At 43.1% G+C, this 878,123-nt stretch overlaps 4 protein-coding genes across 5 annotated transcripts; 1 reads left to right on the forward strand and 3 right to left on the reverse strand.

The window, feature by feature from the left end:
• Nucleotides 1-1,798: 1,798 nt before the first annotated feature.
• Nucleotides 1,799-594,667, reverse strand: RIMBP2 (RIMS binding protein 2). Its single transcript, XM_030219259.1, has 30 exons — nucleotides 594,598-594,667; nucleotides 551,815-551,925; nucleotides 526,921-527,025; nucleotides 510,476-510,664; nucleotides 503,211-503,345; nucleotides 399,328-399,459; nucleotides 254,516-254,605; nucleotides 220,730-220,852; nucleotides 198,404-198,508; nucleotides 179,655-179,705; nucleotides 173,382-173,402; nucleotides 160,231-160,429; nucleotides 152,474-152,619; nucleotides 134,454-134,530; nucleotides 130,914-131,023; nucleotides 123,419-124,231; nucleotides 117,197-117,348; nucleotides 111,657-112,112; nucleotides 108,521-108,670; nucleotides 96,741-96,899; nucleotides 93,872-94,612; nucleotides 82,655-82,772; nucleotides 71,024-71,176; nucleotides 69,143-69,327; nucleotides 59,765-59,933; nucleotides 44,401-44,466; nucleotides 29,129-29,232; nucleotides 24,852-24,923; nucleotides 5,239-5,373; nucleotides 1,799-3,116 (listed from the first exon to the last, which is right to left on the reverse strand). The coding sequence occupies exons 1-30, from the start codon at nucleotides 594,598-594,600 to the stop codon at nucleotides 2,928-2,930; spliced, it is 5,259 nt and encodes a 1,752-aa protein (XP_030075119.1). The 5' UTR covers nucleotides 594,601-594,667; the 3' UTR covers nucleotides 1,799-2,927.
• A 7,548-nt stretch (nucleotides 594,668-602,215) lies between these two features.
• Nucleotides 602,216-714,129, reverse strand: STX2 (syntaxin 2). 2 transcript variants are annotated; one of them, XM_030218191.1, is made up of 11 exons: nucleotides 713,832-714,129; nucleotides 692,827-692,904; nucleotides 675,342-675,441; nucleotides 651,689-651,763; nucleotides 651,274-651,347; nucleotides 648,960-649,068; nucleotides 637,187-637,260; nucleotides 636,920-637,057; nucleotides 628,705-628,815; nucleotides 608,519-608,647; nucleotides 605,572-605,635 (listed from the first exon to the last, which is right to left on the reverse strand). In XM_030218191.1, exons 1-10 carry the CDS (start codon nucleotides 713,859-713,861, stop codon nucleotides 608,564-608,566), a joined length of 873 nt encoding a protein of 290 aa, XP_030074051.1. In that variant the 5' UTR covers nucleotides 713,862-714,129; the 3' UTR covers nucleotides 605,572-605,635; nucleotides 608,519-608,563. The 2 variants fall into 2 exon arrangements, with proteins under 2 accessions (XP_030074052.1, XP_030074051.1); XM_030218192.1 differs by lacking the exon at nucleotides 608,519-608,647 and having other exon boundaries at nucleotides 602,216-605,635; nucleotides 713,832-714,127.
• Nucleotides 714,130-763,862: 49,733 nt separating this feature from the next.
• On the reverse strand, nucleotides 763,863-793,652 carry LOC115480456 (GTP-binding nuclear protein Ran). The gene is made up of 6 exons (XM_030219143.1): nucleotides 793,550-793,652; nucleotides 792,660-792,744; nucleotides 791,122-791,247; nucleotides 779,899-780,086; nucleotides 764,417-764,587; nucleotides 763,863-764,269 (listed from the first exon to the last, which is right to left on the reverse strand). The coding sequence occupies exons 1-6, from the start codon at nucleotides 793,583-793,585 to the stop codon at nucleotides 764,225-764,227; spliced, it is 651 nt and encodes a 216-aa protein (XP_030075003.1). The 5' UTR covers nucleotides 793,586-793,652; the 3' UTR covers nucleotides 763,863-764,224.
• Nucleotides 793,653-795,057: 1,405 nt separating this feature from the next.
• On the forward strand, nucleotides 795,058-820,499 carry LOC115480305 (GTP-binding nuclear protein Ran). The gene is made up of 7 exons (XM_030218890.1): nucleotides 795,058-795,122; nucleotides 796,569-796,614; nucleotides 797,422-797,506; nucleotides 798,922-799,047; nucleotides 810,067-810,254; nucleotides 819,776-819,946; nucleotides 820,094-820,499. Exons 2-7 carry the CDS (start codon nucleotides 796,579-796,581, stop codon nucleotides 820,136-820,138), a joined length of 651 nt encoding a protein of 216 aa, XP_030074750.1. The 5' UTR covers nucleotides 795,058-795,122; nucleotides 796,569-796,578; the 3' UTR covers nucleotides 820,139-820,499.
• The last annotated feature ends 57,624 nt before the right edge of the window (nucleotides 820,500-878,123 follow it).

Here is an 878,123-nt window from a genome sequence, read left to right on the forward strand (position 1 = left end):
ACTTGTAAAAGGATGAACATAAAATACTGGACAGTACTGATCTCTTTTAAAGACTTCTGCTGCTTTCTAGGGTTAAAGTCATCAGTCTTCCATCAGAAATTTTGTTCACAGAACCTTTCAACCCTTATTGGAGACGGGCAATTGGGTATTAACCTGGCAAGAAATATAGTTGATGGTAGGATGAGCTTTCACAGATGGGTGATTTTAACAGGCCTAGAGGGATGTGCAGCTCACAGGTTCACTGAGCACTACTTGCAAATGGCGGTAATTGGGAAAGAACTTAGGGCCCTTTTTGCCAAGCTGCGGAGGCATTGGCATGCTGATTTTCCACGTGCACTTTTAATTTTACTGCAGCTCTCTCTCCAGTTTCTACACCTCAGTTCTTTCCCTCTCTAACCATCATCTGATAACTTTCACACTTAAAACACCCTCCCCACCAGTCCTGTCCAATCTCCACCAATACGTTTAGGAATCTTCAGACTATTGACTCTTGCACTCTCTCCACCAGTTTCAGCCCTCTTCTCAACCACTATGTTATCCAGGTCTGTCAATGAGGCTGTCTCTTCCTATAATACTACTCGTCTGGTCTCGCTTCTCCCATTCTGTATGGCGTACCAAATCCCAGCCTTGGCTGACCTCTAGAATCTGCTACCTATGTTCCTGTGTCCCATCTGCCAAATACCTTTGACTGAAATCCTGTGCCCATGCTGACTTCATACATTTCAAATTCTTGCTGGCCTCCTTCCAGTCTGCTCTTGTACTTGCCAAACAGGACTACTACATCCACTTGACAAACTCTCATGGCTCAAACCCCCAACATCTCTTTGCCACACATAACTCTCTCCTCAAAATTAGGGTTACCATATGGCTCCAGAAAAAGGAGGACGGATTGAGCCAGCCGGGCTTTACTTCCATTGAAGCAATGGAAGTAAAACCCGGCTGGCTCAATTACTTCCATTGAAAGCAATTGCTTTCCATTGAAAGCAATGGAAGTAAAACCCGGCTGGCTCAATCCGTCCTCCTTTTTCTGGAGCCATATGGTAACCCTACTCAAATGCCTTCACCTCCAACCCCCCCCCCCCCCCCTTCACTTTCTCCCCAGACTCTGGCTAAATATTTTCACAATAAGGTTCACAAGAACCTAATCACGAAAGTACTTATTTAGGAGGTGGTAAGGGTGCTTGTGCTAACCCAGCAGTAACCAGGTGGTGCACAGTGCTGCCCAGGTACCACCAGAAATAGTGCATGGCACACACTAGCACAAGCTCTGGCAGTAAGGCCAATTTGGTGCTCTAGCTCTACCGTGGCTTAGTAAAAGGGCCCCTTAGTTTTGCCACACTGACCTTGTGCCTGAGTTTTTAATGGTTGTAGTGCAGTGAGCATCTGGTCAGTGGTAGATCAATCTACCTAGCCTCAAACTTATGGTCCCTCAGACTCTCCAATTGATACAATTGTCCTATGCAAGATGCAAGAAATAACTTTTTCCTAGTGGATCTAATGGGGGGGGGGGGGGGGTGGAGATGGGGAGAAGGGAAGTAAGAAGGTCTTACACTCTGGTAGTTGCTAAGTCTATTATACTATTGTGAACACACATCCTTGCTGATCCTGAGTGGGGTTTATGGTGTTAATTGGCAGGTAAGAAGAATCTTGTAACATCTTATAGCTGGGTAAAATGATGCCTTTTTAAAGATGAAAATTTTTGGGAGTGTCATTTTTAAAGCACAATGATATACAGCAAGGAAACAGGTTAAATATTTCTGCAAAATATCATTTATTTATATAAAATATACACAACAACTGTACACATGCACACTCTCACACATTACTTTACCACAAATTTAAGCAAATGATTTGCATTAATTTATTAAATCTAGCACACAATAATATTTTACAATTATATACATTTTAAAGATTTTTAAAACATTTTGAAGACATGATGGGGAGACTTTTAATCATTCTTTTATAAACCACCTGTAACATACAAAATAAAGGCAGCTTGAAAATTATGTATAAACAGTAAAAACAACTTACAAATGGGCAGGAAATACAAAATTGTAGCCAAATGTTTGTCACTAATCTATGATATTTTGAATAAAGATATGCCAGTAGTGAATTGTGTTTTCTGAAGAATATTTAACTAATTTAGCTTTTTATATAGTGTAGGTGTCAGTTTTTTACATCTGACAGCAAAAGTAGGGTCTAGAGAAGCATTAATTATTAACACTTTGGCAGTTGGACTATTGAAACATTGTACTACTGGACAAAACTGGATTTTTGAAGTAACAGTAATATACAGTCGCCCAGTGCAGTATGTTTAATATGTTTACAGCCAATTAGTCCAACAGAAGTGTTTTGCATGACATTTTTAGATTCAGAATTAATGTTAAATGAATCTCAGCACTCTATATGATAGGAGCCTTATTCTACAATGTTGTGGAAATGACTGTTGAATGCACATTACAAAGTATACATTGTACATTTATTTGACAGTACAAATTATTGTGCATTTATAAGGCATAAACATCAAGGCTGGATAAACTAGGAGTTTCAAGACCATTTAAATAAGAAAGATAAATATCCTGGGTAGGACAAAACATTTTGAAAAAAGGTCTGAACGTGGTGGTTTTTGCCCTTCCTAGCTTTGGGTGCTGAACAGGTTTTTCAAAAATGGCATGAGTTCACATCAGGCAAAGTTTTATTATTCAGATTTCTGAACATTTTATAGGAAACAGCATCAGTTGAACTTTAGGCAGTAAGAAGCCCTTTTTGTTATACCGCATAAACTTTGATAAACTGTCAGAGGAAAAAGTTATCTTTCTGTTAGAAATATTTCTATGATTACCAAGTTGTGCATAGTCATGAAATCCCCAGTTTGTTTTAAATAAAATTAGATTGGGAGCATTATAAGTTGTCTAGAAGAATATGAATCATTTCACTGCACCAAGCTTTTTCAGGAGTTTCTTGCCTTTGGAAAGCAGCCCCTTTTTCTTTTTCGAGGACATTTCCCTGCCTCTCACAGGACTACCAGCACCCAGAGATGACGGAGGTGACCCAGAATGAAGATGGACTGTGGGGGATGGTGCTCTTCGTGAAGTACCTGTATTCTCAGGAGGAACCTATTTAGGTACATTAGTATTTATTGAATGTTTGAAAACCAACAGTATCAAAATGGTAACATTTTTTTTTCTCTTCTACCAGAGAGCAAGTCCTAAAAGTTGGCCTACGTTGTCCATTGTTTTCTATTAAGCATGCCATAAAGTAAAATTACACCTGAATTTGTTGACATAGACAGAAATGCTTGGTGATCATTAAGGGGCCCTTTTACAAAGCTGCGGGGAAAAGGGCCCTGTGGTAGCAGCGGGGGCTGTTTTTCCTGCATGCCAGGGCCCTTTTTACCGCAGCGGGTAAAATGGCCACATGCTAAGATAATCCTTACCGTGTGGCCATGCAATGAGGAGCACTTACCTCCACCCATTGAGGTGGCAGTAAGGGTTCCTGTGGTAACCAGGCAGCATGCAGCAATGCCCAATTACCACTGGGTTATTACCATGTTATAGAAAAAATTCTGGAGCACTGGAAATAGCACACGCTGCAGCCGGAACTACCGCCAGTGGCCGCATTGGGCCAGCAATAGTTCTGAATTAGCAAGCGATAAGCCCGCGTTGGGCTTACCATCACTTTGTAAAAGACCCCCAAAGTTCCTTAAGCATTCTGTTTTTGCTACAGGTTACAGAAAGTATGTGATCTAATGATAGTTGACACTAAGAATTTAAAGATTTGGATTCATAACATTAAGTAAAATGAGAGTACACTGTTTCTAAAGCTAAAGTTCCCCCAATACTATGTAAAAACTAAATTTATTCTTAGTCTTTCAATGAAATTTTTACTGATCTACTATGTATATATAATTGAGAGAATGACACACACTGTTCTAAAATAATCAGATGAACCTGAATTGCAATCAAAGCTTTAAAACCCCTGATTGTTACATGTGTGCTGTACAACAACTTTGACACTGACACTTCAATATGAAATCTGAGCTGTTTAGCAAGCACCTAAAGCGTGATTTTAAAGATGATTATTTTATTTGTGGTACACTTTATATTGCCACTGCTACAATATTTTATATGTTGCAGTATGCCAGTTTTATAGTTTAGTTTCACAGTACAGCAACTAGCACCAAATTTTTCTCAGGGGGTTCAAAGCTAATAATTGACAAACAAATTCTAAATAATAGTGAAAATTCTGTAAAGCACCCCAAAGTACACCTGAAGATACCACATTTTGCGTCTAATGCATTCATTGATTTGAGCCTTATGTTTCTTTTAATATTGTTTGCAGTAATACTTTTCAGTATTTTTGGTTCTTGTTATACTTTGAACTGCATTCAGAATGCTAATAATGCAATACAAATATACAATGTAAGGTGTTAAGACACCTGAAAAACCTTTTGTGCAGAAACATTCAGCTCTTGAAGAAATATACTCCAAATACTGACCTTCACTTTCAATTTATTGATAGATGTTTGGAGATAACCAAGTAATCGTTTTTTTTATGGCCTTCTAGTTTTACATCTAAAAAATCTTATTGATATTTTGAAAATATGCATAGTTTTGGTCAATGATTTTGGAGACATACTTCTTTCTTTTTATTTTCCCATTCTAAAGATCAGGAAGACATTTGCATTAGATATTTTGTATGCACTTTTGATTACTAACTTTATGGGTATCTTCAGTTGCTCACTTACGTGAAGGCTACTCTGCCTTTATTAAGGTGTGAAATGAACACTCTTCTTCTGTTTCCAAGCAGATGAGCAAAGAAATAAAACAGAAAATATTGCAATGATGAAACAAAATGAAAATGAAATAAGTGTAACATGGATATAATCCATTTCACAAAAGGAATAAATTTTGTGGCAGTCTACTGTGAATACTAATATGTGACATAAGCAGAAGATAACTTATTTGTGATCTTTGATGTAAGGAGACTTCATTTAACTACCTTCCCTCCCCAGTATTCTTGCAGGGACCTTGTACATTAGGATACAGATATGGATAGATATATATACATACATATACACATTGTTATGTCAATGGTAAGAAAAAGCTGATCTGAAGATAAGACACCAACGTTATCTCAACCTCAGAATCCACACTTATTAGCATTTTGCTTCAAATGGCAAAAATAAGTTAGATTGCAAGAGTAGGAGGATTAGAAACTATTTTAATTGTTGCTTACCCTTTTTGTTTTTGTACGTATTGGAGTATCTTGAGTGTATCGAGATGGTACATCAGAAAGATAGACTTCAACATCATCAGGCACTTCTTCCAAAAAATTTGAAGGCACCAACCCTTTCTGTCCATTCAGTTCTCCCTGAAATATAAGAGGATTGAAATGATTTGTATAATTTGAATTGCAGTAAAAAGCTATATGTCCATAGTATTTTCTTTTGTACTAAGCAAATAAAATTACATATCTTGTAAAAGAAGTTAGCAAGAGAATGTCGAAAGCTGGAATTCTGTGTAAACATGAAGAAAATAACCTTGCTTTAAGACTGATGTAATAAAGTGCAAATTTGTGTGCCCTTTGTGGTTTGTTTGTTTTTTTTGGGTACGTAATTCCAAGTTTGTAAAGCAGTGCAAAATTACTGATGAATCGTGAAAATTGTCACAGTAGCAAATTAAACACAGAAAATTGTGCAGTGATGTTGTTCTGCAGAACTAGTCTTTAACATTTCCAGTTTTGTGCTGACTTTAATGACTTGTGGGGGTGGGGGTTGTCTGGAATAATGTGGATGCTTTGCCTACAGCATGCGCTGTTCAGCCCGATCCAAAAACTTGAATAATTGTGTGTTAATAATGGTGATATATGAGAGTTTCTTTGGCATTGGAAGCGAGCAGCTCATACCAAAACATTAGGGGTCAATATTCAACATGATTTAACCGGCCAGAACAGCTCCTGGCCAGTACAATCGCTGATATTCAGTGGCACTTAACCAGTTAGCACCACTGAATAATCACCACAAACCACTGAAATAGCTGGCTATTTTGTGGTAAGCCCAGGAGTGGAGTCGGCACATATGCAGGTGACAATATTCAGCACTTAACTGCCTAAGTTTAACACTTAAATCAGATTGCATAAGTCAGTTCTATCTCTATGCAGTGTTGCTTATGCAATTAAGTGCTGAATATCACCAACTAAGAGAGTTGACTGCATAAACCTACATTTTCATTGCCAGTGCCCAGACATGGGCTGGAATTGAATATCTAGGAATAATGCTGCCGGCACTTAAATGCCAACTGCTATCAACTATTGATCCCATTTTTTAAAAAACTTTGCAGTCATGATTGTGTTGGTGTGATGCATGAAGATTCTGGACAGCGCTGTTTAAAATGATTATTAAATGATCATGTTTCCTTTTATATTGTGGAAGATTCATATAACATGTAGAGGGGCATTTTCAAACAGGGCGCCCAACTCTAAGGACAGTGCCGCGAAGGGGCGGGGCAATGCATATTATCGAAACAAGATGGACGTCCATCTTTCGTTTTGATAATACGGTGGGGGACGCCCAAATCTTGACATTTAGGTCGACCTTAGAGATGGACGTCCTCGGTTTTCGGCGATAATGGAAACCAAAGACGTCTATCTTAAAAACGTCCAAATCCAAGCCCTTTGGTCATGGGAGGAGCCAGCATTTGTAGTGCACTGGTCCTCCTCACATGCCAGGGCACCATAGGGGGCACTGCAATGGACTTCACAAATTGCTCCCAGGTGCATAGCTCCCTTACCTTGGGTGCCGAGCCTCCCAACCCCCCCCCCCCCCCCCCCCAGGTCTGCCTGCCTGAAGTACACTTGCACCCACTACAACTGCTCCAGGGACCTGAGTATGGCATTTGAGGCTGGCAAAATATTTTAAAACTTGTTTAATATGGTGGGAAGGGGTTAGTGACCACTCCGGTGGTCATCTGGTCAGTTTGGGCACCTTTTTGAGGCTTGGGCATGAAAAAAAATGGACCAAATAAAGTCGGCCAAGTGCTTGTCACAGACACCCTTTTTTCTATTATCGGCTGAGGATGACCATCTCCTCATCACGTCCCAGTCCCGCCTTCGCTACCCTGCCAACTCGCCCCGTGAACTTTAGTCGTCCACGTGACGGAAAGCAGTTGAGGATGTCAAAAAATAGACATTTTCGATTATGCCGATTTGGACGACTTTGTGAGAAGGACGCTCATCTCCCAATTTGTGTCGAAAGATGGGCGTACATTTCTTTCAAAAATAAGCGTGATAATGATTTTAAAAATTGTCCGTATTTATTGTGGTGAAGCAGGATTTTCATGTTTATTGTTACTCTTATGTATTTCCCTTGTTTGGCCAGCAGGTGGTATCTGTCCTCTGCTTTAAAGCTGTTGCAGAGGTGACTGTTTTCCTTTCAGGTTAATTTAGTTTCCAATGTTCCCGTAATAAGCCATATGGAAACAGATTGATGGGAACATTGGACACTTAAGGGTTAAGCCCTGAGAGAAAGTAACCTACACTGCTATTGACCAAATACCCCTCAGTGCTAATGCTCTTGGCTCTAATTGGCCCTGAAGTTCAAAATTCTTCATTCATAATGTGCTGGATTCCCCCAATCTCAGAGAGGGAGTGTGGAGAGTAAAGATCTCTATACTAAGACCTAGTTTAAAAACCTGTGAGCAGTTACCTTCCTGACCTACCCCAGGTACTACTCAGGTAGTAAGACAATGTTTAGTTACCAGTTATTTTACTTGTTAGTGTTTACTAATTTTATTTCACCATTCACTGTTTCACTTTTCTGATAATAAACCTATTAGGTTATTAGCTCTGTTGTCCTGAACTGACATAATCCTGGTGGTTTGTATTTTGGGTCTGCAAGTGTTTTCTAAGAGCTGTGGGACCTCTGTGATTGTGGCCCCAGTGTCCTTAGAAACCACTGGGGAAATAACTTGCAGATGGGAGACAAGGCCAGAGAAACCCAGTGGGGTGTAGAGCACAGGTGTAGGTGGACCTGAGCAGTGCTGGGGCAGACCCTTTAGGTGACTGCAGGGTTAACTTCCGCTGAGTGATAGGCATTTTGTGACATATTTTGTAAAAATGTATTATGCGCATGAAAAATGGGCAAATGATTTGAATTTATACTGTGAAGTTTAGACTTATTGGTGAGTTTCTTCCCACAATAACTTTCTATTTTGAATCTATAAGTTCCAATATCCTTTGACACATAATTCTTTGGTTTGATATAACCAGTAATTTAGAGGCCAACAGTTTTGGTTACAGTTCCGAAAACAGCCCGTGTTCAGTTTCTGCTGAAATTTTGCTTCATCCCATTTGTCTCCATCCCTACCACCCCCCTCCCCTAAAAAAAACCCCCAAAACATATAGTCCCTCTTGGGCTTATTTTACAATCACTGGTGGTCTAGGAGTGTAATTGAGGCTGGAGTGACCCCCAGTTACTCCTGCCCATTCCAGTTCTGCTCTCAAAATGGCTGCCTTGACTGGGGAATTGCTCCTGCCCTGACAACACCACTAGACCACCAGCACTTTTAAGATAGTCCGGGGGGGGGGGGGGGGGGGGGCCACTCTTTGTATTATTTTTGTACGGTGATTGAAAGTAATGCAGTTATGATCTTGCACAATAGTTTATATGGTAATAAAGTTCTCAGAAATGCTTTTGATAAATTTTTAGTAGGCATTTGTCAAAATTTGGGATAGGCTCTTTAGGAATTAGCTTCTTTGCGGAGTTACGTCAACTGTGACTCAAGTGTGATGCAAAGTTAGCCACTAAAAGCACCATGGATTTTAGTTTCATTAGCTGCAGTCCATGTGGGTGGAGGCTGTTTTGCTCAGAAGTAAAAGAAAACAAAATAAAATTTAATTTATAAATTATATTCTGGTTTGGATACTATGGGTTTAACAGAGGGATGCAGACTACAAACTGACAGTCTCCAGTGGCCCTCACTGGTTCATATTCTCACATCCAACCTTGAGGTTTCAGTTTGAGCTTCAGCCAAAACAGAAACAAGCAGTTTCGTGTAGCCTCTATATTAATTTAACATGACAGAACTATGTCTCAGTTTCTGGATTCAACAACTATGGAACGCACTCCCCAAAACTGTGAAAACAATCCATGACCAACTAAACGTCAGGAAATCACTAAAAACCAATCTCTTCAAAAAAAGACTTACCCCACCAACACAACGTAAACCCCCTACACCAGGCAACACAGCAATACCAATGATCGTACTGGACAATATATAATCTCCACTCCCCTCGATTCATGATATCTGATACACATCTTCCTCATTCGACCACAACATAAGCTTGTATTTGTTTCTCAACCAGACTTGGTGAATGCCTTTACGGTACTATGTAAGCCACATGAGCCTGCAAATAGGTGGGAAAATGTGGGGTACAAATGTAACAAATAAATACTGTGAGATTAGTAGTTTTCCTCATTTTCCCTTTTTGCTTTAAAGAATATTTAAATGAGCCAATTCCAGTGTCTGTGCGCGCAATCTGCTTACGTTTGAACCCATTTGATAATCAATACATCGGCCTTTGTATGAGATTCACCCACCATAGTACTTTGTACCACAGCTATATTTTTGTAAATGTATAAAGTATTTTGGTTCCCTGCCTTTTAATGCTACAGTCCAAATGTTCAGTGATGTATGCTTGTTCTGTGGAAAAGGATGAGTGTTAATTTGCATGAGATAACTTGCTTTTAGATCTGAAAGGCTTGAAGTTTTGAATTTATCTACATATTGTACAGTCTTTAAAATACCATACTAAATGTCTACAGTAGGCTTGATATCTAGCTTCAGCAGTAATGTAAAATGCTAGCCACCGAGGCTAAAGTGAAACCGGATATTCTGTGCTGGTGCCCAGCTAACTTGGAAGTGCTATTCAGTTAGTGATGATATTCAGATAGGCTTTTTGCTGTCCTAACGTCATCTCGTCAGTGCTCTGAATATGGCCACTAATGGAATAACCTCCTGGCTCTATCCAAGCTCCTCTGGCCATGGTCTGCCCTGGCACTGTCAGTACAGAGCTCCTGCTAACCATATAAATGCCTTTGAATATTGACCACAGTGTGCTAATTTCTTGAGTAATTAATCGTAAGAAAAGGATGACCTAATGGTTAGTCATAATGGTGTGAACACTAGCATTCAAATCTCCTAATTCAGGGCTTCCAAAACTTCTACTGGAAATTCCATGGCTATTCAAGCTATACACAGTGAACATGTATGAGTAAGATCTGTATGCATGGCCTCAGTTATGTGCAAATTCATTGTGAGTATCCTGAAAATATGATTTGGCTGTGAGGCCTCCAGGACAGGTTTGAGAGGCCCTGCCCTAAGTGTGACTCTCTATAAGTCATATTATTCATTTCAGGTACATGCCTAGCCTTCATTTAAAGAATGCCATAACATTTTATTGATCTTCAGTCAGATTTTCTTTCCGTTGCAGTATCTATGTAGCTTAATCACATTGGTTGCATCTTATAGTTTACTATTCCTTAAACATTAGCTTCATATTGCAGCTGCTATATGATATAATAGTTTGCAACATTCTGAATAACACTTTCCCAGTCCGCAACTGGGTCCTTCAGGTTTTCCTTGTGATAATTTCTCCTAGAAAAAGCAGGATATAATAGCTTTACATGTTGTTAACATAATTCAAGTGTGCTCATGTATGAACACTATCGAGCTGGTTTATAATATTTTAGAATGTTGCACTCTCTTCCTGTCTGCCGCTGTTGCGAGGCCCTAGCCAGTTGCACGTTTTTGAGCTCCCCTCAGATCACGTGGAAAAATTGGTTTCAGTGATTTTTGCAGTTTTTCTAACATCTGCTGCATAAGTCCTGTCATCTTTGCCATTCAGGGACAGTTTACAAACCTCCTTTTTACTTTCCCTAGGGCCTAGAAAGATTTGAAAGCCATTCTAAGTGGGCCTTAAGGATCAAGTCATTTTATTTTGCTGCAGCTATTTTTCTGTATTTCCCAGAAAAAAAGTACCCAGTGACTTTAAGAAGTCATGGATACACATAATTGATGGCTGCAATGCCTGGAACCAATCATGATTTTTTTTTTTTATCTCATGTTTACATTTGTCAAAAAACATCAGGAAAAGGATAGGGCATACTAATATTGGTCCCCTTTGAAGCATGGTGCTGAGACCATCAAGTCATTGAGGTTGCTCATGAAACACACTACAAGAGGACTCCTCATTTTGAACATCAGAGGGAGAGCGACAACCTCCAAGGATCTGAGAGTTTCTGATACACTCCCAAGTGTCTCAGAGGAACATGGCTACTCCAACTGTATTGTCCCCAGTCTTTGTTAATGGCAGCTTTTGAGGAGCAGCTCATGAAGTCTGAAGATCATATGTATAGAGCAATTCTTTGCCCAGCATCGGTGGGTGAATTGATGCTAATAAAGTACAACCAAATTTTGAAACTCATTCACTTCCTGCAAGAGATGCATTAACAATAAGGCCTTGAATGGCATTGGGTTCTGTGCAGACTGGTTTATTGTCAATCTTCATCAGGGAAAAAAAATCCTTGATGCATCGGTACTACATGCCTAAGCATGATCCAGGTCATTTGCACAGCTTCCTCGCCATTCCACTGTGATTCAATCTGCTTGGAAACTTTTGGGAAAAACATTTTGCAAGAATGCTATGCTTACAGCCTGTATATCTTCTTTCCAGCTCTTCAAAAGCATGTGCTTGCTGAATATTTTGCACAGTATGGTGGAGTTTGCTCATACTGTTCCCTAAGACAGAGTTGATGAACTCCACCAGCTAGTAGTCAAATGGCATGAGTGTGGACAATAACATGGTCAGGGTAACTGTTGTTATTTAAAAAATAAAAATTTATAGTTTCTGTAATGGAGATTGGTATCTGCAGACTTGCATGACTGTGGGCTTCAGCTCTCAAGCCAGAAGTGCTAGAAAAGCTGGCGGGCATACCGTATCATGGAGAGAATCTCTTCAAAGAAAAGGTGCAAAAGGCTGCACTCAGATATGCACAAGACCCTTTTCAGGCCCACTCTTCCAGGAGATATTTTAGCAGAGATCCTACTTTTCTGTCATTTGGTATCCAAAACAACAGACAGCCCAAAAGTCCCAATAAGCTTCCCAGTGAAAACCAGGGACAAGATTCCTGCAGAGCATAACCTCAATCTCTGTAACCATCCCAGTGGTCCTTTTGGTCAGATATTGAGAATTCTAGGCCATATAGTTTCCACAGTTCATGTGATGTTTATGGCGTGCCTGAATTTTAGGCCCTATCAACCCAGTGGATACATGGCCACAGAGAATCTTCAGGACATCTCAGTCACACCTCTGCTCAAGGACTTCGTGTGCTAGTAGATGGTCCAATTCAGTTTGGGAAAAGGAGTTTCTTTCCAAATTCTTTCAATTCTACAAATATTCATGACTGATGTATCCAACCTGGGATCAGGAGCTCATGTAGATAAACGCTAATCTATCATTTATATTCCACCAACTCCCACACAGGCACATAGCAGAATACAGAATTATAATGAGGTAAAACCAGGATAGTTTCCTGGGAATGCAGAAAAAAATTTCACTCTAAAATTTCTTTAGATAAGCATGTTGTCAAGGAACACTGAAAATAAGAATAAAGAATTGGAATTTTCAAATCCCTAGGGAGCTCTAGACATAAACTGCTAAAAAATAGAACCAATAACTTTTTGTAACATGCACCCATTACTGAGGGGAAATGAATAATATAAGACTCATTAGCCCTTAAAGATACATACATTGGAAATGAAAATAGACCAGTTAAATATTCTGGATTGGTGCCCTCAACAATCTTATAAAATTGTGCAAGCCAATTTCAAGAACTCACAGGCTTGCACTGGTGACCAGTGTGAGTCAACAAAGGAGTGGCACGGTCATTTCTGCAGACAGAAAATTGATCTTTCAGTCTTATGTTGAAGTGTCTGAAGTTTTGACCTCAGTCTAACCAAAATGACAGATGCTGTTAACAATAGTCCATATGAGAGAATCAAAGGCTGGACCAATAAATTGGGAATTGTTCTTTCCAAAAATAACAAGTGTATTGTTCAAAGAACTCCACACTCCAAGTCCCCTGTTGTACTCGGGGGGGGGGGAGGGGGGGAACTTCATCAGATAAATATCCAGGAGCTAAAAGGGATCTGGAATTCTCTAAAGCAGTGTTTTTCAACCCCGTCCTCAGGGTCCACTTGCTCAGTTGGATTTTCAGGATATGCACAATGAATATGCATATGAGAGATTTGCATATCAAGAAGGCAGTGCATGTGAATCTCTCATGCATATTTATTGTGGATACCTTGACTAGCCAGCTGGCCAGGTTTTCAACCCTGAGGACTGGGTTGAAAACCACTGCTCTAAAGACTTTTGACTTTTTGATTTTTATTCAGACTAAAGCCAGGTTGCAATGTACTATATCAACAGGCGGAAAGCTATCTGGTGGACAGATAGAGTCGGATTCTGCAACCTCACAAGTGGTCTCTGGACAAGGGTGTAACCCATATGTTTTTGAGAGTGGGATGTCTCCTGCTAGATCTTTTTGCCACTTATTACAACAAAATCCCTCAGTTCTTCTCCAGACTAGGATTACAAAACAGACTAGCCTCAGATGCTGTCCTCCATTAGTTGGTGGGGGGGGGGGGGGGGGGAAATAAGTCTTCTGTAAGTGTATCCTCCAATCAGGATTGAAGAACCATGATCCTGACCACGCCTTACTGGCTACTGAAAACATCTGTTCAAGAAGGCATACCATAAACAACCATCCTAAATACTAAGACTATACATGACCCAGACACAACCGAAATATCACTTCTAATGTCGAACATGGTCTCTCCATAGTCGATGACCTAATGTATGTTCCATATCATCATGCTGATCAATCCATAGACTGGTGGGTTGTGTCCATCTACCAGCAGGTGGAGATAGAGAGCAATCCTTTTGCCTCCCTATATGTGGTCATGTGCTGCCGGAAACTCCTCAGTATGTTCTCTATCTCAGCAGGTGGTGGTCACACACAGCAGCAGCTCTGGCTAGGCCTCCAAGCCTAATTTTTAGGTTTTGTTGAGTGCCTGGGGTTGAGGGCTCTTCTTGAGCAAGTGCAAACCTGGTGGCGCCAGGTCCCTCCTTTTCTCCCCCCTCCCGCTGGCTCCGTTAAAAAAAAAAAAATTTTGGACGTCCTTAAAGGCGTTTATTTCGACGTTTATTTAAACGTTTATTGCAGCTACTCACTGGGACACCAGGTCGTTACAGCTCGGAGCGAGAAGCAGGTAATTTTTACCTTTTTTATAGCGGGCAGGGGGTTCCCCGATTGATCTCCACGTGGCCTATGGCGTCGGAGGGCGAGGGCGCAAAGAATCGCTCCCCGGACCGCGTGTGCGCTCCTAGCGGGGATATTAAAGTCTGATTCGCCCTTGTTGGGTGTCAGTTCGGAGGCCGGTCAGTGTCCCGGGTCTTCCTCCGGTGCGGCGGTTTTTTCCCGCCATAAACGCCCATCCCCCGCTGCTCGCCTCCGCCATTTTGGCCGGCCACTCTGCTCGGACGGCTTCTTCTTGGGCCGCCCTTGAGCTGGGAGACGTTCATGCCATGGCAGCCCTTGATTTGGGCGACGGCAAAAAAGCGGCTAAAGTTAAGCGCCGTGCTTCCCACGCGGCTCCTTCGCGGAGTGTTGCGCCAGACGCCATCTTGGATGCGCAGCATGTTTCTCCCCCGCTCTTACGAGCGCTGGTTGAGGGTGCGTCTAGGGCTGTGGCCCAGGCTGCTGAAGTGCACAGTCTGGGGGGTTTCTCCCTCGAGTTTATTTTGCTGCTGCATCAGGCCTTCCTTATGCAGAACGCTGCCCCTTCTCCCTTGTCTGATAAAGGGGTTGAGGCCCCCGGAAGTAAACGCCCTCGGGTGGATTCCCAGGCCTTAGAGGACGCTGTTTCCTCTGATGTAGATGAGGGCAGTGTATCTGAGTTCTCCCAACGGTCCTTTGGGGATTCCTTGGAGGAGACGGATTCCCGCTTGGATGGAGCGGATGACCCCTCTGCAGCACGGATCTTTCGCTCAGAGGATTTGCCCAACCTGTTAATGCAGGCCATGAGCATTTTAAAGATTTCCTCTCCGGAGGACGTCTCTCCCTCAGCCCCTGTTGGCTCCGCCATTATGCTGGGGACGAAGCGCCCGCCTAGAACCTTCCACGTGCATGATGCCATGCACACCTTAATTTCGGCTCAATGGGATGTCCCGGAAGCGAGCCTCAAAGTGGCTAGGGCTATGTCCCGCCTCTATCCTTTGCCTGAAAGTGAACGTGAGGCCTTTCTTTGGCCTACCGTGGATTCTTTAATCACTGCGGTGACTAAGAAAACGGCGTTGCTGGTGGAAGGTGGCACGGCCCTAAAGGACGCCCAAGACAGAAGATTGGAGGCGGCCTTAAGGTCGTCCTTCGAGGCGGCTGCCTTAAGTTTGCAGGCCTCAGTTTGTGGCTCCTACGTGGCCAGGGCGTGCCTGACGATTGTGCAGCGGGCTTCCCCCTCGGATCCTTCCTTGAGGGCGGATTGGCCGGCCCTGGAATCGGGCTTGGCTTATTTGGCAGACTTGCTGTATGATGTCTTGAGAGCCTCGGCTAAAGGTATGGCTCAGACAGTCTCTGCGCGGCGGTGGCTTTGGCTGAAACATTGGTCTGCGGACCACGCCTCTAAGTCCCGCCTGGCTAAGTTGCCTTTTAAAGGCAAGCTGCTCTTTGGGGTCGAGCTGGACAAAATTGTGACCGATCTCGGCACGTCTAAGGGCAAGAGGTTACCAGAGGTCAGGGCTCGGGCCAGTGCTCGCCCCGGTATCTCCAGAGGATGGTTTCAGGAAGCCCGTCGGTACCACCCGGGCAAGTCGGGCTCCTCTGCCCCCTCTTCCTTCAAGAGGAACTTCTCCCCCAAGCAGCATTCCTTTCGCAGAGACCGCCGTCCCGGAGGTGCGCCCTCCGGTCCTCCCCCAGGGTCTCGTACCCAATGACGGGGTCCTGGTCCATGGCCCAGTGCAAATTGGAGGACGCCTGTCCTCGTTTCTGGGCGAGTGGACCAGGGTAACTTCAGACGCTTGGGTGCTGGAAGTCATCAGAGACGGCTACAAGCTAGAGTTCTGCCGACCCTTAAGAGACGGGTTTGTACTCTCTCCCTGCAAGTCTCCGGTCAAAGCTGTGGCAGTGCAGCAGAACTTGGACAATCTGATCCGCCTGGGTGTGGTCGTTCCGGTGCCAGAAAATCAGCTTGGCAAGGGACGTTACTCCATTTACTTTGTGGTACCAAAGAAAGGAGGTTCTGTACAGCCTATCCTCGACCTCAAAGGGGTCAATCGGTCCTTGAAAGTTCGGCACTTTCGCATGGAGACCCTCCGCTCTGTTATAGCGGCAGTGAAGGCAGGGGAGTTCCTGGCATCCTTGGACATCAAGGAAGCGTACTTGCATATTCCCATCTGGCCTCCTCATCAACGCTTTCTGCGTTTTGCAGTCCTGGGCCGACACTTCCAGTTCAGAGCCCTCCCGTTCGGGTTGGCTACTGCTCTGCGGACCTTCTCCAAAGTAATGGTGGTCATCGCGGCCTTCCTGAGAAAGGAAGGAGTACAAGTCCATCCTTATCTGGACGACTGGTTGATCCGAGCCCCCTCTTATGCAGAGTGCGGCAAAGCTGTGGACCGGGTGATTGCTCTTTTGAGCTCCCTGGGGTGGATCATCAACTGGGAGAAAAGCCAGCTGCGCCCGACTCAGTCCCTGGAGTATCTGGGAGTTCGATTCGACACCCAATTAGGCAGAGTGTTCCTGCCGGACAATCGGATTGTCAAACTTCAGGCTCAGGTGGACCAGTTCCTAGTAGCCTCTCCGCTCTGGGCTTGGGACTATGTGCAGCTGTTGGGCTCTATGACGGCCACGATGGAAGTAGTGCCCTGGGCCAGGGCTCATATGAGACCACTACAACACTCTCTGCTGCAGCGCTGGACTCCGGTGTCGGAGGATTATGCTGTGCGCCTTCCCTTGGACCCAGCAGTGCGCAAGGCGCTGAGCTGGTGGCTGCAGACAGACAAGTTGTCTGCAGGGATGCCTCTTGTGACCCCGGAGTGGATTGTCGTCACGACGGACGCCTCTTTGATGGGCTGGGGAGCCCACTGCTTGGGAAGGGCAGCGCAGGGGCTCTGGTCTCCTGCAGAGGCAAAGTGGTCTATCAACCTCCTGGAACTCAGAGCCATTCGGTTGGCGCTTTTGGAGTTCCTCCCGGTACTGGCGTTGAAGCCAGTACGGGTCCTGTCGGACAATGCCACGGCTGTGGCCTATGTCAACCGCCAGGGAGGTACCAAGAGCGCCCCTCTAGCCAAGGAGGCCATGAATCTATGCCAGTGGGCGGAAGCGAACCTGGAACAGCTGTCAGCGGCCCACATTGCCGGAGTCATGAATGTCAAGGCGGACTTTCTCAGTCGCCATACCTTGGATCCCGGAGAGTGGCAGCTATCTGCTCAGGCGTTCTTGGACATCACGAAGCGCTGGGGCCAGCCGATCCTAGATCTGATGGCGTCATCGGCCAATTGCCAAGTGCCACGCTTTTTCAGCAGAGGACGGGACCCTCGATCTCTGGGAGTAGATGCTCTTCTCCAACAGTGGCCGACACAGGAGCTTCTCTATGTGTTCCCGCCCTGGCCCATGTTGGGCAGGGTGCTAGACCGGGTGGCAAAGCATCCGGGCCGGATAATCCTGGTGGGTCCGGACTGGCCCAGACGTCCCTGGTATGCGGACTTGATCAGGCTCTCAGTGGACGATCCTCTGCGGCTGCCAGTGGAGCAGGGCCTGTTGCATCAGGGTCCCGTGGTGATGGAGGATCCCTCCCCCTTTGGTCTTACGGCCTGGCTATTGAGCGGCAGCGTCTGAGAAAGAAGGGCTTCTCAGACAAGGTCATCGCCACTATGCTAAGAGCGAGGAAGCGCTCTACTTCTACTGCTTACGCCAGGGTTTGGCGTACCTTTGCAGCATGGTGTGAAGCAGGCTCACTTTCTCCCTTCACTGCTCCAATTTCTTCAGTGTTGGCGTTCCTGCAAGAAGGTCTGGAGAAAGGCCTGTCGCTCAGTTCCCTTAAAGTCCAGGTAGCGGCTCTGGCTTGCTTCAGGGGCCGCCTGAAGGGTGCTTCCCTGGCTTCGCAGCCAGATGTGGTGCGCTTTCTCAAGGGAGTTAATCACCTGCGCCCTCCTCTGCACTCAGTGGTGCCTGCGTGGAATCTCAACCTGGTGCTAAGAGCCTTGCAGAAGCCGCCTTTTGAACCCTTGTCAAGGGCATCTCTGAAAGACCTGACGTTGAAAGCAGTCTTTTTGGTGGCTATCACTTCAGCCAGAAGAGTTTCCGAGCTCCAGGCACTCTCATGTCAAGAGCCCTTTCTGCAGTTCACTGAGGCAGGAGTGTCTATTCGCACAGTGCCTTCCTTCCTGCCCAAGGTTGTTTCTCGCTTCCATGTGAATCAGCAGCTCTGTCTCCCTTCCTTTCGTAGGGAGGACTACCCAGAGGAATACTCTGCTCTCAAATATCTGGATGTGAGACGAGTCACCATCAGATACTTGGAAGTGACCAATGATTTCCGGAAGTCGGATCATCTGTTTGTCCTGTTTGCAGGTCCTCGTAAGGGTCTGCAGGCTGCTAAGCCTACAGTGGCAAGATGGGTCAAGGAAGCCATTGCTGCGGCTTATGTGGCCGCGGGGAAGGTGCCGCCTATCCAGCTGAAGGCTCACTCCACTGGAGCTCAGGCGGCCTCAATGGCAGAGGCCGGGTCTGTCTCCTTGGAGGAGATTTGCAAGGCGGCAACTTGGGCATCGGCCCATGCCTTCTCCAGGCATTACCGCTTGACTGTGGCTGCTCGGGCGGAGGCCCGGTTTGGAGCTTCAGTGTTGCGGTCAGGGATTTCTATGTCCCGCCCTGGGTGAGTACTGCTTCGGTACATCCCACCAGTCTATGGATTGATCAGCATGATGATATGGAAGGTAAAATTATGTATCATACCTGATAATTTTCTTTCCATTAATCATAGCTGATCAATCCATAGCCCCTCCCAGATATCTGTATTGTTTATATTCTGGTTGCATTTCAGGTTCAAGTTTAGTCTTCAGTTCCTGTTCAGGAGGATTTCGTGTTCAAGTTTTTCAATGGATTCTTCAAGAGTTGAGACGAATTTGTGTTACAGTGAGCTGCTGCATTCCTCTCCCCTCCGTTTTACAGGGCTGGATTGAGACTTAAATTCTGCCGGCGCTCCCTCCCGCTTAGTGCGGCAGTAGGGCAGCTTTGTACCCCTCCCGCTTCGGCGGTGTTAGGGTCAGTCAGCTCCTCCCGCGGTTGCGGTTGCAGGATAAGCCAGATCCCCCCGCATCGGCGGGTGTGGTGTCCCTCCCCCGCTCCGCGGGGATGAGCTGGACGGATTCCCCTCCCCCACTTGTGTGGGGATGAGCTGGGTTAATTCCCCTCCCCCGTTTCGGCGGTGGTGAGCTGGGCAGAGTGTCCCTTTGTGGGTGTAATTCTCTAAGTGCTGAGTCCTGCTGATGGAGCTTGGATATCGACATACTGAGGAGTTTCCGGCAGCACATGACCACATATAGGGAGGCAAAAGGATTGCTCTCTATCTCCACCTGCTGGTAGATGGACACAACCCACCAGTCTATGGATTGATCAGCTATGATTAATGGAAAGAAAATTATCAGGTATGATACATAATTTTACCTTATATTTCCAATCATCACTCAAGAACCTCTTCACTATGTATGTATGCATGCACATGGTATATATATATATATATACACACACACACACCATGAACTGTTCCATGTATGATATATTTCATCGATGTTACCTTATATGTATGCACCTTAACGCAACTCCATTTGTAATTCTGTTACCTGGAAATGGCAACCGCCATGACGGCAAATGTAAGCCACATTGAACCTGCAAATTAGTGGGAAAATGTGGGATACAAATGCTACAAATAAATAAAAATGGTTCCCTCTTCTGGAACTTTGCTCTAGACAGCCATGAAAACTGGAAACTTTTCCAACACTCATAACTCAGGATTAGGGATTCCATCTTTGCATCTTGACTTCCACTCCCTAGCCCTCAAAGCTTGGGTGGTGGGAAGGGTAATTGTGGATTAACTGAATTTGACTGTCAGTGTCTCCCAGATCCTACTGGCTTCTAGAAAAGCTTCCACTTGAAAGTTCTATGGTTTTAAATGTCAGAGATTTGCCATTTGGTGTGAATTTAAGACATTGGATTAATTTTTCTGTCCTATGCAAATACTTGTTGAATTCCTTCTATGCTTGTCAGAGTTTTGTCTTCAGACCAACTCTTTGTGTTCATCTTTGTGAAGTTGACACATATCACTTAGTGGAAACTAAACCCATTTTAGTTGCTTTCTTTATATGGGACTTCCTTCTAACAAGCTTCTCATCAAGACTCCTGCAGTACCATGGATCCAAAACATCATCTTAACAATGCTGATGAATGCTCCTTATGAGACACTGGATACTTGTTATCTCCATTACCTGGCCTGGAAGATTCTATTTTAAGTGGCAATCACTTCAGCCCACAGGGTCTGTGAGCTGTTTTATAACGTGGTCCAGTGAACACATCCTATGTTTCTTCCTAAGGTAGTGATGTAATTCCATATTAATCAGTCAGTTCTAACAACATTTTTTCTAAGACATCATGCTCACAAAGCTGAAAGTGAACTGCACACTGGACTGCAAGAGAGCCTTGGCCTTCTATCTGGAGCAGACTAAAGTCCATAAAAATTCCACCCAGCTTTTAGTTTTCTTTTGACCCAAACAGGATAGGTCAAAAGAAAACTAAAAGTTGGGTGGCTGCATTATCTTCACTTTTGCCCAGTACTTTTTTTGTAGAAAAAAAAAGATGCCAGTACTCATTAGGGGCGGGGTCACCACATATGGCTCCACCCCTATGATAGCCACACCCATTATTAGCCACACCCCTTATGCCAGCTATGGTGCATATAAACAGACATCATTGAAAATATACTAGTATAGGAGAACAAAATAACATGGTTTTTTCATTATAAATAATTTCTAAGGTTATCAATAGAAATCAAACAAAATAAAACATGGAAAAGAAAATAAGATGATACCTTTTTATTGGACATAACTTAATACATTTCTTGATTAGCTTTCGAAGGTTGCCCTTCTTCGTCAGATCGGAAATAAGCAAATGTGCTAGCTGACAGTGTATATAAGTGAAAACATTCAAGCATTACTATGACAGGGTGGGAGGATGGGGGTGGGTAGAAGGTAAACCATTATAAACCATAAAGCTGTATTTCTCTGTTGATCACCCTCCCCTCACCTATCCTGTTAGAATATCAATGATATGCTTTGATGTCCCCATGCATACCTTCTACCCACCCCCATCCTCCCACCCTGCCAGACTGTCATAGTAATGCTTGAATGTTTTCACTTATATACATTGTCAGCTAGCACATTTGCTTATTTCCGATCTGAGGAAGAAGGGCAACCTTCGAAAGCTAATCAAGAAATGTATTAAGTTATGTCTAATAAAAAAGGTATCATCTTATTTTCTTTTCCATGTTTTATTTTGTTTGATTTCTATTGATAACCTTAAGAGTGGACTAACATGGCTACCACACTCCTCTAAATAATTTCTGTAAGCTGATACAGCTCCAGTATACCCAGTGCAAAATAAGACAGCAGATGTAAGTTCTCAAATTGGACATATTTCAAACACTAAAATGAAAAGAAAATGATTTTTTCTACCTTTGTTGTCTGGTGACTTTGTTTTTCTATCCATTGGTCCCAGTCTCTGATTCTGCTGCTCTCTATCTGTTCTCTTAACTCCGTTTCCAGGGCTTCCTTTCCATTTATTTATTTCTTTACTTACTCCTTTCTTCTTTATTTCTTGCCCTGCATCCATAAGTAAAAGCTGGGTCCTCCTCCGTGAAACTAACTGGAGGAGGTATAACATGGATCCAGTGTTTGCCTATTTTCTCCATCCATGTGCAGTTTTTCTCCCCTTTCCCTCATCTCCATCCATGTGCATCTTCTTCTTTTTTTCTTTCCTCCCCTCCATCCATGTCCAGCACTTCCCTCTCTCCTCCCCTCCATCCATGTCCAGCACTTCTCCTCTCTCTTCCCTCCCCTGTATCCATATAAAGCAACAATTCTCTCTCCTCCATCCGAGTCCAGCATTTCTCCTCTCTCTCCGCAAACCCCTCCATCCATGTCCAGCAATTCTCTATCTCCTGCTCTCCCTCTCCATGTCCAGCATGTCTCCTCTCTCCCCTGCCATCCATGTCCAGCAATTCTCCTCTGTCCCATCCTCCCCTGCCATCCATGTCCAGCGATTCTCCTCTTCCCCCTGCCATCCATGTCCAGTGATTCTCTCTTCCCTGCTCAAAATGTTTTAGTTTTAGTCCTGAACAGTTTTGTTTTCTTCCATTATGCCTGAAAAAGTCCAGTGTTAGGAACGCCCAGATCCTGTCCTTGAAACACCCCCTTGAACTTGAATGCACTTCTGACGGACTTTTGAAAATACTGGTTTGGCTGTTTTTGTGAGAAAAACGGCCAAATGCAGATTTACATCACTTTTTGGACATTTTTCTCTTTTGAAAATGAGCTCCACAGTGAATTAAAGTGATAGCCTACAATTCCAATGATATGTAAGAACTACATCATAATCTTGAGTTTTAGTCCAGAAAGGCCTGTGTCAAAAAAATAAAACAACAAATCCCATCTGCACACTCCTAATTGTATTAATCATTCTTCCTTCAAGAGAAAGGCCTTACTGTAGCTCAACAATCAGACTCCACAACATGCTTCCTCAAATGAATTTTAATATTTGTTCCTGAGGCTACTTTTTATGATAGTCTGCAATTTCTTACCACAATCTCGTTTTCAAAGTAATAGGCAAAACTGCACATTTAAATTATAAATCGTTATATTTAAATAACTTTGTCAAAACTATTTGGTACAGCATCTTATTAGTTATTGCCAGCTATAATGCCATAAATGATGTGACAAAAAGCATGAACCAATCTGATATGTGAGGTACTTCAGCATGGCTCTAAATATAGCTACTCTTTGCAGGCTTTGGAGGGCAAGAAACCATTAAAAACAAAAAAAGACCAGTCTAAACATCTTATCTACATTTTAGTTCTTTGGGAGGTCGAGGGAATTACCATCTATCTTATAAAATCCTGAAACATACAGTAGAGATTATGTATGATTCTCTTACAAAATTTAAGACATTGCAATTACACCCATCCACACCGTGTGCCCCAAGGATCCAACTCTGCTCCTCAAGACCTCCAACCCCATCACTTCCAGCTCTGTAGAGCGCGCGCACCAACTTTTGCCTTCCAGCTGCTGTCCTGCTGCACTTCGGTGAACCCGCCTTACCTATTTTAATCCTGACGCTCTGGAATACCCGTAGCCCCTCATCCTCCACCGCCATGCTGCTGCTACCAACCCCATCACTTCCAGCTCTGTAGAGCGCGTGCACCAACTTTTGCCTTCCAGCTGCTGTCCTGCTGCACTTCGGCGAACCCGCCTTACCTATTTTAATCCTGACGCTCTGGAATACCCGTAGCCCCTCATCCTCCACCGCCATGCTGCTGCTACAAGCGCCCAAGTCAGAGTTCCCGTCCGTAACCTGTCCGCCTAAGTCCTGGCCTAAGCGTGGCCAGCAAGCGCTGCCACCAACGGGGGTACCATGTGAGGTGCACTCAGCAGTGCGAACGATGCAGGCAGCAATTGAAAGAGGCTGTCTGCATCGCAGCTTCCCTCTGCGAGTCCCGCCTATGCGGAAACTTGAAGTTGTAACAACATAGGTGGGACTCACAGAGGGAAGCTCTGACGCAGGCAGCCTCTTTCAATCGCTGCCTGCATCGTTCGCGCTCGCGCCTCTGAGTCTTAAAAAAAAAAGTAAGTGCAGGACTCGCCGGGAGTGTTGCCAGGGGGCAAAAAAAAAGGTGCCGGTACGCTGTACCGTTGCGTACTGGCACAAAAAAAGCACTGCTTATGCCCAAGCAAGTAATTTTTAGATGGTCATTTTATGGCTCATTGTGTTGGAGCTATGGCTGTGTTGATAGTCCACCTATCAGCCTCAATAGAGGAAACTTGCAGAGCTGCAGCATAGTCTTCACTCCTCACATTCAGATCTCATTATTCTTTGGAACAAGACTCTAAATGTGACAGTTTGGCCAGTCATTCAGAATCTCTTTGAGAGTCTATCTTCCCCCCCCCCCCCCCCCCCCCCACACACACACACCATTTTTTTTCTCTTCCAGACTTCCTTTCTAAAAAAAAAAATTATTGTTTTGCTTATCACTGTTTGTTAGCCTTTGTCTTGGCAAAGGCATCTGCATATCCCCCCCCCCTTTTTTTTTTGCTGAAGGCAATTCCACATGTAAGAGTAATACATCCTTCTTGTCCTCAGAGAATACAATTACCTATGGCAGGTGTTCTCTAAGGCTAGCAGAAGAAAGAGCCTTTTCGCCCTGTTGGAGTTGAATTCTATCAGCTTAATATTTTGACAGGCTAAGTCCTGCGTGATGGCAGCAGGCATGAAGATGCATGCAGTGTAACGTTCTTAAAAAAAGTTGTAAATAAATTGGTGAACATTCCCCGTTTGGGCTTTGTTGGAGGTAGTCACCCAGATGTGAGAACATCTATCATGCTGTCCTTGGAGAAGAGTTGCCAGAGATAAGTAGCTTTGTTTTATAAGAACAATCAGTAGGTTGGGATTTGTGCTTAGTGCTTTAGAAACTTACATAGTAAAATCCATCTTCATCAATTTCACCCAAAACTGTAATGATGTCTCCTGTGCAGAAAGTTAACTCAGCCTGTGAGGGAGAAGATGGTGAAAATATTAGTTCTGTTGTCATTTATTTATGTGTCTTGTTGGATCTGTACAAGCTAGGCGAACTAGAACTTTTTCTGTTAATGCTGACTTTCCTTAGTAAAACGAGAAAAAATAAAACTAATGAAGTGATACATTTCAGTCATTTAAGTGTCTAGTAGGGCAAGGAGCTGATTTTAATAGCTGATATTTTAGAAGTACAATATTTTTGTCACTTTAACCTCCCAACAGTTCAAGTTCATATTTTCCTATTATTCATACACTGACAGGATGGAAGTCCAGATTACAAAGTTAAGCAGTGCTCTTTGTACTAAGCTTGTAGAAGTGGAGGAGTAGCCTAATGGTTTGGAAAGTGTGCTGAGAACAGAGGGGAGCCCTGTACAAATCCCACGGCAACTCTTTAGCAGCAGCTTAGAGTGTGAGCCCTGTATCTGAACGTACACCACTTTGATAGCCTTTGGGCTTGCAGGTGCTAGATAAATACAACAAAAAATAATTTTGATGAAGTCAAGGAAAGCTTGAGCAAGGTTGTAAGAATCATTTGAGAAGAATTGTTAGATAATTTTTCACAAAAGAAAAAGAAAGTATAGAACTACTCTGAAAGAAGAATACCATATATATCTGCTTATATATATATATATATATATATATATATATATATATATATATATATATATATATATATAATCACAGCTATTATGTAAAGATTTGCGTTCAAGCAAAGATTAAGATCTGAATTAATTTGATGGTGCTTTGGGGTTTTTTGATTTAAGATTTTAAGGGAAACACCAAATTCAAGATATTCATATTCCTTGCTCTGTGATTCTAACTTACAGTCTACTTTGTTTTGTAACCAGTAGGGCTGAACTTCAATCACAGTTAACTCTGTAATTAAGGCATTGTGAAGAAACTGTTTTAAGCCTGCAAAATGTATTGGATATTTTCCTGCATTATGTCCTGAGGTGTATTTCTATTTGACCAGCAGGTGGTGTTTCTTTAGTGTAAAGCTGTTACAGAGAATTGAATGTTATTTTTCTTTAGTTGTAGTACACAAACAGGAAGCAAGAAGCAGTATATGCTTGAATGTTTCTTGTTCTGGGCTCTGATTGACCCAGGAGCTCATTTTCATTTGAAGTGTACTGGCTCTTGTACTGGTCTTAGCTAGGAAGAAGAGAGAGACAGATCTCTTTGCAAAGGCCCAACAGTTATGTCTGATAACTTGCCTATATGTTCTGGGCTTCCCAGGTACTTTTCAGAAAGTATACAAATGTTTGGTGTTACAATTGATCTATATTTCAGTTACCTATTGTTTGCTGACTGCACTTTTTGTTCCACTGTTTTTAAGACAATAAACAATATTTAGTTTATTGCTTCTCTGTCTGAACTGATAAAAGAATCCTGGTGGTTTGTGTGTTGGGTCTGTGAGTGCTTTCTGGGAACTGGGGGACCACTGGGAGTGTGGCTTCAGTAACCTAGAAATCACTGGGGATAATTTGAGAGCAGGAGACTCACCCAGAGGCAGTGGTGACCCAGTCAGTGGGAGGAGGCTTCTAGTACAGAGCACATGTGGCAGGTGGACCTGAGCTGTGCTGGGGATAGACCCTCTAAGTGGCTGTGGAGTAAGCGCAGGCAGGGTGCCTCCTCCAAACATCTCTTCTGCTCTTTCACAATCCCTATCCTCGGTACAATCTGACATCTTCCTCCTCCCCCCATCTGCAATTCAGTATCACACACACCAGTCTACCTTCAATGTGGTCTTATGTTGATCCTCACTAGCAGCCGTGTTGCACATATGCTGCCAGATACAAAGCTTTCCCTCTGACCTGTCCTGCCCAGACAGAAATAGCAAGTGATGTCAGAGGAGGCGGGACAGGCCAGCGAGAAAGCTTTAGGACACAGGCAGCATATGTGTAATGCTGCCACTTCTAGACCAGCAGAAGATCATCTTTAAGGTATGCAAGTGGGGGGGGGGGGGGGGGGGTATTGAGAGGGGGACAGATGCTGAACCCTGGGTGGGAGAGAAGTGTGAACTGCAGACCTGGAGAAACTGTGACTGAGGCAGTGTGCTCCAGAAGCCACTAGAAAAGTGGTGCTGCTCACTACCAAGCTTGTTTTACTGCTCATGGGAGTAGAGACAAGGGAGCAAGAGGTGCTGGACAATGGGAGGAAGGAAGGAGAGAGAGAGAGATAATGGACCTGGGGGAGGAAAGGTTGAGAAAGGGAGAGAGATTGGATCTGGTGGTGCGGAAAGGGGGATGGGATTTAATATACCACCTTTCAGTGGTTACAATCAAAGCAGTTTACATATAAACAGGTACTTATTTTGTACCTGGGAAAGGGAAATGGGACTTGATATACTGCCTTTCTGAGGTTTTTGCAATTACATTCAAAGTGGTTTACATATATTCAGGTACTTATTTTGTACCAGGGGCAATGGAGAGTTAAGTGACTTGCCCAGGGTCACAAGGAGCTGTAGTGGGAATCGAACTCAGTTCCCCAGGATCAAAGTCCACTGCACTAACCACTAGGCTACTCCTCCACTAGCAACATTCCATGTAGAAGCCTGCCCTTGCAGATCAGCAATGCGGCTGTGCAGGCTTCTGTTTCTGTGAGTCTGACGTCCTGCATGTGCATTGCTGATCTGCAAGGGTAGGCTTCTACATGGAATGTTGCTAGTGGAATAGCATCATTCCATGTAGAATCTCAAATAGTAGCAACATAGTAACATAGTAAATGACGGCAGAAAAAGACCTGCATGGTCCATCCAGTCTGCCCAACAAGACAAACTCATATGTGCTACTTTTTGTGTATACCCTACTTTGATTTGTACCTGTCCTCTTCAGGGCACAGATCGTATAAGTCTGTCCAGCACTATCCCTGCCTCCCAACCACCAGCCCCGCCTCCCACCACAGGCTCTGGCACAGACCGTATAAGTGTGCCCAGCACTATCCTCGCCTCCCACCACCGGCTGGCTCTGCCACCCAATCTCGGCTAAGCTCCTTAGGATCCATTCCTTCTGAATAGGATTCCTTTATGTTTATCCCACGCGTGGGAATCTCAATAGTAGCAACATTCCAGAATCTCAAATAGTAGCAATAGCAACATTCCATGTAGAATCTCAAATAGGGAAAGGGAAATGGGACTTGATATACCGCCTTTCTGAGGTTCTTGCAACTACATTCAAAGCAGTTTACATATATTCAGGTACTTATTTTGTACCAGGGGCAATGGAGGGTTAAGTGACTTGCACAGAGTCACAAGGAGCTGCAGTGGGAATTGAACTCAGTTCCCCAGGATCAAAGTCCACTGACTGCTCTAACCACTAGGCTACTCCTCCACAATGGAGGGTGTGACTTGCCCAGAATCACAAGGAGCTGCAGCAGGAAATAAGTAAAATACCTTTTAATTGTACAATTAATTGAAATTCAGCCCTAGTGACTAGTCATTTAAAATAATGCAGCATTCCTAACCCATATTAAAGCCTAAAACCATGCATTGTATCTATTCATTTTAAGGGTTATGGCATCATTGTATTTTACAACACTGGTTTAATGAAATGTGAGGCTAGTTAGCAGTACTTCTGAAGGGAATATAAATTAAGACAAGTTTACATTTTTTTTGGGGGGGGGGGGGGTGGTGGGAATTGTGTAGTAGGTTGAAATGCTTCAATGCTAATTGTAGAAGAAAGTAGCTTTCTCACTAGATATTTGCCACATGTTGAACTCTTGTAGTATTTCAATTTGTTGTACTTGTCACTTTTCCTTAAACCAACATTCAACCTGAGTATTGTAGGTACAGTGGAAGCATTTGTTATCCTGACATCCTTAACGAGTTCATGGTGTGCTCATAGTAAGTGTGATGGTAGAGAGAAGCAAACAGAACAGCTGTATAAAGGCAACGCCAGTGTGTTTTAAAGTAACGTATGACAAGGGACACCTTACAAGATTCAAATATTTGTTTTTAGCCTTTTTAACCACGTTTCTCTACAGGTGGAAACAACTCTGACAGCATTTTAAAAATAGTATTTCTGATACCAGGTTGAATGATGGAGAATCATTGTCACAGTAGCAAAGCTCAGCTTAAATAAGTATCATTTTCAGTCCTTGACCAATCCTGGTCCAAAAAAAAAAAAAAGTAAAATACAGAAAAATTACTATATACTGTACTTGTGGTGGTGTGTTAAATACCTCCACATCTACGTTTGGAGAACTTTCCCTGGGATCATAATCATAGAGCGCCACCATTCTCCTTGTAGACATGGACTGTTGTCTGCCACTCCTCCTGTTTCGTTCTGTCACAAAGGGGAGAAAACCATCAGATTTTTCTGATAACTTATATACATGTTGTCAAGATGATGATTTATTGTATTCTGTAACTAGTATTTACATAAAATGACAACAATATGTTACTAATTGATTATCCTAGAAAGAAATTGATTTTGAGTGCCATTGGCTGGGTATTGTTGGCTTAGATTTTAGCTAATTATGATGCATTAGAAAGAAATTGAGCTCATTCTATGATCAATAAAAGAAATGCTTTAAGCTTTAATGATGGAAGAAATGATCAAATTGAAATAGGAGCTTGCAAGAGCTGAAGTATCTCCTCAGCTGTTAAAATTATTTCCCTTTAATGCAAAAATATCTAATGTATGTAGTGCTTTGTGAAAGTCTTCACACCCTTGCACATTTATCACATTCTGCAGTCTTAAACTATTGAATTAGAAACTTCACTGATTACACAGCATACTTTACATTTTTGTGCAGAGAGCTCCCCTTGGTCATGGGCAAAAAGGTTACCACTCTTCCGTGAATGAGTTCTCACAGCAGTTTAGTGCAGAAAGCAATAAGAAGAGAGAAAGGGTTCATAGAGTAGTGAAACACGTGTGTTTCTAGTCTTAAGCATTGAAGTAGAGAGGTGCAGAAGTCATCTTCCCCGCAGCACTGAGGAAAATGGCCCCAGAAAGCAGCACAAACCAGACAAAACCATATATAAAGTGCAGTGGACCCCAAATGGGACAAAGAGGTAGAGTCTTAAGTCAGAGGAATCAAATTTTATTTGAAGGAACTGAAACAGCCCATATTCCTTAGTAATTCACTATCAGAGACATTCCAAAACAAGATCATGCAACCATCTTATATGCTGTCATCACTACGGAAAAAGCCAATCTTGGAGCGTAAATGAACCCAAACATCACCATTCTAGAACAGTGTTTCCCAATTCAGTCCTGGAGTTACCCCCCTTTACAGTCAGGTTTTCAGAAAAAGCCATGCTTCTAAGCATGGCGATACTAAGGTAGATAGGCCCTCACTGAAAGCTTTTTCTCTGAGCAGAGTGGCGATTAGTTGGTTCTCTCCTTACCCAGGTTGGTATCTCTGTTAATCTCCCTTCTGGTGTTTCAGGAGGCTAGAAATTGCAAGGATTCAAAAGACTGCATTGTTTGAGCATGCTGTGGGCATTGTTCCTTGAAAAGAACCAAACATTTTTGTCATTTGTAGGGTGGCCATTTGATCATATTTGCATTCCTTTGGTATTACAGGTAGGAGTTGCAGGCCCTGCCATATGCAGCCATTGGGGCAAATATTTTTGAGGCAGGTTTGGTGGTTTTTGAAGACCTCATTTTTTGTAAAGTCCTTCCTGGAAGAATGAAGAGTATTGTAAGAATTGTTCTCTCTTTTCTGGGAAAATGTTATTGATTTTTGTCTTTTTATTGTTAATTATGTTTTATATTTTTATTGGAAATGACAAAACAAGCGGAAGATATCCAGAAGGACCAGACTGAAGCCACAGATGTTGGAAACCAGAATAATTTATTGGGTCGTAATAAATTATTCTGGTTTCCAACATCTGTGGCTTCAGTCTGGTCCTTCTGGATATCTTCCGCTTGTTTTGTCGTTTTCTTGTTTTTTTTTGCGGGAGATTTTGGACTCTCTTTGTTGTTTATATTTTTATTGATTAGGTATGTTGATTTGTGTTACCCGCTTTGGCAAAAAGGCAGAATACAAATAAAGCCAATAAATAAAAATGGTCCCTCCTATAGAAACCTTTGGTATATCCCACACATCTGGACTGGTCTGGAAAGATGATGGAGAAATTAAGTCTTACCTGCTAATTTTCTTTCATCGAGTCCCTCCAGACCAGAGCCTGCCCCTTGCAGTGTGTATCCTGCAAGTAAAACTGATTTCACCTTTTCAGTACTCCTGAGAAATATGTGCTTGATAATATAGGAAAGTGTATTTCACAGTTCCATACTCTATGCAAGAATAGCTGTTCACCATTTTATATGGTTCAATAGATCCACATCTGCCTAAATAAAAGCCAAAAAGCAATAGAGCCTGTTGGAAGGTGAAAAAAATCACTTGCTCATTTATTCTGACATTCTGGATGCAATCACAACTTGTAGATTAGCCTGGTTGAGATTGTCTTTAGGGAACATGTTCACCCTACGCCCCCCCCCCCCCCCCCGAAAGAAGACAGTGGACATCATCAAAGACCACTGTCACTGACTTAACAACTACCTACGATCTTCTGGCCTTCTCTAGGAGACCACAGCATAGGAGATATTCTTTCAGAAGAGGCAGTATCAACAATTTTCCAAATAAAGGCAGGAAGCACCTTAAAACTATTCAAAAGGCTGAAACAAAATGATAAAAAAACATGACAAGTTTCCAATATTGAGCCAAGCTAAACCACCGCTGTCTAATTTCAGAGCCCAAGCATAGACAATCTGCAACTTGACCTGCCTTGGAGTTAATGTTTAACATAAATCTTCAAGAAGTGGACCCGGATCTTGGTGAAAAATATTTTTTATTAAGTTAAAGGCATTTCATAGATTGAAGGAGTTGCTTTCTAGTGAAAATGTTAGAATACTATTGCAATTATTGGCAATTCCTTTATTAGACTACTGTAATTCATTGTTTTTAAGACTATTATATTTGTTGAGACCGTTGCAAACGGCCCAAAATGTTTCAGCCTGCCTTATTTATGGGGTTCTTAGGTTTGAATACATCTCTCCTGTGCGAAAACGTCATTGCCTACCTGTAAAGTGGAGAATACAGTTCAAGATATTGGATTTTCATTTATAAAGCTGTAAAGAGTGATAGTGATGTTCCTCTTCCTCTAGCTACTGTTTTTGAGTTTACTGTCCACCTCAGCAGTTAGGATCAGCGGACAAAATGTTAAGTATTCCTTCTTTTAAATAAATTAGCCTGGATTATATTAGGTTAAAACCTTTTCACACAGAAGGTGCACGATTGAGGAATGGGACTTCCTGATGAACTTAGAAAGATTAAGAACCATCTTCATTAAAATGCTAAAGGCATATTTTGTTTCCTTAGGCTTTGGCTAATTTTATTTTTTTGCTATTTTTATAGTTTTGTATTTAAATTTCTATTGTGAATGTTTTTGTAAAACACCTAGGATAGTGTGGTCTATAAATTGTTATAAATAACAAACATCTGGTTGACAGAAGGTAAATGGAATTTCTCAAGAGTAATGGAGTCCCTCAGGGATCAATACTGGAGCCAATTCTACTGATGAGTGACGTTGCGAAAGGGTTAGAAGGAAAAGTTTGCCTTTTTATGGATGACAAGAAGATTTGCAACAGAGTGGACACCTTTGAGGGAGTACAGTATGTGCTCAAATGTAAGCCCATCTGAATTTAAACTGAGGCACCTCCTCCCCCCCCAAAAAAAGGGGGGGGGATATAAGTCAAGGATAGAAATTTGGGAGATTGTGATGAGTCAATCTACAAAGACTACCAAGACTAGACATTCTTGCCATAATTTTTTTTAATTTTGCAATTTAGATTGTTACAATAGAAATAGGTTATACCGAATTCCAAAATTACCAGTACTCAAATAAATAAAGAGCAAAGAAGGCACATCAACCTAAATATTCACCATGAATACTTTTGAAAAACAGATCTGTTTGCAGCCCAGTGATAAGGGCATTGCTCCTATTCATTTTTGAACTGTGTTCCATTTAACCCTGCCTGATAGGAAATACTATATACACAGACCACTGGCAGCTTCAAATTAAGGTCCAACAGCATGATTTTTCAGGTTCACTTTCATTAAGGCTGCTACACAAAACTCCTATTTTCATCTTGCCCATGTCAGCAATTTGAGAGGAAGAAGTTCATGTTTTAAACATTTCCAGTAAATCATAAGTGCCTTTTTTTTAAATTTATGATGGTGCAGGGTATTAATGGATACCCTTGCTCCATCATACTTGTCAAGAGAGTGCAAGATTAGAGTGTTCATTCACGTTATTTCTAGGACAGATGAAACTTGAAGATTACACCACAGATCGGGAAGCTACCGTCAGGGCATGTTAACCAACACTTTCATAAAGGCATCCTTGGCTGCATCAAGCCTTTGGTTTTCACATTGTTCTGCATTCAAAACAAACACTGAAATGCATGGGAAATGCCATTTTAAATAATGCAGTGGATCGAACCTCCGTATCAAAGGACACAGCACTAGATACCGGCACATCACATCTTTCTCTCCCCCCCCCCCCCCCCCCCCCAATGACCACGATTCTTCTTACCGATACACCTGCACACTGCCTCCTGAAGCTACCGCTAACAAAAGTATGGTAGCTGGAAGCTGTGCTGGTGAGGAGCCTTGAGCATATGCGCATGCTCAAGGCCTGTCTGATCCTGCAGCCCTTGAGCATTCACAAATGCTCAAGGCCCCACACCAGCCCAGTATGCAGTTACCATACTTCTGTCTCAACAGTAGCTTCAGAGGCAGCTTACTTAAGCCCAAAATTCTTGGCTTAAATTTGAGTATATACTATAGATAATGAGAAGTGATATATAAAAATTAGAAAACAGAAATGTTTGGTAGTTAGAATTTAATGTGAAGAGGTGCAAGGTATAGGGGCTGAGAGGACTTTGGGGTTATTGTTTTGTCACTTGAAGCTGTTCAGAGGAAGGGGACAAAATAGATGTGGTTTGAGCCAAAAGAGACTTTAAGACCTAAATATGTATACTCTAGAGCAGTGATGGCGAACCTTTCAGAGACCGAGTGCCCAAACAGCAACCCAAAATCTAATTATTTATCGCAAAGTGCCGGTACTCATTATGGGCGAGGTCACCACATGACTCCACCCCTATGATAGCCACACCCCCTTACACCAGTCATGGCACATATAAACAAAATCATGTTATTTTTTTCTCCTATACTAGTATAATATTTTCAATGATGTCTATTTCATTATAAATCATTTCTGTAAGTTGTTACAGCTCCAGTATACCCAGTGCAAAATAAGACAGCAGATGTAAATTCTCAAATTGGACATATTCCAAACACTAAAATGAAAATAAAATGATTTTTTCTACCTTTGTTGTCTGGTGATTTTGTTTTTCTATCCATATTGGTCCTAGTCGTTGATTCTGCTGCTCTCTATCTGTTCTCTTAACTCCGTTTCCAGGGCTTCCTTTCCATTTATTTCTTTACTTTCCTCCTTTCTTCTTCATTTCTTGCCCTCCATCCATGTCCAGCAACCCTCCTCTGCCTTCCAGCCACAGATGTCCAGCCACCCTCCTCTCCCCTCCAGCTGCCCATGTCCAGCCACCCTCCTCTCTCCCCCCTGCCCTCCCCTCCAGCCACCCATGTCCAGCCACCCTCCTCTCCCCCCTGCCCTCCCAGTGGCAGGCCTCCCTCCCACCCAGCACCAGGCAGGCAGGCAGGCCACCCTCCCTCCCAGCACCAGGCCACCCAGCACCAGGCCTCCCACCCAGCACCAAGCCTCCCTACCTCCCACCCACCACCAGGCCACCCACCCAGGCCTCCCAGCACCAGGTCTGACACTCACCCAGCACCAGGCCTCCAACCCTGCAACAGGCACCCCTGCCTCCCACCCAGCACTCCCACCCAAGCACCAGGCCTGCCTGCCTCCCTCCCACCCAAGCACCAGGCCTCCCACCCAGCATCAGGCACCCCTGCCTCCCACCCAGCACCAGGCCAGCACCAGCCCATCCACCCACCCAGCACTCCCACCCAAGCACCAGGCCTGCCTGTCTCCCTCCCACCCAAGCACCAGGCCACCCGGCACCAGGCCTCCCACCCACCTGGCTTCAAGCATTCCTTCCTCCTTTCCACCCACCCGGCACCAGCCCGCCTGGCCTCCATCCCTCCCTCCGAGCAGGAAATTTAAAAGTCTTTCCTTGTTGGGGTTAAGGCAGCATCAGCAGTAACAGTGAAAAGCATGCTGTTGGTTCGGCGCGCCTTCAGCCTTCCATCTCTCAAACTCTGGTCCCGCCCTCATTTCCTGTTAGGGCGAGACCAGAGCTTGAGAGACGGAAGGCTGAAGGCGCGCCAAACCAGCAGCACGCTGTTCACTACTACTGCTGACGCGGCATTAACAGCGACAAGGGCAGACTTAAATTTCCTGCTCGGAGGGAGGGATGAAGGGCGGGCGGGCTGGTGCCGGGTGGGAGGGAGGGAGGAAAGAATGCTTGACGCCGGGTGGGTCGGAGGGAGGGCTGGAACAGGCTGAGGCGACGGGCAGCGCACGTGCCCTCTCTGGCACACGTGCCATAGGTTCGCCATCACTGCTCTAGAGGAAAGCGGGAACAGGGGAGATATGATGCAGATATTTAAATAACTGTCAATTATTAATATACAAGCAAATATTTTTCAGAGGCAGGGAAATAGTAGGTAGCAATATAGAATATGAATTGAGCTTGCAAGAAGATAGACTTAGGAGTAACATCAGGAAATACTTTTATAGAGAGTGTGGTGGATGCCTGGAATACCATTCTCAGCGCCTATCACATACAGCTCTTTTGGATTTTTATACTCAAGTACATTACTTTGCACCTCTTCATATTATCGAAAATTTCATCAATGGCTTAGACCCAACCTTAGGAGAATTCCCAGTGGATCGTATCTGGTCAAAATTTGCTCCCCTGACTACCGAAACAATGGCTCAGACGATTAACAGAGCCGCCAACATTCACTGCAAACTGGACACCTGCCCCAGTTACCTTTTAAAATCCATCCCCGCTCGCTTCATAACAGATATCACATAAGTACATAAGTACATAAGTACATAAGTAGTGCCATACTGGGAAAGACCAAAGGTCCATCTAGCCCAGCATCCTGTCACCGACAGTGGCCAATCCAGGTCAAGGGCACCTGGCACGCTCCCCAAAATCACATCCCACCTAAACTACATGCTCCAACAAGGCCTCTTCCCGAAGGAGAACGGCAACATTCTACTCACCCCCTTACCAAAAGAAACAAAAAAAAAAGCAAACGATATCTCCAACTACCGCCCAGTAGCATCTATCCCACTAGCAGTCAAGTTGATGGAAAGTATGGTAACCAAACAACTGACCGATTACATACACAATTTCTCAATACTACATGAATCACAATCAGGATTCCCGCCCCAGCACCGAAACAGTGCTAACCATCCTCCTGGCCAAATTCAAACAGGAAATAGCAACAGGCAAAAAGCATACTTCTCCAATTCGACATGTCTAGTGCATTCGACATGGTGAACCATAGTATACTAAAGACTCCTAGACTACTTCGGGATTGGCGGAACCATACTCAGTTGGATCAAGGGCTTCCTAACTACCAGAACATATCAAGTGAAAATGAACTCTACTATATCATCACCCTGGAAGGTAGATTGCGGAGTACCTCAAGGATCACCACTATCACCGATCCTTTTCAACCTAATGATGACCCCATTAGCCAAGTCCTTATCCACTCAAGTCTATCATCATGAAATCTATGCAGACAACGTCACAATATACATCCCTTTCAAACATGATCTGACAGAAATCACCAACGAAATCAACTTCGGCTTCCATATCATGAACTCACATCCAAACGCATTCCAACTAAAACTCAACACAGAAAAAACACACTGCCTTATCCTCTCATCCCAATACAACATGAATATACCCACAAACTTAGTCACCCCGGACTACGCCCGCCCCGTTTCAGATAGCCTGAAAATCCTTGGTGTCACAATCAACCGAAACCTTACACTCGAGACCCGTTAACTCTACAATCAAGAAAATGTTCCACTCAATGTGGAAACTTAAACGCATGAAACCATTCTTCCCGAGAGCAACTTTCTGCAACCTGATACAATCAATGGTGCTAAGCCATGCTGACTATTGCAATGGATGCAAAGAACTACTCATAAAGAAACTACAGACTGCTCAAAACACAGCAGCCAGGCTTATATTTGGAAAATCGCGATTCGACAGCGCCAAACCCGTACGAGAAAAACTGCATTGGCTCCCAATCAAAGAACGTATTACTTTCAAAATCTGCACCCTGGTCCACAAGATTATCTATGGCGAAGCCCCAACTTAAGTGCCTGAACTCAGCAACACAACGAAACCAAAACTTGCAATGAACATTATATAACTCTTCTTCTCTTGATTCTCTAAAGTGACTGTAACAACATCACTCTGTATTTGTTTTATCACTGGAGGTGGCTAACACCTCCCGGTACTATGTAAGCCACATTGAGCCTGCAAATAGGTGGGAAAATGTGGGGTACAAATGCAATATATAAATATTAAATTCTAATTGCCAAACATTAGACCTGTCTTCTAATTTTTGTATACCACTTCTCATTACCTATAGTATATACCTGACTATATCCCAAGATTTTGAGGCTTAAAAAAACAACTATACTAACTTAGGGGAAATAACACCTTCAACCGGAGTCAGCTAATACTTCCATAACAACAAAAGACTCCAGGATTATAAACCAATTTCTCTTTATTGACACATCAGTGTCACTCAACAACACTCAATAATGTTATAACATATACTCACTCACTCGCATGGACACGTCAGTCACCCTTCAAAGCTAATAATTGCGATACAACCAATACAGGTATAACATTGTTACACCGAATAACACAATACTGCCAAACAATACAGTGCATTCATTTAAGCCTAATATTATGATCTCGCATTGATCCAATGTGCAAAATAGAATAATGTCCGCCACTGAGGCCTTCTTTAGTGGCGTTCTAGATCATGCATATTCAGATAATACACCATATAGGTGTTTCTCCAGATGGTAACGTCCAATGTTATCATGATATACTCAAATCAGCAGTAGAACCAAGTTGTATTAGGGCACACGAAGAGACAGTTAAAGAATCGGTTGGCTAAGTATGTAAGTAATTTACGCCTCAATAAAAGGGATAATCCGTTGATGTCTCATTGGCAGGAGCGGAACCACACTATTGGTAGCTCCGCTGTGTTGTGCTATCACAAATTTTACCCACCAATCGAAGTGGGGACATTAGCGCTCGTTTACGGGTGATTGAGCAGCGGTATATCTACACATGGGCATGGTGGCTCCTTATGACCTCAATTTGGAAGTTGAATGGGTGTGATTATACCGCTGCTCATCACTAGAGGTGTGCTCATGTGTTGCTCAGTATTTAATTACGGAAGTGACGCTACGGGCGCATTGCAGATTCCGATGGAGCGATCCTCGGGCGGAAGCCTGGTTGGTTACCATGCAGGCGTGCAGTCCTGTATAGGATTATCAGTAAGTGGAAATTTCACGATGATAGATTGTAACTTTTGTTTAAATTATGAGTATTATAGTTGATTTAAAGTAATACTGTTACAGATTTGGTTCCTCCTGACGAAGGAGTACGAAATGCGGTCCAGCATTGGGGAACCGGTCATTTGAAGTGGCAATTGTTGTAGAAGCATTTCTTCAGCCACCCAACTTGGTTCTACTGCTGATTTGAGTATATCATGATAACATTGGACGTTACCATCTGGAGAAACACCTATATGGTGTATTATCTGAATATGTATGATCTAGAACGCCACTAAAGAAGGCCTCAGTGGCGGACATTATTCTATTTTGCACATTGGATCAATGCGAGATCATAATATTAGGCTTAAATGAATGCACTGTATTGTTTGGCAGTATTGGGTTATTCAATGTAACAATGTTATACCTGTATTGGTTGTATCGCAATTATTAGCTTTGAAGGGTGACTGACGTGTGCATGCGAGTGAGTGAGTGAGTATATGTTATAACATTATTGAGTGTTGTTGAGTGACACTGATGTGTCAATAAAGAGAAATTGGTTTATAATCCTGGAGTCTTTTGTTGTTATAGAAGCTTAAAAAAACACCCAAGAATTGGGATCTCGGCTTATAGTCAAGTTGGCACACAATTTCAGAAACAGTGATGGAATTCAAAAATGTGTGGCTTAAATTCAGATGATCCCTATCTAGAAAGAGGAGAGAATCAAAGTAAAATTTCAATGACTTTCACACTTAAGGTACATAGTGGTGTAACCTGCATGGAGTGACAGGTACAACCCTAACTATGGCATAGAGGGGTGTAACCTACATGGACAGGCATGTACAACTCTTACCTACCTTAATGGGACGGACCATATAGGTCTTTATCTGCTGTCATTTACCGTGTTAATATCATAAAAATGCTTGGACACGTGCCTACTATCGCCCATATCCCTTTTACCTATCTCCATATGAGGTAGCATCAGTGGAATCCAGATTTCTAGGGGAACCACTTTGCAGAACCTCTTTCATAAAAGATCAGTTTCCATAGAACTAATAGACATGCTCATTTGAAGGTGGGTCCCCAGTTCCGCATCCCTAACAGTGCACCTGAATACAGATGCATCCAGCACAAGATAGGGGAACACAGCATTACTCCAAACAAACGTAATGATGCTGGCTAAGTAAGGAGAAACTTCACATCAATTAGAGTTGAGATAAGGATACTGTGCATTAAGAACTTTTGAATGTCATCTTCAGAAGATGACTATTTTAGTACAGACAGCCAGTAAGGTGGTACAGGCTTATTCTCCCCTTGCTTGAATGTGAGCAGAAATTGAGATCTGGAGATAGCAATTAAAAACATTCATAGATGCTACATACTTGCCCAAAGAAAAGGCTGAATCCTTTGGTTAAGATTAGCAACTATGCAAATGTTTTCTGGATGTCATAGTAGTAAACTGAACTTGGGTAGATTTTTTTCATAAAAGGTCCTTATAGTTCTGTTCTAGAAGGCCAGCTAAGGAAATAGTAGTATTCAATGTACGTGTAATAATCTCTAGTTCCTCTAGTAACCAGAACCCTGTGTAGACTTGAGGAACAGCTGTGCCGTAGTATGCATAGCCCATAGTGGTAGCCAAGAAAGGTTTGGTTCCTGATTCTACTAGAACTATTGAAGGACTCCATAAAGCTAAACTTTTATCCAAATCTAATCTCCCAACATCAGGGAGCTCTACTACATTATTTCCAACCTGCAGTCTCTTTTGTTTGTCTTAGAAATTCCACTACAAGTATTAGTTATGAGAGAACCTTTCACCAGATCATCCTGTACATTTAGATGGAAAAAGTTCTAAGACTCATTCAAGTGTACTCCCACAATCCTCTTGAAGTACCTTTTTTTTCATCTGTCTCAAGAGTAAATACAGAAGTACCTTGGAGTCCTTAATTTGTCATGATATGATATGATATGATATGATAATTTCTCATATTTCTTTTGTCTTAAATGTTTGAAAGGGTGTTTCCTCAAAAACTACTGGTACCATGGAACCTAAACGTATTTATGGGTCAACTGATGAAACTGCAATTTCAACCAATGTACTTTCAGCTCCGTTCCTGGAAGTTTACCCTTAGTATTAACCAGGGTGTTAACTCAATTCTTTCCAAATAGTACTTAGAACATAACCCAAGTTAATATCAAAAGTCTTGCTCAGCTTTCAAAGTCAACCAATCGGGAGTGGAAAAGTACTCTAATGGTTAGTGCAGTAGACCGAGTACCTGGGAAACGTTTCAATTTCCACTGCAGCTCCCTGTGACTCTGGGCAAGTCACTACAGAGCGGCTGTAAGCCCAATGCGGGCTTACCGCTCGCTCTTTCAGGATTACTGCTGGCCCAATGCAGCCACCAGCAGTAGTCCTGCCCTGAGCCCGTGCCATTTCTGGGGGAAAAAGAAAATTCCTAGAAATGGCTAGCGTGGCAGTAAATAGGCAGCACCTCAGTGGATGGCAGGAAGGGGTCCCCCACCATTTTTTTTGTTACATTTGTACCCCGCGCTTTCCCACTCATGGCAGGCTCAATGCTGCAATGGAGGGTTAAGTGACTTGCCCAGAGTCACAAGGAGCTGCCTGTGCCAGGAATTGAACTCCGTTCCTCAGGACCAAAGTCCACCACCCTAACCACTAGGCCACTCCTCCACTCAAGGGGGGGGGGGAGGGTACTGGCTGCAGGAAAAGGGGCCCCTATCGCCAGCGCAGAGCCCTTTTTCCCACAGCTTAGTAAAAGGGACCCCTTAACCCTCCATTGCCCCAGGTACAAAAATTTAAGATTGTGAGTCCACAAAGTACCTGCATGTAATAAAAAAAATGTAAACCGCTGTGTGGTTGTACAATAGAAAGACAGTAAATCAAATCCATTTCCCAATATTGTTACCAGTGTTTTATTCTAGTCCCCATATTCACTCAGGAGAAAAACAGGAGATGGCATGTGTCCAAGCATCTTCACACCCTGGATAATAGAAGGGGACTTGCATTCTACTTGGATGGAACAAAAGAGCATCAAATCTATACCAATTTGTTATATATACATATATATTAGGGCTGGACATTTAGTGTGGTTTTTTAACACAATGTGTTAAAATTTTAACTTGCATTAATCACATTCTACCCTCCTCCCCTGGCATCCCTCTGAACTTGCCTGTAGAGGGCAGTGCTGAGCACACACTGCTGCTCTCTAACCGGAGCCCTCCCTCGCTGCTTCCTCTGAGAAAACTTTGCTTCCTGCGGGCAGAACACTAGAGAGGGAGGTCTCCAGCAAGAGAGAAGCAGTGCATGCTTAGCGCTGTCCTCTGTACAGGAAATTTGGAAGGGTCACCAGGGGGATAGGGAGAAAGAATGATATGCCAGCGAATGCAGGGGCGGCAGAAGGGGAAAAAAAGGTGCCGGAGCATGAGAGGGGAGGAGAGAGATATGCCAGAGCACCTGGAGGAGGGAAGGCAGAGAGAAAAATGGTGGGGGGGGGGGGGGGGGGGGGGGGGGGGAAGAGACCTGCACTAAAAAATCCTGTCTCAAATTGGGGTTTATATGTGAGATGGTGCCCATGGAGGGGAGGGGAGAGGAGACAGGAGGAGATGGAAACATGATAGACTGAGAAGTAGGAAGAAAAGTGGAAGAAAGTTGAATGTGAAAGATGGATATAGGGCAGGAAGTGAAGGAGGAGAAAAAAAATAGTGAATATAAAGGAGGCCCTGGAAACAGAGTTCAGAGCACAGGGAAGCAGAGACAGGGAAAGAGATGATTATAAAGGTAAAATCAGTAAGAAAAATGACTTATTTGTAAATTTAAATCTGCTACCTATATATTGCATTGTACAAGAGGCAATGTGAGGGGGGCACTTTATGCAATTAATTGAGCAACTAAAAGTTTTAATCGATGTACAGCCCTAACCATCTAGGGTTACCCTTGGCCTTTCCAAAAAAAGATAAAGGCCCATCAAATAAGTCAGATAGCAACCTTAGTAGCCTACTTAAAAGTATCACAAAAAAATATCTGCGGAGTACCAACATGGTTGTCTCTGCACACATTTACATCTGACTATTTCCTAGACTGCAGCCAAAATAGTCCTTTAATCAAGTAGTATTGAGGAGCCTGATTTCAACTCTTGCCAAAAAATTAAAAAGGGAACATTGAGTTACTCAGAGCTAATGTTACGAATCGTATATCAAACACAGATCCTTGTAAGGCAGTTAAGTTTACAGAATGTTCTTTTGAGATCTATAACCTCAGCAGGGAAAACTCCACAAGCTAATAAATCCTGCTTGTTGACAGAGAAAGCAAAACTGCTTACCTGTAATGGAAGTTCTCCATAGGGTAAACCACAATCCCACCCACTTCCCTGAAAGTTGATTCTATGCTGCATACGGTATAAACTGATTAACTAGTGCAAATATGGCTATGTGTAGTTTTATGTTTGGTTAGATTTCTTGATATACTGCCTTTCTGTGGTACAACCAAAGCAGTTTACATATTATATACAGGTACTTTCTCTGTTCCTAGTGCGCTCACAATCTAAGTTTTGTATCAGAGGCAATGAAGGGTTAAGTGACTTGCCCAGGGTCACAAGGAGACAAAATGGAAATCGAATCTAGTCCCCCCCCCCCCCCCCCCCTCCCCGTTCTTGGCTTACTGCACTAACCATTAGGCTACTCTTCTACATGCAGGAACAAGTGTGTATGTGCACGACCTTGAAAACTAAATTTGAGCTCCAAGAAAGTTACTTTCTCCACATCATCTGTGATCCACTTGTGTGTCTGATTTATCCTTCTGCCTACAGCAGACCTCTGCTACAGGTAAGCAACTTTGCTTTACTTTGTACTACCAACTAATTCTGATCAGACAACATACTTGGGTCAGGCAGTACTATACAAACTTTAATTCAAGGACAGCTGCCCCCTCTTCTCTCAGTGACTTAACAGGACAGAGGCAACCCTCAGCTTTGGGCACACAAATGTGGCTGATTCTCAGTAAACAAGCAGGATGAAGAGGTGTTTGACTGTAAGAGGGGTTCTCCATAGTTGATAATAAATATCATAAACAAACCCACTCTCCATATCAGGGTGTTAACTTTTAAGATCTAATATTAAATTGAGAAGCAAGAATGCAGCCACTATAACAGAACTTGTGTATATGTTCCAAGACCTGATAGGATCCAAGATGGTGTTGCTAAAGCCACCTACTACTGTCCAGTTGATTCTTCTATTTATGGAGAACCCCTGATGCAGGTAAAACTCCACTTTTAAAGCAATAATTCAGTGACATGTACTCTCTATCCCCTGTTTACTCTCTATAACTTTGTCTTAGCCAAGATCCATATGGTGTATATGATTCATTACTACATGAGTCTTAATTACATAGCATTTAAAAATGTTTGAAATGGACAGGCACAGTAACAGTACCGCGTTGCGTGACAGATGCATGAGAACGCACAGTTATAAAAAAGCCATTTTATAACTTGATAAAGTCTAAAGGGAATGGTCTTAACTTACAGTTCCACATAAGTTATTCATTAGTATGATAAGATGAATCGATGATTCCTGTTTTCAGCCTCATATTTCCTAACATCAGAAATTCAAATTCTATAAATGACTTTTATTTAAAAGTTACCTTCAAAGGTAGTTTATTCATGTATAGTAACTGTGCATAGCCCCAAAATTGTGTCCAAACAGATATCTGAAAAGATATTTCTGAAATGTATTATAGCTGTCTAATTTTTAAGGAACAACATGTGTCCTTGATAACAACAGTAATACAGAAAAACATGCTTTTGTAGTTTTACTTGCAAGAGATACTAAAAGTAGGCCTTTGACAACAAAACATTTCAGCTAGATTACAGCTTGAATCAAGTTGGTGTTTCACAGTACAGACCTCTCTTAGACTTTCTGGACCTGCGGTGCGCTGAGTGCGCGCTGTCTTTGAAACGATCACAGTTGACTTCGGGAAAGGAATGCATACAAATAAAAGAAGAGGCAAAGGTAGAAGCTGTTCAAAGATATGTTAAGGATTTCAGGTGGGCATAAGATGAAGCAAAACATATCCAGCATTGTTTTTAGTACAACAAGTAATATTTAAGAGATGGCGAAAAATTGTTTTTCAGAATGAAATTCAGAGATTTTCGAACGCCTGTTTAAGGATTGCCTCTACAGTGAAACTACAAAATTCTTTTGTACAAGGTAAAAAGCAGGACTAATGTTTATATATTTGCTTATAAAAATTGGACTGCCTTGCTGAATCAAAAGAATCACCTAGAGCATTATATAAATGTGTAAACTACACAGACAACGTAAGACAAAAAGTATTCCAAATCTTAATACCAACACAAAACCCAGTTAGCTCCTCAGCATAAGAACTGGGTAGCTAGCACAGATACGACCAAGCTACACACTTTTCCTATATTGTAAATAGTTTTATTTCAAACATAAGGAAACTGGAGTTTATACCATTGGAGAGATACCACCACTGACAATCCCCTTGCCTCTTGACAAGAGGACAGCTGTGACTAAGACCATTTACATGCTTTCAAAAGATGACCAGGCATATCTCTCGTAAATCTATTTAGGTATTGAGGGTATATACCTTTAAGGATCCCAAGAACTAAAACCAGCATCCTAATTGCAATATTTTGGGAGATAGGCAGTCAGTGAAGACGTTGCAGAGGTTCAAACCTTCAAACAGCCACTTACCAACACAGCGGCCAGATTTTGTAGAACCTGTAGCCTATGTATAAACCTCAGAGGGAGACCCATTTATAAGCTATTAAATAAACTATGGAGCTATCAAGGCCTGTATCACCAATACCTGTGCTACCAAATTTAAAGTCCAAACTTCCTCTTTCCCCTCCCCCTTTCAAAAATAAAATCCTCTAAAGTTCTCTTTGGGGATGCAAAATTGCCCATTTACTGTGGCCCATCCCTCACAGTAAATGGGCAATATTGCACTTTTGGAGCTGGCAATGAGTCCACTGGAGTTAGTGTGATAGCAAGTGAATGCGCCTGGACTGCTGAGATCTTATAATGATACGTTATTAAAGGAAGAAGAATTAAAAAAATATATTAACTTGTCTGATAAGAGTCAAGGTGTAGACTCCCCAGCTGTAGTTGTGTGCATATTCATGAAGTTTGCTGGTGGACATTTCCATCTTTTCTGTATATATTAATTGCACTTTTGGATCTGCCATTCTCCAAGGACCCCTCTGAAAAATGTGAGATTTGGTGTATTACATGACCTGTTGAATTTCTATTATATCTTAACGTGACTGAGAGACCATCAATGCTAGACTATATTGGCTGCACATATATGAAAATGCTGCTTATATGTCAGCAGCTATGCTATTTGCAAATGTTCTTTGCTGTGGCATTAATATCGGCTAAATATGTGTCTCTTCAATGTAAATAATCCATGTTCAAAGTCTATAACGTGCCTAACAAAATTAATGAAGCACATTCAAATAATTTCCATAAATCACTATAAATGTGATAAAAAGCTGTCACTTACCTGTTGGTAAACAAAACGCAGCTTGCTTCTGGCTCCTTCCTGTGGTCTAACAAGGCTCCCCGCTTTAATTCCTGCTTCAGAGACCTTCAAACTGCTCTGCTGGGCCACTCAAAAGTATCACATATTGTATCCAAAGGGCTTTGCAAAAGACAAAGGAGAGCTCCTTTTTAACCACGAACTCCTAAAAAACATGTAAAGTTTGTGTGAAACATTGTGACGTCACTCTCGCCAAACTTTGTCCACTGTGATATAAAAACAAGGACCTAGGTCCACATCCTATCAAGTTCAACATAATATTGTGGGTGTACACCAAATATGTGGTAATTGTGATTTTTTTTGTTCAAATTAATTTGACTATTAAGCATGGAAACATCCTCTTACAAGCTTCATCATACTACTTTGTGAGATTCAACTTTTGTTATGTATGTTATCAGCTGTCCTTCTGACAAAGTATATGTAGGACACAAATTAGAAAAACTTGGCTTATTGAAAACCAGAGCTGTTTACATACATAGATATTGACAGCCCCTTCAGTTTCCCTATTTTGTGGAGGGGGGGGGGGAAGCCTTTTCTCAGATTGATCACATTCCAGCTTCCCCAATAGGAGCTGATAAGAATACAGGCATTAATTTACAAAGAGCAATTTGGGATTTTCATTTAGGAGCAGTGGACCCACCTAACGTTCAATCTTATTCTTAAACCCTTGTTTTTGTATCACAGTTGACAAAGTTTGGTGAGAGTGACATCACAGTGTTTGACACAAACTTTACATATTTTCTTGGAGTTCAAAGTTAAAGTCCTTTGGATACATATGTGATATTTTTGAGCAGCCTGACAGAGCAGTTTGAAGGTCCTGAAGTAGGAATTGAAATGGAGAGCCTTATAAGTACATAAGTATTGCCACACTGGGACAGACCAAAGGTCCATCAAGCCCAGTATCCTGTTTCCAACAGTGGTCAATCCAGGTCACAAATACCTGGCAAGATCCCAGAAAAGCTCAACACATTTTATGATGCATATCCCAGGAATAAGCAGTGGATTTTCCCAAGTCAATTTAATAATGGTCTGTGGACTTTTCCTTTAGGAAGCCGACCAGACCCTTTTAAAATCCCGCTAAGCTAACCACCTTTACCACATTCTCTGGCCACGAATTCCAGAGTTTAATTACATGATGAGTGAAGAAAACATTTTCTCCAATTCGTATTAAATTTACTACTTTGTTGCTTCATCGCATGCTGAGATCCCTTTCTTGGTCAGTGACTCCTAACGTGGAACCTTGCATTACGTAGCTATAGTTCGGGTTCTTCTTTCCCACATGCACCACTTTGCACTTGCTCACATTAAACATCATCTGCCATTTAGACGCCCAGTCTCCCAGTCTCGTAAGTTCCTTTTGTAATTTTTCACAATCCTCTCGAGATTTAACAACTTTGAATAACTTTGTGTCGTCAGCAAATTTAATTACCTCACTAGTTACTCCCATCTCTAAATCATTTATAAATATGTTAAAAAACAGTGGTCCCAGCACAGACCCCTGAGGAACCCCACTATCTATCCTTCTCCATTGAAAATACTGACCATTTAACCCTACTCTGTTTTCTATCCTTTAACCAGTTTTTAATCCACAATAGGACACTACCTCCTATCCCATGACTCTCCAATTTCCTCTGCAGTCTTTCATGAGGTACTTTGTCAAACGCCTTTTGAAAATCCAGATACACAATATCAACCAGCTCGCTTTTATCCACGTTTGTTCACCACTTCAAAGAAATGTAATAGATTGGTGAGGCAAGATCCTTTCACTAAATCCATGCTGGCTTTGTCTCATTAATCTATGCTTTTGAATATGCTCTCTAATTTTGTTCTTTATAATAGACTCTACCATTTTGCCCGGCACCAATGTTGGTCCAAAGGAAGGAGCCAGGAGTGAGACACGTTTTGCTTACTAACAGATAAGTGACAGCGTTTTATCACATTTATAATGATTTATGGCAATATTTATTTATTTGTTGCATTTGTATCCCACATTTTCCCACCAATTTGCAGGCTCAATTTGGCTTACATTGTTCCATCAATGGCAGTCACTATTCCAAAGTAAAAGATACAATTAGTATTACATAAAGAACATGGGTGACATAATAGAATTAAGCAATCAGTATGAAGAGGTCACATTCGGAATAACAGATAAAGCACTACTGCGTTACAGTTCTTATGATGGATCGTTGTAGTATGCTTTGTTGAAGAGATAGGTCTTCAGTGATTTCCGAAAGTTGATTAGATCACGTATTGTTTTCACATCAAATGGTAGTGCATTCCACAACTGCGAACTCATGTAGGAAAAGCTGGACGCATGTGTTAATTTGCACTTTAGTCCTTTGCAGCTGGGGAAGTGGAGATTCAGGAATGTGCGTGCTGATCTTTTAGTGTTCCTGGGTGGTAGGTCTATGAGGTCTGACATGTAGGCCGGGACATCTCCATAAATGATTTTATGAACCAGGGTGCAGACCTTGAACGTAATACGTTCTTTGAGTGGAAGCCAATGCAGTTTGTTTCTTAGGGGTTTGGCACTTTCGTATTTTGTTTTACCAAATATGAGTCTGGCTGCAGTGTTTTGGGCTGTTTGAAGTTTTTTGATGATTTGTTCTTTACAACCAGCATAGAGTGTGTTGCAGTAGTCTAGGTGACTTAGCACCATTGATTGTACCAGGCTGCGAAAGATATCCATTGGGAAGAAAGGTTTTACTCTTTTGAGTTTCCACATTGAATAGAACATTTTTTTGTTGTTGTATTCTTCACATGGCTTTCAAGTGTGAGATTTTGGTCAATGGTAACTCCCAGAATTTTCAGGCTGTCTGAAACGGGAAGGGTAAAGTTTGGTGTGGTTATAGTGGTGGATTTACTCGTGTTATGTTGTGATGGGAGGATGAGACATTGTGTTTTTTCTGCATTACGTTTTAATTGAAATGCATCTGCCCATGAGTTCATGATTTGGAAGCTGTGGTTGATGTTGTTAGTAATTTCTTTTAGATCATGTTTGAACGGGATGTAAATCGTGACATCATCTGCATATATGTATGGATTAAGGCCTTGGTTGGATAGCGATTTGGCCAAAGGTATCATCATTAGGTTGAAGAGAGTCGGCGAGAGTGGTGATCCTTGGGGAACTCTGCATTCAGGTTTCCATGGAGCTGATGTATTCGAATTAGATTTCACTTGGTATGTTCTTGTGGTTAGGAAGCCTCTAAACCAGCTAAGAATGTTTCCTCCAACTCTAGGATGTTTAATAATATTTTATGGCTTACCATGTCAAATGCGCTGGACATGCCAAATTGTAGTAGAAGTATACTGTTGCCAAATGCAATTGCTTGTTTAAATTTATTTAGAAGAGTAATTAATACTGTTTCGGTGCTGTGGTTGGACCGAAATCCTGATTGAGAATCATGAAGAATTGAGAATTTGTTTAAGTAGTTGGTGAGTTGCTTGGTTACCATACCTTCCATTAGTTTGGTTACTAGAGGGATAGATGCTACTGGGTGGTAGTTGGATAAGTCACTTGTTTTTTTCTTTGAATCTTTAGAATATTTCCTTTATCCTTTGGGAAGAGTCCATGTTGTAACATATAATTCAAATGCATCGTGAGGTCTGTTATGAATCGTTGAGGGGGGAATTTTATAAGGTTGTTGGGGCATATGTCTAGTTTGCAGTGGGATTTGGCGAATCTGTTGATCGCTTGGGAAATGGTATCATCCAAGAGTGTGTCGAAGTTTGTCCAGGTTCGGTCTGCTGGGTGTTCACCGGGGGTTGGGTCTAGACAATCAAGGAATTTTACGTAGTCAGTGGTATTGGATGGTAATGTGAGTCGTAACTTTACAATTTTCTCATTGAAGTATTTTGCAAGATTGTCTGCTGAAGGGGTGTCAGTGATGTTAGAAGTAACTGGTGTAGTATCTAATAATTTGCTCACAAGTTGGAAAAGTTTAGGTGTATCTTTGTAGTCTAGCCCTATTTTAGTTTTGTAATATGATCTTTTGCTTTGTCTAATGGCATATTTGTATTTTCTTTGTAGATGTTTCCAAGCGTTGAGTGTGGAGTCGTCTTTCTTTTTATTCCATGCTTGTTCTAACCTTCTAACTTGTGTTTTTAGTTTTTTCAATTCTTCATTAAACCATGGTATTGAGTTCTGTATACATGAGGTTCTAGTTTGCAATGGAGCTATGTTGTCTAATATGCTTCTGCACCTATTGTCCCATTCTAGGAGAAAGTGTAATGAGTCTACTTGTGCTAACCATTCATTCTTGTAGATTTGTTGCCAAAATATTACCGGGTCAATTTGGCCTCTTGTGGTATATGTTAATCGTTCTGGATTATAGTGTGAGTCTCTTTTTCGCCATTGTAGGGAGAGGTTTAATTTGTAATGGTCAGACCATGGTACGTCTTAGTATCTGTTAGTACAAAATTTAAATCAGAGGAGAATTTCTATGTAAAGATGTCAAGAGTGTGTCCTTGGGTTTCATTGATTTTATTTTAGTGGAAACTTATAGATGGACTTAAATTTTTAAAACTAATTATTTACATCGAAGAGACTGATGGTGATGTTTGGCTGATATTACACCACAGTAAAAAAACATCTACAAATGGTTTAGTAGCTGACATAGGGCAGCATTTTCACATAAGTGCTGCCAATATAGTCTAGCACTGAGAATCTTTTAGTCACATTATTACCGTAAGACATAAAAATTCAACAAGTCATGTAATTGACTAAGTCTGACATATTTTCAGATGAGTCCCTTGATTTCTTTAAATGTTTTCTCATGAGAATTGTTTGTGATTTGGAGATTCTCTGAGGACCAGCAGGATAGAATAGTCTTACATGTGGGTAACTTAATCCTGATGGAGCCCACTTGGCAAGGCTTCCCAGCTTGTTTATACAAGTGTTTGAGAACGTTACACTACATATGTGCATGCATCTTCCGAGCCACCGTTTTTCCATGGAGCTGAACAGTAGAACTGTCCTAATGCTCCCCCTCAGTTCACATCAAAATTTTCTGTGATACAGCTTTTGCTGTTTTGTTTTTTTGTCCTAACAAGTGTGTAAGTGAAGTCATCATTGGTTCCTCTTAATTATCATAGTTTATTTTCTGCATCCCACTCTGGTCTCCTTAGGCCTTGAGCACATTTTTCATCATAGTCATTTGATTTCACTGTGATCATTTTCCTGGATATGTCCCAGAAAAAAAAAACTCCCAGTGGCTTGAAAAATGTTCCAGGACCATATACATACTTGGCTGGTGCCTGCAACCTAATCATGAGGAGAATCCATGTTAAAGAGAAGTAGTATAAATGTATTTTTGATGCAGATAAGTCTGTTCCATTGACATTCGCATTGGAAGCACTGGTCGAGATGGCTCCTGGAGCTGCATCAGGCATTGGAAGTGCATCGATCACCGTCGACATAGAGCATCAATAGACGCCATTGGCATCAATCATCCTCCGATCTCCTCCTGAGGAAGATAATTCATCTTTAGCCTCTTTGGCACCAAAGGACAAATGCTGGATGTTGGACATAAGCCAAGGCATGCCATCAAATGCTGGATGTTGTGCATAAGCCAAGGCACACCGTCAATCCCCATCGAAGCACAGCACCAAGAGTATTGAGATAGAGATTGCCAGTAATAATAATAATATTTATTCTTATATTACAAAGAAAATTAGTTCAATGTGGATCACATAAGTAATATAACTGGCACAGCCCAGGACTACAATAATAACAATCGTATATAAAGATAACGAAGTACAATATCATAGAGATACTCAGTTATAAAACAAATATATACAACTATTTGTCCTAACATGGCAACACACATTATTGATGTAGAACAAATCTTTCAAATAAGAATGTTTAAAAATTTTCTAAAAATTTTATCATCAATAACAGACCATAGATCATTGGGAAGAAACTCCCAAAGGGTAGCTTGCTTGATAGGAGAATAAAGTCTCAAACAGACAAGAATGCTTTAGCCCTTTAGGACTAGATTGTCTTAATGACCAGGATCTAGAAGCATATACAAAAGCGGACGAGGATACATATACTGAGGTGCTAATACATTTAAAATTTTAAATCAAGTGCAATAAAATTTAAAAATCACTCTTACCTCCATCAGGAGCCAATGGAGGTGAATATAATACTGAGAAATTAGATCAAATTCTGAAAGTGAAAAATTAGTCTAACAGTTCCCTCAAAGTACCTCAGTTGTGAGGACCACTCACTCACTCATCCTTGACACTGGGGTATAACCATCTTGAAGCAGAGACCTGGCTTCTAATACACCACAAGCATCACTCTGACTCTGATGCCCCAGTCTTAAGCAGCAGCTCATGAAAAAAGTTTGAAGATATCATGGAGCGCTTCTTTGCTCAGCGTAAAGCTATGGCTTCATGAGTGCTGATGCTGAGGCTCAAAGTGGTGGAGTCGATATGCAAAGATCATTCACTACCTATAGGGGAAGCATTGACACCAAGGCCTCACAGGGCATCATGGTCAGTGTAGACTGCACCGGTGTTAATCTGCAGCTCACCAGGAGAAGAAGCTTCCCTAATGCACTGGAGATCCCTGGTGCCTTTACACCATAGGCCCAGGCATAACAAAAGGGATCACTCACTTAGTGCAGGCAGAGACTTGGATGTCTCCTACCCTGTACTTCTTTGAGTCAGTCTGAACGCTCCTGAACATCAGAAGAAGATTCCCCTGGTCTTCACTGAGATTCCTCCCCACCACATAAAAGATGTAAATCTTCTCCAGAGAAACTCTCATTCATCATTTTTTTTTGTCAAGGAGATGACTAAGTTGATCCTATTTACTTTGGAGATGGAGGCCAAACTCAGGGCAGAAATATTGGACATCCAACTGTTTGATGCAACCCTCCCCCCGGAAGCTGTGATAATGCCTATTCATGGAATCCAGAAGCAGGTACAGATGAAGATCTAGGAGACCCCCCTCTGTTCAGCAAGTTAACAAGAAGGTTGACTCCATGTGTAGAGTTAAGTAGGGTCCAGGATTTGAGAAGATGGAGCTTCCTCATCTTTCCATGTTGGTGGAATCCACTCTCAGAAGAACCAAAGATTTGAATACTCACTTTTCAGTGCCCCTAGGGAGAAGCAGGAATCTTGGAGTCTGTTGGGAAGAAGGTTTACCAGAACTCTGTGCTTTCAACTTGCATTGCTTCGTAGTATCTTTTCATGGGCACACACTTACCAGAGTTTGCTGACACTGTCTATCAGGAGAGGGCTGATGAACTCCATCAATTAGTAGCCAAACAGAAAAAGTGTAGAAAATATATGATCTAAACAACTGATATTTTCAGTATGGCATCCAGACCCGTCACAATGGGGATTAACGTTCACAGAATTGCCAGGCTGCAGGCCTCAGACATCATGCCAGAAGTGCAGAAGAAACTTCCTGATACATGGTGCTGTGGAGAGAATCTCTCCAGAGAAAAGGTGCAGGATGCTGCTACCCTCATCAAGCAGTACTTGAGCACACTTCTGGCCTGACCTCTTCCAGGAGCTTTTTCAGAGGGCAACAAAGTTCCTACTATTCTCAAAGGCGTAAGTATTCTCTTCTCCCACTCCTCCCAAATAACTTGGGAACCTCGCTCTTATACAAAACAACAGAAGGCCCAAAAGTTCCAACCAGCTCCCCTGTCAGACCAGTGGACAAGCTTGACTGGCTCCAGCAGGGCATAACTTTAATCACTATAACATCCCAGATGGCCTTCCAGTAGAAGGAAGGCAGAATTTCTTTCTAAGCAAGGTGGCCCCTTACAACTTCAGATCAGTGGGTTCTAAAAATTGGGTTTATCATCATGTGCAGTTCTAAATTGCCCACGAAAACATCAGTTAAGCTCTCGGTATCAGGATTTGCTTACCAAGGAACTCTTCCCTCTTACAGACCTGAACCTATTCCACCAGAGGAAAGATGGAAGGGGTTTTATTCCAAGTACTTCCTGACCACAAAGAAGATGGGGGATTTCTTTACAGAAGTTCAGGATGGTTTCTTTGGGCACGCTAATACCTGTGCTACAAAAAAGGAGATTAGTTATGCTCAGTGGACTTAAACAGTACTTACACCCATACACAGATACATCCAAGTCACAGGAAATACCTTAAGATTCACAGTACGGAAATACCACTTCCATTATCATATATTGCTGTTGGTCTCACTCAGCACCAAGGGTGTTCACAAAGTGCCTAGCAGTCATCGCTGCCTCTCTATGCAGACTAGGGGTGCACTTTTTTTCTACGTAAAGATGATTGGCATCAGAGGAAGGTACAAAAGAGTTGATGCGCATGACCACTCAGATACTAGATCTCAGCTCAACACCGCTCAAAAACTGGAATTCAAAGGAGCCTTGTAAACATGACTCTGGCATTCATGTTTCTTCCACAACAGAGGATCATGACTTTCTTATCAGCAGTAGTAGAAGTGCACCAGAGTCTGCAGGTCAGATGTTGAGAATTCTAGGTCATATGTCCTCCACAGTGCATGTAAATCCCATGGCACACCAATTTGAGGCAAGTTGAATGGACCCTATCAACCCAGTGGACACAAACCACAGGGATGTTCAGGACATCACCTCTTTCATCACTCCAATCTGTGGCATGCTGTCCTGGTGGATGGTCCAAGCCAAGCTGGCAAAGAGCATCCCCCTTCCAAATTCCTCAGATACATCCAACCTGAGTTGGGAAGCTCATATAGATGGGCTTCACACTCAGGATCTATTGTCAGCTCACAAAGACCTTCATCAGATAAACATCTTGGAGTTAAGAACAGTCTGGAACACAAGGTGTTCAGAAATCAGTTATCCAACAAAGATAGTCTAATTAAGAAACAACCACATTGCAATGTATATTACATCAACAAGCATGGAGAAAAGGCTTGTACTTCTGTGTCTGGAAGCAGTCAAAATGTGGATATGGGCCATATCTCAAGGGATGTCCCTCAGAAAAGACAATTGTCTGCAGACAGGCTGAGTCAGATTCTGCAACCTTGATAATGATCCCTAGATGAGGATATAGCCCAGAAAAGCTTCCAAGAGTGGGGCACCCCCTTGATAGATCTTTGTCACTCATTACAACAACAAAGTCTCTCAGCTCTATTCCAGAATAGGATCATACTGCAAATTAGACTTGGATGCCTTCCTCATTGTGGGGAGGGGCTCTTCTGTGTGCATATCCTGCAATTCCTCTCATAGTGAAACTTATAAAACTCCAACAGGATTAAGGATCCATGATTCTAATCACCCCCTACTTGCTGAGACAGATGATTCTCTCCTCTTCTGGAGCTTTCCACCAAGGATCCATGATTGTTTTCCAGCACTAACTCAGGATTCTGGATCCCTATTGCATCTCTACTTTGAATGCTGATGGGGTAGTAATGGATTCCTTCAGTTTGCCTGATGGTTCGTCACAGGTTCTGTTGGCTTCCAGAAGTTTCACATGCTGTTTGAAGGCATGGCTCTCAATCCTTTTTCCTTCCTACACAAAAACTTTTAACAGTTGTCAGTCACTCCTCAAGACCAACTCTTTATTACTATTCACACGGGTCACCTCGAATAGCACAGACACCCCATCAGCCACCAACTTAGCGAACTATTTCAATGAAAAAATCACAAAGCTCCGACGCATGATACCAAGCAATACCATTGAGTATACAAGCATCCTGGAATGCCTAGACCCAAATCATGGGGAATACCCAGCCGATCGATCATGGACCAATTTTGACCTGATTTCAATAAATGAACTCACACACTAGCTCAATAAATATGCCAAATCTCAATGCAAACTTGACATTTGCCCTACCAGCCTAATAAGATCCGCACCTAAACAATTCAAACAAGACCTCACGAACCAAGTAAACTATAGACTCATAAATGGACTCTTCCCCACGGAAAATGGAAATATCCTACTCACTCCACTGCCTAAAGATGCCAAGAAAAGCACAATGGACTTAACCAACTACTGACCAGTCGCTTCTATCCCACTCACAACAAAATTGATGGAAGGCATAGTGATGAAACAACTCACGGAATACCTGACCAAACACTCAATTCTACATGAGTCTCAATCAGGATTTCGATCAAATCATAGTACTGAAACTGTACTAGTGTCGGCAATGAACACATTCAAAAAAACGATCGCAACCGGCAAGAACATACTCATACTACAATTCGACATGTCTAGTGCCTTCGACATGGTGGATCATGAAATACTATTACACCTACTAGAGTACTTCGGAATCGGAGGCCCAGTTCTCAAATGGTTTGAAGGATTCCTCACCACCAGATCCTACCAAGTAATAACGAGCACGGACAGATCGCCACCCTGGAGACCAGAATGCGGAGTTCCTCAAGGATCCCCCCTCTCACCAACTATCTTCAACCTAATGATGATACCATTAGCCAAACTCCTAGCCAATCAAAACCTCAACCGTTACATATATGCCGATGACGTTACAATCCATATCCTGTTCAAAAGTGACTTAAACAAAATAACCAACGAGATCAACCAGAGCTTCCAGACCATGCACTTTTGGGCGGACTCATTCAAGTTAAAACTCAACGCAGAAAAAACTCAGTGTCTAGTTCTCACCTCCCAATACAATACAAACAACTACCCCACAATAACCACACCCTACTGCACACTTCCTATCTCAGAAAATCTGAAAATCCTAGGCGTCACTATTGATCGAAACCTCACTCTCGACACCCACGTGAAGAATATTACGAAAAAAATGTTCCAATCGATGTGGAAACTCAAAAGAATAAAACCTTTTTTCCCAAGGAACATCTTCCGCACCCTAGTACAGTCATTGGTAATAAGCCACTTGGACTACTGTAATGCTCTGTACGCAGGTTGCAAAGAACAGACCATCAAAAAACTCCAAACAGCCCAGAACACCGCAGCCAGACTCATTTTTGGAACACCTAAATATGAAAGTGCGAAGCCCCTCAGAGAGAAACTGCACTGGCTCCCGCTCAAGGAACGAATTGAGTTCAAGATCTGCACGACTGTACACAAAATCATTCACGCAGAGGCCCCACTCTATATGTTAAACCTAGTGGACTTACCACCCAGGAATGCCAAAAGATCGGCCCGCAAATTCCTCAACCTGAATTTCCCCAGCTGTAAAGGAATGAAATACAAACAGGCTTATGCTACTACCTTTGTGTACAAAAGTACACAGTTTTGGAACGCACTACCCATGTCACTAAAAACCATGACCAATCTAACCAGCTTTCGCAAAGCTTTGAAAACACATCTCTTCAACAGAGCCTACAAAAGTCACCCTCAATGAAACAAATCATTCCTTAAACCACCCAAGTACACCAAAACACCTCTCACACGACCTTACCTAACACCTTCTACCTAAATTCCTCTCTCACCCAGCTTATGATCGACTGTTTTCTTAAATCATGTAATGACGTTCTCATTTCCATACTCTGTAAGCCACATTGAGCCTGCAAAAAGGTGGGAAAATGTGGGGTACAAATACAATAAATAATAATAATTAAGATAAAGGGATGTATATTTGATATGCTGTACCATGTAGAAGGTAACCCCATTTCTGTTCACTTTATGTGGGCCTTGCCTCTAATGAAGTCTCTCATCAAGCCTCTTGCAGTATCATTGGATCCCACCATCATTTTAACCAAGCTGCTGAAATCTCATTTTGAGCCACTAGATATCTGTCGCCTGAAGTAATTGACCTGGAAGATCCTATTTTTGGCAGCATTCAGTTTAGCTCACAGGGGCAGTGAGCTCCAGACTCCAGTAGCCGATCCACCTTAAGCAAAATTCTACAACAGTAGAATGGTCTTGCATACTCATCCTAAGTTTCTTCTTAAGGTAATGTTGGAATTCCATATTAACCAGTCAATTTTTCTATCGACATTTTCCCCAAAACCTCATGCCCACAAAGATGAAGGCTCACTGCACTCTTTGTACTACAAAAGAGACTTGGCCTTAGCTAGAACAGATTAAAGCCCATATAAAGTCCACCCAGCTTTTTGTTTCATTTGACTCAAACAAGAGAGGGGCTGCAATCAACAAACACACTCTAATTGGCTAGCAGACTGAATTTCCTTCACTTTTGCCTAGGTTGGACTGTCTCTGGAGCGTCTCTCATAATATTAGAGCTACAGCTGTGTTGGAAGCCCACTTTGACACCAGCCTCCATGGAAGAAATGTGTAGAGCTGTGAATGTGGTCTTTGGTCCACACATTCACATCTCGTTACTGTTTGCCAAACTGTCACTTTGGGAGTCCTGTTCCAGACAGTCCTTCAGTACCTATTTAGGGTCTATAATCCAATTCCATCCCCCTGAACCCATTTATTTTAGTTACAGGGTGCCATAAAGAAGAAAGAAAGAGAATGTCCAAATATTAATTCAATATTCTTGGCTGTTGCCATTGTAAGGCCAAACATTGTTCCCTATTTTATGATAGACAAGCTGTAGCTAGGGATTCCCATATGTAAGATTATTCTATCCTACTTGTCCTCGGAGAAGAGTTACTTACCTGTAGCAGGTGTTCTCTGAGGGCAGCAGGATACAGTCTTACATATCCTACTTTTATTTGGAGGTGTATTCTATCAGCTACATAATTCGACTGGCTAATTCCTGTACACAGCAGGCAGGAAGACACGTGCACATGCATCATGTAACGTTATCAAAAAGTCTGAATAAAACAACTGTGAAGCATTTCTGTGTGAGCTTGAATGGGTATGTCATCCACATGTAAAAGAATGGATCCTGCTTGTCCACAGAACACCTGCTATAGGTAAGTAACTTTGTTTTACCAAGTTATCAGTTGTGTGGGGATGTATGTGTGTGTGAAAAAACAATTTATTATCAACCAGACAGTGAGAAACTGAGTCAACCCCAAATTAAGATTAAATATCAAATGATTAGAAGACATGAGTTAAAATATAATGGAAGGTGATTTGTTAAAACATTTGAACACTGTAAAAAAAAAAAAGAACACGAGAAAGGCTTGAAAATTAAACATTTTTAAGTAGGGCATTGAAACTTCCTCAATCCAATGGAAAGAAAATTGCTGAATCATTTAGCATTGACCCAGTTTGAAAATGGATAGATGTATATTTCTTTGAAGATTACACCTATAGTCATCTGATCTGGGCAAAAAGACGAGCCGAGTAAATATAGATAATTCACCAGGACACATGAACAGCTTGTATTTAATTCAGGTTAGTACATGGCTCGTTCTTTTCTAGGTCCATGTCATAATCCAAACTGGTTAATCTGTTCCTTATTTTAAGATATTTCAATGTATTGTATTGCCGAATATTAAAAGCCACAACCATTGGTCATTATTCCTTTAACTGGCATGAGGAATAAGTGAATAAATAAGCAAGGAGTGATTATCACACACAACAACCATACATAATTTCTAAGCAAAATGATCTTTCTTTGTGTTGAGATAGATTGCAGAGCTCAGTTCTCTTTTTAGAATATAATATTCAAGAACAAATTAGCATCAGTTTTGAAATGTTTTGAAGATACATGACTTTTGGGTTTCCATTTTTGCTGATGAAAATTGCATATTAAAAAATGTATTCACCAGTTTTGCAGACTGTTTGATCAGATGGGCATATTTCTGCTTTAAATAAGCTAATGTGGATAATAGTTCAAAATGTTCATGTATTATAACTCTGTACTTACCTATTTTTTCTATAGGTGTATTCAAAGGAAGAAATCCTTGTTTCAGGAGCTGGTCCATCATTTCTTCATCATCTGCCTGGATTTCAGAGACCATGTTGCACGGGATAAGCCCTCTCCTTGCACATGTTGCCCCTCTATAAAATCCGTCTGTGTCTTTATCACCATAGACCTAATCAGTTGTCGAATAAAAAGATTAACCATCAATCGTGTGTTCTGCAACTTGATTAACAGAAACTCAGACCTTTAGGCAGACGGGAACAAAAATGTTTTTACAATGGCAAATCATAACAATGCATTACAAACTTATTTTGAAATATTGGTTTGTCAAGGCCATTGTGCTCTCAGTACAGTTCCTTATTATAATAAATCTTCCCAATGTTCTGGTCGAGCCCAAGGGTTAAAAATTTTTGGAAGGACCTGCTCAGACAGGTATCCTATATATGGAAGGTGAACTGGCATCTTGACCCAAAGTTACTGTTTGGACATCCAAGTTTGAGCTCCCCAGTGCCCCGGGGATATCGAGAGTTTGTAGCTCGCACCACAATTATGGCCAAAAAGACCATTTTACTGGCATGGCTTTCTGTCAGAAGTCCTTCTTGGTCTCAGTGGCGTACTCAAATGCTGATCATGATGAGATTAGAAAAAGTGGGAGTTGATAATATTTCATCAACCAAAGGTTTGAAATTCCAAAACAGATGGGCACCATTCTGGATGACCTTGACACCAGCTGCAAGAGGACACTTGTTGAATATATAACATTTTACTTTTCAGTGATTAGAGGAAACGAGATGTATCCGCAACTTGATACTGAGTTAAGGGGGCAGGGGGAGGGATATGTGGATTATTGTTGTTTTCACCTAAATGTGGTAATTACATAGCTTGTAACTTACTCTGTTTTATGTTTAATAAAAAAAGAAATTAACATAATAAATCTTCCCACCCTTGTATATTTTTCACATTATGCTTTCTAAATAATATAATTCAAAATGCATTAAAGTAGGAGTTTCATCTACACAACTAATACAACAAAAGGCTTTTGATTGCATAAACCTTAACATCCTGCCATAGTAAAGCGAAGTTACTCACTTGTAGCAAGTGTTGTCAGAGGACAGCATGATTGTGGGTGATGTCATCAGACAAAGCCCAGTGCAGCAAGCGCAACCCAGTGATTTTCCATATACCAAAGAGACCTTTTTTAAACTCAAAACAACTTCCCTTGACTTGTTCTTATTTTTCTGATGCTCAATTGGGTTGTCCAGCTACTGATTCTTTTGCAGCTGGACTATTGCTATTCTCTATATTCAGGTACCTCTCAAAAATTAGTTTAACAAAAATTCAATTAATACAAAGTACAGCTGCAGGATTGATATTTTTGGAAGTAAAAAATCAATCTATGTATTTAATTTCTTAGGTAGTCCAACCTACTGATAACGCCAAGAATGGATTACAGAAGCTCAAGCATAATAAAATAAAAAAATGGACAAAAATACAAAATAGCGAACATACTTACCTGTAACAGGTATTCTCCGAAGACAGCAGGCCATCAATTCTTACCTGTTTGGGCGATGTCATCCACGTTGCCCAGTGTAGAACACTTTTATAGCATAATATATCTTTTAAGAGCACACGACCGCTCCCCCATCACGCATGCACGAGTGCCTTCCCTCCTGCCACAAGAGCGTGAGACCATCAGTACAATATGAAACAACTCCAAGGGGAGATGGGAGGGTATGTGAGAATTGATGGCCTGCTTGTCCTCGGAGAACACTTGCTACAGGTAAGTATCTTCGCTTTCTCCAAGAATAAGCAGGCCAGACAATTCTCACATGTGGGAATGCTTAGCTACCAGGCTCACTGAAAACAGTAGAACAACTGGAACTCACAACGGTCAGTTCAAAATATTAATTAACCTGAAACTATATACAAACTGTGTGGGAGTGCAGCTTGGAACAGAGCAGAATGGGCCTAGACACTAAACAAATTCTGCAGAACTGTCTGTCCAAACAAGACTATTACGTCAGGTATCTTGCTTAAGCCAATAGTGAGATGTGAATGTGTGGACTGAGGACCACATTGCAGCTTTGCAAATATATTCTATAGAGACTGATCCCAAGTGGGCTACTGATGCCATCGTGATTCTGACATTATGAGCCTTGACATGACCCTCAAGGGCCAGCCCAGCCTGAGCATAAGTGAAATAAATGCAATCTGCCAGCCAGTTGGAGATTGTGTGTTTCCCGATGATGATCTCCATCCTGTTGGGATCAAAAGAAATGAAAAGCTGATGGACTGCCTCTAGGGCCTAGTCTGCTCCAGGTAAAAGGCTAATGCTCACTTGCAGTCCAAAGGGGCACTGAGGGGGTGCCCCACACATGAAATATCTCGCGGGCAGTGCCCATGCTGAGTGCCCACTCATGCGGTTGCATGACCCTAAGTCTATGAGCCAGGCTGTTGGATTTGCCTGCCAGTATGTGGCTCTGAGAACCATCCTGTTCTGGGCAGCCCACTGCCACATTCGGACAGCCTCCTGACACAGAGTGTATGATCCGGTACCACCCTCCCCCCGAATGTCCATCTGAATGAGTGCAATTTGGTTGTACAGCCTATCTCTGAAACCTTTTAGAGCATTCCTGATTGCCCATAGCTCCAGAAGGTTGATGTGAAGATCTGTCTTCTGAGCTGACCGAGCACCTTGAGCGTGAAGCCCATCCCAGTGAGCTTCCCACTCCAGGTGAGAAGCATCCATTGTCAGCACTTTCTGAGGCTGAGAAATTTGGAATGAAGTCCCATGGTCAAATTGCAATGAATTGCTCACCAGAGGAGGGACTGAACTAACTCTGGTGTTACTCGGATAATATCCTCCAGGTTCCCGGATGCCTGACACCACTGGGAAGCTAGGGTCCACTGAGCAGTTCTTATCAGTGGCATTCCTAGGGCGGCTGACACCCGGGGCGGATTGCTGATGTGGCCCCCCCCCAGGTGCAGCGCCCCCCCCCCCCCCCGGCGAAATGACACCTCCCCCCCCCCCCGGCAGAAGGACACCTCCCTCGGGGAAAGGACACCCCCCAGGTGCATTTTTACCTGCTGGGGGGGGGGGGGGGGTGCCGCGCGCCTGTTGGCTTCGCTCGTTCCATGCTCCCTCTGCCCCGGAACAGAAAGTAACCTGTTCCAGGGCAGAGGGAGCACGAAACGAGTGGAGCCGACAGGCGCGTGGCACCCCCCTAGCAGCGTGCACCCGGGGCGGACTGCACCCACCGCCCCCCCTAGGAACGCCACTGGTTCTTATAATAAGACATGTCAAGGGAGTGACATGCATAGTGGAAGCCATGTGGCCAAGTTACCTCAACATCTACTGAGCTGTAACCTGCTGGCTGGCTCAAAATCAAGTGGTGAGTACAACTAGAGTGTCCACCCTCAGCACAGGGAGAAAGGCACGTGCCTGCTGTGTGTGTAGCAAGGCTCCAATAAACTCCAATTGCTGAACCAGGAGCAGATGGGACGGGGTAATTTAAAACAAGCCCTAGTAGCTCTTTTTGAAAGAATTCACTCAAGGCGGTGTACAGTAAGAATAAATCAAACATAAGCAATAGATAATTACAGCAGTAAAAATATTCAAATAACTACAAAATAAGGCATAGTATGCTCATTATAGAAAGAGAAGGATGTCTATCTTTCGACATAAATCGGAAGATAGATGTCCTTCTCACAGAGACGTCCAAATCGGTATAATTGAAACTCCGTCTCAAGGATGGCCAAAGTTCAAGGGGGCATGTCGGAGGCGTAGTGAAGGCGGGACTTAGGTGTGCCTAACACTTGGATGTCCTTGACCCATAATCGAAAAAAACAAGGACGTCTCTGATGAACACTTGGACGTTTTCACCCGAACCTGTTTTTCTTATGACTAAGGCACAAAAAGGTGCCCAAAATGACCAGATGACCACCAGAGAGAATCGGGGTGACCTCCCGTTACTCCCCCCAGTGGTCACTAACCCTCTCCCACCCTCAAAAAACATCTTTAAAAATATGCCGTGCCAGCCTCTTATGCCAGCCTCAGATGTCATACTCAGGTCCATGACAGCGCATGCAGGTCCCAGGAGCAGTTTTAGTGGGTACTGCAGTGCACTTCAGACAGGCAGACCCAGGCCCATACCCCCCCTACCTGTTACATTTGTGGAGGAAACAGCGAGCCCTCCAAAACCCACCACAAACCCACTGTACCCACATCTAGGTGCCTCTCTTCACCCTTAAGGGCTATGGTAGTGGTGTACAGTTGTGGGTAGTGGGTTTTGGGGGAGGGTTTGGGGGGCTCAGCACACAAGGTAAGGGAGCTATGTACCTGGGAGCAATTTATGAAGTCCACTGCAGTGTCCCCTAGGGTGCCCGGTTGGTGTCCTGGCATGTCAGGGGGACCACTGCACTACAAATGCTGGCTCCTCCTACGCCCAAATGGCTTGCATTAGGACGTTTTGAAATGGATGTCTTCGGTTTCGAAAATCGCTGAAAGTCAGAAACGTCCATGTCTAGGGACGACCAAATCAAGGGACTTCCAAATTTAAGGATTTGGACATCTCTGACGGTATTTTCAAAACAAAAGATGGGTTTCCACGCCCCTGGATTTCGCCATTTTACAAGGACGTCCAAATCGCATCTTGGACGTCCCTTTCAAAAATGCCCCTCCACGTCAACACAATATGTAATAGAACATTTTAATAGACAGCTTAGGGTATAAGCAAAGATAGAACATATAGCGTAAGAGGAGTTAGAAAATAAGGTGCCTAATTTAAAGAAAGTTGCACATGCAGTCAAGATTTCTTTCAGCTTCTCCGCATCATCACCCTTGAAAACTATTTTGAAAAATTATTCTCTTAATAACTCTTTCAAATCCTAATAAATCATCTAATTATCTGATAGAAGAAGGTACTTTATTTTGTAACAGTAACATAGAGTAAGAATATGCAAGTGAGAGAGCGAGCTCAAGGCTCTGAAAATATGATCATGTGTCCCCTTTACTGTTGCAACTTCTTTGGTTGTCCTTGAAGGTTCATGTTTTCTTTAAGATCTGTTGTTTGGTTTTCAAGACTTTAAATGAATGCTCTTCTGAAGATTTACAGACTGGAAAGTCTACGCTCTATTTAAACAGCACCAGTGATCGTCTCATTTCGTGAGAACTTTTGGAGGAATATCCTTATATGCCAAATTGAAGACCCCTGAAGAAGGCCTTTTCGGCCGAAACACGGACCTTGTAGGGTCCTAATAAATCATTTTGGTGTTTTTAACATCTGTGACTTCAGTCTGGTCTTTCTGGATAGCATCCCCAGAGCAGCATCTTTCCCTCTCCTTGTTGCCCACCTTCACCTCAAGACCAGCATCTCTCCCCTGTTGCCCCCTTGGTCCACTCTCTTTCTCTCTTCCCCTTCCCCCCACCACCAGTGTCTCTACTTCTGCCCTACTCCTTGCTTCCTACCAAGGCCTTCTCTCTGCTACATTCTACCTCCTCTGACACAACTTTCTGTGGGCAAGACATGGATGTTGCCTAAGGAAGGCCCACGAGAAGCTGGCCTGAAGCAGCTTCTTTTTATTGGTGCTGCTGCCATTGACACATCTGAAGTATAGAGGACCACAAAGGGGATGGAATAGAGGAATAAATGCCGAACCTACAGGAGGAAGGGGGGAGGTAGTGTTGCCAGACCTGTAAGGATGGAGAGCAGGTAACTAATGCATTACAGGAGGGCTTTTTGAGTGTAGAGCCAAGAGCTTTTTGCTGCCTCTCTTAACAGTAGCTACCCCCATTCTTGAGGTATTTTATTGTGATGATATTCAGTTCTTCTAGTTGACTCGAGTGAATACAGTGGGGGAAATAAGTATTTGATCCCTTGCTGATTTTGTAAGTTTGCCCACTGAGAAAGACATGAGCAGCCCATAATTGAAGGGTAGGTTATTGGTAACAGTGAGAGATAGCACATCACAAATTAAATCCGGAAAATCACATTGTGGAAAGTATATGAATTTATTTGCATTCTGCAGAGGGAAATAAGTATTTGATCCCCCACCAACCAGTAAGAGATCTGGCCCCTACAGACCAGGTAGATGCTCCAAATCAACTCGTTACCTGCATGACAGCTGTCGGCAATGGTCACCTGTATGAAAGACACCTGTCCACAGACTCAGTGAATCAGTCAGACTCTAACCTCTACAAAATGGCCAAGAGCAAGGAGCTGTCTAAGGATGTCAGGGACAAGATCATACACCTGCACAAGGCTGGAATGGGCTACAAAACCATCAGTAAGACGCTGGGCGAGAAGGAGACAACTGTTGGTGCCATAGTAAGAAAATGGAAGAAGTACAAAATGACTGTCAATCGACAAAGATCTGGGGCTCCACGCAAAATCTCACCTCGTGGGGTATCCTTGATCATGAGGAAGGTTAGAAATCAGCCTACAACTACAAGGGGGGAACTTGTCAATGATCTCAAGGCAGCTGGGACCACTGTCACCACGAAAACCATTGGTAACACATTACGACATAACGGATTGCAATCCTGCAGTGCCCGCAAGGTCCCCCTGCTCCGGAAGGCACATGTGACGGCCCGTCTGAAGTTTGCCAGTGAACACCTGGATGATGCCGAGAGTGATTGGGAGAAGGTGCTGTGGTCAGATGAGACAAAAATTGAGCTCTTTGGCATGAACTCAACTCGCCGTGTTTGGAGGAAGAGAAATGCTGCTTATGACCCAAAGAACACCGTCCCCACTGTCAAGCATGGAGGTGGAAATGTTATGTTTTGGGGGTGTTTCTCTGCTAAGGGCACAGGACTACTTCACCGCATCAATGGGAGAATGGATGGGGCCATGTACCGTACAATTCTGAGTGACAACCTCCTTCCCTCCGCCAGGGCCTTAAAAATGGGTCGTGGCTGGGTCTTCCAGCACGACAATGACCCAAAACATACAGCCAAGGCAACAAAGGAGTGGCTCAGGAAGAAGCACATTAGGGTCATGGAGTGGCCTAGCCAGTCACCAGACCTTAATCCCATTGAAAACTTATGGAGGGAGCTGACGCTGCGAGTTGCCAAGCGACAGCCCAGAACTCTTAATAATTTAGAGATGATCTGCAAAGAGGAGTGGACCAAAATTCCTCCTGACATGTGTGCAAACCTCATCATCAACTACAGAAGACGTCTGACCGCTGTGCTTGCCAACAAGGGTTTTGCCACCAAGTATTAGGTCTTGTTTGCCAGAGGGATTAAATACTTATTTCCCTCTGCAGAATGCAAATAAATTCATATACTTTCCACAATGTGATTTTCCGGATTTAATTTGTGATGTGCTATCTCTCACTGTTACCAATAACCTACCCTTCAATTATGGGCTGCTCATGTCTTTGTCAGTGGGCAAACTTACAAAATCAGCAAGGGATCAAATACTTATTTCCCCCACTGTATACTTGCTACTGCTGCCAACTGCATTGAGACACTAACCTAAATAGATATTAAACCTTCAGAAAACTGAAGCAACCTTCCTATATCTAAAGTTTTGGAATAAATTTTCCTATATTCAATGTTTCTCTATTACTGAGAGTTATGAATTGTGATATTCACTTATCTTCTACATTTAGGAACCTTGGGGTTCAATTTGACAATCATATTTCTATGAAGACCCATATTAAAACATCTACAGAATTTGCTTGCTCTGGAGGTTGCAATTATTCTTTCAGGCATAAGAGTTTAGAACAGTCATTATTGTAATCTATTATTTTTTAGGCCTCCCAGCATGCTCTATTCAGGCCCTGCAAAACAAAAATGTCACTGCAAACATTGTGACAATTTGCAGTTATCAGGATATCAGATCCCTCTCTTGTCCAGTCTTCATTGGCTTCCTATAACTAGAGGTGTTTTGGCCCATTCTTCATACAAACCCGTTCAATGCTGATATTTGAATGCTTCCCTCCATGAGCAGCTTACTTCATATCTTTTTCAGTAATGTTTAGATTAGGACTTCTTCAACTATTCTGTACTAGGTTTACTTGAATATTTAGGGTTGTTTGTCTTACTGCATGACCCACATTAGGCTCATCTTAGCTCATGGGCTGATGATCTAACATTGTCCTCTAGAATTTCCTGATATAAAGTGGAATTAATGATGCTGTCACTGAGGACAAGTCATTCAAATCCTGATGCAGCAAAGCAACTTCATATCATAATACCTCCATCATTATACATGACAGTTGGGATGATGTTACTATTCATCTCATGTTTGTAAAGACCATCCGAATGACCCACAAGACTTCTGGAATGATGTTTTATGGAAAATTTAGCCAAAAATTGAACTTTTGGTTACAACAGATGTTTTGTTCTAATCCCACTGTTGCTCCTTGTGATCTTGGGCAAGTCGCTTAACCCTCCATTGCTTCAAATAAAAAGGAGTGTGAGCCCTCCAGAGACAGGGAAATGCCTGGTGTACCTGAGTGTACTCATCTTGAGCTACTACTGAAAAAGGTGTGAGCAAAATCCAAATAAATAAATATAAGGAAGCCCTCAAATATAGAGTTAAAGTAATTCTTTATAGAAAAATGACTCAAAATTCCTCAAGAGTGATGTGAGAGACTGATCAATAGTTACAAGAAACATTTAGTGGTGTTCAAGGAATACAACCAACTACGACACACCTTTTCACACAAGAATAACTATTTAACAAAAAAATTAAACAATAATCACAATATTTACTTTTGTCATTCAGTGGGGTGTTCTTTCTTCTTATCAGGGTTCAGACAGGGATCTAATCAAGTTTTGAGTATAAATTGTGTTAAACTACAGATGATCCTGTCAGAGTCAAAAAACATTTTCTCCACTGGAGCTGGGTTTTACAAAGGTTTGGACGTTGATTGCAGGTCCATTAGCCATTATCAAGTAGGAGCTTCCTGCCTACTACTTCTGGGATTGAGTAATAAGAACGGTATCTTCTCATTTGGACTGGCCATGTACTTCCAAGTGACTCAGACTGGCCACAGAATGTTGAACTTGATGGACTATGTTCTTTAAGGGCAGTGTTCTTCACTTCTTGTCCAGATAATTGTTTTTTTTTTAATAATTAATATTCTGATGGTTCGGTGACTTCTCAGATGTGTAAATGAAATCTAGGTATATCTAAATAAAGTGACTTTTGATATTCCTGCATTAACCAGAGCCCTTGACTGAATGTTTTTTTTTCAGGCACAGATTTCCCTCCATGAATGGACCACTCTTGTTGAGGACATTGGGTGTCCATTGTTTTAGAATAGGGGAACTGTGGTATATATCTGTTTTCCCAAAGGTGAAAAAGTCTAATAATGTTTTAAAATACTTGCTGAAAATTTGTAACATAATTTACAGTAATTAAATCTTACTTTAATGATTTGTCCTTCTTTAAATGGTAATTCCTCTTCAGCAGCATCAGGATTTGGAGACATAGTCAATGGATCATAGTCAAAAAGGGCCACAAATATTCTGACTGAATTATCTTCAATACCCATGTCGGTCTCCGATTCTTCATATACATCTGGGGAGAGACGGTCTCTGCTACTGTAATCATCTATAAAATAAGATGATTAGACACACGGTTAGTAAGTTTAATCACCCCATCAAAAAGGTTAAGTTCTGTTCACTTTCCATGATTACCATTAGTTGTGTCTGCTCTTCCCCCATCCGTATCCACACATTTTTGTCAGCCAACTACCCTTCGCCGATATTTGAGCTGGAAGGATGCCTCTAAAGTGTACCCTTAGTAGTGCTGATAAACCAGTAAGCACATCCATCCCTTACTGATCCTGAAAACACTAGCTCTCAGTGAAGTGGTGAGGGATTTTATTATCATTATTATTTTAATTTCCGCTTATCCAATCAAGAAGCAGGTTTGTAGGCATAGCTTGCTTGCTTAATTTGAGAGAGAAAAGGAACAGGGAAGTCCTGTTGGCACTGATGGGAGGAGTCAATTCAGCACCAACATCTAGGACTTTTGGAAGGCATTGCCCTCCACATCCACCCCCAAATTATGTCTGTCAGCAAGTTCTCCAAATAAAGTAGCAACATTCACAAGTATAATATAAGCTTGGAAGAGCTAAAAAAAAAAAATGAGAACAATACTTTTATATGTCTTCTGCATTTGCTATCTTTAAAATAGGCAAGTTGGAGAATCATTTTGTTTTGTTAAAAAACAATTATATTCATTTTCCACTAAAATTGACATATATAGCACAAAATGAAATATGCACAACCAAGATGGACACTAAGGGGTATGTTTACTAAGGTGCATTAGTGTTTTTAACGTGCCTGTAAATTTAAGGCGTGTTAAACACTAACGCGCCTATACATTTCTATGGGCGCATACGTGCGTTAAAAACACTAACACGCCCATAGCGCCGCTTAGTAAATCTAGCCCTAAATCTAAAACCGATTTGTTTAATTTCTTGCCTTCCTTATTCTGCTGTACTTGAAAGTTCAATATATGTATATATTTTCAATTCTGCTATTAAACAGCTCCGTTGAATAAGGAGGGGGGGGGGGGGAATCTAAATCCTTCTGTAATGAGCTGTGAAAAGCTTGGAATTTATATAATTATCCAATAACGCTCATCCCATCTGTGCTGATGAATCAATAAATAGTGACAGTGGCGACTATATGTGAAAGCTGTTTATTGCTTCTTAAATTTGAGACAGAAGTTGCTTTTTATTGTATCATGTGCTTGCCTTTACTAGCTTCCTAACCTAACTAAACCAGCATACACAATGTTAATGTGGCATTTGTGAGGGTGATGTATTAGCATTTTATATACCTACGTTGCAAGGCAGGGAGACACTGAAATTCCTGGTAGCAAATTTGTTAGAACTTCCGTGAGCCTAGATATAAGAACTTCAGTCAGAAATCTACAACAGTATCTGCTGTCAGAGTGATGAACAGTGAAATTAATTGGTGAGTGCACACATTCTCTGTGCTAAATGTTTCGTGGTGTTTTGTAGTGATGGGAGGAGGTGAATTAACAAAGGGTCATGCAATGCAGTGCACTTTGACTTGTTTATTATGAAAAGCTGGTTGTATGGCAGTTATTGGAAGGAGTGAATGAATTTCATGCTCTTCTACCTAACAACCAGCTGAGCTGAAGGAACTTACCTGCAGCATGGAACTCTGGGATAGCTGTCAGTTCTCCTCAAAGTCTGCGTTACATGCAATGCTGTCTCATTAGCACCCAGTTCTAAAAATGTCTGTCAAAGCATGAAGAAGTTTCGGCATACCGTATCTATGATCAGAGGCCCTGGTACGCTGTAGAGGCCATTTCCTGTGTCCACCAGTGCTGCGATAATAAGCCTCTTCTTTTACAGGTGAAATATTTCCCTCACTACCTGACCGAGACCGACCGCCTTCACTGTTACTGTCCATTGTAATTTCTATGGAGAAAAAGGGAATGTTCTATTAAACATACCTTAGAGCCTTCTGCAAGAGAGAGGACCTCTGTAAGCCCTTCTAAACTATCCTACACAAGTGTCTGGAGGGTAAAGGGCCTTTCTCCAGATTCCTGAACAACTATGGCAAATTTCTTTTAAGGATTTACGCTAGATAGAAAACTAAAGCAGCTGACTGAGGGGAATTTCTTGCCGGAATTCAAATGGTTGCATGTGCCAACCAATCTCATAGCCCTTACAGTACACAGTCTTCCAGCTGTAATCATTTCACTATATTTCTGTGCTCTGGCATTTACACACTAGCAATATTAATGAACAACAGCACTAGTGGATTTATTTTTAAGTACTGCTATACTTCTTATTTTTGGAGTGCTGTTGTAAGATAATGGATATCAACCTTTATTGTACGCTATCAACATTTCACTCATGCTTCATGACGAGGTCACATCATAATGTAGCTTTCTATTATCACCCTGAACAGCAAGGCTATTGCTTTAATAGAATGTTTAATAAAAACAACAGAGCCGACCCTGCACGGACCTGAACAAGAACATAGCTCTTGAAAACTAACTCAAATGTACTTTTAGTTCAGCAAAAAAGATATTGCCTATAGTTTGTTTATTTGACTTTTATTTTTACATTTCCAAGAGAACTTACAGAGCAATAATACGTGTTCAGCTTTGAAATAGTGTATCTTTAGTCCAAGGTCTGAATTTCCTACAACTTCAGAAGGGGTAAAAAATAAAATAAAAATTCTACAAAAAAAATATGTTCTGCTTTTGGCAGTCTGACCACAACAGGAGTGCCACAAGACTACTGCTTGGGATCAGTGGCACCAGTTTGAACCCATGCATGGAAGGAGCAGGAGCGCCTAGGGATTGCTCCTGTGCTTCCCCTTCCCCTCACTACCCAACAGGGAGACCCCATGCTAAGTATCAGGGGTGAGGAATATCCGAAGGGCCATCTGGCAGGGGTAAAGGGTCTCTGAAGGGGCATTTCAGGATGTGGAGATTATTTTTAGCTGGAACAGCCTTCAGTGCATTGTCAATAGCACAGATGCTACCATGTTATCCACTGTGCACTTAGCATGCTGTAAATGTCAGCACTGTGCAGTAACTAGGCTAGACCTGCTCCTATCCATACAAGTGTCAAAGAATATCGAGCCCTGAAACTATAGGACTCCCTAGATAATGATTTATATAAGTGCTGTCATGCTGTAGTGCTCCATTAATACAGAGAACTTGCCCGTGTTCATTACCTATAGTACTACTACATACAAAAAACTCTCAAGCACACAATCTGGCCTACATTTATTTATTAATATTTATTTTATATCTTTATACTGCCTCCAGACAAAGCTCTCCACAGCAGTTTGCAATAGGTAAGGCCACTTTTTACCACAGCTTAGTAAAAGGACCCCTAAAATATTTACAGAAAAATTAATAATAAAATACGCAGCCTCTTGCTTATATACTAAATGGATAATGAACAGGGTAGTGCGAGGGTGTTAGATATCCAGTATGTGATCTACCTCTCCCCCTGTTTTGTATATCAGGTCATGTAGTGCTAACAACTGAACTGAGTGAGAGAGATGCATATCCCTTTCACCTCCTGCATTGGGTTTCTCTGTAGCATCTATTCTGAGTTGTAAAGGTATCCTAGAAGGGACTGAGTAGTAACAAACTTCCAAAATGTACTGTACACTTTTATGTGTTTTTATTGTAATCTGCTTTGCCTTAAAGTGAAATATAATAAATAAGAAAAATACATAGATAAATAAATATAACAGGGGATTGCTTATCATGTAGTCAAGAGTTGTACCCCCACCCCCTTTAAACCCAATATAATGTGGATTCAGTTATGATGTGGTCAAATATCTTGGACTCCATTGTATGCATTATAAGAAGTCCAAGATGTTTCTACTTAACTTGCAGTCACTGAATATAAAGGGGCAAAGATATTTAAGCTTCTTTTTCTGGATTTCTGCATATATGACATGTAAGTATTGGCCAACTTTGCTCTAACTATGGCAGCATTCCCCCCCCCCCCCCCCCCCCCCCAGGAATAATTCCAATGTCCCTTTTATGTTTCCTTTCTCTGTGATTGAAACATGGGGAAACTTTTGGGGGAAGGGGGATGATTTGGCTTCTTGGCCCTTAGTTGGAACTCACATCACAATGTAAGCAGGCTCACCCCCTCCCTCCTTTTACAAAGCGGTAATACCGGAACAGCCCATTCAAAGTGCATGGGCTGTGTTGGCATTGCCGTGCAGCTTTGTAAAAGGAGGGTAAGTGGTTTTTTTTTCCTTCTCTCAGTTTCATAACTAGTGACACTGGAACAACTACAACTCAGGAAAGACATGCATTTTGTAATAAAGTTGATAATATATTACACAAGTCCAAACAGAGCAATGTAAAAGTGTGGATATTAAGCCCCTATTGTTTTAAAATGTAGGATATTTTTTTCCAGATCATTGCAACATGCACTGAACTCAGGTTCCAAAGTAGTGTGTACTTAAATAATTTATTGGTATCGTTAGCAAAAGCTGGAGATTAACTTTCTGCCAGAAATGTTTCCAAGTCCAGAATTTGGATGAATTGAATCATTAATAAAGAAATAAATACAGAGGGATAAGACTCAATAGGAGTCATGTTGGTTGAAAAGTTAAGGGACTATTTTCTGATAACTGACTGAGATTTTCTTGTAACCTACAAGTTTAAGTGGGTTACTTTAGCAGCCTTATTTACCATTTCCATGCGAAAATATTGTTGCATACATCTGTAAAAAATGATTTCAGTAAACTCCTATTTACCCATGGAAATCCACACTATGTAGAGATTTCAATGGCGGATAGTATGGGAAAGACTAAAATCTACATTTGTATTCCCCATTTCACAACCTGCTCACCAGCATGTATAAGCTTTTAAAAGTGCTCGTTTATGCTAGGGCTTTAAATGATGGATTAAGGGAGTCATTTTCCTTAATCCCATGTAGTGTATGAAACCACATTATAAACATCTGGAGAGGGCCACATATTTAAATACCATTTCAGAACAGGGACTATTCAGATGACGGAAAGCGGAGTATATCCAGAAGACAAGAGGGTGCGGGGAGGGCAGGAAGAGGAAGTAGTCTCAGCAAGACAACAATACAGGCATCCCTATTTATCAGAGGGAATCGACATCTGTATTGGTAAACTTGGATGCTGGAATTTATATCTGCTCCAAAACGTGCATCTAAGTGCCTGTTGTAGAGGCAGCAGTAAATTCAGATGTATCAGGTCCGCATGATGCCCTCCTGATCAAGACCTAAACTCGCTGCTCCTTCTGCAAAGTCCCGATCCCAGAATCACTGCTCCCCCCCTCCACTGACAGAACACCCAGTGCCACTCTGACAGCACCCAATTCCCCTCTCCATGCCAACACAGACAACCCCTTCAAGGGTACCTGTCCTCTCCCCTCACCACCATAATAAGCCCCTCCATACACCCACCTCCATAGGGGCAGAAGCCAGAAGTAGCAGCATCCTTCAGACTCACATTGGGAAGAATAACCCTAATCATAGTTACCTGATGCTAGGGTGCACTTGGGGTTCAGCACCCAAGAAAAAGATCTAGGTGTCGTTGTAGACAATATGCTGAAATCTTCTGCCCAGTGTGCTTCAGCAGCCAAAAAAGCGACCAGGATGCTAGGAATTATTAGGAAAGGAATGGTAAATAAGACCAAGATTATTATAATGTCTCTGTATCACTCCATGGTGTGACCTCATCTTGAGTATTGCACTCAATTCTGGTCGCCATATCTTAAAAAAGGTATAGCGGAATTAGAAAAGGTTAAAAAAAGAGCAACTAAAATGATAAAGGGGATGGAACTCCTCTCGTATGAGGAAAGGCTAAAGAGGTTAGGGCTCTTCAGCTTGGAAAAGAGACGGCTGAGGGAAGATATGATTGAGGTCTATAAAATCCTGAGTGGTGTAGAATAAGTAGAAGTGAATCGATTTTTTACTTTTTCAAAAAGTACAAAGACTAGTAGACACTCAATGAAGTTATATGGAAATACTTTTAAAACCAAATAGGAGGAAATATTTTTTCCCTGAATGAATATTTAAGCTCTGGAATTCGATGCCAGAGGATGTTACAGTGGTTATCGTATCTGGGTTTAAAAAAAGTTTGAACAAGTTCCTGGAGGAAAAGTGCATAGTTTGCTATTGAAGCAGACATGGGGAAGCCATTGCTCGCTCTGGGATTGATAGCATGGAATACTGCTACTATTTGGGTTTCTGCCAGGTACTTGTGACCTGGATTGGTAACTTCTGGAAACAGGATACTGGCTAGATGGAGCACTGGTCTAACCCAGTATGACTATTCTTATGTTCTTAACCTGGTGGGGCCCAAGGCCCTCTAAATTGGCCCTTGGACCACAAAACCCCCTACCTCTCAACCCCTAGTCCCCAGGTTTACCCCCTGGCGTTTAGTGGAGAGAGAGCAATGCCCACTCACTCTTCTGGCTGCCAGATCATTATAATGGCCACTGAGACCTCTAACAGTAATACTGCAGTACCATCACTATGGAAGCCTGACCCCTAGTGGTAATGCTGCAATATGACCCCTAGAGGTCTCAGTGAAAATTTGATGACCTGGCGCCCATGAGGCTGGCACAAATGGGCATTGTATTGCTCCCACCCTAGTAGACACCAGGGACCTCAGTAGGCCTCTGACTGGGTCAGAAGTTGGGGGTGGAGGGCCTTGGGCCTCGGAGGGATGGTTGAGTCTGGGGAAGGCTGCTACATGTCAGGCCCATACCCATACATGAGGGCATCCCGGGGGGGGGGGGGGGGGAGGATCCAGAAAGGGTTTCTGTGGTGGTGGAGGGGTTCTTGTGGCCTTGGAGGGGCTGTGGTGGTGGGGGGTCACATTGATGTCAGAGTGGCATCAAGTCTACTGCCAGGTTGGGGGGGGGGGGGAGCAGCCATCTGGAAGGGGATCACTGATTCTGGGATCAGGCCTTTGTTGAAGGAGCAGTGAGTTTAGAAAGCTGCTCCTATGTATATATGGTGGGAAGGAGTACATTTTTCCCTACATCCAGTTTTCTGGACATGGAGGGGCTTGGACATGTAGCCTTGCTCCTATTTTATTTGAAATGTTATGTTTGCAGAGCCTGTTGCAAATCCTAACTTGGACATTTGAAATTCTTCTCATCACATCCTTTCTAAAATCTGCCTACACATGTTCTGAAAATTCATATCTGACCAAATTCAATTAAAAGGATTTCAGTATTCTTGATTTCTACAATCCTAATAATAAATCTGTGAAATAAATGAACCTTATATACTAATATTTAGATAAATGGAGAAGTCTGCCTAGTACCAATGCATCTGAGACTTAAAAGGGAGAAGTAATTATCTGTACAAGAGCTTTAAGGTCAATATTCACAAAGTTTTCTTGTAATTTTATCCCTTTTTACCCTTGTTCTATATATAGCACAAATCCCAAACCTTATGCTCAGATGACTCAAATAACCTCACATGTCAGGAAGACTGAGACGTATCCTCAGTGCCAATCCTTTGGCCAACAGGAGTAATGGTGGCAGCTGTCTCCCTCCTACCCCCGGATCAAGTCTGTCACTTCCACAGTGTTTTCCAACCCCAGCTGAGCCTGTCAGATAAGGCATAAACATGAGTTTTCTGCAGTTCAGTGTGAAGGCCTATGCCACGAGGAAAGCCCAAGAAGGGTTCCCTTTAATTTACAACTATCTTTGTGAATGTTTCTGTATCTTAGATCAGGTAAACTGTGAATGAGAGGATTTCCAACATTGTATACATGGTAAATTGTGTACGTTATGGAAATAATTTGATAGCTGTAGGCATGAGTAGAAAAGTGCGTACATAGTTATCTCTGTGCAAATTTGACCAGAGTTTCAGAGTGAAAGCACAAGCATACTTACATTTTCAAAATTAGCCCAGGAAGTTACATACTAAAGTATAAATACTTGCTCTTTGGCAAGCAGAAATTTTCAGCATTAAATTTACCTGCAGATGCTTAAATATTCAAAAGTATGCATGTAAGTGAAAACATCTCCTCAATGTGTCCATGGAGGACTGGCTCGGTAGTTAGAGAAGCACGATGTAAATCTATTTATTTTTATTTTATTTATTTGTTACATTTGTACCCCACATTTTCCCACCTATTTGAAGGCTCAATGTGGCTTACATAATACTGCAAAGGCGTTCACCAGTCGGTAGACAACAAATATAGGTTGTACAGTGGTCGAATGAGGTAGGTGTGTATCAGGCACCTTGAAGGTCGAAAGGGGATGAAGACTGTATATTGTTCATTACGATCATTGGTTGTGCTGTGTTGCTGGGTGTTGGGAGTTATGTTGGATCGGTGGGGTAGGCCTTTTTGAAGAGATTGGTATTAAGTGATTTTCTAAAGTTTAGATGGTTGTGGATTGTTTTTACAGCTTTTGGGAGTCCATTCCATAGTTGTGCACTTACTTAGGAGAATCTATGAGGCCAAAGTTCAAATCCTACTTCTCCCACTGGAGCTCCTTGTAACCTTGGGCAAGGTACCTCACCCTCCGTCACCTCCAGTAGATTGTGACCCATTTTGGGCAGGAAAATAACTCACGGAACTGCACCTCAAAATATTGTGTGCAATTCTGGTCACTGCATTTCAAAAAAGATATAGCTGGATTAAAAAAGGTACAGAGAAGGGCAACCAAAATTATTAAGGGGATGAAACAACTCCCTTATGTGGAAAGGACAGAGAAGCTAGGGCTCTTCAGCTTGAAGAAGAAACAGCTGAGGGGAAATATGATAGAGGTCTATAAAATAATGAATGGACTGGGATAGACGTGAATTGCTTGTTTACTCTTTCCAAAAGTACAAGGCCTAGAGGGCAAACAATGAAGTTACTAGGTTGTACATTTAAAACAATTGGGAGAAAATACTTCTTCACTCAGCATAATTAAGCACTAGAATTCATTGCCAGAGAATGTGTTAAAAGCTGTTAACCTAAGCAAATTAAAAAAAAAAGGTTTGGACAGTTTCCTGGAAGAAACATTCATAAAACACTATTAAGTTGGACTTGGAGAAAATCCACTGCTTATTCCTAGGATATGTAATATGGAATCTATGTACTCGGCTAGGTACATGTAACCTGGATAGGCCAATATTGAAAACCGGATATTGGGCTTGATGGACCTTCAGTCTATCCTAGTATGGGAATACTTATGTACTTCTGCATCTAATATGTAACTTGCCTTGAACATGGATTTAGAAAAGGTGAGTAATAAATCTAAAATCCTATATGTGCTCATGCTTACTCTCATATTGAGTAGGCAATTGTGTAAGAGACTTTTAACCTATGGAAAAAGCTTTGAAAATTACCCTCCCTATATATATTTCATATCATAGCCAACAGTGGTTTGCCTTATCCAGGGATTAGTGAAACCACAGGGGTATAATCAATGAAAAAACTTTGTAACTAGAGGAAAAAATCACAAGATTGTTGTGACAGAAAATCCCCCAAACAAGTATTGAAGCAATCAAATACTGTGATTACTTACGTCAATAGTTAGCATGCTTGCGGCTACATGGCAAGGGGGGGGGGGGGGGCAAAATTCCCCGGGCCCGGCCTCCAAGGTGGAGCCGGGCCTGGAGCCGGCAATCTTCTTCCTGCCTGCCTGTTTTCAGGTCTATCCTCTTCCCTGCTCCTGCTTGCCACACAGAACATGGATGACTGCATGGACAGGAGCAGGAGAGGACAGACTGTGGGAGCAGGCAGGCAGAAAAAAGCTTGCTGGCATCGGGCCCCCCCCCCCCTTTGAAGGTAGAGACGGAAAGGTAAGGGGCAGGTGGGAGGGAGTGGCAGAGTTGGGGGGGGGCAGTCTGGTGCTACTCCAGGCTCAGCTTTGTCTCTCAGTGGCCCTGATACGCATATCCAGTAGAGCCGCCCATGTGAACACCCCTCTATCACATATGCACTAAACAGAATAAGCGCATATTTTATTGAATCGCGGCTTGCACAACCCATGTGGCTAAGTGTCAATGAATGATGCCTCTTCCCCACTTCTGTGCTAGTGTTCTGTAACATACTCAGGTATTTGTCCCCTACCCATAGGTGTGAATTTATAGAATTGCCTTTCACGACTTTGATTTAGAAAAAGAAAACTATAGGGCCCCTTTTACCAAGCTGCGGCAAAAGGGGGCCGGTGCTGGCATCGGCAGCTGGTAAAAGGGAAGTCTCGCTTTCCTACAGGAAATGGTCGTGCGGCAAGTAAAGCACTTGCCGCATGGCTATTTCTGGGGGTGCCCTTACTGTCTCCCATTGAGGTGGTGTTAAGGGCTCTCGCGTTAATCCAGCGGTAACCGGGCTGCGTACGCCTTGTAGCGCTATAGAAATGCTAAATAGTAGTAGTAGTAGTAGTAGTAGGGTACACTCTGGCACTACAAAAATAAGTAATATTTTGTAGTGCTGGAAATGACCTCACACTAGGGGTGAGAAGTACCGCCGGGCTGCTGAGGCAGCCGAGCGGTACTTCCTGTATGGTGAGCGGTAAGCCCGCATTGGGCTTACTGCCGCTTAGTAAAAGGAGCCCATAATGTTTTGGCTTATCCTTTTCTCAGATAACCAGGAATATAAGATTGTAAAATGAAGCTGAAAATGGGCTACCTGTGTCCAAACTATTCACAAAACCTTTAACATTAGACACTTCTGCTTTTAAACTTTATTACCTTCTAGTCAGATACTTTCTGAGGGAAGTGAAAGCCAAAAGGGTTTGCTTAAATTTCAACAGTGAGCCCATCTGTTTATTAATACTTTTCTTGACTAACATGTATTCATTATGGTTAAGAGTATTCCTTTTGGATTTGAGCCTCCCTTGGTGTAGTGCTGTTAAATATTTATTTGTAAGTATGTGTGTTAATTTCCTTCTATGGTAGCCGTCATATGGAATGACAGTTTAAGTACATATATAAAAATATTACCATGTTTGTCTGCATGCACGCACACACATATGCTATTTAATTAATATGTGTACTGTTTTTAACGAGTGGCAGGCCAGAGGTGCTGCTACATGCAAGACTCCATTCATGCATTATTAAAACTTGATAATATCTCTACGAACCGAACATGTGCCCTCAACCTTATACAAAATTAATTTAATGAAATTATTTTCCAGCCATTTAATTTAGAAAATATATACAAGGTGATAGATGTGATATTTATATACTAATATGATCGCTGTGATGTTCAAAGTTGAGGGATGAAATACCTTGACATATGCTTATAGATTACTTTCTCCAAATTTCCAATTTTTCTTACAATAACTTACCATGTAAGAAATCAGAGTCTGGGGTGGGAATTTGTGCTATACTATTTAATTATTTATTGCATTTGTATCCCACATTTCCCCCACCTCTTTGCAGGCTCAATGTGGCTTACATTACATCATGAATAGTGGAAATATATAAGAAAATAGACATTTAGTATTGCATAAGGATCTTGGGTAACATGATAATGATAAAGCATGATAGTAGTGTAACAAGCAAATATCGTAAGGCAATTCTGGATATATGTGTAGGAGTTCACGTTTGTTGATCTTTGTGGTATGCCTTGTTAAAGAGATGGGTCTTCAGTAGGTTGCGGAAGTTAGTTCATAGATCGCTTTCAAGAACAGTGGATGATATGGATGGGCAGACTGGATAGGCCATATGGCCTTTATCTGCTGTCATTTTCTATGTTTCTATTTGAAGCTATAAGTATCCAATAGGCCTTAATTAGCAGTCCTTATATTAACAGCAGATAAATTGAAATAATCTCATTACATATGATTTTGCGGTTTATATTCTCGAATGACACTCCCACTAGGTAATGGACCATCAGAGGTGAACTTCCACTGAGATAACTTTACTCAAATTTTGGAAGTAGGCATACACCTGTACAGTCTGAGGCACTAATCCCTATTGCAAGGGAAAAAGTTTAAGATAAGTACTTACATTTTTACAAATACAAAAGAAGCTAAAAAAATTATAAAAATTGAGGAAAAGTAGACAACATAAAAAATAGAGTAAAAACTTTTTTAAAAAATCCTCGATGACGATATAAGGTGTATACTTACTTCCAAATTTGAGAAAAGTTATCTCAGTGGAAGTTAACCTCTGATGGTCCGTTACTTAGTGACAGTGTCATTAGAAAATATAAACCGCACAATCATATGTAATGAGATTATTTGAAGCTAAACATGGGAAAGACTAATCTTTATTTACAGCCACGGCATGGCAACAAGTATGAGGAATCTGCACTACCATGGATCAGTCTTGTTAAAATTTGCATATCTTTGCTGCTGTATCATGGCAGCAATCCAAACAGAGGCATAATCCAGCAAGTTCCATTCTTCCCACCACCTTCTTCCTTTAGGACAGGCTTCAGCGCCCAACTTTGCTGTTACAGAATTCTTGCTTAGCGCTCAATTGTTTTGCACCTAACTTTTGTCATCCTTTCTTGAATCTACCCCCATATAACTACCATGTAACAGTGAAGTATGAATAGCCTTCCTTTCTGCATTTCTTTCATATTATACTAACCTGTTTGAACATGGTTGGCATGTTCAGTAGAAAATTAACCCCCTCATTTTCTGTCCTTTAGCTTCTAGCTGTAAACAAAGGTCCTGCCATGTCCATCTATGCACTTGGGTTTGTGAATGCACACTTCAGTAAAGTACAATTATTTTCATCACACCCCAACACATATACACACACATACACACGTACGTATATACAGTAGCTTTTATACCAGAGAAAAGTACAGTAAATCTGGCACTTTGTGTCATATTTTGTAGTTTTTTGGGTTTTTTTTTTTAGCTTTCTTGATTTGAGTAACTAAAGTTTGTCAGTATCGCATCTTTTAAATTCTATTCATGAAGATGATGAAATGAATGGAAAAGGACCAGCCCAGATTGTCTTCCAAGTAGCATCAGCCTGCATAAGTTTAAAATAAAAATAAAACAGAAGCAAAATGGAAGATAATGGAAGATGAGTGGATGAATGGAGGGGTGTTAATGTCTGTGTGCTTCCTGTAGTTTCCAAAGCAAGTCTCACAACTCCATAGCCAGTTGAAATTACAGGATATCCAAAGAGAATATACATGAGATCCTTCACATACTTTGGAGAACTCACATACACAAGTTCATCTCATGAATATTCGCTGTGGATATCTTCAACACTCAACTGGATAGGTTTGGGATCCACTGTGTTAAGCTATTTATTTGTCTGTTGTGAGCATTAAGACCTGGAACTAATCTGGAGACTAACCTTTCTGCAGCTATATTCCAACATCTACAAGTATTGTTTTTCATCTTACCTAGCAGGTGCAAAGTTAGTTTTGGTATCTTTTACTTTGAGGCAAGAATCACCAGCTCTGTGGTAGCAAAGAACAAAAATGCATCAATCACATCAACTAACCAATAGAAGGAACTGTGATTGGCCTGGGCCTCTGTGGTACTAAAGTGCCATGAGATACTCTTCGAGCTGGGTGATCCACCCTTTCAGTTCGTCCAGTAGCCGATGGATTTCCTAAAAGCTGAAAAGAAACAAGGCAAGAGTTAATAACTACTCTGCAAACAAATTCAAACGAGTAATGGTAAAATCCATTAAAGTCGGAAGCACAAGCTCTAAAGGAAACTAAACTTAGCTTTTAACTGAAAGGTTAGCTGAAAGGGATGGTGGATTACCATGAGTGCTGTTTTTCTTTTGAGCTACCAACTCTGTAAAATGAAGCTGCTCTATGCTTCCACCATACCACAGGCCATTGAAAGAAACAGTCTACCTTGTAAAATAAAAAAATAATAATAATAATAATGGCACAGCTTATTGCTCAACCTCAAACATCTTTGATATATGAATAAAACTTTTCATCCTTGGCCACTTATTTTCAGGAAGGATTGTAGTCCTCTCTGGTCCTTCTAATCAAACTTTTAATTGGAAGAAGTCAAATGCCTTAGAAGGGGAGACAGAAAAACCAGGACTGCACTATAATTAAACAGAGAACTTGAAAAAAGACTACACAACCTATCCAGTCTGCCCATCCACACTAATCGCTCAGCTCTACAATCCCTTCCTCTTCCTCAGAGATCTTCTGTGCCAAGTGTGCAGCTTTGGGTCTCATCAAAGGGATGTCTACTTGTAGAGCATGGAGCCATGAAATCTGGAAGATGCACATCCCAATCCCACTTCTCTCACTGGTATACCTTTGATCAAGGTACTTACACTCCTTGCTGTGCTCCCCTTCTTGCCCCCAACAGATGTGCCGGTAGCATCCTTTAAAAATTTTCTAGGACTAATAATATTGTTTGAGCAGTGGATCTTCAATAACCTGTAATAATATATCCCAGTGCTAAAGTACCAATCTATGTCTTATTACCTAATAGAATGGACCTTCAGAAGATGGTCGATTCACTGTAATTACTTCCAACAGTGAAGGTACATCAAAGTTCGTCATTGGTCCAATATCCATTATTTCAAGTGTAACTTATATATATATATATTTTATCTCAGCACTATTTAATGTATATTCTCAACAAAACATCTTTTCTTATTAAAAGGCACACTCATCTTAAAGTTGTCCTTCCTTAGCATTATTGTTAGGTAACCAGCTGCTGACATGAAACATGTATCATGTTTCGATTATCCTGCATCAGGGAGCTGGTCACCTTTTAGTCCAAAACCTGTTCATCTTCTCTCACAGCTTACAAATGGCGGTTGCATTTTTCATGCATTTATATCCTGTCAACTGACCTTCAGCAACCAATCAACAAGACCCTGTCTTTTAAGAAGGTTTTAAAATCAATATCATCCATTCTATCTCCACATTTAAGCCACATGGGGTCACAGAATTCAATGTATAAATCTACCACTGTTCCTTGTAGTTTAAAAAATACTAAAGAGTATTTTAGACAGTAAAATATTTTGTGACTTGAGAAGACTTGAAATAGTTTCCATGTAAACTTACAGCAGCTTTTAATTCTTAGACGTGTTTTGTTTGGAAGTTTTACTGTCCGTCAGGTTACCAAGTTTCTATTAAATTTTAATACTCTGTCCTAGCAGTGGGCTCATTAAATTATGTCATGTAAACCAAAGAAGGAAAGCAATTGGCAGCTGAAATTGCAGTTCACACCAGCCAGACCATTTTGTACAATTGGATAAAAAACGATACCATTTTATCAATAAAAGAGCAGAAGGCTGTTTTACCTAAAATGGATATTAAGCTGCAATAGGAATAAAAGTCTTCGGGGCCCTTTTTCTGAAGTGCAGCAAGTTTTTGCTCTTATTGCCCCAGATTCTATACATGGTGCTCAAAGTTGCGAACCTAACTTTGGGCGCTCTTCGAAGATGCGCACGTAAATAAATTGGATAATGAGCTCTGAAGTCTGAACCAACAATAACTGGGTGTGAACAACTAATTATTGATGTTGCTCTGCACTCATTAAAATTTTCATATGCATTAGGACGCACGCTATTCTATAAGAAATGGCACTTATCTCAAAAGGGGGTGTGGCCATGGGCATGTTGAGAGCATTCCAAAATGTTGCACGAGGAATTGCAGAATAATGCCTAACTTTGCCACTGGAATTTACACCAGGTTTCACCAGGCATAAGTCCGGTGCCCAGAAGTTAGGCGCGGGATTTGCACTAAATGCTAGGTGCGTGGCCTTGATAGAATAGCACTTAGCACTGAATTTTTTCAGCACTATTTATTGAATTCCCTCCACTGTGCTTTAACAGCAAAAATGAATGTGCGGTGAGCACTGCTCCCTCTAAGCTGAGCAAGTATCCTCCAACTGCATTACTACCAGTAGGGGGTGGTGCTTCAAGTTTCAAGTTTATTTCGATTTACTAATCTGCCAGTCAGAAATACCATCTAGGCGGCTTACAATGTTTTCAAAATATAAAGAAAGTGACTGTGTGTACACACAGACAGACAACACAGAGTGAGGTGCATGTGGTTAAGAAGGGAGGAATTCCATATATTTAAGAAAAAGAGAGGGAGGGACGAAACATTGGATACGCTCTAGTTCTTTTCGAAACACAACGGGTGCTCTACTAAGGAAAAACAAAATAACTAACTAAAGGCATCCTTAAATAGGTACGTCTTAATGTCAGATTTAAAAGTTGCTAAGGAGGTCTGACATACAGCGTGTGGCAGAGATAGGTGCAGTGACGCATCGCATACGATATCTCTGTTAACAATTAACGTAGAGAGTCATCTGATTTACAAGGTATTTTGCATGAAGAATTAATAGACCCCTGACGCAGGCCTTGTCGGCCGAAACACGTCACGTGTCGGGTTGTTTTATTGATTTGAATAAAGACCTTGTTTAGAAAGACACCAACTGTGAGAGGACTTTCATTGGATCCACTGTTTGTTCGTTTGTCTTTGGTTCTCCTGTGGAGAGATCACCTTCTGTAGGTGTTTGCTTAACAGGTAGAAGATTCCATAAATATGGTCCTTGTACTGAGGAAATGGAGGCACGAGTGTGTTCATGTTGAAGCTGTTTGTAGGTTGGAACAATGAGCAAATTTTGATCTGGAGCGTGCATGCAGCAGTATAGGGGAGCAGCAAACGATAGAGATAAAGGGGTTCTGTTGAGGCAAATGTTTTGTAAACCATGAGAAGTAGTTTATACGTGATACGGTGAGAAACTGGAAGCCAGTGGAAATTTTTCAAGAGGGGAGCGATATGATCAAATGACTTTGCACTGTGTATTAAACGAACAGCAGTATTTTGGACAATTTGTAGAAGACGTTGATCTCTGATTCGAAGACCTTTATAGAGACAGTTACAGTAATCGATTTGAGATATGACTAGCGAATGTACTAAGATAATCAAAGCAGAAGGATTTAAGAGTGATCGAACAGAGCGGATTAATCGTAGTCGAAATAGTGAGTGCTTCCTACCTGTCCTACTTGAGATCTGAATTCAAGTTTGGTATCTATAAGCACTCCTAGAATATGTGTGACCGACTCTTGTGATACTGGAGTATTACAAAGGGAAATTGATAGTTGAGGACTTGGAGTAATGTGGTTTGTAAACAGTAATAGCTTAGGCTTGTCAGGGTTTAGAATTAAAAAGTTTTCCTGGAGCCAAGTTGTTATTTTTAAAAGATTTTCATTGATATTAGTAATAACTGTGGGACTAAAGTGATCAATTGCATTTTCAATCTCTAGGAACAGGTAGGTTCCCTGGAGTCCTGCAGAGCTTGCCTGTCTCTCACTATTGATAGTGAAACAGCGCCCCTCACTGGCAGGACTGAAGGTGGAGGACTCCTGCTCAGCTTAGGAGGAACAGTGGTAATAAGTGCCAAGACTGCACGCTGTCATAGGCCTGTTCAGAATATTTGCTACAATTACCATACAGAAATGTTCTTCATTCCATGCTATTTGCAATTAGCACGGGTGCACTTACCAACTTCCCTGGAGATGGTTAAGTGCATCCTGCTAACTGCACAAGTGAAAGCAGTAGTGAATACTGTGCTCTAAGGCGGTTTAATTCTATAAGGAGCCACCTAAAGCTAGGTGTCAGCATTCTGGTTATTTACACATGCATGAGAATATACATGCATGCAAATGACAATGCGGCTTATGCACATTTCTGTAAGGGGTCTTTTACAAAGGTGTGGTAGCGTTTTTAGCGCACACTAAAAATTAGCATGAGCTAACCATGTAGATGCCCATAATATTCCTATGGGCATCTACATGGTTAGCGCTAGCAAATAGTGCATACTTTGCAAGTAAGTGTTCATATGGTTGGAGTGTGGACAGGGTGCACATTGCTGCACTTACCTCCAGATTCTATATATGGTGCCCAAATTTGGATGCACAGCTGAGATGTGCGTGCAAATTAATTGGTTAACGAACTAACCATCAATAATTGGGTGCCAACAACTAATTATTGATGAAAATTGGCATCCATTAAATTTTATGCGCATATTTTATCCCTCCTCTCCCCTGGTTTCCCTGTTCCTTTCGTTCCTTCCCCATCCTCTCCATTATTTACTAGTAAAAAAGCCCCGTTTCTGATGCAAATGAAACGGGGCTAGCAAGGTTTTCTTCAGAGTGTGCATGTGGGAGTGTGTGTCCCTGCCCTCTCTCCCTCCCCCTCCCAGTCCAGTCCTTCAGTGTTAAGTTTCCTGCTGTTCTGTGTTTTTGTTACAGAGAGAGTGAGGGCATCTCTCTCCCCTCCCCCCTCTTGAGTCCTTCACTGTGTGAGATTTCGTGCTGTGCTGTTTTCCTTCACTCATGGGGAAACCGGATATCTCTGGCGCTTCACACTTCCGGCTGGAGGCTTCATAGAACGTTGGTCTTGCCTTTTATATATATAGATTATGTAGGTTTAATGTTGTATTAGCTTAATTTACTGCATTGGCGTCCGCCTCTGCGGTGCGATGTAAGCCACATTGAGCCTGACACAGTTGGGAAAATGTGGGGTATAAATGAGATAATAAATAAATAAATAAATCTAGCTATGCGCTGTTCTATAAGGCAGGGTACCTAACTCCCATATTGGTATCCCAAAAGCGGGTGTGGCCATGGGCGTGGCATAGGCCTGTTCTGAAAAACTGCATGCATAGTTTTAGAAAACTGGCTCAGTGTGCCTAACTCGGGCACCAGCATTTACACCAGGATTCAGCAGGCATAAGTCTAGCACCCAAAGTTAGTCACGGGAATTAATGCTAAGCACTACTGTATAAAGAGTATGCACTTTTTATAGAATAGCACTTAGCACTGATTCTTTTTTCAGCTCCCGTTTTTGATTGCTATTTATAGAATCCCTCCCATACCCCGGATTCTATATAGCGCACCTAGCATTCTGCGCTGGAATTTAAGAATATTCCATAACAGCGTATGTAACTTAATTAGCTTAATAAGCTAATCAATGTTGATAACAGCAACTAACAAGCAATAATGAGCACTAATTGGGAATAATTAGAATTTATGAGCACAATTTGCTAAGAATATTCTGTAATGAACTACATCTAAATTTTAATGCACGCAGTTCAAAAGGGTCATGGTTATGGATGGGGAAATGGGCATTTCATGGGTATTCCAAAATTTACACATGTAGTTATAGAATATGGCCCAGTGAGCATAGTTTTATTTTTATTTGTTACATTTGTACCCCACATTTTCCCACCTATTTGCAGGCTCAATGTGGCTTACATAGTACCATAGAAGCGTTTGCCAATTCGGTTGATAGCAGATATAAAGTTATATTGTGGTCCGATGAGGTAGGTGTGGATCAGTCATCATGGGGTCGAAGGAAGTGAAGATTATAAATTGTCCAGTACGATCATTAGTTATGCTGTGTTGCTGGGTGCTGGGATTTATGTTGGATCGGTCGGATAGGCCTTTTTGAAGAGGTGAGTTTTGAGTGATTTCCTGAAGTTTAAGTGGTCATGGATTGTTCTCACAGCATTTGGGAGTCCATTCCATAGTTGTGCGCTTATGTAGGAGAAACTGGATGCGTAAATTGTTTTGTATCTTAGTCCTTTACAGTTTGGATAATGTAGGTTTAGGTATGATCGTGATGATCTGATTCTGTTTCTGGTTGGTAAATCTATTAGGTCTGTCATGTATCCTGGTACTACGCTGTAGATAATTTTGTGTACCAAAGTGTAGATTTTGAAGATGATCCTTTCTTTGATTGGGAGCCAATGGAACTTTTCTCGTAGGGGTTTAGCACTTTCGAATTGTGTTTTACCTTATATCAATCTTGCTGCTGTATTTTGGGCGGTCTGGAGTTTTTTTGTGAGTTGTACTTTACATCCCGCGTATATTCCGTTACAGTAATCTGCATGGCTTAGGACCATTGATTGTATTAGGTTTCGAAACGTTTCCCTCGGGAAGAAAGGTTTTATTCGTTTGAGCTTCCACATTGCATAGAAGCATATTCTACATACCGCATCTAAATCCAGGTGCCGCTTATAGAATATGTTTAGCCAGTAAAGTTTATCACACGGATTTTTAGGTGCCTTATATAGAATCTGGCCCATAACGTATAAAATAGTATAAGTTACACGCATATCTCCCAAAGCTAGGTGCAAACATTTTCAGCAGCTCTATGGCTGGCATAAGTGTTCAGACCTAAACATGTATCCACACATATACCAAGTTTTGCTAGTATTCTAGAAAGTAGGTGCCTATTTCCATTTATAGAATAGGCTTCAAATAGACATTCAAATAGAATTTTCTTCCACCTGCAAAGTGCAGTCAACACCCTTAACCTGCACAGTTCTCAGCCCCTAATACTGCATGCAGTTATCACAGGACTTAGTACTTGCTAATTGTCACACAAGCATGCATTAAGGACTAGATTCTATATACAGTGCCTAACAAATCAGTGCCAAAACCCCCTCTCTTAAGCGGTATTCTAAAAGCTGTGCCTAAAGTTCAGCATGGATAGAATTAACGCTTACGTGGAGAGGTTGCACAAAACTTTTGGCACTGCCAACTGTACCAATAAAAACGTGGTGCAAATATCCGCACCTAAATTTATGCGCAGAGCACTGTTATTCTATAATTACGTATGTAACTCAAAACCACGCCCAAATACACCCTGAAACACCCAAGGCCCTCCAATTTCCACGCCCCTTTTTTCAGGCAGCACCTAAATTTACACGTGTAAGTCCCAATTAAATCTAATTAGTGCCAATAATTCCTTGTTAAAAAGCCAATTATTGGCACTAATTGGCTCATTATTCTATTAAATTGTGCACACAAATTGGGAACGTGTCTAAATTTGAGTGTTCAATTTTTGGCAACTTTTATATAATCAGGGGGTAACTGCACATGTTAATTCACATTAACTGCTTAGTGCACGTTAGTAAAAGGGGCCCCTTAAACTCTTGAATTCTCTTACCAGCTAGAGCGCTGCTTATTTTTTAAATAGGGGAGAAGAGGGACATGCCCCTTTTTATCCCCTTACCAGCCCCTGCTACTTTTGCCCCGTCCTTAATTGACTTTGCTTCATTTGCTCATGTCATGTGACTGGTCTCAGGCTTGGAGGAGGACGTCCACAGAGGCGTACCCTCAGCAAATTGGCTGGCTAGTGGCGGCATTACTGTAGGAGTAGGTGGATACTTGCCACTCCAACCTGTGAACACCCGGAGACATCTCTTGTTTTGAAATGAGAAAAAATATGCAACTGTTCAGAATAAATACAGAAATATACCACTTTGGGAGAGATTTGATAGGTTTTCATTTTTAATAGATGTATGGGAAGGTAATGCTGTACAGGGAACTATAGACTAGTTAGTAAATTAATAGAAACACTATTAAAACAGAGGATATTTCAGGATCCAAGGCAGCATGGTTTTACAAGAAGTAAGCTCCTGTCAGACGAATCAGATCAACTTTGTTCACTGGGTGATCAGAGTTTTGTGTGGGGAGAATGCTGGATGTGGTGTACCTAGATTTCATCAAGGCTTTTGATACTGTTCCACATAGACAACTTATAAATAAACACCCTTGGTATGGACCCTAAAGAGACGGACTGGGTTAGAAACTGGTTGAGTAAGAAGCATCAAAGGGTATTGGTAAATGGAGTTTTATCCTGAGGAAATGAGCATCACTAGTGGTAAGCAACAAGGATCAGTCCTTGGGCCAGTTCTTGTCAACATTTTTGTAAGCAATATTGCAGAAAGGCTGTTGGGAACAACTTGCTTCTATGTGGATGATACCAAAATTTGCAATAGGGTTGACACTATGGAAGGTGTGGGTTATTTGAGGGAAGATCTAGCAAAACTAGAGGAATGGTCTAGAGTATAGCAGCTAAGATTTAAGTCTAAAAAATGCAGGGTCATGTATTTGGGCTGTAAAGACCCAAGGGAGCAGTACAAGAATAGTAGTTTCTGGGGTGATCGTATATGATGACCTGAAGGTGGCCAAACAGGTAGATGAAGTGATGGTAAAACTTAGAAGAATGCTTGAGTGCAATAAAGAGAGGACTGGCCATAAGAAAAAATGAGGTGATAGCATCTCTGTATGAGTCTGTAGTGAGACCTCATTTGGAGTACTTTGGGCAGTTTTGGAGCTCACACCCGCAAAATGATATAAACAGGATGGAGTCTTCATCATAAAGCATACAGGGACAAGAAGCGTAGACAGGTTCAAGGCGCCGAGGGAGCGGCGAGTGGACTTCCAATGGCGCCGGCACATGTTTTAAAAATGATGGATCGTGTAAATATTAGGCACTGGCACTATCGGAAGTCTGTTTGGGGGAGCGGCCACTCCCATGGTACCCCCCCCCCCCCCCCAGCTACGATACTGACAGGGACATATTCTGGAGGAAAGGTGGAAACGGAAACATATGACAGACATTTAAATACCTTCAAGCTATATTAATGGAATGGAGGCGGACCTCTTTCTATAGAAAGAAGCCTCTGGAACAAGAGGATCACAGAATGAGGTAGAGAATAGACTTAGGACCAATCTAAGGAAATATGACTTCATATAGTGGGTGATAAATGCATGGAAGCCTCCCAGTGGAAGTGATGGCGATGAGGACAGTATTTGAATTCAAGATAGTATGGGACAAGCAAAGAGGATCTCTAAGAGAGAGGAAAGTATTTTAAAGTTTCTTAGTTGGTATGGATTAACAGACTGGATAGGCTGTGTGGTTATCTGATGTCATTTTCTCTGTTTCTATGTACGACCCACTTCCTGGAGATATTCAACTGAATGTCATTTTCTTCTCATAATCCAACAGAAGTATTTGGCTAGATTCAGCATTTTTCTTGACTCTGTACATAATAGAAATTGGGAGGAGGGAAGGGACGTGCTTCATAAATCAGAAAACATTTCCTCTCTCTGAAGATATAAACCGCATGCACTTCCTCATGATAAAACTTAAAAAATGAACACCCAGCTCGTTCTTAAAGGAAAGATGGGCCACCAGATGTGATGCATGGAACTATTCTATATTTTATTTAATTATTAGCTTTATAAACCACCTTTATGAAGAAATTCACCCAAGGTGGTGTACAACAGGTATATGACTATTTCCCAATGAGAAAAGGCACCATCGGAATTCCTATCCAGGTACAGTGAGATCAACATAATGCAAGGAAGAAGTAGAAAGGAGATTATAATGCAATATTTTGGAACATCTACTTTCATCTGATTTAAAGCCCACATTTCTTATGTCTCCCACTCAGATTCCATAGTGTATTTGGCTTCTTGCTCAACAGAGACTTCTAGATTGCTTAAGGACGCAGGGCCACCAGCAACCTTTTTCTAATTTTCCATTCTGCCATTACCTGATTATTTCGGCATAGACACCCATGACAGCACGCAATATCATGAAATAATTACTTGTGCCAAGGGATATCACTACAATTATGACAAGGGCAATTACCTCACAGTCATTTTTTCTATAGCCTGCAAACTAATGTACAAAGAGGCACTCACAGCAAAGTTTCACTTTGAAAGCTTGGGCTAGAGCTCACACAGCAGGTATGATGTATGATCCCAAACATATGCATGGGGATTTCAAAATAAAATCCTCACCTATACCTGCCAACACCCCTCCTCAGCTCCGGCCACTTTTCAGTTTGTTTAGAAGTGCATATGGCACACGTACCTTTTAGATATCTTCAAGCGTGACCCAATCCAGCCTGCATCCTTTTAGCAGGGTATGGGAGGGAAATATTCAACACCATTTTTACACTCAGATCATTGAATAACCACTATTGAACTTTTTAGTCTCTATGCTAGGAAGATTCCAATAGGTTTTAATTGTCATCTCATGCTTGCTGAATCTGACCACTCAACTAGTAAAAACTTAACATTTTCCAATTGGTTATTTGGCCTACGAGAACAACCTGATTGACTAATTTTATTATGCTGTTAAAACTGTGATCAGTGACGTCAGCCAGATGAAAAATGTTTGAGTTAGGTCCTCATTGTGTTACTCCGGCTAAAATGGAACCAATTCAGGTGGGCTTCGTTTAATTTAGGAGAACTTTTTGGCTTCTGCTCACCAATTAAATCTGCTTCTAGAATGCTTGGGTCAGCTGCAAATGTTCCCTGGACAGATTTCCGATGTCTTGTTCAGCCCTGGTTTTTACTGGAGTGCATTAAAGAGTCACTTGATTTGGAGACTTTTAAGCTAATCCTTTGCCCTACATCTGAGGAGGTTAAACCAGCTGTGGGAATTTGTGCTTGATCCAAATCAGTCTATAAGAAAATAAACATTTCCAGCTAGAACGACTTTAATAAAAAAAGATGATCCAGGGGACTCTATGTTTTTTTTTACCTAATAAAACATTCTGAAATAAATTACACTCTTCAGAAGCACACTGCATGCAAAGAAAAACAAAATTTTAGGTAATTGTTCAGCTAACCCTTAATTAAAATTTAGATTCAGTTGTCCTTTAATGAAAGCAGCAGCTGTTGTATATTTTGGCTTTATTTTTCTGTGGGACATTCGTTACTACAACTAAAAGCAAATTAAAGTGATTTCAGCATGGTACAAAGCCTGTGATGCAACAGAGATTCATAAATCAAAAAGGAATGAGAGTATCAGCAGAGAGATCCCAAAGATGGACAGCCAAAAACAAAAGAAAGAAAGAAAATGGATTGATTTGGCAAGCAGATGGTAGAAGGAAGCTTTATTTCACACACCAAAGATTCTTCTGTGTCTCTGTGGGTTGACTTTGGAAGTGGAACAGATGCCCTACAGTCATTCACTTTTAAGTCTGTCTTCCAGCCAGCCTGAATTTCCTCATTATTTAAATGATCTTTTCTATGACATTTTTGGGCCTCTTGCTTCTCGTGTTTGGGGTTGGCATAGTTTCTGTTGTCTATGGTGTCAATGGACAAATCGCCAAAATCTTCTTCAACACTGCTTTGCCTGGTTAAGGTTCTCCTACGGCTCAGCAATTGTTTGGTGCTTTTCTTGCATGAGCAGCTACTGAACCCTGGGCAGCAGCTTTGTGCAGGCTTTGCGGAAACCAAGTTAGCAGTGTTTCTGAAATTGAGTCGAGACTCTTCTTCTTCACTCCCACAGTCTAAGCCACTGTCTGGACTTCTTGTGAGATTTCTACTTTGTTTGCTTCCTCTCTCTTCAGATGTAAAGTCCTCCAGACTTAGATCTGTTCCCCCCAACCTGTGCTTTGCGGAATACCAAGGACACTGGTGACGGCCATCTTGACTGTAGGTCCTGGGCACTCTAGTGTCTCTAGTTATTGTGCCTTTCATCTTAGAAGACACGCCTACACCCCCCTTTTGTAACAGTTCAGAGTATTCACCGTCTTCCTCGGCAACTTCGGGAATACTGAAAAGTTTTTTACTGTGATGCTGCTGTTGAGAAAATTCAGGCTGTTCCATAAAAGCCGCTTCAGTGGTTTTATTCTTACAGCACTCCTTAACAGTATGTGATGTTAATAACAGGCAGGGTTATAAAGAGTATGTGATAAAATAAAAATGGGGGGGAAGAGGGAAGGAAAGAAAAATAAAGACAGAATTAGTTTTAGAGGCAATGGCAAACTTAAGGCATGCAGTTTATTCCGTGAAGGGAAGATGTCATGCTCAGAATGGGAATCTGTGAAAATAAAGACATGATTAGGAAGTTGACAACGCGAGAGGTTCAATACAAACAAGAGTGAGCTTGGTATATTGATGCTCTAGTAAGATCCATGCAGTCAAAACAAAGAAAGAAATACTGCATCCACATACAGCCATGGTGAGAGTTGAGTTACAATTTGGGAGGACTGTTCTAGGATTCAACTTGAAGTCAATACTTTAGATCATCGGTTGCTAATTTTATTAATTTGAGTTTCTGTTCTACTGTGGAACACAGCTCGGATTTCCATTCATGTAATTTTCCTTGTTCTGACTTTAATAACATCTTACACATTCTAGCTGAGAAATCAACTTAACAGTGCTTAGCAAAATATTATAAGCTTTCATGTTCTAACCCAGCGATTCCCAATCTTTGTGTGCCCGTGAACCCATGACTGTGGCCAAATAAAATTGTGTAATCCCCTGGAGGTACAGAATAACGATGTACCTATAGAGAGTCCACATAGGTCAAGACGCTAAACTTAGGTTTTCTGACCCCTTTAGGGGTCCCGACTCATAGTTTGGGAAGCTCTGTTCCTACCATATCTGACATATAATATCGAATTAATAAATATCTGTCTAGCTATGTATCTGGAGCTGTGTCTGTTGGTATTGACAATCTGTAATTCATCCATATACAGCCATTCACATACATATGAGACTTGGGCATATAATTTTTCTTCTTAGCTAACCCCATTCCCCATCTCCCATCCCCCATCCATATCTATCATATATATACCAGAAACACTGTACAATTCCTCAGACTGATTTACTGCCATGACTTGCATAGAGGAAGAAAATGTGTTGCCAGAATAGTTTGACTTGCACCTCTCATAGATAATCCACTTGTGACTGATTTACAGATTACAACCCTGTAACAAAGAGGAAGGCTACAAGATTATGCAGCTCATGTTCTTATGTTGCATACCATCCAAGACTAACTTAGATATATATGTTCATTAGACAAGGGGATTTTGGATATAATATATCTTTTTTTAAAATTGCAGCTCAATGAAAGTTGTATTCAGGTAAATCAGTATTTTCCTGTCCCCAGAAGAGGGCTTACAATCTAAATTCATGCCAAAAATAATAGAAGGTGAAGTGACTTGCCAGGACTACAAAGAGCAGAAGTGGGATTTGAACTCTGGCTTCCTTGGTTCTCAATCCATTACTCTAACCATTAGACTACTCCTCCACTCCAAGTTGTCACCCCAATCCTTGTCAGCCTAATTAGTTTGTGTCTCTGGAAAAATCCAGCTTCTAATTATTGCTCTTCATTCTACTTACAATTGACAGTCCCCACTGTATTTGTTTTCTACCTATTTTTCAGTCTTTGTAACAATTTTCTCTAAAGTCTTATCCAGTTATGTTTCAGTAAGCAAAAGTGGAAGGATACACACACATTTGGGGTCGTATGAGTGTTCTGCAGCTGTATGTACCAGCTGATCATCAGCTGCTGATTTAGAGCTAACAAGATTACATCTAAACTGCAGTCTTTTTGAACTCGTGGTATCCTTCCTATTTTAACAATACGAAATAGTTTTGCTAAATTAACTTCACATATAGAACACCTGTAGAAGACTTACGCAAGACTGAGATTTCAGTTTGCTCTTGTGCTTTCTGCATGTTCTCAAAACATGTTTCTCTTTGAACCCCATTGTAGTGGGAGTTTATTTAGCAGATCGGAAGAGAAGTCTCCTTCTGATAAGAGATTGAGCACTGGGTAAGTGCATTGAAAAAGACTCTAAATTGTGGGAGTCCTTACAAAAATGGGAAGATGGCCTTACTCTGCTCCGCATCTATATATTTGAAAAGTTCTATTGATATAAGAAGCAAAAACAATTAACCAAAAACCCTGTACTCCATAAATAGGAGGAGGAACATGGCACCATTGTCTAAACCCTGCTGAGCCTGTTAGAGGTACTCTTACCTTAAGCGTGTTATGAGAAGTTACACTAACTCGCCTTCTTCCTGCATCCTCCAGCTGCATCTCTGAATACAGCTCTTCCTCATCTTCCTCCATGATGTCGGACAAGTCCGAGCCCCTACTGCTCTCTGTATGGTACTCCTCACCATGGCAGCAGTGTGACTGTTTACAACATAACACAACACAACTTTATGTACTGTCTTTCAGACAAACATATATCCCAAAACAATAGTCACAGAATCACAGATAAAAAAAATGTAGAACAGTAAAAATGTTATACAAAACACCAAGGGGACAATTCTATAACTTGGCAACAAGATGAAAGTGGGGCACACTTAGGGGTATATTCTATAGGTAGCTCCTAAAAATCAGCACCAAAAATTTAACGTGCTTACTGTGATTCAATAAAGAGTTTGCATCATTTATAGAATCACTCTAAGGCATAAACCGCGCCTAACTAAGTTGCCTGCAATTAGGCCTGCTTTGAGAAGGCTTAAATGCTGACGCCTACAGCTAGGTGCAGTTTGGCCATTTTCTATATCAACATGTATAACATTTGGGAATGTCCCCAGAAATGCCCCTAAATATGTATGCACGTTAGGATTTATACACATTTCGTTATAGAATACGACAAGCGCGTAAATCCTAATTATTGCCAATTAGTACTGATAATTGGTTGTTATCACCAATTATCAGCACTGATTGGCTCATTATTCAATTACGTTATGCACCTTAAATTGGGTGCAGGCCCAATTTAACCCATGTAATTCTTAGCACTATATATATAGGGAGAGAGAGAGAGAAATTGGCCCTTAATGCCAATTCTATAATGACTTCAAGCCTCACCTGAGCTGTTATAGAATACTAGCACAAAACCACATTGGTATGCCAAAATTTAGGTGTGCCCACTTATGACAGGCCCATGTACCACCCATGTGTACGCCCCTTTGCAGTTATGTGCTAAGCAAATTTGGCATGTACACAATAGAATAGCACCTAGCACTTACACTCATAATGGCACCTCTGACATGTGTAAGTGCTATTACTGTATAATATTTTAGGCACCAAGTTATAGAATGAGGGGGAAAGACACTTGAGCAATGAAATTACAATTAGGACTCATTGACAATGGGAAAGGGAGCTCTGGCAGACAGGGATTGCGCGCATGATCATTCCAAACATGGTATGAAAGGTCTTCTGCAAGAGTAGCAGAATAAGAAAGACAGAAAATCAGCAGAACGGCGGGATGGCTGGTCCTGGGTAGACACAATAGGATGACTGATGCAATGGAAAGGTTAAATAGCAGTCTAGATTTTCAGAATACTGATTTTTTTTTGTGGGGAGGGGGGGAGGAGTGATTCTGCATTAGCGAATCTCAGTAATATCTGGACTGAGAAATTTCACTACATTCTATTGTACATTTAACAAGCAGTTCAGGGATACCAATATTCACTCACATGCACACATCTTCAAGTGTGATTATAAGATGCTCTCTATTTTTGAAAAAAGTATATTTCCTCACTTTCGAGGGACAAATAAAGTATTTCACAGCTTTCTAGCTTGCTTCATTTTACAGTGTTGACTTGGCTGCATATTTAAATATGATGATGGTGGATTTTGCAATTCTTCGGTGAAGCTACCAAGTATAATCAAAAATTGCCAGAGTTCTCTGTCCTGTCCTTATGTAAATCACATTAATAACCTGCATCTTATTTTAGAATTAGTGATGGTCTTGACATCTTCTGGACTTAAAAAGTGTTGGTCATCCTACTTTCCGAAAAAGTCTGATATCTACAAAATGTTCACACTAAAAGTACTAAAACGATACAACCTTCTCAATATATTATTTAATGATTACTTAGAACAACCAACCAAGAGAAAACAAGTATGTTTAGGTGTCTGACATAATAGGGCACCTAGGAAAAGATGGGAAGCAGGCACCTACGTCAAGCCTATTCTATTGTATAAAAAGTAGGTGCAATACATTTATAGCACGATCGCTTACACCAGCCCTATAACTGGTATAAAATGCCTGCACCTATAAATGATGGAATACTATAATTTATCTATGTATATACATGCTCTGCCCATTTTCCCTCCAAGCACTGCAAATATTACATGCCATCAAAAATGGCACATACTTTTCTGCTAGTTGGGATTTATGAGAACACTTATGTGTGTACATGAGTGGTAGAGCTACAGGTGGGCCTGGATGACCAATGAGGCCCCCAGAGCACCTCAGTGGTGGCCACCTTGTTCCTCTATCTCCTTCTCCTCTGTCCCCTCCTGCCCATGGCCTGGCAACTCCCCCCTCTCTGAACCCCCTCTTCTCTACTCACTCTACCTGAGAACTTTTGGCAGCAGCAGCAGTTCACATCTGCTGTCTGCATTTGACATCAAGTTCTCCTTTAAACTTCAAATTGACTGTGTCCATCACCCCTCCTTCTTTGCATTACATTGCATTCAAGCGGTCTGCTCTCTCCACCCTCATTCCCTTGTTCGTTCTTTGCTTCTTGCCCCTCGTCATTCCTCATCTTGACTATTGTAACTTTCTCTCGACGATGGTATCCCTCTTTATCCCCTTCAGCATCTTTCAGCTTATTCAATCCACAGCAGTAAAGTTACTTCATCATGCCCATAGTTTTGATCACATCTCCCCTCTTCTTCATTCTGAACAGTTACCCGTCTCCACCCACATTAAGTTCAAAATACTCCCTTACGGCCACCTCCCTACTGCTCCCTCTTACATCAACAACATCCTTACTCCATATGTTCCTTCTCATGCACTCTTCGCTGCCCAGAACCTCTTTTCCCTCCCTTCCTCTTCTTCCCTCCAGTTGAATATATCATGTGAAATTACCTTCCGATACTTTGGCCCTAAGCTTTGGAATTTCTTTTCCCCTTATATCAGGATTGAAACCTCCCTCACTAAATTCAAATCTTTGCTCAAAACTCAGCTGTTTCATCATGCTTTCAACTTCTTGCCTCCTAACTCCGGTGCTTAAGACTTTGTACGTCCCCCCCCCCCCCCCCCCCCCCCGTCCACTTCACCCCACCATCATTCTTTTCTCTCCACCATATTTGTTCAGTACACCTCTTCCTTCCAATTTCCCTTCTTTGTCCACTTATTTTGGCCCTAGTCATATCTCACCTCGATTACTGTAACTCTGTTTATGCTGGCATCCCTTTTCAACTTTTGAAGCGCCTTCAGCTCATTCAATCTACATCAAGATGCTCTACAATGCACACCGTTTTGACGGCGTTACCTCTCTGCTTAAGCTTGAGCACTGGCTTCCAACTTCTCACTTTGGTTTACAAATTGCACTCGCCCTCTGCTCCTGCTTCCTCTGTTCTATTGATCACAATCGTCTCTAGCTGCCATCACCCTCAGAACTTCATCTCACCTCTTCGTGCTCTACTGCCTTCTGCTTAATTGGCCCCAAACTCTGGAATGACCTCTCACTTCACATCAGGAACCAATCAACTCTGTCAGCATTTAAGAGGTTGCTCAAATCCCATGTGTTTACTCAAGTTTTTGGCCCAGATAGCAGCTAGTTCTGCCTTTCCTCCCTTTTCTTTCTCTTCTCCTCCATTTCTCCTCTTTTCCTTTATTGCATTGTAAACCACTTTGAAGCCTAGTATAGACCATATGGCAGTATATCATGTGGAAATAAATAAAGTAAATAATTTTGTTCTCTTTTCTCTCCTTTAGTTATTTACTGCATAGATACCACATTTGGTCCCCTTGTGGTATCTATAAACAAAATAAATAAATATAAAGAAAGTCAAAGAGGGTGATGCTAAGCTTTCACTATGGCAATGGATCAACTTTCTTAATTAAGCTTTTGGACTTCCATAGCGGGCTGTAACCAAATGTACATGATGAGCCAATAAAAGGTATCCCACAACTGGTTTAACAGCATAATGTAAAGTTGCTCACCTGCAATAACTGTTCGCTGAAGACAACAGGCCATAAATGGGTCATGTGACCTTGAACACAGGCACAATTCCAGAGCTTTTTAGAAAAGACTTGAAGCCATTACTGCAAACTCATAGGGCTTCCAATTCTGAGGCTACTGTATAGTTTCTGTTACTGTCTTGCCAAAATATATTAGGAAGGGAACAACTCTCGTGGGTGGAAGGAGAATGTGCGTGACTGGAGAGCTAGTTTTCAGAGATTCCCTTAATGTTTTGCTATGGAAGGCAAACAGCATTACCATGTTGCAGAAGTGAGACTCCATAGCTAAGGGTTGCATTCAAAAGAAAAACAGACTGAAAAATAAAAAGAATCACCAACAGGTGGAAACGTTTTTGTTTGGAAAAATACTCTGTTTTCGTTTCATAATAGAGACCAGAATAATAGAGAGCAGAAATGGGTTCTAGGGGAATACCAAAGAGGATTAATTTAGATAATATTATGATGTGAACATGTGGACTGAACTCTATGACATTTATATCTCTCATTTTCCAGCACAATTTCGAGTTCAATGTGGCTAACAAGCTAAAAAGGAGTCATTACAAAATATGAAACACAATACTTAAACCCATCTTTCAAAAAATGGAAAAAGGATCCAAATTAAGAAACTAGAAGCAGCAAAAAAACACTGGCAAATGAGATTCAAGGCACTGATAAAGAAGGTTAAAAGAGAATTTGAAAAGAAGCCTGCCATAGAAGCAAAAATTCATAGCAAATGTTTTTTCAGGTATATCAGAAGCAGAAAGCCTGTGAGAAAGTCAGTTGGACTGATCAATCACCAAGGAGTTCAAGGAGCACTCAGGGAAGAAGGACAAAGCTATAGCAGAGAAACTAAATTAATACTTTGCTTCGGTCTTTACTGAGGAGAATGTAAGGGAACTACCTATGCTAGAAATGGTATTTAAGGGTGATGATATGGAGGAACTGAAAGAAATCTCAGTGAACCTGGAAACTGTAATAGCCGGGCAGGAACGATTCACAGTCATGCCTTCCAACTGATGCTCTATTTTATTTATTTACTTGTTACATTTGTATCCCACATTTTCCCACCTATTTACAGGCTCAATGTGGCTTACATAGTGCCGGAGAGGTGTTTACAGGTTCCGGGGTAAACAAATACAAGGAGATGTTCTGGTAGGATAGGTTCATGTGGTAGGACCACATAAAAGATTCGTTCAACGGAAGCTTTGGGTAGTGTCCATTTCGGTGTTTAGTGATGTTGTGTCGCAGGGCTCTCTGTCAATTATGTTGGATCGGTAGGCTACTTGTCTTTTTAAACAAGTGAGTTTTTAGTGTTTTTCTGAAGTTTAAGTGGTCGTAAGTAGTTTTCAGGGCTTTTGGCAGTGCGTTCCATAGTTGTGCGCTGATGTAAGAAAAGCTGGATGCGTATGTTGATGTATATTTGAGTCCGTTGCATCGTGGGTAGTGTAGATTTAGGTACGAATGTGTTGATTCGGAGGTATTTCTGATTGGTAGGTCGATTAAGTCTGTCATGTATCCCGGTGCATCACCGTAGATAATTTTGTGAACCATAGTGCAGATTTTGAAGGCTATGCGTTCTTTGATTGGAAGCCAGTGAAGTTTTTCGCGGAGGGGTTTTGCGTTTTCAAATCGCGTTTTTCCGTAGATGAGTCTTGCTCCTGTGTTTTGCACTGTCTGGAGTTTCTTTAAGGTGCTGAACTTAGGCTAGTGCCATTATCCAATCAGATTGTATTTAATTTATTTTTCTTTTTTTTATTTCATTTTGCTTTTCTCATTGTAAATAAGAGAAATAAAATTTAAAAAACCCAACCAAACAAAAAAGAAACGAAAATTTTCAAGTTCGCCATAACAGGTCTCTGTAAGCCACATTGAGCCTGCAAATAGGTAGGATAATGTGGGATACAAATGCAATAAATAAATAAAATAAATAAATTGATCACGGCCTGGGGGAAAAAAGCACAGGATGCTGAATTGAAAACCCTGGAACTTGCTGGAACACATACAACGAGGCCAGTGGAAACAGAACCTGGTTGGGGAGAGGGCATTGGTGCAGCATGGGAGGCCTTGTGCATGCACTGAAATATTTCTAGTCTTTTCCTGAAAACCTTGGAATTTCATTCCACTTGGTGTCCTATGACCCACTTGTTCGACATGTCTTGTTTTCAGAGAACAGGAAAGACACAAATTTATTGCTCAGCTGAGACTGGGAGTGATTTCAAGCATCTCAAATCACAATTTAATCCTGATTTAATAAGGCAAGCAAGCATCTGTTAAATATCAACTCATTAATAAAAACATTTTTGTTAGGTCTACTGGCTACAGCAGATGTGTCAGAATCAGCTCACAATTAGGTTAGTCACAAATATTTAATTAAATATATTTCCCATCCCCCCCTTAGATGGCCAAGTAGGACTTAACTTAAGATATTATAGTGGACATTGATAGATAGATAGACAGACAGGCAGACCGACAAATAGACAGACAGATACATAGACAGATCTAAATACATTTCCAACATTTTAACCAGAGATTAGTGAATCAAATTTGTTAGGGCTTTGATCCTGATGAACTGGGTTCGATTCTCAATGCAGCTCCTTGTGACTCTGGGCAAGTCACTTAACCTCCATTGCCTCAGGTACAAAATAAGTACCTGAATATAATATGTAAACTGCTTTGTAACCACATCTCCTTTCCCCCTTTCCATTTATAAACAGGAACAGAAGTTAGTTAATGGAAGGTGTGATGTTTGCAGCTAGCATAAACTCAGGGTAAGCCCTGAGTAATCTATGCTTACAAGAATTGACCCCAAAATAGTCAAAGCATAGAGCTCCAACTCTGCTTTAACAGCATGTATCCTGGAATAAATCACTTGGGGGCCCAAAGTGCGCCAAAATGGAGTTACTGCCCGACTACCACGTAGCTCTTGCGGTAATTTCATTTTTGGCATACATCCGATACTCATATCTGAAAAATATTTTTTATTTTCAGCCGCACGTAACAGATGCGCGGCAAGTGGCATTTGATGCGCGTAGGTGATTACTGCCCAGATTCTCTACCGCTAGGTCAATGGCTGGCCGTAAGGTCTCAGACCCAAAATGGATGCGCGGCAATTTTGATTTTGCTGTACGCCCATTTTGGGCGAAAAAAGGCCTTTTTTACAGGTGCTCTAAAAAATGGATCGGAGAGCGCCCAAAACCTGCGCCAACTCTACCGCAAGCCATTTTGTCAGCACGCCTTTGTAAAAGGACCCCTTGGAGTCCTATCTAAAAAGAACTACGACTGTTTGCAGAAATGATCCACAACTTTCTGCCAGAATTTTTTCTAAGAGCAGAATTTGAGAGACCTAAACTTGATCTGATTCCAACCAATATAGACTGCCTGCAATTAGAGATCACAAGTATCAGCAAGCAAAATAACACTTTTTAAAAAAGGAGGCTTGTAGAATGGCAAAAATGTAATATTTTCTCTTTATACACATGAAGTTATTATCTACATTGTCTGTCATAGATGCCAGAGCTAAAGGAGTAGAGGAATAGCCTAGTGGTTTGAGCAGTGGGTTGAGAACCAGGGAAGCCAGTTCAAATCCCACTACTGCTCCTTGTGAGCTTAGACAAGTCACTTAACCCTTCATTGCCTCAAGCCCTTTCTATTCACACAGGTCTGCCAGCTCCACTTCTGCCAATGGGGCCTGACCTCCCCGTCAGCAGCCCTCCAGTTCTGGAGATCCACTGGCTCCTCTTCTGCTGATGGGAAAGGAGAATTAAGGTGGCAGGGCTAGAAGAAAGGAGTTGCACAGGCCAGATGAAGCCCTTATGGGGCCTTGTTTGGCAAATACTACCTTACACGAAGGCAATACCTACAGCACCCAAAGAAATGATGTCATCCAAAATTATTTAACCCATCATTATCGACAAGACATAGTTACATTGCTATGGTTTCCCTGTATCACTGTGATTTGTATTTTATGAGATGTATTAATGCTTAGAGGTTTTGAAAGTACCTCCTTCCTACCCACACTCTGAATTATGAATCTAATTTAGTACAGGCGCTGATGGCCCTGCCTCATCGGTGCTCCTTGCTGGCATTGTTCTCCTACATGTAAAGTATGAAAAGCTGAAAAATGAGGTCTGGGAAGGAGGTGTTTTGTTTTGTTTCTGGGCCTGTAGTTTTCCCTTTCTCTATTCTTTTTTTATTAAGTGCAATTAGAAGCAGGCCTGGGATCTGGCACCATGCGCAGAAATGTTTCCTCTGCTTTCATAGACTCCCCACCCCCTCCACCCCATTCTCCATAATTTGGTCATTGCAGTAATAGCCTTAAGGCCAAGCAACGCACCAATTCACTTCTGGTTATGTTAGAAGCCCTACTCACAATTCAGATGTGTAAGTATCCACATTTATACTGGGAAAATTTGATTTTAGAAAGCCTGGATTTACACATGCAAACTTGGCAGGGCTTGGGCAGAATCAAAATCTGTGTGTGTGTTCCCCATTCCAGAAGGGGAATGAAGTATTTCCCCAAATAGATCAACAATGGGTTTTACGACGGCTCCCAGGCACGTATACATTTATTAAAAGTGCTCATTTTCAGCCTCTATACGTGATTAGGAGCCTTTACATGTGTTGGGTTTCTAAAATGGCAAACATATACATCTAAGTCTTGGCATATAGAGGTCATTTTATTAAGCTGCAGTAAAATCTGGGCTTCATGCGGGTTCACTTGGGACTTTCCTGTGTGCTAAGTCCAGATTGAATGTGGCATTTTTAAAGAGCTTCTTTTGTTTTAATTGCAGGTCATGTGCTAATGTTCCGCTTAGAAGAAAAGGAAGTAGGGAAGAACCAATGAAAAGAAGGAAAAAGAAACATTAGAGTCAAAGACTAATAGATTTAGCACGCGCTAGTGATTACTGTGCACTAAATGATAAGACATCCATTGGAATATAATGGGTGTCTTATCAATTAGCATGTACTAAATCTGTTACCATGCCTTAGTAAATGGACCCTGTCATGTAACGCCTGAGCGTTATCCATAGCACCCACCTGGAGTTAATCCTGTGGCCATCTGGAGGGTCTTATTCAGCACTGCCCAGGCCCACCTGCACCTGCGCAAGTGTGCCTACACTGGCATACCCTCCATCCACCAGTTAGGTCCCACTTGCCTCTGGATAAGTTCTCCCACCCGTAAGTTATTTCCTTGGTGGTTTCTAGGGACACTGGGAGCTGCAATCCTGGGGCCCCACAGTTCCTAGAAAACACTCACAGACCAAGAACCCAAACTGCAGGATTCTTAGTCAGTCCAGGACAACACAGTTAACAAACTAATAGGTTTATTATCAAAAAAAGTAGAACAGTGAATGGTAAAAGTTTTAAAACAGCAAGCAAGAACAGGTAAAACAACAAGGATTTAATGTTAAATCTAACTGAACACTTTTTACTACCTAAGCAGTACCTGGGGAGATCAGGAAAAGAACTGCTCACAGGAATTGAACAGAGTCTCAGTGCAGAGGTCTACTCCCTTCACACTCCCAACTGAGACTAGGGAATTCTAGCACATTCTGAGCTAGACCTTTGGCTTCAGGGCAAATCATGGCACAAAGCATTAGCTCTGAGGATATTTGGCCATTAGCACTGAGGATATTTGGCCAATGGCACTCTAGGTTACTTTTCTCATCAGAGGTTTTCCTCTTTTCTTTGGGGAGGGTAAGCTAAAAAGAAAACAGACCTCTGCTACAGCTATAATGTAGAGGTCAGACACCACCTGCTGGCCAATCAAGGGAAATACACTGAAGGGAAGAAAAGTGTCATAGGTCAGCATTACAAATCACAAAGCATGAAGGTCCCCAGTTTCACCACAGACCCCAAAGTTTATTATAATAAAAAAACTCGGCCAACAGGTCTATGTAAAACAAATCCCCCAAAACAGAAGTTCAGAAGGTTTTGTGTTTCAGTGCAACTGCCTGCACCAGGAGTCACAACAATCCTTTTGAGTATTATTTAACTACCAACAACATTCACTTGTGTTTAGAACCATTCAGTGTTGTGCCTCCAGATGTAGGTGTTTGCACTGAAACATGGCACCTTGTTGAGTACTTCTTCTGAATTCCTACTGTTTTGAGGGATTTGTTTTACCTATTGGCCTATTTTTTTAATTATTATTATAATTAACTTTGAGTTTGTCATTCTTTGACTCCAATGATTCCTTTTTCTACTTTTTGTTGGTCATCCTCTAGTTCCTTTTCTTCTGTATTTTCTCGTGGGAGACTTTTTTTTCTCCATTCTGTTGCTTGCTCTCAAATGTTCCCATTAGCACACCAGCAAAGAATTAGTGCAGGGGCACTTACTGACTCCTATTTAGGAGGCCGTAAGTGCTCCTGTGTTAAGTCTACATTATCCAGTTAGCACATGTTAATCATAAAGCGCTAGCTGGATAAGGCAGGAAAGCCCGCTCTCTTCCCAAGACATGCCCCCTGCAAAAACTAGTTCTAAAAGATTGGCGATGCTCAGATTAGCATGGGCAAACAGGCAAGATAGTGCAAAACACTTTAATGCATTTCTTTGGCAGTCTGTTAGCATGCGCTAACCACGTGTTAAGGGCCCCATAGACATGCTAATTCTGAAATACCTTTGTACACATGTAAGTGTCGACACTTACTCGTGTATGTTACAGAGTTGCTTCTGTTGATGTTTTCCATGGTTGACAAGTGTAAAATGGATTCTCCAGCCACATGCATGTAACAACTACATGTCCAAGTTCTACTTTCTGTCTAAAAAGGGGCTGCCCACCATGTGCCCTAAGTCTGGCCATCACTGTTAATGATGGCTAAGACGCCCTTCTTTCCCCAAGGGGCTGTAAACACTGCATCTGTAAACTCTCCAGTCCCAGCCGATCCAGGGTGCAGAAGACTCAATCCGAGAATTGAATCAGGGACTCTCCAAATGGCAGTGTACAGCACTGCCACTGAGCTAGTCCAGGAAAGGGTAGTTTTGCAAAGTGTAGGGTTAACATCATCTAAAGAAATGCCATTGTTTTATGTCAACAAGCTTAGAAAAAAAGAAGATCAAATATATTGGTGGAATAATAATGAAACAGTCCTTGGAATTGCAGGCTGATGGGTACATTGTACTCACCAGTCTGGAAGATAATTGTCAAGGGGACACTCCACATGAACTAGGGATGTGCCCAAAAATACGTTTTCAGTTCTTGATTAAAAAAAAAAAAATTCCCCAGTTTTTGGGTGGGTTTTTTTTGTTGAAATTAAAAAATATTTAAAAAAATGCACATTAGAACTTTGTAATGGATGCAGCTGATTCTAAGGATGTTAAGTCATAGGTTAACTTAACTTTATTTTACACATACTAAATTTAAGGTGCACTAACACACCAAATGCATGCTAATCAACGCACATCCCTACCATTGACAATCCCTTTGAAAATTCGAAACATGTTGGAAAGTGGCTATTTTGAACTGCAAACTTTTCTACAACTTTTTAGCAAGTGCACAAGCACCCATGGGACTTTCCAAATAAAATCTCCTTTTGTGCTCTCAATTCCCCAACCTAATCCTGTCCCATTTTGCAGTGGGTAAAAAGTATCTACATTATTTTTACTGCAATGAAGTGAGGGAGAGGAGAATTTTCAAACACCCCATTTGTGCGAGCAAAATGCTGGTTTACCTGTGGAAATGGCTTTGAAAGCTGTTCTCAGGAGAAAAAAGAAAGAAAACTTAGTAACAGCTCCAACATGAAAAACAGAAGCACCAGGGCCAAAGAAAACCTCCAAGCAAGTCGATACCTTGAGGATTCTAGTGCTGCTTTAGACTGTTAATTACCTGCTTTCCGAGCTCAGAGCCTTTCAGAAAGTCATCCACAGACGTTCCTCTCCTCTTAACATTTGGAGAATCGTAGCCATCCTCTTCATCATCAGAGTTCATATAGTGTACCGCATTGCTTCGGTCACTCAATGCGCTCCTCTTCTCCATCTGCTGAGGAAAGCAAGCAGAAGAAGGCTTTATCAGCACTCAAGCAAATTCTTCTTTACAAGGTTCTTGTCTCATTCTTTGCTCATCTAGCTTTTATCAGGGAGCAATCAAACTTGGCCTAAAATATTTTCCTTGATTTCCCAAATCACTGTCCTTGCCCCGCAATAGAACGTGTTAAGCCCAGATTTCACCACACCATAGTAGAAGGGCTCCATAATAAGTAAAATTAACATTTCCTCCCTACCACAGTACATCATCTCTTCCTTTATCAAAATGAAGACTATAATATGCATGATGTCTCCTTATTGAGGATCCACTGAATGCTGTGGAACATTTAGGGGGGAAGATATCAAGCCATGCTATGGTTTTAAGTTGCGTTATAAGACCCTTAACGTGACTTAAAGGGCCCTAATGAGACTCAACTTATTTTCCCACGGCAATATTTAAGTTACTAAGGGTTACACAGTATTCATTACTATGCAAATGCCATAACACAACTTTACAGTGAAACACTGCAAGTCATGTTAGGGCCGTAAAATTACAGTAAAATAAGTCCAGCTTTTTGCTGGGGTTATTTGACACCCAAAAGAATTGGGTGACAAAGCCACAGCACGATGCTCCCGTGCTGGTAGAGAGTAAGGCCGAATGGTTGGCCTCCCGTTGCTTGAGCCCTGCCAATCCCCTTGCCCCCCCCCCCCAAGATACCAGTTCCCACTTCCTCACCCTTCAGATGTGCAAGACTCCTAAAGGGGTTACCTGTAAAGTCACTGGTGTTCCAGTGGGTTCTTAGGCAGGAGCGATGCCCAGTGGCTCCTGCCCAGTCTGGTGTCTTCCCCCAAATGGTACCTCTAGCGGTTTCCTTATATCTTGGTAGGGGTTGGGGTGGGGGTGAGTGGGTGCTTGCATCTTGGGGGGGGGGGCAGGAGGTGGGCAGGACGTCAGCCAGGGGGCTTAAGCAGGAGGGCCCTGCTGTATTGGCCCAGGAACATCATACAATTTTCAAATAAAAGTAGAATTGTTTATCCATTGTCCATTGTGTGGTTCATTATGCCTTTTCATTGTTATTTGAATGTACTTTTATTTGTGGTTCTAGATTGTTGCGACTCCTGATAAAGGCAGTTGTGCCAAAACATGGCACCGTGTCAAGTCCTTCTGAACTTCCAATGTTGTGGGGAATTGTTTTTATACAGATCTGTTGGTCTAGTTTTTATTATCATAATAAAGGTTTTGTTTGTCATTCCTTGACTCCTAGGTTCCTTTTTATTTATATTTTACATTTTTTAAATTATTTATTGGTCACCCCCTACTTCTTTTCTCTTTGGCATGGCCCACAACATGGCTTAGAATGAAACCGACTGCCCTTGAATTCTTGAAGCAAAGCAGACCTGCACAATAGCAGTCAGCCTTGATACAGTATTTCCTCCCTGTTCTATGCATCTCAATGTAATGATGTGTTACTGAACCCCTCCCCCCCAATTAAATAAATAAATAAAATTAAAAAAAATATCCATGCCAGCTGTATTCCAAGACCATTATGAGACTGTATCATATCTATAGTGAAATTTGTTAACCTGAACTCATCTCTAATTTCCAGAAAGCTTATGGTTTACTAGAAACTTATGACCACCTTCCCCAGCAGGATATCTCTCAAGGCCATGCTGCTAGTAAGCTGAGACTCCCTACTTCCATCTCTCAGTATATTCCCACCAGTTACTCACTAACCTTTTTCCAAAGAAAGCTTCACAGTTATACAGCATTTCTATGAGTATGGCAGCCTATCACGTATTTGAAAAATCATCTTATTTACAAGTGAAAGAATGTAGATAGTTCTTTGACCAACCCCCCTCTTTGTCTTGTCTCAGATGGGTAGCCGAGCAGTTAAAGTGCAATGAGTTAAAGCGTAAGGAGTCTAACGTGCGTGCTAGTTGGAGGGTGGAGCACGAAACCCAGGCTCTAATCCCACCTCTCTGCCTTTCTGTGCCCAGACTTAACATGCAACAGCTTTTATCTTGATTACACTGACAGAGCTAAAAATTACTACTAACTATACATTTAAAAACCTTCTGGTCGATATTCTGCCTGTGGCGGTCAGCATTTTTTAAAAACCCTGACCACTATTGGCAGAATTAGCCCCAGGTATTCAATGCCGGCCCATGTCTGGGCACCAATGCTGAACATCTGTTTCCAATTCCTAGTGAGCTGGCTGCCGAAGCTTGTGTGGGTGCGGGCCAATATTCAGCCAGGAACCACATAAAACACTTACACAGGCCCCAGCTGATTATCCACTGTGACCTGCATAAGAGATGCAGGTGTCTTCTGCTCCTCCAATCCCTTCTCCCTCCTATCCCCAATATCAAGAAGGGCCTACCAAGCCCCCCTTCAGTACCCCACCCCCTTCTACCCCTGTAGGCCGCCCGGGCCTACTCTGCCATGGTACTAGTGAGGAGTGCGAGACTGCCAGTAGAGGTTGCGGCAGCCATTTTGTTGAAGGAGGCCATGATGGTTAAGAGAGCATGGGCATTTGCTCCTGTCCTTAAGACCCCACTAGACCACCAGGACTCAATAATCTAAACCAGGAGGAAGGGGGGGCCTTTGCTGCCCAGTTAAATCGCTTTGAATATTGGGCAGCTTATTTTTAGTGGTTACTTTCCTAATTTTCTGTTTTTTTTTTGTTTTTTTTTGTTACATTTGTACCCTGCGCTTTCCCACTCATGAAAGGCTCAATGCGGCTTACATGGGGCAATGGAGGGTTAAGTGACTTGCCCAGTGTCACAAGGAGCTGCCTGTGCCGGGAAACGAACTCAGTTCCTGAGTTCCCCAGGACCAAAGTCCACCACCCTAACTACTAGGCCACTCCTCCACTCCTTTATTATTCATAAAAAGAAATCGCTACATATCATTTCTATAACACTACTAAACATCTGCATTTGAAATTGGGTTAGAGACACTCTGCAAGTGATATAAAGGAGGCACACACCTGCATTACCCTGTTGCTCTCTGCTACTCTCTGAGCAGCTTCCCTTGCCATCGCCTTGGCAACGGTGTTGGAGACAGGCGTGCCCTGTGGCTGTGGAAGGATGCGCTGAGGTGATGGAGACCTCCTCCCATGAGCAGGACTGTGGAAGTTGGCTGTTGGAGGCTCCAGTGTATGTCCATGAATGGGAGTTTGCTCCCAGGACTCATCCATTTTCCGCTGTGGACCTAGATGTTCATCTTTGGTATCAGGGGCTCCGGCACTTGCTAGTGGTTTAGGTTTGGGAGAAGTTCTAGGGTGGGGGGTTGGAGGCATCAGAAGTTCGGGTGGAATGGCAGTAGGAACAGAGTCTTCAGATTCTCCTTGTGCTGACAGAGTTCTGATGGTAATTTCTTTAGCTTCTAAGTTCTGTATTCGCAGCAAATCCACCACTGTACTCTCCGCAGTCGAAAATACTACTTCTGCAACCTAAATGTAAATTTTTATAAATTAGATTATTTATTCACTTCCATTTGTAGATAGTCTGGCTACCTACATTAACACATACTTTCCTCTAAATTAGGGATCCTTTTATTAAGAGGCGCTACAAAATGGGCTTAGCGCATTCTAAGGAGGGGTTTCCCATGTGCTATATATAGCATGTTCCAAAAATAGGGGTCCTTTTACAAAGGTGCGCTGAAAAATGGCTTGCAGTAGTGTAGGCCCGGGTTTTGGGCGTGCGCCGATCCATTTTTTAGCGCGCCTGTAAAAAAGGCCTTCTTAAAATTTTTACCAAAAATGGACGTGCGGCAAAATGAAAATTGCCGCACGTCCATTTTGGGTCTGAGACCTTACCGCCAGCCATTGACCTAGAGGTAAAGACTCACGCGGTAACCGGGCGGTAATGACCTATGTGCGCCAAATGCAAATATGCTTCCGACATGGGCCAAAAATGCCACAAGAGCCACGCGATAGTCAGGTGGTAACTTCATTTTGGCATGCGTTGGGCACGCGTAGATGCTTATGCGGCTTAGTAAAAGGACACCATAGTTTTGTTTCTCTTTTTGCAGGTCTTGTGCTAATTTTTCCACTAGAGTGCGAGACCTGCTTCCTATTTAGGAGGTGCTAAATGCTCCCACATTAACTCCGCATACAGTAATATGAATGTGCTAGCTGGATAATGTTTCTACACCTATTCCCTGCCCATGACATTGCACCTCTCCCTCAAAAAAATAGCGTGTGAATAGCATGCACTGACAGGCAAATTACTGCAAAATGCTTTAGCATATTTTGTGGTAAGCCTTTTTCTGCATTAAGCTCAAGATAACACTTAAAGTTTAGCAAAAGAGCCCCTTAGACATAGGACTTTCCTCTGCCATCCTCTGCCAATGCAATTATTTATGAATTCAAATACAAATATGATTATTCTGACCTCATTCCAGTGACGTGATGAACTTTATTTCTAAAGTGAGGTCTATATCTGCAAACCGACCCCAGCCAGTGGTTTGACAAAATTTATGGGATCTGGTTTGAAAAATGAACTATTTTCCCATCCCAAGATGCCAATGTCCTAAACTGTGAAATAAAAATTTTGCCAAGAGGGCTTATGCCCTAACAAATGCAAACATGCCCTAATGTTGACATTTTCATGTTTTTGTGAACTAAACTGTTTGCACAATTTTTCACAAATCTTTGGCCTGCCGGTAGCAAGCTTTCATGCATAATTGGGCATGTATGAAATTTTACTTACATTCAACGCGAATAATTTGCTGAAGTGCAAAATCATGCAAAGCAGCTTGTTAGCTCTGGGGTCCTTTTACTAAAGTGCTTTGAAAAAATGGCTTGCGGTAGTGTAGGCGTGGGCTTTGGGTGCGCGCCGATCCATTTTTCAGGGCGCCTGTAAAAAATACCTTTTTTTTTTTTTTGCTGAAAATGGACGTGCAGCAAAATCAAAATTGCCGCGCGTCCATTTCGGGTCTGAGACTTTACCGCCAGCCATTGAGCTAGCGGTAAAGAATCCAGGCGGTAATGACTTACGCAGGTCAAATGCCACTCGGCGCGCGTCCATTAAGCGCACCCAAAATAAAAAATATTTTTCAGACACGCATACTGGACGCGCCAAAAATGAAATTACCGCAACAGCCACGTGGTAGTCGGGCAGTAACTCCATTTTGGCGCACATTGGGCGCTTGTAGATGCTTACGCAACTTAGTAAAAGGGCCCCTCTGAATTTAGTGAAAAGGGATGTGCAAATTCTCTGAAGGCTCATTTAAAAAAAATTAAATAAGTGCAACTTAGTGAGGAGTAGTTATTTTTTCCAGGCTAGCTCAGTAGGAATTTTTCATTTGCAATTTTGCTACCCAGCTCATTTGCATGTGCAGCAAAGTTATACATGAACAAGGCCACTAGGCCTTGGCAAATCCCTTGGCTTTATTACATCAGCCACTAAGAGGATAATTGTATTAACAGACCTAAAGTTAGGCACCTGGAGCGTGTGTGGTAGAAGTCAATATATAAGTCTACTTTCCTTTGTAGAATACTAGTGTAACCAGGTATTAACATACCTGATCTCTAGGTGTAAAGTTAAACACCAAGAAAACTAAGGGGTCTGCTTACTAAGCTGCTCTAGCAGCTTCCGCACGCACAGCCAGCCACACTAGCAGCTTAGTAAACCCCAGCGCAAATGCTTGCTTTTGGATTATAAACCAGACTCCATGGATGACTGTATTTCAGTTGGATGTGATCAGTATCCTCTGTAACCTTCTGTAAAATTATTGGGAGTATATATTGATCCGACGATCTTTGAATGTTCATCTTAATACTTTGATAAAGAGCTCATTTATATTACTGAGGAATCTCAGATGGGTAAGGAAATATTTTGAGACCGATCAATTTAAGTTGCTTGTGCAATCACTATTATTGTCTAAACTAGACTATTGCAACTATTATTTCTGGAATCTCCCAAACTTCAGTTACAGAAACTTCAATCGATGCAAAATACCGCAGTGAGACTAATTTATTTCCTTAGAGAAATATGACCGGATCTCTTCTTTCTATGTGGAATTACATTGGTTGTCTTTGGAGGCGAGGACTGTATTTAAATTTGCAAGTGTGCTATTTAAAGTTATAAACATCGAAAGACCAGAATATTTATTGTCTCGTGAAAGTTTCCACTTTTAATAGGTCTAGAAGATCAAACAACAGTTCTCCATTCACAGTCCCCTCGCTTAAGAAAGTAAAAACATTTAGCCTCTTTGAACTACTGGCCTTTCAAACACCCAAAATTTGGGAAAGTTTATTGTAAAGATTACACAATATGCAAAATTACGTCCTTTTCAGGAAATTTCTTAAGACTATTCTCTTTAGAAGATTTGTATGTTAAGTTTTAACTAAATCTTTTACAAATGATCATAACTTCTCTGTACTTCCTGAGTTTTTGTCTCAAGTTATCTTGATTTTGTAAACTGCTTTGAACCTCAGTGGCACAAGCAGTCGAGAAATTTATTGTAATGTGCAAGCACTTATGCCAGTCATGGAGCTGGTTATAAGTATTAGCACTTAAGTGCTGCAGGTACCTGTGTAACTTACAATATTCTGTAAGTTATAGGTATAACTGGGAGCCCCACTTATGTCCTGCCCATGCTCCTCCTCTTTTGCAAATATTCTCTCTGAAAGTTAAGCAGATATTTGCAGAATAGCACTTAGGTGGCATGCAAATACACTTATAAGTATATGCCAGTATTCTAAACATTTACATGTGTAAAAAGCATGTAAATTGTAGCACCTGGGGCTGGATTCTATAAATGGCACTCAAAAATGGGCACCGGAAAAGACTGGCGCTGTCCAATTCCATAAAGAGTGCATCCCCTTTATAGAATTGTGCTTACTGCCAGTTCAGTGCCCTAACTTTCGGCACCCGACTTACATCTGACAAAACCTGGTACAAATGATGGCACCCAAGTTGGGCGTGCTGACCCACTGCAATTTTTCGGAATGCCACAATACACCCAAGCTCCTCCTGTGGTCATGGTCACTTTTAAGCTGCATGCTATGGAATAGCGTGCAACCAGATGTGCATGCAAATCCTTATTTGTGCCAGTTAACATCAATAATTGATTGATAGCAGCCAAATACGGCTTGTTAATAGCTCATGAGACAATTAAGTTGCGCATGCGTCTCAAGATCACACCCAAAGTTAGGCACCCAAATCTGGGTGCTATATATAGAATCCAGAGGCTAGTGCTCTGCTAGGTTTTGCATGCCTTGCTGAGGAAACGGTTGAGCTCAAATTCTAAATCACTAAGGGGTCTGCTTAATACACTAGTGCAGGTGATAGCATTCGGTAACTATTAGAGCAGGTCTGCGTTAATGGCTATTGCATGCTGAAACCAGGCAGCATGAGGAAAATCCCATGCTAGTTCTTTAGCATGGGTAGGGGTGGGATTCAGTTGGGTTGTGAGCAGAGGTTGGACATGGCCCAGTAGTGCAGGGAGGAATTTCTCTAAGGGGGGGGGCAATGTAAGTGGAGGGGAATAGCAGCAGTGAGCGGTGAAGAAATCGGGGGGGGGGGGGGGAGGCAAATGCCCCATCTTGCCCTCCCCGTTCCTGCACCCATGGCACTGACAGCTAGTGCATGGAACTTTACCGCATTCTAAATGTCATGACTGCCAACAGTGCAGCTGCACTTAAATGCCACTTCAAGAGGTGGAGTTGTAGTTGTGCTATTAGAATAGCCGCAGCTCAGGAAAAAATATTCTCAGATCTCACCCACGCAATACTGCCCTGAACAGAAGATCCCATTCCCGGAACAGAACTCCCACTTACTAGGCACCCAAGCAGAACCTTCCTAATAGGACCAACCTATACCAACTGACTCTTTCCAAGAGCATCCCCTGACAAATCCCCCCCACAACCAAACCACTTCTCAATAGGAAGCACGAACCCTTTCCCACCCCACTCTCCAACATCCCCCCAGGGGTCTCCCTGGTAGTCTAGTGCATAGAGCAGTTCTCTCTCCATTTCTGTTCCATAGCTCTTCTGAATTGAAAATGGTAGCTATGACCCCTAACAGCAGTCTTGTGGTCTTACCACTAAGAGTCACAGCCACCATTTTGAACTGAGCAGCTACAGTGCAGGAGCAGAGAGTGACTTCTCTTGCCCCATCCAGTAGACTACCAGAGAGAAGGAAGGAGAGAGTAGGGGGAGGGCAGAACTTTCTACTGGGGAGGGGGCACTCTTGTTGAGGGAGTTCTGTTCAGTTTGGGGTCCTGGTAAGCTGGGTTCTATGCGGGGACTATGCTGTGTGGGAAGGTTTCAGGTTGATTCTATTCATTCATTTACACTAGGATCCATGTTATACGATTTAGCAAGGTATGTAAAGTGGGCCCATGCCGTAAGTGTCTGCTCTAGCTATGCCTTGTGCATTTACCACAGGAGTTTGCAATTTCTGCAACTTAAGTTTTGTGATTAAGAATGCAATAAGTACAAACAGCACTCAAACAGGTCCCTTAATACCTAAAATATTTCTTAGGTCTATGGAAGGCGTTTCCTCTCAATCACTGTCAAGTACCTACCTTTTGTCCCTTCGCATAGGCAACATATCCTGTTATATTTGTTCCATTTGAGGTTCCCGTTGGTGTAAGAGTTGGTGGCTTCCAGGTGACCAGTATGGTTGTTGGTGTAGGCCCAGCCTGAATCCTGATATCTTGAGGTGGAGCAGGGGGACCTAACAGAATAGCATTGCTTATTATTCACTGCTTTAAGGAAAGAGATTAGTTCAGATGAGGTCTGAAATGCTATCAGAACAATATTCAAATGCAGCTGTCAGCATTTTTTTAACCACTGGTTACAGTTTTAAAATATATTCCACATACTCACAGTTTGGAATATCAGTGGACAGCAGTGAGTGCTGCCAGCTCCACAGATAAAGGTGATACTCAGTTGCCATCCATTTGGCTGTGTGGTTTAGCTTTTTTCCAAGTGTTAATTAATCCTTATAACTATACAAAATCTATAGTGTCTGAAGATTACCAACTATCCAGAGAGTTAGACAGATGCTCTCACTCCATCCCAACACTACCCATATGGTGCCACTGAAAAAGGGATAAGACATTTATCCATAGAGTGGCTGCTGCGTTATGGATAAATGGTTATGAATATTGGGCTGTAGTATAAATGTGTAAACACTTTCCGGACGATATTCAGCCTGTAGTGGTGAACGTTTTTATGTCTACTGCTAACTGTATTCTTGGATATTCAATACCAGGCCATGCTCATGCACTGGCATTAAATATCTGGTTCTAGGTTGGCTGCTAAAGCTTATGCAGTTAAGTACAATATTCAGCCCTTGACTGTATAAGCTGAACCACTTAAAGTTAGGACTGCTATTCATGTGGCCTGATTTAAGTGGTATCTTATGCGGTTAAGAGCTGGATATTGGCACTTAACCACTTAAATGCCAATTCTACCCCTGGAATGCTCATAAGTTAGCCGGATTCAGAGCAGGTTAGAGTCAAATAGGCAAATCTACACAAAATCTGCCTGATATTCAACGCTATTTAACCTAGCCGGTTAAATAGCACTTAAGCAACTATCTGCGGATATTCAGTGCAGTGGCGTAGCCAGACTGCCAATTTTGGATGGGCCTGAACCCAAAGTGGGTGGGCACAAAATTTTCTCTCTACCCCCCTCCCCCAGCAAAATTTAGTCACGCTCAGATGCATTTGTCACACAGGGTAAAGTGCTGCTTTTCAGTGCATCAGATTTCAGAAAATTTATTTAATAGCCTAACACCCTTTTCAGTGAGCTTTCAGAGGCCAAAACCTCCTGCCTCAGGTCAGTATAATACTGTTACGGTATCCTCGCCTGACCTAAGGAAGGAAGTATTGGTCTCTGAAACTTCATTAACACAGGTACCATATTACTTTATCCTAAATTAAAAATAAAATTATTTTCTTTACCTTTCTTGTATGGCCATTTACTTTTTCACATTGTGTCGCTCCCAGTCTCTAGATTCTGCTTTCCTTCGTTTTCGCTTAACTCTTCTGCCACGGTTTCCTGGCCATTTCTCATTTTTCTCTCCTTTTTCTTTGCTTTCTTCAATATTTTTCTGCCTCTCTCTCTCTGTCCTGATTTAATTCATTCTTACTATCCATTCTTTAATTTCCTTCATCTACTTATGGCTTTTCATCTTTTTCTCACCCTTGTTCTCCCCATGCCCCTTCCTCTTATTCTCCAGTCTTTCACTACTCTCCTTTTCCATCCAGCAGCTCTCTTCTTTCTCTCCCCATCCTTCCAGTCTCCCCTCTCTCTCCCCATCCTTCCAGTAGTCTCCCCTCTTTCTTTCTGCATCCTTCCTTCCAGTGTCACCTCTTTCTCCCTACCCTTCCATCCAGCGTCTTCCCTCTTTCTCTCCCCATCCTTCCATCCATCTATCCTCTCTCCTGATCCTTCCATCTAATGTCTCTCTCTCCCTCTTTCTAACCAGTGTCTCTGTATCACTCTACCCTTTTCTGTTCAGTGTCCCTTCTCTCTCCACATCCTTCCAGTCTCTCACCTTTCTCTGCATCCTTCCAGTCTCTCCCCTTTCTCTCCCCATCCTTCCATCCAGAGTCTCTCTCCCCATCCATCCATTTTCCCTCTTTCTCTCCCCATCCTTCCATCTGTTTTCTATCTTTTCTCCCCATCCTTCCATGTTTTCCCTCTTTCTCCCCATCCTTCCATGTTTTCCCTCATTCTCTGCCATCCTTCCATCTGTTTTCCCTCTTTTCTCCCCATCCTTCCAAGTTTTTCCTCTTTCTCCCCATCCTTCCATGTTTTCCCTCATTCTCTGCCATCCTTCCATCTGTTTTCCCTCTTTTCTCCCCATCCTTCCAAGTTTTCCCTCTTTCTCCCCATCCTTCCAAGTTTTCCCTCTTTCTCCCCATCCTTCCATGTTTTCCCTCATTCTCCCCATCCTTCCATGTTTCCCTCTTTCTCCCCATCCTTCCATGTTTTCCCTCATTCTCTGCCATCCTTCCATCTGTTTTCCCTCTTTTCTCCCCATCCTTCCGTTTTCCCTCGTTCTCCCCATCCTTCCATGTTTCCCTCTTTCTCCCCATCCTTCCATGTTTTCCCTCATTCTCTGCCATCCTTCCATCTGTTTTCCCTCTTTTCTCCCCATCCTTCCAAGTTTTCCCTCTTTCTCCCCATCCTTCCATGTTTTCCCTCATTCTCTGCCATCCTTCCATCTGTTTTCCCTCTTTTCTCCCCATCCTTCCAAGTTTTCCCTCTTTCTCCCCATCCTTCCACGTTTTCCCTCTTTCTCCCCATCCTTCCATGTTTTCCCTCATTCTCCCCATCCTTCCATGTTTCCCTCTTTCTCCCCATCCTTCCATGTTTTCCCTCATTCTCTGCCATCCTTCCATCTGTTTTCCCTCTTTTCTCCCCATCCTTCCATGTTTTCCCTCTTTCTCCCCATCCTTCCATCTGTTTTCCCTCTTTTTCTCCCCATCCTTCCATGTTTTCCCTCTTTTCTTCGACGAGGCCCGCCCTGCATGCCAGCGCCAGCCCCCATTGCCGGCCACTGCTGCTTTTCCTGTTGAGCAGCAGGGCCGGCGCTACAAAAAAGAAGAAGCGCTAACGGCGCTAAGGACGAGAAATGTTTAAAAAAAAAAAAAGCGCGGCACCGGCAGGCACTGTCTCGGCAGCCTTGAGGCATTGGCTGCTAAGGCATTGGCTGCTGGCTTGCAGGCTCCTCCCGTCTGCGGGAGGAGCCTGCGAGCCAGCAGCCAATGCCTCAGCAGCCAATGCCTCAAGGCTGCCGAGACAGTGCCTGCCGGTGCCGCGCTTTTTTTTTTTTTTTTTAAACATTTCTCGTCCTTAGCGCCGTTAGCGCTTCTTCTTTTTTGTAGCGCCGGCCCTGCTGCTCAACAGGAAAAGCAGCAGTGGCCGGCAATGGGTGCTGGCGCTGGTGCTGGGCGGGCCTGGGCTGAAATTGGGTGCACCCGTAGCTACGCCCCTGATTCAGTGAGAGATAGCCTGCTGAATAATCACGGTCGGCGCTTAGCAGATAACCGGCTATTTCGCGAGATATAGCCGGATATCTGCTAACATTCAGTGCATCGCCGGCTAAGTTTGGCAGCAAAATTGGGCCACCAAAATAGCAGGCTTAACTTTAGCTGGTTTCAACTTAACCGGCTAGCTCTGAATATTGATTTGATTGGTTAAGTTGAAACTGGCCAAAAATAAACCAGATGTTCAATGTTGGTCATCGGAAACGGCCCAGCATTGAATATCCGGGCTGAGTGCCCAGTTGTGAAACAACCGAAAACTACTTTTGCTTTAGTAGTATATCTACTACTTGTATATCTCATGGGAAAAAAGTTTTAATCTTCAGGGGTTTTTTTTCCTGGTACAAATAGTGTTTTTAGTTAGGTGTCACTAAGGATGTGCATGCATTTGACATTTCCCATGCTGTTTTGCGTCATTTTCTGCTCATAATGACAGGAAATCCCCCCCCCCCCCCCCCCCCCGCTCCAAAAAAGTGTATATTTTTTCAAGGTCTATACTATTCATAAAGTGTGAACCATCTTTCCAGCAGAGGGCGCACTCTTTCTTGATCGTGTCTTGGATGTTGCAAATAAAGCTACAATAAACCGGACATTGCCTGTTCAATTATTTGTCATCCTCGCTGTGTTTGACTTGTGTGTGTGACTGCAAAGGTTGGTGTTCTTCTGTTTTATTGTCGTTTTTCTGTGCTAATGGCATCGTACTTAGCACGCAAGAAAATGCATCAGCCTCCAGAGTTGTCTGTGTACTGGAATGCTATGCTGTACATACAGTTTTTGCAATACTGCTGTTTATGCACAAAACGGCATTCCATCATGTGCAATTCCAGGTGCTGAAACAAATAGTTCGGCATTTCTTTTCTGCAGCACACCTTCCCCCTCATTTCCTCCTCTTGAGCAAAGAAAGAAAAGTTCTGTATGCATGTGGTAAAGAGAATATACAGGCTAACCTTTACTCCTCCTCAGACCTTATGTTAAAATCCCAGCAATAGAAAATCCTGTGCTAGGCTTTCTGGTATACTGTGTCTTTAAATATCATTGAATTGAAATGAGTGGCGCATTCAACTTCAGGAAGAGGCTAAAAACGTTTCACTTCCTAAAGACTGCTTAATGATAATCCATCATGACTTCTACTTCCTAGTATCATCCATGATCCTTTCCTTTGTTTTTAGTCTCATTCATTACACCAATGGTCTCTAATGTTTCTCATACCTCACACTAACATTATCTGCTTTTGTCTCACCTGGAATGTAAACCGCTCTGAACCCTGGACCAGGGATATTAGTGGTATACAAGAACTGAACTGAATTGAATTGTCTTCCCTAGGTTTTGCACAGTTAGCTCACGTGCAAAACTCATTTCTACATAAGGCACCCACAAAACTGCATTTATTTATTTATTTTACGTACATTTGATATACCACTAAAAGGCCTTCAGATAGGCAACTATGCAGTTTACAATAATCTAATAATAAGTGCAGATACCTAAGCTGTGTACATAATATCTACATAAGCAACTAAGTGGTTTACAAGCATATAGTAAGAGCAGATAATATTTACACACAAGAAAAACAGCAAAAGGAGGAATATTAAACTAACCAGGGGTAGGAAAACAGATAGAGAAGAGATGGGTTTTAAAAGCTTTCTTAAAGACAGGAAGAGAGGGTTGAGTCCTGATGTGATGTGTAGTGTGAAACATTTCAGAGCTTAGAGCCAACATAGCAGAATGCAGTGTGACGGGAGGTGGAGAAACTGAGTTGCTTTGGGGGGGGGGGCAGAACCAGGAGATATTATCAGCTGATCAGAGACACTGGAGAGGGGCGTAGGGGATGAGGTGGTTACTAAGATAGGCAGGAGCTGAGGGGTAGGTGGCAGGTATAAATGGGCAAACGGAGCGAACACGATGAAGAGTAAAGAATGAAGAGTGAAGAATGGAATCAATCTGGGGCTTGAAAGTAAGATGTGAATCAAAAGTAACACCAAGAATCTTGACAGAGTCCTTAAAAGGAAGTGGAGTGCCATTGAGTGAAGGAAATGGAGATAAAGCACTGTTGGAATATGGGAAGAAAATAGATTCATATTTGGCAGTGTTGAGGTAGAGAAGATTGTTTGTGAGCCAAGACGAGACCTGTGATAGACAGTTGTTTAGATGTGAGACGGAGGAGGTATTAGTGATTCTGCAAACTATCTGAATTTTGTCTACATAGCAGAAGGAGTGCAGGAGTGATCTTGTATAATAGTTAACAGTGGTGCAAGGAAAATGTTGAAGAGGGTTGGGGCGAGAATGGAACCTTGGGGACATCAGATCGAAGTGGGAGGGACCAGGTGGAGGAATGTTGAAAGCAAAGTTGAACGGAGCAGTCAGAGAAATAACTAGTAAACCATGAGAGAACTGTAACAGATATTCCAATTGAGCGAAGGCGATGCAGAAGAAGTGTGTGATCCACAAGATCAAAGTCAAAAGAGAGGTCAAGGGAGACTAGAATGACAGAGGAGTGTTGATCACAGGAAGCACGGCTTAGCTCATAAAATGTAGAAGTGTCTTAGTACTGTGATACGACCGAAAGTCTGACTAGTAAGGGTGAAGAATACTACTGCACTCAATATACACAAAAGTTGAGCTAACCTATATCACAGCCTAGTGCACTTTTAGTGTGTTAATATATATTTGTGATACTCCTTAAAAATCTGCTGCATTTATCTATGTGAACAAGATAACAAACAGCAAATAAGGGAAAAAAAACAGTACCTGCTGGCAATGTAGAGAATTCACCAAATGCTTCCTTCTTTTCCCGTTGCTCCAGTGGAAGCTGCCATGGCATCTGATGGGGCTTTGCTAGGAGCTTCACCTTGTAGGCCATGTTGGGTTTCAAGTTAAAAAACTGGTACTTGTAGCTAGCAGCTTTGACAATGTCAAACTCCTCCTCATTGAGAAAGATCACATGACTGTAATTGCTGTTGGTAGGAAGCCAGGATAACCCAGCAGATATCTGTGTAATGTTGTCCACCTTAAGTTGAGAAGGTGCCACAATTACATCCTTTCCAACTAACAGAGTGCACTGTAATTCATCTGAGTTACCTCGGTTTGTGACACTTTGAATGGATATTCGATATGTACATGTGGCAAGGTTAAGTTTTTCTATAAGAGCTTTAGTTCTGCTTCCAAAGTTCACACTTAGTCGAATTTCTTTGTCAACCAGGACATTGTAACTGTTAATGTTTCCCCATCCAGGTGGCACTACAGGAGGCTCCCAACCCACAATCACGCTTTTGGCTAGTTGTTTAATGAGGGTGATTTTTCTAGGATAAGGCACAATGTCTTCTCCAATTTCATCAATATTCACATCTAGAGTTCCCGTACCGTTTTTTAGTGCACTGGACTCTATATGACTCGGTGGGTTCAGCTCTAGAATGCCAACACCTTGTAAACTAAGATCAGACTCGTTGATGCAGTTCTCATTCTGCTCATTACCCAAATTACTAGATGAGTGGAAATCATCATTTTGGACAAATTCCACAAAGTTTGAAGGGACCAGTCCTCTCTGCCCATCTAGAAGTTCACCTGTGACAGAAAAATAACAAATGTTTTTTTTAATCAAATAAGAAATATATCAGAGCACTATAGACAGATGTGTTCAAGTCGTTCACAATGGCCAACCGTTGTAGTCATTTTCTACATAAAATAACCAAGTCCTGTGTTGCTTAAAACTACAGTGCCACACACTGGAGTCAATGTAACTGAATTCAAATGAGGTTTATCATTCTTATTAGGTGTATTTCATCAGTATAAATCACTAAAGCCATGACTTCAATTTGACAATTTCCAGGGAAAGGGCCAGCTTTGGTTTGGTAGATGCAGATGGGAATTGATGCTTAAAATCCAAGTTGACTATCATCTTTGTGTAATCTTCTGTAATTTGTTTATATGTGTTAAATACAGAAAAAGTTATACTATTAAACTTAGTTTAGAACTTTTTTCTTGATTAGATTATGTTATATCTATTTAGTTTATTTAGGGGTTCATTTTCAAAAGAGAAAACCAAAATGGTATAAAGTGGCGTTTGGAATTATTTTGAGATTATCAGGTTGCACTTCAGACTCTAGATTATTGTTCAAGTGGAGGTTAAGGAATGAGAAATGATTGACAAATCTAGTTGGTGCATGAGACATTTGGCTGTTTCCATTATTCTCTTGGCTCTTGATTAGTTCTTTCTTTCCTGGGGAGTTTCCCCTTTTCTTCTCATTACTATTTTTTATACGTATATATATTTTATCTCTTTTTATTAGTCTTGTATTGTAAACCACTCTATTGTATGAACCAAAGGGTGGTATAGAAAGACAATAAATAAACTAGCCTAAACAAATATCTATAACTATATAACTATCAAGCTTATTTTCAAAAGTGATCGCCGGCCATATATCGAGAGATAGCCAGCGATCTCGCAAAAGCAGCCAAATCGGTATAATCGAAAGCGGCTTTTTTGACAGCATTGCCGCTTTCCCGTTGCCTCGCTGGTGAAAGTTCAAGGGGGCGTGTCAGCGGCGGAGTGAAGATGGGACATGGGCGGGCATGGGCATGGCTACCAGATGGCCGGCTTTCGCGGATAATGGAAAAAAAAAGCGGCGTTCAGCAGTATTTCACTGGGTTTACTTGGTCCTTTAATTTTCATGACCAAGCCTCAAAAAGGTGCCCCAACTCACCAGATGACCACCGGAAGGAATTGGGGATGACCTCCCCGTACTCCCCCAGTGGTCACCAACCCCCTCCCACACTAAAACGATAAAACTAAAAACCTTTTTTGCCAGCCTGTATGCCAGCCTCAAATGCCGTACCCACCTCTATGACAGCAGAATGTGTCTATCCTCTGACAGCCTTTCCTTGGTTGTGATGTGGCTCTCGGGTGAGTGTGACACCTTTTCTGTTAGGTGCACTGCAGAGTCACCTCAGCAATGCATTGTGGTGGGTGTAGGGTAGTGGGCTCTACTCCCATGGTGCTTTTCCCCCTGCTAACTGGGTCAGAGTGTGTCCAGTTTTGTTTCCGGTAGTCCATGAGGTAGTGGCCATTTTTGTCAGCCACTTTTAGATCCCTTTCGTGTGTTACCCACGTTAGAGAACTTAGTTATTACCTTTAATGTTGATAAAAGAGGGCATTGTACACCATTCTGCCAGCTCTGACCTACTGCTAATCTCAGTACCAGGGAGACTCTTTGCCAGTGGGGCACAACCTCTGATCTGCAGTTAACTGTGAGTAAACGTGCTTTTTCAAATAAAGGACTTCTTCAAAGAGATTAGTCTTCAGGTGTCAACTGGTGTGCCAAGGTTATATAGCAGCAACAAGTCCTAGAGGCCTATGTGTATGCAGGTCCCTGGAGCACTTTTAGTGGGTACCGCAGTGCACTTAAGGCAGGCGGACCCAGGCCCATTCCCCCCCCCCACCTGTAACACTTGTGCTGGTAAATGGGAGCCCTCCAAAACCCACTGTACCCACATGTAGTTGCCCCCTTCACCCCTAAGAGCTACGGTAGTGTTGTACATTTGTGGGTAGTGGGTTGGGGGGGGGGTTGGGGGGCTCAGTACCCAAAGTAAGGGAGCTATGCATGTGGGAGCTTTTTCTGAAGTCCACCGCACTGACCCCTAGGGTGCCCAGTTGGTGTCCTGGCATGTCAGGGGGGCCAGTGCACTACGAATGCTGGCTCCTCCCATGACCAAATGCCTTGCATTTCACCGGGTTTGAGATGGCCGGCAGTTTTTTCCATTATCGCTGAAAAACAAAACCGGCGATCTCAACCCCGGCGAACTCTAGCATTTGGCCGGGCTAAACCGTGTTATCGAAAAAAAAAAGATGACCGGCCATCTTTTTTGAAAATACGGTTCCAGCCACCTGTTGTGCCGCCTCCAAAATAGATCGCCGGCGACGTTCGATTATGCCCCTCTATAGGGACCTCTGTTCTCCTCTGAAGCTCAGAAACTGACCATTATTTCCAGATTTAGATGTTTCCCATTGTTAATGGACTGGTGAGCTAGGGGCTCCGTGTCAAAGTACCTCCAGGGTATTATCTATCCGAAAGTGTCTCTACTCCTTATTGACCTAAATGACTATCCCAACCACGACTTCTTAAACATTTCTCAATCTTAAGTACCAAAGTGGAGCACTGGAAAAATACAAGGGCCCATTTACCACACAACAATAAAAAGTGACCATAGCATGTCCTTATGTGGGTCATTCCTGAGCACTAAGACCATTTTTACTGCTGGGGTAAAATGGCCGATTTTCCAATTTTCTGTATTAATGGCCATGAGCTAATTTTCCTGTTAGCGCATAGCCATTAGTGTGTGAGCCCTTACCGCCAGAGCTGCTGAGAGACTGAGCTGGGCCAGGAGCAAGGCCGCACCTCCCCAAGGATCACCGCGCCCCCCCCCCACCCCATCAATTGCTACTGCTGTCGCCTCCCTCTCCTGCTCTCAGGCTGCCGGCGCCACAGTTCCCAGTCTCCACCTACCTACCCCTCTGCTCCGTTCTGCCTGTCATCCGACCTCCTTCACTTAAATAAAAGAAAAAAATATATAAAGCAGCAGGCGCAGCGCCTTCTGTGCGAAAGCGTCAGATTGCCTCGGGCGGGCTCCCTCACTGTGTCCTGCCCTCGCGGAAATATGAAGTTACATCAGAGAAGGGCTGGACACAGTGAGGGAAGGCCCGCCTGAGGCGATCTGCCGCTTTCGCAGAGGAGCTGCGCTGCTGCGTTAGAGATTTTTTTTTAAATGCAGGGGGTCGGACAACAGACAGAAGGGAGCTGAGGGTAGGCAGGTGGAGACGGGACTGTGGTGCCAGCGGCCTGGGGGCAGGAGAGGCTGAGAGACTCCAGCGCCGGGCCCTCCATCGTGGCTCGGGTCCTGGGAATTTTGCCCTCCCCTCTCGGCGGCCCTGCTTACTGCCGCCTATTTTGTATGTGTTAGGAACTCAAGCACTAAACTTGTGGAAATTGGTTACTGCGTGGCAATGCCCATGTGCTAACCGATTAGCACAGAACATGCATACTCTCTACCCCAAGATCTTCCCCCAACGCTAAAAAATACATTCTCTTAAATTTTCCTATGATGCATTTATTATCTCCTCAAGAATGTTTTTAAAATTCACCTTAAGGAAATCTTTCAACTGACTCTGGTAGAGACTGATATTGTTAATGCTTATTATCTTCCTTCTGGTTCTAAAGTAGTTAATCAAGAGAGGGATATGGATCAATTAAATTCTCCTGATAGCCTTGATTTGTCAAAGTTTTTAGAGTCTTCTCAAGATCCTATAACTAAAAGAGCTACCGTGTTAGTTTCATTGCCATCTGTCGAGAAAAATTTGTTGATTTTGAAAACTTCCTTTAAAAACAAAAGTGTACCGTTTTATGGCCAAACAATTTTAATGCTCCCTGATGTGTCCACACAGACTCAAATGACACGTAAGACTTACCTTTCGCTGAAGCCTAAGGTTTTGCCACTGTGAGGTACTTTTTTCTTAAAATCTCCTTGTAAGGAGTGGAGGAGTGGCCTAGTGGTTAGGGTGGTGGACTTTGGTCCTGAGCAACTGAGTTCAATTCCCACTTCAGGCCAGGGGCGTATCTGGACTCTGGCGGAAGGGGGGGCCAGAGGGAGGGGGCACATTTTAGCCCCCCCCCCCGGCGCCACCGATCCCCCCCCGCCATTTCCGGACCCCCCCTCGCCACCAATGACACTCTTCCACCCCCTCCCGCCGCCGCCAACCCTCCCCCGCTGCTGTCACTTACCTTTGCTGGCGGGGGACCCCAACCCCCCGCCAGTCGAGTTCCTCTCTTCCATGCAGGCTGCGCCGCTGCAAGTTGCAATGCTTCCTGTTCTTCTGAGTCGTGCATCCTGCACGGAAGAGAGGACTTCGGCTGGCGGGGGCTTGGGGTCCCCCGCCAGCAAAGATCGGCGACGGGTTGGTGGCGGGCGGGACGGAGGGGGAGGTGGAGAGGGTCTGTGGTAGGGGGGTCCAGGGCGAAATCTGCGGGGGCCCAGGCCCCTGTGGCCCCACGCAGATACGCCCCTGCTTCAGGCACAGGCAGCTCCTTGTGACTCTGGGCAAGTCACTTAACCCTCCATTGCCCCAGGTACAAATAAGTACCTGTATATAATATGTAAGTCGCATTGAGCCTGCCATGAGTGGGAAAGCACAGGGTACAAATGTACAAAAATAAATAAAAATAAATGTCTGGTCACAAAGGGTAGCAACTCATATGTTTTTTTTTTGATTCTATGCGTTTAGGGGTCCTTTTACTAAGCCACAGCAAAAAGTGGCTTGCGGTACTGTGGACATTTCTTTTTGGCTTGCAAATGGCCAGATTTTACTGCATCTAGGAAAAAGGACTTTTTTCCCAAAAGGCCGGGAAAAGGTCCTATGGGAAAATTTAAACCAGCGCTTGCCTATTTACAGCCTGAGCCCTTAATGCCACCCATTGATCTAGCAGTAAAGGCTCACATGCTACATGCACGGTGACCGGTCGGCGCACGCCAACTGCTGATTAACACCAGAAACGTAACACCAGGGTGGGGTGCACGAGCCTGGCGGTAGTCTCATTTTGGTGTGCGCTGCATGCACGTAGAGCCTACCGCACCTTTGTAAAAGGGCTCCTTAGAACACTGTATTGCAGATAAGGAGGAAGCTTCTAACGCCTTTAATGGAAGAACTTGAAGTAACTAACTTTTTAGTCTCTCTCACACACACACAGTGACACAGGCTGCACATACTGCAGCAGGACATGTTTAACCACTCCTACCCTAGCTGAGATAACATTTAATCATCTCTCTGACCTCATGTGCAACTTTCTTAAATCAGTCACCTTATTGTCTAACTCCTCTTACTCTCTTACCTATCTATATGTTCCATCTTCGCTTATACCCTACGCTGCCTATTAAAATGTTCTACTACATATTGTGTTGACATTGTAAGTAGAGTACTATGCCATACTTTATATTGTTATGTGAATATTTTTACTGCTGTAATTGTCTATTGCTCATGTTTGATTTATTCTTACTGTGCATCACCTTGAGTGAATTCTTTCAAAAAGGTGGTAAATAAATCCTAATAAAAAAATAAATAAATATTAAGGTTGAATATGTAAGCAGGTGATAATTGGGGTCTTTGTAAGTATTTTTTTGCACTTACCCACTTATATAAATTTGGGTTTCTTTTCCTTTTTATTTGTTTCAGTTGGTTCCTCGTGATGTGGGCTAGTGGGGATTAATTTTTTCTTTTTTAGCACGTGGGGAGCATGCACACATGGCAAAATTACCATGGGATGCCTCAGCCCACCCCATTGTAAGCCATTTTTGCTGTGGTAATCATTTAGAGGCCGATATTTAAAGCGAATTAAGCAGGCAGGAGCCTGCTCAATATTGGGGGAATTGATTTTATTCCAATATTCAGAATGAATTCAGATGCCAGCTTCTAAAGCTGATGCATTGGACTGGTTTGGCTCTCAAGGTTTTTTTTTATTTTTATTTTTTTAAATGATTAAAAAAAAGAAACCCACAAACATTTCCACAGTTGTCATTACTGGAGACTTTCACAACATCAGGAACCTGGAGGCGTTATGAAAACAGACATGATGGCAAAGTTTTCTCTCTTTGTTCTGAAATGGATGTGTTGTCTCTCATCAACATTCTAATGCATTACAGAAGAAATGTGAATGATACAATAGATAGCGCGGGGCTTTGCCATCTGGCCAATTTCCAAAATATTTCTAATTTAGGACTGTTTGCATATGTTATTATACAACAAACATTTGACATAAATATTATGACTTCTGGATTCTAGAGTAACTTTTATACTTGATGTTCTGTTTGTATTTTTTTTTTTTACTCATTCTTAAGCAAGAATGGGTGAGATGTGGAAATACTAGGTTTTTATTAAAATCTGCATGCATTAAACTAATCAAATATTCACAACTTAGCAAGTATCATAAGCCTTATATGAAGCCAATCTAAGGGGGTTGTTTACTAAAGCTTAGCTCAAGTTATCTACAGCAGGGCATATTTTATTCTTATGGGCCCTGCTGCAGATAACTCGAGCTAAGCTTTAGTAAACAACCCCCTAAATATGCTTCCCATCAAAGGAAATCAAATCAATCAACTTTGCCTGAAATGTATAACTTTGTTAATGAAAAAAGACGAGAAAGCTTTGATGCTATCACATATTTTGTTCAGGATCAATAAACAATTAGACAGGATCAAAAACCTTCATAGAATCCATCTTCATCCATGTCACCATACACATAGAGGTATTTTCCCATTGTCAGGGGCAGCTCCGCTTCTGGATTCTCATTTGGTCCATCGAAAGGGTTATAACTACGATTAAACAATGTATACACATCATTAAAGTCCAGTTATCTCTGGCATTTGACAAATACCTTGCATATCAATGATCACAGTGTACTTGGAATCAGCATATTGGTAACATAGTAACATAGTAGATGACGGCAGAAAAAGACCTGCACGGTCCATCCAGTCCCCAACAAGATAACTCATATGTGCTAATTTTGTGTATACCCTACTTTGATTTGTACCTGTGTTCTTCAGGGCACAGACCGTATAAGTCTGCCCAGCACTATCCCCGCCTCCCAACTACCAGAGAAAAAAGCTTAATTATGTCTAGAGCAAGAACTCTTAAACCAAGTCCTCAGGACATGTCTAGCTAATTTGATTTACAGGATCCCCATAATGAACATGCAGATTTGGTTTTAACTTTATCTGCATGTGTTTGGTGCTAAACCAGCTAATTTTAAGGGGTCCTTTTACTAAGGTGCTCTGAAAAATGGCCTGCAGTAGTATAGACGCGTGTCTTGGGTGCACGCAGAATTATTTCTTTAGTGCACCTACAAAAAATGGCTTTTTTCCCCCCCAAAAAACGGACATGTGTCAAAATAAAAATTGTTGCATGTCCATTTTGGGTCTGAGACCTTACCGCAAGCCATTGACCTAGCGGTAAGGTCTCATGCGGTAACTGGGCGGTAATGGTTTACGCACGTCAAATGCCACTTGACATGCATAACTACCATGCCGAAATTGAAATTACCGCAAGGGCCATGCAGTAATCGGGCAGTAACTCCAATTTGGAGCACGTTGGGTGCACGTAGGCCCCTAAGTGACTATTTACTTTTTATATGTGGTAGCGCTATACAAATGTTAATAATAATAATGTGATCACTCTTTTTAATCTAGTGCTGTTTGACTTCTTTTAGTTGTTACCAGTGTTGGTGAAGTTTTAGGTCCTACACCAGCTGGGTAAGCCATTTTCTCTCTTTTATTGATTCCATATAATTGGACCATTTTATTTATGGGATATAATGTGGTTTAAAGGCAGTAGCAGTGGTTGTGAAGCTGCAGTAAATAGAAATATAGAAACAGAGAAAATGTAGGCAGATAAAGACCATATGGCCTATCCAGTTTGCCCATCCATGCTGTCTACTCTCCCTATCACTCCCTTAGAGATCCTATGTACTTATCCCAAGCTCTCTTGAATTCAGATACTGTTTTCGTCTCGACCACATCCACTGGAAGGCCGTTCCACGAATTCACCACCCTTTCTGTGAAGAAGTATTTCCTCTGGTTACTTTTGAGTCTACCCCTTTCATCTTCATCCTATGCCCCCTCGTTCCAGAGCTTCCTTTCAGTTGAAAGAGACTCACCTCCTGTGCATTTATGCTGCATAGGTATTTAAATGTCTCTGTTGTATCTCCCCTCTCCTGCTTTTCTTTCAAAGTATACATGAGGGGCTGTTTTACAAAGGCAAGCTGAAAAATGGCCTGCGGTAGTGTAGACACGTGTTTCGGGCACGGGCAGAATCATTTTTCAGCGCATCTGTAAAAAAAGCCTTTTCAAAATTTTAGCCGAAAATAGGTGTGCGGCAAAATGAAAACTGCCACGCATCCATTTTGGGTCTGAGACCTTACCGCCAGCCATTGACCTAGCAGTAAAGTCTCATGCGGTAACCATGCGGTAAGGACCTACACACGTCAAACGCCACTTGGTGCATGTCCAATACGTGTGTCTGAAAATATAAATTATTTTTACGATGTACGTATCGGACACGCACCAAAAATGAAATTACTGCAAGAGCCACATGGTAGCTAGGCAGTAACTCCATTTTGGTGCACGTTGGGCGCGTGTAGACGCTTACACGGCTTAGTAAAAGGGCCCCATAGTTTTTTTTTTTTTTTTTACAGGTCCTGTGCTAATTCCTATACGCTTTATGACAAAGACCACTGACAATTTTAGTTTGGTAAGTGGGCTTCTTTATAAAATGTATGGGGACAGATGGTCTCTTTTCCAATACTAGATATATTTAGGCATACTCAAGCCAATTTCAGCAGTGCTGTGCATCATCTTTGTTAGTTTGGTCTATATAATAAGGGAGTTTTATTACATAGTACAATTGTTCAAGATAATGGCTATTGTCATCTTCCCCAAAATATTATACTATGCCAATTTTTGTGTCTCCGATTTCCTGCAACTGTTGTAATCACATACATTATTTTGTACAGCTCTCTACAAACTCATGGCAATATACAATGCACACGTAATTCTTTTTATCTTTTAAGTCTTGCTCCTTAGATTAAGAAATGTAAAAATAGTCCAACTTTTTCAGCCAGATTCCTTCACAGTAGGATTGGTTGCAATTATTTCATTGAAAGCAAGATACGTCTATGTCGAGTTCATGCTGGCTTATGTACACCACTGTCATTTTAGTAATTATGGGTCTTTTCATGTTCTCCTCAATTAGGCTAATATTTTACTAAAGGAAAAGAATTTAATTTGGGCCCAGCAGGTGTTCTGTGCTGCTCTGGGTTTTACAAGGACACATCACAACACTAATGTCTGGAGCAGTAGAGAGGTTTAGCAGGCAGTGCGGTGGGCACACAGACTTTTTCTTATTTTTAGCTGGGTTATTCCTAGCACTGGGGAATCATTGCTGAATGACATGCTAAAGCAGGGCAGGCCTTAGCAATTGCAAGGCCCTGTATGGACCAGGCCCTCTCTCCTCACCCAGGGCTTATGATTTCAAATGGAATGTAAAGTCTGGCTTGCACTTCGGTAGGAGAAGAATGGAGCCTCAGTGCTGAGGAGCACAATTACCAAGGGGGAGGGAGAGAGAAGGAGACAGAGAAGGAGATGGGAGACAGCAAGGGAAAAGAAGCTTTAACTTTTGGTCAGCTGCCAGTTGCAAAGTGGACTCTGTGAAGTACGGGCACATTAGGAGTGCAGGGCTCTGTGTGGCTCTGCCCCTGTCGTCCCCGCTTAAAGCCAGACCTGCGCTTAACAGTATTTAAATTGTTGCCATGGATGGAGCTGACCCTTGGGATCTCGTCTTGGTAGCTCCCTGCCCCACGGAGGAGGACATGAAAATCTTTCTCGTGCTAGTCTTTGAAAACTCAGAATTTAGGGCTTGTTCAATTGCACATGTAAGCTTGATTACCAAGCCCATATTTTGATCCTTGAACCTACTGGATCTGACAAACTTCCTCTCTGTACCCCTACTCAACATTGGCCGAAATTGGGTTGCTTTCTTACTGGAATCCTGAACGAGATGGTCTGTGGCCTGTGGCTTATGATTGTTGCTGGGATGTCTAAGCTAGACAACAAGGGATTAAAAATGGTGTGAGTGAGGGCTGATGGCACCACAGCCGCAGTGAAGGCCAGTTCAAATTGTACTGGAAGGAAGCAAGAGAACACCATAGGTCAAATAAACAGTTCCAAGTTCTGTTTTGTTCTTTGCTACCTGTAGCGAGCAATGCAAAGATGGACTTTCCCAGAGTATCTCTGTTTTGAGGTATTCATATTCTGTTCATTATCCATCTGTAAAAAAAATAAAAAATAAAAATTTAAATACTTCTTTTCACACTGTTTCATTTGAACTTCGAAAACTATCTCCCAAATTGTGCCTGAGGGGAAAGGCAAGGGAATTTTGTGATCCAAAAACAGCAACTGGCCAACTAACCCTACAACAGCACTTCATCAAGCTACATCTGTTGTGCACTGCTTTGGTTAATTCTCTTCATAAAGGTGGTTAATAGATCCCAACAAATAAATACATTTCATGCTGAAAGCCTGTGGGCTTCAATCACAGTCTGTCTCCTGGGATCAGTGTGAGAGAGAGAGAGAGATGACATAAAATGCTGGAACCCACAGCCAGACCACTTCTACATTTTAAAATAATTATAATGTAGTACCTGGCAATAACAAATTATTCCTTGCAGAAACAATAACCCCAGATTCTCTATAGGTTGCCCAAATTTGGGCACTAAGGAGCACTAAGGGCTCCTTTTACAAAGCTGCGTTACCATTAGCGGCCTGCTGAATGCAAAGAAGCCTATGGGAATGGAATGGGCTTCTTCATATAGCTTTTTAAAAGGAGCCCAAATCAATTACTGCAGTTAATTAGCACTAATTAGGGGTTACATTGGCATCTGCTCTACACCCTATTCTATAACATGGGCTTCTAAATGTCAGAGCATGCAACTCAGAAGGGGGTGTGGCCATGGAAGGGGTATGGGCAGGTCAGGGGCGCTCCCAGAAATTAGGTGCGATGTTATAGAATACCTGAATTTGCACGCCTATTTGCCATCAGTTGGGTACAAGCATTTGCACCATTTTTTGGCTGGCATAAGACCTCATGCCCAAAATTAGGAGTAGGAAACACGCTACGCTAATATTCTGTAAAAGGCGCTCTTCACTTGGCAGCATACTACCTTGGCGAGGATCGTAATGGCGCCAAACTGTGGGTGCCATTTAGGAGTCCTTTTACCAAGGTGCGCCGAAGAATGGGCTGCGTTAGTGTAGGCACGTTGTTTGGGCATGCGCAGATCCATTTTTCAGCGCGCCTGTAAAAAAAAAAGGCCTTTTAAAAATTTTTGCCGAAAATGGAAGTGCGGCAAAATAAAAATTGGCACGCATCCATTTTGGGCCTGAGACCTTACCACCAGCCATTGACTTAGCGGTAAGGTCTCACATGGTAACCGTGCAGTAATCGTCTACGCACGTAGAATGACGATTACCTCCCGGTTTCCGCGCATGCAGGAAAATAGAAATTATTTTCTGGAATGTATAGCGGCTGCGCGTCAAAAATTAAATTACCACCTGGGCCTCACGGTAGTCGGGCGGTAATTCCAAATTGATGTGTGTTGGGCGCACATAGATGCCTATGTGGCTTAGTAAAAAGGCCCCTTACTGAATCCGGCCCATAATGTATATATGTGTACATGCCAACACATAGGTGCACATATCCTGTCAAAATTGTCCTCAATACATAGATGTGCATATGTTTTTCCATCAGAAAGAATGCAAATGAGAATATAATGTAAATACAGCTTAAAAGAAAAATGCTGAAACTGACAGCTAACAAGGCCATCCTTAGTGCCCAAAAGCAGACCCTGTCAATCATCTAAAGGCCCCATTTACTAAGCTGCAGTAAGTACGATGGTTTGACAAAAAAAGAGAGAAATGTTACATAGAACTGGGGGTTAGAGCACCAGTCTTGCAATCCAGAAGTGTCTGGTTCAAATCCCACTGCTGCTCCTTGTGGTCTTGGGCAAGTCACTTAACCCTCCATTGCTACAGGTACAAACTTAGATTGTGAGCCCTCCTGGGACAGAGAAATATCCAGAGTACCGGAATGTAACTCACCTTGAGCTACTACTGAAAAAGTTGTGAGCAAAATCTAAATAAATAAATATATGGAATGTTGCTGCTATTGAAGATTCTACATGGAATGTTGTCACTTTTTGAGATTCTGGAATGTTGCTACTATTTGAGATTCTAGATGGAATGTTGCTAGTGGAGGAGTGGCCTAGTGGTTAAAGAATCAGTCTTGTAATCCAGAGGTGGCCAGTTCAAATCCCACTGCTGCTCCTTGTGATCTTGGGCAAGTCACCCCCTCCATTGCCTCAGGTACAAACTTAGATTGTGAGCCCTCCTGGGACAGAGAAATATCCAGAGTACCGGAATGTAACTCAACTTGAGCTACTACTGAAAAAAGTGTGAGCAAAATCTAAATAAATATATGTTAATGTCCACATTAGCTGCTACATGCAGAATGTGGTGGGGAATAGATGGGGGCTGCAGTTTCTAATGCTATCTCAATATGTAGGATTAACTGCTTCCACTTTATCTGCAATGCAGATAAGGAGTAATTTTAGAACAGGTATCTAGGTTGAGTAAACAGGAAGGCACTTATTTTGGCACTACTTTATAAAGACAGATGGGCAGCTAAGTGACTTTATAAAATTCTACTGCAAATCCAGCAGCAGTAGTGCCTAGATTGGCAATGCAGACATTGTGGAGGAGTAACCAAATGGTTAATGCAGTGGCCTGATGTCATGACCCTGGGTCATGTACTATGATCTGACTCACCTGGGGGCCTTGTCACTTCAGGGTGTCACCTCTCTCTGGCTTCCTGCATCAACGACTGGCGGCATACTTAGTCGCGTGTGCACCAGTATGTCTTTTCTAACTGTTGCAGCGGGAGAATGGGTTAGGCATGCCTGGATAACGTCAGCCCTCCGAGCCCATTTTGGGTGATGGGATTTTTCCTCTCACTGCCTTCGCAACAGGTCTCTGCCTTCAGTCTGCCTAGTCTTTCTTCAAGCCAGCCTTGCCTTGTTGCCTTGCCTGCCCTGTCTCCAGCTCCAGCTGTGCCTGCTCTGTCTCCAGCTGCAATCTTGCCTGCCCTGCCTTCAGGAGGGCCGCCAAGTCACACAGCCGGCCCAGGGCAAGACCACTGCTGCAATGCGATGCAACGCACCTTCCTCACCCTTACCTTACCTTCCTGTGTCTCCTGCTCCTATGTGCCGGGACCTGGGTTATCGCATTAACACAATCATCTGGGTCCTGGCACAAAGGAACAGGAAGACAGAACCAGAAGCAGGCAGGCAAGAAGATTCTGCTCCCTCAAATCCTTGCTAGCACCGGGCCCCCCTTGAAGGCCAGGTCCTGGAAATCTTGTCCCCCTGCCCCCCCTCGGCGGCCCTGGCCTCCAGTCCAGCCTTTGTCTACCTTGTCTCCAGCCCAGTCTTGCCTACTTTTCAGCTGTTCTCCAGTTCCTGCTGAGTCTGGGCCTTGCCTGGGTGACTTGCCTGCCGTCAGTCAGGACCTGGCTAACCCGACTGCAGCCCAAGGGCTAACCTATCTAACTGTAACACCTGAGAACTAAGGGAACCGGATTCAATTCCCACCACAGCTCCTTGTGACTCTGGGAACATCACTTAACCCTCCATTGCCCCGGGTACAAAAAAATACCTGTATATACCATATTTTCTTTAATAATCGCCCGGGCTGTTATTAGAAACATTGGGTTCCCTGATGTCTAGGATGGGCTATTATTTTTTAGGAAGCCTGAAATTGGTGACACGAGACAAAAACAGCCAACAGACTGTTGAAGTGTTCAACAATTTTAATTATCAAAATAAATAAGTGAAAAAATAACTTATTTATTATATTCTAACCATGCTTTTTCAATATTTAAGCTAAATAACTGGAGAAAGAGGGGACTGAAGCTGAGACCAGACAGACTCATTTGTATTTGGGTTTGCTGTATGAGAACAGACTGTTACTGTGGAGATAGGGCAGTCTCTCAAGCTTTTAAAATTGCTGGGCTGTCTTGGACAAAGCACTTGAGGAGTTGTATTAAAGTTAAATTTGCATCACTTTGAGCAGGAACAACAGAAGTAAACTGCCCTGCTGGGCTAAGGAATGGCATGCTTGTATTGTTATCCTGACTGGATTTCTGCTATGTGGGAGGGGGAGTCCCTCCTAAAAGGGGGAGAGGGGAGAGTTTTGTGTTTCAAGGAAGCGTTAGAGGCTGACTTCACAGTAGCATTACTGACAGCAGGGTCACTGTGGGTTTGTTTACTTACAGCTGGCTGAGCAAACTTTGAAGAACAGTGCTTTTCTTTACCTTTTCTGTTTACCTGCACTGTATTTACTCATTAAAGGGCCTTTTTACTATGGTACACCGAAAAATGGCTTGCGCTGGTGTAGGCGCATGTTTTGTACACACACAGGTCCATTTTTCAGCGCGCCTGCAAAAAAGGCCTTTTTTTGGCTGAAAATGGACATATGGCAAAATAAAAAATAGCAAGCGTCCATTTTGGGCCTGAGACCTTACTTAGGTGAGGAGTGGCCTAGTGGTTAGGGTGGTGGACTTTGGTCCTGGAGAACTGAGGAACTGAGTTCGATTCCTGGCACAGGCAGCTCCTTGTGACTCTGGGCAAGTCACTTAACCCTCCATTGCCTGCCGCATTGAGCCTGCCATGAGTGGGAAAAAGTGCGGGGTACAAATGTAACAACAAAAACAAAAAACAAAACCTATTAACTTAGCGGTAAGGTCTCACTCATTAACTGGGTGGTAATTGTCAGTGCGCGCACACTGCCGATTACTGCCAGGTTAGCGCCACGTGGTAGAAAATAGAAATTAGAATTACCGCCCGGGGCAGGCGGTAGCTGGGTAGTAGTTCTAATTTGACGTGCGTTGTACACGCATAGGGGCCTACGCACCTTAGTAAAAGGGTCCCTGAATCACTGTTATCCTGTGGTTGTGGCAGGCAAAAGACGTCAAGCAGGATCAGAGGAGGTGGTGGAGGTGGAGCGATGGTCTTGATTTTGCAGGCCTTGCGTGCTAATTGGCAGTTATATTTGATTTAAACTTTCCTGCAATCTTCTTGCCTAGGGTTACCATATGTCCGGATTTACCCGGACATGTCCTCTAAAGGCCCCAGAAATCTGGACAAACGGGCAGATTTCTAGCCTCCCCTCCCCTTACTTACTAGTGCCCTGGTGGTCTAGTGACCTCTTCCGCCTTCAGGACAGGAAAGAGCCCCCTCTTTCCTGCCCGGAGCGCTGCCCTGCATGCATCCTTCCTGTTGCTGATCCTCGGAGCCGATTCAAAATGGCCGCTGAGAGTTGAAGTGACCTCGCGAGACTTCAACTCTTGGCGGCCATTTTGACTCGGCGCCGAGGATCAGCAACAGGAAGGATGCATGCAGGGCAGCGCTCCGGGCAGGAAAGAGGGGGCTCTTTCCTGCCCCAGTCACTAGACCACCAGGGCAGTAGTAAGGTAAGGGGAGGGGGTGACAGGGAGGGGGGCGACGGGGTGTGTGACGGGGGGAGGGGAAAATGTGACAGGGGGTGGAACGAGGGTGTGGCAGGGGCAGAGCAAGGGTGTGACAGGGGCGGAGTGGGTGTGTGGTGGGGGCGGGGCATGTGTCCTCTTTTTTGGGGGACAAAATATGGTAATCCTATTCTTGCCACAATGATAAAACCCCTTGCACTGTTCTAAACAGTGGTGGAAAATTAGTGCCAGAACAGCACAGGGGATTAAAGCCTCATGATAAAAAAATAATAGCATGCAAATTCATGCACGCTATTAAGTTTTGATCAATGAGGGTCATGCCCACAGAAGTTGTTTGACAGGTCTAGGCTGTCAAAACAAAAAAGCCCAGATCTGTCAAACAAGAGGTCTTCCCCCACCCTGCATGCAAGAGGCTGGAGGTCTAGTGGACCTTCAGCCCCCTACCTCCCCACAGTGGCCTTCTCCCTCCACCCCTCCCTGAAGCCTCACCCAGCGCATCCCAGGATGCACTGGGCAGGGCACTGCTATTTTGGAGGCAGCACTGGAAGGAGGAGGGAATGCTACCTCCTCCTCATCATTACAAGGTACGGAGAAGGGAGTGAGAGGGCTGCTTAACCACCAGCGCTGGTGGAAGGTAGGGGTATGTTACAGAATGCCCATTACTAAGAAAACCAAATTTAAACTAAGGACATATTTGCAGTTCTCTTCTATGCCATTAGAGGTCACTAGCACACAACTTGACATCAGAAAATAAGCTACAGAATATCCACTACTAAGAAAAATAGATTCTAGGAAGCTGTGCACTTCTATTTCACCAACTGTGAGCTCAGTTCTGCCCTGTAAATGGATCATCCTGGGACTCAACAGGCAAGGCCAGAATTTGCAATGCACATATTAAAAATATAGCACTGCTAGAAATTCTATAAATTAGGTTAAATAAATCTATATTTCCAAAAAATATTCTGCTGATTTGCACAGTTCACTGGTGTATTCTGTGCTGTAGTAATAAAATGTAAGAATTACTCATTCTGTATATTTTAGTGCCCAGTGCTATTTAACAAAATTGACAATGTTCCTGTCACTGTGGAATCTGCAGGTAAATGGCAATATTCTGGCATTTAAACTCTCCACTTATGCCAATGACAGCAAACCCTACACATTTCTGCTTTGTGTGGAGAAAGTTTTTGGAAGTGCAGCAATGACTTCTTTTTACAAAAGGATTTTTTGTTTTTACTAGTGTGTGCACATCAGAGAGATTTGATTCCACCAAGTACTTGTTACATGTTCCAAATTCATTTTTAAACAATGCAGTCAACAATCAGAGCAAGGAAAAACACAACAAAACTTTTTTTTTTCTGGTCTCAGCTTCTACTTAATTGGAGATCCAATAGGCACATGTGATACTGAAAGACTCAGATGCTCTGTCAGTGTGCTGTTCATCATCAGAGCCCTGATGCTACCTGCTCTATGAGCCAGCTTGTATATGAACACAGTTGGCAAAAGACATTTGCAATAAGAGTATTAAAGCTATTCCCTCCATTCCATATTTCTGGGGCCAGAGCAGAAAATTATGTGTTCAGCACAGTGGCGTTCCTAGGGGGGGCGGTGGGTGCGGTCCGCCCCGGGTGCACGACACTGGGGGGGGGGGGGGGTGCCGCGCGCGCCTGTCCTCCGTGAAGAAGCATGGAACGAACGGAGGACAGGCGCGCGCGGCACACACCCCCAGCGGCGTGCACCCGGGGGGGGGGGTTCTTTCGTGGGGGGTGTCGCGATGCATCCAGGGGGGTGCTGCACCCGGGGGGCGGGGCGCATCGGCGATCCGCCCTGGGTGTCAGCCCCCCTAGGAACGCCACTGGTTCAGCAGATGGTTTCCTAATGTATGTGTACAAAAAACCAATTTGCTTGCCAATTCAGTAAGCAAATAATAGAGTAATAGGTTGTGTGCAAAAAACGTACAAACATGCCAGATGTATACACACAAAAAATTGTATTGGTGCCCGGAGTTCCATGCATGTAATAGTTTTTGCAATATGAACATAAGAATATAAGCATTGCAATACTGGGACAGACCCCGAAGGTCCATCAAGCCCAGTATCCCGTTTCCAACAGTGGCAGGTCCAGGTCACAAGTACCTGGCAAGATCCCAGAACAGCAAAACAGATTTTATGCTTCTTATCCTAGAAACAAGCAGTGGATTTTCCCAAGTCCATTTTAATAATGGCTTATGGACTTTTCTTTTAGGAAATTAACCAAACCTTTTCAAAATCCTGCTACGCTAACTGCTTCTACCACATTTTCTGGCAACGAATTCCAGAGTTTAATTACTGGCTGAGTGAAGAAATATTTTCTCCGATTCGTTTTAAATTTGCTACTTAGTAGCTTCTTTATGTGCCCCCTAGTCCTAGTATTTTTGGAAAGAATATACAAGTGATTCACATCTACCTGTTCCACTCCACTCAGTATTTTATGTGCATGGATTTGTGAACATGTAACTCTGGAAGCAGACACACAACTGTGCAAGCATTTACCCGGAGGGCAGTTTTGGGACTAAAAATGGTCAAAAATATTGTGAAGAGATTCCCCTCCAGCCCTCCTTTTCTCTTTCCCCTAGTCCAACACCCCTCTCTCTCCCTTCCCCTCTGCCTCTAAATTCATCATATCCTTTCTCTTTCAAATCCCCCCCCCACCCGCCCACACACACATTCACCCCCAGGCTGCCTTAAAATGTCTTTCTCTCTCTCTTTAGAGGTTGCTGCCTTGATGGTATGCATTTCCTCTGATGTGTCCCGCCTCTGAGGCAACTTTCTGTTTTTGTGTCAGCAGGACAAATCAGATGAAAAGCTTTGGATCAGGCTGCAGGCAGCATATGTGTATCGCTGTTGCTTCCGGCAACATTTAAAGCAGGGGCAGACTGACAGTGATCTGGGCCCCTGAGCACCAAGAGTCATGGGCTCCTAACCACCTATCAAAAATAATTAAACTAGATGGAGGCTTGGGGAGAGTGGGCCCCCTACTGCTGTGGGCCTCTGAGCACTGCCCTATTGTCCCAATGGTCAGCCCACCTCTGCTCTAAAGACAGAGAGAAAGACATTTTAAGGTATACTAGGGTAGTGTGGGGGATGTGAGACCATAGCTTGGGGTGGGGGGGGGGAGGCTAAGGAAAGGGGGGATGCTGGACTGTGGGAGGAGTAGGGGTGGGGCGATGGGTGTAGAAGGAGAGATGACTGCCCATGAAAAATGACCCATGGATAAGACAACGCTGTTTTAATGAAGTAATTTTAAAGTCTAAATTTCTAATACAATCAATGGTACTAAGCCACGCAGACTATTGCAACGGAATCTATGCGGGATGCAAAGAGCAACTCACAAAGAAACTTCAGACCGCTCAAAACACAGCAGCCAGGCTGATATTTGGCAAATCGTGATTCGAAAGTGCCAAACCCCTCCGAGAAAAACTGCACTGGCTTCCAATCAGAGAGCGCATTACCTTCAAAATCTGCACCCTGGTCCGCAAAATTATCTACGGCCAAGTCCCAGGCTACATGACAGACCTCATAAACCTACCACTCAGAAACATAACCAGATCATCTCGAACATACCTAAACCTCCACTACCCAAACTGCAAAGGACTTAAATACAAAGCAGTCTATGCATCCAGCTTCTCCTACATAAGCACACAACTATGGAACGCATTGCCAAAAGCTGTGAAAACAACATACGATCATCTAAACTTCAGGAAATCATTAAAAACCAACCTGTTCTAAAAGGCATACCCCACTGACCCAACATAATCACCTACACACTGCAACACAGCAAAACCAAAGCTTGTAATGGACACTATACAACCTTCCTCTCCTCGACCCCCATTGTAATGGACACTATATAACCTTCCTCTCATTGATCCCCATTGTACCTGAAACACATGTACCTATATTCGACTATATCACCTTGTATTTGTTTCTCTACCGGACTTGGCGAATGCCTTTATGGTATTATGTAAGCCACATTGAGCCTGCAAATAGGTGGGAAAATGTGGGATACAAATGTAACAAATAAATAAATAAATAAACTTCTACATGAGTATATACAGATGCTGGTTGCAGCACACCTGCCCCCCACCCCCGCCCCCATCAACTCCTCTTCAAAGAAGCTAGAAAAAAAATTGCAGGAGTTGTATGCTCACAATAAAGAGAAGAAACAGGCATAAAGTCCTCATTAGCTCTGACCACTGAAGAATGAGCTAACCCCTTACTCATCCTCAAGCTTACATTAAAATCCTTGGCCCCGATATTCAGACCGTGGGAAATAGCTAGGCTGTCTCCCGCGGTAGGTACTAAACCCAGATATTCAATGCCGGTCCGTTTCCGGTGACTGGCACTGAAAAAACGGTTTAATTGTGGCCGCTCCAATTTTATCCAGCTATGCTGATATCCAGTTTTGTTGCTGCTGCACTAATTGGAAATCTAGGGGGGGGGGGGGGTCTTTTACTGAGGCGTGCTAGCATTTTTAGTGCACACTAAAAATAGGCACGTGCTAAATGCTAGAGACGCCAATGTATTCCTATAGGTATCTCTAGCATTTAATGCGCGCCTATTTTTAGTGCATGCTAAAAACACTAGCGCGCCTTAGTAAAAGACCCCCCCACAATCTTACCATTGAGAGGCCAGCCTTATCTAATATAATAATTTGCTCCTGCAACGTTACAATGTGTCTACCTGCATTCGTAGCCATCTCCTGACGTCACTCTCCTGCAGTAGAAGCCTGCTTGCCTGATGTCAGGAGATGGTTACGAACACAGTACATAAGTACATAAGTACATAAGTACATAAGTAGTGCCATACTGGGAAAGACCAAAGGTCCATCTAGCCCAGCATCCTGTCACCGACAGTGGCCAATCCAGGTCAAGGGCACCTGGCACGCTCCCCAAACGTAAAAACATTCCAGACAAGTTATACCTAAAAATGCGGAATTTTTCCAAGTCCATTTAATAGCGGTCTATGGACTTGTCCTTTAGGAATCTATCTAACCCCTTTTTAAACTCCATCAAGCTAACCGCCCGTACCACGTTCTCCGGCAACGAATTCCAGAGTCTAATTACACGTTGGGTGAAGAAAAATTTTCTCCGATTCGTTTTAAATTTACCACACTGTAGCTTCAACTCATGCCCTCTAGTCCTAGTATTTTTGGATAGCGTGAACAGTCACTTCACATCCACCCGATCCATTCCACTCATTATTTTATACACTTCTATCATATCTCCCCTCAGCCGTCTCTTCTCCAAGCTGAAAAGCCCTAGCCTTCTCAGCCTCTCTTCATAGGAAAGTCGTCCCATCCCCACTATCATTTTCGTCGCCCTTCGCTGTACCTTTTCCAATTCTACTATATCTTTTTTGAGATACGGAGACCAGTACTGAACACAATACTCCAGGTGCGGTCGCACCATGGAGCGATACAACGGCATTATAACATCCGCACACCTGGACTCCATACCCTTCCTAATAACACCCAACATTCTATTCGCTTTCCTAGCCGCAGCAGCACACTGAGCAGAAGGTTTCAGCGTATCATCGACGACGACACCCAGATCCCTTTCTTGATCCGTAACTCCTAACGCGGAACCTTGCAAGACGTAGCTATAATTCGGGTTCCTCTTACCCACATGCATCACTTTGCACTTGTCAACATTGAACTCATCTGCCACTTGCACGCCCATTCTCCCAGTCTCGCAAGGTCCTCCTGTAATCGTTCACATTCCTCCTGCGACTTGACGACCCTGAATAATTTTGTGTCATCGGCGAATTTAATTACCTCACTAGTTATTCCCATCTCTAGGTCATTTATAAATACATTAAAAAGCAACGGACCCAGCACAGACCCCTGCGGGACCCCACTAACTACCCTCCTCCACTGAGAATACTGGCCACGCAATCCTACTCTCTGCTTCCTATCTTTCAACCAGTTCTTAATCCATAATAATACCCTACCTCCGATTCCATGACTCTGCAATTTCTTCAGGAGTCTTTCGTGCGGCACTTTGTCAAACGCCTTCTGAAAATCCAGATATACAATATCAACCGGCTCCCCATTGTCCACATGTTTGCTTACCCCCTCAAAAAAATGCATTAGATTGGTGAGGCAAGACTTCCCTTCACTAAATCCGTGCTGACTTTGTCTCATCAGTCCATGTTTTGTATATGCTCTGCAATTTTATTCTTAATAATAGCCTCCACCATCTTGCCCGGCACCGACGTCAGACTCACCGGTCTATAATTTCCCGGATCTCCTCTGGAACCCTTCTTAAAAATCGGAGTAACATTGGCTACCCTCCAGTCTTCCGGTACTACACTCGATTTTAGGGACAGATTGCATATTTCTAACAGTAGCTCCGCAAGTTCATTTTTTAGTTCTATTAATACTCTGGGATGAATACCATCAGGTCCCGGTGATTTACTACTCTTCAGCTTGCTGAACTGACCCATTACATCCTCCAAGGTTACAGAGAATTTGTTTAGTTTCTCCGACTCCCCCGCTTCAAATATTCTTTCCGGCACCGGTGTCCCCCCCAAATCCTCCTCGGTGAAGACGAAGCAAAGAATTCATTTAATTTCTCCGCTACGGCTTTGTCCTCCTTGATCGCCCCTTTAACACCATTTTCGTCCAGCGGCCCAACCGACTCTTTGGCCGGTTTCCTGCTTTTAATGTATCTAAAAAAATTTTTACTATGTATTTTTGCTTCCAACGCTAATTTCTTCTCAAAGTCCTTTTTTGCCCTCCTTATCTCGCTTTGCATTTGGCTTGGCATTCCTTATGATCTATCCTGTTACTTTCAGTTGGTCTCTTCTCCACTTTCTGAAGGATTGTTTTTGGCTCTAATGATTTCCTTTATCTTACTGTTTAGCCACGCCGGCTGACGTTTAGTCTTTTTTCCCTTTTTTCTAATACGTGGAATATATTTGTCCTGAACCTCCAGGATGGTGTTTTTAAACAGCATCCACGCCTGATGCAAGTTTTTTACTCTGCGAGCTGCTCCTTTCAGTCTTTTTTTCACCATTTTTCTCATTTTGTCGTAATCACCTTTTCTATAGTTAAACGCTAGAGTACTTGATTTCCTAGTTTCACTTCCTTCAATGCCAATATCAAAACCGATCATATTATGATCACTGTTATCAAGCGGCCCTCATATCGTTACCCCCCTGCACTAGATCATGAGCACCACTAAGGACTAAGTCTAGTATTTTTCCTTCTCTTGTCGGCTCCTGAACTAGCTGTTCCATGAAGCTGTCCTTGATTTCATCAAGAAATCTTATGTCCCTTGCGTGTACAGATGTTACATTAACCCAGTCTATATGCGGGTAATTGAAATCCCCCATTATTATTGTGTTGCCCAGTTTGTTTGCGTCCCTGATTTCCTTTAACATTTCCGCATCCGTCTGTTCGTCCTGGCCAGGCGGACGGTAGTACACTCCTATCACTATCCTTTTCCCTTTGCACATGGAATTTCAATCCACAGTGATTCCAAGGAGTGTTTTGTTTCCTGCAGAATTTTCAATCTATTTGATTCAAGGCTCTCGTAATATACAATGCTACCCCCTCCACCAATCCGATTCACCCTATCACTACGATATAATTTGTACCCCGGTATGACAGTGTCCCACTGGTTATCCTCCTTCCACCAGGTCTCAGAGATGCCTATTATATCTAATTTTTCATTTAGTGCAATATATTCCAACTCCCCCATCTTATTTCTTAGGCTCCTGGCATTCGCATATAGACATTTCAAACTATGTTTGTTGTTCCTAAGTACATCATGCTTAGTACTTGACAGTATTAATTGGCAATCTTTTGTCTGATTTTTATTGTTATTTAAAGATACCCGATCTACTACAATCTCTTTGCAACCTCACTATCAGGATACTCTATCTTCCCTGTTATGGTGATATCTTTGAAAGATACCTTATCCGAACCATGCTCTTTGAGCGACTGTCGGCCTTCCCCCCATTTCTAGTTTAAAAGCTGCTCTATCTCCTTCTTAAACGCCGATGCCAGCAGCTGGTCCCACTCTGGTTAAGATGGAGCCCATCCTTTCGGAATAGGCTCCCCCTTCCCCAGAATGTTGCCCAGTTCCTAACAAATCTAAGCCCTCCTCCCTGCACCATCGTCTCATCCATGCATTGAGACTCTGGAGCTCTGCCTGTCTCTTGGGCCCTGCGCGTGGCACAGTAGCATTTCAGAAAATGCTACCCTGGAGGATCTGGATTTCAGCTTTCTACCTAAGAGCCTAAATTTTGCTTCCAGAACCTCTCTCCCACATTTTCCTATGTCATTAGTACCCACATGTACCAAGACAGCCGTCTCCTCCCCAGCACTATATAAAATCCTATCTAGGTGACGCGTGAGGTCCGCCACCTTCGCACCAGGCAGGCAAGTCACCAGGCGATCCTCACGTCCACCAGCCACCCAGCTATCTATATGCCTAATGATTGAATCACCCAGTACAACAGCTGTCCTAACCTTTCCCTCCCGGGCAACATTTGGAGATATATCCTCGGTGCGAAAGGATAATACATCCCCTGGTGGGCAGGTCCTGGCTACAGGAGTACTTCCTACTTCACCAGGGTGATGCTCTCCTTCTAGGAGACCTCCCTCCTCCAAGGTAGCACAGGGGCTACCTGACTGGAGGTGGGACTTCTCTACAACATCCCTGTAGGTCTCCTCTATGTACCTCTCTGTCTCCCTCAGCTCCATCAAGTCTGCTACTCTAGCCTCAAGAGAACGTACACGTTCTCTGAGAGCTAGGAGCTCTTTGCATCGGGCACACACATATGACACCTCACCAATTGGGAGATAATCATACATGTGACACTCAATGCAAAAGACTGGATAGCACCCCTCTCGCTGCTGGACTGCTGACTCCATCTTAGTGTTTTTTGAGTTTTTCCGTAATTTAAAACTTGCTAAAGTATTAAGGATATCAGCCTATCACTAACTTACAGTTCCTCCTTTAAACCCCAATCTTCAAGTTCCGAAAGCACAAGCAAAATTTGTTCACTTACCAGAGAAATATCCTCTTCTCCCAGAACTTATTAGAAGGAACGGCGAGCGGCACCTTGAGCAGAGGCCCCGAGTGGATCGGAACGGACCTGGGAGTCACTCCGGCGAAGGCTCCGAGGATATGCAGATGAGCTGCAAGTCCTCCACGGCACCTGAGAAGGCAACCGGTGGGAGAGCTGGGCACCTCTCAACCAAGAAAAGGCTTACCAGGGGTTAGGCCGAAGCCAGCATTCCTCCCCCTGAGGGTCACCTGATCCTGGCTAAGAAGTACCTGGTAGCTCTGGGTAGGTGGAGCGAAAGCCCTGGGTAACTGTGGCGAAGGCCCTGGGAAGGTCGGGGTGGATTTGGGAGTCACCCCGGATGCAGCTGAGAGACACTGGAACGCTGCAGGAGCAGCTTCAGCCCTTCCTCCACATGCACCACCATCTCCACCCAGGGCCACCGAGAGACTGGGCCGGGCCTGGGCCAAGGCCGCCCCCAGAGCCCCGCCCCTGCTGCCCTTGCTGCCACGCCCCCCTGAGGTCACCGCCACTGCTGCTCACCCCTCCATCTCCCCGAGGTCGCCACAGCCACTGCTCCCCCCTCCACCCCCCCGAGGTCGTGCCACTTCCCCCCTCCGTCCGCCACCGGGCTGGGCCCCCTGCATTGAAATCGCAGTCTCACCTCCGTGAAAGCAGCGCTGCAGGCAGCAGAACGCCTCCCTTCGGCCCTCCTTCCCTCCTTGCGTCCCGCCCTTGCGGAAGTTGCATCAGTCGAGGGAGGGACACAGGGAGGGAAGGAGGCCCGAAGGGAGGCTTTCAGGACGTCCAAAATTTGGACGTTTCTGTGACGGGGCAGTTGAGGACGTCCAAATTTTGGACGTTTCTGCAATGGGCTGTTAAGGACGTCCAAAACTGGATGTTTCTATGAGAAAGACGTCTTTCTCATAGAAACATCCAATTTTGGACGTCCTTAACTGCCCATTGCAGAAACGTTCAAAATTTGGACGCCCTCTACTGTCCCGTCATAGAAATGTCCAAATTTTGGACGTCCTCAACTGCCCCGTCGCTACACCTCTGACACCCCCTTGAAATTTGGCCGTCCCTGCAACTGATGGGAAAAGGGGGAATTGATGTGGAAGGGAGTGCCCACACACTGTCTCACACACACAATTATGTTGTTAACAGTACTTTAACAATAATCAGGGTAAATAATGATTATTGGTAAGGGTACTGTTAACAACATAATTGCAATTACATCATCATTATCCTAGCACTCATTTCATTTCTTTCAGAAACGGGCCTTTTTTTTTTACTAGTGTTTCACATAAAGAACATCTCTTTGTATCTGATCTAACCTGTCCTGATGCTGCCTAGCGAGTAATGTTGAAGATGACAGACGCTCATAAACCAGGCCCCTCTTTTCCCAATTTCTGCCATTTTAAGGCCTCATGCTTGTCAGAAGTGCAATGCTCCCTCTTTACCAAGGGCCGGAATTAACAGTCAGGAATTGCAATATCTACTATTGATAATGTATTACTGCAGTATATCAGGCACGAAAGATTGCAGAAGATTCCACGGCCAGTTATGGCAATATCAAATTATTGAACCAGAGGATCTGTGCATTAAAATGATCTCTTAACACTGTACCCAAAAGAAGTACATCTAAAACAAATCATAGAAAATAGTTTTATTTATTTATTTATGACATTTTTACCCCACATTAGCCCGAGCGAGACTTAGGTTCAATGTGGCTAACATAACAAACAATTAAATGACGATACATATTAAAAAGAAAAATGCTATAACATTGGCTTTGTAAAACAAATATAACATATGTGGTGAATTAACCTGCATGTAACTGTTCTTAAGGGTAGATGGATAGAGAAGAAGATTAAATCATAATTAAATTTGTAACCAAACTCTGTAAGCTACATTGAACCTGCAAATAGGTGGGAAAATGTGGGATACAAATGCATTAAAATAAATAAATAAATATGGGTACAATTAGGGCTACATAGGATTAGGAAGGAAAGAAGAAATGACATTAATTGTATGAATGTTCAAATAGAATTCTTTGTTTTCTGAAATGCTAAATTGAAAAAGATTGAGTTTTCAGTAGGTTTCTGAAGGACAGGTAATCATCTGTGCATTTAATTGTTTTTGGTGAAGAAATCCAAATTTTAGTACCTTGATGTGAGAAACTGGCATTGTGAATTGTTTTATAGATTACATTCCTACAAATAGGGAATTGCAGAATGAGATATTATCTGGATGATGATACGGCATTACACGGGGGTAATTCAATGAGATTGTTCATATATGATGAAGCAGAACCATGTAGAATTTGGTGACTAAAAACACAGAACTTGAAAGATATTCCATCTTTTATTGGTAACCAGTGTAAGTTATATAGAAGAGGAATTGCTTTGGTGAAGTGAGGTGATCTACATACAAGGTATGCAGCGGTATGGGCCCTTTTATTAAGGTGTGCCAAAAAATGGCCTGCGCTGGTGTAGGCGCGTGTTTTGGACAATCGCAGGTCCATTTTTCAGCGCGCCTGGAAAAAAGGCCTTTTTTTGTGGCCGAAAATGGATGTGCGGCAAACTTAAAGCTAGCACGTGTCCATTTTCGGCCTGGGACCTATCCGCCACCCATTGACTTAGTGATAAGGTCTCACACACTAAATAGACAGTACGCATCAGCGCACACAAACTGCCGATTACCACTTGTAAGCATAGAGAAAAAAGACATCAGTGAATCTTACAGTCAAAAACACCTCACCATCACCGGTCAAAAAAACCCCCCCAAAAAACTCCATGCATACCCCAATCTTATTTTCAATACTGTATCTAAATAAATGTTTTCAATCAATTTAAATATCCAAAAACAGTAAAAAAGAACAGTACTTATCTGAAGGAAGACTTTAATATTCATCGATACATTATCATTACATTTATAGATTGGGTTGTAATCTCCATTTGATTAATTTTTCCCTTCTGTTTCCTATATTTTTGTACATTTAAAAACATTAATATGGGAGCACTTATCACCTCCTATTTAGAAGGCACTATAGGCTCTCGTGTTATAGGTGCGCCAGTTAGCTCACCAAAAATGTCAGCACAATAGGGGGTCCTTCTACCAAGCTGCAGTAAAAAGGACCCTGTGGTAGCAATGGTGGCCGTTGTTGCCACATGCCAGGGCCCATTTTACTGCAGAGCGTTAAAAAAAAGGCTGAAAATCGACATGGTCATGCGGTAAAAATGCATTTACCGCATGGCCATGCAGGATAGGAGCACTTACTGGTAAGGGCTCCTGCGGTAACCGGGAAGCAGGCGGCGCTGCCCGATTACTGCTGCGCTGAAAAATAAATGACTGTAGCTTTAGCATATTCTGTGAATTAATGCTTAACGCAGCTTAATAAATGGGCCCTTAAGTTATTTGCACGCATAAATTGTAAAATTATTCTTAGCACATTGCTGTTGTTCGCATTCGTTATACGTACATTTACCCACACGGATGGCAATATTCTATAAATGGCGCTGCAATGAAAGGGAAAATGCAGACCCCGAGATTACAGAATTATTTCAGCATTTTTATCATATCATGATATCTCTTCCTTAACAAAGGGTTCTTATGACTTACTTCACACGGGTGCCTCAGGCTGCTGGTTCTGGACCTGGATAGAAAGGTGGGCTTCACAGGTGCTTGATCTGTATTTTCACCAGATGGCTGCAGGGGCCAGAGGAGCTCCGAAATCATACATCGGCTTCCAGGAGAACTTTCATGACCTGCTCAAAACAAACAAAAAATAAATAAATTGCTACCTGGTACTTATTTTTCATCAGCTCATACAAAAAAAAAAAAAGATTAATATGCGACTGTGGAATGGATTTTTTTTTATTTATTTATAGGATAGGCAGCAGCTTCAGTCAGAGGTGCTTCACTGTCACACTTATAAGCCTGACTGAGCTGGCTTCCTTTAAGCCTGCATGATAAAAACAAAAGAGATCTAACTATATGGCTCCCTGCACTGAAAAAAAAAAAAAGGACAAAAAGGCTTACAAGGAAAAATGTTAATTAATGGCTTTGAGGTTCCTGAATACCTTAATTACTGTCACCAAACCACTGGCCTCTTTTCACTAAAGACTCAAAGGTTGAACGTGTAATGGCATAAACATGTCCAGCAGCCTTATAGGTGGAAAAAAAAATTTTCTTTTAGCATTTTTTTTCTGTGGGGAGTGGAAGTTGAAGACATCTTCCAGATTCAGAGACTTCCAGCTGAGAGAGAGAGAGAGAGCTCCAAGCTCCTCATCTGCAAAGAGAGATTTCTGCAAGCAAAGTCAGCAATGTGCCACTGAGCATGAGGAAGAGCAGAAAAAAAAAGAAAAAAGAGAAAAGAAATAACCCTCTAATCTAAAGGGTGCTTTGAGATGCCTGTGCATTTTAATCGAATAAATAGCTAATTAGAACCAATAACTGGCTTTTAAAGCTATTATTGGTGCAATTAAGATGTACATGCATAAATTTAGATGCGTGATCCGCGCCTGCATTTTACGCGAGTCCTGAAAAAGGGGGTGTGGAAATAGGAGGGTCATGGGCGATTCAGGGTGGATCATTACATTAACATAGTAAATGACGACAGAAAAAGACCTGAACGGTCAATCCAGTCTGCCCAACAAGATAAAACTCGTTTTACATGGTATGTGATACTTTATACCTGAGTTTGATTTGTCCTTGCCATTCTCAGGGCACAGATCGTAGAAGTTTGCCCAGCACCGGTTTTGCCACCCAATTTCTGCTAAGATTCCGTGGATCCATTCCTTCTAAATAGGATTCTTTTGTGTCTATCCCACACATGTTTGAATTCCATTACCGTTTTCATCTCCACCACCTCCCGCAGGAGGGCATTCCATGTATCCACCACCCTTGCCATGAAAAAAATACTTCCTGACATTACTCCTGAGTCTGCCCCCCTTCAACCTCATTTCATGTCCTCTAGTTCTACCACCTTCAAGTCTCTGTAAAAGGTTCATTTGCGGATTAATACCTTTCAAATATTTGAACACCATTAAAGGCTTATATTCTGCAATAACCTGCACAGTTCCATGTGGATCACACAGTGCCAAGAGATACCAGAACAAACATCTGAGAATATACACAATAAAACTCAAATCTAAAAAAAGATTGTTTCAGATATTTCTTAAACAGAACGTCCATAAGCTGTTTACGAAAGGGTTGGATGCACAGATGAAGGCAAGGCATTCCAGATTGTCACGGCTTGATACTACTACTACTACTACTACTACTATTTAACATTTTTAAAGCGCTACCAGGGTTACGCAGCGCTGTACAATTCAAACATAGAAGGACAGTCCCTGCTCAAGGAGCTTACAATCTAAAAGAATAAACAGGGCCAGTGTTAGGCAGTGGCAAACAGGGAATTGCCCTGGGCTCCCATACTACAGGGAGCCCTCAAAACTGCCTCAAGCTGAAGGAGGCATAGACTGAAGACCAGCTTTGTGGCTCCCTTCCCAGTTTCTGCCCTGGGCCCCTGAATGTCTAACATCAACCCTGGGAATAGAGACCGATAGCTGTTTCAAATATTTAACTGACTTAACTGGGGGAAATAAAAGAGATATTTGCCCCTGCTGTAACTGTCTTCTTAACACAGAAAAAAATCCTACCCAATAGGAAGGCGTATTTCCTTATAAAGTCTGATGAACCATTGTCCACAGCTAAAAATAACATCTTGCTGAAACCGAGGGCCAGTATAGTTTATAATAATAAGGGGTAATAGGTACATCTATTCTTAAATAAAAAGTCACCCATACAGCTAGATTCTGGATTGTCTGCAATCTTTTCAATAGACAGTTGGTACATCCCACATATATCACATTGCAGTAGTCGATTTTTGACAACAGCAAGGATTGGACTTTAAGCCTAAAGGGAAACAATTCAAAGTTTCTATGGATCGATCTTAGTCTTCTTAATAATATAAAGGAATGCTTTAAGACCTTGTTAACTTGATTTTTCATGGTCAATTGGCTGTCAACTTCTATTCCTAAAATCCGGAAAGAAAATTCAAATTTAAATTGGGTATTATCAATAATGAAATCTTCTTTACCTTCAATCTCTTTTGGGGAGCCAAGGGGGTGGTTTTTGGTTACGCTTACAATTATAGAATAAGGGTGCTCCGTGTGGTGCACCACATTTTCTTTGGTGCAAATGGACACACCTAAATTTAAGTGCGACCTTGAGACATAAGCGCTATTCTATAAACAGTGCCTAACTTTAGGTGCAACTTATAGAATAGCTCTCAGTGTTTTGTTGCACCATTTATAGAACCTAGCCTTAAATGGCTTACAAAGGCGAAGACCAAGAGAAGATGGATATTCCAAGTTTTCTCAAATAATTAGCACAAATCATGACGAGGTACCATACCCTATGCATGGTAGAATCGCAGATACAACATTTTAAAGCTCTAGGTTTGAAAATGTAGTGAGAGAAAGTGGGAGAAGTCTTATCTGTGAAATGCCCTCAATTAAAAGGAAATTTCAAGAGGTTGACGTTGAGAAGCTACTAACATATTTGGACTTAAAGAGAAAAACCATCAGTGTTCCAAAAAAGGAAGAGTTGGCAGTTTTGATGCATTGACACCAGCATGAGCACAGCAAGACACAATGATAAAAACACTGCTAACCCTATGCCCACCTCATCATATTAGGCATGTCAACTATCAAACAAAACAGCATGCAAGCTGGGAACCCGCTCAAGTTGGCTCACAGTTGAATTCTGAGTTCCCTTTCCTTGGCATGCTGCACAATGCTCCACGTTGGGGCAGGCTTGGATGCCAATTGGCTATCCAAAGGAGCAGGTTTTGGCAAATGTGAACCAAGCAATGCTACTACTCAGTGCCTCACAATTTCCACATGACACAGTGAGTTTAGAAAGCCTGCAAATGCTTGCAGAATCCCAAAAGATCCATTTTTTTTTTCTTCCATTATGCACCTTACAGCCAAATCAGTTTTGACAACCCAGCAGGGCAAAAATTCTTTTATGGATTACAGTACATGTTGGTACAGTTGGCAAGTTGTCCGCAGACCAAGCTTCTGAAAAGATTTCTCCCAGGAAAGAGGCAAACATATTTGACATCTTAATTGATAGATCTGTTGCTAAAATTACAGTTGCTCGTACTTAAGGTGCATGGTCATAAGGCAAGATACTCTTGCCACTCCACTTAAAGTATTATTGATTTTTCAACTCTAGACAACCATCCACAAACACAGAAGACAGCTAAAATGTTCCTTTCAACTTATAAATTCAGATCTTGTCACTTTTTTATGTTCTGTTACATAATTGTGACTTTGGTTGCATTTCGTCTATTTATTTTTGTTACATTTGTACCCCGCACTTTCCCACTCATGGCAGGCTCAATGCGGCTTACATATTAAATACAGGTACTTATTTGTACCTGGGGCAATGGAGGGTTAAGTGACTTGCCCAGAGTCACAAGGAGCTGCCTGTGCCTGAAGTGGGAATCTTTTCTAAACCAGGAACACTGCTCATTTTTCTGATGATACCCATCCAAACATACTAAGAAAGATGACTGATTTCCTAATTCATAAACTGCTGTATCATATCAGAATCATGGGTGGAGGAATAGCCTAATGGTTAGAACAGTAGGCTAAGAACCAGGGAGCTGGGTTCAAATATCACTGGAGCTCCTTTTGATCTTGGGAAGACACTTAGGGGGTCCCTTTTACAAAGCCATAGTAAAACGTGGCCTGTGGTAGTGTGGGTGCGTCTTTTGGGCACACGCTGAGCTACTTTTTACTGTGGCTGGGGAAAAGGCCATTTTTTTTAATGGAATGGGAAATAGGCGTGCACAAAAATTAAAACTAGCGTATGCCTATTTACAGCCTGAGCCTTTACCACCAGCCGTTGACTTAGTGGTAAGGGCTCACACACTACCCATGCGGTAACCATGTAGCACATTCCAACATGGCTGCACTGACTATTGCCACCGGGGATGCCCCTGCAGTAGAAAACAGAAAAATATCTTCTACCATGGGATTCGGCGAGTGCCAAACTCAGAATTACTGCCAGGTGCATGCGCTATCCTGCAGTAGTGCTGATCTGGAGCTCATTACCCACACATTAGCCCTCCTGCGGCTTTGTAAAAAGGGCCCCTTAATTCTCCGCCGTCTCAGATACAAACTTAGGGAAGACACTTACCCCCAGAATCTATATAACGCGACTAAAGTTGTGCATACAAATTAGCAAGCATAGCCAATCTGTGTGCACAACTTAATTGATTAATGAGCCAATCAGTGCCAATAATTGGCTAACAACCAATTATTGGTGTTAACTGACATTAATTGGGAGTTACATGCACACTGTATTCTATAATGCTGTGCATGGAACTCCTATAGTGTGCAATTTCAAGGGGGCATGGACAGGGGCATTACGGGGGAGAGGGGAAATGTTCCCAGAATTTATGTGCTTGTTCAGTGCATTTTTACACCTGCTTTCAGCAGGCGTAACTGCCGGTGCCTAAAGTCAGGCATCATTTATGCGTTTACCCCAGGATTCTATATGCATAAATATGTTCTGTGCATAAATCTAGGCGTATTTTATAACTACAAGCATAGATTAATTGTTTTAACAAGCTGTTAAGCGTTGTTAACAGCTCTTAACAAGCAATAATGAGCACTAATTGACAAAAATTAGAATTTATCCGCATACATTGCTAAGCGTATTCTCCAATGTACTGCGCCTAAATTCTAACATGTGCAGGCTAAAAGGGACATGCTTGAGGGTGCGGAATGGGCATTTTGTGAGTGTTCCAAAATCTACACGCATTGTTATAAAATATAGGCCAGTGTGTGTAAATCTATGCACAGGGATTTACCCCTAGCTTTTCATTGGCGTAAATGAGTGTGCATAGATTCAGTTGCATGAACTATGCCACAGCGTATTCTAAATACCACACATAAATTTGCGTGTGGTATTTAGAATACATTTACGTGTAATTGCCCAGTGTGTGTTAATTTTAGGCGCCATATATAGAATCAGGCCCTTAGCGCTATTCTATAAAGGATGCGGATTCTTTATAGAATAGCACTCAGTGCGTAAATTTTTCAGTGCCATTTGTAAAATCTAGTCCTTAACTCTCCACTGTCTCAGGTACAAAATTAGGAGCCCTTTTACTAAAGTAAAGCATGCGCTAAGTGCCAGTGGCCCATACAGGGCCGCTGAGAGGGGGGCAGGGGGGACAAAATTCCCTGGGCCTCCAAGGGGGGTCTGGTGCCAGGCCGCCGGCGGTGCAATCCCTGGTCTCATCTACCTGCCCTCGGCTCAGTCAACAGCACCCCTCCGTCCGCCACCGGGCTCCCTGCATTCAAATCGGCAGCGCCTCACCTCCGTATGAAAGCAGCAGATCGCGTCCCTTCGGGCCCTCCCTGTGTCCCGCCCTCGCGGAAACCGGAAGTTACATCAGACGAGGGCGGGACACAGTGAGGGAAGGCCCAAAAGGAGGTGATCTGCCGTTTTCATACGGAGATGAGGCGCTGCCGATTTGAATGCAGGGGGCTCGGTTGTGGGTGAAGGGGGGCTGTCGACGGGGCTGGGGGTGGGCGGGTGGAGACTTGGGACTGCGGCAGCGCTGGCGGGGGGGGGGGGGGGGGCATGGCCTTACCCCAGGCCCAGCTTAGTCTGTTGGCAGCCCTTGGCTCATAGATACAAAATAGGACACATACTGCTGGATTCTATATAGCGTGCCTATAGATCAGCGCTGAAATCCAGGTGCATTCTATAATGATGCGCATAACTTAATTGGCTTAACAAGCTAATCAGAATTGATAACAGCACTTAACAAGCAATAATGAGCCCTAATTGGCAATAATTAGAACTTACGTGCACAACTCACTAAGGGGCCCTTTTACTAAGGTGCGTCGAAAAATGGCCTGCGCTGGTGTAGGCACGTGTATTGGACGCGCGCAGGTCCATTTTTCAGCGCATCTGCAAAAAAGGCCTTTTTTTGTCGAAAACGGACGTGTGGCAAAATAAAAATCAGTGCGTGTCCATTTTCTGCCCGAGACCTTACTGCCACCCATTGACTTAGCAGTAAGGTCTCACACAATAACTGGGCGGTAATCGTCAGTGTGTGTATTCTGCCGATTACCGCTTGGTTAGTGCCACACGGTAGAAAATAGAAATCATTTTCTGCCGCGTGTTTTGGATGCACGTGAAAATTAGAATTACCACCTAGGGCACGCAGTAGCCGGGTGGTAGTTCTAATTTGACGTGCGTTGTACGCACATAGGTGCCTATCACACGTCTTAGTAAAAGGGCTGCTTAGCATACTCTGCAATGAACTGCGCATAAATTCTAATGTGCGCAGTTCAAAAGGGGTGTGGCTATAGGCGAGGTAGTGGGCATTTTGTGGGCTTTCCAAAATTTATGGCCCAGTGCGCGTAGATCTACATGCAGGGACTTATACTACATTTTCATTGGTTTAAATGGAGGCACATAGTTTTAGGCAACAGAATATTGACTAAGCGTATTCTATATACCACCCCTAAATCTAGGTGCTGCTTATAGAATACGCTTTGGTGGAAATGTATACCACGTGGATTTTTTAGGTGCCTTATACAGAATCTGGTCCATAGTATTTAGGGCACACTTATGTCTAATAACATGCACTAGGCTTTAGTAAACGGGCCCCTTGGATTGTAAACCCTCCAGGGACAGGGAAATATCGATTGTACTTGAATGATTGTAACTCACCTTGAGCTACAATTGACAAAAAAAAAAAAAGCATCAGCTAGATCCAAATTAATGTTCTTGCCTCACTTGTGTTGATCTGCATTACTATATAAGAGTCACTATTCAGATATTTCTGAAAGTCTCTGAGATTTCTTGATGCACTAGCTTTTTATCTCCTATTTATCAAAGTATTTGAATAGGTAACAAAAATTTAAAAAAAGAAAGAAAGAAAAGAATAGCATAATATATGTCCTCGCATGCATACTTTTGAATGAAAGGCAAGTTTTCATAAAAATGCCAGCCTGCGATTTACCAGGTGAAATCCACAGCTATTCCATGCAAACCTGCTTGCCACCTGTCTCACTGTCTTTCCTGGAGGTCATCTAATCTGAATTACACTAATGGTCTCTAATTGTTCTCATACCTCACACTATGGGCTTTTGTCTCACCTACAAAGTAAACTGCACTGAACCCTGGAAAGGGGATATTAGTGGCATACAGTAATTGATTTGATTTGAAGAAATTCATTGGTAAAATTCACTGGTAGAAAGTGAATTGGGCAACTCTTATTTCTTCATGAAATTAAATGAATGAAATGTTTAGAAGGAAGGTTGTGTCCTTTTTAACTTTACCTATGGAGGTGGCTATTCCATTCATGAACTGGGAAAGTGACTTGCTAGGGGAGCCAATGATGTCAGAGGATGCCACTGAGGCACCACTCAAAAGGTCAATCTTGCCAGCTTGCTGCCGAAACCTCTCCAGTTCCTTGGAAAGGAGATTAAACTGTTCGCTCTGTATCCGGCATTTGTCTTCCAGTTCTCGAACCTTGGTCTAGATAACAAGAAAAAGAAAAAAAGCATCTAATTACGATCAAATCAGAACAGTTAAAACCAGCACAGCCAAAATCCTGACATACTTATGTTTAAAAGACATAGGCAATAGTTCATGCAATATATTGGGCGAGTTGTCAACAGGATTTTCTTCTGATGTCAACTCAAAAATTCTAACTGTTTTGGATCTAGCCAGCAGGTTATTTGCTCAAGATTTTGCAACTAACAAATGGGTACTTGACATGCACTTAACTTACCTCCTTAAATTAAACTGTCAGGCTACAATATAAGACTTGTAAGAGAATGTAGTATAACTTCAGTAAGCAGCAATCTTCTGACCAGATGTATAATTCTACATAACATTTTTCATAGTGTTTTCTTGGTTGTGGCTTTCCCCCCCAATTGCTTCTGGGGTGGTTTGTTTCATGTGGAGTAAGAGAGTAACAACTGTTGCTATTAAGAGTCATGAAAAAGAGAAAGGGACAGATTTTAGGGGGACTGGGGATGTAGCTGCACACTTCTTCAGAAGCTCTGTGAGGATACAAAGCCTCATGAAAGAACGAGATGATTGACTGGCAAGGTTAACGGCAAAGCTATATCCAATTCTCCAGCTAATTCAAGGTCCCAGAAATGGGAAATTAGTATTTGGTAAACACCTGGGGGGATGTTGTTACTGAAGCTCCAGATCATTTGCTGAATTGCTCATTGAACGACAATACCTATAATTCTGCTATAGCCCACTAAGCAGTGTAGAACCAGGAAAATACAAAGAATTGATGTTCAGAAACCTGTTATAAACCTCACCAGTGATACAAAATTGGTTATGAGTCTTATTCTCATTGGGACAACCAAAACGAGCTCAGTTTCCACGAGTACACAATGGAAGATATCCATATGACAATCTCACAGACTAAGATGTAAAACATTCGGTCTTATCTACTACTACTACTACTATTTAGCATTTCTATAGCGCTACAAAGCGTACGCAGCGCTGCACAAACATAGAAGAAAGACAGTCCCTGCTCAAAGAGCTTACAATCTAGTAGACAAAAAATACAGCAAACAAATCAATTAATGTGTAGAGGAAAGAGGAGTGGGGAGGGGAGGGGAGGTGGAAGGACAGTTCGCAACTCAATGGACTGGTTAAGATGGATGACAAAATCACCTTAGGTAAAAAAAAAAGCAAGTATCCCATCTTTGAAAATCTTAAGACAAAGCTCTCTATAGGATAAGGGCTGAAGCACAGACACTCTTCTTGCCTAGGTTACCATCTGGGTAAGAACCCTGAGGGTTGCCACCACTGCGATTCAAAGAGTTCTTGCACTAACCACATTTAGATCCCATGTTAATATCAACCTGCACACCAGAAAACTATTGTGACATGCCCCTCTCAAAAAAAAAATTTCACAGTATCATTTTGGGCCATCATAGACTCTCCCACTATCTGTTCTCTGTAATAGCACAACACCACACAACGCGATTTCAGGAAGTTGAGGAGTGCCCTGAATAAGGCAGGTACAAATCAAGGTATACAAATATGTTTGTCTTGTTGGGCAGACTCCAGTCATATGGAGATAGGCTGAATACTCATCCAGTGCTTTTACTGCCCAGTATGGCATTCTCTGTACAATAGAATGACCCTACAATAAAGGGGCTGTGCAATGGGAACCAGATAATTCTTACATCAGGGCAGCTTTTGAGCACTTCTGTCATTTAGCCAGTAAGCACATTTACAGGGGAAGGAGCAGCAGATTCCATATTTTTAAGTCTCCCAACGTAAAGAAGTCTGAGTGCTGTAGGTTTATTTTCCGAGGAGGGAAAAACTATAGTGGAGTGGAGGAGTGGCCTAGTGGTTAGAGCACCGGTCTTGCAATCCAGAGGTGGCCGCTTCAAATCCCACTGCTGCTCCTTGTGATCTTGGGCAAGTCACTTAACCCTCCATTGCCTCAGGTACAAACCAAGATTGTGAGCCCTCCTGGGACAGAGAAATATCTAGAGTACCTGAATGTAACTCACCTTGAGCTACTACTGAAAAAGGTGTGAGCAAAATCTAAATAAATCAATAATATAGTACCACAAATACTTTGGTTTGCTAGTTAAAACCCCTTTACCCCTTGACTAGCCAAGTTTATCCAGTTGTCAGAGGATCATCTGACTTTTTAAGAGAGGTATGGTGTATAATGGAAAAGTCTACTCTTGAGTAGCAAGGGCCTGTTAAATACAGACAGCAGTGCTGTTCCAGCAGTATTTGTGATAACCTATCCTGAGGCTCACAGTCTGAGGCATGTCTGGCTGTCTCCCTCTAGAGAATTAGTGGCTTATATGTTAGCTGAAGGAAATGAGTGCCGCCAAAACCAAAGCAAAAGCCAGGGCAATTCTGCCTGAAAATGAATTGCCTGTGACCTTCAAGACAAACAGTAAAATAATTGAGGCATCTTTTTTATATCACCTCAGTATATCTAATATCAGTCGCATTGGAAATACGGTGGTTTTAGGAGCTGAACTTGTTCAAATGCACACACTGCAGACAAGTGGCTTGAAAATAGAAAAAAATAAGGACTTGTTTGCAGGTCACTGTATTAAAGTATAATCTCGTTGCATCTAGCCATCTCACCTAAAATTCTCATTAATGTCCCTCTAAATATTTCATGTTATTCATACATTCTGGTGAGCATTATAACTTTAAATCAATGATCTCATTCAGTATCATTTCTTCTGATGAATAAACTCATACACTCTGGAATAATCTATTCAAACCAATTACATACTAGACCAGTGTTTCCCAAGTCCAGTCCTGGAGTACCCCTTGCCAGTCAGGTTTTCAGGATATCCAAAATGAATATGCATGACCTTGATTTGCATACACTGCCTCTATTATATGCAAATCTCTTTCATGCATTTTTACGGTGGATATCCTGAAAACCTGACTGGTAAGGGATACTCCAGGACCAGACTTTGAAAACACTGTACTAGACTATATTAGAAAATCAACTGCATTTGTCTGATAAGAAACTCTAAGTGGATAGATCTGGGTACATCATGATGAAATATTTTCTTTTATGAAAAGGGTGGTAGACTCCTGTAATACTCAGCCAGGTGTGGTGGAGACAAAAACAGTAATGGAATTTTTTTTTTAAATGTGGGGTAAAATACAGATGAGCCCTAGTGTCAAAAGGTTGGTAATACAACACTAAGTTAACCCAAAACAGCAGAGGTAGGACTTCATTGTTCTTAAAAGACAACAAAGGGGTAAGCTATACAAAATGGCAGTGACAGCTGTAAATAGTATTGGCCCATCTAAAAGGTTTGACGTAACCTACATGAAAAAATTTGAATTGACACCCAAACTTCCATGAACATGGGAAGAAAACATTTGTTACAAACTCCCTAACCTTAATAGTTTTGGGATTAAATGTATTAGGGGGCTTAGGTAATATAAGAGGTGCAGCTGAAGTGAGCAAAGACTGAAATGATCTTTTAGCTGGGGTGTAAAGATCTAACTCTGTAACAGATTTGGGGTATGATTGAGAAAGATATGGAGTATTGTCACAGTTGTGCCCAGGTCCCGGGCTCGCAGTCACCTCAGTTCCCGGGGTTTAGACCTGGGGAATGCTGCGAGGTGATGGTTTACCGTTTCCCGTGTTCCAGAAGATATGCTGGTCCGGTCCGGATCTTCCAGCTCTCCAGATTGTTTTGGGAGTTTTTTGGAACCAAGCAGCACCCATACCTGGTGAACTCCCTTGTGACCTGCCTTTATTAACCACCTGGTAAGGTTCTTAGTTGCCTTGCAACAGTGTTCTTCAGAGGCGTTCCTTTGGTGTGGAGTGTTGCAGTGCCTTTGTGCTGTTCATGTTGGTGACTTTTACTCTGCTTGTCTTTTGGACTATTCTTCTGCCTGCCGCCTGCCCAGACCCGGATTGTTTATTGGACTATTCTTCTGCCTGCCGCCTGCCCAGACCTGGATTGTTTATTGGACTATTCTTCTGTCTCCAGCCTGCCCTGACCCGGCTTGTTTCTGGATTGTTCGTTTGCCTGCTGTTTTTCCTGGAACCCAGCGTGTTTCTAGTGTTCCTGTTATTTGTCAGCCTGCTGCTGTGTCCTGCAAGTCCTACCGGCCGCCTGAAGCCCAGAGCTCAACTCTTGGTGAAAGGTGGCCAAGTGTAGGTGAAGCCTCACTCCAGTCCACCGTGTTCCAGTTCCGGTCTGCCTTATCTGGTATTGGGGTGATTCTCCTGCCACTGCTGCTCCTCGGCAGTGGCCCAAGGGCTCACAAACCCAGGTTCCTGCTGTGTGTACGTGACAAGTATGATGAGAAGGGGTCAAGTGGACAGGTAAAAGGCAATAGGAGGTGAGTTTGTACTGCACTGTACTTAGGACTTTATATGTACTTCTACACAAATTAAACAAATTCAACTGGATTGGTCATTCTAGGTTGGGGTTTTTTTTTGCCATCATGTACTATATTAGTACAGAAGAAAAATATTGCAAACTTTGGGGTAATTTTGTAAGAAAAAAACTACAACAAAGCAATTAAATATTAGCACACAAACTTCATGAAGGAAGTTAATTTTACAAACTTATATATCTATATCTATCTCTCTGTGTATGTGTGTATATATATCTGAATGAAGAAAGTTAATATGAGAAAATTAAAAAGCACGAAAGCTTGTGAATGTTATTCTAAAAGCGCAGATTTTGAGGAATACTGTAGGGGACTCTCTGTGCAAAAATGGACAAAATAATTTTTACCTATTTATTACAATACCAAGTGGCTTCCAGGGTTAATGCCTTGATTAAAGTATGTGATGTATTCTCATTATTGACTTTAAAAAGTGATCTGCCATCTGACAAATGTATAACTTCACATCTTTATCTTGATTAATTTTTAGACCAATTGTCCATTAGATGAATTAACTTTTAGATGACTTGTCTCCATGGACGAATTGTACTCTAGACAAATTGTATCCATAGATCAACTATCATTAGAACAATTGTCCATTAGATGAACTGTCATTAGACCAATTACCAACAAGTGTTAATAAATTAACACGCATTAGCACATATTAATTGATATTAATTTGAGTTAAGTGCATAGCTAATAAATAGATCTCAATGAGAATGAGACTTGCAATATTTAACATGTGTTACATTGCATTAACAGAAAATGATGGCAAATAAAGACTATATGACTCTGGTCATAAGTACATCAAGCCCAGCATCCTGTTTCCTACAGTGGCCAATCCAGGTCACAGATATCTGGCACGATCCCAAAAAAGTACAAAACATTTTATACTGCTTAGACCAGAAATAGTGGATTTTCCCCAAGTCCATTTAATAATGGTCTGTAGACGTTTCCTTTAGGAAGCCGTCCAAACCTTTTAAAAACGCTGCTTAGCTAACCGCCTTTACCGCATTCTCTGGCAATGAATTCCAGAGTTTAATTACACGTTGAGTGAAGAAAACTTTTCTCCGATTCGTTTTAAATTTACTACTTTGTAGCTTCATTGCATGCCTCCTAGTCCAAGTATTTTTGGAAAGCGTAAACAGACGCTTCACATCTACCCATTCAACTCCACTCATTATTTTATAGACCTCTATCATATCTCCCCTCAGCCGCCTTTTCTTCAAGCAGAAGAGCCCTAGCCACTTTAGCCTTTCCTCATAGGGAAGTCGTCCCATCCCTTATATCATTTTCGTCACCCTTCTCTGCACCTTTTCTAATTCCACTATGTCTTTTTTGAGATGCGGTGACCAGAATTGAACACAATATTCGAGGTGCGGTCGCACCATGGAGCAATACAAAGGCATTATAACATCCTCATTTTTGTTTTCCATTCCTTTCCTAATAATACCTAACATTCTATTTGCTTTCTTAGCTGCAGCAGCACACTGAGCAGAAGGTTTCAACATATCATCAATGACGACACCTAGATCCCTTTCTTGGTCTATGACTCCTAACGTGGAACCTTGCATGACGTAGTTAAAATTCGGGTTCCTCTTTCCCACATGCATCACTTTGTACTTGGTCACATTAAACGTCATCTGCCCTTTAGACGCCCAGTCTCCCAGTCTGGTAAGGTCCTCTTGTAATTTTTCACACCCCTCCCGCGATTTAACGACTTTGAATAACTTTGTGTCATCAGCAAATTTAATTACCTCACTAGTTACTCCCATCTCTAGGTCATTTATAAATATGTTAAGAAGCAGTGGTTCCAGCACAGACCCCTGGGGAACCCCACTAACTACCCTTCTCCATTGAGAATACTGACCATTTAACCCTACTCTCTGTTTTCTATATTTTAACCAGTTTTTAATCCAAAATAGAACACTACCTCCTATCCCATGACTCTTCAATTTCCTCTGGAGCCTTTCATATGGTACTTTGTCAAATGCCTTCTGAAAATCCCGATACACAATATCAACCGGCTCACCTTTATCCACATGTTTGTTCATCCCTTCAAAGAAATGTAATAGCTTGGTGAGGCAAGATTTCCCTTCACTAAATCCATGTTGGCTTTGTCTCATTAATCCGTGCTTTTGAATATGCTCTGTAATTTTGTTCTTTATAATGGTCTCTACCATTTTGCTTGGCACCAATGTCAGACTCACCGGCCTATAATTTCCCGGATCTCCTCTGGAACCTTTTTTTAAAAATCGGCGTTACATTGGCCACCCTCCAATCTTCCTGGTACCATGCTCGATTTTAAGGATAAATTACATATTATTAACAATAGCTCCGCAAGTTCATTTTTCAGTTCTATCAGTACTATGGGATGAATACCATCCGGTACAGGAGATTTGCTACTCTTCAATTTGTAGAACTGCTCCATTACATCCTCCAGGTTTATAGAGAATTCATCCAGTTTCGAATACCATTTCTGGCACCGGTATCTCTCCCAAATTTTCCTCAGTGAAGACTGAAGCAAAGAATTCATTTAATCTCTCTGCTATGGCTTTGTCTTTCCTGATTGCCCCTTTTACCCATCGGTCATCTAGTGGTCCAATCGATTCTTTTTGCCGGCTTCCTGCTTTTAATATACATAAAAATTTTTACTCTGTGTTTTTGCCTCCAATGCAATCTTTTTTTCGAAGTCCCTCTTAGCCTTCCTTATCAGTGCTTTGCATTTGACTTGACATTCCTTATGCAGTTCCTTCTTCCATTTTCTGAAGGATTTTCTTTTAGCTATAATAGCTTTCTTCACCTCACTTTTTAACCATGCCGGCTGTCGTTTGGTCTTCCGTTCTCCTTTTTTAATACATGGAATATATTTGGCCTGGGCTTCCAGGACAGTGTTTTTCAATAGCATCCACGCCTGATGTAAATTTTTGATCCTCGCAGCCACTCCTCTAAGTTTTTTTTCACCGTTCTTCTCATTTTGTCATACTCTCCATTTTTAAAGTTTAACGCTAACGTATTTGATTTCCTATGTATGCTTACTTCAAAGCTAATATCAAATCCGATCATATTATGATCACTGTTATTAAGCGGCCCCAGCACCATTACCTCCCGCACCAGTTCATGCACTCCACTAAGGACTAGGTCTAGAATTTTTCCTTCTCTCATCGGCTCCTGTACCAGCTGCTCCATAAAGCAGTCCTTGATTGATTTCGGCCATCTACTAAGTTCAACCATCCCTTTTTCTCTCTTAGACATCTTCTGTGCTTGTCCCAGGAATTCAGTCACCCATGTTGACTCCACCTCCACTACGAAATCTTTCCTTAGATTACTCCTGAGTCTATTCCCTTTCACCTCCATCCTATGCTACCTCATTCCAGAGCTTCCCTTCAATTAAAAGAGACTCACCTCCTGTTCCACTGTAAATGTTGTGGTATAGTAACTTAGTGGTTGGTGCAGCTGGGTTCAATTCCCACTGCAGCTCCTTGTGACTCTGGCCAACTCACTTAACCCTCCATTGCTCCAGGTACAAATTAGTACCTGTATATACTATGTAAGCAGATTTGAATGTAGTTGCAAAAACCACAGACAGTCCTATTCCCGTTCCCTTTCATGTATGCCATGGAGGTATTTAAGTGTCTCTATCATATCTTCCTTCTACCATCTTTCTTCCAAAGAAATCATATATAGATATTTAAGTTTGTTCCCACATGCATTATGATGAAGACCACTGACCATCCTGTTTATATCTTTTTGAAGACACGGTCTCCAGAATTGTTTACAGTACTCTAAGTGAGGTCTCAACTGAGACTTAAACAAAGAAACTATCACCTCCTTTTTCCTGCTGGCCATTCCCCTCTCTATGCACCCAAACAGTCTTCTGACTTTTGCTATCACTTTTTCCGCCTGCTTAGCCAATCCCCCAAGTCCTGCTCTTCTTTCATGCACAAAAGTACTTCACTCCTTATACCAGTGGTTCCCAAATCTGGTCTTGGAAGTACCCCAGCCAGTCAGGTTTTCAGGATACCCACAATGAATATTCATGAGAGATTTGCATGCTGTACCTCCACTGACATTATATATACTTTCTTCTTAACAATATCCAAGAGCTTAGGGTTAACACTGATACAGCCATCTGTCAGATGGAAGAGCCGATTTCAATTTTCAGTTTCTAAATATTTTAGAGGAATAAGGAATTGCCATTAAATATTCCCTTGTAGTTGGGTAAATGAAGGAACTGTGAATTGAAATAGCTTACCAAAGGTGAGATAAAGAGGAAATAGTAAAGCTGGAATTATAAACTCAGCTGTAAATATTCTCTCTGTATTGACCATTTAGCTCTTATCTCAAGGCATTTTCTGCTATGTTCTGTCTTATCTCACTTTCATTACTCAAATATAAGACCACAAAGCCAGAATGCCTTGGGATAATGGGAGACAGAGAACCAGGACAGGATGTACTATCCCTAGTGTGGATGGAGGCATCTCTCATAGCTTAATAATATACTGGAATCAGTCTCTACAGTGTGGTGCTTGATATTAGGTTATAGCTATATAAATGTTGTTTTGAATGAATTGTGTGATGTTTCTGTGAGGTGAGAATGCATATATTAATAATTTAAGGCTACAAGGCTCGAATTACTTTTCAACTAAACCAGAATACCATCCATGTGTTGTTGAAGCTATTGTGAACTGCTGTGACAGAAATCTCAGCAGGAATCCAGGCCAAAGTATCAGCCTGCCTGTCTGACATTGCTGCCTGGATGTCTCAGCGCCATCAGAAACTAAACATGACCAAACCGAGCTTCTTATCTTTCCCCATAATCCAACCTCTCCTCTTCCCCCATTCTCTATTTCTGTGGATAACACTCTCTCATCCTTCCTGTCTCATCAGCTCCTAACCTTGGGGTCATCTTCAACTCCTCCCTCTCCTTCTCTGCACATATTCAGCAGACTGCTAAACCTGTCGTTTCTTTCTCTCTAATATCACCAAAATTCGCCCTTTCCTTTCTGAGCACACTACCAGAACCCTCATTCATATTCTTATCACCTCTCACTTAGACTATTGCAACTTGCTTCTCATAGGTCTCCCACTTAGCCATCTCTCTCCTTTTCAATCTGTTCAAAATTCTGCTGCACGACTAATATTCCGCCAGTGTTGTTATGCTCATATTAGCCCTCTCCTCAAGTCATTTCACTGGCTTCCTATCCGTTTCCGCATACAGTTCAAACTCCTCTTATTGACGTATAAGTGCATTCACTCTGCAGCTCCTCAGTACCTCTCCACTCTCATCTCTCCCTACATTCCTCCCCGGGAACTCCGTTCACTGGGTAAATCTCTCTTATCTGCACCCTTCTCCTCCACCGCTAACTCCAGACTCCGTTCCTTTTATCTTGCTACACCATATACCTGGAATAGACTTCCTGAGCCGGTACGTCAAGCTCCATCTCTGGCCGTCTTCAAATCTAAGCTAAAAGCCCACCTTTTTGATGCTGCTTTTAACTCCTAACCTTATTCACTTGTTCAGAAACCCTTATTTTATCAACCTCACTTTAATATTCCCTTATCTCTTGTTTGTCCTGTTTGTCTGTCCTAATTAGATTGTAAGCTCTGTCGAGTAGGGACTGTCTCTTCATGTTCAACTGTACAGCGCTGCGTACGTCTAGTAGCGCTATAGAAATGATAAGTAGTAGTAGTAGTGATAGTTTCTACTGCGGTATATCAAATAAAGAAAACTTGAAACTTAAACCAATAGCACTAACCAGGTCTAACACTGTGATTCCAGTTTTATATGTGCTAATGTTTCTACAATCTACAAGAAAGCAAACATTTTTCATTTAGAAGAAGTTCAGTTTTGAGTTTTCACAGAACGATCCTAAAACTTGCTTTACAATTTTTCAAGCAAATAGGCTGAATTTAGATTTCTAGACTTTTTAAACTCACAATATTGAACTGATTAAAGTGAAGACAAAAGACCATAGGCGGAGAGCAGCTTGGAAACTCTAGGGATTTGCCACACTTGGGTAATATTTCAATAGGATTTTTTTTCATTCTGTGAGTACAGGAGAATGATTTGAAAATTAAACATATAATCCAGGCACAAAGTGATGTTCCTGAATACCAAGTTATGTTTTATTTATTTGGAAACTGGTCTCCAAGCTACCCCACCTATATATCAAGCAATGGTTGAAGGAATAGCCTCATGGTTAAAGCAGCAGGCTGAGAACCAGGGTTCAAACCCCACTGTGATCAAATTCCCATTGTGGTCTTGGGAAGTCACTTAACCCTCCAATGCCCCAGGCACAAACTTAGGACTGTGTTTACTAAAGGCCATTAACCTCCTGATTCTATAAGAGTCACCAAAAATTCAGCATGCAAATTTAGGTGCACTCCCGATTTGCACGTGCAATTTAACAGTGTAACAAGCCAATTACTGCCAATAATTGGCTTTTTAACAAGCAATTATTGGCATTAGATTTAATTGGGACTTATGAGAGTAAATTTATGCATGGCCTAAAAAAGGGGGCATGGAAATGAGAGGGTCATTGGCTTTCAGGGTGGATCAGGGGCATAATTATAGACTATGGGTGCTCCGCGTGTAAATTTAGGCACGGGTATTTGGCACCACATTTTCGTTGGTGTAAATGGCGCTGCCTAAATTTACATGCGACCTCTCTGCTTAAGCGTTATTCTATAAATGGAATTATGTATTTTTTTTATTTTTTAGAATTTGGAATTGTTTTAAATTAAAAAAACATCCTCAACATAAGTTATCCCCCCTCCCCCACCCTCCCAGTGTTATTTTCTTTCAGTAGTACTGGAAATCTGAATTCAACATACATTCACATAGACTGAGAATTTAAACACTGCAAAATAAAATGCTGAACCATTCTTAATGGGCATGTTCCTCAGGATTTAGTTTCCTCAGCCATCTCCTCCCATGCAACAACTCTGGAAAATATCCTTTGTGAATGGGCCTCTACATCTGGCAGAAGGACTGCTGGACTGTCATTTCATGGCCAGAATCCAAAGTTTTGTAGACTTTTGCAAATAGCTTTCAGCTATCAGAAAATATCAGTACTGTAGCTTTCAAGTGTCAGCAAAGCATTTCGACTTAGCTGCACTAAGGATTGCTCCTGCCTGGCGAACCACCAGACACTATGGACCCGTTCAGTTAGGCCCAGAGTGTCTGGGGGGTTCTTTTGGGGACTGGGGTGCTCATGGTGGGGGGGGGAGGTGTCAGATGCACAAGGGGTAGGATTGATAATGATGGGGGGAGTCGGGTCCTCAACTAGGGCTCAGGTGATGATCGTGTGGGGGAGCGGTTAGGTCCTCATCTGGAAGTCGTGACTATTGGGGGGTGTTCATGGGGGGGGGGGGGCTTTGACAGCTCTGACTGGCCCTTTAAGCTGAGGCCCAGGCGCATCGGGGCACAGCTTTGAGACCTGATGCTGCAGGGCCGATGGAATAATGCTGCTTGTGTGGTGGCTGCAAGCAGTGTTATTCATTTAGCACAAGAGCCAGCAACTTGTGATATTGAGATACTACAGGTTGGTGACTCCCATGGTAAATCAAGATGTGGCAAAAGTCCGCCTTTCACTGCACCTTCATGACTTCCCCCCTATACTGCTTATGCCTCCCAAGATATAACTTGATGCCATTTAGTCTGTGCTACTATTCCTGAACTGTTTCATTCTTAAGTGGTTTATATTCAAGCTCGTATCATAATCTGTGGATCTGGAATTAGGGTTACCGTATGTCCGGATTTACCCGGACATGTCCTCTTTTTGAGGACATGTCCGGGCAACCGGGTGGGTTTTGCCAATCTGCCCGTTTGTCTAGAAATCCAGACAAATGGGCAAATTGCTAGCCTCCCCTCCCCTTACTTACTACTGCCCTAGTGGTCTAGTGATCTCTTCTGCCTTCGGGGCAGGAAAGAGCCCCCTCTTTCCTGCCCGGAGCGCTGCCCTGCATGCATCCTTCTGTTCGTGATGTCGGCGCCGATTCAAAATAGCCACTGAGAGTTGAAGTGACCTTGCGAGACTTCAACTCTCGGCGGGCCATTTGAATTGGCACTGAGATCACGAACAGGAAGGATGCATGCAGGGCAGCGCTCCGGGCAGGAAAGAGGGGGCTCTTTCCTGCCACGAAGAGGTCATTAGACCACCAGGGCAGTAGTAAGGTAAGGGGAGGGGGTGACGGGGAGGGGGGAGTGACGGGGTGTGTGACAGGGGGGAGGGGAAAATGTGACGGGAGCGGAGCGAGGAGCGTGAAAGGGGATGGGGCATGTGCCCTCTTTTGGGGGACAAAATATGGTAACCCTGTATGGAATGGCATTAGGTTTGTCAAGGGCCCAATTTATAGAGTTTCTCCCCTCTTTCCCAACCCTCCTCTCAACAAGAATATTGATAAGTGATACCCCATGGTGTCCTTTTCCATCAAAACCAAGATGTGGAACTGGCTTATAAGAATGGTTCTTTCAAGCACTCCATGCAGGGGAGGACAAGGCTGACACACATACAGTTCATAGTGGGGGAAAGTAGATGCCCTAAAGTACCTGCATGCTGTCCAAGGTGTTCTGGGTGAAGAGCAAAGCCATTAAGTCCAACAAAGCACAACAACAAAGAGATGTAAAAAAAAAAAATCAAAATTAAACAAAAACAGTTCTGTTCATGTTTGCTTACATTATAAAATAAAACAAATGGCGAGACAAAAATCAACCAGAAAACAGAATATGTTAACATTATCACATGTACAGCAAGCAAGCCACACTGTCATGTTACAGAAATTGCTTCCAAACCCTGAACCTCAACAGGCCAATCAGCAAAAAGCAAAAGCTGCTAAAATAAACTGAAAGGACTGAGTGAAGCACAAAGAAATCACAAGCTGGCTGCTGTTTATTTTTCCCTTTCTAATGCTTGGCATTAGAGGCCTTTGGTTTCGGTCGAAAGGTTATGTTAATTTTTGGCCATGCTTTTAGTTTCGGCAAAAAGTGGCCACGTGTTTTTTGGTGGAAGCCAACATTTCTGTTTTGTCCCATTTGCCTCCCACCCCAAAAGGAGTTGACCCTCCTTCCGGATCCTCTCCAAGTACCCTGCTCCTCACCTATATTCTGAGCCTATCTTACAATCCCTGGTGGTTCTAGATGGGAAAGAAGTGATCCCCCAATTACTCCTGTCAATTCTGGCATTACTCTCAAAATGGCTGCCATGACTGGGGCATTGCTCCTGCCCTGACTATACCATTAGACCCCCAGGGAATGTAAAGTTGTCTTGAGCGGGGGGGGGGGGGGGGGGGGGGGGGGGGGGGGGGATCTTGCTCAATAGTTTATAGTTTTGCTCACACCTTTTTCAGTAGTAGCTCAAGGTGAGTTACATTCAGGTACACTGGATATTTCTCTGTCCCAGGAGGGCTCACAATCTAAGTTTGTACCTGTAGCAATGGAGGGTTAAGTGACTTGCCCAAGATCACAAGGAGCAGCAGTGGGATTTGAAGCGGCCACCTCTGGATTGCAAGACCGGTGCTCTAACCGCTAGGCCAGTCCTCTATAGTGCTCCAACCAAATAAATGCTTTGATACAAAATTTTAGCAGGAATTTCAAGGGCCCTTTTACCAAGCAGCGGCTAAAGGGGCCCTATGCTGGCATCAGCGTGTGTTTTCCACACAATGTTACACAATGGCTGAATGCATGTACAGAGAATAGGAACGATGATCCCGACCACTTCCCGCTTAGACCTGGGAGGAACACACAAAGAGGTAAATTCTATAACTGGCGCCTAAAAACAATCGGTGCTGAACCCCCCCGCCCCGCTTAAGCGGTTTTCTGTAAGCTGTGCCTAAAGTTTGGTTTAAGCAGAAATTTGCATGCAAATTTAGGCACGGCCATTTGCATTGACGAAAATGTGGTACAAATGCTCGCGCCTAAATTAACATGAAGAGCACCATTATTCTGAAATTACACGCATAATTTGAAGACACACCCCCTATTCTGCCTTGAAACACCCATGAACCCCCCCCCCCCCCCGCCATTTCCATGGCCCCTTTTTTTAGAATGCACGTAAATTTTAGGCATGGATCCTGCACCTGACTTTATGCACACTGCTCTCAATTAAATCTAATTGGTGCCAATAGTTGCTTGTTAAAAAGTCAATTATTGACACTAATTGGGTGGCCGCAGTGCCAGTCCAAGGCAAGATGCCACCTGAGGCGGAGCTAAGATGCCACCCCCCCAGACTGAGATGCCGCCCCCCAGGCCGAGATGCTGCCTCCCCCCCCCCCCCCCACGTTTGCAGCGTTTAGCTGTTTCATCACGTTCCAAACCCGGTAGGGGCAGCAATTTCCATACGCTGCCCTACCACAGGCACCCGCCTCTTCCCTTTACCTGCGGCTGCCGAGTCACTGACAAAACAGGAAATTACATCAGAGAGGTGGCCGCAGTAAAGGGAAGAGGCGGGTGCCAGCGGCAGGGCAGCGTATGAGAATTGCTGCCGCTGCCGGGTTTGGAACATGACAAAACAGGTAAACGCTGCTGCCTGACAAGAGATGCTGCCCCTGAAGACTGTCGCCTGAGGCCCCTGCCTCAGGCAGCCTAATGGTTAGGCCGCCCCTGGGTGGCTGGTTCAAATCCTGCTGCTGCTGCTTGTGATCTTGGGCAAGTCACTTAACCCTCCATTGCCTCAGGTACAAAATTAGATTGTGAGCCCTCCAGGGTCAGGGAAATACCCAGTGTACCTGAATGTAACGCAACCTTGAGCTACTACTGAAAAGGTGTGAGCAACATCTAAATAAATAAAATTAATTGGCTTTTTATTCAATTAAATTGCATGTACAAATCGAGAACGCACCTAAATTGCACGCTCAGTTTTTGGAAACCTTTACAGAATCGAGGGGAATCGTCTTTTCTCTGATTGGCTCTGTGCTTTTCCATTCTATGATATATCTTACAGTTGCCAGAATATTAAATCTATATGATAATCATGAAAGCATGTGACTCCATCCTGACCTGTATGAAGGCCTAAATGTTAAAAAATGTTTTTTCCATCTCAGCTCTACCAGGGTTTCTTTTTCCCTCCCACTATCCTCACTGAAAAGCAGAGTGTGACAACAGACAATCTTTTGTACTTGGTATTTGATCTTTGCTGACCTTATGCATTATTAAATTGTTATTAATTGGTACTTGCTTGTGTGACATTTACCTCAGTCAGGTTAAAAAAATTCTAATTGCTGCGACTGTGCTCATGAAGAGAAAGAAATTAGCAAAATTAAAGGAACTGGCATGAGGCTGCCAGATGAGAAATGTTGTTTACTTTTGTAGACTGGACATTTTGTTGATCTTTTTAACACAATCAGAGAAATTTAGAATAAACCATACAAGGCAAAATGAAAAGGGCCACTGAGAGAGGGGAGCAGGGGGAGGGGCAAGATTCCCCGGGCCTGGCCTTCAAGGGGGACCCGGAGCCAGCAAGGCTTCCAGAGGCAGGCAAAAGGTTCTGCTCCTTCGTTCTGTCTCTCTTCCTCTTCCTGTACGTCAGGACCCGGGTGATGCATTAACGCGATTAACTCGGGTCTCGGCACACAGGAGCAGACCGAGGAAGGAGCAGACACAGGAAGGTAAGGGGGTGGGGGGGCCAGCGGTATTTCTTAGTGGACCTAAAATGAATAAAGGCAAATGGTATGACCAGGGAATTTGTGCATATATAGATTTATATATAAAAAAATAAAAATAAAAGTCCCCGCCGCTTTTCTCAGTCATTATCCCTATTGTTATTTTTATGTACTATTTTATTAATCTTTTTCTTAATTTTAGTGTAATCTGCATCTAGCCATTATTTTTGGTTTAAGCAGAATAGAAATATATACTTAAATTTTACTAAGCTGCAGTAAGCGCTAGCGTATTTACTGTAGCTTTAAATGGCTTACCACGGGAGGTACTCAGGCGCGCTGTGATAACTTCCTAATCGGTGGGCGTTACCTGCGCACTAAAAATATTTTACAATTTTTATCGGAGAGGGCGTGTCAGGGGGTGGAGAGTGGGTGTTCCTGTGCTAATCAGTTATCGTATCCACATTACCTGGTGCTAACTGGTTAGCCCAGGATTACAGTGTGAGCCCTTACTACCTACAAAACAGGTGTTGGTAAGTGTTCCTCCAATAGTTTTTGTAAATGAATGTGTACTAATAGCAACATTAGCGCATGGCAATTAAATCAACAAAAGGAATATCAGCCACTTCACTGCTGCAGTAAAAATGGCTTTAGCAGACAGGAAAAAGTCATGCAAGGCCATGTCAAGGCCACTTTTTACTGTAGCTTAGTAAACGGACCCCTAAATTTGTTTACGACACCCAGTCACTGTTAAGAAAACCCTGCTCAGACAACAACTCTCAAAACAGTGGCTGGAAACCTGCACTGCTGTTGTTACTGCCTCCACACAGTACCGGGGCTGGCATTAGGGGGTGGCAAACAGGGGAATTGTCCTGGGCCCCCATACCATAAGGGGCCACAAATCTGCCTCAAGCTAAAGGAGTTATCAGCTGAAGGCCAGCTTTTGGGCCCCTTCCCCAGTTTCTGCCCTGGGCCCCTGAATGTCTAACACCAGCCCTGCACAGTACCGTGCCTTTAGCCCTATCTAGCAGATGTGCAGTTTGTGGCTCCTAAGGGACCAATTCTATTACGAGAAGCCACAAAAGGCACTGGATGTATGCGGGCTACGGTTATGCATGTAATTATCTGTGTAATTTCTGTTATATAATACTAGAGTAAGTCGGCAGTTATGGCATGAACACTCCTGCCATGTCAACAGTAGGCATAAATATGCATGACTAAAGATGACACTTTTTACACATAAGTGGGAGATGCACCCATGGCCCAACCATGCTCCTCCCCCTGTGAATGCCCCTTTGCATTTTCATGCTAAAGCAGGAGGGCCACCGAGACACAAAGCCAGGCCCAGGAGAAACAGTTTTAGGTGACGCCCCTCTCCACTGCACCATCAGTCACAGAGGAAAGCAGGGGCATAGCCAGCAGCCCATTTTCTTTTGGGGGGTGGGGACCACCCATCCCTTTCTGCTCTCTCCCCGACTCCCCCTCCATTAAAAATTTTATCTTTACTGGCTAGGATGCCCAAGCCCCACCAGCTGAAGAGCACCGTGGCCCGAACCTCCTCCAGTGTGAAGAAGTCAGTGGTGTGCTTTCCAGCCACCAATGCTGGCGCAAAATGAGCGTGAACAGAGTGCCGGCATTGGTTGCTAGAAAGCATGCTGCCAACTTCCTCACACCAGGGGAGGTTCAGGCCAGCGAGCTCTTTGGCTGGGGGGCTTGGGAATCCCCACCAGCCATTCAGGGTATTGCAGCTGCAGGGTCGAGCCCAAAGTGGAGGGGCCTAGCCCTGTCACTGGGTCCCCCTTGGAGGCTGGGCCCGATGGCATCTTTCCTCCTGTCCCCCGTCCTTGGCGAGTCTATAAGCAGTTGGGTGCTAAAGTTATAAAATACCACTAAGCATGTGCTTAGCAGTTACACATATAGCTGCCAGTATTCTACAACTTACATGTGCTATTGGCATCCAACCTTAGATGACCTGTTAAAGAATGAGGGGGGTGAATACTTTCATGCTATTTGTTGAACACTTCTAAAAGTGTCAGTCCAATAAAGAGTAGGAGTTCAGTTGCCAGGACAATAAACAAAATGGCCGCCTGAAGTGCATCAGGGCTGCAGACCTCCACATGGACATTGGCCTGCGTGGAATTAAACTTATTTGTAGATCTCGCAAACTGTCTTGAATGATATTTTTTCAGGTAAGTGGTATGTAAATTGCTTGCATAACTAAAATAAAATAAATATTTACAATGAAGTGCTGACTATAGTCATTTCTGGTGATAATGTTTTGAGGTGTAATACTGCCCAAAAATCACCATGTAACCACGTTCGCCATACTCTTACCACTAGATATCAGCATTGTACCCAAACATATAAGAGAAAGTCTCTGCTCAACAGAGCTTACAATCTATTCAAGACAAAAAAGGATAAATAAGCCACTAGGGAATTCATTTATTATGGGAACATTAAAACATGGGTATTGTAAGGTATCATAAACAATTTCCTTAGAAAGCACTCAAAGTGAATACGGAAGCACTGCTCATTGATATTGATCCAGCAGGATTCACCAAGAAATCCTGAAAAGGAGGCCTTGTTGGGAGGCTTCTAAGATATAATGAAAACTCATGAAGTCTGATGCCAAAATTATATCGCAGTCCAGCCATGCTCTATTTTCTTTCTTTTTCTAATTAGCAAAACAAGGGAGGGTATTGGCTCGCTGCTTTTTCAAACTATGGATATTCATGCCAGATAAGATATTTGTGCTGTGTTAATGAGAATGTGAAGTACACATCTTTTGATAAATGAGGCGGGTGGAAAAGGCAGATGAAAAAAGCATTCACTAATCAGACCAATACTGTAGCCATCTTTGATGAATACTCAGTATCAACAGGTCTACAGAACAAGCACAGGTCATGTAATGGTCTCAATTTTACTAATGTGGGTGGGCTGATTCAGTCTTGGTTTTGCCCTGTTATACTTAAAGACTTGTGGTCCAGCTTTTGTTACAGAAATCGAAACTTAGAGCACAGAGAAGTTAATGGGGCAAAACTTGGACCGGCTCAGTTTATCAAGGATAATCCAGGTCAGGTATCAACTCCAAATCATAGAAATGATGAAAGGGACATGGAAAAACTCTTCAGGCAGAGAGGAAGAGCACATGCTTCCCAATTCAGGTCAATGAAAGCAATTGCACCATGATTGAAATGTTTACGATGGAAAAGAAATGACAATTTATTACCTCTAGGAGTTGAACTGCACCTTCATGTTCTTTCTTGGCTTCAACTTGAGCCTTCGTTGAAAAGAAAAACAAATCTAGTTACTTCCAAGAATACTCAAGTCATGCCTTGTTGTTCTGTATTTAAAATATCACATCATGGGTTCAATAAAATGTGCGGTTTCTCTTTGGTTGGATGTTTACTGCCCTTTGGAGTATGGACACCACACTGAACTTGCAGTATGAGCAGACCCAGACCTAGTTAGAATGCAAAATGCAGAGCAAGGTTTCATTAGGGGTTCAGTTCACCCAAGTTGTCTTTGGAGAGAAGGTAAAGGAAAAGAAACAAAGCAAACAGTCTTCCTTACAAGTACACTGTAGTCCCCATATAACACAGACGTTGTGGTCCAAGATATTTGACCATATTATTAGTGAATCTGTGTTATATCAGGTCTACTGGGTAGATAGTTTCCTAGAAAAGCAAAGTATTTAATGCAATTTGAAAAAAAATATTTGGAGTATGCAGGAAGAGAGGCTGCCAATAATGGCCTACATTCCTATCCACAACATCTACAGGCATCCATTCAGCCAAGTGTACATGTGCCTTACATTTCCGCCAGAAGCTTTCAGCCAGGAATATTTGTATTCTTGTTTGAGGCTGACATAATTGCAGGGTTCCAAATGTGGAAATGTTTCTCAGATTAGGAGACTAGAACCCCATATCTGTTGCAAAATACAGTATGTAATGCGGAAGGTAGGATTTGAAACCCAAGATCTTTCCAATTCATTCAAGGATCTCCTGTATATTAATATGTGAACTACTGAGGCAAATTGCTAGTGATTTTATAAGGCTTTTTCCATGTGTAAAACCCTTTTTAACGTGGAGAAGGGCTTTTAAAAAATGAGGCAGTGTAGCGATTATATAAATTGGCACCATGATTTAGGAACTCCAGTGCCATAAGCATAGCACCAATTCTATAACAGCATCTTGGTGCCAATATTCCATTATAGAATACTAACGTAAGCCGGCATTGGTGCATCTAAAGTTAAGCACCAACAGTTATGTCAAGTCAATAGACGTTGGCGTCTAATTGGGCCCTGAATTGTGCTTAATTTGTAGTATTCTATAAGTTGAATGCATATCTCAGAGACACACTACACTCATGACCTGCCCATGTGTATGCCTCCCTCACATTTAAATGCTAAGCAATTTTGGCACAAATGTTATAGAATAGCATCTTGCCAATCATTCATGTAAGGACTATTATTCTATAGCTTACGTGCACACTTGACACCTGTCATTAGGAGCCAGTTTATAGAATTGCTCTTCAAATACACCTGCCAACAAGCACATGCATATGCATTCCCAGGCTGTCGATATCACTTATAAAATAAACCCATACATCATAACTCCACTTCCACCCTGTCCAACCTATGCCCCTGGGAATGTTTACACTTTGTGAAGTTCAACCAATCTTGCAGGAGCAATCAATAAGCAATAAAAAAGCTCAATGCTGCCAATACCACTTAGCAAGACTCATACATGGCAAAAACAAATTTGAAAGTGCACGGCCTTTACTCCAAAAGCTACACTGGCTACCTATCAAAACTTGCATATCCGTCAAGATCCAGTCGGTCCAGAGGGCGGCTACGAAATTAGTAAGCGGTCTTGAATGCAGAAATTATAGGGACAGGCTTATGAACCTCAACATGTATACACTGGAAGAAAGGAGGGAGAGAGGAGACATGATAGAAACGTTTAAATATCTCAAGGGCATTTATGTACAGGAAGAGAGCCTTTTTCAAATGAAGGCAAGCTCTGGAATGAAGGGGCATATGACAAAGTTAAGAGGGAATAGGCTTAGGAGTAACCTAAGGAAGTATTATTTCACAGAAAGGGTGGTGGAGGCGTGGAATGGCCTCCCGGTGGAGGTGGTGGAGTCTAGGACTGTTCCAGAATTTAAAAAGGCATGGGATAAGCATGTGGGATCGCTTAGGAACAGGTAGAAGTGGGGGTTACAGAGGATGGGCAGACTGGATTGGTTATATGGCCTTTATCTGCAGTCATGTTTCTATGTTTCTAACCTACAGATTAATTTTTGGCCTCTCCCCGGCTTACATGACAGACCTAATAATACTACCGCAACGCAACAAAAACAAGAACACAAGATCCTACCTCACTCTCCACTTCCCCAGATGCCAAGGCCTGAATATAAAACCACATACGAAGCAAGCTTTGCCTACATCTGCACCAAAACCTGGAACTCCCTTCCAAGAGACTTAAAACACATGAACTACCGACAATTCAGAAAACACCTGAAAGCCACTTCTACAAAACAACCTTCCCCTCCGATGACCTAACCACGTAAATAGTAGGACAATGCCCTTACAACCACAAATCTTCAACTGATCTGAACATGAACTGAATTGGACCTGGCTCACTCGCACTGCATGACTCCGAACATATAACCTTTTCCCCCTGGAACATGCAATCTATTAAGCTGAAAGGGTAAACTGTTCTTTCCTTCAGTAAACTGTAAGCCACACTGAACCTATCACTAGGAAGGAAAATATGGGGTACAAATGTAATAAATAAATAAATGTATAATGCAGCATAGTAACAGTACATCCAAAAAGCTTTAATCACTCCAATGGAACACTCACTGAAGACCTATAATGTTGATTCAGGGTTTGGTTCACTGTCAATGTCTCACAACAGTATATTGATGCAGCATGTTGGCTAATGGTCCCCACAATAGAAACATTCTAAACTAAGTGCTTTTTGTATTTTAGAATTATTGAAAATAAGAAAAAAAGTTTATACCTGTATTAAATCTGAAATGGAAAATGCTTGTTGATTAAAGATTAGCAAGGACCAAGTTGCTGCTGAGGTCTTGAATGTGTTGGTCTGACTGAGCCTGCTTATCAATAAGGAAGCATTTGAAAAAGTTTTTGGTGCTGGGTATTATAGCTATTGGAAGTTATATAAAACATTGGGCAGTGGGTTCTGTTTGTCCATGACTAACGGGGGCAAGCGTTTCTGTTTCTGTGGACCAGATGCATGAAGACAAGGAAGGGGATGGAATGTGACACTGAGACGAATCAATGGGAGAGCAAACCTGAAAAAGAATATAATGGTGGAAAGGACAGTATGGCAACTCAGCAAAGGAGATTGAACCTATGCTTGGGTCAGGCAAGAAGTTAGGAGAGTGCTGTTTGGTGGTCTAATACTAAGTGGTGAATCTTCTGACTCCTGGATTGTCTCATTTGTGTGGAACTATGGGGCCCCTTTCCTAAGCTGTGTAAGCGGCTACGCATGCCCAATGCGTGCCAAAGTGGAGTTACTGCCCAGCTACCGCATGGTTCTTGCGGTAATTTCATTTATGGCGTGCATCTGATATGCACGTCCAAAAAATAATTTTTATTATCAGACGCGCGACAAGTGGCATTTGACGTGTGTAGGCCATTACCACCCAGTTACCGCGTGAGACTTTACCGCTAGGTCAATGGCTGGCAGTAAGGTCTCAGACCCAATTTTGATTTTGCCGCATGTCATTTTCAGCAAAAATTTTAAAAAGGGCATTTTTTGTAGGCGCGATGAAAAATGGATCTGCGCACACCCAAAGCACGTGCCTACACTACCGCAGGCCATTTTTCAGCGCACCTTAGTAAAAGGAGCCCTTTGTGACTGAACAGACATATAACTTTAAACCTTCTGCCTAATGCATCCCAGCACACATGATGTTTAAACTCCCTATGCTCTACCCTAGTCCAAATTTCCTACCACTCATGCTTGGATCATTCAAGAAGTGCTCTCCTACACAACGTTCAATGACACTGTGCTACAACTTTTTCCACAAATCTCCCAAGTATTTTCCACCAATAATTGTGAAGCTAATAAGGAGAGATAAATCAATTATCCAAATTAATCATTAATATTGTGTCCCACAGGCTCCTTTGGCAAGTCCACCCATTGATATTTGTATGACAAAATAAATCTTCTTGTTATCACCTAATGAAAACTTATGCACACAAAGAGTTGGAAAACATTGTAAATGGGTAACTGAAGCTTCTGTGCTATTCTTCACCACAAGTTTAATAAAAATCTACCTGAATCCGAGTCTTTGATAAACGATGATGAAAAGACCAATGATGATCTTTCCCTGGAGTTGTCTGAGCTTATAAAATACATTTGGTCAGAAGCACTATCTCATGTGATCATTATCAGCTGCAGGGTTGGATATATTATACTGTAGATCTAAAGGACGAAATAAACTGAGCCTGGAGAACTATAGGAGTTTGAATTAATAGCTTCATGAGTGTGGTAATTACAATTCCGTTGAAGTCGCCTGGCAAACAAATTAGATCATTGTAAACATTATCGCTTCATGAGGGCAGCTACAGAATGTAGTTTCCAGTACAGGGTCTGCAACATGCTTTTGACTTATGTTAAATTTTTTTTTTTAAATCCGCATGACTCATTCCGAAACATTCTTCTTCCATAGAAGTTTCTTTTTATCAGATGTATCTATCACAATTTCCTGTTTGAAATCATTACTTTGGTTGTTATAGATACAACTAAAAATGGAACACTGCAGGGCTTTATTGTTAAGCAGCTCATTAGGTACCTCAACTGGTTTAAAATGCTTCAAAGCTTCTTTATTAGCCCCAGCTCCAGGCAGTGTTAAAAGTAGCATCTTAGAAAAGGTTCTGCTGACATTGATCCTCTTCTAAAACACATGCAGGAATGCATATGTATTTTACCAGTTAGGTGTGGTACAAGCATCCATTTTATAATTGCCAACATCTATAACATTGATAGAGGCAACTCGGCAACATACATCTATGTGTCGACACTTAACATGGGTAAGTTGGTATTTCAGAACCTAGAGGTGTATATATGGCTTTTTTGAAATCTATACATGTAAGATCAAATTTTACGTGGAAGTGTTTAGATTGCGCAAGCAATTGTGCTGTTGCATTATTGTAACATTACTTACCTAGGTTGTAATCATGTAGTTTTTGAAAAAACTTTGAACTGTATTAAATACCACTGCATGGTTAATATTTAGGGTTTCTAGATTTAACAGATTTTCCCCATTATTGATACAGTTCCACTGGTTGCCAATGCAAACGCAAGTTGTCTTTAAGCTTTGTTGCCTTGTTTTTCGAACTGTGAATGGTGACGTAGCAGAGTTTAGGGTAAGTCTGATACGATTATTGCATAGAAATATTACGCCTGGATCTAGATGTTTACAATATCCAGATCCATAACAGGTGATTTATAAACAGGTTTTCTCTGGCACATTTACTTATTTGGCAGCTAGCCACTGGAATGAATTACCTATTGATCTAAGAAGGCAATCTGATTAATTATTTTTTTGAAAAGTGTTGTAAACCTTCTTGTTTAAGAAATTTTTATTGTGACTGTGTTATTTTTCTTGACGGTTAGTTGACCATCATGTGTAATATTCCTGGAGTTGGTCCAATTTACTCTTTTGTGAGCCACACTGAACTTTTGTGGTAAGTGTGGGATACAAGCAGGGCTTTTTTTGTGCCAGTACACACTGGTACAGCGTACCGGCACCTTTTCTCCCCCCGGCGAGTCCTACACCATTCCTTTCACTCCCCTACTTACTACTACGTTGGACTTGGCAGCGCAAACGGTGCAGGCAGCGATTGAGAGAGGCTGGTAGTGTGGGAGCTTCCCTCTGCGAGTCTCGCCTATGTTGTTTCAACTTCCTGTTTCCACATAGGCGGGACTCGCAGAGGGAAGCTCTGTCACTGCCAGCCTCTCTGAATCGCTGCCTGCACCGTTTGCGCTACTGAGTCCGACGCTGGCAGGCAGCGGAGAAGGAGGATGTGCTGGGTGAAGAAGAATCGCTGGACATGGGAGGGGGGGCAGGGGAGAGAGGAGAATCGCTTGACATCGATGAGAGGGCAGGGCAGGGGAGAAAGGAGAATTGCTGGACATCATGGGAGGGGAGGGCAGGGAAGAGAGAATTGCTGGACATGGAGGGGAGAGAGAAGAATTGCTGGACATGGATGGGAGGGGAGGGCAGGGAAGAGAGAATTGCTGGACATGGATGGGAGGGGAAGGCAGGGGAGAGAGGAAAATTGCTAGACATGGATGGAGGGGAGGGCAGGGGAGAGAGAATTGCTGGACATGGATGGGAGGGGAAGGCAGGAGAGAGAGGAGAATCGCTGGACATGGATGGGAGGAGAGGGCAGGGAAGAGAGAATTGCTGGACATGGATGGGAGGGGAGGGAAGGGGCAGAGAAAAATCACTGGACATGGATGGGAGGGGAGAGCAGGGGAGAGAGGAGAATCGCTGGACATGGATGGGAGGAGAGGGCAGGGAAGAGAGATTCACTGGACATGGATGGAAGGGGAGGGCAGGGGAGAGAGGAGAATTGCTGGACATGGATGGGAGGGGAAGGCAGGGGAGAGAGGAGAATCGCTGGACATGGATGGGAGGAGAGGGCAGGGAAGAGAGAATTTCTGGACATGGATGGGAGGGGAGGGAAGGGGGCAGAGAAGAATCACTGGACATGGATGGGAGGGGAGGGGAGGGCAGGGGCAGAGAAGAATCACTGGACATGGATGGGAGGAGAGGGCAGGGGAGAGGGGAGAATCGCTGGACATGGATGGGAGGAGAGGGCAGGGAAGAGAGATTCACTGGACATGGATGGAAGGGGAGGGCAGGGGAGAGAGGAGAATTGTTGGATATGGATGAGAGGGGAGGTAAGGGGAGAGAGGCGAATTGCTCGACATAGATGGCAGGGGAGGATAGAGGACACAGGAGAATCGTTGGACATGGATCGGGAGGGCAGGGGAGAGAGGAGACATGCTGGACATGGATGGAGATGAGAGCAGGAGATAGAGGAGAATTGCTGGACATGGATGGATGGATGGAGGGTTGGTGGAGAGAGAGGAGAATGCTGGACTTGGATGGAGGAGAGGGGGGAGAGAATTATTGCTTTACTAGTAAAAAAGGCCCGTTTCTGACACAAATGAAACGGGCGCTAGCAAGGTTTTCCTCGGAGTGTGTATGTTTGGGAGTGTGTATGTTTGGGAGAGTGTATGTGAGAGTGACTGTTTGAGAGTCAGAGTGAAAGTGTGAGTGTGTGAGAGAGAGAGTGTGTTTGTGAGAGAGTGTGTGTGTGAGAATGAGAGTGTGTGCAAGTGTGTATGTGAGACACAGTGTGATAGAGAGTGTGTGTGTGTGCCCATCCATGCTCCTCTGTCCCCTGCCCCCTCCATTCATCCCTATCCAGCATTTTCCCTCTCTGCCTGAGGCCTGCCCTGCAATCCATATCCATCCATGCCCATCTGTCCCCTCCATTCATCCCTATTCAGCAATTCCCCTCTCCCTGAGTCCTGCCCTTCCAATCCATGCCCATCCATGCTCATCTGTCACCTGGCCCCTCCATTTTTCCCTATCCAGCATTTCCTCTCTGCCTGAGGCCTGCTCTGCAATCCATATCCATCCATGCCCATCTGTCCCCTCCATTCATCCCTATCCAGCAATTCCCCTCTCCCTGAGTCCTGCCCTTCCAATCCATGCCCATCCATGCTCCTCTGTCACCTGGCCCCTCCATTTTTCCCTATCCAGCATTTCCCCTCTCTGCCTGAGGCCTGCTCTGCAATCCATATCCATCCATGCCCATCTGTCCCCTCCATTCATCCCTATCCAGCAATTCCCTTCTCCCTGAGTCCTGCCCTTCCAATCCATGCCCATCCATGCTCATCTGTCACCTGGCCCCTCCATTTTTCCGTATCCAGCATTTCCCCTCTCTGCCTGAGGCCTGTCCTGCAATCCATATCCATCCATGGCCATCTGTCTCCTCCATTCATCCCTATCCAGCAATTCCCCTCTCCCTGAGTCCTGCCCTTCCAATCCATGCTCCTCTGTCACCTGGCCCCTCCATTCATCCCTATGCAGCAATTCCCCTCTCTGCCTGAGGCCTGCCCTGCAATCCATATGCATCCATGGCCATCTGTGCCCTCCATTCATCCCTATCCAGCAATTCCCCTCTCCCTGAGTCCTGCCCTTCCAATCCATGCCCATCCATGCTCATCTGTCACCTGGCCCCTCCATTTTTCCCTATCCAGCATTTCCCCTCTCTGCCTGAGGCCTGCCCTGCAATCTATATCCATCCATGGCCATCTGTCCCCTCCATTCATTCTTATCCAGCAATTCCCGTCTCCCTGAGTCCTGCCCTTCGAATCCATGCCCATCCATGCTCATCTGTCACCTGGCCCCTCCATTTTTCCTTATCCAGCAATTGCCCTCTCTCCCTGAGGCCTGCCCTGCAATCCATTTCCATCCATGCCCATCTGTCCCCTCTATTCATCCCTATCCAGCAATTTCCCTCTCTCCCTTCCAATCCATGCCCATCCATGCTCATCTGTCACCTGGCCCCTCCATTTTTCCCTATCCAGCATTTCCCCTCTCTGCCTGAGGCCTGCCCTGCAATCTATATCCATCCATGGCCATCTGTCCCCTCCATTCATTCTTATCCAGCAATTCCCGTCTCCCTGAGTCCTGCCCTTCGAATCCATGCCCATCCATGCTCATCTGTCACCTGGCCCTCCATTTTTCCCTATCCAGCAATTGCCCTCTCTCCCTGAGGCCTGCCCTGCAATCCATTTCCATCCATGCCCATCTGTCCCCTCTATTCATCCCTATCCAGCAATTTCCCTCTCTCCCTGAGTCCTGCCCTCCCAATCCATGGCCATCCATGCTCCTCTGTCCCCTGCCCCCTCATTCATCCCTTTCCAGCAATTGCCCTCTCTTCCTGAGCCCTGCCATCCCAATCCATGCCCATCCATGCTCCTCTGTCCCCTGCCGCCTCCATTCATCCTTTTGCAGCAAGTCCCCTGTCTCCCTTTCATGACCCCCCTTGCATCCATGCTCCTCTCTCTCCCATGTCCCAGCCTGGGCCGCCCTCTTCTCCCCCCCCCCCCTTCGCATCCATGCTGTCGTTTCTCCCCTGCCCTGCCGCTCCCATTGTTGTTCTTTAGTGGCCACCCTCTTCTCTCCCCCCAACATGGTTGTTTTGTTTTTTTTTTTCTTGTTTTTAAATTTACCTCCGTGCCGGTTCCGGCAGCGAAGCGTCAGGGAAGGAGGCGGCGCTCCCGACGTCTAGGTTTCCCTTCGCTGTGTTCCGCCTTCTTTTGACGTCATCCTTGACGTCAGAAGAAGGCGGAACACAGCGAAGGGAAGGCTAGACGTCGAGAGCGCCGCCTCCTTCCCTGACGCTTCGCTGCCGAGCGTTGCGATTGGTTGAGTGTCATTGCTCCGCCCTCGACGTCATCACGTTTGACGCGTGGGCGGGGCAGACACAATGCGATCTCACCCCCTTCACTTTAGAATGTTGGCTAACAGAGGCTTCATTAGAACGTTGGAGGTGCGTTTTATATAGAGAGATATGGATACAGGGGAGAGAAGAGAGGAGAAATGCTGGACATGGATGGAGGGGAGGAGAGAGGAGAAGTGGTGTACATGGATGGAGGGGAGGAAAGAAAAAAGAAGATGCACATGGATGGAGATGAGGGAAAGGGAAGAGAGGAGAAAAACTGCTCATGAATGGAGAAAATAGGCAAAAGCTGGATCCATGTTATACCTCCTCCAGTCAATTCCACGAAGGAGGACCCAGCTTTTACTTATGGATGTATGTCAAGAAATGAAGAAGAAAGGAGGAAAGTAAAGAAATAAATGGAAAGGAAGCCCTGGAAACAGAGTTAAGGGAACAGATAGAGAGCAGCAGAATCAGACACTGGGACCAATATGGATAGAAAAACAAAGTCACCAGACAACAAAGGTAGAAAAAATTATTTTATTTTCATTTTAGTGTTTGGAATAAGTGCAATTTGGGAATTTACATCTGCTGTCTTATTTTGCACTGGGTATACTGCAGCTGTAAAAGCTTACAGAAATTATTTATAATGAAAATATCACGTTATTGTTTTCTCCTATACTAGTATAATATTTTCAATGATGTCTGTTTATATGTGCCATGGCTGGTATAAGGGGTGCGGCTAATGCGGGTGTGGCTATCATAGCGGTGGAGCCATATGTGGCGACCCCGCCCATAATGAGTACTGGCACCTTTTTTTCTATAAAAAAGGACTGGATACAAGTGTCATGTATTATTATTATTTAAGGCTCCCAATAAAGAAGTGACCTTCCTTAATATCTCTTCTAGAGTGTTGCCCAAAACTAGCACTTACAAAAAATCTACATGTCCTAACAAGCAGCTGTAGATCCAAATGTTGATCTTGGTGATCATATATGTGCTTTCCTCTTCTGAAATGGTTCCACCCTAGTCCCACCCCAACCACACTCCCTTGCCATATGCTTGTACTGCAGATTAATATGTGTAAATCCTGGCTTTCAAAATTGGATTTTCAACATTTATTCAATATACAAATGTAAATGCTGATAATCACACATATAAATTGAGTATACGGCTTCAAAAATAATGGCTATTATCTATTATTGAATTAATATTCAACATTCTGAGGTCAAGGGAAGCAAAATGACACTACTCTTAGGTTATACCAAGTCAGTGGAAGATATCAAATTAGGACTATGAAATTTTGACTCAGGGCAGGGGGAGGGGGTGGATTGTAGTTATAAAACCATTTTCTTCAATAGTTACAGCTCATTGTTACTTATGTTACAGTTCATTGTTACTTATCTTCAACTTCTTCTAGACATATCACATTTTGAGAATTCATCTCTATATTGGGGCCAATATTCCTTTTACAATGCAGGTCTGTGATATCTCTGCCTTCCAAATGTTGGTCCTGATGCAGAGATGAACTCTCGAAACATGAAATCATATCCAGAAGATGTTAAAGATAAGTAACAATGAGCTATAATGTTATTGATTAAACTATTGAAGAAAATGGGAAGAATTGATAGACTATTGGGCTCATTTTCGAAAGAGAAGGACGCCCATCTTTCGACATAAATCGGAAGATGGGCATTCTTCTCACAGGGTCATCCAAATCGGTATAATTGAAAGCCAATTTTGGACATCTCCAACTGCACTCCGTCGCAGGTATGGCCAAAGTTCAAGGGGGCATGTTGGAGGCATAACGAAGGTGGGACTTGGGCGTGCCTAACAGTTGGACATCTTTGACCCATAATCGAAAAAAAACAAGGACATCCGTGACGAACACGGACATTTTCACTTGGACACTTGGATGTTTTCTTACAACTAAGGCACAAAAAGGTGCCCGAAATGACCAGATGACCACCGGAAAGAATCAGGGATAACCTCCCGTTACTCCTCCAGTGATCACTAACCCCCTCCCGCCATCAAAAAACATCTTTCAAAATATGTCGTGCCAGCCTCTATACCAGCCTCCGATGTCATACTCCGATCTGACAGCAGTATGCAGGTCCCTGGAGTAGTTTAGTGGGAGAGTGCACTTCAGATAGGTGGACCCAGCCCCATCCCCCCCCTACCTGTTACATTTGTGGAGGAAACAGCAAGCCCTCCAAAACCCACTAGAAACCCACTGTACCCACATCTAGGTGCCCCCTTCACCCGTAAGGGCTAAGGTAGTGGTGTACAGTTGTGGATAGGGGGGTTGGGGGTCTCAGCACACAAGGTAAGGGAGCTGTGTACCTGGAAGCAATTTATAAAGTCCGCTGCAGTGCCCCCTAGGGTGCCCGGTTGGTGTCCTGGCATGTCAGGGGGACCAATGCACTATAAATGCTGGCTCCTCTCATGACCAAATGGCTTGCATTTGGTCGTTTCTGAGATGGACGTCCTTGGTTTCAAAAATCGCCAAAAATCAGAAACGACCATATCTAGGGACGTTCATCTCTAAGGACGACCAAATTTAAGGATTTGGACATCCTTGGTGATATTTTCGAAATGAAAGATTGACATCCATCTTGTTTCGAAAATACGGGTTTCCACGCCCCTAGATCGGGACGTTTTGCAAGGCCGTCCAAATCGAAACGTGAATGTCCTTTTGAAAATGCCCCTTTATATCAATAATACACATTTGGGAGTTTATAGATATTTATTTTGAGTCATGGTTTTCATGAACGTTTATTACAGTTTGAGTAGATTGGATCAATGGTTATATCTTTCTAAAGGGGGGGAAATGCTGCCTTGTGGTGAAATTTGAGCCTGGTTTGTCTTTGTTTCAATAAACTGTTATAATTAACCCTTGTTTGACCTGCTGATGTCCTCCTTCACCTTTACGTTTTTGTTTATATCATTCTGAATACATATATAGAAATGATTGGCTCTTTCAGTGTGGTTCTAGATAAAACATTTAAAACATTTTTTAAGCCTGTTTGAATCCATGTTAAATTTCTTTGTATGGTTTATTTTTTTGAAGGCATGAACAAACATGTGGATAAAAGGTAGCCAGTTCATGTGAAGGGCAGTTCTATAACTGTGTATGTGCAATTATGCATTCCTTATGCGTGTAAGTGGCACATCACTTGGCGTTACGCATGGAAATGCACTAAACACAGTGTAATACCCCATGAGAATATCTACTACTAAAGTGATAGCTTTTTCCGAAGTCCTGGTGGGGGGGGGAGGGAGGTCCCTGCCAGAGGGCTGGAAGGTAGGATGTCCCTGGGTGGGAAGAAGCCCAGCCCATGGGGAGTAGTTTTGAAATAAAATGCAGAGAAATAGTGCCCTGGTACTGAAGAGTGACAGGGGAAGGAGTTTGGAAGGAGATAAAGCTAAAGTTATACCATTTAGGGTGGGGTCTTTGGTTGCCTGAGGTCTGGAGTTGCCTGTACATCACCTTCCATTGACCAGGAGGAGAGAGACAGAGGGGGGTCCTAAAAATTGGAGAGATCCACTGGCTGTGAGAGGCAGGTTGTGGCTCCAATAAGTGGCAACCGGGAGATAGTGTGCTATCTGGGTGGGTAGAGGAGGGCCCAACCCAGGAGCAGGGGACTGGAGCCAGGGAGAGCTTGTCTCAGAACCAGGGTGGACCAAAGGTGGGATCACCGCGGGAGGAGGGTTAGACCAAGGGGGGTTTGAGCCCACAAAAGTAAATCAGTGTAAAGAAGAGGAGCACGGCCTTTGGGGATAATATCTCTCTACAGGATAGGTATGGACAGGAGAAGCTGTAACTACCTGTAAATATACCATGAAGTATCCTGTAAATAAAATTTGGGGAAGAAGTGGAAAAGGAAGTTCCCCTTTGGGAATAACAACACGGAATAATTTGGATTGGTAATTTGCCAGTTGCCATTTGCCTATTGCAAGAGTTCAAATAAAGAGTTTGCATTTGTCTGAGACTTTTTGAGTACTGCCTGGTTTGTGGAAGGAGCTGAGGGAACTGATCAGCTCCACAGAGTAAAGCATAGCTTCTCAAATCCCTGGATCGCAATTCCAGACAATTGACCCACTCTCAAGTTCGTCTGCATGTGTGCTGGAACTGATGACTGAGGGGAGGTTGGTCCTGAATGTTAACTGAACTGAATATCTGTTTAGTGGCCTGGGGCCGGAGCTAGGGCACGGGTGAGACCCGGGTTACTATTTTATAAGGGAGTGTGCAAGTGCTGTAGCAAGAGGGTGTGCATTTCGGTGAAGCAAGGGAAGGACATAGGCATGTCCCCTACTTATACTTACATTTTGTAGAATACTATAACTTTACATTCCAACTTATAACCAAAATGCTGATGAAATTTAATGTGGACAAGTGTAAAGTGATGCACATAGAGAAGAATAACTCTAATTATATGTACATGATGCTTCATTCCAGATTAGGGGCCTCTCCGGAGGAAAAGGATTTGTGTCATCATGAACAACATGTTGAAATCTTCTCAGTGTGCAGTGGCAACCAAAAAAAAATAAGCATAATGTTCTGAATTATTACGAAAGAAAAGGAGAATAAAATAAAATTGTATCCAAGTGCTTCTGTATCACTTCTTGGTGTGACAAAACCTTGAGTATTATGTGCAATTCTAGTAGCTGGATTTTTAAAAAGACTGCAGAAATATAAAAGGCACAAATAAGGGCAACCAAAACAATAAAGGGGATGGAAAGACTTTTACTTGAGAAAAAGCTAAAGATTTTAAGGCTCTTTAGCTTCGAGTAGAGGTGGCTAAAGGGAGATATGATAGAGGTCTATAAAACTATGACAGCAGTGGATGGGGAAAAAGCCAAGTAGCTAAAGGATATTAAAATCTGTTTTTGTAGCTGGATTTAAAAGTTTAGTCAAGTTCCTGGAGGAAAAGTCCATAAACCCTTATTAAGGTGGACTTTGGGGAAAAGCAGCATGGAATCTTGATATTCTTTGGGATCCTGCAGGTACTTATTACCAGGTTTGGCCACGAATAGAAACAGGGTACTGGGTGAGACAGATCTTTGTTGCGACCCAGAATGGCAGTTCTTATGTTCTAGCAGGCTCAGCCCAGGTCAGGCTGGGTTATATGGATCATTTCATTCCCTTGCTCTGCATAGTCTTTATTTTTTGATCTGGTAGTTTCTTTTCCTCCTTTAGGTATGCAGTTTAACAGGCATCAGGTCAGGGGTCTGGCGGTTCATTCAGAACCTCTCACAGGGATTCTTGCTTCTATTTTATAACCCCTTTCTGAACTCACCAAGCCCAGCAAAGGTCATCAGTTGGAATCTATACGCCCAGGCTCCTTCCAGAACCCTGCATTTGTGGCCATAAAACCAGCCACTAGGTGTTGCTGTTGCATGGTGAGTGGGACATCCCACCCCTCCTTGAAGGAGCTGTAAAGAGTGTCCACATGTATCCTCAGTCTCAATCAACCTGGGGACTGGAAAATATGACCAGGGAATGAAACTTAGGTCTTTCATATGGTAGCTCACAACAAGCTGGCCCTTTTAGTTTGGTTTTGATAAATGGGCAAATTACCCTATCGAGTGATCAAAATTCAGAAGTAATTCCCCAAATGAAAAATCCTGAAGGAAGAGTGCTATATACCAAACTGTATACTCCCCAAACATATAGCACTGAATAAATATATGATCCGTTGAGCAAAAGGTACCAAAATTGGGGTATGTGATTTATTTATACCACAAGATACCAACTGCATAATCCTGCCAAATTTCAGCCTCAGGTATGGATTAATTACATCTTTAAAAAATGAGAAACGCTTATCAATATAAAAGTAATTAACCCCAGAAATCACATACCCCACTGCAGCTTTCAGGCTGTAGAACATGAAAAACATCAAAGTTGTGGAAAAAATGTGCATCGTCCCAGTCTATTGACTCTTACAGTACACAAAACTTTCAAAAATGAAAGTTGCCCAAATTTACCCCTCCAAACTTTTATAGCTTTTATCTCTGCTATTTGTAACCCCACATTTGGTACCTTTTCATTCAGCGGGTCGCATATACAGACCACTACTATGTATCTTATTCTTTCATTACAAGAGGGGAAAGACCACTGGTAGTATTGTGTCATAAAACAGTAACTGTCTGCTTAACATGCGTCACACTATTGCTTAAAGTGGAACACTCTATTTTCTACCGCAGGGGTGTTCCTGGCGGTAATCAGCAGTTGGTGCATGCTGGACGGTTACTGCGTGGGTAACATGTAAGCCCTTACCGCTAATTCGATGGGTGGCGTTAAGGGCTCAGGCCGTAAATAGACGCGCACTGGCTTTAATTTTGCCGCATGTCCATTTCACGACCACAAAACCCCCTGTTTTTTCCAGACTTGGTGGAGAAATGGTCCAGCGCATGTCCAATACATGCACCCACACTTACCGCAGGCCACGTTTTTGGCGTGCCTTTGTAAAAGGGCCCCTGAGCTCTTAACAATCAATAATTGGTGTTAATTGGGCTTTCATGGCGTCACTTGGGTTTACATAGGGATCTACTCTGCACCCTATTCTATAAAATGCACGCTTAAATTTTATAGCGCACAGCTCAAAATGGGGCATGGGACATTCCCAGAAATGAGACGTGATGTTATAGAATAGGGTCATTTATGTGCCCAACTGCCATTAAGTTGTACATCACCATTTACACCAGGTTTCAGAAGGTTTAAGTGCTGCACGGAGCTAGGGGTGAGATCTGCGCTAAACTAGTATTCTGTAAAGGGCGCTCTGCACAGATCAGCCTTTGCAGAATACAAGTTTTGTGCAGATCTCCCGGTTCCTAACTTTGGGTGCCATTTAAAGAATTCCATCCTTACCCCCTAATTCCATAAAAGTCACCAAAAATAGCGCATGCAAATTTGGACGCGAGTCCAATTTGCATGTGCAATTTAATTGAAAAACAAGCTAATTAGCACCAATAATTGGCTTAACAAGCAATTATTGGCACTAATTAGATTTAATTGGCATTTACTTGTGTAAATTTAGGCATGGGATTTGCACCTAAAATTATAAGTGATCTAAAAAGGGGGCATGGAAATGAGAGGGTCATGGGCATAATAGGGATGTTCCTAAAATTAATGCACATTGTTATAGAATAATGGGGATTAGGTGCGTAATGTTTTGATGTCTTAGCTAGCAGTTCTTTTAACAAATAATGGTTTTAGCACGTACATATAGGTTGATGACGTTACAGTTGTGATTTCTATTTCAAATTCCCTTTCAGAGATTAATAATAGGATTGAGCAAGGTTTCAAAATTTTAAATGAATGGACTTTACTGGTTCAATTAAAGTTAAACAATGAAAAAACAAAATATAGTTTTGGGAACTCAATATAAGCCTTGTGAAGAATCAACTCTTACTGCTAATAATATTTACCTTTCAATTGGAGAAAAAAAATAAAGATTTTACGGGTTGATCTTTGATGAATATCAATCTTTTGAATCTTATGTGAATCAAATGATGAAGAAAGGGTTTTATAATATGAAAAGATTGAGGAGTTTGAGATCTAAATTGAATTTGAATGCTTTTAGACTTTTGGCATAGTCTTCAATTTTACTACAAATAGATTACTGCAATGCAGTATTAGTAGGTTTATTTGAGGGTCATTGGAAAAAGCTTCAGACGTTTCAGAATACAGCAGCTAGACTGATTGTAGTTCTTCTTGGTATGAACTAGCGTCCCCATTTACACGTAAACTGCATTGGCTACCTGTGAAGGCACGAGTTGTGTTATATTGTGTACAATTATCTTTTCAATATTGAATGGTTTTGCTCCTGTTTATTTATTAGACATGTAGATGATGGAGGCTCATTTTCAAAGCACACACAGACTTACAAAGTTATATAGGTTACTATGAGGCTTATTTTCAAAGCACTTAGCCTCCCAAAGTTCCATAGAAACCTATGGAACTTAGCCTCCCAAAGTGCTTTGAAAATATGCCTCTATGGAACTTTTTAAGTCTAAGTGCTTTGAAAATGAGCCCTTTTAGTTACTATTTCACAACGTCATGGCTCTTTGTCTGACAGATTGGCTCTTCTTTTGCGGTATCCTAGCCTCAAAGGTGTTACTTACAGGTCTGTTTTTGATGGATTATTTCCTTTTCAATCTGTGAAATGATGGAATTCTTTACCTTTGAATATTAGAACAATAGGTCAGTCTAAATGGTTTAAGAAAGCTCTTAAAACATTTCTTTTTCAACTATTTAATAAGTATTGAATTCTATCTTTAAGCAAACTTGTAGCTCGCAGAGAATGCCTTGTTATTTTATCTCAATGTAAACCGCATGGAGCTCTTATGGGATCTTGCAGGGTAGAAGTGATTGATGTAAATGTAAATGTAAAATTAGGTGCAATTCCTGGGCATAAGCACTATTCTAACCAGGGGCATAGCCATACCTCGACGGGAGGGGGAGTGGGGGCACATTTTGACCCTCATCCCCACCGCCGCCCCCTGCCCCACCACTGATGCATGATGGTACTTTGGCTGGCAGGGGTCCCCAACCCCCACCAGCTGAAGTGTTTGTCCCGCGCTGGTCTCGCATTGCCTGCCTTGCTCTGTGCTCAGTCACACCATGCATGCTCGTTTTAATGAAACTGGGCATATGTGAAGTGTTGCGAAAGCTTGGTTTCACTAAAACGACTGTGCACGGCGCAACTGAGAAGAGCAGGGTAGGCAATGCGTCGAGATCAGCGCGGACAAACACTTCAGCTGGTGGAGGTTGGGGACCCCCGCCACCCAAACCGGGGGCCCCAGAGTCAATTAGGGGGCCCAGGCCCCTATGGCCCCTGTTCCTAAGCCGCTGCTCCTAAGTGCGGCTTATAGAACAGAGCGTTTTCGGCACCATATATAGAATCTAGCCCCTAGTATCCAATTAAATTGTATATGTTAATTTATTCAATGGTACTGTCCAAAATCAACGTACAAAAAAATAATCTTTAGAATGACACAAACGCCATTTCAGAGCAATTATACGGACAAAATATGGCAGTTCACTCTAGGCGAGTGTCTGACTTGTTTCAAAGATTACTCGCTTTAAAATCTTTGGCAAAGGTTGGAGGAAGTTTTGTCAGATTCATTTCATTCGGATAGTGGCAGGCAGGGGAGCTATGACTGGTCCTTGATGCAGTCTTCGTAATGGGGTACCTTGATGGAACCGAGCAGAGAGTGAACTGCCAAATATTGTTCAGATAAATGTTCTTAAACGGTATTTTTCTGTCATTGTAAAGATTAGATTTTGGGCAGCACCATTGAATAACTTTACATATTAATTGGACACTAGGCAGCAGGATGGCAGCATCAAAGTTAGGTGAGGAGGAGGGAGAGACACTGGGGTTAGAAGACAGGGCAGGATAGGATCCTCAGGCCTGGGCCAATTTTTGGTCGCAAGCCACCCTTGTTTTGATGGCTCCACATACCTTCTGCAGGAGATCAATCTCCTGCTGCTTTGCGGTGAGGACGGCCAAGGCTTGCTCATGCTCTAATTCCAGCTGCTGCCGTCGTTCAGCGGCCTCTCGCATATGCTGCGCAAAACAGACACAGAAGTATCACCAGAGATGAATTCAAATCAAAGGATTTTTATATTTTTATGACACAGTAAACAAAAGGAACAACTATATATTCAACAATTCAATATGATACAAGATTCAGCTCATGATAAATTCTTCTTTAAATGTAGCCTAAATTCCATCTGAAAATCTAATTGCAGAAACCTTCCACTGCAGGCCTTTTTATATTTATGAAATTCAGCAATATATGCCTGGTGCATCAAATTTCCATTTTAAATCTTTGATACTATGCACACACAAACTCGTCAAATGGAAAATGTGTTTCCTCACTGCAGAAATCGGATTCCATATTAAACACCATTTTTTTTCTTTTCATCATTAGCATTCAGCTATCGTTTGAGTAGAGATTCTCCATCGTTGAGTCCATGGGTATCACATACCACGGAACTGCCAAGAATCTAAAGCAGATCATAACATCAGGGGCCCTGATTAGTAAAAGTGCAACAAGGTTTGGGGCAGTTAGAGCCCCTTTTACCAGGCTGCAGGAAAAGGGGCCCTGCGGTAGTATCGGTGTATGGATTCACCTGTGACGAGGCCTTCTTTTACCGCCGCAGGTAAAAGGCATTTTTAAAAAAAGGGAAATGGCCCTGCGATAAGTGAACCACTTGCCACGCGGTCATTTCCTGGGGGAGCCCTTACCGCCACCCATTGAGGAGGCGGTAAGGACTTCCATGTTAGAAAAAAATAATGCATTTTATAGTGCTGGAGTTAGCAAACGGCAGAGGCCGGTTCTACCACTAGACCCCTTCGGTAGCCTTGTGGTAGGCCCAATTTGCCACACACCAATGTGGCGGTAGCCCCACTGCCCTTTAGTAAAAGGGTGCCTTTCTGTGGCTTAATGGCCAAAATTAATGTAAGATAACTGCAAAGCTCTCCATTAACTGTTGGAGGCATTTCTAGAATTCTGCTATTCAGTTAACACAGAAGAAATTTCTTTACTGTGCATTAATTGAACGGTAGATAATATGATGCAGTTATTTACACCTTTCTAGATGGCTTTAAGGGGCCCTTTTACTAAGCCGCATAAGAGTCTACACATGCCCAAAGTGCGCCAAAATGGAGTTACCGTCTGACTACGGCGTGGCTCTTGCAGTAATTTCATTTTTGGCGTGCGTCCAATACGTGCGTCCGAAAAATATTTTTATTTTCAGGCGCATGTAACGGATGCACGCCAAGTGGCATTTGACACGCGCAGGTCATTACCGCCCGGATTCTCTACCGCTAGGTCAATGGCTGGCGGTAAGGTCTCAGACCCAAAGTGGACGTGTGGCAATTTTGATTTTGCTGCATGTCCATTTTCAGAAAAAAAAGGCCTTTTTAACAGGCGCGCTAAAAAATAGATCGACGCAAGCCCAAAACCCGCGCCTACACTACTGCAAGCCAGTTTTCAGTGTACCTTTGTACAAGGACCCCTTAATGCTTAGGGGTAATTGTATAAAATAGCTGCTAATGTTTACACACCTATTACAAGTGAAAATGATTAGAATAATGGCATATATACACATACAAATGTACACTAGTTTTTGTACACCTTTTGGGATATTGTACACACAAATTGGATATTGAAGACTTTTCGCTAATAAACTGAGCCTTTTTGAAACATCCTGACATGTTGTTTGGCTCCTTCCGTTCCCTTTTTCTTTTTGTTTTTGCTTGAGGGGAATTTTCAGCCTTCTCACATAATTTGCAGGCTCATGAATACATGGTTTACCTGCAAGCCTGCAAATGGTTTCTGAAATTCCATGGGTTGTTTCCCTTTCAAAAAATAGTTTGGACACTGGCATCAAGGGGGGAAGATGGAAGAAAGCGGCATGGTGTTTCCAGGCAACTCACCCTGCCCACACCACCACTGTTCCCTCTAAGCTGAGCAGGAGTCCTCCAACTGCATTGCTGCCAGTAGGGGGTGGTGCTTCAACATTATGTTTTCAATCGCTAGGGACAGGCAGGTATCCTGGAGTCCTGCAGAGTTTGGCTGTCCCTCACTATTGAAAATGTGATAGTGAAACAGCACCCCACACTGGCAGGACTGTAGTTGGAGGACTCATTCTCAGATTAGAGGGAACAGTGCCCACCACCACTATCATTTTCCGGGGGTAATATCTCCAAATGGCTAATTTTGCATTTACCATAGTAATGAACCTCATTCCTAAGCCTGGTTCATGAGATCAGTCTCTCAAATTTACTGCTAATGTTCACTGTAGTACTAGCATTGGGCCAAACCAGTGGCGTTCCTAGGGTGGCTGACACTTGGGGTGGATCACCGATGCACCCCCCCCCCCGGCGAAAGGCCACCTCCCCCCCCCGGTGAAAGGACACCCCCCGGGTGCATTTTTACCTGCTTGGGGGGGGGGGGGGTGCCGCGTGCCTGTCTGCTTTGCTCATTCCATGCTCCCTCTACCCCGGAACAGGAAGTAACCTGTTCCGGGGCAGAGGGAGCATGAAACGAGCGGAACAGACAGGCACCCCCCCAGCGGCATGCACCCGGGCGGACCACACCCACCGCCCCCCCCCTAGGAACGCCACTGGGCCAAACAGAGGGGTCCTTTTACTAAGGTGCGCTGAAAAATGGCCTGTGGTAGTGTAGGCGTGTGTTTTTTTAACACACCTACAAAAAAATGCCTTTTCCCCCCCTAAAACGGATGTGCAGCAAAATGAAAATTGCAGCACGTCCATTTTGGTTCCGAGACCTTACCGCAAGCCATTGACCTAGCGGTAAGGTCTCACGAGGTAACCGGACGGTAATGGTCTACGTGCGTCAAATGCCACTTGACGCGCGTAGATGCCGCGTGCCAGAAAATAAAAAAAATATTTTTCAGACGCACGTAGTGGACGTGCGCCAAAATTGAAATTTACCGCAAGGGCCATGCGGTATCCGGGCGGTAACTCCAATTTGGCGCGCGTAGGCGCCTATGAGGCTTAGTAAAAGGGCCACAGAGCTTCCTTCTGGAGCTCAGAAGATGTAATACTTATAGGCAAGTTATTAAGGTGTGCTTGGAAACTGCTTTTAATCAAACCTGAGGCACCCAATAAAATAGGGAATATTTCTGTATCTTTGCCACATTTTCCTGATCTCTGTCTGCATTGCATAATGCTCAGGATCTTCAGTTTCTTCATACAATGCACAGAATAGTCACTCTGCATTAACATCTCTATTATGAATGCTGTTCTCGTGTTTCTCTCTGTGGGGAAAAAACACATACACTGTCGGAAGCTTTGCAGAGGACTGGAGGCAACTTCCAAAAATGGGGTTTCTAAATGAAAACAGTTACCTACAGAAATTTCTTTGAGAATTGGCCCTTTATTCAATGAAAATAATTACACGGTGATGAATTTTGGCACATTTATTTCATGAATTGTTGAACGCCCCATGAATGGATATTTATTAGATATGAGTCATTCTATTCCATTTTCTAAAATAAGACACTCTTTTTGTTCTTTCTTTGAGGGCGAGTCTGCTCCACACGCTCATAAAAGGAAATATGCTTTAAGAACCAGATCCAGCTACGGTTCATTTAGAGGCACTCTTAACAAACTGTGGATAGAAAGTGGCCTTATGTGGTTCCCGTGCCAAGGCCATTTTTATCCACGGGGGTAAAATGGATGATTTTTGTATTTTCCCCATTAAAGGCCATGCGTTAATTTTACAGAAAAACCAGAAGAGTACGGAAGGAATGATGGGCAAACAAAATAACAAATGTAGGGGTCTTTTTACTAAGCTGTGGGAAAAAGGGCCCTGCGCTGGCAGTGGGGGCCATTTTTCCCACATGCCAGGGCCCTTTCTCCCACAGCCAGAAGAAACCTGAAAAAAAATGGCCACGTGGCAACAGATCTACCAGAACGAATGGTCAACAAATGCTGACACCATCCAATTCCTCCAAGAATGGGACGATTTATGTACAACAACATTAGACAAAATCGCCCCAATCCAAATCAGAACATCACACAGGAAAAAATCAAACCCATGGTTCACCGAAGAGCTGAAAAAACTTAAAACACAAGTCAGGAAACTAGAACGCGTATGGAACAAAAAGAGAGATGAACAAACACTAAATGCCTGGAAAGTACTTCGGAGGAAATACAAATATACCATAAAACAGACTAAAAGACTACATTACAAAACAATAATAGGACCAAACTACAAAGACACACATAAACTCTTCTACCTTGTGAACAAACTGTTAGACACCACACCAGTTACAAACAACAGCAAAGACATACCAGATGTTGACAACCTTGCGAAATACTTCAAGGAGAAAATTATACAACTACGTCTTAAAATACCCGCCAGCCCTATTGAATACGCCACACTTCTAGATTGTCTAGACCCAGAAGACGGAACATACCCAGCAGACAGAACTTGGACCGAATTCGAACTACTATCAGAAGATCTCATCTCTGAAACACTTAAAAGATTTGCCAAATCCCACTGCAAACTAGACATATGCCCAAACAACCTCATGAAATCAGCTCCTCAACAATTCATAATAGACCTAACAAACCACGTAAACTTCATGCTACAAAACGGACTTTTCCCTAAAGAAAAAGGAAACATTTTACTCACCCCAATACCCAAAGATACAAAGAAAAGCGCAAGCAAAATAACCAATTACAGACCAGTAGCATCCATACCACTAATAACCAAAATAACCGAAGGAATGGTAACTAAACAACTCACAAACTATCTAAACAAACACTCAATACTGCATGATGCCCAATCAGGATTCCGGTCAAATCACAGCACAGAAACAGTATTAATTACCCTTATGACTAAATTTAAACAAATGATTGCAACCGGCAACAATATACTCCTCCTACAATTTGATATGTCAAGTGCCTTCGACATGGTTGACCACGAAATCCTATTACACACACTTGAATATTTTGGCATTGGAGGAAATGTCCTAAACTGGTTCAAGGGGTTCCTAACCCAGCGGTCATATCAAGTCACATCGAATTCAACCGCGTCTGCTGCATGGACACCTGAATGTGGAGTACCACAAGGATCACCCCTTTCATCAACCATTTTCAACCTAATGATGATCCCCTTGGCAAAACTCCTATCAAACCATAACCTCAACCCATATATATACGCCGATGATGTAACAATATACATCCCTTTCAAACAAGACATTAAAGAAATCTTCAATGAAATCAACCAAAGTCTACACATCATGAACACCTGGGCAGATGCATTTCGCTTGAAACTAAATGCAGAAAAAACTCAATGCCTGATACTCACTTCCCAGTACAATACGAATGAATTCACCGCTATAAACACACCAAAACTAAACCTTCCAATCTCAGAAACGTTAAAAATCCTTGGAGTCACTATCGACCGCCACCTAACACTCGAAATTCATGCAAACAACACAACCAAAAAGATGTTCTACTGCATGTGGAAACTGAAAAGAATAAGACCATTCTTCCCAAGATCCGTCTTTCGCAGCCTAGTGCAATCCCTCGTACTCAGCCATCTGGACTACTGCAACTCACTATACGCAGGTTGCAAAGAGCAAATACTGAAGAAACTTTAAACAGCCCAGAATACAGCAGCCAGACTCATCTTCGGAAAACCAAAATATGAAAGTGCAAAACCCTTACAAGAGAAGCTACACTGGCTCCCACTCAAGGAATGCATTACTTTTAAAGTATGCACATTAGTCTACAAAATCATTCACGGTGAAGCTCCAGCCTACATGTCTGATTTAATAGACTTACCACCCAGAAACGCTAAAAGATCATCCCAAACTTTCCTCAATCTCCACTTCCCTAATTGCAAGGGCTTGAAATACAAGGCGCTGCACGCGTCAACCTTTTCTAACATGAGCACTCAGTTCTGGAATACACTGCCGCGCAACCTGAAAATGATCTACGAGCAAGCCACCTTCCGCAAACTGTTGAACCCAGTTCCCCAGGTTCTCAAGCCACTGCCCTAACCACTAGGTTACTCCTCCAAACAGCAGGATGTGGAAAGCCACTTAAAGTCAGATTTTACGCAGGGAATGCAAAGTTACACCTAGAACCTACACAACCAGATGTGCATGAACTTTCTGCTTGCCACTTAGGTATGATGGCGCACACTACCCACTGCCCTTTAATGAACCTCCCATTCTGTAATGAAGAAATTAACATGGGCAAGTCACTTACCCTCCATCGCCTCCTTTGCCCAGCAGCTTAGTAAAAGGACCCCCAAGTTATAAATTACTGATAAAAGGCTGAATATCATCCTGTTTGTTCTGAAGAGTAGCCTAGTGGTTAGTGCAGTTGACTTTGATCCTGGGGAACTGAGTTCATTTCCCACTGCAGCTCCTTGTGACTCTGGGCAAGTCACTTAACCCTCCATTGCCCCTGGTACAAAATAAGTACCTGAATATATGTAAACTGCTTTGAATGTAGTTGCAAAAACCTCAGAAAGGTAGTATATCAAGTCCTATTTCTCTTATATCATTATCATTGAATTTTACTTGGCACATTACCAGTTTTAAATGTGTTTTATAGTCTACTGTGCTGCTGTCAGGATTATATTACATTATTGTTGGATAAATCTGTTCAGAAAGGTGCTTAAATATCAAAATTAAATAAATGCATAATCAACTTGTGGAAGTCGTCACAACAGGAACGGTAGCGGGAAACGGTGGATTAGTTTAATTAATGACTGTCACGTAGAAATCTATGGGCGTCTCTAATATTTAACGCATGCTTATTTTTATTTTTCAATTCCTATGGGCTTCCTCTCATTTGCTGCACGGGAATCGCTAGCGTGGCTTTGTAAAAGAAGCCCACGGTCTTTAAAGCCTTTAGAAATTGTTCTAAATTACGCATTAGATAATGAATTCCACATGCTGCATTTTGTTAAATCTTCCTTGAAGCATCCACTGTTTGCATTTTAGTTTGTTTTCAGGGGTTCCAATTTTTGGTTTCTTTTATTTTAAATTTTGGTTGCCATGTTTTTTTGGCATATGCTACTTTAAATAACACGTACTTCAAATAGCATGCGTGCGTCCCCTTTTTCAGATCGTGTATAAATTTTAGGTACAGATCCTGCGCCTAAATTTACATGCGTAAATCCCAATTAAATCTAATTAGTGCCAATAATTGCTTGTTAAAAAGCCAATTATTGGTGCTAATTAACTCATTATTCAATTAAATTGTGCAATCAAATTGGGCATATGCCCCAATCTGCACATGCAATTTTTAGCGACTTTTATATAATTAGGGGATAACTGCCAATTATTGGCGCCAATCAAGAGTGTACGCACGGCTATTCTATAAGCTAGGCACCAGCTCATAGAATTGCCTTTCACAGCTTCATCACCACACCTTCTCCAGTGTGGGACCATGACAATTAATAACGTCAAACATTTCCCCCTTAATATTCCTTCTGGCTTCTTCCAATGTCTTGTTTGCTACTGGCAATTTTGGACCATCCGTTTGCAAAGCACCAACTATTATGCAGGAATTGAAATGTTGAATATTAAGGCTGTGAGGTGTCATCTCATTCTGCATCATTGGGCAAATGAACTCTCAATTTACTAAATAACATATTTAGAAAATAAAAAGCAACAAAAATAATCCAAGACAAGGGGAATTTTTTTTAAATTTGTGATATTTACAGCTATAGTGCTAACAATAGCACAAGCTTTTTAACGACATGCAAAGCCTTTTTCTTGACGATAATTAGGATGTGACAACCTAAATGAAATGCAAATTTATTTCATGCCAAAATATAGTGATTAAAATAGGCCTCATAGTTTTGCATTTTGCTCCTGCATCTCTGTATGGACACAGGAATGGAATACAGAGAAAGAAGGAAAAGGGTAGAAACAGATGAAAGCAATATAATGGTGTGGAATTAGGTTTCATTAATTTTTTTTACACTTCTATATCATCTTCCTTCACAAATATGAACCAAAAACAGTTTATATCAAAGGTAAAAATACAGCAATTAATATAAAAATATTCCCTAGATTACAGCTCCATCCTCCACTCTTACTAATGAACAGACCAACCTGACAAATCAATAAAACATTACCAACAAACTATAAAATCCTATACTACATCTGTCTAACCAAACCCTATATATCACCAAAGCATTAAAATAACATAACAGCTCCAATATACTTCAGCCCTTCATCTCAAGGGCAGAGCACTAATACTTTCATATCTTCTAGTTCAAGGGTGGGCAATCTTGGTCCTTGAGGGCTGCCCATTCGGGTTTTCAGAATTTCCCCAATGAATATGCATGAGATTTATTTGCATACAATGGAGGCAGTGGATGCAAACAGATCTCATCCATATTCATTGGGGAAATCCTAAAAACCCGACTGGGTTGTGACCCTCGAGGACCGAGGCTGCCTACCGCTGATCTAGCTAATACCACTCCCATACCCTTGGTCATCCCTGAAGAACACTTCCAAAGGGCAAAACCCCTTTGGCAGTGAACCATCCCTTGCAGTGGACAACTTACTGCCATGGCTTATGTCAAAAGAACCATTAGCAAGGACCAGGACCTGAACAGGACAACTGATTATTAATATCAGCACTGGGTATTATGTAAGACACATTGTTGGTCTTTATGGAAAGGCATCCATACTGTGTTATGTAAATGTTATCCATGCTAATATACTTTCATAAGATCCCCACAACATATGTAATGTAATAAGTCATTTGTATTCCACCAACTCCCAACTAAGGTTCAAGAGAATCACAAAACTAGAGAACAACAACAAAAAATAATTCAGAATAAGATTAGGATAAGTATTGCCACAAAAGGTGAGTCTTCAAGGATTTCCGAAAAGAGTGGTAAGAAGGCATGATTGCTAATTCCTTAGGTACAGAGTTCCAAACTTGAACAGCAATATAACAAACTGAAGTTTCCAAACTTCTTTTATGACAAACGCCAGATACTGAAGGAACCCCCCCAACCCCCCCCCCCCCAAAGACGAGAATCATTTGCTCTACATGATTTAATGTTATTAGGAAAAGAATACACACCAATCAAATACTCCAGGCTGGTACCATTGAAGACTTTATATATCAGACATGACCATATGAAACAGATACGAGCCTGCATGAGCAGCCAATGCAAACAAGTTAAAGCTGGCATTGCCCTATCAAATTTCTTGAAATGAAAAATCAGTATTCTGAAGCAACTGCATCTCACAACAAAGTCTGAATGAAATAGTAGCGTACAAACTGTTGCAATAGTCCAGATGGAATGGAATAAGTGTTTGAACCATAAGAGAAAAAAAAAGCTGTTGAGTACATAAAGGATGAATTCTTGGAATGAACACACTAGAAATTTTAATACTTTACAACTTCCTACCTTGGAACTGACTTGGTGGTTTAACATGTAAGCATGTGTTAGTGTTATGCATTTACAAATTTCAAATTTACAAAGACTTTGTAGGGCAAGCAAGAGAGCCCTCTCCCCCTACCCTGCCCCAAATTCTTGGATTGCTCACACCATTGCACATCAATCCATATATGATCCTAAGGTGTGATTATTTGGTTCCATCTCCTACCTTTTTGGTATCCCCGCTGACATCACAAGGGATTAGAATTTTCCTCAGATCCAGCGGTAAACCTTTTAATCTACATAGAAAAGAATTCTCTTGGCATGCAGTTTCTTCAATTACCCACGTATTCGCTAATCTGAAAACTCTTGGCTAGAAACTTCAGTGGAATCTAGGCTAAACTTCACGTTTAGCATAGGTTTAAAACCATGGGAAGGGGCTCATTGCTTTTTAAAGCTAATATTTATAAACATAGCATCCTTTCAATGTTCTCCGTTTTGATCATTTCTGTATAACAGAATCTTAAAAAAAAAAAAAAAGAGAGAGAAACATGTAAAACATTTTCTACATAATAAGTATGTGAATGACCCAGAAACTGAAAATTACTTACAGCTCTGGGGATAGCGGCCCATCTGCTGTGACTGAAACTTGCCCATTAATAAAAGAAGTAGATACAGCCTCTTCTGCTTTAGTGAGATCTAAATTTAGACATTGATATATTAAAGCTTTATATCCACTCTGACTCTTTGGGTACGAAGCTTCATAAATCAGGCTCTTGGGCCTTTTTCTTTACCTTTGAAGGAGAAAGTTATCGACATGGGCTACCATTAAGATGGATTATTTTAATGTTAACCCCAGTTATTAGTAACTAGGTCTTATTGCATAAAATGGGATCTGTGCTAAAACAGCACAATAGTAAAATAAGCCATCTTAATGATACCCCACATTGATAAAGGATATACTGTATACATGCATCCCCACAGCTGTAAATGGAGGGTGTTGGGGAGGGCTACAGATACAGTAATACATGGGAAAAATCGTAGAGGACGAGAGCTCAGTGCCAGTGAGACCATCTCCAGTAAATGAGGCACTGCCAATTGCTTTAACATTCAAATATCAGCTGGCAGGATGCTAGAACTCCTCTTTAATATAAGGCTGCAGGGAATTATTCAGATGGAAAAGGAAGTGTGTTATTTACTGAGGGCTATTTAAGCCATCCAAAGTGGGAGATGGAGAGAAACTGGATAGTTTATAACTATCAATGTTTCTCTTCTACTGCGAAACCTAAGCAAAAGCAATGCCTGTTCTTTTGAAAAAATAATGGAAAGAGATTTGAAATAGGAGATTTCATTTATTTAGATTTTGCTCACACCTTTTTCAGCAGTAGCTCAAGGTGAGTTACATTCAGGTACACTGGATATTTCTCTGTCCCAGGAGGGCTCACAATCTAAGTTTGTACCTGAGGCAATGGAGGGTTAAGTGACTTGCCCAAGATCACAAGGAGCAACAGTGGGATTGGAACCAGCCACCTCTGGATTGCAAGACCAGGGCTCTAACCACTAGGCCACTCCTGCACTAGCAATAGGTTTTCCACAGATGGCTGTAACAGCTGTGCTAATAAAGCTAATTTATATCTATGTAACACGCCATCCAAACAATCAGCTCTACAGAAAAATATGACATTGCTAAGTCTGTCTGTCATATTATTAGAAGCACCAGCTGTGTTAGGTAAATCACTTTGCTTTCTTTTATAATGTTTCCAAGATCACACCAAAACAGTAAGGGCTGGGACTAGAACCCATAATTTCCTGACTCCTGCTGTTTTTTCCCCAACCTATAGATCTATGTGGCCTCCCTTGCAAACCAGTAGGAGCTAGGTGAAGTCTGGCCAGGGCTGCCGAGAGGGGAGGGAAGTGGGGGCAAAATTGCCCGGGCCTGGCCTCCAAGGGTGCCGGCAAGCCTCTTCCTGCCTGCCTGCTTCCGGGTCTGTTTTCTTCCCTGCTCCTGTGTGCTGCCCAGGACCTGGATGATTGCATTAGCGCGATATCGCGTTAATGCAATCATCTTGGTCCTGACTCCTGGCACAGACAGGAGCAGGAGAGGACAGATGGTGGGAGCAGGCAGGTAGAAAGAGGCTTGCTGGAACTGGGCCTGGGCCCCACCTTGGGAGGCAGAGACAGAAAGGAAAGGGACAGGTGGCACGAGTTGGGGGGGGGGGGCGGTGCGTGGGGCTATGGTTCTGCCCCGGGCGCGGTCTAATTTGGTCATATCGGTTGCCAATTATTTTAATCAGCAGTAATGCTGGTAATTCCTTAAAGACACTAAAATGCAGCATTTCTTAAGGATCAGATACTGATTGCCACACCATGTTTGCTGACAAGCCAATTTGCTTCAACTATTTGTCAAGAGGTTGATATGACCCTTGGCTAAGTGAGATTTTCAAGAGCAAGACTCTTGCATACTCCTTATATCAAGAGTTCATAAGCACGAATCTGAGAGCAGTGTTTTCAGCAATCCAATTAAAGGCATCCTGTACTGAAATTAAAAATGTCTAGAAGAGCCTTATGTATAGCTAATGGCAGCAGAAAAAATGTTCAGCTTATCTTTCCTATATGTGACCATGAAAAGGCGACTGACTACAGCAACAGATCCAAAATGGCTGATTTTTTTCATAAGCACTCTGTAAAAACTTAAACATTTGAATTTCTGTAATATTTTTATTTTTTTCACATTAAAGGTCTGTTCCATTACAAATTGTTTTCTCTAACAGAATTCATTAAAACCTTATTTTATTATTTCTGGAGAGCAACCTTTTCCCAGAGATGGTCATATGTTATACATACGGAAAAATCTCTTTAGATGTTAAAACTGTTCAAGAAAATTGAGAACAAGCACAGTTTCAAAGACCTTATTGGCATACACATAAATCTGGCAGTAATACATAAATCCATATTACTGCCAGAAAACCCCCCCCCCCCCCCCCCCACAACAAAAAAAAAACAACCCAGACCTTTGTGCAGTCGTTTGTTCCTTATGGAAAATCTGCAGTTCTATAACTGTTGTGCTGGTTTTATAAGAATCAAACTGAAAGCTGACATCAGAAGAACATTTAAAATACATTTTTCTCTACTAGGCCTTTTTAGTTACTGGAATAAAGCAGTCAATAGTTCACAGCTGCAATGGGGTAGGACCTGGCATGGAAGGCCTAAGCGTTATTTAGGTTCCAGTGGAAGTGCCTGGGAGAAAAAAAATGGGCTTTAAGGATAGCCTTAAATCAAAGAAATGAAGGTTCAGTTTGCAAATGAAGGGGAATAGGATTCCAGAGAGTAGGAGCAAGTACTGAAAAAGAGAATGTTCTAGCAAGTGTGAGTGAATTTGAAAGCATCACAAGAAAGGGTTGTTGGGAACAGTGTAGTGAGAGCTCCTAGCCACTACTCAATTGCCCTCGCCTTGTCCCTTCCTTCCTTCTCACCCATTACTTCCCTCACCTGTAACTGTCTTGTCTGTATTATTTAGATTGTAAGCTCTTTTGAGCAGGGACTGTCTCTTTGTATCAGGTGTTCAGCGCTGCGTGCGTCTGGTAGCGCTATACAAATGCTAATAATAATAATAATATTTGTCTGTGAATTAACTAGAAGGTTTTAGAGCTCTTGGTATGATCTTCAGAAAGTTACTTGTATCCCTCTTAGAAAATGAATAGCAATAACACAACAATAATGTGGATCATCTATTCAGGCATGCCACTGCACTCTCATATCCACTACTACTAATCATTTCTATAGCGCTACTAGACGTACGCAGCGCTGTACACTGAACATGTAAGAGACGGTCCATGCTCGACAGAGCTTACAATCTAATCATGACAGACAAACATGAATAAGGAATAAGATAATTACTAAGGTGGGAATTATAAAACAGATATGGGTACTGAACAAGTGAATAGGAGTTAGGAGTTAAAAGCAACATCAAAAAGGTGGGCTTTTAGCCTAGATTTGAAGATGGCCAGAGCTGGAGTTTGATGTACTGATTCAGTAAGTCTATTCCAAGCGTATGGTGCAGCAAGATAAAAGGAACAAAGTCTGGAGTTTGCAGTGGAGGAGAAGGGTGCAGATAAGAGAGATTTACCCGATGGAGTTCTATGGAAGGAGTATAGGGAGAGATAAGAGTGGACAGGTACTGAGGAGTAGCAGAGTGAATGCACTTGTAAGTCAATAAGAGGAGTTTGAATTGTATGTGGAAATGGATAGAAAGCCAATGAAGTGACTTAAGGAGAGGGCTAATATCAGTATAGCGACACTGGTGAAATATAAGTCATGCAGCAGAATTTTGAACAGATTGAAGGGGAGAGAGCTTAGTGGGAGACCTGTGAGAAGCAAATTGTAGTAGTCTAAGCAAGAGGTGATAAGAGTGTGAATAAGGGTTTTGGTAGTGTGTTCAGAAAGGAAATAATGAATTTTGGTGGTATTATAGCGAAACAGGTTTTAGCAGTCTGTTGGATATGTGCAGAGAAAGAGAGAGAGAGAGGAATAAAAAATGACTCCAAGATTACGAGCTGACGAGACAGGGAGGATGAGAGTATTCTCCACAGTGATAGAGAAAGTGGGAAGAGAAGTGTACTAGATGGTATAACAGAAGCATTGCATGTAATTGCATTCTTCTAGGCAATCAGCAATGCTCCCACTGAAACCCCCCAATAAATAACCTGATCATTTCCATAGATGAATCTTCAAGATTATAATTGCAACCTGCATTTCTCCATTGCAAAGAGAAATCAAATTATACACAATAAGCCATTTCACTTTAATACATTTATGCAGCACTACATGTGAATGAGCCACACTTTCACCCACCAATGGAATGATGCCATTGAACATCAAGTCAGACCAGCTCAGTTGTATCTGATGGTCTGGGGTGCAGCTGGGAGTTGCCCGGTTAGCAGCAATATCTGATTACATACCGGATATCAGTATAAATACCACCATTACCCAGAGAAGAAGCTCTAGCCAACCTATACCCAAATATTCAGCACTGGCCGGTACTGAATATATGGATATACAAATCCTGTGATGACAAAGGCTGATGGATCTTGGGATAAATATTGGGGGGAGGGGGGTACGTTTATTTTTTAAATTTTGACGTTGACATTTATACATGTTGTAAGGTATGCATGCCATCTACCTGCTCATTTGTGCCCGGGCTTCCACCACTGATTGAGTGGGCAATTACGCTTGCTCAGTGGTATCTAGCATCACCTGAAAATATTTTTAAAAAGAGACTTATTTCACTCAGGAGTGCAGTTATCACCATACAGGTGTATTTTGCTGTATCAGAACTTATAAATGCAAAACCTACTACTACTACTTAGCATTTCTATAGGGTTCAAGTGATGCTGCTGCTTTTTTGAATGCTTTTTGTAAAATCAATGTTCTGTTGAACGTGCCAGCCAATAACATGCACTTGCTGGAATCCTATATATGTATTTTGCAAAAGGCTTCATGTTTAGCAGAGCCTTTTGTAAAATACCTGAGTAACTGTGAACAGAACATCCCAACGTGGACATCCCAATTTCTACCTAGACATTCAATGTAAAATGAGGACTGTTAGACATACAAGATCTGACTGCAGATAATAGACAACCTCCTTCAGCCCAGGAGTTGGCTAATTACTTCAAAAAGAAAGTCATCACTATCAAAAGAGGCTTGCCCACACAGTTGAGGGACATGGGGGAATATCTTGATTTGGCAAGTAATATGGAGGATTCCCTATCAGCTGACAGATAACGGTCATCTTTCATGTCACCTTCTAACGACCTCGTTAGATACTTTGTGAATAGATACACTAAATACCACAGTTTACTACATACCTGTCCAAGCTTCTTACTGAACAATGCCCCCGATGTATTCATATACAGCCTGACCTTGTATATCACTTTTATGTTTTGCAAAGGCCAATTTCCAAAAACGAAGGGAGGCATTATCCTAACCCCTATTCCTAAAAACATGAAGATCATGTGGGATGTAGTATCCAACTATAGACCTGTGGCCTCCATCCCCTTAATCCCCTTATTTACTAAAGTGATAGAAGACGTCTAGTTGCCAAACAGCTCATAGAATATATGATGTATTTTTCAGTATTGCACACTTCTCAATCAGGCTTCTGCGCTAACTATATTACAGAAACTGTTCTAACCACCTTGGTGACAGAACTAAGAAAGGAGGTTAGCATAGGTAAGAGAGTCATGCTCCTCCAATTCAACATGTCCTCGGCATTCGCCTTGGTGAACCATGGGTTGTTGATGAACATGCTTGACAACATAGGAATAGGGGGCGAGGTACTATCTTGGTTTGAGGGATTCCTGAGACACAGATCATACAAAGTGAAGATGTCACAAATTCTATCATCAGAATGGATCCCAGAATGTGGAGTGCCTCAAGGCTCCCCCATTTCTCCATCATTATTCAATGTTTTGATGGCTCCATTAGGCCACAAATTGGAAGCGAGAAGTTTTAAAACATATATCTATGCAGATAATGTAACCATTTATATTCCTTTTCTTAATGACATTTTGGATGTGCTAGGAGACATCACGTGTGCTAGATCTGATGGAATCCTGGGCTATGGCTTTTAAGTTGAAATTTAACAGGGACAAGATGAAGTTCATGACGATAACCAGCCCATTCAAATCCATATTATGTAATACATTTTCTGTTGATCAAACAGAATACTTCCTAGACACAAACATTAATACTTCTTGACCAACACCTAACATTAGAACTGCAAATGTCTAACCTAACATCTAAAGTATTTAGATTGCTCTGGCGGCTGCAATGATTGAGAGCTTATTTTTCAAAAAACATCTTTCGTGTTCTGCCCCAGATAGACTATTGTAATGCTATCTATGCAGGATACAGGAAATTAATCTTCAAAAAGCTGCAAACAGTACAAAATATCTCTGTGCATTTGATCTGCGGTGTATCCAGATATGATCGTACCACACCACTGCTGCAATTTGCACTGGCTACCGGTAAGAGCAAGAGTGGTTTTCAAAATTTTTGTTTTGTATACCAGGCTGTTTATAGCACAGCTCCAAATTACATGATGTCACTGGTAGAGCTATTATTGTAGAATCTTAAGGAAAGGCTGAGAGACCATCTAATAATCCACATTCCTAGCTGTAAAGGAGTGGTCTATAAATCAGCCCATATCGTCGGCTTTCAATATAATGTGGTCAAATGGTGGAATGTATTGCACAAAGATATACGCCATGACCTATCTTATGAAAGATTTAATTAAAAACTGACAACATTTTTATACAAGAAATTTCTGCTGATAGATGTAACTTAAATCTGGGTTGTATAAGATATTCCTGATAGTTGCGACCTGAACATGTATATCTTCCCTCTCCTACCTAGGATCTGTTAATCCACCTTTGGGCTTCTCACTCCAACCATACATCCCTGAACTGTATTTATGTATCTGTATCTCTGCCTAATTTTACGTAACCTACAAAGAATCGAGTTCTTAACTCAGATCATTGTGGGATATAAATTCAATAAATTCTTGAATTATTATTAAGTTCCTGTATTTTTCTTAGTTTCTATTGTATCCTGGTACTGTGATACTATTTGGATATTGTATATTATTTTGAAAAATTATAAAAAAAAGAAAAGAAAAATGAAACGAAAAGGGGAACCATATCCACTGAAATTCTTGATCATTGTAGACGTGCAACTACAATTCTGTACCATGAGCAAGTTTCTGTCTTCCATTCTTTGTTGTCATACTAAACAGTATCAATAGAGGGAGATAGAGGACACAGAAAAGTTTGCAGCCACACTTGGCTAATTCAGATAAGCAACTAAGTTGAAATGATTGTTATAGGTTTATAGGGTTCACATGTAGCATAATAAACTCTCATAAGAAAAGAACTAATTTCAGTGAAAGCGTTTTTAATTACAACGCTCCAGGCTTAATGTAGGTCAGGATCTCCCCAATGGATCTCAAACTCCCAGCACACCTAAGCTCAGAGTCAATAAAGTAGGCACTTGCCAAGAGGTGTCAGCCTCGGTGTTGACCTGTGCCATGTACATGATTTTCATTCACAATTTTGTAAGGAGAAGGAGGTGAGCAGCACCGAACAACGGTTCACCTAAGCATCAATTTCTTTGAATAAATAAGTTCAGAGTATGATTTCAAATGTCTTTTAAGTTGCTCAGAACTCTATAACAAGAGTTATAACAGAGAGGTCACGTTTTGATCATATCACTCCCATTTTGAAGTCCCTGCATTGGCTTCCTATGAAGTTCCGTATTGAGCTTAAAATTTTGGTTTTCAAAATATTGAATGGTTGTGTTTCCCCATAACTCAGTTCCACTCTAAGATGTTATCAACCTTTATGCTTTCTGAGGTCTTCCCAAAAACAGCTGCTTGAATTTCCATCATTTCAGCAGGTTTATTTGGAAGAGTATAGATCTTCTATTTTTTTATGTTAAGGGCCCTAAGTTATGGAATGCTCTGCCTGTTGAGCTTCGCTCTATGCAGACTAACGCTTGGTTCAAGAAAGAACTAAATACTCATGTTTGTCCAAGCATATGGGTTATTAGATTAATGATGCTGCTTTGCTTTTTAGTAATGAATGACTCTGTATTAATGTTGAGTGATTTAATTTATTTTTTGCTGTTCGATTTGTATTGCTATATTTTACTTTGTATGTACCTTTGTTCCCCGCTTAGAATATTTCAGATATACCTATTCAGCAAAAAGCAGATGTAGGTATCCTGTTGATAGATACTGTTGGGACTTCATCTCAGGTCAGGAGCAGAATTTATTGCTTTTATTTAAGCAATATAGTGCTGCTTATCAGGGACGTAGCCAGACCTCGAGGTAGGAGGGGGCCAGAGCCCAAGGTGAGGGGGCACATTTTCGTCGCCACCCCCTTCTGCCGCCGCCCCCCTCTGCCGCTCACTGCTGCTGTACATCTTGGCTGGTGCGGATCCCCAACCCCCGCCAGCTGAAGCACCGCTGCCGCAAATACCTTGGCTGATGAGGGGTCCCCAACCCCCACCAGCTGAAGCACCGCTGCCGCAAATACCTTGGCTGATGGGGGTCCCCAACCCCTGCTAGCTGAAGACTTCATCCAGTGCTGGTCTCCGGCGCTGCCGCATTGCCTGCCCTGCTCTCTCTTTCCCTCACATCCGGAATGCTCCTTTTAGTGAAATTGACCATGCTCAGTTTCAATAAAAGGAGCGTGCCCGACATGAGGGGAAAAGAGAGCAGGGCAGGCAATGCGGCGGCGCTGCCGTAGACCAGCACTGGATGAAGTCTTCAGCTGGTGGGGGTTGGGGACCCTCGCCAGCCAACCAGGCGCCCAGAGCAAATTTGGGGGGGGGCAGGCCCCTGGGGCCCCACCTAGCTACGCCACTGCTGCTTATTGTGTACTAGATATGTGCTCCATCCTCTTTTCTAGTCTTACTGAAAAACTGGCTAACTTCCCAACTGGCTCAAGGCCTATATCCAACAGAGTTTGGAAAAGAGTACTAACATCTATCCCCCAAAATATTAAAACTAATTTAATGGATGTTACTAATTATCGGCCAGTGGCATAAATACCCTTATCTACTAAATTAATGGAAGGGATTGTGATTAAACAGTTAACTACATATTTGAATGAATTTGATTTATAGTATGACTCACAGTCGGGATTTCATGGGAACTATAGCACTGAAATAGTTTTAGCGGCATTACTGGCTGAAGGCAGGGCATTGTCGGGTAAAGGACAGACATCAATTGTGCTCCAATTTGATCTAATTTGGAATTGGGAACAATGTGCTCAACTGGTTTACTATGAGGTTTTTTAAAAACGATATAGAACATATAGAGCGAAGTTCAATGGTTCCTTCTCTGACATGTGGAAAATGAGATGTGGCGTTCCACGGGGTTTCCCGCTTTCCCCGATGCTGTTCAATGTTTTGATGTCTTCCTTGGAGTTAGCATTAGAAAATGTGGGATACAGAATTTTTAGTTATGCAGATAATATTACCATTTTGTTATCAATAAATCAGTCAGCTGAAGCAACCTTAATCCAAATAAGAGATGGAATCCTTCTAGTGGAAACAGGGTACAGAACCACCACTTAAAACTTCATAAAGAAAAAACTGAATTTCTTTTGCTAGGGAAAAGTGATAATGTTTGGAATGATAGTGTCCTAAAAGTGAGTGGTCAGAGTTTTACTTTTGAGACCAATATTAAGATTTGGGGGATAATTTTTATAGACTTTTGGGCTCCTTTTACAAAGAGGTGGTAAGCCCAACGCGGGCTTACCGCTCGCTAAAAAGGAAGTACTTCCCAGCCCCAGCACACCATCATATCTGGCGCTACAAAAAATATTTATTTTTATAGCACTGTATATCTGTATCTGGTGGTAATCTGGCAGTGCCGTATGATGCCCGGTTACTGCCGGGCAAGCACTGGAGCCCTTACCACCACCTCAATGGGTGGTGGTAAGGGCTCCCCCTCAAAATGGCCAAGCAGCAAGTGCTTCGCTTGCCGCACAGTCAGTTCTTTAAAAAAGACCTACCTTATTCTCTATTCATTTCCCAATAATTCCTAACTTTCTGTTTGCTTTTTTTGGCCGTCACCACACACCAAACAGATTTCAATGTAATGTCCACAATGACCCCTAGATTGTTTTCCTGGCTGGTGACTCCTAATGTGAAATCTAGCATCATGTAGGTATAACTTAGGTTATGCATCATCACCACATGCTACAATAATTGCATAACTATTCATCTTATAAGCTGGCTGAAAAATTCTAATGGGAAAAAATGACTATATAGAGAGATACAGTAGGGTGTCATATCTCATCTACTGGAAAATTTGTAAACTCTGTAACATCACTGTACCAGAAAAGTCCTAGGATCACAACTCTAAGAGAATTATGGCGAATGAAGAGATTGTGAACAACTGGGACATTTACTTTTCAACTGATAAGAAGCTCAATACTAGAAAAATGGACACCATAGCAAACGAGAAAAATATAAGAAAGACACTGAAAATAGAAGTGTTAGTGCCATTTGATAATTTTGTGCATCGTGTGGAGAGAGAAGCAATCCTCAAACAAGCAATGCAGTCAGAGACCATGAAAATGTGGCAGAAAGATTCTGAAATATTTATTATCATGCTGGGGGTCACAGACTTCATTAAAAGCAAATCTCCAAGCACACCTCGATAAGCTGCCTATACATATTACATTCTATGAACTCCAGAAAGAAACTCTGGGGTCCTTTTACTAAGGTGCACTGAAAAATGGCCTGTGGTAGTGTAGACATGTGTTTTGGACGCACACAGAATTATTTTTTAGCGCACCTACAAAAAATGACTTTTTTGGGGGGAGGGGGGCGAAAATGGATGTGCGGCAAAATAAAAATTGCCGTGCATCCATTTTAGGTCTGAGACCTTACCACAAGCCATTGACCTAGTGGTAAGGTCTCATGCGGTAACCAGGCGGTAATGGTCTACGCGCGTCAAATGCCACTTGACGCGCGTAGCTGCCGTGCATTAGAAAATAAAAAATATTTTTCAGATGCGCGTAGCAGACGCATGCCAAAATTGAAAATACCACAAGGGCCACATGGTAACCGGGCGGTAACTCCAATTTGGCGTGTGTTGGGCGCTCATAGGCACCTATCATGTACGTATAAAACTAAGCCATTTGGAGACATTGCCACAAAAAATAAACAATAATGAAACGTGGAAAAGAATAGATTTCATTTTTGAATCTCAGCACTCAATGATAAAAAGGTTTCTTCGTAGGATTTAGTGGAAGGACAACACTTTCAATCACCATCCCTGAGCATCATTGCTCACTTACCTTGTTCCTTCTTCAGACCTCATTTCCATTGTTCATACCACCTCCCAATTCCATTGTTAACTCTCATACCCTTCCCCAGCCCACTACTCATTTTGTTCCCCTTCACCAGCCCTCATTACTCATTCACACATCCTACACCACTTGCTTATACTCACTATTATGCCCAGCCCTCTGTTCTACTTCCTCATTTCTCATTACTCATTTGCAAACCCCCACCTCCATTGCTCATACTCATCACCATTCTGTAGTCCCCACCGTCTACTCTCATCCCTTTCCCCAGCTCCCACTGTTCACTCTCTTTCCATCTCCGATGTCCGTTTGACTCCTGGCTCCATGCAACTCTTAAGCATGTTAATACATGAGGCATTGTGTCTCATAATTCTGATTATGAGAACAGTGTGGAAGTATGGGTACTGTGGGGCTCAAACCTCTACTGTTCTATGCAGAGTTGAGTCAACTGAGGAATAGTGCTACATGCAGTGAGGATTTTCTAGCAAAAAAGGTGCAGGTACTCAAATGCCTGGCCACCCTTCAGGGATGGGGTAATCACTGAGGAACTCAACCCACAATAGCCAGGCCCCTTGCAACCAGTCACATAATCTATGACAAGGTAGAATTGGTGTGTAGAGCCTGAGCTCTTTCATTAAAACTTGGGGACCATGTGCCAATTTTAGCAGACAATGTAAAAGATGCCTGTACTCAGTACCCCCAAGTATCCTCTAAAAAAAAGCCCTGGTTACATGATACACATCCTCAGAACTCTGGAAAACAATCAGAGCGATAACAGAGACAGGAACAAGATTGTAACCCAGTCACTGGCATACTGTCACCTAGTATAGGGAGCCCTAATGAATAAAGGCTTTTGCATTACGCACAGGGAAAGACAAAACTTTTTTCTTGCAGAATTGGCTACTTATACGCTGATATCCTGCCTTAAACAAATGTCATTATACTCATTATTAATGCGTTGTTATAATTCAATAGATTGGTATAGTTAATGTTGTGATTTACCTTTAGGACCTGCTCTAGGTTCTCCAGTTTGGCTTGGAGCTGGTGTTTTCCCTTCAAAGCCAAATCTCGTTCTTTGATCACTTTGGTGAGTGTTTCTCTAAGCTGATCATAGTCTGATTTCACCTAAAAAAACAAACGAAACAAAGGAACAAATGATTCTATTAAGTGACATACATAAAAACTGAAATGAATGAAGATGATGACTATTTTGTCACTGTACAAAAGTGACTTCTAAGGACTTCTGTGCTGATGTCACAACAGATTCAGGACCCCTTTTACCAAGCTGTGGCAAAAGGGGGCCGGCGGTGGCGTTGGTGCTTGTTTTACATGTGCCCCAAGGCCCCCTTTTACCGCAGCTGGTAAAAAGGAAGTCTTGATTTCCTACAGGAATTGGCTGGGCGGCAAGTAAAGCACTTGCTGCGTGGCCATTTCGGGGGGAAGCCCTTACTGCCATCCATTGAGGTGGCGGTAAGGCTCCCGTGTTAACTCGGCGGTAACCAGACAGTGTGTGGCACTGCCTGATTACCACCGGGTACACTCCTGTGCTCCAAAAATAAATAAGGGCTTTTTTTACTAAGTGGTGGTAAGCCCAATGCGGTGTTTTCTTATGAGTCTGTTTTCCTACCTAGACCTCCGCAGAACCCCTTTCCATGGTGAGATGAATCGGGGTCCAAAGGAGTGCCTTCGGACACGGAGGTGTAGGGGGGGTGACAGAAGGCGCAATTCAAATCTAACTCCCATGACCTCGACTTTCTGTCTTCTAGGATCTAGGTGAATCTTTGGCCATTTATGTTCCCACATAAAGTCTACATGAGTGAAAGATAATTTACTCATGTGTATAGTATTTATGTGAAACAGTTTGAAGAGAAGGAAGAGATTGAAACTGAGACTAGAGAAGTTTAGTGATACAGATAGTCTTTTATTCTCACCAAATGAATCTGCCAGCTGTTACACACATCAGTCAAATTCTGGGTCCAACCGGCCAGAGCTTCGCCTTCTGAGATTCATTGGGGAAAGACTCCGACTCTAGCTCAGATGCACAGTCCTTATATAGCATTTGCAGTCCATACAACTCAATGCAGAAAGACTTTTTTCTTTCATCTATGAATCATACTTAACCGCAGGTCAGGTGCCCACCTGCCCCTCCTTTCTGAGATTACTTAATAACGCCAATTTCCGGACTTGTAAACATCTTTCCTAATATAGAGAGATCAGTTTCTTTGTATCTTGTGACTCTGGGAGCCATCTTATAAGGACAGACTCCATCTTATGAACCAAACATTTTACCATTTCTGCCATTTATTCCTTCATCTTAACTCTTACACTGAATTTGAAAGTTGTACCAGGTTTCAATAAGACTCACCAAGCAGTCCTGCTCTTGCAGGCTCTCAGCTATAAGGCCATCATCTGATTTTCAGGCCTAGTCAGTGCTTTTCAGCAGTTTAAGCTATGTAACTTGGCCCACCACTATTCCAGTGGATGGGTCTCAAGCTGGGACACATATTAACATTCCCCTCTTCACCCTATCTCATAGGGTGACACCAGGGTTATCTTACTATGGTACCATCCATTCCAGAAGGTATCCTGTAAAACTATCGGATTAGAGAGTCTAATTGAAAGCTGGTATGGCCAATATTTTGGAATTCAGGTCACAACATAGACACTGTTTCTGTTATTCTAACCCTTCTTGGGGCTTACCCATATCTGCGGTTAAGTAACATACTATGATTACTAAGATAATATCTTTCAACCTATTAATATGCAGGTTAAATCTTGCTTTTACATATGTATGTATATATATTGCTAACAATCATTAATTCTTTGGTTATATACTGATTATATGCTAAATATACATTTGCATTGATTACATAGTCATATTGATTATTGATCACATCATTTTATAAAGCCTTACATCATTATATTGCATCCCTATGTGCTCTTAATTGATTATACAGTTGCAGACATTTCTACAGTGTCTCTAACATTTGCATAGCGATTGGTCCATCTCATAGGGAGATAGTCCAATGTGTTGTACATATTGTCCTGTGGCTGCTTTCTCACCGTGGAAAGGGGTTCCGCGGAGGTCTAGGGAGGAGTGGATAAACAGACTCATAAGAAAACAGCGGGCTTACTGCTCGCTATACAGGAAGTACTGCTGGACTACCGCAGCAGCCCGGTGGTACTTCCCACCCCTAGCATGCTGTCATTTCCGGTGCTACAAAAGTGCATTAATTTTTGTACCCAGGAGTGTACCCGGCGGTAATTGTGCAGTGCCGCGTGCTGCCAAGTTACTGCCAGGTTAACATGGGAGCCCTTACCGCCATCTCAATGGGTGGCAGTAAGGGCTCCCCCCCCCCCCCCACCGAAATGGCCGAGCAGCAAGTCTGGCCATTTCCTGTAGAAAAGCAAGACTTCCTTTTTACCAGCTGCGGTAAAAGGAAGTCTCGGTGCGTGTGTAAAACACACGCCAATGCCAGTGCCGGTCCCCTTTTGCCACAGTTTGGTAAAAGGGGCCCTGAATTTTTGTAGCATCGGAAATGACAGCGTGCTATGGTTGGGAAGTACCGCAGGTAGCCCCGCGGTACTTCCTGTACAGCAAGCGGTAAGCCCGTGTTGGGCTTACTGCAGCTTAGTAAAAGGAGCCCCCCAGTGCCTTCCAAAACCGAGAATTTGGGGAAATGAATGAGCGCTTAAACAGATAGTCAGCTCTACATATATCTTATAATAAACTTCCTCTAAACACCCTCTGGTTGTCTGTTTGACTCTAACAAATGTTGGGATAGAGTTACTAAAAGGCACTACCCCATTACCACTTGCCAACATGCATTTGCTGCAAGTAGCATTTTATGCAGTGGGACCCATTTACTAATAAAGCACATTAATGATTCTTACTGGTATTGCAGGAATAGATTTACAAGTTATTGATGTATTGGGTTATTAGGATGATGTGTTTGGTTATTTATTGTCTGATGTAAACCGCGTTGGGTTGAACTTTGGTTCATGGAAGATGGCATACGGGTGTAACAAAACATCAACCACTGTCAGAGGAAAGACTTGGGCTAGATGGACTTTTCATCTGATCCAGTCTGGTGATTCTTTTGTTCTTGTGGTTTTCATGGAGATCTTTGAAGTTCTCGTGCTTCTGTACTATATTTGCATGAATCTACGTTGTCTCTTAATTACTGTACATGATCAGCTGCTTAGTACTTTAAACTAAAGTTAAAACATACAAATAAGAATAGGAAACGGTTAAGATTTTGAAAATGTTAATGGACCAGAAAAATTTGAATAAAATGAATATTGTTACAGATGATTAATATCGAGATTGTTGTTTTCCCAGAGTTCCGGGTATGACTCCTAAAGTTTTTTTTTCCTCTGAAATGATTCCTCTTAGTATATTAATTCAAAAGGAGTGAAGCCTGTGAAACTGGGATTACCTTAATCAGTGGGAATTGGATCAGAGATTCAAGTGTTTGTATTGTTAAATAATTTCTGGTTTTAAAAGGGGGAAAAATGAAATCAGGTGTATTGTTTCCACTAATATTGGACAATAAGTATGTTTCCAACAAAATTAATTGACTATACACCGTCTTGGGTTTGAGGAGGCCAACCAGATGATCAATGTGGAATAATGATTCAGATAAATAATAACTGGGGATAATCAGGTTAATACCACGTTTTCTTGGTTTACTGTTGTTTAATTGATCTCCTTGTCTTGTTTCACTCTCCCTATTTATTTTCTGGTCTAAGAAAGAGAAAGATTGTATATAATTCATTTATCTAGTTGAGATTGTTTTCTTCTAATATTGTATTAATGTACAGTCATCTCTGTATTACTATTTGCAAGTGACCCTTGTAAAATGAAAAATTATAAATAAATGATAAAAAAAAAACATACAACTAACACTTTCTTCAAGAAAAAAAGGTCAGTTATTTCCCATTATCAGTGCCTACACTGTCATGTTGAAGTGGTTGTTTTAATTACCTGAATACTCCTGTCATAACAGGAACAGAAAACTATTTCACAAGTTACCATTTCTTAAGCAGTTCAGATTAATACTTAAAAATCTTAGGCAGTCTAAGGGGCATCATCAGAAGGTAAAAGAGAAGCCACATTTATATCTGATTGGTGCATATGTGTTCTCCAGAAAACCGATCCATTAGTATTATAAAGGTGAGCAAAAATCTGAGAAATAGCATTTCCAGGACAGGCTTTGACTTCCCAGCTTGTCTCAGTTCCAACATGTGAGCACTTATCTTTTATCATGGTTCAGATTGAATCTAAATGGTTCCCAGAACCCTATCAATGTCTTTATTGAAGTTTGTTTGAACACATCAAGTCAGACAAGATAGGAAAAAGAAACAAAAGAAATCTTGTTTTCCAGAAGAAATAATGCAGTTACTGCCAACCTCTGAAATATTTTGCTCTGAAAATAGAATTCTCCACCCTTTTCCCTCTCAAGCTCATCATCATTATTAAAATGAAGACTATTAATAAACAGAAGAGCATTAAAAAATAATAGAGTTCAGACACCATCCAATTCTATCAAGCTTGTTATCATATCAACTGATGTACATTTTTCAAGGACAATGCAATGGAAAAAGTGTGATGAAACATTGTTTTCAAAGAATTACTATAGTCTCTGATTTTCAATTAGCATCTATTATGAAATGATTGATAAAAATCAAGACTGATGAAGTCAATATTATCTGACCATGTATCGACCTCTTTCATTGAATGTTGAAAACCCAATAAAGTAACAACCAATGGAAAAGCTGCCTGATATTTTGGGTTTTACTTTTTCAGCACTGCATTTTATAATTTCTTTAAATAAATTGTGTGTGTGGTGGTGGTGGTGGTGGTGGGGGGGGGGGGGGGGGGGGTGGTTGACCTGTGAATGAGAAAACCCAGTCCCAGTGATAGGCAAAATCGATTGCTGTTAGAAAGTTCGGAGGTCTTTTTCTCCTCCTTTTGAATTGTGATTTATTTGGATGAAATCCTAACTTTTATGATACCTTTGTATTTTTATTAGTGACATTGCCTATTTTATGGCAGATCCACCTTGACTATTATTTTTAAGGTTAAGTTACTGATGTTAGCAAACTGAACCTTCTGTACTCATCTTCTTGGGTACTTATCAGATTGGCTTATCCCTTAACCCCCTTCTCGATCATTACATTCTTCACAAGGGAACTATCTTTGTATCCCTCCTCCAACTATGATTCATTTTAAAAGTGCTTGGTATACATCTTTGCCAAGACTGGATTCTTTGCCTCTTAATCTTCTTCTGGAATTATCTTGGGCAAAATATAAGAAGGGCTTAAAGACCTGGTTGTTTGAACAGATCTTTGATGAGAGAAGGAAGGAGCCTTGACTTTTAGTTCGATTTATATTTTTCTTATCCTGTGTGTGTATATTTTTGTTCTTACTCTATTTTGAAATTATGAGTTTGGCTAATTGATATTTTAATCAGTTACAGAACACAAGACTCCAAGAGTAAAACACTTTGGTAGGTAGGGGAAGGATTCGTTAGACATGGAACAAGATATTCTGAATGGGTAAGGGCACAAATGTGGGTAATCCCAGAAAATAGGCCTCCCATAAGAAAGGACAGGGAACCCAAAATTAGGAAACCAGGAGAAACAATTAAGAAAAAAGAACTGAATAAAGTTAAAAAGAGACCAGCCCAGTGTATGGGTAACAAACCCAGGCTAAGAAGCCTGGAGAAGAAATTCAGCGAAGGGGCTTAGGAAAAATTAGAAAAAGGACAATGGGGAAAAATATGGCATGATACCTCCAGAGATTAGAACTATGAATAAAAAGACATGTAAACTTACCAGGTCTCAGTGAACTCGGTTACTTCTGATCCGTGGAATGCCTCTTGTGGGGTTCCGCAGGGCTCCCCGCTTTCACCTGCCTTATTCAATATTATGTTGATGCCTTTAGCTGCTGCTCTCGCAAAACTGGACCTTAACCCTTTCATCTATGCCGACGATATTACAGTCTACATTCCCTTTCGCTCCACCGTGTCGGAAATTGTTCACCTCATCGATGCCTGCTTCTCCACCTTAGAACATTGTGCTCAGGTCTTCCGTTTCAAATTAAACAAGGACAAAACACAGTGTATCATTCTCTCGTCCATCCACACGCCAGTAATTGACACGGTGCTCCCAGTATTGGGCTCTGTCCTTCCGATTGCCATAAGCCTGCGGCTTTTAGGAGTGCAACTGGACACACACCTCCAGCTGGACAATCATGTGCACTTGGTCACCAAAAAAATGTTTCACACCATGTGGAGGCTTCGGCGTATCAGATACTTCCTTACTAGAGATTTGTTCCGCACACTTGTCCACTGGCTTGTCCTCTCCCACTTGGACTATTGCAGCGGAATTTACGTGGGCTGCCAGGCCTCTCTGTTGAAAAAGTTCCAAACAGTTCAGAACACTGCTGCGAGACTCATCCTGAGAGAGCGACGTTTTGCACATGCCGAACCCTTACGGTTCAAATTACACTGGCTGCCTGTTCAGGAGCGCATTGCCTTTAAACTCTGCTTCTTGACCCATAAAATTATCTATGGGTTTGCCCCGGAGTATATGCACCCCTTGATCGACCTCCCGCCCAGGAATGCCAACCCTGCTGCTCGTTCCTTCCTCCACCTTCACTTCCCAAACTGTAAGGGTGTCAAGTACAAGAGGATCTTCGCCTCGTCTTTCCGCTATTGGAGTCCTAAGCACTGGAATGCTCTCCCGCAACACCTTAAAACTCAAGCGGACCACGCCCTCTCCAAGAAGTTGTTGAAGACCTACTTCTTTGCCAAGACCTACTCCTCACTTTATACCGCTGCTTGATGCACCCTCCCTGGCTCCTACCCTGCTAGTTCACCCTGTTAGATGCTTCTCCCCCTGCATACTCCTTGTATACTCTTCTAAGTTTTCCTATTCTGTATTTTATTTAATGTTTGTAAGCCACATTGTGCCTGCATGAGTGGGAAAATGTGGGATATAAGTGAACAATAAATAAATAAAGACCAGGAACCTTGATCCTGGGATTTGGTGCACAGATCAGGTGAAGGAGCCTGGGCAAAGTTCAGAAGAAACCAGAAGAGATTGGGGGTAATTCTGCACCCACAGAATTAAATCCCAAAAGAAAGGTAGAGGCTTTTGTTGTGAATTGCTAGCTCTGTAAAAGGGAATAAAATTGTTTTAGTAGCAATATCTAAGGGTGGAGGTATTATGACATGTAACAGAGCCAGGAACCAGTAAGAGTCCCATGTCCTACAGTTGAAATGGCTTAAACAGAGGTCTGGGGTGCCCATCTGACATTTACTTTGTCCTTTCCCTGTTGCATTGATCGTGATTGGCCTCAGGGTAGCGCTAGAACCTGAGAGAAGTTCCTATTTGAAGGAGGTATTGCAGGGAAGAGAGTACCTATATCCCTTTAAAGCAGAGATTCTCAACCCAGTCCTCAAGACGCACCTAGCCAATCAAGTTTTTAGGATACCCACAATGAATATGCATGAAATAAATTTGCATACAATAGAGGTAGTGCGTGCAAATTTATCTCATGCATAATTATTGTGGGTATTCTGAAAAACTGACTGGCTAGGTGTGCCCCAAGGACTGAACTGAGAACTTCTTTTTTAAAGGATGGGGGAGAGGATATTCCTAGGTAGATTCCCCAGCTCCTGTAGTGATGAGGTGGATTGGACTAATCACAGAGTGGAGGGAGGGGAGATCTTAGTTCCCTGAGCCCGTTTAAACCTCTCTGAGATGAAAGAGGAGGGGAGGAGAGGGGGAACAATGAAGCGTCCCGACCTGGGACTTGGGCAGACTGTGACTGGAGAAGCTCTGTGAGAGAAGCCTGTTGATCTAAGACCAAAGGGGTTCAGACATGAATGTAAGAATGGAAAAGAACAACACACTGTTTTTGTTTGAACCTGAAAACTGAACCGAATGTGAAAACCAGCAGAATGTGTTTTCTGGCATTTTTTATGTTGATAACAGCCGGGGATGGAGGATGATATTGGAGAATTCTTGAGTGCTGGGTATCATCCAGGGACAGTGTCTGTTAGCAGTGTTCAGAAAAGGAGCCAACCTTGCTATCTGTAAAAGATGTTGAAGAGAAAACCCCCAGGAGTTGCTACAGGGTTGATTATTAGTGCATGGTGAAAGCTTGGAAAGTCACTTTGCATAATGAAGAGACTCTAGTAATCTGTCGTTATACCTTGGTCTCCTTTGTGAGAGAAAGGGCCTGGAGATGATATAAAAGGTTATAAGTTGATTGATGATATGCTATTCTCTTGAAGAAGGTAAATGCTGATTTGCATAATGTTGGACTGCAGCCAGTAAAGGAAGTGAACTCACTCTCAGATTGCTGAGAACTTGTCTACATGTCCGTGTTATTATAGAGAATAAAGACATTAAGAAGTTAAGTTTAAGCAAAAGAACTGTTTGAGAGTACTTTAATGATTATTGTTTATCCATGAGAGCTTGCATTGAACTATCCGTTTAATTCAGCCCAAGTGTGGAAGGACCTGGAAGGAAGGACATGGCCAGCTTTAAGTGTCGCCTGAGATGGATTTTCACACTGGTAAAAGGTGTGGTGAAGTCTTCACTTGATCCTTATTGTTCATATTGGAAACTTCAACTTAACAAGGACATTTATGCTCAGCACTCTTGCTGGAGCCTTCAGCTTGTCACTGTCCATATCTCTATCATATATAAATCTTTGTAATGCATATCCTGAAAACCTGACCTGTTGCTAGCCCTGAAAGATTAGGAGAGAACAGGGATCTAAGGCATTCCCACTCTTCTCTTTACTAAATTCTGCAGCTAATTGTTCCTTGTGACTCTCTCACTTTCTTTCACCCTCTAATGGCACATTCCATGTGGATACTCACCTTAGGAGTTCACTGGAATGTAACATCTATCCCTTTGCAAACATAAATATATTACCAATGCAGCTAAGGTTCATATACATTACATTTAGCAAAATACAGGAGGATTCATTAAGCAAATAAGGGTCTTTTAATTCTTGTTGTATTTAGAGTGTATTGATGATTTCAACTTGTCTGTAAGCACCATATCCCACCCACTCCTTTGTGCCTGGCCGTGGTCTGAAATTAAATCTCTCTTGTATGAAGGAGGATCCGTGCAAGCCTTTGTATGCGTACAGATATTGTAGCTGTGTGCCGAGACAAGTCTTAAGTTCTTTTCATTTCCTGTGGTGTGAAGATGTATTCTCTACAGCCGATAGGCATCGCATGCACTGACTCCTGCACAAAGGAATCACAGGAGGATTTCGATGAGGTTCCCATACAGATTCCAGGCCATTAGTCTGACTGGCAAAAGCAAGAAAACCTTACGTCTGTGAACATTCACTGCGTGTCCTGTGTTGGGCGCACATATCTAAATCTAATTGGAATGTTTGTCAACCACACTGTGAAATAAGGAGTGTTACCAGTTTTATTACACAGAGCTATTAATTAATTGTTATGGGCATCTGCACCCCAGCAGTTTCTGTTAGCATGTTAACATAGATGCCTCAATGAAGCATGGCATGTGTACTTAAAAAAAATTGCAATATGTTAAATACCTCTCTTGACCCTTGACTTTCCCCATCCCCTATTCTCACTACAGAAACCAGCTAAAATTAGCACTCCTTTCCACCCCTCCACAGAATGTTCCATTCATCGCATTCATTATATAGGAAATCTACATTCTCTGATTCCATAACATGTTGTCTAAATTTATGCACTGATTGTGTGTGTAATTTATAGAATACCAGCACTTATTTGGGTAAGTGAATACTTACATGCTTAAGTGCTAGATGAGTGCTCAGTGCTATTTATTTATTTATTTGTTACATTTGTATCCCACATTTTCCCACCTATTTGTAGGCTCAATGTGGCTTACCTAGTACCGGAGAGGCGTTTGCAGACTCCGGTGTGAACAAATACAAAGTGATGTTGTGGTAAGATAAAGTTCATGTGGCACAGCCATACTAGGGAATCGAACAACGGAAGAGTTGTGTTATGTCCATTACGTGCTTTAGTTTGGTTGTGTTGCAGAGATCAGGCATTTATGTTGGATCGGTAGGGTATGCCTTTTTAAACAGGTTAGTTTTTAGTGTTTTCTGGAAGTTTAGGTGGTTGTGCGTGGTTTTCAAGGCTTTTGGTAATGTGTTCCACAGTTGTGTGCTTATGTAGGAGAAATTGGATGCGTAAGTTGATTTGTATTTGAGTCCTTTGCAGCTTGGGTAGTGCAGATTTGGGTATATTCGTGTTGATTCGGATGTGTTTCTAGTTGGTATAAATGAGGCGTGCTGCTCACTTACCCCCCTGTTTATAAAGCCGCGCTAGTGGCTGCCAGTGCACTAATGCCGACACAGCCTATTCACTTTGAATGGGCTGTGTCGGCATTGCTGCACAGCTTAGTAAACAGGGGGGGGGGGTTTAGTGAGTAAATATACTACTACTATTAAACATTTCTATAATGCTACTAGACTTACGCAGCGCTGTACAAATTAACATGAAAAGACAGTCCCTGCTCAACAGAGCTTACAATCTAAATTGGACAGGTGAACAGACAGCTAGGGGTGGGGAAATTGCAGTGGTAGGGGTGAGTAAGAGAGTCATGGTTAGGAGTCGAAAGCAGTAGCAAAGAGGTGGGCTTTAAGCCTAGACTTGAAGACAGCCAGAGACTGAGCCTGACGTACTGGCTCAGGAAGTCTATTCCAGGCATAGGGAGCAGCGAGATAGAAGGAACGGAGCCGGGAGTTAGCAGTGGGGGAGAAGGGGGACGACAGGAGACATTTACCCAGCGAACGGAGTTCACGGGGACGAGTGTAGGGAGAGATGAGAGCAGAAAGGTACTGAGGAGCTGCGGAGTGGATGCACTTGTAGGTCAAAAGGAGAAGTTTGAACCGTATGCGGAAGTGGATAGGGAGCCAGTGAAGCGACTTGAGGAGAGGGCTAACATGAGTATAGCGACTCTGGCGGAATATAAGACGCGCAGCAGAGTTTTGGACAGATTGAAGAGGAGATACAGTACTTGGTGGCAAAACCCTTGTTGGCAAGCACAGCGGTCAGACGTCTTCTGTAGTTGATGATGAGGTTTGCACACATGTCAGGAGGAATTTTGGTCCACTCCTCTTTGCAGATCATCTCTAAATCATTAAGAGTTCTGGGCTGTCGCTTGGCAACTCGCAGCTTCAGCTCCCTCCATAAGTTTTCAATGGGATTAAGGTCTGGTGACTGGCTAGGCCACTCCATGACCCTAATGTGCTTCTTCCTGAGCCACTCCTTTGTTGCCTTGGCTGTATGTTTTGGGTCATTGTCGTGCTGGAAGACCCAGCCACGACCCATTTTTAAGGCCCTGGCGGAGGGAAGGAGGTTGTCACTCAGAATTGTACGGTACATGGCCCCATCCATTCTCCCATTGATGCGGTGAAGTAGTCCTGTGCCCTTAGCAGAGAAACACCCCCAAAACATAACATTTCCACCTCCATGCTTGACAGTGGGGACGGTGTTCTTTGGGTCATAGGCAGCATTTCTCTTCCTCCAAACACGCCGAGTTGAGTTCATGCCAAAGAGCTCAATTTTTGTCTCATCTGACCACAGCACCTTCTCCCAATCACTCTCGGCATCATCCAGGTGTTCACTGGCAAACTTCAGACGGGCCGTCACATGTGCCTTCCGGAGCAGGGGGACCTTGCGGGCACTGCAGGATTGCAATCCGTTATGTCGTAATGTGTTACCAATGGTTTTCGTGGTGACAGTGGTCCCAGCTGCCTTGAGATCATTGACAAGTTCCCCCCTTGTAGTTGTAGGCTGATTTCTAACCTTCCTCATGATCAAGGATACCCCACGAGGTGAGATTTTGCGTGGAGCCCCAGATCTTTGTCGATTGACAGTCATTTTGTACTTCTTCCATTTTCTTACTATGGCACCAACAGTTGTCTCCTTCTCGCCCAGCGTCTTACTGATGGTTTTGTAGCCCATTCCAGCCTTGTGCAGGTGTATGATCTTGTCCCTGACATCCTTAGACAGCTCCTTGCTCTTGGCCATTTTGTAGAGGTTAGAGTCTGACTGATTCACTGAGTCTGTGGACAGGTGTCTTTCATACAGGTGACCATTGCCGACAGCTGTCTGTCATGCAGGTAACGAGTTGATTTGGAGCATCTACCTGGTCTGTAGGGGCCAGATCTCTTACTGGTTGGTGGGGGATCAAATACTTATTTCCCTCTGCAGAATGCAAATAAATTCATATACTTTCCACAATGTGATTTTCCGGATTTAATTTGTGATGTGCTATCTCTCACTGTTACCAATAACCTACCCTTCAATTATGGGCTGCTCATGTCTTTGTCAGTGGGCAAACTTACAAAATCAGCAAGGGATCAAATACTTATTTCCCCCACTGTAGATGGCTGAGCGGGAGACCAGCGAGAAGCAAATGGCAGTAGTCTAGGCGAGAGGTGATAAGGCTGTGGGTAAGGGTTTTGGTAGCGTCCTCGGAAAGGAAAGGGTGAATTTTGTTAATATTATAGAGAAAGAAACGACAGGTTTTGGCAATCTGCTGAATATGAGCAGAGAAGGAGAGAGCGGAGTCAAAGATGACTCCAAGGTTGCACGCAGACGGGACAGGGAGGATGAGAGTGTTATCTACCGAAATAGAGAACGGGGGGAGAGGAGAGGCAGGTTTAGGGGGAAAGAGGAGAAGCTCGGTTTTGGTCATGTTTAGTTTCAGGTGGCGGCGAGACATCCAGGCAGCGATGTCAGACAGGCAGGCCGATACTTTGGTCTGGATTTCAGGATAAGGGAAATTTACAGGGCAGGAGCATGGGCGAGATCTGGCAGGACCAACATTTCCAATGGTAACTTAGGGGCCCTTTTACAAAGGCTCAGTAGGCTCTATGTGTGTGCAGCATACTCCAAAATGAGTGTACCAAAGGCTAGCGTGTCCTCCTGGTGGTAATTTCAGATTTGGTGTGTGCCCATAACGCCGGGACAAATTATTATTTTTTATTTCCTGCCGCACGCATTTCTGGCGGTAATCGGCAGTCGACACAAGCTGACCGGTCACCGTGCGTGTAGCACTTACGCCCTTACCGCTAGATCAACGGGTGGCATTAAGGGCTCAGTCCACCAATAGGTGCATGCTGGTTTCAATTTTACCACAGGCTCTTTTCCTGGCCCCTTAAAAAAAGACCCTTTTTCCCAGGCGTGGTAAAAAAAATGGCCCAACGCGCAACCAAAAGACGCGATTGCCCTGCCGCAGGCTACTTTTTGCTACACCTTAGTAAAAAGACCCCTCGCCGAACACTGTAAGTTACATGCTAAATTGCCACATTTAGGAATGCCCACTTTATTGACATGGCATCAGTGAGCACGCCTGAAAGTAGATGCATTGATGCTGATTTACAATTAGTGCTCAGTGTGTTGCATTTAGTTGCCTATATTGTGGCACCTAGTCATAGGTGATGACAACCAATTATTGAGGTTAATTGGAGTTAACTTAATTGGCAATACTTTGGATTTACACATGCAACTTCCTATGCCCTATTGTATAATACTACTACATGCCCAAAGTGTCTTGTGTGCAACCCAAAAGGGGGTGTGGCCACGGGAGGATTAGGGTGTTCCAAATATTTAGGTGCAGTGTGACAGAATAGCAGGGTTATGCAAGTAACTCGTGCGCCAAGATTTACACCAGGTTTCAGATGAGCACGGGAATCCACTTCTAAGCGCTGTTCTATGAAGGGCACTCAGCCCGGAGCACCTTTATAGAACTGCGCTTAGCATGGATTTTTCCTGGTTCCTAAATTTGAGCACCGTTTACTGAATCTGGCCAGTTGTGTTGATACAATGTTCATACTATAGCTTGCATGAAAGGAAAGGAAAGCTCATGGAAATGACTGTATTGGTAATACTCAAAATTTGAAACACCTGCATGTACTTTCCTTCATCTGGCTGATTCACAGGTACTGAAGAACTCCTGATATTCCCTCATTCTGTTTGCCACAGAGCTCGGAGTGGTCTGACCATATGGGCAACCGGAGGGACCAGGGCTGTGGGGGGTTGAGGGGGCAGTGTTTTCCTTCCATGTGCCTGATGTGCGTTGTCCTTCTCTCTCCTCCGGAACCAGGATTGAGACGCTCCCATCCCCGAACCCCCCTTTACAGGTGGGAACACCAGTAGCTAAATCGGCCATCTGCTGCTGATGCCGAAACTTCTCTATACCGCAGCCCACCCCTTCTAACGTCACTTCCTTCTTCCACAAGTGCGGGCCGTGACAGAGGGACATTCCAGTGTCAGCAGCAGATGGCCGATTTAGCTGCAGGACTATAGGAAATGGTCAGGGGGAGAGGGAGGCAGCAGGACCTGGGGATGGGCAGCAGGACCAGAGGGGGGCTCAGTGGTCCTCATTGCCCGGGGGCCCAGACCACTCTCAGTCCACCCCTGATAGAGCTAGTTAATTACCAAAGAGGGCAATTCTACAACTAGAAGCCTCCAATTAGGCACCCAAAGGGAAGAAGGTAGGAGCCAGTTGTATAACAGAACCTAAGCACCTAGGTTCTATTACAGAAAGTTAGTTACACTAGTAATGACCACATCTAAAATCGAGGCACTCACACTAGTCAAGAGCTGGTGTTCTTATAAGGACATGTGCCTTAGTGCGACAGGAACATGTGTGACTTACAGCATTCTCTAAGTTCATGCATAAGTGGGAGCCTCATCTATGTGTCACCCATGCTCCACCTCATGGGCACCCCCTTGCAAATATGCACTATTCCCTGGATTCCATACATGGTGCCTAAAACTAGGTACCGATCCAAGGGGTGCACCCAACTAAATTAGCTAACAAGCCAATTAGTGCCAGTAATTGGGTGCTAATTTGCACCAATTTGAATTTGTGTGCACATCTTACCATACGCTATTCTATAACAATGTGTGCATATGCATTAACTGCAAAATTTTGCCTAACTTTAGTAAATAGGGCCCATAGTAAAACTGATTGCAACCAGGCAGTTCCAGAGGGTCCAGTACCTTCTCCCTACATGTCCGACATCTCTCCCCTCCATCCCCAGGTCCAACACACCCCTCTCTCACCCCCTCTGTTTGCCTCAAAAGTCCCTTTACAGGTCCCTGGCTGTCTGCCACTAACTGGAACCTTCTCTCTGCCACGACCCACCCCTTTCTGATATAATTTCCTTCTTCCACAAGGGTGGGCCACATCACAGAGATTCCGGTTGGCGGCAGAGAGCCAGGGCCCTGTACAGAGAAAGGGACTTTTGAGGTAAACACGAGGGGAGAGAGTCAGATTCCGAGATAGAGAGAAGAGAGGGGGAGATGTTGGACCTGGGGAAGGGAGGAAAGGGGCAGAGATGGTGCATCGAGGGGAAGGAAAACGAATGAGAGGGGAGAGGGAGGGGAGAACAATTTGGATATGGGGAGGGGGAGGAGAGATGTGGGACCCAGGGATGAGAGGGGGGCCTGGGTCCCTCTTATTACCGAGGGTCTCAGATCCATGTCAGTCCACCCCTGCTAATTGCTTTGGTATTTAGATAACTATTTTATTTATTCTTGCTTTTTCAAGAATCCACAGGTCTAATTTCTCTCTGAAAAATGAGACAAAAGCTTTAGTTTTTCTTTATTGAATCTGACATTTCAACAAATGTATTGTACAAGGTTCATGTATGGTGTGATATGGGTACTTCTTATTAAGAGGTCCTTTTAATAAGCTGTGGTCAAAAGTGGCCTTAGCTTGCTATTAGCACACGGCCATTACAGAATGTTACCGCATGAGAACTTATTGCAACCTATTTTCTAGACGATAAGGGCTCATGCAATATTCCTGCACTAACCAGTTAGCACATGGTAATGTAACTGCGCTAACTGATTAGCTCAGGAACGTCCACTCTCCACCCTCAGACACGCCCCCTCAACAATATTTTAAAAATTTGTAGCATGTGATTAGCACTCTCTAATTTTGAACCTGCTTCGAACTACTATTTAGCCAGTAGATTCATTTCGCTATTTAGGCATCCTTCTTGATTCTCAACTTTCTTTTGTTCCTCATATATCCAATGTGTGGAAGACTGGTTTCTTCATTCTTCATCAGCTACAGTCAGTTAGGCGGTACTTTGATCATGATACCCTACATTCCCTCATCCTCTCTTTGCTGATCACCAGATTAGACTACTGCAATATACCGTATTTTTCGGACTATAAGACGCACCGGACCATAAGACGCACCTAGGTTTTAGAGGAGGGAAATAGGAAAAAAAAATTTTCCTCTTTCCCTCCTCTAAAACCTAGGTGCTCCGGTGCGTCTTGTCCGGGTTTTGGACCTCTGTCCCGTACTTACAGGATTCCATGTTCCCTGGTGGTCTAGTGACGTCGGGGCAGGAAAGAGCCCCCTCTTTCCTGCCCATCGCGCTGCTCTCCGTGCTTCTCAATGCTTTCTGACGGTACCAACAGAAAGCATTGAGAAGCACGGAGAGCAGCGCGATGGGCAGGAAAGAGGGGGCTCTTTCCTGCCCCGACGTCACTAGACCACCAGGGAACATGGAATCCTGTAAGTACGGAACGGAGGTCCAAAAACGCTACCTTCGGACTATAAGACGCACCCCCCATTTTCCTCCCAAATTTTGGGGGAAAAAAGTGCGTCTTATAGTCCGAAAAATACGGTAGTTTATTTAGGTTGTCCTCACTCTCAGGTGAAGAAATTACAGTTGCTGCAAAATACAACTATCAGGCTCCTCTGCCATGCACGACCATATGATCATGTTACTCCCATGCTCCAAAGCCATTATTGGCTCCCTGTCGAACAGCGGATAATATTTAAAACTTTTATGCTCATATTTAAAGCAGTTGGGGTTGGGTCTGCCCCTTTATTTGTCCTCTCTCACAATTCTGTATTCCTTGGCTCATACACTTCATTCTATCAATGATCACTGACTAGTGCTGCCCAGTCCAAGACAAGTCCAATTTGAATCTACTAGACATCATGCTTTCTTTTTTGTTGTCCCCTTCCTGTGGAACTCTTTGCCTTTGTCTAGTTGAACTGAATTATCTTTAAGTTCACTTTATTTAAAATTTTAAAAGAAAACAAACCAAAAAGAGAACAGTCCATCAGTAATACAATGATAAGAAAAAGGCAAAAGGCAAATCAAGACATAAAATCCCCCCAAATAATCTAAAACATCAACATTCTCCCACCTACTTATATCCAACAGTCTATAAAAACACTATGGGGTCCTTTTACTAAGGTGCGCTGAAAAATGGATTGGCATGCACCCAAAACCCATGCCTACACTACCACAAGCCATTTTTCAGTGCACCTGTAAAAAAGGTCTTTTTCAAATTTTTGCCAAAAATGGATATATGGCAAAATCAAAATTGCAGCGTGTCCATTTTGGATCTGCGATCTTACCACCAGCCATTGACCTAGCGGTAAAGTTTCACATGGTAACTGGGCGGTAATGACCTATGCGCATCAAATGCCACTTGGAGCGCGTCCGATACGCGTGTCTGAAAATAAAAATGATTTTTTTTGGATGCGTGTATTGGACACACACCAAAAATGAAATCACCACAAGAGCCACGCGGTAGTCGGGCGGTAACTCCATTTTGGTGTGCGTTGGGCACGCATAGACGCTTACATGGCTAATATTTCAAGCAACAAGAGCATATGTAGCATATCAACCAATATATAATAACAAAAACATATAATACTGTATAACATGAACAACAATCATATCTGAGTGTAGCGTCGGACAGGCTCCAAAATGCCTCACTCTAATATGTTTTTCATAATTACATAATTTCATAATTACTGCTAAGACACACTGTATTCCACCACATATGCACATTAAACTGAGCAGGGTTTTCCAGTTTTGTAGTATAGTTTGAATCGCAATTGCAGACAAAATAGAAATAAGCATAATCTGATTATCAGCTCAACGACAACATCAAAAATTTGAAACAAAACTCCAGCATATGTCAAAGGAATGTGCATCCGAAGAATAGTTTGCAGAAATTTCCAGACTAGCATCCAAAGACTATGCACCAAAGGACATTAAAAAAGAAGATGATTTAGTGTTCCCGTGGTCTGGCTGTATGGCCAGCAAAGATTCGAAAGCTTTCCATCCACCACTGAAAACATTTAAATCAGCAACAAAACCCTGGTTTTTTCATCGTGTCTTTGACTATCTAGAATGGTTGCAATCTCTTATCACTGAGGGGGCCCTGTTTACAAAGGCGAGCTAACGTAGATACCCATAATATTCCTATAGGCGTCTTCATGGTTAGCGTGCGCTAAAAATAGGGCCCTGAGTTTGTAATTTTTGTGATTTTATTTTTTTCCCAACCCTTCTCCCTCCCTTCCTGCTGTTCTGTTCTCCCTATTGTCTGTTATGTCATTAAGCCTGTTTGGTTTCTGAGTGTAGGACTACTCTTTCCTGTCAGATTATGAAGTTCCTTTCCCTCTTTACTGATTTTAGATTGTAAACCGCTTTGATCTGTGAGTTAGCAAAAGCAGCATAGCAAATGCAAATAAATAAATAAATAAATAAATACCGCTGGATGCCTGAGCGCATCCCACGGCACACCATTTTAAGCTCCGTTAGACATGTATTAGCTCCTAATGCAGCTTAGTAAAAGGGCCCCTAAATTAATAATTTAAAGAAAAACACATATTTTAAAATATAGTACTTCATTTCTTCCCCCTCCAGTCTAAGAATATTTTTTCTACTGTAAGCAGCAATTGAAAGAAATCCTCTCAGAAAAGGATAAGTTTCAGTGCCACAAAGTTACCTTATCAACTGCACAAGATGTATTTGAAGTTATTTTTTACTATTGCGGGCCATTTGTCTTTTCCATTATCTGAGGCACTTAGATCTCTATCTCTGGAGTGCACACATGGTAATCTCTTTGCAGTTCTGTACAGTTCAGATCTCAAGAGCATAAGCCCCAAATCTGTGATATCTGTTCCTCATGAGAACTAAAACAGATAGGTTTTAGAATAAGAAAGCACCACTTGACTTGACTACGTAAATCTTCCAACATAAAGAAAAGGCAAATTCTTAAAAAGCTGTCATCCCTACAATTAATGCAGCTCATGAAATCACAAGGCTAAGGGCCCTGTTTACTAAGCGTGTTAGCGTCTTTAACGCACATTAACCATGTATGCTCGTTAACTGTGTACATGTCTACAATATCTCTATTGGCGCCTACACAGTTAGCATGCATGCTAATTGTTGGTGCATTAAAAACGCTAACGCGCCTTAGTAAACAGGGCCCTAAGTGGCCAATATAAAGAACATGGGAGCCAGCCCGGCTATGGTCGATGGTGAGCCCGGATAAGTGACCGGCATCAAATAACTAGTTTAATTTTTACTACTATCAACTTAGTTGGCTAATATTCACTGGTTTATATAAAAAAGGAGGCCCCTGTTCAAGTTGTTTAAAAAATTTTTTTTTTTTTGTTACATTTGTACCCGTGCTTTCCCACTCATGGCAGGCTCAATGCGGCTTACATGGGGCAATGGAGGGTTAAGTGACTTGCCCAGAGTCACAAGGAGCTGCCTGTGCCTGAAGTGGGAATTGAACTCAGTTCCTCAGGACCAAAGTCCACCACCCTAACCACTAGGCCACTCCTCCACGCCTGAATAAATTCATTTACTACCTTGTGATTTACAACACAGTTGAGAAAGATGCAGTTATTACATCCAAAAGTCATTAATGTAATATCAGTACATCAAGATACATTCATTTCCCCTTTTCTTCATAGTTTTCCTCTGTAGTAATACATCAACTGTTGGCAGGATAGGTTATTATAAAGAACAAAATTACAGAGCATATACATAAGCATGGATTAGTGAGACAACATGGATTTAGCCAAGGGAAATCTTGCCTCACCAATCTACTACATTTCTTTGAAGGGTTGAATAAACATGTGAATAAAGGTGAGCCGGTTGATATTGTGTATCTGGCATTTGAAAATCTAGATATATGATACAAAGTACCTCATGAAAGACTCCTGAGGAAATTAAAAAGTCGTGGGGTAGGAGGTAGTGTCCTATTGTGGATTAAAAATTGGTTAAAAGAAAACAGAGATAGTAGGGTTAAATGGTCAGCATTCTCAATGGAGAAGGATAGATAGTAGGGTTCACCAGGGGTCTGTGCTGGGGCCACAGCTTTTTAACATATTTATATATAATCTAGACATGGGATTAATTAGTACGCTAATAAAATTTGCTGATGACATTAAGTTATTCAAAGTTAATTCACAAGAAGATTGTGAAAAATTGCAAGATAACTTTATGAGACTGGGAGACTGGGCATCCAAATGGCAGATGACGTTTAATGTGAGCAAGTGCAAAGTGATGTATGTGGGAAAGAGGAACCCAAACTATAGCTACATGATGCAAGGTTCCACATTAGGAGTCACCATCCAGGAAAAAGGATCTAGGTGTCATCGTTGACTATACATTGAAACCCTCTGCTCAGTGTGCAGAGGTGGCTAAGAAAACAAAAAGAATGTTAGGACTTATTAGAAGAGGAATGGAAAACAAAAATGAGAATGTTATGTCTTTCTATTAGTCTATGGTGCGACTGCACCTTGAATACTGTGTGCAATTCTGGTCATCGCATCTTTAAAAAGATATAGAGGAATTAGAAAAGGTACAGAGAAGGGCGATGAAAATGATAAAGGGGGTGGGACGACTTCCTTATAAGGAAAGGCTAAAGTGACTGGGGCTCTTCAGCTTGGAGAAAAGACGGCTGAGGGGAGATATGATAGAGGTCTATAAAATACTGTGTGGAATGAGTAGATGTGAATCGCTTGTTTATTCTTTCCAAAAATACTAGGACTAGGGGGCATGCAATGAAGCTATTAAGTAGTAAGTTTAAAAGAAACTGGAAAAATATTTCTTCACTCAATGTGTAATTAAACTCTGGAATTTGTTGCTAGACTCTGGAATTTGTTGCTAGAGAATGTGGTAAATGCAGTTAGCTTAGCAGGGTTTTAAAAAAAGTTTGATTAATTTCCGAAAACAAAAATCCATAAGCCATTATTAAGATGAACTTGGGGAAAATCCACTGCTTATTTCTGGGATAAGCAGCATAAAATCTGTTTTATTGTTCTAGGATCTTGCCAAGTACTTGTGATCTGGATTGGCCACTGTTGGAAACAGGATACTGGGCTTGATGGATCTTCGGTCTGTCCAAGTATGGCAACACTTATGTTCTAAGGCTCTCATGATCAGAGCCAGCCCGAACACTGGGCAGAATATGCCTCCACCACAGGGAAGGAGGAGAGGGGGCATTAGCTCAGCAGAAATCAGCAGCTAAGCTGCACTAAACAAGAATTAGGCCAGCTGGTGGAGAAGTCTTGAGCTCATGTGTGGCTCGGGGCTGCCATATCCAGCTGCTCTATAACAGGAAGTTCCGAGATGAAGGGACAAAACATGCTTTGAACATACATGAATGCTCAGGGCCCTGCACTGGCCGTGTTGGCTCTGGAATAGAGCTGTGCAGGCCAGGGAGCACTTGGCAAAGTGATGCAGCAACAGGGACAGTGTGTGTGTATTTTGAAAGTGCAAATCCTGACCCAGCCTCACCCAAGGTAGGGCTCCGCCCAGGTCAGATATTTATATATCTGTTTAAGATGAAAAGGTGAATGCTAACAAATCTACAAATGAAAGTGGAAATAAATAATTAAGGCGTGTGTTTACTAAAGGGAGCTCAGCGGTTAGCACAGGATTCAGCATGTACTAATAGCTACTGTGCACTAGAACAGCCAGCATGCGAGAAACCCCAAGATAACTGCTTTGCACATGATGGGAGGACACTGGTGGGTATGAGTGGAGACAGAATAGAACTTAGCAAGATGCACACGTAAATCCATATCGTTGCCAATTAACGCTAATAATTGTGAGCGTCCAATTATTGGTGCTAATTGGCTCATTACACAATGAAATTTGCATGCAAATTGGAATTGAACCAGATTTACGCGTGTAATTTTTAGCACAATATACAGAATCGGGGGGGGGGGGGGGGGTAAATTATAAAATCCAGTAAAAGTCAGATTATGAATGATAGAGGAGATAAAAGTAATGGGTATAATCTAAAACTCTTGATTAGTGTCACGTCTGTGGCCGTGACAACCCTCAGACTTACCCTGTTTCTGGGAGTCAGTGGCTGTGCTGGCTTCTGCTTGTCTCTGTGTCTGTCTCTGTCTTAGTTTCTCTCTGGCTCTGTGTGCTGATTGCCCTACTGAACCTCACCTGTGTGGGCAATGCCTCTTCCAAGATGGCTGCCGCCGACTCCTCTATGCCAGTATCCAAGATGGCTCCCGCTGGGCTGACTTCTCTGTGTGTCAAACCTCTGTTTTGATGCAAGGTGATTGCTGCAGCTGTGCCTCTGGTGTGGAAGGGCTTTATTAATCACTTAGAGACTACAGCCCTTGCCTTTGCATCTCATCTAAGGGCCCTGGTGTATAGAGTGCTCTGTACACTGTTTCAGTGTTTGCTCTGTGTGAGTTTCTATGTCTGACTAGCTAGCTTAGGCACCGTGTGGCTTGTTAGCCTGTGTATAGCTTTGCTAGTTCTCTGTGTTTGTTCCTAGTGTTAGACTAGCCAGCTTAGGCACCGTGTGGCTTGTTAGCCTGTGTATAGCTTTGCTAGTTCTCTGTGTTTGTTCCTAGTGTTAGCCTAGCCAGCTTAGGCACCGTGTGGCTTGTTAGCCTGTGTATAGCTTTGCTAGTGCTCTGTGTTTGTTTCCAGTGTATGACTTGTTAGCTTGGGCACAGCTTTGTTGTTAGCTGGTGTATAGCTTTACTAGTCTCCTGAGTTTGCTCTGTGTATGTTTCCAGTGTATGACTTGTTAGCTTGGGCACAGCTTTGGTTGTTAGCTGGGGTATAGCTTTACTAGTCTCCTGAGTTTACTTCTTGTGTATGACTGGTTTGCCTGGGCATAGCCTTCCTATTAGCTTGGGCACAGTTTACTAGTCATTGTGTTTGTACCTGCCTTCTGCCAGAACCCGGACATTCCCTGCCTGTCTGCCTTGCCTTCGCCGAGGTGCCAGGGGGCACTCCTGGATCCTCATTCCTGCTGTTCCTGCTTGCAAGTTCCAGTTCCGGTTTTTCCTGTAAGCCCTGCCGGCCGCCCGAACCTGAGGGCTCAACCCTCGGGGAAAGGTGGTCAAGCGTAGGTGAAGCCTAGGTCCAGTGTGTTCCAGTCCAGCGGGTTCCGGTCCCGTGGGTTCCGCTCCAGTGTGTTCCAGTCCAGCGGGTTTCACCCCTGTATGTTCCAGTCCAGTGGGGCCCTCCAGTGTGTTCCAGTCCAGCGGGCTCCACTCCAGTGCGCACTCGTTCCGGTGCGTTCCAGTTCCATGTATTCCTGTGTGGAACTCCAGTCCGGGGTTCCGGTCCAGTTTTGTCTCATCTCTACCTTGGAGGTGATCTTGCCTGCCACTGCCGCTCCACGGTAGTGGCCCACGGACTCACAAACCCAGTGCTCCCGGGGAAGAAGCCTGACAGTGTGCCAAGGTCCTCGAGCACGCGACAATTAGGGATATTGATTTTTGTGGGTACGTATCTCTTATGCTTCTCTTTGAGCAGTGATGACTGATTTTCTTGTTCCCTGCATTTTAGGTTGTAGGGGAGAGTAAGGGGTTTGGACTGGGGTTTTGAGGAAAACTAAATTGGATGTACTATTGGGTTTTTGAAATGAGAGATTTTTATTGTTGAAAAATGAATGTAAATAAAGTTTAAAAAACAAGATGGCCATGATTCACAGTAAGGCTGCATGGGGGGAGGGGTTGATGTGGAAGGGCATAATCGAACGTTGCCGGTGAAATAGATCGCCGGCAATCTATTTTGGCGGTGGCACAACAGCTGGCTGGAACCGTATTATTGAAAAAAATGGCCGGCCATCTTTTTTTTTCGATAATACGGTTTAATTTAATTTTGTTAATTTTGTTACATTTGTACCCCGCGCTTTCCCACTCATGGCAGGCTCAATGCGGCTTACATGGGGCAATGGAGGGTTAAGTGACTTGCCCAGAGTCACAAGGAGCTGCCTGTGCCTGAAGTGGGAATCGAACTGAGTTCGCCGGGTTTGAGATCGCCGGTTTTGTTTTTCAGCGATAATGGAAAAAAATGCCGGCCATTTCAAACCCGGCGAAATCCAAGGCATTTGGTCGTGGGAGGAGCCAGCATTTGTAGTACACTGGTCCCCCTGACATGCCAGGACACCAACCAGGCACCCTAGGGGGCACTTCTAAAAATTTAAAAACAAAATACAAATAGCTCCCAGGTGCATAGCTCCCTTTCCTTGGGTGCTGAGCCCCCCCAAATCCCCCCAAACCCACTCCCCACAACTCTACACCATTACCATAGCCCTTATGGCTGAAGGGGGGCACGTACATGTGGGTACAGTGGGTTTGGGGGGGGGGTTGTAGGGCTCAACACTTAGCACCACAAGTGTAACAGGTAGGGGGGGGGGTGGACCTGGGTCTGCCTGCCTGGAGTGCACTGCACCCATTAAAAACTGCTCCAGGGACCTGCATACTGCTGTCAGGGAGCTGGGTATGACATTTCAGGTTGGCAAAAAAGTGTTTTATTTTTTATTTTTTTTTAGTGTGGGAGGGGGTTGGTGACCACTGGGGGACTACGGGGAGGTCATCCCCCATTCCCTCCGGTGGTCATCTGGTCAATTGGGCACCTTTTTGAGGCTCGGGCGTGAAAATTAAAGGACCAAGTAAACCCGGCGAAATACTGAACGCTGCTTTTTTTTCCATTATCCGTGAAAGCCGGCAATCTGGTAGCCATGCCCTTGCCCGTCCATGTCCCGCCTTCACTACACCGCCGACACGCCCCGTTGAACTTTCGCCGGCAAGGCGACGGGAAAGCAGCGATGCTGTCAAAAAAGCCGCTTTCCATTATACCGATTTCGCGCTTTTGAGAGATGGCCGGCCACCTCCCAATTTATGTCGGGAAATGGCCGGCGATCACTTTCGAAAATAAGCCTGATAGTTAAGCAAATTCACAGTAAATCAATAAATATCTCTAATAGCTGTAAGGAAATACGCTTGGACAGCCATTTGATGATGGAAATATAACACACTAGAAAAAAGTTTATGAAAGGATCAAAGGAAATGTATTTAATTGGCTGATGACTTATGACGCATTTGCAAGGATATCTTAAGAAAAAAATAGCACCAATCTGAAGTACCCCTGGTCTCCAAGTAGAAATCGCTTATGACACAACATATTAGTTTACTTATTCCTAACTACAGTTCTCCTTATTTTAATCTTGGATCTTTATGTTGTGGACGTGGGTGATTTATCGCTTTGCTTTTTTTAGGCTTGTTTTTGTTTTATTGAGATATTATTGTATTCTTACTTCTTATTGATCACTTTACTGTACAAGTATGTTGCTTGGTTATATTGTTAAAAGCCTATAAATTTATTTTTTTATTTTATTTATTATGACATTTTTACCCCACTTTTTCCCAAGAAAGCTCAGGTTCAATGCGGCTTACATAACAACTTAAGAAGAAGCATTGGAAGACAATATTAATATTAATACAAGAATACAACTTTTAAAAAAAGAAAAAAGCTTATCAAGAAACTCGCATCAAATCAGCATACAAGTGGTCTTTACCAGTGGTGACTGTCTCTTTCTGAATGGTAAAAAGGGAGTGTTCACAGTGGGGCAGTCCAAAGACATCCCAGAAAAGTAAGGGTAAGGGTCATGGATTTCATATACTGCCATTATGTGGTACAAGCAAAGAAGCTTATATTTATTATATGTAGGTACTTTCTTTGTCCCTAGTGAGCTCACAATCTGAGTATTGTAGCTGGGGCAATGGAGAGTTAAGTGACTTCCCAGAGTCATGAGGAACTGCAGTGGGAATTGAAACCAGTTCCCAAGTTCTCAGCCCACTGCACTAACCACTAGGCCTACTCCTCCACTAACCACTGGCTACTTCTCCACTCCATGTGTGTGGGATGTTCATTTGTTTTACATTCCACACCTACTTCCCACTGGAAAATTTGCACCTGAAAATTCTGTTCCCATAGTCCTGCTGGACAAGACATTTTCAAAGGAAAACTCCCCATGAAGTTTCTCATTGAAAATCAGCTTGCAGGCCTGCGTGAACAGAACACCCACAGGCCTGAAATCTCCACAGGTGGACTCAAAATTGTTCTCATTAAGTTTGTTTCCTGTTATGAAAAGAGCATCAACTCATGGGAGCCAAACAAAATTCTCCAATCGGTACACTATTACGCCTCTGTCTTTGAGTGCCAATTACCAAGCAAAGAAATATCTGTGCATTTGCAATTAAGGGCTTTGATAATGAATCTTACGCTTTTAATCACCACAGTGCGTGAGCTGGCTGCTAAGCACAATCAGAGCAAAAGTCTGAGAAAAGACACATGAATGGCTTTCCAGCGAAGTCAGTGGAAGCAAAACCGGTAACAGAATCAAATGAAACCTCAGGCTCCTATGTTGCAAAGCAGTAAAGGGAGAGCCACAGATCAGCTAGGATCTTTGCTTCATATCGGAAATGGAAGTGGACGGAACGTACTGGTCTTAAGGCCCACATCCAATGCTTGCAAAGCAGTAGTTATACTTGAGAAAGGTACTAGCTAGAGCAGAGATTATCAACCTTTTTCATCTCATGGTACACTTACATAGCGCTAAAATTGTCAAGGCACACCCCCACACATGGTCCAGCATTTTATCTTCTCCCCTCCCATCGCTACACCCACATATGGTCCAGCATTTTGCCTCCTTCCCCCCTCACCCCCACACCCACACATGGTTCAGCATTTTGCCTCCTTCCCCCCTCACTCCCACACCCACACATGGTCCAGCATTTTGCCTTCTTCCCCCCTCACCCCCACACATGGTCCAACATTTGACCTTCTTTCCCTTCCACCTCCACACATAGTCCAGAATTTTACCTTCTCTTCCCTCACCACCTTCACAATTAGTCCAGCATTTACCTTCTCCGCCCACATCACCCTCAGAAATAATCCAACATTTACCTTCTGTCCTCCACCACCCTCACAAGTAATCCAGCATTTACCTTCTCTTTCTCCTGTGTCCACAAAAAATAGTCCAGCATCTATCCCTCCTCCCTCCTGCCCCCTCTCCAGCTGGCGACCAGGCATCTCCCCTTGTCTCTCCTGACCCCTCCTCCCTCGGGTACCTTTTAAAAGTTTCCTTGTCTCTGACTCTTCCCGCCAATGTGGAAGCAGGAAGTTACATCAGAGAGAAGGCTCCGGGGTTGGCGCAAACAAGCTGTATGAATCGCTGCTCCCTGCCATGACCACTAGAGACAAGAAAACTTACTCCATTCTGGCACAAATTAAGCTGGCCCAACTCCCGTGGCACACCTGGGGAGCAGCTGTGGCACACTAATGTGCCACGGCACAGTGGTTGAAAAACGCTGAGATAGAGCATAGCATCATCATACCCTCTAAGCTGAGCAGGAGTCCTCCAATTGCATTGCTACCAGTAGGGGGTGGTGCTTCAATATTGTGTTTTCAAACACTAGGCACAGGTAGGTTCTCTGGCGTCCTGCAGAGGTTGCCTGTTCCTCACTATTGAAAATGTGATAGCAAAATAGCACCCCACCCCCACTGGCAAAAATGTAGGGTGGAGGACTCCTGCTCAGCTTAGAGGGAACAGTGCATAGCATATGACTTTCATAATGTTGCCCTTGCGGTGTGAAGGATATAAATGGTCACTACCTCCCTAATTCTACAAATTTGGATACACATTTTTATGCTTAGCCCACAAAGTAGTGCGTGCAAACTTACAGAATAGTGCCAGTTTTGCCTGCACCTCTGCAAACTCAGTAGAGGACTAGCCTCGTAGTGTAGCAGACTTTGATCCTGGGGACCTGGGTTCAATTCCCACTGCAGTTCCTTGTGACACTGGGTAAGTCACTTAACCCTCCATTGCCCCAGGTATAAAATAAGTACCAGTATATAATATGTAAACTGCTTTGATTGTAAGCACAAAAAAGCAGTATATTATGTCCCATTCCTTTCCCTATGGCTGGTATAACTGGGGGCATTTAAATGTTAGGCCCACCAATACCAGTTATAAATTTACCTCATAATAACATACCCTGTACTTGTTATTTGTGCAGACTGTTGGGAAAGGGGGTAAACTAGTGAATAAAGTTGAGAAAATTCTGAGGTTGATATTCAGCTGGCGGTGCTCAGCGTTTTGCCAATGGCCACTGGCTTATGCCCGTAAATTTACTGCTGTTCTCTTCTCCAGCGCGGCAGGACATCAGACTCACAGAAAGAGAACCTGCCCTTGCAGATCAGCAATGCGGCCACGCCGGAGAAGAGGACTTCGGCTGGCAGGGGTTGGGGACCCCCATCAGCAAAGGTACCCAACGGCGGGAGAGGGTTGGTGGTGGCGGGAAGAGGTGGGTCGAGAGGGTTGGCGTCAAAGGTGGTGGTGGGGGTGGGAAGGTAACAAATGTCGGGGGGGGGGGGGGGGGCTAAAATGTGCCCCCTCACCTCGGACTCTGGAGCCCCCTCCCGCCGAAGTCTGGCTACACCCCTGGGCTAAACCACAGCTGGATAACTGCGATATTCAGTATTTAACTAGCTATGGTGAACTGCATAGATAGGACTGACTTTTATGCGGTCCTATTTATGAGATTACCTTGGTCGGTTAAGTGCTGAATATTGGCAATTAACCGGCCCCAAAATGCCCCCCCAAATAACTGGTTTTGCGTTAGGAGCTAACTGGACATTTTCATCAGCACTAACTTGTTAAGTGCAACCGGTGCATTTTTTCTAGCAAAAAAGGTGCCAGTACTCAAATGCTAGGTCACTCTTCAGGGTGGGGTGATCACTGAGGGATTCATTCCACAATAGCCAGGCCCCCTGCGACCAGTCATAGAATCTATGACAAGGCAGAATTGGTTTGTAGAGCCTGAGCTCTTTCATTAAAACTTGGGTCAATTTTAGCAGACAATGGAAAAGGTGCCGGTACTCAGTACCCCCAAGTACCCCCTCAAAAAAAGCCCTGAGTGCAACCAAAAATGAGCAGTTAGTCCCAAACAAGTGATTTAACTAACCAGGGGCCGTTTTTGGCTGGTTAAATCACTTGAATATCGACCCTGTATGTACATATACCCCCGGATTCTATATAATGCGTAGCGAGCAGTGTGCATTAAATTGTGCATATGCCCAATTTATACGCGCCACTCAATTGAATAATGAGCCAGTGATGATAATTGGCAAATAACAATCAATTATCACTAACTGGGCAATAATTGGAATTTATGCGCTCTTCTTTTTAGGCGTATTGTAAAAGAGGCATGCTTAAATTCTAATGCATGTAGCTAAAAAGGGGGCGTGGCCATAGGAGGAGTGTGGGTGCATCATGGGCATTAGTCAAATTTACACGCGTTGTTACAGAATGTGGGGGAACGCACCTAAAGTTAGGCGCAGGTATTTGCACCAGATTTTCAGTGGTGTAAATGGCCACACCTAAATGTAAGTGTGTTCCCCGGTCCTATGCGCTATTCTATACACCGCGCCTAACTTTAGGAGTGTTGTATAGAATAGCGCTAGGTGCTTTAATCAGACACATCTAGATTTTAGATGCCGTTTACTGAATCTGGCCCTTGCTGGTTTTCTACCTAGACCTCAAGATACTTCCAGGTACGCCTGGCTAAAAGTCCACACGTTATGGCCACCCACATGAACTCTCAGCCGGACATTGGCGGGCAATTTTAGGATGGACCAATTTGCCAGGGAAAATAGAGATATTTAACCAGGTAAATGGCTTTGAAAATTGCTGGTTACCTGGAAGCACCATAAACAAAGCAGTCACTGAGATACTTCTACTAATCATTTCTATAGTGCTACTAGATGTATGCAACACTGTACAAATTATATACAGGTACGTTTTCTGTCCCTAGGGGGCTCACAATCTAAGATTTTTGTACCTAGGGCAAGGGAGGATTAAGTGACTTGCCCAAGGTCACAAGGAGCTGCAGTGGGAATCCAACCCAGGTTGCCAGGATCAAAGTTTGCTGCACTGACCATTAGGCTACTCCTCTACAAACAAAACTTTTCAGCAAAATTCTTTGACCAGAGAACTTTCAGATCAAGTATACATTTCCCGAACTACTATTTCCTTTCCACGAGATGAAGTGGAATAAAAATCTTCATTACAATGGAAAGAAACTCCGCTTATGATGAGAGCAGGTTAGTTCAACACAAACACTCTAACTGATATTCAGCTGCCAGCAGTCAGCAGTTTTTTTTAAATGTTGACCATCAATGGCTAATTTAGCCCCGGATATTCAGTGCTGGGTGATATGCGGCACTGACACTGAACATCCAGGGCTAAATTGTCCCTCAGTGCCTGCCAAGATCCGCATAAGACAGTTATGTGGCCCCAGCTGAATATCAGCCAGGACCTGCATAACTTTTTTTTGTTTGTAGTCCCTGCCCAGTCCCTGAAAAAAACCCCTCCTTCCCTCCCCCCAACCCATGCCAAATAGAATCCCCCCACCCCCCAAGAACATCGCCCCCATCCCACTCCATGGTCTAGGTAGCACCCCCTGTGCCTACTTTTGCTCTCTGGTGGTCCAGTGGGGTATTGGGGGCAGGAGTGAAGTCCCCTCGCTCCTGCCCCTTGTAGCTGGCTTGAAATAATTGTGGCAGCTCATGGTATCTAGACTTGGGGGGGGGGGGTAACATTCTGGGCAGGAGTAGGGGGTGGAGAGAGTGAAGGAAGCAGCTTTTTGTGGGGGCCGAGAGGGGGATTTTGGGAACTAGAAAGAAAAAAAACATTATGCAGGTGTCGGCACCCACATAACTATGTTGGCCACATTAAGACAGCTTTTGAGTTGTCCTAAATTCACCTGCTTAGCTATGCGGGTGCCAGCACTGAGTACTGCCTGCATTCACATAACTACCAGCTCCCCCACAATGCTGCCCCGACCTACCCATTCTTTTATGGGCAGTCAGAGCTGATATTCAGCTGCACTGCATGATTTAATGCCGCTGAACATCGGGGGTTGGACGCCACAGGTGATTTAAACGGGCAGAAGCCTCTCCTGCCCACTTAAATGGCTTTCGATGTCGGGCCCATTATTTTTAGCATTTATGCTGTCTGTCTCACAATCTTACTGTAAATAAAAGAATAACACAGCTCCAGACAATCCAGTGCCTGGAAAAAAGACCTCCAGTCAGTTTGGCTTACTGAACTTGCACCCCAGTGCATTCTGGTATTGAAGTGTGGCTTCTTGTTTGAAACCAACACTGCAGGTACAGTTACCAAAACTTATCAAATGGGAGTATGAAGAACACCAGGACTAGTGAAAGGTCTCCTCCTGAATCTGGGCTGTATTTTATCACTGTAAAAATACAATAAACATCTTTTAAATGCTCAGCTATATGCTGTATTCCATGTTATATGATTCTGGTATGTATTTTTGTGTTTCTCGCCTAAATTACCATTTCCTAATCCAGATACTCCAAATTTCCAGAGTCAGCAACTTGTTTCATGGATAAAAATTGTGCCTGCAACATCATTGGCTCCCTAGACATTACTGCATCCAATTTAAACTCCTTCCTACTTTCCACAAGGTTCTTCATTCTGGTTCTCCTACCTCTCTTTCATCACACTTCTGCATGGGCTCTTAGCTCGCTTCACAACAGGAATCACTTTATTTTCCCAGTTTTGCATGCCTACCTTGATTCTACACACCAGAGCGATTTCTACTTTGCAGGCCCTCTCTCCTCTGGAGCTCTCTCCCTATATCACTATGCGGTAAACTCTCCTTTTCTAAATGTAACCCTGGTCCCACAGCTCACTCCGATCTCTCTGGCTAGACTCCTCAGAAGCAAGGGGAACCAGGAACCAGGGAACACAAAACTGATCTTCTACCTCTATCGAGCTGGGTGTGGGCCGGGGCTGGATTATCTCCAGTAGACCGAAGGGTAGTTTTTCTTTGCGACAGGTCACAGTTCACTCTCACATAAATGACCAGGAGTCTTTAGGTAAACTTTTAACTTTCTTTACTGAGCAAAAACTTGTAAAACAGTTCAAGAAAAAACACAACTCAATATGTAAAGGCCAGGGCATTTGATGGCCACAGAACAGCTTCAGACATAATCTTCTATATCTCCAGGGTATGCAACAGTCTTAAATCAGCGTCATCATAATCTTATACAAATCTGACCCATCCCAGATCAAGAACCCTTTAAGTGCCAGCAAAAGTCACGCCAGAAGTGAGGGTCCTCTGCTCCCACTTCTCCCACCTGGGGTGTCCTTTTCCCCAGGCAACACCCTCCCTTAAGATTTCCCACTTTGAGAAACCAAATTGCGGGCACCCTCTACCCTGCAGCAGGTGCCTCATTCACTGTGCACTGCAAATTTCTCCTCTGCAATTCTGAGATTTCCTCCTTGGTGCTTGGGTCTTGGTGGGGGTGGGCAAGCAAAGACCACGTTTTCACAAAGTCAACCTCTTTTACTATCTCTTGGCCCTGCCCATGAGGGCTAGCCCCTCCCATGTCCACCCACCAGGCTGGCAATCCCAGCTCCTGTTGTCTTAATGACCTCCAGAAACTCCTCCCACCTTCTGCCTGCAGCAGAGGCACTTTTGTTTTTTTTTGGGGGGGGGGGGGAGAGGACACACATAAATTTAAGGTCCTTTTCAAAACTTACCTTTTCAGCTTAGCATTCAGTGAGCAGACATAGATCTGGGTGGCATGACTGCTTGAGACAGGAATCGAGAACCACGAGCAATCAGGAAAAAGCCCCCACGTAGAGAATCCAATCAAAAAGGAGTAGAGGATGGGTAATGGACACTCCAACACAGGAACTGCTGCTTAATAGATACCCGACACGGTCCGTGTTTCGGTGTGATGAAATGATATCATACTGACGCTTTCTGGCTGCGCTTTATGTCCACACATTTTTTGAACGGAGTGCTTTGGATAGTTCCATCTATTGACATCTGTTTGAATATCATTGTGACTCCTGTGGTAGGAATTTCATCAATGCTGAAACACAGACCGTGTTGGGTCCTACTGTACAAGTATTGAATAAAGCATCTTTTAAGCAACAGTTCCTGTGTTGGAGTGTCAATTACCCATCCTCTACTCCTTTTTGAATGACTGCTTGAGACCCATCTCTGCCCTCTACTACACTATTCTGTTTCCTCATCTGTCTCCGTTCTACACTTCTCTGTCCTATTTTTTATGTAGTTCCCTTCCAGACTCACTAATTTATTTTAATTTTGTAAACTGCCTTGGTGCTCTTGATGAAAGGTGCTATATCAAACCTAATAAATCAAAAAAACACTACAAATTCCTTGCACACCAATTTTCAGTTCTTATTTTCATCTCTACAACATGAGGTTGTAAAGGAATATCACACCCGAAGTGCACTAGTCTCACCCTGACCTTCCTCAGTTCTACTATCTCATTTTGTCCTGCAATCTCCGAGCCAGCTGAAAGATACGTTCAGCTGCCTTGAGATTTAAAGAGAAAGAAAGACAAATCTAAAGCGCTTAAGACACACACAAATAATGTTTCTTCCTCAACTGCTCAAGGAAAATCAAGAAGGATAATTTTTTTTCAACTTGCTACAGCCCTTATCAGTGCAAAGCAAATGTGAACAATGCTGTCTGTCAAGCTCCCTGCTTTTGTCAGCTTCGCAATGTGTTGGTCACAAGTGATAAGTGCTGCTCTCAGTGCTAGAACACTGACGTTACCTGGTCATGCTGTAGCGCCTTCTGGGAAAGACTTGCATAATGAAGGCTCAAGTGAGATTTTTCTTGCACAGCATCTTTCAGTTCATATTCCTGGAAGAGAAACAAGAGAGGTAAATGAGATTAGCGGACCTGCTCTATCGCACATTTTGGGTTCAGCACGGTCTGTCCTAATAATCGATGTTTTACGGCTTTCCTTACTGCAGTTATTTATTGCATTTATTCCTATTTATGTCTTTGGTATCATGCAGAAGAAGAGCCGTGAGGAAGGCTTCATTGCTGAAACAAGGCCTACGTTGGGTCCACAGAAGTTGTTTTACTCTGCACTTGTCATCCACTGTTATGAATAAAGGTTTTGGCTTTATCATCTTGGGCTATTTATTTTGTGGCCATTTACGCCCTTTGTGTTCTTTTTCAAGGCAAAGGATGAGCCATTTTTGGTAACCAGTAAGTTGGGTATCCAAGAGTGAGACTTACTGCCAACCTAAACTCTAGCAGAAGACCTAATCCATGCCTATGCTGGAAACATTGGGCCCAATATTAAAAAAAAAGCTTAGCTCCTAAATTTATGTTCCTAAATTAAACTCCTCCATTTCTGCCATATTTTTAGCCAAAATTATGAGCATAAATTTTCAACTGAAAATTCACCTTAATTTAGGAGCTTAAAGTTATGCTTATGAATTTACACCTCAGCCCAACTAGATTTATCTAGCCCAGGGGTGTCCAATCTTGGCTCTCGCCAGGTCAGGTTTTCAGGATTTCCCCAATGAATATGCATGGAGATCTATTTGCATACAATGGAGGCAGTGCATGCAAATAGATCTCAGGCATATTTATCTATTTAAGCACTGCAGAAATCTTGAAAACCCTACTGGATTGCAGCCCTCGAGGACTGAGTTTGGATAACCTTGACTAGCCATAATTGGGACATAGACAGCAGAAGTCTGCCTGGCACTAGCACTTCCCAACTACTGGACTTGCAACTTAAGCATGGCTAAATTGTTTTCATTCCATTCTCTCTCTCTCTTTTTTGTGCTTATCCTACACATTCTTGAATTCTTGTCACCATTTTTGTCTCCACAAACGTTAACAGAATTCAAGAATGCATCTTCAGTATGAGAAAGGCTAGATAATGAGAGTTTTGCCAAATGGTTATATAAGTTTTATTAATTATTAATACTTTTCTGAAGGCAGTAAACAAGGACCCTAATCAGAGACTTGAGGAAAGTAAAAAGCCACAGGATAAGAGGCAACACCCTATTTCAGATCACAAAAATATTTGAAGACATTAAGGGCTCCTTTTACTAAATGGTGGTAAGCCCAACACTAAGCTTTCAAGAATTAGGGCACTGATCTGTTGAAGGGATTGCAGCTCTCCAAAAATGTACTGTCAGTCCGATAAAAAGGAATCGCCTACAGAGTGTCTGCTGATCTTTACGGTTGCTTATTTAAGGGACTTAACATGGCAACACATTCTCCACTACTGAAGGACCAAGTCTATACTGTTTTTTTCTGGAAGCTCTAGAATTACAGAATGCCCCCCCTTCCAGTTTCCTCTCTCTTTCTCTCAAAGGTGATATGTGGGCAGTAGCATCTTATGTCCTTGACTCATTCACCATTGCTCTGAGAATGAAGGAACTCCGAGGACAGACATAACATTTCCCACCAGGGAAGGCAGATAACCTAGGCTGTAGCTGCTAATGGCACCAGATTGGCCCAAATGAAAAAAAAAGCTCTCTCTAATCTATTTGTTTTTGTTAAGTTTACTGCCCGACAGATTATAACATGAATACTGGTGAAAACTATTAAGCCTTCTGTTACTCCATGTTTTGTGCACATTTTTGCCAATTAGGCAATCCAGCTAATTCACAGCTTGCATCCGTGCTGATAATTTAATTATATCTAATACATCACAACACTATTACTGAGTCAAACTAGGTCTGCTGCCGGACCTACTCATATCAGTCTTCTCTAGCTGTTGATAATTAAACATCTCATTTAGCCAGCTAGAACATGATACAGAAACACATAACCCAATGACGTCTTATTAATTATAAACATTACAAGAAGCATTGACAGAGAATAATGCTATAGAGATTCAACTACTGTAGTAGCTTAAGTCTAATCATGTCTACGGTATAAGTCCAGGGATCACTCATGAAAAATGGTAATGTTCAAAACCTATAAATATTATGGACCTAATTACTTATGTGCACCTAATCCCCCAGATTTGCAACTAATCCCCCAGATTCTATATAGCGTGACTTAAGTTGCGAATGCAAATCCAGTCGTATTCTGTATTCTCCAAGGGGCTACAAAGGAAGTAGAGCAATGACGCAGACGATTCTGTATAACCAAGAGTCATAGCCATTTTATTCATTTGTTTTCTCTTTTTAGTTACCAAGGGCTCCTTTTACTAAGCAGCGGTATACAGGAGGTACCACCGGGTGGTACTTCTCACCCCTAGCATGCCGTCATTTCCAGCGCTACAAAAATGTATTTATTTTTGTAGCTCCAGAGTGTACCTAGCAGTAATTGGGCTGCGCGCTGCCCGGTTACCACCGGGTTAACACAGGAGCCTTTACCACCAACTCAATGGGTGGCTGTAATGGCTCCCCCCCAGAAACGGCCGTGTGACAAGTGCTTTACTTGTCCCCGACCATTTTCTGTAGGAAAGCGAGACTTCCCTTTTACCAGCTGTGGTAAAAGGGGGCCTCAGTGCGCATGTGAAACATGCGCCAATGCCAACGCCAGCACCCTTTTGCCACAGCTTGGTAAAAGGGGACCCAAGTGCTACTTAGACCTAACATACACACAAATGTAACAAAGTTGTCTTCTGTTTAATGTAACGATGTTTGTCCTCTTGTTTCAATCTAACAATTTTATTTTTAGAGTTTCTTTTTTCTCAGTTTCAGTGTTCAAGCTCTTCCCAATCTGGATTTGTTCTTCACCTAGAACTTAAAGGTTAAGTGGACTATAAATGCCAAAAATAAATTAAAATTTCCATGTGCAACTTGGTTAGTTAACAAGCCAATCAGTGCCAATAATTGCCAATTGTCTCACTTTCCTGAAGGAAATGGCCATGCAGCAAGTAAAGCACTTGCCGCGTGGCCATTTGGGGGGGGGCCCTTAACACCACCCACTGAGGTGGTGGTGAGGCTCCCGCGCTAACCCAGCAGTAACCGGGCAGCGCACGGTACTGCCAGATTATCGCCAGGTACACTCCGGAGCTACAAAAATAATTTTTATAGTGCCGGAAATGTCATCGCGCTAGGGGTGGGAAGTACTGCTGGGCTGCTGCTGTAGCCTGGCAGAACTTCTGGTATAGCAAGCGGAAAGCCCGCATTGGGCTTACCACCGCTTAATAAAAGGAGCCCTTGAAGAGTTTACTTTATACAGGACCCCTGAGTGAATTTTGGCAGTTTTTTTTTACAAACCTTACTTTTTAAGTTATGGTATGCTGCCTTGTTTCTCTCATTCTTTTGGTTGTTAAAACAAACACCTAAAATATACCCAAACCTAACTGTACCTTGTAACAGCTCTTTTTCAGGTGGTATTCAGCAGTACTGAGTATTGGTACCTTTTCCATTGTCTGCTATAGTTGACCCATGGTCCCCAAGTATTAGTGGAAAAAATAAACATTCCTTGACGCACCCAATTCAAAAGGATCATTGTGCCTGTTGTTTTCTTTTCGCTTTTTGTGCTTTGGATTCCCTCTGTTTTGTTGGTCCCAAGTATTAATCATTTATCGTTTATTAAAATTTAATATACCACCTTCCTTGCATGCAAATCAAAGCAGTTTACATAAAAATAATAAAACAGAAAATCAGAAAGGAACGCCCACAAGTTGATAGGAAAGACCTAACTATCGCAGACATCTAGCTAGAGTTCACCAAGATAAAACATTCATAACAGACATGTACAACCCCCCCCCCCCCCCCACACCTCTTGCTGCAGAAATCAACCTGGTCATGTGCTATAGACCTGCTGAAAAAGGTATGTTTTTAAAGATGTTTTAAATGAAGAATAGGAAGGCTCAAGGCTCTGTACACCCTAAATGCACACACACAGCATCCCCCACCCCTATGGTAGAAGCAGTGTCTTCAACTAATCCCCAAGGGCCAACAGATTGAGGAGCAGGCTACAGCCGGCACATGCTCAGACCCTGCAAAATGTGGAAGGCATGGAATGGACTCCGCAGCCTGCGCTGTCCAGACAATAAAGGGAGATAAAAATGTTTAATTTTGCTTTACTGGTCTGAACATTCCAGCTTTGGGAATCTGAAAGTGAAGCAGCAGCATCTCTGACATCTTTTCGGCCAACATTCAATGCTATTTACCCGGCCAGCGATGGCTTCTGGCCAGTTAAATCAGCCAGAAATAGCGATATAACCAGCTATCCGCAAATATTCAGCGCTGCACCAGCTAAGCGACCAAGTTGGGCCACTAACATAGCAGGCCTATCTTTGGCCACTATAAACTTAACCAACCAGAGCTAAATATTAACTTAGATGGTTAAGTTTACAGTGGCCAAGCCCCCCCCCCCCCCCCCCCAGATATTCAATGTCTGACAATGGAAACGGCCTGGCATTGAATATCTGGGCTCAGTGCCAACTGCGGGACTTAGCCGGCCTGCCTCCCACGTGCTGAATATCGGCCCCTTAATATTTTGCAGGAAGAAATGCTTTTTTGTTTCTAGCTCTTCACTGTTGCGCTACATGCAGAGTCCAGCTTCTTGGTGTTTCCAGCTCAGTTTTTGTCTTCACATTTCAGTTTCTAATATGTGGTCACTTATTGTGTGTATGGTAAGCCTCTAGCATATTTTGCATACGTGACCAATGTGAAGTATTTTTTATGAGCACGTAGTTCCTATGTAAGGACTTTTTAGCAGTCTGGCTTGTTCTCTTTTCTAATAGATGAATTCTAAGAACTTGACTCTAGGTCTGTTGCTGGGACTATGGTTATTATGAGGGCAGGTGGTCCGTGCCCCCCCTTCCGTTGAGAATGACCCTGCATTGACATGCTGGCACCTTTTTTTGTTAGAAAAACAAAGCTTCGCTTTGTAATATATCAACTGCTTTTTTTGTTAAGGAGGAACAGGAAAATCAAAATATATATAAAGAAAAGGGGATGTTTATGATGTTTGCAATAAGCCAGAAGTCAGAGATTCTAATAACCAGACACAGAAATGAATACAGGAAAGGCACTGTAAGAAGATAAGTCTGGTTGATAACACAATTTGACATTATTGTCTGGGTAACAAGGTTCCATGATGCCAGAGCAAGGCATCTGACCTCCTTTGTGCTAGTTGACTGTCACGATTGTATATCCCATGCCTACACTCATCTCGCGTCCTGGTAACCAGGCCCTATGGCTGCTGTGGACTGTCTTCTTCCTGTTTCCCAAACATGTTCCAGAGTTCATTCCAGTCCTATTCTGATGTTCCAGCATTCCAGACTTGCTTTGGGGTTCCTGCAGCCAAGCCTCACTATTACTAGTAACCTCATCTGTAATTGCCTTTATTAAGCACCTGGGAACTTTCAGGCTTGCCTTTGCAACACAGGTCTTCAGATGAGTTTTCATCTGTGTGTGTTTGTTGTAGTTCCAGCCCTGCTAGTTCTTGTCTTGCCAGTCTTCAACTTCTTCTCTAACCCTGCTTGATCCAGCCCTGCAAGCCTTCAGCTTCAGTTCTAATCCTGCTTGTGTCTGCCCTGTTTGTCTTCAGCTTCAGTTCCTCCACTGTTTGTTCCAACCCTGTCTGCTTTCAGCTTCCATTCCAGCCAAGCCTGTTTGAGAATCCTGAATCCTGTTTGAGAATCCTGAATCCTGTTTGAGAATGCAGAATCCGGTTCCAGGCAAGCCCGTTCCAGAATCCGGTTCCAGTCAAGCCAAGCCATGCCCGTTCCAGATTCCGGTTCCAGCCAAGCCTGTTCAAGAATCCGGTTCCAGCCAAGCCAAGTCCATTCCAGCATCCGGTTCCAGCCAAGCCAAGTCCGTTCCAGAATCCAGTTCCAGCCAAGCCAAGCCCGTTCCAGAATCTGGTTGTTGCAGTCCTGCTTATTCCAGCCCTGCTCATCTACCGCTTCAGTTCCCATCCTGTTAGTTCCTGTCCTGCTTGTACCAGCCTGTCTGTGTTCAGCCTCGCTTCCTGTTTGGGTGGGTCACCTGCTGCTGCCGGTCACTGGCAGTGGCCCAAGGGCTCACTACTCGGGACTCCTTGACAGTCCGTGACATTGATCATTACTTATTTCATATTGTTTAAAAGAACAATTCTCAACATTCACGTCTCTCATAGTTGGATGATTTTTCTAGACTTTCTGTGTTGTACCTCCAGTTACAAGGGAGATAAACAGATTCACAACAAATGCTGATAAACTAATTAATAATACAGAAACGCCTTATATAGATTTAATAGGTACATCAGATTTTTTTTTCTCACCTTCCCTGGAGTTGCAAATTATTCTGTGTAAAGCCAGTTTGGTTTTGTCCATAATTAGATGAAATTAAAATACATTTTAAGGAGCATGTGGTTTTCATGCACTTCTCTCCATTTCTTTACAGTTCAAAAGCATACCATGTTGCCTGTTGTGATCAGTTTTATTGCAGTCTAGCTTAATTTGGGTCAGGCTAACCTGACAGTCTAAGTTATAAGTGTCAACTTCAAAATCACAAATTAGAATATATCTAGAATTGGATTGGAGTTGTTACTTCTGAGTGTAGCACACTCCAAAATCCTGCCAGACCCAAGGATATAACAAAACAGCACAGAGAAGGTCCAAAGTACAGAAAAAAGTCCAAAATACAACAGAAAGCACCAACAGCCTTCAAAAATGGGACCCAACATGGGCCGTGTTTTGGTGTACAGCGCCTGCATCAGGAGTCAAATGTGTTTTTATATGAAGTAGGTGCCGTATGTGACAACAAGACTTCTTTCTTGTGAAATAAAATGGAGTTCCATTCACTTTATAAAGTGATCACTCGGCACATTGAAGAAAAAAAGGTCCCTTTGTTCTTTGATAAAAGGATAAAGAACAAAGGGACCTTTTTGTCTTCAATGTTCCGAGTGATCACTTTATGAAGTGAATGGAACTCCTTTTTATTTCACTAGGAAGAAGTCTTGTTGCCACATATGGCACCTAAGAACACATTTGACTCCTGACACAGGCACTGTGTCGGGTCCATATTGAAAGTCTCACAATTAAAGGAACTGTGTCCCGTTTTTGAAGGCTGTTGGTGCTTTTTGTTGGTCTGGATAATCGGAATCGTACTGTACTGCCTAACCAGGATGCCAGCATTTAGCAGGGTTTAAAGATTTGGATGGCTTCCTAAAGGAAAAGTCCATAGACCATTATTAAAAAGGAATTGGGGAAAATCCACTGCTTATTTCTAGGCTAAGCAGGATAAAATGTATTGTACTTTTTGGGGATCTTGCCAGGTACTTGTGACCTGGATTGGCCACTTTTGGAAACAGGATGCTGGGCTCGATGGACCTTCGGTCTGTCCCAGCATGGCAGCACTTATATAAACCATTGTAAATTAGTTTCCATAGGAGCAAATCATGACTTTATAAAATAGGAACAACATATGCGTCCTGTGCCTTGATAGCCTGGGCACCTTGTTATAAATTTACCCCCTCTATACTCACATATTCAGCTGCTAATTTTATGAAAGGTTGTACGTCATTACAACTTACCAGTTCTATTAAATGTATAAGCTTAAGAGCAGGAGAGAATTTCTTTTTAAAAAAAATTTTATTGAGTAATTTAAAGATATAGGGGTCGATATTCAGACTGTAGGAAGTAGCTGCACTGCCTCCCATGGTTGGTGCTGAGCCTGAATATTCAATGCCGGGCCATTTCTGGTAGCCAGCATTGAATATCCTGGTGTTTTTTTAACCTGTTTAAATTTAACCAGCCAATCCGATATTAAGCGCTGGACAGTTAAATTTAAACCAGCCAAAGATATTTCAGCTATTTTGGCAGCCTAATTTGGCTGCCAAACTTACCTGGCAATATGCTGAATATCGGTGGATAGCCAGTTATATCACGCGATATAACCAGCTATCTGCTGCTGAATACTGCCGGAGAGCCAGTTAAGTGCCATGTAAACAGCTGGGAGTCGTTCCTGGGCCGGTTAAATGATTTTAAATATTGGGCAGATAATCAATATACAAATGAACGATGCTTGGAAAAAGACCAAGCAGGCAACTACAATTTGAAAATATTTACATTCTATGCAAAAATTTACCACCAAAGGCCCTCAACTCCCCCACCCCGTTTCCATTATCTCCTAGATACCCACCCCTCCCCCACAAATAGGAAAACTATTATAAGAAAGAAAACAGTCTTAAAGCCAAATAATGCTATATAATATCCCACTGAGATTCAAAACTGTGTATCTTCTTGGGTTTCATAGCTCTTAATTTTTCCATTAGAAATAAATAGAACAGCCTATTTTGCCACATGTTTTGTTGGCATGGTACTAGACTTCCCAATGCAAGGCAATCTCACTTCTTTGTGCCAGTAAGCAATTGTCCAAACAGCATTTGAGTAAGCCAGGCCAATCTTGAAATCCAAAACTCAAAAGTCCCAAGTTTGGCATTAGAAGCAGGAAATAATTTCAACCATCTAAGATGAGCACTGTTTGAATGTCTGTTGCTGTTAAAGGACACAAATTTCCCAGGCTTTATTGCATAGTGCTATTTTTGTCTGTATGCTTTTTTTAAAACCCAATTTACAATGCAAAGTTAATCTGAACGTGCTAAGGCTTATAATACCAGATCCTGTGGCTAATTAACTACACTGGCGTTCTTATGATGACTATTATCGAATCAGATCACTTATGATTTGAGAAGTCCTTATGACAATGAATGTTTTAATCATTGTATTAACTAGTAGTTAAAAAAGCCTCTTAGAGCTGATTTGCTAAGACTTTTCTTCCTTTCTGTGTTGATGAGGAAAGCATTTTGTTAAATAAAGCTTGTGGGGGCCAGATATACCAAGCGTTTTCTCATGGACACATACTCTCTAATCCTATAAACTTGCACACCCAACTGAAGTCAGAGCCACACCTTCTTTGGTCCACTGGAGATCATTAATGATTACACAAGTTTCTATGAAGTGCTTTGAGTTTTCAGACATTAACTCAACTTAAGGAGTAAAATTTTGTGCCATTTGGGAGCTATTTTTGGTGTCATTGACTCTGGTGGTTCATAGCAGATTGTTAATTTAATTCCCTTTTTTAGGGTGGGGGGAGGTGAATGGGTTTATTATAGAAAGTGATGTTTTGCCACTTGTTTATTCTGTTACCTGTTGCTTTAATGGAATGGGTTTGTTCCATTGTTGGCTTATCACAATAAAAAAAAATTATTAAAAATAATACCAACTTGCACACCCTGTGAACACAAGTGAGTTACAGTAAGCTGCACATGTAACTTAATAATAATAATAATAATAATAATAATAATAATAATAATAATACTACTAGTGTGGGCATGTTTAGGATGCCCTACTGTGCCAGATGTGCAAATGCATTACAATATTAAATTTAAAATAAATGCTCACTAGTTAAATGAAAAATATTTTAGTCTCCTTTCTATTAAGGTTGACATTGAGTGTGAGAAGGGCCATTTCAAGGTGTACATGGATGGCAACTACCTGTTAATATACAGTTGTTGCAAACTCATGAGTGTACCTGGCAAGTATGTGATGATAAAGGGGGACATTATGGTCACTCATGTTTCTGCTACTCGATGGCTGTTATGAAAATGTATCAACAGAAAGACTGAATCATTTGTAACTGACCAAAGTTAATAGGCGCTGGTAAAGTATTCTTGCTTAGGGTGTTTACATTATTATTAACATGTTTAAAGCAAGTTTAAAATCCATCAGTTCAGTTAGTAAACTTTGTAATCACACTGTGTTTTTCATGAAATAAAAATACAAAAATATATAACAAGTAAAATATACCAATACAAATAAAAAAAACACATAAAATAAAATACAAAATCATATATTAATGAGCAAGTATTGGCTATAATTGGTGTTAAGCGACACTAATTGGCACTAAATAACAGTGTGTGCAAAATTCATAGCTGGCAACTGCAAGGGGGGTGTGGACCTGGAAGGGGCATGCCTAGTACTTATGCCTAGGGTTATAGAATACTTGCAGTCACACATCTGCCTACAGTTAAGCATGAGCATTTATACCAGCCATTGAACTAGCAAAGGTGCTCACACCTAAGGATAGGCGTGCAACTGTGGATTTACACTAGTATTCTATAATGGTGATTGCACAGACAATTGTAGTTATAGAATTAGGGCCAAATTCTTTAAATGGTGCCTTAAAAATCAGTGTGAAAAACCACACAGTTAATGTGATTCTGTAAAGTACACCTAAAGTTAGTAGAATATGCTAATGTGCTGTTCGTGTGACTAAACTTTAGGTGCACCCATTTAAGCCATCTAAAACCGGGGCAGAGGGAGCATGGAATGAAGGACAGGCGCGTGCGGCACCGACCCCCCCAGCAGCATGCACCCGGGGCAGACCGCACCCACCGCCCCACCTAGGAATGCCACTGACTCAAGGGATTTATTAAGAGCTGGGATCACATGAAAATTTAGGTGATCCTTTTGTACCAATGAAAACGTGGTGTAAATGCTTGTGACTAAATTTATGCATAGAATCCCCTTATTCTATAATTGTGCTTGTAACTGGAATCCATGCCCGCGCTCCACCCCAAAATGCCCATGACCCTCCCATTTCCATGTTCACTTTTCTGGGATGCACGTAAAATTTAGGCATGGGTCACACACCTAAATTTACAGGCATACATAATTGATTAAAATTAGTGCCAATTGCTTGTTTAAAAGCCAATTATTGGTACTAATTGGTTCATTATTCAATTAAATTGCATGCACAATTTGGGTACACGCCAAATTTGTGCATGCAATTTTTAGCACTTTTTATAGAATTAGGAGGAAGTGGGCAATTTTATAACATGTGAGGAAACATTTTTAAAAAAGTTTTCTATGTATATCCCTAGTGCAGAACTTACATTCTAAATCCATGCTACATGCATGCTGAAGGTTAGTGCAAAGGCATCTTGGGGCCCTGTTTACTAAGGTGTGCTAGCGTTTTTAGCACATGCTAAAAATTAGTGCACGCTAAACACTAGAGACACCCATACATTCCTATGGGTGTCTCTAGTGTTTAGCACATGCTAATCATTACCATGTGCTAAGAACACTAGCACGTCTATAGTGCGGTTAGTAATCAGAGCCCTTGGTGTTTTCATTTTTCTCATGTATAATGTCTACTTTTATCTGTAAGGAATGAGCAGTCATAAAAATAAAACCATAACATCTTCATTCTGCCCATCTCTAAGTCAATACTTTGTGCTCATAGGAAATGTTGTTTTCTGTGAACTTCTAGTGAGAAAGATAAAGGAAACACAACAGATTTATTTTTCTCAGTGATACTTTTTTAGCAGACTACTAGTTCATGTCAAAATATGTCAGTTGGAAAATGCCGACACATGCCCATGATTATTTTGGGAAGAGAAGTGTTTCCTCTCTCTCTTTTATTTTTGTCATTCCACGGGGAGGACAATTTTCAAAGCTGTTAAGGTGGCTGAATGGCACTTTGCTGGTGTAAATTGAGTAAAAAATTCACTCTCTCAATATGTCTAAGAGTTTGCATGGTGCTCCACAAGATTAATGCTGCATCTACTTCTGTCATTACTGTATTTCACCTAGTTTATATGGTAACCAGACATTAATTCTACAGTTTCAGCACCTAAGCACTGAGGACAGCTCCCATTTAGTACACTGACTCTGGACCTGATACACAAAGTTTACCATGCTGGGAATGTTTGGTTTTGACAGGCACTTACACCAAGCAAAAATAGCCCTGGTGGCTTAGTGACCCCTCACACCCTCCCGACCCTCCTGCACCAAGGAAAAATAGCCCTGGTGGCCTAGTGACACTCCTGCACTTGACAGCTTGGAGCCACAAACAGCAACTGATGCACAAAGGGGGATCCGTGCAGCTCATTCGCATGTGATCCCCTTTACTACTACTACTACTACTAATCAATTCTATAGTGCTACTAGACGTATGCAGCACTGTATATTCAGGTACTTTCGCTGTCCCTAGAGGGCTCACGATCTAAGCTTTGTATCTGGGGCAATGAATGGGTTAAGACCCCCTTTTACTAAGGCGCACTCACGTTTTTAGCACGCGCTAAACGTTAGAGATGCCAATGTATTCATATGCTTATTAAGTAGACCTAACTGAGAGTGTGGGGATTCTTCTCAACTAGTTCATATACAATCCCAAACACGTATATCTTATATCCAGTATTGTACCATTCAGAGTAGTGATATCATGTAAATATTAATCAGACATTGTATTTTTTATATTTTTTATATGTATACTTTGGTATGTATACTTTCGGGGATCTTCAGATATCAAGCTCATTTCCACCATACGGGGAATCTTCCCCAATTCTTAATGGTGTTTATCATATCTTCATGGATCAACCCGATCTTATGATTTTTATATTTTTATTCTTATAGTTATTATCTTATCTAATATTTAACATTACTTAGCTTCAATTAATTAGCGGTAGAGCAGCAAAGTTTCTTTCAAATCAAACCTCCGCCGACTTGGCCAGGTTTCGTGTATACTTCGTCAGGGAAGAGGTTTGCTACAATAAAAACAATAACATTAAAAATTTTGTCCAATCTTATTCGTATCACCACATTCTTATTTAACTCATTCTTATTTACCATAAACTATTTACCATTATGTGTTCACTTCCGTGTCCCAAAGAAAATGGCTGCGGCGTTCGCTAACGCTACTACAATTTAAATAGACCTCAGCTGATTCTAAATACTCTACTCTGATTGGATTCTTTACTTCTGTTAACCACCAATCAGATAAGAGACCACCAATCCAATTCGGAATTCAATCCATAAGGTTGCAAAGAATGTAATTGAAAAATCATTTTTTGTTCTTTATAATTCAAAAAAGATCCAGCGTTACCACCCTCCCAGCCCAACTGGATATGATCTATAATTCTCCATTTGATATCAGTTATATGATGATTTTTATCTATCCAGTGTTGAACAATTGGAGCAGACATGATTTTGTTATTAATACGAGATTTATGTTCATTAAGCCTAGTTTTAATAGGGCGACTAGATCGCCCTATATAAATCATTTGACAAGGACAAACAATGGCATACACAACATTCTTCGAGTTGCAGTTCGTATAGGAGCGAGACATTAGAGGACGTGTAGTTCCTGGAGGTATCCATGTTATACCTTCAATCGTCAACTCACACCATTGGCAGGTTTCACATTTATAGTGACCTAATCGTTCATCAGAGTTTACCATATACTCCAGCTTTTTATATGTCAACATCTCTCCTATCGTTTTACCTCTTCTAAAGGCACAGATCGGATGATCCCTAAAACAAGTATGAATCTGTAAAATTTCCCAATTATTATGTATACTTTCTGTAATACGAGAGCTTAAGGTAGAGGTATTGACATGACAGGTATTGAGTTTTTGGATGTCTGGATATATAAGAAAGATGGTCATCTTCATACTAATTTATATCAAAAACCTATGACACGAAATACTTTGTTACATTTTACCAGCTTCCACCCGTATCATTTGAAAAAAAGCTTACCAGTGAGTCAGATGTTAAGAGCAAGGAGAATATGTTCAGAAGATATGATGTTTGAGATGCAAGCATCAAAAATGGCTGCTCGCTTTCAAGAGAGAGGTTACCCTAAAGCAATTGTTAAAACAGCATATTTGAGAGCTAAATATTCTCATCGTGATTTACTATTACAATATAATAATTTATCTGAATTAGATAAATTAGTGATGGTAATCCCTTACTCTACCTTAAGCTCTCGTATTACAGAAAGTATACATAATAATTGGAAAATTTTACAGATTCATGCTTGTTTTAGGGATCATTTGATCTGTGCCTTTAGAAGAGGTAAAACGATAGGAGAGATGTTGACATATAAAAAGCTGGAGTATATGGTAAACTCTGATGAACGATTAGGTCACTATAAATGTGAAACCTGCCAATGGTGTGAGTTGACGATTGAAGGTATAACATGGATACCTCCAGGAACTACACGTCCTCTAATGTCTCGCTCCTATACGAACTGCAACTCGAAGAATGTTGTGTATGCCATTGTTTGTCCTTGTCAAATGATTTATATAGGGCGATCTAGTCGCCCTATTAAAACTAGGCTTAATGAACATAAATCTCGTATTAATAACAAAATCATGTCTGCTCCAATTGTTCAACACTGGATAGATAAAAATCATCATATAACTGATATCAAATGGAGAATTATAGATCATATCCAGTTGGGCTGGGAGGGTGGTAACGCTGGATCTTTTTTGAATTATAAAGAACAAAAAATGATTTTTCAATTACATTCTTTGCAACCTTATGGATTGAATTCTGAATTGGATTGGTGGTCTCTTATCTGATTGGTGGTTAACAGAAGTAAAGAATCCAATCAGAGTAGAGTATTTAGAATCAGCTGAGGTCTATTTAAATTGTAGTAGCGTTAGTGAACGCCGCAGCCATTTTCTTTGGGACACGGAAGTGAACACATAATGGTAAATAGTTTATGGTAAATAAGAATGAGTTAAATAAGAATGTGGTGATACGAATAAGATTGGACAAAATTTTTAATGTTATTGTTTTTATTGTAGCAAACCTCTTCCCTGACGAAGTATACACGAAACCTGGCCAAGTCGGCGGAGGTTTGATTTGAAAGAAACTTTGCTGCTCTACCGCTAATTAATTGAAGCTAAGTAATGTTAAATATTAGATAAGATAATAACTATAAGAATAAAAATATAAAAATCATAAGATCGGGTTGATCCATGAAGATATGATAAACACCATTAAGAATTGGGGAAGATTCCCCGTATGGTGGAAATGAGCTTGATATCTGAAGATCCCCGAAAGTATACATACCAAAGTATACATATAAAAAATATAAAAAATACAATGTCTGATTAATATTTACATGATATCACTACTCTGAATGGTACAATACTGGATATAAGATATACGTGTTTGGGATTGTATGTGAACTAGAATGTATTCATATGGGCATCTCTAACGTTTAGCACGTGCCCAATTTTAGCGTGCCCAAGTTCACAAGGAGCTGCAGTGAGAATTGAACTCAGGTAGCCAGGATTAAAGCCTGCTGCACTAATCATTAGGCCACTCCTCCACTCCTTTGTGCATCGGTTGCTGTTTGTGACTCACTAAATTTTACTGAAGTAGACGTATTTTACAGCTGCCCTTGTGCATCAACCCATCTGGGACATAAAACACTTCAAATCATTGGGTCAGTTTACTAAGCTTCAGAGCACTTTATCACACATTATTAGTGGACAACTCATTAGAAATTATGGACCCCTTTTACGAAGCTGCGGAAAACGGGGGCCCGTGCTGGCATTGGCACGTGTTTTTGATGCATGCCAAGCCCCCCGTTACCACAGTGGTAAAAGGTAGGTCTTTCTTTTTTTAAAGAAATGGTTGTGCAGCAAGTGAAGCATTTGCCACGCGGCCATTTTGGGGGGAGCCCTTACCACCTCCTAAGGGCTCCTGCGCTAACCAGGAAGCATGTGGCAGGTACACACCGGTGCTATAAAAATAAATATTTTTTGTAGCACCAGATATGATGGCGCTCTGGGGGTGGTAAGTACCGCCAGGCTGTTGCAGTAGCCCGGCAGTACTTCCTTTTTAGCGAGCGGTAAGCCCATGTTGGGCTTACCGCCGCTTTGTAAAAGGGGCCCTCTGGGAGCTGCAATAAATAACGCAAGAATCTAGACCCCCAAGAATCTATGAAGGCTGTGGTTACCTCAGACAGCTATTTAAGGAAGGATTTAGCTTTTCTGCAAAGGAATACCTTTTCTTTCAACTGTAATAAATAATTTAGCCCTAAAACAACATACATTGTCCTATCTCCGTTCTGACAACAGTAAATTACATAGTATAGTCACTGATCAAGTTACTGGTTTTATGAGATCTAGCACTCTTAATCTTAGAAGACTATCTTTGCCTAATTTGCAGAGGAGTGAAAAAAGGAAGGAGAAAGAAAGAGATTCTGGTCATTGATACAGTCAAGCAGTGAGACACACATACGAGTAAAAAATTCAATTCAGTTCAACAGGTACTTGTTTTACTGAAGAGTATCTTGAAGAGAACAAGAATGAGATTTAGATTCTAGATTTTTTTCAATAACAAACTAGAACAAATTATTAGTATATTTATTATAGGAATAATTCAATTACTAATTTTAGACATGCAATAATTAATTTATTTATTAGGATTTGTTTACTGCCTTTTCTAAGGAATTCACTCAAGGCGGTGTACAGTAAGAATAAATCAAACATAAGCAATAGACAATTACAGCAGTAAAAATATTCAAATAACAATACAAAGTAAGGCGTGGAGGGGCATAATCGAACGAAAACGTCTATCTCCAAGGGCGTTTATCTCCAAGAACGGGTCCGTGAAGGGGCGGACCGAACCGTATTTTGGGAAAAAATAGACGTCCATGTTTTATTCGACAATTTGTGAGCTGAGCATTTTTGTTTTTCAGCGATAATGGAAAATGAAAGCGCCCAGCTCAAAAACGAATAAATCCAAGGCATTTGTTCATGGGCGGGGCCAGGAGTCGTAGTGCACTGGTCCCCCTCACATGCCAGGACACCAACCGGGCACCCTAGGGGGCACTTTTACAAAAAAAAAAGGTAAAAGAGCTCCCAGGTGCATAGCACCCTTCCCTTGGGTGCTGAGCCCCCCAAATCCCCCTCAAAACCCATAACCCACAAGTCTACACCATTAGTATAGCCCTAAGGGGTGAAGGGGGGCACCTACATGTGGGTACAGTGGGTTTGGGGGGCGGTGTGGAGGGCTCCCATTTACCAGCACAAGTGTAACAGGTGGGGGGATGGGCCTGGGTCTACCTGCCTGACGTCCACTGCACCCCCTAATAACTGCTCCAGTGAACTGCATACTGCTGCCAGGGAGGTGGGTATGACATTTGAGGGTGAACATAAAAAGTTGTGAAACGGCATATTTTTGTGGTGGGAGGGGGTTTGTGACCACTGGGGGAGTCAGGGGAGGTCATCCCCGACTCCCTCCAGTGGTCATCTGGTCATTTAGGGCACTTTTTGGGGCCCTATTCATGGAAAAACAGGGTCCAGGAAAAGTGCCCTAAATTCTCGCTAAAAACGCATATTTGTTTTCCATTATCGGCGAAAGGCGCCTATCTCTGATCGGCCGATAACCACGCCCCAGTTCCGCCTTCACCACGCCTTTGACACGCCCCATCAACTTTGTCCGCATCCGCGACGGAGTGCAGTTGAAAACGTCCAAATTCGGCTTTCGATTATACTGCTTTATTCGTTTTTGTGAGATAAACGTCTATCTCCCGATTTGGGTCGCAATATAGGCGTTTTTCTTTTTCAATTATAAGCTGGATAGTATACTACTTACAATAAGCTTTATTATTGAAATCTTCAAAAGCATAAGAAGGTTCCTGGGCAGAAGTTCAAATAAATCTACCATTGTAATGATTTGGAACACAAATAGCATTATTTCTGAGACAGAAATGTCTACCAGTCTTGATGACTAAATTGTACAACAGTAACATTGCACTATTGCAAAGGTCTCTCTGTACTCTGTATGAAGTGGTATATTTTGAAAGGTGAATAAATTATCTGACTCACAATTAATATATGACTTGCCCCTGATGCAGGCACTATGATTGGTGAAAAATGTCAGTCTGTTATAACATTTTGAGACAGGCTGGATATTTTACACCTGGTATTACCTTTTATTCTGATAAATTTGAAAAAAAAAAAAAACAACCACTTGAGCCTTTTTAAGCTGCTGAACTACATTTTTTAAATCTAGACCAATGTCTCCCAACCTAGACTGATTTCAGGATACCCACGATGAATATTCATGAGATATCTGCATGCACTGGGTTTCCTTTTTTGAAGGTAATTTTTTTAGAATCATCATTTCCAGCTGTGCTTGCAGAACAGTAACTGTGATTTTTTTCCCTAAATGTAATTCTAACAGCCATACAGTGGAAAATTCAAAATACCCCCCTCTCATGAACTCATTATTGCAGAACCGTTTCCTTGAAAATGGTCTGAAAACACGATATGAAGAAGAAAAAAAAGATGACATCATTGACAATGCCATTGTTTTCAGATCTGGAACACAAGAATCCTCCAACAATTATTTTCAGGGAAAACCAACATATGCAGATTGAGGGCCCCTTTTACTAAGCTACGTAGGCGCCTACGCATGCCCAATGCACACCAAACTGGAGTTACTGCCCGGTTACCATGTGGCTCTTGCGGTAATTTCAATTTTGGTGTATGTCCACTACGCGTGTCTGAAAAATATTCTTTATTTTCTGACGCATGTAGCGGACGCGCGCCAAGTGGCATCTGATGTGCATAGGGCATTACTGCAAAAATTCTTTACCACTAGGTCTATGGCTGGCGGTAAGGTCTCAGACTCAAAATAGACGCGCAACAATTTTGATTTTGCCACATGTCCATTTTCGCCCCCCCCCCAAAAAAAGTGGCCATTTTTACAGTTGCGCTGAAAAATGATTCTGCGTGCCCAAAACCCACACCTACACTACCGCAGACCATTTTTCAGTGCGCTTTTGTAAAAGGACCCCTGAGCCTCTTCTTAGCCCAGACGCATGCAAATATATTTTGTAAGTATTCATTGTGGATATCTTGAAAACCAAACCTACTTCAAGGCAATGCGAGAGCTGCAATGTGTTTTCAGCTCTGTTAGCACAGCTGGCCGTCTCCTCTTCCTTCACATCTATGACGTTCCAAAGTGCTCTGACCCACTACCTTGACATGCTTTAGTACAGATTCCTCAGAGCACAGTGGGGATGATTGAATGAAAACCAAATGTTTGTTGACACTGTTGAGCTCTTCTAGGCAGAGAGTGCCTGCAACCAGGCAGTAATTTTCTGCTGCTGACAAACTGACCTTACAGGGGCAATCACTGGTTATGATTCTACTCATTTGAGCTGAAATCCCAAGGAGGCTTCAGTTTTGAACTGACTTGCCAACTACACCCTGATTTTGAAAAGATCTTTTTTTTTTTAATAAAACACTGCTTTCTCCATTGAAATGGTTGTACTATTACATCTCTGGATTGTGTCCTATGGGTTAGCATATCGAAGTAGATAATCAGACCCCATCCAGTTATGGTCACTTGTTCAGTGACCTATAAGTGAAAGGTTATAAATTTTTGGATTAAACCAATGAGGTTTCTTTTTTAATTGGGTTTAGCTCACACCTTTTTTCACTTGTAGCTCAAAGTGAAGTACATTCAGGGACTGTAGGTATTTCCTTGACCCCAATGGGTTTGCAATCTAAGGGGCACTTTTACTAAAGGTCATTAAGCCCTAATGCATACTTTAATGTGTGAGAAAATGTTTACTACATCAAACATTTCACAGTAATATCCCCTTTTCTGTGCACTAACTGCACATTATTTATTTTAAACAAAATTCGGGGGGGGGGGGGGGGGGCATGTCACAGGCAGAGAGTGGACATGGAAGCGTTTGCCAGCTAGTGCATTCGCATTAGTGTATGTTAACTTGGAAGTATGAACTCCCCCTAAAATCACAGGTCAGGAATCTTGGGATACTGCTACACTCATCACTCAATCTGATCCCACAAATTCAAACAACCTTCAAAAATGGTCTCTATCACGTAACAGCAGCTATGAAATCTCTCTTCATATATTGAAAAGATGAGTCTGACCACGGTGGGCCATGCCATGATAACATCATGACTAGACTACTGTAATGCCCTGTACACTGGCCAAACCAAAAAAGAGTTTGTATCAGCTTCAACCAAATGCTGCGACTGATAGAAGGCTGCAAGTGGCGTGACCACATCACACCCTTCCTGCAAAAGTTACACTGGGCACCAGTACCTCACAGGACTAAATTTAAAACTCTATGTTTGATTTTCAAGGTCCTCAGACAAAATGGGCCAGAGTACTTAAAGAATAAGTTAACCCTTTACACACCTTTAAGACCTCTAAGTTCCTCTCAAGGATCATCACTATCTGTACCCTCATCAAAAGAAATTGTACGATGTGATACCCACCAGCGAGCTTTCTCAGGAGTAGCCCCCATGCTCTGGAATTTACTCCCACAGGGGCTACATAAAATTTGAGACTACCTCTACTTCAGGAAGCAGGTGAAAGCCTGGCTCGTCTCCCAAGCTTTTAATACATAAAGTGACTGACTATACACTCATTCTGCACCTGGACTAGCTTGCTACATATACTGTAACTTAGATCAATTCCTTATCTCTTGCTTAACTATACAAAGAATGTGCCTGGAGTTTAGCTAACCATCAAATTATCCCAACTGACTCTGTACCATGCATCTTATTCCCATCATATATCCGCTTTTGGTCCCTCAGCTATATGGTATGCTGTACAGTAGAAAATCTTTAGCATCATATCTATGTTAGTTGAATCTTCTAATGCATGCTTGGTATTTGAATTCCAGTGCTATTAAATGTGTATATTTTTGATACTGTTTCACGGTAGTTCTGATATTAGGTTTCAATTTACTGTTTTCAAGTTTATTTCCTTTATTGTGTTTATGTTTAATCTTGGTTATTTTACTATTGCTATGCTTTTAACAAAAGTGATTTATGTTGAACTGTACCTGCTGTACATTGCTTTGGATGAATCGCTTCTTAAAGGCGGTTAATAAATCCCAATAAATAAATAAATAAATAAAATAAATAATACTCAGTTAACATGGGAACAATTAGGGGTCCTTTTACTAAGGCGCGCTGAAAATGGCCTGTCCTAGTATAGGCGTGTGTTTTGGACGTGCGCAGATCATTTTTCAGCGCACCTGTAAAAAAATGCCTTTTGGGGGGGGGGGGCACGAAAATGGACATGTGGCAAAATGAAAATTGCTGTACATCCATTTTGGGTCTGAGACCTTATCGCCAGCCATTGACTTAGCAGTAAGGTCTCATGCGTTAACCGGGCAGTAATGGTCAACATACATCCAAATGCCGATTACCGCCCACATTCCAGAAAATAAAAATATTTTCTGATGCGCGTACTGGACGCGCAACAAAAATGAAATTACCGCCCGGGCCACACGGTAGCTGGGTGGTAGCTCGGAATTGAAGCTTGTTGGTCACAGCTTAGTAAAAGGGTCCCTTAGTGCTTCCTAAATAGGAGGCAGTAACTATTTCCATATAAATGTTTTGCAAGTCTCATGACATAGAGCCTGTTCTACAACACATGAAGAAATTGATGTTTATGTGCCAGTTATTGTCGCAGGAGTGTCCATTTTACAAACATGAACATCAAAAATATCAACAGATCAAAATGGGCACATAAAATTTGTTAGGAAATAGCTACAGAAATGCTTATGTTAGCCATTTTAGAAACATAAAATCACAGTTCCACTTTTGGGAGGGCGACATTAACCACTGGGAGATTAAGGAGGTGATTTCCCTTAATCTATCCAGTGGAGCTTTCTCGATAAGGGGGTCTTTCACTAAGGTGCACTAGGATTTTTAGAGCATGCTAACCATGTAGACGCCCATAATATTCCTATGGGCATCTACACGGTTAGATGCCCTAAGAGCAGTACTATAAAACCTAGATCTCCTATTAGCAGGTGTAAATTGCAACGCTGATGTTTTTGACGTAAACATGCATTCTCTTTATGAAAAGGGGTATACAGTTTTAATTCAGCCTGTTCTCACCAAAATAAATCCAGAACACACGCTCTCGACAGATGCACATTTTAAAAATTTTGACACGTAAACTCTGGTTTTCTAAAATTGGGATTTATTTATTTAGAGCATTTATATCCCACATTTTCCCACCCATGGGCAGGTTCAATGTGGCTTATATCAGTTTAAAAAGGCGTACAGCAGTGTAAAAAGGCTTACATCAATCTAGTAACAATCAGATACATTTAGGTTGAAGTAGTTGGTGAGTAATGACAGAGGGGAAGAAAGGAGAAAGGTGCAAAAGAGTACAATACATCCGTATAACAGTAACAGTTCAGGAGTCACTAATGCAATGCGGGACTTTAGCGTAAGCTTTTCTAAATAAGGTGGTCTTCAGTGATATTCTGAAAGTCAGTTGATTGCAAGTAGCTTTTACTGATTTTGGTAAACCATTCCACAATCGAGCACTGATATAGGGAAAGGTAGATGTGGAACTGGTTTTATACTTGAGGCCGGTACATGTGGGGTAGTGGAGATTTAAATACGAATGAGAAGATTTGTAAGAATTCCTGGGTGGTAAGTTGATAAGATTATCCATATAAGCTGGAGCTTCGCCGTAGAGGATTTAGACGTTTATACTATGCAAAATGTAGGAGACAGGGGAGATGATAGAGACGTTTCAACGTCTCCATAGCATCAATGTATAGGAAGTGAGCCTCTTTCAAATGAAGGAAACTCTGGAATGAGAGGGCATAGGATCAAGTTGAGGTTATATGCTCAGGAGTAATCTAAGGAAGTACTTTTTCATGGAAAGGGTGGTGGATGCGTGGAATCGCCTCCTGCTGGAGGTGGTAGAGATGAGGACTGTGTCCGAATTTAAGAAAGCATGGGACAGGCACGTGGGATCCCTTAGGAAAAGGAGGAGTTCGTGGTTATTGAGGAAGGGCAGACTGGATGGGCATCTAATATAAGCACCTAAATAAATAGGAACAGGCAAAGAGTACAACTGTGCCCTTCACCCATACTTATTCCTGGTTTATTTCCTAAATTACTATTACAGATCTATTTTACACCTTACTAGGGTTGAAGTGAACTGTCACTGCTGGGTATTTGATTGTTCCCTTGATGACATAAATAGCTGGTATATAAAATCTTCTACGAAGATGTAGCATTCAACTGTGGATAATTCAGAGCAATTTCCTTGCAAGCCATATAACCCATTACAGCAAGCAGACTCTCTCCGTTTACAGTCCCCTAGTGTGCAGTCCTTTCTGGTACATTTTGGAATTATTCTGGTCTATTTTGGAATTATCATTACATACCAGTATGAAACTAATGTGGATGAGCGCCTAACCTGACTGAATGCGTCTCATCTCTTGTCCATGAACACTGTAATCTGCAACCACTATCCTCATGTTATCAACAAAGACTTTAAATGCTTTTGGAAACAAATTGTAGCCCTTGTTCTTCCCTGTTTTATGGTCTTATGGTTTACTGCTTTATGGATTACTTTTTTTTTTGATATACTGCTTTTCCTTTAAGAATAGCAGAACGGTTTTCAATAATCAAAGACAAATGTAAAGAAAGAATAAAAACACAGATTCATATCGGGAAAGGAAAAGAGAAAGAGACTAGGAAATACCAGGTCAAGATATTAGTAGGTTTGATTAGGATAAGAATTAAAACATTGGCAAGGGAGACAGGAAAAGAAAATTGCAGAAGCTAGTAAACTTCCAGGGCTTCACTACCACCCAACTACAAGTCAAATGTTTTCTTAAACAAACAGTTTTTAGGGCAGCTTTGAATTTTTGGTAAGAAACTTAGAGGGACTTTTACAAAGGTGCACTAACATTTCTGGCGCGTGCTAAAAATATATATTCCTATGGGCATCTCTAGCGTTTAGCACATGCTAAAAATGCTACCGTGCCTTTGTAAAAGACCCTCACAGAGTCTTAATGAGCATGAGAGAGAGTTCCAGAGTGAGGGTGCAGTACAAAGATATGTACAGTTCCTCATAGATTCACAATGAACCTGTCGGGCAAAGGGAATCTGGAGACATAAGGGGCCCTTTTACTAAGCCGCGTAAGCATCTACGCACGCGCAACATGTGCCAATTTGGACTTACTGCCCAGCTACTGTGTGGCTCTTGCCGTAATTTCATTTTTGGCGCATGTCCAATACGCACGTCCCAAAAAAATTTTTTGCGCATGTCCGCTACGCGCACCAAGTGGCATTTGACATGCATAGGTCATTACCGTCCAGTTACTGCATGAGACTTTACCGCTAGGTCAATGGATTGCTTATAACATGCTCAAGGGTTGGATCCCTTTTTTGTTGGAGCTTTTTTTACATTATCATTATTACATTGTAGATCTGATATAATGGATATATAATCTCCTGGTTATAACCCAGTCAAGCATCTTGGACCCCAGTGTCTGTGTTATTTCTGGTCTACAAGATATATTGTAAGATTCTTCCATTAGTGGAATATAAATAAATTAAAATAAATAAATATCAGACCACCACCTTCCTTTCTAGCTTCTGAAGAATCTTTTTGAAGCACCACTGAGGTCTCCTTTGACTACTAGAGCAGAGGTATTTGGCTTTGTAGTCACTTCCAGTCTGGTCCTCGCCTGGTGAACAGACACATCCTTCCATTAAGGAGTTGGAAGCTCTCCCTGTTGACCAGGCAGATCCACCACTCTAGGGAATAAACCCCAGATTATTTTAGCACTTAATAATTGTTCTTCCTTTTATTATTGTTCTTCCTAATTGTTATTGGTCTGGCGGTAAGGTCTCAGACCCAAAACGGACGCGTACCAATTTTTATTTTGCCGCACATCCATTTTCAGCAACAAAGAATACACTTTAACGTACTGATGATTGTATACCAGATGTTGTATGCTGCTGCACCATATTATTTGAAACGAGCTTTGTCTATCTACCAGCCAAGACGGGTATTAAGATCAGAGACTGCTATGTAACTGTCAACAGATGAGGTAGTGTGTTTACAATATGCTGGCACAAGGGTTTCTGCATTTGTGTCGGCAGGAATTTCATTATGGAATGCTCTCCCTGTACAGTTTCGCCTTTGTGAGAGTCTTGTGAAGTTTAAAAAATTGTTGAAGACAAAGCTTTTTGTGGCTGTGTTGTTCTGACTATTTTTCTGATATTGTGGAGATTTGTTGTAGTGTTTTGTGCTATAATGTGTAATGGATTATGAATGTTTAACTAGGTGGCCTATACATTTTTTAAATGAATAAATAAAGCGTCTTTGATCCTGTTTTGTCCTGAAGCAGCTATTCTTTGAAACTACTTGGCTGGATCTGTTCTTGTTTTACACAGTGCACATAAGATAAATCACTCTTTTGATATTGGGTCACCAGTAATTAATTTATTGCATTGCACAGAGTCACAATGGCAATTGGGAGGTTTTTTATGCAAGTGAGGTCACTACCCACTCAGTCCTATCTTTCATATAAAGAAGATGGGGTTCTGAGGCTTTTTCCTCCCATTTATAAGATTTTACTACCTCTTTGCTTAAGAGTTTTTGCAAAAATTGAAAGAATATCTTGCCTACATTACAGGAATGGAATGGATAGAGCACCGTTCACGGAAGAGAGTGTGTATCAACAACTTGGAAAGCTAAAGGTGGACAAAGCCATGGGACCGGACAGGATCCACCCCAGAATATTGAGGGAGCTCAGAGAGGTTCTGGCGGGTCCTCTTAAAGATTTGTTTAATAAATCCTTGGAGACGGGAGAGGTTCCGAGGGATTGGAGAACGGCGGAGGTGGTCCCTCTTCACAAAAGTGGTGATAGGGAAGAAGCTGGAAACTACAGGCCAGCAAGCCTCACTTCGGTTATTGGAAAAGTAATGGAAGCGATGCTGAAGAAAAGGATAGTGAATTTCCTGGAAGCCAATAAGTTGCAAGATCCGAGACAACATGGTTTTACCAGAGGGAAATTGTGCCAAACGAATCTCATTGAATTCTTTGATTGGGTAACTGGAGAATTGAATCATCGACGTGCTATAGACGTAATCTACTTAGATTTTAGCAAAGCTTTTGACATGGTTCCCCACAGGAGGCTCTTAAATAAACTAGATGGGCTGAAGATAGGTCCCGAAGTGGTGAACTGGATTAGGAACTGGTTGACGGACAGACGACAGAGGGTGGTGGTAAATGGAGTTCGCTCAGAGGGAAAGGTGAGTAGTGGAGTGCCTCAGGGATCGGTGCTGGGGCCGATTCTGTTCAATATATTTGTGAGTGACATTGCCGAAGGGTTAGAAGGTAAAGTTTGCCTATTTGCGGATGATACTAAGATTTGCAACAGAGTGGACAGTCGGGAGGGAGTGGAAAGCATGAAAAAGGATCTGAGGAAGCTAGAAGAATGGTCTAAGGTTTGGCAATTAAAGTTCAATGCGAAGAAATGCAAAGTGATGCATTTAGGGAGTAGAAACTCACGAGAGTGGTGAGAGTCTGATAGGTACTGAGGGGGAGAGGGATCTTGGGGTGATAGTATCCGAGGATCTGAAGGCGACGAAACAGTGTGACAAGGCGGTGGCCGTAGCGAGAAGGTTGCTAGGCTGTATAAAGAGAGGTGTGATCAGCAGAAGAAAGGAAGTGTTGATGCCTCTGTACAAGTCGTTGGTGAGGCCCCACCTGGAGTATTGTGTTCAGTTTTGGAGGCAGTACCTTGCGAAGGATGTTAAAAAAATGGAAGCGGTGCAAAGAAAAGCTACGAGAATGGTATGGGATTTGCGTTCCAAGACATATGAGCAGAGACTTGCTGACCTGAACATGTATACCCTGGAGGAAAGGAGGAACAGGGGTGATATGATACAGACGTTCAAATACTTGAAAGGTATTAATCCGCAAACAAATCTTTTCCGGAGATGGGAAGGTGGTAGAACGAGAGGACATGAAATGAGATTGAAGGGGGGCAGACTCAAAAAAGATGTCAGGAAGTATTTTTTCACGGAGAAGGTGGTGGATGCTTGGAATGCCCTCCTGCGGGAGGTGGTGGAGATGAAAACGGTAACGGAATTCAAACATGCGTGGGATATGCATAAAGGAATCCTGTGCAGTAGGAATAGATCCTCAGAAGCTTAGCCAAAATTGGGTGGCGGAGCAGGTGGGGAAAGAGAGGTTGGTGGTTGGGAGGCGAGGATAGTGAAGGGCAGACTTATACGGTCTGTGCCGCAGCCAGTAATGGGAGGCGGGAAATACTGCTGGGCAGACTTGTACGGTCTGTGCCCTGAAAAAGGCAGGTACAAATCAAGGTAAGGTATACACATATGAGTTTATCTTGCTGGGCAGACTGGATGGACCATGCAGGTCTTTTTCTGCCGTCATCTACTATGTTACTATGATACAGAATATGCTATTTGACATGTCCCATGTCATTGCAAATGACAGGCCCATCCCTACACTGAACTATGGGTTGTTAGTGAAAAAATAATCATACATAAAAGTAAAGGAAGACCAATAACAATAATTAGGAAGAACAATAATAAAAGAAAGATCAATTATTAGGTGCTAAAATAATCTGGGGTTTATTACCTACAGTGGTGGATCTGTCTGGTCAACAGGGAGAGCTTCCAGCTCCTTAATGGAAGGGTGTGTCTGTTCACCAGGCAGGGACCAGACTGGAAGTGACTACGTGGAGGGGCATAATCGAACGGGGCGGCCAAAAGTTTTCCTGAGGATGTCCTCGCAGGACATCCCGGCGAAGGGGCGGGGAAACCCGTATTATCGAAACAAGATGGGCGGCCATCTTTTGTTTCGATAATACGGTCGGGGATGCCCAAATCTGCAGGCACAGGCAGCTCCTTGTGACTCTGGGCAAGTCACTTAACCCTCCATTGCCCCAGGTACAAATAAGTACCTAAGCCGCATTGAGCCTGCCATGATTGGGAAAGCGCGGGGTACAAAAGAAATCTCAACATTTAGGTCGTCCTTAGAGATGGTCATCCCCGGTTTTCGGCGATAATGGAAACCGAGGATGCCCATCTCAGAAACGACCAAATCCAAGCCATTTGGTTGTGGGAGGAGCCAGCATTCATAGTGCACTGGTCCCCCTCACATGCCAGGATAGCAACCGGACACCCTAGGGGGCACTGCAGTGGACTTCACAAATTGCTTCCAGGTGCATAGCTCCCTTACCTTGAGTGCTGAGCCCCCCAAAACCCACTCCCTACAACTGTACAACAGTACCATAGCCCTAAGGGGTGAAGGGGGCACCTACATGTGGGTACAGTGGGTTTGTGGTGGGTTTTGAAGGGCTCACATTTACCACCACAAGTATAACAGGTAGGGGGGGATGGGCCTGGGTCCGCCTACCTGAAGTGCACTACACCCACTAAAATTGCTCCAGGGACCTGCATACTGCTGTCAGGGAGCTGGGTATGACATTTGAGGCTGGCATAGAGGCTGGCAAAAAATATTTTTTAAGTTTTTTTTAGGGTGGGAGGGGGTTAGTAACCACTGAGGGGTAAGGGGAGGTCATTCCCAATTCCCTCCAGTGGTCATCTGGTCAGTTCGGGCACCTTTTTGAGGCTTGGTTGCAAGAAAAAATGGACCAAGTAAAGTCACCCAAGTGCTCGTCAGGGATGCCCTTCTTTTTTCCAGATATATCACCTTCTTACGAAGCTCACTGGTCCATAAATAAAGACCTCCAAGTGAAATAGAAAAGTGTATAAAAGTCACCGCTTCAAAAGTGAGCAATGATTACTTTTTTCAAATACAATATATAAATTTCAAAAAGTTTGGGGTTTTTGTGTGTGTGTGTGTGTGTGTGTGTGTGGGGGGGGGGGGGGGGGGGTGGGGGGTTAGAGTAGTGGCTAAATTGGCAGCACTAGAATCATTATAAACACATTGTTTAAATCTGACATGATCATGTTTTGAGCAACTGTTCTGCTTCAGGGAAAGTTTATTTCATTTTCAAAAACCACTGTGCTACATTAATTTCGGAAACAGTCCTTCCAGCAGACACTGCTACTGTGCCAACGCATATGTCTCCGCAACTAGTACGATGTACTGAGTGGGCAGTTTTGATAATTACTGGGATCTTTTACAAAGTGGCGTAAGCCCAACGCGGGCTTACCACTCGCTAATCCAGAACTACCGCTAGGCTACCGCAGCAGCCTGGTGGTAGTTCCCGCCCCCAGTGTGTGCTACTTCCGGCGCTACAAAAAACTCGCATATGGGCATGCTAAAGCCACTTTTTACTGCAGCTTAACAAAAGGACCCCTTATAGGTTTAAGACTGAAAATTCATCAATCCAATTTAGTTTTTTGGCACTGAAAATGCTACCTCAAGGGTAAACAGCTCCCATCCTTATAAGAAACCACTGTGTTAATGAGAGTAGAGGAATCATCCTGACTTTATCAGCATTGTGCTAAACAGAACGCAGGGACGTGAGGGAAAAATAAACTGAACAAGAAAGAATTTGGGAGCTGTTTGTAGGTTTATTTTACAAAATGTTGTGATTCTATTTTTAAACAAGGGGGTTAATCCTTCCAATCTTGCCAGAATCCAGTTTTGTGTCCTTAAATTAAGATTACAAAAAAAAGAGAAGTCTATCTTCAGCTCAGACCTCAACTCTGATCTTAGCCAAAAGGAAGCTGACACTACAATTCACCAGTAATATCATCATCTCCCTTCCATGTTCTTCTGATTTTCTGAAAATATGTAAGAGAATCACCCTTGTAGCCTGCGTCAGCTGGGTGAAATGGTTGACCACTATATATCTATAAATCTTGCATGTATGAGAACAGGATTGCAAGTGTGCCTGTTCAATAAAGCAATAATGTTTTTCAGAGTGCCGGTCACATGATCTCCATAGTCTCCTAAGGGGTCGAAGGCATCCAGCCTTGCCTTGTGTATTTCATTGCTCAAGAGTATCAACGTCTATTATATGAGCAGACATCCTGCTAGGTGTTATTGCCTAGATAACTAATAAAACCCTATGATACCAGGAGCAGACTCAGAGACTCAGAGATCTGGTATTGATAAAAGACCTTTGGAAAAAAAAATCAAGTTTCTTTTAAACAAGCTCTTTGTGAGATTGCAAAAATGTTAATTGCACTGTTGTGAAAAGCATCCTGGTAAGACCCTCTCAGCCACTAATCAAATTGCCAGCGCAGCTCTGTAGGAACATTTTTTTATATTATTAAGGAACAAGGGATGAATCAGATCCCCTAGATACAAAGAAACCCTCCTCATTGCCAGAGAAGCTATAAAGAATTGGAAATTAAATCTGGGATTTTCACCATGTGTATCTGTATTTTTCTTCCTCTTGTCCTACTTTCTGCAGAAACCTGCTTCTGCAAGCAAACGGCTTAGATAGTAAACATTTCTTTCCATGAAACCCGCAAAGGGCAGACACAGGCAAACATGATAAAAGTTGGCGTGCATTTCAAATATTTCAGTGACCAAGAACACAGTGTCAGTGAGAAACCATGATCTTGATAATCCTGTTTGTGGCAAATACAAATCATCTCAATGGATCCTGGTCTTTGGAGGTAATTTGAGTCTGCTGATCTAACTTAGGAGACATGTTTACTAAAGTGTGCTAAACTAACAGATATTACATGTTAAAAAATAGCCAGCATGTTAAACATCACATGTCAACTGAGCAAGTCACTTAGGGGAACTCTTACTAAGGCGCACAGGCACCTATGTGTGTCCAACGTGTGTCAATTTGGAACTACCGCCCAGCTACCGCGTCCCCCAGGCGGTAATTCCATTTTTTACGCGTGTCCGATACGCGTGGCAGAAAATATTTTTTATTTTCTACTGCATGGTGCTAACTGGGCAGTAACTGGCAGTGTACGCCGCTGATGATTATCTCCCAGTTAATGCACAAGACCTTACCGCTAAGTCAATAGATGGCATAAGGTCTCAGGCCCAAAATGGATACGCACCAATTTTTATTTTGCCGCACATCCATTTTTGGCCAAAAAAGGCCTTTTTTTGCAGGCACACTAAAAAATTGACCTGTGCGTGTCCAATACACACGCCTACAATAGCGCAGGCCATTTTTTTGGTGCACCTTAGTAAAAGGACCCCTTAACCCTCCACTGCCCCAGGTACAAATAAGCACCTGTATATACTATGTAAACAGCTTTGAATGTAATTGCAAAAAACCACGGAAAGGCGGTACATCGTCTCATTCCTTTTCCCTTAAGGATGGGGCAGAGCATGGGTGAAGATTGGGCACGGACTGCACATGTGATGCAGTAGGGATGGGCAGCCAGAAAATTTTAGCATTGTCTTATTTCCCCCATCAGTTCTAGAAATGTTATTTTGATTGTTTTCGTTTGCCCATATTTTCATCACGGGATCAAAATCATATGCCCCTGGATTCTATATATGGTGCCCAAGATGTGTGCTCAAATTGAGTAAGAAGCCTTTAACTATCAATAATTAGGTGCTAACAACCAATTACTGAAGTTAATTGGCATGCTCATCTGGTTGCATGCTATTCTATATGACATATCCAAAACTGTTTCCAGCATCAAACACAACTCATATGTCTTAAACTACTATCACACTTATTTTCGAAAGAGAAGGATGCCCATCTTTTGACACAAATCGGGAGATGGGTGTCCCTTCTCGCAAGGTCGTCCAAATCGGCATAATCGGAAGCCGATTTTTTGACACCCTCGACTGCTTTCCGTCACGGGGACGACCAAAGTTCACAGGGGCGTGTTGGCAGGGTAGCGAAGGCGGGACTGGGGCATGATTAGGAGATGGTCGTCCTCGGCCGATAATAGAAAAAAGAAGGGCGTCCCTGACGAGCACTTGGCCAAACTTTACTTGGTCCATTTTTTTCCCGACCAAGCCTCAAAAAGGTGCCCCAACTGACCAGATGACCACCGGAGGGAATCGGGGATGACCTTCCCTTACTCTCCCAGTGGTCACTAACCCCCTCCCACCATAAAAAACAAGTTTAAAAATACTTTTTTGCCAGCCTCAAATGCCATACTCAGGTCCATCACAGCAGTATACAGGTCCCTGGAGCAGTTGTAGTGGATGCAGTGTACTTCAGGCAGGCGGACCTGGGGGGGGGGGGGGCTCAACACCCAAGGTAAGGGAGCTATGCACCTGGGAGCAATATCTGAAGTCACTGCAGTGCCCCCTAGGGTGCCCAGTTGGTGTCCTGGCATGTGAGGGGGACCAGTGCACTACAAATGCCGGCTCCTCCCACGACCAAATGGCTTGGATTTGTGGGCTGTGTTGAGAAAGCCCAGTCTTGCAAGCTTGCATTGGTGATCACCAGCTATTCTAGGGGCTGATCCCTCCTTAATGTACTGTAATTCCATCAAGATTTTTCACCATCTCCCCAAGTCATTCCCCTTTTATTTATCCTGAGTTTTCCCCTCTTATTTCCTTTAAAGGTTATAGCTTTTCCTCTCAGCTGGGCTGAGGTTCTGGCCAACCCCTTGCCTCTGGAGAGGCTAGATGCAGACTCTGTGCAGGTCAACAGTTCTGTCTAAGCAACTGAACTGTAAGCTGGATTTTCTTTCTTTATTCTGAGTACTAAAATAAAGAAGCTTTGCTTAAGAATTGAGGTCTACTGGTAAAGCTTCTACTGGGGGATGGTTTAAGCTGGCTGTTTAAGCTACACTATACTTTGCCTAGAACAGTACACTGTCACTTGTGCTGATAGCGCAGGTGCACATAATACCTCCTCAAGAAGAGGGGCTAAGTGCACCTACGATAACTATGAATAAACTTATGCATTAACTGCAGGGATCAAGCTGAGCATACCTCCAACACCTACCCCTGGATTCTGTACAGGTCACCCAAATTTGGGCACAGATCCCAGATCCGCACATAAACTAACTAGTCAATTAGGTGCTAACAATCAATTATTGGCATTAACAAGCACTTCATTGGCAGTAATTAGGAGTTATGTGTGGATCTGCCCTATGTCCTATTCTGTAACATGCGAACCTACATTTCACGGCATGTGACTCAAAAGGGAGTGTGGCCATAGGATGGGCATCGGTGGGTCAGGGGCATTCCTAGACATTAGGCACAATGTTATAGAACATAAGAATAGCCATACTGGGTCAGACCAATGGTCCATCTAGCCCAGTATCCTGCTTCCAGAGGTGGCCAATCCAAGTCACAAGTACCTGGCAGAAACCCAATTACTAGCACTAGCCCATGCTACCAATCCCAGTGCAAATTGTGGCTTCCCCCATGTCCATCTCAATAACAGATTACGGACTTTTCCTCCAGGAACTTGTCCAAACCTTTTTTAATTCCAGATACGCTAACCGCTGTTACCACATCCTCCAGCAATGAATTCCAGAGCTTGACTTTAAGTGAAAAAATATTTCCTCCTATTTGTTTTAAAAGTATTTCCATGTAACTTCCTTGAGTGTCCCCTGGTCTTTGTACTTTTGGAACGAGTAAAAATATTGATTCACTTCTACTCATTCCATACTACTCAGGATTTTGTAGACCTCAATCATATCTCCCCCTGATCCGTCTCTTTTCCAAGCTGAAGAGCCCTAACCTCTTTAGCCTTTCTTCATATGGGAAGAGTTCCATTCCCTTTGTCATTTTGGAGGAGTGGCCTAGTGGTTAGGGTGGTGGACTCTGGTGGTGAACTGGGGAACTGAGTTCGATTCCCACTTCAGGCACAGGCTCCTTGTGACTCTGGGCAAGTCACTTAACTCTCCATTGCCCCAGGTACAAATAAATACCTGTATATAATATGTAAGCCACATTGAGCCTGCCATGAGTGGAAAAGCGCGGGGTACAAATGTAACAACAAAAAAAACCTTTTCTAATTCCGCAATATCTTTTTTGAGATATGGCAACCAAAACTGAATGTTATACTCAAGGTGAGGTCGCACCATGGAGCGATACAGAGGCATAATAATATTTTTGATCTAATTTTGCATCCCTCTCCTAATAATTCCTAGCATTCTGTTTGCTTTTTTGGCCACCGCCACACACTGTCAACAGTTGGGTGCGAGCATTTACACCAGCTTTTGGCAGGCATACATGCTCATGCCCACAGTTAGGCATGAGAAGTGTGGCAAGCTAGTATTCTACAAAGGGCGTTCTGCACAGATTGCTCTTTATACAATACGATCTAACTTTGGGTGCCATTTACTGAATCTGGCTCTTAATGCATGGTCTTTGCTGTTACTGCATGTTATTGCTGGCCATTAGAACACATTTCCCCCAATATTCAAAACCATTTAACCAGCCAGGAATGGCACTGGCTGGTTAAATGGTAATTAGCCAACTAAGTACTAATATTCAGCAAGAGATAGCCGGCTATCTCGGCTGAATATTAGCGCTTAGGGAGAGATTCTATATATGGTGCCTAAAAAAAAAATTGGTGCTGAAATCAGTGCCGTCTAAGTGTATTCTATAATCGCCATCTACATTTAGGTGCCGATTATAAAATAAACTTAGTTGATATCTCAGCTCCTAAAACTACTTGCATCCATTTACACCAATGAAAATATGGTGTAAATCCCAGCGTATAGATTTACACTAATGGGGTTATATTCTATTACAACGCACGTACATTTTGGAATGCCCATAAAACGCTCATTTCCCTGCCTCTAAGCATGCCCCTTTTTGCCTGCATGTGCTAGAAGCTAAGTGCACATCATTGCTGAATAAGCTTAGTGAGTTATGCGTATAACAGGGGCATAGCCAGACTTCGGCGGGCGGGGGTCCAGACCACGAGGTGAGGGGGAACATTTTAGCTCCCCCCGGTGCCACCGACCCCCCCCCCCCCCACCATTGCTGAACCCTCCCGCCATTGCTAACCCCCCAACTTTGACCCCCCCCCCCCCATTGCCGACGTATGTGCAGGACGTCAGACTAGAACGAAGCCTTGCACGGGATTGGGAAGAAGAGGACCTCGGCTCGGCTGGCGGGGGTTGGGGTCCCCCGCTAGCAAAGGTAGGTGGCGGCGGGAGGGGGGTCATTGGGTCGTTGGCAGGGGGGGTCCATGGGCAAATCTATGGGGGCCCAGGCCCCCGTGGCCCCATACTGGCTACGCCCATGGCACATAAATTCTAATCAGTGCCAATTAGTGCTCATTGTTGCTTGTTAAGTGCTGTTATTAGCTTGTTAAGGGCCCCTTTTACCAAGCTGTGGCAAAAGGGGGCCTGTGCCGGCATCAGCATGTGTTTTTGACATGCGCTGAGGCCCCCTTTTACCGCAGCAGGTAAAAGGCAGGTCTTCCTTTTTTCAGGAAATGGCAGTGCAGCAAGTGAAGCACTTGCTATGTGGCCATTTTGTTGGGAGCCCTTAATGCCACCCAATGGTAACCAGGCAGTGAGCGACACTGACAGTTACTGCCAGGTACACACTGGTGCTAAAAAAATTTAAATATTTTTGTAGAGCTGGATATGACGGTGCACTGGGGGTGGGAATTACCACTGGGCTGGTGTGGTAACCGCTGCTTTGTAAAAGGGGCTGTAAACTTGTTAAGTTACACATTGTTATAGAATTCACAGATCTCTAGGTGCACTATATAGAATCTGGGGGTTTGTGGCTACCTGGATGATCGACTGATCAATGCCAAAATTCAGCATCTAGCCAGCTATGTTTGGCAGCCAAATAAGGTGCGATAATAGACGGAATATCTTTGGCCGGTTCCAACTTAACCAGTGAGTGCTGAATATCGGCTTGGCCAGATAAGCAAATCGGCTAAAAATAAACCAGATATTCAGTGTCAGTTACCGGAAACGGCCCGGCATTGAATATCTAGGCTCAGTGTTGACTACGGGAGTTAGCCGGGCTAACTCCCGCAGTCTGAATATTGGGGCCCAGTAACTTCAAAATTGTACCATGCTTTAGCAAATAGCCTTTTAGTTTGACCACATTATTTGTCTGACATTTTCTTCTTAGAAAAGTGTTCAGCTTCCAAGCATTTTGCTTGACTAATGCAGATTTCTACCTACCGGCCACGCTGTCATTTAATTTCACACCAGGCCTTGGTCCTTGTCAGCTTGATTTAGAATTATGGTCCAGATTTGTGTCTCAGACCAAAAAAAAGGAAGGGCAGAACACTCCTTACAATTTTCGGGCACAGTTTTGGAATAACATGTATTTTCCTAACGCATTTAATTTCTTGCAACTTGAGGAAGCGGGAGAAAAATCTCAGATAAAAAAATATGCAAACAGATCCTTCTCCAGAAGGTGCTAAAATACTGTTGCCCAAAGTTAACAAATTTAAGAAACAGATAAAAGTTCCAGGCTGTGTTTTGCAAAAAAAGTGTTTGCTTGCATAATATTCTTTTCTTTCTTTCTTTTTTTTTTAAATGAAATTATTGTGTAAATGATGTGTTACTTCAAACTTATGCAATGAAAGTGCCTTGCGAGTCTTAGATTATTTTCCCCTGATTTGCCTGAAACTTACATCTGGCCCTATATAATGTAAATCAGAAAACCAGGATTAATATCCTGTGATGACAAGAGTTACCCCCCCTCAATTTTTTTTAAACCATAAAGGTAATATTCAGCCCATTGTGGTCAGCAGCTTTGAAGCTGCTGACCACCATAGGCAGAATTAACTGTGGAAATCCAATTCTGGGACATGCCCAGGCTCTGGCATTGAATATCTAGGTATATGTGATAACCCGGAATTCGGCCAAAGAAAAGCTGGAAAGAAAAAGTCAAGAAAAGAAAACAAGAGTGAAAGAAGGAGTTCCACGTACAACTGGAAGTCCAAAGTTTTCAAATCAAAATGTATTCTCCAATAAAAATAAATACACCGTTCAGACCCTACACAGTCCATGTTTCAGCGTTGTGCCTTCTTTTGGGGTCACAACTATAGAATGAAAATCATAGACAAAGACAAGTAAAGATGCAGCCAAAAATAACATTAAATATACATGAATATCACATTGAAATGTTTAAAAATCAGGAGCATATGTGTGTTTGTCTAGCATTTTCATTCTATAGTTGTGACACCTGAAGAAGGCTTGATGCCGAAACATGGACCGTGTAGGATCAGAACAGTGTATGTTATTTTTATTGGAGAATAAATTTTGATTTGAAGACTTTGGATTTCCAGTTGTACTTGGAACTACATCACCCAGAATTAAACAGGCACCTGCTGATATTCATACCAGTGTACGGTTTGCTTAGTGGATTTTTTGATAGAATGTCTAAATCAGAATTTGGACGTTTTACAAAAACGTCCAAATTCTGAACAGGAAAGAAGGTCATTCTCGAAAAAGATAGACGTCTAGCTTTTGTGTTCAAAAATGCTATGGATGTCTTGTGATTTGGACGTCCTTTTTTTTGGTCCATTTTCGAACAAAGGACGTCCAAATGCAAGATGTCCAAAACAGAGGAAGAGTGGCTTAGTGGCTCGTGCAGTGGGCTTTGATCCTGGCAACATAGATTCAATTCCCACTGCTGCTCCTTGTGACTTTGGGCAAGTCAAATGCACAAGGGGCATTTTTGGATATGACATCTAAGTCTGAATTTGGACATTTTTTGTAAAATGTCCAAAATCAGAACAGGAAAGGTAATTTTCTACCAAAAAAGTCTATCTTTTCCTTTTGAAAATGCTGTTTGGAAAAATGTTTTGTGATTTGGATGTTTTATTTTTTGGTCCATTTTCAAACAAATACATCGAAATGCAAAACGTACAAAATACACAAGAAAATCCACAATAAAGTAAAACCATTCATATGTTCTAAGTGTGGTAAAAGCTTTGGTTGTAATGTAAATGTCAAAGTGCATCAGAAAGTCCACCCAGGAGAGAAACCATTTGCATGTATAGAGTCTGGTAAGAGCTTTGATCAGAAGGTAAACCTCACAATGCACCAGAGAATACATACAGGAGTGAAACCATTTACATGTCCTAAGTGTGGTAAAAAGCTTTGGTTGGAAAGAAAGTCTCACATGGAAACAGAGAATCCACACAGGGATGAAACCATTTACATGTACTAAGGAGGTAAAAGCTTCAGTTGCATTGGGATAGGTAATTAGGGAATGTACACTCTTGCTATGAAGTATGGAAAAATAGCACTCTGGTATTTAGATATATGTAATGAGACCTCATTTTCATCTATAAATCTGAATTCAAAGCCCAAATCTAATGATAAACAATAGAGACAAGGCTCAGATATTATAAAAAAAAAATAGAAAGCTTGGCAACAGGTAGAATAGTGGAAAAGTGACATCCCAGGAAAGCAATAGAGCATCCTTGGGGGCACTGCAGTGGACTTTATAAAATGCTCCCAGGTACACAACATTGCAGGAGCCTCTCTAATTGTTTTCTCATATTTGTAAACTACCTGTAAAATTTTATTTTTGTGATTTTCCTAACTGCAATGCTCTATTATATTGTCAATTTCTTTTAACAGTTCTGGTTTTACATTTGTAAAATGCTTCAGTAATTACTGGTTAGCAATATATTGAATAAACTTAAATCTTGGAAACTTACAACTTGATGAGTATACAATGAAGACAGATTATTCACAAAGATAATTTTTAGAGCACTATTGGAGGTAAATAGGGCTGTACAATGGTGTCTAGTACTCAGGCGTAATCGGTCCCTGCCTCAAAGAACATACAATCTAAGGGGCATAGTTATCAATGTGGGATGCTGTTAAGACATGCTATTTTTACCACTAAATCAACACTAATTTAGCACAGATCCTATTTTATGCAATGAAACCAAGTTACTAATAACTGGTGTTAACAGTAAAATAATATATCTTAATGGTAGCCCATGTTGATAATTTTCCCCTTTAATTGAAAAAAAATGTCTCTAGAAATTGAAATCACTGCCTGATGTATATAGTAAGTGTGAGCCAAGTATAAGTCAATCGAGTCATTGTGACATCACTGGTGAGGTTGGCTCTTAGTCAGTGGTGGAATGAGGTATTATGACATCACAATATCAACTCTGATTTCCAGAGACTGGAACTCTTCACACTACGGGTGAGGAGAAGCTATCAATGAGGGTTACTGTTAAGATGTTTTATTTTACCACTAACCTGCGCAATTTTAGGACAGGTCCCATTCTATGCAAAGATACCTAGGGGCTTTTTTACAGAGCGGCGGTAAACCCAAAGCGGGCTTAGGGCTCACTCTTCTGGAACTACTGCCGGCCTAATGCGGCCGCCAGAGGTAGTCCCACCCTAACTGTATGCCATTTCTGGGGGACAAAGAAAACCCCTGGAAATGGCTTGCTTGGTGGTATCCCGGTGATAATCGGACATTGCTACGTGCTGCCCAGTTACCGCCGGGTTAGTGTGGGAGCCCTTATCGCCACCTCAATGGGTGGTGGTAAGGGCTCCCTACTGCATGGCCATGTGTGTCTGGGGGCTTTTTACCCACTGTGGTAAAAAGGGCCATGGTGCATGGGAAAAACGGCCCCTGCTGCTAGCACAGGGGCCCTTTTCCCGCAGTTTGGTAAAAGGACCCCCTAGTTACTAATAATTGGGGTTAACTGTAAAATAACATCTCAGCAGTAGCCCATGTTATATTACATTACACTACACTTGGTATCTGTATATCGCAAAAACCTCGCAAGAGATGGAGCAAGAGATGGAACAGTCATCCAGAATTACAGAATCATTAAAATTAATCAGACATGAAATTGAAATCATAATATTTAAGAAACAAACTTCATTTTAGTTGTTTAATACATATTTATAAATTAAATATGTTTTCAAAGATCACGTAAACAACCTATAATTGGTTACTGATGTAAGATGGTAGAGTTTTCCATTTTTTTGCAGCTTGATAAGCAAAAGTGGCACTAAACAATCTTCCATATTTTTTTCCTCTAGGATTAGGAAAATTAAATGGCAATCTCTCTCATAACGCATAAACTTGCTTTGCTGGACAAAACTGGAATAAAGGATACAAATAACAAGGTGCATTTCCACGAATTTTTAAACAATATACAATAAAATTTAAAAAATTATTCTTGCCTCTACTGGAAAGTGCAACCAAGGGTTTCTTTTACAAAGCTGTGTGGCAAATGAGAGGAAGCCCATTCAATTCCTATGGGCTTCTTCTCATTTGCCATACCAGGAATTGCTAGCATGAATTAGTAAAAGAGGTCCTAAATCAACAATGGAGTAATTCTGTCACTTTTTGTCAGAGAGAAAATTAGACATACTGCTGTGTTCTGTACAGTTTGCAATTTCTTCAATAAGAATCTAGGACAATCTAAATAGATAATATTGCAATAGTTCTTTTGGGATTGCAATAATGCTTGTACCACAAGATAAAAAAGAAGTTCTTTCAAAAAGTTACAAACACATCTTCTCTCTCATCAAATGAAAAGTTTTATCAACCCGCTGGTTGCAAAGAGCAAATACTCAAAAAACTCCAGACAGCCCAGAACACGGCAGCCAGACTAATATTCGGCAAATCAAAATACGAAAGCGCGAAACCCCTACGAGAAAAACTCCACTGGCTCCCACTTAAAGAACGCATCACGTTCAAACTTTGTACCCTAGTCCATAAAATCATCCATGGTGACGCCCCAGCCTGCATGTCAGACCTAATAGAATTACCACCCAGGAACGCAAAAAAATCTTCTCGCACATTCCTTAATCTTCATCCTCCCAAGTGTAAAGGTCTGAAATACAAATGAATGCACGCATCTACCTTTCCTATATGAGCACGCAGCTCTGGAACGCGTTACCACGCAACCTGAAAACGGTCTATGAACTGACCAATTTCCGAAAACTACTGAAAACCTATCTCTTTGACAAGATATATCACAAAGATCAGCACGTGTAAATGTATAATCTTTAATATATCCAGAAATGTCTTATATCATCTTTTGCTTTAACACTATCATGTATTTCACTACCATGTAATCCAAAACCCTCTGTAAAACCAAATGTATATTCTCTTCTACTTCCAGTATCCATGATGAATTGTAAGCCACATTGAGCCTGCAAAGAGGTGGGATAATGTGGGATACAAATGCAATAAATAAATAAATAAAATAAATAAATTGATATGGAGGCTCCAACGATAGCTTGCAATCAAATAAACCCCCTAAGATTCTGATTACAGGTGATAAAGTGTAGTCAATGCCCCTTGTATTCAAGATATGATCATAATCCACAATGCCAGGTTCTCCCACAAATAGAAATTTTGTTTTTTCTTTAATATTAATTTATATTGGATCATCTAATTTTCAATTAAACCAACAGTTTGCAATATATCATCTTTTGATGATTCAAGAGAAGTTGAGGGGCCCTTTTACTAAGTCACTTAAGCATCTATGCACGCCCAACATGCACCAAAATGGAGTTACTGCCTGGCTACTGTGTGGCTCTTGCGGTAATTTCATTTTTGGTGTGCATCCAATATGTGCGTCCGAAAAATAATTTTTATTTTCAAAGCCGCCTATCGGATGCGTGCCAAGTGACATTTGATGTGCGTAGGTCATTACCACCCAGTTACCACATGAGACTTTACCGCAAGGTCAATGGCTGGCCGTAAGATCTCAGATCCAAAATGGACACGTGGCCATTTTCATTTTGCAGCACGTCCGTTTTCAGCAAAAATTTTAAAAAGGCATTTTTTACAGGTGCTGTGAAAAATGATTCTGCATGTGCCCAAAACACACGTCTAAACTACCACAGGCCATTTTTCAGTGCGCTTTTGCAAAAGGGCCCCTGAATTAGGAATCAGCACTGTAATAGCATCCATGTACATGAATGATTGAAAATTAGCATTTGCTAGAGCATAACCTAATGAATGTAAAAAAATATTAAATAACTAGTAAAACAGGCCCATTTCTGACACAAATGAAACGGGCGCTAGCAAGGTTTTCCTCAGAGTGTGTACGTTTGAGAGAGAGAGAGAGAGAGAGAGTGTGTGTGTGTGTGTGTGTGTGTGTATGTGTGTGAGAGAAAGTGTGTGTGAGAGATGGTGAGTGTGTGTGAGTGAGAGAATGAGTGAGAGAGAGACAGTGTGTGTGTGTTTGTGTCAGAGTGAGAGTGTGTGTCACGTTCCCGAGGACCTTGGCATACTGTCAGGCTTCCTCCCTGGGAGCACCGGGTTCGTGAGTCCTTGGGCCACTATCGTGGAGCGGCAGTGGCAGGCAAGGTCACCCTCAAGGCAGAGATGAGGCAAGACTGGACTGGAACCCTGGACTGGAGGGCTGCCCCGGAATCCAGGACTGGAACGCACCGGACGGGTGTGCACTGGAGTGGAGCCCGCTGGACTGGAACACCCTGGAGCGGAACCCACTGGACTGGAACCCACGGGACCTGAACCCGCTGGACAGGAGCACACTGGACCTAGGCTTCACCTACGCTTAGCCACCGTTCCCCTGAGGAGGTTCGGGCAGCCGGCAGAGCTTACAGGAAAAACCGGAACTGGAACTTGCAAGCAGGAACAACAGGAGTCAGGATACAGAAGTGCCCCCAGGCACCTAGGCGAAAGCAAGGCAGACAGGCAGGGAATGTCCGGGTTCCAGCGGTAGGCAGGTTCAAAGCAAGTCTCAGGGCAGGCTGCTAGCAAAGCAGTAGTCAGGGTCAAAACAAAGTCTCTGGGCAGGCGGCTAGCAAAGCAGTAGTCAGGTTCAAAGCAAAGTCTCTGGGAAGGCGGCTAGCAAAGCAGTAGTCAGGTTCATAGCAAAGTCTCTGAGCAGGCGGCTAGCAAAGCAGTAGTCAGGTTCAAAGCAAAGTCTATGGGCAGGCAGCTAGCAAAGCAGTAGTCAGATTCAAAGCAATGGTCAGGTCAAGGAGCAAGACTATGGCTGCAGCTCCAGTATCAAGGAGTACTGGCAACAGACAGAACAAGGGCTGAAGCTCCAGAAGCAAAAGAAAACACACACGGGAAAACCAGAAAGCTAAATACGAGAAGACTAGGAAACAGTACAAAGGCTAACAAGCAAAGCTGTGCCCAAGCTAACAAGTCATACACTAGAAACATACACTAAGCAAACAGAGGAGATCTAGGGAAGTTGTACACAGGCTAACAAGCAAAGCTGTGCCCAAGCTAACCAGTCATACACTAGAAACATACACTAAGCAAACACAGGAGATCTAGGGAAGTTGTACACAGGCTAACAAGCAAAGTTGTGCCCAAGCTAACAAGTCATACACTAGAAACATACACAGAGCAAACACAGGAGAACTAGTAAAGCTGTACACAGGCTAACAAGCAAAGCTGTGCCCAAGCTAACTAGTAATAAGCTAGAACACACACTGAACTGGACAATGTAGCAGTGCACAGAGCACTCTAACATACCAGGGACCTTAGACGATGCAAAGGCAAGGACTGCAGTCTCCAAGTGATTAATAAAGCCCTTCAACACCAGAGGCACAGCTGCAGCAATCTGCTTGCCTCCAAACAGAGGCTTGACACACAGAGAAGTCAGCCCACAGGAAGGAATAGCGGGAGCCATCTTGCATAATGGCATAGAGGAATCGGCAGCCATCTTGGAAGAGGCATAGCCCACACAGGTGAGGTCCAGTAAGGCAATCAGCACACAGAGCAACTAAGACAGAGACGGACACAGAGACAAGCAGAAGCCAGCACAGCCACTGACTCCCAGAAACAGGGTAAGAATGAGGGTGGTCACGGCCACAGACGTGACAGTGTGTGAGAGACAGAATGTATGAGTGTATGAGTGTGTGAGAGAGAGATAGAGTGTGTGTGTGAGAGAGATAGAGTGTGTGAGAGAGAGTGTATGTGAGAGACAGAGAGTGAGTGTGTGTGTGTGGGGCTCCGAGTTCAATGACCCCCTCTTTCCCTCCCTCCCTCCCTCTCCTCCCCTCTGAGTTCCAGGCCCCCCTTCCGTCCGAGGTGCAGGCCCCCCTCCCTCCCTCCCTCTCCACCGAGTTCTTGGCCCCACCTCTCCTCCTCAGCGTGTTCCATGCCCCCCTTTCCTCGGAGTGTGTATGTTTGAGAGAGAGTGTGTGGGTGAGAGATGGAGTGTGTATGTGAGAGAGAATGAGAGAGAGAGAGAGACAGACAGAGTGTGTGTGTGAGTCTGTGTGTGAGACAGAGAGTGTATGTGAGAGACAGAGAGTGAGTGTGTGTGTGTGAAAAAGTGAAGCGTCAAGCCTTGAAGCATTCGTGCGCTCTGTAAGGCTCTATCTCCTCAATTGACAACACGTAGTTCCGGAACATTGCAGGAACGCTTCAAGGCTTGAAGGCTTCACTTTCTCGGCTTCAGAATGTTGGAGGTGCGTTTTATTATATAGGATATCGGAGACAGTGGGGAGCCTTGGGGCACATCACAGGATATATTCCAACACTCTGAAAAGGTACTGTGGATTTTAACCTTTTAAGTTCTGTGTAAGAAACCCTTAAACCAAACAGCCACTCTTCTTGTTATACCTAAACTATCTAAATTTGCAGGAAAAAAATTTATGGTCAACCAGATCAAATGCATTGGAAAGATCGAATAGCAAAATCAGTGCTTTTTTTCCCTTCAATAATGTTAGTTTTGATCTTATCCGATAAAGGGCTCCTTTTACAAAGCTGTGCTAGCGATTCCAGTGCGGCAAATGCGACCAAGCCCATAGGAATTGAATGGGCTTCGTTGCATTTGCCGCACCAGAATTGATGGCACGGCTTTGTAAAAGGAACCCAAAGATCCTACTATTGTCTCTATGCTATATAAAGATCAAAATATGGACTTGGAAAGATGTAAAACAAATCTAGATAATGTGATAGCTGTTTAGTCACCAAACCCCTAAATGTGTACCTGAGGCTGAGGCAACAGGAGATTTGGAGGAGGGGTGGAATTCAATAATGAGCTGCTTAGGTGGCAAAAAATATCCATAGATGCCGGTACTCTGGCCATTCACATGTTTATTTCGTAAGCATGCGTCTACATGTGATGATGTGTACTTCATGGGTGGGTGTTGCTGTGGACACAATTTGGGATGAGTTCAAGAAAGAAAGATAATTATATATACTTGACCATAAAATCTTATAATGTAGCTGTGAGCATTTACACCAGGCTCTATGACTAATATAAAAGTGTTCATGCCTTCAATATATGCAAGTTTTCAGCCCCTTACATGTTCTATAAAGAAAAGTAGATACCTACCATCCTTCATAGAATAAGCTCTATGGCTGGTTAAAGTGCTCGTGGCTAAAATCATGGAGGCATGTTATACCTGGTAACAGTAGAATTCTAAAAAAGTGAAGAGACACTTAAATATAGGTGCACTGTAGAATTTGCCTCTAGGTGGATGATTTGGAAATTGCTCCCTAAGGGCCAAGTTCTATAAATGGCCGTCTTAAAGTTTGGTGCTAGGTACAGTTCTATAAAGGGCGCACACCCTTCTTAGAATCATGTTTAGTGCAGATTCCTGTGCCCTAACTTTGGGGCCCTTTTACTAAAGCGTGTAGGTGCCTACGTGCGTCCAACATGCGTCAATTTGAAACTACTGCCTGGCTACCGCGTACCCCGGGTGGTAATTCCATTTTTTACGTGTGTCCGATACGTGGCATTTTTTTTCTACCGCGCAATGCTAACCAGGCGGTAATTGGTAGTGTACGCGCGCTGACGATTACTGCCCACTTAACACATGAGACCTTACTGCTAAGTCAATGGGTGGTGGTTAGGTCTCAGGCCCAAAATGGATGGCCGCCAATTTTTTATTTGCCGCACGTCCATTTTTGGCCCATAAAAAAAGGCCTTTTGTGCAGGTGCACTGAAAAATGGACCTACGACCGTTCAATACATGCACGTACACCAGTTCAGGCCATTTTTCGGTGCACCTTAGTAAAAAGGCCCCTTTGGGTGCCTGATGTATGCCTGCTGAAACCTGGTATAAATGCTGGTGCCCAAGTTGGGTGTGCTGATCTATTATTCAGGAACACCCCAACATACCCATGCTCCTCCTAAGACCAACCCCCCTTTTTTGAGTTGTGCCAGATGCACGGACAAATCCCAATTGGTGCCAATTAACTTCAATAATTGGTTGTTAGTGTCCAATTATTGTCCATTAATGGCTCATTAACCAGTAGCATGAACATCTTGGCAGCACACTCAAATTTGGGCATCCAAATCTATCCCTGGGATTCTATATATCATGCCAAGATTTCTGTGTGGAAATCAAAGTGTAATCCATAACAATGTGATAACTTGATTAGTTAACAAGCTAATCAGCGCTGATAATTGGAAGCAATTATCAGCACTAATTAGCATTAATTAGAATTTATGCGCACTACATGCTAAGCGTATTCTGTAACGTGGTATGCATAAATTCTAAGTCGCACAGTTGAAAAGTGGGCATGGTTATGGACGTGGAATTTGCTGGGTCATTGGTGTTTCTAAGATATATGCGCATTATAGAATACACCAGCTCCACAGCTAATTTAAGTGTCTGGATTTACACCATGTTTTAGGTGGCATAAATAGGAGTGGAGGAGTGGCCTAGTGGTTAGAGCACCAGTCTTGCAATCCAGAGGTGGCTGGTTCAAATCCCACTGCTGCTCCTTGTGATCTTGGGCAAGTCACTTAACCCTCCATTACCTCAGGTTAAAACTTAGATTGTGAGCCCTCCTGGGACAGAGAGATATCCCAAGTACCTGAATGTAACTTACCTTGAGCTACTCCTGAAAAAGGTGCAAGCAAAAACTAAATAAATAATTGATCATGACTAAATTTAGTCACATGGACCAGCACTCAGCATATTCTATATAGAACATGGAAATCTAAGCCTATTCTATAAAATTTAGGTGTACTTTACAGACTATACCTAGACATGATTGTTTTTTCTGCAAAGACTTTTCAGGAGCCATATATAGAATCTAGTCCTATATATAGAATGTATCAAAAGACGCAACAAGTATAAACCAGTTAGATTCCTAGTGGTTTTTATTTTTTATAATAATTTCTTAGAAGCAGTAACTCTCTGCTTTCATGGGGCTGGGGTATCAACTCATACTGGCAGGAGAGGAGAGAACTAATTTCCTACCAGAAAATTTTTGAAAAACAAGGAATGTTACCTTAAAAAAAATAGAATAATGAAGGTCTTAAGAACATCTCTCTGCCATTTAAGTGCGATAGATATTTCCTTCTGCATCTGTCTCCTCCTTCAGGCATATGCATATGATATTTGACAGTCCTGTGAGTGAGACGTGATATTTACAGTGTCACAGAGAAATGTTTTTCTTCTCTCAAAGTCTGTCACATTAGCTAAATTTTAGACATTTTATGCCATGCCTACATATGCCAGCAAGCTATAAATACAACAACTGTGGAAGAAACAGCTTCAAGGAAATCCATATGGAAGCTCAGAATCTTTTCCACAAAGAGTTTAGGAACAGAAATTTAGCAAGTTGAAATGTTCATACGCTAAGCATTATAGGAAAACAAGATTCACTCTGATTAGATAGATGGGTGGGCGGGGCTATGAGTGTGAGTGTGTGATTGCATAGGTAGTGAGAGGTGGGGTGGTATGTGTGCACAAGGGGGAGTGAGTGACAAGGTGGTGAATGTACAAATGGATTGCAAAAGGGGTGGTCTGCACGAAGCAATGTGTTGAGGGGGTTTGAGTGCAGGGCAGTGGGGTAAATCAACCCACCTCTCCCTTCTCATTTTGTCTTCTCTTTCCTCCCTACCTCCTTTATCCCTTCCTTCTCTTCCCCCCTCCTACCCTCACCTTGCAACTCTTCTTGCCCTCCCTTTCCCATCCCCCAACTGGCAGGCCAGTATATGCTTCTCTTCATGTGCCACTGAGGTCGGATTGTTCTTGTTGCTGCCACTGCTGGACTCCCCCTCCTCTGCCATTACTGCTGATGTCTCTACTCAGTTCTCCTCTTCTGCAGCAGAATTGGGGGTCCCTACAGCACTTTCTTCACCATCTTTGCATAAGTCTCTTCTCTGCCTTAATGGACATTTAGGTCGTCCTTAGAGATGGTCGTCCCTAGACTTGGTCATTTCTGATTTTCAGTGATAATGGAAACCAAGGACGCCCATCTCAGAAACGACCAAATGCAAGCCCTTTGGCCATGGGAGGAGCCAGCATTCGTACTGCACTGGTCCCCCTGACATGCCAAGACACCAACTGGGCACCCTAGGGGCACTGCAGTAAACTTCATAAATTGCTCCCAGGTACATAGCTCCCTTACTTTGTGTGCTGAGCCCCCCAAATCCCATTACCCACAACTGTGCAGCAATATCATAGCTCTTACGGGTGAAGGGGGACACCTAGATGTGGGTACAGTGGGTTTGTGGTGGATTTTGGAGGGCTCACATTTACCACCACAACTGTAGCAGGTAAGGGGGGGATGGGCCTGGGTCCGCCTGCCTGAAGTGCATTGCACCCACTAAAATTGCTCCAGGGACCTGCATACTGCTGTGATGGACCTGAATATGACATTTGAGGCTGGCAAAAAATATTCTGAAAGATATTTTTTGAGGGTGGGAGGGGGTTAGTGACCACTGGTGGAGTAAGGGGAAGTGATCCCCGATTCTCTCTGGTGGTCATCTGGTCAGTTCGGGCACCTTTCTGTTGCTTGGTCATAAGAAAAACAGGCCGGGTAAAGTCGTCCAAGTGCTCATCAGGGACACCCTTTTTTTTCCATTATGGGTTGAGGATGCCCATGTGTTAGGCACGCCCAAGTCCCGCCTTCACTGCGCCTCTGACACGCCCCCATGAACTTTGGTCATCCCCGTGACAAAAAGCAGTTGGGGACGCCCAAAATCAGCTTTCAGTTATGCCGATTTGGGCGACCCTGTGAGAAGGACACCCATCTTCTGATTTGTGTTGAAAGATGGGCATCCTCCTCTTTTGAAAATGAGCCTGATAGTTATTCAAAGTCGTTAAATCGCAAGAGGATTGTGAAAAATTGCAAGACGACTTTATGAGACTGGTGGCAGATGACTTTTAATGTGAACAAGTGCAAAGTGATACATGTGGGAAAGAGGAACCCAAACCATAGCTACGTGATGCAAGGTTCCACATTAGGAGTCACCACCCAGGAAAAAGCTCTAGGTGTCATCGTTGATGATATGTTGAAACCCTCTGCTCAGTGTATAGTGGCGGCTAAGAAAGTAAATTGAATGTTAGGAACTATTAGGAAAGGAATAGAAAACAAAAACGAGAATGTTATAATGCCTTTGTATTGCTCCATGGTACGACTGCACCTTAAATACTGTGTGCAATTCTGGTAACTGCATCTCAAAAAAGATATAGCGGAATTAGAAAAGTTACAGAGAAGGGTGATGAAAATGATAAAGGGGATGGGACGATTTCCCTATGAGGAAAGGCTAAAGTGACTGGGGCTCTTCAGCTTGGAGAAGAGACGGCTGAGGGGAGATATGATATAGGTCTATAAAATACTCAGTGGACTGCAACGAGTAGACATGAATTGCTTCTTTATTCTTTCCAATCATACTAGGACTAGGGGGCACGCAATGAAGCTACAAAGTAGTAAATTTAAAACAAACTGAAGAAAATATTTCTTCACTCAATGAGTTATTAAAATCTGGAATTTGTTGCCAGAGAATGTGGTAAAAGCAGTTAGCCTAGCAGGGCTTAAAAAGGTTTGGCTAATTTCCTAAAAGAAAAGTTAATGAGCCATTATTAGGTTGGACTTGGGAAAATCCACTTCTTAGTCCTAGGATAAGCAGCATAAAATCTGTTTTACTGTTCTGAGATCTTGCCAGGTACTTGTGATCTGGATTGGCCACTGTTGGAAACAGGATACTGGGCCTGATGGACCTTTGGTCTATCCCTATATGGCAACACTTAAGTTCTTATGTCCTACATCACTGTCTGAATTACTAATAAGAGGATCCCTGGAAAGGTAGGGTTATAGGTTTTAGTCGGACATAAATATAAATGTGATCCTAGAACAATCTCACATGCCTCTGCATCACTGCAGCCTGGTCCAATGTCATCCTGAATCAATTTATCTCATGCGTCAACATTTTGATTCTAGAATCACAATTCAGAGGTCTTCCATAACATTCTTAAACTTGAGAACTTCTATCTCATTTTCATTCAAAAGTAGCCTATTACCTGACATTCAATTTCAAACGCTTTCAAAACAAGTGAGACAGGATTAGATGACTTACTGCATGTATATAGACAAAATATTGCCTGGGCTAGCCCAAATATTACTCACAGAAATGGCTTATAAAATTATCTCAAGATGATTAAATGCTATGCATCTCATTTTCAACGATACCATCACTAAACAATGGAAACTCGAGCATAAGTCATGAACAACTATTCCATCTATATACTACACTACTCAGATAATACCTCTGATCAAAGGTCCAGTAACACCCCATGCTGTTCTAGCGCTATTTTTAGAGTGCTGTTTGGAACAGCGCAGGGCTCTTGGTCATCTGCCTGTTGGCTTGCGTAGAAATGTACATACAGTTAAGTTAGAGGTTTTCATGTGCTGGGTAGGTGGCTAGCCTGCTTCTCTCTCCAGTGGGGTTTGAGAGAACTGTCTGCATGCATGCTTTCTTAGAACTGTAAACTGACTTGCTGTACCTTGTTGCATAGTCCCCCTTCAAGCTAAAATAAAGTTATTACCAGTTTAATGTATTCACAGCATCTACTCTCTCAGCTTGGTGCTGAGACCTCCCAGCTCCCCTTGTATACAGGATGAATTGGTAGAGAACAGACTTTCAATTCTGCAAGGCAGAGAAACCAGTCCAGCACATCTAACTGTAAGTCATTTTCCTTGTTTGAATTTGCATTAAAGAAGATTTTGGTTCAAGAGATCTGAGTCTTCACAGTGATGTTGTATACTCTGGTTAAGTGCCTGCTAACCTCCTGAGTAGAGAGAGCCTATCAGGAAACAGAGCAAAACAGACATTCCAGATTTTCATGGAGTCAACACCCAACCATAGGAAGGCATCTCCTGGAATTCATCAGGTCTCATTCAATAAAGCCATTTTCCAATAGGTACAGAATAGTTCTTTTTGAAAATGGCCAATGATGTGATGAACACAAAGCTTTTTTCCTGTATCTTGTTTTCACCAAGACTTAGATACTGTTAAGCAGATTTGCCAATTCAACCTTTTGCAGGTGTAAAAGATCCTCTACCTGGCGTATATGTGTGGGCAAAAACTGTCCCATTCTTCTGCACTTGAATATTTTTCTAAGAGTAGCATGGATAGAATGACACAAAGTCCCAAGGAGTATAGATTTACTTACGCATTCAAATGTATTTATATCACGGCTGTCATATTATTACTGAGTGACAGGACATGCAGTCATAATAAGCACTAGAAACTTGTATTAAATAGAAAACATTCAAATTATCTATTTGTTTTTTCTGGTTAATACCTTTTTCAAAACCATACTCTGTATCTGGATGTTGTATTGCTCCACTAATTTATTATTACATACACAGTAAGCCAATCAGATTCAATACTGACCAGTCTTCCACCACCTCATCACTGCAGACTAAATTCCATTCTATTGAGGCATTTTCCCAGCAATGCTTACCTTGTAATATAATTAGGGCTTCTGGTTTTAGGTTTCAATAGATGAACACTTCCAATGCAAAACTTTAAAGGTGATTATTAGATAAATGGAATGGAGTAAACTAATGGTTAGTGCAATGGTATGGGAACTGGAAGGCCCAAGATGAAATTCCATGGCAGATTCTTGTGGCCTTGGGCAAGTTACTTACTCCTCTATGCCTTGGGCAGGTTCTGGCAGCACTGCCAGTCTGGGTCATGCCCATAGGCACCCCATATAAGAGGCTTGGGGAGGCTAAGCCTCCCCAGCCCAATCGTGGACTTCCGTTTGCAATGCAGCCCGCCCCCGCCCTGTTCGTTTTGACCTTTTATTTCCGTAGCAGCGATGTCAATGAAGAAAAAAAGACTACAGGCTCACCGCCAGCTTCTCCCTTCTCTCTGCACACAGTATCCCGCCTTTTGCGGTGATGCATTTCCTGTTTCCGCGAGGGCGGGACACTGAGTGCAGAGAGAAGGGAGAAGCTGGAAAATACACACCTAAATTTACAATTCACTAACTAGATATATACCAAAATGAAATGGAAAAATTACTGATGGAACATCTGTGTCTGTCAGTTAAGGCTCCTTTGTAAATGGGGATTAGGTTTGCTTTAATGAAAAGCAGGCAAAATATTGTATGTCAGCTGTCAACCAAAAGCAGCTCATCAAAGCTTCATCCTTAATGAATGCAAAGAAGAACCAGCCGAAGTGTGTGCGAGGCCTTTTCTTTATTCTGAAATATTTTCTAAAGACCACTAGAGACCTATTAAAAATAGATTAGAGAGGGGACACAAATGACTTTGACTTTACAATCCCTGCAGCTGAATTAACAGATTTTTTTCCCCTTCTGATCTACAAAACATCTGACTCCATGGTAAGTCCATATTTGACCCTGAAATTCATGAAACGGATTTCAGATGCCACAGAGGAGCAAAGGCTTGAGAACGTTTTTCTAGGTCAGCCACACTTGTGGCTTCTGTCACCAGTCATCTCCATGTCAAACAGGATCAATAAAATCATTTCCAACATAATAGTTCCTGAGTCGATTTGACAAATAATTAAAAGATACTAAGCAAATCAGCTTTAATGACTATTGATCAGCTGGCCTGCCTCATTGTGATGCACAGAAGATGGCCCACAAAGTAAGAAGAGCAGTAGTTGTCATGGCAACACTGTGCTTCTGTAGGTGAAAAATTCCAGGCTTTTCATACAAGGGGTGGAGGGACCAAGGGGTATAGCCTTTGTAATAGCAGGTAAAAGTTTAACAATTTTAAAGGCAGAGAGGTAAATTTTTTTTTTTAATAGGAATCATTTGGGGACCAGAAAGTTTTAAAAAAGAAAATGCTATCCAGTAGATTTCTGGCAGGCCCCCAGCTTCCCATCATAACCCAACGATGAATGTGTTTCTGGCCCCCCGGTAACCTGAATCAGTACAATGCTAACACCACATTCTGGCCCACACTGGCACTTCCTGAGTGTGAAGGGAATCACTGGCTGTTGGTATGTTATCAGAAACTGCACCCAAAGCTACAGTCACTTACTGATGCTATGAAATCTAATATGTTAACGTTGCTTTCCCCTAGCAAATATGTATACAAAGGGTTCCTAAAGTTATTTTAATGTAAGGTTCTCCACAAATAATTAAACATATTAAATTTGTAGGGATGGACAGTATGGCTGTTTGATTTTGTCTCACTTCCTATCTGAAACACACAAAATACATCATTTATTTTGTTTCTGCATTTTAGCTAGCACTAATTCATCTGTGTGCACTAAAGCACAGGAATGAAAAAAAACCCCCACACACAGAATAAAAGAACTGCAAATGAAATAACAATTTTTCTCATGCACAACCCTACAATGTTTAGCTGTAGAGAACATTTAACGATTGTAGTCATTCTCAGTTTGAAAGAGGAGCAGACATTTGTTGGGTGCGATACTTGTCCAACTGCCTTATAGATAGGACTGGGTTGAGAACCCTTGGACTCGAGACACACTTAGCCAATCAGGTTTTCAGGTTACCCACAATGAATATGCATGAGATAGATTTACATACAATGGAGGTAGCACATGCAAATCTCTCTCATTCACATTCATTGTGGGTACCCTGAAAACCTGACTGGCTAGGTGTATCCTGAGAACCCCTGATCTAGTCTGTTGTCAAATTATTAGGTGTGTTTTGCCCAAGTGATAAAGATATGGAGTGGAGAAGTGGCTTAGTGGTTAGTGCACTGCTCTTGACATCCTGAAGTAGCCAGTTCAAATCCCACTACTGCTCCTTGTGATATAGGGCAAGTCAGTTAACCCTCCATTGCCTCAGGTACAAACTTAGATTGTGAGCCCTCCAAGGACAGGGAAATACTCAGTGTACCTGACTGTAACTCACCTTGAGCTGCTACTGAAAAGGTGTGAGCAAAATCTAAATAAATAAATACAAGACAGCTGCTCATGCATATGGCTTATACAGCCTGTCAAGGTAATGAGACACAACATACCATGTCTGCCCCCAAACAGACATGCCTGAGTTTACAAATGGGGGAAGGTGAAATGTGCTATTTTATCACTCTATAAGTATGCACTTTTCAACTTGTTTTCATAGCACTTATTCACAAAGTATTGAAAATAAGATCTTAATTGGTTAGTGCAGTGGCCTGAGAACCAGGTTTAATTCCCACTACAGCATCTTGTGAATCTGGACAAGCCACGTAACCCTCAATTCCCTTGGGTCAGTGGCGATCCTAGGTCAGCTGCCACCCAGGGCGGATCTTCGCTGCGCACCCCCCCCCCTGGGTGCAGCACGACACCCCCCCGGCGCATCAACACCCCCTTGGCGCATCAAACACCCCCCTCCGGTGCATCAATACCCCCCTCCGGCGCATCAACACCCCCCCCCCCGGGTGCCTTCTTGGCTGCTGGGAACAGCCGCGCGCCTGTCTGCTCCGCTGGCTCCCTGCTCCCTCTGCCCCGGAAAAGGAAGTAACCTGTTCTGGGGCAGAGAGAGCAGGGAACCAGCAGAGCCGACAGGCATGCGGCACCCCCCCCCCCCCCCCCCCCCCCGCAGTGTGCACCTGGGGCGGACCGCACCCCCCTTGGTAAGCCACTGCCTTGGGTACAAAATAAGTACCTGTAAACCGTTTTGATGTAACCACAGAAAGGCGGTCTATTCAATCCCTTCCCTCCCCAAATTGACTAGATTGCTTTACTTAAGTGGATTTCTTATGAAGCCTTTTTACAAACTGCTGCACTCATCATTAAACTTGAGCCAGACCTTGTTTTAATTAACATTAAGGACAGACAGGCAAAACCTGCATATCCCCTGATAGCAGACAATTCAGAAGCACTGAACTCTGCCCCTTTCCCCGCCCCCTCTAAATCCAACCCCCAAACTATGCACTCTAGAAAATAAGCACTGCTATACTGAGTCAGACAAAAGGCCCATCTAGCCCTGTATCCTGCTTCTAATACTACCAAGCCACACAATTTGTGATTAAAGACGCAATTTTCAACAGTTGAATGTGGGCATTCTTACCATACAGTCTTTGCAGGTAATTTTCAAAGAAAAAATACATGGGCAGCTTTTCTTTTAAATCTAGCCAGTGTAAACTATACTTGCTATTGGTGTCTGCAGTCTGAGAAATGGCAGCGTAAAATAGCACACATTTTTTTAAAATCCCAGGGTGTATACTGATTTGGCAGAGCTTTCCCCTCCTTGTCTAACCCCCCCTCCCCACTGCACTATCACTATTGTAGTTCCAGCCCCTATCTTCTCTAGTCATGTCTTGTCCTTTGTGCTCTCCTGATGGTAGCTGTAATTAGCCCTGAAGGTTCCCATAGGGTGGGGTAACAAATATTTAATAAACTTGGATATATGCACTGTTTTATTTCCCCATGTCCTCTGGAAATGCCTCTTTTTAACCCAACGAAAAGTGTACATGGTTTCCACAATGCACCTAATTTCCGGAAAGTAGAGGGAATAGTTTTCAGGTCATTTTACTTGGATAAATGGCTTTAAAAATGTATCTCTATACTCTTCCGTTCTAGGGGAAAGAAATCTGGAACAATGAATCCAGTCCCACATTTTACAAGTTGGAATTTGCTGAAGCTGCTGCCTATTAGAGCAGAATAGAACAGCAAAGCACCATAATTCTGCAAATAAGAAAAAGGCAAGGAATAACCGAGAACTGTACTTTATTTCCATTTATACGATCATTCAAGTAAAAGAAATGCTGTGATGATTTAGGGAAGGAAATATAATCATCTGAATAAAATTCAGTGTCACTTATTCTCCATTTTTTATGCCTTTAATTCGAGATGGGCAATGAGAGACTGGCAGGAACTGGGATCAGTATCTCCCAGTTTACTGGCAATGAGCTATGTTCTGGATGATGGAGGATGGAGTTCCATGTTTTACAGCTCCCACCATCAAAGGGATTTGGATTTAGCGCATTGCTTTTTCAGTAGTAGTTCAAGGGATTACATTAAGACACTGTCAGTATTTCACTGTATTCAGAGGATTTATAATGAAAGGGGTACATAAGAACATAAAAATACCCATACTGGGTCAGACCAATTGGTCCATCTAGCCCAGTATCCTGCTTCCAGCAGTGGTCAATCCAGGTTACAAGTACCTGGCAGAAACCCAAATAGTAGCAACATTCCAGAACCCCCAAAAGTAGCACGATTCCGGAATTCCAAGGAGTAGCAACATTCCAGGCTACCAATCCCAGGGCAAGCAGTTGCTTCCTCATGTCTGTCTCAATAGCAGACTATGGACTTTTCCTCCAGGAACTTGTCCAAACCTTTTTAAAACCCAGATATACTAACTGTTGTTACCATATCCTCTGGCAACGAGTTCCAGAGCTTAACTATTCCTCGAGTGAAAAAATATTTCCTCCTATTTGTTTTAAAAGTATTTCCATGTAGATATTCCACCAGTGGCAGTAAGCGTTATTTTAGTCGCTGCCAGTGTTATTCCCTGATATTCAATGCCAAGGCATGTCCAGGCACCAGCATTAAATATCTGGGTTTATGCAGCTGGCTCTCTCTTAAGGTTAAGTACAATATTCAGTACTTAACCATATAAGCGACACTGTATAAAGATAGGTCTGACTTTAAGCTAAACTTAGGTGATTAAGTGCTGAATATCAGCACTCAACTGCATGTCAACTCCACCCATGGACTGCCCACAAAATAGTCTGTTTAGCGGAGGTCTGTGTTGATATTCAGCGGCATTAACCTGTTATGTGCTGCTGAAGATCAGCGGATGGCTCTGAAGAAGTGATTTAACTGGCCAGGAGGCATTTCTGGCAGGTTAAATCACTTTGAATATGACTCTCTGTTTGTATCTGAGGCTATGGAGAGTTAAGTTCATAAGGAGTGGACGTGGGATTCGAACCCTGGCTTCCCTGTTCTCAGCATCATGTTTCTTCTCCACTCCTAAAGGGCCAGATGCAACCAGTCTGACTTCTTCCCATGGCTTAAACGGAGATGATTAGCCTCCAACTGAACATGCTACAAGTTGAAAAGCTTGCCAATACCCCTGCTGCAGAGACATATGTGTCAGGGTGCTCTGTTGTTGCTTAATAACCCTTCTACATGGGATTCACACTTCCTTCCAAGTAAAATCCACAAGATGCAAATGAAGAGTCACAGTGAATGATGTGCAGCCATAAACCTTTTCCCTGCAGTTGCCTGACAGAGTCCAAGCATTACAAATCAATGCAGCTAGTCTACACAAGATACTGGAACAAGGAGACTCCACGTCAGCAGCTGACTGCTTCAGGGCTGCTGCAGTGATCTAAGACCAGGCAGTAAATTGCAAGCTAAAGTGTCTTATTCCATAGGCACAGTGATGGGGGAAAAATTGTTTGCTGAACATCATGGTAGAACCACCTGGGGAAAATCACAGCATGACAGCTGGATTCCCGAACCAGCAGTTACAAGAATGTAGTGTGCTCAGACACCATTCAGGAACTCATTTAATAATTTCTTCTTGGGCTTCAATTCTTAATGTACTTTTTATTTACTAATGATTGCTTGTTGAAAAGCAATGGGATTCTCTTTAAGACATTAATAAACATAAACTGTATTGTTTTTCAACCCTTAATATACATATACACATACATACATACATACATACCTAGAAATACATATATAGTAAATATTCCACTTACTCAGAAAGTAGAATATCTTCCCACACTCGTATCCTCTTTTCCTTCTCAGAGAAGTCCGACTCTCTTGGTACTCACTCCTGTACAGTGCACAATACTTTCAGCCTAGAATTAATCTTCCTTTCCAGCTGGTGCTGACCTTTTAGTGACTGGTGAAATAGCAGAGGATCACTCCCCTAGGGCTGAACATGAACAGGGAAGCTTGCCATCTCTTTGCTCCTCCCTTCCTTTCCCAACCCCTTCTACCTGGTAACAGATATGAATTAAGTTATCAGATAAATGATATTTTCTCCATCTCTCCCTTTGTATTAAGCCCCTAGACATTTGAGATCCTCATATGACAGATGAATCATATATTATACTGGATTCCTGATAGTGAACTCTGATTATTCATGGTAGAATAACTCCAGTGTGAAACAAAGAGGGCAGAATTTTTTTGAAAATAGGGATAAGGTTCATGAAATAAAAATTGTCCCCCTCCCCCTGATATTCAGCGCTATTTAACCGGCCAGAACATCTAAATAGCGCTTAACCGGATATCCACCGATATTCAGTGGGGGGGGGGGGGGGCAGCGAAGAGGGATAACTGGGTATCCCCCACTGAATATCCTCGGTTAGCGGCTAGCAGATAACCGGTTAGATCGCCTGATATAACCAGTTATCCACTGATTTTTTTTTAAGCCAGTTTAGCATCCATATTTGGCCAAGTGAAAATGTGGGATATCTTTGTCAGGTTTAAAGATAACCGGCTAAGTCTGAATATCTTCTTAGCCGCTAATCTTTAAACCGGTCATAAATAAACTGTATATTCAATGCCGATTAATGGAAATGGCCCGGTCTAACTCCTGTGGTCTGAATATCATCAGCCCACGTATATTCAGAAAACATTTTGCTTTCTATAAAGTCTCGAAGCTGATATTGCTTTACATTCTGAGCTACCAAATCAAATGCATCCTCAAATTTAATCTAGTATTAGGCAAAAAGGTCTCCAGTACCTCTTATAGAAATGGTTGCTTGGTGGAAACTATATAAACCAGTTCTGCTTTTCAATGTAGTCCATGATTCTATCCACTAAAATCAGGGACCGCAGGTCCCATAATGCTTCAAGATAGGGCTGTGAGAAATCCAAGAAGACAGGCCTAAAGTGTCTCTGCTGGAACTGGGAAAGCTGTAGCTATGTTACTCCTCTTCCTGAAAGAGCAGGATGAGTATAATGGGGTCTATCTATAATCTGTGCAAACAAATGACTTCTGGGCATTTGAATTTTCCCCCTCCCTCTCAGTGGTTCACTGGATTTAGGAAAAACCAGGAGCAACAAGGTCATTCCAGGAAGCACTGATTACCTTTATTTACAAAGGGCTGACTCACCAAGCCTCAGACCTTCTCCATTCAGGTAAGATGTTTAATGAACTGGAAGGAACACTAACAAGGCAGGAACATCCTTTTCTCTTGTTTCTTAAAAGTAGGCAGATGCCCCTGATTAGAAAACAAGGCTAAAAGAAGCATCCAGACTGCAATGAAAATATTCATGATTTCATAGGGTAAAGCTAGCTGTGTGTTTGTGATGTTACAACAAGCTTTCTGGAAGACCTATTGATCGATTTCTCTCCTTGACAGGAACGAGCACAGAACAAGCTGAAGCCTGTGAGTGAAATTATAAATCCATCAGGAAATTCAACATTTTATTTTTAGTCTGGCAGATGTTACTTTCTCTTAAAATGTCAGGTGCTTTCTTTAAAAGTGACTATATATGAGGTTGGCCTGGTGACTCAGGGCACTGCTATATCCTGTGAGGTGTGGGATCATTGTTTTCAGTTCCCAAGCCAGTTATCTGCTCAGCAGGGGCGTTCCTAGGGGGGGGCGGTGGGTGCGGTCCGCCCCGGGTGCACGCCGCTGGGGGGGGTGCCACGCGCCTGTCGGCGCCGCTCGTTCCGTGCTCCCTCTGCCCCGGAACAGGGCAGAGGGAGCACGGAACGAGCGACGCCGACAGGCGCGCGGCACCCCCCAGCAGGTAAAAATGCACCCTGGGGGGGGGGGGGTCATTTCGCCGGGGGAGGGGAGAAGGTGTCGTTTCGCTGGGGGGGGCGCTGCACTCGGGGGGGGGGGGGGGGCGCATCGGCGATCCGCCCCGGGTGTCAGCCGCCCTAGGAACGCCACTGCTGCTCAGAATTCCCGCAGTAAGCCAACAGTGCTGAAACTATACCACCGGAACAGCGCAGAAAATTAGCTCACCAATGCTCAAAAGAATGCTTTGCACGCTGTTAAAGCGTGCTTGGCGCATGCAGAAGAGTTTCGCGGTAAGCCCGGTTCCTGTGCGCATGTGCCAGGCAAACTTGAATGTGAAGCACACAGTGGAATCTGTTTTCTGCGCCTTTAAACATAAGCTTTTCAATGTTTTTATTTTACATGGAAGGCTGTCTCCGCCTACAATGCCACTCTCTCCTCTGCCCTGGACACCCTCGCACCATCCACCTCCCGTCCCACAAAACGTACTAATCCCCAGCCTTGGCTGACCCCTTGCATCTGTTATCTTCGCTCCTGCGCCCGATCTGCTGAACGCCTCTGGAGGAAATCTCGCTCCCATTCAGACTTCCTTCACTACAAATTCATGCTATCCTCCTTCCACTCCTCCCTATTCCTTGCCAAACAGGACTATTACACCCAATTGACCAATTCTCTCAGCTCCAAACCCCGTCGTCTCTTCGCCACCCTTAACTCCCTCCTCAAAGTGCCCTCCGCTCCCACCCCCCCTCGCTCTCTCCTCAATCACTGGTTGATTACTTCCGCGACAAGGTGCAAAAGATCAACCTTGAGTTCACTACCAAGCCATCTCCTCCTCTTCACCCGTTAACCCTCTCCCTCAACCAACAAACCCAGGCCTCATTCTCCTCCTTTCCTGACATCACCGAGGAGGAAACCGCTCACCTTCTTTCCTCCTCGAAATGCACCACATGCTCTTCTGATCCCATCCCCACCAACTTACTTAACATCATCTCTCATACTGTCACCCCCTCCATCTGTCATATCCTCAACCTCTCTCTCTCCACTGCAACTGTCCCTGACAGCTTCAAGCATGCCGTAGTCACACCTCTCCTCAAAAAACCATCACTTGACCCTTCCTGTCCCTCCAACTACCGCCCCATCTCCCTCCTACCCTTCCTCTCCAAAATTCTTGAGCGCGCTGTTCACAGCCGCTGCCTTGATTTTCTTTCCTCTCATGCCATCCTTGATCCACTTCAATCCGGTTTTCGCCCTCTACACTCGACAGAAACAGCACTCTCTAAAGTCTATAATGACCTGTTCCTTGCCAAATCCAGAGGCCACTACTCCATCCTCATCCTCCTCGATCTATCCGCCGCTTTTGACACGGTCAATCATGACTTACTTCTTGTCACACTGTCCTCATTTGGGTTCCAGGGCTCTGTCCTCTCCTGGTTCTCCTCCTATCTCTCTCACCGCACCTTCAGAGTTAACTCTCATGGATCTTCCTCCACCCCCATCCCGCTATCTGTTGGTGTTCCCCAGGGATCTGTCCTTGGACCCCTTCTCTTCTCAATCTACACCTCTTCCCTGGGCTCCCTGATCTCATCTCATGGTTTCCAGTATCATCTCTATGCTGATGACACCCAGCTGTATCTCTCCACACCAGACATCACCGCAGAGACCCAAAGGTATCAGCCTGCTTATCCGACGTTGCTGCCTGGATGTCCAACCACCACCTGAAACTGAACATGTCCAAGACCGAGCTCATCGTCTTTCCACCAAAACCCACTTCTCCTCTTCCTCCACTCTCTATCTCAGTTGATAATACCCTCATCCTCCCCGTCTCATCTGCCCGCAACCTCGGAGTCATCTTTGACTCCTCCCTCTCCTTCTCTGCGCATATCCAGCAGATAGCCAAGACCTGTCGCTTCTTCCTCTTTAACATCAGCAAAATTCGCCCTTTTCTCTCTGAACACACCACCCGAACTCTCTTTACCTCTCGCCTTGACTACTGCAACTTACTCCTCACCGGCCTCCCACTTAGCCATCTATCCCCCCTTCAATCTGTTCAGAACTCTGCCGCACGTCTTATATTCCGCCAGAACCGATATACTCATATCACCCCTCTCCTCAGGTCACTTCACTGGCTTCCAATCAGATACCACATTCAATTCAAGCTTCTCCTTCTTACCTACAAATGCACTCAGTCTGCTGCCCCTCACTACCTTTCTACCCTCATCTCCCCTTACGTTCCCACCCAAAACCTCAGTTCACAGGACAAATCCCTCCTCTCAGTACCCTTCTCCACCACCGCCAACTCCAGGCTCCGCTCATTCTGCCTCGCCTCACCCTATGCTTGGAACAACCTTCCTGAGCCCTTACGCCAAGCCCCCTCCCTGCCCATCTTCAAGTCTTACGTTAAAGCCCACCTCTTCAATGCTGCGTTCGGCACCTAACTCTTACCGTTCAGTAAATCCAGACTGCCCCAATTTGACTTCCCCTTTCTGACTGACTGTTCACTTGTCTCTTAGATTGTAAGCTCCTTGAGCAGGGACTGTCCCTCTATGTCAAATTGTACAGCGCTGCGTAACCCTAGTAGCGCTTTAGAAATGTTAAGTAGTAGTAGTAGTAGTAGTAGTTATATTTAAACATAGGATACAGGTGCCAATGTGCTTTCACTTTTGGGTTCACTTGGACTTGAATACATTTATTCTCAAATGAGAACTTATTACAAATTATATTAAGCATATTTAATATTTATCTACTCCAGTGTGTTCTATTTCTGTTTGTACAAATAAAAATATATCTATATAGATCTATTTTGGCGGCGGCGCAACAGCTGGCCGGAACCGTATTTTCAAAATAGATGGCCAGCCATTTTTTTTTCGATAATACGGTGTGGGCCGGCGAAATGCCTTGGATTTCGCCGGGTTTGAGATCGCCAGTTTTGTTTTTCCGCGATAATGGCATTTGGCCATGGGAGGAGCCAGCATTTGTAGTGCAATGGTCCCCCTCACATGCCAGGACACCAACCAGGCACCCTAGGGGGGCACTTCAAACATCTTTTATAAACAACCAAATTAGCTTCCAGGTGCATAGCACCCTTCCCTTGTGTGCTGAGTCCCCCAAATCCCCCCAAAAACCCACTGCCCACAAGTGTGCACCATTACCCTAGCCCTAAGGGCTGAAGGGGGGCACCTAAATGTGGGTACAGTGAGTTTTGGAGGGTTTGGGAGGGCTCAACATTACCCACCACAAGTGGAACAGGTAGGGGGGGTGGGCCTGGCTCTGCCTTTCTGCAGTCCACTGCAACCAACAACAACTGTTCCAGGGACCTGCATACTGCTGTCAGGGTGCTGGGTATGACATTTGAGGCTGGCAAAAAAGGTTTGTATTTTAATAATTTTAGTGTGGGAGGGGGTTGGCGACCACTGGGGGAGTAAGGGGAGGTCATCCCCCATTCCCTCCGGTGGTCATCTGATCAGTTGGGGCACCTTTTTGAGGCTTGGTCGTGAAAATAAAAGGACCAAGTAAACCCGGCGAAATACTGCTTATCGCCGGGTTTTATTTTTCCATTATCCGCGAAAGCCGGCCATCTGGTAGCCACGCCCAAGCCTACCCATGTCCCGCCTTCACTTCGCCGCCAACACGCCCCTTTGAACTTTCGCCGGCGAGGCGAAGGGAAAGCGGCGAAGCTATCACAAATGTAGCTTTCGATTATATGCTTTTCGCCGCTTTTGCGAAATCGCCGGCCATATCCCGATCTGTGTCGGGAAATAGCCGGCGATTACTTTCGATTATAAGCTGGATAGTAACATAGTAGATGACGGCAGAAAAAGACCTGCACGGTCCATCCAGTCTGCCCAACAAGACAACTCATGTGTGCTACTTTTTGTGTATACCCTACTTTGATTTGTACCTATGCTCTTCAGGGCACAGACTAGCTATCTGCCAATTTTCAGCACATTTGGCAGCCATATTTGGTCACATCAATACCTGGAATATCTTTGGTTGATTCCAACTTAACCGGCCAGCGTTGAATATCGGCTTGGACAGTTAAGTTAGAACTGGCCAAAAATAAACTGGATATTCAATGTCAGTAACTGGAAACAACCTGGCATTGAATATCTGGGCTCAGCACCAACTGAAGGAGTTAGCCGGGTTAACTACTACCGTCTGAATATCGGGCCCTGTGTGTCTCAGGCACTTCAGCCCATCTGATTTTACCTTTGAAAGGCACTGGGCAAGAGAAAATAAGCCATTTCAAGCTACAGCCATCTGCATTTAATTATTTTAAAGTAACTCTTTAAAAAAAAATGTTACGCAGAAATCAGACCTCTGTATGAAACTTCAGTCATCCTTATGGTTTTTTTTTCCCACAGTGGCATTCATTTCTCAAGAACAATATTTTCATTCTGGAAAGAAAGACACTTTCTTAGGGTCAAATGGACAATCAATAGGGAAGCTTTAAGCTCTATCTTTGGATGGCTAATAAATCAATGCTCTAACCAAGAGGTCAAAGTAAATGATGGCAGATAAAGACCTGTAAGGTCCATCTAGTCTGCCCAACAAGATAAACTCATTTCACATGGTTTGTGATACTTTATATGTATACCCGAGTTTGATTTGTCCTTGCCTTTCTCAGGGCACAGACTGTAGAAGTCTGCCCAGTACTGTTCTTGTACTAAGTTCTGAAGCTAACATCGAAGCCCCTTAAAATTTACACTCCAGCCCATCCCTATCTATTCAGTCACGATCAGGGCGTAGACCGTAGAAGTCTGCCCAGCTCCCGTTTTGTTTCCCAATTACCAGCGTCGCCACCCAATCTCCGCTAAGATTCCATGGAACCATTCCTTCTAAACAGGATTCCTTTGTGTTTATCCCATGCATGTTTGAATTCCATTACCATTTTCATCTCCACCACCTCCCGCAGGAGGGCATTCCACAAATCCACCACCCTCTCCGTGAAAAAATACTTCCTGATATTAGTCCTGAGTCTGCCCCCCTTCAACCTCAATTCATGTCCTCTCGTTATACCGCCTTCCCGTCTCCGGAAAAGGTTCGTTTGCAGATTAATACCTTTCAAATATTTGAACGTCTGTATCATGCCACCCCTGTTTCTTCTTTCCTCCAAGGTATACATGTTCAGGTCAGCAAGTCTCTCCTCATACGGTTTGCAACGCAAATTCCATACCATTTTTGTAGCTTTTCTTTGCACCACTTCCAGTCTTTTTATATCTTTAGCAAGATACGGCCTCCAAAACTGAACACAATACTCCAAGTGGGGCCTCACCAACGATTTGTAGAGGGGCATCAACACCTCCTTTCTTCTGCTGGTTATGCCCCTCTCTATGCAGCCTAGCATCCTTCTGGCCATGGCCATCGCCTTGTCACACTGTTTCTTCACCTTCAGATCCTCCGACACCAACACCCCAAGGTCTCTCTCCTGTGTCAAGCTTACTAATCTCTCCCCTCCTATCCGGTATCTCTCTTTTGGGGTTCCGCACCCCAAGTGCATCACTCTACACTTCTTGGCATTAAATTTGAATAAATGCACAAGCAAAAAAGATAGATAAAGTGAGTATCCAAGTTTATAGTAAGTTATAGATTGATCAACTTGTTTTTTCTGTATTGTTCTTCCTATTATATATAGTGATTAAATTTTAACTGCCAGACCCTCGACCATTCTTCTAACGTTCAGAGATCCCTTCTCATCGTTTCTACTCCCTCCAGGGTATTCACTCTATTGGCTATTTTCGTGTCATCCGCAAAAAGGCACACCTTTCCTTCTAACCCTTCAGCAATATCTCCCACAAATATATTAAACAGAATAGGCCCCAGCACCGACCCCTAAACCACGAGTTAGCAAGTAACATTTAAATATTATCATTTGTGTGGAAAAGTTTCTGCATTTAAGCTCATGAACTCTCTCTACTTGAAAATGCCAAACTGTTTTTAAATACAATAATTAGCTATGTAAACATAGGTAAAGTGCAACTCTTGTTAACTCAGTGTTTGCTTCTTAATAATAACCTCATTGAATAAGTCCTTCATAAAGGCAATTTTGCAAAATATGGCCATGTTGGGTTCCTGGGGGAGGGAGGGGTCTGATTATTTATAATGCATCTAATTTGCTATTTCTTAAGTTCATGTATGTATCTAATTTGTTAAGTTCTTTTTAAAATATTCATATATTCATATTCAGCCCCATTTTAGACAGTTCATAGAATGGATAGAAATTAATTGATTTTTCACTCTTTCAAAAAGTACAAAGGCCAGGGGACACTCAATGAAATTAAAAGAAAATGCTTTTAAAACAAACAGGAGGAAATATTTCTTCACTCGAAGAATAATTAAGCTCTGGAACTCGCTGCTGGAGGATGTGGTAACAGCGGTTAGCGTATCGGGGTTTAAAAAAAGGTTTGGACAAGTTCCTGGAGGAAAAGTCCATAGTCAGTTATTGAAGTGAACATGGGGAAAGCCACTGCTTGCCCTGGGATTGGTAGCATGGAATGTTGCTACTCCTTGGGATTCCGGAATCTTGCTGCTCTTTGGGGGTTCTGGAATGCTGCTACTAAATGGGTTTCTGCCAGGTACTTGTAACCTGGATTGACCACTGTTGGAAGCAGGATACTGGGCTAGATGGACTAGTGGTCTGACCCAGTATGGCTATTCTTATGTTCTTATAGATGTAGGAATTGAAATGTGCAGGTCGGTGCTTCTCAAGTTTCACCAGCATTTTAGAACAGAATCTGCTGGCGAAGAGCCTGTTCTGAAATACAGTAGAAATGAACATTTGTGCTCTTGATGTGCGTAGCAAACATTCAACATATATAATATCAACAGATTCAAAGCCAGCACATAACTGGTTATCTTTCTGATTTTAGAAACATAGGGGCCCTTTTGAAGAGCGGCGGTAAGCCCAACGTAGGCTTACCTCTCGTTCTTCCCGGACTACTGCCGGCCCAATGCAGCCACTGGCGGTAGTCCAGCCCCAAGCGTGCACCATTTCTGGGGGAAAAAGAAAACACCCAGAAACGGCTTGCATGGCGGTAACCCAGCAGTAATTGGGGATTGCTACGTGCTGCCCAGTTACTGCCAAGTTAGCGCGGGACCCCTTTTTGCCACCTCAGACCATTGAGTTCTCGTACCGCATGGCCATGTGTGCCTGGGGTCTTTTTACACACTGCGGTAAAAAGGGCCCTGGCAAATGGGAAAAAGGCCCCCCCACTAGCGCAGGGCCCTTTTTCCTGCAGCTTGGTAAAAAGGACCCCTCAACTGGGTATTATCCCGATGCTGTCACAGTAACCAGTTTCCCTTACCAGTTTGGCATGGGGGGAGGGGAACAAAAAACCCACTGATAAATTAAAATGACAACCCCCTAATCCCTCCAGTTGAATACTGCTCTATAGCAGCTGTTTACCAAATCCTAAATATACTTGGTAGCAGGTGTAACTCCCATCTTTGATCTTTTAGGACATAGATGTCACCTTGTAAGTCTAGAAAGTTGCATGCCCACATTAGCAACATGAGTGCAAATTTGTGCACACAAGCAATAGAATAAGGGCAGTTGCATATGTAACTATTACTGTTAAAAAATAATAGACTATAATTGGCACTAATTACCAGTAACATGTGTAACTGTTCTTAATTGTTATAGGTTGCACGCTCAAATTCCAGAGCGTGCAACCTCAAGGGGGCATGGACTAAGGAGGGGAATGGGTGTGTCATGGGCATATCAGGCAATTGGGTGCATGGGTTACAGAATACTAGCATTTACACACCTAAGTGCCTACAATGAGGTGTGAGCATTTACACCAGCCATGGAGCTGGCATAAGTACTGGCACCTAAAGTTAAGTGCGTAAATGCAGACACGCTCATATTCTGCAAGGACAGCTATATGCACAACTGCCATTATAGAATTCACGCTTAAATTTGGACTCTGTTTGGAGAATTTACCCCTTAGTCCCCTTCTGAAATGGAGAATAAACATCTATGAACTTGTCATGCCCTTGTCCCACCCAAAACACGCCCAGACCATGCCCTTTGCTGTCTGCATGCACCTGGGGTTGGCAAAATGGGGACTTCGATGTTTATGCAAGATAAACGTTTAAGTGTCAGTTTATGCAAGTATCAGATGCGAATAGGTTTTGTAAAATGAGAGCCATTATGTTTTTATCAGTGGCGTAGCCACAGGTGGGCCTGGGTTTAGCGGTAGCTGGTGGGGATCCCAAGCTCCCCCAGCTGAAGACTTCCCCCTGATGGTAACGAAAACGCTCCACAATACCGGCACCTGTGCATGCTCAGTTTTCAGCGCATTCCTACTGCAGACTGCCAAGGTGGAAAGAAGCGGCTGGGATATTTTTATGGCAGTGGTTTGGGGGGGGGGGGGGGGAGAACACTTGGTGCCCACCCACTTCTTGCCTAGGCACACCCAAAATCTGTTGTCTGGCTACGCCCCTGGTTTTTATACTTCCTAGGTATATTTTATATATTTCTAATTATTTTGATGTTAATAAATAGAAATAAAACAAAACACAGAAAAGAAAAGAAAATAAGATGATACTGTTTTTATTGGACTAATTTTAATACATTTTTTGATTAGCTTTCGAAGGTAACCCTTCTTCTTCAGATCAGAAATAAGCAAATCACTCTAACACATCACTCTAATTATTTTGAGAATGCCACTCTAGTCTTGTTACTCTTTACTTAACTGAAGCCACAGTGACACTAGATTTAGTGAAAAGTGATATACCATGTACTGACACATATTACTTACTGCCGATACCACTTTATGCAATGGCACTGATTAACCAATACTCACAGAATAAGTAGTGTAACCAGCGAGGCTCTTCCAAACACAGGAGGATGAAAAGAAAGATGAAAATGGGGCCCAGAGGGAAGCAACGACACCCTATGGCCTACGCCTCTACCACTTCTGCGTGAACTGCAACAGCTACAGTCAGATAGCGTGTGTCTCAACCACACAAGCTTAAAGATATTGACAAATTGTACCAAGACCCCTGAGGCAGGCACTTAGCTGAAACATGGTGCTGTGTCGAGTACTTTAACGAATAAAGCGTTCTTCATCTTTCTTTTGGTCCTCCTGTTGTTTTTGGAAGAGCCCCGCTGGCTCCATTACTCGTTCTGTGAGTACTTTTATACATAGTGAGCTACAGTCTTCCGCTTCTGCAGCTTCTCCACTGATTAAATAATAACAGATGTGAAGTATTGGTGTGCACTGATGCACTAGTGCACTTTAGCACATCCAGCTCTGAGCACTAACACATATTGAGGTCAATATTCATGTTCTGTGGTTGGTATTTCATTTGGTTGAGTATTGAAAACAGCATTTAAATTATTTATCTATGTTCAGTGCCATTATCCATAAAACTGAATATCTGTATTCAGCACAGACTGCTGCTAGGTGTATGGGTATTTCTTTATTACTTGATTAATTGGGATTTATTGACTGCTTTTATGAAGAGATTCACCAAAGGAACTGTAAAACAGATATAGCTTGAAAAAACCCCAACTTACACTGTGTATCAATAGTAAAGAGCCCAATTCTATAAATGGTGGTGAAAAACCAGCACTATGGGCCAGCTTCTAATTAAGGCACCCAAGGGCAGTAGCCAGACCTCACAGTGGGAGGAGGCCAGAGCCCGAGGTTGGGGGCACATTTTGAGTGCTGCCCTGTTGCCCCCCCCCCAATGCCACGCCTCGCCTCCTCACCCCCCCACCACCTTGCCTCACCCCCTCACAAACAAATGCCTTTGCTGAAGCAGCGTCAGCGTGCACAGGAGGAGCAAGAAAAAAGAAGAGCAGGGGGCAGGCAGCAAACGTGGCTGCGCTGGAGACCGCGCTGAAGAAGGCTTCGGCTGGCGGGGGTTGGGGACCCCCACCAGCCAAACCAGGGGCCCGAATGAAATTTGCAGGGGCCCAGGTCCCCATGGCCCCCCATATCTACGCCCTTGAAGGCATCTACAAAATCCATGTGGTAAACATTTTTGGCTAAGCGTATTCTACAAGCAGCACCTAGATTTAGGTGCAGTATACAGAATATACTTAGTTGATAACCTAGCACCTAATTAAACCCAGCGGAGATTGGGTGGCAGAGCCGGTGGTGGGGGACAGGGTTGGTGGGAGGCAGGGCTAGTGCTGGGCAGACTTCTACGGCCTGTCCCGTGAAGATGGCAGATACTAATCAAGGTCACGTATACACAAAAGGTAGCACATATGAGTTTATCTTGTTGGGCAGACTGGACGGACCGTGCAGGTCTTTCTCTGCCATCATCTACTATGTTACACACCTCCATTTACACCAATGAAAACGTGGCATAAATCCCTGCGTGTAGATTTACGTGCACTGGGCCATACTATACATATATCTAGAACTGTCTTACAATATTTGCTTGTTAAACTACTATCATGTTCTATCAACATCATGTTACCCAAGATCCTCCTGTAATACTAAATGTATATTTTCTTATGTATTTCCACCATTCATGATGTATTGTAAGCCACATTGAGCCTGCAAAGAGGTGGGAAAATGTGGGATACAAATGCAACAAATAATAAATAAATATTCTATAACTATGTGCATAATTTTGGGAATGCCCTGGAAATGCCCATTTCCCCGCCCATAACCACACCCCTTTTGAACTGCATGCACTAGAATTTAGGCGCAGTTCATTATAGAATACGCTTAGTGAGTTGTGCGTGAAAATTCTAATTATTGCCAATTAGTGCTCATTATTGCTTGTTAGGTGCTGTTATCAACGCAGATTAGCTTGTCAAGCCAATTAGGTTACGCAAGTTGTTAAAGAATATGCTTAAATTTCAGTGCGCAATGCTAGGTGCGCTATACAGAATCCGGAAGTAAGTGCTCCAAGTTGGTGCCATTTATAGAATAGCGTTTAGGCGCGGATCCCGGCACTATCTTTTAGGTTTGAGGATTTACGCCAACTGAAACCTGGTGTAAATTCCTGCATCTAAATTAAGTACGGATCCTCTTTATTCGGTAACACTGTGTGCAAACTGCAGGAATGCCCCTGATCTGCTCATGCCCCTCCCATGGCTGTGCCCCTTTTTTGGATCTGCACGGATCACGGTATCTGAAGATGCACGCATACATTTAAATTAATGCCAATTAGTATTTTTAATTGATTATTAATGCCTAATTATTAGAACTAATTGGTGCACTTGATAATTAGTGGAAATGACCAAATATAAGCATAAATACAATGAGGGGCCCTTTTTCTGCACACTATTGATACAGGGGAAAACCACAAAATTTTGTATTTTTCCCTGCTTTGGCTTATTTTATTTTTGTTACATTTGTACCCCGTGCTTTCCCACTCATGGCAGGCTCAATGTGGCTTACATGGGGCAATGGAGGGTTAAGTGACTTGCCCAGAGTCACAAGGCGCTGCCTGTGCCTGAAGTGGGAATCAAACTCAGTTCCTCAGGACCAAAGTCCACCACCCTAACCACTAGGCCACTCCTCCACTCCATTCCAAGTGATTAAACCAAAATCAGATGTCTGGTTCTTTAAGCCAGCGCTTCTCAACCCTTTCCTGGGGCACACCTAGCCAGCTGGGTTTTCAGGATCAACATAATGAAATGTGCATGAGAAACATTTTCATAGAGTCTCTAAATATATGCAAATCTATTTCATGTACATTATTGTGGTAATCCTGAAAACCCAGCTGGCTAGGACAGGGTTGGGAAGCATTGTTTAAACTACAGTTATGTCTGTATCTGAAAATGAACTTTTTGGACTGGTGAAATGCACTGGCACCAGTAGCAGGTTTCCAGAGCCCACACAATGGTTGATAGTAGGTTCTGACTGTGCTGTAGAAGCTCTGAACCTTCAGAAGATGCCATCTTTCAGAGGAGACATTTAACTGCTGCCAGGTCACCGCCATTTGTTAATCAAGCGGATACTAATGACTCCCATGATAATAATCTGAAAAAGTACACAGTGACCTCTGTGTCTTGGCCAAGTGATCTGTCTCATTTATTTCACACTAGGGATCAGCTGGCAAATCTGTTTCATGAAACATTTCTAGCTGTGCATGTGGTGAAGAAAGCTTTTTCTCTCCCCTTTCCCCCCAAAAGCCAAGATTTTCTGTCTGCAAACAGGCCTGACAAAGTGATTTCAAGTTACTGTTTTGTTGATTACAAAAGCATTTCCAGTCACTGTAGTGTTTGTGAAAAGTGGAAATAAACCAACTCGGTACCTCTCTTACAGCACTTCTACCTCTAGGGCCAGCATCTCTCTCCATCTTTCTTCCCTCCCTCCTGCCCCCACCACCACCACCAGGAGCCAGCATCTATTTTTCTTCTCTACTGTCCTGCCTCCCCAGGGGCCAGCATCTTTCTTCCTTTCATCCTGCTCCCCAATCCCCCATCCCAACATTTTTCCTTCCCCCCTGCCCCCCCCCCCCACTAGCCAGTATTTCTTTTCCCTCCCTCCTGTACCCCACCCCCATGGGCCACCATCTCTTTTCTTTCCTTCCTGCTCCCTCCCTCACCCCAATGGCAAGCATCTCTACCTCTCTCTTCCCTTCCTTCTGCCCTCCTGCTGTCCCATCATCTCCCCTCTGGGTCCAGCATTGCTGTACCTCCTTCCCCACATATCTCTCCTTTTCCCCCCCCCCCCCTCCACCCACTTTGCAGACCCAGCACCTCATTTTTCAAGCTCCCTCTCCCTCCTGGTGTACCGTGAGCCTCGTCTGTCTGTCTGTCTGGCAGCATTGAAGACACTTCTTCTGGCTGATGCAGGTCTCCTCCCCTCTGCCCCCAGCGTTGCTGCCTCCTCTGATGCAACGTCCTCTTTCTGGTGGGCTGGCTGCAGCAGAGGGGAGGAGGCCTGCACCGGCCAGAAGTAGCATCTTCAATGCTGCCAGTCAGACAGGTGAAGCTTGCGGTGCGCTGGGAGGGAGAGGGAGCTTGAAAAATGAGGTGCTGGGTCTGCAAAGTGGGTGGAGGAGTGAAAGATACCAGGTTGCCTGATGAGGGGAATAAAAAAAGCCAAGCAGGGGGCAGAAAAGATACATGTGTCACATACACATTGAGGTATGTGAGCTGGAGAAGGGGGCCAAATGCATGTGACTTGGCATGTCTACACAGAACTCCGGCGTTGTTCCCTACAGCGCTGGAAAATACTGGCTCTCACAATCAGAAACAAATAGCGACTGATGCTCAATACTAACAGCATGCAAATTATATGCATGCTGTTAGCGTTGAGCATTGGCCTTTAAAGGGGTCAGAACATTCCTGGCACATGCCCACCAGAGCTAAGCAGTATGCACAACTCTTGTGTGCATGTCCAGTAATCAGGGAGGGGGGGGGGGGGAGAGCTCCTGATATGCTTAATAGGACTTTTTGTTCTCCAGAAGCAGGGAATTGGCAGCCTCCTCTACTAGACCCATCACAATGTTAAGACAGTGCCTGATCTTTAGGAAGATGCAAAAAAGAAGCAGCCGGAACTCTTGCCTTCCCTCCAGCAGTCACTGGAGGCACCTCTGACAGGTGCAGCAACGCAGCCTTTTGCCTTTCTGTGTCCTCGCTTATGTTTATAGGGTTCCTTAGATAAGGGTTGTAGAGATTTCAAGTTTTTCACACTCATTTTTTACTATCTTTGAATTGTTTGAATTCATATAAGAAATAAAAGTTTGAAGGGTTACAGAGCAAGGAGTATTGATGATGTATAGACAGTGGTAGTGAGCCGCTGTTATAGCTAGACTTACTGAAAACTCAGCTTGGCTGTGGGAACAGCCTATACTGTATTCTTCTTTTGTTCCAGTTCAGCCAAGGGAAGTCTTGCCTTATCAACTTGCTTCATTTCTTTGAAGGCGTGAATAAACATGTGGATAAAGGTGAGCTGGTTGATGTAGTGTAGCTAGATTTTCAGAAAGCTTTTGATAAAGTTCCTAATGAGAGACTCCTGAGAAAAATAAAGAGTCATGGGATAGGAGGCAAGGTTCTGGTGTGGATTAGGAATTGGTTATTAGACAGAAAATAGAGGGTAGGGTTAAATGGTCATTTCTCTCAATGAACGAAAGTCGAGCTCCATAGGGATCTGTACTAGGACCAGTACTATTTAACATATTTATAAATGATATGGAAATCGGAACGACAAGTGAGGTGATCAAATTTGCAGATGATACAAAACTATTCAAGGTTGTTAAAACAAGCGCGGACTATGAAATATTGCAGGAAGACCTTAAGAAATTGGAAGACTGGACGTCCAAATGGCAGATGAAATTTAATGTGGACAAATGTAAGGTGATGCACATTGGAAGGAATAATCTGAATCAGTTTCCTGATGCTAGGGTCCACCTTGGGGGTCTGTGTTCAAGAAAAAGATCTGGGTGCCATTGTAGATAATATGCTGAAATCTTTTGCTCAGTGTGCAGCAGATGCTAGGCATTATTAGGAAAGGGATGGTGAATATGACTGAAAGTACTATAATGACTTTGTATCACTCCATGGTGTGTTCACACCTGAGTATTGCATTCAGTTCTGGTCGCTGTATCTTAAAGATATAGCGGAATTAGAAAAGGTTCAAAGAAGAGCGACTAAAATAATAAAGGGGATGGAACTCCTCTCGTATGAGGAAAGGCTAAAGAGATTAGGGTTCTTCGGCTTGGAAAAGAGACGGTTGAGGGGAGATATGATTAAGGTCTACAAAATCCTGAGTGGTGTAGAACAAGTAAATTTGCTCGTTCCAAAAGTACAAAGACTAGGGGACACTCAAGGAAGTTACATGGAAATGCTTTTAAAACAAATAAGAGGAAATATTTTTTCACTCAATGAATAGTTAAACTCTGGAGGTTGTAATAGCTGTTAGCATATCTGGGTTTAAAAATGGTTTGGACAAATTCCTGGAGGAAAAGTCCATAATCTTCTATTGGGACAGACATGGGAAGCAACTGCTTGCCCTGGGATTTGTAGTATGGAGTGTTGCCACGATTTGGGTTTCTGCCAGGTACTTTTGACCTGGCTTGGCCACTGTTTGGAAAATAGGATACTGGGCTAGATAGACCATTGGTCTGACCCAGTATGGCTACTCTTATGTTCTAATCTAACTTGTTTGTTAATTTACATTATTCATGAGTGTCCTATATTCCTATAGCGAGATTGACTATTGTTGATTTTTGTATTTTTGAAATTGCCTATCAGTAAACATGGCCACAAGGTTTCCAAACAGCAATAGGAACTAAACCTACCTAGGACAGAAAAAGGTGGTGAGAAGGTCTATAGCAGGGGTTATCAAACCTCTCCTGGGGGAATCCTAGCCAGTCAGATTTTCAGGATATCCACAATGAAAATGCATGTGAGAGATTTGCATATCAAGCAGGTAGTGTCTACAAATCGATCTCATGTATATTCATTGTGGATATCCTGAAAGGTGGTTGGAGTTCCTCCAGAACAGGTTTGGGACCTCCTTGTCTGTGGAAATCTTGAAAAACCGACTGGGTTGTGGCCCCCACCCCTGAATCAGGAGCAGGCACAGTCCTGGTTTTGAACTTACATCTCAAAGGCATTGTTGTATGTAGTCCCTGATGCTACCCACTGGAATCATCAGTGTTGCAGGTCCTATAATGTACCAGGATGGGATCCTGGTACATTATAGGAAATCCGAACCTGGCAGCTTTGGTTTGTGATGATGAAGTGACAGGAACAACAGCAGGATGTAAAGAGGTTACATCTGTCTACTGTAACATTGTACAGATGCTTGGGCTGGACTTTGCCTGTAGATAACCAAAGGATATACTAGTAGAGAAAAACAGAAAGAAAGACCAAAGCTACAATGTTGTCCAGTTCCAGCAGGGAGATTTTAAGGCAGTCCTGAAATTCTGACTGCTCCTTCCTGCTACATTTACGGGACCTGGAGCATTGATTTCAACGGGTAAAATTAGGGACTATTTGATTTGAGATGTCCATTCAAAACCACAACTGCCTACAAAGTCTCCATCCTGGAACTGGGGGGAGAGGGAGAGAGAGAGAGAGAGAGGGACTAAAAGGACAATAGCAATATTAAAACCAGACAATTTATCCTTTACAGAAAAAGCTTTCAACAAGAAGGTGAGAGAGCATTATTATATATATCGCTAACCCTTTAAAAATATTTATAGAATAGAGAAATTACTGTGTACCCAATGCTGTACACTTCCTTGTTATGGAATAGAGGTTGTAGGCTTATTCTACAGTAATACACAGCTAGAAGAAGAATTTTTAAAATGGCAATTGCAAGGTACAGTACTTCAAAGCCAGAATACAATTTCATCCTCCTCCTTTGAAGTTAAAAGGTGGGCTGTAAATGTATGCATGGAGTCTATTCAAACATACACATACCTGCAAGCACACATTAAACAAAACATCTGGAGAGAGACTGGGAGGAAATGGCCAGCTGAATATCGCCCCTGACGTACTCTGCTGCTGGAGCTTTAGCAGTGGCTTGCTAACTTGTAATTGAAAAATCCATAGTCTCATTTCCTGCCATAGCAGACAATGCTGAGCACAAAATGCAATTCAGTTACCAGCAGCAGTCAGGATCAAGACAATTATCCACTACGAACTGAAACACAACAGAAACCTTGGCAAAATGCAATTAATTCTGGTGCTGAAGCAAGAAGGGACACAAGCCCATTTTTTTCTTTAGTATAACAAAATCTTTTGGCTTTGATGCTCCCGTGCATTATGAACCAGAACATAAGTCAAGTGTATCATTCCTGCATCTGGAAGACTTTATGTAGAAAGATTTTTGAGCAACCCTTTCCCCTCCCCCTCCCAAACACACCCACACTAGGCTTTGAAGTAAATCAGGCAAGGTTGCTCCCATTTGACATCAGGTGTTGGTTTTAAATCAACGTCAAATATTGAACTGACTGAGACATTATTTCTGTCCCATTCATCTCAATGAAAGTTGCAAGAAAAACAGAAATACGGCAACTCCGTTTTAAAAACGGCCACCAATAAAATCCTCTCTAATTAATGAAATGACAGCTAGTACTTATTATTGTTGCAATGGATGTGCTGATGAGTAATCCAATGGTTAGCGCAATAGCTTGAGAACCAGGGGGCTAGGGTTGAACTCCCACCACAGCAAATTATAATTTTGTGCAAGTTACTTAACTCTCCATTGGATCAGGTACAAACCCAGACTGTGAGCTGTCCAGTGACTGAAAAATGCCTGAATATACAATGCTTCTGATAGCTTGCAGGTGATATATGAGAAATAAAAAAATAAAATAAAAATCAAAGAGCCAAAGGGTGATGAAGAAACATCATGTACTTTTTCACCCTTACATGAAAAGAAATTATCACAGTGAGAATTGTATAAACATAGGCAGCAGAATTGCAGAGGTGCCAAGTTACCCGGTCCTGGTTTTGAAATTACCTCCCAAAGCAGTATGGGATTTGTAGTGCCTGAGCCTACCCATTGCAATTAATGTTGCATGTCCCATAATGTACCAGGATGGGGCGGTTAGATATCCAGGACTGCCCCCAAAATCTCCAGCCTGGAACTGGGTAACTTGGCATCTCTGGAATTGGAGAGGGGGTGGCTATGCCCCAACCAATATTTTACCAAACACACTCTCACAGCTACAGACCTTAGGGATGGGTCCAGAGTTTGGTTTGTTTGGCCCCTCCAACCAACAAGGTGTTCTGTGCTCCTGAATGCAAGACTTCAGTGGCTAAACCATTAAAAAAAAGTCAAACTATTTAACCACTAGCAAGAAAGAGACACCTTTGTATTCTTAACGAGCATACTATGGCTGCCATTTAACCTTCACTCTTTCTATTTACAGATCAAAGACATGTATTTCTAAGGTTGCCAACTGGATCCAGATTCACAGAACAGGTATGGTCCAGTCCTGGGTTTACCCCAGTGCATGCTGGGATGTGTAGTCTTGCTTTTCTTAGGGAATGCATTCTGAAACATATTTTTATTCTAGTTTTACGCTCCAGGAAAAATGTCAAGCAATCAACCAGATTACACAATTAGCATCAAATCAATATTTAAGCTGAGAACCTCAGATGATGTCCTAGTTCCATCAGACAGCCTATCCTCAGCTACTTGTTGATACACCATCATTCTTGGCCAACAGTAACATCTAGTACCTTGTTCTTCACACCCAGTCCACAGGGGCTGCTATACTGGTCAGGTTTTCTGGATAGCCCTCATGAATATGCTTGAGAGAGATTTGCATACAATGAGATAGTAGGCATGCAAATCTCTCTCATATATATATTCATTAAGGCTATCCTGAAAACCTGACCCGAGAACTGGGCTGAGAAGCATTAATCTAGTGATTAGAGCAAAAGCCTGAGAAACAGGGAAGCCAGAGTTCAAAATCCTGCCTTTTGCCACAAACACACCTTGGGTAAGATACTTTCTTGCCCTGAAATTTACTTCTCCTTAAGAACAGTAGCAAGAAAATTCTCTTCTTTTGAGGGGTTAACACTACATTGAACATTGCAGAAAATTGAAAATAGAACTAGGATGTAATGATGGAGAATAGGGGAGCCTTTGCAAATCAGATAACTGCATCTGATAGAAGTTGCTCACGTTTGTACAATTTTCCATTTGGTGAACAGGTTATCGTGATCAGTAGCAATGATCATTATCATTTTTATAAGTCTACTGGATGTTCACAGCGCTGTGCTGGTGATAAAAATTCAGGTTCAGTATGACCTGCACCACAGAGTTTATATAAGAGGCAATGGGAGCAATGTTCCCTCTAAGCCAGAGGTTCTCAACCCAGTCCTCAGGGCACAGCACAATATATGCATGTAAGTGCTAATATTCTATAACTTGTGCGCACAATTGGCGCCTAACTTTAGGTGACAAGTTATAGAATGAGGGGGTTAGCCCTCATTGCCTTTGTAAGCCCTGAAGACAGGGACCCCCCCCCCCCCCATTGTATCTGCATGTGCTACAATTGTCGTTATGCTCATATTAGCTCTCTCCTCAAGTCACTTGACTAGCTTCCTATCCGTTTCCACATACAGTTCAAACTCCTCTTATTGACCTATAAGTGCATTCACTCTGCAGCTCCTCAGTACCTCTCCACTCTCATCTTTCCCTACATTCCTCCCCGGGAACTCCGTTCACTGGGTAAATTTCTCTTATATGCACCCTTCTCCTCCACTGCTAATTCCAGACTCCGTTTCTTTTATCTTGCTGCACCATATGCTTGGAAAAGACTTCCTGAGCCGGTACATCAAGCTCCATCTCTGACCGTCTTCAAATCTAAGCTAAAAACCCACCTTTTTGATGCTGCTTTTAACTCCTAGCCCTTATTCACTTGTTCAGAACCCTTATTTTATCACCCTCACTTTAATATTTTCTTATCTCTTGTTTGTCCTGTTTGTCTGTCTTAAATAGATTGTAAGCTCTGTCGAGCAGGGACTGTCTCTTCATGTTCAGGTGTACAGTGCTGCGTACGTCTAGTAGCGCTATAGAAATGATAAGTAGTAGTAGTAATTGAAAAAGGTGTGAACTAAATCTAGAAATCCAGTCCCCGAATCAGATCTTTCCTGGCTTCCCTTTTCCTTTGGCATTCCATTTAAGGAGACTTATGGGTTCATTTTCTAAACAGAAAAACATCCAAAAAGTGGCATAAAGTGGCAGATGGATGATTTTTTATTTGTTGTTCAAAACTTCCAAATCGCTATTTTTCAAATCCATTTTTAAGATGTTTTTCTAAGTAGTTCATCTGAAGTGCATCCAAATCACATGGGGGGCATGTTGGAGGTGGGATTTGGGAATTCCCAAAACTTGGACACTTTTCTCCCATAATGGAACAAAGCAAAAGTGTCTAGGGCTAAAAGTTAGACATGTTGGTCTAGACCCGTTTCAATCACAACTAAGTCACAAAAAGGTACCCTAAATGACCAGATGATCACTGGAAGGATTAAGGCATGACCCCCTCCTTACTCCCTCAGTGGTCACTAACCCCCTCCCACCCCCACAAAGATGTGAAAGAAAGAGTACAAACCAGCCTCTATGACAGCTTCAGATGTTATGGCCAGTCATATTAGAGCAGCAAGCAGGTCTCTGCAGTAGCCTAGTGGTCAGTGCAGTGCACAGTAGAGAAGGTGACTCAGGCCCATAATCCACTCTCTAACTATTATACTTGTAGTGGAACGTGTGATCCCTCCAAAACCCACCAAAAACCTACTATACCCACATATAAGTGACACATGCAGCCAAAAGGACTATTGTAGTGCTGTACAGTTAGGTCCAGTAGGTTTTTGGAAGGTTTTTGAGGCTCATCATATGGAGGTAAAGGTAAAATGTGTACCTGGGACCTTTTATGTGAAGTCCACTGCTCTGCTAGAATGACTGTGTGGCCAGTGTACTAAGAATGCTGCCCCCCCCCCCCCCAATATGTCCCAATGACTTGTTTTTGTGCATTTTTCCCTTGGATGTTTTCCCCCCAAAAATGGTCACAAAAGAAAAATGCACTAAGCACAAAATGTCTACAAAGCATCTAGCAAGTGGCCATTTTTGAAACACCCCCCCCCCCCCAACATTTTTCTGGTTCAAAAATCGTTATGTTGTTTTCAGCAAAACTTCCAAAATACAGATTTAGACATCATACTGAAAATGCCCCTCTTAAGGCACAGGAAAGAGCTGAATGGATCGATCAGATTGGGGACTTCTAATAACCATATTTCTCAAGGAGAAAACAATCGATTGCAATGTGTCTTACTGAATCAACACACGGATGTTGCACAGGTGCAGTTAAAATACAAAACCTACTATGCATCCAACTTCTCCTTTATAGGCAGCCAACTCTGGAATGCAATACCTCGACACATCCAAACAATCAATGAACACCTACCCTTCCGAAAGCTGCTTAAAACTTACCTCTTTAGACAAGCTTACCCAAATAACCCAACTTAATTCTCGAACTCAAACCACACTACCAATACTCCAATCCTCTCCCACACATCCCTCCCTATTGTCCTACTCTTTCCAACTGGATCATCTCTGTGATACTTCATACCATACTCTGTGTTATCTCTGTGGTACTTTGTACCACACCTTGTACCTCACTTTGTGTTATCTCTATGATACTCTGTACCACATCCTGTAAGCCGCACTGAGCCTGCTATCGAGCGGGAAAGAGCGGGGTATAAATGCCATAAATAAATAAAACTACACAGACCTTTCTACAGATGTAATAGAGACCTCGGTGATGTACACCTACACCTTTGGATAACTCATAGCTATCACAGCCTGCAAAGAATCCAGTTAGAAAGGAAAAGCTATATTTTTCCAAAATACAGACCACCTTCATGTGGTAGGGAATGGCAGAGGAGCACCCAGTATCCAGAAAGTCTGAATTACTTTCAGTGTGAACGTAGAATGATTTTACTTTTGCCATTCTGATCTTTGGTTTTAACCATGCCATGAATATTTTTTTTCAGAAAATCTCAGCATGCATTTACCATGACAAACACTTCATAAGACCTAGGGATCACAAATAGTGAGACTTTATTTTTGGACCTGCCTCGCTTAAAAAAGGATGACCTATTTATCAGTCAAATATCAAAATACGTCATAGAAAGCTCTTAAGGTTGAGTCTGTTTGTGATTTTATAGTTATTTCAGGACAAGTTGTTTGTTTTCCAGCAATTTCAGATAAACAGGATAAGGGACTTTCTGCTCAGCCCTGGAAAAACCTGCAAATGAATGTTAAGTTTATTGCTAAGCTGAATCTATGGTTTGCACAAGATTTATTTTATCAGTGATGTGTGGGGTGGGGGGGTAGGGGTAGTTCAAAGTGTCGATCCATACAAACAGAATAGGAATATAGATAAGGACTGAACTGTCCATCTGGCTTGCCCAATTTATTTCCTGGTACAATACGACAGGCCCCCAAAGATCTCTCGTTTTCTTTCTGTTTTTCCCCAGAGGATGTAGTTTGTGAAACATGTATTGGGTTCTTTGTATGTTTTCTGTTCAAAGTCAGGATGCCTATTCTACTATAAACCTATTTCTGCAATTTACAAGCTTGTGAGTTAAAAACCTATTCAATATTTTTAACAAAACTGTCCAAACCTTCTCCTGCTCATGATGTAGAATTTCAACACTCCGTGAATTCCTTCACCAACTTCTTTGTGAAAAAGGTGACTGATCTGAGGACTAACCTGTGTTTTTCTCTACTACTACCCCTCCAGCATCTTCAGTGATCCATATATGGCCCTCATTTAACCTGCTACCTGTTTTTGCTCTGTCCAAGGCCAAGAATCAGTAAGAAGTGCTCATTCTATCATGATATCTTTCCACCTCGGTCAATAAAAAATAAAACCCAAGACTGGCCACCTTCTTATTATGTTCAACAACAGCTTATCATAATAAATATTTCCACAGCTCTGAAAACATGCTATAGTTCATCCATTTCTGAAAAAAAAAGCCTTCACTGGATCCTCAAAACAAAAGCAACTTTTACCCCATTTGCAATCTCCCCTTCATCTTGACATTTGTTGAGAATTTTTGGAAGATATTAGTTGCCTTCAGCCAAAGTAAGCCAGCTTCATAGAAACAGATAAATGATGTCAGATAAAGATCATAGAGCTTAACTAGTCTGCCATTCCACATCATCTACTACCTTTCCACCCAGGCCACAGCACAGAGCCTTTACTCATGTCCCTCACAAAGACACAGACAAAATCATGTTTGTCGTCTCCCTTGACTTAATGCCTTCTTTGACCTCGTTGACCATTCTCTGTTAATCTTGCAGCTTTTTGACATGGGCATGAGGGACACAGCTGAAAATGGCAGATACAAATCAAGGTAAGGTATAAACAAAAAGTAGCACATATGAGTTTACCTTGTTGGGCAGAATGGATGGACCATGCAGGTCTTTTTCTGCTGTCATCTACTATGTTACTGGTTTTCTTCATACTTCAGCAATTGTCCATTTTCTGTACCCATCAAAATGCATCCCTCTTACAACAGCCATTTACCCATAAGGCTCAGTGTTTGTCTCAACCTAGAGATGGGAATAACTAGTGAGGTAATTAAATTCGCCGATGACACAAAATTATTCAGGGTCGTCAAGTCGCAGGAGGAATGTGAACGATTACAGGAGGACCTTGCGAGACTGGGAGAATGGGCGTGCAAGTGGCAGATGAAGTTCAATGTTGACAAGTGCAAAGTGATGCATGTGGGTAAGAGGAACCCGAATTATAGCTACGTCTTGCAAGGTTCCGCGTTAGGAGTTACGGATCAAGAAAGGGATCTGGGTGTCGTCGTCGATGATACGCTGAAACCTTCTGCTCAGTGTGCTGCTGCGGCTAGGAAAGCGAATAGAATGTTGGGTGTTATTAGGAAGGGTATGGAGTCCAGGTGTGCGGATGTTATAATGCCGTTGTATCGCTCCATGGTGCGACCGCACCTGGAGTATTGTGTTCAGTACTGGTCTCCGTATCTCAAAAAAGATATAGTAGAATTGGAAAAGGTACAGCGAAGGGCGACGAAAATGATAGTGGGGATGGGACGACTTTCCTATGAAGAGAGGCTGAGAAGACTAGGACTTTTCAGCTTGGAGAAGAGACGGCTGAGGGGAGATATGATAGAAGTGTATAAAATAATGAGTGGAATGGATCGGGTGGATGTGAAGCGACTGTTCACGCTATCCAAAAATACTAGGGCTAGAGGGCATGAGTTGAAGCTACAGTGTGGTAAATTTAAAACGAATCGGAGAAAATTTTCTTCACCCAACGTGTAATTAGACTCTGGAATTCGTTGCCGGAGAACGTGGTACGGGCGGTTAGCTTGACGGAGTTTAAAAAGGGGTTAGATAGATTCCTAAAGGACAAGTCCATAGACCGCTATTAAATGGACTTGGAAAAATTCCGCATTTTTAGGTATAACTTGTCTGGAATGTTTTTACGTTTGGGGAGCGTGCCAGGTGCCCTTGACCTGGATTGGCCACTGTCGGTGACAGGATGCTGGGCTAGATGGACCTTTGGTCTTTCCCAGTATGGCACTACTTATGTACTTATGTACTTATGTACTTATTCATGGCACCTCTTGCCATGCTAATTCAAAGTCTTGGCCTTTTTTGTTTCCTCTATGCTGATGATGTGTACTATACAGACCCCATAACCCTGGACCTTTTTAAACCCAACCATTGCTTAAATGCTGTCACTGATTGACTAGCCAGTTTCAGCCTGAAGGTGAATATTACTGTCCAAATCTATTAGGATTGTTTTTTAGCCCCCCTCTCCCAGTTTATCATCTTTGGTTCAAGGCACAACTTCTTTCTTGTGTGATAACATTACCATCTTTGGTGTGTGGTTCAACTCCTTTCAATCCCAGATATCAACAGTCATTAAATCAGCGTCCTTTGCCTTGAGGAAATTACATACTCTGATGATTTTTGCTGCTTGGTCTTTGCCCTCTTCCTCAACTAGCTTGACTACTGTAATTCACTATATCATAGCTCGAACCTCTCATCACTTTATACCCTACAAATGATCCAAAACACTGCAGCTAAACCTTTTTTGCGCGGGGAGGGGGGAAGCAAATACTGTCATGTTATTCCATTGCTCATCACCCTTTACTGGCTTCTAGTCATCTATCGTATCCACGTCAACATTTTGCTACTGGTTCTCAAAATGTTTTTCTCAGGTCTTCCCATTTATCTTTATTCTCTTTTGACTACTCTATACTCAAATCATCCAACTTATTCATAGTACCTCAATCAACTGGCTCTCTTCTCAACATCTACTGCCCTGGTACAAAATAAGTACCTGCATATATGTAAACCGTTTTGAATGTAGTTGCAAAAACCTCAGAAAGGTGGTATTATCAAGTCCCATTTCCATTTCCCATTTCCACATCATGAAAGTGTCCAATGTTCTGCATTTAGTTTCTATGTCCTGCCCACTACCTGAGACTTCTCGCTCTAATTGCAAGTTGAACCTCAAAACCTACACCTTGCTCAAGCTTTCCCAGAGGTGTAACCTCTATGCCTTGGCTGCCTGGGACCTCTGGTTCATGGCAGTGCCCTACTATTTCCCCTCAATTCTCCCCTTGCTTTTTTTATTATTATTTTTTTATTTATGAACTGCTTTGCTGTTCTTTAGATTGAAAAGTAACATATGAAAAGACTGAATAAATTAAACTCTGCAATTTTCATAATTAAATGTATGAAACAAAACACTGAAGAAAAAGCTCACTTACTAATAGTGCACACTAAATAACTACAAAAAAGTGATCAAAACCCGAACTGCCTAGACTGTGGGAGTATAAGCAAACAATCGCTGAGAGGCGATCACTGAGAGGCCTCAGTATACTGGCTACGGCACCGACTGAGGCCCCTTTTCCTCCTACACAAAGGGTGTGCAGCGATTGCTCGCTTATACTCCCACAGTCTAGCCAGTCCGGGTTTTGATCACTTTTTTGCATATTTAAATGTAAAAACTTCTTTGATATTTTACTAACTTTTCTCCTACATTTACTTTAAGGTAATACTGTCATCAGAAACAATGTATCATAGAATAAAAAGTACTGCAGTAAATGTTAGAAGGCTTAGGTGTCATTTGCATATGTAGAGTCAGACTCTACTTATAAGTAGTAATTTTAGTAAAAGCACTACTTATATGTAAATGTGGCAGCACACAGAGATACAAAGTGGATGTGTTTTGTTTGTCCTTCAAAGTACACGATAATTCCATATTTTAGAACAGTAATACGCATAAGCCTCAAAAAATGTCCATGGGGTTTGGAGGAGGAGGAGAATAGGATTCAAAATTAGTTTCGGGGGTGAGATCCCTAATCGGCTCCTCATAGATATAGGTTAAATAAATCTGCCAGTTGTATAAGCAAGGAGCACTTCTCATATGTACAGAGAAAATTTTGTATAGGGTACCTAGGTTGGTAAACGTACTTTTTTAAACCAGGGGTTCTCAACTCAGTATGGGTGAAGGACGTCCAAGTGTTAGGCACCTTCACTATGCCTCCGTCCCTGCGATGGGCAGTTGAGGACGTCCAAAATGTGGATGCTTCTGTGAGGACGTCCATGCCTTTGCTATATCTTTTACACCCCCTTTATTTATTTATTTGGATTTTGTATCACAAGTAGCAGCAGTGGGATTTGAACCAGCCACCTCTGGATTGCAAGACCAGTGCTCTAACCACTAGGCCACTCCTCCACTCCCTTGAAATTTGGCCATCCCTATGGGGGGGGGGGGGCAGTTCAGGACATCCAAAATGTTTGAAAGAAGGACATCCACGCCCTCCCTATGCCTCCACTGACACAAACACACCTCCTCCTCCCCCCCCCCCCCCCCCCCCCCAGGGACCTGCATACTGCTGCAATGAACCTTAGTATGATATTGGAGGCTGGCAAAAAAGATTTTAAAGTTATTTTTTCCAGGGTGGGAGGGGGTTAGTCACCACTGGGGGAGTCAGGGGAGGTCATCCCTGATTCCCTCTGGTGGTCATCTGGTCAGTTCGGGCACTTTTTTGAGGCTTGGTTATTAGAAAAAATTGACCAAGTAAAGTCGGTCAAGTGCTCGTCAGGGACAACCTTCTTTTTTCCATTATTGCTCGAGGACGCCCATCTGTTAGGCACGCCCCAGTCCCGCCTTCGCTATGCCTCCGACAAGCCTCCGGAAACTTTGGTTGTCTCCGCAATGGGAAGCAGTTGGGGACGCCCAAAATCGGCTTTCGATTATGCTGATTTGGGCAACCCTGAGAGAAGGACGCCCATCTCCCAATTTGTGTCAAAAGAAGGGCGCCCTTCTCTTTCGAAAATAAGCCTGCTTGTGTTGTATTTATTGTTTCTATGACGTGGACATACTGAGTCTTTTTTTTTTTTGCTTAACTATACTTTCTAGTAGAAGCCACGGAAATAAAAATCAATAAATATTAAAAAAAAACAGTTAAGGTGTAGCTAATTTAATAAAGATCATTCCATTTTGAAGTTTAAAAGTTCACACTGCCCCACTTAGGGATCTTGTAAGGAACAAGGATTTATGAACTTTTCCTCACAAACTGTAAAGTATCTCAGCAAAGGAGATGTAATAGCTGCCTCACAAATTGTAATATTTCTTGTTATTTCTGTCTTTGCAATAGAGTATGCTAATGTAACTGTCTCTACAGTGGAAAAGTACCAGCTTAGCTCAGCAGAATCTAAATGTAGCTGTTGTGAAATATGTGACAGCTAACTCTGTATATGAAGGAGGAACTCATGAACTGAATTGACTGTGAAGGAAGGGGGAGTAGCTTGGACTTTTCAATATAACAGACTGAAGGCTGGATTTGTATTGGGTTCAGGTTGGGTCAGACAAAACTCCACCAGCAACTATAATATTCGAAGAGGCATCTCTGTGCAGCTGTAACAGGACCCCTGGTGGTGACAGAGCATGTGTTGGGTCTTGGATCGCCTGTTCAGTGAAATATGCCAGTAGTTCCCAAACCTGGGCCTGGAGGCACCCGAATCAGTCAGGTTTGTTATCCACAATGAATATTCATGAAATAGATTTGCATGAAGTAGAGGCACTGCATGTAGATCTCTCTCATGAATATTCATTGTGGATATCTTGAACTGTTGACTGGCTGGGGTGCCTCCAGGACCAGGTTTGAGAACCACTAAAGTATGCTGTTAACTGTGAACGTTGGCTACTGTATGTTGAGAGGAAGTGGATTGTATGGCGATGAGCACTTCCTCACTGAGGGCGCAGTTTAGCTGTCTGAAAGCAGGTGGCGCTAAACTGCCAAAACAGGTCCTGAGTCAGAAGGGCGGGGCTCAGAGGGAAGGAAGGCTAAATGCCCTGAGAGAGTGCAGAACCAGGGAGGCCCCAAGGCAAGAAGTCTCCTGGAGGAAGGCTAAGAGAGAAGGAATCCTCTCAAGGCGCTGGCTGGGTTATAGTACCTGGGGGAGGCTCAGGGAAACAGAGTGGCCCTCAAGTTTATATCTCCAGAGTCTATGTGGGAAAGAAAATCAGGGTAGGAAGTTTCTGCAATTACCTTGAAGACTGATATGTTGTGTGCCCAGGCTGAAGGCAAGCCTGTGCTGGACTGTGTTTGTTTGAAACAGCAACATTGTGTTTCGGGTATGGCAAGAAGTCAGCCCTAGTAAGACTGCTTCCTTGGGGTTTGACAAGAACACTGATAGCACTTCACTAAGCTGTGATGCAACAGGCTTTTGCATATTAGAACACAGTAATAAAGAATTCTGCTGTTTACTCTTACCCCTTGTCTGCCAGTGTCTGTGAGCATTCCTTGCCTGTCCACGAAGTCATGTTATCACATATGAGTATACCTATCTGAAGCAGGACTCCCATACCAATGCTCTATGGAGCTGGGAACAGACTCCCTCAGTAGTCTCAGGAATGCATTCAATCTTGCATCACCTGTTCAATGCAGTATTGAATATTTTATGCTAATTAGTCTTTGTGCTTCTCTATTTAACACAAGACTATCTCTACTTCAGGAAGCAGGTGAAAGTTTGGCTGTTCAACCAGGCCTTTAATGGAAGAAGTAACTAACTTGTTAGTCTCACTCACACACACAAGGAATGACACGGGCTGCACATACTGCAGCAGGACATGCTTATCAAATGGTTTCGGAACCCATGAGGGAAGGGTCGATGCTGGATCTAGTGCTCACGAATGGAGGAAGTGTTTCCAATATCCGGGTGGGTTCCCACCTATGTAATAGTGATCATCATACAATATGGTTTGATATGAGGGCAAAGGCAGAGTGTGGACGCACAAAGTACTGGATTTCAGATGTACTGATTTTTTGATAAAATGGAGGAATACCTGAAGAAGGAGCTGTTGGAGTGGGAAGGCGTAGGAGAAGTGGAAAATCAGTGGTCAAAGCTGAAGGCTGCTATAAATATGGCGACTGATCTTTACGTGAGGAAAGTAAACAAAAACAAGAGAAACAGGAAGCCTATATGGTTCTCCAAACAAGTAGCTGAAAAAATAAGAGAAAAAGAGGCTCTGTTCAAGAAATACAAAAGAACGCAACGAAAGGATCACGGAAAAGATTATTGGATTAAACTCAAAGAAGCGAAGAGGGAAATACAGCTAGCGAAAGCACCAGTGGAAGAAAAAATGGCTAAAGATGTAAAGAGAGGTGACAAGACCTTTTTCAGATATATTGGAGAAAGGAGAAGAGATAGGAATGGAATTGCAAGACTGAAAGATAATGAGAATGGTTATGCGGAGAGTGAAGAGGATAAAGCGAATGTGCTAAACAATTACTTCTCTTCGGTGTTCACGGAGGAAAATCCTGATGAAGGACTGCGGTTGGCTGCCGAAGGAATATCTGGGAATGGAGTGGATACTGCACCATTTACGGAAGAAAGAGTTTATAAACAGCTTGAGAATTTGAAGGTGGACAAAGTTATGGGGCCGGATGGGATACATCCCAGGATACTGTGGGAGCTCAGGGAGGTCCCGGTGGGACCTCTTAAAGATTTATAATGGAGTTGCTGCTGAAAGAAAGGATGGTTAACTTTCTAGGAGCTGACGGGGTTACAGGACCCGAGGCAACATGGTTTTACCAAAGGAAAATCCTGCCAAACGAATCTCATTGACTTCTTTGACTGGGTGACAAAAGAAATGGATGAAGGATGTGCGCTAGATGTAATCTACTTGGATTTCAGCAAAGCCTTTGATACGGTCCCCCACAGAAGACTCGTGAATAAGCTGAAAGGGCTAAACTTGAGACCGAAAGTGGTGAACTGGATAGAAAACTGGTTGACCGACAGGTGGGAGAGGGTGGTGGTAAATAGAATCCACTCGGAGGAAAGGATGGTGAGCAGTGGGGTTCCTCAGGGGTTGGTGCTGGGGCCCACTTTGTTTAACATATTTGGAGAGATATTGCTGAAGGGTTGAAAGGAAAGGATTGCCTTTTTGCGGTTGACATGAAGATAGCCAATAGAGTGGATACCCTGGAGGGAGTAGAAACGATGAGAAGGGATCTCCAAAAGTTAGAAGAATGGTCAAGGGTCTAGCAGTTAAAATTTAATGTCAAGAAGTGCAGAGTGATGCATTTGGGGTGTAGAAACCCAAAAGAGAGATACCGAATAGGAGGGGAGAGATTAGTAAGCTCGACTCAGGAGAAAGACCTTGGGGTGTTGGTGTCAAAGGATATAAAGGTGAAGAAACAATGCGACAAGGCGAGGGCCATGGCCAGAAGGATGCTAGGCTGCATAGAGAGGGGTATAACCAGCAGAAGAAAGGAGGTGTTGATGCCCCTCAACAAGTCTTCAGTGAGGCCCCACTTGGAGTATTGTGTTCAGTTTTGGAGGCTGTATCTTGCTAAAGATGTAAAAAGAGTGGAAGTGATGCAAAGAAAAGCTACAAAAATGGTATGTGATTTGCGTTGCAAACCGTACGAGGAGAGACCTGAACATGTATACCTTGGAGGAAAGGAGAAAGAGGGGTGACATGATACAGACGTTCAAAAATTCGAAAGGTATTAATCCGCAAACAAACCTTTTCCGGAGATGGGAAGGTGGTAGAAGTAGAGGACATGAATTGAGGTTGAAGGGGGGCAGACTCAGGAGTAATGTCAGGAAGTATTTTTTCACAGAAAGGGTGGTAGATATGTGGAATGCCCTCCCATGTGAGATGGTGGAGATGAAAACAGTAATGGAATTCAAACATACGTGGGATATACACAAAGGAATCCTGTTTAGAAGGAATGGATCTATGGAATCTTAGCGGAGATTGGGTGGTGACGCCGGTATTTGGAGAATAAAACAGGTGCAAGTCGGACTTCTATGGTCTGCGCCCTGATCGTGAGTGAATAGATATGGATAGGCTGGAGTGTAAATTTTAGGGGCTTCGACGTTAGCTTCAGAACTTTTAGTACACGAACAGTGCTGGGCAGACTTTTACGGCCTGTGCCCTGAGAAAGGCAGGGACAAATCAAACTCAGGTATACATATAAAGTATTACATACCATATAAAATGAGTTTATCTTGTTTGGCAGACTGGATGGACCGTTCAGGTCTTTATCTGTCGTCATTTACTATGTTACTATGTTATCCACTCCTACCCTTGCTAAGATAATATTAAACAATCTCTGACCTCATGTGCAAATTTCTTTAATCACCTTATTTTCTAACTCTTCTCACTCTCTTACCTATCTATATGTTCCATCTTTGCTTTATACTTCACTATCAATTAAAATGTTCTATTACGTATTGTGTTGACATTGTAAGTAGTATACTATTGGACTCATTTTTGAAAGAGAAGGACGCCCATCTTTTGACATAAATCGGAAGATGGGCATCCTTCTCACAGGGTCGTCCAAATCGGTATAATCGAAAGCCGATTTTTGATGTCCCCGACTGCTTTCCGTCACAGGGACAGCCAAAGTTCAAGGGGGCGTATTGGAGGTGTAGCGAAGGCGGGACTTGGGTGTGCCTAACACTAGGATGTCCTCGACCCATAATTGAAAGAAACAAGGATGTCCCTGACAAACACTTGAACGACTTTACCTGGTCGTGTTTTTCTTACGACCAAGGCACAAAAAGGTGCCCGAAATGACCAGATGACCACCGGAGAGAATCAGGGATGACCTTCCGTTACTTTAAAACATCTTTAAAAATATTGATTGCCTGCCTCAGATGTCATACTCAGGTCCATCACAGCAATATGCAGGTCCCTGGAGCAGTTTTAGTGGGTGCAGTACACTTCAGGCAGGTGGACCCAGGCCCATCCACCCCTACCTGCTACACTTGTGGAGGAAACAGCGAGCAATCCAAAACCCACTGTACCCACATCTAGGTGCCCCCCTTCACCCCTTAGGGCTATGGTAGTGGTGTACAGTTGTGGATAGTGGGTTTTAGGGGGGGGGGGGTTGGGAGGCTCAGCACACAAGGTAAGGGAGCTATGTACCTGGGAGCAATTTATGAAGTCCACTGTAGTGCCCCCTAGGGTGCCTGGTTGGTGTCCTGGCATGTCAGGAGGACCAGTGCACTACAAATGCTGGGTCCTCCTACAACCAAATGGCTTGCATTTGGTTGTTTCTGAGATGGACATCCTTGGTTTCAATTATCACTGAAAATCAGAAACGACCAAGTCTAGGGACGACCATCTCTAAGGACGACCAAATTTCAGGATTTGGGCGTCCTTGACCGTATTATCGAAATGAAAGATGGACGTCCATCTTGTTTTGAAAATACGGGTTTCCCCGCCCCTGGATGGGGACGTTTTGTGAGGACGTCCTCATAAAAACTTGGATGTCCCTTTCGAAAATGCCCCTCCACGCCATACTTTGTATTGTTATTTGAATGTTTTTACTGCTGTAATTGCCTATTGCTCATGTTTGATCTATTCTTACTGTACACTGCCTTGAGTGAATTCCTTCAAAAAGGAGGTAAATAAATCCTAATAAAAATAAATATTTGAGTAAATAAAAAAAATAGTTCTTACTCATTCGCACCAGTGGGGTCCTCATTTATTGAGACACATCTGTATGGAATGTTTTGAATAATTTTTAGATATTTTTGGCCCAACACTCAAAAGCACTTATCCAAACAGCAGAACCTACCACTACCTAGTTAAATGCTACCTGACTGGGTCCATTCTTTGACTTCTAGTGACATTACCTGGATGTTGCTGCTGAAAATTACAGACTTCCCCGGCAGTAGGGGCAGTATGTGGGTGGACTGGGAAATTTTTTGGATAGCAATGACATTCAGCACTGCATGATAATGGGATATCACAGACCAGAAAAAAATGCTGTCCAAAGGTATCTAGACAGTTATCCGGATCGCAGTGCTGAACGCCACCCTTATCCGGGTAACCCTGGCAGTCTGCGGCATACCCAGATAATCAGCATCACATTCTGGATAATGCTTGGGGCTGAATATGCAGGAATATTTTTAAACACCGCAGCCAGTACAACAGGGGCAGCCATTCTACAAATCTACACTTGGGAAAAATCAATAGATGAAACGAGGCAACTTACACGTGTTCATGTCAGTCATTTTGAAAACCCATGTGTGTGAATGATAGCTAATTAAATACAGAGGCTGAAATCTTTATTTATTTTCAATTTGGAGGAGAAAATAAACAATGAAGGTTTAAAATAGGATAACTCCCCTTAATCCATCCTGTAAGTGCTGGGAAAAAAGCACTTTTTAAGACAGAGCAGTTGTAAATCCTCTAGTGGAAATATTAGGTCCTACACACACACATTCCCTTTATGAAATGGGGAATAGTTGTGTACATTTTTGATGCACCCAGGTCACACTCAAACCACACCCAGACATACCCTCCCCTTGCAATTTTTACATATTATGTTCCTCCACGTATAAATTGAGCTTTCTCTAAAATCACCATTTATAGGTGGATGTGGTTTTCATATATAAATGCAAGAATTTCCACATGGAATTTGCAAGACTTTAAAAACAACTGCATAACAGAAAGTCCATGGATTTCACAGTCTAATTGAGACACAGACGTTACAACTAGGTTTGAAGTTATGCCCTTCTTTGTATTATATTAAATGTGACCTCACCCCAAACTTAAAAGCTGAAGTACTAAAGGATAGTACTGAGAGGAATCACAAGGACCCAAAAGATGTTCTAATCCTTGAGGTCTTTTACTTCCCCTCCCTAAGCATTTGGAGATCTGTGCTTATGAATAAGAAACCAGGCTTGTCCCGAATGATATTGCAGTCTGAGGCCAAAGGCTTGTTACTGTGAGGAGAATGGTCTAAGTCAGTGGTTTTCAACTCAGTACTCAGGGCCCACCTGGCCAGTTGGGTTTTCAGGATATCCACAATGAATATGCAAGAGATGTATTAACATGCACTTCCTCCATTGCATGCAAATATCTTTCATGCATATTCATTGTGGGTATCCTGAAAACTCAACTGGCCAAGTACACCCTGAGGACTGGGTTGAAAACTATTGATCGCCAGTGGTCACTGGTTTTCTACCTGGTCCCTTGGAACCACTAAAGTCATATGGTTTACATGATCAATGGTGCCCTGGTCCCATCTACAGGTTCAGCTGTGGTAGCAGCTTCGGCATCCGCGAGCTTCCCATTCTAGGACACCTCAGCAACACTTCCAGGTTGGGGGGGGGGGGCAGTTCTGGACACTCTGGGCTAAGGGTTGTGTCAAAGACACCACCAAGCTCTTGTTCTCCTTCTTGGAGCGACCCTGCTCGTGTCATCGAGCCTACTGCAGACACTGGGAAGCTCAAAATCTGCTGCTGCACCAGAGCTGGAGAACCACCGGATTCAGATGGGTAAACCCGTGGTCTTCCTTTGACCTTCACCATAGTTTTCCCCGCAAAGCTGCATGCACCGGGAGAGAGCTCAATGCCATATTAACTCCTCCTCCTTCCAAGCTTCCCACTTTTAACTCTATTTTTGGATCAAATTGCATGGTAGCCATGTTAGTCCTCTTTTAAAATGTAATATATAGAAATACAATTTTTAAAATGGACTAGCTATCAAAGACAATGGAGCTCAGTTTCAAAGCACTTAGACTTACAAAATTCTACAGGTTACTATGGAAATTTGTAAGTCTAAGTGGTTCCTTCCACTCCTCTGTTTCTATGATTTGCTGATTGTATGTAGTGGATGAAGACTGACTACTCTGTTCCTCTGGCATCCATTTATAGCCGTAACAACCCTCAGCTGGGTTGTGTGCATCAAAGTTCCATCTGGATCCCTGCAATTACAGGACCTACATATCCCCCCTCCCTTGGGCTGAGAGTTATGCCTCCAACAGCACCACCAGCTCCATCTGAAATGGCAAGCGGAAGACTAGAATCATGAATTAATTCCAGGTCCCCCAGCACTGATCTGGACTTGTCCTCAAGCTTTTTTAAAAGCCGTCTTGGTATTGTTTTTCTTACAGTATTATGTTCATGGCTGCAGAATTTTGTGTGCAGCAATCCATAATTACAAATACAAATGTCTACACCAAAGGAAGAAACAAAGCATTATGAAAGGCCCAAATGTCTCCAAGTTGAATTGTTCTATATAGTATGTTTCCATTTTACGCAGGTGGAGGGACATTTTTGATATGAGGTCCAAATCCAATTTTGAACGTTTTGCAAAAAACATACAAACATTCAGTGCCAAACATGGTCATTTTCGAACCAGAAAAACATCTATCTTTTTGGTTCAAAAATCACCCTATTTTAGACTTTTTGTGCTCACTGCTTCTTTCTTTAAGGGACATTTTCAAACAAAAAACACCCAAGGGAAAAAAAAACGCACAAAAACAAGCCATTGGGATGTCTGGGGGCCAGCAGTCTTAGTAGACTGGTCACACAGACATCCCAGCAGAGCAGTGGGGCACTGCAGTGAACATCACATAAAAGGTCCCAGGTACACATCACATCATAACACCCTTATATTGTATGGTGAGCCCTCCAGGAATAGCAAAAAACGTTCTGTACCTACACCACTACAATACTCTTTAAGCCTGCAGGTATCACCTATATGTGGATTGAGAAGGTATTTTGTGGGTTTTGGGGGTGCTCACACTTTCCACCACATGTGTATCAGTTAAGTGTGGGATATGGGCCTGGGCCCCCTTCTCTACAGTCCACTGCACCAACCATTAGGCTACTCCAAGGACAGGCTTGCTGCTCTAAGAAGAAAAACCATTATATTTGCAACTGTCATAGAGCCTGGTATGTATTGTCACTTTCACTTCTTAGGGGGGGGGGGGGGGGGGTCAGTGACCATTAGGGGATTAAGGGGAGGGGGTTTATGCCTTTATCCCTCCAGTGGTTATCTGGTTAGTTTGGGTACCTTTTGGCACTTAGTTACTGAAACAAGTCTAGCTAAAAGCATTCTATTTTTTGCACTGGATGTTATTACAATGCTTATGTCCAAATTGTAAGCCCGCCCTAGTCCCGCCCAAAACACACCTCCAACACGCCCCCTTGAGATTTAGACAAACCTGTGTACTCTGTTTACCAACTGGAGGCATAACATGTTAAAACACTTCTATCCGAGCAAGCTTTTTCTCCATTTTTCTCTATTAATATGCATTTGTGTCATTTTTTTTGGTGCTTTACTTTTTGAAATAAGCTCAAAGCAGTGGCGTACCAAGGGCGGGGCGGTGGGGGCGGTCCATGCACGCCGCTGGAGGGGTGCAGAGAGCAGCCGCACGCCTGTCAGCTCTGCTGGTTCCCTGCTCCCTCTGCCCTGGAACAGGTTACTTCCTGTTCCGCGGCAGAGGGAGCAGGGAGCCAGCGGAGCCAAGAGCCACACGGCTGCTCCCAGCAGCTAAGAATGCACTCCGGGGGGGGGGGGGGGGGGGTTGATGCGCCGGGGGGGGGGGGGGTCATGCTGCACCCGGGGGGGGGGGGGGGGTGCGCATTGGCGATCCGCCACGGGTGGCAGCCGACCTAGGATCGTCACTGGCTCAAAGCCTTTCTATTTGAGCAAATGTGTGCTCTACTCTACATTTTATATGTAAGAACATAAGAATAACTATACTGGGTCAGATCAATGGTCCAGATCAATGGGTCAGATCAATGGTCCAAACAGTATCCTGTTTTCAATAGTGGCCAATCCAGGTCACAAGTAGCTGGCAGAAACCCAAATAGTAGTAACATTCCATGCTACCAATTCCAGGGCAAGCAGTGGCTTTTCTATGTCTGTCTCAATAGCAGACTATGGACTTTTCCTCCAGGAACTTGTCCAAACCTTCTTTAACCCCAGATACGCTAACCACATTTATTTTTCTGTTCTACTCAGGTGCCGAATGTGACCAAAAATTGACCCGGGCATGGTAATCCTGTACTAGACTCCTCCTCTTCCCTTGATCTTTCTCTCCCTTCTTCCCCCTCTCCCCTATCTCCCACCTAACCTTGATGCTGGAGCCTGTGCAACTCTAGGCTCCCGCTGATATGGCTGCAAGGCCCTGCCTCAGCTGATGTAAATTCCAGCAGCAGTTTATCCCCTCCAAATCTGCATTCTTAAAGGCACAGGATCTTATTATCTGGCAGTTATTCCTATATGGCTGGTCTTCAAACCCCTGTGCCTTTGTGCATGTACTGTTTGTTTACATCAGTGTCCCACCAGGATACCCAATCCCCTAATAAGGCAATTTGTTCCTGGTTCTAACTATTCTTATGAATGTATTAGTATGTTTTTATTGGTTTGTTATGAATGTTCTCCTATGATTTACTCATGATTCTAAAGATGAGCAGACTATAAATACATTAAATGAAATATCTACCACTACCAGGGACGCTGTGAAAGGACAGTCCATTTTTTTTGTCACTGTTTCAATAGGATACAATAGATGATGGTCTCCCACCAGGTATGACCATCAATTTCCACCCTTCATTTCCATCTAAACCTCAGGAGCGTATGCCACTATAATGTCATGGTTTGGATTCTCAAAGGGACCCTGTAGGAAATAAAACTCTCATTCTTGGCAGGAACCATGACAAGAATTATAGCCCAATGCACCAAGATCCAGATGAGCAGGGAGTCATCCATTATTTAGTAAACCGTTCCATTAAAATTACATGACTTTTAGCACACTTTTTAATTGTCTTTAATTATTAAAAATTACAATTGCTTTCAAAATGACAAAGTGTCTCCACTGGAGACATCACATATTTAATTTTAATAGTACGTTGCTAAGAGAGGATTCTGAAGACAGCAAAGAGAGAATTTCAGACCCTACGTCAGTGATATTCAGTTTTTGTATTATAAAAACAGAATGGAAGATAACCTGGATTTGTAATTCAGGAGCTGGGGTGGGGTGGGGTGGGAGGAAGGGACTTTTATTCAGCTTCTGCAATTAGTCACCAGCTATGTTCAACATTCTCTGCACATCTAGTACCAGTTTGGCTGACAAGCATATCCACACTTTCAACACATTTTCATTTGAACACAAATTAAAAATGAATAGTCCTAAGAATTTTAACAACTGTACATCGCTTACATTCTTTCCCCTAAATGCCTTCTAATAGAAAATGCTCCAAAAACAGAAAAACATACCATTGTTAGCAATAATATGGGAGCGCTTACCACCTCCTATTTAGGAAGTGCTAAAGGCTCCTGTGCTATGGGCACACTAATAGCATGGCGGTAATGTCGGTATAGTAGGTGATTAGCATATTGTCCACCTTGACACCCCCCTCCCCCCCCCCCCCAAAATACCAAGTGCTTAGCATGCGTAGATGGTAAAACTAATGCAGAACGCTTTAGCTCATTCTGCGTTAGGGCCATTTTTCCTGCCGTAGGCATGTGTTCGCACTTAATGCAGCATAGAAAAAGGGTTCCTTAATCAATTATCTGAATATGTAATGGTAGTGGTAATGGTAGAAGCTGATTTGGATTTAATGATGGTCATGGAGACATGGTTCATAGAGAACCATGACTAGGATATAGTTATACCTGGCTATAATCTATTCAGGGTAGGAAAAAAGGGTGGAGGAGTGGCACTATATATTAAAAATAATATAAGTGGGAGAATTTCAGCGCATGTGAGGTAAGGAAGAAGCAATGTGGGTTAAACTGGAAAGAGAGAACGGAAAATGTACGTACATTGGTGTGATATACAGGTCTCCTTCACAGTCAAAAGAAATGTACATAGATTTAATTGAAGACATTAACAAGATAGCTATGAAAGGGGAAGTACTACTAAGTGGTGATTTTAATATGATGGATGTTGATTGGGGCGTCCCTGTTGCAGGGTCATCTAGAAGCAAAGGGATCTTGGATTCGCTACAGGAAGAAATGTTCCAGAAGTTGGTAATGCAACTCATGCGGGATGAGTTCTGCACCTGGTGCTTACAAATGGGGAGAGTGTTTCTAATGTTACGGTGGGTGATCATTTGGCACTTGTGATCATCGAATAGTATGGTTCAATATTAAGATGCAGGAGGAGACGGCTTATTCAAGATTGAAGATTGTAGACTTCAAAAGAACTAACTTTGTCAAGATGGGGAAATATCTCAAGGAAGAGTTAGTTGGATGGGAACAGCTGAAGGAAGTGGGCAAAACTGAAAGGAGCTATTTAAAAGGCAACATATCTTTATGTTAGAAAAGTATATAAAAGTATGAGGAAAAAGAGGACGCTTTGGTTCTAAATATAGTAGCTAAAACGTTATCGGAAAAAAGGTTAGCCTTCATAAATTATAAGAGAAAGAAGAAGACAGGTAAAAATATATGGAAAAGCTGTGAAAAGCTGGAAAAGTTGTCAGAAAAGCAAAGATGTAAATGGAAGAAAAGATAGCCAATACAGTAAAATTGGGGGACAAGAAATTTTTTAGATATGTAAGTGATAGGAGGAAGTGTTACAATGGAATTGTAAGGCATAAGGGTGAAGATGAGAAATATGTAGAAGCTGATAAGGATATAGCTGAACTGCTTAACATTCTGTGTTCACAGATGAAGAGCCGGGGGTTGGATCGCAGAAAACAAATGCTAATGGGAATGGATGTGTGGTAGACCAGTACAGATTCTCACAAGACTGTGTTCATGAGGAGCTAGCTAAATTAAATATAGACAAGGCAACGGGGCCTGATGGGATACATCCGAGGGTATTCAAGGACCTTCGAGAGGTTCTGACGGCTCCGTTGTCTGACCTTTTCAATGCTTCTTTAGAGTCTGGAGTGGTCCTTCTGCACGAGAGCAGAAGTAAGGAGGCGGTTGGGAATTACAGGCCTATTAGCCTGACCTCAGTGGTGAATAAACTAGTGGAAATGCTTCTTAAGCAGAGGATTGTGAGGTTTCTACAATCAAATGGACTACAAGACCTGAGGCAGCATGGTTTTACTAGAGGCAGGTCTTGTCAGACAAATCTGATTGATTTCTTTGACTTGGTGACCAAACAGATGAATATGGGAGGGGTGCTAAATGTGGTGTACTTGGATTTTATCAAAGCCTTTGACATGGCTCTATATAGGCAGCTGATAAACAAACTGAGTTCCTTCAGTATGGGCCCTACAATGACTGACTGGGTTAAAAACTGGTTAAGTGGAAGGAGACAGAGTACATAAGTACATAACTGTTGCCATACTGGGAAAGACCAAAGGTCCATCAAGCCCAGTATCCTGTTACCAACAGTGGCCAATCCAGGTCACAAATACCTGGCAAGACCCCAAAAAAGTACAAAACATTTTATACTGCTTATCCCCGAAATAGTGGATTTTCCCCAAATCCAAGAGAGCAGTGGTAAATGGAGTTTGCTCCAAGGAAAGGATGTTATCAGTGGTGTACTGCAAGGATCTGTTCATGAGTTGGCTCTTTTTAACATCTTTGAGAGCGATATTGAGGAAGGACTGTCTGGTAAGGTTTGTCTTTTTGCGGAAGATACCAAACTCTAACAGGGTGGACACCCCAGAGGGCATGGATAGTATGAGGAGGGATCTAGCAAAACATGAAGATTGGTCCATAAATTGGAAACTAAGATTTAATGCTAAAAATATGCAGGGTCATGCACTTAGGTTGCAAAAATCCAAGGGAATGGTATTGTATAGGGGGTGCAATACTTCTGTGTACGAAAGAAGAGCAGGACTTGGAGGTGATTATATCTGAAGATCTTAAGATGGCAAAACAGGTAGAAAAAGCGACGGTAAAAGCCAGAAGGATTCTCGAGTGCATAGGGAGAGGAATGGCTGTTAGGTAAAAAGAGGTGATAGTGCCATTATATAAGTCTCTTGTGAAGCCCCATTTAGAATATTGTGTACAATTCTGGAGACTGAACCCTCAAAAGATATATAAACAGGATGGAGTCAGTCCAGAGGGCGGCTATAAAATTGGTCAGTGGTCTCTATCATAAAGCATATAGGGCCAGACTTATAGACCTCAATATGTATACTCTGAAAAATAGATGGGAACGAGAGGATATGATTGAGATGTTTAAATATCTCCATGGCATTAATGTACAGAAGGTGAGCCCTTTTCAAATGAAGGAAAACTCCAGAATGAGAGGGCAAAGAATGAAAAAAGGTTATAGGCTCAGGAGAACTCCACCTACATTGAATGCTGCTCAGTTGTGCTGGCGGGCCATGATCTTCACCTGCACTGCCAATCTCCAGTTGCAGAGCGCCGCCTGCACTCCGATCGCCTTCTGCACCTCTTCCCACTCAGCTGATCATTGTGTGAAAAACTGATCGCGTGGGAGAAGCGGAGCGCCACACCAGCTGACCGGGGGGCCGGAATAGACGGTCGAGGAGAGCAAGTGAGAGGCACCAAGAGGAAGCGTTCGGACAGGGCCCTACTGTATCTACTCTTCACACAGACCAAACAGCTGAACTTGAGATCCTATAGACTATGTTTTAAAAACAAACAAACTACAAGTAACCTGTCTGAAGTTTAAGTATTCTCTTAACACCGAAGAGTCTACCACAATTGTCCAGCTGTACTACGCCTAGGTTGCAACTTCTAATCATCAGACTAAGTTCTTTACATCAATTGATGAATTGACACTAGTATAAATGTTGTCAAAGCACTCCTAACAATATACTCCCTATCATTTTTTATTTATTTTGTTTTTGTTACATTTGTACCCCGCACTTTCCCACTCATGGCAGGCTCAATGCGGCAGGCAATAGAGGGTTAAGTGACTTGCCCAGAGTCACAAGGAGCTGCCTGTGCCGGGAATTGAACTCATTTCCTCAGTTCCCCAGGACCAAAGTCCACCACCCTAACCACTAGGCCACTCCTCCACTCATTGCTTCATCTATCACTTTCTACCCTACTCTCAGATAACAAGATCATTCCCATCATAGTGAATCACCAAAGACCGATCAAACATTCCACATCTCACCAAATTAACAACCATCATACTAAAGTTAGAATACCTACACATGGACATCACCACCAAAATGATATGAAAAGTCAACTAAGTAGGGCATGAAAAAATTACGAGAATTCACACTTCTCCTTTTATATTAGCCCCATACCACAATATTCAAGTAGGTTACATTAATGCCAGATCTGTAATAAATAAAACAACAATAATAGCGGATTGGATCACCTCAGAAAACCTCGACCTACTCTTTAACAACAAAACCTGGATCCATAATCAGAAAGATCCCATAATCCTTGACCTATATCCTCCAGGATATAAAATTACTCATTGGACCAGAAAGGAAAAGAGAAGCGGAGACCTGGCACTAATTTATCGCTCCCATTTCACCACTGAAATCATTGCCGAGTCCATAACATCCCAATTAGAAATTGCTGCAATCAGAATTCATAGTAAACTCCTGGTCGATCACCTAAATTGTATCCTATTCTATAGACCACCTGGCAACTAGAATAAATGTCAGTCTTAGGCGCCCGGTATAAGAAGCTTGGACAGGCTAAGCCTCCCCTGCTGTGCTCAGAGAGGTTTAAATTGTTGATTTACCTCCATCCTCACAGCAGGAGCTGCAGTGAAAGCCCTCTAGCTTTGTGTAACCAATTGTAGAAATTGGTTTATGGTTTGTTTACCTTACTGCTGGGAGAGCGGTTGGGGGGGGTGGTATCCTGGGTTGCCAGGGAGATATTTAAAGAGGATGACTTCCTGACCTGCACTGAGGACAGATAGCAGCAGAATCGGATACTGGACCAGCATGATCAGAAAAAGTCACCAGACAACAGAGATAGAAAAGATCATTTTATTTTCATTATAGTGTTTGGAATATGTCCACTTTGAGAATCAGGTGCTCAACATTAAAAGTTTATATTTATTTATTTATTTATGGCATTTTATCCCACATTAAACATGAATCAGGGTGTTTTATGGCTCTACATGAGAATTGTGATGATATGATCCCTTGTTTCATATTGTTGACAGTCTGCATTTTCCGTATGGGTGGTATATTGGTGTATTAGGTTCTGCCCAGTGTAATATTTATGGTACAGTAAGGTTCTGAGTGTGTTTTTGCCCAAAGTTGTGCATAGTGTTTTGCAGTTGAGTGATTGTGCTTAGAATATGCTTTGAGCAACCACTTTATTCTTTGACATATGATACATATCTAATATCTAAATTTAATAAAAGGTATTAATTGTGAATTTTATTTTTATTTATTTATTTTTTATGTGTGTTATCAGACAATTATGGATTTAAGCTGCACCCCTGGCCCCACCCCTAACCCTGCCCCCTTTAGCCTCCCCAAACAGTTGGGCCACCGACCGCCTATGATGTCAGTCTAACCTTATGGACTTTATTTCAAACATCTGTGTATCCAATCCTAACATCCTAATACTAGGTGACATAAATCTTCACCTAGAAGACATCAATTCTACCAATACACGAGATTGCATGGATTTCCTCTACACTTGGGATCTCTTACTCCCACAATTGTATGCTACCCATATTAAAGGGCACACACTGGACCTTTTCTCTCACAAATTATCCAATAATCAAATAATCACAACATAATAGTGTCAAATTTTATATGGTCAGAAATTCCTTGGTCTGATCATCATAAATTAAACCTCTCATTAAATTGGCGGAAGAAGAGATTATGTCTTACAGCAGTACAAAGAACTTACAGCACAAGAGGCCAAACTGACCCGATAGAATTTTGGCAACAGATTTATGACAATGAATGGAAAGCTCGAACGGATTCCACACATTACCTCTCTGACTGGGATGATAGATGTAGCAGGGTATTAGACGAAATTGCTCCCCTTAGTACAAGAATTTCGCGAAGACATAATGTTATCCATTGGTTCAATGATGAACTAAAAAAAACTCAAAACACTAACCAGAAAACTCGAAAGAGCATGGAAAAAAATCTAAGGATGAGCATACACTTAATGCATGGAAACAAACACAAAGACAATACAAATATACAATAAGATGAACTAAAAGATCCTATTACAAATCTAAAATAGGACCAGACTACAAAGATCTGAAGAAATTATTTCATTTAGTAAACAAGTTACTAGATACCACTCAAATCACAACAAATAACACAGACATCCCATCTGCAGATGAAATTGCCAAGTACTTCAGGGAAAAAATAATAAATTTACGTAATACACTTCCTCAACACACCATTGATTTTGTTAACTTCATCAATGTTCTGTATCCAAACTATGAAGAATACCCAGCTGACCGTTACTGGACTAAATTTGCTCTGATCACTGTTGAATCTGTTACCCAAGCGATTCGGAAATTCTCCAATAAACATTGTAAATTGGATGCTTGCCCCAGCTACCTGCTTAAATCTGCCCCCAATTGCTTCATTGAAGACCTTACATCTTATCTGCTCCAACAGGGTCTCTTCCCCAAAGAACACGGCAACATCCTACTTACCCCAGTACCTAAAGACACAAAGAAAAAAATCAAATGACCTTACCAATTATTGCCCAGTTGCATCCATCCCACTAGTAGTAAAATTGATGGAGAGCATGGTGTCCAAACAACTAATGGAATATATGGATAAGTTCTCATTATTACAGTCAGGATTCCGCCCCTTCCATAGTACGGAAACTGTACTAGTCACTCTTCTAGCTAAATTCAAAAATGAAATTGCCATAGGTAAAAGTATATTCCTCCTCCAATTCGACATGTCGAGCGCATTCGACATGATAAACCACAGTATACTTTTGGGTTTACTTGAACACCTCGGGATTGGAGGTAATATGCTTAATTGGATCAAGGGTGTCTTAACCACCAGAACATACCAAGTTAAATCAAAACCAAACATTTCATCACCGTGGAATGCACATTGTGGAGTACCTCAAGATTCCCCATTATCACCAATACTCTTTAATACAATGTCCCCTTTGGCTAACTTCTTATCCAGTCAAAGACTTCACTTGTTCATTTATGCAGATGATGTCACAATTTATATCCCCTTCAGAAATGACCTTTCTGAAATCTCCAATGAAATCACGCGCTGTCTGAATATCATGGATTCATGGGCTAACTCATTTCAACTGAAACTAAACACCGAAAAAACACATTGTCTTATCCTCTCATCCCCATACAATAATTATAAACCCACAACCCTAAGCACTCCTGTTTATTCTCTTCCTATTTCTGATAGCCTCAAATTCTTAGGTGTTACTATTGATAGCCATCTTACGCTTGAGAGCCAAGTTAACGCCATTATAAAGAAGATGTTCTATTGTATGTGGAAACTTAAATGTATAAGACCTTACTTCCCGAGGGAAATATTCTGTAACTTGATACAATCAATGGTTCTGAGCCAAGCAAATTACTGCAATGGATTATATGCGGGATGTAAAGTACAGCTTATGAAGAAACTCCAGACAGCCCAAAACACAGCTGCCAGGCTGATATTCGATAAAACACGATTCAATAGTGCTAAACCTCGCCGATTAAAACTGCACTGGCTCCAAATCAAGGAACACATTACCTTCAAAATCTGCTCTTTGGTCCACAAGATTATCTACGGTGATGCCCCAGGATATAAGATTGACTTGATAGATCTTCCAACCAGAAACAGAACCAGAGCATCACGTACTTATTTGAATCTCCACTATCCAAGCTGCATTGAACTCAGCTACAAGTCAACCTATGCATCCAATTTTTCTTACTTAAGTGCACAAATGTGGAATGCACTACCAAAGACTGTGAAAGCGATTCACGACCATCAAAACTTCAGGCGATCATTAAAGACTTATCTGTTTTGCAAGACCTACCCTACCGGACCTACTTAAATGCCTCAACTCTGCAATGCATCAAATCGCATTGGACATTATATATTCCTTTATTTCCTTGTCCCTTTTTGTACCTGTTTACTCTAACCTTACCTAACCCTTATTTTAAATTGTATTTGTTTAACATCTACCTGACTTGGTGATTACCTTTACAGTATTATGTAAGCCACATTGAGCCTGCTAATGGGTGGGAAAATGTGGGATATAAATGTTACAAATAAATAAATAAAAATCCAATGAAATATTTTTTTTATGGAAAGGGTGGTGGGTGCATGTAATAGCTTCCTGGTGAAAGTGGTGGAGACAAAGACTCTGAATTCAAGAAAGTGTGGGATACGCACATGGGATCTCTTAGGGAGAGGAAGAGATAGTGGATGCTGTGAATGGGCAGACTGGATGGACCATTTGGCCTTTATCTGCTGTCATGTTTCTATGTTTCTCTGTTTGTATGTCAAACTACACAATTTTTGTTTCATTCTCTGCCTTATCATAAGAACATAAGAGTAGCCATACTGGGTCAGATCTATGGTCCCATCTAGCCCAGTATCCTGTTTCCAACAGTGGCCAAGCCAGGTCACAAGTACCTGTCAGAAACCCAAATCATGGCAACTTTCCATGTAACCAATACCTCCTCCGTGCTGTTCCAACACCCTGCTGGTAAATGTACACCTGATACATGATCTATCCAGAAGGGAAAAGTCTCATTTCAGATTGATTGATTTTGTGGAATGTTCAGATAACAATCGGGAGAGAGTTACTACAATCTACGCATTATCTATTTCAAACAAATTACAAGAGGGTCCAGTCCTGTGGCTCAGTGGCAATGCTAAGCACTACCATGTGGAAGATCCAGGGTCAGTTCCTAAATCAGGTTTTCCACTTCTAGGGACAGCCAAGGCTGGGGATACATTGGAGGCAATGATATCTAGAGGACAGATTTAAGGAAAGCTCTGGAAGAAATCCTGGTACATGACCTCTGTTCAAAGACTGTTTCTATGATGATTGGATTGGGTGAGTCAGGAGGAAAATAAAACAGAATAAAATCCCAGGTAGTGGAGAGACTGAATGTTTCTGGCACTGGATCCCAGTCCTGATCCCAATTGAGCCAAAGTCTCTAGCTCAGAGCAGAGTAGGCCCAAAATGCTTCATTGCACATTGTGTTTCCATTCCAATTTCAGTCTGCTCCAGCAATTAATTTTTTAGTCGCCAACCTGGCCGAAGAGCTAAGTGCCTCAGCAGCTTCCATTCCAGCCTCAGAAATGAGTGAACTGACCCCAAAATGACACAGTACTAATTAATGGCATCCATTTGTTTTGGAGTCTTGTAGAAGGACAAATGATTGTATGTTTACTAAGGTAATTTAATTACATACTTTTCACTGCCTTTCAGACCAGATCCCAATGCAAAAAATGTTGTCTTATACGATCTTTGATTAAGAATTCATTTAGTGTCAGTGCTGGCCTGCAGTCTAATGACTTAATCAAGTTTGCTCAATGACTGGTGCTGAGCTTTGATGCTGCATTCTGCAAGTGCCTGCAGAGTTCAAAGCTAGCTTACAGGCATCCATAATATCATTATCTCCAAGCAAATCCAAATAAATATGACTTGGAATTACAACGTTATCTCCAATGATGCACTCAGAATTCATCTGACCTACATGGAGGGGCATAATCGAACGGCGCCGGCCAAATTGATGGGCGGCCATCTTCGGGGCCGGCTCCGCGAATGGGCGGTGCCAAGCGTATTTTTGAAATACGCTTGGCGCCGGCCAAATCGCTCGCCAGGGTTAGATGAGATGGCCGAATCTGATTTTGAGCCATAATGGAAACCGGAGTCCGCCATCTCAAAACCGGCGACATGTAAGGCATTTGGGCGTGGGAGGAGCCAGCATTTCTAGTGCACTGGCCCCCCTGACATGCCAGGACACCAACCGGGCACCCTAGGGGGCACTTAAAAAAATTAATAAAAAAACACAATTAGCTTCCAAGTGCATAGCACCCTTCCCTTGTGTGCTGAGCCCCCCAAATCCCTCCTCCAAACCCCACTGCCCACAACTCTACACTATTACCATAGCCATAAGGGGTGAAGGGGGCACCTACATGTGGGTACAGTGGGTTTTGGGGGGGGTTGGGGGGGCTCCCATTTACCAGCACAAGTGTAACAGGTAGGGGGGATGGGCCTGGGTCCATCTGCCTCAAGTGCACTGCACCCACTACAAACTGCTCCAGGGACCTGCATATTGCTGTCAGGGAGCTGGGTATGACATTTGAGGCTGGCAAAAAATGTCTGTTTTTTTTATGTGTGTGGGAGGGGGGTGGTGACCACTGGGGGAGTAAGGGGAGGTCATCCCGTCAGTTGGGGCACTTTTTTGGGACTTGAACCTAAAAAAAAAGGGTCCAAATATAACGGACCAAATTCTTCTGACGGCCGGCTCTCTTTTTTCCATTATCGGGCAAAGCGGCCATCTCAACGCACGCCCCCGTTCCGCCTTCGCTACCATGCCGACACGCCCCTTTCAACTTTTGCCGGGCCCGCGACGGAACACAGTTGAAGCCGCCCAAAACTGGCTTTCGATTATGCCGATTTGGGCGGATTCAGGAGATCACCACCCATCTCCCGATTTGTGTCGGAAGATGGGCGGGGATCACTTTCGAAAATGAGCTGGATAGTCACATATAATGTTGGTTGTTTGCACAATGGCATACCACACTGATGTTGGCACATGTAATACTAGTAATACCTAGGAAGTCAGAAGGATGCAAGAGTCAAAGGCATCTTTCATACGGATACGCTTTTTAATTGTTCTTCATTTAAAATATGAGTTGTGCATCTTAGACTGTATACAGATTAGGAATGTGTCTGGGAGAAACTTTCTCTTCAATTTGTTTCATTGCAATTTTTTTCTTCCATTTTGTTTCTGCATTTTAGTTCACAGTAAGTTCCGGGACCACCCAGACACTATCCTAGTTAGCGGCATTTATCCAGACATGCACTTTGAATATTGACCCGTTTATGAGCCCTTTGTGTTCTCAGTGGTGCATGTTGAATCATCAACATAGATCCTAAACAGAAGTGCATAACTAACCTATTTACAGACATTGCTTTCAAGTGACAAATTTTGAGACAAAAAATATCCCAACAGTGAATGCTAATGGAATTCCCAAAAGCAAGAACAATCCAACCTTTGCAGCATGACGTGATGTGGCATGAGATGAACAGGACACATCATAAAGCTGGTGAACTATATCACAGTTGGCTCCAAATTTTGTTTTTGTTGATGTTTGTGAATCTTCCCACCACTGATGTTCACAGATGTAGTCAATTGATTTTTGTACTGTCCATTGGGTGAAGTCTATGTATAATCACTGCTTGTATTGTTGGAAGAAGTTTTTTGAAATGAATGGATTTGTTGGTCTTGCAGAATTCTATCAAATATTCTTCAGCTTTGTTCCTGTTGCTGAGCCCATATTTTCCAGCTACTTGGGCCTCTTTGTTCCCAACTTATTTATTTATTTTGTTTGATTTCTATTGATTACCTTTATTTCCAGGCATTTCATATATTGGAAATTGATTCTATACAGGCAACTAAGCGGTTTACAATAAGCTAAAACAGAAATGTCTGGAGCTGTGAGGGGCGAAAGGGGATAAAGGTACCAAACAAAGGGTAGAAGTGTTCCAGTCACCATATCTTGCTTGCATGTTCTGTCAATTTCAACTTGTACTTGTTGGTAGAATGAATCGATTTTTCCCTCTTTTGCATCTGTTGTTGGGGCATATATCTGAGTAGTTGTACCAATGGGTGTTCCTCGTAGACAAATAAAAATGAAGCGTTCACTGACTGCACTGTATTGCATTACATTTCTTGCAGCCTTCTTCTTAATTATAAATGCTACATAGCTGTAATCTGAACCACAGGCAACCCCATGCAGTGTTCAATACAAGCATCTTCAGTGTCAAGGTAGGAAGCAAACCGTCAATGCCTCAAGTACCAACTGAATCAAGAATACCAGATGTCAGAGTCTGACATCCTTCTGTGAAATCCATCTTTTCAGTCTTTGTGGCTGAGGTGTATCTCATGATGTGATCATTTTCTTAAGCTGTCAATTTGTATAAAATTATCTTTAAAGTTCCAACAGATTTATTTATAGCACTTACATCCCAGAGATGATTCCATAGCAGCCTGATCTTTTCATTAATGCAAATTTATTTAATTATTGCAGAGAGCTCTGAATGATGAAAACTGCGGTTTCTTTGGACTTGCTAGATTTTCATACCCCAATCAGTGAGGTATTTGTTGCCCTGTATTCCCTGATGGCACCGTTCCTGTCAGTTACTGATTGTGTCTGCAGCTTAAAGTAGTCTTGTGAAATGCTATATATATCCTTCCCTGCTTCTTATATGTACTGGTGCTCTTCGTACATAGACTTCACTTACTTGTAATGCTGTTCAAAGGGAAATCTGAGCTGCCATGGGGAGACGAGTCCATAATCATGAAATAAGGACTATCTATTGATACAATTCCAATCAAACATGACTTATGCTGTCTCCTTATTAGAATATGCAATGACATGTTAGTTTATGCACACATTTTTTAAAACAAGCTTAAAGTCATAACATACTACAAAGTGCCTAACAGCATAAATGATAAACAAGCAATAAAAATATAGGGGTTGATATTTAGCAGGAATTAACAGGGCAGCAGCAGCTCCTCTCTGGTTAACTCCCATTCACTAGGTCCCGACATGATGTTCGGCAGCACCTAACTGGATACCTCCATTAAGTATCATGTCCGACTTCCACAACATTATTCAATTAGCACTGGGGCAGTCGGGGGGCAGAGCAGGAAGTTATCTAGAAACTGCTGACATTCAGTGCTTGTGCCCGGATCTAGCTACGTAAATAGCAGAACTAAATTGCCCTGATAGCTATCCAGGTACCGGCATTGCCTGGATAAAGTTTGGCATCTGTCCAAAACCTGGATATAACCCAGCACCACATATCCAGGTCTAAATTAGCCCACATTGACCATTACGAGCTGTATATCATGTAGATAGTAATAAAATTCCAATTACAACCTGGCCTACTCCCAATCCCACTGGGGAACTGGGAACATATTTCCTCACAGATTAATTAACAAAGTACCACATTTCATCCCAAAGCCACAAACATCTTCATAAACATGAACATTAATGTAAATCCCTACTTCAGCCTGACCCTCCCCCACTCTACTGTAGAGAGCTGAAACAGACTGAGATCAGTATAAAAATACACACCCAAAAAACCATTTTCATAAAAATCATACCCCTTTCCAAACATGCAGACCATAAAATCAAACTTTTGCATGGATTAGTGAGTACTATATTTATGTATTTTCAACACTTGTATCCTTCTTTCCCATTTACAAAAAGACCAAAAAATAAAAATAACCCCCCTCCCCAATATTTAAAAACCATCAAATAAAATCCATCACTAATCCTCATCTCCCCCCCCCCCCCCCCGCCTCTATTAACAGCAAAAATCAGTAACAAAAAACATTTCTTGAGTAATTCTCTGGTTACAGAGCACAAATGGAAGATTTACTTTCTAAGTGGTGGTCTGATTTTATTGCTTGAGTGTATCTACTAAAATTGGTATCAGATATGTTCTTTTCCAAAACATGACTTTAATAGTGAACTGAGATTTGCCAATGTCTGCTATATTTCATTGGGAACAGAGGGCGGAAATAGTGTGTGTTATGGAATGTACCAATCTACTATAATGGAAAGGAAATGTGTACTGAACAAAATGTACAAACAGAATAACAGGCACAGTCTGATCTAGCACTGAAAACAGACTGGACAACATCAGAGCTTTTCTGTACCTGATCAGTATCATTCCATTAGGAAAAGCATTTTTATACCACATGCACTTTGATTTGATAGACAATTACAAGCAGAAACCCTGAGTCTGGGCACTCCAAAAGCTAGGTCTTGCCGAAAAGTATTAAATCACATGACATTACAGGACATTCGTGAGCTCAGTGTGGCTTACATGCCAAAGAGACTGGGCATTCCCAGGAATGTTACATCACAAACAGTTCAAGGAATAACATTACCGGAAATAATATGCAACAATTACTGAAGCAAATATTTTCTAGACGATTTTAACAACATCCAAAATTTGGCATAGTTAAACTGACCTCTAATATTGCAGGGAAGACTGTTCCAGGGGGCAGCAGTCTGTTACGCAAAGGCACTAACATGATAACTCTTGTATTTAACTCTCTTGTGGACATACCAGTATTACCACTTTTCCACAAGTACAAATCCTGAGTCTGGAACATTCAAGTAATCAGCACTTTCCCAAAAGTAGAAAACCCTAAGGTGGGGGGGGGGGGGGGGGGGGGGGAGGGGTGGAGAGGGAGGGAGTTATCAATGTGGACTACCGTTAAGATGGCTTATTTACTGTTAACCCTCAGTTATTAGTAACTAGGTCTCATTGTATAAAATAGGACTTGTGCTAAAATAGCATTAATTATTACTAAAACAGCTTATCTTAAAGGTAGTCCACATTGATAACTATGCATCTAAGTCCGGAACATACTAGTAACTGTCACTATCCCACAACTAGAAACCAGGGCCGCCGAGAGGAGGGGGGACAAAATTCCCTGGGACCGGGCCTCCAAGGGGGGCCCGGCTCCGGGGTCACTCTCCTCCTGTTCCCAGGCCACCGGAGCTGCAGTCCTTTGTCTCACCTCGAGGGTGGGACACAGTGAGGGAAGGCCTGAAGGGAGGCGATCTGCTGCTTTTACACGGAGGTGGGGCGCTGCCGATTTGAATGCAGGGGGCTCGGTCACGGTGGCAGACGAAGGGGGGTTATTGACGGAGCCGAGGGCAGGCAAATGAGACCGGGGACTGCAGCGCCGGCGGCCTGGGAGCAGGAGAGGGAGGCAACAGTGGTAGGGATTGGGGGGCGGCGGCAGCCCCAGGGGCGGCCTTGCCCCGGGCCTGGCTCAGTCTCTCGGCAGCCCTGACAGAAACCCTGATTCTGGAACATACCAGAAACTAGCAGTCTGCAACATATCAATAACTAGCACTTTCTCACAAGTAGAAACCCAGAGTCTGCAACATATCAGTAACTAGCACTTCCCACAAGTAGAAACCCAGAGTCTGCAACATATCAGTAACTAGCACTTCCCACAAGTAGAAATCTGGAGTGCACTTTACATCAAAAGTCTAGTCTGAGGAAATTTTCCTGCTGCACTCTCTGCCAATGTGGAATTAAGTTCTAGAGATGAAACTCCTGCTGACCTGGAGCTTTTCATGTGCTCCCTTTTCTTCTTCATTGCAGAGCTGGCTGTCAAAGATAAGTTATACTGATCTTAGCATGTGGAATTGCTACAGCCAATGACTGGGATGGAAGGAAAGTGAAATGACAGAGATAACTAAAACTCAAGGATTCTGATTATTGCAGTAACCAGCCAACTCTGCCAAAATAACATACAGCATGCTTCCAGACTTTTTCCTCTTCCAGACAAAAGGGAAGGCTACCCCCACTGAAGAATCTAATGCATATGCCAGTTTGCTTTAAAATTGACTTTTCATTTGAAAATATACTATGCACTGCCTCAAGGGTGAAGGGGTTTTTATTATCACTCAACAACAGGGGCGTAGCCAGACACCCAATTTTGAGTGGGCCTGGGCTCAAGATGGGTGGGCAGAAGAACTCCGCTCTGTCTCACAAGTGATTTGGTCAGTTCCTCTCTCGCCTGCATGCCATATGGTTTCTCAAACATCCCCTTCCCCCACATACCTTTTAAATAGCAGATTTTCACTGTCAGCGAGCAGCAACTAATACACTGCTCATGTTGGCCCCACAGCCTTCCCTCTGATGCAACTTCCTGTTTCTGCAGAGGGAAACATCAGAGGGAAGGCTGTGGGGCTGGTGCGAACAGTATTTATCAGTTGCTACTCGCTGAAGGCGAAGATCTGCTATTTACAACGTATGCAGGAGGGACTGTTGTTGGAAGTTTTCAGCTGGTGAGGCTTGGGGATCAGTGCCAGCCACATCGTAGGTGTGCTGCTATTGGGTGGGCCTGAGTCCAAAGTGGGTGGGCCTGGGCCCACCTGGGCCCACCCTTGGCTACGCCACTGCTCAACAAATACCTGTTGAGTGTTCCTTGGGGTGCACATGTGTCCCTTGGAAGAGGACTGTCACTGCAATGATTGGGATGGTTGGAAGGAAGGTGAAAAATACAGAAAAATCCATGCAGTTGCAAATAAGGGCTCATGACCCCAGTAGATGCCAATTCCAACTGAGCTGAAATCCCAAAGGCAGAAGAGAAAACTACTTAGCTAAACACCTTCCATCCTAGTTGGGAATATTTGAATAGCTGAAATTTGGAGTGGAAATGAAGGTTGGTACCCTCAAATGCCGCAACTGCTAATGCTGAATTGGTCCCCTATCCTTCACTGCCAGTTTGACTTCCTTAACCTTTATTCTCCCCCCCCCCCCCCCCCCCAAAGTAAGCAGGCAAACTACACCCATGAATAATTGGCATTCTACTCAGGTCTTTTTTTGAGGGGGGTATTTGGGGGTACTGTGTACCTGCACCTTTTCCATCGTCTGCTAAAATTGACCCATGGTCTCCAAGTTTTAATGTGCTCAGGCTCTATACACAAATTCGGTTTTGTCATAGATTCTGTGACTGGTTGCAGGGGGCCTGGCAATTGTTCGGTGTGTCGATCAGTGGTCACCCCACCCCTGAAGGGTGGCCTGGCATTTGAGTACTGACACCTTTTTAGCTAGAAAAAAACATACTGATTCTACTGATGTCTTTCCCATACAGTCTTAAACATTAAACAAATGTCAGTAAGCCACTTTCCTGGTGAGAATGACTGATGATGTTGTTGTATTCTTTGAAATCTCTCAACTCTAGTACTCACCATCCAGAATGTTCTAAAGTAAACTGAAATCCTTAACTGAGCATCACAGCACTAGATTTGAAATCTGATATTTTTATTCTTTTAGACTGAATGCCCAGTTAATTTATCTACCATGAAAGAAGAGGGTATACATCCTAGAGTACTGATAGAACTGAAAAATGAGCTTGCGGAGCTTCTGTTAGTGATATGCAATTTATCCTTAAAATCGGGCGTGGTATCGGAAGATTGGAGGGTGGCCAATGTAACGCTGATTTTTTTAAAAAGGTTCCAGGGGAGATCCGGGAAATTATAGACCGGTGAGTCTGACGTCGGGGCCGGGCAAAATGGTAGAGGCTATTATTAAAAACAAAATTACAGAGCATATCCAAGGCCATGAATTACTGAGACCAAGTCAGCACGGCTTTAGTGTGGGGAAATTTTGCCTGACCAATTTACTTCAATTCTTTGAAGGAGTAAACAAACATGTGGACAAAGGGGAGCCGGTTGATGTGAAGGGGCATAATCGAACGGAAACGTCTATCTCCATGGGCGTTTATCTCCGAGAACGGGTCCGTGAAGGGGCGGACCGAACCGTATTTTCGAAAAACATGGACGTTTATCTTTTTTTGAGCTGGGCGTTTTTGTTTTTCAGCGATAATGGAAAATGAAAGCGCCCAGCTCAAAAACGAATAACTCCAAGACATTTATTCGTGGGAGGGGCCAGGATTCGTAGTGCACTGGTCCCCCTCACATGCCAGGACATCAACCGGGCACCCTAGGGGGCAATTTTACAAAAAAAAAAAAAAAAAGGTAAAACAGCTCCCAGGTGCATAGCACCCTTCCCTTGTGTGTTGAGCCCCCCAAATCCCCCTCAAAACCCACTGCCCACAAGTCTACACCATTACTATAGCCCTAAGGGGTGAAGGGGGGCACCTACATGTGGGTACAGTGGGTTTGGGGGGCGGTTTGGAGGGCTCCCATTTACCAGCACAAGTGTAACAGGTGGGGGGGGATGGGCCTGGGTCCACCTGCCTGAAGTCCACTGCACCCCCTAATAACTGCTCCAGTGACCTGCATACTGCTGCCAGGGAGAGTCTGCGTGCACGGACTGTTGAGGATTCAAGGCGGGCAAGATTAACCCGAGTCCCTGATGAAAATATTGAAACCCGCGGCGTCGGGCGTAATTTAGGGGAAGCCAAAGTGGACTTCAACAGAGAGACATGCAGTAATGTTCAAGATAAGTTTTTTCTATTTTTTCTTTTTGAATTATTATATTTTGAGCACGTATACTTTTGGGCACTAGTGGAAAGTGTTTGCAACTGCAATTATTTATGGTTTAATAAAAGGGATTGCCCTATGAAGAGAGACCTAGCCACTAGGCAAAAAACTAATGAAATTGCCATTAAGTGGTATCGTCCGAGGGTTCCCAATAAATATAGAAAACACGTGAAACCTGCACATATATTAACACATATTCATAGAGGTATTTGTATAATTGCTGTGTGCATACGCTTAGTTCTTATCTTTGGACTAGTGAAGAGGGAGGTGGGTATGACATTTGAGGGTGAAAATAAACAGTTGTGAAACGGCATATTTTGTGGTGGGAGGGGGTTTGTGACCACTGGGGGAGTCAGGGGAGGTCATCCCCGATTCCCTCCAGTGGTCATCTGGTCATTTAGGGCACTTTTTGGGGCCTTATTCGTGGAAAAACAGGGTCCAGGAAAAGTGCCCTAAATTCTCGTTAAAAACGCATATTTTTTTCCATTATCGGCGAAAGGCGCCCATCTCTGATCGGCAGATAACCACGCCCCAGTTCTGCCTTCACCACGCCTTCGACACGCCCCCATCAACTTTGTCCGCATCCGCGACGGAGTGCAGTTGAAAACGTCCAAATTCGGATTTCGATGATACCGCTTTATTCGTTTTTGTGAGATAAACGTCTATCTCCCGATTTGGGTCACAATATAGGCGTTTTTTATTTCGATTATAAGCAGGACAGTGTATCTGGATTTTCAAAAGGCGTTTGATAAGGTACCTCATGAAAGGCTACAGAGGAAATTGGAGGGTCATGGAATAGGAGGAAATGTCCTATTGTGGATTAAACACTGGTTGAAGGATAGGAAACAGAGAGTGGGGTTAAATGGGCAGTATTCACAATGGAGAAGGGTAGTTAGTGGGGTTCCTCAGGGGTCAGTGCTAGGACCGCTGCTTTTTAATATATTTATAAATGATTTAGAGATGGGAGTAACCAGCAAGGTAATTAAATTTGCTGATGACACAAAGTTATTCAAAGTCGTTAACTCGCGAGAGGATTGTGAAAAATTACAGAAGGACCTTACGAGACTGGGAGACTGGGCAGCTAAATGGCAGATGACGTTTAATGTGAACAAGTGCAAGGTGATGCATGTGGGAAAAAAGAACCCGAATTATAGCTACGTCATGCAAGGTTCCATGTTAGGAGTTACGGACCAAGAAAGGGATCTGGGTGTCGTCATTGATAATTCACTGAAACCTTCTGCTCAGTGTGCTGCTGCGGCTAGGAAAGCGAATAGAATGTTGGGTATTATTAGGAAGGGTATGGAGAACAGATGTGAGAATGTTATAATGCCGTTGTATCGCTCCATGGTGCGACCGCACCTTGAGTATTGTGTTCAATTCTGGTTGCCGCATCTCAAGAAAGATATAGTAGAACTGGAAAAGGTGCAGCGAAGGGCGACTAAAATGATAGCGGGGATGGGACGACTTCCCTATGAGGAAAGATTAAGGAGGCTAGGGCTTTTCAGCTTGGAGAAGAGACTGTTGAGGGGAGACATGATAGAGGTATATAAAATAATGAGTGGAGTGGAACAGGTGGATGTGAAGCATCTGTTCACGCTTTCCAAAAATACTAGGACTAGGGGGCATGCGATGAAACTATAGTGTAGTAAATTTAAAACAAATAGGAGAAAATCTTTCTTCACCCAACGCATAATTAAACTCTGGAATTCGTTGCCAGAGAACGTAGTGAAGGCGGTTAGCTTGGCAGAGTTTAAAAAGGGGTTGGACGGTTTCCTAAAGGACAAGTCCATAGACCGCTACTAAATGGACTTGGGAAAAATCCACAATTTCGGGAATAACGTATAAAATGTTTGTACGTTTGGGTAGCTTGCCAGGTGCCCTTGACCTGGATTGGCCGCTGTCGGGGACAGGATGCTGGGCTCGATGGACCTTTGGTCTTTTCCCAGTATGGCATTACTTAAGTACATGTACTTATGGTCTTTCGTAGAAGAACAGAATTTTCTAGAACCTGCTGGAATAATATATGAGCCAATATGGTTTAGAATGTTGCAAGAGATGTTAAATAATTTTAACAAAAGTCTGAGTGATGCACATTCGAATAAAATACATATACATTTCAGGAGGCCTTGCACTCTATACATTTCTTAGAATGCCATATCCTAGTTTTTCTAGACCAGGGCTTCTCAACCGAGTCCTCGGGACACACCCAGGTTCAGGATATCTACAATGAGTATGCATGAGATAAATTTGCATGCACTACCTCCATTGTATGCAAATATTTCTCATGCATAGTCATTGTGGGTATCCTGAAAAACTGACTGGCTAGCTGTGTCCCGAAGGATCGGTTGAGAACAACTGGTTTAGACTGATGGGCCAGCTGGGCTAATATAGTGCCAGAATAGACACAAAAATAATCAATAAATACTGGAAGATGTTTTGCTGGTCATAGCACATACTACTACTACTATAAATCACTTCTATAGCGCTACCAGTCGTACGCAGCGCTTTACAATTGAACATGAAGAAAGGCAGTCCACATCAAGAAAATTAGAACAAAACTGCAATGAGGAAGGAGAACAATATAAATCAAATGTGTAAAAATAAACAGTTGGTCAGACTCAATTTCCCCCATCTTGAAGATAGAGGTTAATTGTGTTCCTCTAAAAATGCTTATAGCACAGATAAGCAATGAAATATTGAGGATCACTAACCAATAGCATTTCAAATGTAAAATGGTCCCCATATAATCCTTACTTTTCATACAACTCCATCAATTTCCAATGTGGAGCATTCCTTTTGTTCTGGAAACATTTTGAGGCTTGTAATGAAGATGTTGCATGTGAGTCTCCTTGACAGAGACTTATCACCAAACTCATCAAAGTTCCTTTAAAGCAAAAATGTCAGAAAATCCCAGCGCAGATTAGAAAGCATGTGCCATGGATTTCATTGGCTTGGCTTACCTGCTTCCAGTTTCTATGAATCTGCTTGCTATCTCCCCAAGACCCTTGGGGTAAAAGTTGACAGATGGCCCAGCTTGAGTCATTTATGTATGGGATGAATACTGGAATACCATTGAACTCTTAGAGGTTTATCCTACTCATTTCTGAACTAAGCACTAAGAGTATGCTACATAATTGTTTAGGTACTTTATGTAGGTTAGTGAAGTCAACTAGTCAAGCTGGTTGAGCAGAATCACGTCTAACCAGTCGAGTTTCCAGGATACTCACAATGAAAATGCATAAGAAAGATCTGCATATAATGGAAGTAGTGCATGCAAATTTATCTCATGCATATTTATGATGTTTAACCTGAAAACCCAATTGGCTGGGTGTGTTCTGAGGACTGGATTGTGAACCCCAGATCTAAACTACACCTTGTTCCATTACTGTAAACTTTAGTTGATCTCTGTATTGTTTTCACTCTTCCATAGTTTAGGATCCTCTGTTCTTATCCCAACCCTCACCACTTCCTTTGGGAGGCTGTTCCATGCTCCAAACACCCTCTTTGTAAAGACATTTTTCTGATGTTATACCTGATCTAACTCTTTCCCCTTGTCCTTTGCAGCTTCATCTCAATCACCTCTTTCAAAACACAAGAGTACAATCTGAAAGTCAAGTAACCCAAGAAGTGGGTTTTTTTTTTTTTTACTAAATCAAATCTTGCCTGTTTTTAAATTATTGCTTTGAGAATATCATGGCTGAGTGATTTTCCTGATTTTATTCAGTTTTAAATCTTTATGATTGTCATACTTGTGTATTCACTGGCCAGATTTACATCTTTCACGGACAAATAATGTTGTTTTTTTTTTATCAATCAGCATGAAAGGTTTCACGTACCATTAAAGGTAATGAGAATAAGCCATCGTTATTATTGTTCATTTCTACAGTGCATACCAGATATATGAATGTTGTACAGAGACATGTGGAGGGGCATTTTAGAAAGGAAGTCCAACTCAGAATGTGGACGACCCAGTCAGTACATCAAAAATATTTTAGAACAGGATACATCCTGTTCTAAAATACATGTAAGGACATCCACGTGCTAGAAACATCCAGCATGAACATCCAAATTATGAAGAGGGCAAAAGGAGGGACGTGGACATCTGTGTGGCAGCAGAGGAACGTCTACATTATAAAACAGCCCTACTAACATCTATGGCTAGGAATAGCCTAATAGTTAAAGCAGCCATCTAAGAGCCAGAGCTGGTTCAAGCCCAACAACAGCTTTTTGTAATTTTTGTTTCCTTTTTTGTTTGTTTTTAAATGTTGAGCTCTCAAGGGACAGAAAAATACCTACTTCAATTTCCTTTATCACCATTCAGTGGAGAACTGCTCAATTGGAGCACCTTTCTGGAGCCTGAACATGCCAAGTACTAGAACTAAATATGGACGCCTCTTACCCTTCTGCAATTGGAGCTGGACATCCATCTTTTGGCCTCTCCCTAGTTCTGCCCAAAACATGCCCACACCACTCCCCCTTGCCATCTGGATTTACTGCAGTGTTAGACAGCCATATTCTGGCTTTATAAAATCGGTATTGGGATGTCCATGCAATAAGAACGTCTAAATGCCAGTTTTCAGACGTTGAAAACAGGAATAAAGCTTCTAAAATAAACACTTTAATGAACAGTTCCTGATCCTTGATGATAGATCTATTGTGTAGCAAAGAGGAAGAGTGGAAATGCGCATAATTTAAAATCTAGACAGAGAGAATCCATGTAACTTCTCCAAAGTAAAAGATAATTAATTGCATTATACAATAGCTGAACTTGATTATCTTTGGATAGCACAAGATCATAACTTGATTACTCGAGCAATAAAAGAAATAAAGGTAGAAGCAGGCAGCTTGATTGCATAAAGACCATGAGTGGTTCATTGGACTAATATTAGTCCTGCACATAGCAAAAATAGATTTAAAAACCACTATAGTTTGTTTATATTAAAACCTTTTAACTTGCCTAAAGTCTGCCTCTCCCTTAGTTCTTGGTTGATAAAAAGGAACATCTAAAAAATGGCAAATGATTTTACAGTATGTTACTGAAACTAAATTAATTTTTTCCAAAAAAATGCACCTTTAGTTTTCTTTTTACTTTTAATCTAACAATTTATAAACTGATAATGACCCTTCTAAACTCTAACATTCAAATTAATTTTTCATTGAGGCAGTGATCAGAGTGCAAAAACATAAAAGAAAATTTAAACTCAACTGACTTTGATCTAGATTATAACGATCAACTATGATACATGGCTGTAGTACGCAGTTCTAAAAGCCTCTCCTCGAAAAATCTACTACTTCTTGGGCGTGTTTGAAAGTTCTAGAAGGGGAGCCCAGCTGGTATACCCTTGAACAAAGAACAGCACCTCTTCTATTAGGAAGGTCATCGTTTTCGACCAAACGCATAGGGAGGAAAGGGAAGCTACTTAGCCAGCCAGATGAGCCAAATCAACCCTAGTGATCAATGGGGTGGCAGATGTCACAGTCAGATCACCCTCGCATTCAAAAGAAAAGCTACTACTTCTTACAACTTAACAGAAGAATTGAGCAATGGGATTCACTCCAAACATGAAGGGATCAAAAACAGAAATCCTGTTGCCGTATCATGCCGGAGAAGTCAATAAGGCAAGACAGCTTTAAAACTACTTCTAGGAAAGATTTCATCATTAACCCTTTTATTTTTTTCAGACCAATTATACAGAGAATTATAGTTGCTGGTTATTTTGTTTCAACATCACCAAGACCTGGCCATACATTGCAGGATTAGATGAAATTAGATGCCAGAAGCAGTCGCTTTTCAGTTTCCTGCCTCAAAGCTCACCCAATTCATGCATTAAGATCTGCTATTCTACATTCTTGTCACTTGGGTTTCCGGCTGACAATATTTGACAGGCAGGTTAACCCAGCCCCGGTCCCCCCCCCCCCCCTCACCCTGCTGCCTGCATAGTGATGAATCAAAGCTCCTGGTTTATGCATGTGGTCTAGTAAACCAGGGCTGGATTAATTTGTGCAGAAATAAGGGTGTGGGCTATTTATGGTATGAAATGCACAAGGAACCTTCTCTCCTCTCTCTGGTGACTCTGACTCATTTTTCCCTTCCAACACTCTTGAGTTTTATGGACGTATGAACTGTTCCCTCATTGGAGATGGCAGAAGAGTTGTTTTTTCCTTTGAGTTCAGCTTCGGAACCAGTTTGTTCCATGGTGATAGATCCAGTGGGCCAAATGAGTGCAGAGGAAGGGAAACTTCATGTGGATAGGCAATCCTCTTAAAGGGGAACATGGGATAGGAGGTAGCCAGGACATAACTAGTGCAAACGTTGCACCAAAAGTAAAGGGTCCGAAATTCTATATATGGCGCCTAAAATTAACGCGCGTTAGGCAATTATGCCTAAGCGTATTCTAAATACCGTGTGTAAATCTACATACGGTATTTAGAATAGGCTTAGGCATAGTTCACGTGACTAAATCTATGCGCGTCCATTTATGCCAACGAAAAGCTGGTGTAAATCCCTGCAAGTAGATTTACACGTATTGGCCCATATTTTATAACAACGCGCATAGATTTTGGAACACCCATGAAACACCCATTTCCACACCCCTAAGCATGCTCCTTTTTGTCTTTGCATGTTAGAATTTAGGCGCAGTACATTACAGAGTATGCTTAGCAATGTACACGTGTAAATTCAAATTTTTGCCAATTAGTGCTCGCTATTGCTTGTTAAGAGCTGTTAATGCTTAACAGCTTGTTAAAACAATAAATCTACATGCATAGTTATAGAATATGCCTAGATTTACACGCAGAACTGCATGTAACTCTAGGTGCACTATATAGAATCCGGAGGAAAGCATGGAAACAAGTATCTCTGTCTTGGAAAATCATTAGTAAAAACAAAATGGTTTTCCATTTTATTTAACTGAGGTTTATTAGAAATTTTAGCAAAATATACAAACCAAACAGTAGATGTACGTGGTTTCATCAGTACATCTACCCTGGAGGAAAGGAGGAACAGGGGTGATATGATACAGACGTTCAAATATTTGAAAGGTATTAATCCGCAAACGAATCTTTTCCGGAGATGGGAAGGCGGTAGAACGAGAGGACATGAAATAAGATTGAAGGGGGGCAGACTCAGGAAAGATGTCAGGAAGTATTTTTTCACGGAGAGGGTGGTGGACGCTTAGAATGCCCTCCTGCGGGAGGTGGTGGAGATGAAAACGGTAACGGAGTTCAAACATGCGTGGAATATTCATAAAGGAATCCTGTGCAGAAGGAATGGATCCTCAGAAGCTTAGCTGAAATTGGGTGGTGGAGCAGGTGGGGGGAAGAGGGGTTGGTGGTTGGGAGGCTAGGATAGGGGAGGGCAGACTTATACGGTCTGTACCAGAGCCAGTGATGGGAGGCAGGACTGATGGTTGGGAGGCGGGAAATACTGCTGGGCAGACTTATATGGTCTGTGCCCAGAAAAAGGACAGGTACAAATTCAAGGTAAGGTATACACATATGAGTTTGTCTTGGGCAGACTGGATGGACCATGCAGGTCTTTTTCTGCCGTCATCTACTATGTTACTATGTTACTCATCCATAACACAGAACTATCCCCCTCCCCCCAACCTTCCTAAACAAATCTACCAACATATCACCACACTAGAAAGTCCTGTGCCCCAAAACACCATCAGTAAAGACTGCTTTTTCCTCTCTAGCATTCGAAACTCCACCATTGCCTCTCAAAAAGTCCCAATTTAAAAGATCAAAGTGCAGTCAACCGATACATTTCATATCACTGGTCTGAGGTTTCACTCTGTTTCCAGTGAGCAGCCAACACCACCAGTGCAGCCATCAATCTCAGCAGACACAAATGTATCCTCACCATCACCCAATCCCACACAATCAGCACTAGCTGAATGCATCAATTCTGCCTTACTTTTCAATCATTGAACTCCTGAAAATTTGCCACTTTCCAAGTAAAAAACATGATAAAAACCCATATATTGAAAGTATCCACAAAAAAGAAAGAAAATTATTCCTAAAGCAAAAATAAAATAAAAATAAAACAAAAAAAATTTAAAACCCCTACTTTTGGTACTTCCTTTCAGACAGCCACCCAGAAAATCTAATGCCAGGAATATTCGCCTTCAAAAAGCAAATGTGCTATACACAGTGGTAAATTAATACCATTTGCTTGTAAGCAGCCACCTCAGATGCTGTTGCACAGCTTCTAGATGACTCTGCACAGACTGGCTTCCCAGTAACCTGATCTCACAAACAGAACAAAAATAGGCACAAAAGTTAGAATGAACAGACCCCAAAGCAAAAACAATTATTATTTTAGAATTAAAATCTCTGATATGTAGGAATGGCTAGGTTTCAGAGGGAAAACAAATGTGAAATTTCCGATTCAAAACCATCAGTTAAATATTATAAAAGCCAGTCTTTCTTTTGTTCAGAACAGATTTATCTCTTTAATAGCTTCAGCTGCCTTGGAGAGGCACGGGCAGAATTTAATTAGCAGCTTTCATAACTAGGGAGAAAAAGAAAAAAAAACAGTACTGTGTAGTTGAGGGGTCTACTTACTAAGCTGTGCTAAGGTTTTATACCTCAGCCGTATTAACAGCCAAATTTAAGGTGCATGTACATCAACCTCCTAAATCTGTATAGTGCGTCACATTTTGAGCACTAATTAGGTGCCTATTTTTAGGTGTTCAAATGCAAGTTAGGTGCACTAATGGAGGTAAATGTCAAACACCTAACTGCACTTACATTATTCTATAAGATTGGTACTTCAGTGTATGCCCCGCTCATGCCCCACCCATATGCAAGCTTACATAAGTACATAAGTATTGCCATACTGGGAAAGACCAAAGGTCCATCAAGCCCAGCATCCTGCCTCCAACAGTGGCCAATCCAGGTCACAAATACCTGGCAAGATCCCAAAAATGTACAAAACATTTTATACTGCTTATCCAAGAAATAGTCCATTCAATAACGGTCTGTGGACTTTTCCTTTAGGAAGCTGTCCAAACCTTTATTAAACTCCGCTAAGCTAACCGCCTTTACCACAAAGCTTCCTTTGCAGTTACTAGCAGTTAGGTGCTAACTTCTAGAATATCACCAAGTGCTATATCATGTAACTGCTAAGGGGGCATGCATGTGGGTGGGACACGGGTGGGGCATACTCTGAAGAACCAATCTTATATTGTAAGCTGCATGCCTAGGTGGCAACATTTACACCTAACAACCAACCTAGGGTCTATTTTATAATGGAATCCAGGTGCCCAGATACCATTACAGAATTCTATTTTGGTGTACAGATTTTGGATGCCTAGGGCCAAATTCTATATAACACGCCCCAAAAATCAGCACTGAAATGAAATACGCCTAGGTGTATTCTACAAAGTAAGCTTAAATTTAGGCATACTTTATAAAATAAGCCTACATTTCCACATTGTTCATAGCACCCATCCATGTGACTAAATTTAGTCATGAACAGCTTATGCCAAGTAAAACTTGGTGTAAAAGCCAAGACCTAAATTGCGCGCTGACCAGGTGTATTCTATAAGAACGTGCATAGTTTTTAGAAATGCCCACAACCTGCCCATTCCACGCGCATTGCCGCACCCCATTTTCAACTATGCAACTTAGAATTTACGCACATCATGCTATAGCATATACTTAGACAGCACTGTGTGTGAATTCTAATTAATGCCAATTAGTGTCGATAATTGCTTGCTAAGTGGCAATTATTGGTGGTGATTGGCTTGTTAAGTAATTAAGTTGAGCACTCAAATTCAGAATACGACTGGGTTTGAGCATGCAACTAAAGTCAAGCTATATTGAATCTGGGGGGGTAATGTTTAGTGCCCTCTATACCATGCAGTTAACACAAAGCAATAGTTGCCACCACACATCAGTAGCGTAGTGGATAATGTGAAATGCAATTAGCTACAAGTTTGGAGGGTTAGTTGTCTCATTTATAGTCACCATGTAATAACGACTGCCATATTAACTGCAAGGTACAGGCCTCCCCCCGTACCATGCCTCCTCGTAAAAAGTTCAATGTCAGGTTCTTAACGAAGCCGTTGGTATGCATTAACAGTTAATGCAGTGTCCTGCTATTAGTGCATATTAAAAGCCATGTTAAGCACGTCAACACAGATTAATAAATAAACCCCTTATGTAATAACTTTTAATTTACTTGCAATAGAACATGTACAAAGGAAAAACTTTTTATATAAGAATAACATGGAAAACACAAGACTATTCATGGAAGGATGGTTGGAGCGGAAGAAGAAAGGGAAGCACAGGGCATAACTGAGTAGATAAGTAACTCTGGAAAAATTAATGGCAAAGAGGATCCTCAGTGCCTTCATCTGCCATGATATATTCCACTGTTTGTAATAAATGCAATCTTAATGAACAATCTATCTCAAAGTCCACTCAGGACCAGAGTCAGTAAATAGGGCTAGATTCTATATATGGTGGCGGAAAAAAAATACGCCTAGGCGTATTCTCCAAAATATACCTAAATTTTATAGAATAGGCTTAAATTTCCACATGGTATATAAAATATGCTGAGTATTTAGTCAAGGCAATTTATGCCATGTTTTACTTACTGTAAATCCCAACGCTTAAATTAGGCACAGAGCAGGTGTATTCTATAAAGACATGCATAGCTTTGTAGATACGGCGATTAGTCAGCATTTTGTGTCCAAGTGCATCCTTTTTAGAGATTACTGAGTGGAGACTTTTGTTTTGATGATCTTTCTGGGAATATGTATGATATGACAAGTTCCTAGACCCCTGATGCAGACCAGTAGGGTCGAAACACGAGTCATGTTGGGTCTCCCTTACTACTACTCAGGGCTTTTTTTGAGAGGGTACTTGGGGGTACTGAGTACCGGCACCTTTTCCATTGTCTGTAAAATTGACCCATGGACCCCAAGTTTTAATGAAAGAGCTCAGGCTTTACACACCAATTCTGCCTTGTCATAGATTCTGTGACTGGTTGCAGGGGACCTGGCTATTGTGGGGTGGCTCCCTCAGTGATTACACCACTCCTGGAGAGTGGCCTAGCATTTGAGTACCGGCACCTTTTTTGCTAGAAAAGACGCACTGCTACTACTACTACATATCATTTCTATAGTGCTACTAGACGTACTCAACAGAGCTTAGAATCTAATTAGGACAGACAAACAGGATAAATAAGAGATAAGGGAATTACTAAGGTGGGAATGATAAAACATGGGTAATGAGCAAGTGAGTAAAGGTTAGGTGTTAAAAGCAGCATCAAAAAGTTGGGCTTCTAGCCTAGATTTGAAGACGGTCAGAGATGGAGCTTAACGTACCAGCTCAGGAAGTCTATTTCAGGCATATGGTGCAGCAAGATAAAAGGAACAGAGTCTGGAGTTAGCGGTGGAGGAGAAGGGTGCAGATTTTTTTAAAAGACATTTGTAATAAATTCTTTTGGGCACCATTTGCGAAAGGTTCCTTCTTTTTTGTTCCTCTACTGTTTTACACTTGGTGGATTCCATCCGTGGAGGTTTCTTTCCTTCTGTTTATGACTAGCTTTTAGAAATGCCCATGCCCCCCCGCCCATGGCCATGCCCCCTTTTCAACTATACAACTTTGAATTACATGCACCACGTTACAGAATATACTTAGCGAGATGTGCATGTAAATCTTAACTAATGCCAATTACTGATAATTGCTTAATATCCAATTGACAGCGCTGATTAGCTAATTAACTGATTACGTTATTCACATTGGTATAGAATATGCTTTGATTTCTACACAGAAATTAAGGCGCAGTATATAGAATCCAGCAGATAGCATCCAAATTTGGGCATTAAAAAAATGTGCGCTGAGTGCTATTCTACAAACGGCGCTCTGAGTTTGGCGCCATTTATCAAATAGCGCATCGTACTGGGATCCGAACCCAACTTCGGGTGTAAATCCTCGCACATGAGTTAGGTGTGGATCCCCCAAATTCTATAATAGTGCGTGTATCTTTAGTGTACACCCCTGCAAATGTTTAATACCCTTTAATAAATGGGCCTCTAAGTTAATACAGTACAAAATTAGACTTGAGGGGTAATTTTAAAAGGCATTTTCACAGGTAAAACACTTTTCTGTGTAGGAATAACCTTTTACAAAGTTGCCTGGAGTGTATGTGCATAAACTTATGCACATACAACCTGTATGTACATAACTTTACCCAATCTGAGTTGAGATGTTCCCAGGCAGGGCTGAAGACGGGTTAGTGCTTACACGTATACTTATAAACAGGGGTTGGCAACCTCGGTCCTTGAGGGCCGCAACTCAGTCAGGTCTTCAGGATTTCCCCAATGAATATGCATGAGATCTACTTGCATACAATGGAAGCAGTGCATGTAAATAGATCTCATACATATTCATTGGGGAAATCCTGAAAACCCGACTGGGTTGCGGCCCTCGAGGACTGAGGTTGCCCACCTCTGCCTTATAAATAATGCATATGTGCATCAAATTAACTGGGATATTTATGACAGCAGGTGGAAGTACGTAAGCATTTTCCATGAGGTATTTTTTCAAAATAAAGCATGTGTACACTTCCTTTAGAAAACTGGTGTAATTTATACACATGTCTATTGCCCAAGTTATTCTGCCTTTTATAAAATGATCCTCTATGACAGAGGTTCTCAACCCAGTCCTTCGGACACACCCAGCCAGTCAGGTTTTCAGGATATCCACAATGCATGAGATACATTTGCACGCATGACCTCTATTGTAAGCAAATGTATCTCATGCATATTCATTGCGGACAGCCTGAAAGCCTGACTTGCTAGGTATGTCCTGAGGACTGCTTTAAGATGTTTGATTTCTGGCACATGAGTTTTAGAATGCTCCCTTCATTGCTATTCAAATTGATCTGGAAACTATTTCTGGTTAAATAGAACAGGCTGGGAAATGGCAGGCCTGCTAGTCCTTCTCTGAGGGCTTCTGTTGATTGACTTCATCAAGCTAGAGATAAACACAGCTGCATGGAACTGGATTTTTTCCAAAATCTGTAATTTCTTTCTTTCTCTTATGCCAAAAAGGATGGAAGGTTTAGTGAAAATATTCACCAGGCAATGGCAGTGACTGTAGAAAGACATCATGCAAAGGAGGTCTAAAGAGCAAAGCAAGAATTAACAATGCTATTCCAATTGTGCTCTGAATTTATATATGATTAGATAGACAGAGATAGAGAGATGCACATCTGTCTATATATACGTACATATCAAGCCGGTTTTCACTTTTAGCAACAGTAGATTTGAATGATGTCAGAAGGGTTTCCATGACGATATCTGTTTGCCATAATATGACATGTATTATTATTATTAACATTTGTATAGCGCTACCAGACGCACGCAGCGCTGAACACCTGACACAGAGAGACAGACCCTGCTTGATAGAGCTTACAATCTAAAAATACAGACAGACAAGACAATTAAGGGCGAGGAAAGTATTGGGTGAGAAGAAACATGTAAACACCAATACCTACATACATATACTGCTCTGGAATGGCAGTAGGAAGTAAATACACTCTGTAGGAAAATGGGGGAAAAAATGTTTTGCTTAGCATCTCTGCAATGAAATTACTGCCCCTGCCGCCTGGAGACTGAATTATTCAGGTCACTATGATTGATCTTTTCTTGGCTTGGACAAGGAATCCTGGCTCCCTGCTAACCATTCTATTTTCTCCCAGGAAGGGTTGCTAACTGGATCCAGATTCATCTGACTGGGTTGATCCACTCCTGGGCTTACCCCAATGCATGCAGGGACTTGTAGCCTTGCTTTTCTTAGGGGGAAAAGGGAAGGGAAATGGGACTTGATATACCGCCTTTCTGTGGTTTTTGCAACTAGGTTCAAAGCAGTTTACATTTGTACCTGGGGCAATGGAGGGTTAAGTGACTTGCCCAGAGAGTCACAAGGAGCTGCAGGGGAGTCAAACCCAGTTCCCTAGGATCAAAGTCCGCTGCCCTAACCACTAGGCTACTCCTTAGGGAATCCAATGGGGAAATCAGAACCACATTTCCCTGCATGTAATGGGGTGAGCCCAGGCCTGGATCAACCCTGTCAGTCAGGCAAATCTGGATTTATTTGGCAACCCTAAAGACTCCCACAGCTACAAACTAACACTTCCCTTCCCTCTCTGGGAAGGCTGATTCTTGCCCCCTATCTCAACCTGGGGTACAGGATTTCTGTTCTGTACTGACTCCCTCCCACCCCTACAGCCTCAATTAAGTTATGTGACATGGGAGCAATGTGTGCCACAGGGCAGCCATGTTCACAGTTGTCACCATGAAAGCCACAATGTATGTTTTCTTTTCGTTTCTTTTTTTAGACTTGTATCATTTAAAAATTATGAACACTATTTTTGGCAAAATTAAGGGGTCCTTTTAATAAGCTGTGGCAATAAGTGAGCAGCAGTAGTGTGGGCGTGTGTTTTTTGGTATGTAGCTGAGAAAAAAAGGCATTTTTCAATAGGGCAGTAAATGGCCATGTACTAAAGCTAATCATAGCGCGCGGCTATTTACTGCCTGAGCCCTTACCTCCACCCATTAAGCTAGCGGTAAGGACTCACGCGCTACTCGTACAGTAATCATGCAGCACGTACCAATGTGGCCGTTCTGCCGATTATCGCCGGGAACACCCCCAAGGTAGAAAAGAGAAAAATATTTTCTACCGCAGGAAACAGTGTGCGCCAACTTCAAAACTACCGCAGGGTGCCCATGCAGTCCCCGCGGTAGTGCAGATTTGGCACACGTTAGCCCTACCGCTGCTTTGTAAAAGGACCCCTAAGGCTTTTACTCTTTCAAAGAACATCTTAACTGTGTATATAAGACAACAGAAAGTGCTCTATTGAAATATCCAAACAAATATATGACTAAATTCAGTAAATGGTGCTGAAAAAAATACATGCCAAGTGCTATTCTAGAAATGACACTTCGAGTTGGGCACCGTTAACAGCGTAGCATCAGGATCCGCACCAACTTTGGGTGTGACGATTTACACCAACTGAAGTCTAGTATAAATCCTCGTGCAGATCCCCTGAATTCTATAATACTGTGCACAACTTTAGTGAAAGCCCCTGACCTGCCCATGCCCCCTTTTAAGTTACACGCTAAAAGATTTGCACGTGCACCTTTATAGAACAGCACATAGCAAGTTGCACGCGCATATCCAAATGGTTACTAATTAATGTCAATAATTGAATGTTAGCGCCCAATTATTGGTGTTAATTGGCTTGTTGCTCAATTACATTGTGTGTGCAAATTGGGTGTGTACCCAAATTTACACGCACAACTGTGGGCACCATATATAAAATCCAGGGGATAATGTATTAGTGGACATGTGGTATATGTGAAATGCAGTTAGCCTCCCCTCCCCCGTATATACTATATATTTGTGGGTGTTCATGTATACATGTACATATTATGGCAAACAGATTTTGTGATGGAACCACCTTTCAAGTGCACAGAGAGGGTCCAAAGTACAGAACAAAGTCCACAAACAGTGAAAGGAAGCACCAGGAGCCTTCAAAATTGGAACACAATTTCTTCAATCATGTAACTTGACCATCAATTCTTTCCTACATGACCCGACACGGGCTGTGTTTCGGCGCACAGCGCCTGCGTCAGGGGCCAATTGAGTTGTGATTTCTAAGGAGCAAATGGAACATTCTCCTTTGAAGATGACAAGTTGGATGATTGTTCCGCTCAATACAAATGAAACGTGCTTAATCGCTCAGCAAAATGGAGCCAAGACGGTCCCTTCATACTCTGATTTATAAATCACAACACCTCTGACATCTGTCAAATCTACTGTTGCTAAAAGTGAAAATCTGTTATCAGGCTTGGTTTCAAACCAAATGCACCTTAATTGATATGCAGTGGCTTACAAGATGTTTATTGACAGCTGCAGGCCACTGGCAAGTACTACGGTTGCCCCAGTAACCAGCAGGTAAATGGCCGCAAAGCCGATGCCTCATTTGTGTACGCAGTAGACAGATGACAGATGACGGAAAGCCTGTTTGCTCTGAGGAGATTGTCTGTGCAACTGGCTCTTAGGATTGTTGGCATTTTTCTTGTCACGAAACCAGTGGAGAAAGATCTCCAGAGAATCAAAAACATAAATTCATGCACAAACGCCCCGAACCTTTGCCAAGCTCGGTCTCACTTAATGAACTCATTATAACAGATGGAGCTCTCACTCTTCACTGGCATAATGAATAGGAGGAATGGTTTCTTTACGAAGAAAAGGGTGCTATCAGCTTTAGCAAAAGCCAGGATGGTGAGAGGAAAAAGTTACTAATTTTACACGGGAGCATGTTATTATTATTATTATTAGCATTTGTATAGTGCTACCAGACGCACGCAGCGCTGAACACCTGACACAGAGATACAGTCCCTGCTCAACAGAGCTTACAATCTGTATTTCATTAAATCAAAAATCAGACTGAGGATTCCTCACACATCTGCATCCTTGTTTTATGATCCCATATAACATTTATGCATCTCATGAGTCCTTCTTCCAATTCTTTTTTCATTGTTTTACTGTAGCTTGTCCTATTTTTACAGTCTGTATCGGGTCGATGTTCAAAGTGATTAAACCGGTTGGAAATGTGAATATTTAGAGAATCAACTTCGGAGGAATAATTTGCGATTCTTAAACTTCTCCAGGTCCCCTTTAATTCCACCTATTGAAATGATGAGGAAGCTACTTAAAATACAACAGATTTCAGTCCAAGACAGAAAGTCTGTGGGAGATTTAGTAGGAAGATCTGTCAATTTAGATCTGACAGAATTTGTTAAATCCTCTCTGGAGGTGATTAAGCAGAGGCCCACGGCAATAGTGACATTTGCTTTAGAGCCGGATCGCAATGCTATATTACACTTATATTTCCGCTAGATGAATGAGTTGTTTATGAGATCCAAGATCTGTATATTTCCTGATTTAGCTCGAGAAACAATGCAGAGACGTCAGGCCTTCCTTGCCTTTTGGGCAAAGGTGGTGGCTTTAGCTGCCATTTTTGTGTTTAAATTTCTCTCCATTTGTACAGTGATATTTGAGGCAAAAAAATTGTATATATTTTTTGACCATAAGCAATTGTTACATTTTTTGAACGCAATACTTTATAGACAGGCTCAGAAGATAGTTCTGGGTTGTGCCCTATAATTGTTTGTATTTTTTCCCTTTTTTTTCTTTCTTTCCTTTTTATCTGTATTGAGGTCAAAGATTATAGTTTTTGGTGGTTTGAATATTTTTCCTATAACATTTCTGTATTTTTGCCTTTTCACTATCAGAGAGATGGTCACTATATTATTGTAAGATAGATTATAAATTTTTTTTTAATTTAAAATGCTGAATATTTTGTGTGTGTCTGTGTACAAGTTTTCAGCCTTGACTCTCTGTGCAGTATAGCCTATGTTCATGACAAAGAAAGCCAGCAAAAATTCTGTGCGAGCAGTTGCTAGGTGTATGCATCCCTTTCTGACCTGTGTGAACGCGCACATGTGCACAGCTTAGAGACAACATTGTTACGCACATAAACGTTGACATTTACATGTACATATGCATGCATACATGTGTAGATGTCAAAATTCCACCTAAGCTCTATTCTGCAATTGCACCCCAAAGAGGCACTCCCTCGGATTCTTTATAGTGTGACCAGAGTTGCGTGCCCAAATCAGGTTGTATACTGATTTGCACATGCAACTTAATTATCTTAACAAGCTAATCAACGCTGATAATTTCCACTTCATAGGCAATTACTGACACAAATTGGTGTTAATTAGAATTTACACACATAACTTGCTAAGCGTATTCTGTAAAGTTTTGCACTTAAAATCTCAGATGCAGAACCGAAAAGGGGGTGTGGCCATTGGCATGAAATGGGTGGGTCATGGGCGTTTCTAAGGCATATGCGCACTGATACAGAATACACCCGCTCTGCTCCTAACTTTGGGGTCCTTTTACTAAGGTGCGCTAAAAATGGCTTTGCAGTAGTGTAGGAGCGGGTTTTGGGCGCTCGCCAATCCATTTTTGCAGCGTGCCTGTAAAAAAGGCCTTTTAAAATTTTTGCCGAAAATGGACGTGTGGCAAAATCAAAATTGCTGCGAGTCCATTTTGGGTCTGCGACCTTACCGTCAGCTACTGACCTAGTAGTAAAGTCTCACGTGGTAACCGGGCGGTAATGACCTGCATGCATCAAATGCCACTTGGTGCGCGTCCAATTTGCGCGTCTGAAAATAAAAATTATTTTTTGGCCATGCGTATCGGCCGCACACCAAAAATGACATTTCTGCAAAATCCATGCCGTAGCCGGGCGGTAACTCCATTTTTGCGCGTGTTGGGCGAGTGTAGCCGCTTATGCGGCTTAGTAAAAGGGCTCCTTAGTCACCGGCATTTACACTTAAGTTTCGCTTTACCTGTAACTAAATTTCATCGTGTGAATGGACGTTAGGCGTATTCTATAAACCACACCTATCTTTAGGCGCAGTTTATAGAATACGCCTAGGTGTATTTTTTTCAGCGCTGATTTTTACATCACTATGCATAGAATCTAGTCCATATCGCATAAATGCAAAGGAGCTGTACACAGGGATGGAACATAACTGGGACATAGGCAGGACTACATGCAACTACTAGCGGAATGATTTCCCAGCCCCCCCCCCCCCCCCCCACCGATCCGGGCAACAAAACTCGGTGTGGAGTCGGGCTTAAGGACCACTGTCTAAGTTGTTTCAGTTACAGCGAAGTTCAACACATGACGGTTAAGATATGTGCTGTCTGACTTCACTTTTGCTTGCGAGTGATGGATTTGCACTTTGTGGACACTTAAGTTTATGGACATTATTTTCACATAATATACTCTCAGTGACAGAGGTGGAACTCTGTGATTAGAATCTACGCTTGCAACTTTAATTTTGTTGCTTAATGACTTCAAATATTTAATTACAATCCTCTCTTTTTTTTCGATTATATTGAGTTTAGACTCTAGTGCGCGTTGTTTATACGAGCTATTTGTATTGGCTATATAAGCATTATTCTGTTTTGGGGGGGAATATTTTTTGATGTGGCCCATTTAAAAGCAGGAAAATCATTGCCATATACTGGATGTTAACCATGATAAATGCATCAGGCTTCATGTGATAAGGAATGTCTCTTAACTCATCATGCCCAAGGCAAAGCACTTTTAAAAGACAGAACCCACCATCTATCTGGTTTGTCAGATGGTTTTCCACCAAAGAGGTTTACTTCCCTTTGCTGACAGAAATCAGAAAGTTAATGCAGTAGGTTTTTGCCCACAAGGAGTTTTTTTAATCAGAACATCACTTTCTGCATCAGTCATGACACTTCTCTTTTTCTTTCCTGTCTCAGGTGCAGAGGACGATTCATTTAAGTTCTTTTTGAATTAGCTTTCAGGAATTATATTCTCTTTATCAGGGACAAAAACGTAACAGGTCAGAGATGCCAGTGCAACATCATCTTTTGCTCTTATCTGTTCATCCTGTTCTGACCTGAGGAAAGGAATGTTATCTCAACGAAAGCTACTCCAGAAATCTTCTGCATTAATTAAATTGTCTGCATTTCCTGGATAGCGCTAGGAAACAAATTAGTCCGAAAAGGAGTTCCAAAGTTTTTTTATGAAGCCACATTTCACTGAATAAGGTTGCATCAGAAGTCAGTGGACACTTTTGGACTGTTTCAGAAGCAGTTCCCTGCCCTCATTTTGTGAGAATGACATTAATAGAATGGTTGCTTAAACCTGCGCAAATCGGTTAGCGTGTGGTAATGCTGATGTGCTAACTGATTTGAATAGACATGCCCGTTCTCGGTCCCCAGACACACCTTCTGCACCATAAAATGATGTTTATTTTTTAGCACGTGTGTGGTACACACACAGCACAATTATCATGGGAAGCCACAGTGGGCCCCGCTGCACACCATTTTTTGCTGCAGTAAACACACATTAGTGCTTAGTAAAAGGCCCCCACAGATTTTAAAAAGGAAAGGATGTGCAGGATTACTTTGAAAAGAAGTTTTCAGGTGCCATTTATAGAATTTGGCCCTTAGGGCAGTGGCGTAGCAAGGGCAAGGCGGGGCAGAGGGAGCAGGGAGCCAGCGGAGCCGACAGGTGCACGGCTGCTCTCTGCACCCTCCAGCAGCCAAGAATGCACCGGGGGGGGGGTGGGGGGGGCTTGATGCACCGGGGAGGGGGTGTCATTGCGCCGGGGGGGGGGGGCTTGATGCGCCGGGGAGGGGAGTGTCATTGCGCCGGGGGGGGGGGTGTCGTAATCTGTTTTGGAGCATAAAGTATGTTCGCAATTTAGGAGCATAAATTATTGTCATAACTTTAGGAGCATACATTTAGGAGCCTAACCTTTATAGCGTAGATTCTGTACATGGCACCTGAAAAATCCACGAGGAATCATTTTTGCCTAAGTGTATTCTATAAGATTTAGGTACAGTATATAGAATACACTTACTTGATATCTCAGCGCCTAAAACTATGTGAATCCATTTACACCAACTAAAACATGGCGTAAATCCCTGCAAGTAGATTTAGGTGGACTGGGCCATAATCTATAACAACGTGTGTAAATTGGAAACACACAAGACATGCCCATTTCCATGTAGCCACGCCCCTTTTGAACTAAGCACTTTAAAATTAGGTAATCATTACAGCATACACTTACCGAGTTATGCACGCAAATTTTTAATTATTGCATATTAGTGCTCATTTTTGCTTGTGCGCACACATGCCGACTTACTCTCTAATGTATAATGGCAATTTCACATGCAATTGGAATTATAGGATTCATGCTTAGCGCCCATATTTTTCACGCTTAATTTTTGGCACACTTTTTTGAATCTACCGCAATATGCATATAATAGGGAACATCAGGCTGTAATGCTTCTGAATCAGTGCTTAATTTAAACCTAGTATGGAATTGCTCAGGTAACTAGTATAAAGCTTTAAGGTATGGTGAAATATGATGATGCCACAATTCTCCAAGCCTTAAATCTAAGAACAACACTAAAAGGAACTCTTGAAGGTATTGCATGCATACTGGATATCATAAATGACAAAGAGAATAACATAAGTACATAACAGAATAACATAAGTACATCGCAGTACAATTGTCACCAAGAAAATCTCTACACCGCTTACTCACCACTGTGAGGTAGCACAATATTCATTTACACAGCTCAAATGTTTTATATTGCAACAGGTTGAAATTCTCTTAAATCGAATAGGGAGCAATAGGAAAAGAACGCTGGTCCAGTTTGAACAGAAATGGATACATCGTTTTAAATTCTTTAACCCCAGAAGGTCTGAATGGGAAGATTGAGTGGGGTTACTGTTTTTGATACTTCCCCTGACAGTTCTTATGCGCATGAGCAGATCGGATTAGATGTCTACATCCGTCTTTCAGATTTAAATTAATTAGATTTAAATGAATCAGAGAGAATTCCTGAAGCTGATTGGCCATCTGCGCTCTTGGCGTCTGACGTACACACACACACATATATATATATATATAAACACATAGGGGCCATTTTGTCAAACCGGTCCGTAAAAAGATTGTTTCGCTGCTAACGGAATTGTTAATATATTGGAATACTCTGTGAATTATTACAAGGTCCAGAGAGAAGTGCTAATATATTTTCTTTTATAGATCAACGCAGACCACAGGCCCCCGAAGCAGATGACGAAACGTTGGCCACCATCGGCCTTGGTCTTTGATAGCGTTGAAGAAAATCTCCATGTCAAGAAGGACCTAATGAAAAGCTAAGTAATCTAGAGATTAAGAGTGTTTGAAAAACTCCTGATATACCCTGCTAAAAATCATAAAAAATTGAAAAAAAATCAATGCAGCTTGGAGATCTGGGCTGATGATGAAGCAGCCTAGCCCCCCTGAGCTACAAACATAAAAAGTCGGGGGCTTCTTGAGGCCCTTTTCTTAAATCCTCTAAGAGTGTAAATAACATTTTCGCTGATTGAGCAAAACATTTTATCTCCCCACATGATTTGTATTATGCGATATTATTGAATTTGGGAAGACTACCTTCATATATTGAGTAGTAGTACATAAGTATTGCCATACTGGGAAAGACCAAAGGCCCATCAAGCCCAGCATCCTGTTTCCAACAGTGGCCAATCCAGGTCACAAATACCTGGCAAAATCCCAAAAATGTACAAAACATTTTGTACTGCTTATCCCAGAAATAGTGGATTTTCCCCAAGTCCATTTAATAATGGTCTATGGACTTTTCCTTTAGGAAGCCGTCCAAACCTTTTTAAAACTCCGCTAAGCTAACTGCCTTTACCACATTCTCTGGCAACAAATTCCAGAGTTTAATTACACGTTGAGTGAAGAAAAATTTTCTCCGATTCGTTTTAAATTTCCTACATTGTAGTTCATCGCATGCCCCCTAGTACTAGTATTTTTGGAAAGCGTAAACAGACGCTTCACATCTACCCGTTCAACTCCACTCATTATTTTATAGACCTCTATCATATCTCCCCTCAGTCGCCTTTTCTCCAAGCTGAAGGGCCTTAGCCGCTTTAGCCTTTCCTCATAGGAAAGTCGTCCCATCCCCTTTATCATTTTCGTAGACCTTCTCTGCACCTTTTCTAATTCCACTGTATCTTTTTTGAGATGTGGCAACCAGAATTGAACTGTATTACCCTCTCTGTCTGTATTAACCAGAATTGAACACAATATTCGAGGTGCAGTCACACCATGGAGCAATACAAAGGCATTATAACATCCTCATTTTTGTTTTCCATTCCTTTCCTAATAATACCTAACATTCTATTTGCTTTCTTAGCCGCAGCAGCACACTGAGCAGAAGGTTTCAATGTATCAGAAACGACGATACCTAGATCCCTTTCTTGGTCCGTGACCTCCTAACGTGGAACCTTGCATGACGTAGCTATAATTCGGATTCCTCTTTCCCACATGCATCACTTTGCACTTGCTCACATTAAACGTCATCTGCCATTTAGATGCCCAGTCTCGTAAGGTCCTCATGTAATTTTATTTTCACAATCTTCCCGTGATTTAACGACTTTGAATAACTTTGTTTCATCTGCAAATTTAATTACCTCACTAGTTACTCCCATCTCTAGGTCATTTATAAATATGTTAAAAAGCAGCGGTCCCAGCACAGACCCCTGGGGGAACCCCACTAACTACCCTTCTCCATTGAGAATACTGACCATTTAACCCTACTCTCTGTTTCTATCTTTTAACCAGTTTTTAATCCACAATAGAACACTACCTCCTATCCCATGACTCTCCAATTTCCTCTGGAGTCTCTCATGAGGTACTTTGTAAAATGCCTTCTGAAAATCCAGATACACAATATCAACCGGCTCCCCTTTATCCACATGTTTGTTCACCCTTCAAAGAAATGTAGTAGATTGGTGAGGCAAGATTTCCCTTCACTAAATCCATGTTGACTTTCGGGCTCATTTTCGAAGAGAAGGGCGTCCATCTTCCCACACAAATTGGGAAGTGGCGTCCTTCTCAGGGCCGCCCCAATCGGCATAATCGAAAGCCGATTTTTTGACACTCTCGACGGCTTTCCATCGCGGGGACGACCAAAGTTCAAGGGGGCGTGCCGACAGGGTAGTGAAGGCAAGACTGGGGCGGGGACTGGGGCGTGATTAGGAGATGGGCGTCTGTGGCTGATAATGGAAAAAGAAGGGCGTCCCTGACGAGCACTTGGCCGACTTTACTTGGTCCATGTTTTTTCTTGTGACCAAGCTGTGAAAAGATGCCTGAACTGAGCAGATGACCATCGGAAGGAATCGGGGATGACCACCCCTTATTCCCCCAGTGGTCACTAACCCCCTCCCACCATAAAAAACAGGTTCAAAATACTTTTTTGCCAGCCTCTATGCCAGCCTCAAATGCCATTCTCAGGTCCATCGCAGCAGTATACAGGTCCATGGAGCAGTTGTAGTGGGTGCAGTGTACTTCAGGCAGGTGGACCTGGGGGGGGGGGGTTGGGGGGGCTCAGCACCCAAGGTAAGGGAGCTATGCACCTGAGAGCAATTTCTGAAATCCACTGCAGTGCCTCCTAGGGTGCCCGGTTGGTGTCATGGCATGTGAGGGGAGCCAGTGCACTACAAATGCTGGCTCCTGCCATGACCAAAGGGCTTGGATTTGGCCGTTTTTGAGATGGACGTCTTTGGTTTCCATTATCGGCGAAAACCGGTGCCGGACATCTCTAAGGTCCACCTAAATGTCAAGATTTGGGCATCCCCAACCATATTATCGAAACAAAAGATGGACGCCCATCTTGTTTCGATAATATGGGTTCCCCGCCTCTTCATGGCGCCATCCTTAGAGATGGGCGCCACTGTTCGATTATGCCCCTCCATGTCTCATTAATCCTTGCTCTTGAATATGCTCTGTAATTTTGTTCTTAATAATAGTCTCTACCATTTTGCCCGGAACCAATGTCAGACTCACTGGTCTATAATTTCCGGATCTCCTCTGGAACCTTTTTAACAATTGGGTTACATCGGCCACCCTCCAATCTTCCGGTACCACACTCAAGTTTAAGGATAAATTACATATTACTAACAATAGCTCCACAAGCTTATTTTTCAGTTCTATCAGTACTCAGGGATGAATACCATCCGGTCCAGGAGATTTGCTACTCTTCTGTTTGTAGAACTGCCCCATTGCATCCTCCAGGTTTACAGAGAATTCATTAAGTTTCTCCCACTCGTCGCTTCGAATACCATTTCCGGCACGGTATCCCACCCAAATCTTCCTTGGTGAAGACCGAAGCAAAGAATTCATTTAATCTCTCCGCTTCGGCTTTGTCTTCCCTGATCGCTCCTTTTACTCCTCGGTCATCTAGCGGTCCAACCGATTCTTTTGCCGGCTTCCTGCTTTTAATATACCTAAAAAATGTTTTACTGTGTTTTTGCCTCCAACGCAAGTCTTTTTTTCGAAGTCCCTCTTAGCCTTCCTTATCAGCGCTTTGCATTTGACTTGACATTCCTAATGCCGTTTCTTATTATTTTCAGTTGGTTCCTTCTTCCATTTTCTGAAGACTTTTCTTTTAGCTCTAATAGCTTCCTTCACCTCACTTTTTAACCACGCCAGCTGTCGTTTGGTCTTCCATTACCTCCCGCACCAGATCATGCGCTCCACTAAGGACTAGGTCTGAGAATCTTTCCTTCTCTCATCGGCTCCTGTACCAGCTGCTCCATAAAGCTGTCCTTGATTTCATCAAGAAATTTTACCTCCCTAGCGCTCCCCGATGTTACATTTACCCAGTCAATATCAGGTTAATTGAAATCACCCATTATTATCGTGTTGCCCAGTTTGTGTGCGTCCCTAATTTCCTTTAACATTTCTGCATCCATCTGTTCATCCTGGCCAGCCGGACGGTAATACACTCCTGTCACTATCCTTTTCCCCTTTACACATGAATTTCAATCCACAGTGATTCCAAGAAGTGTTTTGTTTCCTGCACAATTTTCAATCTATTTGATTCAAGGCTCTCGTTAATATACAATGCTACCCCTCCACCAATTCGATCCACCCTATCACTACGGTATGACAGTGTCCCACTGGTTATCCTCCTTCTACCAGGTCTCAGAGATGCCTATTACATCTAATTTTTCATTTAGTGCAATATATTCTAACTCTCCCATCTATTTCTTAGGCTCCTGGCATTCGCATATAGACATTTCAAACTATTTTTGTTGTTCCCTATTTACATCATGCTTAGTACTTGACAGTATTAATTTGCAATCTTTTGTCTGATTTGTATTTAAGGACACATGGAGGGGCATAATCGAATGCAAACGCCCATGTGTAAGAACGTCCATCTCCGAGAACGGGTCGTGAAGGGGTGGGCCGAATCGTATTTTCGAAAAAGATGGACGTTTATCTTTAGTCTCGAAAATACGGTTTGTGCAGGCAAATGCATTGGATGTGGGCATTTTTGAGATGTGGGCGTCTTGTTTGATCTGGGCGTTTTCGTTTTTTCAGCGATAATCGAAACTGAAGCGTCCCAGCTCAAAAACGACCAAATCCAAGGCTTTGGGTCGTGGGAGGGGTCAGGATTCGTAGTGCACTGGTCCCCCTCACATGCTAGGATACCAATCGGGCACCCTAGGGGGTACTTTTAAAAAATAGAAAAAAACATTAAATTACCTCCCAGGGTGCATAGCTCCTTTACCTTGGGTGCTGAGACCCCCAAATCCCCCCCAAAACCCACTCCCCACAACTCAACACCATTACCATAGCACTTAATGTGAAGGGGGGCACCTACATGTGGGTACAGTGGGTTTGGGGGGGGGGGGGGTTAGAGGGCTCCCATTACCACCACAAGTGGTACAGGTAGGGGGGGATGGGCCTGGGTCCGCCTGCCTGAAGTGCACTGCATTACCCACTAAAACTGCTCCAGGGACCAGGACTTGTGGTTGTTGCTGCTGTATAACCTTGGCACAGCAGTTCCACCGTAAGGACTAATCTCGCTGAAACGTCCTTTATTCAATAACAGCGTTTACTCACAGTTAACTGCAGATCAGAGGTTGTGCCCCACTGGCAAACGACTCTCCCTGGTACTAAGATTAGCAGTAGCTCAGCGCTGGCAGAGATGGTGTACAATGCCCTCTTTAGCAACATCAAGGTAAGAACTAAGTTCTTTACGTGGCTAACATACGAAAAGGGATCTAAAACGGACTAACAAAAATGGGCCACTACCTCGTGGACTACCGGAAACAAAACAGGCACACTCTGACCCAGTAAGCAGAGGGAAAAAGCACCATGGGAGAAGAGCCTACCAACTACCAACATCGTAAGACTGTAACACAAGCTAGTTAAATCACGGAGCCCAATACCCTACACCCAACCACAATGCAATGCTGATGTGACCCTGCAGTGCACCCGAGAGCCACATCTGACCCAGGAAAGGCTGTGAGAGGATTCGAACACATTCTGCTGTCATGGAGGTGGGTACGGAATTTGAGGGTGGCATAGAGGCTGGGAAATAAAGTTTTTGCAAGTGGGTTTTTTTTGGTGGGAGGGGGTTAGTGACCACTGGGGGAGTCAGGGGAGGTGATTCCCGATTCCCTCCGATGGTCATCTGGTCATTTAGGGACACTTTTTGGGACCTGTTCATGAGAAAAAAGGGTCCAAAAAAAGTGTCCTAAATTCTCGCTAAAAACGCCTTTCTTTTTTCCATTATCGGTCGAGCGCGCCCATCTCTGCTCGGCCGATAACCATGCCCCAGTCCCGCCTTCACCACGCCTCCGACACGCCCCCATCAATTTTATTTGTTTCCGCGACGGAGTGCAGTTGAAGACGACCAAAATCGGCTTTCGATTACACCGATTTGGCCGCCCACGGGAAACAGACGCCCATCTCCCGAACATGGGCGTTTTTCTCCTTTCAAAAATAAGCAGGCTGATCTACTATGGTCTCTTTTGCAACCTCACTATCAGGATACCCTATCTTCCCTGTTTTGGTGATATCTTTGAAAGATACCTTATCCCAAACCATGCGCTTTTGAGCAACTGTCGGCCTTCCCCCCGTTTCTAGTTTAAAAGCTGCTCTATCTCCTTTTTAAATGCCGATGCCAGCAGCCTGGTCCCACCCTGGTTAAGGTGGAGCCCGTCCTTTCGGAATAGGCTCCCCCTTCCCCAGAATGTTGCCCATTTCCTAACAAATCTAAAACCCTCCTCCCTGCACCGTCTCATCCACACATTGAGACTCCGGAGCTCTGCCTGTCTCTTGGGCCCTGTGCGTGGAACGGGTAACATTTCAGAAAATGAAACCCTAGAGGATCTGGATTTGAGCTTTCTACCTAAGAGCCTAAATTTGGCTTCCAGAACCTCTCTCCCACATTTTCCTATGTCATTGGTACCCACATGTACCAAGACAGCCGGCTCCTCCCAGCACTATCTAAAATCTACTACTACTACTACTATTTAGCATTTCTATAGCGCTACAAAGCATACGCAGCGCTGCACAAACATAGAAGAAAGACAGTCCCTGCTCAAAGAGCTTACAATCTAATCTAGGTAACCCATGAGGTCCACCACCTTCGCACCAGGCAGGCGAGTTACCAGGCGATCCTCATGTCCACCAGCCACCCTGCTATCTATTTGCCTAATGATCGATGTCACCAACTACAACAGCTGTCCTAACCTTTCCCTCCCGGTCAGCACTTGGAGACATGTCCTCGGTGCGAGAGGATAGTACATCCCCTGGTGGGCAGGTACTGGCTAGAGGAGTACTTCCTACTTCACCAGGGTGATGCTCTTCTTTCTAGGAGACCTCCCTCCTCCAAGGTAGCACAGGGGCTACCAGACTTGAGGTGGGACTTCTCTACAACATCCTTGTAGGTCTCCTCTTTGTACCTCTCTGTCTCCCTCAGCTCCACCAAGTCTGCTACTCTAGCCTCAGAGAACGGACCGTTCTCTGAGAGCTAGGAGCTCTTTGCATCAGGCACACACATATGACATCTCACCAACTGGGAGATAATCATAAATGGACACTCAATGCAAAAGACTGGATAGCACCCCTCTCGCTGCTGGCTGCTGACTCCATAAGTACAGGTCACAAATACCAGTCAAGATCCCAAAAATGTGTTTTTGAGTTTTTTCAATAATTTAAAACTTGCTACAGTATAAGGATATTAGCCTAATATAAAAGTGTCTTTTAGTTTATATAGGATATTGTATGATATTTCTTTAGTGTTTCCTTCTTAGATGGTAATGAAATGTATTTAAAACCTCTGTAAGAGCACTCATTGCTTGCTACCCTAATTACAACAACCGACTATAAATGAAGAGTGTCCTAGGGGTGGGCAGGTGGTGGAGGAGTGGTGGTGCGGAAGACTAACTAGTTCTGCAATGCCTGCTGGATTCTATCTGTTAATGCTGTGGTATGGGCTCCTGGGTCATAATCAAGCAGTAATAATTGTCAGATAGGCAGGTTAGGGAGGTCCTAGGGACAGGTTATGATGTTGGGCAGCCTGGATGGACCGTTCATGTCTTTATGTGCCATCATTTACTATGTTACTACGTTACAAAGTTTTTAAAACTAAGTGGAAAAGACTATGGAGATTAGTTGATAAAATTTGCTTTTTATATTTTTTTTTGCCTAACACTAACCTACAATTCCTCCTTTAAACCCCAATCTTTAAGTTCCCAAAGCACAAAGCAAAATAGCGTTCACTTACCAGAGAAATGTACTCTTCTCTCGGAACGTCTCAGAAACACTAAATTCAAGGAATGAAGGAAAATTCCTTGCAGCTTCTAGCTAAACTATAAGACTACACATTTATCTAAAATCTAAACCATGAGCAGGCACACAGAGCATTTCCTCAAATTGTACTGAAAGGCTGAAATTGTCTTAACGGTCGACTAAGCCAAGAGGGTTGAAGATGAGCTGGGTTGCAATACACTAAAGAATAAGTGGAGGTAACCAAAAAAGTACATCTGTATTTATTTCTAGGCCCAGCATAGCATATAAAAAATTGGAAAAAGAAAGCGTACTTACTAAATATTTCCACTGCTGTTTTTCTTGATTGATGTCAGACTTAAAAACTTGTGTTTTCTCTTCTAAAAATGGGATCCTATCAAATGTTTTCTGTGACAATGCAGGATGCAAGTAGGAAACATCATTTCTGAGCTGTAGAGAATGCAAGACCAGGACTTTAGTTTTATTCTAGCACCAAAGAATGCTAGTTAAATAAAGTTATCTTTAGCTAACAGTTAACATATGCTAATGCTATTGATGCATATACAGCCCTGTGATAAAGAGTGATAACGGGCAGGCATAGGTAAAATTTTCAACAGGGAGCCTCACCTCAAAATTACACATATAGGGGTGAATTCTATATATGAAATACAAAAAGTGCTATTCTATAAGTCGAGTTTAAAGTTAGGCCTGGTTTATAGAATAGAGCTTACTCCCAGGACTCAAGCCTAACTTTAGGCACAGCCATTTGTATCAACTGAAACATAGTGCAAATCCCTGCACTGGAATTAGGCACATATCCCTGTTATTTTATAACACATGTAAATGCTAGGAACACCCCGTTCCACCCATGACCCTTCCATTTCCACGCCCTTTTTTTAAAGTCATGTGTAAAATTTAGGCATGGATCTCACATCTACATTAACACGTGTAAGTTCCAATTAAATTTAATTAGTGCCAATAACTGCTTGCTAAAAATGCAATTATTGGCGCCAATTGACTCATTATTCAATTAAATTGCATGTGCAAAATTTGGCATGCGCACAATTTTTGTCAACTTTTATAGAATTAGGGGGATACTATTTAGCCTGCACAAACCCAGTGGAGTTTGAACGATGGTATAAAGCAATGTTTTTCAAGATGGTCTTGGACTACACCCTAGAAAGCAACAGGACAGTCTATCTGCAAACTTCAAGATGGGAAACTAAGAAGGAGAAGAACGGACAAAAGCAGTCCAAAATGAAGTTTATTAGTGGTTAATGTACCAAATATGCCTGAACAATGGACAAAAAGTGAGGACAGCTCAAAGAGGATATCGGGAAGTGTTTAATATCAACAGCTAAAAACAACCCGCCACGGCTGTTTTTTGGCACCAAGGCCTGCATTAGGGGTCTATTGGATCTCTTGTGTTGTGGCTGATAGCTTAACCAAGAGGGATATAGCTGTGGCTTCCGTAGATTAAGAGAGCTCTGGGCTGCAGAACAACGTGGCGGCAAAACTCATCTGTGACATGGGCTGTGTCAGGAGTAAATAGTACTGAAAACTGAACACATCCCAACGTGGTGTACACAAAGGAAATCACCACCACGATAAAACAGCATAAACCACACGATGGGCGTGTTGGGCGTTTTTGGTATATTAATAGCTAATAAACTTCTTTTTGGACTGCTTTCAACTGTTCAGCTCCTTTTTAGTTTGCCATCTTGGACTACCCCCTATCCAGTCTGCTTTTCAGTAAGTCCATGATGAATCTAGTAAGAAGGATAGTGATGTACCATCGGAATTTGTTTATGATTCTGCTAAAATTAAGATTTTACAGAAGCTTCAAAATTTGGGAGTGATAATAGACCCTGTTTTGAATTTTAAATGGAGTGTACAGAAAGTGATTTAAGATGTTTTCTGGAAATGACGTGTATTGAGAAGACTTAAAACCTTTCTAAAACCAGATAATTTTAGAAAAGTAATTCAGAGTATTGTTACCCCACATTTTGACTACTGTAATAGTCTAATGATTGGTCTAAAAAGGACTCAGTTGCAAGTTGCACAAAATGTGATTGCAATTGCCCCAGGTACAAATAAGTACCTGTATATTATATGTAAGCCGCATTGAGCCTGCTATGAGTGGGAAAGCGCGGGGTACAAATGTTAAAAAAAAAAATCTAGATTTGAACACATTACTCCAGTTTTAAGGGAGCATTGGTTACGAATTGCATAAAGAATTAAATTCAAAGATATTCAAGGTTTTGCATAAACTAGTGCCTTTTACGTCAACACTGAAATTACATTTGCATCAGCCTAAACGATTGCTAAGATCTGGTGACCAATGCTTGTTTGAGGTAACATCTTATCACATGATTAAACTGGAGGAATACAGAAATAGAATCTTTTATATTATAGGTCCAATATTATGGAACAAAATCCCACAACGAATTAGAGAAACCAAAACTCTGACAGATTTTAAGACAGAAATCAAGACATTACTATTTGTTGAAGCATATGAATAATTCTAGCTTGTTTTGTATGAGAAACAACCACACAAGATACATTACTTGTAGTGATGTTTGAATATTAGATATCAGAAAGTTGTTTGTGTCTGTGTATAATCTGTATACAGTAAATAATTTATGTAATGTGATTTTTTATGTGTGTAAAATTGGAATCCACGTGGAACACTGGATAGTGCGGAATATAAATTTTTTAAATAAATAAATAAATATGCATGAACAAGATCAATGGCATTCCTTGGTTGGCTGCCACCCGGGGCAGTTCGCAGCTGCGCACCCTCCTCCCCCGGGTGCAGCGTCATCCGTCCCCCTTGGGTACAGCACAACACCCCTCCGGCACATCATCATCCCCCCAGCGCATCACCGCCAAGCTCCCCCCCCGGGGTGCATTCTTACCTGCTGGGGTGCTGGGAGCAGCCGCGCAGCTGTTGGCTTTGCCGGTTCCCTGCTCCCTCTGCCCCGGAACAGGAGGTAACAGCAGAGGGAGCAGGGAACCAATGGAGCCAACAGCCACGCAGCCCACCCTGCCCTCAGTACACCACTGAGAGAGATACACATGCACTGCCTCCATTTCATGCCAATCGCTCTTATGCATATTCATCATGGAGACCCTGGAAACCAGAATGACTAGAGAGAACTCCAGGACCCACTCAAGAGCCACTGGCATACAGCATGGCATTAGAGACACATTTAGTACATGCATACCATTTTGAAACTTAAATGTATGTGCATAGATTCCAACTGTGCTCTTGGAGCACCTCTTTATATTCCGTTCGATTCTGCATAAGTCACCCACGCATAAACTAGTTAGTCCATTAAGTGTTAACAATCAGCTATTGGCGTTAACAAGCATTTAATTGGCAGTAATTTAGGAGTTACACTCAGATCTGCCCTACATCCTATTCTATAATATGTGCACCTAAATTTCATAGAATGCAATGCTAAAGGGGGCTATGGCTATGGGAGGGACACGGCGGGTAGGTTGAGGCACTCCCAGAAATTAGGTGCAATGTTATAGAGTACCTGCATTTGCACGCCTAACTGACATCAGTTGGGTGCCAGCATTTACACCAGCCTTTGGCAGGCATAAATGCTTGCATCCAAAGTTAGGTGTGAAATGAGCACTAAGGGATCCTTGTACTAAGCTGCGGTAAAAGAGGGCCTGTGTTAGCGTCAGTGTGTGTTTTTGATGCGTGCTGAGGCTCCCTTTTACCACAGAGAGTAAAAGGCTGTCTCTTTTTTTAAAAAAAAGAAATGGCCATGTGGTAAGTGAACCACTTACCACATGGCTATTTCAGAAGGGAGCATGTACCGCCATCCATTGAGGTGGCAGTAAGGGCTCCTGATCTAACCCGGTGGTAACTGGGCAGTATGCGGCACTGCCTGATTACTGCCAGGTGTCACGTGAGCCCTTGGACCACTGCCACCAAGCGGCAGCAGTAGGCAAGACCCCCAGCCAGGACTGGGTAAACAAGCAAGGCAGGAGAAGCTGTAGACAGGCAAAGCTGAAACAACCGAACTGGAACCAGAGGACTGAAAGTAAAGCAGTAGGCAAGCAGGGGATAAGCAGGACAGAGCAACTGGTCTTCACCTGCGCTTGACCACAATTCCCCAGGGGTTGAGCCCCCAGGTGCAGGTGGACTGCAGGACTTACTGGACTGAGCTTGCAGACAGACTGGACCAACAGGATTCTAAACAAGCTTGACTGAAAAGGGGTTGGGACTCAGGGTTCTCACATAGGTTGCTAGGTACAGAAACAAGCTTGACTAAAACAGGATTAGGGTTCAGGATGCTCACACAGGATACAAGGTACAGAAAACAAGCAAGGCAGAAGTGCTCCTATCAGCACCAAAAGGGTAAAGCAGTGAAGCCAAAAGGGTAAAGCAAGGCAGAAGTGCTTCTAACAGCACACCAACTAACCTCAACCTTTGGCGTTGCAAAGGCAAAGCAGCAAAGCCCACAAGCACTTAAAAAGACCATCACCAGCCGAGGCTCAGCTGCAGGAATCTCAAGTCAACTAAGAGTGCTGCTTAGGTACAAACAAGCCAAGCAAATCTGGCAGACCGGAAAATCTGGACCAGACTGGCCTCTGGAACATGTTTGGAAAACAGCAACAGATAGTCTAAAGCAGTCACCGGTCCTAGCCACCAGAGGGCGAGGCAAGCACAGACCAAGAAAACAGTCACAATCGTGACACCAGATAAACACGGCGCTACAAAAATAGAAAATATTTTTGTAGCGCTGGAAATGGTGTGCGCTGGGGGTGGGAACTATCGCTGGGCTACTGTGGTAGCCCGGCAATAGTTCCTGTTTGGCATGCAGTAAGCCCGCGCAGTGGGCATACTGCTGCTTAGTAAAAGGACCCTTAAGCTAGTATTCTATAAAAGAAGCTCCACGCAAAGCACCCTTTACAGAATATCAGTGAATCATCCTGGTAACTAATTTGGATACCTTGTATTGATTCTAGCCCATTATGACTAATAGTAAAAGTATTATGCAAGTTCACTTATACTTTCAAGTGACTGAAAACCCACTAACAGATTCAGCTCAGTCTTCCACAGGAACTCAAATCCCAATGTCTCCCTTAGAAACTTTACCCCACTAGCAGCAATGTCCCATAAGCGATTTAGGGGCCCTTTTTCTAAGCTGCAGTAAAGCGTGGCCTGCGCTAGTGTGGACGTGTGAAATTGACGCATGCTGGGCCATTTTTTACCATGGCGGGTGAAAAGCCTTTTTTTAATGAGGCAGTAAATGGCTGTGCGCTAATATTAAAAGTAGCGAGCGGCTACTTACTACCTGAGCCCATACCACCACCTATTTACGTGGCGGTAAGGGCTCACATGCTACTTGTGTGGTAATCAGTCAGCATGCGGCAATGAGGTCGCAGGCACCAGGAACGCCCCACGGGAAACAGCACGCGCCAGCTTCAGAATTACCGCTGGGCGTCCGTGCTACCCCGATGGTAGTGTCGATTTAACATGTGCTACCAGTGTGTTAGCCCTACCGCGGCTTAGTAAAAGGGCCCCTTAGACAGAACAACTGAAAACTTTCCTACATCGGAAAAACCATGCCAAACTAAAACAAAATAAGTACACTAATTCAGTTCTCTTAGGCCTGGTGCATGATTTCTACTGCAACACTAGATATAAGTCTCTGGCTCAGACACTTGGCCAGCCAAGTTCTCTTCTCAATGCATCATTACCTTAATGCTTTAGTTATACAGATGTTTCTAACTACAATGCAAAAATCCTGGAGTACCACATCTGGCCTGAAATTACCCAGTGCAGGCACATTTAGCAAGTCAGTCAAAGGCTAGATTTTTCTGAATACATACATCTGATTGGGTTTACAAAAACTACTGGAAGTGGAGAGTCACCAGCCTATGTATTTATTCTTCATTGTTCTCTTCATCCAGTCATGTGGGCATCCTGGTTCGTTCACTGCTTTCTGTGAAGCACATCACATTTTTGGTAAACCTAAGCCATATTAGCAAACTCAACTAAAAATAATCCAAAAGGAATATTTGGCAAATTTCCATTCTGTGTTAGGTGAATACCAAATAGGTAAAAATGCAACTAACAATTCTGCAAGAAACACGTACTTCTTGCCTATAGGTTAATCTTCAATAACTACTGAATTTTATGATCAGTTTAGATTTAACAGAGCTATTTTGTTGAATGCATCTTCATCCACTTACACGAAAGCGAGGATCAATTTGCTGGGTGCACTGAGGGCAATTCATGAAAGGATTTGCAGAGCAGTTAGTGTACTAATTTTGAATTGTTACTGGGTCTGATCCTTTAAAAGCAAGAGGTCAATCTACTGGGAAGACTAAATTGCATGAACCTGAAACCTGTGTCAATGCATTTGCTTCACTCTTTGAACATCTTCAGAAAAACATTTTAATGAAAGAAGTCAAAAACATATACAGGAAATGGAAGGTCCATTTCATAGAACGTTTAGATTGGAATTCAGACGCCTAGGTCGGGACATGCTCAATTCTGGTGGTATTTTACAAAAGGTTCTGACTTTTATAAAATACCTAAGACATGTAAGAGTGCATTTGTATTTGCTGGCAGGCACAAGAGGAACAGCCATTTTACAAATATATAAGTTGCAAAAATGGGCTGACAGAATACAGCAACTTCCATATGTAAGTGGTGCCATATCCACATGCTGCTGTTTTTTGTAGACATGTAAATGCAGCCAATTAAACTCTGACCTCCTCCCCCCCCCCCCCCTGTTGACAAAGCCACTCTAGTGGCCTTCGGTGCTGTAATGTCGACACAGCCCCTTCACTTTGAAAGGGCTGTGTCGGTATTGCCGCATTGCCGCGTGGTTTTGTAAGCAAGGGAGTGAGGCTGCTGTTTTTACTTTTCTTCAGTTTGGGAATAGAAATAAACAACAGGGGATTAAGAAGCATTACTCCCTTAGGGGCCCTTTTACTACAAGGCATTAACCCCAAAGGCATGGTTAGTGTGCAAGAAAAGGCTAACCTCAAAACAGTAACCCTCAATTCTATATAAGGAATGGTGAGTTGTATGTGGGCAGTTGAAAAGAGGTAGGCCAGAAATCTATGTCTGTCAGTGATGCATATCTGTGTTTCCAGAAGGGGCTCTGGTGGAAGGATTGTGTTCCATCAGAACTGTGACTTGTAAGACACTAAGTCCTAGGGAGCTTCCTGGAAAAGAGCAGCTATCCAGGCAGTAGTGTCTGGTAAAGGTGTGAATTGAAGCCCAGGTCACTGCATTGCAAATGTCCTCGATGAGGACCAATCGAAGGGCCGCCACAGAGGTTGCCATCGCTCAAAGTTGGTGTGCTCATGTTGTGTCTGTGAGATCGAGCCCTGCAGACCATTAGGTGAAGCTGATGCAATCTGATATCCAGCTGGCCAAAGATCATTTGTTGACTGGGTATCCAGGCCTTTTAGGGTCATAGGAGAGGAACAATTGTGATTCCCTGCAGATTGGTTGAGTCCTGTGAAGGAAGATATGCAGACTGCAGAGCACGTGTGCAGTCCAGGGAGTGAAGGCACTTTTCCTCTGCGTTAGCATGTTTCAGGGAAGAAAGCAGGAAGGACATTAGACTGGTTGACCTTGGGAGGAACTTTGGGTGTGTCCGAATGATGGCACAGTTTTGCTGGATCCAGTTGTGTGGGGGGGGGGGGGAGGGTAATCCACTAGGGCTTGGTGCTCAATGATCCATCTTGCTGAGGTGATGGCGATAAGGAACACTGTTTTCCATGTGAGTGCTCTTGCTGTGGCCATCTCGAGTGGTTCAAATAGGAGGCATGTAAGTTGGTCAAGTACCACGTTGAGGTTCCAGGCCGGTGAAGCTGCTGAGAGGTAGGTGCATTAGTCCTTTCATGAACCTATTGATGAGCGGGTGGGCAGATATGGACCTTGTTGTCCAGTTGTCAGGTCTCTTGGGGAAATGTGAGCCACCTCCGGACAGCAGCAGGCAAAAAACCACCCAGCAGGAGACAGGCAACCCTAAGATGGACTGAAGTAGACAGGACTGGAGTGGCTGGGCTGGAGCTGAAGAGGAAAGCAACAAGGATCCAGGAAACAACGTCCTACAGCAGGGTTCAGCCTTGAGAAGCAGGATACAGGATACTCAATACAGGCTTCTCCCACAGGATTCGGGAAACTGGCACAGCTTGACTGGATCCGGGTTCACCCAAACACTAGGCAGCAGGGTGTCCATGGAAGCTTAGCTTGGCAGGAAAGAGGACACAGGAGCTACATACAAGCTAAGCTCAAGGGAATGGGAATGACAATACGCTTGCCAGAGGAAGGGTAAGACTGGAGCTACAGTAGCTAACAGATAGAAAGGAGAGAAATGGCTGCAGCATCAGCCGCTAACCAACCTCAGACAGGGAGCAGAGCCACTGCACAGGGTTAACAGCTAGAAGCCCACGGAGAATAATATACACAGAAAGGCTGAAAGCCTACAGGTCAGACAGATACACCCAGAAAGGCTAGAAGCCCACAGAAAGGCTGGAACACCCCAGGCCGCAGTAATACACCCAGAAGGCCTGGAAGCCCACAGATAAAGGGATATACACAGATAGACTGGAGGCCCTCAGAGCAATGGGCACAGAAGGAATGGAAGCCCACAGGGCAATAGACACAGAAGGGATGGAAGCCCACAGAGCAATAAACACAGAAGGGCTGAAAGCCCACAGAGCAATAAAACCCTGAGCCAGAAGGCAAGGCCCACAGGTGATAGTAACTAGCAAAGCAGAAGGGCTGGAACCCCACAAGAAAAGACAAGGAAAGCTAACTGTGCAAACAGCACACTAACCTTGGGACCTAAGGCACTGCGTAGGCATTGGCAGTGCAAAGGCCCTGAAGACTAGAAGACCAGTTCCTTAGAAGGCCCTGACAGATGAGGTCACCCCTTCAGGCCACAGGCAATTGGAGCATATAGAAGCCCAGAGAGACCTAACCCACACAGGTGTAGTCTAGTGAGGTAATTAGTATCAGGCTTGGAAGCAGCCAGCCCACCCAGCCTGAGACAGAGCTGCCTCAGGAACAGCCCACTGAAGTACAGAGAGGCCCATATACACAAGTGTAGAGAAGGTGAAGCCAATAGAGCAGCCAGCCCACAGAGACAGAGATAGAGCTAACTCAGGAGCAGTATACTGAGGCACAGAGAGGTTAATAAACCCACACAGGTGCAGTATACTGAGGCATCAGCACCATGCTGGAAGTGGCCAGCACCCAGAGACAGAAACTGAGCCAACTCAGAAGTAGACAGAAACCAGCACAGACACTGATTCCCAGAAAGAGGGTAAGTCTGAGGGTGGTCACGACCACAGACGTGACACCAGTACTGTATGGATAGACTACAATGGCACTAAGATGAATCCGAATGGAGCTTGATTTTAGGCCTGAGTCCACTAGCATGAGCAGGTATTACAGCATAGCTGACACAGGGCAGGAGAAAGGGTCTTGCTGTGTCGCAGTGCACACAGGATAGGAACCCTTCCATTTAAAGGCATAAATTCTTCTGGTGGAGGGATGTCTGGCTGCTAGTAGGACCTCTGAGACCTTCTGGGGGTAAACTGAGGATTGCTAAGGTGAGCTGTTCAACATCCAGGTGGTGAGGTTCAGGGTGCGTAGGTTGGGGTGGAGCAGGTTCCCCCCGTGCTGGGTGATGAGGTTCGGGATCAGTGGGAGCCTGATAAGTGGACACTTTGCAATGTGTCTGACAGTGGACAACAAACAACATCCCTTGGCCCAAGAACTAGCCAACTACTTCAAACAGAAAATCTCCAGCATCAAGAAAAGTGTCCCCACCCCCACGAACAACATAGAAGAATACCTGGACATAACATACAAAACAGATGACTTCATGCCAGCAGACAGAAATATGGAACAACCTTAACACCTCCTCCCCGATTTGGTCAAAAATCTTGTAAAAAAAATATGTCAGATCATAATGCCCACTCGACACCTGTCCAAACCTTCCTACTAAGAATGCTCCCAATAAATTCATACACTGCCTAACAAAACACATCACCTCCATGTTTAACAAGGGCCAATCCCCAAAGGAAAAAGGAGGAATCATCTTATCCCTCATCCCAAAAAATAACAAAATCATGCGGGATGTTATAACCAATTACAGACCTGTTGCTTCCATCCCCCTACTTCCAAGGTAATGGAAGGCATACCCGCTAAACAACTCATGGAATACAAGGCACACTTTTCCATACTGCACAGCTCTCAATCAGGATTCTGTCCAAGCCACAGCACAGAAACCATATTAACATCACTGATGTCAGACTTACAAAAAGCGACTAGCATGGGTCACAGGGTCATGGTCCTCCAATTCGACATATCATCAGCTTTTGATCTGGTAGACCATGAGCTACTACTAACATGCTAGACAACATAGGCATAGGTGACAAGGCACTATCATGGTTCCAGGGATTCCTGAGTAGCAGATTCTACAAAGTGAAGATGCCAGGATCCCTATCCGCAGAATGGATCCCAGAATGTGGAGTGCCCCAGGGCCCCCCCCCTGTCCATCACTCTTCAACATTTGATGTCCCCCTAAGCAGCAAAGTAGAAGCGGAACAGCTTCCAAAACATACATCTACGCAGGAAACGATGTAACTATATGCATTCCCTTCTCTGATGACACCAAGGCCGCCATAATGGAATCAAATGTGCAATTGACCTGATGGAAAACTGGCCACAACCTTCACACTGAAACTCAACAGAGAGAATACAAAGTTCATGGTGATAACCAACCCATCAAAACCAATCACAAAGTTCAATAGGCCCAACAGAATACACACTAGAAACAAATGTCAAATACTAGGTATACTGATTGATCAACATCTGACGCTAGAACCACAAGTGTCCGCTGTCACATCAAAAGAATTCAAATCCGTCTGAAAACTACGCAGATTAAGAGCATATTCTCAAAACCTGCCTTCCAAATACTACTACTACTTAACATTTCTAGAGCGCTACTAGGGTACGCAGCCTGTACAAATTAACAACGAAGGATGGTCCCTGCTCAAAGGAGCTTAACCTTGTCCTGTCCCAGATGGACTACTGCAACACTATGTGGGATGCAGAGAATACATACTCAAAAAATACAAACAGCACCAAAACACCTCAGCACACCTGATCTGTGGCACATCAAAATATGACCACGCTATACCACTGCTGCAATACCTACACTGGCTACCGATTAGAGCAAGAGGTGATCTTCAAATTTGTGCCTTCACATACCAGATCATATATGGAACCACACCAAATCACTAGCTGAACTACCGCAAACCTACCCTCAAGGAAAAACTAAGAGACTACCTCATCATACACCAACCCAACTGTAAAGGAGTGACCTACAAAACAGCCCACACTGCAAATTTCCCACAGAACTCTGCCAGATGGTGGAACACATTGCCAAAGGACACATAACACAACAATTCTACAAAAGATTTTGCAGAAAAATGAAAACATTTCTGTATAGAAAATTCCTGACGATTGCCACAACTAACTTAAACAACGGACAACACAACAAATCTAACCAGTACACTACAATACACTACCTCTCATCTACCTTACTTCTCCCTCTCATGCTCTCCTGACCTGTTCCTAGTACATCTGAACTGTGAATCTGAGTCTACTTACACATCTGAGTTAAATTTGTAAATCCGATTGACTTCTATCGGACCACCTGAGGTTAATTTGTAAGTACGACTGAACTTAATGTAAGCCACATAGAACTGAGTTCCCAACTGGACATTTCTTGGGATAAATCCAATAACGTAAAGTAAGCATGCACCTTAATTGAGTAACGAGCTAATCAGTGATGATAATTGGCTGATAACCAATTAACATTAATTGGCAATAATTGGAATTTTATGCGCACTTCTTTTTAGGAGTATTCTAACGAGATGCGCGCGTAGCTGAAATGTGGGCGTGGCCATGGGAGGCCATTCCTCAAATTTATGTGTGTGGTTATAGAATTTGGGGGAATGTGTCTCCATTTAGGCACTGGTTTTTACACTAGGTTTTCAGTGGTGTAAATGGCTGTGCCTAAATGCAGGCATATTCCCAGACCTATGAACTATTCATTAAACCGTGCCTAACTTTAGGCATGGTTCATAGAATAGTGCTAAGCACATATTTTTGGATGCGCCTATTGTTTAGATGCCATTTACAGAATCTGGCCCTAACTGGATAATGCTGGTTTAATGCACTTAGCTCCTCCTAATAGAAAGTGCTCCTGCGTTGTTGTTGTTTTTCTTTTTTCTGATGGTGTGCGCTAATGAGAACATTAGCACATGACCTGCAAAAAAAACACCCCAAACAAGCCCATCTTTAATGTCACAGTAAATCTGGGCTTAGCATTTAGGAAAGTCTCACATTAGAGCCTGCTAAACCCAGATTTCACCACACCTTAGTAAAAGGGCCCCTAATCTTTTGTATAAAACCTGACCCAAACCCTAGATTCCATATAGCACGACTGAAATTGCGCATGCAAATTACATATGTAATTTAATTATTTAACAATCCAATCAGCGCCAATAATTGCCACAACAAGCAATTATCAACACTAATTGGAATTAATTAGAATTTACGCACACAACTTGCTAGGCGTATTCTGTAAAGTGGTGTGCGTAAATTCTAATGTGCACTGCCAAAATGGGCATGGCCATGGAGTGGAATGGGCACACCGTAGGCATTCTGAAAATCTATATGCACCCCTATAAGTACACCTGCTCTGCTCTAGTATTTACACTAAGTTTTACTTGGCATAAATGGACACACTAGAGTTAGAGGCAGGTATTGCAATTAGGCAGATTCTATAAACTGCGCCTAATCTAGGCACGTAAGAACATAAGTACCACAGCAGGGTCTAGTTCAGTCTTAGGGGAAAGAAAAGAAAGCATTATCATCTAGTTTCCATAGTGGACAACCCTTTTCCAATAGTTTTTAAACTGAAACTTTCTCTAGAGGTATACATTTTTCCCAGGGCTGTCTGGGTGGGGGGGGGGTGGGGGGGGGGGGGAGGGGGAGAGATTCCCTGGGCCCAGCCTCCAAGGGGGGGCCCAGCACCGGGGTCTCTCTCCTGCTCCCGAGAGGAGTACCCCCTTGCCAGTCAGGTTTTCAGGATATCCACAAGGAATATGCATGAACTTGATTGCATACACTGCTTCCATATGGCAAAACTCTTTCATGCATATTTATTGTGGATATCCTGAATACCTGATTGGCAAGGGGGTGCTCCAGGACTGGACTTGGGGAAACACTGTTCTATAACCTGTGTGTATAAATGCTAGGCACACACCCCCTCCTCCGACCTGCCCATGCAGTCCTTGAAATTATGTGCTTTGGAATTGTGCCCATTTTCTATAATACAGACTAATGGCAGTTACATGCATAACTGCAAATTAATGCCAATTAGCAACAATTCATCAGCAATTACAGCCAGTTATTGCTCATTAACATTACTTAACTGCTCATCATTCAATTAACGTTATGCCACAAAACTGCCACTGTCCTGTAATTTGTGGCATGCAACTTTGCACACTCACGCCCAGATTTCACTATATGGCGGCCAAACTGCATGCGCAACTTATTGGTGACAAGCCAATCAGTGCAGATAATTGGGCAGCGAACGAGCAATTATCGGCACTAATTAGAATTTATGGGGTCCTTTTGCCAAGCTGCGAGGGGGGGGGGCTCCTACGTGGCTGAAGTCAGTTTAAAGGTCTGTCACAAGAGTAGCTTGAATTGATACTAAGTCTTGCTAAAACTTACAAAGAATGTAAAATATCACAAGTTGTCTCCTTTGGTTTTGTAGCACTTTATCCCTGAGAAAAGCCTGAGGGTGAAACGGGTCTCATTGGGAAATGTAGTGCGCTGCATGCTACATAGATTTCATATGCTGTTTTTTTTTTTTAAGATTTAAATAATTAAAGATAAAGTCAACAATGATTTTTTAAGGGTTTTTTCTGGCCGATGATAGAATTGGGTCTATAGAATATAGCTCTAATTGAGCGTTTGGTCCATAGGGTGCTATATTACATGGACTTCTGAGGCCTCTTTCCCCTTATTTACATATTTATTTATGAGTAGTAGCTTGGTATTTATATTTATGTCCACTTTGGTTTAGGACTTTGATCACATTGTATGTGGACTGAGATTCAATTTTGTTATACATAAAACTAATGCCAGAAAGTAAGCAGGACTATTTGTCTCATTTTGCAGGCATGGCTTGTTTGCTCATTTTGATACATAGCAGGTGAATACCGTTCTGTTCTATTTTTTCAGTACCTCGTGCTAAATGCAACGCAGGCATCTTATCGGCCGTTGGTTATTCAGCCATCCTATGCTGGCTTAACTTCCTCTTGTTCCTCCCTCTCATACATTTCTCATTGGGCCTTTTACACTTTCCCTGCCAGCTCATGTATAATAAATGATAGTTAATGGACTGGCACAAATATGTCAGCTCTGTGGGGTACAGAAAACTTGTTAGCATGCAGCAGAGGGAAACAAAACCACCAGCAATTTATGTAAAGCCATGAATAATACATACCACTAAATAATGTATGCACTATAGAGTTTATTATATTGTTTTAACTACCATATAGCTCTTGTTAGAGTAGCTACCATTACCATTGGCTGATAAACCAGTCCAAATTACCCAGTAGTTTCCTAGTGGTGCTGATCTTTGATCCTATTGGTTGAACTGTAATCACACAGGTAGGGATCTGAATGATCTCACACCTTTTGTTTCAGTTGTAGCTGTAGGTGAATTATATTAAGTACAGTAGGTATATTCCTGTCCCTGGAGGGCTCACAATCTAAGGAGTCCTTTTACTAAGATACCCTGTGAAGGAGTGGATGGTATTAGGCAGGGTTTCCTTAAGAACGTTCCCTCACTGAGGCTGGAACTGAGCTACCTTAAGGCAGACAATAGCTTGGTTAGCTTGTCTAGCCAGGAGGACTGGAAGAGCAAAAGTCAAAAGCCCTCTGGCACAACAGAACAGAGAAGGCCAGTCAGGATCCTCCCAGGGTTGTTCTGGCTTGGCTGCAGTACCTTGAGAAGTACCTGGGAAGGGGGAGTGGCCCTTGCTCAGATGCTTGCACCAGGGCGGTCTTAGGCAGAGGCGACCCAAGGCGGCCGCATAGGGCCCCGCACCTAAGGGGGGCCCCGTGCGGCGCGCCTAAACTCTGCCTCGCCTCGTGTCTCTGACCTCTACTGCCAGACCGCCGCTGCTCGCCTCACGACCGCATCCACATAATCATCATTACCCGGGTCCCCGTCAGCTCCCGAGAGACTGAGTCCCTGCCTCCCCCGACTAACTGCAGCGATGCTAGCGAGCCAGGCCAGCCCAGGCATCGACGGCCCCGCCCCCAACAGCGACGACAACTAGGACCAGACAGATGGCTCACCTCAGGCTCCAGCTTCCCGCTCAATGTCCCGCCTTCTGAAGTTCTGATGACGTATTTCCTGTTTCCGGACTGCGAGGGCGGGAGTCATTGAGCAGGAAAGCTGGAGGTGGTGAGGTGAGCCATCATCGTTGATGCCGCCCGTCTCTACTGAGTGCTGTGTGAAGAAGGCTGCTGCCTCTGCTGGAGAGTGCTGGTAGGCGACTTGAGATTGATTTTTGTGATGATGGGATTGGGATATTAGAAAGAAGAGGCAGGCAGTAAAGGGAGAGTGGAGATGGCTGGGGCTTGAGGAGAAAAAGACCTGATGTGATCATGGACCTTTGGGTTGGCAGGTCAGGTGATTGCAATTTGCACTGATTGGTAAAGAGGTAAAAAGAGAATTGTGAAGGGGTGGGGGAGAAAAATGTGATGGCACGAAGAGAGAAAAAAGGAACCAAGGTTTGAGGGTGAGGGGAAATGGAATGGGCACTAGCAATTGACAGGGAGAGGAGAAACCTGAGGGTGAGCGGATCAGCAGGGACTCAGGGACTACAGGCCTGAGGAGGAGAATGGAAGGGAGAAAAAGTGGCCTTAGCTGGGAATGGCAGAACAGCGATGGAGGGAGAAAGGGAGACCAGAGGAGAGAAGAGGTGAGTGAGATTCTGAGATTGGCAGTGGGCTGAACAGGATTTGGACTGGGGACTGGAGGGAGAAAATGTTGTCTTGAAGGAGAGAGTGGAGAGTTGTGCAGGCACTGGCAGTGTGAATGGGAGAGAAGGGCCCAGTAGCCTGTATTACAGCCTTAGTCATCCTTGCTGCAGTGCTCCCTTAACTTCATTCATCCTTCCACTCTCACTCATCCTGCCTCCAAAGTGAATAGAAAAACTAAATAATCAGACAACAAAGGTAGAAAGACTAAGGAGGCTAGGGCTTTTCAGCTTGGAGAAGAGGACAGCTGAGGGGAGACATGATAGAGGTATATAAAATAATGAGTGGGGTGGAACAGGTGGATGTAAAGGATCTGTTCACGCTTTCCAAAAATACTAGGACTAGGAGGCATGCGATGAAACTACAGTGTAGAAAATTTAAAACAAATCGGAGAAAATTTTCTTCACCCAACGCGTAGTTAAGCTCTGGAATTCGTTGCCGGAGAACGTGGTGAAGGCGGTTAGCTTGGCAGAGTTTAAAAAGGGGTTGGGCGGTTTCCTGAAGGGCAAGTCCATAAACCGCTACTAAATGGATTTGGAAAAAATCTACAATTCCAGGAATAACATGTATAGAATGTTTGTACATTTGGGAAGCTTGCCAGGTGCCCTTGACCTGGATTGGCCGCTGTCGTGGACAGGATGCTGGGCTCGATGGACCCTTGGTCTTTTCCCAGTGTGGCATTACTTATGTACTATTAATTGGAATATGTCAGTTTTTGGAAATGTGCATCTGTGATATTTTTCATGAAAGTTTCAATTTTTGTAGTATTGCTGCATGCTGAGTCTGACTTCTTGAGGTAACTTTCCAGTTCAGCATTTTGCCTTCATGTGTTTTTCAGGTGTGATCAAGGAAGGTGCAGTATTCTGCTAGCGTATAGTTTGCAGCCCTTTTTGGTTTTTTTTTCACTAGGTTGGAATAATCTTATCTATGGGGTGGAGCTAGGTGGGGCGGAGCTAGGGTGGGCGGGGCTACCGTGGGGCGGGGCTAGGATGGGGGCCCCACCAAATTGGTCTGCATAGGGCCCCGCACTTGCTAAGACCGGCCCTGGCTTGCACCCTGTGTTGTAAGAAGCATCAGGAGTCTATACTCAAGGATTGTGTGAGAGTAACTGAGACTGCCAAGGTAAGCCCATTATCCCTTGGCTATTTGAACTATGGAACCATGTCGGGACAGGTTATGGGAACTGTGATACGCTTGAGAAAGCATATTGCATATTGAGCAGTGGCATTCCTAGGGGGGGGGGTGGTGCGGTCCGCCCGGGTGCACCGCGCTGGGGGGGTGCTGGCACGCGCCTGTCCTTCGTTCGTTCCATGCTCCCTCTGCCCCGGAACAGGTTACTTCCTGTTCTGGGGCAGAGGGAAACATGGAACGAACGAAGGACAGGCTTGCGCGCCCCCACCCCCCCAGCGGCGTGCACCCGGGGGGTTTCTTTCGCGGGGGGGAGGTCACGCTGCATCCAGAGGGGGGCGCTGCACCCGGGGGGCGGGGCGCATCGCCGATCCGCCCCGGGTGTCAGCCCCCCTAGGAACACCACTGTATTTAAGTGTGAAGCCATGCTATTGAAACTGTGACTGCCCTTGAAGAAATTTTAGTAAAAGTGCCATGCCTGTGAGGAAACAGGGCTGGCTATTTCCCTTGTGTACATAAATAAAGTGCTTTGATTTTTACCTGCCACATTTTGTGAGGTCCTGCAGCCAGTCTCTAATCCATGCTACCACATGCCCTAAGATTTGCAGTTACAGTGGCTTAATGTGGGATTTTACCATGCAGTAACTGCAAATTTTGTGTGCCACATTTTGAGAGTGCTCCCGCTATTTTTATTGCCTGTCGAGCATTAATGTTCCCATTAGCACATGGTACACGCTGAGAGTTAACACAGGACTATTTACTGCTCCTTATTTAGGAGGTGGTAAATGTTCCCGCGTTAACTCTGTATTTGCCATGCCCACTGTCTGTCCATGCCACACCCCTCAGGAAAAAAAAACCCCTGAGAAATGAAATAACACGCTGTTTAACCTCGTGGAAACAGGCAAACTACCACAGAAACCCCTTAATGTGGTCACACAATAGTCTTTTTCTACATAAACGCAGTCCTATCTTTATGTGGTTCTTCTTAGTCGGTTAAATCACGGGAGGATTGTGAAAAATTACAAGAGGACCTTACAAGACTGGGAGACTGGGCGTCTAAATGGCAGATGACGTATAATGTGAGCAAGTGCAAAGTGATGCATGTGGGAAAGAGGACCCGAATTATAGCTACATCATGCAAGGTTCCACATTAGGAGTCACGGACCAAGAAGGGATCTAGGTGTCGTCGTTGATGATATGATGAAACCTTCTGCTCAGTGTGCTGCTGCGGCTAAGAAAGCAAATAGAATGTTACGTATTATTAGGAAAGGAATGGAAAACAAAAATGAGGATGTTATAATGCCTTTGTATCGCTCCATGGTGCGACTGCACCTAGAATACTGTGTTCAATTCTGGTCACAGCATCTCAAAAAAGATATAGCAGAATTAGAAAAGGTGCAGAGAAGGGCGACGAAAATGATAAAGGGGATGGGACGACTTCCCTATGAGGACAGGCTAAAGTGGCTAGGGCTCTTCAGCTTGGAGAAAAGGCGACTGAGAGGAGCTATGATAGAGGTCTATAAAATAATGAGTGGAGTTGAACGGGTAGATGTGAAGCGTCTGTTTACGCTTTCCAAAAATACTAGAACAAGGGGGGCATGCGATGAAGCTACGATGTAGTAAATTTAAAACGAATAGGAGAAAAACTTTCTTCACTCAACGTGTAATTAAACTCTGGAATTCGTTGCCAGAGAATATGGTAAAGGCGGTTAGCTTAGCGGGGTTTAAAAAAGGTTTAGACAGCTTCCTAAAGGAAAAGTCCATAGACCATTATTAAATGGACTTGGGGAAAATCTACTATTTCTGGGGTAAGCAGTATAAAATGTTTTGTACTTTTTTGGGATCTTGCCAGGTATTTGTGACATGGATTGGCCACTGTTGGAAACAGGATACTGGGCTTGATGGACCTTTAGTCTTTCCCAGTATGGCAATACTTATGTACTTAACTGGCTATGTTTTCGCCGGCTCCATACACTCAGAAATTCAATGCTGGAGCCTGGATGTGGCCTGACATTGAATTTCTGGGTATAATGTCAGTGATGGTCAGTGAAACTCTGAATATTAGGCCCTCAGTGTTAAGGTGTATAAAGATATTATATTATGTAGATTACAACCATCGCCTTCCAGAGAAAAAAAAAGGAAACGAGTTTCCTACCATCCAATAAAACTGACAGGCAGGTGGGCATCTTATAGACAAACCAATTTACTGTGGCATGAGCTCATTAGGAGTGGAATCTGGCCCTTGAAGGCTCTTGCCTCAATAAATTGGTTAGTCTATAAGATGCCGCCTGCCTCTGCCAATTTTGTTACACCAGACTAACACAGCTTCCCCTTTTCAAGTTTACACCATCTAATATTTTTCCTACATGCATTTACTTAATCCACTAATGAGTTTGTCCCAGGAGTTTCACAGCTACTAAATGAAAATCTGTACTGGTTTAAGGATGTGAGCAGGTTTCATGACCTTTTCATATCTGGCATTTCAATAAACTTTAAACTACAGCACTTTGTCAACTGAAAACATATGACAGGTTGATTAAATGGAACTGCGATGAATTAAAGACGCCACAAGCTGGGAAGTGGTGTTACTCCTATCAACCCCGGAGAACAGTCTGAAAAGAGCGAATGACAAGAAGGCATAGAAAGTACCTCCGCAAGATACCTCGCATCCGAGTTTACGTTTTTCTAAAACATTCATGCTATTGCTGGTGGTAGTGTGTTAGCTGGGCTTGCGTTGTCATTTGAATGCGGTGAATAACATGGATTATTTCCATCCTGGGATGCATGACTACTTCCTGATTTGAACTGAATTTTGAGAGGCCTTCCTGATTTGAACTGAATTTTGAGAGGCCTTCGAAAAAAGTCTGATCCCAGTAGGCAGGTTCATTCCATAAGGGACAGATTCTTCATGTTTGAAATTCACAAATGCAAAAAGCTTTGCTTTACCATCCTTATCCTTAGGAATTTTTTAATTAAATTACTAAACCTGCCTGGTCGAAGAGCTGGAGCAGCTGCTCCTCCATCACCCTCGGGTCCAGGTTACCAATGAAAAGCGTCAGTCTCAGCGGCTCCCACAGCTCTCGCAAACAGCAAGCTTAATAACAGCACTTGGGAAAGGAAGTTGTGTGCATTGAAACTTACGGAGGCCAAATTGCCTACCGTAAGAGAAAACTTGTCACCCTTGATGTTCTTTTGCAAGAAAGGCCGGTAAAAGGTATATAGCAGCCCTGGGAAGCTTTAAAATATGTCTCCCTCCCACCTCTGGTCAATATCATTGATGAATATGTTTCCTCCCTTCCCTCCCCTCCCTGCCGATATCTCTCTTTAGACTTTCACCCCTGCTATGACAACTATTCTGAGATATGGACATAAGAACATAAGAATAGTCATAATGGATCAGACCAATGGTCCATCCAGCCCGGTATCCTACTTCCAACAGTGGCCAATCCAGGTCACAAGTACCTGGCAGAAACCCAAATAGTAGCAAGGTTGAGCAAGTGCTGGGGTGGGGGGGGGGGGGGGGGGGGGGGGGGAGAGAAGTAATTAATGTGCACTGCTATTAAGGCGGGTTATTTTATCACGTTGTGCTATCTTAGTATAGGGTCTCACTGCATAAAATGGAACCCTTTGTTAAATAGTATGACTTGTAGTAAAATAACCTATCATAACGGTAGTCTATGTTATTATTTATTATTTATTGCATTTGTATCCCACATTTTCCCACCTATTTGCAGGCTCAATGTGGCTTACAGAGATTTGTTATGATATATTCATTACAGGATATCAGATACAATTGGTAGTGTACAAAGATTAAGTAATGGAAGAGTGAAGGATGGTGTTAGGGAGGATAGTATAGAAGGTGGAGCTGGGTGGATTAGTGGGGTAGTTTTGTAAGGTTATGGGTTCTCTTTGTAGGCCTTGTTGAAGAGATGTGTCTTCAAAGATTTGCGAAAGTTAGTTATTTCGTCAGTAGTTTTCAGGGCTGTAGGTAGTGCATTCCACAACTGCGTGCTCACGTAGGAGAAGGTGGTGGAGTGTATCAGCTTGCATTTTAGTCCTTTACAGTTGGGGAAGTGCAGATTGTGAAATTTGCGGGATGATCTTATGGCGTTTCTGGGAGGTAGGTCCACGAGTTTTAGCATGTAGATTGGGGCGTCTGCATGAATAATTTTGTGTACAATCATGCAGATCTTGAACGCAATGCGTTCCTTGAGTGGGAGCCAGTGCAGTTTTTCTCTTAGGGGTTTTGCACTTTCATATTTAGTTTTTCCAAATATGAATCTGGCTGCGGTATTCTGGGCTGGAGTTTTTTGATAGTCTGTTCTTTGCAGCCCGCGTATAGAGCGTTGCAGTAGTCCAGATGGCTTATTACCATTGATTGTACCAAGGTACGGAAGATGTATCTTGGGAAGAAAGGTTTTACTCTTTTGAGTTTTCACATGGAGTAGAACTTCTTTTTCGTTGTATTCTTCACGTGGACATCGAGTGTGAGGTTTCGGTCAATGGTAACTCCAAGAATTTTCAGATTTTGTGAGACGGGAAGAGAGCAGTATGGTGTAGTTATGGTGGAGTATTTGTTTGTGTTGTGTTGTGAGGTGAGGTGAGTACAAGACATTGTGTTGATAACTTTCCCCCTGAATGTGGGAACTCTGAGCCAACATATGCTTGCAGTCCTTGTGGTAATGTAGTCCTGCGTCTTTCCCTTATTTTGGAACAATAAATCCTAAAACACAAAAATAAATAGAGCTATGGTGAAAAGCAATCTTTGGTGGGCTGCTGATCTATGGGACTTAAAGTGTGGATGTGCTTTAGGGGACCTTTTACTAAGGCACACCGAAAAATTGCCTGCGCTGGTGTAGGCGCGTGTATTGGATAAGCACAGGTCCATTTTTCAACGTGCCTGCAAAAAAAGGCCTTTTTTGCCGAAAATGGACATGCGGCAAAATAAAAATCAGTGTGCATCCATATTGGGCCTGAGATCTTAACGCCCATTGACTAAACAGTAAGGTCTGACGCGTTAAGCGGGCAGTAATCATGTTTGTCATGGCTGTGGCTGTGCCCCTCGCCCAACTCGCCATTCCAGTCCGGTGGTCAGGCTCTGTGGCTCCAGTGGACTTCCTGTTTTGGCGGGCCATCTGCAAGACTGATCCTGAGGCTTTAGGATGCTCCTTTGGCCGAGCATTTTCTTGCTTGATTTGCGCCGACAGATGCCAGCTCTGTTAAGCGCTGCATGCCTGTTCGGAATTTAAAGGACCTGAGGAGGAAGTCCTGTGCAGGTGCTTAGTACTGATGTCATCAGGCGGGGCTTCTTAAGGGACTCCAGGGCTTTCCTTCCTTGCCTTTGCAACAGGTCTCTTCATGGTGCCTAGTCAGCCTTGCCTAGTTGTCCAGCCTGCCTTATCTGATTTTCAGCCTACATTGCCTATCCCCATATTCCTGTTTTCCCTTCCAGTCCAGCTTTGCCTCCAAGCTCCAGCCTGGTCTCCAAGCCCCAGACTTGTCTTCAATCCAGCCTGCCTCGCCTGTCTCCAGTCCAGCCTGCCTCCAGCCAGCCTTGCCTGCCTTATCTCCAGCCTTGCCTGCTTTGTCTCTAGCTCCAGCCAAGCTTTCTGTCCTAGCTGTGCCTTGTCTCCAGTCCCTACTGAGCCTAGTACCTAGTCCCATCTGTCCTGAGCAGGGGCGTAGCCAGACAACAGATTTTGGGTGGGCCTAGGTAAGAAGTGGGTGGGCACCAAATGTTCTCCCCCCCCCCCCCCCCCCCCCCCCACCACCACCAAAAAAATATCTCAGCTAGCAGGAAAATGCTTCTTTCCACCTTGGCAGTCTGCAGCAGGCATGCGCTGAAAACTGAGCATGCGCAAGTGCCAGTATTGTGGAGAGTAGAATTTTGTTAATATCAGGGGAAAGTCTTCAGAGCTTGGGATCTCCACCAGCTACTGCTAAACATGTGCTACTGTTGGGTGGGCGTGAGCCCTAAGTGGGTGGGCCCTGGCCCACCCAGGCCCACCTGTGGCTACGCCACTGGTCCTGAGCCTAGTCCAGGTAATTTGCCTACCGCCAGTGGGGCCCAGCTAATCTTTGGGTTGACAGGGAAGGATCAATACAGCTGCGGCCCGAGGGCTCACCTTTTCTGAATTGTGACAATGTTTTAATAATTGTAATTATAACATTGTGAACCACTTTGGTGCCTTCCGGCATAAATGCAGTATATCCAATGAATAAATCAAATCAGATCAGATCTTAGCACAGGATCAGCTGACATACAGCCTCTCCTACAATATGTGGTGAAATGGACATTCATGTGCCGGCGACATAAAAAATGGATAGCCAGTTAGAAAAATAGACATCTAAAATATCAATGGAGCCACACAGGAACCTATAGACATTCCTATACAGTGGCAGTATAGGAATGTCTATATTATGAAATAGCCACATAAGATATTTATGTGCTGGAACATAAATGGTTAAATCAGCCATTTTAGAAACATAGATGTCTTTCTTCCAAAGCTGTCACAGACCCCAGTATCCCTTGATAGTTTTACTTTGGGGAAGGGGAGAAGAAAGACCAATCACTGGGGGATGAAGAAGGTAATGTCCCTAAATCCCTCCAGTGCAATGCTGCTCAATAGAAGCACTTTTCTGCAGTGGTGATCCTTGGTCTGCTGCCACCCGGGGCGGATCGCCGCTGCGCCCCCCCCCCCCCCCCCCACCGGGTGCAGCAACGTCCGTCTGTCCCCCCCGGGTGCAGGATGACACTCCCCCTCGGGTGCATTCTTACCTGCTGGGAGCAGCTGCGCGGCTGTCGGTTCCGCAGGTTCCCTGCTCCCTTTGCCCCGGAACAGGAAGTAACCTGTTCCGGGGCAGAGGGAGCAGGGAACTAGCGGAGCCGACAGCCACGCGGTGTGCACCCGGGGTGGACCGCCCCCACTGCCCTGCCCTCAGTACGCCACTGCTTTTCTGAAACTTGGACATCCTGGGTAGCAGGTCTAACTTCTGACATGTCTATTTTTTGGGCCTGACCTAGTCCTGTCCAAAACATGCCCTCTTGCCATTTGGACATTCTTTAGTTCTAGATGTCCATATCCCACCTTTACAAAGTCAAAACTTGGATATCTATGCATGATAGACATTTAAGTGCCAGTTTATGGATGTCCAAAATGCAAATGGCACTTCTAAATAAGCACTATAGTAACCCAATGAAGGTCAACCTTGCACAGGTTCCAGAAGAGAACTTGCTTTGCCCAAGGCCATGAAAAGCACAGTGACAGAAGCAGGTTTTTAATTCTGACTTCTCCGTCTCATAAATCCACACCCTCTCCTTAATAATTCCTAAGTGGTACAAAAAACATTGTCACTTGTAAGCCAGATAGGATTCAAACACAGAGTTTCCATGCATACTTAGAATAAGGTACATTAGTATTGCTATAGTGGTTCAGACCAAATGTCCATATACTACACAACATTAGAGAGTCATATATACAGAAAGTGTCTTCCCCCCTCCCCCCATTTGTATATATGGGGAAATGGTGAGTATACTTGGCCCCTACCTGTGATTTCTTGTAACTCTCATGTAGACAATTTACATGTCTTGATTTTGTCAAAGGCCTTCAGGAGAATTTCTGCAAAACTCACAAACTTTACGTTTTCAAGAAGCTGTTTTTCTTCCATGCCAATTTCTTTTTTCCTACTGTGCCTCCTTACAGACAGGTTTGTTTTCCAACATTTGGCTACTGCGCTTGAGCAGTGTCTGTATGCAAACCTCCGTCACAGCTCGGCATCCAGCTGAAGCCTCTTTACTTATTCATGGAGCTCCTGAGCAAAGCCACCGTCTGCTTTGTGTTAAGGTGAATGGATGAGTAATTCAATCAGTAACGGCAACGATTCCGCAGACAAGAGCCACTCACAGAAATTTTAAAAAATATAATTAAAAACAGGTCTAAACACCATCTAAATGGAACGTACTTTATTAACGGCATCACCTTTATTATTCTTACAATTTAGGATGAGGGAGAAAAAGCATTTTATTTGGTAAGCTTTTCTTTTGTTCCAAAAACAAAGCCTTCCAGGACCTGCAGACCTGTTGTTGTCATTCAACCAGACAGACTACAAATCCCTGCATGCTTAGCAGCAAGAGTTCAATGGGTGACATCATGTTGACCAATCATTTCAGTCATGACTCTCTAAGAATTCTTTAGGGGCATTCAATTGTATTAAAGCTGTTGCCCTTTCTCTAGTGCATTTCTATTGGGGTAAATTAAAGAATATAGGCGTATGTTGGCATTGGTACACCACAATATAAGAACGACCACATATGTCAACTCAATGGCAGACGAAAGTGGATAAACCTAAGTGCGCCATGCCACACTTGAAGCTTTTATTGTTCTATAAGTTGTGCATGTTGCCAACACTCATGACATGCCCATGCTCCGTCAACATTAATCCCCTCCATGCAGTTGTGTTCTAAGAGAGTGCTTCCCAAGTCCAGTCCTGGAGTACCCCTTGCCAGTCAGGTTTTCAGGATATCCACAATGAATATGCATGAACTTGATTTGTATACAATCCAGCTTATTTTCGAAAGAGATCGCCGGCCATCTTCCAACACAAATCGGGAGATGGCCGGCGATCTCCTGAATCCGGCCAAATCGGCATAATCGAAAGCCGATTTTGGCTGGCTCCAACTGCTTTCCGTCACAGAGCCGGCGAAAGTTCAAGGGGGCGTGTCAGCACAGTAGCGAAGGCAGGACGGGGGCGTGCGTTGAGATGGCCGGTGCCGTTCGATTATGCCCCTCAATGCCTCCTTTAAATGCAAATCTTTCATGCATATTCAATGTGGATATCGTGAAAATCTGACTGGCAAGGGGGTACTCCAGGATCGGACTTGGGAAACACTGTGCTAAGGGACTTATGTGCACATTTTATAGAATAGTACCTAGCGCTTATAAGCGTAACTACCAAGTATTGGCACCAATCATGCATGTAAGCACTTTTATTCTATAAATATGTGCACAAGATTGGCACCTAACTTTAGGCGCACCTCACAGAATTATCAGACTCGATATTTAAAATGATTTAAAAGGCCAGAAGAGGCTTCTGGCCATTTTAAATAACCTGTCTGGGATTAACCAGGAATTTTCAGTGGCATGTAATGAGGTTGTGCTGCTGAAAATGCCTGGTTTGTCCCAAACTGAAACTGGATATTTTGGGGGCATTTCGGGTTACGCAGTCTAGCATCCTTTGGGCTATGGCCATATCTTGTCACATTATCTCACCGCCTTGAGAGCCTCAAATCACTCCTGCCAGTCCATGCATATCGGCCTTTTGCCCCCTTTCACATACAGCTCCTTTGGATTTCTACTCCCCAAGGGCATCACACCACACTTCTTTGCATTAAATGTTAACTGTCAAACATTAGACCATTCTTCTCATTTTTGTAGATAACTTCTCATGTTGTCTACTCCCTCTGGGGTATCCACTCTGTTGCAAATCTAAACAAGGGAAACTTTTGCTTCTAACTCTTTGGCAATGTTGCTCACCAATATATTGAATAGAACTGGCCCCAGTACTGATTCTTGAGCACTCAACTAATCACCTTTCTTTCTACTGAGCAAATTCCATTTACCAATCCAGTTCACCACTTTGGTCCTAACTTCAGCCACCTCAGTTTATTCATGAGCCATCTGGGAGAAGCCATATTAAAGGCTTTGCTGAACCCAAGTAGACTGCATCTAGCATGTGTCCTCAATCCAGTTCTTTGGCCACCCAGTCAAAGAAAATCAATTAGATTTGTTTGTCATGATTTTCCTTTGGTAAAATCATGTTGCCTCAAATATTATAACCTGTTGGATTCCAGGGAGTTCACAATCCTTTCCTTCGTCAACACCTCCATTACTTTACCAATCAGCGAAAGTGAGGCTTACTGACCTGTAGTTTCCCACTTCTTCCCTGTCACCATTTTTGTGAAGAGGTACTACATCTACTGTTCTCCAACTTCAGTGAACCTGTCCTATCTCAAAGGGTCTATTAAACAAATCTTTAAGAGAACTTCTCTTAAATTCCTCAATATCCAGGGACAAATCTCATCCAGCCCTATATCTTTGTCCCCTTTCAGTTTTTTTAGCTGTTCATAAATAAGTTCTTCTACGAATGTTGTGATATCTACTCCACTCTCATATATACTGCTGCTGCTCAATATTTAAAAGGCAGTATTACTAGAAACGTACAAAGCAACATAGTTTGTCCATTAGTTTTCTGCATACCTACATCAAGTCACCCAACACTTAAGACACAGTTACAGCTAACAAACATTAAGTGCAGTCAGTTTCCCCCAGATTCTATATATGACACCTAGATTTGTGTGACCTAATTTGGGCATGTGCCCAAGATGCAGGTGCAATTTAATTGCGTAATGAGCCCTTAACTATCAATAATTGGGTGCTAACAACCATTTATTGATGTTAATTGGCACTCATTAAAATTTGTATAGGCATCTGGCTGTGTGCTATTCTATAAGGCAGTGTTTCCCAAGTCTGGTCCTGAAGTACCCCTTGACAGTCAAGTTTTTAGGATATCCACAATGAATATGCATGAACTTGATTTGCATACACTGCCTCCATTATATGCAAATCTCTTTCATGCATATTCATTGTGGATATCCTGAAAACTTGATTGGCAAGGGGTACTCCAGGAAAGGATTTGGGGAAACACTGCTATAAGACATGGCACCTATCTCTACTAGTGAATAAATCATAAGCGTGATGGGAGAGCTCCAAAACGTTGCACTGCTTTCTTTTCCCTTCATCGTGTATGCACAGTACGCCCTTTCCTTCCTACCGGTCTTCTTCGCCCCCTCATTCCTGTACTTATCTCACACCTTGACTACTGTAATTCACTCTACACTGGTCTTCCTCTCTCTTCTTTCAAATGGCTCCAACTGGTACAATCAACGGCTGTTAAGCTATTATACAATGCTCATCACTTTGACCGTATCACCCCCTTCTCCGCTCTGAACACTGGCTTCCTGTGTCTGATCACATTATTTTCAAAAATGATTCTTGTCTACAAATCCAGATTTCCCTCAGCACCTTCCTATCTCAATAAACTACTACTACTACTTATCATTTCTATAGTGCTACAAGGCATATGCAGCGCTGTACACCATACACAAAAAAGACAGTCCCTACTCAAAGAGCTTACAGTCTAGATAAGACAGGCAGACAGACAGAACAATTAAGGGTAAGGGAATAAAGAGCTACCGTTTTTAGCTCATGCTAAACACTAGAGCTGCCCATATGTTTCTATGGGCGACTTAGCATTTAGCATGTCCTAAACTCCTTATTTCGCAGACTATCGCCGGCGGTGGGAGGTCCGGTTCTGGCTTCAACCCCAGGTACTGATACAACAGAAAGGGGATCTTCATCCCTAGCCTTAACCCAAGAAGTAAATCTTCTAGGGTTGGGAGGTGGCATGGAAAAGCCTGCAATAATCACCATGGATGTGATTTGGGAGGCCATTCAGGGGGTGAATGTGAACCTCCAGCGAATTTTTAATTCCTCACAGACTGAAATAAGACAATTAAAGGAATAATCTAACCAGCTCACCACTAAAGTCGAATCCCATCAGGAAAAAATTCAGACTTTTGATTCTAATTTAAAATCTATGCAGACTACAGTGGTGGCTGTTATTAAAGAGAACAAAATCCAGGCAAAGAAATTGGAATATATAGAAAATCAAACTAGAAGGAATAACCTTAGAATACTTAATTTTCCGATTTCATCATTTATTACTCCAGCTGAACTTTTGAAAAAGTATTTTCTGGAAGTTCTGGACATTCCTGTAGAAGGTCACCCTTTAGTCAAAAATGCAATACATTAAAAAATCGGGGGAACTTCCAGTGGCAAGATGGCTATCTAAAGCACACACGAGACGCTCCTGCTGCCTTGAATAATATTTTCTAAAAGAATTGTAGTTACTTACGATGCCCCACACTAAAAGAAAGGGGACAACCAGGGGCCAACTGCCGGCAGTCAGGACTTTGTCCCTGAGGCAGCAAACGCTGGAGCGCTTTGTGGTGAATCAACCTCGCGAAGCGGGTGGGGCGAGACCCGCTATGGACGCTGCCATTGTAGGAGCGCCGGCGCCCCAGGGTTTGGACATCTCTCTCTCGCCCCCGGGGATTATTCCACCTCCATGCCCGGCAACACAAAGGAGAGAGCAAGGCGTGTTCGAAGCAACGGAAGTCGTTGGCGGTAACACTCAGTCTGGCAGTGCCTAGCCTGAGTTTGCAACGGAAGAAAGCTTGGAAGAAGCAGATCCTGCAGAAATAACGCCAACTTTAATTTGGAAAGCACTTCAAGATCTAAAACAAGTTGTTTCCAAGTCCGTTCGAGAAACCACTTCAATTGGGACAAAAATGACTCAGTTAACGGAATCCTTAGATAAGGTACGTTCAGAGACAATGGAAAAAATATCCCAGAATTATGAGGCAATAAAAACCATAAAGACTATGGCTGATTTATTGGTAAAAGATAAACTGTTGCTTCATAGAAAAATGGAACAGCTAGAAAACTTCAATCGAAGACTGACTCTCAGAGCTATAAATTTCCCCATAATACCTGGGATATCTTCAAATGATTTATTCAAAAAATACTTAACTGAGAACCTGAACTTACCATCTCAAGCTATCCCTCCTTGTAATAAAATCTACTATTTAAAAACGGCAGCAAAGAAGAATGAACCTGGACAGGAGGGTAATGACATAGATCTCCAGAATTTAACGGCCATATTGGAAGAATCTATAACTGAAGTGACAACTCGTGGTACTTTAATTATTTCCTTAATATTTGAGCAAGATTTAAGTTCACTGATGAGATTGTACTTTAAGAATCTTCAGAAACCATTTTATGGTCAGAGAATATGGATCTATCCTGATGTTACTAGAGTAACTCAGGAGAGACGTAGAAAATTTCTGTTACAGAGGGAGAGGGTGAGAGAGATGGGAGCTTCATTTCTACTCGCCTACCCCTGTAAATGTATTGTCAAATATTTGAATAACAAGTATATTTTTTATGATCCTGAACAATTACAGAGTTTCGTAGATAGGAAAAGCTTGAATTGTGAATAATTATAAGAAATAGCGAGAAAACATCAGAAGTAATGCCACTAACAAATAGATAAGGTTTCCTTTTATTAATCTTTCCTATATGATTTTCACCACCTTTTCCCCCCTTGAAGATTGAGGTCTGAGAAAGAGATATGATTTGTTAAAAAAAAAAATCATTTGTTGAGACCTTAGGGTCTAGATGTTTATTTTCCCTTAATGATCTCTGTGTTTTCACAAGTGTGTTGTTATTACAACTTGTATATTGTTTAAATAATAATAAATAAATAAAAAATACATTAAAAAATCTATGCCCACAGACTCAGAACCTCCTCAAGATAACTTGACTGATTTTCTAGAACGTTCTGAGATTTCAGATCGAGCAACATTACTTATAACGTTTGCCTTGGAGTCAGATAAGAGTTTAATTCTGCGTTCTTATTTCAGGAAAATGAATGTTAATTTTATGGGCGGGAAAATACGTATTTTTCCAGATTTAGCCAAAGAGACTCAAACCAGGAGAAGGGAGTTATTGGCATTGAGGCCGAGAATCCTTTCCCTGGGTGGAACATTTATTCTTAGATATCCATCTAGATGTATGATCTCTTTAGAAGGTATAGATTACCTTTTTTTCTGTCCTATTAAATTAAAAGATTTTCTTTTAGCTAAGGAGGCTATACGTGACCCATCTGTGATGGCTGTTCCCACATAGCTGTACTGTCTAGGCTACAGGATTCCAAAGTCCTTCTAGTTCAGTTCTGATATGTGTTACTTTATAAGTTGTATTAGTTAGAATTTCCTAATCTTGGATCCCCCTTGTTGTGGACAAATATGATAAGATTTTGTTTGTAGTATAAATACTTGGAGTTATGTTCTAAATCTATACATCTTAATGTATGAACATTGGTGTGTCATTATGATGAAAATATAAATAAATAATTAAAATAAAAAACTCCTTATTCCCTATGCCCCCTTTGCTGCCTTCATTCCACCGATAACAACCTGTTGACATTACCCTCTACCACCCAGCTTCAACTGTCCAGTACCCAGCACTCAGCAATCCATTACAATGGTCCAAAACTCTGGAATGATCTTCCATTATTCATCAGGAATCAACCCTCCATTCCCGCTTTTAATCAAACCCTCAAAGCTTATCTTTTCCCCCTTTTCCTTCCTAACACAACTGGACTGTAATCTGTGATTTTTCTCTCCTGTCTTTTTCTTTCCCTGCCTCTTAAATTTACCAGGGTTTTTATTGTATTTTTCTTTCTTCTTCTGTCACTACTTGATTATTTTTACTTTTACTATTGTGCAAACTGCGTAGATGCCTATGTGCAGGCCTAGTTGTGGTAGATCAAGACTTCAGAAATAAATAAAATACACCCAGCCTCAGTGCACATAACTTGGGTGCCAGCATTTACATCAGATTTCAGCAGGCGTACGTCTGGCACCTAAAGTTAGGCACAGAAATTGGCACTAAGCATGATTCTATAAAGGCCATGTGCCCTGTATAGAATTGCACTTAGCATCAGTTTTTTTTCGGTGTCCAATTTTGAGCACTATTTACTGAATCTGGTACTTTGTACCTCAGTCAAAAATATACAAGATCCAGTACCTCCTGCTTGTTTCACATGAAGATAGCAATGAACTAGTTAACCCATTAGTGCTCAATGTTCCCATAATAAGCCATATGGGAACAAATTGATTTGTTACATCGGGTACTAATGGGTTAAGAGCCAAGAGATAACAATAAAGAAATGTTTAACCTTTGTTAGTGTAGAATTGCAGTAAGCTACTAGCCTTGGAGAAAATGAGCTGTAACACTTTTTTTTTGATAAAAAGGTATTATTCACCGAGAATTTGTACCTAGGCATTGGAGACCAATCGGATTTCAGCTTCAGATAAATATTATATAGCCCAACTTGTGCATCTGAAACAGGGACCCATCTGGTCTCTGAAGGCTATGGCCCTGATATTCAGACCATGGGAGACAGCCAGGCTTTCTCACCCACGGTCCCTGCTAAACCTGGATATTCGATGCCAGTCCATTTCCGGTGACCGGCATTGAATACAGTGGCGTAGCCAAGGGTGGGCCTAGGTAGGCCCAGGCCCACCCACTTTGGGCTCAGGCCCATCCAGTAGCAGTACACCTATGATATGGCTGGCAGGCATTCTTCCCAAGCCCCACCAGCCGAAAACTTCCAACAACTGTCCCTCCTGCATTCCTTGTAAATAGATCTTCACCTGCAACAAGTAGTGACTGATACATGCTGTAGGGCCAACATGAGCAGTGTGTATTAGTTGCTGCTCACCGCCTGTGAAAATCTATTTAAAAGGTATGCGGTGGGGGGGATGTTTGAGAGACCATATGGTATACAGGCGAGAGAGGGAGAGACCAAATCACTTGTGGGACAAGGCGGAGTTCTTCTGCCCACCCATCTTGGGCCCAGGCCTATAGACAGTCGGTAGCCCAACTGTTTGGGGAGGCTAAAGGGGGCGGAGCTTACCTCCATACGCTCCGTGGAAGCGACGTCAATGAAGAAAAAGACTACAGGCTCGCCGCCAGCTTCTCCCTTCTCTCTGCACACAGTATCCCGTGATGCATTTCCTGTTTCCGCGAGAGCAGAGAGAAGGGAGAAGCTGGCGGCGAGCCTGTAGTCTTTTTCTTCATTGACGTCGCTGCCACGGAAATAAAAGATAAAAATGCGCGGGGCGGGAGGGTGGGCTGCACCAAAAGCGGAAGTCGACGATTGGGCTGGGGAGGCTTAGCCTCCCCAAGCCTCTTATACGGGGCGCCTATGCCCAGGCCCACCTAAAATTGGGTGTCTGGCTACGCCCCTGATTGAATATCCGGTTTAATTTTGGCCAGTCTGAGTTTAACCGGCCACGCTGATATTCAGCACTGGCCAGTTAAAGTGAGACCGGCCAAAGTTATTCCACCTACTGTGGAGGCCAAACATGGCCGCCAAACTTGGCCGCTGTCACTTTGAAAATCGGAAGATAGCCGGTTATATCGCATGATATGACTGGCTATCTTTAAGCCGCTAACCAGCGATATTCAGCGTCCATTGGGTTTTAAATATCGGGCAAAATGTATATAACTGCTTGTGAACAATAACTTTTAAATTTGCCCAATAAAAAGGTATCACAGATAGCATAAAATACTTCATGTATCTACAAGGCGCATTTCAGTTAGAAAAAGATGCTTCTAACAGAAAAATGTATAATAAACATTTATAATTCCTAATCAGTTTTACTAATAAAAATCCGTTTTGATCCAAAAGAATTAAACCTACCCTATTTAAGAACCCTTCTATTAAAGCTTAGCACATGCTAAATGCTAACAAGCCCATTGTATACCTATGGGATTCTTAGTATTTAACACGCACTAATTCTGTTAGCGCATGCTAAGTTTTAGTAAAAGGATCCCTTACTATAAAGACGGGTAAAAATCCCCTCTGTTATATCACATACCCCTGAATTGGACTCAGAAAGTTTTGTGGCTTTTCCCAGAGCCATTTGCCTTTAGTACTGGACAGTACCTGTGTTGTTATTGTACCAAAGAGGACCCCTGAGGAAGGCCTAATTGCCTAAACAGGGCCTGTGTTGGATCCAGTATATTTACCTGCACTTATTAACCACCATTTTGAATAAAGGCTCTGGTTTATCCATTTATTGTGGTCATTTCCACCCTTTGTGTTGTGCTGATTTACTTGTGGGAGTGGACTGGTTCTTTTCTTTTGGATGTGATTCAATATAAAATAATAAAGCACAGGTCAGCTATGATTGGAGGACCTAAGCTGAAGTAAATTCCAAAAGGCTAGATTAAAAGGAACCAATCATTTAAAAAGACTATTTTTTTAAACAGTTCTATAAATTTTTCATTAGAGAGATATTATTCCACCTCAAAAAACATTTTCTCCTCCTTTACTGTCAACAGTAACATCCTGGTCTCTCAAGGCAAAAGCTATGTATTCATTACAAGCTAATGACGCCCCTAGTGAATTGGTATCAATTCAGCTGCTCTTTTTTTTTTTGTTTGTTTTTTTTTAAAGCAAACAGCACCCCAGGCACAGGATTACCCATGTGAATGCCAAGCTAAATCTTCTAACTTAATTGCACACTATCACACCCTCTAACCATATTAATGTGTTCAGTTTCTCTCTTTAATGATAGCTGCCTTTCTCTGGAAGGAAGATGAGACATTGGTTATAATCACAGCAGCTGCATCTTATTCACAGACGGTAGAAAAAATGTATTTGTAATAATGTATAATGCCTCTCTGTGAACAACTTAGCAAACCAGAAGTGTAGGTTAACGCATCGGGAGGGGGGCGAGCGGACTGCCAACTGCGCCTATTATTCATGCGACAGACGGCGTGAAAAATAGGTGCTGTCACCATCGGAAGTCTGTTTAGGGGAGCCGTCGCTCCCCTGGCACCCCACCTAGCTACACCTCTGTAGCAAACACTATACTACAATGGCCTCGTCAGGCAGAAAAAGCAGTATGGAGTAATTTTATAAGGGAGTTATCGCTCAGGTGCACGTAAGAAGGCAGAGTGCAGAACCTTAAGGGAAAATCTAAACCGAGTGCCTGTATTTACTCACCACTTCAGCAAGTAAATGTACAGAATGATAGCAGTTTCTTCAATAATGTATACTGACACACATGTCTTTAGAACAGAATAGCCCTACAGGGTCGCACATGTCTTTAGAACAGAAGAACAGCACTACTGGGTCAGACCAATGGTCCATCTAGCCCAGTAGCCTGCTTCCAACAGCAACCAATCCAGATCACAAGTACCTGGCAGAAACCCAGAGTAGCAGCATTCCATGCTACCAATCCCAGAGCAAGCAATGGCTTCCCCCATGTCCATCTCAATAACAGACTATGGACTTTTCCTCCAGGAACTTGTCCAAACCGTTTCTAAACCCAGATACCCTAACCACCGTTACCACATCCTCTAGCAACAAGTTCCAGAGCTTAACTATTCTGTGAGTGAAAAAATATTTCCTCCTATTTGTTTTAAAAGTATTTCCATGTAATTTTATTGTGTGTCCCCTTGGTCTTTGTACTTTTTGAAAGAGTGAAAAATTGATTCACTTTTACCCATTCTACACCACTCAGGATTTTGCAGACCTCAATCATATCGTTCCTCATCTGTCTCTTTTCCAAGCTGAAGAGCCCTAACCTCTTTAGCCTTTCTTTATATGGGAGGAGTTCCATCCCCTTTACCATTTTGATCACTCTTCTTTGAACCTTTTCTAATTCCGCTATATCTTTTTTGAGATATGGTGACCAGAATTGAATAACAGAAAAAAGGGGGACTCGCTTCAAGCCTGTGTACCACAACAATAATCCAGAAACGAATCTGTTCACACTATACGTTCAGCAAGGAAAAATAAGAAAAAACGGGGGAAAAGACCTCAAAAAAGGTGACGCACAGCAAGACTGCTGGAATTTTTCAAAAAACGAACGTCACCATAGCTTTTTTAATCATCGGTCTCAAAAAACCCCAGTCCACCCTGTGCATGGATTTCCCAACTTGTCGATATTTGTTTATTTTTTGAATTTTGCTGAAGTGTGCTTTAACAACAGGGTTGCAAAGTCTTTAAAAAAGGAAGAAAAAAGCCACTTAGTTGGCTGCACCGTCTTGGCAGGCATCCACACCTGACGGACCCGTTTCACTGAGGGGTTTCTTCAGGGGATAAGGATGCCAGCTCCTGGCTGGCAGTCACTGCTCCAGTGGATCCCCACAAAGACCTACAACACCAAGCAAAAATAATTGAATGAGTAATCCTCCTTACATGTGTAGTCAACTTACCCTGCTTGATAGAACAGAAAACAAACAAACAAAAAACCCAGGCAACACATACTCAATAGGTCTGCCTAGTTCAAGGCTCAGAGCTCTGCTGCTGCACAAAGTGCCTCGAAAAAACGGCATCTCATATACACCAAGCGCCCACAAACACTTCACAAGTGGCCAATCAAACGGAGTGGCTGCAGCTGATTGAAAAAAACAGACTGTCTTTATCACCAACCAATCGCGAAGCTAGGGCTTTTAAAGAAACACCCGAGGCGTGCAACAAACAAGCCACATGCCAAGCAAAAATGGCCAAAAAGTGAAAAGTGAACAAACAAAAACCCAATAAAAGTACAGAACCACAGAAAAACAAAACACAAAAGTTAAAAAATGAAAAATACAAAATAAAATAAACACAAATCCCAAACAGACGTCCAACCCCCAGGCATGTAAGACTCCCTGCACACTTTAAAAAAAACACAGTCCAATCAATTTTGGAATTCAAACCCAAAGATTCCACGGACTGTAGGTGAAATATCCAACGTTGTTCCAGTTGTAACAGACGTCTATCCAAGCCTCACCCCCCCCCATTTTTCGCGGAACCACATGGTCGATCACTCTGACAACAAAATTATCCAACGTGTGCGAAAATGACTGGCAGTGAGACACTAAAGGCGTGCCCACTCTTAGGTGGACGATGCTGTGCCTGTGTTCGTCAGTTCCTGTGCCCTAACTTTGGTTGACTTACACCTGCTGAAACCTGGTGTAAATTATGGTGCCCAAGTTGGGCATGCTAACCCATTATTCTGCAACAATGTGCACAACTTTTTGGAATACCTCTGACATGCCCATGTTCCCCTTTGAGTTGCGTGCTATGGAATATAGGCGCCTGACATTATTGAATAGCGCACAGACAAGATGCACGCAAATCCCAATTAACAACAATAATTGGTTGTTAGCATCCAATTATTGCTGATTAGCCTATAATTTATTTTATTTTCAGCACTTGATATACCACAAGTAATCCCTGAGGTGACTTTGAGGCTTATTTTCAAAGCACTTAGCCTCCCAAAGTTCCATAGAAACCTATGGAACTTAGCCTCCCAAAGTGCTTTGAAAATATGCCTCTATGCGGTTTACAATTTCTATTACAGGTTGTGAGAAAACAGTTAGTTTTAAACCTGTAAACTGTATTATTTCTTGAAATGTATTTCTCTAGTTTGGCCAGCAGGTGGTGTATGTTTAAAGCTGTTACAGAGAAATGACTTTTTTCTTTAGTCTAACACAGATAGGAAGTAAGATGCAGTATACTTTTGAAAACTTGTTGTTCTGGGCTCTGATTGGGCCAGGAGCTCAAATTAATCTAGGATGTATTGGCTTTTGCCTCAGTCTCAGTTTGGGAGAAGAGAGAAACATCTCCTTACTGAGGCCCTGTGAACAGTTATATTTGATAACCTGTGAGCAGCTATATGTCCTGAACTCCCCAGGTACTATTTAGATGGTAAACAAATGTTTAGATAGTGTTATAATTGATCCATATTTCAGTTACTTGTTACTGTTTGCTGATTGCAACTTTTCTGTTCATTGTTCAATATTTTTCATGACAATAAACATTTTTAGTTTATTGCCTCTGATTGTCTGGACTAAGAATCCTGGTGGCTTGTGTGTCGGATCTGTGGGTGCCTTTTAGGAATTGTGGGACCTCTGGGATTGTGGCCCCAGTAACTTAGGAATCACAGGATAATCTGAGAGTGGGAGACTCACCCAGAGGCAGTTGGGACCCAGTCGGTGGGAGGAGGGTGCTAGTGTAGAGCACAAGCGGCAAGTGCAGGCGGACCTGAGATGTGCTGGGGATAGACCCTCTAAGTGGCCACAGGGTAGCTCCAGGCAGGTGACTACATGTTCCATGACACAGGTACTTTGCACTACCCCTAATAGCCTCACAATCTAAGCTATATATTGTACCTGGGGCAATGGAGGGCTGAGTGACTTGCCCAGGGTCACACAGAGCAGCAGAGGGAATTGAATCTGCTTCCCCAGAATCTTAAACCACTGCTGACTGGTTCCCCAGGTCCGCAACCTGCTGCACTAACCATTAGACCACTCCAGCATGTACATCTCAAGATGGCATACAAATTTAGGCACCCAAATCTGGGTATCAATTAGTGTACATGTGGGCAGGGCTTAGATGGATCCCATACCTACATGTTTAACTTACAGAACTGTTACATGTGATGCAGAATGGAACAAACCTGCTTCTGTCAGTGGAAATTGGGCCCACAATCTGTGAATTGGGCTTTGAGGCCTCTCCCTAGGTATCCAAGGCCTTACCTTGTGCCTCTCATCTGTTTTTCTTATCTGACACTCTCATGTTTACACTGCTTTGTCTCCGAATCCATATTTACATGTTACATGCTAAAGAACTGCATTATAGGTACACATATCTATGCCCTCTATTGACACGGCACAGTGGGTGTGTCTAATTGCTGGCACATAAATGCCAACTTACGCTAGTATTCTATAACAGACTCTGGATGCCCAGATGCAATTATAGAATTGTCCCCCGAGTTTATGATGCAAAACTCCCAACTCTGTGAAGGCACAGATGCAAATTCTTCACGTGGCCAGATGAAATTGTGGAAAGCTACCAACAGCATGCCAGCCTCACCGAGACATGCTCTGTGCTTCAAAGTGCTCACTGAACTCAAGGGCCTGAGTTGTTGCTTCAGCCAAATCAAGAAATGTACTGGGTGGATGGCTCACGCTATAGTGCTTTCTGAAGTGTCTTAATGAAAGAGACAGATGGCAAAGGAAACATTCAGCTACTACAAGTATGTGTCATTTCTATAGGGCTACTGGAAGCACAGTGCTGTGCTGTACAGATACACATAAATTCAGGAGCATGGTTTGCCTCACGATTCCAATATTCTTAGAGCAGAACAGATAATTCTGCAAACACTTACGATCTGTTAGCTTACATGTCGGGTATAAGCGAAACTGGAATATGTCAGGACAAGTGTGTTACTGCTTTCTGATGAGACCGAACAGCTTACTTAAAATGCCGTTTTCTTCATATTATTATTATGAAGGTTTGGAAACTCCGCCACCACCACCACCACACACCTCATAATCAGCATGAGAGGGAATTACTTATGTTTTATAGTTAAAAACATTACATGAATGAGGCTTCTTAAATTGAGTTCTGTTTTTGTTGTTCTTTTTCTTGTAGAAAAGGGATAAGGTATTGCATGTGTTTGAGAACTGAAGAGGCTCTTCATCTGGCAAGAAAGAAGCCGAATGCATGGGAAATCAGAAACAAAAATATTACTGCAGTGCACAACACAGAGCAGGTGACCACTGGGAAGTCAGTTGAAAAGGAGCACTTGGGTGCCAGACTAAGAAAATGATTGCAAAAGCGTGGCTCCATATCATATTAGCTATAATTCAAAAGCAGAAGGTCAAACTTAAACTATAGAGATCACACTGGCTGTGCTTTGATAAGCAAGTGTTTCTCAAGCTCAAAGTGCAATATGAATATTATGGGAGTTTTTTGACCAGTGATTATAACTGGGGTCTTTTTGGGTTGCATCGCAGATTTATGAAAAAGAGTGCACCAGACCGGCTGAGATTTTATTGGCAAAAGAGACAAAGGGTACATAACACAAGAACATCATTATACAAACAGGTCTCCATGTGCACCACACAACTACAATACGATCACCAAATTGCGGTTTTTTGTTTAACCCCTGTTACTCCCTCTCACCCAGCCCCCCCTAAACTCAAACCCTTATTCAAATAAGTAAGCAAAATATAACACTGACCTCTACTACAAAGCCCTAGGTCAGTTCTATAATTAAAACTCTTCCCGTAACTTCAACCCTCTCTACCATCCATGCACAACATTAATATCCCCCACAATCGTAACAGGACCCAAAGTGCAGCCAAAGTGCACTGCAAAGAGGTAATTTAACATGTTGAACAATATATCCTAAACTTATCCCCCTCCCCCCTTAATTCCCCCCCCCCCCCCCCACCATGCCATATTATCTTAAGCATTCAGTATTCTGCTGCGCGCTACTACTGTTAAGGAGTCCCAGAAAGGAGACCAGGTCTGGCAATATTGGTCTCCCCAAGCAGATGCCAAGTCCTCCACACTTCTGCGCTCTAAAGCACTCACAGTAATCATGTTAGATCGCCACTGTTGCAGAGATGGGGATTCTGCAGATATTCTCTGTTGCAGAATTGATTTCTTTCCCATCAAAATTGACTATTTAAAAAAAAATTTTTAGACCCCTGGGTAAGTACGGGGACACCCGGAACACCTCAAACAGTTGAGATGGAGTTGGCCTCCAGGTAACCCCCCATGGTCTGGACACATGCTGACACACTTGTCGCCGTATATAATTTTATAAAGATGATTGTTACTTTTGAAAAGCGAATTTTGAATAGAAACAGAGAAACATGACCTCAGATAAGGACCAAAAGGCCCGTCCAGTCTGCCCATCCTCAGTAACCACTAACTCTTCCTTTCCTAAGGGACCCCACAAGCCTGCCCCACACTTTCTTGAATTCTGACACAGTCCTCCTCGTCTCCATAACCACCACCGGGAGGCCATTCCACGCATCCACCACCTTTTCCATGAAAGAGTATATTCTTAGATTCTGCCTAAGCCTATTTCCTCTTAACTTCATCCTATACCCTCTCATTCCAGCGTTTTCCTTCATTTCCTCCTGTACATTAATGTCACTGAGGTATTTAAATGTCTCTATCCTATCCCCTCTCTCTTCTAGCATGCACATGTGGAGGTTCATTAGCCTGTCCCTATATATTTTATGGCCGAGACCGCTTACCAGTTTTGTAGCCACCCTCTGGACCAACTCCATCCTGTTTATATCCTTCTGTAGGTGCGGTCTCCAGAATTGAACACAGTACTCTAAATTGTCAAAAATGTCTTTTGAATAATTATATTGCACTTTTTGGGTGTCACCACTATTTCAGCTTTGTGAATAGTCACAGCTTTGGTTATTAGTGGTGTTTTTCATCCTTTTTGGTGTTTGGTTTTCAGGATATCCATAATTAATGTGTATGAGAGAGAATTGCCTGCAGTAGAAACTGTGCATGTAAATCTCTCTCATGCATATTCATGCTGAATATCCTGAAAATCAGATTGGCTAGATAGCATTTCCAGGAGAGGCTTGAGGAACATTTTTCTGAATCACATTGGACTTTACCAGCAGGGGAAGTGCTTAATAGAGACATGCATTCATTTGAAATGACATGAGAAATGTCAAAATGTCTCGTCCTTTTATAAAGCATGGTCACTGCTAGATAGCCACGTAACCCTGTAAAAGGGAATTAACTTCCTAATAGTATGTTTGCATATGCTGTTCTACTTTATTTTTACCAGCCCACTGTCACATTTATTTATTTTATTTTTTTTCTTATTTCAATAATATATGGAGATGTACGTTTCTACAAATATTGTATTGTTTAAAATTAATAAATAAAGTTTGAAAGAAAAAAAAAAGAAATGTCAAAATTGCATTCCCTATATCATGAAAATATCCAGTGTAACCCACTAAGACACATTATTGCATGTTGTTTTGAATGAAAGCAACAAGAAAACCACACAAAGGACCTGACATTCAAAAACAAAAGCTGAGCTCCTAAATTTATAGTCCTCAGTTAGGCTCCTAAATTTGTGCCCTATTTTCAGCCAAACTTTGGAGCCTAAATTTTCAGCTGAAAATGTGTCTTAAATTAGGAGCATAAAAGTTATGCTCATAAATTTAGGCCTGCCATTTGTTTGCCTAGATTTATGATCCTAATTTATAAGGCTAGTGTTAAACTCTTCTTTTCCACACCCTAAATCCACCTCTGTTATCACCCATTCTTTATGTTCACAATTTTAAGAGTTCAGTGAAATTTTGAATAAAAATGTATGCACGCAGCCCTAGTAAATTTTCAAAGAGGCCAAGTTATGAGCAAAAAAGCAAAACGCCTTAGAATTTTGGGCCCAAAATTGTGTGTATGTGTATTTTTTAAACATATTGTAAATAGTGCACGCTCTTCTGAAAATGTGTGCATGCTTTCAAAACTGTGCACATTTTTTTGCAAAGAGTGTATACTCTCTTGATAGAGCACAAATGCATGAACCATCTTTTCAGAGGAGTGTGCACTCTTAATGATATTGCTCCTGTAAAAAAAAAAAAAAGCCAACCCCCCCCCCCCCCCCCCCCCCCACCAAAACCCTTGAACAAAACAAATGGACCGTACAGGTCTTTATCTGCCATCATGTTATGTTATAAATGGCATGATATGAACATTTTCAAGCTGCACATTCCTAGTGCTTAAAGGGAACTTGTTTCCAAGAATCTTTTTCAGCCTGTAACACTGATGAAGAAAGAAGGCTTCACAGTACGTCTGGCACCACAGGACTGACCCTGAACACAAAGGAGCTGCACTGAAGGGTTTGGACTCAAGAGTGCTGACCTTTCACTCTGGACAGGCAGATGGACTGGTTATTGTATGGGGCAGGTCAACACCACCTAGTCAACAAAAGCTTCTAAATCCAAATAATTTGTACATTCTCACCTTCCACATTTAGAATCAACCTCAAGATAAACACCTGTGCATCCCATAGCAGTTGGCTTAAACACAGATTTGGTTTTGCTTTGTTTTTTTAGTATTAAATGGCCCAATATAATCTTTACTTATTTTCTAATTGAAATTTATAAAACAAAACAATTAGCTAAATCATCTGCCCAATCATTAGCTCCAGAGAAGAGTCTGATCTGCTTGGGGAATCAATTTTATTTCCTGCAGATGACTCACTAAATAGCATTAATACGTACATCACAGAGACTAATTTTTGTTATTTCAAAACCAGTGTTTGTTTCCTTCTCCCAGTCTAATTGTAAGCCTTAATTAATTTATTCCCTTTTTCAGTCAACCCATTAGGAGCTCATTAGATGGAGATGACGGACTAATGCTTTAAGTTAAACGAAAAAAAAAACCCAAATCAAACCACAAGGTATGATGACTTTAAAGCAGAGCTATTCAAAGTCCGGACAGTGGTCCACAATCCGGACTGCAAACCCAATTCCTGTGGACCATGGTTGAGCCTTAAACGTGAAAAACATTTATTATAAAAACAGAGTTTTAGCTCACAAAATTAAACCCAAAGATGGCTGTGCCTATGCACAAGAAAACAACAAGGCAGATCATCTGCAAACTCTAAGATGGAAAGACAACAAAGCAGATCAGTAGAAGAAAAACATAAATTTATTGAACAAAAAAACAAATATTCAAATCAGCCCGACACAGGCTGTGTTTCGCACAACAAGGCTGCGTCAGGGGCTACACAATTTTCTTTTATTGTCAGGGTTAATGAGATATGTATACTGATGTAAAAAATGTACAGAGGTCTTCCAAAATGTAATTAAAACACAGCCAAATAATCAAAAAAGTGATGACGTGCAATCCGTCAGATACACTAGCAACTACAGAGTTGGGCGAAACACGGCCTGTGTCGGGCTGATTTTAATATTTGGTTTTTTGTTCAATAAATTTGTGCCTATGCATAGCCTCAGAAATCATACCTAGGGGGACACAGGTAGTAGGAAGGGTTGGAATTCTGTGACATTCTCTTGGCAGGGAGGTTATAGTTGGGCTTTGGCAATGTCCCTTGGGCCTAGCCCTGCCTCCTTCCTGCCACATAGGAGCGAGGGAGCAGCTGACCAGGTAGTGGCCTCTGCAGGATACAGGGGATTGCTTCCGGCAGTGGCATGGTGCTCAGGCTCAGGGACAGTGAGAGAAGGAGAGTGGGAAATGGCAGCGGTGTCAGGCCCCTTCGAGAGCCTACATCAATGTGAGAAAAGAGGCTTGAGGGAAACAAATGAGGATGCATGCAAGGTGAGGAAAAAGGAGTGGAGCGGAGACAGCAGGGATTTACTATGGCGGTGTCCATGCAAGCCTACTGGCCTGATTAGTTATATATCTGCAGTAAGACACGTAGGTAGGCTAGCTACTACTGTGAACCGCAAACAACTTGGCAGCTGAAAAAATGGGCCGCTTGACAAAACGTTTGAGTACCCCTGCTTTAAAGCCTTTTCAACTTGTGTCCCTACTTACTTTAAATGCCTTCACCATCTGCGTCATGAACACAAGAGGACCATACAATTATGACTGCGTATTCATGCAGTTATTTTCCTTCAGAAGAAATATTATAATTACAATAGGGACAGGAACCTATCTTCTCTTAGGCCAGGGCCTGTATCAAAGAATAAAACTAACCATAAGGGATTTGTTTTTCTCTCTTACTTTCAATATCTGTACTCCCCTCCCTCCCCCCCCCCCCCCCCAGAAAAAAAACTTTGAAGGAGGATACCAGTAATGAACTGCTTTTGGCAGAAGACCCAGCTGTGAGAGCAAAATATGAACAACTTCAGATTCACCTTGGAGGAGTGGCCTAGTGGTTAGTGTGGTGGACTTTGGTCCTGGGGAACTGGGTTCAATTCCCACTGCAGGCACAGGCAGCTAGCTCCTTGTGACTCTGGGCAAGTCACCTAACCCTCCATTGCCCCAGGTACAAATAAGTACCTAAGCCGCATTGAGCCTGCCATGTGTGGGAAAGCATGGGGTACAAATAAAAAATATATATATATACAGTGGGCAATTTTAAAACTGCCTCATAAATGAAAAGTACATGCACACTTTTTGCTATGTGGGCTTTGCTGGGTATTCAAGGTCAAGGTCTGTATGTGCTTGTACTTTAAATGTTACCCCTCCCCCTAGTGAACTTAGGGACCCTTTCGCAAAGCAGCGGTAGAGCTACCGCGCATATAGCATGCGCCAAATTGACACTACCGCCTGGTTAGCATGTTCACTTGATATTTTGAAGTTGGTACATGCTGTTTCCCGCGGCAGAAAATATTTTTCTATTTTCTACTGCCGGGGGGGGGGGGGGCCATTCCCAGTGGTAATCGGCAGTGTGGTCATGCTGGCGTGCGCTGCATGAGTACCGTGCATGTAGCACTTGAGCCCTTACTGCTAGGTCAATGGGTGGCGGTAAGGGCTGAGGCAGTAAATAGCTACATGCTACTTTTAATTTTAGCCCATGGCCATTTACTGCCCCTATTTTTTTTTTAAAAGCCTTTTTTACCAACTACGGTAAAAAATGGCCCAGCGTGTGCAAAAAATACACACCCACACTACCGCAGGTCACTTTTTACCGTGGCTTAATAAAAGGACCCCTTAGTGTTTCTTTAAAAAATGAAGCACATGTCATACCACTTATCTTTCTAAAAGCAATAACTTTGGCCATTCTGCATCAAAACAGCCAAAGTTTTATGGAAATCTGTCAAAGTTTTTGGAGGAAATAAAGCACTTAGGAGGTTGTGATTCCTGATGAATAGTAGCCTGTTGGAATTCAAGGGGAAGAATGGACAAACAATAAAACTGATGCCAAATAAACCTTCCTTTTCTTCAGACACAACTATTCCCATCCTTGATGAAAATACCAGACCTGTCTTTTTTTCCACGCTATACCTGTGGGCACTGATGACTCAAATGCTCCTGACTGCTTTTGCTGAACCAGCTTGAGATTCACACCAAATGTACTGATTATGACAATTAAGGCTCCAGGGTTCCTTTTACAACAGTTTGCAAGGAGGAAAAAATTAGTTAACTGAACCACTTAGAATTTCTTGCAGTGAACAATCAAGACAGGGGAAAGAAGCCTTCCACTAAGGAGCATCTTGTGATCATCTGTTTTATCCCACCAACTAAATTCCTTTTGTATCATGGTTGGAGGGAAAACAACACTTCATGGATTTCTGAACTCTGGAAAGTTAACAGACTTAAAAAAAACGTATTTAGAGCAACTTAAGAGGTACATTCAAGATAAGCATTACTTATACATTTACAATAAGCAGAGCCATTAATATCATCATTCAACAAAATCACGTGTCTTCCACAATCCTTTTAAACACGAGGGATAAAAAAAAGAGGTTGCTGGTTTGACCAAAGAAGTCAGAAGTGGGACCAGTCATGTGCTGATGGGGCTTCCTGGGACCTCTCTGGAATCACTGGTTAAAACATTTTATAAAATCAAAGCAGAACTTTTAAGAATCCCTTGCTACAAAACTGGAAACCCAGCACTGGCTAGGCACTATAATGAAATGATTAAATAAGAATTTGGAAAAGTGGTCTAGGAATAATCCTGCACCGCAGGGGCGTAGCCAGACAACAGATTCTGGGTGGGCCTAGGCAAGAAGTGGGTGGGCACCAAGTGTTGTTCACCACCACCACCAAAAAAATATCTCAGCTGGCGAGAAAACGCTTCTTTCCACCTTGGCTTACCATCAAAGGAAAGTCTTCAGCTGATAAAGCTTGGGATCTCCACCAGCTACCACTAAACGTATGCTACTGTTGGGTGGGCCTGAACCCTAAGTGGGTGGGCCCTGGCCCACTCAGGCCCACCTGTGGCTACGCCACTGCTGCACCGTGAAGGACTTGACAAGATTCTGAACACTGAGAGGACAACAAATTGAATATGTGGGTCTATGACAAACAAAACACAGATTGCGAAGCAGGACTACGCAGTCTGGGCCAAATTCTAGAAATGGAACCTTAAAAATCAGTGCCGAAAAACCATATGCTTAGCGTGATTCTATAAACGACGCCTAAAGGGCCCTGTTTACTAAGCAGTGCTATAGGTGCGTTAATGTTTTTAACATGCGTTAACCATGTACGTGCGTTAATTATGTGTAAGTCCATACAATATTCCTATAGATGCCTACATGATTAGCGCATGCACTAAGTGTAGGCATGCTAAAAATACTAACGCACCTTAGTAAACAGGGTCCAAAGGTAGGCATAGCTTATAGACAATGCTTAGCAGCTGTTCTTGCGACTAAAATTTAGGTGCACCCATTTAGGCAACCTAAAACCAGGCCTAAATACCTGCAACCTAACAGACGCAGATCAGGTATATTCTATAATAGTGTGCATAGTTTTTAGAAACATCCACGGCCATGCCTCTTTTTTGGCTGCATGTATTAGAATTTCCATGCACCATGTTGTAGAATATGCTAGAAAGTTGAGCGCGTAAATTCAAATTAAAGCTAGTCGTTAAGTACTAATTATTGGCACTGATTGGCTTGTTAGTCAATTAAATTGTGCATGCAATTTGGCCATGGGGCTAAATTAGCATGCACAACTTAAGGCGCTAGTTATAGAATTTGGGGGGGGGGGGGGTCTGTCCTTATACAATGTACATTGTTATAGCACTACTGGATGAATGCAGCTCCCCAAAGAACTTACAATTCACATGCTACTTGAGGCTACTGGATGTATGGAGCATCTGAAAGCCACCTCCAAGCAGCATTTTATGCATGGAAAGAGGCACTTAGGGCTCCTTTTACTAAGCGGTGGTAACAGGGGTGTAGCCAGACAACAGATTTTGGGTGGGCCTGGCCAAGAATTGGGTGGGCACCAAGTGTTCTTCCCCCCCCCCCCCCCTCCAAAAAAATTATCTCAGCTGGTGGGGAAATGCTTCTTTCCACCTTGGCAGCAAGCATGCACTGAAAACTGAGCATGCACAGGTGCCGGTGTTGTGGAGAGTAGCATGTTCGTTACCATCAGGGGGAAATCTTCAGCTGGCAGAGCTTGGGATTCCCACCAGTTACCACTAAACATGTGCTACTGTTGAGTGGGCCTGAGCCATAAATGGGTGGGCCCTGGCCCACCAAAACCCACCTGTGGCTACGCCACTGGGTGGTAAGCTGAATGCAGGCTTACCGCTCACTAAACAGGAAGTACCACTGGACTACTTCAGCAACCCAGCAGTACTTCCCACCCCTATAACACCGTCATTTCTGGCGCTACAAAATAACTCTTCCACTGTACGATTCCTTAGTGTGGCTGTGCCAGATGATCTTTATCTCACCACAACATCACTATGTATTTGTTCTCACCGGAGTCTGCAAACGCCTCTCTGGTACAATGTAAGCCATATTGAGCTTACAAATAGGTGGGAAAATGTGGGATACAAATGTAACAAATAAATATTTATTTTGGTAGCGCCAGAGTGTACCCAGCGGTAATCAGGCAGTGCAACACGCTGCCCGGTTACCGCTGGGTTAGCGCGTGAGCCCTTACCGGCACCTCAATGGGCGGCGGTAAGCGCTCCTCCCCCTAATAAAAGGTCATGCAGCAAGTGCTTTACTTGCCGCATGGCCATTTCCTGCAGGAAAGCAAGACTTCCCTTTTAAACGCTGCGGTAAAAGGGGGCCTCGGTGTGCGTGAAAAACATGTGCCGACACCGGGGCAGGCCATCTTTTGCCGCAGCTTGGTAAAGGGGGCCCTAACATAATGATTCTATGACCACTTTGATTGTAACCACAGAAAGACGGTATATCAAACCTTATCCCCTTTCCCTTGCAAAACTTGATTACTCACTTTACATCACAAGCCCAAAAAATAAAATTACAGAATCACCAAAATGTCAAACCCTCAGCCTTACCAACTCATTTAATAATAGTTTAGTTTAGTTTAGTTTAGTTTATTTAATCCCCTGTTTACTAAGCCGGACTAGCGACTGCCGCGCGGCAATGCCGACACAGTAAATTCAAAGTAATATTTATCACCTGCCTATTATTAAGTACATAAGCATCACCATGCTGGGACAGACCAAGGGTCCATCGAGCCCAGCACCCTGTCACCGACAGCGGCCAAAAGAACAAGCAATTTGTCCCGCCCATCCTAGAAATACTGTATTATTCCCTCGTCCATTCAATAACATTCTATGGCTTTTTCTTCCAGGAAGCCGTCCTACCCTTTTTTGAAGTCCGCTAAGTTAACCGCCTTAACCACCTTTTCTGGCAGTGAATTCCACAGTTTAACTACGCGTTGAGTGAAGAAAAATTTCCTCAGATTCGTTTTAAATTTACCACACTGCAGCTTCATCGCATGCCCCCTGGTCCTAGTATTACACTTCTAAGCAGATAACAACCACGCACTCATAATAAAAAGAGGCTGAGACCAACATGATTAGAGAAATAAAATGGCCAGAATACATAGGGGCCCTTTTACTAAGCCATGCTAGGGCTAATGCGCGGGTAGCACGTGCAAAATTGGCACTACTGCCGGGATAGCACTGGCACCCGGCAGTAATTCCAAAGTCTGTGCACACTTTTCGAATGGTAGAAAATGATTTTCTATTTACCATGGGGGCGTTCCCGGCAGTAATCTGCAATGCGTCCGTCCACATTGCCACACGCTGCGTAATTATCACACGAGTAGCACGTGAACCCTTACCACCAAGTAAATAGGTGGCGGTAAGGGCTCAGGCAGTAAATAGCCGCATGCTACTTTTAATATTAGCGCACGGCCATTTACTGCCCCATTTAAAAATGTCCTTTTTATTCGCCATGGTAAGAAATGGCCCAGAGAACACCAATTTCATGCACCCATATTAGCACAGGCCACTTTTTACTGCAGCTTAGTAAAAAGGCCCCAAAGGTAGAAAAAAATGACAAGAACATTTTCTATTTAGTGACATGAATATATTGATTTTTTGGAATTTACGTTTGCTAGCTTTATATTTTGCACAGTAAAGGTATTTCTCTAGTGTTGTACTGCATGCAGAACATGGTTTCTTGGGGGTTCATCTTAATTTTTGTGCATATATTTCTATTACTAAATTAATTTATAGTCACTTATTTTGAATTCTCTGAGCATCTATCTATATTCTAAGTAACGGGGTATGTCCTGGCACAAGGCAGGAAGAACTCCCAACCCCCAAAAGGTACCACAACTAGACTATATAGAAGAACAACTTGGGTATAGTCCTGTGGCTCACTCACACAGATAGGGTGAGGGAATTGGGACCCTGCTTGGGGTGGTTGTAGCTTAGCAGGGAAGGCTATGTGGGAGGTGGCAGCAGGGAACTAATCCCTCTGGGGTCTAGTAACACAATTTCCTGAGCGCTGGGAGTGAGAATACCCAGCAACTGAACAGAAATAAATTGGCATATAATTTGCTTAGGCAGATGGGCTGAGAACTTAGGCTTGCCCACGAGACCCAAAAAGAGAGGATCAGGACCCTATCAGAACCAAGAGGGGCAAGGGTAGGAATATTGGTGTCCCCGGGACTGCAGAGAGCCCAGAGGTGGGTGAGATATTGAGGACCTTGGACTCACCCTAATTAAAGAGGGGGACTTAGATCAGAGCTGACAGGAAGGGAGGTCAGAGGATTGGAGACTGATCTCTCCCCTTTTTTTTTTGTTTTCTGAGATGGAGAGGTCCTTTGGCTGAAGATTACCATGGATCAATCTTTTGTTGGATTATTTTTCTGGCTCAACCTTTTGCTAGATTGCTGAGGATCACTGTGAACTATACCTTCAGGTAGGTGGTGGAGAGATACGGCCTACACCTTTGGGTTGGTGGAGGCATCACACTATGTAAAATTTGTTTGACATTTTCAAATATTTACATCAGATGTTTATAACAAAAATTTCCATTGCAAGTGTTTTCTTTGCTACAAGGATAATTAATTTATATTTCTGCATTTGTATTTTACATTGCTTGATTGATAATGCTGTAATATAATAGCTTGTCAGGACTGTTTAAATATAATAAGAAATCTTGACGTGCATAAGTGCTATTAGAGTTTCCTTTTTAGTTTCATTACATCCTGTTCTATGCTGAAATTCAATTTTCTGATCAGTGTTGTGCTTGCTATCACCAACAAACCAGGAACTGCAGGCAATAAGGTTTCAAACAGATTTTACGGTGAGGAAGTATATACAGGGTGAAGCAGAAAAATAAAAAAACCTCTAGCGTTTTTTGCCATTTCATTTACTCAGCAATCGCTTTGAATTTCAATGAGAAATTTTACGTACTTATTCAGTCATCATACTTATGTATTACTATTAAACAACATTTAATTATTTTAAACTGTGTTGATGTTACGGACATTTTAGCATTACTACCTAGTGATTTTTGCCTGTTAAAAATGGTTGAGCTAAAACCCAGTAAAATAATGTCATTCAAATGATACAATTAACTATGTGTCAGAATTTCGTCACCCCCAGTTTTAACAAAGGCCTTCAGTCGATTTGGAAAGTTCTTAACAGCCTTGTCCATTGGTCCATGTGGTAGGCTGTCCCAGATCATCTGCAGCGCTTCCTTGAGTTCAGCAATTGTTTGCGGCTTTGGGTGGAACGTGTGATAAGCCTCCAACATTGCTCCCTAGACAGGGTAGTCCAAGGGGTTTGGGTCCAGTGAATTTGGAAAGGAAAGGACGTTATAATGCCTTTGTATCACTCCATGGTGCGACTGCACCTCAAATATTGTGTTCAATTCTGGTCACCGCATCTCAAAAAAGATATAGTGGAATTAGAAAAGGTGTAGAGAAGGGTGACGAAAATGATAAAGGGGATGGGACGACTTCCCTATGAGGAAAGACTAAAGCAGCTGGGGCTCTTCAGCTTGAAGAAAAGACGGCTGAGGAGAGATATTATAGAGGTCTATAAAATAATGAGTGGAGTGGAACGGGTAGAAGTGAATCGTTTGTTTACGCTTTACAAAAATACTAGAACTAGGAGGCATGTGATGAAGCTACAAAGTAGTAAATTTAATATAAATCGGAGAAAATGTTTCTTCACTCAATGTGTAATTAAACTCTGGAATTTGTTGCCGGAGAATGTGGTAAAGGCGGTTAGCTTAGCGGGGTTTTAAATAGGTCTGGATGGCTTCCTAAAGGAAAAGTCCATAGACCATTATTAAATTGACTTGGAGAAAATCCACTGCTTATTTCTGGGATAAGGAGCATAAAATGTACTGAACTTTTTCGGGATCTTGCCAGGTATTTGTGACCTGGATTGGCCACTGTTGGAAACAGAATGCTGGGCTTGATGGACCTTTGGTCTGTCCCAGTGTGGCAATACTTATGTACAATTTCCTATTTCCACACAGGTGGGAACACACCAGAGGGAAGGCTGTGGGGCCAGTGAGAGCAATGTGTTATCAGTCGCTGGCTGCTCGTGCTTGCTGCTGGCGAAGAACTGCTGTTTTAAAAGGAACAGGGGGGCCCTCAAATTTTACAAAAATGATGGGGGCATTGGGGGAGGCAGTGTCAGGGCCTTGCTTGCCCCGGGCCTGGCTTTCCTGCTTATAATCGAACGAGAAAAACGCCCAAGTTCCGACCTAAATCGGGAGATGGATGTTTATCTCACAAAAACGAATAAAGCAGTATAATCGAAAGCAGAACTTGGACGTTTTCAACTGCACTCCATCGCGGAAGCATACAAAGTTGACGGGGGCGTGTCGGAGCCGTGGTGAAGGCGGGACTGGGGCATGGTTATCACCCGAACAGAGATGGGCATCTTTCGCCGATAATGGAAAAAAGTATGCGTTTGTAGCTAGAATTTAGGGCACTTTTCCTGGACCCTGTTTTTTCACGAATAAGGCCCCAAAAAGTGCCCTAAATGACCAGATTACCCCCAGAAGAAATCGGGGATGACCTCCCCTGACTCCTCCAGTGGTCACTAACCCCCTCCCACCACAAAAAATGATGTTTCACAACTTTTTATTTTCACCCTCAAATGTCATACCCACCTCCCTGGCAGCAGTATGCAGGTCCCTGGAGCAGTTGTTAGGGGGTGCAGTGGACTTCAGGCAGGTGGACCCAGGCCCATCCCCCCCCCCCCACCTGTTACAATTGTGCTGCTTAATGCTTAGTCGTCCAACCCCCCCCAAACCCACTGTACCCACATGTAGGTACCCCCCTTCACCCCTTAGGGCTATAGTAATGGTGTAGACTTGTGGGCAGTGGGTTTTGAGGGGGATTTGGGGGGCTCAACACACAAGAGAAAGGTGCTATGCACCTGGGAGCTCTTTTACCTTTTTTTTTTGGTTTTGTAAAAGTGCCCCCTAGGGTGCCCGGTTGGTGTCCTGGCATGTGAGGGGGACCAGTGCACTACGAATCCTGGCCCCTCCCACGAACAAATGCCTTGGATTTATTCGTTTTTGAGCCGGGCGCTTTCATTTTCCATTATCGCTGAAAAGCAAAAACGCCCAGCTCACAAATTGTCGAATAAAACATGGACGTCTATTTTTTTCGAAAATACGGTTCGGTCTGCCCCTTCACGGACCTGTTCTCGGAGATAAACGCCCATGGAGATAGACGTTTTCGTTCGATTATGCCCCTCCACGTCTCTCAGTATCCCTGGCCTCCCAAAAGGTGCGCTAAAGATACTTTTTACAATAGCTTAGTAAAAGGACCCCTATGTTTGCACAAAATTGCTGGGTGTACAGATTTAGTGAGATTTTTTAAAAAATGGATAACGTTTTCAAATGTAGCCCTCTACTTCAATATTTCAGAACAGGCTAAATTTGTTCATCAAAGGTTGGTCATACAAATAGCTGCCTTAAATCTAAATCTACAAATTCTTCCTCAGATTCTGTATAGGTTGTCCAAAGTTGGCTTGCAATTCGGGTGTGGATCACAGATCCATGTGCAAACTAATTAGCTGATTAGGTGATAACAATGCATTATGGACAACTAGTAAAACATGCCCGTTTCTGACACAAATGAAATGGGCGCTAGCAAGGTTATCCTCGAGTTCCAGCTTGGCCCCTTCCCTCAGCCCCCTCCGAGTTCCATGCCCCCCTCCCTCCCTCCCTCCCTCCATCGCCTCCCCTCCCCTCCGAGTTCCATGCCCCCCTCTCCTCCGAGTTCCAGACCCCCGCACCTCCCTCCCTATCTCTCTCTCCCCTCTGAGTGGCAGCCCGACCTGCGTTGCCCACCCCTTCTCCCTGTCCTCCGCCTGCCCCTTATCTTCCTGCGTGCCGGCCTGAATTTAAAAGTTCTTACCTCAGGGTCCACCGGCAGCAGTAAAAGACGAGCAGGCAGCCTGCCTTCCCTTATGTCTCAGCTCTGCCTCTGGTCCTGTCCTCATTTCCTGTTTCTGGAAGGGCGGGACCAGAGGCAGAGCTGAGACAGAAGGAAAGGCAGGCTGAAGCGCCGTGCCTGCTCACCTTTTAGTGCTGCCGGCGGACCCCGAGGTAAGAAACTTTTAAATTCAGGCCGGCACGCAGGACGGCGAGGGGCAGGCAGAGGACTGGGAGAAGAGGGTGGGCAACGCAAGTCGGGCTGCCACTCGGAGGGGAGAGAGAGAGGGAGGGAGGCACGGGGGTCTGGAACTCAGAGGAGAGTGGAGCATGGAACTCGGAGGACGGGGGGGAGGCGATTCTCCCGCGATTGAATCCTCACCCCCAACATTGTGTGCAGGGCCGTGCCAATACGGTAAGCGGGGTAAACACTGCAGGGGGGCGCCGACCTCTGGAGGGTGCCACCACGGTGCTTACCCTCGCCGCTTACCTGAGCTCCGCGCTGCCGAGGCATTTAAACCTTTTACCTCCGAGGCTCGACGGTCGCAGCAGCGTCAGTGAAAGTGCTGCCAACGTCTCCCTTCCCTTCGCGCTCGTTGGTTCCCTCAGTGTCCCGCCTTCAGAAGAAGGCGGGACACTGAGGGAACCAACGAGCGCGAAGGGAAGGGAGACGTCAGCAGCGCTTTCACTGACGCTGCTGCGACCGGAGGTAAAAAATTTAAAGGCCCCAGGGCATGGAGCTGAGGTAAGTGAAGGGCAGAGAGGCATGGATGGGAGGGCAGGGCCCAGGGAGAGGACAAATTGCTGGAAATGGAGGGGAGGGGAGAGAGGAGGATTGCTGGCTATGGATGGAGGAGGGAAGGGCAGAGAGGGACAAGGATGGACATGGATGGGAGGGCAGGGCCCAGGGAGAGGAGAAATTGCTGGAAATGGAGGGGAGGGGAGAGAGAGAAGAATTGCTGGCTATGGATGGAGGAGGGAAGGGCAGAGAGGGCCATGGATGGACATGGATGGGAGGGCAGGACCCAGGGAGAGAGGAGAAATTGCTGGAAATGGATATAGAGCAAGAAATGAAGAAGAAAGGAGGAAAGTAAAGAAATAAATGGAAAGGAAGCCCTGGAAACGAAGTTAAGAGGACAGATAGCAGCAGAATCAGGTACTGGGCCAGCATGATCAGAAAAAGAAAGTCACCAGACAACAAAAGTAGAAAAAAATCATTTTATTTTCATTTTAGCGTTTGGAGTATGTCCACTTTGAGAATTTACATCTGCTATCTTATTTTGCAATGAATAGCAATTTGTTTCTAAGAATACTGCTGACAATTCCTGTCAGTGTGGCAAGTGGTGAGCGATCATTTTCACGGTTAAAAATCATAAAAAATTATTTGTGATCTATTTGTTGAGCAATCCCACAAAGATGCACTCCATCTTTCAGCTCCTATTTCCTTTGCATCTTGTGCCACACCGGGGGGGGGGGGGGCCCAACTGATAGTCTGAACTGATCCGCCCTGTGATGTCATCACATTCCAACACAAGGGCGGACCAATGGGAATTGTGTTACGAACCCAGGCATCCAGATGTAGAACGTTGGAGGTGCAAATTATTATATAGGATAACATACACTTAATTTCATAGTACAAACTCCAAAGGGGGTGTGGCCTTGGGAGGGGCATGGGCAGGCCAGGGCATTCCCAGAAATTAAGCATAACATTATAGAACAGTGGTTTTCAACCCTATTCTCAAGGACTACCTGGTCAGTTGAGTTTTCAGGATATCCACAATAAATACGCACGAGATGAATTAGCATGCACTTCCAACATTGCATGTAAAAATATCTAGCTCTTTGTTCAGTTCATTTTAACTGGGTTTTTTTACTGAGGATTTGGTGTTTCTCTCTGTACAGGAGGTTGGATTATTCCACCAGAATGCGGAGAGGGAAAAGGGAGGGGTACAGCAGCCTTTGTGGCCCTGCAATTTAAAAAAAAGAGAATGTAAAGAGAAAGGAAAATTAGGTGGACGGGTGGGGGAAATTCTCCAGGAAATAATGAAAATCAGGGCCAGTCTTAGGCAAGGGTGACAGGGGGCAGTTGCACAGGGCCTCGCGCTCCCAGGGACCCCGTGGCAGCCTTAGTATCTCCCTCCCAGTCCCTGCTTCAGCCATCACTGCAGTCTGCTGTTCTCAATCTAACCGCCTTGGTCAGCTCTCTCCTACTCCCTTTTGGCCCCCTGCAGCGCTGCCTTCTTCAATCCAGGCCGCCGGCATCGTCAGTGAGGTAAGCAAACTGCCTTTGGCAGCCTGGAAGCTTTCTCACTGCTGCAATTTCCTGTTCCACATAGATTGGTGAAGCAAGATTTCCATTCACTAAATCCATGTTGGCTTTGTCTCATTAATCTTATGAATATGCTCCGTAATTTTGTTCTTTATAATAGTCTCTACCATTTTGCCCGGCACCAGCATCAGGCTCACTGGTCTTTAATTTCCCAAATCACCTCTGAAGCTTTTTTTAAAAAATTGTCGTTATATTGGCCACCCTCCAATCTTCCAGTACCATGCTTGATTTTAAAGATAAATTACATAATACTAACAATAGTTCTGCAAGTTCATTTTTCAATTCTATCAGTATTCTGGGATGAATACCATCCATTCCAGGCGATTTGCTCCTCTTCAATTTGTCAAATTGCTCCATTACATCTTCTACGTTTACAGTGATTTGATTCAGTTTCTCTGACTCGTCAGTACTGAATACCATTTCTGGAACAGGTATCTCTCCCAAATCTTCCATGGTGAAGACCAAAACAAAGAATTCATTTAATCTCTCCGCTATGGCTTTGTCATCCCCGAATGCCCCTTTTACACCTTGTCATCTAGTGGTCTAACTGATTCTTTTGCCAGCTTTTTACTTCTAATATACCTAAAAAAAAACAAAAACATTTTACTATATGTTTTTGCCTCCAATGCAATCTTTTTTTCAAAGTCTCTTTGCCTTCCTTATCAGCACTTTGCATTTGACTTGCCATTCCTTATGCTGGTTCTCATTAATCTCAGTCGGATCCTTCTTCCATTTTCTGAAGGATTTTCTTTTAGCTCTAATAGCTTCCTTCACCTCACTTTTTAACCATGCCGGCTGTCTTTTGGCCTTCCTTCCTCCTTTTTTAATATAACTGACCTGGGCTTCCAGGATAGTATTTTTGAACAGCATCCATGCCTGATGTACATTTTTGACCTTTGCAACTGCTCCTCTAAGTTTTTTTTTTCACCGTTCTTCTCACTTTATCATAGTCTCCTTTTTGAAAGTTAAATGCTAACGTATCAGATTTCCTGTGTGTAGTTACTCCAGACCTGATATCAAATCTGATCATATTATGATCACTGTTATCAAGCGGCCCCCAACACCATTACCTCCTTTACCAGATCATGCGCTGCACTACGGACTAAGTCTAGAATTTTTCCGCCTCTTGTTAGCACCTGTACCAGCTGCTCTATAAAGCAGTCCTTGATTTTGTCAAGGAATTTTACCTCCCTTGAATGCCCTGATGTTACACAGGGTTCAATATTCAACATCCACTTTTCAAATGCTTGAGGAATTATCCAATTGTACATTTTCTCTCAGATACTTCTATTCTGGTTTCCATAGCTCTATTAATCTACTGAAAAAATTGCAACAATAAAATATATCAAATGCCCAAGAAACAGCTAACAATGACACCGGAAAAGAAAAAAAGCATCCTTGCTCCCAAAAAGATTTTCAGCAGACAGGGCCGGTCTTAGCAAGTGCGGGGCCCTGTGCAGACCAATTTGGTGGGGCCTCATCCTAGCCCCGCCCCACCCTAGCTCCACCCCATTCATAAGATTATTCCATTTTTAGAATTTTTTTTTATTTATGAAATTTCAAATAAAGACAAATGAAGCTAAACTTGTACAAAAAAACTGATTGAAATAATAAGCACAATGCTATCATGAAACCTCCCCTCCCCAGAAATTATTCAGTTCAAGTCCACTACAATTAGTAGTTCCAATTCTCATAACAAAGGAGAAAATAAGGAAAAATATTAAGAAAAGATCCAGCACAGTGCTACAGTGTACAAGGTATGCCAGGAATGCTTTACCTGCCTATGGTTGGAGAGAGGTTGAGTGACTCGATGCGGTCCCGGTCCGGGTCGGAGCGGAGGCACGAGGCAGAGTTGAGGCACGCTGAGCGGGGCCCCCTTAGGTGCGGGGCCCTAGGCGGCCACCTTGGTCGCCTCTGCCTAAGACCGGCCCTGTCAGCAGATACCCCAAAAGAGAATTGAAAGCACAAAGCAATCAACAGTAAAAACAAAAACAAAATCATCACCATAATGGTGTCATAAGAATATCAAAGAAGCCATTTGTTGCTGAAGAAAGAAATGTGATCCTAGTTGAAATGATCTTTCTTAAAAAACAAACAAACCAAAAAACACTAGAGCTCCATACAGCTACACACCTCAATGGCAAGGAGCTTCTTTAAACTCCTTCTACCAAAATGGCTGCCACTGACCCCCCAACAGTAGTCTTGTCTTATTTGGCAAGTACCACTTTTGCACCTCCCCTTGGTATCTCTCATTTGCTCTTGTCAAAGGATGTCAACTATGAAATCTTCTCTCTGATAGTGTTATGATCAGCAATCAGAGTCCAGCTGCAAACAAGTGCCCCATTCTCCCCCCCACCCCCATCCACATACACACTTCATATCACCATGCCTATCTTCTTGGAAATCTCTCCTCTACTTTATGCACTTCTTATCTTCTCCCCATATTCCTTCTTGTAGCTGGGAACTGTGTGACAGTGTCAAGCTATTCTTTTTTTTAAGTAATTCTTTTATTTTGACTCCTTATCTCTGGAAGAGCATGTGGTTAGTCTCTCCGGTGCTTGGCTGTCTTTCAGTTAGATCTGGAAGGCTCTGTCGTTTCTCTTCCTACACTGCATTACAAGCTTCTTTTGCAAGCTACCCGCAATGCCTGCTTGAAATGAACAGCAAGGTGCCAGTTTCTGCTGATTATGCTTTGTATCTGTAGCCATGGGGGACCTTGGGGGCTTGAAGTCTGCTGGTTTGGCTGGCAGGGGCCCCTAAACCCCACCAGCAGTTTTCCTGTGGCGATGTTTGCTGCCACATTGCCTGCCCTGCTTCCCCCTCCCTTGCGCGCATGCTTGGTTTTAATGAAATTGAGCATACGCGAGCTTCACGCATGCTCAATTTCACTAAAACTAAGCATGTGCGCCGGGGTGGGAAAGCAGGGCAGACAGCGCGGTGCCAAGTATCGCCACAGGAAGGTTTAGCGCGGTGCCAAGTATCGTCACAGGAAGGTTTCTGCTGGCGGAGCTTGGGGACCCCCGCCAGCCCAGGTATGTGGGGTTGCAGCGGAGGTAGAGAGCATCAGGGAGGTGGGGCAAAACGTGCCCCCCCCCCCCACACACTTTGGGTTCAGCCTCCCCACAAATCAAGGTCTGGCTACGCCTCTGCTACAGTCACTCATCTGTTGCATTGCAGTCCTCTGGTTTTATAGAATCTTATAAAGTGCTGTCAAATTGTTCAGTGCTGTTTTTCTGCATTTTGAAGCCTTGGTAACTTCAGTAAAGTAGCTTTTTCTTTTTGCGATAGATAGGTATTGGATTTATACATACAGCTGTTCTGATAGCACAGCACTGAACAATTTGACAGCACTTTATAAGATTCTGCAACCTTCGCTGAAACATGGCTCTATGTCGGGACTGTTCAGTTATGGTGCTTTATCAATAACCTGTTGTTTTGAACCGCCCTTTTGGATTTGCCATTGTCCTGCCCTACTTTCTTTCCTTTTGGACCTCCATCTACATAGAGTTTTTCTCTGGTTCTGACTGTGGGCAGGTAAAAGTCTGCCAGGCCCATCTGATCTGCCCATTTCCCTCTATCATCAAGGCCTCCGTGTCATCTCCAGAGCTCCTCCTTGCCTGCTGATTCTAAGGTAATTTTTTTTTTTAATGATTTACTCACTTAAATTGGCCTCTCTGAAAACTACCTTCCTCTGGCCAGCTAAAGCCTGCATACCTTCAAACAGTGTGTGCAGAGATGCCAAGCGACCCTGTTCGAGGCTGGAGAATTTTGGCCAGTACTGGGTTTTGATCTCACATTCCAAAGTAGTATGGGATTTCTAGTGCATGATCCTGCCCAATGAAATCAGTGCTACAAGTCTCATAATGCACTAGGATAGGGTGGTCAGAAATCCAGGACTGTCCCAAAATCTGCAGCCTGAAACTTGACATCTCTCTGTGTGTAGCTGTAGCGATACTGAGGCGTGTGATTACACGCTGTCATATTCTGAAGTGCGATTCTACCTCTGGCAAAGCCATTGTGCTGTTTTGATTTTGCCTCCTACTGTGCCCTAATCCTTTGGCCATTTGCTACATATAGTGGCAACTAGGGCATACACTATTTAACCCTATTATAGAGCCCCTGACGCAGCCCCTTTGGGCGAAGCACAGCCTGTGTCGGGCATTTTTATTGGGGTTTTTACCCTGTAATAAAGATTGATCTGTACTACTGACTGATCTGCTTTGTTTGCCTCCACGTTGGATTTTGCAGTTCGTCTGGCAAATTAAAAAGAGGCTCTCCCCAGAGATGTGGTATTTTGGTCAAGGGATAAAAACTGCATACTTGGCATTTTCCAAAGCACACATACTAATTACACACACTTTATTTTACTAGTTCTTATATCTCACATATTCTGAATGAACTTGGTTCAATGTGGCTTATATTAGTTAAAGAGACAACGGTGACAGAACCCATGAGGGTGGGAGCAACGCTGGATCTGATGCTCACAAACGGGGATAGTGTGTCAAATGTCCGAGTGGGTGCCCACCTGGGCAGCAGTGACCATCAAACAGTTTGGTTTGATATAACAACTGAAGTGGAGGGCGGCCACTCAAAACTCCTAAATTTCAAGTATGCTGACTTTAGTAAAATGGGGGAATACCTGAGGAAGGAGCTGATGGGCTGGGAGGTCATAAGAGAAGTGGAAGGACAGTGGTCCAGGCTGAAAGAAGCTATAAATATGGCCACAAACCTTTATGTAAGGAGAGTAAATAAAAGCAAGAGAAAAAGGAAACTAATATGGTTCTCCAAGCAAGTGGCTGAGAAAATAAAGGCTAAAGAGTTGACGTTCATGAAATACAGAAAAACTCAAGAAGAGGAACACGGAGAGGAATACCGGATGAAACTGAAAGAAGCCAAGAGAGAGATACATCTGGCGAAAGCGCAAGGGGAAGAACAAATGGCTAGAAATGTAAGGAGGGGTGACAAAACTTTCTTCAGGTATATTAGTGAAAGGAGGAAGACTAAAAAGGGAATTGTGAGACTGAAAGATGCTGCGAATTGCTATGTAGATAATGATGAAGAAAAAGCAAATTTGCTAAACAGATACTTTTGTTCTGTTTTCACAAAAGAAAATCCTGGAGAAAGACTACGATTGACTGGCAAAAGTACATATGAGAATGGAGTGGATATAGCACTGTTCACAGAAGAGAGTGTGTATGAACAACTTGAAAATCTAAAGGTAGACAAAGCCATGGGACTGGACGGGATCCACCCCAGAATATTGAGGGAGCTCAGAGAGGTTCTGGCGGGTCCTCTTAAAGATTTGTTTAATAAATCCTTGGAGACGGGAGAGGTTCCGTGGGATTGGAGAAGAGCAGATGTGGTCCCTCTTCACAAAAGTGGTGATAGGGAAGAAGCTGGAAACTACAGGCCGGTAAGCCTCATTTCGGTTATTGGAAAGTAATGGAAGCGATGCTGAAGGAAAAGATAGTGAATTTCCTGGAAGCCAATAAGTTGCAAGATCCAAGACAACATGGTTTTACCAAAGGTAAATCTTGCCAAACGAATCTCATTGAATTCTTTGACTGGGTTACCGGAGAACTGAACCATGGACGTGCTATGTAATCTACTTAGATTTCAGCAAAGCTTTTGACATGGTTCCCCACAGGAGGCTCTTGAATAAACTTCACAGGCTGAAGATAGGACCCAACGTGGTGAACCGGATTAGGAACTGGCTGACAGACAGACGTCAGAGGGTGGTGGTTAATGGAATTCGCTCGGATGAGGGAAAGGTGAGTAGTGGAGTACCTCAGGGATCTGTGCTGGGGCCGATTCTGTTCAATATATTTGTGAGTGACATTGCCAAAGGTTTAGAAGGTAAAGTTTGCCTTTTTGCGGATGATACCAAGATTTGTTACAGAGTGGACACCCCGGAGGGAGTGGAAAACATGAAAAAGGATCTGCAGACGCTAGAAGAATGGTCTAAGGTTTGGCAATTAAAATTCAATGTAAAGAAATGCAAAGATGCACTTAGGGAGTAGAAATCCATGGGAGACGTATGTGTTAGGTGGTGAGAGTTTGATATTTACAGATGGGGAGAGGGATCTTGGGGTGATAGTATCTGCGGATCTGAAGGCGACGAAACAGTGTGACAAGGCGGTGGCTGCAGCCAGAAGATCGCTAGGCTGTATAGAGAGAGGTGTGACCAGCAGAAGAAAGGAGGTGTTGATGCCCCTGTACAAGTCCTTGGTGAGGCCCCACCTGGAGTATTGTATTCAGTTTTGGAGGCCGTATCTTGCTAAGGATGTAAAAAGAATTGAAGCGGTGCAAAGAAAAGCTAGAAAAATGGTATAGGATTTGCGTTACAAGATGTATAAGGAGAGACTTGCTGACCTGAACATGTATAACCTGGAGGAAAGGAGAAACAGGGATGATATGATACAGACGTTCAAATATTTGAAAGGTATTAATCCGCAAACGAACCTTTTCCAGAGATGGGAAGGCGGTAGAACTAGAGAACATGAAATGAGATTGAAGGGGGGGCAGACTCAAGAAAAATGTCAGGAAGTATTTTTTCACGGAGAGAGTAGTGGATACTTGGAATGCCCTCCCGCAGGAGGTGGTGGAGATGAAAACGGTAACGGAATTCAAAAATGTGTGGGATAAACATAAAGGAATCCTGTTCAGAAGGAATGGATCCTCAGAAGCTTAGTGGAGATTGGGTGGCAGCACTGGTGGTGGGAGGCGGGGCTACTGCTGGGCAAACTTCTACAGTCTGTGCCCTGAAAATGGCAGATACAAATCAAGGTCAGGTATACATATAAAGTAGCACATATGAGTTTATATCTTGTTGGGCAGAATGGATGGACTGTACAGGTCTTTCTCTACCATCATCTACTATATTACTACTAGCCATTAAGCCCGTTAAAACGGGCGAGATTTCCAGCTACCCTCCTCGCCGCCGCTCCCTCCCCCCTCCGTGCTGGGCCCCCTGCACTGAACTGACAGCGCCTCTCACCTCCATGTGGAAGTGCTGCAGGCAACAGCAGAGCTCTGCTGCTGCCTGCAGCGCTTCCACACGGACGTGAGAGGCGCTGTCAGGTCAGTGCAGGGGGCCTGATACAGAGGGGGCGGGAGCGGCGGCGGGGATGGGGGGGAGGGTGGAGGTTGGTGCGCGCGATGTTCGTTTCCAGGCTCCAGCGGCAGCGTCCAACAGTCCGACTCCGTTTCCATCTCTGTTCGCCCTCTGACGTCATCACGTCTTGATGCAAGGGCGGGACAGAGAGGGAAGTCTCTACTACGCATTTGCAGGTGAGTCGGTCACTTGCCATTTATATGTTTGATGTTACTATGAGATACAATACAAGAACTCGATGGAAGATCTTAGCAAGAATCTGTAAAGGATTGATTGAGATAGATGTAATTATGTGTTTGTTTCATAGTTGATACAATACAAGGACACATTGGCGAGATCCCCATAGCGATCTGTAGAAGGCTTGATATAGACAGATGATTCATTGTGTTTGTTTCATTAGCTGAGAAGTCAGGTCAGTACTTGGAAGTTATTCATGTGTTTTAATGATATAGAGTTCTGCTACATTTTAGGTGAATCATTATCTATTAAAGCTACCTTTTATTCTGGTAGGAATGTCTTGAACCAGGGACAGCCCAAGACAATCTGCCACCTGAGGCAGAAAATGAGCTGCCACCCCGGTTCCTCCGCCACTGCCCCAGCTTCTCCACCACCGCCCCTGCCCTTCCCACCCCAACCCCCTTTCCTGAAATTACCTTTTCTTTTCTTGTTTTTTTTTAAAAGAAGGTGGCGGCAGCAACTCCCATAGGCTTTCCTGCCGCCGGTCTCAGCCCCTTCCCTCTATGCAGGTGGCCCACTTTTCTGATGTAATTTCCTGTTTCCTCAGAGGCAGGCCGCCCACAGTAGAAAGAAGAGGCTAGGACCGGCAGCTGGGCAGCCTATGGGAGTCACTGCCGCCGCCTTCTTTTGAAAAACAAGAAAAAAAAAGAAAAAGATAATTTCAGAGAAGGGGTTGGGGAAGGAAGGGCGGGGACAAGAGTGCCGCAAGGTGGTCTAATGGCAGTGCTTCCACTGTCTTGAACAAATAGGTTTTTGATCTCCACCATCACCTACAGCAGTGCTTCTGAACCCAATCCTTGGGGCACACCCAGCCAGTCAGGTTTTCAGGATATCCCCAATGAATATGCAGGAGATAAATTTGCATACCAAGGATGTAGTTAGTGCATGCAGATCAGGATATCCAGAATGAATATGCATGAGATAGATCTGCATACCAAGGAAGCAGTGCATGCAAATCTATCTCCTAACTGTTCATTTTGGATATCCTGAAACTCTGACTGGCTGGGTGTGCCCCAAGGACTGGTTTGGGAAGCACTGACATGCATAAACAATAAATGTAAAGTACATGAATGCTTTTAACACACATCCTTTAAGACAGTTATGGGCTCTTCTACTAAACACAGTAAGATTTGCATGTGGGGCCCTTTTACTAAAGGATTGCCATGCGGTAACCCGGAGCTACTGCCGGCCCAACACAGCCTCCGGCGGCAGTTCCACTTCGAGCACGTGCCATTTCTGGTGCAACGAAAAATATTTTTGTAATTTTTACCCATCTTACCACATGGATATTTTTTAGGGGCTTTTTACCTGCTGTGGGAAAAAGGGCCCTGGCACACAGGAGAAACGGTCCCTGCCACTACCGCAGGGCCCTTTTTACTGCAGCTTGGTAAAAGGACCCCTTACTGCACACTAAACGCAAAAATTAGTGCGGCAAGTGCAAAGACTGTGTGGTTAATGCAGCAGGCATGCCCTGCATCTACTGCACAGGCCAGTCAGGTAAAACAGCACAGGTACCACGCTAAATGCAGTACCAGATAGCACCATCTGGCAGTGCAAGTAACATGATGTGGATCCCTGAAGAAATAATTAAAATAGACCTGACACGATGGTGAAGTCCAATAGCAGAGTATTCTGGCATAGGAGGTGCAGTGGCGCTCTCACTGACCCCACCACCCAGATGCAAGCTCTGCCCCCCCCCCCAATCTGATTCAAGGATCCACATAAACCTTGCCCCCAAGAAGAATTTCAATTCCCCTCCAATACAGATCCCGACACTCCCCATCACCAACTCCATACCCCAAGATCAGCCCCAACATGAGATCATGGGTGGGGTGTTCATGCTGGTGGAGTGGAGGTTTCATGGAAGGGACAAGGTTTTTATGTTGGCAGCTTCAACTGTCTTCAAGAGTTATCAGAGCTGACCTCAGGGTGTCGGGTTATTGATGGGGAGTGTTGGGGTCTATGCTGAGAGGCAGAGGTTGAGATTCTTCTCAGGGGCAAGGTTTATGTTTTGAGAGAATGGCAGTTAGGACTTGCGTCAGGGGGCTTGGGTCTTCAATCGGGGGTCGGGACTCAAGTTGCGGGGGGGGGTCAGTGTCTCAGCAGGGATGTCGGGTCTGTAATTGGGTTGTTTTATTACATTTTACACAATTTAGGAGTCCTAAGGTGCACTAATGGATTTAGCGTTTGCTAAATGATAAGATGCCCGTTATATTCCTATGGGCGTCTTATCATTTAGTGCACGCTAATCAGCGTATGCTATATCTGTTAGTGCACCTTAGTAAAATGACTCCTTAGTGCTTGCTCTTATTTGCAATTAATGTCTTTTTGAATAAATAAATACACCCATATTTGTCTCTAAAACCACATTCCTGTGCAGATAAACATACAGACCTATGATCCTTGCTGCAGAAAAAGTTTGCAACTTATTCAGGAGGTATTTGCAATCAGGCTTTTGACCTACTCCTTGGTTTTGTCTCTCTCTTATATTCCCCCCCCCCCCCCCCCCCCCCCGCAGCTCTTTCCTCTAATACACAAAAATTCTGGAGAATGATCACAAAGGAAACATTTTAACTGCTGTTAATTCTTTTCAGGTTTCCCTTTATGGTACTTCGTACCCTTTTTCCTCCTGTGGATGTTCTGGGAAGGAAATCAGCTGCTGTATTAATAGAAGAAATCATTGGCTATCCAGAAAAAAGTTTTTCCACCAGCACAAAGGAGTGGGTAATGCCTTATTGACATGGTATTAAAAGCAGCTGGAACATAATACAGTAAGCAGTACTGACAAAAAAGTCTGTGAAATGATTTATGGCTTGCCTTTCTAAAAGTCAGAGAAACACTACACAAAGTGTGGAGGTGCACTTAATCCCCGCGAGACAAACAGGAGGGAACAGAGAAAGGGTGGGGAAGATAGGCTCTATCCAAACAATGGGGGAGACGTATAATATAATTAAACAATGATATTTATTGCAAATGGTTGACTCAACACAGCCGTGTTTCGGCGCCGTAGCGCCTTCTTCAGGAGTCTATAAAAATAAATATATACACAGATATAAAACATAAATATTCTGAACAAAAGAAATATATCTATGTGTATATATATTAAATCTCAAATACACATCTCGAAAGCATATATGAATAAAAACAGGTAAACATACATAAAATATCACAAAAACATAGCGTATTCAAATCAATAAAAAATAAAAATAAATAATGTCAAATAATATCAATTAGTGTCTAAAAGTATCAAATGTCATTAAAATGGTGTTGCAAGGTAAATGAATATAAGAATAATACAAAAACAATTGCATTTAAAAGAAACCATAAAATAATATATATAAAAAAATCATGTAAATTGTGGTATATTTTCCATGTATGATTTTCATATACACAATAAACAGCAAAAAACAATAATGTATGATGGTTTACGTATATAAATGTGTGGAGGTCTACACAGGCCAGGGCTCTTGCTGTTAGGGCGGAGCCGGGAAAAGGAAGCGTTGCGGTGGTATCAGGAAGTGGAAGTTGCTGCTTTGCTATCATGGCGAGCAGCGGGTGGGGGGGCAGCTGTTGATGTTATGCTTTGACAACTGTGGCTTGGGGGTGGGGTTATCCTTTACTGACGTTAATTGAAAGTTTAAGTGTTAATAAATCAAGCGCCTATGGTTATCCCACAATTGTGTGCAGAAGGGTTATTGATTGATGAGGTATTGGGGAGGGGAAGCAAAGTAACTGGGAGGGGGAAGGGGTATTCCTGGTAGAATGGGTCCGTGCTCCAAGGGTTAATAATCATGCAAAAAAATTATACATTTAAAACATTTTTTAACTCTTAGAAATGTTACAAAAGGAAGCTGCAAGTGCAAAAAACAAACAGAAGGACTCTCTGCAGCCATTTTGAATCCTGAGACCGTCACACAGCAACAGGATGCAGGGCAAAGGCAGCATTCCGGGCAGGAAAGAGGGGGCTCTTTCTTGCCCCGAAGAGGTCACTAGACCACCAGGGCAGTAGATAGTAAGTAAGGGGAGGGGAATATGTGACAGGGGGCAGGGTGAGCGAGAAAGGGCGGGGTGAGGATGCAAAGGGCATGGTGTGGGCGGGGTGGGGCAGGGGGCGCAACATGTGTCTTCTTTTTCAGAGGACAAAATATGGTAACCCTACTTTTGGACCAATGAATGAAATCCTAACCCCAGTAAGACACTGTAATACCAGTGTTTGGGTATCTGAGATGCTTTTTTTTCCTCATTTTTGTGAATCAATGCGAGTTTGCACTGCATTGATAGACCTGTCACAAAAGGAAGCTGACCATAAGAATGTGCTTCTGTTTCATAACTGTTTTGTAATATCCAGCAGATTGCAAAATCTTTGATCAGAAAGTGGTGAATATGCCAGATTTTCTACATAGTTAAATATCCACCTCTTTAAATATCAATATAGACAGACACAGACATAAGGCATTGTTAAATCCTTGGCTTTTAATACACTTCTAGAGCTTGGCAGACATTTTAAGAGAGACTACCAAAAATACCCACAGAAAAATAACACTGAATGAAATATAAAATTAATTTTGTGTTTTTGTAGTGATCTTTAAGCTAAGTGTAATGATGTGTCACCTTCCCCCCCCCCCCAAGCTTGCCACAAAACAATCCCATCTTCTACGTTCAGCAGAGAGAAACAGAGATATTGTCATAAATACTAAGAGAACAGTATCCATAGCAACCGTATCACCAAGTAGGTACTTAAAGCACCACCTTCCTATACTCTAGATTTTGCTTGAGCAGTTCAAACTGGGAAGAAATGCAAAATGCCATATTATGTTTGGATAGGTCTAGAGTTATGGTTGAGGTAAGAAGAAAGGGGAAGAAAAAACTGTAAAAATAGTTGTAGGCCAGTTTGCTTGCAAGAGATGTAAAAAGCACATCTTTTTACCCAATGATTTGCCTTTCTGCAACTTCTAGAAGGGTTAATATTCCTATTGTGCAAAACTGGGCCAGCAAAAGACCTTAGCACAAAGCGTAGAGAAGGTTTTGCCCCATTCTTAAAATTTAGCAAATTTTGGCAACAGTGCCATAATGAGAGTATGCCAGGATAGAAATTGTAGGCCATGTGGAAAGTTAACAGAACCACATACTTGGCTTTTTGAGAATTCTTATGGACGGGCTGTAAATATGCTGCTCAGTTGTTTGCAATATTAGAATATTTTTGCAATCCAGATGCATGTATTATGTTTTATGGATTTATTTTGTTTGATTTTTTTTGTTTTGCATTTGTTGATTTTCATTGATGTATTTTGTATATTGATTATGTGCATATTTTTATTAATTATGTAAACTGATTTGAATAAACTTGACAGGCTGAAGTTAGGACCCAAAGTTGTGAACTGGATTAAAAACTGGTTAGCAGACAGATGCCAGAGGATGGTGGTTAAAGGGATTCACTTGGAGGAAGGAAAGGTGGAATGCCTCAAGGATTGGTGATGGGCCAATTCTGTTCAATATATTTATGAGCAGCATTGTCAAAGGGTTAGAAGGTAAGGTTTGCCTTTTTTGCAGATGATGCCAAGATTTGTAACAGAGTGGACACCCCAGACAGAGAGTGGAAAACATGTTAAAGGATCTGCAAAAATTAGAAGAATGGTCTAATGTATGGCAATTAAAATCCAATGCAAACAAGTGCAGAGTGATGCACTTGGGGAATAGAAATCCAAGGGAGATGTATGTGTTAGGCAGTGAGAGTCTGATATACACAGACAGGGAGAGGGACCTTAAGGTGATAGTATCTGAGGATGTGAATGCAACAAAACAGTGTGACAAGGCTTGGTGGCCATAGCCAGAAGGGTGCTAGGCTGTATAAAAAGAGATGTAACTGGCAGAAGAAAGGAGGTGTTGATGCCCCTGTACAAGTCATTGGTGAGGCCCCACCTGAAATATTGTGTTCAGTTTTGGAGGCCGTATCCTGCTAAAGATATAAGAAGACTTCAAGCGGACCAGAGGAAGGCGACAAAAATGATATGGGACTTGCGCCAAAAGACATATGAGAAGAGACTGGAAGACCTAAATATGTATACCCTAGAGGAGAGAAGGGACAGAGGAAATACGATACAGACATTTAAATATTTGAAAGGTATTAATGTAGAAACAAATACTTTCCAGAGAAGGAAAAATGGTAAATCTAGAGGACATAAATTGAGGTTGCGGGGTGGTAGACTTAGGAGTAATGTCAGAAAATTATTTTTCATGGATAGCATAGTTGATGCCTGGAATGATCTCCCGAGGAAGGTGGTGGATTAAAAAAAGATGTGGGATGAACACAGAGGATCTCTAATTAGAAAATGAATGGAATAAGAAACAAAACTTAAAGGGTTGCATATGTTTTTGCATGTCAAGTGGAGCTTAGATGTCAACTCTGGCTGTACCAACTATGGCCGGTGCTGGGCTGGCTTGTATGATCCGAGTCCTGCATACAGCAATCCGGTTTAGGATGGGCTGTAGAGAGCTTCAATGGAAACTTCAGTAATTTGGAACGTGAGGACAGTGCCAAGCAGATCTTTACAGTCTGGGTCCCGCAAATGACAAGATGGATTCAGATAGGCTGGAGTGGCAAGTCCCCCTCAAGATGGATTCAGATAGGCAACTCCTGTAGTAGGAACATAAGGGCAGAGACGGGCAGACTTCTACAGTCTATGTCCCAGAAACAAGAAAGAAAGACCACGATCAGATATATAATATCACATTCATTGTTGATATAATCTTGAATTGAGAATGAATGTGACTGTTGTGCAGACCGGATGGACCGTTCAGGTCTTTATCTGCTGTCACTCACACTCACTTTCTATGTATTTTTGTGTAATGCGGTATATCAAGTCAATAAATCAAATCAAATCAAAAACTCCTCAATACAGAAAGATCAAATTCACATTACACACTAACATATTGTGTAAAATGTTTAGGGGCCCTTTTACAAAAGGGTGGTAGGGGTAGCGCCGGCTTGTTTCGTGGCGATTTGGTCCTACTGCCGGGCTCCCGGGGGAGCCCAGCAGTAGTTCCAACTCCTACCACACACCGATTCTGGTGCCAGAAAGTTTTCTAGTGCCACAGCGTGCCTGGCGGTAATCAGGCAGTGCTGCACACTGCCCAATTACTGTTGGGCTACCACAGGAACCCTTACCAATAAGGGCTCCACCAGGAAATGGCCATATGGCATTTACCGCACAGCCATTTCCATCCCCCGCCCGGAAATTCCCTTTTATCTGGCGGAAGTAAAAAAAAAGGGCCTTTGTGCGCAGAAAAACCCACATGCCGATGCCAATACAAGGGTCCTTTTACCTCCGCTTGGTAAAAGGACCCCCTTAGAGACCATCCAGAAAAGCAGCTACTATATTAAATATGGTGAACTTAGCTTTGTTACTTCCTCCTGGCTGAGACTCAGTCAAATACAAGTCCTTGTTTCGTATGCAGCTTCAGGGACCTCCAAGCGCTCCAACAAGCCAACAGCTCTTTGAAATCAGGTTGGCTCAATTTTAGGACTCTAATTTGGACTTTGTGATCAGTTTGTTAGCACAAGCACTTTCATTACACTTAAGAGAGACCTATGATGTTGAACGGTCATTAGTGCAGCCGCGGAAAATAACATTGATAGGGCACAGTCATTATCGATATTTTAACCTAGTTTGAGATTGACACAAAACCTACGGCCAAAATTATGCAGTTCTGTAGTAGCTGCTTTTATGAATTAATTACACTGATGGTCTCTGAAAATCTTACATAATATGTCAGAGTGTAGTGTAGTTTTGATTATTCTATATTGAGCAGTTTGTTTTGTATGTGGTTCACGATTTCTCCTCACAGGATTTTTCGATTGGAAAGTTAACAGAAAGCAGGAACAATCTGGGGAACACACAGCAGACATGAGGGATGTGTCAGAAAGCAAAGGCACTAGGTTGGCTTCATTATTGTGCAGGATACAGAGAGGGAAAAAGACAATATTTTAACAAGTTGAAGGACTCCTTCTTTAAATAAAGGGCAGGGAGCAAAACCGGAGAATCATTTTCCAAATGCAAGAGCGTACGTTTTGTAAATTGGGGAGAGGAAAGGGCAAGAAAAAATCTCAGAATGGTTCTTCAGGTCCTATGACTAGGCAGACCATTTCACTAAGAGCCTTCATGTGTGTCTGCCTGGGGACTATTCCTCTGTTTTATGTCCCTTCTCAACTTACATTACTCTAATTATTACACTGACAATCCTCAGCAGGAGGCCTGCAAACATGAGCCCTTTGACTCCCTCCCTCTGCGGTATCCCCAGCCCTGGTAAAGCCCGGAAACATACCCAGGTCTTTTTTCGTGGCTATGTGCTGCAGTCACTGTGCCACCAGACCATCCCTCACCCCCTAGATTATATTTGCCAGCTAAGCTGTCCAAGCACAACTTCCGAATTCATCATATTGGAGCCTAAGCATGCATTATTCATCAACAACTTCGTACAAAACATAACCTATTCCCGATCTCTTATTATTAAAGCATCTATCAGGGGAAACTAAAGCAGATTTGCGCTGTTTTCTGAACCATTCAGATTTATCAAAAATGCCAAGTTTCTCCTTTCTGAGCGTTGCTGAACATGCATAAACATCTCCATTCTGCAAGTATTTCGTATCGCAAAACCTGGACAAATATACACCCCTATTGGATGCAGGGGTGGATATTATTTTTTACATTTATATTTAAAGATGGAAAATGGAATATTTCAAGATGAGCACAATTGCAAGGGGCTCAAGTGGTGCTAATAGTAAACAAGAGAAGTTTTTATTTTTAGCAAAGCACACAGTGATCATGTTTCTCCCTCCAAATCCTTTTCTTCCTCCCTCAACTTCCAGATACCCCTCCACCCCACCACCACACTATTCTCATGCTCCCATTCTCATCTCCAATCCTCTATCCAACCCTTTCTCCTCTTTCCCTCTCTCTTCCACACCCCTCACATTACAAACTTTACTATAGTTTCACTTTTTCAAATTATAAAGGACAGCGATTCTACGTCTCTCAATTACAGCATTACTCAATGTTGAACATTTTACCGTCTGTAGGCAGGTTCATTTTGAATGGGGTAATTTTCACTAAACAGACCAAAGAAAAAGTAAGGAAACACACTCCGCAGAAAGTAAGCGGCAGAAAGGAGTAGAGAGAATACATCAGGATCCGTGCAGTGTGGAAAACTTTATTAAAAATGAGACGCGACATGGCCATATTTTGGTTGAATGCCTGCATCAGACATTCACCGAAATAAGGCCTGGTCAGGTCAGTTTTGGAGGCTCTATCTTGTAAAGGACATAAAAAGAAGTGGTTCAGAGGAAAGTTACCAAAATGATATGGGGTCTCTGCCAGAAGATGTATGAGAAGACGTGAACATGTACACCCTAGAGGAGAGGAGGACAGGGAGATGATAGACATTTAAATACTTGAAAGATATAAAGGAACACAAAAACCTTTTCCTGAAGCAGAAAGGTTATAGAACTAGAGGATATGAAATGAAGCTGCAAGGGGGGGGGGGAATCAAAAAGCAGTTATCAGGAAATACATTTCCACAGAGAGGGTGCTGGATGCCTGGAATGCTCTTCTGCAGGAGGAGGCGGGGATGAAAACAGTGACAGAATTCCAAAAGGATATACAGAGAGAATCCTTATATGGTAAGAGGATGGAATAAAAGTAAAGAGTATTTTCACACAAAACAAACATAACTGAATGACACACACACACAAAGGAGAGCATAGAGAGGGATAACCAGCACAGAGAAGAACCTTGGCTACCTTTCTGGGCAGACTGGTTAGACTATGCTGGTCTCTATCTGCCAACATTTATTATGTTATTAAATATTCATAGATTATTATTTCAGGGAAAACAACACAGAATAAGTTTTATTCAAGTCTCTGATAGTCAGTATGTTTTTTTTCTAGCAAAAAAGGTGTCGGTACTCAAATGCCAGGCCACCCTTCAGGGGTGGGGTGATTACTAAGGGACCTACCCCACGATAGCCAGGCCCCCTGCAACCAGTCACAGAATCTATGACAAGGCAGAATTGGTGTGTAGAACCTGAGCTCTAAACTTGGGGACCATGGGTCAATTTTAGCAGACAATGGAAAAGGTGCCCGTACTCAATACCCCCTCAAAAAAAAGCCCTGCTGATAGTGAAGCTGAATGTATACAAAAAATATAAACTTATTCACACTATAAATGTAAATATGAGAAAAAAAGGTGTCTCAGACTTGATATTGTCACACATAGAGGCAAGCCCCAAAGGAAAAGTACCCATTAATCTAATCATGCACTGCAAGGTACCAAGAGTCAAATTATCCCGGGGGAAGCTACAGTCATACAGGATCTGATACCTTTAATAGAAGCAATAAAATAATATCAGAAGGAGAACCCGGGCATTCTTTAACAAACTTACAGTAAATCACATTTTCTAACCACACCCTAGAAACTGTGAGGTCCAGTTTACAACCAAATGCAGTAGATCAGGGATAGGCAACTATTTCTAGGATAAGCAGCATAAAATATATTGTACTGTTTTGGGATCTTGCCAGGTACTTGTGACCTGGATTGGCCACTGCTGGAAACAGGATGCTGGGCTTGATGGACCTTCGATGCGTCCCAGTATGGCAATACCTATGTACTAACTTCAGTCCTTGAATACCATAGGTAGGTCTTGTTTTCAGGGTATCCACAATGAATATGCATAGACATAAATTTGCATACACGACCTCCATTGTATGCAAGTCTCTTTCATGCATATTCATTGTGGATATCCTGAAAACCAGACCTACTTGTGGCACGCAAGGACCTGAGTTGCCTTTACCTGCAATAGACAGTTCTGGGTTCTGTTTTATTTTGTTTTTGTGAGGGAGAAGGGTCCCAGTCAAGCCTTCCCAAAACCTGGACTTCAACCTAACTGGAATTTGCCCCAATTCCACTCACTGTTATGCTGATGGGGGAAATGTTAAACTCTAAACTTATAAGCTATATACATGATTCAGAGTTTGTCCCCATCAGTAGAGATGGGGTGCCAAGGCACCGATCAGTGATTGACCCCGAGAGAAAACTGAACCAGCAGACTCCATTAAAGCTTTGACTTAAGAACTACCAGATTGAGTCCTGAGGAACCTGCGTTCAAGCTAGAATGCTCCAGGCCTACTGGTTGCAATTACAATCCAACATGTTTCAAACAGAAAAATAAGCCATTAAGTGCATTTTATGTCAGTTATGGACTTCACTGAAAAAAGTTTAAATTGCTTGTTACCACATTAAACAAGCAGACTGTTTGAGCAAGACTGGAGGGTTTGAATGGATTTCAGGGAGATAACTACTTAAGTGCATGTCCATTTTCCTGACATTCAAAATATGCTCTGACTGCCTCAATGAATGCAAACCAATTGCCAACAGCAGAAAATAATTTGTTGAGACAGTGATAATGTCAGAGAGCATTCTGCACCGATCAAAAACAGAAAAACGAAATCAAAATACAACATGGGCGTCATTACTTCAAATCTTGTCACCTTATATTGCCAACAAATAATGAATATAATGCAGTGACACCATACACAAAATAAGGTCCATGAGGCCCAGAAAGTTAAATGGGTTTCTGCATGTGATTCAGCTGCCCGCTGAATATCGGGCCCAATTTGCTTTTATGAGTCTGAGGCAAATATTTAAGATATCCATGTCTTCATACATTTTACTTTTGGTATCAAAATGCTCACAGGTCTCTATAATGTAGCAATCTACTCATAAGCTTCGTTAATTATATTAATTATAAACACATCACCATAATATCCACTTTAAACATTTATTACATCTCATATCCCCAGCCAATCACATAAGATCTCACATATATCACTCAATACTGTGTTTAAACAAAATTTCATCTACCTCAACTATACAACATTGTCCCAGGAACTATTCAAATCAAGATAGTCCATAACGAAGTAATCACTCCGCTTTTAACTTTACACAGAATTGTCCTGGTAATCACCTATCCAATCGGTGTCAATCTCGCAGACGAAAAAAAATTTTTCAACAAATGAAAAAGCTCCAACAGATGAACAACACAGCGTACTCCACTGTAGGGTCGGTGTGCAATAAGTAAGCAAGCAGATGTCCCGCTGTGATCTCAGTCTTGCCCACCATCGAATGTGTAATCTTCACAGATTCCAATTCTTATGGCGATTATATATGGTTGATTGTGTTCCTTTCATTCACCATTCAACCCTCAATATGGTCTCGGTATATTTGTACAGACAGACATATTTCATTCACGGCAACGCTCTTGAAGAAGTTGTTAGTGAAACAGTGGCACTCTGTTGAGCGGTCCGGCATGACTCTTCAAACTTCTTAAGATAAGTGTTCTAATTTTTAAGTGTGCAAAGAACACGTATTTGCTATATATTGGCATTCATGGAAGAACTGAGAAAAATTTCAGTCAATATTCAGCCGGCAGTGGGCAGCACGTTTGCTGTCTGCCGCTGGCGTTAAACATGGATATTAAACACCGGGCTATAACCGGTGACCAGAATTGAATAGCCAGGTTTATTTTGACCGCTAAAAGGTTAATCAGCTATGCTGATATTCAGCGCTAACCGGTTAATTTTTAGTGGTCAAAGATAAGCCTGCTATTTAAGCGGCCTATTTTGACTGCTCAACATAGACAGATAGTTAGGCGTTAAATATCCTTGCCTAACCAGCTATGTCGCATGATAGAGCCAGATAGCAGCTAACTGGGGTATTCAGCAGGAGATAGCCAGTTGTCCCCACATTCTATATAGTGCCAGGGCCGCCGAGAGACAAAGCCAGGCCCTGGGCAACCCCCCCCCCCCAGGCCTGCCCCCCCTCCAGGCAGGCCCGCCCCCCTCTGGGCCCGCCCTATTTACTTGTCCTGCTCCTGTCACTGTGCATGGCAAAATTTCCCAGGGCCCGGTACTAGCATTGTTCTCTGTTCCTGTGTGCGGTAGCGCTACAAGCAGAGTCCTTCCTTCCTGCCATGTCCAAAGAGGCTGCTTGGACACGGCAGGAAGGAAGTACTCTGCACTGCGGTGTTGCTGCGCACAAGAATAGGAGAGCAAGGCTAGCACCGGGCAGGCCCCCCCTTGGATTCCAGGCCCTGGGGAATTTTGCCCCCCCCCCACCCCTCTCGGCGGCCTTGTAAAATACACCTGTTATTAGGCGTCAGTTAGTCACGTAACTTCTGTTCTAAAATGGCAATTATATGATTAAACAGTGGGGAAATGGCTGTTACAGGCACAACTACACTTAGATTGAATTCTATAACTTCCTGCCTAAGTGCTCTAGCGCATTACTGAAAGGGGGTGTGGACCAGAAGAGTAGCCAGGTTTTAACGGCAGACCTTTGGTAAAATAAGCTCCGACGTAAGGCTGCAGGCCAAATCCGCATAGGTGCTACTTCATTCAAAATCCATTTGGAGGAGCAGCTGCTACTTTTGCATAGCCTAGCTATGCCTCTGGCGTGGACATGGGAGGGGCATGGGCAGGTCATAGGCTTGTCCAGAAATTATGCGCTAACCTATTAGAATATGGTCATATATGCACAACTAGCAGCATTTAGGCGCAAGCATTTACATTAGCCATTGACATGGCATAAGTAGTCACACCTAAAGTTATGGGCGTAACTACAGACTTATGCTAATATTCTGTAATAAGATGTCAAAGTAATACTAAGTCGAACTGCTCTCAAAAACGGAGGGAAAAGACTTCAGAAGCTCACTGGCCTGCTCTATAACAAAGGTCGATAAGCTGAGCAGGTCTCCTCATCAGTCTTAGGGGTCTTTTTACAAAGGCGCAGTAGTCTGTATGCACATGCAGCGCATGCCAAAACGAGACTATCACCAGGCTAGTGCAGCCTCCTGGTGGTAATTTCAGACTTCAATTCCAGCGCTGTTAAATGTGTATATTTTTCATACTGTTTCAGGGTAGTTCTATTATTAGGTTTCAATTTCCTGTTTTCAAGATTACCTCATTTATTGGAGGAGGAGTGGGCTAGTGGTTAGAGCATAGGTCTTGCAATCCAGAGGTGGCCAGTTCAAATCCCACCACTGCTTCTTGTGATCTTGGGCAAGTCACTTAACCCTCCATTGCCTCAGGTACAAACTTAGATTGTGAGCCCTCCTGGGACAGAGAAATATCCAGAGTACCTGAATGTAACTCACGTTGAGCTACTACTGAAAAAGGTGTGAGCAAAAAAATCTGAAATAAATTGTATTTAGTTTATTTTTGGTTATTTTACTATTGTTATGCTGTTAACAAAAATTGTAAGTTTTATGTTAAACTATACCTGCTGTACACCACCTTGGGTGAATCTCTTCATAAAGGCGGTTAATAAATCCCAATAAATAAATTAAAAAATTTCACTTTTTTGGGAGCTCTTTCAGCTAAGGTGACACATGTTTCTTAATTTTTTCCTCAGTGCTCTATAACAAGTCAATTAATTAGAATAGGGAGACTTCAAAGGGAATAGGCCAGAGAATATAATGTATTTAGTCCTATAATAAGGTACCATCTTAGTACACAGCCACATTTTGACCTGGAAGGGCACAGGCCTCTCCAACAACCCTGGTTCACCCTCAGTGTGCTGGGCGTATAATAACCATAGCTAACGGGGATCCCCAGATCCTGCCTGCTGAAATCATTCCGGAGCCTTCCTCCAGCAGATGCCTGAACTGCCACATGAAAACCTCATAGGCAGCACTTCCCATTCACAGTCCCCTGAGATCATCAATGAAATGTGCAGCTCATGCAGTTTCAATAAACATGCAGTGCAGGCTGCAGATCTGGGAAGGAAGGCAAAGCAGTGAGGAATGGAATGACAAGCTCTCACCACAATTATCAGTGAATGTCGTGGGTGTGGGGCAGACACCGGTAGTGGTATTTTTTTAAAATTTGGATTACCAGTTTACTAGAAAACATGCATCACCATGTTCACAATCTCCCTTGGTAATCAAGTTGCACCAGGAAACCCTGTTCCTTCCACCTTGTCCCTGCATCCCCAAACCAGCCAGCCTCATTTGGAGGAAACAAGTCACAGCATGACAGACATGGCTATTAGAGTCAACTGATGACGTATGGCTACAATTTGGGAGTTTCGTTAAATATCAAAGGTTGTCGTTCAATCGAAAACCTCACACCTCCACTCCCTTTGGACTAGGGATTTTACTTGTTCTTTTGGTGCTGTGTAATGCTCCAGCAGAAGAATGGTAGACCTGAAAATGCAGCAGCTCTCATTGTGCTTTCATCCATTGTTCTGTGCCACTTCAAAGGAACATCAGAATAAAGATAAGCAACGTTCCATTTCATCGGCGCTGACATTTTCTACATCAGAGCTGAGAGTGTCCTGAAGAACGTAACTCTGGACCAGGTCAGTATTACCTACAGCAGGCATAAGTTCCGCCCTTATAGTATTACTGGATAGCATTCGACATTGAGGACTCAAGGCTTCCCTGTCTGACTGATGCTGTAGCTCTGGAGAAGCCTGTGTACCTGCACCAGTAACCTCTTTAGAGCCAGAGCTACTGGGGGCTTGCATCGAAGCAGATTCTCCAAATGTTTGGTCTTCTGAATTGCTTTTCTTCCCTCATGACTAGAGGACTTATTCATGCTGGATTTAGATGAACACAGACAATGCAACATAAAGGATTATGAAGAATCTTTTTCTTTTAAGTACTTTCAATTTAATCGCTTTCATTTTCCCCACTCTCAGTAATAGTTTTTGCACATTTACCCCCAAAATTCTATAAATAGAGCCTAAAGTTGGGTGTGCAAATGTGCTCCCACTTGTAAAACAGGGTCAGTTACGTCTGTGACATATTTAGTTATTTGATGCTAAATTGGTACTTAATTGGAGATAGGTACCAATAATTGGCGTTAACAAGCACTAATTGGGATTAATTAGTAGTTGCATGTAACGCTCCTCTTCTGTAAACTGAACACCTAATTCTCTCTCATGCAACTCAAAAGGCGATGAGACCAAGGGAGGGGCATGGGTGGGTCATGTGCATTCCCAGGATTTAGGTATGGATGTATGGAATATTTCCATTTCCGTGCCTGACAGTAATTAGGCACAAGCATTTATGCCAGCCTATAGCAGATGTAAATGCTGGGGCCTAAAATTAGACTAAAAAATGACTTACAGTGGGGGAAATAAGTATTTGATCCCTTGCTGATTTTGTAAGTTTGCCCACTGACAAAGACATGAGCAGCCCATAATTGAAGGGTAGGTTATTGGTAACAGTGAGAGATAGCACATCACAAATTAAATCCGGAAAATCACATTGTGGAAAGTATATGAATTTATTTGCATTCTGCAGAGGGAAATAAGTATTTGATCCCCCACCAACCAGTAAGAGATCTGGCCCCTACAGACCAGGTAGATGCTCCAAATCAACTCGTTACCTGCATGACAGACAGCTGTCGGCAATGGTCACCTGTATGAAAGACACCTGTCCACAGACTCAGTGAATCAGTCAGACTCTAACCTCTACAAAATGGCCAAGAGCAAGGAGCTGTCTAAGGATGTCAGGGACAAGATCATACACCTGCACAAGGCTGGAATGGGCTACAAAACCATCAGTAAGATGCTGGGCGAGAAGGAGACAACTGTTGGTGCCATAGTAAGAAAATGGAAGAAGTACAAAATGACTGTCAATCGACAAAGATCTGGGGCTCCACGCAAAATCTCACCTCGTGGGGTATCCTTGATCATGAGGAAGGTTAGAAATCAGCCTACAACTACAAGGGGGGAACTTGTCAATGATCTCAAGGCAGCTGGGACCACTGTCACCACGAAAACCATTGGTAACACATTACGACATAACGGATTGCAATCCTGCAGTGCCCGCAAGGTCCCCCTGCTCCGGAAGGCACATGTGACGGCCCGTCTGAAGTTTGCCAGTGAACACCTGGATGATGCCGAGAGTGATTGGGAGAAGGTGCTGTGGTCAGATGAGACAAAAATTGAGCTCTTTGGCATGAACTCAACTCGCCGTGTTTGGAGGAAGAGAAATGCTGCCTATGACCCAAAGAACACCGTCCCCACTGTCAAGCATGGAGGTGGAAATGTTATGTTTTGGGGGTGTTTCTCTGCTAAGGGCACAGGACTACTTCACCGCATCAATGGGAGAATGGATGGGGCCATGTACCATACAATTCTGAGTGACAACCTCCTTCCCTCCGCCAGGGCCTTAAAAATGGGTCGTGGCTGGGTCTTCCAGCACGACAATGACCCAAAACATACAGCCAAGGCAACAAAGGAGTGGCTCAGGAAGAAGCACATTAGGGTCATGGAGTGGCCTAGCCAGTCACCAGACCTTAATCCCATTGAAAACATATGGAGGGAGCTGAAGCTGCGAGTTGCCAAGCGACAGCCCAGAACTCTTAATGATTTAGAGATGATCTGCAAAGAGGAGTGGACCAAAATTCCTCCTGACATGTGTGCAAACCTCATCATCAACTACAGAAGACGTCTGACCGCTGTGCTTGCCAACAAGGGTTTTGCCACCAAGTATTAGGTCTTGTTTGCCAGAGGGATCAAATACTTATTTCCCTCTGCAGAATGCAAATAAATTCATATACTTTCCACAATGTGATTTTCCGGATTTAATTTGTGATGTGCTATCTCTCACTGTTACCAATAACCTACCCTTCAATTATGGGCTGCTCATGTCTTTGTCAGTGGGCAAACTTACAAAATCAGCAAGGGATCAAATACTTATTTCCCCCACTGTAAGCATTATCCCAACGCCTAACTATGGACATCATTTACTAAATCTTTATACAGTCTTGTAACTGGTACTCATTCCCCATACAACGAATACAAAAATCATGTGTATCTGAGTTAGACATCGTCTTACGTGCACAAAATCTTTTGAAACTGAATTTGATACGAGACATCGCGATTAGGTGTGGGTAAACTGAAACAGCAGAACTGCAAAAACAAAAAAAGAGCAACAGAAAAACTGAAAAACCCAACTGTACTGAACTGCAGATGAAAGAAGTCGGCCGCTTGTAACGCTATCTTTCACTGTCATGGGGACCCTGTGTGCGGTCACTGCATTCTTCAAATTCTTACGCTTTGCTAAACATTCTTAACTTGGGTGCATCATGGAATGATGTCACCAACAGTGCGACTATGTCCACGAAGAACCTTATTTCACCTGCCTCCACCTCCTCATTCATGACTTTCCACAGAGCCCACACAAAATGGAAGGGATCCTCTCAGGGGCAACAATCATTTATTTGACTTATTTATTTATTAAGATTTATTTACCGCCTTTTTGAAGGAATTCACCAAAGGTGGTGTACAGTAAGAATAAATCAAACATGAGCAATAGACAATTACAGCAGTAAAAATATTCAAATAATACAAAGTATGGCATAGTACACTACTTATGCCGATTATATCTTATGATGAAGAGAACTATGTATAATTAATCATCAAAAGAAAAACATATAATATAAAACACTAGTAAAAGAGGCCCGTTTCAGAGCAAATGAAACGGGCACTAGCAAGGTTTTCGTCGCCAACACCCCTCCCTCCCTCCCTGGCCAACCCCTTCGTTGTTCTGCCATTGCTCCGCCCCCAATGTCATGATGTTTGATGCGAGGGCGGGGCCCGGAGCGATTTCCCACCCCCCCCTGCCAACCCCTTCGTTGTTCTGCCATTGCTCCGCCCTCGAGGGCGGGGCCTGGAGCGATTTTGATGGCTTCACCACCACAAACCTTCGAACCTTTTTGAAGGAAGTCAGAGCTTGGCTTCACTGACGTCAGTGTCCTCAGAACGTTGAGGGTGAGTTTTATTATAGTAGATAACCTAAATATCATATAAAACTCCAAACATCAAAAAGTGATATGAGATTTTGGTGCTCAGTGTCCAATGGTGGTCTCAGCTGAAGAGGCTCAAAGAGCTTAAAAAGCTGACAACCCCTCAATATAAATATTATACACACACACACACCACTTATCTGATTGAGGAGCTCAGTGTGTTCAAGTAATCAAAAATCCTCAGTGAAATAACAAAAAACGGTGTCCAAAATCAAAATATGCAAAAATCAAGAGGCTGCAGCCAAAAGGTTGTTACAAAAGTTCCTAATCTTACTGAGTTCTATCTCTTCTACTGATTGAATATATCAAAATATTTCAAATTTAGTGGATTATGGAATCTTCAAGATTAAACTGTACTCAAATGGCAATCCAATATTCCATGTCGAACATGTTCTATCCAATATCGTTGCTGCAAACACTCACAATTCCAATCCTGACATCAGATAATGATAAAATAAATTCCAATGTTCAAACAAGTAGAAACCAGTATTTCTCATTCTGAAAAGATCTCTGCCGATCTCTACACGGTCCAGAGTTTCGCCATTTGCGTCTTCAGAAGATCAGACAATAACATCTCATTATTAAGTTTAAATTTAAACTATGTTTGGAGAAAACTGGTGGGAAACTCTCACTTAGAGTAATACATAATAGATCATTATAATTGACAGCGTAAGGTATAAGCAAAGATGGAACATATATATAAGTAAGAGAGTAAGAGGAGATAGAAAGTAAGATGACTAATTTAAAATGGAATTTACCAAAAGCCTTGAAAACTATGTACGATCACCTAAACTTCAGGAAAACACTAAAACCTAACCTGTTTAAAAAGGCATACCCTACCGATCCAACATAAATGCCTGATCTCTGCAACACAACAAAACTAAAGTACGTAATGGACATAACACAACTCTTCCGTTATACAATGCCCTAATGTAGCTGTGCCACATGAACTTTATCTTACCACAACATCACTTTGTATTTGTTCTCACCGGAGTCTGCAAACGCCTCTCCGGTACTATGTAAGCCACATTGAGCCTACAAATAGGTGGGAAAATGTGGGATACAAATGTAACAAATGAAAGAAAGAAAGAAAGATGCATATGAGGTCAGAGAGATGGTTAAATGCCACACACCCTGACATGCAGTGCAAACTCACTGCAAATCTGCCGATAAAACATTGCAATCAGGGCAAACTGAAACACTGTGTTTTACTCCAATGTTCACAGCATGTAACAAGCTTCCACATCACTCCATCACCTCCACTTTCATGCATCTCTGATTATTCTAAAAGCAAAATTAAACTCTGCAGACTGCAGTGTAAGGCAAGTCTAAAAGTGGTAGTAAGACTTCAGGTAACCAGCAGTAGGGGGTAGGCGGGTAGGAAGATATATTTTAAAGGTTCACATTTTTTATATCGTCTGTTTTATTTTTTATCCGGAGGACATATAAGCATTTCATGTTTCTTTCCATGCTCTTACAAGCAGGTACATATTCAATGCAACACAGCACACTGGTTGAAAAAAGCTGCTCTACTCCTTTTTCAATTGTGGTTATGTATGTAGAGGCTCTGCTCCAGTGACGATCCTAGGTCGGCTGCCACCCGGGGCGGATCGCCGATGCGCACCCCCTCCCTGGGTGCAGCACGACACCCCCCCCCTCCTGGTTCAATGACACCCCCCAGCGCATCAACCCCCCTCCCCCCCCAGGAGCATTCTTGGCTGCTGGGAGCAGCGGCGCGGCTCTCGGCTCCGCTTGCTCCCTGCTCCCTCTGCCCCAGAACAGGAAGTAACCTGTTCCGGAGCAGAGGGAGCAGGGAAACAGCGGAGCTGACAGGTGTGCGGCTGCTCTCTGCACCCCATCCAGCGGCATGCACCCGGGGCGGACTGCCCCCACCGCCCCACCCCACCCTTGGTACGCCGCTACTCTGCTCTGCTTTTACCCACAGCTTCAAGGCCAACTTTGGCTGAGCGTCCGATATTCAAACGCAAATAAATTGGATAATAGCTCAAAGTCGGGTGCAAAATTGTGCACTAAGCAAGTATTTTATACAGACAGTTCAGCGCAGAACTGCCTTTATAGAATTCACACTTAGTGCGCATTATCCCAGTGCCTAACTTTGGGTGACCTTTACTGAATGCTCCCCATACCCCTGGATTTTACATAGCGTGCCTAGATTTCCATGCGGAAATCCAAGCGGATTCTATAACAACATGCGTAACTTGATTGGTTTAACAAGCTAACCAACTTTCTTAACAGCGCTAAAGCAATAATAATAATCACTAATTGGTAATAATTAGAATTTACACGCACAAATCCCTAAGTGTATTCTGTAACGCACTGCGCCTAAATTCTAATGCATGCAGGCAAAAGTGGGCATGGTCATAGGCAGGGAAATGGGCGTTTCATGGGCATTCCAAAATTTACGCGCATTGTTACAGAATATGACCTAGAGTGCGTACATCTACGTGCCGGAATTTACGCCACATTTTCATTGGTATAAATGGATGTGCGTAGGTTTAGGTGCTGTGAAATCCACTTAGGTGTATTCTATATACCACATCTAAATTTAGGCGCCATTTATATAATACACGTAAACGAAAATATATACCGTGCGGATTTTTTATGCACCATATATAGAATCTGGCCCACAGTGCATAAAATATGTGTCCCACTGAAAGAAAAGGTATGTTACATTATAGTATACTTTTATACTGCTTCTACCACCAAGTTCTAAGCGGTTTACAATAATAGAAAAGAGAACCAAGGCAATCTCTTGGAAAACTTACATTATACAAATCTCTAAAAACGCAAGGTTTTAAAATTTCTCTTAATTAAGGAGAAACTTAACTGAAAGTTAAAACAAGAATAAAAAAAATGTTTCCATATCTTAAGTGCTTGTACAGTAAGAAGTCTATCATATAACCTGAATCTCTTCACTCCCCTAATTGAAGGGGAGGCAAAGAGTAAATTGTGACAAGATTAGGTGTAAAATGTTTCCATATCTTAAGTGCTTGTACAGTAAGAAGTCTATCATATAACCTGAATCTCTTCACTCCCCTAATTGAAGGGGAGGCAAAGAGTAAATTGTGACAAGATTAGGTGTAAACTCTAAATGGTCTAATATTTAAACTGGACATTCACCATTTAGGATCTTACACAACAGACAAGAAAATTTGAACAAAATCCTTGCCACTACAGGCAACCAATGAAGTTCAACAAAACAAAGAGATTTTGTCCTTCTTCTGCAAAGAAAAAAAAAAATCTGTCTCACTGCAGTGTTATAAATTGTTTCTAATTTTCGAATAGTTTGTCTAGATGCACCAAGTATATACGATTACAATAATCTAGCTTGCACCAATAGCCTGAACTGTTGAAATTCAAAAAAAGTGGGCTTAAAAATGTAACCCTGGTCCTGCTCACACAGTCCTGGATGCCAGCTAAGCTCTTTGGGGTAGGCACCCAGGCAAGAATTTACAAAAAGTGGTACGTTTGTTGAGCTGGGCAGAGGCTGAGGCCGGGCAAAATCCCGGTAGGCCGGGGGGGGGGGAGGGGGGGAGGTTTGCCACCGCCTTTCAGTTTTCACTGTATAGTCCAACCGGAAAAATCCATACAGACACCAGGATCTTTTTATAAAAATGCTTAAACTTTATAGGAAAATAGGGAAGAAACTGGCCTAACAAATGATACACAAATCCAACAGTGAATCATATCAGGCATAAATCACAAGAGGTATAACTTTACAGTCCACCTCAGTGTCTTGTCTTCCTCTTATTTTTTGCTACTGGACTATAGGAGCTCAGTAGCACCAACCCATCCCACATGGCAACGCAACGTGGGGCAGTAGTCTGTCTTAGCACTCTCCAGACAGACGTCCTACTATGCTCAGTCCACAAAACACATTTTTTCCGGGGCGCACAGGCTTTTAAAAAAAGCCTGGAGTCCGCCTGCGCAGGACTTCTATTGGTCTAATTGGACCAATAGAAGGCACCGGCAGGAAAAGCGCCCAACCCATGACTGCGGTGGTAAAAATCACCCAATGGGCCATGAGTCACGACATTCAAAAAGCACGCGGGGGTCATTGCCCCGCCGCACGCAGCAGGGATGCAAAGAAGCCTGGACTCTGGAGCCCACCTTCGCGGGGCTTCAGTTGGTCCAATTGGACCAATAGAAGCCTGAAGCCCGCCCCTGCGGGGCTTCTATTAGTCCAATTGCACCAATAGAATTCACAGCAGGAAAACTGCGCCCAACCTGTGACTGCAGCAGCAAATGCCGCCCAATATCCCGCGACCCACGGCCTTCATAAAAAACTGTGGCGGCCGCACAAAACCCACCCAATTCCGCGGGTTTTGCACGGCCGCCACGGTTTTCCCCAGCTGTCAGACAGAACTGAGGATCAGACCTCCCTATCCATCCTCTCCCAAAGGTGTGGTTTCCTTTACCCTCCTCTGAGCCAAAAAGGTGGCTTCCTTGTTCCACTTGTGGGGATTTCTCTCTTTCTACCTGGAGTCTTCACACTTGAGCCTCTGCTACTGAGCAGAGGTATTCTCTTTCTTTTAAGCAGCCCCTTTTATTAATGCCACATGGGATACTCCTTCCACTCCAGGAGTCCTGGAGGGGGGTATGCACAACCAAGGACCATTGCTGCCAGCAGAGGGTGATGTATTTTCAGTCGCCAGGGACAAGCAGGTTCCCTGGAGTCCTGCAGAGTTTATCTGTCCCTCACTATTGAAAATGTGGTAGTGAAACAGCACCCCCCACTGGCAGGACTGTAGGTGGAGGACTCCCGCCCAACAGAGGGAACAGCGGTGACAGGTCTATGGCTGGTGTAACTACAGGTGCGTAAATGTAAGGCACACTGATACTGGGTTACACAAATCCTATATAATAATTTCCAACTCCAACGTTCTGAAGCTGACTCCCCGTGGCACTGAAGGGTTCGTAGGATTCGTGCTGCCTGTCTATACTGTCCCGCCCTCGCGTCAAAACGTGATGACGTCGAGGGCAGAACAGTGAAAGGGAAGGGAACGCTGCAGAGTTGCCAGGCAAAGGAACGCGACGTCACACGCCTGAGGGTGCATCGTCCCTCCCTTCCTCCCTCCCTCCCTTCCAGTTCCAGGCCCCCTCCCTCCGATTTTTATATGTCATCTTCACTTACCAAGTCAGGGTTATGGCGGCCGGCAGCAGCGGTAAAACGCGTGCAGGCTCGGCCCTTCAGGGACGACGACCCTGGAACTGGGAGGGAGGGAGCCTGAAACTCGGATGGAGGGGGGGGCCCTGAAACTGGGAGGAGAACCTGAAACTCGGAGGGAGGGAAGGGACGACCCTGGAACTCGGAGGGAGGGGGGGACCCTGGAACTCGGAGGGAGAGAGGGAGGGAGGGGGGCGCCCCTGGCACACACTCTCAATCTCACACACACACTCTCTGTCTCACAGACACACTCGCACCCAGTCTCACTCTCTCTGTGTCACACACACACACACTTGCACATTCACTCTCTCTCTCTCTCTCACACAGTCACTCTCACACACACTCTCTCAAACATACACACTCCGAGGAAAACCTTGCTAGTGCCCGTTTCATTTCTTTCAGAAACGGGCCTTTTTTACTAGTGTTCTATAATTGAATTTGGGCGCCTAGATGCCATTATAGAATAGACTCACCACATGGCATTGAGACCACTGAAAATGAGACACCTGCTCAGGGCCCCTTTTACAAAGCGGCAGTACATGTATTGCCGCTTTGCCGCGCACCAAATTGGGACTACTGCAGGAGCCCAGCGGTAGTTCCCATCCCCAGCGTACGCCATTTCCAGCGTGACAAAAATATTTTTTTTATTTTTGTAGTGCTGGGGCTTACCCAGTGATAATCGGACAGCGCCACATGCTGCCTGGTTACCACCAGGTTAGCATGGGAGCCCTTACAGTCACCTAAATAGGTGGAGGAAAGGGTTCCTCCCAGAAATGGCTGCTCGCCAATCCCTGTAATTAGCACAAGGCCATTACTCTTTTTTTTTTTGGCTGAAAACAACCTGTAGTAAAAGGGGGCCTAAGTGCATGGCAAATCCACGAGCCAACACCACCACAGGTCTCCATTTACTGCAGTTTGGTAAAAGGGACCCTAAGGGAGCAATTCTATGCCACCAAAACGGAGCCACTGTTTTCTTTTCCGTGGTACCACATAACTTAGGGGCCCTTTTACTAAGCCGCAGCAAAAAGTGGCCTGCGGCAGTGTCAACGCGTCTTTTGGGTGCACGCCAGGCCAGTTTTTAACGCATTCTGGAAAAAAGACCCCCTTTTTTAAGGGGCCAGAAATGGACGTGCAGCAAAATAAAAAACAGCGCGCATCCATTTTCGGCCTGAGTCCTTAACGCCACCCATTAACTTAGCAGTAAGATCTCAGGTGCTACTTGGGCAGTAGGCATGCAGCGTGCGCCCATTGCTGTTTATCGCTAGGTAAACACCACACGGTAGAAAATAAAAAATATTTTCTACCGCATGTTTTTGGTGCACGCCAAATTCAGAATTACCGCCCGGGGCACACTGTAGCCAGGCGGTAATGCCGATTTGGCGCACACTGGATGCGTGTAGGCTCTTACGCGCCTTTGTAAAAGGGTCCCTTAATTCTCTCAGTCTCTCCTCTCCTCTGTATGGTGCTGTACAGAGACACAGAAAAGAAAGGCCCTTCTCAATAGCTACAGACAAGACAGCCAATTCCAACACTCCAATATTTACTGCAACGAACATGATTAAAATCCAGAAGTTTATGATTCCATGGTAGAGCCAGGTATAAAGATTTGGAGTGGCCTAGTGATTAGGGTGGTGGACTTTGGTCCTGAGGAACTGAGTTCGATTCCCACTTCAGGCACAGGCAGCTCCTTGTGACTCTGGGCAAGTCACTTAACCCTCCATCACCCCATGTAAGCTGCATTGAGCCTGCCATGAGTGGGAAAGCGCGGGGTACAAATGTAACAAAAAAAAAAAAACCTCAAAAAGGTGGGTTTTTAGATGGGATGCAGATGTGGCCAGAGAGAGAACATGTTAGACCAGCTCAGGAGGGCTGTTCCAGGCAAGTGCACAGCCTTTACCATTTCCCTCCCATTCTCCTTCCCTTTCACCTATCATATCCTTTGCCTACCTTCCCTATTCTAGTTCATTACGTTCTTTTCACATGTCCTTTGTAATGCCTTTCATAATGTAAGTAGTTATGATCATCACACTTTATAATACTGTTCCTACATTTCCTTGTTTTTACTGTATTCTTTACCATGTAAGATGCTTTCTTTTACTATGTAAGCCGCACTGGACCTGCTGTATGTGGGAAAGAGCGAGGTACAGATGTAATAAATAAATAAACATGGAAAATGCAGTCAAAAGTTGGTAGTGGAGGAGAAAGGCACAAATAAGAGACACTTGTCAGTGAAGGAAGCTGCATGGAGGGCTGCTGGGGTGGAGGGTGGGTGAGATATGAGAGGGCTACCCCCTCATACACACTGCACTTTAATTTTGCAGAAAGAGTTCATATCAAGCTTCTGAGAAGTCTCCTTGAACAGACTGAGGCAGGTTACCAGGTATAAACAAGCTAATGACCAAAGCCACCAAAAAATGAAATAAAAAAAAAAAAACATAATTCATATTCTTCTTTCCTTAATGTCACTCCCATGGCTGTCCCTGTTTTTAAGGTACTTGCGTTATGCTGACTCCTGTTAACTTTCCTTTCGTATGGACATCGGACTAACTTAGTTAGTCTCTGGTGCTGAGACATTTAGCTTCACTTGAATTATCTGTCAAGTGGATGCACTAGGAGAATCGGCCTACCACAAATTATCTTGTTATGATGAATTTTAATTTTATTTTCTCTGGTTTCTTCCCCTTTAATACTTGTGGTGACTGACTGACTGACTATCCACTCACTCTGCACCTGGACTAGCTTGCTTTATGCCCTGTAACGAAGACCAGTTTCTTACATCTTATTCAACTGTGCATACGATTTGCCTTCAGTTTAGCCACCCATCCATGTATTCCAATGACTTTGCACTACCCATCTTTTCCTGTCTATATATCTCAACTGTACTTGCCTCCTTAGGTACCTATTAAGAGATTTAATTGCATTGTACAAACAGCGTCAGCATCACATATCTGTTATTTGAATGTTCTAATGCCTATTAAGGTGTTTCATTTATATAGTGCTGACATCATGAATATCATATCTATGTTGTATGAATGTTCTTCCATGCTGTCTATTACGGGGTATTGTTTGCATTCTGCTGACACAGATCATATTTCTCTTATATGGTTGCATTACAGTGTTGTTAAATGTGTATATTTCTGATGCTGTATCATATTAATCTTTTTACTAGGATTGTACTTATTCTTATGTTTGGTCATTTTACTATTGTTATGCTATTAACAAAATTGTAAGTTCTGTGTCAGGTTGTTCCTCTGCTTTACAACCTCTGCAGTGTATCTCTTCATAAAAGCAGTTAACAAATCCCAATAAATAAAATCTCTATTATGGAGCTACCACTTGACACTTTCATCAATCGCACAATCCTATACATTACATTCGAATTAAATTTGAACATTGGGCATTATTCACATTTAGAAGCGGGTCTGGTCTGAAATGACACAACAGTGCATCCCATCCTTGTTGTCAACAACCACAACTTTAAATACAGGTAAGCAGTGTTACAGCTGTGTTGTCCTCCTGTGCAGTGGCCAGGCATAGTTACTCTAGGGAACAGCATGGGCAAGATGCTGCTGTAGGCACATTGTCCACGCAATATCAGGCACCATAAGCAAGAGGTCTACGTCCAATCCATGGAACCTTTACAAAATGATCCCAAGTAAACAGCTTCTCCCATGCATTTCTTCTCCAGATATCACCTACTGTAGACAATGGCAAACACCGTCAGCCAGGATTTTTGCCCCACATTGAAAAGTTCCTAGAGAAGGGGGTCTCACCTAATTTTCCAAATCCCGATCATAAGTAACCTTGCCCCTGAGCCATTTCACAGAACAGAAATGAAATATTCAGCAGCAGCAGGGTCCCGACTGCCAATCTGTAGTCTACTCTACACACCATATCATCAAGAGGCAAAGCCGGCAGAGCAGAGGCCAGAATAATCTCTGTGATCTACCACTGTCTAGCAAGGCCCCTGCCATTACCCCCCATCCCCCATAGTACCTGAAAAACACAGATCAGCATCCAGTCATCCTGAAGTTCCTTCCAGTGCTAACCTGCTCGCCTATTTCTAACATGTTCCTTCCCCACAGAGACAAGCTTGTCACCAAAAGTTGAGCTATCATTTTTGCTGGGAGGAGAGGAAAAAAAATCTTTACATACCTTAGAATGGAGGGCTTCTGAAAGCCGAAAGACTGCAGTCTGCTGTGTCAAATCGCAGCCTGGCAGTGGCAGCAGTCAGAGCACTAGGATGCCCCGCTTCGCTTGTGCTTTGCTGAAAATGATTCATTCATCGTCTGCAGGCAGGACAGAGGAGAATGAGCAGCCGTTCAGCAGCTGTTCAAGCCTATGAACTAGTTCTCCCTCTCCCTCACACACACACACACACACAAAGATGGCCTATTCCCTTATTCGCCAATTCCTTCTTCTTCTTGCTCACACTGCCTCAGTTTGCAGCTCGAGAAAAATCATCAAGCGGCAGAGAGACCTTCTCGTAGCTGCATTTCTCTGTGCTGTGTAGTTTAACCAAAAAAAAAAAAAAAAATTGGTCTGGTTTATTTTCTCTCCACACTCTGCTATCACAGGATCTCCGCAGCAGGTCATCGGTGGCCTGCTGGGATGAGCCAATCAGCTGGAAACGTGGGCTCTCGGGTTTTTTTCTTCTTCTTTGCTCTATCCAATGGAGGGCTCTGAGACGCCGGTGCAGAAGGGCATTAAGAGGGATTACCCAGTCCAACCTAGGCATTCTGACCTGGCTTTTTTGTTGTAATTATTATTGATTTTAAATGAGACTGCATCTGTGCGATGAAACCTGTTCTTATGTATAAAAATAATTACAGAAATTTTAGCCACGGCGCATAGATACAGGCTACCTGGCACCAGAGCAGCATAGGCAAAAATACCACTTCTTTTATTTTATGAATTATTCACTGCTTTTCTCACAGAAGTTTACAAAATCAAATATTATAACTTGCATTAAAATTGTGAACCTACAAAAGCACAAAAAAACTAAAACACACAAAAATATTATATCAATTTCAAGGTTGCTTCCCCCCTTTCTTTCTTTCATATCCTCCCCAGGGAATTAAAATATTTTAGCCTCAATTTAATGTGTATAATCTTAAATCTTGCAGTGGGAAGGATATCCATCAGATCTTTCATATTTCATTGCTAACATGAACTCTCCCTTTGCCAGACTGTGCTCTGTAGGTTGGGAGGTAGGGGGAGCAGAAGGGAGGATGGTTTACAAGGTAGGAACTCTGCACCTGCTGCTATGTGGACCTCAGGATATCTAGACCCATTTTTGCAGAATCAAATACAGTGGTTTGCAGAAATACACCTTTCTAGCACATATGCCAGCAATCATATGAGCCAGCTTTTCAACATGATTAGGGGGTGCTAAACGAAACAGAAATTACCCTTGATTGCTTAATATTGGGGGTACTCACGCACCCATAGCCCCTATGCTAGCAATGCTTCTATTTATTTGCTATACCACCCGTTAGATGAACCATCTAGGCTAGTGGTTCCCAAACCTTGACCTGAAGACACAGTCAGTCAGTCAGTCAGGGTTTCAGGATAGCCACAATGAATATTCATGAGAGAGATTTGCATGCAGTGGAGGCAGTGCATGCAAATCTCTCTCATGAATATTCATTGTGGATATCCTGAAAACCTGACTGGCTGGGGTGCATCCAGGACCAGGTTTGGGAACCACTGATCTAGGCAATTTATAACACAAACAAAACAATATTGGTGTATGAATAGGACAGGGAAGTAAAGTAAGGAACTACAATTCATACAGGAAAGAAAGAAGAAGAGAAAACAAAGCATCTTGCTGTCGTGCCTACAGGCCTGGCATACAGGCGGCTGCCAACCCCGACATCCACTGATGAAGTAGAAGTGGATGTTACATCTCCAAGGCTTTGTGAAAAAGACAGGTCTTCAAAAATAGTTTAAATTGCTGGTGAGAAGATTCCAAGCATTGAAAGGATGGGAGATGATTCTATCATGTAGGGCCAGTGACACTGAACACTGAATTGCTGAAAGTATCTAGAAAATTTTGAAGGAAAGAGGGAGGTACTAGATTCTGTAGTGAAAAATGAAGGGGATGTGAACCGAGTATGGAATCAAAAAGCAGGATAAGAAAAGTGGTTGACCCAAGTGATGAATTTTGAGTACTAAAAAGTTAAGATTATGGGGATTATACATAATTCAAAGGGTAACCAATGCTCTGCTCTTAATGCTCCAATGCTCAAATTTTTGTCTCTCAGTGACCAGTTTGACAGCTAAATATTGCACGAGTTGCAGATGTCTGATGTACTACTACTACTACTACTTAGCATTTCTATAGCGCTGCCAGGGTTACGCAGCGCTGTACAAGTTTAACACGGGGAAGGACCGTCCCTGCTCAAAAGAGCTTACAATCTAAAGTCTCTCTGGCAGTCCTTTGAACAGAGCATTACAATAGTCTAAGCTCCACTGAGCTAACCATCTATGCTTCAAGGAGTTACAAATGAAAGCTTTTGGCATCATATTCCAGCATAAAAGGAATTGGAGGAAACTACCCAGCACCCTACCCCCCCCCCCCCAAAAAAAAAAAAAAAACCCTAAAGATTTTCATTGAATTCTGTCATGAAAAGGACACACACTGGACATCATAACATACTAATTTGACCAGGATTCAACTATCACACTCACTGAAACAAGATGGACACCTACATTATGGTCAGACCACCATAAAGCAAATGTCTCTCTATACTGGCAAAAAACACACATACACACAATAAATAAACATGAGCGAATAACATACACCACGAGAGGAAAAATCAATCCCACAACATTTTGGCAACAGATCTACAAGGAAGAATGGTCAACCAATGCTGATACCATCCAATTCCTCCAAGAATGGGACGATCTATGCACAACAACACTAGACAAAATCGCCCCAATCCAAATCAGAACATCACACAGAAAAAAATCAAACCCATGGTTCACCGAAGAGCTGAAAAAGCTTAAAACACAAGTCAGGAAACTAGAGCGTGCATGGATAAAAAAAAGAGATGAACATACACTAAATGCTTGGAAACTACTACGGAGGAAATACAAATACACCATTAAACAGACTAAAAGACTACATTACAAAACAATAATAGGACCAAACTACAAAGACACACACAAACTCTTCCACCTTGTGCACAAACTGCTAGATACTACACCAGTTACTAACAATAGCAAAGATATGCCAGACGTAGACAACCTTGCAAAATATTTCAAGGAGAAAATTATACAATTACGACTCAGAATACCTGCCAGCCATAGCGAATACGCCACAATCCTAGAATGCCTAGACCCCGAAGACGGAATATACCCAGCAGACAGAACCTGGACTGAATTTGAACCACTATCAGAAGACCTCATCTCTGAAACACTTAAAAAATATGCCAAATCCCACTGCAAATTAGACGTATGCCCAAACAACCTCATGAAATCAGCTCCTCAACAATTCATAACAGACCTAACGAATCACACAAACTTCATGCTACAGAACGGACTGTTCCCAAAAGAAAAAGGAAACATTTTACTCACGCCTATACCCAAAGACACAAAGAAAAGCGCAAGAGAAATAACCAACTACAGACCAGTAGCATCCATACCACTAACAACCAAAATAACGGAAGGAATGGTAACTAAACAACTTACCAACTATTTAAACAAACACTCAATATTGCATGATGCCCAATCAGGTTTCCGATCAAACCACAGCACAGAAACAGTATTAATTACCCTCATGACTAAATTTAAACAAATGATTGCAACTGGTAACAATATACTCCTCCTACAATTTGACATGTCGAGTGCTTTTGACTTGGTTGACCACGGAGTCCTATTACACATACTTGAATACTTTGGCATTGGAGGAAATGTCCTAAACTGGTTCAAAGGATTCCTAACCAAGCGTTCATACCAAGTCACATCAAATTCAACCACGTCTGCCGCATGGACACCTGAATGTGGAGTACCGCAAGGATCACCTCTCTCACCAACCATCTTCAACTTAATGATGATCCCCTTGGCAAAAATCCTATCAAACCATAACCTCAACCTACATATATACGCCGATGATGTAACAATATACATCCCTTTCAAACAAGACATCAAGGAAATCTTCAATGAAATTAACCAAAGCCTATACATCATGAACACCTGGGCAGACGCATTTCGTCTGAAACTGAATGCAGAAAAGACTCAATGCCTGATACTCACTTCCCAGTACAACACGAAGGAATTTACCGCTATAAATACACCAAAACTAAACCTCCCAATCTCAGAAACGTTAAAAATCCTTGGAGTTACTATCGATCGCCACCTAACACTCGAAACCCACGCAAACAACACAACCAAAAAGATGTTCTACGGCATGTGGAAACTGAAAAGATTAAGATCATTCTTCCCAAGATCCGTTTTTCGCAGCCTAGTGCAATCCCTCGTACTCAGTCATCTGGATTACTGCAACTCGCTGTACGCAGGCTGCAAAGAGCAAATCCTGAGGAAACTTCAGACAGCCCAGAATACAGCAGCCAGACTCATCTTTGGAAAACCAAAATATGAAATTACGAGAGAAGTTACACTGGCTCCCACTTAAGGAACGCATTACTTTTAAAGTATGCACATTAGTCCACAAAATTATCCACGGCGAAGCCCCAGCATACATGACTGAGTTAATTGACTTACCACCCAGAAACGCCAAAAGATCATCACGAACCTTCCTCAACCTACACTTCCCTAACTGCAAGGGCCTGAAATACAAGATGCTACACGCGTCAACCTTTTCCTACATGAGCACGCAATACTGGAACACACTTCCGCGCAACCTGAAAACGATTCACGAACAAACCAACTTCCGCAAATTACTGAAAACACATCTTTTTGATAAAATCTACGGAAAGAACCAAAACATATAAAATCCACACTCACTGCTCCGTTATACATCAACACATCCACCTAAGAATTCTCAATCCTGAAATCACACCACACTCATACCTTTAACCAAAGAAGATGTATACCATAGGCTATCCGTTGTTTATATGCTATATATTGTCCTCAGAATCTCTAGTTTTTCGTTGTTTTCCTTTCAATGTTTCTATATTCTTTTCCACTGATATATTCCTTAACGATACTTTGATTTGATTTGATTTGTTTTGTATAACTCTTCACAATGTAATCCATAACCGAATTGGAACAAAATGTAATTTCCATTACTCATAATGTATTGTAAGCCACTTTGAGCCCGCAAAAAGGTGGGAAAATGTGGGATACAAATGCAATAAATAATAATAATAATAATAATGCTTTACAATAGGCAACCAATACCAACACCTTTAAAAAAACTATTTGCAAAGCAACAATGTATACTTTGCACATTCTCATTTTATCTTTAAGTGAAAAATCTCACAGGTAGTTTTAGGCAAAGAGAACTTAACTGAAGCCATAAAAACCACATGAGACAACTCTTCAAACAAAATGAGGGAGGCGATGTTAATACAGGGAATCCATATGTGTTTTATGCAGGGGCGTAGCCAGACAGCAGATTTTGGGTGGGCCTAGGCAAGAAGTGGGTGGGCACCAAATGTTCTCTCCCCCACCCCCACATCAAAAAAAATTATCTCAGCTGGTGGGACAATGCTTCTCTCCAGTCTCCACGATGAAAACTGAGCATGCGAAGGTGCCAGTATTGTGGAGAGCAGCATTTTCATTATCATGTGCTACTGTTGGATGGGCCTGAGCCCTAAGTGAGTGGGCCCTGGCCCACCCAGGCCCACCTGTGGCTACACCACTGGGTTTATGGCAGCTTGCCGGTGCTAATGTCTGCAAATTTGTAAGGATGAAGCGAATGTGCTGGATGAAATTTGCATGCTGGATTTACTTACATTCTTTATAATCTGCATTTATAAACAGAAGATCAAAATACTATTCAACAGTAAAGCAAAATATAAAATAATCACATAACAACAATAAACATTCACAATAATAATGCATGAGCATTACAACTGGTATGTGCTCATTCTAAAGAGTGCCTGCTTATTCCAAATAATGCATGCTAAATGCATCAAGTACACATTCTGTCCTTACATGGCTTACATACAATAGCACACAGAGTGTCCACAGAAATGGAGGAACGCAAAACACTGCGAGCACAAACCAAATCAAAAAGGCGCAGTGCAGTCAACATGACACTTCTAAAGATGACAGCAAAATGATGTAGATGTAAAATGATGAACTTTATTCTGTAAAAGACCTGACACGGCATCGTGTTTCAGCTGTAGTGCCTGCCTCAGGAGTCTAAAATAAACAAAACAGTAAAATACATATAAAAAAAGAAACAATTGTAAAATAAATAAATAAATAGCCACATGAAACAAAGCTCAGGTAGTCCTATTGTCAATGTTGCATAAGCAATTGAGCATTGCTTCTGCTAATTAAAAGTTCAGTTTGTCCTACAGTAAGCTGGATCTGAGGGTAGGGCAGGAGATATAAGGGACCAGATGTTTAAGTTTTAAGTGGGGGGGGGCAGAGATCTGGATGTGGAGGTTTGGAGGTGGAAGCATTTTCTTAGGAAGGAAACAGAAGCAGAAAGGGGAGAAGTGCTGTCAAAACAGCTGGGAGAGGAAATTCAGAGCAGGGTGGTTGTGTCCCATCATTTTGACAGGCTTTTCTACTAATGCTAATATAGGGGGGGCCCTTTTACCAGTGGCGTTCCTGGCCTGGATGGCACCCGGGGCGGAGCACTGATGACCCCCCCCCCGGGTGCAGCACACGCCCCCGCTAGATGACACCTCCCCCTCCGGTGAAATGACCCCCCCCCGGGTGCACGCCGCTGGGGGAGGGGTGCCGCGGCGCGTGCCTGCTCCTCTGAGTTCGCTAAACTTCGTTTGTTCGCTGCAGGCAGCTCCCTCTGCCTCGGAACAGCGAACAAGAGAATTTAGCGAGCGTAGCGAACTGGGAGCAGACAGGTGCGTGCTGCGGCACCCCCCCAGTGGCGTGCACCTGGGGCGGCCTGCCCCCCCCCCCTTGGCCACTGCCTTGCCTATTATTGATTCCCTAGAGCCACCCCAAGGAGTTCCCAAAGAGCATGTCCTGCTCTTTCAGCCACTCATAGATAAAATTAACAGTGGACCTGTAGATGTTACCTCCATGGGAGTGAGTATGGCCTCAGCACAGGGAATAGAATCAGTGGGCAAAAGAGAGGAAGCAATGTTCTGTGAGAGTGGGCATTTCACTTATCATTGGGAACCACCAATATTGGAGGGAATCGAATACAACTACCATGCCAAAAAAGTTGGGGTATTCTAATTGACTCCACATTATCATCTGAGGCCCAGGTAACCCACCTTTAACTGAAAGCGTTTATGAAATTATGTATGTTGAGACAATTTGGTCTTAGTTAAAGGAGGAGGATATGAGGCAGGAAGTTCAAGCAATTATTCAGTCACAATTGAGCTATTGTAACTTGCTTTATTTAGGCTTGTCTAAGCAATTACTGGGGAAGCTTCAATTGATGCAGAACATGATCGTTCCACTTTTCTTATCCTTACACGGTTGCCACTGGAACTGAGAGTAACTTTTACTCTTCTTAGTTTTTAGAATTCTTCATAAAGTTGGTCTCATGTATTTGAATAATCTGAACTAAATACAGACCAGCTAGATTCTTTCAGTAAAAGAATGTGATTAACTTCTACCAGAGAGAGAACAATCGGTATGGTGGCACCAACGTATTGTAATTCCCTTCCCTTGGTAGATTAGTCTAATTATCTCCTATTTCAAAAGAAATCAACACATGGCTTTTGGAAGAAGTGTCTCAAACACTAAATCAGAAGTTTAGATGAGAATCTATTGAACCAACTAGGGGAGACTTAGATTGATTTAGATCTCCTGGGGTGTTTGGTTTTAGTTATTTTAACGTATTAAGGATTTTCAAAAGATATTATGATAATTATAGATACCCCTCAGGTAGAGTTTTTATGGGAAATTATATAGTCATTATGAACTGCTGAATGAAGGAGTGGCCTAATGGTTAGTGTAGTGGGTTGAGATCCTGGGGAACCAGGTTCAATTCCCTCTTCAGCTCCATGTCACTTAACCCTCCATTGCCCCAGGAACAACAGTAGTACAATGACCTGTCGTTTCTTTCTTTACAACATCCGTAAAATCCGCCCCTTTCTTTCCGAGCACTCTACCAAAACCCTCATCCACACCCTTGTCACCTCTCGTTTAGACTACTGCAATCTGCTTCTTGCTGGCCTCCCACTTAGTCACCTCTCCCCTCTCCAGTCGGTTCAAAACTCTGCTGCCCGTCTCATCTTCCGCCAGGGTCGCTTTACTCATACTACCCCTCTCCTCAAGACCCTTCACTGGCTCCCTATCCGTTTTCGCATCCTGTTCAAACTTCTTCTACTAACCTATAAATGTATTCACTCTGCTGCTCCCCAGTATCTCTCCACACTCGTCCTTCCCTACACCCCTTCCCGTGCACTCCGCTCCATGGATAAATCCTTCTTATCTGTTCCTTCTCCACTACTGCCAACTCCAGACTTCGCGCCTTCTGTCTCGCTGCACCCTACGCCTGGAATAAACTTCCTGAGCCCTACGTCTTGCCCCATCCTTGGCCACCTTTAAATCTAGACTGAAAGCCCACCTCTTTAACATTGCTTTTGACTCGTAACCACTTGTAACCACTCGCCTCCACCTACCCTCCTCTCTTCCTTCCCGTTCACATTAATTGATTTGATTTGCTTACTTTATTTATTTTTTGTCTATTAGATTGTAAGCTCTCTGAGCAGGGACTGTCTTTCTTCTATGTTTGTGCAGCGCTGCGTATGCCTTGTAGCGCTATAGAAATGCTAAATAGTAGTAGTAGTAGTAGTATTACCTAGACTGTGAGCCCAATAGAGACTGACCCAGTACCTGTAAAAAAAATGAAACTGTAAACCGCTTAGGTCTAAGCAGTATATAAATACTCAAAATGAATGAATTATTTTTGTTACATTGTAATCTGCCTAGTCCTTTGTATAATGTGGAATGTAAGTATTACATTAAATATAAATGTATTACTTAGGTCCTTTTTTCCAAGTGCGGAAAAAGGTGCTCTGCAGTAGCATTGGCGCATGGATTTGCCGTGCGCTGCGGTCACTTTTACTGGAGCGATTAAAAGGCATAAAAAAAGTAAACAGCTGTGCAGTAAGTACGCACTTGCCATGTGGCTATTTTCAGGGGCGGGCCCTTATTGCCACCTATTTAGGAGGTGGTAAGGGCTCCTGTTAACCTGACAGTAACTTGGCAGAGCGCAGTGCTGCCCGATTACCACCAGGTAAGCCCCCGGCGCAAAAAATATTTATGTTGTGCGGACAATGGTGCACAGTGAGGGGTGGCACTGCTGCCAGCTCCTGAAATGATGTGCAGCAAAGCGGTGGTATAAGTAGCATCGCTTTGTAAAAAGGGCCTCTTAATGTTCTGCTTGCCACTAACTCATTAAAGCGGTCTACAGACAATGCATGAGGCAAAAGAGTGGGCATCTCAAAGCCATTATAATCGTGATTGATTTTTTTCACTTGTTCAAGATGCATAATACCACACCAGTGCTGTCATTTTGTGATTACAATGCAAAAAGAACAAAGTAACAATCACAATGAGGCCAGTCTGAAATAGCTATATGACTCCAAGTGAAGGATCCTCTTGGGAAAGATCCCCTTGGAGAATTGTGTTTGGTTTGGAGGACGTATCTTGCTAAGGACGTAAAACGACTTGAAGCAGTTTAGAGAAAAGCGACGAAAATGGTATGGGGTTTGCGTCACAAGATGTATGAGGAGAGACTTGATGACCTGAACATGTATACCCTGGAGGAAAGGAGAGACAGGGGTGAAATTATTCAGACGTTCAAATATTTGAAAGGTTTTAATCTACAAACAAACCTTCTCCAGAGACGGGAAGGTGATGAATTGAGGTTGCAGGGGGGGCTGACTCGGGAATAATATCAGGAAGTACTTTTTCATGGAGAGGGTGGTAGATACATTGAATGCCCTCCTGCAGGTGACGGTGGAGATGAAAACAGTAACGGAACTCAAACAAGCTTAACGTTGATTAGACGGCAACAGTAATTGGGAAGCAAAGCCAGTGCTGGGCAGACTTCTATGGTCTGTGCCCTTAAAATGGCAAAAACAAATCAAGATCGAGTTTACATATGCTATGAGTTTATCTTGTTGGGCAGACTGGATGGACTGTACAGGTCTTTATCTACTATCATCTACTATGTTATTACGTATCCTGTTTGTGCTGCATATATTTTAGGTACACGCAATGAATTCCTATTAATTCTACTAGATCTAATGAAACAGGGTTAACTTTAAACTCCAGCTCAGTTTCACTACTGCTGAGTACAAGAAGCTAAATATTGAAAGGAACATTCACTGTTCTAGATATCACCCTTCATTTCACCAAATTTCAAAGCCTTGCCCACAGTCGATTACTGAAAGTGAAAATACCACAATTAACACACCAAAATTGAATCTTCCAATCTCGGACATCCTAAAAATTCTTGGAGTTACCATTGATCGACACCTAACACTTGAGAGTCACGAAAAAACACAACCAAGAAGATGTTCCACTCAATGTGGAAATTAAAAAGAATAAGACCTTTCTTCCCAAGGACAGTCTTCCGCAACCTGATACAATCAATGGTACTCAGCTATCTAGATTACTGCAATGCACGTTACGCTGGCTGCAAAGAGCAAATAATCAAGAAACTTCAGACAGCTCAGAATACTGCAGCTAGACTCATATTCGGCAAATCAAAATATGAAAGTGCTAAACCCCTACGAGAAAAGCTACACTGGTTCCCACTCAAAGAACGCATCACGTTCAAAATATGCACCCTAGTTCACAAAATCATTCACGGAGACGCCCCAGCCTACATGTCAGACCTGATAGAATTACCACCCAGGAATGCTAAAAAATCATCCCGCACATTCCTCAATCTTCACTTCCCCAACTGTAAAGGTCTAAAATACAAACTAACGCATGCGTCAACCTTTTCCGACCTGAGCACACAATTCTGGAACGCGCTGCCGTGCAATTTAAAAACGCTCAATGAACTAACCAACTTCCGCAAACTACTGAACACCCATCTCTTTGACAGGGCATACCACAAAGATCAACAAATGTGAACTCCTATACAAATATCCAGAACTGCCTTATAATATTTGCTTGTTATACTACTAATATGTTTTACCATTATCATATAGCCCATGTTCCTTCTGTAATGCTAAATGTATATTTTCTTATATGTTTCCACTATTCATGATGTATTGTAAGCCACATTGAGCCTGCAAAGAGGTGGGAAAATGTGGGATACAAATGCAACAAACAAACAAACAAACAAATAAATAAATACAGTTTTTATTTGAAGCTCTCAGTGTAAACTTAGAGACCCTTTTACTAATCACTTAACTGCATCCAAATGCAGAACTTTCCCATGTGCTAAGTTCCTTTTTCCGGTGAGGAAAGATAGGGATTTTTCCTTTTTTTTTTTTTAATTTGCAGGTCATGCGCTAGTGTTGTCATTAGCACTTGCCAAATGCAAATAATTAACATGGAAGCACTTACCTCCTCCTATTTCAGAGGGGCTGTGCTCCTGCGTTAACCCTGCATTGACCAGTTATCATGCGGTAATGCGAATGCCCTAGCTGGTTAGCACTTCCACACCCACTCTCCGTCGCTGACATGTTCCCTCAAAAAAGATTTTTTAAAATAATTTACTCGTAATTACCATGCACAAACAAGGACATCACTGCAGGCTGCAGTAAGCCTTTTTTGGTGTGCTAAGACTGCTTTAGGTCTTAGCACACCTTAGTAAAAATGGGTCCTTAATGCTTCTGTGTACGGTACTGTACTGAGCTATAACTGTGCCTCGCCCACGGGCGCCCCAAGCACCTCTCTATATTGTTGTCCTGTGCAGTTGCGCCACTCAGAACACCCTTGGTATTGAGCTGGCTGTTTATAATTTTCATACGCTTCCAAATTTCATAGAATCTAATCCTTATTTTTTGGAAATCTTACTCCTTTCCTCTGTCAGTAGCCCAAACAGAAAAGCAGACGGGTGAAGACCTTTGAGGAAAACCCTTACAGCTTGATTGCATGCCATAAATGGCTTTATAAGGTGGCGTTTTCTGCTGAGAACGCCCTCGGTGATGCAGTAGATTAGAAATTTAAATAAATACATCCAGCCAGGTCTCTGAGGGGTACAATGTTTTCCAGGACCCAAAAAACATACCCAATGAAAACCAAGCATGATTCCTCTTGGTACTTGGAATAAGAATGCAAATAAGTCAGAGCTGTTGGCTTGAACATGGCTCACCTTGCCTGAAGGCAGAATGCATGTTGGCCCTCCAGTTGAAATGAATGACAGCTGTCTCTGAAGCCACAGTAACTCTTTCTGGGACTGTTTCAGCAGCTGTTCCACATCACTTGGCCTCTGGCCCATCAACCCTTCCTGCAAGACACAATTGGCTTTTTTTCAGCAACTATTCTCTTAGGAGTGTGCTAATAAGGTACTGTAATTCTTTATCAGCATTATTGAAGAACAGTAATCTATTACAATGTATTAATTGCACATAATCAGGTCAGTTTTCCTAGTAATGAGTTACAGAAATGGATACTTTCTGAAGTCAGCTAAACTCAAATGCCCCCACAAGTCTCACAAAAGAAGAGCATGGAGGCAATATTCAAAGTGATTTAACTGGCCAGAAAGGGTTCCAAGCCAGTTGTGACTCTGGGCAAGTCACTTAACCCTCCATTGCCCCTGGTACAAAAAAGTACTTGAATATATGTAAACCGCTTTGAATGTAGTTGCAAAAACCTCAGAAAGGCGGTATATCAAGTCCCATTTCTTATTTCCCTTAAATTGTCTGTTCGGGGCTAATTGTTAATTTTCAGTGGCACTTAACCAGTTAGTGTCACTGAAAATAATAAGTTAGCACAAAACTGAAAAACGGTTATTGGGGGGGGGGGGGGTCTGGGGGCAGAGCCGACACTTGGCTGATTAAGTGCCGATATTCAGCATTTAACCAGCCAAGGTAACCACGGTGGGGGAGGGTTGGTGGCGGGAGGGGGAGCTCAAGGGGATCGTCGGCAGGGGGCCCGGGCCAAATATACGGGGGCTCGAGCCCCCTCAGGCCCCACGTAGCTACACCACTGGTATAAGCCCCTCAAAATGACTCACTGATTACGATTTATAACAAATTACTACTCGACCTATGAAAAGTTATTCCGTTATTATACATCCTCTGTGTACATCTGTATGCTGCTCTAACCTGTTCCAGATGCCGTACAAAAAGCACCGCCAAGACTTATGGGACCTGATACAAGAAAGAAGCTACAGTCAGTAAAAAAAAAGGCTAGGGAGGGTGGGAAATGACTGGGGGAGGGGGGAAGGTCCTTGGTGGGAACTGACCCCCTTAAGTGGGAATTCTCCCGGAGGGGAATTGTCTTAGGTGGGAATTTGTATTAGGGGGAATTGGTGGGTGGGAACTGTCCAGGTGGGAACTCGCCTGATACCATTTTGGTGCTATGTACCCCTAGAGTGCATGCATTGTGGTAGACTGTCCTTTTGGCCAAGTAGAAATTATTCCAAAGCCTGAGCAATGAATGCATTGACTCTAAAGGTAAACCGAAGAGAAAGTTGATGGACCCCCACCCATTGGAGCCGACTCTGTGGGTGCTGTGGGTGCTTGAGCACCCCCAATATTGAAAAAGATTCCTTGTATGTGTTCAGGGAGGGGTCATTTCCATTGGCTTAGCACCTCCAATAATTTTGAAAAGTTGGCTCCTATGACCCCACCATGAATTCATTCCAATGAGCCTGTCCAATTTTCTCCTTCTATGAGCCGCTTAGTTGCCTCTGTTTTCTTACAAGGCTGCCCTTGTGAAAACAATCCACACATAAGCTTTTGTGTGTAACAGATCATTTTCTAAAAGACATTAGCAGTCTCCCAGCACACTTCATTTCTTTCATAATACAAGGAAGCAACATTTCACTGACAGGATGATGGATGCACAGAACAGTCTCCCAATTGAGACTGGGTAAACAGTGCAACTGAATTCAAGTAGGCATGTTTCAAGCACACGAGATCCTTAAAGTAGAAAGAAATCAAGATGGTGCTGGAAATCAAATGGGATCTGCATGACTGAAGAAAAAAATAAGTAGCTAGATAGACACTGTGATCATTATCTGCCATCCTCATATATTTGAGTAGAGGAGTGGCCTAGTGGTTAGGGTGGTGGACTTTGGTCCTGAGAAACTGAGTTCAATTCCCACTTCAGGCACAGGCAGCTCCTGGTGACTCTGGGCAAGTCACTTAACCCTCCATTGCTCCATGTAAGCTGCATTGAGCCTGCCATGAGTGGGAAAGCGCAGGGTACAAATGTAACAAAAATAAAATAGATACTATTGGAGATTCTACATGGAATGTTGCTATTCTACTAGCAACATTCCATGCTGTGCAGGCTTCTGTTTCTGTGAGTCTGAATCTCAAATAGTAGCAACAGTGGAGGAGTGGCCTAGTGGTTCGGGTGGTGGACTTTGGTCCTGAGGAACTGAGTTCAATTCCCACTTCAGGCACAGGCAGCTCCTTGTGACTCTGGGTAAGTCACTTAACCCTCTATTGCCCCATGTAAGCCGCATTGAGCCTGCCATGAGTGGGAAAGCACAGCATACAAATGTAATAAAAAAAAAATTACATTGAGACTTAGCAATCATGAATGCAACTTTTAAAAGTTCCTTCCCCAGATCTGAATTCAATTATGTGATTTTATTTTAAGAATTGCAGTCTTCTTTTTTTTTTTTTATAGACAACAGGTATGGTTATACCCAGATGAGGCCAAACTAATACAAGAGAGACAGAAGGAATTCTCAGTAATGAGGGATGAAACTAAGAAATTAGGTGCTAATTTTTTATTAGCTTATCCATGCAAATGCGTCGTGAAATACCTAGGTGTAATATATGTGTTTTTTGCTCCAGAACATCTCAGATCTTTTCTTGATATGAAATTGACCAGCGATGTAGTGTCATCTTAGTAAGTTATATTATGCTGGCTGAGTGTAAGTCAGGCTAAGCCTACACTTTGTTATTTTTTTATAATGATCTCCTCACCTCTGGGCTAGTCCCCCCAAGTTGGGGGTCTAAGGAAGGGATTTGTTGCTTATTGTTCTTTAAAAAATTCTTCTTAAATTTGATGGAATAATCCCAGTTTTTCTAGTGCAAGTATGCTTAACTTGTAAATTTGTTTTGAAATTATAAATAAATAATTACAACATAAAAGTACCTTCCCAATGGGTAACTATTTTCTCTCTTCACAAATGGGTCAAATCTATAAAGTGCGCCAAAACTTAGGCATCAAAATGCAGAGTACTGACTGCGTGCAAATTCTGTAACAGAATCTGTGCACCCAGATTTCATGATTACATTGTATAAATTGAAGCCTGTGTTGTCAAAGTGGGGCCCTTTTACAAAGGCGTGCCAAAAAGTGGTCTGCGGTAGTCAGGGCACATGTATTGGATGCGCGCGGGACCATTTCTTCACTGTGTCTGGAAAAAAGAGGGGGTTTTTAGGACTGGGAAATGGACGTGCAGCAAAATGAAAATCAGCATGTGTTTATTTATGTCCTGAGCCCTAATGCCACCCATTGACTTAGCGCTCACATGTTGCCTGTGCAATAACTGTCCAGCGCGTTCCAACTGCCGACTACTGCTGGCAGGGGCGTAGCCAGACAGCAGGTCTTGGGTGGGCCTAGGCAAGAAGTGGGTGGGCACCAAGTATTCTCCCCCCTACCCTCCACCAAAAAAATATCGCAGCTGGTGGGAAAATGCTTCGCTCCACCTTGGCAATCTGCAGCAGGCATGTGCTGAAATCTGAGAAGTCGCCGGTACTAGTAACGTGGAGAGCAGCGTTTTTGTTACCATCAGGGGGAAGTCTTCAGCTGGCAGAGCTTGGGATCCGCACCAGCTACTGTTAAATGTGTGCTACTGTTGGGTGGGCCTGAGCCCTAAGTGGGTAGGCCCTGGCCCACCCAGACCCACCTGTAGCTACGCCACTGACTGCCGGGAACGCTCCGATGGTAGAAAATAAAAAATTATTTTCTACCGCATGTTTTTGTCATGCGCTAAATTCGGAATTAACACCCGGGGCACGTGGTCACAGGGCGGTAATGCCGATTTGGTAGTCGCTGGACGCACATAGGCCCTTATGCACCTTTGTAAAAGGACCCCAGTGTGATTTTAGGAGCATGCTGCAGAGCATGGTTCTCTCTAGATTGGGTTAGTGCAATGCACTGTACCTCAGGCTATCTAGTGTGCGACGCAGGGCATTCAGTTGGTTCAAAATGCAGTGGCAAGAATTGTTACTGGTGTTTCAAAGTTCGAGCATATAACACTTGTGCTGAAACAATTGCACTGGCATTGATTATTTTTTTGTTACATTTGTACCCTATGCTTTCCCACTCATGCAGGCTCAATGCAGTGGGCAATGGAGAGTTAAGTGACTTGCCCAGATTCACAAGGAGCTCCCTGTGCCAGGAATCAAACTTAGTTCCTCAGGACCAAAGTCCACCACCCTAACCACTAGGCCACTCCTCCCTATATTTAGGGATGCCGTTTTACTTTGCTCAATCTGTTTGTGCATATTATCTGTGTTGGTTATTGCATTCAGAAAATGCGATGCATCTATCTTTGGACACAGTGGTAAGAGTTCGTTATGCTGATATGTTTGTCTGCTTTTTCTGTTGCAGGGGTTTGGCTATGGAATGCCTTCCCTGGACAGTTTTATTTGTGCAGCAATGTGGCTCAGTTCAAGAAATTGTTAAAAACACAGTTATTTGTAGAAGCTTTTATGTAGGAGCAATCTGTGCTTATTTTTTATTGATGAAGAGCAGCACAAGTAGTTTATGGTTTGTTTGTGTTGAGTGGAATGTGATGGTTTGTTTTTATTGTGTATTTTATTTTTGTAAACCGCTTAGGTTATAGGCGATATATACATTTTTTAAATACTAGCATGTGGCATTTATGTTCTAACAGGTGCAGCCTTCTCAATAGCAGGCGCAAATGCACATACCTAAATGCAAGTATTCTTATAACCTACACACATAAATGTTTAACACATTCATGCACCTCCTCCTGTTCATGCCCCCTTGGATTTACACACTATGGGTCAGATTCTACAAATGGTGCCAGAAAAGATTGGCACTAAGTACAATTCTATAAAGGGCGCGTTGCTTAGTGCCGATTCCCTTGCCCTAAATATGGACACCAGACTTACACCTGCTGGTGTCAATCAGTGGCGTAGCTATGTGGGGCCATGGAGGCCTGGGCCCCCGTAGATTTGGCCACGTACGTGCAGGGCGTCAGACTCACAGAAACAGAACGAAGCCTTGCGCCGGAAGAAGAGGACCTCAGCTGGCGGGGGTTGGGGTCCCCTGCCCTCAAAGGTAGGCAGTGGCGAGAGGGAGGTCAAGAGGGTTGTCGGCAGGGGGGGCAACGTTGTTGTTGGTGGTGGTGGCGGCGGTGGCAGGGGGGGGGTTGGCAATGGTGGGGGGGGGGGGGGGTCAGCGGCACCAGGGGGAGCTGAAATGTGCCCCCTCACCTTGGGCTCTGGACCCCCCTCCCGCCAAAGTCTGGCTACGCCCCTGGAATACTGGCACCTAAGTTGGCGTGCTGACCCATTATTCAATAACAACTTCTCACAATGCCCCTGACATGCCCATGCCCCTCCCATTGCCACATCCATTTCAAGTTGCGCATTATGGGGTCCTTTTACCAAGCTGCGATAAAAAGGGTCTGTGCTAGCAGCGGGGGCCATTTTTGCCACATGCTGAGGCTCTTTTCACCGCAATAGGTACAAAAGGTTGAAAATAGCCATGGCTATGGCCATGCAGTAAGATGGCCACGTGAGGGGGAGCACTTACCGCCACCCATTGACCGCTCCCACGCTAACCTAGAGATAACTGGGTAGTGTGTGGCACTGCCCGATTACCACCAGCTTAGTGCTGTGCGGAAAAATATGGGCTGATTTTCCCTAGCACGGGAAATGGCGCATGCCAAGGCTGGAACTACCTCTGGCACCTGCATTGGGCTGCTTTGTAAAAGGGCCCCTATGGGATTTGGGCACCTGGTGTTATAGAATAGTGGATAGCCAGATGTGTGTGCAATTCCCAGTTGGTGCCAATTAATGTCAAAAATTGGTTGTTAGCATCCAATTATTGCTCATTAATAGCAGGTTAGTCATTAAGATACGTGCGCATCTTGACAAAGCACCCAAATTTGGGGCTCTCAAATCTGGGCACCATATATAGAATCTGGGGACATGTGATGTGCATGATAATATAGAATACCGCTAAGCACACGCTTAGCATTTATGCAGGTACATTTTACATCCATGTGCGAAACTGCTAGTATTCTAGAATCTTAGCATGCAAATGGTGCTTACATGTACGTGCTAAGGTTATAGATTTAGGGGGAACGTGACTGAATGTAGCCATCAAAAAGGGGGTGAATCCAGAGGTATTCCTGAAGTAGGTTTATGAACCTGTCCTGCATTTACTTCAATACAGACAGAGAGGGCACTACAGTATACAAATAGACAAATCAAAAGAAAAAAGCAACACTGGGCCTTCAGAACTAGGACAACAGGAGTACTTTATTAATCAATGACCCGACACGGGCCGTGTTTCGGCGCTAACAAGGGCGCCTGCTTCAGGGGTCTAAATAAACATATAAATACATATAAAAATTAATATAATGAAACACAATGGACGCATTGTGTTAATTTTAAAACATAGACAATGTGTCAAAATAAAGATGATATTAATAAAATATCAATGATATATCATGTTAAGAATAGAATGACAACAACCAAAAAAAAACAGAGAATAATGTCTATAATGCAAATAATTGGAAATTTGACATCATATAGATAGAGATAAATATCATGTTATAATTCAAAGTGTACAAAGAGTTTTCAGTGAAAAGCTTAAAAATTTTTTAAATGTGAAGAATGCCCTGGTGGGCTTGTTGTATGCATATAACTAATCCCAAGATTCTACATGTATATACATATACATCCACATATATATATATATCTCTCAAATCATTCCTAGAGATGCATGTATCCAGAGGTGTAACAGAAACTTTTAGTGTTGATATATTATCTATGTTGAGTAAAATATGTGTGTCATTAAGAGTAATGAAAACAATATTTTGGTTTTAAATAGTAAGTAGACAGTCTTACCAATGTGCTGATGCAATGACGTCCATTGTGTTTCATTATATTAATTTTTATATGTATTTATATGTTTATTTAGACCCCTGAAGCAGGCGCCCTTGTTAGCGCCGAAACACGGCCCGCGTCGGGTCATTGATTAATAAAGTACTCCTGTTGTCCTAGTTCTGAAGGCCCAGTGTTGCTTTTTTCTTTTGATCTGCATTTACTTCACTGCATCTACAAACTTGTATTGTTTGCTGTTCCCAGAGTAACTGGAGCTATATGCAATAGAACGAAAACTAAGACTTGCCTCTCCTGCTCCTTAAGGACTGGTCACCTTGTTCAGCACTGAAAGTAGACTGGGATTTACCTTCAGGCAGCACAGTCGGTTTTTCAGGTCTTCACACTCCACTTGCAAAAGTTTAATTTCCATGTCTTTGTCAGTGGCCACATCCTTGCTGGTGCCTTGGAACTGTGCTGGTCCCCCATTGACAGAACGCATCCTGTGTTTTGCTGAAGACTTTTTAAGAGCTGCTGCTGGTGAAATGCGGCTTTCTGGCTGGAAAACAAGTAATGGAAATAGTCCAGTTTTTTTTGTTCTGTTCTACCAAAAACCTACTCTTCTTATCTCACTACCACCTTGCAGTAGACACCAGGATACTAGATCCTTTTGTCCCACGTGATACCAGTGGTGTAGCCAGACATCCAATTTCAGGTAGGCCTGAGCCCAGGGTGGGTGGGCGCAAAGTTCTCTCTACCCTCACACTGTGCCCTCCACACCCACCACCAGTCCCTCAATATATATATACCTAAGCTGGCGGGGATTCCTAAGACTCGCTAGCAGAAGTCCTTCTCTTCCTTTGGCAGCCAGAGCTTCCTCAAAGTGGTAGTCAGTGGCAATGAATCTGGGCCACCACCGCTGGCAGGCTGCACATGCTCAGTTTTTATACATGCACAAAAACTGAGCATGCATGGAGGGGCTTGTGTCAGCGTTGACTTGCAGATGCTGCTGTTGGCTGCCTCTCGGAAGAAGATCTGGCTGCCAAAGGGGATCCCCACCAGCTACAGAAAGCATGCAACAATTTTGGGTGGGCCTGGGTCCAAATTGGGTGGACCCAGGCCCACCCATGGCTACACTACTGCAAGACACAAAAAAGTATCTGTTTTGTTTTCATGTATTTTTAATGCTTGAGCATGCACGATGTGAGGGAAAAAGCAGCCACAGGGCAGGAAACGCAGTGGCGAACTGTGCTGGAGGAAGACTTCTGCTGGCAGGGCTTAGGGTCCCCCGCCAGCCAAGGTATGTGGAACTGTGGCGGGGGCAGGGAGGTGGCGCAAAATGTACTCTCTCATTTTGGGCTCCAGCCCCCCCCCCCAAGTTTTGTGGTCTATGTGGTGGTCTGGGGTAGGGGTGGCAACAGCCATCCTGGGGGGACTCATGCCAGCCAAGGTATGTGGGGTTGTGGTGAGGGGGGCAAGGAGATATGACAAAATACACACCCCACTTTGGGGTCCACCCCTCCAATTTTTGTGGTCTGGCTACATGATGATCCAGGGTGGGGGCAGCAGCAGTGGTACGGGGGGGGGGGGGGGTCCTGATCTGGGCCCAGCTCAGTCTCTTGGCAGCCCTGATTGATACAACTTTTTCCTGGTGTATTCTTCAGATGGCTGTTCCTCTATACTTCATTAATGGGCTCCAACAGATCTAGTATAAATACCCACGATATTCAAAACCATTTAACTGGCCAGAAATGGCACCTGGCTGGTTAAATGGCACTTAACTGGCTATCCAGCAATATTCAGCAGGGGATAACCAGCTAACCCTTGCTGAATATTCCCAGTTAGTATAGAAATGTTTAATAGTAGTAGTAGTAGTAGTTAGTGGCTAGGGGATAACCAAGATTTCACGGAAAGGGTGGTAGATACCTGGAATGCCCTCTGCAGGAGGTGGTGGAGAACACGGCAATGGAATTCAAAAATGAATGGATAAACACAAAGGAATCCTCTTTATAAGGAAAGGATCCACAGAAGCTTAGCGGAGATTGGGTGGCAACACTGGTAATTGGGAAGCAAAGCCAGTGCTGGGCAGACTTCTATGGTGTGTGCCCTGAAAATCAAGGTTAGGTATGCATATAAAGTATCACATACCATGTGTAATGAGTTTATCTTGTTGGGCAGACTGGATGGACCGTACAGGTCTTTATCTGCCATCATCTACTATGTTACTACATAACTGTTTATGTCGCGTGATATAGCCAACTATCCCTGCATATTCAGTCGTCTATTGTAGGCGGTCACATTGGGCCGCGTAAATAGCTAGAATATCTTTGACCCGTTTATTTATTTATTTGTTACATTTGTACCCCACATTTTCCCACCTATTTGCAGGCTCAAAGAGGCTTACATAGTACCGTACAGGAGTTTGCCAGTCGGTGGATAACAAATACAAGGTTATGTTGTGATCGATTGAGGTAGGTGTGTGTCAGGCACCATGAGGGTCGAGGGGAATGATGATTGTATACTGTCCAGTATGATCATTGGTTATGCTGTGGTGCTGGGTGTGGGGATTTATGTTGGATCGGTAGGGTAAGCCTTTTTGAAGAGGTTGGTTTTTAATGATTTCCTGAAGTTTAGATGGTCATGGATTATTTAACCAGCTATCTCTGAATATTAATTTAGCTGGTTAAGTTTAAACCAGCCAAAAGTAAACTGGATATTCAATGCTGGTTGCCAGAAATGGTCTGACATTGAATATCTGAGCTGACTACTGACCACGGGAATTAGCCGGACTCCCTCCCGTGGTCTGAATATCAGACCCATTGTGTATAAGTCCAGAATCCGGAGGTTACCTACTTCTGCATCTACCCAACTGCAGAAATGTAACCTATAAAACCATCTACACAGCAGGATTTAGCTACCTATGTCCAACTGGTGGAATTCTATAGCAAAGACCATAAGAAGCATCATTAATTATCTTCAATTCAATAACTAACAACATAAAATATCAATACATCGCCTCTACAAATCTATCTCATCAAAACTCCTCAGAAAACCACGCAAATAATTTCCCCACCTCTACCAACATCCTAACTCACCAAATCTACCTCATCAAAACCCTACAGACAACAATATAAATTAAAGTCCTACCGCTTCAAAACTACCTCTCCGAAAACTCTACGGATAAGTACACAGACTACCTCGAAGATCCAATAGATGAACACACAGACTATCGAGGCCCTCTCTATGGAAGCAGTAAAATACTACTGCAATTCTTACCTAAAACGTAAGCTGTAAGCCACTTTGAACCGAAACTTGTTTTTGGATAACAGTGGGACACAAGAATGCAGAAATAAATAAATAAATGTGTAAATCTCCATATCCTGTGAAACACTCCCAGTCCTCCAAGTGACTGCTTAAAAGTCTTATTCATATACATATCTTCATCAATTTTTATTAAAACTTTCTACGTCTTGTGCTTATTTAAATAGTAGATGTTCTTTACCAGCTTTTTATGAGTTCTCATAAATGATGGCCTGATTAGCATTTATTCTTAATGGTAATATAGTGCAGATAATGAGCATCTCTCACATTATAATTTATAGCACAAAAGTAAAAGCAAATTTCAGTAGTCTTATTATTTGTTATAGTAGTTCGTGCATATTCATTAGGGATATCCTGAAAACCTGGTCTGCTTGCAGCCTTCGAGGACTGAACTTGGTCAAGCCTGTGCCAGGGCCGCTGAGAGGGGGAGGGGCATAATTCCCCGGGCCTGGCACCAGGGTCTTTCTCTCTCCTGTTCCTGTGTGCCGAGACCGGGTTAACCTACCAAGTGCCGACTCCGCCCTGGAATGCCCCCAAAATAGCCAGTTTTGCTACCGCTACCGTATTCAGTTCAAGCTTCTCCTATTGACCTTCAAATGCACTCAATCTGCAGCCCCCCATTACCTCTCTACCCTCCTCTCCCCGTATGTTCCCACCCGTAACCTCCGCTCTCAGAACAAATCACTCCTATCTGTACCCTTCTCCACCACCGCTAACTCCAGACTCCGCCCCTTCTGCCTCGCATCACCTTATGCCTGGAACAGACTTCCCGAGCCCATAAGCCATGCGCCCTCCCTGCCCATTTTCAAAGCTTTACTCAAAGCCCATCTCTTCTCCCTTGCTTTTGGCGCCTAACCACCCTCCCCATTCATGATACCTACACTGACTACATAGTTTGTCACCTTTAGATTGTAAGCTCTCTTGAGCAGGGACTGTCCTTCCCCATGTTTAAACTTGTACAGCGCTGCGTAACCCTGGCAGCGCTATAGAAATGCTAAGTAGTAGTAGTAATTTATTTAGATTTGCTCACACCTTTTTTCAGTAGTAGCTCGAGGTAAGTTACATTCAGGTACACAAGCGCTAACCAGTCATTTTCAGAGGTACTAACTGGTTAAGTGCCGCTGAAAATGACCAGTTAGCCCAGAACAGCTGATTTTTAACCAGCCGGGAGCCTGTTCTGGCCAATTAAATCATTTTGAATATCAACTCCAATATATTTGACTCCAGTTAGTAAAAGTCTATTTGCTTCAATGCTACTCAATTATATTACTATTAAAACAATGAAGAGTAAATATTACATGTGAAAGACAAATCTGATCCCTTTACCATTCAGTTCTCTATTATTTCTCATTTTCAGTCACTGACTATAAACTAACATTGGGTCATTTCTTTTTGGAATGTCAGGATAGGATCTCTGGAACTGGAAGTGGCCTGCCCCGCAAAAGAAGAGCATCTGAAATGGGTGGTGATGGAGGTATTCAACTTGAGGATTTCTTTTATACGATTGGTCATTGCCACAGTTCCATTCTCTAATGTAGACGACAATGTTGTGATTTTTTTGGGAAAACAAGTAAAAGTGCTGGCTAAGACTGACAAAACGTTTACAGAGGCTCCTGTGCATTCCTGCTACCAGAACATCTTCTGAGAGGACATTTTCTATTGTGGGAGGGACTGTGGAAGACAGGAGAGCTAGACTGAATCCTGAGATTGTTGATGACTTATTCAGAGCTGCCAAGTTATCCATTCGAGGAGAGAGACTTTTTCGCCAGCCCTGGTTTTAAAATTACATCCCAAAGCAATGTCGAATTTGTAGTCCATGATTCTATCTATTGTAATCAGTGTTGCAGATCCCATAATGCACCAGGATGAGGTTGGCAGAAGTCCAGGACCAGCCAAAAATTCTCCCTCCTGGAATGGGTAACTTGGCAGCTCTGCTTATTACTCATCCACAGATTTAAAAAATCATAACAGTGTTTTATAGGACATATTTCTCCCCCATTAGGGTGGATTAGAATTCCTTGTGGTAGTAGAAGCCAGATATTGTTGGGGTGGAAGGGTAGAGGGTGACGGGGGGAGGGGTTATTTCAGATGCTCATTGTTATTACTGTTTTCTATATATGATTTATAAATAACAGCTGTACAGAATATTGTTCTTTTTTTATACTTTTTAAATATAAAATCATAAGTGTTCAAGGATTGAGCAGATGAGGACAGACCCCGCGGGGATGGGGCGGGGTGGGGACAGAGGATGCAGGGACGGGGCAGGGACAGAGACAGAACTCGCGGGGATGGGGCAGGGACGGAGCCAGAGCCCACTGGGATGGGAACAAAAGTTGTCCCTGTGTCATTTTCTACTCTGTACTTCTGTCTGTGTTTCTAATGTACATTGTTAGAAAGGAACTCCAGTTGCTCTGCAGGTGAGAATCGTGAGGCTGATACTGTAGTAAAGTTCTTTGCAAAACTGGTGGCATTTACTTTGCATTGTATTCTTTTTTTCCTTTTTTGTTTTGCATCTGGTTGCACTATATGTGGTTACCAAATTGCACCATACATGCAGTTAACACATTCCTGTTTTCACCCTGCTGAGTCAGTGAAATCCATTTTGCTTTTCACAGAGGAAGAGAGACCAGGCAGCAGCAGAGAGGGTAGATATGGACCTGTAGCAGTTTCCATGGCAACTTGTTCAAGTCAATGCAGAGTTTCGGTTGCAGGGGAGAAAAGGCCACAGTCGGGAAGCAGAATCACCAATATCCCATTCTGAACTCCATCAGCAGAATCCATTAAGCACTTCACCCCCTGCACTCATTTAATTCCAGCCTCCAAATTCAAACATTCCCAATAGTTTGGACACTAACCATCCTCAGTATTAGCCTATGCTGAAAGACACACTTTGCTGTGGAATCACCTCTGTAATTTGAGGCCTTCAGCACCAGCAGGGAAATCTGGAAAATTACAAACACCAAAGAAACTTCCAACAAAAAGGTCCAGGGTAGAGGCTTACAGTTGTACGGGTGGGGTTCAGCCAACAGTCATACACTGAGTGAAGACTTATATTCAGATCCAGTGGCGTAGGCAGGGGTTGGTCCAGTGGACCTGGGCTCACCCACTATGGGCTCAGAGTAGGCTCATCCAATATTGTGGCACCCTCGACAAGTATGGCGAGGAACCCCAAGCCCCACCACCTGAAGAAGTCCTGCTCCGGTGGCCTAGAACACTCCCATAATCGCTGCATAAGAAAGGTCACGTGTTCAATGTGAACCCAGAAAGTTACACAACTGCAAAGAACTCTGAAAGCAGTTCTTACTCAAGAAGTTGGAAAATTAAGATCCATAACAATACATCCGTTAGTGAATGATTGATGGTAACGTGGTAACACAATAGATTATGGCACATAAAGACCTAAACAGTCCATCCAGTCTGCCCAACAGTCACACTCTATCAATTTATGATCAAACCATTTGTAATCCGGGTCTCACCGCAGACCAGCTTGCTCTCACTACAAAGACCCGGTCCACAAACATTTTTTCTTTCTTTATCACTCTCACGGTGTCATTTCTCAACCACACGAGTTTGGATGTGGCTGGGGCCAGACTTAGTCCGGGAGGCTATAGGATATTAAGCTGGGCTTTAATTTTAGTATCCTTACCAATCCTGGAGTCAGCTCTTCACTCACCCTCTTGTTCTCGCAAAAGGAAACTGTCTTTTTATGCAAACATTTACTAACTTCTGTAACGCCAGTAAAGCCAAACTTCAAACTCTTTATGTACAGTCAGCATTTGATTTAAGAGGTTTCTTTGGTTTTAATCCAGCCAAAATGTTTTGGTACTGTCTTATTCATTATACAACTCCTCCTGTCCATTACCCATCCCCTAAGGCTTCATATTCCAAGGCTGCTCCTGATTTCTTTGATCACAATCCACTTCCCTCAGGATCAGACCTCTCTGTCTGTCTGTCCTTCCAGCAATGTACCTCTCAGGGCTACACCCTGGTCTTGAGCAGGCTTCCTGCTCCAACTCCTGCTCCCAGGCTGGGTTCCTCTTACCCACCCGGAGCTCCTCTTGCCCTCTCAGTTTCTCCTCTTAGGTGCATGTTCGCCTCTTTAATTCCAGCCCAAATTTATTCTGCCTTTCCAGGATATCCCCTCTCCTCCTAGGGTCCTGGTGGGGGTAAAGGCAATCAAAGATCACCTGCGCTAGCAAACAAGAACTTTTATTGCCTCCAAACTCCATCTTAACTATCAATCATAAACTAGAACCATTTCTTGCTGCAATTTATTCTATAAACACACCCCTTGGGCTGGGCTTCCCTCCCACCCAAGGACATCCCACACGCTTCCCCCAGTGATTCCAGGAAAAGATCCACACCATTCAGCAATCCCTATCCAATGGGGGATTACACATACATATACTTGGATCCTGCTCTTTGCCATTTTCAAAGGAGTAGACTGAGGCAGAGATACGTGGAGGAGTAGAAGTGACAAAGGCCCACGAGAGTCTGCTTGCAACCAAGGAAACCATATGCACTGCCTATTAGGAAGCGTCAACTCTGTTCCGGGTTGGAAAGTGACCTTTCTTTTATTACTGTGACTGGAAATTTTCCTTAGCTGAAGATTCTGAGTGCTATGAAAGGGAAGGTTAAGAAAGCAAACACAGAAAACCTCTTGCCTTCCCTCTATGTGACACTTTGATTTATAAATGGAAAAGAAGCTCATTTTTCTTACTCGCCTTATACCATAGCTGACCGATTAAAGCAGCAGAAAGACAAAAGTTCAGTCCGGCAGCTAACTTTGATAAGACGGATTCATTCTAGGAGCTAAACCAGCTTAAAACACTAGAACTAATACATTAATGAACCTAAGTATGATCAGCCAATCAGATTGCAGACCTTGTTCCACCATGTTTGTTGGTTTATAGAATGAAAGTGGTACAGCAGTAACGAGATGATATTTAGGAAGAAGAGAATCTCTGTTATTCTCAAGGTAATCAATAGAAATAAAACAAAATAAAACATGGAAAAGAAAATAAGATACCTTTTTTATTGGACTTAACTTAATACATTTCTTGATTAGCTTTCGAAGGTTACCTTTCTTAGTCAGATCGGAAATAAGCAAATATTGGTAGATGACAGTATATATAAGTGAAACATTAAAGCATTTCAGTGACAGTCTAACAAGATGAGAGTGGATAGGTGAGAGACAGGAAGAGTCGGGGGGGGGGGTGGATGAGGGTCAGGGAGATATGCACGGAGATAGGAGGGTGACAAAGCAGTACAATTTTATGGTTTATAATGGGCTAGAAAATCTGTCATTCTCCAATTTATTATACAACAGTGGCTGCACGCAAAGTACGAAGTGGGGAGGAGAGAGAACAGATGGAGAACTTTATATAACCTGTTGCTTATGCCCTTCCTCAAAACCTTGCCACTCTGCACTGCTGGAGACAAGATTTTGGGCTACATGGTATTCTTCTGTTCTTGTGCTCTTTAACTGTTCAGGTCCTGTTTGAAGCTTTCATCCCAGTACCAGTTCTAACACCTGTAGTTGATGCCAACAGCTCGACTACTCCAGAGGCACTGTAAACCTTCTTGCCCGTTGCGACCAACTCTCCCCACAAATCTTCCCAACCCAAGGTTTCATAACACCTTGTTAAGTGCATTGTACCTTTCCTCACAGTTTTTTGTCACTAGTCTCAGGCTACCATGGATCACTGAAACTCTCCAGCTCAGTCTCTGAGATTGCATCGTCCTTTTGTTATTATCGGTCTGAGCTGAATGTTTTTGTATATTGTAATATTTCTTTTTGAGAATCGCTTATGAAAACCCCTATCTTCACCGATTGCAGTGTCCTGCCATCTAGTGGTCAGCTCTATCTCAGTCTGCCCTTGAGTTCCAGACTGAATAAGGCAGCTATAAGACCAAGCATGAAAAGGAGCTGTGCTTGAGGATAAATTTTCAAAGGGACAACCACAGAAACAGAGAAAATGATGGCAGATAAAGATCATACGGCAGTGGTTCTCAAACCTGGTCCTGGAGACACCCCAGCCAGTCAGGTTTGCAGTATATCCACAATGAATATTCATGAGAGAGATTAGCATGCAGTGGAGGCAGTGCATGCAAATCTCTCTCATGAATATTCATTGTGGGTATCCTGAAAACCTGACTGGCTGGCGTGCTTCCAGGACCAGGTTTGGGAGCCATTGTTATATGGCCTATTGCCCATCCATACATCTGCTATCTCTTCCTCTCCCTCCCTCTCTCTCTCTCTCTCTGAGATATTATTGCTTGTCTCATGCTTTCTTCAATTGTCAATTTTCAGACACAGTTAAGTTTAAACCAGCCAAAGATACACCTGCTAATTTGAATGCCAAACGTAGACAGTGATGCACTGAATGTCAGCGGATAGCCGGTTATATCACACGATATAACCGGCTATCTGTTAAGCACTAACCAGTGATATTCAGTGGGAGAAGTGGGAGAAAGCTAGCTCTCTCCCACTGAATATCACTGGAGAGCCAGTTAAATGGTTTAAATATCGGCCAGGATGTGTGCAAAGTGATGCACACAGGGAAAAACAATCCTACCATCGCTTATACAATGCTAGATTCCATATCATGAGCCACAACTCAGGTAACGGCTCAGCTCAGTGTGTATGTAAGTGCATAAGTACATAAGCATTGCCATGCTGGGACAGACCAAGGGTTCATCGAGCCCAGCACCCTGTCACCGACAGCGGCCAAAAGAACAAGCAATTTGTCCCGCCCATCCTAGAAATACTGTACTCCCTCGTCCATTCAATAACATTCTATGGCTTTTTCCTCCAGGAAGCCGTCCAACCTTTTTTTGAAGTCCACTAAGTTAACCGCCTTAACCACCTTTTCCGGCAGCGAATTCCAGAGTTTAACTACGCGTTGAGTGAAGAAAAATTTCCTCCGATTCGTTTTAAATTTACCACACTGCAGGTGTGAAGGTTGTGAAAAAAAAAGTGAACATAGCGTTAGGAATTATCCAGAAATGAGTGGAGAATAAAACCAATAACATCATAATTCTTGTGTACAGATCTGTGGTATTAAAGTGTGCAGCTCTGGTTGCCTTATCTCAGTGGGGATTTGTGTTTCGGCATGAGCAGCTGCTTCAGGAGTCACAAGAGTCTGATCGGTACAATACTGAGTGTTGGCGACAAACACTATTGACTTTCACAAGCCGTGTTGCTACTGTTGATAGTTGTTTATGTTGCCACCACTGAGGCACTTTATAGCACATTAGACTCAGTATTGTACCAATCAGACTCTGTGACTCCTGAAGCAGGCGTTTATGCAAATACAAATCCGTGTCAAATCCATCTGTTCACTTGTGCTCCAACTCACATCCTCTGGTGGACATTTGGGCTCATTTTCAAAACAGAAAAACATCTAAAAAGTTGCATAAAGCAGCATCTGGAAGTTTTTCTCACAAAAACGTCCAAATCAGTACTTTCGAAACGTATTTTTAGATGTTTTTCTTTGAAGTCCATCAGAAGTGTGTCCAAATCTCAAGGGGGTGTATCAGGAGCGTCTTCAGGCTGGGACTTGGGCATTCCTAAGACTTAGATGTTTTTTAGCCATAATCGAACAAAAACAAAATGTCCAGAACTAAAAGTTAGATGTTTTGAGCTAGACCTGTTTTTATAACGAATAAGGCACAAAAAGGTGCCCTAAATACCCAGATGAGCACTGGAGGGAATCAGGGATGACCTCCCCTTATTCCCCCAGTGGTCACTAACCTCCTCCTACCCCCACAAAATGTGATGAAAAACATTACTTGCCAGCCTCAGTTGTTATACTCAGGTCCATTAGAACAGCATGCAGGTCCCTGGAGTGGTCTAGTGGTGGATGCAGTGCACTGCAGACAGGTGGACCCAGGATTCTACCTCCCCCTACTTGTTACACTTGTGGAGGAAACTGTGAGCCCTCCAAAACTCACCAGAAACCCACTGTACCCACATATAAGTGCCTCCTTCATCTGTAAGGGCTGTGGTAGTGGTGTACAGTTGGGGGGTAATGGGTTTTAGGGGGGCTTGGGGGGGGGGTTAAGTAGACAAGATAAGGGATCAATGGTGAGATGTATATCTGGGAGCATTTTATGAAGTCCACTGCAGTACCCCCTAGTGTGCCCTATTGCTTTCCTGGGATGTTAGGGGGCCAGTCTACTAAAAATGCTGGCTCCTCCTACATCCCAATGGCTTGATTTTGTGCGTTTTGCACTTGGACGTTTTTTTTTTTTTTATGAACCAAAAAACAAAAGGTCCACATCACAACACCTTGTTCAAAATGGTATTTTTGAAAAAAAAAAAAAAAAAAAAGGTAAGACGTTTTTCTTTTTTTTGAAAATGGCCTTCTTTCCTATTCAGATTTTGGATGTTTTTCGCAAAATGTCCAAAGTCGGACTTAGACATCATATCGAAAATGCCCCTCATTGTTTTGTGGAATTTGTAAGGCCTTTTGGCGTTTTACAGTAATTGGCTTTTTATGCTTTTTAAATAAAGACTTCTGACATTTTTTGACTTCTGGCTACTTTTTCCCTCCCCTCTGTAGAAAACCCTTAGTCCATCCCTACCATTTTTTTCCTGCACATTGCTTAATAAATGGTGTTGCACTTCGAAGATGAACAATCGCTCCTCGAGCACCCTGTTCCTGCTAGTTACTATGCTAAACTTTCTATCTGCTCTATTCTCTAGGATCCCTAGACTGCGTGGAACTGAACAACACGCGCCAAAATAGAGTTACCACTACTACTACTACTACTACTTAACATTTCTAGAGCGCTACTAGGGTTACGCAGCGCTGTACAATTTAACAAAGAGAGACAGTCCCTGCTCAAAGAGCTTACAATCTAATAGACAAGTGAACGGTCGGTCCGATCGGGGCAGTCAAATTGGGGCAGTCTGGATTCACTGAACGGTAAGGGTTAGGTGCCGAACGCAGCATTGAAGAGGTGGGCTTTAAGCAAAGACTTGAAGATGGGCAGGGAGGGGGCTTGGCGTAAGGGTTCAGGAAGGTTGTTCCAAGCATAGGGTGAGGCGAGGCAGAATGAGCGGAGCCTGGAGTTGGCGGTGGTGGAGAAGGGTACTGAGAGGAGGGATTTATCCTGTGAACGGAGGTTACGGGCGGGAACGTAAGGGGAGATGAGGGTAGAGAGGTAGTGAGGGGCAGCAGACTGAGTGCATTTGTAGGTAAGAAGGAGAAGCTTGAATTGAATGCGGTATCTGATCGGAAGCCAGTGAAGTGACCTGAGGAGAGGGGTGATATGAGTATATCGGTTCTGGCGGAATATGAGACGTGCAGCAGAGTTCTGAACAGACTGAAGGGGGGATAGATGGCTAAGTGGGAGGCCGGTGAGGAGTAAGTTGCAGTAGTCCAGGCGAGAGGTAATGAGAGCGTGGACGAGAGTTCGGGTGGTGTGTTCAGAGAGGAAAGGGCGAATTTTGCTGATGTTAAAGAGGAAGAAGCGACAGGTCTTGGCTATCTGCTGGATATGCGCAGAGAAGGAAAGAGAGGAGTCAAAGATGACTCCGAGGTTGCGGGCAGATGAGACGGGGAGGATGAGGGTGTTATCAACTGAGATAGAAAGTGGAGGAAGAGGAGAAGTGGGTTTTGGTGGAAAGACGATAAGCTCGGTCTTGGACATGTTCAGTTTCAGGTGGCGGTTGGACATCCAGGCAGCAATGTCGGATAAGCAGGCCGATACCTTTGCCTGGGTCTCCGCGGTGATGTCTGGGCTATCACGTGGCTCTTGCGGTAATATCATTTTTGGCATGTGTCCGATATGCGCGTCCAAAAAAAAATCATGTTTATTTTCTGATACACATATTGGGCACGCACCAAGTGGCATTTGATGTGTGTAGGTCATTATCACTCAATTACCACACTATTTAACCGGCCAGGCTGGTGGTAAGATCTCAGACCCAAAATGGACGCGTGGCAATTTTCATTTTGCTGCATCTCCATTTTCAGCCAAAATTTTAAAAAGGCATTTTTTGCAGGTGGCTGAAAAATGATTCTGTGCGCGCCCAAAACACACGTCTACATTACCACAGGATATTTTTCAGCGCACCTTAGTAAAAGGACTGAAAGGAAATCTAGCATTGGCGAGTTAGGGGAATAGAGGGGAAAGGGAAGGGAAAGGGAAATGGGACTTCATAAACCGCATTTCTGAGGTTTTTGCAACTACATTCAAAGTGGTTTACATATATTCATGTACTTATGTTTTAGCAGGGGTAATGGAGGGTTAAGTGACTTGCCCAGAGTCACAAGGAGCTGCAGTGGGAATCAAATTCAGTTCGCTAGGATCAAAGTCCACTGCACTAACCACTAGGCTACTCCTCTGGTCCACTGGTCCTTTGGTCCACTGCCTCACACAACAGAGCCGCTTCCAGCTTTAACAGTCTACAATCTGACAAAAACATTGACACAGGCATTTCACAAACTGGAGTGACTACAACCTAGACATACTCCATCTCCGAAGAAGCGCCTGCAGTCAAGCTGCACCAAGAGTTGTTTTCTCTCTATTTTCTATATTTGTTTCTCTCCCCAATTTGTATGTGTCTTGTTTGTGATGTTACTTTTCACATGCCATGTGTTCAGACGTGTGGAGTATGGCATCAGATATGAGTGATGAACTCTAAGCTGATATGTTGTATAACAGAGAGTTGTTGGTGACATATGCAAATGAGCTTGTGTGACAACAAATTGATTATTGACAGTGCTGTGTAGTGGAGGGGAAATGTTTCATTGCTTTTAGTTTCACTGTTTTACCACGCAGAAATTCAAAATATTGTGTGTTAAAAAAAACAAAATGAAAATTACGGATGTGTATGGAAAGCGTTCTGGGCCCAATATTCAGCACTATTTAACCAGCCAGGAATGGCTCCTGGACAGTTAAATAGTGTTTAGCTGGCTAAGCACTAATATTCAACATCAGATAGCTGGTTATCACCCCTGAATATTATCACTTAGTACATAGGATTAGATTCTATTTATTGTGCCTGAAATATTGGTGCCAAAAAAAATTTCCACCTGGGCATAGTCTATAAACTGTGCCTAGATTTAGGTGTGGTTTATAGAATACACCTAGCGGTCCTTTTACTAAGGTGCACCGAAAAATGGCCTGTGCTGTTGTAGGCACGTGTATTGGACACGTGCAGGTCCATTTTTCAGCGTGCCTGCGAAAAAGGCCTTTTGGGGGGCCCGAAAATGGATGTACGGCAACATAAAAGTTGGTGCGCATCCATTTTGGGCTGAAACCTTACCGCCACCCACTGACTTAGCAGTAAGGTCTCACATGTTAACCGAGCGGTAATCATTAGCGTGTCAGCATGTGTACACTGCTGATTACTGCCCGGTTAGCGCCACAAGGTACAAAATAAAAAATATTTTCTGCCACGCGCATAGGACACGTGTAAAAATGGAATTACCACTTGCGGAATGCGGTAGCCGGGCAGTAGTTCCAAACTGATGCGCATTGGATGAGCGTAGGCGCCTACATGCCTTAGTAAAAAGGCTCCCTATTGGCCATAACGGCACCTAACTCTAGGTGCATCCATTTACGCCAGGTAAAACCTGGTGTAAATACTGGCGCTTAAGTTAGGGGCAGAGCAGGTGTATTCTACAATCCTATGTGCAAATTTTCAGAACACCCAGAACCCGCCCATTCCACGTCCATGGCCATGCCCCCTTTTGGCAGTGCGCACTTTACAGAATATACTTAGCAAGTTGTGCTCATAAATTCTAATTAATGCCAATTAGTACTGATAATTGCTTGTTCTCATCCAATTATCGGCGCTGATTAGCTAGAAATGTTAAGTTGTAGTAGTAGTAGTAGTTAACCAATTATGTTATACGTGTTATTATAGAATATACCTCAATTTCGGCGTGGAAATTTTGGCGTGATTTATAGAATCTGGGGGATAGCAGCTAACTGGCTATATCACATGATATAGCCAGGTATCTATGAATATTCAAGCGCTGGTTGGCTAAGTTTAGCAGGCAAATCGGACCACCTAAATAGCAGTCCTATCTTTACTTGCTATTAACTTTACCTGGCAGCACTTCATATTCACATAGCTGGTTAAGTTAAAGCCGGCCAAAACAAATTCAGATATTCAATGCCGGTCACCGGAAACAGCCTGGCATTGAATATCCGGGGTCAGCGCCACTGGTGGCAGCCAACCACAATGCCTGCCATTGACTGAATATCGGGTGGGTGGGGGAGGTCTGAGTTCATTTTCAGGACATTTTCAGACTTTCTCCTGATTTTTAGAATTTTGGTTCATTTCACATATTTGTTATAAGTTAAAAAAAACCCAACCATCTCAATTTCATTCTCATTAATTCACAGATTAGCACCTGATAAACTGATTTATCACACAATAAAGTTTTTAAGATATACCAGTGAACTCAAATGTGTACTAACAAATGCATCCACTTCTCACATTCTATCTTTCCCATTTTTTTTTGAAAAGTGGAAACAAGTTTTCAAATGGGAAGTGCGTATTTAAATTTATCACTCATTTTTTTCCAAATTTAATCTGAAGGTGAGTTACGTATTCAGATACATGAGTCATGTTCCTGCCCACTGTTTTACAATTGATTTGTAAATAGTGCTCAATATCAGGCTGGTATTTGTTGTGTATATTGTTTCATAAATAAGTAAAACTTACTGAACTGAAAAAAACCTCAGTAGTGTTCAGCTTTCATGGATCCCACAAATACTTTGTACTGTTTTTGAATATTTTTACTGCTATAATTGCCTATTGCTCATGCTTGATCTATTCCTACTGTACACCTCCTTGAGTGAATTCCTTCAAAAAGGTGGTAAATAAATCCTAATAAATACATAAAATAAAATAAATAAATATTTATAACGATTAGAAAAACACTGAAATTCATGTTGAATAATGGGTGTGGCAGATGGCAGTGAAAGAGTTAAGGGCATGTGCTTATTTCACTTAACGGTTAATCCAGAGCTGCAGTACACACATACAATTAGGATAAACGATCACAATATCAGAGTCTAAGGAGCTAGAATCAAGAATCTCAAAGACTTTTTGTACCAAAAGGGTGGTCGGTGTAAAGATTAGCTACCCAGTGGAGGTGGTAGAGACGAATAGTAAAAAAAATTCTAGAAAACCTGGGATAAGCACAAAAGTCTCCTAATTGTAAAGATCTCATGTTTGGATGAGTATAACAAAGAACTATGAATGTTTCATTGAGTAACGTAGGAGTGAGGCTGGGTCAAATTACCAGAGATCAACTGAGGTCAGTGGCGTTGCATCAAAGATGAAACTGGGCAGACTGGAGGCTTCTAATAGTCCTTATCGGACATGCAACACTTGTCACTGAGCTAGCATGTTGGCCACCAATTATAGTTGTTAAAAAAAACAACAACATGACATACCTTTACCAGAAACTAGACATTTATATCCTCATCCTGTGAATCTAATGGTTCTGGTTGATCACTAACCTTGATCTCTTTCCTTAGCCTCAGTGCATGTGGTTTCTGTGGGACCTTGACATCAGATTTGTGGCTCCGCTCTTTCTTTGTGGTGTCACTTCTCTCTGTCCTATACTGTGAAAAAGAATAATCACCGATCAGGAACAATGAGCTTCATCATCCTTTCCACTAACATTAATAGATGGATATGAGGCACCCAGGATCATAATTACATCTGGCATTCAGTCCCCTCTGAAGTTCAGGGGAAGGTGAGATTCCTTCAACAACTATAGCATGGTGGGACTCAAGAGGAGAAGGGGAGTCCATGCCAAAGATGCACCATGATCACCAGGCAGATGACCACTCTCTAACCTCTGATCAGCAGGGCCTTAGCGAGCTATGTGCAGGCAGTGCAACTGCACAAGGCACAAGGGAGGCACTCTTGCACCTTTGATGACCCGCCCTGTAAGGCGTACAAAACCCCAACCTTGGCTGACTTCTAATATCCGCAACCTACGTTCCTGTACCCGCTCCGCCGAACGTCTCTGGCGGAAATCTCGGGCCCTTGCTGATTTCTTACACTTTAAGTTCATGCTGACCTCCTTCCAATCTGCTCTTTTACGTGCCAAACAGGATTATTATATCCAACTGACCAACTCTCTTGGCTCTAATCCTCGACTTCGATTCACCACATTGAACTCTCTCCTCAAGGTGCCCCCTCCCCCAACTCCCCCTTCATTATCTCCTCAGACCCTTGCTGAATTCTTTCACAACAAGGTTCAAAAGATAAACCTTGCTTTCTCTTCCTCACCACCTCTCCCTCCACTAGTCCGTTCCCCTCTCTCTCCTTCCCCTCATTCCCTTTCCTCCTTTCCTGAAGTTACTATTGAGGAAACTACATTTCTCCTTTCTTCCTCAAAATGTACCACCTGTTCCTCTGATCCCATTCCCACCCACCTTCTTAATGCCATCTCTCCTGCTCTTATTCCTTTTATCTGTCACATTCTCAACCTCTCACTTTCCACTGCGACTGTCCCTGCTGCCTTTAAACATGCTGTGGTCACACCTCTCCTTAAGAAGCCTTCACTCGACCCTACTTGTCCCTCTAATTACCGACCCATCTCCCTCCTTCATTTTCTCTCCAAATTACTTGAGCGTGCTGTTAACCGCCGCTGCCTTGATTTTCTCTCCTCACATGCTATTCTTGACCCACAACAATCTGGTTTTCGCCCTCTCCACTCAACCAAAACTGCGCTTACTAAAGTCTCCAATGACCTATTACTGGCTAAATCCAGAGGTCAATATTCCATCCTCATTCTTCTTGATCTTTCCGCTGCTTTTGACACTGTCGATCACAGCATCCTTCTCGATACCCTGTCCTCACTTGGATTCCAGGGCTCTGTCCTTTCCTGGTTCTCTTCCTACCTCTCCCTCCGCACCTTTAGTGTTCACTCTGGTGGATCCTCTTCTACTTCTATCCCTCTGCCTGTCGGCGTACCTCAGGGTTCTGTTCTTGGTCCCCTCCTCTTTTCTATCTACACTTCTTCCCTTGGTTCATTAATCTCATCCCATGGCTTTTCCTACCATCTCTATGCTGATGACTCCCAAATCTACCTTTCTACCCCTGATATCTCACCTTGCATCCAAACCAAAGTTTCAGCGTGCTTGTCTGACATTGCTGTCTGGATGTCTCAACGCCACCTGAAATTAAATATGACCAAAACCGAGCTTCTCATTTTCCCCCCCAAACCCACCTCCCCGCTCCCCCCGTTTTCTATTTCTGTTGATGGCTCTCTCATTCTCCCTGTCTCCTCAGCTCGAAACCTTGGGGTCATCTTTGACTCTTCTCTCTCCTTCTCTGCTCATATCCAGCAGATTGCCAAGACCTGTCGTTTCTTTCTTTACAACATCCGTAAAATCCGCCCCTTTCTTTCCGAGCACTCTACCAAAACCCTCATCCACACCCTTGTCACTTCGCGTTTAGACTACTGCAATCTGCTTCTTGCTGGCCTCCCACTTAGTCAGCTCTCCCCTCTCCAGTCGGTTCAAAACTCTGCTGCCCGTCTCATCTTCCGCCAGGGTTGCTTTACTCATACTACTCCTCTCCTCTAGACCCTTCACTGGCTCCCTATCCATTTTCGCATCCTGTTCAAACTTCTTCTACTAACCTATAAATGTACTTACTCTGCTGCTCCCCAGTATCTCTCCACACTCGTCCTTCCCTACACCCCTTCCCGTGCACTCCGCTCCATGGATAAATCCTTCTTATCTGTTCCCTTCTCCACTACTGCCAACTCCAGACTTCGCGCCTTCTGTCTCGCTGCACCCTACGCCTGGAATAAACTTCCTGAGCCCCTACGTCTTGCCCCATCCTTGGCCACCTTTAAATCTAGACTGAAAGCCCACCTCTTTAACATTGCTTTTGACTAGTAACCACTTGTAACCACTCGCCTCCACCTACCCTCCTCTCTTCCTTCCCGTTCACATTAATTGATTTGATTTGCTTACTTTATTTATTTTTTGTCTATTAGATTGTAAGCTCTTTGAGCAGGGACTGTCTTTCTTCTATGTTTGTGCAGCGCTGCATACGCCTTGAAGCACTATAGAAATGCTAAATAGTAGTAGTAGTAGTAGTAGTAGCAGTTTACAGTTTCTGGGTCTGTCCCTAGTGGGCTCACAATCTAAGTAGTACACTGCACTACTGTTGCACCTTGGGCAACAGGGGTTTAAATGACTTGTCCAGGGTCACATGCAGCTGCAGAGGGAATTGAACCAGGATCTTAACCCACTGCTAGCCATCAGGCAGTAGTGGGAATTGGGTTCTCCAGGTCTGCAACCTGTAACACTAACCATTAGGCCACTGTTCCACTCAACTCTATCTTTTTTTTTTAAATAAAGCTCAATAATCTTAATTATCTCAACGCCATCCCTCCCGCAACTACTCTATAAAAATGTGCAAATGGACACCTTACTTTCGGATATTAAACTTTGTTATGCATAATAACAGTTTACAAAAGGGTATAGGTTATGTAGTTGATACACTGCCTGTCTGGGGTACAACCAAAGCAGTTTACATATTATATACATGTGCTTTCTCCATCCCTAGTAGGTTCCCAACCTAAGTTTTTGCACCTGGGGCAATAAAGAGTTAAGTGACTTGCCTGGATCACAATGAGGTGCAGTGGGAATCAAGCCTGGTGCCCTGGTTCTCAGCCCACTCCAGGTAAATGGGCTTTTGGAAATTGTCCACCCTCTTTGTGGGTCCAAGTATAGACTGAGGATTCTTTCAGGAGTGTGTGCGTCAGGATCTGTTGTTTTACTTTGACTGCAACTGTTCTATTGCCAACCCCCCTCCCCCCCAACAGCCTAGTCTTCCTGATAGTTAAGCCAGCCCTGCCTCCAGGACACAGAATGAGTGAGTAAAACTCTTGTTTCAGATCTGCTCAGTCTGAGTAAAGCGAACGTGGGCAAACTATAATGGAAAGCCAGAGAAATATTGTCGCCTTTCTGTATAAGGAATCTGTAGAGCTTCACAGGTTTAAATTCTGGTAAGGTCAGTTTAACAGTAAACAAAATGACCATCTATCATAAATAGATAATAAAAATAGTTATGTAGCCTGCACATAACACCATTATTCACAATAAGGATCTGAAAATAAAAATGTGGTTTCTAACCGAGAGAATAAAAGGGATTGTACAGTATTTCTACCCATTGCTACCCTCTAGTGGTTGCTTTACTACAATGCATATGAAACAAAGATATCACAAGGGCTTTATTGGCAGAGTATTATGCTAAATAGGCATGGTGGGACCCAGAGCAGAAATGTGAAAAAGGCCTCAAAGCCTATAAACAGGTAATATAAGAACATAAGAACAACCATACTGGGTCAGACAAATGGTCCATCTAGCCCAGTATCCTGCTTCCATCAGTGGCTAATCCAGGTCACAAGTACCTGGCAGAAACCCAAATAGTAACAACATTCCAGAATCCCAAGAAGTAGCAATTTCCATGCTACCATCACAGGGCAAGCAGTGGCTTCTCCATGTTTATCTCAATAGCAGACTATGGACTTTTCCTCCAGGAACTTGTCCAAACCTTTTTTTAAACCCAGATACGCTAACCGCTGTTACCACATCATCCAGCAATGGGTTCCAGAGCTTAACTATTTGTTGAACAAAAAAATGTTTCCTCCTATTTGTTTTAAAAAGTATTTTCATGCAATTTCATTGAGTGTCCCCTGGTCCTTGTACTTTTTGAATGAGTGAAAATTTGATTCACTCCACCCACTCCACACCACTCAGGATTTTGTAGACCTCAGTCATATCCCCCTCAGCCATCTCTTTTCCAAGCTGAAGAGCCCTAACCTCTTCAGCCTTTCCTCATATGGGAGCAGTTCAATCCATAGGAGCCAACGTTTCAAAATTATTGGGGGTGCTAAGCCCAGTGGAAATAACCCCTCCCTGGACACATTCAATGAATATTCTCTATATTGGGGGTGCTCAAGCACCCACAGAGTTGGTTCCTATGGTTCAATCCCCTTTATTATTTTGGCCACTGAACCTTTTTGAATTCCACTATGTCTTTCTTGAGATACGGCATCCAGAACTGAACACAATATTTGAGGTGAGGTCGCACCATGGAGCAATTCAGAGGCATTATAATATTTTTGATCTGATTTGGCATCCCTCTCCTACTTATTCATAGCATTCTGTTTGCTTTTTTTGGCCTCCACCACACACTGGGCAGAAGATTTCAGCATATTGTCTACAATGACACCTAAGTCTTTTTTTTGGGTGCTGATCTACTACTACTTATCATTTCTATAGCGCTACTAGACATAAACAGCGCTGTACACTGGACATGAAGAGATAGTCCCTGTGCATGCTCAGTTTCATTAAAACGAGCGTGCAGTGCATGGCGCGCTGAAAACAGGAGAGGAAGCAAGTGTGAGACCAGCGCAAAACAGATAAATGCTTCAGCTGGCGGGGGGTTCGGGACCCCCACTAGCAAAGGACCTTGCGGCGGCAGCAGGCGGGGTCCGGCGGGGGGGGGGGGGGGGGTTGGAAGCAGTGGGAAAGGGCCGACATCTGGGGGAGGCAGCCTAAAATATGCCCCCCCCCCCCCCACTTTGGGCTCTGGACCCCCCCTCCTGCTGAGGTTTGGCTACACCCCTGGTTTGGGCTGGTCATTTGGACTTGGTTTTGCGTCCATCCTTTGGTGTTGTGCTTGCTTTTTCTCTGTGGAAGGTGTGGAGCCACCCCAATTTTTTTCTCTTAGTAGGCTAAATTGCACCACTTGCTGGCAACTCATTCACGTATCAAGAAAATGAAAAGTAACATTGTAACATAACATGGTAACATAGTAGATGACGGCAGAAAAAGACCTGCACGGTCCATCCAGTCTGCCCAACAAGATAACTCATCTGTGCTACTTTTTGTGTATATCCTACCTTGATTTGTACCTGTCTTTTTCAGGGCACAGACCGTATAAGTTTGCCCAGCACTAGCCCCGCCTCCCAGCCACCAGCCCCACCTCTGCCATCCAATCTCTGCTAAGCTCCTGAGGATCCCTTCTTTCCGAACAGTAGATTCAGCTGGTCCCTCCCAAGTGACCTTTTTGGAGGAGAGAAAGAAAGAGGTCTTTTTTCAAGCAGGCCCCAAGGGCACATCCTTCCATGTCTTAACTACTAGGGGGTGTAAGTAAAATGTTAGTAGCCAGGACTGCCTTTGAAAGTATGCTATTTGTGCAAATTCAAGGGATACCATGCACCAGGTGACACCTTCCATGCTGGTCCTCCTCACTCCCTCCTTCCTCAGGAGATCAGATGGATAACGATGATGAGTCAAGGGTCCGATACAGGACTGTGAAATTGGAGTCATGGAGTCGATTTCGGAAACAATTTTGGGTGGAGTCAAGAGTTGGTAAAAATATACCAGCTCTAACTCCAGCTTCAAAATAAAAAAAACTTGTAACAATATATTGCATATTGTCATCTGACAGCATTTTGTTTTGGTTCAGATTCTTTGTTCAAGATTCAAACAAATATATTTTGTGACCTAATTTTGTACATAAAGCAATATTCTGTGTTTCTGTAATTAATCACATTTCTCTTAGATTTACTAAGCATAGTAGGAATCGGAGTCGGTGTTAGGGTTGGACAATAGAAAATAGAGGAGCTGGAGTCAAGAGTTGAAGATTTGGTATACCAACTCCATAGCTCCGGTACAATAGAGAGAAGGATGCTGGGTATAAGGAGAGAGAAAGAGAGATAGGGAGGAAAAGAGATTAAGAGAAATATGGCATTTGAGCCACCTGCCAAGAGGGAAGAAGGTGCCAATTTCAGTCTCCCTCAAGCAGCGGTAGGGCTAACGCACGGGTAGAGCATGCCAAATCAACACTACTGCCTGGTAATGTCGAAGTTGGTGCACGCTGTTTCCCCACAGTAGAAAATATTTTTCTATTTTCTACTGCAGGGGCGTTCTCGGTGGTAATCGGCAGTGCGACCACATTAGCACATGCTGCATGATTACCGACTTTACCGCTGGGTCAATGGGTGGTGGTAAGGCCTCAGGCCAGTGGCGTAGCTACATGGGGCCACGGGGGGCCTGGGCCCCCATAGATTTGGCCCTGGACCCCCCTGCCGATGACCCTCTCGACCCCCCTTCCCTCCCTCTGCCAACCCGCCGTTGCCTACCTTTGCTGGCGGGAGACCCCAACCCCCGCCAGCCGAGGTCCTCTTCTTCCGGCGCAAGGCTTCGTTCTGTTTCTGAGTCTGATGTTGTACATGTAGGACGTCAGACTCAGAAACAGAATGAAGCCTTGCACTGGAAGAAAATGACCTCGGCTGGCGGGGGTTGGGGTCCCCCGCCAGCAAAGGTAGGCGACGACGGCAGCGGGGGAGGGTTGGCGGCGGGAGGGGGGGTCGAGAGGGTCATCACCGGGGGGGGGTGTCAAAGTTGGTGGTGGTGGCGGCGGCAGCGGTCGGCAATGGTAGGGGGGGTTGGTGGTCTGGCTACACCCCTGGTTCAGGCAGTAAATAGCCGTGTGCTACTTTTAATTTTAGCACATAGCCATTTACTGCCATGATAAAAAAAAAGCCTTTGTTCACAGCCACAGTAAAAAAAAATGGCCCAGCGTGCACCAATTTCACGTGTCCAAACTACCACAGGCCACTTTTTACTGCAGCTTAGTAAAAGGACCTCTCAGTAATTATTAGGTAATGCTGCTTTCAAGCTAATGCAAATTGAGAATGTGGCTTTTTCAGAGTATAGTCTTCCCTTTACAGCAGTCTGGCTGTTGCTGAATCCTTCTGTAAGACATAATTTCATTATTAATTACTTTACAGCACTTTTGATAGCAGCAACTTAAGAACTCTAACTGTGATCCTAGCTTTTAATTGACAGTGATTTCATGCACTGCAATACAGGAAAATAATTAGTGAGTAATACAGTTCAATCATGCGTCAATTTCCTTTAATGAAGATGGGCTTGCTGCTCACCACTGCCTTCACAGTGAATGTAATGGGCTCTTTTTCTCGTGGAAGCATTTCTCATTTAGATCCGATACAGTGTCTTATTTTAAACTCGTCCGAGGACAGCCACACTCTTCAAAAACAAAATTATGCAAAAGAAAAGAGTGGAGATCTGGGCATGTGGAGTGATTGTTAACTCTTGTAGTATCTTCTAATAATCATTTGGTAATAATTATTAGTGTATTTGTCCTGCCAGTGGAGAGTGGGGGGAGGTGTTATTAAGGTTCGGTAACAATTGGACTTTTACTGCACCTTAATTTCCCACGGCAGTGACTAAGCTGTGGAAGCTCAGTACTGCAGGTTATTCACTCCCACAGTATACGAATAACGCTGCTTACAATCAACCTCACAAGCAACATTATTCAAAGTACCAAGAAAGATTAGGCCACTTCTTAAAGGGGCTGGTCAAACTGCTGATACTCCCCCCCCCCCCCAACACCCTTCCCTACAATGTCCCTCAGTCCATTTCCTCCGCTCTGTCACAAAGCCTACCCCCCCCATCCTTCTCTAAGCCCAATGACCACCCCTCCCCCAGAGCCTATCTTAATTAATCTTTGGTGTCTAGTGAGGTCCAGGCAGGATCAATCTCCAGTTGCTCCTGCTGCCTCTTGCCAGCACTTGATTCAAAATGACACCAGTGAGTTCTAATGATAGTGATAGTATCATAAGATTACTGCTAGGGGTTGTTGGCACCATAGGCCCTGGAGAAGTCTTTAAGGAAGCAGCTGCCTCCCTACCCCAAAGAAGCTCCTGGGAGCATCAGGCCGTGGCTTTGTTGTCCAAAGTTCCTGGTACGGAAAAGTACTGGTGGTATTTTTCAAGGAATAATGTGGCTTGCGGTATTTTCTGCAAGCCCTGCTATTTGATTTACATAATGAGACGTTTTGCATGCATGTTGTGTATCTCTTTATTTTGTATCCTGTGGTTACTTATTTTAATGTGTGCTACAGTAATATACTATTACTCTTTCATAAGACTTAACTACTTTGGCCACAATCACAAATCCACAAGAATCTTATGTCCCTCTTCATAAACTTCACTCAGAGGCAAGTTGCTCTTATCTGTGCCCTTCTCCTCTTAAAAATCTTAACTCTTTGCCTTTTGACTTTCTGCACCAACAGCCCAGAATGGTTTCCCTGATCAGATATACCATTTAGAGGGTGCCAGATTCAATTTCAGACGAAGACACATCTCTGTGAGGCCACTTTTAAATGTAAACATATTCAGTCCACATATGGCTTTTTTTTTTTTCATGCTCACAAGCTGCTTCCCCAGAGGGATTTCCACTAGGCCTCATTTTGTGCAACTGGCACCACTGTTTCAACTTAACAGCCCTATGTCTTGCCTGTCTTTCTCATCTGTCTGCCTGCCTTCAGAACGAAGGATCCCTTTTGCATCCCATCCTCCAATCTCTGACCCTCACGGCTTGGATGTTAAGAGCGTAGAAATTGGTTCCCTGAGATTGCTTGAGGGAGTCTCCCATATCTTGCTAGCTTACAAGAAAGATTCGACTAAGAGATGAAAAAGAAAAGTCTATAAGCCATTATTAAGATGGACTTGGGGGAAAATCCACTGCTTATTTCTAGGACAAGAAGCATAAAATGTATTGTACTGTTTTGGGATCTTGCCGGGTACTTGTAACCTGGATTGGCCACTGTTGGAAACAGGATGCTGGGCTTGTTGGACCTTTGGTCTGTCCCAGTATGTCAACACTTATGTACTTATGTCTTATTGTACCGTAAACTTCAAGAAGCAGGGATAGACTATCATGTGTGTCTGTAAAGCAGCAGTGCATATTCTTGTTAGTGCCAAAAGTAAAAATAATCTTCAAATGCAGCATGAAGTCCTTCAGTAATGGAGCCCTTCCCATTGAAGAAATGCTATTCTCTTCAATGAGGTTATTGCTAGTCACTGCCAAGTTACAAATCTCAGGTTCTCCTCAGCATCGTTGCTCGTTTAACAAACGTGAGAGGGATTGTCTGTCTCCATAAAGGAGTTACATAGAACTGAAAGTGCTGTAAAAATGATTAATAAATAACTCCAACAAAATGAGAGCTAGAATTGTCTGACAGTAAACACAAATGGCCTTTACCCCTGTGATGGATTATTCCATCTGTGCTTACTGCTCAGAATAAGGGATGCGCCAGAGCATAAATTATAAGCTCATTTTCAGTTTGTTTGGACTTTTCTTTTTTTACATTTTATTTATTTATTTACAAATATTTATATTCCACATTATCTCAAATTCTAAGCGGAATACAAGAAACACACCATAATAAAAGAACATAGTAACATAGTAGATGATGACGGCAGAAAAAGACCTACACGGTCCATCCAGTCTGCCCAAGATAAACTCATATGTGTATACCTTACCTTGATTTGTACCTGTCTTTTTCAGGGCAAAGACCGTATAAGTCTGCCCAGTAATCCCCGCCTCCCAAACACCAGTCCCATCTCCCATCACCGGCTCTGGCACAGACCGTATAAGTCTGCCCTCCACTATCCACACCTCCCAACCACCAACCCCTCTTCCCCCCACCTGTTCTGCCACTCAATTTTAGCTAAGCGGTAAATCGGACAGGTCAAGGCAATGTTCCTGCACTGCCCAATTACTGCTAGGAACTCCTCCCCCCCCCCCCCCCCGCTAGAAAATAAAAATTTAGGCCCCTGTTTACTAAGGTCCGCAGTAGGTGCACAAGCGTTTTTAGCGTGCGCTAACTCTAGAGACACTCAGATATTCCTATGGGTGTCTGTAGTATTAGCGCATGCTAATTTTTAGCATGCGCTAAAAACATTAGTGCACCATAGTAAGCAGGGCCCTTATTTTCTAGTGTGGAAAATGGCGTGTGGCAAAAGCAGGACTGCTGCAGGGTGCCTAGGTGTGCCCAGCGGTAGTGCTGTTTTACATAGTAACATATAGTAACATAGTAGATGACGGCAGAGAAAGACCAGCACGGTCCATCCAGTCTGCCCAACAAGATAAACTCATATGTGCTACTTTTTGTGTATACCTGACCTTGATTTGTAGCTGTCATTTTCTGGGCACAGACCATAGAAGTCTGCCCAGCACTAGCCCCACCTCCCAACCACTAGCCCCGCCTCCCACCACCGGCTCTGCCACCCAATCTCGGCTAAGGTTCTGAGGATCCATTCCTTCTGAATAGGATTCCTTTATGTTTATCCCATGCATTTTTGAATTCCATTACCATTTTCATCTCCACCACCTCCTGCAGGAGGGCATTCCAAGCATCCACCACTTTCTCCGTGAAAAAATACTTGCCACACTCTACCTGCCCGGTAGCCCTACCACGCCTTCATAAAAGCGTCCCTTGGATATTAAGAATCCCCAGATCTTATTGTGCTGGAATGTTAACTTCTCCATTTCACAAATGAATCATATCTTAGCAATCCATAGTTTTTTCTCCATTATTTGGCAGGGTGTTTTTTTTTTGGGGGGGGGGGAGGTTTAGGGGAGAGGGTTGTTTCACACATCATAACTTTGTAGTGTGCCTTACTGTATTTAATGCACATTTATTTATAGGCTAATGTGTTAAATCAAATCAATTTACCATGCACTAAAGGGCCCTTTTATTAAGCTGCGCTAAAAAATTGGCCAGCGCTATTACTAGTACTGGACTTTCCCGTAAGCTGAGGCCTCTTTTAGTACAGCTGTAAAATGGCTGCATTTTCCATTTCCTCAATTAATGGCCACGCGCTAATTTCCCCATTAGCACAGTCTCACTTGCTATTTTTTAGGCAGTAAGAGCTCACGTGCTAATCCTGCACTAATAGCACACGGCGATGTAGATGCACTTTCTAATTAGCTCAGAACACACCTACTCTCTGCCACCAGGTCATGCCCCAGCACTAAAAAAAAAATTCCATTTTTTAATCATGTGGGAAGCATGCGCTGATCCCCAAACTACCGCAGGACACCTGAGTGTGCCCTGAGGTAGTGCTTTATATCCTGCAACTTAGTAAAAGGACCCCTAAGATCTTGTGCTGGGCCATTAACGTCTGCATATCACAAGTGAACCATAACTTAGTAATCCATTTGTTTTTTCCCCACAATATTTAGCAGGTTGTCTTTTTGGGTTTTTTTTTTTTTTTTTAGGGAGGAGGGTTGTTTCACACATCTGTTTTATTAAAAAAGAAATTAATCCATATTATAACCATCTATTTAATACACATTTATTTATAGGTTAGAACATAAGAATAGCCATACTGGGTCAGCCCAATGGTCCATCTAGCCCAGTATCCTGTTTCCATCAGTGGCCAATCCAGGTCACAAGTACCTGGCAGAAACCTAAATAGTAGCAACATTCCGTGTTACCAATCCCAGGGAAAGCAGGGGCTTCCCCATGTCTATCTCAACAGAAGACTATGGACTTTTCCTCCAGGAACTTGCCTGACTTTTTTTAAACCCTGATATACTAACCGCTGTTATCATATTCTCTGGCAATGAATTCTAGAGCTTAACTATTCGTTGACCAAAAAAATATTTCCCCCTATTCCATGTAACTTAATTAAGTGTCCCCTAGTCTTTGTACTTTTTGAAAGAGTAAAAAAGGGATTCACTTTTACTCATTCTACGCCACTCAGGATTTTGTAGACCTCAATCATCTCTCCCCTCATCCGTCTCTGTTCCAAGCTGAAGAGCCCTAACCTCTTTAGCCTTTCCTCACATGGGAGGAGTTCCATCCCCTTTCTCATTTTGGTCACTGTTCTTTGAACCCTTTCTAATTCCACTGTACCTTTTTTGAGATACGTCAACCAGAACTGAATGCAATACTCAAGGTGAGGTCACACCATGGAGCGATATAGAGGCATTATAGAATTCTCAGTCTTATTTACAATCCTTTCCTAATAATTCCTAGCATCCTGTTATACATGCACTAAATTTTTTGAGGCCAGCTAATGAATCAAATATATACCAACAAACGCATGTCCCTACTCAGAATCCATTTAGACTTGCCAGATGGCTGCAAGTCATAAATGACGCCTTACAGAGTATTATTTTCTCCATTTTCATGAATGGGGCTGTCGCCCACCTTTTCATAGGAAGAATAGAACTGTTAAATTCATGCCATGCTATTGTGTTCTGAACAAGAGCTTCAAACAGAACTAATAAAACCAAGAAGGAGACTGCCTGTCTTGAATCATCTGGAGCTAGTAAGTAATCCCAGCTGATTACTGCTTGCTCTTTGTGGGAAGCACACACAGCTTCCATTTCAAGCTGGAAAATTTTGCAGCGATTCTTTCATTTTGACCCTTGGTAGTAATCTGGTCTCAGAGAGCTGCTTTCTCATTTCCTATAGGTAATATATAGAAATAAAACAAAGCGTACAAGAAAATAATACGATACCTTTTTTTATTGGACTAACAATACATTTTCTGTTTAAATTTCCTACAGAAAGAGCAAAATTGTTGGTCCCAGCCATTGCTACTTTGCCAGCATCTGTCTCTAAATCATCTCGTTAAATGTTTGCTGCCTCCAGTTTATAGGTAATTAACTCTCAGGCCAGCACTATGGCAACAACTCTGCCTGCTCAAAAAGGTTGTTGTCCAACAAGTGCATGATTAAGACCCAGTGAGTTATAGTGTTACTATGCAGCTGTAAGATGGGTTTGGGGATCTATTAGAGAAAAGAACACATCCTGAGCTTTGCATCCTGTTTTCTCTGTGCAGTAACCGAGGATGAAAAAAAAAAGTGATTGTAGTAGACCATTCATGGATAACCTAAGGGTTTCGTTTTAACCCCATACCTTTTACCACCAGAAAAGCTCTTTGAAATGAAAAAAAAATGAAAAATAAAAAATAAATACCTTGAATCTTTGAAAGCAATACAAGCCATAATACAACATTTAATAAAAATATTAAAGTCTTTAAAGAAAAAAAAACATACAAAATTGATTAACAAGATTACTTGGCCCACATGGAGGGGCATTTTCGAAAGGAACGTCCAAGTTCTGATTTGGACATCCTTGCAAAACGGCGAAATACAGGGGTAGGGAAGCCCGTGTTTTCGAAACGATGGTCGTTCATCTTTCGTTTTGAAAATGCCTCAGGGATAACTTAAGCTAAGCTGTAGTAAAAGACCCCCAGAAGACAATTTGAATTAGTCCTGGACAGGGGCGTAGCCAGACAGCAGATTTTGGGTGGGCCTAGGCAAGAAGTGGGTGGGCACCAAGTGTTCTCCCCCTCCCCCCAAAAATATCCAAGCTGGTGGGAAAATGTTTCTCTCCACCTTGGCAGTCTGCAGCAGGCATGCGCTGAAAACTGAGCATTCACAGGTGCCAGTAATGTGGAGCACACCATATTCATTACCATCAGGGGGAAGTCTTCAGCTGGTAGAGCTTGGAATTCCCATCAGCTACTGCTAAACATGTGCTACTGTTGGGTGGGCCTGAGCTCTAATTGGGTGGGCCCCGGCCCACCCAGGCCCACCTGTGGCTAAGCCACTGGTCCTGGATTTTGCCCCTCTGCACTTCTGCTTACTCTTCATGAGAAAACCAAAGCTACACAGCGTGCATGATTGCAAAATAGATATAACCAGGACCAACCTGTTCCTGCAAAAGTAAAGGCAGAGAACTGTCTGCAGAGAGGATCCTCCACAGTGTCGTTTCTAAATTCGACTTGGCCACAAAGATGGCATTTAACCCTCTTCCGTTCCCTTAACCAGCAATAATAGCATCTCGCTCTTCCTCCCCCATCACCAGCTCAGCCTCTCGCCCACCTCAAATATGTGAGCAATAAAACAATTCTGGCAGTGCACTTAATTGAAATCTATCCTATTTTCTCCCTTTTGCAGCCTGTAACAGGAGTAGGCACCATATGTCAGCAGAAAGATGTGGGAGGGGAGGCAGTGCTGAACGCTGCTTGGCTGAACTCCAGACTTGTCTCCCAAAATTGATGGTGCTGGTCAACTTATTCCACTTTTGAAATCTTGTCTGTTTGTGGTTTGGCTTCGTAAGTTCAGAAATTAGAAGAGAAAAGGAATCTATCAGCACTATGGCAACACCAAATGAAATAAAAGACATTTCAGTTCTACACGTTTGAAGACAAACAGGGTAGAGAGGAGACAAGTGGCAGAGTAAAAACAGGAAATGTTACCTCGTGAAAGGAAGAGCTTAGGGGTCCTTTTATTAAGGCGTGCTAACAGATTTAGTGCATGCTAACGATTAATGCACGCTAAATGCTGCATATTCTATTATATGCCTATGGGTTGCATGGCACTTTGTATACAAATCCATGTACGTAATGAGTTTTTTTTTAATTGATTTTACAACTGTGTATGCGATGATGTGATCCGGCTACAACCTCTGGCGATAGAGCAGAATATAATTTTTTTTAAATAAATAAATTAGTACAGCTTAGTAAAAGGATCCCTTAGAAGGAAAATCAGCAGACAATTACTAACAGTGACAGAGGCCATTGTATTCTATGTAGTTTAGCTATATATATTCAAGTTATTATTATGAATATGGAAATAAAGAAGGCTAAGGAAAATCTTTATGGATGAAAGTGGTTTTCTCTCTAAGCTATTTGGGAGTTTGCGTCCACATTTCTGTCGTAAGGGATGGTACATCAATATTGCATTCTTAATCACAAGGGGCAGGAATGTTCTGTAAGATACCCAAGGGACCTGTCTCATGATTGAAAATGTGATATTAATTCGCCACCCCTGCCAGCCGGAAACACAGGTGGAGGACTCCGCACACCTTGTGGTATGATTTCATATTGTTTCCGGGAATGTTTATTTTATTCGGATTTGTTTGGCCATTTTTTTTTGTCAATGGAGCAAAGTCACCGATTGTGCACTCTTTGGAGAGAATGCGCACTATAGAGTGAATTCTACATATGGCGTAAAAAAAATTGGTGCCGAAAAAAGTGCTATTCTATAAGCTGCACTTTAAAGTTAGGAGTGGTTTACAGAATGGCACTTAAGCCCGGGACTCGCGTCTATCTTTAGGCACAGCTATTTGCACCGACTGAAACATGGTGTAAATGTATGCGCCTAAATTAGGTACATATCCTCATTATTCTATAACAAAACACCCCCATTCCACACTCCTTTTTGCATTTTTTTACTCATGTGTAAAATTTAAGCATGGATCCCGTTCCTAAATTTACATGCATAAGTTTCAATCACATCTAATTAGGGCAAATTATTGCTTGTTAAAAAGCACCGATTGGCTCATTATTCAATTAAATTGTGTATGCAATTTTTGGCAACTTTTATAGAATTAGGGGGTACGTGTGCCTGCACAGTGGTGTATGTGTGTGCGATGGGTGCCCTCTTTGCAAACAGTGCACACTCTTTCGAAAGATCGTGCGTTATCATTGGTAAACGATAAACCATCAATTTCATGCTTTTCTGTCCATTTTTGTTTGCTAATGACATACAACAGCAAGGGATATCTTGTTGACATTTCCCATATCATTGCAATTGAATGCCCATCCCTAATGCCAGCTCATGGACTGAGATTGGTACTTCCAAATGACCCGGTATAGCCATGGTTGGAGACAAGACACTGGGCTCGATGGACCATTGGTCTCAACTGCATGATGATTATGTTCTTTTCATTACAGGAACACACTCTCATAGGGATGTTTCTAGTCTATTATGTTATTGCCCGATGTAAATGCGCTCTGTGCATATTCAGTAGGTTGATCTTCCATGATTCTGGTACAATAAGTCTTAATATCTCATAAGACCAGAGTGATAGATCTCAAGAAACTGTGGGAGCTCAGAGACATCCTGGCAAACTTGCTAAAGGATGTGTTTAATTATGATTTATGGTTTATTTAAAATTTGACGTACCGCCAGGCTTATTCAGATCATGGCAGATCACAAAAAATGCATAACACATTTTAAAAAAGGAGATAGAAGAGATTCCATGGGATTGAGAAAGAGCGGCAATGGAGAAAAAGTGGAACTTCAGGCTTGTAAGCCTTGTCTTGGAGGCGGGAAAAGAAATAGAGATATCATTGGCGGAAACTCCAATTCTGGAACGCGCTGCCGCGCAACTTTAAAACGATGTATGAACTAACTAACTAACTTCCGCAAAATACTGAAGACCCATCTCTTTAGCAAAGCATACCACAAAGACCAACAAATATGAACTCCTATACATATATTCAGAACTGCCTTTTTACTTGTTCTATTTGTTAATCTACTATTATGTTCTATCATTATCATGGTACCCAAGACCCCTCTATTATACTAAATGTATGCTTTCTTATATATTTCCACTATTCATGATATATTGTAAGCCACATTGAGCCTGCAAAGAGGTGGGAAAATGTGGGATACAAATGTAATAAATAAATAAATAAAATAAATAAATAAATAAATAAATAAATAAATAAATAAACTCTATAATATAGTAGGATGCAAAATGTAAAAGAACATATTTTTTTTACCATAAATAGATTATGCCAAACAAATCTGATTGATTTCTTCAACTGGGCGACTAAAGAACCAGACAGAAGGCAAGCAGAGATGTGGTCTACTTGGAGTCAGCAAAGCCCTTGTTGGTTACTCTTCTCCATAAGGAAGCATGCAAAGAAACTGCGTAGCTTGTGGGTGGGTCCCAAAAGGGAGAATTAGATTATAACCTGATTTATACATGCAAGAGTTCACTCAGAGGAGAAAAAGGTGAGTAGTGGAAGGTGTCAGGGATTGATTCTGAACTGAGCAATATTGCCTTTTTGCAGATACTATGAAGATCTGCAACGGAATGGATATCTCAGATAAATCAGACAAGATGGAAAGTGATTTACAAAAACTGGAAGGCATGGTTAAATGCTTGGCAATTGAGCTTTACTGTACAACAGTGAAGTGATGCATTTGGGGTGCAGAAAACCAAAGAAGCTATATGAATAGGGGACAAGAAGCTGAAGTGTACAGACAATGAAAGAGACTCACGGTGACAGTGTCTGATGATCTCAAGTGGTGAAACAATGTGACAAGGAAGGACCAAAGCCAGAGAAATCCTGTGCTACACAAAGATGTCCTCATAAAGGTTCCTTATGAAAAAAAGACTTACATATTTTGTAGACCATCAGAATAGCAGATGACCTCTATATCACAAGTGTAAAATAACACTCAAGCACCTTGCTATGTTTCGTTATGCAGATATAGCTGCTTCAGGGATTTCAATCAAGCTTTGGCCCCATTTATGAAAAAAATCTCTTATCAGAATATATTTAAAAAAGGGACCGATGAGGAGTTTAAATGAGTTGCATGAGTGTTATTATACACTTGTGATACAGACCCGCTATTCTGATGATCCACAAAAAATTTAAGTCTTTTTTCATAAAGAACCTTTATTTTTGGACACATTTATGATTGATTGGTTCCCTTTATATCATTTGTGACCACTTTTGGATTGTCATTTGTGCTACATAAAGAGGCATAACCAGCAGAAAAAAAGGAGGTGATAATGCCCTTGTACAGGTCTTTGGTGAGGCTTCATCTGGAATACTGTGTTCAGTTTTGGTGGCTGATGCTATGTAACCAAGTTGGTTAAGGTGTCCACCAGAAGACATACGAGAAGAACTAGAAGACTTAAACATATATACCCTTAAGGAGAGGACGGAGAAAGAAGTTATGATACAGACATTTAAATGCTGCAATGATGTAGATACAAGTTTAACTTCAGAAAACATTTTTTTCAAGGAAAGGGTGGTGTATGCCTGCAATACCCTCCTGGAGAGGTAGGTGGAGACAATTCAAACAGGAATGAGATATACACAGAGGATCCCTAAAACAGCAAGATGATGGAAAGCAAGAGCACCTCAGCATAAAACTGTAAAACAACTTTCGTACTTCTTAGGAAGGCATGGGGTATGATGGGATGTGATGGTGTTATTTGCATGGAACATCATTTAAAATCCTAATCAAGGGGGTAACCTGTACCGAGTGGAAGTTGCAGCCCTAATCACTTCACTGGGCAAACTGGATGGGCAATTTCAGTCTTTATCTGCTGTCATCTACTGCATTTCTATAAATGCAACGTTCAGAAAATAAGCAAAATAATTCAGTTCATCATTTCAACACATTAATTTTGTGACAGTGATTGATAGAGGTCAAAACGTCATTCAGTCATTTTCTAGCTAACCGTGGCTAGTTCAAGTTTTCATTAAAATATCGGAAGCTCATCCCAGATACACAGTCACTAGTGCATTAGTCTGATCTTGGGGCAGTAATTACGTTTTGACTGGCTAATGTGAATTCAATAATTATAAAAAAAACCCATTACGGACAACTATTACTTCTGTACTTATTGTTTTCCGCCGCAATGTTTCCTTCAGCTGCTTTCTCAGAAGTTATCAAGTGAAGCTTCCGGTACTTTTCATGTCTTTTGATACATCCTCTCAATTTATGATAGTGCAGCTCATTTTCTCAGGAAAAGCACTTTGGGTCACGTACAAAAATAACCGTTTTGCCAGAAAAGATTACTCCAGAACTAGAGGCATGCAAGGGAAAATTTTTCATTTCATTTTGCTTCGTGTCATGTATGATTCCTCCCCCCCCCCCCCCCCCCCCTTCATTTTCTTTACTTTCTGGAGAAGAAGGGTTACCTTCAAAAGCTAATCAAAATATGTATTAAGTTAGTCCAATAGAGAAGGTATCATCTTATTTTCTTTTCTGTTTTGATTTATTTCTATTAATTACCAGTGAAACACAGAAACAAAACAATTTTTTTTTTACTCTTTGTGTGTGTGAAAACAGGTTTGTTGTCACAGGCTTGTGCACTTTAATTTTAATGTTGTAGCTGATTTTGGGGTCCTTTTATGAAGCTGTGGCAAAAAGGGACCTGTGCTGGCTTCGGCACGTGTTTTTGATGTGCGCCGAGACCCCTTTTACCACAGCGGGTAAAAGGCAGGACTTTGTTTTTTTTCAAGAAATAGCCATGTGGCGAGTGAAACACTTGCTGTATGGCCATTTCAGGGGGAAGCACTTACTACCACCCCTTGAAGTGTCGGTAAGGGCTCCTGTGCTCACCTGGCAGTAACCGAGCAGTGCACAGCACTACCCAATTATCACCAGGTACATACTGGTGCTACAAAAATTGAAATATTTTTGCAGGGCCAGAAATGGCATGTGCTGGGGGAGGGAATTACTGTGGGGCTGCTGCTGTGAGCGGTAATTTCCTTTATGTACTGAGGGGGTAATTCTCTACAGACCGCCTAAAGTTAGGCACTGGGATGATGCACGTAAATCCCTGTGATTAATTCTGGGTGTGTGCCCAAGATGTGCGCACAACTAAATTGATTAATGAGCCCTTAACTAGCAATAATTGATTGCTAACAACCAATTATTGCAGTTAATTGGCTTTGATTGGCAACTGCACCTTGCTATTTATTTAGATTTTGCTCACACCTTTTTTTCAGTAGTAGCTCAAGGTGAGTTACATTCAGGTACGTACACTGTCCCTACTGTCCCTTGTACCTGAGGCAATGGAGGGTTAAGTGACTTGCCCAAGATCACAGGGAATAGCAGAGGGATTTGAACTGGCCACCTCTGGATTGCAAGACTGGAGGTCTAACCACTAGGCCACTCCTCCACTCCATTATGTGCTTATTCTGTAATGATCCACACACAATTTCCATAGCACGCATCTGAAAAGCCGCATTGAGCCTGCCATGAGTGGGAAAGCGCGGGGTACAAATGTAACAAAACAAAAACAAAAAGTGGGCGTGTCGGAGGCATTCCCACAAGTTGCGTGCAAGTATAGAATTAGGTCGATGCTCAGCCAAGTTAGGTGCCAGCATTTACACCTGCTTTTTAGCAGGTATAAGCCCCACACCCAACAGTTAGGCGTGCATCCACACCTAAGCGTGATTCTATACAGCGCATGCAATCTTTACAGAATTGCGCTTAGCGCAGATGTTTTTGGACATGGAATTTTGAACATCATTTACTGAATTCCCTTCAATGTGTGAATTCTATATTCACAATTACATGTAAATTTGCATGCCTAACATTAGCTGCTAGCATAACTGATAGCATTCCACAACCTGTGTGCGTAAGTGGAGGAGCGGCCTGGTCATTGCTGCAGTGGGCTTTGATCCTGGCAACCTGGGTTCAATTCCCACTGCAGCTCCTTGTGACCTTGGGAAAATCACTTAACCCTCCATTGCCCCAGGTACAGAAAACTTAGATTGTGAGCCCTCTAGGGACAGAGAAAGTACCTGCATGTAATGTGTACAACGCTATGTACGTCTAGTAGCACTATAGAAATGATTAGTAGTAGCAGTAGGAGGCATGCTCCTAATCTGCCCATGCCCCTCTTGTGTCCATGCCCCACTGCAGTTGCACACTATGGATTTTCCATTCTGGGGGGCTGATGATCAAAACTCTAGCACTATTTTGAATAGCCAAACAGTTGACCACTATAAATATCTCTTCAGTAATCAATACTATATGCAATCATGCACAAACAATATATATTTGATTACTATTATATCAACTTTAATTATTGAAATATAAAGCTATCTTCAGACCTTCAGAGGCGGTACTCCGCTATCCATTTATCAAGCGGCAAAGTGGGATTAATTGCCACTTGATAAATGGATAGCAGAGTACCGCAAATAAACGGAGTATTGCCTCTGAAGGTCTGAAGATACCTTTTTTTATTTCAATAATTAAAGTTGATATAATAGTAATCAAATATATATTGTTTGTGCACTATTTGGAATAGCGCCATAAAAATACCGCCAGAACAGCGCAGAAGAACAAAGCCCTAATGCTCAAAGCTAATGAGATGCAAATAGAGGCTTGCTTGTAGCTTTGAGCATTAGGGAGTTCGATGGGAAAATTGTACTTGGCGCATGCGCTGAAGAGTTCAGTGGTAAGCTCAGCTCCTGTGCACATGTGCCCGGTAAAACCCGAACGCAAAGCACACATTGGTGTCTGTTTTCTGCAGCCTAAATATGTGTTTTTAATTTTTTTTCTGGATGCTTATATTTAGATGCAAGTAACAGATGCCAATGTCCATAGACTGTTATTAAATGGACTTGGGGAAAATCCACTATTTCTGGGATAAGCAGTATAAAATGTTTTCTACATTTTTGGGATCTTGCTGGGTATTTGTGACCTGGATTGGCCACTGTTGGAAACAGGATGCTGGGCTCGATGGACCTTTGGTCTTTCCCAGTAAGGCAATACATATGTACTTATTTTTAAACATGGCCGCTTTAAATTTAGATGGGGTGCGGATGCATCCATACTGACTGGAAACGGGTGCGGATGGATCCAAACTGACTGAGGACAGGTGGGGATAGGGTGCAAATGGACCCATACTGACTGGAGATGGGTGGGGATGGGGTGCAGATGCTTCCAAACTGACTGCGGACGGGGTGCAGATGGATCCAAACTGATTTGGGATGGGGTGGGGATGCACACCTCTACCCCACACCCAGACATATATATCATCACTTCTTTTACTTTCAATATGCATACCTTGTGTAACAAAAATGGTTATTGATTATACAAACTTGGTTTTAAAGGTTGACAGCACAACCTAGTACATTAGAACGTAGTTCAACAACATTTGCAAACAGGTTGACAGTACAACCTAGTACATTAGAACGTAGTTCAACAACATTTGCAAACCAAGGCTGAAATTTGTAACAGACGAGAATAAGCAGCCAGGCAAAAAGGATCCATAGGGTTCAACTCGTTAACAGCAAGGGGTCTAAACCCAGCCCTCAGGAAACACCCAGCCGGTCAGAATATTTGCAATGAATAGGTATGAGTTAAATATACATGCACTACCTCTACTGTATGCAAATTTATATCATGTATATTCATTATGGGTACCCTAAACATGTATACACCAAACACAGCAAAGGTGACTCAAAAATGGGCAGACGTTGTTCCAAAGGTTCTAAAAGTTTAGACCGCATTTCGGCCTATCGTGCCTGCCTCAGGAGTCTATAAAATTAGAACATTTAAAAACGTGCAATATAATACAAATGGATTAAAATCCATAAAGATGAAACAGCCATATGAGCAAATTCAACCATGAATTTTAAATTAAATTATTAAAACATGCTAACATACAAATGTACATTTAAATATAATAAAATAGAACATTGAATCCAATATCAGTAAGATAACAACAAAAGGTGACAATGTATGGCTGTATTTTTTTTACTCACTTTTCTAATGAAATAGAGATTGTCATTACAAAAATGAATGCACATGCCTACTGCCCAATGCCATTCTAACCCTTAAGAGTGGAGGAGTAGCCTACTAGTTAGAGCACTTGGCTTGATGCCCAGGTTCGATTCCCACCACTGCTACTCATTGTGATCTTGGGCAAGTCACTTAACCCTCCATTGCTCCAGGTACAAAAATTAGACTGTGAGCCTTCCAGGGACAGAAACACCTATTGTACCTGAAAGTAACTCACCTTGAGTTGCATTCAGGTAAAACAGGTTTAATTCTTATTCTCTAATCTCCCAGATACTACGTTTTATTTTGTCAGCTTGGAAAAGAGACGGATGAGGGGAGATATGATTGAAGTCTACAAAATCCTGAGCGGAGGACACTGGAGTAAGTTACATAAAAATACTTTTAAAACAAATAGGAGGAAATATTTTTTCACTCAACAAATAGTTAAGCTCTGGAACTCTTTGCTGGAGGATGTGGTAACAGCGGTTAGCATATCTGGGTTTTAAAAAGTTCCTGGAGGAATAGTCCATAGTCTGATATTGAGACAGACATGGGAAAGCAACTACTTACCCTGGGATTTGTAGTATGGAATGTTGCCAAAATTTGGGTTTCTGTCAGGTACTTGTGACCTGGCTTGGCCACTGTTGGAAACAGCATACTGGGCTAGATGGACCATTGGTCTGACTCAGTATGGCTACTCTTATGTTGACTAAGCCAGTGCTGCTCAACCCAGTCCTGCATGTATACCCAACCAGTCAGACTTTCAGGATATCCACAATGATTATGTATAAGGTAGATTTGCATACAAAGAGGACAGTGGATGCAAATATAATCAGAAGTTGCCAACCTCATAGATGCATGTTTCACCACTTTAGAACACTGGGCCAAGGTGTTCCGATTCAGGCTCAACAGGGAAAAAACTCACTGTCTCATCCTCTCGTCCACGTACGCTCATGTATCTGACACAATGCTTCCAGTACTGGGCTCGGCCCTCCCGATTGCCAATAGCATGAGACTTTTAGGAATACACCTGGACTCACATCTCCAGCTGGCTGATCATGTACACTTGGTTACCAAAAAAATGTTCCAGGCAATGTGGAGGCTTCGGCGCATCAGATACCTCCTTCCAAGAGACTTGTTTCGTACCCTTGTCCACTGGCTGGTCCTATCCCACCTGGATTATTGTAGTGGTATTTACGTGGGTTGTCAGGCTTCCTTATTGAAAACGTTCCAAACGGCTCAGAACACTGCGGCGAGGCTCATCCTTAAAGTAAGACGTTTTGAACATGCCGAACCCCTGCGCTTTAAACTTCATTGGCTGCCTGTACATGAGCGAATTGCTTTTAAGATCTGCTCCCTAACTCATAAAATCATCTATGGGACTGCACCGGAATACATGCTCCCCTTGATTGACCTTCCGCCTAGAAATGCCAACCCTGCCGCTCGGTCCTATCTCCATCTTCACTTTCCGAACTGTAAGGGAGTAAAGTACAAGAAACTCTTTGCCTCGTCCTTCCGTTACTGGAGTCCCAAACACTGGAATATGTTACCTCATCACCTCAAAACTCAAGAAGACCACGGCCTTTTTAAGAAGTTGTTAAAGACATTCCTCTTTGCTAAGACTTACCCCTCAACTTGCAATGTTGATTAATGTATCCTTGTCCCCTTCCCTATCTAGTTCACTCTGTTAGATGCTTGTATTACCTTTAAGTTTGTACTTTTATTTAATTTACTGTAAGCCACATTGAGCCTGCACGAGTGGGAAAATGTGGGATATAAGCAACAAATAAATAAATAAATAAATAAATAAATTGTGGCTGGGTGTGCCCCGAGAACTGGGTTGAGAACCACTGTGATATCAGCTTTTTCCTAAATTTTCTTATTTACAATAAATCATATGCAAATATAGAGAAGTATGGCTTCGTTTATTATAACCCCTTGTTTACAATTGTTTTGGGTTCTTCCTTGCTACAGGGCAATTGAGCAAGTAATAAGCACTTCTACTCTGTTGTGACTTTCTGCTATTTATCTGCTTAATTTTTTTCTCACCTAACTACTGTTAAAAATCTAAGTCATATACTTTTGTCACTGACCAAGGAAAGTGGCCTTCACTCAATTCACCTATCAGCAAGGAAGCTTCAGCTACCCCATCCTCTGATCATGCTTTCTAACCTTGGTATGCATGAAGAAGACTTGACTTACCAGGTTTCCCTCTTCCTCTTGCTGTTTGCTGCTGTGGTTTTCCACCTTGATAACTGGTTGAGAGATTTTGGAGGATTCTTGGAGGATGCATTCATGGTTGTCGGCTTTTTCCTATGGCAGAGCAGGACAGTACTGTGTATCACTTCAGCATTTCTCTGATTCCTTCTCCCAAAAGACAGCTAGTAAAATGGATTTTATAGTAACAAAGGAGATTAGACAGAGAGATAACTCCTAGTATCATTAGCCACTGATCATGGCTTGTAGCCTTCTCCAACATCTCTCAGATATGAGATCGAGCAAAAGTAAACCCAGAAGTCAAGACACATCACAATACACTACACCAGTGCTTCTCAACCTTCTCCTGGAGGAACATCTAGCCAGTCGGGTTCTCAGAATGACCACAATGTATAAGCATATATAGGAGGCTCATTGTATGGAAACCTATCTCATGCATATTCATTGTGGTAATCCTGAAAACCCACCTAGCTAGGTGTGCCTCCAGGAGAGGGCGGTGGAGAAGCACTGAGACTACTGATTTTTTGGTCCATATGACAACTACCCCCATTCTTCCTAGACCATCAAGTCCTGCCTTCTTACCAACTGCAAATATATCAGCTAAAAGTTGCATACATAGAGCTAGATTCTGTGAATAAAACCCAAAGATAAGCACTGAAATGATGCACACTAAGCTAGTATTCTGTAAAGAGCGCTCTGAATGGAATGACCTTTACAGAATACTAGCTTAGCATGCAATTTGCACCAACCTTTGGATATGAGCATTTATGCCCACCAAAGGCTGGTGTAAAAACTTACGCCCAGTTGATGGCAGGTAGATGTTCAAATGCAGATATTCTATAACATCACGCCCAATTTCTGGGAATGCCCCTGACTCACCCATTCCCCTATCATGGCCATGCCCCTTTGGAGTTGTGTGCTATGAAATTTAGGTATTGTAAGGAGTATGGTAAGGAGTCTGGAGAAAGAAAGGGGGTGGGGAGGAACCCCAGCTACCAAAAAGGGAAAGATGACCCGGTGGGGGTTCCGATCCTGCCCAAAAGGGACATAAGAGTAGAACACTACAAGTCCCAGAAAGCCCCAGGAGAGCACCTGGTAAGGGGGAGAAATAGGGTGCACCTCCCAGAGGCTCCAAAAGGGGGCCAACCAAAAAGGGAGAAAGCTGAAGCTCTACCCTGGTGGAAAAGGTGGTGGTGGAAAAAAGGGGCGGAGAAAGAACAACCCCAGAACCCGGTTAATGAGGGAAAAGGGAATCAGCTGGAGGGGGGGAGAGGAGAGGAGAAAATGGACTGGGCTCCAGAGGAGAGAGGAGGAGAGGAGCCAGAGGCGATGGAACAAGGAGAGCCAGAGGAGGTCCCTGAGGAACCGATGGAGCTGTTGGCTCTGACTCAGTCAGAGCAGGAGGTATAGGGGGCTGTCCGGGTCAAGCGGGAGGAGGTCAGGAGAAAAGGCTGACCAAGAGGGTGGGACCCGGAGGCTTTGAGCCCGCGCAAAGCCTTGCTACTTTGTGATACTGTGTGATACTGTGTTTGAAAAGCCTGGCTACATTTAGGGCTGTGTTTGGAAAGGCCCTGCTGCAAGTGGAACTGTGTTTAAAAGCCTTGCTACTTTGTGATACTGTATTTGAAAAGCCTGGCTACATTTAGGGCTGTGTTTGGAAAAGCCCTGCTGCAAGTGGAACTGTGTTTAAAAGCCTTGCTACTTTTTGAGACTGTGTTTGGAAGGCCAGGCTACATTTAGGGCTGTGTTTGGAAAAGCCTTGCTGCAAGTGGAACTGTGTTTAAAGGCCTTGCTACTTTTTGAGACTGTGTTTGAAAAGCCAGGCTACATTTAGGGCTGGGTTTGGAAAGGCCCTGCTGCAATTGGAACTGGGTGTAAAAGCCTTGCTGTAAATTGAAAGGTGCTGGAAACAGCCTGTCTCCCCAGGGAGCCGGGTTTTGAGTGGAAAGATCCCTAAGGAAGTGGGACAACAGAGGAAAAGGGCTCTGAGCTGAGGACCAGCAGGTTCTTTTCTACAGTATGCATGTCATAGACTACAGTGTAGGGTAGATCCTACCAATTAAATTGCTCCCCTGGGGATAGACTGCCTTATACAGCTGTGGAATGGAGACCTGGGAATGGAGTACGATTACCCACGCTTTTTTGAACTTTTTACAGCTCTCTATGACTTTGTTAAGTCAGTGGACTTACAGGAAACACAGCTTAAGATATTGGTCTTGGGCTCAGGGGGAGAGGTGTGGCCTGTGGGGAGACTGACAGTGCCAAAGGTGTAAGGCCAGCAAAGGGACTCCATTACTTTCTAGAACGTCTGAGATTGGATATTTGGTGCACTTCGTTGGCACTCTTGGAACAGATGGTGCCGGGCCAGATCGAAATGGATTATGAGACCTTATTGCTGGGAGCCCAAGGGGGGATTATTAGTCCAACATATCTCTTTACCACATTGTAGATTTAATTATATGGTGACACTCTTGGTAAAGCAAACTATTTTACAATACTGGCAACTGAGGAAGCATCTGCAGCAGCCAGCCGGGTCAACGTACGCTGGAGGTGGCCTGCTATGAAATCTCCACCTATTGTAAGAACAGCAAGCCTGAGATTCGACAGTACACAACTCTGTGGTGACAGTATTTATATAGGTTTGTATCCTCTCCTACCTGTACAGACTCTTAAAGCCTTCCTGGGAGGGAGGGGAGGGAGGGAAGGTTGAGGCATAGTCTGTTTGGTTGTTTGTGAGTATGGTGAACTTTGCATGGTGAGAGTAGGAATGGCTGCTATGACGGAGGTTTCTTATACTCTTTAAAAAACTATCAGATGGGAGTGCATTTTGTTATATGGGTCATGCTCCATACTACTCACCCAAGTTTGATCTTTATAAATTACTCAGATACTTTGTTTTGTGCTTCTGCTTTGCATATTATTTATTGTACCCCATAATACTGACTGTTCCTGTGCGTTCTGGTCTCATGTTATAAATAACATATTTAAAAAGTAATGTGTTTGTTATTATTAATAATTGATTAGCTCATTAGTTTGCATGTGGAGCTGCAATCCATGCCCAAAACTGCTCACCCAACTTTGGGCGACCTGTACAGAATCCAGGGGATGGTGTTATCCCTGTTTGTGGGTTTCAACACTTTTGTGTCCCCGATGGAGTTGGATGCAGGACATTTTCCTCCTCTTTCCCTCATGATATTCAGGTCCTCAGTCTTATAGCAGTGAAGGAAAAAAGGGAGGAATCAACCCAAAACGGCAAAAGCCAATCCAATAGCAAAAAGTCTTTCATAAATAGTTGCTGCATTCATCAACAGGCAATCAGATTCTTCATCTTTAATTTATAAATACAGTGTTCGTCTACAACAATGCATGGTACAAAACTACAAGGATTCGACATGGCCGTGTTTTGGCAACAATGCCTGTATCAGGAGTTGCAAGTTGTATGGATAAAAATGCATAAGAGACAATATATTTAAATACACATAGATGACATATTAAAAATTAAACAATATAAAAGATATAAAATATATGATGAATATGTGACAAAAAAATGCATAAACATATATGAAAACCATTAGCACGAATTAAATACCAACTCATAAATAAAAGATACATACAAACACATGCATATGAATAGTGTCTAAAAGGAACTCAACATGTGTCTCCACTACTTGATTCATAACAATATAATGACAATTTTGGACACATCCACCCTTCCCTTCTCTCCCCTGATTTCCCTGTTCCTTTCGTTCCTTCCCCATTCTCTCCTTTATTTCTTATGTAGGTTACATGATGTATTTGCTTAATTTACTGTATTGGTGTCCGCCTTTGCAGTGTGATGTAAGCCACATTGGGCCTGACATAGTTGGGAAAATGTGGGGTATAAATGAGATAATAAATAAATAGAAATGTTTTCAACTAAATCATAACAAAGAAATTACCCAATTAAGACTAAATCATAAAGGTTTTAAATTGATAGCTGCAACTAATCAAAAGTAGCACATTCTATCCATAAAGCTGACAAACAAAAACACCCACATGAAAAGCACAAGGAAAGCATGATTCTGACACATACGTAAGTATTGTGTCACACAAAAATGCTGACCTGTTTAAGTGAGTCAAGCCAGACTACTGCACACTAGAAAAAAATCACAAAGGCGCCCTTTTACTAAGCTGTGGTAAAAGGGGTCCTGTGCTAGCGGTGGCTGCCCCCCCCCCCCCCGCCCCCCCCATTCTTCACTGATGGCTTCTTTCATAGATCCACAAACCAAAAACGTTTTCCGACTTTTCCACACTTCTGATTGTAATACCGCACAAGCTAATGTCATTCTTTGCCCCTGTAGTTTGGTATACATAAGCAAGACAAAACATATGGTGCAAACCAGAATTATAGACACAGAGGGGTCCTTTTTTCCACGCTGTGGGAAAAGGGGCCCTGCGCTGGCTGTTTTTCCCACGTGCCAGGGACCTTTTTACTGAAGCCCCCAGACACACATGGCCATGAGGCAGGGCATCCTTACTGCCACCCACTGAGCTTCTGCACTAACCCAGTAGTAACCGGGCACCACGCAAGTCATTTCAGGGGGGGGTTCTTTTTTTCCCCTGGAAATGGTACATGCTTGGGGTGGGACTACCACCGGTGGCCGTGCTGGGCTGGCAGTAGTTCCAGAAGAGAGAGTGGTAAAAGGGCCCCAGAAGTTGTATAAACAGTCAGATTACCGGCGCACATCTTGTTCAACACTGGATTGCAGCAGGACACTCTTTAAGAGATTTACAGTTTTTTTGTCTTAAAAGTCAGAACAACCAGGTAGCAGGAGGGCTGATACAGATAAGATTTTATTACAAACTGAACTGTGCTTCATTTTTGAGTTGAATACTGCCCAGCCTTATGGACTTAGGGAGTTTTTTACTATGCCGTGATAGCGTTTTTTTTAGCTCGCGGTAGAAATCAGCTGGCAGTAAACGCCGAGACACCCATAGGAACATAGAAGCCCTTTTACAAAGTGTGTAAGAGCCTACGTGCATCCAGCGTGCGCCAAATTGGCATTACCTCCCGGCTACCACGTGCTATGGGTGTTAATTCTGAATTTGGCATGCATCAAAAACACTCAGTAGAACCACATGATGCCTACCCGGCGGTAAACGGCAGTGGACAAGTGGTGCATGCCTTTCGCCCGGGTAGCACATGAGACCTTATCACTAAATCAATGGTAAAATCTCAGGCTGAAAATGGACGAGCACTGGTTTTTTAAAATTTTACCGCATGTCCATTTTCCGGCCCCTTAAAAAAGACCCTTTTTCTAGGATGCGGCAAAAACCGTCCAGGCACGCGCCCAAAAGACACGCTTGTACTGCCGAAGGCCACTTTTTGGCCTGGCTTAGTAAAAGGGCCCCATAATGATTTCTACCACAAGCTACAAACGCTATCGTGGCTTAGTAAAAGACCCCCTAAATAAATAAAATACGGCTATCCCATCAGGCATTTAACAATGGGTAGGTCCAGGGCACCACTCTGCAGTCATTGTTACTTTTATTATTTTACTTATGTTTGTTTTGTTGAATTTGTAACTTTAGTTCTATTATAGTTATTTTTCTATTTTGCCTTTTTTCTATTATATGCCGTTTCTAGTGTGATTGGTGCCCTTTTCTGTCATATAAATTGGAGCTCCTGTCCATCATTTGTTTAGCCTGTAAACTGCCAAGCTCTGCTAGTCAGTCTGTGCAGTATAGAAAAATGTTAATAAGTTATAAACTAAATCAAGAAATAGAATGCAGACATTTTCTATAAGGAAGCACATGTGTATTTTTTCCTTTCTCCTTCCCCTTCCCCCCCCCCTTCTATTTCCTTCCGCCCTTTTTATACTTCTCCTTCTTTATTCCTCCCCCCCCCCTCTTCCCTCACCAGGGCCACCGAGTGACATAGCCGAGCCCGGGCAGAACTGGACTACCGCAAGCTACCCCCCTCCACTCACACCACTACTCCCGCCCACCTGCCCAATTACCTTTCTGTCTTTGCCTTCAAGGGGGGGGGGGGGGGGGGTGGAGCAGACCTGGCACCAGCAAACCACTTCCTGCGTGCCTGCTCCTATGGTCTGTGCACTCCTGCTCCTGTCCATGCTAGAAATCAGGACCCGGATGATTGCATTAACACAATATCATACTAATGCATTCATCTGGGTCCTGGATGGCACGCAGGAGCAAGCGAGGACAGACCTAGAAAGAAGCAGCATGAAGAAGCTTGCTGGCACCGGGTCTCCCCTCGGAGTCCGGGCCCGGGGAATTTTGACCTCCCCACCCCTCCTCTTGGTGGCCCTGCCCTTCACCCCCTTTCCCTTGCACATCCACATCCTCACCAACATGCATAAATATCTTTTTTTCCCCTTTAGAATGTAAAGTAGTTATTTTCATAAAAGGTTTTTATTCTTAAAACTTGACATATGGATATTTGATTTTTTATTTTTATTTCTTAGCACATTAAGCACTAAGGGGCCCTTTTACTAAGCTGCAGTTGGGCTAACGTGCAATAGCATGCACCAACTTGACACTACCGCCAGGGAAGCGTGGACGCCCGGCAGTAATTCCAAAGGTGGCGTGTGCTGTTTCCCGTGGTAGAAAATAATTTTCTACTTTCTACCGTGGGGAGTGTTCCTAGCGCTAATTGGCATCGTGGCTACATTGCCGCTTGCTGTCTGATTACCACAGGAGTAGTGCGTGAGCCCTTACTGACAAGTACATAGTTGGCGGTAAGGTCTCAGGGAGTAAATAGCCGCACACTACTTTTAATAATGAATTAAAATCAAAATGAAATTAACAAGCCCGACACAGGCCGTGTTTCGCCCAACTGGGCTGCATCAGGGGCTAATATATATCTCTCTTTATGATCATATAATTTCCACTTACAGTAAATATCTATTTGTTGAGTTCACAATTGCTCAGTAGAAAAGCACACCTTATCAGATGTCACTTTAAAAAGAAAAATCTTTCAAAAAACCGTCAGTCGACATATACCACAATAACTCAACAAATAGATATTTAAGTGGAAATTATATGATCATACAGAGAGAGATATATTAGCCCCTGATGCAGCCCAGTTGGGCGAAACACGGCCTGTGTCGGGCTTGTTAATTTCATTTTGATTTTAATTCATTATTAAAAGTAGTGTGCGGCTATTTACTCCCTGAGACCTTACCGCCAACTATGTACTTGTCAGTAAGGGCTCACGCACTACTCCTGTGGTAATCAGACAGCAAGCGGCCTGTGTCGGGCTTGTTAATTTTATTTTGATTTTAATTCATTAAATATTGTTTTTCATATACGTGTCTGCTTTGTCTGTTTTCCATTTTTAAAAAGGCCTTTTTACCTGTCACGGTAATAAAAGGCCCAACGCATGCCAATTTCATGCACCCACACCAGCACAGGTCACTTTTTACCAGCTTAGTAAAAGAGCCGCTAAGCAAGTTGTGTGCCTACACGAGAGAACAGTGCTGAGTGCAAGTTGCCATTTACACATATGACAATATTCTATAAATGTAGGCGTGCATATGGCACCTGCAATTAGTCAACCAAGGGAGTTATTGCTGAGATCCCTAATTAACAGACTCGTGTGTGGCTCTTGAGGATCAGAGATGGCCACTGTTATATAGAGAATTCGAAAACTTTTGCCAGTAGTTCAGCAGGATGTTCAGCAAGATACTGTAGCGTAACAAGGGCGGGGAGGTGGGGGCAGTCCATCCCGGGTACAGGCAGCAAGAGGGTGCATGGAGCAGTCGTAGGGCTGTTGGCTCCACCAGTTTCCTGCCCCCTCTGATGTTACTTCCTGTTGCGGGGCAGAGGCCCGGTGGAGCCAACAGCTGCATGACTGCTCTGTGCATCTCCCAGGTGGTGAGGATGATGTGATTCGGAAGAGGAGGAGGGGTGTGATGTGCCGAGAAGAGAAGGAGGTTGATGCACCAAGGGGGGGTTGTGATGTGCTGGGGGGGGGGGGGGGAAGGTGACCTGCCCCGGGTGGCACCTAACCTAGGTATGCCACTGGTAACATATATAATATTTTGTGCTGTGTAGATAAGTTGGCACTTCTGTAGTTTATGGCATCATAGTCCATAGGAGTATTTTATTGAACAATGACCCGACACGGGGCCGTGTTTCGGCGCTAACAAGGGCGCCTGCCTGTTTTTTCGGTTTTACCTTTTTTCCATAGAGGATTTATCTTCAATCGGAGTTAGCGCCCTTCAGCGCCTTCCGGATTAGAATACAGGAGATATTGCGAGTGCTATTAGCGCTTTTTTCGCCATCACAAACCCAGTGATTCAAGGCAATCGTGCTTTGTTATCTGCACGCTATTGCGGCAACATATCGACCCCTGAGGCAGGCGCCCTTGTTAGCGCCGAAACACGGCCCCGTGTCAGGTCATTGTTCAATAAAATACTCCTGTTGTCCTAGTTCTGAAGGCCCAGTGTTGCTTTTTTCTTTGGACTTGTTTACTTGTACAGTGGTGGAAATAAGTATTTGATCCCTTGCTGATTTTGTAAGTTTGCCCACTGACAAAGACATGAGCAGCCCATAATTGAAGGGTAGGTTATTGGTAACAGTGAGAGATAGCACATCACAAATTAAATCCGGAAAATCACATTGTGGAAAGTATATGAATTTATTTGCATTCTGCAGAGGGAAATAAGTATTTGATCCCCCACCAACCAGTAAGAGATCTGGCCCCTACAGACCAGGTAGATGCTCCAAATCAACTCGTTACCTGCATGACAGACAGCTGTCGGCAATGGTCACCTGTATGAAAGACACCTGTCCACAGACTCAGTGAATCAGTCAGACTCTAACCTCTACAAAATGGCCAAGAGCAAGGAGCTGTCTAAGGATGTCAGGGACAAGATCATACACCTGCACAAGGCTGGAATGGGCTACAAAACCATCAGTAAGACGCTGGGCGAGAAGGAGACAACTGTTGGTGCCATAGTAAGAAAATGGAAGAAGTACAAAATGACTGTCAATCGACAAAGATCTGGGGCTCCACGCAAAATCTCACCTCGTGGGGTATCCTTGATCATGAGGAAGGTTAGAAATCAGCCTACAACTACAAGGGGGGAACTTGTCAATGATCTCAAGGCAGCTGGGACCACTGTCACCACGAAAACCATTGGTAACACATTACGACATAACGGATTGCAATCCTGCAGTGCCCGCAAGGTCCCCCTGCTCCGGAAGGCACATGTGACGGCCCGTCTGAAGTTTGCCAGTGAACACCTGGATGATGCCGAGAGTGATTGGGAGAAGGTGCTGTGGTCAGATGAGACAAAAATTGAGCTCTTTGGCATGAACTCAACTCGCCGTGTTTGGAGGAAGAGAAATGCTGCCTATGACCCAAAGAACACCGTCCCCACTGTCAAGCATGGAGGTGGAAATGTTATGTTTTGGGGGTGTTTCTCTGCTAAGGGCACAGGACTACTGCACCGCATCAATGGGAGAATGGATGGGGCCATGTACCGTACAATTCTGAGTGACAACCTCCTTCCCTCCGCCAGGGCCTTAAAAATGGGTCGTGGCTGGGTCTTCCAGCACGACAATGACCCAAAACATACAGCCAAGGCAACAAAGGAGTGGCTCAGGAAGAAGCACATTAGGGTCATGGAGTGGCCTAGCCAGTCACCAGACCTTAATCCCATTGAAAACTTATGGAGGGAGCTGAAGCTGCGAGTTGCCAAGCGACAGCCCAGAACTCTTAATGATTTAGAGATGATCTGCAAAGAGGAGTGGACCAAAATTCCTCCTGACATGTGTGCAAACCTCATCATCAACTACAGAAGACGTCTGACCGCTGTGCTTGCCAACAAGGGTTTTGCCACCAAGTATTAGGTCTTGTTTGCCAGAGGGATTAAATACTTATTTCCCTCTGCAGAATGCAAATAAATTCATATACTTTCCACAATGTGATTTTCCGGATTTAATTTGTGATGTGCTATCTCTCACTGTTACCAATAACCTACCCTTCAATTATGGGCTGCTCATGTCTTTGTCAGTGGGCAAACTTACAAAATCAGCAAGGGATCAAATACTTATTTCCACCACTGTATACTGTAGTGCCCTCTCTGTCTGTATTGTCATAGTCCATAGGAAAATGATGGCTATAACCACTGAAATCTTTGGCGATCAATAACTTAGGGGCCCTTTTACTAAGCTGTGGTAAGTGTTTACCACAGCTTAAAATATTGTCCTGCAGTAATTTTCAAATGTGGACATGCTAATCTACAAAACAAGTGTTGCTAAATTCTCACATGGTGATTTTTTTTTTTTTAATGGCCATGCGCTAATGGCAAAATTAGTGCATGGCCATTAATTTGAAAAAATGGAAATTGAGCCATTTTAGTAAACTGTGGTAAAAACGGCCTTAGTGCATAGGAAAAAACCAATGCAAGGGTGAAAGGCCACTTTTTACCACAGCTTAGTAAAAGGATCCCTTAGCTGGACAGTGATCCTATTTCTATGAAGGTATCACCTGTGAATAAGTAGTCGGGTCTGCTACAAAGCCTTCCCAATTGTCCTTGGAAACAATAAATCTAAGGGTGTCCACTTTATTTTATTTAGGGCCCCTTGTTCAAAGCTGCGGCAAAAGGGGGGCCTGCACTGGCGTCAGCTCGTGTTTTTTGCGAATGCTGAGGCCCTCTTTTACTGCAGCAGGTAAAAGGCAGGTCTTTGGGGGGGTTTTCAGGAAATGGCTGTGTGGCAAGTGAAGCACTTGCCACGCGGCCATTTCGTGGGGTTAGCACTTACCACCACCCATTGAGGTGGTGGTAAGGGCTCCCGCATTAACCTGGCAGTAACCGGGCTATTACCGCTGGGTAAACACCGGCGCTACAAAAATTAAAATATTTTTGTAGCGCCGGATATGACGCACACTGGGGGTGGGAACTACCGCTGGCTTGGTAGTACTTCCCTTTTAGCGAACGGTAAGTTCGCATCGGGCTTACCGCCACTTTTTTAAAGGACCCCTTAGAGTTTAAATAAGTTTGTACTAACCCATTCAATTTATTAAAAGGGTGGCTGGGTAAAGTGAAGAGGGACATCTCTTCATCTGACAGTGAAGGCACGACATTTTTACAAGACAGAGAGGCCAATCTGTGCTCACAGAAGGAGAGATGAGAACTTGGCAATTATGAGAACAGTTTCCACCTGCACCACAATGGAGCCAGGGTGTCTGAGCTCAGAAGGACTGTGATAGAACACAGCAGAATGAGGGTTAAACTAGATAAATGTTATGGAGCCTGGGGCTATAATTGCTATGTTATTGTGTTACTATGAAACAGTGTATCATATTCCTACAGTATGTGGTTAAGTGACTCAGCAAAGAAATGGCCTAATGTCTTTGTCCCTCCCCCCTCCTCCTCCCCCCTCCCCTTTCTTGCCAGCCGAGTAACAGACTTCCAATTCCTCCATCCCATTCTTGTTTACAGTCTGTGATTGGCAGGAATATCTTATGGACTCTAGACTGTGCAGTTTTGCAACCTAAATTATTTCACTGGGCTGTATTTGTTCGATTGATATAAGCCTTGCAATTTAAAAATGAAACAAAACACCGAAAGCCAAAATTACAGCATGTCATCAAATATCCATGAAAGCCAATGAAGCTTCTGGCTGGAGATATAATTTTTCTCTCATAATGCCTGAAATAGGAGTTGGAACACTTAAAAATATATATTGGCTTTGATTGCCTTATACCGTACTGTTGATCATTCTGCCAAAGTCTACACTGATGATTTATATTGCCACAATTGAATCATTATCAACTAAATTATTATAAACGTATTTTCAAGTAAAATACATAAAGGAAGGAGGGGTTGTTTTGGGTCGATGATGACATTAGTCATAAGTGGGATCTTTTCAGTCTTACTGAGCTGCTATTCAGCAGTATATCCCAGTGACCGTTGAGACCCTTCCCTCCCCCCCACCCAACAATATATATTGTACATCTTACAACAGACATTTAAGTGAGCACTGGGTCTACTTTGGTGTTTAAGAAATAGGAGTTGAGCAATGGGACAACCAGTGGCGTAGCTGGGCCCCCTCAAATTTCCTGTGGGCCCCTGGTTTTGCTGGAGGGGGTCTGCAACCCCCGCCAGCTGAAGCGTTGTCCAGCGCCGGTCTCTGGTGCTGCCGCGTTGCCTGCCCTGCTCAATTTCACTAAAAGGAGCGTGCAGGACATAGGAGCATGCAGGTCGTGAGGGGAAGACAGAGCAGGGCAGGCAACGTGGTGGCGTGGCACCAGAGACCGGTGCTGGACAAGACTTCAGCTGGCAGGGGTTTGGGACCCCCGCCAGCCAAGGTATTTGCTGCTGCAGTGGGTGGGAAGCGGCAGGGCGGTAGGGAGGAGTGGCGAGGCGGCATACTAAAATGTGCCCCCCCCCCACCTTGGGCTCTGGCCCCCCCCAATGGCGAGGTCTGGCTACGCCCCTGGGGACAACAAGGACCAAAAGAAAGTTCATTGCCCTTCTAAGTCAATTTGATCCTGTACTCCCAGATGCTGAGGAGAAGAAAGAGAGGGATTTGGTTAGGATGTAACGTCTGCAAGTTACACTTAATGGTAATTATGTTTTCTGGATGCACACTGCAGTATGTGATTCCCCTTAGAATAAGTGGAGTACCACTTACCTTTGTGCTCCATCCTGAACCACAGGTACACTGTCCCATTTACAGACAGAAGGGCTGAGATCAAAAAGGCTTCATATGTACTGTGACATCTCACCCTGCATCTGAGAAAGGAACCTGCCTCACAGACATGACCAGCATCTTCCATTCCTTCCATATTGAGAAAACCAAAGTCACAGATTTCGCTCATCAACCTTAACAACTGTTTTATTCAGCACTAAATACCTCCCCCAAAAAGCCTTCTCATCCTAAAGAGGAGCAACAAGGGGGTGGAAATTCCTTCACGTGTCCCAAGCTAAGAGAAACTAGAAAACAAATTTCACATTTGACTTATAATTATAGAACCTCTCAATACTTCAAAGTTGTTAAAAGACAGGACAGCCATCCAATAACTCTGAGGCTCCAACACCCTACCTCCTTTCGCTTTGTCAATTTTCCTTTTTCTGTGCCAGATGAACTCCCAAATCATTGATGCTTCAATCACTACCAAAATCAGAAGAGTCTCTTCGTTTGCTTTGGAAACAAAACACAGCGCCCAGTTCTTATGTCAGGAAGAGTGGTTGCTTCACCTTCAAGGCAGTGCCAAGTTAAGAAAAGAAATCCAGGTCCTTTTGAGAAGATGTGTCACCCCGATCCGCTTGACTGTAGGAGACCCCCCCGAGCTCCATCTCAGACCCTTGTGTGCTTGGAAGGAGACGAAACCTTGGTTGCAGCCTAAAAGCTTGTTGGATGCTGTGAGCAATTGAACTGAGCAGAACAACAGACACAGCTTTCTGACTAATGCATTCCTGGATGCCCATATGGGATTAAAAACCTGATGACTGTGGGATACAAATTAAAGACTCGCTCCAAGGATACAAGCTCGCTATGACAGAGAGTGTGGGTGTAAGCACACTTACTGAACTCCATCTGCAGATACTATTCGTGATATAATGGATTTAACATATATTTATGCATGATTTTTATTAAGGTTCCAGAACACCAACAGCATTACATTACAACGCAAATAATTCCAAAGCAAGGGTAACCATACTAGCAAAAAGGTTTTTTTTTGTGTATAGAGCAGTTTAAAATGCTGTTACCTACTTCTCCATTAAGCTGCCCCTGCATGTGCCAATGATCAGTCAGTCAGTGTTCCATTCACCCGGTTATATCATTATCCCCTCCACCCCACAGTAACAACCCTTCCCCGCTACTCCCATCCCCCCTCCAACCCCCCACCCGCTCCCGGAGAACTTTGTGAACCTGGATTCGAAGCCACGTAAAGCCGCCACATATCTCTATATGCTTGACCCCTCTGGCCGGAGGATTTAGTGCGTTCCTCCTCCCAGTGGGAATTTGTCCCAAGCAGATGTTCTGCCCTTTTTACAATGGAGGCATTACTGTGCGTCCCTAACTCCGGTATGGTCCCAAGGGCCGACCTTCTCCCGGTTAGACAAGATATTCTGTCAATTGCCAGAAACGGCCAATAAACTGGCAGTGTGGTATGCGGTGGGGAGGGAACAGAAGGCAGCGCCCTTTTTTGCTGGCTTAGCACGATGGTGGAGTGAACAATTGGGGGAGGAAATTACTATGGGAATGCTGTCCAACTGCTTTCAGGGGGCGTTCAGAATGACCTCCAGTGCAAATCTACAAGAAATGCAGTTTAGGCTGCTCCATGGTGTTTTTATAACAAGGGAGAAGGGTAAACGAATGGGATTATATTTATGCATTCAAAAAAGACATGACAGGTCTGGGAGAATAAATATTTCCCAGACTCCAGCAAAGGAGGAATCTTCCAGAACCCTTAGCTCAGGGGGTGGGCACCTTCAGTTCTCAAGGGCCGCAACCCAGTCAGGTTTCAAGATTTTGCGTGCACTACCTCCACTGTATGCAAATAGATATTATGCTTATTCATTGGGGAAATCCTGAAAACAGACTGGGTTACAGCCCTCAAGGACTATGGTTTCAAACAACAGGAAAATCAAATAGGGAACAAATTACAGCTACATCAGCATCTTTACGCTGGCTGCCAATTGCTTATAGAATTGAATTTAAGGTTCTTACCTTGATTTTCAAGGCATTGAATAATGTAGGAGCTCCTCAGCTAACGTTAACTCTCAAAGCGTATAAACTGGCTCGTTTGTTAAGGTCTGAGAATAAGTGCTTACTAGATGTTCCAAGGTTTCAATCGGTAAACTTATTAGATCTGTGTGCTGCCACTTTTCAAAATTGCAGGGCCTAAGCTGTGGAATTCTCCGCCATTGGAATTACATAAAATTGAAACATTGCTTACTTTTAAAAACAGCTGAAAACATTTTTGCTTTATTTGGGGAAGCAGGAGGCTTTAAGGGTTAACGGAGTGGATGGGTGGGTATATGGCTATTGGAACAATTACTGCCAGGTAGGATTTTTTGATTTATAAGGTGTGTCTTGGTGATGTGTTTTATTATGTGTTTTTATTATTATGTATGTGACTCTTGCGATCCGGCAAAAACGTACAATTGTGCAGAATAGAAATTTGGATAAATAAATCTCACACGTATTCATTTGGAAAATCCTGAAAACCCCACTGAGCTGCGGCCTTCAAGGACCGAGGTTGCCCACCTCTGCCCTAGATACTTCCGCCTAGACCGATACACTCATATCACCCCTCTCCTCAAGTCACTTCACTGGCTTCCGATCAGGTACCGCATACAGTTCAAGCTTCTCCTACTAACCCACAAATGCACTCGGTCTGCAGCCCCTCCTTACCTCTCTACCCTCATCTCCCCTTACGTTCCTACCCGTAACCTCCGCTCTCAAGACAAATCCCTCCTCTCAATACCCTTCTCCACCACCGCCAACTCCAGGCTCCGCCCTTTCTGCCTCACCTCACCCCATGCTTGGAATAAACTCCCTGAGCCCATACGCCAGGCCCCCTCCCTGCCCATCTTCAAATCGTTGCTCAAAGCCCACCTCTTCAATGTCGCTTCGGCACCTAACCACTACACCTCTATTCAGGAAATCTTGACTGCCCCAACTTGACATTTTGTCCTTTAGATTGTAAGCTCCTTCGAGCAGGGACTGTCCTTCTTTGTTAAACTGTACAGCGCTGCGTAACTCTAGTAGCGCTCTAGAAATGTTAAGTAGTAGTAGTAGTAGTAGTAGAGATGAAAGAGAACGTAGCTTAAGGAAAATATTTCCATTTCCTCTCTTTTGGGTATCTGAGTTAAATTAATTTTTAAAAATTTTATCTTTGATTTTCATATTAACATTCATACAACACTGAATGACAGGAATATATAAATTCCAAGAAAAACAAAATATTAACAAAAGGGAATGTCAAATCACATTTAATCCACAAAAAGGGCAAGCAAAGAAATAATAATGAAGAAATATAAAAAGAGTCAGAGAAGGAGATACGTCCTCGATGTCGGCATGAGCAGGCCTAAACTGGGCTGTTATCAAAACCATTCTCTTTGACCACAAGAAAATCCAAACCTATTTGGGATCAAAAACTAAAATTGCTTCCCCCCAAACAACCGTAATACTGGCAAAGAATTTTTAAATGTATTTTATACTTTATTTTCAAGTACTAAATAGGAGAAAAACAAACTCTATTGAAATACTCTAACTCTCTAAAAGGAGTTGTTGTATATAATTAGTTTGTGAGTGTCCCTTTAATTGTGGGAAAAACCCCACTTATATTATATTACAAACAATTGAAACCTCAAATCTCCAAACAGGAAAAAATACAAAAGTATTATACTATCCTTGTTATATCAGGAGTAAATTAATATCACTGGTTTCTTGAGAAGGACAAAGAGAAAAAAATCCCAGAAGCAAAAAACTCACAATTACTTTATTTTCATTCATTTTTTTTAGATTTTCCAAACCTTACATCTTTAACTAGGGCAGGAAATTTAACATGAAACTAGCACCTAAGGTTAGGACTTGAGAAATGTCAGGAGAAAAGTCAGGAATAATTTGAAACTTAGCACCCAACAGCTCATTTGTATTCCAAAAGTAAAGGGAAAAGGGAGAAGACTTGATATATCACCTTTCTGTGGTTACAATCAAAGCGGTTTACATATGATATACAGGTACTTATTTGTACCTGGGGCAATGGGGGGGGGGGGGGGGGGTTAAGTGACTTGCCCAGAGTCATAAGGAACTGCAGTGGGAATCAAACCCAGTTCACCAGGATCAGAAAAGACACAGTACACTGTTCTAGTTTGGCTCAAAGGCAATGTCAACCACTAAGGTAATTCTCTGTTACTTACGAGACTGGGCGTCTAAATGGCAGATGTCGTTTAATGTAAGCAAGTGCAAAGTGATGCATGTGGGAAAAAGGAACCCAAATTATAGTTATGTCATGCAAGGTTCCACGTTAGGAGTCACAGACCAAGAAAGGGATCTAGGTGTTGTCGTTGATGATACTTGAAACCTCTAGTTAGGTATTATTAGGAACGGAATGGAAATCAAAAATGAGTACATTATAATGCCTTTGTATCGCTCCATGGTGCGACCGCAACTCAAATATTGTGTTCAATTCTGGTCGCCGCATCTCAAAAAAGATCTAGTGGAATTAGAAAGGTGCAGAGAAGGGCGACGAAAATGATAAAGGGGATGGGAGGACTTCCTATGAGGAAAGGCTAAAGCGGCTAGGGCTCTTCAGCTTGGAGAAAAGCCAGCTGAGGGGAGATATGATAGAGGTCTATAAAATAATGAGTGGAGTTGAAAGGGTAGATGTGAAGTGTCGTTTATGCTTTCCAAAAATACTAGGACTAGGGGGCCAAAATGATGCTACAAAGTAGTAAATTTAAAACGAATCAGAGAAAAATTTTCTTCACTCAGCATGTAATTAAACTCTGGAATTCGTTGTCAGAGAATGTGGTAAAGGTGGTTAGCTTAGCAGAGTTTAAAAAAGACTTTGACATTTCCTAAAGGAAAAGTCCATAGATCATTATTAAATTGGACTTGGGGAACATCCACTATTTCTGGGATAAGCAGTATAAAATGTTTAGTACTTTTTTGGGATCTTGCCAGGTATTTGTGACCTGGATTGGCCACTGTTGGAAACAGGATGCTGGGCTTGATGGACCTTTGCTCTGTCCTAGTATGGCAATACTTATGTATTATGTATAATCAAGAAAACTCTCCAAAAAACCAGTACGATTCATTCTGTCTGACCGCATCTCGCTTTGATCCTCTAGTAGGATCCACTGCCTGGCCTTTCCCAGGAAAGATATTGGGCTTGCATAATAGGAGGCAAATCATCTGAAGGAAACATAAGTACTAGCAACCAACAAAGGTTTAGAAAATTAAGAAACCTCAAATTATTCCTCCTGGACTGATTTTCCAGGTACTCCAGCTACGAGATAACTCTATCTTGGATTTGGGACAGCACCTAGAGTTGTACAGCTCATCCATTGTACGGACTGCTGTGTCTGCACCTGAGCCTGCTCCTCAAGTGATCCAGAATAGCATTTAAGTCCTCTCTAAATTCCCAGCAAAATGATAAATGAGGAGGAATCCAGACCTTTAATGGCTTCCCACAGTGATGCTAAAGTCATTGTCCAGTTTCTTCATCTCACTGAGGGGCCCTTTTACTAAGCTGTATAAACGTCTATGCGTGCCAAAACGGAGTTATCACCCAGCTACCACGTGGCTCTTGCGGTAATTTCATTTTTAGTGCGCATCGATACGCATGGCCGAAAAATAATTTTTATTTTTGGATGTGCGCCAAGTGGCATTTGACATGGTAGATCATTACCGCCCATTCAATGGCTGGTGGTAAAGTCGCAGACCCAAAATGGACATGCGGCAATTTTGTTTTTGCCGCACGTCCATTTTCAGCAAAACTTTTAAAAAGACCTTTTTACAGGCGCGCTGAGAAATAAATCGGCGCGCTCCCAAAACCTGCACCTACACTACCACAAGCTATTTTTCAATGCACCTTGGTAAAAGGACCCTAGACTATTACTGGAAGTGCTCAGTCTCCTCTCTGGATCAGTCTTAGATGGTTAATCTATTCTTCTCCCTTCCAATTCCAGAGGTGAAGAAACAGTTCCAGGAGCTCTCTCAATGCCAAGACTCAACTGCATATTTTCCAATTCACCGTGACTGTTTGCCCCTCACCATCACACACACTTCTAGGTCACACATGGGCCCATATACTGGTCAGGGCTAAGCGACACCCCATCTCCATTCTGCCAAGCAACTTGTGGACCCTTCCGAGACAGCAACTCTCTCTCTCTGGTGTAGAAACTCGGAAGGTCTCCAGAGTAGGCTGCATCCCTAGAAGATTCTGCACGGGGATCAAGTAAACCACACCAGACTTCATCTTTCTGTTCCCCATGCCAAAGCACATGGAGAGTTGGTGAGTTAACAGATACTGAAGGAAAATATGAAAATGACTGCTGAACATCCATTCCAGACCCATTAGAGACTTTAGATTTTTCTAAACCATTTTTAAAACTTCTTTTGCTCTTTCTTTTTTTTTTTTTAAACATAGTTACTGACACAAATAAGCACCAAGAGGAAAGTGATCCCCTTTCACTAAAGCACCACAACATCAACATACTCAAGCCATGGACATGTTATGCATCATTACCTGCAGTTGCTCTGACAGTTCTGATGAATAAGCCAGATGGCTGAGGAACCAAACTGAGCATGTGTCAAGTGCAAGTAAATCCTTCTGGGATCCCTGTGTTCGGCATCTGGATCAGTGATCATCAATGAGTCTCAAGAACTTGAAGAGACTCAATCAGCTGACAGGAGTATGACATCCACTAACATGGAAATGTCATTTAAAGGTTAAGATTAGAATATTTGGGGGTATTTAGCCTTTCTTATCTCCTATTAGAAAAGGTTTAAGGCTACTATTCTGTATTCATTCATCTGACAACATGGACGTTTGTCTTTGTAAGCTCATGCCTCAATAAATTGATAAGGTTATAAGATGCCATCAAGTCTCTATATCTTCAAGAAGCATGAGACAAAGCTGATCACTGAGGGGGGAATATAAAGCTGAACTGCTGTGGTTGGTTGTACAGACTGGATAGGCCATATGCTCTTGTCTGCCATCATGTTTCTAAGTTTATTCTATATTAAGGTACTTGAACAGTATCCATCACCCTGCTTCTTAAGCTATTGCATGTAAACGGTGCTTCATGTGAAGTGTAATTCCATTAGTTCAGCTGCTCTTCTGACTAGCTAAGGTTGACACTTTTGTAGAAGGAATACTCAACAGACAAGTAGGAGTGAATTGAGCTTCTCTCCACCCAACCCCTTCCCAATTCTGACAACTAACAGTCAGTGAAGAAGCAGCAAAGAAGGAAGCTGGTATTTTCTCTGTCCTCAGACGGTGTGAGATTTAGCTCAAAAATGGGAGTGGGGAAAAGCAGAAAGGCTGGGCCCCTTGATGAGAGCTGAAGAAGAAAGAGGGGGCATGAAGAGAAAGGAAGACCAAAACTAGTTCTGCTCTCAAGCATTCTCCAGCTACCTACAGATGCTGGGCTGTTCGGGAGATGTGCAACAAATTACTCAAATCTGCACCTGTTTCACAGCATGTTTTGAGAAACATCCAGATTAGAAACCAGTGCACACCGATTCTTATATATATATATATATATATATAATATATATATATATATATATATATATATATAACCTACTTTTAAAATATGTATGTCCTTTCTGTATCACACAAGGCATTCTGACATATTTGCTGAGCAATCTACTGTAATTTAAGACAAAAATGTATGTGCAAGTCACATTAAATGGACTTGATATACTGCCTTTCTGAGGTTTTTGCAACTAATTCAAAGCGGTTTACATATACTCAGGTACTGATTTTGCACTAGGGGCAATGGACGGTTAAGTGACTTGCCTAGAGTCACAAGGAGCTGCATGGGAATTGAACTCAGTTTGCCAGGATCAAAGTCCACTGCACTAACCACTAGGCTACCCCTCCACTAGCACATTCCATGTAGAAGCCTGCCTTGCAGATCAGCAATGCGGCCACGCAGGCTTCTGTTTCTGTGAGTCTGACGTCCTGTACATACGTGCACTCGATCTGCGGCCCCTCCGTACCTCTCTACCCTCATCTCCCCTTACGTCCCTACCCGTAACCTCCGCTCTCAAGACAAATCCCTCCTTTCAGTACCCTTCTCCACCACCTCCAACTCCAGGCTCCGCCCCTTCTGTCTCGCCTCACCCCATGCCTGGAACAAACTCCCTGAGCCATACGCCGTGCCCCCTCCCTACCCATCTTCAAATCAATGCTCAAAGCCCACCTCTTCAATGTCGCCTTCGGCACCTAATCACTACACCTCTTCTCAGGAAAACCTATCTACCCCAACTTGACATTTTGTCCTTTAGATTGTAAGCTGTTCCGAGCAGGGACCGTCCTTAATTGTTGATTTGTACAGCGCTGCGTAACCCTAGTAGCGCTCTAGAAATGTTAAGTAGTAGTAGACTCACATAAACAGAAGCCTGCGCGGCTGCATTGCTGATCTGCAAGGGCAGGCTTCTACATGGAATGTTGCTAGTGGACTAGCAACATTCCATGTAGAATCTCAAATAGTAGCAACAGAATCTCAATAGTAGCAACAGCAACATTCCATGTAGAATCTCAAATAGTAGCAACATTCCATGTAGAATCTCAAATAGGGAAAGGGAAGTGGGACTTGATATACCACCTTTCTGAGGTTTTTGCAACTACATTCAAAGTGGTTTACATATATTCAGGTACTTATTTTGTACCAGGGGCAATGGAGGGTTAAGTGACTTGCCCAGAGTCACAAGGAGCTGCAGTGGGAATTGAACTCAGTTCCTCTAGATCAAAGTCCACTGCACTAACCACTAGGCTATTCCTCCACTCATTGAAGCTATCATTGTCATGGGCACAGCCAGCACAAACTATGGACCAGGTGAGGCACTGGCTCAGGTCGCCAATGATAAAGGGTGCCAAAATCCTGCTTCGGCATTTCTTCCTCTCCCTTCCCAGCTAAGGGAAGTCTTGCCTCACTAACTTGCTTCATTTCTTTGAAGGTCAGAATAAACATGTAGATACCTGCAGTATCTGGATAACTGCTGCCTCTGCTTCCACTCCTTTCCTGGACTGCCCTGGCACTAACCCAATAGCCAAAAATATAAATAAATGGGAAAATCACACTACAAACAGTTCTCCTCAATTATACACCAAAAGTATAAATCACAATAATTAATAAAATTTTAATCCCAATCCTCAAATCTAAATATACATGAAAATACATAAAATATTAAATATTGACTATATAATTGTACATAATTGAATTTCAGTGCTCTTAAATGTTGTTAATATACATATTTTTTTATCCTGTTTCATGGTAGACTTATTAGGTTTCAATTTGCTGTTTTCTTCTCTTTCATTGCATTTATGCACAAACTGGTGAGTTGCAGCGCACTGGGAGAGGGGAAGGAGGACGGCCTGCAAATCGGACGACAAGAAAGGGGGCCGTGGAACTCGGAGGGGACAGAGGGTGGCGTAGGACTCGGAGGGTACAGAGGAAGACAGCGAAGGAGGGGGGGAGACAATCTTGCTAGCGCCCGTTTCATTTCATACAGAAACGAGCCTTTTTACTAGTGATGAAATAAAACAATCCCTGGATCTTGAAGTCTCTCCTTCTCAAGTGTGAAGGTCCTTCTGTCCAAAAGCATTTAGTTCTTTATTTATCGACTAAAAGTAAACCTACAAATAGCATCATCAGTTTACTTGATTCTGTATTTAGCCAAAATTCAGCCATGTAGTTCAATGTTCCAACAAACTTAAAAGTCTTTCAAACAGCTCAACACTGTCCTGCATTTCACCAGATGGTGTCTTCAGGAAGCCATTAACTTGCACAAAAGGACATTGCATTATCACAATAGTGTCACTGAACATCTGTGCAGATGCTGTGGCACTATCTGGTTAAATGCAGCTTAATATCGGATCTAGAGCCAGCCTCTCCTGATTGGTTACATAATTTTAAACACTGACTTCTAAATACCCTCTTAAAGGTCCAGAATGTCTCTGTGTGAAAAAGAAAGGATGTAAAAGGACACCAGCAAATACATTACAGTAGCAGATTGAATGACCTTTCTGGAACATGAGAAAGCAACCCTGAGTGCAAGAGCTTTACCTATTCATCCATTGCAGGGCTCAGGGACATTCAGATGAAAACCAGTAAAAACGAGGTAGAGAGGACTGAATGTTATGAACTTTTCAAGCCTTCTACAGGTTGACAATATGTATTATTTTGCTTTCTGAAAGGGAGACTGAGGGGACAGGGAGTTCTCTCATCACATCCTGCCTCACAGGGTCCTGCTTGTGGCATGCTGCTTCTTTTTCTTGGTCAATCTTGGATATCTCATCTGCCCTCTTTTGGATTGCCTTGCTGGAAGCTGTTCTAGTCACTCAGTGTTGTTTCAGCGCCTGAACTCCACCTTTGACTGGCCTGTCTTGGACTACCTACTTCTGTATCACCTCATCTTACTTTCCCTCTTTCTAGTTCTTTCCCCTTTTCTTCATCCCTCTTCCGTCTATTATTCTTTGAGATTTGTAATTCTCCCAATGTAATTTGGCCTATTCTGCACATTGTAAGCCACTTTGAGTCCGCACCACTGTGGAAAAAAGTGGGGTATAAATGTTCAAAAATAAATAAATAAATAATGAAAACTCTGGCTCCAGTTCCTCCTCTCCCTCCCAGCCAGGCGTATCCCCCTCCTCTGCATACTAGAGATCAGCATTCATTTGCAAGGGTATGTGAAAGTCAATGATATATCCCATGCTGTATGTTGTTATTTAACAAAAAACAAAAAAACAAGCTGAAAAAACGTGTGTTTTGTTTGCCAATAATACTGCCTACTCTTTCGAAAGAGTGTGCACAGTTTGTAAAGAGACCACCCAATGCACATGAGCAAACCACTAGGGGCCCTTTTACTAAGCTGCGTAGGTGCCTACATGCACCCAACATGCGTCAGTTCAGAGATGCCGCCCGGCTACCGCGTGACCCCAGCAGTTATTTCATTTTTTTATGTGGATGCAGCGAAAATCAGGTGGTAACTCTGACTTGATGCATGTAGGCGATGCCGCACGCTTAATGCGAGAGACCTTACTGATAAGTCAATGGCTAGCGGTAAGGTCTCAGGCTCAAAATGGACACGCGGCAATTTTTATTTTGCTGCACGCCCATTTTTGGCAAAAATTTTTAAAAGGCATTTTTTGCAGGTACGCTGAAAAATTGATCTGCGCGCACCCAAAACCCGCACCTACGCTACCACAGGCCATTTTTCAGAGCACCTTAGTAAAAGGACCCCTGAATATGCACGCATAGGGCTAGATTCAATAAACGGCCCCCAAAGTTACGCACCATCATGATCCAACCCTTTTATATTTACTGTAGCGCTTAATATACCGCCACTTCTAGCAGAAGATCGCAATGGCTTACAAAATCAAAAGATAAAAGGAATTAGAATTGTAAGAAGCTTGATTGCAACAGTATTTGTGTATGGTCTACAGTTTGCGGACTTGCTTCTTACAATGACTGTCGGAGTTTTAAACTTTAGCAGGACTGCGATCCTATGCTCCGTTCTAGAATTTACTGTTTGACCCCTGATGTAGACGCTTGAGTGCGTCGTAAACGGCCCATGTTGGGTCCTCCTTTTTAGAATAATAATAAAGACTGTGTGGATTTAAATCTCCGGTGGTGATTCATCCTTTGTCAGCCTCTACTTTTGACTACTGTGTTTCCTCATCGTAGAGGTATTTCTCCTGTTGTGTACTTATGTTCTAGAAGAGGGCATAGGGCAGATCCCCTCCTACTTCCTCACTACTGCCAATAATTGATGTTAGCACTAATTATTCTTAGATCTGGAATCCACACCCAAATGTGGACAACCTATACAGGAATCTGGGGGATGCTACACACTCATTTAGAACAGAGTGCACCCTCTTTCCAAAAGAATGCATACTCAACAACTTTGCTACCAGAACAGAAACATGGCCAACGAAAATGACAACATTCCCAGATAACGACCAAAAAACCCAAACATTTCTGGTTACCTATCTCTAGTGCCTCGAGTGCCACACTTCTCATGGAAACCAACCACAGCTCCATATGTGCAATGGAGTAATGATGAGACCTTGTTAGACAGGTACTTAGTAACATGGATAAAGCCCTCATCAAAACGTAGCTTAGAGGGCCCTTTTATGAAGCGGCGGTAAGCCCAAACACTATTCCAGGACTACCACCAGCCAACGCAGCTGCCGGTGGTAGCTCCAGGTCAAGCGCACGCCATTTCCGGGGAAAATTAAAACGCCGAGAATGGTTAGTGTGGCAGTACCCAGTGGTAATCGGGCATCACCGTGTGCTGCCCAGTTACAGCTGGGTTACCGCGGGATCCCTTACTTCCACCTCAATGGGTGGCGGTAAGTGCTCCCTGCCACATGGTAAGAGTTATCTCACCACATGGCCATTTGGGGGGGGGGGGGCCTTTTTACTCACTGTGGTAAAAAGGACCCTGGCGCGCAGGAAAAATGGCCCCTGAAACTACCACAGGGCCCTTTTTCCCCACAGTTTGGTAAAAGGACCCCTATAGATTTAGCACAACAACCAAAAGCTTTTCCCTGTCACACAGATTTTGCTAAAAAGCTGCACAGAGAATGTAAATAATCTATGGGGCAATATTCAAAGCGATTTAACTGGCCAGAACAGCAACTAACCAGTTAAATCGCTACCTAGGCTGTCTTCTTCACATACAAAACACAGACAGGCCTTCACCAAATACAGAAGAAAGGGATCAGAAATTAGAAAAATGAAAATATGAACACCAAAATTGAAGCAAGGCAAGTACTATAACACTAAAGAAATAAAAACAGAAATGCACTTCCATTTTGTACTGAACTCAATTGGGGAGGGGCATGTGTATCCTCTGCTTTGGGTTCAGACCTCCCCCAAATTAGCCCTCACCCTTACTGTAGCTGGCAAGGATCCTCAAGCGGTGCCAGCTGAAGACCACCTACTCTGGTCCAGCAGCCAGATCTCTCCAAGCTGAAACACGGCCCGTGTAGGGTCATTTATTTCATCTTTTTACTGCTATGTGACACCATCCCTGTTGACTTTGGAAATAAACTTTTTTTTTAAAGTTGAACTTCAGTTTCTGCCTGTCTCTCTCTTAGAACAGTTTTATCTTCTATCCTTGTTTTTGCTGTCAGTCATCAAACAAGACCTTTAAATATTCAGATGAATCCTCAGACGGCCCATGAATATATATTTTCTGTCAAACTCAGCTCTGGCCAGTATCCTCATCAGTCAAACCTTGATGATGCAAAAAAAAAACATCAAATTGAAAAAAAGTTAGACCGATGAAGATGTTGGCCAAAGTTGAGTTTGAAAGTATAACTCATGGGCCATCTGAGGATCCATCTCAATATTTAAAGGTGTTAACTATAGCCATCATTTAGTATTTTGTGACACAAGTTATATTTGGTGTCATAGTCATGACAACAGGGATCCCAGCAAGATCACTCCACTTTGATCTGAGTTTACATATTAATAGGAGCTGACGATGTAAAGCAAGGAGGAAATTTTCTTGGACGTTAATCAAAGCAGCAGAAAAAACAGTCTCCTTCTTCCATGGTTTCACCGCAGAAGGTCCCTTCTTACCAGGGTAGGATACAGGAATGACAGATGTCACTTCACTGCCACAGAGATGCCCAGTTACCCAGTTCAAGCTAGAGAGTTTGGGACGGTCTTGGATTTCTGACCACCCAATCCTTGTGCATTATGGACTTGCAGCACACATTGAGCCTGCAAAGAGGTGGGAAAATGTGGGATACAAATGCAATAAATAAATAAATAAATAAAATTTCAGTGGCACAAATCTCACACTGCTTTGGGATGTAAGTTCAAAAATCAGGACTAGCCAAAATGTCTCCAGAATGGAACTGGGTAACTTGGCATCTCTGCTACTGTGAGTAATAGGTTGAACAAGATGCCATACTGGAACAGATTCTGCAGAGCTATTTCTGAAATGTATTACTGTGCACACATTTCAGCCTGGAACGCTGCATGGCTGATTTAAGTACAGAAGGGATTGATTTATTTTTTTTGTTTCCTTTTTTAATTTGGCATATTTGACTGCGTTGTAGGTTCTCCTTTTGTTAAGAGCATAAGAAGTGCCATGTTACGTCAGATCAATATCCATTGAGCTCTACACCATCTCCCACGGCGGCCAATTAGGGTCACTTACAAGCCAGATGTTCTAAGTTTAAATAAAAAAAACCTAATAGTTATAATCAAACGCAGTGATGTAAAGCACACTAACAGCCTGGTTTGTCTTTTGCAAGTCTGTTGGCTAAAGCATCAGTCAAAAGCCAGGAAATGTTTATTGTATTATGAAAGGGGGGAAAAAAAAGATCACCATGCATAGACTAGGCCTCTAGGCAAAGTTTAGGCACACAGAGGTCCATAGCCATCTTGGGTGTTATTCCTAGACTAGCTGTCCCACTGGCATCGTTCAGTGATGTTAGTACTTTGTAATTGAGAAAAGCAAAGCTTATTTGTATTTTTAACTCATTTATGATGGTTGTTACATTTTGTTTGATGTCTTTAATGCGAGAAATGAAACATTTTTATTTGTACAAACAGAACTAGAACACACAGGAGTAGATGAATATTAAATATGTTTAATAAGTTCTCATTTGAGTGCATTTTGATAGACAAAATGTTTGTTTTTCAGTTTGGAGCATATATGTATAAAGACTTATTGAGCCAACTTGTGAACAGGCAACATATAATGGCCATGTGATAAACTGGATTTTGTAAGTTGACACCTATGACGTTTGACCTGGAGCCTTATTTATCGACATTGCAAAGGCTAGTTGAACTGGAAACTACAGTCAGATGGAATAAGAAGATTTTAGGTATAAAAATGTGCTGTCCTTTGGCACAACCTGTGAAGATTTTAGCTTCAATAACATGCAACAGAGTTTTAAGAGCTAAATGTGTGCCATTACATAGCTTTGGAGCATTTAGATTTTGTAGCAGTATGATTGGTGAACCAATTTTTAAATGTAGTTGATATGGTGGCATTCCTGGTGGATGCAGTGAATTTAGAAATTCACCCAGATAATTTACGTCATTAGTATCTGGCATTGTGTCAATAGACAAATACTCTTTAGGTTCTCCTGGTAGCATTTCTTGGATTGCGTTGTTCATTTCATTGATGTTTAAGTTTTTTTGAGCTAGAATTGCTCGTTAGCATAACCATTCATGGTTTTGATAATGATTTGCAAAGTTTGGAAATATTATTTTCCTTTAAACTATAAATTTCTTCCACAATGTTGCTTAAATCTGGAGTTAAAGCCACTGGCGTACCAATGGCGAGACAATGGGAGCAGTCCGCCCTGGGTGCACGCTGCAAGGGGGTGCAGAGAGCAGCCGTGTGGTTGTCGGCTCTGCTGGTTCCTGCTCCCTCTGATGTTACTTCCTGTTCCAGGGCAGGGAACCGGCACAGCCAACAGCCGTGCAACTGCTCCCTGGACCCCCTGACGCCGGAGGTAAGAGTGATGCACTTGGGGAGGGGGGGTGGAGGTGATGATGTGCCAGGGGGATGATGCACCGGGGGAGGGTGCGCAGTGGTGATCTGCCCCGGGTGGCTGATCTAGGAACGCCACTGGTTAAAGTTATTTGTCCATCAGTATCACCTTTTATTTTCCTTCTTCTAACTCCAGAAACATGGAGGAGTGGCCTAGTGGTTAGGGAGGTGGACTTTGGTCCTGAGAAACTGACTTCGACTCCCACTTCAGGCACAGGCAGCTCCTTGTGACTCTGGGCAAGTCACTTAACCCTCCGTTACCCCATGTAAGCCACATTGAGCCTGCCATGAGTGGGAAAGCGCGGGGTACAAATGTAATAAAATAAAATAGTTCAATAGATTCATTGCCTAAAGCTTTTGTTCACCTATTTTTGGCAAGTTTTAAATGCTACCCAGAAGCCCAAAGAGTGGAGGACTTGCAGCAAGCTTTGAGTTCATCGTATCTTTTTGAATGACAGGCAAAGTATGTCAAAAGTCACCAGAAAGGACTGTAACAATTCCTCCCATCGAATTCTCATTACTTCTCAAGTCTTGTAGGCTTCTGTTGACTGCTTCTAGAGCATGCTTATGAGCCTTGGTGCATGCATCCCAAACAATGAGGGTACACTGCTGTAATAATTCAGCTAGGTCTGTTCCTTTGACAAACTGAGTTCTCAGTATGAGCTAAGGGGGTCTTTTATAAGGCACACTAGCGTTTTTAGCACGCACTAATATTTAGCCTGCACTAAATATTAGCGTGCGCTAAAAACTCTTAGCGTGTCTTAGTAAACTAGGCCCTAAGTTAAGAGGCAATTTAAAAGTTGAGTGAGAGGTTCAGCCTCCTTGAAGTAATGTAGCAACTATATCAGAAGAAGTAACTCTTAGACTAGCCTGCCTTTTTCGCTGATCTGCAAGCCGTATTTCATTTTTCATTGTAGCTTCAACTGTCCTGGATAGAAAACAAACTGGCCCAAAAACTATGGTCTGCTTTACATATATTCTACTTTAAGTGAGCCTTAAACATTGACAGTGTTGAAAGGTGTGTGAAAATGGCTGAGTGGGGGGTGTACAGCTGAGAGTGAGTCTGAATAGGTATGTTAGAATGGGTGAGGGTGTGCTAATGAGGAGTTGTACTGTTCAGGGAAGGTGTGAGAATGGGTGAGTGTGAATGGGGGTGTGGTACTGGGGGGGTGAGAATGAGTGCAAATGGGGGTATGCTACTAAGAGGATGTGAGAACAGGTCAGTGGGATGTACTGCTGAGGGTTCAGGGTGAGAATGAATGAGTGTGAATGGGGGTGTACTGGTGAAGAGGGTTTGAGTGAGGACTGTCTGTTGAGAGGTGTGTGAGAATGGGTGAGTGTGACTAGAGGTGTTTTGCTGAGGGGTGTGTGAGAACAGTTGAGTGTGAGTGTTTTGCTGAGGGGTGTGTGAGAATGGATGAGTGTGAGTGTTTTGCTAAGGAGTGTGTGAGAACAGATGAGTGTGAGTGGTGGTGTGCGAGTGGGGTGTACTGCTGAGGAGTGAGTGTGTGTGGAGGTATGTTACTCTGGGATGTGTGAGAATGGGTGTGGTACTGAGGGGTGAGTGTGAGTGGAAGTGTGCTATTTCAGGGTGCGTGATTGGGGTTGTTTTGCTGAGGAATGTGCGAGAACGGGTCAGTGTGAATGGGCTGTTTTGCTGAGTGCTGTATTAGAATGAGTGTGACTGGGGTATTTTGCTGAGGGGGGTGTGAGAAAGGGTGATATTGACATTGAGTTTAATACTCCCTTAAATCAGAAAATGTGGAGATCGGATCCCTACCTAGTACTTTTTCTTTTCCAATCAATTTATGTTGATTTTCTTGATTTGTTGTTTCTTTCATTCTAGCAAGTGCCTGTTTGGCTTCCACCATTTTTCCTGTCAAAACACACTCTTCTTTTCAAGGGCATATTGAAATTCAGTTTCCCGTTCTTTTTGAGGAGCGTTTATCCTGGTTGGGTAGTGAACTCATGCACAAACACTTCCCAGCCTGACTCCAATACTTTTTCCCTACCTTGTTCCCACCAGTCTCTGAACCTCCCTTGTACTGAAATTGTTAGGGAAGAGGTATTAGAGAATGAGAGAGAGGGACAACTGCACAGCTGCCTTTTGTGTTTCTTCCCACCAGTCTCTGCGCCCTTCCCTGTCCCAAGCAGTTTGTCGCTTAGCAACAGCAAGAAAGAACTTTCCGTGCTGCAGCCTCTTCATTTAATGGATTGAGGTATTACTCCTCCCTCCTGATGTCATTGCCCCTCATACAACCACCTAATTTAATAATGAACTGGTGCTGTATAAATTTCAGAGGTACAGCCACCATCCCTCATTGTGATGTGGCATAAGAAAATAAAGTGTTTAACAAATTGTAAAAAAAAAAAAATCAAAGGTGTTCACAATTTTGCTCTGTTCTAGTGTATATCATGAACTAGCCAGCTTGAGAGCAATTTTCAGAGGCGTTCATACCTGTCTTGAGTGAATTCTTTCAAAAGGGCGGTAAATAAATCCTAATACATAAATATGTTTAAATATCAGCTTGGACAGAATGACAATTTCAAAAAACTGCCCAACTTCTCCTTCCCCAAGTAACATTCTGTTTCCCAATGAGCAAACTTTTAATTCTGCTGAAAGGCAGGCATTTCTAGGGGGTAAGTAGGTAGATTGTGCTTTCAAAACTATGCACATTATTTTTACCATAAGAAGTTTACCCACACAAAAAAGCGGGTGCATAAGTGCTTAGGTAAATTGTACCATGGCAATTTTAAAAAGGGTAAGTATGCTTATACATTCCCTTTGAAAATTAGGTACAAAGTCTGCAGAACTTTGCACTTAGGTGAACAATTTGTACATTGATATCTTTATTAAAATTTCCAGGAATGTTCTCATATTTATGCACAAGAGAAAGCTGCTTTATTCTCGGCATAAACAAAATTAATACAATGTAATATACAAAAATGTAATGTATGCACAAACTAAAAGAAAAAACACTTATTTTTGTTTGTTGTTTTTTTAATGGTATCACACTGTTTCTCCAAGAAGCATTACTAGGAAAACATGGTAAGGCAGGGTACTTCTAAACAGCAGGCTGTCAAATACTCCAGCTTCTTATAAATCAATGAATCCATCCTTTATAGACATAATTGCCACACCTTTGTTATGACACCGCTTTTAATGCTAAGTGTACACATTGTATCCTGTGGTTTTGTACTTAAAGATTAGAGTTACAAGAATAGTCTTTGATGAATACTTTGAGACACTTAAAATATGAATTATATATTCGATTACCACCATCACTGCATTTTCCTAAGAGGGGAGGTGAGATCTAGAAAAATGTCAATCTGAAACACGCTATTCAATTCAATGAGCCTGAGGCTATGGATAAGACAATAACTCAGTATTTGTGGAAGAATACAGCCAGTACACCCTTGCAAAGCTCCAAGTTAAGCTCTTCACAATGTCCAGGTTTGTAACCCCATCTTCCAATAAAGGTAATGATTAACTAACTCCTACGAGTACCCTTAATTTCAATCCAGTCACTATATAGTAACCAATTATTAATGCAACTGCGATAGACTTTAATACCTTTATTTCACGTTATCAACGTTATCATATAATGTATTTCATTTCACAAAATTCTTATATCTGCATTCTCTCACTGTCACACCACATACATTCCTTCTACCCTAAATTCCAAGATTGATCACTTGATATAGGAATATTACAATCCTCCTGGATATATTAACAATTGTATCATTATGCTTTATATACAACCATTTGAGTATGACTCAATAGATCTTGTGAGCCAACTTCAAAATGTTCATTTCAGTTCACAGTGGTTGTACAAGCTAAACTCGAATGAGATGATAATCCAGCTCCTCAGGTTTTCAAAAGGCCATGAATTAACAGCTCACAAAGTACATTGTGATTCTCAATCTCTAGTATCAAGGTCCTTCTTTAGATAGTTTTCAACATGCAATTAGGACCCAACGAGATCTTCCGCCGTAGTCCAAAAGATAATCAGCACCAGTATCTCATAGTACTTTAAAAAGGCGGTAAATAAATCCTAATAAATAAATAAAACATGGAGCTGGAGGCATCTATGTGGTGGGCAAAGCACAATTATTAATGGTCAATGATGGAAACAAAGTCAGACGCGTTAAGGAGAAATTTACCCTTACCTGAAAATTTCCTTTTCTTGAGTCCAGTCTGATAGGTCCAGACCAACAGGTTATATGCCCTTACCAGCAGGTGGAGACAGAGACTTGAAACTTCCAATTACATCATCAGGTGGTGCAACCATATATGTTTTTGGTATGCTAATGCCAAGAATTAAAGGAGCATTCTTATATGTGTAACCCTGGCTTGACCCTCAGACAGGGCTTCCAGGCTAATCTTCCTGGATCAGGAAACCTAGGACCAGGGTCCACAAAAACAGATTGTACTTCTGTAGAGCTGGGCATAGGCCAGGGCCAGGCTAAATCCTGGTAGGCCAAAGGGTAATCTTTCTTTGGGCACTCTGACATTCACTCTTGTTCAAAAAAACACAGCAGCAGTCATTTAGTCAAACATAAACTGGCTTTACTTAATAACAACTTGGAAACAGTTCAAAAACACAAATAGATATGTACAAGTCAGGGCATACAATATTTCCAGGTCAGCTTCAGAATCTTCTTCAGTTGTCAAACAAATGTAGTCAGTCATTAATCATCCTCAAGAAAATTCCTCTTACACCTCTGTCTCATCCCAGATCAGGATTCCTCTGATTACCAATGGATGTCCTGCCAGAAGTGAGGCTCCCCCACTCCCACTTCTCCTACCAAGGGTGTCTTTTCCCCCCAGACACTCCTTCTCATTCGATGTTAGGAACTCATTGCAGGCACCCCTCTGCCCTATGACAGGGGCGTTATCCACTGTATGCCACATAAGTCCTTCTCCTTAAGTCCAAGACTTCCCCCCTGGTACTTGGTTCTTGGGGGGGGGGGGGGGGCCTGGACAACCACAGACCACGGTTTTCTCAATACAACCTCCTTTAATAAGTCCTGGCCCTTCCCAAGTCCCCAGCCCTTGTCGTATTAGTGACCTCCATGAAAATTCCTCCTTCCACTGCCCTAAAGCAGGGCTACCTTTCAGGAGGGGATCATATATGGATGTTCCTTAGCAGTAGTACCAAAGGACTACCACTAGAGGTCATGGTGGATGGCAGTGCTAACCTCCCCCCACAAATCTAGGACTCCTGAACTACTTATGATGCACAGGGGGAGGGGAAGAGTGAGGAGGGGAGCATGCTTGGTGTTATCAGTGGGAATTGGCCTTTCCAGCAGTGGGCTCAGGCCCACTCAGAAGCAGCACACCCATGATGTGGCTGGCAGGGATTCCCAAGTCCCACCAGCTGAAAACTGTCCCTTCTGCATACCTTGTAAATAGTAGATCACCTGCAACAAGCAGCGACTGATACATACCGTTCACTCCAGCCCCACAGACTTATTCCCGTCTATGTGGAAACAGGAAGTTGCCTCAGTGGGAAGGCTGTGGGGCCAACATGAGCAGTGTATATTAGTTGCTGCTTGCTGCCGGTGAAAATCTGCTATTTAAAAGGTATGCGGGAGAGGGGGATGTTTGATAGACCATATGCCATGCAGGCGAGAGAAGGAGAGACCAAATTACCTGTGGGACGGGGTGGGGTTCTTCTGCCCACCCATCTTGGGCCCAGGCCCACCCAAAATTGGATGTCTGGCTACACCCCTGCTTTCCAGGGGAGCCATTAGAGGGCCCAGGAGTATGTGTGTGTGCAGGGAGGGGGAGCATAGCTGAACTTTCATTTAAAGTGCACTACACTTACCACTTCCTCTTGAGGTAGCAGGGAGTTCAGCTGCACACATCAGCAGTGGTGACAACTGGCACTCCAGTGCCAACCCATGTGCTAGCTGTCAGAGCTTGCCACTCCTTTGCCCACCTCCCACATTAAGCAGTTAATGGGGGATTTTTACCACATACTGCTTCTTTAAGCACAGCAGACAGTATCACAGGCCCATGCTACTGTCTAATGTGGTAAAAGCCATGTTAGCTGCTTAACACAGTTTATTAAAAGGGCCCTGTGTTATGTGTCGAATTGCTAAAGTGATAAGAATTGCCATACAGAATCAAAGCAAAGGTTCATCAAACGCAGTATTCTTTTTTCCAACAGTGGCCAATTCAGAACACAGGTACCTGGCAAGATCCTAAAAGTAAACAGATCTCATGCTGCTTACCCCAAGTCTATATTGTGTTACTGCCAGGAAGGGAGGTTAGAGCAGTACGATTGATAACAATGGTTAAGGGACTGATCCTCCAGAAGTTGTCCAGACCTTTTTTTAAACTCAGTTGTGCTAATTGCTTTTACCACATGCTCTGGCCATGAATTCCAGAGCTTGAGTGTCGGTGAGGGGGGGGGGGGGGGGGAGATATTTTTTTCAAAATGTATTTTAAATGTGCTACTTCCTAATTGTTCCCCCCCCCCCCCCAGTCTCTGCATTTTGAGAGAGAGAGTAAACATTCACATTTACCAGTTCCACTCCACTCATGAGTTTACAGACCTTCTTTGAATTTCTTCACTTTGATAATTGGAGCACTGGGCAGCACCCACTGTGAACCTTGGTCATGATTTGTTTTAAACAAAGACCTGAGCTTTTCACAAATTCTAAGTCAACCTTTTGGGTGATAACAGAGGCAGAACTCTCCAAACCAGCCACAGGAGCCCAATGTAGGTCTGGCGTTGACAGCTGCTGATGCCCAGTTCTGCTCAAGTCTACACTACAGCACACCCGATTCAGAGGCAGATGCAGCAACCAAACGTAAAAAAATCAAAATCGTTAAAGTCCCTAACGATTTTAAAAAACGAAGAATGCACCAAAAAAAAAAGTCACACATGCTCAGATCGGTATTCAAACGTACAATGTATCAAAGAATCACAATACACATCGGTAATCGGCCCCTAAATCATGCGCAGAGCAGCCAAGCGTTTTGCTGGCTGCTCTGCGCATGCTGCAAACGTAAAAACAAACAAAAAAAAAAGCCACAACAAATACACGTGGCTACCCAGTCAGCAAAAAATCCCAAACAAAGGATCGGGAGGGGGCAAGGGCGCTCATCAGGAGCGTCCTGTATGGACGGCCTTGCCCCCCCCCCCACTGCTCCCCACTTTCCGCCACTCCCCCCCCCCGAAAAAGCAAAATGCTAGCTGCCCCGGTCCCCCTCCCTTCCTGTTCCTGTGTTCTACAGAGCTAACTCCGCCTCCCGTCATTCTTGTGCCCCGTGCCCCGCCCCCGCTGCCCCCCCTGAGGTCGACTACACCGCTCCCCCCCCTCCACCGAGACCCCCTCCCTATTAACGACCCCGAGCAGCGCCTCTCACCTCTTTCAGAAGCGCTGCACGGGCAGGAAGATCTACTGTGTTGGTTGTAGTCTCCATGCGTCTCTTCTTCCCTGGCCCAGGCCCAGGCCCAGGCCCTGCCTCCTTCTGACGAGCGCCCTTGCCCCCTCCCGATTCTTTTTTTTAATGTTTTTCTGACGTCCTTTGGACCAATCACAGCGCTTTTAGCTCTGCTAATGCGCTGGGATTGGCTCAAAGTTTGTTTATTTTTTCACTTAATGATTTTTCCTGGCACAGAGCTGTCCTAACGAGAGGTCCAGGCCTTTCGTTAGTTTTCCTGCCTTTTTCCTGCGTAAAGGCAATCGGAAAAGGTTAGTGCATGTCGTTTCAATGGGGTTTTCACACTAATTGCTCATCTCCATTCCGTTTTCGTTAGCTGCTGGCTTCCTCGGTAAAAGCCCTTTGATGCATGCAACGGAATCCTCGTTGGAGGGTCATTAAAGGCTCATTTAGCTTTTAGTGCATCTGCCTCTCAGCCCTTACAGCTTTCATCTTAAACCTTCCCATCCAACTGCCATACCCGCACTATTATAACAAGACAGAAGAAATAGGAGACCTGCTGCAGCTATGTGTAAGGCTTTAGCCAGCTGATCTTTTATATCATCCTCTTCCTACCCCCAGCAAAGGTTCACCGGAGGCATTTCCAAATTCCACAGAATAAGCAGCAGAAACAGTAGCAATTAGGAGGGGGTGGAAAGGGGTAAAAAAAAATCACTCCATTTTTGAAATTTTGGGCCAATTACTAAACATTTGTCCATTTTGTTTCACACATTTGAGCATAAAAGATTATTTTTCACACATGTAAGCTCAGAGTTTTAGGTATCAAATGAACTTTTCTTTTGTTGTGCGTAAAAATGAAATGAACTGAATGCACATCCCTAATAATATTTTTATTTTATTTATTGCATTTTTATCCCACATTTTCCCACCTCTTTGCAGGCTCAATGTGGCTTACAATACATCACGAGTGGTGGAATATATTAAAAAATAGACAATTAGTGTTATAGAAGGATCTTGGGCAACATGATAATGAAAAAAAACATAATAGTAGAATAACAAGAAGGATTTTGGGTAACATGGTGATGATAAACGTGATAGTAGTATAGCAAGCAGATGTATGTGGAGGAGCTGTGTACATTCACATTGGTTGAGCTTTTTGGTATGCCCTGTTAAAGAGATGGGTCTTCAGTAGTTTGCAGAAGTTCATTGTTTCGTAGATCGTTTTTAATTTGCGTGGTAGTGCGTTCCAAAATTGTGTGCTCAAGTAGGTAAAGTTTGACGCGTGTATTAATTTGTATGTTAGACCTTTGCAGTTAGGGAAGTGCAGATCAAGGAATGTGTGGGATGATCTTTTGGCATTCCTGGGTGGCAGGTCTATCAGATCTGACATGTAGGCTGGTGCATCTCCATGAATGATTTTGTGAACTAGGGAGCAGATTTTGAACGTGATGCGTTCTTTAAGTGGGAGCCAGTGTAGATTTTCTTGTAGGGGCTTAGCACTTTCATATTTTGTTTTGCCGAATATGAGTCTAGCTGCTGTGTTCTGGGCTGTTTGAAGTTTTTTGATTATCTGCTCTTTACAGCCGGCGTAGAGTGCGTTGCAGTAATCCAGATGAATAATCTCCACGGGCTAGAAATGAGCGTCGTAAGAAGAGAGAGAGGATGTAGGTAAGGGAGAAACACAATTACATATAGAAAAAGGGTAGTTGTAAGCTGTTATAGGTGGGGAAAACTAGATAGACCACCACACTCAAAGAAGCCCTCCTTTCTCAACAACCATGACAGGACTAATGCATTGCTTCCTTAGACTCTGATTCAGCTGAGCACCCTACCAGAGAAAGCCATACTTTTCTCTTGATCCACCACATTCATACTACTACCTTCATGAAATAGAGGTGTATTAAAATGCAATTGCATTTGTATTTCATAATGCAAAAATATCAGTGCAGTTCAATACAATATTTTTCAATATGTATTTACAGTTGCGTAAGAAGAGAATGTTTTCCAAGAATGAAGGTGTTTCTTGCACGTGTTGATTATAATGGGTTACAAGATTACCATTCTACAGTATAGAGTAGGAAATGCTAAAGCTCTATTAAGCAATGCAAACATTTAGAAAACAGTTTGGAAGTATCTTCTGTGCTATCACTCCTACTGTGAGAAGAGAAGGCATTTCAGAGTCGTTTGAGTGTGACAGTTGGTTTAAAATGGTTTTTTGCATGGTCAAAAGTAATAGCTGCTCTTAATTTGTGATTTGGAAGAGAAAATGTAGTCAAACTAATAGACGGCACAGTTAAAACAAATCAGATGTATTTTTTCATTCAATGCACAATTAAGCTTTGGAATTTGTAACTAGAAAATGTGGTCAACTTAGGTCAACAAGCTGCATTTAAAAAGGTTTGGACAAGTTCCATTATTAGCCATGTAGACTTGGGAAAGACACGGCTTAGCTGAGTGTGAGCTAGAAGGGATGAATCTACTCTTTAGGAGCCTAGCAGTCGTTTGCAACCTGGATTGGCCACGGTTGGGACTGAACACTAGGTGGACCTATGGTCCAACCAGTATGGCGCATCTTATGCCCTTAGTGCAATGAAGTCAGTTCACCAGGACAGGGCTACAGTGAAGAATATACCAGTAGTCGAGTCTAATATATTGGATAGTACAAAAGATATAGAGAGACTGTGGAAGATAAATCAAGTCAAGCTGTTTAGCATAACATTCAGAGATATCACCCTGTGTTCAATATATGACAAAATAAGGACTGCTAAAAACTGGAAGGGTCCGAATGTACCATTTTTAAAATTCTGCACAGCCTGTTTCCAGATCATCTGACTAGATCTGATTTTGTCCCCGCGACTACTCATGGAAACCATATATTTGATCATCAGACTCTAAAATTCCTTTCTTTCAAAAATGCTGGAAACATCTTTTATATTCCTTTTCTCACAGCTATAAAACAAACGTTATCTTATGTCTTTTTTCGTAAAAACTTGAAAATCCATCTGTTGCAGAACTACTTGTGTGATAGCACTTCTTTGTTATTGCTCATAATAAATTGGAGCTGTACCAAATAACATATTTTACTATTCAGCCGAGCACAAATAATGAAAATTATTTGGCCAAATAAGATTAATGTGCAATGGACATTGAGTTTTAACATAACACATAATAAAAGAAGTGATGTGAAATCAGAGATCAAGTGTTTATTTCAGTAGGATTTAGCACAGTAGAGCCCCAGACTATTCATATTCGAATTTAAATCACTATTCAGCCGAATACAAATAATGTATTTGGGGCCGAATCAAATACAAATATTTGTTACAACAACCCTAGTTTATATTACAGATTTCTTTCTTGCTTATATCCTTTGTAAACTGCTTTGGACCTTATTGGGAGGAAGCGGTCAATAAGTATTAAGATTAGAACAGATTAGTAGGCAGATATCCTTCACACATCCTGTTTCTAATACACTTTCTTTACGCCCTGCCACTGACAGATAGGATGCTAGCCAATTTTGTAATTTTGTTATGTAACATCAGGGTTTGTCTCATCAGCCTTAGCTCATGAGACTAAAGAGCAGCTGCAACTAAGAAAGCAAATAGAATGTCAGGTATTATTAGGAAAGGAATGGAATACAAAAATGAGGACATTATAATGCCTCTGCATCACTCGATGGTGCAATCGTACCTCAAATACTGTGTACAATTCTGGTCGCCACATCTCAAAAAAGATATAGTGGAATTAGAAAAGCTACATAGAAGGCTGACAAAACTGATAAAGGGATGGGATGACTTCCCTATAAGGAAAGGCTAAAGCGCCTAAGGCTCTTCAGCTTGGAGAACACACGGCTAAGGGGAGATATGATAGAGGTCTATAAAATAATGAGTGGAGTGGAACGGGTAGACATGAATTGCTTGTTTACTCTTTCCAAAAATACAAGGACTAGGGGGCACCCACGGAGTGGCCTAGTGGGTAGAGCACCACCCTTGCAATCCAGAGGTGGCAGGTTCAAATCCCACTGCTGCTCCTTATGATCTTGGCCAAGTCACTTAACCCTCCATCACCTCAGGTACAAACTTAGATTGTGAGCCCTCCTGGGACAGAGCAATATCCAGACTACCTGAATGTAACTCACCTTGAGCTACTACTGAAAAAGGTGTGAGCAAAATCTAAATAAATAAATGAAGCTACAAAGTAGTAAATTTAAAGCAAATTGGTGAAAATATTTCTTCATTCAATGTGTAATTAAACTCAAATTCATTGCCAGAGAATGTGGCAGTTAGCTTAGTGGGGGTTTAAAAAAGGGTTGGATAGCTTCCCAAAAGAAAAGTCCCTAAACTGTTAAGATGATCTTGAGGAAACTCCACTGCATATTTCAAGGATAAGAAGCATAAAATGTATTGTACTGTTTTAGGATCTTGCCAGGTACTTGTAACCTGGATTGGCTACTGTTAGAAAGAGGATGCTGGAATTGAGGGACCTTCAGTCTGTCCCAGTATGGCAATGCTTATGTTCTTACGACTATGGCGCAAGGAGAAATCTGGCTGTCACTTAGCATTTCTCCAACTAAGCAATAAAACTAGCCTGCAAATCTGTGAGAGGTGCTCCAAACCACAACTAAAAATTACCAAGTCAGAAAATAATAGGCAGTTGCTAGTGCCAGGGTGGGTTGTGGCTCCTTCACGTTGAAGTCAGGTCTTCCCAAGTCAGCAACAAGGAACAGAGGCTAATAACTGTGAATGAGTAGCCTAATGATTCCAGCAACAGGGGAGCCCAATTCAAATCCCACTGCAGCTACTTGTGGTCTTAGGCAAGTCACATAACCCTCATAAGTACATAAGTATTGCCATACTGGGACAGACCAAAGGTCCATCAAGCCCAGCATCCTGTTTCCAACAGTGGCCAATCCAGGTCACAAATACCTGGCAAGATCCCAAAAAAGTACAAAACATTTTATGCTGCTTATCTCAGAAATAATGGATTTTCCCCAAGTCCAATTTAATAATGGTCTATGAACTTTTCCATTAAGAAGCCGTCCAAACCTTTTTTACACTCTGCTAAGCTAACTGCCTTTACCACATTCTCTGGCAACAAATTCCAGAGTTTAATTACATGTTGAGTGAAGAAACATTTTCTCTGATTCGTTTTAAATTTACCACTCTGTAGCTTCATCACATGCCCCCTAGTCCTAGTATTTTTGGAAAGCATAAGCAGATGCTTCACGTCTACCCGTTCCACTCCAGTCGTTGTCTCATGAATAGATTGTGAACCCTCCAGCAAAAAAAAAAAATATCTATGCTATCTGAATGTATTACAATTCAATAGCTTTCAGGACTGCAGGCAACAAAAATTAAATAGGCAAACAAAGAGAACAAAAGAGGTGGTACCAACGTGTACAGTACCTAAAGCACATCCATATTAACTCTGGGCCCCACAAAAAAAAAAAAATAATAATCATTTATAAAAACTACACCACTGGCTGGTGCTACCCTTTGTCTACCTAAGCCAGAGGGCCTCAAGAAACAGCAAGGCAAGCGATCCGCAAACTCCAACATGGAAAACAGAAAAGCAGATCAGTAGTAGATATATATATAAAAATGTTATTAGTGGTATTGCATACAGGAATATCGCCCGACACAGGCCGTGTTTCACCCAGCATCTCAGGAATAGCGGTACATGCGAGCCGGTTGACATAGGTCGCTCATTTGTAGGATTACGATTCATGTGATCAACATCAATTGCTGGAATATACAACCGTTTTACAAGCATTCCATAATACGGTTTACTCAATAGCCCTTGACGCAGCCCTACCTAATCCAGAGACATGCTTCTGCTAAAGGTTGCTGTTCCAGTTTTGATCATTTTATCTCCTTAGTGTGGCTGTATAGTTCAAGTAGGCAGCACTTTACACACATTAAGTCATTAAGGGTCCCTTTTACTAAGCCGTGTTAGGCTCTACACACCCAACGCGCACCAAAATGAACTTACCGCCCGACTACTGCGTGTCTCTTGTGGTAATTTCATTTCTGGGGCACGTCTGGAAAATATTTGCTATTTTTGGACGTGTGTAGACGTACCATGCAGATTCCTTACTGCTAGGTCTGTGGCTGGCAGTAAGGTGAGACACCCAAAATGGACGCACGGCAATTTGGATTTTGCTGCACGTTCATTTTCAGCAAAAACTTTTAAAAGGCATTTTTGGTACGTGTGCTGAAAAAGGGAAAGGGAAATGGGACTTGATATACCGCCTTTCTGATGTTTTTGCAACTACATTCACAGCAGTTTATATATATTCAGGTACTTATTTTGTACCAGGGGCAATGGAGGGTTAAGTGACTTGCCCAGAGTCACAAGGAGCTGCAGTGGGAATTAAACTCAGTTCCCCAGGATCAAGGTCTACTGCACTAACCACTAGGCTACTCCTCCCTGCGCAGAAAAATATTTCTGCGTGCCCAAAACCAAGGCCTACACTATCGCAAGCCACTTTTTACCGCGGCTTAGTAAAAGGACCCCTAAGAAAAAAAAAGCGTGAGCGTTTACAAATTTTGGAATTAATAAATTGAAGTGAGAAACACTGATTGCTCCCTGTAGCAAGTGAACTCTCCTTCCTCATTCTGCTCACTCATAGCTAATGAGAATCTCTCCCTTGTCGATTTTAGACAAAGCAGAATGAGCAAATACAGCAGAGAAATTTTAAACAGGGAAGAAAAATGCATTTTCTGCTGTTCTTGGTTATAAACCAACCATCTAAACTACACAGCTCAGTCACTCCTCTTTTTGCTTTGAAAGCAGCAACTCCCTGAACGCAATTTCTCAAATAGCTTCAACTTTCATCTGATTATCAAACATTGTACAGCAGAACATGTGAAGTTGCTCCAATCCACAAATTCCATGACGCAGCAGCACCACCTCTAAACAAACGTTTTGTAATTTGATAGCTCCGAGGGCAAAAAGACACAATGCTCTTAAAGCACAGTATAGAGCTGTTATTAAAAAAAAAAAAAAATCCCACAGCGCACCCTATGCCATATGAACGTGCAAAGTTTTCAAACTGGAACTCAATAAAGCAGATTCATGCACCATCTAGCTACAGTTCTTCGTACACACTCACCAAGTAAGAATTTTACAGCACTTACCATTAGTTTGTAGCTGTGTCTCCTTAAAACAGACTTTGTGTTGTATTATGTGGTAGTAACACAAACAGTTTGCAAAACTAGAGAGTTGTGCATTTGGTGTTACTAAAATAGACTCAGCCTCATGCCCTACAATTGAATAGCCAATCACAATCACCCCCTCCCCCATCCAAAAAATAATTTGAGCTACTGCACAGGTGCAAAGCCTCGTCACCAGATGACCTGCAGGGAACAGTGTCACCCATTTAGGAAGAGATTTTGTCTCTGTCTATATGGTACATAGGGACATATACACAAGCAGAAGCTGGGTAAAAGCACCTTTTTGAAGGCTGAGAAGGCGACTCTGGTGTATCTCATAGAATCAGCTATGGCCACAGACCAAGAGAAAAGTTCCCTTCAAAACTGTGGTGATCTATGTAGACCAGGTTTCGTGTACAACCTTTCTGCTTCAGTGTTGGAATATTTCAATCTGAAGTCACAGTTGGGAGATTAGACTAATTCTGGGGCCAGTTCAGGGAGCATGCAATGTAGTAAGGAGCTTTAAAACTAAACAATAAAGAAAATAACAGACAAATGCAAGAAACGGGAAAAAAATTTTTTAATGCGCATCTTTAATGCACCTGTACTTTTCCAGTGGCCTATTTATGGCTCTTGAAACTGCTGAGTTCACTTTCCCTCGAGCCTAACGGAGGACTGGCTGTCTGTTGAAGGAAGCCTGCTGAACAGCACCATGTGTACCGGCACCCTGCTGGGCGGAACAGGGTCTCTAAATTAGTTTAAGACTAAAACAGATGTGTGCATCTGAAAATTCACAGTGGCACACCAATAGGAATAATCTGGACATAGAGCCATTACAGTGATGTCTGAACTTTATTGCAAATGGCCCAGTGACCATCCTCTTGTGTTTAATTGTGATAAAACTGTGGCTTGTTTGCTATCTGGTCCTTACAGAAGTCCAAAATTTTATCTTCAATTATTAGATACAGTTACACCTGTTCACAGCTTCTGTTATCTTGGTGTTATTTTTGATTCTCACCTGTCATTTCTCCCTCACGTTGCTTCAGTTTGTAAATCCGGTTTCTTTATTCTGCATCAATTAAATTCGATCAATTCCCTATTCGACCATGAGGCATTCAACTCATTCGTTTTATCTCTTATCACTAGGACTGATTAATGTAACAGGTACTAGGGGCTAGTTTAAATCAACCTTTAAAAGACTATGCTATTATGTTACAGACACTACAAAATACAGGCATTCGTCTCCTTTGTAATTTGCATAAGATAGATCATGTCACTCCTGCTTTCAAACCACATCACTGGCTCCCTGTTCGATTCAGAGTTAAGTTTAAGACTCTATTGTTAGGCTTTAGGGCCTTTTAGATGGATATTCCCATAGTACTTATCTTGTCCTACTATTCCTTACACACCAAGCCATGTTCTTAGATCCATCAGCAATCACAGTACGGTATTACCTAGGCCTCAAGCAGCACAGTTAGATAGTATAGACACTTTGCTTTACATTACATGGCACCAGCTTTATGGAACCCTCTACCAATCTGAGAATGATTTGAGAAGTCAGCAGTCAAAACCTTGGCTCTTTCAACAAGTATATAGCACCTGATTTAACTGGTTTCAGCTGGACACTTTCCTTGAAATTAACATTTGTCTGATGTTGGTATGATTGTTGTGCGTTACTATTTTACAAATTTGTATTTCTTTTCTTATGTTTACTTTTAGTCTGTAAACTGCTTTGCTCTGCAAAGTCAGTTGATATTAAACATCCTATATAATAAAAAGCACCTCCAACATTCTGAAGCTGACTCCTGGCACTGTAGGGTTCTTAAGTCTGTCATTCAGCATTGCATTGGCTCTCACTGTCCCCGCCCTCAAGGAAATAGAACGCTGCATAGAACGAAAGGGAAGACAAACATTTAATCACTTTGTCTCACACACACACACAAAATCTCTCTCTTACACTGTCTGTAAAACACACTGTCACTCTCAGTCTCTCACATGGGCAACTGTATGTTGCATTCTCACAAGTAAGGAGCTCTTCTGATGTGATTGTTAAACTGATTGAAGGGCCTGAACAAGGAAAAAACTTTTACCACATTGTAACACAGTTTACACAAAAACTATTGTATATAAAGAAATCTTACACATGTAAACAACACATATTCAGAATACAACCATGGAAACATTAATGGCAGGAACTCATTACATTGCTAGCACCCGTTTCATTGCGTTAAGAAACGGGCCTTTTTTACTAGTGTTAGATAAGATGCAGGACAGAAGTTTGGGAGAGGATAACACAGCCCACTAGTAGGCTGTACAATCTTTAGCTTTGGGCCCCCCCTCCAAGGTAGTCTGGTTGTTGCTCCTTAGCTGGCTGTGGTGACAAGTTTTCCAAAAACTGAGGGATCTGAAGAAAGCTCATTAAAGGGAAAGGGATTTAATGTACTCCCTAGTGGTTTACACATTATATATAAGTATTTATTTTGTAGTACAAGGAGCAATGGAGGGATAGGCGACTTGCCCAAGGTCAGACAGCTGCAGTGGGAATCAAACCCAGGTGCCCTGGTTCTCACTCCAATTGGATGGCTACAATGAAAGTAAAAATGTTTTAAATTGAGAATAGGGCAATTATTACTACGCACCATTACAACAAACGTCATGTAAGGTGAATAGGGTACAATCAGTGTTGAAAGGTGAAACCTTTTGACATTTCAGTTCATTAATACACAGCTGGTGATATATGTTCAACTTTCAAGACCCTAAAGAATACTCCTGTTTCAGCTACTGAAAAGTTTGAAATTAGCTGCTTGGCTATCATCTCAGTTCCTGTCCCACCTGAAAGCTCAATTATTCCATTTGGAAAATGCTCTAGTGTCTTATTTATTGACATGGTAACATCTTACTAATGCACTGATTTTGGATAATATGCTATTGTACTTCAAGTGCAATGTAGAAAGACAGGTAAGGAAATTAAAGCCCAAATTTCTATGAAGACGAACACCCAACTTTACACTTTGTGCACAATTTATAAGGTCAGTTGTGCATGCAACTTATTGTGTAACTAGTAGAAAAGACCCGTTTCAGGCACAAATAAAAAGGGCGCTAGCAAGGTTTTCCTCGGAGTGTGTATGTTTGAGTGTGTGTGAGAGCAACTGTGTGAGAGAGAGTGAATTTGTGAGTGTGTGTGTGTGTGAGAGAGAGTGAGACTGTGTGCGAGTCTGTGAGTGAGACTGTGCGCGAGTGTCTGTGAGAGAGAGAGAGTGTGTGTGTGTGTGTACGCCTGGGGTCCCTCCCTCCCACCCAGTTCCAGTGTCCCCCCTTCCTCTGAGTTCCAGGGTCGTCCCCCCCCCCTTTTTTTTTTTTTTTTTAGTTTTGGTACAGGTGGTGCATTCCCCCCTCCCCTGTAAATCCCCTCCTCCGAAGTCCAGACCCCGTCCCTCCACTGTTCCAGACCCCCCTCCGAGTTCCAAACCCCACCTCCCTCCCTCCAATTTGCAGACCCCACCTCCCTCCAATTTCCAGACCCCCCTCAGAGTTCCTGACCCCTGGACCCCCCTGTCGTGACCCTCATGAGCCCCCCTTCCTGCCGCTAAACCTCCCCCGCCGCCGACGCGTACCTGTGCTGGCGGGGGACCCCAACCCCCACCAGCCGAAGTCCTGTTCTTGGCCGCGCGGCGTGGACGAATGTGATCAAGTTGGAATCAGTTTGTGTTCGTGCGTCCGACTTCTGATGCACGCACACAGATTCCAACTTGATCACATCCAGTGACGTCAGTGGGGCTTCAGAGCCCAGCGAAGAAAGTTACGGACACAGGCAGCCAGGGTCATAGAATGTTGGAGGTATTATTATATAAGATAATTGGCTTAATTGGCGTTAGCCAATTATTGGAACCAATTAGCAGTTCAGCACACAACTACCCTTAGTTGCTATTCTAGCAGTTGGGCACACTGTGTATCACATTTAACTTCTGGGGGGGGGGGGGGTGGAATGGGCAGGTTAGGGGCATGTAGGTGATCTGCACACGTTATAGTATACAAGCTACGCACCTGCCAGCACTTACACTAGCCCTTGAAAAGCATAAGTACTTGCCCTTTAGTTAGGTACAAAATTGCAGACATACACTAGCATTCTGTAATGACAGTTCCATGGAAAACTGCTGTTATAGAATTTGGGCTCGGCGTGCATCATCTCAGCACCTACATTTTGGTGTTCTTTATTGAAATCTACTCCGAAGAGTATTATGCAAGTGCATAGCTTTCAATAAAAGGGTAATAGTTTAAATTTTTTTTTAAATAATAATCATTTTAAAAATGCACGTAACAGCAAAGTGTGGAAATACATACAGGAGCCAGCTCTGTGGGTACTTGAGCACTCCCAATATTGAGCAAACTCCTTGACTTTGTCCGGGGAAGGTAATTTCCATTCAGTTTAGCACCCCCAATCATTTACAAAAGTTGGCTCTCATGGAAATATATAATATGTAAAAGACATCCTAAGAACCAGAATGCACCCTGGAGCATTTATGGAATTATTCTTTTACACTGGTGCAGATGGAGTGCTTTCTGGCTATCTTCAGTCATAAGCTGAAATCAGATCATAGTGATAGAAAAGGTCTTGAAGGGCTGCTCCTAACAGAGACTTGGCTCAGGGATGGAGAGGAAGCATACCTTAATCCAAGCTTACCACAAGAACATTCTGCCTATCACTGTACTAGACAAAGAGGGGGAGGAGATGATATTGCCTTTTGCCTACCCTCATCTTTTATTGCTTATGAAGTTTCAAATGTTAGTTCTCTATAAAGAAATGTTGCTCATTCAAGTAGCATTTCCCCTCTCAGCCACTTTTCTAGCTTGTTACTCACCCCTTCATCAATGGGAACTTCTTCTACAATCTATTGCAAAAGCCTCTGCCCGTTTCACAGACTTGGTTGGTGATTTCAATCTATCAACCCCCAGAAAGGTTTCATTTCTTCCATTCCTAGATGACTTCAACCTTACTCAACTTGTTGATATTTGTGCTCATATTGCAAAAACCATACAGTTGACCTAGTTATACTGTCCAACAACTCTTCCCTTGATGTCAAAGTGGGATTCTTTTACTATACACTTTGTAGGTGGGAAAATGTGGGATACAAATGCAATAAATAATACCATCAGGCATATGTATTTAACCACTTCCCTTCTAGACCTTTTTCCTTTGAGCTGGAAAAAAAAAAAAAGTCCATCATGGTCTTACTCTGTTTTAACTTCAGGTATTCTCCCTGAGCTTAACTTCAAACCTGGTTCCTACAGTCTAGAAACAGTTAGGCCTATATTCAAAGGCCCTTCCTTAGATCCCACCAATCCATCACACTATAGACCAATTTCCAATTTTAAGTATTGTTTTAAGCATTGTAGAAAAAAGTTGTTTCTGACTAGCTCTCAACAACAAAAAGCGATGTTATTGGTTCTCCACTCAATGCCAGAACCAGTCATAGTACTGAAACCACTGTTACAGCACTCACTAAAGAACTTCATACTATCCTAGACAGGGGAAACATCACCCTATTAGTATCATCGGACCTCTCAGTGGCCTTTGATCTTGTTGATCATTCCATCCTTCTTGCCCACATGCAAGTATTAGGTTTAGAAGAAACAACCCTTGCCTGGTTCACATCATTTCTTTGTGACCAAGTTATTTTCTGTCTTATGGATTTCCTTTCCAGCTCTTTTAATTATTATACATTGTACACCACTTTGACCTGTAAAGACAGTATATCAAGTTCTAATCAAATCTTGTACACCGCTAATATCCCCCTTCCAGGGTTTAGTGTGGTTGAAATACTAGGTGAGACAAAAGCCGATGTTAGTGTAAGGTATGAGAACAATTAGAGACCATTGGTGTAATGCATGAGACCAAAAACATTATAGGAAAGGATAATGGATGATACTAGGAGGTAGAAATCAATGGATTGTTATGAAGCAGTCTTTGGGAGGCCAAACAATGAAAGCAAAGTGCATCAGGGCCGGCTTAACCACTGGACCAGGTGAGGCTCTGGCCCAGGGTGCCAGTGCTTAAGGATGCCAAAATTTCCAGCATCTGACCTCACGTGGTCTACATATTAAGCCTTTTAACCCCCCCCCCCCCCATCCCAATGATCCAGTCTCTCCCCTTCTCTCTTCCCTCCCTGCGGGTCCAGCACTGCTTCCTCACCCCTGGGTCATCCCTACATGGGGGGGGGGGGGGGTAACAGAAGCATTGCAATGGGGGAGGGGGAAGAGACCACAAAAGCAAGTTGGCTCAGGGCGCCACTATGCTTTGAGCCGGCCCTGAAGTGCATGCAAACATTCATCAACTATATGGCTCTGCTTCCTACTGAACAAAATCTGAAGAACGTTTTGGCTGGAATCCAAGAGCAGGGTTTGAGCTAAGAGATGAGAAAGAGTCCCTTCCTGGACTTGCAGCAGAGTGAAAACCTGTAGAATATGGGGGTTTGATGTTCAAGCCACATGCATAGCCTATATTTGGCTCTATATTAAGGTTTATTTCCTCCTTTTCTTCACATTTGACTTCTTGACTTCCATTGTATCTTGGTGTTAATTTTGGAGCTCCATTCCCACTCAACTGGCCCCATTGAGGATATGATAATCTGCCAAAGCAGGAGATTAAAGGCTCCTTTTACTAAACTGCACCAAGCACTAGTGGGTGCTTATTGCAGCTGAAAAGGGCTTATCTCCGAGCATGCCAAGGTATCCCATGGTAAGTTCCAAATGTGCGGGCGGAAACCAAATGCTTTAAAAAAAAAAAAAAAAAAAAAAGTTTGGGAGTCATGTCTGGGGGCGGAAAGTGGGTGTTTCTGTGCTATTTAGCATGGTATTAGCGCATGAACCCTTACTGCCTACAAAATAAGTGGCAGTAAGGGTTCACATGCTATAGCAACATTAGCCAATTCAGAAAACGGGAAAAAAATCATCTATTTTCTGGCAGCAGTAAAAATGGCCTTAGTGCATAGGAAAGCTCCACCTAAGGGCACGCTAAGGCCACTTTCTACTAGAGCTTCGTAAAAGGTGCCCCTAAACCTCCTGCTAATAAGTACAAACTCCCCCCCCCCCACACCCCCGAGTATGCTGATTTTTTTATATTTAAATAGGAAAAATGGATTATTAAATATGCTAAAGAGATGATTAAAAAAAATGGAAAGCACATTTCCTATGTTACTTTCTCTGGTCTACTGACCAGAGCACACTTGGTTATTGCTACTGGGGAAAATCATGCTTCTGCCCTTGTCCCTGTAGACAAGCCAGTTAAGATATGTAACACATGGGTGATGTCACCATAACCATGACAGTTCAGATCTGCTCTGAGAGCCCAGAAAAGGCTAGGTAGCTTTTCTTGGCACACAGGTGTTAAGTTTTCATTCCACTGCCTTTAGTGTCTCTCTTAAATAGCCCGTCTGATACTTATTCTAAAGCACAGAGCTTGGCAGCACTACACACTGACTTTTTGCTTCAACCACCCTCCTTTACCTTGACTCAGTTCCTCAGTGAAGCTTTTCAAAACTTTATCTCAAAGTAGCCAAAAAAGTTAAGATGCACAAAAACAAACAGTTCAAAAAAAGTCACCAGATAAAGGTCAGAAAGTGCTTTATTATTAGCAAAATGAATTAGTACATAAAATGTAGATACGTTTCTTTCCTTTAAAACCTGGTCTGATGGTCTGAAACCAAATTTCTAGATGCTGATATGGCTAGGTAGCAGGCATATCTCTCCAAGAACCACCTTTTCTGATTTTGCTTACACACATGGTGCCGTACATGTGTGTGTGTTTTTGGGAAAAATAAACTTTTATAAATTAGGCCCATGACATTCATTTTGTAAAAATTATTTTAATGTGGAACAATGCCAAAGGAATGTCAAACAAGAGATGTATCCAGCTCTGACATGGTCTTTGGACTGCTTTAGAATTGTAACTATATTTTGTATAGTCTACGCCAAATCACCTGCACCCCTGCATTCAGCATGCCCAAAACGAAACTAGCTTCAAACATTCTGGAGAAAGGTTATAAATAAGAGCTGTACAAAAATTGTAAAATAAAAATAATACACTTTATAAAACAATTTTCAACATTAAATAAAAAGACCTCTTACGTAGAACATGTGAAAAAAAATGAACCAACCTTGTTTTGGTACATTAATACAAGCAAAATCTAAAAAAAAAAAAAAAAAAAGACTGTCCCAAGTCTCATTTGTTCAAAAAGTATTTCAAGCAGAATATTCGAGGCCCACCCTATTTAGCAAAACCTACTCATCTGAGAAAATGAGACCGACTGGAGAGAAGGTTTACTCTGAAAATAAGATCTTGGATTAGTGCATATTAGATGAATGTACAAATCATCTGATAGTATTTAATTTATTTCTGCACGTTGAAATTACTGAAACCAGAATAGTGGCATCAAACTCAAAATATGCTGCTGCACATGTTATATTATAAGGCACCTGGGGATGATCAGCCAGTCAAATGCTCAGGCACTCTCCTCTTCCCTAAATACTACTCTGATTGGTTGTATGTTGAGAAACTGGAGCAGACAGATTAGTAAACTAAGCAGCACTGGATTGAGTCATTGAAGACAGGCCCATTGGTTGTACCTTGTTTCTCTTTTGTTTGGTTGTTTTTTTTTTTTACATTGATAAATATATGTAAACAGCCTTTTTATTTGCATCGTGACCGAAGGCTGTGAAAGAGAATTTCAGATGGAAACACCATAAATAGTAAGTCTCATTTTCCCAATAAGTTACCATAATACAGATGCATTAATGCTATGTAAAACACTACAGATCTGAAAAGCCTTCACAGTATATAGCACATTGCACAAAAAAAAAACCCCGCTAGAGAAGGGAATATATTTCACAATGCAGATATGGTTAAAAATGAAGATGCATACTTCACTGATTATACTTTGATACATTTTCATTTTAAAAAATGCTGTGTACACAAACAGTACTGTATATTTTATGTAGCTATGTAAGTTGCAGTAACAGGATAGACAGACCTAACATACAGATTTACATGGCACAATGTGGAACATATAACTATCCTAACACCTTAACACCATTAAACAGTGCAGTGATGAGAAAATAAGTTTAGCTTTTGGACTGCATTCAAATGAGAACCTTCATGGTATATTCTACACTGTCTGCGGGTGAGCTGTTCACAGAATGGGTAGTCAAAAATGCTATTTTCAGGCAAGGGTATTTGTAGAAAAACTGGGTAAATCTCTATTTGAAACATTAGAATCATTTAAGGGGTCAGTTACTAACAAAGCAAACTAAAATTATCATTACCTGCCAATGGACCAAGTGCACAGAATAAACCCCGAGCTAGCTAATGTGGGAAAACAGTGCACTCTTGGTAAATAATCCCCCTTAATTTGGTTATAAGTAAAATGTTTACCATAACTACAGTCACTAGCATAACACTTCAGGTCCCTTCATTTAAAATGCATTACAGAAGTCAGCAAATGTACTTTTCATGTTAAAATATAGGACACCCTATTAAATAAAAAAATAAAATAAAAATAAGCTTTTAAAGTTGAAGAAACTTCTTCAAAGTTTGGCTTCTATAGCAAATCTTTATTCACTGTGGGCTATCTATACAATCAAACCTTTCAAATACTTAAAACAGATTATGAAATGTAAGCGTCATGTTAAAGTAGATTATATACAGAAAAAAGTTAACTTTAATCAATTTGTAAATATTACAGGAAATGCACAAAACAAGATGCCATCAAGCAATGGGGAAAAGCCCTTATTGAACAAAACTTATGGTGACAGGTCCAATCCCTGGTAAGTCTCCTTCATAAGATATGAAAATGCTGTCATTTGGAGTGTGTAAGCAAGTGGATACGTAACGCTGAAGTGATCAGAGTTCATTTGCAGCATCTCAGAAAGAAGAAATGACTTTCCTACACAATTCTGATCATTACACCACAAAACAATGTGGCCATTAAAAAAAAAAAAAAGAAATATCCCAGGAATATATTTGGGGGGTGGGGGGAGTGAGAAAGAGAGCTGAAATAGTAAGCTCCAAGAATTAAACTTGGAAGGAACTCCAAATATCATGTTTACACTTCCAGAGCTAGATTGTATCATTATTAAGTTAATGCTACAGATGGAAACAGTTGATTTAAGTACAATAATTTATCTTTCTTAGAAAGCTTTGTCTCCGACTTCTGAGGCCTGTTCAAGTTGTTTTGGTCACCATTAACAGGCATTTGTTTTGGTTGCTACATGGAGCACTGTAAACCAGAAAAAAATAAATTCACAAGCTAAGATTTCACGCTGCTGTTAAAAACAGAACTGTGCAGATACCAAAATGGATTTTAGGAATAAAAATGCAGCCACTCTTCTACCTCTGGGGGTGAGGGGAGCAGGATAGGAAGACATATATAGCAAGAAGAATTGAAGACTGACTTCAGTGCTTCAATCACAAACTGTGGATTCCTTCTAAAAGAACAAGCCATCTTCAATTCCTCCTCACTATAACGACATACAACTAATACAAAAATCACACTAATTAGTTACATAATGGTACTGAAATTGTAATGCCACCCATCAGAGCCAAAACTCTACTGCTGTAGAAGTGCTACTTTCATTATTTTTACAAAAATGTGATTATGACAGAAAAAAATTCATGGTTAAGACCATCCTTCATATCAAGTTACTTACAGAATGTAAATTTTAGGTGGCAGTTTATTTGGAAGAACAAAATACCTGTAGTCAAATTTATCACACCCATTCTGTGCCGGGGGTGTTAATTGTTTTGCACCTTGGCATCCCTGCTGGCAGACTGGTGCAGACCCTGTTATGACCTGATACGTGAAGAAAGCCTTTGCCAGGACTGTGTCCAATTTCATTTTGGATATCTTCTGGAGTCTCTGGAGAGCTTGCCAATTCTCCCGGGCCATGCCTGCTAGGAGAACGATACTCCAAGGATAATTGCAAGGATCACAATCAATATAACTACGCAAATAATTACGAACATCATTTTCTGCAAGACAAGAAGATTGAAATTAGCTTTCCATCAAGTTCTGTTCTCTATGTCACTATTTCCAGAATCTGGTAGGTCTTTTCTGAGATCCTGCAACATAAAAAGTAACCACTGGAAGATTGCATTTCCTAATACATGCCTCAAGTACTTTGGGAACTGGAAAGAAATCATGCACAAAGTGCCAAATAAACTCATGATCTATTTGTTCTAGGGGTCAGTTTGAAGCACCAAACTTCTAGTGAAGAGTCTGACTGCAAGTCCACATTCTTGTGGCTCAGTTTTGCTAAAAGAAACACTCTACACACACCCTGAAAAAGGGGCTGAACATAAATATAGAAAGAATTATTTGACAAAACTCCGCTTCCACCTCTAACCACAATTTACTGCAAAGGAGAATGACTAACAACCTGAATTTACATATCCAAATAGGAGAAATTAAGTGTTCTGAAAAGTATTAAAATTCTTCATACATCAAGCTCACAATAGCAACTTGTTGAAAAATTAAGGCCATAAATCTCCTCAAATTGCTGCATCATAAATGAATAAAAAGCAAGATGTTATCTTTTCTTTATGCCTAACATAACTATTCAATCAAAAAAGAAATCTCATGATAACATTTCCAAGATAATTTGTGAATGATTTTGTCAGACCAATTGCCAGATTCTTCCATGACCAAATTGTGGATGCTCTGGTACTCAGGCTGTTACTGTAAGATTTAAGTCATACTAGTAAAAAAGCCCCGTTTCTGATGCAAATGAAACGGGGGCTAGCAAGGTTTTCTTCTGTGTGCATGTGGGAGTGTGTGTGTCCCTGCCCTCTGCCCTCTCTCCCTTCCCCTGTGCTGTCTGTCCCCTCTGCTCTCTGTCCCCTCCCCCCTCGGAGTCGAGTCTTTCAGTGTTAAGTTTCCTGCTGTGCTGTGCTTGTGTTACAGAGATAGTGAGGGCTTCTGCCCTCTCTCCCTTCTCCCCTCCGAGTCCTTCACTGTTACAGAGAGAGCGATTTGATTTCGTGCTTTGCTGTGTTTTCCTTCACTGTTTGTATTACAGAGAGAGCGAGGGCGGGGCAGACACTCATGGGGAAACCGGATATCTCTCCCCCTACACACTTCCGGCTGGAGGCTTCATTTAGAACGTTGGTGGTGCCTTTTATATAGAGAGATTATATTGCTCTCATTGTAATGCAGGAATGGTAAGGATTTGAAGGCCCTGCCAGCTTGGTTACTGACATGTTAATGCATGCTCAACAGTTGTGGAGAGCACTATTCTCAAAACTGGAGGTTAGTCAGACGCATATTGCTGCAATTTCTTCTGGTCACAGAGAAGATGCAGCAGTTCCAGCCTGCGTGAACACAACTCATTGACAGGGAATTTTGCGGGTAGTCCCCTAATCACCTGATTACAAAAATATCTACAATTTACTATATGAGAAGTCAACCACAAGGTGGTGCTCTCAAAGTACAAGTGCTGTTTCTACAAACGTTTACCATCCTGATACTGTGCATAACATCAACCGTGACAATTTAACCATTAAAAGGGGACCACTGGGTATTACCATTGTTGCAAAGAGATGTTGCAAGTGACCCTCTAATCACTTATCAGAGAATGCTCAAAAGAAAATTTCTTTTTGAGGGGGTACTGAGTACCGGAACCTTTTCCATTGTCTGCTAAAGTTGACCCATGATCCCCAAATTTTAATGAAAAAGCTCAGGCTCTACACACCAATTCTGCCTTGTCATAGATTCTGTGACTGATTGCAGGGGGCCTGGCTATTGTGGGGTGGGTCCCTCAGTGATCACCCCATCCTTGATAGGTGGCCTGTCATTTGAGTACTTGCACCTTTTTCATTAGAAAAAAAAACACACTGGGACATAGTGACTTCAACAAGACAGGATTAATATTCCTTACAAATAAATATTTAGGCTAAGGTAGTCTGCATTTTGTTTAAATTCTGGCCGTAGCATATTCAGCGCTTATATTCCGGATAATGGAAGCACTGAATATCTGGATACGGTGGTCAGCGCTAGTCATACAGTGGCGAAGTTCAGCCCAATATCTGGGCAGTTAAAAGTTAAGATATTTTTGATATCCCAACGTTATCCAAACCTTCATCCAGTTAGCGGGCTGAATATTACTGCTTACCAGACAGCTCTGGAGACCCCCCCCCCCCTTGTGCTATCTGGATAGCAGTGGAGCAGTCTAAAATGCTTTATGCCAATAATGACACTGAATCTATAATGCCTCCCCCCCAGCAGGTGCTGCTAACCTAGGTGATTGCAATTAATTCAATAGTTGAAACAGTACTGCTGTTCCTACAGCATGAAACTCTTGCTTGCAGGAACATAAGTTGCATCCCCACTATTAAAATTGCCATTTTAAAAAATGCTTTAAAAAAAAAAAAAAAAAAAAAAAAAAAAGCAAATGCTGTTACAAAAAAAATACAATGGTTTCTTATGATAATTATTACAATGTTCATTTGTGGTAATATGCTTAAGAAATTCATCATAATCACCCTTCAAAGCAAGCAAGCAAGGCCATGCATTAATTAGGGACAGTGTTCTATGGAAAATGAAATGATTCAATGCAGACTTTGGGATTTAGAGTTCCATCTTTACTAGTTAGAAGCTACCAAATTCTCATTTTTACTGCACAAAAGGGTGAACATAAAAGGTATACACGCCTTCCTGCAACTGAAATGAACTGAAAAGGGTACTAATTTGGCAGTAAATATGTCCTGATAGAAGTTACAAATAACTGTACAATTTAAAGTCGTAATCTCCAGTAAAACTGGGCTTCATTCTCCAAGTTTTACTATAGACCAATGTCCCAGTACAATAATGAAAAAGAAATTGAACTAAAAGAAGCAGACTAAAATTTAGTTACTTACTGCCGCATTGGCAGAGATGCACAAATACTGGAAGCAATCCAAGCATCATTTAAGGCCAACTGACAAACCAATAATCAAGGCAATTAGGCCAATCAGCACGAGCACTAAAATGGCAGCTATCCACTTTTTCTGTCAAGAAAAGCAAGATTGTTATAGCATGCACGATGCGTCATTTAAACATTCAAAGCTAACAGCTATTCTGTCTTCGATTAAGAACTCTTTAGCTAAACATGGTTTAACATGAAAATTATTTGGTATTCCTGCAGGGATGGGTTTTAGTGCCCTTTGGTACTGTCCACACTGGTGCTGTACTGCCATCTATCCTAAGCAAGCTTTCAAAATCCCTTTCCTCATCTCCAGATTTCTGCTCTAGCAGCACAATCCCTACAATGCCGTTAAGTGTGGGCAGTAATCTTTCATTTACAATCCTCATGGTACACATGAAAGCCTGCTAAAAAGTAACAGGAGGTTTTTAGGGTTCCAGAGCAGGACTAGGTCTGCAAGGCAACAGGAAATTTACCATCTCAACAAATGCTGCCTTCCTAAGCTCACACCTAGTAGGCCCATGCTTAAGCCCAGGCCTGCATTTTTTCTAGCAGCATGACATGAGCAAAGAGTGATATTAGGAATCCTACAGACTTACTGTATGACCCCCAAAGCTCTGGGCTCACTGCTCAGAATTTGCAAGAAGGTGATTTATCCTCTAGCACAATGTACCTGGATGTTGCTAAACCAATAAAAGTTATTTTCACAGTGATATTTCAGCAGTGGTGACCAGATACACAACCTTCCAGAAACTGGGCTTATTTGTACTTTAATCCCTTTATTACTTGATTTATTAATTTCATGCAATTGAGAACTCCTTCTCAAATTTCAAGGTAAAAAGAAAGAGTCACTGTTTAATGAATCTGGGCAATTACTTAAAGTGCACCATGGATTTTCTTTAAATTAGTCACCTTATTTTCTAGCTCCTCTTTCCTATCTATATGTTCCATCTTTGCTGATTCCCTACACTGTCAATTAAAATGTGTTGTGTTGACATTGTAAGTAGTATACTATGTCATACTTTATATTATTTGAATATTTTTACTGCTGTAATTGTCTATTGCTCCTGTTTGATTTATTCTTACTGTATACCGCCTTGAGTGAATTTCTTCAAAAAGGTGGTAAAGAAATCCTAATAGGTGATGCTGTGACTGTCAATCTCTTTATCCCTTTTCCCAAACTGTATTCCTATCTACTGCCACACATGTAAAATCTTGTCTGCTTTCCAAAGTAAAATATATGAACACTGCCAATATTAAGTGCACAAACGGGAAATGAAAGGATTGGTCATACAGCCAATGACGTCAGTAGTTGAACGGTTTCCATAGTGCAAACTCAAATATTTAGAGACCCAAACAAATGCTCAGAATCAAAAGTTCACATGCTTTAAAGGGCTATAATAAAATTTCCTACAAAGCAAATGTGAAAACTCAGGGAATGCAGTATCAACATCTGCTCAGCGTTTTGAGTTCTCGGTTCTGCATGTGAAAATAAAATGTTAGCTCCCAGCCAATCAGCAGTCAGATAGAGCAGACACAAAATTGTAAAAGCGTTTGGGGAGGGGGGTGAATAGCATATTCTTATCGAACTAAATACATTTTAACTGTTCAATGGCTTGGAATATTTTTACAACTGGCATTTATCTCATGGTAATGTTTGCTGCCTCTTGGACTGCTGAAACGTCATAGCTGACGCAGATGAAAATCATTTAGAGGCCTTTTTACTAAACCATATTAGTATGTGTTAACTGTTAGTCATTAATGTGGCACCTTAGCAGTTAGTGTGCATTAATTTCCATTTTAACCACCTGATGAAGGAGGGCTGTGAAATGGGTGGAGGCTGCACCTTATAGTATGTTAAGTGTAAATGTGGCAGAACAACATGACACACTTAGCTACATCTTTTGAGGGGGTGTTAAGTGCATCATGCTATCTGCCATGCAGCTAGCACACGTTATTTTTTTTCTCTACATTTAACTGAATGGGAAATTGCTGAGAACTGCACAGTAACAGTCTATAGTTACTGATTTTTAAATTTTGACCATTACCACACAGTAATTGCAAAACTTGACTCCAAGTTAGTATACAGTCTATTGAAGGCCCTGGTGTTTTCAAAAAATTCCAGTTACTTTCTATGGCCTTAACTCAAATTCTGGGCATCGAATATTTTGATCACAATTATCTCATGGTGAAGATTCATGTCTATTTTCAATTTCTTCCCTGCTTTTATTTCTAAAAGGAATACAAAGAAGATTATAGTAGAGCAATACATAATAAAATGCAATATGACCATCCTTATATTAAACCTGGCCCTAGTTTAAAACCATTCTTCCTGTGCGCACTCACCAGGAAAAACAGGAAGTGCAAGAGCACATTGGCACCCTTCCCCCTTGCCATGAAACATAAGCCCCTCCAAAAAATTTTGTAGTTTAAATCCCCTAAAAGGCTCAAACCTAAGTGCAAGAAAACAGGCGCTAATGCCTGCTCTCACCCCCGGCTTTGCTCGGACTAGCAGACATGTTTTTTTTCTCACTTTCAACGCTACAGACTGCATGAGTTTCTTTTTCCTTTCAAAAAGAAGCCAAAATTTAAAGTAAAAAATGCAGAAGAAATCCTTTCCTCAAAACCCAAACACCATTCCCGTCCTGGAAGTGTGTTTTTGGCATAAGGGCAAGGTTAGTTTCTGTACTGTCTTTTGAGCATCGGAGTGAATACCAAAGTCACCTTAATTTGAATCCATTTAAATACAATACAATCTGTGCTGGAAGGTTTTGTGTCTGCTGTGCACATTAACATGCGCACGGTTCTGGCGCTAATCACTCCTAATGCCGGCCTTAGGTTTTGAGCATCAGGTCCCTAGTGATACTATTACTCTCTTTTTGCTTATCCAGTGAAGTGGGGTGGGGAGGAGGGGTAGCCTTAGGGGTTCTGCTTTCTAGTATAAGTGCCCAGCACATACCACATGGGGAATTTGGCAATGCAAAGTATTATAGGTCTTGAGATCAAAACAATCTCAGCCTCTTTGCAAACTTTAGATAGGTAATATGTGTATTTATTAACATCTTCATAAAGATGCCTGGTTCACCGACATGACGCTGGATATTCAATGTGAATACCTAATGAACTACATTCACAAGCAGTAGTTCTCAGGGGTGAAATGAATCTCTCTATCATGCATACCAAAAACTCAAATGAAACAACCTGTATCCCAAAGGTCTTATAGGGAGAGGGAAATCAAGCAGCTGATAATAAAGGCTCTACAGCTGTCCACTGCGATTTTTAAAAAATGAATTTAATAGTAGCAGTATATTGAAAGATAAAGGTATTAAACAAAGGCAAAGAATAGGTAAAGAAAAAATTATGAGAAAAAAAATTACATTTCAGGAAAGGTTATCTCTGCAATACACGTTATTTTTTTTTTTTTAACTCTTTATTTATAAATTTTTCATTTACATCAAACGATATAAAAATCGGCAATATCAGCAAAAAAAATATAAGGAAATAAACAATACATCATTATCTAAAGTAAATAGTATTTCAAATTTGTCCACTATTAATTGAGTCAAGATACTAGGAAATCAAATATTAACAATAAACACATTATTTAAACGGAAGGGACATAGCAGATATTTGCAGCCAACTAAACAGCATTTCTAACTAGGGAGGCAAAACTCCAGGTACATTAGCACTCTGCTTGGAATCGATAAATTCTAGTAACTTCGAGGGGGTAAAGAATATATAGTTAACAGATTCAAAGGTAATATAACATTTGCAAGGAAATTTAAGCAAAAAAGTGGCACCCATTTTAAGAACTCTATTTTTATAAATCAAAAAATCTTTCCTCCTCTTCTGCGTACTCCTTGCCAAATCTGGAAATATTTGTATTCTTTGACCCAAGAAGATATCAGTCAAATGGCGAAAGTAGAGTCTCAAAATATTATTTCTATCCATTTCTAAAGCGAAAGTCACAATCAATGTTGTTCTCTCTGTGATAACTTCTAAAGAGTTCTCTAGAAATTCTGTCAAGTTTAAATCAGGTGAAGTTTGATCTTTTGGAGGTTTAGAGACACCCATAATATATTGGGTTCTCGTTATGGGGGGAAAACCCTCCATTGAGATTCCCAATATTTGAATAAAATATCTTTTAAGCATATCTATAGCTGGTACTAAGGGTGATTTTGGAAAATTAATTAACCTAAGGTTATTTCTTCGAGAGTTATTTTCCAAATTTTCCAATTTCTTTTCCTGAATTTCTTTTTCTTTAGTTAAGGAAAACGTTAGATTTTGAAGTTTTTCAACTTCAGCCTCCATCTTCAAGACTTTTTCTTTCTGTTCTTGTAAATTATTAAACAGATTATCACTGGTTTGTTTTAGTTCCTTAATTTCTCCCTTTATGGAAATATTCATTTGAAGTAGTGTGCTATTGACCCCTTGAATTGCATCCCATAATGAATTCATAGTCACCACTGTTGGTTTTTGTAATCCACCATTGTTCCCGATAGTAACACTCCGGGGAGCAGGAGCCTCGACCCGCAACTGCTCCTGCATTGCTGTTTCTTTCCCCGGGGTTGAGGTGCCTGACGGTCCTCCTCCCAACGGTGTTGCGAATAACATTTCCAACTGCCGTGGTCCCTCAGGCACTCTTTCGCTTCCGGGTTGTGGTGGAACAGTGTGAGAAGGAGGACTCAACGTCACTCCTTCAATGCTGCGGTCCTTATCCAAAAAGGTCGAACCCGTCGAAGCAGAGATCCGCTCGCCCTGGGTCCCAATTCCAAAGACCTCCAAAGTCGGCTGTCGAGAGGTTGGCGTCGTCGGTGGAATCGTGGAGGTAGGAACCACCGTCTTCCCCTTTCTCTTCCCCATTTTAAACGGAGAAAAAGAGAATTCCCTCGGTAGTCTAACAATGGGTCTCGGGAGCTTAGGAACGCACATCCGTTACTGACGCCATCTTGACTCAGGTTTTCAGCCTGCAATACACGTTATTAGGAAGTAATGGTATGCATTTCGATTTCACAACCATGTATGTGCACGCTCTGAAGTGAAACAATGGAAACACGGCAGAAGGTATGCCCTTGGACCATGCAGCAGGTTCAGCAACTATGAATTAAAAAACATACACTAGAACACAGAGTAAAAACTCCGTTAGTTGTACATAGGGAGCTGGTATCGGATTGCGGATGGGAATTTATATGCTCATATAACCAACGTAGAAGAACTCAACTAGGCTGACTGGAACTTTAATCAGCCAATATTTACTACATAAAGGTTTACATAATAGCAGGGAGAGAGGAGAGCAGCAAGGCTGGAAGGAGCAAGAGTAAGCAGTGATGACAACTAGATCATGGTGGTCTGGAAGAAGCAAGAAGCAGCAATAGCAACAGCATGGCCACCATGAGAGCCTGGAGGGTATTTGGGAATTAAGGGAATGCAGGGAGCAATTAAGGACATGAAGAACCTCATGACCAAATGATAGGATCGGGGGAGGGGGGGAGGGGCGGAGAGCGAGAGAGAGAAATGTAAAGGAATTAGGTTGGGTTGGGGCACTGGGTCCTGGCTGAGAGGCGGATAAAGCAGAGGATTCAGACATGTGAGGGGCAGAGAGAGAAAGCAGTTAGGCCTGATGAGGAGAGGAAGGTGGAAGACACAGCCTTATGATCCACTCTTACAATGTACTCTTAGAGGAGTTCTGCATAAAAAATATTTTGAAACTGTATCTGAATACAAGTTTTTGTATTACATTTTAAATTACTCAGACTCCCATTTATATTATGTCATTCTGGCTAAATAAACTGCAGAATTTTATACTTTTATGCATAAAAATTCCCCAGGAGTAAAAAGGAAAAGCATGCACAGCATAGCTCATAGAATTTTTTGCTTATGGGTGTGCCCTGAAGGAGCAGGGCACTATGAACGGAATGATTCCCAAATACTCCACTCTATTGGAAAGAATAAAAAATGAAATCCAGAGTAGTTCACAGCTGGTCCAGAATATAGTAGCTAGGCTGCAGATGGAAAAAGGAATAACGGACCTTGTAGCCCCTATTATGAAGGCCAGTTTAGGATAAGGTTTAAGGTGTTGCGACCAAGGGGAAAACTCCGGAATATCTTCAGAACCTGTTATACAAGAAATAATTTAATGATTATACTTCTATTAACCTTGAATAAAAAGTAGCATCTTTATTGATTCAACTCTAATCAATGTCATTAAAATACCTGACTGAACTATCGGCTAGCTAAGATTTCTGCATTACATCCAGTCTACGTAACATCAAGTTATACAACAAAAATGAAATCTTGCAGGTGATCCTCAGATCACTGCCATTGTTAATTTTGGTCAATATCAACTACATAATACATTTTCATGGATCACAGGAGAAATATATCTTCTATTGTGTCCAATATATTGGTGCTTGTATGTAAACGTCAAGTCTGTTCTTCTGTATAAACCAACTCTTGACAAGCTGCTAAAGGATTAAACCCTCATTGATTCCTCTTCACTTTCAGTCAAATACTTCTTTACACAAAGTCTCAAGGTAGAGCTCAGCAAAAAAACATTAGTTTCAGCTGCTTATGGTTCAGATTAATCTTAGTCTCGACATGAAATCATGTTTCATCGCTATGGCATCTTGTAGACTATGTGGATGTAATGCAGCAGAAATCTTAGTCAGCTAGCTGATAGTTCAGTCAAGTATTTTAATGATATTGCTTAGAGTTGAATCAATAAATATGTTACATTTTATTCAAGGTTAATAGAGGTATAAACATTCAATGATTTCTTGAAGAACAGCAATATAATTAAAATCATTGCTCTAATTGATAGCCCATTATATTAAGGATTGACAGGACCTGTTGCAGGAATACAGACCAAGGAGATGCATGAACCAGGCTTATTAGCAACCCAAGGAGTCCCCTCAAGCATGGGCGGAGAGCACAAGACACCAAATGTTTTCAGTGGTCATGCTAGTAGGATGGAATGAGTCCCCAAGCGGATCCTTAGCTTTTTAGATCTTTGAGGTTTTAAAAAAACAGTTGAAGATAGTGTTTTAGTACAAGCATAGAAGTGAGTTGGGAGGCTGAAGAGGAAGGTAAAAATGGAGTAGGGGAATGCAGAGATGGGGTTGGGGGTTAGTGTGCAAGAGGTGACTGAGAAACGATTTTATAAAGAAATATTTTATATGCAAATTGCTTCAGGTCTGTTAATATTGGGAATTAATAAAATAGAAATATGTCAGTCCAGCCATTAGATGTTACTGTCTGTGGATTTCAAAGGATAGGTTTTACAATTTAACCACAGGGTATCACGATCTCAAAGCAACAGGTACTGCCATGCTTTTCCACCACTAGGAGGCAATATTCATGGCAACCAGGAACTATACTGTTTAATCACTAGCTATCAAGGTACAGAGCAACCATTAGGACATACAGTTCACTCACTATATTTTACAGTAAAATTTACAAGAGACAAAATGAAATACACATCTGGATCACTAAACCAGCGCCGTAGAAGTACTCTGTGTGTGTGTGTGGGGGGGGGGGGGGGGGGGGGGGATGAGTAAGTATATGGTGCATGCCCATGGCTTTTTTGAGGGGGTACTAAGTACGACACCTTTTCCATTGTCTGCTAAAATTGACCCATGGTCCCCAAGTTTTAACGAAAGAGCTCATGCTCTACACACCAATTCTACCTTGCCATAGATTCTGTGACTGGTTTGCAGGGGGCCTGGCTATTGTGGGGTGGGTTCCTCAGTGATCACCCCACCCCTGAAGGGTGGCCTGGCATTTGAGTACCGGCATCTTTTTTGCTAGAAAAAATGTACTGTGCATGCCTCACATTTCAATCCACTCTGCATGTGTATCTGGGTGCATGTATGTCTGACTAGGAGAGGAGAAGGGAATTTAGGGACAGGCAGTTTGAAATGAGCTTTTTCTTAACCTTTTTTTTACTACGCTGGAGCTGCTGATATTCCCTTTCCCAGGAATTATATTGGGCCATTTTTAGGTTAACTATTTCCTTTTAAATCTTGGGTCTAAACTGCCAATTTTCAAAATCTGGGTTTTTAGCTGGTTCCCCTCACCCCACCTGCACATGGTACACTTTCGTCCCCGGGACAAACATTTTTCATTCCTTGTGTTTTTTCTTTCCAACCCTATACAATGCTGGAAAAAGACAAAGGACAAACAAACAAAAAAGGAAATGGTGCTAATTTGTACGAACAGAAAAAAAAAAAAAAAAAAAAAGATAAAAGTTAACTGTGCTCTATAAAAGCAACATCAATGTCAATATGATGTTTGCTAATCTAAGTCTGTATAGCAAAGATAGACTAGTACACATTAATCCTTAACTACATTTTTTTTAAATGCTGGTGAAACATTCATACCAGAGTTTTCACAACCAGATTTTCAGGACATCCAAAATGAACACGAAAGAGAAACTACATATAATGCATCTACGTTTATGACAAGTGAGCTCATAATTATTGTGAATATTCTGAAATCCTGGCTGGTTGAGGTGTCATGAAGAAAGTTCTGGAAAGCACAGATTTGATTCAACGTATATTTACACATTATTATGGATCTCAATTTCAAGACAATTTTGTCCTTAAAAAAAAAAAAAGTGAAAGCAGATTTGAAAGTAAATTGTCACCACATAAAAAGCGAAATTATCTAGCACAAGAAAACCACAAACCTGAGAAAAAGCAGACCTGTGCAGCTGAAGGAGATTCTCAGTTTTATTTTGAATCAGAGCAGTAACCACAGAAATGCTAAGTTTTGTATCCTTCCTTAGGTTCATGGTCATTTAAGATGGAACTAGTGGACAAGTACAGTAGTACTGTATATTAGAAAAATTATACCTGATGGCGTATCACCAAGCCCAGATCAAAGGGTGGCCAAAATCACTTTTTTCAGTTTTCAACTGAAATTGAAGCTGAAACTCAAATTGGTACCACCCTGAACAGTAACAGCCTCCACTCCCTGGGCCTACCTTGGAGTCCCTGGTGGTCTAGTAGCATAGTTGTGGCAGGATCAATCCCCAGTCACTTCTGCCCATGCTGTCTGCCATTAAAATGGCTGCCACAACTGGGGATTACTCCTGCCAGCAGCAAGACTACTGCTGGAGGTTGTGGCAGCCATTTTGACAGTGGAGACGACATGGGCAGGAGTGAATTGGGATTGTTCCTGTCCCAACTATGCCACTAGACCACCAGGGACTCTAAAATAACTTGGAGGGAGTGCTATGGGGACACAACACTGTTTCAGTTTCAGCCAAAAATGCACGAGTATCTTTAGCTAAAAAATATGGCCAAATACTAATTTCAGGCCGGTTTTGGCACTGAAATTGAAATTGGCATCTAGCCTAGATTTCTCCTAGCATGACAGCATATGCATCCCTGCAATATTGCATAAGACTATTTTATTAAAATCAGTCAACATCCTAACTGACTTTGGAACTTCATTTAACTCAAATGAAATATATAACAGATAAACCCAAATGACCTGATACACTGCGATTTGAACAGCAAAACTGGTAACTGTGGTGTACAAGAAAGAGATCATTCTGTAACATAATTGGGGGGGGGGGGGTCATTATGATCTGACAATAGGAATGAAAAGGGGAACGGGGCATGTGTGGGTTGTCTGGAGTACAATAAAGTTTCCCAAGACAATGAGATCCAAATACCAAAACGTAAAAAGGAAAGTATTGGGGGGGGGGGGGGGGGGGGTTATTTAATGAAACATCACATAAAGCCTGATGAAATAACCAAGTTTTTATGCCAGTTTTACATTTTCCGCAAGAACTCTCAGAATGAACCTAAGCAAGTAAAGCATTCTGTAGCTTGGCAGCCCAAAAACTAAAGGCTAAATAAGTGTAATCCAATCTTCGTCTTGATGGTGAGGGGATAGCTAATAAAGGGTATGATACATACCTGTAGCAGTTGTTCTCCGAGGACAGCAGGCTGCTTGTTCTCACGACTGGGGTATCCCTAGCTCTCAGGCTCACTCAAAACAAGAACCCAGGTCAATTGAACCTCGCAACGGCGAGGACACAACAGGAAATTGACCTACGAAGAACAACTAACTGAGAGTGCAGCCTGACCAGAATAAATTCGGGTCCTGGAGGGTGGAGTTGGATTTACACCCCAAACAGATTCTGCAGCACCGACTGCCCGAACCGACTGTCGCGTCGGGTATCCTGCTGGAGGCAGTAATGAGATGTGAATGTGTGGACAGATGACCACGTCGCAGCCTTGCAGATCTCTTCAATAGTGGCTGACTTCAAGTGGGCCAATGACGCTGCCATGGCTCTGACACTATGAGCCGTGACATGACCCTCAAGAGTCAGCCCAGCCTGGGCGTAAGTGAAGGAAATGCAATCTGCTAGCCAATTAGAGATGGTGCGTTTCCCGACAGCGACCCCTAGCCTGTTAGGGTCGAAAGAAATAAACAATTGGGCGGACTGTCTGTTGGGCTGTGTCCGCTCCAAGTAGAAGGCCAATGCTCTCTTGCAGTCCAATGTGTGCAACTGACGTTCAGCAGGGCGGGTATGCGGCCTGGGGAAGAATGTTGGCAAGACAATTGACTGGTTAAGATGGAACTCCGACACCACCTTCGGCAGGAACTTTGGGTGGGTGCGGAGCACTACTCTGTTGTGATGAAATTTGGTATATGGAGCATGAGCTACCAGGGCTTGAAGCTCACTGACCCTACGAGCTGAAGTAACTGCCACCAAGAAAATGACCTTCCAGGTCAAGTACTTCAGATGGCAGGTATTCAGTGGCTCAAAAGGAGGTTTCATCAGCTGGGTGAGGACGACGTTGAGATCCCATGACACAGTAGGAGGCTTGATAGGGGGCTTTGACAAAAGCAAGCCTCATGAATCGAACGACTAAAGGCTCTCCAGAGATGGCTTTACCTTCCACACGATAATGGTAAGCACTAATCGCACTAAGGTGATTCCTTACTGAGTTGGTCTTGAGGCCAGACTCTGATAAGTGCAGAAAGTATTCAAGCAGGTTCTGTGCAGGGCGAGAACGAGGTTCTAGGGCCATGCTCTCACACCACACGACAAACCTCCTCCACTTGAAAAAGTAACTCTTTTTAGTGGAATCCTTCCTAGAGGCAAGTAAGACCCGGGAGACACCCTCAGACAGACCCAACGCAGTGAAGTCTACGCCCTCAACATCCAGGCCGTGAGAGCCAGAGACTGAAGGTTGGGGTGCAGCAACGCTCCGTCGTTCTGCGAAATGAGAGTCGGAAAACACTCCAATCTCCACGGTTCTTCGGAGGACAACTCCAGAAGAAGAGGGAACCAGATCTGACGGGGCCAAAAAGGCGTGATCAGAATCATGGTGCCGCGGTCTTGCTTGAGCTTCAGTAAGGTCTTCCCCACCAAAGGTATGGGAGGATAAGCATACAGGAGGCCGGTCCCCCAATGGAGGAGAAAGGCATCCGACGCTAGCCTGCCGTGTGCCTGAAGTCTGGAACAGAACAGAGGCAGCTTGTGGTTGGTCTGAGAGGCGAAAAGGTCCACCGAGGGGGTGCCCCACACTCGGAAGATCTTGCGTACCACTCTGGCATGGAGCGACCACTCGTGCGGTTGCATGACTCTGCTCAGTCTGTCGGCCAGACTGTTGTTTACGCCTGCCAGGTACGTGGCTTGGAGGAGCATGCCGAACCGACACGCCCAACGCCACATCCCGACGGCCTCCTGGCACAGGGGGCGAGATCCGGTGCCCCCCTGCTTGTTGACGTAATACATTGCAACCTGATTGTCTGTCCGAATTTGGATAATTTGGCAGGACAGCCGATCTCTGAAAGCCTTCAGTGCGTTCCAGATCGCTCGGAGCTCCAGGAGGTTGATCTGCAGATCCTTTTCCTGGAGGGACCACAGACCCTGGGTGTGAAGCCCATCGACATGGGCTCCCCACCCCAGGCGAGATGCATCCGTCGTCAGCACTTTCGTGGGCTGCGGAATTTGGAATGGACGTCCCAGGGTCAAATTGGTCCGTATGGTCCACCAGAGCAGTGAAGTGCGGCAACTGGTGGAGAGGCGGATGACATCTTCTAGATTCCCGGTGGCTTGGAACCACTGGGAAGCTAGGGTCCATTGAGCAGATCTCATGTGAAGACGAGCCATGGGAGTCACATGAACTGTGGAGGCCATATGACCCAGAAGTCTCAACATCTGCCGAGCTGTGATCTGCTGAGACGCTCTGGTCTGCGAAGCCAGGGCCAAGAGATTGGTGGCCCTCGCTTCGGGAAGGTAGGCCTGAACCGTCTGGGAATTCAGCAGCGCTCCTATGAATTCCAGAGACTGAGTTGGCTGGAGATGGGACTTTGGGTAATTTATCACAAACCCCAGCAGCTCCAGAAGTTGAATAGTGCACTGCATGGACCGGAGGGCTCCTGCCTCCGAGGTGTTCTTGACCAGCCAATCGTCGAGATATGGGAACACGTGCACTCCCAGCTTGCGTAGGTAGGCCGCTACCACCACGAGGCATTTGGTAAACACTCGTGGGGCAGAGGCGAGCCCAAATGGCAGCACACAATACTGAAAGTGGCGTGCGCCCAGGCGGAATCTGAGATACTGTCTGTGAGCTGGCAGTATCGGTATGTGAGTATATGCGTCCTTTAAATCCAGGGAACATAGCCAATCGTTTTTCTGAATCATTGGCAGAAGGGTGCCCAAGGAAAGCATCCTGAACTTTTCTTTGACCAGGAATTTGTTCAGGCCTCTCAGGTCTAGGATGGGACGCATCCCCCCTGTTTTCTTTTCCACAAGGAAGTACCTGGAATAGAATCCCTGCCCTTCCTGCCCGGGTGGTACGGGCTCGACCGCATTGGCGCTGAGAAGGGCGGAGAGTTCCTCTGCAAGTACCTGCTTGTGATGGGAGCTGAAAGACTGAGCTCCCGGAGGACAATTTGGAGGCAGGGAGGCCAAATTCAGGGCGTATCCGCACCGCACTATTTGGAGAACCCACTGGTCGGAGGTTATGAGAGGCCACCTTTGGTGAAAAAATTTTAACCTCCCTCCGACCGGCAGATCGTCCGGTACGGACACTTGTAGGGTGGCTATGTTCCCGTGGATCCAGTCAAAAGCCCGTCCCCGGCTTTTGCTGTGGAGGCGCAGGGGGCTGCTTAGGCGCACGCTGTTGACGAGAACGAGCGCGCTGGGGCTGTCCCTGTGCCTGACGAGGCCTTCGGGCCGGCTGGTTGTACCTACGCTTTGCAAAAGAATAGGGTGCAGCCTGCCGTGCCCGGGAAAAACGCCCACCAGTGGGGGCGGATGCTGAAGGCGCCCGGTGGGAGAGCTTGTCGAGAGCGGTTTCCCGCTGATGCAGTTGGTCCACCATCTGCTCGACCTTCTCACCGAAAATGTTATCCCCCCGGCAAGGGACGTCGGCCAGTCTCTGCTGGGTGCGGTTGTCCAGGTCAGAGGCGCGCAGCCATGAGAGCCTGCGCATCACTATACCTTGGGCCGCAGCACGAGATGCCACGTCACAGGTGTCAAAAATACCCCTGGACAGGAACTTTCTGCATGCCTTCAGCTGCCTGACCACCTCCTGATAAGGCCTGGACTGCTCCGGCGGGAGCTTCTCGACCAGGTCCGCCAGCTGTTGCACATTGGTCCGCATGTGGATGCTCATATAGAGCAGGTATGACTGGATGCGGGTCACGAGCATGGAGGATTGGTAGGCCTTCCTCCCAAACGAGTCCAGAGTGCGAGACTCCCGCCCCGGGGGCGCCGAGGCGGTATCCCTCGAACTCTGTGCCCTCTTGAGAGCAGAATCCACGACCGCTGAGTCATGGGGCAATTGGGGCCGCATGAGCTCTGGGTCGGAGTGGATCCTGTACTGGGACTCTGCTTTCTTGGGAATGGTGGGGTTAGTTAGTGGTCGCACCCAGTTCCGAAGCAGTGTCTCCTTCAGGACATTGTGCAGCGGCACCGTGGAGGACTCTCTAGGTGGTGATGGATAGTCGAGGACCTCGAGCATCTCGGCCCTCGGCTCTTCCACAGAGACCACGGGGAAGGGAATGCTGATAGACATATCCCGCACAAAGGAGGCAAAGGAGAGACTCTCAGGAGGTGAGAGCTTCCTCTCCGGTGAAGGCGTGGGGTCCGAGGGAAGGCCCGTAGACTCCTCTGAGGAGAAATATCTAGGGTCCTCCTCTTCCCCCCACGAGTCCTCATCCTCGGTATCGGACATTAGCTCATGTAGCTGAGTCCTGTACCGGGCCCGGCTCGACGTCGAGGCACCGAGGTCTCGGTGTCGTCGAGCGGTGGACTCCCGCGCCGGCGGGGACGGAGCTCCCTCCATCGACGTCGACGGGGACTCCACCTGCGTGGCAGTCGAGACCGGCACCGCAAGCGGCGGCGGTGTCGACAGCCCCGGCGCCGGGCTAGAGCTCGCCGGCGCCACAGTCATCGGCGCCGAGGGCGCAAGCACCCCCGGTGCCGGCACAGCCTGGCGCATCAGCCCTTCCAGGATCCCCGGAAGGATGGCTCTGAGGCACTCGTCCAGGCCCGCTGCCGGGAAAGGCGGTGGGGCCGGTAAGGGTGTCGGTGCCGGAAGCTGCTGGGAGCCAGGAGACGGCACCGAGGTGCCGGAACCCCGACGCGTCGGTACCTCCACAACCGACGGAGACCTCTCCTCTCGACGATGACGCTTCGGCGTCGACTCCTCTTCGGGATGCACCGAGGGCGTCCGGTGACGACGCTTCTTGTCCTTTTTTCGATGCACGTCACCGGCGCCGGAGGGCATGGAGGAGGAGGAGGTCGATCCCCCTCGGTCTCGAGGCACCGGGTCAGACAGGGTTCGGTCCCGTGGCTCACGAGCTGAGGGAGTGACCGGGGCCGACTGCCCACGCGGCCTCTCAACCCCACTCTCACCGGCGGACCGGCGGGCCGACGGGACCTGTTCTCCTGGGGTCGCTGCCATCGGTGCCGATGTCTCGGGCATCGATACCGGTACCGAAGAACCGGCCTTCGATACCGATGCCGTCGAGGTCGACATCGAGGGGCCGGCGCAAGTTCCAAAAAGACGGTCCCGCAGAACTTGCCTCGCAACCTGAGTCCGTTTCCGGAGACCGAGACACAAAGCACACGACTTGAGATTGTGCTCCGGCCCGAGGCACTGGAGGCACCAAGCGTGGGTGTCGGTCTGCGAGATCGGCCGGCCGCAGCGACCACACTTTTTAAATCCACTCAGGACCTTCGAGGACATCGACGGAAAAATCGCGCCGGCGAAGTCAAAGTCGTCAATGGTGGCTAAAATCACACCACGAAAAAATAAACGACCGAGCGACCACTAGGCCGCAACGTGGCGTCCCCGCTGGAAGCGAGGGAAAAGGGGAGCGCGTGCTCCACACGCGCAGATTTTTTTTTTTTTTTTTTTGGTAACAAACAAGAAAAAGGGAAAACCGAACGGTAATCCGAGCGAAGCGACGATCCGCGTAAACGCGGTCGAAAAATCCGGCGGCTGAAACAGAGAGAGTGGCAGAAGCACAACTCTCTCCAGTCGCGGAAAAAAAGGAACTGGCGGGAGCGGTCGCGCACGGGCGGGAAGACAGCCGCGCATGCGCGGTGGGCGTGCCGACCGTCCCGCGAAGCTTCTTTCCGGTTGGTGGGGGCTGCCGCGGACGTCACCCAGTCGTGAGAACAAGCAGCCTGCTTGTCCTCGGAGAACATACGTTTCAGATTATCTCCAGGGATGGAGTAGACAATAGGGAATAACTAGAGAACATAAGCATAATGGTAAATCTGTGTAAAATGCATGATATGCAAGATCAGAAATCTTAACTTTATTTAACAAGAGCTAGAAAGCCAACGTTAAGACATCAGCTGGCATTCCATGATCAGAATGCTTTGCAAGGAATAAAGGATTCATGGTTGTGTTTTGTAATTTGGATTTTCAAGATGCACACCAGTTAGCATTGAATTATAACAGAAAGTTTAAAACAAGCACATGATGGAGTACCTAAGAGCATCATAATAAAAAACTGGTCTAAGTGATTTGATCATCCTTAAGGTGAATAGACTTTTCTTTACTGGAGCAAAGAAACGAAGTGGAAAGGACATAGAATCCTCTCCTCTACTCTCAGTCTTCTATGCTGGAGAGGATGTGGGGTGGTAGGCTCGTGCATTAATGTCTGGTGGGAATCCTCAAAATTGAACCATTCTGGAGGGATTGGGCCCAAGCTTTTCATACAGGTTCAACTCCCTTTGGATCCCAAAGTTTTTCTATTACAATGGTACAAGCTTTTTTGGGGAGGGGGGGGGGGGGGAGGGGGGTAACACCAACCACTTGAAAGTGATTATGCTTGGCTGTTATATGAAGGGAGGCAGCTAGATGCTGGAACTTGAGCAACCCTACAGCATACTGTCCTGAGAAACTCTGACATGCATATTTTTTTAAACGTAAGCTAACTGCAATTAAGCAGAGTCAGGTAGAATCTTCCGATAAAATGTGGACCCCTTTTGTGGATTGGTTTAAATCAAGAATCAGCACATGCTTAATTATCATCATCTGAGTTGTGCTCTTGGGGTTATTTGTAATATACATGTCTTATCTAACCTGTAACATGTATGGATGTGTTTGTCCTTACATACTTTTTTGTAATATTTATGTTTGGTATTGCTGTATCATTGTTTCTTGGGACTACCTCACACAAAATTGGCATGGGGAAGAGGGGAGACTGGGAGGGGTAAGAGGATTAAGAGAGATTTCTAAGTGCTGTTTATTAGTTATATATGTTATGTTATAAATTTGAAATAAAAATAAAGAAAACAAAAAGGACAAAGTATTTCTAACAAAATGCCTGGGAAGAGTACAGATTCTTTCAAGGAGCTAAGGGATATGGCAATGCTTGGTTGAAAGGAAGAAACATTTCTAGCAAACCAAACTGCTCCTATCAATGGGTTTAAGATCAGCTTACTTGACTTGATTCAGTCAGCTATGCTACTCTAGGGGTTACGCAGTTTGGAAGGGACAGATCCAATCTTCACGTACAATGAAGTTTAATATCTTTAAATATGTACATACTGAACCCCAGCCCTTGAATTAAAGTGCCAAGAAGGATATTAAAAAAAAAAAAAAGATGCTCTAGCTAAAATTAACCCCTGGAGAAGATGCTGTGGCTGAAATTAACCCCCACCGACCACCACATTAGACATTATGCATTGAAGATAAATGAGTGTCAATTTTAACCTTAATGGAACAGGAAAAGAGGAGGTATGATTTAAACTGATTAAAGATTGACCCCGAGATACTAATGTCCAATAGTCTAATTAAAAGATCAATTACATGCTCAATTACATCAAAAAGGCAGCAGTGAGGTCCACTGAAATCAAGGGGACGGCTTTGCCTCTGTCCAAACACGAATTATCTCATTCAGTATAGCTCTGTGCTATCTTCAGTTCAGTGCTATGACCCTGTCAGAAGCCATTTCCTGGTATGAATATAGTGGTTGGCACTCGGAAAAGATGACAATAGGAAAGCTACTGCTTTCTCCAATACTTGAGTTATTATTATTAGCATTTGTATAGAGCTACCAGACGTACGCAGTGCTGAACACCTGATACAGAGAGACAGTCCCTGTTAATAGAGCTTACAATCTAAAAAATACAGACAGACAAGACAATTAAGGGCGAGGGAAGTACTGGGTGAGAAGGAACAAGGGGAGGGCAATTGAGTAGTGGCTAGGAGCCAAAAGCAGAGGTGAAAAGGTGAGTTTTCAGCACAGATTTGAAAACAGGTAGAGATGGAGCTAGATGTAAGCTAGATGAAGACAGACCAGTTCACAAAGGGTCAATAATTGGCCAAAACAGAGTGGTCAAAGTTCCTTTAGGAAGCCGTCCACACCCTTTTTAAACCCTGCTAAGCTAACCGCCTTTACCACATTCTCTGGCAATGAATTCCAGAGTTTAATTACACATTGAGTGAAGAAACATTTTCTCCGACTTGTATTAAATTTACTACTTTGTAGCTTCATTGCATGACCCCTAGTCCTAGTATTTTTGGAAAGAGTAAACAAATGATTCACGTCTACCCATTCCACCTCAATCATATCTCCCCTCAGAATCCATTTTGAAATGCCCACTTCCTTGAGGATACCCCAATGAGAAGTTTGAAGGCGGGCTGCTGGGGATGGATGTTACTGACACCCACTGGTCAGCAGTGTTATGGCCCTACAAAGGAAGATATCTGGTGATTCTCCATCAACTCATTTTGATCCAAAGTGGCCCTGACTTAAAATTAGTGAGGACCACTGCACTAGGTGAAGTATGTACAGCCATCAAAGAAGAAAGGTAGAACAGGATACCTGCAAGTATAAGGACTTTAAACTGAGTTCTATACAAAACAGGGAGCCGGTTACTGAATGAACAAAGGAGTTGCAAGAAGACCAGGGTAAATATTACAGTAATCTAAATATGATGTTGCTACTGCATACAAGAGAGCAAGTTGAGAGGAGAGATCTAAAAGATCAAACTGCTTGAAAATTGATGGTGATTATTTTTTAAAACACATATTCAGATCATAAAAAACTGCTGGTCTAAAAAAAATATATATATTTTTTTTAAATACTTGAAATGATCAATAAAGGCTATTTGTATTCCAATATTAGAGCCAAATGAAAGCCATTAAGGCCTACCTGTAAGCCAGGAGGTACCAGTTTTTGAGCAGCTAAGAATCAGATGATTGTCACAAAGCCAGATGGCAACTACAGCCAAGCATAAATGCATTTGTGTAATACCTGAAGAAAGTCAGTGTAGTATATTTAAAAGCATATCAGCATAACAATAATTTCAAAAAACCCGCTGACTTCATGGTCTTGAACAAGTGTGACAAGTAGATTTTAAAAAGTGTGCACAGATCATTGCAGGAAGATACAATGGAATTACTTCTGTGTAGAGGAAGAAAAAGGCAATATGACTCAAGAGCTGTTACAGAGGAGTAATTAGAAGAAAGTACTGCTAAATGGCTTTAAAAAAAAATCTATAAATCAGGGTTACCAATCCCAATTTGTGCTCTGGTGTGAGAAGTTGAGCAGATGGTAGCAACTGCTTAGAAAAAAAAAGGATAAGGAGCACAGAACTTTCTCTTCAGCCTGACAAATTTCCTTATCAAAGAACAGATGGCCTTATTATACCAAGGATGGTTGAAATGCCTTGTAAAGAAGCATCAGTTACAGGTGTATTCTTATTTAGGACATCATATAATGAAGTCCACAGCCCAATCATCCTAAGATAACACAGATGACGCAAATGAGACATCAAATCCCTTGCCAATGATTCCACAACGGGGGAATTAAGATTTCTTGTGAGCTTAAATTTGGGGGAATCCAGGTGTTAAGCAGAAACTCACAAGACGTAGTCAAACCAAGAGACTGAGTTAATTAGGGAGGAAATTCACAACAAAGGGAACCCTCTGAAGTGGGCCAAATCAAAGCAATAACCAGTCGAGTGAACAGAACAGTAGAAAGGAAATAGTGGTCTCAAGTTGTCTACAAAGGAAAGAGCATAGCTTTCAATTCTGAAGGCCAGCTTTTAGCATGACATTACTAAAAGTTTATGGGCCACAAGCTAAATTCTACTAATAATTAAAACTAGAAGCATGTTGCTTCCTCTCTTTAACATGTGTCATTAATTTTATGAAGTCCATAATGGCCGAGTAGATTTTGCATGTACCGATGAAAACTACCTGCACATAACCAATGCAAAAAGATGTCACAGGAAACATTTACTACTCAGAAACATGTATTAAATTGAGCAACATAGCTGACCTACCAGTCTAATTGGATACACAGAAATCCAGGTCACCAGGTCTTTACTTTGCTTATTTTTAGATCATTGCCACAATCCCTTACTAAACATTTTTTTAAATATTAAAATTCTGAACATTACAAAAACATGCAACAGATGCTCCCCGAGTGGTCTCTGCTGGATTTGGAGAAGGAATGAGATTAAAAAAAAAAAAAAAAAAAAAAGCCAAACAAAATACACACACAAAAAAACCCCAAACAAATAAATAGACAAGAGCCCATTTCTTCAGTTCACACACTTGTTTTGCTTCACATGTTTGTGAATATCTCATTAATATTTCTGCATATCCACTTCAAAGATGAAATGTAACCAATCCTTACCCTTCGCGCTTTGCTCTGATATCTGACAGCCTTTTTAGTCTCTTCTTTGGCATGTTCTACATAATCTGCTGCATTCATTACATTCTTCTCTATATTGTTAATCATTTCACCCTTAAAAATAAAATAAAAAGTTATTAAAATAATGTACAACTCAGGAGGCAGACAACAACTGGACAATGGTGAACCAAGGGTTCAGCGGGATATGAACAATATGAAATGCATAGGTAGAAATCTTGACTTTGCATCCACAGTAAAATGAAGGGGGAATGGAGACACCGTTACAGAAACTTCCAACCTAAGGGATAAAATGGTAATAACAGGGAAGAGTGAATGCAGATAATTTAAAACATATCTTAGTAAGATATATTTTAAACGGCTTGATTAGGCATCCTAAAAAGTTCATTCAGGTCAAAAACTATAGAAAAATTATTTCAATTGATAATTTTCTTTCCTATAATCATAGCAGATAAATCCAGAGACTTATGGGTTATGACCATCTACCAGCAGGTGGAGACAGAGCACTAAACTGAACTCTCTCATATAGGAGAGTGTGCTCCTTGGCCATTTAGTATTTCTCATAAAGTAAAAGGAAGAATTATTCCAACATTTCTCCTTCCTCACAGAATTAATGTATGAATAAAAAAAACTATAATTCGAAACAGAGGAACACAGCACTAAACTAAGCAGAGAAACCAAAGAATTGTGCAGAAAATTAGGGGTGGGGTTCTGGATCCATCTGCTGTGATCAAAAGGAAAGAAAATGATCAGGTAAGAAGATTTTTCCTTCCTTGTCATCAACAGCAGATGAATCCAGAGACTTGTGGGATGTTGCAAAGCAGTCCATACACAGGTGGGAAACAGAAATAACCTACAGAGAGGACTGGTGCTCCAAAGGATGCCTCTGATCAAGCCTCGATGTCCAAGCAATAGTGCTTGGAAAAGGTATGCAAAGAGGACAACACAGCCAACCTACATATCTCTTCCAGAGAGTAAGCCCTAGGCTCTGCCCAAGAAGTTTAAGGAGCTCTGATAGAATGAGCTCGAAGAAAGGATGGAGGTAGTTTGGCAGGAAGTACATAAGCTGAGGCAATAGCCTCTTTAATCCAGCAGGTAATGGTCACTTTGAGGCAGCATTACTCCAATTCGGACCTGACAGAGAAACAAAAAGGTGATCTGAGCAGCGAAAATCATTGGTTACTTACAGATATTGAAGAGGCACTCAACAGACGTCTAGGAAATGAAGTAACCATAAATAATTCTTAAAATCCTCTTCCCAAAAAGAAGGAAGAAACAAAGGTTGATGAGATGAAATGCTGACACTACTTTTGTAAAAAAAGAAGGAACTGTATGAATGGTCACTCCTGTCTCAGAGAAAATGAAGGAAGAGATCTCTACAGGACAATGCCTGTAGCTCAGAAATCCTGTGTGCCAACAAAGTGGCAACAAGGAAAAAAAAAAGACTTCAGAGTAAGGTCTTTCAAAGTAGCCTTCCTCAGAGGCTCAAAGAGCACCTTCTGCAGAGACCATAGGACCAATTTAAGATTCCACTCCAGGGAAAGAATATTTAGGAGGCGGCATAAGATGATTAACCCCTTTCAAGAAATGAATTACATCCAGATGAGCAACTAAGGAGGAGTTAACCATTCAACCCTAATAACAAGCTAGGGTCATCACCTGTACTATGAGAGAATTGAAAGTCAGACCCTTTTTAAACCTTCCAGACTTGTACATAAAAAGACAAGGTTGAATGTTTTCTAGCTTGGAGCAAGATGGAAATAACCTCGTCAGAGTGACCTTTGTTCCTTAACCTTGACCTCTCAAGAGCAAGGCTGTAAGAACAAAGTGGGATGGATCCTCTATCGGGATGGGGCCCTGAAACATGCTTGTCCACAAGGAGATGAACCAAATCCGTGTACAATGGTCTCCTGGGCCAATCCTGGGCTATCAAAATTACGAGACCTTGGTGATGAAGAATCCTGTGCTGCACCCGGCCTATCATTGACCATGGGGGAAGACGAGATCCAATTCCAGCCATGGCTGGAGAACAGCATCGAGATCCTCGGAACCATACTCTTCTGACTGAAAAACTTGAGAACTTTGGCACTGAACCAAGACTCCATGAGATCCAGTGTCAGCATGTCCCACTTCTGTGTTACAATCCGGAAGGCCTCTGGCGACAATTTCCATTCCCATGGATCCAAGAAGTTCCTGCAGAGGTAATCCGCCTGTATGTTCACATGTTTCCACAATATGTGCTGCCGAAATCTATTGCAAGCCTTTTTCTGCCCAGAGGATAAGGAGATGAGCTTCCCTAGCTAGGGGCACACTACAAGTGCCTCTTTTCTGTTGATAAGGCACCACCATGATATTGTCCAACAGGACAAGGACTGGTCTGCCCTCCAGTAGTGGTTAAAGGCCACAAGAGCCTTACAAATCGCTCCGAGTTCCAGTCGATTAATTAGTCACTCTGACTCTGTTGTGTTCCAAAAACCTTGAGCATTGTGATGGAAACAATGCACCCCCCAACTAGACAGGCTAGCATCTGTGACCACCCCCATCCAAGATGGTGAGGCTACAGATATGACCCAGAGGAGATTGCTGGACTGCAGCAACCACGACAGGCTGGCCCTCCACTTGAGTAATCTAAGATAGATGGAAGGCATAATCCTGAGATATGGGCAACCAAGAGCCTGCTGAGAGGCAGATATGGGCTCTGGCCCATGAAACCACACCCAGAGTAGCTGCCATAGACCCCAACACTTGAACATAGTCCCAAATCCAAGGACTTGGTGAAACCATTAGAAGACAAATTTGAGACAAAGCTTGACCATAATGCCTCCCTCAGAATGACAGAAGTAGGAGAAACTGAACCCACCTCAGAAAGCCAAGTGTCTCCTTTTGGAAGCAGGGTCCATCTGCAGATGTCAAGTAACTTGTACAGACCCCGTGAGCCCCATATGCTGGGGCTGAGAAACAGGAAGAGGCTCAGACTAGTGTTAGCGTTTTAATAAAAAAGCTTGATGCAGCAATAAAATAAACTCTGGAGAAAAGAGCTCCTGAGAAGCAACAGGAGCAGTAAACTAGGCATAGCAGAAAAATCACTTAGAGCGTGTGTTCTGCACTCCTTCACCCGCAGGGGCCCAAATCTGGATAAGACAAAATGGCCATGGGTGTATGTGAAAGCAGCGAATCTATGCGAGGACAGCGAAGCCTCAAGTCTCCTGTGCGGGACATCGACAGCTCCGACAGCCCTGTGCCCACTTTGGCCAAATTCAAGCTGGCACGACTCGGTTTCCCCCAACACGACTCTGTGCTTCCCACAGTATGAGCAGCGCTTAATCTCTGCCTCCATCAAAAAGAAAGCAAAAGAAAAACCGCAGGGTAGACCTAAAGAGCAATAAAAATTTTAAAGCTGTACTCACCAACTGCTGACATGGAAAGGATTTCTCTGAAAAGACCAATGTTCTCAATTTTGGCCAGAAAACCCCCTTGAAACTGGATATAGCAGGAACGTTCTCTGCTGAAACTGTTCCCCCGCTTTTTTTTCCTATGAGGAGAAACAGAAATTTAGGGGGTAAAGGGGGTTCGGAGAGGGAGCAGGACCTGGCACCATCAGGTGTACCCCCTAAAGTACAGTAGGCACCGGTCAGCCTAGATAACCCCAAGCTCTACTGAACCAGAGGACCCAGAAAAGGAGCTAAAGTAAAGATGACACAAGGAGCATGTGAGAGACCGTCCACCGCCTGCTGAAGATAGAAACATATTAAATGGTCAAGGAGCACACCGTCCAGTTTAGTGCTATCTCCACTTGCTGGTAGATGGTCATAACCCACAAGTCTCTGGATTCATCTGCTGTTGATGACAAGAACTAGTATTGTTCTCTCTTTGATCAGAGTACACACACACACATTTTGACAAGATTAATAGGTATTTCAGCTCTCCAAATATATTGCCTTTTTGTGGGTTTTTTTTTTTTTAATTAAAGTAAGGTTTCTAACTCTTTAGAATGCCACTATAATGTTTGGATAATGCATGGGATAATGCAATAAAAGTAACTGTAGGAGCAGATTACCTGGATTTCTGTCCAACAGCAGACAAAATCAGCAGCAATGAATAGCAAAGTGTTAAAGAATGTCCATTTGCACCAAGAATGAACTCACTAACAAGCTAACATTTTTCACAGAAACATTGTAAGATATTGTATTTAACAAATACAGATGATTGCCTCATATCACTTGAAATTAACTATACATAAACTCTATGTTACACAGACACCAATACAGGTTGAATCTTGAAACTAACAAAAAGAGGCAAGCTAAAAGCTACCCACCCTATCTACCACTATGTTTTACATCTTTGTCAAAAAGTGGATTCATGTGACAGGAAGCAACCTCTCCTAACCACAACAGAGATTTCTGGCAGCAACATTCTATACACCACCCAGTTCTTGCAAAGGAGTGTAGCATACTGCTCCATAAGCTTTGAAGAGATCCTATTTACAAAGTTTCTTGGGTTCAGGTCCTACAGGTCTGATAAGAAGTGCTGCACACAAACCTTCTGCCTATACTGAATGTTAGTCTTCACTGGGTTACTTCCAATACAAATTTCTTAGTTTACTAATTTGATAACAAAAAGTTTAAGCATAGCCTAAGCTTAAAATGCAATATTTTAATATCCAAAAGACTACATCCTGCTTTTTCTTACTAGGTATCTAATGGTTTTGACAGATAATATTTTCTCAGGTGAGGACTGCCGGCTCTCTCTCACCCTCTTGGAATGGGGGAAGAACTGGAGAGGGGAAAAAGAGAAAGATATGGAGGAGCAGGGGTTGCAATTTCTATCCAGTCTTCTAAATTTAGTTTAGTTACTCTTACCACCTCATCTTAATATGGCCAGCAGGTGCCATAAGAATGGCACACAAGCCTCCCACCAAAATGCTGTAGCCATGGCTAGCAAGCAGTGCAAGAGCAGCTGGCTTTAACCAAGTGCCCTTTTTGTGAGTAACAATTATGGGGAATATGTTATGCACATTAACGGGGCTTTCAATGTGTGTAGCTTGGAAGAGTTTAATTCAAAATCTGTTAATGAGAAGCAAAACTATGCCTAACAGCTTATTAGCTATTAGTACAGTGAAAATACACAAACTGTTTCACAGACACATTAATCCATTAGTGCCCAATGTTCCCATAATAAAATCCCATATGGGAACATTGGGCACTAATGGGTTAATGCAAAAGACTAGACATCAAGGAGGTGTAGTAAAGTTTTTGTGATAATGTCCATAGGTAAGGTATGCATGTGCTTTGCCTCAATTAAGTGTCATTAACACTGGCCCATCAGATGCATAAGCAGCACTGAGTTAACCCCCCCCCCCCACACACACACCAACCTGCCATGTTAACAAAACAAAACATACTTTTCCTACTTTATGGTTACGGTTTGCAAGTAGTGGTTTATCCCCTTTTTTGATATGTTAAAAACATATGAACAACTAATTGTCAAAAACATATTTAACCAGAAATGCCAGTTTAAGAGGCAAATTGTAAACCATCAAGGTTCGTGAGCAGTGTAAAAGGCTTAAGGCTTCCCACTTTACAGTCAGATACTGGAAAGATACTTGGAGAAATACATTTTATTCACACTATGAACTTTTCTGTACACAGTGGGACTTACCAAGACACAAGTTATCTGACAGTTCCAGGATGGAATAGCTCTCCTAGAGCTCACCATTAGTAGCCAGAGTTAACATGCACTACCATGTTAATACATGTTAGGTGTGTTAGCATGCACTATTAACTAGGTCCCACTGCATAAAATGGGACAAAACAGTAAAATAATGTGATTTAGGAGTTTTAGGGCACACTAAAGTGCACATTAAAAATTTTAGCTCCAAGTGTAAAGTTTCAAGCATGGACAGCCCTCAGTTTATTTGTTCCACGGCTCGAGAAGGGGGGTAAACAGAGGAGAGCTGGGAGGGATTATGTGACCCATCCAATATTTGTTCTGAACATACCTTCCTTAAATTCAAGGCAATTACTTAAAACTCACTTCTTTGAGATTGCTTTCGGTGAAGCCAACTTGCAGGATGTGAAGCCTAGGTTCCTTGAGGGTGCACAACTGTAATCTCTAATTGTATGAATGAGGGTTTTTTTAATAGAGTTGCTTTTTATATTTGTTTTATGTTATATGTTTTTATTGTAAACTGCAATGATCCACAGGTTGGAAAATGCAGTATAGTAAGCATTATTAAAACATTAAAACACCCAGAACACTGCATTTTTTTTCACCTTCTTCCTTGTCAATTTGATTGCTACTGAAGGACGAAGTAAAGCTGGACTTTACTGAACCCCAGAGATGGTTGATCGTTATATATATTTTAAGCTCATCTTTCTAGAGGCAGGCTGAATTGTTAGAAGGGTTTGCCTAGTGATCATGAAAGAGGCCCACATTGGTAATGCCTGCGGGATGGCTGACAGTTTCTGGTTGTAAAAGTAAAGGAAACCTCTCTGGACGTGTGCTAAATACACTTCAAGCAAGGAACCTCTTCATAGGGAGACTTGTTATAAAAGCAGGAGGGGTCAAGGGTTGGCAGATTCATACTGAATATTCCCCTTCCTCTAAAGATTCCAGTGGCTGGGCCTGGGTAATCTTCCAGTTCATACTGAAAGATTTCTAAATGTGGTGAAGAGGGAGATTACAGCATGCCGTCCTTGTGGTTCAGAATCCAAAGTAGAGCAGAGATACTACTGTACTTTGAAATGAAGGTTTTCTCTCTGCACTGCGGTAACACCTATATACAGACATTTGCCGCAGCAGACTCCTAGAGAGGTTGGTCCAAAAATTACTACATAGGAGATGACAGTTTGGATGTATGCATTGTCAAAGTGTTCTAGGGGGACAGTCAACTGTCCTCTGCACATGCAATTTTCTTCTCTGCACAAACAGAAGTGTCTTCTCCATTTCAAAACGACTGCAGGGCCAACTGAAATGACATTTTCTAGCTTCTGGAATTCAGGTCAGCACCAGGACAAAATGAGGCATCTGGAGAGTGTTGACATTTTAGATCTTTCTACTGTACTAAAGACATGGTCCTAACCCTGCCCTGATTTTTTTTTTTTTTTTTTGAAAAATAAAACAAAGTAGCAGAGACAGACAATATTAATTACTTGAGATGACAAATACTGGGAGACAAAGAAGAGAAACTCCTCACTAACTGGAGAGCATTGTTTTGGCGTCCATTCAGCGGAGCAAAAAACACAAAACAGAGACTGAAGAGACTTATGTGCAGGAAGGGACAAGTGCTCAAAACTTTACAAAGGGGATCTTTTAACTAAGTAGCGGTAAGCCCAATGCGGGCTTACCGCTCACTGAAGTACCACCGAGCTACCGCACCAGCCCAGCAGTAGTTTCCACCCCCAGTGTGCCCCATTTCCAGCGCTACAAAATTTTTTTATTTTTGTAGCGCGGTTTACCTGGCGGTAATCAGGCAGTGCCACGCACTGCCTGGTTACTGCTGATTTAGTGTGGGAGCCCTTACTGCCACTTCAATAGGTGGCAGTAAGTGCCCCCTCCCCAAAATGGCCACGCAACAACTGCTTCACTTGCCGCACAGCCATTTCGTTAAAAAACAGCCTTTTACCTGCTGCTGTAAAAGGGGGCCTCAACGTGCATCAAAAAACGCACCAACGCCACTGCAGGCCCCCTTTTGCCACAGCTTAGTAAAAGGACCCCTTAGTTATGAGCTCAGAGTAGCTCCATCCTAGTGCTATCAAACACCACCCACTCATGTGCCTGACACAGTCTTGCTCATCAATAGAAAATACGCAGTCCAATCATAATTTTCCACTTTCAAAGATAGTCTTAAATCCAACCATAATAGACTGGAAGAGTATATACAATGTGTCACAGGTGCACTCTCTTGCAAACAGAAGAATTTGAGTCACAGTTTTATCTTACAAACTTTCAAAGAAAAAGTTGTTCATGAATGAGGGAATAAGAAGACAGCTGCTTCTATGGACTTACATTACAGTAAAAACCTGGAAAAATAAGTCATTTTACGTTTCTAGAATCTTCTATGAAAACAAGACTAACCAACTTAAAAGAAAACTTTTCTAATGGATAGCAACGCTTTCATTCCGAAAGTAAAAATTACATGGACATAAATACAAAAAAAAATCAATCAGAACAAGTAAAATTAACCCAATAATTTGAATACCTGAGTTTCAACTAACATAGCCATGTCCATGAACATCTCATGTAATTCCCGTATGCTGGACTCCAGTTTCATAATATCTTTGTGACGCGACTCAATCTCATTCAAGGCTTGTCTAGTAATCTGGGAGTCTGAAATAATCTGGAGGAGGAAAGGGAAAAAAAAAGGAGGAGATCTTTAAAAGGGTACAGCTGTTTCAGAGAAATGCAATAAATATCAAACATGTGTAACAATCAAAAATGGGCAAAGCAGACAGATGCCACAACATACATCAGAGGTGAAAATAGAAGGATTCCCACTCTCTAACATTTCTTCCAGTTCATCATCAGTGGTGGATTTTCCAGCTAACAAAAAGAAATGATAAAATATATTAGGAAATGATCAGCAGCTGTAACAACCAATATGAATCCAGATTCACACAATCATTAACAAAAACCTGTAAAACAATATAAATATTGAAAACATCTGGAATAATGCATCATCTGATAGCATTTCTCATGGGCAGTAAAAAAAAAATATGCTGTGAGAACCAAACACTTAGATCATTTATATGTTTATTTGGATTTTGCTCACACCTTTTTCAGTAGTAGCTCAAGGTAAGTCACATTCAGGTACACTGGGTATTTCTCTGTCCCTGGAGGGCTCACAATCTAACTTTGTACCTGATCACACAGAGGTTATTGGACTCCTTTCAAAGTGACCAAACTAACCAGATCAACATCTCCTCCAAAATGTTGGTCTTGTTCTTATCCTGTCGGTCACCTGAAGCATCTACTCTTTGAATGTTCCCATGTGTCCACCTACTGGAAATTAATATGGAAAAGAACATTACTATAATAAAACTCACCCTCAACGTTCTGAAGCCAACGTTCTGAAGTCACTCAGTCACTCCCTGAAGGGTTCATGGATTCATGGTGGTGAAGCCACAACACTGACCATGTCTCTCTGCCCCGCCCTCGCATGACAGACCAATCAGAAAAAACACCCTCAACATTCTGAAACACAAAGGACCATCACAACACCATTCCCAGGCAACACTAGGCAACGTGAGACAGACCAATCAGAGGAAACTATGTGACAATACGGGAGGAGCATTCCACAGCAGAATGGCTCATTATCTGTGCAGCACGGAGAGCACAGAACCACCGCTGGAACGAGAGAAGAATATTCCTGCTGTGGGTATGTGCAAAAATAGACCCGGGGGGGGGGGGGGGGGGGGGGGGGGGGGAGAAATTTTTAAATGCCTAATGCCAGTACTGAAGAGTGCCAGAGGGCCTATAGCACAGACTATATTTGGGATCGCTTGACATGGAGTCAGAGAAGCCGGAATACAACGTGCCCGTCACCATCTGGGACGTGGGCGAACAGGACAAGCTGCGACCCAGCCAGCAGCAAACAGCGACCAAGGACAGCACAGCACAAACCCCCAAGCCCCAAGCAAAAAACAAAACAAAAAAAAGACACACATCAACAACCTGCACACACACCGCACCCTCTCACACACACACACAAAATAACTCTGTGACATACACACTCACACACAAAAAAGCCACATGCTAGCGCCCGTTTCATTGGTTTCGGAAACGGGTCTTTTTTTACTAGTGTTCAATAATTCCTTTCTCCTCGCCTGTTGGTTTGACATATGATGTGATAATACTTCATTCTTCAACCCTGCCCCTCCCAGTGATATCACCAGTGTCAACCCTAAAAACAGCTTTAAGCACACCTGATTTGAAGTGCACTGCTGAAGGGGCATGCTTTGCCCCTTAGTGTGCCCTCTTTGTGGGCAATTGTGGTTTTTTTTTTTGTCCGATACCACTCAAAATGCGATGGCTACTTTTCGGTTTAATTTTCTGCCTTGGGACTGGTTTAAGTTTATTGAATGAGGATTTATCTGGCCTGTGTTTTATCCTAGTGATTTCATCCTCTATCAGGAGAACTAAGGTATCTTGCCATTTAAATCTTTTTCTGATTGATAGCTCCTCTCAGTTTCAACCTGTTAAGCTATTAATTGGACATAGGCCTGCCAAAAAAAAAAAAAAAATCAAGGCAATGTCCTAATAATTTTAGATATGGCCAGGTTTTAAGTATCAAAAACTGACACTTTTTGTCTATCCCTTGTTATAGTGTTAATTAATGCCAGATCTATATGTAATAAGTTTCATTTTATCAAGGACTGGATAGGAGAGAGTCAACCTGGCTTTTTTTTTTTTTAACAAACATAGCTGCAATTTCAAAACATCCCAATTCCTTTGGAGTTTTGCCCACCTGGACACTAGATTGCTCACCAACCACGGTTTCAATTAGATCGCTAAGGATGTGGTGTAGCAAAATATTGTATAAAGACTTATTTAATGTGACTGTTTTAAATTCTTTAATTACTGAATTTGAGTCTATAGTTTGTGAAACTTCTGATTCTACATTAAAAGATTGTTCAGAAGACCTGGGCTCGTTTAGATTCATTTTGTCAGACTCCTAATAGCACTACCTGATAATTGTATAATTGCTGATTGCTATGGGTATTGTCAGGTATGTTGTTCTGCCTTTTATTTTTGTTATTAACTTTGCCATGGATTATTGTTACTTTTTCTTTTTGGTTGTTTTGTGTTATACTTGTAAAGCCTTAATAAAAATATGGAAAAAAAAAAAAAAAGATTGTTCAGGTTCTATTTTGATATGCAGGTCTCTGGGAAATGGGTGTCTTGTAAAGATTCTTTAAAGTCTGGAAAATTGTTTATTGTTGGGGGATATTTTTGTTAGTGTAAAAAAAAAAACCTCTGCTCTCTTCAATCACGAAGTGCATTAGTTCCATTACTGTTTTGGACCATGCAATGATCAGCTTGACCTTTACTGTCCCTTCAGTTATATCTTCTCCAAGCTGAAAGCTCAGCTCAGAGCTTCTGCAGGAATCTTAAGTTTTGCAAGTTAATTACTAAAGCCTCTGAAGATCATTTTCAACATAATCATCTGCAGGACACTGCGCCAGCCATTGGTAGGATATGTACAAGGCAACATTAAAAGGAATGACTTGACTATACAGCTAAACTTAATAGGAATGCCAGACCAATAAAGAGACCAAATAAAAGAGCTTACAGAGTTCTCTTTTTAGGCAATACAATTATCTGTTCTTCTTCAATTACAAGCCCGGAAAGGATTTTTATAATTTGTTATCGAGTCAGAGGTCCCGATACTTTAGCTTTTACTAAGCAGGTAAATGATTACAATGGGAGTAACACGATTATATCTTTTGGCCCAGTAAGTTAAATGACTAAAGCAATGAATAAAATATTTCTCAGAATGCAGTGCCTCACCTGGACTGTAAACCTTTTTTTTTTTAGGAAGGTTAGAAGATCCCATTTAATCACCTAGCGCATGAAAACCTTTGAAGGTCCCATAACATGGAAGCAGTGCTGGATGCCTAGAAGTGTCAGGTCCAGATGGTTTAAATTCAAGTTTATTACAAGATTTGTTTTTTTTTAACCTGCTTGTTCAGGAGAGCCCTTTATTGGAGTGAAAAATAGTTGTAATACTGACGCAGCCGAGATCTTGGCTTAGTTCAAAACTACAGCATATACCCCCAACTAGCTTGGACTGTACAATATATGAAACATTTTATAGCTGGTCAGTTGGCAAAGGTACTCCAACCTTGATTCACATGGATCAAAATATATTTATAGCTAGTCATATCCACAGAGGATAAGATTGTCCTTTTTTACAACATCCTTACCCTGACAAATTCCTTGAGATTCAATGATAGTCTTATCTCTAGATGCAGAGAAGGCTTGTGGACAGGGTGGTGTTTGATCATATCATTTTTCTGTTTTGAGTGGGTTTGGGCTCTCTTATTGGCATGGTTCCTTTATTATATGTTTACCCTCAAGCAAGGAGAGTTATAAGTGGGTCAGCAATCAGATTTGTTTCTATTAATTAGGCAGGGTTGCTCTTTATCTCCCTCTTCTTCAACCTCACTTTAGAGCCATCAACAATTATAGTGTGGACAAACAAGGGACCGGATGGTCTCCATACCCTCAGTGTGCATTCCAAGTTATCCATCTACGCAAACATTATGGCATTTATACTATACCTTCAGATCCCTCATTTATGGACTCTTATTACAAATTTTCTATGGTACTTACAAAGTCAACCGGACAAAGACAGAGCCATTACCACTCAACAGCTTTACTACTTGGGATATGGTGGCCTCTTTCTTTTCACATGCAGACTCACTTAAATATCTTGGGGTCTGGTTCTGCTCCACTTTAGAGACAATGACAAACAGGGCAGAGCTTACTGCTTCAGATTATACTACTAGATGGTCCTCCATTGTTTATATCCTGACAGCCAGGCAGCACGTGATTAAATGATCATACGAAACAATTAGTTTCAGCAGAAATCTGCTTGGGCGGAGAACTCTGAGATCCTATGAAGAGAACAGAGAAAAAGGTGAATGGGAAAAGGCACCATAGACTCCAGAGATGACAAGGACAATCTGGATGCTTGAGAAGAATTACTGATCAATTGATCCAGACTGTCCTTATCTCTGGACTCTGTGGTCCATTTCCCACTTCTGTTTTTCTCCATATTGAAACAATTACAATTCCTTTGTTATTTCTCCTAACCCTGTATAACAAAACACTGAGTAAGTTCTTGTGGAACAATAAGCCACCAAGAACTGCCTTCCAAAAAGTTAATGCCTGCTTTGGATTTGAGAGATTTTAGGCTTTTTTTTAACCTCCCCCCCCTCCCCCCCCAAAAAAAAATCATTTGTATTGAAATGTAAGAAAAAGTCACAAATACAGTCTATAGATCAGAACCAGTGGCATTGAAGATTGAGACCTGGATTTAAAAAAAGGGGGAAAAATTTGCTACACATACAAAAAAGGGAAAGAAAACTTTTTCCGGATGAGGTAAGGCTCTCCAAGTTTCATAAAGTTGCCAAACCTCAAACGCTAACCAAGCATCCATGTTGTAGTGCTGTCAACTTAGATATTTGAAAAATAAAATCGTTTTTCTGTAAAACACGAGGTATGGAGGGCAAGCCAGGCTGCATCCACGCCTACACTAGAGCCAATTTACAAGCCGTAAAAGAGCGATATTGCCAGCTTATGGTGTTCAACCTTGATTTCCACCGGTTTGAAATGAAGCAAGCAAGATTTTGGTTGCCGCAGATATGGTTTATTCAATATACCTTTCAAAGTGTCCAATACAGAAGTCCAATACGGTTGAACCAAAGAGGTCCACCATATATGGAAAAAGGTCCCCACAATTCCTTCAACAAGCTGTCAAGGCCACAGGTAACAACTTCTGGTATAATACCATCATTAAAATATCTAAAAAACCATTCTCAACCAAACTGCTAGCAATAGACACCTTAAATAGATATTGAAAACTCTTTTCCTATTTTTCCAAAATATGACTCATCCAGGTCCTGTTCCCATTTAGAAACATAATCCTGTAGGGAGGTAGTATGAAGCAATAAAGCTAAATATAAATGAGTAATACCCTTAAACCTCCCCCAGCCCCCAGGCCTGCTCTAATAATGTTTTGTGTATGTTAAGCTCTCCATGGACTTTACATTGAAATAATCACAAATATGTTGATAGTGAACTGTTCTCTTGGAACTACCCCATATTCCTCCTGAAGGTCTGTAAAAGAAACAAATTCACCCTCCTCCCAGAGTAAACCAAGTCACCTGGACCAGATGGTATTTATCCCAGAATACTGATAAGAAATGAAAAATGAACTTGTAGAACTAATGTTAGTAATATGTAATTTATTCTTAAAATCAAGCATGGTACCGGAAGACTGGAGGGTGGCCAATGTAACGACGATTTTTAAAGAAGGTTCCAGAGGTGATCCTGGAAATTATAGACCGGTAGAGCCCGACGTCAGTGCTGGGCAAAATGGCAGAGACTATTATAAAGAACAAAATTACACACCATATTCAAAAGCATGGATTAATGAGACAAAGCCAACATGGATTAGTGAAGGGAAATCTATTACATTTCTTTGAGCTGTGAACAAACAGGTGAATAAAAGAGAGACGGTCGATACTGTGTATCTGGATTTTCAGAAGCATTAACAAAGTACCTCATGAAGACTCCAGAGAAAACTGGAGAGTCATGAACACGCAGTGGCGTACAAGGGGAAGGGGGCAGTGGGGGCGGTCCGCCCCGGGTGCATGCCGCTGGGGGGGTGCCGCGCGCCTGTCGGCTCTTTGTTTTCATGCTCCCTCTGCCCCGGAACAGGTTACTTCCTGTTCCAGGGCAGAGGGAGCATGAAAACGAAGAGCCAGTAGGCACGCGGCACCCCCCCCAGCGGCGTGCACCCGGGGGGGGGGGGGGGGGGGGCGCTGCACCCGGGGGGGGGGGGGGGGGGCGGGGCTCATCAGCGATCGGCCCCGGGTGTCAGCCCCTGTAGGAACGCCACTGTGAACAAGAGATAGCGTTCTATGTGGATTAAAAACTGATTAAAAGATAGAAGACAGACAGTAGGGTTAAATGGTATTTTCAATGGAGAAAGGGTAGATAGTGGGGTTCCCCAGTGGTCTGTGCTGGGACCGCTGCTTTTTAATATATTTATAAATGATCTAGAGATGGGAGTAGCTAGTGAGGTAATTAAATTTGCTCATGACAAAGTTATTCAAAGTTGTTAATCGCAAGGAGGATTGTGAAAAACAACAGAGGACCTTACAAGACTCGGCATCCAATGGTTTATGTGGTGTTAATATGAGCAAGTGCAAAGTGAAGCATGTGGGAAAGATGAACCCAAATTATAGCTACGTAATGCAAGGTTCCACATTAGGAGTCACTAACCAGGGAAAGGGATCTAGGCGTCGATGATGATACGTTGAAACCCTCTGCGGCAGCGGCTAAGAAAGCAATAGAATTTAGGTAGTATTAAGGAAGGAATGGAAAAGAAAAATGATGTTATGATACAAGTGCAGCAAATAAATAAATAAAATAATGCCTTTGTATTGGCTCCATGATGTAAGCACACCTCGAATACTGTATGCAATTCTGGTCACCGCATCTCAAAAAAGATAGTGGAATTAGAAAAGGTACAGAGAAGGGCGATGAAAATGATAAGGGGATGGGACACTTCCCTGTGAGAAAAGGCTAAGTGGCTAGGGCTCTTCAGCTTGGAGAAAAGATGGCTGAGGGGAGATTTGATAGAGGTCTATAAAATAATGAGATGGAGTGGAATGGATAGATGTGAATCGCTTGTTTACTCTTTCCAAAATACTAGGACTAGGGGGGCACACAATGAAGCTACAAAGTAGTAAATTTAAAACAAATCAGAGAAAATATTTCTTCACTCAACGAGTAATTAAACTCTGGAATTCGTTGCCATAGAATGTAATAAAGGCAGTTAGCCTAGCAGGGTTTAAAAAAGGTTTGGCTAGCTTCCTAAAAGAAATATCCATAAGTCATTATTAAAATGGATTTGAGGGGGGGGGGTATCCACTTCTTATTTCTAGGATAAGCAGTATAAAACGTATTGTACTTTTTTGGGATCTTGCTAAGGTACTTGTAAACATGGATTGGCCACCATTGGAAACAGTATGCTGGGTTTGATGGACCTTCACTCTGACCCAGTACGGCAATACTTATGTACTAAGTTTGTAGGGGATAACTAATTCCCAGTGGAGTCACCCAAATTATATGTAGAAGATCTTTCTTTGGAAGCCAAGGAACCACCCATGCCTGTTACCAATGAATCCATTTCTTTACACTTCCCTGGAGCCAACCAGCCACAATTTGCAACTGTGCTGCTTTAAAAAATATATAGCTCAAAATTGGGTACTCCCACACTCCCTTTAAGTTTGAGTTGATATAACATTGCTCAATCCACCCTAGGAGGGTGCTTCCTCCAAATATTTGCAAAAACTATGTGGTTTAATTGATTGAAAAAACATTGAGGAATAGGAAGAGGGAGCGCCATAGATAAAGAAGTTTGGTAACAGCATCATTTTGCTGCGATACGCACCACCAAGTATTTAATGTGTTCCTGGGCCCATTGAAAGGGAAACTGCTGACTTGCGAGTCACTTCAGAACCAGCCACTTTAAGGTTTAGGATTTCTGACTTGGTCATACTGATTTGAAAGCCAGATAGTTTCCACTTGAATAACTTGGGAGAAGGATTCCTCAGGCTCCGTCCAAGTCAGAAGGATATCATCCACAAACAGCATAATTGCGTGTTCACTATCACCTCCAGACAAGCCCCAAATACCCAGCAGATCCCGGAGTACCTGAGCAAGGGTTCTATGGATAATGCAAACAGTAAAGGTGACTATGAACACCCTTGACAGTACTACAATGCAATTCAAAAGGTCTGGTATAAGAGCCATTAATTTTTAAACCAGCTAGTAAGGAAGTATAAAGCAAATGTATCCATGCAAGAAAACGACCAGCAAATCCCATCTTGTGCAATATGGAAAACAAAAAATGTCAATATACCCTATCACATGCTTTTTCTGCATCAATTGAGAGAAGAATAGTAGGGACATGATGCATCTGAGCACACTGAATTAAATGTAATGAGGACCTAACATTACCAAAAGTTTGCCTGCCAGAGCGACATCCGTCATGTTTTAATAGAATTCCAGCTGCGCAATCTGCTAACGTAAGGCTGATTCGCGAGCTATATGAGATCTCCAAAGATGGGCTTGCAAAGCTATAATTTGGCCCCTCATAATTGCTTTAAGGCCCTCCCAAAGATTGAGGGGATCTATAGTATGAATATCATTTAACTCTAAATAGCCCTTAAGATGCTTTTCCAATGCATATACATGTTGGAGGTATAGCAAGATAGCATCATTCAAGCGTCAGTAACATGGGCCCACATAAACTCCTTCCCAAAAATAAAGTTAAAAGAACTGCTGTATGATTGGACCAGGCATGCATTTGTGTAGTACTGATTATGTACCTGCGTACCTTGTAACAGTTGGAATCAACCCAGCACCAAATCATGCGGGAGTAGGACACATGTAATGGAGAAAAATAAGCAAACTCCCTTTCAGTTGTATGCGTTTATCCCCAAAGATCAAAAAGAACCCATCGACTCATAAAATATCTAAGATGTGCTCTATCCCTGTGTGCACAATGTACCCCTTTAGCACTATTGTCCAATTTATGCTCAATGGTAAAATTAAAATTGCCACCCAACAATAAATGTCCATCCCCATACTGCAGAAGGACGTGAACCAAATTATCAAGGAAAGCAGCCTGCCCCTCATTAGGATAAACACACAACAGGTAATAAAGACATCTCCCAAAAACAAATTAACCAGCAGATAATGGCTCCCTTTATTCAGAGACATCCTTTTAATTTGCCATGGATAAGTTGCTGAAAGCGCTATCAATCCCCCTCCCTCTCCAGTCTTATTCTACAAGCAATCAGAAGCAAAAAAGATATTAGGGTACTTCCCATGAGCTGCCAAACGCACATGGGCAGGTTTTAAATGAGTCTCCTGGATGAAGGCCACATCCACTTTCAGTCGTATCAACATAAGTCGCCTTTTAGCTGGGGTATTCAATTCTCTTATATTTAAAGTAACACAGGTTAAATTAGATATGTCCAAAACATGCATGACTGAGCAATTTTACAACAGAAGACAGTCAAAATTAGAACCCTGTCCAGGCCTATTTAACAAAAGAAAGAAATCTAATAAAAGAAAAAAATAAGCCACCGCATACCAGTAAAAACCCAACCTTTCCCCCCAATACTTTATAGGCATGACAACTCAGCATTAGGTGGCACAAATCAAAACAGTGAGAGGAAGATGTACACCACTTTGATTAAGATCAACTGCTGAGTCCCATAACCCATCCAAAGGTAATAGAAATATTAATCAATTTGGTGAGAAACCAGGAAAAGACCCCTGCAGGGAAAAAAAAAAAAGAAAACAGTTCAGTGTGATGAGATGGAAACATTTTTGCTTCAAGTCTTTATGCTAAGGAAGCAGGAAGGCATTCCCTTCCGTGCAACACTCGTTGCCATTTCAGGTGTTCAGAATTCCCACGCCCATGTGATAAATACGACAGAGGGGACAATCTTTGATGTAAGAGGAAGTAGCTCTTCTGCATGCTCCACCTTCTAACTTTCCATCCTTATAAAACACTAAGGCAAACGGATACTGCCATTTATATCAGATGTCCTCCTCGTGCAAATGTTGAGGGGCCTCAACTCACCTTGCCGTTTCAGTGTGGTTCTAGAAAGATCTTGACAAAACGTCAATTTTGTAGGTATCCCATTCAAAACGTGCATGAACCCGAGCTTTAGCCAACAGGGCTTCCTTCACTTTAAAATCTTTTAAGCAGGCAATATCATCTTTGGAGTGATTCTGCCTTCTATTTCCCAATGACCGATGGGCTCTATCAAGAGCAATGCTTGCTGTACTAATTCAGATCCCAAAGTCCACCTGTACAACCTTTTCATATATTCTGGGCCTTCTGGGACCCCCCCAAAAAACATAGGTTGAAGCGGAGGCTTTGGTTCTCCAAATCCTCAATTTATCAAGCAGATAGCGTAGTATGTTTATGTTCTGAAAGCTGTGTATCAGTGCCAGAGATTGCCACTGCATGCTCCTCTATTCTTGTTTACATGCCCATGATGCGTTTGCCGATATCAGAAATCTCACTTCGCATGTCTGCTCCGAGAGCTACAAGATCATCCCGAACAGCTCGTATATTGGCTTTTATTTCTTGAAGACAAGCAAGCATAGCTTTCGGGTTCAGCTGAGCGTGTCAGAAATAAGGCCTCAAAGACCAGGAGATTCATGCACACCATGAGCTTCCTCAGACTCAGCTGAGGCGGGGTCAAGGGCCGTGGCCAATTATTGAAATGCAAAATCCTGTAAACAGATTGCTAGGGATTGCAACCCCGCCATCCCGATACCAGGACCACAGCACTAGTATTTTGATAGCCTTAGGTATGTCTGGGCTCTCTCACATAGACGTCTTATCTATAATTCAATCAACAATGTATTTGTGTCACAGGATTTAGACTTGTATGGCTTCAATGATTTATTATCGGTGAATGTTCCCCTGTGTGATAATGGAATGCTCAGGAAAACAGGACTTGGAGCCAACGGATTGCTGGGAAGTAGTTTAATTTGCTTATTTATTTTTATAAAGTGTTTGGCCTTCAGTCCAATGCTGTTACCAATATATCCAGCTGATTTCTTTCCTCCTTAAGTTTAGTAGGTATGAATGTATCTGCCTGGAGTCTTGAATTGTCGAGAATTTTTTTTTTTTTTTTTACTTCAGATTTGTTTTACCAAACATGTAGCTTCTCGTTTCTATCAAGCTGCCAAGCAATTTAGATGTCCTGGAGTAGAACAAGTCTGGGAGCTGAGGCTGATGAAGCAATTGTGCTGCAATTTTGGGAGCTTTTGGACTAATTCCATAAAAGTGACCCAATCAGCCTTGATCAATTGGTACCTTTTGTTTTTGGCCAACCAGGCGTTTGGACACCAGTGAAGGCTTCAAAAATGAATGTTTCTGGGCTCCCAGTTTGCTGGTCTTGCAAGTCAGCAACTGGAATGTTTTCAAATATAATTTTAGTGTAACAATCTCACTCAATACTGGTTGTTCTGGAACACAATGCTGCCCGCACCTTATGATACTCCTTAGTTGAGTCTTGGTGTATAAGTCTAATAAGATGGATTAAATGCAAAACTGTTGAACTTATTGATCTCTTTAGCATTAAAACTAGTTATAAATAATTAAAAGGATAATTTCACATTGAATGGCTGCATGTGGTGGAAATATGTTCATTATATTCTTCGATATGAAAGAGTTGCAGCAGAATGCAGTCTTCACTAAATATGGTCTAATTATGAATGAAATTTTGTAAAAACTTAGTCTGAAATTATCATTAGTTATGTACTCATACCTTTAATGCAGTATTGAAATATTTTTATATTTGTGAATTTCTCTTTTATTTCCAAAAACACCTCAAATATCATGAAATTAGTGCAAGATTACAAATGCACAAAAGCAAGAAATATGTATCAGAAAAGTCAGGTCCTTTTCTTACTTATTTCCAGCTGACGCTGTATCCGTCCTTTGCTACGTTCCCGAAAAAGGGTCTGGGTTTCATTATATTCGGTCATAACCTCCACAAATTTCCTTGATAATACCGAGTGCTGTAATAAAAAGATTATACCTGTGTGCGACATTTTCTAACACGGTGGGCAAAACTGAGACACAGCCAGTTACAGTACATTGAACAGAATGAAGCTGTAGCACTTTTATCCTTAAACCAGAATTGCAAGCCTCAATTTTTAAGCAAGCACTGCAGGCTACATAACAAAAAAAAGAAAGAAAAAAAGGCTTTTTAAAAAATCAGAATGGCAAAGAAAACATTCTGCAGCTTCATTCTGCTCAGTATTTATAATTTATTATGTTTGAAGTAAGTTGACCCTTAATATACTGGATCAAGATGCATTAAAGTAAATTAATCTTCACGTTACTGTGTAACACCTTAATTTCCAATGGTTTACTATTTAAACAGTAGTGCAGTCATAATATATTCACATTTTTCCTTCAAACCACGGCTCTCAGCAAACTTATCTGCTTCCACATGCTGTTCTTCACCCCATGAAACTCTCTAGCACCTTCAATGCCTCCTGTATTGTGAATTTCTTCTCTTTTTTTTTTTTTTTTTTTGGGGGGGGGGGGGGTTCTGCTCCTGAGGCTGCTGTTCTCCTTAGAGTGGTACTACTAAGGCTGGCAAAGGGAGAAAACAATGACATGGCTACAGGAAGAGTCCTAGCTGATTGACAAGGGAGGGAGCACACTAAAAATGAAGGAAGGAGGTACAGCTGAACCAACTGCAACAGCAACATTATTCACCTTAATATTGTGTACTGGAGAGTAGGAAGAGGTTGCAATGCATCCTTTTGTTTTCTAGTATCAAAGATCTGAATTATTGGGCTTAATGTCTGGAGGAACACTCTGGAATGCAGTTCCACCATTTCTTTCAGACTCAAGAGCAACAGGGGTATTCTGCTCCAGCCCCTTCCTTCCAGACAGCCTGCTCCTCAATCCAGCCCTTGCTGCCTACTTGCTCCCTCCCCTGCTCCACAGTTCAACTTCCTTTCTGTCTACAAATTAAGCCCTGCTGTTGGGTACAGATGTGTGTTGGGCCTTGTCCATCTTTCGACATCAATCGGAATATGGACATCCTTCTCCCAGGGACATCCAAATCGGTATAATCGAAACTCGATTTTGGACGTCTCCAACTGCAGTCCGTCGCAAGGACATCCAAAGTTCAAGGGCACGTGTCGGAGGTGTAGCGAAGGCGGGACTTGGGCATGCCTAACCCTTGGACGTCTTAGACCCATAATCGAAAAAAACAAGGATGTCCCTGACGAACACTTGGACATTTTTACCTGGACGTGTTTTTATTACGAATCAGGCACAAAAAGGTGCCTGAAATGACCAGATGACCACCGTAGAGAAGCGGGGATGACCTCCCGTTACTCCCCCAGTGGTCACTAACCCCCTCCCACCCTCAAAAAACATTTAAAAATGTTATGCCAGCCTGTATGCCAGCCTCAGGTCCATGATAACGCATGCAGGTCCCAGGAGCAGTTTTAGTGGGTACCACAGTGCAATTCAGACAGGTGGAACCAGGCCCAACCCCCTCTACCTGTTACATTTGTGGAAGAAACAGTGAGCTCTCCAAAACCCACCACAAACACACTATACCCATATATAGGTGCCCCCCTTCACCCGTAAGGGCTATGGTAGTGGTGTACAGTTGTGGGTTTTGGGGTGGCTCAGCACACAAGGTAAGGGAGATATGTCCCTGGGAGCATTTTATGAAGTCCACTGCAGTGCCCCTAGGGTGCCCGGTTGGTGTCCAGGCATGTCAGGGGGACCAGTGCACTACAAATGCTGGCTCCTCCCACATCCAAATGGCTTGCATTTGGACGTTTTTGACATGGACGCCTTTGGTTTCGAAAATCGCAGAAAGAAACGTCCATGTCTAGGGACGTTCAAATCTAGGGACATCCTAATTTAAGGATTTGGACATCTCTGACAGTATTTTCGAAACAAAAGATGGACGTCCATCTTGTTTCGAAAATACGGGTTTCTCCGTCCCTGGATTTCGCCGTTTTGCCCCTCTATGTAACTTTGTAAGTTTATGCACTTTGAAAATGAGCACCAAGTCTTGTTGGACAGTTTAGGCCTGTTGGTTGGCCTTTGCCCACCCTTATTCTAGCAACATAGTAGAACACCTAAGGATGCTTACCAAGATAAAACTTATTCCCTCATTAACAAATTAATGGTATTCAGTATTTGTTCTATGCTTTTCAACATTTCAATGCTCCGTCTAATCATACCTGAGTTTTCCGTATCCTGAGATCCACTGAAGTCCTGTTAACATTGTCATCCTGATCAAAACTTTGCTCAATAGCTGGAAAGAGAAATAATTATGATCTGTAAGACAAATACATTTATATAATGCTACTTCTGAATATTCTGATGTCAAATTTGTATTATGAAAGCCTTGCTTCAAATTATTTCTCTGTCTTTCTACTGCTCTTTGGCAAAGATACTCTGCAGAAGCAGAATAGTCCAGAAGCTACCTGGAGGCTGATGATACAGGGCTTCTGCCTCAGCACCACTGCTCCAATACCCTAACAGAAGAAATGGAGGGGGTGGAATGATGTCTACTAAATTAGGATGATTGCAAATGAAGGCTCATAACATCAGATCTCCACACTGGTGCTGACTGAGAAAATGTTTTATACTTACTCTTTAACTTTGCACGGACTTTATTAGCTATTCTCTTAATTTCTTTGTTAAGGTCCTCAAGCTCTTCCTTAGTTTCTACAGGACAAAAGAAATTTATTGATAATAACAAATCTTTATGTTATAGTAAATTGAGTGCTGCTCTGACAAGCATTTTGTTTTAAGATACCATAAAGCCCCTAAAATTAATTGCAGTAAAATTATATTTCACCAGTTGATTATACTAGCTATGCTACAGGGTTTAAAGTGATCCTCAAATGGGGATGAGGAAAATGTAGATTTCAAGCATATTCTTTTAAAAGTTGGTAAGGCAAGACAAGAATGCTCCAGCAATGTCAACTGCTGTATGCTTATGTATGGATGTTACAATTGTACACTGCACAGAATGGCCCCACACTAGTTTTGTAGGGTATACAGTGGGGGAAATAAGTATTTGATCCCTTGCTGATTTTGTAAGTTTGCCCACTGACAAAGACATGAGCAGCCCATAATTGAAGGGTAGGTTATTGGTAACAGTGAGAGATAGCACATCACAAATTAAATCCGGAAAATCACATTGTGGAAAGTATATGAATTTATTTGCATTCTGCAGAGGGAAATAAGTATTTAATCCCTCTGGCAAACAAGACCTAATACTTGGTGGCAAAACCCTTGTTGGCAAGCACAGCGGTCAGACGTCTTCTGTACTTGATGATGAGGTTTGCACACATGTCAGGAGGAATTTTGGTCCACTCCTCTTTGCAGATCATCTCTAAATCATTAAGAGTTCTGGGCTGTTGCTTGGCAACTCGCAGCTTCAGCTCCCTCCATAAGTTTTCAATGGGATTAAGGTCTGGTGACTGGCTAGGCCACTCCATGACCCTAATGTGCTTCTTCCTGAGCCACTCCTTTGTTGCCTTGGCTGTATGTTTTGGGTCATTGTCGTGCTGGAAGACCCAGCCACGACCCATTTTTAAGGCCCTGGCGGAGGGAAGGAGGTTGTCACTCAGAATTGTACGGTACATGGCCCCATCCATTCTCCCATTGATGCGGTGAAGTAGTCCTGTGCCCTTAGCAGAGAAACACCCCCAAAACATAACATTTCCACCTCCATGCTTGACAGTGGGGACGGTGTTCTTTGGGTCATAGGCAGCATTTCTCTTCCTCCAAACACGGCGAGTTGAGTTCATGCCAAAGAGCTCAATTTTTGTCTCATCTGACCACAGCACCTTCTCCCAATCACTCTCGGCATCATCCAGGTGTTCACTGGCAAACTTCAGACGGGCCGTCACATGTGCCTTCCGGAGCAGGGGGACCTTGCGGGCACTGCAGGATTGCAATCCGTTATGTCGTAATGTGTTACCAATGGTTTTCGTGGTGACAGTGGTCCCAGCTGCCTTGAGATCATTGACAAGTTCCCCCCTTGTAGTTGTAGGCTGATTTCTAACCTTCCTCATGATCAAGGATACCCCACGAGGTGAGATTTTGCGTGGAGCCCCAGATCTTTGTCGATTGACAGTCATTTTGTACTTCTTCCATTTTCTTACTATGGCACCAACAGTTGTCTCCTTCTCGCCCAGCGTCTTACTGATGGTTTTGTAGCCCATTCCAGCCTTGTGCAGGTGTATGATCTTGTCCCTGACATCCTTAGACAGCTCCTTGCTCTTGGCCATTTTGTAGAGGTTAGAGTCTGACTGATTCACTGAGTCTGTGAACAGGTGTCTTTCATACAGGTGACCATTGCCGACAGCTGTCTGTCATGCAGGTAACGAGTTGATTTGGAGCATCTACCTGGTCTGTAGGGGCCAGATCTCTTACTGGTTGGTGGGGGATCAAATACTTATTTCCCTCTGCAGAATGCAAATAAATTCATATACTTTCCACAATGTGATTTTCCGGATTTAATTTGTGATGTGCTATCTCTCACTGTTACCAATAACCTACCCTTCAATTATGGGCTGCTCATGTCTTTGTCAGTGGGCAAACTTACAAAATCAGCAAGGGATCAAATACTTATTTCCCCCACTGTATAAATGAATGAATGCATACATATAAAACATTAAGTCCTAAAAAGCATGTCATACCTATTAAAAACCAACATGTACAATAGTATTTTTTTAAATGAATATTCAGAGCACATACGATCTGCATGTCTTGTTTCATGCCACAAATAAGCAACATGAATATCACTTCTCTGCAGAGTTTCACTTTAGCAAATGCATTGCCCTCCAGAAATGTACTAAGTTAGTTCAATAAAAATGTACCTATAATTTGTTCTATACAGAAAGAATGCTATTTCTAGAATTTCACAAAGGAACTGAAACTGTTCTGCTCTGCTTTCCTTCATTAACATCCTCGGCACTGAAGTATGCTTCAGTACAACACTGTATTCCTCTCCCAGTAACCTTATCTATATGTAAAGACCCGCAAAACATTTGCATTTGTTTGATATGCACAGAAAATAACTTCTCCTTTATAACAATTAGGGCCAGTTGCACTATGCATTTTTTCTCATCTTCCACTGTCTCCTGCTTGTTTTAGGAGAATTTTTGAGGCAAGTAAAAGGAACTGAGATTTAGTAGTCAACATCCATTACGACTCTCTATAGTACAGAAGGAGAAATGAGATGTTACCTGCTAATTTTCTCTCTTGTAGGCCTACCAGACCAGAAGAGAACCTGTGGGTTGTAGCCCTTCAACTAGCAGATGGAGAAGTAAAACGTCCTGTGTGCTTCATCCTATAAGGGCACGGCTCATTACTTTTTCAAACAACAAGGCAATGGAGCATGACTTCCACTTCTAGTGAACTGACATTAAAAATATGCATCTTAACCCCAAGAAAATCCCACAACTGGAAGCAAAGGGGAAGGGACTTGGGAGTCCTCTAAAGTATTCCCAAGCATAATTTTTCTCTTTTTCAGCCTTTTTGATGTATGCAAAGAGGAAGGGTTGGTCTCTTTTAACCAGTGCCCCCCCCCCCCCCCCCTAGGCTTATGAGCTCACTGACCTGACCACTCAAGGACCAGTAAAGGTGGACTGGTCTGATGGGATTAAAGGAAAGAAAATTAGCAGGCAAGTCCTAATTCCTCTTTCCTCAGGGTCCTCAACAGACCAGTCCAGAACCTTTGGGATGTAGCAAAGCTGTCCAATTTGGGTAGATTTCCTAAACTTATACCTTAAGAGCTCACATTAAATCACAGCTTCTGATTACCCTGCCATGTCCTGAGCACAGTGGTTTTCCAAGTACGTAACAAGGACCATGCTGCTGCTAAGAACTCCAAGGGGAGGGAGAAAGTGACGTTACCAAACGCGATGGCTGCCTAAGTTGAGAGCTCCAGCCAGCCTTTGAGTAAAAACTGGCACCACCGCAGCATCTCTATCTGAGAAGCACCTGGACAGACTCCAGAGCCTACTATAATTGCATCTTATACATCTCCTGATGAGTTCCCAGGCTCCAGTGATAGATTTGGCTGGATTCACTTACTAGAGGCCCTCCTTATCAGCCTGCATGGACGAGTCAGAAGCGTGAACCCCCGCCCACCAAACACAGCATGCAACCTAGTGTTCACCACCGTTATTTCTTTCTGGCGATTCTTCGGAGCGAGAAAACGAGTCCTTAAAAGAAATTAAACTGTAGTACAAGAAATAAAGGCGGATTTAAAAGCAGCGCGTAATGACCTGGCCACACTGGGCACGGATCTGAGAGGTGAGATTGGAGCGCTGGGTCATCGGGTGGTGGAGGAGCGCTTAGAACAAATGGAGGCTTTGCATACCTTAACATTGCAGAATACAGCGACACAGGCTGAAACACATCTATCTAATATGGGCTAAAACTGAAGATTTAGAGACCCAGATTCCATTGAGCCCAGCATCCTGTCCACGACAGCGGCCAATCCAGGCCAAGGGCATCTGGCAAGCTTCCCAAACATACAAACATTCTATACATGCTATTCCTGGAATTGTGGATTTTTCCCAAGTCCATTTAGTAGTCGTTTATGGACTTGTCCTTTAGGAAACCGTCTAAACCCTTTTTAAACTCTGCCAAGCTAACTGTCTTCTCCACGTTCTGCGGCAACGAATTCCAGAGTTTAATTATGCGTTGAGTGAAGAAACATTTTCTCCGATTTGTTTTAAATTTACTACACTGTAGTTTCATCGCATGCCCCCTAGTACTAGTATTTTTGGAAAGCGTGAACTCACACCATAGCATGATGAGAGACTGCAGTGGGCCCCATATCTGCAGATCCCACCTTAGGAAATAAGGAACATGACACCAAGGGGCAATCAAGACGAGAGTGAGTACCATGTGCTGTCAACAAATGAGTGAATTCACGCAAAAGAAGGTGAAAGACCTGTTAGTTATCAAGCAGGTCAAGATAATCACGGAAAAGAGGGACTCCCTTAGAGGTATCAACTCACTCAGAATGAGGATTAAAGGTCTTACCAAGGGTAGGATCTGCCACCTGGTTAAAGTCCCCTCCAACAATTAAAGGCATATCCCCCCTCCCCCCTAATTATGAAGCGACGTATAGATTACACAGCACAAAAGAGCTACCCTCAACAACCACCAGAGCAATAATATAATGCCATGCAGAATCAGTAACTACCTGCTGAACATCCACTATGAGGCCCTTCTGAAAAAGAATAACCCCTGCTTTTTTTTAGCAACTGCAGAAGACTCAATTTAGCTAGCCACCCACCAACATTTAAGTTTAGCATGCTCAGATGCATTCAAGCATGTCTACTGGAGGAAGGCTACAGTCATCCTCTTTCAGAGCCTGAAATTTTCTGACGTTTAATGGGTAACAATAATTTCACAATCAAAACTTCTGGCGGTGAAGCAAGGTCCAGGTGAAGGCATAACTCAGTGTGCCCATTTGAGTTCATAAGTCAGGTTGGCCAACTCATGCAGAAAACAGGTGTGGAGCAGGCATTGCACATAAGGGTATCCCTACCCTCGTGCTCCTCCGGCACTTCAACAATGCGCAGGTTAGATTTGTGCTGGCGATTCTCCAAGTTCTCCACCTAGGCACTGAAATGTTCCAGCTGAGAAGCAAGCCAGGCACGTTCCTGCTGGCTCTCCACCTGGTCATCCATGAGTTCCATTACCATCACCTCCATAGCTTCCAACCACATGGTCAGATCCGCTAACTTAGCACCCAAGCACACCACCACCAAATCCGCAATATCCTCCTTGACTGCCAAGTGGGTTCAGGGTCTGCTGGATGCATAGGAAAGGTACAGAGTACCCGCTACCCCCCAGCGAACTGCTAGCGCTCAAGCCTCCACCATCTTTGGTAGCCCGAGGGGTCTTCACTGCATAAAGGTCTTTGATAGTAGTAGTAGCTTTGTGCTTCAGACTTTTGGAATGATACAAAAAGAACAAGAATAGCACAGCAATAAGCATCCAAAAATGGAACCACTGGCTCCAGGAATCATCATATGAAATGAAATTGCGGGAGTACAGTGGAGTCTCCTCAGGTGCGCTCGACCTGCATAAGCGCCAACTGGAAGTCCCCTGGCCCTAAAGTGCAGTGGGAATTGGACATATATCCCAAGTGGTACCTCAACTTCCCTGTTTTCAGCCCTACTTGAGGTCAGTGATTCAGCCTGCCTCATAAAATGTTACCTCCACCAATAAATTCATGCATGAATTCCCAAACACCTCCCGGGACCAAACAGAACCTTTTAACGACTGATCTCCTGCCAGGCTCAGTCATGAAAGCAAGCAACTCTCTGGAAAATGAGTTCTGTGCACGTTGTGTACACCAAAGCTAGTCTGGTGCTCTGGCCCAAGCACCAAGACTAAATAGTGCTCTCAGCAAAAATAAACCTCTGGCTCTGGATCTCCAGCTCACTAGGGACCAGCAACTTAGAAGGATCCTGCACCCCTATACTCGCCGTGCATTCGTTACCTCTATGTTAAAATATAGCAGGTTACCAGAATTCAACCAGTGACAAAGTTATTCTTTTTTGAAGGATAATAGGGGAAAAAACTAGGAAGAGAAGAGTGAAGCACTCAGAATCCTCTGATTTACACACTAATTGCAATAAAAGTGCTCCTCTCTCCAGACAATAACCTTCCTTTTGCTTCTTGTTGGCTGAAAATCATATGCAGGATAGAAAAGCAAAGAGAGATTTTTTTAAGGTGGGGGGGGGGGGGGGGGGGGGGGGGGAAGAGAGCTCAAACAGAGCGTGTCTTAGAAATTGCAGGGCCCTGTGCAAACCAGTTCAGTGGAGTCCCCCACCCCCTCCAGTCAAATTTATCAGAGTTTAAAAGGAGGTTTAGAGTTCTTGGAAATCCACTTCACCCCATACCTTGATGTGCATCCAGCACATTTCAGTAGAGAGCGGCAGACAGCGACAGCAATTTTTATATCCCCTCAGCTGCATCCTGCCCTTGCAGAAGCAGGAAGTGACATCAAAAGGAAGCAGGATGCAGCAGCGAGGTGGCTCTGGGCTTGGCATCTGATTGGATATGAAAATCACTGCCGCTGTCTGATGCTCGCTATTGAAATGTGGATGTACATTAAGGTACGGAGCAAGGAGGTGTTCCGAGACAGGAGGACAGACGTGCCAGAGATGCGGGGCCCCTAGGAGTACAGGGCCCTGTGCGACTACCCCTGTCGCCCCCACCTAAGACTGGCTCTGAGCTCATGATAGCCCTAGCCAAGATATTAGACAATCATAAGCTCAACCCCTACATATATGCAGACGATGTTACGATTTACATCCCATTTAAACATGACCTAAAGGAAATCACCAACGAAATCAACCAAAGCTTCCAAATAATGCACTCTTGGGCGGACCCATTTCAATTGAAACTCAACACAGAAAAAATACAATGTCACATAATCACCTCACAACACAATACAAATAAATTCACCACCCTAACCACCTCAAACTTTTCCCTCCCTGTCTCAAACAACCTGAAAATTCTGGGAGTCACCATTGACCGAAATCTCACACTTGAAAATCATGTGACGAACACAACTAAGAAAATGTTCCAGTCTATGTGGAAACTCAAAAAAGTAAAACCTTTCTTCCCAAGGGCCATTTTTCGGAACCTGGTACAGTCAATGGTACTAAGCCACCTGGATTACTGCAATGCACTCTTTGCCAGCTGTAAAGAACAGACCATCAAAAAAACTTCAAACAGCCCAAAATACCACAACCAGACTCATATTTGGGAAAACAAAATATGAAAGTGCAAAACCCCTAAGAAAGAAACTACACTGGCTCCCACTTAAAGAACGTACTGCATTCAAGATCTGCACGATTGTCCACAAAATCATTTACGGTGATGCCCCGACTTACATGCTAGACCTCGTGGACCTACCACCCAGAAATGCCAAGAGATCTCCCCGCACCTTTCTTAACCTACACTTCCCCAGCTGTAAAGGACTAAAATACAAACTAGTACACGCGGCCAGCTTTTCTTATATGAGCACGCAGATATGGAACTCACTTCCAACTCACTTGAGAATGATCAAAGAACTAACTTTCGCAAATCCCTGAACTTACCTCTTTAACAAAACTTACCACGAGAACCCTTAACTATAACAAAACACCTACCCAACTTTACTCAGAGTGTATCTTTCTACAGCTGATTGACCAAATCCTCTTACCTTCATTGACTTCTTTGTAACACCAACTGTATTATTTAACCTGGAATGGCGATGCCATAACAGGTCTTTGTAAGCCACATTGAGCCTGCAAATAGGTGGGAAAATGTGGGATACAAGTGCAATCAGTAAATAAATATACTCTGACCTACAGCCTGGCTCCAGGTAAATCATAACCTTTGTTCAGTCTTGCCCAGACCTTATAAAAAGTACCCATCGACTCAACTGAAGTCTAGTTTCCTATCCGACTCAGGAGCTATTCCATTTACCAAACCAGGAGCTGCACAGTTAGCCTATCATCCAGCCGCTGGAGATAGAGAAATACTAATGAGCTCACACTGCACAAGACTATTTCTGTCTCCATCCACTTGTCAACAGGCAAAACTCTCAGGTTCTGGACTGGTCTGGTGAGGATAAGGAGGAAATAGCGAAAGGTGAGTAGTGGAGTGCCTCAAGGATCGGTGCTGGGGCCGATTCTGTTCAATATATTTGTGAGTGACATAGCCGCAGAGTTAGAAGGTAAAGTTTGCCTATTTGCAGATGATACTAAGATCTGTAACAGAGTGGACACCCCGGAGGGAGTGGAAAACATGAAAAAGGACATACGGAAGCTAGAAAAATGGTCTAAGGTTTGGCAATTAAAATTCAATGCGAAGAAATGCAAAGTGATGCACTTAGGGAGTAGAAATCCACGGGAGACGTATGTGTTAGGCGTGGAGAGTCTGATAGGTACGGATGGGGAGAGGGATCTTGGGGTGATAGTATCTGAGGATTTGAAGGCGACGAAACAGTGTGACAAGGCGGTGGCCCTAGCTAGAAGGTTGTTAGGCTGTATAGAGAGAGGTGTGACCAGCAGAAGAAAGGGGGTGTTGATGCCCCTGTATAAGTCGTTGGTGAGGCCCCACCTGGAGTATTGTGTTCAGTTCTGGAGGCCGTATCTTGTTAAGGATGTAAAAAGAATTGAAGCGGTGCAAAGAAAAGCTACGAGAATGGTATGGGATTTGCGTTACGTATGAGAGACTTGCGGACCTGAACATGTATACTCTGGAGGAAAGGAGAAACAGGGGTGACACAGATGTTCAAATATTTGAAAGGTATTAATCTGCAAACTAACCTTTTCCGGAGATGCGAAGGCAGTAGAACGAGAGGTCATGAAATGAGATTGAAGGGGGGCAGACTCAAGAAAAATGTCAGGAAGTATTTTTTCACGGAGAGAGTAGTGGATGCTTGGAATGCCCTCCCGCGGGAGGTGGTGGAAACGAAAACGGTAACGGAATTCAAACATGCGTGGGATAAACATAAAGGAATCCTGCTCAGAAGGATGGATCCTAAGGAGCTTAGACGAGATTGGGTGGCAAAGCCGGTGGCGGGAGACGGAGATGGTGCTGGGCAGACTTATATGGTCTGTGCCAGAGCCGGTGGTGGGAGGTGGGACTGGTGGTTTGGAGGCGGGGATAGTGCTGGGCAGACTTATACGGTCTGTGCCCGGAAAAGGACAGGTACAAATCAAGGTAAGGTATACACAAAAAGTAGCACATCTGAGTTTATCTTGTTGGGCAGACTGGATGGACCGTGCAGGTCTTTTTCTGCCGTCATCTACTATGTTACTAGCTATTATTGCTTTGCAGATATTGTTTTAACTTAATAAATGGAATCAGATGATAGTCTGCTTAAAAAACAAAAAAACAAAACAAAACGAGGTAAATTGTAAATTTCATGTATCCTCCTGCATCAGTGAATTACATGATCAGAATTCTCCCAACACAAGCAGCTACTTGTAGCGGAAGAAAAGGATATGCTTCAATCTTGGTACTCAATACTGAGAAGCTCCACCAACAGATGTGTTTCTTAATAATGCAGTTAGCAGCTGAAAGCAAAGAAACACACTGATGTAATTGTTCTCTAATTCTATAATCCTTCTAGGGATAGTTTTCCCAATTTATTCACCATCTCAATGTGACTCCCAAAACAAACACCTACAGTATAAGCAAACATTTTAGTCCCATTCATAAGCTGAAAATAAGCTTTGTATTGCTTACTTGCTGTTTTCTTGAACATAAGAGTCAGGGGAAATTAATGTAACTGATATAAGCCTATACTGAAAAACCCTGTCTGCATCAGAGGACTTCAAGTGAATCAAACAGCAGCAATAATAATTTGGGGGGAGAGACTGCAAGAGAAACAGCAACTGAAGGCATGTACGCTGAGAAAGTTAAACCTATTTATGACAAACAGGAAAGTTTGATAACAGTAAAAGGACTTCCTTTTTCAGTTTCCCATGTCCTGCTTCTATAATATAGATACAAGTTTCTATAGCTCTTGTCAGGAAATAAATAACTACATGATAAATAACTGTGTGTGAGCAGTTATAAAAATGTATGTAAGTAAATCATGTTAAACCTTTCCATCAATGCTAAAATGCATTAATACGTCGATTTTGACATGGATTTCATTAAAAAAATTTTGGTTAAAAGTGAAAAAAAACCAGAGTAGGGTTAAATGCTTAGTATTCTCAATGGAGAAAGGACAATAACGGGGTTCCCCAGGGGTCTGTGCTGGGACTGCTGCTTTTTAACATATTTATAAATTATTTAGAGATGGGAATAACTAGTGAAATAATTACATTTGCTGATGAGACAAAGCTATTCTAACTTGTTAAATTGCAACAGAATCTTACAACACTGGGCATCCAAATGACAGATGACATTTAATGGAAGCAAGTGCAAAGTGATGCATGTGGGAAAGAGGAACCCAAATTATAGCTATGTGATGCAAAATTCCACATTAGGAGCCACCATCCAGGAAAAGGATCTAGGTGTCAATGTTGATATGTTGAAACCCGCTGCTTTGTATGTAGCAGTGGCTAAGAAAGCAAATAGAATGTTAGGAATTATTAGGAAAAGAATGGAAAACAAAAAAGAGAATATTATAATGCCTTTGTTATCACTCCATAACCTCAAATACTGTGTGCAATTCTGGTCACTGCATCTCAAATAAAGATATAGCGGAATTAGAAAAAGGTACAGAGAACAACGACGAAAATGATAAAGGGGATGGAATTATTTCCCTATGAGAAAAGGCTAAAGCAACTACGACTCTTCAGCTTGGAGAAGGGACGGCTGAGGGGTGATATGATAGAGGTCTATAAAATACTAAGTGAAGTGGAACAGGTAGACGTAAATCATTTGTTTCTCTTTCCAAAAATACTAGGACTATGGGGCTCAAAATGAAGCTACTAAGTAGTAAATTTAAAACAAACCAAAGAAAATATTTCTTCACTCAACGTATAATTAAAACTCTGGAATTCATTGCCAGAGAACGTGGTAGAAGCAGTTTAGCAGGGTTTAAAAAAGGTTTGCATAATTTCCTAAATGAAAAGTCCATAAAACATTAAGATGGGCTTGAGAAAATCCACTGCTTATTTCTAGGACAAGCAGCATAAAATCTGCTTTACTGTTCTGGGATCTTGTCAGGTACCTGTGACTTGGATTTGCCAGTGAAGGAAACAGGATACTAGGCTTGATGGACCTTCAGTCTGTCCCAGTATGGCAAGCTTATGTTCTTAGGTCTGTGTGTACCAAGTGTGCATTAATACCATGAACACATAATCCCTTTAGTTTTCTCTGAACATACACTATCATTTCTGCACCACAAATATGCTAAGATAAGGAAAGTTTCTGATAGAATAACCACAGACAAGATAACACTCATCAGTATTCTCCTCTGCATTTCCAGCGCAAATAGAACCACAGCTGGGAAGTGGCAACATGAGATTTCACTTGCAACTAGCCAGGAACTAGTCCTCCCTCCCTCACAGGTACTTAGCCTAAGGGCTGATGCTCAAAGCCACAAACAGATGGGTCCAAAAAAACAAAAGCAATGTAAAAATTATCGCTGCAATGCTTGAAGTCTTATTTTAAAATTTTATACGTGATATCAAATGGAAAACTTGCGGCTAATGGGGGGAGGTGGAACATGCCCGACACATGCACACAAAGGTTTTGTGTAAGCATGGCTCTTATACACATGCCCATACAAAAGCAGAAGTGTCCGCACACATCAATGCTTATTCTTCAGTACCTAAATATGAGCCTCACAAATATTAGTGTAGAGCTATAAATAAAATACACTAGCCTGTGCTGAATTTAACAATGGTGTATTGATATATCAATATATGAGAATATACAAGGCCTAATGGCAAACTTGTTCTAAATTCTGGACAGAGGCTCGTTCCTTATATAGGGAATTTGGCATCTTGAACACAAAAGGATTAAAAGATTATTACAGAATAGGAGGTTAGTTTACTGAGGTTTATCATCTCCGTGATAGTCTCTCACCTCTTGACCATCAGATTTTTTTAAAATTTATTCACACCTTTTTCAGTAGGTGAGTTACATTCAGGTACACTGGGTAATTCTCTGTCCCTGGAGGGCTCACAATCTAAGTTTGTACCTGAGGCAATGGAGGGTTAAGTGACTTGCCCAAGATCATAAGAAGCAGCAGTGGGATTTGAACTGGCCACCTCTGGATGTGAAGACTGGTGCTCTAACCACTAGGCTACTCCTCCACTCATTATCCATCATATACTGGAGTCATAAATTGTTCCCAAGATACAAATGACTTATAATGTTTTTCCATTCCTAAAGGTCCCTAGGTCACTTAACACTCTGATCACTCTGTTCTTTATAACATATTCAGAAAGTGGTCATACTTACTAAATTCTAACCTATTTAAAATATATTTCTAAGGTAGAATATTTTCCACAGTTCTTCCCCCTCTGTTCCAAACTCTCACTAGAGAGTTATGGACATTAAAAATTTGCCATCCTCAAATTTAGTTATCAACAACTAGTTCTGGTAATATCATATTATGGGACTGAACCACAGCATACAATTGAGGTGCTGTGGCTTTAGCCATACATTTACCTATAAGGACAGAAAGACACTGGCAACAGCAGAAAAACATAACACCAATTACAATTATTACCAGTATTTGAATTATTTTTCTCCCCCATGAGCCTTTATCAGGTATCCAGCCAAACAACCAGGACCAATCCCAACCTCAAGATGAGTCACTCTTTGGAATGTGGACCAACATCTGGTAACTGTCATGAATGTGTACACAGCACCTGGTAAATTCCCCCTTGGGCTGCTAGCAAATAGTCCAGTGCCATCCTGTTCTGCAAGACCATTTTTCTAGTCTGCTTAGCTTCTTCTGCTAAAGCACCACGTCTTTAACTTCATCACCTAGAATGTTCACTGTCACTTGCAGTCTACATATGGCTCCTCCATGCATTGGTAACACAGCAGTGGCTCCAAAGGGTAGAAGGGCTAGTAAAGACTCTGATGACCAGGTCCCTTTCAGAGACTTTGTGGTGTTGATCAGCTTACATGCTTCTTCCAGATCCCATTGCTTCCAAATTTGGGTCATAGGAGGAGGGGTGCTCCTGGTGCTAGGCTATGGAATTTCTGATGAAGGTATATGGAGGTAATTTTGTGTAGGCCTTATTACCTCACACAAAATAATGCCCCCGTCAATGCTTCAAGTCCTTTAGAAAAATACCAGTTAGGAATAGGGGGTTCATAAGTTCCTAATGGATTATAACCACCTCCCCATGGATAATCCAGCCCTCTTATAATTGGGCATTCCCTATATTCTTTGCATACTTATTCATCTAATATCTCATGGGTTACAGTATTTTTACTTAACATAGATCCAATAATACTGACACCATCTAGCTATATATTAGTCCCATTCCAATGTTACCAAGGATAATCAAGAAAATCGGTCCATTGGCTCACACACAATAAGTGGCATTTTTGGTTAAGTGTGACCAACCAGTACAATAGGTGATCATGGGTATTGTTCAGGGCTTCACTCCCAGTTACATTAACACTGGATAATTTCTTTGGATCCCATGCAGGCATCCCTCCCGCTATCTCAGAGGCTGTTAAAGGCACACTGACCAGAGGAATACCTGTGTGGGAAGAGGGTGTTCTATGAATACAAAACCAACAGTCAGATAAACTCAAAATTTCATGCAGTGTGTCAGCAAGCCTAATAATCCAGTTAAGCTCTAGTGAAAGAACAAGGGAAAATAAAAAAGGAATAATACACTCCTGGGTGCTATTAAGCTCATCTTGCGTCACACAGATATGTCTAAGAGCTAAGAAAAAGTTAGGCAGACTACTATTTCTATTTTAGTCTAACAAGGTTGGTAAACCCAAGTTATAATATACACCAACAACAGTAAAATAATAAAAGTAAAAGCATGCACCACAAAGGACAATATGGGTATTCAAATGTCATATTATCTGATTCTCTTAAGTCCCTTGTCTCCCAAGTAGGTGACGACAAACTCTGGTTTCAGTGATTTCTGAAATGTCAGTAGAACTCATTTATTGTTTAATATAATTCTCTCTCATACTCTCACAAACACTCAGAGCCAGATGCATCAACCAAACGTAAAAAAAGCAAAAACGTAAAAGCTGTTAGCAAATTTTAAAAAACGAACAATGCAGCAAAAAAACAAGTCGCACATGTTCGGTGCGGTATTTGAAAGTACAATGCATCAATCTGGTGGAATCCCCGTTGGTAATCGGCCCCTAAAGCATGCGCAGAGCAGCCAAGCGTTACGCTGGCTGCTCTGCGCATGCCATAAACGTAAAAACAAAACAACACACAAACACGTGGATCGGGAGAGGGCAAAGGTGCTCGTCAGGAGCGTCCTGTATGGATGGCTTTGCTCTCCCCCTCCCGCCCGTGGTCACCGCTGCTGCTCCCCGCTTCCTCCGCCAGCATTAAATAAAAGAAAACAAAAATCAAAGCTTCGGCCCCCCTCCCTTCCTGTCTGTCAACTCTTTCTTTCCCCACGCAGCTCCGCCTCCCGCCATCCTCCGCCCCCGTGCCCCACCCCCACCAGCCCCCCTGAGATCGTCGCCGCCGCTCCCCCCTCCTCCGGGCCCCCACCCGCATTACCGGGCCCGTGCAGCGCCTCTCACCTCTGTATGAAGGCGCTGCACGGGCAAGAAGACCAGATCGCTGCAGTCTTCAGGACGTCTCTCTCCTTCGTCTTCCCTGACCCCGCCCCCGTCTGAAATCAGGGTAGGGTAGTCGGAAAACTTTGATGCATCTCATTTCTATGGGGTTTCTACACAATTTGCTCATCTGCATTCCGTTTTCGTTTTCTGCTACCGTGGTCGGAAAATGGGCTTTAATGCATGCCACGGTTCGAAAATTCTTCGTTAGAGGGTCATTAAAGCTTAGTGCATCTGCCTCTCAGTCTATCCAGCAACACTTCTCGTACCTTGGAATGATAAGACTGCACAGCATGGGTTAAGGCCTGACAATACTGCAACACATTTCCTTTAATTGATCTCTTTCTTTTAAATTTCACAACCTTAGTAATAATTCTAGCATTATATACAAGATAATACTTTAATACTAAAGGAAGGAATAAACTCCTAATACAATAAAGTAGTAATTAGGAAAAGTGCTTAGTTTCAAGAAAAATAAACACACACTATAAAGTTTTAGTCTCTTAAAAAAAAAAAAAAAAATTGTTGTTGTAGGCCAGCAATCCTGGTGACAGATGAATCTGTAGGGCCATTCAGTTCCCTCTGATGACTGATAAAGAGGAGGTCCTGTTGAAGTACATCATGTGGAACCATAATGGGCTTCTGCAAGTTTGAAGTGGAGACTTGCAATGTAGGAGAGATCAGGCTTTCTCTGGAAGACTTCAATTAATATTAAATGAAAGTTCTTTAAACCTGCAACATGGCTCAAAACAGTAAATCAGTTAAACATGTCAGCATTGTTTGCAATGAGGGTCTCATATTTGTTTAGGCCACAAAATCAATTACTTTCTGCATAACGTCTATCTAGCTGTGTTATTTGTATTACCCTCAACCTCTTTTCCAACCTATTTAGTCCTATTGACTATTGTACCATCCTAATTCCTTAGCAAAATTCCATTAACTCAATGTTTTTCTCAGATTTTATGCTTTACACAGTTCTAGTTACATTAAATTCACAATAAAATCAATTGCTATTCTGGCTTATCCCAAAAGAGTATATCATAATTCATATACATATCCCTGTTCAAATACTTCCACATATATTCTAGCCAACCTGCAATTTCCTTTCTATACACGCTGCTTATTATACTAGCAAATCACCTCTGCCGTGTGACTATTCACAATACATACTGTGAAACAGTTTACACAACTTGCACATTGACAGCAAACAACTTTACAATGTCTCATTACAAATACACCTTCTTATTTGCTTGAACATCTCTGTAACCTTCTACATAAAATTTCCCAAGAATGACTGGGAGATTTCTTCCAACTTCTTCACAATTTTACTCCACATAATTCAAAACATAACTTTGTGGCTTTCTAGGCAAACAGGTCTGCTACAAGCAGGCCTCTGCTTAAAAATCATTAGACATGCTTCATTTATGGAAATTAGGGAAAAAATAAAAATCACATCAGCATCCTAATTTCAACAATGCAAAACATTTAAAATATGGCACTATTTTTTTTTTCAAATTAATTTAGCACCTTATAAAATTATACACTTGCCCTAAGAATACTAATTTCTTACTACATCTCCTTTGGTAATTATCTTTGAAACTATGAATAGGCCAGACGACAACCCCCGCACTCCACCCTACAATGCATGGGAAAGGGAAAACACAATCAAATATAAACACCATTATACAAACAATTTATCTTTTCAGTTGGACAAAAATCCCTTCTAGACATACAATTTCCAAAAACAAAATGAAAAGAGACCATATACCACACACAACACATATGCATATTTTTTTCCAAATGTCCTCTATTATCAGTCAGTGTGGCAATCGTTATTTACATCTATCACTAAAGCAGAATACATTAATTCACAAACTAAATTAAACTTTTTGTCTAGATTAAAGTTAAAGTAACATTCATTTATAGAATACTACTGTACAGTTCACCCGTTTCACACATAAAAGCTACATTTAAAACAATAATACAGGTTTATCCAGCAAATTAAAGGTTGACTAACGCTGTGCATTGCACATGTCAGACGAAGGGCTGAATCCCTTACCTTTTCCTAACTCCCGTGGCAGTCGGGGGAAAAGGAACAATTTACTCTTTTTTTTTTTTTAAACCTAAAAAATGAAATGCCCTTATCTCTAGAAAACCCATATATTGATCTCTAATGTGTGGATGATAAAATCTATTTGCAAAAACAGAAAAATCCTAATATGAGAGTCTGGCATCCCTAACAATTTAGCTAAAGGAAGCAAGGCATCCGAGAACAGCATCTATTCGGCAACACTAAAGAATGTTACACTATGGGGCTCATTTTCAAAGCACTTAGACTTTCTAAGTGCTTTGAAAATATGTCTCTATGGCAGGTTAGCTGCTTAAACAGCATAAAGAATGCCGTGACATGTGCTAATAAGTCTCACACACACACACACACCCTTTGCAAAGGTATTATGCTCAGAAATCAGTTTGTGTGTATTCAATAAAATTCACCTAATTCTCATTTGCTAAATAATTTAAACTCAGAGTACAATTGTCAGCAAGGTAAAGATAAACAGAAAACAAATTACAGCAGTCTATTAACAAGTTCTCTGTGCTGTTCCAGTGACACAATAAATCCATGAAGTCCTTTTCAGTAACTAAAGGATCATACACATTTGCATCAATGCAGACCACTCAGAGTTGCAACAATATAAGCACAGCACTTTTTGTTCTTATTGTCCCTCTAAAAATGGCTTCAGTGAAATGAGAAGTCTTTTCTCTGGAGCTGAAACAGCTCCCATAAACTAAATAGCTTTGCACCTCATCAGTTTATTACAAACAATACTGATTATAACCTTAAAACCTTTTTTCCCCCTTTCAGTTTGCACCGACTTAAAATTCTAAACGTTTAAAGACAGCACAGACCACAGGCTGTCGCTCCGTAAGGAATCTTTATGACTTCCATGAAATTCTCTCTCTCTCCCATGTCTCTCAGATTTTATTCCATCTAGTTAAAATGTAATGGCTATTTGGGCTGCAATTACTAAACATATATGCTTACCTTTTGGGATTTGACTCATGCCAGTTCCCATGTTAATGCTTGCTCTTTTTGCCGAATATGTCCCAATATCTGTTCCCTGCACTTCCTGTCTCAGGACACCCAATCTCCTTCCTAGAGACTTTAACCTGTGAACTATTACTTACCCTGAAACTACAGCCCTGAATTTTGATCAAGAGGAAGAAGCAAACACTTAAAGAGAAAGGTGGAATGAGTTCTGACAGGTGGTAAAATTAGTCAGTGTGCCAGACCACAGTGACATGTCCTCACAGAACATTTAACAGCAATAACCACACTGGTGACAGAAACAAACACTATCTGCAGATAACATAAAACCGTCTGTGCTCAAAATTATCTGGGAAATCTGCTGTATCCCTGAATGCTCTGCACATGGACGGATCTTTCCCCATTTCTTAGAGGATTTTTTTTTTTTAAATCAAGATCCTCCAACTTCTTTCTGTTGGTGCAGGGAAAGGTCCGTCCTGTGTGGTTCGGAGGGAGTTACACCGCCCACATTCTCCACCGCTATTGTAGAACTAGCCTGTGCTCAATTTAACAACTGTTTATTGATATATCGCTACATGAGAACATACAAGGCTTAATGGCAAACCAGGTATGTTCTAAATTCTGGACAGAGGCTAGTTTCTTATATAGAGAATTTGGCATCTTCAACACAAGAGGATCAAAAGAATACATAAAGATTTATTATTACATGAGCATAGGTTAGTTTACTGAGGTTTATCGTCTCCATGATAGTCTCTTTCACCTCTTGACCATTAGATTATCCATAATATATTGGAGTCATAAATTGCTCCCAAGATACAAAATGACTTAGAATGTTTTTCCATTTCTAAAGGTCCCTAGGTCACTTAACACTCTGTTCTGTAGAGTTAAACAGTAAAGTAATACACATTCAGAAAGTGGTCACACTTACTAAATTCTAACCTGCTATTAAAATATATTTCTAAGGTAGAATATTTTCCACATTAGCACATGGAATTTTTGCAAGGCTCATATTTAGGTACAGAACAGGCATGAATGTGTACTTTTACTTTCAATTTTGCTCAGACTTCCTGTCTTTAAAACTTGCAGGAGCCTTCTTCCAATTGTAAAAAAATACCAAAACCAGTGCTTAACATGAACAACTGACAGGAAATCCTCTCCTCAAATCCTTCTACCCTGCCCTTGACCTAGTGAAAACATGAGCATTATAGGCCATCATTTTCTTCTATGCATTGCAACGCTTCCAACTGTGCAGTGCGAAGAAATACTTAATGAGCTCATAAAAATCCATTTTAACAAATTTGGATACAGTTGGCACCCATCTGTACCGCACACGTTAATACCCACGGTCGAGCCCTCTAAGCATTCAGCACATAATAATGTGTATGCACACCCGGTGTTAACTACATGCTTAGGCTCATGGTAGCTCTGAGCATTGGGGCCCAAGTTATTTCAGTGATTATCTTGGCCAGGGTTATTAACCAGAGCTCCAGCCAGAACCCTGCAATCATGGGTCCTGAAATCAGGCCACTAGGTGTTTCTTAGGTAATGACCACAACTGCGCCTTCCATAGCAGCATCCCCAGGATGCAGAAGACTAAACTTGGGGATTATATAAGGACCTATTACACCACCACCACGCCAGTCCCCACAAGATGCAATTGTGAACTTACAGAAATAAGTAGTTTTGTAGAAAGCTAATTTGGCATGATGTGTATTAAAAAAAAAGCTATCATGGATAAGGAGCAAATGTAATATTTTCTCAAAATTTATTTTGCTTTCAATTCAAATAGTATTGCACTTTATATCTGAGCAGCATCTAGGAGCATCAATGGGCTAAGAACCAAGAAACCAGGTTCAATTTAATCCTCCAATTACCTAAGGTACAACTTACCTTGTGAGCCCATCTGTATAGGAAAATAACTCATGCAGCTGAATGTAAGATGCCTTAAAGACGGATTTGGAAGAGAGTAATTAAATCTAAAATCCAAATAAGAACAATTACAGCTGAAATTCCTTGTGGCTGAACTGTTTTTAGGCTCAAAACCATCCCTAACAGCACTTTTGTTTTTAAGTCAGAAAGGAATTTGCAGACCTTATAATTTAATCATTTTTGCTATCACAGTCTTGCAAACATCACATAGCAAACATGATTTTCCCCTTATAAAATCACATTTAGTTTGCTGTGACCATTTATCACCAGACCATTGTTTTGCTTTTTTCTAATTATGGCATGGTACCAGGCACTGCCTATATCCCACTGGAGAATCGAGATTAATAAGGAAGGCTTTTGCTGCACTGAGTGCCTGTGGTGCATGCTGCTGCAAACAGTTATAATTAGCCTATGAAGACATTCTCTGAGACAAAGGCCAGAAAAAAAGAAAAAAGGCATTAAGTGTAAAAGAAGAATAGCCCTTGCACAGATCTAACTTCATTAATGAAATTATAACATGAACCAGTCCAGGAAGTATTAACTGCCCTTTAAATTCAGTTTAGAAGCAGGGTATTGAATCTGACAGGCATATTATGTTTTTTGTAGTTAAGGTGCTTCCTTCCAAAAAGGAATAATTAAATAATTAAACAGCAGTTTTCAAATATTTTAGATTTGCAGTCAGGTGCTCCACAATAACTAAGAATATCTGAAAATAAATAGTTGTATGATATCGGAAAGGCTTGCAAGACCTGGCTGGATCCTGACTCAACTGATTGCCACCTATCAGCCCTTTCCCTCTAGTGACGCTTTATTACATAACAGGAAATCACTTAAAAACAAAACAAAACTTTATTATAGAATTATTCTACATCAGTCTGCACAATACCATTTTTATGTGAAATCATTTTTATTGAAGAATTCAATAAACAGTCAAATACACAATATAGTGTTTCAATGTTTAACTTTTTAAAAAACAACAAATCCAACTCATAACCTGTCCCCTTCCTTTCCCTATCCCAACACCTACCATCCTAGTACACAGCATGTCCATTGTTGAGTTGAAATCAGCTTATCAACAATACACAAAAAGGAGACATACAACAAACCCCCTGAACCAAAGATGCAGAGAGCACAAGTCTGTACAGAGCTTGGACTCTTATAGCTCCCCACAGTAATCTCAAATATAATCATATCCATCCAAAAGAAACACCCAGAACCACCCAACCTGACCCTCCCCCCTCAGACCAAATAGAAACCTAGGTCCTCAGGGCTAATTTATAATGATAACTTATTTAAGATAAGACCACGTACTCGAGAGGACAAAGATTGCACATAAGGTTCCCAGATGGCCTAAAACCTCTGCTTTTGTTTCAAAGTAAGGTATGCATCCTCAGCCTCCATGATCAATAAGTTACAAAAAGCATTCCTCCAATGCCAAAACTTAGGTGGAGAGCTCATAGTTCAATGTTGCAAGATACATTTTTTACCCACCACACTAGCCTTATATAAAAATAGATATTCCTTTCGCGTAAGGGGAACACAATGCTCCACCTCTCCAAAATGGATAACAGGATAGACTTTTGGAGCAGCTGCTCCCAATATCCAATCAAATCATGCCAAAAATGTTTTAATAGGTGGGCAAAACCATAAAGTGAGAAAGTGTGGCATCAGAGTGACCACACTTGGCACACTCCATGGAAGAAACACAACCAGCATAAAAGGCTTGCTTGGGAGAGAAATATGATCTAGTAACAATCCTGAATTGACATTCCCTATATGTAGCACTGTGCATATGGCTAGGTAACAATTGTAATAGTTTAATAACCTCCTCCTCCTCCCAGATGCAAACTCCAAACTCAGTATTCCATTTCTGCACCAATTGTGCAAAATCTTTCCCAGGTACCACTAAAGTCAATGTGCTGTGTAGGTTAGAAACAGAGATCGGGGAGCCATCCAACAGAAGGAAAAAACTTTTTAACAAATGAAACAAGCTTCTAGAACAGTTAGTCCTAAGAAGTTGTGTAACATAATGGGAAGCCTTAATAGATGCAAAGGTATCCAATTGATGAGACCCCAAATCTATATAAATAATTCTCACCTCCAATTCTGAAGCTCACTGCATGGCAGGGAAACACTGAAGCCCTGTACTGTTGTAGCCTGTCAGCACCACTCACTCTCACTCATACACCCACCCTCAGCCACACCCCATCCGGACATAATTCGCAACCCCAACGTTCTAATGAAGCCCCAAGCTCCACCCACTTCCGTGAAGGGTTCGTAACTTCGTGGTGGTGAAGCCTCTCCACTGACCATGTCTCTCTGTCACGCCCTCGCGTCGAACGTGATGACATCGAGGGCAGAACAATTTCGGTGAACAAAAGGAACGCAACGGAAAGGTAGGAGTAGGGAAACACGCTCCCCTACCAATGAGTTACACACTCCCCCCTCCCTCCGATTGCAACACACCCCCTCCGCGTTACTGCCCCCTGGACCCCCCTGCCGCGACCCTCTGGACACCACCCTTTCCTCAGAAAAAACCTCCCCCAAAGCCTTCGCCTACCTCTGCTGACGGAGACTAACTTCTCTTCTCGCCTGCGGGGCGTGGCTTGATGAAGGAGTATCTGTCCAAGTCTCTGTGCGTGCGTCTGACATCAGACGCACAAACAGAAACTTCAACAGATGTTCATTCAACAAGGAACGCCCCGCAGCCAAGAACAGAAGTTTGCCTCTGTCAGCAGAGGTACGCACAGGCTTCGGGGGAGGTTTTCCGGACGAAAGGGTGGTGTCTAGAGGGTCGCGCCACGGGGGGGGGGGGGGGGGGGGGGGGGGGGGGGGGGTTTCAACTCAGTGGGAGGGGGTCTGCAACTCGGGAGGGAGGGGGGTATGGAACTCGGCAGGGGAGGGAGGATGGGTTTATTGACTTGTCCTTTAGGAAACTGTCTAACCCCTTTTTACTATATAATGTAAACACAGAGTATCATTAGGAAATAAACTTGGGGGGGGGGGGGGGAATGCATTATGTTTTGTTCTCAATTCTCTAAGACTCAACATTTTTATTACTAATGAGAAATCAAAGTACACTGGACAAAAGGATGATAAAATTCAAGATGCATAACTTTATATAAAACATACACAAAAGATGCAGACAGTAGAAATGTATTAATCCAAAGCAGCTTTTAATATAGCAACTACAGCAATAAGCAAGATTGGTTTCTATATAATATAGTGCTTGCAAAAGATACCAGACTAAGTTGGGAATTGATTTTCCAAGTATATACAGCATGGCCAGCAGCAATGTTATCTCCCACACACTGCCCTGCCAAAGTGCTTAGGGCTTGTGCAAGACCTTAAGTGTCCAAGGACCTTCCCTTCCCCTTCTTTCAGAATACTCTGGGCAAATGGGCTATGTGCTCACCCTTCCTACTAGTATCGCCTGTTTTTTTTTTTAGTTTGTGTGGATGTCAAGATCTATTGCTTTGCTTTGACGGCAGCTGCTGCCAAAGATTTATTTATTTAGATTTTGCTCACACCTTTTCAGTAGTAGCTCGAGGTGAGTTACATTCAAATACACTGGGTATTTCTCTGTCCCTGGAGGGCTCACAATCTAATTTTGTACCTGAGGCAATGGAGGGTTAAGTGACTTGCCCAAGATCACAAGGAGCAGTAGTGGAATTTGAACCGCCCACCTCCGATGTCAAGACTGGTGCTCTAACCACTAGGCTACTCCTCCACTAGGATGACTTCCTAGTCCTGCCTAATAGTTGAGCTAGCCATGAATGTATCTCACTTGTGTTCTGGAGGCAAGCAATATTTAGGTAGGGTGGTTATTCAGCCTCTACCATGCAACCTTTGGTTTGAAAGCTGACTGACAATTGTATCATTTATGATGTGGTCACTTGTACACTTGAAATTAAACTGACACCACAAACTCATTTCAGAATACATTTAAGCTGTCCATAAGGCAGCTAGCTCTCTTTAACCAGCTACTACACTGTAATCCATTATTCACATTTATGCTAAAAAAAAAATGAGTCTTACTATCGCCAGGATTTGGTGCAGAAAGGATTGTACTGTGTTTCTTCTTTACTTCTTCCACAATCTGAGAAATTTTAGTTATTGAATTTCTAAGATCCTCTACCTATAAAAATAAAGAGAGAAAGGATAAAACATTCCCTTCTTCACATTATCAGGCAATAAAACTGTCAATACAGAACAGCAAGAAATCGTGGATATGGCTGTATAATGCATTTTGCTTAAAACACAAAAAAGGGAAGAGCCATTCTGTGATCCTGGGAAAAATGCTTTATGCAATTAGTCTAGGGGTAGTAAACTTTGGGTCCAAGGAGTAGAGTTTCCCCCCCCCCCCCCCCCCCCCCGGAGCTCTAAAAGGGGAGTTGGGGCAAGGTGAAGAGGAGGGAAGAATTTAACAAGTTTTAGCAGAAATGGCCCACCCCCATTAACCTGCCTCACTGAACGCCACCTATTCAACACCAAGAGTCGGATTAAAAGCTCCTACAGGCCACAGTTTACCTGTCTCACATTTAGCCTAACAGTCTCATGCATTAAAATCATGATGCTTCTGTGAAACTTAAGCTGTTTGTTGAAAATGTAACAGATTGTTAAAGGAAGTTAATATAAAAGTGAATGGCTTCCATAGTTTTGAAATTTAATAAAATTAAAAACTTAGGGCACGAGTGGAAAAATCTAGATTGCCTGGTCACTTGGATTATTAAAAACGTTCAGAGCTCCAGGCAGGCAAACAAGAAGCTGTCATCTGTTGCCCTAGTTGGTATATAAAGGAGGCAGCAGGACACTGCTCCTTCCCCTTTATTCTTGCTTTATGAGTAAATATATGTGAGGCTGTTGAGGGAAAAAACATTGGACGAGTAAGGCCCATATTTAAAAGCAGTCAACCCGCAACAAAACACAAAAAAATCAAAGAAATAAAGCTACAAAAAAGTGTAAGTTACACTTAAATATAAATCATATTTGTCTTGGCTCCTAAAAGCTTTGAATGGTGTCTAACTTTTCTAAAGATCTTCCACCTTTTATTATAACAATAATTCAAAATGTGCAAGGTATATTTACTGCATACTAAGTTTATCATCTGCTGTTTCACCAGTTTTTTACAACTCATACTTTACTGTGGCAGATGTGCCACGGAATATTTTAAAAACTTACTGACTTTTGAGGCAGTTTGTTTAGTATATGCAATATTTAGATAGCTGATATGCAAGAAATACAGGTTTTTATTCAAAAAAGTAATTGATTTGCTAAAGCCCTGAAGCAAAAAAATAAGAGCTACTTAGAATTAATAGTACTGTCGAGATAAATCCGATGGGCAATCTCTCGCCCAGAGAACTTGCAAATTCAACTTTAAAAGTCAACAGAAGGATCTGAACAAGAATTCAGTTCGGTTCCCAACCATTAACTATAGTATCAGAAATATTAAAAAAAAAAAAAACTGAATCAAAACACTACCACAGCCATTACGTCTTTGAAGACAATCAAAAAAAATAATAAAAAATTCAGGTCACATTCCTATAGCAAAGGACAAGGCCCTATATAGCCACATATGTATTTATTTAATAAAATTATAGCCTACACATCCAGCCATCTGAGCTGATCACAAAAGGACACACAAAAAAAAACAAACCCAAAAACAAACACACACACACACACTTCAATTATACATAAAATAAGCCACTCTCTCAGCAAGGAAAGGGTTTAAAAAAAAAAACAAAGTTTTCAACTGCTTCTTAAATAAAGATAAAGAGGAAATACAACATTTCAGGAAAGACAGCATTCACAATCGAGGGCCAAAAAAACAAAAAAAACCACAAGCCCGAACTTCCTTCAAGTGAACTTGATGGAACGAATGGACAATCAACAATCCTGATCCTGAAACCTCAAAGCCCTCCAAGGACAATATGCCCTCAAGCCCTGAACTAAGGCCAATGGAGCATCATTATGAAGTGTTCAGAACACCAACAGCAAAACTCAATGTACCATATCATGGGAAACAAACACTTGGTCAATACACACACTGCTGCATGTGAAATCTTACACTGCACTATGAAGTACTTCCCTTAACGATCAATTACTCGTAATCAGCACTTCCTTCAACACTTCCACAGAACTATTTACAAGAAAAAGCTACTTTTATAGCTGAAGTTTACCAATATGACTTGAAAATGTCCATTATACACAATGTTTCTCATAAAGAAAAGTTGAATAACCCTTGTAGATCATTTAATTATCACAGTTTGAACATTTATATATTTTTAGCAACAGAGAAAAGGCAGAAGTCACATTTGCTTCTCCCCCACCCTCAAATAACATTTTTCCATAACACAAAACTGAAATACGATTAAAAACACATATACACATTGGTCATACTTGATTAAATTAATCCACAAGCACCAATCTGCTCTTTCCAGCCCAGGTTTCATCAACTCCATGCAAGCTGCAAATTCAGTGCTGTATTTAAAAGCAGTGACAAACCATCAGGAAATGTTTCCTACACAATAGTGCCTCTATTTCTCCATGGTCGTAAATTCCCCAGTAGACATGGTTCCAGAGGTGAGAAAAGCCAACACGTAAGTGCTGCGCATGTGATTGCTCAGGAATGCCAGACTGACATTACAGACTTATAATGCAAATCTGAACTAAAAGATAGAAAGAACATTTCTCTTACTTGGAAGATTTTGAAAAGTATTACTACTATGATATAAGTATATCATACATAAGCAGCACTACATACCATGACAGGGCACCTATGTGAAACATTCACAAAAGCACTATTTTTTGAAGGCAACATAGCTACTAATGTGACTTTATAAAGTAGGTATTCAGAATTAACCCTAACGCACAAATTCTCACCTGCCCAAATACATGTAAGATAATATAATTTAACACAAGATACATCACCGCTCTACCTCAGATCTGCCCAAACTGTGCCCTATCAACCTAATTCAAAATACGAGTAGAAAGTCTAGTGCACAAGGTGCAAGCAATACTAATAAAATGGAAATACCTATGTGAACTAATTGCTGAAAACAGCTTAAAAAGAATAAAAGGGAAATGGGACGCCATACACCGCCTTTCTGAGGTTTTTGCAACTACATTCAAAGCGGTTTACACATATTCATGTACTTATTTTGTACCAGGGGCAACGGAGGGTTAAGTGACTTACTACTACTACTACTTAACATTTCTAGAGTGCTGCTAGGGTTACGCAGCGCTGTACAAAATAAACAAAAAGGACGGTCCCTGCTCAAAGGAGCTTACAATCTAAAGAACGAATGTCAAGTTGGGGCAGTCTAGATTTCTTGGGTAGAGGTGTAGAGGTTAGGTGCCGAAGGCGACCTTGGTGGGCTTTAAGCAGAGATTTGAAGATGGGCAGGGAGGGGGGCCTGGCGTATGGGCTCGGGGAGTTTGTTCCATGCATGGGGTGAGGCGAGGCAGAAAGGGCGGAGCCTGGAGTTGGCGGTGGTGGAGAAGGGTACTGAAAGGAGGGATTTGTCTTGAGAGCGGAGGTTACGGGTAGAAACATAAGGGGAGATGAGGGTTGAGAGGTAAGGAGGGGCTGCAGATCGAGTACATTTGTAGGTTAGTAGCAGAAGCTTGAACTGAATGCGGTAACTGATCGGAAGCCAATGAAGTGACTTGAGAAGAAGGGTGATATGAGTATCGGTTCAGGCGGAAGATAAGACGTGCAGCAGAGTTCTGAACGGACTGAAGGGGGGATAGGTGGCTAAGTGGGAGACCAGTGAGGAGTAGGTTGCAGTAGTCAAGGCGAGAGGTAATGAGAGAGTGGATAACAGTTCGGGTGGTGTGCTCAGAGAGGAAAGGGCGGATTTTGCTAATGTTATAGAGGAAGATGCGACAGGTCTTGGCTATCTGCTGGATATGCGCAGAGAAGGAGAGGGAGGAGTCGAAGATGACACCGAGGTTGCGGGCAGAAGAGACGGGGACGATGAGGGTGTTATCAACCGAAATAGAGAATGGAGGTAGAGGAGAAGTGGGTTTGGGTGGGAAGACAAGAAGTTCGGTCTTGGCCATGTTCAGTTTCAGGTGGCGGTTGGACATCCAAGCAGCAAAGTCGGATAAGCAGGCCGATACTTTGGCCTGGGTGTCTGCAGTGATGTTAGGTGTGGAGAGATAAAGCTGGGTGTCGTCAGCATACAGATGACACTGGAAGCCATGAGACGAGATCAGGGAGCCCAGGGAAGAGGTGTAGATAGAGAAAAGAAGGGGTCCAAGGACAGAACCCTGAGGGACTCCAACAGAGAGCGGGATAGGGGTGGAGGAAGAACCATGAGACTGTACTCTGAAGGTACGATGGGAGAGATAAGAGGAGAACCAGGAGAGGACAGAGCCCTGGAACCCAAAAGAGGACAGAGTGTCAAGAAGTAAGTTGTGATTGACAGTGTCAAAAGTGGCGGATAGGTCGAGGAGAATGAGGATGGAGTAATGACCTTTGGATTTAGCAAGGAACAGGTCATTACAGACTTTGGATAGTGCCGTTTCTGTCGAGTGAAGTGGGCGAAAGCCAGATTGAAGCGGATCGAGGATGGTATGAGAGGCGAGAAAATCAATGCAACAGCTGTGAACGGCACGTTCAAGTATTTTGGAGAGGAAGGGTAGGAGGGAGATGGGGCGGTAGTTGGAGGGACAGGTAGGGTCAAGTGAAGGTTTTTTGAGGAGAGGTGTGACAACAGCATGTTTGAAGGTGTCAGGGACAGATGCGGTGGAGAGAGGTTGAGGATATGACAGATTGGGGGGGGGGTGATAGTAGGAGAGATGGTGATAAGTAAGTTGGTGGGAATGGGGTCTGAGGAACAGGTGGTGCATTTCGAGGAGGAGAGAAGATGGGCGGTTTCCTCTTCGGTGATATCAGGAAAAGAGGAGGAGGAGGCCTGGGTTGATTGGATGAGGGAGTGGGTGATAGGATGAAGAAGAGGAGAAGGTTTAGTGGTGAATTTGAGGTTGATCTTCTGGACCTTGTCGCGGAAGTAGTCAGCCAGTGATTGAGGAGAGAGTGGGGGTGGGGGGGGGGGGTGGGAGCGGAAGGCACTTTGAGGAGGGAGTTGAGGGTGGCGAAGAGACGAGGGTTAGAGCTGAGGGAATTAGTCAAATGAGTGTAGTAATCCTGTTTGGCGAGGAATAGGGAGGACTGGAAGGAGGATAGCATGAATTTGTAGTGAATGAAGTCAGCATGGGTGCGAGATTTCCTCCATAGGCGTTCAGCCGATCGGGAGCAGGAGCGAAGGTAACGGGTGCAGGGGTTAAGCCAGGGCTGGGGATTAGTGCGCCTTGTGGGACGGGAAACAGACGGTGCAAGGGTGTCTAGGGCGGAGGAGAGAGTGGCATTGTAATTAGAAACAGCCTTGTCGACAGACTCGGAGGACGTGATGGACGGGAGGAGATCAGAGATAGTAGCGGATAAGGTGGGGGGGTCAACAGCCTGGAGATTTCTGGAGGTAGTGGTTAGTGTTGGGCGGGACTGAGGGGGAGGGTGATGAAGTGTGAATGTGATCAGGTGATGGTCAGAAATGGGAAGAGCAGAGACGCAGAGATTAGAGGGCGAGCAGGTAGAAGAGAGGACGAGATCATGACAGTGACCAGATTTGTAAGTAAGGGTGGTGGAGCTCAGTTGGAGGTTGAAGGAGGAGGTTAGGGTGAGGAATTGAGAAGCGTATGAGTCGGATGGGTTATCAGTGTGTATGTTGAAGTCACCAAGAATGAGGGATGGGGATGAGGGCTCAAGAAAAACGGAGAGCCAGTCAGTGAGGAAGGAAGGGAGGGACTTATCAGGGGGGCGGTAGAGGACTGCAACTCGGAGTGGCAGCGGGTAGAATAGACGGATGGAATGGACTTCGAAGGATGAGAAGCAGTGAGACCGTGGGAGGAGGAGGGGTTGAAAACTGCAGGAGGGCGAAAGTAGTAGGCCAACGCCGCCACCGCGGCTAACTGTGCGGGGCGAATGGGAGAAAAGGTAGCCTCCGTAGCAAAGGGCTGCGACTGAGGCAGTGTCGTCGGGGGTGAGCCAGGTTTTGGTTAGGGCGAGCAGATGAAGGGAATGGGAGATGAAGAGATCATGGGTGAAGGTAAGTTTGTTGCAGATTGAGTGGGCATTCCACAGGGCACATGAGAAGGGGAGGGAGGAAGGGGGAGGAGGGGAATGGAGATGCCTTGTAGCGCTATAGAAATGCTAAATAGTAGTAGTAGTAGATGAGACTGGAGATATCGCGGGAACGTTTGCATAGATGAGACGAGGACATGTGTGGAGGACCTGGGTTGGGATTGATGTCTCCCGCGGATAGCAGGAGAAGGAGCAAGAGAGAGCGGAGAAGGGTGGGGGAGGTAGGGCGCCGAAGGCGGGATGCGCTGAGGAGGTATGGGGAAGGGTTCATGGCAGGAAGGAGGTGTTGGAGGTTAAGAGCTAGGAAGGCGGAGGAGGACAGAAGGGATGGTGAGGTGGTGGGGGATAGGGGTAGGTAGGGTATTGGAGTAGTGAGCAGGACGGGGGGGATGGGTAGTGAGTTCGTGTGGTAGACAGCGGAGAGAGGGGGAAGAGATTGGGGAGGGATAGGGCGAGGAAAAGAATGTGAATGGGGGCCATAGGTAGTGAGGGGTAGGGAGTGAGTGAGCAGGCAAGTTGGACGAGCTGGAACAAGCTGGATCAGAACAAGCCCAGAGTCACAGGGAGCTGCAGTGGGAATCGCACTCAGCTCCCCAGGATCAAAGTCCACTGCACTAACCATTAGGCTACTCCTCCACTCCAAAACACTAACTACATTGTAAATATTATCTGACATTTGCAAGCTCAATTATAATCTCGGCTTAAAATATTGCTATAAACTGTATTCACTTAAATCATCATATTGCACAATTCGGAAGTTATTTTTACTTTTTGGAAAAAGTCAAACTTTGTAATTCTTTGCTGATCCTCACTTTTTGAAACAATGGAGCTTGTAATTTATCCTTAAAATCGAGCGTGGTACCGGAAGATTGGAGGGTGGCCAATGTAATGTGAATTTTTTAAAAAAAGGTTCCAGAGAAGATCCAGGAAATTATAGACCGGTGAGTTTGACGTTGGTGCCGGGCAAAATGGTAGAGACTATTAAGAACAAAATTACAGAGCATATTCAAAAACATGCATTAATGAGACAAAGCCAACATGGATTTAGTGAAGGGAAATCTTGCCTCACCAATCTATTACATTTTTTTGAAGGGGTGAACAAACATGTGGATAAATGTGAGCCGGTTGATATCATGCATATGGATTTTCAGAAGGCGCTTGACAAAATACCTCATGAAAAACTCCAGAGGAAATTGGAGAGTTATGGGATAGGAGGTAGTGTTCTATTGTGGATTAAAAACTGGTTAAAAGATAGAAAACAGAGAGTAGGGTTAAATGGTCAGTATTCTCAATGGAGAAGGGTAGCTAGTGGGGTTCCCCAAGAATCTGTGCTGGGACCGCTGCTTTTTAACATATTTATAAATGACCTAGAGATGGGAGTAACTAGTGAGGTAATTAAATTTGATGATGACACAAAGTTATTCAAAGTCGTTAAATCGCGGGAGGATTGTGAAAAATTACAAGAGGACCTTACGAGACTGGGATTCTAAATGGCTGATGACGTTTAATGTGAGCAAGTGCAAAGTGATGCATGTGGGAAACAGGAACCCGAATTATAGCTACGTCATGCAAGGTTCCACGTTAGGAGTCAGACCAAGAAAGGGATCTAGGTGTCATCGCCGATGATACGTTGAAACCTTCTGTTCAGTGTGCTGCTGCAGCTAAGAAAGCAAATAGAATGTTAGGTATCAGGAAAGGAATGGAAAAGAAAAATGAAGACGTTATAATGCCTTTGTATCGCTCCATACCGTACCTCGAATACTGTGTTCAATTCTGGTCGCCATACCTCAAAAAAGATATAGTGGAATTAGAAAAGGTACAGAGAAGGGCGACGAAAATGATGGGGAAGGGACAACTTCCTTATGAGGAAAGGCTAAAGCTGCTAGGGCTCTTCAGCTTGGAGAAAAGGCAGCTGAGGGGAGATATGATAGAGGTCTATAAAATAATGAGTGGAGTTGAACGGGTAGATGTGAAGCGTCTGTTTACGCTTTCCAAAAATACTAGGACTAGGGGGCATGCGATGAAGCTACAATGTAGTAAATTTAAAACGAATCAGAGAAAATTTTTCTTCATTCAGCGTGTAATTAAACTCGAATGCAGTTAGCTTAGCGGAGTTTTAAAAAAGGTTTGGACGGCTTCCTTAGATCATTATTAAATGGACTTGGGGAAAATCCACTATCTCTGGGATAAGCAGTATAGAATGTTTTGTACTTTTTTGGGATATTGCCAGGTATCTGTGACCTGGATTGGCCACTGGTAGAAACAGGAGGATGGCCTTGATGGACCTTTGGTCTTTCCCAGTATGACAATACTTATGTACTTATGTCCCCAGGATTCTATATAGCGCAACCAAAATTGTGCACGCAAATTCGGTTCAATTCTGGATTTGTGCATGTAACAATTATTTAACAAGCCAATCAGTGCTGAAAATGGCCACTTAAGCAATTATTGATACTAATTGGCATTAATTAAAATTTAAAGAATTGGTACGAGTAAATTCTAATGAGTGCTGCCAAAAGGGGGCGTGGAATGGAGGGACTGTGGGCATTCTGAAAATCTGCACACACTTATCTGCTCTGCGCCTAAATTGGGTGCCAGTATTTACTTGGCGTAAACACATGTAGAGTTAGGTGCAGACATGGCCACTAGGCATATTCTATAAACTGTGCCTAAATCTAGGTGCAGTTTACAGAATACACCTAGGCGGAAATATTTTTGGTACCATATATACAACCTAGTCCTGTATGTGCACCAACTCTCGCAGATTACAGCGGTGGTTATGCAAGCAATTGAGCCCCGTTTAGGGAAGCTAGCTGAACAACTTACCACCATGGGCGCTCTGCTGACAGATACAACTCGGAGACTAGAAGCAGAAAATCAGGTGTCCAAACTTGAAGACTCAGCGGGAGCCTCGGAGAAAGTGGTCATGCTCTTGGAAAAGCAGGTGCGAGAGCAAGCGGTGCATATCGAGGATCTAGAGAACAGATCTTGCCATGGAAACCTGCAATTTGTAGGCATTCCTGAATCGTTATCGGACCAGAACTTGGGATCCCTACTTCAACGGTGACTATCAGTGGAATTTGCTCTAACGGATAGCATTGGACCTGTGGGGAGCTTTAAGGGGGCTCGGGCCCTGATGTTTGTATTTTCAGAGCACTTCTCTGAATAATGACACAAGGGACCTGTAAGATTTATCTTCTCCCCCCAACTATTCTCCCCCGTAATTATTCTGTTTGCTGTTTTCAGCCTTGGCTTGCAGGCTGCAATTGTGAAGTAACTTAAAATATCTATAGCTCCCACACTTCCCTTATCAGACTGGGTCCAAACATGTTTACGCATCAAAGTGTAACAACTTGGGTAGTCATGGGATGGGAAATTGGGAGGTGGGCATGCAGCTGGTGCTAGGGAGAAAGTTTAAGACCTGGGAGAGAAGAACAAACAGGATGTGAAAGGAAGCTGTGCATTCATATTTTTTTTCTGATGAGGCCTATGTAAGGGTCATGACCCAAAGCATGATGTATTACAAGCGGTTACTGATTCTATTATATGTTTTCTGAGAGTTAACAGACAAAAAAGGGTATATTCCTTAGTCACAGAAGCCAGATGGTGGGTGAAGATAATATGACCATCAGGCATATTTTCAAAGCACTTTGGGAGGCTAAGTTCCATAGGTTTCTATGGAACTTTGGGAGGCTAAGTGCTTTGAAAATGAGCCTCCTTGTGACCCAGGAGGCGTAACTGCTATTTTAGGGATTTGGATATGAACTGGTAATTGATAGAAGTCAGATGTATTAGAACAGGAAAGTAGATGATCGATTAGTGGGATGTGTTAAGATGGTAATTAGTTTCTGGATTATTGTTTAACTTGTGCTAAATTAATTGTATAAAAGTGAGGGAAATCTATGCAAGGGTGGGACTACTTTGTTCCCAGGGCAGTGAACTGGCATGGAGACAAAGTGGTCTCTCTAATTATTTCTTTTCTGTATTTTAGACTTGTAATAACCTATGCTTGAGATACTATTTACTTGCTTCCAGAATAAACTTTTATTTTCTTTCACTTCTGAGTATGTAAGTATTATTTTGTTTTATTACTGTAGGAAAATAAACTCCAAGAATGTGGGTATTTCAACAATAATCAGTTGGTGTAGTTATTTAATATGCGATAATCATAAGCAGACCCCAACAGACTGCTCTATCTGGAGCATGCACATCAAATCAGCCGCCAACAAGATGGCCGAAAGAGGCCTCTCTAATGGTTACAGTGAAAGTCCATAATTACCTCCATAAGATGGAAATTTTACAAGGTTTCAGAAAGAAAAGGAACAATCTTAAATATGATGGTGAATCAGTATTAATATTCCCCGATTATTCAGCATCCTTGCAAGAGAAACGCCTTAAGTTCACTCCTGTTTGTGCCATGTGCCATAAAAAGGGCCTGCATTTTATGCTTCTATATCCAGCCCTCCTCAGACTGCTGGCACCAATTTGATTCACCAGAGGTAGCACAGCAATACGCTGCCTCTTTATCCCCAAGGTGACTTACTGAAGTACCCTTATTGGTTATCAGTTTCTGTAAAAATGTGATGTTAATGTCCCCGGCACCTGCAGTGATTCAATTATTGCCGCCTGAGGTGGCCCTGCAGGCTTCTATTGGCCGGGTCCTGCCAGACAGGAAATGATGAAAGCGAGGGCAGGACCCAGTCGATGGAAGCCTGCAGGGCCAGCGCAGGTAGCAATAATTGAATCACTGAAGGCGCCGGTGACACCAGTAACATACACCAGATTTAGGCAATGCATTCCACAAATGAGTGCTGATATAGGAAAAGGTGGAAGCGTATGTGGTTTTATACATGAGACCAGAACACGCAGGGTAATGGAGGTTTAAGTATGAACGAGAAGATCTAAACGAATTCCTTGGTGGCAAGTTGACTAGGGCATCCATGTATGCTGGAGCTGCTCCGGAGGATCTTATGGATTAGGGTGCAAATTTTTAAAAAGTTATTCGCTCCTCTACAGGAAGCCAGTGTAATTTCTCATGAAGTGGTCTGGAACTTTTGAACTTTGATGCACCAAAGATTAGTCGAGCTGCTGCGTTTTGGGCAGTTTGTAGTTTTTTTTGAGAAGTAGGTCTCTGCCCTGCATATACCATTACAGTAATCGATTCGGCTTAAGACTAGTGATTGGACTAAATTACAAACTACTCCTCTTGGGAAATAAGGCTTCAATCGTTTTAGTTTCCAGAGAGAGAAGAATACTTTCTTGGTGGTTGAGTTGGTATGATCCAACAGTGTTGTTTCGGTCAATAATGACTCCCAGTATTCGTAGACTCTCAGAGATGGGCAGGGCCAGGTGTGTTTAAGGTAGCAGGTCTGAATCTGTTAAAGGGAGAGGAAAGGATAAGGCAATGAGTCTTCTCTGTATAAGTTTTAATTTAAATGAGTTAGCCCAAGTGAGCATGGTGTTTATTCCAAGGCTGATTTCATTAGTTATTTCGGTGAAATCTGTCCGAAAAGGGATGTAGATAGTGACGTCTTCTGCATAGATAAATGGGTGAAGACCAAGCTTTGAAAGGGCTGAGGCCAGGGGAATCAGCATTACGTTGAAGAGAGTAGGGGAAAGGGGCGAGCCTTGACGCACACCACAGACCGGTTGCCATGGAGGGGATAAACTTGAGTTGGACTTTACTTGGTAGGATCTGGTGGTTAAGAAACCTTTCAGCCATGATAGCACATTTCCACCGGCTCCGAAGTAATCAAGGAGTCTTAACAGGAAGGTGTGGTCCACCATGTCAAAAGCACTTGATAGATCAAATTGTAGAAGAATGCTTTTCCCTAATGCTATTTCTTGCTTGAAGTTTGACAGAAGTGTGACGAGCACAGTTTCAGTGCTATGAAGGGTACGGAATCCCGACTGCAATTCATGTAAAATGGAGAACCTATCCAGATACTCACTGAGTTGTTTATTCACCATGCTCTCCATTAATTTTACAAATAGTGGGATTGATGCAATTGGGCGATAGTTAGATCAGTACTATCTTTTTTGGCATCTTTTGGAATTGGGGTGAGTAATATGTTTCCATGGGTTTCAGGGAAGAATCTGTTTCCTAGCATGAAGTTTAAATGCTGTGTTAGATCAGTTACGAAGTAGGGGCGGTTTTAATTAAGTAGTTAGGACATATGTCCAAGCTGCAAAACTTACTGGAAAATCTGCGGATCTCTTGCGTAACAATCAACGGTAAGTGCGGAAAAGTGCAAAAATGTTCTGTCTGCTGGGTGCCCATCTAAATCCGGTTCTAGGTCATTTAAGAAGTGATCAAATCTAGAACTGCACTGAGGTAGTGAACGCTGCAGCTTAAAAGTATTTTACCTTTAAAGAATACAGCAAGCTGATCAGCAGATGGGATGACAAGAGTAGTGGAGGTGAGTGCTGTAGTATCTAACAATTTGTTGACATAGAAGTATAGTTTTTTTAAGTCTTTGTAATCTGGTCTTACTTTGGTTTTATAATTTTTTAGATTTCCTAATTGCATATTTGTATGCTCGTTGAGATTTTTTCCAAGCAGTAAGGTTGAGATCATCCTTCTGTTTTCTCCAGGCTCTTTCACGCCTCCTAGTAATGGCTTTGAGTTCTTTTAGGTCCTCATTAAACCACGGCGGAACTATTTGCCGCCTTGATGTGCATGTTTGAACTGGAGCTACTGCGTCCAACACACTTCTGCATTTTTCATCCCAATGTGAGAAGAAGTCTATTGAATCTACTTGCCCAGACCAATCCTTATCATAGATTAATGTCCAAAAATTCTTTGGGTCTATCTTACCCCTTTGTTTGGTATGTCAGTTGAGCTCGGGTCCGCGCTGCGCCTTTTACCAGCCATGAAAGGGAGCAGTTCAACTTAAAGTGATCGGACCAAGGGACCTCTGTCCAACTAATGTAAGTTAATTGCAAACTGAGGGCATCAGCCGACTTATGCGAGAGCAGGTCTAGCGTGTGTCCTTTTATGTGGGTAGCTTGCTGATTCCAACATGTAAAGTCCCAGGAGTGGAGGAAGTCTAAACAATCACGAGTGCTGTTTGATGAATAATTTTCTAGGTGCAGATTTATGTCCCATAAAAAGAGCACATTAGGACTGGACATGCATGTACTAGAAATGAAATCCATAAAGGTTTGCTGAACTTCATTCCAATTGCCAGGTGGTATATAGCAGAAGGCAATTAAGGTGACCATATAAGTTTCTGTCAAAGATTCTGAAAGAAGCAATTTCTAGATTTGGTGTATTGGAGTCAGCGATTATTTCTACAATAAAATTGGTACGACAGATTAGAGCAATTCCTCCACCTCGTTTTCCTTTCCGTGGCCAGTGGGAAATTTTATAACCTGGGGGACATATCTAGCAAGATTGGATCTGTTTGATCATGAATCCAAGTTTCTGTAAGGAAGAGGAGAAGGTCAAGGTTATCTGATGTGACCCAGTCTGCGATAAGTGTGGTTTTATTAACAACTGATCTGGTGTTAGCGTAGCCCACCAGGATATTTTGATAAAAATCACCAAGGTCATGAGATATCTGCTAATTCTATTTGGCTGCTATACATATACAGCTCCCATACCAGTGGGTTTTAAACACTTTATGGAATCAAATCCATATTAATGAATAGGCTGGAGGCACATGGCCCTAACATACAAACTTGAAGGTCTTTACTCCTTACACAAATGCGATTGGACAGGCAAGGCTTTTCTTCTCTGGACAGCAGACCCAGCAAGCAGTTTCAAGAGACTTGGGAACCATTCTGGCACACCCCTTCCCCAAGGGCTTGCAGTCACTTATTAAATTGTTGAATTATGCTCATTCTAAACATTAGGGGTAAACGGATTGCTCATTTAACGGTTAAGAGAAGGGTGGGGTTTGTATTGCTGATGGCAATTTTGTGGTTATAACAAAATACTTACACTGTAATGGTCTTTGCTACATTACTCTTAATAAACAGATTTTCACATAAATGCTATGGAAGCTGCATATGTATATAGAAGCAGGTATATCGTCAGTCCTGAGTCAGACTATCCACAGACCTCCAGACTAGTTTCAAGGTGGTTGGAGTCCTGTATCCCAACAAACAGCACCTACTGGCTAGAGTAGTAAAGACTGAAGAGACAAAAAGTGATGCAAGTCATCCTCCCTGGGAATTAGATTGTGGGTCATTAAACTGTGCAGTATGGCAAAGTCCACTCTGCAACCACCCAATCTTTATCTACTGTAAATAAAAACCTTTTATTTCTATTGTTTTTCCTTTTCAATTTACTGACTACAGTGCTATAATTCAAAGTGACATTCTAATATAAATGGTACATAAGATAACATTAAAACATGCAAAGAAAACTCTAGCAACACTGCATTTTAATTTTATTCTATTCAATTTATGAATAGCCTTACCAAATTACTCAAGCTAAGAGACAGCAAATATCAACATAACAAGAACATAAGTCATATTAGGTCAGACTAAATGTCCATCAAGTTCGTCATCCTGTCTCTGACATTGGCCAATCCAAGTCACAAGTACCTGGAAGAATCTCAAAAAGTAGTTGCATTCCCTGTCGTACCCGGAGATAACAGTGGCTCTGACAAGCCTACATGGCTAATAACGGTTTATGGACTGCTCCCCCAAGAATGCATTTAAACCTTTTTCAAACCCATTTATGCTAACTTCCTTGACAACACCGTCCGGCCAACAAATTCCACAGCTTAATTGTACATTGTTTAACTTTTGATGTATGTTTCACTCGGACAACAAACAAGTAAAAAAAAAATGTTCATGCTATTACTAACATAAAATCAAACTTAACAGGTGGCAGCAAAGGTATTTCACCTGCTGATCTCAAAAAGTTAACAGGGCATATCAATCAAGTCTTTTCACCCAATGTCTTGTCTGTTTTGTGGCACAGTGTTCCTAGAATACCTTACCTAAGGGGCCCCTTTCATTAAGCAGCGATAAGCCCACCTCGGGCTTACCACATACACCAAACTGGAAGTACCGACGGGCTACCGCAGCAGTCCGGTGGTAGTTCCCACCCCCCGAGAACTCCATTTCCAGCGCTACAAAAATATTTTCTATTAAAGAGATCAATTTAGGAGTATGACTCTCGAGGGGGCGTGTCAAGATGGCGGCCTGAGCGTTTGTGTGGATTGAGCACGGCAGATTTGTTGGTAGCCTTTTTCTTTCTTACCTTTTGTCGAAGCGATGCCCCATACTAAGAGGAAGGGGATAGTGAAAGGCCTGACGCCAATGGCCCGAACTTCCTCCCCGTTCCAACAAACGCTGGATCGATTCACCACGCCTGTTCCCGTGCCAAGGGTGAGCGAAACCGATTTAGGGGCCATTGGAGGAGCTATGGCCCCTTCGGACTGGGAAACATCACTTTCGCCCCCAGATAATCGACCTCCGTGCCCTGCGATATCAGGGCGGAGAGAGGAGGCAGTGGCTGTAACGGAAGGCGTTCAAGCCCAAACCTCGGATGGCGCTGACTCCGTCCTGAACGCGGAAGAAACAATCTTGGAGGAAGAATCCCCCGCGGAGATAACTCTACAGGCGATATGGAAGACATTACAGGGCTTAAATCAGACGGTTTCAAAAACAGCCCGGGAAACCTCGCAACTAGTGAGTAAAATTGATTCTCTGACTAACACTTTTGAAAAATCTAAGCAGGAGACAACTTTACAAACTGAGCAACTTCAGCAGGAAGTAAAAACTTTAAAATCCCTGACTGACTCTTTGACTGCAGATAAAATACTGGTACATAGGAAAATAGAACAATTTGAGAATTTCAATAGAAGATTGAACTTAAGAATATTAAATTTTCCTTGGATTAAAGAATTGAGTCCTGTTGAAGTCTTCAAGAAGTACTTACAAGAAATCTTGCTATACCCAGATTTAGCTATTCCTCCTTTAAATAAAATTTATTATTTATCAATTCCACTGCAAGCTGATCTGTGGGATAGCGAAAAAAAAAGTAATTTGAGAAATCTGCCTTTGGACTCTCATGACCAGTTGGATGTATCATTAATCCTAGAAACATCTTTTTCTGAAATAGATCAACGAAGAACTTTATTGATAACATTTGTTTTTGAACAGGACTTGAATTCAGTCATGAAGTTATACTTTAAAAATGCTATGAAAACTTTTTGTGGTCAGAGAGTATGGGTATATCCTGATGTTTGTAAAACAACCCAAGATAGGAGAAAAAATTTTTTGTTGTTTAGAGAGGAGACCCGAACGCTGGGAGCAACATATTTACTTGCATATCCTTGCAAATGTCTGATTAAATATATGGGTGTTAAGTATACCTTTTTTGAGCCAGAACATCTTAAAGCATTCCTAGAAATGAAAAAACTGTCCATTAAACCTATAGAGTAAGTGATATCACCTGATTATAAAAGATATAAAGGGAATATATAGGCCAGGCCATATATGCAAAGCTTTTTGTTTTCCTCTTTAGAGATCTCCTATTATCTAAAACACTCCCCCCGTTTACTGCTTAGTTGTGGTCTAATTAATTGTATAACTTGTTTTTTCCTAGGGCTAATGTGTGAGCCCGTAAGTTTTGACATTTATAGTTAATTTTGTTCTTATCTTTTTTATTCAAGTTATGCAATGTATTTCAATTGCATGTTAAGCGTGTAAAATTAAATTGATGAATAAATAAATAAAAAAAATAAAAAAAAATAAAAAAATATTTTCTATTTTTGTAGCGCTGGTGTTTACCCAGTGCAAATTGGTTACCACCAGGTTAGCACAGGAGCCCTTACTGCCACCTCAATAGGTGGCAGTAAATGGTTCACTTACTGCACAGCCATTGCTTAAAAAAAATAAATAAAAAGGCAACCCTTTACCCACTGAGATAAAAGAGGGCCTTAGCGCTGACCCTAGCACAGGCTTCCCCCCTCTTAGCACAACTTAGTAAAAGGGCCCCCAAGTTAGTGAATTTGTTCAATCTCTTGGCAGTGTTCAAATCCAGTTTAAAGATCCACCTCAGACTGCTTTTGAACCCCCCCCTCATCACACACACAAACTACAGAATTTCCAGTCCCATCTCAAGGATACTTTACTAAAAATTATTCATCCTCTCTGTGCTTGACTGAATTGCAAGCTCCATGAAGCGGAGACCATCCGAACAGCGCTAAAGAAGTGGTACTGCTTTTAATCCATTACCTTTCACCATTTTTATTCTGAAGTGGTTCAGAATATACCCTGTAATGTGACCTTTACTTAAGTTATCTTATAGAGAGACTCTGCCTAAAATTGTGAACTAGGATACCTTGCACCCTTGCAGCAGTATCTAATTATTCAGATAACAAGAAACATTTATGTTGATTAACTGTTTCTTACCTGATGGAAAAATTCATCCATAAAATGATCCTTTTCAACAACAACGGTAGTCTCACCATCTTCTTCATTTCCTTTACACTGTAAAATACAATATTCAATCAATACACTAAGCACTGAACACCTTAAAGAGGGCAATAGGGCTCACAGAAAGTATGTGCAAATGCACACAACTCTGGGAGAGAAGTGTTAGGGATCAATAAATAATAGCAAGGGACATCATTTTAAGCATTTAAAATATTTTAACTTGGGTACCTGAGTCCAGGTCAATAATCCATTAACCCTTTGAGTTTTGCAGCAGAAAGCTACAAAGATCCTGAAAAAAGAAAATACACACATTTTCCTTGCATGCACATATGCCTATTTCTCTGTACCATGATTCTTTCTGGAGATTATATTTGCTTAGGTCTCCCTTTGGCATCCCATCTCAATCTGTCACTTATGTATCCTTGAAGGGGAAGGGAATGGGGTTTTATATACAACCTTTCTGTGGTTACAATCAATGCAGTTTACATATTATATACAGCTAATAATCACTAGGCTATTCCTCCAATTCTGGATACAATTCAAATGTGTTCCACCTTTTATGTGCTCTCTCACAGGCATACTTCTACCTGCCACAAAAAGGTACACACATTCAATCTGTGCTCCACATTTAAGATTCCTAGTAGGGAGAAAGGTCTGGAGCCAGTACATGAACAGATGCCTTTTTGCCTAGCATTTGGTCAGACCCTTCTTCTGTTTTCCTTAATAGACACTGAACACATGCCAGATGATACAAGTAATCTAGTTAATTTGCATACCTATTTTTACCAGAAAGCAAAATAGCTGCGTAAATCAGGCTAAAGAAATAGCTAGAAACATAGAAAATGACAGCAGATAAAGACCATATGGCCCATCCAGTCTGCCCATCCATATCAACTAATAACTTCTATCATCCCTCTTCCTTAGCAATCTCTCCTCTGTACTTGTCCCATGCTTTCTTGACTTCAGACAGATCTCGGCTCTATCGCCTTCACTGGGTGGCCGTTCCACATATCCACCACCCTTTCCATAAAGAAAATATAACCTCATACTACTCCTCGGTTTCCTTTCCACCTTCCTCCTATGCCCCTCGTTCCTGTTGCAAATTTGAGTTATGTTCCTATGGTTAGGCAAAAGTTCATGAAGCCCAGCAACTTGTCGCAGAGCAGCCAGTTCCTGGCAGATCCTAAAGAGTAGATCCATTCTTGACAGGGATGAGCAGTCTCTCTCACATCTACACAGTTGCCTTACAGATTTTTTTCTCCAGAAACACATCCAAAACCATTCTGTGTAAAAGGTAAACAGGAGTATATTTTTAAAAGTTTGTGATTCCTATTTACTTAGCTGTTTAACTCAAGCATTACTGAAGGCTAACAGCACATACCGTTTGTTCTGAAAAACAGCTAATGCAGAAAATACCATTTTGTGGTGTGGAATGGGCAGGGACTGAACACTGCAGTTAAATGCAGAGGTCACCAAGGCAGATAACATTCCATTCCACATTAACTTTATGTTAGCTGCACGGAGTCCTTTCTAAAAATGCAGCAAACACCCTCCAACAATTACCATAAAGGTTTTACACCTAAAAATGCCTTAACTTTTAAAGTGCAATAAAACGCCCAATGCTCAACAACGAATACCACATGTACAATATATTGCTCTCAGTGGCAACTCTTTTCATATGAGCTTACAGTCCACAACTCACCCACCTTCTCATCAGTCTCTATGAATTACGACATCTTCCCATATACTTATTAATCTTTAATGTTAATAATGAATAACGTAATAACTTATGTTTTGTCTGGCTTTACATAATTTTTTGTTCCATAGCGTCAGCAGCAGATGAATCCAGAGACTTGTGGGATGTAACAAAGCAGTCCTTAAGTAGATGGGTACCAGAAACTCCCATGGAGAGTGCCGAAAACACCAAGAGATGCATTGGACCGAGCAGATACATCCAAACAGTAACGCCTGAAGAATGTATGCAGGTTAGACCATGATGCTGCCCTATAAGTCTCCTCCAAGGAAAAGAGCTGTGCTTCCGCCCAAGAAGTGGTGACTGCTCGCATAGAACGGCCCAGAAATGCACTGGAAAAGGTTTGCCTGCCAAGTACGCAGATGCAATAACTTCTTTAACCCATTGAGCAATTGTGGCTTTGGCAGGCACCTTGCCTTTCCATGTGCCGAAGCAAACCATGAACAAATGATCTGATCGAGAAACTCGTTGGTCACATGTAGATAGTGTATCAGAACCCAGCGAAAATCAAGCAAACGTAGAAACAAAATTCAGGATAATCCTCCTGAAAAGGTAGAAGAAACAAAGGTTGTTTAGGATGAAAGGCAGAAAGAACCTTTGGAAGAAAGGATGGAACTGAATGCAGCATAACCCCCCTTCAGCAACAACCAGAAAAAGGGATCCCAACAGGACAACACCTGAAGTTTTAAAATCCATCGGGTTGAGGTAATGGCAACCAGAAAACTGATTTTAAAGTGAAGATCTTTAGAGAGGCAAGAAAAAGACACAATCGGAGCCTTCTGCAAGGCATGAAGCACTAGATTCAAGTTCCATTCTGGACAAGGAGGATGAACTAGAGACTTCAGGTGATTGACCCCTTTCCAAAAAAAGATGACATCAGGATGAAAGACAAATGAGGAATGAAGCAGCTGACCTGTATAGCAGGTGAGAGCCACCCCCTGTTTCGCTGAGTTATAAGCCATACCGTTCACCAGGGCTTCCTGCAAAAACGCCACGCTGTGCAACAAGGAAGCATGAAATGGGGAGACAGCCCTGTCCAACTACCATGCCTCAAAAACTCACCAGATCCGCCATTGAAGTAGAATGCTTCTTTGTCTGGAGGAGAGTAGCAATTTAGCCCACTCCATAACCAGGTCATAAGACCAAAGTGGGAGGGATTTTCCATCCAACTAGCCCCTAAAGGAGTAGATCAGGACTGATCAGCAGCCGCAGCAGGTTGTCCACTTGCAGGCAGATCAGATCCACATATCACAGTCTCCGGGGCCAATCTGAAGCTATGAGATCACCAGAACTGGATGCTCCATGATCTGTCTGAGCACCCTGCCGATCATGGGCTACAGAAGGAAGACGTACAGAAGAATGCCTGCCAGCCATGGCTGGAGCAGCATATCCAGCCCTTCCGAAACACCCTCTCTTTTTCTGCTGAAAAACTGGGAACTTTTGCGTTGCGATGGGATGCCATGAAGTCCATGACCGGAATGCCCCACTTCCGAGTGACCAGCCGAAAGGCCTCTGCCGAGAGCTCCCATTCACACAGATCCAATACATTCGTGCTCAAGTAATCCACCCGGCCATTCTGCACCCCATTACGTGTGCCGCCAAGAGCTGTTGCAGATGAGTCTCCGCTCAAATAAGCCGCATTCCACCCTAGCAATTTATGCCACAGTTGTCATATTGTTGGAAAGAATGCGGACTGGTTTGCCCTCAACCAGGGCTTGAAATCCCCCAGAAGGCCTTGCGCACCACCTTGAGCTCCAACCAGTTAATCAGTCAACTCCTCCACAGTCCAGACACCTTGAGCCACCCAGTGCAGACAAAGTGCATCCAACCCCATGAGGATTTCCATAAAGGCAAGGATCACCTTTGAAATATGTATGACTGTTAAATCATATATGGTTTATCACACTCCTATATGCAACAACTAATTGATTTACCTTCACGTAATACAGTAAAAACATCTAGAGAATACCTCGCGCTCCATTATTCAAACTGCAAAGGTTTTTCTCACAAATCAATCCTTGTCACAGGCTTCACATAGAGTACCGAACTTTGGAATTCTTTACCCAAGCAAATAAAGTACTTAGAAGATTATCTGAGATTCCATAAATTATTAAAGGCTTTTCTATTAGGTATATATCCTATCAAAAGACGATAAACTAGTGTTGCCGTCTCTCTTATGTTTCAACATAACCAATACTCCAGCCTAGCTTCGACAAACACACAATTATTCTTAATATGTTAGAATTATTCTTAATATGTTAGAATGTTATAATTATCTATCACATTTATGTTTTTCTTGAACGTAAGCCACATTGAACCTGAGCTTGTTTGGGATAATGTGGGATACAAATGTTATAAATCTGTGATGACCCCATCCACCTCTGCAGAGCTAGGGGCATCCCGCATGGCAGACTGGGGGCCCGGAGCCACCAGTTTATGCTCTGGTGCACTGCTAGGAACCAAGATAACTGAATCTCATAGCCCTGAGAAACCAGAGACCAACAAATCAACAGAGTGGTGGAGGGGCCGCATGCAGGCCCTGGCCCAGGGGGACTACCTCCAAGGTCGCTGCCATCGAGCCAAGGACCTGGACATAATCCCAAACCTGAGGAAGAGAGGATCGCAAGAGGAGATAAGTTTGTGTCTGCAGTTTGACTCGCCTCTGAATGGTCAAAAACACCTTGTCCCAGGCCGTGTCGAAGCAGACTCCCAGTTATTCCAAAACCAGGGTGAGCTGTAACAGACTCTTATACAGAATGATCACCAAGCCCAACAATTACAAGAGAGCGATCACCTGCTCCGTGGTTGACAACTCTCCTGAAGCTGGAATCAACCAATCGTCCTGATAGGAATGGGCCTGAATGCCCTGCTGCTGCAAGAATGCAGCCACCACCACCATGACCTTCGAGAAGGTCCGAGGTGCCGTGACAAGACCAAAGGGTATGGCCTGAAGCTGATAATGCTGGCCCAGACTGCAGGAATCTATGAGGAGGCAGCCAAATCGGAAAATGAAAGTAGGTCCAAAGCTGTGAGAAACTCCCTTGGTTGAACTGTGGACAGAACAGACCACAACGTCTCTAGGCAGAAAAGACAGATCTTCAGGAACCTTTTGACCTTTTTGAGACAGAGAACTGGACGGTAGGAACCACCTTTTCTGGGAACGACAAAATAAATGGAATAGGGGCCTTGCCCGTGCTCCCATAAAGGCACCGAAAAGACGGCCAGTCCAGCAAGAACTGCAGAGTAACTTGAACTGCCGCCATCTTGAGCGAGTTTCCACATGGGAATTGGAGTGGCGAATGCTAATTTGTAACCTTCTCGAGGACCCATTGGTCTGAAGTGATACTGGCCCACTCCTTGTAGAACATGGACAGTCATTCTCCGATCCAGGCTGAGGAGTGGTCCAGTGCCTCATCACTACGAGGGGTGGGGCCAGAGTTGTTCTGGCCTGCTGAGCTGGGGCTCGCTTGTCAGAATGAGAGGACTGTCTAGACTTTCTAGATTTTGGCTCAGTTACCCTGCTCTATTGTCTGATGTCCCAAAAACGAGAGCAAGTTACAAAAGAAAGCCCTTAGGCTTATCCTCCAGACTGACAGAATCACCCAGATCTTTCATCTGCTTCTCCAAGTCTTCCACAAATAAGAGCTTTCCTTTAAAGGGGAGTTTAATCAAGTGCTGCTTACACACAGCATCTGCCGCCCAATGGTGCAACCAGAGGGCTAAGACCATCAAAGATATCTGCTTGGCCAACACCCGTAGCACGTCATACAAGGAGTCCACCAAATAAGCAAGACCCATCTCCACGTCCAGTAACTCCAGAGAAGCAGAAGCCTCAGAATCCTGGAATGAATCTGCCAGCTGTTGCACCCAGCTAAAGCATGCCCTAGCTGCAGATTGCTGTCTGCACAGAGAATAAAAACCTCAAATGAAAGCTTTAGGACAGATTCCAATTTCATATCTTGGACATTCTTCAATGCCACACCACCTTCCACAGGAAGTGTGGTCTTTTTGGTAACTGCTGCCTCCGACAAGTCCACCTTAGTTAAGCCAAGCTTCTCCAGTTCAGGTGTGACAACAGGGTAAAGTTGCAACATCACCTTCGTGACCTGCAGCGTAGCATCTGGGGTGATCCACCGAGTTGAGATGATCTCCTGCATCGCCTCATGAACTGGAAAAAGACTCAGGCGGCCACCTAGTGCTCGCCATCTTAGGATTTGATGAGGTCGAAATCATGAGATCAGGAGCAGAAATATTAAGCAGCTGAAGAGCCTTATTGATAAATCCTGGCAACTGTTCTTTGTGGAAAAATTGTGGTGGGATCATTGGGCTCCTCGGGGAACAGCTCACCCTCTAATTCCTCCTGTAGCTATGCAGACACCGACTGCCCAGACATTTACCATGGAAGGAGGTAGTTCTTCAATTTTTAGAAGGGAAGGTTTCCGTTTGTACATCCTTCTGATACTTTGGGTTATATTAGATTCGGAGTCGCTGTTTGACGAACAGATATCTCAGGTGGTAAGGGAAGGCTTTTATCTAAGCATCCTCAAGGCAGCATCAAGGGCATTTTTTTTAAATTCTGTGTCCTTGCATGTTTTGTTACAATTGTTTGTAATATCTAGATTGGACTATGGAAAATGTGCTAGAGTTAAGATTACCCCAATATTTGTTAAAGCATTTTGAAGACATAGCAAAACTGACCTACCAAATCGTTAAGGAGAGTGGGTTGTAGAGAACATGTGATTCCATTATATGAACAATTGGTTGTCAGTTGAATATAGGGCACCTTATAAGATTTTAACATTTGTGCATCAGATTTTATATGAAGGGATTCCTCCCTACTTGAAGTCTTTGTTATGGTAATATGCTTCTGGGAGGGTTTTGAGGTCAGGTGTGGCTAATCAGCTCACAATTCCAAATAATGTATGTGCATGCCTGACAGTTACTAGAAGTAAGGCTTCGTTTTGGCAGGCGCCTGTTCAATGGAATCTTTTGCCAGAGGAACTGCGCTTGACTTATTCAAAACAATTTAAGGGGAAATAGAAAACTTTTATAGGTGCTTAGACTGGATTAAGGGAAACTCTGCAACGTGGGCATTACTTGATAAGACAGAATGGGTGAATGTTTGGTCTAGCAGTAGATGCTTTTCCTTTGTTATTTTTAAATTATCGTAAACCACTGATTTTGTGAGAAAGGTGGTATATCAAATTTTTGTTAACTATTAAACCATTGCTGCATTTAAATTTCAGAAAGACTGATAAAATGAAGAAATCAGCAAAGTACTGTAAGGAGTAGCTGCCAAGGTCAAAATTTTGTATAAGATGTAATTATTTAAAAGATCATTTTGAAAGCCCAATAAATATATTTTATGGATTGAAAAAAATCTTTTCATAAACCGCTCACTAGTTAATTAAACCAAACGACTGCCATCGAGTTTAATGAGGATAAGATAGTAAAAGCCAAAAAAAGTATTTTTTAGAAAATGAAAAGTAGACCTTAATGAGGAACACCATGATGAGTATAAAGCACTGCAAGTAAGATGTAAAACAGTAATAAGGCAAGCCATAAGAAACTCTGAAAAGAATCTTGTGGTATTAAAAAAAAAAAAAAAGTCTGTGAGGGAGTTGGTTGGACTGGTAGATGACCAAAGGATAAGGGATATATTCAGGGAGGAAAAGGTAATAGCAGAAAAATTAAATGAACACACTGTCTCTGCTACTGAGGAGGATCTCAGCGCAGTGCCCAAACTGGAAGCCCTCTTTATGATGATTCTAAGCAACTAAAGTAAATCACTGTAAATCCAGAAGATGCAATACAGTAGAGAGTAACAAGTCACCAGAAACAGATTAGTATTCACCTCATTTCAAACATGAAATTGCTAACCAGTCAGAAAGCAGAATAGAATGACCCACAGAGTAGGGTTGTGGTCCTACCAATTTATTGCCTCACACAGCAAGACCCACTAAGGAGATGAGGGAGGGGAGAGCATTATTTATTTTATCTACTCAAGCCAAAAGATGTTCCATTGCCCCCGTTACTAGTAAATACTTAACCTATCATTAAAACAGTCTCGGTACCTTAGGAGTAAATTGTTGTTTTCTGAAAGGAGAGAGATCTACCATGAAAAGTCCCATAGGTTGGTATTGGGACATGGGCTAAATGACAGTGCTTTCAGGCACCACAATTCTAGCTCTCTCTCCCTCAGAAGTTACAGGGATCTTTCAGTTATCTTTCTTTTAGGAAACGGTTAAAGATGTATTTGTTTAAATGATTTATGTCTTAATTCTTGTTTTGGTTCATGTACTTTTGTTTTTTGTCTTCAGTTTGTTAAACCGCTTTGAACCTCTGTTTAGAATGAGTTAGGGGTACACAAGGAACATATTACATCATGTCAATTTTAATCACCTCAATTATTCGAAGTCACTAAAAAAGTAGTAGACTGAGGAATACAAACTAGGTATGTAAATGGCAGATGAAATATAATGTGGACATGTGTTAACATTACTGTTCTTAATCGTTGTTTCCCCTTTATAAAAAAAAAGGGTTCAAAGCAATGTACAATAAAGGAGTACTCCTAGTACAAGACAAAATAACATCTACCAAAAAAATATGCTTTCAATAGCTTCCAGAATTTCATATAATTTACTTCTGTCCTAATAACTAAAAGGAAAAAATTCCAAAGAGGAATTATCACAACTGTGAACAACGTATTGAATACTCTGACAAATTGTACTCTGGTATGAAATAAAGGACAAAGTTAACTGCCTTAATAATCTAGATGAAGAACCAAAGAGAGATGCAGAAATCATAATAAATCAATCAAAATGTTGTAGCATAGATTATTTGATATAATATACAGAACCCTTGTATTGGTTTCTGCAACCAGAAGCCAGTGCAACGTCTTCATGTAATTAGAAACACTGGCAAAACTATTAAATCTAAAAATAAAGTCTAACAGCAGTTTTCTGTATAAGCTGAAGTTTCTTTAAATGTTTAGCTCCAAGTCCCAAATATAAAACATTACAATAATAAAGATGGGGCAAAATCATCAATTGGACCAAAAGAGCAAAAGAATACTTAGTAAAGTAAGCCAGTATCAATCTCAACTGTTTCAATTTAAAGTGACACAGAGAAAATGTATCCCAAATACAGGTACAAAATGATCGATTCTGAATTAGACTGTCATTATGGACAATATGTTGTTAGCAGCCATGTACATTGGTCTGAAAATTACAAATCAAAACAAAGGTATCCTTTAATAATCTGCATTAAGCACACAATAGACGCTAGTGCAAAACCATGCCAACGTCTACAGAAGGCCTCAACAAATTTTCACTGAATCTAGGACACAGCCCCAAACCTTAGGAGCCAGTGGCTAAAATCTCTTTCGCTTCCCCTCCACCCCACACCCAAAGTTATTCACTGTGAAAATGAAGTGTTTGTGTTGGAGGCATGGGTCATACAGAACCCCCTCTGATCAGCAATAGCTCCTTTAGAAACTGATTTACTAAGAATCTTTTCCCTTTTAGTGACTAAAAGTTTAGTAAGTCAGTCCCCATAAGGTATGGAAGTCTTTGGAGACGGAGCCAATGCCTACTTCTAAGATGGAGCAAGAGTATGTACTCCAAACTGAGTGAAGAGAGGCAGCCAAGAACGGAAAGAGATATACTGCTAGAACCAACCTAGCCTAGTAGCCATCCATGGTGAAGTCTCAACATCCAATGTCAGAGGAGCCGGTCGGCCGAAACAGAGCAAGACATGATATCAAGAGACGTAGGCCAACCTGTCAACCAGAAATGGGGTAGAGGCGGCAACGTGCCCTGCTCCCCCCGCAGACAGAGGACACTACCAGCATCGATGGCGCCAGGCCCGCCACTCAAAATAGGAGCAATGCTGTGCATTCAGTGATGGAGTGGTAAATTGAGTGACGTCCAAGAGATGGAGCAAGGCTTGACATCCAAGAGATGAAGCGAGCCAGATAAACCCAGACATGCTGCAGGGAAATGAGAAACAGATAGGGCTTCCATGCCACCAGAACAAAGCTGCCACTGCACCAGAATGCCACCATAAAGTGGGGAACAAGGAAGCTGGCAACCTTCTCAAATCAGACCCCTAACAAGCTCCAGGAGGTAAAAGCTCCTCTGTAGCATACCAGGAAGTTTTCAAGAAACAGCCAACCAGAAAGCTGGCAAACACCGCTACAGGGATGCCCTGCAGAAGGACAAAGTGCACTGCCAGAACCAAGCGTGCAAGATTCATGCACTCACTGTACAGAAGGAGCTACTGACACCCAGTTAACCAAGATGCTGACAGCTCACTCATCTCTGGATTGATCTGTAGGACACTATGGAAATCAGCCACTTAGTCCACAAAATTAAAGTTTGGGAGCCAAGAAACAACTTAAAAATAAAAAGGACAAAGTGGATAACATGAGTAGAAGTAAAGACATGCAATACCTACAGCCAGAATGTGCTAACCTGTAGAAGACTCTTGAGGCAGCACAATAACACTAGCATCACACTCCCTAGCTACAATGAAATCAATGAAATGTTGTATTTATCTAAATGGTAAAAACGAAACAATTCACAAGAAATTCAAAACAAATAAAGCAACCAGAGCCAGAACCCTAGGCTTAAAGTCAAAATGTCCTTTCTACATCTGAGGAACTTGAGAAATATCAGAAAAAAAAAAAAAACATGGAGCCTAAAAAATTGCTTATTTAAAGAATGCAAAATGAAATCCCTATCATATTCCAGTACAAAAGTAACAAGGAGACTAGTCTTAGCTGCAATCGCTACCAGAGAGCTTTGCAAAAAAACTGACAAATTCATGTCCCTTGAATCACAAGCTCCTCTTACATTTGGGGTAGGACTACCCTGAATCCCTTTCATACTGCGGTAGTAAGCCCTAAAAATAGGGGTCAGATGGAATTAAAATCTCACGGAAATACTTCCAGACCATCTCGGTAACAAAACACAATAGGGGACCTAGGAAAGTTAAAAAATCTCAGGTTCTTTTTTCTCTTCTGTTGATTTTCCATATACTCCAGTTTCCTTGATATCATCGATCTTTCTTTAATGATATCTGCCTGTAGATGTTTCAACTCAGTCAACTATTTCTCATGTTTTCTCAACTTCTCCCAATTAGCCTGTAAAGTCTCTCCATGTTTCACAACCTTAGCTGAAATTGTACCACAATCAATCACTTAAGACTCCATAAGCCTTCTTAATGTTAGAGTCAATCACCAAAACCACCTGCCACAGGGCATCTAAATGGACTACTGCTGGCTTAGGAATATCACTGAACTTTAAGATGTTACATCAGCAAGCCTCGCCACTCCCAACTTCAACTCTGGGCACGGACTGAATCTCTGTCACAAAACTCTCCCCTGAGGTCACCAAGCCTGCAGCCCCTCCTTGGCTGAATGCCACCAAATCCACATGGGATAGCTGCTCTTCGATGCTGCTCCTCTCTGAACTGCTTCTGGGTTGCGGGGGCGCCAGCCTCTGTTCTGGGGTCAATGAAGCCCGGTCCGCACTGAGATCGGCAAACTCATTCTGCTTCTCCCCAAAAGGAGGTACCGCTGTCACAACAAGAGCAGAGATTGACCCCAGAACAATAGCCTGAATCAAGCATCGCGGGGCCCCCGGAGCATGAAGGTATGTCCAAGAGGCTCCTTTTTGTTTCCCCATGATACAAGCTCAGTGGAAACTAGCAGCACTAGGTTCTACGCTTCACTCAGGAGCTCTCCGCACTTATGTCTGTTCTCGATGCCATCTTGGCTCCCAATTTCATGCTATGTCAGTCATCATATTGAAAACCAAAGCCAGACAGGGTACAGTGGAAGGGGGTTGCTCACACCCAGGTCACACTAGCCCACCAGGGAGAGCCTGTGAGTAAGTGCCAGGGGTATGGTGTGGATGGTGCACTGTTTGGAAGGGGGGGGGTTGTTTTGTTTGAGTGGGCCTGTGCTAGGTTACATGATGGCGCAGACAGAATGGGAGCACCTGTGCTGCCACTGCACATAACACAGTGCCTGTGTGGTACACGTCTGCCCTGTGGAGTAAACGCAAGCTGGGCACACCCCCTGCACAGTATCTGCACATGCCATGAGATGAGGTTTGCATGCACTGTGTGTTTAGATACAAAACTAGTGTACTTTAGCAAAAAGGCCTCAAAATATTATGAAACTGAGAATCTCATTATGCCTCTGTATAGATCCCTAGTGCAAATGCACCTTGCATATTGTGCGCAGTTCTCTGTATCTTTTCTAGTTCCATAATATCCAGAAAAGCAAAAATTATACAGAGGACAACACACCTCCCTTATGAAAGAGGATAAACAGGTTAGGGACCTTCATTTCAGAAAAGAGCTGACAGAGGGGATATGATGGATGGGGGTGAAGGATTTAGTAGAGAATAATTGTTTAAAATCTTTTAAAAACACTAAAACAAGATGATACTCCAAGAAACAACCAGCAGACTAAAATCATATATTCTTACACAATGTACAGTTAAGCTGTCAAATATATGTTACTGCAGGATGTGGCCAAGGTAACTAATTTAAAGTTCAAGAGAGCTCTGGGCAAGTTACTAGAGGTACAATCCATATAAAAACACGACAGGCTCTGGGAAAATGTGACCAAGTAGTGAGAATGTTAAGAATAGCTGATGTTTCATGTCATAGGTCCATAAGCAGTCTGCAAAAATTACATTTGAACATCTGAAACTTTTTCATTTGTTCACATAAAAAGGATTAACTGTAATATTACAAATCATTTGCTCTAAGAGAATTAAATAAAACCTCATTTTTTTTGTATCTCGTGACATTTCCCACAATGGTCACAAATAAGCCAGGTATGAAAAACTAAGACATGTAGTATACTGTCAGAGACACAATGCTGAGCTTGATGATCTTGGTCTTAACTCAGTATGGTTTCTGCTATGTTTAACCAGCTGTACTATATGTCTTGAACACATCCTTCAGCAATCAAGTCTACATAAGAACATATCTTCAAATCGTTCCTATTCATACAAACCCTCACAAAGAACAACCATATCTCAAACAACTAATTATTACCTGAATTGGTTATTACTCTATTTACCATTAACTTTCTCTTTGCTTTATGTACAATTTCTCATTCATAATATATTTTCTAAATGTTAAACATAACATAGTTATCCCAGTATGTTTACGATACTGTAATGTAAAATTGGATTCTTACAACAAATTACTTTCTTATGCATCCTATACTGTTTATTGTAAGCCACACTGAACTCAAACTTGTTTATAACATTTATATCCCACATTATCCCAAACAAACATGAGAATAGCCATACTGGTCAGACAAATGGTCCATTTAGCCCAGTATCCTGCTTCCAGCAGTGGCCAATCCAGATCAAAAGTACCTAGCAGAAACCCAATTAGTAACGACATTCCATGCTACTAATCCTGAAGCAAGCAGTGGCTTCCCCATGTCTATCTCAATAGCAGACTATGGACGTCCAAACCTTTTTTTAAACCCAGACACGCTACCGCTGTAACCACATCCTCCAGCAGCAAGTCCCAGAGCTTAACTATTCTTTGAATGAAAAATTATTTCCATGTAATTTCATGGAGTGTCCCTTGGTCTTTGTACTTTTTTGAAAGAGTGATTTACTTTTACCCGTTCTACACCACTCAGGATTTTATAGAAAACCATATTTCCCCCCCCTCCCCCGCTTCCAAAGACTTGCTTGCAGTTTGTTCTAAACTTTTTCCCTAGAGAAGTGGTTAAGTCATTATTCTAAACTGCACTCGGTGTTACACCCAAACTGGAAACCCACATAGCCAACCATCACTGATGTAATGTTGTAATATTGCCAATAACTGATGAAATACCATTTGGCTATAGGATGTTTTTACTTAATTTAAAAGCATTTAATCACCTTTCAAGGAAAACAATCCATCAAGATTTTATATTATATTTAGTATTGTAAATAACAATGTTACATCTCAATGACAGACCATGAAGGCAATATACAAAATTATCACCAATCTGTCTACAGATTTTCCAAGTGTGTCAACACACTAGTTATTCTGCTTAAATGCTTGATAAAAGAACCATATACCGGTAGCCATATTGTCACCATGTTCCTTTATTATAGAGGGAATTTATGTTGCCAACTGGAATCTTGAAAAACATAAGACAAAGACCAATGCTCAACATTCCTGGCCCTTCGACAAACAGGCACAAACTTGGGGGAAAAAGGAACAGAGTCCGCATCCACCTCCAAACCCCCCCCCCCCACCCCCAACATAGACGGACCTACGCAGCAGTCTAATTCAGCTTCCCCTTCCTGTGTGTCGGCGCTTCCAAAGTGGCAGTTGCCGCACTGCAGGAAACCGACAGGTCAGCTGAGCCCACCACTGCATCATCCCGCACGTCCAACGGTCCCTCAAAGGTCTGGAGAAGCCCCAAAGGCCTGAGGGGAGGGGAGAGTCCCACCGACAAGCACTGCATACCCACGAATACGAAGAATTACAGCTCCCACACCGGTGGCAGTGCTTGATGGCCTCAGCCAGCACAGACATAGCAGGCTTGGTTTTGTTTTTATACTCACTCCTGTCACTGCAAGAATCCAAGCAGAGTCCCAGGTGCTATGAACAGGGCACAAACAGCCCTGAACTCTCCATTACCTCCCAACAAACAATCTGTGCAAGCCAGCCTCAGCGAGGAAAGGCAGCTGCCTGACCTTGTTGGAGTTTTAAAAAAAATAAAAAGAGGCAGGAGATATCCAGCAAAATGAGGCAGGGAACCAGGAAAAAGGAAAGAGAGATGGGAAGGGACCTAGCGCCATCAGGGGAATACTGAGCCTGCCAAAAAGACTCAACCCCCTGAGATCAAATGACCACTGCAGGCCAGAAACAAGCATCAATCCAGATACCAACTGGGTATGCCTGACCACCTGCTAGATACAGAGAATACTGGAAGTGAATCTACTGCATAAGGTACTACCCTGTTTCCCCGAAAGTAAGACATCCCCCGAAAATAAGACCTAGTAGAGGTTTTCCTGAATTGGTAGATATAAGGCCTCCCCCTCCGTCGCTCCCGGAGCTAACCTTAAACGCCTCCTTTCACCTTCGCAGCAAGCAGCAGCAGGGCAGACCTATCCTTCCTTCTGTGCCCTGCCCTCGCGGACGTTACGTCAGGCGAGGGCGGGACACGGAAGGAAGGAGTGGCCTACCCTGCTGCTGCTTGCTGCAAAGGTGAAAGGAGGCGTTTAAGGTTAGTTCTGGTAGGGCGGGCGGGCCAACCCCGATGTTTCCCCGAAAAATAAGACAGCCCCTGAAAATAAGACCTAGCGCATTTTTGGGAGCAAAAATTAATATAAGACAGTGTCTTATTTTCGGGGAAACACGGTATATGGCACAGCTCTGGCGTTCTCTATCTCCACCTGCTGGTAGGAGAACAAATCCCAAGTCTCCGGATTCACCTGCGGGACGCTATGGAATGAACCTTTCATACAGAAACCAATATAAACCTCTTTTATACCCAGATATGCTATTAATCAACCACAATCTCTGGAATACATCCCACAGCTTCATTTCTGAAATCTGTTTTAAATCTGCTACCTGAGAAGTTTCATAAGACTAGTTTATCATCTGTCTGTATTGAAGGCTTTGCAAAATGGTATGCTTAACACACACACACACATTTTGATTGACTGTATATTCAAAAGTGCTTAACATCTTTGAGTGTCCTTTACAAATACCACAATAGGCATTTTCTTTATAGCAATGTAAGCTAAGGATCATTTCTTACATTTATACAAGGCTACACCATGGTAACTTATGACTTTACCTAGACATCAAGGCCATTAATCACAGTTAACTGTAGCTTTTTACTTCATCTGTCTTGAACAGAAAACCACATTACAACTTATATTGGGATTTATTAACCACCTTTATGAAGAGATTCACCCAAGGTGGTATACAGCAGGTACAATTTTAACATAAAACTTACAATTTTGTTAACAGCATAATAGTAAAATGACCAAGTATAAACAAATACAATAATTGAGGTAAACCTGAAAAATTTAAGTCAGCTATAAAAACTTGGTTATTCCACAATGCTTTCAATGTACCATAGGATGTTTGCGCAGAAGATTCTGCATGTTCTTTTACATTGCTCCAACTCCCTCCCTTTCCTTAACTGGATTTTTCTTCTACACAACCCCGTCTCTTCTCTCCACCTACTGTTGCAATATTTTGTGTCTGAATGAATGTATAGCGAAGTTACTTACCTGTAGCAGGTATTCTCGGAGGACAGCAGGCTGATTGTTCTCACATATGGGTGACGTCCACGGCAGCCCCAGGTCTGGAAAATCTTCCTAGTAACAAAAGTTGCTCAAGCCTTCGAGCGCGCGGGTGTGGCCATCTTCCTGCCCGTCACGCAAGAGTCCCGCTTCAGTCTTCTTTTTTCCACGGTCAACAGCGGCTGTTTACGGCGGTTCTGTGCCCCAGAAAAGAAAAGCCTTCGTTTTTAGTCAGCTTTTTGCCAGTTTTTTCTTTGTTGTGCTCCTTTTTTTTTTTTTTTTTAGAAAAACTGAGCTTTTTCCCTTAGTTTCTTTAGTTTTTGCCTCAAGTTTCCTTTCGTCATTGTGTGTAGCCATTTTGGCCGCCCGTACGGGTTTTCTCCCTTTTTTGTGCCCTTCCTTTGGCACCATCGTGACTTTTGATTTTGCCGCCGCTATTTTTCCGTCGATGACATCGAGGCTCGCCAGTGGCTTCAAGAAGTGCACTCGGTGCAACCGGGCAATCTCAGGCACCGACCCTCATGCATGGTGTATCCAGTGCCTTGGGCCTGACCATCGCCCAGACGCATGTAAGTTGTGTCTTAGCCTTAAAAAGCGGACACAAGCGTTGAGACAAGCTCAACGGGAATGCCTGTTTGGAGCTTTGCCCGGTACTTCGACGTTGACAGCGGTGCCGATGCCAGCACTGGAGAGTGCATCGACCTCAGGAGCGCAGGTAATGGATGCCAGAGACCATCACATGCTGGCGGCAGTGAACCATCGAGTGGGTCTCCACCTGCCTCAAGGGCTCCTGCGGTGCAGGCCCATCGGGACCGATCCCTTTTGGACCCGACCCCGAGGAAGCGTGTGGATTCCATGTCCTCCTCGTCGGTACCACAGAAACACCGTTATCGGTCTCCTTCTAGTCATGATACCGAGAGCTCCGGGGTGTCGAGGGAATCGGCCCCCGTGAAGCTTCGATGCCGGGAGGACCGCTCACCCTCTATACAAGAGGTGTCAATGCGCCTGTCTCCGGACAGCCTGGTACCGCCTCCTCCTCCTCGGTCCATGCCATTCTTCCAGGGATCCTGAAAAGACTGCTGCGACGTCTGTTCTGGTACCGGAGGTGCTTGCGCCGACGCTACCGTCGATAGACGCGGCAGCTGACTCCCCACCTGTGGTGAGGCCCTCGACGTCGGTGCCGCCTGCAGCATCAGCCTCAGCTGCCCCCCCCCCCGGGCTCTCTGTCGACGTCAATGGAGGGAGCTTCATCGCCGCCAGCACGGGAGTCAACCTCTCGGCATTGCCATCGAGGACATAGCTCCTCGGCGTCGAGATGGGCTCGGCTTCAGACTGCAGTCAGAGAACTCCTGTCCGATACCAAAGGGGAGGCCTCGTGGGAGGCAGAGGAGGATCCAAGATATTTCTCTTCTGAGGAGTCTTGTGGCCTTCCTTCTGATCCTACTCCTTCACCAGAGATAACGCTTTCTCCCCCGGAGAGTTTGTTTTTCTCGTCCTTTGTCCGGGAAATGTCTACGACCATTCCCTTCCCGGTGGTAACTGAGGATGAGCCCAGGGCTGAGATGTTTGAGGTCCTGGACTATCCTTCGCCACCTAAGGAGTCATCCACTGTTCCTATACAGTACATAAGGTCCTTAAGCAGACACTGTTGAGGAACTGGATGAAACCACTATCTAACCCCACCATTCCTAAGAAGGTTGAGTCCCAGTATAGGATTCATGGGGATATTTTGTGTCTGAATGAATGTATTACTTATTATATTGTACTACTTTCCTATCATTATGCTGTAGTTCCTTTCATCTCTTATTTTATGTTTTATTATTGTACACAACCTAAATCTATTTTTAGTTAAGGTGGTATATCAAACTATCCTAAATAAACAAACTGAAACCTAATACTAAGACTACCAATAAAACAGGATCAAAAATATATACCACAGCACTGAAATTCAAATAACAGATACATAATATGTCAGCATAATATTAATTAAAATTATAACTTCTTATTGCCCGCCATATACCTTAGCAGACATTACAACATTCAAACATAGTTATGATACTAATGCTTTTCTACAATACAGCTTACCATATAGCTGAGGGGACAAGTGCAGATATATAGATGGGGACAAGAAGCACGATACATACAGTCAGTTAGGATAAATAGGTAGGTGGCTAAACTCAAGGCAAGTTCTTTGTACAGTTAAATAAGAACAAAATGATCTAAGTTGCAGCATGTGTAGCAAACTAGTCCAGGTGCAGAATGAGTATATAGTCAGTCACCCTATGTGTTAAAGGCTTGAGAGACAAGTCAGGCTTTCACCTGCTTCCAATTTCCAGTCTTTGTAATATATACAAACTAGTTGAGAGACTAGCTTAAAAAAGGGGGACGCAGCACTTCCACGAACACAGCCAAATGAACAGGGAGTGGAAGACTCCAAAGGAGGGGTCCCAACAAGACCAACAATTGCAAAAATGTGTGTGAAAACATGCCAACATTCTTACTAAAATGATTTAAACAAACGTGTGCAATGTTATATAGCAAACCAATAAACTATGGTGCAGCTGAATCAGTAAATACAAATGTAATCTTTAATGAGCAGTTTTATGCCATTTCCTGAATTTGTTAAAAGGATAGTATATCTGTGTCAATGAGATTCCCTGGTGCTGATATGAGAAAGATATGCCTGCTTTCTAAAAACTTTGAATACACCATGCCTGTTTGTTTTTCCTACATCAAGTATCTTTAACGAATTACTTCAGATCAAAACAAGATGCTGATGTGAAATACTAATTTATCTTTAATGTTCTAAAATTTGCATTGACCCAGACACAAATTGGTATTAGAATAGCAACCGGCAGCACAAACGGAAACTAGAGCTGTTAAATGAAATTTCACTTCCCTTGGGTTATGTTGTATCTCTGTTATTAGGCGAAGCAGACACATAAGGCATGTTTATGCATGCTGAGAGTAAGTTTAACATGCAGTCAACAAGGAGGAAACCGAGAGTGAAATGAAAATACCTCTGGGTATTTCTGCATGTGATGATAAACATCTGCAAGCAAGCAGACCGATAGTAAAATATAAATGTATCTATATACCTATATATTTTTTTTTTGCAATAAAACTAAAATATAAATTCATCTATATACCTATATATTTTTTTTTTGCAATAAAACTACATTTACAACAGCAGGCCAAGAACAGATCTTTTTCAAATGAGTGTAGAACTCAAAACTGAATCTATCATAAATGTGGTCTTACCTCCCTCTATTAATGGCATTTCCTTTTGCAGTTAACTGAAAAAGCATTGGGCACATACATCAAATTTAAGTGCACTTCTGTGTTTATTTTATTCTAACATATGAAAAATTACATTTGAGCACAATGCATTTAGAATTGGCCAAGATCTTCTTCATTCAAATTTCATTCCAGATGAGATGAAAAGCAGAATTAGTTTAATAGTCTTATCTAGGAGTCAACAGGCATAATATTAACTGTCAAGATTTCTAACAAGTAACCAAGTGCAACTATTGTGAAAAGAAGCAACAGTTAATTAAAAAAAAAGTAAAGTTCCTACAGTATCTATCTAGACAATCTGGAGCAGTTCCCACAGGAACTGTCTACATCATATTTTCCTGTTGTTTAGGAAAGACCTCCTTTTGCTAATGCTCACCATCCCTTTAGACTTTGCACAATAATGGAAGAACAGTTAATCTTATCACTTAGTTTTGGGACATATATAGTCCAGTGAAAAGCCTAGCACTTTAACTATAGAAATATTTGACCTGAATTATGTGGGTATATAAGAAAGAAAGAACATTTGTGAATTATACACACACAAATATACCATTCAAGGCATAACCTAGAGTTTCTCAAAAATGTCACCTGTATAAGTCAGCTTTTATGAATCATTATTCATTAAATTTTCCGTCAAGTAAGCTGGTAAATCACATCTTAAACTGAGCAGTAAAGGCTGCTAAAAAAAAAAAAAAAAAACTGCAAAGCAAGAGACTAAACCAACCACTGGCTGCAATATTTAGTCCAATAAAAAGGTATTTTATTTTCTATATTTTGTTTCTATTACCTTACAAAAAAAGAATAATTTGAGGCAAATGCACATGCATAAATAGTAAAGCTCATATTAAAACACTGGAATTATATATTAGAACTAATGAAGTTATCACAGTATTTAAGGGGAAAAAAAGCTGCTTAAATGCCAATGCAGTATTCTCAACTAGGGGGAAGTAAAGGCGAGTTCCTCAAAGAAGACTCTCTGCTGGCTAGATTGTGCTGCTCAGTAAAATACGATCAAAGTCTGCCTTGTAAACTGACTTTCAGAAACCAAGCCTCATCCATCACTCACACATCTAACACTATGGAGAAAGCCAGTAAGGTGGGGGGGCACAAGAGGGAATAAAACAAAACATGTTTCCGATAGTCTATTGCACAGAGACATAGGAAAACACGGTACACTTTCTCAAGATCTAGAAAAATAACATATTACAAACATTATTTAGTTTGAAAGCGTTTCGTTAGGACATTCTGTCATGGGAGCGGCTCACGTTGCTATTATAAAAACTAAAATATGCAAAAACGACATATATTGAAATATATTAATTCCACGCACATTTATTTCAAAGTTGCAACAAGAGCTGCAGGAAGTATCCAAAACGTCCTTTAAAATGGATACTAAAACGCAGCCCTAGAAATTAATTATTCGGGATGGAGAGGAGGGGGTTAAAGTTTACCCACAGTTAACTCAGACGGGATAAAATGGATTAATACAAGCGGGGGGGGGGGGGGGGGGGGAATATATATAAGCTCTAATGGTGGCCGCCCAAAAGCGACTAACAGATCCTCAGAAAATGCCGTCTCCCAAACCGCTAAGTGAAGCTTAAAGATAACGGGGCGCGGCCAGGCGCCGCCTCCCTCACCGCCGTCAAGTCGGCCAGCCGGTCCCTCATCCCCGAAGCCTCCTCGCACACTCCACGCTGCCACCGCTCCTAGCCCCCCGGCCGCCCGCGCCTCATGAACCAGCAGCAGCAACAACCTGGTCCCCGACGCTCTAATTCAAGAGGCTTCCGTTGCCAATGGCCGGGGGGGAGTTCCTTAAGCCGCTCGCAGACACTGGGAAGAGAGGCGGGCCACAAGAGGAGGTGGGAATCGCATCGCCTAACCAGCCTCGGCTTGTCAGCTGGGCCCAATCGCGCTCCGTACCCGCCCCGCTGCTATGGCAACCGCCGCCCGGGCCCCTGTTCTACGCTTGCGCGGAGACTCCAGTTGCCACCCCCACCACCTCCCGAGCTAAGGTGGGACCATGGTGGAAGGGGGCGCAGCTATGCAAAACAGTAGGAGGCGGGGATTGTGAGTTGAAAAGACCGCCTACTCCATCGGGTGCCCAGTGTACGTGCGTGATGAATACCCAAAGATGACGTCAGAGCGCTTGGCAGGAGCAGGGAATGAATGCTATTGCTAACGTAACTACATCCCCACTGGTTTCTGAATTGAAAGATTTGGAGGCGACAATCCAAAGTGCTATTTTCACAAATAATATCTGCCTTTGCCAAAAAAATGATCAAGTTCTACAACCCTTCTGGAGGTAATTTTACAATAGGGCGCCTAGATGAAAAATCTAAAAAGTATTTATTTTATAAAGGCAACCCTAGTAGAGCAGAAATCCTCATGCACAAAGTAACACCTGCTTTGAGGAAAGTGTTAATTTGCTATGTACTTGTCTATTTTATAAAATATGTGCCTACATCATCAGCTTTCTGGATCTATCTACATGTAGATTAAAAAAAAAAAGACCTGGGATGAAAACAAAGGATCTCTAATTAGAAAATGGATGGCATAACCCCCCCCCCCCCCCCTAAACAAATAACTGCATGTGTATAGATGTGTCAGTGACCCTTAGATGGTGGCTCCAGCTGTGATAAACTAGGTCTGGTGCTGGGCAGTATGGTCTGTGTCCCGTATCTGACAATCCAGTTTAAATGGGCTGGAAAAGGCTTTGACAGCAACCTCAGTGGTTGGAACCTGAGGACAGTGCTGGGCAGACTTCTGTGTCCCGCAAATTACAAGATGGATAGGTTGGAGTAGAGTTCAACAACAACTCCAGAAACACCATGATCAGAGCCGTAGCGAGGGGAGCTGACACCCGGGGTGGGTCACCGCTGCGCACCCCCCCCCCCCGGGTGCAGCACGGTGCACCCTCCTCCCGCTGGAGCGCACCCCCCCCCCGGAGCGCATACCTGCGGCGAGGGACGGGCGGGAGGGCCGATCTGCCCCGACTGCACGTTGCTGGGGTGTGTCGGCTCCGCGCTGGTTCACTGCTCTCTCTGTCCCAGAACAGGAAGTAACCTGTTCCGGGGCAGAGAGGGCAGTGCACCAGCGCGGAGCCGACACCCCCCAGCGGCGTGCACCTGGGGCGGACCGCCCCCCCACCCCCCTTCCTACGCCACTGACCATGATCAAGTATTTTACATCACAATCACTGTTAATTTAATCAATTGATAGTGAGTGTGACAGTTGGGCAGACTGGATAGACCATTCAGGTCCTTATCTGCAGTCACTTACTATGCTATGAGCAGGGCTTTTTTTGAGGGGATACTTGGGGGTACTGAGTACCGGCACCTTTTCCACTGTCTGCTAAAACTGACCCATGAATCCCAAGTTTTAATGAAAGAGCTCAGACTCCACACACCAATTCTGCCTTGCCATAGGTTCTGTGACTGATTGCAGGAGGCCTGGCTATTGTGGGGTGGGGCCCTCAGTAATTACCCCACCCCTGAAGGGTAGCCTGGCATTTGAGTACCGGCACCTTTTTTGCTAGAAAAAACACGCTGGCTATGAGGCTCATTTTCAAAGCACTTAGACTTACAAAGTTCCATAGGTTACTATATAACTTTCTGATGATAAATGCTTTGAAAATATGCTTCCACGTTACCTTCCAGGCACCTCCTTCTTACATGTAAATACTTCCTATGCTATTGTATAAGTACCCCTTTCCACTTCTATAACCCTGCACATAGAACATAAGAGTAGCCATACTGAGTCAGACCAATGGTCCATCTAGCCCAGTATGTTTTTCAAACAGTGGCCAAGCCAAGTCACAAGTACCTGGCAGAAACTCAAATCGTGGCAAGACTCCATACTACAAATCCCAGGGCAAGCAGTTGCTTCCTATGTCTGTCTCAATAGCACACTGTGGACTTTTCCTCCAGGAATTTGTCCAAACCTTTCTTAAACCCAGTTACACTAACTGCTGTTACCACATTCTGTGGCAAAGAGTTCCAGAGCATAACTATTCGTTGAGTGAAAAAAATATTTCCTCCTATTTATTTTAAAAGTATTTCCATGTAACTTCCTCAAGTGCACAATGGTATAAGAACACTTTTCTGCATATAAAAACAAGCTTAACATATGGAAAATATTTTTTTAATTGACAGCTTGTATTCTAAAACATCTGCCTGTCCCTTTCCTTCCACCAGCTACCTCAGCTTCATGTATATTTACCCACCTTCTGAACCACATAGACTACATACATCTGATGAAGTGGACATTGTCCTTGAAAGGTCATGCTTCAATACCTGTTCCTTCAATTTCTAGACAAGTTGTAAAGTAACATGAAATGCTAAAAAAGAAAAAAAATAAGGCTCTCAGAACAAATTTAGCAAAGCTATTATACTGCAATAGAACCAGTTCACACGACTACACAAGTATAACTCTAGATATAAAAAGGTAGCACTGTAAATACTATACCAGTTCCTACAGCACCAGTTCTATTAGGAAGAGCTCTTACTGTCTCAATGTGTATTTTCTGATTTTTTTCCCTACCTGTAGACATTCACACTGAGTTAGTGATAGGGGGATTGCACTATTCACTGTGGATTATCTTTCCCCTATTGAATTGCATGCAGATTCCTTATCATATCTAGAATCTATTAGTAAAATTGCCATTGGTTATTTAATTACATATTACATAAGTACATGAATGTTGAATACCCAAAGGATACTACCACTACTGTATATTCTCCCCCATCCTTTTCCTCCAACTGCTGGATTCTCTATTGCAAAACTGTATCTGAAGTGGTGGTTACCTTCCCCAACCTCCTTCAGTTAAGTGTGTTGAATTTCCACATAGATAATCTATAATGTTGTGACAGAAACTTTCTTTCCCGTATTACTGATCTTGGATTTACACAGCATATTTCTTTCCTGACTCATAATGCTGGATCTGGTTCTTTCTGTGGTTAGTACCAATTTGGTTTCCTTGTCACATTTTGTAGCTAAACCTTTTCAATGGACTGACCGCTACATTGTTTCTTTTCCACTGTCAGTCCCATATACCCTTCCCAAAAAGACCTCAGCTTCACCCATTAGAAGGGATGTCTCTCAGACTGACTTCTATCCCCCCTGATTTTACTTCTCTACCACTAGAAGAGCAAGTTACTTCATGGAACTCTATTCTAAAGTCCCAATCGGGTATAAGTGCTGCACAAAGAAATGTGAAATATTATTTCCCTTCACATAAGCCCTGGTTCAGTCATAGCTTGCATGTTCAGAACATGAGACACTGAAAAACATTGGCAGAAACATAGGACTTCAACATCCTTCAGGTTGTGCAAAGCTAGTTACTTGAAAAAAAGCTAAGGAAGCTTTTATTACTTTCTCTATTTTCTGTCCTTTCAGATTTATTCTTTCTTGGAAATAAGATATTTCTTCAATGTACACCAACACCTGAATATCTAAAAAAATTGTTTTCCACCAAGGTGTCCCTTTGACACTCCTTTTTCTCTTTGTCCTCTGGTATTCATCAATCCCTTTGAGGGTCATAGGTTCCCCCTTTCCTTTGTGCTTTGGTAGACTCTTCTGAGCAAAATATTGGCCTTCAATCTAGCTCATGGGGATCCTTTAATTTACTCTCCTCTAGGGCCTTTAACTAGATGGACAATAACTTGTGTCCTAGATCCAGTTCCTTCTTCCTGGATCACATCTTGTCAAGGCCTTATTTCCACTGGCTATGCTCATGAAATATATAACAGCCTTTCTTGTGGAGTTTTTCCTGAAAGCTGGAAACAGGACACTGTCCATCTTATCCTTAACAAGTCTTCTCTAGACCCACATTAATAACCAAGTATCTCCTAGTTTCTAATCTGTATTTAATTTCTAAGTTAGTAGAGCACATTGTCTTCCACCAGTTGCTTCAGTATGTAATCAATACTAATGTTCTACACCAGCGGTTGGGCAACCTGCGGACCACAGGCCGAATGATGCCTGTCATTGAATTTTATGCAGCCCGTGAGATGGTTCCACATAGACTTATAAATAAGTTGAGTGCCCAGGTATGGGCCCTGAAGTGACTGGCTGAGTTAGGAATTGGTTGAGTGGGAGGTGATAGAGGAGCTCACTCTGAGGAAAGAGATGTTACCAATGGTGTGCTGCAAATTTTGTTTCTTGTGCTTGTTCTTTTTAAAATTTTTGTAAGTGCTATTGCTGAAGGGCTGTCTGGTAAGATTTTCCTCTTTGTAAATAATACCAAAATCTGCAATAGGTAGACACCCCTGATGGTGTGGATAACATGAGGAGGCACCAGAATGATCCAGAATCTAGCAGCTAAGAGTTAATGCTAAAATATGCAGGGGCATGCTTTTGGGCTGCAAAAACCCAGTTTAGAAGCTGAAGTACTTTTGTGCATGAAAGAGGAGCAGGGCTTCGGTTTGATGGTATGTGATGATCTTAAGGTGACCAAACAGGTAGAAAAGATGATGGCAACAGCTAGAAGGATGCTTGGGTGCAATGGCAAAGCTAGGACTGATTGGCCCCCCGAGGCTGACATATCTATCAGTTACCTCTCCCCTGAGGCTAGTATCTCTTTCAGTTGCCTCTCTTACCCCCCCAAGTCTGGCATATCTCATTGTAACTCCCCCCCCCCCCCATAGGTCATACATCTTTCCCTCTGCCCCAGCTCAGCCCTACAAGTTTACAGTAGATCACAGGCATTCAGTTTCAGTGATGCAAATGCACGCTGCTTCTGGCAAGCTGGCACCCTCAGGCTTCCTACTTCTGTGTCTTGCCTCCTCTGATGCAACTTCCCATGGGCAGGATGCAGAAGAAGGAAGGCTGAGAGGGCTGACCGGCCAGAATCAGTATCATGTGTTTGCATCACTGCTGCTGAATGCTGGTGATCCATTGTAAACTTGCAGGCCAGGGAGACGGCAAAAGAAAGATGCAGGAGGGGAGGGGAGGGGAGGGAAGGGAAAGAAAATATGCCGCAGGGGCTGCGAGCAGGGAGAAGAGTGGCACAGCAGGTGGCCCCTATCATTGGGTGGCCCTGGCTTTTTGTCAGGCTCACTTAATGGTAGGTACACTTCTGCTTGGGTGCATAGGGAGAAGAATGTCCAGCGAGGTGATAATGCCTTTGTGTAAGTCTCTGATAAGACCTAATTTAGAGTAGTACGTATAGTTCTGGAGATTGCACCTTCAAAGTGATATATACAGGATGGAGTCTGTCCAGAGGGTGACTACTAAAATAATCAGTGGCCTTCATAACAAAGTGTATGAGGACAGACTTAAAAATCTCAAAATGTATACTTTGGAATAAAGGCGGGAGATATGGTAGAGATGTTTAAATATCTCCATAGCATAAATGCACAGGAGGTGAGCCTATTTCAATTGAAAGGAAGCTCTGGAATGAGGGGTCATTGGATGAAGGTGAAAGAGGACAGACTCGGGAATAATCAAATGAAATGCTTGGGACAAGTATTAGGATCTCTAAGGGAGTGGAAGGTATAGTAGGTGGCATGGATGGGCAGCCTCAGATAGGCCATATAGTCTTTATCTGCCTTAATTTTTTTCTGTTTCTCTGATTCTTTGAGACCATGGGAAATATGCACAGAAAATGTCATTAACCAGAGTTTTGGTGATTTGAAATACAGTGTTCTGCAAATATTTTTAGAATAGGTAGTCTTATCAGTTTGTTCCCATAGTTTTTAGTTAAATCTTGACTGATTTATTTATCACAGAATGCCTATGGAGCTCTGTGCATTTCCAGTTCTGACATTATGTAATGTTATAGCCCACCAGGGGTAGTACTGACATTTATGTGGCCCTCTGTTCTACACCCTCATTAATCAGAGTTTCGCCTGGGCCATAGCACAGAAAGTTATTGCTTAGTGATTTTGAATTGGCTCAAGATTGTGGTAAGATTGCCTTATTGATGTCCCTTGATCTGGCAGCTGCCTGTGGTAGACCAATCTACTTGCATGCCTGTCTGACATCAACATTAGAGGGACTGTGCTCTACTGGTTCACTTCTTTTTTGAGTGGATGATCCTTTTCTGTTTCTCTTCCATCTTTTATCTCTGATATTTTCAGCATGGAGGGGTGCCACAAGGTTCAGTTTTGGCACCCCTCTTATTCAAAATATATATCAGTTCCCTGCCATCTTTCATGGTATCCACAGTTTTTTTAATGCAGTTGATATTTTGCTAATTCGTTAAACTGACTATTTCCTGATATCTCAAGAGTTCCAAGTTGGGTTGGATGCAGTTTCTTCCAAGCTTTAAGGTAATTTGATTGTTTTTAAATCACTCAAAGACAGTGGCCGCTTGGATAACAGGAAGGTCTAATTCTTCTTCTAGTCTCCAGGGCACCCCTGTTACATTGGCTCAGCATGTTACCATATCTACTATAAAGATCCTTACCCTCACGTACAAGGTCCTTCACATATCAATTCCTTCCTATCTCTCCTCCTCTGCCATTCCCTATTCACCTCCTAGATCATTACATTCACTTAATGTCCGCCAGTTATACGTGCCCTCAGTCTTAGTTGCAAGACTTGATTATACTGGTGTAGACTGAGATTGACTAGGTAGTTTGCATTGGAAAAAGTATTGACATAGACTAATTATAAGTTGTCATATAGTCTGAGCTGAAAAAAAAAAAGATCTGACTGGCGTCTTTGTGGGCTTTTATGTTGCTGTATATTTTAAATTTTCTGTTATAAATATAGGTAGTTATTGTTTAGTCATTTTTTACTGTGTGTATATATTGTTCTCAGCTTAGAATGCTGATATAATGCGGAACATAAATAAATAAATTATTACGTGCATTCTATTGTACTGTCCTTTCTTTCAGGAACGCCTTACCAATGACACTTTGTCTTGAACTCTCTTTTTCCAAAATTCAGATCAGTACTTAAAACCTATGTATTTTTGGAAGCTTTCAGAAAAAGGCTGGGACAGAGCATTCTGCCAGGATAATGAATGCTAATGTCCGCTATATTTGTGCGAATGGTTATTTTGTCTTTATATTTGCAAGATGCATTTTTGTGAGCTTGGTATCCTTAGCATGTTTGGTTTTTAATTCTTTTCTCTCTGTCATATCAATGCGATGGCATTCCTTTCATTTTATTTTTTTTTTGTATTTTATGATATGTGAACTGCTCTGTTGTGTACGCAGGAAGGGCAGTATATCAAGTGCAACAAATTATAAACCATAATTAAATTTAGTCTAAAAAAAAAACTAAACTACTCTGTTTTGACTATTGAAAAGGTAGGCTATTGTGAAAGTTCAAATCTGTTATGAAGTACCTTTTTCTGGAACTCATTTAAAAATAAGGCTAGTTAATTAACTACTTGTTTTATTTTGCTGTAGAAATGTTTAGATAACAGTACCAATTACTGTAATGGTTAGGATGAAATTGCAGCAATTGGAATAATGTTACAATGCCTTTGAAAGCAAATGCATATCCCATTTAGGTAATACAACATGAAATAGAACTAAATAGCATGGTTACCTGTAGTGGCTTTTAAGACCTTCTTAATTAAATTATTGTTTATAGAATACCATTAAATGTCAATGGCACTCTACAAGTGTAACAAAAAAGACTTGAGAACTGTTTGGTACTGAAGAGTAGCAACCCCAGTAGAAAGAGCTTGATAAGTGAAAACTGTAATCCTTGATATAAAATATTGAAAAGCACAGGAAGCCAGAAAAGAGAGGAACTTACGATTGTAATGAAAGGTAGAAGCAATTTAATTGGGCAGTCAAATGAAATAAATACATAAACAATAATGAATATCATAGAATATGGAGGCAAAATTAGGATTATAGATGAGCAACATAACAAAATGTGCACAGCCGTGCAACTTGCTCAAGAAATTAAAAACATGGTCTTTCAGTGATAGTAGGCATCCTATAAGCTCCTGCAGTTTCTAATCTCCATGGGAAAGAGGTTCCTGGGGAAACCCCCTCCTCCCTCCAACTGGGAAGCACCTGCTCTGTCTACATCAGAGTGAAACACAGACAGATGCCCAGTCTTCCTCTGGAGAGATCATGTGTAATGAATGGAGTATGGCTCATTAGACAGAGCAGTTTATTACAATGCGTAACTTTAAATGTGAGACCTTGAAGTAAATAGAAAAAAAATACTCTGCCGGCCTACGACAAAAGGATTCAGGAAAATCTTCCTGATGGTTTGGCTAAGCATCCAGCAAAATGTAGATGTCCTCTAAGCAGGGCATTAGCAAGCTATAATTGTGCCCTGTGCATCTTGGACTATGGACCCCTCCCAAACCCCCCAACAGGGCATCCTTCCTCCTCCCAAAAGTCTCCCTGATGATCCTCCAAGTGTATCTATATCCTTCTCCAAATCCCCCAACCTCTGTAGTCCCTCCAGGCCTAACTGAAGGATGCCCTAGTGATCTAGGATAGGGTGGGCAGCAACAGTCTATATAGACCCTGCTGCCCATGGCACTCCTGGTTCAAACTGGCAGCTACAACCTCTAGCTAGGAGTCACAACTACCATTTTGAGCCCAGAGCCTCATGGGCAGCAGCGACCAAGGACTTTTGCTGCTTGCCCTACCAGTGTTTCTTCTAAGCTGAGCGGGTGTGTAACACTAGGGGGCGCTGTGCTTATGACAACACAAAAGCCACCAGACACAATATGCGGTATATCGCTTTTATTGGTGATACATATGTGAACACATACACCAAGATACTTACAGCATCCGCAATTCAGTCAGCATCTGGGAAGACCACCAGGGAAGCACTAGCTCTTCCTCAGAGATTGCAGGGAAATACCCTTCACTGAACAAGGCGTCCCTTTGTTCAGGCAAGCTTCTAAAGAAGGTCCGTGCTCCCCCCTCTTTTATAGTGTGAAACAAAGGTGCCTTTCCCAGACTTGCACAAGCTGGCATCCCTTAAACAACCAGCCTGTTTCCCATAACAGAGAATAACTCCCCCAGACTTGCACAGGTTGAAGGTGCCTTTCCCAGATGTGCTGGCATCCCTTAAACAACCACCATAACAGAGAATAACTCCCCCAGACCTGCACAGGTTGAAGGTGCCTTTCTCAGAGGTGCTGGCATCCCTTAAACAACTAGCCTGTTTCCCATAACAGAGAATATCAACACATAATTACAGCCAAAACATTCCACTCATTCCATCCCCAGCTGACCTTCAATCCCATGTATTACAGGGTGTCCTCTATCTACAGTTATGCCAGTGGGGGCTGCTGTTTCACCAGCACATGTTCAATACTGAGGGGCAGGCAAGTTCTGCAGGACTCCAGGGTACCTGCCTTTTTCTAGAAATTGAAGCACCAAGCCCTACTGGTAACAGTGCAGTTGGAGAACGCCCTCTCAGCTTAGAGGAAACAGTGTGCCCTACACTAGACCACCACGGCATCCTTCAGGAAGGCCTGGAGGAACCTATAGGAAGGTGTGAGGACTTTAGGAGGAGGGTGAATGCTCTTCATTATTATTATTATTTACTGCATTTCTACCCCACATTTTCCCACCTTTTTGCATGCTCAATGTGGCTTAGAGAATGTTGTTATGATACAGTCGTTACATGTTCTTAGATACATTACATGATCTTAAATACTGTCAATCATAAGCAGAAGGTATGAGGTGGTTTAGATGGAGATGTGTAAGGTAATGTCGTATGAGAGGTGTTTTTGATGTGTTTGGTAGTTTAAGGGATGATTTATATCCTTAAGGGTGTCTTTTGTAGGCTTTGTTGAAGAGATGTGTCTTCAAAGATTTGCGAAAGCTGGTTATTCATGGTTTTCAGTGCCATTGGTAGTGCGTTCCATAACTGTGTACTTTTGTACGCAAAGGTAGTAGCATAAGCTTGTTTGTATTTCAGTGAGATCTTTAAGGAGGGGGATAGATGCACTTGGGTGAGGTGAAAAGCAGGCCTTGTCAAATTTTTATTAAATGTAGGAACTAGCCCAAAAACATAGGAGCTAACAGCCGAGACCTCTCTCAATTCTCCTTTCCCACCCCTCCAACATTGTCGCCACTGGATTTTTTTTTTTTTTGGGGGGGGGGGCAGGGAAATCTCCTTCCAGATCAGTAGTATCACTTTCAGAAACTGATTTACTAAGACTCCCTATCGTGTGTTTGTGTGCAAAGAAACTTAATCAGTCCCTTAAGATGCATCTGCAAATTATGAGCACAGGCTAACAGTCTCCCTTCCCAAAGCAGGCTGTCAGCTGTGTCATAATACCCCTTTGATAGGTGAAGCAATGAGGCAATTGCCTCTTTGTTTCTCATATCACCATGATCACCATGGCCTGGGTTATCTCCAGTATCTGTCTCATACCTCTTCTCCCCAGCCTTTACCCAATCTCTCTCTCTTGCTCTCACACACATACTCCCTCCCTAGCCTTCACCCAATCTCTCTCTCTCCAACCCACCTAAATTTTACATGACTGCGGTGGGGGGGGGGGGGGGGGGGGAGGAAGAGAGGACAGGGGTAAATGCTGGACCTGCTTGGTGGGTGGTTACAGAGGGAGGAGAGATGCTGGCGTCATGGGGGGGGGGGGGGGGGGAAGAGAAGGCTTAACCATTGGACCAAGTGAAGCACTAGCAATGACAACAGAGTCTGGGGATTTTGTTACTTTTTGTCTCCAGTACTCTAAGCCAGTGCCTCTCCTAGTCCAATGGTTAAACCAGTCCTGTGTACACTGCCTTGAGTGAAATTCTTCAAAAAGGCTGAAAATAAATAAAGGAGAGGAGTGAACCAACTCTTTTTTTTCCCCTGAATTTTAGAGAAGGTGGTAGACACCACAGAGGTTAGTACAATTGTATTCTGCAGCACTGATAGAGACCCCAGATCCAAACTATCAATTAGCTGGCCCTTATGTGTGCTTCTGAGCAGGTCCAAAAACTAGTGCAGACTTCTTGTAAAATGGGAAGTACGTGCATATTTTTGTTAACCTGCCCAACCCCTGCCCTTTTTAAATCTTTAACTGCCGTGTACACAAATACAGTTATGTAATCTACCGAGGAAGATTTGGGTGGGATACCGGTGTCGGAAATGGTATTTCAAGCGGACAAGTCGGAGAAACTTACTGACTTCACGGTAAACCTGGAGGACGTAATGGGGCAGTTCGGCAAACTGAAGAGTAGCAAATCTCCTAGACCGGATGGTATTCATCCTAGAGTACTGATAGAACTCAAAAACGAGCTTGCGGAGCTACTGCTAGTGATATGCAACTTATCCAAATCGAGCGTGGTACCGGAAGATTGGAGGGTGGCCAATGTAACGCCCATTTTTAAAAAAGGCTCCAGGGGAGATCCGGGAAATTATAGACCGGTGAGTCTGACGTCGGTGCCTGGGAAAATGGTAGAGGCTATTATTAAAAACAAAATTACAGAGCACATCCGAGGACATGGATTACTGAGACCAAGTCAGCATGGCTTTTGTGTGGGGAAATCTTGCCTGACCAATTTACTTCAATTCTTTGAAGGAGTGAACAAACATGTGGACAAAGGGGAGTCGGTTGATATTGTGTATCTGGATTTTCAAAAGGCGTTTGACAAGGTACCTCATGAAAGGCTACAGAGGAAATTGGAGGGTCATGGGATAGGAGGAAATGTCCTATTGTGGATTAAAAACTGGTTGAAGGATAGGAAACAGAGAGTGGGGTTAAATGGGCAGTATTCACAATGGAGAAGGGTAGTTAGTGGGGTTCCTCAGGGGTCTGTGCTAGGACCGCTGCTTTTTAATATATTTATAAATGATTTAGAGATGGGAGTAACTAGCGAGGTAATTAAATTTGCTGATGACATAAAGTTATTCAAAGTCGTTAAATCGCGACAGGATTGTGAAAAATTACAAGAGGACCTTACGAGACTGGGAGACTGGGCGGCTAAATGGCAGATGATGTTTAATGTGAGCAAGTGCAAGGTGATGCATGTGGGAAAAAAGAACCCGAATTATAGCTACGTCATGCAAGGTTCCACGTTAGGAGTTACGGACCAAGAAAGGGATCTGGGTGTCGTCGTCGATAACACACTGAAACCTTCTGCTCAGTGTGCTGCTGCGGCTAAGAAAGCGAATAGAATGTTGGGTATTATTAGGAAAGGTATGGAAAACAGGTGTGAGGATGTTATAATGCCGTTGTATCGCTCCATGGTGCGACCGCACCTTGAGTATTGTGTTCAATTCTGGTCGCCGCATCTCAAGAAAGATATAGTAGAATTGGAAAAGGTGCAGCGAAGGGCGACTAAAATGATAGCGGGGATGGGACGACTTCCCTATGAAGAAAGACTAAGGAGGCTAGGGCTATACAGCTTGGAGAAGAGACGGCTGAGGGGAGACATGATAGAGGTATATAAAATAATGAGTGGAGTGGAACAGGTGGATGTGAAGCGTCTGTTCACGCTTTCCAAAAATACTAGGACTAGGGGGCATGCAATGAAACTACAGTGTAGTAAATTTAAAACAAATCGGAGAAACTTTTTCTTCACCCAACATGTAATTAAACTCTGGAATTCGTTGCCGGAGAAAGTGGTGAAGGCGGTTAGCTTAGCAGAGTTTAAAAAGGGGTTGGACGGTTTCCTAAAGGACAAGTCCATAAACCGCTACTAAACGGACTTGGAAAAATCCAAAATTCCAGGAATAACATGTATAGAATGTTTGTACGTTTGGGAAGCTTGCCAGGTGCCCTTGGCCTGGATTGGCCGCTGTCATGGACAGGATGCTGGGCTCGATGGACCCTTGGTCTTTTCCCAGTATAGCATTACTTATGTACTTACTTATGTACTTATGTATAAGCTGCTATTTACATGTGTAGATGTTTCTAAAATGACCATTTTAGCATGCATTAACCGCATTGCATATAATGTGGATGCACTCCCTGCCCTGTTCCATACTATGCAGTTAATGCAGGAATTAGCTCTCACTAAAAGGGCAATTCTGTAAAGTGCGCCAAAGGCTAGATGCCAAAATGCAGCAGCTAAGTGCAAATTCTGTAAGAGCATATTAACATAGTAGCATAACATAGTAGATGACGGCAGAGAAAGACCTGCATGGTCCATCCAGTCTGCCCAACAAGATAACTCATTTGTGCTACTTTTTGTATATACCTGACCTTGATTTGTATCTGCCATTTTCAGGGCACAGACCGTAGAAGTCTGCCCCGCCTCCTACCACCGGCTCTGTTGGCACTCGGATTCTTCATATTGGCGCTCAGATTCTGTTCTAGAATACTAGTATAAGTTGGCATTTACGTACTGAGTTTTAAGCACTCCCATCTATGCCATATCAACGGCAGGAAAAAATGCAGGTGCCTAAATGACACCACGACTAATTATGTGCACCCATGCCCCACTTACATGAACACCCCCTCGCATTTATATGCTAAGATTATACAGTACCCCTGAGTGCCCAATTAGCATGCATGTATGTATGTAGTAAAATAAGATTACATTCTATAAGTTGCACTGAAAATTTAAGTGCTGAGCACTATTCTGTAAAGGATCCATGCATAAATGGTGACTAACTTAAGGCGTCGGCAACTATGCCTACTGAAAGCAGGTGTAAATGCCAGCACCTAATGGGTCAATTCTGTAACAATGCATATAAATTCTGGCCATGCCCCCTTTACACACTATCAGGTGAATTTTCGAAAGAGAAGGGTGCCCATCTTCCAACACAAATCAGGAGATGGGCGTCCTTCTTGCAAGGTCGCCCAAATTGGCATAATCGAAAGCCGATTTTGGGCGCCCTCAACTGCTTTCCGTCGTGGGGACGACCAAAGTTCACGGGGGTGTGTCGGCAGTGTGGCGAAGGCGGGACTGGGGCGTGCTTAGGAGATGGGCATCCTCGGCCGATAATGGAAAAAAGAAGGGCGTCCCTGACGAACACTTGGCCGACTTTACTTGGTCCATTTCTTTTCATGACCAAGCATCAAAAAGGTGCAAACTGACCAGATGACCACTGGAGGGAATCGGGGATGACCTCCCCTTACTCCCTTAGTGGTCACTAACCCCCTCCCACCCTAAAAAAAATTTTAAAAATACTTTTTTTGCCAGCCTCTAATGCCATACTCAGGTCCATCGCAGCAGTATGCATAGGGTTACCATATGGCTCCAGAAAAAGGAGGACACATTGATCCAGTCCGGGCTTTGCTTCCATTGAAAACAATGGAAGTAAAACCCAGACTGGTTCAATCTATCCTCCTTTTTCTGGAGCCATATGGTAACCCTAAGTATGCAGGTACCTGAAGCAGTTGTAGTGGGTGCAGTGTACTTCAGGCAGGCGGACCCAGGCTCATCCCACTCTACCTGTTACACTTGTGGTGGTAAATGTGAGCCCTCCAAAACCCACCAGAAACTCACTGTACCCACATGTAGGTGCCCCCCTTCAACCCTAAGGGCTATGGTAGTGGTGTACAGTTGTGGGGTTTGGGGGGCTCAGCACCCAAGGTAAGGGAGCTATGTACCTGAGACCTTTTTCTGAAGTCCACTGCAGTGCCCCCTAGGGTGCTCGGTTGGTGTCCTGGCATGTCAGGGGGACCAGTGCACTACGAATGCTGGCTCCTCCTACGACCAAATGGCTTGGATTTGGTCGTTTTTGAGATGGGCGTCCTCGGTTTCCATTATCGCCAAAAAAACAGGGACGCCCATCTCAAAAATGACCTAAGGACGACCATCTCTAAGGTCGACCTAAATTTCATGATTTGGGCATCCCCGACCATATTATCGAAACTAAAGTTGGACGCCCATCTTGTTTCAATAATACGGGTTGCCCTGCCCCTTTACGGGGCCATCCTGCGAGGACGCCCTCGTGAAAACATGGACGCCCTGTTCGATTATGCCCCTCCACATGATTTACATGTGGAGTGTTATAGAATGCAATCCGTATATAAATTACTACTACTGCTTATCATTTTTATAGCACTACTAGACATACGCAGCGCTGTACGCTTGAACATGAAGAGACAGACCCTGCCTGACAGAGCTTACAATCTAATTAGGACAGACAAACAGGACAAATAAGAGATAAGGGATGATACTAAGGTGGGGATGATAAAATAAGGGTATTGAACAAGTGAGTAATGGTTAGGAGTTAAAAGCAGCATCAAAAAGGTGGGCTTTTAGCCTAGATTTGAAGACAGCAAGAGATGGAGCTTGACATACTGGCTAAGGAAGTCTATTCTAGGCATATGGTGCAGCAGAATAAAAGGAACGGAGTCTGGAGTTAGCAGTGGAGGAGAAGGGTGCAGATAAGAGAGATTTACCCAGTGAACGGAGTTCCCGGGGAGAAGTGTAGGGAGAGACGAGAATGGAGAGGTACTGAGGAGCTGCAGAGTGAATGCACTTATAAGTCAATAAGAGGAGTTTGAACTGTATGCGGAAACGGATATGGAGCCAGTGAAGTGACTTGAGGAGAGGGCTAATATTAGCATAGCGACACTGGCGGAATATAAGTCTCACAGCAGAATTTTGAACAGATTGAAGAGGAGAGAGATGGCTAAGTGGGAGACCTGTGAGAAGCAAGCTGCAATAGTCTAAGTGAGATGTGATAAGAGTGTGGATAAGGGTTCTGGTAGTGTGCTCAGAAAGGAAAGGGCAAATTTTGGTGACATGATAGAGAAAGAAACGGCAGGTTTTAGCAGTCTGCTGAAAATGTGCAGAGAAGGAGAGAGAGGAATCGAAGATGACCCCAAGGTTACAAGCTGATGAAACAGGGAGGATGAGAGTGTTATCCACAGAAATATAGAATGGGCAGGGCCGGTCTTAGGCAGTGGCGACCAAGGCGACCGCATAGGGCCCCACGCCTAAGGGGGCCCCGCACAGCGCGCCTCAACTCTGCCTCACTCGTGCCTCCGCTCCGACCTCCACCGCTGCTCGCCTTAGTCGCCTGAGATGATCCCCATTCCCGCGGCTCGGCCGCTCCGCTCCTGTCACCACCGGCACGGCGCCCACCCCCGGCTTGGGCCCGCTGAGCCCGCCATCAGCTCCCGAGTCCCTGGACCCCGGCGACTGAGCGATGCCAGCGAGCCAGCCCAGGTAGCGACAGCCCCGCCCCCGATGGCGACGACAGACAGTTGCAGAGCGACGGCTCACCTCCAGGCTCCAGCTTCCTGCTCAATGTCCCGCCTTCTGATGTATTTCCTGTTTCCGGACGCGAGGGCGGGAGTCACTGAGCGGGAAAAGCTGGAGCCTAGTCGGAGGTGGTGAGGACGTGAGGTGAGCCATCGTTGCTGATGCCAACAGTTGTGCACTTATGCCAAATCGAAAGCGGATTCCATGCAGGCAGGAGATCAGGAGAAGTGTCTCTCTCATCTAACGACGCTTGCGGACGGTGCAAGGGTTGGAAATGTCTGCCTCCCTGAGAGGAATTTGGCCCAACAACATTAGTTGCTGGAGAAGCTGAGCAAGTTAGATCTTCTGGCTTGGAAGAGGCTGTTTCTAACATATCTGGGTTATTTTCACATAGATCTGCAGATATTTCTCCTGATAAAAATTTGGATGGCAATAGCAGATTTAGCTAAAACACTGCTTCCAGTAATTAATGATATGACACCTCGAATTAATCATTTGGAAGCTAGACTGCAATCACAGGAAGAAAAGATTACTAAGCTAAAATCTGAGAATGGAAATCATGAAGTAGCAAAAATCTTATATAAAGTAGGTACAATCAGTTCAAACTATTTAGTAACTGATGTGGCTACTTGCCTCTCTGGTTTGATGGGTTACAGAGTAATAGGGGAATTTGAAAGTACTGGATCTTTTCTTAATATTTTTCCTTTATTCTCCTTTGTTATGAGAATTGGAACTACTAATTGTAGTGGACTTGAACTGAATAATTTCTGGGGAGGTGAGGTTTCATGATAGCATTGTGCTTATTATTTCAATCAGTTTTTTTGTACAAGTTTAGCTTCATTTGTCATTATTTGAAATTTCATAAATAAAAAAATGTTCTAAAAATGGAATAATCTTATCAATGGGGTGGAGCTAGGGTGGGCGGGGCTAGAATGGGGCCCCACCAAATTGGTCTGCATAGGGCCCCGCACTTGCTAAGACCGGCCCTGAGAATGGGGGAAGAGGAGAGGTTGGTTTAGGGGCCAATTAATGCTAATAATTGGTTGTTAGCAGCCAATTACTGGCACTGATTTTCTCATTAATCAAGTTGCGTGCACAAATCGGCAATGTGCGCTGATTTGCACTCGTAACTTTAGTCGCCATATATAGAATCCCTCAGATAGTGTGTACATTTAGGTGTTCACAGTATACAATGAGGGGGTGTCAAAGCCACCAAGTAACTGTTAATGTGATAATTCCTGTGTAGCCTAGAGCAGCAAGCTAAGAACTAGAGAAGCCAGGATTTAAATTCCACTGACACACCTTGTGGGACAAGTCATTTAAACTTCCACTGCATCAGGCATAAACTTAGATTCAAGGCTAGATTAATTGTGGCCTGTAAGCTATAACATTCAAGAGGTTCATTTACATAGTAACATAGTAAATGATGGCAGATAAAGACCTATACGGTCCATCCAGTCTGCCCACCAAGACAAACTCATTTTACATGGTATGTGATACTTTATATGTATACCCGAGTTTGATTTGTCCTTGCCATTCTCAGGGCACAGACCATAGAAGTCTGCCCAGCACTCTTCTTGTACTAAATGTCCTGAAGCTAATGTCGAAGCCCCTTAAAATTTACACTCAAGCCCATCACTATCCAGTCATGATCAGGGCGTAGACTGTAGAAGTCTGACCAGCACCGGTTTTGCTTCCCAATTAGCAGCGTCGCCACCCAATCTCCGCTAAGATTCCGTGGATCCATTCCTTCTAAACAGGATTCCTTTGTTTTTATCCCACACATTTGAATTCCATTACCGTTTTCATCTCCACCACCTCCTACGGGAGGGCATTCCATGTATCCACCACCTTCTCTGTGAATGATTAAGTAGAATGTAAATTTAGGTTTAATAGTTTTCCATGCTAGTGAAGCCTGAGGGCCCTTGTAATGTGAGGCCCTAAGCTGTAGCTTGTCTAGTTTATACATAGATCTGGCATTGCTTAGATTGGAAATATCTACTGTACCTAAATATAATTCAGCTTCAGCCTTCTTAGATTTGTAATTCATAACTAGCACATGGAGTGGAGGAGTAGCCTAATGGTTACTGCAATGAGCTGAGATCCAGGGGGAAATTATTGATACGCTTGGCATTTCACATGAACGTGTAGGTTACATTATCGCTATTCTTGGATATTGAACCCATATTGTGCAAGATGGGTTCCTTGCATGCTGACTGCAAAAATGAAAGCTATTGAGACTTGAAATCTGTCAGCAACTGTTGTCTCAAAATGAGGTGAGGAAGTTTCTTCACAAGATCAGGACAGCTGGTGCAACGTGAGCTCATCGTTATGAGTCAGAAACAAACCACTAGTCCATGGGGTATTACTACGATGTTTCACATGGGGGGAAAAATTTTAAAAACAAAGCCTTCTGTAGGAAGTTATAGTCTTTTGGGACATGGATGGTGTTGTTCACATGAATTTCCTTGTACCTGGTACAAGATATAACATAGAGATTTACATTGCAACCCTGAAAACTTTGAAAGAATGATTTGAGAAGAGTTTGGAAGCACAAAAAAGAAATTTTGTTGCAACATGACCACACTGTGCCTCACATAGCACGAAACACCACAGAGGCAATTGCAAAAATGGGTCTCACAGTCTTACCCTATCCACCATACAGAGCCACACGATTTCCATCTTTTTCCAAAATTGAAGGAATAACTTTGAGGGCATCTGTTTGACTCAAAAGGCATGTGAGCAACTGGTTGAAGAGACAAGATTTGCAGTTCTTTCACAATGGCTTTCAACAACTTGTCCATCTTTGGCAGAAATGTGTGGCAAATGGTGACGACAATGCAGAAAAATAATATATGTAATGAAAGTCTTTCTTTTAAAGTATTATTTTAAATTTAAACAAATGTTATGGAAGTGAAAGCATTACTTTTCATTCAGCCTCATACACTGGTATGATATCCAGGCCTCCTTCACAGGCAGAAGAAATGGACAGAGATTTGAGGGTATTCACTATGTAGCTATGAAAGGAGCCCTACTACTAATAGGTGATTTCAGTATGCTGGATGTTGATTGGAGCGCCTCTGTTGCAGGGATGCCTAAAAGTAGGGAGATCCTGGATTCTCTACAGGGAAAACATTTCCAGTAGTTGGAATTGGAACCCATGTGAAATGGGGCCTTACTGGACTTGCTGCTTATGAATGGGGAGTGTTTCTGATGCTATAGTGGGTGATTACCAGATGGTGTGGTTCAATATTAACACACAAGTGGAGAGGGTTTATTCAAAAGTGAAGGTTCTAGACTAAAAAAAAAAAAACCCACCATAAACTATCTTTAACAAGATGGGATAATTTGGGTAATCAGAGTAAGTGTTGAATCTAACCGTATTCCAAGGTTCCTGACTTGTGATTTGAGGGGGAGTTCATTCTTCTCAAAAACAATTTTGATGTCATGTATGTGTCCCACTTATGTTAGGAACCCAGAGAAGCTCGGTTTTTTAGTTTCAGGCAAAGTTTGTTGTGCTTAGCCCATTCTTGAACTGATGTTAGAAAGGTAATCAGTTTATTCAGGGCTGTAGGTAAGTCAGGTTCAGTGGGTATGAGTAGCTGCACATCATCTGCGTAGATGTAGAACAGAGTGTCCATTGACCTAATCAGCTCGGCTAGTGGCTTGAGGTAGATATTGAACAGAATAGGTGACAGTATTGATCCTTGTCGTACCCCACAGGTTATTACCCATGGTGGCGATGAGGTGCTGCCAAACATTATGGATTGTTGCCTGACTGATAGATTGGATCTGAACCATGCAAGTACTGTTACATTTTTACCTGTTTCTGCTAGTCGTGATATCATGATCTAGTGTCAAAAGCTGCTGAGAAATCTAGCAGTATTAATACCGAGGCAAATCCCCTGTCTTGGTTTCTGTGAAGACCATCTAGTAAGGATATGAGTCTCCCTTCCTTCTATCCCCAGGTCCAACATCTCTCCCTCCATCCCTTCTGCCCCAGGTCCAGCATCCCTTCCTCCATCCATCCCTAGACCTAACAGCTCTCCCTCTCTTTCTCTACGTTCCTACCTCTGTAGGTCCAACATCTCTACCTAACTTGGGGTTCAACTCTCCCTCTTTCACCTGCACCCCTACATCCAATATCTCTCCATCTCTCTTCCTTCCCTGCGTGCAATGTTTCTCGCTCTCTGTTCCCTCCTTCCCCACTGCCCCCAGGTCCAACATCTCTCCAACTCTCTTTCTTTCCTTACCCATCCCATTCCATTCCATGTGTCCAACATCTCTCTCCCCTACCCCTCCACTCCTGGGTTCAACTTGTCTCTCTCTCTCTCCTTCAACGCCCCTGAGTCCAACATGTTTCCATCTCTCTCTCTCTTCCTTCCCTTTCCCCACCTGTCCCATGATTTCTTACTGCTTCCCTTCTGCCCCCAAAACCGGCACCACTCATCTCATTCAAATCTTCTCCCCCCCCCCCCCCCGCAGCACAGTATCTACTCTTGTCTCTGTCTCCTCTCTTTAAAACATGCATTTTGGTGGCAGAACGGCAGTGGCAACAGTTCCCTTCAGCTGTCTGCCGCCAAGCTCACAGCCTGCTCTCTACTGTGTCCCACCCTTGTAGAAATAGTAATTTACATCAGAAGGAGGTGGGACGAGTAGAGAGCAGGCTGCAAACTTGCGACAGACAGCTGAAAGGAATCACTGCTGCTGTCATTTTGCCACAGAAACATAGGTTTTAAAGGGGGCGGGGCGGAGACAGGAGGAGATGCTGGGCCATGGATAGAGGAAGAGGAGTCGAGAGAGACGAGTAGTGCCGGATCCGGGGGCAGAGTCAAGCAGAGTGAGAAATCATGGACACATGGGGTGGAAAGTGGTGGGCCCCCAACTGCTCTGAGCCCTTGGGTACTGCCTGGTTGCCCGAATGGTAAGTCCACCCCTGCCAACTACCTCTCCAGATTATTTTTGTCATATTGTATTGCTGAATGCATGGGTTTCTAATTTGTTTAGGTGTATTGTAGTTGTATGAATTCACATGGGACCATCAGAATCAGGGGCAGACTGACAGTGATCTGGGTCCCTGGACAATAAGGGTCATCAAAAGTGATTTAATTAAATGGAGGCTAGGGGAAAGTGGGCCCTCAAGCACTATTCTATTGTCCCAGTGGTTAGTCTGACTCTGATCATCAAGTCATGCAATGGAAAAAAAAAACATAGGGTAGATATTTAGCAAGTAGTGTTATCTCCAGATATTCAATGCCAGGCTATGTGCAGGCAGCAGCATTGAAATCTGGGTTTATGTCAGTGGCTCTCAAACCTGATCCTGGAGTCAGATTCTCAGGATATACTTTGAGAAATCGAGAGATATATTTTGAGAAATACTCTATGTGAAACAATATATACTGTAGATCCGGTTAGGGGATCAAATATAATTGAAGACTACAACATATTGTGATTTTTCACCATTAAGAGCAACAGTGGAAATAATGGAAACGATGTGGTTTTCACTTTCATCTAAAGCTATGTAAAACGTAGATTTAAGAAATGTTTTATCTACGAGGTTGAAGATTGAAATATACTAAGCTACGTTTACATACTATACTATCTACTATAAAGTGAAATATCAGGTGCTTATTCTTCCACTTAAAAGCGGAGTTAAAGAAGGTGCTGTTTTTGTTCTAAGATCTTTTTAATACTCTATTATTAATACAAGTATTTCAATCTCTAAATTAGAATACATGGTTGCTATTTAAGCACTTAAATCAAAAATTCGTTATAGTTATCACCCCTCCTTCCATTTTTTTACTACAGATTTTTTCTTCCATTATTAAAACATTGGGAAGTTTTTATTCTGTAGGTGTTTTCGGAAGGTGGAGGAGCCTATGATGTTAGCTATTACAGCTGGTGTCCTAGTTTAAAGGTACCCTGGGCTTTTGGGGCTATTTTTCAAATAAATATAAACAATTGATATGAGTGCTAAATTTGCAACTGAAATTCAGAGTATTGATTTATAATTGATAGTTTCTAATTTTAATACTCTGTACAGTTTTTGAATTTTTTGAAAGTTGTATTCTATGCCATACTTTGTATTGTTATTTGAATATTTTTACTGCTGTAATTATCTAATGTTTATGTTTGATTTCTTCTTACTGTACACCTTTCAGAAAGGCGGTAAATAAATCCTAATAAATAAATAATGTAATTAATGCTGGACCTGCGGGCAGAAGGGAGGGAAAGAGAGATGCTGGACAATAGGAAGGAGAGAAGCGAGGGAGATATGCAGGACCATGGGTGCGGACAGTGGTGGAGGAGAAGGGACATCAGACTACACAAGGCTTCAGAGGGAGAGGCAATACTGATGAGATGGAGATGAGTGAGGGTAGAAATGTGGTATTGGGGAGTAGATGAAAGACAGAATGGAATAGGAGGCTGGGGAAGGGGTGAGACCAGAAATGGGAGAGCTATAGGGTGAGAGGAGATAGAAAGCTGACAGGTAGGGTAGGTGAAAGGAAACAAGAGATGGAGAACTGAAATGTGAGAAAGAAGGTGAAGCATGAGTGGACAAAGAGGCAAAAAAGAAAAAAAGTGAGGAAAGATCAGTGTGTCAGACAGGTGTAGTGAGGGAATGGAACAAGACAGGAGGAGAGAGGAGAAATGATGAATGGACAACAACTGATGGAAAGACCGCAAAAGGCAGGAAAACAGAAAGGAGAAACTGGGACCAGCGTGATGGTAAAATAAAATGTCCAGGCAACAAAAGTAGAAAACAAGTGTTTTATTTTGAATTTATTAACTGGAATATGTTAGCTTTGGGAAATGTGCATTGTAGATGGCGTTGCATTATTTTCTTGCATTTGTTTTTATTTCTTCAGTATTGCAATATGTGCTGAGTTTGACTTCATATTTCTATTTGTAATTTGTGATCCCTTCTTTTGTTTTTTTATTTATTTATTTATTATTTATTTATTTTCATTAAATAACAAGCTATTACACTTGACAGGAAATTCAGAAAAAGAAAATTTTACAATAACACCAGTTTAGAAGTAAACATTAATAATTTCTTCTTTAGACCACTAACTCAAGGGGGGAGCATAAGGAAAAAGAAGACTTCTTAAATCAATAATATCTGCCCCAGAGGAAATATGCTTAACACACATTCCCGGTCCCATCAAAATCATATTATACCATCATAGTGGGAAATGACGTTAACCAACTTTCTTTACAATTATAAATTCTTTTAATTGTTCTGGTTGAAAAAAAGATATATTTTAAACCAGTGTATTTAATGACACATTTACACGGGTAGTTCAAATAAAAGGAGGCTCCCAGTTTTAACACTTCAGGTCTCATAGAAAGAAAAAGTTTCCTTCTTTCTTGTGTTTGCTTGGTTATATCTGGGTACATCCATACCTTTTCCCCCTGGAACAAAACATGCATCTTTTTAAAGTACATACGTTTTACTGCGTCTAGGTCTTGTTGAAAAACAAAAGACACTATTAAAGTCGTTCTTGCAGAATCAGCTGTTAGAGATGTTTCTAATATCTCAGATATATTTAATTGTTCCTCTGGTACCTCTGATGGTAAGGCTTGAAGGGTATCATCCACTGATTTTTTTGTATGTATATATTTTATTCAATGGAGGAAAAGTCTGGGGTAAAATTTAATACTTCTAAGAGATATGTTTTAAAGGCTTCCTGTGGATTGATTCCAAACTCCTGAGGAAAATTCAAAAAACGTAAGTTCAACCTACGGTTGTAGTTTTCTATTTGTTCAAGTCGACGGTGGATTATACTATTGTCCTCGATTACCGAGGCTGATACTCCTTGCAACTGAGAGATATCATCTTTAACAGCATTAAATTGCTCAGCAGTTTCTTGCTTAGAAGTATTTAAGGAAAGTTTTAAATTTTCAACAGTACCTACTAAGGTTGCAATCTCTTGTGCTGTTCTGGCTGTCGTCAATTCCACTCTCTGGAGAGCGTCCCAAATGCTCTCCAGAGTCACTGCTGTCGATTGATTTTTCTGAGCTCCTGGCTTAGCCAGGGTTTTTTCCATCTCCTGGCCTCCTGAATGGCTCGCCTCTCGAGTTCCTCGATCGTCGACCAATACCCCTTCCACTTCCGGGTCGGGCAGGTCTCGCCTGGAGAGGCAACCATCGGGCAGCAGCGGTGGATGATGATCCAGAGGGGAGAGTGATACATCTAGCCCTAAGATTCCAAGGGTGTCTTCCCCCGTGGCTTCGGCAGGGCCCCTCTCGGTAGGTTGGACCGGTTGCCTCGTGGCATAGCGCTCAATAGTTTGTTGTTGCGGGGGTAGCTTTACGGCGGCCGGGGAAACCGTCTTTACTATCCCCTTACGCTTTGTATGGGGCATATTTCTTGAAGAAGAAAAAGTCTATTCTCCAAACTTTCAAGAGCTTAGACCAGGAGAACTTAGCGTGCCCCCATCTTGACACGCCCCCCCCTTCTTCTGTTTTTATTTGTTACATTTGTATCCCACATTTTCCCACCTAATCGCAAGCTCAATGTGGCTTAAATAGTACCGGAGAGGCGTTTGCAGACTCCAGTGTGAACAAATACAAAGTTATGTTATGGTAAGATGAGGTTCATGTGGAACAGCCACATTTGGGAGTCGTTCAACAGTAGAGTTGTGTTATGTCCGTCACATAATTAGTTTTGTTGTGTTGCCTGGATCTGTCATTTAAGTTGGATCGGTAGGGTATGCCTTTTAAAATAGGTTAGTTTTTAGTGATTTCCAGAAGTTTAGGTGGTTGTACGTCGTTTTCAAGGCTTTAGGTAGTGCGTTCCACAGTTGTATGCATATGTAGGAAAAACTGGATGTGTAAGGTGATTTCTATTTAAGTCCTTTGCAGCTTGGGTAGTGCAGGTTTAGATATGTTTGTGTTGAATCGGATGTGTTTCTGGTTGGTAAGTCGATCAAATCTGTCATGTATCCCGGGGCTTCGCCGTAGATGATTTTGTGGACCAGGGTGCAGATTTTGAAAGCAATGCGTTGATTGGGAGCCAGTGTAATTTTTCGTGGAGCGGTTTTGCGCTTTCAAATTGCGTTTTTCCAAATATAAGCCTAGCTGCCGTGTTTTGAGTGGTCTGAAGTTTCTTTAAGGTTTTCTCTTTGCTTTCCGCATAAATTCCTTTACAGTAGTCTACGTGGCTTAGTACCATTGATTGTATCAGGTTGCGGAAGATTTCCCTCGGGAAGAATTGTTTCACGCGTTTGAGTTTCCACATTGAGTGGAACATTTTCTTTGTTGTGGATGCCACTTGGCTCTCTAGCGTTAAGTTACGGTCCATTGTAATTCCGAGGATTTTCAGGCTGTCTGAGATAGGAAGCATGACGTCTGGGGTGTTGATACTTGTGGGGATGTTCATATTGTGTTGGGATGAGAGGATGAGACAGTGTGTTTTTTCTTTATTGAGTTTTAGTTGAAATTACTTTGCCCATGAGTCTATGATGTTGAAGCTGAGTTTGATTTCGTTGGTGATTTTTGTCAGTTTGGTTTTGTAAGGAATGTATATTATGACATCGTCTGCATATATGGAAGGGTTAAGGCCTCGGTTGGATAAGGACTGGGCTAGTGGGGTCATCATTAGGTTGATGAGGATCGGTGATAGAGGTGATCCTTGTAGTACTCCACAGTCTGCTTTCCACGGTGATGATATGTTTGAGTTAGATATGTTCTGGTGGTTAGGAAGCCCTTGATCCAGCTAAGTATGTTTCCACCAATTCCGAACTTATCTAGTAATCTTGTTAATATATTGTGGTTTACCATGTCGAATGCACTAGACATGTTGAATTGGAGGAGAAGGATGTTTTCGCCTGTTGCTATTTCCTGCTTGAATTTGGCTAGGAGAGTGATCAGTACTGTTTCAGTACTGTGGAGGGGGCGAAAGCCTGACTGTGATTCCTGTAGTATTGAGAATTTGTTTATGTAATCTGTAAGTTGTTTGGTTACCAAGCTTTCCATCAGTTTGACTACCAGTGGGATAGATGCTACTGGACGGTAGTTTGTGATTTCATTTGTTTTTTTCTTGTTATCTTTTGGTATCGGGGTGAGTAGGATATTGCCATTTTCCTTGGGGAAGAGGCCTTGCTGAAGCATGTAGTTTAAGTGGTATGTGAGGTCTGCTATGAAGCAGTCAGGGGCAGATTTCATTAGGTAGTTAGGACAAGTATCTAGCTTACAGTAAGTGTTGGAGAACCTGCTAATCGCCTGGGTAACTGTTTCTACGGTAAGGGGGCGGTTAGACCAGGTCCGGTCGGCCGGGTGTTCTCCTGTGGTTGAGTTTTCGATGTCAGAGTTGTCCTGAGGTAGTGTGTTGCATAGGTTTACAATGTTTTCTTTGAAATACTGAGCAAGTTTATCTGCAGATGGGATGTCCGCGTTCGTTGTGGTGACCGAGTTGGTGTCGAGGAGTTTGTTCACGAGTTGGTATAATTTCTTTGTGTCTTTGTGGTCTGTACCTACTTTAGATTTATAATATGATCTTTTGGATTGTCTTATTGCGTATTTGTAGTTTCTTTGTGATTGTTTCCATGTGTTGAGTGTATGTTCTTTTGTTTTTTTCCATGCTCGATCAAGTTTCCTGGAATGTGTTTTTAGCTTTTTCAGTTCATCGTTGAACCATGGTATTGAGTTATGCTTGCGTGAGATTCTTGTTCATAAGGGTGCTATTTCATCTAGTATGCTTTTGCATCTTTTATCCCATTCTATGAGGTAGTATATGGAGTCTGTTTCTGCTGTCCATTCATTATCGTATATCAGTTTCCAGAGTGTTTCTGTGTCTACTTGACCTCTTCAGCAGTACGAAGTGTGTTCTTCTATTCGTTCTGAACCCTTCTTCCGCCAGTGTAGGGACAAGTTTAGTTTATAGTGGTCAGTCCAGGGTGTTCCTGTCCATTTGATATGTTATTATTATGTTCCGGTCTGTTGAAAGTTTGTGAGAGATGAGAGCAAGAGTGTGCCCTTTGAGTGGGTGGCTTGCATTTGTGGCCAACCGAGACCCTATAGGCGGAGGAATTTCTTACATTCTGGTGCATTAATAGAATTTAGGTCGTCTAAGTGAAGGTTGATGTCTCCTAGAACTAGTATATTGGAGTTGCTTGCACATGTGTTTGAAATGAAGTCCATGAAGTTAGTCTGGCCTTTGTTCCAATTACCTGGGGGTCTGTAAAACAAGATACAATTCAAGTGGTCACGCAGGGTTTGTTGTGGATTCTGATTGAGGCGATTTCAAGTTGGGGTGTTATGGACTCAGCAGTGGTTTCGGTGGTGAAATGGGATCGGTAGATTAGTGCTATGCCTCTGCCTCTTTTTTTTCTTTTCTGGTCCAGTGTGTGATTTTGTATCCTGGAGGGCATAGGTCTAGGATTATAGGGTCCTTTTGGTCATGGATCCAGGTTTCATTAATGAAGAGTAGGTCAAAGTTTTCTGACATTATCCAGTCTGTTAGAATTGCTGTTTTATTTACAGCGGATCTGGCGTTGATATAGTCCACTTGGATTGTTTGGAATGGGTCTTCTGTGATTGGTGATGTGTGAACTTTTATTAGCTGTTTCTTTGTTAAGGTGAGTTTGTTTGGACCCTTCTTTCCCTTCTGTTGTGGTTGTCTGCATGTTAGTGTTCTTCTTTTGTTTAAGTTGTTGTCGGTTTGATGAGGTTTGGTGTATCTGTTCAGTCTTTGATGATTGTGTAGTATGTGTATGATGCTACTTTCTGCCAGTGGGGTGGTTAGTGTGGAGTGGATCAGTGTTAAGGAGTAGATTATTAAAAGTAGTTTGATGAGGATCTGTCTGCGTTTTGGATATGAGTGAGGTGTGGTATTCTGATTGTATGTAACATATTCCAGTTAATAAATTCAAAATAAAAACTCATAAGAACTGCTGTACTGTGTCAGACCAGAGGTCCATGAGTGTCATGTATGTAGTGTATCACATATGTGAGCATAATCCATCAGGTGTGACCAAATGAATAAACATTGAGCCTTAGCAGCATTTAGAAAGCAAAACAGCATGCAGATCATTCCAAATGTATGCCCTTGATGCACTGTTAGCATGATTTAATATATTTCTGAGCCCCATGACCCTTCCCTGGGGCTCAGATCCCTGTTAGTCTGCCTCTGGTGGCTGATAGCCAGCACCCATGAAGGGGGATTGGACCACCTTTCCGTGGTTACCATCAAGGTGGTTTATTATATACAGGAACTTATTTTGTACCTGGAGTAATGGACGATTTGGTGACTTGTCTACAGTCACAAGGAGCTGTGGTGGGATTTGAACCCAGTTCTGCTGGTTCTCAAGCCCCTTCACTATTAGGCCACTCTTCCAGAGTTGCGAGGTCCACAGTTTTCCTGCAGAATTGTGCAGATTTACGTGGCTTGTGGTAATTTTTAAAGGTCGCAACTTTTTGGGTGTGTTTCATCGCCACAGTCCGTGGGTTGGATAATGTTCTCGCGCTATGTCTGGTCGCCCTCTCATTGATTAAATTTGACCAATAGGAGGGCAAGGGAGGCGGGATCCAGCAGGCCTTCAAAATGCCTTGTCCCCTCCCCATGCACCTCGTGGTATTGGCCGGGTGTTGTTGAACTGTCAAAAGTTGAGAGAGGAGGAGAGAGATGAGCAGAGAGACGACTGTGACGGAGTCAGAGTCCAGGAGAGCTTCAACGTAAGCCTGGACCTCCAGCAGCTCTTTTACCAACGAAAACTGGTAAATATAAAGATTACACAACTAGCACTAAAGGCACCAATAGCTGTTGCCGCTCCCCCCATTATAGATTCACTCTCCTGGAAAGGAAGAGCTGAGCTGGATCCAGGAGAGAACAGGTGACAAGGTCAGGTTTGTCTTATCGCACTTGTACTTGTAATGCTTTCACTAATACATGTTTTCCCCCCTTTGGTTTATCCCTTCTCCTCCAAGCCTAATGCAATGGTGTTGGAGGCAAAATAGATGCTTTGGAGAGCAGTTTAGTTTCCTAGAGGCATTGTCGGCTTTTGTTGAGGAGAGGCTGTTGGAGATGAGCTGGAGTGATGGGGGCAGTGATGAGTGATAGGGTAATTGCCTTTTCACCTCTTGGGATGATAAATAGAAATAAAGATTTCAGGCATTTTGACTTTGCTGTAATCTCTTGCCCCTTTTGGGGCAAAAGAGCATTTGGGGCTGTGTTGTAGTTTTACTCTGAGAATATATAGAGAAACAACAAAATAATGAGGGTGTTTGGGAGCTGCTTCTCAGCTCAAAGCTTCCAAAAACAGCTCTGCCTCTTTCCTTTCTCGTTTTTGACACATTTGCCTTGGCAGGATGGAGACACCTCCTATTGCAGAGTTTGGGAGAGAAGCTGCTTCCCGACAGAGCAAGGCCTGTTGAAAGGATTAATGCGAAAAAGTGTCGGCAAACAACCGGAAGGGGGGAGGAGAGGGAGCTATTAAGGCTAAGGTTACTCTAAATATAAATGCGTTACCCAGGTATAAGCACCCACACCTCCACCCTCTTTCTATTTATGTAGCCCTGGGCTATGTAGGCCGAGAACCCACAGCACCTTGTGTATGGGTAAAGTCACCCAAGGGGCACTTTCCACCCACCCAGTAGGAATAAGTGTGTGTACTCCACCCACACCCTAATGCCTACAAGTGAAAGACTGTAACTGTCATACAGCAAGCAGACCTCTGAACATCAATTATACTCCAACATACATTTAACTTAGACTTGGAGTTTAAGATTTTTTTACTCACTTTTCAGAGCACAAGGTGCATTAACCTGCATTATCAGGTCTAAAGGACAAGAACACTATATATTTAGATTCAAAAGGTTTATTATTTTACAATATGATTAATGCAATCATATAAATAAGGTTACAAATGAGAGATAGCTTTTAAAAGGATCTTAGAACAGAGAATTTGTGCATAAAATAGAACAAAGTAACAGGTAGGTTAACTTACAGTCCTTGTTACAAGCATGCTGTGGTCCAGCTGATTGATGAGAACATGGTCAGGAGCAAGGCATCAGCAGACCCCAAAGAGAGCAGCAGGTCCCAAGAGGAGGCAGGTCCCAAGAGAAGCGAGCTGGGCTGTTTCCAGGCCTTTTATAATGTTAGCAGAGAAGCATGGTGTGTGCATGTCCTGGATATTTTGCAAGGCATTATGGTTAATGTAGTCTGTTCACATGGTCACATTATAAGTCTCTCCTTTCTGCAGATGTCCTGGCGTCCATTTGCCTGATAGATGATGGGAGGGGGCAGGTATACCTCTGATGACAGGCAAATGTTTTGTTTATGCTTTTCCTCTGAGTTCTTTGTTTTCAATGGGGTATCCAGACTTTCTGTCTCTTGGGTCTTTGGTTTTCGGAGATGTCTGGATGGAGCATTCAGGTACCCACCTTAGTCAAGCTTTTGTTAGGTGGGAGGGCAGAGGAAGCTATATATCTCTCTTTTGTCTTTGTTAAGTGTTTGTAATTGACTATCCCTGCTATCAAAAGTCCCCAGAAAAAGGGATGGGGAAAGAGAGTTTTGGAATGAAAGCCAGTTCCTGTTGCATCTTCAAATATATATATTTTTAAAGCTGTATTTTGTATTGCTATATATATATTTGTATCTGATTCAGCACAATCTGCTCAATAATTCTGACACCATGTTACAATGTCACAGCAAAACCCCCACATCTTAACGAAAAACACAAGGTTGGTTTACCTCAGCCAAATCACAGCAATTAGACGTATTCAGTCAGGGCATAGGCTGGGCCCCATCTTCCTTCCTTGGGCCTCCTTAATTTCTGCATGGCCCTGCCTTTTGAACTTCCTGTTGTGACTCCACCCCTCCTGACTTACTTCCTTTCGGGGAGGGGTCTGCACTCTTAAAGTGGCCCAGGCTACTTACAGGTGGACTTTTCTTAAGGGTGAGGGGCAATGTCCTATAAACCCCATCACATACTGTAATATATGGTAACATATATTAAATGGTTTTTTTTTTCCTGGGGCTCTGGGGGGGCTGTTCCAGGGTTTTGGTGGATGCTGCTGGCTGGAAAAGGTTTAAAGTTAGTTTGTGAATTATTAATAGAGTTAGGTGAAGAAAGTGTGAGATGTTTCTTAAATATGGTTTTATTTTTCAAAGAATAAACCATGATTAGGTGGGGATTGTACTATAAAAAGTTCCTTGCTGTTTCAGGTTAAAATTTGACCTGGAAATTCTCTATATAGGAAGTTTTGCAGTAACTTCTATGGGGGAGGGAGATTCTAAAACAGATCAGAGAAAAAAAAAAGTCTTTAGCTGACAAGCTGATTGGTTGAGTGAGGTCAGATGTCCCTTCCTCTAAGGGGGGGGGGAGTTGCCAGGCAGACAGTGTTGCCAGGTGGGCGGTTTTACCGCCCAATTGGGCGGTTTTCCGCGACCCGCCGCGGGAAATTTTTGCCCGCGGCGGGTTGCGGTTTTTTGGGCTGGTTTTTGGGCTTCAGGGCGGTTTTTTGGGCGGCTTTTTGCTTTTTTTTCGGCCGCGGGGGCGGGGTTAGTGACGTTTTTGGGCGGGGTTAGTGACGTTTTGGGCGGGCCGATGACGTGGGAGGCGGGGCCGATGACGGTGGGGGCGGGGTTGATGACGGCGGGGGCGGGGTGATGACGCGGGGGTGGGGGTGTCAGGGGCGGGGTTTGTGTTTGGGCGGGTTTTGGGCTGTTTTTTGGGCTGGATTGGGCTGGAAAAAAATTTTCCACCTGGCAACCCTGCAGGCAGAGAGAGCAAGGGAAGTCTGGAAAAGAAAAAAAAACATATGGTGTGTGTCTGTATGAAATGTAAGAAATAAAAGTATATTTTATGAGTTTAAAGTGAAATGTGACATTGAAAAGGGGGTACTTTGATATTGAAAGTGAGTGAAGGTGAGCCTTGGTACTGAGAATGAGATGATTAGAGCTTAAAAGTGAGTACTTAAATGAACAAGACTGCCTTTTCATGGCTGTATTGCTGAATTCATGTGGGGAAAACTGATGTGTTTTGGGTGAGAGAGAGAGCTGTACTAATAGAAAGTTGTGAGAAAGTTTAAACCAAATTTAGTTTGGTTTGGAGTGAAACAGAGGTATGTTTCTGCATGCAGTGCATGGAATGGTTAAGTTCTAAGGGAATTTAAGGTCCTGGAAGGTGGAATGAGAGTCTGTATGCAAAGGTACTAAAAGGACACATGGCTGCCTACCCTGGTAAGAGTGAGGGAGGTTGTGCTTTGTGTTGGGAATTGTACTACATGAGAAAGCCTAAAAGTGTGTAAGGATTTAAAGTGTGACACAGGGGAAGGACTGAGAGGTGAATTGGATTTTTGAAAAAAAGAAGCCATTAAGCTGTGTCTGTGGGGAAGGTGTGTTGTTTGTGAGAGTTCTGAGTTCAGTGCAAGCAAGGTTTGGAATCTGACTTCAGAATAAAGAAAATCCAACACTGCCTGTGTATGAGTGTGCTGTATTTTTCAGATAGATCTGATAGCTGTGAAGGGAAATGTTATGTTTTTATGTGAAGTCTGTGAGATGGAATGTTGAATCCTGCTGGATCATTTTAGACTAGGGAAACAACAGTGAGAAATAGGTTTTGTAGTGAGAAAACCTTTAACTTATTTTATTTCAATTAGAAAGTTTGGCCACAGTATTGAGAACTGATTAATAGTCACCAGAGCCTGGACAAGCAGGGAGTTTTAAGGTTTTGCTTCCCGAATTATTTTCTTTATAAGTGAGGTTTAGGGAGAAGAGATTGGTGAAATATTCCTCTTCAGAATGTCCGGCTGAGCTCCAACGCAAGAAAGACCTCACCTAAATAAATTCAACCACAGCTAAGTGACATTTGCAAAGGGTGTTGAAGGAGATATAAGTTTTTTTTTTGGTTTACAACATTTTAAGGGAAAACTAAAGAACAGAACAACATCAAATATAAAAAAATCCATGTTTTCTTGACATGCTTAAGTGTTCTGGGTTCAAGTGAGATCCTTGCACAAACATCCATAATACCCATAAAGACTTAAATTCTGACATCAATAGCAAGGAAAGAAAATAGAAACAAATATCTGATTTTGATAAAAGACAATTTAAATATTTATCTGAAAAAGTTCTTTTCTGCCTTTTTAGGTGATTTTGTTGAAAGAAACAGAAAAAGTTAAGGGTATATATGTAAAACTACATTTGAATATTGAATATCTTATTGCAGTTCTATTAAGGCCACACATTAATTGTGAATTTGAGTTTATTTGAATGAAAATTTGCTTGCATTTGTATTCAATAAAGAAAGAGATAATTTGCAAATCTGAAAGTTTGGTCCTTCCATTTCAGGAACAAATCCTAAATTTAGCTTCTTTTCCTCCTTTATTCTTTGAGAGTAAAGGACGCGGTTAGTTTATTTGTTCCACTCCCTCGGCTGTGAGTGGGTGTTCCCTGGATATTCGCCACGACTACAAACATCAGGTATCTGGGAGCACATCACTACAGTCTAGCCGAGAGGGGTGGTAACAATACCCTCTCCCTCAGCTCAAGCACACCCTGGTGGCGGGGTTTTGACAACTTTGGGTTTTCAACATATAAATCAGGGTCCTCTAGTGGGAAGATCCCTGGAAAAGATTCCTCCTCCTCCTTCTTCTTTGAGACGTCAATCAGTGCTGAAGTCGGGGAAATCCTGGCTCAACACCACTGGGTACGGAAGCCATGGCAAGACTGCTACTTCCAGATGAGCTTGCTCCACAGGTATTGTACAGGACACTTGAGCTGTCGGATACTGCCTCTGGTCTCCATGTACACAAGCAAAGGTCACAATTTGTTTGTAGGTCAACTGTGAATAATTAATTCCCTTCAGACAAGGGTCCTGATAATGCCGGAATCCACTAGTGCTTTGTACGGGTGCCCTTCTAGCTCCACATGGGAAAAAAAGGCTGCAACATGTTCATGGGGACGAGGGCTTCCATTGCTCCAACCCTTTCCTTGGAGACCCCTGGCTGTAGGGCAGTCTCTGATCGCTTGAGGTGTCCAGTCTCCTCCCAGGATTTCCAGGTCACGTCTTTTCTTTACAAGGTTCTTTCTCTGGCTGTGTCTGGCAGAAAGCTTCAGCTGCTTCTAACTGACTCTCTGGGGACAGTTTGGGGTGCTGCTGCACACACTGCTTCATAGGCAGTGGTAACCCTTCCAAGAACTGCTCGAGGACAATTCTTGTGATCTCCGGGCCTATCTTTTCCTCTGGCTGTAGCCATCTCCAGGTGACCTCCTTGAGGTGGTAGAACTCACTCATGGGCATGGAACCCTTCAGGAGCCTAGGCCGACAGGCCTCTAGGGTGCAGCCTGCCCTCTCCAGGATGGCTGTTTTCAACTCCACATAGATAGCAGTCCCAGCGGGAACATCCTGAATGCTGTCTGACTGCTACTGGTAAATTCACCAGATATGCAGTCGATGATGTTTCTGGCCAACCAGCGAAGCGGGCGGTTCTCTCAAAATCATAATAGTTTGGATCATCTTCTGCTACCATTTTATTTAACACTGAACCCGGAGGGATCGCTGATATACTGGATGCCTGGGCACTTATCATTGCTTGGGCCTAAAAGCCCTGTTGTAGTTCTATGAGCTTCTGCAACACTTGCTGCTGCACCTGTTGTTGCTGCTGAGGCTGTTCAAGATGCACCTGCATAAACTGTTGCTGTATCTCCTGCTGTCACTGCTGGCCCTGCACCAAGGCCTGGAGCAGCCCTTCCATATTTGGCTGTTAGCAGCCCAGACCGCACAGTGTACCAGTAAAGAAAATAATAGGCTAGCCGTTCGGCACTAACTACATCCCCTTCCCAAATAGGGCAGGGCTAACTCCTTTTGCCCGCTGTCCTGGTCTTCCTCAGGCAGGACAGATCCCATCACTGCCACCCCCGAGCAAATGTGGGAAGTGGACCAGTGGAATAATGCAGCCGGACAACAGGGAAGCATATAAAATAAGTATTTATTTACAGGAATTCCCAGGCTTGTTCTTTCACAGGACCAGAATCATAGCATGAGTAAAACCTCTGTGGTTCAGGAACACAGTTAATAAACAGGCCTCTAGTGGCAGGCCTAACACAATGCCCCAAATACAGCCGCAGGTTTGCAGGTCTTTGACAAGGTTCAGGTCTGGCTCTTGCCAGACCTCAAAGCAAAACTCACAAGTCTTAACAAGCAACACAAGGTTGGCTTACCTCAGTCAAATCATAGCAATTAGATGTATTCAGTCAGGGCACAGGCTGCCCCCCTTCCCCTTCCCTCCCCAGTCTTCCTTCCCTGGGCCTTCTTAACTTCTGCCTGGCTCTGCCTTTTGAACTTCCGGGTCATGACTCTGCCTCTCCCAGCTTACAACCTGTACACTTAAGGTAGCCTAGGCTTCTTAAAGAGGGACTTTTCTTAAGGGTGAGGAGCAATATTCTATAAACACCGTCACATACCCATTCAACCAGGTTGCAATATATTACCTGAACAAACAGGGAGGAATAGGTTCTTACCACCTGTCCCACCGTACCTTCAGAGTATGTTCTGGTGGATCATCCTCTACCCCTATCCCACTCTCAGTTGGAGTACCTCAGGGATCTGTCCTTGGACCCCTTCTTTTTTCCATTTACACTTCTTCCCTGGGTTCTCTGATCTCATCTCACGGTTTCCAATACCATCTTTATGCTGACGACGCCCAGCTGTACCTCTCCACACCTGACATTACTGCTGAAACCCAAGCCAAAGTTTCAGCCTGCTTGACCGACATAGCTGCCTGGATGTCACACCGCCACCTGAAACTGAACATGGCCAAAACTGAGCTTATTGTTATTGTCTTTCCCCCCAAACCCACCTCGCCTCTCCCCCCATTCTCTATTTCAGTAGATGGCACCCTCATCCTCCCTGACTCATCTGCTCACAACCTAGGAGTCATCTTTGATTCCTTCCTCTCCTTCTCCGCTCATATCCAGCAGACGGCCAAAACCTGTCGCTTCTTTCTCTTTAACAGCAACAAAATTCGCCCTTTCCTCTCTGAGCACACCACATGCACCCTCATCCACACTCTTATTACCTCTCGCCTAGATTACTGCAACCTGCTCCTCACTGGCCTCCCACTTAGCCATCTATCCCCCCTTCAATCTGTTCAGAATTCCGCGGCACATCTTATTTTCCGCCAGAGCCGATATGTTCACATCAGCCCTCTCCTGAAGTCACTTCACTGGCTTCCGATCCGTTACCGCATACAATTCAAGCTTCTCCTACTAACCTACAAATGCTCTCACTCTGCTGCCCCTCCTTACCTCTCCACCCTCATCTCCCCCTACACTCCTACCCAGAACCTCCGCTCACTGGACAAATCCCTCCTTTCTGCTCCCTTCTCCACCTCCGCTAACTCCAGACTCCGCCCTTTCTGCCTCGCTTCAACCTTTGCCTGGAATAGACTTCCTGAACTGATACGTCAGGCCCCATCCCTCCCCATCTTCAAATCCTTGCTCAATGCCCATCTTTTCAACTCTGCTTTTGGCACTTAACCTAACCATTACTCCTCTATTCAATACCACTACCAATCTGTCTGTATTATGCATTTGCATACCTTAATTGTCTTTAGCTGTTTAGATCTATTAGTCTGTCCCTATGAACTATTGTGTAATCAGATGTACTATGCTGTACTATACTTAAAAACAAACAACATAAAAGAACTCCAGAAAGGATAAAGACCAGAACATAAGATAAGAGATACAGATTATGAAAAGTACCACATATGCACAGGACCAACATAAAACAAAATCATGCATTTATTTACAAAGCTTTCACAACCCTGTAGGGTAAAAAGATTCAAACACTCTGCTGCAGGAGGGATACAAGACGGGACATAATGAAGCAACTATTCTCGCATAACATTCATTCAAATGAGGACGGGCTCTAGTATTTTATGCTTCAGACCTTACTGAGATTGCCTAGAAAAGTTAGAGTCTGAATAGCTAGCTGAAAGAAGTGTGTCATAAATATGTATTGTCATATTGGGACAGACCAAAGGTCCATCAAGCCCAGCATCCTGTTTCCAACAGTGCCCAATCCAGGTCACAAATACCTAGCAAGATCCCAAAAAAGTTCAATACATTTTATGCTGCTTATCCAGAAATAGCAGTGGATTTTCCCCAAGTCAATTTAATTATGGTCTATGGACTTTTCCTTTAGGAAGCTATGCAAACCTTTGTTAAATCCCGCTAAGCTAAACGCTTTTACTACGTTCTCTGGCAATGAATTCCAGAGTTTAATTGCACATTGAACGAAGAAATATTTTCTCTGATTCATTTTAAATTTACTACTTTGTAACTTCATTGCATGCCCCCGTCCTAGTATTTTTGGAAAAAGTAAACAAGCAATTCACATCTACCCATTACATTCATTATTTTATAGACCTCTATTAGAGTGGTGGACTTTGGTCCTGGTGAACTGGGTTCAATTCCCACTGCAGGCACAGGCAGCTCCTTGTGACTCTGGGCAAGTCACTTAACCCTCCATTGCCCCAGGTACAAATAAGTACCTGTATATAATATGTAAGCCGCATTGAGCCTGCTATGAGTGGGAAAGCACGGGGTACAAATGTAATAAAAATAAATAAAAAATATCTCCCTTCAGTTGGCTTTTCTCCAAGCTGAAGAGCCCTAGCCACTTTCGCCTTTCCTCATACAGAAGTCATCCCATCCCCTTTATCATTATCATCACTCTTCTCTGTACCGTTTCTAATTCTACTATATAACAGGGCTCTCAGCATGTTGGTAGTTATCAAATATTCTAGCAGTGGGGAACCCCAGCGATAAATTTGTTCACTTCTCAGCACAAGCAGCTACCCCACTTTTGTTCCAGGCTTTATACTCCCCCCAACCATGTAGCTTCAGGTGCCTTTTGCTCCACTGCAGTATGGATCTTCTGTACACCTCCCCCCCCCCCCCCTCATAAGGGAAAACTTGTCAAACTATGTCGAGACCAAGGGACCATGATCCTAATTGCTCCCTACTGGCCACATCAAATTTGGCTCCCTCTTCTCCTAAAATTATCATTCAAAGAACCATTGAGGTTAGATCCCTTTCCAAGCCCAACACAGAACGAGGGATCCCTCCTCCATCTAGACACCTACTCTCTAGCCCCGACAGCTTGGTTTTTGACAGGCTTACAGTCTTAAAACTTTCCAGAAGGCTCTAGAAAACCATTAGCCCCTAGAAAACCTTCTACACAGAAGTGTTAGTTTCAAATTGAAAAGACTTTCTCTCGTGTACAACCAGAGCACTTGACTGTTAGGTGTTCTCTTCCTATCCTATGGAGTACCTACTACTATTACTTACTTCTATAGCGCTACTAGACATACGCAGGACTGTGCACTTGAGGAACATGAAGAGACAGTCCCTGTTCAACAGACCTTACAATCTAATCAGGAGAAAACGGGGATAAGGGAATAGGTGGAAATGGATAAAACAGACAGGGGTACTGAAGTGAATAGGGATTAAAAGCAGTGTCAAAAAGGTGGGCTCCTCTTCCTCCATCTTTCTGATTCTGGTCTCAAAACTTGGGTGACTAACGCTTTTCACTCTGAAGTTAACAAACCAACTTCCCCACCTTCCTTGATAGATCCACAAAAGGAGGTTCGGTATGAAATAAACCTATCAAACCACTTCCAGTGGTGTGGTATCTCACTTTCATACAGCTCTCCTGAAACCTTTATTTGAACTTCAATCCTGGTCTCTGAAGTTCATCTATAAAGGTAGTATTTTTATAGCATTTGTGCCAGAAGAGTCAGCAAACTAAGCCCTTATGGCAGACCCACCTCACACCAGGTTCTAGGACAAGTTGTACTCCAAACCCACCCCAAATTGATCCCTAAGGTGGTATCCGAGTTCTCCCTCCTCAATCAGTCCATTGTACTTGTCTTCTTCCCTAAGCCATACTGTTATCCTGGAGAAGCTGCACTGCAGCCTGCACATGTACTATATTTATCTAGAATGTAGAAAACCTCATGGGAAGTCCTCCCAGCTTTTTACATCCTTCAACCCTAACAGATTAGAGATCCCCACCAAACTTACTACCTCCTACACATATGCTCAGGCTGGGCTGACCCTGCAGAGCCTGGCAGCTTTATTAGTCATTTCCACTCTGCCTCCTTCACTGCTCAGTGGAGCAGCATGGTAGGTGGGATAGTCTGTTTCCACAAACAATCCAAATGTTATGCTACTTAAATGTCAACTCCACCCTCTGACCCTTTTTCACCACCCCACCAGGCTTAGTCTAGTCCAAGGAGGTTTAATAGACAGCAGATGAAGTGACGTTAAAACACTGAAAACAATTAGGTCAGTCTGAGTTTTCCCTTCCCTGCGCAGGCAAACCTATGAGCTGCTGCAGCTACGTTATCATTCTTGATTGTTGGTAGCATTTTTTTATTTAATCTCACTTATATTTGCAAACATGCCAGCTTTGTGCAGCATACTGATGTACACAGAGCAAACTTTTTATAGGTAATTTGTTATAAATCTTAATCAGTGGTCAGTTGGACAGCATGTGTTATATTCGTGCAGAGATTTGTTTCTCTTGGTGATGGGCCACTAAAACAAACATAATATTATGAGAATCAGGTGCTTAACATTCAGTTTCTATGTATTTATGACATTCATATCTCACATTTTACATGTATTAGGTTGAAAACTGGGAGCATATGAAAGCTTTTTTTTTTTAAACCTGTGCCTAGATGGTTTGTGGAAACTTGCACCTTCTGTTTTGAAGAATGCAGTGGTATATTATAAAAATGCACTTAATATTGTTTATTACTATTATTTACTACTGGTTGATATACAGCAAAGTTACCCAAGTCAACTTTGCTTTGTAATGTAATTTTTAATATTTTTCTCAGTCATTACCCAAATATAAATAAAATTGTTAATTATACAACCGTGTCTGCCTCTTGTTTTTCTGACACAGCTTTAACAAAAGTACCATATTTACAAGTGTGATTTTATTATGCAAACAATACACCATCAAAATACAAAATAGCAAGCAGCACAGTATTAGTCACCAACTTTATACAAAGTTGATTATTTTCAGTGGAAAATAAATCTGGTATGTGAATATTCCATCACTGTTATTGCTACTAAGTATTACATAGTAAACACAGGATTGTTTACATTTGTTTATCTAGACCTTGCATGCACATGGTATTATTAAACCTGAAGGCAAAACCAAAGTGTGGTTAAACAACTTGGTATAAACTGTATTGTTTATGACTAATTGTTATGAAATGCTTTGAGTACTACAGGTCTGTATAGGTGTTATTTTGGCAGGTGGAAAGTCAGGGGGGCTTACAGGGCGGGAGGCGAGTACAGGAGGGGAAGGGTTCTTGGGGTAAAAGCTTTTATTGTGTCATGTTGGAGGGTTTACTGTTTTCTTGCTCTGTATAAACTTACAAACATGTTTTGCTTTAAATAAATAAAGATTAAAACAAAAATATAAGTTTTGAATATTATTGAATTCTATTAGTGTCTCACAGTATTTCCAGTTTTGACACTATGCACTTACCACAGGAATAAAAATATAAGAAAACCCATAGGCTGCATTAGGAGCTTAGAGCCCATTTGTTATTTCCATAACTGAGAAATCTGACAGAAAATATTTTTATTGTTTTGACTTGTAAACCACTTGTCCCTGAAACATACTCAAACAGAATAGTCCATTTGACTATCTAAAAGGTAAAGTTCTACAAAACAGATGAAGATGTGATTATGTGTGTCCCAATGAAAGGAGTTTAATTCTACTTCCATTTAATTTCAATATATTCCATCATCTTTATAACACCATGTGTCCCAAGGCAGATTAAACATTTAAAATGAGCACACTAGGAAACAGGATATCCTCACTGAAATTTGGCCATCTGTACTGTATACAATGTATTTAGTTTTTAGTATAGAAAACAGAGTTTAAGGTGAAATTAGGCCTTTATCTGCTAATTTTCTTTCCTCTAGAGCCTACAGACCGGTCAAGATGCTTGGGTTATGCATGCTTACCAGCAGAGGGAGACAGAAAACAAACTTGACACTGTATACGGCACCTGCCAACCCCCCCCAAGCAGCCAGTAAATCGGTAAAGCAGAAAAGAATCAAACACATAAAAAACACCACACACAGAACCCTGTACTGGGAATCCAAAACAAACACTAATGTGCTTCTGACAACTGCACGCCAACAGTGTTCAGGTCCACTTTGGACAAACCAGAGCCTAGATCAAGAACCAAAGATTTACCAGCCACAGCAACACTCAGGCACAAACTAAGACAACTCTGCAATCCTCACTAGAATAAAACATACCGGGTGGGTTCTTGACCGGTCTGGAAGGTCTAGAGGAAATAAAGTTAGCAGGTAAGGCCTAATTTCACCTTCCTCAGTGACCCTCCAGACCGGTCAAGACGCTTGGGAAGTACCAAAGCAGTAAATAGTCTAAGGGCGGGAACCCCGAAAACCAGAAGTCAGAACTGCAGCACCAAAACTGGCATCCTCTCTAGCCTGCTCAATCCTATGCTGCTTCACAAAAGAATGTAGAGGACCACACAGCCACCCTGCAAATATCTTGAGGAGGAATCAAACTTCTTTCAGCCCAGGAAGAAGCCACCTCCCAAGTAGAATGTGCTTTAAGTACCAAAGGCACTTTGCGTCCCTTAATCAAATATGCCGAAGAAACTGTCTCTTTCAAAAATCTGGCTATCTTTGCTTTAGAAGCGGCAGCTCCCTTCCTAGCGCCCCCATACAACACAACCTATCAGAGGTCTGAAAAACTTGAGTCCTCACCAAGTAACAAAGCAAAACCCGACGAACATCCAGTTTAGCCAAACAGCATTGTGCGGAATCCCCCAACCTATCACCCAAAACCAGCAAAGAAATGCCCTGATTCACATGAAAAGAGGAAACCACTTTGGGCAAAAAGGATGGCACGGGCCTCAGAGAAACCTTTTCCTTAGAAAAAGACAAAAAAGGAGCTCGACAAGACAAAGCCTGCAACTCCGAGATCCGCCGAGCCGAAGCAAGTACTCGAATCCAATGGCTCAAAGGGAGGACCCACCAGCACCTGATTCAAAACCCGCGGAGAACGGAGTAACGTCAGGCCCTGCAAAAATCATACCACATCCGGGGAAGAGGCCAAGGAAACCCCCCCCCCCCCCCCCCCGAACCTTCCCCTTGAAACAAGACAGGGCCGCCATCTGCACCTTTAAGGAGGACAGGGCGAGACCTCTATCCAATCCATCTTGCAAAAATTCTAGAACTTCTGGAAGCGAAATGCGCCAAGGAGAATAAGAACGCTCCCAACACCAATTCTCAAAAATTTGCCACATGCGAACATAAGCGAAGGAGGTGGTACGTTTACAGGACTGCAACATAGTCTCAATTACTCTGGACGAAAACCGTTTCTCCCGCAACCTGTTCCTCTGAAGAGCCAGGCCGTAAGCGAGAATGGAGACGGATCGGTCATCACGATGGGGCCTTGTACCAACAGCACCGACTCATCTAGAGGCAGACTCCATACTGCTAGACGCACCAGATTTCCGAACCATGGACGATGAGGCCAATTCGGGGCCACAAGAATCATTGTGCCCAAGTGCCGCTCTATTCTCTGAACGACACAACCTACCAGGGCCCAAGGAGGAAACACATACAACAGCTCTTGAGGCGGCCACGGAAGTACCAGGACGTTGATCCCTTCGGACTACGGATCTCACCGACAAAAGAACGCGGAACCTGAGCGTTGCCGGACATTGCCATGAGGTCCATTACAGGCAGAACCCACTCCATCACCAGACAATGAAACAGCGGACGAAGCAACCACTCCCCAGGGTCCGTGTGCTTGCTCAGAAAATCCGCGCTCACGTTGTCCACGCCAGCCACGTGACCTGCTGAGACACTGCAGATGTACCAATGCCCAGCACATTAACTCTGCTGCTTCCTCCGCGACTGCCCGACTCTTCGTACCCCCTTGACGATAAACGTTTGCGACAGCCGTGGCATTGTCGGACAAGACCTGGACTGTCTTGCCACTGAGGAGATACTGAAAAGCCTGCAGGGCCAACCAAATTGCTTGCGTTTCCAGACGATTGATAAACCATCCGGCCTCTTCCAACGTCCCTGGACTGTCTGAGACAATGCCCCCCCCCCCCCCCCCCCAAGACTGGCATCAGTGGTGAGTACAATCCAGTTCGGAGGATCCAAGGGCATGCCCTACTCCAGATTCAGCGTGTGAAGCCACCATTGAAGGCTGAGGCGGGGAGCCGCTGGCAAGAGGAGCTTCTCCTCCAAGTCCAGCATCTGAGGCCAGCGTTCCAGAAGGGACTAACTGCCGCATGTGAGCCCTGGCCCACCTCTATCGATGCCGCCATAAGGCCCAATACCTGTAGCAAAGCTGACAAATCAGAACCTGCATCTTGGCAATCCGAGCTGACGGCAGAAATACTCGCCCCTTCAACATGTCAAAACGAATCCCCAGATACTCCAGGGAATGCGACGGAACTAGGTGACACTTTTCCATGTTCACCACCCAGCCAAGCGATTCCAAGAAACTGACTACTCGCGCTGTCGCCTCTGCACTCTCGTGCGTTGACTTGGCTCAAATCAACCAGTCGTCGAGATACGGATGTGCCAAGACACCCTGTTTCCTCAACACCACTGCCACAACCACCATAACCTTGGAAAAAGTACGGGGTGCCATCGCAAGCCCGAAAGGCAGAGCACAGAATTGAAAATGTAATCCTACGACCGCAAAAAGCTGATGCGCCGCCCGGATGGGAATATGTAGATAAGCTTCCGTCAGATCCAACTAAGTGAGGAACTTCCCTGACTGAACCACTATGATGACCGAATGCAACGTCTCCATTCAAAAAGAGGGAACCTTCAGCGCACCGTTGACCCTTTTCAGATCTAAAATGGGCTGGAAGGAACCCTACTTCTTGGGAACCACGAAATAAAGAGTAACAACCCGCCCCCCTCTCCCAGGTGGGGACTGGCACAACAGCTCCCAGAACAATCAAACGAAGGAGAGTTTGGCGAATTGCCCTGGCCTTGAGCGACACAGAGATCTCAGAAAAAAGTTGGAAAGAGGACCATTGAACTCCAGGGCATACCCATCGCGCACCACTTCGAACACCCACTGATCTGACGTGATATGGGTCCACCTCTGGTAAAACTGACGCAGGCGAGCACCCCCGCGAACCAGAGGCTGGAACCGCACATCTTCATTGAGAGGCATGCACCGAAACAGAACCTGCCACAGCTGCATCCTGACCTCCCTGGCGACCTCCACAAAAGGGCTGAGTACGCTGAAAAAAACGGCCTCTAGGCGCACCATTGGACCTACCCGGTCTGTATCATTGAGCGTCTCGCAGACCACGTCCCGACAGCCCTTGACCACTTGATTTGGGACGCATCTCTGGCAGGCGTGGAACTTTAGCATCCCAAAGCCCGCGCACCAACTTATCCAGTTGTTCCCCCAAAAACATAGAATCCTTGAAAGGAAGAGAACACAACTTGGACTTAGAGGCCGCATCTACAACCCAACCTCGAAGCCAGAGCCCGCCAAGCTCCCACAACCAAAGCCATATTCTTTGCTGACGCACGCAGTAAATCATAAAGGGCATCCACCAAGAAAGAAGACCCCATCTCCAGCTTGGCCAGTTCCTGCACCCAGGAAGACCTGTCCACAGCTGGATCATCTAGAAGCTTCAGACCAGTGAAAGCAAGAATGAGGAAGTAACCCCCCCCCCCCACACACACACAGAGGCCTATAGCGACAAGGCAGACAAAACTATGCCTAACAAAAGATTCTAACTTCCTATCCTGAGGATCCCGGAGAGCCCGCCCCCCATAAACAGGAATAGCCGTGGCCTTGGTGACAGCCATCACCATCGCATCCACTGTAGGATGCTTAAAGGAGTCCCTATCCTCCTGCGGAAGAGGATTAAGCCTCACCATGGCCCTAGCCACCCTACAAGCAGAATCTGGGGAGGACCACTCCTGCATGACCATCTCTGAGGTCTTTATTCATGGGAAAAGTACGGGAAGACTGACAAATAGCCTTAACCAACGGGTCTACGTGCTGTAGCTCCCCAACTGGGGGTCTCAGGAAAATCATAATTTGAAAGTAGCCACCACCTGATCAATTCAGAGAACTCATCCCTATGAAAGATCCGCACTACCAAGGGGTTCTCACCTGGCAAGGAACCCTCCTCCTCTGGACCGGCATCCAAAAGAACTTCGTCCGCGAGATCACTGCACTCCTCTTCCGGGTGCTACAAGGACAACATCTCAGGGTCCTCTGACCAATCCAGACGTAGACACTTGGAAACTAATTGACTTACCCCCTTAGGAAGGTCTGCCTGCTGGGAACCTGACTTCCACGCCTGAAACATCAACCAGATAAAGTCAGGAAGAAAACCAATTGCTCCTGCGTGCTCAGGAAAGCAGCCAACATCCTGCAATGGCAGAGGCGAAGCGGCAGGGCGGGAAGAATCCGCTGCAGTTCCTGCCAAAAACAGAACCGGCACTCCACCACCCGATTGCAAGGACGCCTCCACCGAAACTGAGCTGACTCCGGGCAGTTTCGCAGATGCCGGAGGCAAGGGAGCAGGCGGCTTCAGCTCCCCACAGAGCCTGCATTGTGCCTCTGGCCCGTCTAAACCTTGGCACAAACAGAAGCGGCAAACAAGTTTCCTGGACATCGCTCAGGACAGGAAAGAGGTAAGCCAAACAAGCGGCAGCAGAATCCAGCACTCATTCATCCTCAGAAATTGGACTGCAGCTCTCCTGGCCAGCCCAAAACCAAATGAACTGAGTGGGTTCCCCCATCTCCCCAAGCCCGGTTGCTGATAGCTGACAAGGGCAAGGTACTCAAGGTTCCTACAAGAGCACAGGAGCCAAGGCACAGGGCTGACTGCACAAGAGAGCATAGCAAGGGGAGGGACCCGGCCACCGGGCGTAACACCCCAGGGGAAAAAACGGAGCCCACCGGACCCCCTTCCCCGAAGAACAAAGAGTCCCAGTACAAGGTGCTAACCAACACAAGAGGTCTAGAAAAACCCCAAGCCTACCAGACCGACTACTCAGGCTGCACTTCTACCCTCTGCTGGAGACAGAGATTTACTGGCTGCTTGGAGGTTGGCAGGTGGCATATAGTGTCAAGTTTTAGTGTTGTCTCCCTCTGCTGGTAGGCGTGCATAACCCAAGCGTCTTGACTGGTCTGAAGGGTCGCCGAGGAAAATTGCAGTTTCTACCAGCTATAATTTCTAGGCTGAATTATTTCAAATTTATATCTACATATGGTAAGCTTCCTTACAAAATAAAAAGCTGTCCAATAAGCAAAAAAACCCACAAACACTTTTGTCCTCCACCTGTAAGGCACTGCGCCTATCCAACTGAACCAGCTTTAGACTTCTTACAGATGGACCAACAACAAAAAAACAACACAATGTGGTTTACTTGCTTTGTTTTGAGTAAACAGGGATGACAAGTGTGCTGGGAAGGGGGAAACTCAGACTGTCCTAATTGGCTTCCTTGCTTACAATGGACTAGATAGCGATTAGACCAAGAAGAGAGCCCTTCATTCATAGCGTGAGCCTGGTAACTAGTGTGTCCCATATGTGAGATTATAGTGCCCGCTTGTCCTCAGAAGTTACTTACCTGTAGCAGGTGTTCAGGACAGCAGGTATATACTCTCACATCCCTCCAATCTCCCCTTGGAGTTGTCTTAGCTTTAGCACAGTACTGCTGGTCCCACACTTGAGCATCAGACAGGAAGGCACCTGTGCATGCACAGGAGTACTACCTCAAAAGTGTTAGTGCCAGCACATTATGGCAGCGGCCACGCTGGGCCCGATTTCACCATCATATGGGAGAATGTGTCCAATGTCCTTAGAGAACACCTGCTACAAGTAACTTAGTTGGCTCCCTGGCATAAGCACATGGGGGAAGGGAGGGGGCAGGCAGCCCTGAGCTAGGGAAAAACACTGCACTTAGTTCTGTCCAGAGGACATCAAGAATGCTGCCATTTTCCCCATTTGTCAGAGAAATAGGTACCCCTACAAAAGATACGAAAAGGAATGCTTTATCACAAAAATTCTGCAGAAAACTCAGATTTGCTACTTTTCTCCTGAAACTGCTTCTGCAGCATGCAGAATAAGCTGCCCAATTATCTGTTGAGGGTTAGAAACCTCCCTAGAAGTTTGAGAGGGTTAAGAAACTGACCCATGTGCAACCAAAGAATCTCAGTAGGGAAAAGCCATCTCAGCTCTCAACTTCTTAGAAATATTAAAACTGCCTGAGGAGACAGAAAATAAATGGTTTTAATAAAAACTCCTCTGGGATGCTCTGGCTGCAGCCTGGACCACTTCAGCAAGAATAAAAAAAACATTTCACTGTTCCACAACCAGCCAAAGTTACACTAGTACAAACAAAAAAAAAATAAGTCCAACCAGTTACTTGCTGTAGATCTTTAAATTTACAAGTTATGTTGTCCATGATTACCAGAATATACATTCACTTTGTTGAAACAGACATGGGTAGATGGCAAATATTAACCAAGATGTACTCTTGATGTACGACCTGCTTACAGTACATAAGTACATAAGTACATAAGTAGTGCCATACTGGGAAAGACCAAAGGTCCATCTAGCCCAGCATCCTGTCACCGACAGTGGCCAATCCAGGTCAAGGGCACCTGGCACGCTCCCCAAACGTAAAAACATTCCAGACAAGTTATACCTAAAAATGAGGAATTTTTCCAGTCCATTTAATAGCGGTCTATGGACTTGTCCTTTAGGAATCTATCTAACCCCTTTTTAAACTCCGTCAAGCTAACCGCCCGTACCACGTTCTCCGGCAATGAATTCCAGAGTCTAATTACACGTTGGGTGAAGAAAAATTTTCTCCGATTCGTTTTAAATTTACCACACTGTAGCTTCAACTCATGCCCTCTAGTCCTAGTATTTTTGGATAGCGTGAACAGTCGCTTCACATCCACCCGATCCATTCCACTCATTATTTTATACACTTCTATCATATCTCCCCTCAGCCGTCTCTTCTCCAAGCTGAAAAGCCCTAGCCTTCTCAGCCTCTCTTCATAGGAAAGTCGTCCCATCCCCACTATCATTTTCGTCGCCCTTCGCTGTACCTTTTCCAATTCTACTATATCTTTTTTGAGATACGGAGACCAGTACTGAACACAATACTCCAGGTGCGGTCGCACCATGGAGCGATACAATGGCATTATAACATCCGCACACCTGGACTCCATACCCTTCCTAATAACACCCAACATTCTATTCGCTTTCCTAGCCGCAGCAGCACACTGAGCAGAAGGTTTCAGCGTATCATCGACGACGACACCCAGATCCCTTTCTTGATCCGTAACTCCTAACGCGGAACCTTGCAAGACGTAGCTATAATTCGGGTTCCTCTTACCCACATGCATCACTTTGCACTTGTCAACATTGAACTTCATCTGCCACTTGCACGCCCATTCTCCCAGTCTCGCAAGGTCCTCCTGTAATCGTTCACATTCCTCCTGCGACTTGACGACCCTGAATAATTTTGTGTCATCGGCGAATTTAATTACCTCACTAGTTATTCCCATCTCTAGGTCATTTATAGATACTTGTAACTTGCACAAGTATTTTTCAGAAAATGTGGATTTAAAAAAAAAAAAAAAGAAAAGGCCACCACGGTTCAGCTTCTGCTAAACACAGGTCTTCATTCCAACACTCTGACCACCCAACAACCTAGACTTAATAGTCTAGTCTGGGTTGCAATGCAGAAGGTGTACAAGACAAACACTGATGAACTGATTACAAACTACACGGAAGGACTTACCAATGTGATCAACACTGCATTAAAAGCAGAATACAAGTCTGATATGTTTGTGCTTGTGAGAACACATTTGAAGAAATTGTTAACTGAAACTACCCTTTCCTTTGTAGTAGTAATAGTAACAAACAGAGCTACTAAAATAGAAGTTTTTGCTAAATGTTTAAAACCAAGTTGAGTCTTGTATTTTACAAGGTATGTGACAATAGCATTAATGTATTGAAAACCAGGCAATAGTACATTTCTGCACATTTACTGAAATTTGACTTAGTAACTCATGGTGAGAAAGCATGTTCTTTTTCTAAAAAAAACATATGCATGTGATGTGTAACTAGTGCTCAAGAAATGAGGGGCTCAAGTAGAAGCCAAAAGAAGTCCAGCTGGTATAAACAAAGGACCTGGACTCCAACGTTATCCCCCCCAAGGAGCAGTCCTGAATCTTCTGCCTCAGTTCAACCATGACCAGTCTGCCAACAGGGTACTGGAGCAAATACCAGCCTAGTCCAGAACTGCAAGGAATGCTCTCTGCCTTTTGCTGAAGCCAGAAAACTGCTGGCCTATAGGCTGCACATAGCCTTTCATAAAGGAAGTGCTTGCAGCTTATTGGTCTGTCTCCATCTGCTGGCAGACGAGCATAATCTATACAATTAAGGGCTATGTTAGGACAAAAAGGAATGCACTAACGCCACAGAAAGCAGGTCATCAGCAATATTAGATTAGCATTTCAGAACGTTAAAAAGATGCATTCTTAAAAAACTTCCAACAATGTATGAAAGCTCAGGTGCTTAGATATTTGAAATACAACTTTTATTATGATCTAAACAAAAAAGGAATGGGAATGATAGGAACAAACAAGATCACCACTGAATACTGTGATGTGACTGTAGCAGTCTTAAATTAGATATGAAAACTCAAGGATAAGTAATCGCAGTCCAAAACAGCTAAATATGCAGGTCCAAAATATGAAGGAATTTTTTTTTACTGCCACATTCATTCCGAAGCCCATTCATCTCCTTTAGCATCCCAAAGATTAAGCACATGTTCTGCTCAGCTAGATAATAAAGTGGCAAACACGCTGCACCACTGACATCACAGGACAGTTGCCTATAAAACTAGACTTCTGACGCTGGGCTCCAGCTTCATTCCCTCACAGGTCATCATCTTCATCTGGCAGTGCAGTAGTCTGAGCAATCTATGGGGGGAAGGGAGGAAATAAAACAATACCAATTTAAGATGGTTTGTACTGGGAGTTAATGCCCACTTTGTAAGTAGTGAGATATCTCTGAACCCACTTATTCCAAGAGGATAACATCTAAACAATTTCACAAAGTAAAGTTACCTGTAAATCTTGCTCATATTGTGCTGCCAATGCTGGGTCCATAACTACCTCTGGTGGTGCAAGAGCAGGCATGGCTACAAACTCCAAATTAGGATCACCGATTAGCTTTCTGGCAAGCCAAAGGAAGGGCTTCTCAAAGTTGTAGTTACTCTTGGCTGAGATATCGTAGTACTAAAAAACAAAACAAACAAAAAAAAATCCAAACTTAATACAAAAGCAATGAGCATTCTGTACAACAGGAAACTTTTAAGACACTCTCCCCCCACCCCCATATACTAAGCTGTACTAGCAGGTGCTGTACAGCAAAGCAGACACAGCCAATTCAAAGTTAATGGGCTGTCGGCATTAGCGCATGGCAGCTGCTAGCATGGCTTAGTAAACCAGGGGGGAAGAAAAAGCATGTCCGGTGATCCCTGGTTACATTATACTTCATGTTAGTAAGTATGGTATGTAGAGAAACTCCAGAAAATGTAAACTATTGAATTAATTTTCTGTATTCAGATCTCAATTTAGGTATCACATATGAAGACTGTTCAGAATCCTTTGTTTCACCCTTCAGGGTATGTGATGGAAAGGTTACCTGATAATTTTCTTCCCTTTAGTCCCAAAGGATCAGTCCAGACAAATGGGCTGTGACCATCTGCCAGCAGGTGGAGACAGAACACCAAGTGTGGATAGCAACCAAAGACTTCCAGAGAAAAGAAAAAGAAAAAAAACTCCAGCCTCTAGAAAGGGCAAAACTCTTGCCCTATAAATAATGGAACCAGAATACAAACAAAATCTCAGAACATTAAAAAAAAAAAAAAAAAAAAAAACCACAAAATCACAGAAGGGCAGGCTCTGGACTGATCCTTTGGAACTAAAGGAAAAAAAATTATCAGGTAATTAATTTTTCCTTCCATTGCGTCCCAAGGATCAGTCCAGACAAATGGGATGTACAAAAGCAATCCTAAAGAGGACAGGAATTGCAATACCCCTGCAGCGAGAACCATGGCCCCGAAAGAAGCAGACACATCCAGATAGTAATGCTTAATAAATAAATGAAGACGTTGCTGACCTACAGATCACTGCCAATGAGAAGTCAAAGACCTGGTAGAATGAGCCTTAACATGCATGGGAGGAGGTTTACCCCTCAGAATTTAAGCAGAAAGAGGAAGTGACGTCACGAGATTAGATGGCTGCCTAAAACTCTTGCTCCTGCACTTCCCCGCTGAATAGAGCTGTTTTCTGTGGTGCCCCATCACAAATCAAGTGCCAAATCGGGTGGACAAGGTTGGAATAACCCGCGCCACATAATGAGCAAAATCGCGACTTCGCAGACGCGGGAGGGAGAGCGCCACTCGACAAGGCAGACGGCGAAAGGCCTGTCGCGCCATGCTTCTCCGGAGCAGCGGCAATCATCAGACTCTGACACTGCGTCTTCCCACGTGGACCGGCGAAGTTCGGCGCTTAAAAAGAAAAGTTACCCTAAAGATCTAGCGAAATGCCTTGAAGCAATACGCGAAGAAATTAAGGCATCCAGGGTGGAAATTCTGGAACACGTGGACTCCATTAGCATGGATCTACGGGAGCTGGGAGGCCGCGTGGTGACACTAGAAGAGAGAGCCGACGAGCAAGCAGAGGCTAACGCGGCCATGGACGCACGCATCGGTCAACTGGCTGACCAGGCTGAGGAGCTACAATATAAGCTGGATGATTTAGAAAATAGAGGGCGCAGACACAATTTGAGATTTCGGGGAGTACCTGAAAATGGCGGCGGCGAAGATATCCCAACTGTCGTGCGAACTCTCTGCGAGCACATCATGGGAGAGAGCTACACCCCTGGAGAGTTGGAGATAGATCGTGCACACAGGGCACTGGGTAAAACAATGGCAAACAGGCCTAGAGATATAATTGTGCGCTTTACATCATTCACATTTAAGGAACGGGTCTGGCAGCGGGCTCGCCAACTGACCACGCTAGAATATAAAGAAGCGCGGATTACAGTGTTTCAAGACCTTTCATTATACACGCTGGCTCAAAGGAGGGCAATGAAACCAGTCCTGGAGATCCTAAATAAGGAAAAAATTGCATATCGCTGGAGCTTCCCTTTTGCTGTATGTTTTGAATTAAAAGGCAAACAGCTCCGGCTTCGCCGGGTCTCTGAAGCATGGCAGATCTTACACGATGCAGGCCTGACCCCGACATCTGCGCTGCCAACAGAGATAGCGCCTTCCACGAAAGCTCGCTTGCAGAAATGGAAGCGTGTGGGTCAGAAGACTCAGAAATAAAGGAACTGAATTGGTTTGTACACTGGTAAACTCTGTTATAAGTATTGATGTCAGCATAATGGGACTTATCAAACTGTCTGGAAGTGGGAAAGTTTTCAAGTGGTATATGCTCCTATAAGGGGTGGGTGTGCCACGGATGAATAGCATCATGAGCAATAAATCTAAAGAGAGGGGAGCTGTGTTTTGTGAGGGAGGGGGAAGGGTGGCCAACCTGATTGGAGAGGTTTCTTTCTCTGATAACCCATTCGGTGCCTAAGGCACTGTCTGGTGGGGGGATGGAATCAGGTAGACCTGGTGGGAATGGGGGAACTAGGAGGGATTTTAAGGGTTGGGAACTAGAAGGGAGGGTAGGGAAGGGGGGAGAACAGTGGGAGGAGGGAGGGATGCGATTAAGAAAGGGATCTTGGGGTAAGGTCAAAGAAGGGGGGGATGGGGTGACTGAAAGGAACATATGTATAGACTGTACTAGATGCTGGGTGACTGAAATGTTCTTACGCTTATATTGTGGTGCAAACTGGAATGTAAAGCTGCTGTCAATATCAAAGTTGCACGCTATTTACACCTTGAATAATGAGTGCTGAATTAAAAATAATATCCTATAATGTTAAAGGTTTGAATATGCCCCAAAAGAGGCAGAAGCTCTATAAAGAGCTACAACAGTTGAAGCCACACGTGGTTCTCCTGCAGGAGACACACCTCCGAAGCAAGCATGAAAAACTTCTCTCCTGCTCGGGATACCCTGGGGTCTATTGTGCTTCATCTGAGGCCTCCAAAAAAAGAGGGGTGGCTGTAATGTTCCACTCAGCAGTAGCGGTAAAGGTGCTACGAATAAAGAAAGACCCGGGAGGGCGGTTTATATTCTTACATGTCCAAATAGACCAGGTTGACTTAACGATAGCATCTGTATATGCCCCCAACAGTGGGCAGGCAGAGTTCTTTACTAGGGTGAAGAATTTGCTAGCCTTATTTGTGCAGGGCCCTTTAATAATGGGGGGTGATTTTAATGCAGTCCTTAACCCAGAATTGGATAGAACGGGACCTACCAATACGGAGGGGAGAAGAGAGGCTCTAGCACTGGCGTCATTGGCACATTCCCTAGGTACACTAGATCTATGGAGATTGACACATGTGGCGGACAGAGATTATACATATCACTCCCCAGTGCACAATTCTTATTCTCGTATTGACCATATATTTGTAGATGTCTCGCTGGTAGAGCAAGGTCCAACGGCTGGAATAGGCAACATAACGATCTCCGACCATGCACCTGTATGGGTCACCTTGCCGAATATAAAATTGGAAATAAAAGATAGGAGATGGACACTGAACACGAGCTTGTTGCTAGAACAGGAGGTGGAAGACGGCTATAGAAAGCTGTTGAAGGAATACTTAGAGTTCAACCTTAATTCAGGCCCATCCTTAGCTACTGTGTGGGATGCAATGAAGGCGGTCTCAAGGGGTTATTTTTTAAAACTAGCAAGCACACGCTCGCGGGCACGTAAACTCCAAATAGCGAGATGTATGGACCGGATACAGGTGATGGAGGGCCAACACAAAGCTAATAAATCACCTCACATACTGACCCAACTGCGTGGAGAACGGATGAAGCTGGACTCCATTTACACAGAGCAGCTTAACATGGGCCGAGAGAGGTTAAGGGCTGGAGTATACGAATTTGCCAATAAGGCTGGCCGGCTCCTGGCTATTAAATTAAAGAGACAAAAAGTTGATCGTACAGTAAAGCAGGTACGTGATGGCACAGGATCCACAATATATAAATCAGACCTTATTCGTAAACGCTTTAGGGAATTTTATCAAACATTGTATACACAAGAGATCGCACCCACCTCGGAATCTATCGATACCTACCTGGCTGATAGTGAGATTTCAAGCTTAACACTCCAGCACCGAGAATTGTTAGATAAACCCGTTACTCCACTTGAGGTACAGGAGGCAATGCGTGGCTTGCCCTCCTGTAAGTCGCCTGGATTGGATGGGCTTCCGAATGAATTCTATAAGAAATTTGCAATTGAACTGGCCCCACTTCTCGCGGACCTGTTCAATCAGGTGGGAAGGGGGGGGAAGTTGCCCACCTCAATGATGGAGGCATGGATTGCAGTATTACCTAAGCCAGATAAAGATCCGGTTGACTGTGGTTCTTACAGACCTATTTCAATCTTGAACTCAGATGTTAAAATACTGGCTAAAGTGCTGACAAACAGACTGGCACCATTGATGCCGACACTCATACATCCCGACCAGGTTGGGTTTGTGTCGCATCGTAAAGCCACAGATAACATCAGGCGTACCCTGGACCTTATATACCTAGCAAAAAATACTAAACGGCCTCTGTGTCTACTTAGCTTGGACGCAGAAAAAGCTTTCGATAGGGTCCATTGGCCCTTCATGTATAAGGTTCTGGAGGCCATGGGATTTGGAGCCCAATTCAGGAAATGGATCCAGGCACTATATGATTCTCCTCAAGCGTGTGTTCGGGTCAATGGGAGTAATTCAGATCTGTTTGGACTTCAAAGGGGAACTAGGCAGGGATGCCCGTTGTCACCCCTTTTATTTGCAATGGTTATGGAGCCGTTTGCTTCAAAACTAAGGTCAGATCCGGGAGTGTATGGGGCCCGAGTAGCGGATAGAACACATAAGGCAGCTCTTTTCGCGGATGATATTTTATTATATGTCACTCGTCCTGTGCCCACTTTCTCTAACCTTCTGTGTCTTATAGAGGAATATTCAGCAGTTTCTGGTTTCAAAGTCAATATGACAAAGTCGGAGGCTTTGAATGTTTCACTTCCAGAGGATATAGTAGAGACCTTGAAGGCACAATACCAGTTCCGGTGGGCTACAAAACACATCAAATACCTGGGGGTGAATATTACTTCCAATCTATCTGAACTAACCGAGGCCAATTATAAGGGGCTGACCCGCACCATCAAGCTAGACCTAGAGCGTTGGGGAGATCAGGAGGTTTCGTGGTTCGGAAGGATAGCCATTGTTAAGATGAACGTGCTACCCCGTCTGTTATATCTATTTCAAGCGCTACCTGTAATGCTGCCCAGGCGACTCCTTGCATCCATGCAAGACTCTATTATGCGATTCGTCTGGGCGGGTAAACGTCCGCGTTTAGCGCGCCAGTTGCTCTACCAAGTTAGGAGAAAGGGAGGATTGGGTGTCCCAAATCTTCTATGGTACTACAGGGCCGCTCAGGGGAAAGCTGCGATTGAATGGCATCAGAATTACCCTGATAGACAATGGGTGCATATTGAACAACATTCCTTGGGGACGAGGCCTTTGGGATCGCTTGTGTGGCTTCCTAAGCCTTTCAGAGTGCTGAGGGAGGGTATGTGTCCGTCCATATGTGTCACTCTCCACTATTGGGATAGCATGTTTCCAAAAGGGCGTTGTATACTAACACGTATGGCCCCTATAGCATTTAATCCCATGTTTTTACCCGGGAACGAAACGGGGGTTTTTCAGCGGTGGCATATGGAGGGCCTGAGCAATTGGGGTCGGATGTTTGAGGAGGATTCTCTGATCCCGTTTGAAACCCTGAAGATCAAATACTCCATAGAGGATGGGGATGAATTTGCTTATTGTCAATTAGCACATTTCCTTAAAACTGAGGCTGTACGTAAGGTCATAAAAAGGGAACGGTTATGCCTAGAAGACATATGTGAGAAATTTGCCTTCTCACGGGGATTGATCAGTCGATTATATCACAGTATCGCTGCACAAGTACCTAGCTATACTCTACATAGGAAGAGTTGGGAAAAAGAGACTGGAATGGCCCTGGGGGAGACTGAGTGGGAGAGAATAGAGCGACATGTGGCCGGAGTGTATAGCCATGTCCCATTTAAAGAAAATGCAATGAAAGTATTATACAGATGGTACCTCACTCCGGACCGCCTTCAGCGCATATTTCCGGATTCTTCCGGGCTGTGCTGGAGGGGATGCGGACAAAGAGGGAATATGGGTCATGTGTGGTGGAGATGTGTAAAAGTTCGGGCATTTTGGAAGTCAGTACATGCTCGGTTACAGCAGTGGGTGGGATGTTCAATTCCGTGGACTCCTGAGCTCTCTCTTTTCAGTAAAGCCACCAGGACTAAAGAAGCCCCAACAAATCTTGGTGCAACAGGCACTGGGGGCTGCCAGAGTCACCATAGCTTCCCATTGGAAACAGACAGGGGTCCCGCCAATCAAAAAATGGCATAACAAATTGAGCTATGTGTGTGAGATGGAGAGGTTGATAGCAGTTAGAAAACGCCAGATGAATAAATGGCAATCGATATGGAAACATTTCTCTGATCGCTATGCAAACTCTGTAGTGTGATGTTATCATGACAGCAGCCTGTACGGTTACATCGCTAAATTAAATGGGAGGGAGGGAAGGGGGGGAAAATGGGAAGGGGGGGGGGGGGGCGGGTAGGACACAGGGGGGATAATTAGCGAATATTGAAAAGTTTAAGAAAAATAACTCGAAGTCTACTAAGGTTTGTATTTGAATGTTACAGTTATATACGAAAAGTGTATTGGCTTTACCTATGTTTATGTAAGATTTGTGGACAGGTGCATCATTATTATTGTATCGCAGCAAATCTGTATTTTTGAATTGCACAATAAAGACTTCTTATAAATAAAAAATAAAAAAAGAATTTAAGCAGAAGAAATAGCCTCCCTTAAGCCAGAGCCACTGATTTTGGAGGCCAGCAGACCCTTCCAGGTCCTGCAAAGGACAAAAATGATCAGAACATGTGAAATCAGTGGTAGTGGCAAGATAGCACATAAGGACTCTTCACATTCAAAAGCCTCAAGGAAATGTATTCTGCAGAACAGATCTCCCTGTAAAAAGGAAGAGTGACATGAAAAAGAGATACAATCTTCGGTAAAAAAGATGAAACTGTCCTTGTCGATAGATGAGGACTGCATTGCATACCAAGGACATCCATGCCAGTCTGGAACTACAAGAATGTGCAACACCCTTCCCACGGAAGAAACATAAAGGCGGCCATCCAAGGGCCAAAGTTCTACTGGTGCATCTGTTCCACTGAAGTATAAACAGATTGTGATCCCTCCAAGGACACGAAATACCTAGTGTACCTGCATGTAACTCACAATGAGCTACTACTAAAAAGGTGTGAGTAAAATATAGATTTTTTTTTTCCATTCCCCATCCTCCCTGAAACAGCTGTAGAAACTGTGGACCTGCACATTGAGTCTGAATGCCTGAGGTCCAGAACATGAAGGCCCCACCACTTGGAAATTAGGCAAAATGCATGTCTGACAGTTGCCATTCCCCCAGATCCAGAGACATCCTGCTGATGAAGTCCACCTGCGAGTTCAGTGAAAACACGATGTGGGATGCTGAAATTGGAAAAATTCAATTCTGCCCACTGAAAAAGATGTGCCTCCTGGGCTAGGGACTCTGTTCCCCTTGTCTGTTAATGTAAGATACTGCTGTCACACTGTCAGAGCACTTGCAATGGTCTCCCACGAAGAGAAGGCATGAAGGCCAAGAGAGCTTTCTGTATGGCTCAAAGTTCCAATCTGTTGATAGATCAGACGTCTCCACTCTCGACCACTGGCCCTGCGCAGAGTGGTGGATAAAATGGACTCCCCACCCGAATAGGCTGGTCTAGGAGGTGAGGACACCAATTGGGAGTCTGTAAGGGCAACCCTGTCTGAGTGTACAGGAAGAAGCCACTCAGACTCCATCTGGCTTGAGGCGTTCCATGACACCAACTGGGCATAGATCACCAAGACCAGAGACCACTGGCTCAACAGGGAAGACTGTAGGGGCTGCATGTGAGATTTCACATATGACTACCCAACATCCAGAGTCGCTGCAATAGAACGGAGAACCAGAGCATAATCCCAAGCTCACAGACAGGGACAAGAGAAGACTGAGAATTTGCTGTTTGAGCATAAGAAGATGATGCCATGGAAGCCTTCCCCACTGTGGTATCAAAGCACAGAAATTCCAGGATCAGGATGGGGGTGAGATGACTTGCTGCAATTCACCACCCAAACCACTGCAGAAAGGAGACAGGACTATCTGTGTACTGTGAAAGCTCTTGATAAGGCGGCGTCTGAATCAATCGTTCAGGTATGGATGGGGCCAGGACCCCTTGTCTGCAAAGAAAGGCTGCAACCACCAACATAACTTTGGAAAATGTGCGAGGTGCATAGGTGAGGCCAAAAGGCATGGCCATGAATTGGTAACGATCCCCCAGGATGGCAAATGGAGAAATCTCCTGTGAGGAGGCCAAATCAGGATATGAAAATAACCCTCCTTGAGGTCCAATGAGGTGAGAAACTACCTGGCAGGACTGAGGCTATTACAGATCAAAGCATCTCCATGAGTAAGTGTAGCACTCAAAGACTTGCTCACCCCTCTGAGCTCCAAAACCGGGCAAAAAGTCTCCTCAGGTAACCTCTAGGGTTTACCATCCCCCAGGTCTTTAACAATCCTCTCCAAATAACAGAAGGCCCTGAAAGGGCAACTTCACCAGCCTTTGCTTAGAGGCCATGTCAGCCGCTCAATGCCATAGCCATAGAAGGCGGCAGGCGGACACCGCCACAGACATCTGTTTAGCCGAAGCTCTGACCAGATCATAGAGGGCATCAGCTAAAAATGACAAGGCCGACTCCATGCGTGGTGCAACCTCAGCGAGGGACTCTGCACCATCCACGGGCTGTTCCACTGCCTGTTGTAACTAAGAGAGGCAGGCTCAAGCAGCATAAGAACTGCAAACAGACGCCCTTAAGGCTAGGCCCAAAATCTCAAAGGACCGTTTTAGCGCTGATTCCAGCCACCGGTCCTGAATGTCCTTCAGGGCAACTCCTCCCTCTATTGGGAGGGTGGTCTTTTTTGTCACAGCCGTGACTAAGGCATCCACTTTAGGCATCCCAAAACGGGCCAAGTGCTCTCACTCAGAGGGTAAAGATGCCCCATCGCCCTGGCCACTTTCAAGGGCCCTTCAGGGTCAGCCCATTGAGCAGAAATAAGTTCTTGGCTGGAATCATGTAAAGGAAAGGCTGGAGCAGGCTTCTTAGTACTTGCCATCCTCTGATTACCAGAGGAGGCCTCGCCTTGAACAGGATCATCAATAGAGAGGGCCTGTAAGGCATCAGAAATAAGTGCTGGCAGCTCATCGCGGTGGAAAATCCGAACCGCAGTGGAATCATCCAGATCCAGTGGCAAACCGGCACCTTCCTCTGGCTCCTCAGACCATGAAGGCCTGCCAGATCCCTCAGAGTCACCACAGCCCGACCACGCGGGGGGGGGGGGGGCCCACTCTCCGACGGGGAATTTACCCGTCTATGCTTAGCGTGCATCCAATGCTCAGGGGAATCCACGTCTGACATCAGCCCCGGGCCATCATCAGTCGGAGGGGGACCAGGTAGCAACGCAGTGTCAGCCACCTGCGGCAGAGCTCTTTTCAGCATGAAGGCTTTATGTAAAATAAGCACAAACTCGGGGGAGAAAAACCCACCCTGACCTCCCGTCTCCGAATTAGGAGCCACAGGGAACGGAGCTCCTTCGGTAGCCTCGGCCCCCCCTCTGCTCTCAGACTCCTCTGCAACCGCGGGGGTCGAGCCATGCTGCGCTTCCAAGATGGCGCCCTCTGCCAGCTCCATCGAGCGGGATGGATCATCGCTCGCCAAGCTCGTACTGGCTCTACCGTCTAAACAGCACGTTTTACAGAGCCCCACTGCTGATCTGCGCTTGCCACAACGGGAACAGCGCTTAACTCCATCAGCAGCCATCGCTGAAAAATGACAGAATAAAATTCAAAATGGCGGACTTGCGCCAAAATCACCCCGATCGGAACGTCATCCGTGGGCCCTCCCTGGAGGAGCTGAGTACTGCTCTTACCTCAAAGGACCGAGTCCACAAGCTCTGGTCACGCTGCACAGTCAGGAAAAGCCTCAGAAATAGCAGCACTGTCAAAGCGTGATTTTTTTTTTTTTTAAACGCTGTGAGTAATTTGGAGGCAAACAGCTACAGAGGTACTCCCGAAGCAGAAGAGGGTGGGAAAGGCAGGGAAAGGCGAACCTATGTGCCTTTAAAGTGGGCTCCACTTAGCCACAACACCCCTGCTACAACTGGCAAAAGCACAGGAGCCAACCCAGGCAGAATCTTCAAGGAGCTGAACAAGCTGCATCCAACCCTACTGGGAGATAGAGAAATACTGAGCGGCAGATGGAGCTAGCCGTCCTAGAGGCACTATGGTTTTCAGTGTTCTCTATATCCCCCTACTGGTAGGTGGACACAACCCATTCGTAATGGATTCATCAGCTGCTGATGACAAGGAATAAACCTTTCTTCCCAGGAGAAACTTTTCGCAGCCTGGTACAAATCAATGGTACTAAGTCACAGACTACTGCAATGCACTCTATGCTGGTTGTAAAGAACAAATCATAAAGAAGCTTCAAACAGCCCAAAATACTGCAGCTAGACTCATATTTGGTAAGACAAAATATGAGTGCGCCAAGCCCCTAAGAGAAAAACTGCCTTGGCTCCCACTCAAAGAACATATTACGTTCAAAGGTCTGCACCTTGGTTCATAAAATCATTTACTGTGACGCCCCGGTTTACATGTCAGACCTCATAGACTTGCCACCCAGAAATACTAAAAGATCAGCACGCACATTCCTAAATCTTCATTAGGTTTACTTTGGTCATATTCATGCCTACTGTGATGCTGCACACGCTGACAACTCTCTCCCCTCATAACTGCTATTTGCAATTATAGCCTACCTTAATCTACATAGGTTCCTATCCCATCCTAGATTTTCTACTGGGAACCCATTCCATGCATCCACCTAAAGGACTCCTTATCTAGCCCTATGAAACCTCATACCATAACACACTGGTTTTCAGGGTAACCATAATATACACGAGACCGACATGCAATAAAGATTATACATGCAAAAAAAATTCCTTGCAGATATCTGCCAAGACCAGACTAGATAGGGATATACTTTTAAGTAGAACATTTCCACAGGGGGGAAAAATGCTTCCTGTGCCTATCAAATTAGTTCTTTAAGTCCTTAAATCAAATGTCTTTTGATGCAAAATCTGTACTACTTCTCTAGAAGAGTTCAGCCCATCTTTTTTGAGAACCAGTTTCCCCAGATGAAGTCTCAATAACCCAAAGACTTCCATGCTGATTATGCCTCTTCCTATGTACCTGTACCCAATCATGCTTCAGGCTCTGGCCACCATCTTAAGCTTCCTATCCGAGATACAAATCTGACCAAGAGATTTTGGGACAATTATCTGACCTCATTCCCCCCACTGGGGTACCACTCAACTAAATGCACAACTGATTTCTGCATTGGCCATTCCTTGAGCTCTGCAATCACTTAATCTACTGCAGATCATGTCATCTGCAAAGGCAAATCTCCAAACCCCTCTGCAAAATGACTGAATAGAACCTGCCCTGCTGGAACAGTTACCAGAGACCCCACTAAATGCCATTGCTTTCCTCATTTATGATTACTATCTTGTCTATCCCTCATCCAGTCTTAAATACAAACCACCACCTTGGGGGCCCCATCCTCAGATGTTCAGTCTATCAAAAACCAATGAAATCCCCAAAGTAATCCATACAAGTGCACATCCTTGATCACCCAAAAGGAAATTAGATATCCAATTTGCTTAACTTCAGTCCCTTCAGGCCAGTCCAAATGTACAAGTTTACCTTCTCCTGTCAGCAGATGGAGACTGAACTACATAAGTACATAAGTAATGCCATACTGGGAAAAGACCAAGGGTCCATCGAGCCCAGCATCCTGTCCACGACAGCGGCCAATCCAGGCCAAGGGCACCTGGCAAGCTTCCCAAACGTACAAACATTCTATACGTTATTCCTGGAATTGTGGATTTTTCCCAAGTCTATTTAGTAGCGGTTTATGGACTTGTCCTTAAGGAAACCGTCCCAACCCCTTTTTAAACTCAGCTAAGCTAATCACCTTCACCACTTTCTCTGGCAACGAATTCCAGAGTTTAATTATATGTTGGGTGAAGAAAAATTTTCTCCAATTTGTTTTAAATTTACTACACTGTAGTTTCATCGCATGCCCCCTAGTCCTAGTATTTTTGGAAAGCGTGAACAGATGCTTCACATCCACCTGTTCCACTCCACTCATTATTTTATATACCTCTATCATGTCTCCCCTCAGCCGTCTCTTCTCCAAGCTGAATAGCCCTAGCCTCCTTAATCTTTCTTCATAGGGAAGTCGTCCTATCCCCACTATCATTTTAGTCTAACATTGCTTTTGACTTGTAACCACTCGCCTCCACCTACCCTCCTCTCCTCCTTCCTGTACACATTAATTGATTTGATTCCTTTATTTTTTGTCTATTAGATTGTAAGCTCTTTGAGCAGGGACTGTCTTTCTTCTATGTTTGTGCAGCGCTGCGTACGCCTTGTAGCGCTATAGAAATGCTAAATAGTAGTAGTAGTAGTCCCCTTCGCTGCACCTTTTCCAATTCTACTATATCTTTCTTGAGATGCGGCGACCAGAATTGAACACAATACTCAAGGTGCGGTTGCACCATGGAGCGCTACAACGGCATTATAACATCCTCACACCTGTTTTCCATTCCTTTCCTAATACCCAACTTTCTATTTGCTTTCCTAGCCGCAGCAGCACACTGAGCAGAAGGTTTCAGTGTATTATCGACGACGACACCCAGATCCCTTTCTTGGTCCGTAACTCCTAACGTGGAACCTTGCATGACGTAGCTATAATTCGGGTTCTTTTTTTCCCCACATGCATCACCTTGCACTTGCTCACATTAAACGTCATCTGCCATTTAGCCGCCCAGTCTCCCAGTCTCGTAAGCTCCTCTTGTAATTTTTCACAATCCTGTTGCGATTTAACAACATTGAATAACTGTCATCAGCAAATTTAATTACCTCGCTAGTTACTCCCATCTCTAAATCCTTTATAAATATATTAAAAAGCAGCGGTCCTATTAATTAGGGACTTTCAGTTAAGAACCCTGGGCAATCTCCCCACTAAACTATTTTGACAGCCAAGCTGAAGAACAAGAAAACATCCATTTAAGTCTAAAGTACATGTGAAGGCTAGAAAACTATGGCAGAAATAACTGAAAACTGAACTATGCACAGAATTAAAGTAGATAACCACCGTATCAACTGAAAGAGGGTTTTGGACATGTATGGAGGAACTAAAGAAAATTGGCAAGTAATATCTAATTTCACCTTCAGCATCCCTCCAGACCAATCCAGATGTGTGGGATGTACCAAAGAAGAAGCTAAGGGCAGGATACAGAAAGACCGATCAAGATATGTGCGCCACAGGCAACATCTCAAAAACATCTTTTAAAAAGGCATGCAGCAGAGAGAGGCCACCGCAAAACTAAAGAGGAATAAGGCTAAACTGTAATGAAGATATCTGCACCTCAGAATCCATCCTCATCAACATGAGACTGACCTTCAAAACTGCTTTGCCTTTGTGCTTACCAACCTCTTTCCAAAGTCTTGCTCCTTCTCCAAAGTGTACCAAGGTATTCGGAGGGAGAACAAAAAGGTAGCTCAATGGCTGCCTCCGAAAAAACTACAGAACCACCAGATCAATTGCTGTCAAAGTGAGGAACAGGATGGGGTGACAACACAGACATAAGATATTCCCTAAAAGGAAAGGCATGAAACTCCACAATTCCTTTAAGAGAACAGAAGATAGTAAGAATACTGTGTTTAAAGGAAAAACTTTGAAAGAAGTATAATCTTTTCCAAAGAACATCTGCACCACATCAAGGATATAGTGAAAGCCAAGGAAGCAAGGCCTTAACTCTCTAAAATGAACCTGATCCCAAGTAAGAAATGCCAGAAATGCTCTACCAATCCCTGTATCCTGAAAATTGCCACTACTTGAACTGCTAGCAAAGCCAGAATTAAGCTCTACTCTAAACAATCCTACCAATATTCCAAACCTTATCTCACTGTTACAAGTTACAGATCTGTCCATGCAACTTTAGGTCTTAATCTAAGAACGTTCCCCTTTTGAGCACCGAACCACTCGCAAATATTTATGATTTGAGCTGTAACCTGACTTTTGGCTGTACTGACACCCCAGATCTACTAATAGGTCAATTACCTGTGCTGAAACTTCATTGCTTTCCTGAAATAACTTCTGATACTCAATTATCCAAGACGGATGAATCAGGATCCCTGCTTGTTTCAGTGCTGCCGCCACAACCATCACCTCTGAGCATGCTCAGTACCCTGACTAGATCAAAAAGGAATGCAAAGACCAAACATTCTCTGAAAACAAAAATACAGGATTTTGATGGCTCAGATAGGAACGTGCAGGTATGCCCGTCAACCAGCGAGGCAAGGCTTCCCCACATCTTACCACCTCTATCCTGACTAAAGTGTCCCCAAAGCCTGAGAACTTTTCAATATCTCTTTCTACTTTGAGGTGCAAAGGGTCTGAAGATCTTTGGGGATAATGAAGGGGATGGAATACTGACCAGCCCCTACCCCCTTTATATTTTCTACCACCACTTATGAAATCACCTTTTCCCCACCGCCATTTTACCTTCAAATCACTAGAGACCTACACCTGTTCAGCTTTAGAATCCCCTCTTCAAGTTGTGCTTGTCCCATGCTCTAATCTGGATTCATCCTTTTCATCACACCCTGGAGGACTGTTCTGTGTGCCAGTTTTTCTATAAAGAATTTCCTAAGTACACCCAAGTTCACCCCCTTAAACCCTTAAAGGTCTTTTAGCCTACTACTTTTTAATTACTGAAAATACTTGCAGCTCTTTTTCCTTTAAAGAGGCCCAACAGTTTGTATTGAAGTAAAGCTGTTTTCCTAGAAGAAAATTCCCCACTCTAGAAGGCCCCCTAAGCAGTGATGTAATATTGAATATATCAGGCATACAAAAGGGATGGCACAGTCAATGTTAAAAGGTGACCATGAGTCAAAAGGGGATCATCAAAGCTTGGAAGGTACCAAGGGTCTGCTCACCAGATGCTTCTTTTCCCCATACCCCCATTAAAGAAGCATGGTGCTCAGCCCTCCATTTGAAGGGCTGGTATCTCCAGAGGGATGCAACCATTCAACTAAGTTCTCAGCAGCAATGACAACTGAGGTACTAAAGCTTTAGGCCAGGAGCTTAGCCCCTCACCTAAATTATATAAATTTATGTCAATCATACCTGAAGGTTCTTTTTCCTATGGAAGACGATGGATTTTGCCTTGACTTTCCTGTCCTTAATATCCACTTTGTTGCCACACAACACAATAGGGATGTTTTCACATACTCGTACCAGATCTCTATGCCAGTTAGGAACATTCTTGTATGTAACTCTTGATGTGACATCAAACATAATGATAGCACACTGAGCTGAAAAAGGTTGTACAGAAGAAAACAGTTAATATTTTAGAATGTAAGATAAGAGTTCAAGCTTACCCCCTTTAAAGCCGTTGATAGATACGTGCATTAAATGCTCGTTAAATTTATGATGAATGTAAAAAACAAGTGCACACAGGGCAAAAGTAGTGTTTGAACTTTTGATTTTCATATCTCCAGGATGCTGGAAATAAATCCATGCCTCTGCATATGATGTGAACTATGCCTTCATAACAGAGCAGTAAGGTAAAATTATGTATCATACCTGATAATTTTCTTTCCATTAATCATAGCTGATCAATCCATAGACTGGTGGGATGTACCGAAGCAGTACTCACCCAGGGCGGGACATAGAAATCCCTGACCGCAACACTGAAGCTCCAAACCGGGCCTCCGCCCGAGCAGCCACAGTCAAGCGGTAATGCCTAGAGAAGGTATGGGCCGATGCCCAAGTTGCCGCCTTGCAAATCTCCTCCAAGGAGACGGACCCGGCCTCTGCCATCGAGGCCGCCTGAGCTCTAGTGGAGTGAGCCTTCAGCTGGATAGGCGGCACCTTCCCCGCGGCCACATAAGCCGCTGCAATGGCTTCCTTGACCCATCTTGCCACTGTAGGCTTAGCAGCCTGCAGACCCTTACGAGGACCTGCAAACAGGACAAACAGATGATCCGACTTCCGGAAATCATTGGTCACTTCCAAATATCTGATGATGACTCGTCTCACATCCAGATATTTGAGAGCAGAGTATTCCTCTGGGTAGTCCTCCCTACGAAAGGAAGGGAGACAGAGCTGCTGATTCACATGGAAGCGAGAAACAACCTTGGGCAGGAAGGAAGGCACTGTGCAAATAGACACTCCTGCCTCAGTGAACTGCAGAAAGGGCTCTCGACATGAGAGTGCCTGGAGCTCGGAAACTCTTCTGGCTGAAGTGATAGCCACCAAAAAGACTGCTTTCAAAGTCAGGTCTTTCAGAGATGCCCTTGACAAGGGTTCAAAAGGCGGCTTCTGCAAGGCTCTTAGCACCAGGTTGAGATTCCACGTAGGCACCACTGAGAGCAGAGGAGGGCGCAGGTATTAACTCCCTTGAGAAAGCGCACCACATCTGGCTGCGAAGCCAGGGAAGCACCCTTCAGGCGGCCCCTAAAGCAAGCCAGAGCCGCTACCTGGACTTAAGGGAACTGAGCGACAGGCCTTTCTCCAGACCTTCTTGCAGGAACGCCAACACTAAAGAAATTGGAGCAGTGAAGGGAGAAAGTGAGCCTGCTTCACACCATGCTGCAAAGGTACGCCAAACCCTGGCGTAAGCAGTAGAAGTAGAGCGCTTCCTCGCTCTTAGCATAGTGGCGATGACCTTGTCTGAGAAGCCCTTCTTTCTCAGACGTGGCCGCTCAATAGCCAGGCCGTAAGACCAAAGGGGGAGGGATCCTCCATCACCATGGGACCCTGATGCAACAGGCCCTGCTCCACTGGCAGCCGCAGAGGATCGTCCACTGAGAGCCTGATCAAGTCCGCATACCAGGGACGTCTGGGCCAGTCCGGACCCACCAGGATTATCCGGCCCGGATGCTTTGCCACCCGGTCTAGCACCCTGCCCAACATGGGCCAGGGCGGGAACACATAGAGAAGCTCCTGTGTCGGCCACTGTTGGAGAAGAGCATCTACTCCCAGGGATCGAGGGTCCCGTCCTCTGCTGAAAAAGTGCGGCACTTGGCAATTGGCCGATGACGCCATCAGATCTAGGCTCGGCTGGCCCCAGCGCTTCGTGATGTCCAAGAACGCCTGAGCAGATAGCTGCCACTCTCTGGGATCCAAGGTATGGCGACTGAGAAAGTCCGCCTTGACATTCATGACTCCGGCAATGTGGGCCGCTGACAGCTGTTCCAGGTTCGCTTCCGCCCACTGGCATAGATTCATGGCCTCCTTGGCTAGAGGGGCGCTCTTGGTACCTCCCTGGCGGTTGACATAGGCCACAGCCGTGGCATTGTCCGACAGGACCCGTACTGGTTTCAACGCCAGGACCGGGAGGAACTCCAAAAGCGCCAACCGAATGGCTCTGAGTTCCAGGAGGTTGATAGACCACTTTGCCTCTGCAGGAGACCAGAGCCCCTGCGCTGTCCTTCCCAAGCAGTGGGCTCCCCAGCCCGTCAAAGAGGCGTCCGTTGTGACGACAATCCACTCCGGGGTCACAAGAGGCATCCCTGCAGACAACTTGTCTGTCTGCAGCCACCAGCTCAGCGCCTTGTGCACTGCTGGGTCCAAGGGAAAGCGCACAGCATAATCCTCCGACACCGGAGTCCAGCGCTGCAGCAGAGAGTGTTGTAGTGGTCTCATATGAGCCCTGGCCCAGGGCACTACTTCCATCGTGGCCGTCATAGAGCCCAACAGCTGCACATAGTCCCAAGCCCGGAGCGGAGAGGCTACTAGGAACTGGTCCACCTGAGCCTGAAGTTTGACAATCCGATTGTCCGGCAGGAACACTCTGCCTAATTGGGTGTCGAATCGAACTCCCAGATACTCCAGGGACTGAGTCGGGCGCAGCTGGCTTTTCTCCCAGTTGATGATCCACCCCAGGGAGCTCAAAAGAGCAATCACCCGGTCCACAGCTTTGCCGCACTCTGCATAAGAGGGGGCTCGGATCAACCAGTCGTCCAGATAAGGATGGACTTCTACTCCTTCCTTTCTCAGGAAGGCCGCGATGACCACCATTACTTTGGAGAAGGTCCGCGGAGCAGTAGCCAACCCGAACGGGAGGGCTCTGAATTGGAAGTGTCGGCCCAGGACTGCAAAACGCAGAAAGCGTTGATGAGGAGGCCAGAAGGGAATATGCAAGTACGCTTCCTTGATGTCCAAGGATGCCAGGAACTCCCCTGCCTTCACTGCCGCTATAACAGAGCGGAGGGTCTCCATGCGAAAGTGCCGAACTTTCAAGGCCCGATTGACCCCTTTGAGGTCGAGGATAGGCCGTACAGAACCTCCTTTCTTTGGTACCACAAAGTAAATGGAGTAACGTCCCTTGCCAAGCTGATTTTCTGGCACCGGAACGACCGCACCCAGGCGGATCAGATTGTCCAAGGTCTGCTGCACTGCCACAGCTTTGACCGGAGACTTGCAGGGAGAGAGTACAAACCCGTCTCTTAAGGGTCGGCAGAACTCTAGCTTGTAGCCGTTTCTGATGACTTCCAGCACCCAAGCGTCTGAAGTTACCCTGGTCCACTCGCCCAGAAACGAGGACAGGCGTCCTCCAATTTGCACTGGGCCATGGACCAGGACCCCGTCATTGGGTATGAGACCCTGGGGGAGGACCGGAGGGCACACCTCCGGGACGGCGGTCTCTGCGAAAGGAATGCTGCTTGGGGGAGAAGTTCCTCTTGAAGGAAGAGGGGGCAGAGGAGCCCGACTTGCCCGGGCGGTACCGACGGGCTTCCTGAAACCGTCCTCTGGTAACCTCTTGCCCTTAGACGTGCCGAGATCGGTCACAATTTTGTCCAGCTCGACCCCAAAGAGCAGCTTGCCTTTAAAAGGCAACTTAGCCAGGCGGGACTTAGAGGCGTGGTCCGCAGACCAATGTTTCAGCCAAAGCCACCGCCGCGCAGAGACTGTCTGAGCCATACCTTTAGCCGAGGCTCTCAAGACATCATACAGCAAGTCTGCCAAATAAGCCAAGCCCGATTCCAGGGCCGGCCAATCAGCCCTCAAGGAAGGATCCGAGGGGGAAGCCCGCTGCACAATCGTCAGGCACGCCCTGGCCACGTAGGAGCCACAAACTGAGGCCTGCAAACTTAAGGCAGCCGCCTCGAAGGACGACCTTAAAGACGCCTCCAATCTTCTGTCTTGGGCGTCCTTTAGGGCCGTGCCACCTTCCACCGGCAACGCCGTTTTCTTAGTCACCGCAGTGATTAAAGAATCCACGGTAGGCCAAAGAAAGGCCTCACGTTCACTTTCAGGCAAAGGATAGAGGCGGGACATAGCCCTAGCCACTTTGAGGCTCGCTTCCGGGACATCCCATTGAGCCGAAATTAAGGTGTGCATGGCATCATGCACGTGGAAGGTTCTAGGCGGGCGCTTCGTCCCCAGCATAATGGCGGAGCCAACAGGGGCTGAGGGAGAGACGTCCTCCGGAGAGGAAATCTTTAAAATGCTCATGGCCTGCATTAACAGGTTGGGCAAATCCTCTGAGCGAAAGATCCATGCTGCAGAGGGGTCATCCGCTCCATCCGAGCGGGAATCCGTCTTCTCCAAGGAATCCCCAAAGGACCGTTGGGAGAACTCAGATACGCTGCCCTCATCTACATCAGAGGAAACAGCGTCCTCTAAGGCCTGGGAATCCACCCGAGGGCGTTTACTTCCGGGTGCCTCAACCCCTTTATCGGACAAGGGAGAAGGGGCAGCGTTTCTGCATAAGGAAGGCCTGATGCAGCAGCAAAATATACTCGGGGGAGAAACCCCCCAGACTGTGCACGTCAGCAGCCTGGGCCACAGCCCTAGACGCACCCTCAACCGGCGCTCGTAAGAGCGGGGGAGAAACATGCTGCGCATCCAAGATGGCGTCCGGCGCGACACTCCGCGAAGGAGCCGCGCGGGAAGAACAGCGCTTAACTTTAGCCGCTTTTTTGCCGTCGCTCAAATCAAGGGCGGCCATGGCATGAACGTCTCCCAGCTCAAGGGCGGCCCAAGAAGAAGCCGTCCGAGCAGAGTGGCCGGCCAAGATGGCGGAGGCGAGCAGCGGGGGATGGGCGTTTATGGCGGGAAAAACCGCCGCACCGGAGGAAGACCCGGGACACTGACCGGCCTCCGAACTGACACCCAACAAGGGCGAATCAGACTAATACCCCCCGCATCCCGCTAGGAGCGCACACGCGGTCCGGGGAGCGATTCTTCGCGCCCTCGCCCTCCGACGCCATAGGCCACGTGGAGATCAATCGGGGAACCCCCTGCCCGCTATAAAAAAGGTAAAAATTACCTGCTTCTCGCTCCGAGCTGTAATGACCTGGTGTCCCAGTGAGTAGCTGCAATAAACGTTTAAATAAATGTCGAAATAAACGCCTTTAAGGACGTCCAAAATTTTTTTTTTTTTTTTTTAAACGGAGCCAGCGGGAGGGGGGAGAAAAGGAGGGACCTGGCGCCACCAGGTTTGCACTTGCTCAAGAAGAGCCCTCAACCCCAGGCACTCAACAAAACCTAAAAATTAGGCTTGGAGGCCTAGCCAGAGCTGCTGCTGTGTGTGACCACCACCTGCTGAGATAGAGAACATACTGGGGAGTTTCCGGCAGCACATGACCACATATAGGGAGGCAAAAGGATTGCTCTCTATCTCCACCTGCTGGTAGATGGACACAACCCACCAGTCTATGGATTGATCAGCATGATATGGAAATTACGGTCTTTCAAGTAGTTCTTTGCCAGCAAGTCAAATTTAGTTATCGATGAAGCAAAGTCAATACCAATGTTTGACAAGCTCTTTTCACGAGTAAATTTTTTTTTTTTTTTTTTTTGGGGGGGGGGGGGGGGGGGGGGGGGGGGAGTAAGAAAACCTTCACTGATACTTTTAAGAACAAATTTCCAAGATTAAATACAAACTATCAATTTGATACCTATTATCCCGTACAGGCATAATACCTTAAGATAGTAAACCAAGCTAGTAAATTAAATATAAGATGATCCTTATGAAAGATCAGAACAGATATGGTGTTTAACAGTAACGCCAACATCACTTATGTTTTGCCAGGGCAGAAGTGACCCCTTAGTTAAAAGGCCACATGTAATATATACTGGTCTGTATAGATATCAAAATCCTTACAAAATACAGCAGCTTGCTGTCAAGCTAGACAGATTGTTCTCACACCTCTTTCTGCATTTACATTGGTTACCTATTCATTCTAGAATCCAGTATAAAGTTATTAACTTTGAGCACTGAGGATGAATTCCCCGGATTATCTGTCTAACCTATACCACACCCCTACACGGCTTTTGAGATTATTGAATGTCCATCATTTGGTTCTTCTTCCTAGATCCATTGGGATCCACCAGATCAAGTGCCTTCTTTTCAGACCCTTTTATCTGGAATTCATTGTTTATGGGAATTGTTGCCAAATTGTCAAACAATTTAAGATAAACACCTTTTTAGAGGCATTTCAGACCTATTAAGGAACGCTGATGGGAGACTGACGGAGTTAACTCTGTTTATTGTGTTATAGTTATATGCCAATTATTCCACTGGGTGGTTGCCGGTCTCTTTTTAGTTCTCTTTTGGAGTCATTCCGTGTCAAGTGGACCAATTTTAAAGGTCGTCCCCACCTCACCATCTCAGATTTTGATGAAATTTGGTACATAGTTTCTTTATGATAAAAAACTAAGCTGTGCAAAATTTTAGTTCAAAAGACTAAAAATTGGAGGTTCTAGGGGACCTCAAGTTTTAGTAGTACAAGGGGGATATTTGGAGAACCTGCACTACTTTTAGGGCTTAATGAACTGGCAAAACCCCATGTTCCTAGTCCTCTTACTTTTTGAATGGTTTAGGCTCAAACTTTGCAAAAAAAAAAAAAAACCGGCAAAAATCAATTTACAGCGATGTTGAGGCTGCTGTAGTTTCTAAACTAGTTGGCCTTTCAGGTTGATTTTTGGTAGGTGTACTAAATGCACGGCTGTAATGAGGCATTCCAATTTGCAGCACTTTCCTTCAAGTGGTTGAAAAATTATAAGCGTTCAAAGTTGATATAAAAAGCATTTTTGCCCATTTTGGGCTATCTTTGATGCCCTTGATCTCCAGTGGGACAGCTTCAATATTCTTTCTTTTAGCACCATTAGAAAGAGCAGATTTCCTTCTATCAGAATATGTAGTTTTTAATTTGGAGTCTCTCCATATAAGGATTGCAAAAAAAGTGTTTTTTGGCCAGTATTGTTGAATGATAGATGAAACGGATATAGGGCCCATCGATGTTTCTGATTGCTGTATAAGTCACTCAGTTGCTTTAAGCATGCGTTGGTCCATGGTGGCTACGCCACTTCCAATTCAATCGGAAGTGGCAACCTCATCGCCAAGAGGTCACGCCCGATAGCCAGGCAAGTCCAGCCACTTGGCACAGGTTCCCAAGCCTGAAGGTGGGCATCTTACTTGAGGTTCCCAAGCCTCATTTGGTTGTCTTTGCCTAGTTTCTCAAGCCTAATGGGGGTGTCTTAATGGTTCCCAAGTAAAACCTCAGTGCTGAAGTGACAAGAATTTTTCACTGATAAGTTTCACTGCCGTTTCTGGAAATGTATACTGTCGTCCAAGTGCTGTAGTTGCTGGTACTGGAAGAACTGCTAGAATATGCTGTTCAGAAATCCAACAAGAATCTCTTCTGCTAGGCCAATGAAATGATCGTGCAGGCCCGCATGGATGCATAAAGTTGACCAAGGCATCATGTTCTTCAAATGATGTGTCACAGACATTGCCAATCCACCATTTGTTGTCATAAACACAGGCAACATACTGCCCAGGCTGAAGTTGAGACACATGCCAGGTACACTCACTGGGTCATCTGACTGACAAAGTTTGACAACAAATGAGGAGGAATCATTTGACACTCTACTGACTGAAATTTGGTTCAAGACAATGGGAATAAACTGGTGATTTTCACGAGTTCCAATAACTGTGGAAGCTTTACTGAATCTTTCCTCTTGTGCAGATCTTGAAGATTCAATTTCATCCTTGGAAACAAAAATGAACTTGATTTTATTTTTTGATCACAAAATTCAAACAAGAATTTGGCTATTTTTAGGTCGTTGCAAACTAGCCTGAGCAGCTAGTCGCTTTGTTGTACCACCTATGGCATCACATGGTGACTTGCCATGGCTTGTGCCAAAGAAATTCCACTGTGCACTTATTCCAAATTCTGTTTGATGATAGCACAAGTTGGCAAAGTTTTTGAAGTTCTTGTATTGTGCAGCTGAGCCATCACTAAAGTATGTTACATATTTTATTTCTCCAATTTTGCTCTTCAAGAACGCGATTAATTTTTCCAAGAATGAATGTACAGCAACTGCATCATGCCGCAAGCTGTCACTTATTATGCAAACACTTATGCACTGAATTTCACTTGAAGCATCACGGAAGTACACAACAAATGGATGTAGTGTAGCTTGACTGTTTTCCCAGTGGAAACCTTGAACAGCATCTTGGACAATAAAGGAGTAGTTTTCAGCAAAGTCCAAGAGAACAACAATTTCACAAGATTTAGGTTTTCTTTAACAGTTTTTAAGTATTGTGTCTGATGTTTGGAAATGTAATGGTGAATTGACAGGTTTGAAACTTTCAATGCAAGCTCAGATACAAAATCATCAACATACATCTGTTTGGTCTCCAGTGTGGTGCGATCTGTATGAACCCACTGCTTAAACTCGATTGTTTCACCTGGGTCAGCATCACTGAACACTTCTGTCAGGTAATTTTCAAGCACATCTTTACCTGGACATATTTCACACCTGTGAAGCATGCATTCTTTGCATTCCAAATTGCACAGTTTTAGCCATCAGTGCTTTGTAATCTTCGTTCAGCAGATGGCTTCCAGCAAGCATAAGCTTCACATTTTGATGAATGACACAAACACACACTGAATGCATACCAGATGAGCCAACAGTGACACACCATTTTGGCCTTAGCTCACAAAATTTGGAAAAACCCACTTCTGGCCCATTTCGAGTACGATATGCAACATACATTTCTTTTAGATTGCTAAGCAGCAAGCACTTTTGCATTTGAATTTTTTTCAGTGCCAGTTCTGACAGACAAAATCTTTTTTCCCTGGGCACAGTCTACTGAATTCATCATCTTCAAAAAAGCCAAGAATTTTTTTTTCTGTTTCTTCTGGTAAAACTTTACCTTTCTTCTTGTCTGGTTTTGCCAGAATTCCACAAACTGATTTCAGATTTCTTGCTTTTTTAACCATTCTAGTTGAAACCATGAATTCTGAGGCAGTTATTTCAATAGACCAGCTGTTTGGTGCTAAAGTTAATATTTGCAGTTTTTCTACATGATTTGCTGAAACTTGGACTTTGTTTTTCAACTCGTTTAGCAGGTCATCATAATCAGAACATTTGTCACATTTCTGACTGGCAAAAGGTTGAGTTACAAACTCATTTAGGTCTAAGCCAGCAGCAACTGCAAGATGATAAAGTATTTTGCACTCGCCTGATTTTGCGCTTGGTGTAGCCTCGTACATCACTTTTGAACTTTAATGGAGAAATACCAAGAGATGTCAAACTTGTGTTCAACTTGCCAGAAATGTCACTGTGTTCATCATCTGCTGTTGTTGATGATAAAGAATCAGCAGCTCTGTTACCGACGTCTTTTCGACAAGATGGACAGTTTCTGACCCGGCACAAATATTTTGCTTGTTAAGGCCTTTAGCTGGGCTGCTAGTGAGTCATCCAGCACTCTTAAGCCCCTTTTTGCATTATGACCACCTTTGGAAAATGGGTTACAGCAGGTTCTTTGCCAAAATTCAAAACTTTTTCAACAGTAAGGATTCATGATGAAGGCAAATAGTTGATCCAGCATCGAAAAGTTGACCAGAATGCTCTTGTAACAACTTCTGTTGATCAGGCAGAAGCTCTTCAGGGTAACTTCAGACGCTTGGGTGCTGGAAGTCATCAGAAACGGCTACAAGCTAGAGTTCTGCCGACCCTTAAGAGACGGGTTTGTACTCTCTCCCTGCAAGTCTCCGGTCAAAGCTGTGGCAGTAAATGACACTCTGATGTACTTGAACAGCCAACTGAGCAAAGTGGAAATTCATCTGATCTTTCTGGATCCATTGATGACCATTAGCATCAGTTCAAACGCATTTATTCTTGCAATCAGGTTTTCAATGGGTAAAATTTTACTTCAGTCTAAAGTGATTAATATCTTCATTTGTGGCATTTAATTCAATATAAATGAGCCTGTCGGTGCAGGTGCGAGTTTCTTCAACAAGAAGTATGTATACAATGGTTTCCACCCTGTTTTTTAGTTTACTTGAACACAGTTTTATAACATAATGTGTTCTTTATTTTAAAAAATTGGTGCTTTTTGAAAGAATCACTTTTACTACACTTGTATCAAGGGTGTAGTGAAGAAATCACAGGCTGCTGCCCGCAAACATTTGAGGGCATTTTTGCAATCCTTATATGAAGAGACTCCAAAATGAAAACTACATATTCTGATAGAAGGAAATCTGCTCTTTCTAATGGTGCTAAAAGAAAAAATATAGAAGCTGTCCCCACTGGAGATCAAGGGCATCAAAGATAGCCCAAAATGGGCAAAAATGCTTTTTATACCAACTTTGAATGCTTATAATTTTTCAACCACTTGAAGGAAAGTGCTGCAAATTGGAATGCCTCATTACAGCCGTGCATTTAGTACACCTACCAAAAATCAACCTGAAAGGCCAACTAGTTTAGAAACTACAGCAGCCTCAACATCGCTGTAAATTGATTTTTGCCGGTTTTTTTTTTTTTTTTTTTTTTGCAAAGTTTGAGCCTAAACCATTCAAAATGTAAGAGGACTAGGAACATGGGGTTTTGCCAGTTCATTAAGCCCTAAAAGTAGTGCAGGTTCTCCAAATATCCCCCTTGTACTACTAAAACGTCCAGTTTTACAGCTTCTGGAAGTTGGCCCAAAATGTCATTTTTGCTCAGGCGACATTTTGCAACCCTTTACTTGAGGTCCTCTAGAACCTCCAATTGTTAGTCTTTTGAACTAAAATTTTGCACAGCTTAGTTTTTTTTATCATAAAGAAACTATGTACCAAATTTCATCAAAATCTGAGATGGTGAGGTGGGGACCCCTGGTCCACTTGACACGGAATGACTCTTGATTTTATAATACACATCCCCTATGTTCTAAATTTGGCAATTAATCAAGTGTTTGAAACATTAGTCATATCCCCTCACAAAAATTAAACTTCTAACCTGGCTATAAACTAGGCGGTTTCCATAAAAACACACATACCAATGTAAACATCTTCAATTAATATAACAAAAAGTATTTTATACTGTAATTTGTAAGTTAAGGCATACCTTGGATATAATAACCATCTCGAAGACCACCAAATTTCTCCTGACCAGCTGTATCCCATACATTAAATTTAATTGGGCCTCTGTTAGTGTGGAACACTAGAGGATGAACTTCAACACCCAGTGTAGCTGTAATAAGAGTTTAGAAAGAGAAAACACTGAAAACTGAATACAAAATTAACAGTTTCAAGATTCATTTAGACCAGTTCAGAAGTCATGTTACAAAGTATTTATAAATAGGGCCGTGGAGTCGAAGTAATTTTGGTTAGAGTTGCAGTCAGTAAAAATGTACCAACACCAGCTTCAAAATAAGTTTACCATATATTATAATGTAATTTGTTTTAATTTTTGAGAAGTTTTTATTGAAAACCAAAAGACATGGATACAAAACAAACACCAAAACAGACCACAGTTAACAAGAGAACTAAATGATAAAGAGAGGAAAAAAAATGTCTACCCCTGCCCCATTAAGCAATTATGCAAAACTGTAGAACTCAAACATTTTTCAAATTTGAAGAAATTCATCCCCAAGCCCACCCATCCACCCAATCCTGCCCTACCCCCAACCCTAAAAGTCCAGAATAGAAGAATACAAAGTAAATTATAAGTTCATCAATCAGGCTGAACGTCTCAGAAAAGGTTCCCCAAATGGCCTCCACTTATTTAAGGAACGATGAGAAGCTAAAGTATAACACAACTTATTAAGCCATTTCACCATCGGGCAAGTTTTTATGATTATACAGGTATGTCCTGGATTGTACTTTAGATCCAGAACAAAAAATGTAAAGCCTAATATCAGCACAAGTCAGAGTAGGACAATAGAAAAGAAGGTTTGGTGTACCAGCTCTACAGTCCTTTTATAGATACACACTGGCTGACTTGTACCATTGTACTCTTTAGACATCCAGCTCAATTTATACATGTTTTATGTACATTAAATGAAGTCAACCCATGGCACATACAAGCATGAGAAACTAGTACAACCCTACAGCATCCTCATCCCTCAAATACACAAAACAGATATAGTCAAGCTCTTAAAACCATTCAACTCTTTCATTCCTCAGTTCCAATTAGCTCATGAGCCTTCATTCAGAGCTACCAGGCATTCCCCCCCCCCCACCCACCTTTATAGCTCCTGATCACCCTTTTTCTATAGTTTAGATTTGTAATACGGGTAGTCTCGATATCCTTCCTTAAAAAGCAGTCAGAGAAATACTTGAATCAGGTACCACTGCTCTACAATGACCAGGATTTTGACATCTACTGGCTCAATGAGCAGAAATCAGGTCTAGCAGGCTACAGCCATGTCATTAGGCCCTCAGGTTGGCAGATCAAAAAAAAAAAAAAAAGGCAATTGATAAAATACATTTTCACTGTAATGTTTACTTGTAATAGTCATTTTACTTTGTTATATTAAGCGCAAATCAGACAATCCATCAAGGAGTGCAACTGTTACTAGGGCAAGGACAACGAATACAAGGTTAAGAGCTTTACTACCTTCAGAATTCCAGCAATGGTTTTAAAAAATAGCTTTCACATACCTACATATTTCTTCTCAAATTCACCAGTCAAGTGACGTTTCACAAAAGTAGTCTTGCCAGTACCACCATCCCCAACCAAGACAAGCTGTTAGAGAAAAAAAAAGCAAAGCAAACTGCTAAGGGACAGTTTCGATAAACCTCCAAAGTAACTACTCATCCCCTATCCTTACCCCAAAAGGGTTCAAAACTAGCCTAAATATTTGATGTATCAACTACAACAGCACACAAGATTCTTTCGAGTTCCAGCACAAAAGTTTATAAGCTGTTCAGGGACCAAAAAAAAAGCCAGTAAGCGGAAAGGTACTTCGGGTGTACCCACACACCGATTCTGGATATCCATTGGGACACACCTAGCTAAGTTTTCAGGATACCCTCAATGAATACATAATAGATTTGCATACCATGGAGGTAGGGCATGGAAATCTCTCTCACGCATATTTTGTGGGTATCCTGAAAATCTGAATGGCCAGGTATGTCCTGAGGACTGGGTTGAGAACACCTGCACTTAACTATGACACCACACTACCCATCCTGGGGAAGAGGGATCATGCAGCATTCCGTTTTTATCCATCACCACAAAATGAAAGTATCCAAGGCATAATTTAAACATACTGTAGCAAAGTATGTATATACTTGAGAAAAGTAGTGTATTAAAGTTTTCCACTGTTAACTCTAGGACTAAGCACCAAGCCTTCCCATAGTACTTTTACATGCAGCTCTAATGAAGCTACTAATAAATGGGAAAATAGCTAGTACTGTTCTAAAAATAAAAACAAAAAACAGAACAAGTCATATAGACCAATTAATCCTACCTAAACCATTTATTTAGTCACTATATTTAAACAGATGAGAACACTACTTTAAACAAGCAACCACATACATGATCTCACCTTAAACTGAACTTGTGGGTCTACTTGAGCTGCCATGCTGGTGTTCCTGCAAAGAAAATCAGTTTTAATAAAAGCCTAAAGTCTGAATATGAAGTTACCACTGTACAACTGATCTGACAGAAGTGTTAACCCCGCCCCCTACCTTTCACTGAGCTGAAACATGCGGACAACCTGAGACCAAGCACCAGTTCGTACTATTTAAACTGTTTTGTTCCTTCACTGGCATGATGAAAGGGTAAACAACTACAAAGAACTTTGGCAAAGATGTATTAAATTAGTCCAATAAAAAAGGTTTGCCTTCTATTTCAACATAGCCAAGTGGACTAACACAATTTTCCTGCTCTTTACCGTTAAGAATCTGTACAGGCAGCAGAAAGGAAAACTATACATCCTCTGCTACTTCTAGAAGAATCAGACGAAGTCCATCCTTCATAAACAATAATGCCCCGAGAGTGCTCTATGTTAGAACAATGGGGCAACGGAAAGGCCTAAATATCCGTCACCATAAACTAACCTGTGAACCCCACCTCCCATGGGAATGTGCGTCCACAAAGGAGAACCAACCTCAACTATACGAATTAAGTATTACTATCGGACACAAAGGAGGGGGTGGGGAGGAGGCTTCAATCAGCGCCGCAGGAAAGACCTGCATGAAGCCGATGAATGAGTTCTAATGGCGGACACGCTTTCCTCTATTCCCCACCCCAGACAGCGCTTACAACGATCCACACAACCGAACCGGATTCAAGTTCCCGGCCATCAGGCGAATGACACCGAACCCCCCCCCCCCAAGCACTTCTGGCTCCTCACATAGCTACTTTTGGGCACGCATTGCGCTGAAAACGTTTTCACCATTGGGCAACTCTACACTCCTACCCGCCATAGAAAGTGTAGAAAGATGAGAGCTAATGACATAAGTCATCTTGGACCGAGCAATGAAGAGCGACACCAAATATCCAGCCCCAACGTTAGACCACTCAGGGAAAGAAGGGTTCGGATTTGGAGATATATTAACCCTGCCAGAAACGAGAGGAAAACCCAGGCAAGTTCCCTTCCCTGTGTAGCTGCTTCTCCCGACCGTTCTCGGGGCATTATTGTTTATGAAGGATGGACTTCGTCTGATTCTTCTAGAAGTAGCAGAGGATGTATAGTTTTCCTTTCTGCTGCCTGTACAGATTCTTAACGGTAAAGAGCAGGAAAATTGTGTTAGTCCACTTGGCTATGTTGAAATAGAAGGCAAACCTTTTTTATTGGACTAATTTAATACATCTTTGCCAAAGTTCTTTGTAGTTGTTTACCCTTTCATCATGCCAGTGAAGGAACAAAACAGTTTAAATAGTACGAACTGGTGCTTGGTCTCAGGTTGTCCGCATGTTTCAGCTCAGTGAAAGGTAGGGGGCGGGGTTAACACTTCTGTTAACTTCCCGACCGTTCGAAACCTCGCGTCGCGTGGCGTCCCGCCGGCCGCCGCAACGACGTCAGAACTCATGTGACCCGCCTGCGTCCGCATATTTGAATCGCGCTTCCGCCATCTTTTTTTTCCGTTGCTCAGTATCTGAGAAGCGCCTAGAAGGTGAGCGATCCCGTGGGGGAAAGGTGGGCCGCTTAATAATCCCTTCTGTATCAGTGCCATCGCAGCTCTCACGACCCTGGTTGCCCAGCTAGTGCCCGCTCCGCGCCCGCGGAAGCTGTTTCGGGCGGATTGGTTATGGGTAGGGGCGGCGGGGCGCGGGCTCTGCCTTTGGCGCTCCCCGTGGGGTGGGGGAGGGGAGAGAAGGGGCTTGGCGCGCTTTTTTTCTTCGCTGAGAGAGGTGGATTGCTGGCGGCGCCCTTTTCTTTTTCTCTCTGTATTCCCCTGAGTTTAGTTCGGGGCTCCCACCCTGGCTAGAAGGAAAGAAGAGCTCTGCGGACTTCTCGGAGTTTTTTTGTTTCCCCAAGGCTTGGAGCCACCGCCGGTTGCTTAGGCCCGCTGGTGGGGAGGGCTGAGGCCTCGCGTAAGGTGTTTGCTGACTTCTTTTCTCCCGTCTTGAGTGTGGCCTTTTCTTTCCCCGTCATACCGGGCCTGGTGGAGGGGGAAGCTCTCGTCTCCACGATTTGCTACCTGTACAGAGCCTGTAAACTCGTCTGGTGAGAGTGCCGCCGTCTCTTCTTCCTTGGCCTCTCTGGTGTTGAGAGGCGGGCGTCTTTACCTTTCATCCTATTCTCAGAACTGAGGGATTGGGAGCTCCTCGCTTTTTCCCCTGCTGAATGACTATGCACATTTTTTTTTTTTAGTTGCTTCCCTCGCTTCGGTGTCATTCGCCTGATGGCCGGGAACTTGAATCCGGTTCGGTTGTGTGGATCGTTGTAAGCGCTGTCTGGGGTGGGGAATAGAGGAAAGCGTGTCCGCCATTAGAACTCATTCATCGGCTTCATGCAGGTCTTTCCTGCGGCGCTGATTGAAGCCTCCTCCCCACCCCCTCCTTTGTGTCCGATAGTAATACTTAATTCGTATAGTTGAGGTTGGTTCTCCTTTGTGGACGCACATTCCCATGGGAGGTGGGGTTCACAGGTTAGTTTATGGTGACGGATATTTAGGCCTTTCCGTTGCCCCATTGTTCTAACATAGAGCACTCTCGGGGCATTATTGTTTATGAAGGATGGACTTCGTCTGATTCTTCTAGAAGTAGCAGAGGATGTATAGTTTTCCTTTCTGCTGCCTGTACAGATTCTTAACGGTAAAGAGCAGGAAAATTGTGTTAGTCCACTTGGCTATGTTGAAATAGAAGGCAAACCTTTTTTATTGGACTAATTTAATACATCTTTGCCAAAGTTCTTTGTAGTTGTTTACCCTTTCATCATGCCAGTGAAGGAACAAAACAGTTTAAATAGTACGAACTGGTGCTTGGTCTCAGGTTGTCCGCATGTTTCAGCTCAGTGAAAGGTAGGGGGCGGGGTTAACACTTCTGTCAGATCAGTTGTACAGTGGTAACTTCATATTCAGACTTTAGGCTTTTATTAAAACTGATTTTCTTTGCAGGAACACCAGCATGGCAGCTCAAGTAGACCCACAAGTTCAGTTTAAGGTGAGATCATGTATGTGGTTGCTTGTTTAAAGTAGTGTTCTCATCTGTTTAAATATAGTGACTAAATAAATGGTTTAGGTAGGATTAATTGGTCTATATGACTTGTTCTGTTTTTTGTTTTTATTTTTAGAACAGTACTAGCTATTTTCCCATTTATTAGTAGCTTCATTAGAGCTGCATGTAAAAGTACTATGGGAAGGCTTGGTGCTTAGTCCTAGAGTTAACAGTGGAAAACTTTAATACACTACTTTTCTCAAGTATATACATACTTTGCTACAGTATGTTTAAATTATGCCTTGGATACTTTCATTTTGTGGTGATGGATAAAAACGGAATGCTGCATGATCCCTCTTCCCCAGGATGGGTAGTGTGGTGTCATAGTTAAGTGCAGGTGTTCTCAACCCAGTCCTCAGGACATACCTGGCCATTCAGATTTTCAGGATACCCACAAAATATGCGTGAGAGAGATTTCCATGCCCTACCTCCATGGTATGCAAATCTATTATGTATATTCATTGAGGGTATCCTGAAAACTTAGCTAGGTGTGTCCCAATGGATATCCAGAATCGGTGTGTGGGTACACCCGAAGTACCTTTCCGCTTACTGGCTTTTTTTTTGGTCCCTGAACAGCTTATAAACTTTTGTGCTGGAACTCGAAAGAATCTTGTGTGCTGTTGTAGTTGATACATCAAATATTTAGGCTAGTTTTGAACCCTTTTGGGGTAAGGATAGGGGATGAGTAGTTACTTTGGAGGTTTATCGAAACTGTCCCTTAGCAGTTTGCTTTGCTTTTTTTTTCTCTAACAGCTTGTCTTGGTTGGGGATGGTGGTACTGGCAAGACTACTTTTGTGAAACGTCACTTGACTGGTGAATTTGAGAAGAAATATGTAGGTATGTGAAAGCTATTTTTTAAAACCATTGCTGGAATTCTGAAGGTAGTAAAGCTCTTAACCTTGTATTCGTTGTCCTTGCCCTAGTAACAGTTGCACTCCTTGATGGATTGTCTGATTTGCGCTTAATATAACAAAGTAAAATGACTATTTACAAGTAAACATTACAGTGAAAATGTATTTTATCAATTGCCTTTTTTTTTTTTTTTTTGATCTGCCAACCTGAGGGCCTAATGACATGGCTGTAGCCTGCTAGACCTGATTTCTGCTCATTGAGCCAGTAGATGTCAAAATCCTGGTCATTGTAGAGCAGTGGTACCTGATTCAAGTATTTCTCTGACTGCTTTTTAAGGAAGGATATCGAGACTACCCGTATTACAAATCTAAACTATAGAAAAAGGGTGATCAGGAGCTATAAAGGTGGGTGGGGGGGGGGGGAATGCCTGGTAGCTCTGAATGAAGGCTCATGAGCTAATTGGAACTGAGGAATGAAAGAGTTGAATGGTTTTAAGAGCTTGACTATATCTGTTTTGTGTATTTGAGGGATGAGGATGCTGTAGGGTTGTACTAGTTTCTCATGCTTGTATGTGCCATGGGTTGACTTCATTTAATGTACATAAAACATGTATAAATTGAGCTGGATGTCTAAAGAGTACAATGGTACAAGTCAGCCAGTGTGTATCTATAAAAGGACTGTAGAGCTGGTACACCAAACCTTCTTTTCTATTGTCCTACTCTGACTTGTGCTGATATTAGGCTTTACATTTTTTGTTCTGGATCTAAAGTACAATCCAGGACATACCTGTATAATCATAAAAACTTGCCCGATGGTGAAATGGCTTAATAAGTTGTGTTATACTTTAGCTTCTCATCGTTCCTTAAATAAGTGGAGGCCATTTGGGGAACCTTTTCTGAGACGTTCAGCCTGATTGATGAACTTATAATTTACTTTGTATTCTTCTATTCTGGACTTTTAGGGTTGGGGGTAGGGCAGGATTGGGTGGATGGGTGGGCTTGGGGATGAATTTCTTCAAATTTGAAAAATGTTTGAGTTCTACAGTTTTGCATAATTGCTTAATGGGGCAGGGGTAGACATTTTTTTTCCTCTCTTTATCATTTAGTTCTCTTGTTAACTGTGGTCTGTTTTGGTGTTTGTTTTGTATCCATGTCTTTTGGTTTTCAATAAAAACTTCTCAAAAATTAAAACAAATTACATTATAATATATGGTAAACTTATTTTGAAGCTGGTGTTGGTACATTTTTACTGACTGCAACTCTAACCAAAATTACTTCGACTCCACGGCCCTATTTATAAATACTTTGTAACATGACTTCTGAACTGGTCTAAATGAATCTTGAAACTGTTAATTTTGTATTCAGTTTTCAGTGTTTTCTCTTTCTAAACTCTTATTACAGCTACACTGGGTGTTGAAGTTCATCCTCTAGTGTTCCACACTAACAGAGGCCCAATTAAATTTAATGTATGGGATACAGCTGGTCAGGAGAAATTTGGTGGTCTTCGAGATGGTTATTATATCCAAGGTATGCCTTAACTTACAAATTACAGTATAAAATACTTTTTGTTATATTAATTGAAGATGTTTACATTGGTATGTGTGTTTTTATGGAAACCGCCTAGTTTATAGCCAGGTTAGAAGTTTAATTTTTGTGAGGGGATATGACTAATGTTTCAAACACTTGATTAATTGCCAAATTTAGAACATAGGGGATGTGTATTATAAAATCAAGAGTCATTCCGTGTCAAGTGGACCAGGGGTCCCCACCTCACCATCTCAGATTTTGATGAAATTTGGTACATAGTTTCTTTATGATAAAAAAACTAAGCTGTGCAAAATTTTAGTTCAAAAGACTAACAATTGGAGGTTCTAGAGGACCTCAAGTAAAGGGTTGCAAAATGTCGCCTGAGCAAAAATGACATTTTGGGCCAACTTCCAGAAGCTGTAAAACTGGACGTTTTAGTAGTACAAGGGGGATATTTGGAGAACCTGCACTACTTTTAGGGCTTAATGAACTGGCAAAACCCCATGTTCCTAGTCCTCTTACATTTTGAATGGTTTAGGCTCAAACTTTGCAAAAAAAAAAAAAAAAAAAACCGGCAAAAATCAATTTACAGCGATGTTGAGGCTGCTGTAGTTTCTAAACTAGTTGGCCTTTCAGGTTGATTTTTGGTAGGTGTACTAAATGCACGGCTGTAATGAGGCATTCCAATTTGCAGCACTTTCCTTCAAGTGGTTGAAAAATTATAAGCATTCAAAGTTGGTATAAAAAGCATTTTTGCCCATTTTGGGCTATCTTTGATGCCCTTGATCTCCAGTGGGGACAGCTTCTATATTTTTTTCTTTTAGCACCATTAGAAAGAGCAGATTTCCTTCTATCAGAATATGTAGTTTTCATTTGGAGTCTCTTCATATAAGGATTGCAAAAATGCCCTCAAATGTTTGCGGGCAGCAGCCTGTGATTTCTTCACTACACCCTTGATACAAGTGTAGTAAAAGTGATTCTTTCAAAAAGCACCAATTTTTTAAAATAAAGAACACATTATGTTATAAAACTGTGTTCAAGTAAACTAAAAAACAGGGTGGAAACCATTGTATACATACTTCTTGTTGAAGAAACTCGCACCTGCACCGACAGGCTCATTTATATTGAATTAAATGCCACAAATGAAGATATTAATCACTTTAGACTGAAGTAAAATTTTACCCATTGAAAACCTGATTGCAAGAATAAATGCGTTTGAACTGATGCTAATGGTCATCAATGGATCCAGAAAGATCAGATGAATTTCCACTTTGCTCAGTTGGCTGTTCAAGTACATCAGAGTGTCATTTACTGCCACAGCTTTGACCGGAGACTTGCAGGGAGAGAGTACAAACCCGTCTCTTAAGGGTCGGCAGAACTCTAGCTTGTAGCCGTTTCTGATGACTTCCAGCACCCAAGCGTCTGAAGTTACCCTGAAGAGCTTCTGCCTGATCAACAGAAGTTGTTACAAGAGCATTCTGGTCAACTTTTCGATGCTGGATCAACTATTTGCCTTCATCATGAATCCTTACTGTTGAAAAAGTTTTGAATTTTGGCAAAGAACCTGCTGTAACCCATTTTCCAAAGGTGGTCATAATGCAAAAAGGGGCTTAAGAGTGCTGGATGACTCACTAGCAGCCCAGCTAAAGGCCTTAACAAGCAAAATATTTGTGCCGGGTCAGAAACTGTCCATCTTGTCGAAAAGACGTCGGTAACAGAGCTGCTGATTCTTTATCATCAACAACAGCAGATGATGAACACAGTGACATTTCTGGCAAGTTGAACACAAGTTTGACATCTCTTGGTATTTCTCCATTAAAGTTCAAAAGTGATGTACGAGGCTACACCAAGCGCAAAATCAGGCGAGTGCAAATACTTTATCATCTTGCAGTTGCTGCTGGCTTAGACCTAAATGAGTTTGTAACTCAACCTTTTGCCAGTCAGAAATGTGACAAATGTTCTGATTATGATGACCTGCTAAACGAGTTGCAAAAACAAAGTCCAAGTTTCAGCAAATCATGTAGAAAAACTGCAAATATTAACTTTAGCACCAAACAGCTGGTCTATTGAAATAACTGCCTCAGAATTCATGGTTTCAACTAGAATGGTTAAAAAAGCAAGAAATCTGAAATCAGTTTGTGGAATTCTGGCAAAACCAGACAAGAAGAAAGGTAAAGTTTTACCAGAAGAAACAGAAAAAAAAATTCTTGGCTTTTTGAAGATGATGAATTCAGTAGACTGTGCCCAGGGAAAAAAGATTTTGTCTGTCAGAACTGGCACTGAAAAAAATTCAAATGCAAAAGTGCTTGCTGCTTAGCAATCTAAAAGAAATGTATGTTGCATATCGTACTCGAAATGGGCCAGAAGTGGGTTTTTTCCAAATTTTGTGAGCTAAGGCCAAAATGGTGTGTCACTGTTGGCTCATCTGGTATGCATTCAGTGTGTGTTTGTGTCATTCATCAAAATGTGAAGCTTATGCTTGCTGGAAGCCATCTGCTGAACGAAGATTACAAAGCACTGATGGCTAAAACTGTGCAATTTGGAATGCAAAGAATGCATGCTTCACAGGTGTGAAATATGTCCAGGTAAAGATGTGCTTGAAAATTACCTGACAGAAGTGTTCAGTGATGCTGACCCAGGTGAAACAATCGAGTTTAAGCAGTGGGTTCATACAGATCGCACCACACTGGAGACCAAACAGATGTATGTTGATGATTTTGTATCTGAGCTTGCATTGAAAGTTTCAAACCTGTCAATTCACCATTACATTTCCAAACATCAGACACAATACTTAAAAACTGTTAAAGAAAACCTAAATCTTGTGAAATTGTTGTTCTCTTGGACTTTGCTGAAAACTACTCCTTTATTGTCCAAGATGCTGTTCAAGGTTTCCACTGGGAAAACAGTCAAGCTACACTACATCCATTTGTTGTGTACTTCCGTGATGCTTCAAGTGAAATTCAGTGCATAAGTGTTTGCATAATAAGTGACAGCTTGCGGCATGATGCAGTTGCTGTACATTCATTCTTGGAAAAATTAATCGCGTTCTTGAAGAGCAAAATTGGAGAAATAAAATATGTAACATACTTTAGTGATGGCTCAGCTGCACAATACAAGAACTTCAAAAACTTTGCCAACTTGTGCTATCATCAAACAGAATTTGGAATAAGTGCACAGTGGAATTTCTTTGGCACAAGCCATGGCAAGTCACCATGTGATGCCATAGGTGGTACAACAAAGCGACTAGCTGCTCAGGCTAGTTTGCAACGACCTAAAAATAGCCAAATTCTTGTTTGAATTTTGTGATCAAAAAATAAAATCAAGTTCATTTTTGTTTCCAAGGATGAAATTGAATCTTCAAGATCTGCACAAGAGGAAAGATTCAGTAAAGCTTCCACAGTTATTGGAACTCGTGAAAATCACCAGTTTATTCCCATTGTCTTGAACCAAATTTCAGTCAGTAGAGTGTCAAATGATTCCTCCTCATTTGTTGTCAAACTTTGTCAGTCAGATGACCCAGTGAGTGTACCTGGCATGTGTCTCAACTTCAGCCTGGGCAGTATGTTGCCTGTGTTTATGACAACAAATGGTGGATTGGCAATGTCTGTGACACATCATTTGAAGAACATGATGCCTTGGTCAACTTTATGCATCCATGCGGGCCTGCACGATCATTTCATTGGCCTAGCAGAAGAGATTCTTGTTGGATTTCTGAACAGCATATTCTAGCAGTTCTTCCAGTACCAGCAACTACAGCACTTGGACGACAGTATACATTTCCAGAAACGGCAGTGAAACTTATCAGTGAAAAATTCTTGTCACTTCAGCACTGAGGGTTTACTTGGGAACCATTAAGACACCCCCATTAGGCTTGAGAAACTAGGCAAAGACAACCAAATGAGGCTTGGGAACCTCAAGTAAGATGCCCACCTTCAGGCTTGGGAACCTGTGCCAAGTGGCTGGACTTGCCTGGCTATCGGGCGTGACCTCTTGGCGATGAGGTTGCCACTTCCGATTGAATTGGAAGTGGCGTAGCCACCATGGACCAACGCATGCTTAAAGCAACTGAGTGACTTATACAGCAATCAGAAACATCGATGGGCCCTATATCCGTTTCATCTATCATTCAACAATACTGGCCAAAAAACACTTTTTTTGCAATCCTTATATGGAGAGACTCCAAATTAAAAACTACATATTCTGATAGAAGGAAATCTGCTCTTTCTAATGGTGCTAAAAGAAAGAATATTGAAGCTGTCCCACTGGAGATCAAGGGCATCAAAGATAGCCCAAAATGGGCAAAAAATGCTTTTTATATCAACTTTGAACGCTTATAATTTTTCAACCACTTGAAGGAAAGTGCTGCAAATTGGAATGCCTCATTACAGCCGTGCATTTAGTACACCTACCAAAAATCAACCTGAAAGGCCAACTAGTTTAGAAACTACAGCAGCCTCAACATCGCTGTAAATTGATTTTTGCCGTTTTTTTTTTTTTTTTTGCAAAGTTTGAGCCTAAACCATTCAAAAAGTAAGAGGACTAGGAACATGGGGTTTTGCCAGTTCATTAAGCCCTAAAAGTAGTGCAGGTTCTCCAAATATCCCCCTTGTACTACTAAAACTTGAGGTCCCCTAGAACCTCCAATTTTTAGTCTTTTGAACTAAAATTTTGCACAGCTTAGTTTTTTATCATAAAGAAACTATGTACCAAATTTCATCAAAATCTGAGATGGTGAGGTGGGGACGACCTTTAAAATTGGTCCACTTGACACGGAATGACTCCAAAAGAGAACTAAAAAGAGACCGGCAACCACCCAGTGGAATAATTGGCATATAAACTATAACACAATAAACAGAGTTAACTCCGTCAGTCTCCCATCAGCGTTCCTTAATAGGTCTGAAATGCCTCTAAAAAGGTGTTTATCTTAAATTGTTTGACAATTTGGCAACAATTCCCATAAACAATGAATTCCAGATAAAAGGGTCTGAAAAGAAGGCACTTGATCTGGTGGATCCCAATGGATCTAGGAAGAAGAACCAAATGATGGACATTCAATAATCTCAAAAGCCGTGTAGGGGTGTGGTATAGGTTAGACAGATAATCCGGGGAATTCATCCTCAGTGCTCAAAGTTAATAACTTTATACTGGATTCTAGAATGAATAGGTAACCAATGTAAATGCAGAAAGAGGTGTGAGAACAATCTGTCTAGCTTGACAGCAAGCTGCTGTATTTTGTAAGGATTTTGATATCTATACAGACCAGTATATATTACATGTGGCCTTTTAACTAAGGGGTCACTTCTGCCCTGGCAAAACATAAGTGATGTTGGCGTTACTGTTAAACACCATATCTGTTCTGATCTTTCATAAGGATCATCTTATATTTAATTTACTAGCTTGGTTTACTATCTTAAGGTATTATGCCTGTACGGGATAATAGGTATCAAATTGATAGTTTGTATTTAATCTTGGAAATTTGTTCTTAAAAGTATCAGTGAAGGTTTTCTTACTCCCCCCCCCCCCCCCCCCCCCCCCCAAAAAAAAAAAAAAAAAAAAAAATTTACTCGTGAAAAGAGCTTGTCAAACATTGGTATTGACTTTGCTTCATCGATAACTAAATTTGACTTGCTGGCAAAGAACTACTTGAAAGACCGTAATTTCCATATCATGCTGATCAATCCATAGACTGGTGGGTTGTGTCCATCTACCAGCAGGTGGAGATAGAGAGCAATCCTTTTGCCTCCCTATATGTGGTCATGTGCTGCCGGAAACTCCCCAGTATGTTCTCTATCTCAGCAGGTGGTGGTCACACACAGCAGCAGCTCTGGCTAGGCCTCCAAGCCTAATTTTTAGGTTTTGTTGAGTGCCTGGGGTTGAGGGCTCTTCTTGAGCAAGTGCAAACCTGGTGGCGCCAGGTCCCTCCTTTTCTCCCCCCTCCCGCTGGCTCCGTTTAAAAAAAAAAAAAAAAAAATTTTGGACGTCCTTAAAGGCGTTTATTTCGACATTTATTTAAACGTTTATTGCAGCTACTCACTGGGACACCAGGTCATTACAGCTCGGAGCGAGAAGCAGGTAATTTTTACCTTTTTTATAGCGGGCAGGGGGTTCCCCGATTGATCTCCACGTGGCCTATGGCGTCGGAGGGCGAGGGCGCGAAGAATCGCTCCCCGGACCGCGTGTGCGCTCCTAGCGGGGATGCGGGGGTATTAGTCTGATTCGCCCTTGTTGGGTGTCAGTTCGGAGGCCGGTCAGTGTCCCGGGTCTTCCTCCGGTGCGGCGGTTTTTCCCGCCATAAACGCCCATCCCCCGCTGCTCGCCTCCGCCATCTTGGCCGGCCACTCTGCTCGGACGGCTTCTTCTTGGGCCGCCCTTGAGCTGGGAGACGTTCATGCCATGGCCGCCCTTGATTTGAGCGACGGCAAAAAAGCGGCTAAAGTTAAGCGCTGTTCTTCCCGCGCGGCTCCTTCGCGGAGTGTCGCGCCGGACGCCATCTTGGATGCGCAGCATGTTTCTCCCCCGCTCTTACGAGCGCCGGTTGAGGGTGCGTCTAGGGCTGTGGCCCAGGCTGCTGACGTGCACAGTCTGGGGGGTTTCTCCCCCGAGTATATTTTGCTGCTGCATCAGGCCTTCCTTATGCAGAACGCTGCCCCTTCTCCCTTGTCCGATAAAGGGGTTGAGGCACCCGGAAGTAAACGCCCTCGGGTGGATTCCCAGGCCTTAGAGGACGCTGTTTCCTCTGATGTAGATGAGGGCAGCGTATCTGAGTTCTCCCAACGGTCCTTTGGGGATTCCTTGGAGAAGACGGATTCCCGCTCGGATGGAGCGGATGACCCCTCTGCAGCATGGATCTTTCGCTCAGAGGATTTGCCCAACCTGTTAATGCAGGCCATGAGCATTTTAAAGATTTCCTCTCCGGAGGACGTCTCTCCCTCAGCCCCTGTTGGCTCCGCCATTATGCTGGGGACGAAGCGCCCGCCTAGAACCTTCCACGTGCATGATGCCATGCACACCTTAATTTCGGCTCAATGGGATGTCCCGGAAGCGAGCCTCAAAGTGGCTAGGGCTATGTCCCGCCTCTATCCTTTGCCTGAAAGTGAACGTGAGGCCTTTCTTTGGCCTACCGTGGATTCTTTAATCACTGCGGTGACTAAGAAAACGGCGTTGCCGGTGGAAGGTGGCACGGCCCTAAAGGACGCCCAAGACAGAAGATGGAGGCGTCTTTAAGGTCGTCCTTCGAGGCGGCTGCCTTAAGTTTGCAGGCCTCAGTTTGTGGCTCCTACGTGGCCAGGGCGTGCCTGACGATTGTGCAGCGGGCTTCCCCCTCGGATCCTTCCTTGAGGGCTGATTGGCCGGCCCTGGAATCGGGCTTGGCTTATTTGGCAGACTTGCTGTATGATGTCTTGAGAGCCTCGGCTAAAGGTATGGCTCAGACAGTCTCTGCGCGGCGGTGGCTTTGGCTGAAACATTGGTCTGCGGACCACGCCTCTAAGTCCCGCCTGGCTAAGTTGCCTTTTAAAGGCAAGCTGCTCTTTGGGGTCGAGCTGGACAAAATTGTGACCGATCTCGGCACGTCTAAGGGCAAGAGGTTACCAGAGGACGGTTTCAGGAAGCCCGTCGGTACCGCCCGGGCAAGTCGGGCTCCTCTGCCCCCTCTTCCTTCAAGAGGAACTTCTCCCCCAAGCAGCATTCCTTTCGCAGAGACCGCCGTCCCGGAGGTGTGCCCTCCGGTCCTCCCCCAGGGTCTCATACCCAATGACGGGGTCCTGGTCCATGGCCCAGTGCAAATTGGAGGACGCCTGTCCTCGTTTCTGGGCGAGTGGACCAGGGTAACTTCAGACGCTTGGGTGCTGGAAGTCATCAGAAACGGCTACAAGCTAGAGTTCTGCCGACCCTTAAGAGACGGGTTTGTACTCTCTCCCTGCAAGTCTCCGGTCAAAGCTGTGGCAGTGCAGCAGACCTTGGACAATCTGATCCGCCTGGGTGCGGTCGTTCCGGTGCCAGAAAATCAGCTTGGCAAGGGACGTTACTCCATTTACTTTGTGGTACCAAAGAAAGGAGGTTCTGTACGGCCTATCCTCGACCTCAAAGGGGTCAATCGGGCCTTGAAAGTTCGGCACTTTCGCATGGAGACCCTCCGCTCTGTTATAGCGGCAGTGAAGGCAGGGGAGTTCCTGGCATCCTTGGACATCAAGGAAGCGTACTTGCATATTCCCTTCTGGCCTCCTCATCAACGCTTTCTGCGTTTTGCAGTCCTGGGCCGACACTTCCGTTCGGGTTGGCTACTGCTCCGCGGACCTTCTCCAAAGTAATGGTGGTCATCGCGGTCTTCCTGAGAAAGGAAGGAGTAGAAGTCCATCCTTATCTGGACGACTGGTTGATCCGAGCCCCCTCTTATGCAGAGTGCGGCAAAGCTGTGGACCGGGTGATTGCTCTTTTGAGCTCCCTGGGGTGGATCATCAACTGGGAGAAAAGCCAGCTGCGCCCGACTCAGTCCCTGGAGTATCTGGGAGTTCGATTCGACACCCAATTAGGCAGAGTGTTCCTGCCGGACAATCGGATTGTCAAACTTCAGGCTCAGGTGGACCAGTTCCTAGTAGCCTCTCCGCTCCGGGCTTGGGACTATGTGCAGCTGTTGGGCTCTATGACGGCCACGATGGAAGTAGTGCCCTGGGCCAGGGCTCATATGAGACCACTACAACACTCTCTGCTGCAGCGCTGGACTCCGGTGTCGGAGGATTATGCTGTGCGCTTTCCCTTGGACCCAGCAGTGCACAAGGCGCTGAGCTGGTGGCTGCAGACAGACAAGTTGTCTGCAGGGATGCCTCTTGTGACCCCGGAGTGGATTGTCGTCACAACGGACGCCTCTTTGACGGGCTGGGGAGCCCACTGCTTGGGAAGGACAGCGCAGGGGCTCTGGTCTCCTGCAGAGGCAAAGTGGTCTATCAACCTCCTGGAACTCAGAGCCATTCGGTTGGCGCTTTTGGAGTTCCTCCCGGTCCTGGCGTTGAAACCAGTACGGGTCCTGTCGGACAATGCCACGGCTGTGGCCTATGTCAACCGCCAGGGAGGTACCAAGAGCGCCCCTCTAGCCAAGGAGGCCATGAATCTATGCCAGTGGGCGGAAGCGAACCTGGAACAGCTGTCAGCGGCCCACATTGCCGGAGTCATGAATGTCAAGGCGGACTTTCTCAGTCGCCATACCTTGGATCCCGGAGAGTGGCAGCTATCTGCTCAGGCGTTCTTGGACATCACGAAGCGCTGGGGCCAGCCGAGCCTAGATCTGATGGCGTCATCGGCCAATTGCCAAGTGCCGCACTTTTTCAGCAGAGGACGGGACCCTCGATCCCTGGGAGTAGATGCTCTTCTCCAACAGTGGCCGACACAGGAGCTTCTCTATGTGTTCCCGCCCTGGCCCATGTTGGGCAGGGTGCTAGACCGGGTGGCAAAGCATCCGGGCCGGATAATCCTGGTGGGTCCGGACTGGCCCAGACGTCCCTGGTATGCGGACTTGATCAGGCTCTCAGTGGACGATCCTCTGCGGCTGCCAGTGGAGCAGGGCCTGTTGCATCAGGGTCCCATGGTGATGGAGGATCCCTCCCCCTTTGGTCTTACGGCCTGGCTATTGAGCGGCCACGTCTGAGAAAGAAGGGCTTCTCAGACAAGGTCATCGCCACTATGCTAAGAGCGAGGAAGCGCTCTACTTCTACTGCTTACGCCAGGGTTTGGCGTACCTTTGCAGCATGGTGTGAAGCAGGCTCACTTTCTCCCTTCACTGCTCCAATTTCTTCAGTGTTGGCGTTCCTGCAAGAAGGTCTGGAGAAAGGCCTGTCGCTCAGTTCCCTTAAAGTCCAGGTAGCGGCTCTGGCTTGCTTTAGGGGCCGCCTGAAGGGTGCTTCCCTGGCTTCGCAGCCAGATGTGGTGCGCTTTCTCAAGGGAGTTAATACCTGCGCCCTCCTCTGCTCTCAGTGGTGCCTACGTGGAATCTCAACCTGGTGCTAAGAGCCTTGCAGAAGCCGCCTTTTGAACCCTTGTCAAGGGCATCTCTGAAAGACCTGACTTTGAAAGCAGTCTTTTTGGTGGCTATCACTTCAGCCAGAAGAGTTTCCGAGCTCCAGGCACTCTCATGTCGAGAGCCCTTTCTGCAGTTCACTGAGGCAGGAGTGTCTATTTGCACAGTGCCTTCCTTCCTGCCCAAGGTTGTTTCTCGCTTCCATGTGAATCAGCAGCTCTGTCTCCCTTCCTTTCGTAGGGAGGACTACCCAGAGGAATACTCTGCTCTCAAATATCTGGATGTGAGACGAGTCATCATCAGATATTTGGAAGTGACCAATGATTTCCGGAAGTCGGATCATCTGTTTGTCCTGTTTGCAGGTCCTCGTAAGGGTCTGCAGGCTGCTAAGCCTACAGTGGCAAGATGGGTCAAGGAAGCCATTGCAGCGGCTTATGTGGCCGCGGGGAAGGTGCCGCCTATCCAGCTGAAGGCTCACTCCACTAGAGCTCAGGCGGCCTCGATGGCAGAGGCCGGGTCCGTCTCCTTGGAGGAGATTTGCAAGGCGGCAACTTGGGCATCGGCCCATACCTTCTCTAGGCATTACCGCTTGACTGTGGCTGCTCGGGCGGAGGCCCGGTTTGGAGCTTCAGTGTTGCGGTCAGGGATTTCTATGTCCCGCCCTGGGTGAGTACTGCTTCGGTACATCCCACCAGTCTATGGATTGATCAGCTATGATTAATGGAAAGAAAATTATCAGGTATGATACATAATTTTACCTTACTGCTCTGTTATGAAGGCATAGTTCACATCATATGCAGAGGCATGGATTTATTTCCAGCATCCTGGAGATATGAAAATCAAAAGTTCAAACACTACTTTTGCCCTGTGTGCACTTGTTTTTTACATTCATCATAAATTTAACGAGCATTTAATGCACGTATCTATCAACGGCTTTAAAGGGGGTAAGCTTGAACTCTTATCTTACATTCTAAAATATTAACTGTTTTCTTCTGTACAACCTTTTTCAGCTCAGTGTGCTATCATTATGTTTGATGTCACATCAAGAGTTACATACAAGAATGTTCCTAACTGGCATAGAGATCTGGTACGAGTATGTGAAAACATCCCTATTGTGTTGTGTGGCAACAAAGTGGATATTAAGGACAGGAAAGTCAAGGCAAAATCCATCGTCTTCCATAGGAAAAAGAACCTTCAGGTATGATTGACATAAATTTATATAATTTAGGTGAGGGGCTAAGCTCCTGGCCTAAAGCTTTAGTACCTCAGTTGTCATTGCTGCTGAGAACTTAGTTGAATGGTTGCATCCCTCTGGAGATACCAGCCCTTCAAATGGAGGGCTGAGCACCATGCTTCTTTAATGGGGGTATGGGGAAAAGAAGCATCTGGTGAGCAGACCCTTGGTACCTTCCAAGCTTTGATGATCCCCTTTTGACTCATGGTCACCTTTTAACATTGACTGTGCCATCCCTTTTGTATGCCTGATATATTCAATATTACATCACTGCTTAGGGGGCCTTCTAGAGTGGGGAATTTTCTTCTAGGAAAACAGCTTTACTTCAATACAAACTGTTGGGCCTCTTTAAAGGAAAAAGAGCTGCAAGTATTTTCAGTAATTAAAAAGTAGTAGGCTAAAAGACCTTTAAGGGTTTAAGGGGGTGAACTTGGGTGTACTTAGGAAATTCTTTATAGAAAAACTGGCACACAGAACAGTCCTCCAGGGTGTGATGAAAAGGATGAATCCAGATTAGAGCATGGGACAAGCACAACTTGAAGAGGGGATTCTAAAGCTGAACAGGTGTAGGTCTCTAGTGATTTGAAGGTAAAATGGCGGTGGGGAAAAGGTGATTTCATAAGTGGTGGTAGAAAATATAAAGGGGGTAGGGGCTGGTCAGTATTCCATCCCCTTCATTATCCCCAAAGATCTTCAGACCCTTTGCACCTCAAAGTAGAAAGAGATATTGAAAAGTTCTCAGGCTTTGGGGACACTTTAGTCAGGATAGAGGTGGTAAGATGTGGGGAAGCCTTGCCTCGCTGGTTGACGGGCATACCTGCACGTTCCTATCTGAGCCATCAAAATCCTGTATTTTTGTTTTCAGAGAATGTTTGGTCTTTGCATTCCTTTTTGATCTAGTCAGGGTACTGAGCATGCTCAGAGGTGATGGTTGTGGCGGCAGCACTGAAACAAGCAGGGATCCTGATTCATCAGTCTTGGATAATTGAGTATCAGAAGTTATTTCAGGAAAGCAATGAAGTTTCAGCACAGGTAATTGACCTATTAGTAGATCTGGGGTGTCAGTACAGCCAAAAGTCAGGTTACAGCTCAAATCATAAAATATTTGCGAGTGGTTCGGTGCTCAAAAGGGGAACGTTCTTAGATTAAGACCTAAAGTTGCATGGACAGATCTGTAACTTGTAACAGTGAGATAAGGTTTGGAATATTGGTAGGATTGTTTAGAGTAGAGCTTAATTCTGGCTTTGCTAGCAGTTCAAGTAGTGGCAATTTTCAGGATACAGGGATTGGTAGAGCATTTCTGGCATTTCTTACTTGGGATCAGGTTCATTTTAGAGAGTTAAGGCCTTGCTTCCTTGGCTTTCACTATATCCTTGATGTGGTGCAGATGTTCTTTGGAAAAGATTATACTTCTTTCAAAGTTTTTCCTTTAAACACAGTATTCTTACTATCTTCTGTTCTCTTAAAGGAATTGTGGAGTTTCATGCCTTTCCTTTTAGGGAATATCTTATGTCTGTGTTGTCACCCCATCCTGTTCCTCACTTTGACAGCAATTGATCTGGTGGTTCTGTAGTTTTTTCGGAGGCAGCCATTGAGCTACCTTTTTGTTCTCCCTCCGAATACCTTGGTACACTTTGGAGAAGGAGCAAGACTTTGGAAAGAGGTTGGTAAGCACAAAGGCAAAGCAGTTTTGAAGGTCAGTCTCATGTTGATGAGGATGGATTCTGAGGTGCAGATATCTTCATTACAGTTTAGCCTTATTCCTCTTTAGTTTTGCGGTGGCCTCTCTCTGCTGCATGCCTTTTTAAAAGATGTTTTTGAGATGTTGCCTGTGGCGCACATATCTTGATCGGTCTTTCTGTATCCTGCCCTTAGCTTCTTCTTTGGTACATCCCACACATCTGGATTGGTCTGGAGGGATGCTGAAGGTGAAATTAGATATTACTTGCCAATTTTCTTTAGTTCCTCCATACATGTCCAAAACCCTCTTTCAGTTGATACGGTGGTTATCTACTTTAATTCTGTGCATAGTTCAGTTTTCAGTTATTTCTGCCATAGTTTTCTAGCCTTCACATGTACTTTAGACTTAAATGGATGTTTTCTTGTTCTTCAGCTTGGCTGTCAAAATAGTTTAGTGGGGAGATTGCCCAGGGTTCTTAACTGAAAGTCCCTAATTAATAGGACCGCTGCTTTTTAATATATTTATAAAGGATTTAGAGATGGGAGTAACTAGCGAGGTAATTAAATTTGCTGATGACAGTTATTCAATGTTGTTAAATCGCAACAGGATTGTGAAAAATTACAAGAGGAGCTTACGAGACTGGGAGACTGGGCGGCTAAATGGCAGATGACGTTTAATGTGAGCAAGTGCAAGGTGATGCATGTGGGGAAAAAAAGAACCCGAATTATAGCTACGTCATGCAAGGTTCCACGTTAGGAGTTACGGACCAAGAAAGGGATCTGGGTGTCGTCGTCGATAATACACTGAAACCTTCTGCTCAGTGTGCTGCTGCGGCTAGGAAAGCAAATAGAAAGTTGGGTATTAGGAAAGGAATGGAAAACAGGTGTGAGGATGTTATAATGCCGTTGTAGCGCTCCATGGTGCAACCGCACCTTGAGTATTGTGTTCAATTCTGGTCGCCGCATCTCAAGAAAGATATAGTAGAATTGGAAAAGGTGCAGCGAAGGGGACTACTACTACTACTATTTAGCATTTCTATAGCGCTACAAGGCGTACGCAGCGCTGCAGAAACATAGAAGAAAGACAGTCCCTGCTCAAAGAGCTTACAATCTAATAGACAAAAAATAAAGGAATCAAATCAATTAATGTGTACAGGAAGGAGGAGAGGAGGGTAGGTGGAGGCGAGTGGTTACAAGTCAAAAGCAATGTTAGACTAAAATGATAGTGGGGATAGGACGACTTCCCTATGAAGAAAGATTAAGGAGGCTAGGGCTATTCAGCTTGGAGAAGAGACGGCTGAGGGGAGACATGATAGAGGTATATAAAATAATGAGTGGAGTGGAACAGGTGGATGTGAAGCATCTGTTCACGCTTTCCAAAAATACTAGGACTAGGGGGCATGCGATGAAACTACAGTGTAGTAAATTTAAAACAAATTGGAGAAAATTTTTCTTCACCCAACATATAATTAAACTCTGGAATTCGTTGCCAGAGAAAGTGGTGAAGGTGATTAGCTTAGCTGAGTTTAAAAAGGGGTTGGACGGTTTCCTTAAGGACAAGTCCATAAACCGCTACTAAATAGACTTGGGAAAAATCCACAATTCCAGGAATAACGTATAGAATGTTTGTACGTTTGGGAAGCTTGCCAGGTGCCCTTGGCCTGGATTGGCCGCTGTCGTGGACAGGATGCTGGGCTCGATGGACCCTTGGTCTTTTCCCAGTATGGCATTACTTATGTACTTATGTAGTTCAGTCTCCATCTGCTGACAGAAGGTAAACTTGTACATTTGGACTGGCCTGAAGGGACTGAAGTTAAGCAAATTGGATATCTAATTTCCTTTTGGGTGATCAAGGATGTGCACTTGTATGGATTACTTTTGGGGATTTCATTGGTTTTTGATAGACTGAACATCTGAGGATGGGGCCCCCAAGGTGGTGGTTTGTATTTAAGACTGGATGAGGGATAGACAAGATAGTAATCATAAATGAGGAAAGCAATGGCATTTAGTGGGGTCTCTGGTAACTGTTCCAGCAGGGCAGGTTCTATTCAGTCATTTTGCAGAGGGGTTTGGAGATTTGCCTTTTGCAGATGACATGATCTGCAGTAGATTAAGTGATTGCAGAGCTCAAGGAATGGCCAATGCAGAAATCAGTTGTGCATTTAGTTGAGTGGTACCCCAGTGGGGGGAATGAGGTCAGATAATTGTCCCAAAATCTCTTGGTCAGATTTGTATCTCGGATAGGAAGCTTAAGATGGTGGCCAGAGCCTGAAGCATGATTGGGTACAGGTACATAGGAAGAGGCATAATCAGCATGGAAGTCTTTGGGTTATTGAGACTTCATCTGGGGAAACTGGTTCTCAAAAAAGATGGGCTGAACTCTTCTAGAGAAGTAGTACAGATTTTGCATCAAAAGACATTTGATTTAAGGACTTAAAGAACTAATTTGATAGGCACAGGAAGCATTTTTCCCCCCTGTGGAAATGTTCTACTTAAAAGTATATCCCTATCTAGTCTGGTCTTGGCAGATATCTGCAAGGAATTTTTTTTGCATGTATAATCTTTATTGCATGTCGGTCTCGTGTATATTATGGTTACCCTGAAAACCAGTGTGTTATGGTATGAGGTTTCATAGGGCTAGATAAGGAGTCCTTTAGGTGGATGCATGGAATGGGTTCCCAGTAGAAAATCTAGGATGGGATAGGAACCTATGTAGATTAAGGTAGGCTATAATTGCAAATAGCAGTTATGAGGGGAGAGAGTTGTCAGCGTGTGCAGCATCACAGTAGGCATGAATATGACCAAAGTAAACCTAATGAAGATTTAGGAATGTGCGTGCTGATCTTTTAGTATTTCTGGGTGGCAAGTCTATGAGGTCTGACATGTAAACCGGGGCGTCACAGTAAATGATTTTATGAACCAAGGTGCAGACCTTTGAACGTAATATGTTCTTTGAGTGGGAGCCAAGGCAGTTTTTCTCTTAGGGGCTTGGCGCACTCATATTTTGTCTTACCAAATATGAGTCTAGCTGCAGTATTTTGGGCTGTTTGAAGCTTCTTTATGATTTGTTCTTTACAACCAGCATAGAGTGCATTGCAGTAGTCTGTGACTTAGTACCATTGATTTGTACCAGGCTGCGAAAAGTTTCTCCTGGGAAGAAAGGTTTATTCCTTGTCATCAGCAGCTGATGAATCCATTACGAATGGGTTGTGTCCACCTACCAGTAGGGGGAGATAGAGAACACTGAAAACCATAGTGCCTCTAGGACGGCTAGCTCCATCTGCCGCTCAGTATTTCTCTATCTCCCAGTAGGGTTGGATGCAGCTTGTTCAGCTCCTTGAAGATTCTGCCTGGGTTGGCTCCTGTGCTTTTGCCAGTTGTAGCAGGGGTGTTGTGGCTAAGTGGAGCCCACTTTAAAGGCACATAGGTTCGCCTTTCCCTGCCTTTCCCACCCTCTTCTGCTTCGGGAGTACCTCTGTAGCTGTTTGCCTCCAAATTACTCACAGCGTTTAAAAAAAAAAAAATCACGCTTTGACAGTGCTGCTATTTCTGAGGCTTTTCCTGACTGTGCAGCGTGACCAGAGCTTGTGGACTCGGTCCTTTGAGGTAAGAGCAGTACTCAGCTCCTCCAGGGAGGGCCCACGGATGACGTTCCGATCGGGGTGATTTTGGCGCAAGTCCGCCATTTTGAATTTTATTCTGTCATTTTTCGGCGATGGCTGCTGATGGAGTTAAGCGCTGTTCCCGTTGTGGCAAGCGCAGATCAGCAGTGGGGCTCTGTAAAACGTGCTGTTTAGACGGTAGAGCCAGTACGAGCTTGGCGAGCGATGATTCTTCCCGCTCGATGGAGCTGGCAGAGGGCGCCATCTTGGAAGCGCAGCATGGCTCGACCCCCGCGGTTGCAGAGGAGTCTGAGAGCAGAGGGGGGGCCGAGGCTACCGAAGGAGCTCCGTTCCCTGTGGCTCCTAATTCGGAGACGGGAGGTCAGGGTGGGTTTTTCTCCCCCGAGTTTGTGCTTATTTTACATAAAGCCTTCATGCTGAAAAGAGCTCTGCCGCAGGTGGCTGACACTGCGTTGCTACCTGGTCCCCCTCCGACTGATGATGGCCCGGGGCTGATGTCAGACGTGGATTCCCCTGAGCATTGGATGCACGCTAAGCATAGACGGGTAAATTCCCCGTCGGAGAGTGGGCCCCCCCCCCCCCCCCCCCCCCCCCGCGTGGTCGGGCTGTGGTGACTCTGAGGGATCTGGCAGGCCTTCATGGTCTGAGGAGCCAGAGGAAGGTGCCGGTTTGCCACTGGATCTGGATGATTCCACTGCGGTTCGGATTTTCCACCGCGATGAGCTGCCAGCACTTATTTCTGATGCCTTACAGGCCCTCTCTATTGATGATCCTGTTCAAGGCGAGGCCTCCTCTGGTAATCAGAGGATGGCAAGTACTAAGAAGCCTGCTCCAGCCTTTCCTTTACATGATTCCAGCCAAGAACTTATTTCTGCTCAATGGGCTGACCCTGAAGGGCCCTTGAAAGTGGCCAGGGCGATGGGGCATCTTTACCCTCTGAGTGAGAGCACTTGGCCCGTTTTGGGATGCCTAAAGTGGATGCCTTAGTCACGGCTGTGACAAAAAAGACCACCCTCCCAATAGAGGGAGGGGTTGCCCTGAAGGACATTCAGGACCGGTGGCTGGAATCAGCGCTAAAACGGTCCTTTGAGATTTTGGGCCTAGCCTTAAGGGCGTCTGTTTGCAGTTCTTATGCTGCTTGAGCCTGCCTCTCTTAGTTACAACAGGCAGTGGAACAGCCCGTGGATGGTGCAGAGTCCCTCGCTGAGGTTGCACCACGCATGGAGTCGGCCTTGTCATTTTTAGCTGATGCCCTCTATGATCTGGTCAGAGCTTCGGCTAAACAGATGTCTGTGGCGGTGTCCGCCTGCCGCCTTCTATGGCTATGGCATTGAGCGGCTGACATGGCCTCTAAGCAAAGGCTGGTGAAGTTGCCCTTTCAGGGCCTTCTGTTATTTGGAGAGGATTGTTAAAGACCTGGGGGATGGTAAACCCTAGAGGTTACCTGAGGAGACTTTTTGCCCGGTTTTGGAGCTCAGAGGGGTGAGCAAGTCTTTGAGTGCTACACTTACTCATGGAGATGCTTTGATCTGTAATAGCCTCAGTCCTGCCAGGTAGTTTCTCACCTCATTGGACCTCAAGGAGGGTTATTTTCATATCCTGATTTGGCCTCCTCACAGGAGATTTCTCCATTTGCCATCCTGGGGGATCGTTACCAATTCATGGCCATGCCTTTTGGCCTCACCTATGCACCTCGCACATTTTCCAAAGTTATGTTGGTGGTTGCAGCCTTTCTTTGCAGACAAGGGGTCCTGGCCCATCCATACCTGAACGATTGATTCAGACGCCGCCTTATCAAGAGCTTTCACAGTACACAGATAGTCCTGTCTCCTTTCTGCAGTGGTTTGGGTGGTGAATTGCAGCAAGTCATCTCACCCCCATCCTGATCCTGGAATTTCTGTGCTTTGATACCACAGTGGGGAAGGCTTCCATGGCATCATCTTCTTATGCTCAAACAGCAAATTCTCAGTCTTCTCTTGTCCCTGTCTGTGAGCTTGGGATTATGCTCTGGTTCTCCGTTCTATTGCAGCGACTCTGGATGTTGGGTAGTCATATGTGAAATCTCACATGCAGCCCCTACAGTCTTCCCTGTTGAGCCAGTGGTCTCTGGTCTTGGTGATCTATGCCCAGTTGGTGTCATGGAACGCCTCAAGCCAGATGGAGTCTGAGTGGCTTCTTCCTGTACACTCAGACAGGGTTGCCCTTACAGACTCCCAATTGGTGTCCTCACCTCCTAGACCAGCCTATTCGGGTGGGGAGTCCATTTTATCCACCACTCTGCGCAGGGCCAGTGGTCGAGAGTGGAGACGTCTGATCTATCAACAGATTGGAACTTTGAGCCATACAGAAAGCTCTCTTGGCCTTCATGCCTTCTCTTCGTGGGAGACCATTGCAAGTGCTCTGACAGTGTGACAGCAGTATCTTACATTAACAGACAAGGGGAACAGAGTCCCTAGCCCAGGAGGCACATCTTTTTCAGTGGGCAGAATTGAATTTTTCCAATTTCAGCATCCCACATCGTGTTTTCACTGAACTCGCAGGTGGACTTCATCAGCAGGATGTCTCTGGATCTGGGGGAATGGCAACTGTCAGACATGCATTTTGCCTAATTTCCAAGTGGTGGGGCCTTCATGTTCTGGACCTCAGGCATTCAGACTCAATGTGCAGGTCCACAGTTTCTACAGCTGTTTCAGGGAGGATGGGGAATGGAAAAAAAAAATCTATATTTTACTCACACCTTTTTAGTAGTAGCTCATTGTGAGTTACATGCAGGTACACTAGGTATTTCGTGTCCTTGGAGGGATCACAATCTGTTTATACTTCAGTGGAACAGATGCACCAGTAGAACTTTGGCCCTTGGATGGCCGCCTTTATGTTTCTTCCGTGGGAAGGGTGTTGCACATTCTTGTAGTTCCAGACTGGCATGGATGTCCTTGGTATGCAATGCAGTCCTCATCTATCGACAAGGACAGTTTCATCTTTTTTACCGAAGATTGTATCTCTTTTTCATGTCACTCTTCCTTTTTACAGGGAGATCTGTTCTGCAGAATACATTTCCTTGAGGCTTTTGAATGTGAAGAGTCCTTATGTGCTATCTTGCCACTACCACTGATTTCACATGTTCTGATCATTTTTGTCCTTTGCAGGACCTGGAAGGGTCTGCTGGCCTCCAAAATCAGTGGCTCTGGCTTAAGGGAGGCTATTTCTTCTGCTTAAATTCTGAGGGGTAAACCTCCTCCCATGCATGTTAAGGCTCATTCTACCAGGTCTTTGACTTCTCATTGGCAGTGATCTGTAGGTCAGCAACGTCTTCATTTATTTATTAAGCATTACTATCTGGATGTGTCTGCTTCTTTCGGGGCCATGGTTCTCGCTGCAGGGGTATTGCAATTCCTGTCCTCTTTAGGATTGCTTTTGTACATCCCATTTGTCTGGACTGATCCTTGGGACGCAATGGAAGGAAAAATTAATTACCTGATAATTTTTTTTCCTTTAGTTCCAAAGGATCAGTCCAGAGCCTGCCCTTCTGTGATTTTGTGGTTTTTTTTTTTTTTTTTTTTTAATGTTCTGAGATTTTGTTTGTATTCTGGTTCCATTATTTATAGGGCAAGAGTTTTGCCCTTTCTAGAGGCTGGAGTTTTTTTTCTTTTTCTTTTCTCTGGAAGTCTTTGGTTGCTATCCACACTTGGTGTTCTGTCTCCACCTGCTGGCAGATGGTCACAGCCCATTTGTCTGGACTGATCCTTTGGGACTAAAGGGAAGAAAATTATCAGGTAACCTTTCCATCACATACCCTGAAGGGTGAAACAAAGGATTCTGAACAGTCTTCATATGTGATACCTAAATTGAGATCTGAATACAGAAAATTAATTCAATAGTTTACATTTTCTGGAGTTTCTCTACATACCATACTTACTAACATGAAGTATAATGTAACCAGGGATCACCGGACATGCTTTTTCTTCCCCCCTGGTTTACTAAGCCATGCTAGCAGCTGCCATGCGCTAATGCCGACAGCCCATTAACTTTGAATTGGCTGTGTCTGCTTTGCTGTACAGCACCTGCTAGTACAGCTTAGTATATGGGGGTGGGGGGAGAGTGTCTTAAAAGTTTCCTGTTGTACAGAATGCTCATTGCTTTTGTATTAAGTTTGGATTTTTTTTTGTTTGTTTTGTTTTTTAGTACTACGATATCTCAGCCAAGAGTAACTACAACTTTGAGAAGCCCTTCCTTTGGCTTGCCAGAAAGCTAATCGGTGATCCTAATTTGGAGTTTGTAGCCATGCCTGCTCTTGCACCACCAGAGGTAGTTATGGACCCAGCATTGGCAGCACAATATGAGCAAGATTTACAGGTAACTTTACTTTGTGAAATTGTTTAGATGTTATCCTCTTGGAATAAGTGGGTTCAGAGATATCTCACTACTTACAAAGTGGGCATTAACTCCCAGTACAAACCATCTTAAATTGGTATTGTTTTATTTCCTCCCTTCCCCCCATAGATTGCTCAGACTACTGCACTGCCAGATGAAGATGATGACCTGTGAGGGAATGAAGCTGGAGCCCAGCGTCAGAAGTCTAGTTTTATAGGCAACTGTCCTGTGATGTCAGTGGTGCAGCGTGTTTGCCACTTTATTATCTAGCTGAGCAGAACATGTGCTTAATCTTTGGGATGCTAAAGGAGATGAATGGGCTTCGGAATGAATGTGGCAGTAAAAAAAATTCCTTCATATTTTGGACCTGCATATTTAGCTGTTTTGGACTGCGATTACTTATCCTTGAGTTTTCATATCTAATTTAAGACTGCTACAGTCACATCACAGTATTCAGTGGTGATCTTGTTTGTTCCTATCATTCCCATTCCTTTTTTGTTTAGATCATAATAAAAGTTGTATTTCAAATATCTAAGCACCTGAGCTTTCATACATTGTTGGAAGTTTTTTAAGAATGCATCTTTTTAACGTTCTGAAATGCTAATCTAATATTGCTGATGACCTGCTTTCTGTGGCGTTAGTGCATTCCTTTTTGTCCTAACATAGCCCTTAATTGTATAGATTATGCTCGTCTGCCAGCAGATGGAGACAGACCAATAAGCTGCAAGCACTTCCTTTATGAAAGGCTATGTGCAGCCTATAGGCCAGCAGTTTTCTGGCTTCAGCAAAAGGCAGAGAGCATTCCTTGCAGTTCTGGACTAGGCTGGTATTTGCTCCAGTACCCTGTTGGCAGACTGGTCATGGTTGAACTGAGGCAGAAGATTCAGGACTGCTCCTTGGGGGGGATAACGTTGGAGTCCAGGTCCTTTGTTTATACCAGCTGGACTTCTTTTGGCTTCTACTTGAGCCCCTCATTTCTTGAGCACTAGTTACACATCACATGCATATGTTTTTTTTAGAAAAAGAACATGCTTTCTCACCATGAGTTACTAAGTCAAATTTCAGTAAATGTGCAGAAATGTACTATTGCCTGGTTTTCAATACATTAATGCTATTGTCACATACCTTGTAAAATACAAGACTCAACTTGGTTTTAAACATTTAGCAAAAACTTCTATTTTAGTAGCTCTGTTTGTTACTATTACTACTACAAAGGAAAGGGTAGTTTCAGTTAACAATTTCTTCAAATGTGTTCTCACAAGCACAAACATATCAGACTTGTATTCTGCTTTTAATGCAGTGTTGATCACATTGGTAAGTCCTTCCGTGTAGTTTGTAATCAGTTCATCAGTGTTTGTCTTGTACACCTTCTGCATTGCAACCCAGACTAGACTATTAAGTCTAGGTTGTTGGGTGGTCAGAGTGTTGGAATGAAGACCTGTGTTTAGCAGAAGCTGAACCGTGGTGGCCTTTTCTTTTTCTTTTTTTTTTTTTTTTTTTAAATCCACATTTTCTGAAAAATACTTGTGCAAGTTACAAGTATCTGTAAGCAGGTCGTACATCAAGAGTACATCTTGGTTAATATTTGCCATCTACCCATGTCTGTTTCAACAAAGTGAATGTATATTCTGGTAATCATGGACAACATAACTTGTAAATTTAAAGATCTACAGCAAGTAACTGGTTGGACTTATTTTTTTTTTGTTTGTACTAGTGTAACTTTGGCTGGTTGTGGAACAGTGAAATGTTTTTTTTATTCTTGCTGAAGTGGTCCAGGCTGCAGCCAGAGCATCCCAGAGGAGTTTTTATTAAAACCATTTATTTTCTGTCTCCTCAGGCAGTTTTAATATTTCTAAGAAGTTGAGAGCTGAGATGGCTTTTCCCTACTGAGATTCTTTGGTTGCACATGGGTCAGTTTCTTAACCCTCTCAAACTTCTAGGGAGGTTTCTAACCCTCAACAGATAATTGGGCAGCTTATTCTGCATGCTGCAGAAGCAGTTTCAGGAGAAAAGTAGCAAATCTGAGTTTTCTGCAGAATTTTTGTGATAAAGCATTCCTTTTCGTATCTTTTGTAGGGGTACCTATTTCTCTGACAAATGGGGAAAATGGCAGCATTCTTGATGTCCTCTGGACAGAACTAAGTGCAGTGTTTTTCCCTAGCTCAGGGCTGCCTGCCCCCTCCCTTCCCCCATGTGCTTATGCCAGGGAGCCAACTAAGTTACTTGTAGCAGGTGTTCTCTAAGGACATTGGACACATTCTCCCATATGATGGTGAAATCGGGCCCAGCGTGGCCGCTGCCATAATGTGCTGGCACTAACACTTTTGAGGTAGTACTCCTGTGCATGCACAGGTGCCTTCCTGTCTGATGCTCAAGTGTGGGACCAGCAGTACTGTGCTAAAGCTAAGACAACTCCAAGGGGAGATTGGAGGGATGTGAGAGTATATACCTGCTGTCCTGAACACCTGCTACAGGTAAGTAACTTCTGAGGACAAGCGGGCACTATAATCTCACATATGGGACACACTAGTTACCAGGCTCACGCTATGAATGAAGGGCTCTCTTCTTGGTCTAATCGCTATCTAGTCCATTGTAAGCAAGGAAGCCAATTAGGACAGTCTGAGTTTCCCCCTTCCCAGCACACTTGTCATCCCTGTTTACTCAAAACAAAGCAAGTAAACCACATTGTGTTGTTTTTTTGTTGTTGGTCCATCTGTAAGAAGTCTAAAGCTGGTTCAGTTGGATAGGCGCAGTGCCTTACAGGTGGAGGACAAAAGTGTTTGTGGGTTTTTTTGCTTATTGGACAGCTTTTTATTTTGTAAGGAAGCTTACCATATGTAGATATAAATTTGAAATAATTCAGCCTAGAAATTATAGCTGGTAGAAACTGCAATTTTCCTCGGCGACCCTTCAGACCAGTCAAGACGCTTGGGTTATGCACGCCTACCAGCAGAGGGAGACAACACTAAAACTTGACACTATATGCCACCTGCCAACCTCCAAGCAGCCAGTAAATCTCTGTCTCCAGCAGAGGGTAGAAGTGCAGCCTGAGTAGTCGGTCTGGTAGGCTTGGGGTTTTTCTAGACCTCTTGTGTTGGTTAGCACCTTGTACTGGGACTCTTTGTTCTTCGGGGAAGGGGGTCCGGTGGGCTCCGTTTTTTCCCCTGGGGTGTTACGCCCGGTGGCCGGGTCCCTCCCCTTGCTATGCTCTCTTGTGCAGTCAGCCCTGTGCCTTGGCTCCTGTGCTCTTGTAGGAACCTTGAGTACCTTGCCCTTGTCAGCTATCAGCAACCGGGCTTGGGGAGATGGGGGAACCCACTCAGTTCATTTGGTTTTGGGCTGGCCAGGAGAGCTGCAGTCCAATTTCTGAGGATGAATGAGTGCTGGATTCTGCTGCCGCTTGTTTGGCTTACCTCTTTCCTGTCCTGAGCGATGTCCAGGAAACTTGTTTGCCGCTTCTGTTTGTGCCAAGGTTTAGACGGGCCAGAGGCACAATGCAGGCTCTGTGGGGAGCTGAAGCCGCCTGCTCCCTTGCCTCCGGCATCTGCGAAACTGCCCGGAGTCAGCTCAGTTTCGGTGGAGGCGTCCTTGCAATCGGGTGGTGGAGTGCCGGTTCTGTTTTTGGCAGGAACTGCAGCGGATTCTTCCCGCCCTGCCGCTTCGCCTCTGCCATTGCAGGATGTTGGCTGCTTTCCTGAGCACGCAGGAGCAATTGGTTTTCTTCCTGACTTTATCTGGTTGATGTTTCAGGCGTGGAAGTCAGGTTCCCAGCAGGCAGACCTTCCTAAGGGGGTAAGTCAATTAGTTTCCAAGTGTCTACGTCTGGATTGGTCAGAGGACCCTGAGATGTTGTCCTTGTAGCACCCGGAAGAGGAGTGCAGTGATCTCGCGGACGAAGTTCTTTTGGATGCCGGTCCAGAGGAAGAGGGTTCCTTGCCAGGTGAGAACCCCTTGGTAGTGCGGATCTTTCATAGGGATGAGTTCTCTGAATTGATCAGGTGGTGGCTACTTTCAAATTATGATTTTCCTGAGACCCCCAGTTGGGGAGCTACAGCACGTAGACCCGTTGGTTAAGGCTATTTGTCAGTCTTCCCGTACTTTTCCCATGAATAAAGACCTCAGAGATGGTCATGCAGGAGTGGTCCTCCCCAGATTCTGCTTGTAGGGTGGCTAGGGCCATGGTGAGGCTTAATCCTCTTCCGCAGGAGGATAGGGACTCCTTTAAGCATCCTACAGTGGATGCGATGGTGATGGCTGTCACCAAGGCCACGGCTATTCCTGTTTATGGGGGGCGGGCTCTCCGGGATCCTCAGGATAGGAAGTTAGAATCTTTTGTTAGGCATAGTTTTGTCTGCCTTGTCGCTATAGGCCTCTGTGTGTGTGTGTGTGTGTGTGGGGGGGGGGGGGGTTACTTCCTCATTCTTGCTTTCACTGGTCTGAAGCTTCTGGATGATCCAGCTGTGGACAGGTCTTCCTGGGTGCAGGAACTGGCCAAGCTGGAGATGGGGTCTTCTTTCTTGGTGGATGCCCTTTATGATTTACTGCGTGCGTCAGCAAAGAATATGGCTTTGGTTGTGGGAGCTTGGCGGGCTCTGGCTTCGAGGTTGGGTTGTAGATGCGGCCTCTAAGTCCAAGTTGTGTTCTCTTCCTTTCAAGGATTCTATGTTTTTGGGGGAACAACTGGATAAGTTGGTGCGCGGGCTTTGGGATGCTAAAGTTCCACGCCTGCCAGAGATGCGTCCCAAATCAAGTGGTCAAGGGCTGTCGGGACGTGGTCTGCGAGACGCTCAATGATACAGACCGGGTAGGTCCAATGGTGCGCCTAGAGGCCGTTTTTTTTCAGCGTACTCAGCCCTTTTGTGGAGGTCGCCAGGGAGGTCAGGATGCAGCTGTGGCAGGTTCTGTTTCGGTGCATGCCTCTTAATGAAGATGTGCGGTTCCAGCCTCTGGTTCGCGGGGGTGCTCGCCTGCGTCAGTTTTACCAGAGGTGGACCCATATCACGTCAGATCAGTGGGTGTTCGAAGTGGTGCGCGATGGGTATGCCCTGGAGTTCAATGGTCCTCTTTCCAACTTTTTTCTGAGATCTGTGTCGCTCAAGGCCAGGGCAATTCGCCAAACTCTCCTTCGTTTGATTGTTCTGGGAGCTGTTGTGCCAGTCCCCACCTGGGAGAGGGGGGCGGGTTGTTACTCTTTATTTCGTGGTTCCCAAGAAGTAGGGTTCCTTCCAGCCCATTTTAGATCTGAAAAGGGTCAACGGTGCGCTGAAGGTTCCCTCTTTTTGAATGGAGACGTTGCATTCGGTCATCATAGTGGTTCAGTCAGGGAAGTTCCTCACTTAGTTGGATCTGACGGAAGCTTATCTACATATTCCCATCCGGGCGGCGCATCAGCTTTTTGCGGTCGTAGGATTACATTTTCAATTCTGTGCTCTGCCTTTCGGGCTTGCGATGGCACCCCGTACTTTTTCCAAGGTTATGGTGGTTGTGGCAGTGGTGTTGAGGAAACAGGGTGTCTTGGCACATCCGTATCTCGACGACTGGTTGATTTGAGCCAAGTCAACGCACGAGAGTGCAGAGGCGACAGCGCGAGTAGTCAGTTTCTTGGAATCGCTTGGCTGGGTGGTGAACATGGAAAAGTGTCACCTAGTTCCGTCGCATTCCCTGGAGTATCTGGGGATTCGTTTTGACATGTTGAAGGGGCGAGTATTTCTGCCGTCAGCTCGGATTGCCAAGATGCAGGTTCTGATTTGTCAGCTTTGCTACAGGTATTGGGCCTTATGGCGGCATCGATAGAGGTGGGCCAGGGCTCACATGCGGCAGTTAGTCCCTTCTGGAACGCTGGCCTCAGATGCTGGACTTGGAGGAGAAGCTCCTCTTGCCGGCGGCTCCCCGCCTCAGCCTTCAATGGTGGCTTCACACGCTGAATCTGGAGTAGGGCATGCCCTTGGATCCTCCGAACTGGATTGTACTCACCACTGATGCCAGTCTTGGGGGGGGGGGGGGGGGGCATTGTCTCAGACAGTCCAGGGACGTTGGAAGAGGCCGGATGGTTTATCAATCGTCTGGAAACGCAAGCAATTTGGTTGGCCCTGCAGGCTTTTCAGTATCTCCTCAGTGGCAAGACAGTCCAGGTCTTGTCCGACAATGCCACGGCTGTCGCAAACGTTTATCGTCAAGGGGGTACGAAGAGTCGGGCAGTCGCGGAGGAAGCAGCAGAGTTAATGTGCTGGGCATAGGTACATCTGCAGTGTCTCAGCAGGTCACGTGGCTGGCGTGGACAACGTGAGCGCGGATTTTCTGAGCAAGCACACGGACCCTGGGGAGTGGTTGCTTCGTCCGCTGTTTCATTGTCTGGTGATGGAGTGGGTTCTGCCTGTAATGGACCTCATGGCAATGTCCGGCAACGCTCAGGTTCCGCGTTCTTTTGTCGGTGAGATCCGTAGTCCGAAGGGATCAACGTCCTGGTACTTCCGTGGCCGCCTCAAGAGCTGTTGTATGTGTTTCCTCCTTGGGCCCTGGTAGGTTGTGTCGTTCAGAGAATAGAGCGGCACTTGGGCACAATGATTCTTGTGGCCCCGAATTGGCCTCATCGTCCATGGTTCGGAAATCTGGTGCGTCTAGCAGTATGGAGTCTGCCTCTAGATGAGTCGGTGCTGTTGGTACAAGGCCCCATCGTGATGACCGATCCGTCTCCATTCTCGCTTACGGCCTGGCTCTTCAGAGGAACAGGTTGCGGGAGAAACGGGTTTCGTCCAGAGTAATTGAGACTATGTTGCAGTCCTGTAAACGTACCACCTCCTTCGCTTATGTTCGCATGTGGCAAATTTTTGAGAATTGGTGTTGGGAGCGTTCTTATTCTCCTTGGCGCATTTCGCTTCCAGAAGTTCTAGAATTTTTGCAAGATGGATTGGATAGAGGTCTCGCCCTGTCCTCCTTAAAGGTGCAGATGGCGGCCCTGTCTTGTTTCAAGGGGAAGGTTCGGGGGGGGGGGGGTTTCCTTGGCCTCTTCCCCGGATGTGGTATGATTTTTGCAGGGCCTGACGTTACTCCGTTCTCCGCGGGTTTTGAATCAGGTGCTGGTGGGTCCTCCCTTTGAGCCATTGGATTCGAGTACTTGCTTCGGCTCGGCGGATCTCGGAGTTGCAGGCTTTGTCTTGTCGAGCTCCTTTTTTGTCTTTTTCTAAGGAAAAGGTTTCTCTGAGGCCCGTGCCATCCTTTTTGCCCAAAGTGGTTTCCTCTTTTCATGTGAATCAGGGCATTTCTTTGCTGGTTTTGGGTGATAGGTTGGGGGATTCCGCACAATGCTGTTTGGCTAAACTGGATGTTCGTCGGGTTTTGCTTTGTTACTTGGTGAGGACTCAAGTTTTTCAGACCTCTGATAGGTTGTGTTGTATGGGGGCGCTAGGAAGGGAGCTGCCGCTTCTAAAGCAAAGATAGCCAGATTTTTGAAAGAGACAGTTTCTTCGGCATATTTGATTAAGGGACGCAAAGTGCCTTTGGTACTTAAAGCACATTCTACTTGGGAGGTGGCTTCTTCCTGGGCTGAAAGAAGTTTGATTCCTCCTCAAGATATTTGCAGGGTGGCTGTGTGGTCATCTACATTCTTTTGTGAAGCAGCATAGGATTGAGCAGGCTAGAGAGGATGCCAGTTTTGGTGCTGCAGTTCTGACTTCTGGTTTTCGGGGTTCCCGCCCTTAGACTATTTACTGCTTTGGTACTTCCCAAGCGTCTTGACCGGTCTGGAGGGTCACTGAGGAAGGTGAAATTAGGCCTTACCTGCTAACTTTATTTCCTCTAGACCTTCCAGACCGGTCAAGAACCCACCCGGTATGTTTTATTCTAGTGAGGATTGCAGAGTTGTCTTAGTTTGTGCCTGAGTGTTGCTGTGGCTGGTAAATCTTTGGTTCTTGATCTAGGCTCTGGTTTGTCCAAAGTGGACCTGAACACTGTTGGCGTGCAGTTGTCAGAAGCACATTAGTGTTTGTTTTGGATTCCCAGTACAGGGTTCTGTGTGTGGTGTTTTTTATGTGTTTGATTCTTTTCTGCTTTACCGATTTACTGGCTGCTTGGGGGGGTTGGCAGGTGCCGTATACAGTGTCAAGTTTGTTTTCTGTCTCCCTCTGCTGGTAAGCATGCATAACCCAAGCATCTTGACCGGTCTGTAGGCTCTAGAGGAAAGAAAATTAGCAGATAAAGGCCTAATTTCACCTTAAACTCTGTTTTCTATACTAAAAACTAAATACATTGTATACAGTACAGATGGCCAAATTTCAGTGAGGATATCCTGTTTCCTAGTGTGCTCATTTTAAATGTTTAATCTGCCTTGGGACACATGGTGTTATAAAGATGATGGAATATATTGAAATTAAATGGAAGTAGAATTAAACTCCTTTCATTGGGATACACATAATCACATCTTCATCTGTTTTGTAGAACTTTACCTTTTAGATAGTCAAATGGACTATTCTGTTTGAGTATGTTTCAGGGACAAGTGGTTTACAAGTCAAAACAATAAAAATATTTTCTGTCAGATTTCTCAGTTATGGAAATAACAAATGGGCTCTAAGCTCCTAATGCAGCCTATGGGTTTTCTTATATTTTTATTCCTGTGGTAAGTGCATAGTGTCAAAACTGGAAATACTGTGAGACACTAATAGAATTCAATAATATTCAAAACTTATATTTTTGTTTTAATCTTTATTTATTTAAAGCAAAACATGTTTGTAAGTTTATACAGAGCAAGAAAACAGTAAACCCTCCAACATGACACAATAAAAGCTTTTACCCCAAGAACCCTTCCCCTCCTGTACTCGCCTCCCGCCCTGTAAGCCCCCCTGACTTTCCACCTGCCAAAATAACACCTATACAGACCTGTAGTACTCAAAGCATTTCATAACAATTAGTCATAAACAATACAGTTTATACCAAGTTGTTTAACCACACTTTGGTTTTGCCTTCAGGTTTAATAATACCATGTGCATGCAAGGTCTAGATAAACAAATGTAAACAATCCTGTGTTTACTATGTAATACTTAGTAGCAATAACAGTGATGGAATATTCACATACCAGATTTATTTTCCACTGAAAATAATCAACTTTGTATAAAGTTGGTGACTAATACTGTGCTGCTTGCTATTTTGTATTTTGATGGTGTATTGTTTGCATAATAAAATCACACTTGTAAATATGGTACTTTTGTTAAAGCTGTGTCAGAAAAACAAGAGGCAGACACGGTTGTATAATTAACAATTTTATTTATATTTGGGTAATGACTGAGAAAAATATTAAAAATTACATTACAAAGCAAAGTTGATTTGGGTAACTTTGCTGTATATCAACCAGTAGTAAATAATAGTAATAAACAATATTAAGTGCATTTTTATAATATACCACTGCATTCTTCAAAACAGAAGGTGCAAGTTTCCACAAACCATCTAGGCACAGGTTTAAAAAAAAAAAAAAAAAAAAAGCTTTCATATGCTCCCAGTTTTCAACCTAATACATGTAAAATGTGAGATATGAATGTCATAAATACATAGAAACTGAATGTTAAGCACCTGATTCTCATAATATTATGTTTGTTTTAGTGGCCCATCACCAAGAGAAACAAATCTCTGCACGAATATAACACATGCTGTCCAACTGACCACTGATTAAGATTTATAACAAATTACCTATAAAAAGTTTGCTCTGTGTACATCAGTATGCTGCACAAAGCTGGCATGTTTGAAAATATAAGTGAGATTAAATAAAAAAATGCTACCAACAATCAAGAATGATAACGTAGCTGCAGCAGCTCATAGGTTTGCCTGCGCAGGGAAGGGAAAACTCAGACTGACCTAATTGTTTTCAGTGTTTTAACGTCACTTCATCTGCTGTCTATTAAACCTCCTTGGACTAGACTAAGCCTGGTGGGGTGGTGAAAAAGGGTCAGAGGGTGGAGTTGACATTTAAGTAGCATAACATTTGGATTGTTTGTGGAAACAGACTATCCCACCTACCATGCTGCTCCACTGAGCAGTGAAGGAGGCAGAGTGGAAATGACTAATAAAGCTGCCAGGCTCTGCAGGGTCAGCCCAGCCTGAGCATATGTGTAGGAGGTAGTAAGTTTGGTGGGGATCTCTAATCTGTTAGGGTTGAAGGATGTAAAAAGCTGGGAGGACTTCCCATGAGGTTTTCTACATTCTAGATAAATATAGTACATGTGCAGGCTGCAGTGCAGCTTCTCCAGGATAACAGTATGGCTTAGGGAAGAAGACAAGTACAATGGACTGATTGAGGAGGGAGAACTCGGATACCACCTTAGGGATCAATTTGGGGTGGGTTTGGAGTACAACTTGTCCTAGAACCTGGTGTGAGGTGGGTCTGCCATAAGGGCTTAGTTTGCTGACTCTTCTGGCACAAATGCTATAAAAATACTACCTTTATAGATGAACTTCAGAGACCAGGATTGAAGTTCAAATAAAGGTTTCAGGAGAGCTGTATGAAAGTGAGATACCACACCACTGGAAGTGGTTTGATAGGTTTATTTCATACCGAACCTCCTTTTGTGGATCTATCAAGGAAGGTGGGGAAGTTGGTTTGTTAACTTCAGAGTGAAAAGCGTTAGTCACCCAAGTTTTGAGACCAGAATCAGAAAGATGGAGGAAGAGGAGCCCACCTTTTTGACACTGCTTTTAATCCCTATTCACTTCAGTACCCCTGTCTGTTTTATCCATTTCCACCTATTCCCTTATCCCCGTTTTCTCCTGATTAGATTGTAAGGTCTGTTGAACAGGGACTGTCTCTTCATGTTCCTCAAGTGCACAGTCCTGCGTATGTCTAGTAGCGCTATAGAAGTAAGTAATAGTAGTAGGTACTCCATAGGATAGGAAGAGAACACCTAACAGTCAAGTGCTCTGGTTGTACACGAGAGAAAGTCTTTTCAATTTGAAACTAACACTTCTGTGTAGAAGGTTTTCTAGGGGCTAATGGTTTTCTAGAGCCTTCTGGAAAGTTTTAAGACTGTAAGCCTGTCAAAAACCAAGCTGTCGGGGCTAGAGAGTAGGTGTCTAGATGGAGGAGGGATCCCTCGTTCTGTGTTGGGCTTGGAAAGGGATCTAACCTCAATGGTTCTTTGAATGATAATTTTAGGAGAAGAGGGAGCCAAATTTGATGTGGCCAGTAGGGAGCAATTAGGATCATGGTCCCTTGGTCTCGACATAGTTTGACAAGTTTTCCCTTATGAGGGGGGGGGGGGGAGGTGTACAGAAGATCCATACCGCAGTGGAGCAAAAGGCACCTGAAGCTACATGGTTGGGGGGAGTATAAAGCCTGGAACAAAAGTGGGGTAGCTGCTTGTGCTGAGAAGTGAACAAATTTATCGCTGGGGTTCCCCACTGCTAGAATATTTGATAACTACCAACATGCTGAGAGCCCTGTTATATAGTAGAATTAGAAACGGTACAGAGAAGAGTGATGATAATGATAAAGGGGATGGGATGACTTCTGTATGAGGAAAGGCGAAAGTGGCTAGGGCTCTTCAGCTTGGAGAAAAGCCAACTGAAGGGAGATATTTTTTATTTATTTTTATTACATTTGTACCCCGTGCTTTCCCACTCATAGCAGGCTCAATGCGGCTTACATATTATATACAGGTACTTATTTGTACCTGGGGCAATGGAGGGTTAAGTGACTTGCCCAGAGTCACAAGGAGCTGCCTGTGCCTGCAGTGGGAATTGAACCCAGTTCACCAGGACCAAAGTCCACCACTCTAATAGAGGTCTATAAAATAATGAATGTAATGGGTAGATGTGAATTGCTTGTTTACTTTTTCCAAAAATACTAGGACGGGGGCATGCAATGAAGTTACAAAGTAGTAAATTTAAAATGAATCAGAGAAAATATTTCTTCGTTCAATGTGCAATTAAACTCTGGAATTCATTGCCAGAGAATGTAGTAAAAGCGTTTAGCTTAGCGGGATTTAACAAAGGTTTGCATAGCTTCCTAAAGGAAAAGTCCATAGACCATAATTAAATTGACTTGGGGAAAATCCACTGCTATTTCTGGATAAGCAGCATAAAATGTATTGAACTTTTTTGGGATCTTGCTAGGTATTTGTGACCTGGATTGGGCACTGTTGGAAACAGGATGCTGGGCTTGATGGACCTTTGGTCTGTCCCAATATGACAATACATATTTATGACACACTTCTTTCAGCTAGCTATTCAGACTCTAACTTTTCTAGGCAATCTCAGTAAGGTCTGAAGCATAAAATACTAGAGCCCGTCCTCATTTGAATGAATGTTATGCGAGAATAGTTGCTTCATTATGTCCCGTCTTGTATCCCTCCTGCAGCAGAGTGTTTGAATCTTTTTACCCTACAGGGTTGTGAAAGCTTTGTAAATAAATGCATGATTTTGTTTTATGTTGGTCCTGTGCATATGTGGTACTTTTCATAATCTGTATCTCTTATCTTATGTTCTGGTCTTTATCCTTTCTGGAGTTCTTTTATGTTGTTTGTTTTTTGTTTTTAAGTATAGTACAGCATAGTACATCTGATTACACAATAGTTCATAGGGACAGACTAATAGATCTAAACAGCTAAAGACAATTAAGGTATGCAAATGCATAATACAGACAGATTGGTAGTGGTATTGAATAGAGGAGTAATGGTTAGGTTAAGTGCCAAAAGCAGAGTTGAAAAGATGGGCATTGAGCAAGGATTTGAAGATGGGGAGGGATGGGGCCTGACGTATCAGTTCAGGAAGTCTATTCCAGGCAAAGGTTGAAGCGAGGCAGAAAGGGCGGAGTCTGGAGTTAGCGGAGGTGGAGAAGGGAGCAGAAAGGAGGGATTTGTCCAGTGAGCGGAGGTTCTGGGTAGGAGTGTAGGGGGAGATGAGGGTGGAGAGGTAAGGAGGGGCAGCAGAGTGAGAGCATTTGTAGGTTAGTAGGAGAAGCTTGAATTGTATGCGGTAACGGATCGGAAGCCAGTGAAGTGACTTCAGGAGAGGGCTGATGTGAACATATCGGCTCTGGCGGAAAATAAGATGTGCCGCGGAATTCTGAACAGATTGAAGGGGGGATAGATGGCTAAGTGGGAGGCCAGTGAGGAGCAGGTTGCAGTAATCTAGGCGAGAGGTAATAAGAGTGTGGATGAGGGTGCATGTGGTGTGCTCAGAGAGGAAAGGGCGAATTTTGTTGCTGTTAAAGAGAAAGAAGCGACAGGTTTTGGCCGTCTGCTGGATATGAGCGGAGAAGGAGAGGAAGGAATCAAAGATGACTCCTAGGTTGTGAGCAGATGAGTCAGGGAGGATGAGGGTGCCATCTACTGAAATAGAGAATGGGGGGAGAGGCGAGGTGGGTTTGGGGGGAAAGACAATAACAATAAGCTCAGTTTTGGCCATGTTCAGTTTCAGGTGGCGGTGTGACATCCAGGCAGCTATGTCGGTCAAGCAGGCTGAAACTTTGGCTTGGGTTTCAGCAGTAATGTCAGGTGTGGAGAGGTACAGCTGGGCGTCGTCAGCATAAAGATGGTATTGGAAACCGTGAGATGAGATCAGAGAACCCAGGGAAGAAGTGTAAATGGAAAAAAGAAGGGGTCCAAGGACAGATCCCTGAGGTACTCCAACTGAGAGTGGGATAGGGGTAGAGGATGATCCACCAGAACATACTCTGAAGGTACGGTGGGACAGGTGGTAAGAACCTATTCCTCCCTGTTTGTTCAGGTAATATATTGCAACCTGGTTGAATGGGTATGTGACGGTGTTTATAGAATATTGCTCCTCACCCTTAAGAAAAGTCCCTCTTTAAGAAGCCTAGGCTACCTTAAGTGTACAGGTTGTAAGCTGGGAGAGGCAGAGTCATGACCCGGAAGTTCAAAAGGCAGAGCCAGGCAGAAGTTAAGAAGGCCCAGGGAAGGAAGACTGGGGAGGGAAGGGGAGGGGGGGGCAGCCTGTGCCCTGACTGAATACATCTAATTGCTATGATTTGACTGAGGTAAGCCAACCTTGTGTTGCTTGTTAAGACTTGTGAGTTTTGCTTTGAGGTCTGGCAAGAGCCAGACCTGAACCTTGTCAAAGACCTGCAAACCTGCGGCTGTATTTGGGGCATTGTGTTAGGCCTGCCACTAGAGGCCTGTTTATTAACTGTGTTCCTGAACCACAGAGGTTTTACTCATGCTATGATTCTGGTCCTGTGAAAGAACAAGCCTGGGAATTCCTGTAAATAAATACTTATTTTATATGCTTCCCTGTTGTCCGGCTGCATTATTCCACTGGTCCACTTCCCACATTTGCTCGGGGGTGGCAGTGATGGGATCTGTCCTGCCTGAGGAAGACCAGGACAGCGGGCAAAAGGAGTTAGCCCTGCCCTATTTGGGAAGGGGATGTAGTTAGTGCCGAACGGCTAGCCTATTATTTTCTTTACTGGTACACTGTGCGGTCTGGGCTGCTAACAGCCAAATATGGAAGGGCTGCTCCAGGCCTTGGTGCAGGGCCAGCAGTGACAGCAGGAGATACAGCAACAGTTTATGCAGGTGCATCTTGAACAGCCTCAGCAGCAACAACAGGTGCAGCAGCAAGTGTTGCAGAAGCTCATAGAACTACAACAGGGCTTTTAGGCCCAAGCAATGATAAGTGCCCAGGCATCCAGTATATCAGCGATCCCTCCGGGTTCAGTGTTAAATAAAATGGTAGCAGAAGATGATCCAAACTATTATGATTTTGAGAGAACCGCCCGCTTCGCTGGTTGGCCAGAAACATCATCGACTGCATATCTGGTGAATTTACCAGTAGCAGTCAGACAGCATTCAGGATGTTCCCGCTGGGACTGCTATCTATGTGGAGTTGAAAACAGCCATCCTGGAGAGGGCAGGCTGCACCCTAGAGGCCTGTCGGCCTAGGCTCCTGAAGGGTTCCATGCCCATGAGTGAGTTCTACCACCTCAAGGAGGTCACCTGGAGATGGCTACAGCCAGAGGAAAAGATAGGCCCGGAGATCACAAGAATTGTCCTCGAGCAGTTCTTGGAAGGGTTACCACTGCCTATGAAGCAGTGTGTGCAGCAGCACCCCAAACTGTCCCCAGAGAGTCAGTTAGAAGCAGCTGAAGCTTTCTGCCAGACACAGCCAGAGAAAGAACCTTGTAAAGAAAAGACGTGACCTGGAAATCCTGGGAGGAGACTGGACACCTCAAGCGATCAGAGACTGCCCTACAGCCAGGGGTCTCCAAGGAAAGGGTTGGAGCAATGGAAGCCCTCGTCCCCATGAACATGTTGCAGCCTTTTTTTCCCATGTGGAGCTAGAAGGGCACCCGTACAAAGCACTAGTGGATTCCGGCATTATCAGGACCCTTGTCTGAAGGGAATTAATTATTCACAGTTGACCTACAAACAAATTGTGACCTTTGCTTGTGTACATGGAGACCAGAGGCAGTATCCGACAGCTCAAGTGTCCTGTACAATACCTGTGGAGCAAGCTCATCTGGAAGTAGCAGTCTTGCCATGGCTTCCGTACCCAGTGGTGTTGAGCCAGGATTTCCCCGACTTCAGCACTGATTGACGTCTCAAAGAAGAAGGAGGAGGAGGAATCTTTTCCAGGGATCTTCCCACTAGAGGACCCTGATTTATATGTTGAAAACCCAAAGTTGTCAAAACCCCGCCACCAGGGTGTGCTTGAGCTGAGGGAGAGGGTATTGTTACCACCCCTCTCGGCTAGACTGTAGTGATGTGCTCCCAGATACCTGATGTTTGTAGTCGTGGCGAATATCCAGGGAACACCCACTCACAGCCGAGGGAGTGGAACAAATAAACTAACCGCGTCCTTTACTCTCAAAGAATAAAGGAGGAAAAGAAGCTAAATTTAGGATTTGTTCCTGAAATGGAAGGACCAAACTTTCAGATTTGCAAATTATCTCTTTCTTTATTGAATACAAATGCAAGCAAATTTTCATTCAAATAAACTCAAATTCACAATTAATGTGTGGCCTTAATAGAACTGCAATAAGATATTCAATATTCAAATGTAGTTTTACATATATACCCTTAACTTTTTCTGTTTCTTTCAACAAAATCACCTAAAAAGGCAGAAAAGAACTTTTTCAGATAAATATTTAAATTGTCTTTTATCAAAATCAGATATTTGTTTCTATTTTCTTTCCTTGCTATTGATGTCAGAATTTAAGTCTTTATGGGTATTATGGATGTTTGTGCAAGGATCTCACTTGAACCCAGAACACTTAAGCATGTCAAGAAAACATGGATTTTTTTATATTTGATGTTGTTCTGTTCTTTAGTTTTCCCTTAAAATGTTGTAAACCAAAAAAAAAACTTATATCTCCTTCAACACCCTTTGCAAATGTCACTTAGCTGTGGTTGAATTTATTTAGGTGAGGTCTTTCTTGCGTTGGAGCTCAGCCGGACATTCTGAAGAGGAATATTTCACCAATCTCTTCTCCCTAAACCTCACTTATAAAGAAAATAATTCGGGAAGCAAAACCTTAAAACTCCCTGCTTGTCCAGGCTCTGGTGACTATTAATCAGTTCTCAATACTGTGGCCAAACTTTCTAATTGAAATAAAATAAGTTAAAGGTTTTCTCACTACAAAACCTATTTCTCACTGTTGTTTCCCTAGTCTAAAATGATCCAGCAGGATTCAACATTCCATCTCACAGACTTCACATAAAAACATAACATTTCCCTTCACAGCTATCAGATCTATCTGAAAAATACAGCACACTCATACACAGGCAGTGTTGGATTTTCTTTATTCTGAAGTCAGATTCCAAACCTTGCTTGCACTGAACTCAGAACTCTCACAAACAACACACCTTCCCCACAGACACAGCTTAATGGCTTCTTTTTTTCAAAAATCCAATTCACCTCTCAGTCCTTCCCCTGTGTCACACTTTAAATCCTTACACACTTTTAGGCTTTCTCATGTAGTACAATTCCCAACACAAAGCACAACCTCCCTCACTCTTACCAGGGTAGGCAGCCATGTGTCCTTTTAGTACCTTTGCATACAGACTCTCATTCCACCTTCCAGGACCTTAAATTCCCTTAGAACTTAACCATTCCATGCACTGCATGCAGAAACATACCTCTGTTTCACTCCAAACCAAACTAAATTTGGTTTAAACTTTCTCACAACTTTCTATTAGTACAGCTCTCTCTCTCACCCAAAACACATCAGTTTTCCCCACATGAATTCAGCAATACAGCCATGAAAAGGCAGTCTTGTTCATTTAAGTACTCACTTTTAAGCTCTAATCATCTCATTCTCAGTACCAAGGCTCACCTTCACTCACTTTCAATATCAAAGTACCCCCTTTTCAATGTCACATTTCACTTTAAACTCATAAAATATACTTTTATTTCTTACATTTCATACAGACACACACCATATGTTTTTTTTTCTTTTCCAGACTTCCCTTGCTCTCTCTGCCTGCAGGGTTGCCAGGTGGAAAATTTTTTTCCAGCCCAATCCAGCCCAAACACAACCCCGCCCCTGACACCCCCACCCCCGCGTCATCACCCCGCCCCCGCCGTCATCAACCCCGCCCCCACCGTCACCGGCCCCGCCTCCCACATCATCGGCCCCGCCTCCCACGTCATCGGCCCGCCCAAAACGTCACTAACCCCGCCCAAAAACGTCACTAACCCCGCCCCCGCGGCCGAAAAAAAAGCAAAAAGCCGCCCAAAAAACCGCCCTGAAGCCCAAAAACCAGCCCAAAAAACCGCAACCCGCCGCGGGCAAAAATTTCCCGCGGCGGGTCGCGGAAAACCGCCCAATTGGGCGGTAAAACCGCCCACCTGGCAACACTGTCTGCCTGGCAACTCCCCCCCCCCCTTAGAGGAAGGGACATCTGACCTCACTCAACCAATCAGCTTGTCAGCTAAAGACTTTTTTTTTTCTCTGATCTGTTTTAGAATCTCCCTCCCCCATAGAAGTTACTGCAAAACTTCCTATATAGAGAATTTCCAGGTCAAATTTTAACCTGAAACAGCAAGGAACTTTTTATAGTACAATCCCCACCTAATCATGGTTTATTCTTTGAAAAATAAAACCATATTTAAGAAACATCTCACACTTTCTTCACCTAACTCTATTAATAATTCACAAACTAACTTTAAACCTTTTCCAGCCAGCAGCATCCACCAAAACCCTGGAACAGCCCCCCCAGAGCCCCAGGAAAAAAAACCCATTTAATATATGTTACCATATATTACAGTATGTGATGGGGTTTATAGGACATTGCCCCTCACCCTTAAGAAAAGTCCACCTGTAAGTAGCCTGGGCCACTTTAAGAGTGCAGACCCCTCCCCGAAAGGAAGTAAGTCAGGAGGGGTGGAGTCACAACAGGAAGTTCAAAAGGCAGGGCCATGCAGAAATTAAGGAGGCCCAAGGAAGGAAGATGGGGCCCAGCCTATGCCCTGACTGAATACGTCTAATTGCTGTGATTTGGCTGAGGTAAACCAACCTTGTGTTTTTCGTTAAGATGTGGGGGTTTTGCTGTGACATTGTAACATGGTGTCAGAATTATTGAGCAGATTGTGCTGAATCAGATACAAATATATATATAGCAATACAAAATACAGCTTTAAAAATATATATATTTGAAGATGCAACAGGAACTGGCTTTCATTCCAAAACTCTCTTTCCCCATCCCTTTTTCTGGGGACTTTTGATAGCAGGGATAGTCAATTACAAACACTTAACAAAGACAAAAGAGAGATATATAGCTTCCTCTGCCCTCCCACCTAACAAAAGCTTGACTAAGGTGGGTACCTGAATGCTCCATCCAGACATCTCCGAAAACCAAAGACCCAAGAGACAGAAAGTCTGGATACCCCATTGAAAACAAAGAACTCAGAGGAAAAGCATAAACAAAACATTTGCCTGTCATCAGAGGTATACCTGCCCCCTCCCATCATCTATCAGACAAATGGACGCCAGGACATCTGCAGAAAGGAGAGACTTATAATGTGACCATGTGAACAGACTACATTAACCATAATGCCTTGCAAAATATCCAGGACATGCACACACCATGCTTCTCTGCTAACATTATAAAAGGCCTGGAAACAGCCCAGCTCGCTTCTCTTGGGACCTGCCTCCTCTTGGGACCTGCTGCTCTCTTTGGGGTCTGCTGATGCCTTGCTCCTGACCATGTTCTCATCAATCAGCTGGACCACAGCATGCTTGTAACAAGGACTGTAAGTTAACCTACCTGTTACTTTGTTCTATTTTATGCACAAATTCTCTGTTCTAAGATCCTTTTAAAAGCTATCTCTCATTTGTAACCTTATTTATATGATTGCATTAATCATATTGTAAAATAATAAACCTTTTGAATCTAAATATATAGTGTTCTTGTCCTTTAGACCTGATAATGCAGGTTAATGCAATCCAATAAGTACACTTAATTCCTTTTATTCTTGAATCGTTCTTACCTTGTGGGTAAGTGGTGGAGAAATTTTAGCGAGTGCTCTTAAAATATTCCCCTGCTCTTTGTTCTTAAATATCATATTAGGACTGTGACAATTTTGTAACATTTTTAATGGATAGTAAGAACATTTAAATTATTTCTGGTAACAACGTCTGGTGAGATTCAGACCTGAACCTTGTCAGAGACCTGCCACTCTCTGACTGTGTTTGGGGTGTGGGAATCCTGGCAGTCACAAGCTGTGTTAGGCCTGCCTCTAGAGACCTGTTTAATAATTTAATAACTGTGTTCCTGAACCGCAGAGGTTTACCCATGCTATGGCTTGGGAATTCCTGTAAATAAATACTTATTTTGTGTGCCTCCCTGTTGTCCGACTGCGTTATTCCACTGGTCCACTCCCCATATTCGGTTGGGGGTCTCAGAGTATTAACTGGGTGAGCATGCAGTCTTGGAAAGTTTTGAGGGCATTCCAGAATGCTCGCAATTCCAGGAGATTGATTATGATATAGTTTCTCCTGTGGGGACCAAGAACCCTGTCTTTAGACCATCAAGGTGTGCACCCCAAACTACCATGGATGTATCCATGGTGAGGACTTTGATGTCCCATGGCTTTGGACCTCCACGAGGAGAGTGTCCACTGGATTTCAGAAGTGGAGTTGAGCCAATGGTGTTACATGGACTGATGCTCTGTGACCTAGGAGGTGGAGCATCTGACAAGCATGTACCTGTGTGGATTTGGAAATCTGAGCATAGATGCATTATGTTATCTGCTCTCGGTTGAGGGAGGAAGGCTCAATCCTGAGTAGTGTCTAGGAGAACCCTGTTGAACCTCAAGGTCTGAATGGGTTCAAGATGTGATTTGGGGAAATTTGTCAGAAATCTGAGCAGTTCTAGGAGCCTTATGGTGGATAGAATTAAAGTCTGTGCCACGTCTCGGGATGCTGCCTTGATTAACCAGTCATCGAGGTAAGGGAAGATGTATTCCCCACCTGCGGAGTGTTGCAGCTACCACTATCGGGCATTTTGTAAAGACTTGAGGACCTGATGGCAAGCTGAATGCTAAGACCTTGTACTAATAATGCTGAGTTCCACAGCAAAAGACAGGAATTTTCTGTGGGCATGGAGGATAGGTATGTGAGTGTATACCTCTTTGAGAGCTAGTCCAGTTGGATCATGGGGAGAAGTGATCCCAGAGAAACAACTTTTTCTTTGAATAGGAATTTGTTTAAATCTTACAGGTTGATAATTGGTTGTACTCCCCCCCCCCCAATCATTTTTGGTATGAGAGAATACCTGGTGTAAAACCCTCAACCCATCTGTGGCAGAGGAACTGGCTTCATTGCACGCTGCTATTGGAGGGCAGAGAGTTCTGCTTGATGTACTGTCAGTTGGTGGGAGCAGAACCAAGACTCTTGGTGGACGGTCAGGATGTCTTTTTCCTCAATGGAGAGTGCACATGCTGTATGATACATAGCGCCCAACAATCGGAGGTTGAGAGTAGCCATCTCTGTTGAAAGAGGACATGTTTTCCTCCTACCGGTAGGTTGCTTGGCAGCAACTGGATGGTGGCAATGCTCTCTAGGAAGGAGTCAAAAACTGGGTGGCTCTTTAGACTGAGAAGGAGTCTGTGATTTCTTTCCACACTGCTGCAATGGATGTGAGCGTTGGGGTGTAGTCCTTTGAAGAGGAGGAGTGGGAGTGTAACAACACTTAGATGTGTAGTAATTTGAGTGTTGAATCTCTGGCAAATCTTCGTCTAAAAGAAGAGGTGGCATAAGCCTGTTGCTTGGATAGAGTTTTAATAGTATCTGAATGCTTTTTAATTAGGTTGGCAAATTCCTCAACTTTGTCATAAGTACATAAGTATTACCACACTGGGACAGACCAAAGGTCCATCAAGCCCAGCATCCTGTTTCCAACAGTGGCCAATTCAGGTCACAAATACCTGACAAGATCCCCCCAAAAATTCAATACATTTTATGCTGCTTATCCCAGAAATAAGCAGTTTGATTCCACTTAACCTTCCATTGCTCCAGGTATGAAACATAGATTGTGACCCAGTAGGGACATATTATTTATGTAAACTGCTTTGGTTGTACCATAGACAGGTAGTATATCATGACTCTTAAAAGGAAGAAAAAAATGATCTTACAGGTTCTCCTTGTACTCCCTCTCCTGAGCAGGTGTCCTTTTGGGAGTCAGCCCACTGGTAAGAGCAGCTGGTTGGATACAAGGAGCGAGTAGGTGCTGTTTTCTATTTCACACTTGGTTTCTCAAGCCAGGCAGCAGTAGAACTGAACTAATCTTTTCTGCCTGTATCTGACTGACTGTTTTGCAGTTTCAGTCAAGTCTTCTTTTTCAGTCTTTCATGCTTGTTCTGACATGTTTTTTTTCTCATTTCTTGCTTAATTTCTTTTACAAAAAAAAAAAGCAAGGTCTTGTCTCATTTAACCTTGTTCCATAGAACCTACAGGTTCTTCTCCCTCTAAAGCAGTGAGACTCATTGTACAAAGATATTCTGCTTCCCACATAAACTATTAGAATTGTCTGTACTATCCTGTCTTGAATAGGTTTGCTGAGCATTAGCTCTTGCCTTTGGCCTAGGCTGATCTTTCCATTTTCACAGAGTTCACTGGATTACTGCTTACAGAGCATCAGATGGATTGTGGTGCTTAGACTTGGAGGGTCAGCCGCTCTGTATCTAGGGAGGTCTGTGCACAGATTTTGCTGGTTGACACCTTGGGCATTCAGCTGCTCCCTGGCAGCTTGTCTACTTCTCAAGGTTTTGTCTTCCTGCTCCTCAAAGTATCAGCTGGTCTGTGGTTCCCACTTGCACCTGGGATGTCATACAGTAATTCTGCCAACCTTCTGTCCTCGCAGGCATGCATTTGCTATCCTTCCTGTTTCTTCTTGCTTGGCTACCCTGAACTCAATAGAGCTCAGTTGCTAGAGTCGACTAAGCTTCACCTATCACTTTAGTTTAGTGGTCCCAAACCTCTGCTGTTGTCCTGAGCTGCTTTCCACAGGTTCAACAGAGCTTCACATTATCCATTTAGTTCTGATCATGCTCTTGTAGGTTCAGTGGAGCTTTACAACTCAGCCTTACATCATGGCTTTAGCCCAGATTTTGCTTTACAGATTCAGCTCAGCTAGACCTTGCTGACTCATGTAAGCGTTTTGTCTGGAGCTTGGCCTGGATTAGTCTTGTGGGTTTCACTGGGCTTTTCCTTACAGACTGAACTCGGCTTCTCCTCACAAATTCAGTTGAGCCTAGTCTTGTTTTCTCTTGGGACTAGTTCTTCATTGTTTGTAGCCTGGCCTGCCAGTTTCAGAGGAGCCTTATCTCCATAAGGTCAGTGGAGTCTAACCTATTGGTTTTGGTTGAACTAACCTCATTTTCAGTCAAGCCTCATTTCATAGAAGCAGTCCAGGCTGTCCTTATGGATTCTTTGGTTCCCATCCTCAGTTTTGCGATGTTTAACATTTGCTGGTCTTGGCTTCTCGGACCCATCTGAGACTTGGCTGAGACTAGCCTCTCATTCTCAGCTGGGCTTGGGCTTCTCAGTCAGTTGGGTTTTGCCTCATGGGCTCTGTTGAGCCTTCTTCAGACACCTTCAGTTTTTCCTCAGCGTTACTGTGGATCTTGGCCTCCGATCATTCTTGCCCTTGTACTCCTGCTCTAGTTGCAGGCTCATTAGCTTGTGGTGGCCTTAATTGCTGGTGGGTAGATGCATTATAGGCTCTGTTGCTTCAACATACTTATGGAATGTTAGTCTGTTCCAAGAGCATTTGCAAATGCTTTCTCCCAGGGCTCAGGTTTTAGCTTGGGGAGAATGCTGCCTTATTCCTGCTTGGCCTCCTTGGAAGATCGCAACTGCTTTGACCCTTCATTCTTTTGTGACTTTTTTTTCTGGCTGCTTGTACAGTTGAGGGAGGAGGCAACATTGGTGCCAAGCAGTTGTCTTAGGGTTTGTCAGTTCTTCTTTTCGTATTTCCCACTAGGGAGTAGGCTGGAGAGATAATAGGTAAGATCTAATTAATTTTTGTCCCTGGAGTCCCTATAGTCCAGGCTTGCCTAACCTTTTTCTATCAGGGCCCACATTTTATATTTTGTAACATTCAGAGGACCAAAACACACACACAGTCTTATTTTGCTGCATGTTTCATCAAATAGTTCCAAAATATGACGGTGTACTGTTCCCTCTCCACCCTTCGCCCAGTCTCTCTTGCTCATATAACCCCCCACCAGCTTTCACTTAATCTCGCTCTCGCTTATGTTAAAACATCCCCTCCCCACCAGCCATCACATAGTCTCACTCTGACTCATATAAGGCCCTCCCTTCCCCCCAGCCTTCACCTAATTTCCTTTCCTACCTGGCTTCAGGTGCAGAAGAAACAGTGGGATTCTTGCTTCCCTATCAGGAGTTGGCTGTCTGCAAGCTTGAGTCACGTGATGCCAGAAGTTCAGGTTGGTCTTGTGGTGTCAAGTCTTGCAAGATGAAACTGCAAGATCAACCCAAACTTCCTGCACTGTGCGACTCTTGCTTATAGAGTGTTGAGGTTTGGTGGGGGAGCAGGCATCCTGCTGTAAGCACCGTAAGAATTTGCTAAGCTTCTGAGGGCCAGAAAAAAAAAACACTTGGTGGGCCGGTTTTTGGCCTATGGGCCATAGGTTGGACAAGACTGCTCTAGTCCATTCCTGAACTTGCCCAGATGCTAGTAGTGCAGTTCTGTGGATCTTTTGTGGAAGTTTGGAGTTGATGGTGGTCCCTGCTCATATTTTTGTACTGTTGGGAGGTTTTGAGTAATAAAGTTCTGCTTGTTTCCTTCTTACCCTGGCTTGTTGGGATCAGTTCTGTTTTTATACTATCTTGCTTGCATAATAAAAGTACTGATCAGCTTTGGGTTGTACAAGCCTTTACAGGATCATATCAGTAGTTCTCCACTTGTCGGGAATGATCTGGAGCGACTCAAGGAAAGAAAAGTAACAGGCATGATCTAATTTCTCCTTGCTGAGTTTGTGGGTGTCCACCCTGATAATAAAGGCTAGGGTCTCAAGCAACCTTCACCCCCTCCCCCATATTTCTCTACTGCCTTTCCTCTGCTAGAGCATAACTTGGAAAAAAAGGATCCAACACAATGAGCCAATTCATGTTGCTGTGCACAGTATTTCTCTGTAGACAGCAAAGAGGAATGTAGATACACTCCAGGTGCTGACCACTTTTCCCTCTAAGCTGAGTGGCAGTCATCCACCAACAGTCCTGCCACTAGCAGGTGCTGTTTCACTATCACATTTTCAGTATTAAGGGACAGGCAAGCTCTGCAGGACTACAGGGAACCTGCCTGTCCTTAGTGATTGAAAGCATAATATTGAAGCACCACCCCCCTACAGGTAGCAATGCAGTTGGAGGACACCCACTCAGCTTAGAGGGAACGGTGGTGATGACATCTGCTGGAGCCTGTGTGTCCTGAAGCCACTCTCTTTGAACGTGAAAGGGAGTTCCTGTGCTGCCTCACTCTATGATCTCCTCCTCAATCTATTTTCATCCCTGGATGTGCTGGTTACTTCGTTTGAGCCTCCATGTTCTCACAGAAATCAGTCTCTCCAGTATTACTTTCCCCAACTGTGAGTAGCACTTTTACTTTTGGTCAGTACCATGTCAGTGCTTCCAATGACAACTTCCCCTTCAGATCACCTCTCTGTTCTTGGACCCCATGCCAGAAGGGAACGTTGTCATTAACTAAAATGCAACTTTACTACAAACTGCAATCTCGTGCCCTGCAGCTGAGAGCTCTGTAGTCACAACACCACTGAACTAGGACCAATTCCCCACCCCTCCACCACCAGCTGTATTTCTTTTGAAATACTTCAGAGCAGCAAAACGTAATAAACCCTCATCCACAAAGGGGTGGGGAACCTCCTCCCAAAAGTCAGCCTATCTAAGGGAAACTTATTAATCCTTATGAAAAGGCTCCTCCATAAACTTCTCATGCAGTTATCAGGCAGACAAGGAACCTTTCCTCTTCCAGCTGAGGCTCCCCCACCTAAACAACAGAATATTGTCAACAACTTTATGCCTCTTTTCAACCTAGAAGCCCCATTGTGCACTTCCACAGCCTCACAGAGTTTGACAAGCAGTAATCTCATAGAACTTCCAAAACAATTTGTCTACCACAGTGCTGCTTTTCTACAATCAACTGAGAGGATTGTAGATGCACAAAAGTTTCCAGGCCAGCAATGAGTGTTTTTGACCAGTTCAGTGAGCTCGGTATTCAGCAGGCAATGCACAAAGGAGCTCTGTGGGCTTTTTACCGTTTGCAGTGGCAGCCAATGAAAGTTGTATGCTAAATAATGCTAATGAGCTGATCGGTATTCAAATGTGTATTTTGAGGGATGCACAGCTGTTTACGAGCAATGCACAGGCCCGCCTACCTTTAGCAGGGGAAATTTTATGGGAGGTCTGGAGCAGCCGTAGCAGGCAGTTCTTCATGTAGGTGGTAGGATCCTCTTTGCTGTCCTGTTGGGCATGGCTGCTGGCAGACCTTGCAGAGGGCCATGAGAGACTTGGGGCAGGAGCAGCCAAACTTCAATGTCCTCCTGACAGTGAAAGGCAGCAGCTTAGAGGCTGTGTGCAGTGCATTCACTCCCCAGCTAACCGCAGCTTCTGGGAAAATGCTTAAAAATTAAAAGTCACCCCTTTCCCTCTGGCCCCAGTTGAGGTAGTTTTGCATCAAAAAAGTTTCACAAAAAGCTATCCACGGCTTTCATACACACAGCTTGTATGTGTGTATGAAAGCAATGGGTATCACACACTGTTCTGAGCATGTGCAGAGCAGCCAAGCTTAGCGATTGGCTGTTCTGCACAAGTGCAGCTTACCGATTGTCTTCCCCCTAACCACCGAGCTGCTCGCTGTTTTTGTGAGCAGCTCATTTTTGCATGTGATTACCTTTGGGAATCACTTGCTATTTTCAACTTAGTAACTTTTACCAAGGATCTCAATGAATATGGATGTTTCTGGGGACATTCATGCACCTGCCCCTCAATCTACACCAGTTCTACAACCTCCTCCCACACAAATAATTCAAGTGCAAGAATAGCTCATTCTTTTCCTTCTATTTCACCTGACTGGTCTCCTCAGGATGCTCCAAAATATGTAAACTTTCCCCAAACTCCCAATATTCCCATCACTTCCTGAAATCCAAAATAGTCACCAAATCCACAACCATAGTAGGAGCAACCTCAAGAAGACTTCTATGTGAAGTTCATACAGAAAATAACTAAAGAGTATCTCACAACCTCCAGGGAACAAAAAAGATCTTCAAATCCGTTCTCCAACCATGTTCAGCACTTACAGAGATGATACAGCCCTGCACATTTATGAGATTCTGAAAGAGCTTCAGTTAACCGTATGGAAGACCCCCTTCTTCCAAGTTACCAATATCGAAATGTGTAGAAACCCATTACAGAACACAAACAGAATCAGCTTAATCTGTAGTGTTGGAGGCAGCTATATAAAGAATAAAATTAAATCCCAAATTTATGGACCAGTAGGAAGAGACAATAAAATATTTAGATTCTATATGAAAGAAAGTTTACCAAAGTTTTATGCTCCCTCTCAAAATTGTAGCCCATCAACTATGCTATTTATTTATTTATTGCATTTGTATCCCACATTTTCCCACCTATTTGCGGGTTCAGTGTGGCTTACAATACGTTGTAAATGATGGAGGTACAGTTTGTTACATTATGATTATGGGTTACATTATGAAGAGTTATAGGAGATAAATTCGGTAAAATCATCTTTGGGGCATAGAAAATGTGGGATGTGACATTGGGGAATGGTAGGGTGAACAGATAATAGCAGGAGAGCGTTAGGGTATAACAATTTATCTGTGGGTTGATTGTGAATGTGAGGAGAGTACGGGGGAAGAGAATTCAAAAGGGAGTGTATTGATGTGTTTCTATTAGTGTGCATGGAAATCATGTGTTTTGATCCTTGCAGTACGTTTTTTCAAAGAGATAGGTCTTCAGTCGTTTGCGGAAGTCGGTTAATTCGTAAATCGTTCTGAGGTTATGTGGTAGTGTGTTCCAGAGTTGCGTGCTCATGTAGGAGAAGGTTGATGCATGTAGTACTTTGTACTTTATGCCTTTGCACTTAGGAAAGTGGAGGTTGAGAAAGGTTCGGGATGATCTTTTGGCATTTCTAGGTGGCAGGTCTATTAGGTCAGACATGTAAGCAGGGGCTTCACCGTGAATGATTTTCTGAACTAGCGTGCAGACTTTAAAGGTGATACATTCCTTGAGCGGGAGCCAGTGTAGTTTCTCATGTAGGGGTGTTGCACTTTCGTATTTTGGTTTTCCGAAGATAAGTCTGGCTGCTGTGTTCTGGGCTGTTTGAAGTTTTCTCAGTATTTGTTCTTTGCAGCCTGCGTATATTGAGTTGCAGTAATCCAGGTGACTGAGTACAAGTGATTGCACTAGGTTGCGAAAGACAAATCTTGGAAAGAATTGTTTTATTCTTTTCAGTTTCCACATGGAGTAGAACATCTTTTTTGTTGTGTTGTTCGCATGAGTCTCAAGTGTTAGGTGGCGATCAATTGTGACTCCAAGGATTTTTAGATTTTCTGATATTAGTAGGTTTAGTTTAGGTGTGTTGATAGCGGTAAATTTGGTCGTGTTGTATTGGGAGGTTAGTATGAGGCATTGAGTTTTTTCTGCATTCACTTTCAGTCGGAATGCATCTGCCCAGGTATTCATGATGTGTAGACTTTGGTTGATTTCATTGGAGATTTCACTAATGTCTTGTTTAAAAGGAATATATATTGTTACATCAGCGGCATATATGTAAGGGTTAAGGTTATGATTTGATAGAAGTTTTGCCAGTGGAGTCATCAGTAGGTTGAAAATTGTTGGTGAGAGGGAGGATCCTTGCGGTACTCCGCACTCAGGTGTCCATGCGGCAGACGTGATTGAGTTTGATGTGACTTGGTATGAGCGTGAAGTTAAGAACCCCTTGAACCAATTTAGGACGTTGCTTCCGATGCCAAAATATTCAAGTATGTGTAATAAGATTCCGTGGTCAACCATATCAAAGGCACTTGACATATCAAATTGTAGGAGGAGTATATTGGTGCCGGTTGCGATCATTTGCTTGAATTTGGTCAGTAGGGTGGTTAGTACTGTTTCTGTGCTATGATTTGACCGGAATCCTGATTGGGCATTGTGTAGTACTGAGAACTTGTCAAGATAATTTGTGAGTTGTTTGGTTACCATTCCTTCTGTTATTTTGGTTATTAGTGGTATAGAAGCAACTGGTCTGTAGTTGGTTATTTCGCTTGCGTTTTTCTTTGTGTCTTTGGGTATTTGGGTGAGTAAAAGTTTTCCTTTTTCCTTTGGGAAAAGTCCGTTTTGTAGCATGAAATTTAAGTGGTTCGTTAGGTCTGCTATGAATTGTTGAGGAGCTGATTTCATGAGGTTGCTTGGGCAAACGTCTAGTTTGCATTGGGATTTGGTGAATCTTTTGAGAGTTTTAAAGATGAGGTCTTCTGACAGTGATTCGAATTCGGTCCAAATCCTGTCTGCTGGGTATATTCCGTCTTCTGGGTCTAGGCAATTTAGGAGTGTGGCATATTCAATAGGGCTGGTGGGTATTTTAAGTCGTAGATGTATAATTTTCTCCTTGAAGTATTTCGCGAGGTCGTCGACCCCTGGTGTATCTTTGCTATTGTTTGTAACTGGTGTGGTGTCTAGCAGTTTATTTACAAGGTAGAAGAGTTTGTGTGTGTCTTTGTAGTTTGGTCCAATCAGTGTTTTATAGTATAGTCTTTTAGTCAGTTTTATAGTGTATTTGTATTTCCTCCGAAGTGATTTCCAGGCATTCAGTGTGTGTTCATCTTTCTTTTTGTTCCATGCGTGTTCTAGTTTTCTGACTTGTGTTTTGAGTTCTTTCAGCTCTTTGGTGAACCATGGATTTGATTTTTTCCTGCGTGATGTTCTGGTTTGGAATGGGACGATTGTGTCTAATGTTGTCTTACATATGTTGTCCCATTCTTGGAGGAATTGTATGGTGTCTGTATTTGTTGGCCATTCATTTTGGTAGACCTGTTGCCAGAAAGTTGTGGGTTCAATTTTTCCTCTCGTGGTGTATGTTGTTCGTTCATGTTTGTTGACTGTGTTTTTGTGTATTTTTCGCCAGAGGAGGGAGACATGTGCTTTATGGTGGTCTGTCCATGGTGTGGGTGTCCATCTTGTGTCTGTAAATAGGAGAGTTGAGTCTGAGTCGAATTTGTGTGTAATGATGTCTAGTGTGTGTCCCTTTTCGTGTGTTGGTTGTGTATTAGGTGCGTGTAAATCCCAGAGATTTAGGAATTCTTTGCATTCTTGTGTGCCTGTTGAGGTATCGTCTTCGAGGTGAAGGTTAATATCTCCTATTATGAGGATGTTTGAGGCAGCGACACATGTATTCGAGATGAAGTCCATGAGTTGCGTTTGTGAGTCTTTCCATTTTCCTGGTGGTCTGTAGAATAAGATTGCGTTGAGGTATCCTTGTAGGTTCGGATGAGTGATTCTTGTTGAGGCAATTTCGAGTTGTGGTGAGGTGGATTCGCCAGTGGTTGTGATGGTGAACTCGGATTTGTAAATTATGGCTATTCCGCCTCCTCTTTTTTCCTTTCTTGTCCAGTGGGAAATTTTGTATTCTGGTGGGCATGTCTCTATGATGGCGGGGTCAGTTGGGCCATGGAACCATGTTTCCGTGATGAATAGAATGTCTAGTTTCTCTATGGTGATCCAGTCAATTATGTCTACTGCGTTGCTTACTGCTGATCTAGCGTTAATGTATCCTATTCGGATTGAGCGGTGTGGTTCTGTTGGGAGGTTTGATGTGTTTATTTTGATTAGTTGTCTATTTTCTCGGTATTTGAATTTGTCGTTGTTGTAGGTGATATCAGTATTACATCAACAGTCTTATCAATTGTTCCTTAGTAATGGTTAGATCAATAAAATATGGCGCTCAACCTAAACTTGGAGAACATTTAGCATTCAAATAAAAGGTACAGCAGTCGATTGTAGTACAGGTACTTGAAGCGTTTAGATGTTATGCAGCTAGAGCAAGGCTTAGAAGCAAGGCAATATGCGTTTAGAAGTTTATGCAGCTAGAAGCAAGGTTTAGAAGCAGGCAATATGTAAGGCACTTAGCATGTGTTACAATTAGAACATTTATGTTAGCAAAGGCGAGCAGGTAAAGTCACAGGCAGCTTAGCAGCAGCAGCAGCTCTTATCTGGTCTCCAGTGCATCCGAACGAAGCAGTGCAGAGGGGCGATCGATGTGAGCCGATCCTCTCACAGTTTCATCATTTGGTCGCTCTCAGCGCTGCTCTGGCCGGTGCTGGGTACTTCTCCGCGGCCTGGTCGCTGGTCTCATTCATCATGGATACTGGAAGTAGAAGAGAATATACATTTGGTTTACAGAGGGTTATGTGTTACATGGTGGTGAAATACATAATAGTATTCAAGCAGCAGACATTATAAGACAATACTGGAAGTTTTGGAGATTATGAAGTTACTCATGTTGATCTTTGTGATATATCTTGTCGAAGAGATAGGTTTTCAGTAGTTTTCGGAAATTGGTCAGTTCATAAGTCGTTTTCAGGTTCCGTGGCAACGCGTTCCAGAGCTGCGTGCTCGTATAGGAAAAGTTTACCAAAGTTTTATGCTCCCTCTCAAAATTGTAGCCCATCAACTATGCTATACTACCAACACTCCAAACTTCAACAACTGAAGGAGTATTATGCTACCATGTACTCAGCTCCTGACCAAATTGCCTCTTATCTTTTGACTCTCCAAGAGACTACATACCATCTTATTTGTTTGCCTATGCTGCCTACAATACTACTTCCAGGGCAGTAGGTATTGCCCTTCTGATCCATCTCCTACACCAAGACCTTGGCTCTGAGAGCACGGATACTGAAAGGAAAGTAATTGCACACATCTCAGTCTTGGAGAACATTCAAGACATTATCCTAGCCTCTAGGAAACTTAAGCTAGGAGATCTTACCAAATCGAAAAGACTTGTTTTGCTGATTGTAATGAGCCATCACTAGGATCCCATCAGTTGCCCGTTTCCTACTGACTTGTCATATCTACTTTGCCTTTTTCAATCAAGTCTCTCACTACCTGAATGTGACTCCATCGTTCAGCCATTTTTACTTGCCATGATCATGTCAAGAACAGAGCATTGTCCATATGCTCTCTTGTACCCACTTTTTGTGAGTTTAAACACAGGACTTCCTGAGAGAACCGCCTCTGGCATGGAAATTTGCCACCACCTATGATCCTGTTTATGGAGGGAGACTTTTGCACGACTTACTTTTTGAACTTACATCCCAGTGCTTTGTAATCCCTGTTCCTGGCATTTGATGTCAGTAATGCAGATACCAGAATGGGGATTGTCAAATCCTGGACCAGCCTAAAGTCACCTTTCTGAACTAAGTCACTTGATGTAACACATCACCCCCTGTGAGGTGTGCTTGCCTCTGTACCCAGGTCCAACCAGGTGTCATCACTCCAGCCAGGACAGAGTTTAGTTTTGGAAGGACAGCTGCCAAGAGGGTTTTGTCTGCACCCTACTGCTTAGTAATAAGCCCTTTTCTATAGTTCCAGCTAGTTCCTATTCCCCTGGGAAGCTACCTTCTACCCCAATAGTCTATAAAATGCACCAGAACAAATTAACAGGATTCCATGGCTTCCTTTTCCCTACATGGGTTCCAATCAATTATGGTCACAGAAAATATTTCTGTTCTGTAAAACTAAAGATAGGACATTTCCATTTATTCAACATCACCAACACAAATGAACAAGGTTCTGTGTCTTTCTTTTCCAAACATAGGTTCCAATCAATCATGTCACAGAATGAATTACTGTTGTATAAACCTAAACGTTCATTCAACAATAGAACCATCTTTTCCATTCATTACGAAACAACTGTGGCATATGCCCCTCCCTCACATCTTTACAGTTTTCCACTTTAGTTTTACAGGATGCACTCTCTCCCGCCCCAGTAATTTCCCTGAGAGGTTTTCAGATCAAAGGTTTTAAAGAGATGCCCTGTCTTCCCCTTTTCCTATTGTTGTACAAGGTTATCCTTTTAAAGACTGACTCTTTCAAGCCTTTTCTACTCTTCTTGTGCACCCCTGTATCACCTAGGGATCTACATCTGTTTTAATCTAGCAATTTGATGAGTTGAAATGGAAATTGTCAGGCCGGAACTGTTGTTTAATTTTAATTTAATTTAATATATTGTAGTGTTTTATTGTATTATGAATATAGTTCTATAACCCTTTCTGGGCGCTGTCGGGAGGACGGGCTAAATCAGTGTTTCCCAAGTCGGTCCTGGAGTACCCCATTGCCAGTCAGGTTTTCAGGATATCCACAATGAATATGCATGAGATTGATTTGCATGCACTGTCTCCATTGCATGCAAATCTTTTTCATGCATATTCGCTATGGATATCCTGAAAACCTGACTGGCAATGGGGTACTCCAGGACTGACTTGGGAAACACTGGGCTAAATGGAATAAACAAACAAATAGGTTCCCTTCTTCCTTGCAAATAGTGCACACTTAGAGTACATAAGTACATAAGTAGTGCCATACTGGGAAAGACCAAAGGTCCATCTAGCCCAGCATCCTGTCACCGACAGTGGCCAATCCAGGTCAAGGGCACCTGGCACGCTCCCCAAACGTAAAAACATTCCAGACAAGTTATACCTAAAAATGCGGAATTTTTCCAAGTCCATTTAATAGCGGTCTATGGACTTGTCCTTTAGGAATCTATCTAACCCCTTTTTAAACTCCGTCAAGCTAACCGCCCGTACCACGTTCTCCGGCAACGAATTCCAGAGTCTAATTACACGTTGGGTGAAGAAATATTTTCTCCGATTCGTTTTAAATTTACCACACTGTAGCTTCAACTCATGCCCTCTAGTCCTAGTATTTTTGGATAGCGTGAACAGTCGCTTCACATCCACCCGATCCATTCCACTCATTATTTTATACACTTCTATCATATCTCCCCTCAGCCGTCTCTTCTCCAAGCTAAAAAGCCCTAGCCTTCTCAGCCTCTCTTCATAGGAAAGTCGTCCCATCCCCACTATCATTTTCGTCGCCCTTCGCTGTACCTTTTCCAATTCTACTATATCTTTTTTGGGATACGGAGACCAGTACTGAACACAATACTCCAGGTGCGGTCGCACCATGGAGCGATACAACGGCATTATAACATCCGCACACCTGGACTCCATACCCTTCCTAATAACACCCAACATTCTATTCGCTTTCCTAGCCGCAGCAGCACACTGAGCAGAAGGTTTCAGCGTATCATCGACGACGACACCCAGATCCCTTTCTTGATCCGTAACTCCTAACGCGGAACCTTGCAAGACGTAGCTATAATTCGGGTTCCTCTTACCCACATGCATCACTTTGCACTTGTCAACATTGAACTTCATCTGCCACTTGCACGCCCAATCTCCCAGTCTCGCAAGGTCCTCCTGTAATCGAGACTGACTTCTCATCCCCTCTCCTTTACTTCTTTAGGGTTTCCTTCCCTGTACAGGCAGTTGTGTCTCTTGCGTTGCTAAAGGGCTTGCTCCTTCTCCACCTTCCCATACTCTCATGCAGACAGCATACCTCTCAAGAAACTGACTTCTTGTCATCTTTCCTTTCAGTCAACTTCATGTATTCCAGTGCTTCTCTTCTGCCATGCACCAGTAGCTTCTAGGTAGGCCTTTCTCTGTCCTTTTCTCTTCCTTCTTGCATAGAGGTCGTTCTTAATATGCTAGCTGTTCTGAGGGTAAAAGGTTTCAGCCCCCTCTCCCTTTCCACAGCAGGGGAAGTCTGCTAATCAATTACCTTGCTCTCTTCCATTTGGGAAAACTTTCAGCCCTATGCCTACAACTCCCAGAAGACTTGGTTTCAACCCAGCCTTTCTAACCCTCTTTCTCGGACTTGCTCCTTCCTTCCCTTCCCTGGGAGGGTTCCTGTTACTGCTAGAAACACATTCTCCAGGAAAAGACTGATCTGTGCCAGGTTCCTTGCCTGCTCAGTCTTTGCTGTGGAGGGCATTCTCAAAAGGATGATGCCCATCTCGCATGTATTTTTGAACAGGATACAGTCTGTTCGAAAATAATGTGAGATAGAAGCCCATGCGCTGGAAACGTCCAACATGAACATCCATTTTACTAACTAAAATGTCCAATTTTGAACAGAGGAAAACAAGGGACATGGACAATGTGTAGCAGCATTCTAAGAAAAGGCTACATAGACATCCATGCAGAGCAGAGGGTCAGCCTAGTGGTTAGTGCAGCAGACTGTAAACCAAGGGATCCAGGTTCAAATCCCACTAATTCTTTGGCCCCGATATTCAGACTGCGGGAGATTGCCGGGCTGTCTCCAGCGGTCCGCGCTGAACCCAGATATTCAATGCCGGGCCATTTCCGGTGACCAGTATTGAATATCCGGAGTTTTTTCTGGCTGCTTTGAAGATAACCGGCTGTGTCGATATTCAGACATAGCCAGTTATCTTTAAATCGAACAAAGATATAGCAGGGTTTGATGTGGCCAAATATGACTGCCAAACCCTGTTTAAGAATTGGTGGATACTACTACTAATTTTTTCTATAGCGCTACTAGACATTGTAAACGGGCCCGCTGCTCCAGTATGGGGGAGGAAGCTGCCTCCCATGAATAGCCAGAACGTCACAAAACTGCCACCAGGAAATACTTCAAAAACATTCCTTTATTTTCCAGATTCATAAACAAAACTTCACTCCAGAGTAGAGACTTGCCTCTCAGGCAGGGCTGTTCTGCCTTGCTTAGTACATCAGCCAATTACACCAAGACTTTGCCCCCTTCCCTGAGGAGAATGCAAGAGCCCTTTGGAAATCCCTGCTTTTTTGTCCCAGCCAGTAACAAACAAATAGTACTTGTCCCACAAGCAGGATTTCCCCTCAAGACAGTTAATCACCAAGCAGCCTTTACTTCCAGGAGGTGCAATACTTTTGGGACTTCCTCCACCCAAGGTATTTCAGCCTGCACTGCTCCTCTCCTCCTGAACTGAACCCCTCTTCCCACCAGGCAGCCCTCCTTCATAAACAAGCCTTCCAACTTCAGAGGTTCTCAAAATAATCAGGTTTCACAAAAGAAAACAGGCTTCTCCACTTAAGCAGGGTTTAAACCAAAATAAATTCCAAAACCATGTAGGTTTCCAATCCTTCAGGGGCTGCCTTCCTCAGCTCTCAAGCTCCCATTTCATTCTGCCTCCTTCCCCTGCTCAGGCATCCAATCCTCCTCCTGCTTCTCAGCCCACCCCTCCCTATTACAGGTGGGCCCCATGATATACTGATTGCTGGTCCCGGGAACTGGCTCCTTCATTCTTGTGGTCAGAGACGGTTTATGGCCAGCTTGCCTATCCCCTGGGATCTCACTGCTAGGACTGGAAATGCATTCTGGGATATGTAGTTCATGGTTTTGCTGCTTCACTCTATATACATCGGGGATGTAGCCTTGTCACAACATACACAGCGCTGTACACATAATATGCAGGTACTTTCTTTGTCCCTAGAGGGCTCACAATCTAAGTTTTTGTACCTGGGGCAATGGAGGGTTAAGTGACTTGCCCATGGTCACAAGGAGCTCCAGTTGGAATTGAACCCAGGTTGCCAGGATCAAAGCCCACTGCACTAACCATTAGGCCACTCCTTCTTCCTTGGATAGCCAATTATATTGCATAATATAACCAGTTATTCTCCGAGGACAAGCAGGCTGCTTGTTCTCACTGATGGGTGACGTCCACGGCAGCCCCTCCAATCGGAAACTTCACTAGCAAAGTCCTTTGCTAGTCCTCGCGCGCCCGCGCGCACCGCGCATGCGCGGCCATCTTCCCGCCCGAAACCGGCTCGAGCCGGCCAGTCTTCTTTTGTCCGCACTCGGTACGGTCGTGTTTTCGCCGTGTCGAGCCCCGGAAAGTCGACCTCGCGCGTCCAACTTGTTTTGAACGTGTTTTTTTCTTCGGAAAGCTTTGTCTTTAATCGGGAAGTGCTCCGGAAACCCTCCACCGGGTTTCGTGTCAATCCTCCCCGTACTTCTAGCTTTTTGCCCCGGTAAGTTTTCTTTCGTCGTCGGGGTAGGCCTCTTTTCGGCCTCGGTCGAGATTTTCTCCCTCTAAAGTTTTGGTGCTCTTTTTTCCGTCATTTCGGATTTTGATTTCGCCGGCGTGATTTTTCCGCCCATGACATCGAAGCCTTCCAGCGGCTTCAAGAAGTGCACCCAGTGCGCCCGGGTTATCTCGCTCACTGATCGACACTCCTCGTGTCTTCAGTGTCTGGGGGCCGAGCACCGCCCTCAGAACTGCAGTCTGTGTTCCCTGCTTCAAAGGCGGACTCAGGTAGCGAGACTTGCCCAGTGGAACGTGTTGTTCTCGGGCCCTTCGTCGGCATCGGCACCGGGATCTTCGAGTGCATCGACGTCGTCAGCGTCCAGACCATCTTCCTCGGCCGCCCCTGCATCGAGTGCATCGAGGCATCGGGCCTCTGCATCGGCGCCGAGACATCGGATAGCTGCATCGACGTCGGTGGTACCGGGACCTCGTCTGCTGATGTCGTCGGACGGTGGTGCATCGTCAGGAGTGCAGGTGAGGGCTGTCCATTCCCCTGCTGGTGGCGGTGAGCCTTCGGGTGGGTCTCCTCCTACCCTGAGGGCTCCTGCGGTACAGCCCCCCCGAGACCGACCTCCTTCGGCCTCGGCCCCGAGGAAGCGACGGATGGATTCTACGTCCTCCTCGTCGGTGCCGGGGAGCTCCGGTGACATGCTTCGGAAGAAATCGAAGAAGCATCGACACCGGTCTCCTCCCCGTGTCGGCACCGAGAGCTCTGGGTCGCCGAGGGATTCGGCACCCAGCAGGCATCGGCGCCGAGAGGACCGCTCACCCTCTGTTCAAGAGGTGTCGATGCGCTCCACTCTGGACAGCCCGGAACAGCCTCCTCGCCCGGAACAGGTTCTGACGTCGACGCCTGCATCGACCTCTCAGCCTTTTTCTGCAGCCACTCTGAACGAGAGCCTCCGGGCCGTTCTCCCAGAGATTCTGGGAGAGCTGTTGCGCCCTACCCCTCCGGTACCGGCGGTGCTTGCGCCTCCGGTACCGTCGAGCATGGCGCCGGCTGGCCCATCGCCCAGGTTGAGGTCCCCGACGTCGGTACCGCGTGCGGTGCTGACCGCGGCCACCTCCCAGGAAGGCTCCCCGACTACGTCGGCGGAGGGAGCTTCGCCGATGCGGGCGAGGGAGTCTACCTCTCGACGCCCCCATCGTGGACGTGGTTCCACTGAGTCGAGCCGGGCGAGGTTGCAGACACAGGTTCGGGAACTTGTGTCTGACACCGAGGGTGAGGCCTCGTGGGAGGAAGAGGAAGATCCCAGATATTTCTCTGACGAGGAGTCTGAGGGTCTTCCGTCTGATCCCACTCCCTCTCCTGAAAGACAGCTTTCTCCTCCTGAGAGTCTGTCTTTCGCTTCCTTTGTCTGGGAGATGTCTACGGCCATCCCCTTCCCGGTGGTTGTGGAGGACGAGCCCAGGGCTGAAATGTTTGCGCTCCTGGACTATCCTTCTCCACCTAAGGAAGCGTCCACTGTTCCCTTGCACCATGTCCTAAAAAAGACATTGCTTGCGAACTGGACAAAACCCTTAACTAATCCCCACATTCCCAAGAAGATCGAGTCCCAGTACCGGATCCATGGGGACCCAGAGCTGATGCGCACTCAGTTGCCTCATGACTCTGGAGTTGTGGATTTGGCCCTAAAGAAGGCTAAGAGTTCTAGGGAACATGCTTCGGCGCCCCCGGGCAAGGACGCTAGAACCTTAGACTCCTTTGGGAGGAAGGCCTACCATTCCTCTATGCTCGTGTCCAAGATCCAGTCTTACCAGCTCTACACGAGCATACACATGCGGAACAATGTGCGGCAGTTGGCGGGCTTGGTTGATGCTCTTCCCCCTGAGCAAGCCAAGCCTTTTCAGGAGGTGGTCAGGCAGCTGAAGGCGTGCAGAAAATTTCTGGCCAGAGGAGTTTATGACACTTTTGATGTTGCGTCCAGGGCCGCTGCTCAAGGTGTGGTGATGCGCAGGCTCTCATGGCTGCGTGCCGCCGACCTGGAGAATAGACTCCAGCAGCGGATTGCGGACTCGCCTTGCCGTGCGGACAACATTTTTGGCGAAAAAGTCGAACAGGTGGTAGAGTCTCTCCACCAGCGGGACACCGCATTCGACAAATTCGCCCGCCGGCAGCCTTCAGCCTCTACCTCTACAGGTAGACGATTTTTCGGGGGAAGGAAGACTGTTCCCTATACTTCTGGCAAGCGTAGGTACAATCCTCCTTCCCGACAGCCTGCGGCCCAGGCTAAGCCCCAGCGCGCTCGCTCTCGTCAGCAGCGTGCGACTCAGCAAGGCCCCGCGGCTCCCCAGCAAAAGCAAGGGGCGAGCTTTTGACTGGCTCCAGCAGAGCATAGCCGACATCCAAGTGTCCGTGCCGGGCGACCTGCCAGTCGGAGGGAGGTTGACAGCTTTTCACCAAAGGTGGCCTCTCATAACCTCCGATCAGTGGGTTCTGCAAATAGTCCGGCAGGGATACACCCTCAATTTGACATCAAAACCTCCAAATTGTCCACCAGGAGCTCAGTCTTACAGCTTCCAGCACAAGAAGGTACTTGCAGAGGAACTCTCCGCCCTTCTCAGCGCCAATGCGGTCGAGCCCGTGCCATCCGGGCAAGAAGGGCTGGGATTCTATTCCAGGTACTTCCTTGTGGAAAAGAAAACAGGGGGGATGCGTCCCATCCTAGACCTAAGGGCCCTGAACAAATATCTCGAAAAAGAAAAGTTCAGGATGCTTTCCCTGGGCACCCTTCTCCCCATGATTCAGCAAAACGATTGGCTATGCTCTCTGGACTTGAAGGATGCCTACACTCACATCCCGATACTGCCAGCTCACAGACAGTATCTGCGATTTCAGTTGGGCACACGCCACTTCCAGTACTGTGTGCTTCCCTTTGGGCTCGCCTCTGCGCCCAGGGTGTTCACCAAGTGCCTAGCTGTGGTAGCAGCGGCACTCCGCAGGCTGGGGGTGCACGTGTTCCCATATCTCGACGATTGGCTGGTAAAGAACACATCCGAGGCAGGAGCCCTGCAGTCCATGCAGATGCTTATTCGCCTATTGGAGCTACTGGGGTTTGTGATAAATTATCCAAAGTCCCACCTTCTCCCAGCGCAGAGACTCGAATTCATAGGAGCTCTGCTGGATTCTCGGACGGCTCGTGCCTATCTCCCAGAGACGAGAGCCAACAACTTGTTGTCCCTCGTCTCGCGGGTGCGAGCGTCCCAGCAGATCACAGCTCGGCAGATGTTGAGATTGCTGGGCCACATGGCCTCCACAGTTCACGTGACTCCCATGGCCCGCCTTCACATGAGATCTGCTCAATGGACCCTAGCCTCCCAGTGGTATCAGGCCGCCGGGGGTCTGGAGGACGTAATCCACCTGTCCACGAGTTTTCTCGAATCCCTGTATTGGTGGACGATTTGCTCCAATTTGACTCTGGGACGTCCCTTCCAAATTCCTCAGCCACAAAAAGTGCTGACCACGGATGCGTCCCTCCTGGGATGGGGAGCTCATGTCGATGGGCTCCACACCCAAGGAAGCTGGTCCCTCCAGGAACGCGATCTGCAGATCAATCTTCTGGAGTTACGAGCGATCTGGAACGCTCTGAAGGCTTTCAGGGATCGGCTGTCCCACCAAATTATCCAAATTCAGACAGACAACCAGGTTGCCATGTATTATGTCAACAAGCAGGGGGGCACCGGATCTCGCCCCCTGTGTCAGGAAGCCGTCAGCATGTGGCTCTGGGCTCGCCGTCAAGGCATGGTGCTCCAAGCCACATATCTGGCAGGCGTAAACAACAGTCTGGCTGACAGGTTGAGCAGGATTATGCAACCTCACGAGTGGTCGCTCAATTCCCGTGTGGTACGACAGATCTTCCAGGCGTGGGGCACCCCCCTGGTGGATCTCTTCGCATCTCGAGTGAACCACAAAGTCCCTCAGTTCTGTTCCAGGCTTCAGGCCCACGGCAGACTGGCATCGGATGCCTTCCTCCTGGATTGGGGGGAGGGCCTGCTGTATGCTTATCCTCCCATACCTCTGGTGGGGAAGACTTTGTTGAAACTCAAGCAAGACCGAGGCACCATGATTCTGATTGCTCCCTTTTGGCCGCGTCAGATCTGGTTCCCTCTTCTTCTGGAGTTGTCCTCCGAAGAACCGTGGAGATTGGAGTGTTTTCCGACCCTCATCACACAGGACGAAGGGGCGCTTCTGCATCCCAACCTCCAGTCGCTGGCTCTTACGGCCTGGATGTTGAGGGCGTAGACTTTGCCTCTTTGGGTCTGTCAGAGGGTGTCTCCCGCATCTTGCTTGCTTCCAGGAAAGATTCCACTAAGAGGAGTTACTTCTTCCATTGGAGGAGGTTTGCCGTCTGGTGTGACAGCAAGGCCTTAGATCCTCGCTCTTGTCCTACACAGACCCTGCTTGATTACCTTCTGCACTTGTCTGAGTCTGGTCTCAAGACCAACTCCGTAAGGGTTCACCTTAGTGCGATTAGTGCATACCATTACCGTGTGGAAGGTAAGCCGATCTCAGGACAGCCTTTAGTTGTTCGCTTCATGAGAGGTTTGCTTTTGTCAAAGCCCCCTGTCAAGCCTCCTACAGTGTCATGGGATCTCAATGTCGTTCTCACCCAGCTGATGAAACCTCCTTTCGAGCCACTGAATTCCTGCCATCTGAAGTACTTGACTTGGAAGGTCATTTTCTTGGTGGCAGTCACTTCAGCTCGTAGAGTCAGTGAGCTTCAGGCCCTGGTAGCCCAGGCCCCTTACACCAAATTTCATCACAACAGAGTAGTCCTCCGCACTCACCCTAAGTTTCTGCCAAAGGTTGTGTCGGAGTTCCATCTGAACCAGTCAATTGTCTTGCCAACATTCTTCCCCCATCCACATTCCTGCCCTGCTGAACGTCAGCTGCACACATTGGACTGCAAGAGAGCATTGGCCTTCTATTTGGAGCGGACACAGCCCCACAGACAGTCCGCCCAATTGTTTGTTTCTTTTGATCCCAATAGGAGGGGAGTGGCTGTAGGAAAACGCACCATATCCAATTGGCTAGCAGATTGCATTTCCTTCACTTACGCCCAGGCGGGGCTGGCTCTTGAGGGTCATGTCACGGCTCATAATGTTAGAGCCATGGCTGCGTCGGTAGCCCACTTGAAGTCAGCCTCCATTGAAGAAATTTGCAAAGCTGCGACGTGGTCATCTGTCCACACATTCACATCTCATTACTGCCTGCAGCAGGATACCCGACGCGACAGTCGGTTCGGGCAGTCAGTTCTTCAGAACCTGTTTGGGCTTTAGGATCCAACTCCACCCCCCGAGGGCCCTGTTTGTTCTGTTCCAGGCTACACTCTCAGTTAGTTGGTAAATTTTTTAGGTCAATCTCTGTTATGTCCTCGCCGTTGCGAGGCCCAATTGACCATGGTTGTTGTTTTGAGTGAGCCTGGGGGCTAGGGATACCCCATCAGTGAGAACAAGCAGCCTGCTTGTCCTCGGAGAAAGCGAATGCTACATACCTGTAGAAGGTATTCTCCGAGGACAGCAGGCTGATTGTTCTCACAAACCCGCCCGCCTCCCCTTTGGAGTTGTGTCTTCCCTTGAATTGTATTGTCTTGCTACATACTGGACTGGCCGGCTCGAGCCGGTTTCGGGCGGGAAGACGGCCGCGCATGCGCGGTGCGCGCGGGCGCGCGAGGACTAGCAAAGGACTTTGCTAGTGAAGTTTCCGATTGGAGGGGCTGCCGTGGACGTCACCCATCAGTGAGAACAATCAGCCTGCTGTCCTCGGAGAATACCTTCTACAGGTATGTAGCATTCGCTTTCGCCAACCGCTAACCGCAGATATTCAGAGGAGGATAGCTGGTTATCCCCTACTGAAAATAGGCAGATACTACTACTACTACTACTTAGCATTTCTATAGCGCTGCCAGGGTTACGCAGCGCTGTACAAGTTTAAACATGGGGAAGGACAGTCCCTACTCAAGAGAGCTTACAATCTAAAGGTGGCAAACTATGTAGTCAGTGTAGGTATCATGAATGGGGAAGGTGGTTAGGCGCCAAAAGCAAGGGAGAAGAGATGGGCTTTGAGTAAGGACTTGAAAATGGGCAGGGAGGGTGCATGACGTATGGGCTCGGGAAGTCTGTTCCAGGCATAAGGTGATGCGAGGCAGAAGGGGCGGAGTCTGGAGTTAGCGGTGGTGGAGAAGGGTACAGATAGGAGTGATTTGTTCTGAGAGCGGAGGTTACGGGTGGGAACATACGGGGAGAGGAGGGTGGAGAGGTAATGGGGGGCTGCAGATTGAGTGCACTTGAAGATCAATAGGAGAAGCTTGAACTGAATACGGTAGCAGATCGGGAGCCAGTGAAGCGACTATTTAACTGGTCAGCATCTGTTCTGACTGGTTAAATAGCGCTAATTATCAGGTGGTTTGTTTTGAGCACTCCAGGAACAGAAAAATATCTACTCTGCCTGAATGTACACCATTTCAATAGCCTTCAGGCTTGCAAGTGTCTTATATATTTAGGTACAATAGGTATTTTGCTATTTCTGAAGGCCTCACAATTAAAAAAAATACTTTACAGTCCACTGCAGTGAACACTAAGTTACTCCTCAGATCTGCTTCCTCTTCTATTAATTAATTAATTTTATTTATTTATTTGTTACATTTGTATCCCACATTTTCCCACCTATTTGCAGGCTCAATGTGGCTTACATAATACTGTAGAGGCAATCCCCATTTCCGGTAGTGAAACAAATACAGAGAGTTGTAGTAGACGAATAAAGTTCATGTGTTATAGGCACATTGGGGAATCGTAGAGGGGAAGAGTTGCATAGAGTCTATTACGAGCTTTGGTTTCATTGTGTTGCGAGGTTTAGGCACTTAAGTTGGATCAGATGGGTATGCCTTTTTGAACAGGTTGGTTTTTAGTGCTTTCCGGAAGTTCAGGTGGTCATACATGGTTTTCACGGCTTTTGGTAATGCGTTCCACATTTGTGTGCTTATGTAGGAGAAGCTGGATGCCCATAATACCTAAAGCTGTCATAGAATCCTTGTATCCTCTTCTGACTTCACTTTCAGAGGAGAAGGAAGGGGACAGCAACCACTGAGGGATTAAGGAGGTTTCACGCCTTAATCTCTCCAGTGGTCAGCTGCTCAATGAGAGCTACTTTCTGCAACCTGGACGCTCCTGAAACAGGTCTAAATAAGGACTTCCTTTTTAGACATGGACGTTTCTTCCCCTTCATTAATTGCTGTTGGATGTCTAGATTTCAGGCCCTCCCTAGTCCTACCCAAAACACACCCAGAACATGCTGGGTGTTCACGCTTTCTAAAAATACTAGGACTAGGGGGCATGCGATGAAACTACAGTGTAGTAAATTTAAAACAAATCGGAGAAAATCTTTCTTCACCCAACGCGTAATTAAACTCTGGAATTCGTTGCCGGAGAACGTGGTGAAGGCGGTTAGCTTGACAGAGTTTAAAAAGGGGTTAGACGGTTTCCTAAAGGACAAGTCTATAAACCACTACTAAATGGAATTCGGAAAAATCCACAATTCCAGGAATAACATGTATAGAATGTTTGTACGTTTGGGAAGCTTGCCAGGTGCCCTTGGCCTGGATTGGCCGCTGTCGTGGACAGGATGCTGGGCTCGATGGACCCTTGGTCTTTTCCCAGTGTGGCATTACTTATGTACTTATGCTCCCTTGCTATTTGGACATATTGCAGCGTTTGTTGTCTCTAGTCTGCCTTTGCAAAATCAGGATTTGGATGTATCAAGCACATGGACATCCATTTCAGCCTTTTGAGACATCCAAATGCTTCGAAAATGAGCCTGTCACAATAGCTATAGTTACAGCACTGCGTACGTTTAGTAGTGCTATAGAAATGATAAGTAGTAGTAGTAGTACCTTGCACTGCTCTTCAGGTACTACCAGCTTTAGAAAAATTAATATCAAGATTAGATTGTCTGAAACGCTTGACATTTTAAAAGATTTTAGAGACAAAAAGCCAAAATGTATGTAAAGAACTAGTATTGAAAATTCAGTGTCATTTCAATAAAGCTCCTAAAGTAATACGTTTTCATGTTTAAAAAATTGCCCTTAGAAATTCTTGTAGGCTATGGGGTTCCTTTTCAAAGCATTTAGACTTACAAAGTTCCATATGCCTCCAGATGACATAGAAAGAAAATAATATTCTGTATTACCACTTTTAACCATGTGGTGGTGCAAACGATCTGTGCTACTGCCTGCTGTGTGAATTGGATTTAATCAGATTGTTAAAATGAACAAAATTCTTATTGGGTCTGCACAATTAAAACTGCATTATTTCACAAAAGCATATGGATGCTTTTAGGGTTATTAGACTGCAATATGCTTTCATAAATTCTTAAGCAGAAAAGAGCTGTGCATTATGTTATCGGCAACGGCCAATGATAGTCCCTGTAATGGACAGAAAACCCACTTTGAAGAAAAATATTGTTTCTTTTATGTGATGTTTTCTAGTATATCCAGAACATGCTTTTTAATTCGTAGTATAAATATTCTGAACTTGATAAATAGCTAGGTGCAGATCGATTTTGTTCATTTGCTTATGAAGGGCAAGCTGTGGTTAAAGGGGGCCTGTGGTGGTGTCAGTGCATGGATTTGCTGAAGCCCCCCTTTACCGCAGTGGGCAAAAGGTTGTTTTTGGCCAAAATTAGAAATGGCCCTGCGCTAATCAAAGAGATTAGCACGTGGCCATTGGCGGTAACTGGGCTGCACACAGCAAGCCCTGGTGCTACAAAAATAGAAAACATTTTTGTCACGCCAGAAATGGTGCTTGCTGGGGGTGGGAACTACCACTGGGCTCCTGTGGTAGCCCAGCGGTAGTCCCAATTTGGCATATGCCAAAGCGCTGGTATGTGTCCTGCCAGTTTGTAAAAGGGGCCCAAAATTATTAGTGGATGGCAGAGGTATTTTCTGTAATTCTTTTGACTGGCCAGTAGAGGTCATCAAAGCTCAATTGTTTTTTTCATGCATCTCTTGTATTTGTGATGCTGCATCAGCATTGCTCTGCTCATCAGTGGGCTCAAAGAGCAAGAGAGGAAGCCCTGAATGGCAGATTGGCCAGTTATATTATGCACAAACACAGTGTAGTGGTATGGCTAACCACTCAAAGTGAACCAACTCATATTGGTATTGGTCCACATCAACCTGCTCTAATTAATTTCTTTAATGGTTGAGATCACAAAGATTCACTATCATTGCACTAGTCCAGTGTGTTGGTTAGCGCAGTAATTCAGGTATTTTAGTTGTACTGAAATGTTTTCCAAGTGTAATGCAAAAGGTTGGTTTCGCTCATGGTTGGTAGGCTTTAGGTGTGGCATTGTGTAGAATACACCTTTTGACTCTTCATTCACAGGCAGATGATTAAAAGCAAACGCCGGTGCTAGAGGCTGTTAGCACCATACTAGCACCGGCGTTTGCTACCACCTCATGATCAGAGCCCTTGAGCGTGTGAAACAACGCGCTCGAGGGCTCTTAGCGCAAGTAGCCTGCAAATGCATGCTAATCAGCGCTTAACCCATCCATCCCCAATGATCAGCGTCCAGCACGCCAAAGATTGGGTCGCTGGCCGCAACAAACCCTAAGCCAGCTCCGAACTGGCGTTAGGGTTTGCAGATCATTGGGGAGGAATGGTGAGCCCTGTCCAGCATGCATTTGCATGCTGGCAGGCCCCCATTCCCCCCTACAGCAAACCTGCCACCGAGGGCAGTTGAAGACGTCCAAAATTTGGACGTTTCTGTGACGGGGCAGTTGAGGATGTCCAAAATTGGATGTCTCTATCGAGAAAGCCGTCTTTCTCATAGAAACATCCAATTTTGGACGTCCTTAACAGCCAATTGCAGAAACGTCGAAATTTTGGACGTCCTCAACTGCACTGTTGCTATACCTCCGACACTCCCTTGTAATTTGGCCGTCTCCAGCCCAGATCTGTCAAACAAGTGCGGGAGGATTGTGCTGAGCTCATGTTCAGGCACAATTCTCCCGCACTTCTACCCCATAATCAGAGATAATTGCGCTGCTTACATTTGCATGCATTATCTCTGATCATAGGTGTAATAGTGCCCCGCGCTGTTCCAGCGCTATTTTAGAGTGCTGTTTGGAACAGCGCAGGGCTTTTGATCATCTGCCTGTCAATTAGCTAAGACTTAATGGCCGGGTATGGTATCACAAGTATAGCTAGATTAACCAATTATAATTCAGTCTGTCACAATCTTAGTCCAGGGTAGTATGAGGTCTTTTAACAGTAGGAGGGGTAATAGAAGACTGATTTCTGCAAACTGTATGGCAGTGAAATATATAAGTACATTAATTAGTAGCTTTATCGTTCACCATGCACTTTTTTTCTATACTTTGTTTCATTTCATTAACATCCCACCAAATCCAAAATCTTTGTTCATGGCAGATAATATACAAGCATAATAAAATCATCACAGCATTACAGTTAAACATACATGGATATACAACTGTCAATAGCAGAATGACAGCTCATATGATGAAATTTAGCAGGGAAAAGTTAAGGTTCATTATACTACCCTCAAACTAAATCTCAGCTGGAAGGGAATTCCACAAAAGTGGTCCAGCAAAGGACAACACTTAATCCCAGATTACATTTCAGATAATTCTTATCCAGGCATTGAAAATAACCATAGCATACTAGCATGCTAGATATTTTGGAATATTGTTTTACATTTTGCTTTTTTATTCCTTTGTTTGAGTTTCTCTTTTTCCCCCCTTTCATTTATATCCAATTCCTTCCTTACCAGCAGATGGAGACAGAACCACTTCTTTGTGGAATTGAGATAGCTAGTATTCTGAATGCAATGAGTGCAGTTGAGACAGCCAGTAATCTGTCTCCAGTAGATGGTGCTCCAAGTTCAAAACAGTACAGGAGACAAAAAAGAAGAACTTCTCACAGATGGTGTCCAAAATTTCTTTGTAGAATCATCTGGAAGATTCAATAAAAGAAATTTTGGACACCATCTGTGAGAGGTTCTTCTTTTTTGTCTCCTCTACTGTTTTGAACTTGGAGTACTTCATCTGTGGAGGTTGGTTCTTCTGTTTGTGACTGTTTGGACACATTTTGGGTTCTTTTCTGTTGTTGTTTTTTTTTTTTTTAACCTTGTATTTGTGTTACATTAATGGTCTTGTGTCTTTGGATGTGTGTGCTCATAATATCTAACTGCTGTGGAATAACATCCTTTTAATTTTTTTAGTACATGGGACAAGTTGGCCTAGTTTTTGGTTACAGTTGTTGCTGCAAGAAAATGGAGGCCACTGAGAGGAACATTAGTCACTGGAGTTTGGAGCAGAGCTAGGAAGTAATATAAAAAATTTGTACTTCCACCATACACAGCAGTTCACCCTGGAAAACACACTGACACGGGACTTGTTTCCTTGTGTAGCTGTTCTAAGGGATTCCTGTAGTTTGCTCGGGGATCAGTCAGGCATGATTCAGAAAGGAATAAGGATTATACAATAAAACTGACATAATTTTCCATTATTTAGGACTTCTTAGTAAACTTTGAGTTCCAAAAGAAGTAAAACAGAGAAAGCTATTCTGTCAGTTATTGTAAGCACGTCATTTAAAATATAATCTAGGGGTGAGTAAATGCATTAACCCAGTGCTTGTCGATCTTTTTGTGGTTGTGACCCCATGCAACCCTGGATTAACCAACATGAATTTCAGTGTTTTTCTAGTCATTATAAATATATATGATGTTTTGTTTCACATAATAATATGAATGTTAGGTATTATTAGGAAAGGAATGGAAAACAAAAATGAGGATGTTATAATACCTTTGTATCGCTCCATGGTGCGACCGCACCTTGAATATTGTGTTCAATTCTGGTCGCCGCATCTCAAGAAAGATATAGTGGAATTAGAAAAGGTGCAGAGAAGGGCGACGAAAATGATAAAGGGGATGGGACGACTTCCCTATGAGGAAAGGCTAAAGCGGCTAGGGCTCTTCAGCTTGGAGAAAAGGCGGCTGAGGGGAGATATGATAGAGGTCTATAAAATAATGAGTGGAGCTGAACGGGTAGATATGAAGCGTCTGTTCACGCTTTTCAAAAATACTAGGACTAGGGGACATGTGATGAAGCTACAATGTAGTAAATTTAAAACGAATTGGAGAAAATGTTTCTTCACTCAACGTGTAATTAAACTCTGGAATTCATTGCCAGAGAATGTGGTAAAGGCGGTTAGCTTAGTGGAGTTTAAAAAAGGTTTGGACGGCTTCCTAAAGGAAAAGTCCATAGACCGTTATTAAATGGACTTGGGGAAAATCCACTATTTCTGGGATAAGCAGTATAAAACGTTTTGTACATTTTTGGGATCTTGCCAGGTATTTGTGACCTGGATTGGCCACTGTTGGAAACAGGATGCTGGGCTCGATGGACCTTTGGTCTTTCCCAGTATGGCAATACTTATGTACTTATGATATTTCTCAGTACTTATTAAGTCTTAGGACCAAATTCTGTAAATGGCACAGGAAAAAATAGCATTTAGCATTATTCTATAAATGGCACTCAAAAGGGTCGTTTTACCAAGCTGTGGTAAAAAGGGGCCTGCACTAGCATTAGTGTGTGTTTTTGGTGCTCGCTGAGGCCCCCTTTTACTGCAGCGGGTAAAAGGCTATCTTTTTTGCTGGAAAAGAAATAGCCATGCGTTAAATAAACCACTTGCCGCGCAGCCATTTTGAGGGGAAGCACTTACCGCCACCCACTGACGTAGCGGTAAGGGCTCCCGCGCTAACCCAGTGGTAACTGGGTAGCACACAGCACTGCCCGATTACCGCCGGGTAAAAACCAGTGCTACAAAAAAAAAAGAAATATTTTTGTAGCGCCAGAAATGACACACACTGGGGGTAGGAACTACCGCCGGGCTCCTACAGTGGCCCAGTGGTAGTTCTGGATTGGCGCGCAGCAAGCCTGTTGCCATATGCAATCCTTCAGTAAAAGGGCCCCAAAGTTAGGGATTCGCAACTATCTTTTGGTGTTAGTATTTACATCAACTGAACCCTGATATAAATCCTCATGCCTAAATTAGGAATGGGTTCCCCTTACTCTATAACAGTGTGCATAAATTGCAGGGGCACCCTCCCATGTCCATTCTCCCTTTTTGGAGCTGCAAGTAAAATTTATGCATGGATCCGGGCATGTAATATGTGCACTTAAATTTTAATTAATGACAATTAGCACCAATAAGTGATTAGTAGAGCCCAATTAGCAGCGCTAATTGGCTCGTTATTCAATTAAATTGCATGTGAATTGGGCGCGTACCCAAATGTATACACTCAATTTGTTAAATTTTGGGGGTTAATGTCTCGTCAGTTAAGCAATGAGGGGCACCCCTGTTGGGCTGTGCTTAGGACATCAGTTGGCCATAGTCCAGCCCTGACCCCATGATTACAGCCAAATAAAATTCTGTGACCCCCCCTTCCCCCCCAGAGGAGCAGAATAATGATGAACCTATGGGGAGCCCACCAAACCCAGGTTTTGTGACCCTAAGTGGGGTCTTGACACACAGTTTGGGGAGCTCTGCATTAACCAATTTGCTTCTCTTCCCCCTTCTACAATACACTATTAAGCAATGCAAGCCAACATTTTGCTTTATATTCCTCTTTCAGATGATTTCAGGACTGCAATAGAGGCGCCATTGAAGCTGAACTCCTAAGTACAGCTCATGTGCCAGCAGATGTCAACACAGTAGTGGCAGCTGTCTGCTAATGGTCGTCCATCACCACCTTGAAACACCCAAGGTCTTTAGGGCAGGAGACTAAAACCTGTATCTCCTGTGGAGTAATTTATTTATTGGGATTTGTAAGGCTTAGTTACGTAGTAGACATTGTTAAATAAAATTGTTTCTATCTTCCCTCATATTGTATTTAATAAAGTAACCAGAAAGCTCTCACTTGGATTATTTTATTTATTTAAAATACTTATTAGGGATATGCATTCAATTGAAATGACACGGGAAGTGTCAATGACATTTCCCAGATTGTTTTGCAATGACAGGAAAAAAAAATGAAATAGTGAGCACTCTTTCCAAGAAATGCACACTGCTTATGAAGAGTGTGTACTTTTCCTTACACTGCCTCCCTCCCCCAAGTAAAAATAAAACAAACAAACAAAACCAAATAAAATTTCCCATGGACAAGGTGGGAAACTAAACAAAATAAACATTTCAGGCTGTACACTTGGATCCTCAGGCTTTGACAAACACAGACTGGAGTGGTGTACCAAGCCTAGTCCCTTGGATTCTAGAAATGTACACTCAAATTTATGCGTAGTACACAAGTTATAGAATGAGAGCAGTTGTGTGTTTAATAATTGGCTGTTAGTCAGAGTTAACAGCCAATTAGTGGATTCAATTGGTGCTAATTGGCATCAATTAGCATTTGGGCATGCAGTTGCCCTTAGTCGCTAGTCAAGAAGTTGCATGCACCAATTCCATTTTGTGTAACTTCTAGGGGAGCATGGATGTGGGAGAAGCATGAGTGGGTCAGGGACAGGTTTAGCAGTGTGTCGCGCAGGTTATAGAATACAAGGTGTTACGCACCTGTCAACAGTTACACACAAGCAGGTACACCTGACATAAGTGTTTTGCGCCTAATGGCAGTTCCATATGGAACTGCTGTTATAGAGATCCTGGCTAATATTTAGCGCTATTTAAGTGGCCAGAAATGACTCCTGGCCAGTTAAATAGCACTAATATTCAGTGCAAGATAGCTGCTTACCACATACCCCTAGATTCTATATAGTGCACCTAGCATTCCGAGTTGACATCTAAGCATATTCCATAACAATGGGGCTCGTTTACTAAGGCATGGCTAAAAGTGGCCTGCGCTGGTGTGGGTGCGTGTTTTGGATGCGCGCAGGTCAATTTTTCAGTGCGCCTGGAAAAAAAAACATTTTTTTTGTGGCTGAAAATGGACGTGCAGCAAAATTAAAACCAGCACGCATCCATTTTGGGCCTGAGACCTTACTACCATCCATTGACTTAGCAGTAAGGTCTCACGTGCTAACCGGGTGGTAAGTGACCAGCGCACATAAACTGCCGATTACCACTGGATAAGCACCAAGGAGTAGAAAATAGAAAATATTTTCTACAGTATGTTTTGGGCACGTCAAAAATGGAATTACAGCCCGGGGCATGTGGTAGCTGGGCAGTAGTTCCAATTTGGTGCACATTGGACTTGTGTAGGCACCTATCAGGCTCATTTTCAAAAGAAAAGGACGTCCATCTTTCGACATTAAAATGGAAGATGGACGTCCTTCTCGCAGAGATGTCCAAATCGTTATAATCGAAACCCGATTATGGACATCTCCAACTGCAGTCCGTCGTGTCATTTTCTAGTTGAAAGGGTAGAGGGTGGTGGTGGGAAGCTGCTCATTGTTATTATTGTTTTCTACTTGTAATTTATACACAACAGTTGCACAGCATATTGTTCCTTTTTATACTTTAATAAAAAGCTGGGGCTCTGGAGGTTGGGCAGGGCTAGGCGGCCAGTCGTTCATGCAACTGGTTAAGGAGCAGAAGTAAACAGCACCTTAGCAGGCTCTTGTATTTATTTATTTGGGTTTTTTAAAAAAATCATACTTAAAATTTTTTTTTTTTTTTAGTAGTAGAGCACCTTCTTCTGTCACCGGAAAATTACAAACACCAAAACTCACTCAATAGGCTCAAAAGGCAATGAATTTTGAAAACCTAGTTTCTTGAATTTGACTCACTAAGGTCCCTTTTACTAAGCCGCGTAAGCATCTATGCATGCCCGTACTCCAAAATGGAGTTACCGCATGGCTTTTGCGGTAATTTCATTTTTGGCACGTGTCCAATACGTGCGGCCAAAAAATAATTTTTATTTTCTGCTGCGCGTATTGGACGCTCTCCAAGAGGCATTTGGCACGTGTAGGTCATTATTGGCCAGTTACCGCGTGAAACTTTACCGCTGTGTCAATGGCTGGTGATAAGGTCTCAGATGCAAAATAGGCGCACAGCAATTTTGATTTTGCCGCATGTCTATTTTTGGCAAAATTTTTTAAAAAGGCCTTTTTTTTACAGGTGCAATGAAAATGATTCTGCGCGCCCCAAACCCATGCCTACACTACCGCAAGCAATTTTTCAGCACACCTTAGTAAAAGGACCCCTAAACATAGTAGCACTGACGTTGCATATGGGAAGCTGATTAGGTGCTAATATGCGCTTAGTGCAGCAAAAATGGTATAATGTGCATTAAAATGTTCTACATTAGTTTTGCAATCTGCATGCTGGCCTAGTGGTTAGAGCACTGGTCTTGCAATCCAGAGGTGGCTGGTTCAAATCCCACTGCTGCTCTTTGTGATCTTGGGCAAGTCACTTAACCCTCCATTGCCTCAGGTACAAACTTAGATTGTGAGCCCTCCTGGTACAGAGAAATATCCAGTGTACCTGAATGTAACTCACCTTGAGCTACTACTGAAAAAGGTGTGAGCAAAATCTAAATAAATAAAGTGGCATTTATTTAGGGGTCCTTTTACTATGTGGCAGTAAGCACTAACGCATGCATACTGTGCACTGAAAAGGAACTAACTAGGATGTGCTCAGGCACCTTGTGGTAGTTCTTGGATCACCGCATACAAATCCCACACTAAAAAATATAAAATATTTTTTAGCGATGGCGCGCATGTAGAGGCGGAAAGTAGGTGTGCCCTATGCTAATTGGGTAGCGCAGGAAAATTATTGAACGCAGCAGTTAGTGTGGGAGCCTGTAGCGCCTACAAAATAGGTGGCAGTAAGGGCTCACACAGTAATGGCCCTGCGCTAATTGGGAAGTTAGCATGTGGCCATTAATGGCACAAACCAAATTACAGCCATTTTCCAGCCATACTAAAAGTGGCCGTGGCATGTGGGAAACCCATGAGATAACAACAGTGCCGGACACTTTTTAGTGTGGCTTAGTAAAAGGGCACCTTATTTTGGGGGGAGGGAGCGTGTCAGGGGTGGAGCTTGGGCAGAGAGTGGATGTGGAAGCGTTAATCAGCTAGTGCGCTCATGTTACCGCATGCTAACTGGTTAAAGTGGACTTAATGCGGGAGCTCTTACTGAAAGGCTCCTGCGCTATTCTTTATTTAAACGGCCTTGTGCTAATGGTAACATTAGGGGGAAAGGGGGTGGGACGATACGCTGCCTTTCTGTGGTTACATCAAAGCGGTTTACATATTATATACAGCACTTATTTTGTACCTGGGGCAATAACATTAGTGCATGCATGGCCAGAAGTAAAACAATTATAAACAAAATGGCTATTGTATGACCACACTAGAAATGGGTTTAGGGTGCGGGAAAAATCTGTGTAAGAGCACGCTAAGCCCATTTACTATCACAGCTCAGTGAAAGGGCCCCTTGAGGAACTACAAAAAAAGTGGGAGAACAATGTAGAGGGAAGGAATTATGACGAAAATTCCCTTTGCAGAAACCATAACTCAATCCTGCTTAGTAAAGGGCACTAATGCTTTTCTTGGTGACTCACCACCTACCTGCCAGAAGAGTCCACCACTTTTCTAGATTATCATCAGTGCTCAATTTGATTAAAGTGATTACTAGGGGCAATTGGTCTGAATACAATTATACAGATTGTTATGAATAATGATTTTTTTTCTTAGATTGTCATAAATGTTGCAGCAGGTTAACATGACCTCCTGCCTGCATGTGATTTGCATAAGTTACCAATCAATTGACAAGGACACCTTGGCAATCATCGTGACCTAATGAAGCAGGGCCTAAGGAGACATTTTGGTGTGCCAAAGAGACAAGAAAAAGTGGGCTAAGTTGATATTAATTTCCTACAGAATAAAAGTAAAGACTGTGATGAAATCTAAATATAAACAAGGACTCAACACATGCAATTCTATTTATTTGGATTTTGCTCACATCTTTTTCAGTAGTAGCTGAAGGTACAGGAGGGCTCACAATCTAAGTTTGTACCTGAGGCAATGGAGGGTTAAGTGACTTGCCCAAGATCACAAGGAGCAGCAGTGGGATTTGAACCAACCACCTTTGGATTTCAAGACTGGTGCTCTAACCACTCCTTCATGTGCTGAAAGCCTGGACTACGGTTGCTTAAAATTGATTCAGCTCTTTAGGTAATTATTATTGACTGGAAAAAGTTGTGTTGTAAAATGCCCCCAAACATGATTGAAGTTTTCATGGTCTGTACTTCCAAAAATGTGCACTAAAGTATAAGAACATAAGAATAGGCATACTGGGTCAGACCAATGATCAGTGCCGTAGCGAGGGTAGCTGACACCCAGGGCAGGTCGCCGCTGCGCACCCCCCCGGGTGCAGCATGGCGCACCCTCCCCCCAGAGTGCGTACTTACATCGCAAAGCGGCGAGGTACGGGCAGTAGGGTGATCCACCCTGACTGCACGTTGCTGGGAGCTGCGTCGGCTCCGCTGGTTCCCTGCTCTCTCTGCCCTGTTCCGGGGCAGAGCGAGCAGGGAACCAGCGGAGCCGACACCTCTCCCAGAGGCGTGCACCCGGGGCGGACCGCCCCAACACCCCCCTTCCTACGCTACTGCCAATGATTCATCTAGCCCAGTATCTTGCTTCCAACAGTGGCCAATGCAGGTCACAAGTACCTGGCAGAAACCCAATTAATAGCAACATTTCATGCTACCAATCCCGGGGCACGTAATGGCTTCCCTCTTGTCCATCTCATTAGCAGACTATGGACTTGTCTAAAAAATGTTTAAACCTAGATATGCTCACCGCCGTTACCACATCCTCCGGCAGTGAGTTCCAAAGCTTAACTATTCTTTGAGTGAAAAAAAATATTCCCTCCTATTCATTTCAAAACTTTTCCATGTAGTTTCATTGAGTGTCCCCTGGTCTTATACTTTTTGAAAGAGTGAAAAATCGATTAACTTTTACCCGTTCTACACCACTCAGGATTTTATAGACCTTAATAATATCCCCCCTCAGCTGTCTGTTTTCCAAGCTGAAGAGCCCTAACCTCTTTAGCCTTTCCTCACATGGGAGGAGTTCCATCCCCCTCTATCATTTTGGCTGCTCTTCTTTGAACATTTTCTAATTCCGCTATATCTTTTTTGAGATACGGCGACCAGAATTGAAAGCAATACTCAAGGTGAGGTCACACCACCGAGCGATACAGAGCCATCATAATATTCTTGGTCTTATTTACCATCCCTTTCCTAATATTTCCTAGCATCCTGTTTGCTTTTTTGGCCGCCGCTGCACACTGGTCAGAAGATTTCAGCATCCTGTCTACAACGACACCTAGATCTTTTTCTTGAGTGCTGACTCCTAAGATGGACCCTAGCATCAGGTAATTATGATTCGGATTATTCTTCCCAATGTGCATCACTTTGCATTTGTCCACATTAAATTTCATCTGCCATTTGGATGCCCAGTCTTCCTCATGTGTTTGACAACTTAGAATAATTTTGCGATGGAAATGATATGTTGGCAGGAATTGCCATTACCAGTCGCCAAAGCGCTGTATGCATCCAGCAGTGCTAAAAGCAGAAGCAGCTAGGAGAAAGTGTCTCTACCACTTAGCCACTTAGCATTCTGTAAGGTAGAAGTAATCTCTGATATCACAGCTCCGATTAATGAATCTCTATAAAAACTGAGCTAATATTTGTCATCCTGTCTGATCAGTGAAGCAGGAGACAAAGGGAGACAGTTCCTGAGACACAGGCTATGTTTGTAGTGCTTCCTACTTATCCGAGCTGCAGCTGAGTAGCAAATGGGAGGCATAGGTGTAGTGGGGGAGGGGGAGCATGGGAGGCCCCCCAAAACTCCAAATGCCGGTGCTGATTTGTTTCTTCTCTCCCTACCACTAATCCAGTGGCGTAGCCAAGGGTGGGCCTGGGTGGGCCCAGGCTCACCCAAACTTTGGGCTCGGGCCCACCCAGTAGCAACACACCTATGATGTGACAGGCAGGGATTCCCAAACCCCACCAGTTGAAAACTCCCAACAACTGTCCCTCTTGCATACCTTGTAAATAGCAGATCTTCGCCTGCAGTGAGCAGCGACTGATACATACTGTTTGCACCGGCCCCACAGCCTTTCCTCTGATGTATTTTCCCGCCTGTGCGGAAGCAGGAGGTTGCATCAGAGGGAAGCCTGTGGGGCCAACATGAGCAGTGTGTATTAGTTACTGCTCGCTGTCGATGAAACTCTGCTATTTAAAAGGTATGCAGGGGAGGGAAGGATATTTGAGAGACCATATGGCATGCAGGCAAGAGAGGGAGAGATCAAATCACTTGTGGGACAAGGCGGAGTTCTTCTGCCCACCCATCTTAGGCCCGGGGTGTCTGGCTATGCCCCTGCACTGATCTCATTATCATCGTCAGCATAATCCAACAATTATATCTTATTTATCCAAATGGTTCTAAGCAGGTTACAATAAGAGTAAAAGAAGAACAGTCAAGTAAGATTAAATTCTAGAACAGATTACAATAAAAGAACAGAAACAATACACTTTAAACTCATCTTGATAATATACCCTCTAGGACATCAGTTAGAAAATATCCAGTCTGATCAACTTGCAGATATTTTTGGAATGACCATGTTTTCGTAGCACGTCAAAATTGCACAAAATCTGTAATTTCACCTGCCTACTCCTTGCTTCCCCAAACTAGGCAGTGAAATCACACTGATGCTGGGGTGGGGGTGGGGGATAGATGGAAGGGGTCCCTGAAGACCTCTGGTTAGTGAACAGAAGAGGGAGCAATGTGCAAATAAAAATAGGATTCTCCACCACTGCCCTGAACTGAACGAATTTATAATCATCTCACAAAATGGAACTGAATTTTAATTACATCTCTGCACTAATTAACTTTCTACATATAGCAAGCTTTCTGCCGTCTCTACCCCTCTATAAAGGTGTATAAATAATTTGTTTAAGATGAAATAGGGAAAGAAAAGCATCTTTGTCTCCTTTTTAGCCATTTTTAGGCATGTTTCACATCAGGCAATGCCCCTATTGTCAAGGGTCAGTCAGTCTGTCTGTTCGTTTGCCCATACACAGGTGTAAGGAGATGGGGATAGAGAGACCATGCTTGTCCAAAAAGAGGAGGGAATGAAAAATGAGAGTGGCTCCTGAAAGAATGGAATGAGAGCTGTGGATAGGACCACAGAAGGGATCTGAAGGCCATCCTTTTTTTTTTGTTACATTTGTACCCTGTGCTTTCCCACTCATGGCAGGCTCAATGTGGCAGGCAATGGAGGGTTAAGTGACTTGCCCAGAGTCACAAGGAGCTGCCTGTGCTGGGAATTGAACTCAGTTCCCCAGGACCAAAGTCCACCACCCTAACCACTAGGCCACTCCTCCACTCCCTCCTGAGTTGTAAATTACTTTACAAAATGTTGCATGGCCCTTCTTTTCTTTAAGCCTCTGTGTGAAAAAAAGAAAAGAAAAAGAAAACCCTGCTGGGAAGCTCCCTGCCTGTCCCTGTTGCCCATATTAAAACAGTACTGGCTGG

This window comes from Microcaecilia unicolor, chromosome 11 (assembly GCF_901765095.1).
Source record: "Microcaecilia unicolor chromosome 11, aMicUni1.1, whole genome shotgun sequence".
NCBI lineage: Eukaryota > Metazoa > Chordata > Amphibia > Gymnophiona > Siphonopidae > Microcaecilia > Microcaecilia unicolor.

Coding starts and splice junctions, on each gene's coding strand:
- RIMBP2 (XM_030219259.1), bottom strand. Junction 134,531..152,473: donor GCCTGAGGCACCCGTGTGAA/GTAAGTCATAAG, acceptor TTTTTTTTACAG/ATGGATAATGAACAGAATAT. Junction 82,773..93,871: donor GAGACACAGAAGAATCTTTG/GTGTGTGAAATA, acceptor GTTTCTTTTCAG/CTTTTAGGAAATCCATCGGC.
- STX2 (XM_030218191.1), bottom strand. CDS start 713,861: ATGAGGGACCGGCTGGCCGACTTGACGGCG. Junction 675,442..692,826: donor TGGATGAATTTTTCCATCAG/GTAAGAAACAGT, acceptor TTATTTTTATAG/GTAGAGGATCTTAGAAATTC. Junction 637,058..637,186: donor CTTCTATTTTCACCTCTGAT/GTATGTTGTGGC, acceptor TTCCTCCTCCAG/ATTATTTCAGACTCCCAGAT.
- LOC115480456 (XM_030219143.1), bottom strand. CDS start 793,585: ATGGCAGCTCAAGTAGACCCACAAGTTCAGTTTAAG. Junction 764,588..779,898: donor ATAGGAAAAAGAACCTTCAG/GTATGATTGACA, acceptor TTTGTTTTTTAG/TACTACGATATCTCAGCCAA. Junction 764,270..764,416: donor AATATGAGCAAGATTTACAG/GTAACTTTACTT, acceptor TTCCCCCCATAG/ATTGCTCAGACTACTGCACT.
- LOC115480305 (XM_030218890.1), top strand. CDS start 796,579: ATGGCAGCTCAAGTAGACCCACAAGTTCAGTTTAAG. Junction 796,615..797,421: donor ACCCACAAGTTCAGTTTAAG/GTGAGATCATGT, acceptor TTTCTCTAACAG/CTTGTCTTGGTTGGGGATGG. Junction 810,255..819,775: donor ATAGGAAAAAGAACCTTCAG/GTATGATTGACA, acceptor TTTGTTTTTTAG/TACTACGATATCTCAGCCAA.